General features: G+C 36.8%; 21 protein-coding genes and 1 pseudogene across 62 annotated transcripts in view; 9 read left to right on the top strand and 13 right to left on the bottom strand.

Annotated features, from left to right (window-relative positions):
* Positions 1–723, bottom strand: part of KIAA0825 (KIAA0825 ortholog) — a 160,424-nt gene extending 159,701 nt beyond the window's left edge. For all 3 annotated transcript variants that reach the window (XM_026672456.2, XM_087958170.1, XM_087958171.1), the window contains exon 1: positions 637–723. The gene's annotated coding sequence lies outside the window, so the exon portion shown is untranslated. The remainder of the gene's footprint in view (positions 1–636) is intronic.
* Positions 191–35,655, top strand: SLF1 (SMC5/6 complex localization factor 1). 4 transcript variants are annotated; one of them, XR_015748125.1, is made up of 19 exons: positions 453–816; positions 2,818–2,922; positions 3,514–3,589; positions 8,034–8,277; positions 9,813–9,975; positions 10,804–10,938; positions 11,995–12,048; positions 13,133–13,285; positions 14,348–14,514; positions 21,493–21,630; positions 22,847–23,009; positions 24,580–24,727; positions 25,346–25,491; positions 28,160–28,326; positions 28,699–28,832; positions 30,685–30,777; positions 31,362–31,544; positions 32,388–32,708; positions 34,822–34,903. XR_015748125.1 is itself a non-coding variant. In XM_026672502.2 (18 exons), the coding sequence occupies exons 1-18, from the start codon at positions 616–618 to the stop codon at positions 35,328–35,330; spliced, it is 2,802 nt and encodes a 933-aa protein (XP_026528287.1). In that variant the 5' UTR covers positions 191–615; the 3' UTR covers positions 35,331–35,655. The 4 variants fall into 4 exon arrangements, 3 of the variants coding, with proteins under 3 accessions (XP_026528287.1, XP_087814299.1, XP_087814298.1); XM_026672502.2 differs by lacking the exon at positions 32,388–32,708 and having other exon boundaries at positions 191–639; positions 34,822–35,655; XM_087958173.1 differs by lacking the exon at positions 32,388–32,708 and having other exon boundaries at positions 457–816; positions 3,517–3,589; positions 34,822–35,655.
* A 6,491-nt stretch (positions 35,656–42,146) lies between these two features.
* On the bottom strand, positions 42,147–190,781 carry MCTP1 (multiple C2 and transmembrane domain containing 1). Its single transcript, XM_026672656.2, has 21 exons — positions 189,766–190,781; positions 165,318–165,432; positions 160,509–160,651; positions 160,047–160,126; positions 158,981–159,089; positions 152,195–152,233; positions 147,775–147,939; positions 144,516–144,646; positions 142,777–142,963; positions 137,875–137,968; positions 119,143–119,245; positions 114,447–114,549; positions 113,998–114,099; positions 113,603–113,677; positions 112,060–112,179; positions 88,426–88,545; positions 75,299–75,352; positions 47,486–47,595; positions 46,957–47,066; positions 46,296–46,393; positions 42,147–45,523 (listed from the first exon to the last, which is right to left on the bottom strand). The coding sequence occupies exons 1-21, from the start codon at positions 190,483–190,485 to the stop codon at positions 45,452–45,454; spliced, it is 2,850 nt and encodes a 949-aa protein (XP_026528441.2). The 5' UTR covers positions 190,486–190,781; the 3' UTR covers positions 42,147–45,451.
* A 10,606-nt stretch (positions 190,782–201,387) lies between these two features.
* Positions 201,388–246,550, top strand: FAM81B (family with sequence similarity 81 member B). Of its 4 annotated transcripts, none has more exons than XM_087958169.1 (9): positions 201,388–201,525; positions 205,803–205,864; positions 229,418–229,676; positions 233,055–233,173; positions 236,250–236,379; positions 240,610–240,716; positions 242,114–242,249; positions 245,073–245,174; positions 246,179–246,550. In XM_087958169.1, exons 2-9 carry the CDS (start codon positions 205,821–205,823, stop codon positions 246,236–246,238), a joined length of 957 nt encoding a protein of 318 aa, XP_087814295.1. In that variant the 5' UTR covers positions 201,388–201,525; positions 205,803–205,820; the 3' UTR covers positions 246,239–246,550. The 4 variants fall into 4 exon arrangements, with proteins under 4 accessions (XP_087814295.1, XP_087814292.1, XP_087814294.1 ...); XM_087958166.1 differs by having other exon boundaries at positions 245,073–245,271; XM_087958167.1 differs by lacking the exon at positions 205,803–205,864 and adding an exon at positions 213,582–213,643 and having other exon boundaries at positions 201,457–201,525; positions 245,073–245,271.
* A 2,157-nt stretch (positions 246,551–248,707) lies between these two features.
* On the bottom strand, positions 248,708–296,160 carry SKIC3 (SKI3 subunit of superkiller complex). The gene is made up of 41 exons (XM_026672445.2): positions 296,070–296,160; positions 294,371–294,462; positions 293,540–293,683; positions 292,080–292,171; positions 290,746–290,821; positions 289,034–289,174; positions 287,601–287,699; positions 287,109–287,217; positions 286,532–286,672; positions 285,793–285,894; positions 284,392–284,531; positions 281,471–281,557; positions 281,272–281,375; positions 281,073–281,199; positions 280,383–280,562; positions 278,787–278,911; positions 276,985–277,238; positions 276,377–276,479; positions 275,091–275,267; positions 274,117–274,261; positions 273,877–273,955; positions 273,726–273,787; positions 273,582–273,638; positions 272,114–272,182; positions 271,466–271,540; positions 271,139–271,280; positions 269,817–269,910; positions 267,780–267,857; positions 266,588–266,712; positions 265,946–266,069; positions 264,002–264,223; positions 262,434–262,506; positions 260,439–260,492; positions 260,247–260,343; positions 259,589–259,717; positions 258,193–258,314; positions 257,179–257,337; positions 252,965–253,117; positions 252,057–252,187; positions 250,814–250,937; positions 248,708–249,246 (listed from the first exon to the last, which is right to left on the bottom strand). The coding sequence occupies exons 2-41, from the start codon at positions 294,458–294,460 to the stop codon at positions 249,166–249,168; spliced, it is 4,686 nt and encodes a 1,561-aa protein (XP_026528230.2). The 5' UTR covers positions 294,461–294,462; positions 296,070–296,160; the 3' UTR covers positions 248,708–249,165.
* Positions 296,146–321,018, top strand: ARSK (arylsulfatase family member K). Of its 2 annotated transcripts, XM_026672610.2 has the most exons (8): positions 296,146–297,259; positions 298,945–299,074; positions 299,677–299,836; positions 303,085–303,367; positions 308,729–308,900; positions 311,267–311,488; positions 315,576–315,797; positions 320,442–321,018. In XM_026672610.2, exons 1-8 carry the CDS (start codon positions 297,080–297,082, stop codon positions 320,708–320,710), a joined length of 1,638 nt encoding a protein of 545 aa, XP_026528395.2. In that variant the 5' UTR covers positions 296,146–297,079; the 3' UTR covers positions 320,711–321,018. The 2 variants fall into 2 exon arrangements, with proteins under 2 accessions (XP_026528395.2, XP_087814291.1); XM_087958165.1 differs by lacking the exon at positions 298,945–299,074 and having other exon boundaries at positions 297,124–297,259.
* A 4,231-nt stretch (positions 321,019–325,249) lies between these two features.
* On the bottom strand, positions 325,250–329,962 carry GPR150 (G protein-coupled receptor 150). The gene has a single exon (XM_087958164.1). The coding sequence runs from the start codon at positions 327,829–327,831 to the stop codon at positions 326,491–326,493; it is 1,341 nt and encodes a 446-aa protein (XP_087814290.1). The 5' UTR covers positions 327,832–329,962; the 3' UTR covers positions 325,250–326,490.
* Positions 329,963–332,167: 2,205 nt separating this feature from the next.
* RFESD (Rieske Fe-S domain containing) lies at positions 332,168–347,854 on the top strand. Of its 2 annotated transcripts, none has more exons than XM_026672631.2 (4): positions 332,168–332,315; positions 341,534–341,711; positions 342,009–342,043; positions 342,241–347,854. In XM_026672631.2, exons 1-4 carry the CDS (start codon positions 332,283–332,285, stop codon positions 342,502–342,504), a joined length of 510 nt encoding a protein of 169 aa, XP_026528416.2. In that variant the 5' UTR covers positions 332,168–332,282; the 3' UTR covers positions 342,505–347,854. The 2 variants fall into 2 exon arrangements, with proteins under 2 accessions (XP_026528416.2, XP_087814289.1); XM_087958163.1 differs by lacking the exon at positions 332,168–332,315 and adding an exon at positions 339,094–339,395 and having other exon boundaries at positions 342,241–342,795.
* SPATA9 (spermatogenesis associated 9) lies at positions 343,089–355,447 on the bottom strand. Of its 3 annotated transcripts, XM_026672621.2 has the most exons (5): positions 355,379–355,447; positions 354,380–354,468; positions 348,607–348,834; positions 346,588–346,683; positions 343,089–344,690 (listed from the first exon to the last, which is right to left on the bottom strand). In XM_026672621.2, exons 1-5 carry the CDS (start codon positions 355,437–355,439, stop codon positions 344,463–344,465), a joined length of 702 nt encoding a protein of 233 aa, XP_026528406.2. In that variant the 5' UTR covers positions 355,440–355,447; the 3' UTR covers positions 343,089–344,462. The 3 variants fall into 3 exon arrangements, 2 of the variants coding, with proteins under 2 accessions (XP_026528406.2, XP_087814288.1); XM_087958162.1 differs by lacking the exons at positions 354,380–354,468; positions 355,379–355,447 and adding an exon at positions 349,640–349,736 and having other exon boundaries at positions 348,607–348,827; XR_015748124.1 differs by lacking the exons at positions 343,089–344,690; positions 346,588–346,683; positions 354,380–354,468; positions 355,379–355,447 and adding an exon at positions 350,453–350,658 and having other exon boundaries at positions 348,697–348,834.
* A 1,298-nt stretch (positions 355,448–356,745) lies between these two features.
* On the bottom strand, positions 356,746–379,398 carry LOC113415267 (carnitine O-palmitoyltransferase 2, mitochondrial-like). Its single transcript, XM_026672598.2, has 5 exons — positions 379,109–379,398; positions 371,187–371,267; positions 367,542–367,648; positions 364,277–365,575; positions 356,746–357,172 (listed from the first exon to the last, which is right to left on the bottom strand). Exons 1-5 carry the CDS (start codon positions 379,282–379,284, stop codon positions 356,844–356,846), a joined length of 1,992 nt encoding a protein of 663 aa, XP_026528383.1. The 5' UTR covers positions 379,285–379,398; the 3' UTR covers positions 356,746–356,843.
* A 5,312-nt stretch (positions 379,399–384,710) lies between these two features.
* On the top strand, positions 384,711–412,827 carry RHOBTB3 (Rho related BTB domain containing 3; the record flags this gene model as incomplete). Its single annotated transcript, XM_087954231.1, has 12 exons — positions 384,711–384,825; positions 385,054–385,262; positions 388,516–388,708; positions 394,968–395,119; positions 396,921–397,032; positions 398,566–398,931; positions 401,495–401,607; positions 403,859–403,979; positions 406,597–406,770; positions 407,464–407,630; positions 410,132–410,228; positions 412,261–412,827. Coding segments are annotated over 12 exons (1,935 nt in total), but the record flags the coding sequence as incomplete, so codon positions are not given.
* Positions 412,828–424,826: 11,999 nt separating this feature from the next.
* GLRX (glutaredoxin) lies at positions 424,827–438,573 on the bottom strand. The gene is made up of 3 exons (XM_026672644.2): positions 438,173–438,573; positions 426,829–426,941; positions 424,827–425,043 (listed from the first exon to the last, which is right to left on the bottom strand). Exons 1-2 carry the CDS (start codon positions 438,377–438,379, stop codon positions 426,831–426,833), a joined length of 318 nt encoding a protein of 105 aa, XP_026528429.1. The 5' UTR covers positions 438,380–438,573; the 3' UTR covers positions 424,827–425,043; positions 426,829–426,830.
* Positions 438,574–479,187: 40,614 nt separating this feature from the next.
* ELL2 (elongation factor for RNA polymerase II 2) lies at positions 479,188–522,489 on the bottom strand. Its single transcript, XM_026672586.2, has 12 exons — positions 522,252–522,489; positions 513,439–513,486; positions 503,765–503,886; positions 499,667–499,830; positions 497,492–497,751; positions 494,432–494,556; positions 494,214–494,307; positions 489,076–489,649; positions 485,644–485,710; positions 484,003–484,174; positions 482,819–482,863; positions 479,188–480,610 (listed from the first exon to the last, which is right to left on the bottom strand). The coding sequence occupies exons 1-12, from the start codon at positions 522,381–522,383 to the stop codon at positions 480,494–480,496; spliced, it is 1,920 nt and encodes a 639-aa protein (XP_026528371.1). The 5' UTR covers positions 522,384–522,489; the 3' UTR covers positions 479,188–480,493.
* A 136-nt stretch (positions 522,490–522,625) lies between these two features.
* CAST (calpastatin) lies at positions 522,626–804,658 on the top strand. Of its 24 annotated transcripts, XM_087958155.1 has the most exons (34): positions 522,638–522,722; positions 707,703–707,838; positions 741,156–741,215; positions 748,845–748,916; positions 762,829–762,882; positions 771,195–771,260; positions 772,323–772,373; positions 772,830–772,886; positions 772,976–773,092; positions 774,575–774,667; positions 774,744–774,806; positions 776,403–776,501; positions 777,896–777,976; positions 778,064–778,117; positions 780,478–780,576; positions 780,808–780,900; positions 783,102–783,203; positions 783,814–783,897; positions 785,375–785,422; positions 786,198–786,302; positions 787,007–787,105; positions 787,464–787,565; positions 788,477–788,578; positions 789,197–789,280; positions 793,096–793,143; positions 793,366–793,449; positions 794,901–795,005; positions 795,489–795,590; positions 797,031–797,123; positions 797,847–797,900; positions 798,633–798,722; positions 801,134–801,205; positions 802,233–802,290; positions 803,325–804,658. In XM_087958155.1, the coding sequence occupies exons 5-33, from the start codon at positions 762,862–762,864 to the stop codon at positions 802,278–802,280; spliced, it is 2,316 nt and encodes a 771-aa protein (XP_087814281.1). In that variant the 5' UTR covers positions 522,638–522,722; positions 707,703–707,838; positions 741,156–741,215; positions 748,845–748,916; positions 762,829–762,861; the 3' UTR covers positions 802,281–802,290; positions 803,325–804,658. The 24 variants fall into 24 exon arrangements, with proteins under 24 accessions (XP_087814282.1, XP_087814281.1, XP_026528296.2 ...); XM_087958156.1 differs by lacking the exon at positions 774,744–774,806 and having other exon boundaries at positions 522,626–522,722; XM_026672511.2 differs by lacking the exons at positions 522,638–522,722; positions 707,703–707,838 and adding an exon at positions 729,296–729,524.
* PCSK1 (proprotein convertase subtilisin/kexin type 1) lies at positions 621,288–663,749 on the bottom strand. Its single transcript, XM_026672575.2, has 14 exons — positions 663,312–663,749; positions 655,635–655,739; positions 650,525–650,635; positions 649,243–649,389; positions 648,693–648,769; positions 646,614–646,702; positions 644,629–644,801; positions 635,896–636,108; positions 633,977–634,077; positions 632,820–633,053; positions 631,962–632,119; positions 628,466–628,599; positions 625,786–625,947; positions 621,288–625,097 (listed from the first exon to the last, which is right to left on the bottom strand). Exons 1-14 carry the CDS (start codon positions 663,489–663,491, stop codon positions 624,747–624,749), a joined length of 2,235 nt encoding a protein of 744 aa, XP_026528360.2. The 5' UTR covers positions 663,492–663,749; the 3' UTR covers positions 621,288–624,746.
* On the bottom strand, positions 734,428–734,550 carry LOC113417720 (U2 spliceosomal RNA; annotated as a pseudogene).
* ERAP1 (endoplasmic reticulum aminopeptidase 1) lies at positions 799,275–833,608 on the bottom strand. 6 transcript variants are annotated; one of them, XM_087958139.1, is made up of 19 exons: positions 833,173–833,608; positions 831,102–831,642; positions 827,174–827,312; positions 826,513–826,647; positions 825,864–825,984; positions 824,885–825,039; positions 821,818–821,931; positions 820,857–820,988; positions 820,185–820,316; positions 820,002–820,076; positions 818,367–818,524; positions 817,380–817,459; positions 816,747–816,930; positions 815,459–815,615; positions 813,373–813,557; positions 813,028–813,189; positions 809,797–809,937; positions 809,621–809,702; positions 799,275–807,484 (listed from the first exon to the last, which is right to left on the bottom strand). In XM_087958139.1, exons 2-19 carry the CDS (start codon positions 831,602–831,604, stop codon positions 807,335–807,337), a joined length of 2,805 nt encoding a protein of 934 aa, XP_087814265.1. In that variant the 5' UTR covers positions 831,605–831,642; positions 833,173–833,608; the 3' UTR covers positions 799,275–807,334. The 6 variants fall into 6 exon arrangements, with proteins under 6 accessions (XP_087814265.1, XP_087814266.1, XP_087814268.1 ...); XM_087958140.1 differs by having other exon boundaries at positions 833,179–833,608; XM_087958142.1 differs by having other exon boundaries at positions 833,286–833,608.
* A 22,422-nt stretch (positions 833,609–856,030) lies between these two features.
* On the top strand, positions 856,031–912,524 carry LNPEP (leucyl and cystinyl aminopeptidase). 2 transcript variants are annotated; one of them, XM_026672466.2, is made up of 18 exons: positions 856,031–856,553; positions 875,619–876,459; positions 878,748–878,886; positions 882,531–882,662; positions 883,435–883,555; positions 886,140–886,294; positions 887,524–887,637; positions 891,086–891,217; positions 894,441–894,572; positions 896,518–896,678; positions 898,568–898,656; positions 899,467–899,650; positions 901,622–901,778; positions 903,165–903,349; positions 906,055–906,216; positions 907,943–908,083; positions 909,163–909,244; positions 910,287–912,524. In XM_026672466.2, exons 1-18 carry the CDS (start codon positions 856,532–856,534, stop codon positions 910,416–910,418), a joined length of 3,081 nt encoding a protein of 1,026 aa, XP_026528251.2. In that variant the 5' UTR covers positions 856,031–856,531; the 3' UTR covers positions 910,419–912,524. The 2 variants fall into 2 exon arrangements, with proteins under 2 accessions (XP_026528251.2, XP_087814262.1); XM_087958136.1 differs by having other exon boundaries at positions 856,508–856,827.
* Positions 912,525–926,270: 13,746 nt separating this feature from the next.
* LOC113414189 (2'-5'-oligoadenylate synthase 1A-like) lies at positions 926,271–933,969 on the top strand. The gene is made up of 9 exons (XM_026670946.2): positions 926,271–926,386; positions 926,594–926,759; positions 927,887–928,073; positions 928,741–928,931; positions 931,333–931,493; positions 931,631–931,755; positions 931,962–932,151; positions 932,505–932,714; positions 933,148–933,969. Exons 2-9 carry the CDS (start codon positions 926,595–926,597, stop codon positions 933,302–933,304), a joined length of 1,386 nt encoding a protein of 461 aa, XP_026526731.2. The 5' UTR covers positions 926,271–926,386; position 926,594; the 3' UTR covers positions 933,305–933,969.
* Positions 933,970–933,983: 14 nt separating this feature from the next.
* Positions 933,984–967,701, bottom strand: LIX1 (limb and CNS expressed 1). The gene is made up of 6 exons (XM_026671353.2): positions 967,448–967,701; positions 956,250–956,413; positions 943,331–943,471; positions 938,449–938,544; positions 937,508–937,585; positions 933,984–936,031 (listed from the first exon to the last, which is right to left on the bottom strand). Exons 1-6 carry the CDS (start codon positions 967,527–967,529, stop codon positions 935,747–935,749), a joined length of 846 nt encoding a protein of 281 aa, XP_026527138.1. The 5' UTR covers positions 967,530–967,701; the 3' UTR covers positions 933,984–935,746.
* A 3,507-nt stretch (positions 967,702–971,208) lies between these two features.
* On the bottom strand, positions 971,209–983,571 carry RIOK2 (RIO kinase 2). Its single transcript, XM_026672685.2, has 10 exons — positions 983,392–983,571; positions 981,388–981,526; positions 980,330–980,446; positions 979,996–980,171; positions 978,995–979,083; positions 978,178–978,369; positions 977,602–977,694; positions 976,219–976,731; positions 975,415–975,511; positions 971,209–973,448 (listed from the first exon to the last, which is right to left on the bottom strand). The coding sequence occupies exons 1-10, from the start codon at positions 983,455–983,457 to the stop codon at positions 973,287–973,289; spliced, it is 1,644 nt and encodes a 547-aa protein (XP_026528470.2). The 5' UTR covers positions 983,458–983,571; the 3' UTR covers positions 971,209–973,286.
* Positions 983,572–983,824: 253 nt separating this feature from the next.
* On the top strand, positions 983,825–1,038,007 carry LOC113414196 (uncharacterized). The gene is made up of 12 exons (XM_087958134.1): positions 983,825–983,956; positions 994,698–994,835; positions 996,441–996,490; positions 998,599–998,698; positions 1,000,164–1,000,252; positions 1,002,962–1,003,076; positions 1,004,509–1,004,628; positions 1,010,458–1,010,688; positions 1,030,185–1,030,343; positions 1,034,766–1,034,913; positions 1,035,098–1,035,241; positions 1,036,933–1,038,007. The coding sequence occupies exons 1-12, from the start codon at positions 983,906–983,908 to the stop codon at positions 1,037,382–1,037,384; spliced, it is 1,797 nt and encodes a 598-aa protein (XP_087814260.1). The 5' UTR covers positions 983,825–983,905; the 3' UTR covers positions 1,037,385–1,038,007.
* Positions 1,038,008–1,153,433: the final 115,426 nt, after the last annotated feature.

Below are 1,153,433 nucleotides of genomic sequence, written 5' to 3'. Positions count from 1 at the left end.
TAGAGTGCATAAAATGAACCAATACTAACTACACAACTTTATTTTTTATTAATTGCACACATCCACTGGTTTTATTTATTTAAAATGTTTATATAGCTGCCCCTCTTATATTGAACGGGCGGCTCCGATCCTATTTTTATCTAAAGAGTTAAAATATAGACTTATTCAAAGGAGTGAGTTTGTACACTCCTGAAAAATAAATCCTGTTGCGTTCAGTGCATTGACTCTCAAGACAAGCCCGAAGAAGGAAGACAATTAATGGGAAACAGCGAATCCATGGCCTGAGCTACAATGTACCTACGCCCTCACGAGGAATATCTCTTACTCCGGATGCAACGATAATCTTCGAGACGTCTTTAAACATATCATGGATTAGGATCTACATTGTCAGCTGCAGGAAAGAAAGAGGAACTCCTACGCATGGATCAATGCGTGGGACAGTTTTCAAAATGCCGCCACACTTTTTTTTTTTTACGGCAGATCAAGAACCTGAACCTAAGGAAGGGGCGCGGAGCACTAAACCCAGGGGAGACCAGGGGAGGGAGGCAAACGGCCCATAGATTCCGACATATCACCTAAGCCTCTCCCCCCCCACCCCGCTTCACTGCGAGGGAGATGCATCCCGACGTCACTTACCAGGTAGGCCAGCCGCCTCTACTTTCCGAGCCTGGTAACCCCGGAGACCAACCAAGCGTTAGTAGCGACGGCCCGGAACGGTTCAAACATCCGGGGGAGGAGCCAGTGAAGCCTGAACCGCGCGCGGGAACGAGGGTGGAGACTGAAGGAGCTCGCGAGGCCCGGAAAGAACCTTTCGCGGTAAATGGCTCCGTTTGGGTAGCGGAGGGCTCAGTATAACCGGATTGGGATGGGGGGGGGGGGAGGCAGGCGGGCGGCGGCTTTTACTCAGAGGCTTTTTGGACAGAATGTTTCCCACTTTTGAAGCTTTGGTGGGAGGCCGAGCGACACCCGCGGGTGGGAAATCGCCGCTTTAAAGAAGCGCGGCATTCTTGAGCAGATGCGGCTCACTTCGGGGGCTTGTGATACCCGTTATCTTTCCCACCGTCCCAAAATGGTTTTTGTTTTTAACCTTACGCTTCTGGCGTAGCAGGTTACGTAGCGGCTAAGAAGGGAAGAAGTTTGCGGCACTGCCATCTCCAGGAAGAAATTGTTATGAAGTCTGTCCCAAAGGTGCTTTTTTTTTTTTCAAGAGGCGTTGGACTTTCTGGGTTTTTTTTTCTTTGAAGACGTTTCGCTTCTCGTCCAAGAAGCTTTTTCAGCTCTGACTGGATAGTGGGGAATGGAAAGCGCCACTCAAAGCTGAAGAAGCTGCTTGGATGAGAAGCAAAACGTCTCCAAAGTAAAACCAAAAAGTCCAGTTGCCTCTTGAAAGAAAGCATCTTTGGGACAACCATGACCTGGATGACTGAGAATCTCCATAGACATGTTGTGAAGTCTGTTCTTCGTTCTTTCTATAGTTATTGCTGTTGGACTTGAAATGTCTTGAGGAGAGTGAGATCTTGAACCAATTGGCTAATCGCTTCCCTGATCACTGGCTTTGGAATCTAGTTGGATGCATGCTTAGGTTGAGTTTGTTGTTTAGTATTTTTTACATAGGATTAAATATTTGTTCTGTTGGTCGCAACAGTTGAGGTCCTGCTTTAGTTTTATTCAGGGGTGAGATTCAACCGGTGTTACTACAGGTTCAGTGATTACGTTTTGCTGCGCGTGCGTGTAGAATAACCTTAGGCTGTGCTTCCCCCGGACAGCTGAAAAGCGCTGTGCAGGTGCGCAACATTCGAAAAGCCTCTTGTTTCCCTGCTTTTTCAACCTCAGCTGTGCCACGCAAAGCAGCTGAGGTTGAAAAAGCAGGAAATAAAGGACAGGTAAGAGCCCAGGTGGGCGGGTGGGCCAAACAGCAGCAAACACAGAACTGGTTCTGTATCTGCTGCTCTTCAGAGCTACTGGCTCTATAGAACCGGGCAGAACCGGTAGCATCCCACCTCTAGTTTTATTTCAGATACTCACACCAAAATTATTGCAAAAGCAATTACCTGTGAAAGCAACCACATTCACCAGAACTGGAGGGATTTGTCAAAGAATGGTTGCTTGACTGTCTACCATAAGAAAACATTCAGAATCATTGTGGGTATCTTTTCATCTGGATGAAGTGTTGGGGGGAAATTAAGGTAGCTGCCATGTCATTTTCACATCCTCCAGTCACTATTTGCTCCCAATCAGATGTCTGCTTTCCCCCAAGTTTCTGCTATTGGGGATCTGACTAGGAACAATGTCACTCTGCAGGCACTGAACTCCTTGATTGTTGCTTATCAGGAGCCTTCAGCTAGCAAGAGCAAAATTGCCAGACCTCAAAAGATGTGCTACTTAGCAGAACTGCCCTGGGCAGTTCTCTACACACACACACACACACACACACACACACAGTGGTGGGTATGTATGAAACACACACACACACACAGTGGTGGGTATGTATGAAAATAAGTGGGTAAGCAATTTTCCCCCTGCTCCCTTATAACTAATTGCAAATATGATTATATCCAATGGGAACATCTTTTGTTGGCTTTCTTGAGAAGTATTTGATGGCCATTAATCTTCTGGCCACTCATTGGATGAAAATGTGCTGCACTTCCATACCTGCAGTCTCAGGGCAGCTATTAGTCAAAGCTGACCATATGTTGTCTGGTTAGAAGAAATGTGCTGACCTTTTTATCTATAATGTTACTAAAATTTGAACAGAAACTCGTTGATTTCAATATAATTGAAGTTTCAGTCATACTTTTTTGTTTCTGTTTTAAACAGATGGAAGGGAAACCAAAGATTCAGTTAACTGGATTTAAGAATGAAGAAAAGAAGATTCTAATCCAGTTGATTCTGAAATTAGACTGTGTTTTCTTTAACAGTGAGGTAAGGGTACTTGATAAATATGCTATGGTAATTATGGGCTTGCAGCAGTTTTATTGGAAAGAGTTTCTGATTGGAAACTGAATTCAGTTTCTTGTCTTGGTATAAACGGATACATACACACATGTGTATGTGTGTGTGTGTGTTCTTTCAGGATAAAGAAAAAATAAGAAATTAAGCCATGAAATAAGAAAAGGAAACACAGTACCAAATGGACTCATAGATACTAACCTATAACTCTTATCGTGGCTTTGGTTATTATAAGTTTTAACATTGTTTTTCAGTAAGATAAGGTTGAAACTATATTACCAGTTTTAGTCATGCCTGTAGCTCTGGCAGTATTCCTTATTAACAGTAAGGGGACAGTAGTCACTTTGGCACATTTTGATCATGTTGCCGCAAGTACAACCAAAGCTCAGTTTTACTCCAAACATGCCCATACTATTTTATGCAAGCTTGAATATTCTGTGCAGCCAACATACTACTGTGTGCATCCCACTAAGAGTTACTTGTAAATGCAAAGTGCTGATCCACAGTAAAGATGCCTATTAATCCTTAACACACATTTTAATAACAATTCTATCTTTTTTTTAGCAGTATAAAAATTGTACTCATCTTATAGCAAAAAAGCCTTGCAAGAGTGAAAAGTTTCTAGCAGCATGTGCAGCAGGTAAATAATATATACTGTAGTTATTTCAGATGATACAGTGACCAGTTGCATATAACGATTCTTTGGGGGGGAAATGGCACTTGAAAATATAGCAGAGACCTTGACATTGTCTCTATGTCTCCTGACTAAACAATTTCTTATCGTTTTTGTTCAGTTTCCATATCCTTATTTTCTGGTTCTTTCTTTTATTACCTCTTTTTCCCCTCATTTTTTCCTTCCTTTTCTTATTCCAATTTTTATCCCCCTCCCTCTTTAAAATTTTCTTCTATAATTCCCTTTTCTGCTGTTTCCTTTTTCTTTATTTGGCTTTCAAGACATTTCCCTTTTTAATTGCCTCCTCAAACTTCCAAGTTTTAATTCTCATTTTTTCCCCTTTGTTTTAATGTTCGTTGCTCTATTTGTTTGTTGAAGCTGGCTTCTTCTTTAATCCGCTCCTCCCCTTCTGGCACTCTTTGTTCTCCAGAATCACCATTTCTATTGTAAGGCAAAACAGCATGATTCATTTCTTTCATGTAACATTTCCTTTATGTTTCTTAATTCCATTTTTAATTCCAAGAAAAGTTCTGCCATTTTTATAACTTCCTTTATATTTTCTTTATCCTTTTATTATTTAAGTCCAAACCAATTGTCCAGTAGTTTAATTCAATGAGCGTATTTGATGTTTATTTCCAACTATCAACGTCTATTAATTCCGCTTTAAGTTTTTTCCAAAATCATCAAATAATCCAATATCCATAAGTTTAAATTTGCGCCAAAATCACCAAACAGTCCCAAGATAATTTCTTCACGCTTCTTTCTTTTATCTCAATATTCTGTATTTTCACTTTTCAGGGTTTCTGTTGTAACAAAGTTCTTGTTATATATCAAGTTTCAATTTTGAAAGAACCAGGCACTTTTTTTAAAAGTCACTATAATTATTCTTTTACCATTAGGTGGTGCTCTCTGTCACATCCAAATTCCACCCTTTCTTCCCACTTCTTTTTCCCCCTCTTTATTTGAGGCTTTTAAGTTTCAAAAATTCAATAAATCCACAATATTAATCATTTCCTATTGGCACATTCAAGTTCAGCATTTAATTATGCCTATTTAGTGCCAGAATCATATTTGTCCAAATTTTCTTCCAACTTCCTCCTTCAATTTAGCTCCTGTCAAAATTCAAAAATTCAAATCCTCTTTCATTTATTTCACCTTTCTTTTCTCTCTCTCTGGTCACCGCTTTGTGATCCTTTTAGAAAAATTCTTTATACCTTAATTGTGGGGTATCTTTATGTCCATAAATTATGCCTGGTCTCCATGCTGCCCACTTCTTCACCACTCCAGCACAAACTTAATTCCCGGATAGCTTCCTGTCTTCAGGGCAGCCATTAAAGACTGCCGCTTACTCCTGTCTTCAAGGGGAGTATATGTAGCCAGGGAGGGGAGATATGGCTCCCCTTGACCCAGCTGGCGATCTTCCCCTCTTTCCCCATCCCTCCAAGGTGGATCCGGTTCCTCCAACAGGGTAAACACAGATTGAAGCAACGCACAATCGCGGTCTCCAGTCCGTCACTGATGGAAGCGCCACCAGAACTCCTAAACATGGATTGTTGATGGCAGTATTATGTAGGTGCCCTGTATAGTAATGTACAGTAAGGTCCTCCTGGACCTAAAATCAGCTGTTAGGTTTGGAGTGGCTTTTGCTCCAAATGATTTAATACTACAGAAATTGAAATATATCCAAAGCTTAATTTTTGCATCACCCCAAACATAACATTACCTTGTAATTTTATACAATGCGCTATCTATCTATAACTTGACTTACAAAAGGGAGTTTGGTGTAAGTGAATCACTGCAGTTGTTAAGATACTAACATGGTGTTAAGTGGATCTGGCTTTCCCATTGATTTTGCTTGTCAGAAGATCTCAAAAAGTGATCACATGATTCCATGGCACTGCAACTGTCATAAATACATGCCAGTTGCCATGTGGCCAAATTTTGATCACATGACCATAGAGATGCGGCAAAAGTCATGTGAAAAATGGTAACGTCACTTTTTTCAGTGCTGTTGTAACTTCAAATAATCACTAAACAAATGGTTGTAAGTCAAGGGCTGCTTGTATTCGGCTCAATGATATTCTTTATATCTGGAAACACAACATTTTTGTTGAATTTATTTTCTTTTTATATTCTATTACTTTTTTATTTTCTATGACCTTTAAAGCTGTTTATTTTTTTCTACAAATGTATCTTCTAATAATATTACTTCTAATAATCTTCATTAAAATAAGTACATAAGGACTTGCTTTCAATTCAGTTTATCCTAGTAAGAAGAATGTATCCCTCCAAACTGATAGGGGTATTTGGGTAGCTCTCCAGAAAAGATTGGCTATGTCAGAGGCATTGGACTAAAAAAAAAAAAAGGTGTTCAGGTCTGGTAAATTCAGTATTTCCAGATATCGAGGAAGTCCCTTAATTATCACTCTGAGGCCTTCAGTCATGATTGAAATGACAATGGATTTCTTTTTCATTGTGTTCAATTTTGATGTCATATTTAAGTCCCTGTAGTTCATAATTTTTTCCACTAGTTTTTTTCTTAATAAAAGTATAACCTGGTGTCTGACATCAATATGATTAAATACAACAACAATGAACCAAATTTTCTTCTTTTCAATAACTGTTAGGCATGTTATGAATAAGTTGATTGTTTGAATCTTAAAATCTTGTAAGATGTTATCTAGTCATTTTCAAAACTCAACTTGATGGTCCCAATAGTTTTTACACTTACATTTATTGCTATAATTTAATGTTATTTTGCTCAGCTTCCCTAAATTTGGAGTCTTCAGCCTTTTTCATTTTGTTTGAGGAATAAGAAGTACAGTATAAACATCCATAAGTATTCAGTTTGGAACAATTTAAAAACTATTCAGAAAATTCTTCATTTTCATGATGAAAGGAATCTATGGAACAATTGACTATTTAAATACCAATGCAATCTTATTGGGTAGAAGCCAGATAAGTCTTTCCAACTCTGAATGGAAATTGGGTAGTATCTATAAGTCATAAATTACTTTTTTCAGTGCCATTGTAATTTTGATTGGACACTAAATGAACTGTTATAAGTCGACAACTACCTGTACTCTAAAAAGTACTAATTATGTAAGAAGTTTTGTAAATCAGTAATCTTTTGAAATCTGCTAGCCATTTATGTTCTTCTCTATTGTGACTCAGCTAAGATAAGGATCCTTGCTATTACTGTTAATATTTACATTATTTTATGTTTCTCATATTTCTTCTAGCAATCCAATACATTGTCTTTGGCTATCCATATGTGAACAGAGTATCTTACACATTAGTGTTGTTTATGCTTAAAAGGACTTTGTCTACTTGTTTCCCATCATGGTTGTGCAAAAATAACTTGAACACGTTCCATTTCTCATCTCTATTATTAATAATTATCAACTGCTCAAATATTAAAATTATAGTCTCTTAGTGAGAAAACTGTCTAATCAGAGTTTAGACAGGAAGCAGAATGTACTTTGGCAGTAATTTTTTATATTAGAAATGAGCTGAAGAAGATTCTTGGATGATAAGTGAAACATCTTCAAGGAAAAAACAATCCAGTTGCCTTTTGAAAAAGCACTTTTGGGAAATACCATGATAAGTAACAAATTCAAGATCTAAAATTTTCCCGTAAAGATGACCATATATATTTATTCCACAATATCCTTGTCTAGATTGAACAAATGTCTCTCATTTGTTCTGAATTTTTCATAACATATATAACCAATGAAATCTGTATTACTATTATGTGTGCACAATGTAGTTATAGCATTTAAGAATCTGATAATTATGATTTCATTCATCCAAGCCACAACAATTATTTTTATCAATTTTATTCCATTAAAATATGCTATCATATATATTTCAACCAGAGAATTCTATATTATAGCATAATGTAATTGCTTGTCCCAAAGAGGCTGAGAGTACCTTTCCATCCGATGATTGCTGGCATCCAAAGCTAGCACCTATAGAAATACCATCTGGTAAAATAGTAATATGCGGTGGCACAATCTGCTTTGCTCTACAATGAAATGATTGGCATCAAACTGTGAAACAAGCTAAAGTTTGTTTTTATGTAAAAGACATGCTATTGCTACCACTGATATGAATAACTAATGAAAAATTAGGCAATGTGTTACCTCTGAGTATATTTCCATAGGATTACAACATTATAATATGATAATATGCTATTAAATAGGTAGATGTATAGGTCTTAAGCTAAGATAAGAATTTAATGATGCCCAGAAAAAAATATACATTAAAAATGGTTAGATATAGTAATGTAAAATGTCATTTAATCTCTAATTGTTTTGCTTTAATTTTTTTTGCTTATTTTTATATTTGACCTTTGACAGCAGTTTGTTTACACAAAAATTTGGTGGTTGACACTTCGTTTGTTTTTCAGGAAAATGGGTACTAACTAAGGACTACGTAATTAATAGTGCTGAAAGTGGCAGATGGCTTGATGAAACAACTTATGAATGGGGTTATAAAATTAAAAACGATTCTCTTTATTCACCTCAAATGCAATCTGCACCTAAAAGATGGCGCGAAAAGCTCAGTCATTCTGGTGCTACAGGAGCCTTCCACAGATGGAATGTTGTTCTGTTTATTATGAGTGGTAATAAACGAAAGGATTCTTTGATAAGGTAAGGAAAAGAGCTGAAGTTTTATCTTATGAATGATAAAGTCATTAGAAAATAATTGTATTTTTTAGTTACTAAGCTGGATATCAGGTCTTTTGTAGTAGTATTTTTTATCTGATATGTTCTTAATATGAGTTTATCTCTGCAATTAAACATCTCTTTAAGATACCCACGTTGTTAATTGAGGGTATATTGTAAGTGCACAAAGCAGTGGAACAAAATTCTGTTTCTGTACAGATAGCCCTTGATTTAGGTGGCAATTGGGAATGGCATCTCAATTTCTAACCAATGTTAGAATAAAGCAGGACAGCATTGTTTAGCAATGGCAATCCCTATAGTCCCAGTTGCTATTGTTAAGTGAATCCTACAGTTGCCAGCTGAAGCAACTTCTTGCCAGTTTGCCAACCAAAGTCAGTAGGGGAGCCAGCAAGAAATTGCAAGCCCTAGGCAATTGTAAGTGGCTCCAGCCTTGGTTGGGGAGTGTTACCTTCTCAAGTGGATCAGATTGGACACATAACCAGATAAGCCAATTCTACCTTATTTATTATAAGGCTACATTGCAAGTTTGATGGTACAAAACTCCCACCCACTCTTTTACATTCTGAGAAATTAGTTCTTTTCTAGTGTCTTCCTCTGCCCCTTATGCATCTGGTGGTATGCCTTCTCTTATCTGACCATATTTTCCAACCACCTGTCCTATGCTATCCCCACATGCCATTACAGGGAGGAAATGCACAAAGGTGTACGGGAGAGTCAGGAAGTGTGAGCAAAAGGTAGGGTGCAGGCAAGGTGTGTGAGGCAATGCATGAGAGATATGCAGGTCAGGGACAGGGTGCAAGATAAGTACTGTAGAATGTAAATATAATTTTAGGTGAGATGGTATACAAATGTATATAGACACACATGCATGTATACCAATGTTTTATTTTAAGGATCTTTCCCCATTTATATCAAACTATGGCACAAATTTACCATGGCAACATTTTTCTGTCATGTTCCATTTGTCTCATTGCCATTCATGAGACAGAAATAAGTTATCTTTAGATGTACTTACATTGAAGTAGTATTTTCCCATTTATTTTGATACTATTCCAAGTGCAACAACAACAATAAAATCTGATTGATTTTGTCACTCATTACTGATGTGATTCCAAACAGACAAGAAAGGATATAAATTGGTTATGGGAGAGCAAATTTCAAGCCAAAATAGTTTTCTGTCGACTTGGGAATAGGTAGATAGCACTTAAATTTAACATTAGAAAATGTCTGAGTGTTATTGTTGTTTTAATTATTTAGTTTTCGGTGTTTTATTCTTTAGTGTTATTTCTTCCCTTAGCATCATTTCTTCCTGGAACAGTTAATAGAGCTTGACCAATGAGAAATTATGATGTTCACTTATAGTAATAAGAATAGATAGAATGTTTTATAGGTAATGAAGAGTCTGGGAAAGACTGGGGAATAATATTATTTTTATAAACTTAGCTTTTGAAATAGAATCATTTTTAAATTTGGAATATTTATCTTTCCATTTTTTTCAGAGTTCTACAAGCTGGGAAGGCCAATATTTATACAGCACTAAGTACACCAAAGGATATTACCCATGTTTTAACTAATAATACAATATTAAATCAAGAAAAACTGAAACATCTCTTTGGGTCTCCATGCTACCCAATTCGTTATTTAGGAACTTATCTTTTAGAGGCAAGTATATAAACAAAATTCATGCCTTAATCGTGGCTGATGAGTTATGATCAATTAGTTCTAAGTTAAATTATCATTGTGAAACAATTCCCACTGTATCATATTAGTTTCTGAACTTTACATTAAAAAATAGTGAGAATCATTAGATATCATTATTCTTTTTTTATGTTAAATCAGATATGGCACTATTCAGGGCATGCCTGTGATTTTGTATGTTTGAGATTAATCAGTCCTGACTCAAGAATTGCTTAACCAAGGGGAAGAGTTATTACAGCCTCAGCTCAATTAAACTGTAACTTGTTAAATGTGAATACAGTTGGCACACACATAGACATATAGACTTTACATTTCCCTTCATGTTAGCAGCACATAAATTCAAAAGATACACTTAATTACAGTTGCCTGTTGCAAACAAATTAGGGACTATGACTTTTTATTGTTGTTATTTGCTTTGCTTTACAGAAGAATGAAAGAAAAGGGATATAAACACGCCAGAATACACAGAGAAAGTGATTCAATATTTGAACAAAGCATTAAACTTTAATCATATGAAATAATGCACGATATTTTGCACAATATTCTAATTTTTTGAGTTTCACCTGTATATAGATATTTGAAGCTTACTGTATATGTTGACTGTTTAAGCAGGTTCTTTTCAAACTTATTCCCTCTGATTTATTGAATTGCTTCAATATAAACAGCGCTATTTTATATTAAGCTGTATATTTCTGCTCTAATTATATTTTAACTATAATTTTTTGAGTTCATACTATTCTTTGGCTAACACCTTGCTTATACAAAAAGTAATGTATTATATGTAATGCTTAGAATGAAATTAAAAGCAACATTGAAGAATACCAGAAGAAAAATGTTAAATATGAGCAAGAATCAAGAGAAGCATTGGTTGATATGCAATTTGATGAAATGAAAAACGCACTTATCAAACATATATATTATCAACAGGTAAGTACTAATCTTTATAAACCTTTTGCATTCATGGTATGAAAGAAGAGGGATAAAAGCAACTGCAAATAGAAAAATGCAACTTATATAAACAGTTGAGCCAAAATTATTCTAATTAACCTAGTTTGGCTGTCATTGTTAATTTCAATTTAGTGAGGGTTTCCAACTCTGATATAAAAATAGAGCAAAGGCATCCAGTGATCCATCCTTGGGTGAAGAGTTAAACGTAGGAAGCTTTGAGATATTAAATTTAGAGTTTACTAAACCTCAAATGTGAAATCCCAAAAATGGATTGCGTGGGGTGAAAACTTCCTATATTTAAAGAAGAGATGCATGACTTAGTTACTCGCATTTTTTAAAGTAAAACCTATTCAGTAAATGTGAATACTATTCAAGAACAACTCAGGTATTTTTCAGACAACTGAATATAGTGAAAGTTGTTTCAATCTTGCACTTGTTATTTCAGGTAATTTGATAGCTACTTTAAACAATGGAAACCTAATGGGCATTATCTCCTCTAAACCCTCCAATGTCTTTTCAGGTTGTTGGGAGCCTTTTTGAACAATTTGAACTATTTTGGAGGGTAAAATTGCTAAAAATTGCACAAAAGTATTTTTATAGAAATTAATCTAAAAAAGCATTAATCTAAAACGAATGTAACACTATACTTTATCTGACATTCTACATATCAGAGGCTACACATTTAGAGGGCAAAGTAGCAGAAAAATATATAAATCTGTTTTTATCTATTTTAGCAATTCACTTAAAAATAGGTCTGCCTAGTGGAAACTTTGTTAAGTAAGAAAATTGTAATAAGATAATACAGATGCACGTAATACGTATTTTAGAAGAAATGGAATATAAAGTATTATCAGAAAAAATAGACAGGAGGAATCAACTGTAAAGTCCTTTAAAATGTATTTGACTATAATTATCAGTATTCTTATTAGAAATTAGCAGGACTGATAACCATATGCCTATTTAGTCATGTAATATTTCTATGCATTACATTTAACCAATTGAATATAACAAGAACAACTTGTTTTTAACTGACAGGCAATGCTAAGCAAGTACACTCAAATGGGCCAGAAGATGGAATTCAACAAAGAGGTAAGATTCTGAAGTTAGAAGGATGCTTAGAAGTAACACGCAAAGTGTATCCATTCACATATTTTTCTTTTCCTCTTGTCTCACTATAAATGCTATTCTGGAAGGATTGAATTTCAGCAGGTTCTTTTTTACCCAGAGGTACTAAGCATGTAAGATTGTATAGTGACAGCCATAGGTTTTTGCTTAAGTGAGTATGAAACTGCAACTGCTTGTTCCTAACTTTAAGAAGAAATCTAGTTTAATGTACCCATATTATTTTTAAAAACAAATTCTTGAATAATAAACATTGTTACTATAAAAATGAACTAATTCATTGGTTATAACTGGTTATGCTCAGCAACAGTAATTACAGTCCCAAGTACTAAAAAGCTTACATGTACAAAAAGTGTGCACAAAATTCTGTATTTTAATTCTCTGGATCATTTCAAAATCCCTACTAAGGACGCTTTGTAAATCTATCTTTTATGTCTATTGAAATATTGACAGGAATATCTCAATACAAATGCATATTTCATAGTAATTGAACATTTGTTTAGAGTGTGAATCCTGCAATTAATGATAACATTAGATAATGCAGTGAAATAATATTGACAACACATGTAAATCCCTGGTTAAAACATAATGATAACAAACAACAATGTCTTTGTTGTCTCAGATGTTTTGTAGTTTCAGTACTAGCAGTCTTGTGGGAATATTTTTTGGGAAACTTATGTACACAGTTTCAATTTTTTAATCTAAATGCAGTATATCTGTAACACTTTTTTTGAAAGTGAAGTCTTAAAAACAGTTTAGGTCTGGAAATTTAGATTTGTTTGTTTATAATCAAGTATAAGATAAAAACAAATGTTAATGAAGATTCTTGTAAAATTGTGGATATCAGTTATCAACCAGTCATAATAGAATTTCTGTTTTATCAATAACCCAAATTTCAAGTTATTATTTATGCTGTTAAGTTATGTTCATACGGAATTATAACTGATTAGTCAACAAATTCATATTATGAATCCAGAAAGATTTTTTTAATTTTTGTTAGTACCTAATAAAAAGTATGTTAATAATAATTCTTAAAAGTTTTACTTCTTAGCTTGCAAATGCTCCCTGTTCCAGGGGAAACAAGATATTGGAAGAACTAGTGGATGATCATTTTTTACCAATTGCAATCACAGAATTTTTCTCTGGAAAAGATTCTATTCCTCCAGCTAAACTAATTCATTCTCTTTTACAGCATATTCTCCAGGTGAGAACAATATTGTTACTGTAAAAAAAATTACATCTTGAAAGTATTAGTATTAACCACAGTGAAACTCAGCTATTAATGTTGAGATTGTGAAAATTAAGATTGGATGGTAATTTTGTACCTTTGTACATTGGGATATAATTTTTGAGGTGTACATTTAAGTCAAAGACACATTAAGCAAAAATTGATTTATTGACAGAGGAAGACCCAAAGAGAGGCCTAAAGAAAGCTGGGGTTGCACATCCTCTTTGTAGACTTAAACTATACATATGATTGACTATATTAGCCAGACATTTCACTGGATATAAAATCTCATGTGCTTAGTGAGATCAGTGAGACTGTTAGGATGTAACTGTGAGATAATGGGGGCAGGACTACAAAGACAGTGGTGTTTTGAAAGAACAAAGAGGCAGTATGTAATGAACATCGTCTAGTACAAGGTTGTCAAACTCGTGGCCCGTGGACTGGATGTGTCATGTGCTGGTCATGCCCACTCCTGGTTTAATGAAGGGTGGGAAAGTCTCAATACATCATGTGATGATACTGTGACGATGCGAGTTTGACACCCCTGGTCTAAGCGAGTTAGTTTCCTTTACTTTCCCAAAGTTCTGCTCATCTTCCAGTTAACTTTTCACAGCTTACCAGCATTCCTTCACCTTCTAAATGTTAGACGGCTTAGCTGACAGTATATAGTTTTCTTGAGAAAGTTTTTGTAATGGGATAGTTGGCCAATTTAATACCATTTAGTTTAGTCAGTGCTTCATTTTTTTGGAGAAGATGGTATTTGAGTTAGGGGTAAGAGTTTTTAACTTTGTCAAAATCATCTGTAATACTACCTTCAACTTTGTTATGAAGAAAGTGGGTTGCAGTGAAGTAGAGATTCTGCTTAAATGATAGATCCCCAAAAGTAAGAATATGATTTGATAAAATATAGAAATTGTGTGTGGGTGTGAAATAAATCACTCTTAAATTCTTCAAGACATTCAGTTTTAAACTAAAATAATAATCCGATTAAGTTTGGAGCAGAACATGAAACTGATAAACATTCATGCTTGCTTACAGGGAAATTCAGACCCTACCCTTTCTGTCCATTTTTTTCATATAATGTATACTCTCCTCGAACATAATCCTCCTTGGAAATCACCTTCTATGCTAAGGTATTACCTTGAAATTCTTCAGTGTCCTGTTTGTAAGAATGGAACATGGTCTCTGATGGAAACACTTGTCAGGTAAAACCTTAATGAAATTATTACATCATTGCTGAAGCAACAAATAAAGTTTTGGTTTTTGATTTTCATATGAAGTGAATGTTTGTTAAGAATTTTTTTTCTGTTGAATAGCTACTATTTGATAGGAATTTTTTTTTGAAAAGCTTTGGAATCAAAGCTAGCAAAAAGGTTAATTGCTTTTATATCAGATCCACATTTTCTAAAATGAAGAGGTTCATGAGCAAAACCATTGTAAGTAATTTAAAACTGTCAAAATGATAGTTCAATTGCATACAAAGATACAAGGATTATTTTTTTAAAAAAAACCCTATATTGCTGTGCTTATCTGTGTTGTCAGACAAATATTGGATTTTTAACAACCTCACAATAAGTGGAACCAGTAATTGTAGAGCAATAGATCATCAAAAACGTATGATCTCTGAAGCACCTTGTACTTTCCTGATTTATGACACTTTGTTGTAGATATTATTTTATATATTTTTCTGTACATACCGAACAGCAGTGCAATAAAAAAACTATATATAGTTCCTTATTTTGAAAGTGTCCATTTGAAATTTCCTTTCTATACCTATCAGCAACCCTTTCTCCTTAGAGCTGTTCGGATCATCCAGATAGTGGGTGGAGCTTCAGTCTCTGCTGTTGTAGGCTGAGCTTAATTTCTGAGGAACTTCCATCACGTGGCTTGTCCTTGCGTTCCCCAGTTTATGCTCAGCCCTCGTGCAGAGTAGGCAGTTTTGATCGTGCTCTTGGCCGTTCTCAGCAAGCCCTATTTGATTCGTGTTCTCTCTCTTATCAGGTTGTATTGCTTCATTTCATTTTATTTCCCCTTTTAGCCCTGCGCAGTTGTCTTATTTCGTTTTTCTCCGTTTCCCTGGGAGGCCCTTCAGGCCCCAGGGGGAGCCAGGGGGAGGGCTAGCAATATTTATAGGCTGCCCCCCCCCACCCTTTCAATTGCCTTGCTGCCGTTTTTTTGTTGTCCGTTTGGTTTAAAATGCTACGTTTTCGCTCCGTTTCCCCCCCCCCGATCTTCTGCTTCGTTTATTGTTTAAACGTCGTTCCGTTTACTTAATTTCCCCCTGGGGACTCTGGATTGCCCCTGGGGAGGCCTCCAGTTGCCGCTGCCAGGCCCGGTAGGCCCACGAAGTTGCGGCCGCCATTTTGGATCCGCCTCGTGGCCGGGCGCCATTTTGAGTCAGCCTTATCTCTCCGATCGATACAGCGGCCCGTTTTAAGACAAAGCAGGCCCGGTAGGCCTGCTTAACAGTAGCTGGTGTTGGACATTGGTGATCCACCTTCTGATTGGAGGCTCGTTAGCTTTTCTACGCTGTTGGATTCCCCGCAGCCAGCCGTAGCGGCCGCGGTAACGCTAACCTCCACTCCCACCCAGTTTTTTTATTTGTCTAGGAGGGCAGTCTGGTGCAGGCCTGCTTCTTGCCCTTCAAGGCTCCTGCCGTGATTTCAGCAGCCTAACCATATAAAAAAAAAAGAGAGAAAGAGAAGAGGCAACAAGCCCTTTTCTGCTATTACAAGATTTGCTCCAAATTACAAAAGAAAAAGGGCGGCCTAATTATATCATCTACAAAATAAATAAATAAATAAATAAATAAAGGCATTGAAACAAGACCAACAAATTGATCATAACTAATTGATTAAAGGCGGGGGGGCACAAAAGAATCTCCCAGGGCTCCCGGCCTTAATTGCAGGTCGACCCCTAGGGCTCCAACCACCTTATACTTGATCTGTTATCTTCATCAATTATCTAAAATGGCAGAAGGCAATACCTCAAGCGGCCCTTCTTTAAAGGCCAAACAAAAAACCCGACACCTGCGCAGCCAGGCTAAAGAGCCCACCAAAGCCTCCCAAAAGGAGGCCCTAAGGCGACACAGGGCGCTTGAAAAAGAGATAAATAAACGCGCCAAATAAACTCTGGTTTAGTGCCCCCAGCACCAGCCACTCCTTCTATCTCTACTCTCCCTCCCCCTCCTGCAGTCTTTCCCTCCCTCTCCAGGCACAGCCCGCCCTCTCAGGGACCCGGAACACCAGCCAGGCAAACTCCAGAGGCTACCTCCACGCCCACGGCCACCGGCCTGCGACAGGAGGAACCTCTCATTCAGGCGGTCCCGGAGCAGCTCAGAACCTGGATGGAGATGGCCATCCGCCAGGGAATTGCGGAAGGGATGCAGATGATGGCTAGACCGGGGTTGCCTCCACAGACCACCGAATCCGTAAGACCATTCCCTCTCATTCTGCAGCCCTCCCACGAGCAGATATCTCTTCAGGGGGGAGTCTCCCCATCAGTTAGGGACGACCAGGAGGAGGTGGAGGGGGATCTAGACTTGTGCAGGGAAGAGGAGGACGAGGAACAATTTGACTTGGGATCGCTTCCTTACAACGAACCCCTTCCGGACTCTGAGCCATCAGAGCCTGAAATGTCCGAGGATGAGGGGCTCACCCCCAACATTCCCGCCTTTGTAGGGCTCTTTAAGCCCCAACTATTTAAATCCCTCCTCTACAAAGCCAAAAACATCTCCGGTCTAACTACCCAAAGCCCCTCTGATCCCTCTCCCTCAGTCCCAGAAGGACTAGAGGACTCCATGTTCAAACAGCCGGTGATAGAGGCTGAAGTCATCCCAGCCCCCCATCTTCTTGGACCTGATCTCCAAACAACTGGCCTCTTCTACCGCCCCCCCGGCCCCTTCGGTCCATGATAAAAGGTTCTTCAACCTTGACCCAGAGCTCTCCAACCTGCTAAGCACACCGGATGTTGATGAGCCTGTCGCGGGTCTAGCCTCTTCCGCCCTCAGTGACCCGCTGGAGGCCCTGAGGCCGGAGGAGAAGAGGTCGGAGCTGGCCCTGCGGCGTGCTCACCAATCGGACGCATGGGCAATCAGGGCGGCCACGGCCGCTTCATTTTTCATTAGATCATCCATTCGCTGGCTTCGCCAGCTTAAACAACATGTCCCGAATTCTAATATTCGCACCCATCAAGACATAGCTAAGATCACAGCCGCGGCAGAGTTCTCAGCAGACGCCACATTTCATTCAGTAAAATTCTCCTCCTGCGCCATTTCTTCCCACGTCTCGGCCCGCCGCCTGCTCTGGCTCAGACACTGGCAGGCGGACCTCAAAAATAAGATGAAACTAGCCTCCGCTCCCCTCACGGGAAATAAACTATTCGGACCTTCCCTAGACCCTCTCCTAGTTGAAGGAAGGAATAAAAAGAAATACCTCCCATCCCTCGTCCATAAGTCAGATCCCAGACCGCTACAGCCCTTTCGGAGGACTTCCTTTCGTCCCTATCCCCAACCCCCCTTCCCTCCCAGATACCAGAGGCCTCCCCACTTTGGCTCGGGACAGCCCCAGGGTTGGCCCGACTCCTTCGATAGGCACAGAAGAGGCGGAAACTTTAAGAGGCCCTTTCGCGGCTCCGGCACCAGGCCCTTCCGCCGCTCCAGATAGGCCCCCTGATTCAATTCCCATCGGCGGGCGACTCAAATCCTTCGCCAACCAGTGGGACTCATCCACTTCAGATGTCTGGGTCAGGGATACCGTCAGGTTTGGCCTTGCCCTCGAATTCCTTTCTATTCCCCCCGATTTCTACATGGCATGTCCCCTCTCTAAAAACTACACCAAACGCAACCTTATGGACTCAGCAATTCGACATCTACTGGAGATACAGGCCATCCAGCCCGTTCCTCCATCCCAAAGGGGACAGGGATTTTATTCACACTTATTCGTGATGCCTAAACACACAGGGGGATGGAGGGCCATTTTGGATCTAAAGCGGCTAAACCGCTACCTTGTATATCGCAGATTCAAAATGAACACGCTGCAATCCATCCTCCTGGGTGTTAGACAAGGGGACTGGTTGTCCTCCATTGATCTATCTGAGGCATATCTACACATCCCAATCCGACCCTCCAAATTCCTGCGCTTCAGTTATAATAATCTCCACTTCCAGTACACGGCCCTCCCGTTTGGGTTGGCCTCTGCCCCCAGGACCTTCACCAAGGTTCTGGCTGCTCTAGCTGCCCACCTCAGATCCATCCTGGTACGGCTCCACTGCTATCTGGATGATATCCTCATCCTATCCTCCACCAGGGAACAGGCTATCAGGGACACCCAAGTCACCTTTTCCGCCCTCCAGGAACACGGCTTCCTAATAAACTGGAAGAAAAGCCAACTGGTTCCTTCCACCAGGTTACCCCACCTAGGGACCATCATAGACACAGTTAAGGCAAGAGTGTTCATCTCTCCGGAGAGAATACTCAGCATCCAACAATCAGTCAAACTTATCAGACGGCTCAAGAGGGTCTCTCTCCTTGAGCTAACCAAGTTACTAGGTAAAATGATATCTTGTATTTCCGTTATTCCCTGGGCCCGATTCCACTCTAGATCCCTCCAGTGGTTCCTGCTTCCGTATCAAAGAGCCGGCTCCAGCAACTCCAGGCGCAAGGTCAAGGTCTCGCCAAGGGTTCTCACCTCCCTCCTTTGGTGGAGCAAGGCGTCGATTAACAAGGGCTGCCTCCTCAAGGAGCCCCCAAGAATCACCGTCACCACAGACGCCAGTCTGTCCGGATGGGGCGCCCACCTACTGTCCCTTACAGCCCAGGGCAGATGGTCAGCAGCAGAGAGCAGGTGCAATATAAATTGGTTAGAGCTTCGAGCCATCCACTTGGCCCTCCGCAGCTTCCTCCCTCAACTTCAGGGTTGCCACGTTCTCATTCTCACAGACAACATAACAGCAAAGGCTCATCTCAACAGGCAGGGGGGCACTCAATCCGCAAGTCTAATGAGGGAGACCGAGCGACTCTGCCGGTAGGCAGAGTCACACCTTCTTTCACTCAGAGCAGACCACATTTCGGGCATCGACAACACCCGAGCAGATTGGTTGAGCAGGGCTACCTTAGACCAAGCAGAGTGGCGCCTCCACCCGGACCTGTTCAGGGAGGCGGCAGAAATTTTCGGTCAGCCAGTAGTAGACCTGTTTGCCTCTCCCACCAACACCCAACTGCCTCGGTTCGTCTCAAGATTCCCTTCCCCAGGGGCAGAGAACTACAACGCCCTGAGATGCCACTGGCCCTCGGGCCTCCTTTATGCCTTTCCCCCTCTGGCCCTGGTGCCCAGAGTCCTCCAGAAGGTACTCCACGAGAGGGCAGAACTGATCTTGGTAGCTCCCTATTGGCCACGTCGCTCCTGGTTCGCGGATCTCTGCAGCCTATCCGTAGCCCCTCCCTGGAGGATCCCAGCAGACAGGATCTCCCTGTCTCAAGGCCCCCTTCTCCACCCGGACCCCCAATGGCTCCAACTAGCCATTTGGAGGTTGAGCGGGAACGTCTGAGGAGGGAGAAATTTTCCACTGAGGTTATCAATACCATCTTAGCAGCCAGGCATCCCTCTACCAGAAGGATCTATGACACCACTTGGGCCACTTTCCGCAAATGGTGCATTAATCTCCACATTGACCCAACGGTACCATCTGTTGCCCAAATTCTCGAATTTCTTCAGGAGGGCCTCAGTAAGGGACTGTCCCCCAACACCCTAAGGCGCCAGGTGGCAGCCCTATCCACCGTCATTTCCTGCGAGGGGGTTACCTCCCTCTCTCATCACCCATGCATCCGAGCCTTTCTGAGGGGGGCCACAAACTTACGCCCGCCGTCCCTTCACCGATACCCGACCTGGGATCTCAACAAGGTCTTGATGTCCCTCACTAAACCACCTTTTGAACCCCTAAGAGTGGTTCCTCTCCAGTTCCTATCTTATAAAGTAGTATTCCTGGTGGCGATCACATCAGCCCGTAGGATTTCAGAGATCGCTGCTCTGTCTGTTAGGAAAGACCTGTGCGTCTTCCATCCCGACCAGGTGGTCCTCCGACTTGACCCTTCCTTTCTACCGAAGATTAACTCGGTTTTCCACAGGGCCCAAGAACTTATCCTCCCCAATTTTTGCCCCAAGCCAACTCATGACAGGAGATACTATGGCACACTTTAGACGTCAGACGTGCCTTGCGGATTTATATTAAGCGTACTCAGACCTTCCGCAAATCCGAGGCCCTCTTTATATCTTTTCAACCAAGGTCACAGGGGTTCAAGGTACCTTCAACCACCATAGGCCGTTGGATCAGGGCGGCCATCTCCAGGGCATACCAGGCCCAGGCCCTCCATGTGCCCAGGGGTATTACAGCTCACTCAACCAGGAGTGCGGCTACTTCAGCCGCCTGGGCTACCCAGGCCCCAATACTTGACATTTGTCGGGCAGCGACGTAGGCCTCCCCGTCACCCTTCATCAGGCACTATAAAATTGACAGGTACGCGGCGGCGGAAGCCTCGTTCGGTAGAAGGGTCCTAGAGAGGGTGCTCAGGGATTCTGATGAGTTAACAGACCAGACGGTGTCCCTCCCGTAGGACAGGCCCCAGCTTTGGTATGTCCCACTATCTGGACGATCCGAACAGCTCTAAGGAGAATGGGCGTTGGTTCTTACCTGACACGCCATTTCACTTCGAGCTGTGAGGATCGTTCAGCCCCTCCCTTTTTCTTTCACCGTCTGGTGGGGTCTTGTTTTCAGCCAATGCACTTTAAGTCTAGTAAGAGGAGGGCACGATTGCCTGGTTTCCTCTCGTCTTCGCATAAACTGGGGAACGCAAGGACAAGCCACCTGATGGAAGAAGGAGGCGTTCCTCAGAAATTAAGCTCAGCCTACAACAGCAGAGACTGAAGCTCCACCCACTATCTGGACGATCCTCACAGCTCGAAGAGAAATGGCGTGTCAGGTAAGAACCAACGCCCATTTTCATGCTCAGCACAGTGTTTTGGAAAATTAGACCTCTGTTCTAGTAAGTTGTAACCCCAAAGAGAACGCTCTCAGAACATAAAGAATTGGACTTAAATGTAAAAGTCTGGATGGTGAATAGAAAAGGCACATGAAAATATGTAAAATTGATAGTATCTTAATTATTGTGGGGTTTTTTTCCTCTATAGGTCTTGTCTTTATCACAATGATATTTGTCATTCAGTCATGGACTCAGAAACTACAGATGTGGACAGAACCTTTCACAAAAAATTGCTGACATTTGTTATGAATTTGTTTGAGGCTGAAGTGTTGGCATTAACAAGAAGGTATTTTATTTTCCTTTTAGACTTTATATTTTTAAGGTGGATCTTATTTTATAGTAAATGTGTTCTCTGTTTCAGAGATAGGCTATGTTACTTAGAAATGTATACATTAAATATTAGGGCTGTGCATCACTTAGGTTTCAGCTGTGCCTTTTCCTGGGATTGTGTAGCTTCCTAGGACACTATCATTTAACCCAGGAAAGACATGTTTGATTTCAGGAGTTTCAGGCAAGGGATTACAATTTGTGTCTATGTGTGCTGCAAAGCACCTTTTTGCTTTCAAATCCCATGAGATGTACAGCCCTATTACAATAATTAATTATTTTGTGACATGTATTTAAATTGTTTTTTTTTTTTTTTAAGTATTGAAGGTGTTTTGTTTTATTTGAAATTTTGGGTATTTAACTGCAGCAAATTTTACACAACCTGCAAATAAAGATCACAATTTGCTGTAATACATGGTAAAGTGCATTGGAGAACTAAGAGACAGATATTACATATTACAGTTTAGCAGTTCTAAATTTCCAGAATGCAGTTGCTTCCTCTGAAATGTATAATCTTTATCTTAGTTATTATCAAAATCATAATGTTTCTTACAGCTTTTAAGGACATATTTGTGGGATGAGAGTCCACTCTAGCTCAGGTATGGAAAATCTGGTATCCTCCAGAAATTATGAACTGTATCATTTTCTTCATTGCTTGAGAATTACAGGTCTTGTATCCAAGGGCACCCGGTTATTTAGCCCTGATTTGCTAGACATAAAGAGTTATTTAATGTTGATTTCACTTTTCTGCCTTGCTTTCCATAATATTTTCTGTATCTTTCTTAGTTTTGAATTTCTTACATACATACAAAAATTTTCTCGTAAGTTAAGATAACAGTATTACAGCTTTGCTAATAGGCAATCTTGATACTCATATTTATTGTGTGCTGTGGTTGAGCTATTGAACTTCAGCTATTCCTTTGTCCTTTGTTTGAAATAACAGATGGGGTAAAATATTTTGTTCTTCAAGAAGCTGCCTCTAAATGACAAGACAGTAAGCTTCTACATTTTATATGATTTAAATGAGACCTAAAACATCCCTTCATTGTTTATCACACATTCTATAGATTCTTTGTTATACTGTTAAATTCTGCAGGTTTTGACAGAAAATATGCAGCATACTGAAGTCTAACAAATTAAGTAGTTAAATCCAGAAATGAAATTTTCTTTTACAGGCTTTATGAAGGAAGTGACTCACATAATCCTCCAGTGATGCCACAGACTGTTGTTTTGAACACCTTTTGGTTAGGAAATGATTCAGTGCTTTTCAACAAACAAATAAATATTCTAATAGACTGGGTCATATATTCATACAGAGAAAAGTACAGGACAATTGATGTAAGTGATTTACCTAATATAAATATAAAGAAGGAGAAATAATATTTGTAGATGTTCTACTTTCTCTCAGAAAGGCTCTGTTAATAAATATTTGTTGTTGCATACCTTCAATGTAATACAGACTTGATATTTTAATATATAAATACTTGTATATGAAGTATACATCTAGCGACTGTTTCTTGGCAACAGAGCAGACACACAGCTTTTTTTCTCAAGTCAATGAGATAGCCAGCAGGAAAGGCCACAAGTTGATCTGACAAGTCTTTCCTGCCTTTCTATGCTCCATGCCCTGCCCTCCTTCCCTCAGTCTTGAATTCACACACATGCACCCAGTCCTTCCCTTGACCTCTCTCACTTAACACCCAAGCCCTCCTTCCCCCAGTCTCCCTCCACTCACTTAACTCACTCCCTCCCTCACTTAACACCCAAGCCCTCCTTCCCCCAGTCTCCCTCCACTTGTATACATGCACTTATCCTGTCATATTCCTGTGTTTTTTACTTAGGACTCCCACCACTTCCCATTTAACAACCTGTGCATCTTAGGGTTACAGCAAGGATTGCTTGGATTCCTATATAAATCATGCTTTATGACTGCATCACTTAGTGATGGCTGCCCCAGTCTCAACTCTCGTAACTCAAAAGGTTATCTGGAGTGCTGTTAACCAAGTCTAATTCTAATGCAAGCTAGGTGAAATGGGTGAAATTTATTCAGAATTATAAAAATAGAGGCTTCAGATTATTGATTGATTCTAATATATTCAAAATTATTCGTACAAAACAGTGCGTTTGAGGGATAGATATATAGAGATTATGGTAGCACCTTGTGACCAGCCATCTTTTGACGGCATGTGGAAAGATAAAAAGATATTTAAAAGCTGAGAGACATTCTACTTTTATGTATATGTTACTTCATTGTTACCAGAATCTAATCCTAGAGATATTTTTTTTCTTAACTGTATTAGTTAGCTTTTATGGAAAAGAACACCAAAACAATCCCTTATGTTCCACCTGAAAACCTGACAATTACCTGCATTACATGAGGAAGAAGAATTGTCATTCCTAATGAATATCTCTTTCTTTTGCACGAAAGACCCAGAGTGCCTCAATTTTGTCATACATATTTTTCACAAAAATGATAATTTTGTTCTGTGTCATCCCACAGCCTGCTAAAACAACCAACCTGATTTGAAAGATGTTCAAAACCCTCCACTAATTTCTATGAATTTCAGCATGCGTCACCCACTCATTAATTCCAACTTCCCTTTAAAAAGTCCTATTCTGCTGCAAAATAAGTTAATAAGTATTTGTATCTTTTACCCATGCTAGATTATAGATAGATAAGAGCTGTTTTTGTGGCCTTTTTTTTTTTTTTTTTTTGTATTATATTGAACTACCCTTGAAATTATTTGGACTACATCAGACAGTTTATGTAGCTTCAGATTGGGCCCATTATCTTGAATCAGTAATTTCTTTATTCCTAGCAATTTATTTATTAAAGTGAATAATATAGAGATTAATATGAGTGTATATTAGTAAATAATAACAATATAGAACTTGTACTCTTTTTCAGGTCTTCAAACATAAAACAAGTGAGCTATTAAATGCAGTTTTGGGAGCTGTTGTGGAATACTGGATTATTTCAGGCTTCATAATGGACAGAAATACGTTGCCGTCTGTAGCTGATGACCTTGCTTCTTATATTGCCATTTCGTGTGATGGTAATGTTAATAATTAGTAATTAAGAATTAAGCATTATAGCCCTTATTTATAGCCTTTATTATATATAAATGAAAAACTTGTTTAATATTTTCAATATGTGCAGTAGAGCCTTCATCTACTATTAATTCTCTGCAACTTTTCTCCTTGACACTCCTTCTCAAGGTGTTTTTTTAATCTCAGAATCTAGTGATTGACATCGTTAAGCTACCCATATTAAGTCCCTTGATTTTGTGGAATATTACACTAATTCTTTATCATTATACTGTAACTTAAGATATTCATTACAGGTAGTTCTCATTTAATGACCTCAATTGAGCCCAGCAACTCTGTCTGTCAGCCTTCCCAAAGTAGATCAGACAGGAAACGTGACCAAATGAGTTAATTCTAGTTTATTGTAAGGCATTTAACACAATGTTTCAAGTCTGAAAGTACAAACCTTCCTCTATTTCCTGATAGGATAGAGAGAATCAGTTTTTACTTCAGATAATTAAATTAATGATAATTAAAATATTTATTATTTATTCATTAATGCTAAAAATGTGATGTTTAGCAAATGTTACAAGGGATTTTTTCCAAATTACTGGGCTAAGGTTTAATGTTTCTCACCTTATTTTTAGATTTTTCATATGAGGAATTAAAAGTATTCATTTCTTCTATCCCATCTCTGTGGCTTGAAATGTTTGTTGCAGAAGCTGTGTTTAAAAATCTGTATTTCCAAAACAGCACTCTTCTTTCTAATGAACTGCTTTCACTTCAAAAAATGGTAAGTCCCATTTGCTCATTTAATGTTATCCTGACCTGTTCTTTACTGTTGGCTTCATCTCTCTCTTGTTGTGAATCTGCCTGATTTTCAGAAGTCCTAATGTGTGGATTGTAGAAGTCCCCAGTCCCCATCTTCTCAAGGAAAATATGCTCTCTGTCATATGCAGCACATAAAAAAATTATTGAAGTATGGAGAGCCATAAACATGATCTTGGAGAAACAGTATGATAGCAATTAACTATTAGCATGATTTAAGCCCATAATTAAAGATATGATTTGAGACAGGAGTCTCAAACTTGGCAACTCTAACAACTCCTATGCTGGTTGGAGAATTCTGGGAGTTGAAGTACACAATTCATAAAATTGCCAAGTTTGGAGATTCCTGGTTTAAAAGAATACTAGAAAGAAACTCAAAACTTGCTTTTCCTTAATTCCCGAGTATACGAGGGAAGGAGGGAAAAATGCTGTCAAGCTTTCAAAATCCTGTTCCTATACTCTACATATCAAGAAAACAAGAATTCCATTATTACTTGTGCAGTCTGTATCTTGATTGGGCTGCATTGAAAGGCTGATAACCAACTGAACATGAAAATATTATTTGCATTTTGCATACCTTTGTATTTTGCATATCTTCACATGCTTATGATTTGTAATACATTGAAATCCCTGCAGCATTTTTTAAAATTCCACCCAAAAACCTTGTATCTGTATCAGATCATTCCCATCTTGTGATCTACCTAGGGTAGAACATTACATTTTCTTTTGGAATTTTCCTTTTGAGAGGACAGGTATTCTGATATGAATACCTCTATCATTTATCTGTACTGTTCCAACACTATTTGTACATGAAATTAAAAAGGAAATTATGCTTTCTCTTTAAATAAAAATTGATTTTGTTTGTTGATGGGAAGGAAGACCAAGTCATCTGCTTCTATAGTAACTGCTCAGCCATGAGTTTACACAATAGAAATTACTATAATTTTTATATATTTTTAACCATGAAAAGGCAGCACAATGGATGAGAGTGAGGTGATGCGTGGAAGGAGATGATGGCCGACCCCCCTTCTTTATGAAACAGGAAGCAGGGCTGGGGTAAAAATTCAAAAGACTTTCGAGAGGAAATTTAAGATCTCTAACTTTCCATGTTAGCAACTTAGCTGTTCTGTTGCACCTTCAGATTTCTTGATCAGAGACTTTGTGTTTCATATTCATCTTTTCTTATCTAAGCCATTTTATTTGCTCATACTCTTATCTGTTGTGGCCTTCATTTAACATTAAAGTAGGACCCTGAAAAGAGGATAAATAATTATAGTTCCATTTAGAAGTTTAGGTACTTCAAGTCAAACTGTGTGTTTCCTGAGGGACTATAAGCTAATACAACCTCAGCACACATGGTACAAAGTAAACACAACAGCTTTCTCCAAATATGAGGACATATTTTCTATTTATGTGCAGTTGTTATATGCTACATATGTATAAGAAAGTAAAGTATATACTGCAGGTCATGAGACCTGTGTTGTTATTGCCTGACACCTTTCCTGTAAGTGCCCATACTTCTGACATATATTTCACATTTTACTCTGAACTTTGGAACTATAGTTCACAATTTTTAATGTGACAAAAGATAGTGACCTTCCTTACTATTGTTCTCAAAACTAGAATATATGAGACAGAGTTTCCAACAGATATTATTGACGTAGTGATGTTTAGCTCACCTGGGCTGCTAATAATCTTGGACTTTTGGCAGGCAGAGAAAAGTAACATTGCATTTCCCTGCTCCAGCTGAGCAAATAATCACTCTCTATATTTGAGTGAAAGGATTTTTTCCCCTAGTTTAGGCATCTTTCAGTAAGATAAAGATCATGGTAGAAATGCCAGCAGAGAAGATATCAGTCGATGAGCGCATTCCTTCTTTTCTTCAGCTTATACATATCAGTTGCATCTACAGTATCCTTCCTGTCAATAAAGGCTTAGAGGGTCTTTGGTTCAATTGAGGCCTACAGTAGGCAACATTTTCAATTACTTCTTTTCTGCCATTTCCCCACCATGTCATGTGCATTGTGGGGCAAATTGCAGGGAGGGAAGCATTACAGAGTAGTAGAAGGAAAGATGGAAATAAAAATAATCCTTTTTCTTAATTCTGATCAGATCAATCTCCACTGAATCAAAAAACCTATGAACAGAACGTGGTGAAGGTATCAAAAAAAAGGTTAAATATTAACTTCAAAAACTAGGTGTTGCTAAATCACGTTTTCTCCTCCTTGAAAGTGTGTGTGGGGGATCAGTAAAAAGCCTAGATTCAGCCCTTTTTGAAGAACAATGCAATAGACCGAAGGCTACATTACAGTATATAGATATAGTACAATGTTGTCACAGGTCATTGAAGGACAGGACTGTAAATTTCTCGTGGTATACTTTTTCCCTTGTATTTTTCTTCTATAGCAAGTTGAGCTGTTTTGAATTCCCGATAATAGGTATAAAGGCGTAAGAAATGAGTTTCATGGAAGTTACTTTAGCATTAAGAATGATTTAAAAACTTGTGTAAACTCAGAGCATGTTTATCTGAAAGGTATTATTTAAAGATGTTAGCTTTAGATGTAAAAAGAAGAGACCGATAATGCTATTACAATCTTTCAAATTTCTCAGACTAAGTGTCACTCTTGCAACAGGTTTCTTGCTATCTGCCTACTTTACAAGCTGGAATGTGTGAGAAAGGGAAGATGCAGAAAGAAAAGAAAAAGAAAATAGGGCAATGGCCATGTTCTGAGTCTCAGAGGGCATTACTAATGCTAAGTGGCGATAAGCAGAACCAAACCAAAGTCCTGCCTGATGTACCGTAAGTAACATCTACACCACCACTAGGATTCTGTTTTGAAGGACAGCTTCTGACCTGACCCATTTCTTGAACTCTAAGTGACCTGTGATGTCTGTAAATTATTGTGCCTTACTGTTTCAGTGATGAGCACATTTGTTTGTGTGTATACAAGGGTGTACGTATCTTTCTGTCTACACATATATTCCACATACTGGTTATTCTTATTTTATTGAATTTTGGGGATAGTTATTTGCTTCTCTGTTAAATTTGCTGTTTCTGTTTTAATTGTCAGCTGTCAGAATTGTGAATACTTTGTTATTATAATACACATTAGTTGTGTTTAATGTAACTGTATCATGTAATGCCCTCTTTTCAATGTTTGCTTATTTGCAGTGTACAAACCAAGGATAACTCTGCTCATCTACCAAAAAATATCAAAAGGAAAACCAAGCCTACCGTATTGCATGGCAAAGAAAATTGCCATTCTTCAGCTAACCAGATAAATGTTCATAAGATTAATCTTAAAGGTATTGTGTATGTCTAATGCTAAAAATAATAAAAGGATTTGCAGTAAAGCAGTATCACACAATTACATAAGCTAGGCATTGCTTCCCTGCTTTGCATGTTGCATACGGTCAGATGTTTAAATATGGGAAATCATATATATGAATGAATGGCCCTTTTTTCAGGATTTCCCCCTCTTTTACCTGGGTCTGCTGAGCACACCAAGTTTTAAATTGAGAGTATACCTTAAATAAATCCACTTGGGTCCTGACTGTCTTATTTCTTTAATCCACCCCAACCTGTGCTTGGAAAGGATCAGCATTATCTTCTGATTTGAAAGTCTAATTCTCTTGCTCCCCTCGACTCCCAGACATTTTGTGAACAAAGACTGAAGTGCATGCTGTATTATATATCTTTATTAAGCATGTGGAGTATTTTCTTCTTCTCGGCATTCAGCCCCAGGCTTTACTGTTCATTATATTGGAAGACAAATATTGAAGGTTTAAATTATCAGTTTAGTAATTTACCCAAGTTCTAATTAAAGCACAAATTAAGTGAAATGCAGTACAGTACGATTGTGATATGGTTTCTGTGATAAAATTGTGATGAATTTAAGCTTGACATTTGTTAGGAAAGGTAAGAGCAATCCAATTAAAATGGTCTTCCTCCTATACTATATGCCGAAAATAATTTTCTTTTTTTAAAAAAATTAATCCGCGTGGATTTTTATATTTTATTCTCAGTCTGTGCCAATTTCTCAAGAATTGTATCAGAAACAATTACTTAGAGATATCTTTTTCTTTGATTAATGAGAATGTACAATAGTATAAATTGGCACATAATTATCATTTAATGTAGAAATATTGGGAAGTAGGATATTGGATTTTCTTATAACAACCAATCAAATATTCTTTGCATAAATACAATGTTCTGAATACAAAGCAAGGCCTGGTAAAGTGGCTTATGATGGATACAGTGAAGTGCTTGACTTTATCTTTCCTACATGTAGGTAAATACTGACCCAATCCAATGGTGCAAACGGTTTAAAAACAAGTTTTCATTGTTTTTTTTTTCATATGCTCTTGTTCTGATATAATCAGTTCACCAAAATATTGTAGATTAATAGTTTTTATTAGCTGTCCTGCTGCAATTACACCTAGAATTGCACCTACGCTACCTAGAAGTTTGCAATTCATATTTCAGGGTGGCAGATTTTGTTGTTTAATATTTTTCTAGTTCTAAATGAGGTTGCACGGGTGTGTGTGTGTTTTTTAAAGAAGAAGAAAATGTTTCATTCATTTTAATCTCTTCCATTTCCCCCATCCCCCTCTTTTCACTCTGGTACTGTACATGAGCCAGACAGCCTATTGAGAAACAGTAAACCATCTGTTACCAGATTTGAAGTTTTGTATTATACTTGAGTGTGTAGAGGCACTCGTGCTTGGACAGAAACATTCATTTGAATTAAGCTACAAACGCTCTATCAAAAAAAGCCATGCACTTAATGTGGGTTCATGAATATAATTGAGGGAGGGCAACTGCATTCTAAACTTTTACAGCTTCAAATCCAAGTATTTTTGTGCGTATATTCTGTGATCACTTGGTGCTTTTAGGATGTGACTGAAGCATTTTACAACTAAAAGGAGGGGGGAGATAATTCCTAGGTTAACCCTTTAGTAGTGCAATCCTTGCTGGATCTGTGACTGAAGAGAAGCTTGGTGGTTTTCTAAAATGTTCTTTACAGATATTTGCGCTGGGAAGAGGAGATATTTCTTATGAATAAATGTTCTGACAAATAGCACTCCTAATTCCTTTCACTTTGCTTATTGCCTTGATTTTCTATTTTGCTTACACTGTATGAATTTTGCATTCTAGGGGAAACAGCTCTGCATATTGCTTGCAAAAGCAACAATGTGAAGAAATTGATTCATCTTCTGACCGTACCAGGAATAGATATTAATGTTAAAGGTAAGTGGTTGATTTTTTTTTGTATTGAATAGATACCATAAGCCATCCAAATGACTATGAAAAGTATGTTTTTGTAACGTTCCTCACAGTTATTTTCTTCACCATAAAAATACATTAAAAACAAGACTTGAGTGATAGCTTGGAATGAAAGCTTGTTGGACCACTCATTTATCCCATATAATTCATGGGGTTTTCAGTTAAGCACAGTAATTATTTAAAAATTACTCCTACCTAGCCACTTTATAATTATGAATTCAAAGTGGTAACCTTATCCCCGGATAAGAATTTTGTTTAAATTCTAGTATAACAGCCTCATTTTCACTTCTAAAAAAATCTTAATTTTAATATTATTATTAATCTGCTTTGTAGAAAACTTTTTTAGATTATTGCAAAATTGCAGTGAAATACATCTTTCTTTTCAAGTCATGTTTCCTCTTTTAAAATAAAGAACTAAATTATATGTGATTTTTGCTGAAGTTTATTTGTGTAGGAATGTGATTTTTTAGAAATTTGAATTTCATTTTTAAGAACACCCCAATATGGATTTTGCTATTTCCTCTAACTCCTCATAATTTATAATTCAGACTATGCTGGTTGGACACCCTTGCATGAAGCCTGTAACCATGGTAGCACAGTGTGCGTCCGTGAAATTTTGCAGCATTGTCCAGAGGTAAACCTATTCAGTCAAGTGGATGGGGTGACTCCCTTGCATGATGCACTGTCAAACGGATATGTAGAGATTGCTGAGCTTCTACTTCAGCATGGCGGTGAGTGCATTTATGCTAAATAAGTTTAGAGAAATTTGAATCTCTAAAAATTGCAGAGTATTAAAATTGGAGGCTGTTTAGAATGTCATTTTGAAAGCTGGAGATTTTCATAAATATTGATGTGTATCTTGCCATATTTATACTCATTCATCTTGTCAGTTAAATTATTTGTGGCTGTTTTTTCATATTTGCTGAATTGCAGATTTGCTTTAAAGATTATCTTAACAAATAGTATAGATTGCATTTCATACTATCCCAAAACTTGATTTTACATTATATTACAATGAACTGCAGCATGCTTAAGCTGATTGCTTTGTGCCACTTAATAACAAAGTACTTTTATTTGGGCTGAACAAATATCTGTTGTTTCTTCGGAAAAAGATGCCTTATTGTAATAGCGAAACACTAAAAAAGTATTACACTTATACAATGTAAGTTAAGAACCAAAAGGTCATATAACAGTTTACATTTACATGAGCATTTTATATCTGCAGACGCATAGCATAGTTTGTAATATTCTTTATTATACTTAAGTGTCATTCTGAGTTCATGTTTTATCTTGTTTCCAGATTTATATAACTTGGTTGCGCAGAGTAAAAAAACATGCTGTACTTGGTTTTTAAGCTAAACTTACCCCAAATTACAAATTAATGCTGTTTTTTGTTTTCTCTGGAAGGCTCCTTTGTATTTGCAGTTATCTCCTGCCCCCTAAAGGCTATTTGCCTGATCTCTGTCTGACATTCTTTCCCAATCAATATATCCCTGTTCTTCCCTCTCAGTGTATATTTTCCAGAACAGTAACATGATCTCCCAGGTGTTTTATTTATCTCCTGCACCATGCAGATGACAGGCCCAGCCAATACCTGGCTTCCCTTCAATTGGTCTAAGTGATGCAAGACCCAATATTACAGCAAGTCCAAGTCCTCAATTGAATGTGGCATTCCACTGACAGATGTGCATTTTTCCTGTGTGTCAATGAAGAATGACCACTGGATGATCCCTTTGTCCTAAGGGAGAAGATCTACTTGCTCTTTCATTCATCAAGGTCGTCTGACAACTTTACAGGCTGTATACTCAGACTTATCTTTGCTGTCAGTTGCCAGGCTTTGGCCTGTCAGAGGTTTTGACAAGATCTTGACAAGAACTCTGTGTTGCATATTCAGGGTAGAATTACATTTCTTATTCTTCAGAACCGTTCAAAACTTTCACTCTCTTCATCCATGTGCCTTTTATTTTTTAGGTAACTAACTACAATGCAGTATCTATCTTTTAGAGTTATGACATTTCTCTTTACTACTCCAGCTAATTTCATCTCTATAAACTTTCACCAGTTACACTAATATTAATCTGCTTGTTAGTGCCCCATATTCTGCATGTTTTAATTCTCACAACAACCCTATGAAACAGGTTACTTTGAAAGATAGTAATTTGGCCAGGATTATCCAACATTTTTCTTACCTAATGGATTGCATTAGTTTTAGTATAACAATTTTTAGGCAGAAAAGGGCATTCCATTTAAATGTAAATAAGATTCTTTATTACCCATGTTATTTGCCAATTCAAAAAAAAAAATATCCTGTGGTTTGCAATCCTATAAAATCTAAATTGATGGGATGTTTTCCCTAACCAGAATAATGTTTATATGGCAGTGAGTTACATAGTAATTTTTTCCTAGTCTAACAAAATAAAATGAACAGTGATCACTGTTAAAAAAAAAAAGATCCCTACTTCAGTCACTCCCTTTTATTTTCTGGTAAGTCCTGGATTCACACTTTTAATCATTGATTAATATGGACTTTTACATCTACAAATTCTACAAACTTGCTAAATTAGGGTAAATGGATTCTAGGTAAGCTACTCAGTGTAGACATGTAGAACCAAAAAAATCATATGTTCCTTGACTGTAGAGATTTTATCATATCAAAAGCTTTTATATTAGCGTAATTTGCATGACTTTCTACAAAGTAAGTACACAGTGGAAAGCTATTGCAGGTGTTTACATCATTGTCCATATTTCAGGCCTATACAAACATGAATTGCCATGATGCATAGAGAATCCCAGATGAAAAAGAAGTGCAGAAACTCATCCCTTTCACAACATAGTTAGGCTGCAGCACGAACCAGATTGTTTTCCAGAATAAAAGGACACAAAATGTCTAAATATTTAAGCAACTAGTTGAAACAATGAAAATAAAAATCTGGAAAGCACACTCTTCCTGCCCAACTCTGAATTATTTTGTCTTGGAGATTGTTATTATCTGATGTGACAACTGAAATTATGAGTTGTCTACAAAAATCTGATTAATAAAATGTTATTATCTGTTGTGTTGCAAAAGATGTTGCAGAAGTATATTTTCATAGATCATAACTACACACTAAAAGTTCAATGAAAAATAGACTAAAAGAATACTTAAAAACTAGAAAACTAGAATGATCTAGTTTTATAATCAGATCTGCTATCATAGATATGCTGGATTATATTGTAACATACTATACTTACGTGTCAGAAGCACCAAAGTGCTTTGTGGTGATGTCAGCCAGTGACATCATCATTGCCCACAGGGCACCCTGTTGTAATATAATGTAAGCTGATGAAAACCAAATAACAATAAGTTTGGATGAGTATGCTCTATTGCATCCTTTTTGCATTCCAAATATCTATCTAAAACATTTAATTGAACTAATATGAGTTGCTTGGTTAAAGGGTACATGGAAGTACAAATTAACAGAACACTTGACAGCAGAAATGTTCTTAGGTCTCCTTACATATTTGAGATTACTTTCAATAATGGTGAACTCTTAGGACTGTGAAACCCATTCCAAAACTATTATTTTTCTTTCTTGTAATTATTACATGAATTGGAGGCATGTTTATTTTAGTTCATTGACTACAATTCTATCAGGATGCTTACATTTTTGCAAACAACTGAAAATATGCTTAGAATTGTGGCCTGTTTTTATACATACAACTATGTACAACAAATAAGTACAGGTATGCAGGTCTTGGCGTGTTCGGGTCTTTTCCCATGTAAGATTGAGAGTATCTTGGCGATACATATATACATTTATATATATATATAAATCATGCAGTAACATACTTTTTAATAGCCATGGTATAGTGTCCTAACAGGATAAAAATCACATTATAAAACATCTAATATTTAAATTATACTATTTATCTAGTTTTATAAAAAATTCATGGAGAGTGCAGACTTCTTAAACGCTTTCTGTCTACATGTGTGTGTATAATTTCTGACTGATGTTTTGTCTCCTACAGGATCAATATTGCTACAACAAAAAGATTCTAAAGGAAAGTTGCCACTTGATTACATAAAATGTCCAGCAACTAAGCAACGTCTTTTGAATATTGTGAAGCCAGAACAGACAGTTGAGGAATTTCATGCTCAAGTACAAAATAATTTCTATAATCAACGCAAAGAATTATGGATAAGCTTATTTTGCAAGATGTTGTTAAATCTTTGTTCTGTATATGACTTATTTAGACCTTTTCCTATTACCTTTAAAAATCTTGATTGCTCAGATCCATTCCTGGTGACAGATGACTGTTATACGCTTAATATGAACTCTTCTAATCATTGGTTAATAGATATTTATTTTAGAGAGCTTGAAACTTTTCAGAAACTCCCAGGATATCTTCAGAAAACTATTGAGGATCTGAAAAATGACCCAGAAGAACAAAAACAACCTTTTTTCACAATGTTACAGCAAATTATAATTACAATTCAGGTGTCTGGTTCATGTTTAACTGACAAACTTCAAAGTTAATGTGACTGGCCTAAAATATATCAACTGTAATATTCCGTGGCATTTTTTGCTTGGATAAATGAAACACATGAAAAGTTGTGCTTTTGTAAACCATATTAGAGAACCCTAATATGCGAACTATTATAATTATCCACTTTAATGTCCACTTTCTTTTGTGGAGTAGTTAAAGAGATTTCTAGTTTTACCCTCACTATCTTGTTCTCAAGGATTCCTCAGTTCAGGAACTGCAGTTTACACTAACTTTAGAACATGCCAGGATTAGGCAACTCAGTGTGATTATTGCTTTTTGATAAGCACAGCTATGAATAAACCAATTTCCTACTAATTTTTAATTCTTTGAATGGATTGATACTGTAAATGTTAGCCTGAGGCCCAACATGGTTCATTCACGTAACAAACAAATGGCATTCTGTTACATTTGTGTGAATGTTGTTACAATGCACAAGTGGGTTCAAACAATTGTCCTGCATTAATTCAGTTAATCTTCAAGTTACTGTTATACAATAATGATTTGATTGGTACACAGATACGTTTTCAGAATGGTCTGCAAGTTTGAACATTTTTTGGTGATGATGATTATATTGTTGTCTATACTGAAATATACAAAGTCACTTTTATATAACAATTTGCATATACTTTTTTAGAAAAATAAATGTCCCAAACTCTCTTAAACATTTGTACTCCGTTTTTAAATATATTGCCTTGAATACCTGCATTTCGCAACTGTAATTGCTGCCAAGAGGTACCAAGCAATAATTATTTTGTGTTCAAATGAGCCAAGTATATTGAATGAAGTGTCCTTCATTTGAAAAAGGGTGAAACCAAAGTAAAATCACATTTCTGCTGCTAAGCAATACCAAAGAACATAAGTATTTTTTCCAATAAGTCTATCTCTCTTTCCTCTGAAAGGGACAAAGAACTTTCAAAGTTTTGAGTCCCACAGAAAGACTGTTCTCACATACTTTTTTCTAATAACTAAAAACCCATCCTGCTTCACACTTAAATGAAAACAGAGTCTTGATGGGCCTTAACACATATCGATGAAAACCTTCCTCAAAACTTACTGAGATTCAGATTTGGCAATGAAGTTTATCTGTACTCTTTTATTTTTTCTTTTAAGCCATCTCCAGTTTTTATGCATGAATTTATCAAATTTTTTTTAGTTTTAAAGTGGGCATAAAGCTGAGATGGAATTATTTATGTTGATTGATAATGCTGGTATTGGGTAGTTCACTTTGCTCTCTCAGGGACCTTCTATATCATTGATGTTATATTTTTCTGTACCAATTGTGGGGACTAAGACTGGAAGAGGGAGCACATCAGATGTCAAGGAAAACCCTCAGAAGTCTTAACCCCATCTTAATCTACATGGAAGCAGCAGTGTGAGTTGTCATGGCCAAGTTTTGTTAATGCTCGTGTAATGCCTCTTCTCTGATAATTTCACTGATGATCAGTAGGTTTCTAAGTGCAATTCAAGGTGCTGGTTTGTTACCTATAAAGTTCTATGTGGCATAGGGCCCGATTATCTGAAGAATGACTTGTCTCCTTTGGTTTTTATCCGCCCTGTATGGTCACATCTGGCATGCTCCAAGTCCAATGAAACAATGTCATCTACTGGAAATCAGAAGGATGCTTTCTCTGATGGAGCCCCTGCTGTCTAGAATAGTTTCCCCCCGTAATTTTGAAATGCCCCCTATCCTCCCTGCCTTTCAGTAAGCCTTAACTTGGCTCTTCTCTAACCTTTGGAGGTTGTCAGGCCCTTTTAGATTAGATATATTATTGGACAGAGGGTTTTTATTGTTACCTCTTAGCAACTCATTATTTTCTGATATTGGTCTTTTTGGATTTCCAAGCCATGGTGTCATTTTGGAGTCATGGGCCTCAACATTTGTGTTATTGTTAGAGCCCTGATGATCCGTAAGTTTTGTTTCCATTGCACCTGCACAGAAATGGGGCAGTGATACTTTTCTGTATTAGGCAGAATTCCATTGTGATGTGGGGCAAGGGAAGCCAGAAAAACGAGCTGTTTCATTGCTATATACAAAGTCTATCATTCCCTTCAATTTGGATTCCAGTATTAGGATAGGTCATAGAAAAGTAACCTTGGCAGGTTCATATGAATATTCTTCAACTTGCAGCTCAGAAAGATGAAGACAGAAGACAGATACAAGGACTTTGCTTGATCTTGCCCTTTCTGGCTGATTAAATCAGTCAGGTGAGGTTGGGTGATGATCAATATCTTCCTGTGCAGAGTGTTATGTCCTACAGAAGACCTTTACTGAAAAAGCTTTTCCTTCATCCAGGACATTATTCCAATTATAGGTCAGTTAAATATTCTGTTCTTGGATAAGGTGATTTTTAAAATTGAGTTTTTCAGCTGCAGTTGCATCTGGATGAAACATTTTCTGCAATCATATTAATTAGGTTTTGTCTGAGACCTATTTGGTCATGCTGGGAGATTATACTTGGAAGCTTTTAGTAATATCAGCCACTTTATCTGGGCTCTCTGACAGAGTTACGCATTGGAGGAATGGTTTTGTTTTACTTTTGCTCTTTCCTGTTGGGATGATGCTGGGCATAATGGAGTCGTGTTGCTACAATCTTATCTGTCAGCTCTCTAACAATTATTTTTCATTCATTCATCTATCCATCCATTATTTCTAAAGCAACCCAAATCTCAATGTCTTGAATGCCATTAATCTCAATAATGCCAGATGATGGAGAACAAGTTAAAATTAAAGGTGAAAATGCTGTTGGTAAAGAATGGGATTGGATTGAGATGAAACTGCATTTGGATGTGGTTAATTCCTGCAGAAAGAGCAGGGTTACCCTTTGGAAATAATCTTGAACCTTAAGTTGTCACAGGATTCATAGATGGCAGCAGGAAGACCGAAGCCTATTTTCGTAATTACAGAATTATGCTAATGTACCAACTTCCTGAGTTGGTCATACTTAGAAACAATTATTTCATTGCTTTTTCTAGCTCCCACTGTCCCAGTATTCAGGAAGAAGGGGAAGAGACACAAACTCTTTGCCAAGCTTTTAATGGATTTTAATTGTTTCATTTTATATATTTTATGGTAGAAAAATGTAAGCCTCTTGAGTGTAGGAATAAACAGAAAGGTGGGATATAGATTCATTAATTACATAAAAATGAAGTATAGTTATTCAGCTAATTGTATGCTTACTCTACATTAGCTAGAGCTTCTCCCACAATAAGAAATTAACAGTCTACAAGTCAAATTAAAAACAGTACAAAAATAGTGGGTTTTTTAATGGGAGAGATGAGTACCTTTGAGCGAGTGTTGATACTTGGTGCCTGCCTGCCAAGTCCATGCACTATTTTTCAGGAGTAGTTTGCCACTGCTTTCTTCCTAGGACTGAGAAAGGGACTGGTCCAAGATCACCCAGTTGACTTCATACCTAAGGCAGGACCAGAACTCAGTGTCTCCTGGTTTATAGTCTGGAGCCTTAAACACTACTACAAAGTGGCCTTCACAGACTAGTTGCTAAAATATAAATGTACATTATGTATTAATATTGTAATTAGGAATATTACAGAAGGATCATAGATAGTATAATTTACAATCGCATACTGGTAGAATTTAAATACATAGCAAATAAATAGTAGAAAGTGAATTATCACAGTTCAAAAAAGGCTTATGAAGATTTATTAATACTGCTCAACTGAACTTCCCATTAGAGTTACAAACATGCTAGTTTCTCAATAGTTAAGAGTAATCATATTTTAAACTGAGTTTGGTTGAAAGTAGGATTCCTTTTTCCACCACCCCCAGCCCAACTTTAATGGCTTTTCAATATTCTACCCATTTACATTAGCATTTCTCCCTTAATAGCAATTTACATGCTCTACTTACTATAAAATTAACTTTGATACTTACAAACTCTTTTATATATTTTAGTTTAAAAATACAAAGAAAATAAAAGCTAAGAAAAAATATAACATGTAAAAAAGAAAAAGTGCATAGAAAAATAAAATATATATAAAGAAATGACACTCCCTTTCATCAAGATAAATACAAATATTAGTAACTTGTCACTTCTAACATCTCAATAAGGCTCTCTTACCATATCTCATCTCTTACCTATAAACAAATTATAAAACCCTGTTGTTCAATCTTAATCATTAAGGTTTATTGAAATAAAATATGAATTTTAACCTTTTACAAATAAATCAGTTTCACATTCCTTTACTTTTCACATAGTACATTTCATTTTCTCTAAAAAATACAATTAAAAATCCCTTTTTCCCATATTTTACCTATACAATAAATATTTAAAACTCTGTCATTCAGTTCACACTGAGAAAAACTATTAAGAGCTACTAGAAAATCATCATATATGTATTTAACCTTAATCACATAGGCCAATTTATTTATTCCTTTTTGCTTTTAAATTTTTTGATGTTTATCCCCTTTAAACTGTCTCGAAAATTTATTTTTCAATTTGCCTTTTGTCAAAACTGATATATGCATATAACATTTCACTTTTATAAGTTCAAGAGAAGAAAGTTGTCCGTAATTCTTATTATTTGTGTCTTATTAGTTATTAGTAAATCCAGTGTGAAATCTTTTTCCTCTTGTAATTTGTCAATTTTAAATTCAAATCCAAAAGTTTGATTCTCAGTTGCATCTTCTTCTATCTCCTCTTTTAAACCCATTTAGCAGACAATCTTTTTTTGAAATATCAAAAAAGAAAAAGAAACCAAACCAAACCAGATCATGGTAATGTGACTGTAAGAACTTTAAAAAATGTTCTGAAATAAACAACAAAAGGAAGATACACAAGTTCTTAAAAATAAATAAAAATGCAATAGAAAAAATAAGATTGCTTTTTATTTAATACAATGGTAGCAGACTATAGAAATTTGTTCCCAAATATTCTTAAGTTTTGCCAAAATAAAAATACTTTATTCTACATTAGTGGGCCTTTTTAAATTGTAATTAATTTCTGGTTGCTTCTAGTGCCAAGCCTTCAAGATGTTCTCATGTTTTTTTCTTATTCCCAATATTTTTAAACAAAATAATTTCTAATACTTAAAGAGAAAACTTCATACATTTTAAAAGGATTTTAAACAATCCATTAGGAATGATTTTTATAATTTCAAATCTTATTTCCAATCCATCTGGCCCCTTAGTCCATGTATAACTTTTCAAAATCAACATTATATCTTTCCTTTTGCTTTTTATTTCAGAATATTTTTTAAAGTTCTTAAACTTACATGAAACTTTTCACTGAATATTGAAGGAGAATGCCCAGTACAGTGAAACTTGTTATTCTGAAGGTTTTTGATATTCAAAAAGCAGTTAACAAGCAAGTTCCTGAAGTAATAAAGAAGTGGAGGAATCCAATACCGTTTGAAGACGGTATTTTGCTTGGGCAAAACAGCTTCCAGAGCTCTAAATCCTGTTGCAGACCACTGTTTGTCTTCCCACTGGGAGCCTTTGTATGGAGTGTTTATTGGCAATCCCAGCTCCTCCCCTTTATACAGAGAAGAAAATTGACATTTTAATCTGCTTGCTGAGTTGTCATTTCACCACAGTTGTAAGCTCTGCTGAAAGCAGAGACACACATTTCACAATTACTTTCCAAGAAGTCCAATCCTTATTAATTTTTTATAAAGGTATACTTTTGAATTATCTGAAATGTCCTCAAATTTCTATGTTATATATTAAATGAACATTAAAAATATGATGTATCAATTTGATGTAAATTTTTGAAAGGAGACCTTTTCTTTGTATGGGATGATGGCTCTTAAATTGTTATTTTTTTAATATAAATGCCATGTAGACAATGCAATATATCTTCTCTATCAATCTATTATTTTTGGAGTGTTCATAGAACCTGAAGAATTACTTGTTCTTTTGTCTGTTTTTGATCAGCACAAAAAAAACCAATGACCACCCGTTCAGCAATAATTTGGAGTTATGACAGCGCTGAATGAAGACACCTGTGACTGGTCCTCGAAGTTATGCCCTTCATGGCACCCTAGCATTCACTGTCATGGTCCCCTCAGAGCCCGAGTCCGCAGAGATGAGCCAGTGCTGGAGATGATGGGAGGTTGAGGGGGCGGTCTCATTGGCTTTGGAGGAACACAAGGAATAAGATGAGGCAGCCCCGGGCCCCTTGGGCTTAGAACGGCTTGCCAGCAGGGAAGAACATGGATAGGATGACCGAGAGAGGGGGGAAGATAGAGCAGGCAGTGGAGATGAGGAGCGATGGAACTCAGGCAATGAGCAAGGACCGCCCCCTCCTGATCCACAAGCACAGAGAGTGGAGAGATGGGAACAGTGCAGGCTGACCCGACTTGGGAAAATGCCCTGCCCCTCTTCACAAGGTAGACATGGGGACTAAGACTGAAGGAGAGGCAGTGGAGAGGGGCACTTGATGGGAACAAGCGCTGAATTCATGGAGTTTTGTGTGCTGTTGCCAACACCTGGAGTTTGCTGGACTTCTTGCCTTATAATTGCCTTGTTCCTCTGCTTTGTGGACTCATTGCATTGTTAGTTTGCTTCATTGGACTAATTGCCTTATTTCCTTGCCCCACTGGACTTTTTGCCTCAAAGCCGTTGTACTAACAGCGTTTTGCTAGACTACTCGCAGCCAGAGGCTGCTGGAGGTGTGTGTGCGAGCACTTTGTTCTGGGACTTGCCATAAACGTGGGAGCATTTGGGGGAAAGTTGGAGCAATAAAGGGGAGTTTGCACTATCAGCTGACTGTTGCCTCCGTTCCTTGCCCTTGGTCATCACAGTCACATCACCATGATTTGGCCACTTGGTAACCAGAATGCAATTATGATGGTCATATCATCTCATAGTCACTTGATCACCATTTGTGACCTTAATTCCAGGCTTTCAACAAGCAAAGTCAATGGGGAACCTGGCAAGAAGTTGTAACATGGTCACATGACATCACACAGAAAGGCTACATAGGATTTGCTTAACAACTACGATCAGGCCTGCCATCATAAGTCGGCATGGTCATGTGATTATTATTTTTTTGCTTTATGACACATCACTTAGTAATAGAGTTCTAGTTCCAGTCATTAATCAAGTATTACAAGTCCTAAGTCCACTAATGAAAGTTTTGTGATGGACATATTTAAAGAGAATTCAGGCTATCATTACATTAAGCTGAGTAGGGTTTTCTGCCTTGATAAATTTGTAAAAATTTGATAGCATGGGTCCCAATCTAAAACAAAAGTAAATCTAGAAAATAAGTATTTTAAAATCTTCTAGCCAATTTTCTGTGAACAAGTTCCCGTCACTAACAAAGTTCTTACTCTTTCTAGAACAGGCTATGCCATTCTTTCTAAAATTATACTGAATAGATATAAATGATAACCACGAGAACCGTCTCACCTAATGTTATTAATTTTTAATTGCGTGCAAACATTTTGCACCCTCTGCAAAATGTGAATCATCCCCTGCTGTTATGTGAAAAACTTGATGTGTTACATCTCTCAAAATCAAGTTAAACTTTCAGGGCTGAAAGATTATAATTTTTCTACTTTTTCACTTGCTCAAAGTATTCTAAAATATAGGCTAAAACTTTCTTAATAGATAGAAGTGAAAATTAGGACTTTCTTTAGGTTGGTTATCTCTGTTCACACATTTCTTCATATATATAAAAAGGAGTTTGAGATTTAAAATGCAGTATGGAAGATTGTTAAGCTGACTGCTTTATTCTTCCTTAACCAAGAGGAAAGATTTAGGAGGCAGCCCAATATCACTTGTCATTTTTTCAGGCTAAAATTATCTAAGATCAGAATCCCCAAACCCTGGCCGCAGCCCATAATTGGGCTGCGGCTTATTTGCAACTGGGTCGCATGAGTGATGGGCTGGCGCACATGTATGTGTCAGCTTTGGAAGCCGTATTGAGATCAGATGCTCCCACACTGCCACATCTGAGCCTGGGACAGTGGAAGGGGGAAAATTACTGGAGTATATCTAGTTAGACATAATAACATTCTTTTTCTGATTCAAGATCAGGTTTTGTTGCATATAAATGAGAGGAAGTCTTAACTTGGGATGGATGATGATTGGGCCGTGTGATGTGATGATGGGTGCAGGGGATGGATTTTGTTTTTACTTATTGTAAGGAAGCCCGGAACTTTCAGATTCGGGATCCCAGAATTGTGCCAGTTACACAAATAAAAAGGAACTTTTGAGAAGATGCCTGTTTCAGAGTTATTGGGCAGAATGGAGGGTTGCTGGAACGCTGACAGCATGTGTGCACAGCTCAACTCTAGTGAGTGGTGGGCCTGCACGCACATGTAACCCAACTTACACAAATCAAGCCACGTATGCGTGCACACCAGCCCACTGCTTACACGGCCCAGTTACACCCCCCCCCCCAGCCGAGACATCAAGCTGCAAAGGTTGGGGATTGCTGATCTAAGGTTAAGCTGTTGCTAAACAGCCAAGAATTGAAAATAACACTCATATCACTAATCCTTGGCATTCTTGTGCAGAAAATGGATGGACGCAGAGAGAGAGAGAGAGAGATACGCACACTTATTCTAATGTAATTCACATGAAACAGCCAAATTTAATCACATAAATAAGTATTTTGTGCAGGAAATGTATCCCCACAAGATAATAGATAATAATAAATGATGACATCACAGGGAAAAACCTTTCACATACTTTGCAACAAGTTTTTAAATTAGCATAATGTTCTAGAGTTATTTTCTATTCCTCAAAATTCATATCAATAAAACTTTTTATTTCCATTAAGTATTGCCCATCAGTAATAAGCAACCAGAAAATTTCTTTGTACATATGCATATCAAAACTACCTGGCTACTCAAGAAACATGTTCAGGGTTAGCGCCCCTTGTAGTTTGGTATTCTATCAAGCGGACTGTATATTTAGGCAAGATCCATTTACAGATCTCTTAACCAACAAATACACAATCCAAAATCAGTTTTCATGAGACATGCTCAAGAATAGATAAAAAGGAATATATCTTCGCCACATTTTAATGCAAATATACTGGTTAATATCTTTTCATTGGAGTAGTGAAATAAAATCTGAGCAGTAATCCCAACTCAAGAGAAATATTCTAAATGAAAAGTATAGAAACTTTTTTTCCCTGAGGTCACAATTAATCTTCTTTATACCCCCTTGAAAGTTTTCTATAAAAAATATGTGGTAAGCTTTTTTTGGTGTGCATATAATAGGCCATTTAACCTTCTGGAGAAAAGACTAATTTAAAGAAAAAATAAAATCTGCCTGCAATGTGTTTCCATTGACTCCTATAAAAATTTAGGATAATGAAACCTAAAGTATTACTTAGGTGCACAGAAGATGTTCATAACCTGTCATCTGAGGCAATGTGTTTAAAACTGATTTTGCTTACAAAATATATGCAAGTTGTTCATGAGGCTAACAACTACAAATCAAGATTAAAGTATTTATAAAAATTAGATATGGAATCAGTTATAAATCTGGCAGTAATTTTAGAGATAGGAATTTTTTTTTTTCGAAACCTGGCGGTGGAATGATAAAAGTATCAAGAAATTCTTTAAATCTTTGGGAATCCATTAAGACATTTATGTGTTGCATGTAACTCATTTACTTCCAGCAAGCTCTGGTTAACTTATAATATCTGGTTATTTGCAGCAGTGATTGATAAAATAAATGAATTTGCTTTACTCTGCATGTCTAGTAAGATGTATAAAATGGAACTTTAAAGTGAACATCCTTTTTGGGGGAAAAGATCAGTTATTTGGTTTCTTAATATTAATTAGCATGAATTAATTACATTTAATACATTTTTATCCCTTTGTATGTGTCTGTCACGTACCATTCCACATTCATGCTATTGATGGCTATTCTCATCTACAAAGCTCGAGCATAAGCTAAATTTCAAACTTTCATTGTAGTTCTGTACAACGGAAATAATATTTTCCCGGCTTAATCTCTCTGTACAGTATTTACACATTTCTCATTAAGATTACCATTTTTTTAAAAAAAATCACTACCCAAAAGAAAATAAACAAAAAATTAGGAAGAGAAGAAATCCTCCTCAAATGTTGATCTGTTCAGTTGCTGACGCCTTCTTCAGATGCTGATCTGTTCAGCACATGGAACTGACTAGCTAAGGTTGTTTTTCTTCCTCTTACTTGGGCTGTGAGAAAGGTCTGGTTTCAGTTCTTGATAATGCACCTGTTTAAACACAGAATTCAGACATCCATTTCAACTCAGCAAACCAAAGATTTTTTTTTTAATACAACTACACCATGGGGCTAGAAATATTTAGGGAAGGAAGCAATATTGTCCAGACAAACTTTTAACACTGTTCCTAAAACACAAACCATGGAAATTAGCAGGTCAAGGGGAAGGAAGAAAACAAAAATAACAAATAACACAGTGAGTATGTTGGAAAGGAGACCATGGCAGTAAACATTTCAGTAAAGCTTTCTCCTAGTTTCCATAAGGAAAACTTTTTAAAAGCCAAATGACATTTTTTTTAAAAGACAGACATTTTTTAAATGACATTTTTAAAGTTAGGACAATGTACAGCTCTATTACAAAGATAGCTACAATTATAACTGTACAATCAAGGAACAAATAGGCACTTGTCAGTAGAAATATTTTAGCATAGTTTTCTTTGAGGAATATGCTGCAGTTTTCTGCAAACGTAAATGCCTCCATCAAATGAAGACCTTTCAAAGTGCAAAGGATTGCCATCACAGCATCCTTGCCTGACTTGCTTCATATTTCAGTGGACTGAGTGAAATGATTTGCTCTTTTACAGTGGCGTTTTCTGCTTTCAACAACTTATATCCCTGAAGCTGTTGCTTCAAACCACGCAAGCATTGATGTAATATAACTTACACTGTTTGTCTATTAACTCACAATTTAACTAGAAAATTAACCTTCAAAAATAATATATCTTCAACTTTAACATCATATATATATATATATATATACAGACCAGTTGCACATCTGAAGGTACTCTGGAAAGAAAATCAAGTAGTTCGTTGTTATCAATCGCATATGGACTTCGGAGTTTCTTTGTAAATTTGTTGATGCCTGAACAAAGCAACAGTTCACATAGATCAGTATTGATGTTTTGATGTCATTGTAAAAGTAATTGCATAGGCATGCTGGATTAGCTATACAGCCATTCTTGATTAGTGCTTCATACCTTTTGCCTTAGAAACAGGAACTCCTGATTTTAACGTAATTTCTATCAGTAAGAAAATAATTTTACATGGCAGAAAGCCATAGATGAGTAGTGCCAAATTGGGGTTTTGAATGCCAAAATGATAACCGCTAATGCAGACTCAATATATTTAAAAGCATGAATGCCAATGTATCAGTATACCCTTTAATTTTTTTAATACTGGCTCAACATTTGTATTAAATGCATGTTAAGACAATGTGTATGAGGAAGAAGAGGAGTGCAATTTTATTTGATTTTATTGGTATAAACTTCCATCTGACACATTCAAAGCATTACTGTGAATTTAGAAAAACAGAACATTCTCCATCCACTATCACTAAATATTCACTAAAGATAATATATTTCACAAATTTAAAGCAATTTGTACTAGGTTCTACAGAGAGTTCTGGAGGGGAAAGTCTCTACTTACCCCAGACAAGGACAATGTATCTCAGTGGAATGAAATACAGGATGACTGTGAACACACAGAGAGCAACAATGGCCAGCCAGCTTATGAATGGAATAGTCCAGTTGAATGTACTGAATGAAAAATTAATAGGTCAGAAATACAAGAAAAAAACCAAAAGCAACAGCAGGTAGAATATAGATCTTTAAGTGGAACAAGATTAATTTCAGTGAAAGAATCAACATGTTTATGAATACACATGAGTGTAGAATATGGCATGTGTTGATGCTTTGGACCCAATCCCTAAAAAGCAATTTTGGAGCTAAAATTTGCTCTAAACTCCATGAAAGCACATATTTACACTTTGTTGAAAGAAATTTATGCAGTTTTTTCTAAATTTTTCTTCAAATTTCTTCCCCAATATTGTGTCTCTTGGCTTGGCTTGACAAGGAAGTACACAAATAGTTCCCATAGTATTGCTGGTTGATTAATCTGGCAGTGTTGGTGTGAACATAATTTGAGAACAGCTAAGCAACCATTTGTCGATACTTACTTCTTAATCCTTTCTCCAAGAGAAGCCACCTCATCGAGGATGTTCTGAACACTGATGCACACTTCCTGAATGGCATAGAGTTTATTCATAAAGCCTTTCTTTTCACTGTCCTAAGGATTATAAGAAAGAGGATCAATCAACAATTCTTGGTAAATTGATTATAGTTTTCCCCAGTAAAACATTAAAACAGCATATTTTAAAAATGCACACATTAAGAAATCTTTTATTTTTCTCTGCTTTGAACTACAGTACTTTCCAAGTACAAATGAATACATAAGCCTGGAAAACAGGTGATGCTTTTTCTATCAAATCTAATAATTATAATAGCAAGTCTTTAATATGACTATTAAAGTAGTGGCATCATTTTTCACGCTTGCATACTTGAACAAGTAATAGAAATGAGCTAAGGCTGTCCTTAAATCAGGTCTTAGATACTTCCAAATAATTTTCAAAGTGTTTGCAGCCGTACAAAATATATTACTGGTAATAGTAAGTATATTTCAAATAAAATATCAAGGAGTACGAGAAATTATGTTCTATACCAATGTCTTTATAATCCCTACTACTACTTAATATCTCATTAAAAATAGTCTTGCTTGCTTGTTTTAAGTAAAATAGTTAATGATGGTAGTTAAGGTGTTAACAATATTGGTTGAGAAACAAGCTGTTATAAATGCCTTAAGGACAAAGTCACAAAAAAGGACTAGTTATATTCATTACAATTGTTTTTATATGGATTATATAGCCAATTTGGCATAGTGGTTAAGGTTACAGGGTAGATATTAGTAGACTGTGACTTTTAGTCCCACCTCAGACGTGACAAATCAGCTGGGGTGACTTTGGGCCAGTCAGTCTCTCTCAGCCCAACTCATCTCACAGGCTCATTGTTGTGGGGAAAATAGGAGGAAGAAGGAGTATCAGAAACTGTATGTTGGCTGCCTTGAATTATAAATAAAAATAATAAAGGGGGGATAAAAAAAATCTTTAAAAAAAGTACAGCCATGCTTTTTGTCAATTATGATAAAATTCCAGCTTACAGCAGTTTTAAATGCTGTCAAACTCCCGGCCCATGGGTCGGATACATTGTGCACTGGCCACACCCACACCCGGTTTAGCGAAGGGCAAAAAAGCTTCGATACGTCACATGATGCCACCATGACAACATGAGTTTGACATTCCTGCTTTAAGACATGCTGCCTTCCTATATAAAGTATAGTTGGTCCTCGACTTACAATGGAAATTAGGACCGGAATAGTCCCAAGCAAGCTATCAAGTGGATTAGTAGCTACTGTCAGATGAAGGAGAGCACAAGAGGGTTGTGAGAATGCAAGGGAGGCATGGGGAGGCTTGGGGAACGTCTCTGAGGGTTCCCAAGGGAGGTCAGCTTATATCAGGAAGGGTGCATGAGGGTGCACAGCAAGATTTGTGGAGGGTGAGAGAAAATGCAAGAGAGGCAGAGAATGGGGATGATGCACAAGTGACCAGTGTAGGTGACATGCAGAGGGGCTTTCTCTGACAGCTTCCCCATTACCTTTTTGGGGAAGCCAGCAGGGGAGGATAGCAAACAGCAATCCTATGATCACAGAGTGCTGCAACGAGTCATAAGTGCATACTAGTGGGACAGGTTGTAAGTTGTAACCATTTGTTCAGGACCATTGTAACTTTGAATGGTCGATGAATAAATGGTTGTAAGTTGAGGATTATCTGTATTGTTCTTTTAAAAAGTAACAGTTTAACAAAAGTATCCTTAATAAATCCTAAAACATGGCTAACATACATATGACAATATTTAAATAACTGCTAAGATTTTATCGATGTTTACTTCAGAGGGAAGAAATATCATAGATGCTACCTATGATTTTATCAAAGTCAGGATTGTTCAAGCTGCAAACATCTGCACAACTCTAAATTGTCTGTATTTTTCACAACCTAGATGCACAGTTGTAGTCCTAGGTAGATAGGTAGGTAGGTAGGTAGATAATTTTACTTGAACTAGCTGTGTTTCTCCAACAGTATTCTTTTCAGTAAATAAGGATGGCCATGAAACTATAATTCTGCTTAAGAATTATTAAAAAAAACAATAATCCAGCCTCAAGTCATAACTGCTTTCTGTTCTTACTTATAATTCTTCAATTTAGATTCCTAGATTGAAGCATATCTTGATTCATCATCAGTTCTTGTACGGAAAGAATGCTATCAGAATAACAAAATACATTTCCCTTTCTTCTATCTCTAGAGCTCAAGAGATTTTCTTTGGAAGATCCTGAAGCTATTTTTCTTTACAAATATTTTAACAAGATCAACTTGTACCTTCTTGAATACACATCTGTTCTACATTTTCTGTCTAAATGGAAAGGACCACTATTCTCCTCAGACCTATTCCTTTCTCCACTTCGGAGCGTAAAGAAAATTTGTTGACATATTCGAAAGCAGGCATAGACAAAACAGCACTGGAAAAAGGAGGCAGACAGAAGGATAAGGGTTCAGCTTTTCCTAAACTAATTCCACATGCCCCATGAAACATTAGCTGTTTTTTATTTCCTGTTCTAAAGATTCACATAGAAAATATTCCAGTCTAGTGAAAAGCTACACTTTTTTCCATCAAGATGCTGTGTTAGCACAGAACATATGAGTCAGTTTCATCAAACTGAAAGTCCCTAATATTCCATTGTCAAATATTTTTGGCATTTTCTCTCAAAACAAAGATGAACTGTTACAGGAATCAATTTTGTCATCTGAATGGCTACAAGGGCAGAGATGGGGGAGATAGGCAATGGGGTAAGATGAAGCACATCCTATGATTATAAATGAGGTGGGCTGCCAAGCAACCGAATTTGGATCATGTGACTGTGGAGTGCTGCTACTAAGGACGGCCAGTTGTAATTATTATTCAGTATCATTGGAACTTCTCACAAATGTTTGTTAAGTGAGAACATCCTCTACTAAAAAAGTTTTGTGTTTAATGTGTTGTAAAGACTTTAAAAAGCATTTCACATTTTTCTTTCAACAACCTGGAAAATAGTCAGGTCTGAGTTGAAACTAGTAGGTTATGTTGACCCTGTCAAATTCAGATTTAAATTACATGTTAAACAAATAAAAGTGTAATTAAAGAGGGTTTTTCTTTGTAAAAGTATCACAATTAATAACAATGTTATATTCCTAATAAACCCAAATTATTTTTAGCCATATGTGATCTTTGAGGCAAAAAATAGAGGAACAATTTTAACATTTTCAATTGCCACAAAAATCTATTTACAAGGTATAAAAGTGCATTCTAATAATAAATAACCTAATAGAGTGCCTATAACTCTCTTTCTCTTGTATTTTATCAGAATAGGATAATCCTTGCTGGCAACTTAGATCATTAAGAGAAAATAAAATTCCAAATTTCATGGAAATACTTCAGAATCTTTTGAATTTACACCTTAATAATCTCAGTTATTGCTGTATGCTTTTCACCTGAACTGTATGAAACATAACAAAAAAACTTAATCCATTATGAAGAAATAAAACATGCCAAATTTCATAGAAATCAGTGAAGAATTTTCAAGTTAAGTAATCAAGGTAATAGCTCTTTTAAAAGAAATCACTCAAGAAATTAATCTATAATTGGCAGTTTTTTGTGGACATTTTGCAAGAGACGGAGAAAAGTCAAATTTTGACATATGAATTTGACGATTGTTAAAATTTAAAAAGAAAAAAATATTTCCCCTTTCTTTCGGGGGTGGGAATGAACATTATATTATAGTCTTAAAGTAAGAGTTGAATGTAAGTTGGATGTAAGTGTACTTTATATCCTTTAAAGAAGCAGTCACAGGTTATTCACACCACAAGCCAGGCAAACACCTGGACACAAACAGATCCCCCCTGATACCTCCAGCTCAAACACATCCCAACCAGGCACCCAGATGAAACCTAGTTTCCTAACAAATGATAGCCGTCCATTTACTCGGAGCCAAGCTACACTAAAAGCCTCCAATACAGGAACACAATGTTGCCAGCCAACCAAGACAAAAAAAGCCACAAAACAGACAGAAGATATCAGAAACACCAATCAAGCAGAACACAGCAAACTCCAAGACCAATAAACACAGACCAAGACTCCCAACCAATCAGGATGAAGAAAAAACCATTCTGGCACAGCAGTAGGCTAGCCCCAAATTTAAAACTGAAACAACTGTAAAAAGTCTGACTCACAGACGAACACAATACAGAAGACTGATGATGGCAGATGAGATTCTGCCAAAATGTTGCTACAACTTTAAAAGCACAACTATAATGACGTGGGAAAATGCCTGAACAAAGCCGAATAACATACATACATACATATTCCTTTCTTTTTTTAATACTAATTCTATCCTTATTCTCTTTTCACTCTTTATGTTTTCTCTTGATCGTTAGTTTATGTTCTTTTTTAATTTGTTCAAGTGATAAAATTTTGAAGACAACAGGAAGCTTTTTTAGAAAAGAAATGATGACTGGTAAGCTTATAGTGAAATAATATATACAAATCAAAGCGAGCATAACCTCAAATCAAAAGCAGAATTGCAATCAAAAGGGCATACCTGTCACTGGCTAAAAGACATACAACTGAAAGCAAGCTTTAATTTAGACAAGAAATATTATGGATTTGAATCTGTAAAAAATGAATTTGAAATTTATTGTGTGCTAATGATGAACATGTTGTTGCAAAATGTTTTTTAAATTAAACTGGAAAATGAGTTTGTGAAATACTGTACGATTCAATAGGCAAATAATTTATTTTGTATATAATGCTCGAGCAATGGACAAATGGTTTGACACTGAACTATAATCTGAAAGGAAACTTTTACAAAATGATGCAGCATTGGTACGAAATGCCTGACAAATTGTTAAAGATGTATAAAGGTGTCTCAAATGTACATATGTTGGAAATGTAATTGTAAAGAAGAAACTTTTTATCCTCTTTGATAGACTCATAATAAAGCAAAGAAATATTGGGGCAGATTATGTTTTAATCCAAAATATTCTTACAATGAATATAAAATTGAAACCAGATGCTTTGCTTTTAACATTACTGGATAAGGAGCTTGAAAAAAATGATTTTTAATTGTATACAGCAAAAGTTCTTTATGAGCAAAATGGTATATTAATCACCACTATGAAACAATGGATAGATGGAGTTAGCAAAGATGGCAAAATTAACTGTTTTACTCAGAAAAAAAGGAATGTATTTAGTTGTGTTTCTACTAGAAACTGCTTCTTCTGTTTCCGGGAGAAAAAAAATGAAATTTTGACTTTGGGTTTTGCTGATCAGAGTAATGATAAAAATGGCTAGTATTTAGTATATAAAAGGAAAAAGTTGAGGCTGTAATTCTATTTTGTATCTCGCTGCACTGAAGAATGTTGGAAGTCAATGCTTTTTCCCCCCTCTTTCCCTTTGTCCCACGCTTCTTTTTCTCCTTTTCCCTTCCTCCACTTCTCTATTATCTTTATTTTTATTTGTACTCTACATTATAATAATCTCAATAAAATTTACATTAAAAAATAAAAACGATAAACAGTTTGAATAGTCTTTCACAACTTGTTGCCTTCCAGATGAATTAAGATTACAGCTGTCCGCATTGTCAGCATTTAGTAATTTGCTAAGGATTTTGTAAATTACAGTCCCAATATATCCGGGAGGGTACCAGTCTGGGAAAACAAAAATTGCTTCAGACACAAGTGGGCAGCAAATAACTTATAGCAAAAGTAGACTCTGAAACCACCAAATAGGCCACATAATTTGCTTGTATTTGTTTACCTCCCTGATTGCTGCATAGTAAATATGACATCAGTTTAATTTGATATTATGGATTAGCAGAAACAAGTAATTTATTGCATATTTTAGAGTAAGGTCATCTTCAATCTAGAGCAAGAAACAATTTCTTGTTTCAAATATCAAGGGGAAAAACCAGTGACTCTGATATTTACTTTAGGATATTTTCTTAAATAATAAAAGAGAAGTTAACATTTTAATGAATGAAAAGTAAATATAGAGTGGAACTCATTTTCTAAAAGAGTTATTAGCACAATTTGTACAAACTGAATGCGACATAAAATGAGGTTACCGTGCAACTCAAAAGAGATACCATAGCAATAAGGGCTATAACAATAACTGGAATACATTATTTCTTTGCTAGCAGGATTAGAGAAGATGAGTTTGACTGATTATGCATTTTGTCTACAATAAATGAATGCCAATGAGAACGAAGCACGCCAAGATTCACAGAATGATGATACATTTTTCACTGATACATTGTGTACAAACCTGAACAGAAGAACATATGTGTTATCTACAGGGCCTGAATAAGGCAAACATAATATTTATATGGTAATATGTTAAAGAACATGAATGGGCACTTTCAGCTTATATATCCCAAGAAGTTCAGCTTTCATTTTCTTCTTGGATTGCATATTTCATATGAAATCCATTTTACCTACCAGTATAAAGCTTCCATAACAAAATATATATGTTAAGAATTAGTTATCTTAACTTTTACATAGGTTTGTCCATGCTATCTATGAAATTTCTTTAGTTGAATTCTCATATTCAGAACACAACCCAAATTGCCTTGGACAGCTTGCCATGACTAACTCCCATTTCTGGAGTACAAATATGTAATTTTGATATTCTACTCATTCTTTAACATATTGTTCATGTATAAAAAAATATTCAAAACGGACCTCTATAAAAAGGAATACTTGTAGCAAAACAGTGTAAGATAAGTTTTAAGATTATTGTGCAAACTAAAAGGGTGGTGATGAGAAATACTACCACGTCTTTACAAACAGTTTGGATTTCTACATCTGATGGAGAGGGTCACAAGAAGAGTTAACTCACTGATCTGTTCCATAAAAAATAGGTTTTATTTTTCCTGATAAAATAAATAAAACACAAACACACAGTCTTTCTTACCTCCCTCTGACCCCTACACCCAATTGGTTGGTAGCAAGGCCCAATGGGCAAGCAGCCATTGGAAGCATCGAAACCAAGGTCAAAATCTGAAATCTTTTAACAGTGGTAACAGGTGAGGCAAGGACAAGGGAGCAACTCAGATGCCTACTGGTAAACCAAGGCTGGCTGGGGGCATCAGCAGTCGATGGATGAGCCCCTCTTCCTTCCTGAAGGGAAAGGGTCTTTGGGTGCATGCTGGAATGGGGAGTAGGGATGCAGTTTATATCATGCTCCACAGCTATTCTCCTCTTCCTAGCAAAGTGGCAGGTAATCTGTAGGTTAGACGAGGTGGCAGTGGCCGAGATGGAAGCAGAGGCGGTGGTGGAGGCTTCACTGTAGTTCTGCTGAAGCTTGGGGGTGGGGGAAAATGGAGCAAGCCTATATTACAAGCCATTGATAGCAAGATAAGTGACATATAAATTTAATATAAAAATAGAAAATATGTGGGAAGAGAAAAGACAAGGGAATGACTGGGATGCCTGCTAGCAAGGAAGTCTGGAGTTCCACAAAGGGTGTCTCCTCTTCCTTCCTGGAGGGAGGGGGCACATAGGGACATGCTGGAATGGGGATGTAGAGTACAGTTTTTCTCATGGTTTGCCACTCCTTTTTCTACCTTCCTCTGCAAAACAGCAGGCAGTTCTACAAGTTAGCACAGGGGTGGAGAAGAAGGCTTCACCATGGCTCTCCTGAAGGTCATGGGGGAGGAGAGGAAATAATGCAAGCCTATATTACATGTGGAAGGAAGAATGACCCAATGGGTCACGGATTGTCTAGTATCTCACAAAAACCAGTGATTCCTAGAAGGCCTATGTATTTTCATAGAAGGCCAGAAGAAGGTCTTTTACCTGTTGTTAAAAGGGCAATACAGTTCCAGGCAAACCTACTGGACGGAATTCTTCCTCATTTCTTCAGCTGCTTTTTGGGCAAGGAAATCTAGAGACAGATCTCTGATGGGGGTATTTGTGCCTAGGTAAGAAATATGGGAGGAGTTTTTTCATCCAGTAAAATGGTCCTAAGGTGTTCTAGGCTTTATAGGTTAATGCTTACAGATTCTAATGTAAAGTTCTAAGGCAGCAGCATTTGAAAGAAGTATCAGGCTAAACACAATATAAAGACTCACAAATATTATTTCAGGGAGATTTTTGGATTTCAGTGTCTTTTTAAAACTCAGCAATTAATCTATAATAAATATGAGAAAATGTAGTATTTTTCAAGGGGTGTAGTGACTGGGACTCTTAATATGTTTCTCATCTTCTAGCTTATTCTAGTGAATCTAACAAAGGAAATATTGGCAGTTACAATAGAAGAATTCAATGACGGCATTTATCTCCAATGTTTGTCAGGTAGGTTTTGTATTATTTATTGTCTTGTAAATAACTTTAAATGCTTTTTTAGCCTTGGTTGCAAACTATCTATTTTCAGTTCAACAGTGAAGAATAAAAGCTGCCATTCTTTGATGTCTTTCCCTCCTCTATTCTTTGTTCCTACTTTCCATGGATTTCATTATGTTACTGGAGGTATACATTGTCAGATCTAGGACAGACAACACTAAGTAAACAGGGAAGGGAATTGTAAAATTTTTATGATCTTGGGAACAGGAAAATAGAACACATTCGTCCTCCTGCATGCTTCTTATTCTATTCCATTACTTTTTAAAACAAATTTATGTTTTTTTTCTAATCAACTTTCATTTGCTTAATTCGCACTTGAACTGGTTGCAGTTTTTTTAATGAGTAATTACAAAGTTTCCTTCAGATTCTAGACATTTAGAGCTAAGCAAATATTCATAGTATGATTAATCTATGCTGAATAGATGGCAGTCAAAATAACAGCTCTCAAAAAAGACATAACTGGTAATTTTTATCAAGATCTATGGGGGTTCAGAGTCATTCAAATTATTGTTGCACACACCAAAAAATTAACATGAATATATAGGTCAGGCCAGAGAAAACAAGGTTTGTAATCATATGAAATTAGTCTAATAAGATTATAACTCAGAGTCTATTTTATCAGCCCTACCAGTGAGATTTTACTGAAAATATTATTTTTATATTTAGAAAGACCTAACATAGCACACACACACTCTTCTATTTCTGAAATTTCATAGGACAGCTCCACAAAGAAGTTCTCTGCAGAGGCATTAAATATTCCTAACAAATGTATTTTCTGAATGATCAAGTCCTCTAGCAAAACACAACTGAAGATATTAATCTATTTTTTTACAGGTGGAAAGCTGACAGTGATCATCCACATCAACCACAGTAATTTGGACCTGGAGAAAACAAAATCTAAATCTAGTACTATTACAAACCAATACTGGATCAAATAACTACTTACTGACAGATAAGTTCCAGACAAGAAACACAAATTACTAAAAGTTAAGTTTATAGTTCAGATAATCATTTTTGAGCTGTACCAGGAGATTCAGAAAAAGGCCCTAGATAAATTTAAATAATTTATTCAGTCAGTCAGTCAGTCAAGTCATAAATTTGATTGGCCGCCCATCTTACCACAAGGTAACATAACACTGTTTATTGTTCAGAGCACTTTTGATTCCAGAATGTTATACTGATAATCAATCTTACACGTTCGGTTTTTCTAACTAAACAAAAGGGAGTTTTAAGAATAGTTTCATTTCTACTTGAAAATGATTCAGGGTGAAGTAAGATTTATCAATCCCAATCCATCCTCATATATGTCAAAGTAATACTGGATCCCAGGGTATATTCTAAAGAGTGGATATTCATTCCTCTTCAAGTTTCAGCTATATAAATATTTTACCCTAGCTCCATGAATTGGTAAATTTACTTTATTGGAAAATTAATAGATCACTGCCAAGACTTAACCAAAACACAAACAAACAAATGTTAAAGTTGTAAATAAAATCATTCTGAAATGCAATTCTACCAAATTGCTGCAAAAAACATAAAATGCCTTTATTGTTTCATGTTAAAATGATGGGAATATAAAGAAGTTCCCTTGGTAACAAGAGATAGCTAATCCTGATTGGACATAGTTTCTCTTTTGTCTGAAATCTCTTCACTCTACAGAGAAAAAGAATAGCATTCCTTATTAGAAGATTTTTCAGAGAAGAAAGGAAAAAGACAACAAGAAACTCCTCTTTTTTCTCAATAAAAGGGGTTTCAATAGACCAGAAAATGCACGGATCACACTATCTAGAATAAAGATGCAGTTTACAAATATAAAAGGAAAAAGACATCCCCACACAAAAGAAATTAGCAATTATGCTTTTTGAAAACTTAACCACAGATTATTTTTATTCAGTATGGAAGAGGTTGATGAAAGCCTTTAGTTCCTATTCTATCATTCTACTAAGGGAACTACCGTTCCTAATATATTACCAAATATCACTTTAGATCTGCACAGGAAGTGAATTGATCCCCTTTATTTTATTTTTTATTTATTTTATTTTGTCAAGCGATTATAAGATAACAGGTATAAGTATGAACATAGTTATGAATACATGAAATGGATACATACAACCAAAGTTCAGAGAGATACCCTCCCAAAGGTACTGACAACCTAATTCTGAAGATCAGACCCTCCCAGATCACATGATCGCATTTCAGATATTTGACAACTAGCCCACATTTTCAACCATTTGCAGCACACCTCATGGTCACATGACTGTAGTTAATGACGTTTTTGCTGGAAATTGACACTTATTTTCAGTTTTTGGCAAAAACACCCCCTAGCAAACAACGGGTTCACTTAACAAATGCCACAAAGAAAGGTATAAAATCGGGTCAGTCATGTAGGTGACCTGTTCTATAACAGTCACAGCTTATGAACATAGTGAGCAGGATCCATTATTTATTTTTATTTTACTTATTTTATTTTATCAAATGATTATTAGATAACAAGCATAAGTATAAACATGGTTATGAATACATGAAATGGATACGAATAAGAAAAAAGAAACAAACAATAGGACAGGGACGGTAGGCACGTTGGTGCGCTTATGCACGCCCCCTACAGACGTCTTAGGAAAGGGGTGAGGTCAATAGTAGACAGTCTAAAGTTAAACTTTTTGGGGTCTGGGGAAGAAACCACAAAGTCAGGTAGAGTATTCCAGACATTGACCACTCTGTTGCTGAAGTCGTATTTCCTGCAATCAAGTTTGGTGCGGTTAACCTTGAGTTTGTATCTATTGTGTGCTCTTGTATTGTTGTGGTTGAAGCTGAAGTATTCACTGACAGGTAGGACATTGCAATATATAATTTTATGTACTATACTTAGATCGAACCGAAGGCGGTGTAGTTCTAGTTTGTCTAGGTCTAAAATTTCAAGTCTGGTGGCATAAGGCATTCTGCTATGAGTAGAAGAGCAGAGAACTTTCTTCTTGTGAAATATTTCTGGACTTTTTCAATTGTGTTAATATCAAATACATGATATGGGTTCCAGACTGATGAGCTGTATTCAAGTATAGGTCTAGCAAATGTTTTGTATGCTCTAGTTCAGGGGTGGTCAAACTATGGCCCGCGGGCCACATCCGGCCCGTTGGTCTGTCCAATGCGGCCCGCCCCTGAAAAAAAATCGCTGCCATTGGTCTGTCCAATCCGGCCCGCCCCTGAAAAAAAATCGCTGCCATTGGTCTGTCCAATCCGGCCCGCCCCTGAAAAAAAATCGCTGGGCGTGGCGTATTGCCCTGTGCCGCGTGGCCCCCAAAGCTGCAAAACAGTGCGGAGCGATCTAGGGGTAGGAAAGAAAAGAAATTTGCAAAGGCCTCGGCTGGGAGTTCGAAATCACCTTCGAGTGCGACCTCTCCGAAGGTGAGTCGCCACCGCTCCCCCTTTTTTTTTCTGGGGCTTCCAGGCTTAAACTTTGCAAAGGCAAAGCTTCAAGGCTGGAGCGTCTTCCCGCCGAGGAGCGGGAAGGGTTCCACCCGGTGGGCGGGGCGGGCTGCTTGGAGCCACCTAAAGCTAGGCCGCTGCTGGTAGAGCCTTGCCCTGCCTTGGTGCCCCGTTTCCCGGCTCAGCAGTCCTGCTCGGGCGGCACTTTAAAAGCCTGCTCCCAGCACCCGAGCAACTTCCCAGCTTTTAACAGAGGGGAAGCCCGGTGGGCGGGCGGGCGGGTAGGCGGGCTGCTTGGAGGAGGCGACCCGGCGGCGCTCCAGGCGTCCCCTCCGCCGTGCGGCTCGGGGCGAGCGCCGGTGAGTTAAAACGAAGCGGAAAGTTGCTGGGAAGTTGCTCGGTTTTCCGGGGCTTCCAGGGCTTTGCAAAGGCAAAGTTTGCAGGTGGGAGCGTCTTCCTGCCGAGGAGCGGGAAGGGTTCCGCCCAGCGGGCGGGGCGGGCTGGTTGGAGCGGGCTGCTGTGCGGCTTAGGGCGAGGCGCGAGCACCCGCGAGTTAAAACGAAGCCGAAAGTTGCTGGGAAGTTGCTCGGATTTCCGGGGCTTCCAGGCTTAAACTTTTCAAAGGCAAAGTTTTCAGGCTGGAGCGTCTTCCCGCTGAGGAGCGGGAAGGGTTCCGCCCAGAAGGCGGGGCGGGCTGCTTGGAGCGGGCTGCCGTGTGGCTCGGGGCGAGGCGCGAGCGCCCGCGAGTTAAAACGAAGCCGAAAGATGCTGGGAAGTTGCTCGGATTTCCAGGGCTTCCAGGCTTAAACTTTGCTCGGGCGGCACTTTAAAAGCCTGCTCCCAGCACCCGAGCAACTTCCCAGCAACTTTCGGCTTCCTTTTAACTCGCGGGCGCTCGCGCCTGGCCCCGAGCCACGTGGCAGAAGGTAAGCCCGGCAGGCTGCTTGGAGGAGGCTCCGGGCTTCCCCTCCGCCAGGCGCGAGCGCCCACGAGTTAAAACGAAGCCGAAAGTTGCTGGGAAGTTGCTCGGGTTTCCGGGGCTTCCAGGGCTTTGCAAAGGCAAAGTTTGCAGGCTGGAGCATCTTCCCGCCAAGGAGCGGGAAGGGTTCCGCCCGGTGGGCGGGTGGGCTGCTTAAACTTTGCTTGGGCGGCACTTTAAAAGCCTGCTCCCAGCACCCGAGCAACTTCCCAGCAACTTTTAACTCGCAGGCGCTCGCGCCTTGCCCCGAGCCGCACGGCAGCCCGCTCCAAGCAGCCTGCCCGCCCGCTGGGCGGAACCCTTCCCGCTCCTCGGCAGGAAGACGCTCCCGCCTGCAAACTTTGCCTTTGCAAAGCCCTGGAAGCCCGGAAACCCGAGCAACTTCCCAGCAACTTTCGGCTTCCTTTTAACTCGCGGGCACTTGCGCCTGGCCCCGAGCCGCGTGGCAGAGGGGAAGCCCGGCGGGCGGGCGGGCTGCTTGGAGGAGGCTCCGGGCTTCCCCTCCGCCAGGCACGAGTGCCTGCGAGTTAAAAGGAAGCCGAAAGTTGCTGGGAAGTTGCTTGGGTTTCCCGGGCTTCCAGGCTTAAACTTTGCAAAGGCAAAGTTTGCAGGTTGGAGCGTCTTCCCGCCGAGGAGCAGGAAGGATTCCGCCCGGCGGGTGGGCGGGCTGCTTAAACTTTGCTCGGGCGGCAGTTTAAAAGCCTGCTCCCAGCACCCGAGCAACTTCCCAGCAACTTTCGGCTTCCTTTTAACTTGCGGGCCCTCGCGCAGCAGAGGGGAAGCCCAGTGGGCGGGCAGGCTGCTTGGAGGAGGCGACCTGGCGGTGCTCCGGCAGCAGCAACAGGCAGTTTCGCCCAGGCTCTGCTCAGGTGTCCGGCTGGGGCTGTCAGGAGTTGCTACCGCCGGCGCAGCTCCGTGCGGCTCCAGTCCCGCGTTGCCTTAGGAAGGAAAAGGCAAAACCAGGAGCCGCTGAGCCTGAGCCTCCGGAGCCGCTGCTCCCGTTGCAAAGCACTGCTGTGGCTCTTCCTTTTTGCCTTTCCCTTCCCGAGGCAACTCGAGACTGGAGCCGCGTGGAGCCACGCCAGCGGTAGCAACTCCTGACTCAGGGGGCCTCCGAGGGGAGGGGAAGGAGGAGAAGAGGGGGGGAAGGGGGGCGATTCCCAAAAAATCTTGTGCTGATCCGGCCCGTCTGTCAAATTTTAAAAGTCAATGTGGCCCCCGAGCCAAAAAGTTTGCCCACCCCTGCTCTAGTTAGTAGTGTGATATTACCAGAGAAGAAGCTACGTAGGATTAGATTAACAACTCTTAATGCCTTTTTGGCTATGTAGTTACAGTGGGCTCTAGCACTTAGATCATTTGAGATGAGTACTCCAAAGTCCTTGACAAAGTTTGGGTCATCAACAAGGTCTTGACTATTCAGCTTGTATTTTATTTTCTAGTTGTTGTTTTTTTTTAAACAAATTTTATTTTCAAGACAGACAATACATAAATACACATAAACACAAAACATAAAAACATAAATAATCTATTTTCTGAAAGTTGCTTAGTCCCGGGTTATAACTCTTGGTACAGACACAAATTCAAATTCATATTCCTTTTAAATACCATTTCATATCTTATTAACATTTTCTATTTTCTATATGACTTCTCCTCTCCTTTAAATTTTCTCAATTTTATTTTATTTAATTTATCTCCTCTCAATTCGTATCATAATATTTATTATTCTTTGTCTGTTCTATTCCAGCCAACCATTTATTTTTCTTCTTTAAAAAAAGAAGAAAGACTTCTCCTGTACACTATATGGAGTATGATGCCTTTATCTCTTTCCCCTATATTTATAATACTTAATATAAAACACATGACGTACATTGGGATTCTGTCTGGTACATTCTAAAATTATACTATATCATCAAAAGTAATACAAATCTATTCATTAATATTGATATTTATTCATATCTTAAACGTTTAACTCATTGCTTTTCAATTAAATCACATACTTTTATGGGAGCCCTATTTTCCATAATTATTCCCCCCCCACACATCACATATTATAGCTCAATATTTCATTAAAATGTTCCTCCTTCTTCTACTTCAAATCTCTCATTTCACAAAAAATTTCGCTAATATACCATATTCTAATCATTAATATTAACAATCATTTATATCTTAAACATTTTATCCATTTCAATTAAATATCATGCCTTTGTGGGAACACTTATGCTTTCCAAAAATTATTAAACCCCCCCACACACACACATCACAATCTTGAATCATATTTCATTACAGTACTCCCTTTTTCTTAACAAAAATTTCACTAGTTTATGTTAAATATTTTATCACATTTTAAGTTACATATTATTTCTAATTTTCTATGATTACTTCTAAATACAGGTATAAAAATGCAGTCTTATGTACCTTTCTAGAATCCCTTTAACAATAAGATTTATCAATTATCTCTGAAAAACTTTTGCTTCTTAACATCTTGCTCCCCACCATTAGGGCTTCTCATCCCTTCCTTTCTCCCTTGCTTCTTCTTCTCCTTGTCCTCTTTAACCCCTTGTCTCTCCACCTCCCTTTTATTTTGCTTTCCCCCTTTCTGTTGTTTCTTAACATAATGTCCCCTTTTCACCTTATTCTTCTCTTTTTGGGCTGCTTTTCCAGATCTTAAAGACCTCTTTTCCTTTTTCTCTTGCTTTTTCCCTTCTCCAATCAAAGTCATTTGTTCATCAAAGATGGCTTCTTCTTCTTCTTTGTCCCCATCATCCTGTTGTTCATTCTGCTTCACATAAGTATAAACCGCCATTTCTAAGTATTGAAAAATAGTGCCAAGACCATCTTTCCCTCCTTGTTTTTCTCTTTCATATTTTTGATATATAAGTTTCAATCCATCCACAGATGATGCCATTGTGTAGAGAAAAAGTTTTTCCAAACAACCACCCAGATGTTTTAATCAGAAGTAATTCTCAAAGGTTCCAAAATCACCAAACAATCCAAACAGACTATTTCTTTTAGATACCTTCTTCTTCTTCACTTTCTCTTTCTGAGGTTAAAGTAATCACAAAGTTCCTTTTCAAATATATATTTTGGAAGTTTTTTAATGTTTAACAACTCTTTGCAATTCTAGGCAATCTTCTCCTTATTTTCAAATTTTGCTCCAATTTTTTCCCCTCTCCCTTCCCACTCACAGCCAAAAAGATTTTTTTTGCTCCGCTGTCACTTTAGGAAGGAGAGTAGAAAAAAAAACAAACGTTCCCCTTTAGAGTATTCGCAGCTTGTAACTCTCACAAGGAACAATGTATACTTAGCAGCCTTCAAGGTTCCAGGTCACTTTCTCCCGTCTTTTCCCGGTTAGAAGCAACTTTCACTGTTCTTCCAGCTTTCTCCCTCCTGCACCTGCTTGTCCGGCTGCAGCTTTCTTCGTGGCGGCCATTACTGACCGCCGTTCCTCCGCCTCGGGAAAAGGGGGTTTAGCCAGCTGGGGAGGGGGTTTGCGACACCCCCAGACCCCTTGCCGGATCCCCCCTGTCTTCAGCTGCCTCTACGGGGCAGCTATATTCCCCCAGATCCAAATGGATCGGGGGAACTTTGGCGGCGAACGCAGCAGGGATCGCGCGGTTGCGAATCCCTGCCGCCGCCGAGAGCTTGCAAACCGAAGTCCATTTTCTAGAGTTTTTTTTTTTTTTTTTTTTTGCCAATCTGTAAGACAGAGCATTCATTTGTTGAAATTTGAAGTTGCCATTTGTTTGACCATTCTGATACATAGTCAAAGTCTTTTTGAAGGGTAGCAGTATTGTCTGTAGTGTTGAATAGCTTTACATCATCAGCAAAGAGAACACAGTTGCTCTTAATATGATCACAGAGGTCATTTATGTAGAGTATGAAGAGAGTTGGTCCTAGAACGATGCCTTGGGGACACCACTGTTGACATGTACAGTATTTGATAGGATGCTCCCAATTTTGACCATTTGTTGCCTGTTTGACAGAAATGCTTCTATCCAGTTATGCAGGTGTCCAGAGATACCATAAGATTTTAATTTTAGGAGTAGTTTGTCGTGTACCACTGAATCAAAGGCTTTACAGAAGTCTATGTAAATTGCGTCTATTGCTTTGCCCTGATCGAGTTGTGTAGTCCATATGTTTTTGCAGTGTAAAAGTTGCAGACTACAGGGTAGTTTTTTTCTGAAACCAAATTGTTTGTTAGAGAGTAGGTTGTTTGTCTCTAAGTGGAGGATAATGGATTGGTTAATAATTGATTCCATGACTTTACAGGTGACGCAGCATAAGGAGATTGGTCTGTAATTTTCAACTAGGCTAGGGTCTCTCTTTTTGAAGATGGGGATGACCGTGGCTTGTGACCATAGTTTTGGCAAGGAGCTGGTCCTGAAAGATTTTTCAAAGATTATGCTTAGAGGTTCTGCTATGGCAGTGGATAGCCTTTTTTAAGAAGTAGGCACATATTCCGTCCGGTCCAATAGACAGACATGGTTTTAGATTGTGTAGTGCTTTTTCAACATTGTCTTCTGTAAAATCGATATGTATTAGATGATTGTAGTTGTCTGTGGTTCGACTAGGAAATATTGGGCATGATCCATTGCTGTTTACAAATACTGAGCCAAAGAATATGTTAAAGAGGTTGGTTTTTCATTGTGCTGGGTAATTTCACTGCATTTTCAATTAGCTCCATGTTGCATTCCTATTGTGACTCCTGTTGTTTGTCCAAAACTATAGGCCTTTTTCTTTGTTCGACTGTTCATTGTGTTTGATTCAGGCTGATTTGCTCTAAACTGTCAATTCTGTTGGAAATGGATTCATTTTGTTGTTGTGTTGTTGTTGTTGTTGTTATTTTATCTTCAGTGAGATTCAGAACCTTTGGGGCTGGTTGGTAGCTCAACAGCTCAAGTCCTAACCCCAGGATCTAGGAACTGTTAAGGTAACGTCGGAGGATATAAGCTGTTCCAAGTAGGGTAGTTTTTTTGTAGAATCAGGGTATTCAAATCTGAAAAATTCAGAATTTCCAAATAGCTAGGTAGCCCTTTAGGTATTACTCCAAAGGCTCCAATTACAATTGGGATAACACACGATTTCTTTTTCCAAAGTCACTCCACTTCAATTTGTAAGTCCTGGGTACTGTGTGATTTTTTTCGTGCTGCTTGTCTTCAATTTGTGCATCACCAGGGTTGTTGTTGTTGTTGTTGTTGTTGTTGTTGTTGTTATCTCTTTTATTCATTAAACATGAAACTCGGTCAACTGAACATTTAAAAATGTATCACAAACAGGGATGATATTCAGCCGGTTCTGACAAATCCTTACAGACCGGTAGGGAAAAATTTGACTGGTTCGGATAACTGGTAGGGAAAATTTTGACTGGCCACGCCCACCCGCCGGCCTCCAGCCTTTGGCCTTTGCCTCCCAGCAATTTGCCCTCCTGGCAGTAAACAGCCTGTTTCAGTTTCAGCACAGTCTGATTAGCACAAGCAGCTGATTGTCGGTTGGATTGGCTTCTGAACATCAGCTGTTTTGCCATAGCCTATTGCTGCCTCTGCATGCCCCATTGCATCCCATTTTTGGCCTCCATGCGCCCCGTTTTTGCCTGTTACGATCCCAGCTGCCTGAAAATGGGGCGCGAGGAGGCCAAAAACAGGGCATGCAGAGGCTGAAAACGGGATTCAGAGACTGAAAACGGGGTGCACGGAGGCAGCAATAGGCTATGGCAATCTCTGCAGCCTGAAACACCTGATGGTTGGAGGCCGAACCGACAATCTGCTGCTTGTGCTAATCAGGCTGTGCTGAAACTGAAACAGGTTGTTTGCTGCAAGGAGGGAAATTGCTGGGAGGCAAAGGCAGTGTTGTTTTTTTTGTTTTATCGCTGTGCATGCGCCCTCAAAGTGTGTGCACACAAGCAAAGCAAGCTCTGAAGCAAGATCCGAACCAGCAGGAAAAATTTTTGAAACACACCACTGATTACAAATATAATTGACTGATGCTAATGGTTGATACTGGTTGCTGCCAGCATCCTAGATATCAACCAAGTATCTTCTTAAGATGTACGATGTTCTGAGTAGCAGTTTTTTGCAGTTCCACTGGTGTTATTGCAGGAAGCTGTAATTTCTTGATGTATTTTGTAAAATTCTTGGACATGGTACCAAGTGCTCTAATGACAATAGTATCACTGTTACATGTTTCATCCATAATCGTGTAGTTTTGATGGCCAGGTTGCAATATTTTGTGATTTTTTTCCAGTGCTTTTTCTTTGACTCTGGTGTCTCCTGGTACAGCAAATCAATAAATTGTATGCTATTATTATTATCATCATTATCATTATCATTATTATTTTCATTACACCTGAAACTTAGTCAACAGAACATTTAGAAATGTATCACAAATATTATTGACTGGCACTGATGATTGACATCCTAGCATCCTAGGTATTGATCAAGTATCTTCTTAAAATGTACGGTGGTCTGAGTAACGCAGTTTTTGCAGTTTCACTGGTGTTATTACAGGAAGTTGTAATTTCTTGTTGTATTTTGTAAAATTCTTGGACATGATGCCAAGTGCCTTGATGACAATGGGTATCACTGTCACATGTTTCATCCATAATCGCGTAGTTTCGATGGTCAGGTCTTGATATTTCATGATTTTTTTTTCTAGTTCTTTTTCTTCAACTCTGGCATCTCCTGTGCATCGATATCAATAAATTGTACACATCCATTATTATTGTTGTTGGTTGTCGTCATCATCATCATTATCATTTTTTAAAATAAAAAATGATAGAGTAGTAACTCAAGATGAGTCAATAGGGTTCATTAGCTTCTTTTTCTTCTTCTTCCATTATTAATTTCTTTTCCTCCCTTCCAAATACAACAAAATATAGGAAAATCGGTTTGCAGAATTTTAAGAATTCAAATCCAGAGCCCTGGCAAATACCACCCACAAACCCAAACTATGGTTAAGATACATCGATGACACATTTGTTATTTGGCCCCATGGAAAAGAAAACCTAAACAATTTCCTAACACACTTAAATAGCACACACCTCAAAATCAAATTCACCATGGAAAGGAAACAAACAATTACCATTCCTAGATGCACTAATCTACAAAAAAACAGATGGCACATTAGGACACACTATATACCAGAAGAAAACGCACACTAACCGCTACCTCAACACCCAATCCCACCACCACCCAGCACAGATAAACTCTGTGGCCAAAACACTAATTGCCAGAACCAAACACCTGGCAGACAAGACACACATAAAGACTGAACTATGCACCCTGACCAAAATACTGACAGCCAATGGCTTCCACAAAAGCAAAATCACAGGCCTGATCCACAAAAACACACTGAGACATAATGGAGACCTAGAAGATGAACAGACCTATGGAACAGCTGTCCTGCCCTACATAAGAGGTACTACAGACAAAATTAGTAAGATACTACACAGACATCACATCAAGACTGCCTTCAAAACAGACAGAAAAATAGCAGCTATCCTAAGAAACCCCAAAGATAAAATTGACCTGGAAAACCAAGGCATATATGAAGTCCCCTGCGCATTATGCCCTGCCACATACATCGGACAGACCAATAGAAGAATAAGTACCCGCCTTGACGAACACAAAGATGCAGTAAAAAAACTGGAACACACTTCCTCACTAGTCCAACACATGAAAGCCACAGGTTATAGCATCGATTTCAATGGCACCAAAACCCTAGCCACTACAGAAAACCCCAGTTACAGATTATCAGAGAAGCCATAGAGATTGAAAAAAGACCTGAAAGCATGAATAGAAGAGATGACTCCACCGGACTGTCAATTATCTGGAAGCCTGCACTCACAAAAAAATCTCCACACCACAAGCCAAGCAAACACCTGGGCACAAACAGACCCCGCCGATACCTCCAGCCCAAACACACCCCAGCCAGCCACCCAGATAAAACCTAGCTTCCTAATAAATAATAGCCGGCCATTCAACTGAAGCCAAGCCGTGCTGAAAGCCCCCAATACACAAAACACAATGTTGTCAGGTAATCAAGACAAAAAAACGCTGCAATACAGAAGATATTAGAAACACCAATCAAGCAGAACACAGCAAACTCCAAGAACAAAAAACACAGACCGAGACTCCCAACCAATCAGGATGAAGAAAAAACCATTCTAACAAAGCACGAGACTAGCACCAAATTTAAAACAGAAACATCTGTGAAAGCCTGACACACATGATGAAGACGAACCCAATACATGAGCCTGATGATGACAGATGAGATTCTGCCGAAATGTCACTACAACTTTAAAAGCACAACTATAAAGACGTGGGAAAATACCCGAACAAAGCTGAATACCATACATACACACACACATTGTCTTGAAACAAAATATATTGAAATTTGCTATTAAAATGGTTTCAAAAATAAGAAATATCAATGCCACATTTCTGGCAGATTAAAGAAAAATGTTTTGTGCAAAAGACAAGAGTAAGAACAGACTAAATGACATCCTTCTTGAACGCAATATAGCTGCCTCTACAGATATGGGGAAATAAAAGGAAATAAAATATTAACTCACCTTTCTTAGTCTTAATAGAACTTATCTCAAGTTGGCGAGTTTTGCAGTTATAGGATGGGCAAATTAATAATGAACAATTCTCTCTCAAAAATTTGGAGATTATCCAGTCCAGTTCCCAGCTAAGTGCAGGAAACTCACTACTACAGTATTCCTGAAAAACAGCCCTCCAGCTTTTTTTAAAATACTCCTAATGACAGGGAGTCTATCACCTCCCTAAAACAGTCCACTCCATTGTTAAACAGCTCCTGCCACTAAGAATTTTTTTCCTGATCTACAAACAGAATCTCCTTCCTTGTAATTACAAACTATTGTTTCCTATCCTCTTTTCTGGAACAGTATGAACAATTCTTTCCTATCTTCTACATGAAACAACCACATTGTTTCATTCGTTTTCTCTTCACCAGACTAAACCTATTAGTGCCACCCACATTGTTTTTATGTTTTTTTTTCTTCCAGGTCCTTTACCATATTGATTGTTGATCTCTTTTTTTTTGTTTTTTTCTATAATGTAACACCCATAATTGGCTGTTATGTTATAGGACACAAAATAGAAAATAATGATTTGCCTTGATCTTGATGGTATTCTTCTACTGATGCAACCAAAGATTACACTTTCTTTTTTTTCAGAGGGATCATACTTTTGGCTCAAATTCAACTTGTGATTCTACCAAGACACCCAGGTCCTTTTTATGTGTACTGCTGCCCAGAATAGACCCGCCTCACATCTCTGATTTATCCTATCCAATTGCATTTGTCCCTGTTGAAATATATACTATTGGTTTTTGCCTAATATTCCAGTTTGGTAAAATTATCTTAAAACTTGGAACTGTTCTTTAAGTATTTGCTTTCTCTACCCCTCTTCCACAAATTATTAAATGTGGTGGCACTGGTAGGGTTTGTCTGTTGAAAAAAAGACTGTAATGAAATAATGATACTTGATACACCCAGGCATAGAATACTGAAAAACAAATCTTCAGGTTGGTATGTTACATTCTTTACTTGGAAAAATGAAGGACTCATTTGTCTGGCAGTGAATCTGTCAATTAAGCAGAGAGGATAGTTTAAGTAACAAAAATTAAGGCAAAGAATCAAATTTACATTTTCTGAATCATTTCCTTTTTCAGTTCAATAGTGACTAAGTTATTTTTGTTGCAGCAAATATAACTCATTTTTAAGGGAACTATGTTAACAAATGATTTATGTGCTGCCTTTAGATCAAATGAAATAATTGCAACAGTTAGTAAGATAGGCTGAGCTCTATAGATTGAGAACACATTTTACAATAGAAAGAAAGGCTGACTATTTCCTCCCAATCAAAACTTTTATAGTGTTACTGAATGACAGGCTTTATAAATCCTATTTCTTGTTTGGGAGAAATTACCTCAGCAGTTTAACTTAAAGTAGGAATGCCTTGTTTTTCATGTAAAAATGCCTGTAGTTACAATTGGACGTATGAAAAGACTAAATAATTTACTGCAACAGTACAAAAATGTAGTAACTATCCAGATTTAATCCTAGTGCCTGCCACAATGCATTGTTACTAAAAACAGGCTACAATGGGGGGAAAATCTATTGGGCAGAGGGAATAAATGGCAAGCCTAAACTCAACAGAAATTACCAATAATGATTCAGATTTGATTACTTTCTTTTGTTAAAAAAAACATATGCCATAAAAGCCCAAATGTTTCACCATCAATACTTACTGATTTAAGAATGTATTGTTGATTTTATAACACCGGTTCCTTGGCCTACTTGGTAATATACAGGGCCAATATACAAGGAAACAGGCGCAGAGTATAAAAGAGTGCCAGCACAGAGAATGAAGAAACAATTTCTATTATAACAATAATTTAGAAACACTAAAAGGTTTCTAAAACCAAGGAGCAGATCCTCACAATCTAGGCAGCAAATGAGCCCGTGACATTGTGAATCTAAATTAGCAATGGTTTTCTTTAGATAAAAGTTTGTCTACAGTTTAAACAAATTTACTCTTGATCTTACACATATGTACAAAGAAGCCTTTACAGTTACCATTAACATTCATGTAAATAAAGTTGCTATATTAGATGATACATTTACTTTGGTGCATGCCAGTTTCCTGGTTAGTTTTAATTAAAGGAATATTTAAAAAAATAAAGTCAGATGGAGTAGGGAACTAGGTAGTTAAAAAGAGAAATGTCCTAATGACATATCATCTTTGCTACAGCAGGTGCTCACCCCCCTTGATTGTAAGAGTCCAACATCAGAACAGGATGCAATCCCACATCTGACTTTAATTTCAAACTAATTGACAACATCTGCTTAGGTAGCCTGTCTAGCCTTTTGCTAGAACTAAAAAGAATTGTCTTCAATTGCTTGTTCTCTCAAAAAACTTCACAAACTAAACTATTTCATAAGTTAATTGTGAAATTACAATGAAAGGCAAGATCAAAATGCGGTGTGTCATAAGCTCACTGAAGGAAATCTGGTATATAAATATATATTTATATATTATATAAATGTAATAAAGAAAGTACACAACTTACTACAATAAAATAAAGACTGGGTATTGCTATGATAAACAAGTTCCAAGAATGGAAAATCAATAACAGAATTAGAAGAAGGTCTTCTAATCCAACCTCCTGCTCAAGCATGAGACTCTATACCATTTCAGACAAATAGTTGTCCAATCTCTTCTTCAGAACCTCCAGTAATGGAGCACCCACAACTTCTGAAGGCAAGCTGTCCCACTGATTAATTTTTCTAATTGTCAGGAAATTCCTCCTTAATTCTAGGATCTCTTCTTGATTGGTTTCCATTAATTGTTTCTTGTTCTGCCTTCAGGTGTGCTGGAGAACAGATTGACATCCTCTCTGTGGCAGACTCTTAGATATTGAAAGCCTGCTATCGTGTCACCCCAGGCTTCTCTTCATTAAACTAGATATACCAGGGGTCATTCAGTCACCTAATAATCTTTGTTGGTCTTCTCTGCACTCTTTCTAGAATCTCAACATCTTTTTTACATGTGGTGATCAAAACCGGAAGCGATATTCCAAGTATCATCTTGCCAAGGCCCTTATAAAGTGATACTAACACTATGACACAATAATGATTAGGCAGTGCTCAAGAATTATCAATTATCAATAAACATCCAAAATAATATGCCTGGGATCTAAAAGCTGTACTATTTTAGTCAGTGAAGTCAATGAAGTAGTTAGCGTTGGTTTAAACTTCCTGAGGGAATATCCAGATCTTTGATGCCCTATGAAATGCCAACAAGGTTGGGTCATCCAAATCATCAGGGAACACTTCAATACAGCAGACACTGCGACAGAGAAGGCAGTTTTGTTTAATAGAGAAGTGCTATATATTTACATTGTACCCATGAAAGGAATATGGTATATTTGGGTGAGAAATATATTTTATAGCCTCCTAAATGTTCAGTTGAAGGAAGCTTCTTAGAGAATGGCTTAATTTCATGTAATTGCCAGTGTTATAACATTTAAGCAGCTATTTGAAGATGCATTCATCTACTAAATAACTCATTTTAATTTTAATAAGAGAAGGTAGATAGAGATTATCATCATCTTTTTTCTGTAATTAAATTGTGCACTCTTGCAAGCAATGGTGAATTTTGCATGTTGTTCTGAACTGAACCAACAATCTATTTTTCCCCATAATGCAATATATGCTTTCATTACTATGTGTCGGCAATAGGTTCTGTATAAAAACATAACTATTATCTTATTTGAAAATGAACATTTCTTATATACAGAAATAATACATAAAATATGACTTTATATAAATTGAACAGTGTCTGAATAATATACTATATCTATTACTGAAATTATATCTGAATAAGAAAGATTTTTAATCAGAACCACTCTGCATAAATTCCGCGAAACTTCTTATGCAAGACAAGACTTGTAACAGACATTGGGATTGATTATGGTTATCATCCTGCAACTTAGTCAGAACTATCAAAACCCACAATTCTATTCCAGCTTAAAAAAAAAATGCTTCTCTGGATGCCCACATAGACTTGGTTGAGTAGCAAATAAGTTACCCACTCATTTTGCTTAAGTGTCTAATCTCTACACCAGTTCTGAGGAAAGAGCCTTATCATAATCACCTAACAATATGCTAAGCAAAAACACATGAAGCAGCTAAGGGAAGTGTGCAGAGGTCTTTATTAAATAGAAAACAGGTGCTGTAGTTCTCAGCGTTATAATGCCCCATTTACCCCCAAGTCAAAAGGTTACTGAACTAATAGTTGCCTTGTGGTAATCGGGGAAAACTAGGTTACTTTGTGTGGCTAGACATCTGGGACATATTTTATATCCTTGCAATATATGCTTCAATTTCAATTAAAGTGAGGCTTTGGCAGGTTTATTAATTTTTTTTATGTTTATTCTATAAGAGGACCCACTGACCTCACTTTACTATTTTACCAAATGAGAAAACAGAACAATACCGAGAGCTAGAGGTCACTACAGCAGAATTTACATTTGTTTTCTCTCAAAACTCAAATTATATATTCATTTAAAATGGAAGTAGTTAAATTACTTATGATTTAATCTAATTTACACTATGCAGAAAACACTCAACTGAGAAAAATATTGTTAAGTTTGCTTTGAAAAACAACCCATTGCCAAATCATTCTTTATAAATATTTCCACTAGATATTGTGCATTAGATATGGACATATAATCATTTTACTTAGAAATTATTCATAAACATTTAGTTTCTATGTTAAAAATATACCATTTCATGTAGCTACAAAGTCACTCCTATTTATTTGGCATTGATAGTTCAATTTAAAAGTGTTTGGAATTTTACAAAGTGATTCAGATGGCCAATATAGTTGATATAGTTCCAGACATTAGTTTTTATTTAAATTATTATTGTTCTCATTTTTTTATAGACAGTGAAAGATGTTGATTTATTGTTTAATTACTGAATAAGGTAAGTCCTTTAAATACTAACATCATAAGCAAAAGTAAATTAATACACACATGCACACATATAAATACTAATCAGAGAAAAGAGTAGGTAGGTTATCTAGTTTAAAGAGATTTTAGTTATAAACTTCTAAAAGTACAAAAAAATTGATAATGAAATATGCTCAAGTGCTAAAAAAAAACCTCCCAAATTGATAGCAGACCCACATTTATCAGAGGGAAGATGTCTTTGTGTTAAAGCTCACTATGCTATAGGGTTGACCTTCATGATAAATCATGTATTGTACTGCTAAGCATTTTGTAATGAAAACAGCACATATGGCTTTGCATGGAAGAAATTTAGGTGTGACATTATTTCATGATTGCAGCTGTTATCAAAATCATTAAAATACATAGATAAAAAACTATCACCATGTATTTACTAAATGTGGACTAATAAAGATATTCAGAGGTTCGTCTTTCAAAACACGTACCTTAATTGTTCAGAGTAAACTAATCACAGTAAATTTTCCTACATGTCAAATGTTTTCTGGCTGCCAGCCTAAAATTCCTGTAGTGATATAGAACTGTATGTCTCTACTAGCAACAAAGGTCAAAGGCATATATTAAGATAGGTTTTTTTCCACTGTTATTCAAAAAACCGTTGATGGTTTATTAAAACAGTACGTGAAGGTCAGCATTTTCTGCATTTAAATGGAACACATTAGAATAATCTGAATTCACTCCATCAGTATCTTCATTTTAAAAGTTCTTAAAAGACATTTATCTTGCTGCACTTTTCTTTCCCATAAGTCAGCCCTGCCAACTAACATCACGGTCTCTTTCGTACAAGGTCATTCTAATTTCCTCTCTATGCCTCTTCCTTCTTCTCCAGGGACAGCCTTGCAGTCCTATTGCTTGCTTCAATAACCAGTATTAACTAGCTGTTATTTACTCTGGTGGAAATTCTCAGCCCAAATAGCAGCCTAGGAACTGAGCAACTTTCTCAATAGTTGAAAGAGCAACCAATCTCTTAGACTGATGCTGGGCCACACAATGCCAATCCTGAATCCATCGATACGAGGCAGATGAGAATTGTGATTATTTAAATATCTTACAGAGTGAAACACACATCAAACACTCTTCTACCAAGTAATTCTCAGAAAATTACAGATGGCAATAGACCACCTTCAAACAGTATGGTGTTTCTATTTTTACAATACTCCTCCCACCTGGAAGTACAGCCCTATTTGAAGTACTCCAGAAAGGACAAATTTTAGTCCTTCAAAAACAATTGTCACTGCACTTTTCTTCACAACAGCTATCAAGTTCCAGACAAGCTGAAATATATTTATTCTTGAAAGAAGAGGGGGGGGAGAGAAATGGCCCAGTTCTGGACAAAAATATATAGTGGGGGAGGAGGGGAGGGAAAGGGAATTGTTAAGATGATAAACCGCTCTGCACTACAAAACACTCCCGTTCCTTTTTAACTGCCTGTAAGAGCAGTTTGTGTGTACTCCCATCCCTAGGTACCAGGTGCCAGGAAAGATAATTACCTTGTCATCTCTGTCATCCTCTTCTTCCTCGTCCTCTAGCATGTCCTCCACTAGCTGCAGACATAAAGAGTAGCAATTATCAAGAGCTTAAAAAGGAAAATATTTGTTTCTTTAACCTTTTTGTAGTTTAAATTTTTGTCAACGTGCACATTTTCTTACAACATTTGGTTGATCTAGAAACAAATATACTTTAATATACTATGTAACATTACCAAGCATATCCAAAAGTAGATAGCTCCATTTAACCCTCCTATGTCCATTTAACCCTCCTATGCTGCTACCAACTGGTTAGGTCAAAGAATGTCAAATTTTAACTGTAATTACTCAAAATAATTTAATCTTTGTTCAAATTAAACACAATTCCTACTAGGTACCATACAATCTATGATTAATCCAAAGCAGAGAAGAATATGAGAGCGTCTAAACTCCTCAGTCTGGCTGTACAAAAAGAGGTAAGCAGGATGAGAAATTTAGAAGTTCACTTCTTAATTCTTCTTTCTTCTTAATTTTGCAGGAATTAAAATTAATGTTGCAAAAAATGGTGAAACAATTTGTGATCTCATGTTTCAAAACCTCAGCATTTTGTATTTGCATCAATGCAGGATACAAATATATGAATCATAGGATTGTGTCATGATGTTTTGTTGTTGGCTGCTGCTTTTCCTCCCTATAAACACCTATGCATATTTTATCAGTTTATATTTAGAGCAAACCAGAACATTTGTTACTGGATTTATTTCAACCAGATGCAATTTCAACTTTTGAAGTTCTACAGTCCTTAAAAGCCAATAAACCTTTAGAGCAGTGGTTCTCAACCTTCCTAATGCCGCAACCCTTTAATACAGTTCCTCATGTTGTGGTGACCCCCACCATAAAATTATGGCTCGGTTCCTAAGACCACCGAAAATATGTATTTTCCGATGGTCTTAGGTGACCCCTGTGAAAGGGTCATTCGACCCCCAAAGGGGTTGCGACCCACAGGTTGAGAACCACTGCTTTCGAGGAAGCTGATGGAAATTGATATAAAAAAGTTAACTTTATCTTCAGAATAAATGAAATTAATTTCATATTTTTTCTGGAAATGAGACTAATTGAATACATTTACTTTAGGTACATAGACCATCTAGAGTATTTGCAGTAAGGGTTAGTTAAAATCACCCTGATGACAGAGACATAACTGAGAGAATTCGAGAGTATTCACCAATATAATTTTATCTCGCCCTATTGAAGTCTTGAGCTGACTTCAGCCAAGTTATGCATACAACTCTGAAACCCATTATCCCATTTATGTTAAGGAGATATATACATGCTCAAAAAAAATAAAGGGAACACTTAAACAACACAATGTAACTCCAAGTCAATCACACTTCTGTGAAATCAAACTGTCCACTTAGATAGCAACACTGATTGACAATCAATTTCACATGCTGTTGTGCAAATGGAATAGACAACAGGTGGAAGCATAGGCAGTTAGCAAGACATCCCCAATAAAGGAGTGGTTCTGCAGGTGGTGACCACAGACCACTTCTCAGTTCCTATGCTTTCTGGCTGATGGTTTGGTCACTTTTGAATGCTGGTGGTGCTTTCACTCTAGTGGTAGCATGAGACAGAGTCTACAACCTACATAAGTGGCTCAGGTAGTGCAGCTCATCCAGGATGGCACATCAATGCGAGCTGTGGCAAGAAGGTTTGCTGTGTCTGTCAGCGTAGTGTCCAGAGCATGGAGGCGCTACCAGGAGACAGGCCAGTACATCAGGAGACGTGGAGGAGGCTGTAGGAGGGCAACAACCCAGCCTCAGGACCGCTATCTCCGCCTTTGTGCAAGGAGGGACAGGAGGAGCACTGCCAGAGCTCTGCAAAATGACCTCCAGCGAGCCACAAATGTGCATGTGGCTGCTCAAACGGTCAGAAACAGACTCCATGAGGGTGGTATGAAGGTGGGGGTTGTGCTTACAACACCGTGCATTTGCCAGAGAACACCAAGATTGGCAAATTCACCACTGGTGCCCTGTGCTCTTCACAGATGAAAGCAGGTTCACACTGAGCACATGTGACAGACATGACAGGGTCTGGAGATGCCGTGGAGAACGTTCTGCTGCCTGCAACATCCTCCAGCATGACTGGTTTGGCAGTGGGTCAGTAATGGTATAGGGTGGCATTTCTTTAGGGGGCCGCACAGCCCTCCATGTGCTCGCCAGAGGTAGTCTGACTGCCATTAGATACCGAGATGAGATCCTCAGACCCCTTGTGAGACCATATGCTGATGCGGTTGGCCCTGGGTTCCTCCTAATGCAAGACAATGCTAGACCTCATGTGGCTGGAGTGTGTCAGCAGTTCCTGCAAGATAAAGGCATTGATGCTATGGACTGGCCTGCCCGTTCCCCAGACCTGAATCCAATTGAGCACATCTGGGACATCATGTCTTGCTCCATCCACCAATGCCACATTGCACCACAGACTGTCCAGGAGTTGGGGGATGCTTTAGTTCAGGTGTGGGAGATCCCTCAGGAGACCATCCGCCACCTCATCAGGAGCATGCCCAGGTGTTGTAGGGAGGTCATACAGGCACGTGGAGGCCACACTCACTACTGAGCCTCATTTTGACTTCTTTTAAGGACATTACATCAAAGTTGGATTAGCCTGTAGTGTTTTTTTCCACTTAAATTTTGACCATAACTCCAAATCCAGACCTCCATGTGTTGCTAAATTTTATTTCCATTGATAATTTTTGTGTGATTTTGTTGTCAGCACATTCAACTATGTAATGAACAAAGTATTTAATAAGAATATTTCATTCATTCAGATCTAGGATGTCTTATTTTTGTGTTCTTTATTTTTTTTGAGCAGTGTATTTTCTTTGCTATATCGTATTATTAAAATATCTTTTCTTTTATGTATACTGAGAGCATTTGCACCAAGACAAATTCCTTGTGTGTTCAATCACACTTGGCCAATAAAAGAATTCTAATTCTAATCAGGAACTGTGGATTTGTGGACCATGAAGATTGGACAAAAAAGATTGCTGTACAACACTGGAAGGAAAAATCTACTACAATATTTTATTTGCAGCAATAGAATCCTGATATTTGTGTGTTAATATTTGAATATATTTTTCCAACAACACAAGTAAAAGGGAACTTAAGAAATATTATTGAAATGCTTGCAGTTGTTATTTTTATTTCCAGCCTTCCTGCTTTTACACTTTTTCAAAGTTATGCCGAATAATTTTGATGTTTATGGATCCTTAAATGTTGTTGCATGCTTTCTTCTATTATGTATTTTAGGATTTTAAATGCCATCTGTTTGTGTCTGTGCATGTGTGTGTGTGTCTAAAATGGCAAGATTGCAATTTTCAATGTGCGTGCAACAAATACAGGTCCATCTTGCACTTGTAGATATTGCCTTTTCATTGGGGACAGCCTACCTTGCTTGCATCTCCCAGTTTCCCTTTTCAAATGGCTCAGTTAAAGCAATGGGATGCAGCTGATGATATGAAGCCACACTGCTTAATGGGTTGATATTTACACCCAGCTATGGAAAACAATTAGTTAGTCCTCATTTAACAACCACAGGGGCTGGCAACCTGGTCATTAAGTGAAGCAGTCACTAACTGAAACCACACTGCATTTACTTACTTCAGCTTTCCTTTGCAGAACCGCACGCAAGTATTGGGTGTAAAGTTATTTTTATCACCATCGTAATTGTGATTGTTCACTGCATGAGGCAGTGAAGAACTACCTCCACGGAGTGTATTTTGGTTACAGATGGCAAGGAGAAAAAGGGGGGAAATGTAGGTTGATTTTAAGCTACACTGAGAATGCATGAGCTACTCACATGATTATACTCCCAAAACAAGTGGATACAAAAGAAATCCTGGTATATTAACTTTTCATGTCCATTTTTCAGTCTAATACATTCTGGTAAAAACATGATGATATATTAATTAAAAATTACATTTTCATTCTAACAATGATTTTTCCAATATTCCACCATACTTCCCTTGGAAATTCAAAAGGTTCCATAGGTTTACTATAGGTATGGGTTTTAATGTAGCTCCTAGCAGTGGTGATGTTGGAGCAGGAATGAAATATTTGTATTTTACTATATTTTACTAAAGCAGAATCTGGAAATGCTTCATGAATCCCAGAGCTCAAGTTAGGAAGCAGTCTATTACACACAGTAACTTAAAACCTATGCTATTATGTGAGAAACCAATAGCTCCTTCTGTTATCCTGTTCAAATAATGTGTGTGCTATAGAATACAATCATGTGGAAGTTTTAGATCAACGTATTTGCATGTTAAATGTCTTTTTATTCCATAGTTACTTGGTCTATTTAGATTTGTTTTCCAATTTTTGTTGGCCATTCTTAGTCTTTTGGATCTATCATGTAACATAACATTTGAATAATTCATATAAATATATAACAGGATAAACTTTCATAAAATGGCTAGATTTCTTCCATTAAAAAATTGCTGTCACAATTGCATTTCACAACCTAATAGTATTAATCAAACAAAGGAAAGCACCAGGGAAATCAGAAAGCTCTAATGCAAGCAGTTAAAAGTGACATGACCTTCTGTAATGTCACTTGTCACCACTGTATATGCCACATAAGAGGGGAAGCTACTTAACGACCTGATTTCAGGAGTAGATCCATGTTTAATATATGAATACAGATGACAATTAGGTGTCTGTGAAGGTTGACTCCATATAGTATATACAATATATACTGTATATATGAGTTCTTTATTATGATTTCTATGTAGTCGCACATTACACAGTGTAGTTCATGAATTGCATTGTATTTACAAAACTATTTGTTTTATAGTGTTCGGATTGTATACTACTATCCTCCCCCAAAACTTCCAATCAAGCTATTTTCATGTAACAAAAATACAGATTAGGCATCTGGTAACATAACTTATAAGCAGAGTTGATGCCTCCTTCCCTTTCTTTCCTTCTTTCTCTTATCCTTTGAATCAACAATAAGGACAGAACTGCATCCCAAATCAACATCTATACTCTAAACCAGGGGTGTCCAACCTTGGCAACTTTAAGACTTGTGGACTTCAACTCCCAGAATTCCTCAGCCAGCTTTGCTGAGGAATTCTGGGAGTTGAAGTCCACAAGTCTTAAAGTTGCCAAGGTTGGACACCCCTGCTCTAAACTATTAAAAGCATTTGGATAGAAGCTGGAGTTCATTTACATTCTTCCCGTTTGTCTATGTACAATCAAAGCACAATATGTGTGTGCCATATCAGTTGATTTACAGTGCTTGTATGTAATTATAAAATAAAATGATTAAATGTGCAGTTTAAACAGACTATATAAAACTTCTCAGATGATTTTAGGTCATGAGAAAGTAATTTAGGCCAAACTGAATATTCCCACATTTCGTATGCCCATTGACAATACATTAATTATATGGTCATTTTCACAACAGAGTCATTAGATGGATCCAAAATATTTAATTTTCTGAAAACTGATCCAGCTGTATATTATTCAAAAGTTATGGTACTTGATAATTTACAAAACTAAGAATGGTCAGTAATAATTTGAAAACAATTCTTAATAGTTCAAGTAACTACAGAATAAAATGGGCCTTTAAAATGCAAACACCGTGATGTAAAGTTTCTCCCAGAATATAACTGTATTACCTGAACAGCACACATTTGAATAGAAAGACATAACCAAAAAAGAAAGGGAGATTGGCTCCTTACTTCTTAGAGATTTCAATTGGTTATATGAACAGACTTCTTCCTAAATTAGATCATGTAATTCATGAAACACTAATTCTTCAATTTTAAGCAAATACCTAAAAGAAAATGGTTCTTTCATGGGCCTAATAATGCATTTCACTCATTACAAATCATGTACAGATAACCCTTGCTTAATTATCCTAAATGAGTGTGGGAACTCTGCCTTAAGCCAAGCGGTCCGCTAAGTGGGAAATAAAGGGATTGTGACTATGCACTCCTGCTGAAAAAAGATAAGACTTCACACCTTCAGCTTTTGTTTGCCTTTTAACTGCTCCAAACTTTGGAATTTTCAAGCCCATGCTTACTGACCTATCCACATTGAAAGCAATCGCACCACCATCCAGTGACTGGAAGCTGTAGGTGCACTACCCAAACAGCTACCCCTCCACAATTTCTCTACTGGGCAGAAGGGGGAGGAGAGAGAGGGAAAACAAGTGAATTCTGTAGGCAGTCTCTCCTTTGCCAGATTCCTTCCCCCTCCATGCACAAAGCTGAGGTATTGGAGGGAGATTGCAAAAGAGTAAGCTTTTGCTCTTGTGCACATCAAAAGCAATATGATTGCACTGATGGGATCTGTAGGTGTGCTACACAAACAGCTTACAGCAGGGGTCTCCAACCTTGGCAACTTTAAGCCTGGAGGACTTCAACTCCCAGAATGCCCCAGCCAGCAAAGCTGGCTGGGGCATTCTGGGAGTTGAAGTCCTCCAGGCTTAAAGTTGCCAAGGTTGGAGACCCCTGGCTTACAGCACTTTCTTGAAATATCTTCCTCTCCAATCTCTCTGTTCTGGGAGGATAGGAAAGGTGGGGGGAAGCAAGCAATTTCTGTAAGCAATCTCTCCTTTGCCAGGCCCTTTCCCTGCTGCCAGTGTGTTGCATTGCTTCTAAGTCAGGAAGAGCAAACTGTTTGCTCTCTTGAAATCCCTTTCCAATCTACATGCTCTGGGAAGGGGGGGGAGGCAAGTTTTTTTTTGGGGGGAGTATAAAAACACACACATCAGGCATAAGTTAATGCATATTGATTATAATGCAATCACATGACTGAGGGAAGTCATCTTGGATATGGTCAGAAATTGGCCATAAAGTAATTTTTCAGCATCATTGTAACTTGAATGGTCACTGAATGAGTAGCTGGTAAGCAAGAACATAAACACACATATTATTACATTTAATAAAAAAAATTACTATCTGTCATCTATCTATCTGCTCTTTTTAATCAGCCTAGATTCTGTTGCAATTAAGTGAAGCCTTATATAGATCATTAAATACTTAAACTTTGGTCTATCTAAAAGTTCTAAAATCTTTGCAGAAATAACCGTCAAGTTTCAGATTTATTTAATCTTTAGATTAAAAATAAATGCTAAAATAAGCATATTTTAGATGACATGCAGTTTGCTAAGTAAAATCCTAAACTGATATTTAAATACTCTGGTAGAAACTTTGATTTAATCAGTTGAATATATTTCTCATACAAAGCTTTGAAAAAATGTTATTTATTTTGTTACCACTATAAATTTAACATAACAATATCTGATACCTTGGTATTTGATTTCATAATGACAGAAAGAGGTTGTCTGGTTGTCATAAAGGCTAGTGAATAAAACTTTATGATTAGCCCAAATGTTTTGCAACTGTACAGCTACGTGGGGCATCTTGTGTTTTTCCAGTAACATGATGTGAAGGTCATATTTGATCTCTCAATCATGAACAAAACACCAGGAATCAGATAAGCTCTTGCTCTATGGCTAGAAGTAGAATCTATGACATTTCTTTAACTATCAATCCTACTACCATCCCTAAAACATCCTGGGTGGGGATGATATGATTTGCAGTCTGACTTCTGGAGAAACAGAGAGTTTTTTCCACTGTTCTAAGGGAACATTTCTGGTGTGTGTACTAATGTGTGTAAATCAAGCAATCTACTTGGCATGAATAGGGACTTCAAAATATGCTATATTATTGCACAATGTATGCGTAAAGAGTGAATGTGTGTAAAATCTACTTGACATGAATAGGGACTTCAAAATATGATATATTATTGCACAATGTATGTGTAAAGAGTGAATGAAATAAAACTGGGTGTATCTGTCATAATCAAATATTTTATTTATTTATTTATTTTATTTTGATTTGTCAATCACTTACAAGATAATAGGGATAAGTATATACATAATTATGAATACATGAAATGGGTACATATAAGAAAAATAAAAGAAACAATAGGACAGGGACGGTAGGCACGTTGGTGCGCTTATGCATGCCCCCTAGAGACCTCTTAGGAAAGGTGTGAGGTCAATAGTAGACAGTCTAAGGTTAAAGTTTTTGGGGTCTGGGGAAGAAACCACAGAGTCAGGTAGAGTATTCCAAACATTGACCACTCTGTTGCTGAAGTCGTATTTCCTGCAATCAAGTTTGGTGCGGTTAACCTTGAGTTTGTATCTATTGTGTGCTCTTATGTTATGGTTGAAGCTGAAGTATTCATTGACAGGTAGGACACTGCAATGTATGATTTTATATACCATACTTAGATCAGACCGAAGACGGCCTAATTCAAGGTTTTCTAGGTCTAGAATTTCAAGTCTGGTGGCATAAGGTATTCTACAACGAGTAGAGGAATGGAGAACTCTTCCTGTGAAATATTTCTGGACGTTCTCAACTGTGCTAATATCAGATACGTAATGTGGGTTCCAGACTGATGAGCTGTATTCGAGTATAACAAATGTTTTGTATGTTCTAGTTAGTAGTGTGATATTACTAGAGAAAAAGCTACGTAGGATTAGGTTAATGCCTTTTTGGCTATGTAGTTACAATGGGCTCTAGCACTTAGATCATTAGAGATGAGTATTCCAAGGTCCTTGACAGAGCTTGGATCATCAACAAGGTCTTGACTATTCAGCTTGTATTTTATTTTCTGATTTTTTTTGTCAATATGTAAGACAGAGCATTTATTTGTTGAGATTTGAAATTGCCATTTGTTTGACCATTCTGATACATACTCAATATCTTTTTGAAGGGTAGCAGTATTGTCTGTGGTATTGAACAGCTTTACATCATCAGCGAAGAGAATGAAGTTGCTCTTAATATGATCACAGAGGTCATTTATGTAGAGTATGAAGAGAGTTGGTCCTAGAACGCTGCCTTGGGGGACACCACTATTGACAGGTACAGAATTTGGATAGGAACTTAACTAGGAAGGCCACCGATTATACAGAATCACAAATGTGGAGGTTAACTAGTCCTTACTTAGTGCAAGCTCTCCTAAATGTTCTTTTACTTTCCCCTTATGTATCCTGGGTTGTACCGCCTAATGGCTGTTTCCTAGAGCTTAGCTTCTTTTCTGACAGAAGACAAATGTAAAACACTGGTTAAAATATTTTGCTTTCTTGATATCCTCAATTTCCTCCTTCCTCTCTGTAAAAGATTTACAAACTCCTTTCCTCTTCTTCTGTTTCTGCTGTATACCCAAAAAAGCCCCTTTTATTATTTAGGATATTTCTCCAAGCCTGTGCATATTCTAGCTTTTACATTTTAGTGACACAGACTCTATAGTTTCTGATAACTGCTTTATATTCTTATTTGGTTATGTTCTCCTACTACCATTTCCCCCTCAGCATTTTAGCAAACTGTGGGATTCCATACTGCTTTCTTCATACGTCCATCATTTTTATTTGATATTGTTTGTTCAGGCACCTTCAGAATCTTCTTTCAAATAATTTTATATCTTCATCTTACCCTGTTGCTTTAGTATTTCACATCATTAGCTCTGGATTCATTACAATCTGCTGTTTTGAAATCCAATTCAGTCTGACTCTTCTCTATTTCTTGTCCCCTTAATATCATGAATTCAAGGATAATGTAGTCACCTCCTCCCAACATTTCAGTTACCTTATCAAACATTCTTAACAAGATTTCCAGGTTCTAACTTATTAATTCTGTGCAAGCATGTGCTTTTTTATCTAACCACGATACCTCTTCCCTTTCTGCTGAATCTGTTCTTTTTGAATAAATGTCATTTGTGTCATTTCACCAAGTTTCTGTGATGCTTATCACATTATATATATCTTCCTTTGTTAGCGTTCCAAACTTTCTATATTTGCCATACATTGTGTTCATTGCTGTAGAAACATCTGAAATATTGGTGGTACCCCTGCTGGCTTTATTGCTATAGTTTCCTGCCAATGATCCCTCTCTGCCTATCTGCTTCTCCTTTTATTTCTTGCATTGTTGACCCCGGTCCTTGGAAGTGTATTCAGTTCTTGACTTTTATAAAAGTTCTTTCATTCTGGGTTTAATGTGCCCCTGATGAAAATAGTGAGGTGCCAAAAATATCCATCACAGTCTTTGTAGCTTGCCTCTTGCCAGAATGTCTTTGTGTGGCCGCATAGCCTATGATCACAAAATATAAACCTTTCTCAGGAGTGCCACCTTGACAGACCATCCTATTCACTTCCAGGATTCTGAAGCCTTAGTTCCTTTCAGCAGGGGATTATCCATCATCAGGTAAATTACCAACCATCATGAAATGTCTGCTCTTCCACCAATTAGTTCTTGTGTCTCTTTGAATCATGGAGATCTGTGAGTCTTTCACTGTCTTCTGTGAAATTATGGTTGGCAAAGGTTGCCCAGATAGCTGTGGGCTATCTACTAGAGGGAGAGAGTACAATAGCAATTATTGAGCTCCATCAACACTGTGTGTCTCACAATCCTCTTTCTTTTCCAGATCACATGCTTTCAATTCTCTTCTGCTTTGCAGTCTCTGGGATTCACTTCCCTTTTATGTCTCTGAAGAATTTTGCCTGTTCTGTCCAGGACTTCTCACTTTCTCTGGTGGGCTGTAGTGTAGAAACTCTGCCCTAAAACCTTGCACTTCTAGCAGCTTTAGTTTATGTTCTTTCAGGCAGAAAGATAAGTATTGTGCATATCTTATAAGATCATCACAGCACTTTCTCTGCTATTAAGTTGTTTGGAATCTTTCATTCACAATCCTCCTGCTAAAACTCTCCACAAAACCTCTTACTGTATTTGCTTGTCTTAATCACAAGGTTCCCAGAAGCTACCATACTTCTCTGGAAATATATCATACTACAAGTGATCAGGAAACTGAGATTATTAAGTAATAGAGATATTCTATTGGCATCATCTTTCTGAAATGTTACATTCAATTGTCCTTAATATTTATTAGTTTGTTAACGGAAATTAAAACTATGACAGTCTTGGAAAAACAACATATTCCTTAGCCTTGCTTCTTCCCTCCCATATTCTCACAATAATTAAAGTCTTTATTGAAAGATAATATTTTGTGCTAATTCTCATGGTATTCTATAGCACATTATCTCTAAACATGGAGGTATTATGTAACAACCATTGCTAAACAGTAATTCCATCAACTCTGAACAGATTAAACAGAGTTAAATTTTGCACATTCTCATGATTTAGTAAGAAACTATCAGATGAAGATAATAAAAAATGAAAGTTTCTTTAGCCATGCTTGTTTTTTTGCTGCCACTAGGCTGATTGTAGAAACAAAAATTGGTAACCTGGGAGAACAAAAGCAGAAAGTGTTTTGTTTGTTTGTTTTGTGGAGTCTAGCAGATTAGTACTTGTGCTGAAAATCTGATGATAAATATGTGTTTGGAACTAAACTTCTTCTGTTCTAAGTTTGTGAAAAAACAAGTCCTTCTCTACAATACACCAGAGAAAATTATATGTGAAAAAAATGACTTTTTCTGGATTGCTTTTTGAAGAAAAATAAGAAGGGAAAATGAGGAAAAGAATGTTGCAGTCTTTTCTCTAGTTGCTCAAAGAAAGGGTAGTAGTCATCTATAGTGAAAACAGGGCCAAAACTCTAAACTCTGTGGCATTTAGTTGAAGGCAATGAGAATACATTGTGTACATTCAAGATCTATTTTTGGCTATCTTAAGAACTTTTTACTGTAAATTCACTGTATATTCCTCCTCGGTGAGAATTAAAATGTTGGAGTATCAGAAAAAAGACTCAGGTTACAGTCTTCCTTATGCATGAAAGACAGCTTGGTAACCTTGGGCTAGTCATTCCCTCTCAACCCTAATCAACGTCATTGCCTGTGACAAGCAAGCTAATAACAAAATCTTTTGTTGCATCATATATTCATAGTTTTTGTATATGGACCAAGCGACTATACTGCAAAAACAAGGAGACAATAATGTGGGATAAGCACTAAGAAAAACACTGTTCCTCCTTCAGAAAATAGTAAAATGAAATATAACTGACAAATTATGATTTCATAATGTGAAGCCATCATCTTTAGTTCCTTCTTTGTTTGTAAGAAAGAAGAAATGCCATCTAATTTCTATTCTTAATGTCATTCATAGAGTGAAGTTGCATCTTCCTCAAGTACAGTACTACTTTTGTTTTTTTCTAAGTAGCGTTAAGGGTATATTTCTGTAACACATCTTGTTCATCACATCAGTATAAAATATTTTGGGAGTTTCTTGAGGATCTTAAAAAATCTTTCTGGTTATTTCTGAATGTTATTTCCACATTCAAATTCTTAGGCTCTCCCTGTTGGACATCTTCTGCCATAATGTTTACATTAAACAGAGAATTGCATGAGCCCCCAAAGTCTTCTCCTAAAATATATCTGAAAAGGCATCCTCCAAATGTTAATTTATATTATAAATCATGTATCTAAATATTCTACTTCTTGATGACATACTAAATGCAAACCAAAGAAAAAGAACAATGCTAAGCAACGAAAAAGAAAGATGGTTTTCCAGACAAAACTCCTCACAAAAGGTGCTCATAACTCAAAAGGAAAGCAGAACAGCAGTAATACTCCAAAGGGATACTGCTCCAGAGGGTAGACACACAATGGAGAAGGCATGTTGCTTGCATCCCATCAGATGACATTGTTTAATGGATGAAACCCAGAACAGCTGACTCTGTCAAAGGTACAGGAGAGCTAGAAACAATGGGAAGACTTCTTCAAATATCTAAGCATTACAACATATAGAGCTTTTTGGCTAATAGCATTTCTATAACTGAACATACTACCACATTCTGCATAGTGAAACTTCCAATGGTATTCAAGACCAGTGCCTTATAGGGTAATGCTTTGCAGTCATTCACAGATGAGATAACCAAGGCATGAATAATCATAAGAAGGGTTCTCCTGGTCCAGCAACATTCATAATTGATGCACCAGATGAATTTGTGCAAAAGCCCTTCTGACTGCTACTTGATCTTTAAGCCACAAGTCTTGCTAGTGTTAAGCTTATGCCTGCCCATCTAAACCTTTTTCCCTTCAGACACTGAAATAAGACCTTGAAAAAAAGTTCCACTCCCAAGATTTTTTTGTTAACAAATACATATATGCATAAAAAGACTTACAGTATCATGTGGCCGATTATCCTTTCCTGATATGACCAAGAGGTAATTCCACACCAACAGCATCAACAAGACTAGTGGAATCATGTACAGCTCAAAATTCCATGTTACAATCAGGAAAAGCTGGAACCAAGAAAAAGGTTATTTATCTTCAATTATCATGCAATAAAAGAATGGAATACATGTGAGGGAAGCTTCCTTTGCTATTCAAATTGTACGTTTTCCTGTTTCAGCAGATTGGGAAATTTTGAGTCTATGGGGAAAGTAAAGGCATGGAAGAAGGATTATATATCCATTTACAATGGTGTTAACAATCAGTTTTGTTCACAGAAATAAACTACTTTAATGTACAAAACATGGGGCAAAAGGTATTTCAAATCTCAGATCACACTTATTCTTAACCACTCAGCTAAATACGGCACAGTAAAATTTCAATTTAATAGAATATTGAGGGGAAGAGGTGTCTCTTAAATCTGAACATCTATTAAAATTTATGTCATTTGTGTCAAAGTTCTTATTTTTTATTAATATGTAATTGACTTAAATAGCATCATTTGCAGAGAAATCACAATTTAGAGAGCAGATATAGGGAAGAAGGCCACATAAAACATTTGTCCATTGTATCTGAAGTTTGCTAGATCAAGATCCATTAAATCAAGGCTTAAGTGTCATGTGATATGAGCAGTTATACAAATATGATAAATAAAATAAAAGTAATTATAATTCTGTTTCCCACAGAATGCCAAGCAATTAATTCAAGGCAAAGAAACTAATACTATTTCGCATTTTTGTTTCTTACACAAAAAGTGAAATAATAGCTAGTCTACTACTACAAACAATATAACTATTTTCATCTCTTTACATTAAATTCAGAAGGTTGTTTTATTTTGAAGAAATAAAAATTCAGGTGTCCCTTCTTTATAGCTGTGTAGACTCCTTGGGGGGGAAAGTTTCAAAGTTTGACCATCCATATAAGAAAGTGTTTTAGTACTGTCAATATGAATGCTCTTAATCTGTCAATACTTTTTCTAAGAAGTCCCAAAAAATATTCCAAATGCAGAGTCTTATTCAGAAATACACTTTGGCAGTATATTTTTACGATACTATCAACAAAAGGAACTTGGGTCAACTGCTGAGACTGGAAGTGAATTTTAAGAATTGAACTGCACTTTCAAATTCCAGTTTTGATATATTATAAATGTGTTCATTTTACATTATTGTAGATGAAAGAACAATTACAATATGGATTTATTTTGATAACTCCCAATTAAGATAATTATTTTTGAACACTTCTTCAAACACTCCTTCAAAACAACAGGCAAGAATTCTTCCTCCTCTCTCAATAGGGAAGGACAGCTCTTAAGATGATGTTTGCCAATGAATGGCTTTGTTGTGACACATGCACCGTTCCTGGAAATCTACTTTTATTCATCGTCTGATTTCTGGAGATTTGATCAATCTTTAAAAACTCACAGTGTAATCAGTTATTGATATTGTTCAAATATTATTTTGCTAGATCAGCAACACAAAGAGATAAAACAATACTGTGATCAGTAAAAGGTTAGGCATTTTGATGAAAGCGCCTTTTAAACTTTACATTTAATGTTTGAACATTTTAACCATTACACAAGCAGAAATCCAATATAACATATTCACCTTACATTTAAGTTTCTGAGAAATTACCACTAAGTATATGTGATATCTGTTTTCTAAAAAAAACAATAGATATATGGAAGGCAAAATGTAGAAATCTAGGGTATATCACACACTATTTAAATTCTTAAAAGTGAGAAATATATTATCTAGCTATTTTAAGCGTACTTGTGCAAACAAAAAGCCAGTATGATTGTAATGGAGATAGATTCAATTTAAAGTGATCAATAGGACTGAGTTTTTGAAGGACAGCTTAAGCTTTCAATCTGAAATGAAGGATCTTCACCAATGGAAATAAAGCTTTCTTGTTTCTTATATATACTAACTCATTCCTAATCCACCTTATGTAATAATTACAAGATGCATCATGCATAAGCCAAGTATTATGTGAATCTACGGTTAATTCAGAATTCATTCCAGACTGCATAAATATGTTTGCATCAATGAATAATAAATAAATTTTGTCTGATCACATAAAGTTTGGAAGCAACACAACAGCTTTAAGGTAATGTAATAGTTGTATATTCCAACTCTTTCATTGACTATCTTTCCAATTCTTTGGAAAGTACAGTATTTAATGAAAAAAAGGGAAAAAAAGAACCTATAATGAATCAATAATTGCGTTAAACTTAACTGAAATTTCACATTAGAACTTACATTAGAGAACAAAGCTAAAAATTAAGGTAACAATAGACAAGAAGGAGGAAAAAACCAAAAGTTTTTGGAAATATAAAAGCTTGCATTATAAAATATACTGCATTAATGTTAATTTTTAGTATTTTTTTTTCTTGGCAAGGTTTTTCAAAAGTGGCTTGCCACTGCCTCCTTCCTGAGAGAGATTTATTGGCCCAAGATCACCCAGATTCTAGCCTGATGTCTTAACCACTACACTAAACTGGCTCTCATTCCTTTATTATTTGGTAGGCAATCATATAGATTTCATAGGACTTGCAATCTCTGAAATTAACCCCTCTATCTGTGTTTAAGAGCCAGGTCTTTATGGGCATATTGTTCTCCTTTTGTTGCTGATTTAGCACACCTAATAAACTTAACTATGACATGACAGTCAATCAGATCTGGCAAAATACTGATATTGCCGAGGGCAAGGAAAGTCACATTGATCTCATTCTTAATGTGTTACAGGAGAGGGAATACATGCCACTTGTCAGGGAAGCTGGACTACTGTTCCCTTTTGCTATAATTCCGTGGCAGGTTTATTGCTTGTTTTTGCTGTTACAAAACACTGCAGTGTGATAAAACAAGAAAATATGGATTGATTCCAGTAATATGGACATCTTGGATCAAGACAAAAAGTCAAACACTTTTGGTTTTAAAAAGTCAAATGATTGTGCATTTTTATGTTGAATATATTGTTTCTCAAGCACCATTCAGGGCGGAGCTGGCATCGCGACGATACGGCATGCAATCTTGGAGGTCTGAGATCGCTGCTGATATCTCTGCTCCTGGATGGTCCAATTGGATCTAAACCATCCCAAAGAGACGGTGAATGTAAAGAGCACATCCTGTCGATCCCAGGGATACCGCAAAGTCCCTGGTAGAGCCAGGAGAAGCTCTTTTTGCCAGCGGCAAAGAGGCAGCCATTAAAGCTGCTGAAGTTGGGACAGCTCCGAAACGAAAGAGAATGGAAAGAGAGAGTGTGCCGGTTTGGTGAGAACTTTTTTTTTTATTCTAAGATTTGAAAGGACACCCTAAGGAAAAGAATGAATCTGTAAAAGTTTTGACAGAAGTGACTAAGCGGCGATTTTAAACAGGAATGTCAAAGTAATATATATATATATATTTTCTCATTGCTGGATTTTCTACACACGATCTTATATTTTGAAACTGGACTGGTTTTTTCTCCTTTTTTCTCTTCTTTTTCTCCTTTTTGATTTTATAATACCCTAGGCTAGAGACTCCCTTTTAGTTATTTTTTTAAAAAATATCTTTTTCTTTTTTTTAATTAATTCTTATTATATTTTGCTTGGAAAAGGAGGGGGAAAGTGAAAGCAAAAGAAACTTTGTAACACTGCCAACTACAGGCTTGGAAATATTCTATTTCTCTTTTGACCAGACAAAGCTGAGAAAGAACTGAAACTTCTTTTCAAGGACATTGCCTGTTTGATAAGATAGAGGGAAGAGCATGGGAGAGTATTATTACAGGTGCTCTTCTGGGTTTCTATCAACAGCTGGAGTCTGGTGTTGAAGCTTATAGGAAAAGAAAAGGTGATAAGTCTCTGGAGAAGAGAGTTATAACAAGAGCCTTGGATAATTAACCAAAGTGCAGTGTGCTCTTTTTATTTTTTCTAAGCTGCTCTACCCCTCCTCATCAATTTACTTTTTGTAATAGCTATTTGGATTTTTGGCCCTTTGGAACTTGTCTTTGTTTTTTGTTTTGTTTTTGTTTTTCTTGTCTTTGGAAGTTAAATTTCTACGCTTGCTCTTTATTTTAAAGGAAAAGCTTTAGTATTAATGATTTTCTTCCTTTTCTTTTTAAGGGAGTAGTCTTTTTCTTTTTTGCCCTCCCCCTCCCTGGTATTTTTGTCTTTCCATCTATCTTCCATATTGGCTTTTTTTCTTTTTTCTTTTGTTTATTTTTCTAGCTTTCTTTTTTCTTATGCATCCTTTTATATTTGAGACCTGTTAATTGGATTAAGGTGTTGAAGAACCTGAAGAATTTTCCCTTTCTCTTTTTTAGCTTTTTATTTTTCACGTTTCTGCCTTTTTTAGGATTTTACAACTTTTTCTATCTAACCAATCGATTGGATTAAGGTATACAAGAACCTGAAGAAATTTTTATTATTATTATTATTATTACTATTTGGCTTCTTTTTTCCTACTATTTTTATTTGGAATTGCAATTGGTTATTTCGCAATTGGATTAAGGTCTAGAAGAACCTGAAGATTTTGAATTGCTCGAAATGAGTAGGAAATTAACAGCCCCTGGTTCCTCAACTTCTACTTCTTCCTCTCCACCATCTGGAGGACAATGTTCAATACAGACAATGTTACGGCAAGAAAAAGAACAAGAAAAAGTGACCCTGCAGATGATTATGCAAGGAATTCAAAATATTCAAACAAGAACAGAGAATATTGAAAAGAGAACAGAGAACATTGAACAAAGAACAGGGAAAACCGATGAAAAGGTGGAGAACATCCAACAAATGATGATGAAGTACGATGAGAGACTCCAAAAAATTGAAGAAGAAGATAAACATAGAGACAAGAAGATTGGAAATATTGATAAGATTAATTGTGGTTGAACAAGATAAAAGTGGTATGCTGAGATGGGAGATGGATAGATCAGAATTTTATCTTAGATTCCAAAACATAGAGGAAGAAAAGGGACAAAACCTAGCTGAGATAATGATAGAAATATTGGCTGAAGCTTTAGAAATAACTGAAGAGAAGATGATGGATGGAATAGATGAGGTCTATCGAGTCTTCACAAGATATGCAATGAGAAATAGCTTACCAAGAGAAGTTCACATCAGATTTACAAAGAAAGCCATTAAAACGCAAATATTGCAAGTGGCAAGAGAGAAAACATTGAAATACAAAGACAAGGAGATTGTGGTCTTGAAACAAGTACCCAGAAGAGTGAGAGAGATGAAAAGATAATACCGATTCCTGACCAAAATGCTACTTAAAAAAGAGGTGAATTATAGATGGCTGATTCCAGAAGGTTTAATGTTCACTTGGCAAGAACAGAGATATAGAATTGACTCAATTGAGAAAGCTGAATCATTTTACACAGAATTTTTTAGAGGGAAAGAGGAAGAGGCAGAAAAAGAAATTTCACTAATTGAATTCCAAGAGGACTGCCAAATGACAACTGAAAAAGAAGAAGGTGCAGTAGGTGGAAAGGAGGAAGCCAAAGAACGTGAACCAAGATCTATGAGAGCTGTTAAACCTAACTACAAAACATAACCGTGGTTGAACTCTTAAATAGTGTGTTGTTCCCTTTATTATAAAATATGTGTACTCACATTTTCATAATGGTTGCTCTCAGAAAGGATAGTTCTGAAAACATAAAAGTTTTTTTTTCCTGGTATATTGTAATAGACTACTGTAATTCCAGAAACACTGAGCACCTTTAAAAACATCCAACCCTAATGAAAATGCCCTTTATAAATTTTAGCAAGCAAAATGCTCAGTTGTCATAGTTTGTTTAGAACTATATATTTTACACACACCACACCCTCTGTGAATTTATTCTATCTAAAATATCAAGATTGAACACTGAAATATCAGAATATGAAATTTCAGCTTTATGCTACGAGAGGCAAGATGGTAAATATGATTCTATATGACCTACTATAATTGATTGTTGGAAAATTGAATCTCAAGATAAATGTGAAAAAGTTATAGCATTTTAATAACATGATGCATTTTTCTTTTTTAATCTATGTAGTTTAGTTTTTGTTTGTTTTCAGTTTTAGTTACTTTTTTTTCCTTTTCCCCTTCTTTTTGTTTCTAAATATATTTTTTTCTGTTTTTCCCTTCATAGGCAATTAAGTGTAGGGTTTTTATCTTTATCTTTATCTTTTTATCTTTTTCTTTTATCTTTTTATTTTTACCACGTAGTTTTATCTATAATATATATTTCTTTTAAAGTTCACAGTCCTTTATTGAATAGTAATATAGATAAACCAGAAATCTAACATACATACATACATACATACATACATACATACATACACACACACACACACACAAACACACACAGAGTACTTATAACAGGTTTTAAAAATTGTTAACTGTAAACTTTGAAAATAAAATAATTAACAATGTTTTTTATAAAAGTGCAGTTGCTGTTTTCTCCTGTATTATCATCAATCCTTTGCTGCTTATTAATTAGATCTACATTTCTTATTACCCCATTGAGCAGTGTCACTTCCAATTGGTGCTGAGAGCTGCCATCTTTATTTCCTAATGCAGCTGCTCATTACCAAAAGGAAATGACAATGGTATTGCTGTGTCAATGGTAGCAGGGACCCAAATGGAGTTTCCATTTTCACCAATTACCAAGGGGTGGGATGAGAAATGAAGCTCATAAATTGTAATATTATAACAGGTGATATATCAAATTCCAATCACTATGGTAGGCCCTGGTGGGTAATATAATTTTCAAATACTCTCAAGATATAAAGAGCATTGACACAAATTTAAATCTTGAGTAAATACAAGTAAAAAAAGTTTGTTATTTTGCAACATGTAAAAAAAACCTAGAATAACATCTATGAACAGCATATATTTGCCTCAACTGGTTCAGTGATAAGCAATGTTTGTGGGGTCAGGATTGTAACTCAAGATCCTCAAAGCTCTAGACTGCTGTAGGAAGGGGCATTACAAAGTTACTAAAAGAAGCAGGGGCAATTTTTTTTTTGCAGGTTTATTGTGTTGGAGTAAGAGTAGGAACAGGAAACCACTAGGAGGCACATAGTTCCCATTTCCATTTTACCCAGGACATCATTTTTTTCTGAAAAAAGAATTCCCAAGCTAGTTAATTGCATGAAATACCAATGTAGACCAAATAGCTCTGCAATCTTTAACAATACTCAAATACCATGATCTGCTCATAATCATGTCCTGTTCATATCTGGAAACAAAGCTATGGCCAAGATTATAGTATGTTTCTTGCTTGTTTTGTACCGGCATAGCCTAGTTGTTAGCAGCAAGGTCATTCTACATTCTTCCAAGGTGAGGAACTACAAAGAAACTCTCAAACAGGAAATAGTTCTTCTGCTTTCAAGCATTCAGCAACACGTTACTCTATTTACATTTAGGATGACGTACTGTATGTATCAAATTTCTTTGAAAATACAGAGGCAGTATAAACATGTACACCACTATTTCTTTATGCTATTTATAATGAAAATTAATTTCACAAACTTTTAGTTTCTGGTGAAAAGTCTGACCTATATTTAAAAGGTTGCTTCCAAATTCAGCTACATTATTTGCACTCACGGTGCTCATTTTGAAAAAGCAAAAACTCATTTCTTATGTTGTAGCTTTTGTTTTGCTAAGGGCAGAAACTCAAATATTAGAAATTATTTTCCAATATATATTATTAATTTCATTTTAGCTTACCACATCTATTTTTCTAGTAATGATTAGTCTCTCTAGGACAGAGAGACATATGCTGGTACATGCATTTAATCTATGCATGTCATAAATTTCCTATATTTTTCTATATATATAATATGGAAAAACACAAGCAAAACCAGAAATGTATGTATGTTCTTATATATAAGGAAATCCTATGAAAATCCCTATAGGGAATGTGTTGGTTATTGTTACAATGTCTGTCATCCATGTAAGAGAAACAAAAATGAGATGGGCATTAAATTTGCATACAGCCTGAAGCACAGAAGTGCTTTATGTGAAGAATTGATGGGCATATCTTGCAGGAAAATTCTGTCATATTATCTCAGGAAAAAAACACCCCCAAGGAGATAATTTAAAGGTATCATGAGAATTTGCTTCGAAACATGAAAATACACTCAAACTCTACAGCAAGGGGAAATGTTAACCAAAACCTTGCAGATGCCGCAACACAATCAATATTTTAATTAATTAACTTTGAGTTTAACATTGTTAAACACTTCCACTAAGATTTCAGAGTATTTTTAAAAATGTGGAAAACAAGTGTGTATGCGTGTATGCACAGAGTATATACACATACATACTAGATGAGCAGCTCATGAGATATGATAAAATGCTCCCAGATTAGTGATGCCTGCATAAAAAAATAAACTTAAGTTCCTCCTATAAGTACAATCTACCTAATCCAGCTGTCTTTAGAAGCTTGATGAGCATTTTTTTGACATTTACTATGGTACACATATAACTCAGTCATGGAGTTAGAAGCACAAAAATTGCCTTCACATTATCTGAACATAACTTTCTCATTAGAGCCTTCCACGGTATTACAGGTAGAACCTAACAATATCTTCTAGAAAAAAATATGTTACTATCAATATTTGTGAAGCTGTTTTAGACCAGTAATCTAGTTATTCTTAGTTCATTGCTGCCATTTTTTAGTTTTTCCTCTGCCTTGTGAGTTGAATACATTAGAAACTTTAAGCTTATGGCCCTGTCAGAAATCAGTATGACATTAATTTCTTTCATGTTATCCTTCATGTTATGGTATCCAAATTCTCAAAGTGTGCATATTCCTAATAAGACACCCACAGTCTTTAATCTACAATCTTTAAACATCCAATGATGTTAGTTTCTATCTCTGCAGATGAAATCCTTTGCATGTACAGGTGACTGCACGGTGGCTTTCATATGAGACAGGACCCTGCATTAGTATTAGCATATGGATAATGTTTTAATGTCTATATGAATTTGAACAGATATTTCAGGCTAATGGAATATCTGTAAATTTCAATAGTTTGGGAAATTAAAGATGGGGGAGTATTTTTTACACTACAAGAATATAACAAGAATCATAAAAATTTTGAATGGACAGATATCATTCCACTGTGCTTTAACAATCCTTTTCTGTTGCTGTTGACTAAAGTGCTCAGAGGTGACCCATATTACATTCATTATTCAGGAAATGGGAGCATACATAACACTTTATAATTGATTCAATGGGGCATGCCTATTTTAGAGAACTAACTTTGCGTATAAGTTCTTGGTAAAAGTGATCGGAAAAAGAGCAGCCATTACTGACATTCTGAATCTCCAGTATCAAAACGTTTGATTTTTGTGTTTATTGTGATGTTCAAGTAAATTATATGCTTGACATCTACACTGTATTGTAAATATAGGAAATGAAAAGCTTTCTAATGGTTCCAGTTTGACCACTGATTTCCCCAAAGGTAGGTAGGTAGATAGGTAGGTAAATGTGTATGTGTCTGTGTCTGTGTAAAACTCAGCAGCGAACATACCTTAATACTCCTTTCCTCCTTGTCCTATATTTCACACAACCACCACCTTGTGAAGATGGGTTGAGCTGAGAGTGAGTGACTGATTCAAGGTCAGCCAGCTGGCTTTCATGTCTAAGGCAGAACTAAAATTCATAGTCTTTTGGTTTCTAGCCTAGTATCTTACCCATTAGACCAAACTATTTTATATTTTATGAAACACAAATCACAGGGAAAGTATAATCAGTTCTATTTAATTTGACTGTCATGTAATCACACTGATTACCATTTTCCTTTATATATAAAAAAGAATGTACAAAATTTCAGAGTACCAACCAAATCATCCCTTTGAACTGAATCATCATATTGAATAGATGCATTCAAATCAAATTAAGATATTTGATGGATTTTGTACATGTTCACACACTTGGATTGAGCCAAGTCTTGGAACTGATTCCAACCAGTTTTCATACTGAATTAAGCTGACTTACTAAATCAGAGTTTTGAATTGAATCTCCAAATCAAATCATGGCTGATTTGCATATTGCACACAAATACACACACTTTTCAACTGAGGATAATACTTCAATGCATTATGAAGAAGTTCTGATTACAAAGATTAGGCCGTTGTACTCAATTTTGGGAATCTAAAAGCATATGCAGATTTTTTTAAGTACCAAAGCTCAGATATTGCAGAAACAAAATAGTAAGCCTGGTATTTACAATCACATTACTTTCTCTCACACAGAGGGGAGAAAAACAGTTCACACTTGGTAACTGACTCAGATTTATGACTGTTGCAGGGTCCTGGGGTCATATGATCAGCTTCTGCAACCTTCTGAGAAGCAAAATCAATGAGGGAACCTGATTCGTAACTTAACATGTTATTAACTTAAAAACTGCAGTGATTCACTAAACAACTGTGGCAAGAAAGGTTGTAAAATAGGGCAAAATTCAATTAACAAATGTCTTGCTTAGCAACAGACATTTTGGGCTCAACTGTAGTCATAAGTCAAGGACTACCTTTATTGGCAAAAGTGCTTATGAATTCTAGATCCAAACAATATTTCTGACTATGAGCAGATTGTTCCCATTTTCCCAAAATTTCTTTTAGTCATGGTTCTAAATATACTTTCAAATGATTATTTATCATAATTAAAATACAATGACTTGGTAGCTAAACTGTGCAAACTGTTACATCAGCCACTGTAAAAAGATTTTCTTATCCCCAGACAGAAGATTCCTTTACATCAGTATGAATTTGTGTTCAACAGTGTTCATGCATTCAACAAGCTCTCTTTTGGGGTATACCATGGAAATAGCTTCTCCTCTTTGACAAATCAAACTACGAACTGTTTTGTAAGCACCATTTGTTCTAACCTGGCTATTGACCTCAGAAACTTAGGGTGGAGAAAAAGAGAGCTATCATTATAGAAGCTCCCATTTTTTAACTTTATTGAATTCACTCCAAATAGATTTCATCATAATACTTTTCAGTTTCTTTTGTATTAGAATTCCCTCACTACTTTATTTTTAATTGCAATATTTTTTTTAAAGAATTCATGCAAACACACTGGGGATCTATTTGTGTTCTTTGCCTTCAGGATAAAGATACCCCTTTTTATTGAGACAATGAAAAGCTGAAAACTCTCATGCTGATAGCCTGAAATATTTTTGCTACTACAGTGAGTCAAAGGGTGGCTCCCTTCCACCTGCATTTGACTTTGCATGTTCTAGTATACGCACGAATGCGCAGATAATATGATTAGAAAACAGCTTGTTCATAGAAAGCTGTAGTGTTCCCTTTTCAAGTCTCCCATGGTGCAGCACGCTGACAAAGGAATAATAAAGATGCACATTAATAGGCCTTTGTAGGTTTTTTTTAATCCCACTTAGTGAATCTCAATGAATTTTGCACTCACAGCTGTCTTATGTTAACCAAAGGTTGGAGGGGTAGACAAATGAATAAAAGGAAACTATTGTAATCATTGAAGTCCATATTTCTTAGAGCAAGGAATAACTTCAAAATATTATTTTTATGTGCTTTGTAATCAATAAAATAGAATGAATTCCAAATTTTGATTCAAGCAGGCCATGATTGAAGATCAGAATAATAACTCAAGTCTCCTTCCATAATATATACTTATTATCAGAATTATACAGCTAAGAAGTTGCATTAAGGGGGAGAAAAATCTATATGGTAAAAAAAAACATTATTGCTAGGATGACTCGAAGTACCAAGTCATGTAAACCAGAGAAAGGTCTATTTTAGTAGCTTATATGCAGTTCACTAACCATTAAAGCAAGAAATTCTTTTCTCGGACAATGAAAAAAAATCCCTCTTTAATATTTTGTTCTACACTATTTGTTAACTGCATTTTCCAAGGAACCCTGAAACAGAAACAGCTATTCATACATGTTCCTCATCTTTAGAGTACTACTTAATAAATGGCGTAAAAGCAGTATACAAGTGTTGCTTACTACTGCTCCATGCCAACCTCATAAGAACCACTGCATTTCTCTCACATAGCTAAATGGAAATCATGTAGGTGGGCCTGTTTAAAGATGAAAAGAAAAGCAAGATTAAGAGATTGAGACTTCATTTACCTCATTAGTGACTTGAAAATAAAGCAAGTGCTGAATAGTGTTTTGTGTAAACGAAATAGAATATAGTCGGTCAGAACTTCACAGATGTATTGATAGCTGAAAAGCAATACATTAAAAGAATGTTTTTTTGCACATCACACCAAAATTTTTGGATTTGAACTAATAATTTAAATTTTGTCACTGTGTTTTCCCCCTCAGATCATCCAGGAAAAGAGAGAGAATCTCAAAGCATGATATTTAAGTCACTTGCCACAAAATCATCATTAAAGTTTGAAAATTATACAAACGTAGTCTAGTTAGAGTTGGTTCATAAGTCTTGAAAAATAAATAAATAAACAAACAAACAAACAAATAAATAAATAGATAAATAGCTAAAGGCTTGTCTTGAAATGTCACTGATTTTGTGAGACAATAGTGCTACCTAGGGGTTCAAAAGCAGAACAACATTCATTTATCATTAATTTGCTGAATTATAAATTTTATAAATTAGCAAAAACATAAAAATACTGTGATATCAGATATATGAAGAATGTCTTCTGCTTTTATCTAAAATTTAAAATTGTCCATCCTTGTCTCTGCTTGGCTATGTTTCTGCTAGTGCAATGCTAGTGAAATTCATTTTAAAGAATGACATTTATTGAACTTTTTTAGAACTGAGCTAAAACTAAAAAAATGAAGAAATGTGAAATAATAAGTTCAACAATGAGGGGAAATGCGGAGACTTTACAAATATTGCTCACTGCAAATGACTGAATGTTCTAATCAGTAGGTTTCTGTAAATTCCTTTTCTAGATAACTTTACCATTGAAGCACATCATATGATAAAGAGCTGTTTCTAATATTACACTGAAAAGACTAACACTGATACAGGAGGAATTCCTTGTGCTTCTGCTTTCAGAGAAAGCATCTCTAAATCACGCTAGCTTACTTTTAAATGTTATTTTCTAGAGTGGTTGAAATACTTCTACAGTAGCAGCTTTGCATACTTCACACTGACTGTTCAATAATACACTTTAAATAATTATGTTTTTCTGCATGATAAAATAAATATTTGATATTTCAATAATAAAATGATTAATATGTATGCTAGTTAATATATGCATTCATTATAATTATTAAAATACTTTTACTGAGCAGAAGACTAATATGTAGTTGTAAATCAAGCATGGTATTTGATTCTATACTTTTTATTATAATACAAGCATGCAGATTAATACATGTATCTTTGCATATGTCAATAAATATTATCCACCTGTTTGGAAATTGTTCAAAAGCAATAGCATAACTTGGTATACTGTATACACAATATTCCAGTCTATATATTTCATATTTAATAGGTCAATTCAATTCATTAACTTTCATAATCTAAAAAAAACCAATCTAAGCATTTTGCAAGCCTATATTTTATTAAATTACAGGTAAGTAAGAATAACCCTCAGGCAAACAAATTTAAACTGAAACTAATTGCATCAAATTAGAATAATGAAATTTAAAAAGTATTTTTTAATATTAACTACACTTTATTTTTAAACTGCTTTATATTTTCTATGCAGAAAATTACTTTAAAAAGCTGACATTAAAATAATTCAGTGTACTTTAAAAATTATTAAAATTTTGGTATATGTTCAAAGTATATGCTTTTAAAACAAATAGTAAATTTAGGAAAAAGACTTATATTGTTAAAAACTATGATAATAGTTTCATTTGAAAAAAAGTACAAAATAGTCCTGTTTTAGAATTGAAATTATTAAACTTGGCTCCAATACAAAATGTCATATTTAATCATGACCATAAAATTAAATTATAGGAATAAAATTTATGTTTATATATTAAAATTGCATTTCACAAATAAATACATATTCTTGTTCAAATTTTATATAATTCTTTAGTATTATATAATCTGCTGTTACCAGTGTTATATTTCTACACTTCAAACAGGTATATTTTTATTGAACAAGTAATAAGAGAAAACTGTTCTTATTTGCCTTCCCTTTACCATTTTTTAAACAATAAGCATAATTATATCAAACAAACAAAAAATAAAACTCATAATATATTTCCTGGAAGAAAAGGAGAAATGTACATCAAGAAAAATATTTTAGGGCAGGACTTTTCTGAAATGTTTCTGATTTTTTTTGTATTATATGGTACTTAAAATCTATAAAAGAATATACAACTGTCAATTATAAAACATAAGAAGGTGCATTAAACTCTAAGATTTGTGACTTGTCATTAATTTATAAAGCTTTGTAGACTTGATATTTCATTTCTATCATTTGTGTGGCAGTCAAGGTTATTGTTAGAAAGAAGTTTAAAAAGGATATACCAAAGACAAGCATTAAATAAAAGAAAAATCTTGATATAATAAATCATTTTAATCAAATTCTTGGCTGTGGCTATAGTGCTTTAAACTTTAGACAGTACTAAAATTTTATCTTAATCCACAGAATGATTACAAGGATCAGCCATACATCAGTGAAATCAAACTTTTTAACTTCTACAGCACACGTTATATGTATTAAAGTAGATTATAAATCTCATGTAAAAATTGATCTGTTCTGTCATCCAGGAACAGAGTTTGCATTTTGCCATTGATAAAACAGGAACGGAAGATATGAGGAACACACATGATTCTTTCAAGACCACAAAGATTTTTATTGTCTCTCATTCTACTGAAATCTAACTTATATTGACTCTGGTTTGTATTTTAACAATCAGCTCTATGTTTATTCAGAAATCATACTTGCAATAGATGTCCAGTTTATGTCCATTAATTTGTGTATTACACAATTTGTGTATTACACAAAGGATTACAGCTTTATAATATGGTTTGAAACTTATTATACAAAAGCAATTATTTAGTGAGATTTATGTCAGTGTAAAACTGCATAGGATCAGCTTCATTATTCTAGTTAAATGTATGTATAATACCAGTTTTAGATTAAAAAAAAAACAAGACAAGAAATAGAAGACATGTAGGTTGTTTTTTGAAATGTATATATCTCTAGCATCTCTATATCAGTTACATCAAATTTATTGAAATATTTAATTCAAACAATTTATTACCAGAATGTATGAATTAGAAAACCCGCAAATACTCAGGTCAGTTATTTCACCCTTGATGGACATATCACATATAATTTCACTGCTTCAATCTCTCTATGATGTGTGTAATTTGTAATCTTGATGGGCCACAACATGGGAAGATTAATGCTGCTTTCATGATTTGGAAATATTTTTTTTCAGCATGTACATTACTATTAGTAAATTTTGTTTCATACAGAATTCATTAAAATATTTAAAAAAAAAACAGATAGCCAATTCATTTCCTTTCATTTTTTGCTGCCAAAGTTATTCATACATTAAAAGGTGGGATATAATTTATATAAATAATCTTTTATTCCATAAGATCTCACTGTTATGGTGAATTTAAACAAAAGTAAAAATGCATAAAAATCAGTAAACTTTAAAATGAAATGAATAAGTGAAACAATCTAGTGAAAAATTATCTAAATGAAACCATCTATATCACAAAATCCTTTATGAGGATGCAACAGTTTGGCAATTAAATTGACAATTATGCATCTTATATGCAGGCCATATAAACTGGCACTTTTGAAATACAACAGTAAGACAGGAATCCTATACAAATTTCTATGGAACAATGCTTACCAAATTTAAATGGAGTTGTATAGTATTAAAAGGAGCTGTATAGTATACCAGCTTAATACATTTATTTATTTCAATTTAAAACCTAATTCAACTGCATATTTTTGTTAGTATAACTTAAAGTTCATTTTACAATTAGATAAATTTTAATAATGTAACACATTCATTTTTCCTATAATGTATTTCAAATTTCTGGTCAAAACCTCAAATTCCTAATAAAAATGGCAAATTATCAATAATGAAGGAAAATGAAGAAGAAACATGTACTTATATACTTAGCTATATTTGAAATAAAAGATAAAATAATAAAATTAGCAAATGAATGTATAAGTCATTATCACAATGAAAATTCACGCAGTTTGGCAGTTACCTCTTTGCTTTAGACTTACTATAATAATACTAACTAAACCTCCAACAAAGACGATCAATTATTTAATTTCAGGAAATGTGTAAGTTCATTGTGAGTTTAGAATAAAACATCCTATATTGATGATATTTTTGGGTAAATTACTGTGCAGGTATTTAATGTTCATGCTGTAACTAAGACATTTCCCCTTCTAACCTTTGATTCTGATATGGTATCCCTTAGAATATAAGGGTTACAAATCCCTTTCATTGCTTTAACAAACTCTTATTTTTCTTGCTCTGCTATACATGCTATCGGGTCTATTTGCACTCATTCAATACTACATGACAGATAAAGTTACAGCAAATTTGTTTTTCTCAAAAATGCAGTGAAGCCTAATATCCCTTAAGTAACAACAGACTTGTCTTTCATTTAAGAGAGAACTGGCATAATTTTCTCCCAGAAACAAACCACCCCCTTACAATGGCTCTGTTCTTAAAATTCTGAATGCGATACAGCTCAATTTGCAGGTGTTCAGGTAGAAAGGTGAAAGGGTATTTGACCCTAATAGAGTAATTGTTTCTTGGGTAGGTAACTCCAGACAGTTCAGTGATACGGTTCTACAGTAGTACGAGATGGGCTGCCCGAGTTATCAGCTGTGACTTGCAATGGTGCACTCAAATGCTCAATCACTGAAATAGATACATATTACATCTGCTGAAAGAAAGAAGATACACAAATCCACCCTCAACACAGAAGTAGAGAAACAAATACCATTTCACTGAAAATGTGTCCTGTAAGAATATTCTGATAGTTACTAATTTTAGCTGCAAAAGTTTACAAAAGTAATAATTCCTGAAATATTACTATCTTCACAGACTGCTTTCCAGCTTTAAAAAATACTAAGTTTGGGATATTGTGAATTGCACTCAAAATAATTAACCAATAAAAGCTCAAACAGAGTTATTTATAGAGCCTAAGCAATTTTAACATGTAAACTAGATCTATTAGTATGTAAATTCCTGACTAGAAACAAGACAATTAAATCTGCTTAAGAGTGTTAAAAATATGGATAATATGGCCTTATATAATATGGCTTCTAATTTTGTTTTCATGCATCAATTCTACAGTACTTGTATTTATCCCTGCTCCTTTTGCTAATAGTATAGCATAAAGGCTGCAACTACGGACTGCTCAAATCTTGTGTTATTAGACATACACAGAGTTTCTTCCAATAGAACACTTGTTCATGAAGGATTGAAGCATTCATTCGTTACAACTTCAATTTAATTTAGAATTAGTTGCAGCGTAATTCCTGTTTAGCTTTTATTTCAAACTGAAGCCATGTGCATTTGCCTTTTAGAGGTAAGATAAGTAGGTATGCACGCCTCCCATCAACTGGTTCTTGCTATCTCATCTCAGCCCAGCCCAGAAAACACTCTAGTCTGCTTGTTCTGCCTTGATCTGCACAGCAAGTAGAACAGCGTAGCAAAGGAAAGTGCTGTAAACAAAGAGCTTAGGAATGAAGGATGGGAGTTGCAAAGCTTTATGGCTGCAAAGACAGGAGGGGGGAGGCAAATGAAATGCTGCTAGCTAAACCACCCTGGTAGGGATGATATGGAGAGAATCACTAGGATTAAACACTACATGAAATGAAAGAGAGGAGTCTTTCTCCCCATCTCACACATTATAAACAGGAAGGAAAGAAAGAGAGAGACGCTGCCCACACACACTGATTTCATTACAGGGCAAAACACTCACTAGGTGACAATCTTACAGAAAAGTAAGAGGAGGAATACTGTTTATTGCTGCATGCAAAGTATTCTAAAACAAAAAATGATAAGGATCAAGGGTGACCTAAAGGATATGCAGTTTTCAGAGGGATATATTTTTTAAAATGTTTATTTAGTGTGTTTATGCAGACAGACGTAAGATGATCGTAAGAGATTCATCAAATATTATAGTTTTATTTTGAAATTAAAGCACATGTAATAGCACATTGCATGTATTACTTCCACATGAGAGATTATTTATACTATAACATCAACAGTAAGTAGTAAGTATGCATGACCATGAAGTCACCAGGAGTCAAGTTTCACTTGCAGCAGATTTTTAGTTTTTAAGACAGTGATCAACTAATGTTAGATTAGCCTTTTTTTTCTTCTTTTTGGCTTTATCATTTTAATGAGATAGAAAAGAACCTGAATTGGCCCATTAATGAGTCATTTCTAGTTAAGGAAGGTGACCATTATAATTTGAATGGAGACATGGTATATTCTTGTTGCCTATATAGTTCTGAGAGTAATGAAGGCTACTATGTGGTTGACATTAATTGCATTTTCAATATATTCTAATTCCGTGTTGGGCTTTAAAAGCAGGTTCCTTTTTTTCAGAACAAATTATTGTTAGTACTTTTTTAAATGTATTTTTAACTTACTTTTTATTTTGATGAGCTAGGAATTATAATTGTCAGTTTTTAAACAGAACATTCCTAAGATTGTTTAAAAAACTAAGAATAATAGGACTGTTGTGAACTGTCCTGAATGCTATTACAGAATGGCTTTTTTCTCTCTCTCTTTCTTATGAAGTTTTAAATAGCTTTTTCCTTAATTTCATGTGTAAGAAAAGTATTTCTCAAACACAATTTTGTATTTCAAATAAAATACGTTAGAATATCCTATTTCTTTCACATAAATGAAGAGGTCCATTATTTTCTGAAAAGTGATTTCAATCGGATTCCTCTTCCAGAATATTTCTGCTCAGATGGATAAAATACACTAAAATGTTATTTAAGTATAAATTGGAATCCAGATTTCTAATTTTGCTCATGTTGAATTTCTATAATAATAAAAAAACACTGTTACCCTAAGAGGTTTTTTCCTTACAAGATTGCTAAATTTCTTTTCAAATAAGGGACTTAAGTTGTTAATGAAGGCTCGCTCTTACTTGAAATTTCACCTTATAACTAGAAATTCAAAAACAGCCTCAGACCAAAAATTAGATAACTATGAACATTTGAGATGTACATAAAAAGAAGCCAAAAAAAGCTAAGCATCATTTCAACAAATGGAACTGAATATGAATAATAATAGGAATAAAGAAAAAGAACAGAAATAAAGCCATAACCTGGGGGGGAGAGGATATCAAGATATTTATTTATGAATTAGATAGCCTGAGATTTTCCCATCATCAGATTAACTATTTTCCTTACTGTATGAGAACTGATCTAATGCACTTAATGAATCAAGAAGAAAGGAACATTTTCAAAAATACAAGCATAAACACATCAACAGCTTATTTCTTCACAGGTATGTGTATTCAATCTCCAACACATTCCCCTATCCCATTAAAAGAGAACGGCAATTTGTGGTAATACAAAAGATTTAGATCATGAAAATATACTATTTTCTGCAATAACAAGTTTTCAAATTCAATTCTTATTGTATACATGAAACAGATCCCTCTCCCTAATTTATTAGAAGCAGTTTCTCAATTGAATATTTAAATATTGATATAAATCAGTATGTTATTTCCTTTAAAGAAATAATTTAAATCCTAATACTCAGTATGGATATGGAATGTAATTCCATGTGATTTTTTGTGTTTCACTACCTCCTTTAATTCTAAACTATCTCCCCTATGTGGAATTAATGCAGCCCTGCCAAACCTCAGGTCCAGAGGAACAGCTGTTTTGATGGGTTCTGCACCAAAGGCTCTGAAGAGAGCACATGGGAATCAAAAGACTATGGTTAAATACTACATACAGGCTTCTGAACTTAACAATAAATGTTATTCTCTCAGAGTACACAGACTGAAATGGTCACAGCCATTCAATGTGAATATGTTCTGTAACTGTGGAAAATCTCAGCACACTTTTATGGTAATAACAGATGTATGCCATCTGCCCAGGTTTATGGTCCAGAAGATGTTCAATTGCTACTGTCTTATTTCAAGGAAAGTTCCTCTTACAAATCTCTATGAGAAAACTATATTATATAATAATATACATATAGTAAAATAAGCCATTTTATGTAATGGTTGCTACTAGACTCTAACTATGGAGGCCCAGGATCAAATACAAACTCATCCAATGAATTAATTGGATGACTTTAGGTGAGTCACTCTCTACCCTCCAACAGAAGAGTTATTGCAAAAAAATAGGGGAGGGAATTCAATGTCTAGCATCCTAAGCTCCTAGAGAAACGTTTCAATGTATAATAATACAACTAAATAAAAATGACAATACCTCTTTATACACTGGAATATACTACCTGAATTATTTCTATTTTCTTTTTTGGTCTTTTTTTGGCACATTTACCAAAAATGAGTCTATTAAATAATGTTCATGTTTCTCCATTATATTGTTATTCTATGAATCCCCTATTAATCATAAACTTGTAATGACAATTTAAGACCTTAATCATTTCAAGATGGACCTCTAGCTTTTCATGTGTGATGGCTAAACACAGAAATGGTTTACATAAATATGTACAAACCTAAGCTAAATAAATCTGAACATTAAAACAGGAAAAATAGTACTGGAACTGCTTTAGATTTACTTTAAAAATCTAAAACAGGTTGCAGATGAATGTTAGTTAAAATCAAAAGACGACAACTACATAATCTTCCAAGCTCTTGCAAAAATGTAGTATATTTGTATCTCCTTATATGAAAGGATTGTTATTTAGAACAAGATTTGACTATTTATACCAAATTAAATAATTTGAGAATATCATTTACTTTTTATAAATTAAGACTTAATTTTCCTTAAACTAACGTAGCAATTATTGTATTATGACTTCTATACTGTAAGCTAAAAGGACATATTGTAACATAAATCTTAAACTTTTCATTTAACTGCCCAAATTCAAATCCTACCTTTTTGTGCACTCTGACATTTTTGCCTGGCATTTTCATTAATTTTGCAACATACATAAGTGTAACTGAAATGTTACCTGATCAATATTATGTCTCTTTCATGTAACACTAGGGAGCACATTTCCCCAAAGACCACACAGCAATGCAGGAAATAAATGTGTAAAATATCAAATGTTAATGTTAACATAGCAACACTTAATGTATAACAACTGAAAAGGCTAAAACAATTCAAAATAGTCCACAGTACCACAAATTATCCACAAACCTATTTACAGAATAAAATTTGTCTGCCAAAGTAATTCACTAATTCATTTTGAAGTACCTCTTTTTACTTAAATCTTAGCTATCCAATTATTTTTCAGCCCATTATAGTAATATGACAGTGGAGGAAAAAGGTTGCATACATCCTCATCTGCCATAAATCCAACTTCTACAAGTACAGGAATGAGTGGCAAAGCGCTGAATAATTGCATGTTAAACTTACATAGAAGTAATCCAAATTTTTAATTTAAACTTAAACAAAAAGCTAATATTTTAAAAACTCTATTAGTTTTGTAAACTGAATGTTCAATTATGATCAATATAGAAATTGGAAGAACAATACCTATTGGAGGAAAAACTGTATCATTTGTTTCTATACTATTTAAATCCTAAACTTTGGAACATGTTATCTGAACCGAACACTTCACAGTCGTTGGAACAAACCAAAACCCAGCAGAAAATTAGAGGAAGTTAAGTAATAAAATCTCCTTTAAGTGAACATTGACTAAATGAATATATCCATGTTGTGTTTCAGAAAACTGTTTGGAAGTGATTTATTATTTCCTTTGTTCAGGACATTTGACTTTTCAGTCTAGACTGTAATCCAGTAATTTTTTGTTGTTTCCCTTTCTAAGTTTTAATCAGGTCTGATATTTAGTTTTTTGAGAATGGCTAGGTGCTGGCACTTGCTGTGATTTGAGAAATATGTTATTTGTTAATTCTCTCTTCTCAAGCAGCTGCAAGAATAAAAAAAATGGGATTCCACTTTGCACAACTTTGCTTTTATCTGTGTTGCTCATTTACTTTCCAATGTGTTAAAACCGTTAAAATCTTATTATTTCAAAAGTATTTTAAACAGTTTATATTTTGCAGAACGGTGGATATAGGTTGCAATTCTATAATCAGTAACTGTGAGAAGACTCAGAGACATAACTGTTACTGAATATGAGTCTTAATAAAAAGCTATCTATTACTGTGGCTCTTTGACAGTAGAATAGGTTATTGAAATCTACCTTATGACAAGTCAATCATTAAAATCTTGACTATAAGCACACACATATTAGCTGCCTTTTATCAAAAGACCTTGAAAACATTCAGATGCTACCTATCAACATAAAGATAATGTTATATGAAGATCATGCCATATTATTTAAAATGTTAAGGTTCTTATTTTGATTCTTTCTTAAAATCTGTTACTCCTTTGCACTACCTTGACCAATGTAGAATTCCCAGGTGAGACACCAGAACCAATGAAAACCAAATGGCTTAAGGTAAATATAAAAATATATATTTATATGTGTGTGTGTATTAGTTACATTCCACAACAATAACAGTTTATTTAGAACATAGATGATGGCAATAGCCTGGTCACATTGTCATTTATCCACAACTTGTACTGAGAAGAATGCAACCTCTAACTGTGATAATATAAATTTATCACAAATAGTGTTCTCTATAAAATCTCTATAAAATTCTTTATATTACAGGGTTTTTACTTCAATCTACAGGAACAGGTAAGTTGCTACATCTATATAATCTCTTATATCACCCTAAAAGCTTCAAGTTGAGAAATCACATGAGTAAGTCCCATAGCAATATTTCGGCTCTTCCAAATAGGAAGAATACCTCTCCTGTATGATTCCTTGAATTAAACAGTTGTCTGACACTAATTTCAGTTTCTTGTACTTATTAGTATAGTAGTGCTTTATAAGAAATCTAGAAAACAACCTCTATGTACAGCACCTCCAATATTAGTATCATTCTATAAACAGTTGTAGACATCTACCTGCACAGCAAAAAACTATTTTACCAGAAAAATGATGCAGATTAGACATTAAAATTATGAAGCAAGAAAACCCTATCTTTGATGACCAGGAATCTAATTTATCAGGAATGACATAATAAAGATTACAGTGACTGCATTAATCTTCCTAATCCTGGTGATAAGTAAATCATTTTTAAGAGATCAGTAATTCAAGGTGCACATCAATTCTAAAACTACTGACTTGTCCATTATTATTGCTTACTTACTGAATAGTTGATAACAATGTGTTCCAAGTGTGAGACTATTAAGTATTATCTGTGTCTGCATATTCAATGTTGGCTTATTGTGAACAAGTAACCTGCTGATGCATCCTACTTGACTGCTCCTGGTTTGCTTCTCCTGCCAGCAGAAGTGCTTAAGTAAACCTCAGAAAATTCTTCTATGGTTTGTTTAGCCATTCCCACTGACCTTAGGGACAAATGGGAATTGTTAAGCTTGTGTGCAAAATTAATAATTGTTTTCCATTAAACATGCCATAAATGATGAATAATATATTGAATAAATTAAAAATATCGTACCACAAAAGCAGCTAGACTTCTTGGTGGTGACTCCCATTCAAAACAACCATTTATAAAATAGGCAGCATTTATAATCACCATGACACAATGTTTCACACGCATAAAGTTCCTTAGAAGAAGCTAGAGGTGAGAAACAGAGCATGTGTTAGCTTCTTTTGTGCTGCTGAATATATTCTGATTGTGTTCACATTTTATCCCAGAAGGATACACTATATAAAGTAAAAGTGCTATTACTGAAGAATAAAAAAGTGCCATTACTGAAGAATAAAAAAGGAACTGTCAATAGGTATCCACAGGTTTATCAGTAATTGCAAAATATAAAAGGCTGTACCTTAGAAGAAATTACAATGCTGCTGTACTTACTAAGCTTTAATTCTGAATATGTAACCGTGCTCTAGGCACTGAAAATCAAAGATTTACTATATTAATCCAGATTTTTGAAACAAATTTTATACTAGCTATAAAAAATGACATATGCAGTAATTCTCAGGCAATTTTACTTATTTTTCCATTTAAGATATGACAAAACATTACAAGAATAAGAAGAACCATGCATTTCTTTTTAAAAACTATGAAGATCTCTTCACTAGCATTTGGAAAGATATTACCTTGAATTTGTTCATAAAATTCACTAAGAACTTACTAACTTGTTGCATAATACTGTAGCTGTTTTTATTTAAAACAAGAATTCTCTAAGGAGATATTTTAAGTTCAAACTATGTGATAAAGACCATTGTCTGCAAATGTGGCCACTAATATCTAAAAATCTGGGAGGACTGTACTGAAAGTATTTTGTTTTGTACTTGCTTGTTTTATGATTATGTAAATATTATCTGACTGCTTATAAAAAGTCCTTATTAAAAGTAATTCTATATTTTAAGTAAGAAGTATACAAACACTATTCAGTATGAATCAGTTCTGGAAAACCAGATTGATTTAGACGCTATCTAGGTACCAAAATTGTAATCATAAAAAAAATAGAATAAATTTGGTTTTAATATTATTTTATCCAATTCTTCAACAAAATGAGCATTTTAAAACAGTTACTATTTGTAAGTAAATATTTTAACTAGTAAAAGTGAACACATATCCAGAAAAAAAATTGTCTTTGAAGTGTCAAATAAAAGTTTGTTGCTTTAATTAAGATTCTAATAAGCACCACAGCATTAGAACTAAAAGAACAAAAGACTGATAGATTCTCTAATCCACAATAATATGAGAGTTCCTGTAGGTCAAATTAGTCACAAAATGTATGGTAGACTAAGTTTACAGCCACCTGTGCCATAACCCGATACACAGGGGAAAACTGATGACTTTATTGTGGTTCTCATGACACTTTTCTAAAGCTCAGTTTTTGCTGGGAGTGGGGCGTAAGTCTCTGGGTGTGTGTGTGTGTGTGTGTGTGTGTGTGTGTGTGTGTACATGCTCACGTATCCAATAAACTTTTATTACAAATCACAATGTGTTTTAAATGCTTATTCCCTCCCCCAAAAAAAAAACCATCACAAAACTGCAAAATAACGTTGCAATTCTAAATTTTTACCTGTTTAGATAGTCTGTTTTCTTCTTCAATATATTTCTGTTCTTTGGGCATTAATGTTTGGATGCTGGCTTTCACCTAAACATCAGAATGTCACGATATTTAGGCACTGAAACATGTATCATTTAGAACCATTATCACAGCATTTCAAAATCGCAAGGCCAAGATTATAAGCTAGAACTATGAAGCGCAGAAGCTCATGCTTGTGTATATATTACAGCAGTAGCAGTGAAGTGATAAAGTGTGACTGTCTCAGGCAGTGACAGAAGAGTATTCTGCAGCATATATCAAAGTTTAGAGAAAATGAGGAATGACAGAAATTCTCTACAAATCAGGAACAAAAGCTTTCATGAAACCGAACTCTTTAGCAGTACAAAAAAGCCAAAGTTAAGACTTACAGCATTAAAAATCACATCCATTTCAAGATAGATGACCCCCTTTGTTGGCCCTGTCAGCTGCTTGTTTTTCAAAACGTAGGCTTTCTGTTCACCATTTTGAATCTGCAGGAAAAGGACATGACAGCCGTCTGTCTCACAGTCTCTACTGAATACACTCCCTCCATGACCTTTGACCCCCAGCTGCTGAAACTGACAGAGAACCCAAAACAACTGTGGCAATTCTGACAAGTACCTGTTCATTACCAGGACCAAGTCTGTCAGGAAAAATTAACTATCATGGGATTCAACATGGCCGTGAATTGAGTATGTTAAATTTTTTTCAGTATTCCTATTACAGACCTGGGTTGAGAAATGACAGCCTGTACTGATTGTTTCCATGAGCATAAAGAAATTCAGAGCAGATGACGACGGCAATGATTATAATAACAACAATAATAATATCAACTTACATACAATAATGGAATGACCACTTTGCCTAGGAAGTCCGCACTCCTATCACGATCTTCATCATAAACTGTCACTTCAAGAACTGAGTGGATATCTTTAATATTGCTATAAAGGGTGAGGCAGAAAGAGGTGCAAAGTCACTGAACTGGCTGCCAACAAAAATGCATCACTAAGTCCCAGGAAAATAGTACATGTATTTTTGAAAGTAAAGTATAAACCTGAAAAAGAGGGCTAAAAGAAGACCAATTTAAATAGGAATACAACTCAGGCATAATACTGAACATTTGGCAATTACATACTTCCCTGCTCTTATTGTGTCTACGGAATGTCTGGCAGCTGCACTATTTAGAGTGTCTCAGACCCTATTAGGCAAAGATGGGCCGGAAGAACCAATTAGTGTAAGTTGTGATCGTCTGGCTAAGCATTTCATGGATAAAATCACTTGCATTTGCTCTGAGTTAGAAGCCAGATGGATGGGATCTTTTGAAGTGATAGAGGTATCAACTTGTGGTGTTACCTAGTACGTTCCTGAGCTGCGTAAACTCAAGTTAATAGGGAAAGTTCTCTACAATATTAGTATATCTACTTGACACATCTGGCTAACCAAAACATCTAGAAAGGAACTGGGAGTTGGACTCTGGCGGTCATCAATTCTTCTTTGGGGGAAGGGACTATTGAGCAGCTTGAAAGAAGTCCTAGCCTGCCCACACCTTGAACAATGGCTGAGAAACCACCAATAGGGAACAGCTTTTCTTCTAACTCCAACCTCTCCTTTTTGGAAAAAATGTTAATAATGGAATTAAAATTTCAGAGAGCACTGAAGGACCATGGAATGAAAACCAGACTGGTGGTTGTGGATCACCTTTGGCAGGACTTCCTGCAAGAATTGACAGTTGGAGGCACTTAAATAACCACTCTTTTAAGACTATTGTGGACTCATGGTTACTGGAAGTTAACTTGTTTTAAATTAGACACCATTTATGCAGCATGAATCTTAATGTCAAAGCTGGGGCTTTGGGAAAAGAACATTCTGCAAAGCCTCCATATATATATGGCAAATCCCTAATCCTCTGCTAGTCCTTTCTCGTCCTCTATTTCTTTTCTCTTGGATAGGAAAAAAAGTCTTTCATCTTACAAAGGAAAATTGGAAACATATATTTTCTGAGTTTTGAGGCTCTTGAAAATAAAGGCTTGCAACATAGCGCATAAGAAGAAAAAGAATCATATTGGGGGAATCACTTATAAAAACAAATGCTAGGAGTAATAAAAATAAAACTTATGGAAATATTTATGAGTATTTGTGAAGTAAAACAGAGCCAATTTACCACTGAGAAACAGAATGAAATTATCCAACTTTTAGATTCAATTAAAGTTTTTTAATGAAAACTTTATTCCCTCTGTTCTGAACAGGATTATAAGAGCAGGGAATCATTTTTAGTTGTTTTAGGTCTAGAGAATTGGGAGGGGGGAGAAAACTTCTATCAATCTCTGTTTATGGTGAGATATCTGGATTCAATATATTGAGAAAATTAGAAATATATACCATTTCCCTGAAAATAAGACATATTCAAAAAATAAGCCCTAGCACATTTTCCATGTAATAATATAAGCCCCACCCCTAAAATAAGTCCTACTTAAGAACCTGCTCTACTGGCCACCCACTCATTCCATCTAGTTGCTTGCAGGGGGGTGGATCTGCCCCAAACGTCCTGCACCAGCTTACCTTAGGGCACCCACAACCAGGTCATCAACACCCCAACACCTGCCTTGCAGTCATGTGCAGCCCACCTGATTGCCGGCCCACTTTTGTTTGCTCACAGCCGCAACAGAGCAGGAGGCTGAATTGTGTGCTGGTGCCATGGCTGTGAGGCAGGTGTCGGGGCATGGACGGCCTGGCTTCAGGTGCCCTGAGGTAGACCAGTGCGGGACATGTGGGGCAGCTCCAACCCCACCTCATGGTGGTGGCATTGCCTCACTACACGGCCTTCTGCCCCACCGTGAATCAGAAGAAGTGGGCCTCCCGTACATGGGGAAAAAATAAGACACCCCCCCAAAATAAGCCTTAGTGCTTATTTTGGGGCCCAAAAGAAACACACGTGTGTATACATGCATCTGTGTGTGTGTGTGTGTGTGTACACAAATAATTGTTAAACTATATATTGAGGACATAATCATTTTAATATATTTTAATATATCATTTCAATATATTACTGTGTTTATATAATATATTGTATATGTTACATAATACACATGCATTAATAAATATATTTATCTGTCCATAACTAATATTTTATTTAAAATCTCAAGGTGGATTATAATATGATTAAAATTTAAAATATGTTAGAGTAGTACTAAAATAATGCTGAATCAAAAACTGGGGAAAAGGAGAACAAACCACAAATTAGAGGTGAAGGCTTGCATGAAAAGGAAATAGAAGATGTAATGGCAGACACTTCACAAATGTTAAGGTAGAACATTTCAGAGTGCAGGAATATTACAGAAAACATGTAAAATGTCACTCCTGCTTCCCATATAATGATCTATCTTAACAATCTTAAGTTTGAACTGGTTCCACATTCTACATGAGCAGAATCTGAATTTGGTTTATTAGCTAATAGCTGATTCAATTGCTTTAACAACATATAATATGAACATGGCCAGGTGTCTTGCTTAGCAACTTGTTCCCAGCAATTTTCACCAAATGAGATATTTTCTATAAATGCAAGGGTAGCCCCACACTGACTGCATCATGTAATCCAAATGTAAGGGTTACCATACTGTATGTGAACAATTGTAGCTAGGTTGCCATTGGCTAAGCCTTGTGAGACAGAGCATAACCAACTAAACCTATTTTACTTTACTGAAAAGTTACATGAACAGAATTTTGCAAATCTAAGAGTACATGTCTGATCATGAGCAGATATTCACTGTAACACTATAGCACTTCTAATCATGTTCAGACTATCTCTCAACCTGACTGATTAAAGGTATGGTTGATGGTACCCATCCATTAAGATTGAAATAAAGCTATGACTGTTACAGAGGCCCTGAAGTTGCCCCCATTCTCCCAAAAAAGCTTGGTATGAATGTTGGACTTGTACGACTAGAAACTAGATCATATAATGTTCTTATGCTAGCCCTTTGGGGTTTTTGGTTTCAACAAGAACAACAGAAAATAAAGCTTCTAACCAGAAATGTTCAGTGGATTATTAAACTGTAAAGAACATGAAACGGACCTGTCTTTTTTGTAATATAATTAGGAGAAATTACAATAAGATGATTCTTCAAATTCAAAAAAAATAATAATCAAATATTTCCATTGGTAAACTTGCAAGATATGCTCCAATTCTCTATAACCTAAAAGAAGGTGTGCCAAACAGAACTTTTTATCTACCAAATTATTTCCAATACATCAGATTTCTTATATTAAAATATTACAAAGCTTTTTTACGTTCCTTCTTATAGCTAACTGACTTTTATTAAATGAAGAATCACAATAACTGGTTAGAAAGTACTGTGCCACGAATGTCCAATTCAGCCTAGTATTTTGACCTCTCTGATTTATCTCTAAGCTTTGGCTGTCCTTTAAAACAGGAATGGGCATGTCTTAGGTGTTAAACTTTCTTAGCCTCCTGATCTTTAAAGGGATTGAAGAAGAGTGTTTGGTGGTATCACTTGAAAAGTATTTTGGGGGAGATGGTTTAGAATTGGATTAGGAAAAGCTTTGGTTTCCTAAGTTGCTTAGGAAAGTTTAGCGAAGCAACTTCTGATATTTCTCTAAGCCATGCACTGAATTTTAGAGGGTATTGGGGATTAGGGGTGCACAAATTGTTAGTCTAAAGTGCTGAACAAGATCAATCCATGTGCTGTACTAATCCCAAGTCAATTCCTAACAAAAAAGCAATACAAAGAAACATAGTGCCTCTTTTGTTTATTTATTATAGCTTGTTTGCTGCTCAATTCCAAATAGCTCTGAGCTACTTACATCAAGTAACAAAAACACTAAAACAGAATAACCATAATCAAAGCAACACTATTTCCTAATAGTACTACCCAGTGAGTGCATGTCAAACCTCACTATTCCCAAAGGCTTTCTGCGACAGCCATGCCTTTTGAAGCTCTCTGGAAGCCCCCAAAACAGTGGTTGGTTTGGATATCCAGGGGCAAGCTCCTATGATTTTTAGATTCTAGATTTTAAAATCCTAAATAAGTAAACATAAGTATATCACACTTACTGAATAGAATTCAATTCAATTCAATTCCCAGATTCAATTTTTGATACCACCAAGAATTATGGTAATTTTGAACAGTCACTAAATGAACTGTTATAAGACTACCTATATGATGTAAGGTATGATGTAAGGTTTTTTTAAACTTTTTTTTTAAATTTCCAATGTACACGATCTCTATTCCAGGATCTTAGCAGCAACACATTTGATTACATTTGCCACTTTAAGTTTTAAAATGTTTTGGAACTATCATATGAAGTCCACAGTCATACTGAAGATCACCAAAAGATGAAAATAGATTACCAAAAGACAAAAAAACCATTTGCTTATAGATATTTCACTATCTTATCTGTCTTTCCAAAGATGTTTATTTGCTGTACTTATGAAATTAGAGCAATTTAGTTCTGAGAATTTTGAAAACCACAATCAAACTTTGAAATGAAATTTTAAGAAGTATGGTGAGACTTACAAAGTGAAGATTTTGTTCCACTCAGGATTTAGGTTCTTATATATTGTGTGGGTCAACAATCTATCATTGTTCAATTCAATTACACAAAATGGATCACTTTTACCTGCAAAAAAGATAATTTCAGAGACAATCATGAATTTGCAACTTAAAATTATCTTGGCATTTTTTACAATTAACAATTCATACTCTAAAAACAAAATAATCATAGTAATGTTGTGTGATAAACTATAAAAGTATTGCAGTGCAATTCTCTGGATTAAAGGCAAAAATGGTGGGGTATGAATATTAGTTTATGATTAAACATGCCTTTGCACAGAACTACATGAGAGATAGTTAGGTGATACTGCAAAAAGTGTTGCAGACAACAATTTTCATGCCTTAGCACTATTTTGCCTTCCAATTTTAAAGACCACACAGCCCTAATATGTAGCACATTTTATTATATGAACATGTTAAATATATTCTTATGTGTAAAACTTAGAAGGCTACAAACTAATAGATTTACAAGCAAGATTTAACATAATGGCACTTCCACATATTACATAGTTCAGATTTAAACATTTAGGTTTAATTTTAATTTAAGGATGATATACTAAGAAAAAGATCTACGGTATCATTTAATTTTTAAAATTTCTTGAAGATTATTCTATGTCATAAACGTTATCTAATGTTTGCCTACATTTGTAGCACTATTTAGATTAAAAAATATTGCCAAGTCTAATATTTCAGAGAGAATCTTACTGAACTTTTCAGGACATTTATTTTATTTTATTTATATATTTTGTAAAGCATGTATTAGATAACAAATATAATTAGAATATTATTATGATTACATGAAATAGGTAGAAGTAAAAGGGAGACATTAGGACAGGGACGGCAGGCACATTGGTGTGCTTATGCACACCCCTTATTATTATTATATTGCAACTAATGTGTGATAGCAAAATTTCACCACTTTGATACACTACATTTATATGATAAGACAATGAATTTGACTCAGGACTATTTACAATAATCAGTATAATCTTTCAAATAATCTATGTCCTGATAAGGCTATTTTATTAAATGAAAATTAACTGCAACAAAAGCAGAAGAGAAATGGAGTAGCAAATGTTTCCCACTAATTAGACTGATATTGCCCAAGATAGTTCCTAGGGCAAAGTATAGTACACTGGGCAACTATTTTTCTTAAAAATATTCTGTAATGAAACATCACAAATTTAGGGCATCAAAGAAACCACATTCAATAGTAATTTGTAATTTGTTTCATACTTTATACAATCATTATGTAGATAAAACTATTAATAAATTAATGATTTTCCATATTACAGCACTGATTTAGATTCACCACAGGTTAATGTACATATTAACTTTAATGGCATGGTATAATTCAGAGGTGGTATTCAGCAGATTCTGACCAGTTCTGGAGAACCGGTAGCGGAAATTTTGAATAGTTCGGAGAACCGGCAAATACCACCTCTGACTTGCCCCGCCCCATCTATTCTCTGCCTCCCAAGTCCCAGCTGATTGGCTGGGTGTTCTTTGGTTGCTCTGCACAGGAGAACGGAGCTGGAAAGCAGTGGGGTAGGGAGGGAATGGGATTTTGCAGTATCTTTCCCCTGCCACACCCACCAAGCCACACCCACAGAACTGGTAGTAAAAAAAATTGAATTCCATCACTGGTATAATTGCTATAAGTATGTTGAATTAATGCATATTTTTTTCAGGGGTGTGTGTGTTCCTTCTGGAAAGGTGTCTGAAGTTTTCTTGGCAAGATTTCATAAGTGATTTGCCATTGCATGTTTCCTAGGGCTAAAAGGCAGTGACTGGTCCAAAGTCACTCAGTGACTGACCTTGGCTTAATGCAGGATTAGAACCTATAGTCTCCTGGCTTCTAGCTTGTCACCTAGCATTTACACCAAACTGATTCTCAAAACATAATTTCTTTATATAATTTTGTATTAAGCATAAATCAATCATCTTTCCCCATTTACACTTGTGAGATAAATCTGTGTGTTGGTTTAAACATACAAGGCATAGTTTTCTTCTTGCCTTTATCATAGATTTCCATTTTTAGTATTATTTTTAACTGTACCCTGTACTTTGAATTAATTCAGATATAAATAATTCTCCAGAATTTATCTTTCAAAACACCCTGGATCTTGACTTGTATTGAGAATTCACCTCTAGTACCAACACCTTTTGAATAAAAATTACTTTCTTTTTTAAAAAGCAAGAATGTTTCAAACAAATGTTCAATACAACACAAACATATATTTCCAAACAAGTATTAATATACAGTTAAAACAAAATCAATACAGTTTGCTTCATTACTTCATTTTTAAAAGAAAATAACATTAAATTTTTGAAGTAGCATTGGATTTGCACGTTTAATAATATTACATTTAATTTGTCCTGAAAACTTTTTGGACTATCTATGAATAGAAAAGCAAAGTATAAACTTAAATAAATGCAAAGGCCACATTCTGCCACTGAACTATCTTAAAGTTTCTGTTTTGCAAGGTATTCCCATATAGTTACAATATATGGTTCCTTTTCCCATCATCCTATTGCAAAATTGGTTATTAAATATCCAGACCTGGATTCTTTTTAAGCAACAAGATACAATTCGGCCAATTTGCTCCTTTTTCAAAGTCTACACACCAGATAATATCAACTAGAATTACTGCAAGTGCTGTTATTTCCAGAGGTAATAGTCAGCTACCATCGTTTTCCATATCATTTAAAGAAAAACCATCTAGATATTTCACTAATAAATTTCAATTGGATATTCCTTAGTCTGATACCCATAGTTTTAGTTTCTTAATCTAAACTGTTTTGCATAAGCAACTAAATACTGTATGATCAGATCTTAAAATAGCAAGCAAATGCATATAATTTAAATAGATGAATAAATTCAGTAGTTTTTTTCATTTTTAAATATCACTTGACTGTAGGTGTGCTGAAGGGAAAACACCAGTTTCCTTGCCAGTGCTGTCACAGTGGGCTTACATTAGCAACCCTCAAAATCCAAAATATTTATTTATTTTATTCATTTATTTATTTTTATTTGTCAATTGCTTACAAGATAATAAATATAAGTAAAAACATAGTTATGAATATATGGATACATATAAGAAAAATAAAAATAAAACAAACAATAGGACAGGGACGGTAGGCACGTTGGTGCACTTATGCACGCCCCCTGCAGACCTCTTAGGAAAGGGGTGAAGTCAATAGTAGACAGTCTGAGGTTAAAGTTTTTGGGGTTTGGGGAAGAAACTACAGTCAGGTAGAATATTCCAGACACTGACCACTCTGTTGCTGAAGTCGTATTTCCTGCAATCAAGTTTGGTGTGATTAACCTTGAGTTTGTAACCTTGAGTTTGAATCTATTGTTTGCTCTTGTGTTGTTATGGTTGAAGCTGAAGTATTCACTGACAGGTACGACATTGCAATGTATGATTTTATATACCATACTTAGATCGGTCCGAAGGCAGAGTAGTTGTAAGTTTTCTAGTCTGGTGGCATAAGGTATTCTACAACGAGTAGAGGAGTGGAGAACTCTTCTTGTGAAATATTTCTGGACTTTCTCAACTGTGTTAATATCAGATACGTAATGTGGGTTCCAGACTGATGAGCTGTATTCGAGTATTGGTCTAGCAAATGTTTTGTATGCTCTAGTTAGTAGTGTGATATTACCAGAGAAAAAGCTACGTAAGATTAGGTTAACAACTCTTAATGCCTTTTTGGCTATGTAGTTACAGTGGGCTCTAGCACTTAGATCATTTGAGATGAGTACTCCAAGATCCTTGACAAAGTTTGGATCATCAACAAGGTCTTGACTATTCAGCCTGTATTTTATTTTCTGATTTTTTTTTTGCCAATATGTAGGAGAGAGCATTTATTTGTTGAGATTTGAAGTTGCCATTTGTATGACCATTCTGATATAAGCAAATCAATTCAGCTTCCAAATATTACTAATACTACAGTATAATTGAGAGATACATGACAGATGTTTCAATAAAAAGGCACAAGTACAACACAAAGAATACCTGTTTTCCTAGCCGTTTTCATGAGAATAATTTCACACCTCATCTATGCTTTGGAAACAAGAGGGAAAGTCATAATTCCAACAAACCTATCCAAACAACATGATTATTAGGGTGAAATTAAATTGTTTCAGACAAACCTGGGTTAGTTTAGCAGCTTATTTGATTAGGCTATAGTTTGAAACAACACCCTCCCTACTCCCTCTCTGATTAAGCATGCTGTACAAATAGGGTTTTCATCAATGATAAGATCTGGCCCACCGTTCACATTCCTTTCATAGGGATCTCAGCCAAATCCTTTCCCTTCCTATATTTGAACAGATTTTGAAATTGTATTTAATTGGTAGGAATTTTTATGAATGGTTTCCTGGCAAATGTATCTGTTATTTCTCCAGCTTGGTGTGTCCAAACATTAGCTAATAAACATTGTTTTTACTGGATATTTTACCTTTCTGGAAATTGCCTTGAACAATGTAGGCAAAACACTTCTCTACAATCCTGTAATCCCTTAATTTGGGATAAAGTCAGGGTGGCTGGATAGGGCTGAGTGTTTACTGGCTGGATCTCCTTGAAAAAGGAAGAGTGCATGACAGAACTCAGAATGATCAAGCAGAATTGTTTGATCTGATAATCAGCCTGGTTGATCAAAGGAATGGAACTGCGCTGGAAAGGATTGACCACAAACAACTGCATGGAGAAGCCTGATCAACACCCTAGCTTCCTAAGAGGCTCAGGAAAGAAATATTTTCCTCTTTCTCTCCTCTTCTCAAAGCTAAGGGTAAGAGGAAAAGAACTGCCCAGCTACCTAAAGGAGTTAACATAACAAAGCAGTGACAATTGGAACTACTGCAGAATTGCAAGAAGCCCTCTATATACATCATATTATTTTATGCATAACACTGTATTTTAGAAATATAAGCAGAAATTAGTCAGTTTATTTGTACCATAAGAATAAAAGTCACTCTGATTGAGAGAAGTACAGTGGCTCTTTCTGCATGTGGTAATTCCTCTTTTTCACCTTCTGACAGAGCTGGAAGCCAAGGACACAATATAGAAAGTATCTGTGAGGTCCTAGTAAGATCAGCAGCAGAAATACTGGTTGAATGTGCTATGCTTGAAGACAAGAACATGGGGGATAGATATACAACTGACCCACCCTAATTTCCCATCTCTTCTTTCCTTACCTCCCTTTAGTGTCAGCATTGATGGCCTTAGCTCGATTCTATTTTCCCCCTCCTCAAAACATTTTTGCCCATAACACAAGTATTTTCAATACCACACAGATGATTGGAAGCTAGCTGATCAAGAGATATAATTCATACATAGACATTCCTATTCTAAACATCTAGGAAGTATCAGACTATATAAATATTCCCAGATTTCACTGTCACTTTAGTTATGTTAAAAAATGAAAATAATAAGCTTGGGTTAGAGGCTTTAAAACTATAGTTTGATATTTTATTTTATGTTATTTATTTATTTATTTATTTTATTTGTCAATTGCTTACAAGATAATAGGTATAAGTATATACATAGTTATGAATACATGAAATGGGTACATATAAGAAAAATAAAAGAAACAATAGGACAGGGACCGTAGGCACATTGGTGCGCTTATGCAAGCCCTCTACAGACCTCTTAGGAAAGGGGTGAGGTCAATAGTAGACAGTCTAAGGTTAAAGTTTTTGGGGTTTGGGGAAGAAACTACAGAGTCAGGTAGAGTACTCCAGACATTGACCACTCTGTTGCTGAAGTCATATTTCCTGCAATCAAGTTTGGTGCAGTTAACCTTGAGTTTGTATCTATTGTGTGCTCTTGTGTTGTTATGGTTGAAGCTGAAGTATTCATTGACAGATAAGTTGTTGCAATGTATGATTTTATATACCATACTTAGATCAGACCGAAAACGGCATAATTCAAGGTTTTCTAGATCTAGAATTTCAAGTCTGGTGGCATAAGATATTCTACAATGAGTAGAGGAGTGGAGAACCCTTCTTGTGAAATATTTCTGGACTTTCTCAACTGTGCTAATATCAGATACGTAATGCGGGTTCCAGACCAATGAGCTGTATTCGAGTATTGGTCTAGCAAATGTTTTGTATGCTCTAGTTAGTAGTGTGATATTACCATAGGATTAGGTTAACAACTCTTAATGCCTTTTTGGCTATGTAGTTACAGTGGGCTCTAGCACTTAGATCATTAGAGATGAGTATTCCAAGGTCCTTTACAGAGCTTGGATCATCAACAAGATCTTGACTATTCAGCTTGTATTTTATTTTCTGACTTTTTTTTTGCCAATATGTAAGACAGAGCATTTATTCGTTGAGATTTGAAGTTGCCATTTGTTTGACCATTCTGATACATAGTCAAGATTTTTTGAAGGGTAGCAGTATTGTCTGTGGTATTGAACAGCTTTACATCATCAGCGAAAACAACGCAGTTGCTCTTAATATGATCACAGAGGTCATTTATGTAGAGTATGAAGAGAGTTGGTCCTAGAACACTGCCTTGGGGGACACCACTATTGACAGGTACAGAATTTGATAGGACACTCCCAATTTTGACCATTTGTTGTCTGTTTGACAGGAATGCTTCTATCCAGTTATGTAGTTGTCCAGAGATACCATAAGATTTTAGTTTTAGGAGTAGTTTGTCGTGTACCACTGAATCAAAGGCTTTACAGAAGTCTATGTAGATTGCATCTATTGCTTTGCCCTGATCGAGTTGTGTAGTCCATATGTTTTTGCAGTGTAAGAGTTGCAGATTGCAGGATAGTTTTTTCCTGAAACCAAATTGTTTATTGGAGAGTAGGTTGTTTGTCTCTAAGTGGAGGATAATGGATTGGTTAATAATTGATTCCATGACTTTACAGGTGACGCAGCATAAGGAGATTGGTTTGTAATTTTTAAATAGGCTGGGGTCTCCCTTTTGGAAGATGGGGATGACCGTGGCTTGTGACCATAGGTTAGGCAAGGAGCTGGTTCTGAAAGATTTTTCAAAGATTATGCTTAGAGGTTCGGCTATGGCAGTGGATAGCTTTTTTAAGAAGTAGGCACATATTCCATCCGGTCCAATAGATAAGAGATGGTTTTAGATTGCGTAGTACTTTTTCAACATTGTCTTCTGTAAAATCAATATGTATTAGATCATTGTAGTTGTCTGTGGTTCGGCTAGGAAATACTGGGCATGATCCATTGCTGTTTACAAATACTGAGCCGAAGAATGTGTTAAAGATGTTGGCTTTAATGGTGTCGTCGTTGCAGTCTTTACCACTAGGTCCTATCAGGGGTGGGATGGACCTTGAGTCTTTTAGTTTGTTGTTTACAAAATTGTAAAAAGCGCGGGTGGAATTGGTGCATAGAAGGTTTTCCTCTTGTTTAATGTGATAATTGGTGCATTCAGTCTTTATCTGGTGGCATAAATTTTTGTATCGGCTTTTGAAATTGGCAACGTGACCAGATTTGTTTTTCCGCCAGAGCGATCTCTTTTTGGATTGAAGTTTCCTTATTGTTATGGGTAATCTGTTTTTTGTTTTGTTTTGGGAGTTGTTGTTGGTACATATAGTTTGATGACTCTTTTGACTTCAAGTAAAAATATGTTGTAATGGTCTTCAACAGCATTGCATCCAGTGAATAGAGATTGACAATCAAGGGATGAGAGATCATTGTCTGTAAGATCATAGTTGCCTTTTTTGAAGTTATAATTGGGGATTACATCATTGTGATGATTTTTGTGTGGGCGTATGTTGAGACAAAAGTCAATCATATTGTGGTCACTGCTGGAAAAGGGTTCGTTTGTATTCCATAAATTGAATTCAAACTATTGCAGAAGATGAGATCGAGGCAGTTGTTTAGTCTAGTGTTGGTGGTTACTAGTTGTTCCAGTCCCAGATTTGGAGCAGCATTGTAGAAGGTTGCGTGCATGGGTTCAGTTGTACATTCATTTAGGGTCCAGTCAATATGAGGTAGATTGAAGTCACCAAGAAAGATAAAAGCGTGTGGGCAGGATGCTGGCCATGTTAGGAGTGTATTTAGCTTGTTTACACGTTCGATGTCATAATCAGGTGCTCTGTAACATAGTAAGAATCGAAATGTGATATTTAAGGATAGTTCACAGATGATGGTCTCAGGAAGAGCAAGCTCCTGGGTAACTTGGATGTTTTTTAGATGTAAGGACTTTTTATAGAAGATAGCAACACCACCTCCTCTACGAATTTCACGATCTGATTGGTAAACATGATAGTCTCTTACTGTGGTAATGGAGTCAGGGAGAGATGCGTTGAGCCATGTTTCACAGACAAATATGATGTCGAATTTAGCCATATTTAGTAAGAGGAGAAATTCAGGTATTTTATTCGCAAGGCTTCTTGCATTGAGTAGCTTGCATTTAAGGCCAGCAGTAGTTGGAATTGAGGTAGTTAGGGGCGTGCGTGCCTAGTCTTGGGTGATGGGAGAGAATTCATATGTAGAACCATTTCTGTGGAAATATTTCACAAGGATAAAAAAATGTATCGATGTAAGTCAGGGGTGTCAAACTTGATTTTATTGATGGCTGCATCAGGATTGTTTGACCTCAGGTGGCCAGGTTGGGCATGGCCAGGTCGGACGTGGCCTGTTTGACATCACTCGTGTCGGAGGCGCCTGTGATGGCCAAGTGCTCAGGCAGGACCTCCCTCAGACCCTCTCTCACTCTCATTATAATTTCCTTCTTTCCTTCCTTCCCTGCCTTCCCTTATTTTACTTTCAATGCTCTTTTCCCATCTTTACTTCTTTTTCTTTGTCTTTCCTCTTTCCTTTTCTCTTTTCCTGTCCCTTCTTGCCTGCTCAAATGCAAAAGGGGAAACATTTCTCCTTTTGTTTTGTTTTAGTTTTGCTTGCCCACTGCCATCAAAAACAGAGCTTAGAAGGGCCTCATGTGGTCTTCCTAAGCTCCATTTTTGCTGGCAGAGGCATCGCGGGTTAGGGTCAGGGTTAGGGCAGATTTAAGCACCATATAGGGCACATCCGACCCGTGGGTCTTGAGTTTGACACCCCTGGTGTAAGTGGTTATAGAAAGAATGCATAAAATCAAGGAAGCTCAAAGAGGAAAAACTGATTAAGCTGATTTACCCACACATTCCCAGGAATGCCTCCTGTCCTTTTATCCTTCTAAAGAATTTTTTTATCTAATGAAAAATAATGGCCTAAGCTCTAAATTAAAGAATGATATATGAAATAGATTCAGATGAAAACATTATGTGGAGATCCACATGTGGATGCAGACAATGCTTCTAACAAATCATGAAAAGGTATATAAACAGTATAATTTTAAACTGAGAATACTTAATGAGCGCAGCAGCTGGAAAAGCATTATTTTAATACAATCATACGATTTGGTCCCTAACAGCAATAACTTTTTTTTCCAAAAGTTTCATGTCAATATGAGGCAGCACCATACACAACATTTTGCAGAATCTACAGAATGGACAGAAAAATAATTTAAAAAAGCATTTAATGATATTTGAAGAGAGTAGATCAAGATCAGGAATCATTGCAATATTAAAGCAAAGAGATAAGCGGATAATGCTCTTAAAAACTTTGGTAGTGAAGATAAACATCTCATGTTACTGGATAATTTTGGAATTTATTGAGGAATTTGAATTTATTGAGTTTACATTGCCAGAGTAATAAAAGATTTTCCCCACTACAAGTTAGTTGCGGATAGGGATAAAGTGAAAAATGACCAAGCTTAAACAATAAAGCAAGAGAAGAGATGGTATGAGATCATCAAGAATCAGTGAGTTTTCACCTGAAGGATTCATTTTTTTCAATATTAAAATGAAAGGAGCAACAGAGTATTTACATGTTGAATATAAAAAGCAAAGAAGAAAGCTCTGTACTTGCTATATAAAACAGATGGGAAGTGCACAAGAGAAAAAGCCTTTAAAGAAAAAGCAGTTGGTTTTGAACATGTTGAGCTTCAAAAGAAAAAAAAGTCCACATGAGAATATTCTGTAAGCTGTTTTGAAGCAGAGAGGTAGAATCAAATGTCATCAGAAGAGATGATTAAATCAGTCGAGTTTTGCATGTGTTCATAATTCCATGTGCTCATGCCCATGTGCCTGTGCTCATAATTCTTTCCAGTTTCCAGTCACATATATAGGTGTGTGTGTGTGTGTGTGTGTGCGTGTGCGTGTCTATGTACTCATAATTGCACATATTTTCTAAAAATGCATGTTTGCTTTCAATTACTTTGTTTATTCATGTGTCATGCACATTTTTGAGTAAAGAATTGCATTAAAAATTGTCAGATTTCAAATTGTCAATGTTTATTCCTTTGTACACATTTGTATGCTGCTTACTCATACAAATATAGGAGCTGCTGCTGCTTTCGTGTCAGAAATACCAAGGTGCTTCCAGATGAAAAGAATTAGCCGATGACATCACTGTTGCCGAGATGAAGCCTGATTGGGGGCTCCTTTCATGTCCCCATTAATGTGCCCATCGAAGTAGTACCTATTTATCTACTTGCGTTGGCATGTTTTTGAGCTGCTAAGTGAAAAAAAGCTGAAGCAAATAACAGGAATTTGCCCTGCCACACAGCAGCACTTAGGTCTCGATTGTGGGCTTGCTAATCGTCAACTCAGCATTCTACTCAAGTGAGCTACCACACTCCCAAATATTGAAGCTTAGAATATATAAAACTAAGAACATAGATAAAACATCTATAGAAGTAACTTGCAATAAAAAAGATCATCCCCATCAATCATTCCAAAGTGATCCTTAAGGCCATTCTATCAATCATATCTTATTATATTAATATTGGATAGATGGTGACCTTTTGGGCTTTGACTGGATGCCAGAGGAAGTGAGAAGATGTAAAGCTGTTCTCATTCCAATTGATTATTAGAAGTTTGGGAATGCTGCAGAAGTGACCTAAGAAGGCAGGTGAGATGATCTGGAGAAAAAAACCCAACCAGCCATTACAAACCTCTGAAGAATCTTCCCAGATTCAATGAGTTGTAATAAATCCGTGAGATACAGGGTGTATACTACAACAGACTGAGCAATTTGCTAGAAGAAAATGGGAGGGAGGAGACTATACCATTCCTCCTTCACTCCCAATGCTCATGACTATAATATTCTCATTCCCCATGGAGTTATGGCAACAGGACTTGCATGATGTTGAACATTCATATAATTTTGCTCTAAGATTACCCAGAATGTTTTATTTGGATCAATACTGAAAATTCCTGGAGGTAGCGATTAAGAAAATAAAAGGGGGGTGTAGGGGCTGGTAGCATCACAGCAACAAAACTCTTTTTAAAAATATATATACCTAAAGGAGCTTTTTAAACAATGTGATAAAAATGTTTTCCTATCAGATTCAGTTTGATTTTTTTCAAATCATGCTCTAGAACCACAAGAAGATGAAATGGATCGCTTCTGGATAGGTCCAGCACAGGATAAACCATTTCATGGTTACAGAAGCTGTTGTTAAAAGTAGAGTGTATTGTCTCTACACAGAATACCCCAAAGATCTCTCTAAGATGGGAGTATAGCCAAGTTTCAAAAAAGAATTCACAATTATGTTATTTCACTGAAGATTCAGAATTGTCTAGAAGACCAAGAGTAGGTCTCTCTTAAAAACTTGACAGAAGAGGCAGTTGAAATCAGTTACTTAGTTATGACTTATTTTTAATTACCTTCATTCCAAATTCCAGACAGCTGGATTACAACAATAATCAGATCTGCACTGGATTCAAATAAAGGTTTTGAATTTTGTTGCAGTAATAGGTGTATTTTCCAAGGAGCTATTTGAATGTCTTCAAGGCCATCAAGCTGACTCACTTACTTTGCTGACAACCTGCCTACAAGCTTTTATGGGCTTCCTCCAGCACTTTATATGAAACCTTCTGCTCCTCTAACTCGGCTAGACTTGATACTATCTATTAACTAAAGTTGGGACATGAATGGAGATTGCCTGAGATACATTATACAGTCGCAAACTTCGGGAGTATAGCATGATGAATAAGACTATTATTGCTAAACATTAGCAAAAGAACACTATTTTCTGGACATTTTGCTTGAATTGAGAATGGATATATCTTTCAAGCTGTATTTCTTTTTCCCTAATACCAATAACAGTTTTATGTTTTAAAAAATCATACACAATTAAGATCTTTGGGGGGGGGGGGAATAAATACATGATTTAATGCAAACTAAAACTCCCAAAGCAATCAGTGTTAAAATTCATTCTGGGCATATCTCATCTGCATCTTTCTGTGAGAAATCAGACACCTAAGATGGTTTAGATAAATGGCTCAATTAATTGTACAGAAGTAACCCTCTTTGAGCTGAACCAGAGCTGTGAGCTCTTTATTAAAAGCACTATTCTGTAGTCCATAACCTCGTTCCTTGACTCCTCTCTAGTTTCCAATTTAAACAAGTCCCTGTGCGGCATGTTCTAAAGGGCTTTGTCTCTCTGTCATTGTTAAGAGAGCTGAGGCATCCTGGAAGTGTGAAATCAGACCTCATGAGCTGAACGGTTCCCCAGGGAACACTGGACTGTGCAGAAGGTCAAAGTCATGGGCTGGACCATCTGAAAGCACCCTGATCACCCGTCTGTGACATAGCAAGCAGGGGAAGTGTGTGTGTGAGGAGACTATAATTGAACACATCTTAATTAAAACCCAGAGATAGCAAAAATAAACTGTTTCCTAGGCAGCCTGTCAAATGCAGGTTTCACTAATGAGTTCCAGTGTTTTAATTTCTTAACAAAAGTAAGACTCAGTTAGCAGTAGTAAAAACAAGGATTCGACATCATATTCCTGTTGTTTTGCAATAATCTTTCATCAACAATATTAATTAAAACATATGAACACTGCATGAAAACACTAAATCATCAACACACTATTATTAAGCATACAAAAGAACAGGCAGCTGAAGAATTATTGCACATGATAATCAGCCATTATTAAAATGTTTTATAAAAACATTTTTGTTGTATTTTATATTTAATAATCTATTTTTAAAACAATTTAAAATGCTACTTCTTAAACATCGTAAGCTGTGGATTTGTCTGGATCAAATTTGTAAATATGAATTCAATTACTCCTTACTGGTAGCCTTCATTTAAAAGTTATAGAATATCAATTGCGCGAAGAGGGGAAAAAAGAGGAGAAAAAGATTAGTTCTTTTTTGATAGCTCTATGGCAAGTTGGATCCCATAATTTTCTAATGTTTCTCAGGACAGTATCCATTTTAATTGACTGAAAATGCAGTTTTAGTAAATAGAAAACAAACTTTCTCTCCCATTCATTTAATGAATGATATTCATCAATTTTAAATCTTGTTGGTTACCAAAATTATTTCTTTCACTAGGAAGAGAATAAACATTATTATTAATAAAATCAAAGACAAGGATCCTATAGAATTGCTTTTACTGAAAGATTCCATAGCTTTTATTACATGATGGTGCCATGTCTAAAAAATATTTAAGGGCTAGAACTTTATTTTGGGCATGTCAGTCATATAAGCTGTGCTATATTATTAGAGTAAAGGGAATGAGAAGGTTTTCATAATAGTCACTACTATTATGTCACTATTGGAATGGGATTTGGAAAGTCATGAATAACTTCCTTTGAAATGTTAATAATAGCTATCAATTAATAGCATATAATAAGAGTAACAAAAATCATATATAAGTATGTCATAATAAGTGTATTGCTATATAAGTATAGCAATACCAAACATGGTTAATTCAGAATAATATTTATTGATTATCAGTAGGTCTTAGTGTAATATCACTGTGGTCATATAACTATAGGCACACACACACACACACACACACAAATCTTCTTACTACAGCACAGTATTCGTGCATTCATGTCTACAAATTATATTTATACCAGTCTCTTTCATTGATAGTATAAATAGGACTAAAAAAGTAAACTCTCCTTTGAGTCAGGATTGATTCTTGGTGATTTCAGGAACAATTGGCAACAGTCAAGGCATACACACATACACATATCCAAAAGAATTGTGAATATAGTTTACAGGTAGTCCTTGTTTAACAAACATTTGTTCAGCAACTGCTTAACTTCTGACAGTGCTAAATGAGTAGTAGTTACAACCAGCCCTCATACTTACAGCTAGCATGGTGTTGTCAAGCAGAAATCAGGTGTGGCTTGGTGCAACCAAAGAGACAGAAACTAGGTTCTCTCTCTTTAAAAATAAATATTTATTCAGCTGAGCCAGGATTGATTCTTGGTGTCCCATAAGATTGGAAGAACCCTGAATGCAGTTTGAAGCAAGTATATACAGATTTCTTGTTTCTTGATGGCTTCCTAGTAGGAAGCAGGGGTATAGTAGATGAGGTATAGCAGTTACAAAAATACCTGTGCATGCCTCTTGTGGTTTTATCACAGGCTTAGCTCACCAGCTTTTGGTTTCTTATAGAACTTTCCACAAAGGGCCAGCTAAAGTTTAAACTTTATTTCTGCCATTTCAACATAAGAACCTTTTAACCAGCCATCAGAGTTATCAGAATTATGATCAACATAAAAACCCCTTTCATATTTTGACAAGTGCACACAAGTATGATCTGCAAAGACAGGGTAGGCAGAGACAGCATACGAGCTACATTTCTGATGTCTCATGGGGCTGGTGTTAGGGCAGGCAGACATGATAAGAGGAAGACAATGTATGCAACAGAAGAAGAAGAAGAATATAAGGAAGATGACAAAAACGATAACCCGAAAAATCTCCCGGAGCCAACCCACCCAGGTAGCCAACTAGTAAGCCAAGAAGACAGTCCAGAGAAGAAGCCAGTATTAACATCTTTGGGGCTGTTCTCTACTACATATGGGTTGTACAGGACCAATAAATTGTGATCCTCACTGATCGTAATGTGAAAAGCCTGATTGCACTTATCCATCACCTTCCGTAAGGTACAGTTGACTTTCCAGGTGATGGCGCACCATAAATATATACCAAGTTTATATTTATATTTAATTTGAAGAATTAAAAGATTGGAGGCAAGCCACTGCTCTGTGTTGGATACAAGACCCTAACTTTGCAATGATTTGTTTTTTTTTTATTATGGAGAATGGGCATCTTCCAACTATGAGTAACCTCTGTGATTTGGTACACCTCGGCTTCCAATGGGGCTGTTTCAATTACCTGCCTGAGTGCAAGTCGGGTGTATGTGTGCACAATTGGTAATGTTTAACATTTTTGCTCAGATCTGGATATTCTGAATATGTGTTGGTACACCAAACCCCAAAGATGGCCACTGAAGCTGTTTGTTGTTCTTCCATTTGTTTTGGGGTGGGGTGGTGCCACCATGTTCTAAAGCTTTCACATGGCCCGGTTGTACTGGGTGGCGTTCTGATGGAAGGTCTTCATGATAGACCAGTGGTGGCTAACCTTTTTGGGCTCCTGTGCCGAAAATTGCACTTGTGTGCCAGCACCCAGAAGGCAATGTGCGCAGGGCCCCCCACCCCGTGCATGCGTGCACAATCCTCCCCCTGCCCCCTTACCTGCACTGCGCATGCACATGCCACCCAGTTTATTTTGGGGCCTTTTTCGGTCTACCAGAAGCTGGAGGGAAGCCTCTGCAGCCTGAAATATGGGCCTGTTTTGTCACTTCCGGTATTTCCAGAAATACAGGAAGTGATGAAACAGGCCTGTTTTTCAGCCTACAATGACTGCAGAGGCTTCCCTCCAGCCTCTGGGAGGCCGAAAAAGCCCCCCAAATCAGCTGGGAGGCACGTGCATGTGTAGTGAGGTAAGTTTGCCTGGGGCCCAAGTGCCTGCACAAATGGCTCTGCGTGCCACTTGTGGCACACATGCTATAGGTTTGTCATCACGGCTATAGACCAACTCTCTATAAGCCTCAACGTTTGTTTCCCTCACTATACCCTCCTGCCCCCCTCCCTTTGTAACTGAGTCACATGGTGAAAAAAGATAGAGTGCCTATGGCAAATTGCTGAGTGCCCGTAGGAAACCAGTGACTCCTTTGGTATTTTGACATGCGACTAAAGGGTGATGTTGTTTAAACAAAAGCTTCAGCCGAAGATCATCCTCAGCACGAGGGCTACAGTCCAATGATAACTGGAGTGCTCAGGAGGATCAGAGGTCTTCAAATGGGAATGGTGAATCAAGGTGCAAATGCCAGCAACTTTGATAGCCGTATAGGTCATGAGAAGGACAAGGAAGGGTCCTTTCCACTGTTCAGCTAGGGGACTGGAGTCAGTCAAGGATTTCACGAGCAATGAGTCACCAGGAAGGAAGGAATGCAGTGGATGATCCAATCCCGGGTAATGGAGGGCCTGGAGAGCTTGAGAAATGGAGGAGACATTTTGAGAAAGAGAGTGGATATAGTTCTGGACAGCTTGGTCCCCAAAGGCAAGAAGGGACGTGGAGGTGGAGGCTTGATAAAGATTTAACTCTTATAATGTAATTATGTTGTACATACAATAATTCATTGAAGGCTCTCAGAACAAAATACTTTGGCAGCCATGTGATTGCTTTGTTTCACCTTTTCTCTCAAGAATTTGGGTTCTCAAACGCCCAGATACAAATTTATTTATAAACATATATGTGTATGTGTGTATGTGTATGTTTATATATATATATATATATATATATATATGTGTATAGTGTTCGCTTGGTTGGAGTATTTTCCACGTCATTGTAGTTGTTCTTTTAAAGTTGTAGCAACGTTTCAGCAGAATCTCATCTGCCATCATGCAAATGAGATTCAGCAGAATCTCATCTGCCATCATGCAGAATCTCATCTGCCATCATGCAGATTCTGCCTTCAGCAGAATCTCATCTGCCATCATTTCTGCTGAAACGTTGCTACAACTTTAAAAGAACAACTACAATGACGTGGGAACAACAGCCGAACACCATACATGTAAGTACCAGCGAAACTTAAGAAAACAAATATATATATATATATATATATATATATATATATATATATATATATATATATATATATATATATATATATATATGTGTGTGTATGGTGTTCGGCTTGGTTGGGTATTTTCCCACGTCATTGTAGTTGTTCTTTTAGTTGTAACGTTTCAGCAGAATCTCATCTGCCATCATCAGGCTTCTGTATTGTGTCCGTCTGTGAGTCAGACTTTACAGTGGTTTCAGATTTGAATTTGGGGCAGCCTATTGCTGTGCCAGAATGGTTTTTCTTCATCCGATTGGTTGGAGTCTTGGTCTGTGTTTATTGGTCTCGGGTTTGCTGTGTTCTGCTGATTGTGCTCTAATATCTCTGTCTGTTTTGGCTCTTTTGTATCTTGATTGGCTGGCAGCATTGTGTTGCTTTATGGAGGCCTTATGCGGCTCGGGTATGGAGCATCATTAGTTAGGAGCTGTTTCATCTGTGCCTGGTTGGGATGTGTTTGAGCTGGAGGTATCAGGATCTGTGTGCCCAGGTGTTTGTGGCTTGTGTGTGGAGATTTTTGTTTGTGAGTGCAGGTTCAAATGATTGACAGCCTGGTGGAATCATCTCTTCTATTCAGCTTCTGTCTTTCATCTCATGGCTTTCTGATGATTCTGTGATTAGGTTTTCTATAGTGGCCAGGTTTGGTGCCTTGGTTGATGCTATGACCTGTGCTTCCATGTTGGACTAGTGAGTGTGTTCCAGCTTTTGACTGCATTTTGGTCATCCAGGCGGGTGCTTATTCTTATGTATGCCTTGGTTTTCCAGGTCAATTTTATCTTTGGGGTTGCTAAGGTAAAATTGACCTGGAAACAAGGCATTAAGTCCCTGGCATCATGCCCGCCTCTTGGACAGACAATAGAAGTAAGCACCCCCTGGATGAACACAAAAATGCATCAAAACTGGAACACTCCTAGTCCAACATGGAAGCCACAGGTCATAGCATCACTTCAATGGCCAAACCTGGCCACTATAGAAACCCTAATCAGAATCATCGAGAAGCCATAGAGATTGAAAGACCGAAGCATGAATAGAGAGATGATTCACCAGGCTGTCAATCATTGAAGCCTGCACTCACAACAAAAATCTCCACCCACAACCAGGCACACCTGGGCACGACCTGATACTCAGCTCAAACACATCCCAACCAGGCACCCAGATGGCTCCTAATAATGATGCCGTCATTACCCGGCACTGCCTAAGGCCTCCTAGCAACACAATGCTGCCAGCAATCAGATACAAAGAGCAAAGACAGACAGAAGTAGAGACCAATCAAGCAGCACAGCAACTCCGAGATAAACACAGACCAAGACTCCACCAATCAGGATGAAGAAAACCATTCTGGACAGCAAAGCCCAATCAAATCTGAACCACTGTAAGTCTGACTCCGACGACACTCGAAGCCTGATGATGGCAGATGATTCTGCTCTTGCTAACTTTAAAGACAACAATGCGTGGAAATACCCAACAAGCACCATACATGTAAGTACCCGAAAACTTAAGAAAATATATATATATATATATATATATATATATATATATATATATATATATATATATATATATATATATATATATATATATATATATATAAAATCAGAATTCATCACTAAGCAAGAATAGAATCCCAGCAAACTTCAGTTTTTTATTTGCTAGACTGTTGTTTTTGTAATGTATGTTATAAAATTAGTCAGTGGTTACTGATTAGCATAAAAGTGGAAATAGTTCTTGCCTGTAACATCAGCTGCCATCAAACCTTCTGCTCTGATGACCTTTACCTGGAGAAATCCCACATCCTTTATGTTTTGAAACATCTGCATTAGGTTCTAGAAACATACACAAAATGTAGGAAATTACACTGAAGTCATAAAAAAAGCAAAATATGAGGAGACCATTCCCTCTTAAAGGTTCCAAGTTGCCCTGATGGCTTACATCACATGTTTCTAATATATCCTAACTGTGAAGCTCCACTTAGGTCTGACTCAACGTTTTATTCTGGAACTGTCTTGCTTGGCAAAAAGGCTCATTGGTCACAGCTTGGCAGGATTAGTCTTAGCTGTAGACAAAAAGAATCCAAAAAGAAATATGTAGATGTTTCCACTGCAATACACAGATGTCAAAGCTTTTATATATGTATGGATCCTGGATTTAATTTCTAGGGTTCTTTTTCTTGGGTCAACTTTTCTGAGTCAGCAGGTATTTGACTGATGTCTTGACTGCCTTGGAACTGCAGCTCATCTAGTTCCATTGGCATGGAACCCACTGTTTCCTGCTATACCACTTTTATTCCTTAACATTAGTTAACATTCAGTAGAGAAAATATTCAGTTCTAAACCAAATACATAAATTAACAAGTCTAATTTTAAAATATATTTAATATTTATTGTTTATTTTAAATCATTATTTAATTGCAATAGTGTCCCATAATTTTATTAAATGACATCTTGGTCCTAAGGTATTTCTATTCTACAAAGCAGAGATTTCACAGGTTTTTGAGAAATAATTTAGAAAGTGGAATGTTTCTATGAGTTATCTGTAACAAAACTAAAATTATGCGCACACAAACATATTTCTGTATTACTTAGCTTTATTCCCTACAGCTTCCTCATAGTCTTCACAAAATAGTAATTATTTTAATTTGTTTATAAGTTTGTTAATAAGTTTTAATTGCATAAACACAGCATGTGTTCAAATTTTGTATATTATTATGGTGTAAAACTATAGTTTTATAATTATTCTATGTAACCATTAGTTTATACAGTATAATTAAAATATTTTAAAAAAGTGTGTTTAAAAATAGTATTTATTTTAAAAAAATCAGGAAACAGGAGGTAAAGAATGAATTTCTAAACATTTTCACAGGTTAAATCCCATTAAAGTAGCAAACCTAGATTTTAACAAATGTCTGAATTAATGCTCTTTTCCATTATGATGCAAATTTTAAATTCTTAATCATATTCTGTTTAACAAAAATGTTTTCTGCTTGAAAAAGTTGAAATCTTAACCATGTATTAGACAGGCCTATTTATAAATAAGAATGAGACTCAAAGCCCATAATATACATCTCAGAGATTAGAAACAATGTTCAGCTGAGACAATGTAGTTTATATAGCGCATCTTCATATATCTCTAGCATTCTATAAGATCACTAATACTATATCTATTAACTTTTAATTTCATAATATTTGCCTATTAGAAATTTTCTTAATCAGAGAGACAACCTCACCTTCTATCTCCCTTTTTTTTTCTTGATGTGGTTTAAAATTGGCTCTTAAAGAAAGCAACAGAAAAATGCTGTTTGTCATTACTTATCATTTATTATAGTTCTCAAAAAGGTATTTTTTGTCAATCCTAGCATTTAGCACAGATATTTTCCATGCTACGTTGAACAAGGGAGGCATGGTGAAATTAAAAGTCTTTTTTGTGGTTTTGAAATTACATTTGTTTTGCATTTCCTGTTAATGCAGAAGAAAAGCAAAAATCGACCTTTTCACCTATATGCGCATTCCGTTCATTTAAAAAGACCTGGCAATATTTCGTCCACTATTATTTGCCAGTGGGATAATTATAGTTTGAACTTTTAGATTTTGCTAGTCAGCTGATTTAGTGCAATTTACTGCGTTTCTGACAAACTCAGCCAATGACATACTGCAGATTATTGTAGGATTTTGTGAAAAGCAAATGACTTTAATACATTACTTTAAACATGCAACTTAAAGTAATGATTTATGAGATGATTATCAATCATCTTATTTATGAAGACTGTTGGAGGCCTCAAAACCCAGATGGTATTGGAGGCTTCAAATTTCCATAGAACAGAAATCTATGATTTGCTGTGAATCCTTTCAGCCCTCAATAGATGGGAAAAAATTGAAATGCTCTGGAGATGAGTCCTCTTTATTTTTTTAATGAAAGGCTGTATAATATATTTTCTGTATAGCTGCAGCAGCTGTCAGCAAGAGCATTTCAGTTCAGCTCTATTATGGGAGAACCAATACCCTATCCTATGGCATCAAGATACACTGAGGGGCCAGCACTGATTGACAGCTTGTCACCATGACGTCTTATTCCATCTCTGTTATGGAGAAAATTAATGTCACACCACCAGCCTTATGACTCGCTGTCATCTTATAACTGCTCACCTTTTATCAATGCTCTAAATAACATTTCAAGCCCCATCGTCTCACGGTGGACAATCCGGTCAAGGGACATTAAATCGGATGACTGTGAAATGTCATAATAAAAATGGAATGCTAACAACTTCTTCACTAAACTAGCTTCTCTGGTTTTTAAACTGTGACAAGGGGGAGCAGGGGTTCAGGATACCCGTTCTGAAAAGGTCACAGAATCTCTCTTTTGGTCTGCTACCCATTACGGCCCTCCTCCCATCCCAAAAGGAATTAATCTTTTCATACAATTGTGATAAAATGGTTCAAACGGTAATGCCTCTTTAATTTGTAGGGCTCTGATGTTCTGCTACAAATGGTTAAATGACAGTAATAGAGTCATTTTCCAAGACTATTTGATCTGATGGCAGGGTCAGTGCATTTACTCTTTTCAGTCTCAAAAATAGGGCAAAACACATTTTTAAATAGAAAGATCTCCTTCTCAATACTTTAAAAATAAAACTTTATAAATAATAATTTTAGAGTAAAAAAAAAGGTTATTAATTTGTCAGTTACCCAGTAATATTTACTACAGATTTAGTGAAGGATAACAACACTAATATTGAAGATTTCCTGTAAAATATATAGGGTTAAAGATTTGCTACAAAAATATTTAGCTATTTCCATATACAGTATACTACGATGCTGTTATTTATCCAGGATTATTGCAGCTATGTATGGCTCATGTTGATGAACCAAGTTATTCAGCCTATAAGTAACAATCTAATGTCTGAAATAAACATTGAAAATCAGTTTTTCAATGTCATACTTTTTTTAAAAAATGCTGTTGCTATTCTCTATTAAAATTTGCTTAAACTAAAAAAAATTGAGAAAAAAGAGATGGAGGTTCAAAAGTTGTGGTTTACTGGTTATTTGTTTATTATTAAAAGATAATCAGAACAATGAACATCCTTTGCTTCATGTTTTTCTGGTATACTGGAGACCAAAATGCATATTTCATTAAAATTAATATCTGAGAAATGCATTTATCTCCCAAGATATAGTCTGACAGATTAGCTTGCCTTAGTTGACACAAAAATCTGAAATAATATTGGTAATCATTAGTTTTCAGATGATTTAGTACATTTCTTAGTTCTTACTTGATTTTAAATACATAATGGTTAGCCTTGCTCTAAGTTTTACCTCTATTAAATTGTGTTTATGATAATACTATTGGTGTATGATGTGTACAAGTATTTGCAGGCAGCTGATTTAGTGGAGATAGGTAGAATAAATTTGCTGCAGCACAAATCCTGCTAATCTGTTTGAAGAATATTGTACAGCAATGGTACTAGCACTTCATATTATCTGCACAGCCTGATAAGGTACATCTTTATTAAATTCGCTTATTGAGAGGATGTCAACCATAGAATAGGAATATTTTAAAACAAAAAAATTAAACAGACCTCTGTTAGTCAGAGTTTAGCTTAAATGCAGTGTCTAGAGATAACTTCTAAACACCTGGCAGACCTATACAATAAAAGCTTTGTAATTTTAGGGGAGATAGCTTTTCTTCTTTCTTCTTTGTGTTTGGTAAGTCAGTTTTAGTGAATTCAATATTAATAAAAGCTGGAGTAAGAGCTCCCCTTGCTGTTCCTTTACTAAAACTACACAATTGCTTTTATGATACAAGGACTGGTTATTCTTCAAAACATTCAATTCAGATTTTAAACATTTGTATCCTTATTACTTCTTTATGTTAGATTTCTAAGCTACTCAAAACATCTGATTCTAATAGAACAAATCCCTGAAAGAAGGGCTTTGTTTTAAACAATACCAAGTTGATCCATATATAAAGTTCAATTCTTCAGCTACTTAAGGACATTACTTGTTGGCAAAGTCAGTAAGGAAATGTCTTCATTACAACAAGAAGTTAACATTTCAGTGAAAATCAAGTAAAACTACATTTGTACACACATATATGTATATTAAAAATAAACAGAATAATCTTTATTACCATAAACTAGCTACCTACAAGAGTTAGTACAGATGAGACACTGTATATATAATCCTAATAGAGTGAGCAACAGGCAGATGAAAGAAGAGACAACTATAGCGGCCATACTAAACTGATTTTCAAAGGAAAGTGACTTCAACAATTTTTAGTACTTTATAGGTTAGTTTCTTATCCATACTGTTTCCTTTGGGGTGGGGGGGGTTTATCTAGAAGGAATAGATCTCTGATTTGTGGGCTCTTCTGGACGCCGGACTACTATAAGTGGCAGAAGTTGTGACCAGGAGGATCTCATCCAGGATTTGATCCCTTATTTTTATCATTTGGTAAAACTGTATTGTATAGTTTTATAGCTACTGGGAGAAGGACTATTATGGCAGCATATAAACCAAGTAAGTAAGTAAGCAAGTAAGCAAGCAACTAAGTAAGTTTTCCTTTTACATTTTCTTTTACATTTCACTGTTTATCATTATAATGTGTATGCAAAAAAGAGTAAAAAAAAGATGCTGCATACATATCTTTTTAGGATTTCTTTCCGTTCCTTTAGATCTTCCAAGGCATTCATTGAGAAGTCAGAGATGCTGACCGCAGCTGAAGCAGTCAATGTAACCAGCAGTATCAGATGGCCTTCGCCTTCTTCCAGAGGCAGCTCTAGCTTATGAGTATGCTCTTTGCTTAGAATTGACAAGTCAACCTGGCACCTAGAAACAAACATTTTCTTTAACATGTTGTTAAGTTTACAACAATGCTGTGAAATACTGTGAACGCAGTTACCCAAAATGAACTATATTATATTTACTTCATGTTTTCAGGACAAAGTCTTCAAATTCATCTATTTTATCATTCAGCAAAACAGATATTTTATAGAATCATATTCCTGCCTATGAAGTTGAAATGCTAGAAAACAGAGTACTAGAAATGAAATGTTCCTTTAACTTCCTTGTATAACTTTCAAAAATTCATAGCAAGAGATCCAATGCTAATATTGACCAAACTCCTTTTGTTGACTGACCAGCAAAGAGATGGAAGTTCCCCTCTTTCACTACAGGCCTATGATCTCTAAAGACTACTCTAGAGTTAGTGTGGAGGAGGGCAATCCTGATTTGGGATGGATTTGGGATGGAAACAGGGACATCTAAAGTCTTATTGATCAGATTTCAATGTATATAACGTTTCAATATATATAACCAGAGATGTAACTGAAATCTATCTGAACTTGGTTCAGAGTGCAACACATGTTTGGCTACACATTCATTTTTTTCTACAATCACAATTTATCATTATATCCCTCTACCTATGGGGATCGATCATTCCAGCCATAAAAGGAGGTGGGGAAAGAGACAGAGTTTTAGAAGTATTTCCCAACCAGCACCTAGTAAGTCAAAAAGAAAAAGTAGATTTTGTGCTCCAAAAAATCAGTATCATATGAGCAACATAACCTGGATATGGAGCTGGGTATAGAAGCAGATCTATCTTTGCACATTATTTACAATTCCGGTGGCTGATAGCAAACTGTTAATAGGCAAAGTACTTCAAAAAAGCAGGACTTAACTACTCAATTCAAGAAGAAGAACTACCTCCAATTTAATTTTAAAAGTTATTTGGAATCAAAACAAAAAAACATATAGACTCCCTTCAAGAACTACATCTACCTGAGGAGCACTGGTGCACAATGATTAGAATGCAGTATTGTAGGCAAACTGCCCACAGTCTGGAGTTTGATCCTGATGGGCTCAGCCTTCCAAAGTCAGTAAAATGAGGACTCACGTTGTTGGGAGAAACATGCTGACATTGTAAACTGCCCAGAGTGCTGTAAAGCTCTATGGGGTGATATGCAAGTCTAAGTTATGCTACCTTGTTATTGCTATTTATTTAAAACCTGTAGCTGCCCATATTATATCAAAGATCATGTTCCAGCTTCTGATGCTGACATTCTGCCTTACATATGTAATATATACGATGCTAGATAGATATAAAGTATTGTATAGCCAATAACTGAGTTAATTATCAAATACTACCAATAGAACCCTAATCTTGTACCATAAATCTTTTAAAATATAATATTGAAAAGGGATAGATTTTAGCTGATATGATCTGCCATCAATACATTAAAAAACCATTTCCCTACAAAATTAGGCTATTTCTAAATGTTATTTCTTCTTTTAAATTCAAAAATTTACTTCAAGCAATTCAAAATTATATGTTCTCTTCTTCAAAGCTCATCCTCATACTATAAGTTATTTGTAGACAAACCTGCCAATAAAATCATCCTTTTTGCCAGCATCTCTGTCCCATACTGTAATATCAATAATTCCACCTCGTTCCTCATAAAGATGTAAGTCAAATTGTTCCCTCCACTTGGGATTCAAAGTTTTTGACATTATCTAGAGAGAGAGAAAAAAACTTGAGTCTTGATGCCTTTTATCTCCAAGAATAACAAAATAGAATTTTGATTATTTTAATAGTTATACATTTACCTACTTAGTTTTGGATTTAAATTATTATTTGTCTTCTGGATAGCAGGAAATATAATATTTGTCCACATTTATTGAAATGTTCACTGAGAACATATTAAAATTTTCTCAAAACACACAAAAAGTATGACAATTATAACAAGACATTATTTATTGCACATTTGCTTTTTATATCACAAAAGAACTGATATAATGAGTTTCTAGTAGTTTCTCCTTCAAACTCTTAAAATAGATTTAACTTTTTTCTTGCTTGGAGACACAGAATGAAACAGATGTTACACCTTTTTCAATCTGAAATTCATAAAAAATTTTCCTCAGTACTTTTCTTTTTAAAAAAAACCTATAAAAAGATCTGAATTATTAAAAACAAACATTATGTAAAAATAAAATAGGACATCCCTCATTCAATTCTTAAAACTACATAAAATGTATTATTTAATTTATTACATAAGAGTTTTTACTCCTGACCAAAACAGTATCTCCGACAGGAGCACAGTTCACCTACCTTCACATGACATTTTGAAACATTGGCAACCGTTTGTATTTATGACAAGTTGCCAAGTGCTCTGTAATCATGTGATCACAATTGGCAATTTTCTCTGCTGCCTTCCCCAGAAAGTTAATGGGGAAAACAGCAGAGGATGTTGAAAGTAGACAAGGATGTTGGATTTGAGGTCCATTACCCTAAATGCGAAAGAATTTCCCCTCCTGTCTATGCAGGCAAGTGAAATCCTGCTGAATGCTGGAGGAACAGACCTCAAATCTTGGGGAAATGCTAGTGAAGGCCAGCATTCAGAGTCTTCCAGAACACTGACATCTGATAGTGTTTTCACCAGATTTGAGGTCTGCTTCTGCAGAGCACTAAGGGATTTCCAAATCTAGCAAAAAAAAAGCTTACAAATATCATCATTCCCACAATTGTTCTCCCTGGTGGGTGGAGAGAGGGCCCTGGTCTTCCCAGTAGAGTGGGAAGGCTGGGTCCTTTCTGTCCCTCACCATGCCTGGGAGGTCCAGACCCTCTTGCTGTCAGGATTCCGGCAGTTACCCCAATGAACTCTGCTTAATAACTGCAAGATATAGGATTGCTATTGTTGAGTGAAGCAGTCACATGGGTGTCTCCCTTAATTATCACTTTGCTCAAGACTGAGATTCTGTATCCCACTGCAGTTGTAAATAGAGGACTATCTGTATTCTTCTTCAAATTAAAAGCCAGTAAGAATGTGGACTCATACAAATCATGGGATTAATCTTTGGGGTCTTCTAGACCACTGGTTGCCAACCAGTAGGCCGGGGACCACTGGTGGTCCAAGAGAAAATTTTGGTAGTCCACAGAGAAATGTCACCCCGAAAGCATCCCCCAAAGCAATTAATCCAGGCTGCATGGGAACACTACGGCTGTGTCGCCCACATGGCCCGCATGGGAACACAAGGCTTGTGTTGCTTGCATTGCGAAAAACACAAGGTAGTGAGGGGAGGGGAATGGGCAGAGGGGGAACTTGCCTCACATGCCCCATGTGCCTCACCTAGCCACTGGCTGCTTCTTTCCACTTCTTTCTTCTGCTTTTGGCTGCACGCAAGGAAAGCAGCAAAAGTATTTCTTTCTCTCCCCCAACCTCCGCCAGAAATGAGTCTTTGGGACCCTGCAATGCATCCTGCTCCAAGAGGCTGCACCGGTGTGACAAGTCTCAAAAAGACTCATTTCTGGTAAAGTTTGGGGCAGAGAAAGAAAGACTTCTGCTGCTTCTGCTGGTTTCCTTGCATGAAGCCAAAAGTCTCTCTCTCTCTCCCCCCTCCACCCACCTGAGAACAGAGCTGGAGACAGCATTCTGCGATCCCAAATAAAGAATGATCGATTGGTAGGAAAACGGGGTGGGGAATTTTCCTGCAGACTTTTTTGGGGATTTTCCCAGGGTCTCTGCTGCTTTCTGCAGAGACCTTGGGAAAACGTCAGCAAGCCACCGCAGTCAAAATTCATATTAGTGGTCCGTGGGATTTAAAATTATGAGTTTGATGGTTCCTGAGGTCGAAAAGGTTGGCAACCCCTGTTCTGGACCCATCCTTTACTCAAAGCAGAAATCTTAAGGCCATTCCAACAGTTATCAAATGTTCGTTTGAAGATATCTAATGACAAGAGCACACATGATTCTAAAAGGCAAGATGTTTCACTGCTTAATAACTGTCAGGAAATTCTTCTTTATTTTGAGTTTGGATTTCTCTCTGTAAACCTTCCACTATTTGATTTTTATCCTACCTTCAGGCATATAGAGAGTAAATCCACATGCTCTTCTCTGTGATGGCCTTTCAAATATTAGAAGACTATTGTTATGTTTTTCTTTTAGTTTTATGTTCTAAACAAATCAAGTTCTTTTAATCATTCTTCACAAGGTTTATTTTCCAAACTTTACATTACTTTTGTTGTTATCCTCTGCACTTTTCTTCACCATCCTTCTTCTACTTCTTGTTACAGAACCCAACATTTATCTATATTTTGTGGAATATAGCTCAATGCTCAAGTATCTGATTAAGCCCAGGTCTAAAATCATATAATTGTATTTGGAGGTTTGATTTACTAAGTCACTAGCTTTAAATGTAGAGTTCTAACACTGCATAGTATTAAGGCTAATCAAAATTTCATTATTGCAGTAGTATACAAATAGAAATAGAACAACTGTGGCAAAAAAAAAGCAAAGGTAGTACCAATAGCAATAGTTGCCTTGGGTGCAATTCCAAAACAACTGGACAAGATCGATATTGCCAAAATCACCACCAGTCAATTGCAAAAGGTGGCTTTACTTAGAACAGCTTACATCTTATAACAATATCTGTAACACCATCAAACATCCATATCTGCCTATCCCAAGCCCTTAGGAAGGACACGATAGTTGGATAAAAATGCCAAATCCAGTCTGAACATCTGGCTGACCATGCAACAAACCATAATAGAAAAATAGTGATTTCAGCAAAAATAGTGCTGAAGTTACATTTTAAAAAACCCGACTAAAGTCTCTAAAAAATAGTTTAAGAAAATCAAAAGTTACCTTACTCTTGTACTTCTGATGTCCCAGCCGAAATTTCACATAGGGATCACTCAGCCCATTTGGGTCCATGGCTTTGAGTCCACAACCTTCAATTAAAGTGATACTGACTATTCCTCTCCATAGCTGAGCTTTTTTGTGCAGGTCTGACAGACGTACACTCTGGGTCTGAAAATTCAGGTGCAAAGAGAACTGTCATATACTAAATCAGAAGCAAACAATAACTTGGTAATTTGTTTTCAGAACAGAATGATTATTTTAAGAAAATGTATAGGAAAGGTACAAAAATGTCTAAATGTTTAGGAAACTTCTTTGATGAAAACAAGATTTTAGATTAGCAAGAAACAATTGCTTCTTAGTCTTTAGTATTACTCTACTTTTGGAAACAATAATATCTGTCAGAAAACTATGCCTTAAATCCTGATTGTGTGAATAGAACATATCTGATATTCATGAATAAGGATTACCCAAATCCTCACTGTCTCTACTGGCTCTTGAACATTTATTCCTATGCAAGATTATATAAGTAAAAGTAAAAAGCTCCATTTTCGCTGGCAGAGGCACCACGGGCCGATCCTTTGCTATTTCAGGGCGGCTCCGCAGGCCAGATCTAAGCACCCTGCAGGCCTTGAATTTGACACCCCTGATGTAGATGGTATAAAAATGTCACAGATTTCTTGTTAAACTGGAGTCTAGTCAGTAATCCTGGGATTTTGAGGTAATTTCTTCATTTAAATATTAACAAAGCCAACAAAATTTCATATCAGCTAAGATCATGGTGAAGCTGGAGTGAGCGCATCCATCCTGGTCCTCCTTGATCTCTCAAACAGTTTTTGATACTATAAGCCCCTGGCTATTGGAGGTTAGGAGTCACTATGTGGCAGTGATTAACCTCCTTCCTAAAAGTCAGTTTTAGTCAGTGTTAATGTGTGAAGAGATCATGTCTGCACCTCCTCACTTGTGGGGTTTGTGGGTTTGATGCTCTCCCCTCTCCTATTTAACATCTACATGAAACTGCTGGGTAAAATCATTCATTGGTTAATGCTTAGCTATCATCAGTATACTGGTGAAACCCAGCTTTATATCTCAAACCCAAACTGCACAGGTGAAGTTGTTGATGAGGAGTCCTTGGTGTCCTCTGAGCTTGGTTGTTTTCTTGTACACTATCCAAAGTTTTTTGGAGTAGGCAGCCATAAACAATTTAAATAAATAAAAATAATCAGGCAGATGCTAAAATTCTAATCTAACACTGATCACTGAATTAAATATTGGAAAAAAGAGTAGTTTTGACAGTAATTCCAGTACATAAAAAAATGGCATCTACACAGACCTGAAACAAAAGAAAACAAATTGTGAAAAGACACACTTTTGTGAAAAGGTGTTTTTTCAGCAAAACAAAACGCAGTTCAAAATAAATCCTCTGAGATGTTAGAGCTGATATTTGTGAAGTTCAAATGCATAAATATTTAGCTGCCATAAATTATTTTTGCAGGTTATCTCCAGATTGTAACCACAACTAATCTACCAAGTCTTATTACTTGCTCAAAAAATACAAGTACATAATGATATCCTGATAATGCTGCATAATTGTCAAGAAAATATTTTATACTTTTTGTATGGAAGTATAACTTTAGTAACATTATAACGAGTTCAGGGGTGGGATTCTACCAGTTCTGTCCAGTTCTATAGAACCCCTTGTTAACTTTCTAAGCAGTTCGGAGAACCGGTAGTTAGAAGCAATCTCCTTTTGTTTTTTTTCCACCCTTATTACATTCCTGGCAGAAAGCCTAGACTTCCTGTCTCCGGAGCTTCTGAGGCTTGGCTTTCTTAAAGGGGAAGGGTTGTTTTAAGATTTTTACACTGCTGTTGGGAGGAAATACTTTCCCGGACAATCAGCACTTTGAAGAAATAATCGAATAATGAAGCAAACCTTTTAGTGGCAGGGAACCAAGATGAGTGACATTCAGCAAGGCTTCTTGGCTAGCTAGAAAGATTGACATTCAAACGTGAGTTTACATACTTTTTCTGAGTTTTGGTCTAAAACTGGTTTTTGGTGAAGGTTAATTCTGTGCTTGGCGACATTTAATCCTGTGTTTATTGATGGGATAATTTTCCCTATTCAGCTTCAACAAGCAACAGCTACTTTGTGATTTAATTATTTGTATTGTGTTTGAATTTTTTCCTGCCTCATGGTTTCTTTTTCTATCTGGGGAAGGGGTCTTCCTTCACTGCTTTAGTACTATCTGGCACTGTCCTTTTGAGGTATACTTCCAAGAGGCAGGATGCAAGCTTGGCACTGATTTTTTTTATTGCCTTTCTGGGGGGCATGTGACCTTTCCTTAAATCTGGATGATTTCCTTAGGATATCTTATGAGGTGAGTGAGTGAGACCAGCTGGTATCTTTAAGTAATGCAAATGGATCTAAGGATTGCTTTTCCTGGGTGTGCTTTTTCTGGAGAGCTTAAATGACCTCTGCTAAACTCTGAGCAAGAGTTGGCTACTTGATAGTTATCACTGAATTTTAACTATTTTCATTCCTCAAGGTGCTCTGGCACCCTGCCTGATTTGTAACTCTGGCTTGCAGGTATTTTTAATCTAATAATTGGTATTTAGGGCAATTTTTGCAAGCAAAGAAGCTTTTTGTATGTTTGTACAGGTAATCCTTGGCTTACAACAGTTCATTTAGCAACCATTCAAAGTTACAATGGCACTGACAAAAGTGACTTATGACCATTTTTCACACTTATGACCGTTGCAGCATCCCCACTGTCATGAGAGACCAGGCGAGGAGAAGCACCCCTTGACATGAGTGATGTCAAGTTGGCCACGCCCATCCAGTCACATGACCATCAAGCCACACCCACCAACTAAGCCATGCCCACAGAACAGGTTGTTAAAAAAACTGAATCCCGCCCCTGAACGAGTCCATACTATTCACAAGTCAATGCAAAAGCAGAAAAAGCTGTTCAAACTGCAAACTGAATTTGAGAACAGAAAAATTCCTTCTTAGGTATATTAAATCACATAATAACTCCCATTCATGTCCCAAGAATAACCCACCACAATTATTCATGGATAATTTCTGGTAACTATGAATCTTTTTTCTAATACTGAAAACAAACATGTATTTTTATTGGTCTTATTTCAAGAAAGGCACTGCATCAGCTGCAAAAGCAAAAAAAACATCAACCCACCCTCTATAAATTCAGTAATGTCAACAATTACTGGGTGGTCATTTTGCCAGAATTGGATCCCAAATAAAAATTAAATAATCAGAAGGAATGGTAAGAAACAGCAAATATCTAGGAACAATTGTCAGATACCTCATCCTACCTTCTAACACTATTAAGAGAACAACACAGCTGTATCTAGAAAGGCAAAAGCTATTTTATTCATAGGAATGTACACAAACAGAATCAACTGACGTAAGATTGCTAACAGACAAGAACAACAAAAACTTGTACCAAATGACAACAACAACCACCAGTATTAGATTCTTGTTCCTTATTTTTAGCATGGAATTTATGATTTCTAGAAGCAAAATGTTCTAGAACGTAACCTTATGTATCTATACAGGTTGAAAATAGCAATTATTTCTAAAGGCAAAACAATGGATGGTGCTGTCAGAAGTGATTAACCGTTTATCATATTAGTGTCAGAATGATAAAAAATTAGGGGATTTTGTTGTGTGTTTATTTCAGTTTATGATTTAAAAGAGGGAAAATATAGTGAAGCACTATAATAATGAGGAGGCAACAATATCTTACGAGGCATAGTGAACTTAAAAAGACGCTACAGTAGTACTGAGGGAGGCAGTTTACTATAAAAAACGTTAGTGTAAATATTTTATATGTTTTAAAAATAAACTATTGAAGTATGAGGTAAATTATACAGTGACAAATGGATATAAAACTTCTTGGAGCATATAACAAGCAGTGAAAACAAAGCTCCATTCTATACTTTTGTCTACTTTTAAAATATATATATCAAGTTGCATGCATATCTGCATTTCAAAAAAGAATAGAAATATTATATTTCTCAAAATAGAGAAATACCTAACATACCTATACTCCTTCCTCCTGTTACTTTCTTCACAACAGCAACCCTGTGAGGTGAGTTGGGCCAAGAAAGAGTGACTGGCCCAAAGTCATTGATCTGGCTTTCAAGCTTACAGCAGGACTAAAATTCATAGTCATCTGGTTTCTAGCCTTAATTACTGAACCAACTTAGTTCTATATGTCAGCTATTACCAAAGTATATATAAAGGATTTTTAGTAATTAAAGGACCATTCCATTGTCATAATTATATAGCATAGAATAAAATAATAAAATTTACAGAGAATAAGCTACATATCACAGCCTGAAGTTCAACGTGATAAATTATAAAATATCAGTTATTTCAAGGCTATATGCCAAGAATTACCTTACTTGTTCTTTTCCAACTCTTCCTCATTAGTATTGTCTGCAAATAAAATAGAGCATTTTAATCACCTTTTACTTCTTCATACAGAGGCTAACTGCCTTCTAAATCAGTAATGCATATGACAAAACATCAGACAAATTTTAAATAATTAAAGACAGAAATCAAACAGCCACAAACATTCACATTAAAACACAATTACGATTTAAACTCCTATTATTTAATGAAGAAAAGAAATTTTATATGGTAACCTGAAGATGTACTGAAAATCTCAAAAAGAAGAAGAAATGAAAATTATCTGGAAATAGGAGCATCCTACTTCATGCTACTCTTCTGCAGAGCACAAGATATATAGCAATTCAAGACCGCATTCAGCAATATGAGAGAGGAATCTCCAATATAACAAGTACTTCTGATAGGCATCCACATACAAGGAAAGATCAGTTTTGAACAGGTGTGAGCTGCGGTAGCGCAGTGGTATGTAGTATTACAGGCTAATTCTGCTCACATTGCCAGGAGTTCAATTCCTCTCGATCCTGACCTCGATCCTCTCGATCCTGACCTCGATCCTGACCAGACAAGGTTGACTCAGCCTTCCAACCTTCTGAGGTCAGTAAAATGAGGACTCAAAGTGATGGGGGCAATATGCTGACTCTGTAAACCACTTAAAGTGTGTGGTAAAGCACTTTGAAGCGGTATATAAGACTAAGTGCTATTGCTATTTGTTTATTAAATAATCAGTGTGTTTATTTGAATTAGATTATTTTAAAAACAGTTTTTAAAAATTCAGGCTCTATTGTCTTATGCTTAATTTTTTTAAAGTATTTTTTTAAAGAAAATGCCTTAGCACTATTTAATAGTCAAGCCTGAAAGGCTTCATAAATACAGCTGTCTTTTGGCATGCATGTTACAATAAAAAAATTTCAGTGGAGGCGTAAAAGCCGGAGAGTCTTGGTATCATATTTTTTGTGAATATAACAAACTACCTGGCATTGCTTTTCAAAGGCACAAACTATTAAGAGTTCCACTTTGATGAATAGCTGCTATGCACCTAACATCAACTAGGGTCCCAGAGTAGCATCCCAAAACTTAAAGCAGTTGGAAGATTGCTGAAGAGCATCTGAAGATAGAAGACTGATTCCCTGATAGTGGAGAATGATCTTAGCCAAAGCTATGCACGCAGTGGAACTCAGGTGTGAAAACTGCACTGAAAAACATCCCAAGATCAAAGAGATCTATAAAAGTGATACTACAGCAGTCTCTTGACTTAAGGAGTTTTTCTTAGACTGTCTACTATTGACCTCACCCCCTTCCTAAGAGGTCTCTCTAGGGGGCATGCATAAGCGCACCAATGTGCCTACCGTCCCTGTCCTATTGTTTCTTTTATTTTTCTTTTATTTTTCTTATATGTACCCATTTCATGTATTCATAACTATGTATACACTTATACTTATTATCTTGTAAACAATTGACAAATTAAATAAAATAAATAAATAAATAAATAACTGTAGTTAAGATTATAATCATGAAGCCTAGATAAAGAACAAGTATAAATCACAGCTGATATCTGAACCTGTATTTTTTTAGTATTATAGTATAAAGGGCTACTCCAGTGAACCAGTATGCATTAATCAAGATCAATAAAGGCTTGACGTGTAGGACAATGTTCAGTCCCGGAAGAAAGCATCAGTTAACAAGAGGTCATGGAACCAAGAGAAACTAGGGACTGTCATTTCCTAAAATCAGGATCAACATAATGGGATTTCCTTTTATCACTAAAATCCTGAGATGGAGGAACAGAAGAGCTCTGTTTCTGGTATAGAGAACAAGATCTTGGGCACTTCAATTACAGGTTTCTTCCTTTAAAATTGAGGCCTAACTCTGAATGGACAATAGAATTGTAGGCAGGATTGAAGATGGAGGAAAGGATGGCAGGGTAAAAGGATGGAGGATGGCAGGGTAAAAGATCCACAAATACAGGGCTCAGTATTTGGAGTAGAGGTCTTTTCGTTTTCTTATTTAATCATGGTCACAGATTTTGGAGGGATGTGTGTTTTAGCAAATTTAGCAAACGTTGATGATATACAACTTTTTTTTCCTTGTGCCAACAACAAAATTGCAGAATCCAGAGAATTCCCAAAGGAATAGGGATGTACCAGAAGTCCCCAGCCACTTTTCAAGCATTGTAGAAAGATGAAGAAAGGGAGTGGATGAAGAAAAGGAGTGTCCTGATCTTGCAACAAGTATTTGTATATGTGAGCAATTAGAACAATAAACTTTTCTTCAAAATCATAAATCTAGCCCAAACTTGTAACATTTTGATAAAACAGATTTATAGTGTATAAGAACAAGCAACAAAAGAATTTTACCCAAACACAAAGTCATCAGAATTTAAGGCAGCAATAAAAAGGAAATCTTCACAAAAGAACCGACAAAAGATTATCACAACCTCATTGTTCTAGCTACACTAAATGAACCAAATTTATGTTTGACCTTGATAATCCTTGTCTGATCTAGTTTTCTCACATATTAATCTTGCTAGCATATCTCAGAATTCCTCTGCAATTATGTCTTCAGTGTTACCATGTCTGTTATCTAGATGTTTGAGGGCTGAGTGAAGGAGACACTAAGTCAAAGTCATGGAACAGGGTACAGTTGGTTGCTCTCTGTATTTCTTTGTTAGGCCTTTACAACACCAGATCTACTTCTGGCAAAGCTTCTTCCTGATCTTAGGAGGGTTGGTGAAACACTTCATGACAAGACACTATTATACCCTAGCATCTCCCACCACTGTTCACCTCCAAGGAGAAACTCATAGGCAAAAAGAGGAATTATATTATTTACAAAAGTTTGTTTTAAGTCCTCTCTCAGCCTAAGAAAAGCAATAGCTGTGTCCATCCAAGAATGCAAAAATTAGTATAGCCACAATGGAGCCTTCAGAGCCATAGAAACAAAGTTTTAAAAAAAGCATATACAGGTAGTCCTTGCTCACGGATGGTAGTTGGGATTAGGAACTTTACTGTGAAGCAATGTGATCATAAGGTATCATGTGACTGTACTGACTTATGATAGCACTTCCAGCAGTTGCAGTCATTTGGCAAATCTCACATGATAACCCAGTATCTCAGGATCACGTAATCATCATTTGCAACCTTCTGCCAGTTTCCCTTTGACTTTGCTTATTGGCGGCTGTGGTTAAGGTTGCAAATGCAATTATGTGCTGCAAGATATTGCAAAGTCATAATTATGAGCCGGTTGCCAGGCTCCTGAATCATGAACATGTGACCACAGGGACACTACCTGTGGTGGCCTATCAGCTGCCAGCAAAACTAGCAGCAGAGTCAGACGAGGAGGAGGGGGAGCCTAGGCCAGGTTCGGAGCCTTTGGAAGGCTCTGATGAGGAAACAGAATCAGAGGCAGATGCATAAGCCTTCTGTCCACCCCCAGGGAGGCAGCTGTCTTTGGGGCCTGAGCTGAGTGAGGAGGAGGAGGAACAGATGGGTGCATATCAGATACGTGTATGCATGGAGAGGAGAGCAATGGAAGGCAATAAGCCAGCTCTCAGGAAACAGAAGTCGTAGACGCTAGCCAGCTCCTCTCTGGCTGGGAAATAAGTAGGGGTTTGGGAATGGCCTGTAGTTGCAGAAAACAATTCATTTTCCAGTGTACATCAATCCAGTTGGAGTCCTTTGCCAGAACCAGGTTTGTCTGAATTTGAGGTGCCAATTGAATCTGCCTGCTGGGAAATAACAGGGAGTGAATTTGTCTCAGCCTGTGTGAACAGGGACTCTTTCTGCTTGGCTTAATCATTGAAAGGAGTTTCTATCTTGAGTTCTCATGTGTACAGAGACTGTTCTTGCCCTGTTTCAGAAGGGGGAAAGACTTTCATTTGTGACTAATTACTTTTGGGGTTATTTATCCGAAGTGATAAGACTGTTCCTTCCCCATTTGAATAAAGGGGTTTGTTTTATTCATGAGTAACTGGTTTCTCATTGCTTGCAAAGGCTGGGTCAGAACAATACCATGGTCTATGCTGCAACTACAAGTAGTAGTTGTAAGAACCCTTTGTTCAGAATGGTCATAATTTTGAATAGATGAGCAAGAACTACCTGTACAAGGACTTGTAGCCTTTGACCAAAAGTTGCTCATGCATGAAAAATGCCAATAAAACCTTGTTTTAACAAATTGGGAGAAATTTTGGAAATAAGTTGAATAAATTGAAAACCTACATTATCACAGTAATGCAAATCATATCACTTAATTTACATAAGGACATTACACAAATGAAACGGATTACATCTGTTGCTGATATCATGAGGAAAATAATAGCAGGCAGCATGATACTGGTATTACACTAAAACATCATTTGATTAATGCTACTATGCAAATTATGTAAGATGCAAATCATATAATTTGTATAATTGTGATATCATTATACAAATAGTGTAAATTACAAAGGACACGAAGAGGTATATGAAGCTGCTTGTGTTAAAGTCTGGAAGATTAATTTAATTTAAACATTAAATTAAAATTAAAGTAGAACAAGGTAAAAAGAAGTGAGAAGTGAAAATTCTAGAAGCATTGAGAGAATGAATGAATCAACTGTGAGAATGACTATATTCACTGCAGAAACTGAAAACAAACCGAAGAGATTCAACAAAAGTTGCATATCCATGCTATGAAGAAGTGTTCCCACCAATAAATTATGTAATTCTAGAAGACTGCATGTTGTCATGATATGTCTGAATCATGGAGACCACATGAAGAATCTAAGCATCTACTCCCAAATATAGAAAAGTTTTTAATTATATTTTAATTGTTAAAATAAATTAAAAACATTTTGAAAGCATGTCATCTCTTAAACTATGAGAAGTTTTAACTGGTGTAGAACAAACCAAAAATAGTTTTTTATTCAGCTACCAGTACTCCATTAGCCAAACAGAATGTTTCTGCTGTCCTTTTTAGCACCATTAAAACTCCATCATTAATTCCTAATCTAACACTTCAATGATTCAATTCTTTTCCCTTCAATTGAAAATATGTTATTCTTTTGCTTCTATGACCAGAAACATATTCATAAAAAACATGATCTATAACATGTACTTGATATTTCAATTTTCCAAAACACTTTAACATGTATTTGTTAAGATGGATTTGAATTTAATCTATTTGAACGTTCATTAATTCATGAATACTTACACTTACATCTATTTTAATCAATGTGTCTCTGTGAACATGTACAGAGCATAATATTAATTTTAATCAATCCTTTTACAATGAAATCTACTTTCAACCTAATAATAAATTAGCATATAACCATTCTATCATATTATGCAACATAATATGGCCTACATCAAGATTCTTTATGTCTCAGGCAACCATGCATTGGCTTTTTGGCATTTTACATTCATTATGAGATATATGTTATTAAAATCATACACTATACATGGCAAAAACTTGTAATGAAATGCTCTTCCATTCCACATGTTTTGAAGTACTACAAACTCAAATTTTAATTCAATATTTTTATCCTATTTCTGATACTTTTCAAGTCACCATTACAGTATGACTGGATTGTTGATATCAGGTAATTAAAATTTAATTTGTTTTGACAACATATAGGATAAATATCTGATGAAAATTCTTCCATACTATAAATTTTTAATTCCAAATTACTGTAACACAAAAGCTGACTAATTTGAAAAGTATACAATGGCAGATATCTACTAATTTTTCACAGATAACAAAGAATGACATTCCATAACCATTTTTCTCTTCTAAAATTTTGCACAATTGTGAGAGTGATAAAATGGTACAGAAGTTAAGATATTGAATTATGATTAGGAAGACCCAGAATCACATTCAAGTACATAGCCTCAGTAGGTGGCTTTGAGTAGGTCACTATCTCTCAGCCTAATTGATCCTGTATCTTGATGGTTGTAGGAGTGAAACAGAATAGGCAGAATTGCCTTAAATCTTGCTGAAAGGCTGTGCTTGGCATTTGCATGGCTCATTAAAAAAAAGCTGTAAGTGAGGCAGAGTAAAAATCTGATTCCATTTAAATGTAACGCAGTTACATATAGCATTTAATAACTTCACTTCATTCTGTCATATTACAGATTTTAATCTGGTAACAACTTTGGGACATTTTTCAGGGCTGTGCTGGTTCTCCCTTCTAAAGGCGAAGTAATAAAAATATTGAATAATATTACCTAGGAAGAGATAGTTGGACTCATATTTCCAAATAATGTTTTTTCTGACATATCAGTTTAAAGATATTTACTTATGAATATTTGAACAAGATGACTTTTTTATTCCAAGCATCAGATTAGTTTGTTACCAATTCTTAATAAAGCAATTCTTGCTTCTGGCCTCTTTTTTTGGCCTGTGCATGTTACAGTACTTTCAAACAAATGGTGAGGCATTTCATTTTTTTTCTGAAATTGTTCACTATTTGTTTCTTGAATGGTGAGTTTCACGGTAAATTGACCTTGAAAACAAAATCCTAGATTTGACTTTCTTTGCATGAAATATATTCTATACTAACTATATGTTCTGTTCTATTAGCATCTCATTATAATTATATTATAGTCCAATCCATCACAAAAGTTCATCCCTAGCTGCAAATGTTTAGAACGTGGTATTCAATTGCATACATTCATTTAAATACAGACTCAGAAAAAAAATTACTCTTTTAATTAGCTTCTTGACAGATACAAGTTCAGACATTTATAGGCCTATTAGAAACTTAGAAGTTTTGCTTATATGACTTATTTAGCATACCCTTACCCCTTCCCTCTGCTGCTCTTTTGGGATCAGCAACATGGTTAACAGTATAGTCCCAAGATCTTGGTCAGGATAATGTGGGTCCTTCAGACTCAAGGTAACATCAACAGGCCTAGAAAAATAGGTCAATAGAAAAATGAAAACACTAAAATTGATGCTTTTACAGACTGCCTACCTCAGGATAAAGAGTTTAAGAAGTCATGAGTTATGTTTTGCTTTCTGTCTACTTCACTAAATAAACAATGAGGAATGTAAAGCAAGAACAAGGATTTTTGTTATGGATAAAGCTCTCGATGTATACCAAGGACTGTCCGACATCTTAAAATGACAGGAACACAATGTTCACATTATCCTAGACAAGAAACTTTGCTCTGTACAAACTTTTATAAAATACTTGAAAGTTTGGATATTTTTCCATTCCCAAACTTTCAATATTTAGTAAAATCAATGTAAATAGGTAGTTGAGTTACAATGGCAATCGAGAACAGAATTTCTGTCACTAAGTGACAGAATACAAAATACGACACCATGTGACTGCGCTGCTTAACAATACAATCCCAGCAATCCCTTTAGCTGTCATTAATTCAATTCTACTGGTCATTAGCCAAGCAACCACCATGGTCCAAGCCATTCCCAGCTTGGTCCTTTCCAACTCCAAGACTTGTTTATTCCAAGGTAAGGGACTACCTCCACTTCAACTCCCCATTATTGCCTGTTGCTTTTATCTCTGCAAGTGTTCAGACCTATGTAGAAAATATCTGGGGCCATTTGGATAAGAATATGATGGACACATACCACCACAAATATGGAGACTCTACTATAGCTGATCATCTAAGTTCAAACATTGTACTCTTCCAGTTTGAAATGCTCCCAAAGTAAGTTTAAAAGATTTAAAACCGAAGTAAGGCAAGTTCTCTTTTCATAAATTTGTGATAAGTACTGTAGTACTTTTAATTTAACTAGTATTGGTAGTATAGCATTCAGCTTATTCTTTTTCATTCTATGTATCCCTAGTCACATTGAAATAGAAAGAAATACATCATGAAATTCAATGAGTTTCATAAAATACCTATTTTGTTCTAGGGAATTCAGGTCCAAAAAAGCTGACCCCATGAAATCATCTTGAAGTCCAAAATCATAATCAAAAACCTAAGATGAACAAACAGCACTTTAATTAATAAAAGCAGATTTCATAAACTTAACAAGCCAACGTTTACACCAATAGATACATGAGGCATGCTATTATTAGACGATAATGCAAACTAACTGGTCTCAAAGTTCATGTACTCGTTTTTATAAAATACACCTTTAAAGTTCTATTTTACTATTTCTTTTTCTGGCTGGCATAATTTACCAAACATTAATCAAAGTTATAAAGACTTTATTTTATTGTATATTTTGATGACTATTACAATTTTAATAAGGATGTTGTATTGTGTCTTTTAACAATATTTTTGTAATAAGATTAAGCTATGAGATCAGTATGATATACCATTATTGATATTTTTAAGGAGAACTGGATGCAGCTTACCTTTATATATAATTGCTCTCTTAAGTGTTCAATAAGAATGGAAGTTCCTTCCTCCCAAACAGGATTAAGATTCTTACTGATTGTTTTACTTCTAAAGATTTCTTTTCCACCAAGTTTAAATTTGACATATGGATCACTTGTTCCTGAAACAAAAGTGAAGGTTATATATAAAAACTAGATGTTATTGGGAGCTCATAAAAACAATAAGCAGCTAGTTTTCTCTTTTTAGATGACTTGAGTAACAAATATTTTTCAAAGATTAAAATAAGAGATTGAATCAATTCTATACATTGATTTTCTTTGAAACTCAAGACTTGGTAATTATATGACAGGAAGGCTGTGTATTATGTATTGGTTGTTACCATATGTTTATTATTTATTTTCCTTACTTTATTATACATATAGGTTTTACCGTATACGGTGGATATCATGAAACTGCATAAGTGATTTTATACAGTTTCCTTAAAATTAGCACTTAAAAATATTCCTGAAAAAGAGAATAAACTAAGACCTCATACATTAATTCATAAAGCAAAATATGCAATTCCTAAAATAAAATATCTGCTGTTTTATATTTTAAAAAATTTAATGGTTGCAAAGAGTCTTAATTTCTACTTTAAAGTAAGCACTGCATACATATTGCACATTACTGTGAATAAGAGCAACTTGGAATGCATTTTCACTTAGTAAAAATCATTGCATAAATACAATTTATATTTTTGTAATGTTTCATCAGGCAATGACAAGGCAAAATTATCTTCCAGTGTATAATCAGGTTAAGTAAAAACAAAGTGAAATTAAGATTCTCCGTTTTGCCAAACACTGGAAATATCTTTTATTAGCCTCTTTCTCAATAACTAAAAGATTCTAAACATTATGCAACAGAAACAAACAAAATATTTGAGGTAAATCAAGCAATATGAAAAACACGGAAGCAGTAGTTTAATATCTATATTTGTTTTACACTGAATTTAAACACCTGTGTTTATACGCTATCTATCAAATTATCGCCTGATCTCTGAATAACTTTACATGAAAATAGAATATTTAGAATATTCACTGGATTCAGAATGTATCACAGAATTTAAATAGCCAATTACAACATTTAATCCTGCAATAAAATATGCACATGAGCAAAAGTGTATAGACATATATTTGCATGTATTATTTAGAAGGTAAACGAAATTTAGAAATTACACTGATGTGATTTAATCAATATTTACCATTAAAAGTATCATGCCATGTAAATATAAATCTGAGTAAGTTGTCCATAATAAATATAGCCTGTGTTTAACATATTTCATTCATTTCCATTTTAATTCAAAATGCAAATATGCGAAGTAAGTTGTTTGAGTAAACAATGTTTCAAGCAGACTTCTAATATTAATCGAAATATTTAATGGTTTTTTATTCTGTATTCTAATATGGCAATTGTTACTTTATTTAAAAATATATTTTTAAAGTATTTTTCGTCTCACTATTAAAAAAGAACCTGAAAGCAACTATAACAGCAACAGTCTTTCCTGAGCGCATGGTGGCAGTATGACAGCAAAATTCTTTCTTTTGACACTCAGTTACAAACCTGCACAAATCATCGGCTCATAAAACACAATCCTGTAGTCAATATTAGACCCAATCCTATTAACAGATGTCCATAAATCATAGATTAAACACATTAGTAAAAATTATTCAGGATAAGTTGAAATATACCATGTTTGATATATTTACAAATTGCTGGAAGAATAAAATTTGATTTTAAGAATGAAATAAGAATGTTAATAAGAGGCCTTATGCAAATCCAGGAGAATTGGTTAGGTTGCATACAGGTAATCCTTGACTTACCACCGCAGTATTATTTACGGCATTATTATTTATTGTATATGTCATGTGTCAAATCATATAATACATACAATGAATAAATAATGGGAATAATTCTTGTTCTATATAAGAACCTTAAAGCATTATAAGCAGCACCAGATTTTTTCCAGATTTTCCTATACCTTTCTTATACTTCTTCTGATGGCATACAGTTACTGAACCTTTTCTTCAATTCATAGGAATCAAATGAACTGCCACCTTACGTATCAATTACCATGAAACAGAAAAGAAATAAACAAATAACAGGTCCGTTATTTTGAGAAACTATTTAGACTACATCAATTTCATCCAATATACAATTATGTGACCACTATCTTGCTGAATTCTGTTGAAATAAATTTTATATAAAGTTAAGTTTGTGCAACAACAAAACTACTGTTTTACGGAGTTGAAATATTCACTAGTTTGTAACCTTACTTTCTGGTCTGTTTTAAAATGGTCCTTATAGCATTTTGTTATAGAGTTCATTTTTCAAGAGAAATCATGCTATTGATTATTAACCTTACTTAATGAATAACATATTGCCATAATTTTCTCAATTTCTTCTATTAGTAATTCTAAGCTTTTATATACAGTACTCAATGTATACATGGAATCATTTATGATTCTCAGAACTATCATTCTGACAATATTACTGGCAAAATTTTAGATTCTTCATAATTACATGATCTGATCCTCTCTGACAAACAATTCACCAGACTACATATTAAAACAGCAAATGTTATTCGCTAGAAATGGGTGAATTAGAGTGCTGATTCATAATTTTATCACATAATTTGCAGAATAATTTTGCTGGGATCTTATTTATCATTATATAATATGACTTTTCATTTGTATCAACTCTCATCCAATGACACCCAAAAACTTCAAAAGAACAGAAGAATGCTAATTATGAGTCTTGACAAATTTTACTCTTCATCTTCCAGTTTTTCCCCATGTAGTGAATTTTAGATTGTACCTTTATGAAGTCATAAATATCCCTCTTTTTCATCAATTTTATTAAATATACTATGTAAGTAAAATGAACACATCTACACAATTAAAACAACACTTTTATAAAAAAGAAAAATAGAAAAAGAAACTTTCCTCTTCATCTGCACATCTCTTTTGTGTTCTATAAAACGTTGCACACAAAGTGATCACTCATTAACTAAAATGAATTAAATACAATTTTCAGTCAATAAACAGAACACATGAATAGTCAATCTTATAATTCAGCTGAAAGAACTCAAGAATTAAAACAGTCATGCAAAAGTAATTACCTAATAAAGCAGCAAGTTATTTGCATTTCACATAATTTATATATTTCATTTAAACTCACATATTTCTGGTCAGACAATCAATCAATGTGGCAAGCAAAATTAAACATCATTCCAAAGATTAATGATAAATACAGTTAACATTAATATTATAGATGTGACATTAGAGATTTCCTAACTATTAAGTAGGGACCAAATATAACCTGCAAGCTGGCAAACAGTATCTGGGGAAGTCATGTCTCTGCTAGCAGACCTATCTTTGTAAATACCTCTTCTGCAGTGTTCAGAAATGGTGAATCAACTTTTTTTAACAAGGATCTTAGAACAGCAGCCTATAGGTTAATGAAAACACATATTTTCCATGACCTGATCTTCATTTTTAACCAAATCTAAAAGATTTATCCAAGAGGCTCCACATAAACACAAACCAAAAGGAATAGAAAACTAACCTTAGCAAACACTTACTATATTACAATACTGTCATATTCATAGTTAGTTTTAAACAGTTTGAAAGCCCTATCCTTTTAGAATTCACAAAGCAAAGCTTTTCAAATTTCATTTAGTCTAAGTCAGCTGTGAAACTATCTGAGATAGTTATCTATTGCAAAGTAAATAAGGTGATTTAAAATGTGTTAAACTTGTTAGTGAGCAGACTACTGTATCTCATTGAATTGCTTATTATTATATATTCCCAAAGCATAAAGCAAAAGGCTGTGAAATGGGATTAAAATTACCAAAGAGAGATGTCTGCTTTTGTCAAAATATCAGTTAACATAAAAACTAGCATATTAACAGCTAATGTTGGTATATGCCTATGGTATCTATGAAATCAAACTACAATCTCATTAAAGGATTTTCCATTTTATCAGAGCAGCTTTAAGAGTTAAGAATAAAAAAGCCAAATGCAATCTTTTTTTAAAAAAAACTTGATTTCCAATTGTAACAACCAACCAATTGCAATAGAATTCTCGTCATGTTTTGCCTCTTTGATTCTGCTCTTCCTATATCTATTTGAAGACTCACAGAATTGCCAATATTAGTTGGTATTAAACTGACAAAGCAGAACACACAGTGATCTAAAAAGAAATGATTGCTTCAGTGGTAAACGATCCCATTTCTAATCTCCATTTATCACAAATCTGACCTACATTCAACTATAGAAATATAACATATTCCAACACAATAGATACCAACACAACGTCATCAAAAGTGTGTATGCATCTAGTCACAAAACAATTAATTGAACATACTCAACAGCTAACTGACAGCCAATACTGGTTCTTCTGCCCTTTAGCCACTTCATTTTCCACTATTTATAAATTCTGGGATTAAAGTCTTGAATTACCAATGCATGGTTCCCAATCCAGGACCAAGTCAGAGAGTGAATATGTATAATTTTGCTCATGTTTTAAAAAAACATGTCTTTACATTCTGGGGCCAGAATGTCTTATAAAATTTGGAAAACACAGATATAAGGGAAATATGTTTGATAGAAATTTACTGTCCACTGTAGCTATCTGTTTTATAAGTTGCTAAACATATTTATGTTAAGGGGAAAGTTATCATTAACAAATATATGAAGTGATGTAATAGCAGTATTACTATTTATCAGATACATCTCAGTCTTTAGGAAACTAGATATTTTAGAACATTTTTGTTAGCATATTCTTACCTCTTCGATCACGAACTGCTAAATTAGTACCTCGTCTTAATGTAATATCCAACTGGTACATTCCTGGTTCAGCAGGTGGTAATTCTACATTACTTGTCCCAGCAAGACCAAATCTCTAAAAAGCATAAAGAAAATATTAAAATATCTTGACAACAGTTTTAGTATCTTCTCAATTACCTTGTTTGGAAACTAGAATTCCTTATTCTCATAACTAGGACATCAGGATAATAATATCATTGACTGACAGTAACAGATTTTAACAATTCTTTTCCTATTTATAAATATTAAGAATTTTCAGTAGGTACATAAAAATAAGATAAAAATAAAAATGATGGAAGCAAATTATTACCTTCCCACAAAGATCAATTGCATTCTATAGGTAACAGCTTATTCTACAATTTACTTTTCCTGTTTTGACAATTAGAACAATGACAAAATAGAAATAAAAAACTTAAACAAGTAAAACAAAATGTTTAGGAACCACACATTTATATTTTTAATAAGCAGTATTGACATAAGTTTGTCATTAATACATTTTTTGCTTCCAAGATCTCTGGAAAGATCTCAATAATTTTGCAAAATGCAGTTGGCTAAATAAAGGTACTGCCTATTTGGATTTGGATTTTTCTTCATGGCTACACAACTACCATTGGCGTTAGGGTTGTTTTTGGTTTTTTGGGGGTACTATTGTGAATATCAGCATTCTATTATGTTAAGATTTTTATTCTGAACATTTTCAATAATTATAGTAATGTTATCATTAGTAGTGAGCAGCTTAAATAATTGTGTTAAATTAATATATAGGCAAAAAAAAGAAGACACACTCGATTTTATATTAGAGAAAAACCTAAACCTTCATTCCATTAACTGAGAAACAAAATCTTTAAAGTTTTCAATAAGAAATTCAACAGCTGTCTTACAAAGCATGATATATTTTCTTTCAGGATCCTAATAATAGGTTTAACATGATAGACTTGCAGGGCAGCACCAAGGAAGCTCATTTCAATTTCATTGTATACATGTTGTGCATTGACAATAAACATTTGATTGATTGATAAGGTATGTATTCCTTTCCCATCACATTACAGATAAATATCAACTTGTGAGCACAATTTAACAGAATAACAGAGTTGGAAGGAGCCTTGGAGGTCTATAGTCCAACCCCTGCTCTAGCAAGAAATCCTATACCATTTCAGATAAATGGTTGCCCAATATCTTCTTAAACACCTTCAGTCTTGGAGCACCCACAACTTCTGGGGGGAAGTCATTCCACCGATCAATCGTTCTAAGTGTCAAGAAATTTCTCCTTAGTACTAGGTTAGTTTTCTCCTTGATTAGTTTCCATCTATTGCTTCTTGCCTTGCCTTCAGGTGCTTCATCTGCATCAAAGGGTTGTTTTATTCAAGACAATTTTATTTTTATAATAAAAAACAGACCATCAATAATATATTTCTGAACAGTTCAGAGTTGGACTTTATTTTGTATAGTATTAATTTGATATCAATAAAATTTAAGTAACAATTAGATTTTAAATTAATTTCTGATATTTTAAATTTTTTTAATTATTTCAGTTCAGAAGTACAGCATTTGTTCTTACCATATTTGAAAATCTATTAACAAATTACCTGTATACCGCTATAAATCAGTAACTTGCTAGAGTCAGCAATATATGCCTTATTACTATAAACAAAGTATAGATACTTCTTCTATTAAAGAGACATATACTAAATCTGAGAATTCATTTGTGAAATGTCATCTTTAGCACTAGTATCCACACGGTAGCGCTCAAATAATGCAGTACTCTGAAGTCATTAAAAAGTTAAGCAAGTAAAATATAACACTATAGCTTAAAGAGAGATACAGACAATCCAAGGAATTTTAGAAAGTTTTAAAAACCCAGAAGATTAAAAACATCTTCACTAATTTCAAAATGTTACACAGTGATGTAGGCAAGATTACTTATAATATAGATTATATTGTACCAAAGCAAGAAGCCTTTGCATTAAAATGTGTCATAAATATTACCTTATTTATGTAGTGATATTGAATCACTAATCATAAGCACTAATTTGAAAACTAGTTGAATTTTTTATTCAAACTCAAGCTATGATGAATCATGAGCTCAACAATTAATTTGTTTTCCTAAATGATGAGAAACAAATGAGCTCAGAAGAGTCTTAAAGATCAAAAGGCTTACACTTTTCCCACAAAAGAGCCAGGAAGCATCAGGATCACATCTATTTATTTATTTATTTATTTATTTGATTTGCCAATTGTTTACAAGATAATAAGTATAAGTGTATACATAGTTGTGAATACATGAAATGGGTACATATAAGAAAAATAAAAGAGGAATAAGAGAAACAATAGGACAGGGATGGTAGGCACGTTGGTGCGCTTATGCACGCCCCCTACAGACCTCTTAGGAACGGGTGAGGTCAATAGTAGACAGTCTAAGGTTAAAGTTTTTGGGGTTTGGGGAAGAAACTACAGAGTCGGGTAAAGTATTCCAGACATTGACCACTCTATTGCTGAAGTCGTATTTCCTGCAATCAAGTTTGGTGCAGTTAACTTTGAGTTTGTATCTATTGTGTGCTCTTGTGTTGTTATGGTTGAAGCTGAAGTATTCATTGACAGGTAAGACATTGCAAAGTATGATTTTATATACCATGCTTAAATCAGACCGAAGACGGCGTAATTCAAGGTTTTCTAGTTCTAGAATTTCAAGTCTGGTGGCATAAGGTATTCTACAACGAGTAGAGGAGTGGAGAACTCTTCTTGTGAAATATTTCTGGACTTTCTCAATTGTGCTAATATCAGATACGTAATGTGGGTTCCAGACTGATGAACTGTATTCGAGGATTGGTCTAGCAAATGTTTTGTATGCTCTAGTTAGTAGTGTGATATTACCAGAGAAAAAGCTACGTAGGATTAGGTTAACAACTCTTAATGCCTTTTTGGCTATGTAGTTGCAGTGGGCTCTAGCACTTAGATCATTAGAGGTGAGTATTCCAAGGTCCTTTACAGAGCTTGGGTCATCAACAAGATCTTGACTATTCAGCTTGTATTTTATTTTCTGATTTTTTTGCCAATATGTAAGACAGAGCATTTATTTGTTGAGATTTGAAGTTGCCATTTGTTTGACCATTCTGATACATAGTCAAGATCTTTTTGTAGGGTAGCAGTATTGTCTGTGGTATTGAACAGCTTTACATCATCAGCGAAAAGAACGCAATTGCTCTTAATATGATCACAGAGGTCATTTATGTAGAGTATGAAGAGAGTTGGTCCTAGAAGACTGCCTTGGGGGACACCACTATTGACAGGTACAGAATTTGATAGGACGCTCCTATCTAGTACAACTGTCACATTAATTTTAATTTCTCTAAATTATAAATGGTAAAAATTTTAAAGATAAGGGAAATAATACTTGATACACACAGAATATAAGAAATTGTTGGTTATTGGAGGATCACGGCAAACTTTCTAGTGGGTGAAACTAGGAAACTTCAACTGACAGAAGATGCATTAGTGGAAGTACTGATACTAGATTTGCAACCATTCCATCATTATTGTGCAATCAATGACTCCTGGATTCTTTCCAGACTAAGACTAACTTTTACTTTTAACCTATGAAGTTCTTCATGAATTAAAGCGACAAAATTTGAAGGCTACGGTTTTCTATACAAGTAGACCTCGACTTACAACAGTTCATTTAGTGACCGTTCAAAGTTACAATGGTGTTGAGAAATGTGACTTAGAACCGTTTTTCATAGTTACGACCTTTGCAACATTCCCATGATCATGTGATCAGAATTAAGACGCTTAGCAACTGACTCATTTTTATGATGGTTGCAATGTGCCGGAGTCATGTGATACCTCTTTTGGGATCTTCTCACAAGCAAAGTCAATGGGGAAACCAGATTCACTTGTTACTAATTGATCAACTGTACTTTCACTTAGCAAAGGTGGTAAGAAAAATTGTAAAATGGGATAAAACTCAACAAATTTCTCACTTAACAACAGAAATTTTGGGCTCAATTGTGATGGTAAGTTGAGGACTTCCTCTAGTTTCCTACTCATGCTTCACAAACAGAAGACCTGCCAAAACAGTCTTCATATTCAGTAGAGACATATAACTAACCTGTGAGCAGGGTTTTTATTGATTACTTAACAATTCTGGAATGCCTTTTCTGTGAGTTTTTCAGGTATCTATGTTATTGATTTTTCAGGCCCAATGGATTTTTAAAATCTCAGTCTATTCAACTTTCCATAGCTCTTATTGATCATCTTTATTTTAAAATTGCATCTTGGATATAAGTTCAACTTAGTAGCCATTATAAATTCTTTTTATAATTTGTTACTATTTTAAGCTATTTAGTAAACACTTTTCTATTACATTTAAATTATAGATTTAATTCTGTGGTTTCCATGGGAGCCTTTATTAGATGAATAAATGAATGAATGAAAGGGACCTACAAGCTATTATACTACACCAAGCTCATATTATAATATATACATACGCCTCAGGAATGTTTTTTTAGAACAGAATATATCTTTAATAAATACAACAAATGTATGAGCATTTGCATACATCATACGTGAGATTTTTTAAAAAATATGAACCCAAATTAATAAGGATTTCTCAACTGAAATTAAATTAAGTACAGTATACTGGACTATACTGTCAGACCTTAATGATTGCCTCAGAAATAATAAATAGTCCACAGGAAAACTGATTCATTGATTCACTGATTCAAGCTATGTATGTATGTTAATGCCTTTTCTTTATTATTTGTTAGCATTATGGTATATCATTATTGCAAAGGTATAAGCACAATAGACAATATAACAGAACTAGAGAATAATGCATATAAAGCCACAATAGTAATTTTTCTCTATGCCAAGATGTTGCAATATTTCTAGCCCTAAAATTATATTTTAGGGCTCCATAAACCCAAACAATCATGTCCTACATTTTAGAATTTAGAAGTATATTGTTCATCTAGACAGTTGTCAGTATTTAAGAGATGACAAGTCCTCCAACTCATCTCAACTAGTAATTGGTATGCTATATAACATCTCTTCTACGAGAGTGTCATTGGTTACTACTAGATTACTGCCACATGTAAAACCCTTCATGGTCCAGAGCCTGAACACAGTAATAACACCTCCCTGTGTGTTCTACCTGCCTGACAAGATCCAATAACATGAGTAGATACCTGTACCCTCATTTAGAGATTGTGATCCAAAGATGCCAAAGAACACCTTTTCAATTGCTGCCTCCCTCCTTGAAATAGTATCCTTCCAGATATTTGAATGGGCCCGTTCCTTCCTCACTTTTAGAAATCCAGAAAAAGTTAGTTGCTTTATCAGGTCTGGAAAGCAGAGTTTTTATTTATTTATTTGATTTGTCAATTGTTTACAAGATAATAAGTATAAGTGTATACATAGTTATGAATAGATGAAATGGGTACATATAAGAAAAATAAAATAAAAATAAAAGAAGCAATAGGACAGGGACGGTAGGCACGTTGGTGCGCTTATGCACGCCCCCTAGAGACCTCTTAGGAAAGGGGTGAGGTCAATAGTAGACAGTCTTAAGGTTAAAGTTTTTGGGGTTTGGGGAAGAAACTACAGAGTAGGGTAGAGTATTCCAGACATTGACCACTCTGTTGCTGAAGTCGTATTTCCTGCAATCAAGTTTGGTGCGGTTAACCTTGAGTTTGTATCTATTGTGTGCTCTTGTGTTGTTATGGTTGAAGCTGAAGTATTCATTGACAGGTAGGACATTGCAATGTATGATTTTATATACCATGCTTAAATCAGACCGAAGACGGCGTAATTCAAGGTTTTCTAGGTATAGAATTTCACGTCTGGTGGCATAAAGTATTCTACAACGAGTAGAGGAGTGGAGAACTCTTCTTGTGAAATATTTTTGGACTTTCTCAATTGTGCTAATATCGGATACGTAATGTGGGTTCCAGATTGATGAGCTGTATTCGAGTATTGGTCTAGCAAATGTTTTGTATGCTCTAGTTAGTAGTGTGATATTACCAGAGAAAAAGCTACGTAGGATTAGGTTAACAACTCTTAATGCCTTTTTGGCTATGTAGTTGCAGTGGGCTCTAGCACTTAGATCATTAGAAGTGAGTATTCCAAGGTCCTTTACAGAGCTTGGATCATCAACAAGATCTTGACTATTCAGCTTGTATTTTATTTTCTGATTTTTTTTGCCAATATGTAAGACAGCATTTATTTGTTGAGATTTGAAGCTGCCATTTGTTTGACCATTCTGATACATAGTCAAGATCTTTTTGTAGGGTAGCAGTATTGTCTGTGGTGTTGAATAGCTTTAGTTGAGTTTAGAGTTTAGTTTAGAGTTGCTGAGACTATTGCTCTACTTACTTATTAGTTAATTTTAGTTTAGTAGTCAAGGTAAAATAATGTATGTTTTTTAGGTTTATTTGATTATGCATTGACAGTCTGTTATTATTATTTTTATATTTTTCTAATCTTAACCAGACAAATGGATTTGGGATAGTTTACTCAAAGTAATTTATGCCATAGAATTGGCCTTTGAACTATGGTGCTGAAGAAGACGCCTGTGAGGCCCTTGGACTGTGATCAAACCAGTCAGTCCTAGAGGAGATCAACCTTGACTGCTCTTTAGAAGGCCAGATCCTGAAGATGAAACCAAATACTTTGACCATCTAATGACCATCTTCTCCAGTGAGAAGGACTCACTGGAGAAGAGCCTAATGCTGGAAACAGTTGAGGGCAAAAAAAGAAGGGGATGGCAGAGAATGAGGTGGTTGGATGGAGTCGGTGTGAGCTTAAATGGACTCTGGAGGATGGTAGAGGACAGGAACGTTGTCCATGGGGTCACGATGGGTCGGACACAACTTCGTGAATAACAACAACAACTCAAAGTTGACTGAATGGGGTCAGGTTTTTTTTTATGGCACCATCAAGTCAATGTTGATTCTTAGTGACTGAATGAATAGCTGCACTTTTCTCGGCAAGATTTTTTGAAGTGATTTGCCATTGCCTGCTTCTCAGGGTTGAGTATGTGGCCCAAGGTAACCTTGCTGGTTTTGTGTAAAGGTGGGACTAGAACTTCCAGTCTCCCAGTTTCTAGCCAGATGCCTTAGCCACTATACAAAACTGGCTCATTAAGTTTTTCAAATAAATAAATATTTTTCTACCTATGCTGCAATACTACAAAAAACTCAAATCACAATCAAGTCTCAGAGCAATGCAAGAAAACTTTAAAGCAAAGCCATTTGCATTAAGAAGATTTTAAAGTACAGATTTTACACCAAAAACAGAACACGTAGTAATCATCATAAACACTTAGATCAGTTTGCCCAAAACAGTCAGCAATACAGCTGGAGATAAATGTAATTATCACAAGATAAATGAAACTAATTGGAATCTTGGAACACTATGAAACATTAGCACAAACTCATTACAGAATTTTCAATTATCCAAATATCTAGAGTAACATTTATTTTCCTTCTCCTAAACAAAGTAAGATTTTACTCATGTATTTCACTCTGTGTTTTTTACATTTTCAATGTAAGAGTTAATATACATGACCTGAGAAAACCTAAGAAAAAATATTGCCGCTACAATTCCATAAAATACAGTAATATCCCTTTTTATCATCCCTCACATTTACCTTCCCAACCACTTTAACATTACAACTGGTACTTTTTAAGAATCCACTTACTGTCATCAGAGGAAGGAATGCCATCAAACCGTGTAAATAATTGAACATTACAATTAATACAGATTACCAGTAGTTGTAATATTGAACATTATTACAACTAATATAGACCACTTAGCAAACTTTACACTTTAGCAGCAGCAACAAAATGAGATTAGCAAAAGCTAAGAGTAAAGGGCAAAATTCTAGCCTCAGTGTTGGGAACAACTAGTACTGATAACACTTCACAGTTTTTCCTATACATATATATTTTCCTATTCTGAGTTACAATTTCACTTGTTTCCTTTCCTGCCATGATAATCCATTTTGTATCTAAATCATTTTTAAATAAATGTATTTCTCCATGAGAGGACAACAAAAGGTTTGACTGAAGGCCAAAGTACTGCCACGGCAATTCCTATTACAGCAGCTTCACTTTTCAGCACAAGCAATCATTTCTTCTATGATGACCATTTATTCAGAACGTTCTTCTTTATGTAAACTATCATTACCACTGAAAGAAGACTTTATCTGAGAATCATAAGGAATCAATAGAGAATTTTCAATATGGTTGACATTCTTTCAAGACTTCAGTAATTCAATTACCTCCTGGTGCTACTTGATCTCTCAGCTATCTTCAATGCCATAGATCAATGGTCTCCAAACTTGGTAACTTTAAGGCTTGTGGACTTAAAAGAATTCATTCCCTAGCCAGCATAACTATCTAGGAAATTCTGGGAGTTGAAGTCCACAAGTCTTAAAGTTGTGAAGTTTGGAGCTCCTGCCATACATCACATAATCCCTCTGCATTCCTTCTGAGGATGGAAATCAAGGCTATGATGTTGCAATCATTCTTCTTCTACTGGGGACAGTTCCACTATGGTGGAAGAAAGGGGTTTTACAGAAATCACATACATTCAAAAGATTTCAGGCTATTTCAGAAGGTCTTAAAGAATGCAATGAGTTTTAACCCATTACAAATGTTAATTGATGAGTCACTTGCACTCTATCTCACATGTAACCTGTATCTGCATAATGACTCTTTCTTTCAACACCAGGATCTCAATGATATGATCTGTAATTCATGAAAGCTGATACAATATAATAAATTTTGTACTGTGAAAATATGCCACACAAGTCTTACTGATTTTGGGGTCTCAAAGATTAACAGGACTCTCCTCTTAAAATGTCTACATACAAGTTTAGTAAAGGGTGCTTGACAGCATCAATATTAAATCAAGAAGTCAATTAAGTGGCACCTTAGAATTGGCAATGTTGTTTAAGTACAATTGGAGAGGGGAGGGAGGGAGAAAAAGATGCACAAGCACCAAATATAATTATGCAACTATTTTTTTCCCTTTCACTAATATACACTGCTCAAAAAAATAAAGGGAACACTTAAACAACCCAATGTAACTCCAAGTCAATCACACTTCTGTGAAATCAAACTGTCCACTTAGGTAGCAACACTGATTGACAATCAATTTCACATGCTGTTGTGCAAATGGAATAGACAACAGGCAGAAAGCATAGGCAGTTAGCAAGACATCCCCAATAAAGGAGTGGTTCTGCAGGTGGTGACCATAGACCACTTCTCAGTTCTTATGCTTTCTGGCTGATGGTTTGGTCACGTTTGAATGCTGGTGGTGCTTTCACTCTAGTGGTAGCATGAGACGGAGTCTACAACCCACACAAGTGGGTCAGGTAGTGCAGCTCATCCAGGATGGCACATCAATGCGAGCTGTGGCAAGAAGGTTTGCTGTGTCTGTCAGAGTAGTGTCCAGAGCATGGAGGCGCTACCAGGAGATAGGCCAGTACATCAGGAAACATGGAGGAGGCCATAGGAGGGCAACAACCCAGCATCAGGACTGCTACCTCCGCCTTTGTGCAAGGAGGGACAGGAGGAGCACTGCCAGAGACCTGCAAAATGACCTCCAGTGGGCCACAAATGTGCATGTGGCTGCTCAAATGGTCAGAAACAGATTCCATGAGGGCGGTATGAGGGCCCGACGTCCACAGGTGGGGGTTGTGCTTACAGCCCAACACCATGCAGGACGTTTGGCATTTGCCAGAGAACACCAAGATTGGCAAATTCACCACTGGCGCCCTGTGCTCTTCACAGATGAAAGCAGGTTCACACTGAGCATATGTGACAGACGTGACAGGGTCTAGAGACGCCGTGGGAAATGTTCTGCTGCCTGCAACATCCTCCCGCATGACCAGTTTGGCAGTGGGTCAGTAATGGTGTGGGGTGGCATTTCTTTAGGGAGCCGCACAGCCTTCCATGTGCTCGCCAGAGGTAGCCTGACTGCCATTAGGTACCGAGATGAGATCCTCAGACCCCTTGTGAGACCATATGCTGGTGCGGTTGGCCCTGGGTTCCTCCTAATGCAAGACAATGCTAGACCTCATGTGGCTGGAGTGTGTCAGCAGTTCCTGCAAGACAAAGGCATTGATGCTATGGACTGGCCCTCCTGTTCCCCAGACCTGAATCCAATTGAGCACATCTGGGACATCATGTCTCGCTCCATCCACTAACACCATGTTGCACCATAGACTGTCCAGGAGTTGGGGGATGCTTTAGTCCAGGTATGGGAGGAGATCCCTCAGGAGACCATCTGCCACCTCATCAGGAGCATGCCCAGGCATTGTCGGGAGGTCATACCGGCACGTGGAGGCCACACACACTATTGAGCCTCATTTTGACTTCTTTTAAGGACATTACATCAAAGTTGGATCAGCCTGTAGTGTTTTTTTCCACTTTAGTTTGGAGTGTAACTCCAAATCCAGACCTCCATGGGTTGCTAAATTTGATATCCATTGATAATTTTTGTGTGATTTTGTTGTCAGCACATTCAACTATGTAATGAACAAAGTATTTAATAAGAATATTTCATTCATTCAGATCTAGGATGTCTTATTTTTGTGTTCCCTTTATTTTTTTGAGCAGTGTACAATTCTGCACTGAGCAAAGCAATTATTTTCTCCATAGCATTTTATTCAGCTGTGAAAACAAAAAGTAAAGAAGCCCCAAGATTTATTGCATATAAATCCATTATTTAAACTGAATTATCTTGTACAATTTTCCCCTGCAAAACTGTTTAACTATGCAAACCTATATTAATCATGGAAGAGGATAATGCTGAATCAACCTATTGTTAACAAAGTTTCTGAAATTTCATGTGATTGCCAGATTATTTGTTGCTTTAATTTAAATTTAATTTAATTTAATTTCATATAAATTAGCAACATTTATATATAAAAAACGAGCTGAAGACTTTATGATGAAAACCAAATGTATAATTTTCAGAACATACTAGAATCCATCAATTACAAAAGAACACTTTCTCCACATTAAGAACCTGAGCAGTGACCTGCTGCATTAGACTCTTGGCCCTACTAGTTCAGCAGTATGTTTTCACAATGGTCAGCCAACTGCACAAGGATGTCTACTAGTCCATTCTCAACAGATGGCCTTCACATTGCTATCAGTCACATTGCTATCAGAGCTAATAGCCATTATTCTCCATGATTTTCTAGAATTGTGCAATGCTTTTCTGAAGCCAGGCAAACTATCTTGTGGTAGTAAATTCCAAAGTTGAATTATGTGTACTGTAAAATAGTCTTATCCACTGCCACTACTGTTCACCTAAAAAGTTCATTAAACATTATACAAATATTTTAAAGTTTCCTTCCTTTTCTTTTTTCTTTTCTTTTCTTCTTTTCATTTCGTTTTGTGACTCTGAGTCAGTACCTGCTCCTGGAAAGTACCTGGTGATGTCTCTGAACTTTCCTTGGAAAGATTTTGGAGGTGGTTTGCCATTGCCTTCTTCTGAAAACTGAGTGTGGGTGACTGGCCCATCTGGCTTACCCACCTAAAAGAGACACAGAATTTACAGTCTGCTGGTTTCTAGACCAGCACTTTAGCCAGGAGCAGGATTCAAAATTTTTAACAACTGGTTCTGTGGGCATGGCTTAGGTGGTGGGCGTGGCTTGGTGGTCATGTTATTGGCTGGGTTTGGCCAACTCAATATCACTCACATCAAGGCACGCATCTCCTTGCCTGGCCTCTCGTGACTGTGGCGATGCTGCAACAGTCGTAAGTGTGAAAAATGGTCATAAGTCACTTTTTTCAGTGCCATTGTAACTTTAAATGGTCACTCCACACAAGCAAAGTACCAGTAAAGGAGGGGAAAATAACTCCAGAGAAGTTCTTGAGATAGGAAGTCTAGTCCTGCCAAGAATGTAATAAGGGTTAACGGAGAGGCAGTTTCTGTAAGCAACACCAGAATGTTTCCTTCCTGCCTTCCTTACAGGATTAGGCCAGTAATTTCTTCTAACAACTGGTTCTCTGAACTGCTTAGAATGTTAACAACTGGTTCTAGCGAATAGGTGCGAACTGGTAGAATCCCACCAGTGGCTGACTTTAGCCAAACTGGCTTTTTGTACCCAGCCACCGGTTTCTGTATTTTATCTTTTTGTGTAATTAGCATTCTCTATCTGCAGTGACAGTCATGTTTTATCTTATTTCAGATTTAAAAAAAACTCTTTGCAATGTTCTCAGACTTTTCTTTGTGGGAACTAAATGTACAAACTTTTTGTACAAAAATTTCCCCTTATTTCTCATAATAAAATAAAGATGTTTCCATGCCCAAAGATATGAATGCTATTCTGTTTCTGGGCATCTGAACATCTATAAAGCATATGACTAATTATCTTAATGGAATGTGTTTCTTACATTCAGCAACTTCCAAATACTTCTGAAATGAATCAAATCCAACACCAGGCTCCTTAATGCACTTAATATTTAATGCAAAGGAAAATTATCTTTTATCATCACTTTTTTAAAAAATAGTATGTATTTTTAATTTTTGACTTAATAGGCATTTAATTTACTTAACAAATTTACAATAATTTAATATTTTGACTGAAATGAATTCCATATCAATCTTAACTTGCATTTGGTTGTGAAGACAAGCATGCTTTTGCCTGCTTTTTTATAAGGATTTGGCTATGTCAGAAAAAGCATTATTAACTGAATACAGAGGAAATGAGTTATCTAAAAAATGGGGATGAGATAATTAGAAATTGTGTGTGATAAAACAATACATAATAGGTAATGAATGGTACATGAATGAATGTGAACTAAATGAACAAAAGTGAAAGGACCAATATGAAAGTAGTACATCAAGGTTTGGTCATATAGAGTGCATGAATGAAAATCTCATACATCATTGTATGTATTAATGTATATATGTAGAAGGAGATTAAAAGAAAGATCAATACTAATTTAGTTGGTTAGTTAGTAAGCTACCCACCTTTTTACTTTTACAAATAACTCAAGGTACTGGAAGATATCCAACATACCTTCCTCTTCCTATTTTCCCCACAACAGCATCTTTGTGAGGAGTTGGGCTGAGAGAGAATAACTGGCCCAAAGTCTCCCAACTAGCTTTCATGGCTAAGGCCATAACCACTAGACCAAACTGACTCTCCAGTTTGTGGCTGAAGTTGACGATGATGTATATAACAAACGAGAAGTAATTTAAGTAACAAAGGTACTATATTGTACATAAATGAAAACGAAAACCGCAATAAAAGATTTCTGTTGCTTCTTTCAATTGTTGTAGTCCTAACATGGGAATCATTCCATTAGGCTTCATTTAATACTATTTGCTCATCTATAGTAAAATTGAAACTCTTGTGCTCGCTTCGGCAGCGCATATACTAAAATTGGAACGATATAGAGTAAAATTGAAACTCTTCTTATTTTTCACTCTGAGCATTAATGAATATACAATAAAAGCTATGAATTTTATGAGTAACTATGCTGTGATCTTTTAGTTCCTTGACTGATTCAACTGCAAAAATATATCTATACCTAAAAGATCGGAATCCTGCAAGCCATGGTATTCTCTGTGACACTCTATGGAAGCAAAAGTTGGACTTGGAAGACTCAATAGGAAACCTATAGACATTTTTGAACTTTGGTGTTGGAGAAGACTCCTGAGAATGCAATGAACAGTCAAGAAAACAAGCATTGAATAAATCAATCCAGAGTTCTCACTTGGAGCACAAATGAACAGGTTCCAATTATCCTACTGGAATACACGATGTAAAGACTTAGATGGGAAAGGTGGAAGGAAAGAAAAGAAACACCAGCAACAAGGTGATAAACTCAGTTATAACAGCAATGAGGGCAGCTTTGGAAAAGTTTATTGTTCCAGATCAGCAATAGTCATGGAAAAAATCTGTGTGGCTGCAAAAGTTGACAATGACTTGATGGCTCATAATCAATCATCTATCAATGCCTTGATTTTTTCCCCATGACTAAAAGGCTTCACTAAGTAATACTTCCATCTCCATTCACACTCTGCAGATCTTTATTTATTGTCCTTTTTAAAGGCTTTTCATTTCCACCCCACACACCCCATCATCAGTTCATAATTTAGCACAGCTTGCTATCCTTAGTAGCCAAAATATAGATAACTGGCTATGCCTGATCACCTTTGAGATGCATATCATCGTAAATCCAACATCAGCAAATATAATATTTTAATTAAAAATCATACCAGATGCTTTTTCTACTGAACTGAGTAAGTTCAAGAGGGTGTTTTAGTGCAAATTGCTAGATGTGAGCCAAGAACTTAAGCTTTAAATTGCAGCCTGCCAGACATAAGATGAAAAAAAAAATTGAAAAATCTGCTCAACAGCATCTGGCTAGACTGTTATCCTAATTACACTGCTGTTAGAAGTCAGCATGATATTATTAAAGACATCAGGATTCAAATATATTTACAATGGGAAGCTCCTTAGACTAAGACGTACATGAAAAATAAACAACTAGGACTTTCTAACCAAATAACCAGAAAACATGTGCACATTTTTACATACAATTCTGGACTGCTTGACCTTGATGACCATTAAAGATTGTCATCTACACAGATGATGCAGCCTAAATGTCACCAAGAAATCTCTTTCAGGTAAACCTAACCTCCCACTCCTGATTTTTATCAGCAACCGATCACTGATCCACTCAGCCATTCAAACGAAACGTATGCCCAGATGAACACTTCAGTAACAGTTGTACAACTGTATTTATAACATACTTGTTCTTATATTAAGAGTAGACTTCAAATATTTTTAGTAATGTTATGACACATCATTCCCATATGAGCCACTGTTCTCTCTGCAAATATCTGACATGTAATAATATTTCTATTACTTGTCATTCTGATCTTATATAATCACAATTATTCTGAATTTAGGCATCTGTCCTTGATCTTACATGCTTTTTTTAGAAAAAAATATGTGTAAAATTAATTAGGGAACAAATCTTGTTTCTTAAAATCCAGTTTTTTGACAAGTACTCTGAACAAATATATGCTTTCTATTCACTTCACATGTTAGCACATTTTACTTTATTTTATTTCATTTTATTTTAAATTTATTTAGCTATTTTAGCTTTGTATCTGGACTGATTCAACAGCTATAACTTTATTATATAATCTTTGATTCAAAAATTCAGAATAGTCTTTTAAAAAGCATGAAGGGGAAGCTGCAAAATCTATATGCATTTTTATCTGAACCGTTACATGCATGGAATAATTACTCTGTCAGTGCTATGTTGAAATCTATCTTAATTAAGTTGTCCTGCTGTCTTAGTGATATCTTACATATTTTTATGGACAACTGTTGAACTGTGAATTACATCACAAAATTCAATTAACTGGACATACTTCTTAAAATAGGAAAACTATTATGCATTTCTAGGAGCGTCTATACAAAAACTTTCATTTTTTCTTTTCCCAAAAATATTTTTTAAAGATTGCTAAACATTGCAGCTCAGCTCTGTCAATGGAATTTATGTTAAACAAATTCCATTCAACTCCATTAGAAATTAATGTGATTTTTTTTTTAAAACAAGTTTTATTAATTTCAAAAACAAACAAATCATCATCAACCATTACATATTTGAACCTTTTTCCATTATAAATTTTACAAGTCAGATAAGACCTTATCTTATACAATACAATTCTATTTTAAACCATTTCTAAATGAACATAAAAACATCTCTTGTCCTCTATTTCTTTCTGACTTGATTATCGTCATTTTCTTTCTATGCTTCTAAAAGGTTTCACCAATACTTCTCAAAAACATAAACAGACACAAACAAACATATAAAAAATCTTTTAGTAAAGTAACTTGGCCCCCGGTACCTCTCTTTATATGGGCTTTAATTATATTCATGCTCATCTTACAGATCATTACCTATTTTATTTACCATTCTGTATCTTCTATATATACTTCTCCACACATTTCACTCTTCATAATTCTATCTTATTCAATCCATCTTAATTTAAATCATTATATTTGTATCTTTTGCCCATCCTTTATTATCACTCTATCTCATTCCTTATACTGAAAAAAAAAAAAAAGAATTTCTCCTGAAATCTCTAATCAGAGTATGATGCCTTTCTATCCTCTCCCTAAATATTAGATTAACATTTAAAATGACACCTAATATCCAATCTGATTCTGCTTGGTACATTCTATCAATTAATTTTTACTTTTAATAACAATAAAAACAGAGTAATAAATCAGAAATGTTTAAATACATAGTATCCTCCTAAATACGTAGTTAAATAATAAATCTAAATAATAAATCTTATAACATTCTAATTGCCTTTCCCTTCAATATTTTATTACATTTTAAAAATCAATCATTATTAAACATTTCAACATTTTAACTTCTTATTAACTCTTAAACCATTCTAATTTTCTATTTCTAATACAAATATTACAATACCGTCTTATGTACCTTGCAAAATCTTTTTTAAGAAAATTTATACTTTACCCTTTATCCCTGAAAAAGATTCCTCTTTTCCCATCCAATTTTAAAACTTTGTGGCTTTTCTCCGCCTTTCCCCTTTCTTTCTTCCCCCACCCGATCTTCCTACCCCCCCTTCTTCTAACCTCTGTCTTGCTGGCATCCCTTCTCTGTTGTATTCCCTTTTTCTCTTGTTTGCTATCATTATATTTATTTTGCATCATATTTTTCTCTTTCTTAAATGTTTTTTTAGATCTTAAGTCCTTCATTTTCCTCGCTTTCTTCCTTCCTTCTTCCTTAGGTAAATTTTGGGATTCATTAAAGATGGTGTCTTCGTCTTCTTCTTGTTGTAATTCCATCTGTCGCATTGTCTGTTCATAGTTAACCAGCGCCATTTCTAAAAATAGAAAAGCTTTTTCCATACCATCTTTACAGGCTGCTTTTGTTTGCTCATATTCATCCCTCAGTTCCTCAAGGGAGAAAGCCATTATAAATCTTTTCTTTTCCTTTTTCCCTCTTTCTTCTTACTCCAACCAAAATATTCCAAAAGAAAAGTAAGACAATCCCAAAGTCCACAATCCTCAATCAATCCAAGCCAAGCCAAAATTCCCACTTTCTCTTCCAGGGGTAGTATCAGACAAAGGAAAAAAGAAAATCCAAATCTGTGTTTTGAAGCCTTATTAAAAAAAATTTTCTGTCTCCAAATCCTTAAGGCATCTCCTCCAACAAAATCCAGCCAGATAAATATATTTTTTGTCCTCTCCCTTCCGACTTATCCCATAAAGCTAGTTTTACCTGAAAAAAAACAGGTTTCTCAATATCCGTTTGTTAATTCCGTCGGGAGGGAGAGTAAACTTTCCTTTCAGCACCTCAGAATTGCCGCTTACTTTCTCTTATGGAAAGAATCATCCAAAAAGCCATCACTTCCAGGAATTAAATTAAATATATCTCAGAGTCCTGGATCGACCAAGAAGACTTTCACTTTTAAAAACTTTCTCCTCTTCCTCCTGCGCATACTTGCCCAGCTGCTGGCTTCTTTGTGGCGGCCATTACAGACCGCCGCTACGCCGTCTTGGTAAAAGGAGGTTCTGCCGGCCAGGGAGGGGGTCTGCAATACCCCCAAACCCTTTTCCGGATCCCCCTACCTTCAGCTGCCCCTGCAGGCAGCCTTGCTCCGCACCCTTTCGGATCGGAGCCCCAAAAACGGCTAGCGCGGCAGGGATCGCGCAGCTTCGCGAATCCCTACCGCTCGCAAAGCCGACAAACCGGAAACTCCAGAAATTAATGTGATTTTTAAAAGCCAAGAATTCTTAACCAAAAAAACAACTTACCGTAACTCATTTAAGTTTTGAGAAATTGCCTCCCATCACCACCAGTCTGTTTGCAATGTTAGCACATATATTACAGATTATACCATGTAAAAATACATCACCATATTGTCTTTTATGAGAAATTTGGTTCAAAGCTTCACCCTTCGCAGAAAGCTATTTTTACATCTATCCAACTAATAACTCTGCTGTCTATACTCCCCAAGTCCTTGGATTTAATAATCCTATCCTGCTTATTATAAAGTCTCACTAGTATTAATGGATCTTACTTCCAAGTAACTTTTAATACATATGTTTATACACTTTCAACACCTAAGATTGAATCTATATCTTGTTATTGCTATCTTGGTATTCTGATTTTGTGTTTGTATAAGTGTTGAAATTTTTCACAATTTTATTGCTTTTACAGGATTTTGTTTCCCACCTCAAGATCATAATCATAATGAAAACCAAATTTACAACAACAAATAGACAAACCCACTCTGTGTCAAAATGTTTTTGTATAGACACTGGGTACATAATTCTAGTATAGTGCTCTATCACTGTTTCATTTCTCAAAAATATGTCCTTTCTATTAATTGCTGATCGACCTACAGTATCTAACATGAATATATTCCAGAAAGAAAATAAGTACTTTTTTGTATATTGATTATGTGCAGAATATGAAGTGGCAGTATTCAGTTTCAAGTCTATCTGCTTATATGAAATGAATGGCACATCTGCACTGTAGTGTTTGTGAGTAAGTCTATTTATAACTGTAACATTTTGCATGCAACAGTTTAGCAAACTGAAAAGGAACCCTGAAAATAGAGGTAAAAATTGTTATGTTAAAGTTGTTTCATAGATTTGTCTTGTTCGTGCTGATTAAAATTGATACAGAAAAAGAAAGCCAATCATAAAGTCAAGGTTTTATCTGGAAAAAAATATTTATTAAATTTATATAGCTGCCTATCTCCCTGGGCAGCTTACAAAGTTAAAAATTCAAAAAGTAATACAAAATTAACCAAACATAACCACAAAAATGATTAAAAATAAAACTACTAAAATCATAAAAACATAATCAGCAGGACAGTACCATTCTTTTTCCTAAAAATACAACCACTTAGCAGGCTCTCTACCAACTTCACCGGATCTGAACGCCAGATGACAAAACCATGTCTTCTGGCTCTTCCATCAGTCTTTGCATGCAAGCTCTACTGTAAATTTAGCTTTTTATTCCAAGATTGCATTATTTTCTTGAGATCTTCACTTAACTCTTTTGAATTCGTAATTCCCATATTCCTTATATTTTAGCTTCTAATTATATTTATACATGCGACAAAATGAGAAAGCCAAATACAAATGAGCACTAATGCTTCTATAAGCATCTGCATGGGGGGGGGGGAAATCCCTCTAAGAGTAAATCAATGTAATAAAGGAACCTAGAACAACTTCCTTGCAATGTTCATTTTCTATGTGCAATGCAATTTTAGAATAGCACTTTTAGTATAGAATAGCATACCAAAAATAGATGTTTTATCTAGAATATAGTACCACAGAGTAATATTATCCATAATAGAACATTGGGACTTTACAACATTTTTTCATGCTATTTTCACCTTATCTTTCAGGGTTTTTTTATAAAAAAATTCAAGTTCAAATATGAGGGGTTTTTGTATTGTTGTTCCAATTACCAACTGAATGATAAAAACCAAAAATACTAAACAAAGATATGAGGAAAGGGCTGTCCCATCTTCCAAATTTAATTTAATTTTATTGAAGTTAAGAAAGTTACTAGTCTCTAAATATGTGGAGGACAGCGATGTTGTCTTGTGGGTAGAGTATACTTATATAAGTTATATCATTTAATTATTTAAACCTTAAATAGCTAAAGGTCCCACTGTACAGCCAACCAATCCATTGCAAGCACATTTGAATGCTAAAATTTTCAGAATGGGTCATTTTGAAAATGCCTCTCCCAATTAGAGGGTTCTTTATCTGCTGCTTAGAAGAATACTTAGGCTATAAATTGTTGAAGAAAAGAATGAATTTCAATTATGAGTCTTGAGCAAAGATTTCATTGCCAATTTCAGGATGACCAGAGCTTGCTGCTTTTGATAACTTTTTCTTATTTCTTTCTCAGCTTGACCATAGACCTCTTCTTGGACGCTCTACTTCTCTTCTGGGTCTGGAACTACATTATCATGTGCTGCTCTATGGAAAACTGAGATTAAAGCTAAGAAACCAAATCTTGTCAGCAATAAGTATACTGCCAAAAACATTTCATTTTACAGGCTTAAAGCAAAATCCTGCAATAAATATTATCTTTCCATGAAGCATGTTAACTTAACTAGATTTACGGAATATCATTCTGAATAATTTATGCTTCCAGTTTCACTCAGAGAACTTGCTTGTACCCATAGAACTAGATTGTAACTATCCCCCAGTTAACGATTGTTAGATTATATTTATTTGAGTGGCAAATTAACAGATTTGGAGATTACTCTATATCAGCTATAATATCAGCTAAAGTTCTTAATTATATTTTCACTTAAACTAAATATTTCTAAAGCAAAAAGTAGAGAAACAAGTTCCAGGAAATTTCATTTCAAGAGAGACTAAGAAGTAACAACAAAGATAAATTCAACAGGGTATAATAGATATAATTTCTGTTCAAACTTCATTTTCACTCAAAAATTCAAATTATGTAATTTGTGTCCATTTTTATTTGACCTTTTATTTAATTTGTGTCATTTTTATAGAAGTTGTATAGAAGATGTACTTTCACAAATGGTAAAAGTAATTATTTTACTCTATAAATTCAATTTTTATTCTTGATGCATGTTATTTCATGTATGTTGCTCCCACATTCCGTGCCTAGATATATTATTGGGTTTTATCCCATGTTATGTATTGTACCTAGTCAGTTCTATTACTATGTATTACCAAAAACAGAACAATTTAAGAGTTCCTTTATAAGAGTTCCCCTTATAATTAGCATTCAGAGTCAATTCATTTATAAAGCCATGTCATTAATATTATCTTTGTACACCTACTAAAACTGAGTAAATTACATGGATATATATGTACCAACTTGCAATTCTCTCAACCTTTCTTTTACTTTAGAGAACTAATACTTGAAATACAACTCCCATTGTTTTGACAATGCATACAAAGCTTCCAACAAAGAGTTGCAAGGTGTTTATTCATTCCGCTATCAAGTTATCTCCACAAAAATAAAGAGCACAAATGCAGTTGCTATTATTGATTTTTGTAACCACACAGGCATTAGGAATGAACAAAAGGGGGAATAAATTATGTTTGCAAGAACAGGGAATTCCAAAAAACAGACAATGCAACTACTATCATTTATTTAAAAAAGAATATCTTTATCATACAATAACATCAAGGCTCTGTCTTACGGCATTGTTTCATTTGACTCTTCTATGCTGTCCATCTCATACCGGTAGGCCCAGCTTTTTTAAAATATTAAAATATTTGATATTTGCTTTCTTTTTAATTATAGCAATTAGGCTCAATCAAGTAACACAGAGAAACATGGTTATAATGTGACAGAAGGAAAACTCAGCCATAAAATATACATGGCTAGATCCACAAATTAAATTTAATTCTCAATGGGTAACATCATTAACAAAACAATGCCACAAACTATAACCTTATTTATATCTACAAGCAGGTGTTCCTGCAATCAACTGGGCTTAGTTCCAAGTCAATGTGCTAAGAATTAGGGCATGACTAATAATGTTGTCAGAAAGCAACCTTTCAGCTGCCATCCGAAGTCTTCTAGCAATCCTGGGCACTGCTACGTTATCAGCAACAAATACGTGGATTTAAGGTTGTAAGGATGAACTATATTTAAAAGAGAAAAGATTTCATCTTAAATACAGAGTATCCAAGGACATCTACTGATTTAAATTTTACTTGGGCAATTTGTTAGCACTTACATAAAAATACTTTGCAGCACTGAACAATACTGAGGCTATGTCTGCACATTTCACGGAGGTATGAATTTGATTTGGCTCAGGTATTACATAAACTTATTTTCTTTATTCAGAGCTTGTTTTTATGAATATAGCCATAATCATAGTTTAGGAATTCTGAGTTAGACTGGTGCAGGTTGCCCAATCATTTCCAGCTGGGCCCTTTCACCACCAAGGGCAGCAAACACACCTTGCAAGGTCCTTCAATGGCGTCTCATGACCTGCAACATAGATTTCCATCTTGTTGCTTTTAAATCAGTTAAAAATCAGTATCCAATCAAGAAACCTAAATGTTCAGCTGTAGTTCGATTGCAAAGGACAAGACAAAATGTCTATACAGATAATCCACAACCTATGGCCACAATTGAGCCCAAAATTTATGTTGCTAAGCGAGAAATGTGTTAAGTTTGCCACATTTTATGACCTTTCTTGCCATAGTTGTTAAGTGAATCATTGCAACTATTAAATTAGTAACATGGTTAAGTGAATCTCATTTCCCCACTGACTTTGCTTATCAGAAGTTGGCAAAAGATAATCACATGTCCCCAGGACACTGCAACTGCCATATAAGATGAATTAGTTACCAAGCATCTAAATGTAAATCACAATGGGGATACTGCAACAGTCATACGTGTGGAAAATGGTCATAAGTCACTTTTTTCAGTGCTCTGGTAACTTTGAATGGTCACTAAGCAAACTGTTGTAAATTGAGGACTCCCTGTACCTAGATTACAAAGCAACAGAAAATTATGCTTTCCAATGGCAGCCTTAGACACTATGCTGCTAGGGGGAAAGAAATCAATTGAAGAGTGTGTTCATTCACAGCTAGCCAAGAATTCCAGGTGTGCAATGTTTCATCTCACTCACAGGAAAGATTAGCAAGCTAAGTCACCTGATTAAACTACCACTGGTTCTTTGGATGGATCATATATACTACTTTGGATATACTACCACATACTCTAACTAAATAAGGGACCTTTTACAAATACTTCACAAATTTTAAAAATGTATTTATCTAATCCCTTCCCTTAAATGTTACATACACAGCTGAATTACATACTGTTAGGCACTCAAATTATATCTTTGTCAAGGTTGAATTTTTGAACCTTTTTAAAGGCTCCTCCCGTGCTTCGGCTCTGAGGGCTCCATCCCCGCCTACTACCTGGTCCTTTTCTCTATATCCAGTAGAAAACCTAGATTTGTGTGGGATACCCAGGAGTGAAAATAAGCAGGTGTGAAACAAACAAGTCCTTTCTTTTGCACTAGAACAGGGGTGTCAAACTCAAGGCCAGTGGACCGGATCTGGTCTGCAGGATGCTTACATCTTGCCCGCGGAACCAGCCTGGAAACAGCAAATGGAGCTCAGGAGGACCGTGTGTAGCCCCCGGGGCCCCATTTTCAGCTGCAACGGCCTCCTGCAGCATTCTGCCAGCGAAAACAGGGCCCGGGGCAGCTAAGAATAAAACAAAAGAAGACATGTTTCCCTTTTTGCATTTGAGCATGCAAGAAGGGACAGAAAAGGAAAAAGGGAAAGAGGAAATACAAAGAAAAAGAATGAAAGATTGGAAAAGAGCAAGGGAGGAAAAGGGAAGGAAAGAGAAAGGAGAATGAAGAGGGAAGGAAAAAGAAGAAAAGAAAGGAAGGAGATAATGAAAGTGGGGGAGGGTTTCAGGCAAGTCCTGCCTTAGCAGTTGGCCACCACAGGTGCCCCCCAACATGAGTGATGTCAAGCTGGCCACGCCCCCTCACCCCCCCCCCAGGTCAAACATAACCCTGATGCAGCCCTTAATGAAATCCAGTTTGACACTCCTGCACTATAAAAATTAAATGACTGCTGCTTCATACATTCTCTTAAAGTACATAATTCAGAGGAGGACAGAAAGAGAAGGAAAGCTAACAAGACAGACTAGCAACTTATTTGGAAACAGTCCTATGGTATAGTTCAGCTTAATCACAACATCTTTGATGGACAGTCAACAAGCTGTATTTTCCATTAGGAACTCTTGTTTTCTCAGTACAGGTAATCCTAGACTTGCAACATTCAAAGTTACAACGGCACTGAAAATATTGACTTATGACAATTTTCACACTTATAACCGCTGCAGCATCCCCATGGTCACATGATCAAAACTTGGATGCATGGCAACTGACTCATATTTGTGACATTTGCAATGTCCTGCAGTCACGGGATCACCTTTTGTAAGCTTCTGACAAGCAAAGTCAGTGGAGAAGCCAGATTCAAGTAACCACCACATCACTAACTTAAGAACTGCAATGTTTCACTTAACAACCGTGGCAAGAAAAGTTGTAAAATGGGGCAAAATTCACTTACCAAGTGTTTCACTTAAAAACAGAAACGTGGAGCTCAATAGTAAGTCGAGGACCAGCTGTACTACTTCTATCTTTTTTCTTAGCATCCCATTCCCCTTCTCCCCACCCAAAACAAACAAACTACTGGGAAAACAACTATTATTTAAGTCTGCAACTTTAATAAGATGTGGGCATTTTCACTCCCAGAATTCCCCAGCCAGCCTGGTCCACACAAAACTAAACATCTCCTTCATCCCCCGCTGCAAAGATACTACTGTAAAGCACCTGCCTGTAATAGCTTCGAAGAACGAGGGCTCCCCGCCGGGCTGCCGCTGCCCTCCGGCCCTTTGGTTTTGCCCTTGGCGGGAGAGTCTTGAAGCAACTGCTCCAGGCAGGCGGTGTTGCCGGGCAGAGAAGAGCTCTTCTGATGGGACAGGTGAGCCCCGAGTCGAGGCTGCTGCGGAGGCTCCTCCCGCGCTTCGGCTCTGAGGGCTCCATCCCCGCCTACTGCCCGGTCCTTTTCGGGGGCAGCCGCCGAGGAAGGAGAAGCGGGCGGGTCGTCGGGCCCCCGGCCGTGCTGCTGCTGCTGCCCCGCTTTGCCCTGAGGATGGTGAAGGAGATGCTCGCGGAGGCGGCGCAGAGCAGAGCCGGCCTCGGCGCTCACGGCCTCCAGGGGCTCTGCGGAGGAGCAGCACAAGTTGGGCTGAGAGGACGAGAAGACGCGGTCCAGCACGTGTTTGCGACGCCTCAAGCCGCCCCATCTGGCGCCGCCGCCGCCCCCAGCTAACAAGTCCGCCTTGGCCGGCTGCTCCATGGCGCGACTCCGAGGAAGCGACGGCGAAGTGTCCGCACTGCGGCGTTCGCCTCCCGCTTTGCCGCTGCCCTTGCCCTTGCCCCCCAGCTGCAGGCTCCTCCACAGGCGGCTCTGGAAAGACGCCGCCGGCTCCCCTTCACCGGCCTTGCTGCTCCCTGTTGCTGGTGCCACTCCGGGTTCCTCGGCTGCTGCCATTCTCTTCTCCCCGCCTCCCTCCCTTCTCCTCCTCCGCCTCCGCCTTTTCCACCAACCCCGTTGCCGCTGCAAGCAAGGAGGCTGGAAGAGCAGCAGCGCACGGCGGCTTCAACCCAGTCCCGCCCGAAGGAGGAGGTTGCACTTGTTCGCTATCGCAGCTGGCGACCGCTTTAGGGGCTGGGCGGCTGGAGGGCTCCCGCTCTCGGTGCGTCTGCAATCACGAAGAGAGGAACCGCGGCTCGGAGCATGGCAGGCAGGGAGAAGAGCTACCGAAGTTTCGGTCTGACGCGCCTGACTGTTCCTCCTCCAGGCTGTCCCCACCGGCCGCGCAGACTCGCTTTGCAGGGGAGGGGTGGGGCAGATTATCGGGTGGCGTTGTTAAAATCTCCCCCACCCCAGCAAAAGCAACAGGAGCGGAGAAAGTAATATACCGTATAAGACAATTGTCAGAATTAAACTTCATCGGCGTGGAAGAACAATGCTTTACGATATAACTTCGGAGTTGTATGAATTTACAAAAGTTCCTCTGGAGTTGTTTGCCCGCTTCAGAAGGCTAGCAGGTAGAAAATTAAAAGTAAATGCAGCGTGTCTCAAAACATCACTGTGAAACCTTATCTTTAGGTGTTGGTTTAGGTCACCCTGGCAGCATTTACACAACGTTGTCCTGACCAATTTGTCCGAGCAATTACCTGAGTTCGGAGAACACATGAACCCGTTACCTAATCATACAGGGTTGTGTCCCAACACTACTAAATATTAAATAGTTGTCTTGTTTGTGGTCATTTAATATCCTACAAGCCCAGCCTTTCCAAGAAGGCCAATTAGGGATGGATGCTACCTTATACTACCAACATATATAGATATAAAAAAATTTATCGTAGGCCTTATCCTGATAAGGCTAGAACTGAGTAGGAGATCAAATCCTGCCCCTCTAGCATCAAAACATGCCAAGCACTCTGGAAAGTATATTGAGACAGACAAGTTCTGTTTGCAGGATGGGTTTATGTTTTATGGTTCAGTCTGTTGTGAAAACCCAGCAAATAGAATTAATTAAATCCCAAGGGCTAATGTATAGATCCAGTATAGGTCTTGGCTGGTTTAATTGTGATTGCTGAGCATGTGTAGATCCAAGGAATTGATTGACTGAACCAGTTAATCAGTTAAGTATAGATGAACATAATTGTGTGATATACTACCAGTATTTTTGAATCTGAGGACTCTAGCTGACTATATGAAATTGGCTGCAGTTGAAAAGAGCAAGCTCATTTGCTGGTTCATCAGTTACAAATCCTTCCATCTGGCAGTACAGTGTTTGAGAACAGGAAGGGAGAGGCCTAGGGCTTAGTGAAAGAGAGTTTTTTTTTTTTTTTAGGCCACCCTCATTCCATTCCAACCACCCTTTCTTTTTCCTGTAGGTGCAAGGCTGCTACACAATTCCCAAAAAGCACTTAATGTTGCATTATGTTGTTGCTCTTGCAGCCAACTGCTGTCACATTTCTGAGTAATGAGTCATTATACAAAAAATGAGACATCATTATCTTAGAGATGTCAGCTTCTGTATTTTTGGGAAGTTGGGGAAGAGAAGAAAATTCAGAATTTTTATTTAAACTAAAATTATACTCCCTATTCATAGATAGACCAGAGTCTTTTATTTTTAACTTATGATATTCCTGATGATTAACTTGCAAATATCGGGGAGCAAAGTTCCAGGCAAACTATCTCTGTAAATCTCAAGTGATAAGAAGCCCTACCATAGCTGACTTTTCAGTCACATGTGCTGCTTGTCCAAGAGCTTTTGAATCATAGTCTGCCCTCAGCATTGAGGTTATACGATATACTCTTCCTACAGAAATAAAAACTGCAAGTCCTTTAATGCAACCTTATTAATAGGACATAGGAAGATGGCTAACTGCATTTTAAAGAGACCATGTTCTGTCAAACTGAAACATGACCTCAAGTGATGTACAAGGATATGTCTTATTATCTTAAAATAAAATTAATTAATAAAAATACTTTTTTTACCAGTCTCATTAGTGGAATTTAAGAAAGGTTGGTTATTGACTTTATAGTGAAGATGCAATAAATTAGAATCAGTGAATGAGTGTGGATCTTCCCATTTGCCCAATATACCCTTAGTACTGGAAAAATGCATGCCAACATTGAAACTATCAAACATACCTTCCCTTCTATTACAACTATTGAGAGGAAAATTAGAAGTTTGAAATAAAAGTAGGAAGAGAAAAATAGTTTTTGCTTTTTCCACACCCTTGTAAGGCATGGTAAGAGTCTGAATAAAGCAACTCATGTGCAGTCAGATTTCAGCATTATCATAGTCTGGGAAGGCTAAACAATTACTAACAATTACTAAGTTTACATTTGGAATAAACATTTATTGCAGGATGCAGAATTTGATGGAGGCCAAATTCAAAACTCCATTATGCTCATTTGAATCTTACATTAGTTGCCAAAAGTTGCCACTGTAATGTGAAAATAAATGAATTATAATAATTTTTAAGCACTAAGACAGGAAATATATAGCAACAATTATTCTTGTCTATGAACCAAGTCAATAAAATCCCATCTGTTTCTTCAACTCCTACAAAAGAAAAATTGAGAACAATTATGTTAATTTGCATGGCCTTAAGTTCTGGGAAACAATGGATAATAAATAGTCTGGTTTGTTTCATGCTATTTTTTCACAATTTCTTTTTCCAGTTTTTCTTTCCTTCTCCCCATTAGCACAGATAAACTTCGTCTTTGCATTCAAGACTCATCAGATTCCTACATGCCTATTATACATATTCTTATTTTCCACCCCCATTCATCTGGAACAGTCACCTTCTTTTCTCTGAATTTCTTACATTTGCTTGTATCTAAGATCTAAGATCCTTACTCCTCCTCAAATAAGTTCTCCATAATTACTCCTCCTGCTTGACTGTTTACACATGGTTTATTTTTCTAAAAAGTGGTATTCTTGATTTTTCTAGTCTTTGATCTATAATTCTGGTTTATTGTGTTTCTTCCCTTGATTGTCTGAATTCTGCAGCTATTCATTTCATGACTCTAGGCTGTGGTGTTCAGTTTTTATCTTTGAATGTTGTAAAAGGGGACAAGATTGCTCAATAATTTGGAAGCCTGCAGATAATAGCATATAGCCATTTAAGATGTTTCCTGACTTCTACTGATTAAACATGCTCTCTTGCACATGTTCTAGTGGTGATAATGGATTAGACTTGTTTTAGCAAGAAAAAATGTTGAAGATGAAGAAACAAAAATCTCAATTTAATTGTATCTTCAGATATCCATTGCCTTTTCAGTATGGATTCCTAGGGAAAAGTAACTTTTAGGTTACAATTTAATAAATAATTCCATTTGTGGTACTTTTTGATGGTTGTGTGTTAATAGAATTTTAATAATTCCAGTAAAAGAACCATTGAAATCTTCCAGGAATTGGGTTGTCCACAAATGTGCAATCATAGAAAAGGGTTTACTTCAGTAATCAAGTTAAACATGCTGCGTAAGACTAGCCGTTTTGAATTCATGCAGTGCAAAGTACTAAATAAATGCATTTATTTATTTTGAAATTTTGGTCACTGCTTGTTATATATATGAGCTTAATTTTTAAAATACTTTTTAAGATTAATATTTTGGAGCCCTGCAGCAGCCTTCTCCAACCAGACATCTTCAAGTGTTTGGAGTGCTGGCTCAGAAGGATAGTAAATTATAGGGAAGAATGATTAAAAAAAAGTTATGGTAACCAACTCATATTGATCAGAATGTTTTGAATGTAATGTAATTTGTCCCTCATACAAAACAGGCCAAATTTACTTTCCAGTAAGACCTTAGTATGACCAAGACTACAAACCCATGGCTACATCCCAACTTTTTTTGCCTATATCTATACAAAAATCTAAAAGTTGCACAGAGTTGTTTTGGATGGTGAGATGGATAACAGATAAATTAAACAAATAAATGCAAACTAAAACAAAAACCCCATCTGGTTTACTTCTTCATTTTATCATGATGTGATTCAGACCCAAATTAAATGAATAGAAACCTTTGGGAGTTTCCTACATTTTATGACCCATATGTGGGCCACCATGGTATTGAGACATTTCTAATTTCTGTAACTTCTTTAAGGATCTTGCAGATAATGAAAATCTTTCCAGAAATAACAGATTTGGAGAACATGATACAAACATGTATTCCTAGACTGTAGGCATCTCTTTGACCCTCTATCCAATTAGAAAAAGAATCAAACTACTTTGACAGATGGTAAGATGAAATCTTTTTTATTTTTCAACATGTTTAAGCAAAAAGAAAAAAAAGCAGTCCACGTTAACTTTCAACATTAACATAGAACTGCTGCCAACAAACATTCAATCATTATCATTCTTCATATTGCTGTGAATATTGAGATATATAACTATGGTATCAGGCTATTAACTGTCATGCTATTTATCTGATCAACAGTTTTTTTTACTTTGACCAAAGGAGGACTGGATGTAGCAGAACTTTTTTGTCAGAGTTTAACTTCTGCCAAAACTTAAAATTACACACACACACACTTTATTAACACATAGTTGCAGGTTATTTTGATGATACAAGTTCAACTTTATTCTGATTGACCTACACGTAGCTGAGCAATACATTTTTAAGATTAGCTATTCACAGCTTTCCCCAGCCTCCTCTCTCAATGTGCTGCATTCCAGCTTCAAAAATTGCTGGTTAGCACAGTTAAAGGCCTTTCTGCGAAACTGTGGAAGTGGATCCAGCATATCTGCAAAGCAACAGATTGGGGAATTCTGGTTAAAATAAGAAAGAAAAATATTTGGAATAAATAAAATGCATATCTTGATACTGGAGGCTTGAAGACATTTCTTTACTCACTATGGATCAACACTCTTTGAAATAACATTTCTTCTCCTCCATCAATATTACTGCTCTGGTTGCCAATCTATCCTAGTTTAAAGTGCTGGTTTCAAATTATAAAGCTCTACATGTTCCTTCAGGACCAAATTTCCTTATTAGATGGAGTTGTTCTGTGCATTATTCACAAGGGGGAACACTGAAGGTCCCTATTCTAATATCTGTGGGTCCCTATTCTGTATTGTTCACATTAGCTTTTGTTTCGTTATATTGGGCTTTCAGGAGAGGTGGTATTCAGCAGGTTCTGACCAGTTCTGTAGAACCAGTAGCGGAAATTTTAAGTAGTTTGGAGAACCGGTGAATACCACCTCTGACTGGAGATTTTACAGTATCCTTCCCCTGCCACCCCCACCAAGCCACGCCCACAGAACCGGTAGTAAAAAAAATTAAATATCACTGGCTTTCAGTGATATTTATGATTATGGACTGCTTAGTTGAACTGATCTGTGGTTGCTGTTTTTTAAAGGTTGGTTGGTTGGGCCGTCTTACTAAGATTGACTTTTGGGTCTATTGATTTAAGTTGCCTTTCCAACCAAGCCAATATTAGCCTGATGCTACCACCCGCTGAAGTGAAGACTACAGTGAGGAGATATCCCGTGTATGTTTATCTTTTTGAAATTCAAGTGAACTAAAATTTTATTTGCTGTAATTGAATCCTATTTTTCCCTAAAGAGAATGAATAAGTGCCAGTCTGTCTCTGCTCTGTTGCCCCATTTTATCCTCACAAAAACTGTGCCAATGATGACCAACCTAATATAACCTAGTGAACTTAGCATAAACGGAATTTTAACTTGAGTTTTTCCATTCCTTATTCAATATTATTGCCATTATTATATATTGACTTAATTCATAATTGAATTATGATTTAATGTACCGGATTGATTTTAGCTTGATTTCTATATAACCTTTCCTCCACAGATATAGAAATTGTATATCTAGTACACTCTTGTACAATTTTATTCTGACAAAGGAAATTGGGCTGCAAAACAATGACAGTCACCAATTGAATTCTTATGGGTGAGTGTGGATCTCTGGCTTTCATCAAATGTGTGGTCCAGGTCACTGTAGTCCAAGTCAATATATCTTGCCCAACAGACCATGTTTAAAACATGCTGGCTAGTATCATGTGTGAACGTACCCACCCCAAATCCTCTTTTGTTCTCAAGTATTTTCTAGTCTCTGGAAAAGTCAGGATCCAAAAATATATACTTAAATTGAATCTATGGGGTAAAAATATTCTAAGAAACAATATTGTCTTAATATGCTTATAAAAATTATTTATGGATGCTTGAAAAATGGCTGTGGAAAGATGTCTTAGGAATCACAACGAAAGGACTTGGCTAGAAGACCAATTGTGCCCCTTTCAATTCTCTTTTTCATGATAGAATATCGAAAACGTAATGCATATCTATTTATCTTTTTCTGCTTACCAACATGGCAAATATACCAGCAGAAGAAATAATATGGAGACAAAAGAAGCTGGTCATAGTTGGAGGAATTTCAAAAGAATTGTACTTAGAAAAGCCCTAGCTAGACTGTATATTCTGTCTCAGAACAGTTGATACTTGAAACTTATAATTGGTTAATCGGTCTGTGCTTGATATTCTAAGCTAATGTCTGAAATTTTCTGCTCTCACATTAATGAAGCTAATTGTGTAGAGAAAAAGTGACCATACATGAAATCTGAAGATAAATTATATGGGCCTAGAACAGAGTGTTAGGAATAGAAATGGAATTTAGAAAAGGGAACGTTAAAAAAGAAGATGAGCAAAATGCCAAATTTGTAAGAACAAAGGGGAAAGGATGTGGTAACTGTCAGGGCCCAAGAACCAAGAAAGACCAGTAGAGAGTTACTTCTGAACAGTGTCTTTTATTGTTCTCCACCTGTAGACAAAAATCTTGCCAAGCTAAAGCAGGTATTTTCATCACTATTGATATACTTTGAAAAATGCTAGGGAGCAACTTTCTTAATTTTCTTGTCTCAAATATACTCTCTGAGCTTTGCTTTTCTCTTTGCTCTTTGGAATGCAACTCTAAAACCAGTAAGCTTACCGTGGCATTTATAAAAACATAGTGTTCCATACCGGAAACTTCATTTAAATCACATTTTTGTTATTTTCTTTGTTCTAAAATTCTTAACAGGGAAAAGTAGCAAGAGAGAGAATAGAAGAAGGTACATAAAGACTGCTGGTGCTACTACAGATTGCTGTTGTAATAATAATAATAAAAAGGCAAACATTGGCTATAGCTACCCAAACACAGGAAAATAAATAACGAAGCCAATTCAATACATTACCTCCTTGTTTACAGAAAAATGAAAAGCGTAATAAAATTATCTCTATTTTGAACATTTTATGAACAGATGCTAAGCTAAGCTAGTTCATTTTTTATTGTTTTCAAAAAAGCTTGGAAAATACCAGAATTTGATTTTGCTATGTATAAAAGACAGTGAACAAATGTAATACTTATTTGATTTTCTTTTTCATTGTTGCAAAATAGGTTCTAGCTGGAAAGTGAAGGGGGAAATATATGAACACTTTTATAAATAAGTTGGACACAGAAAGAATCCAAAAAGCATATTTGATTGAAAAAGATGAAAAAGATAGTCTAAAATGGAAGCAAATAACTCACCCCAGAAAAAAAATTATTATACAATCATAAAAACACCATTTATAGTTTCATTAGCATTCATTCATTCATTCAAATGAGGAAGGGGAAAAAAACCCAATAATTTTAATCTTGTGGGAATTCAAAATACCAAAATCCAATCTGAACAGCCCATCTGTCTGCTTCAGAACTTAAATATATCACATTCAATTTGAAAGCATTAGATTCAAGAAGAATATATGGCACTCTTAAGCCCAAACCAAGGCTCTGGTGATTTTAATTAAGTACATGGTGCACAGAGTTCATCTGTCCAAAACACTCCTCTTCTAAGTGCAAGGGTATATATTTCATTTTGCTAACTTAAGATCTAAAAAATATGAACAATGGTTTCTGGTATATTGATAGATTTATGCCTCTCTAAAAACAGAAAACAGCACCTTTCCAGATTTTGCAGTTAGCAAGAAAGAATGGAATTCAGATAAAGTGTGACTAACCTTGATCAAATCAGGTAACTTTATTGCAGTCATTAAACAGGAGAAGACCAACCTTGATTATCTAATTAGATGCACAGAATGACCAAGCTACAATTTGCCTTGGATACCATAGCTCAAGACTGAACTCTGTAATCATGTGGATTATATATATGTAGACATGCAGTTAGGTGAACAGCAGGTTCCATCTCAAGAATCATCCAGCTTAGCATACCATAAAAGTAAATGAAATTTCCCTCAAGCTGAGTTTCTGATTACATAAAATAGAATAGAATACTTTCTTGTCCAACTGGGATTTGACACACAAGGAATTTGCAAAAGCTCTCAGTATATATACAAAGCAACAGAATAATGATAATCATAATAACAATATCAATAAGATGGGATAGTAAAGAAGATGGGAAGCATAATAATAATACTCCACCCATACAACATGGGTAAATATACATAAGACAGTACTATGAGAATTAGGTGTTCAACAGACTGGTGGGGGATGGCGGGTGGGGGAGACTCTGTGTCTATTTGTTTCTGCTTATGCTTTTATTCCCTTATAGAGGTACCCAAAGCAGGAGTTGAAACTAGAATTTAAACCCAGCTTGTAAACAAGTGGAAGTCAAATATAATAAAATAAAATTATACTCAGGTCCTACATAGACCTATATGCGTTCAACAGACATGGATCGGGGAGCCTCTTTTTGTCCATTTGCATGCACCTTAGGATCAAAAGAGTAAGCCGGTTGTGTGTGGAATGACCCCCCCCCCCCCAAAAAAAAAGATAACAGGCTGGTTGCAATTGTTTTTTTCTGCAGTTCTAACTATCCATTGGAGTCTGCATTTGTCTTGTTTGGCTGCTGTGCCAAACAGACAGTTATAGAAGTACAAGTGACAGGGTCAATAATTCCTCTGTAGTGTGGTACGGCCATGAATTTTTCTTGGCAGCAAGACATGATCATTTTTTTTCTTCCAGCATCTTTTTTTCTTCCTTTGGTCTCCCATCTACAGTAAATGTGAATCATGTTGGATCCTTTTGGGGATCAGCCAAGGGCAGCTAATGCTGCCAGACATTGGAACTAACATTTGGAGCTGTCCCAACTCTCTTGTCAGAGCTTCACCAAGGTCACTGTAATAAATCTCTCTTTAAAAACACAACCAGCATTCAGGAACAAATAGAAGACTCAAAGTAAGGTTTAGCTACAAAAGAAGATTAGCTACTGGAAAATCAGTTAGGTCCTTTATTATTAATACTTCTACAGTTAAATCTTCTCATTTTCAAGTGGTGATGGGGTCCTTGGACTTGTTTCTGAACTTTGGATGTGAGCACAACAACACAGTTCCTGGTCTCATACTTTTTGCTTTTGGTCTTATCAACAAGTCTCATCTCTTCATGTCAATTCCTCAAGACAGGCAAGGTTAAGAAAAAGAACCAGCAAGATTCCAGGAATATTTTTTATTATTATAAGATAGACTTATTGTGAGTTTGTTTCTCGTGCTTTCAATTTTTTAAAGACTGTGTTGTCCTTTCTCCTTCTTTAACATTTCATTACTATCATCCTTGCCCAAAGATATACATTCTTTCATACTGTGCTAAGTGCATTAGGACCTATTCAGAATTACCAAACTTCTATTTTTCAATGCCTTTTTGCCTATTGGCTTATTTTGTTTTTATTCCTCTGGTCCAGTAAGAACTGAACATCCCCAATAATTTTAACAGTTAGATGTGCTGATATATTCCATCCCTTTAAAAGGGATGAGACCCAGCCTTCAAAATGCAAAGTTGTTTTTAACCAGTCCTATCATCGTTACTCTCCTATTTTACAGTCTTTGTGATGTCATGCTGCATTTTTATTGCATCTTGCTCTTGGCAGTGTATATTCTACTCTGAACCACTGCCACATTCTTTTTCCCCCCTCCCTCCATGCCATTTTAATCAGTGAGAGTAACTAGCACAGCAATTTTTACAGTATTAGCCCAGCAGCAGTTGTTGTTGTTTCAAATTTCTTCTGCACTAAGCAAAGAATAGCACTTGGATGGACATTTGCATTCTAATTGCATCGACAACTGTATTTCATGCTTCTCTTAAGAAATGTATTAATGGTGAGAAGTCTGATAATGAATAAAGATAGTGCTAAAATTTGGTTGCTGCTACAAATCAAAGCATTCAACTGAAAAAGAGACAAGTAATGAGAATTTGATGAACTTCCTTTTTTTCCCTTCCCATTTTATAATCTACCCCTGGCTGTTGTACTGTTTCCAATTATTATTTCTATTGGTGCTAGATTTCTGCATATCAGAAATCTTGTTTTTATTGTATCTAAACCTGTTGCAATAGCAGGAGCTGTATTATCCTTAGTATACTGAATAATCAGCTACCCTAGTCACTAGAACTTCATAAGTGGGCTAGTAGGAACAGTGGCAAACCTTCTTTTCCAGCCTGCCCAGATAAACGTGTAATTTCAGCTGTAATCTACAGGAGATAAATGCACAAAAATACACACACTCCACTCTATTATAATATGTATATGTATAATATAATATAACTTGTGTAGGTTTCTATTATTAAAAGAGAGAGAGAGAAGGTGTTTCTAGCAGTATGGCTTAGTAGGATGCCATAGAAATTTCCTTCCTAGAATACCGAATCATTTCTCTATTATTTAGAGTGATATAATGATGGTGGATCTATCTAGCCTTAGGGATGAAAGCAACTGTGTGGCAGAAGAGTGTGCCAGCTCCAGAGGAGCAAAATTCAGAACACAGAATTAAAAGCAAATATACAGTCACTCATACTTGGGAGGAGCTCTTAGCTTTCCTTCCTACTTCCTGGACTGAAAGTAGGCATTTTGGTTGCCTAGAGACATAAAATAAACAAAAGGAGTTTAGTAACAGTGCTAGGTGCTGTGGAATCTATCTGCGGCCTTTCATGATAAATGGGGGGAAAAACAAATCACACAGTTTTTCTTTCCTGAATTTCACCCAGAATGATGTATGATAGGTCCTCTATCAAGTGTTCCAGCAGGTATTGCTCATTTTTTAATAACATTTTAACAGCTTCCTGGCAATTGAGAATACTAGAGTGGACATTCATCTTAGATTCAGTTGAAATATAAAGGGCTTTTTTTTTCCCCGGCTTTGATTTAGGCTTTTCGGAAAGTATTATTGTGCCTGATTTATAGCTTTCTACAAAACTAAATATTAAAATCAAAATACAATCTCATTTCCCTTTTCTAATAGAATTGCTGATATGGGATGCTTTCAGAGGCCTTGAAATACCACAGTAATCTATAGAAGAGATTATAATTGAATTAGGCTACTGAATGCCAAATATATTCTAATGTTTGATGAAAAGGTATTAGAAAATAATGATATAAAATTCTATTCATTTGATTGTGTTTGAATTGCTTTTCCATTTGGTTTCGTTGTGCTAGATTACATTAATCATATTTCACAAAATTGTCTATGTAACTGAACAAGGCAATTTATTTTATTTTATGCTAAGAAACTAGAATTTTGAGTTGCCTTTTAGTTGTTTTGAGCATTTTCCTCCCAGAGAACTGTTGATGAAATATTGAATGAAGACTTGACTGTATGTATACTTGGCTAACTTGTTGAAAATATATTTTTTAATTTTTTTTGTAATTGTTTGCATCAATGGTATTAGAAATATAATTAATAAATTAGTATTATTATCTTAATCAATGCATTGCAGAATTAAGGCCTCATTACTAAATATTATGGTCCATAATCTAACCTGGTGCTCCAGTGCATGTTGGCAAATAGATATTTTTCAATTTTCCAATCTAGGACTAAGAGAAAATGTCTGTACCAATGGTAATCTATAATGCTGGTTAACCACTAATTTGAAAGAGTTTGTCTCTACAATAATATTTTAAGAATATAAATTCCATGGAAACAAGCAAACATCTAAAGCTTAATTTCTCCTCTTTCAACATAAACAAATAATTTCCAATATTGAAATGCAAATACTAAAAGAAGTCCCATTAAGGGCTAACCATCAGTAAGAGGTGTAAGAGAACCAGTTTTGCATGAGGGTGTTGGCCTAGAAAGCAGGAGTTCATTGTCTCAACTCATCTCACCTCACAAGGTTGTTGTTGTAGAAATAGGAGACATAAATATTAGGTATATTCATCCCCATGAATTGCACAAAATATACATTAAAAAGGCCAGATAAAAATATAATAATAAGACCCACATTGGTATAATGGTTAAGGTGGTGGTCAGGATGCTGAGAGTTCTAGACCAGAGGCATCAAACTTGCAACCCACGGGCCAGATGCATCACGCACTGGCCATGGCCACCCCCATTTTAGCAAAGGGGGAAAAGTTGCAATACATCATGTGACGACATTAGTTTGACACCCCTGTTCTAGACCATCCTTAGGTAATTGAGTGATCTTGGGCCAGTCATTCTGATTAAAGCCCCACCACTTCTGAAAATCTTGTCAGGAAAACTTCAGAGATAGTCCAGGAAATTGCCAGGAATCAACTGGCATAAGAACCAAAAAATGAATGAATGAATGAACAAATGAATTAAAAATTATCTTTGGATCATGCTGTGCTTAAATTCCTTGCATTCTGTATCACCAGATAAGCAAGTTATATCTTCTGGGAGTTACAATATGGTATCATCTGGAGGATCACAATTAAATACCACTATAATAGTATGTTTTACTAGACAGGTTCCCAAATTTCATCACAAATCATAAAAATGCAATGTTGACTTCATGACATCACCAAGGAAACAACGATGTCAGTTTTAAGCATCTTTCAGAACTGGATAACAGTCACATTCGCAAGAGTTGTTAGACTAATAGACATAGCTCTCTTTAGTCTGAGGTAAGATAGTTAAGTTACCTCATATTGTTCATGGAATTTTAAATTTCTGCTACTTATGATTGTCAGGTTTTCCAATGAGATTAATTAATTTGATATTTCTCTTATTAATGTTTCTGTAGAAGACAACCAATAGGTAGTCACTAGTCATAATCCTGTATATGGTTTTTGTTATTTTTAATATTGTTAGCCATTCAGAGTTATGTATTTGATATGGGTGGTCATATAATCTAATAAATAAAAATAAATAATGTGATATGAAAGGCAACAGTTCTAAGAAAAATGCTAGTTATATGTAAAGTTTCTGGTACATTGATCATTCAATCATTAGCAATAATGTTATTGCTAGTTATATAATTTATTTTATAATAAATGGTACAAACAATTACATTAATGATGAAAAATTGGAGCAGGTAGGTAAGTGTCACTAATATGCCAGAAAGTTGATTAAATATGGGAAAATAATAGAACAATTTCTAAGATACAAAAATGTTGCTAAAAGTGGGTAGTATTATATCTGAAGGGATAAATTAATATTTGCTGGGGGGAAAGGAAAATATGAGTTGGCTTCATGAAGGGATGCATAAAAGTTGAATGTAGTGTGACTAGGGCACCTGTGAGGGGTGTGTGTGTTCCTGTGTGTCTGTCTGTATGTGTGGAGTATTATAAGACAAGAAGAGATAAGGTCAAATGTCTCCTGAGTGAATATGGATTGAAAATAATATAAGTGATTGACCAATATAAAAGAAGTAGAGGTGATTCGTCATAAAGGGAGAATCACTAACATATATGAATGAAGAGTGAATGAGTAGAAAATAAGGGAAAGACTGAGGAAGTTGTGTGTCAATGGAACTGAAAGAGTTCAGTTGAAAGATATAAAACAATGTACAGTATACAGATGGTTAAAGCAACCATGGTTAACCGGGATAGAAAGTTTGGAGAAATATAATGAACGATGTTGGTTTAAATCAGTTTTAGCTATATTTTTTTCCTTTTCCTTATCTTGTGCCTCCAATTTCTTTAGCTTACTATTACTGTTGTTCACAGATGTCATATAGCTGTGAGCAATAGCAGTAAGCCAACTCTGTAGGCCAATTCTGAGAACAGAATATTTAGAAGATGCCTTACAGCAATAAATCAAAACAAAAAATAACAAACATTTCTAAACCTCTGCTCAGTAATCTGGCTGACTGAAGAGTCTCAGGTAGAAGTTTGGCTTGTCACATTCTACCTCTTTCTGCAGTGGTAGATCAAATTAGTAACTTCAAACTTTTGCCTACAAGAGTACAACCAATATCAATGAACAGCTATCAGGGCTATCTCTATCATTAGACAGTACCTCAAGCCATAGATGCTAAGAAGTGATAGAAGCAATTACCTATCACAAAAATTTCACGTAAGCTCGCTGGTCATTCTCTTATCTTAGAAGAGAGAAATGTGTATACTGGATAGGGTTCTTGTATCTTGATGAATGGTGCTACCCACTACTAATTTCACTCATTTAAATGTTCTCCCACTTGGATTAGACACCCCCAAAAAAAGTTCCTAAAGATATTTATGAAATGTTTTCAACCAAGTTATTCAATAGCTAAAGAAGACATAGATCAAGATTTTTGTCAGTGTTGAAGTTCCATAACATAGAAATTTTATTTTATCAGATATTCTTTCTCTCATGTTGTCTAAGATGTCTAAACTAAATCAAAAGAAGTTATTTGGTTATCCTAGAAGTTCAGTTTCATCAATCGTGTTGGGTGGAATAAATACATATCCTTTACACTTTGCCAATTAAAAACAAACTGCTCTGACTGAAAACAAAAAAACTCAGGTGGCTGGTCTAGGAATCATGTTTCAGTTTGTTAACTTATTATCAAATTGATAATTTTCTGTGCTCAGATCAGGTTTCTTTTTCATTGCTTGAAGCAAATTCACAATTAAGAACATAGTTAGGAAGAATTAAAGTTCCACATGAAAGATCTTCACATATCGTCTTGTACCAGTAGTACTATGTTTTCCTAGTCTATACTCTGCATTGTAATGTCATCATGCTATACTATATAAAAAGATTTTAAAAGATTTCTTTTAAGCAGTGTTAAGAAGTTGTGCTGCTGGGTGAAAAGATCAAATTTTCATTTCCTTTTTTTTTGAAATTAGTTGAATTTTAACATGAGTATGAGCAAAATAATTATACTATGTATAATTATTACTGTATGTTAACATTAATAGTCTGTATTTGTAGGCTCACACCTGATTAGATGAATTCCAGTTATTGCCTTACTTGCTAACATTGACTGTGTTCTACATAAATAGAACTAAAAAAGATTAATGTTCTTTATCTGACTTATTTTAAAATTTTTGCAAGCCATTTAATAATGTGATGTTTACTACCTTAATAGGTTACAATGATTAATTTAATGAATGTGAAAAAATGTTTCTTTTATAACAGATAATACTTCAAATAAAAATGTCAACAGAGAACACTGCAGAGTTGGTTAAATACCCTGAGAAGTAAGTGAATCATATTCTAGCCTTTCAGTGATCACAAGTTATAAGTATACTAAAACAAAAGCAAAGGAGAAGAAAATTGGAAATATTCATGTTTTGTTAACTGTGAATTATGATTAGCTAAACTATAATAATTTAAAAGTAGCATTTCTGACTTGCATTAATAAATCTTTATTTAAACTAATCATAGTTGTGCTTCGCAAGTTGATTCGTTACAACTAGAAAACAAGTTTCCTATTTTCTCACAGCTGTGACCTGTGAGAAGGGTTATATTTGGTCCAAGCCTCAGGAAGCTTCTTTGTAAAGCATTAAATTATGTCCTATGAGTAACCAGATTCCAGAATCACATACAACCCTGTAACCTTCTTGTTTGTTTGTATCTCTGAGGAGCTAGTTTGGGCCACCAAACATTGGGAGCATAATTTCTGTCATTTTGAGGCAAGAAACATGTAAAAACATAGTTTTGACATTAAAAAGCTTATAAAACAAAAATTATTTAAGACTTATGTTTGAACTACATTAATTCCTTTACCATATGGCTTTCTTATGATGGCAGTTAAGAGCTTCATATTTTTTCTTGAGAACGCTGTCCAAAGGTATAGGCTATTTAAGTAACTGCTCAAAGATAATATTTCCTCTTTTTTTTTTTTTTTTTTTGGCGTCTACTCCAAGTATTGGTAACCAAGGAAATTCCTTTACCCACAACAAAGTGTTTCTGGGGATGTGGTGAAAAAAATAAAATGGCAACTTCCAGTTTTTTATCTGTGTTCCACTATTATGGCTGCCCTTTTGACCAAATTGCATACATCTCGTTAGCAGAATCAGCTTCTTAGATTTTATCCAGACCATTTGCCCATTATTTATTTTCCCAAACTATATTATACTATTTATACTGCAATAAATGAACTTGCTCCAATATTAAATAATATATGAAAACTTCTCTTCAATTTTATTTTAATTCTTTTTGGGACAAAGGTCTTTATTTATCCTAGCAGAAATAATTAGTTTACATCTTGAACACATGTAATTAAAGTATGAATTTGGGAACACTAAGAAACACTTTCCACAAAATTGAGTGTTGAAAATGTCTGGTACAGAAAGGATTAATCGCATCTGTTCAAAGATACATGGTAGTAAATGCATGGGGGGTGGAATGAGCTGAGCTAAGTAAAGTACAAACTGCAAATGAATGAATAAGCAAATGGGTGCAAGATTGTTGTAATCATTATGAACATATTGGTATTGATTTGAGAAGGTCAGAAAGCCTAAAATATTTATCCTTGACTGCAAAGACTCATGCAGCTTTTCGCAGAATGGAAATTCTCAAGCATCCAGGTCATGATTGTCCCAAAAGTGCTTTTTCCAAAAGGCAACTGGACTTTCTGGGGTCTTTTTTTTTGAACTGAAGAAACTTCTTGGGTGAGAAGTGAAACATTTTCAAAGTTAAAAAGCAAGAAAGTCCAGTTGCCTTTTGGAAAAAGCACCTTTGAGTTAAAATATATACTTACAAATGGACAGCCCATTACTAAAACTGGTGGACAGCGTTGTCTTTCCTCAAGCTAACAAATGTTGAAGCTGTGCAATCCTTTTAGGAACCACTGAAAATAGGTTGTATATTAAACACATGCAGCCTCAGCAGTTCTTCTGCTTGAGGAAGAAAATGCTGTCCACAATTGTTACTGAAAGGCAGCCCATTTGTATCTAGTGGTTGTCTTTAAGTCAGATGTACTTAATCCATGGATTACTTTTACTGAATTTCCATATGCATCTTGTAGACTTCAACTCCCAGAATTCCTCAGCCAGCCAACCTTAAGACTTGTGGACTTCAACTGTCAGAATTGTGGACTTCAACTCTCAGAATTCTTCAGCCAGCCAATGTTAAACCATAGCTGAGGAAATCTAGGAGTTAAAGCCCACAACTCTAAAGTTGCCAAGTGTGGAGACCCCTGCAGTAGACAATTCTTTTTTGCAGATGGTGAAGTAGAACCAGTGTTCATTTTCTTCAATCTTGCTGTGGCCGGAAAGTAACTCTGGGAAACCAGAGGGGCATCTGTTGGGCAGGATTTCATTGCTACTGAGCCATGTTATTTGGCCTTCCTACATCTGCTTAGAATGAAATATGAGCATTTTTAATTAAGTCTCCTGGTATATATTTCTAAATGTAGTGAATTTTCATTACTGTGTTAAATCACCCAAACGGCATAAATAATGTGGAGCCATGGTGATGCAGTAGTTAGAATGCAGTATTCATACTAATTCTGCCCACAGTCAGGAGTTCACAACTGACCAGCTCAAGGTTGACTGAGCCTTCCATCCTTCCAAGGTTGCTAAAATGAGGATCCAGATTATTGGGGGAAATATGCTGCCATTTATAAATTGCTGTAAAGCACTATGGGGGCAGTATATAAGTCTAAGTGCTATTACTATTATCTGATTTAGAACCTGAGTAGAGTAAACCTGAGCTAGGATTTTATGGGGAAAACACTGAAAATTCCACAGATGTTTGCTAGAATGGTTAATTTTTAAAAATCACAAAGAAGATTGTAACATGCTACTACTATGCTGACATTTGTAAATTGCTCAGAAAGTGCTATAAAGCACTATGGGGGCGGTATATAAGTCGAAGCGCTATTATTATTATCTGATTTAGAATCTGAGTAGAGCAGTGATGGCTAACCTTTCTGTCCTCGCGTGCCAAAAGTGTGCACGCGCACATGCGCATGCACACATGTTTGCCAGAACCCATAAGGCAATGCACGCAGGGGCAGCCCTGCACATGCCCGCACAACCCCCACACCGCACACATCTCTGCGCATGCACATGTGATCCCCCATGCGTGATACGCATTTCTGCGCATGTGCGTGCATCTCCTGTATGCCCCCGCACATGTGTGGCAGCTATCCAACGATCAGGTGGGCGGCACACGCCTGCGCAGTGGACCTGCTCTGGGACGACAGCTTGCGTGCTGGTGGAGATGGCTCTGCGTGCCACTTCTGGCATGTGTGCCATAGGCTTGCCATCACAGGAGTAGAGTAAACCTGACTTAGGATTTTATGGGGAAAACACTGAAAATTCCACAAATGTTTGCTAGAATGGGAAATTTTAAAAAATCACAAAGAAGATTGTAACAAGCTATTTTTCTAAATGCTGCCAAAACAAGCCATCAAGAATTGAATACAACTTGAGTGCATCTTTTATCTTTTTATTGCAAAGCAATATTTACCTTTTTACCATTAGATACAGGGCACCGGGGCCATGCTGCAATTACATCATTTAGTTTCTAGCTTCTAAGATCTTGGAACTGTGGATTCATGTATAATTAATTCCACAATTGAGTTAGGATCAAGCTGTTTGAAAAATGAATATAATTTAGCATCGTTCCTGTCAGTTTACAGTCAGACAGATTATGACTTATTTACAGAAGTCTATGTCGTTTGAGAGCTACCGCTAACCTTAATGACTGCTGTTTTTTTTTTTTTAAACAAGTTTTATTAATTTTTAAAACACACAAATTGTCATTATTCATTACATGTTTAAACCTTTTTTCATTGTCAATTTAACAAGTCAGATAAATTATAATTCTGTTTTAAACCATTTCCATACAACATACCAAAACCTCTTATTCAATTTCTCTTTACTTCTCTTTACTCTTATTCAATATCATTATTATTATTTCATCTGTTTCTTTCTGACTTAATTACCATTATTCTCAATCTATATTTCTACAATTTTTAACTAATTCTCCCCCCAAAAAGACATATACACACAACACACAAAACATAAAAAAAAATCTTTTTGGAAAGTAACTTGGACCCAGGTGTCTCTCTCTTCATGGACTTCAATTATATTCATGCTCATCTTACATATCATTACTTATTTTATTTACCATTCTAAGCCTTCTATATTAACTTCCCCACATGTTTCACACTTCTTACTTCTATCTTAATTAATCATCTTAATTTGAATCATTATATTTATATCTTTTGTCCATTTTTATCATCCCTTTGTCTCATTCCTTATAAAAAAAAAAAAGAAAATAAGTTTCTCCTGAAATCATTAATCAGAGTATGATGCCTTTCTATCTCCCCCCTAAGTTAATCAAATTAATCTTTAAAATAATATCTAATACCCAATCCGATTTTGCTTGGTACATTCTATCTAACTAATACATCCAACATAATTAAGTACATAATTAGACAATAAATCCAAATATTAAAAAAAAGATACTATAATAAAAATTTTATAATAACATCAATACCATAGTCTTATTAAACTCTTTAATTAAAACAATATTCTAAACCTCCCCTATTATTAAGTTTTAAAGCCAATCATTTTTAAACATTTTAACATTTTAATCTCTTATCAACTCTTAAATCATTACAATACTACCATCTCATCTTATGTACCTTGCAAAATCTTTTTTTTTTTTTTAAATTATACTTTATCCATTATCCAAAAAAAGTTTCTTTTTTTCATTTAATTTCAAGACATTGTAGCTTTTCTCCACCTTTTCCCTTTCTTTCTTCTCCCAACAAACCTTTCTACCCCCCCCTTCTTCTAGCCTCTGCCTTGCCAGCTTCCCTTCTCTGTCGTATTCCTTTTCCCTTTTGTTTACTATCATCATATTGGTTTTGCACCTTATTTTCCCTTTCTTAAATGTTTTTAGATCTTAAGTCCTTAAGTCCTTTAATTTTCTTCTTTTCTCTTCTTTTCTTTTCTTTCTCTCTTCCTTCTTTCTGGATCAAGTTCTGAGATTCATTAAAGATGGCTCCTTTCTTTCTTTCTTGTTCCTCTGCTGTCTTCATCTGTTGTAATGTTTGTTGATAATTAATAAGCGCCATTTCTAAGAAAAGGAAAGCTTCTTCCACACCATCTTTACCATTTTTTTTTGCTTGTTCATATTCTTTTCTTAGTTCCTCAACAGAAAGAGCCATTATAAATCTTTTCTTTTCTTTTCCCCTTCTTTCTTCTTACAACAACCAGAATATTCAAAGAAAATAAAATAAAAAAAAACAGTCCCAAAGTTATCAGTCAGTCCAAACCAAGGCAGAATTCTCACTTTCTCCTTCTGGGGCAATATCAATCCAAGAGAAAGAAAGTCCAAATCTGTTTAAAATCTTATTGCAATATATTCTAGTCTTCAAATCCTTAAGGCATCTGCTCCAACAAATCTTAGCATACAAATGTTTTCTTTTTAATCCTCTCTCTTCCCACTCATCGCTTAAAACCAATTTTCACCTAAAAGAAATAGGTTTCTTAATATCCAGTTATTTATTCCGTAGGAAAAGAGGGAAAGCTATCCTTTCAGCACCTTCACAGCCGCTTTTTTCCTCTTCTGGCAGGTATTATTCAGAAAGTCATACTTTTCAGGAATTTTATTAGATATGTCTTAGAGTCCTAGGAGCCAAGAAAAACTTTCTCCTCTCAATCACTTTCTCCACTTCCTCCTGCGCATTCTTACCCGGCTGCCAGCTTCTTTGTGGCGGCCATTACAGACCGCCGCTGCACCGTCCTGGGAAAAGGGAGTTCTGCCGGCCAGGGAGGGAGTCTGCAGCACCCCCAAACCCTTCTCCGGATCCCCCTACCTTCAGCTGCCCCTGCAGGGCAGCCTTGCTCCGTACCCGGCTGGGTCGGAGCCCCAAAAACGGCTAGAGCGGCAGGGATCGCGCAGCTTCGCAAATCCCTGCCGCTCGCGAAGCCGACAAACCGGAAAATAATAGAACAATATGGGAAAAATATGGGAAAATAATAGAACAATTTCTAAGATACAAAAATGTTGCTAAAAGTGGGTAGTATTATATCTGAAGGGATAAATTAATATTTGCTGGGGGGAAAGGAAAATATGAGTTGGCTTCATGAAGGGATGCATAAAAGTTGAATGTAGTGTGACTAGGGCACCTGTGAGGGGTGTGTGTGTTCCTGTGTGTCTGTCTGTATGTGTGGAGTATTATAAGACAAGAAGAGATAAGGTCAAATGTCTCCTGAGTGAATATGGATTGAAAATAATATAAGTGATTGACCAATATAAAAGAAGTAGAGGTGATTCGTCATAAAGGGAGAATCACTAACATATATGAATGAAGAGTGAATGAGTAGAAAATAAGGGAAAGACTGAGGAAGTTGTGTGTCAATGGAACTGAAAGAGTTCAGTTGAAAGATATAAAACAATGTACAGTATACAGATGGTTAAAGCAACCATGGTTAACCAGGATAGAAAGTTTGGAGAAATATAATGAACGATGTTGGTTTAAATCAGTTTTAGCTATATTTTTTTCCTTTTCCTTATCTTGTGCCTCCAATTTCTTTAGCTTACTATTACTGTTGTTCACAGATGTCATATAGCTGTGAGCAATAGCAGTAAGCCAACTCTGTAGGCCAATTCTGAGAACAGAATATTTAGAAGATGCCTTACAGCAATAAATCAAAACAAAAATAACAAACATTTCTAAACCTCTGCTCAGTAATCTGGCTGACTGAAGAGTCTCAGGTAGAAGTTTGGCTTGTCACATTCTACCTCTTTCTGCAGTGGTAGATCAAATTAGTAACTTCAAACTTTTGCCTACAAGAGTACAACCAATATCAATGAACAGCTATCAGGGCTATCTCTATCATTAGACAGTACCTCAAGCCATAGATGCTAAGAAGTGATAGAAGCAATTACCTATCACAAAAATTTCACGTAAGCTCGCTGGTCATTCTCTTATCTTAGAAGAGAGAAATGTGTATACTGGATAGGGTTCTTGTATCTTGATGAATGGTGCTACCCACTACTAATTTCACTCATTTAAATGTTCTCCCACTTGGATTAGACACCCCCCAAAAAAAGTTCCTAAAGATATTTATGAAATGTTTTCAACCAAGTTATTCAATAGCTAAAGAAGACATAGATCAAGATTTTTGTCAGTGTTGAAGTTCCATAACATAGAAATTTTATTTTATCAGATATTCTTTCTCTCATGTTGTCTAAGATGTCTAAACTAAATCAAAAGAAGTTATTTGGTTATCCTAGAAGTTCAGTTTCATCAATCGGGTGGAATAAATACATTCCTTTACACTTTGCCAATTAAAAACAAACTGCTCTGACTGAAAACAAAAAAACTCAGGTGGCTGGTCTAGGAATCATGTTTCAGTTTGTTAACTTATTATCAAATTGATAATTTTCTGTGCTCAGATCAGGTTTCTTTTTCATTGCTTGAAGCAAATTCACAATTAAGAACATAGTTAGGAAGAATTAAAGTTCCACATGAAAGATCTTCACATATCGTCTTGTACCAGTAGTACTATGTTTTCCTAGTCTATACTCTGCATTGTAATGTCATCATGCTATACTATATAAAAAGATTTTAAAAGATTTCTTTTAAGCAGTGTTAAGAAGTTGTGCTGCTGGGTGAAAAGATCAAATTTTCATTTCCTTTTTTTTTGAAATTAGTTGAATTTTAACATGAGTATGAGCAAAATAATTATACTATGTATAATTATTACTGTATGTTAACATTAATAGTCTGTATTTGTAGGCTCACACCTGATTAGATGAATTCCAGTTATTGCCTTACTTGCTAACATTGACTGTGTTCTACATAAATAGAACTAAAAAGATTAATGTTCTTTATCTGACTTATTTTAAAATTTTTGCAAGCCATTTAATAATGTGATGTTTACTACCTTAATAGGTTACAATGATTAATTTAATGAATGTGAAAAAATGTTTCTTTTATAACAGATAATACTTCAAATAAAAATGTCAACAGAGAACACTGCAGAGTTGGTTAAATACCCTGAGAAGTAAGTGAATCATATTCTAGCCTTTCAGTGATCACAAGTTATAAGTATACTAAAACAAAAGCAAAGGAGAAGAAAATTGGAAATATTCATGTTTTGTTAACTGTGAATTATGATTAGCTAAACTATAATAATTTAAAAGTAGCATTTCTGACTTGCATTAATAAATCTTTATTTAAACTAATCATAGTTGTGCTTCGCAAGTTGATTCGTTACAACTAGAAAACAAGTTTCCTATTTTCTCACAGCTGTGACCTGTGAGAAGGGTTATATTTGGTCCAAGCCTCAGGGAAGCTTCTTTGTAAAGCATTAAATTATGTCCTATGAGTAACCAGATTCCAGAATCACATACAACCCTGTAACCTTCTTGTTTGTTTGTATCTGAGGAGCTAGTTTGGGCCACCAAACATTGGGAGCATAATTTCTGTCATTTTGAGGCAAGAAACATGTAAAAACATAGTTTTGACATTAAAAAGCTTATAAAACAAAAATTATTTAAGACTTATGTTTGAACTACATTAATTCCTTTACCATATGGCTTTCTTATGATGGCAGTTAAGAGCTTCATATTTTTTCTTGAGAACGCTGTCCAAAGGTATAGGCTATTTAAGTAACTGCTCAAAGATAATATTTCCTCTTTTTTTTTTTTTTTTGGCGTCTACTCCAAGTATTGGTAACCAAGGAAATTCCTTTACCCACAACAAAGTGTTTCTGGGGATGTGGTGAAAAAAATAAAATGGCAACTTCCAGTTTTTTATCTGTGTTCCACTATTATGGCTGCCCTTTTGACCAAATTGCATACATCTCGTTAGCAGAATCAGCTTCTTAGATTTTATCCAGACCATTTGCCCATTATTTATTTTCCCAAACTATATTATACTATTTATACTGCAATAAATGAACTTGCTCCAATATTAAATAATATATGAAAACTTCTCTTCAATTTTATTTTAATTCTTTTTTGGACAAAGGTCTTTCAGAGCTACTCAAATTTGTAACAACAATCACATTCCTTGTGATCTTTATTTATCCTAGCAGAAATAATTAGTTTACATCTTGAACACATGTAATTAAAGTATGAATTTGGGAACACTAAGAAACACTTTCCACAAAATTGAGTGTTGAAAATGTCTGGTACAGAAAGGATTAATCGCATCTGTTCAAAGATACATGGTAGTAAATGCATGGGGGCGGGAATGAGCTGAGCTAAGTAAAGTACAAACTGCAAATGAATGAATAAGCAAATGGGTGCAAGATTGTTGTAATCATTATGAACATATTGGTATTGATTTGAGAAGGTCAGAAAGCCTAAAATATTTATCCTTGACTGCAAAGACTCATGCAGCTTTTCGCAGAATGGAAATTCTCAAGCATCCAGGTCATGATTGTCCCAAAAGTGCTTTTTCCAAAAGGCAACTGGACTTTCTGGGGTCTTTTTTTTTGAACTGAAGAAACTTCTTGGGTGAGAAGTGAAACATTTTCAAAGTTAAAAGCAAGAAAGTCCAGTTGCCTTTGGAAAAAGCACCTTTGAGTTAAAATATATACTTACAAATGGACAGCCTATTACTAAAACTGGTGGACAGCGTTGTCTTTCCTCAAGCTAACAAATGTTGAAGCTGTGCAATCCTTTTAGGAACCACTGAAAATAGGTTGTATATTAAACACATGCAGCCTCAGCAGTTCTTCTGCTTGAGGAAGAAAATGCTGTCCACAATTGTTACTGAAAGGCAGCCCATTTGTATCTAGTGGTTGTCTTTAAGTCAGATGTACTTAATCCATGGATTGCTTTTACTGAATTTCCATATGCATCTTGTAGACTTCAACTCCTAGAATTCCTCAGCCAGCCAACCTTAAGACTTGTGGACTTCAACTGTCAGAATTGTGGACTTCAACTCTCAGAATTCTTCAGCCAGCCAACGTTAAACCATAGCTGAGGAAATCTAGGAGTTAAAGCCCACAACTCTTAAAGTTGCCAAGTGTGGAGACCCCTGCAGTAGACAGTTCTTTTTTGCAGATGGTGAAGTAGAACCAGTGTTCATTTTCTTCAATCTTGCAGTGGCAGGAAAGTAACTCTGGGAAACCAGAGGGGCACCTGTTGGGCAGGATTTCATTGCTACTGAGCCATGTTATTTGGCCTTCCTACATCTGCTTAGAATGAAGTATGAGCATTTTTAATTAAGTCTCCTGGTATATATTTCTAAATGTAGTGAATTTTCATTACTGTGTTAAATCACCCAAACGGCATAAATAATGTGGAGCCATGGTGATGCAGTAGTTAGAATGCAGTATTCATACTAATTCTGCCCACAGTCAGGAGTTCACAACTGACCAGCTCAAGGTTGACTGAGCCTTCCATCCTTCCAAGGTTGCTAAAATGAGGATCCAGATTATTGGGGAAATATGCTGCCATTTGTAAATTGCTGTAAAGCACTATGGGGGCAGTATATAAGTCTAAGTGGTATTACTATTATCTGATTTAGAACCTGAGTAGAGTAAACCTGAGCTAGGATTTTATGGGGAAAACACTGAAAATTCCACAGATGTTTGCTAGAATGGTTAATTTTTAAAAATCACAAAGAAGATTGTAACATGCTACTACTATGCTGACATTTGTAAATTGCTCAGAAAGTGCTATAAAGCACTATGGGGGCGGTATATAAGTCGAAGCGCTATTATTATTATCTGATTTAGAATCTGAGTAGAGCAGTGATGGCTAACCTTTCCGTCCTCGCGTGCCAAAAGTGTGCACGCGCACATGCGCATGCACACATGTTTGCCAGAACCCATAAGGCAATGCACGCAGGGGCAGCCCTGCACATGCCCGCACAACCCCCACACCGCACACATCTCTGCGCATGCACATGTGATCCCCCCATGCGTGATACGCATTTCTGCGCATGTGCGTGCATCTCCTGTATGCCCCCCGCACATGTGTGGCAGCTATCCAACGATCAGGTGGGCGGCACACGCCTGCGCAGTGGACCTGCTCTGGGACGACAGCTTGCGTGCTGGTGGAGATGGCTCTGCGTGCCACTTCTGGCATGTGTGCCATAGGCTTGCCATCACAGGAGTAGAGTAAACCTGACTTAGGATTTTATGGGGAAAACACTGAAAATTCCACAAATGTTTGCTAGAATGGGAAATTTTAAAAAAATCACAAAGAAGATTGTAACAAGCTATTTTTCTAAATGCTGCCAAAACAAGCCATCAAGAATTGAATACAACTTGAGTGCATCTTTTATCTTTTTATTGCAAAGCAATATTTACCTTTTTACCATTAGATACAGGGCACCGGGGCCATGCTGCAATTACATCATTTAGTTTCTAGCTTCTAAGATCTTGGAACTGTGGATTCATGTATAATTAATTCCACAATTGAGTTAGGATCAAGCTGTTTGAAAAATGAATATAATTTAGCATCGTTCCTGTCAGTTTACAGTCAGACAGATTATGACTTATTTACAGAAGTCTATGTCGTTTGAGAGCTACCGCTAACCTTAATGACTGCTGTTAAAGACACAAGTCCCCAACACTATGGGCGTTTCTATAACATTTGTCACTCCTATGATTTATTTTCCTTTGTGGATTTAAAAAGCACATGCTGTTGCTGAGTTGTTTTTTTAAATGCTTTGATTACTAAAAACATTTGCAGAAGCAATTTCTCTTCCAATTTTCAAGTGATTTCTTTAAGAGATCTCTTATATAATTATGAAGAGTGTAATATTTTGTAGCTCTCATTCTTATTCTAGTGTTTACCTAGCTAATTTGATATTTTCACCATCAGGATACAGCAGGTGTGTCAAACTGGATTTCTTCGAGGGCTGGATCAGCATTGTAGTTCTCCTTCACGGGCCAACACCTTTTCCAGCCAAAATGAGGCATGGTGGGTGTACTTGCCTGTTTTGGCTGGGAAAGTGGCCATCCAGGTCAAAATCCAGGAGGCCATTCAGGCCAAAAATGGGCCCCGGAAGGCTATGCATGGGCCCCTGCACCCCGTTTTGGCCGATAAAGTGCTGTAGGAGGCTGTCCAGGCTGAAAACGGGCCACACCCCATTTTGGCTGCCAGAGGCACCGGAGGCCGGTCCTTTGCTATTTACAGGCTGGCCCCGCGGGTCCTATTTAAGCATCCTTCTATTTTTCAATGGTATATTAGACAGTGTTACAGATGTATCTATATTTAATTCCAAAGATAAACACCATTTTGTGAGCAGATAGCTAGGCCTTGGGTCCTGATGCCCAAATTCCAAATGTGTTTTCCAGGACAAACTTTCCCTATATAGTACCCACAATGTGTGCTGTTTTTTAAATGCTATGAATTTGTTCAATCTGAATTGGAATGTTGGTTGAACACAACTGGAGGTTCTGTTTGGAAAGATTCTTCTCAAGCCCTAAACATGTTTCATCAACATTTTTTCCTTCTAAGATATATTGTTATATTATAGAAGTTCTGTGGCTTTTATTGCTGCCAACTGATTTTAATCAGTTTAATTCCCACACTGGTGTAATTTTTAGGGGAAATATGTGCTTGTGAAGCAAATGATTAATTTTCACCTCAGCGTACTACTAAAATCTCTCTCCTAGCTTGGAAGTTAAGGAAAAAATGCCTTCCATTGGTGTCAATAGTTGGAGAAAAATATTTCTCCCATTACAGACAGAGACAACATCTTTCAGTTCAGACATGGAAGGCTTTATTGACAAGTGTGCTGTGGGAGAAAGAAATGCCGAATCCATTTATCTTAGCATGGTAATATGGCTCCTATGTAAATGAGCTAGAACAATACATCATAGAACAAGGCAATTGAATAAGGAGCTGTGAATTTCTGTTACCTTGATGTCTCTCCTCTTCCTTTCCTTTTCCTGCATCTTAATTTTTTCCTATTGAGTATGAAGACTAATAAAAAAACAAAGCTAGTGTTTTCTGGGCAGTCCTGAGTTTTCTTCTAATACGAGTCTCACAGCAATTTTAAAAATCAGGAAAAGATTAGCTTAATGAAAATGAAGAATGCATTTTTACTACCTTCCTAGAAGATAATGTACCGTAATTTTAACATGATACCATTTTTGGATCAGAGTTTTGTATGGGTTTTGGAATGCTCCTTTTGCCATTTTTAGACTGCAAAAATGGCTGGAGTGTTGGAGGATATATTTTTTTTACCATGGAAGGTTCCTGATGATGCCAGAGCTTGATTTAGATGATCCATTTTGATGGAGATGGTTAATGTCAACCAAAATCGGCAGAAAAGCAATACTTGCTTTACTTTTGCTTTACTTTGGAACCTAATACATGTATTTTAGGATATTGGGGAACAGAAGCCTATTAAGTAACATCTTAATAAAATGCTGAACACATACATAAGAAAATAAAGGCAGAATTCGCTGTACATATTCAGTATTTATTCAACTGGAAGAGGAAATGCATCTATGAGCTATGAATTTTTAAAAAAATACTGGATAAGTTTTAATCACAAAAAATGTCCTAACTTATTAGCATTTGATTTAATTCTGACATGGTGGTTGTCTTCAAGTATTTGAAGGACTTGCCATGTGGAAGTCAGAGCTGGCAGTTATTCAAAATTGTTCCAGAAGCCAGAATAAGAAGCAATGGTTCATAATACAAAGCAATAGATTTTAGTTGGCCATTGTTATACAAGAAACAGTCCCAGAGGTGGCAATGTCTCTTTCACTATAGGTTTCTAAACTGAAATTTGATGGACATATGTCAGGATTATTGTAATAACTGATTCCTGAACTGTGCAAGGGATTGGTCCCAAAGATCTCTTAGTGTTCTTCCAACTTTCCATTCTCGGATTAAGACTTTAGTGGATAAATCCATACTATCTGGTCTTCATGTTTGAACAATTAATTTTGTTCACATTCAATCTGAATTTTATAAGCCTAATATGATCCCTCCCATTTTCATGTAGATTTCTCCAAAAGGAGAAATGAGATGGACCAGTGTGATTTATATCTGCAAACTGGACATGCTTTTATTGTGGATCAGTTGACTCTTACTTTTGGCTGCATCCCATAGTTTTCTCTTGCAGCGGGAAAAAGAATATTCACCCCTTATGTTAGGTAAATGCTAGGAATGTAGTTTTGATTACCCTTTGATTTTCCCTAAATTGTTCCTGAAAACAGTTTATCCAAACTCAGCTTTGTAAAAAAACAAAAACAAAACAAATTTTCATTGTATGGATGTTTTAATTCATTTTCTTGATGTCAAGTATTCAATGACATCCAGGGTTATTAGAGGGCAATGTTTATGAAGAATCTCCTTTCTTTCTTCCCCTTGCCATTTGTGAATGTGACCTTTCAGGTTGAGTTTAATGACTGCCTAAAGGGACAGCACTTTAATCGCGGGGAGATGGAACTAGTGTACAGACATTTTGGTGAAAGGTTCATTGCATTATAGATCTCATTAGTGCTGATCATTCTGAAAACAAAAAGAACAAAATAATTCTAAGACAATTAATTTTTAAGACAGTCAAAACTATGAAACTTTTTTCAACCTTCTCTTTGATTGAGATTACAATTTAGGTACCCCTGAATAATTTGCATTCACCAGGCACAGTATAAAACCCCTGCCCTTTTCTAGCCAGAAAGAGAAGAAAAAACTCATTTTGAGCTCTTATTTTCATCAACAGCTGGAGCCACTTAAGGGAAGCTATGTAATTAAGAGTCCAGATCTATGTTATCTCACTTTCCAACACTTTGCAAGCTTTTCCTTTTTACAGAAAGAAACCTCTTTGCACCAAAGGTGCTTAGCATATTGGACATGCTATTGAGACTATGAAATGTGCAAAATGCCTGTTAGAGTTCTTCATTAAGTTGAACTTGTACTTACACCCAAAGAGACTGTACTTTCAAATAACTTTTCCCTTCCGGTCCATTTCCTCCTATTATCTTACACAAAGTTCCTTGTCATCTGAGACTAGATCAGAGAAAGGAACTGAATAACAATGTCCATCCTTGGAATTAATCTGAATCCCAGCTCCAGGTGAACCATAAATTTAGGATGCCAATAGTCACGTTGAAATGACACAGCCAAGAAGAATTGATGCCTTCCGTTATGCCCTTTCATGAGCATCTAGAGCAGGGGTGGGCAAACTTTTTGGCTCGGGGGGCCGCATTCACTTTTAAAATTTGACAGAGGGGCCGGGTCAGCACAAGATTTTTGGGAATCGCCCCCCTTCCCCCCTTCTTCTCCTCCTTCCCCCCCTCGGAGGCCCCTGAGTCAGGAGTTGCTACTGCCGGCACGGCTCCACGCGGCTCCAGTCCCACGTTGCCTCGGGAAGGGAAAGGCAAAAAGGAAGAGCCGCGGCGGTGCTTTGCAACGGCAGCAGCGGCACCGGAGGTTCAGGCTCAGCGGCTCCTGGTTTTGCCTTTCCCTTCCCAAGGCAACGCGGGACTGGAGCCGCATGGAGCTGCGCCGGCGGTAGCAACTCCTGACAGCCCCAGCCGGACACCTGAGCAGAGCCCGGGCAGAACTGCCTGTTGCTGCTGCGGGCGCTGCTGCGGGCGTCTGGCTGCCCAAGTAAAGAACCGCACCAGCTCAGGGCAACTGTGAGGAGCAAGAGGGGGAGGCAGAGAAGGAGGCAGAGAAGGAGGAGAGCACCTGGCCAGTTGGGGAGGCTTCTTGTGCTGCGAAAGAGGCGGCTATGATCTCCGGCTCCACTCTGCTTCTCCAACATCCGGCGCTGCCCTGTTCTGTGCGCCGGCTGCTTGGACTTGCTGGGCCTGACACAGAGCAGGGTGGCGCCGGATGTTGGAGAAGCAGAGCGGAGCCGGAGATCATTAGCCGCCTCTTTCGCAGCACAGAAGAACAGGGTGGTGCCGGACCATTGAGAAGCGGAGCAAAGCCGGAGATTAGTAGCTGCCTCTTTCGGCTCAGAAAGCTTCCCCAACCAGCCGGCTGGTCTCTTCCTCCTCAGCCATACAGAACAAACAGACAGAGAAGGAGGAGAGCAGCTGGTCAGTTGGGGAGGCTTCTGTGCTGCCAAAGAGGCAGCTAATGATCTCCGGCTCCGCTCTGCTTCTCCAACATCCGGCACCGCCCTTCTTCTGTGCGCTGGCTGCTCGGACTTGCTGGGCCTGACACAGAACAGGGTGGCGCCGGATGTTGGAGAAGCAGAGCGGAGCCGGAGATCATTAGCCGCCTCTTTCGCAGCACAAGAAGAACAGGGTGGTGCCAGACCATTGGAGAAGCGGAGCAAAGCCGGAGATTAGTAGCTGCCTCTTTCGGCGCAGAAAGCTTCCCCCAACCAGCCGGCTGGTCTCCTCCTTCTCTGCCTGTTTGTTCTGTATGGCCGAGGAAGAGGAGACCAGCTGAGAAGCACGCTGCCAGGCGGGGGCCACGCGGCGCAGGGCAACACGCCACCCCCAGCCCTGGCAAGGGAAAGCAGTGGGCGTTCCCGGGCAGTGGCCTTGGCCCCGCTACCAGGGAAGCGGCTGCCCAGCTCCGTGTTGTGTGTGCAATTTTTGGCGGCGCGGGTCTCTTTTGGCCGGCCCCAATTTTTTTTTCAGAGGGGATTTTTTTTTCCAGAGGCGGGCCGTATTAAAATGACCAACGGGCCGGATGTGTCCGCGGGCCGTAGTTTGCCCACCCCTAGAGGCTCTGTCTATTACCAGTTCTTGAGAAATAGGAAAGTGTGACATCCTTATCAAAAAAATTTACTACCGGTTATGTGGGCATGACTTGGTGGGCGTGGCAGGGGAAGGATACTGTAAAAACTCCAGTCAGAGGTGGTATTTGCCGGTTCTACGAACTACTCACAATTTCTACTACTGGTTCTCCAGAACTGGTCAGAACCTGCTGAATACCACCTCTGATCCTTATCCTTTCTGTTCTCCTCTCACTCCTAATCTATATGTATGTTACAATATAATATGAGTCTCTCTGTGTATTTTTCCACTGTCTCCTGCTGAACTCCTGACTTAAATGCTTTCACCAATCTTTTTCCTCCTTGCCACTGTTTATCCAGATCACTCAGAGAAAAGATTATATAGTGACCCTCTTTTCCTAAAAAACTGTAGTGTATATGTTGTTCCATTTCACCCAGGGATTATTTACTGCTATTGCCTTAGTAATGTTTTAAGTGCTATTCCCCACTGATTATTACTTTTTCCTCATTACTGTTTTCTACCAACTGTTACTTCCTCCACTGAGTGCTTTGTGGTTTTTTTGTGCTTTCATTGCTATTCTCCTAAGCTATTAGGGGAATATGTTTTAAGGGCTATTTTTTAAATTGGTTTGCAAAATAATATTTAATTATAAATCTTAGCTTTTGTAAAATAATGTGAGTATGCTTGGGATAAAAGTAAGTTTTCATTGTACTGGTGGCATGCTGACCAAATTGTGCCATAACAGCTCAGTATTTTCTTTACTATGAGCAGGGAATATTATACATGGCATGAGTACACTAAAGCTGCTAATATGATCTCTAATTCTCTCATTTCCGAAAAAGCATGTTGTGAAAGTTTTGATTGAACGAAGTGAACATTTAAAGGCCCATTTGATAACAACTGAAAGAACAACCACATTGTAACTTGGAATGTAAGATGAGTACATGGGGTAAAGAACATGAAATAATTAATGACTTCATAAAGAAAAATATTTCTGTTGTGGGTGTCTGAAATCAAGAGAAAGGGGAAGGATGCAATGGAGTTGAACAAAAGTGGTATGATCTAGTGGAGTGGAACTGATTAATATATGAAAGACATGAAGTTATAGATTTAATTATGTATGAAAGAGCTAAAACATTAGTACTTGCATAAATAACTACCGTGTTTCTCCAACAATACGGCCTCCACCAATAGGAAGACCCAGCATGTTTTCTAGGCATAAAATCAAATTAAGCCCCTCCCCCCAAATTTAGGCTTAAAACATTTAGGCTTAAAACAGTTTAAAACATGCAAAATGGGGGGAAGGGTGGGGGGACTTGCCGTTAGGAGTGCCCCGCGGGCAGTAATTCCTCGCCACCAGCCGCTCCTAACGGGTGATCATGGTGAAGCGCAGAGAGCTCCCTACTCCCACCAAACACCTTTGCTGCACACCCAAGACCTTTGGCACCTGCCGCTGTTGCTTTCCCTTCTGCCCATTCTACCGCCACGTTTGGAGCTGCCACTTCCGTGTTTGGAGCTGCCGCCGTGTTTGGAGTGCCGCCGCCATTTGGAGCACCGCCCCCACGTTTGGAGCTGCCACTTCCGTGTTTGGAGCTGCCGCCGTGTTTGAGTGCTGCCGCTGACACGCCCCGTTTGGAACTGCTTCCGTGCGGAGCTGCCGCCGTGTTTGGAGTGCCGCCGCCATTTGGAGCACCGCCCCACGCTTGGAGCTGCCACTTCCGTGTTTGGAGCTGCCGCCGTGTTTGGAGCTGCCGCCGTTTTGGAGTGGCGGTGGCGCCCCAAATGGTGGTGGTGCTCCAAACAGCGGCAGTGATCCAAACACGGAAGCGGCAGCTCCAAACGTGGGGGCGGTGCTCCAAATGGCGGCGGCACTCCAAACACGGCGGCAGCTCCAAACACGGAAGTGGCAGCTCCAAACGTGGCAGCGGTGCTCCAAATGGCTCCAAACACGGAAGTGGCAGCTCCAAACGTGGGGGCAGCTCCAAATGGCGGCAGCACTCCAAACAAGGCGGCAGCTCCAAACACGGAAGTGGCAGCTCCAAACGTGGGGGCGGTGCTCCAAATGGCGGTGGCACTCCAAACACGGCGGCATCTCCAAACACGGAAGCGGCAGCTCCAAACGTGGCGGTGGAATGGGCAGAAGGGAAAGCAACAGCGGCAGGTGCCAAAGGTGTTGGGTCTGCAGCAAAGGTGTTTGGTGGGAGTAGGGAGCTCTCTGCGCTTCGCCATGATCATCCGTTAGGAGCGGCTGGTGGCGAGGCTGCCCGCGGGCGCCTAGATGAGGATGAAAGGGGGAATTAAGTCACCCCCAAAAAAGACGGCCTAGCCATTTTTTCAGGGCTCAAAAAAAAATAAGGCCCGGCCTTATTTTATGAGAAACACGGTATATATAGCACATACATATAAAAGGAAGAAACCCTAACAATTAACATTTCATTAAATGTTACAAAATAATTTCGAATAAACTAAGTATATAAATTAAAAATTTTGCTATTGCCTTTGAAACACTTGGGTGTTGGTCATTTAACAAGAATACTTCAATCTCTCCATCATGAGTGTTTATCAGACTCGAGATTGGGTGTATTTGCTGTGATCAAGAGGGATTTTAAAAAGGATGTGTGAAGCAGATTCAAACTCAGTATTCAAGCAAATACCTATAGGTAGTCCTCAGCTTACAACCACAGCTGACCCCGAGATTTCAGTTGCTAAGCAAAACAGTTAAGTAAAGGTTGCCCCATTTTACGATCTTTCTTGCCACAATTGTTAGGAAATCACTGCAGTTGTTAAGTTAATAAAATGGTTGTTAAGTGAATCTGGCTTCCCCAATGACTTTGTTTGTTTATTCATGTCAGAAGCATCACAATTAAAATAAAACATACTATATGACATAAAATTTAAAACATAAAATACAAAATTAACTATAAGATTACAAGATTAAATATATACGAGTTAAACAGCAACTAAGAACATTAATTGTGTTCCGTTGCATGGTCATAAGGTCTTCAGGTGAGCAGGATACAAAGGACGGGTATACACATGTGTTATTGTCTTCATGTCACCACAATCGCAAAGGGGGCAGAAGCCACCAGATAGCCCCATTTGTTCTGAGTATCTTTGGATATTGTGGTACCCATGCACAGTCTATTCAATGATTTCTATACTTCCCAGCTTTTACCAGACCCAGGTGCCAGCTCCTTCATTGGATCTGTCCAATGTTGGTTCTTGTACCTTCCCATAGGTCCACTCTCTGCTTTTAAATTCTTTGAAGTCTTCTGTCAACCTAAGGAAACTGTAAGGAGCCTCTCTGATGAAAGTGTGTTGTTAACACATTTGGGCATCCCCTGGGCAACAGCTTATAGCTGGCTAATCCTTTCAATCCAGAAGCATCCGAAGTGTAGTGAGGTCCCACCTGTGACCTTGTTTGTCAGAAAGTTGCAAAAGGTGATCAAATGACCCCTGGACACTGCAACCATTATAAATAGTTGCAGCGTTTCCAAGCATTGGGATTTTGATCACATGACCACAGGAATACTGCAATGGTTGCGACTGTAAAAGTGGTCATAAATCACTTTTTCAGTGTGTTATAACTTTGAATGCTCACTAAGCAAATGGTTGTATAAATAATATAAAAGATCAGATATAGGTATCTATATGCTACCAAAACTCTCAAGTCTGTAACCTTTAACTAGGCAAAACAGAGCATCTGAGTTGCCTTGAACTGCAAGACGGGCTGTAACACGATTGGACATCCATATCTGACTACCCGTATTCAGTCTTCATAGGATTGTTGCTATTTTTATTTTAATGATGAAAAATACATTTAAAAAAATTAAAGAATTTTGGTTCAAATGCCCAAAAACAATTAAAAAACAATTAAAAATGTCTTCTATTCTTTGCCAACAAAATAAGTATATAGCAGTTATTGAGCAATTTAAGTGTGAAGGGATTATAGAACAATTGCCTTGATCAATAGGAATCTAGGAGGCCTAAGCTGAAAGTTATAAATTAATTGACCATTTGTGATCTCACCATTTTATACGAGAACTTACTAACCTCATAAAGTTGCTATAAAATAAAGATAAAAGCTCATGAACCAGAACATGCATATTAAAGAGCTACATCAATTATTAAAAAGAATATAGTAAATCCTAATGGATTGCACTAAGAATCAGGCTGCCTTAAACTAATCTAAAGAAATCTTGGGATGATTTAAAAACATTTCCAGAGCTTCCCAAAGAAACACATTTTGTGTGCAGTTGCATAAACATAATTGCTGAGTAGGCAACTGCAAATACACTTCCCAAATGTGAACCTACTTTATGAAGAAAAGGTTTAATACAGAGAGTGAAGAATTAAGTTTTCAATGTCACAGCGAAACAAAGATAGATATGTATTCTGCCAGAGGCAAAATGGAAGATTCTTTGTGGTGAATATATTGCCAGCTATTATGGCTCAAGAAGACATTTTGCTAACTATTTAATCATAGCGTAATAATTTGCCATTTCTTTTCTTTTTTTTTAATAAAGTTTTATTTGGGTTTTCACACACACAAAATACAAGTAAAACATCTTTTTTGAAAATAGCATGGTCCCGGGTTACACTTCTTTATACAGACATAAACTCAATTTTATGCTCATTTTTGTGTTCTATTCCATATCTTATTACTATTCTGCATTTTCTTTTTAGTTTTTTGCCTCTTTTAATTTTCTAAATTTTATTTTGATTATCTCATCTCAATTCAAATCATTATATTTGTACTTTTGTCTGTTCTGTTTCAATTTCATATTCTTTTCTCATTAGACAAATTTTCTCCTGTAGTTACTAATTGGAGTATGACACCTTTATATCTTTTAATTTTATCCATTCAACTCTTATTTAAACTTCGATATATACCTTAAGGTTATGACATTCAATATAATACATAATACATAACTTCCAATCAAATTCTGCTTGTTACATTCTTATAATACACACTATATTCTTTTAAAAAAGGATTGTAAATATATGTAATTAAAACCATTCCAATTCAGTTCTATAATTAATATTCATTAAAGTCTTAACATCTTTAACATTTCTTTTCAATTAAATATCATACTTCCTTAAAGACACGTATAATCTCCATACTTAATTTTTCCCTTATTTCTCTTCACATATGTTTTATATTCATTTTGTTACATTTATTTATTGACAAGCATTCCACTAAGTTACAATAACTATTTTATCAAACATTTTAATCATACATTGTTTCATATTTTCTGAAATTATTTCTATTTCTAATATAACAATACTGTCTTATGTACCTTTGCAGAATTCCTTTTTCAATTTGATTTTCATCCATTATCTCTAAATTGGCCCTGTTTCTCTATATTTTGTTTCTGTCCTTTATAGCTTCTTTTCCTTTCTTTCTTCCCTCTCTTCTTCTCCCTCCCCTTCTCCCTCCCTTGTCTCTCTACTTCTAATTCTCTCTTCTGCATTTCCCTCTTCTGTTGCTTTCTGATTTTATACTTATTTTTCACTCTATTCTTTTTTTGGGTTGTTTTTCCCAATCTTAAACTTTCCATTCTCTTTCCCCCCTTTCCTTTTTTTCCCCACCTGAGACTACTTGTTCATTAAAGATGGCTTCTTCTTTGTCGCAATCTTCTTGTTCTGCGGGCATTTCTTGTTGTTTCTCACAGTTCCAAATCTCCATTTCCAAGAACTGAAATACGAAGCCAAAAGAACCTCTCCCTTCTTTTGCATCTTCTTTGTACTTTTTAAGTTCCATTTTCAATTCTTCTAAAAGTGGAGCCATTTTAAACACTTTTAAACAACCACCTGATTGATTTTAGTCATTCAAATGCAGTAACCAAGAATCCAGAGATCACCAAATAATCCAAATAGTCCCAAGCTGTTTCTTCTTATTTCTTTTTTCACTTTCTCTTCCTGGGGTTTTACTATTTTGTTGCGATGTTTCAGTTAAGATTTATCTTTTGAAAGTCTTGTTGAGATTTTACTGTAAGTTCTTTTTAATTCCAGGCAGTCTTCTCCCTTCCAGATCCTGCCCTTTTATTCTTTTTCTCTCCTTTCCTGTTTTCAAAAGCTTTTAATTATCCACAAATCTTTATTATCCCTTTGACTTTTTATTTTCAGCATTAAATGCCTATTAATGTCAAAGTGGATTTTTTTTCCAATTCCTTGCTTAAGTTGCTTAGCTGTCAGTATAGGAAGAGGAGAAAAAAAAACAAATCCTTTCCCTTTTCTTTCTCCTTCGCTGCTTAAAAATCTTCATTGGGAACAATGTTATTATTATTTTTTAATAGTTTAAAATAATTTGCCATTTCTTTGTTGAATTTTTAGGCCCAATTCTAAAAGACAAGGCAAATAATAATACAGACATTATTGTATAAATTAAAATTTTTGTATGAGATGTACATGGAAGAATTCAGATGATAGAAAATCGCATTGCACTCATGTCAGAGGCATCGCTTCCAGATTGAAAGGATTAGCCAGTGACATCACTGTTGCTTGGGGGGTGCCCATTTGGGGGTTCCTTTCATGTCCCCAGCAGAAGCTGGAGTTGATGTGAAGAATGGAAGCTCACCCCACCCCACGGCAGCACTTGGGTCTCAAACATGAGCTTGCAGTTTATCAAGCCAGTGTCCTAACCACACAAGCCATTGTGCTCCTATGGTTGGAAATATATTTGTCCCTTAATCTTGGAACCAGTAGAATCAGAATTCTACTGAAGCTGAATAGAAAATTATTTCCACATTTTTAATTATTACTACTAAAATATGTTTTTATAATTTTATGATATATTTTTAAATTCTATGCTTTGGTCTTGGACTATAAATAAATAAATAGGAAAAACAACTCTTGTGTTTACTTTTTAACAACACATCTGTCCTTCTTCCAAAGTTGAATTCTCCTCCTCCTCCTCCTCCTCCTCCTCCTCCTCCTCCTCCTCCTCCTCCTCCTCCTCCTCCTCCTCCTCCTCCTCCATCATTCTAATCTAAAAGCTTTTCAGATATTGAGTCATTCATTACCCATATGCCACATGAGTTATAGGCAGAAATTGTCACCTACAGGTACTTCATTATTTTATCTTGTTGCTGTAGCTGGATGCAGTAATAAAGGATTTACCTTTAATTTTCTACTTCTCTCGTGTGATTCCAGAACTCCAAGCCAGCCATTTCTACCAGCAATTCCTAATGTGTCTGGAAGCAGAGTGAATTCCCTGGAAGACCGACTATCTAATCAGGAGCGTACCACTGCTGTGCTTCTGGATCAGGCATTTCGGATCAAAGATGGCATTGTTTCATACCTTCAGGGAAATAAGAACTTTCAGCAAGGGGAGGCAGCAGCTCACCAGCTATTGGAAAATCACATCCAGACAATCACAAGTGTTGTTAAAAAGCTGAGCCACGACATAGAGGTATCAGCTGTTGCTAGCAATTTATTAAATATTCAGAAGTTATGCAATGTTCAGCTTCAAAGAGGTCAGATTCATATTACATTTTCTTAGAAGCTTTTTTTCTTCCTAGGAAGAGAGAACCTTTTGCCTATTTTCTATCAGCAAGGTATTTAAGGATCACACCATTTAAATGGAGGAAATCTTCAAATGATGGAGGCATTTGGTACAGACGAATCTCTTTCCACTTTCCTAAAATTAATAACCACTTTGAAAATCTGGATTAAAACAGATTAACTATTTGTATAGCTTGTTCCTAAACTTTTCTATACATACATATCCTATACATTTGGAAAAGTTTTGTGTTTGTCAATTTAGCTTAAAGGTGGTTTGTTTTTTTTCCAGATAACATTTGATTCAATTTTGCTTGCGCTTTCATTCATTGGAATGCAGAGATAGTTTGCAGTTGTAAACTCTTTCAAGTCTTCCTTAGATGATTAAACCTCCCCCACATTTTTACTATAGCCTTCTAGCAATCTTTAAGGATCCTAACTGCATGTCAAGAATCCTGGTACAGCTGAAACATAGTAATAAATAGCAATAGCACTTAGACTTATATGCTTTACAGCCCTCTCTAAGCGGTTTACAGAGTCAGCATATTTCTCCCAAAAATCTGGGTCCTCATTTTATCCACCTCAAAAGGATGGAAGGCTGAGTCAACCTTGAGCTGGTGAGAATTGAACTGCCAAATCGCAGCCAGCAGTCAGCAGAAGTAGCTTGCAGTACTGTATTCTAACCACTTTGCCACCATGGCTCATGTCCTTCAACTCACAGGCTACGAGAATTCAGAATCCCCACAGCCATGTAGATACATATAAATACTGACGCATCCACTACAAGTTCAAAATTTAAAAGTCCAGAATTCTCTTATCTCATAATGTAGGATAAAATAGTTTCTAGATTACATTTTCATTGTACTGCCTAACATGTTCACTGAATATTATACTGCCTCATATGCTGCCTAACATGCCTAATATAATGCTTAATATACTGTGTAACATGTTTACTGGATATTTTAAGTGCTTTCCCATTTCTACTCCCACATTCCCCCTCCCCCAAATGCATCAAGATAGGACAGATGAAATGAAACTGGAGTTGCTTTTGATGGATAGCTCTAGAAGGACTTAAAGTGCCATGCTTGTTCTTCTCTACCATCCTCCACGACTGGAATTCTACAGACAGAGTTGCCCTAAGATCCTGGTTTGCTATCCTGTCCCACTTTTTCATCTTGGGGCATGGAACTAGATGAAGGGATGCCCTTCTGAAATTATTGTGTTGGCATAAATGGCTTGGTTAATGTCCATAGATGAAGAGATCCCCAGACAAAACATACATGCCAAGGCTTTTGGGGAAAAAATATAATGAAATATTTTCAGACAGTAAAATAATTTTAATTGGCTTCCCTTACATATGAGCCTGCCATAATAACCATGAATAATTTGGATCCTTATATAGAAGAGGCCATCAGGAAAAAGGACAAATTAACAACATTAACAGTTTTTCTAACGGTTCCATTAATACTACACAGCATGTTTGAAAATGCCTTAAAAGTCATCATGAATTTATCCACTGTGAAAACAGCAAGGCAAATCAATCAAAATTTCACATACCGTATATAAATAAAAATACCATTAATAGGACAGGCATATTTTTGTATTAGAATGTTTGAGATTATGGGAGAAAATTAAAAACTTTTAACAACAATACCTAATGCTAGTAAGCTCAATGATAGTCATAAAATAATAAAGTACTTAAAATACATTAGAGAAAACATGGCAATGATGTTTTCTTTCTTTGTACACTTATATTGTGAGTAGTTTGTAGCCACTGATGTAGGCCAAGAATGATAATGTCAGTAACAGAATATTGTGCTTGGACAAAATCAGATGTTTTCCAAAACCTGGCCATAGGCAATGACTTTTATTGAGGTCTTGATTCCTGCATACGTTCACTCTATTAAATAATGGTCATTTGTGGTACTATAGTTTTAAAACTAAATCTCCAGGCGAGACTAGAATAATTATATTGTCTGGATCCAAATCGTGCAATAAAATGTGTTTTATTAACACAAGCTCATTATACTGTACTAAAACCATACAATCCAAACAACACAATATATGAACTTATCCTTAGTGGGTCATTGCATGTATATTGAATTCATTTTATTTGCATAAGCTATGACCAGCCTAGGACCACTTTGCTCAACCTTTTTTCCATTTTTTCCTGGCAACAGAGGCCAGACACCTCTCTTTACTTTGAAACAAATCACAGTTCCTGACACTGGTTTTTTTTTTCAAATTAAAGTTTTTAAGGTAGAACTTGAACCATGATTTGAATTTTTTAGTTGTTTGTTACTTAAAATACCTACGTTTATTTCAGTTTAAATACTAATGTATAGTAGTTCATTTAATATGAGAAGTAGATGGGTTTTTTCCTCATGGATACAAAAAAGGAGCCATTATATGTGGCACACTGCTTTCAGCATTCATGTTTTGCTTATTTTAATATAGCATAACTCTCCAGCCTGCTTGCTTAGTAATTAAGGCACAGGATAAAAACCTTCATTCTAATTCCATTATGTGGCTTACTAGCCTGTCTCTCATTTTAAAATGTTTCTGAATGATCTTTAGATATTTCCTCCTTTTTAATATTCTTAACATTTTTATATTGAAAATGACTATCGAAAGCAATATATGTGCTCTGTTCATTTGATCTTAGTTTAATAATTTCCATATGCAGTGAAAAATACCCATTTGCCATTTTATGGATATATAATATCTTGAGAACCAGTTTAGTGTAGTGGTTAGGGTTAGACAAGAAACCAGGCAATTGTGAGTTCTAGTCCCACCAGCAATGGCAAACCACTTGAGGGGGGGGGAACCTTGCCAAGAAAACTGAAGGGACTTGTTCAGGCAATCTCTGAACATTGGATATAATTAAATGGAGACAGGAAGAAAATCATGTTATATAAGTATAAAATATATGTATAAAAGAGTTGCACAGTTTAGAATATTTAGTCCTAAAGGATAATCCTTTCTTCCTTATTCATCTGTAAAATTGAGGTTTTACTATCTATGTTTGTGTGATATATGCATATAAATACTACTTTTGCATATTTTAAGAAGTTCCAAAGGTACTACCAACTTTATTGTTGTAAGGCAACAGAACAAATACCAGCAAAGGCAATCTATTTTGTAATGTAATTCTAAATTGTTACCAGATCAAATTCTAACAGTGCCTTTTGGGTTCCAAAATTAAGTGACCCAGCTGTTTTAGTATAAGTTATTTCCCTTCCCAACTGATGTAATATAACTGCCCTTTACAATGATTATAAAATTCCAGGAGTTGGAGAGACAAATAAAAGCCAGAGATGAAGTAACATCAGGAACTAATTTTGCTGTGCAAAGTCTGGATCATAAACAGATGCAGGGAGTTGGGGACCTACGTGGAAGAGTGGCCAGGTATGTTGGTGGGAGCTACCTTCACTCACCTTGATAAACCATGTTTTAATTTTAGTGAGCACAGGCCCATATGCTTTTCTTTCCTGCACATTACAGTTTTGAGGAGAAAATAATGTTTTCTTTAGGATTTGCTTAAATATAATATTGCACCTAAAATTGAGACAGAGAATTCAAACAAGAATTTTGTCCTTGTCTCTGAAGAATGTTTTTCTCTTACCTCTGAAAGAAATTAGAAGTATTCTATGGCTGTCTCTGCAGCCACTAATGTACCGGCAGTCTTTGTTTACCAACTGCCTTGTGCAGCAACCATTTGAAGTTGCAGAGGTGCTTAAAAAGTAACTTTGCAACTAATTCTAACATTTACGACTATTGCAGTGACCTATATTTATGTGATCACCATTAAAGTGCTTTGCAACTGGCTTGCAACAAGCAGAGTTAATACAGAAAGTGGAAGTAAAATTGTAACAGAATAACAGAGTTGGAATGGACCTTGGATGTCTTTTAGTCCAACCCCCCCTCAAAAAGGAAAACCTATACCATTTTAGACAAATCTCTTCTTAAAAACTTCCAGTGTTGGAGCATTTGCAACTTCTGGAGCTACATTGTTCCACTGATTAATTGTTCTAACCGTCAAGAAAATTTTCTTTAGTTCTAGGTTGCTTCTCTCCTTGACTAGTTTCCGTCATTGCTTCTTGTCCTGCCTTCAGGTACTTTGGAAATAGGTTGGCCCCTTCTTGATTTTTCGCATAGCAATTGCATCACTTCACTTAATGATTGAAGGGGAAGTTTGGAGGTTGTAAGGCCATCATGGTCATGTGATTGTTTATCACCAAGTTGCTAATGCCAATTGTGATCATTAAGCAAGGTCTACCTGTAAGTAAAATTACTATAGAAGCTGGCATATAAATCATATTAGTGGACTTAGAAGCACACTGTCAGAATTAAATATACTTAACACAGTCAGTTGTGTTTGCAAGCTATGGCTGCATAAAAAACAGGCAGAAGTTTGATTGTACTGAAATGACCCTCATCTTGAGTTTTTTTTTTAACTATTTCTATGGACAGTCTTGAATGAAGTAGTTTGACAATGAAAATAATAGAATTTTTCTGTATGATTGTTAAAATATACAGTAATTAATGTTTATGTATAATTTAATGATTTGAAGTTAAGCCAGGGACAACTTCTGATATTTATTAGTTTGCTTGTTTGTTTTAGAGGAACCAAGAGCTGGAACACAAATCTCTAAGATCAGCACCAACTCCTGTCATAGCACCAGTACTTGTATTTATACAAGATATATTTTAATGAAACCGAGTATGAATAATTACTCTTGGGCTAAGACAAAGAACATTGAAATGATTCATACAACCATGTAAGCACTTTTTGCATATCACCTGCTTACAGTGTTCACCTAAAGAAAGACTGAGTTGGCCTAGTTGCCAAGAATAAAAAAAATCACCAGTAAAAGAGAATTTTTTTCTTTTATTTTTTTCTATCCGTATAAAGTGAAAGGTGTCCAGAGTCGCTCTGGTGTTGGATGGTTTACAGATGAAATAAAATGAAATGAATGTCGCTATTAATACTTTCATATGTATTTGAAATTGTCTTCTCCTTAAGCAGCAAATAAACTATTTCAGAATATGGACCCTTTGTGGTACACAGGTATATAATCTCTCTTGTGCTGATATAGATATATGCATGCATACACATGCATACAAATGCACATACAAACACATAATGTGCAGCAAGGCTATTCTTGAAGAAAGAATGCCATGTTGCAAGGCACTCAGAAAAGAAGAAAATTAAAATTCTTCTATGAAATAGTTTATTCAGAAACTATTCTGGGGATTTCACATAGTTTATGTCACATCAGTAAAAATGTCAGACAAATCTGAAAGAATGTTTTTGGTGTCATAAGCTTTTGCGAACCAAAATCTACTTGATGTGTGGAATGATATGTCATCTTAAATTGGCAGAATAGCTGTTCCAACTTCTTTTAAAAAATCTGGTATGTGGGGTGTTTGTGGGGGATGAAGAGCAGGCATGAAGATATTTAAGCACTATGATGCGTCTAATACCTACAAAGATCAGACTTGTACAAACCATGATATTCTCTGTGACACACTATGGAAGTTGGATTCTATAGGATAAGAAGAGTATTGATGTTTTGGAACATTGGTATTGGAGAAGATAGAATATAGTGGTCAGCCAAGACACCAAATCTATGGATCTTTGAACAAATCAACCCAGACTTCTCACTCACGGGACAAATGACCAGGCTCAAATTATCCTACTTTGGATACCTGATGCAAAGACCAGGCTTTCTAGAAAAAGGTTTAATGACGAAAAAGATAGATAAAACAGAAGAAGAGTAATGGACTCAGGTGAATGGACTCAGTTATAGAGGCAATGAGTACACTACTGGGAGACATGAAAGAATAGGACAGGGATAGATTGATATGGAAAAGAAAGATCTGTGTGGTTGCTAGGAATTGAAAACAACTTAATGTTACATAATCAATCCACCTACATATATTTAAATTTAATGAGCCACTGTTCATATATCTGATAAAATGAACTCTGATTCATAAAGTTTCTGCTGATAATTCTCATCATGCTACAAGGGTTTGTTGGTTTTGCCTCAGAAATATAAAAGAATATAGAAGAGGAATGAAAAGTGTAAGGACTATGAACCATAGGAGATTTTTTGGAAAAGTCCATAGAAGTGGAATAAGAAAGGGGAAAGAGTTACACCTTTATTTATCATGTCTCCAAATATCCTGGAAAATGAGGAGCACATGTACTTAGCATTAGGGTAAATTAAAAAGGGAAATAAATACTGTAGTGCAGCTAAGTTAAATTTTATAGCTTAGGAGCCAGCAGAAGTGAGTAGTCACACATCTGAAACTAAGGATTTCAAGAATCAGAAATGAGTAAAGGTATAAAATACACAATCCTTTCTTAGGGAAGAAAATTGCTTGTTGGAGATATACTTCTGAATGATTAATAGAAGAGAGAATTTATGGTATGGAGGAAATACAGAAACTACCCTCTTCTTTGTTATCAACTTTCTAGATGCGATGCTAGCATTGCCAAACTCTCTGGAGATATCAATATCAGCAGGCATGAGATTTCAAAACTAGAGAAAGAATTTCAAGCTGTTCAGTCTTCCTTGGACAATTATATGAATAATATTGAGATGAAGGTGAGTGGCTCTGAAGTGAATTTATTTATCTGTACTGTATGTTAGAAATCATTCAACTTTTCCATTTGGTTTAAAATTGCTGACTCATGTTAATAGAAGAAAAAAACAGATGGGTTTTTTTATAGAGGTGGTGAAGGAGATTTAGCAGCATTATGATGGAATTAAGACCCAGAATGATTGCAATAGCCAATTGTACAATTAATATTGTACAGCGCTGAAATATGGAGATTGAGAAATGATGCTGTGTGATCACAATACTTATCATGTCTAACATCATTTTTGACTAATTACAGTTTATTAAACAATTGTAAAACACAGAAAGATATACAGTAACGCAGAAAAGGTCCTGATATTTTTTGTAATGCAGAAAAGGTCCTGAGATTCCCAAGCATTATTGCTCTAAATGTTTGTTAAAAAAAACAGGTCATACCAAACAAACTTGATTACCTTCTTTGGTAGAGTGGCTATATTAGTGGATTAAGGAAATGCTATGAATATAGTATACTTAGATGTCAGCAAGATAAAGTAGACTACAGCCTACTTCTTGGTAAGACAGAAGAAGGTGGGATAGAGAGTGCTACCACGAGGTGGATTTCAGTTGGCTGGCCAACTGCACTCAACATGTGTTTCTTAATGGAACTACATCTACATAGAAGGAAGTATGCAGTGGGATACTTCAAGATTCTCTTTTATGTCCACTGCTCTTCAATATCTTCCATAAATGAACTAGATGAGGGGTTTGAAGTGGTGCTCATTAAATTTGTGGATGACACTAAGCTGGGGGGAAATGCTAATATTTTGTAGTATAGAGTCAAGGATTTTATCAGAAGGATCTTAACAGACTTAAGCATTGGGCCGTATCCAGCAAGATGCAGTTCAATGGTGAGAACAGTAAGGGCCTGCATTTACGCTACAGGTAAAGGATAGGCAGAGTACCTGTCTCAAATATAGTGCCTGTGAGAGGGATCTAGATGTTCAGATGAATCACCACTTAAGTTTGAGTTAGCAGCCTGCTGCAGCTGCCCAAAAGAGCCATCACAATCCTAGATTGGATCAACAGAGATATAAAAGAATATAGAAGAGGGATGACACAGGATGTGATAGTACTGCTCTCTACTGCACTAGTGAGGTCGTATTTGGAATTGAGTTCTGGTCAAAATATAAAAAAGATGGTGAAGTCCTAAAAGTGTGCAGAGAAGTGTAACACAGATGATAAGAGATTTGGAGGCTAAATCAATGATTAAGGGAACTAGGCATTTTTAGACTAATGAAGAGAAGGCTTAGGGAGACATGATATCAGTCTTCCAATACTTGAACAGTGGTCACAGAGAAGGTCAATGTATTCTCCATAGAACCTGAGGGCAGGACAAGAAGCAATGAGTGGAAGCTCATCAGGGGGAGATCCAACCTGGAGTTAAGGGTGAATTTCCTGACAGTGAGAATCAATGTAACAGCTTGGGTTATGGGTGCTCCATTGCTAGATGTTTTCAAGAAAAGATTAGGTAACCATTTGTCCAGAATTGTATAAGGACTTTTGCCTTGGGCAGGGAATTGGACGAGAAGACCGCCAAGATACTTTCCAGCCTATGGTTCTATGAAATGGATAAAAACTACGTTCTAATTTTAACCTCTCTATACTTGAGCTTTATTATTGAGAGTATTTTTAATGTAATTCATTACATTAAAGATTTTGAGCAAAATTGCTTGTGGGTGGTTGTTTTTCTTTTTTGTTTCTTTGTTTTTGCTCTCTGGTACCTTCAACTAGACCCCACACATTAGACATTCAAAGTTAAGATTCCAAGAAAGATTTTTATTTTTATTTTTAAATTAAAGTTAAATGCTGGATAGAGTTATGTTCTTAGATCCGTTCTTGCTGAAGAAGATTTATTGAAGTAAAAAGGTATTTGGATTATTATTATTTTCACTTTGAACACTTTGAAAAAATATATAAAGATGAATTTTAAATTGTCATATACTTTTCTAAAATATAATTAGATTTGAGTAATCACATTAATGGACTAAGAATCACTACTGAATTTAAGCTAAAAGCTAAAAATGAGTAACAAAGACTATGGTCAATCCAGTATGAATTTTCACATTAAACAGCACATTTCTACGTTCAGTTCATATTACAAAATAGCTATTTTGAATTCTGTATCTGATAAAATAAAAATATAATTTCTATGCATAGATAAATCCACATTTTTTTGTATGTGGTACAAATCCATGTTTTAGATTATAATATAAAAATAGCAATAGCACTTAGACTTATATACCACTTTACAATGCTCTACAGCCCTCTCTAAGCAGTTTTACAGTCTCCGCATATTGCCCCCAACAATTTGGGTCCTCATTTTACCCACCTTGGAAGGATGGAATGCTGAGTCAACCTTGAGCCTAGTGAGATTTGAACTGCCATATTGCAGACAGCAGAAGTAGCCTGCAGTACTGCACTCCAACCACTGCGCCATCATGACTCATTGTTCCCAGTTTGCTTTAAAGATAGGAAATTATTCTAGACATTGAGACATGCTTGGTTAGCTATTCTTCCATTAATGGGATTTGACAACCTTTTCAGTAAGAAGCAGATATCAGAAGCAGATAATTGCCTTTAGCAGTTATTGCTTATAGGCCAGTTCTATATACTCTGAGGAGATATGTGATTTAATGAAGTATAATAACAGCATTGTAGGTTGAAATAGGAATTTGTTTCATACTGGTTTATCTCATACTGGTGTGAATCATTTTTCAGAATTGTTCAAGTTAGCCTGTATTGCTGCTGAATATAAAAAAATAATCTGACCTTCTCATTATATTTCCAGAAATTTTTTGAAAGTGAATAATATATTTTAAAGATCAAAACTGGGTAATATACCAACTTTCTGCACCATAATGTTCAGGGTAAATTAATATTATTCTTCCATTAAAATTCCCAGGTTATTAATACACTTAAAATTTTTACGTGGTTATACTCTCAGACTAATCGATCGTACCTAGTAGCTTGCTGTTAAAAATCTTGTGAAGTTTATCTGGCTCACATACTAAAAATTGTTCTTTTAAGTACATTTTTCACACCGTTATTTTTCTGTATTTTAATTAAGGAGAAAATTTTGTTAATTTGATTCCTGGACAGCTGTCAATGTCTATCACTGTTCTTGAGCTGAATGGTCAACCTAGGTAGGCCATCTATAAGCTTCGAAATTATCTGACTTTATATGTGCATTGAACTCTTCTTGATAAGGAACATGAAGGCTTTGAGGAAGGGGCAAAATCTTAGGTGGGACTTTTGCAGAAGCTTTCATAACTATCCCACAGACAAAAGTTTATCCAGCTCTCTATTAGAATATGGGCTTTGTTCCCCTTGTAAAGAAATGTTTATCTGATGTCCTTATTACTATTAACGCCATATGAATTTCCCAAATCTTGTATTTTTCCTGTACCAAAGGATCATACTTGTTGACATACTTGTTGTGTTCTGTGTAGAAAATGTAAAATGAAGTTCTTTCAAACTTGCCCATAATTCTTGAAAGCTTCTTCTGCAACCAATGAAAAAACTGAACAAATGCTTGCATAACCATATAACATGAGTTACTGGTACAAGTAGTACTCATTTAGCAACTACAAGTGGAACTGGAACCTTGGTTGTTAAGTGAAGCAGTCATCAAGAGAAACCAAGACTGTGTTTACAATCATACTTTAGCTTTGCTTTGCTTTAGAGACCCTCTAAGGATTGGTTGCCAAATTACTTTTTCATCACTGTCATAACTGCAAATGATTGTTATCCAAAGCAGTCATTATGTAAAAACAAAGGTAAGTCTTTCATGCAGAAATATGACAGAAGTAGGACAATTAAAACCTTCGCAGGAAAAAGATTCTTACTTGCTGACTATTCCAAATGGATTAGCACATAGTATAGCTCTTCCTGAAAATGTAGAATATTAGAGAAAAGGGTCTCATCTTCACTTTCTCTCTAGCAGCCTATGTATAATCTGATCATTTCTGTAAAAAGACTATAAAAAATCAAACAAACACTGGACATTAATAATTATTTTGGAATAGTTGATGAGAATCTTTTACTATGCAGCAAAATTAATTCTGAGAAAAGGTTATAAAAATGAGTCTATCTGAAATTCGGACTTTTCCCTTAGTCACGGCAATCATAATAAGTATTTAATGTAAATGCTGGGATTTCAGTTCATAATGTTTTATTGTTGTTGTTGTTCCTATTAGGTAATGCATCTTTTAGGCAAAATAGAGACTTCAAACTCAGAGCAGACTTCAAATTTAAAGACAATACAGGGTGATCAACACCATGAATTGCAGCTCTTGGACTTCAAGTAAGGGAACAAAGCTTTTCAATTATGTTAATGTGCTTGGTGAGAAGTTATGGTGCAATGGTATTGGCATGACAGAACACCACCAAATTAATTTACTTGCCTTTAAAAATCCTGACAGGCCAACAAAGATAAATGTTTACAAAATCACATAAATCTTTTTTTGCAAAGCTGATGCAATGCTTTAACTGAAACTGCACAGTGCTTTTATTTGCTTTCACTGATAGCTGTAAGAACAAAACTTGTCTTATGTAATACAAAAGAATAAGTAGAAAGACAGAAAATCATAAGAACCAATGCAAATTGGTTTTTATAGACAGTCATTCTGTGAGTGAATTAGGCACTTTCTAAATTTGCTTTATAAATGCATAAAATATTAAATAAAACTTTAAGGATTTAGAGAAGGAAAAAGACTATAAAAATGGGTTGGGAGAGCATCCATGCTATACATAACTCTATCAGATCTTTATTTTCCTAACATATAAAAAAGTGTAAAATATAGCTGTACTATACTTGTTTTCTTTTTGAAGAATTGCTTTTGAACACAAGTGCTTAAAGGCAGCACCTATCTACGCTCATTGAAGTAACTGTGTGTTTCTAAGATTGATATTATTTCAGTGAAAGCCCTACTGAAAGGGCTGCTTAAACTTGAAAAGATGCAGCTGCTTTAATAAGTCGCATACTGTTGCTTTCTGAATGTTTTTTTAAAGTCAGGTGTGAAATACTAATTCAGATGCTAGATGAAGAACTATTTATATTTAATTGTAAAATCAGTATGTTTTTAAAAAACAGGATAAGAAGACAACTCAGAAGTGTTTGGAGAAATGTTGTTTCTTCACTTCATTCTTGCCTTACATATATATGTTCATCGGTTGTGGACACATGCATGCACACACACAGATACATTGATGCTCATGTTCAACTTATTTCCTATTCTTGCAAAAGATCTAGTTTTGCTAATGTAAAAGCTGTGATCAGAAATTGACTTACAATGCTTCAAAATGCATAAGCTTTGATCACTTTCAAAATACATTGTAAAGATCTCTCTTGTTGGGTGAATACATATCATCAAATATCATATAAGTATTTATAGCCTTGAAACTAAAACCATACCACCATTGTTGGTATTTAACTACCAAAATTGGCAAAAATGAAGAGTATATGGAATAAATCTGATTCATGACTTGAAATCTGAATAGGTTTATGTTTGAGTGAAGCTTTTACCCACATGAATGAAAATTAAGAAAATTTTAGAAAGTTTTAGAAAATTAAGAAAAAATTAACATAAAAACCCACTTGTTATTCAAATTGCTTTTGTAGTGAGATCATGATATAGAAGAACTGCATGTTTTATGCTTTATTTTCATGAAAATTAAAAAGAATTTCTCTTTAAATACTAGGATAAATGGCATTTTAAATGATTTTAAAGATCAAATTCAAAACCAACGAAAGTGGATGGAAAGTGAGTTACGGAGATCTGAACAAGAGCAAGTCCATTTCACAAACCAGCTCTCTGCTACAATCAAGGACAGATTGGCAAGTACTTTTGTAATTCATGCAAAGAATACAAGCATAATATGCTGTGTCAAAAAGCTTCTTTTATAAAAGAAGAGCAGAAAGATTTTAAACAGATAAGTAAAGTGTTTAGATCTGGTTAACATTCTCAGGGATTTCACATGGCTGAGTAAGGAAAATGAGCCAGCAGAGAATCCTGGGAAAGAGGATGGTGAGAAGATTATCTCACAAAGAATCTACAACAGAAGTACAGAAATCAGGAACACCTGAAGGAAGCATAGGAGCCAATCAGATTTTATTACTAGACATTGAAAGCCCATTCATCTTTGCTTTTTGTGTTCAATATATTGCTAGAGAAAGGTAATAAACTAAGGTTACTTTGGGGACTTGGGACAGTCAGAGATGTATGGATTTTAAGCTGCTACATTATGGATGTTGTTCTTTCAGTCACAGGCAATAAAATATGCCATCTTAAATAAGTTTCTTAACAGATGGCAGAGTGCTCCTTTTTCAAACTGTAATCTGAATTACAGCTTGAGTTTTTGGCAAGAGGAAGGATGTTGGCTTCATGCAAGCACTTAGGCAGAGTGTTTAGCTTCAGAAAGTAGCTGATCCAGGACCAGGACTCTCTATCTGCATATAACTTTCTTCAAATTTGTCCTTTGTGAGAGAAGAGCCCTTGGTGTGATAAACTGGAACAGTTCACTTTAGTTTCAAAAGGAGCCAATTTAGTTGTTTTATAAAATAATTTAAAAGACATACTGTATGATTGCTAATTCTAAATTATTGCACCATGCAGCAAGTTTTAAATGTTGTATTTTATAGATTAAAATTATTGAAGCTTTAAGTCGATGTTTGCTAAGTGCTTTGATTTTTGGAATCAAAATCACTGTGGGCTGCTCATCAGTTAGAAATGGCTCTGCCTTCCAGTTTTAAATCTTCAGTTCTATCTTGAGATCTTTCTTTTAATTAACCTTTATTGTGCTTGTATCTGCTTAGTAACTTAATCACTTAATGAAAAACCTAATAGAAAATGAATAAAATATTTGATAAGATGTACATTTATATATAATTATATACATTTATATACATTTATACATACATATATATATATATATGTTTTCTGAGGTTCTCAGTGGTATTTGTATGTGGATCTTTGGTTATTGGGTTTTCTCCCGCGTAAGATTGGAAGTATCTGAGCAACGTTTGATGAAGTCTCATTCATCATCTTCAGGCTTCTGTCTTCAGCTCTGTGCTTCTCAGAGAAGCACAGAGCTGAAGACAGAAGCCTGAAGATGATGAATGAGACTTCATCGAAACGTTGCCTAGATACTTCCAATCTTACGCGGGAGAAAACCCGAATAACCAAAGATCCATATATATATATATATATATATATATATATATATATATATATATATATATGTGTTGGCTTGGTTGGGTATTTTCCCGTCATTGTAGTTGTTCTTTTAAAGTTGTAGCACGCCAGCAGAATCTCATCTGCCATCATCAGGCTTCTGTATTGATGATGGCAGATGAGATTCTGCTGAAACGTTGCTACAACTTTAAAAGAACAACTACAATGACGTGGGAAAATACCCAACCAAGCCGAACACCATACATGTAAGTACCGCAAAACTTAAGAAAACATATATATATATATATATATATATATATATATATATATATATATATATATATACATATACATATACATATACATATACATATACATATACATATACATACATACATACATACATACATACATACATATATATATATATATATATATATATATATATATATATAAAATTGTTTTTTTAAGTATTAAAAACTATTTCTTTATATTTTGTATTTAACTGCCCATTTTCCTCAGAGGGGTTTATTCCCCACTGTTCACAAAACAAGGTTTCCAAAGCAAATTATAAATATTGGAATTACTTGAAAACATATCATTTGAAATAAAAAGATGACAAGAAAAGAAGTTGGAGAAACAGAAAAGAAATATCATAGTCAAATTAAGCACTATCTTAAAAATAGTGTTTTTGTTCAAAATTTACCATAGGGAGAATTGCTGGAGAGTAGATAGGGAAAACTGGTGTTGAGCCAGATAGAGCCACAAATTAGATTGCCAAAAACAGACCCACAATTTTGAACAATATAAATTGCAGAAACCAACCTATCTGAATTTAAGCCATGATTGACTAGGGTTTTTGTAACTCAAAAAATTAGGAAATCATTGATGTAATTGCTATCCACAGCTTTAATTAGTAGCTTGGATCTTAGTTACAATGTTCAACATTTTACGATGTTGGATCTAAACATGATGAAAGAGTTGCTGCTTCATGGCCAGTTGTTCATTTAATCTTCTTTCCAGACTTCTACGTGAGCCAGAAAATAAGAAGCAGCAGCATTTTTTTCCAAGCTCAACTGACGAGACCTGCACTTCATGCAAAGAATTTTGATATCCAACATTTATTTGGACACTCCTGCCTTTCACTGTGCCAAACAATTTTTATAAGCTGAAGCATCTTCAGAGTTTCATAGAAAAAAATATATCAAAAAGTTTGGAAGCCTCTTATACCAGATTAGCTTTAAATCCATCCCAACTTATTGGCTGTTCCTTAAAAAGTCAGTTACTTATTTAACTGAGAAATGAGATTTATCATTTTTGTAAATGTAAATTTACAAATAAAGATAATTATACAAATGATAGTACATCTACAGAAAAAATATATAACAGATAAGCAGAGTTAATTTCATCCCTTTATATTGAATGAATAAATATAACATTATTAACAGAGTAATTCTATTCATTTTTCACAATAACTCTTTCAAAAGGAAATACTGGAAAAGAAATTGGAAGATGGGTTATACTATGTCTCCAAAAGAATAGAAAAAAACACAGAAAAAACATTGCAATTTGATGTGGAACTCAGCCAGGTGAAAAATGATCAAAATAAACTACATGCAAAGATTGCCAGGTTTGAAAAGCTGATGTGTAATGAACTAGAAGGAATGCAAAATGAATACAGATCAGGTGAGGTTATTTTTCAAACTTACATGCATTTGTGTGTTTGCATGTGTGTTATTTGGCCACACAACTTCATCATTCTCCATCATACCATAAGCACAGGGATGGCCTTCAAAAATTTAACAAGTTTTCTGCCCAGTTGCTGGGTGGCCATGGCCATGGTGGGTGTGACCTAGTTCACCTCCTGCCTTCCTTGGGCTCCAGAGGCTTTCCTCAAGCCTCCAGGATGAAAACCACCTCCCTGGGCCCCGGAGGCTCTCTGAAAGCTGGAAATGGACCCATTTCCGGCCTTCCGCATACTCTGCACTTATCTGCATCCAAAACGGGCTTTGTGGGGACTCCTGGGAGGGGCAGGGAGGGGGGACGGGGCCAGCCACGAGTGGGATTTGCGGGTTCTCCAAACTGCACAGAATCTTAGCTAGGGGCTCTCCTGAACCCCTGCAAACCCCCAGTAGCCTACCCCTGCATAAGCAGGAAAACTGACAATCTCTTTTCTGTGGTTCAATTTATAAACCTTTCTCTTCACAAAGGACAAAAAACAACTTTCAGCAGAAATAACTGATTCCTCTGATATTTAGATAGAGAAATTGTGAGTTCAGATCTATTGCTATTTCTAGTCTTCCTTTTTCATGTCAGAAAACATGTATATACTTTTACTCTGATTTTAGGCATGAAATTATTTATGAACCAAAGGAGAACTAAACTAGCTCATCTTAAAGCTGGTCCATTCATTTACTTAATTGGAAAAAAGTGTTATAAAATATTTCAATGACACATTAAAATGATAGATCAAATGATGACCTTAAGCTAAGAAGCAATAGTCAAAAAATATTTTGGAATGCTGTATAAACACAAAATGTGATATTAATGATCATTTTGCCAACTTTACTAAAAGATGCCTGTTATTTATCAGGATTTCAATCTATCCGTGACTCTCTTGATGCGCTCAAACATATACAGACAACAAAGCTAAAACTTGAAGAAGAGAAATTCAAGCAAGATATGAAAAAGCTACAACGAAAACTCAGTGAACTGAAAGACTTGAAAACTCAGTGAAAGACTTGAAAACTCAGTGAACTCAAAGACATTTCGTTTACTATTTACATTTGTTCCATCAAGGGAAAATACTAAAAAGGTTGAAAAAGTTAACTTCCTTATTTGTACAATATTAGACTTGTTTTCCTGTAACTCTTTAACAAAAGCACTGTCATAATTCTGAACAGTGAAAATAGAATAATATTAACATGTCATTTTATGTTTGAAAAAAATAAAATGCAAGGGCTTAGCAATGTGTAAGTCATTGCATGATTTAGACAAACCATTACATCAAATATCCTCAGTTATATCCTGAAGTTTTGAAATTATGTCCTTAAACAGAGAAACTTATACAACCTTATCAGCTCATCTATGTAATTTTATCATCAGTTATGAAAAAGAATTTCCCCCCTAAAACATTTGTCTTTTTGTGAAGAAATAATGTTTACAATTTCAATTGTTCCGCAAATTCAAATTACTCATCACTTTTCCATGCAGTATTCTAGCTACCAATTTGTTTTTCACTTTGTTTTTAATTGTTATTTATTTGTAAGAAAGAAAAAGCTAAGTTTGCAAAAATGTAGCCATATGCCCAGAAATATTCTGAGGAATGCAAGCCTCTTAGCCACTTAATGCCAAAATATTTTTTGTCAAAGTAGCTAACTAGAAAAAAATAGCTAATTAGAAAAAAGATGCAAACAACATGCCCCTCCTTGACCAACTCTCATGTACAAATTTTCTAACAATGAGATTCCAGATAAAATTTAGCACCAGTTTTTGAGGAGAAAATGTTCTTAAAAATTCAAATGGAACTTGTTTTGGTCTTCTATAAGATTGAAATCAAATGATTGAATAATGCAAAGGTTGCATAACATTTTTTGCTTCCTGAAAGAAACTTCATTTGCAACACTTCAAATTCTCTGAAGAAAAAATATCAGAGCATCAATTATGAGGTTCCATCAGTTTTGAAAAACAGATTGAGTGAATAGGAAGAATTGGGGCCAATAACCTGGGAGGGAGGCATTCTTTTAGTAGTAATTCCAGTACTAATGTCCTCAAATTGTAAAGCACTGGGGAAATTAATTACATTTTTCTTCTTCAATCCCATCTTTTGGGATTATATTTGCTTCTATGTAGCACTGAAACTTGAGTCTTATAGGTGAAATAATAGTAAATTTATACTCTTTTCTAATGTAGGGAAGAAAAAATGACTTTAAAACAATGTATATAGAATTATTCTGATACAATGGCAGATGGTGTCTTTTAATTGGTTTTTACCTTCTCAAACTTGACAGCCCCCCCAAAAAGGGCAAGGGAACATAGTTCAAAAGAAGCAGGGACCAACTTGGCAGCAAAACCAAGTAGGGAAAGTGGTTTTAAAAGCAGTAAAAATTCTTGTTTTCATAAAATGCAGACTGAATCCTTCTGTCAACCTTTATGTCAAAAGTGGGTTCCACAACTGATGTTTGTAAGGGCAGTTCTGAATATGAATATCTAAACTTAAGAACTATTTCTTCAAAGGAACTGTGTCCATTCTATCTAAATATAATTACTGTAATTATCAATGGTTAGCAGAACAAATATAATTTCACTTTAATGACAAGCAAACTGATAGTCATTATCAAACCACGCTACAAAGGAAAAAAGAAGAGCTTAATGCATTTGTGTGAAGAATTCTTTAAAGTTAAATATGAGAGCAATCCAGTCAGCATACTAGGTCTCATAGTTTTCATACTGTCCCTCCCAGAGTAGTTGGGAGTCTAGACAGGATGTAAATATAATAAATCTAATTAATTAAAAATGGAATTTAATGTGGAAGGAATATTACTAAATCCCTATTTCTGGTATGTTTTATTGTGGAGGTAGTAGGTTGGGTGGCGGTGGAAAACAAGAGAATTTTAAATCATAGAAATGGCTTGAAATTGAAGTAAAAATACACCTCTCTACCCTTTGGCTCCAAATTATAGCTCAGCATTTGTGTATGAAAAACAATTTAAGAACAATTAAGTAACATTTGTCGTTACAAGCATGTCCTACTTCATACTTACCATCTATTTTATGCTATGTTTGAAACTATTTGATTCTGAAACATCGTGAACTTGATGAACAAGGAGCATCAAATACTATGGCCTCATGTCATCTTTGAATCTAATTTAAACTAAAAATATTTATTTCCAAAATGGACTCTAGTGAAGGTAATGAATAAGACCAGAGAGCTGAAAATCTACTTTTCTCAGGCTCTGGCCATCATCTCTCTGAAATCAAAGGTTTGCTGCAGCTGAACCATCAAAGACAGCCATGACACATAACATTAAATATAGCCAGAAAAAAAAAAAATTTGGATGAAAGCATAAAGTTCCGAATTAAAAGGTTCTGCACGCAGAGTAAGATGTAAACAAGCTGTAAACAATGTTTCAACAGATTTTATTGTTTCATCACCCACCAAGTTAAAGGTTGCGAAGCTGTAGAAAGATATATTGCTAAATAGTAAAAAAAAAAACGACATGGACAGAAACAGCAAGGTCTTAGCAGACTATGAAGATAAACATAGTCCAAAGTTTATTTAACACATGGATGTATTAAGGTTCCATTTTGAAGACAGAAATCCCTCATATTTAATTCTAGAGCAGAGGTCAAAATCTTTGTGCTTTCCAAGGTCACTAGCATAACACTGTAATTTCTCAGTAGAAGCACAGATTAAGTACTGTATACTTCAATAAAAGTTCAACAGGATAGTTTAATAACTGATTCCTTTTCATATAAATTGGACTGTTAGCACTTGTAATTTAAAGTCAAGGTATTTGTCATGAAGATGTTATTTCCAAAAGCCTCCAAAGTTATTCTGATTCCTCACTAATGTTAGTGCTAGGAGGCTGCTGCTGAGAGTTTCTTGTCCAATTCCAAAACTCGAATATCTCCGTTAGCTTTGGCATTTGCTGTAAGAGCCTGCAGAATTTGGAAAACAGAGAGAGAAAAAAGAATTATGCATTAATGTGAGTATCTCAGAGTGTAAGAGTTTAAGGATGTTTTCTTATTTGCTAATCAATCACAAGCTATTTAAATAGGCCACTTGGTTGTACATACCCCCTGCACTCCCCTGCATGCGTCTCCCGCATGCATCTGCCCCCCCATACATGCACAGCAGAGACCCGAAAATCAGCTGGCCGGGGGGGAAGGCACACATGCATGCACGGTGGAGCTGAGCTGGGATGACAGCTCACATGCCCGCAGAGAGGGCTCTGTGTGTCACCTGTGACACGTATGCCATAGGTTCACCATCACGCTAAAATCCAGAAACACCAAAACATTTTGGGTTTCGTTATGCAGCTAACTCAAAAGTGTAACTTCCAGAACAAGATGGTTTTGGGTTCGAAAGAAAACATAACCTGTGCACACCTCTAGTTTTGCAACTTATAGTTTGATGTATGGATAGTGGGGTAAGTTAATTAAGTAATGCACTATCCTCCGTGCTATTTTTTATTTTTATTTTATTTTTGTTTTTCCTAGTTTATTCCTCCAAAGATTGTGGCAAGATAGCCAAAGTCCCCATCCCACCTTTATTCTGTTCAATACTTAAAACTGAAGCAGGTTATATGTTCAGGTCTGAACATATAAGTGGTGAAGGGGGGAAATCTGATGGCTCCTTGCACTTAGCAGTAGTAACTGTCCTTTTTATTGTAAGCAGATAAAGCACTTCCCCCACTGCTACTTCAGATTACATTCATTATATGAAGAAACAAAAAGGAACTAGAGGATAGCTGTATTTCTTGGAAAATAGAAGAACAAAAGGGCAATCCAACTAATTTTTTTGTCACAAATAGCACTACCCCTGAAGAGAAGATTGGCCCCAAACCTGCTCACCTCCAGTGAATTGGAGTTATTGGTTTTTTAAGAATCGTTTTAATGTGTGGTCAACTCCTCAGAGTTGTATTTGCAAAATGAGTAGCCATATAAATAAACTTAATAAGCAATCCAATGTTAAGGAAAACTCTTTAATTGCTGAAATCATGGACTACCGTAATCAATGTTCTCTGTTTTTTTAAATAACTTGATGTTAGTTCATCAACTATATGATTAATGAGCACTTTTGATTCATGAATGCATTATGGTATGAAAAAGAAATTATTTTCAATGATCCAAGTAATATTTTTATCTAACACACTTTAACTGTATATTTAAAGTTCCCTAACTATCTTTCTAGTTAAAGGTTAAAATGAATGGTACAACTTATAAATGCAACAATTTGAACTGAAAAAAGATACAACAAAATCAAATGCAGCAGCTTACTACAAATATAAAATTGTAATCCTTCCTTAAAGCTATTAAAAGACAAATTCTAATGGTGCTTCCTCAAAAGAACATTCCATAAGTGCAATATTACAGATTTTTTTTGTAAATGAAATCTAGTGTACTTGATATATCCACCTAAATAAATAACTGTGGAATATATTAAACTCCCAAATAAAGCACAGAGAAACCTATTTAGCATATATAACATGAAATTGTTTCTCACATCGATTAATTCATAATCATCTTTGGCATATAAATGTCTTAAGAGATACCATCGGGCAACTGATACTACAGTTTCTGGAAATCCAGATTGATATACCACTCTCTCTAACATACGACGTGTTTCTCTACAAAGAAAACAGAAAAAGTAAAATACTGATTAGATGTTATAAAAAATAGTGAGAAAATGGCAAAATAAGTACAAACCTACAGCATTTTAGACATTCAAATATATACTTATATTTACATTAATTCATGTTTACAAGTAAGGATGATTTTCTCTCACTACAAATGAGCAGAAAATAGTTATATTCTGAAAAATAAAAATAAATCTAACACATCATTAAAAGTGAGTGAAATTCTGAACTGCCCCCATCAAGAGGACAAACAGTCTGTTAGATCAGGCCCCACCTTTTTGTCCAGGGCCGTCGCGAACACTTTTCGGCCGGGGGAGTGTATTTCCATTCCCAACTTTATGTTTCCCTACAACTAGCAAGACCCTGACTGCGCTCTAGTTCTAGGTCTTCCCAGCTGTGGCCAAATTTCAGCAGTTTCTCTTACTCTGTTTGGTGACAGGATGAGGAGCATTGCAGTGTCCTAGAGCCCTGAGTCCTTGTTTAGGACACGGCACGATGGCTCAACTCAGCCGGAGAACGCCAGAAGCGGGGGGTGGCTCCGCCGCCCTCCCCGGCCACCCCCCCGCCTGGCGCCCGCCTGCCTGCCTGCCTGCCCGTTTCTGGTGTTTGGGAGCGCCGCTGATAAAGAGGCGAAGTTATTACTCAGCGTCCCAACACCAGAACAAGGGCGGCGGCTGTTAGATAGATATTGACTGTTTACAGGTGAGAAAATGTTTTCATTATTACTCAATCAGATTCTTGGCGCCAGTTCAAAGAATATTTCCATGCAAGCAAAGCTGCTGTATAACAGCCAGAAATACTGTTTGAGTTTCCTATAAAGCTTCCAAACGGGCAATTTATTCTGCAGTTTTAAAAGGCCTCTATGACAAAAAAACTTCCATAACAATTTGCAACAACTATGTCCTTACTCACAAGGGAAAAACAAGTTTATGGATTTTGCCTCTATCAAACAAGACTCTCTACTGCATTTTATAATAATTTTATACTTTATGACAGCAACCCTCAACTGTCTTTTAATTTGATGCCATCTATATATTTTTGAATTAGGGTAAAAAAAAAAGTAGCAACATTCATGAATGAATGCCATGTAATATACAAACCCATACCCACCGTGAACCCATTTTGCGATTATACTGCATAAGTGCTTGAAATAGAATACCCAGCGGACAGAAGGAAATTTTCATAGCTTCTGTTGTGGCTTCTTGAACTAGAGATGGCCAGTGATCATTTGAAACATTAGCCTTTAAACAAAGAAAGAAAAAAAAATCCTAAATACCCAGTTACTTATATCTAACACCATTATGTTACAGCTAAAAATAGTTTCAAAGTGATATATCATTTTTCCCATTCATCACTTAATTAGTATGAAAAGTACCATAGAATTTTAACATAAGGAACTAACTTTCTAGCTCTTTTGGTAAAATGGATTAGCCAAAGCTACTAATTTTACCAAATATTTATTTAAATCTATTTTTTATGCAACTCGTCTCTCCATATCATAGACAAAAAGGTCTTAATTTACGAATATTATTTTGAAACTCTAATCAGTATCCCCTTTCATAAGTCACCCAGCATGTAAAACTATACTCCCCACTATCAATTATATTAAGAAAACATTTTAACAAATTATTCTTGACTCCACTAACAGAACAATGAACTGACTTCCATTATGATATATTAAAGCAAATCACTATTTTAGCTACATGTATATATGCTGTTAACAACTGCATTTCTAAAATTGTAAAATTTAAATATTCACAATCATGACAGTGCGGAGTATCTTTTTTTTTAATGCAAATCTCTAAGAACTATTTGTAGCTGACAAATACTATTATTTCATTTTACATTTGTGATGAAACCTGATTAGCACAATTTAATTTATCATACAATTTGCAAAGGCAAAATATTTTTCCTGAACATTTTCTGATTCCTCCCATAATGGTTAATTGAGAAGAACAATTTTAGTATCAGATTACTGCAATTTCTTCATTTTATCATTTAAGAATTTAAACCCTTACCATACAGATTTCCAAGGCAAGTTTAGCAAGTCTTAGAAGACTAGAGAGTTTCCCACTCAAGTTGCCTTGCTGAGATGCCAATTTTAGACTTTTTCGGTAACACATTTCTGCACCAACCATCATTCCTTGTGACTGATAGACTTGTGCCAACCACTGAGGAGAAAAAAAAGAAACCAAATCCAATATTAAAAAGTATGCTTTATATTTAATTTCTAGTTTTTAAACATTACTGTAAGCATTGTGTTAAAAGTGAAATTTCAAAAAGCCAAGCTTATTTTTTTAAAAAAAGAAATATCTGAAACTCAAAATAAAAGAACCTCAAAAAATCTTTAACTCAATAACCTGGAATTTCACATAGAGATCTCCTCTAAGGAAACACACCTCAATAAAATTCTTAAGTTGTATATGCAATGAAGCCTGAGACAAAAAACAAAGAAAGAAATTAAAGATCATGAATATAGCTTTCCCTCTCTAAGGGAAAGTGCTGTAACTGATAGGCAAGTTATGCAAATGTATAATAATCACCCTCTCTGGAGAGTTTCCATATCAATTTTCCTGACAAGAGTCTGAATAACATTGGCAAGCTATATGAAGATAGTGCTGGTTCTTTCCAAAAGGGACAAATAAATTCAGGTACATATTCCCAGGAAGCAAACATCACTCATAAACAACACAATATTGGCTTTTGTTACCATCAACTGTAAGCGTTCAAACGTTATCATTGTTGCATTGCATTCCAAATGAATCTCAAATACGATGGTTAAATGGGATAGCTGGAACCTGCTCAAATTAAGACTTAAAAGTAGCTGACCATGGTGCTGAATAGCTCTATTTTTATTCATGCATTTCTATGTGTCTGTTAGGCAAAACCAAATTCCTTAATATTTTCATAATTTAAACTATTCAAAAATAAACCCAGCTATATGTTTATCTATTTATACCAGCTATATGTTTATCTTACATCAATTTGCTACAGACCTCTATTTTAAAACATGATTCCCTTCTTGTTTCTCCTTAGGTCATATAGTGCCACAACTAATTATTTTACAAAAGATGTTCATCCATTTCTCTGTCTGCTTTGTTTCCTGAGGCAGGAGGAGGATTACATTGGATTTAGTTTTGATCTTGGAGTACTGAAAATATGATCTAGAGTTGGAAGATAATATTCTTTGTTCCTTGTAATAAACAGATAACTTTTTGAATACTCTGCGTTCTGTTCCCAGTACCATAACAGGGAATCAGAATTCTCTTGATTGGTCAACTTCTGGGACCTGAGGGAGTTACAGAATTTCAAAGAATATTTGGGAAAGCTTTTGTGCTTTATGCACACCAAGACACAGCTATTTTTCTTCTTTTCTGAAATCTGCATCCAATAGTTTTAAATTGTTTCAATTCCTTTTAGGGAGGGGTAGGTCAGATAACCAGTTGTTTAGCTGGTGTTGGCTTCATATTCATCAACTTGTCCAAAGAATCTAGGATGTCATAATGTAACAGCATACTATCTTTCTGTCTGTCTGTCTGTCTGTCTGTCTGTCTATCTATCTATCTATCTATCTATCTATCTATCTATCTATCTATCTATCTATCTATCTATCTATCTATCTATCTATCTATCTATCTATCTATCTATCTATCCATCCATCCATCCATCCATCCATCCATCCAGATCCAAACATTGTGGCCTTTCTAGTTGGCAAATGGATTTCCTAAGTGCCATCCAATAACCACTGGGAGGACCACAGCTAACTTATGCTTTAGATTTCACTTTTACTTTGTCATCTTGAATTCTTTGTCTTCTATTCTACTGTCTACAAGTATTGGCAACTCAATTATCCACACCATCTTCTTTCAAACCATTGTTAAATCTGTTGTTGTTATGAGCCAGGACTTTATCAGTCTGCAATCGGAAATCCTACAATATTTTAACCTGCTTATTTTCAACTACTTTTTCTACTTTATGTTCCCACCAATTGTTCATTACTGGCACATATTAATTTTTACAGATGTTCCAGTGAATCATTTTGGTGACTGTGTTACATCATTGTTCACAATCAGTTTGTGTAACTTTCTCACATAAGCTGAATATATGATCTCTTTTTTTTTTTACTTCTTTGTGCACTTTGAATCATTTGCAATTCAGGCCTTGATTGGATTTGTTTGATTATCTTGCTCTTGAGCAGCCAAATCAAGCCTTCAGTTTCTTTCTTTAATGTTCCAGTTCCACTTTCTCCTAAGTTTTTTCTTGGCTGCCTTTTACGTTATCAGCCAATGCACCCTTCAATCGTTTGATCTCCATTTCTGCCAAATAGATTAAAAGCAAAAGGTAAATGTTTCCCCTGTTCAGTTGTGTCCGACTCTGGGGGGTAGTGCTCATCTCCATTTCCTAGCCAAAGGAGCCAGTGTTGTCCAAAGACACTTCCATGGTGAGAATGTAATGCATAGTGAACAGCCAATGCTTTCTTGTTTTTTGGTCCAAACTGTTCAGTTCCACTTGTATCCAGTTAATAATTCAAGCAATGTGTTGTACATATATGGTCAAGTATTGATGGCTTTGATAGTGTTATTACAATGTATTTGAGTCTGGATAAATACTTTTCCAATGTTCAAACATTCATTTTAAGTATTCCCACTTAGCTGGTTCTGATTTATAATTAGCAGGCCACAATGATGCAATTTTTGAACAGAGTTTGCTTTTATCCTCTCTTTGGTTGTTGTTCTTCCAGTAACCCTACAGGGCTAGGCCATGGTTCCCCAGCCACAGCTCCAGGGTCCTATTGTTCACTTGTCAACAGGTACCCTGGAACTCTAGTATCTAATGCAGTCCTTATTGACCTGAGAAATAATTGATCTGGTATAGGATTATTTTTCCGTTTTCTTACCATATTAAATGGGTTGATGGATGCACTTAGTCTGGCTCTTCCTCAAAGACAGGTTTGGCATGGGTAACCCTTCTGGTAGAATATACTAGTACAGGCACATCTCTCCACCTCATCAGAGCATCACAAGTTCCTCCCCTACAACTAGGGAGTGTTGTCATTATTTTGAAATGTTTAATTGTTAAAGAGAGGTACAAAGAGGATTTAGACTAAATGGAAAGAGGGATTGTACACTTATGTCATTGGATATTTTTGTTAATTTTACTGAACCTTTGTTGATCAATAAGGGAATTCAAAATTTAGAGATGTGTTTCTAGAAAATAGACTGAGGTATGGAATGAAGTTGTGTATTGTAATTTAAGAGATAAGAGATATGTTTGCTGGGGATGAAGGATGAACTTTCTTTTTCCTACTTCTTTTGGGGAATTTTTTTTCCACTTCCTTTTTCATATACATACACACACACACACACACACACACGAATAATACACACACACATAGTATGTATGTATATGTGTGTATGTATTTATTCTTACATTACATTTCTGTAGCTTTTATCTGCTTAATATAATTCTTAAAAATTATTTTTAGATAATAAACACTAATTTATTTTCCAAAATTTGTATCATCCAGACATACTGAGACAAAAATTCATTACCGAGCTTATTCTTTGTTCTTTTGTTTCTTGGACATGATGTCAAAACTTTTTTTTTGCTTCCAGTAATGAAAGAGCCCGGTTTTCTGGGCAAAACATCAAGTACATTTAAGTGCAGAAGTACGGCATTAAAGACAATTATGCAAAGACTACTTGGATTCTAAAAATCACCTGGAGAAGCCACCAACTACCATTGTGTTGATGCAAGATTAAGAATTATTGACAGTATTTATGTCAACCTCTATTGACTCTAGTGTCCTGATGGTAAAAACAACAGGGCAACTGAGCAGTCCAATTTTAAAATTTGCTGCAGTTGCAAAATGCACAGACCAGCAGTTTTTGATTACAATACTTGTCTGCAATGATCAGAGAAATACATTCCCAATGTATGGGTAGAGACATGCCTGCTGAAAAGATCCATCTTGAAAACCATGCTTGTCTATGAGCTTCCAATTCCTAATTTGGCCACACTGAGTTGGATTCAAATGTAAGGATGTTCAACCAAATTCACATGGTGTATGCTAAAGTTTGAGGTGGGACCTCTAAAGTCCACTTTACTCTAATTTTCAGCAGGCTTTCGGAAGAAGGCAGACTACTTATTCACAGTACTAGGATGAAGCGGTCCCCATGTTGTGAAATATAATACAGAGAACCCAATCATGGATAAATGTAGGCAAACTTACATGCCAGGCTGTAATCAATGTGGAGTTGGAGAGAACTGCCTTTCGGAGCTCTTCCAAAATGGCATCAGGAAGCTCTTTGTGAGACTGCAAAAGTGGTTTGCATTGAACTTGTCTTAAGAGCAGGTACCACATTGGCTGTTCAGGAAATTCTTTTAATCCCTAGAGGCAAAAAACGCTTTTAGTTCCAAAAAAAAATAATTAAAAACACTTCACAAAAAAGCGGAGCTGTTATTCTAGCATCACAATTTCAATAAGTCAAAAAATCCAGTTATTTCAATTATCAGTGAGAAAAAAGAGGAAAGATAAGAAACCACTGATTCTATACTCTGATTTGGTGGAAATCAAAATACTTTCATGATGCTTAAGATAAGATTCCCAGCACATTTTAATCAAGCAGCTATGTTGGTTCCATGTTTCATGTAGCGAAGCTATAACTTCAAGCAAGTTTACTGGCAATTGATGCATGAATAATTGCAATTCAATTAATTTCTAACTTTTACAAAATCGTACTTTTTTATTTTTTCGCGCTATTTATTTATGCTGTTGGTTTTGTTTGGGTATTTTTAAAACTGTGTTCATGCTTTGAATGACTTGTAATCCACCCCCAAAAAATGAATAGCATATTGGACATATTATAAATATCATAAAATATATTAGAAGCACCTGCACCTTACTAAATTTGTCAGCTGCTTCTTTTTGATTTACAGTAATCCCAAAAGGAACCCAATGAGCTAGTTAGAAGAGGAAAGAATGCAGAAGACTAGTAAACTAAAGGCAAAATATTTTCAATATTTACAATCAAACAAATTTAAAGTGAATCTCAGCCTTTCCACTGTAAGCAAAACCAGTACTGTAACTGCTGCATATTCACCATCATTTTTCATATGGTTTCACTGAGATATTCTGATATGGACAATATATGAAGTAATTTTTAACCCTCTGGATCAGGCTTTCTGAGTAACTTTACCTATATTTGAAGAATTGTAGCACAAGTCATCTTAACATTAATCATACCTTTTCACAGAGAGCCTCAGCTTCTGAAGTTCTACCTGTCTCATTTAAACCAGTAATAGCTTGGAAAAGAGACCATTCTTCGATTTCTTGAGCTCTGGAAGCTGGAAGTTCTTTGTCTTTAGCTACAAAACATATAAAGTGCATTATTTCATGTATTAATCCCAACTCTTTATAACAAAAAGTATGCTATTCTGATATCAGTATGAATAATTGTTTTTACATTAAAGCAATCCACATTTCAAAAATATATAACCATGTTTCAAATTGTAAAACATTTAGCATGGTGAGAAATTTTGGCTTTGGAAAGTTCATAGTTAAGATCTCCTATTTTACATTATCTTCTACTCCTTAGATTTCAACTCTCTAGGAACTTTTTTATTTTTGGATTAAAGCATTTTGCTGCTACAATCAACAGTTGGAAGAAATTAAACAATGTCTGTTTTTATGATAGTTGTACGAGGGAGTAAATTTTCTAATTTGTATGAGTAAATGTACTAATTCCCAAAATAATTGATAGGATATAGGCATGTAATATGTTACATGAGCCACTGACATAATTGATCATCAGGAAAGACGAATCACCATTGGATGAATTAAGCGCTTACATTTTCACTATGTAACTAAGTTTTTCTTTAACTGTAAGATAAATGTTTTTGTGATCTATGGAAAGGGTCTGGTTAGAATGCCATTTGTTATAGGAGTTTTGTATTTGCAAGAAGACTTTGGAATAAAGGAAAGTGCAGGTTTTGTTAGCAATGGTATTTGGAAGTAGAATTTCTGTTGCTAAGCAATGCAGTCATAAAATGTGACCACACCACTTAATGATGCAAAGTCCAGCACTTCTGGTTGCTGTCATAAAGTGAATCCCATGCCATCGTTAGGTACAATATCATGTAATTGCTATTTACAAATTTCTGCCAGCTTCCCCATTTACTTTGCTTGTAGGAAGCTGGGACAAAAGGTTACAAACGGCAATTAGGGGATTGTGAGATGCTGCAGCATTGTAATTGTGACCTGGCATCCACCTTATGTAAGAGCTAGAAGGCCCTAAGTCATAGTCTTTCTTTCTAGTCAAAAAAACCTGAGAATAGATAGGACTTTTACTGTACAATGTACAGATGTCAACCTTCTGACACTCTACTGTTAGACCTTCTCTAGCATGCCAACCAAATTATACAGCTTCTTTCCGCACAGTGTTTGCAATGATTGTTTAAAGAGACTTACACATCTCTAGGTTTTACACACTTTCTATAATCATCCTTAAATGAACATGTTTTTCTATCTATACTGCATAGACTTTGCTGCAGCCCAGTATACCAATATTTTCATTAATGATCATTTCAGTTAAAAACAGCAGTAAGAACAGTTGTTTTTTTAAGAACTAAAGCAGCCTTACTCTTAGCTGAAATTGCACTGACAATCATTTTTTCCAGATGTGTCTGCTTGGGTTGCTTATTATGCAGATGAACAATTGTGTTTTCTGCATGGCAGGCAGCCAAGAGTACAGCCCAAGCTGTAGGATCATCTGAAAAGATACAAATGCAAAGAAGATGTCATTTTCAAATTAGACCATCAAACTGTTAAATAATTAAACAACTGGATGTACACAAAACATAAATCCTAAAGTAAAAAATGAACAAATCACTACAGCCTGAAGGCCTAAGTCATATAAAAAAAACTTGGTTCTTAGATGCTTATTATTGTTTAGGTCCTTAGTGCTTAGAGTGATGAACTAGGACTAGAGAAATCCAGCCAAATGATCCCATTCAGTCCCAAAGTGCACTAGGTGACTTCTGGCAGTCGTTATCTCATAATACAACATGCTGCACAGGATTATTGAGACAATAAAACTGGAAAACATATACCACATCTGCTGTCATGAGCTGCTAGAGAAAATATACATATAATCAATAAAGAAATAAATTAGTGTGTAATTTGTCCTTTTTGTCTTGAATCTATCAATCATTTGTTAAAATATATTCTGAAAAAGACCTGGGTCAGGGTCAAATTTAAGAGTAAGAATTAGTAGCTCTAGATTCAAATATAAGTGTCACCTGGGGAAAGATGAACTGCTTTTAGAATATTCTTTTTGTTTTCAGCTTTGTGGCATCCTGTGGCCAGTTGATTAACTGCGGTATTCAGCAAGGCTTTCTGAGCAAAAGAATATAGAGCAAATGCATATTTTGACTTTCTAAAATAGAAAGTATTGTTCAAAGGTAATATTTTCCAATATCAAAAACACTAACCTTCCCATGATTTAGATCAAGAATACAAGCAATACTTCCTGCCACAGCTCCACCCTGCGAGAGCAAACATTAAGAATGACATTCCAGAATATTACATAACTGACTAACAGTACATCAGAATAACTCTGCTGCATTTGGCAAAAATGGTCAAGTGTACAGATTTAAGTATTCTAACAAAATGAAACCATTTTTTATCTTTTCCTTTGTATATGTTTGTTAACATGAGATAAACCTGAAATGAAAGCAGTGGAACTGAGGAGAACTAAGGACTTTTAAGTGGAAAAACTGCATCTCACCCACCGATCCCCATGACTCCATGGAAGTGCTGGTGGATTTTGTATCCTCATACATTATCTATAGTTTTGCAGCAGGTGATTTACAACTGGTTGAATTTTTCCCCATTGGTAGAATCACCCATTTTCCTCTCCTAAATGGCTTTATGCAGTAGTTCATGGGAGGAGGTAGTTTACATTTTTCTTCACCACAAAAAGCAAAACAAGTAATGAAAAACACGATCGCTGCCATTTTTGGTGCTTGCCCATTAGCCATTTGTGATGGTGTGGAGAGGAGGGTGAACTGGTCGGTGTTTGAAAGGGGCCTAAGTATTGGTGCCGAAAGTACGTTAGAAAAAAGTTTTCGGCTTCCACGTGCCCCATTTTCAGCCTCTGTGCATCCCATTTTCGGGATGCACAGAGGCCAAAAATGGGATGCACGGAGGCCGGCAATAGGTGGCAGCGGTGATGGGCAGCGACGGTGCTGATGGGTGGAGGCAATCCCCTCAGCCTGGAACAGCTGATCAGTAGTATTCCGGGAGTCCAATCCAACCGTCAATCAGCCGCTCGTGTTAAATCAGGCTGGGCTGAAGCTGACCGGGCTGTTTGCTGTTTGCTGCAAGGAGGCAAATTGCTGGGAGGCAGAGGCCGAAGGGTGGGGACCAGTGGGTGGGTGGAGCTTCGGCAACATTCGCTCTATAAGACGCACAGACATTTCCACCCACTTTGGGGGGGGGGGGATGTGCGTCTTATAATCTGAAAAATACGGTAATAGCTGAATTAACATCTATTTATCTAGTGAGAACAACTCATTATTTAACCTTAGCCCTTAAGAAAATGATGAAGATAAAATAATTTTGCAGGAACTACAAAATAGACATACTGTAGAACAAGAGACTCTTGCAGAGGATTGTAACTGCCATCAGAAATAGAAGAGAACGTGCTTTTCAAAATAACAATTATCGCCTATTATAGCCCTACTATAAATTACCTTTTCCACCAGCACATCTGCTATTTACTAAAGAGTTCCATGAATCAGCATACATGTATTTCAGTTAAGGAGAACTTTTGAGAGTGTAAAAGCAGTGCCATTTTCAGCAGATCTCAATCTTTTCTCATTAACATTTCTCACATAATTGTGGAAGGATCCACTGTCACAATTAGTTTAGCTCATGATATTTACTTATTATATCTGATTTTACCCAACTTTCAGGATATCTGTCCCCCAAAAGCAGCTTAGAAGCAATATAAAACATTATAGATAAAAATGCAATAAATATTACTGCAAAAGAAAAAAATCCTGCAGGAATCCTGGCAGGATTCTTCGCACTGGGCAGCTGATGAATAATGAATCTATGGATCTATGGAAAGCTAAGAACAGGTTTCACAGTGCAATCTTCTGAGATGGTTGTCAACCTATCTTCCTCCATTTCTTTTCAAGGAACATTTCAACTTAGCAGGTAATAATAATGACTTGGGTCTGTGTGTTTATGATAACAAAATGGTACAACTAAGCAAGCTGCTATGTTGGTAGTTATCTTTTATATTTTTAAAAAAACAATATGACAATTCAAAGTAGAACATATTGAAGATATTTGCTTGTCAAAACGTTAGAACCATAATGTTGATGCAAACTTTGAAAACTCCTTTCAGTACCATATGCTCATTTAATAAATCTGTAATTCAGCATGTATGTACTGCACTCTCATCTGTGCATATTTACCTTGGCATTTTGTGGCACGTACCGTGGGACCAGTCTTGATAACAGGGACCAGAGGGCAGGATTATCTGGGTTGCTTAGGTAAGAGATCATGGCAGAGTTAAAATCACAATTTTCTATATAGTAGAATCTATCAACATAGACTGAAATTATAAAACATACTTTATGTTTAACTGTTTTTAATATAGAAGCTTCTAACTTATGTTTATAATCCTTTGTGAAAATATATATTGGAACCAACTGAAAAAACAATAAACGGGTTAAATAGAATTAAATTTCAAAACAATATTGCTAGATGAAGTGCATTTTTAAAAACACTCCATGGTTCAATTCGATTCTAGATTTTGTTAAAATAATGTGGAGCAAGTAACCTTTGCTAATCTGAAAACCGATAGTCATTCATATCTGATACCATCAATGAAGCACAACGGGGCCATACAGGTGGGTATTTAGTTTGGCTATAAAAATATGTTTAATACATGTGAATCTCCCAAATTTGAACTTTGCACATATATTATCAGTAATTTAATTCAATGTAATAATTGATATGACAAATCAATTGCTTCTAAATTCATTTACATGCAGTTCTCAGGTTATACCCACTTATTCAGCAACCATGTAAAGTTATGATGGCACTAGATGAAAGGACTCACAAAAGTTGCAGCCACTGAAGCATTGTCACTATTACATGTTCATGATTCAGGTGATGGGAAACTGACTTGCAATTATGACAGTTGAAGCATCCCATGGTCACTATTTGCTGCAACCTTCCCTACCAGCTTTCCACAAAGTCAATGGGAAAGCTGGCAAGAGGTCACAATCACTGCCACATCCACCCACTCACATTCTGTAGTGCCCACCTGCAGCATCCTCACCTCCTCACAATACCTGTTTGCTTATCCATACTTTGTAGTACTCACCCACAATATATAGTGCCTGCTTGCTATACCTGCCTTTGGCTCTCACCCACCAACCTGCTTGCCTGATACTTTCACCTCTTCCTGCTTTGCTGTCACATGAATTCCTTACTTAGTGGAGTTATGATAGCAACCAGGACTGCCATTACTAAGTGATGCAATTACATGACCTCATGCTTTACAACCATATTGCTTAGTGATGGAAATTCCAGTCCCAGTTGCCATCATAGCCTAAGGAATACCTGCAAATCTTACTATATTTAACATTTAAATGTAGACTTAACAGAGAAGTATCAGCAGGTAATGTTTTGTTCAAACATCCTGACTTCTATTTTTAGTCAATAGAGCTGTCTTATGTTACCTAAATTGAGAACGCTCATAGTTTCCCCTAAATAATAGAATAAATGTGAAAAATACTTCATATTAGCTGGATAAAAAACCTATTTATCTCCAGAGGGGGAGAGTAGTCGTCTAATTACTTCTACTTTTATTCTGAAGATATCTCAAACTGCAAGCCTCTACATTACCACAGTTCAAATGTAAAACCCACAGGACAGCTTTTGCAAGTAAACTCAGAGGATTTCAACATTGCATCTTTCTTTGGGGAATGGGTGTTAAGCAAAAGTAACATTGCTTGCTTTATATTTTACATACCTGTGGACATCTTTAGAAACTTGTCTTTGAACAGCCAGGTGTCTGCCTTGTAATGCATAGACAGCAGATGCAAGAAGGCACCTCTTATAAACATTGTCTTTTTTCCCTGTGTGCTTTAACAGTTCTTTAAGTGCTGCGGTTGCAAGTGTAGCATCCTGCTTGATCAGCCCTAAACTGCACAAGGCTTGCAGGCTTTCCATATTAGGCTCCTGTAATATAGAACTGCAAATGCAACACAGAGAATTTATTACTCCAAGGAGCATAGCCTTAAAGTATAATATGAAGAGTCTGTTGCTTACTCGGCACAATGTTTACAATTCGAAATGCTATCTTATACCTGAAAACTTTTATGCTTAGGAAGCATTGCCAAATGCTTGGGGTGGGGTGGGGTTGGGGAGCTTGTTCTGCATTTAGAAGATCCTACATTTGGGCTTAATATCCCTAGTTGAAAGAAATCAGTCCCATCTCCACACTCAGAGGCTCTAGAGCAGGGGTGTCCAACCTTGGCAACTTTAAGACTTGTGGACTTCAACTGGCTGAGGAATTCTGGGAGTTCAAGTCCACAAGTCTTAAAGTTGCCCAGGTTGGACACCCCTGCTCTAGAGATTTGCTGCCCGGTGGCGAAGATCCTTCTAAAGTTCTCTGGCCAAGGGTCTGACTCAGTAAGAACAGGTTTTCCTTTTTAGATGAATTTTTAGTCCTACGGAACAATGCAGAGTACAGATTTATTTTGCTGAGTATGGCAATTACTAGTCTATGAATCTGTTTACACCAGTGACATTTATGATCCAGGACTAACAATAGTAACATTCAAATTTAGGTTTTGCTTATATGTCAAATAACTAGTCAAATGATTTCCCCTGGGAACTCTCTCCCACGGAACAGTTTCTTTCAGAAACCACTATTTGACATGCCTATAAAATCTATAAAACATCCCAAGGGGGGGAAAAGTTTAATAAATGGCTAGCTAATAAAAATTGGAGGCAGTAAAGTCAGATTAACAGGTAGCTGGGTAATTTGGCAGTAGCTGAGAAATGCCTTTGCAATCTACTGTTGTAATAAGGAATATCACACCGTTCATTGGAAAGTGGGATAATGAATTAATTGTTCTCATGATTTACAAATGTAACTACATGCTAGGTTGTTTTTCTTTTTCTTTTTAAGGCAATCGTATCATATATGCAAATTAACCTCATGAAAAAGAGGGGAATAGGGAACAAATTGGTGCAATAGGTCTCAGTCCAAAGCTTGATTTTATTCATGCTTCCATCAGCCTTGAAAAGAAATCCAATAGTGCCTGATGCGTCACTGGAGTTGTGGAAGAAAAGGCAGGTGCTATAACCATCTCATGCATATTTCATCCTCAGCTATACTCAACTATGAACTAAACCCTAAAGGATCAAAAGTCAGACAGATAGTATTTTGACTCTATTCTTTTTTTCCCCTTTCTGTGAATGGGAAAGCTAAAATATCCCATGTCAAGCCAATTTGGGATTTCCTTTCCATCTAAACTCACGTACTTCTGTATGACTGAGGACTATTTTCCAACTCTGCACCTTATTCTGAGTGTTCTCACGTTTTTAGGTACTCATCACCAGTGAGTCTGTTATTAAATAGAAGTCATGAAATGGGAATATAACTGCAACCCTTGTAAAAGAAGTTTTCTTCTTCAAAGCTTGTCAAACTTCCCTCTCCCCCTTCCCTCCCCCAGCTGCATTCAATCTTGCCAAGCTATAAATTTACATTTTGTGACTGCATTGTGCAGTTCCTGAGGGGAATTGTTTTATCTTTCATTTTTTTGAAAGTTGCTTCTGCAGACCTGGAATTTCTTCAAGTCAGCAAGGATCTCATTTTGCGTAGTTCTCTAAGCTTGTTAAAAGGGATTAGGATGATTCTAAAGTACTTTAATAGGTTTAGGGAAATACAGCTGCACTTACTCCTTACCATTTAAATAAGAGGGTCTTTGCAGCATCCACTTGATTTTGTTTGTATTCTATTATTGCAAGGGCTGTTAATATATATGCTTTATCTTGTTCAGATTCTGCAATTGCAAGTGCTTTTTCATAAGCTAGGAATAAAAATGAGAAATTAAAACAATGGCAAGGAGCAACCGTAATCAAATACCTGCCCAGGAGGAGGGGGATGAACACACACGTGATCGTGGCCCCCCCACACAGACAGAGCATTCCTGTGCTTGCAGGTGTAATTATTGCTTATATCTGATTTTGAAACAGGTAGGTTAAGAATTGCCACTGACAGAAATCAAGGCCTATTAGAGTTGATAGACCCCAGTTCAACAATCTATGTCAGCACAATAAACAAGCATGGAAACAAACTGCAGCTCAGGCCTAGGAAACAAAGCTAATTTGGGCAAAGTTTCAGAGATAATTCACATTGTTAATATGGTGGTTAGTGGTTAGAACTAAGCTGCACTTTGGAGGAAGTTTTGATGAAATCAATTTATGACTGTTCTTTCTGGGGATTAAATGCTTGTGATCTTAATACTTTACCAAGTCATCACAAAATCTAAATATTGATTTTCACACAGATTCTTCAGAGAAGATATAATACAATGGAAACACTTACCTTTCTGACTTTCTTGGAAATGTCCTTTCTTGAAGTAAGACAGAGCAATTCCTACAATATCATCAAATTCTATCAGATGAGTTGCCAAATAAGCCTTGATGGCATCATCACACTGGCCAAGAGCACTTAAAAAAAAAACAGGACTAAGTCCAATTAGAAAAAAAATAAATTACACATATAAATTCAACTAAAAATCAAAATTTGGGGATGAAATTTTTCCCTTATGAATAGTGCTTGATAATTGAACAATTTTGCAATGGTATTACTTTAGATGTGATGATCCACCAAAATAAGACCATGTCTTATTAATTTTTGCTCCAAAAGACACATCAGGGCTTATTTTCTGGTTAGGTCTTATTTTCAGGGAAATCTCGTACTAAAATGCATCCGTTTGGCTGACAATTTTAACGGACTTATTTTTGTGGTAGTCTTATTTTCGGGGAAATAGTATAAATGTCAAGCATGAATGGTGAACATTCATGTGATAGTGTGGTGAATGGTATAAAACTTAAGTTCAGAAGTGGACTGTTTGGCTATAAAGATATCCGAAGATAAAATTTAACAAACTGAGTTTAACCTTACATCTCAATGTGTTTGAATGTTAACTGTTTCTCCATTGCATACCATAGGAACTGATTACCTAAGAGCTAACAGTAATCAATTTGTGCTTTGCGCAATCAACATTTACAAGGGACATAGAATAAGGGCTATTATCATTAGCCAGTGAGTGGGTGTAAAGTTAAATATGTCTTTTATAATTAATCTTTTTCTTTCAGTTTTAATAAAATGAAGAGTTCCTATTTTACACCAAAAAAATAAAATAAAATTATTTGCTATCAAATTTTTGTGAAATGATTTCAGGAGGCTCTGGGTTTGCAAAAGTATGACTGGAAGCCCCTAAGTTAATTTCCACAATATAGTGGCCCTCAATCTTTTGGGCACTAGGTTCCATGGAGAGAGGTTTTTCCACGGACTGGAGATGACATGGTTTTATATGCTGCCTGCATCCTGCGGGTGGGGCTTCGCTTGTTTGTGCGGCCCTGTTTCTGGCATGGTGTGGACCGGTGTCAATCCACTAACCAGGAGTTGGGGACCCCTGATTTAAGAGACATGGTTTTCATTTACTACTTACTTTCTAGAACTGAAAATCTTAATTTGATAAGAATAATAATATACTTAGTTTGCAACTTACCAGAGCGCTCTTCCATAATTTCTCATCACTATATTATATCTTTCTCTGTCATCAAAATTTGTCAGCAATAGAACTGCCCTGAAAAAAAAAATCATAAATAAGACTTCCAAATATTTCAGTGTCAATAACTTTTGTATGAAATGCTTGAGAAATTAAAATTTCTATATTTTGATGACAGAAAGACACTATTCTGATTTTGTATCTAGAGTTTTATCTTTATCATTGTATTTGTTAAATTTTAGGTATATAAGTCTCACCAAAAGGATTAACAAAGAGGAGAAATAAAATTTTAAAACTGGAAAAGTATGACCTAATGTTTGAATGGCATGACTTTCTATTATACAATAAAGTTTAAAGCTAATGTAGCTTTTAAAAATTATTATATTAGAAGTGCCATATTAAGAATATGAAATAAATGTAATTCCAGATTTTGCTCCAAAATGCCTTTATTTGTCTTGGTACAAGATATATTTTATTGAAAAGAAATAGCAGCCAAAGAGGTGGTGTCCAATCTCTTCTTAAAAACTTCCAGTGTTGGAGAATTCACAACTTTTGGAGGCAAGTTGTTCCACTGGTTAATTGTTCTAACTGGCAGTAAATTTCTAGGTTGCTTCTCTCCTTGATTTAGCTAACAACTGTAATTATTTTAATCTTTTTCTACTTTTATTGCTTTCTTAATTTTCAAGATAGAATTTAATATAACAAGAAAAAACATTTAATTTTAACTATATTATTTTTGCCAAACAGAAGCCACTGAACATGATCTGCATTGCCTTTCAACTCTTTAATTAAATTTTCTCACATCTAAACATCTTTCACTGATATATAAATAAGCATGGAAACTTGCAGTACATGGAATTCTGCAATTGGGATGTCTTAACATTGCTATTAGGTCAAACTAATGAAAATTATTTTAATTTTAATATACCGTGTTTCTCCAACAATACGCCCCCCCCCATAGGAAGACCCAGCATGTTTTCTAGGCATAAAATGAAATTAAGCCCCTCCCCCCAAATTTAGGCCTAGTTTAAAACATGTGAAATTGGGGGGGGGGAAGGCGGGGGAGAACTTGCCATTAGGAGTGCCCCGTGGGCAGCTACGCCTCACCATCAACCGCTCCTAACAGCCAATCATGGTGGAGCATGGAGGGCTCCCTTACCTGGGTCAGCAGGTGGGCGCCGCCAGCATAGATGTCCGGCAGCATTTCAGCCGCTTCTCAGGCCTCCATAGCTTCCACGGTTCCCACTGGTGCTGGCGCCTCTCTTGCTAGCATCATCTCCAACAACAGCGTCTGAGTCGCTCCCGCTTTCCCCCCATCCCCGTAACAACAGGAAAAAAAAAAGATTTTGCGGTACCTGGGAGCACTTTTGGTTTAATCCCAGCAGCTGGGTGGGGGAGACCCGGCGGCGTCTCTGCTGCTGCTACCACTTGGTGTTCCAGCCTCGGGCTCTGTTTGCCGCTCGCAGCCTGAGACAGCATTCAAGCGCCCAGAGAGGCAACTGTCCCTCTCGCCAGCTCCAACAGCCAGCAGGCGCTTGGAACCGTGCAGGAAGCGTTCAGCCGCGGACTCGGGTGGGGACCGCCTGCAAACTTGCACGGTTCCCAGCTGCCCGAGGTTGGACAGCACTGGCGAAGGAGCTAGCAGCAGCAGAGACGAAGCGCTGCAGCTCTTCTCATGCCCACCCAGCTGGCAACCAGGATACAGCAACAGGCGGCTCGCCTCTTCTCATTAAACCAAAATGCAGCGTGCGGCGCTCCCAGGTACCTCAAAATCTTTTTTTCCTGTTGCTACGGGACGGGGGAAAAGTGGGAGCGACTCAGATGCTGTTGTTGGAGACGGCGCTGGTGCGCGGGTGGGGGGAAGAAATTAATTCACCCCCCGAAAAGATGTCCTAGCCGTTTTTTCGGGGCTCAACAAAAAATAAGGGCCGGCCTTATTTTGTGAGAAACACGGTACTTCTGGCATGTATCATGTATTTACTGGAGAAAACATCGAAGTTGCCATTGATATTTTGCATGTGTATTTAAGAAGGTTACCTTTGATATGTATCTGCTGCCTGTTTCTTCAGCTGAAGATATTCATTCAAATAACCAAGCATTGTGAAAGCACATGCATCATTTTGGATTCTTTCTGGGGGGGCGGGATTCAAAATGAAAAAAGAAAATGGGAGAGTGTACAAAAATAATCTGAAATTTAGATTCCAAAACATGCTACCAGAACCATTTACAGAACTGAAAAGAAAAACTTTAAAATAAATACACTGCATCATCTGTGGATTAATGTAGAAACGATAGGTGATCATCTTAGATAGAACTTCAAGAATGCACATTTAAATCTTATTTTACACATTATCCTTTACCATAGAACAGTTACTATCCCAGCATATTTGGAGATTACAGCTTTTAAAATAGCCAGTACAATAGCTCTGGAGGGTACCAGACTGGGGAAGATTGTGTTATATCTCCAAGTCTGGGTTTTACTTTTAGAAAAGGTATATCACTATTCTAGATTTCAGTTATACAATATAGGAGCATCTCTGCTGGCTCATTGCCTTGTTCCTAATGGTGGCCAGCCTCAGCCTCTGGGATATTTAAAGACAAACCAAAACAATGTAACAGCCCTTCCCTGCTTCTCCAATCTCTGGAACATAAATGTATACTGGAGAGGTTCAGTGAGGTTCTACTAAACAGTCATGGCTAAGGATAAATTATCAATTGATTCTACATGAAGCAGCAATGAATTTGAAAATCATTGGAAGTTGCCATGGTGGCAGTGGTTAGAATGTAGTACTGCAGGCTACTTCTGCTGACTGCCGGCTGCGAGCAGTTTGGCAGTTTGAGTCTCACTGGCTCAAGGTTGACTCAGCCTTCCAATCCTTCTGAGGTCGGTAAAATAAGGACCCAGATTGTTGGGGGCAATATGCTGAGACTGTAAACCGTTTAGAGGGCTATAGAGTACTGTGAAATGGTATATAAGTCTAAGCCCTATTGCTATTGCCACAAACATGCTTCCTTTTTTCTGTTCCAAACCTCACAACAATCACGAGATTCCACTTTGACCAATCTAATTGAAATCATCTAATATTTTAAATGTAGGATGGAGAGAGCCAATTTGGTGTAACAGCTAAAGGGCTGGCCAAGAAGCCAGGAAATTGTGAGTTCTAATCTTTCTTTAGGCATGAAAGCCACCTGGTTGACTTTGGGCCCATGTCTCTTTCTCTCAGCCCAACTCATCTCACAGGGTTGTGGTTGTGAAAAAAATAGAAGGAAGGAAGGAATACTATATATGTTTGCCATCCACCTTGAGTTGTTTATAGAATACAGGAGGGATTAAAATAAATCTTTTTTTAAAAAGTTACCTGTATATTTAGTTAAAGCAACTTGTGCTGTTGGAATAGCATTCATCTGAAGGATGTTGTACTTATATAGTTCAGTATTTCTGTTGGTTTTATCTTGCAAAGTTGAGCACACCCAGTAGGCATAGCCTTTTGCACCTTCCGTCTGTTGGAGAAAAACTGGAATTGCTTAATTAGGAAATCATTTTATTGTTACTTAAGTATATGCCCAGGAGTTAGGTATCTAGTTGATTTAGCTAATACCACAAATATATTGAGGGGAGAAAATGAATCGAAATTACAGCTCTGCTTCAGAAGTGCCATATAATGCGTCTGATTAAAACAGCTTACATGCATGCTGAGTTCAGTGGTGTGTCTGAAGAGATCCATTGTTTCATAGCTGCCAACAGTTTCTGCAACAAAGGCCTACCAAGAGAAAACGATAAAATTGAAAACTCCAATCTATCTGCTTTGACAATATATTGCCTCAAGCATAGCCAGCTTGTTCCTCACCACAAACTGATTAACAAGAAGTTAAAAATGAAATATAGCAAAATGTTATTTGAATCTAGCTAGTTTCATTTACATCTGCGGAATAACAACTCCAGTAAATGCTTCCACGGTGTCTGAAAAAAAAAATAACCACAGGCATTAAATGCCTTATCATAAACTGAAAATCCCACTAAATATAGTCATTGCTGAAGGCGCAGCATGTAAAAATCAACTACTTCTAGAAAAGAAACTATCTTGAATTTGAATGAAAAATGTTCTATCTATATTAAATTTAAAGATACACCAGTGTTTCTCTCCATCTCTTTTCCTAACTACCACCCACCAAGGTCAAGTGTAGGAATAAACTAAGGCTTATATTACTTGAAGTAACTTGCTATACTGGCAATTTGATTCTTAATAGGAGCTGTATTAAACATGTGCTGTTTAAATCCTAATAATGTTGCTACATAAATATGCATTCAAAAAAGGTTAGAGATTAGACTCTACCTGCCCAATCCAACAGGTTAGATGGGAGGGTTCCAGAGACTGGGCTACTTTGAAAGCTTCATGTGCTTGCTGGAAGAGTTACATAAAATCAACACAGAATTATTAAATGGGGCGAAAAGGATTAAATATGTATTAAATGACTACAGAAAGTATTGTACATTTATTGGTTTTTTTAATTATTTTGTACTCCCTTTTCTTATTTTTTACAATAAGGTGGTGAACATAGCCCACACACCTTCCTTCTCCAATTTTTCCCTACAATAACAACCCTATGAGATGGGTTGGGCTAAGAGAGAATGTCTGGCCCAAGATCATCCAGCTGGTTTTCATGGCTAAGACAGGACTTCAATTCATGGTTTCTCACTTTGTAGCCTGTTGCCTTAACCACTAAACCAAAACGTATATGCTCTTTTTTCTACTCATAGGCTTCATCCAAACTTCCATGGCTGTCATACCTGGACTGCAAAGTTTCAGATCAGCACTAGTTAGCAATAACTAACAGATGCCAAAAGCTGCCATCTTCACTGGGGCAGTTGCTGCCTGCACCACCCCACTACTTCTCCGCTGGCTTTGTCCCATTGCCTTCTCCTCCTTGGCCAGGCTTTTGGCAGATAAAACTACACCACCCTGCAATTGCACATCCTGAGGCCATGTTCTTGCCCAAAGCCTGGCTCCCAGGTAAGCAGCAAAAGAAAGAGGACAGCAAATATCAGCTGGGGGCAGCAGGCTAGGTAGTGGCAGTATGAAAGGTAGTCCAAAAATGCAGAGACGGGGAGAAACAGGTGGGTGGGAGGTGTTGAAGTAGAGGCAAATGAGGCAGCCAAGATTACCAGAGCTGTCATCACTAAGCAATGCAGTTCCACTAACAACCACTTTGCTTAGTGATAGAAATTCCAGTTAAGAGAGATGTTAAGAAAGAACTACCTGCATGTTCTTCTATTCTATACTGATAAGTGTAATGTTACATACATTTCTTTTGTTTTTTGATGCTGAAGCTTCTCAGCAATTCCTAAGGCATCTCTGGGAAAAATTAGATCATGCAAGAGATCTAATTGTAGAAAGATATGCTCAATGATTCTGTTTGTCACCAACAATTTATATATAAATTATATAGTGCTGGCATTGTACACCAGGAAGATCCAGTTTCAAGTCTATCCTTATTCTCATGGGTCAGCATTCTCTTATGGGCAGCCATTCTCCCTCACCCTAACCTACCTCACAAAATTATTTTGATACAATAATTCTCCAGGTAAGCTGCCTTGAGATCTTACAGGAAAGATAGATTAAAAATGTAAATAAATATTGGTCAGCACCCAAATTGTATACATTAATATTTAAGTGCTCCAATAAGTTATTGGGAGTGCAACATTTTGCATTGTTTCATTATTAGTTACATGTCACATGCTTCCTTGTACTTAAATCATTTTCATGAATGTTCAGAAGCATCTATATAAACACATGCACTTACCTCTATTTTTCCACTTATTAAATACAAAACTCCCAGATTGGTCCAGGCAACAACGTTCTAAGCAAAAGAAAAGTGTTTTCAAAAGATGAATTTACGATGCTTGTAGTCTCCTTTAAAGTACATGCAACTATCAAGGGTACTTACAATTTGATCTGCTTGAATAGATTTAATGAATGCATGTTGTGCAAGAGCATAGTTTCCAACACCTAAAAAACACAGATTTTTCTATAACATCCTCTGTAATGGGTAAAACTTTAAATTGTGAAGAAGAAAAAAGGTTTACATATAGACGTACCTTTGCAACAGGCTACCACACCAAGGGCATTCCAGTAGAGATGGTTTTTACTGTCTAATCGCACTGCTTTTTTCAGGCACTGGAAGAGACTGAGACCTCAGTATTGTAATTCAACACTGTGTTAATTCAACACTGTATTAAATGTTATATGTTATGCTAAGGAACATGGTACTTTATCTATAGCTTGGAGATGCTACAAAACAGTAGGCTTAATATTGTATAATGTATTTGAGAAATTACCTGTATGGATTTCTCTAAAAGTTCATTGATTTCATTTTGGTTACTATCTATGGCTGTAAGATGCTGCACTTGGTTATAATAATTTATTCCAAGATCACACCATGTATTTGGTGAAGACATCAGTTTCAGCCCTCGGCCATAACACCTGCAGAAACATGGACCATCCAATGAGCAGAATTACTTGTATTAGCAAAACTGATGGAAGTAGAATTATATACTTAACGGTGCTTTTAAGGGTTGTCAAAAGTCTTTCCCATCCGATAGCAACACTGCTCAATGCAAACAAGAGACACTGAGAAATCTGAATAGATCTTAGTCACGTGGCAATACTGGTGCAATGAAATAGGGGCCATTTTGTTTCTAAAGAATATCAAATCATACATTCATTTTTAATAAAATCAAAGCTGTAACCAAGTCAGTTCAAACATGTATTTCTTTTTCCAACTAGATGTGTACCACTTTACATTCTCGTATTCCATGATTATTATATTTTTCTCCAATGTCCCTGATTACAGCTATACTGGTTATTGGCCACATTCATTCTTAACCCTTAAGATTTTTAACAATCTAGCATTACAATTTTTTCTCCATTCTTCAGTGTAAACAAATTTATTTATTAAATTTATAATCCACCATTCTGCTTACTTACATAAGCATTCCAGGAGCTTACAACAATTAAAAGAAATACAAAAAACATAATAAAATCAATGAAGTTACAACGAACAATTCATGGTTAATTAATCTCTTAATAAATAAGATGCACTTTTGCCATTTCCTAAATATTAAGAGACAGGAAAGCAAAAGCAAGTCCCAAGGGAAAGCATTCCATAATCTGGAAAGTCCTTTCCTATATGGCAGATGACCAGACTTCTGGAAATCTTCACTGGGCCTCCCCTGTTGACTGAAATGCCTGGACAGGTTCAGAGGAGAATAAGCCATCCCTCACACCTGTAGGTTTGTATAAGGTCCATTACCTTCCACCAAGACTGAGCAGATCACTTTTTTGGAGCACACATTTTTCCATGTTCTGGCCAAAAAGGAAACCTGAAACTTTCACATTCACTTTGGATGGTGAAATAACACATACACAATTACAGGCATCTCCAAGCAACTTCCAAAGGCAGGATACTTCTGGACGATATTTTGCTGCCCTGAAAGAAAGAAAGAAATGCAAACAAAGTCATAAAGCTATAACCTATTGATCAACATGTGGTCATCTTGAGACGAAGTATATATTGTCTCATAAGGAGAGGCCAAAGTCAAGAGAACCATGGCCATGTTCATTAATATCACAATGCAATAAAGTATTGATTAGTCAAATGAATATTAAGAATATTCATCAGAAAGTGGATCATGATTCAGAATGGCCATGAGTTTCTAATAGTTAATTTGATTAAAAATCAACAGTTTGAATCCAGATTTTTTATTCTGTTAGAGCAGGGGTGTCAAACTCGTGTTGTCACGGTGTCATGTGATGTATTGGGACTCCCCCCCTTCGCTAAACCGGCCGTGGGCATGGTCAAAAAATGATGCATTTGGGCCGTGAGTTTGACAGCCCTGCATTAGAGGGAACATCTAAGCAAGTAACAAGGCTCTATTTACAATGCCTCTAATCAAGTAAAGTAGCAGCAACACCTGTTTGGTCCCTTCTACATTGTAGTCTTCTGATCCTCTGACTGAGGAAAAACTAAGTTGTAATTTATATTTGTGGGATAGGCTGTGTGCCATTTACTGAAAAAGAGAGTACCATATTTTTCGGAGTATAAGATGCTTCGAAGTATAAGACGCACCTAGCTTTTGGGGAGGAAAGCAACAAATACAGAGGCTTCTACCTCTGCCTCCCAGCAATTTGCTTCCTTGCAGCAAACAGCCTGGTCAGCTTCAGCATAGCCTGATTAGCACAAACAGCTGATTGTTGGTTGGATCAGCCTCCCGATGATCAACTGTTTCAGGCTGCAGGGATTGCCATCACCTATTGCCGCCTCCGCACGCCCTTGCAGCCTGAAACAGATGATCATCAGGAGGCCGATCCAACCAACAATCAGCTGCTTGTGCTAATCAGGCTGTGCTGAAGCTGACCAAGCTGTTTGCTGCAAGGAGCAAATTGCTGGGAGGCAGAGGCCGAAGGGTGGGGGCTGGGTGGGTGTATTCACTGTATAAGACGCACAGACATTTCAACCCACTTTTTTGCAGGGGAAAAATGTGTCTTATACACCCCCAAAATACGGTATCTTTCAAGTCAACAATGAAGAATACTAACCGTGCCAAAAAATCAAGTGATTGTTCTATATAGTCCAAAGCTTTCCCATCCAGATAGTTAGCAAGAGCAGACTTTGCCATCATGAGATAACACTCTCCCAAACCTGTTTTAAAAAAAGATTGTTAAGGTGTAATAATATTACAAGCAAACATACAATAAGCACAAGGTATCAAATGCTGGAAAATATTTGATATGTTTGTTAATTAAAATCAAATTTTGGGGTGCATAGTAACAGAAATGTGGCAATCAACAATTAAATGCACAAAATAAATTGAGGGGAAAATATCTTCAATTTTTTAAAATTTTACATTTGAAGTACAGTACGAGAAAAAGAGAATTATTATTTTAGAGTTAAATGAAACATTTAGGAAGTGTCTTTACCAGCAATTTACTCATTTCCCATGTTTAGGCAACTCAACAGAAACTAAGGCAATCATGTTTCAAGAACTAAACAGCTATTCCTGCAATTTTTGAAAAGTCACATATTTTATTAACTTTAGAAATGGCTAGAGAAAAGGAACGGAGGCTGTGAAATATGTTGACAGGGAAATTATACTGAAATAACATCTTAGAAATAAATATATTGCACATAAATATATATAAATTACCTTTCAGTGCAGGGACATAATCTTTTGATTTCTCCAAAATATGTTGATATTCTGCAATAGCATCTTTATATTTTCCAAGAATTTGCTCAATTGCAGCAGCCTTATAAATACTATATATAGACTTGGGGTTGAGTTCTCTTGCCTTTCGGAATGACTTCAGGGCTGTTGTGTAGCCTCCTCGACTCAGATAGGCCTCTCCTAGAGCTTCCCAACAATTGGGGTCCTTTGGATCTGCTCGCAGAGCTGCCTGCAAACTAGATACATTAAAAACCCAGTAATGAGTTCATAAACAATCTTCTATTCAAGTATTTTTAAAAAATGTTTCATTTACAATATTCCATACTTGAGACTCTGTTAAAGGCAAATGGGAGCACCAAATAAAATTTCTCACATTTGTAATGCAACATGATATTTAAAAACTATTTATCGACCATTTTTTTGAGGCAACACCAAAACTTATTATGTATTTCTGCAAAAACTAACCAAACATACTGATTGTTTTGGCTAACCAGTTAATTTTTGCAATGAAAAAACAACATCATGGTGATGTCATTTGGTCAGTATAAACATCTTTATAACAAACAGACAATACTGAACTGTAAACACTTACATCTAATAATAATTAAAAGAATATATAAACTATATTAAAAATAATAAAGTAAAAAGAATATATTTCCAATATTCTTTTTTTAAAAAAACTTCAAGGTACCACATTTTTACCTTAACAAACAATGTGGGATTTAGATTATGCAATTACCTAAAGAGGTAGCAATGCCATGCCAAATTTTAACACAGCAACTGCAAATATTTAGAAGTACTCTCTGGGAGAGGGTCAGCATTTTCTCAATGCCTAGACCAGGGCTGTCAAATTCGCAGCCTATGGGACGGATGCGTCACGTGCTGGCCACGCCCACACCCAGTTTAGTGAAGGGGAAAAAAATTGGGATACGTCATGTGATGATGCGAGTTTGACATCCTTGGCTTAGATCGGAAGCGTCAAACTCAAGGCCCGCAAGTCAGATTCGGCCCACAGGCTGCTTAAATCTGGCCTGCAGGGCAGGCTTGGAAATATCAAAGGACCATCCCAAGGTGCCTCTGCCGGCCAAAATGGGCTGTGCAGAGACCCTGCGAGGCCCGTTATCAGCCTTCTGGCCTCTAGTAGCACTCCATGGACAAAAAAGGGTCATGCAGAGATCTCGCGGGGCCTGTTTTTAGCTGGCAGAGTTCTGCTAGAAGCTGGGGAGGCCAAAAATGGGCCTCATGGGGCCTCTGTGTGGCCCATTTTCGGCCAGGAGAGTGCTGCAGAAAGCCATGGAGGCCGAAAATGAGGCATGAGGGGGCACACTTGCACCCCCCTGCCCTATTTTGGCTGACGAAGTGTTGTAGGAAGCCCTACAGGCCAAAAATGGCACAGGAGGCCACATGCGGCTTCTCGCCCCATTTTGGCCTGCAGGGTGGTGCAGGAGGCATCCATCCCATCTCCTCTCCCATTCCCTATCCCCCTGCCAGCCCGCAGATAACTACAATGCTGATCTGGCTCTCAAAGAAATCCAGTTTGACACCCCTTGCCTAGATGAACTGTTCCCTAATATTCCATTGGTATAAGACAAAGGAGCCGTAATGTTTCATGTAAAATGAAAGACTTCTAACGATTACATTCCAGCACCAAATAAAAACATTCACAGAGAAAAAAGAGTTTGCTTTAAAAGAAAGAAAAGAAATGTGTACAGACATCATCAGGCTAACAGTTAAGCTTGCCTTCTGCATAAAAAAAATGTAATGCTATTTGTAGGATTTCTTACTCTGCCACAGCTTGTGAATGTTGTCCCACTTTTAGATAATAAAGTCCTCGGCGAAGCCAGGCCCATTTTGCTCTCCCAGCACTTGCTTGTTCTGTTACCTCAGTCAAGATGGCAAGGGCAGTTTTCTAACACAGATACAAAATATTATGAAAGATTTGTTATAGGGCAAATTATTGAGAAAAATAGAACAAAGAATATTTCTTACATCTCCTACTATAGAATTAAAAGCAAACCCTAAAAAATTTCATTTGTGTGAACCACACATAGCTTCAGCCTATCTAGAAGCTACACTGAACTCCTCTGAACAGAAAAAACGGCTGACTTTAATTTCAAACTAATGCTAAAAATATTGCTAAATTCAAAAGTGCTAGCATTTCCCAACAATGGCCCATAGTAATTCCTTGTTACATTCATTCCTATTGTGTATCCATAATTACAAACCCATATGCCACGTTGCAGAGAATATGCCAACAGCAACTACAATTTGACTAAGGAAATAAAGTTGGCTTTCCCAGTTTTTGTCAAATTGTTATAATATCTATGTGGATTTGCTATCAAAATTAGGTGTAAAAACATTCATTTAAACAGCTCCCACTATTGGTTGAAAAATAACAAAATGCCAGGTTAAAAAAACAAAACCTAAATCTTATTATTTGTCTATTTCAGGTTTGCTTGTAAGAGCAACAACATAATGAAAAGGTCAGATTTCACACAAAGAATCTCTTCCAATAACAGTCAGATTTTCTATAAATTGTTCACATAGTTACTAACTAAATTATATTAATATATATTAAACAATACTTAAATTCCCAGCAGGAGCAAATTTAGAGAAAACGAGTAAAGGGAGCAAAAGGGATAGCAAAATCAGTCTGAGTGAGTGAAAGTGTGATACAGCCTACTCAGGGCCTTATTGTTGCATCTGAAAGACAGAGGAACAAACACAGCAGAAGTGTAGGAAGTGCCTGCTATATTCATTTGTGTCATAGATATTTCGATTATTGTGCCCAATGTCTCTATACAAGGTAGTCCCCGACTTATGACCATAATTGAGCCTAAAATTCCCGTTGTTAAGTGAAACATTTGTTAAGTGAGTTTTGCCCCATTTCATGACTTTTCTTGTCTCAGTTTTAAGTGAATTACTGTAGTTAATAACTTGGTTGTTAAGTGAATGTAGCTTCCTCATTGACTTTGCTTGTTAGTTCACAAAAAGTGATCACATGACCTTGGGACATAGCAAAGGTCATAAATATGAACCAATTACTAAGCATCTGAATGATTATGGGAATGCTGCAAAGGTTGTAACTGAAAAATGGCCCTAGGTTACTTTTTCAGTGCCCTTGTAACGGTCACTAAATGAACTGTTGTAAGTTGAGGACTATATTCTTGAGGACTGTATTCTGAAATCACCTAAATTTGTGGAAAACATTTAGGGAGGAGAAGTAACCTGGAAGCTCTAAAATAAATTTATTTATTTATAAATTTTGTAATTCTCCACCATAAGACACTTAAATATTTTTGAAACCTTGCTTTTTATACAGACTATATACAGCTCTTTTGATTATTGATTAAAAAGTACAAATGAGATATACGCCCTACCAAGTCTCCAAGCTCAGTGCTCAAGTCCACTACTGCTGCTCCAGTAACACCATCCGTTTTATCTCTTTCAAAAGCCTTTTTATAGCAGCCAAGAGCTCTGTTTTTATCTCCAGCTACATCTCTGTAATATTGACCTAAATAATGGAAAGCATCTCCCAGAAAATTGTCCAGTTTTGCTGCCTATTAAACAAATATCAGAATATTAGTATTCATTATTTGCATTTACAATAAAGCAATTTTTATGTATAAAATAGAAATAAAAAATATGTCAAGCGGTTGCTTCCTAAAACATCCATTTTATTGTAGGCATTATGACACCTTTTTAAAAACTCTACATCTGTAGACCAAGGGTTTTACTCCAAAGCCAAATCTGTTTACAATACACAATTCACAACTAGTTTATCTCTACCAGGTTCAAATCTGGATGAGATACACTAACAAAAAAAATTCCCAGTTGTATCACTCCTGGGATTCTTCAATGTACTGTCCTTCCAGCGATGCCCTTATCTCAAATTCCCAACCTCATTTGCTGTTGAAACCAACAAGAGAAACGAAATGGCCCCTTGCTTCTTTTCCAATGTTCTGAGTCTTCTGTTGACTAATCTAAGTAACTTACTCTTGCAGACAATATTCACAGATTTGAAGAAAGGGAAACTATTGTGTGAAGTAGTAAGTGATCTCATATTTTACCTTCAGAAACTGAGTGAGGGCTTTTGATTTATCTTTTCTTGTCTCCTCATTCATAAACCAGTAAGTGAGGCCCAGCCAAAAATGGAATTCAGCTATTTCAGCTTCTTTTGCTATAGCCCTCTGAAAGCTAAGAAAAATAATTACTTAAATATCTAGATTGTGCCTTTTCTCTAGGCCCCAAGAATGAATATGAATGTACCTCATTTCTGCCTGATGATACTCCTTCTGCCTATAACATATCAATCCTTCAAGGAAGTGGGCTTCTGCCAGATCTGGATGTGCCAACTGAAGCTCTTGTGCAATCTGTATGTAGTACAATGTAAAATTCTCAGTGTTGTACACATCAATGTCATATTTAAAATAAAAAGTGGATTTACTAATAAGAAGAGCATACTAACCTTTGAAGCTTCATCAGTAAGGTCTTTCTTTAGATAGGCCTGTCCTCTAAGAGCTATAAGCTTTGGATCATTATTTCTATCCAAGATCTAAAAACCAGAAATACATACTCAAAGTTCAGAAAACTAAAGCCATATCACAGGTTGATATATATTGACTGATTATGTACTACGGAGTCATTTTTGAATCCTTATGATCACATAACATGACAATCCAGCCCTAATCTGTTCTTTTATGTCTTCCAACGGTACATTAATCACAAGCATAACCGAGTCCATAACAAATCTCTTACATAACAACATTGGCCCTTCCAAAATACCACGCTGTTTTTCGCTATGAATAAATTATACACTTTGAGAATATTATTTTCAGCAGAGTTTAAATAACTTCTCAGCAAACTGCAAAAAGGTTTTATCATTTAATTTACTGGATGCATAGAAAAAAAATAATCACTTCCTAGCACCGGGATGGGCAGTAAGGTAGGATAAACCAAATCCTAACATATAGTCACATCCGAAGAAAATTATCCACAAGCAAGTATGGAAAGATTTCTTCCCTTTTCAATAGTAGGTTTGAGGTCTGGAAACCATATCAATGGATAATTACGATCGTTAAAATCTCCTAACTTCTACAACATGGTGTCAGTTTTGATCAAATGCTGCATCCCTGCCATTTATTTAAAAAAAACAAAACTATTCATATATCCATTAATCATGTGGATACCATTTGTGGGACCTGCCATCTCCAATTGTCCTTGCTCAGCCCGCTGTGTCAGTGCTTATCATGGGGGACAATGGCATTCCCCCCCAGAGATCCAGCTGAGTCAGGCTCTCATCTAATTAGGTTTTCTCAAGATGCGGAAGACCTACCTATTTGTCTGGGTATAGACAAATATAGAGGTTAGGCAACCTCTACTATTGTTGATCTGTTTTTGTTGTGATTGGGTTTATTGTTTTAGCTGTGGATGCTATGAGTTTTATGTTACAGTTTATATTTTTATCCTTGTATACTATCCAGATAAGTAAACAATATGTCAAAGGTATCTAATCTCATTGCCCTTCAGCATTCTGCTAGTGTCATTCTGGCTGTCTTCCAGAGATTCTGTTCAGGAGCCTATTTTAGGACTTGTACATATTCATTTCTCTTAAGATACCTTTGATAGAAAGACTTGATAATAATATTAGCTTTAAAATGGCTTAACAAACAAATAGCAGTTTAAGAAAGATGCTTGAGCATTAAGGAAAAGTTTTACAGCTCCTTAAAATCTGACCATCAATTAATAATCAAGTAATCCTAGCAATCTATGGTAGATGACTTTTATGAAAAGGAATATAAAGTGTACCTTATAAATCATTGCAATTTGCTAAGGTTCAGAGGCTGAATCATTAGCTAGAGACTGGCTGGCTGTTCTAAGAACTCAGCAATTACTTTGGGGGAATAAAAGAGTTATATTGTGGATAATATACATCAAATTCTTTTGAAGGTAAAATTCCCTTGTATTTCCTAAAGGCTCCATGGAAAATTATATTCACTATATTTATGGAATCTAACCAATAAATTCTGATTGCAACCGCAGCCGGCATGAATTTTCTAACATTTTAAATACCATGCCAGAAGGAAGCATGTAATCATAATTTTAAAAACAGTTCATGTGAATTGACGGTTTTTAATTTACAAACATATAATTCAGTTTGCTTAACATGTCCAGTCCTATGCTGACAAACTGTAAGATTACAATTAAAAGAGTTACAAATTTTATTGTGCTTTCTTCTAAAGTGAAATAAAGGGACAGAACACTAACCAGAAAACTGTCAGTTTAGTTTAGTTTATTGTCAATGCACCTCGTACAACAAAATTAAATATCACCTTCAGTGTACATTATGACTATGAAAATAAACACAAACACACATCCTTCACATTCTATGGATTGGATTGAAAACCCCTGACATTGCATTAATATTACACTATACTGTAGAATTAGAGTTACTGCCCTGGGATAGCTGTTTTTCAGCCTATTTGTCCTTGTTTTTATTATCCTGTACCGTTTGCCAGATGGTAATAGTTCAAAAAAAGGGTGCCTAGGATGAGATGGATCTTTGAGAATGTTTTGAACTTTCTTAAGGCAGTGGAAGCTATAAAGCTCTTCCAAAGAGGGGAGAGGGCACTGTGCAATTGGCAAATCATACACAGGTACAATAAGTTAAGATACTCTCTACGGTGCAGCCGTAGAAGGTCACCAGCAGTTTTTCATTCAGTTGTTGTTTTCTGAGAAGCCTCAGGTAGTATAATCTCTGCTGGGCCCCCCTTTTTTTTTTGGCCCTTTTGACCAATGCTGCAATGTGAGTACACCAGGTCAGGTACTCTTTTATGGTAATACCCAGAAACTTAAAACTGGTCACTTGCTCCAATTGGTCTCCATTGATAGGCAAGGGCTGATGTCTGATCTGTTCTTTCTATAGTCCACTATAAGCTCCTTGGTCTTATTGGTATTGAGGACCAGGTTATTTTCTCCACACCACGAAAGCAACCAGTCCATCTCATCTCAGTAGACAGACTCATCCCCCTCGGAAATGAGTCCCACCATTGTTGTCTCATCTGCAAATTTAGTCACAGTATTACTAGCGTGAGTGGGAATGCAGTCATGCATATAAAGAGTACAGAGTAAGGGACTCAACATGCAGAGTAAGGGACTCAACTCCGGGCTACATCTCCCAGATAAGGAATAATATAAAATTGGAATGATTTTCTTCCTTGCTTTGTGCTTCTATTCTCCCAAAAAAATTAAGACCAAAGAGCAATCCAGATCTAGTCATTGATTAACAAGCTAATATAGTTCCATAAACTGGGAGAATACAATTGAGGCCTCTAATATTTTTTAAAGGTGATTTCATCAATAAAAGCCTTTTTTAAGCTGTTCACATACCTGATTGAGGGAAGATATGGCTTCATCAGCATAGTTAGCACCTGGAATTTTAATGAAGGCTCTTGCTCTGAAATGTTGGGCAATATTTTTTTGTTGCTGAATGAAACTTGGGTCACTAAGTTGTCCCAGACTCTTTAAAGCTGTAAACAGGCAAACAATTCAGTTCCTATATCACTGTGATGACCCAGGGCACGGCACAAAGGCAACATAGTCAAATAAGCAAGAAGAGTCTCTTTATTATCTCCAACTTTGCCCCCAATGTCCAAATTACCTTAAGCTGAAGAAAAACTTTCCCAGGAACAGTCTTTAAGTGGAGGAAATTCAGTCCGAAAACAAAGTACATACAAACTGTAACTAAGAATCCAAACAAACTATGCTGCAGTAATTAACTTGACAGGGCAGAAGAAGGAATTGCAGACTTGAAAGCACAGCAAAACACGCAGTTGGGAAGATGTCAGGAACACAGATAAGCCTCGAGGATACCCGATAATTCACGATTTGCTCCCAACAACTTGCTGTGCGCAGCTTCCCTTTTTAAACACTGTGTTCCTAGCTGCAGCTAATGAAGGGAATAAGGGCCCTTTCCTCCTTGTAAGCCACGCAACTCACATTGCTCCTTTCTCCGTTCTTCCCTGTGTGCCCTAGGATGAAGAGGGGGTGGGCCTGGATCTTCCTCCGAATTCCCTCTCCCTTGCTCTATCTCTCCCCTGCTCCGCCCAGCCAGACTTTGCCTTTCCCCAGTTTCTTCCACAGCCAACGCAGCCACACTCCCACTCCCTGTCAGCTGCTCAGCCTCCCCCTCTGAATCAGATTCCAATAGGGCCATGACAATCATGACCATGTATAGGCTTAAAGGTTAAATAATCTCATATTTCTAATTGGAAAGGTGTCAGTGATAAGGCTCCATAATTTTGTGACTTCAAAATAATTTGTGTAAAATATTTACCATATTTTTAAAAAATCAAGAAAAATACTCATATATCTCAAATCCTTAATATAATACAATCCAATAAACCAATTCTTTTTAAAATGAAGGAAATCTGAAGCAATATTCAAACATGTAAATAAATATAATACCATAAAAATGTTATGTCTCCAGTGCTATAAGAACAATTACAGCTGATGAGACTTTTTATGTTATAAATATTGACATTGTGAAATTATTTTTCAGACAAATCCCAGTTTTTCTCAATACTGACTTGAAAACCTCTTTATTAGAATTGCTCCTGACTGCTAAAGATTAGGGTAAAATTTGAAATTCATGTTTCGACTGGGTTTTGAAAGTATCATTTTATTACTTTCAATGTTTTTCACTACTTTATTATAATCACATTATGAAGTGTTTTGTGACAAAGCAGTCTATATTTTTATAAATAATATTTTATATTGGCTCACAATTACCTTGATTACAGGAATGAACAGCTTCTTGGTATTTATGCATTTTCATTTGCACCTTCCCTAAGTTACACCATCCTACTGGACACTGGTTGAACTGCTGCAAACCTGGCAAGAAAGTCTGATTTAAAATATCATAAATAAATAACAGATGGTCCTTGCCATACTCAATTCATACTCGAGAATTTGGGGGGGGCTCACGTGGTAAGACGCTGGACTTGCACACCACTGAGGTCAGAAGCTCGATGGTTCAATTCCCGTGAGGAATAAACTGCGCAGGGACAAGAAAGGAGCCTCCCCCAAATGCCTACAGGCATTAAGGCATCCCACGGGTAAAGATAACACCGCCCCCCAAAAAATTCCTTTCACAGAGGTAGCCAGCCGCCTCAGTGATCGCTGGCTAAAACATGCCATATGCTAAATAAAATAAACTTGAGAATTACTGTACCCCAAATAATCTTGCATTTGTTGTTAAATATCAAAAAAGTCAATACCATACTGTTGGTCAAATTGGCAACTAAATAATTTTATGGTGATCAGGCTGTTATTTTAGCAGCAATTTCAATGGACTATAAAGAGGAAAAGAAGAAAAACATGGCAACCATAGGTGCAGTTCAGAAAGATTAGGCCAAATTCAACTATGTCTGCCTAAGAGACATGGGATATTTATAAAAAGGATGAGACCCCACTTCAGTTCAATCAGTGGACTAGATTACTGACCCACTTTCCTTCTTTTATCACTTACCTTCTATAAGCTTTTTTTCAGCATCATTGTAATTTCTTTCTTGGACAGACTGAATCCCTAAAATGATCAGAGCTGGGCCACTTCTTGAATCAATATCCAAAAGTTTCTGACAACAACCAAGGGCCTCCTCGGTCAAGTTACCTAATACACACAAAAGAATTTTCATTTCACTTTTTAAAATCTGGCCACACTAAAATATGCCATATAATTTTCCATTTACCTTTTCCTGGGCTTCTTCCTTCAAAAATATTCTAGTTTCTAAGGCATAGATACAAAACTACTTTCAGGGCCTTTCTCGGTCTCTTTAATATACATGTAGATTAAGATTACGATGTCTTAGTCCAGATCAATCTCTGTAATTAAATTCAACCTTTCAAATCTTCAAAGGAAGTTATGTAGGATTTTTTTTTTACTCAATTCCATCTTGCAATCTCTTGATCAGCATAATGTAGCAGAGCTGAAGATTTTCAAGATATGTATGTGATACCAGAACATCAACCACAATGACTGGCACAAGAGTAGGAAAATGAACAAACTCATAAAAATTAAAATAGAATTAAGAAGCTAGTCAAATTACCTGACTGAATGAAGTGTAAGCAAAGAACTTCCAGGGGATAACTCATGTTAGGATAGACAACCATCATTTCTTTACAGGCCTTCTTCATTCTAGAAGACTCATGAGGAAACTTTTAATAGAAATAGAAAAACAATTAGCAAAATAGATAAGGGGTCAAGGCAGTGATCCCCAACCTTTTTACGCCTGCCGGACGGCATCAGCTGGGCGCCGCGGCCCGGACCGGCATCAGCTGGGCGCCGCCATCTTTTTTGATGAAAACATGCTTCCGGTGAGCTTTCTACCGGAAAAGCTCACGAGCGCTGGCATCGCCATCTTTTTGATGAAAACGTGCTTCCGGTGAGCTTTCTACCCGGAAAAGCTCACCGGAAGCACTTTTTCATCAAAAAGATGGCGGCGCCAGCAAGCCAGCGGCCCGGTAGGACTTGTTCCGCGGACCGGTGGTTGGGGACCCCTGGGTCAAGGTACACTTTTAGATTTCAGTAGTATTCTTACTTTTGATAAAGCCTGAAGGAATTCTCTGTAAAGCTTTTTGTGCTCTTCACCTGGAACTGCTTCTGAAGAATTGATTGCCTCTTCAAACGCATTAAGGAACTGAAAAAACAATGTAAGCATTGTAAGATGAACTAACAAAGCCAAAAACTAGCAAGCCTTTAACTAATGGTGGCATATTGAAATTCATATTCAGCCCTAATGAGGTTTACTTGGGCTTAACGTATCATGCAAGTCCACCCATTATTATTTTTCATTATGTTCCACTATGGCATATTCAAAATTCCAACAGTGTTATGCATGTCTATGATCTGAAAATCATTAAACTCTATTCCAGCAATAGTTAGGAAATAAAAATGAAAGTGAAATAATTATCTGTAGTGGGATTATTATTTCTGATCTGTTTTTAAAGCATACAGATACCAACGGGTGGTTAGATCTTAAAGGAGAAAGAAATGAAAAAGTTGGCAGTTATTTCCTTGCCAACCATTCCTTTTCTCAAAATAATCCACTCCCACCTCCAATATCCAGAGGGAAAAGCTTGAAGAAACAAAGTTTTTTTTTAAAAAAAGCAAGTAGGGAAATAAAATTTCAAGCCAGCCAGTCAGCTTTTCTTGAGGAATTTCTTTAGGCAAACAGTACTTTTCTCTGTTCTTCCTTAACCAGGTTTAGCCAGCATTGCCAATGACAAATAGGAGCTGCAATGCAACAACATTTTGAGGCCCACATATTGCTACTGCTGCTTTTATTTATCTATCAGATTTAGAGACCATCCATCTCACTCAAAGAGAAATTCTTTAATAAAGCTTTAAAAAAACTATCAGGAATTAGAAGTGTGTTTTACTTTATTGATAATTTTTTTATCTTCATCATTAAGAATAATTACAAAGTGGGGTACAACCATTAATTATTAAATTGATTATTAATACATTAATGATTAACAGCATGTCAAAATGTTAAAAATAGCTCTGTTTAGATAATCTGATAGTGGGCGAAGGAAGCTAACACACCAGCAAGTTCCACATCTACAGATTGGAGGTTTTACTTCCTATTAGCCGAGATATGTGTCAATCAGCTTTACACAATCATCAGAATTCACCTCTTTCAAGTAGGCCTACTGCTAACATTTGGGAAAACAGGGACATGTACATATTTGTATGTATACATTCATGTATCATTAGACCCTGGTTCAAGCAAGAAAACTAATGGATCTCAAACAGATTTCTCTGGTTTGTTTGCAGCAGTCTCTTGTCAAAGGATTTACTAGTAAGTTAGAATTCAGAATTGTACTTATTTACAGTATTACTCAAACTGTCAATTTCCTACTACCATAGTAAAACAAAAATTTTGAATTATACTTCCAAGCTAGAGCTGCATTTTTATAAAAGATTCAAAAACAGTAAGTGTTATATCTAAGCGACAGCCCAATTGCTTACCAACTGCTCTATTTCATTATCTTTAAGTTGTATGCCCTCTTCTAGCAACTGGACCAATTTCTTCCAAAGCTGATGAAGTTCAACATTGTCTGCACCTCCTTCTCTTCTTATTTTTATTAGTTTGTGCCAGCTTCGCGCCACCTATCAAGAAAATGTCAACATCTCAATTCAGGTCAGCTGTAATCAAAGCAAGTGATTTGAAGTTAAGCAGTATTAGCCTAGTTGGTACTTGAATTAGGGACCATCTGGGAATTCCAGCTGTTGACTAAAACTGAAAACTGAAGAAAAAAACCTGGAAAAAGGCATTGATAAATAACATATGTAAAACTACCAAGAAAATTCCATAGATGTAATCACCTGGAGTTTAGCACAAGATTAAAGAGAAATACTCTACAAAATACCTCCTGAATAAATTTTAATATCAGAATTTATTGGGTTCTTCTCATTATTTCTTTTTTTAATAAAAAAACTATGCTTTTTTGTTTCTAAAATGAAAATGAAAAGTTAATGCCTTTCCTCCTTGTATGGAAACAGAAGTGATGTTTTGAGCAACTGAGATATTAACTGGGATAATGAGTTAGTTACGTGAACTCATCAGGAAGCATCAAAAGAGGCTAGCTGAAACTACAAAAGTGAATATTTAACGTTGGTAGGAATTATAGCTGAAAATGGATTACCTTTGATTAAACAAATAGAAAAAGATGTTAGCAATGGTGAAGCATTACAAGGTAAAATATTAACAATGAGTACTTGAGAAAAACTTTTAAAAATCCACTTCAATTAATACTTGAAAAGCAATACCTCAAACAGCACAGAAGCATTCTAGAAGAAACCACCAGCATATTTCAAGGCAATGGAATTATACAAAATTGACATTAATGGAAGCAATCAAAAGCAAATATAGTGCGGGTTATTCACAAGCTGGCATACTAATACACCAAGTACTAAAGAAAGATTTATCACAGGCGTCCTTGAAATATTTATTTCTAAAAATTCCGATTTACCTAATGGCTTCTTCAATGATATATGAGGACGACTGACCTATAAATCACAATAGTAAAATTGAGAACAAATCCTGCACTAATGACAAAAAATGTTTGACTCAAAATTTCTGAAATGTTTTTAATGCTAATGATACTGTGAAAAAATTCCATGACAGACCCACAAGGTCAAAAATCAAATTACAGTTAAGAGGGAAATTAATAAAACCAAGGGAAACCTAAAATCTGGGGGATCAGATAAACAGCCTGTCAGAAAGCAAAGCTCTGCAATTATGAAAAGGGAATATAATATAATTTAGAACACAAACAATTTGCCCAGGCTAAGCCAAACTACCAGTATATTGGGTCTAATATCTAATCAAGTTAAACAAACACATGTAGAGTTATAGCTAGACTTGATCACACTAGGAGCCACAGAAGGACATAGTACATGAGCAAAACATTTACTGTCACAAATAATGCTTCAGCATCCAAGAGTAAGCTTAGTTCTCATACGACTTCAAAGTAAATTTTAAGAGTATTACTCACTCGAACATTGTCCCCCCATGAATACTTTAAAATACCTCATAATTTTGAGGAAACACAAGGGATACAAGCAAATATTTACTAATATAAAATCATCTGGCTTTTCCTATATCTGCCCAAAAGCATTTTTTGTAAAAAGGACCATTTACAATGACCAAAATAAACATTAGCAAAATAGTAACTAACCTGAAGATATTGTTTATCTTTATGATACAGCTCCACAAGCTTTTTACATACTTCACACCATTTCTGTTGATCAGTGCTTAAAAAAAAAAGATGTATTTATTAATTACTTAACTAACTTAAGGAAAATGCTTAAAAATAACAATTTTAAGGTAACTACACTTCTGCATTTTTCGGTCCTATCCTGCTTCCTATCCTTGATTTATATTTATGTAGGCGCAGGGGTCTTCAAACTTGACAGCTTTAAGACTTGTGGACTTCAACTCCCAGAATTCTTCCTCCAGTCATGTTAGCTCAGGAATTCTGGGAGTTGAAGTCCACAAGTCTTAAACTTGCCAAGTTTGAAGACCCTTGATGTAGGGTATATTTAGCTTTCTGTCTTACTTTTTCCATCTTCCTTTGGGTGGTGTGGTGGCTCAGTGGTTAAGATGCTGGGCTTTTCGGATGGAAAGCCAGCAGCCCAGGTTTGAGACCCAAGAACTATGTGATGGGGTGAGCTCCCGTCCTCACCCCAGCTCCTGCTAACCTAGCAGTTCGAATGCATGCTAATGGAAGTAGATAAATAGGTACCAGTTTGGTGGGAATATAACAGTGCTGTGTGAGAACATGCTGGCCACATGACCATGGAAATGTCTTCAGACAATACTGGCTCAATAGCCTTGAAACGGAGATGAGCACCTCTCCCCATAGTTGACAATGACTAGTGGAATAAAATCTGCAGGGACTCCTTTAACTTTTTCTTTTACATCTACCTTTCTGTCATCCATCTTCCTTTGGGCTTCTGCTATTTTTTTTAACCAGTATTATCCACATCATCCTTTTTAATCTTTGTCTTTCTCAAGCTAGTAGACATGGCTTCCCTTCACTGCTATTTGGTCACCTTTAAGTTTACAAGAACCTGCTCCCTTTATCTTTTAGCACTGTTTTCTTTCTTTCTTCTCCTCACTCATTCTGAATGAGAATTTAGTGTCTATTTGGAGTAGATGATCTACTTGGAGTAGATGAAATCTTATTACATTGAGGGCTGTTTGCTGCCTCTTTCCAAGGCAATTCTCAAGAAAAAAAAGAATGGGAAGAGGACGGTGTTTCCTAAGTGAAGGAACACACAACTTACTAACAACCCATCACCACAGTTTTGCTGCTGAAACCATCTGTGTTCTTAAAACAAGAGGGAGAGAGAGAGAGGGAAGAAGAGAGAGAGAGGGAGGGAGAGAAAGAGAGAGATGCATACAGACTAACTAAAGAATGTGCGAGTGAAATCTCATTTTTAAAAATATTTTAAATAAATATGACAGAAGATCAAAAGCTGACAAAAAAAATGTTCAGCTATTTCTTACTTTTCATAGAGTTCTAGTAGCTTCTCGTAAACCTTAATCCAGTCTTCTTTGACATCTGTATGATTTCTTTTTTCATACAAATTTGCTAAGCCCTGGGTGAAATTGAAGAATGTCACTTTGATGTGTGATATATAGCTTCAACTTCAATGATCAACTTTAATGGACTATACCTTCCAACATAACATTTTTAATAACAGAAAATGAATTAAAACAATTCATGATGAGAATATATAAATTCTTCACAAACAAGAGATGATTATAGGTAGTCCTTTGGTTCACAATGGTACTTGGGACTAGGACTGCTGTTGCTAAGTGACTGCAGTCATAATTGATGATATCACATAATTGCATCATTTAGCAACAGCAATCCTAGGCATTTCTGGTTGCCATCGTAAACCAACAACACAGAGCATTAAATAGAAAGAGGAGGATTTCCATGGAAGGAATGCAGGGGTGCAATAGACTGTGGGGGAAACCAAGGGAGAGCTGGCAGAGGCCACAAAAAATGCATGAAGTTCGGGGGAGGGTCTGGATGGCTGGTGCAGGCCATACACAGGGATGCTGCAGGTCAGAGGGAAAGCAGGAATGACTTACCGGAGCAACTTGTGATGCCTCTGATAACTTCCCCATTGATTTTGCTTATGGGAAACCAGCAAAGTCACAAATGGCAATCAGGTGACCCTGACTCCTTATGACATTATAATTAGGAGGCAGACACCCAAGTGCCCCAATCATGATTGTGACCATGTGAGTCATTCCAAAGTGGAAACTTTGATGACTGGTTGTACATCCATTTTTTTCAATGCCATAACTATGAACAATCACTGAATGAATGGATATAAACTGAGGATCACCTCTATAATCATTTAAGATATCGACAACTGTTTCTCATGTAACAGAAATAATCTGATTTGCAATAGGAATAAAAAATTGTCATTGACCCAAAACCCATAGTGTTCCACTGGACAAAGCCTTGTGTTTTGAGGCTCTGATATTCATTCTGGGGACTGAAAATGAAGAATTTATAGTGCCAAGACATACAAAGCATCTTAAGTAATATATATTACACATCTGCAAATGAGCTATTAGCCAAGGTTAAAAAAGGAAAGGGGATTCTATTTTGTGACACTCAGTCAGGAAGAGTCCAGCATAAGGCTTCTTACCTTTGAGTCCAACATGCTATTCAATGGTGGGATTCAATTTTTTTTACTACTGGTTCTGTGGATGTGGCTTGGTGGGTGTGGCAGGGGAAGGATACGGTAAAATCTCCAGTCAGAGATGGTATTTGCCGGTCCTCCGAACTACTCAAAATTTCCACTACCGGTTCTCCAGAATTGGTCAGGACCTGCTAAATACTACCTATGATGCTATTGTATTTTCTGAAGATCTACAACTTATTCATATAAACAAATATGTTTACATTCACATACACATGTACGTATGGAAAATGTCATATATACCTGCCATGCTAGCAACTGCCCAGGATCAAGTTCAGCAGCCTTCTTGTATGCCCCTTGAGCTTGTTCAGGTTGTTCCAATTCAGCTGCCGCCAAGCCAATGAATACCCAAGCATTGTAATTATTTTTTTCTTGTTTCAATACTGCCTATTAAACAGAAATTCAAATGAAAATATCAAACTACTTTTTTTGCAATTCAGATAAACATTTATTAAATGATTTAACAGCTTAAAAACTCTTATCCCAGATTTATTGTCTTTGACTGTGTATTGCTCAAAAATTCAGATTAATTTATATGACATCTAAAATTGTGGAAGAGTCTTGATAGCAAGAAATATGTTCTGGATGGCACAATTTCCAGCATTTTCATTATATATAAAAGTGCTTGTGGAAAACAGCCTGCCAATGCCACTCTCTGAAGACAACAAACTAACCAACTAAACAAACTAACAACCTGGCTCAGTGGTTGGATTCAAAAATGATGCTAAACAATACTATAATGCCGTATGCTTCCTTGTGGCTTAATATGTTGTATGAACCCAACCACAGCTATTTGTAAAGTGATTGTGCATAATTCAACAAAGTAGGTTAAATAAAACCCTGGCTTAATAGGATAAATCAGGAAGTTTTATATAATTATAAAAGGAAAACAAATCCCAAAGGATATAAGAAAGGTACTGCTGCAGAAAATAGTATAAAAGAATGCACAGCAAAGAGAAGGAGGAACAACCATGCAAGTGACACCCCTTAAATTACATCAGAGATGGTTATAGTACTATGAACATCTTGTAACATTTTAATGCAAACAATTTATGACTTTTGACTATTGATTACCTTGCAATGTTTCAGTGCTTCTTTATACTCCTTATTTCTTATTGCATCTCTGGCACTTTTCAATGCTGCTTTCACTTCCTTGTTTGACATGGCTACAGGTAATATTTCTGTAAGAAAGTTACTGATACATATGAAGACAGTTGATGTATATTTGTAAAATAATATAGTACTTTACTCAGCAGTATAGCTAGGTTAAAAAAACATGTTTGACAAAGACATACCGTTGTATATATAAGAGAATACAACTAGTCTCTAGAAAGTATATACAGGCTCCACAATCCAAAATAATTGTGGTGTTAAAAAATGAAACTTTTGTTGCAATAACACATCCCAAGCCCTGGCCTTTTGTATTTGCATCCTAATGTCAGGTGTGAGTACAATTAGGTAAACCCCACAGTTTACATTGTGACATACATACTTCTGTCATATGCCTCCCCACTTTGGATGCTTTTCCATACATCCCTCATTTTGCAAAATTTGTGGAATTCTGCAGAACTTGTGGAAACTCTGGAATCCTGCACTAATATAATTTTCTTTTCATGGCAATTAAAGAAATTTTAAGTGTTTTAGTTCAATGAAAGAAAAGGCAAAATAAACAAAAACATTATTTCATCCTGCTTATATTTCCCCACAATTATGTTGCTTCTCAGTTCAACCCAGCCAAATATTTGGAATAAAGTATGTCTTTCACTTTCAGAGCTCTCTCAAGTAGACCTTCTCTATAATATTATTTTAATGGTCTGCAGAGGGAACCCTCCAGCCAGAGTATTCAAAATATTTAACTGTTTGTAAAAAGTAACCTACAATGTAAAGCAGCATAATTACAAGTATGTTGCAGATATGAAGGGAATTAGAAATTTATTTGAATCTTGTGTGGGCAAACATTTAAACTGCTATTGTCTGAATTTATAATTGCTTCACAACACTTGTAAACACAGCTATAATCACATATAGTAAGGTCATCAGTCATCGATAGCTATACTTAAAAAATGCCCATAACATCCTTCACAATTACATATAAAATAAAATAAATGTCTCTGTCTGCAGTGAGTCTAAAATAATTATCAGAAAACAAGTACGGAAGGAAAATATATAAGGCACGGGTTGAAAAGTACACGGTAAATATGACGACATGTATCCTACATGTAAAGTTTATAACCAAGAATGAGGATTCAGCATGCTTCTTTGGGGATCTTCCAGACGAAGTTTTTATTGCAGGAATGTCCTGCTTTGCTTGCAATAAGCAATAGGTAGGGCAGCTGCACAATAAATGTCTTTTTATCAGTTAAATATTTTATGAAGATCTTTCTCAATAGACTTTTGGGGAAAGAAAAATGACGGGGAAAGACAGGAGAATTATAAACGGGAAGCGCCGTTACACTAAACGTTGGGCGAATGCGACATGGCACCGGTGCAAAAGAAGCCTTGCCTGGAACCACCCTAAGACGACCAGGCCAAAGGCCACGTAGCAAAAGGGAGCCGCGGACACATGGAAGAGCGGGTGGGAAGGGGCGTTCAGAACCGCGGCGCGCGCCCGATCGTTTCGCTTTCCCCCAACGAAATCGCAAATCGGTGTCAAGCGCGAGATTCATCGCGTTTCCTTTTGCAAAGAAGCCGAAGCCTGGCACAAGGGCAGAAGAAGCGCGCTCGAGGACTCAAGAAACAGCCACGCCCGGGGCCGCACAACGGGCACACTCACCGGCTGCCGCAGCGCCCAGACACAACTACCAGGACCAGCAGCTACCGAGAACGGTTTCCTGAAATTCGCCCCCCCAAAAAAAATTAAAAAATGCGCAGGCGCGCCGAGTTTTTATTTTTTTATTTTTTAGAACCTCCTCTCCCTTTCCCTCTGACGTCAGAGGGCAAACCACGCGAGGTTGTCCGGTTCAGCATTCGCGGTGGTGATGGGAGTTGTGGTTCACCGTTCGATTCCACGCAGTTAGTCTCATTGTACGCAGCTTCGAAGTTTTCACTTGTTTGGGGAGAATACGTTCCCTTTTACTACTGGATGTAATGCACTTTTCCTTTTACTGATTTTCTTCACTCTGTTGCTGAAACACACATCTACTGGATTGCATTGCGAGAAATGCACGCAATCGTTTGTGGGGTGGGGAATTATGCTGCAAAATTTCACCTTGAGGATTGATTTTATTTTATTTTCTACACGAAGCATATATTCTTGCACATTGGATCCTATAATTAGGTGGCGAGGACAGAACTACATTACTGCACAAGTATTCTGATTTCCTAATTTTATTATAACCTATGGCTAGTTCCTCTCTTCACAAACAGTGGTCCCTGGTCCAATATTTACACCGTGTCTTCCTGGTTCGCTCCTCATTTTTGATTTATTTAATTTCCCGTTTCCCCCGCCTTTCGCATAGTAAAAAAGGACGAGCTTTTTGCAAATTCATAACGTTGGACGGGAAGACCGCTTAAGCGCATTCAGTTACCAATGCATTCAGCATTGGCTTTAATAACTAATTTTCCCCAAAATTTATCACGGGAGTGGTAGTTTTCCCTAGTGCAAATGTCCCCCCCCCCCGGCATAATGGTGTTATTTGTCGATCACGAGCTTCCCAGCTGTGGAATGAATCATCTGGCAGGCTCAGTCAAGTGAAGATCTGCCTGTGTGCGAAATGAAAATGGCTCCGAGAAGGAATTCTGAAAGGAAGGGGCTGGAGCCTTTGCTCTGAACGTAAAGAAGAAATGGGGAAACGGGGGAGAAACTCCGCTTGCTTTACAAACTATATAATAGTTAGCTTGTGCCTTCTGCTGGTCGGATTTGTTTCTTGGGGACCTGTAAAGGCGAGGCCTTTGCTCCATCCTAAAGAGAGCTGTGGTACTTGTGGAAAGCCTAATGTTGTGCTGGTGATGTGCGATTCTTTTGTAAGTAATTTGTTTTATTTTAACAGGCCATTTAGACAATTTTGTTTTTCTACTGACTTTGATTGAAGGAAAAGATGACACAAGACTCATTTTCAGCTACTGACCTCTTCCCCAGTGTGATGCCCTCCAGATATTTTGGGAGAGTAATTCCTGTGGCCATAGTAGGAGAAGATTAGTGGAAGATGTAATTTCATATCAGGGAGTCCCATGTTCTGGAGAGTTGGCCTACTGTGTGTCTCTTTTGGCTGCTTCACCTTTCTGTCTCTTCCCATTTGAAGCAGAAACCTAATGCATCATTAGCACTGAATGTGAACTCAGTAGCTAAATTTTATCCAAATAATTTGAGTATATTCACTATGTAAACTGCAATCCTACTGAACATTTTCCCATTGAACCAGTGGAATGCACTTCCAAGTAAAGTTGCATAAAGCTACCATGCCTTTCCAAGATAGGAACAGTGAAAATGAGGAAACAAGTGGTGCAAACATTTCAGACAGTTATTTGTGTACACTAGGGGGGCTACCAACACAATTAATAAAATAATAGGTTGAGAGATTTTGCAAGTTTTTCTGTGTTTTTAAATAATGGTGAGAAGATGATTAGGGTTAGAAAAAAAATAGACATGTCTATTAGACTTTTAGCCATGAAGTTGCTACCAAAAATGACAGTTGCGTACGCACATGTCAGATTGCTCTCATGGAATCCTACAGAAAGACAAAAGCTTTTAAACACACAATATTTAACCCAAAGGTGCTTTTTCCAAAATCCAATAGAACATCAGCCAATAGAAGGTCCCCGAAGGCAGAGTCCCCAGCCGCTTCAGGGCGTGGCATGGCTGCCCATGTCCCCTCGCCATTAGGCAGTGTCTTTCAGGTGATGAAAGCTCCCCAAGTGCAGTCACTAGCCACTTCGATCGGCCGGTAGAAGCGGCCTCAGAGCGAGCGCACACACACACACACACACACACACACACACACTCCCCTTGCCGTGAGGCCGCGCTTCTATCGGCTGACGAAAGCTCCCGAAGGCAGAGTCCCCAGCCGCTTCAGGGCGTGGCGTGGCTGCCCATGTCCCCTCACCTTTAGGCAGTGTCTTTCAGGCGATGGAAGCTCCCCAAGTGCAGTCACCAGCCACTTCGATCGGCAGATAGAAACAGCCTCGCGGCGAGGGGAGTGTGTGCGCGCTCGCCCCGAGGCCACTTCTATCGGCCGATTGAAGTGGCTGGTGACCGCACTTGGGGAGCTTCCATCACCCAAAAGACACTGCCTAATGGCGAGGGGACATGGGCAGCCACGCCACGCCCTGAAGTGGCTGGGGACTCTGCCTTCGGGGAGCTTTTGTTGGCCGATAGAAGCGGCCTTGCGGCGAGGTACGTGCATATGGGCTGCTCTAGGTGGGGGAGGAAATTAAGTCACCCCCAAAAAGACGGCCTAGCCATTTTTTCAGGGGTCAAAAAAAAATAAGGCCCGGCCTTATTTTGTGAGAAACACGGTAGAACTCACCTAGTTTCTACCCTGGTGCCCTAACCCCTACATAAAACTGGCTCTCTTCTCTCCCTAAAAACGTACCTAAAATATTTAATTTTAAAAATAAATACAATACATAAATTACACATTTTCACCACTGATTTGTAATACTCCTTAATCTCCAAATGCATTCTCATAAGTCATTTTTTTCCCTTGCAGGATGGAAGGCTAACATTTTCCCCAGAAAATGAAACAGTAGTTTTGCCTTTTATAGAACTCATGAGGAGGCAAGGCAGTCTCTTTCTTAATGCCTACACCAATTCTCCCATTTGCTGTCCATCCCGTGCAGGTAAAGTTATACAAAAAAAGGAAATATTTGGATAAATGGCAGAACAAGAATAAAGGACCTACAGAGAAAATATATTCCTTCCTTGAGAAAGGAGAGAAAATATTTTGATGGATTTTCATGCTATAGGACAGTGATGGCTAACCTTTTCATCCTTGCATGCCGAAAGTGTGTGCGTGCACCCACATGTGCACACACATGTCCCTGCACCCATAATGCAATGCGCACATGACCCCCCTGCGATATGCATGCAACCCCCGTGTGCCCCGCGCCTCTGCGCACATTTCCCAGTGCATCCACCCCCTGCACATGAGCGGCAGATACCCGACAATCAGCTGGCTGGCGGGAGATGCACACTCATGCGCAGTGGAGCTGATGGCTCATGTACCAGCAGAAATGGCTCTGCGTGCCACTTCTGGCACACGTCCCATAGGTTCGCTATCACTATAGGAGTTCACAGGGAGCTTGCACAGTATTGTTCCACAGAAGTGGCAAAAAAATTATCTTCAAAGTCACAAGTCACTTGACTTATGGTCTGCCTTCCAAATTGTATCAAGTGAAGAAAACAGTTGTATAAACAAATTGTTTTACTAATATTTTTTCAGCTATGTGGAGTGGCCTTTTCCCTCACTTAACTGGGTCTTGGAATAACTTCAAGGGCTTAGATCCAAATTATACTACATGGATGGACCTTATGGAAAAGAAAGGTTACTATACTAAAAAATATGGAAAACTAGATTATACTTCTGGACATCATTCATTAAGGTGAGTAAAGAATGAAATATATATCCAGGGTTTATTGATGAAATCTCAATAATTTCATTGTTGTTCTTTTTATTGATTAAATGCTTTTCAGTGCTCCTATCTTTCAACATGAAAACAGTGTCTCATAGTCAAGGGCTCACTGTAAAAATTGTTTCAGATATAATTCTTAAAATGAATAACTCCTGTGACGAACTGTTCCTCTCTACTCCAGTCTCATGAAATGATTTCTATTTTATGGTTAAACAAAACTTTGAATTAGAGGTTTGCTTCTGTTAGTGCTGTGGCATTACCAGTAAACATTCTACCTTTTAAAAATGTGCCTTATATGAAACATGAAGTATGAAGTGAATGAAGGAGGTATGTATGAAAATGCTTCTCATATATTTTTTACTAATTTGGCATTTCACACTCCTCAAAGTTGCAATTGGTGTCCAGCTTCATTCTTTATGTATTATTTATGTCAAATCTTGTCTAGATATTAGGTTAGTCCTAATAATACAAAAAATAACAAAGAGGGATTTTATTGCCTGATAGAATCCAGTCTGTTATATCTATTTGCTCAGTGGTAGTAGGAATAGTGGTATAAATAATGAAAGCATAACATCAACAAACTTTTTGGAGCCATATGCAGTTCTTGAGAATTTCAGGGAAGTAAAAATCAGTGTTTAAGTGTGACTTCTGGTGAGCCCCATGACTGTTTTGATGATATCGCTCAACTCTCAGCTGCTCATAACGCAACCCTTTGAAAAAAGCTTGACCAGGACTCATTTCTTAATTATCTTTGGATCTATTTTTTATTGCTTTGAAAATATTAAGACCCTTCAGAACTACAAGTTTTTATTGCATTCACTAGGGAAAACTCTTCCTTAGCTTTAGAGAAAGGAGTTTAAATACAGTTTTAAGAACTTGAAAAAAACATTAGCATTTGGAATAAACAGCAAAATGGTATACAGAGTTAAAAATGGGCTTACATTGACTTGGAATAAAAATTTGAAATTAAAGTTAAGAATTGTTCCCCATAATTTTTTGGATGAGGGAGTTCTTTGGAAAAAAATCAATATAGAAAGGGAGTTTGAAGGTTGGACACTAGAGGGAACTAGAAGAACATAAATATTAAAGATGAAGAATACTTAAGTTTTACTTGTTATCAAAGAATGCAGCAAAATACCTTCACAGTGGATATTTTTAAGGATATCTTTGAACATCGGCATCAGAAATTGATTTTAATAATATCTGATACCATATAAGTGTGTTAGTGATGTCACAGACAAAGAACAAGCTATATTGGATAAGACTGAAATTGATTTGAATATGTATTTAAATATGACAAGTTACAACAATGATATGGAAAAAGATGATATACTAGATATACATATGAAACTGGCTGATGTCTTAATATTTAAAAGGAACATAAAGTAACAGACAAAAGAGTGATTTAGATGACCTTTTCTTACTGAATGTACAAAAGAGCTATTAAGTTCTTGAAGGATTATTTGACAAGGGACACAAATAATGAAATGAAATCAAGTTCTGAAATTATTTCAAGTGATTAAAAATTGTTAAAAGTACAGGGAAGGAGTATAGAGTTGGCTTATTTGAACAAGGTTAGAATTGATATTTCATTATTTCTGGTAACTTAATGGACTTTTGCTGATAAGAAATGAAAAACAAGGCAATTTGAGCAATGAGATAGGCAAAGTAGAGAGGTTTTGTTGAATTTTGAGAAATGGTGACAACTTACTAAAATTGTACTTGTAATAAAGGGGGAAATTATTTTTATATACTTTTTAATTATTATTTTATTTTCTATACTTTTTATTCTTTGTATTTTTTATTTTTTGGTAGTTTGTAATACATGTTTAAAAGGTATATTGGACAAAGCCTATAAAAATGCTTGATATTGTTCATTAAAAAAACAATGATTATGTGGATATTAATTTCAAAATGGATTTAGAATTAATTAATAAAGCTGCTATTCAAATCATCTGTCTACACTCACTTAGCCCTGCCCCAACACAAGTTAAGGATGTTAGGGAGACTGACTAATGGTTGTTTTCTTTATAGGTAGATGCTATCAGACTGAAGGGAAACAAAACCAGGGGAATCCACTAATCCTTTCCCTTAACTTGTCCTACTGTAAAGCCGTAGGGCCTTGGATGGTGTGTATCCCTTGAGTATCCTGCCCTATTGTTTTGATTGCTTTGTAAGCAACCCTTTCATTCTGAAATCAAGCAGAATACAAATAAATATAGGAAAATGTCTTTCTATTCCAGAAAGGATAACTCCAAAAAATTTTTTTAAAATAGAATAACAACCAATCATGCAAATCCCTATATTTAGGAATTCTGTGGGAAGCTGCCACTAACAAAGCTGGCAGAAATCTTTCTAAGGGTTTTGGTTTGAATGATGTGATGAAATACAGTAGATCACTTTTTAGCAGAGATGTAGGTCACGTGACTGTTGTGGTAACTAGAAAACCCTCATTGGAGTAGAGATTGTTCAATTTTTGATAAAAAACAACAACAACAGAATAGGGATAACAGGGAAGTTGAATACTTTGCCTAGCACTTTTGGTGGGGGTGAGGGGGGATGGAAAATGTATAGATGGATGCAGGATGAAACAAAGTTTGAGACAGAAATCTTCAGAAATTGCTTTGTTTTACAGTCACTTTTCAGTTTATGTTGTTTCCATGGAAACTAATAATTGCTTAAGTCTCTACTGGCCGTTAGTCAGGTTTGGATGATATTTGACTAAGGTCAGTAATGAAACAAAGCCATAGATAATTCTAGCTGTAGCCATAGATAGATTAAATATTTCTCTAAAATCACAGCCTGTCCCATGATTTCAATGCACACCATCTACTTTGGCATGTTGCATGAACTGAATAATCATATATTGGCCTACATTTGCTGTTACAAGGAAGAACCTTGCTATAATTGGTTTTACTGAATGTTGCAGAAAGCCTAACTTGATCATTCTTGTGGTCCCTTCTAGTTTTATAGTTCTGTGATTCTGTGGAGCACAACTGGCTTCAGGTTCATACATTCTTACCTTTACTTTCTGCTTCTATAGCTGCTGTGAGAGACATAGGAATAGCGTGTAATTTGGTGATATATACATGTACTGTGCAGCCTAACCTTTTAAACTGCAGCAATAGTTAATAAAAACAAGACAGCATCATAATCTTGGGTAATTTGCATGCAATTACAATTCAAAAGCATACCTTGAAAGCTCTTCTTATTTTCAGTAACCGTGTGGAGGCTTGGACCAGAAATGTTGATTTTTTGCTTCAGCAAGAAGGCAGGCCTGTGGCTAAACTCATAGGCAACAAGACATATATAAGAGTTATGCAAAAAGATTGGAAGGTTACTGAAGAAGCAGCAAATTGGATAAAAAATAAGGCAACTAAACTATCACAGCCCTTTGCTCTGTACCTCGGACTAAATTTGCCTCACCCATATCCTTCACCATCCTCAGGAGAAAATTATGGGGCATCCACATTTCTCACATCTCCATATTGGCTACAAAAGGTATGTATATACATAACATATGAAAAAGATTTAATAATTCTTTGTCATCTTACTCTTTATTGGTACATAAGTCAACCTCAGTCTAATATTTATTATTCATTTGTTTGACTAATTGATTTATGGCACTCCTTTTCTTAAGGAGCTCAAGATAGTGTATTAAACCTTCTCTCCTCTGAAGTTTTCCCCACGACATCCTGTGAAGTAGTTTGGACTGAGAAATAATAACTAGCCAAAAGTTATCCAGTGAGCTTCTCTGGCTGAGGGACTTTGACCATGCTACTAGATCAGTCTTCCATAATCTGATATTTTCCAAAAGTGTTGGATTCAATGACTCAATGAATCCCTTAGTTAGCCAAGTCCCTTAGCTAGCCTAGATGAAGATCTGAGGTGATTGTAAGCCAGCATTTCTAAAATGACCTGGGATAAATTATTGGAAGCCAAGTAGGTATTCTGACTTAGGCTTTCCCAACAGCACGAAGCCAAGTTTTTTTATTTAATTTACAATGAATTTCCTCTCCAACAAAGACCTGGCCAACAGTCTTTCAAGATAGTTCCCAATTCCAGACCTTTATCAGGCTTGGAGAATGGCCAGGTCAATATCTTTCAGATGCCGCAATACTTAATTATCTCCTGCAAAGCTCCACTCCCCTTTCACTCCCTTTTATTCTCTAGGAGAGGGACCATTCACCATCCACCTGTGGCTTTACTCCCAAGTCAGCTCTTGTTCCTTAGCTGTTCCCTTCTTCTGGCAACTCTGTGCATGCGTACACTGGGAACAGGCTCTAGCTGTTCTTCTGCCTCACTGATGTCTGACTCCGAAGGCAGCTGATAACTGTCAGATGACCCTGGCCCCATCTCTGCCTCTGATGCAGAGCACTCCTCAGAGCCTTCCCCAGACTCCAAGACTGGCCCATGTTCCTCCCCAAACTCCTCACTGTCTGAATCTGCTACCAGCTCTGTTGGTCATTGTTGGGCCACAATAGTAGGGCTCCTTGCTCTAGCAATGTCTTTTAGCATAATTGCTTCACCAGTGATTCTGAAACACCTACTGTATACTGACAGGATAGTTTGCTGTGAGTGCTACTTGCTGAATAATACAACAGCATCAGGAGACTGAAGGAAGTATTGCAAAAAAACTGGTAACAATCTTATAAGCATCTAAATCTGGATCCAACCACCATCATATACTATGTACAACAGGGGTGTAAACTTGCAGCGTCTCAGCGGCGTCACATGACGTATCAGGATTTTTTCCCCTTCACTAAACTGGGCGGGTCTAGCACATGATGCATCCGGTCCACAGGCCACGAGTTTGACACCCCTGGTGTATAACAAGTTAAAGAGCTGTATAGGAAGATTGCTTAATGTAAGTCACTAATGGAAAACAGGAGGAGGATAGGGAGTGAGTATGGCCAATGCATTTTGCTTCACCAGAAAACATGGTGGTTCACCAGAAAACATGGTTGTTCCACATTTGATGGATTATGAATGGTTAGACATCATGTAAGCATAGTAGTAACAGCATTTTCTTTGAAAAGTGGTGTGAGTGTGTGTGTGCTTGAATCTTATAGGATTTAAATTGGCAATGGATACATTGTATTGACTAGTGATTGATGCCCATATAATCTTTGAGATGAAAAACTTTGCTGATCTTGTAGTCCCTTAGGCTATGTTCCCACAATAAAAAAATGGAACCAGCTGCCACAGTTAGGATGAGCTGCATGTGATAATGTCATTTTATAAACTGAGCAATTATGGTGTTTACTATTATAGACTTTGCATTGCCAATCTGTTTCTTGTTATGTATAATAAGCTACAATTAGATTGATCTTACTTAGAGACACTACAAGGCCTTCTCTTTTTATGGAAATTGCTGTCTGCTAGGGCAGGAAAATATAATTTTACATTTACATTTGACATTTTCTATTTTAATGCTGGAAAAATCCAGCTGTTTTCTTGAATAAAAACCAGGTAGTGCTATTATTTTCATGAAGAGGAGTCAAAAGCTCCTGTTTATTTGTATTCCAAGTGAACTATTCCCAGATGTTTTACAATGGCTACCACACTCTCTAGCCCTGTTGCCATGGCTCCTGCTGTCGAAAGGCACTGCGGCTGTGTAATGAAACGATTTCTCCACAGAAGCATCCTCACTTAACATATTTATTTTTTTTATGGTTAGGACAGGAATTTTAGTTTGCTGTCAGCCATTAAATAATCGTTACTACGTATTTTTTTCTTACAGCATTTTCATAACTGTAGTATTTTTTTATGTTTAACCCAGACATTGTAAACTTACAATGTAAATTTAGCTCTATTTTTGCTAGTGTTTCTCAGTTCTGAACATTCTTAAATTGAGAAGAACCAACCATAACAACACAAGAGCACACAATAGATACAAACTCAAAGTTAACCGCACCAAACTTGATTGCAGGAAATACGACTTCAGCAATAGAGTGGTCAATGTCTGGAATACTCTACCCGACTCTGTAGTTTCTTCCCTAAACCCCAAAAACTTTAACCTTAGACTGTCTACTATTGACCTCACCCCTTTCCTAAGAGGTCTGTAAGCGTGCATAAGCGCACCAACGTGCCTACCGTCCCTGTCCTATTGTTTCTCTTATTCTTCTTTTATTTTTCTTATATGTACCCATTTCATGTATTCACAACTATGTATACACTTATACTTATTATCTTGTAAACAATTGGCAAATCAAATAAATAAATAAATAAAAATAAAATAAATAAGTATGTTAGGTCCCTACAAGGTTCGAAAATGGTTTGGAGAAATGCTTTGGACTTTGCATGAGTTCTCTATTATTCATTCAAGTAGCCTAGCTTTTCCAGATTTCTGCATGAGTATAAGAAAAATGCCACTACTTTGAGTCAACTCTATGACTGTTAAAGCAGTGACAACTATTTTTCAAGGTCCTTTGGAAGACTATAAAAACCCAGACTGCTTTAATGATAGCTCAGTGATGCCTTCTCATGCAGTGTTCAGAAGGATTTTTAAAATCATTTTGGAAGGGTACATACCCATAATGGACTTCAATCAGTTACTTCAATCTGGATTACTTCAGAAAGTCGCAAAAAGCCTATTTAAGTTTTTCTCTGTCCCTTTTTATTCTAAACAAATCAAGACATGGTTGCTTTGAGTGTCTTTGTCTCAGGGCTAAGTAATCTTTCCTCCAAGTCCCCATGACTTGCTTATTCCTCCAGGTTATTGCTGTTTTTTCTTAGCTGCTATAGTGATTCATCTAAGTATATTGGAGCCGTACTGAACAAATCAGTACCGCATCATGTTTTCTGTCTATGAGGTTGCCTAGTGACAAACACAGTACTTTTATATATTTGTGGTGCCACCTCCAGTGTAAATGATTGATCCAAGTTTTGACTGTCTAATTGGAGCAACTTGAGCAGAGTTAGAACTGTAGGACTGCCATCATGACAGTACAATGCAACCCATATAAATGTAAACAGTGTCTTTGTATTTTTTTTTTCCATATCATAATTTGCTATTGGTACATACGGCTACATGCTGCTAACTGTTCTGCTGACATGTGGAATAACAGTACAGAACAACAGAATTATAAAGTTGGAAGGGACATTGGAAGCCTTCTAGTCCAACCTCTTGCCCAAGCAGGAAACCCTATACCATTCCAGACAAGTGGCTGTCCAGACTCCCTGGTGATGGAGCACCCACAATGTCTGAAGGCAAGCCCACTGCTTGGAATGGGAAAAGTATGGAATTCCATCTCGACTGGAATAGAGCTTAACCTGAATTCATTTTTTGCTGTTCCTTTGGTGATTCGGCTTAGAGCAGTGCATCAACACGAGGCTCTCTTAGTACACTGTGTTGCTAAGCAGATGGTCTTTAAGGCAATATATTAGCTGGCTTCAGCTCGGAAGCATGTGGTTTGTTTTCAGATACATGAGATGCAATAAGCAAGGAAGATTTTGCAGACAGAGAATGCATTGTAGAGGCACTTACATGATATGAGAATAAGTTTCAAACGGCCCATCTCAAAACTTCTTTTAAACCAGCAATACCGTGTGAAAATAAATTGTAATATTCAGTTTACAATCTCTGAAAGTTTGACACTGGCATAAAAAAAAAGAGACAGAATCTCTCAAAGAACATGCAAATCGAGAGAGACACAGCAGTGATTGTAGGATTTCTTTGCACTGAGTACAGGTAGTCCTCAACTTACAACAGTTCATTTTGTGACTGTTCAATATTACAATGGTGCTGAAAAAAAGTGACTTATGACCATTTTTCACACTTAGGACCGTTGCAGCATCCCTGTGGTCATGTGATTTACATGACTATCATGTGATAGTCATGTGATTTATGGACATGTGATTTACATGACTATTACATGACTATTTACATCCCTATGGTCATGTGATGGTTGCAGTGTCCCTGGGTCACATGATCCCCTTTTGCAACCTTCTGACAAGCAAGAAAAGATCAATGGGGAGAGCAGATTCACTTACAACTGTGTAACTAACTTAAGAACTGCAGTGATTCACTTAACAAATATGATGAGAATAGTCATAAAATGGAGCAAACTCACTTAACAAATTTATCACTTAACAATATAAATGGTGGGCTCAATTGTGGTCGTAAATTGAGGACCACTGTATCAGACTAGACACCTTCCTCAAAACCCTCCTTTTGGCCAATTCTTTGAGCTCTTATTCCTCATGCTATTCTTCAGTTAGGTTTCAGTAGGCGTCATTTAGCAGAATGCATATGATTCCTCTTTTGCCCCTACTTTTGTTTTCCTTTCCTTGTCGTCCCCCCCCCTTGTCAAAATAGATAGTAAGCCTCAGAGGAAAGGACAACTGTCCTTAGTAACATTTTTGAGTAACAAGAATCTGTAACTGGGTAACATTGCAAAAAGAGTATTTTTGAACGGTTAGTTTTAAGAATACAGATTAAAAATCAAACTGTGTAGTTGACACTCCCATCATGTCTAGGTTTGTAACTAAATTAAAGTTTGCAGGAGCAGTTTTAAACAAAGTTTTTTTTGCTGTTATCCTACTCATTCACATATTTCAAAAGAAAGTCCAGACAACTGTTTTCTCTTTGTAACTGTCCATCACTTTTTCATCTCTTCTACTAAAAATGTTACATATAAAAGGATGATTTAGCTCTGCAGGGTCCTAGTAGTGCCAGCAGCTGACCTCCCAGAAAAAGTTCAGTTTTTCATTTCTGTGCACTAGGAGAGAAATCTTCTTTGTAGTCTCATTTTCAATCAGCATGCTTGCTTTTGGCACCTACTTGAAAATTGTCAGAAAATTACAAATGCACAATAGAGCTATTTTATAAAATGCAGCACATTTCTGTTTTGTTATTAGGTGAATTATGATGCCATAAAGATTCCAAAATGGCCTCCATTTTCAGAGATGCACCCAGTTGATTATTATTCTACTTACACCAAGAACTGCAGTGGGCAATTTACACAGGAAGAAATCAGAAATATTCGAGCACATTATTATGCCATGTGTGCAGAAACGGATGCCATGCTTGGTAGGTGATACTAAGTTATTACTTTCATAATATATACATTCATGGATACGGTTATTATCCTGATCTTAGTGATGCAATTTTTGTACGTTGTCAGAAATTTTAGAACTGTTACTCGTGGAAAGCTTTTCCCTCCCAAAAAGGTACTTGAAAGTATTTTATATTGCATTTTCCTTTATTCTTTATTTATTTAGGTATCTGCCTATATAGATTCATGAAGAATACAATACATCCATGTTAAAATACTCAGCATTATAACAAGTCCTTTACGTGATGATATCAAAGCTATTATCTGGGAATGTCCATACATAGACCTACCAATTTCAGATCTGCAATTTATTTGGTTATATTAGAGCAGGGGTGTCAAACTCAAGGCCCACAAGATGGATCAGGCCCATGGAGTGCTTAAATCTGGCCCGTGGGTTCGGCCTAGAAATAGCAAAGGACCGGCCTGCTGTGCCTCTGGCAGCCAAAACAGGGCATGTGGGGGGGGGCACAGAGTGCTGCAGGAGACCATCCAGGCCAAAAATGGGGCACGGAGGGTCCTCCTGCAGCAAAGTGCTGCAGGAGGCGTCCATCCAATGTCTCCCCCGCGGCCGGCCCACAAAGAACTATTTATTTATTTATTTATTTGATTTGCCAATTGTTTACAAGATAATAAGTATAAGTGTATACATGGTTGTGAATACATGAAATGGGTACATATAAGAAAAAATAAAAGAATAAGAGAAACAATAGGACAGGGACGGTAGGCACGTTGGTGCGCTTATGCACGCCCCCTACAACTACAATGCTGATCCAGCCCTACAAGAAATCCTGTTTGACACCCATGTTTTAGAGCAAAGGAAATTCTTAATATTTTGGAGTGCTTTCAGATGCATCCTCTATAAGGATATTTCTTTGGGTCAAGAAAAACATCTCTGCCATCAGGGCTGGTTCTTGGTATCTACATTAGGCTCATACTATTTGCTAAGGACAGTTGGTGATGATTCCCTATCGCTTGTAATGGTGCCCGTTGGCTGCATGAAAGGAATTTGATAAAAGGAGAAACTTCAGGGGAAGATCTTTGTTTGGAGTCCTGTATTTTTATTTCCTTTGTGGCTTCAACTACTTCTAGGATTATGACTTCTTATGTTTAGTATATGGCTTCACTGACTAGGTGAGAGGAAAAATCTCTTCAGATGTTTGAAATTATATAATGGCATAGAGTCTGCCTTAAAATGGTTGCTTGCTAAGTTGGAATGTTAATTCATTCAGAAAATATCAGCCTCGTTTTATAAAAAAAATGTGAAAATTAGGCAGGAAAACAAACAAACGTGTGAAATCTAATAAACCAAAAAGAATTTGATCAAGTTTTCAGTAACTTGAGTGACACACAATATCCTGCTTTGGCTATAATCTCCTTGACTGAAACTGCTTATATATTATCAACATTTGCTTTTCCTGTACTATAGATTTTCAATTACTATAGATTCATGGGCCTCCAATTATTCTAACTTGCTTTAAAATCAGCATGGCATTCAGAAACTCAAGGAAAATGTCAGTTTTTGTGCTTGTCATAAATTGTGCATTTGAAATAAATTAGATGTGAATTAAACAGTTATTCAGAAGTTAACCTATATTTATATAGTTTTTAATTAGGACTGTTCTTAGCTTTAGGAATTGATCATATTAAAGTAAGGTTCAGTAATATGGAATATTTAATTGATGTGTTTCATTATGAGCTGCATCTTAAGAACTTCTGTACACTGAAAAACACATTTATTAATAGGATGCAAAGCATAACCCTATGAAGTGTTAGATAGAAAATATAATAATCTGCTCTTACAACTTTGAAACAATCTTATCATTAGAATATATGCTTTTAAGTTTGTGTGATGATGTTCATTTTTACTAATTTTCTACTCGTAACATAATAATTATGGGTCAAGACTTTAGAATGATTCTGAAACATCGATCCTTTTGTTTTAATTGTCAGCTCGGATATAAAGCTATGTTTAAAAGAAGCTGAATTTTCTGATGCAGTTTGTAAAGTTTGAGGGGGGTTGAAATATAACCTGGCCCTAAGAGTTAATCTCCCAGGAGTTAAATTTTGAGCAGGCCTTTAATTTCATTATTAGGATTTTGGATTGCCGTAGATATTAAATCTTAAGTTTTACAAAATAGTATTTCAAGTATGGAGTTTTGGAAATCAGTTACATTTGATATTGTTAAGCTTTGAAAAAAACTTAGAGCTTTCAGGGAGAAACTTTGTTGATCACTTAACACTAAATGTTCTTGTTAGCAAGGAAGTATTTCTCAGAATGTTTGCAAATATCAGTGCTATTTAATTAACATCTTAACATGTTTTTCCTTGTCTTGTTTTACAGGTGAGGTACTTTCTGCTCTAAATGAAACAGGACTGCTTGGAAGAACTCATGTAATATTTACTGCGGATCATGGAGAACTTGCGATGGAACACAGACAGTTTTATAAAATGAGCATGTATGAAGCAAGTTCCCATATTCCCCTCCTTATAATGGGTCCAAATATTAAGTTGCAGTCCATATCAAATATGGTGTCCCTTGTGGATATCTATCCTACCATGCTTGGTAAGCAACATTTATCCTATAGCAATAAAATTAGTATTTATGGGATTGTTTGCCTTTTTTTTTTTTTTTGCTATTATTGTTGCCATTGTTTCATCTGCCTGTCTTTTCTGGGTTAATTTTGTGAGACAATCCTAGTTGATAGGAATTACAAAGCTTTCAGGATACTGCCAAGACCTTAAACAATTAAAGTTGACTACGTAATGACAGTGAAGGGAAAGGAAGGTAATTGAGAATGAGGCTGAACCAAGAGTCTGAATAACAAATCTATACTTTTCTACATCTTTTGGATTTTAGGGAAAATGATCCTTAATCTACACTCTAGCAACTAATTCCCTTTCAGTGGTTGGTGCTTACATGATATAAACTGGCAAAAACAGTGCACCAGAAAATGCCTTTCTCTATATCCACTTGTACTTTTTAATTTTCAGTCCAATTGCTTTTATTGACACCATTGTTTTAGGATTAATCTATTATTTCCAAATTTCAAAGCATTTCATACCTTTTCATTTGACACAGTGCCCCTCGTTACTACAGATATGCCACTTGGTTGGTCTTACTACAGACATGGCACTAACTGGTCTTTCTGGTTGCAACCTCCTCAAGAGAGGCTTCCCCTCTTTGGCAGGTAGTAGACCTCTTCCTAGTTATAGAGTAACTAGAACACCTAAGAATACATCCACATCTCACTTGTTTTTATGTTGGCTAGCAGCATTTAGTAACATTAAATGATGGAATTTATTAAAGTGCTATGGACGATGTGATTCCTCTGATTCTAAGGGTGAAGAGGAAAACATAGTAGATTCTCAACCTGAGGTTGATAAGCTGTCAACTACCCTGTTTCTCCAAAAATACGGCCTTCTCCAATAGGAAGTCCCAGCATAGGCATGAAATGAAATTAAGCCCCTCACCCCAAATTAAGACCTATATTAAAACATGTGAAATGGGGGAGAATGGTGGGGGGGTCTTGCCGTTAGGAAGTACTTTTGTTGCACACCTGGATATGGTGCTGCCTGCGTTAACCCCGATACAAAGTGCCCCACCAACGCCAAGGTCAACATCCAAGCCGTCGCCGCCCGCCCACCCAAAGATGCAAGAGGGAGGAATTAAGTCACCCCCAAAAAGACGCCCTAGCCATTTTTTCAGGGCTCAAAAAAAATAAATAAGACCCGGCCTTATTATATGAGAAACACGGTACTTGGGAGAGATCAGTCTCAGTGAGCGTAAATGGCCACTGATAGCTTTAGTAAAAGGTCAGACCTTATCCATAGAAAAAATGCCAAGCCCTAAATAGGTTAAAGTTAAAAAAGAAAGTCTTAAGAAAGAAAATTAAGAAAGCCTGGCTCTTTAATTAAGCAACTACATTGACTCCCGCTACATAAGACTGAGCTCTAGGTCCCCTCCCCAATTAGAAAAAAATACCGTTTCCTGACCTGTGTTCCTGTAATACCTTTCTTCACATTCTTCCTTCCTCCTAGTGAGGTACATTCTCAGTTGCCACAACAATTGTGCTATTAGTTGTCTCAGAAACTGAAATACCATGGAGATGGAGATTTTTCAGGCTCTTCGAAGCTGCTGTAAAGTGATGTTCAGGCACAGCTCCAGAAATCCAGAATGCAGCTAGTTTTGTCCTACACACAGTGGACCTGAGGCGGGGGGGGAAATAGAATTTATGCTACCAGACTAACAACCAGAATCATCATTTTACATTCTTACTGTTCTGCTAAGGAGGAAGTTTTGCAGCTTGCCACAATGCCCTTCGCAGGACACTTTGATTTATCCAGGCCCACTATCTAGTCTTAAGAAACTTTTAGTGGTCACCCGTCAGACCTGGTGTTTGAAGATTTCTGTTTCTGGTTGGAAACAACTCTCCTCTTTCTTGACCTGTTTTCCTGTGATATCTCTTATTTCCTCCTTTTTCCTCCTTGCACTGTGATTAGACATTCATTTTGATTTTCAACTGGGAACTGAATGTGGAGTTCTTTGGATTTCAGCCTATAAACTGCTTTACACTTGGGGAGGGGAGTGGGGGGGGCATTCCTGCCTCTAAATTCTTCAAGTTAGCAGTCTGTGACGCTGGTATATTATACAAGGAAGCAATCTCTTTTTGAAATCTTTAAGTTGTTACATACTGTCTAAATGATGAGCCCTTAGCTCTGCCTCACTATGGTATTAATAGAAGATACAAAACATCTAATAAAGCCTTTCAGACTTGTAATTGCCTTCTTTTTCTGTTTCTATCATCCAAGCCTCGGATATGATTTAGTGTTCTTTTTAAAGTAGAGTTTAATACCATTTCCTTAAGTATCAAGGATGCAAGACAATAAAAGCGTGAATAATGCTTCCTGAATGGTTATTCGGATTGTTCTCAACCAGGGCCAGATTCACTTTACAATCAAGTTACTAACTTAAACAACTGCAATGATACACTTAACAACTATAGCAAGAAAGGTCATAAAATGGGGCAAAATTCACTTAACAACCATCTTGCTAGCAATGGAAATTTTGAGCTCAGTTGTGGTCGTAAGCCAAGGTTTACCTGTAATTTGGAATAAGAGCTAGGTCTTCTCAACAGGTTGACACTTTTGAAGTAATGATTTAAGAATTGTTCAAAAATTGAGAATGCTTTCTCCTGCTGCAAAATAGTCCTTTCAAGACTACATTCTGACAGGAGCTTTACTAATCAGGCGAACCATAACTTTCAAATCTTCAGCCCTCCAATTTAGTTAGCAATTTTTGATTCCAACTGTATCACCACCCCGCCCCAATCTTCCTGAAGTTTGTATTTTTAAATTGCTGTCTTTCCTGTTCTGTTCATCCCCATATGTTCTCCTGATTGCTCTATCCTATAATCAAAAAGATAAAAATAAAAACACAAATCAACAGGATTTAATTTATTTAGATGAGTAATAAAACAAATGATTAATGTTACTTTCTCAGCCATCCTGGTTGTTAAAAACATGCATATTTTCCCTAATATATAGTACATTTTATCTATCCATACTGTTTTGTTTTATAAGATATTCTTTCACTCTATTTCATGCCTTAAACATGTAATGATGCTCATGCATTTAGTGCCAGCGCCCTAAAAGAGCTTCTGATGTAGCTTCAGTTCTGAGTAATTTTATGGCAAGTATGTTCCTTGAACTGAACTTTTCAAAATTGCAAATGGATATTAAAATGAGTACAATGGCTGTTGAGTCAAACTATTTTTTGTATGAGGGACAGAGGCAAAAAAGTACCATATGTGTGTTGTAAATCAACTCTCCAAACAGCAGAATGTATTCATTGATTCATACATACGTATATTTATTTGTTTTACCCTGCTTTTATTACTTTTATAAATAACTCAAATTGGCGAACATGCCTAATGCTCCTTTCTCCTTCTATTTTCCCTTCAACAATGTTAGAAATTCTGTTTTCTTACTCAGTTGTCCAGATGATGGTAAAAATAGTGATTACTGCAGACTTCTATGTAGACTAATGAATAAGGAATATAAAAGGTTGTGTGTGCCAATTTCTAAACTTGAATAATGATAATTACTCAGAAACTTTAACATATTGAACCATGGGTACATTTAATTAATTAAATTTAACACCAGTGAGTAGAACCAATGTTGGCAACCATCTTCTGAAAATATGTTAACTTCTAATGGTAGAAATTGAATATTATGCCTTTTTTGAATAAGTGTTAAGATCATATTAATATGAACTCAGCAGACAATTGTGTGCATATCAATAAATACATTTGGGGTGCATTTCATTAACTCAGTGGAACTGAGATCTTTATAGACTTTAATTTTTTCTGACAACCAAATGTAACAACATTTAAACATCAGTCCTATGCTCAGAATAGCTCTATTCAATATAATGGATCGTCACTCTGAGTATAGAACTGTGCCACTAACTTCCATTTGGAACATAAAATAGACATAAAGAAAAGAGGCACAGTAATATTACCAGAATAGCAAAAAGTTGAAGTGGTTGAAATGGTATAATTTCTGTTCTCTTCTCCTCATACATTTTGCTTCTTATTTCAGCTTATTTCAGGTTTCTAATTGTTTTCTATCAAATTTACACTTGTTTTCAGACATTGCAAGTTTCCCCATTCCAAAAACCATCAGTGGATATTCACTGATGCCTTTGATATTAGAAAATATTACAAAAGCCCTATCTAAAAGACGCCGTCCTCCTTGGATTCTGAGTGAGTTTCATGGCTGCAATGTGAATTCTTCAACCTACATGCTGCGAATTGACAAGTGGAAATACATTGCTTATTCAGACAGCCACTCTGTATCTCCTCAGTTGTTTGGTAGGTTTACCATTTGATGAAAATATCATTCTTATTCTCAGATGCGATCTGAACGATCAAAATAAGCTGATTCACTTCCACGTTATGCAGGCTCAGCTACACAGTCCTTGCCCTGTACTAGCACAAGATCTAAAACTGTGAAATAATGCATCTGTGTTATGCCTTGTTCCGTTCAGCAAAAGAACAGAGGAGTGATGCACATCTAGGGTGAAGAATATTGATTAAAATTTAAGGTCCTGTAAAAGAAAGCCTGAAAAAATCTGTATCAATGAAAGTCAACATGCAGTTTTAATTCAGCATACAGTACAATAGAGAACATAGGTCAAAGAATGCAAGAAACACTGCCCACAGTAGGAGACAGAGAAGATAGCTGTGCTTTTTAAGTATCCAATACCCATTGTGGTCTCCTGGAATCTATAAATGTGGGTTTCAATCTCATATTGAACAATCTAAGAATTATTATGGTTCGTTGCACAGCTCAGACTAGATTTGGCGTTTTTGTCTATCTGTCAAGTCCTTTCCAAGAACTTGGGATAGGCAGATGTGGATGTTTAATGGTGTTACAGATATTGTTGCAGGATGTAAGCTGTTCCAAGCAAAGCTGCCTTTTGCAATTGATTAATGGTGATATTTTCAATTCTGATGTTGTTCAAGTGGTACTCCAGACAGTTTGGAATTGCACCCAAGGCACCTATTACTATTGGTACTATCTCTGTTTTCTTTTGCCGTAGTCATTCTAGTTCTGTTTGCAGGTGTTTATGTTTTGTGAATTTCTCCCAATCTTTTTCTGCTGTCCCAAGACATTGCAATGTTCATTGTGCAAATTTTTTTGTCCTTCTTATCAACATTTGGGATATTGTATATCAGGTGCTGATCTGTTTGAATTCTAAAGTCCCATAGCACTTTAGCTTCTTCATTTTCTATTACTTTGTGTATAAAACAAGGTAACTTTATTGTCACATTTTTACTGCAAGCACAGAGGCCCACATTGAAAATGAAATTCTGTTGCCTGCTCTCAAAAAGCAGTGTATATCTACCCAAACACATACATAGCACACATATACACACGCTATATACATACATAAATACAGTATATACTTGCACCATACATAAATATAGTATATACTTGCACCATACATATATATATTAATCAATGTCCATTTTGAATGCGTAGCAGAAAGAGTAAACTTGAGAATTCACAAGCTGGATGCTAAATGGAACAAAACTGCGACTGAATCTAAATGTTCTGCTTTGGATACAATGAAGCAGGGGTGGGATTCAGGTTTTTTAACAACCGGTTCTGTGAGTATGGCTTAGTTGGTAGGTGTGGCTTGGTAGTTATGTGACTGGGTAGGCATGGCCAACTCGACATCACTCATGTCAAGGGCTGCTTCTCCTCGCCTGGCCTCTCATGACAGTGGGGAATGCTGCAACAGTCATAGTGTGAAAAAGTGGTCATAAGTGTAAAAAATGGTCATAAGTCACTTTTTTCAGTACCATTGTAACTTTGATTGGTCGCTAAATGAACTGTTGTAAGTCAACTGTTGTAAGTTACCTGTACAAAAATACAAAAAGCTTCTTCGCTTGCAAAAAGCTGCCCTAAATACCAATCATTAGATTAAAAATATCTGCAAGCCAGAGTTACAAATCAGGCAGGGTGCCAGAGCACCTTGAGGAATGAAAATAGTTAAAATTCAGTGATAACTATCAAGTAGCCAACTCTTGCTCATAAAGTGAAACCCTTTAGCAGAGAGGTCATTTAAGCTCTCCAGAAGAAGCACACCCAGGAAAAGCAATCCTTAGATCCATTTGTACCACTTAAAGCTGGTCTCACTCACCTCACAAGATATCCTAAGGAAATCATCCAGATTTAAGGAAAGGTCACATGCCCCCCAGAAAGGCAATAAAAAAAATCAGTGCCAAGCTTGCATCCTGCCTCTTAGAAGTATACCCCAAAAGGACAGTGCCAGATAGTACTAAAGCAGTGAGGAAGACCCCCTCCCAGATAGAAAAAGAAACCATGAGGCAGGAAAAAATTCAAACAAAATACAAATAATGAAATCACAACGGTAGCTGTTGCTTGTTGAAGCTGAATAGGGAAAATTATCCCATCAATAAACGCAGGATTAAACTTCACCAAGCACAGAATTAACCTTCACCAAAAATCAGTTTTAGACCAAAACTCAGAAAGAGTATGTAAACTCACGTTTGAATGTCAATTTTTCTAGCAAGCCAAGAAGCCTTGCTGAATGTCACTCATCTTGGTTCCCTGTCACTAAAAGCTTTGCTTCATTATTCAATTATTTCTTCAAAGTGCTGATTGTCCAGGGAAGTATTTCCTCCCAACAGCAGTGTAAAATCCTCCCAACAGCAGTGTAAAAATCTTAAAACAACCCTTCCCATTTAATAAAGCCAACCCCCAAAAGCTCCGGAGACAGTAAGTCTAGGCTGTCTGCCAAGAATGTAATAAGGGTGGAAAAAAACAAAAGGAGATTGCTTCTAACTACCAGTTCTCCGAACTGCTTAGAAAGTTAACAAGGGGTTCTATAGAACCGGATAGAACTGGTAGAATCCCATCCCTGCAGTGAAGCCTCCTCCATGAAGGTAACAAGGAAAGCAGGTTGTGAAGAGGATGTGTAGTGTCCCAGACAATCCTGTGGATCCTACTCAAGCATCGTTTACATCAAGGGTGTCAAACACAAGACCAGTGGGCTGCATCCAGCCCATGAGATGGTTAGATTGGGCCCATGGGGCCGTCCTGGAAAATGTAAGGGGCTGGCCTGTGTCGCTTCAGCCTGGTCTACCCAATGTGAAGAGGAAATTAGGCCACCATGGCTTCGGCCTGGTCTACCCAATGCAAAGAGGAAACTGAGGTCAACCACAGCCCTGATGCGGCCCTCAGTGAAATTGAGTTTTGATACCCCTGGCTTGTGTACTATGTCCCGGATAGAAGGAAGTTAACTACCAATGATCTTTTCTGCTATCCTCACTACTCTCTGCACCGCCTTCCTGTCCAAAGCAGTATTTTTGGTCCTACAAATTCTTGCTTGCAGGCAATTATTTCATTAATTATTTCATGTTACTTCATTATTTCATATTAATTCATGTGCAGCGGGCTCTGGTGTCCAGAGCAGGTCAGCTCCCCTCAAGGTTGAGAAAGGTCTCATGACAGATGTCCTGGGTAAAAGACACAAAGCCACTGCCCCCTCCCCAAAGAATCACTTGGTGTTGCTGTAGGTTGAGAAGGAAGCCCTGTCCTATGCTGCTTCCACTCAGTTCTAGCTATGGAGGTGCCAAATAAACCTTTTTGCTATAATTACACAGGTCACAAAACTGGACCTTTTTGTGGCTATATTGATGGTTATTTAAATTATAATAATAATTATAGCCACGTAAAGCCCTAGGCTTGTGACGTGTACAAGCTTGCTGCCTTAGCTTAACTGTAGTAACAAGGGTTGGCAAAATAACTTAATAGTGTGTGCATTCTTTTTACAGTGTGTGCTAATAAGATGTAATAATAATAATAATGTACATGCAGATATGTGCCCCTTCAAGGGAACATAGGGCGCAGCCCCTAAGCCTTAAGTAACTTGTGATTCCTTAATAAAAAAAAATATTGAACCAGTGTGATGGCCTAGAGGTGGACCTCTCGCCTCACAATTGGGAGGCTGTGAGTTTGATCCTAGGTAGAGGTTAATATTTGGAATAGATTCTCCTACTCAAACAGGGGGTTGGACTAGTTGACACTGAAGGTCCCTTCTGTTATTCTATGTCTATTCATTAATGGGAATGGTTCAAAGGTCTTTATATCCCCAACAATTTCCCTTTCTTGGGAGGCAACCCTTCTGCGAAGGGAGGACCAGTTCAATCATTAAAAAAACACCTTCAGTTTTTTTCCACAGCTTTGCAAGTCCTCAGCTTCATTGCCTCCCTTTACAGAATTAATTCACCCTGCTGAGAGAGGATCAAAGTGTTCTTCCTCTTTAATCTTATTTGCCCACCCCATCTTTACTTTCAAAGGGAGGCTGTAAAATGCCAGTGAAGTTTTAATGAGAACTTTCCTTCCTTCCCTCCCACCCTCCACTCTCCTTTCCACTCCCACTCAGAAAACTGTTATGATTATAAAGGCTTACATTTACTGCAGACTGAGTGTAAAGTGGAAGAGGATAGCTTCCCCTCCCCCCCTGCAAATATAACATACCTGTGCAGCAGATACATACAATTTAAAATCCTTTTCAAGTGACTTCTCTCAAACTGATGATAGCGTCAGCATATACCTCATCTCTGTTCAGATAGGAGATGGAGCAACCTATTATTCGATGTCACCAACAAATAAGCATCCTGTTGAATTCCAGAGGCATACTTTTCTTCTGTAGTTGCTGCAGAGTGTGTGCAAGATTCTGATATTCTAATATGATAACATAACTGGTGGAGGAATTGCAAATATGAAGTGTTTATTGCAAGAGTACGGTAATTTCTTGATTTAATTAACATTTAATTTAATTTCATGGTTTAATTAACATTGTTATTGGAGTGATTCAATTTCTTAACTGAATTGGAAGCAGACTACACAATTCCAGTTTTCTAAACTTAAGCTTATGTTTATTGTAATTTCTCTTAACCTATTGTTTTTCTTTGTTGTAGATCTTTCAAATGATCCAGATGAACTAACAGATGTAGCCACAAAGTTTCCAGCAATCACACAATCTTTGAACAAGAAGCTATATCATGTAATTAACTATCCGAAAGTCTCTACTGCTGTTGAACAATATAATAAACAGCAATTTATTAGCTGGAAGCAAAGTTTAGGGCAGAACTATTCAGATACAATAGCTAACCTTAGATGGCATTGGAGCTGGAAAAAGAACCCAAAGAAATATCAACACGCCATTGACACATGGATTAATGAATGAATTAGTAAGGTTTCAGATAACATACAAACATTGTATTGAATAATTTATATCTTGCTGCTGTAAAAGAGAACATAAAATCAAAATTGTCCACTGTTCCCAGCTTCCCCATCTCCCTATAAATTCACCCTATCAACCAATTCCTTAACCAGGGTGCATTAGTCAGATTCAAAACTAGTTAAGAAGACAAATTCCTTGTGTGTCCAATCATACTTGGCCAATAAAGAATTCTATTCTGTTCTCTTCTAAAACCTGATAATGGATAACATGATGCTGCTATCGGTTGTGTTGTAATAAAGATAATGACACCACATATGTAGTGTAATTGGGCAAATGGTGATGCCATTATATCAGTGTGTCCCAACATCTAACAACGTATTTAAGTTGTTGCATTTATACAATCACATGGTCATGCATGTTGTAACATTTGCTCTGCTTACTTTCCCAATGATTTGATTGTCCTCAGGGCTTTTTACGTAAAAAAAAAAAAATCAAACTTATCAGCTCTTGCCTCTCTACTCCTACAATATGGCACTTGGATGATAAGAAACATTCCATGTCCTTTTGACTGAGGTTCTTCATCTGGTGGCCTGTAACTAAGCCATACAATGTGAGTCCTTGGTGGTGTCTGAGCTTGGTTGTTTGCTTGCAGATAGTTCATTACATATGCATATGGATATGGATACAGGCAAACAAAACGATGTTTGGTTTGGGTGTTATATAAATCCAGTCTGATGTTTTAGTGTGAATCTATAACATAAAGTATGGTTAGTCTAAGTAGTGATTTAAGAGGATAGCTTAATGTTGGCTCCCCAGGGCATTATTTGCTATAATTGCTGAGACTTGGTAATTTTCAGTCCAATAACATTGATCCAAAGGCTGGTTTAGATAAATAAGCCAACTTCATAGTGCACTTACGAAGTTAAGTATAGTTGAACAAAGCTAATAGGATTCATAGTTTTGATTATGAGACATAATTATAAAAAGTGCCTCTGGGAATGCCAAAGGTAAATAAAGTATGTGTGTAGCACCATCGTTTAATCTGATATATTATTTTTAATTTTAAAAAATTAGCATTGCTCACAAGTAATATGACAAGCTCATTAAAAGGAAAGTCATGGGGTAAGAGGGTAATACAATTGACCTTGTGAACCAATCCTTATACTTTTACTGACCTGCTGAGATGAAAATATGACCGCTTGCTAAGGATAGGGGAAATCCCATAGCAGCTCTGCAGCCTATTGCAGTAGAACAGTTGAGAAAGGCCAAATTAAGTGGATATCAGGACTTATAAGGTCAAATTCTGCAAACAGCAAACATGAGGGCATCATTCTGCAAAGCATATTGTGCCAAAACTAGACTTTTAGACTAAATCACACGCTAAGAACAGCCTTTCAATCATAAATGATTTGGAACAGTTGAAAAGGCCAATTTCTTGTCCTTTGTCCCTTTTTTTCCCTAAGCATTTATCTCTACTTGAGAACAAATGCTCTAAGTGACTCATAAGTAAGTCTTCCAAGATAAAGTACTTTACACTGTGGCAGGTTGCATGAAAACATTTGGCCACCCATTGAGCAATGATAGCTTGTGAAAAACTGCTTCCCAGACATGTTTAGAACAATCAAAATGTTGGCTGAAATTATTAAAGAGCAATTCCTTATATGATTTTTGTCATTTTCAAGAATATATTAATTCCATTATGAACAACCATGCAGGGCCAGAAGCCATTTTAGTGCAGCAGCACTACCCTCATACTAATCAGATGTTCAACAGGATCTCAAAATGGGTCGTGAGAACAAAATATTCTCCAGCAGCATTTTATTCTGAGCTACATTGGAGCTTAGTATGAGGCGTGACCAGAAGCCAGATAGTATTATTGTCCACAACAACTGTTATATTATCAGTACTCAGTTAACTTTGCTTATATATAAAAGGACATTGATTTAGTAATGATCAACTTGTCTCATTGATTTCACTTAGTCCACAATCCAAATATTATGCTGGATCTAAACTAGTATTGTATATTTAACATTTTGGGCATATGGGACATATGAACAAGGTGTACATCAGTCATTACAGTAGGAACACTCAGAAAATAGAAAAGTAAGATTTCACTCATCCAACATATGTACATATTTGGATGTGAACAAAGCTTTCTACTTTCTAGGTAACAAAAGTCTTTCCATAAGGTCTCAGAAGAAAGCATTCTCTGGCTGGATCTTGTTTGTGGTCAAAGGTTAAACAAGGTAGGCCCTGATTAACACTTTGATGGGAGGCCATCAAGAAATCATAAGGCTAGCTTCAGAGTAAAAAAAACTAGAAGAATTGCTATTATCAAGAAAAATACATGGATATATCGATATAGTCAGTATGAATTCTGGGCATTGAAATCTATGCATCTTAAGAGTTTCCAAGGTTGAGAAACACTGTTAGAGTAATGAAGAGATGGACATCTTTCAAAATGAAAAAAAAAAATCCCCTTCCCTTTCTTTTCTCTACTGAATTTGCCTGTCCCACTCTGTCATAATAAACTGCTTGTATTCAGAACTTTTTGTCTCCTTTTAAGCTATAGCCAATGAGAGGTTTCAGTGGCTTTCAATGCTTGTTGCTTTGTTTTTTCTCATCTTGATATTTTGTTTCTGAAAATTTTAGTATTCACACAAATTTTAGTATTTGATTTTTGGGTGGGCTGAACAACAGTATTTCTCCTTTAGACCACAAATTTCATTGGGGTTTTCTTTTTCTCTCTGTAAGATAAATTGTCGACCTTTTGAGACAGTGGTGGACACTTTTGAAATTTGCACTGCATTTTATGCACATTTCACATAACAACTGTTGTACAGGAAATAGCCAACCAAGAAGTATTCATTTATAGCATGCAAATGGTTGGGAATGCTTCCAGCCCTTCTTTCCTTTCTGAATGGTATCTACCCACTCCACAGCTTATTTTTATTCCATTTAATGAGTGGAAGGAAAATGCTTCCAAGCCACACAGAACTGCTGTTGGGTGCAGTGTTTATATTCTGGAAATATTTATGAGCTCCATGTAGCACCCAATGGGATTCTTCGAAAGAAAATAATGGAAAACAGCACTTTGATTTATAGCAAAATAAAGCTAATTTTCTTTTAAAAATTAATTATTTTAACATTAATGAGGAATTGGGAACATGGTAAACCTCAAAGGAGATATCTACAAGTCCACAGATATGTACGATGCCATCTTAGGGATTCCAAGGCTAGTTGGCTGAAGAAATTTGAATTCACATTCTAGCTTACACAGCCATGATATTGGGTTTAATAATTATTTGAACATGAGGAATAAAATCATTGGTCAGTGAGTCCTTTTTCAAAAAGAAAGGAAAGCAAGTAGGAAAGGAAAGCCACTCCCAAAAATTTCATTGTTATGAGAAAAATAATTCCTGATCTTTCTGGCATTCTCTATTTCCCAAAATCTTAGATGTAATAAAATGTGTAATTTTGCCTCTAAATTGAATAAGTTGACATTGATTTCAACATTAAGCTGGATTTTGCCCTGATCAGTACTTGTTATCAATGATTCATTTTAATGTCTGTGGATATTCTCAATAATTCAAGTCATGGTTGTCCCAAAGGTGCTTTCCAAAAGGCAACTGGACTTTTATAATTTTCCCCCCCTTAAAAACGTTCTGCTTCTCATCCAAGGAGCTTCTTCAGTTCTCTGAAAAAGAAGAATTGAAGAAGCTTCTTGGATGAGAAGTGAAACATTTTCAAGGAAAAAAAACACAAGAATGTCCAGTAGCCTTTTGAAAAGCACCTTTGGGATTGATTTCAATCAACCTTAATAACCCTTCTGGGGTACATTTCCAGTACAAACATGTTTCCATATTTTGGATTTCATTTTATCCATTTTACATATACTGTTTTTCCCCCCCTGTTTTTAAAGTACCATTGCAGCCATTCTAATACCATTTGATATAGAGTGGTTAAAACGGAAAAAATAGAGAAGACTGGTTAAGAGCACTGCACAAAAGTTTGTTGTACTGTACCTCTTATGGAAAACTTTGGGGTAGTGGGGTTATAAGTGCAATATTAACTTGCCATATTATAGTCAGAAGCAAATTATTAAAAAAATAACTAGGATGAACTCCTTTTGATACTGCTTTATAGACATGTAGAGGACTGTAAGTCTAAGCTAAAGAAAAGACAATTCCAAGAAAGTTTGCTTAAATCTTATAGCCTTCCTTCAACCTTTGCTTTCAGAAGTAAAAATACTCTGTTACACTATCTGCAATTGCCAATGTCGGTTGCTTATATACAAGACGTACGTTAATATGGTAGCTAAACTACTAATATTTAATTGCAAGGGAGATGAATTTCTATAAACATTGAAAGCCTTCAGTTTCTGCAGTTTATATCTGTTGATTTTTGTCATTGTTTACATCTGCACACATACCAATAATGCAACCTTTACTGGGACTCATAATATATACTAGATAATTAGATCAATATCTAAGTAAAGCCCCTTACAATGAACAGAAAGGATTCTTATTATAATAAACTATGTCTCATTTTATATTGGATATTTATTTGCAATTAATATGTACAATATGACAAAATAATGGAAGGCATTAACAATACAATCTGTTTGCACAGCAACAAAAGTAACCCTCTTGTTTCTTTAGCTCTGTTTGGAAATATGAAAAATAAAACTAGGTATATGCTGTATTCATGGTCTATGCCTAGATTGGCATACATTTGCTTAGTCTGAGCATGGACTGGATTTCCACACAAACCCAGAATACTCTTGGGGGCAGAAACATTCTGGGCTGGGAGATAGCAAGAAAAATGCCAGGCAATTGGAAATAGCTTAAAGAGAGAATGAAATGATGAGGAGAGGGCCAGGGGACTGGCTGACAGAAGTACAGCAGCATAGTGGTAAAGGCTTCAGGGAGATTGGTGGATGGGCTGAGCCACAAATTGTGTAGAGAAAGGGAGACAAGGCCAAGATGCAGCAACATTTCCTCCTTGCCAATAAGATGCTTCCATACCTTTGGACAAAGTCAGATAATCACAAGTCCTACAGTGTTCTGTCTGGCTGCTCTATGACCTACCTAGAATTGTCTGACTAACCTTACAAGTATTTGTTATGCGCATAAAACAAGCAAACAGAGTTTCTGGTATGTGTACATCCATAAATATTACAAAGTACAAGGAAAAATATCTGAATTTAGTGAAAACCACAAATTAAACAGCTCCCTTATGTATAGAGAGAAACTTTCGTTGTATCCAACAAATTTTGGATACAAATTACTGAAAGAGCGAACAGTCCCCTTTGGTTTGAACATTGACAATATAGTAACCAACGGTGAACAAAACCTCAGACAGGCTGAAGACACCCAGTTGAGATATTCTGATATTCCACATCAGCGCTTATGATAAGAGCCGGAGCAGTAAACATAGAATTCATTTACAATGGTAATGTGATTTTTATTTGGACTTAAAATCCTACAACTGGATAGGCAATTGGAAAGAACTACAGAGCTCAAAGTGGGCTCTTGAGCAAGTGCAGAGTGTCTTTTCCTTTGTTTTTTCCAGGGTAAAGCCTTTGAACACATGGCTTGCAGGCAAACAAGCACCCTGGAATCTTTTATTTGACTCTTAAGTGAGTAGAACACATGGTGTCAAAAGCCCAAACAAACTTAAAGCCATCCTAATTGTCCAAAAGGTCCCTTCTCCTTTCTTTAACCTGCTTTCTGTGGACTCTTAAGGGCAAATGCAGCCTTCTTCAAAGTTGGCCCTCGGTCTTAGAATCTGCTCTCGCCAACAGCCCGGCTTTCCTCCTTCTCTAGCTGGACGGCTGTTGCAATGGCAGGCGTCTTAGTTTGGCATGGGCAGAGCCAAAGTTCAGCGCGATCTGCGGCCGCCCGTGGCGACAGTCGCTGCCGGTGGCGAGCTTGCCGTCTGGGTTGTCCATCGGGGCAACGGCAGAGGCTGCGCTGGAGCCGCCGCGCCCAGGGCCGGTAGCTGTGGAACAAGAGGCACACGTAGGGGTTGACGGCGCTGTTGGTGGCTGCCATCATGTTGCTCAGGGTCGTCCGGGCTTCGTAGGTGGCGGCCTCGGGAGAGGCAAAAGCAAAGCCCAACTCCAGAATAAAGCGCGGGAAACCGCAGAGCGCAAAGAGCACGGCGAGCGCCAAAGTCAGCTGCAGCGCCCTGACTCGGGCGCGGGGCAGGCTTCGGGGCGCCGACGGCGAGCGGGAAGCGCACTTGGAGATCGGCAGTAGCCGCAGAAGAAGCGGCGGGCTGGGGCCGGCGAGGCCAGGCAGCTCAAGCCGAGAGGGTCCGGCGCTGCCGCCGAGGCCCTCCTGCGACGGTTCCTCCTCCTCGGCGCCAGAAGCGTCGAGGGTGGCGACGATGCGGCTGCACGTCCTGCCCAAGAGGCAGGCGGGAGCTACGAAGCCCGTGATGGCTTCGTACACGGCGTAAACCTGTCCGTGCCATCGGGGCAGCTGAGGGAAGATGCTGAGGCAGCGGCCTCCGGCTTGCGAAGGCACCAGTCTGTAAACGAAGAGTTGAGGCAGGGCGAGTAACAAGGCCAAGAGCCAGCCCAGCGCGGCCAGGGCGCTCCGGGAGAGCACGAAAGGCGGCAGCGATTCCTGCGGAGGCAGAGGGCCCTTGGCTAAGCGCTGTCGTTCCAACGCGATAAGAACCAGCATGTGCGACGGCGCCAGCAGCCCCGAGCCTTGCAGGAAGCGGAGCAAGCGGCAGGTGGCGTCTCCGGCCGGCCACCCCGCGTCTCCCGGCTCTGCAACGCGCCCGTCCTCTGCTGGAGGCAGCTGGGAGAGCAACGTTAGCCCGCAGCCGTAGAGATCGGCGATGGCCAAGTGCGCCAGGAGGAAATCCATCTTCCGCCGCCTCCTGAACCGACCTCCGCAGCAGCACCCTCCGCAGCGGAGTCGGTACAGCAACAAGCAGTTGCCCACCAACGCCAGCAGCATGATCGCACCCGCCCCGATGGTCTGCGCAGGCTGTCCGGGCAAAGGCCAACGAGACGGCAAAGAAAGATTCAAGTTCCCGGCGGGATGCTGAAGGCTGGACAAGTTGGCTCCCGGAGCTTGGCCGTTTGGCTCGAGCGCATCAGCCATGGCTCCCTCTGGCCGCCAAAACTGGGAACAAACTTTACTCTTAGAAAGCAGCCGCGCGGATTGTATGTGGATGGACGTGCCTCGGCAGTATATATAGGGGCTCTGCCTGTCACCTGGCACTCACCGTGGGTGGGCACTCCACAAGAGATAGAGCCGTCGCGCCTGTGCTCTGCCCACCTCTCAGCCTCCCCCTACAGCCTCTCCCCCCACCTCCAGTTGAACGACAACCGCAGTCTTTCACACCCACCTGAACCAGGTTTCTCCGCACACTTTGTGAAGCTGTCTTTCACATCTGAATGAAATCATCCCCTTAACCCTCCCTCCCCCTTTCCTCCACAGACTCCACGATGCTTGTTTGCTTGCTTGGTGGTGTATCTGCCAAAATATGGCCGTGCATCGGAAACCTGTTGAAGATTGCCTTCACTAGAAACATAATCACATATGTTTTCATGAGCTTATCAGAGGGGGTAAAGTACCAACTGGTTTTTTTTTTAAAAAAACATAACTGTCTGGGATACAATTTGCTTTTAAAAATTAGCAAGTTAAGTTTTTTTTTTCAATAGCACACACACATTGACAAGGTGCTAAGCATTTGGATGAAAACTGAAATCCTATTCTGTTAAAATAAGCCCAGTTGAACTGAATGGAATTTACTTCTAAACAGCCATATATAAAAGTAAGCTGCTAATGTAACTTGAGCTTTGTAAAAGTAAATTTTATTGACACATTTCAAGATGTTGGCTAAATTAGCATAAATCCTTGCTCACTGTTGGTTTTAACCTATATGCCCTGGTCTGGCTTGAATGCGGGATGTCTGTCAAGCTCCTTTTAAACTGGCTAAGCAAGAAATTAGTACAAAAAGTTCCAAGGCTGTGAAAGCTTTAATAATGAAGCTGTTGCAAAAGTGTTCAAATGATTGCTATGTATCAAATGCAAATCCAATTTATGGTAAAGTCAAGGTTGAAATTCTTGAATTTATTCTGTTTATATTGCAAGAAGCTTGAAGCTATTCTTCGGTAGGTAGGACAGTTTCTAACTATCTTACCTTGATAACAAGACTGGCCTGCTTCAGGTTGTGTTTGGAGTGGGCTATCACTATTTCTGGTGATAGTTGAACATGGCAATTTTTATGTATAACGTTAATCAAGTTTACTAGCAATATTGATTCCCAGTTTTGTAAGTCTACCACATCACTATTATCTCCATTGACCATTCGCATATCTGGAAATAGTCCTCACCAGCAATTGCCAGAAAAAGGAAATAAAAAAATGGTTGCTGCTACTTCTTTCCCTTGTTAAAATTTTAGAGGCGGTTGAAAAAGAGCATTAGTAAGGGTGACCGATCTATTGGCCTTTAATTGGGTTACATAGTGGTGCATGATTGTTATGCCAGTCTGGAATCAATAGAACAAAAGCACACAAAGGTAATTTGGTTGTCCTAGTATTCCATTTAATAAAAATAATAAGATTAAAGAATTGTATGGCCCTTTTATGTCAGTCAAAGCCATCTATCCATAATTGATAAAGAACCTGTTTCCAAGTTTCATTCAACTCATAATGGCCCTATTGTCTTTGTAGTTTGAAATAAAATTTGTATCCCACTGAGAAGTATGTATCATGCTCTAAGTATGTATTTTAATGGCAAAGAACTGGCAACAGTTTTCTCTAGGCAAACACTATTCAAATCTACCTGAAAAGCTGGAATAAAACCAGAGTATTGTTTTCTAGCTATTCAGAATATGACTGTGATCTGCTAGTCCACATTCTCCAGTGGAATTAGCCTAGATGGTTCCATGTAACCAGAAATCTAATAGAAGGATACTACTTTAGAATGTTGGGAGAGGTTTGCTAGTACTGCTTTTCAGTAACTGTCCAATCCTTGCAAAAGCTGCTCAAAAATTGATGGGAAGCGATTTGGGCCATGATTCTGCCTTCGCTTGGTTATTCTTTATTCTTTAGTTAATTTAATCATAGGCTTTCATTAGTCTCTGCACCTCTCACTTTTCTTCTTGGTTTATTATGTATTATTATGTATTATTTCTTATGTCTCTTTTCTGTAAAGCACCAAAAGTTTTTGGGATAAATAAACAAATAATGACACAGAGAGAAAGAAGGTATGCAATAAAATACTGCAATATTAATTCACTTATATTTTCATCTCAAATCAAAGATTTCCTATACTTTTAACTTTCATATAAGTATGCCCTCGTTAAATGAAAGACAAAATAAGCAGAAAAACATTTCAAAATCGACCTCAGGTTTTATTATATTAAGGAACATAACACAATTAAAAAACAGTTTAGAAATTTTACGAAGTTTTGTTTAAATGAAATATTCCTTGGATTTAGAGCAATTTAGCTAATCTGTTATATGTCTTAGGATGGGGTTAGAGCAAAATAAATATTAATATAGGACAAAACACTGATTAAGCATTCAATTCTTAAAGCACTGGGTTAGATTCAAACTTAAAAATGAAATCAAATAGGACTTGCTACATAATGTAACAAATTAAATAACATATTTAGTAACTATATATTGAATCAATGTATATTTTTTTATTTAGAGGGAGTATAAAATAAAGTGAATAGGCTTGAATGTTTTTTAAAATATAGGGTGAAAGATTGGCTGCTGAATATGGTAAGAACAACATATGATGGAAGAAAAGCATGTTTGAAGATTGGCGTGGGGAAAATAGAAGGTGCATTGGCTATGTTTGCTGCCTTGAGTTATTTGTAAAAATAAAAGGCAAAATACAAATAAAAATTATGAAAATTATGATGACTTTAGAAGACAGTTTGTGGGAGCATGAATATGATTATGATTGGCTAAGAATCCAAATGATTTATTAAATGTATGATGCAAAAACAATGAAGAGGAAAACAAACATTAAAGATCAAAGTAGCTGTGTTTGACAGGATATAAGGGAAACATTGCAAGAAATTTAAAGATGTGCAAATGCTGATTGGTGTTATATATTTGTTGCAAAAAATGAAGAAAATTTTTCTGTTAAATCATTTGTTGACTTTGCTATATAGTGTGACAATTAAGTATGTCAACAAAAACAAAATAAATGGAATGGGAATACAGTACTTAAATATGTGTGGTAAAACCAGAAGAAATGGGCCAAGAACAGATGGGTGATTAATGAACGTGACTGAGCGCAATAGTGATTCAGAAGAAGTGGTTAGAGGTGGTTTGACAATACAGAAAGAATTATTGAAGAACAAATTGCAAAACTAGTAGTATACAAAGTGGTTAGGTTGAAAAAAAGAAGGAAAACCAGAAGTTGTAATAAGTTGGAATTGATAAGATCATCAATAAGTGATAAGTTTAAAGAACCAAAACAATTCATGAAGTGAATTTTAAGGACATAAATCTATGGAGGGAAACAATATGCTAAATATGTAGATATAAATTAGCTTGCGCTGCATTTGTTTTTCATTTTTAACCCTTAATTTTGGGGGCTTTACATTTTGCATTGTAACTACATATCCAAAACAGAATAAAGTGATGGGTATGTTGATGAGTAAATCTGACATATTGCTATACTACATTATAAATCTGATATATTGATATACTACAAGCTCTACATGCATTGCTTAACTTGGCTTACTGACAAGAATGCTGAGCTGAAAATGAACCTTCTCTGCATTTTCCATTGGTTTGGAAAGGAAAGCTGTATTTGTATAATCAGCTTTTACTGCTCCCTAAAGAAACATACATTTTTTTATATATTTTTAATATATACCTTATCACATAGAACCAGGTCTGCTGCATTATGCTGTTTCTACTTTAATTAAATAACATAATTATAGTATTAAAAATGTGACAAGTTTATATACTAGTCTCAGCCATGACAGAATACATGGTCCAATGTATGCCAACTTTATATATACATAAGATTCAGAATAGGAGGTGAAAGCCAAATGCTGCAATAAACTGCTTCAAAAACGCTAGAAGTTCAAAGACACGACAAACTTTGGCCAAAAAAAGGTCGCAGTATTTTTCCGCGTTTTACAAAACCTGCGTATCCTTCAACCTTTTCGGGATTTGATGAGGCGCCCCCAAATTTTTCTTGTTCTAACTTTTACAAATGGGTGACGCTGCAGCTTCAGGGACTCTTCTTCGTGCCAGGCTTTTCCTAACCATTTATTCCTCTCGATCTGGCCAACCCCAGACCTCTGTGGCATCTTCCAAAAATCCACCATTTTGCTTCTGTCATAAACCAGGCTAGGCAGAAAAAAAGTATTAGGGGATTTGCAAAGAAAGACCCGTGTAAATCTCCTCCAAAGCAACACAAGGCATACAGAAACACTAATCAGCAGGCCAGGTTTTGTCACGTGACGCTTATAGCGCCAGTAACATTCAAGATGTGACGCACCAGCGGGGGGGGAGGGAAAACAACAACTCGGGGACATCGCCTTGTAGGGCAGGACTCGCAGCCAGATTTGAATGGCATTCCTTTCGACGGGCGAAATGGAGCAGGTTGGTCTTCCTTTAAGTAAAAGTCTTTCTTTCTCTCTCTTTCTCTCCCCCACACTCCCGTTAAGAAGAACACGTGAAAGAGAAGAATGAATGGGAGAAAGAGCTGAACGCAGCGCCTGCAGGGAGTTGTGGTCTTCTGCAAGCGCGAAGGCTGCTGGGCGTTGTGGTTTTGCAACTGCGGATAAGCTCAGGCTGGGTGCGGCAAGAACGTCTGATGGGAGTAAGCAGGATGTGGCGAGGCAGACCGTAATAGGGGGATTTAAAACAAACAAACAAACATCCTGCTATGTTTGGCCCCATCACAGGAGTCTATGTGATATCTCACTGTCGGCCTTCCTTAGAGTGCTATTCTCCAAATCTTGAGATACTTCTGTATTTTGAGTTGAAATCCAACTATACATCTAAGCTCCCCGGGCTGCAAAAATCCTTCCGACCATTAGCTGATGCCAAACTTACCCCGAATAGAAAGCCTTGGTTCCTCTTCGTTTGAATTATCCAGATATTTGCAGCCCGGATTTAATACTCCAGTGCTTGATAGAATCATAATTTCACAGCCTGAAATAAATAACTGTATGTATGTGCTACACAACTGTTATATTTAGAGAATAGAATAGAGGAACTGAAGATTAACATATTAACAGAGTTGGAAGGGACCTTGTAGGTCATCTAGTCCAACCCCCCTGCTGCCGCCCAAGCAGGAGACCCTACACCATTTCAAATGGCAAATGACAGTCCAATCTCATCTTGAAAGTCAAGTGATGAAGCTCCCACAACCTGCAAAGGCAAGCTGTTTCATTGATTGATTGTTCTCACGGTCAAAAAATTTCTCCTTATTTCCAGATTAAATCTCTCCTTGTTCAGTTTTCATCCATTATTTCTTGTCTGGCCTGCAGGTGCTTTAGAAAATAGCTTGACCCCTTCCTCTCTGTGGCAGCCCCTCAAATATTGGAAGACTGCTATCATGTCTCCCCTGGTCCTTCTCTTCACTAGACTAGCCAGGCCCAGTTCCTGTAACCATTCTTCATATGCCTTAGTCTACAGTCCCCTAATCATCCTGGTTTGCTCTTCTCTGCACTTTTTCTAGAGTTTCAATATCTTTTTTATAGTGTGGTGACCAAAACTGGATGTAGTACTCTAGGTGTGGTCTTACTAAGGCTTTATAGAGTTGTATTAATACCTCATTTGATCTTGATTGTATCCCTCTGTTAATGCAATTTAGGATTGCATTGGCTTTTTTGGCTGCCGCTGCACACTGCTGGCTGGTTGTCCACTAAGACTCCAAGATCCCTCTCAGTTACTGTTATTGAGCCTGGTTTCACCCAATCCATATGTGTGCTTTTGGTTTTTCTTGCCTGAGTGTAGGACTTTACTTTTCTCTACCAAATAAATGTTTCTTCTCGCTCCACTTTTAGCTACTGTACATCTGCAATTTAACCCAGTTATAATTTAAACCTAAAATAATGAGCCTTGACAGCCAGTTTGGTATAGAGGTTAGGCATCAGGCTAGAAACTAGGAGATCATGAGTTCTTGTCCTGCCTTAGGCACAAAGGAAGCTGGATAACCTAGCCCTACAGAGCAGGCAATGGCAAATCACTTATTATTATTATTATTATTATTATTATTATTATTATTATTATTATTATTATTATTATTATTATTATTACTACTATTACTACTATTACTACTATTACTATTACTATTACTATACACAAAAATGACAGTATACACAGCAAACGAGATAACCATGCTGGGTTTCGTATCACAAATCACTAGTTGAACACTTCCCAAGTGTTTAGGACTGCGTGATGTATCGGCGGATTATGTGAGCAGATCCCAGTAAGGTGGCCTTCTGCATCTGACCAATGGTGATCTTGTCAGCACCAATTGTTTTTAAGTGCTTGCCTAGGTCTTTAGGCACAGCACCCAGTGGGCCAATTACCACTGGAACCACCTGCATTGTTGTTGTTGTTGTGTGATCAGCAGAAATAAAGGATATTTAATATAGATGGGATTCCTGTAAAGAATTACAGATTGGGAAGTTGAAAACAATCCCAAAGAAGGGAATAGTGAGCCATTTCAGAACTGCCGCCAAGAAAGCTGCACAGATACATTAACTAGGTGACTAGGAGTCAAATTTGAAGGAGAGTTTATTTTGAATAAATACACTGCTCAAAAAAATAAAGGGAACACTTAAACAACACAATGTAACTCCAAGTCAATCACACTTCTGTGAAATCAAACTGTCCACTTAGGTAGCAACACTGATTGACAATCAATTTCACATGCTGTTGTGCAAATGGAATAGACAAGAGGTGGAAAGCATAGGCAGTTAGCAAGACATCCCCAATAAAGGAGTGGTTCTGCAGGTGGTGACCACAGACCACTTCTCAGTTCCTATGCTTTCTGGGTGATGGTTTGGTCACTTTTGAATGCTGGTGGTGCTGTCACTCTAGTGGTAGCATGAGACGGAGTCTACAACCCACACAAGTGGCTCAGGTAGTGCAGCTCATCCAGGATGGCACATCAATGCGAGCTGTGGCAAGAAGGTTTGCTGTGTCTGTCAGCGTAGTGTCCAGAGCATGGAGGCGCTACCAGGAGACAGGCCAGTATATCAGGAGATGTGGAGGAGGCCGTAGCAGGGCAACAACCCAGCATCAGGACTGCTACCTCCGCCTTTGTGCAAGGAGGGACAGGAGGAGCACTGCCAGAGCTCTGCAAAATGACCTCCAGTGGGCCACAAATGTGCATGTGGCTGCTCAAACGGTCAGAAACAGACTCCATGAGGGTGGTATGAGGGCCCGAGGTCCACAGGTGGGGGTTGTGCTTACAGCCCAACACCGTGCAGGGCGTTTGGCATTTGCCAGAGAACACCAAGATTGGCAAATTTGCCACTGGCGTCCTGTGCTCTTCACAGATGAAAGCAGGTTCACACTGAGCACATGTGACAGACGTGACAGGGTCTGGAGACGCCGTGGAGAACGTTTTGCTGCCTGCAACATCCTCCAGCATGACCGGTTTGGCAGTGGGCCAGTAATGGTGTGGGGTGGCATTTCTTTAGGGGTCCGCACAGCCCTCCATGTGCTTGCCAGAGGTAGCCTGACTGCCATTAAGTACCGAGATGAGATCCTCAGACCCCTTGTGAGACCATATGCTGGTGCGGTTGGCCCTGGGTTCCTCCTAATGCAAGACAATGGTAGACCTCATGTGGCTGGAGTGTGTCAGCAGTTCCTGCAAGACGAAGGCATTGATGCTATGGACTGGCCCGCCCGTTCCCCAGACCTGAATCCAATTGAGCACATCTGGGACATCATGTCTTGCTCCACCCACTAACGCCACATTGCACCACAGACTGTCCAGGAGTTGGGGGATGCTTTAGTCCAGGTGTGGGAGGAGATCCCTCAGGAGACCATCTGCCACCTCATCAGGAGCATGCCCAGGTGTTGTAGGGAGGTCATACAGGCACGTGGAGGCCACACTCACTACTGAGCCTCATTTTGACTTGTTTTAAGGACATTACATCAAAGTTGGATCAGCCTGTGGTGTTTTTTTCCACTTAAATTTTGACTGTAACTCCAAATCCAGACCTCAATGGGTTGCTAAATTTGATTTCCATTGATAATTTTTGTGTGATTTTGTTGTCAGCACATTCAACTATGTAATGAACAAAGTATTTAATAAGAATATTTCATTCATTCAGATCTAGGGTGTCTTATTTTTGTGTTCCCTTTATTTTTTTGAGCAGTGTAGTAGCACATAAACGCTCACGTTGCTGTTTTATTTTGAATATGGCATATTTATAAAGTGCCTTTTTAGACAGTGTGCCAGGAAGCATAAGTAAATAAAAAGTAATGATAAATTTAAAAAGTAACACTTAGCCCTATGTAACAAGGGAATTATAATTCACTTATAAGTCAAGATGAATATTTAGATTCAGGTTTGAGAGAGATCAACTGCAGTAATAAATTAGTTTCTACAGTTTCGGTACAGGCTAGGCCTCACATAGGTTGAAAGCGCGTACCAGGAACAGAGAACATCAATCAACAAACACGTCATCATGGGCAAATAACTGGAATGTTAGCGCTGATTTGCTACTTAGTACCTTTTAAACTGACCATGTAACTGTGATTGGATGTTACTATGTGTGCACTAATATTCCTACTCATGTAACTTAATGATTGGATAGACTTCACTGCTTGTGACGTATCACTGTGTGTTTTTAATAAAAGAGCTTCCCCGAGCTTATGATAGGGGCAGCTCACCCAAGATAGAACCTGCGTTGGTGTCTTTCTTGATGCATTCGACCACCCAGTGAGAAGCCTTCCTAATGCGGAGCAAAGCCGCAATCAACTGAACCAGTTTCACTAGGAGAGAATCAATGCTGAAAAGTATTTTGCCAATCTATCACTTTTACTGGCAGGCATATGAGTAACAGAGAGCCTGTTTGATGTAGTAAAGGTGCTGGATTAGAAGCTGAGAGACTGAGGTCTGCTTTAAGCACTAAAGCCACCTGGGTTGGGTGACCTTAGGCCAGTCACTCAGTCTCAGCTCTAAGAAGAAGGCAATGGCAAACCATTTCAAAGATATTGCTAAGAAAGTTGCATGGATTAGACCAGGCAAAGCCAGGAGTTAAGAGTGGGTGAAAGATGTGCGCGCTCTCTCTCCCCCTCCCTCCCTCCCTCTCCCTCCCTCCCCACCCCTCCCCCACTCCCTCTGACACTGATACAAGAATGAAAGCTAGAGTGCCAAATGAGCATTTTCCTACCTATCTTTTACTGTAACTCATCTAACATGGAAACTAAGGCTATTTCAGTCTAAAATGAGGTCAAACACTGAATAATTAAAAAAAAATAAAAAGACACAGAATAATGCTTAGAACTGATAAACTACTACACTCTCCAATACTTCCCCCAAATATAAAAAGGTAACTGGAGGGTAATTATGCCAATCTCTATACTTTGGAAAAGACTCCTGATGCTAACATCCATAATGCAGACTTTAATAAGAAACTACATCAGAAATTTGCCTTATTGTGAATTTTGATCACATGACCACGAGGATGCTGCAATAGTCGTAAGTGTGAAAAATGGTCATAACTCACTTTTTAAAGTGCTGTTCTAACTTCGAACAGTCATTAAATGAACTGTTGTAAGTACTGTACTTCCATTATCTAAAGCAAGGAATATTATCAGAATAGATGTACAGGTAGTCCTGAACATAATTTTGGTCATAAGTCGTGTTCATAAATTGCTGCGGTCATAAGTCAAAACCATACCTGGTTTTTCAAGCATTTTTATGGCAGTCATTAAGCAAATTATGAGGTGATTAAGTAATCTATTTTCCTAAATGGAAAGAAACCTAAATATCAGTAAAAAAAATATTGCAAATCATAATCACATAACTCTGAGGTGCTGCAACTGGTTGTAAATGTGAGCCAGTTGCCAAGTGCCCAAAATTCAGTCATGTGACCACAGTGGGGGGCGGTGCAAGGTTTTACAATAGCCAGACATGGTTTATGAACCCTAAAATACCTTTTCGGAGGCATCATAATTTAAACAGTCATTAAATGGCCAGTCATAAGTCAAGGACTACTTGTCTATCAAGAGGATATGTATAAAATTTATTTATTTACTGTTTTAAAGCAGGATAGATATTTTTAAAGTGTTAAGTAGCAGATTAATTAAAAATGCAGATATAAACATACGTATATATTATAAGTGAGCAATGTGTCAAGGTTCCAAGTAATGAATCCAAACCATTCAAGCACTCCGAGTCCTTCACCTTTCTCAGAGAGCTGTTTTATTGAGAACATCATTTCAGCACGAATGAAAATAAAACCGGCTCTAAATATTTCCCATGGTTTCAGTCTAATTAAAGAAAAGATAATTCCCTCCCTCATGGTCACAGGTCACATTGTCCAATTAGGTGTTCTGGCATTTCCTTGGCAACTCCCCTCAGTTTTTGGCTAGCACCTGTTGAGATGACCTTGGTTCCCACAAGATGGTCTGTTGTCATCTGGGCTGACATTCCAGACGCCTCCCTCTCCCACACTATGTGGCAATCTGAGAAACGGAAAGATGGCTGCATCAGGCCTGAACCGTTTCGAAGGTGACACAATGCCCATTGCCTGTTTGATGGAGAGAGTTAATAACACTCCCTAACTACAACCATAATCATAACTCTCCATAACCAGAGCCGCACGGTGAAAGCTAGTTTGGATCATAAACAGTGGATCATAAAAGAGCCTGAAGGCCCTACCAGAGAAGCAGCCAGCCATTAAAGATTCCTTTTTTCTCCCCCACTTTCTCCCCTTAGATTTCACATCTTTGTATTATGAGCCTGCTGCAGCTATTAATGCTGTGCCAGTAGCTTTGCTTTCAGCCAGTTCCTTCATAGTACATCACATACTATTTTGCTTGTTTCACTTTTTAAGAGGCTGTTTGGCAGTAGGAAGGCTGACTCACAGGAAGATTGAGGATTGGTAAATGCAAGCTAAATATCAAGTAGGATTTTCTGTAGACATTGGCAAGAGCTGATTGCGGCTCCCTGTAGCTGAAATCCTCTCAGTTATCTATAATGTGATTTATTGGTCTCTTTACCAACTAATATGGATAATAAGGTTCCAGTCCACTGTGTGTGACTGATTGGTGTGTGGCATTGTATTTTATTTGCTGAAGCTTGCATTAAGAAAATGCTATTTCAATTGTTCTCTTAGTGTGTAAAAGCCTGTTCACGTCACTTGGATTAAGACTTAGAAATATTGCTTTATTGAATAATGTTCATTCTTTATAAAATGCCATTTTTAAAATAAAACATCAATAGTGCAGACAGTCCTTGACTTACAACAGTTCATTTAGTGACCGTTCAAAGTTTCAATGGCACTGAAAGAAGTGATTTATGACCATTTTTCATAGTTGATGCTTCACCTTTGAAGCATCCCCATGATTGTGTGATCCAAAGTCAGATGCTTGGCAACTAGTTCATACCTATGACCATTGCTGTGTCCCAAGGTCAAGTGATCCCCTTTTGCAACCTTTTGACAATCAAAGTTAATGGGAAAGCCAGATTCACTTAACAACCAGGTAAGTAACTTATCAACTGCAGTGATTCCATTAAGAACTATGGCAAGAAAGATCATAAAATGGTGGCAAAACTCACTTAGCAAAAGAAATTTTGGGCTCCATTGTGCTTGTAAGTCGAAGACTACGTATATTGTTTATATGGTATAACAAAATATGTAAACTGCTTACAGTTCTTAGTCTGTTCTTTCTAATATAAATCTTCACTTTCCCACCTAACCCCAGCTTCTTTTCAGTTTTTTCTTTGCTGGATAAGGCACCGCTTCTCCCTTCTTCTGTTTGCTAATAAAATGTAAACCTTTCATGTGTTTCTCCATAAGAAAAAAAAATAGCAGTCCTTTTCAACTTTGAAGTTCTTTTCCTATAGGAGGTATTTTCTGAAGAACAGAGTTTACACACATGTATAAAGCCATAATACAGTTTGGCTTTGTTAAATCTACTCAGATAACATCATTTGCAAGCCATGTCTTACCCAATCCTATTAGTAACTATTTAACATAGATTGACTGAAATAGAGGAGTATTTAAGAGGGCTATCAGCCACCTACAAATTAATCTTTTTCAGTTTGGAATACAGCTTTTAGGATTATCTGCAGGAAAGCAGGATAAGTTATGGCAAACTCCACTCCATAGTAACGTTGTACAGGCCCCTTCCTTTAAGTTCACACGCTTGGATTTGACACTATTATACAATGGAGCTTGAGTAGAGATGTCGCTACACATGTTCAGATGCCACAAAAGCACATCTTTGCTTGCTGGTAAAAAAAACCCAGCTCAGATAGTCCAGGAGGTTTGTTTTTGTTTTTGCTGGTAACTGTCAAATTATCTTCTATATTAACTTGATCTGGCTAATTGAGTTTCTGTACTAAAAGACAAAAAGAACTATGCATCCACTATGTCTATTTCCCTGTCATGAATGTGTAATTTAGATAAGTGAGGCTTTTATCTTGATATATTTCTTAATAAACCTATTTTTGCTTCAAATGCCACAAATGTTGATTAGCATTTATTGATGGCTGGGCTAAGCCCATTCCTGAAGTCCACAAAACAGTGTTTTCAACAATTTATTTTTAATGGGGCCTTTTGTAATTCCTTCAGTATCCTCTCAACACTGCTTGTGAAATAATACATTGTTAGGGCCTTGAATTACTCTCAGGTGGAGAACTTTATGCAGGAGGCTATCAATACCCTGTTGTTTCTGAGTTGATGCCCATTATATCTGGTCTGGTTCCACAGTTATCTGGCTACATTAAGCCTGTCTTTCTCCAGCATTCTTCCTTGCAGTTGATCACTTTGGTTTCTCTCTGCCTATTGAGGTGCACCCTAGCAACACTGTTTCATAGAAACTGGGTTATATGTGCTGGTGAGCGTTGAAGTTTCTGGCAGAAGATCTTTGGTTAGTGGGGACTGATTCTGGGTGGATTTTATGCTAACTTTGCTCATTTGGTGCAAAGGGACATTCAATATATTTTCCTCCTTTGAGAATTCTTTAGATGACTACATGTTGGCACTGAACTGGTTCAATACGTTAATTACATTCAGGGACTCACCATATGGATCAGAGTGAGATACCTTAAAACAATTTTATTTCATTAACCACCATCACTCTTGGATGAATAATGCTTGTTTTATTTTCTTTCAGTTCTGTTTCACGATAGATTTATGGACACATAAATCTTATCTGCAGAATTTGGATCACCTCTGCTTTTTAGCTAAAGATAGCTGACCACTGTGACTGACTGCCAAAGACTTGATTCCTTTGGGTTTGTTTGTTTTGCAGATTTCACATGGGAAGGAAACTTGGGTCACCCTTCTGATTCCATCTAAAAGGACTGGTGGATCACATGTTTACAAATCTGCTTTAAAGTAAATTCAGTGATGATGGCTTACAATCCCATTTATTTTGCAAGGGAACATCTTAATAGATAGGAAAGTCCTCCCCTGCTTCCCTGTAGCCCAAAAAGCTTTCTCAAAACCTGCTACAATATGTTGGGAGACCCTCCAAAATGATTTTCAGCAAGAACTGGAAGACCTTATGAGGAAGAAGAGAGCAGATTTCTTATAGTGCACTGTTGGACTTTTCCCTTAGGCCAATTGTTTTTATGTTCGTGTTAATTTTTAATGTAATTCTTTTTCTTGCAGGATATTAATGAAAGCAGTATAGTCAAACCATCTAAAAGGAAAGTGTCTAATCCAGTTTATGTTGGTAGAGAAGATGATATTAAAAGGCTTCAGAGAACAACAGCCACTGTCCACGAGAGACAAGTTGTTATTTTCTACCATGGTGGACACTTTTATGCTCTGGATTGCCGCTGTTACCGTAAGAACTTAAAAATGATATGCATTGAGACTTATAGAACTATTAAAGTAGCTACACTTAGGAAGAACAAAACAAATCCCTTGCTGGGTTAATGCACATATTATTTAGTCCTGTATACTTCTTGGACAGTGAGGGGCAGTTGGGAAGCTTGTAAGCAGGGAATGCATGCTATATCCCACACCTATCTATGTTCCCCAGCCATTTGTGCTCAGAGCTGTAATATTTCTGAAACTAGAAGTAAGGTACAACCACCATAACTAATAGCTCTGGTTTAATATATTTTTTATCTTTTAATAGATTCAGGCGGTCCCTTACATCTTGGTGAAATAGAGGTAGGTAAACACAATACCACTTAACACGATAGCTAATGCGGTAACAAATAATTTCATATAAATGAAAGCATCAAAGGGTGGGAACATTGCAAATACAATTAACTAAAAATGATCAGAGAATATTTGTAGGTAGACAATATATGTGTCTATTTCTAATGTTTATGAAAAACATTTTTCTTCTTCCCTTGTGTCTGTAGGACATCAATGGACAACCATGCATTATTTGTCCTTGGCATAAATATAAAATAACTCTGAATACAGGTGAAGGATTGTATCAAGCAATAAATCCCAAAGAACCATCTGCAGTACCCAAGTGGAAATCAAAAGGAGCAAAACAAAGAACTCACAGAGTCACTGTGGACAACGGAAATGTTTATGTGACTCTTTCAGATTTAATGGAGTACAAAGAGTCTGACTACTATGCTGAAAAATACAAAACAGAAAAAATGGCAGAAAAATAAGATTTTTGAATAACATTTTGCTTCCTAGGAACTTGAGTGAAAAAACTGTTGAATATAGGTACAACTCTTACAGCTACAGTTGAGCTCAACATTTCTGTTGCTAAGTGAGATATTTTTTAAGTGAGTTTTGCCCCATTTTACAAGCTTTTTGTCACAGTTGTTAAATGAATCACTGCACTTGTGAGGTTAGTAACACAGTTGTTAAGTGAATCTGGCTTCCCCAATGATTTTGCTTGTTAGAAGGTCGCAAAAAATGACCTTATGACCCCGGGACTCTGCAACCGTCAAAAACATCTGAATTACTATAAATCATGCGACCATAGGGATGTTGCAATGGTCATTAGTGTCAAAAATGGTCATAAATCACTTTTTTCAGTGCCGTTGTAACTTTGCACAGTCACTAAATGAACTGTGGCAAGTCGAGAACTACCTGTATAAATTCTGGTCTTGTTATCTAAAAGTCATTCTGTGACTTTTACATACATTCGCTTAGTAAAACTCCCTCAGTGAAAAAGGTTTTTGTCCACCATCTGCAGCATTTTGTGATGGGTTGGACACGACTTTGCAACTAACAACAAGAATCCATTGTAATTTTTAAGCTTCAGGTGAGGTATTATTGTCACCCTGATGCCCTCTTAAATGTGTTATGTACACCAAAGTAAACAGATGCTTTACTTTGAGCTTAAGTGCTAGATCTGTATACACTATTAAGATGAAACAAACTATTTACAGTACAAACTTTCCACTAAACCGTTCACTGGGAGCATATTGGAGCCTTTTTGTAAGGATTTCTGGTTGATGTATGTACTATGCCCTATTTTCTTTCTAACCAACTACTTGTTTACATGTGTTAAAATCCAGGCCAGGCTGGGTAGAGGAGTTGACTGTGGCACCAGCACTGTAAACATCTGGTGGATTTGGGAACAGACCCTGTAGGAAATGGAGCTCATGGGCCTGGTTAAAGGTGCTTGTCACATGGTATCTGTAACGCTTAATCAGGACTGGGATTTTTGCAAACAAGACTTCTCTTTCTCCTCTTGCTGCAAACAGAGCCCTTTTCTTCTAATGGTCGGAATTTGTCCATTAAAAAGGTTGTGAGTAACAAAGAACTCTTTACACAGCTTTGGAACAACTTGGCACACACGGTTGTGTAGGAGGGGCTTTTTCAGAGCAACATGCCTTCCACACAGTATGTTGTTAGTTGTCTGGCAAAAAAGGTTTCTAAAGGGGGAGAATCCAAACCGAACCAAATGCCTTCTCTTTGGAATTGTAAGTTATGGAATTCTTTTTTTTAAAGTATAGTTTTCAAAAAACGAGTGTGAGAAAAATGTATATGTGTAGTAATAGAGTTGAGAGACAAAGAAAGCTATGAAATTACGAGCTTTCTGGACAAGGGTCAACTAAAAGAAACATCAGCATTTCCCAAATGGTTTTCTAATGATCCGCTTGTTATAATTATTCCTTCTTCATTTTTTAACTTTAATTGGGTTTTTGTTTTCTGACCAATCCATGGATGTTCTAAAAATATTTTAAAATCAATTTTCCTTGCCCAAGTAATGTGATTACTTTTTTCAATTTTTAACGTACCTTTTTATTTAATAATAACACTTTTCTCTGTTTGAAATGAAAGCTTCCTGAAACTTTTACGGGACACCTGACAGGTCCTTTATTCATAAATCAGTTTTTTTCCTCCATTGGGCAGCTTCTTAAGCAGTCATGCCAGGGCTTACAGAAGTTACATTGGCTTTATTATCAGCCTGGAAAAAGGTGCTTCGTTTGGATTTCTGCCTTTGCAAAATGTATCTTCCATATACTTTGCACAGCCTCAAAGCATATAAAAACTTGGCATTTCTTGAATGGAAAATGAGAACCATGTTCATATATTTGTGTATTTAATAAAGCAGTGTGGATATAGGGTGAAAAGTCAAGGCTGGGTCTATTCTACGTAAAAAGAATAATTATTGTTCGCTTTCTTGATCCATTGCTGCAAGTAGAGTATGGATGCTTCCACTATTTTGTGATGCTTTAATAGGAAACATTGAAGAGTCTTGTTGAAGGGGGGAAGTTGCTTCGGGGATTTTGGGAAATCCATTTTCATCCACATCTTCACTGCTGCTTTCCCTAGAAGTGTCTTCTGTTTGAACGATGCCTTTTATTTTTGCCAGCAATTTGTTAATGGAGACTGCCTGTTCACATAGAAAGAGATACTTTTGTTTAGTTAACTTTAGAGAATCTGACATAGTACATTTTTCCTAATTTAAGGAGAGTGTGTTTCCCTGTAGCTTTGGTATTGGTTGGACTGTATTAATTTCATTTATTAAATTTGTATGCTGCTCATCTCCCCCATAAGGTGAATCTGGGCATTAATTACAGCAAAATAATAAATCACTGGAAAGGTAAAGCTATGACAGAAATAAGCAGGGGAGGTTGACATCTGTATCTAGTCTGGTGATCGGGTACCATAGAACTGAACTGAAACTCTTCCCCCTGAACAACCAGGAATGCAGACACAAAGCATCAAAATGGGTGATGCACATCTTGAAAAAGGCTAGCCTTTAATTATGTGATTGTGGCTGCCACCTTGACTTTTTTTGACCTATATCAAATTACCATCATCTGTGGTGACTGTTTGGCTGTCACTTCCTTTTTTTTCCCATTCACAACTCAAAAATGCATTTGAAAAATGCAGTGGCCTGATCAAGTTTGGAGGCATTATTGATGGGGATAATGGTGGCTTCACCTCCCCCATCTTCTTTTTTCCTTCTTTAAACCTGCAAGGTGGAGGAGGAATGAAAAATTGAATAGATGGAACCATTCTTATTTTTGTTGGTTGTTACAGCCTCTCACTTCTTTGTAGAACCAACAAGTAAATTTATATACTGTACTAGGGGAACAGTCAAATGCAGAACTAGCTGAGATTCTAGATCAGATGAGACAACTTAGTTTAGGCTGTAGTGCTGTCATTTGTTTTATTCTAATGTTAGCTACCTTCAGCGTAATTGTTGATAGAAAGTTGATCTATTATACAACTCAAATTAATGTTCGTGGTTTCGTGTGGTTTTCATGACTGTAAAATAAGTTAGTAATAATAATCTGCAAACAGTTCTATACTCGGTCGGTTCCAGTGTTAAATCAATGAAATTTTTTTCACCCAAGTTTTAACTGTTGATTTTAATTGATTTAATTTTAATTAAAAATTTGCTGCCACATTTTATATTTTATAAGTTGCCTTTATAACCCACATGGAGCAGAGTATAAATGTAATAATATAATATGAAAAATTAAAATGAAATTAAAATTTATGACTTCAATCAGAACATTGAAAGAAGTTTGGGCTGTATCTTAACATTTCTTAAGACATACTGCTCTAACTTTTATTCATATATTAGGGTAAAACATAAAAGCTACAAGTATATTGGCTTGGTTCTTGTAGAAGACAAGATAGAGCTGGGGACAGTGTTAAGCAAGTTTTTTGAATGGAAATGAGAACCATGTTCATGTATTTCTGTATTTAATAAAACATTGTGGAGATAGGCTGAAAAGTCAAAGCTGGTCCTATTATATGTAAAAGGAATCGTAAAAAGAATGTAAATTTTTTAAAGTTGTTATATTCCCACAAAGGTCTAAATCCAATCCCTCTTGAATCTGTTAACGCTTATCTGGTACCAATTTAGTGTTGAACTCTAGTTGACTAGATTCTCATTTATAGGTTTGAGAAATAAATCTTCTGAACTTCAAATTAATGTATGGCCCTGATACTTTGTTCCTGACATTTCCTTCATCAAGCCAAGTCATTTGTAATCATGGTTTGTAGCATAATCATGGCATGTGGGATAGTTATAGTTGGTTGTATTTGCCAAATACATTAAGTCATACTATTCACAGCTCACTAAACAGATCTAAGTTATAACCAAACCATTTTGTGGCTTAATGTGATGTTTGAATTCATTTTTTTCTCATAGGTAAATGAGATATGAGATCTATTGGTAAGATTCTATGATGATTGATTATGAGTTTACTTGCTGAGAATAAGATGGTATTTTGTATGAGAAAAGCTGGAGTAACAGTTGTTTATTAACCCACCAGAAAAATTAATGCTGCATAAGAAGCACACATTAAGCTGGTAAGGGCAGCTTTGGCCGGGTAGGAAATGATATCATAAAAGAAGACTTTCTTGTCCTGAAGAGAGAAAACAGACAGAAAAAAAAATCATTCATTCACTTTATAATATAGTGGGTGTGATCACTTCAATTTAAAATCCCACAGTTTTCAGTAGAAGAATTAAGCTATTGTTCCTTAATAGTGTAACAAACTGTTAGACAACATATGAAGCTGTCTTTTATAGCAAAGGAGCTTCCATATTGAATTCCTGCTATTACTAATTAAAGGACAAGGGGCAGCTCTTTCATCTGTTTTTTTTTTCTTCCTGGTAGAGAAAAAAGGATGGATGGAGCTAGGAGAAAATAGACTTCGAGTTTTATCTGACTAAGACAATGCAGTTTACTGATTCTCTGGGAATCACTTTCAAGTGATTTAGCAAGTTGTTCAGCTTGTTAGCAAGTGAATTCAACCATTCAGTAAGCCATTAATTAGCAATCGGGTTTAGCATGCCGTAGTCCTTGCTTAACAACTGTTCTGTTCAGTGACTCTTCTACATTACGACAGCACTGAAAAATAAATTTGCAACTGGTCCTTGCAGTTAGGATTACCCTAGTCACATGGTTATCATTTCTGCACTTCACAGCTGGTTTCTGAGAAACAGAGTTAATGGAGAAGCTAGCGATAAAATCACAAGTCACAGTTATAGGATGTCTTCCCTTATGACCATAGATTACATTATTTGCTTAATGATCAGAGCCAGAGCAATGTTAATTGCAGCTTAGTCACATGATGCTTCACTTAACAAATCTGTCACTTAAGAATGGGGGTTGTTAGGAATATAAGTCACCTAACAGGTATTTGGGTTAGAAATATATAAACCAGGATAAACATTTTAGTACTACGTCTTTAAGAGATTGCAAAAACTGCAATTGGGTGTGGTTTTTCAAACAGCCATGAGATGGAGCCAGAAACCTGGATTGTCTTAGTCTGAGTCTCAGAAGAGAGTGTGAGTGTATCTCTGTTTCCTTCTGTTGGAAAGTATTGCCGTTGCTCCATTTTTCCTAATTGACTGATATTCCTGGATTTGATGTAAGTTTGTTACTGAACTGTTTTTTGACACTGGACTTTGTTATTGAATTATCCCTGGATTGAAAACTGACTGATTTAACTTGTGAATGACTTTGGATTGCTTATTTTGGACTTTGCTTAAACCTTTCTGGAAGTAAAAACCTACATTTACTGTACAGTGTATCTGTGTGCTCTGTGTGTATTATTCCAACACTACTCTCTATACGTCTCCCTGTATGCGCTCATTCTCCTAACGGGGAATTACCTCAACAGGGGTTGCTGGTCCCAATTGTCATTAAGCAAGGATTACCTGCATTGTGTGAATGTAGTGATCAAGTAACTAAGTTGGGCCAAGATATCTGTCCCCCATATAATTTTGAGATGAAAACTCTTTTTAAAAATATAGGTCTACTTCTAGGTCATATCTAGGTCATAAAATGTGATTTATAAATTATAAATTTATACCAGAGGTGGTATTCAGCAGGTTCTGACCAGTTCTGACCAGTTCTGGGCAACCAGTAGCAGAAATTTTGAATAGTTCGGAAAACTGGCAAATACCACCTCTGATTGGCTCCATCCCCATCTATTCTCTGCTTCCTGAGTCCCAGCTTCTTTTGTTGCCCTGCACAGGAGAACGGAGCTGGAAAGCAGGTTAGTGGGGTGGGGAGGGAATGGGATTTTGCAGTAATCTTCCCCCAGAAGTGGGGTTGGAATGGAGAGTTTGCAGTATCCTTCCCCTGCCATGCCCACCCTGTCACCTCCACCAAGCCACACCCACAGAACCAGTAGTAAAAAGTTTTTGAATCCCACCACTGGTTGACACATGCTACGTTAATATAGGGGCTAAACTGTTGTTTAGTGATATGTTTAACCTTAGCACTTTCAGAACAGAACTTATTTAAGAAGTTGTGAGGGATAGCTGAATTTACCTACTTTTATCCTATACAAAGGTTGTTTGGGAGTATTTGATGTTATCAAAAGGCGTCGTGATAAGATATTTAGCTCTGTTAATTTTCTAGCAAGCTGTGGCTGTAAGACTTTTGCAATGGAGTTTGAAGACTGTGATAGTGTAGTTAGTCCATTCACAATGATCGCTCCATGAGCTGAATAGAATGCCCTGGTGATAACAGACTCAGATTTCTGCACCCTGTGATCTGTTTCCTGAAATAGAAATAAAAAAGTTTTTAGATTTAGAATGAAAATAGTCAATTTGTTGGATGATACTTACATGCAGTTACATGCCTATGTGTTGACTATATTTACACACACACACACACACACACACACACCCTAATGGGAAGGATAAAAATATAATAATTCCATTCCATTCAAAACAGTAAAATTTTATACTAAAATAGTCTGCTTATAAATAAGTACTTTATATTTCTATTATTAGATTTTAATTATTACATTCTAATATTACAGCTTCAAAAAGCTTTACTCTATTTATAAAGTCAGTTATTCTTTCAATTGAATATGATCACTATTTCTAGTAATCTTGTTAGCCTTTTTGCATAGGATTACCACTGTAAAGCAGAATAAACTATATTAAATAAGAGGTTACAGATTAAGCATGAATTTATTTATTGTTCATCCATTAAATGCTGTTAAGATTATTAGTACAATTCAGAAGGGTATATCCCATGTTCATCCACTGATAACCAGGAGGGAAATGTCAGCACATTTTAAAAAAACAGATACACCAAATCTTGTTGTTTGGGAGGGAGTGGCCAATGCTAAAAAAATTAAAAAACAAACAGAAACCATCCATCCATAGTTGACAATAGAGAGGGGAAACTTGAACTGGAAATGGGGGAATAGAAAAGGGTCGTATTTATTTGGAGCGCACAGTGGCTTAAATTTTAACCAAGGAGTGCCTGTTAACATTTTATTTCCCATCTGTACATAAATAATACACAGTTGGAAGCCTGGAGACACTTCCTGTTGTACTAGTGCAAACACAAACCACTTATCTTTCTAGACGGGACTGTAATATACAACCTCTTCCTCAATTCACCCCTAGCCTGCATTGTCTCAAAAGGTATCTTTTCCATTTCCTGACAGAAGAAAGGCTAACAATCAGTGTATCCCTTGCATTTGGCAGCATAGCAAGCAGAAGTCTCTACTCTGATTGGGTAATATTTGTCATGATAGGAATACCCCCCCTTCCTATTGGTCTTTGTCTTTCCTCTTGGGCTGCTGAACCCTGCTCAGAAAGAACCTTCTTAGGGTTTATTACATTGAACTGCTGAACCATTGACTTATCTAAAGGGGCCAAGTTCACATAACCTGGTTCCATGTGTCACGTCAGATCTGAACACAAATACAGCCTCTCACTTATGCTGTAAGTTTATACATTGTCAGAGAGAAAAAAAAACCCTTTGCCTTGGTTTATTATTTATACTTCATTTTTAGAAACAAATAAGGGTCATATGCACTCAAGACAACCTGCTTTAAAGTGAAATTTATTTTCTTGCACTTTTCCAGGAGAGTGTCTTGACTCTGCTGCCTATATTGCTATCCTTCTGCTTCAACAGCATAGTGGTTAACATGCCTTATCCTACTTGTGGGACTGATATAGCTAGTTTTAGCCAGAGAAACTCCATTTTGTTAAAAAAAACAAAACAAAACAAAAGCCTTCATTTTGCTCACCTCTGCCCTTAGATAGCAATAGCAATAGCACTTAGATTTATATACAGCTTTACAGTGTTTTACAGCCCTCTCTGTTTTACAGAGTCAGTATATTGCCCCCAACAATTTGGGTCCTCATTTTACCCACCTCGGAAGGGTCAACCTTGAGCCTGGTGAGATTCGATCTGCCAAATTGCAAGCAGCTGGCTGCAGAAGTAGCCTGCAGTACTGCACTCTAACCACTGCACCACCAAGGCACTGTTTTCTCTTTGGGACTCTTATTCTTGGAACTCAGAGCCTTGACTTAAAATTCCAGGAAGACTATGTGATACCCTTATCATGGTATTTGTACGAAGCCAGCAATTGAGCCAGAGTTAACTTCCCCTATCCTATCACATATAAATTAGTTTGCATACTTAATTACTAGCCTTATCAGTTAGGGACAGAAGGAAGGCTATAATATTTTAGTAATGAATCCACTTCTGGGAGGGACATTCTCTAGCAGAGCTGTGAACACTTTGTCCCTCATTGCCTATTGCTTGCTAACTATCACATGCCTGTTTTCCAAAGATGCATAAAAGCTATGCTAATTTGTGATTTAGTCCCAAGAGCACAACTCTTTGTGCTATACAGAATAAAAGGTTGCAATTTACCACCTTGTTTTATAAATTGGTTATTTCCAGGGGTGGGATTCAAATTTTTTAACAGCCGGTTCTGTAGGCGTGGCTTAGTTGGTGAGCATGGCTTGGTGGTCATGTGACTGGGTGGACGTGGCTTGGTGGTCATGTCATTGGCTGGGAATGGCCAACTCAATATCACTCACATCAAGGCACACATCTCCTTGCCTGGCCTCTCATGACTGTGGGGATGCTGCAACAGTCGTAAGTGTGAAAAATGGTCATAAGTCACTTTTTTCAGTGCCATTGTAACTTTGAATGGTCACTCTACACAAGCAAAGTTACCAGCAAAGGAAGGGGGAAAAACTCCAGAGACGTTCCTGAGACAGGAAGTCTAGTCCTGCCAAGAATGTAAAGGGTTAATGGAGAGGCAGTTCCTGTAAGCAATACCAGAATGTTTCCTTCCTGCCTTCCTTGCAGGATTAGGCCAGTAATTTCTTCTAACAACCGGTTATCCGAACTGCTTAGAATGTTAACAACCAGTTCTAGCGAATAGGTGTGAACTGGTAGAATCCCACCACTGGTTATTTCCCACCAGGGAAAAACCAATTCAGCATTTTTTGGGGGTGTTTATGGGGGGAGGGCAGTTCATAGTTTGGCCAACAGAGTTGTGCAAGTATCAGGGTTGAAACTTGCCACCTCAACTTCATTTATATTTTTGACCCCAAACTACCCACTTTTCACAGTACCTTCTTTGTTGAAGGTTAGATTGCTGGTGGAATGTTGAAACCCTTATTTATTTAGTAATATGATTTAGTTGATTTATTGTTTAAACTCAGGCATCAGTGCTGTGCTTATCCATTTGGGCTACTTGGAAGTTGAGGTGAATCCCTAATGCCTCTGGTGGCAACAAGTATGATGAAACTGGTCACTGAACTAATTAAAAAGTAAAACAGAAGATGGATAGAGATAGTAGCTCAGGGGAAGAAAAATAATAATTAAGAAAAAATGTTCTGGCCTACTGTGAAATTCAGGATCTATTTGAGTACACCAAGTTGTATGTCCAGTCCTCCAGAAAGATGAGTATTACTAGATTCACAATCCATGAGAGTTACTAGATTCACAATCCTCAGATTGTGAATCTAGTAACACTCATGAAACTGTTAAAAACGATGTAAAAGCACAGATACAAATCAAACATTCATAAAAATATAAATTGTTTTGTTTTGTCTCTAAATAAAAATATAATATAAACCACTAAAAAATTAAAGCAGTGAATGCAAGCCAAGCACATATCTACTGAAATCATATTAATAATTCATGTTCCAGTGATTCATAAATCAGTTCCACCTTTCAATAAATTTGATGAGTGCACCCACTGGAAGGTTTTCTTCTTTAAAAATATGAATATGATCTGCCTTTAATATATATAAATGGTGAAATCCAGGCTATGTCAGGCCCCCCAAAATAAAGACAAGTAGAGATACTTTTAAGCAGTTTTCTCTATTGGGGAAAGATTCTTCCTTACCTATAGTCAGACATCTTTCCAAACTAAAGCAATGGCTTGAATCATAAAAGGTATACTCTGAGAAGTTCTAGGGAGGAGCTGTCTTGACTCTCATTCTCCCAAGCAGACTATCTAAATTTTGCTATCTCTTGGTTTTCTGGAATGCAGCTCCCCCTCGTGAGAATCCAGACTACACTCCATCATAGGCTGGCTGTTCTGTGGCCAGAAGGGCTTGCTCAGTGAAAGGAGGAGGAGCAGGAGGAAGAGGAGGAGGAGATTATTTTTGTACAATGCTCCTTGCAGCCCACTGCTCCTAAGGGCTCACCCCAGTTTTGCAGACAAATGTCTGAGGAATCAAAGGAGTCTGTAAGATGAAGTTTTTGCAAAAGTCATAGCTGAAGCCCTCGCTTCAGTGTCAGCACAACATCACTAAATGCTTTAAAACAAAAACATCCTGATATATCAAAAACAAAAGATCTGTAATCTTCAGATCATTCTCCTATTTTCAGTAAAGCTAACACAATCTTTCTTCAAATGTTGACATGTCTATCTGATTGCATTACTTCAATTTTATTTTAGAAATCATTGGGTAGATATACCAGACTGGAGGTGCAAAAGGCTAGATGGCAGCAAAGGGTTAGGGTGGTTTGTGCAGTTCCTGGTACTTTCTAAGCTTGGTTGTTTGCTTGCAGATATTTCATTACCCAACTAAGCAACACCTTCAATTAAGAGTTTTTTTATTTTTACTGACATTTAGTAATCCTGTGGGTCTTTGCGGCCCAGGTCTGGTAGCTCCAACTTTACAAGCTCTCCTGCACTTGGGTGTTGGCAATGCTTTTATGATATTCTTTATAAAGGGATAAACAGATCCATGTCCTTCTATTGTATGACTAACATCAACATTAGTTAAACTTTACAAGGTAAAGCAGATATTTTGACTAAAATGTATCTACTTGCAACAACAGTTTTCAACCTTTCAATTGAGCAACTCCATTCATGTTACCTGCCTAACTACAGCTAACTGTGGGTTGTCCGAGCCAGTTACTTTGTTTGGAAAACATACTGAACCATAAATTGATAATAGAGTTTGAAGAACTTTAAGCCTAAAGTCTGGTTGGCTACCTGGTGGCTCAATGTTAGTGGATCAATGTGCCTGTTATATTCAGCATTGTATGCTATTACATTTATCATATTGTTTTATGAAAATGAAAGCAATTTCACAACTGTATTACACACTAATAATAAATACTGTCATTTGCTAAAACATCATTCTTCAACTTGATTCCCTGCTGCATACTTTTGCATAGATCTTCTCATCTTGAGCCAGTATGATAATTGCTAAGTGAAAATTGGTCACCAATTGTCAAGTGTTTTATTTCACAGGAAATTCATAATAAAAAACCCCATCCATTCTGTTCTGTTAAAACATAGTTGCAGCAACCATCCAAACCAACATGACTGATAAAAAATGTTGCAAGGAGATAGGGGAGAGTAAGGAGACAATTACCTACTTCCCTCATTTCTATCTCTTTGCAAGCTATTTTACAAGTTGGCCACTGTGACAGAGATAAATTCAAGATCACCTTTATTCTAGTATAAATTATATGTGTACATTTTTAGTATGATATAAAGGTACAACATGGATACCTGCATCATGAATAATTAAAATATAATTTTTGCTGCTTTTAATCATACTTATTTCTTATATGGCACTGTAACTTATGGTGACTCATACTAAAGAAAGTTAAACTAAATATGACATACACAGTATTGTAACAGCTTTTAAAATGTATTTAGTGAACTGAATATCTTTACTTTCATATGGTAAATTTTTCACTGTAATGTAAGCTGAGACTTTGCAAAATGGAAAGAAAATACAATGTAACAAAGCACCTTCTGAAAATGTTTAACATTCAGATAGTGAGGAAATGCAGTAATTAAGAAATATTACCTGGTTTGAGCGTGTCAGCCTCAATAGATTTGGAAATTCGTCCCTAATCTCATCTACAATTTCCAAGATGGCTCTCTGTATAACCCCAGCTGAATTGAAATACAATAATTAAAATAATAAAATCCTGATCTTCAAAATTAGATTTCAAATATGAAGTGTTGTATATTTGTAAAAAAAAATGGGTTAAATGAGATATAAAGTAGGGCTAAGGACTGAGTTGGTATCAATATTTGATTACTGTAGTGGGAAACCCATGTTATTTTGCTAAACTAGCATTGGAAACCAAAATGCCCTTCAGATTTTGTTAGGCCACATTCATGAACACAAGATCCTTCCCAATCTGAACCATATTCTGAAGACTATATGGTGACTGCCCAGTACCAATATTCCTTCCTTTTCTTCTTCATTGTACAGTGACCCAGTCCCAGGAAAGTCTATTCCCATTTTGAGGGCCCTAGAAGGACCCCTCCAACCTTATGATTCTATGATTCTCCCTCTTAAAGAGATTCTCTTTTAAGAATCTTGATTAGCAGTAATTTGGAGAAATAAAAAACCTGTTGCCATCAAGAGTTGGTTAAATGGTGGTATGGCTTAAGGACAACTTCTTATATGTATAAATTTTATTTATAGTCAATTTTTAGTCAGGTTGACCAGGTATGCCTCCTAACTGTTTTCAAGAGGTTAATACTTTGGCAGGACCACGGAACTTCATTACTAACTTCCTTTACTGTTGACTAAAATTGCAAGGGCAACTGGAGGGAATTAGATTTCAGAAATTTCTGTAAGGAAAAATATTGTGGGAATTTAGCTCATATCTCACATATTTCTAAACGTAGAGGCAGTTTACTGAAATTTCTCGCTCAATGACATTTCTCTTCGAGTTTGGTTACCTTAGCCAAATTCAACAATTATGTATTTGTGAATGTGTGTATTTGGTAGAAGCTGGATTTCTTTTAAAAATTTGAAAATTTAAGATGAAAATATTCTTAGATGTCATACCTTGTCCAGCAAATTTCCTGACAATCTCCCCACATATCCAGCCAATTGGCCTAAGAGCCATTTTTTTGATGCTTGCTACTACTACTTAAGTTAGAGGATGGTGTCTTCCAATCAAGTGGATGGTTCAAGCTACAAATGACAGCATCCCATACATATGCATATCTCTACGTTCAAGGCAGGAGACCTTTATGAGAACATAATGTACCTCTCAAACACAGTGCAACCTGGGGCAATCAGTGTGTCTCATGTATACCAAATTAGCCTCATTTTAACAGACAGGACTTTCAAATAGTTCCAATATACTGGAATGAAGGAATGTATGAGATAACCTGAAAACTGGGACAACCTCAGCAGATTTATAATCATTAGCAGAGTCAAACCTAAAATTCAAACCAATGGGGATTGGGGTGCAAGATTTCTGGGTTATACAAAATTCAGGACAAATAAATGCTCCAAATTTCATACTCTTGAATTTTAAAATGCAAGCTTCTATTTCTCAAGATTTCTCAAGATTTCTCAAGATCAGACTGAAGATTTCCTGATTTCCATCCCATTTTGTATAAAAATATTTTGATTTTAGAATCACCCAAAATATATTTTCATAATTAATTCTCTTTCCTACATTTCTTCGTTGTATCCTCTATTTGTGATTGTCTTCACATGAGATTACAGTCTCTCAAGCATTACATTATGTGCAGATTAGTTATTGTAATAACTAATAATATTGTAATAAAAGTTTGAAATACATGTTATTTTCAGAGAAATATATAGTTGAAAAGCTCATATAATTCTGAGCTATACATTAAATATCTTAGATCTGAAGGGCAAATAGAAAAAGTATCTATGGAGATTTTCAATGTTACAAAAATAATAACAATCATTAATGACTGGTATAGCACACTGCATTATATAATACACCAATACTATATCTGATTATTCTCATTTAGATGAAGTAATTTCAGCAAGCAAATATAAAAGGAAAAAATCACTTTATTTTAATATCTTCTTTTCACATGAGAAAACATATTTGTACAGCTTTCCATGTCACCTCAACATTTTATTTTTTAAAATCATTGTGCATTGGCTTTTTCAAATAAAAATACATCTAATAAATAATTTACATAGCAGTTTACTTTTGCTGGTTTTTGGAATTTCAACTTTTTATACTCTTTAGCAAATGTTGATTTATTAGGCATGTAGAGCTCTAGAAAATCAATAAAATTAATTGAAAATATTGGTATATTTTTAATTTTTGTTAAAAAAGAGAAGTTACAGAATATAATGAACAAAGATTTAAGTATTATGTCATTAAAACTGCTTTAAGATTTAAAGTGTTCATTTTGAACAATTTTGAACAGCTTTGTTGTGCAACTTAATCTACTATTACTCTTCATAGTAATATATGCATTATTTAAATATCAGCTGTTTTTGAATCGTTATATAGTCAGTTCAAAATATGTTAATGCTATTTAAGTTGTCTTTCTTCTAAGACTTCAAATATATCATCTAGTGTGCTCTGAAGACATGTCAGATGTTCATCTAACTCCTGTTCCAAATAGCTAGTAATGAGGCATCCTATCCAGGTATCAAACATATTATATCCAATCCCAAAACCATTTGGCACTACTGGTCCAAATCCACCATGATTAATTGCTGGAGTGCTTAGTGTACTGGTTGAAATGTTAATGTGGTTTATGTTTTTATAGGCTGGATCTGTATAAATATCAGGAATAGTTCCACCTCTGCGCTGAACAAGGTACTTCAAAGCAAATAAGTGGCGATCAAATCCTTGACCTGGATAAAAAAGAGGCAGATTCATTGAATATAAAGAGTAGGATATTTATACTATGAACACATTATAGGTATGTGCAGAACATGATGAAATCAAGCACCATCTAACCATATACATATTTACTCTGAAGACCCATCAATACCAATAAACTCTGAACACAATTAACATTTCTTGCATTGAAGTCATGGAATTCAGAGTGCTTCATGTTTGGTCGACTGTGGAATCTGACTAAGTTTGTTCCTTTATATTGTTTCTTATTTCCAATAGCTATGCAAGAAAACAACTTCTCCTACTTTATCATGTTAAAATATAAATATTATAACTCTCCAAAAAGAGAATGAATAGTTTTACAGTGCACTTGAATTAATTTGTATGCTTTTGCTTAAGTTGTTGCATGAATCTAGCCATTGGCTTTCTATAATTTGGGGTATGATTTAATGTGTGATATATAAATCCAAATATCTGTGACTTATACAATAAATTGAAGTTAAGCATTGTATTATCAGTACAGTGACTCTGCTTTCTGCTTTTAGTATTTTATGTTATTAATTTACCTAAATTTTTCTCCCAAACCTTTTCCTCATTCTGGTCTCTATTTACTTTTTCATCTTCCCTGTTATACATTATTTCCATATTATTTAAAATATAAAATAGCTATTTTATAAATGACAATAAAATTTATCTGAAAACTTCAGAATTTTTCATGGGATCCTAATTGGCAATGACATACACAGAGACACACACACACAAACACTAGTGTAAATTTTGTCAGAAGGAATACAGGATGCTTATGAAAATATCTTTTTGTCCATTTTTCACCAAACATTCAAAAACCAACTATAAAAATGAATGGCGACATGAATTTTAGCTGCTTACCTGTAACTATGGTTGTTTGAGTGACCATCTGTCCAACAAATACATGGGTTCTGTGCCTGCATCAAGCTCAACCAGAAATCTTCTGTAGGTGGGATTTCTGGCAGAAAGTGTATCCCTACTGTGCATGCTCCTAGAAGAAACTCCTGCATTTCCCTCAGTTCTCAAGAGATTGTCATTTCAGTTCAGAAATCAGGAATACCTACCAAGGCAGGCACCTGTAGCAAGGAAAATGGTGGCTCAGTAAATTGTGGCATGGATGACAAGACAAAGAACTATAGTTACAGTTAAGCAATCTATTCTTCATCATAGTCTCTGGGCACCCCATATATGGATAATAAGTAAGAGAATCTTGAAGGCTGTGGGTCAAGTGCTACAGTTTAGAGAGTAGAGGATAATTCTGCTTTGCCACAACTGGCATTTACTCTTGCCAAAGGTCTACTTGGTAGCGTCTTACAAATGTCAACTGTTCGGACCAAATAGTTTCTTTATAGAGGTCCAACCAAATCCCACAAAAAGAACTCTATAAATTGATGTTGGCATTTCTCACATCATAGAGAAGCAGCAGATGGTATGAGATAAACCAACCAATATAAAGCAATGAGGGGTTTATACCAGATTGCATAATATCATAAAGAAAAAATTAAAGGCAGAGAAGAATGGAACTCCTTGATGTTGTCTAAACAAAATGTCATAGATTACTGCATATCTAGTGAAAGAAGAATGCTCTTGGGATGGAGAGAAGATTGCAATAAGAGTGCATTAATAGCTTATTTAAAAGGTAACTCCAACTCACCTTTGGAAAAGAAAATCCAGTCCATTTGTAGTATCATCTGATCAAGATGTAATTACAGAAATGAAGGGGATCTGCTTTAAGAACATACAACTCATGACTAAGCTAACATAATCATTACAAAGAAACCTAATTTAAGGAGATATTGATGTATAGTGGCCAATGGCTGAATGGCTTCCTTGTGAATTAGAAATGTATGATGGAAAAATTCCATCGTGACACTGACTCTCTGGGAGACATAAGATGAAGCATTAGGCCATTTCTGACATGTAAGAAGTGTTTAAAAAGTCATAATATGTTTACAAGAAATTCCATCACATCCTTTTAATGTCTTGTTCATAGAACTCCCAAATGAAGATAACAAACACAAGGATCATGCATCTTCCCATATTCAAAATCAAGAGAATATGTAATTGTAAGAGTTGAAGATAGAGACCCTGAAATAAATTTAATAGAGTAAGAAACAAAAGCCAGAGGATCTTTTTGTTGCTAGAATCTGAAAACATTTTAGTGAAGTACATCAAAAGATAACTGTGATGATCTTTAGAATTCAATAAAGGTAGGATTTCATCCCATCTCTAAAAAAAGACATTTTCCCTTGACTACAATGGCAATCACAGTAAACATTCAGAACTATTGTAAATAATTTTATTCTAGGTGTTTCCCTATCAACTGAACTTTGTTCACTGGAGTAGGATGGAGGCAGTTGGCTGAAAACTAATGATATTTGGGAGAGAGCTTTCATCATCATAGAACAGATACTTTGCTTTAAAAAACAATGTACAAACCTACTCAGTATTTGCTTCCAAAGTCTAGTATGATATACAACCAATATGGTTGATACCATGAATCTGAGTAAGCACTGAATAGCAGAAGCCAAATCTGAGAATGTTGACCTATGCTATGAATAAAAGATAAAAGAAAATGGTGACTCTAGAAAGTGCATACTACCTGATAATCCAACTGGATGCCAATATATACTGTCAAATTAAAGAAGGGATCAGAAAGGCTTTGCTGTATAAACTGTATAAACCAGTCTATTTTCACTGAGTACATTGGACCTATTTGTTTGTTTAATAATAGATGAGATAATGAAGCCATAAGCCAGTGATCAATGTAAATTTGAGTGCCCAAGAAGTGGAGATGTGCCACCACTTTGCATTTGCTGGAGAGCATCTGAAACTGGAGAGACGTGCTCCGCAGTGTAAGGCAAATACTTCTAGCGATATGAGTGAAAGACTAGATGGAAGCAAACATCTTTATTATATCTATGATCTACAATGCAAATAAATCCCTTAGATAGGAAAGGAGAAAATTGTTTTACAAACTCATTTGCCTAAATTTTAAAGCTTGAATTTATCTGGAGACCATAAAGATGTAGTATTGTTTCTCTCTTTTTTGCTTTGCTACCAAGTAATAAAAATTAGTCTTGATGGGATGGTAGAAGGCTTGATTAGAACTGGAGTTTTTTCCTACAAAATAACAATCAGCATTGTTTGACTGGCAGGAGAGTGTGACACATCTTTGCATGGTCCCTGCTGTTGGATAATTACAGTCACTCTAGTCAATACTGAAACATCCAATGTAATAGTCTGTAAGGCTTTAGAAAATGAGGCAGCCTGAAATGAGAGCGTCATCTGATATAATCATTATGTTAAAATATATGTTAAAAATATGTTTTTAAATCCTTTGTAATATGCTGTGTGTCCTGGCACACTAGGCCTTCTAGTCAGTTTTGACCCTCCTGTGAAAACTCTGTGATAGCCAAGTACAGATTCAAAGTTGAATAATCTCTATCAAGAATGTAGAGACACAGTCAAGACGTGCAGTACTTATCAATACTTATTTGTTGCTTGGAAAGCTGCAGTCTCTGAGAGTAAAATGATACCTAGCTCCTTTTTGTGGTATGCTAAATAAGAGAGAAAAGAAACTATTTTCTCTGAGAGAAAACTTAGCATGCTTGATCACTTGGAATCCAACTTTATTTCTTTGGAAGCTGGATTTGTTGCAAATCCTTAGCTCAATGGAAAAAGTCTGATAGGACTGATGTTGTCCTATGTATATAAGCTTCAGATGAACAAACATTTCAGAGTGTCAGCCTGAAAAGCTGGCTGTGAAACCAAGGGCTTTGTGCATAGGAAACATACAAAGAATCAGTGGAGATTCTATGAAATAAATCTAATTCAGTTGGTACCACAAAATAAGACAGATGGCGTTCTGGGGATTAGGCTTTCTGAATGCAGCTACTAGTTATCTTGAATAGATGGCTGTGTTAGGGCAAAGATTGTCAGGTTTATAATGGGTGATTTGTTCAGATGACCACCTCAGTTTATCCAAAAGGACTACTTCAAGCCTAGCGAGGTTCTGTACCCTTGAAATGATCTACAGTGGCAAATGGAACTGGTAAAAAGGATCAGCCAATACTGTATTACTTGGGCCTATTTTATCCCTTAGCAAAGGTAGTTTTTGTCAGCTTAGACACTAGCAGTTGGCTCGACTTACTGATGTCAAGATAGAAAGGAAAAAGCACAGTAACAATAACAGTAATAGTAACATTTGATTTGCTTTTCTCTGAAAAGAAATAGCTTGTATCAGTGAAGCTTATTACTCCATTTAAATAATGATGTTCTTTCCATTTGCTCCTTGTTTCCCTTAAATTCCAAAAGGGAAGGGGAGGAAGCAAAATTTCTTAGTTCTGGCAATGTTTACCCAATTAGGAGTGCTTTGGGCCCCCTGAGAGGGATTGGTGGACAAATTTTTGTTACCTTTGGCCTAGGAGCATGAACTGTATGGATTCACTTCTTGCTAAAATCTCAGTTAAAGAAGGTTCCAGATAGAGTTTCAGTGCAAATGCAGAACACCTATGCCTTTTGCACAGAGACCACAATAATGAAGAACTAGTATTATTGTGACATGATATACACAGTATAGAAAAGAAAAAGGAATATTGAATTAGGTTTTCAATTAATTTTTAATTAATTAGTCAGCGATTAATATATTGTTTAAGAATTAGAGGTAATTCTTGCTCAACAATGGTAATTGGAACTGGAATTTCTGTCGCTAAATAACTGTAAAGTGTTATGTTACAATTTTAGGGCGTGTCAGATTTGTCAACTTTCAAATTCCAAATATTAGGGGAGTTCAAAAGTTGTGACGTGCCTTGGGATTGTAAAGATATTTTGGTTACTTTAATATAATTTAGAGGTGCTTGGTAAGTACATAAATATCATAACTTTTTAACATTTTGTTTCATTTGTTACATGACTATGCTGCTTAGTTATGGTAGTTCCACCAGTCCCTAGTTGCCCTTATTAAGTGAATCACTGTGGGTCATTTAAGTGAGGACCTCATGTGATTGCAACTTCAACTTCCTGTCCACTTACCCATTAACTTTGTCGCAAATTGCAATTGTATGATTCTGGGAAACTACAATGGTCAAAAATGTAGACCAGTTACCAAGTCTGAATTGTGATCATGTGACATTGTGTGTCATCATTGTGCAGGGTGAGACAATGGCTGGAACTGTGAGGACCTTGTAAGTACCACTTTTTTCAGCACTGTCATAAGTTTGAATGATCACTAAATGAGTGGTTGTTAAGCAAAGTCTCTTTAAAAGTGAATTACTATCATGTATGTCAGATGCAATGTATAAAATGGCCACAAATTTTTTCCAAACTAAAATACCAATGGATCTTATAGATTTAGCATTGGATGTTATAGCAGAATGACCTCATTTACACTATTAGTAACATGCAGACTGGCTTTTACAATGGTGAGAATGCATTATGTCTGGATACTGCTATTGCACGATAGAAAATAAAAGGAAAAATTACCGTAAATATAATAAATGCCAAGGCAAGGTTTTTTTATCACAAATTATTTAGTTTTGTTAAATTTAAAATCCTACTACAATACAGTTTGTGAAAATGGACTTCATTAAGTAATGGCTTATAATTACTCCCCAAAGTGAAGACATTTCATTCACCTTGTTTAGAAGCTTGAATTTTGTGGTATATTTATTGAATTATATATATTTGTCCTCAACAGTATTTAGTAAATATTGAACTTGCATGGCTAGTCCTAATAACTAAGCTGAACCCATATCAAGAAAAAAATAATTGCTACACGGTTGATTAAAACCGCTTCTCAAATTCTTCTTCTTCAGTCTAAAGAAATACATTTTAAAAATCTAAGTCTGTATTTCTAGGATAATGCTACTTAGAAATATCTACTTGTAAAACAAATATACCAAGATTTAAATTACTTTAAATATATATATGGCCACCTATCTCATAAAACAGAATTTGGGATCATCCAGATATTACTGAGCTTATATGGTGCTTATGAGTGATTTCCTTCCTTCTATTATAGAATTCCCAAGTAGAACTGTAATCCAATGTTGGCTTATTGCTGTCTCCCCCCCTCCCCCGCAAGTCCTTCTCTAATACAAACAACTTTATTTAATAAAAAATAATAATCACACATCCCCTTTCAAAATATTTTGTGCCCTAACTATCCTCCATTTGGACAGATGATACTTTCTCATTTAAATAGATGCTATTGGTAGTCCCAGTTTAACAACCACTCGGTTGTTAAATGAAACAGTTGCTATTGTTAAGTAATACCATAACTCTACTTATTATTTATTTTGGCTTTTACTTTACAAACCTTTGAAGGTTGTAAATGCAAGAACTGGTCGTAAACTTATTTCTTTATCATTGTTGTAGCTGCGAAGAGTTGTTAAAGACGAACTACTTTTAGTAAATATTGGTTAATATAATTAAAAAGCAAAATAGCCCTCAAGTCAAGCTCAATTCTTGATGACATTATGGCAGTTTCTTGACGGATATGGAAAAAATCTTGAAAGTCCTATTTAATTAGTGCTTGGATTAGGATCACCAGGAAATCTCAGCATCGTAGAAGTTGAAAAAAATGAATAAGGCAATATCTAGCAATCCATTTTATAGTGCCCAGAAGGAAACAAAAAAATGTATCCTTTAGCAGCTTGCAAAAATAGCATTTTTCTTCCAATAATTAAAAAAGCCTATATAGTGTAGCAGTGGTATTAAATTAGAGATGGGGAGAGTAGGATTAAAATCCTCATTCAACTAGAAAGCATAATGACTTGAGTTACTTGGAAGACAGACAGATATAAATGAAAGAATTAAAGTTTAAAAAATGTTGCTAAATTCTACATTTCTCTATAACTTCATACCAAAGCTATAACTATCACAAAGTTGGAACTAAGAACTAGTTAAACTATGTGAAAATTTCTAACTATTCTTTCCATAAAGTACATCCCACAACAGAAACCCCGTTCTTTTCCTATTCCATTAAGTAAAATGACACAAGTTATTTGACAGTCTACGTAAATATTATTCCTAGACTTTATCACAAGACTTAGCTAAAATAAAATAACAAAATATTGAAAAGACCTAACCTAGTGTAGCTTCCAACTGCAAGCGTCTATGGTGCTTTGAACATTCTTCGATCATATTTCTCATATCTTGAATGCTATGCTTTCCTCGTTCAGCAATAAATGCATCTGTACACTTTTTAGTGTACACAGATGTTGGTCGAATTGTTTCAGTGCGACCATGTTTAAAAGCTGCAGTACTACATGCTTCATAAGAAGGAAGAAACTTTCCATACTGATGATAGACAGCCATTTGACAAGCAAGTTGAAACACAGCATCCGGACTCAAGTTTTTATTCGTTATATACGCTTTCCCATATTTTTCATATCTAAATGATTTTACTCTAAACCTTTTCAATGTTTCATCAAATTTCGTACGTGCAGCATTTATTGCAGATGTTATTGAATCATTCAGATCAAATTCAAGCTTGTCAGAAGCTGTAACAAACAAAGCTGGACTGGATTCTGGCACAAGAGCTGGATGCTCTGTACTGTCTCTATAGACTTCATTAATGAAACGCAGAACTGCAACACCATCTCCCCAGGAGTGTTCAAAATTTATTCCCGCATTTCCATCACTAGTGACAATCAGACTAAAGGATTTGTCAAACCAGCGATTAAAACCATATCCATGAAGAAAACAATGAGTGAGTTCAATTTCATCTTGTGGGGAAGCATTATCTAAACAAAGGCAGAAGACCGAACTGTCAATTTTCTTCAAGTTTTCTTCATTACCATTTTGGACAAGTTGCTGCCTTACATTTGCCCAAGTATTTCTTTCTTCAGTTGTGAGACATGAAAGTTCAAATCTAGGCAAGCGATCAGCATCAAATATTATTTGTGCTAAATGAGCTTGAATTTCAGATGGATGTAGAATGTTACCAAAAGGATCCAATACTTCAAAAACGTAAAGATGACCATTTCTCATCACCAACAAATGTCTTGCAAATTCACTTGTAAATAATGTATCCTTACTTAAATTAGGTATCCTGGTACTATTGAAGAGAGATTTATACTGTGACATGTCTAAAGGATAAGCATTCACTAAATATGCTCCGTACCAGGATAGAGTAGATGGAAGAGCGCGGATGAAAAGTTTGAACATTTTGCTTTGACCCCATTTGCGGTTTACATAATATATATCTGGCCGTAAATAGTCATTCTTCAAGGTGTTAAGAAACTTTAATGCTGAAACAACAAGATTGGTTGCTCTAACTACTTGATTATTGTATCCAGGTTTGGGATCAGGATTTAAAGAAATGAAAGGGTTGTAGTTGAAAACAACTGACTCTCTCGAAGAAAGATACATGTCATACCAGGGTCCTACAAAAATAAAAATAATTCAGTTAACAAAATACATTTAAATATTTAATATATAAATTGAAAGACTGCAGTTTCTACAGATGTATTATGGAAAATCAAACAGGTCCCTTCAAATCTGCTTCGTTCTACATTTTCTTTAAACATCAGAAAAGCTGCATTTATTTTTGTAACTTTCTGTAAAACATACATTCTTTCTTAATATACAAATTTAAAAAACAAACATCTCCAATATATGTGTCTGAATATGCTCTTAGTTATGATCTGTGAAGTCAGAAATAAAGAAGCTAGGGAATCTAGTGAATACGTAATGTTTAGTTTTTTTTGCTGAGACCTTCAGTTTGGCTTTTTGTACCATGTACTTGATGTATGGCATATGACCCTTCAGCATCTCCTGAATATAAATAACATAGATTGTTAATCATAGTGCCAATACAGCACTTCATTTCCATTACTTTCACTGGATTAAACCAGTTCATTTATTTCTTATAAACAATTCAGATTCTATCATGACCTCGATTTCTGTGACATAATTGTATAAGAACTCTCCATACTGGAAACACCTTTAATTAAATTAATACATTATTTTTATTTAATTATATTTAAACCTTGTAAAAAATGGATTAATCTCAAACTAATGCTATGTAATATTGTCACTTTTAATCAATTAAATAAAAATGGCACACCCTCAGATTTGTACAAATTTCTTTAATCTGGCATTAACATAATTTGTTACTCTAGTTAGTTCTATCCAAACATCTGTCTGTACCACAATCTTCCAGGAATGATTTTGAGTTCAGATCAAAAGATGTTCAAATTGATAACAAATGCAAAGCTATTCTTAAGTTTTGTATTATTACTGGATTGCATTATTGCTATTGGTATATCAGTATGAGTAATGGGAAGCAACTTTTCCACTTTACTCATCAGATGGCATTAATAAAATATAGTTAATCTGGATATAGTTGAAAGGCAATTGATTTGACTGGAATATAAGTATTACTGTATCTTTAAGAAGCTGCCCAGCGGTGCCCAGCAGTGCTTATAAGACTGTAACTCCTTCCATCCACCTCTCTGCCCCAATCTATGCCCTTTTGGCTGTCCTGCATAGTCCACTTGGCAATGTCAGTATCAGGACTGAAGTAGAGGCCCATAACCTCCAGCGGGCTCATCCTGCTGTTACCGCCCCCAAGCCTCTATATCAGCTCCAGCACTGCCCTGCCCCTGAGAAATACGGTGGCCAGCCATCCCAGCACCATTGTGCAAAGCTATCATAGGCTTTGCTGCGTCCAGTTGACCTTTGCCAATTTACTCCTGCCGCTAACCACGGTATGCTTGGCCTGACTATATTGTTTGCAAGCAGCTGCTGGCCATGCCAGGCTTCTTCCCAAGGCTGTGTGCACCATTCCTTCTCCAAACTGCATGCCCCATTTTCACAATTTTTCAGAAACCTTCTGCTCTTTCCCAGGTCTCACAAAATCAAGTGCACTATTTGCAGAAGAAATGACACCCATGATTTGGAGAATTAAGTCTTCCAAAGCCCTGTGAGAACGGGGTTTATGCCAGTCTCCAAATAGGGTGCCTGTTCTTGAAAGTCCTGGGGAAGGTTTCCAAAAGATATTAAGCATGGAGGTTAATTAAATCATTAAGAGCCTAGTCAAGGTCCAAATTACTTGCTTGCAGATGACCTTTAAATTACTCTAGGAAACAATCAAATTCATGTGGGCCATGGAACTCCAATGAAACAGTTTACCATCCTGTTTCCTTCATCATCAGTGAAGATGCTATTACATAACCTACTTTTTAAGCTTTGGATAAAAAAACTACAGTTTCAAAACAGATACTATACTTATAAAGCCAGATCATCAAAAACAAAATATATTTGCTCAATAAAAATAATTAGCAAATAAAACAAACTTAAATAATGTTAAGTCTGACTCAAAAATAATCAAGAATATTAAAAACAAACCTGATATATAACTTGTATGATTATTAATCCGATCATGTTCAAGAAGATCACGATGTATGATCTTCCCCTCTCCTTTTCCAAACTCTGTAGCAATTTTTACAGTATGTCTAGAAATTACAAATGGATTAATAATGATATTGCACTTGAATCATCATTTATATTGTAACTGATATAATTATAACTACATTTATAATTTATTATTTAATTACAATAAAATATTCTTGTTCCATATATATAAGTGGTCAGAAACTTTTCCAGATGCTGTGTACAATCAAATGGGAACAAACATATATCATGAAATTGCCCAGTTTTGTGAGATTTCAGTGTTTCTAACTAACCTCAGATTTTGGAAAAATTGTCTTCCACAAAACCAGTCCCTGGTGCTAAAAAAGATTGGGGGTCCCTGTTAAAAGGCATCAGACTAGAAACTGGGAGACTTTGAGCTGTAGTCCTGCCTTAGACATAAAGCCAACTTGGCCCTGTCACTCTCTCTCAGACCTAAGAAAGAGACAATGGCAAACCACTGCTGAAAAACACCTTGCTAACAAAACTGCATGAATTTGTCCAGGCAGTTTCCAGGAAGTAGACACAAATAAAGGAAAAAAACACATGTACACACTTTAGGCTATATGGTACTGCTGTGGATTAATATACATACGCTAATGCCAAAGATTTCACTGAAAGGACAGCTTATAAAAATAAAAAAGTGGCACAATGGACAAATTTACCAATACTGCCTGCATTTTATGTGTAACAATGTAACAATAGTTCAAAGGATCTTGGCTTATGTTCATGTGCAGAGTGTTACCTGATCATTTTGTTTGCCCCCCCATTAGTCAAAGAAGCTAAAATAAACAGAACTAAAAAGAAAGAAAAGCTGTAAACTGGAATTTCTGGTCTTCCACTCTCTTTAGAAACCAGAATATAGAAACAATATCTATAGTTTCTAAGATTGTTGTGGAAACCAGTTAGTTTATAATTATATTGTCTCTCCTGCTAGTGAAACAAACCAAGTTGGAGCAATTGAGAAAGATGCAACAATACATTCTTTTTTTTTTTGAAAATTTTATTGATTTTTAAAAACAAACATAAACAAACAAAACATAAAACATAAAAACATAAAACATCTTTTTTGAAAGCAGCTTGATCCCGGGTTACATCTCTTCGTACAGACACAAATTCAAGTTCATGCTCATTTTTATATACCATTCCATATCTTATTACCATTCTACATTTTCTATATAGCTTCTCCCCTCTTTTAACTTTCTTAATTTTATTTTCTTTATTTCATCTCAATTCAGATCATTATCCTTATATTCTTTGTCTGTCCTGTTTCAGCTATCTATTATCTTTTCTCATTAAACAAAATTTCTCCTGTAATCACTGATTGGAGTATGACGCCTTTATATCTTTCCCCTAAAATTATAACACTTAATATAATACATAACTTCCGTTCGGACTCTGCTTGGTACATTCTAAAACTACACACTGTATTTTTTAAAAAAGAAAAAATTATGAATATATAATATAATTAAAACAACAATCCATACCAATTCAATTCTATCATTAATATTAATATTCATTTAAATCTTAAACATTTTACACATTACTTTTCAAATAGGTGTCATACTTCTATGGGAACACTTATAAACTTTCCATAGTTAGTTCCCCCCCACTTCACTTATATTTTATAAAACATTGAGTCATTAAAATGTTCCCATTCCTTCCTAATTCAATTCTCTCATTATTTCATTTCATTTATTTTGTTCACAAAAGTTTCACTGAATTACACTGACTATTTTATCCCACTTTTTAATCATATGTTATTTCCAATTTTCTAACATTATTTCTAATACAAATATAACAATACAATTTTATGTACCTTTGCAGAATCACTTTTTCAGTTAAATTTTCACCCATTATCTCTGAATAAATCATGTTTCTTTACATCTTGCTCCAAACCTTTGTAACTTCTCTTCCCTTCCTTCCTCCCTTGCTTCTCTCTCCCTTTTTTACCCCCTTGTCTCTCCACCTCCATTTCCCTCTTCTGTATTCCCCTTTTCTGTTGCTTTCTAACATTATATCCACTTTTCACATTATTTTTCCCCTTTTTGGCTGTTTTTTTAGGTCTTAAATTCTCCATTCTCTTTCCCCCCTTTCTTCCCCAGATAAAGTTACTTGTTCATTAAAGATGGCTTCTTCTTTGTCCCAATCTTCTTGTTGCGCAGTCTTTTCTTGTAGTTTCTCATAGGTACAGATCGCCATTTCTAAGAATTGAAAAACGGAGCCAAAAGAGCCCTTTCCTTCTTGTTCCTCTTCTTTATATTTTTTAAATTCCATTTTCAGTTCATCCACAAGTGATGCCATTGTAGAATTTTTTTTAAACAACCACCCAATTGTTTTTAGTCATTCAAATATAATTTCCAAAAATCACAAAGTCACCAAGCAATCCAAATACACACAAGCTGTTTCTTTTAACACTTTCTTCTTTTTTCACTTTCTCTTCCAGGGGTTACTATTTAGTTGCAAAGTTCCAGTTAAAATGTATCTTTTAAAAGTCTTATTAAGATTTAACTTTAGATTCTTTTGAATTCCAGGCAGACTCCTCCTTCCAAATCCTGCCCTTATTATTTTCTTCTCCCTTCCCACTTATAGCAAAGAAATTTTTTTTTTTAGTGTTCAGAAATCTTTGTTGTCCCCTTGGCATTTAATTATATTTCCAGTTTAATTACCTATTGGTGCCAAAGCGGATTTTTCCAATTTCTCATTCATCTCTCTTCGCTGTCAACGTGAGGAAGGAGAGTGAAAAAAAAAACTTTCCCTTTTCACTTTCATTCGCTGCTTCCGAGTCTTCTTTGGGAGCGATGTATCTTTTATAAAATTTAAATTCCAGGATACATTAGTTGTTGTTTCTTATCCCGGTCAGCCAAAACTTTCACTTCTTAACTTCCTCCTGCACTTTCTTTTCCAGATGAGTGCTTCTTTGAGGCGGCCATTTCTGACCGCTGCTCTTACCGCCTTCGGGAAAGGGAGTTTAGCCAGCCGAGGAGGAAAGATGTGGCTTTCCTCAACCCTGCTGGGATCTCCCCCTCTTCACCACCTCTACGGGGTGGCTTAGCCCCGAAGCCAGCTGGCTTGGGGCGCTCCAGCGGCGAGCCCAGGCAGAAACCGAGCACAATCGCGGATTCCTGCCTGCCGCCAAAGCCCTGCAAACCGGAAGTTTTTCGCAACAATACATTCTTATTGATCATAAATGATAAGCCAGAGTTCTACAGAATTTTCAGCTAGTGCTACAGTATGTATAAATATGGCTATTTAGTCCATTGATCTAATAAACAACTGTCTAGAATTCCAGACAATAACTTTGCTCAGTAAATCAGGAGATACTGAAGGCTGAATCTGGGATTTGGCAGGGAAATTGTGTGGTGTGCACAAATCAATAATTCATCATTGCTCTATAATTCCTCCTCTAGGCAGAGCCAGCAAGACAAAATCCACTAACAAAGAGTTGACAATTTAGAATACCAAATACAATTATTTACAGAGAAACAAGTATTTTGTATATTTTTATCTATTTGTATTTTTAAAATATAACTGCTGTATCTGTTCTTTTATTATATAATTATATAATGTCTTTTCTTATACCTGTATTGTCCATCATTCAATAGCGGTTTCTGAGCAGCTAAGTATCTATTGATAGTGTCTTCCAGTTTAGGAATAGGCAACCTGAAAATGGAATCATTAAATTATAAATTGGCATTTCATATCAGTTCTGTCATCCCATATATGAACTTAGCTGTTATTTATTTACAGGTTTTTTTGAAGAGCATAATATTATTTCCATCAAGGAGAATGGCAGCAATCCCTCACTCACAGATGATTACCTTAACCCAGCTTCCTGTCACCTCCCTAGATGTTTTCACCAACTAGGATAGACAGATAGACTAGATATAGCAGAGTATATATAACCATATGAATAAGTACCTGTTTTTTTCTACTGATTCCAAAACAAAAGCAGTATTTGATAAAATGAGTCTTACAATTGTTAGATATATTTGTAATATTTGTATTGTAATAGATCTTTGTAAAGAATTATTATTTCATAAAATCTAACTTAATAAATCTTAAGTATAAAATAAATATCCAGGTTTATATGTAAACAGATCTTAGATGAAATTACAGATAATTATGAAATCCTTACTGCACTCTGAGCTTAGTTGTTTGTTGGCAAATATTTTATTACCTAACTAGGTAACATAATCGGTGAAAATAAGCAGGAGGTTTACTCCCTGTTTATACACAGTTTATATATAGAACTGTCCTGCCAGTTTTGATGGAGGTGTGGGGTTTTTTTTCCCCTTTTGATAGTTCCTTGACTAGGATATTTTTTCTACTTGATGTTTTGTCTGGTGTTAATCCCTGCTTATCTGAATCTGGACTGCTGTAGACTTGTGTTCTGAGCTTTTTGTTTCCTTCTTAACTTTAATTATCTTTTTTGAATATTGTGTAAATATGGTTTGCGTCCATGTGTCTACTGACAACTGATTTGTCAGAATGCCAAGCTTCTAGGAATTTACTAGCATTTTTGAATTTGGCTTGATCTAAGATGCTAACAGTTTTTCAGTTGAAACTGTGGTTGAGTGTGTCCATGTGTTGTGAGACTGAAGTGTTTCATTGTGTCTTGCCATTCATAAATGCACTCTGCTAGTCTGCCCATTCATCTTACACATTGCTGTACCAAAGGTGCTTTTTTTTAAAGAGAAACTGGACTTTCTGGTTCTTTTTTAAAGATATTTCCCTTCTTATCCAAGAAGCTTTTTCAGCTCTGATTGGATGATGGGAAATGGAGTCCTCCAGTTGCTTCTTCAAAAAAAAAAGCACCTTTGGGACAACCATGACCTGGATGACTGGGAATCTCCATAGACATTACACAGTGGCTGTTCTTACATTGTATAATGTAGACGACTCCTGTTTTTTTTTCTTGGGCAACTGGGTATTTTGGTTTACTTAAGATATTTTGGAGGACTTTAGTTGGTTTGTGTGCTGTGGTTATACCGTGTAATTATAATAGTCTGTTGGCTGTTTTCGAGATCTTTTTGATGTGTGATAGTATTGTCCTTTTCATGGCTTGTGCTAGTTGTGCTGTAGTGGGTTAAGTGGTCAGGCACTTTTTGATAAAAGTTCCATAGGTATACATTTTGTTGATAGATGTAGCCTGTTTCTTTTTTTCTGGTATTCATAAAATGGATGATCAGATCAAGAGAACCTTCAATGACCTAAGCAAGAAGGGTCAAATCACAAAAGAACAGTGGTGGATAAAAAACAGAAAACAATACCCTAATCAAGAAACTACTAAGGAGAAAAGCCTACCCCAACAAAACTAGCAAGGCAAATTACTCTGTAACAGCAAACAAATTCTATACTTAATCACACTGAGGATATTGCCTATTTGGGTAATGAAGTGCTTGCAAGCAAACAGCCAGGCATAGAGAGCATAAGAACCCTGAGCTACATATTTTCTTTTCTATTAAATGACTGTCTTCCAAACATTTCAATCTTTGTTTCAAACATTTATAAAAATGATTTCAGAAGTAACTTTTAATGATTTGAAGAATTTTCTATATAAATTCAACTTTTTATAATTAAACACTCAAGCAGAAAGATCAAGCTTTCCTAATATTTGTTATTTTGATTCCTTTCAGATAATTAATTTTTTTTATTAAAGACAAATTTTATTAGTTTTACAAAACAATACACAAACAATCAAGGCATAATAACATAAAAGATCTTTTCTAAGAAAACCAATAGAACATACAAAATAGTTCCAAATTGTAATATATATATTTACGTTATCTGTTCAACTTCGTATCTTATCCCAACTTCTCCTTTTCATTCTATTATCCAAATTATATTTCTTGCTAATTAAAATTTTATTGCCTTTCAAAAATAATACACAAACAAACAAAACATAAAACATAAAAAACATAAGACACCTTTTCTGAAAGCTGCTTGATCCCGGGTTAAAACTCTTCGCAGACACAAATTCAAAAATCATATTCACTTTATATATCATTCCATATCTTATTACCATTTTCAATTTTCTATATAGCTTCTTCCCTCTTTTATCTTTCTTAGTTTTATTTTATTTATCTCATCTCAATTCAATTCATAATACTTATTATTCTTTGTCTGTTCTATTTCCAGCTATCCATTCATCTTTTCTCTTTAAATATATTTCTCCTGTACACTGATTGGAGTGACGCCTTTGACTCTTTCCTCTAGCTTAATAATACTTAATATAACACTTAATTTATATTGGGATTCTGTTTAGTACATTCTAAAATTACAGAATAAATTTTATGAGAAAGACAAAAACACAATAACAAAATAAAAGCATATAAGACCACTATCAATACCATTAAAAAGCTAATCATATATATTAATACTCATTTATATCTTAAACATTTTATTCTAAATACACATATAAAAACACAATCTTATGTACCTTCCAGAATCCCTTTTTCAATTAAATTTACCCACTGTCTCTAAATAAGTTTTGTTTCTTTAAATCTTGCTTCCCACCATTAAGGCTTCTCATCCCCTCCTTTCTTTCTTTCTTATTCTTCTCCTTGCCCTTTTTACCCCTTTGTCTCTCCTCCTCCCTTTTCTTCTTCTGCTTTCCCCCTTTCTGTTGTTTTCTAACCTTGTATCCACCTTTCATCTCATTTTTCTCTTTTTTGGTTGTTTTTTCAAGCCTTAAAATCCCCTTTTTCTTTTCCTCTTTCTCCTCCTCCCCAAAAAGAACCAATTGTTCATCAAAGATGGCTTCTTCTTCTTCTTTGTCCCAGTCGTCCTGCTGCGTAGTCAATTTTTCATAAGTGCATACCGCCATTTCTAGAAATTGAAAAAGAGTGCCCAAAGTATCTTTTCCATCTTTTTCTTCTTTTTTATATTTTTGATATTCAATTTTTAGTTCATCCACAAGCAATGCCATCGTGAAGAGAAATTTTTTTTCCAAAACAACCACCCAAGTATTTTTAATCAAGAATAATTCCAAAAAGCTCCAGTCACCAAAAAATCCAAATAAACTATTTCTTTTAATACTTTTTTTCTTTCTTCTCTTTCTCTTTCTGGGGTTACTGTTTAATCAAAGAGTTCCAATTAAGATATGTCTTTCTTTAAAGTTCTAGGCAATCTCCTCCTTTTTCAAATTCTGCTCCAATTTTTTCCCCCTCTCCCTTCCCACTTACAACAATTTTCCTTTAAATGTTCAGAAATCCATACCTCCAATGCGGGTTTTCCGATTTCTTAAGTTGTTAAATCCAATGTCCAGGAATCCTTTATCCCTTGGCTTTAACTTTCAAATTGAGTTACTTTCGGTGCCCAAATAGATTTTCCAGATCTCCGCCTGCTATTTCTATGGGGTGGGAGAGTGAAGAAAAAAAACCTTTCCCTTGACAGCTTTCTCCGCCGCTTTCCAATCTTCTTAGGGATACAATGTATCTTTCAGGCAATTCAAGCAATTCAGTTTCCAGGATGTTTAAGAGTTGTTATTGTCCCGGCTCAGCCAGCACTTTCACTTCTCCTGCTTCCTCCAGCACAAATCTTACCCGGCTGCAGGCTTCTTTGTGGCGGCCATTACTGACCGCCGCTCCACCACCTTGGGAAAAAGGGGTTTTTCCGGCTGAGGAGGGGGTCTGCGACACCCCCAAACCCCTGTCCGGATCCCCTCTCTCTTCGGCTGCCTCTACATGGCAGCCATATCCCCCTGACCCATTTGGATCGGGGGCACCTTGGCGGCAAGCGCAGCAGGAATCTCGGACAGTCGCGAATTCCTGCTGCCGCCGAAGCCACGCAAAACCGGAACGCTCAGATAATTAATTTTTGAACCCATTCAGACTATTTTACTTTTATAGGGTGGAATTTGACTATTCTATTTTTAGGGGAAAATACAGGTGAAACTCGAAAAATTAGAATATCGTGCAAAAGTTCATTTATTTCAGTAATGCAACTTAAAAGGTAATATATGAGATAGACTCATTACACGCAAAGCAAGATAGTTCAAGTCGTGATGTGTCATAATTGAGATGATTATGGTGTACAGCTCATGAAAACCCCAAATCCACAATCTCAGAAAATTAGAATATTGTGAAAAGGTTCAATATTCTAGGCTCAAAGTGTCCCACTCTAATCAGCTAATTAAGCCATAACGCCTGCAAAGGGTTCTTGAGCCTTTAAATGATCTCTTTTAAGGAATCACAATCATGGGAAGGACTGCTGACCTGACAGCTGTGCAGAAAACCATCACTGACACCCTCCATAAAAGGTAATTGCACAAGAAGTTGGATGTTCCCAAAGTGCTGTATCAAAGCACATTAATAGAAAGTTATGTGGAAGGGAACAGTGTGGAAGAAAAAGGTGCACAAGCAGCAGGAATGACCGCAGCCTGGAGAGGATTGTCAGGAAAAGGCCATTCAAAAGTGTTGGGGACTTTCACAAGGAGTGGACTGTGGCTGGAGTCAGTGCATCAAGCGCCACCACACAGAGACGGATCCTGGACATGGGCTTCAAATGTCGTATTCCTCTTGTCAAGCCGCTCCTGAACAACAAACATCAGAAGTGTCTTACCTGGGCTAAAGAAAATCAGAACTGGTCTATTGCTCAGTGGTCCAAAGTCCTCTTTTCTGATGAGAGCAACTTTTGCATCTCATTTGGAAACCAAGGACCCAGAGTCTGGAGGGAGAATGGTGAGGCACACACTGCAAGGTGCTTGAAGTCCAGTGTGAAGTTTCCACAGTCTGTGTTGATTTGGGGAGCCATGTCATCTGCTGGTGTTGGTCCACTGTGCTTCATTAAGTCCAGGGTCAATGCAGCCATCTACCAGGAGATTTTGGAGCACTTCATGCTTCCTTCCACAGACAAGCTTTATGGGGATGCTGACTTCATTTTCCAGCAGGACTTGGCACCTGCCCACACTGCCAAAAGCACCAAAACCTGGTTCAATGACTGTGGGGTTACTGTGTTTGATTGGCCAGCAAACTCGCCTGACCTGAACCCCATAGAGAATCTATGGGGCATTGCCAAGAGAAAGATGAGAGACATGAGACCGAACAATGCAGAAGAGCTGAAGCATCCTGGTCTTCCATAATACCTCAGCAGTGCCACAGGCTGATAACTTCTATGCCAGGCCGCATTGAGGCAGTAATTGCTGCAAAAGGGGCCCAAACCAAGTACTGAATACATATGCACGCTTATACTTTTCAGAGGTCCGATATTGTTCTATGTACAATCCTTGTTTTATTGATTGCATGTAATATTCTAATTTTCTGAGATTGTGGATTTGGGGTTTTCACGAGCTGTAAGCCATAATCATCACAATTATGACAAATCACAGCTTGAACTATCTTGCTTTGCATGTAATGAGTCTATCTCATATATTAGTTTCACCTTTTAAGTTGCATTACTGAAATAAATGAACTTTTGCACGATTTTCTAATTTTTCGAGTTTCACCTGTAGGAAGTTCTTCATAGAAAATATGGGAAATATGAAATATTTCAAATGTTTAAAATATTTAATTCCATAAAGTACAAAATAGCAGATTAAATATTTTACTAAAGTATTCTGGATTTTTAATGTGTTTTGCTTGATATTATTAGGTTAATCAGGTATTAACTTTTTTATTACTAATTTTTAACTTGCTTTTGCATTTTATTATTAATTTATTATAGAGTCACTTTATAAAAACAAAACTTATTTTAAATGTAAATAGTAAATAAAATCTACTGTCACCCCACACTTTCCCAGTGTCTGTGCTCAGTAATTTCTTGTTTAGAACAAAAGAAATTCTGCCCATTTAATCATATAATGGCTGTTTTCTTCTGAGATAACAGATAATCAGTTGGAAGGGACCTTGTAGGTCATCTAGTCCACCCCCCTGCCCAAGCAGGAGACCCTACACCATTTTTGATAGATGGCAGTCCAATCTCTTCTTGAAAGTCTCAAGTGATGGTGCTCCCACAACTTCCGAGGGCAAGCTGTTCCATTGGTTGATTGTTCTCGCTGTCAGAAAGTTTCTCCTTATTTCCAGGTGAAATCTCTCCTTGTTCAGTTTCCATCCATTATTCCTTGTCTGGCCTACAGGCGCTTTAGAAAATAGCTTGACTCCTTCCTCCCTGTGGCAGCCCCTCAAATATTGGAATACAGCCATCATGTCTTCCCTGGTCCTTCTCTTTTATTAGATTAGCCAAGCCCAGTTCCTGTAACCGTTCTTCATATGTTTTAGTCTCCAGTCCCCTAATCATCCTGGTTGCTCTTCTCTGTACTTTTTCTAGAGTCTCAACATCTTTTTATAGTGTGGTGTCCAAAACTGGATGCAGTACTCTAGGTGTGGTCTTACTAAGGCTTTATAGAGTGGTATTAGTACCTCACTTGATCTTGATTGTATCACTCTATTAATACAATTTAGGATTGCATTAGCTTTTTTGGCTGCTGCTGCACACTGCTGGCTCATATTTAGCTGGTTGTCCACTAAGACTCCAAGATCCCTCTCACAGTTACTGCTATTAAGCCTGGTTTCAACCAGTCTATGTGTATTTTTGGTTTTTCTTGCCTAAGTGTAGGACTTTACTTTTGTCTACATTGAATTTCATTTTGTTAAATATGTTTATGGACAATGCTTTTGGGCTAAATCTGAGCCTCCTTTTCCTGTGCTTGAAATTTTTCCAATTCAGCAGACAGTCATGGATTGCATGTGCACAGTGTCAAACCTAAAACCATTTTCAGCAGCTTTTTCCTAGATCCTATACTTTTTGTGGGTAAATACATATTCATTGCCACTTCCATCCCTATCAGTGAAATGGTGACAAGCAAATCAAACCACGGCATTTTCCAGCAGCCTATATTTCAGTAACAGGCTGCATTGAAATGGACTGTTGAAATAGGGCTTTCTTGCTTGGTCACTATGCCTACTAGCTCAGATAACCTGCTTGCAAAAGTAGGTACACACACACCTCAGGCAACATATCAGCACCTGTCATTCTCTGATAATTTTTCTCATCCCATTTCTCCTAAAAAAAACAGCAGGCCAAGTAGTACTGAGTAATTCCTCTTCCCAACAAATGCTTGCCTCATTGGATTCTCGGGGAGAACTTCCTTGAAGAATATTTTTGTCTGGACCTGAACTTGAATATTTTTGCTTCATTGACAATATGATGGGGCAGAAAGAGGCTATGGGCTTTGTATGGGGATCTTCATAGGAGATATTAGAAAAAGTAGAAGCTATCCCAGGTCTCTGTCTAATCCCGAACTCAGAGGCTCTACTCCCACGGCAACGGGCATGCTGTTTTTCAAACAGGCCCAACGGCTTAAATAGTACTGTTTGGGTTACACTCACAGAATGTGTGCGAAATGCGGCATCCAAGTGCCTTCCCCTACAATCGAGTGGTCCAGCTACATTGCAAGAATGGCTGGAAAAGGAGAAGGATGTTTTCGATGTATTCGGAGTCCACTTACTCCCCTCGCCCCCCCCACCCCAATTTCCATGAAACATAGTGAACGGCAGAGGAACCTGGGCAAGCTGGGCTGGAAATGCATGGTAGGAATGGTGCTTCGATGCACGAAATGATGATCCGTGTCCTGCTCTGACACGATCCCCTCCGGCTGTCCCACGGTCCTCCAGTACTGGCGGCAGCTAACCGCGCACCGCAGCATCGAGGCCCCCCACGGGGGCTTCGCTCGGCGCATGTCAGGCTGCTCGGCCCGGAGAGGGAAGAGAAAAGGCGAAATGCCACCCCACCGCAACCGGCCTTCGGCGGCACGCGCTCCTCCAAATGGCGGCAAACGGCCGAAGGCGGCAGGAAAGAAGGCCTCCGCCTGGTATCCATGGCAACCGGAGAACGCCAGGAGCCGTTTTCGCGTCTGAGGGGGCAGCGCGGGCGGCGAGCGAGGCCGTGGTGGCTGCCGATCTGGCTGACCGCTGCGTTTCACCCCTGCGGGCCATGGCGGACGCGGCCTATGAGGAAGCTCAGGCTGACCGAGCTTTATTGCTCAATTATTTATAGGATACCTAACTGACTTGGAAAGCATTTTCCCCTCCCTACCGTGTCGTAGGAATAGCTGAGAATCCACATTGTCGCCGGTCCCATTTACCGAGGCAGCCACCATCTTCTATTCCCATCTCTCCCCTAAAGGGCGACATGTATGGGATGGAATTTACATATATTAAAACACGAGCTGTAAATTAAAACACGAGCTGTAAATTAAAAAATAACAAGGAAATAAAGCTTTGCATATATATTCGTTTTTTAAAAAATCCCGATAGAATTTCCTAAGGCTGTTTTTTCGGTAGATTTATCAATTGCTTTGAGACATCTTAAGTACACGTGAATCTAAACACTACAGAAATATGTTGTATCTGGAAAAAGAATAAACATTCCAATTCAACTTTTCTTCCTTTTTAAACAAAGGAAGTGGGGCAGTGACTCCTTTCTGTCTAAAGTATTTCACCTGCCATGAAGAAAAATGTTGCCGGAAGTCAGGCAACATAAATTATTACTATTAATAATAATCAGGCAGATTTTTTTAATGCTTCATCTTCCTAAGAAGTCACAGGAAAAAAATCGTTTTTATGATTCTAATTTATCTGATAGGATTACCTTGTAGTCAATGTTAAAAGCCACTGACACTGTCATTACTTTCTGGCTGGAGGGATGGATGGATAGAGCCTAGCAATCGCTTTCCCATTAAAATCTAATTAATGAAAAAGCATGTTGCCCAATAAAACTTCCCTAGCTTTATATCAGTAATATTCATTGTATGCAAGTCATTCTTCAGGTCATCTGCAACAAATTATGGACACAACTCTACAATAGCCAGATATTATGTTTAACATAAATAATTGCAATGTCAGAGGTTTAAAATGAAACGAAGCATCATTGCTTATGATTCAGACATTGATATTTTGTGCCTTTCCACTTTTGGGGTTTCAAAATGACTTCTTTATTTCAAAGCATCCTCTTTAAATGCAAAAAGTAGTTAATAAAGATGCTGTTAGTAGATTTGTTTTAGAATTATGTACAACTCCTTTATAAGTGCTCTCAAGTTAGTTTAGTTTAGTTTACTTTATTGTCATTGCATCTTGTACAATGAAATTAAACACCATATATTCAAACAAAGAAAATAGAAGATTGCTATTTTTTTTCCATGAGTTTGATTTTATTATATAAATCTGAAATAAATTTCTTTTAAAAATGTTTTGTGGTCCTGAAAGTTCTGTCTTAACATCTTATTTTATCACTATAATATAGTCCCTGAAAGAGATCACAATGATGTTTGTTTAGGTTATAAATCTATGCAGTGTGTGTTTTTTAGTGCTAAGTTCTAACTGCATATGTTTGTTGGTTCTGTCTGTACGAACATGAAGCTTGAGGCTGTGATTTTTTAAAAAAACTTTTCAGAGTATTTTCTTGTCTCTAGGAAATTACAGATCCCATTATGGCAGGGGTCCCCAACCACCGGGCCGCGGACCGGTACCGGGCCGTGGAGCACTCTCTACCGGGCCGCAAAGAATTTTTTTAAAAAAAATGGCGGCTTTCTTCACCTTCGGTGAATGCTGCTGGGATCAGGGATCAAGGACACAAATGAAAGAAGGGGAGGGAGGAAGCAACCGAAGCCTGTCCTTCTCTCTGGGTCAGCTCTCTCAGTCTCTCTCTCGCTCCTCCACCAGCACAGGAAGAAACTGCTTCAAAGAAGCAGGGGAGCTTTTCCTGTCGCCGAAGCGCCCGTTTCTCCCCCCCCCACCCCGTGCGCCCGCCCGTGCGCCCGCCAGCGCCCGCCCGCGCGCCCGCCCGCGCGCCCGCCCGCGCGCCCGCCAGCAGCAGCGCTGGGATTCAACCCAGTGCTCCGTTCTGCCTGCCTGCCTGCCTTCGTTAATGGTTGAATCGGAACAGCTTCGGCTGAGTAAAAGAGCGAATAGTTATTATTCTCAGCGAAGCTGCTCCCAAACAACCAGAAACTAAGGCAGGCAGGCAGGCAGGCAGAAACGGGACACTGTGGATTGAAGCGGGCGGGCGGGGTGGGGGTGGGGTGAAAACGGACGTTTCGGAATAGCTGCGGCGACAGGAAAAGCCCCCTTCTCTCTCCCCCCTTCTCTCTCCCCCGGTCCTTGCAAAATTTTCTGCTTGAAACCGGTCCCTGGTACAAAAAAGGTTGGGGACCACTGCATTATGGTGAACAAAGTTCACTAGACTTACTTAAATAACATTCCCTGCCTGCAATATCAACTAAAACGGGCATGTCTTATCCTTAGCCAAAGAGCCATAGGGGAACCTAAGCCTCCTTAGAGCTTTGACAGTTGCCCAATAGCAGCTGACAAAGTTTATTGGCCTGGAATTGGCACCGTTAACTCCCAACTCAACTCCCAATTGGGTTAAATGGAAAAATAAAATAAAATAAAAGAGGACCTAAGTACTGAAATAGCAAATAAATATATATTTCTTTGGCTTCCTTTATTCAGAGAGGATATAAAGTATACCGTATTTGCCGGCGTATAAGATGACTTTTTGCCCTGAAAAACATGCCTCCAAGTGGGGGGTCGTCTTATACGCCGGTAAATACGTTGTCACTCGGTGCAAGAGCGACGGGGCGGGCTCCGCAACTTGCGAAGCCCCTTCAAGCCCAGCCGGAGTCTCTCTTCCTCCTCCTCCCCCCACCCCCCACCCTCCGCCCGGCTCGGGCGCTTGCGGAGGCCAATCTGGAAGTGGGGTGGGGGTGGAGCGGGAGGGTCTCTGGCGGGGCCGCCGCCCAGCCAGCCCCGAGCGCGTAATGGCCCGGGAGTGGGAGGGAGAAGGTGGTGGGGGTGGACTGTGGCGCCCCTCCTTCTGGGCAGCGGGGCGGGGGGCGGCAATTTGCTCCTCCCGCTTCTCCCTCCCTCTTTGAAAGACCGGGAGGGCTGTGCTTGGGGGGGGTGTCTCGGGAAGTTCCTGATGGGACCCCGCTGGGCAGGGCCACCCGGCTCCCGAGCTGCTTTCCAGGGTCCCCTTGGGAAGAAAAGGGTCCGGTGGGTGGTGGAAGAAGGCGAGGGACCTCCTCCCACCCCCTGTCCCGTCCCATCCCTCCTCTTGTCCCCTCCTCACTTAAGAGAGAAAGATCCGCCTCCCCTGCACCGAGCTGCCACCCGGCGCCGCGTCTCCCGGCCAGCGCGCGCTTGCGACTTGGGAACCGGCCAAGCGACTTTAAAACCGAGCGGAGGCCAGAGATAGCCGGAATTACCCTCCACACCACACACACACACACACACACACACACACACACACACAGAGAGAGAGAGAGAGAGAGAGAGTTGGCAGCTGTCTATCCCCCACCCTTGGAGTCCCGATGGCACGCACGCGGGGGCTGCCACAAAGAAAGGGAGAGGAATTGAGTGCCAGCCTGAGAAAGGCGAAGCTGCCTCTCTAAAGCATTTTGGTGGCTTTGTAAGTTTGGGGGAAAGGGGCGGGGGTGTCAATCAAGAATTATATCCAGAATACCCCAAGTGTTACAACTTACCGTATTTGCCGGCGTATGAGATGACTTTTTTGCCCTGAAAAACATGCCTCCAAGTGGGGGGTCGTCTTATACGGCGAGTATATAACAAACTCTATATTTTGAGTGGAAATGTTGGGGCTCGTCTTATACGCCCAGTCGTCTTATACGCCGGCAAATACGGTAATAATGATAACTCACCTGCAGGGTTGTTGTTTTTTTTGCTCTATTTGAGGATAATTGTATGTGTGCCCAAACTTTCCAGAAACCTTTGAGAATGTTTAGTGTGTAAAACAGTGGTTTTCCAGAATTTGTTTTTACAAAAGTGGGACAAAAAAACCCTACTGTGGATCATCTTTAATTGGAGTTATTTTATTAATAATATTTATTTTATTAGAATTCCAGGTTCTTTCATCAAAAATACAATTCCTCCCTTAACTCCTCATGTTACATTTCTGCCCTGCAACAGTCAGTATACATTGCATATTCTTAATACTTATTGGGCTTTTTTGAGTTAACCAGATTTTCTCCTCTACATTTGTTTTTGTTATTTGCAATCCCAAATTTGCCAGTATTTATTTACCTCTTGGGCTAGAGAATGCTGCTTTGGTTGCACGATGACAGTAGGTTAAATAATATAGTTAGGTTAGGTTAGACAGTAGGTTAAATATATACTATGCTAAATTCATTAAATTAAGTTTTCCGAATAACATATTTGAAATTTTGAAAAATCAATTGAAAAATATGTTTTATTGTCTGTTAAAGTTACTGTAAACCTAACTTGTTTTACATTTCAAGGGTGAATAACTGTACTTTAGCAATTTGGGAGAAAATGAAGTAATGTTGCATAGTTTCCCCCCATTTTTAGCAATACAGATTTAACTATTATGTTCAGAAGGTCTTTTCCTTGGTATTTCATGTAAACACCAGAGTTTGTAATTGAAATATTCCCTCAAGAGTTTTATTGACAATGATATTTCTATAATATTATTAATTTATAGAAGTGCCCAGGGCAGGGCAAATGCTGAAATTAAAATGCTCATTTTTTTTCTTTTTCAAAATGACATTTGTTTGACATCCAACAGATTATTTTAAGATTAAATAAAAATTAATGTTAGCCTGCTGTTTTAAAAACTGCTACTGTCTTGTGCAAGTGGAAGGGATTTTAAATTGGAGACATTTCTTTTCTAGAATGTTGACATGTCTCTTAACTTGATCTGCCTGACTTCTTGCATAAGGCAACTCTGAAGTCGATTGGCTGCCAGTGAGCTCATGGATTTATTATGCATCTCTTTTCAGCAGCAGCAATATATCATATAGTCTCCTTCTCTTCAGTGAGATGCTACCATTCCCAAAGCTGTAGTTTTATGTGTGTGGGTTTCACCTGATTGTATCAGGCTATGCAGAAATGCAGAGCGCTCTTTTGCGGATGTTAATAGTCTTTGTTGGTATCGTATACTGACGTCACGAGGCAATGGCTGAGCTTGAGGCTGCTGGTTGCTGAGTTTATGTGCTAATTTCATCTTCAGCACAGCAAGCAAGCTATTGTCACGGAGCTAACCCTCTTTCTGGTTTACAGAGACAAGATTTCCCAACAAGACATGAACGAAAACTCCCCAGAGCTACAGCGATTGCGACTAGGTGAATGAAACAGCCTCAGGAAATGGAGGAAGAATAAATTCAAACGGCTTTGGATTTATAATGCAAGCAGCTTTTGTGGAGTTCCAAGGAAATTTGCTTTCGTGCTTCTGGATTTAAAATCATGTATGTGGATTATTGTTTGTTCCTTTAGCATTAGGAATCCTATAAAATCAAATATATCTGTGCGTCTGTGTTTATATCTGTACATCGGTCTGTATGTCTATTTTTTAAAAATGTATATAATTTGGTTTTCCTCTTTTTCCCGTCCTATATTTTCTTAATTTTGTCTTAGTAAATGTTTAATGCAACACATTGAAATGTTATTTATTTGTAGGTCTGTTCACATTGTAGCCTTTGGGAATGAAAGAGATGGATTTTCCGAGGATGATCAGCAGAAGAGTTTGATCTGGACCTATCTCGGGAGAAGTGCTTTAGTTTCAGAGACTGACAGTAATTTGTTATTAAACTCTGCCAGTTACCTTAGAAATCCTGCATTCACCGAGTATCAAGCTTGTGTGTTTGGAAATGTCAGATTGGTGATACATGACTGTCCTCTCTGGGTAAGAGAATGTAGTAAAAAAAAAAAGTTATAGAGCAGTTTTAAACATGTCTATTCTGAAGTACCTAGGTCTCAAAGTATTCTATTAGGCTTATTTCACTGCAATCATGTAGAATTGTAGTTTTATTACAATCTGGGCCAAGTGCTAAAATAGTACTCAGCCCTTAATATGTTAAATTGGATAAAAAAGAGTTAATCTTTTACAAATTGCTCCCAGTTGAATACATTTTGGGGGTATTTGACAAGCTTAAAATATAAAAAGCATTTTTATTCCTATATTGAAACAGTTTTTGTCATAGAATAAAACTCTTTTTACTGAAACCAATAGAATATAATATGGTTTTTTAAGGTTAAATTTTAATTTGGATCTTTTTCTAAAAGCAAATTGTTTAACTTTCAGCTTAGAATATTATTTATACTGCATGAATGTAAACTTGTAAAAATTGACACTGTTATTTTTCTTAATCATGCAAAAAATAGCTTTTAATTATGTATGATGTTAGTATTATAACTTATAAGCAACTAGATTCATATCTTTATGTGAAATTTTGAGTGATTTATATGGATGTGAATAAATAACCTTTAGTTTAAATTTTAAATACAAGAAATAAATCCTGTATCTGAAATAGCAGAGAGCTACATTTCTATGAAAGTTTATCAATATTGTCAGATAATGTTGGTAATATAATCCTTACAAGTGAAATGCTGCTTATCTTAGTCATTGTTGATAGATAACATGTTTTTAATAGGATCCATCCCCTGAAACTATCTAATAGTTGTTGATGATATTCATAGAGTTTTAATTTTAAATGATAAAATAATCCTTTATAATATAAATGATATGCTTCCAATCTGACATAAAGAGGTTAAGAGGAATATTAGGGTGAATGTATTTTTAGAATACCAGGACAGGACAGCACAGCAGAAGTAATCACTGCCTGCAGGGTGGTCAGGAAAACTAAGAAAGTAAGCTAAACAAGAGGGATAGGTAATGAGACAGTTCTTATCATTCTCACCACAGTGTTGTTTTTCACACTGTTACCACAGGCATTATTGAATAGTAGAATTAGATAACACTACAGTATTATAACCACTGCAGTTGTCTGAGCCAAAAGGATTTCTTTTATAGAAGTTTCACTTAGGCTTAAGGCTTCCTATCTAGAAATGGGACAGGTTTAATACCTAATTAATACAAAGAATTAGTTAAAATACTTTTGCTTGAAGAGACATGCTCATTTTTTTCTAATTTATTCTGATGATGACATCTAGGATCTATATTTACTGGATCGATATTCAGCTTCAGTTCAACTTTTCCCTACTCCATCCATGAAATATGTTGTAAGTGAAATGTGCATAGATAACTTTGGGGAAAAATCTATTTAGTACGCAAGACTTCTAATGGGACAGAAGAGTAATTGGGGCACATTTGAAGGAGATCTGTAATTACTGCCAAGTAATTATGAAAACATGCCCTAAGTTTACATACTAACTTTAAATTCATACATTTACATGCAAACATAGATAATTGAAGATTATTGGTCCTGGTGATCCTGTATTTTCGTCTCAAATGTTCATTTCAACCATTACTTACATATGTCTTATATAAGACTTCAGGAATAAACTGCACCTGGGATTAACTTTTTATGGAGGTCATTATTTTGCAGCAGTTTGTAAAGTGTTCTACATACACATAAATCAGACATTGCTTGTGGTATTTACCATGTTAATTTGTACTCAGATGGAATGTTTACTATTTTCTAATGATTCTAGTCCCACTCTGCGATTTTTGCATGTAAGTGAATAAGGATCTCTGAATCTTTGAAATAGAGAAACAATATCTAGGAATATCTGTCATTGGTTGAACAATATCTTGCATGTGTAAAAATCTAGTATTCAATACTAATATTTCCTAATGAGTAATTTGTTAGGTTCAGAATGTGGATTGAGAAGCGTATACATGGTATTCATGGTGTAAAACTTCTAAATATTTATTATGTCAAACTATATTATGTCATTTCAATTTTATTATTCCTGCTGTCTTTTTGGTGTCTTCTCTTAATATTGTTCCTGCATACCTTTTGCCTTTTCCATTCCATCCCCACTCGCAGGAACTTCTCATACCTCTGAGCATTTGAACTTAGCCTATGTTCCCTTTTTTCTCAGTTACTTAAAATATTGGGTAATCTGAGTTTTCAAATTGTGTGATTTCTGAAGTCCTTCGACTTGTGATACTACAACCTAAAAAAGGAGAAAATTCACTAATAATAGGTCTAAAGTTTTCATCAGCTGACAATAAGAACATTGGATTGACCTTTCATTTCTAAAATAGTGAACTTCCCAGAATGTCACTGGAAAAACAGTTGAACTTCAAATTCTTTTAAGAATAAATGTGTCGTGATTCTAACCTGAACTTTGAAAGCATTATAAAGATTGTAATAAAAGGTGGAATATAATGAAGTGGTCAAAGGGTATAATGCTGGAAAAATGTAGAAAAACTTAAGTTGGCAGATTCAATATCTCAGAAAAAGTATTTCTAATTGCTCTTGTAAAATGTTTAGTTAGCTATTTGTTCTTCAATCATTAAAGGAGGTTGGAACAGCCTTTTAAAAAAAGAACACTGTATTTATTAGGAATTTTAGTAATTGATTTCTAATAGCTTTTTTTTACTGATATTCAGAAATGAAGAACTAATGGCAGTTATTTATCCGGTAAATCCAGGTCAGGAACAAACTGCCAGTGAAGCAGTTTATTCAGTTTTCAATTATACTTTTCCTTAATTTCCGGGAAGGATAACGTTTTAAAAGTCAAATGCTTCTGCTTTCAAAATGTATTAGTACTGCACCAATGAACTGATATTGCTATAGTTAACTAAAATGAGTGGTAGTTTTGATGCATGTATTTTATATATAAATTATATCAATAATTGAATAGAAAATTTATCTTAAAATTTAGACAGTTGGATTGGAAATCCTTTACAGCCATTAACTCTGTTAATTTCATCTAGTAATCTATGTATACAAACTCATAATTAAAAAGGACATACTAACATAAAGTTTGCTACAAGCAAGACATAGAAAGCAAGATGAAGTTTGAACAAATTGATTTATTGCAGACAGCTTTACATATTTTTAATATCCCCAAAACAAATGTTGTATCCTAAGTTTTAGTAAACTTTCGGTTATTATACAGTTGTGTGCTCTGATCTCTTGATCAATAAAAAAGGGAATTTAGCTCCATCTTTTTGTTTTATATAGGATATTTTTGAGAGTGACTGGTACACATCTCGGAACCTCATTGGAGAAGCAGATATCATTGTGATTAAATATTCTGTAAATGACAAGTCTTCATTTCAAGAAGTAAAAGATATTTATGCACCACTGATAAAGAAAACACTTAGTCACTGTTCAGTTCCAGTTATAATTTCTGCTGTTGGTGCAAGACAAAACGGTATGTGCTAGAAGTCATGTTATAAACAGCTGAGATATCAGTATTATGCTAAGTGTTGGATGGATCATGATCAGACAGCTTTGTTATTCGACCACTCATGGTATAGTTAGTACTTCTTAGAATTGAATTTAATATTCAGAAAACATTTTACCTGGTTTGATGGGTTCCAGTTGAAAGAGAAAAAAAAATGAGAATAACTCGAAACAGTATCATGTTATATAGGTAGTCCTTGACTTACAACTGTTCACTTAGTTAACATTCAAAGTTACAATGGCATTGACTTATGACCATTTTTCACACTTATAACGTGCACCCAGTGGTCACATGATCAAAATTCAGGTGCTTGGCAATTGGTCCATATTTATGATGGTTGCAGTGTCCTGAGGTTATGTGAGCCCCTTTTGCAACAAGCAAAGTCAATGGGGAAGCCAGATTCACTTAACAACCATGTTACTAACAACTGCAGTGATTCACTTAACAATGGTGGCAAGAAATGCCGTAAAATGGGGCAAAGCTCACTTAACAAATTTTTCACTTAGCAACATAAATTTTGAGCTCAATTGTGGTCGTAATTCGAGGACTACCATATGCTCATTTTAAAAGCAACCTAAAAGCATTAGCAGTATTCTGAGTTAGAAGCTGAAGAATGTGGTTCTTTGAAAATTTGGTTGGTACAATTATGAAGAGCAAATTTTCCCAGGAAAGTATCACTTTTCTGTAGAAGACTACAATTAATGATGGAAAAATGACAAAATATCATGATGCAAAGTCTACTGTATCATACTTGAACATTTTCATTATATTTAAGTCATAGCATTTGTGGCATGATGTTTTGGCATTTCATATTTTCACTTGCCTCCTTGTGAGCTCCTGCGTGCCTTTCTGAACTTCTATAGGAACAAAACTAGTATAACTTTAGTGATTCATGAACTCAGAGTAAAGAAACACATAATTTGTAATTGTGAGAAAAGGTTTTCTAAATAATGTGTGTATAAGTTGTACTTTACACACTTGCAATAAGTCATCCACTATATTACTGTATATCCATAACAAAGCTTTTTCTTAGGGTAGATATTATTTTTGTATTAACCACAGCTGAGATTTAAGAATTCTGCAGCAGAAATTCTCAATCTAAATTCTTAATACCAAAAGACCACATTAGAATTAATACTGATTAATCTAGTCTTTGGTAAGAAAATTAATTTTAATAATTTCCATGATATAGTAACAGTTTGTGTGGTGCATTGATCATAAAACATTTGGCACTTAAGCTTCTTTATAATATTATTTAATGATTTTAGAAAATTTTTATATTAAGTGATACAAATTGTCCTTGATTTACAATTGCAATTGGGATCTGAATTTTGGTCTCTAAGCAATGTGCTTGTAAAGCATGACTGTATCACTTAGAGATGGCAATTCCTGCAGTCTGAGTTGCTTTTGTTAATCAAATTTCATAACCATTAAGCAAGGCAACGTCCTTGGCTTAAGTCAATGGGGAAACTGACAGGAAGTTGCAAGTCCCAGGCCAACAGGCAGATAAGTGGCTACTGCTGCTGGGTTTGGGAGGAAGCAAGATGACTTATGGAGGTGCGAGGGAGAAATTGTGAGGGTTGGGGAGACTTTGCAAGAGGTCATGTGAGAGGTATGAGAGTTGGAGAGTGAAGGCATGGATTGGGGAAGGTGGGTGAGGGTGTAGCATGGGTGTGGGGAGGATGTGAGGGAATTCTTGAGAGGTGCAGGATGGGTTGGAAGAATGCACAAGAGTGTGGTGAGGGCCCAGGTTAGGGAGGGTGTCAAGGAATGTGCAAGAGGTGAGGCGTGAATTGGGATGCAAGAGACTACATGAGATGTTTGGTTTGGGCTGGGGGGTGCACAACACTGTAAGGGGTGCACAAGAGGTGTGAGTTGGGAAGGTTGAAGGGTATGTGTCAGAAGCATGAGTAAGAGATTGGGGTATGGGTTGGAGAGGATGCACAAGGTATGTGAGTGCCAGTACGGCATGAGCACAGAGAGCCTGGGGGAGAGTATCGTGTAGGTGGGGAAGATTTACCCCAGCAACTTGCGGCCTTTCCTGCTGTTTTCATTCCATTATCTTTCTGGGGAAGCTGGGAAAGAAGGTTGCAAATGATAATCATGTGATTTCATGTGCTACAACTGGACATATCAACTGGTTGCCAAGCACCCAGATTGTGATCATACGACCATGGGGTGTGCTGGGATGTCAGACTTAATCTTACCTCATTTTTGATCAGGTAATTTTCTTAATAGATTATGGAAATGCTGTAGTTATTATATATCTTGACTTCAACAGAGCATTTCAAAACAAGCTGTTTAACAATGTAGTTACATATGGTTATACATTTGGTTCAAAATTGTACTCAGAGAATGCTCATCGGTGCTACATCATACTGAAATCAGATATTGAGCAGGTGCTATACAGATCAACCCTAGGTCTGGTATCTTCAATGTTTTTCTAAGCAATTTAGTTTAAGAGATGGAAGGAATCCCTATCAGATTTATAAATGCTACAAAATTAGCTGGGATAGCTAAACATTAGCAGCAACATTGAAAGTGATCAAAATAGGTTAGAAAACTGGGCTGGAAGTAACAAAATAAACTTTAACAGAGACAAGTACAAAGTTCTTAGGAAGGAAATGTCAAATGTGCAGTAGAGCATGAGGCATGTTCATACTGTATTTATGAGAAAGTAGTGTAATGTGGATGCAAAGAAAATAAATGCAATTTTAGACTGCATCAGCAGAAGTATAATGTCCGAATAATGCAATGTTTCCATTTTATTTTTGCTTTAGTCAGACCCACCTCATGTTGCTCTCAGTTCTGAACACTGCACTTAGAAGAAAAATTCAGAGAAATTGTGACAAGTTAATAGAATGATATTGAGGATGATCAGGGGACTATGAAGTACTATGAAGATAGTTCTACGTAGCTGGGTATGCTTAGTCTTAAAAAAGATGATAAGGAGGATATAATCTCCAAATATATGAAATGGTGTCAAAGAAAAATTCAGGGCAGAAAGATACATTCTGACTGAATTAGAAAAAGTTTTCTAACAGTGAGAGCAGTTTAACAGTAAAACTAATTATACAGATAGGTGGTAGTCTCCACTTTATTGAGTGTTTTAGGTGGCAGCTAGTGCTTGTGCTAATTGCTTGTGTGTTTTCATCTGGATTACAGGACTAAATTTGACTGCTTAAATAATACCCTCCAATTTTGTAATTTGGGATTTCTAATTTCAAATGGAAATATTTCTCTAAAAGTTCTTTTGTTTCATAATCACTATGCAGGGACATGCTTTTTTATTATATTGTTGTATATTGTAGCTAAAGCTGTTTAACCTTACAATGCATGAATTCTTAAATTTGATAGGCTTTTATGTTTTGCAGAGCATTTTTAAGTGAAGAAAAAAAAAATAAAGCGCTTTCAGATTTGGAAGAAAACAGCTTTGCACTGTGATGAAGTTCTTTGACAGTGCAAAGAAAAATAGCAAACAGTACCAGAGTCTCATTAAAATTAAAAAGATTTCACTTATTTAATATTTGATTTAGAATGAAAATTTACTATGAAATAAATCTTAATCATTATTCATGGTATCACTAGTACTTCTGAAGAATAACGATGTGGATGTGCTAATAGGTGTATTTATAGAGATAACTATAAATATTGTTTATATTATGTTGCTGTTGTCCTACATGGACACAATTTATTTAGAAAGGTTGATAAACTAACTGAAATAATTAGTTATTTATAATGTGATTTACCACTGTTAATAGATGAGAATTTTTTCCTTTTGTTTGAAGGATTATCAAATGGAATTCATTTGCAGTTTATTAAAATCAGTGGATACAGAGCTAATTTTGAGTATACTGTGAAGAGGTGTGTACAATTATACATTTTAAAAAGCATTTAAGTTAATCTTAAGTCTTAGTAATTTTATCGATACACACACACACAAAGACACATATAAATAATTGCTTGTTTACCTGTAAGAATATTTTTTTTTCTAGAGGTTATTTATTCAATCTGCAAGCCTTATTGACTGGCTAGCAATAAATATTAAATACTCTTGTAATATTATATTAACCACAATACCTTTGCTGAGTGATAGCTTTCAGCTCAGAATTCACCTTATTGTGTTCGATAGCCTATTCTTAGGACTATAATTCATATTTGAAAGTTTTCATTAGCTAAAAATTTAAATGAAAAAGGATGCTTATTTCTGTGTGACACAGATAATCTTTCAGTAAAATGAATTGTGTATTTTTTTAAAGGAGCAAGAACTGTCAATATTAATAATAAATCAGTGGGATATCTGCTGCATGTATTGATACATAGGCATTATTTGTTATTCTTTAGATTATAATCCTGTCAGAGTGAATTTAATTGAAAAGAAGGGTTTATTTCTGAAGAGACATTCTATCTGTCTGTCTGTCTATCTCATTTATATGGCTGCCCATCCCACAAGAAATCTTTTTAACTAATTTTAACAATTCGTTAAAACAAATACATAAAGCCAATCATTATTAAAAGTATAAAATAATCATCATTAAAAAAAACACTGCACAGGGGAAAGTGAATCAGCCACAGTGACGGAGCTATAATAAGATTTTACTCGTTTCCTGAGATCCCAGTCCTATTGACAAAGGTGCCATGCTCACCAAGCATAAGCCCTGTGGGTGGAACCTGCAGTATGTCTTCTATCAGACCTGATGGGTTGGGCAGATATAAATTTGAAGAGGCAGCCCCTCAGATGACCCAAGCCCTGCCATGAAGGGCTTTAAAGGTTAAAACAAACATTGTGAATTGGACTGGAAGCAAACTGACAACCAATGTAGCTCACAGAGCATAAAATGTACTTTTCTAATAAGATATACAACTGTGTGCACCACTGCATTTTACATTAGTTGAAGTCTAAATATTCTTTCTTTATTTTTAATCCTGCCACTTGTCCATATTCTTCAATCTTTTCTATCAATTTGGACTCTGTTTCCAGTGGTTCTTCCAATATAAAGACCAGATCATCTACAAATGCTTGTAGTTTGTATTCCTCCTTTTTTATTTTCTTTCCCTTTACTTCTTTGTTTTGTCTGATGTTTCTGTTTAGTACAAACAACAGTGGCGACAGAGGGCATCCTTGTCTAGTTCCTTTTTTAATCTTAATATTATCGTCAAATCTCTATTTATCATTACTTTTGCGGATTGCTTATGATATATTGCCTCGATTGCCTTGATAAATCTTTCTCCAAAACCCATCTCTTCCATTTGCAATAACATAAATTGCCAATTTACATTATCGAAGGCTTTTTGTGCATCTAAAAACACTAAGGCCATTTGTTTCTCTGGGTGTGCTTCATAATATTCCAATGTATTCAAGATATTCTCATGTTATCTTTTATTTGCCTCTTACGCAGAAATCCATTTTGATCAGTATGTATAAAGTGATTCTGGTATCTTTTAAGTCTTTCTGCCATAATAGAGGATTTTAGCCCTACTTTGATTAATGAAACATCTGCAAGAAAACAACCAAAATCAGAGAACATTGAAGACCCCTCATTTCAGCCTTGAGCTACAGATACTCTCTGTGTCATCAATACAACTCTCTCTGAACCTCTGAGAAGCTTGAGTGTTCCATAATATTCAAAAAAATCCATATTTTTTTCAGTCCCAGTTTGGGGAATTACAGAAGGCTCTGGGAAAGAAAACAAAAACTGTTATAGAAGTGAAATTTTATTTAGCATATTCGAAATATATCTCTTAATTTGTTATAATAATATACAGTTAAATAATAGCCATGATAGTTTCTTATTAATTGTTTATTTTTTAAATTGTTGCCAAATACAAGTGACAATTATATTCAGCTTCAAGTAATCCAAAAAGGAGACCAAGGAATGAGGTTTCAATCTCTTACCAAAAAAAACTTTTTTCCTGCAGTTCAAGAGCAGTAATTTTGGTATAGTGAATCATATTTGTTTTTAGGTGGGAAGGAATTCAGCATCATAGAAAACTTTGATGCAATTGTTATTCAGATAAATCTAAGTAGCATGAAGAATTTTAAAGATATATAGAGGAAAAATATCTAATAATAAAACTTCAAGTTAAAATAATTGTATAATTCTTGCCTGGTCCTTAGGAATAAATACTCCATGGTTTAATGCATAACTAACATGATAGAGTTTAGAATCATTGAATAAGAACCAATGTAATTAAACTATTTTTCATGAATTGTTTGTTTTCACAGAAGTCCCCTGCACTTGTCCTTTGTGTATCTCAGATAGAGGTAGCTGTGTTACAGCTTCTGAAGGAATTCAACTTGCTAAAGAACTAGGAGCCACTTACTTGGAACTGCATAGCCTCAATGATTTTTACATAGGAAAATATTTTGGTGGGGTGGTAAGTATGTTAAGATGCAAAGTATTTGACTTTTTTTCTTTTGAGTTTCCAAAATTCAGATCAGATGTTAGTGAGAACAATTGTGAAACTGTGACACACAATCAAGGCCCATACTTTGATAAGTCAGTCTTCCGCAAATTGGCATTCTCCAGATACATATGGATTCAAACTTTCAATTATCAGCCAGCATTTTTGCTGAAAAGTGCAATCCTACTACCTCAGAAGGTTGATTATTATTGTTGAATCACCTGCTTTAAAAAGGGGCTTCAATGGGTATGAAGTTTTTCACATCAAAAACAGGATAATCAATAAGCTAAAATAATAAAGAAAGTTATTCTACATATATTCCTCAAACTATTTTTTTAAAAAGTGTGAGGGATCATCCCTTGTAAAGTGTGCCAATTATATTTTTCTGTAATCACATGGTATCTCATTTATAAAAAAAGTAATTGCCACATTTCTAAGTGCTGGTAAAATAAAAATGAAATGGTTTTTATTGCCACTTTTTAAACACATATAACAATTATTACAGTTATACCTCACACAAAAAAATCTGTAGTAATAAATATTATTTGTGAAAACTTGTACTCTGAGAATAAGCATATTAATACCTCACTTGCACTAATTTTGGTATTATCTTTCCTTATAAATCACAATGGTTCATTATTCCTAGTTCTGCCACAAGGCTAAATCAATAATAAATATGGCTTTCATGACACATGTGACTTAACTTGTACAAAATTTTTATATATCATTTATAAAATTGTAATTATAATTTTATAAATTATATAAATTTCTTATTTTGTTTTGATAAGCTTTTACTATTTTATTATGGTAGTCGTGTTATTAAATCTGGAAGGAAAATGTAGACCTTATACCATACAGTACGTCATTCTGCCTACCTGTTACAGTGAAAAGTGAGGGCAGCACGCACTGTCATCTCAGGTTAACTGTGATCATTTGCTGTTTGTCTGTTGCTCTCTCAGTGGCAATTCTAGCTGGGCATTTATGTGATTTCACAGAAAATAAAATTACATGATTTGGTCCAGGAAGCAGGATTTTCAGGGGTGGGCTGCTGGGGGTTCACAGGGGTTCGGGAGTGCCCTTAGCTAAGATTCTGTGCAGTTCGGATAACCCCCAAATCCTACTCCTGGATGGCCCCACCCCACCCACCCCGCCCCTCACAGGAGCCCCCATGCGATTAATTTTGGATGCAGGTAAGTGCAGGGCACGCACGGAGGCTTGGGGAGGGTGAAAAACAGGTCTCCTGGAAGTTCGGGAAGGCTGGGGATGCCAGAGAGCCTCTGGAGCCTGAGGATGCCATTTTCGTCCTCCCGGAGGCTCGAGGAAATCCTCCATAGCCCGGGGAGGGGAAAAACACCCCCCCACCACCATGGTGCAGAAGGCTAACTAGGCTACGCCCACCATGGCCACACCCACCCAGCAACCGGGCAGAAAAGCCTTTGCTAAAAATTTTGAAGCCCACCCCTGAGGATTTTCCCTATAATTTTGCTCAAACATACTTGACACCATAAAAAGTACTTTCTAACACTTTTAGTACTCTACAGTCAGTTGCATTTTTGTTTCAAATATATAATCTTGTTAGATTACTTTCTGCTGGTTTTAGTGAGAATTAAACAGTTTTAAGCAGGATTGCAAACTATTTATATCCAGAGTATTTAGGAAAGCTTAGATGCACAACAATAGTAGTAATTAGAAATATGGGTGACACTGATCAATTGCATCTTCTTAAATGAGTTTGATTACAAAATTTAGTGATACATGTTTTGTTTGATTTTAGCTGGAATATTTTATGATACAAAGCTTGAATCAGAAATCATCTGAAAAAATGAAGAAAAGGAAGAAAAGCCATAAATGTCATGGAGTTAAGCCACCTCAGCTTGATCAGCCAGGTGCTTTCCAATATCTGTTGCAGTGGATTGTATAATGTTGCAGAGCTTATGAAATTAGAATGTAAAATTGTATTTCCTAATGGAATCTCCAACCTTTCTGGGCCAGAGAGAATATTTGGAAATTTGATAGGGTGTCATGGACAATGCAGCATTACCAAACAACTTTCATGACAGGAGCTTATTCTTAGAATAAGTTGAGGACTACCTGTAGGGTTTGTCTTTTCTTTCTTTTGTCCTTGAAGATGGGTTTTAAAATAAAATGCTTGTCTCTACTCATATACCATCCTTATTCTGTGGTTTATAATTCCAGAAGCATTCAAAAGAATAAAATGGTAACAGGATGGAAACTAGAATATCTGTTTGAATGTCCTTTCCCTTTAAAATAATAGTATTGTCCAGAGTCTTTATTAGTATTGTGTCTGGATATGGGCATGTTTCCCATCAATTACATAGGGCATAATGTTATTTGATTATATAAAATATAGGAAGAAGTTGATGTAAATTTTTAATGCTCACATAAATTTAGTATGAAGTAAAGTATTGGTGAATTATGAGCAGATAATTATTATTTTATGTTTTATTTCCCAATATAAATTGGACGTCTCAAAATGCTCTTTATTTTTTTAGGATAAGCATAGAGTATCTGATTACAAAATTGCAAAACAATAAGTTGGTATCATAAAATATATGCCATTTTCTGTCCACTCATCTCACTTTTAAAGACTCTAGTATAGGCAGTTGCCAGGACTGGCTTGAAGGTTTTTGGAGATTCTCAGTCACCCAGGTCATGGTTGTCCCAAAAAACAACTGGACTTTGTTTTTTCTTGAAGATGTTTGGCTTCTCATCCAGAAAGAAGTTTCCTTCTTGGATGAGAAGCAAAATGTCTTCAAGGAAAAACAAAGTCCAGTTGCCTTTTGAAAAAGCACCTATGGGACGATTGACTTGAAGGCACAAAGACTGACTTGAAGGCCACAAAGAAAGAGGAGATACCTGATTTTTATGTCCAAAGTCTTATCTAGAATGGAATTGGTACAATTAATTCAAATATTATGAAATAATGCATAATTCTTCCATGTTTGAAATTATGAAATTTGTTGAAACAACATTTCATATTATAAAATACGATTTCAATAAATCATGTACTTCTATATATTTTTGTAGCCTGGATATTCCAAGCCTACTATCTAAGAGCAGAATTGTCTTACTAAAAAAATCCTGATAAAGTTCTTTTTTAATGAGACAAACTAAGTTGTGAAACAGACAGCCACATTTTAACTTCGTGTTTATACTATATGAAAGCAGCCAGTCTGGTGAACTTTAATATATCCTGCAGATATGTAAAATGGGGAGGTAGACAAATGATAAAAGCATGATAAAAGCAGTCACCAAAACAATCCAATCCATGTAGCTTATCATATTTTATGTAGGAAAGGGCAGAGTTTCAGCTGTAATAATTTTATGAACAATGATTTTATGAACAGTTTTTTCATGAATTCTTTTCTAATATATGCTCTTTCTTCTTTCTTTTTTAGAAAAAATGCCTATCTTAAAAGGCGAAGCCTCACATTATGACTCTGATTTACATAACTTGTTGTTCTGCTGCCAGTGTGTTGATGTGATATTTTACTCTGAAGACTTGAAGGAGGTAGCAAAAGCACACAGGATTGTTTTATGCTCTATTAGCCATGTCTTCATGTTGCTTTTTAATGTGAAGAGCCCAACTGACATTCAGGATTCTTCTATCATTAGAACTGCTCAATCTCTCTTTGCAGCCACTCAGGAAACTCTGTTTCCCATATTAAAACATGGCACATCATGTGGTTCACCAGTAAGAGTCATTGTTAAAGACTCATTCTTCTGCTCTTGTTTGACAGATATTCTGCACTTCATTTATTCAGGTATCCTCTCATAATAGTTCCAGCTGTTTATTGTCTGTTAACAAAGAAGAGGTTACTTACTGCGAGGGGAGTACATATTATTTTATTAATATGGAAGCCTATGCATTTTGAGTTAGCGTTTACTTTGGCAGTATCACTTCAGGGTACAGGTGGAGACGTGCATCTAGTCCACCAAACTATTCCAGAAAAGTCCATTTAAAAAAGGAAATAGTAGATATACTGTGCCCTAATATTCTTATAAAAAGCTTCTTTACGTAGGGTTGTTTCTGTAAGCACAAAGATCTCCCACCAACTTCCACTTACATGCATATTAGATTTATTCCCTAAGTTGGGAGTCCATGTTTTCCAAGAGGTCTGAGTATGCATCAGAAGAAGAGTATGGAAATACAAAAGAATTTGATATTGAAGACATCTGGATGCACATGTGAGGATAGTTTTTTTCCCCAATGTAAGCTGCTAAAGAACAAAAATGTGCCAAATCCAGAAAGGAGATTTATAACCATGTGGGACCATAGACATCTGAATGTCGATCATATTATAGAGGACTTTCAGCAGACTTTGAAGAATATCACATAATATTTTATATTTTCTTTGATCATTTAAGTCAGTAGGCAACTCATAACCTGTTGGGCCATCATAGAGATATTTCCTTACCTGATTCCTTAATGCCTTCAACAATGGCAGATGTTCTAATGTACTGAAAAGTTCTTAAAAATTCAGGGAGCTATTCAGAGATGTATCTGCCTTGAAAGTACCTCATGTTGAACTGTATAGCACAATGAAACACAAGGAGTTGACCACAGGAAATATTTTATGACATTTTGTATTATGTCATAAAATGTTTTATGATCATTTTATGTCATAAAGTGGTTTATAAAATTTGTTGTGGGTGAGTCAAGGATTCTAGAAGTTATTTGTAGTACTTTGGTTAAAAGAATGTTGCTCATTGGGTCATTGTTTCAGAGACATTTCTTTACCTAAACAGAGAAGCAGAATGATGAAGGACAAAATCCTAGTACAGCCAAAGTAGTCAGCTGAAGGAACTTCTATGGCAGGATTCTGGATGGCTGGAAAACAAGTTTTGACTTATTTCTGGCTTAGCTACAATATAAGTGAAAGTGATAGGAAACTCATTTGGGGCTGGGGCTTACAAAAATTGTACTTCTGTGTTCCAATTGGAAACAACCTGTGTCACCCCTTTTCCTGGACCCTGAGCTATTTTTTCAGTTATTTAATGTACAATTCTGGTACAAACAATTAAAATACAAAACATTGAGCACAGAAGTCCTATTCACAGCAGAAACTAAGTATAACTAGATTATATTTAGTTCTTTCAGTTCAAAAATGTTTTTACTCCAGTACAGAATTTTCTAAAAACATAGTCCTTGCCGAGTTTTCTACTTCTCTGAGGCTTAGGAAGATTCTGTGGCATCTGGAAAAGTTCCTATAAAGAGATAAACTACATTTATACACCATTCAAAAGAAACAACAAAAAAGAGAAGAAGCAAACAAAAGGATCAGCACACATCTTCTCCAGCAACCACCATCCAGATAACCCAAGATTAACCCCAAGCAGAAAACAATCAATGAACTATTAACGAAAATACAGGTAGTTCATTTAGTGACCTTTTGAAGTTACAACGGCACTGAAAAAGCGACTTATGATCGATTTTCACACAACTGTTGCAGCATTCTCATGGTCATGTGATCAACATTCAGAGGCTTGGCAACTGACTCATATTTGTGACAATTGCAATATTCTGGGATCATGTGATTAACTTCTGTGATCTTCTGACAAGCAAAGTCAATAGGAAAGCCAGATTCACTTAGCAACCATGTTAGTAAGCAGTTGCTGTGAGTCATTTAACAATTAAGGCAAGAACAGTCATAAAATTCACTTAACAATTGTCTCACTTAGCAAAAAAAAATTTTTGTCTCAATTGTGATCATAAGTTGAAGACTACTTGCATCCCATCCCCACAAATACTGGCAAGGTCACTTAGTGTATATAAACAGGCAGCAAACCTCACATTCATAACACTGATGTTACCTAGTTGGATAATGAAACTTAGAGGTTAGAGAAGCTTAGAGAGCACCAAGGACTCCATAGATCTTATGCAGTATGTACACTATTGGTCTGTTGGTTTGTTTCTCTTTTCTCCTTTTTGTGTAGAGTAGAAGTGAAAGCTTTTGTTTTCCTGATTTTTTTTTTCCTGGTAAAAGATTTGCAAACAGCCAAGGGAAAGAAATGATGTTTTCCTCTTATTTTGAGTATCTGAGTTGGTGGAAAAGAAGATAATTGCTGCTTTTGAATAAAATGATGGCAGGGTGACAGTGCCCTCAGTCACAATATCAGTGAAACGTCCATGGGTGAATGGCTAACATTTGCCTTTTATTATATTCAGTGAAAGACAATGCAGTGGAATCTATAAAAATTAAATACTGTTTGCAACAGAGCTCCAATGTTTAAAGATCATGTACATATCAGATTGTTAATAAAGATACCTTGTGCTAAAATGATGTCTTGTATCCCATTTTAAAAGTACTTGTTTCATATCTTTAGGTGCTTTTCAATGGGACCTATTGGAAGAGCACATTAAAAAGAAACTGAAAAATCCTGGGAATGTTGAACTTGTTCTTGAGAGAGTAAAATGTATCTTGAAAATTCCAGGAAAGGCAAGTTGAACTCTTATTTTTATTATAAGAAAAGATATAAAGAGATTTTTATCCTTCAAACATGAGGCTTATACTTATTTAGAAAAAGTATTAATATTTTTAATAAGAAAGCACGTTAAGATTCTTAAAAGCAAATTAAAAGTTTGAGATTTGCATAGATAATGGTAAACAGGTAGTTTTTTAATGGGGAGAAGTATTTGCTTGATAAGGAAGGATCGTTCATTCTATTTACTGAATACTGGAAATAGAAGTATAATCCATTGAGTTTTTGCAACTTCATTCATGTTAGCTTAATGTGAAAAGGAAATAATATGAATTTTTGAAATAAACATCAGTATAGATGTGGTTGAAAGTATTGGTATCACTCCACTTTTTCTCAAATTTGCTGTGAAGTAAGTTGAGACTAATACAAATGGCATCCTCTTTTCTTTATCCCATAGTCAGTAGAACAGACACTTGATGTATAAGTTAACATATTCTTGTAAATAATAAAACCAATTAAAATAATTTGGACAGAACTATTGATACATTTAACCTAATATTTTGTGGCATACTCTTTTGAGGAAATCTGATGTTGTTAATATTATATATTATATTAGAAAAAATATGTTAAGTCATACATCAAAACTGTTCTATGGACTATAGAATACAGCATAATGAAAGAAAAAATCTGAAAAATGAAATATAAATTTGGTAGGATAAAATACTGAAGAAAGTAAGGTGGGATGAGATTGTACACACGTTTAGTCATAATTACCAAAAAATTGTAATTTGGTTTGAGAGAAAGAGAATTGTGTTAATTGAAGGAGTGGAAAACTCCAATTAAAGCATGGGTATTATAACATTATTAACTAATTTCTTCCCTATAAGCCAAATTCTTCTGTTTTTCATTTTCCAAGGAAGATAGGTTTTTGGAAGAATAACTACACTTTACAGAAATACTACTACTATAGTAAAGAGTTTTCTCACAACTGCCTTCCTACAAGTTCCCTTGTGCTATCTTTTTAGAACTTGGGCTCTGCTTGTTTTGGTGTACTAAAGCTTCCTACTGTTCATAATGATTTACCCTTTTTTCTTCTCTTGCCTTTGTATTTCTCAACATTAACTATACCCTTCACCAATTGGTCTCAAGCCTGCTTGTAAATTCCGTCACTTCAGTTCATGCCTTTTCCTGTTACATTTCTCCCATCCCCCAGCTCTGTGCTCAGTTTGTTGGCAGCGTTCCTTTGAATTTGTAGAATAGAATAGAATTCTTTATTGGCCAGGTGTATTGGACACACAAGGAATTTGTCTTGATGCATGTGCTCTCAATGTACATAAAAGAAAAGATACATTCGTCAAGAATCATAAGGTACAACACTTAATAATAGTCATAGGGTACAATAAGCAATCAAATCATACTAGGAAACAGTCAATATAAATCATAAGGATACAAGCGACAAAGTTTCATACAGTCACAAGTGGGAGGGGATGGGTGATAAGAAATGATGAGAAGATTAATAGTAATAGTAGTGCAGACTTTGTAAATAGTTGGACAGTGTTAAGGGAATTATTTGTTTAGCAGAGTGATGGTGTTCGGGGAAAAAACTGTCCTTGTGTAGTTTTTTGGGTGTGCAGTGCTCTATAGCGTTGTTTTGAGGGTAGGAGTTGAAACAGTTTATGTCCAGGATGTGAGGGGTCTGTAAATATTTTCACAGCCCTCTTTTTGGCTCATGCATTATACAGGTCCTCAATGGAAGGCAGGTTGGTAGCAATTGTTTTTTTCTGAAGACCTAATTACTCTCTGAAGTCTGTGTCTGTCACGTAGGGTTCATTGAGTCTGTTTCATTAGCCTCTATGTGTGCTAAGAGTCCAGCATTCAATCATTGTTTTCAGGGACACCTTTTTATGAAGTTAGATTTCCAATTCCCTGGATTTTTATTTAAGAATATGTTCAAGCACCTTGCCTGGTAAGATTCTGCCTACAGCACTCTTTCTCTCTTGGCAGGTTGATTCTTGCAATAGATATTGTATCATAACTGTCCGCTGAGGTTGTGCCTCCCATGGTTTACAGACAAAATATGATAGTAGAAAAGTTATTAAAGAAGTTATAGAGATCAGGTGTTATAGAGCTGAGATTTATAAAACAATGAAATGGAAGGACCAAAGATAAATTTGATTTCATTTGGCATAATAGCAGTAGCATTAGTAGATTTTTTTTTAAAAGCTTCAGTTAAAAAAAAATGTATTTAACCATCTTCTCATTCTGCAGGTTAATGGTTCACAAAATTATAGAACTTATTTGTCAAAAAGACCGCTACATTTATGTAACAGCTCTCTCAGACTTTTCTTTAACACCACGGTATTAGCTGATGTCATGTTCAAAATACAAGGTATGATATAAAGTATCACTGTTTTTTCATATTTTCCTTAAATAATACAAAATAATGTTAATGTATCTCCTGAACCTTTAAGGAAACATTTTCTTGGCTTAATTGGGAAACAATGTTAACATAAAAATGAGAAATTAATTTTTTCCTTTCACTAGAGGACCAGCTAGCTGATTTTGAGCAAGTCAGGCTCTTTGAGTCCTGGGAAGGAAGCAATTGCCCAGAAAAAAATTTTTTGCCAAGAAAACTGAATATGTGTCCAAAGGAATTATTTTCTAGTTATCCCTTTATATAAAAAGAATCCATAACCTAAATTGAAAACAAACAAGTCTTTGAAATGCAGCGACATAACTTGGCAATAGAGACAGCTTGCTTTTAAATTTTAATCTTTGGACATTTTGTGTAGGAAGTGGAGGAACAATGGGTGTCATTGCTTGTTTCAAAATTCCAAAGAGAAATAAAGTGTTATGAACCAGAGTGCCATGGTTCACAAAAATAATGAAAACAATTATTCATTTGTATGTTAAAGCAATTCCTCTTTAAAGAAATTAAAAAGGGAGTCTCTCTTTTAATATATCTTAAGAATATGTAGACAGTAAAGAAGATGCTCGTGACAGAAATAGGCAAGAACTGCTATCTAGGCAAATGGGCATGAAACATTTTTAAGCCTTGAGAAACATGATAAAAAGTGATTCAAGCAGACACCTCCCTGATTCACTGGAGTATAAGAAGTAAGGAGGGGCAATGTGGGGAGGGTCAACACAATCAGACTTAAAATATTCTTTTATCTCAATAAAGGTAATTTAGTATTTCTATTCAGTTGGTTTCCTGGTTTGTTCTACCTTGTGGGGCTGGTAGAATATAGTGCACAAATGAATAAAAACTGCATATTATTTATGATGATTGAATTGTTGGGAAGAAATATATGTGCTGCTCCCCTCCCCTCCATGTATGGCAAAAGTTCTACAGGTGTTTACTCAGCCCCCTCCCCCAAACAGGTCCTCAGAAAGCATCCCCATTGCGCACGTCCAAATTCCAAGCTCAATACAGCAAAAGTCACTGGTCAACCAAATCCAATGGCCGCACACAAAGTCCAGGAAAGTCCATGAGTCACACAGGTCAAGATACACAGCACGAGCACACAAGGCACAGAACTGGGCACATTGCTGCAGCAACAACACTCAAGTCCTCAAGGCAGGATTAAGTAGGCAATGCCATTGCAGCCCTTCATGAGAGGCAAGGTTGCCTCCTCATGAGTAGTCTAGCTGACTGGCATTGTACCTGCCTCCTCCCTGTTCTACGTGTCCTTGGATCAGGAGGAGATGTGGACTCCACCTTCTTCTCATTGCTAATGGGCAGTAACTGCTCCCACTCCTGCCTGGAGCCTCCTGGCCAACTGGGCTGCAGCTATGGCTCACCTTCCTCAGCCTTAGACTTTTGCTGGTCTAATCAACCCAGCTGAAGCTGCTCCATCAGGCTAGAATTTTCTGAGCTCCAATCCTGTCCAATACTTGGTTCCACACCTTTCGCTACAGACTCAAACTCACCCTCCTCCTCCGAAATGGCATCTGGAGAAGGACGGAGGGGGTGGCAATCCATGACAATATATTAGTTCCAGAACCATTATAATGAAAGGTTCAGCTAAATATATGAGGTGATAATTGGGAGTACTTTTATGTGATATGCAAAATATTGTTCTGTCCTTGATGAATAAATGATGATGGCACTTAAGTAGTCATTAGTGAGGACCATACAAGAATGTGCTTGCCAGAATATATTGCTGCAGAATAATGCATTAAAAATTAGGAAATGTTGAAAGGTTTTTTCTTGCTTAACAATAGATCAAATGTCAAAATGCTTTTTGGCCACTTCATTTTCAAAGAAATAATCTGCTTAATTGGAGCTTTCCATTGCACCTGCAAAATAAATGTCTTTCAGTTTATTCTTCATGTCCTTTTAAAGAAAGAGGTAGAATTTGTGTTGGGCACTGTTGCTGTGTTCATTAATGGGAATAGACATTTCCACAGCCAATTTGTTTTTGTACAAATTTTGGATCGAAGACACTTGAACAGGAGCTGTATTATTTAGGAATGAATTTTGAACTATAGTATGACTTATTTTTAAATATATTTTAAGTATATTTACTAAAACAAAATGAATTAAATAAGAATCACTCAATTAACATGTAGAAGATATTAATTTCATATATATTAAAGGCAGTTGGAATAGATTCACAAATCAGAATATCTTATGCTAAACAGATTGTGGATACAGATTCCATTAAATCTGAATTCCTAACTAGGATTTATCTAGGATAAATTTACATTGAAACTTACAGTATATGATTGCAGTGTTAATAAAACAATCCAAAATATCCCCTCAGATTTCCCAGTCAGCGTTGCATGGGATCTGCTGGTTGGAAATTTGCAGTCCCAAAAATAGCTGGAGTCTGTTATTTGGGAAGGCAATTATATACTATCATGAATCAAGTTTAACTACGTTTATTCTCATTCTGAGTTGAAATATTTTGCAGCAGATACATTAATAATTATAAATAATTATTACTATTTCTTATGCGTGACTCCCATAGTATTGTTTTCATCAACCTCTTTCCTTGCAGGTGCTACAGTACCAGCTCACAAAGCAGTCCTGGTGGCTCGCTGTGAAGTAATGGCTGCTATGTTTAATGGCAACTATATTGAATCAAATAGTTTTTTGGTTCCAGTTTATGGAATTTCTAAAGATACATTTCTATCTTTTTTAGAGTATCTATATACAGATTCCTGTTGTCCAGGTATGCAAATATTAAATTGTAGTGGGTTTAGCTTTGAATAACATTAAATACTATGATAGCTGAAAAAGGAATTATTGGACTGAAAGTCTTGGATTTTCAGAGAGTTATGAATATATTGATTTTTGCATTTGGAGAAAAATAAATTTGAACATGTTACTTATTATTAAATGATGGTAAAATATCTCAGCAACATATTAACAACAGTAGTCCAAAAAAGAGGTACTTCTTAAACCTTAATACTGTTTATTCTAAAATGAGATCCCTAAACATTTGAAATATTATTGATTTAAATAAAATGGGTTTAAATTTGGTTCATTTACACATTCCAGTAGGCATGTATGTTGAATAAAATAGTTTTTATACAACCTGTTTTTACATCAAGAATGATACTTTGTGTTTCTTAATTGGCAAGTGACGTTGATGTATGTTTTTGGGTATGAACAAGCGAAAGCAACATATTTAAACATGTATTGCATTCATCCCTGGCGTAGCCACTTTGAAGAGATGGGATGAAGGTCCATTTCACAGATATCAAATCTCAAGTGTTCCTACAATAGATTATATTTAGTGTCAGAGTGTTTTAAAAAACTAATTCTGAATCTGTAGTATAGGAATTACAAACTAATACGATGTTTATATAATGTGTATATAATTATTACATCAGTTTTAATCTGGGTTTGATATTTTAATCAGCCAGCATTCTGCAAGCCATGTCACTTTTAATATGTGCTGAGATGTACCAGGTTTCAAGGCTCCAGCACATCTGTGAGCTTTATATAATAACACAACTCCAGAGCATGCCTAGTAGAGAATTAACATCTACGAGCCTGAGTGTGGTCACCTTGCTTCAGAAAGCAAAGGTAAGTACTCCCTGTTGATATGAATATATTTATATTTTTTATCTATATTTTTTCTGTAGTTAACAAAGGCTGACTCATTTTGAAAGTAAAGATTTTTATATAATGGAATACATACCACTTATGGATTGCTCAATATTAAACTGCAGTTAATGGACCAACTGTAAACTTGATTCTGAGGGGAGAGAATAGCTGAAAACCATTTCCTTTTTCATTATTAAAAAACTGATCTGTGGAAAGACATTAATACTAAAATTAATTTGAAATTCTTTTCATAATGCTACATTATTTCCCATGCAAATTACTGTCTTGTATGGTTTCTTCTGTCACACTTACTGTGTAAACTGCTAATGCCAGCAGTTAATGATATAAAATTCTCAATATTTTCAAGCAACAGAAAACACATTTTCTGGCTAATGTGAAAAAATTTAAATGTATAAAACATTTATTTTTAAATCATATATAAGCAGATACAGTGTTATCTTGTAACTTTACAGAATGCATTATGCATATAGTGGTTTGGTCATAAAAGCATGTTTGGCATACTGTATAAAATTGAAAAGCATAAATATTTAAATATAATTAAATGTCTTAATTGAGTTTAATTGAAATGTTTTTAATTTCTAGTACAATGGAGTTACATGCTACTGAATTCTAAGACATATGGCATGCCTTCATTTCTGTCTGTTTAGGAGTAGCAGACAGAGAAAACACCAAAAATGGAAGAAACCAAAAAATTGTAATAAAGTTATGTATTCTGTATTTTATCCCAACTGTAGGAAATATAGAAAGCTTTAATTTTAAAAAGTTGATGAAACATAGAAACAAAAGCTTAAAATGCAGATGTGGCTATATGAGACACTGCCTAAATAGTCCCATTTTTAAAAAAACAGAATTATCCCAATTAGATATTAACAATTTCTACTTCTTTCAATCCCTTATCATTATCAATTTTATAAACATCTAAAAACTTTACTATTCTGACACCATTTTTTCTACTATTTGGTGGGTATTTCCAAATATATATGGCTTTACATCAAATATTTTTATATCGTGTACAATATATATATATATATATATATATATATATATATATATATATATATATATATATATATATATATATATATATATATATATATATATATATATATATTTTATGGGTTTGGTTTTATTCTAAAAACCCAGAATTTTCCATTTTCCTTTCTTTCTCCTTGAACAAAAAATTAAAATGTCCTGTTTTAAAAGGAAAACTAAAAAACAAGATTTGGAGGCCCAGCCCAATATTTTCCCCACTTACTTGTATTAGATTTGTAAGGTTTCATCTTACCATGGCTGTTATATCAACAAATTATATCCACTTTTATAAAACATGAAAAATTATAGCCATTGATTGATTTCTAAAGAATCAGCTTTAGTTTTCAAAATCAAAATTTATATTTGGCCAGAAGTTAAATCAGGGAGCTTCTTAATTAGTTCAGGTAAATCAATTTACTTTTCAAATTTGGATCTGAACTAAACAGTACTTTGCCAGGTGCAATTTTCATTGGGGTTGAAGATATGGGAAGATTAATACCCTCACTATGTTCTAAGTCATGATAATATTCCCTAGAAGTTTCCACTTACAATTTTAAGAAGATTCATGCAACAGGTATATTTAATACAACACAAAATTTGGTCCTCAAATACATCTATTTCTCATTTAACTATCTTGTTTAGTGGTGATGTGATGGTGATAAATTATAATAAAAAATCATTTCCCGATCAAATTTCATGCATTTGACAATGTGTGCTGAAGTGAAAGTGATGCTGGTATAACTGTATGAGAGAATTTTATCTGAATTAGCAACATGATCTGCACAGTGTCTTTCTCTGTGTCATGTATTCACTTAGCAACCATTTTGCTTGACAATCTTGTCATTGGACTTGATTGGCCAGTCACTAAATGAGGAGTGGGTGTAGACTTTTCACCAATTTCAGGCAACTTTAAAAATATGAACTTGCTTCTCTAGATACTTATTGTAGTCACAAAATGCGGCACACAAAGAGACATAGATAAATATTAGAAATATATATGGACAATAAAAAATAAGGTAAAGGTTTCTCCTGTCCAGTTGTGTCTGACTTTAGGGGGCAGTGCTTATCTCCCTTTCTTAGCCGAAGGAACCAGCATTGTCCAAAGATATGGTCACGTGGCTGGCATGACTGTAGGTCAAGATGCATGAAAAGCTGTTACCTTCTTATTGAAATGGTACTTATTTATTTACTCACATATGCATGCTTTCAAACTGCTAGGTGGGCAGGAGCAGGGGCAAGAATTGGGATATCATCCCGTCAGCGTAACATGGTTCTTGGATCTCAAACTGCCTATATTCCAGTCGACAGCCCAGTATCTTAACTGTTACACCACCACTATCTTTCTACAAATTAAAGATTTATTCTAGTTACTGTATTTGACCCAAACTCCTTGCCAATACTATTTTATTTTTTAATCTTTTTTCCAGTTTCATAACTCGGATTGTCTTTCAAATTGGCTGCTTCATTTTATTGCTTCTAATTACTTAATCTTCAGTCAGAAACCTGAGTTTGAAGATCTTTCAGGTAACTGATAACTTGTTTCTTAAATAACTTGATTATTATTTAAAGAGACAAATTATGTTGTTTTTCATATCAAATGGATGTATAAATTGATATTCTTTAGGAAGAGAGTAGGGTTCTGTCTTGTCACCAAGTAGAATCTGTCTTTCTACATTTAGTTAAATGTAGAAAGGAGGCTTGCACTGCAAATACTGCATGAAACAATTTCTTGGATACTTAAGATTTACAGATCTTTCCAAAACTGTCAAAGGTTGCAGGGGAGATGCCAAAAAGCTTATGAATGGGGAGAATGACTTTGAGGGATTAAAGAAACCCATGCCTAATACTATGGTCACTCATGCCCTAGTCATCTCATGATTGGACTATTGCAATACATTCTTCATGGAGCTTCCCTTGGTGATCTTCTGGGAGCTACAGCTGGTTCAAAAGGCAGCAGCACAAGCAATATTGGACACTAATAGAAATAATTTATTAAATATGTATGCTGCCTGCCTCTCATGTCCATGAGTCATAGCTGGTACATGAGCTGCATTGGTTACTAGTCAGCTTCTGGATGCAGTTCAAGATGGGATTCAAAAAATGTTACTACTGGGCATGGCTTGGTGGGCATGGCTATGTGGTCATGTGACTGGGTGGGTCAAAAGAGAGAAACTCACTTTAACAATGCTCTTGGAGCAAAGGGTTGTACTAGATGACCTCCAAGGTCCCTTCCAGCCTTGGATTGCTGTGCTCTTTCAAAGCTTCCTCTGAAGCTGTGTCTAGTGCCAGGGTTTGTGATCTGTCCTCTCCTTTTTCTCTCCCTCCCTCCCTCCCTCCCTCTTCCATCCATCCATTCATCCATACATACATACATACATACATACATACATACATATCTCATTCCCTTTCCCTTCCCTTCCCTGTTTCTTCTTTCCCTCCTTTTCCCTTCTTTCTTTTCTTTCTTTCTTTCTTTCTTTCTTTCTTTCTTTCTTTCTTTCTTTCTTTCTTTCTTTCTTTCTTTCTTTCTTTCCTTTCTTTCTTTCTTTCTTTCTTTCTCCCTTCATTCCCTTTCTTTCTTTCTTTGTCCCCTCCCCTCTCTTTTTCTCCCTGCCCTCTTTCTTTCTTCCTTTCTTCCCTTCCTTCCTTCCTTCCTTCCCTCCCTCCCTCCCTCCCTCCCTCCCTCCCTCCCTCCCTCTTTCTTTCTTTTCTTTCTTTCTTTCTTTCTTTCTTTCTTTCTTTCTTTCTTTCTTTCTTTCTTTCTTTCTTTCTTTCTTTCTTTCTTTCTTTCTTCCTCGCTCTCTTTTCTTTCTCCCCTCCCTCTTTCTTTCTCCCTTTCTTTCTTTCTCCCCTTCCTCTGTCTTTATTTCTTTCTCCCCTCCCTTTTTCTTTTGCTTTCTTTCTCTCTTCCTTCCTTCCCTTTCTTTCTTTATCTGTTCCCTCCCTCCCTCTTTCTTTCTTTCTTTCTTTCTTTCTTTCTTTCTTTCTTTCTTTCTTTCTTTCTTTCTTTCTTTCTTTCTTTCTTTCTTTCTTTCTTTCTTTCTTTCTTTCTTTCTCTTTCTCCCATCCCTCCCTCTTTCTCTTTCTTTCTTTGCACCCCCCTTATGCCCCCTTTTGGGCCTAACAAGACTCCCTGCACTTACCTGGGAGCCAGAACCAGACGCGTGGGGAGTCCAGGGAGGGGAGGGGCAGAGTGGGGTGGGGCCAGCTGGTCTTCAGAACTACCGGTTTGCCAAACTGGATGTAAAATTAACATTCAGTTCGCCCAAACCGGCTGAATCCCACCCCTGGTTAATCATTACCTGTAAAATCCTTCATGGTACAGGGCCTTGATTATTTGCAGAATCATCTGTCTCAATTGCTTTTATCCATCCCAATACAGTCAGGCTGAGTGGGTGCACTCCAGATCACTTCAATTAAATGTTGTTGTTTTGTCAGGCTGAGGAAGTACCAGTCATACTTTGATAAGGTAAACCACACAGATTTCTGGCTTACAAAGAAAAATGTCTTAGATTTTTGGTACTAAAAAGATATACGATATTTTGTCATTTTTCTTCAGTGGAAGAACGCAATTTCATAGAGATGCACAGATGGCCTTCTAGTATGTACCTGAGACAGCTTACGGAGTACAGGAACTACATTCATTCTCGGAAATGTCATTGTCTAATAATGTAAAATAAAAAATGATCTTTATTTATGAATGATTGAAAGCTGTGCTTCAGAAATCTTACAATTGAAATTTGATATTTAGCTTAAATGTTGCACTTGCTAATGAATAACTACAGTACTGTTTAAAAGCATGTGAAACATATTGTAATATATGCATTTACTAAGATGAATTTCAGTTGTATTGTTAGGTTTGATTCTATACTATTTTAAGGTTTTTAGAGGAATATGTACTAATTTGAAATATTTGTTAGCCTATTATGTATCTAGCATTCCAGGAGCTTGAAGGAGAGATTCTGCATTCATTAATCACTTTTTAAGCTATTTTTTTTGAAGATTTTAGTAAGTTATTTATGACCTTTTAGAAATTTTATATTTTGTAAAAATACAGAGCTTGTAAAAAGAACATTCTATTTTGCAACTAAAAATGTACCTCTTCCCAATCTGCATCAAATTTCTGGGGAAAAAAATCTCAGAAAATTATTTAAACTTTTCCCTCACTGAGGAATCTTGTATAGTAAAAGAGTCCCAGTATGGTTTTTCTAGGTATTATAAAACAAAATTAGGTTTGCAAAATATTTTGGTGTTGTTTCCTGTATAATTGCATATATAGAAGTCTTTTCTTAAGTTTCTTTTTTGTGCAAAAATAACCCATTTATAGTATTCTGACAATAACAATTCTAAATTCTTCCCCCAGGTAGATAATTTCACAATTTTGAAAAGAACATTATTCCTAAAAAGGTGTGTGTAAATTCAAGCAGTGGCCTGTGTGTGTTTGTATATATTCAATTCATCCCTGAAAGCTGTGTTATAGTTTGTTTCCTATATTTAGTATGTGAGAGGCCAAGGGAAAAAGAATGAAATACTAAATTTACATATTCTGATCATATGGATCCAGACCTTTTATGCTCTTGGGGCATAAGCACACTAATTCACTGAGTCCTTTCTATAATTCCCCTCTCATTTATCTGACCACACACTTTCAGAGGCAATGCACTGCTTCGTATATTATATTATACAATATATTATAATACTCGTATAAATAATGTTTTATATAATGTTTTGTATTGTTTCTAAAATGCCAAGTAGGATGCTACAATTAATTTATTTCTAGTAGTGGATTTTTTATTAAGGAAACTTAAAAACATTTTCAGCATTTTTGTATGACTATAAGTTCCATGGAAATAGATACATTAAAATCAATTTATAATATGTTCCTTTGCTTTAATTTAAAAATGGTAATATATTTTTTATAAATCAGTACAATAACAATGAAAATTCCCATATAACAATGCCTATTTGTTAAGTAAGGAGGCACAAAGATTCTGTGTACTAAAACAACAATAAATCACAAACTGATTTGGTATTTAGTGATTTTATTTGTAAATCTAAGCATAATTTTTCAAATGATTCAAATGTTTTAAGATTATGATTTAGTATAAATGTTCCTTTTATCTGAAAGTTGAAAAGTGTATACTTACGACACACTTCATCCTCAAAATATTAACATTCCAATGCAGCTGTAGTAGACAAAGGTAAGATGACAGTATGAAGCAGAAATATTAATTTTTCTGCAACTTAGGAAAAAAATGAGAGTTAAAGAATGCTGTTCCAAGCCTCTATAGGGGTAGAATGGGGAGCTACATACTGTATGGAATACTTTATGTTAATGAATTCTTACATAGATAGGAATACTGTATTGTTGAACATCTTTGAATTCACCTGCAGATATGCATAACTAGTAACCTGCAAATTCTTGGGTAGCAATGGCATGTTTTGCAAAATAGCTCATAAAATGACTTTATTTATTGTATTTATAGTTTCTTTGGGATGCACATGCACTGCACTATAATCTCTTCTCAGATTATGACAGCTATCCATAGTCCTTCAGATTCATAGGATTAAGTTGTAATTTATTATATTTCTTAAACTTTTTAATGGACAATTATGTCTACTGTGAAATATAATCTGCAGCAGCTTCTACATTTCTGATAGCATTATATTTATTAATACCAAAGAATTAATAAGTGGTAATCTATAGACATCACATATTGAATGCATTCCTTTAAAATCTATTTTTATAAAAAAAGCATTTCTATTTGCACACTGTTACTGATTTTTTGATGAATAAATGTCGATATCAAGCCAGCATGGAAGTTTACAGAGATGCAACCTTAAAATTGCAGTTAAAATGTTGGTTGAAAATTATCACATGAATGATTGTGGCTTCACTGCAAAAAAAAGCCCCTTTATTTTGGCATGTGTTGGGTATGTAATAACTTTACAGGTTAACAGGTTCTTAAATTCACTATATTTAATCATGCTATTTAATTCCTTGTAATATGACATTTTTAGTAAGTGCTTATTTCATGTGACTATCCATTAAATAGCTGCAGTCCAAACACTTTTTAAGCTGTCTGTATTTGATTTGATCTTAGCATTTAAAGTAGAAAAATTATCACACATTGTATATGCTTAATTGTAATATTTGATTGGTAATAGAAAGCTGCAGATTCTGACTAAGAAGATGCATGTGGTAATGTGCAGAAAAGTGAATGCAGCAGCTGGCTGGAAACAGACACAGCAATCTTTCTGAGTTGGAGACACAGGGCTTCATTTGTGCTCCCACATAATCCATAGCAGTTGTTCATAGCCACAAATGAAGCACTGTGCAGCGTTATATTTCCTTTTTTTAATGCCTTGAAGCCTGTGTTGATTCCTGATCATTGCCTGGGCAAGTCCCTGCAGTATTCTTCAATAAGAGTTCAGAAGCAGCTTGCCATTACCTTGGCCTAAGAGAGAGTGAGAGCTGTGTTTTTCTAAAAAATAAAATTCTTTTCAGCCAATCCTGACATTGCTCTCAGTTAAAATGATTTTAGGGATGTCTTTAAAGGAAGATGACAGGTTCCCTATTGCATACATTTGAATGGTAGCCTATAAAATTGCATATTTTGTGAACTGTTCTGTCCAGTTATATTAAAAGACCTCAAAACTTAATCATGACAAAGTTTCATTCAATCAAACAAATATGTGGTGAAAAGGCTAACTAACCCATAAGGTGTAGAGGTAATTCTTGACTTGTGACTGGTTTAATGGCAACCGTTCAAAGTTCTGAAGAACAGCCCTGGGGCTATATATGACCTGGATTCAAAGTTCTGATCTCCACGTCTCTCAAGGATCATATAACTACACTTCAGCTTGCATTTATTGCATGTCCTGTAATCATGTAATGGTTTTTCCCAAAACCAGCATTTACTTGCAATTTTCTGCAAAACCATCCCATAGAAAATCTTGGCAGGTTTCATTACAATTGTAACTGAATGAGTACACCTGTACAGGAAAGGTAAATAGACCCTTTGTCACAATGTGTGTGTGTCTCTCTCTCATCCCTCCCTCTCATATCAGGGATGAAAAAGTCCAGGATTTTGTTTCACATGATGGCCTACTAGGTTCCTCTGTTGTGCTTGTAAACAGGAGATGGTGAAATTCTCCTCTCTTATTTTTACTTCTCCAACCACGGGTATTTGAAATTATCCTGTCTCCAATCCAGAATAGTTAATGAATTGACCCAGGTAAATTTATCTTAGCCCCTTTGAAAGCAATACAAGTGCGGGGCCATCATCCTTGCAATAATAAATGCATAGGTTTATTACATGTTGATTGAAGAAATACTTTCTTTTGTTTATTCTCAGTCTCTTTCCAGTCAAGATCAGAAGATCCTTGGTTGGTCTTAGCATCTTGCAAGAGAAAGAAAATGTCCATGTCACTGTACCATACAATATTTTATGTACCTCAGTCATATCCTTACCCCAAGTTCTGTGCCTTTTATCCAAAGTAAAAATGCTCAGACATTCTAAACTTTTATCATAGGGAAAGTATTCAGTTCTCCTGATCATTTTGTTCCTCTTTTCTAGCACTTGTATCCTTTTTCAAATGGTGTTTGAAAATCTATGTTGTTTGTTGACTGTAACAATAAGGTAACAATGGTAACTTTTTAAGATTATAACTTGGTATATTCCCATGAGCAGTAAATAAATATGATATATTGGTTTATGTTTAAATCATGCATTTACTTGTAAGGAAAGAACATAGCTGAGAAGAAGCTAAAAAGCATGCATAGGTTTATGTTGTTTAAAAATCCATTATTTTCTACATCAATTACATGTATCTAAAGACAACAGCTTCAAAAACGAACCTGCTATTATACTACTTAGCAACACTTAAAATAATGGCCTCTTCCTTTCAAAATAATGTTTTTTTTTTAAATTAAGCTTCATAAATGCCTGAACTGTGACAAGAAAATATGCTTAATCAAGTAATAAAAAAAACCTTTCAACAGACTCATTTGATATTAATGCTTATTTTTTCAATAGCACGTATCTCAGTAAATTGGAAACCCTACACAATTGTATGCAAAAGCAGGATCAGATTGTGTGTTTGATGAACCCCTAGGAGATCAGAAACTCACATCATCTCTATATGCACAATCATGTTGTAAATTTGAGTATATACTTCACTGTAGTTATTGAATTTGACTTCTAAATATGTAAGGACTTGAGAATTTGTTACATAAGTAACAAATGAACTGAAGTTTGAGAAGGACTGTTTGTCTTCTTTTCAACTTGGTTTATATAATTTTACATTTTCTGTAACACAGAAATGTAATGCCTTTTAAAAAGCAACCTTTTAAACAAATGCATTGTGTGTACATATTTGAACATACTTTATTTTTTTTTAAAAAAAAAGCACTAAATGGTTATTTTGCTACAGAAAATCACTTTAAATCTTCAATGCTAAAATTATTTAATTCTTTAAATTATGCTTAGTCTCCACAACAGGAGGCAGCACTGGTTTCAGATTCTTCCATCATTCAAGGTGGTTGCTTTCCTAATAAACTTTTTATGGTTAACAAAAGTACAAAATTCTATTAAAAATAAGATTTCTTAGATATATGGATGGAAAAAAAAGACAGCCAGGATATTAAAGAATTGTGAGAACTTAAATCCAATCTCTCTGCAGTGCACTCAACTGGAGAAGCTGTAAATTCATTTACACTATAAATTCACTCGCCAAAACCAACACCAACCATAAGAACCTCCGTTGTTGCCCTGACCTAACCATACAGCAACCTGCCCGCTCCCGTGTACTCCGCACTGAACTCAAAAATCATCTAGACAATGGAGAGAAGGACCTGTACATTGACTACCATGCTGACTGTATCAAAAGTAAGTCACACAATCCGCAACTCAGCTTTAACCCTCAACCACAACCCTACCTCAACCGATCCACCATCACCCAAGACTAGGCACGCACGCCCCTAACTACCTCAATTCCAACTACTGCTGGCCTTAAATGCAAACTACTCAATGCAAGAAACCTCGCGAATAAAATACCTGAATTTTTCCTCCTACTAAATATGGCTAAATTCGACATTATATTTGTCTGTGAAACATGGCTCAATACATCTCTTCCTGACTCCATTACCACAGTAAGAGACTATCATGTTTACTGATCAGATTGTGAAATTCGTAGAGGAGGTGGTGTTGCTATCTTCTATAAAAAGTCCTTACATCTAAAAAATATCCAAGTTACCCAGGAGCTTGCTCTTCCTGAGACCATCATCTGTGAACTATCCTTAAATATCACAATTCGATTCTTACTATGTTACAGAGCACCTGATTATGACATCGAACATGTAAACAAGTTAAATACATTACTAACATGGGCAGCATCCTGCCCATACCCTTTTATCTTTCTTGGTGATTTCAATCTACCTCATATTGACTGGACCCTAAATGAATGTACAACTGAAACCATACACGCAACCTTCTACAATGCTATGACAAATCTGGGACTGGAACAACTAGTAACCAACAACACTAGACTAAACAACTGCCTCGATCTCATCTTCTGCAATAGTTTGAATTTAATTTACGGAATACAAACTAAAGAACCCTTTTCCAGCAGTGACCACAATATGATTGACTTTTGTCCCAACATACGCCCACACAAAAATCACCACAATGATGTAATCCCCAATTATAACTTCAAAAAAGGCAACTATGATCTTATAGACAACGATCTCTCATCCCTTGATTGGCAATCTCTTTTCATTGGATGCAATACTGTTGAAGACCATTACAACATATTTTTACTTGAAGTCAAAAAAGTCATCAAACTATATGTACCAACAACAACTCCCAAAACAAAACAAAAAAGCAGATTACCCATAACAATAAGGAAACTTCAATCCAAAAAGAGATCACTCTGGCGGAAAAACAAATCTGGTCACGTTGCCAATTTCAAAAGCCGATACAAAAATTTATGCCACCAGATAAAGACCGAATGCACCAATTATCACATTAAACAAGAGGAAAACCTTCTAAGCACCAATTCCACCCGCGCTTTTTACAATTTTGTAAACAACAAACTAAAAGACTCAAGGTCCATCCCACCCCTGATAGGACCTGATGGTAAAGACTGCAACACGACGACACCATTAAAGCCAACATCTTTAACACATTCTTCGGCTCAGTATTTGTAAACAGCAATGGATCATGCCCAGTATTTCCTAGCTGTACCACAGATAACCACAATGATCTAATACATATCGATTTTACAGAAGACAATGTTGAAAAAGCACTACGCAATCTAAAACCATCTCTATCTATTGGACCGGATGGAATATGTGCCTACTTCTTAAAAAAGCTATCCACTGCCATAGCCAAACCTCTAAGCATAATCTTTGAAAAATCTTTCAGGACCAGCTCCTTGCCTAACCTATGGTCACAAGCCACAGTCATCCCCATCTTCAAAAAGGGAGACCCCAGCCTAGTTGAAAATTACAGACCAATCTCCTTATACTGCGTCACCTGTAAAGTCATGGAATCAATTATTAACCAATCCATCATCCTCCACTTAGAGACAAATAACCTACTCTCCAATAAACAATTTGGTTTCAGAAAAAAACTATCCTGTAATCTGCAACTCTTACACTGCAAAAACATATGGACAACACAACTCGATCAGGGCAAAGCAATAGACGCAATCTACATAGACTTCTGTAAAGCCTTTGATTCAGTGGTACACGACAAACTACTCCTAAAAATAAAATCCTATGGTATCTTTGGACAACTGCATAACTGGATAGAAGTATTCCTGGCAAACAGACAACAAATGGTCAAAATTGGGAGCGTCCTATCAAATTCTGGACCTGTCAATAGTGGTGTCCCCCAAGGCAGTGTTCTAGGACCAACTCTCTTCATACTCTACATAAATGACCTCTGTGATCATATTAAGAGCAACTGCGTTCTTTTCGCTGATGATGTAAAGCTGTTCAATACCACAGACAATACTGCTACCCTACAAAAAGATCTTGACTATGTATCAGAATGGTCAAACAAATGGCAACTTCAAATCTCAACAAATAAATGCTCTGTCTTACATATTGGCAAAAAAAAAAAATCAGAAAATAAAATACAAGCTGAATAGTCAAGATCTTGTTGATGATCCAAGCTCTGTAAAGCAGGGGTCCCCAACCGCCGGTCCGTGGACCGGTACCGGGCCGCAGAACAAGACTTACCGGGCCGCTGGTTGCTGGGCGCCGCCATCTTTTTTCGTAAAAGTGCTTCGGTGAGCTTTTCCGGGTAGAAAGCCATTTCTACCGAAAAAGCTCACGAAGCATGCTGGCCGCCATCTTTTGACGAAAAAGTGCTTCGGTGAGGTCACCGGAAGCACTTTTCGTCAAAAAGATGGCGGCCAGTTGATGCTGCACTGGTCGCGGCGCCCAGCTGATGCCGGTACCGGGCAGCGGCGTCAAAAGATTGGGGATCACTGCTGTAAAGGACCTTGGAATACTCACCTCTAATGATCTAAGTGCTAGAGCCCACTGCAACTACATAGCCAAAAAGGCATTAAGAGTTGTTAACCTAATCCTACGTAGCTTTTTCTCTGGTAATATCACACTACTAACTAGAGCATACAAAACATTTGCTAGACCAATACTCGAATACAGCTCATCAGTCTGGAACCCACATTACGTATCTGATATTAGCACAATTGAGAAAGTCCAGAAATATTTCACAAGAAGAGTTCTCCACTCCTCTACTCGTTGTAGAATACCTTATGCCACCAGACTTGAAATTCTAGAACTAGAAAACCTTGAATTACGCTGTCTTCGGTCTGATTTAAGCATGGTATATAAAATCATACATTGCAATGTCCTACCTGTCAATGAATACTTCAGCTTCAACCATAACAACACAAGAACACACAATAGATACAAACTCAAGGTTAACCGCACCAAACTTGATTGCAGGAAATACGACTTCAGCAATAGAGTGGTCAATGTCTGGAATACTCTACCTGACTCTGTGGTTTCTTCCCCAAACCCCAAAAACTTTAACCTTAGACTGTCTACTATTGACCTCACCCCTTTCCTAAGAGGTCTGTAGGGGGCGTGCATAAGCGCACCAAAGTGCCTACCGTCCCTGTCCTATTGTTTCTCTTATTCTTCTTTTATTTTTCTTATATGTACCCATTTCATGTATTCACAACTATGTATACACTTATACTTATTATCTTGTAAACAATTGGCAAATCAAATAAATAAATAAATAAATAAATAAAATAATAAGATGCCTACCTATTTTTAAATGAATGCAGACTCATCAATTCTACTGCTAAACACACATGGAGAACTATTTCTACCACAACAGAGACTAATGTCTAATATTGACATCTTGCAGCTAAACCTGAATTTTTTTTTTAAAAAGCAGAAGCTAATACTGAAGCTTAGCTCTGTTTCTTTATATTGTAAATATAAGAAAGCAGGGTGTGTGTATTTGGGGACAGGGGAAGCAGAGTAATTCTTGTGCAAAAATGATTTTAAAGGTTTTCATTGTCAGTTTAAGTTGTTGTTTTTAACCATTTAGTTATATCTGACTCTTGGTGATTTTATAGGCAAGTGGCCCCTAGGCTACCCTATCAAGCACAGCTTCTTTTAATTGTTGAATGTTCAACTTTGCATCAAATTTGATGTTATCAAGCCAGTGTGCTTGCTTGCTTCTTCTTTGTCCACTAACCATTCTTAGCATCACTGCGTTATCCAGTGCATGCACAACATGGCCAAAGTAAATTAGATATAGTTTTATGATTATAGCTTCCAGTGATGTGTTTGGTTTTATACAATTTAACACTTCTGTTAGTTACTCTGGCTGTCCATAATATACACAGTAATTTATGCCAGCACTGCAGTTCAAAGGTCAGTTTAAGTAGTAACGGGCTTATCATTGCATTTAATGGTTCTTGGATTATACAGGTGAAACTCAAAAAATTAGAATATCGTGCAAAAGTTCATTCATTTCAGTAATGCAACTTAAAAGGTGAAACTAATATATGAGATAGACTCATTACATGCAAAACAAGATAGTTCAAGCCGTGATTTGTCATAATTGTGATGATTAGGGCTTACAGCTCATGAAAACCCCAAATCCACAATCTCAGAAAATTAGAATATTACATGCAATCAATAAAACAAGGATTGTACATAGAACAATATCAGACCTCTGAAAAGTATAAGCATGCATATGTACTCAGTACTTGGTTTGGGGCCCTTTTGCAGCAATTACTGTCTCAATGCGGCATGGCATGGAAGCTTGTGCACCTTTTTCTTCCACACTTTTCCATTCCACATAACTTTCTATTAATGTGCTTTGATACAGCACTTTGGGAACATCCAACTTCGTTTGCAATTACCTTTTGAGGCTTTCCCTCCTTATGGAGGGTGTCAATGATGATTTTCTGCACAACTGTCAAGTCAGCAGTCTTTTCCATGATTATGAATCCTACTGAACCAGACTGAGAGACCATTTAAAGGCTCAGGAACCCTTTGCAGGTGTTATGGCTTAATTAGCTGATTAGAGTGGGACACTTTGAGCCTAGAATATTGAACCTTTTCACAATATTCTAATTTTCTGAGATTGTGGATTTGAGGTTTTATGAGCTGTAAGCCATAATCATCTCAATTATGACACATCACAGCTTGAACTATCTTGCTTTGCATGTAATGAGTCTATCTCATATATTAGTTTCATCTTTTAAGTTGCATTACTGGAATAAATGAACTTTTGCACGATATTCTAATTTTTTGAGTTTCACCTGTAATTTTATAACCCTTGACCTACTTAGACTCTCAGGATGGGTGCAAGATATTAATCTGGTAATAAATTTGAATTTACCTTTTTTTTTTTTTTTCAAAATTAAATTTTCAGAATTGAAGTCACCACTATTGAGATGTATACTTCTTGATATACCACAGCCTTAGTAAACAATGTCAATAGGATTTATTTGTCATTTACTAGGGCTGGACAAATTTTATATATGTGTGTGTGTGTGTGTCTGTCTGTCTGTCTGTCTGTCTGTCTGTCTATCTGTCTATCTATCTATCTATCTATCTATCTATCTATCTATCTATCTATCTATCTATATTCTTAAGTTTTCGCAGGTACTTACATGTATGGCATTCAGCTTTGTTCGGGTATTTTCCCACGTCATAGTAGTTGTGCTTTTAAAGTTGTAGCGACGTTTCGGCAGAATCTCATCTGCCATCATCAAGCTTCTGTATAGTGTTCATCTGTGAGTCAGGCTTTTACAGTGGTTTCAGATTTGAATTTGGGGCAGCCTATTGCTGTTCCAGAATGGTTTTTTCTTCATCCTGATTGGTTGAGAGTCTTGATCTGTGTTTATTGGTCTTGGAGTTTGCTGTGTTCTGCTTGATTGGTGTTTCTAATATCTTCTGTCTGTTTTTTTGGCTCTTTTTGTATCTTGATTGGTTGGCAACATTGTGTTTCTTTATTGGAGGCCTTTAGTGCAGCTTGGCTCTGGGTAAATGGACGGCTATCATTAGTTAGGAAGCTAGGTTTCATCTGGGTGCCTGGTTGGGGTGTGTTTGAGCTGGAGGTATCAGGGGGGATCTGTTTGTGCCCAGGTGTTTGCCTGGCTTGTGGTGTGGAGATTTTTTTGTTTGTGAGTTCAGGCTTCCAAATGATTGACAGTCTGGTGGAATCATCTCTTCTGTTCATGCTTTCTGGTCTTTTTTCAATCTCTATGGCTTCTCTGATGATTCTGTGGCTGGGGTTTTCTATAGTGGCTAGGGTTTTGGTGCCATTGAAGTTGATGCTATGACCTGTGGCTTCCATGTGTTGGACTAGTGAGGAAGTGTGTTCCAGCTTTTTGATTGCATTTTTGTGTTCATCCAGGCGGGTACTTATTCTTCTATTGGTCTGTCCAATATCCAGAAGATATTAGAAACACCAATCAAGCAGAACACAGCAAACTCCAAGACCAATAAACACAGACCAAGACTCTCAACCAATCAGGATGAAGAAAAAACCATTCTGGCACAGCAATAGGCTGCCCCAAATTCAAATCTGAAACCACTGTAAAAGCCTGACTCACAGATGAACACTATACAGAAGCCTGATGATGGCAGATGAGATTCTGCCGAAATGTCGCTATAACTTTAAAAGCACAACTACTATGACGTGGGAAAATACCCGAACAAAGCTGAATGCCATACATGTAAGTACCCGCGATGGTTTGTTTTCACACTTATTTAAGCAAGATCTGCATGCTAGTCAATGTGCAATAATTGTTCCAGGATCTGCCCTTTTTCTGGCTTCCTGGACTTTATTAAATCCTACAGGATGCAATCATAAGGGAATCGCCTTTCCATTGTATTTTTCCTGTAATTGTGCTGCTGTCATTTTTCTGCCCTTGGAAAATGGCTGGAGAATTTCTTAATTACTTAAGCATTTCTTAATTACTTCTTTCTCAGTAATGACCCCAAATTTTCTCAAAGAATGTCAAAAAGGCACTTTTGTCTTAATTTTTATTGCTGTATCATCTCAGGTGTCCCTCGGCATTATAAGAAGGAACAGCTACCAGATGTTCAACCTTCATTAGCTTTTATTACTGAGTCTGCAAACATTTTACCAGAGGTCCATCAATCTAGGACACTTATTTCTATGCTCATTGTGTGTTTTTGTTCATTTTTGATTCCTGAGAATGTGTCCAATTATCATAAGTGGTCATAAAATAGTTCTAGGGATCAAAAAACGAAATCATTATCCCTTATGTGCCGTGCACATTGGCTGAATCAGAGAGAGATAGTCTGGACCGTAACTCTGAAGAATCATATGGGACCTGATTTACAAGAGGAGCTCCCAAACCTTGGAATAAGGTCATGAAGCCTTTGAAATAAGGGATAAAAGGGGGAGAGGGAAAAAATTGCAGGGATTCAAAGAAAGCTGTAAATGATAGAAAAGAAAATACAAAAAAAGAGAAAGCACCAAAAGTCACATGTGTGGACAGCTACATAAATTGAAATGATGAACAGAAAAATGAACTCTCCCAGAGAGAGGAGAGATAAACCAATTGCTCAAATGACAATAAAAACAGTTTTTAATTCGTTCTGGTCATGTGTATTTTATTAGCAGAGAAATAGACATACTAGGGATATCAAGGGAGGGTAAAGATGTGTCTTAGAAGCTAGAAAGTAAGCAAAACATTTTTTATTGCCTCCTTTCAGAAATAAATGGGTGAAGATGAGGGACAGGCAATTAATCTAATCTCAAATCCTGTAGGTGCAAGGTAACTCCATCCTGTAGTTATTGTTCTGAAAGTTAAAAAAAAAAAGTTAGAGTTTCCACACAAAGGAAAATGAGCAAGTTAAAAATATGAGCTGAATGTTAAAAGATAGCTTTGTTTTAAGAAACACTGATATTAAAGTATTTTTTAGTCTAATCTTGAGTTAAAGATTGCCAAAGCAGTTTATAGGTTAATGAAGACAAGTTAATAATTGCTTTCTAGTTTGCAAAATTACAATATAAAAAGGAAAAAGAATGGAGAGGGAGAAGGAGAAAAGGCAAGTGTTTAATATTTCAATATACTTATGTTAAACTGCTGAGATATAATGGGCGACTCAGATAATTTTTTTCTTAATTTCTAACATAACATCTGTTATGTTTGTGAACTGAACTTGATAATTTTGTATGCAAATGATATATATGTGTATGTGTGTGTGTGTGTGTATTAATGTCCTTACTTTGCCAGCAAGTTTTCTTTATATTACAGATTTTTAACCAAATAATATGAGAAGAGTATCAACAAATATATTTAGTTGACAAAGTACTTGGGAAATGTGAAAAATTGAGATTACCAAATTTAATATTTATTAGAAAATGCAAAATTAGGCACCTCATATTCTGCACTGAAATGTAAACAATATCTTAATCCTAATTCAGAAGTTCTTGTTTGGTTTCAAGTCTGATTGTTCTTCCTGCTTTAAACTCTCCTTCAGGATGTACTTGATTTTTGTCTGCTTCTTGTAACTCTCAGTAGAAGTTATTAATTTTGGGAGAGTGAATAACTCAATGCTGGAGTAAAGGCCCACCATTGTTCATCTCAGGGGAGCATCTTCTCATTGCTAATGCTATAAGTTCAAGTAATTTAAGCATATTTAATATTTTAATAGCTTAGGACGTTCACTGCATACTTAAAATAGTGAACCTCATTATGAATGAGGCAAATGCTTCTAACTGCTGTAGTGATTTAGGAGACAAAATAGATGCCTCAATTTCTGCAAGACTTAGAGCTTCCATGTTGCCACCTTAACATCCAAATCTTTCCCAAATGAAGAGGGAGAATGAGAGACAGAAGAAACGGAAAAAGTCAACCTTTGCCAGTTCAGTGATGTCATGACATCGAACATGGCTTCTACAAAGGGGCTTTTTCAAGAGGCACCTGGACTTTCTGGTTTTTCTTTGAAGATGTTTTGCTTCTTGGATGAGATGCAAAACATATTAAAAGAAAAACCAGAAAGTCCAGTTGCCTCTAACAAACATGACCTGGATGACTGAGAATCTCCATAGATATATGGCTTTTACAAGAGGTAAGAAGGACATTGGGCTCTTTATTGAAAAAGTACCATAGCCCTGCTCTACAGGATGCGAGGAACTACATACTTCTGTAGAATACTGTCTGTTAGTACACTTAGCCTACTGCCATCTTAATGTCCCCATAAATCTGATTGGCTGAGAGTAATGGAATGATCAGGCTAACATCTGGAGGGGGTTGCATTGAAGCCAATTGAAGAATTCCAAGAAAAGGCAAAAGCAGGGTAGTAAAAAAAAAGTACCTATGCTAGTCATGGACCAGTCATGTTTTATAATAAGGTATATGCTAATCAAAGCAACTCTGCCTTCATGCAACTGATTGGGTGTAGTTATGTGCACTAACTAAGCTATCTGCAAAAGCAGCCACTAACATGCTGCTTATTTGTATATGGGGATTTTGCAAGTTCTTATAGGTAAAAACCCTCTCTCTGATGATAATTTTCTTAAAGGGAATCTTGATTTCCTCTATCCCATTATATTAATTGGAACCACACTTAGATACTTACCTTCACAGGGCCCCAAGCTTTTTTAGCATGACAGAAAGTTCTCCACTATCGTTTAGAGCATCGAGATCTGTAAAACCACCAATACATGTTTCCCCAATAAAAATTCGGGGAACCTAGAAGGCAAACAAAATGTATTACTCAGCAGACAAAATCTCTTTAGACTTCTGTCTTGTCATAAAACAAACTTTGAATATTGCTGTTAGAGTAACAAATGACAAGGTAAGGAAAAGGAACAGGCTAGAAGCTACATCATTAGCTATTAGTAAATGTCATGCCAATAAGACAAATCCTGGAGATTTCATTGTTATTTAAATATGTTAGGGCTGTCCACTGCAAGGACACTCCATGCTTTTGGTAGGCATTGATTTTGGGACTCTGCTCTAGTTAACTGGTGTCAGTACTTTTTTTACTTTTATGGCATTCTATTTTGTAACATAAATTGTTGATTTTAAATTAACTTGTGTTCCTATAAATATATGGGTTCCCCACAATAAATGCAAAACAGAATAAAGTTCAGAATTACCATAATTTGCCAAAGATGCTTCCATTGTGCAAGGCTTGCACAGAAGGATGGTGGATCCATTTTCATTCACACTGCTTCTATGCCTTTTAGATGCAGTAATTTATTAAGTGAAACTAGCTTCTTTCACTCTACAGTGCCTCCTTCTTGGGACAAGCAAAGGGAAGAGATACTTCAACCATTAAGTGAGAGAGTAAAAAAGTAAAAAACTACATTTATGGAATGTAGTTCAAGATCCACCGGATGTAAATGCTTGGGATCCAGAAAATGAGGATGATGCCAAGAAGCTTGCTGACTTTAAACAGAACAACAAACGAGCTCTTTGTATAATTGGACTAACACTGAGTGACCAGCAGCTAGTCCATATTCATGGAGAAGAGTCTGCTGCTAGATGTTGGGAGAATTTGAAGAGGATTTATGTTCATGACAGTGTAGATGCACACATACATCTTACACGTAAACTGTTTAGAGCACGTCTTCTGAAAGGTGGAGATGTGTTAGCTCATTTGAACTTCATGAAAAGAACTTTTCAAGAGCTACATGAAAAGGAACTGATATTTTCAGAGCTGCATCAAGTTTACATCATTCTTTCCTCATTGGATGAAACTTATGATGATTATGTATCTTCACTGGAAGTACTGCCCAGAGATAAACTGACATTGACTGACATAACTGCAAGATTGCTAGAAGAAGCAAGAAGACGGCTGGATAGGGACCAAATGAGGAAGGAACAACCACAAGAAGAGAATTTATCTTCAACTGCCTATACTGTTAGGAAATGTTTTTCTTGTGGGGCTAGGGGACATATAGCTAAATTCTGTAAGAAGGGAAAACAACAGAATACTGGTAATAACCAGAAGGCCAAGAAGAATGTTAGTTTAGCTATGTCTAGCAATTCAACTGTAAACTATGATTTGTGGGTTGTTGATAGTGGAGCATCACAATGCATTACTAAAGATAGAAAAAGGTTTGTAAAGATGTCCATGAGTAAGCAACATGTATCATTGGCAAATGGATGGAAGATTAAAGCATCTGGTCAAGGTACTGCATATTGTTCTTGTATAAACGAACATTTAACTATGTTATATGTACCTAAACTGAAATTTAATTTATTATCAGTAAGGGCTTTAGTTAATCTTGGTTATGTAGTAACCTTTAGGGGAGATAACTGTATAATAGAGAAAGAGGATAAAAGTGTTACTGCTACATTAAAGAATGATTTATATGTGATACATGATGACCAGTTGAAGATGGCTAACTCAGTTTATAACAATGTTAAGTCACATGATGAATGTATACATTTACTGCATAGACGTCTGGAGCACATTAATTTCAAAATGCTCAAACAAACTGTTGAATTGTCAGAGGGAGTAAAATTGAAACCCTGCAGCAAGTATTTAAACTGTAATGCTTGTAGCCAAGATAAAAGTAAGGTTACTCCTGCAAACAGACTTAATGGGTTTAAGACCAAAGAACCTTTAGAAGTTTTTTTTACTGACATAATTGTTTATTTATTTTATTTTATTTATTTATTTGATTTGCCAATTGTTTACAAGATAATAAGTATAAATGTATACATAGTTGTGAATACTTGAAATGGGTACATATAAGAAAAATAAAAGAATAAGAGAAACAATAGGACAGGGACGGTAGGCACGTTGGTGCGCTTTATGCACGCCCCTACAGACCTCTTAGGAAAGGGGTGAGGTCAATAGTAGACAGTCTAAGGTTAAAGTTTTTGGGGTTTGGGGAAGAAACTACAGAGTCGGGTAGAGTATTCCAGACATTGACCACTCTATTGCTGAAGTCGTATTTCCTGCAATCAAGTTTGGTGCGGTTTACTTTGAGTTTGTATCTATTGTGTGCTCTTGTGTTGTTATGGTTGAAGCTGAAGTATTCATTGACAGGTAGGACATTGCAATGTATGATTTTATATACCATGCTTAAGTCAGACCGAAGACGGCGTAATTCAAGGTTTTCAAGTTCTAGAATTTCAAGTCTGGTGGCATAAGGTATTCTACAACGAGTAGAGGAGTGGAGAACTCTTCTTGTGAAATATTTCTGGACTTTCTCAATTGTGCTAATATCAGATACGTAGTGTGGGTTCCAGACTGATGAACTGTATTCGAGTATTGGTCTAGCAAATGTTTTGTATGCTCTGGTTAGTAGTGTGATATTACCAGAGAAAAAGCTACGTAGGATTAGGTTAACAACTCTTAATGCCTTTTGGCTATGTAGTTGCAGTGGGCTCTAGCACTTAGATCATTAGAGGTGAGTATTCCAAGGTCCTTTACAGAGCTTGAGTCATCAACAAGATCTTGACTATTCAGCTTGTATTTTATTTTCTGATTTTTTTTGCCAATATGTAAGACAGAGCATTTATTTGTTGAGATTTGAAGTTGCCATTTGTTTGACCACTCTGATACATAGTCAAGATCTTTTTGTAGGGTAGCAGTATTGTCTGTGGTATTGAACAGCTTTACATCATCAGCGAAGAGAACGCAATTGCTCTTAATATGATCACAGAGGTCGTTTATGTAGAGTATGAAGAGAGTTGGTCCTAGAACACTGCCTTGGGGAACACCACTATTGACAGGTACTGGATTTGATAGTACGCTCCCGATTTTGACCATTTGTTGTCTGTTTGACAGGAATGCTTCTATCCAGTTATTCAGTTGTCCAGAGATACCATAGGATTTTATTTTTAGGAGTAGTTTGTCGTGTACCACTGAATCAAAGGCTTTACAGAAGTCTATGTAGATTGCGTCTATTGCTTTGCCCTGGTTGAGTTGTGTCGTCCATATGTTTTTGCAGTGTAAGAGTTGCAGATTACAGGATAGTTTTTTTCTGAAACCAAATTGTTTATTGGAGAGTAGGTTATTTGTCTCTAAGTGAAGGATGATGGATTGGTTAATAATTGATTCCATGACTTTACAGGTGACGCAGCATAAGGAGATTGGCCTGTAATTTTCAACTAGGCTTGGGTCTCCCTTTTGAAGATGGGGATGACTGTGGCTTGTGACCATAGGTTAGGCAAGGAGCTGGTTCTGAAAGATTTTTCAAAGATTATGCTTAGAGGTTTGGCTATGGCAGTGGATAGCTTTCTTAAGAAGTAGGCACATATTCCATCCGGTCCAATAGATAGAGATGGTTTTAGGTTGCGTAGTGCTTTTTCAACATTGTCTTCTGTGAAATCGATATGTATTAGATCATTGTTGTTATCTGTGGTACGGCTAGGAAATACTGGGCATGATCCATTGCTGTTTACAAATACTGAGCCGAAGAATGTGTTAAAGATGTTGGCTTTAATGGTGTCGTCGTTGCAGTCTTTACCATCAGGTCCTATCAAGGGAGGGATGGACCTTGAGTCTTTTAGTTTGTTGTTTACAAAATTGTAAAAAGCACGGGTGGAATTGGTGCTTAGAAGGTTTTCCTCTTGTTTAATGTGATAATTGGTGCATTCGGTCTTTATCTGGTGGCATAAATTTTTGTATCGGTTTTTGAAATTGGCAACGTGACCAGATTTGTTTTTCCGCCAGAGTGATCTCTTTTGGATTGAAGTTTCCTTATTGATATGGGTAATCTGCTTTTTTGTTTTGTTTTGGGAGTTGTTGTTGGTACATATAGTTTGATGACTCTTTGACTTCAAGTAAAAATATGTTGTAATGGTCTTCAACAGTATTGCATCCAGTGAATAGAGATTGCCAATCAAGGGATGAGAGATCGTTGTGTATAAGATCATAGTTGCCTTTTTGAAGTTACAATTGGGAATTACATCATTGTGGTGGTTTTTGTGTGGACGCATGTTGAGACAAAAGTCAATCATATTGTGGTCGCTACTGAAAAGGGTTCTTTAGTTTGTATTCCGTAAATTAAATTCAAACTATTGCAGAAGATGAGATCGAGGCAGTTGTTTAGTCTAGTGTTGTTGGTTACTAGTTGTTCCAGTCCCAGATTTGTAATAGCCTTGTAGAAGGTTGTGTGTATGATTTCAGTTTTACAATCATTTAGGGTCCAGTCAATATGAGGTAGATTGAAATCACCAAGAAAGATAAAAGGGTATGGGCAGGATGCAGCCCATGTTAGTAATGTATTTAGCTTGTTTACATGTTCGATGTCATAATCAGGTGCTCTGTAACATAGTAAGAATCGAATTGTGATATTTAAGGATAGTTCACAGATGATGGTCTCAGGAAGAGCAAGCTCCTGGGTAACTTGGATATTTTTTAGATGTAAGGATTTTTTATAGAAGATAGCAACACCACCTCCTCGACGATTTTCTTGGTCCTAAATTGGTCCTAAAAAACCAAGTTTAGGAGGTGTCTGCTATATTTTGAGTATTATGGATCATTACTCACGATACGGTTTCTGCTATCTTATGAAAAACAAAACAGAAACATTTCAACATTTCTTTAACTGGCTAAGGTTTGCTGAGAGAAAAATGAAAAGTAAAGTAATTACTTTAGTTACTGATAATGGGACTGAGTTTGTTAACAAAAGATTCCAAACTATGTTGAAATTGGCTGGTGTTGAGCATAAACGTTCTGCACCTTACAGGCCACAACATAACTCATTTTTAGAACGAAGAGGGCAAACATTACAAGCCATGGCTCGCACTATATTATCTGATTCAGGTTTACCTGAAACACTCTGGGGTGAAGCCATAATGTGTAGTAATCATGTTTTAAACAATGTAGTTAACACAACAACTGGAGAATTGCCATTCATTCATTGGCATGACAGAAAGCCAAATTTAAGTTACCTACACACATTTGGAGCTCCAGCATGGGTGCATATTCCCTCACAAGTAAGACTGAAAGGGCAACATAGAGCTAAGAAGTTATTTGTTGTGGGTTATGAGGCCAACCATAGATCATTTAGATTTTGGGATCAAGGCACAGCTCATGTTTATTGTAGTGCTAGTGCAAAATTTCTTGAGCACGTTGGGTGGGATAAACTGGAACAGGAATCCAGCAATGATATTATTATTGACACCCAAATAGTCCCTAAAGATAAAATCAGTAAACCCCAAATAGCCATTAAAGAGGAAGAACAGGAGGAAGTAGTAGAACAGGCACAGGAGGAGGTAGAAGAACAGGAGGAGGTGGCACAGGAAAGTCCACCAGTAAGCCCTGTATTACCAAGACGTTCAACCCGAGTAACACGACCACCTGATAGATATCAGGCTAGTGTTGTATGCCAAGTGAATACAGTTCCAAGTAATTATAATGAACTGAAACTGTATCCTGGTAAGGATCAGGCTGCTTGGCAGGAAGCAATGGATAAGGAACTGAAATCATTAAAAAAATTGGAGGTATATGAAAATGTTAGGTTACCATCAGGTAAACATGCCGTAGGATGTAAATGGATTTATAAACTGAAGACAGGTGTGGATGGGACTGTTACCCATAAAGCCAGGTTAGTAGCACAAGGGTTCAATCAGACAGCAAATGACTATGATGAGATGTTTGCATCTAGTCTGAAGGCTACTACATTAAGGGCAGCATTAGTGTGGGCAGCTAAAGAGAAATACATTATTAATCATTTGGATGTAGAGACAGCATATCTGCATGCACTGTTGCAACACAGTATATATTTAAAGAAACCTTTAGGTATCAAAAATGATAATACTGATAATAATGATTGCTGGAGATTGAAAAAGAGTCTTTATGGTTTAAAGCAATCAGGATATGAGTGGAACCAATGTATAGTTAAAGAATGAACTAAAATAGGTTTTGTAGCTGGCATGGCTGATCCATGTTTGTTTAAAAGAGAAAGTAATGGTGTAATTTCATTGTTGCTATTTTTTACTGATGACATAGCATTAATCACCAAAACTGAACAAGAAGCTACTAAAATAATCTCACTGTTAGAACAAAAATTTAAGATAAATCCGTTAGGAGAAATCAAACAATATCTTGGTTTAAAGATAGATAAAACTAGGGAAGGATATACAATCTCACAGGCAGATAAAATTAACCAATTACTACAGAATTTTAAAATGGAACTTTGTAAACTGGCTAAAACACCAATGAGCCAGGAGTTTAACCATAGTGATGTTCAAAGTCCTATTTTTGATAAGAACATTGAACAGTCCTTGATTGGTGCCGTGTTTCTCCAACAATACGGCCTCCACCAATAGGAAGGCCCAGCATGATTTCTAGGCATGAGGTGAAATTAAGCCCCGCCCCAAAATTTAGGCCTATTTAAACCATGCTTTTCCCCACCATTTCTCACATCATTCGTTAGAACTACATGAGGTGAAGAGAAATGGGCGGGGGAAGGGCGGGGGGATGGGGAGAAAACTTGCCTTTAGGAGTGCCCTGCAGGTAGCCTAGGCTAGAATACCCCGATAGTCGATAGAAGCTCCCTGAAGGCAGAGTCCCCAGCCTCTTCAGGGTGTGGCGTGGCTACCTGTGTCCCCTCGCCTTTAGGGCAGTCTCTTTCGGGTGATGGCAGCTCCCCAAATGCAGTCACCAGCCACTTCAATCAGCTGGTAGAAGCGGCCTCGGGGCGAGCGCACACACACACACTCCACTCGCCGCGAGGCTGCTTCTTTCGGCAGACGAAAGCTCCCTTGAAGGCAGAGTCCCCAGCCACTTCGGGGTGAGGTGGGGCTGCCCGTGTCCCCTTGTCTTTAGGCAGTCTCTTTCAGGTGATGGAAGCTCCCCAAATGCAGTCACCAGCCACTTCGGTCGGCTGGTAGAAGCGGCCTCGGGGCGAGCGCACACACACACACACACTCCCCTCGCCGCGAGGCTGCTTCTTTCGGCAGACAAAAGCTCCCTTGAACGCAGAGTCCCCAGCCACTTCGGGGTGAGGTGGGGCTGCCCGTGTCCCCCTTGTCTTTAGGCAGTCTCTTTCGGGTGATGGAAGCTCCCCAAATGCAGTCACCAGCCACTTCGATCGGCTGGTAGAAGCGGCCTCGGGGCGAGCGCACACACACACACACACTCCCCTCGCCGCGAGGCTGCTTCTTTCGGCAGACAAAAGCTCCCTTGAAGGCAGAGTCCCCAGCCACTTCAGGGCAAGGTGGGGCTGTCCGTGTCCCCTCGTCTTTAGGCAGTCTCTTTCGGGCGATGGAAGCTCCCCAAATGCAGTCACCAGCCACTTCAATCGGCTGGTAGAAGCGGCCTCGGGGCAAACGCACACACACACACTCCCCTTGCCACGTGGCTGCTTCTTTCGGCAGACGAAAGCTCCCTTGAAGGCAGAGTCCCCAGCCGCTTCGGGGAGGCGGGGCTGTCCATGTCCCCTCATCTTTAGGCAGTCTCTTTCAGGCGATGGAAGCTCCCCAAATGCAGTCACCAGCCACTTTGATCGGCCAGTAGAAGTGGCCTCAGGGCGAGCGCACACACACACTCCCCTCGCCGCGAGGCTGCTTTTACCGGCCGATTGAAGTGGCTGGTGACTGCATTTGGGAAGCTTCCATTGCCCGAAAGAGACTGCCTAAAGGCGAGGGGACATGGGCAGCCACGCCTTGCCCTGAAGCAGCTGGGGATTCTGCCTTCAAGGGAGCTTTTGTCTGCCGATAGAAGCAGCCTCATGGCTAGGGGAGTGTGTATATGTGTGTGTGTGTGTGTGTGCGCTCGCCCCGAGGCTGCTTCTACCGGCTGATCGAAGTGGCTGGTGACTGCATTTGGGGAGCTTCCATCGCCCGAAAGAGACTGCCTAAAGGTGAGGGGATATGGGCAGCCATACCATGCCCTGAAGCAGCTGGGGACTCTGCCTTCGGGAAGCTTTCGTCAGCCGATAGAAGTGGCCTCATGGCAAGGTATGTGCGTATGGGCCGCCCTAGGTGGTTTAACACGGTAGTTTATCCTATCTCAGTAATTGGTCAAGGCCAGATATTGCATACAATGTTAATCAATTCACGAGATTTAATGCTGAGCCAACTGAAAGGCACTGCTAAACGTGTGTTAAGATGTCTGAAACAAACAATGCATTATGCATTGTATTTGGAGTCTAAATATGAACTGAGTTTAACTGCATATGCTGATGCAAGTTTTGCTACAGACATAAATACATGAAAATCTACATCGGGTACTGTAGTATTATTTGGAAAAGCATTGATTGGATGTAGGTCTATTAGAAACATCTAAGTTTGTCAACAATGGAGGCTGAATTCTCATGCTTATCTTTATTATGTACAGATTTAGTTTTGTATCAGCAATTATTAATTGATATGGGAATTGATGTAAAAGATTCTATTGTTGTTTACGAAGATAACCAATCAGCAATACAGATGGCTTCAAATATTGCTGTTAAAACAAGAACGAAACACACAGATTTAAGATACTTAAATGTGAGACAATGTGTGCAAAGTAAGATGATTAAGCTAGAATACTGTATGTCAGAAAACAATATAGCAAATCATTTTCCAAAGGCCCAAGGCTCTATAAAGCATAAGGCTTGCTGTGAGGATTATGGACTTAGAATGTAAGGTTGTATGTCTTATCCAAAAGGGGAGAATGTTAGGAATATAAGTCACCTAACAGCTATTTGGGTTAGACAATATATAAACCAGGATAGACATTTTAATACTGTATCTTTAAGAAAATGCAAAACTGTAATTAGGTGTGGTTTCTCAAACGGCCATAAGATGGAGCCAGAAACCTGGATTGTTTAGTGTTAGTCTTAGTCTCAGAAGAGAGTGTGTCTGATTGAGTCTGTTTCCTTCTGTAAGTCTGATACTGAACTGTTTTTGATACTGGACTTTGTTATTGGATTATCCCTGGACTGAAAACTGACTGATTTAACCTGTGAATAACTTTGGACTGCTTATTTGAACTTTGCTTAAACATTTAGGGAAGTAAAAACCTACATTTACTGTACAGTGTATCTGTGTTCTGTGTGTGTATTATTCAAACACTTCTCTCAGATACGTCTCCCTGTATGCACTCATTCTCCTAACAGGGAATTACCTGAACAGTTGTCCAATAGGACTCTGAGATCCCTCTCACAGTTACTACTATTGAGCTATTTGGCCCTTGTTTTGCATATAAAGAAACATTTTAGTTACATAGCTGTAAACAAGAAGTAGGAATCCAGCTTTCTGTTTTCTCTGCTGCAATATGAAATAAATTTATATGGAACCTCATCCTTATAATACATTATTTATATGCAATGCAGGTGGTTCAGAATACAGATGTGATATTTTCCTATTAAGTATGTCTGCTGTGTGGGAATATTTCAAATTCTCCATTTTACTGCATGCTAGTCATGGATAAGTTGTAGAACTTCCAAGATTATGGAATGAATACACTATATTTTCCACAAAAAACCAAAACCCTATTTGGTAGAAGATTTCTCAACCGTTCTAAATAATGTGCACTATGACTAGGAAAAAGCAACACAATTTTCCCTTACCAAATGATACTTGCACTTACTCAGTGATATGCAAATGTACCTCAGCCTTCATCAGTGTAGCATCCACTAGAGAACTCTCAGAATAACCACTGAGAAAGTGGGTATGTATGTCTTGCAAAAGTTAAAAGCAATATATTGGTTTATATACTACTAAAACTTTGTGTTTATAACCTTCAATTAGACAAATAGGTGCATCACAGTGCAACAATTTTTGAACCAACACACCAGAAATGGGCTGGCTTAAAGAATGCATCCAAAACCCAGGACCCACTACTATCATGGGATTGAAATTTGGCAAAATTGTTGCTGCTTCATCACAGCTGCTTCTTCCAGCTACATTTCCCCCAAACCCATAGATACACAGTGTAAAGGAAGATGGGAGAGGTATATTCCTGCCCTCTTTTCTGACCCCATCTGGTTGCTGTGGAATTGGTTGGTGGTAAGGCCCAACAGGCAAGAGTGATTGACTGCTTTGGAATTGAGACCTAAATATGAAATAGCTTAACAGTGGTGGGCAATGAGGGAAAGACAAGGCAATGACTTGGATGCCTGCTGGCAAGTTAGGGCTGACTGGGGATGCTATCAGTCAATAGGTGAGCCCTCTTTTTCCCTGGAGAGATTGGGAATGCAGTTATCCTCATAGTCCTCAGTCCTTTTGTTCTTCACCCCTCTCAGGAAAGGGGCAGGAAATTCCATAGGTTAACTAAGGAGGAAGAGGAATGATTTCTGAAATTCTCTGCCAACTTCCCATAAACAACCTTAACCAGGAAGCCAGCAGGACGTCAGAAGTTACTGCCTTTCCCATTGCTCCCCCCCCCCCACCCGTGGTCATTCAATTGATCTCTGAAAGAATGACCAATGGATCACGGTTTGTCTATTCATTTATATTCCCATGACTTCAAAAAGACATTGCACTCTTGTCCCTAAATAGTGTTGTTTCCAAAGATAGATCCAGGATTCAAATTTGATCCCTCGCAGTCTAAGATGCCGGGTAAGGATTTAGCAAAAACAGAAGGGAGCACTGTTCTGAGCACTTTACATTCTGAGGACCCAGATGAAGAAACAAGCTATATTTACACACAAAGAGCACATGACTCATTTTATCCGTTTTTCTGAGCTTTGTTAGGTTAAAGATTATGAACAACCCATATTACTGTTTAACAGCTGTGAGAGCTCAGTATTCCTTGCCTTTGCAATTTCAACTTTTATTGAGATTTATCACATTTCACTGTTGACTTCGTTGCAGATTACTCAGCTATTGCCTCACCCACATTTCAGCATGTTGGAAAAGCAATATTGTACCAACAGTTCAACTGTTAAAAGAGCATATTATGTGGGTTATATTATTGAAAAACAGACAAATGAAAACACAGATCTTTTCCTTACATACCAAGAAGGCAAAACACATGATCTCACTCAGATATAACTTTTACTCTGTTTTTAAAGGAAACTCACCGTTCGGGCACCCGTTAACTGCATAAGATAGTCTTGAATGTCATCCATATTCTTTTGACTTGTGAGATCAATAAATGCCAAGTGCCCAGGCTTGATATTAAGTTCTTTCAGAAGATCTAGCGCACTGTGACAGTAAGGGCAGCTCTTCTTTCCAAATACAACCACTTTATCAGATGCAATATGACTAGCTACAAATTGCTGGGCCATCCTAAAATTCTTAGTAATTCCCAGCTACAAGAGCCCAATTCTGAGGTTGAGAGGAATAAAAACAGAAAGCAAAAACTCAGCTGCACTACAGAAGTCAGGTTATATGAGTTTCAAGCCTCTTTCTTCCTTTTGGAGCCAACATCCTATAGGAGGAGTTACTTCTCTGTTTCTTATTGTTAAAGAGCTATGCACAATGATTGCTTAGTCTTTCAACTATTGCTTAGTAGAAATATGTAGGCACTTCCCACTCAGGATGTGAAATGATTCTGTCATTGAGTGTTAACAAATTGCACAACTAAGTATTGCTGGCTGTGTTTTGTTTGGATTTGCCTGCTTTACTGTTGTTAAGAGAGACTTATAGCAACCAAAAGTTGCTCATCAGGATGAAAGTTTGAAAGGGTGATGTAATTGCAGAAAACATGCATAGATGCATAGGGAATTTATTGGAAGGGTGGAATATCAGTTTGCCCAATAAATACAGTCAAATATATACCATGAAACCAGTAATCTCTGCCCCTTTACCTTAATGCATTTACATGTTTATTTTATCAACTGCAATATTTCTGGACATGTCAATAGAATTAAGAGCCACTTGATTGGAACCAACAACTGTCTTTCTAGAATGCCCACTTTTCTGAAGAGGTCTGGTACCATCTTTCCTAAGGATTTTTTTTTTTTTTTGGAAAGGCATAAACTTTCACGAGTTGCATGTCTTTGAATAAAATCCATTGGCTGAGAAAAGAGCCACCAGTCTTTTTCTCATATATTTTTTTTTTGCTATTACAAACTAATACAGCTCTCCTACAACACACATTTTAATACTCAATGGAGCACATTGTAAAGTATGGCTGAGAAATTATGATGACCTGAGTCTACCTTAATATTTGAGGAAGGGAGTGGTGATTACAGTGGGCAGGGCACTAATGATAAAAGAACAGGGCTAACCAGGGTGATGTACTTTGAGGATAGAATTTTTGTTTTAATCTATGTGAAGGTTTACAGTGTACCAAGTCTAGGTCACGGGTGCATCACATAAGGTATCATGATGATTTTTTGTCTTTGCAGAGCTGGGGTGTGCGTGGCCTGCACATAACGCATCCGGTCCGCAGGTCGCCAGTTTGACACCACTAGTCTAGGTGAAGTTGCAGGTTTCACAATGGGAAGTTTTACCTATTACACCTGAGAAGTGCAGTCAGAGGAGTTGCAGAGGTATGAGGGGGAAAGTCCTTAAGGCTTTTACCAATCTCTATTTAAAACACATGCTCTGAGCAATCAATCACATACAGGGATGGGATTCTACCAGTTCGCACCTATTCGCTAGAACCGGTTGTTAACATTCTAAGCAGTTCAGAGAACCAGTTGTTAGAAGATATTACTGGCCTAATCCTGTAAGGAAGGCAGGAAGGAAACATTCTGGTGTTGCTTACAGAAACTGCCTCTCCGTTAACCCTTATTACATTCTTGGCAGGTCTAGACTTCCTGTCTCAGGAACAGGAGTTTTTCCCCCCTCCTTTGCTGGTACTTTGCTTGTGTAAAGTGACCATTCAAAGTTACAATGGCACTGAAAAAAGTGACTTATGACTGTTTTTCACACTTACGACTGTTGCAGCATCCCCACAGTCATGAGAGGCCAGGGGAGGAGATGCGTGCCTTGATGTGAGTGATATTGAGTTGGCCACACCCAGCCAATAACATGACCACCAAGCCACGTCCACCCAGTCACATGACCACCAAGCCATGCCTACCAACTAAGCCACGACCACAGGACCGGTTGTTAAGAAATTTGAATCACATTGACTATACTGTAGTTCATCTGTTGAGTAAACATGATCTAGATTGCTAGATTATTTAAAGAACTCATCTTGTGAGATGTTGCTGTTTGATTCCTGGAAAGAAATATAGCCTATCTACCCATATGGATACAGATTTATGATATTTGTGTCATACAGTGGATTGTTTGACTACAGTTCCACAGTAACTGCTTTATTGGCACAAAATGCTGAACCATAAGCAATCAGTTACATTTAGCCTAGAATGTTGTGTATAGTTATGAATTGTGAAATTGTGCTTAGTTATGACTAAATATATTGTCTGACCTGGGGTACCATTTGGGGTAATGGAGGAAAAACACAATCAATTTAAAGTTATGCAAACACAATTGCACAAACATACATCGGCATTGAGTCTCTTCTACCGATCAAACAAATTACAACAGGTAACCCAAGTTAATTCAGGAGCAATACATGATCACAGGATTACTTCTAACACAAAAAACCAATAGGAAGAACATTATAATCTTAATTTTAAACAGGGGACTTATTATTTTTATTCCAGTCTTTGTATATTGCAAAATTCTAGAAATACTTGGCAATTCACAGCTAAAGAAACATGACAATAACAATTTCATAACCATAATAAAAATAAGAAAAAGGGCAAGTTAAAAGGCAATACCCCACAATATTGAAGTGAAATTGGAAATATTAGAGTAGTTTGAGAATAGTGACAGATCAAGATGTATGGTGTAATATCACCCATAAAACACATACCCCATCAATAAGCAATTTGGTAGCAGAGATAAAAATAGAGCTTAATAAATGAAATGCTATTTCATCATATCAGAATTGGTAGTAGAATCAACCTGCAATACATTTGTTTTTAAATTGAATATAGCTGATGTGAAACTTTTTGTGAGCAAAACTAGTAGCCTGATTTAGAAAATATATGCATCTATGACTATGACTAATTAGATTATAAATTAAAGAGGTTCTAATTTATTGCTCATCCACCCAAATGTACAATTGCAATTTACTACATTTGTAGGTGGCTACCTGTTTACCTGCTCCCTTTTGGGAAAATCCTGATTAGAAGAGAAACTATTGGGCTGTTACAATGAATTTGCTTCACATCTGGAAAATCAAATCTTTTGCATTCATTCAGAAGAAAATGCTAGCTAAATAATCAGCTAACTGCTACTGGAAATTTCTTTCCAGGATGATTTAAGTGTGAGAGGAAAAGGGATACTGTCCCTTGGTAGGCTAAGCTTATTTTGCATATTTGGCTGCTGGTCAGAAATTATTTAAGGCAAATGTCACGGTTTCAGTTTTCAGCGCTGGACATCCCCATTTTCCTTTTTGAGACTTTAGTTGTTCCTCTATCTCAAAATCAGAATCAAATGAGGCTGAGAACAATAGAAAATCTCTTGCTCCAACCTCCTGTTGGCAGCTGCAGAACTTGGCTTGTGGTAGACAGATATTTTCTGCAGTGGAAATGATTTAGTATAGAATAGAATAACAGAGTTGGAAGGGACCTTGGAGGTCTTCTAGTCCAACCCCCTGCCTAGGCAGGAAACCCTACACCACTTCAGACAAATGGTTATCCAACATCTTTTTAAAAACTTCCAGTGTTGGAGGATTCACAACTTCTGGAGGCAAGTTGCTCCACTGATTAATTGTTCTAACTATCAGGATATTTCTCCTTAGTTCTAAGTTACTTCTCTCCTTGATTAGTTTCCACCCATTGGTTCTTGTCCTGCCCTCAGGCGATTTGGAGCTTGACTCCAGTGGTGGGATTCAATTTTTTTTTACTACCGGTTCTGTGGGTGTGGCTTGGTGGGCATGGCAGGGGAAGGATACGGTAAAATCTCCAGTCAGAGGTGGTATTTCCTGGTTCTCTGAACTACTCAAAATTTCCGCTACTGGTTCTCCAGAACTGGTCAGAACCTGCTGAATACCACCTCTGCTTTAGTCCCTCTTCTTTGTGGCAGCCCCTGAGATATTGGAACACTGCTACCATACCTCCCCTAGTCCTTCATTTCATTAGACTAGACATACCAAGTTCGTGCAAGTGTTCTTTGTATGTTTTAGCCTCCAGTCCCCTAATCATCTTTGTTGCTCTTCTCTGCACTCTTTCTAGAGTCTCAACATCTTTTTTACATTGTGGCGACCAAAATTGAATGAAGTATTTCAAGTGTGGCCTTACCAAGGCATTATAAAGTGGTATTAACACTTCATATGTTCTTGTTTCTATCCCTCTGTTTATGCAGCCTAGAACTGTGTTGGCTTTTTTGGCAGCTGCTGCACACTGCTGGCTCATATTTAAATGGTTGTCCATTAGGACTCTGAGATCCCTCTCACAGTTTCTACTATTGAGCAAGATACCACATGTACTGTACCTGTGCATTTGATTTTTCTTGCCTAAATGTAGAATCTTACTTTTTTCACCATTGAATTTCATTTTGTTAGATAGCGCCCAATGTTCAAGTCTGTCAAGATCCTTCTGTATCTTAAGCCTATCTTCTGGAGTGTTGGCTATTCCTGCCAGTTTAGTATCATCTGCAAATTTGATGAGTTTCCCATCTATCTCCTTGTCCAAGTCATTGATGAAGATGTTAAACAGCACTGGGCCTAAAAACAGAGCCTTGGAATACTCCACTGCATACTTTCCTCCATGTAGATGCAGTTCCATTGAGGACTACATGTTGAGTGTGGTTGGTCAGCCAGTTACAAATCCATCTGGTAGTGATGCTCTCGAACCCACATTTTTCTACTTTATCTAGTAGTAGGTTATAGTCTACTTTATCAAATGCCTTACTGAAGTCCAAGTAAATTATATTGACAGCATTCCTCTGGTCCACTAATTTTGTCACTTTGTCAAAGAATGCATTAAGATTAGTCTGGCATGATCTATTTTTAACAAACCCATGTTGGCTTTTGGTTATTACTTTGTTTGCTTCTAAGTGTTCCCTGATTCATTGCTTGATTATCTTTTCCAGAATCTTCCCTGGTATTGAGGTCAGGCTGAAAGGTCTGTAGTTTCCTGGATCTATTTTTTTCCATTTTTGAAGATGGGAACTATATCAGCTTTTTTCCAATCCTCTGGCAGTTCCCCAGTGCTCCAAGATTTTTGAAAGATATACCGTGTTTACCGCCCCCCCCCCCCCCCCCCCCCCCCCCCCCCCCCCCCCCCCCCCCCCCCCCCCCCCCCCCCCCCCCCCCCCCCCCCCCCCCCCCACACCCCCCCCACCCCCCCCCCCCCCAAAAACCCCCCCCCCCCCCCAACCCCCCCCCCCCCCCCCCCCCCCCCCCCCAAACCCAACTAGTTCAGTGATTCTGAGATCTTGTCTGCCAGTTCCTTCAGAATCTTGGGGTGTATTTATTCATGGAGTTTCTCCACTTAATTTAGATCTGAAAAATCATGCTTCATCTGCAACTGAAATGGGAATTGGGAATTTTTTTTGGAAATTTGAAGTTATATATGTTGACGGCAGCAGGACTACTTTATGCCCAGAACTTTATGCACCATAATCCCCACAATGGACGAATGGTTGCAAAAACTGATGGAGTTAGCAGAAATGGCTAAATTGAGTGTTTTTATCAAAGAAAAACAATGTAAATACTTTTATTTCTACTTGGAAACTGCTTCTAGATTTTGTGCTTGAGGTAGAAAAAAATGAAGCATCAACTTTAGGTTTTACTGATTAGACAGATTTATTGTTATAAAAATGGCTAGTGTCATGCCCCTGGTGGAGTCTGACTCTGAGGAAGAGGAGGAACAGCCAACAGGGAGTGGGAGTGTGGCTCCAGAGGTGGTGGAGGAGGATGGGGAAGGGCAGAGTCTGGCTGAGCAGTCAGAGGAGGATCCAGGCCCATCCCCTATCCATCCTAGGTCACACAGGGAGGAGAGGATCAGGGTAAAGTGAGGTCTACTCAAGAGGAGATTACCATGATCCTCCTTGTGGCTTGCAGGTGGGAGCTATGTATATAAGTTTGCAACTGCGCAGTTAGAATTGCTGAAGTCAATTAGTGTTCCCCTTGAAAGAGGCTTATCTTTGCTGGCGTTCTTCCTATGGACTTTTCTCAGTTATTTTCCTGGAGTTTATAATTAGTTATCTTGGCTTGCTTTGGAACTCTCATCAATGCGGTTTGTTTTGGTTTTCTGTTTGCCTCACTTTTGTGACTTTAAACTGTGCCTAATAAAACAGTGAAGGCTTTATCGGACTTTAATATATGTTTTGGGTTTGGGGTTATTTTGAGAGACTACGGGTCATCACAGCTAGTTTAAACTATTAGGTAAAAGTAAAAAGTTGAGGTTTGATGTTATTGCCTTATTTTACTGCCCCGAAGGCAGCCGAAAGTCAATACCTTTTCTTTCTTTTCCATTCTCTCTTTCATATATTTTTGTCCTCCCTTTTTCCCTCTGCATTTTTCCTCTATTTATGTTTATATTTTCTTCATATGCTATTATAAACTAATAAAAATTGATAATATAAAAAGAGAAAGAAGCATACAAAGTTAAAACAATAAGTTTATTATGTTTCAGTCTGCATCACAGTTTTCTAAAATTTTAATAATTGATAGACGAGTAAGTCTCTTAGGTAATACAGTATAATATAAATAAAAGAAGGTTGTGTTGTGCAAGCATACACAAATATTTATTCTGCAACTGAAAGTTTGTCATCCCACAAATGAAAGTTTAAAAAGGTAACAAAATGCCCCATCAAAATATAGGATCTTGTTCCTTTTAGAAGCTCACTCCTATAAAATAAGGCAGTACCAATCAGTACAAAGAAGCATCTCATATAAAATATATTCATCTCCACCCTAGTTTACCAGTGCCAAAATGGACACTTACAATACAACATAAACAAAAGTGAAACACCACAGAAATAAGATGCCTGAGAAAAGCTGCTGGAGTGACCAGAAGAGATAAAATCAGAAATGAGATAATGGAAACAATTTTGAACCACATACAATACCAGCAAATAAAGTGGTTTGCTCACCTCGAGAGAATGCCATGGCTTTCCATACCATACAACGCATATACAAAAAGAGAAGGTCAAAGAACACAAGGCAGACCCAGAAGAAGATGGAGATACAAAGGTTGTCCGCACTACCATATAATAAGGTTGAGGCTACCAGAAGAGCAAGAGCAGAACTTGGTGTCTCCCTCAACACCTGAAATGGTAAAAGAGGAAGGAAAGAAGAAGTTCCTTACAGGAATTATAGCCTGTATCAGAAAGTTATAATATTGTGGTTCAGTATTATTTTTATGGGTAAAAACAATTAATTTTCAGACTTTATTAATTACTGGTCGGTTGGATACCCGTGCTTTGCTATGGAACTATGTGATCGGGCTTGATAAATTGACAGTTAAACCTTGAACATTAATGAGTAGTTGCGATTGGCCTCTCCTCTCCCCTTCTCTCCCTCAGGCTTACCCCACAGAAGCCTCTCCTATATTATCTATCCCCTTCTCTCCCTTTCAAGTGGGAAGGGGGAGTAGAATGTCTAACTTCTTAGCATCGGAGTGTTTCTCAGGTGGGGAGGGGGAGTAGAATGTCTAAACTCCCAGCCTGAAGGCCAGATGAGTCACGTGCTGGCCAAGCCTATGCCCAAGTGGCAGTTGGACAGAATTCTTTTCAGATGGGGAGGGGGCGTAGAACATTCTAACCCCTTAGCATCAGAGCATGTTAATAATAATATAAGAAATACTAATTATCTGATGGTCATTTCGAAAAACCCTTTCTTAGCAAGCACCTAGAAGTCAAGAAGAACATATATGCCAAATTTCAAGTTTATAGGCTTTATGGTTCTGGAGATTTCATGATAATGCGTGAGTGGTATTTTGCTTTTATACATATACATATACATATACATATACATATACATATACATATACATATACATATACATATACATATACATATACATATACATATATTTTCTGAGGTTTTCGCGGGTATTTGGATGTGGATCTTTGGTTATTCGGGTTTTCTCCCGCGTAAAATTGGAAGTTTCTTGGCAATTTCGTCAAAACGTTGCCAAGATACTTCCAATTTTACGTGGGAGAAAACCTGAATAACCAAAGACACACACACACACACACACACAAATACATACATACATACATATATATATATATATATATATATATATATATATATATATATATATTTTCTGAGGTTCTCGCGGGTATTTGTATGTGAATACCCGCGAGAACCTCAGAAAACAAATATTGCACCTCTACGGGGAGGAAACCCACCATCTGACCAGGACTTATGAAAAACGTGAAGTCCAAAGAGCTTCCATTTTATGTGACCTCGCATTCCTATGCAACTGCCGAGATCAAAATTTAATTCCCACAAGCTTCCAATTGAAATTCCACACCAACACAGCAGCCACCAAACGCATCCTAAAAAGAACAGAATTGGCCCTAATTAGAAATGAACTTCACACAAAAAGATTTCTCCTAGACCAAATCAACAAAGATCTCCTCACACTTCACCTCAGACTCAGCAACAAGATTCACCCCTTACTTTGGGACAAATCCAAACAACTCGCTGTCTGGAGAGCCGAAACACAGACCACCCTCAAGACAGACACACACACCAACAAACTCAGAAAACTACAACAACACCAGAAACCAACTCCTCCCCCGTCACAGCCACACATGAAACAAACAGTGCACAACATCTCAGACAAGATCCTCACCGAAGCCGAAACCAAGGTCCTTTCAAAAGGATTCAACTTTGCTGTCGCTCCCAAACACATCCCCACAGAAACCATCATATGCGGAGTTGAAACCAGCCTGACCAAAACCAACCCTGAGGATGCTAATAGAATCAGACTCGAAATCACCAACATCCTCTGCACTAGCAAACCACCCAAAAGCAACTTATCCAAAGAAGAACAAACTGCACTACGTAACCTGAAAAGAAGACACCAGCATAATAATCCTACCAGCAGACAAGGGCAATGCGACAGTGGTTATGAACACATCTGACTACCAAACCAAGTTAACCAACCTACTCCTAGACCCCACATACAAACCCCTAAAGACAGACCCCACCACCTACCTAGAAAAAACCACCAGATCCAAAATAAAAGCCTCCCCCATCAGTGAAGAAATCCAGCAAAGAATCATACCCAGAGAGAAATCATCCAGATGCCCTAAGCTTTATGGTCTCCCCAAGATACACAAAGAAGGAACTCCACTTAGACCAATAGTCAGCTCCATAGGCTCACCTCTACAAAACCTAGCCAAATTTCTCGCCAAACAACTACATCCCTATGCAGAATCCATCAACTCACATGTAAGAAACTCATTCCAGTTCATCGATATCATAAAGAAACAAAACTTACAACCCAGCGACCTACTAGTGAGCTTTGATGTCATATCCCTCTTCACCCAAGTGCCAATAAAAGAAGCCTTGACAGCCATCCAAAACAAATACACGCCCCCCCCAGCACATCCTAGATCTGACCAACCACTGTCTATCCAATACATACTTCACCTACAACGGACAAAAATACAAACAAATAGAAGGAGCACCCATGGGATCACCCCTCTCACCTGTCATCGCAAACCTCTACATGGAACACTTTGAAACACAAGCTCTAGAAAAATATGATCACAAACCCAAACTCTGGCTCAGATACGTAGATGACACCCTCATAATCTGGCCACACGGGAAAGAAAAACTGAACAACTTCCTCACACACCTCAATAGCCTACACCCCAAAATACAATTCACCATGGAAACAGAAGCTAACAATCAACTTCCCTTCCTAGATGTCTTGGTATACAAAAAACCCAATGGCTCCCTAGGACACACCATCTACCAGAAGAAAACACATACAAACCGCTATCTACATGCACTCTCACACCACCACCCAGCACAGATCAATTCCGTAGCTGAGACACTCATCTCCAGAACAAAATGCTTAGCTGATGAACAACACCTAAAAACCGAACTAAACACTCTCACCAATGTACTAAACAGCCAATGGATTCCAAAGAAAGAAGATTACCCACCTAATCCAAAAAGAAACCCCAACCAAAATCCAAGACAGAGAAAAAGAGAACGGCAAAGCCCTCCTCCCATATATAAAAGGCACTACAGACAAAATCAGCAAGATCCTCCAAAAACACAACATTAAAACAGCATTCTGCACAAACAGAAAAATATCCACCATCCTAAGAAACCCTAAAGACAAAATTGAGTTAGAAAACCAAGGAGTATACGAAATCCCTTGCACCACCTGCCCCACCACATACATTGGACAAACTAACAGAAGAATAAGTGCACGCGTTGAAGAACATAAGAACTCAATCAAAAAAGAAGAACCGACCTCTTCCCTGGTCCAACACCTCAAAGACACAGGACATGAAATTGACTTTAAAAATACCAGAACTATCGCCAAAACCGAACACTTCAACAACAGAATAATCAGAGAAGCCATAGAGATAGAAAAACGCCCACACAGCATGAATAAAAGAGATGACACCTCCCGCTTACCAGCCATTTGGAAACCCGCCCTCATGAACAGACGAGTGCCTAACATGATGAATGACACCAGACCCACACCCACGAGGGCCACACAAGATGCCACCACCACACTTCCACGTAAAAAGCACACTCACACCCACACAGAAGATGAGACACGACCACAGACCAGAAGCCGCACTGCAGCTGCATCACTACCCACTTCAAACCCCTCTGAGCCATACAATAAGCGAACTGACCCCCACCATGAAGATGCAGCACGACCACGAACTCGAAGCCAAACAGCAAGATCACAGCTCACCAGCTCAAATCCCTTAGTAACTAAGACCAACCTGAGCACAACCAAGCCCCCACCTGAACAGAACACACCTCCAGCCAATCAGAACATGGCCAACCCCCAACCAATCAGAACACAGCCAAACCCCCAACCAATGAGAACACACCCCACCCAATCAGAACACAGCCAAGCCCCCACCCAATCAAGTCACACCCCACTAGCAGTTAAAAGGAAGAAGCAGTTGCAAGCTCACATCACTCTGAGAAGCACAGAGCTGAAGACAGAAGCCTGAAGATGATGAATGAGACTTCATCGAAACATTGCGTAGATACTTCCAATCTTACGCGGGAGAAAACCCGAATAACCAAAGATCTATCTATCTATCTATCTATCTATCTATAATATATATATATATTTCTTAAGTTTTCGCGGGTACTTGCATGTATGGTATTCAGCTTTGTTCGGGTATTTTCCTACGTCATTATAGTTGTGCTTTTAAAGTTGTAGCAACGTTTCGGTTAGAATCTCATCTGCCATCCTCAGGCTTCTGTATTGTGTTCATCTGTGAGTCAGACTTTTACAGTTGTTTCAGTTTTAAATTTGGGGCTAGCCTACTGCTGTGCCAGAATGGTTTTTTCTTTATCCTGACTGGTTGGGAGTCTTGGTCTGTGTTTATTGGTCTTGGAGTTTGCTGTGTTCTGCTTGATTGGTGTTTCTAATATCTTCTGTCTGTTTTGTGGCTTTTTTTGTCTTGATTGGCTGGCAACATTGTGTTCCTGTATTGGAGGCTTTTAGTGTAGCTTAGCTCCGAGTAAATGGATGGCTATCATTTGTTAGGAAGCTAGGTTTCATCTGGGTGCCTGGTTGGGGTGCTGGAGGTATCAGGGGGATCTGTTTGTGCCCAGGTGTTTGCCTGGCTTGTGGTGTGGAGATTTTTTTGTTTGTGAGTGCAGGCTTCCAAATAATTGACAGTCTGGTGGAATCAACTCTTCTATTCATGCTTTCTGGTCTTTTTTCAATCTCTATGGCTTCTCTGATAATTCTGAATTATCAGAGAAGAATTATCAGAGAAGCCATAGAGATTGAAAAAAGATACCAATCCTGGGGTACACAGGTGTTAATATATTGACCCAGTGTCCGGAGACTAGGACTGGGTGGGGAGGAATGGGCTTTGACTCAACCCTGCCACTGGTTGTATATATTATAATTACTGATCTTGGATGTGGTTGAACTTTCCCACTTGGGATTGTGGAAAAATTTAATGCATTCTACTTTAAAGGATTTTTTTATCACGTCAGAATTAATCTACTAATTCTGATTTCAAAATAACTATGTGAAATATTAATGAACTTGGTGTCTTTATTTAAATTGAGATAATTATACTTGAGATTAATTTATTACATGATCATGACAAAAATATTACCTTAGATAAATATGAATGCCTGTTAATTTCCTTTGTTTACAACAAGTATATCTGAAGGATTGCTTACATCCATGTTTACTTTCTTTAACCTAGAGCTGTCCTCAGGAGGATTTAAAACATTCAAGATGGTAGCTTTTTTCTCCTTTCTTTAGTTTTCATTTACAAAGGGTCATTTCAATTTGTTTATTCATTTTCAGTACAATATTATAAATTACAATGTAATACAAAATTATTGATTGATAATGCTTATAATTTATTTGAGTACCATCAATAAACCACCCTATTCTTGTTATATATTTTAAAAACACTGTAAAATATTTTTCATTTATTTTTACAAGTCTTTTTGGCATTATGTAACATTGTATATACAGTATTTTTAGTATACAAGCTAAAAGGCTTTTGGAGAATGCTTAGCTATCTTTTCCAAGTATGTTTCTAAAACTGGGTTATTCTTTATATATCATCAAGGTGTAATACATAAGTGACAACCATTCTTTAGTCTACTCACTACCGTGTTTCTCCAACAATACGGCCTCCCCCAATAGGAAGTCCCAGCATGCTTTATAGGCATAAAATCAAATTAAGCCCCTCCCCCCAAATTAAGCCCCATATTAAAAAATGCAAAATGGGGGGGGGAATGGCGGGGGGCTGGCCGTTAGGAAGTACTTTTGTTGCATACCCACATATGGTGCTGCCTGCGTTGACCTCGGCGTTGGTGGGGCACTTCGTATCGGGAGACCTTCCGCACTGTTGCTTTCCCTTCTTCCCATGCTGCCGCGGTGTTTAAAGCAACGCCATGGCATTTGGCACAGCCATGCGCGGCCAGCTAGGGCTCCTCCCTGCAACCGGAACCTGGCATAGACACTCAGCTTCAGGCGCTCCTGTCACCGCCTTCCCTTCGCCTTCGAAGGAAAAGCCAATTCTTTTAAAAACAACACCCTACTACCGGTACGACAAAGACTCCCCTGTCTGAGAGGGTAGCCCAACCCCATGTGGGGAGGCAAATCTCTTGGGGCCGCAGTGCAGGATCGGCCCACCCCAGGAGAAGCGCCCAGCCGCCATCCCTGCCTGGCACCGGGCAGAGTGTGAAGAGCTTCACCTGGGGCGCCCAGTGCAGCTGACAGGCGGGCCCTCCTGCCTGGAGGCAGAGCTCTCGCCAAGGCAGTGAGTGCCTCCCTGCTGGACCCTCTGCTCATCCCGCCAGGGCCACACCAGAGCCATGCGGGTGGGCAGAGCCAGGAAAGCGAACTGCGGGTGCATGCCTGCCTGTCAACCGAAAGAGCCGGGCCGACCTGAGCTTGACTTCCTTCCCAAGTCCCTCCAGCTTGAACCCAAAGGGGCCACCGGGAGAGGCTGCCCGAGGTAATGATAGCGCCCACCCATCCACGGACAGGGAGGTGAGGTGACGGCAGCGCTGCTTCCCTGGCCGGCTGGTCCGGCAGAGAGAGCCAGAAGCTGCCCATCCTTTCCACCCCTCGCCTAGCCGTCCCTGTCCCCACGCATCTCCAAACGCGCCGGCAGCTCCAAACGCTGCAGTGGCACGGGCATCGGGCAGAGGCGCTCACTCGTCGGGGCTCTTGGGGACAGGGCTCATCTCTGTTTCATGTGGCTGGCATGACTAAACATCAAAAGCACACGGAGCGCTGTTACCTTGCAACCAAAGAGGTCCCTATTTTGTACTTGCATTTTTTATGTGCTTTTGAACTGCTAGGTTGGCAGAAGCTGGGACAAGTAATGGGAGCTCACTCCGTTACAGGGTGCTAGGGATTCGAATTGCTGAATTGCCAACCTTCTGATCAAAAAGCTCAGTGTCTTAGCCACTGAGCCACGTCCCTCTAAAAAAGTATAATATGCATCAACTGTTATTAACAATTAGTTAGACCACAGCTGATAGAAAAACAATTCTTTTCCCCAACACGACTGGCCTGTTGTTGAGCTTTATTCTGGAGGAATGAATATTCTGTAGGCCGAATGGGAAAGGTGGAGCCTCTCAGAGAATGTGGACAATGGATTAAGATGCCAATCTATCACTGGAGCAATTTTAGTTCTCATAATTCTCACGATTAAAATGCTGCAAGGACTTGTCACAGCTATAAATAACCTACTGTTGAATGTCAGTGTAGCTATTGCAACTACTTATTGTTGAAACCAAAATGCCTAATAAGTACATTCAGTTCTCACTCTAGTTCTTTCGATGTGTAACTTTCCATTTAGCTTTCTGTGGATTTGGTTCCCTAAATGTGTTCTGTGGTTTTGCAATCCTCAAGGGATCCATGCTGACACCTCCCTCTGGTTTCTCAGTTGCCTTGTTGCCTTGCTGCGGTTTGAGTCCTGCTTACATTTATCAAGTTAGTCTGGTACTACAGTGAGTGATAATGGATAGAACAAAAAAAAAAATTGATATGTAACATAACATTTATTTTACATATTTTTGATGGAACTAGAAAATAGGTAGAAGAAGCAGAACCCAAAACCAGAATGCATGTTTCACATTAATAATCTTTTTCTAAATATATTTTTCTTCCTATAGCCTTTGATAAAATTAATCAGATGGCATGCAGTAATTTCTCTTTGCCTTATATAGATGAGCAATTATAGCAAGGAATAAAAAAGAGGAAAGGGTTTTAGACAAGTTGGGTTTCCTCTACAAAATAATCCCCCCTTTTTAAATTTATATTTTTATTAGTGCCCTAGAAGATTCCTTTATACCTGAAATTCAAAGCCTACCAAATAGTCATCAGACCAATATCAATATATGGAATGGAAAGCCAGCAATGGAGAAACATGAACAGGCTCTTCAAACTTTGTAGCAGGTTGTAGTAGTTACTTGGCACAAGACTATCTAGACAAATGAAAACAAGAGAAATATCTTGGACATTATCCCCAGGCCCAATTACTGAGAAAAAAATGATAATTGCCCTGCAATTTTCTGCTACATAGCAAACAACAACAACCCACCAAAAAACAACAACAAAGAACAGCTCTAGAGTTAAAGCTGGAAGGTTGCTAGAAGGATGGTTGAAAATATACTGACTGAAACATGGCATGCATCTTGCAAAGCTGAGCTAGAGACCTTCTGCAGCCTATACAGAATGGAGAGCTCAGTGCACACAGGCAGACTGTGAAACCAAAGGGGACAAATGTTAGAATGAATGTGAATGATCGCTTGAAAAATTGGGAATGCACAGGTATGTTTAAGAATACTATACAAATATAAAGCTATACACAATCCTGTTGTGTTATTTAGAAAGCACAAGTAAGTCTGGATGAATGCTGGCTGTCAGCAAGGGCAGGATAAGAGAAAATGGCCCTGTGCATGAGAAAATGGCCACATGACTTGTCCTTGCCTATTCAGTTAGGAAGTCCATGAAACAGTAAAGAGGAAAACAAACGGAGGCAAACCATCTAAGCAGAGGACCTGCAGAAGAGCGACCCACAGTTTTTTATGCAAGCCCATAAAATGGTTAATCACAACTTCAAGATTTTAAAACAGATCTTTAATGCTGCTAGGATGTGCAATACATTTTATCAAACTTAATGGGGTTTATTTACCAGTAAACATTCACTGGCTTACAATATAAGCAATTGACAGAATAATGCTATATGAATGGGGTGCATACTGTGTAAAATGTATAATGGAATCATTTTTTGTATTGTATTAAAGTAATTATCCATGTTGCCTCTGTGACATTATCTAGCTTTTTTCTGAGCACTTCTAGAATAATTTTCCTGCATAACTTTGAACTACTCTTTAAATTTGGGCTTTGATTCACAAAATAATCATAACCATTTGATAGTGTCTCTACATATTTCTTCCATGCATGCAGTGGCCCAGATCTCATAGTAATGGATTATGAGTGATTAGGATGTTGTATGCTCAGAAAAACAAGAAAGATGACTATCTAATATTTGTAAAGGGATACATTTAACTCCAAACAGTCCTGGATCTATTCAGAGTTAAATTGATTCTCTCCAGCCAATTTTGCCATCTGAACAGTTGACTGGGAATTATAGCTATTTCGCTCTCTCTCACACACATCCATTGGAAAATAACACACACAAGAAGCTTGTGAACCCAAGATCTCTCAAAGTTCTGTTTCAGAGGCTACTTAGATTTACATTCTTCCACCTGGTGATCAGAGGGCATGTCAAGTGGAAAGAAGCAGATAGTGGTGGTGGTAGTGGAGAGAAAGAGGACATCTGATTCTTCTAGTGGAATCTTCTTGAGGAACAATCTACCTTGTAATGAATCAGTTAATCAGTAGCAAAAATATCTTTCTTAGGCACATACAGCCTCCTTCTACAGTGGGGACCTCCAAACTTGGCAAGTTTAAGACTTGTAGATTCCAACTCAAGCTGCTGGCTGAGAAATTCTGGCAGTTGAAGTCCACAAGTCTTAAACTTGACAAGTTTGGAGACCTTGTTCTATAGGATGTATTGACACTCCTGGCTTAGAGGAATGTTGGTGCATTCCAAATGATCAACAAAGTCATATGCTTATAACTCAAGTTGAGTGCATGTATAGACCAGGAAATTTGAAGAATTTCCTCTCTATGCATGGTCTGCATGAGGCAGGATGAATATACCTAATAGATTATTCTTATGCGTTTAAGAGTCGTTAATGAAATTTTATCAGGATTTAGTCCATTTATGTTATGTAATGCCATCTTGCCCTGTAGATGGCAGCATTGTTCTATTGTGTTACATTTTCTAATTTTATCAACACAGAAAACACTGCAATTGATCAAAAGTCTAATGCTGACCTATTACAAAGTTTAATGAAGAGCTTTACACATGAAGAACTTTAGTTTGACCAATTTCCACCCAGTTTTACCCAGCAGAATATTCAGATAGAAATAAAATAGAAATAAAATAAATAAAATGAATGTTGCAATCATGTTTCGTGTAATCTAATGTTTTGGGCTCCTGATCTAACACTAGTAATGTTTGGTATGTTCCAGAGGTGGTATTCAGCAGATTCTGACCAGTTCTGGAGAACCGGTAGTGGAAATTTTGAGTAGTTCAAAGAACTGGCAAATACCACCTCTGACTGGAGATTTTATAGTATCCTTCCCCTGCCACGCCCACCAAGCCATGCCCACAGAACCGGTAGTAAAAATTTTTGAATCCCATTACTTGTATGTTCCATTAAGGGCCCTAGACAGACATTCACATCTATTAGTAGCTAATGATCTCAGGGAAACCTATGAGTATTGTAAGCATTTGCAAGCATATCCACTTGAAATGTTGGCATAATTTTCCACTACCGTATATATTATAGACACAGACTGATAGATTGTTTTTTTTGGGGGAAATAATAGAAGAAAAAGTATCCAATAGATTCAAGTCAAATTAAACAGGGATTAAGAGCTTAGGTGTATAAGCCATGGGAACTATTTAAATTGAGGGGTGAGCAATTGGTAGCCTTTGAGTTGTAATTAGCCACTGACACCTGGGAGCTAAAGCCAGTTTGGACACTGATCAAAGAAAAGATGGATGGTGCTGAATCATAGCTGAACAGTCATAAGGCTTCTACTCTTCATTTAATTGGTAGTTACACAGCTATTTTCTGTATAATGTCTGAACATTTCCTAAAAGCACTGCAATGATTATATTTATTTAAAGGATGTATATCCCAAATTAGGAACATAGAGCTGATAGGCCCTGGAGCTTTTGTTATCCTTCCAAAAAGAATGTGACTTCCCCAAAGTTAATTGTTTTATTTTTAAGAACAAACTGCAGAATCCGTGAGTGATGTGCCAAGGCTGGATTTTCTACACCCAGGGTAGGATTATTTGTCTGCTCCTGGCAGGAGAAAACAAAACGTCGTCACTTTTCTGGGAAGACTGTCATCTAGCACTTCAGCCTGTTCAGTCAGTTAACCTTTTGCAATAGCAATAGTACTTGGACTTATATGCCGCTTTACAGTGCTTTACAGCTTTCTCTAAATGGTTTACTGAGTCAGCATATTGCTCCCAACACTTTGAGTCCTCAGTTTACCCACCTCAGAGGGATGGAAGGCTGAGTCAACCTTGAGTCTGGTGAGATTTGAACTGCCAAATTGCAAGTTGCCAGCAGTCAACAGAAGTTGCCTGCAGTACTGCATTAACCACTGCGCCACCATGGCTCATGCTCATGCTTGCAATGTTAGTTAAATTTAACTGGTTTTTCTTATTCTTTTCGACCCAACAAAGGAGGAGGAGATGTCAGTTCATCAAGCAGAAGAAAACTGAATAGAATATGATTATATTTGATGGTTGTATCTTGGCTGGGGGGAACAGTAAAAGAAAGGTCAAGTTTTTCAGAATGGGCTGAGTCAGATGGGGCCATGAGGAAAATTTCCCTTCAAATTCCTTCAATGTTTATCTATGGGAAAGGCAGTTGGCAAGAAACTTAAAATATTGTTGCCTCCTCCAGTCTAAGCCTCTTCCACCTGGTCAAATGATCCAGGCAGGAGAATGTGCAGCCTCCCCTCAGCTTCGCAGTGCACCCATGTATACAAATGTCTAGTCAATGCTGATAAAGGACTTGGGGGAAATGTTAGCAGCCATGCTTTAAGTGCTTTCCCTGCCTTATTTGTGTCCTTTCTGTTTTATCCAAAAGTGCTTTTTCTAGAGGCTGGACTCTCTGTTTTTTCTTTGAAGACATTTCACTTCTCATCCAAGAAGCTTCTTTAGAGCTGAAGAAACTTCTTGGATGAGAAGCGAAACGTCTTCAAAGAAAATCCAGAAAATCCAGTTGCCTCTTGAACAACCTTTGGGACAACCATGGCCTGGATGACTGAGAAGTCAATAGACATCTCCCTGTTTTACTTTTTACAACAGTTCTGTCAGGTTAAGTACAGTATGTTGAGAGAGTTTGGCTCCAGGCAAATTTTCATGGTTGAATTACTCAGGTACTTAAATAACATTTGGTGCATAGTTTTCATTGCCTTTCTCCTTACACACACACCCTTCTATTTCCTGAGATTTCAGTTTCCGTATGTCCTAGAAAACATCAAGTTATCTCACTATGTGAGATAGCTTTATCCTGAAGATTTTAATTAAAATAATTTGATACATTCTCTTTAAACACTTATATACTGAAGCTGAAATGATCACGTACTTCAAAATGTCTTTGCAGAACTCTGATTCATACACATGTGAGTCTGTTGCCAGTCCATCAACAGCCTGGAGACAGGTCTGTGCATCAATAGAACAATCAATATACAGTGATGTATACCAGTGTTAATGAACAATGAAGTTACCATCAATGTAGGAAAGAAAAATCCTGCCATTTTCTTCTGTTTATGTGCAATATATTGCATGGTATAAGTTAATGGAATCAGAATGCAGAGAAAAACATTGGGAAAAAGCCACATATCATTGAACATTAGAGTAACAATCAGTAAGTTATAAACAAATAATGTTTATTTTTGAGTTATACCAAGGTCAAACATTTTAGAGGTCTTCTGCAGTGGTGGGATTCAAATTTTTTTACTACCGGTTCTGGCTTGGTGGGAAGGATACTGTAAAATCTCCAGTCAGAGGTGGTATTTGCTGGTTCTCCGAACTACTCAAAATTTCCGCTACTGGTTCTGCAGAACTGGTCAGAACCTGCTGAATACCACCTCTGGTCTTCTGACATCTTAGTATTCCATCACTCAAAAATGAACCTTCAAACAGTCATCAACTAAGCTTGCTTTCGTAATTGATTCCTGAAGTATTGTACCTTGACTGGGCCCAATCTTTCTCATGTATGTATCTGTCGTCTGTCTGTCTGTCAGTCTACCTGCCTGTCTGCCTGTCTGTATCTCCCACATGGATATGAAGTGCTACATTAACGAAGTGTCATCTGGTCTAAGGAAAAAAAAATAGTAGAAAAAAATAAAATAAAACACAAAATTCTAATATTCATATGGCAAACCGATAGTAGACAAAATGTTTTTATACAACGTTTTGTCTGTTTGATAGCTTCTATCCTACTATCATAATTACTTTCTATGGATTTTTGTTTTAAAAGAACCCTAAAATGTATCCTAATTAGCCAAGTTATTCAATGTATATTTAAATAAAGGAAACGGAGTGTGGAACAAGGTTGTTTCATCTTCGGGGCCACTTGGTGACAATAAATGACACATTATACCTAAGAATAGTTTACTCAGAATAGTTGGGAGAAAAAACAAATGATAGAAGATTACTAGATATGCCTTTTGAATTTGTTTAATGAAGAATAGAATGAAAAATAAAACCAAATTAAAAGGTATATGAGTTTTTGTTTATATGCACACATACAAACAAGCACAAACTTATACACTAGATGTTATCTAATTCCTTCTCTATAGTTGTTAAGTATTATCATTGTATAGGAATTTGGGTTTCTTTGGCATAAAAAAAATGCTAGCTGATAATAAATAAGATGCAATTCAAATTAATTTAGCACATTCTTGAAGAGTTCACACTTCCTGAATGACAGGAAGGCATTATTTTTCTCCACAACAGCATATTGTGGACTCACACTCTTATATGGCTTTGGAGTTTAAGAAGCCCCATCACAAACCCTGATCCTGCTGTAGAAACAAATTCTACTGCTGTTCTTTCAGATCATGACCAGAATGACCCTCTGGGCCTCACAGCCCTCAAAATTCTAGTTTTGCGGTGTGTGTGGGATACAGAGAGGGAGGAAAAAACCACCAAGTTTCTAAAACACTTCAGTGCTAACCTCTGTTTCAGTCTTAAACAACAATTGCAAAATCTCTTTATGTTTAATTGCATCCACTGAACTTTTGCTTTTCATGATGTGTGCAATATTTGCTTTTGAAAGATAGCATTTTCCCCCCTGACGTTTTATTCATGATGGTGCAATAGGATCCCTTTAAGGAACCAGCCAAATAGGGCAACGCAGTTTGGAAAGGATTGGGGGTATGCATGGGATGTGTCGATAGAGTAATTGTGACTCAAAAGTATTTTTTTGTGGTAGTGGGGATAGGTTTTTTTAATTAACTCTTTTAGAAACAATGAGTTCAATGCTAGTGAGAAACAGAAGACAGTTATAATGTAGTTAATAGTTTCATTTTCATTTAATTGTAGCTGTCTGAGAAACCTTGCTAATATTACCATTAATTTATTTGCATTGTAAGTCTGTGGATTCAGCTATTGCAGTCAGCTGTGATCATTGATATTACTGTAACATCATGGTGGGTTTACTTTTCTCAAGCTTGGCAACTTTAAGAGTGTGGATCAGTGGTGGGATTCAAAAACTTTTATTACTGGTTCTGTGGCTTGGTGGGCATGGCAGGGGAAGGATACTGCAAAATCTTCATTCCCTTCCCCCCCCACTAACCTGCTTTCCAGCTCTGTTCTCTTGTGCAGGGCCGCAAAGGAAGACCCAGCCAATCATCTGGGACTTGGGAGACAGAGAATGGATGGGGGCAGGGCCAGTCAGAGGTGGTATTTCCAGTTCTCTGAACTATTCAAAATTTCTGCTACTGGTTCTCCAGAACTGGTCAGAACCTGTTGAATACCATCTCTGGTATGGATCCTCAAGTCCCAAAATTTCCCAGAAAGCACAAGGAATTGTGATGAGTGTTTTTTAAAATTAAATATTATTCTATTTAAAAGATCTTCTTTCTTCTCAGACATTGGTTCCTGATTTCATCTACCATTGCCTCATGCTTCACTTGAAAAGTTATCTCCTCCTACTCCATGGGATGGAGTGAGCAAGGTGAACTAAAGATTTGTCAAACCTGGAAACTTCCGGTTTGCAGGCTTCGGCGGCGGCAGGAATCCGCGATCGTGCGCGGTTCCTGCTGCGCTCGCCGCCGAAGTGCCTCCGATCCAGCTGGATCTGGAGGTTATGGTTGCCCTGTAGAGGCAACCGAAGACAGAGGAGATCCGGGTAGGGGCTTGAGGGTATCACAAACCCCCTCCTCAGCCAGCTAAACTCCTTTTTCCCAAGGCGGTGGAGCGGCGGTCAGCAATGGCCGCCACAAAGAAGCCTGCAGCCGGGTAAGACTGTACAGGAGGAAGTCGGAGAAAGTGAAAGTTTTTGGCTGAACCGGGACAACAAGGAACTTTTAAACACCCTGGAAAGTTAATCGTTTGAATGATACATTGTTTCCCAAGAAGACTGTAAAAGCGGCAGAAGAAAATTAAAGGGAAAGTTATTTTTTCTCACTCTCCCTCCCCATGGAAATAGCAGATGGAAATCTGAAAAACCTGCTTGGGCATAGAAGATAATTAAACTTGAAATTTAAAGCCAAAGGGATAAAAGATTTCTGAACATTGGAATTAAAAACTAAATTTTTTTTTGCTATAAGTGGGAGGGAAGAGGTAAAGAACTTATTTTAAGATTGTACTGAAGGAGACTGCTTGGAGTTTATAAGACCAGAAATAAATGGCAATAAGACTTCTAAAAAATTACTTTGGAACTGTGTAATTGAATTCTACCCCAGGAAGAGAAAATATAAAAAGAAGAAGGTGCTAAATGAAACAGTTTGTTCTGATTTGGATTGCTTTGTGACTTTGTGACTTTTGGGAACTACTTCTTGAAAGATTAAAAACATTTGGGTTGTTCTTAAAAAATAAATAAAAAATGGCATTATCTGTTGAAGAATTGCAAATGGAATTTCAGAAGCTAAGAGAAGAGGAACAAGAAGGCAAGGGCTCTTCTGGATCTATTTTTCACTTTTTAGAAATGGCGATTTCTACCTACCAAGAAATACAACAACAAGAGGGCTGGGATGAAGAAGAAGAAGCCATCTTTAATGGACAGATGATCTTAGTTGAGGAAGAAAAGAGAAAGGGGGGAAAGAAAATGGAGAACTCAGAACTTAAAAAAACAACCAAGAAAGGGAAAAATAAGATGAAAAATTGATACAATGTCAGAAAGCAACAGAAAAGAGAAATACAACAGAGAGGGAAGATTAAGAGAGTGGAGTTTGAGAGATGGTGGGGGCAAAAAGGCTAGAATTGATAAGAAAGGAAGGGAAAAAGGAAAGAGAAGTCATACAGGTTTAAAACAAGATGTTAAAAAACAGGGTTTTTTTAGAGACAAAGGGTAAAATATAATTTTAAAAAATGATTCTGCAAAAGTACATAAGACTGTATTGTAGATATTAGTATTGGAAATCGAGTTAGAAAACTGAAATATTATATGAGTTAATAATGCATTAAAGGGAATGTATAAAAATGTTTAAGATTTAACAATAGAGTTTAACTTCCTATGGAATATTGTTTTTACTATATTATAAACTTAATTCTCTTTTTTTTTGTTTTATTATTCTAAAATGTAGTACTTAGAATGTACTAAGCAGAATCAGTATGGAAAGTATGTATTATTTTAAGTGTTAAATTTAGGGGAAAGATAAAAAGTTGTCATACTTCAACCAGTGATTACAGGAGAAATATTGTATTAGAAAGAAAAGATAAATAGATAATTGAAAGAGAACGGACAAAAGATGCAAGTATAATTATCTAAACTGAGATGAAATAGATAAAATGGAATTAAGAGAGAGAATAGAAGAGAGAAAATATATAGAAAATATAGAATGTTAAATAAGATATGAAATAGTATATTAAGTGAGCATGAATCTGATTTATGTCTGTATAAAAAGATGTAACCCGGGGTAAGCCGCTTTCCAAAAAGAAGTTTTATGTATTTATGTTTTGTGTTTTGTTTGTCTATGTCTGAATTAATAAAATGCTAGAAGAATGTTGGAAGAGAATAACGAAATTGTAAATAAGACAGATAGATACAATGAATACATACAATCCAAGGCAAAAGAAATATAATTGAATAGAAGGAAAGGGAGAAATAAAGAGAAGTTGGGAAAAGATATGAAGTTGAACAGATAAGATAAATATACATATTAAATTGTGCTTGTATGGAAATGTGATAATTTGGAACTATCCTGTCTTTAAATAAGATGTTTTATTTGTTTTTCAGAAAAAATGTCTTATGTTATTATATTCTACGTTTTGTTTGTTTGTGTATTGTTTTTAAAAATTAATAAAATTTGTTTTTAATAAAAAAAAGATTTGTCAAACCTTACAAAGGTTACAATCCATAGGACTGCAAGCAACAACAAAAGATGCAATATCACAATATTTGAGATCAAGCATCATCTACAATGATAACATCATTAAAAAGGAATCATAACTGTGGCAACCCTGAGCATATCCCAGGATGATGTAGGCTATATTCAAGCCAGTAGCTAATTACAAACAGGCTTTGCAATCCTCTGTCCTACTCATTCACTGAAATTTCCTGATTTACCAAGTTTGAATACCAAGCTGAGGTTGGGCTTTCATAAATGATGTGCTCAACTGTTTGTCATCAGTTTCCTTGCTTTTATAGCAAAGCCCTGTTTTTAATGAGCTGATGCTTACTTCTAATAACTAGTCTCCTCCCTGGGAAGTGAGCAGCAGCACAAGAAAATGCGATATGATGTTGAGTTTGCTGAGGAAGGAAATTTACTCATCTGAACTAGGAATGATGCTCTTCTGGATTTGAAAGACATATTTGAACCTTTGGAAATGGCTAAGATAGTAAATTGGACTGGCAATAATGAGGAATGGTGGGAATTGTAGTACAGCCACACAATTACCACATTACCATTACCACAGTAAGAGACTATCATGTTTACCGATCAGATCGTGAAAATCGTCGAGGAGGTGGTGTTGCTATATTCTATAAAAAATCCTTACATCTAAAAAATATCCAAGTTACCCAGGAGCTTGCTCTTCCTGAGACCATCATCTGTGAACTATCCTTAAATATCACAATTCGATTCTTACTATGTTACAGAGCACCTGATTATGACATCGAACATGTAAACAAGCTAAATACATTACTAACATGGGCTGCATCCTGCCCATACCCTTTTATCTTTCTTGGTGATTTCAATCTACCTCATATTGACTGGACCCTAAATGATTGTACAACTGAAATCATACACACAACCTTCTACAATACTATTACAAATCTGGGACTGGAACAACTAGTAACCAACAACACTAGACTAAACAACTGCCTCGATCTCATCTTCTGCAATAGTTTGAATTTAATTTACGGAATACAAACTAAAGAACCCTTTTCCAGTAGTGATCACAATATGATTGACTTTTGTCTCAACATACAAAAATCACCACAATGATGTAATCCCCAATTGTAACTTCAAAAAAGGCAACTATGATCTTATAGACAACGATCTCTCATCCCTGGATTGGCAATCTCTATTCACTGGATGCAATACTGTTGAAGACCATTACAACATATTTTTACTTGAAGTCAAAAGAGTCATCAAACTATATGTACCAACAACAACTCCCAAAACAAAACAAAAAAGCAGATTACCCATATCAATAAGGAAACTTCAATCCAAAAAGAGATCACTCTGGAGGAAAAACAAATCTGGTCACGTTGCCAATTTCAAAAACCGATACAAAAATTTATGCCACCAGATAAAGACCGAATGCACCAATTATCACATTAAACAAGAGGAAAACCTTCTAAGCACCAATTCCACCCGTGCTTTTTACAATTTTGTAAACAACAAACTAAAAGACTCAAGGTCCATCCCTCCCTTGATAGGACCTGATGGTAAAGACTGCAACGACGACACCATTAAAGCCAACATCTTTAACACATTCTTCGGCTCAGTATTTGTAAACAGCAATGGATCATGCCCAGTATTTCCTAGCCGTACCACAGATAACAATAATGATCTAATACATATCGATTTCACAGAAGACAATGTTGAAAAAGCACTACGCAATCTAAAACCATCTCTATCTATTGGACCGGATGGAATATGTGCCTACTTCTTAAGAAAGCTATCCACTGCCATAGCCAAACCTCTAAGCATAATCTTTGAAAAATCTTTCAGGACCAGCTCCTTGCCTAACCTATGGTCACAAGCCACAGTCATCCCCATCTTCAAAAAGGGAGACCCAAGCCTAGTTGAAAATTACAGGCCAATCTCCTTATGCTGCGTCACCTGTAAAGTCATGGAATCAATTATTAACCAATCCATCATCCTCCACTTAGAGACAAATAACCTACTCTCCAATAAACAATTTGGTTTCAGAAAAAAAACTATCCTGTAATCTACAACTCTTACACTGCAAAAACATATGGACGACACAACTCGACCAGGGCAAAGCAATAGACGCAATCTACATAGACTTCTGTAAAGCCTTTGATTCAGTGGTACACGACAAACTACTCCTAAAAATAAAATCCTATGGTATCTCTGGACAACTGAATAACTGGATAGAAGCATTCCTGTCAAACAGACAACAAATGGTCAAAATCGGGAGCGTCCTATCAAATCCAGTACCTGTCAATAGTGGTGTCCCCCAAGGCAGTGTTCTAGGACCAACTCTCTTCATACTCTACATAAACGACCTCTGTGATCATATTAAGAGCAATTGCATTCTCTTCGCTGATGATGTAAAGCTGTTCAATACCACAGACAATACTGCTACCCTACAAAAAAGATCTTGACTATGTATCAGAATGGTCAAACAAATGGCAACTTCAAATCTCAACAAATAAATGCTCTGTCTTACATATTGGCAAAAAAAAATCAGAAAATAAAATACAAGCTGAATAGTCAAGAACTTGTTGATGACCCAAGCTCTGTAAAGGACCTTGGAATACTCACCTCTAATGATCTAAGTGCTAGAGCCCACTGCAACTACATAGCCAAAAAGGCATTAAGAGTTGTTAACCTAATCCTACGTAGCTTTTTCTCTGGTAATATCACACTACTAACCAGAGCATACAAAACATTTGCTAGACCAATACTCGAATACAGTTCATCAGTCTGGAACCCACATTACGTATCTGATATTAGCACAATTGAGAAAGTCCAGAAATATTTCACAAGAAGAGTTCTCCACTCCTCTACTCGTTGTAGAATACCTTATGCCACCAGACTTGAAATTCTAGAACTAGAAAACCTTGAATTACGCCGTCTTCAGTCTGACTTAAGCATGATATATAAAATCATACATTGCAATGTCCTACCTGTCAATGAATACTTCAGCTTCAACCATAACAACACAAGAGCACACAATAGATACAAACTCAAAGTAAACCGCACCAAACTTGATTGCAGGAAATACGACTTCAGCAATAGAGTGGTCAATGTCTGGAATACTCTACCCGACTCTGTAGTTTCTTCCCCAAACCCCAAAAACTTTAACCTTAGACTGTCTACTATTGACCTCACCCCTTTCCTAAGAGGTCTGTAGGGGGCGTGCATAAGCGCACCAACGTGCCTACCGTCCCTGTCCTATTGTTTCTCTTATTCTTTTATTTTTCTTATATGTACCTATTTCATGTATTCACAACTATGTATACACTTATACTTATTATCTTGTAAACAATTGGCAAATCAAATAAATAAAATAAATAAATAAATAAATTTCTACATCTCCAGTCTGTATGTACAATTCATCGCAATCACAATCCACACAGGACATTCAACTTAAAAACACATATACAAACATTTATTTTATAGACAACTATTTATGTTTAAAGAGTCAGTTTGGCATAGTGGTTAAGGCACCAGGCTAGAAACTGGGAGACTATGAGAACTAGTCCCACCTTAGGCACAAAGTCAGCTGTGCAAGTCATTCTAGCCCAGCCTTAGGAAGAAGGTAGGCAAAACTACTTCCCAAAATGTCTATGGAGATTCTCAGTCATCCAGTTCATGGTTGTCCCAGAGGTACTTTTTCAAGAGGCAACTGGACTTTCTGGTTTTTCTTTGAAGACGTTTCGCTTCTCATCGAAGAAGCTTCTTCAGCTCAGAGAAAAACCAGAAAGTCCAGTTGCCTCTTGAAAAAGCACCTTTGGGGCACTTCCAAAAATACTGCCAAAACAACAACAGCAGCCAGTCAGCAGGACTTAACAGTGACTAGATATAGCTAGATTAGGTAGATAGACAGACAGAGAGACATAGATAGACAGATATTCCTTAATTAAGAACTAAGTGTGATGACTGCATGGTTGCCAACAGGTAATATCCAATGTCTAGTGTAGGTTTCTTTAAACTGATCCTCTTCAGTTGTGTGGTGCTACAAGTCTAATTTTACCCAATAGGATGGTCAATGCTGATTGAGAGAATAATGAGAATTTTAATCTAACTATTTAAGAGGATGCCAGACTAGGAAGACCAGCTTAATGGAACAAAATGTATGTGACCTGAACTCACTGCATTCCACAGGGGTCCTTGGGGGATGGGAGGAGGAGGGAACCAGTAAAGCAAGTGATATCAAATGAATCATGCTACAAATTATGCTGTTTGCATGTTGCATCTGCCCGTGACATCATTGCAGTTTATACTTATTATTTTCATGGCATTTAGAATTCCTGTGTCCACCACAAGCATCAGTCAATGGTTTACTGAATAGGTCACTGTGGGCTAACTTCCCACATGTTGTACTCGCCTATAAATCATGGCTGGCACGATTTGCAAACTCAGCTGTGGTGTACACATCACTTTTATACTTTTAAAAAAGAAAATTAACATGGGAAAGTTAAAGACCTGCTTTTTTGTAGGTCTTGGCCAATAAACAAAACAGCACAAGTACAGTACATCCCAATTCTCTACCACATTTTCTCTGTCCTAATGCTTGTTTTAGCTTTTTGGGGGGACAGCTATGTCAGCTATGGGGAAACAGATTCCATATGGTAATAGAATGCAGTATCAAGAGTTGCTACAAAAAAAACTGTCTTCCTGTAAGGACCTCAAGTCAGTGTATCTTCCTTTCCACCCATACCAAAGCTTGATAAAAGCCAGACTAGCCCCTTAGTCATGAACTGGACTTCTGTTGTATTCAGGTTACCTTCTAGTAAAATGGGTTCTATAACAGCAGTAAATACAAGCAGGTTGTAAGGTTATTGGGACCCTATTTTTAAATTCCTTGTATTAGTCTGTGGAGTGTGGTGTAACATAATGATCAGTGAAAACAGTGTATATATCATAGTAGACAATCCATGTGTGTGATAAATAAGAGGTGCCCTGAAGTTATGCTGATCCCATTCAGTAAGGAGAGAAGCTTCTTATACTGTCTGTAATTCTCCAATTACTATGTTTAAATGGTCCTAAAATGTACAGCTGAATCTTCTAACACTTCTAATCTTCTAACACTAAGGCTGTTGATAAAACACTTCCTATTAACGACATCATGATCAGACTTGCTTGGCACCAGGGTTTTCAGACTACTGGAACAGTTCATGAGTCAGCAGGATTTTCCCTCCCACTTAAGCAGCTGAACCAAAAAAAAAAAAAGGCTGGCTTATGTGACCAGGATTTAGAACGACCTAATTAAAAGAGCTTATGATACTGCTGCCTTGATTAATATCTTATGTGTAGAAACATTCTGTCAACCTGATTTTCACCTTTATATAGGTGACCCAGGAACACAGGAAAGCAGTAAAAGAATCAGTGAAACATATGGCTCTTGCCACAACTTGTTGCAGTGCAGGATATGTACCATCTGCTTAATCAGTCCTCTTATTTCTGGAGATGACTCTCAATTTTGACCCACTCAGTTTTAATTCCTTTTCAACCAGCATTGCTTATCTACTAACCATGGGGTCTTGCTTTAAACAGATGGAATTCCTTAAGGAATTTCTCCCCCCCCTTTTTTTTACAAAAGGGTGAACAGTCCAGCTGCATATAGCTGTCAACCTCCCATCAGTTGCCCTATAAAGGCCACCTTCCTTTAAAGGTCCTGTCAATTACAGGATATCAAACTATAAACACATATTTTTATTTGTGATTTTTAAAATTCTTGTTCTTTGTAGGATTATTTTGCTATTTTGAGAGGTTCCCAGCTCCTTGCACTTATTTGGACCCCCACATTCTTCCAAACCTGCCAATAATTTCCTTTTTGTATGGAAGGGACAGTTTCAAGTGCATAAGAATGCACAGTGAAAAACGAACTTGATTTTATTCGTAACAGGTTTAAACCCAATCATGTAACTTTGAGCCAATCTCCAGTTAGGGTTTATTATGAAGGTAGGAGAAGAAGTGGAGAACCAAGAAAGAGGATTTTTCCTTCTGGAAGATGCAAATCTGATACAAAAATGCAAATTCGTGTTGATAAGAAGCCAATGGGAGCGGGTGCCCTCATAATCCTGGCCAGCAAATCAATTTACAGTTCTACCACACCGGTAAGAATTATTTTAGGATTGAAGTCATCTTGTGCGGTTGTGTCCAGTCCTTTAGGGAAAGGGGAAAGGCGAGCATGTTTGAAAGGAGGGAGCATTTGGGGAAGAATTGCCATTACAGCCAACAGAGCACAAGATCCACAGCAGTGTAGTGATACAAATACCTACACAAGCAGGGATATATCTCACAAAATACCAGCATTTTTATTCTCCTGGGGCTTCAGAGAGGATCCAGGAAATAGTAGATGCCAATGACACTGTCGTAGATCTAAGCACATCCAACAGAACTGACAGCACAATTAGATGTGAATGCAAAAGCGCTGCATTTTATCCAATAAACATGGTGGTGGTAATACCAGCTAAATGCCTTTACCAGCTTCAGTTATTAATTCAACCACAATACTGGGTGGACTTGGAGTCTTTAATTATGTAATGAGATTATTATAATTTATTGTAGGACAGGGTTTATGCTTTGAACTAAACCATAAAGCAGTCTCTGTGGCTTTGGTTTAGTATCGAGCCATTCTGATTTTAAAATGTTTTTTAGAGCTGGGATAATCAGGCTGCTTCTCTTGGGCAAGGGCTGCAAAATTAATTTTCTTCCTATCTCTTCATCTGATTAGACATATCTGACTTTCGCAAACATTATAGTTAAATTCTATCCATTCTTTCCAACGTTTCAGAATTTTATTTTCAATTTTCTAGCATCTCCAATCATTTCTACAACATCCATCTAGATATGGTTCATGCTTTGCACATTTCATGTGCCGATCTTTTTGTTTTCTTCTAGTGCCAACAGTTTCTTTTTTCCTAGGCTTCATCAGCATCGCAGCATTTCAAGCAGTGGTGGTATTCAAATTTTTTAAGTACCATTTTTGTAGGCATGGCTTGGTGGGAGTGGCTTGGTGGGCATGGCAGGGGAAGGATACTGCAAAATCTCCATTTCCACCCCACTCCAGGGGAAGGATACTGTAAAATCCCCATTTCCTCCCCACCTCATTAACCTGCTTTCCAGTTCCGTTCTCCTGTGCAGGGCAACAAAAGAAGACCCAACCGATCAGCTGGGACTCTGATCAGCTGGGACTCGGGAGGCAGCAAACAGATGGGGGTGGGGCCAACCAGAGGTGGTATTTACCGGTTCTCTGAACTACTCAAAATTTCCGCTACCGGTTCTCCAGAACCTGTCAGAACTGGCTGAATACCATCTCTGATTTCAAGGCTGTTTCCCCTTCTGTATTGTTTTTTTCTTAGACTATTAGTAGCATGTAATTTAACTGGCTAAATGCATTCTGTCACATAAAAAATAATAATGATTTCCCTACATTGTTGTCAGTTACATTTAATAGGGTAATACAAGGGTTTCCGATTTCTTGAGCCTAGACTGTAGTTTGGGGCTCTAAATTGGTCTCCCCTGAATCTTACCAGGATTTGAAAGTGTATTTCATAAAATAATATACATTGGATTTGAAGTTTTTTATTATTTACCTGTAAGTCATTTGGATAGGATGAATGAGCTATTGGCCTGAAATCCAATTAAATTTACGGCCCCATGTTTACCATGTAAATATATATTGTATGAGCCTACCCACACCCTACTAATGACTAACTTCATATTTATATTATAAAAAAAGATTTGTTTGCAATGAGTTTGAAATGAAAGCCTGCATTATTTACTAATGAAAAATAATGGAGCCAAAACGCCCTTAGTTCATCAAATATATCACAGTGGAGATATGTTGAGTAAATTCCCTGAGGGCTTAAGATACTTTTTTTTTTTTAAAAAAAAAGAAAGCCACATAAAAGAAATTGAAAAGTTAAACGTTGCTTTTTTTTTTAAAAAAAAATTGCCAGCTTTTCCCCTGGCAGACCCAGAGGAAACAGAAGTGCAGACGTGCATCTTTAAATTAAACTCTGGAAAACTTGGTAACCATATGCCTCTCTCTCATAGTAATGACTTCTTTCCACCTTCCCCCAATGGAGCACTGCTTCTTACCCGTTTTAGAAGGTGTAAGAAATGAGGCTAAGTAGAACGAAAGAGAGAAGGAGAGAGGGAAAAAAGAGCACTGCTGCCTCACTTGGTGCTCAGAGCAATTGAAAATATTTTACTTCCATACACAGCAGCAGGAAAGTAGGGCAGCAGCTTGTTGATCTAGCCGGGCCCTTCATTTCCTCCCTTAAGCTGAGAAGAAACAGCTCTATGCTCACAAATTGATCACCACAGTGTGGGCCGATGGACACACCTGCCCTTCAGCTGCCCAACATGGAGCTGTTTCTTCTTTGCCTGAGGGCTGCTTGCCTGACAAGACTGGCAAGTTGCTGTCCTACTTCGGGCAGTTGGTCCTAAATGAAGAAACCAGACTAATGTTCATTCATTACGTTTTCAGTTATTAGCTACATGGGGCTGTTATTAGGAAGCATTACGACAGCAGAATTAAGCCTGATTTGGACTATGGCACTTTTGATTATTAGTGGTTATTTATATAACTGAATGCATTTCCTGCATTCCTAATTACATGGATTACAATTATTTTCAGCTAAATGTACATAGAGTCTTTCTCTTCAGCTACTCAGTGTTGAAAACCAGAAGGAAGTTAGGAGAATGGAGGGAGGGAAGGTGACGGTAAGGTTTTGACACAGTATCTCAATTGCTTCCCCATAGTTAGAACATAGAACATAGAATAATAGAGTTGGACTAGTCCAAAGGTCTCCAACCTTGGCAACTTTAAGGCTGGAGGACTTCAACTCCCTGAATTCTGGGAGTTGAAGTCCTCCAGGCTTAAAGTTGCTAAAGTTGGAGATCCCTGTCCTAGTCCCCCCTCCAGTGATGGATCACTCACAACTCTGAACGCAAGCCGTTCCATTGGTTGATTGCTCTCACCATTAGGAAATTTCTCCTTAGTTACAGGTTATTTCCCTCTTTGATTAGTTTCTAACCATTTTTTCTTGTCTTGCCTTTTGATGCTTTATAAAATAATTTGCCCCCTTGTCTTTGTAAGAGCCCCTCAAACATTGGACCAGTGCTATTATGTCACCCTTAGTCCTTGTTTTCATTAGACTAGACATACCAGTTATAACAGTTCTTTGCATGTTTTAGCCTCCAGTTGCCTAATCATTTTTGTTGCTCTTCTCTGCACTCTTTCCAGAGTCTCAACATTTTTTTTATATTGTGGTGACCAGAACTGGATGCAGTATTCCAAGTGTGGTCTTACAAACGCTTTGTAAAGGGGTACTACAATGTCACATGATTGTGGTTCTATCCCTCTATTAATGCAGCCTAGGATTGCACTGGCTTTTTTGGCTGCTGCCACTGCACACTGTTGACTCATGTCTAAAGAATTGTCCACTAGGACTCTAAAATCCCTCTCACAGTTAGTGGCATTAACTGTCAAGTTTCACCTAAGCCAAGTTAGAATTAAAATCTTGTGTCCCTGTTAATTTCTTTTCTTCTTTCTCCATCAATTTGTGTATATGTATGCATGGGCCCTTGAACCACAATTCTGCAGGTGGACAGTATTTTGATTTTAATGTGTGTATAGGACTTAGTACAAGATTAGTATTTTGCTATAGAGACTGCTATTATTAGAGACATTGAAATTATTTACATCATGAAGGTAAAGGGAACATATATAAAACTGTAATTTTCCTTCCTTTGCTTTATTTCTATCAACACATCAATCTCTGATGCTCATTTTGAAAGACAGAAAACATCAATGTAATTAAGCAATTGCACAGTGCAATTAGTGTGACTGTGAAATGCAACTAGGGAAGTTCAGGAAGATGTCTGAACTTGTGCTTGATCTCTAGTCAAGCCAGCCACACTGTCTGACTCCAAGAGCTTCTGCCCTATTTCATACACTGTTGTAGCTTACACGGGGGAAATGGCATATATTGCAAGAAAGTACTGAGTAATAGAAGAAACAAATCTGTTTTTGGAAAAGACTTTCCAAGAATACAATTTCTTGTGCTAAAGTTCTTCTGTTCTAAAGATGAACAAACCTGTTTTTCAGGTGAAAAAAGAGATTATATATAACCAGTGGACTTGTCTGCATGAGGCCAGTTCTTCATTAATCTGTAAGCGGTACTGTATGCACCAAGTTCTTTGCTGTTCAGAGTCCTGATTGTTAGGCTTTATGAAAAGACAATTAAGTCCTCTACACTTTTTTCTATGGCAGTGCTAGAGGTAAACAGGCACCTGTAAGAAATCTTTGATTTGTATAGCCTAAAGCAGACTAGACACAAACATATATGCATTTTAAAAAGTTCTGGAAAACTTCACTGAACAAAGAGCAGATTGTGAAACAGCACTGTTGCTACAGTGGGTAAAATGTCTCTGAAATTTATGCTCCACAAATACTGTTATATGGAATCTTGTATGATTCCACTTTACTGTACAAAACACTAATATTGTGGATGGACACAATCAATGCAAAATTTACTGTGAATAAGATCGAATTGGAAGCAGGCAATATACAAATCCAGTTATGGGACAGCAATTACATGAGAAAAAATTTGCATACTTTTATACAGAAGCAAGCTTTATATACTGTACCATTCTGGTTTTATATTGAAGAAGTGTGCCATTTTTTAAAATGGTATTTATTAGCATGTTATTTGTACCATGAAAATGTTATTCCTAAAAAACTGATGAGTGTAACATTCTAAAAATCATATTAGACAATCAGTCAATGCTACAAACAACATAAAATGCATCTAGAGTTTCAAATATGTTTCCAATTTTTTTTGAAGTGAAGTATCTTCCAGCTTGGACTGGAATTCTTTGTAGTAAAATTCTACCAGTGCCTTTTTAATCAGAGAATTCTGCAAGTGTATCTGCGTGTTTGTGTGTGCATGTTCTCTGCAGAGAGATTATTGGACCAGCAATCTGAACACACAGTTTAAATTGATTGATTGGACTTTTTTTAATCCACTGAAGAATCCACGGTGCTTTTCCAAATACTGTAATTTGGCCCGATCTCTTTATTTGACTTTTGCTCTGAACAAGGCGTTGCTTCCTTCCTTCCATGAAATATAGGAACATGTTCTAATGTTCACTTTCCACATTGTGCTGTGACTATTCAAAATGCTAAGACTAAAAATTTGTGCAATTCATTACAGGCAGCATCCCTGCTGAAACATTTTAGTATCACCTTGCAATAGATAACTTTTAGAGTCACAATATTTCACCATTGCCTAAGTAGCAATCTATGACTCCTGGCATAATATCCTTGAATATGTAAGATTCCTTGTGTTCCTTTCTCTGATTTTGTTGTAAAAACCTATGTTTGAGAAGGTTTATTAAGGGAAACAGGGCTACCACACCTCAGAATATAGGCCAGGTCTAGTGTTGATTTAATTTCATTTGCAGAAATTGTTCAGGAAAAAAAATCACCTGTAAAAGTAGGAAAAATGACACTATTTTCTTATTTCTCTCTTGGCGATGCTGGATTTGGAAAGGGCTGAATAGGGAGAAAATATTTAAACTTACTTACTGTACATCACCAAAAAAGAACTAAATCCAGCCTAAAAAAATGCATGGTCATGATGTATCCCAATTATTGTTGGTATTACAGGTAGTCCTAACAATTCACTTAGTGACCGTTTGAAATTACAATGGCACTGAAAATGACTTACAAGTGACTTATGACTACTTTTCACACCTATGACCACTGCAACATCCCCATGGTCAGATGCTTGGCAATTGACTCATATTTATTATGGTTACAGTATTCCAGAGTCATGTGTGGCAAGAAAAGTCATAAAATGGTGCAAAACTCACTAAACAAATTTCTCGCTTAGCAACATAAATGTTGGGCTCAACTGTGGTCATAAGTTGAGGATTACCCGCATTAACAAAATAGTCCGAGGTAGGTCCAGTTAAGACCTTTACTTGGCAATTGACTTCACCATTCTCCTGGGCCCAGATTTATCCTTTCTGAGTGGGAACAAGGCTGGAGAAAAGGCTGGCACAAAAATCTTAATAGGTCCCTCAGTCAAGCGGCAAAGACCCTCACATAATACTGTTGCCTCCACAATTGAGCAAGCAAATGATTCTGCTGAATTCAGAGCAAAGGGCAGGTAGTAAAGAAGTGTCAAGTCACATTGCTTGGAAAAGCACATTGGGAATAGTCTTCTGCTCGGATAAAATAGTCTCCTCAAGAGAAGACGAACATTCCTGAATAGCCCTTTTTGTCTGCAGTCAGTTCTGATCATCATCAGCTGTATGTGGGAAACAGGCATTCAAACACTGGTGCAATTTCTATGGTACTTTTACCTTAAGCTTTTTTGTTTGTTCCTACAGCCAAATCAACCTTGCTTTAAATTGCAAAGTTCATTGAACTTTGATAAAGCTTTGTAATAATATAGCATTTTAGAATTTGTTTCTAAAATATTTTGGATATTTTGTGTGGGGATATAAATATAGCTCTTGATTGCAATTCTCTAAAGGAACTATATCTTACCTTGTGCTTGGAGAATTCTAGAATGTAAGGCTGGGAAAGCATCTTAGGAGATCATGAAAGTTCAATCTCCTGCCCAGGGCAAGAATGCAACACTACAGCTTCTCTGTCATTGGCCATCCAGTCTTAGTTTAAGTATTTTCAGTCCAAGACAGTCAACCACTTCGTGAGACAGTCTGCTCCACTGTTAAATAGCTGTTATGGTTGGAAACTCTTCCTGATGTCCCTCAAAATCTCCTGCCTTATAATTTAAAACCATCTTTTCTCGTCTAAATTCCTAGAACAATGCAGAGCAAGTCTGTCCTGCCTATAACTCAAAAATCCTTTGGATTTATGGAGACAGATTATCATGTCTCCCTGTGGTCTTCTCTTCTTCAAGCTAAACTCATACTTTTCTTCTAAACCTCTGATTATCTTGGTTCTTTCCTCTGGAGATGCTCCAATTTGTCAATATCCTTTCTAAAATACAGTGCTTAGATGTGGATGTAATATTCTAGTTGTGATCTGACCAAGGCAGGAAAGGAAAAAAAAAATCTCTGTAGAACAAAGCTTTGCTTTTGAATAAAATGAGTTAAACAATGTGAACAAATGTGATGTACTTCTTCACCGATTTCATAATCTGGTTTTCTGTTGTGCTGAGTTGTCCTGAAGGGAAATCTAGCTGACAGGGTCAGCACAGGAAAGTTACCTTATTATGATTTTTTTTTTTTTGGCTTTCTTTTGTAATAAGATGTATCATTTCCACAATACATCAAAGCTGATTGTATAAATTAGAAGTGCCAATTCAACTGGAGTTTTAAAATTCTTTCTTCTAAACCACTAAAATAAATAATTAAATTATTTATCTTTCCCATATGGTAAGTACCCAGTATGGTATTTTCATTATGAAGCAGACAGATAGAATTTCATAGGATTAACCTAACAGTATACATGAAACATCACAATTTGTTTGTGCAACGTTCAGGATTTGGGGACCTGAGATGGAAATAGCAAGAGACAAAGGTAACATTATCTGATGAGTAAGAGCAAGTGATCAATCACATTCTCCTTCCTGTATAAATACTAGGACTGTGTAATGCTTTAGATTTAATTTGGATGATGTATTTTGAAAGTGCAGGTGAACAAACATGGCTTGTGTCAGCAAGTCATGAAAGCGCTGTGCTTTTTTTCTCAACAATGCAGCTGTGGTAGGGGAGGTTTCAATAGCAAGCATGCAGCCTCAATGACTGCCTATACATTATGTTCTTGTTGTACTTTCATGTCTTTCAAAATACCTCAGCTAAATTAAATCAAAACACAGTGCAACCTTATTTTATATATATCACTGTTTAAAAAAAAACTGAAATCTGGTCATTTATGCAAATGAAAGCATAAATGAAATAAAATAGCACATTCCAAGCAAATGTATAATGAATTGCTGCATGATTGCCATTTTCAATTCTGGCTCCATTGGCTCAAGGTGTTTTGACTACTGCTCTAGAAGTGTCTAGAGTGGCATTTTAGGACACTAGGTATAAAGTGCTGTTCCAGTGGGTTTTATGGCCCCATCAGAGCCCGGTTCTGAGGAGGAGGAGATGGAGCTGGGGTCAACAGAGGAAGAGAGTGCAGCTTCTACAGCCTAGGAGGAACAACCAGAGGAGCAGGCCAAGGCAAGCCTGGGTCCCTCGGGCCTCAAAAGGATTGCCAGAGAGGAAGAGAGGGTGCAGAATTCCAGAGAGGAGCAACTCCTCCTCCGCCCGATCCTTGAGTACGAATGGAAAGGAAGCAGTTAGCGTAGGATGACCCAACTATTTGGGAGGAGAGTGCCCCAACCCTCTTCACAGCTCACCTGGAGAATGGGGTTAAAGGAGATGCCGGGGGAGGGGCTTAAGAGTGGTACTTGCCAGCAACACACGCCACGATTCAAGAAGCCTGTTACTGGTGACTCACTGCCCTGTTTGCCTTGCCCCATCTAGCCTTGCTGTGTGGGGGTTGCAGAGACGCAGCTTGGCTCCAGTTTGGGCCACAGTCTCGTGAACTCTCTGTGCAAGGAAGATATATGTGACCAAGTGTCCTGAAGAGTTTTTGTTCTCAGAACTGTGCTGGTCTCTTTCTCTCCCTTCTCACTTCAAGGAACTGCTTTGAGGTGTGTGTACATGTTAAAGCCTTGCTCTTGGGCTTACGGTGGGGAGTTTGGGGAAGGTTGGTTCAATAAAAGGGGATTCCACCCTTCATATCACTGGTGTTGCTTATGTGCCCCTTCCCAGGTCATAACACTGGGGGGGAGTCCTTTTGCTGTAGCTTTCTGAGTTCGTATTATTTTCCAAGTTTTTTTTTTTTAATATATATTGTGTAGCAATGCCTGTGCGTTCACTCAGTGCTGAACTAATAGATTCATGGCAAATATGGCCATATATTCATCGTAAAAAAAACCTGAAAAAATAATAACCAATAAATTATAAAAACTAGATTCATAACAAATTAATTAAAAATGTGATAAGATGGTGACACTGCAAGCATTCTAAGGGAAAGTTAAGCCGTTTGTGAATGTTACCTGTTTCCATCACCTGGGCTATAGGGCTCAATAAGCAGAATAAAAATGCCAAATCCAGTATAAATATCTGGAAGGGTGACCGATCATAAGAGTTGCTATGATTTTGAAAATGTTAAACTATGTTTTCCTTTTAATGGGATCAGAATGCTACAAGTGAAGTCAGCAGTTGGGATGAGAAAAATATTTCCACCAATGAGAAAACAGATTATCCATAAATTTTAAGGGCAAAACAGATTATCCATAAATATAAACATATTTGCAAAAGGAATTACAATTTTTTTCAATACTGTGAAGCTGAGCTAGTAGTAAATCTGCTATCATCAAAATGTAATGGTATAAGAATATAAGCCAGAACTAATTTTAAAGGTATGCAAAGAACCCATATGGACTTGCCAAAATTCCAGTCAACTGTTACAAATCTAGGTTTTTAGTAGTCAGTATGATGACTACTAACTTAAAAGCAATAATTGCAGCAAGACTCAAATGATGCTAGAAAAAAAATAACCGATTACGAAGAAAATGTAACCTAAATAAAAATTAATTTGGAGGTTCTTACATGGACTGAGTTCAACAAGAAATTCAGTCAAATGTCAATATAGTTTTATCTCTACAATGATACAGTGCACTGATACCGATGCAGCAATACTGCCAATCTGATAATCAGAAAGTGCTATTATCCTACTTATTTAGGTATCCTGTACTTTCATAATCCTATAGACACATGCATTTATCAATTGTATCAATTTGTAGGGCATTTCAATCACCCAGGTTATTCTAGGCAGTTTACATATCAAAGCTTTTCTAAACAAAATAAGGTATAAAAACAGGCATATTGTAGATCAGGGAAGGATACCTACATCAAACATATTCCCAAATCAAACTGTCTGGCCACTGGTACTGACAGAAGAAGAGAAAATATTTTGTATTTTCTATTGTGAATAAGTGATGTGAAAATTGCAATTTCTTAACAAGGTGTTCACTGGAGAAAAATACAATTCTTGTTTGTAACAATGGGCTACAAGTTTTCTCTCGTGTTACTTTCTTGCCAGTGAAACATACTAGAGAAGTACTTTGAATCCTCATCTTACCCCGAAAGGAGGCCTCAAGAAATAGCACAAGTTTGCACTGTTTGATGATCACAGTACTTTGTAGTTAAATACATCTTTGTTATATTCCTGATCCTCAGGAAAAAATCTTTAAATATACATTTCATGTAGGCAATAGTTTCATTGCATATTTCTCTTCAAAAAATACTTTTATAGCAGTATATAAATAGGCCACCCACATGTTTAATTTTATAATTTTGCTCCAAACTATAGAATTATTTTTAGAATAACAATTCATCTTCGATTCTGTGCTGAAAGTGTCCTGACATACCTGTCTAAATCTCCACTGGCACTGGTGTTCCCTAGGCAGAGCCAGGTGCTTGGATGGCTGTGTGGGGTGTGCAACTTCCTGAGTTCGTCTGCGTACCCAACACACTGCAGGATATGGTACAAACTCAGAGCTGGCATATTATGAAGTCTGCTATCTTCTTCTCAAACATGAGCGACTATAATGGCTACAATTGTGTTACCTCACTATTATCTAATTTTTTTTTAAAGATTCAAATACACTAAGTCAAATTCTATTGTTACTTATATTCTAGTAAGCAATACATGACAACAGAGTTGATGCAGAAGACAAGTTTATTAAAGATACTACCAAAATTTTTGGCAAACATTAAAAAAATTAGATTTGTAAACATAATGCTTCCCTTTTCAATTGGCAGCACTTTGAAAGAAATATATTAAGACAAAAAGAAAGGACAAATATAAGTCTAAGTTTTGACCAAATAACTTATGTTCCCACATGATAAAATGATGGTTTAATTAAATTAAACCAATTAACACCATGAAATGAAAGTTTGTGCTGTTTGATGATCACAGTATTTTGTAGTTAAATACATCTTTGTTATATTCCTGATCCTCAGGAAAAAATCTTTAAATGTACATTTCATATAGGCAATAGTTTCATTGCATATTTCTCTTCAAAAAATACTTTTATAGCAGTATATAAATAGGCTACCTACATGTTTAATTTTATAATTTTGCTCCAAACTATAGAATTATTTTTAGAATATCAATTCATCTCTGGTAAGAAAACTGATACATTTGTCTTGTACTAACGCATGTTAGTTACATCAACCTGAACATTTGGCCTATGTCCATTCCTGCCCTCATATTGTGTATGCATGCAACTCTCTCTCTCTCTCTCTCTCTCACACACACACACACACATTAGGCCACAGAACACTCCCCATTTTTACACAGAGGGAAGCAGTGTACTTATGGTAAAATTAATTAAGTATATTTCAGGTACATAAGAAAACACCATAAGGCAACCACTGTAGTGGGGGTTGAAATCACAGGAATAAGTGTTTCTTGTTTATATATATATATATACACACACACACACACACACACATATGTGTGTGTGTGTGTATATATATATATATATATATATATGTTATATACCACCTTTGAACCCTCCCCAAACAATGTATCATTTTTGTTTTATTTTGTGCAAATTTTAAAACTCTGTACCACTTAAGGCAAATAGTTTTGCATTCAGAAGAAAACAATTCAGAAAATAGACCTGTAGTTATTGAAAAGCTTTTTTTTTTAACTACAATTTTTCATTTGAAAAATGTACAATCTCAGAACTATAGAGTTTGGATCCCCATTACCCAATGGTAAAATGATTTCCATGGATAAACAAGTAAGAATTAAGGAAAAGGGGACCAGAAAAAAGCTTCAACTATGCAGAGAAGCAACATCCTCACCATCAACAAAACAGCAAAGTCAGACTGCCTTAGAAAATGTTCAGACTGCTCCTGCCTTAGAAAATGTTCACTTATTTTAAAATCTTAGAATAAGCTGTATGGAATTTTAAATAAATAATCTGTAGTTTATTCACATCTTCTGCTCCAGAGCCTTAGTGCCATGAGCCTGCTTGTTGTTGGTCAAATTCACCTATAAGTCTTTTGATATGAGCCAACTTGTTATGAAGATATTCGCATCTGTACTTTTCTTCATGGTAGTTGGGACTAGACTGTAACAGCAAATAAAAATAAAATAAGCTTTTGAAAGAACATCATTCTTTTAAACAAATTACATAGCTTTTATTTTTAATAAACACTCCCAAAGCAGCTAAAATATCTATATTTCACACATCAAACAAGTAATACAGAAATAAGATAAATTCATTAATTTCAAAATAGTAAAAAATAGCATTTTCTGAAATTTACTTTAAAGAAAGGGATAAACAGTGTATATTTAGTCAAATTTCATCCAGGAAAGTTTTAATGGTTTCATACGATTTATCTGATTTAATGGATCTATAGATGGAATTGCATCTTTCCATAAATATTTTTGTCTTGGATTTCTGAAAAATGATTCACTTTGTTAATGCTAACTGGGACAGAAGTAATGGTTAATGTATGAGTGAAGACAGTCATACATTACTATTTCCATATTGCTATGTGCATTGATTTATTCAAAATATGATATATGTTATGTAAAATTTGAAAAACATTAAAACATTAAGCATGATACAAAAATGTTGAGTGCTTTCACTCAATGTTGAGTGGCATTTGCCAGGGTTCTGGATGCCACCCACAAACCCAAACTATGGTTAAGATACATCAATAACACATTTGTTATTTGACCCCATGGAAAAGAAAACCTAAACAATTTCCTAACACACCTAAACAGCACACACCCCTAAATCAAATTCACCATTGAAACGGAGACAAACAAACAACTACATTCCTAGATGTACTAATCTACAAAAAAACAGATGGCACACTAGGAAACACCATATACCAGAAGAAAACACACACCAACCGCTACCTCAACACCCAATCCCACCATCACCCAGTACAGATAAACTCCGTGGCCAAAACACTAATTGCCAGAACCAAACGCCTGGCAGACAAGACACACATAAAGACTGAACTATGCACCCTGACTTAAGTACTGACAGCCAATGGCTTCCACAAAAGCAAAATCACAAGCCTGATCCACAAAAACACACTGAGACATAATAGAGACCTAGAAGATGAACAGACCTATGGAACAGCTGTCCTGCCCCACATAAGAGGTACTACAGACAAAATCAGTAAGATACTACACAGGCATCACATCAAGACTGCCTTCAAAACAGACAGAAAAATAGCAGCCATCCTAAGAAACCCCAAGATAAAATTGACCTGGAAAACCAAGGCATATATGAAGTCCCCTGAGCATCATGCCCTGCCACATACATCGGACAGACCAATAGAAGAATAAGTACCCGCCTGGATGAACACAAAAATGCAGTCAAAAAGCTGGAACACACTTCCTCACTAGTCCAACACATGAAAGCCACAGGTCATAGTATCGACTTCAATGGCACCAAAATCCTAGCCACTATAAAAAAACCCAGCTACAGAATTATCAGAGAAGCCATGGAGATTGAAAAAAGACCTGAAAGCATGAATTGAAGAGATGACTCCATCAGACTCCATCAGTCAATTATCTGGAAGCCTGCACTCAAACAAACAAACAAACAAATCTCCACACCACAAGCCAAGCAAACACCTGGTCACAAACAGCCCCCCCCATACCTCCAGCTCAAACACACCCCAACCAGCCACCCAGATGAAACCTAGCTTCCTAATAAACAATAGCCGGCCGTTCACCCGAAGCCAAGCCGTACTAAAAGCCTCCAATACAGGAAACACTATGTTGCCAGCCAATCAAGACAAAAAAATGCTACAAAACAGACAGAAGGTATTAGAAACACCAATCAAGCAGAACACGGCAAACTCCAAGACCAATAAACACAGACCAAGACTCCCAACCAATCAAGTTGAAGAAAAAACCATTCTAACACAGCAGGAGGCTAGCATCAAATTTAAAATAGAAACGGCTGTGAAAGCCTGACACACAGACGAACCCATAAAGACTGAACTATGCACCCTGACTAAAGTACTGACAAGCCTGATGATGACAGATGAGATTCTGCCGAAACGTCACTACAACTTTAAAAGCACAACTATAATGACGTGGGAAAATACCTGAACAAAACTGAATACCATACATATAAATACCTGCGAAAACTTAAGAAAACATATATATATGTGTATGTGTGTGTGTGTGTGTGTGTGTATATCAGATCAAACAAAATTAAACTTATACAGGTATACAAATTAGACTATAACAATGCTAAGTTAAAAGAATATGATATATCATTTTTAATAGTAGCAATTGCACCAACCTGTTTAATCTTCTGATATTCTTGTAGGACTTCCTCATGAAGGATCTAGAAGCAAAAATGAATGGCTATAAAGTTCAGCTAAATCTGTAGCACTTTGAATTTGATTCCATAAAGGTGTACACAGGGGCATAAAAATCCAAATTTTTTCCTTGGATTTTACAGCTATATCCTGGGGAAGGATGCAGTATATGGTATGTAGACAGATGTTATATTCACACCCCTTTGTGCAGCAAATCATTTTTTGGAATTGAATCAATAAAATTACATAACTTTTAATTATTAACAGCTTCTTTGAACCAAGCAAGCAGGCAGTATATAAAACATGTGCAGTATGAAGACCTAAGATGATGTATGCAAAACATTTCCCTTCTTTCTACCAAAAATTGTCACTTCTTTCCTTAAAGTTAGAGTGTTTTCCATCTAAAGTCTAAAAATCCAAATGAGAGATCTCTCATTCGTTCCTTTTTCTATCATGATGTAACAGCAAGGAAAAATCTTACTAACAATGAGAAATGTGTTACTGATACTGCCTCTGTAACAAAGTGGTTTTTTTTTATATCAGAAAATTTGATAATGCAAGTATCTTTCTGCCCATCATGCTAAGCACACCTAAATAGAGTAGTTTCCTCTTAATTGTATTTCTCTGCTACCCCGTTCTTTTTTTGTTCATAATTAAATTAAACCATAATAACTGTTCCAGTTTATAAAGAGAATGGAAATAAAAACCAATTTGCACTTATTCCTAAGCACTAAATGACTTCTGTTCTCTGTTTCATCATCTGCACTCATCACTGTAATACAGTGTTTTGACTACTAAAACTATTGTCAGAGATATAATAAATAAACAATCCAATCTAATTATACCACTTTTGCAGCAACCTTAACGGAAAAAAGCAAGATTATAACATCACAATAAATAAATGAATCAACAAATAATAAATAAATAAAATCTACTGTAGTAGGAATCACTAATAATAGAACATTCTTCAATAAATATTTTTTATAAAGGTTTCATTTTAGGAATCATTCATTCTTTTGTTCATTCATCCACTCTATGGATTCTTTTGAAAGAAGCAAAAATAACCTGACTACTTGCACATTTGCATAACCCAATATTACTGTCTTAGCCACAATGTAGACTTTCATGAAGAGAGTTTTTTAACAGTTGAAAAAGCAACCCTTACCTGATATTCCTTAGTTCCTGGAGAGAGTAGTTTACGCTGTGCATCTAGTTTCATAAATCTCCTAGTTACACTCTCGATCCTTGCATGCAAAGTTCTGTACTCGTCATATTCTGCATTAAAATCATCCTTGTAACTTTGACGTTGCTCATATGAGACAATTGCTATGTATTTGCTGTTGCAAATAAAAAAACAATGTTTTTATAATATTGCCTGGTCCTAAATATTGCAGTAATTCTTCAAAACTTATCAAATACACTTATATTCCTTAATCCATAGCACTTATTGCATGATCATTATTAACTAAATTTTATTTTCTACACTAGATATATCTCATTCTTTCCATGGCTTCATACAAAGCCATTTAATGAAGCTAACAGTTGAGATGATTCAAATAAGGTTCCAAGAATAAGAGAATTAACTGTTTAATCCCTCTGTGAATATATGCTCAAATTTTATACTTTCTAGACTTAATATAACTGAATATGACTTAACTTCTGAAAAATATTTCTCATAAATACACTAGGTCAACAAAGTTAATAAAAAGCCCAACTTATTTAAAGCAAAGGAAATAATTATCCAACTATATCAGAACACTCAGGACTTTATTTATCTGCAGCTCTCATTATGACAAGCACTTTGCTGCCAATTCAGTTCTTGCTGCTCTACTGTCTTTAAGTGCCTGCAGGTTTTTTTTTTTATTGGGCCAGTCTCTCTCCCACACACACACACACACACACACACACACACACCAAATTAGTACACCCCATTTAGAAATGCCAATAAACAAAAACAAAAGTATATTTCAGAAAATATACTTCCCTTGCATAATGTTGCAAGGGTGAAAAACTAGATAGTAAGAAATAAAAAGCAATATGCAACAGTCTGTCAGTATTGGATAAAGCAAAGTTCCAGGGACTTTTAGCTCTTTATCTATCTCTTCCATCGCTGCCATTAATGTTACCTTTATTAGAATTACACAAGCTTTAAAATGTTATTTAAATGCAAGATAAATGTTTCCAAATGGGAGCGGAAAAAAAAAAAGAGCTCAGGATTCAGTGCCAACTGTAGCTGATATGCTAGACATATACAAGCACCGTCATTCTAGGGATAAAGGTCCTTAGAGTAGCATTACCATTGCTAAGCCGGAGAGCACTTTAAAATTACTAGCAAAATTATGCCGGCTTGCCAACTCAAGCTATTTAAAAACACAAATCACTGGGGAAGAGCAGAAAATTTATTTGCGAAAGTTTTATTAGACTTTCTTTTTTGAAAGCCCCTTCTGTATAAGAAAAAAACAATTTTCTACAAATGTGGTAGTATAAAAAGGTGGTAGTATAAGAAGCCAACTTTATTTGCTTGGCAAGCTGTCCAAATGCCTTAGTGAATAGCTATTTTGTAAAGGCCAGTGGTAACAAAAGCAGGCACTTCAATTTGGTATAGTATTTGAGATAGATGGCATGTATATTAAGAAGTTTTTCTATATAACAAAAATTGCATAATTGTGCAACATTTTTATGCAGCTCTGAAATAAAAACCCTGGTAACTCTTATATTTTAAATGTTCATCACTCTAGGTAATGCTGCATAAACATTTTTATTTTTTTTTACTATCCCATCCCTTTCTCCAAGATTAGTCACTTACACAAAGTAGTCTGGTAGTTCACTTGTTGACAAAGGATCTGTAGTGGCAGTGCATGTCTTTTTAACACCTATAAAAATAGAAGTTTTAGAATTTGATAATGTTCCAAGTCAAACTTGATTACTACGCTACTCCTTTTTATGGATTAGCTTTAAGCGAGAATGAAGAGCACCTTTCTTTGGTAAACTATTTATACTGCAAGTTACCTGGCAAAATAGCCATGGGCAAAAATACAAATGGAGAAGTAATGTCAGCCTTCATATAATATCCTAATCTATTAGACAAGCCTCTCATAAATTACAGCATCTTCCCAGCTATTCAAAAATTGGACATACGTTGAAATTTTACACAAACATCCAGCAGAACTGCAATAAAGAGTGGAATGCTTAGTGTTTTGCTTTTCATGAATTCTTCTCCCTCATCCAGTATAACATAAAATTATGATCATGTTAGATTGTCATGCAATTTACCACAGAATAAGTAATAAAGAGAATTGAGAATGCATAATATAAGATAGATCCATTACAGTAATCTTTAAAGTGGCAGGGTTAAAATAATGGTTTGGATTCTAAATAATCTGTTGTATGAATGAGATGTGTAACACTTTCAATTTTGTTGCAATATCATGAAATGTTAAATACTGGAAGAAGAAAACACCAATTACATTGTTAAGTTATATAAAGCAAATCTGTTGTTTTCTTTAAAAGTGTATGTTTGTAGTTATCTTTGATAGCTTGGAGTATTATTTTGTATTATTAAACAACAGACTATCAACATATTTGTAACCCATCTAAGACAATCATATTGGGAGCTCCAGTTAATAAAAGACCTATTATATCCATTCAGTGATAAATTCGTATAAATAATTTGTTATAATTTTTCACTTGATGCCAGGGTTTTCTTTTTAAAAGGCTCATAATTCAGGATTTTTAGTCACTAAAAGTTGTTCGTGTTCAATAACTTTTAGTAAGCAACTACTACCCCTGTTCTGTTTTTTTCTAGTCATTGAATCTTTCTGAAAAAGCAGAAGATAATCTTTAGCAAAACACGACAATGCAAAGCTAATGTTACAATTATCAGTAGAATGCTGTATTTAAGTTCTATCTTGAGATCAATTTTATCTGCTAAGACAAAGTTCCCAATCTTTCCAGCTTTGGGGGTGGTGGTGGAGAGGGGATGGTTCTGTGCAAATGGCAGGCAAGCACACACTCAGTTTCATTTGCGTCCACTGCTTGCACAAGTGGGGAGGTGTGTGCGTACACTCGCCTGTCACCTCCTTGGCGCGGTTCTGAACAGCTCCAGGCCTGTAAGGGGCCACAGCCCAGGGATTAGGGATCCCTGTAGTAAGAAATCAACCAAATGGAATGCAGGACGGGTTCCATCTATCAATTTATCACATGGAAATTAATTTTATTGACTAACTTTATATCCCACTTTTCCTTTATGAAGTCAGAAGGGCATATATAGTATTCCACCCCCCAATTTCACCCCACAACAACAATCCTGTGAAGTAAATCAGGCTAGAAGGGAATGACTGACCGAAGTCACCACATAATGAACCTTACACTTGGATTTCTCCAGACTGATTTTCTTCCACCATAAAATGCATGCATGTGCATTTCTAAAATATGACCCATAGTCACCCTTATTATCATCATGTGTATCACTACATATTTATCTGATTAAAGGCTTGTTAGAAATTATTAGAAGCAATTTTAAACTATGTTTTAAATGTGGTCATAGCTGTACAAATTAGTGAGGACAAACTTTTGCCTTTAAGATGCATTTGGTTTCCAGTTTTCATCAGAGAAATTAATTTACAATTTGGATTTTGCCAAGTTACACAGAAATATCTCAAAAACCCAAACAGAGTCTGTCTCAAGGCCTCTCCACTGATTAGGAGCTGTAATAGATAAGAAGCTTATTTTGTGTTCTGATTCCAAACCCCCTCACTTTCTCTTGGGAAGAAACATGGTTCTGGGTGAATGTTTATTTTTAGATAAGCACCAAAACTAAACAAAACTTGTAAACTAGTGCATAGGGGATGTTTTTACTGGTTAATATTGCTCTCTCTTTGCCGAGAAATAAAAGGAAATACATGGACTTAGTATATTATTTGGTGATGGAAAAGTGGAAAAATATTGTATGTAGTTAAATGCACTGAAATTTACATTATGTTATAACATAAAAGACAATTTTTATAAAATGACGTATTATAGGCCATTTATAAAATTATCTATCATTCAGAAAAATGTCTAGAATGCATAAAGGTACTTCAAATTTATGTTGAAACTGTAGACAACATGAGGGGTCATTTTATGATGTTTGGTGGACTCAGAAAAAACCCAGAATTTTCTGAATTTAAATACATATATTGTTCCAAAGTTAATATTCAACTTAAACCAGAAATTTTCTTGCAGGAATTAATGGATGGTCAATTAGGAAAGGAGCCATGGAAAATTACTTTTATGTATGATTGCTGCTTAATTAGTATTGGGAGTGGAGGTGGATTTTCGACTGGATGTTGACTATTATATGAGCAAACAAAACACTGAAATAGTCTGAAATATCCACAGTGGAAGAATAGTTGGTGAAGATGATAGAGCTAGCATAGATGGCAAAATTAACTTGTTTTATTAGAGAAGATCAACTACATTTATCTGTGACTAGAAACCCTTATGGATCTTTTGCTGATTTTTAAAAAATCTTGTTAAAAATTTCTTCAGTAAAAATTATATTAAAATTATTCCTATTCTTTCCCTTATATAGCAAATGAACATGATTTGTTTATGGGATTAAAAGTTTAAATTCAAAAGATGGCTGCAAATCATTCCCACCATTATTTAGAATGGTTACTTCACTAGTTAAATAATCTAGTGCAACCATTTAAAATAATTAAGATTAAATTATTTTAAACTGCATTTTATAAGATACAATTAACTGACAAAAAAAGATAACCTTTGCTCAAATATGACATTTCCATTCCTACAGATTTGCACAGGAATTTGTTCTGATTAGCCTCTCAAATTCAGGAATCAGTAAGTACATAGATTCCTATGAATTAGATTCCTATGAATTATTGCAACAACATGAGTGATACTCCAACAATAGAAATGGTTGCATACTGGAACCAAGTGGGATCAGAGATATCAATAACCTATCCCTAATCTTTCCTGAATACAGTTATTTGCAAAGAGCTCTCACATAGCAATAGCATTAGACTTATATACCGCTTTATAGTGCTTTACAGCCCTCTAAGCGGTTTACAGAGTCCGCATATTGCCCCCAACAATTTGGGTCCTCATTTTACCCACCTCAGAAGGAAGGAAGGCTGAGTCAACCTCGAGCCTGATGAGATCTGAACTGCATAGCAATGCTAATGTAATAATGTTGCCTAGCTCCCTTGCAGTTCACAGTGAAATGCAAAAAAAATACCTTCACTCATTTTCTGACTGGAATTCTTCAATTTGGTTATTTCTTGGCTTTCACAGTCTCTCATTTTCTTGTCTTCATTCCCAGTATTACGGTCTTTTATTTGGTCCTTTTCCTTATGCTTCTTTGATTTCTTTTTGGACTTTTTGTATAGCAATGAATGTTTTTCATTGGTAGACTTTGGGCACACTGACAGACTTTCAGAAGGTGCTGGGATTTCCAGTGGAGTCCTGGAAGTGTATTTTTGATGCTGGTCCTCATAAATATTGCCATTCTGGCTTAAGGTGTCAACTGGCAGGTCTTGGGTACCCCGACCTTCGGGAGTGCTTGGGGAATTGGAGTTAGAACTTGCAGTCTGGGGGGGATTTGAAACAGGGAGACAAGTTGAAACAAATGGTGGAGCAGTTGGTGCTGCAGCAACTGCGGGAGGTGGTGGTGGTTGAGAAGTTTCAGCACTTTTTTCACCAGAAGTAGGCAGATGGCTACTTAATGTTGGTTGAACTCTATTGGTAAGATGAGATATCCTTGGTTTTTTATTCATTAACGGATCAATAAAGTCAGAATCCAAAAGACGTTTCTGCAATAAAATGATAAGTTAGTTTTCATTGTATTAAAATTTCAATTTAAATTGTAGAGACTGCAATTACGAGTCATTTTACCCTGATGAGGAATAAAAAGAATGATAAAAATCAAGCATAAGTAGAAATGATATTAGTTAAAGAATAGTCATTTACAGCAGATTGCTAGAGTGGGATATAGTTGATTATATTTAATGGACAGTGAGGGTCCTCAGTAGGTACAAGTACTCAGTTTGGTTATTCCATTATTACACACAGTGCCTGGCAGGTCAGCAATAAACATTAGAAATATGTTTTCTGCACTAAAATGTGGCCACTATTTCAGGCTTAAGAGGGACAAAAGTTTTACATTTATAATGCCATGGTAATTTTCCAATTGATAAAAAAACCAGAATAATTAATAGTCCATGTAATACGGAGTTAGGGACCAGGCTTGACTATCAAATTTCTGAGGTAAAATACTATATATAAAATCTTCTATCACTTTTAATACTAATGAGTTCAGCTCACAAAACTTAAAACACATAGTTTTTACTTAATCTCATCTCTTTAAAAACATTTTTAAGAGTCAAAGAACTGATTTTCCAGCCTCTGATTAGGCTCAGTCCTTCTTCAAGCCATGAATAAAATCATCACACTTGACTGTGGAGATAATCTTATTTTAAAAACAAAGATTGACTCTGTGCTGAAGAAGATAAGGATACAAACTCAGGCTGTGTGTTATTTATTAATTCAGAAGCTACTTGATGCTTCTTCAAGATACTTTGGTGTGGAATTGCTAAAACAACTAATGGCAAGCACATGGCAATTTAAGCAAACTGGTTGGCCTCAGATTAGTAGGTACAGGATTATTTCAGAATAATGCAGAAGCTTCTACCAGCTTTATACACTGCACAAAAAAATAAAGGGAACACTTAAACAACACAATGTAACTCCAAGTCAATCACACTTCTGTGAAATCAAACTGTCCACTTAGGTAGCAACACTGATTGACAATCAATTTCACATGCTGTTGTGCAAATGGAATAGACAACAGGTGGAAAGCATAGGCAGTTAGCAAGACATCCCCAATAAAGGAGTGGTTCTGCAGGTGGTGACCATAGACCACTTCTCAGTTCCTATGCTTTCTGGCTGATGGTTTGGTCACTTTTGAATGGTGGCGGTGCTTTCACTCTAGTGGTAGCATGAGATGGAGTCTACAACCCACACAAATGGCTCAGGTAGTGCAGCTCATCTAGGATGGCACATCAATGCGAGCTGTGGCAAGGTTTGCTGTGCCTGTCAGCGTAGTGTCCAGAGCATGGAGGCGCTACCAGAAGAGAGGCCAGTACATCAGAAGACGTGGAGGAGGCCGTAGGAGGGCAACAACCCAGCATCAGGACCGCTACCTCTGCCTTTGTGCAAGGAAGGACAGGAGGAGCACTGCCAGAGCCCTGCAAAATGACCTCCAGTGGGCCACAAATGTGCATGTGGCTGCTCAAATGGTCAGAAACAGACTCCATGAGGGTGGTATGAGGGCCCGACGTCCACAGGTGGGGGTTATGCTTACAGCCCAACACCGTGCAGGACGTTTGGCATTTGCCAGAGAACACCAAGATTGGCAAATTCACCACTGGCGCCCTGTGCTCTTCACAGATGAAAGCAGGTTCACACTGAGCACATGTGACAGACGTGACAGGGTCTGGAGATGCCGTGGAGAACGTTCTGCTGCCTGCAACATCCTCCAGCATGACCAGTTTGGCAGTGGGTCAGTAATGGTGTGGGGTGGCATTTCTTTAGGGGCCCGCACAGCCCTCCATGTGGAGGTAGCCTGCCATTAGGTACCGAAATGAGATCCTCAGACCCCTTGTGAGACCATCTGCTGGTGTGGTTGGCCCTGGGTTCCTCCTAATGCAAGACAATGCTAGACCTCATGTGGCTGGAGTGTGTCAGCAGTTCCTGCAAGACGAAGGCATTGATGCTATGGACTGGCCCGCCCGTTCCCCAGACCTGAATCCAATTGAGCACACCTGGGACATCATGTCTTGCTCCACCCACCAACACCATGTTGCACCACAGACTGTCCAGGAGTTAGGGGATGCTTTAGTCCAGGTGTGGGAGGAGATCCCTCAGGAGACCATCTGCCACATCAGGACCATGCCCAGGCATTGTCGGGAGGTCATACAGGCACATGGAGGCCACACACACTATTGAGCCTCATTTTGACTTGTTTTAAGGACATTACATCAAAGTTGGATCAGCCTGGTGTTTTTTTCCACTTAAATTTTGACTGTAACTCCAAATCCAGACCTCCATGGGTTGCTAAATTTGATTTCCATTGATAATTTTTGTGTGATTTTGTTGTCAGCACATTCAACTATGTAATGAACAAAGTATTTAATAAGAATATTTCATTCATTCAGATCTAGGATGTCTTATTTTTGTGTTCCCTTTATTTTTTTGAGAAGTGTACTTCAGAATTCAATCCTATTTTTCAAGGGAGGCACAAAAGGCAGTGAAACCAGCAGACCAAAGAGACAAATCCCTCCATTCTTATGTGCCTTTCTGATTTATGCCAGTATACTCCTTCATAAACAGCTGATATAGAAACTTCCTGAAGTTTTAGGAACATTATATTTAAATTTTCAGCATACTTACATATGCTCTCATAAACTCATGTGAAGTATTGAGTATACCTTGTTCTTTGTAAGAAAGGTTTCAAATAAAAAGCAAAGTAATACTATGCTTTTCAAATTAAAATTATTTTTGTACAAAGAGTTCATTATAGTATAATATAACTAAGGAAATAAGAATTTTAATATTTGAGGACAAATCAGATGCATACATGCACACACACTTGACGCAATCATTAGACGCAACACTGATGTGGCAATACCTAAGTTGCAAAACATGTTCCTGACACTGAAGGAAATAGGATATATTTCCTATATAAGATATAGCTTTGGATTACGTATCTAAATAAATCAGTTTTAAATAATACTCTCCCTCTCCCTCTGTGTGTGTGTGTGCGTGTGTAGAGTTGCCTTTGGTGAGATAGGCAATGTAGAAATTTAGTAAATAAATACTGTATCAAATAAAATATTCCAAAAGTCAAACAAAAATCTATTTGGAAAGTAATGGAAATTGGGGACTTTGCTACTTTAATTAATCTTATTTGTAATTATACAATTTCTATTCAAATTGAAACAGTATTGTCATTAAAACTGCTTTTATCACATATACAGTATGTAGTGGTGAGCATGACATTTAGCCAAATTATATATTAACTGGACTTAAAGATTGACAGGTAGTTTTTTCAAAACAGAGTCTGGAGCCTTCCTGGGTTTCATTAGTGATCTGAAGACACACTCAGACTGCAGAAATTCCTCTCCAGATTCCTCATATAGAAAATATATCAAGTATAATTTGTGATTGATATCTCTAGTTCCTAATTGGTAGGGTTCTTTTGTTTTATGAAAGGAACTATAATTATAGTGTTTTGGGAAAGTAAACTGAAATAACATGTAGCACAACTGTTCCTGTGATTTTTTCCCCCCGTTTTCTCTTTCTAAGGGTAAGAATTATAGGACAGATTTGATGGAACCTACAGGACTTCAGGAGTGAGTTCTTGTTTGGAAATAAATGAATGTTTAAGTCCCTTTTTCTTTCAATTGCTGGCTTCATATCCATCACCAAAGCTGTTTTAAAATTATTCTGTGGCTTTGTGGTCACAGCATAAAAGCAGCATAAAAAGTTTTATTATCTAAATTCCCAAGTCTCTGAATCTATCCTTCAGAAATTTTCCATGTGTCTAGCTTAGAGATACTTTTATGAGGCACTTCATTTTCATAGAAATAGTCAAAAACAAAAGTATACACCATAGAGAAGGAACAAGGAATAAATTACCGAAATCCTTCTGAAATATTGTATATTTCTTAAGTAGGCTCATTTTTCCCTATTCATCATAATGATCAGCCTCTGGAAAGGACCTCAACTACTTTTCTTTTTTAAAAAAATGTATTATATTAATGACACTTTGGAAGGATTTATATCCTCAAGGTCAGGATATAAACTGATAGCCCAAACTCATCTGCAAGAATACTTCAGAGACATTGTGGTGAGGATGCTTATCTATGTGTTTAAATTCTTGTGGGATTACCAAATCTTGCAAATATTTCTGTTGTGCTGATTTGGATGAGCTTTGGTAGGTGTGCTTCATCCTAAATTGCTCTAAAACCAACATTTTTCATCAGTATATCAAAAAGAGAAATGCTATTGTTATCTGTCGATATTCAGTGAAACTGATTTACAGATGTAATAGTTAATACTTTGAAAACGTAACATATCCTTCTGTGAAGTCAAAATACTTGTGCTTCTTCTGCAGTGTTGCCTATGTTAGCCAGCAGCAAGTCTTTCAATCCAACCTTTGTATGCAACAGGACTGTACACAAAAGACCCAAAGTTCAGAGCAAGCCTCCATCAGTCATACATTGATCTTCTCCAATGGATGTTTCCTCCACCCCTCAACATTTGTTACATATTATCTTATTACAAGATATAGAATTAAAGTGACAAGGAAAATACCTGAGAAGGGGAAGAAGATGCAGCCTCTTTGACAGTCCTCAAAGGAGACCCCAGGTTACTGGTGCTGGTGGCATTCTGAGATGAATGTAGTTTTCTGTAAAGATTATCCATGTTCAGTATCACAAAGAAAATCAAAATGTCCTAAACTAAATCAAGGTTGTAAAGTTATTTAATTTTTCTAGATATTTACAGATGATGTGAAGAGGATTTCAACCTACCGAGAAAGTATTAATTCCAGTGACTGTCTATCTATTTCATTATATCCAGGCCAATCTTTTTGAACTTCCTTATAAATATATTCTTTCAAAGTGTAAGAGTTGTCTTTTGGATTCAGATTGGCTACCTACAGATTAGAGATAAAAACACAAACACTTAAAATTAACTGAAAGATAAAGTATCTGAAAAAAATCACACTTAATATCTTGAAGTTTAATAAAAAAATTATGGTTATTATGGTCCATAATTAAATATTTAATTGGTAAATTATTAAAACTGTATTATCAGAAACAGATTTCTAAAAAAGAAGGAACATAAAATCCACCACTATAGTTTAAGTATGTTTTTCAATAGAAAACCAGAACTAATAGGATAATAGAAAGAAGCCATTCTATTAATTGTGGATCTATTGCAGGGTCACAGTTTTGGAAGACTACCTAACCTGGGAGAATTACTAAAATCTTTCTCAAGAATGTTGGGTTTAGATTTTAAACAAGAGGGCAACTCAATGTTGACTCTGCATTATGAATTAAGTGAGCCTGGACTTGGTGGACATAGCGGCTTAAACAGCTTCAGCTTGTCTCAGCGTGGAGTCAGTCCTTCAGTTTTCAGTGCTTCCTACAAACTGTCATTGGGTTCTTTACACTCTGGACCAAGCAGGGAGCTGGAACCTAATCTACTTGATCACTGGACAGCTGCTCCTTGAGAATGAATTGCAAAAACAGAGGTCCTAGTAAACAGTTCATGAGTGGAATAGTTGGGGGATAAGGAATACCATGTTGTTCAATGTTGAGGTGCAACTTGTTTGAGTCCACTGACACACATTTCTAGATCATTTTTGGACTTGTAATCTTTGGAAGTTGATAATACTTATTCGGCAGCTAAGTATTTCTTTGTGTGTTTTTTCCCTTTTTTGGACTATTACATCTTAGAGATATATTAAATTAACCTTTGTTAAAGTTTTTCAAAAAGCCGGGCAACCAAAACGATATCAGAAAATTAATGAGAAAAAAGTCAGGCTTCCCTTTAATTATAAAAATAAAAGTTTATTTTGTTGGTGAATCTCTAGTTTTAAACTACTAATTCATAATTTGAGGGAGATGGATGGTTTAGAAATATGGAATATAAATATTTTTACGTGGACTCTGTCTTCCCATAGTACCTCTTGTCCTACTTTACCTGACTGGATTGGCCTTGATTAGGAATATTGTAATTAGCTCAGTCTGTGCATTGTTGACTGATTTAGTTTTAGACACTTTGGCTGACATCTACTGGCAACTGTTGATAATTATAACATTAAAATTGCAATTCACTTTTCCCCTCACTTTATTTTATTTTTATTTTATTTTGTTTTCTTGATCCCTTTAGAATTGCAGCATGCAAAGTTTGAGGAGATATCAGAAAACCATTCACTGAGTAGCTGCTGAAGGAGAAAGAGAAATGCCAGTTACATCTATCTTAGTTAAATGTTTGAGGAACTAGGAGCTAAGTTGTCTCATTCACACGACTTTAAACAGGATACTAAGTTTTCATCATTTGAAAGAAAGTTTGAAAAAATGGACAAGATGGATAATTTTGTAAGGTGCCAAGGATGTTTTAGTACACTTTATAAAGAAAGGATAAGAGACGTTTTCAACAGCATTCCATCTCAAAACTGAAAATTGTCAATGAAGAGATAATCATCTTAAATTAAATTCCGATCCAAATTTTTCATAAAAGAAGAGTATTCTTTTTTTAACTGAAACACTGAAGTTGAAAACTATTCCACTTCATTGGGAAAAAATAGAAGGGATAACTTTTATTTTTCAACATGAAAGATTTTGATTAATATTGTTCAAAGTACCAGATAATTTTTTCAGAAATTTAAAGTAGAGTTGCAAGAGACTCAAAGAGAAAGTCCAGAGAATATTGATAAGCAATTGACTAAAAACAAAAAAACCCCAGGATGCTTAAGACAATGAAAAAGACAATTTGGAACCTGGTGTACAAGACCAGATTTATCTAACCATGGAATATAGATGCCTTTTTTTCCTTTCTTTCTTTTGAACTTGAATTTAACTTGGAATATAAATGAGGCAAATTCCATTCACAAAAGGAAAGAATGTATTTCACTACATGAAGAAATTAAAATAAGATATAATTTGCTTACAAGAAACACATATTGGAAATAAAGATGTGAAATACTTGATTTATAAAAACTTGGCAGATGACTTAGTTTTGGCAACACCAAAAAATCCCAACGGAGTAGTTCTACATGTTAAACCCCAATTAAAATCACAATTAATAATAAGTAACAAGATAGTATATTTGTAAGGGTGAAAATTCAATTACAAGAATGTTAAACTTTTGTTTTGGGATTTTATAAACAATTTATGGAACAACTGATAAACCTTGCTGTTTTTTCACAATTAGGAAGGGTTTTGTTCCCACAAAGTTAAAAATTAAAAACACCCCAGAAAAATTACTACTTTTTTGATTTGATGGACATTTTAATATTAATACATATATGGAGACATAAAAAGGATAATTCTAGAGATTATTTTCATAATGACACCAATCATTCTTAAGAATAGATATGATAATGGATTTCCAAAAACCTGTTACTCAGGTCTCTAAAGTGAGGATTGTAGAAAAAAAAATTCTAATCATAATCTGGTGATTTTGGTTTTTAAAAAGAAACCCACATCTTTTACATGGAGATTAAATGCATTACAGTGCATTAACAATTGAAACATCATTACTGAAAGTCTAAACAGTTAAAGATTGGAAAAAGTTAAGTTTGCGTATTCGATTTATCTTATTATAATGCATTCACTATCCTTAATTTTTGGATGTACAAATAATATCAGAGTAAAAAAGGAAGAATAGGGGATGAATAGCAAAAAAGGATCAATATATTTCAAGTTATAGCCATAATATGCAATGTCAAATCTTAATTCAGTGCTATATGAATTTCAATATGCCCAAATTAAAAAGCTGCATGTGTGACCACAAGCTCATTTTGATCTCAGCAAATACAATTTTCGAACTAGGAGAAAGCAGAAGTGTAAATAAAATTTCACCTGCTGAAGAATAGCAGCAAGGGAATTCCTATCTTTTTGACTAACACCATCTTTTAATAAGCGGGCAAGAAGTTCTGGTTTCTTGTAGGTCTTTAGTGCCAATAAATGAATTATTCTATCTTTATAAGGCCGCTGTGAAATACTGTTGTTTGTATGGGTCTTCCGTATTGTATTTGCAGGGTTGATGGGGGTAGACCTTTTCCTTTCAGGAACTGCATCTGGAATACTTTGTGGTGCTTTTCGAATTTGTACTCTTTTACCTACAAGCAATAAAACAATGTTTTTTATCTGTACACTTCCAACAAACCTGAAATTTATTTCCCAACAAAAACTGAAAAAGAAATCCAAGTCAAATGCAGGAACATACAGTTTTAACTATGTTTAGAATGTCACATGTTTAATTTATGTAAATCATAAATTCACTTCATGACTCTCATTGTTCAAGACACAAGTAATCATGTCTGATAATTTCGAGCACTGTATAATCAGTGATGAAACAGAATTATGAAATTATATTCTTCAGTGACAGCAACATGTAATTGAGTGGAACAATCAAAAGCTATTTTTATTAGCCAAAAGTTATGGTCTCCTAATAGTTCAATAGTGCTTCAAAAGTGGTAATTTAAGAATGCATGAGCTAATAGATGGCTAGCTGAAGAACAATGGGACACAAATTTCTGCTCCCTAATCTCTCAAAAGTTCTTTAAGACAATCCACAATTGTCTTCCACTTCTATTCTCAAAACACTTGAGAATCAGAACAAAGAATGCCATTTAGTCACTATCCTACCCTGAAATTGTTATTGCAAGTCTTGAAATAATAAGTTTTAATTCCCATTCCACCAGGGAATTTACCATTACCAGTGAGACAGGAAAAAAAGTGTGTCCCCTTCCCTAATCCATGTTCTCACTTTCTATTTGGTGAGTTTTTCTGCTTATATGTCAAAAGAGAAGGAAGAGAGTAAGAGCAATAGAATGTGTGCATAGTTCATAGTGTGAGAGTTGGAAACTTGTCACCTCATTTTTATCCTATTACAGAAGAACAGTTAGACAAAATTATGTGACAGGAGAGGTGAACCACCACAAGAAAATACCAGATGACTGTGGCTTCAAACATTGATTTGAAAGTGGCTTTGAATTGGCAGAATCTTTGTTGGAATTTCAAATCAAGTAATACCATTTGACTATAGAAGAAATTAAAAGACTGCTTATGAACAGTACACTTAGAAATTATTTACAAACTGATACTATAATGCAGAACAATAGATTGGATAAAAGAGAGATTAAGGCTGATCTGAATTGGGGATTTGGATTTCAAACAAATGCCAGATTACAAAAGTGACTTTGAAAAAAATGTTATGGATCTGAAAATGGATTTTAAAATGTCAGAATTTAAAAGCTACATGAAAAAAGATGGCACAATGGATTTAAAAATGAAGCCTGGATAATTAAATATTAATAATTGTAGGAAGTCCCCCTTCTTAGAACAATGAAATACTTTGGTAAATATTAAAAAGGCAGGATAAAATGTGTCCCCTAAAGGAGAAATAAAAAAATCTTACAGGAGGCAGAAACCAGCCCCAGTTTCCCTGTCCCATGCAGAAACTGAGGAGGCCAGTTTTGAGAAATGTAGTTTTGGTAATCCATTTAGGATTTGCATTTCCTCTTTTGCCTATAGAGCCAGCTATGACCTCTACATAACCACTACATGACCCTCATAGGAATCCAGAAGCTATAAAAATCCACCCATTCTAAACTCCATTTTGTCAGCTGCCCAGAATCACAAACCCTGGTTGTTCTGTTCACCAATAAATGGACCTTCTTTCCAATCAGCCTCCATTTTGTTTCCAGCATCTTTCTTGCAGCTTGGAACTGAACCAGTGGATTTTCCTTCCAACATAATTATTACTCATTCAATATTAAATATTAATAACTATTAAAATAATCATTATTTTAATAAATAATTAGAGACATATACATAGTAAATTAGAAGAATGATTTGGAAAGCTTTATCTTGGATTTACAAAAGGAACATGTTAAAGTACTGAAACTGTAACTGAAAAGAGAGAATAAGAGAAAATAACAAAAAAATCAACTTTATACAATATTTTGGGTATTAAATGATGCAATAATTAGAATTTAAGCAATAACAGAAAAGAAAAAAAAGCAATCATACCTACATATGGTCCACCCGGTTTTATGACTTTTGTACTTCGATTACGAGACTCTTCTTCTGCCTGGGTCATACGTACTCTGGTCATTTGGTAAGAATCATTTGTTGCACATACAGTAATTTTATCCTGTATAAATCCCAGGCAATTGAGCTGTGATGATCCAGTACTAAGCAATACAGGAAGAAAACAAATTTATTTGCAACAAATATGCAAAATGAATTGTCCCAATAATATTCAACATCTTTCTATACATTTAATGATAGCTATCAACTGTGAGACACTATTCTGCTTTTTGCCAATAATATAGGAAAATCTGTAAAATTCAGCAATCTTTAAAAATATCTATATAGGTTAAACTAGAACATTAAACCAAATGAAGTAATTTTCTATTAAATCAAATGAAATATAAAATGATTTGTGAAAGCTTAGCCATATTAATGAAATCAATTTCACTTCTAAGGCTTTCAAAAAAGTTATTCCAGTTGTTGATTCTCAAGTAATTAGTATTCCTTTCTGAATCTGGAGGAACCATAGATTGATTATGAATAACTGCCATGTTATTCAGTGACATAATACTAAGTAATTATCACAATATTTTATGAGAAAAAATCAAGATTTTGCTCTGGAAAGTATTTTATTTTGTTTGTCCTTAAAAATAAACTAGATTGAACTGAACTCAACTACATTGTTGCTATTTTCTTCTCACTGTTACTTTCTGGGATCATTTTTTAATTTCTTAATCTACTTGCAACTCTATGTCATCTCAACCATTTGGAAAGGAGATGTACATTAATAATTAAATAAATAAATAAGCCTTTTTCACAAATACGGGCCACAGATATTTATTTTGACTGATCTTTACCAGAAAGCTGGTAAAATTTCAGGATTTTTTGGTTTTGGGTTAAAGAACAGATTTCATATTTTTAATTCTACATTTAAATTTTAAAAAATATTCATTTCCCTAAAGGATGCTTATGACTTATATCCTCTATACTCTATTATACAATAGTAATATTTATATTGCTTCAAGGTCAAGTAATTTTCTGTACAAAATAACTTGAAAGATGCCTATGTGAAGCTTAAAGAGTGATTTATTTCAAAGGAGATTAAGTCAATTACATTATAATAAATTCTTCATATTATAGTGAGGCAGTAAAGCAAATCAAAAGCCTAGGAATTTACTTTGGAAAGACTGGGAAGTGATTTGACAGATTTTCTTATGCCTACTACTTTTGCAGCCTCAAATACTAATGCAGAAGGGGAGGCTTCAGTGATATAAGAGGCTGTCTTGTGGATTGTTTTATTTTTTCCAAAACCTCTATCAATGAACTTAGACGAGAGGTATTCTGCTGTTTGTGCCTCAAATTCTGCTAGAGTTCTATAAAAATGATAGCAACTTGCTGATCACATAAAAATTAAGGAAAACTTGTTTGGACCTCGGATGCAAGATCACCAAGAAATACCAGAGTAGATAAAACAAAACACCTTATAATGGTAACAAAAAAACTACATGGGTGTGTGCATGGGATCACCCAGAGTTGAATTTGATTCAGAGTAGGCCATCAAGAGTCGTGGTGACGCAATGGTTAGAATGCAATAATGTAAGCTAATTCACTGCTCAATCCAGGAGTTCGATTCTGACCTGCTCAGGGTTGACTCAGCCTTCCATCCTTATGAGGTCGGTAAAATGAAGACCCAGATTGTTGGGGGCAATATGCTAACTCTGTAAACAGCTTAGAGAGGGCTGTAAAGCACTATGAAGTGGTATATAATTCTACATGCTGTTGCTATCTTATCTTCTGCTAGAATCCATTTAGGCAGATGGGGGAGAGAGGAAAAAAACTGACTCAACTGGATTCTTCTGCTCTTTTCTGGATTGGATTTGTCCTTTCCTGTGCAATTCCCTATCTTGTTCGAATCTATTTAAATCTTTCCTCCATCAACTTTCAAATCTTTTTATTTGACATTAGGGCTTGTGACTATTTTGGAGTTCTTTGGCTCTTTCATTTTCAACTGTCATTCTTTCATAGACTATTTCTTCATACACATGCTGAATTATATCTACTAGTACCATAGTTCCTGACTTACTACCAGTTTGATAACTGTTCAGAGTTACAACAGTCTCAGAAATGGTACTTTATGGCCCTTAAAACACTTCTGGCTGTTATCAAATGTCAGCCCTCCCTCAATCACATGATTCAGGCACTTGTTAATAGGCTCACATTTATGATCAGTTGCAGTAATTCATGGGGAAAAAAGTCCATTTGGGGAAATGTATTTGCACTACTAAGATTGTGTGATTCACTTAATGACCGTGGTTCAAAAGGCGTGACAGTGATTCTCTTAATGACTACTGTAAAAACGGTTGTAAAGTTGGGTCTGGTCACATAGGTGCTTCAGTTTATGGCTGTCATGACTTACAACTGAAATTATGACCCCAATTGTGATTGTAAGTCAAGGACTACCTGTTCAATAGTGGTAACACATGTCATTTTTCCAGAATTAATTTCATAATTAGCTCATAATATATTACTTCTACTGACAAGCTCTGGCCAGAAAGTACCAACTTAGAATAGTAGAGTCAGTCAGAAGATGCCAGACACTTTAACCTTAGTAAGACTTTATTTTTAAACAGTATTTGGAGAAAAAAGAATCGATCATCTTCTGATTTATTTCAATATATCTCTGTTTCGTTGAACTATTTGGAAGTTATTAGGACATACTTTCCTCAACCTGTTATTTTTCAGTTAAAAGAGCTTCAAAAGAAATATTTGAAGAATTTATTACTGTGAAATCCCTGAAGTGATCTGGCAGGGTATACCAATCTACCATTCTCTATTTTCATCCCAATCTTCCCTTATATACCAATCTTTCTGATTCCGGTCTCAAACTGGTTTAGATTTAATCATGTTGCCTTTAAATCTCCTATTCAAATTAAATCTCTCAGTTTTGAATTTTAGGTCTCTAGTGTGCCTGTAATAACTGTACTTTTACATTCCTTCCTGCATCAAGTTAAGTAGTCTAATATATTTTTCTTTTAATTAAAGGTATTGAAAGATATAAGAATAGTATTAGATGAGCAAAATGCACTGAATCTTCATTTTAAAATACATTTTAGGTGCCTAACAAAGGATTTCATCTAACAGAAATAATGCCTTTATCTATACAAGAATCTTTCAGAAACAAATACTAAATATGGATTTTACAATTTTTACATTTTTCCTGAAGTTATGTAAACAACCGATTTTGAATTAAAGGTATTGAAAGATATAGGAACAGTATTAGATGAGCAAAATGCAATGAATCTTCATTTTAAAATACATTTTAGGTGCCTAAAAAGGGGTTTCATCTAACAGAAATAATAATCTATACAAGTATCTTTCAGAAATAATACTGAATATGGATTTTATGTTTACATTTTTCCTGAAGTTATGTAAACAACCAACTTACTGTGTTAGCTTTTGATCTTGTTATATTTGCTTTTATATTTGTTCCTTCCTTTCTATCTCTTTTTTATTATCAATGTTCTGATTCTGTTCATCTTAGTAAAAATTCTTAGATTCCAAAAAAGGTAATCTGATAACCTCAACATTTAAAACTACAGCATTTTCTCTTAATTTTCAGATGTTTTTAAGTCTACATTTAATATATGAAACACACATGCGCGCGCGCGCACACACACACACACACACGTTTGATCATATAATTATTTCATCCTGGATTTGTTCTCCATTTCTAGAAGGCTGAGAAATAAAATAGTTCTTTCTCACTGTGAATTTAGTGGAGTATCTCTCAGCCATGTGTGTACTGTTACAAATGAATAGAATTCCAAAGTAGACAACATAATTTGATATATGTACAAAACAAAGGAGGACCGGAGGTAGAACTGGCATTTTCCACTGACAACATAATGAGTTCTAAACAAGACAATTTCTCAAACTGTATTTTTCAAAAGACCACAACAATTTTAGAATTAGAGTTTATACTTAGTATTTGCTGAGTTGAATTCTTTTTCCATTCTTCATAGCAACAAGGCTACAGACACCAGCAACAATTAAAAAAACCAATTTCACTTTTATTACCATTAGTAAATCTTTTACCTTGAAACAGTTTGCTGGACACAATCAAAGCTTCCCTGAGGATTATCTTTGCCAACATTTGACAGGTAGAAATCAAAGGTATGGACTTCATTTGGGACATCGGTTTTGGGAATCTTTACAAGCTGAAACACAAACAAACACAAATATTTATCTATAATGTTATAATTATGAAACTAAGCAGATACTTTTTCATATTTACAACTAATTTACAATATAGGATTCTGATATAACAAATGAAATTTTAGTCTGTCATTGACATATCCATTGAGTCCAAGAAAGACATGGAATTTAATTCAAACATTTAATATTTAAATTCAATAAATTGTCTTTCGGGCATAAAACTTCTAACAATATTATTTTTACATTTAGAAATATTGCAAGTAAGCTGCATCTTTCACTGGGAAGACTTAAAACAAACAGAAAATAATTCAAGTAATTTTGTTGACTCTTATCCCTGGTTCTGAAGATACTAAACATTACAGTAGCCCTATATCTTGCTTTTCATAAGGATGTGTTTGCAATCTATTTCCTTCTCTTCTTTTGATGGACTAAAAAAAGATACAATTCCAAGATTATTGGCTATGAAGCATAGCAGTAGTATCCCACAAATGCCATTTGCAACCTGCACATTAGATTTCCAATAAGCACAGTCAATGAGAAGCTGTTAGGAAGTTGCAAGTCACAATCACATGATATTGTGGTTCACAATATGTGGTGATTCACTTAATGACAACAGCTGGAACTGTTTGAGTTGGTGAGGTCATGTAACATTTTATTTAACAACTGCACCACTTAACAACAGAGAAGTCAGTCCCAATTGTGGTTGATAAGAAAGTATTACCTCTATATACAGGTGTTTAGGGTAAGAATATTTTTAAAAATGGGTAAAAAAACACTGAAAATGTCTTCCATTAGTGTTATACATGAGTAACATCTCTCACCTGCCAAAAAGAGGAGTTCTACATTTTGTATCAACTGCGACTTCTACGTAGTCTAGTTATGACCCAGGTGGTCAAGGCAAGGCAGACCTTTAGAGAGTCCTTTATTGTCCTCAAGAAGTGGTTCAACAAATGGCCCTCCAATAATCAGTAAGGGTCCACTCCATGCTATTCTGAAGGCAGTCACCCTCAGTGTCCCCCAAAACAGCCCATATATTACCAGGAAAGTCCACAAGGCAAAATCCAGACATAAGACAAAGACACACTACATGGCAAAGCCAATTCTGAAGGTAAAGTACAGGAAAGGGCAAAAGCAGTCCACAAGGCTAGTGCAAGACAAACAGCAGTCCTCAAAACAAAGGCAAAAAGGCACGAATCAAAGCCAGGGGGGTGTAATCCAAAACAAACAATTGTTCCTGGCAAAGACTAGCACAGCTTCTCCTTAAGTCACTCCACTTCAAGCATGAGGTGGAATAGGGCTTCTCCCAAGTAGCCTGCAGACCTTCTATGAGCTTGCCTATGCTCCGATCTCCGTGCCCTTGGATCAAGTGGAGGAAACAGATGTTCCTCATCAGAGGAGATCTGCTGCCTATCAGTACCATTGCCTGTCAGCAGGTGATCCTCCCCTGTGTCTGTGAAGGCAGGGAGCTCTCTGTCTTATCGACCACTTCCCCCAATACCGGAGGGGCCTAGGAAAGCAATGTCCTCAGCCCCTGGCCTCTCCAAACATGCCTGTTGACAGTCCCGGTTCAAACTCCTTCTCCTCCTTCGAATTGGGCTCCGATGGGGCCATGAGAAGTCAGTCCTATTTGTAATGTATTGCAAAAATTTGAGAGATGATGAGAATAAAAGGCACTGTTGCCAGAACCTCTTATTACTTCTCATCCAGACATTATTATGCCCAAGTATAGACACCCAAACCCATAGAAGAAATTAAATTGGCTGATAGCATATAATATGTCAGATCTCTGGATTAGTTCTTCCATTTGATTCGTGGAGATATCAAGCAATACAGGGAATCCAAGCCAAAGCTGCTACTCCTGCATCACCCTCCATAACCCATCCTTTTAAATATGTGCATATGTATCATTAAGCAATGCCCCCCCACAAAAATCTTAAAAATATATATTCAGAAGAATATCATGCTGAATTTTTTAAAAATGCCAAATGTATTGCTCTTCCTTTCAGCAGAGAGCCTAACAAACTTTTCTAATCTAAAACCACTCCCATAGTGAAAGTAAGAGTCAACCAAGAATAAGTTGGCAGCCATCAGTCAAGCAAATTGCTGAGACAGAAGAACATGCTTGTATGTTACTTCATGGTTTACTTGACATGAATGGGTGTAACATTCCATTGTTTATGAGACCTATGTGAAATAGTTGCCTCAAAGAAGGCAAATGATAAGGAGTAGACTGAGGTAAGCAATACCTATGTGTTTCACAAGCTTGATCTGCATGCAAAGCTAGCCTCCTGCATTTTGTTGAACTATCAGCTTTCAAATAAGAAATGACTGACAGTCTATGGAGCTCACTTGTATACATAATTATATAGGGAGGGGCTTTTCCTCAATAACATAGAACATGCTTTATGTACCTAAAAGCAAAATTCCTATCTTTACAAAATTCAGGCAATATTGAGAAAAGCCTGCCTGAGAAACTACTGCTACTGATCCTAAGATAAGTAGCTATCATGAGTAATCTATGTGAGGAGTAGGAGCATTGCATACACAATGAAAGAAATGGTATCCTGTAAATATGTTTTCCAAAGGTTTCCATAAAGAAATGTTCTCAGAAGAGCATCATTTGCAAGTATAGATAAGTATAGGGTGGGATGCAAATATTTTTACTACTGGTTCTGTGGGCGTAGTTAGGTGGGTGTGGCCATATGACTGGGTGGGCATGGCTTCTTTTTTGCAGCCCCCTCGCATTCCATTTTTTTGGCCTCCTGGGAGGCCGTTTTTGCTTCCAGGAGGCTTCCCTGAAGCCCAGGAGGCAAAAAACGCAGCGCAGGTGGGCTGCACAGTACCCGCCCCACGCTCCATTTTTTTTTGCCTCCTGGGCCTCTGGAAAGCCTCCTGGGTGAAGCAATAAAACAGTGAGGGGGATCTTGGCACAGGTGTTCGTCTGAACAGCTGATCGTTTGGAGGGGAAAAAAATACCGGTTCAGCCAAACTGGTAGCTGATTTTTTACTACTGGTTCGGTCGAACGGTAGCATTTTTTACTACTGGTTCGCCCAAACCGGGCCGAACTAGTAGAATACCACCACTGGTTCTATTAGACACAAAAAAGAATAGCTGCAGTTGAAGTGGCAATAAAAACTAAACATATTCACCTATGATTGTGAGTGACAGCACAATGTGATTCCAGATTTGATACGGAATATCAATAAAGCAACCAAGCACCAACAATCCATTTAGCAAGAGAGCAGAGAAATTGCAATGTGAACTTATTTATAAAAATAAAGCACTGAATTCTAGCATGTTGAATAGGTAACATTCTAAAAGTCTTTAGATTAATAAGATGCTATAAATTACAAGTACTATTTTTAGCCTAACTTTTGCAAACAAATTATCTCTGAATCTACTGGTTATAAAAAAGACAAGAGTAATATGATCTGCTCAATTGATGGCTGATCAATGTGCAACTCTGGTTAAACAATAACTTGAATTCACAAATAGGGATAGAAGTTACAGTGCTTCTATCTTTAAGCTGAATAAATAGGAGCAAAGAAAGATTTCCTCCCAAAATGCTTTAACAAGTGGCTAACCAAAAGTCATGTTTTAATAAATTATCAATATGGATTGCAATTCTATATTGCCTTCTCAGTATTCTTATATAACAAACATCTGAACATGTTAATACATTATCAACCAAATTATTCCTACTATAGTAGCAACTTTGGAAACTAGAGAAAACTACTTGTTACTGAAAAATCAAAGATACAGTACTTTGCAGTCTAGAACTTACATTATGTTAGAATATCTTTAATTTTAATAAGCATGCCTATTAAATATTTCTCACCCTTATCCTGATATTTGATTTCACTTTGCTCTTTGCCATGACTTAACAGTTATATTGGTTCAGAATAAGAATTATGGTCATGTTCTGTTTTGGGTGAATTCCAAACTTTTGGCAATTTATGAAAAATTTGGGGCAGAAAGATCCAGAAACACACTTTGTTCTACTTGAAAGGATTTTTCCAGAACTCTGCCCCCAATATGTTGATTTGGGTAGAACTAAAAAGGTTTTTTTTTAAAAAACCCTTTTGAAGGTTGATTGTGAAAGGACTTGATGGGAAGGGGAAAAGGGGAAATAATGTATTTAGCTTATATGAATATTGCGATTAATCCACCATTGATTACATCTATTGCAGCCTTTTGGACAAATGATGATATAAGGAGTGGGAAAATTCTCCACCTTATTTTAAACAATATATTTTAAACAATATATCTCATTGAAATAATAAATTATTTTGATTAGTTTTTCTTTTTGAAAGACATCTTTCTATATGCCTGTTTTCTTAAAATCATTTCTCTCCATAAGGGGTAGCAGCCCCATTCGGTTTTGATCCTACAGTATTTAAGGTATACAGTTTAGTATACCAGTGTGGGGTGACCACTTTCCCTTTTGGCTTATTTATATTCTGCTTGTCATGCTGCATATTTAACTCTTGTCATGCACAATCTATTCTGCTATAAAATTAAACAGCCAATATTTGGCCCTGCTAAGGGTCACCTTGACTGAAATCTTCTGGGTACGCAGATCAAGAATGGCATATAAATACTGAGGAAACAGTTTGAGTGAGCAGTTTCAATAATCAAAAGGGTATGTAACTCAACTCTTCCTCATGCTTATTTCTATGAAACATGACAAATTCCATCTCCTGATAACTAGTTATCATAAGAATTTCATCATGTGCAAAGTACTTAACAATTTAACAAGCTATATTTTAAATAAGTGGATCAAATACAATCGAACTGCCTATACTGATTACCATGAAATTTGGTATAGTTCATCACCCCATAATAATCTATGTTTTTTTTTTCTAGTTCAAGCCAAAAAAAGATAGGCACTTTACCTCTTTCCCATGTTACATAATGAGAAAATTTACTAAAATCATACTCTGGAACCAGGAACTATTAGAATGGGCTACCATCAGACCAATCTGGGGCATGAAAGACTATTTCTGTAATACTAAACACAATCCTTGAAACAAATTAATCACTCTAACAGATCCAATAAGAATACGAACTGTGAGGCTTATTCATAATAATAATAAGTATAACTATTACCGTGTTTCTCACATAATAAGGCCGGGCCTTATTTTTTTTTGACCCCCGAAAAAACGGCTAGGACGTCTTTTCGGGTGACTAATCCCCCTTGCATCCTCGGGTGGATGGGCGGGCGGCGACAGCTTGGATATTCGGAGACCTTCGGGTTCGGGCCACCGTTGCTTTCCCTTCTCCCTTGCTGCCGCGGCATTAGACAACGCCGTGGTGTTGGCGCAGCCATGTGCGGCCAGTCAGGGCTCCTCCTGCAACCGGAGCCCTGAGGAGACACTTTGCCAGGCGCTCCCATCTTCCCTTTGCTTTAAGGTAAAGCGAATTATTTTACAAAGCTCCCCTGCCCGAGAGGCAGCCCAACCCACGTGGGAGGCTAATTTCGGGCCTCTTCCGTTCCTCCCGACCTCCTACACTGCGCGCTGACACGCCGGTCCTTCAGCCCAGCGAGCTCTTCCACCTCAAAGAAAGGCCAGGCGGGCTGCTGCGGAGCAGCAGCAGCGGGCTGAGCCGCCGCAGCGAGCCACCACCCTTAGCCTGAGCGGGAGAACGAGCGAGGTTAGCGCCCGCCAGCCCATCCTTCCTGCCTTTGAGGCACCTGCACCGAGCGCCTTCGCGGCTCAGTTTCCCACCGGCGGGTCCTCCTTTCATGGAGGGCTGTGGGGAATGCACTCGCCCGAGAGAATCTCTCCTCTCTCTCCGCAAGGTCAACGTCTGCTGCGGAGGAGAGGGCTGCAGCGTTCCTCCTGCTTGCTGAGAGGTGAGGAAGCCACGGCTCGCCCGGTGAGATTTGAGAACGAGGGGCAGGAAGAGGCACACACACACCGCGCTCGCTTCCCAGCTCTGCCCAGCATTTATGGCTCTGGCGCGGCCCTGGCGGGCAGCGAGCGCTCCCGCCGGACCCTCCGCTCATCCTGCCAGGGCTGCGCCAGAGCCGTAAATGCTGGGCAGAGCTGGGAAAGCGAGCCGCGGGTGTGTGCGTGCCTCGTCCTGCCCCTCGTTCCCAAATCTCACCCGGGCGAGCCGTGGCTTCCTCACCACTCAGCAAGCAGGAGGAACCGGCTGCAGCCCTCTCCTCCGCAGCGCAGACGTTGACCTTGCGGGAGAGAGAGGGAGAGATCCTCTCGGGTGAGCGCCTTCCCCCACAGCCCTCCGCACGAAAGGAGGACCCGCCTGTAGGGGAAACCGAGCCGCGGAGGCGCCGGTGCAGGTGCCTCCAAAGGCAGGAAGGACAGGCTGGCGGGCGCTAACCTCGCTCGTTCTCCCCGCGTCGGGCTAAGGGTGGTGGCTGTTTCCACTGCGAGCGGCTCAGACCCGCTGCTGCTGCTCCGCAGCAGCCCGCCTGGCCTTTCTTTGAGGTGGAAGAGCTCGCTGGGCTGAAGGGACCGGCGCGTCAGAGGCGCGCAGTGTAGGGAGGTCGGGGAGGAACAGAAGAGGCCCCGGGAAATTAGCCTCCCCACGTGGGGTTGGGCTGCCCTCTCGGGCAGGGGAGGCTTTGTAAAATAATTCGCTTTACCTTCGAAAGCAAAGGGAAGACGGGAGCGCCTGAAGCCAAGTGTCTCCTCAGGGCTCCGGTTGCAGGGAGGAGCCCTGACTGGCCGCACATGGCTGCGCCAAACACCACGGCGTTGCTCTAATGCAGCGGCAGCAAGGGAGAAGGGAAAGCAAGGGAGAAGGGAAAGCAACAGTGGAAGGTCTCCCGATATGAAGTGCCCCACCAACGCAGGTAGCACCATATCCGGGCATGCAACAAAAGTACTTCCTAACGGCAAGCCCCCCCCGCTTCCCCCCCATTTCGCAAGTATGGGGCTTAATTTGGGGGGAGGGGCTTAATTTGATTTTATGCCAATAAAACATGGTGGGGCTTCCTATTGGTGGAGGCCATATTGTTGGAGAAACACGGTACTATGAGCCTTACTAATTATAGAGTCCAAGCCAACAGGGCTATGCAACTCTTTGAAAATAATTAGATGTTTCAAAATTAATAGAAGAAAAAGTCTTCAACTTTTTAAAACAGCTACACCTTTCCCCAAATCATGAAGCTGTCCTCTTTAATTGCCACATGATATTGAGAAACAACACAGCTGTTTTAAAGAGCTGCAGACAAGTGTTACATTCACACCCTTCTGCCTTCAAAATCAATTATGAAACTTAATATAAAGCACTGTACAGCTATAAAAGCCAGTACAAATTCCCAAAATGATTTGAATGTTTTCCAGGCAAGCAATAACTAACTCAGACCAGTTTTGAGAATAAAATAAATGTGAAATTTAGTTACTGATATCATTAAAAGCAAATTCATGAATACAGGATTTTTTGTGTATGTGTGTACTTTTTATTTTGCTTTTTATTTTTCTTCTAGTAGTCATAGCCATAACATTCAAAGCATCTCATCCTTATAGAAAAAAACTATTCATCTTCTATTCCATATTTCGAAAAAGAATTAAGAAAATTCAGGTAGCTAAGAGACAGTTAGAAAAGAAATGAATAACCAGGTATCCATCATATGCATACACCTGATATTTATAGACCCCCATAAACATGAATATGCCACATTTTACTGTATTTTTACCCATGGGTAATACTTTTTATTACTTTATAACATTTTATAACATGAAAGTACAACTATGCTCACGTAATTCTGATCAGTCTATGTTCTATTGAAAGTATTACTTCAGTTCATATTAGCCAATGAGGGAGAAGTGTAGAGAAATAAAACTGCCAATATTATATTAAAAATAAATACAAGAAGAATTTGGTCACATACATAACTAGAGTCCGTATTGCCTTTAATTTTTAATGCCTAACTTCTTTCTCCTATATATTTAAACATTTGTCAAAAAATAAGTAATATGGCTGATAACATTTCCATATGGATAATATAAACATGACATGCAGTTTTTTTCACAGTCCAACTGGATCAATATTTCAGCTGATAATCTTATTGTAAACAAAATATTTAAAAGAAGTAGTATAAGCTTATATAAATAGTAAATATTAGAAAGCCAGTATTAAATGATATATCCAGCAATTATCAAAAATAATTACATAGCAAAACTTCCCCCCAAAATTGACTAACTTTAAATTTTTCAATGCCATTCTGCCTCCCGATTTTCAAACTTACACACTATTTTCATTCCAAATCAATTAAAAATTGTCAAAATAACAGGAATAAGAAATTGCCAAGATAAGATAATGTTCATGAACCAGTTGAATAAATAAAGTCAGCCAGGTGTCTCTGAGTTTTAGGTGAACTTTGGGCCAGTCACACACTCTTAACCGAACACATCTTAGAGCAGGGGTCACTAATATGAATTTTGACTGACGGTGGCTTGCTGAAGTTGGTGGGTGGGGAGGAGAGAGAGAGATCTGATCTAACCCCACCCCCCCTCTCTCTGTCACACACACACACACACACACAGGCAGGGGTGGGATTCAAATTTCTTAACAACTGATTCTTGGGCGGGGCCTAATTTGTGGGTGTGGCTTGGTGGTCATGTGACTGCCTGGGCATGGCTTATATGTAAATATTATAAATATTTATGTAAATACTGATTTTTTTTTAATAAAAAAGAGCAACCCAAAATCAGGCAAAGCAGGCAGGCAGATTGAGTTGCTTACAGAATCACAGATTCAGAGATCTATCTTTCTGCCATTGGCTACCTGAGCCTATCACATAAAATTTGCTTGCAAGCAAACTTATATGCTAGCAAGCAAACTCACAAAATTAACTCACAACAAACCATGTATGTAAATATTGAATTTTTTACAAAAAAAAGAGCAACTTTTACCCAAAATCAGGCAAGGCAGGCAAGCAGATTGAGTTGCCCACAGAATCACAGATTCATTCAGAGATCTATCTTTCTGCCATCGGTTACCTGCTTAAGCAGAGCCGAAGATCTAAAGATTAGCTAGAAAGCAAGAAATGCAACAGTTGCCTGCTTTCTAGCTAATCTAAATCTCCCAGCACAACAGAACAGCTGATGGTCAGGGGGGAAATAATAAAAGGAAAAATAGCAACTTAGCAGGCAAGTTTGCCAGGTAAGGAGTGAGTGGGCGGGGAGTGTTTCGGCGGGCCATGTGGGCAGCGCAGCCTTGTGTTCCAGAGCAGCCTGGATTAATTGCTTTGGGGGTGCTCTGGGGGTAACATTTCTCTGTGGACCACCAAAATTTTCTTGCAGCCCACCGGTTGGTGACCACTGCCTTAGAGGGTTCTTGGAAGTAAATGAGAAGCATTATGTTTAGTGTCTGACAAAATTCAGACATAAATCTAATAAATGAATAAATCAAATGTTGTACTTATCATTTATCACAATAAGATTATAAATTAGGAAATATTTTCAAATATACAATACATGGCTTATTCAATACATTAAATAATTTAAAACAGATGTAGCTCATTATTTAATATAAACTGCTTGTACGTAGATAAGTTTTTCTTAATAAATATACATACCCCTTGAAGCCCTTGAAATTGTATTGAAGGTCGAGAAGGAATTAAATTCTAAAGGAAAAAAAGCAAAATAATTACAAACTTAAAAAGTAAAAAGTATTTTAGCAAAACATTATAAAGGATTATGTAAATAATGCATATTTAACAGAAGTATGTTAAGAGATACCATAAGAAATTATATACTAAAATAATTTCTAATATTATAGACTTTAGATATGGAATCTCTGAAATAACATTATTTGTATTTCTAATTAAAATAGAATTACTGTACCAGTGCAAAACAAATAAAATTTAATTCATTTAGTTTGAATGTAAAAGACAAGCAGAACATTACATGATTTGCTATTAATATTAACTAATTCAGGATCTATTTGAATAGTTGCTAGACATATAATATATTATTAGTTTTAGAATGCTCACACAATGAATAGCCTTTAAAATATTAAATAGTAAATGGCTTGTTAAACTGAAATAGAGTGTTCTCTCTCTCTCTCTCCCTCCCTCCCTCTCTCTCTGTCTCTCTCTCTCATTACCTAACTGCATATACAGTATCTATTGTGGTAAAAGGAAACCAGTAACTGTGAATCAAACCACTGGAAATTATATGTATATAATAAAATAGAGAGAATGGCTTTATTATGAAAATAGTAAAAGTCATGCTCTTCATTCAATGCAAAAAACGATAAAACAACAATATTTAATTGTTAAAGAATCAATTTGTCCCTGAACCATAATTTTTGTTAACACAAAGCTCAGGCTATGAAATAGCAAATGATTTCTATATACCAAATTTTGATTTCCATAACCACCCTCTAGGATGCACTTTGGGTGGCATACATAATTTTTCTGTTGCCTTTCATATTAATGCAATATATTGAAGAAAAAAATAAATTTCTCAAAATGTTAACACAGCTACATCTTTTTCCTGACTCCTACAGCAGTTTTAGAAGCTATTCCTGTCTGTCTCCCCATCATTAATTCCTTTGCTAGGCAAAATGTTAGCTGTATGAGCTTGAAAAAAAACAGCTTCCTTAACAATTAAAACAGTTAAAACAACTGTGTATTCTGAAAACCTATTTCGAAGAATTTAAATAGCCCTAATAAGAATAACAAAAACTATTAACCAATTTAGTTATTTCTTTTAAAAAAGTAGTCCACAGTAGTCCTCAATTAATTCATTTCATAAAAATAATCAATCAATCAATAACTCAGTAGCTGTAAAATGATTTTTAAAATATATTTTGGTATTGTTAAAATTAATTTATAGTATTAGGAAACATCAATTATAAGAAGTTTACTTTAAAAAGTAAGCTCTCCTCTCTTTAGCTTTAAACCTATGCAGTGATGGCGAACCTTTTCAGCACTGAGTATCCAAACTGGAATGCGTGTGCATGCGTGTATGCCAGAGCACCAGAAACCCAAAAACCAGCTGGCTGGCATGCGCATGCCTGGTTTTTTGGACATGTTTTGGGGCTGTTTTCAGGCCATTTTGGGGCTTTTGGCCAGAAAATGGCCCAAAAGTGGCCTAGAAAATGGCCCAGAAAACAGCCGGAAAACGGTCTGAAAAACCCTGGAAAGTAACCTGAAAAATGGCCTGAAAATGCTCCAAAAAAAGTCTGAAAAATGGCCTGTTTTTTGGCTGTTTTTCTTACTGCACTCCAGTGCCCACAAAGGCTAGCTGGCTGGCTAACCCTAAATCTAACTAAAAGAGCATCTGGTGATGGTGCGCGTGCCCACAGAGAGGGCTTTGTGTGCCACTTCTGGCACACGTGCCATAAGTTCGCCATCACGGCTATAGTATAAGCTATCTTAGAAAAAGGCAAATTTATAGAATTTAATCCAAGCAACTTTATTTAACTACTGACAGAGATAAGAAAATGGATAGTAGAGACTTCATTACTTAAAGGTTGGCTTTATATATATAAAACGCTAAATCATAGTTCAGTGCTGAGTATATGAGCCAAAATGTGTTCTCATCTGGCTCGGCTTCAAGAGCAACACTAGAAAATGTAGATATGGTTTTCAATTACAGCAAACTAGTAAAACTCTTTAACTAGTTTTTATAGAAAAAAAACCTTCATAAAATATATTTGTATCCTTCCAACTTCTTCCTGCAGCTCTGTTAGTGGAGAGTGTTGAATTGGGATACCAAAACAAAAGTGATTATGACTGTACACAGCCTCCACGCAGCGCCCAGCCTCACATTTCTGAGGCCCCAAAACATCTCATTCTACTCAACTTTAATTTGAATGTAAAGAAGAAATGCTGTTTATATGACAAATTTTAATAAATTAACACTTTAGTCCTATGCATATTTAAGAAAATAACTGGCCTGCTAGATCAGGCAAAAGCCCATAAAAATGTAGCTTTTTAAAAACTGAAAGAAGCCAACCAGATAAGAAACCGTCTAGCTCCTGTTATTATTCCCCTTCAGCTGGTATTTAGAGCATACTGCCCCCAATCTCAAGACAAATGGCCTTTTTACAGTTAGCACTAGATTTGTACAGTGCATCAACAAAAGTGTTGTCTGTGCATGGACACCCATGTTCAGACAATCAGAGTCAGTTTTTGAAATAACAATTTCAAAGCAGTTTCTTTAATCCTTTAAGAAGGAATATTTCAATTAGACGAATACAATACATTTTGCAAAGCAGAGCTTTCAAACACACTTTTGGTCAGCTCTATTTAATATTACATTTTAAAGTGATTGTGCTATTTTAAACCACTCTAAAAATGTTGCAAAATAAAAGAAATCTAGGCTGATGGGCGCAAGTAGCTGACCTTGGCTACTCTTGACAAATAAATTCTATTCAGTCAGGCAGCCTGACTCATATTTGGACAGGAGACTATCAGGAAATACTCAGGATGCAGGTTAGATTGGGAAGTAGAAAAAAACCCTTGGCAAGAAAGCATCGGCAAACGAATTCTGTATTTTTGCCAACCAAGCTACATGGACATTTCCACAAAACTCAAGAACTGAAAAATTGCATTGTTCCTTCAATTAATTCTGATTCTGTTTGCTCAACTACATGCTTAATTAAAATGAAAACTATCAGGCCCAAAGAACCAAGAATGACATGTAGAGTTACTTCTGAGTAGTTCTTTAGTGTTGTTCAGCTATTAACAGAATCTTGTCAGACTATAGTAACTATCTGCAATAACAATTAGATACATTCTGTGAACTCCTGGGGGAGGGGTTGCCATCTTTGCCCTCTTCCTGCTTTCCAGACATTCCAAACTGGGAAAAAGCCCCTCCCTCCTGCAAGTCTGGATTACATTCCATCACATAAACACTAGGAAACTGGACAACAGCACTGCAGTAGATTGCAATAGATTATGTGCATAACTGCCATAACTATGTTTCTCAAGCATCATCCAGCTTTTGGCAATGTATGTAAAAAATGCTAACCCTATTTGCATCTATTTGTAGGATACTTTTATAAAAATCCGTAGAAACTCAGAAAATAATATTTTTAAATAATGTACAAATAATACAGATTCTTGCCTTTATTCCATAGATTTTGTTGTTAGAAAATCTAATGCTCAATCACAAGTCTATATAAATCTATTTAATGAATAAAACAAAAATCCAGATTTCTGAATTACAGGCAGCCAACCCTTCCCACAAGGCAAGTTTTTTTTAAAAAAAGTTAACTATGAACTTCTTCTCCTGACTGCATATGTCAATCATTAATAGAGCAGGCTTGATTGAATAGTGATTACACATTTTGCCTGCTAAAATGGCTTCCAGAAGAACTTGAGATTAATAAGAATAAAAAACTGGAAATACAGGTATTGCAACTTGGGGGGGGGGGGAATAATTCCTTCTCCCCCCTTTGTGCGCATTTATATTTCCCTTCAATCTCCCTTAATTTCTAGGGTATCAGCCAGATTGACTAGGGGCAATTGAACACCTGCCCTGTTCCTTGGAAGCTTCTCTGTTCTGACTACCCTGTTTCTCCAACAATATGGCCTCCCCCAATAGGAAGTCCCAGCATGTTTTATAGGCATGAAATGAAATTAAGCCCCTCCCCCCAAATTAAGACCTATATTAAAACATGCGAAATGGGGGGAATGGTGGGGGGGCTTGCCATTAGGAAGTTCTTTTGTTGCACACCCGGATATGGTGCTGCCTTCGTTGACCCCAATACGAAGTGCCCCACCAACGCCAAGGTCAACATCCAAGCCATCGCCGCCCACCCGCCCGAAGATGCAAGTGGGGGGGAAATTAAGTCACCCCCGAAAAGAGGGCCTAGCCATTTTTTCAGGGCTCAAAAAAAAAAAAAAAAAAAAAGACCCGGCCTTATTATATGAGAAACACGGTAGCTCTGGAATAATGATCATGGCCATATGTGGAAATTGAGCAGAGTGACTGAAGTTACCTTAGCTAGTGATAAGAGAAGCCACCTGCATACAAACTTGAAATCAAAAGTAAATACGGATTTGTCCCTGCCATAGCTAGCAACATTAATGGAGGGCTGCAGAAAGAATAATGGATGCACAGTGAGTTAATAGCTAATCCTACACTAGAAAATCAGAAATGCTGCAAGACATGCCCATTGCCTTTAATGACAATTTCACCATTTATTTTAAAATGCAGGATATTCATCTCATGTATACTCAGTGGGAGGGAGTAACTCCTTTCCTCGAATAAGCATATCCCATTTACACTTATGACATTTAAAACAGTTTTGAATACCAGAGTACAGAGATCTACATGTTTAAGTGATTCTTCAGATAGCTTGGTCTGTAACTACTTAGGGATCATAGCTCAAAAACAGAATTCTGAATTTGGTCCCAGAAATCCACATAGAAACTTAATCAGTGCCAGGATAAAAGGTAGAAAATCAGATGTACATGTATTTTTTGTATTGACCATAACTACCAGATAGTTATAAGATGATAAAAAGCCCTGATATTCATCAAATTCTGACAGCATTTATTTTGAGGCTTATCTTCCAGAGAATGATTACACTATTTAGAATAGTGTTAATTAGAATAGTGCTAATGTATGCTTAGATACTAATATAGCAAGACTGATCACAGATTAGCAACATAAAATGAGTTGATCACAGAGGTACTTTCATCATTATATTTAAATGAAATTAAAATTTTATTTGAGGAGAGACAGTCAAATATAAGACAAACTATCATGGATTAATATTAGTATTAGTTTACTTTATTAATCATTACACAGATGACATTTCAACATAGCTTAAAAATTTGAGTGTCTATAAATGATATATGCACTTCATAGCTAATACTGCCCATTTGTAAGACAATAATGTGAAAGTTTCAATTTCTATGTTATTTATGCTATATTATAGTATTATAAAGCATATTAAAAGTGGTTGCATTTATTTTGAACGTAACCCTTTCAGTTAACATCTCTTTAAAGTACAATGTACCATATTAATAAGAGGCACGAGTGCTTATTAAATTAAGGAATTTATATTAAGCTTTTATATTGTTTTAAATAATTTATTTATTGGGATCTGGCTATACATATGTCTGGTTACAATAGTGTTAAATTAAGACTTTTATGACTCTTGGATGACCATAATAAATGCAATACAACAAATAAATAAAATTAGTTCACATATATTCCTACTATATATAGCATTTAATTATAGGAATTATTTCTTCCTATTCTATTATATGTTTAAGAATATTCTGCCGCTGAATTAGTTCAGTCAATGGAAAAGTCAATCTACTAATGTAAATTATCTTTTCAAATATAAGCAGGGCTAAATCTGACTATTACTTAGAAATTGGTCATTTTTAAGCTATCAAGAACTAGTTGATAGCTCTATAGATAACTGTTTAAATAATGTGTGTTCATTTATATCACAAGTTCTTTAAAAGTTACACCTTGAAAAATTCAGTTTTTAATACAATTTTATAAGACAAATTAGATGGTCATCCTATGTTTTTCAACTAGTTAAGGAACCTATTTATAATATTTGGAAATAAACATTGTATTTACAGTATAGATTTATATATGCATTCTCTGAAATATGTTCTAGAGTGAAATATCATTAAAGTTTTTCCCCAATGTAGAAAAGATTGTACACTTAGTATAATTTCTAATACTTCAGATTCCCTATCATCCTTACAGTTTTTAAATTAATCATTTAAATTTTACAAGGCAAATGTAATTATTTTTCCATACAAGAAAACTGAGATTAGCATTTTATGTAGTCATAAATGTGGAACCCATGCCACTGCTTCAGATAAAATAAATTATTTTCCTGCTTTAGGATATATTCTTAACACTTAAAACTGAATTGTTTAACAAACCGTATATTTCAGAACAAAGTTGTATAGGATACTAAAAATATTGTTTAAATTTTTTACCTTCATGTAGATTAGTTATTTCATATATATGAAGAGTTCTCAGTATTTTATTTTCTATAAAATAAACTACTTCAAAAAAATAACTCCAAGTGTATGACAATGCAGAATACCTTTGATTATAGAAATGTTAAAGGAATTTGAAGACAATCATTTTCAATCTGAAATGAAGTGATAGTAATTTTAAAGCTAACCAAATACGCAGTACAATAAGATTAGATTTTCCTGAAACAAGTATTAACTGTTTTTTTAAGACAGAGGGAAAAAACTTTTTTATGTTACATTTCATTTAGCTGAAATAGAAGAAACTAAAAATATCGGTAATGGTGTAAATTTTAAGAATTGATTTTCTTCTTAAATGTTTGATTTAGAAATCTACCTAAACTGCTCTAGTTTCAAAAAATAAAGGGAAGAAAATGTGGTAGCAATATGAACAACATACAGCATTTTCTGAAACTGCCTTGTTCTTGAATATAAGTTTCATGGTAAAATAAGAATAACTACAGTTTCAATTCTTCAATATCATATGCTAAAGCTCCAATCTGAAGTTGATTTGTAAGGATTATTTGGCATAAGTAATAATTTCCACTCATGCTTAACAAGGGAAAGAGCTTGATGTACTCAGTAATTATTCCATATATACCCCAGAGTGGCTATAGATTGCTGAATGGGGAAAGAAAGCTGACCCAGTCACACAACTACAGAAGAGCCATCACTGAAGGAGGTTTATTTTGTTCACTATTTTAGATTGCTTATTATGAAAAACAACTATTAGTCACACAAAAAGGCACAACTTAGAGGTCAATTCTCAGAAAACCATGTCTGACTCATCTTTCTGCAAGAAGAACAGCTAGGAGAAAAGAGGGTGGAGAATGGGGGAATAGTCTGCCATCTGTCAAGAACCTGTTATTTAAATTCTGTCTGGTTTAGTTATGTTCTCAGCTTATCTATTGCTCTTAGAAGGTTTAAAGGGGAAGCCCTTTTGGGGAAAGCCTGCTGGTAAATGACTGGAGTATTTAAAAAATAAAAGAAGAAAGTTTGATCAGTACCTTCCCTTCTTCCTAGACCTAGAATCTCTGCAATTCAACAATCCCCCAAGATTTCTCTGAACACTCAGAGAAAGCCAGTAACAAAAGGAACTTAGGCAAAAAGAAAGGGAAGCAAATTTAATTTGAAATTCCATGTTAAAATACCAGTTAATTAGAGCTTAATCCTTCTTGCTGGGCACAGAGTAGCACACAGGAACTCTTAATGTGCTTTGAACAAACACAAATGAGGGTTCAACTTTCCACTGGAAAGCTGCAGTAAGATAATAAAAGAGATCAGCAACTCTCCTGCCTCCTATTTCTACAAAAGAAGATTAACACAGATCCTACAGGTCACTTTTTGTTGATCTGATCGATCTCCAATTTTTTTAAAGTGTCCCCAGACACTCATATATGAAGCTAATCTATCTTATGTAATCTTTTTTTTTTTTCAAATTAAATATATTGCACTGAAAACTTGAATAGCTGTTAATGCCACTTCAAAAAAGTGACACAATTTGGCCCCATTTCGATTACTCACAGATTTCTCATGGGGATGGGGGAGAGAGCAAGAAAAAACCCTATGGGGAAAGGGAGTCCGGATGGCAGGAAGATTTAATATTTCTGAAATCATTATAATGACGTGCAATAAATCTGTCAGTGTTAGAATTGTCACTTAAAAATTCAGCCATCATAAAAACAAAAAGAAAACAAGAGTCCCTGAATGTCCCCACAACCTATTTTATCCCACAGACATTTAATGGCAGCGACAGGCCAGAGGCAGAAGAGCAAAGCCCATAAATAAATGACAACTCAGCAGAATCGGTTTCATCTGGGAACGGCCGGCACTGGTCACGGCTAGCTCCGGAGGTACAAGCTGGCACCGACACCCAGAAAGGCGACTTTCTTGGGTAAATGCCATTTTTATAAGATGGCATCAACCCCAGGCAGCGTCACCCTTCATATCTTCCTGCCTGAAAGCAGCTGCGGCTCGGGAAACTTTGTATCCCGCAAAAGGTTTCTTTAAAAAAAAATTAAAATAAAAAGAGATCGTAAGGAAAAATCGAAGAACAGAGAAACAGACTTTAGGAAAAGTTAAGGCTGTGGACTTATCGGGCAGCCATAGAAGGAAACCGAAGGAGATCCTTCTCTTCAAGAGAATCGAAAAGTGTCTCCCGCAGTTGCTTCCCCTCAACCTTTTCTCTTCCCTCCAAGCTTCATCCGATGAGGCAAGTCACTCACTCAGCCTTTGCCTCTGGAGAAAGGTTGTTGCCTCTTTCCATTAGTTAGTTTTCTTTTTCTTTTTAAAGAAAGGTCCTCACTCTCCGCGCTTCTCTAGAACTCCAGGGGAATCCCAGAGGGTCACCGACCCCATTATCCAGGCGAAGCGTCGCCTACTTCGGCGGCTAAGACCAGGTTACCCGGGGCTCTCCTCACCTTGCTCCCCTGGTAGTTCTCCAGTGCTCGAAAGGCGGTCTCGGTCAGCTTGACATGCAGCACCGTGATATTGTCCTGCGTGACTCTACCGCAGGACACGCCATACCTGCCCCCTTCCCGCAGCGACGCCATTTTACGCCACCTCCCGCCCCACAGTCACCGCCGGGGCCGCGAAGCCGCCAACGGAGGCTGCTGCTGCTGCCAGTGTAGCCACTTCGGCAGCAACAGCCATCCTGCCGCTGACGTACCAGGCAACGCGCAGCCGCTGCCGCCGCCGCCACCACCACCGCGGCACCCCGCCCACTCAGCTCAGCAGCAGCCTCGCCGCCCCTACCCCGACACCCCAGGAGCACCGCCCCTTTTTCCCCACGCGCCCGGCCCGTAGCCTGGTCGTGGCACACAAGGCCCGCCCCACGCGCAGGCACCAGGCCCACCGCTCTTTCAGACTCCGCGCTGAGGAGCTTACCCGAGGTCAGCGGGGGGCTGCCTGGTGACGTCGGTTCATACAGTATTTGATCACGTTTAAATCATTATTGACGCTTGGGATTGAGTCACTTGTAGACTCATTATGTACGTTTGGTCTGAGTTGCCCTGCGTTATGTGGGCTCCCTTTTCTATCACGACTCCGATGTCGGGATCAATTGTAAAACCTTTGCAGCCTAGCTTCCTTCTAGAGCAGATCTCTAAAATTTTAAATAAAATAAATGGGTCAACTTGTCTGAAATGGTATAGGGTCTCCTGCTTGAGCAGGGAGGGGGGTTGGACTAGAAGACCTCCAAGGTCCCTTTACAGCTCTTTTCTGATTGAACTTCAGAGCAGCATTCCCCTTTATTACAGCACCACCGCACCTTACGTGATTAGGACTACTATATATAAAGTTGAATGCCTAAAGAGTGCCTTCTGCGTGGTGTGTTTTTCTTTCTGGAATTCAGGTGCCATTATTCCCTGATATAAATGTGTAGTGTAGAACTCCATGTGGATTGATTTACTGACTAGACAAAGGTTGCAAACCATTCTTAATGAAAAAAACGTTGTGATTCCTTGAAAAGTAACAATAGTATCATTGTGCATACTTTTGTGAATTGATAATGTGTACTTAAAGTGTCATAAAACCATTTTTTGCTGCAAAAAGTAAGAGTTTCCTCATGTACATGGTTCACGGGTGAAAATAGGCAAGGCAGCCTAAACTAGGAGTGCACTCTCATGGTTCATTTTTTCAGTAGTACATACAAATGCATACCTGTATCTTTTCTTAAAGTGTGTATTTTGGGAAGGGGGGGTTATAGCAAGTATTAAGACACCACAGAGGAATCTCCCCTCTGCTTTGGATTACTGGATTACTTTCATACTACTAAACATGTTTATTGTAAAGTAACCTCATTCTTGGGAAAATTTCTCTGATATGACAGACTCAGCTATTTCTGTCTTTGTATCTGATGAAAATAAGAATAAGAATAGAATAGAACTCAAGCAGGAAACTCTAGTCTACACCATTTCAGATAAGTTTATTCCAGGTTGCTTGTCTCCTTGATTAGTTTCCAACCATTGTTTCTTGTCCTGCCCTCTGGTGCTTTGGAGAATAATTTGACGCCCTCTTCTTTGTGACAGCTGCTGAAATATTGGGATATTGCTATCATGTCCTAGTTCTTCTTTTCTCTAGACTAGCCAAACACAAATCCTGCAACCATTCTTTTTTTATTATAAAAGTTTTTTATTTCTTTTTAATTTTACACATCTCTTCCCGTGAGCAACATGATTTCGGATTATAACACTTGTACATAGTCATACTTTAATTTCCATTAATCTTATATAATATCGTCTCATATCATTATCCATTTCACTCATCTTTTAATAAATTTGCATTTCATATTTTAATTCATTAATTCAGTATCAATATCATTTCATCCACACATAGGTTTTCAATTCTTTATCCCCGATTATTTCCATTTTATTTTATTTTACATTACAAATCAATATTATCCTTCATTTTCTCTAAGCCGATATATAATAAACAATCTAAAAAGAGTAAAAGTAAAATAAAGTCAATATATTTAGGATCCACATGGTATTTTTCATTCCCCTACTTTAATCATAATAAAATACTCTCATTGTACACTTCTAAAATCCATTAAATAATCAACTGTATATTTTAAAATGTATATATATTTAAAGTATCTCCTCCAGTAAATTGCTAAAATAACTTCTTAATATGTCTTATTTTATCTTCACTTTACTTATAATCATTAATAATCATATTTTTTCTTCCTTTCCACTTTGCCAAAGTTTATATATTTTAATTCATTTCCATTCCCCTGTTTTTAATCCTCCAAAGAAAGAGCTTATAACAGCATAATTCATATACAATTCGTACACACACACACACACACACATATTTATATATATATAAATATATAACAAATGATAACCATCCATGTACTCGGAGCCAAGCTGCACTAAAAGCCTCCAATACAGGAACACAATGTTGCCAGTCAACCAAGACAAAAAAAGCCACAAAACAGACAGAAGATATTAGAAACACCAATCAAGCAGAACACAGCAAACTCCAAGACCAATAAACACAGACCAAGACTCCCAACCAATCAGGATGAAGAAAAAACCATTCTGGCACAGCAGTAGGCTAGCCCCAAATTTAAAACTGAAACAACTGTAAAAGTCTGACTCACAGACAAACACAATACAGAAGCTTGATGATGGCAGATGAGATTCTGCCGAAACGTTGCTACAATTTTAAAAGCACAACTATAATGACGTGGGAAAATACCCGAACAAAGCTGAATACCATATATATAGTTATAGTTATAGTTATAGTTATAGTTATAGTTATACAATCCTAAAATATTTCCCAGCAAGTTTTAGACTAAATACCAATATACATTTCCATGTGGTATCCCCCTTATAGAATCCCTAACCCTTATCTCTAAATTTTTCGGCTTTATTATTTCTTTTAATTTTAGCCAGCTTTCCCTTTTCTAAGTTTCCCCAGTCTTTCTTCTTTTTTCCTTCTCGTATTATTTTTATTCCCCTCTTCCTGTCAGCCATGTTTTCCCCCACCCTTTCCAGTTCTCTTTTTTGGAGTTTCTTATATAATTCCTTCTTCTTCTTAGTCTTGGGAACCTTATCTCTTTTATTTGTTGTCTCTGTTGTCAATGTTTCTATTTTAAATCCTTTTATATCCTTGGCAATGATCCTTGTTCTCCATATTTATCTGGGCTGTTGTTTCCCTCTTCCGACTCATCATCTTTGAACTTTCTTTGTTCTTCTACAAGCTGCAATGCCATTACTTTACTAGTCATTGTTTTCAGCAATTTCATTCTTTCTTTTAACATACCTCTCACAGTTTGCAGCTCCAACTTAAATTCTTTGCTTATTTCTTCCATTTCTTTATTAATGATCAAATTTTTCTATTATAGTCCTTGCCAAAAGTTTCCGTTTCTCTCACTTTCTCTTTTTTCTATTTTCTTGTCACAGTCAACCTCCAGCAGTCCCAAAATATTGTATTCCTTTATATTTTACTATAGCCCTCTTTTAAAAAAAACTTCTGGGGTTTTTGTTGTATTAATAATCTTTTATTCCATTTCTTCTCTCTTTCAAATATTTATGTGACCAGTAATTCTCCATAAAAACATAAAAGAGGAAAATCTTTAACCATTAGGTGATGCTCTATATCACTTTCTTTCCAATTTTTTTTTAAATTCTCTTTTCCGTAGTATTAATGTTAATTTTTATCCATTCCAAATAAGTCCAGCATTTTATCCAATGCCTAATTAATGTCCAGTTCTGTATATTAGTTCAAATTTAATCTCTGATTTCATATAATGCTTTTATTTCTGGTTTTTCCTTTACCTTGTATTTTCCTCTTATTCTCCGTTCACCGCTAACCATTCTTCCAATTGGTTGCAATGTTCCAAGTGTAGTCTTACTAAGGTTTTATAAAGTGGTACTAATATTACATGTGATTTTGATTCTATGCTTCTGTTTATACAATCCAGGATTGTATTAGCTTTGTTGGCTGTTGCTGCACACTGCTGGTTCATATTCAAGTGATTATTCTCTAGGTCTAGGACTTCAAGGTCCCTCTCACAGTTACTATTTTTGAGCAAGGTCTCGCCAAATCTGTACTTACGCCTTTGGTTTTTCTTGCCTAAATGTAAAACTTTGCTTTTCTCCACATTAAAATTCATTTTGTCGGGTAGGGCCCGTTGTTCAAGTCTGTCAAATCTTTTTGGAACTGAGCTTGTCTTCTGGGGTGTTGGCTATTCCTGACAGCTTAGTGTCATCTACAAATTTGGTGAGTTCCCCTTCTATTGCCTTATCTAAGTAATTTATGAGGATATTGAAGAGTACTGGGCCTAAGACATAACCTTGTGGAACCCCCCCTGCTTCCTTCCCTATGTAGATGTAGTACCATTAAGAACTACTCATTGAGTACAGTTTGTCAGCCACCTACAAATCCATCTGGTGGGTAAATAGGCTGTACATATATACTTACTGTTTATTCCTTTTTGTCGTTTCTGTTCTATTTGTTGTTTTATTATAATGGTCAATTTCCTGGAGATTACCTATTTTGGATAAAAAGTACAGAAGCAAATGTTTAATAAATAATAGATCTGAGTTCTGTGGTATTGTGCAAATAGTATAAATAGTTTAAATGATCACCAATAATTAATTCTTTCCAGCCTCTATTGCTAAAGTCCCTAAATCACAATTCAGTGTCATTTTTTAAAATGCTCATCCATTCTAACTTCTGCCTTAATATCATGTGTCTTGCTAAGTCATATAGAAGCCCTTATTTAACTTACCAATGATAAGATTTCTTGGTATCTTCAACAAACCGAAAGCAAAAAATGTGCCTTCCTCTGCTTAGTTTAAAGCCAGAATGGATTATGGTTCTAATTCCTGTATATTGCACAATTTTCTTCCAATTGGCTCACTCTGCAATACCATATTCAATAACTCTGTGCTTTTGTGGCAATGATTGAGTATGGCCAATGAATTAAAATAACACCACCATTTAAAGACCTTTAACAGTTGCATGTTGACAGAGATGTATTTATTCTGTCTTAAAAACTTTTATTTGGAATAAGTGGTATTAAAAAGTTATTGGTATGCTTTTAAAGGTATTTTTAGAAGCTTAGTTTCCAATTTTTGTAATATTTATACCTATTAAATGGGACATATTTCTACACAATGTGTAGTTTCAAGACTGAAACTCTATTAGAGTGTAATCTGATACAAAAATAATTGTACTGCTGCTGTGAGATTGGCTACTATATTGGGTACAAATTTAGAACATCATAGATTTTGATATTTATACTGAGAAAGGGAGGTGGTGGTTATCTGCTTGGTGGCTGATTACAACAGATTGGTTGCATAATCATGTTTTTCCAGGATTAAGTACTGCTTCTCTGTGCATTAGGATTTAAAACTGGGTAAATTGTTTTCTAGAAGTTTGATAAGAGATATATTATGATTTCACTCCATCAGATTCCCAGGTAGGTTGGCTATTGAAGTTAAAAAATATATGGATGACTTAGGTTTTGGAAAGAGTAATGTAAGGATAATTAAAAATAAACACATTTGCATGTAACTATTCTTTGCATAATATTATTGTGCATCCAACAATTTTGGGAAGGGTCAAGAAATTATTGCAGAACATTCAATGCTAGCTTTCTAGCTTCAAAGAGGAAAATTTATCAAGACAAAAAAGCTGCTTGGGTACCCAATCAGGATCAAAAGCATGAGTGAGATTTTAAATTTGCTTATTTCCACCTAAGGTTTTCCACAAGCTTTTACTCAATAGTAATTCCTCTCCCATTGAAAGTACATAATAAGAGAAGAAACATTTTCACTTACACCATGAAAACATAATGATAAGCAGCATGAATGCAGTATTTCTATATGCCATAGTTTAGACTATGATCAAGTCCATTAAATGTACAGTTTTAAAAATATTTTAAGCATATTTCAATGTCACGACATTGGTCCTCTGATTTTTAGCCCCCCTTCCGTGCCTCCACATTTTTGAACCATTTTTCCAAGTAAAAGTACTAGAAAATTACTACTAGAAAACCATTATTTAATGAACACAAGGAGAAAGATACATTCTGATTGCATCAAGAACTATGCATCCAGTTCACCGTAGTTGTTATCTGTTGCCATTTGTGAAGCACCCTGTGTGGTACTGAGCCAATCACTCTCAAAATGCCTGAGATGATGGTTGCAGAGATAAAACCTGAGGAAATCTTCCTACCATGTGCTCCTTGTAGGAAGGGTCATGGGAAGTAGAGATAGTAAGTAATGGCTTTAGTAAACAATATCTCTGAGCTTTTTAGTATTTTCTTTATCCTGATGGAATAACAGCGGAAGTATCTTCCTAGTGCCGTGATGGCAAACCTTTTCCATGTTGCATGCTAAAAGTGTGCGTACATGCGCTTGCTTGCGTGCCTGTACCCATGATGCAATGCGCGTGTGACTCCCCCAGCCCCTGCGCATGTGTGCGTGATTTCCTGTGTGCGCACTGCATGCCTTTGTGCATGCGTGTGACCCCCGCAATGCACGCCTCTGTGCACACACACGCAACCCCCCTCACGCTGCATGCCTCTGTGCATGCACACGTGTCTGCCCCCGTGCATGCATGGCAGATACCCGACAATCGGCTGGCGGGGGGCACACGCACATGTGCAGTGGGGTTCTTCTGGGAGACTTCTTGCGTGCCAGGAGAAGTGGTTCTGCATGCCATTTCTGGCACACATGCCATAGGTTCGCCATCATGGCTCTAGTGGCCTGATAAAAGCTTGAAGGAGAACTGTTGGAAAATATTTGTATATAATAAAGTTGGAAGGGCCCTGTGCTGTGTGTCAGTGACACACCCCAAGCTTCTTGAGGAGGTTTAAGTAGCTTTACTGCAGTTACAGTATATGTAACCATTTTGAATAATAATTACCTGGTCATTATTCATTTCCTTCATTTTTTTCTAGTATGTGTTCAGGAATGCAGCTTGGGAAAAAACAACCTCTAATTCAATTTACAAGCCATGGTAGTGCAGTGGTTAGAATGCAGTATTGCAGGCTAATTCTACTGACTGCTGACTGTCAGCAGTTGGGAGTTCGAGTCTCACTGGCTCAGCTTTTGATCCTTCCAAGGTCGGTAAAATGAGGACCGAGGTTGTTGGGAGCAATATGCTGACTCAGTAAACTGTTTAGAGAGGGTTGGAAAGCACAGTGAATATATATATATAAGTCTAAGTACTAGTGCTAGTGCTGTTACAACAAACATGATTTGAACAGGAAGTGAACTGAAAATGAGAAGGAAAAGAAAGAGTGAAATTGCTGCCAATTTTGCCATTTTTAAAATACATAAGTGATGAATACTCAGTGGAGCAGTTACACAGAATTGTCAGACATAAAAGAGAATTAAAAATAAATCTTTTTTTGAATGGCATGGTGACAGAAGGATTGTTATGTAGTAGTATACTTGGTTGACCATAAATATTTAACTGATATTTATCTGTATGGATATTTTTCAGCTTTCAATAGAGGTCAAGATATTTGTGTCATATTTCTATAAAAACCTGACTCTATTTAAGGCCACTCACCTCACAAAAGAAGAAGGAGGCAGAATGAATTAATGAACCAATAGACAAAAATCTTGTGAAATAACCTAGAGCAGGGGTGTCCAACCTTGGCAACTTTAAGACTTGTAGACTTCAACTCCCAGAATTCCTCAGCCAGCTTTGCTGGAATTCTGGGAGTTGAAGTCCACAAGTCTTAAAGTTGCCAAGGTTGGACACCCCTGACCTAGAGTTTCCAATTCATCTGAATGAATTCTGTAGGACCAGGACAAAAATAGTAATTAAATTAATAAATACTGATTAAAATTAATTGCCTCTTAAATAAGGTCATTTATTTATAACATTCTTATGCATATACAAAACATTTTCTTTTGCACATATAACCTCAAAAGTGTATGTGTTTATATGGATGCACATGTGTTCCTGTGTGCATAATATACAAATAACCTGCTTAAATTTACACACATATGCATGCATGCATTTTTTTCTTAACTCTGAGAGAAAAGAATCTGAATGGAAATGTGCTAAGAGGTAACTGTTGAAACGAAGGGAAGAAAACAGAAAGGGTAACAAAACAGGGTGGTACAGTAATAGCATGTATGGAAGAAGTATCTGCCAGAGAGAAAGAGAGAAATCCTGTGTACAAAAGGGTTAAAATGCAGTAGGAAAGCAGCTCCACCCAAGAATTGGTAATCTTCTGGCTCATCTGTAAAGGCACCCAGACTTCAGGAACTGCAGTCATTTGCACCTCTGCCCATTGTTTTTCAGAGCTTCTGTTCTAATCAGGAAATGCAAGGTGAATGTAGATCCCTTCACTTGATAGGGATTGTTTTAAGGAAAAAAAACTTCCTAGGGTAAATCCTATACTTTCAGGTTAGACATCGCTCAATGCAGCTAGCCTTCCTTCTCCTGCTCTTCAGGATATTTTTGCTTCCTCTCTTAGTTTTGTACATGATTATGGAAAATGGGTAACGGCTAAAAAGGGGTAATCATGATCAGTATGGGTCTGAAGATGTTGACAGTTTCTGCCCCCACCCGCTTAGCCTGGAGAACTGATCTGTTACCTTACACATCCTTTGTTGATCTTTTTTTTTCTTTTGGTATGGTGAAGGAGATTTCTGTTTAAGGCAGAGATGCACAAGGGACACCGGAGCTGCATGTGTCCCTCAAAACTTTGCAAACATATATATAACCACCCAACTGCAAGGTTTAGTGAATGTTGGGAGTGCAATCATAATAACTGCAGGTAATCAAATAAATACGTTTTTACCTTAAATGAAATAAAAATGTTTTTATATAGTGCCTTCTGTTTGGATTACAGTGCCCCACATACCAGTCCAAGGCAATTTGATTGAATAATTTTCCATATTTATGTTCTATGGAGCATTTTTAGCATTTCAGATTTAGAGTTGAGGTTACCGTAAGACTTCATTACCCTGTGGTCTATGAGGATATGAGATTTTTTGACAACAAGCCAGTGTGAAACAGGCTCCATAAAGATGTGTTCTATGGAATATGCACTTTATTTAAATAAAATTATCTTAACAGTTGAACTTAACCACACCAAGAATTATGAGTACTTCGAAAATAAATCTAGCGGAATTTTTTCCAAGTGAGTTCCAGAGATAAATTATAGTGTAGAGCAGATCAATGCTTCTCGGTGTTGGCAACTTTAAGAGTGGTGGACTTGAACTCCACATTTAAATTTGCTAAGGTTGGGAAATTTGTTGTAGATGAACAAATATTGTCAAAATAAAATAATAATTAAATTGATTAATAAAATTAAAACTGAAATATGATTATAATATATAGAAATACAATTTAACATTGTACAATAGCTAGCATTGGTTTGGAGCTATCTCTGCTATGAAGCCCAATAAATGATTTTTTAAATTTTATTTATTTTATTTGTCTATCGCTTACAAGATAATAGGTATAAGAATAAACATGAGTATGAATATAGAAAATAGGTACGAATAAATGGGGACAATAGGACAGGGACGGTAGGTATGATTGTGCACTTATGCATGCCCCTTATAGACCACTTAGAAATTGGGTGAGGTCAATAGTAGATAGTTTAAGGTTGTCTCTTACAGTTTTTTTTTAGCCTATTCTATTTGCTACAATTATTACTAAAATCCAGAAATAAGACTTCAAATCCTTTCTCTGGATTTTTCCACTAAGATCTAACTAGAAGCTATTAGGGAAATAATATTTCTTTTCTGTACAACTCCAAGCATCAAGTGAACATATTTTTTAAAAAGTTTGATATATTACATCAATAGTGCTGCTTGAAAGTTTGAGGTGATTGTTGTTATTTTTTCCTACTGATGTTTTTAAATGCTGCAATGTATTCTTATAATTTTATTGTATTGTAAGCTGCCCCGAAAACATATCTATTGACCAGTATAATTAATTAATAATAAAGGAATATAGATAGATAGCTTACTTCATAGTATTTTCATGAATAGAAAATGAAGATAATTTTGTGGGGGAATCTTTGGAGAAAAGATGGAGTAACAATTAAACAAAGACAAGGATTAAACTTTACTGATTGTGGCCATTTACATACTTTATTAGACTCTATGGAATAGGTAATTAATTATTGGATACAGTATTAAGCAATCATGGTATACATGGGTTTAAGTGAAATGAGTGATAAGGGTTTATTTTTTCTGACAAAAAGATGAATACATTTAAAAAAGATGAACACAGTGATGTCTGCAGAGTTATGGAAAAAAAAAATCGCACATTAAAAAACAGGCAAAACCACCATTTTGACTTATTTTACCATACCTTTGGACATTCTTATATATACTCAGTCCTATATAAACTACATGCATATTTCTATTTTTTCCTCTTGATTAAAATCATTTGTGTTGTGCAAACAATAGTGGGTTAGGTGACTGAAAGCTGCAAATAGTATACTCAAAATGTTTGAATTCTGACAGTAATGCATAATTGTTTCTTTCCGTATAATTAATGCTTTAAAACTAAAGTATATATATTTTAACCCCTCTTCAGTATTCCTTTAAGTTTAACCTTTCAAATGAAAATAAAATGTTTTCATTGTGTAATGCTGCATGACTAAAATCTCTCCTGTATAGCATTTATACTATCTTCTCTTCTTTGAAGAGTCTCTATTTTAAATATTTATCCCAAATCCAAATAATGATCAGTAGTGAATTTGTAAGGTTGAAGGCAAGAACCATTTAAAAGACATGACAAAAAGGGAAAAGAGAGAAGGAGAGAGAAGGAAAAACATGTTTAAGCACCGAAGTTGCATTTTTAAAAACAATATTTCTGATTCTGTGATAAATGTTAAAAAGTGGTGGAAGAATATCATATTTATAAAGGCACCAATGATAGTAATCTCAAGCTTGATGTAGGTCAGCAAGAAAGCCCTTACTGTCTATCAAAAATAACAGATACCTAGTTTTCCCCTTCCAGTACATGTTTGAGTAAACTGAAGCCTATTGATTTTTGAGGAGCTTAGAGGTAATTTGCTGTTGTGCTGAAGTTATAGAATCCTGGTGGCTATAGTTTAGTTTAGTTTACTTTATTGTCATTGCACCTCATACAACGAAATTAAATACCATCTTCAGTGTACATTATGACACATCCTTCACATTTTATACATTGACTTGAAAAACCCCTGATATTGCATTAATATTGCACTATACAGTAGAATAAAGTAATTGATATATCTTAGAGAATTAAATGAATTGTACTGAAATAAATTTCTTGACCCCATTTGGCCTAGCATTGCATCTTTTTGGAAGAGTGCATACTGACCTGATTATTTCTTCTACTTTCAGGGGAGCGCTTTGACTTCTTGGTAATCAGTACTTTTCTCTTTGGAGGAATTATTTTCTTGAACTCTCAGAAGCCAAAAGAAAAATGTTTGCAGCACATTCATGTTCTTATTCTTTCAAAAGAAAAAAGTTCTTCATTCAAAAGAAAATTCTAAGGCTTAGTCCAAAGCAAATATACCTAAGATTACAGACATAGATATATAGACATAGAAAATTCAAAAAAGTCTTTGTAAAACTAAAGGATGAAAGCAGTCTTCTGCTCAATAACACATGGTTAAAATCTATTGAAATCAATAGAATAAATTAAATCTTTGAGGCAGAGCGTGCAAAGTTGCATGCTGGATTACTTTATGATTTATGTCTCTTGCTGTTATCTTCTTAATTCCTATCAATACTGTATGGCGTTGAGTCTAGTTTTTGAAATTTGAACTCCCTGTGAGTTTGAGAGAATAAAAGTTTAGTGAACAAGCAGTAATGGCTGGTTGTGCAACTTTTATTTATTTGTTGATTTGGGATGTGGCTGAACTGCTAGCTTTAGTGGACTAAAACAGGCTACATTTGCCTCAACACAACACTCCCGCCCTTCCATTACAAATCAGAAATACTTTGTTCAGGACAAAAGGCTTAGAATCCTGCTTTGGAAAGTGTTTTGTCTATGGAAAGGGATTTCCTAAAGTACTTTAGCTTCTGATTTAGAGAAATCCCATCTGGAGGGGAGTATTGTTAAAGTCATTTTGGTGCCTGGAGAGAACAGTGATAAGAACTACAAAAAGAGATCAGCGAAAACCTTCAAAAAGTCAGACAAAGAAAACAAAGAACTTCTACAGTGGAAACCAATTGGATGGGAGTGGTCTCTCCCAAGGTCAGTGACACAGGGTGTGCATACATCACTGGCAGCAGACAATTCTAAAGCTTAGATTTGCTAGATTAAATATGTTTTATGTCAGCTTTTCACCTGCTAAGCAAAGTGGTTCAGTGATTTTTTGTTTTGTTTATGTTGAATCTTTGGGTGACAGATATACACAAAGTAGGCTTAAAGCTGGCTGGTAAAGAAGCTTTCCATGAAGTAACATCCACATGATGACAATAAGATATTAAACTGCTGCTGGATCATATCCAGCAACTAATTCTTATGATAAAGTAAGCTGCCACAGTCTTGCTTGCTGTTAAAGGTAGGAGAAATATCCAGGTTGAACAGGCGTGTTAAAACACTCTGTCAGTCTTGGATTTGATTCCAAATTAAAGTCAGTTTAATTAGTGAACTAGATTGAGAATACAAAGAAAATGAGATGAAATTGGCAGACGGTATGAGAACAGTTTATGTCTATAGTTTATTTGTTGTACAATTATCTTTGTTATATTGAATTTTATCTTGCTGTGTGGAATTTGTTCTTAGGTTATAAAAGCACAATTGTACACAGCTTGGTTAAGCTGAAACAGCGAAATCTTATACGTCTGCTCAGAAATTGGCCACACTATATTCAACAAGCCTTTCTCCCAGATAAGTATGCAAAGGAATGCAGTCTTACACAAATGTGTATTCTTCTACATCGTAAATGCGTATTTCCCTTTTTTAGTACAAAATGTGCCTTATAACCCTGCATTTCAACAGAAAATCATTGACCCAGTATAGGGAAAGTAATTAAAAAGTCCACGTCTATAATTGCTTTTATATATATATATATATATATATATATATATATATATATATATATATATATATACATACATACACACACACACACATACATACATACATACATACATACATACATACACCCACGTCATTGTAGTTGTGCTTTTAAAGTTGTAGCAATGTTTTTTAAAGTTGTAGCAATGTTTCGGCAGAATCTCATCTGCCATCATCAGGCTTCTGTATTGTGTTCGTCTCACATACACACACACACACACACATACACACACACCAAATGTTGAGATATAGTTCCTTAAATGAGACCTGCTCTTCCGTTTTTGTATTTAAAAGTCTCTGTGGGCCTTGAAGCAACAACATTTATTTTGTTTCTTCTCCTAGAAAAAAAAATCAGTCACCACTTATATCTACATTAGTTCTGTTAAAACAATCTAACTGCTGTCATATTTTCTAAGATGTCTAAACTTCAGCTATGCCGGTATTCATGCAACTGAAGCTTGTAACGTGGTCCTTGTGTGGCTTTCATAAATACTGTATTAAGGAACCAACAAAATGGAGTTGTTGAAAATAAAGTGTAGACCTTCTTTTGTGTGGATTTTTTATTATAGTTACCTAATAGGAAGTTGAAATTAAAGTCTTGGGTAGCCTAATTAGGGAATAAGCCCATCTCAGTGAGCACAAGCTCACTCGTTCTTGATCTATTTTTCTTTGTTTTGTAGCAGCACATTTTTATAACTCTTGAGCTTGGGACAGTATATGTATTTAATCATTCCTCTCCATTTTTTTATTCCTATAGGTACTCTTCCACTTATGACCATAATGGAGCCTGAAATTTCCATCATAAGTCATGACAGTCCTAAATTGTGGCATCCACATGATCAGACCCAGTTTTATTACTTCTTTTGCAGTGGTCATTCAGCCAGTGCCACAGTCATTAATTGACTGCAGTAATCATTAAATGCTGTGGTCATTAAGTAAATCTATGTATTCCTATAGGAGCAGTGAGTCAGTTGCCAAGTGCCCTAAATGAGTCATATGACCATGGGGTGTCTGTGTACAGCAATTGGAACTCAGAAACTGACTCATAAATAGCTTTTTGGGCGGGTCTGATAATTTTAAACGATCATTAAATGACCAATTGTTAAATGAGGACTACCTGTATACAATTCATTATATTGGGGCTTGGAAGCTATTGAAGTCAGTAGCCTAGTAATCAAGAAATGGTGAAATAATTCTTTTTTTCCCAATGCAAAAAAACAAAAAACAAAACAAAACCAACAACTAACCACTACCAAAACAAAAACAACTGGAAAATAAAACAAAATATGTTAAATTTCCAAAAATTGAATTATACTTTAGTTGAGGCCCCCTTCATGCATGAAAGAGATGCTTTTGTTATTCCTCCCTTTTGAAAAGGCCCTGCCTGCTTCATAGAACCAAGCATGCCAGAAATTAGTTTCTGTATGTCACATCTTGTATACTGCAAAACCTGCTTCACTTTTATGGAATCCCATTTTTGAAGTTGCCAAATATGTCAAATTGAGTCTTAAATACTGATAAATATTATTTCATTCTGATTAAGGTTTCTAACATTTTCGGCCACTGGAAATCTTAAGAGTGACTAAACACATTTACTTATTGCATTGCAGGTAGGTAATAGCAGACAAATAAACAACTAGCAGAATTGTGAGGATGTTTAGAATGGTGTCTTGGAAGATAGCCTTAAGCCAAGATTATGTAACACAATGTACTTACACATTGCACTAAATTATAAAAAAGGAAACCTTATTATTCCTTAGCATAATGTCTGAACCTGGGTTCAGACTTTCAATGCTAATACTGAATAATTATAAGGAAAATAGATGTGTGTGTATGTATATGTGTGTGTGTGTGTACATGCGGATTTTGCACACACATCTACCTGCAGTCTTTCATGTACACTAGAATGGAATATTTTTGTATTGGATATTTCTGTAGTGAACTATGGAGATTCCTTTTGAAAATCAAAGCAGAAATATGGTTTATGAGGTTCTTTCTAAGTTTGTAAGCAGATCCTAAAGCAATTTTATACAGGCTTTTAGTAGCCCAGAGATATCGTTAATTAATGTTAATTAGGAGGGACTGGCATACCTGTTTCAACCAGAAAGTTTACTAAATTACTTTGTTTATTCAAATACAGCTGATATTCCAATAACTCATCAAGCTGAGTATGTATATTTCCATTTTCTTCATTTTGCCTAGTGTTTTAGCATTCTTTATAGTATACGCTATTGTGGCTTTAAGATGCAGCTACTGGTTTGGGGATCAAATATTTTCCTGGCTGAATTTCTTAGCTCTTAAGATTTTGGGGTAACTAGATATTAATATAAAATCTGTAAAGTTTTCAATATCTTTCCTGGTTTGCTGACCTATTTTAGTTAAAAGCTCAAATATACTCTATTGTTGCAGTTTTTGCTTTGTATTTCTAAACCTTTTGAGACAAAACTGACTCTTGATGTTACTCAGGAGAGAAGTCTCAATGTTTTATGTTCATGGCATTTCTGAAATATGACTTTTTAAATGCCACTTTTATTCTAATTTTTAATTTTTCTGCTTTAAAAAGAAAAATAAGAGATTTGGGATTAGCAATTTTTTAACTAAGGGGGGAGATGCTAATCAGAAAAAGCTTGCATATAAGGAATGATTTAAATATATTTATCTTAATCTTGTTCATGTACTAGTTTAAAGCATTGGTCTGGGGAAAAAAAAGATAAAGCAAAATAGGACTTATTCCTAGGAAAGTGACATAGAGTTGATGTGTACATGTAGATGTCTCTTTAAATAAAGATAAAAAGTGAATTTTTACAAAAAACATGTGCATCTTGCCCGTTTTTTAAAAAAATGTAAATATAGTCTATGACATACTTAAAAGTATTATCATATAAACTACCATTACAAGGATTCAAAATTAATTCTAGTGAATGGGAAAAAATACACACATTCTACTCTCTTGTTTTTATTTGAAGAACTAGATCAAAATGACAGCATTAAGTCACTCCACATTATGTAGCAAGGGTCATAATGAAGTTAATAGAATGCCCCAGTGCTGTACAATTCTGGGAGTTTTTTTAAAAATACATTTTATTGTTTTAGAATGAGAAATAATTATAGTTTTATTTGTACAACATACTAATCCAAAGCCAAATGAATAATGTTTACTGAATTAAACCAACTGCTAGTCTTTACACAATCCACTGAGATACAAAATAAATATACTTGCTAAATTCACACAACAGGTTAAACAGCAAGTTTAATTTTAACCTAGAGCAATTCATTTTAACCTAGAGCAAGGCATCAGGATACTGTTTACAATATATACACGTGAATAGTTATAGAGTAGAAATTCTGATTTTTGGTGGCTTGATTAGACAGTTCATTATTTTTGTCACAAATACCTTGCTGTTTCCTCAGAACCACAGTCTATGGAATTATATGGAATATATACTACAGAAAGATGTACTGAAGGAAATTCCACTGTGCTAAAGCTTATAGTGAATTGCATGTCACATGGAATTCCAAAGAAATGGATCTCCTCTCTTTGTAAGAAAGCTGCACAAATATGGGTTAAATGAAGCAGTATAATGTTGAGTGGCAACATTATATTCATATTTTTAATATTGAGAAGAAAATACACCAAAGACTACTATCTCCAGTTGCATTTCATCATTTGCCTGTCCAAATAGGACGCTCTGTTAAACAAAGATTTACCATAGGAATCGGGAGAGTTATTTAAAATTTTGCTCTTTCCCCCTTACTAGATGGATGTCCAAAGTATCATTACTCTTTGTATCCTAGATTCATGTGCTTGAAGTGCACAAACATCCAATATGTTTTTATTGGTAGCAAACCTGGAAATGAATAATAGTATTAATGCTGGACAGGAATTGAAGTTTCATTTGAGTAATTGATAAGTTGTGGAACTGAGGTCCTTCATGTCTAAGCTAATGTGAATTCTCCTGGAGGTGCACTTTGGGTTCTCTTTGTATGTGGTGTACCTGTAGCAAGTTCCAACGTATCTCCAGTCTCTAATATTGGCTTATATGAAAAGAAACAGAAAAGTTGGCAGCGCTACTGTATGCTGGGACATGTGTGTGTTAAAGGACAAACCTTATAACAAATCTATATTGAGCGGTTGTTGCAATGTCTAACTCCTTAGGCGGGTGAGTCCCCATATTTCTTCCTAGTTTTCAAGCTCCTGTTTTTTCCTGGCTTAAAAGAAATGTGACTTTTGTGATTTTACTCAAGGGAATGTTGCTAAAGTTGTTTCTTATAGTCCATATATTCTAAAACCTTTGTATTCCAGCATTTCAATCTAGTAAGCACAATAATTGGCAATGCTGCCTAGTTGGAGATATAGTCCAACACACCTAGTATCTTTAATGCTGGATAAGGCTGGAGCCACAGGCAGTAGTTTTTTCATGGCTTATGGCATTACATTTTCAAAAGTCCAGATATTATTTTTCTTTTTGCATGTCAAGGATGACATATCCCATCCAGAACAAAACAGCTTTAGCATCTTGGCTACATTCTCCAAGTCACTGCTTGTTACATTGCTGCATTAACATCTTAGTCATCACCTTTGAAGTCTTGTTGTTCCCAGGCAGGTTTGTGGGGAAAGTTTATTTACACATTTATAAGCCAGTAAGACAGATTGAATATATATATATATATATATCACACACACACACACACACACAGAGAGAGAGAGAGAGAGAGAGAGAGAGAGAGAGAGAGAGAGAGAGTATAAGGAGACTGCAGCTTTTGATAGTGGAGACAGGTCCATTCTTGTTCAGTATTGTTTCAGGTTGGCTTTGGGTCAATCCCTCTGAGGTGACTGTATGCTTGTGGTTCGCTTTTGCTCATCAACATGATTCAGCATGGTTTTATACTGATGCATTTTTCGAAGGAATTCAGTGCCTGTAGGGAAAAAATGTTATACAATTTCTACAGATAGCATTTCACATACAGATGCACCATGCACCCACATTATTCTACTCTTTACAAGTTGCCACAAACGCTTCACCTGAGAAAAATTGGTCATCTCCTCTTATATCATGCGTTTTGATAGCTGATTAAATTACTACTGTACTAAGAGTTGTGATTCAGACCAAATTTGCTCCCGTGAGCTCTTTCCCTTCTTCAACACTATTTTGGAGAAAGCAGTCTTTTTTGATCACAATGCTATCTCCTCTCTATGAGGAAGCACACTGTGAAGTTTTGCTGACTTGCAATTGAATAAAACAGTCATAAAGAACAAGTAGCAAGGTGGAGAGGCTCAGCTACAGGAGCAATAGGTGCTCCATTGGGTGACCTGAAAGACCAGGTTAGATACAGCTTATCATGAAAAAAAAAGTGCTATATCTGTGTAGTTGCTAAGACAACCATTTGACGGCACATAATCATTTAAAAAGAAAGAGCAATTAAGTAGTTAGAATAAAAGTATTTCCTTCTGAAATATAGGTACTAAACAAGCATTTAAAAAAACCAAAGTGAAATAATGGACAAACCATCTTGGTTAAGTTTGATGCTTTAATTGGGTGCTGATAACATTTTGGCTATGTTTCAATGATTTGCCTTTATCCTATATCTAATGCATGAGTGTGATAGACTTAAGTCAATCCTATTAATATCTCTATCCCCCCCCGCTCCCAACAGCTATAATGTGTGTAAAATCTGTTATATTTTGCCAACTATTGTGTCTTTAACATATTGCACATGCATAATCAGCACAGCAGCATTTGACATTGATTCAGTATTATAAAGGCAGGAAAATGGGGAACAGCCAAATTCATGTCAGTATATTTTTCTATCACCCAAGATAAGAACAGGTGAATAGCGGAGATTGATAATCAATTAATCAATGCCAAACCATGGCAATTTATTACTAGCCCATGAACAATTAGTACATCTGATGAACTGAGCAATAATTAATGAAAGCGTCTGCATTTTAATAAAATTTATTAATTGGAAAAAGAGCTAGCAGACTTCTGTTGGCTACAGTAACATAACTCTCTTCCTATAGTAAAATAGGCTAGGTAATTGCTGAAGATTTATGAGAACAAGAACAGATACAAGTACTATAAATATAAAGCCACTGATCTTTGTTAATAGTTAACTTTGTTAACAGTTTTCAGGATCTGGGAATCAAATTTATAAATTAGAGAGAAGACATTTCCCCCCCAGATAGATTGGACCTTAATTCTTATCATTTGCCATGTTAATGACTGGCCAGGATGATAGGAATTGTAATTCAGACATATTTTATTTATTTATTTATTTTATTTTGTCAAGCGATTATAAGATAACAGGTATAAGTATAAACATAGTTATGAATACATGAAATGGATACATATAAGAAAAATAAAAAGAAACAATAGGACAGGGATGGTAGGCATGTTGGTGCGCTTATGCACACTCCCTACAGACCTCGAAGGACATATCAGAAGGGCAGCAATTTGGAAGAAGGCTGCTGGAAGGAATGTGAAAGAGAATCCTGAGACATTGCACTGTTAATATAACTATCATTAGAAACTGCAAAAAAATAGATGGCAAGTTGCTTGTCACAAAAATGTCACATTTTATAAATAAGAAGAAAGGTAAATTAGGACCTCTTTCAAATATCTTTCCAAATGATAGCATGCCATTCATTGCACTATGTTCTTTTCATGGTATGCACATTGGTTATCATTTAATGGATGTTCCCGTTTTTTCCATGAAGCTTCACTGAATCACTTATTTACCCCTTGATGACTAACTCTGCTACAGTTTGGTCCGTGGACTTTGTAGATCCTCTTGCCTCTGGCAGGGAAGTGACCTGAACATTCCCAGCTCAGTGCCGATTGCCTGCTGTGGGCTTTGTATCATTTCCCCTGTGGGATTAACAGATCTAGATGAACAGAGGTTAAATTGTTTTAGTCTGAAATAGGTTAAAAGGAAGACGTGCTTGCCTGACACTCTGACAAGTCAAATGAAATTACAGCTCTGAGCATTGGGAAAGAATGAAAGAGCAATCTTGATTTTCCTGTTTAATCATCCCTATGTACAAACATTGTTATCAGGATTTTGCCTCTGTTAAATGTCAGCAGCAGCACATTCATTTTTCTATACACTGCTCTGCTCCATCTGCTAAGTAAGAATAGGTGAATTAGGGCAGTCCTGAATGTAATACCCCAGAGAAAATACATCCATATTCCTTTTTAAAAAAACAGTTAGGCTGTCAGGAAATAAGCTGGAAAGTTTTCACTTCTCCTTTCTTTCAGAAAACATGATGTAAGACCCAGTAGTCAATGGCAAGTCATCTTCCTGTACATGCTGGCATATATGTGGGAAAAAGAACTAGTGGATGAGAGAGGCTGATGTCTAAGTCTCATACATACACTTGTTAAGCATCACTGGTGGGAGATACAGAATCCTGCTTTAAATTCTTCAGTTTCTATAGCTAAAACCTGTCCATCAGTTTGGTTTGCCTTGTTGGTATCACTGGAAAAACATCATGGGAAGTGATAGTAAATGTTGACCTTCACTTTATATTGTGAAAGCTAAATGGGGAACAGTGCAATCTTAGGAGAGATATTTTTGAAGGAACATTATGTTACTATTATTTTTGCTACACAAATGAGTTCCCTTGATTGTCTTGCCTTCTAAGGTAACTTAAGGTCTGTATTCAGGAGAAACAAATAGCACATCAGTGATGCTTCTAGAATTAATTTAAACAGAAACAAAAAGAATTCATAGTTACATGATGGTTCCTCCTCTTTCCCCATGTCATATAATACATTTTTAAATACCTACCTTTTGCTCTATCTGTGCATATTGTGACTTTCAGAGACTTACTTACATGAAAGGTTTCTGGAAACCAATCCCTCGTATCTTTTAGAAATACTTGTAAGGTAGAGTCTTCATTTAATTTACATTTTTGTCATGTGCCTGCAACTCTTAAACTCTAGACCAGTGGTCGCCAACCAGTGGGCTGGGGACTACTGGTAGTCCACGAGAAAGTTTTGGTGGTCCACAGAGAAATGGTGGTCCACCCCCAAAGCACCCCCCAAAGCAATTAATCCAGGCTGCGCGGGAACACAAGGCTGCACCACCCACATGGCCCCTGGGAACACAAGGCTTGCATCGCTTGCATTGCAAATATGAGGTAGTGAGTGGAGGGGGGAAAGGGGGGAAGGGGGGGAACTTGCCCCACTCACTCCATGCGCCTGGCCTGCCCACCCAGCTGCTTTTTTCCACTTCTTTCTTCTTCTGCTTTTGGCTGCACGCAAGGAAAACAGCAAAAGTCTTTCTTTCTCTCCCTCAAACTCCACCAGAAATGAGAACCCTGCAAGGCTTTCTGCTCCAAGAGGCATGACAAATCTCACAAAGACTCATTTCTGGTGGAGCTTGGGGGAGAGAAAGAAAGATTTCTGCTGTTTCTGCTGCTTTCCTTGCATGAAACCAAAAGTCTCTTTCTGTCACCGCCCCCCTCCCCCCGAGAATGGAACTGGAGACAGTATCCTGTGATCCCAAATAAAGAATGATCGATCAGTAGGAAAACGCGGTGGGGAATTTTCCTGCAGACTTTTTTTGGGATTTTCCCAGGGTTTCTGGTCCGCGGGATTTAAAATTATGAATTTGGTGGTCCCTGAGGTCCAAAAGCTTGGTGACCCCTGCTGTAGACAACCTAGAACGCAGTAAAAATATAAATTAAAATGAAAAGGAAAGTATACAGAGAAATGCATCTGATGTTGTTACCTAGTCGGGTAATAAAACGTCTGCCAGCAAACCACCAAGTTCAGGGAGCGCCTCGGCCCTGCCTCCCTCAGCCCCATCCCTCAGGTGTCTCCCTCCCTCCCTCAGGTGTCTGCCTCGTTCCTCTCTCAGTCGCTCTCTCGCTGCTCCACCAGCCCAGGAAGAAACTGCTTCAAAGAAGCCGGGGATGGCTTTCCTGTCGCCGCAGCTCCTCCGAGCGCCTGTTTACCCCCACCCCGCCCGCCGCAGCAGTTCAATCCACAGTGCTCCGTTCTGCCTGCCTGCCTGCCTTCTTCATTTCAGAGCAGGTTCGGCTGATAAAAAGAGGCGAATAGTTATTATTCTCACCAGAAACGAAGAAGGCAGGCAGGCAGGCAGAACGGAGCACTGTGGATTGAACCGCGCGCGGGCGGGCGGGGTGGGGGTGAACGGGCGCTTTGGAGGTGCTGCGGCGACAGGAAAAGCCACCACCCCCCCGGCTTCTTTGAAGCAGTTTCTTCCTGGGCTGGTGGAGCAGTGAGAGAGCTACTGAGAGAGGAATGAGGCGGGAGGAAACCGAAGTCGCTGAGCCAGAGAGCAGGACAGGCTTTGGTTGCTTCCTCCCTCCCCTTCTCTCATTTGTGTCCTTGATCCCCGATCCCAGCAGCATTCACCGAAGGCGAAGAAAGCCGCCATTTTTTAAATTTTTTTTTCTTTGCGGCCCGGTACAGAGTGCTCCACGGCCCGGTACCGGTCCGCGGCCCGGTGGTTGAGGACCCCTGCCCTAAACAGTGATCAGAACTTTTTAATACAGTTAGTAGTTTTTTAATGAAATGTTTCAATATTTCTAGACTTCCTTTCTTTTTAAATAATTATTGCCAAATTGTTAAAATGGTTTTATTTTACTGTGTTTGTTAAAAACACACCTGGAGTGCCATCTGGCAGGAAAAGTTTTATTATTCTATTATATCATTATAATATTATCAGTCATGCAAGCATCAGCTTGTCTGAGGAGCTGAATTCTATCTGGCTCATAGCATCAATTTGCTTAGCTCATTTAAACTGATTGCTGTTTGTTAAAGTTTATTTCTAAAGTTTCTATCCTACAATTAATTTCTCCAGGCGTTCCAGAGTTCAGACACAGTACTCCTTCTTTCATTTCCCCCCGATAAGAATGACTGGACAATGTAGAGTTGATGGAGTTATAGTGTTTGCCCAAAGTCAGTCAATGAACATCCATAGCTATGTTATTAATGCCAGCAATTATATTTACATTTAATTGTTGGATTGTCAGAAATTCTGACAAATCAAACTGAAATTTATTATTTTCTTTGTTACATTTGTGTTCTGCCTTTTGTAGCTACAAACAATACACATAATTTTTGTTCTCTCTCTCTACCATATTTTTCTCCAGCAATAATTCTTGATTGAACTCATGTCTCCCAATGTCTGTCGAATACCATAATCACAGTATAGCATACTAGCTATTCAAAATAGCTGGAAAGACTGAGAGAGCACTCGTGATTTTCCTATTTAGTCATCTTTGTACCCAGGTACATTTATCTGGACATTATCTGGCTTTTGTCTTTCTTCAATGGTCACTATAACATTGAATCAATTAAACCTTTAGTTAATTAATCTTTGATGATTAATTTTAATCATTATGGTATAATTAGGTTAAAAGGGTTGACTTCTGGGAAAGCTGTTTTGGTTCTTTGACTTTAATTATAAAGAGGAACGGAAAAAAGACCGCTAAATATTGCCTTTGTGACAAAACACCTCTATTTAGTCCCACTGATTTCATTGGATATATTAAATGTCTGTTTAATTTTTACTGAAAATCAGTGAACTCTCAAAATATTAACCTTGGCTAGACTGAGCCTGACTAGGCATAACTTTTATTAACTGATAATTTATTTGGCATTTTCTTGTGAAGAAGTAAGTAAATAAATAAATAAATAAATAATCCAAATGCATTAAAATGTAGGAGAGCTGTGTTAAATTATGGTGATACATCATCAGGAGGAATCTGATTAAAAGGCATAAGCTTCCATGGGCTGTAGCTGATTTCACAAGATGTAGAGAATGGCTTCACTGATATAGCATCTAAATTGCGGGTGGGTGGGAGGGAGGGAGGAGGCAGGTTGGTTATGCAAATACAGGTTCCATATGGTGCAGATTAGAAGTACCTTATCAATTAACAATTGTAATGTGTTAAAAACTCATTGTGTTTGTTGAGACATTTTGAGATAAAGTTCAGCAGTCTCTTGCTCAATGGTTTTCAAATCTCCTTTCCCCCTAAACTGGTTATTTTGAAATCTGCAAAACAGTGGCCTGGGAGGTTGAAATGTTTTGGCATTACTTTGACCTTGTTTTGAATCCCGATGTCAAACTTGTATCCGTTATTTTTTGTACAAAGTTTGTGTTGTCTCTGAATCCAGAGGGGCGTTTTTAGTAGACTTCTTTAAATTTACTTAAATGTAACATTTGTTTACATTTACTTTTTTTGTCTTCCAACAATTTAAAGGAGTATTCATTATTCTTCCCTTTCTCCTATATGTTGCAAACAGCTTATGAATCAGTTAGGTAAGAGTGGTCCTGCCCAAAATGAAGCTATGTATTTCATAGCTGAGTTTGGATTGAACCTTATTCTTCTTAGTCCTGCTTCAAAACTCTAAATGAATGTGGATTAGAGCAGGGGTCTTCAAACTTGGCCACTTTAAGACTTGTGGACTTCAACTCCCAGAATTTCCCAGCCAGCCATGCTAGCTGGAGAATTCTGGGAGTTGAAGTCCACAAGTCTTAAAATGGCCAAGTTTGGAGATCCCTGGATTAGAGTAATCAGATAACTTCATTTAAAAATTCTTAAGTAGCTAACAGTCCTAAAATACCTTGTTATATAACCAAATCACAATCTCTTATTAAATCCTCTAATTTAACCCAGTGGGTTAAACTTTCACAAGCCCTAGACAGCTGACCATGATATGAAGTTATAGGAATAGTAATTCTTATGATTATGTTCATAAATATGGATGTACTTCACAGAATGAAAGAATTGGAACCTGCAGTTCAGGTATCAAAGCTCATTTAAGGTCTCATGAATAAGCCTAGGTGAGGGAGAATAATAATGAGTAGGAAAGCACTTCTAATTCTTGGGGCCTATCTTCTATATGTTCTACTTAAAACAAATGGTGTCCTTTACTAACCTAATAATCCACATTTACATGGAGGGAAGCATGTAGTGGGGTTTTGTCTTAGGCTCATACTCTTCAACATCTTCATAAATTACCTAGAACTAGATGAGGGGATAAAAGGGGAACTCGTCAGATTAGTAGATGACACCAAGCTGGGGGAATAACCAACATTTTAGATGATAAACTCAAAATTCAGAAGGATCTTGAGTGAGCATACTCATGTGCATTTATATTCCAACAAAATGCAATTCAGTGATGAGAAAAGTAAGGTCCTATATCTATAGAAAAATCAAATGCACAGATACAGAATAGGTGGTATCCTATTGGTGCAGAGAAGAGTGCAGACAAGAGCATCAAAGATGTTTAGGGTTCTGGAGGCTAAACCATAGGATGAACAATTCAGGGAATTAGGTATGTCTCGTCTAACAAATAGAAGGACTAGCGGGTGATATGATAACTGTCTTCCAGTATTTGAGGGCCTGTCATAGAGAAGAAGAGGTCAACGTACTCGCAAATACCTGAGGTCAGGACGAGAAGTAAGGGGTAGAAGATCATTAAGAGAGATCCAACCTTTTTCAGGCCACTTTTATAATAAAAATATAAATGTAATGAGTATTATGAGTATTACAGTAGGTTTGTTTTAACTATACCCTGTTGAATTGCCTGAACTTTTAAAGCTGCTGCCTGCACCAGTAACCGTGAGTAAACCAGAGCCCAAAAAACAAGCCCAAAAATGCTAGATTCTGAAGCCGTGGAGCCCTAATAATGCTGGCGGAGCTCCTGCTAACTGATCCGGAGCCCTCTTCTCCTTCCCCAGAGAAGTGAAGCTCTTTCCATCGAGCCCTATTAACCACACTGGTGGAGCTCTTGAACTGGATCACTTGGAGCCAGCGGAGTGCAAACAACGTACCTTCATTTAAATCCCTCACACAGCTAATAGAAGTATCTTCCACGCCAGACAACGTGTTTCCATTAATATCCCCCACACAGTTTCCCCGGAGCCACATCGGACAGCTGACAGGGAGGAGAAAGCCCTGAGGCTCTTAGGAGCCGAAAGTCACCCTGGACGGGTGGTAAAGGCAGAGGAATGCTTCGGTGGTCGCGAGGAGAGGAGAGTCTCCTCGACTGACCCGAAGAAAACCCCTCCATCTGAACTAAAAAGAGAACTGCCAGCATGGCTAAATCAAAGCCAGGAAGGCAGCTGAGACAGAAGTGAAAAAGAAAGGAAAGATCTTGTAACAGCGTGCTTAGTCTTGGTAAGAATCATTCCAATTTCTGCAGTGGAATTTTCCTTGGAAAGTGGGACTCAAAGGAGGAAAATAGCTGCGATTAACGATCTGGAGTGACTGTCAGATTTAGTTAAAAAAAAAAGATATTGCAAGTAGAAGTAACTTTAAAAGTAAAGGACAGATTGGATTGGTTAACCCAAATTTCTGGACTGTATTTTTACTACTACTCAACTTGAAGAACTTTAGGAAACTATTGGAAAACAATCTTATTCAGAGACATATTGATTGTAGTTAAAGTGTTTTAATTCAGCGAGTTTTGCTCTCTTTCAAAAATCCAGCGTGCTTTGAACATCTTGTTACAGCCTATTGTTTACAGAGTAATAGCAGCAGCAATCAGAGCAATAAATTCCTCCCACCCAGTAAATCACAGCTGTTAGTAAAACAATTAACCTTTTCCTTGCAGACTCTCAATACTACCTCATTACTTTAATCAAACACTGATTAATTAATTACCTCAAAACTTACAACTTTTTAACCTCATCACCTATATCAATGATTAGATAATCAATTTCTATAAAATATTTCATTAATGGTTTAATTGATTTATTGTTTTAATTGATTAGTGTGATTAGAGTGTTTAGTGCAAATAGGGTGATTACTGATTAAAAGATCAAGATTCATGTAATTTGATTAGTAAAATCAGTGATTTAGTGAATTTAATTGAACGGTGTGATTAATGTTTAGTGTAATTAATTGATTAGCAATTAGTCTAATTAATTGATTAGGCTGATTGTTGCTTAGGAAAATTATTTTAGAGAGATTACTGCAATTGATTGATTGGTGTGATATTGGCTATATTGATTTCCCAAAATTGTTCCATTAATTAATTTAATCAACGTACCATCTTAACAAACCTACCATGACAAGAAAAAAATCCAATGCCAAACCACAACCTAAAGAGAAAGTAATCCCCACCAATGAACCACAAGACTCCTGCACATGCCTTAAATGCTACAAAACTCTAAAGGACAATGAAAACTCCATCAAATGTTCTCTATGTAACAAATATGCTCATCATGACTGCTTGGGATTACCCGAGTAAATGATTCAATACCTAGAATCATCCAATGAGTTTCCATATCTCTGCAAATCATGCAGACCCAAACTGGATCTGTTGGAAAGAGTTGATACCATTGAAACACAAATAACATCCCTTGACACCATAGTAGCATCCCTGGACGCCTTAAAAGAAAGATGATCCAACCTTGAAAAAAAAGACACAACGCAAAAACCTGAAAATCCAATAGCTACAAACCACATCTCTACCCAACAACCACAACCCAATCCACAACCCAATCCACAAAAAAACATAAGCCAGACAAATAATGATATCCCAATCCTCATCAGAGAAGCTGTTGAGCGTGAACGGACACGTCCAAATGCCATCTTATTTGGTCTAGAGGACATCAATGATAATGATGACATCACAACTGTCCAAAACATCGTCAGTGGTTATCAAGCATCAACCATCTCCCCTGATGAAATACTTGACATTTCCCGCATTGGCCGAGAGCTCAAATACAGAGACGGCTCTGTGGCCCCACGTTTCTGCAGGGTCATTTGCAAAAATGAATCAAGCAAACGTAAATTCATTTACACTATAAATTCACTCGCCAAAACCAACACCAACCATAAGAACCTCTGTTGTCGTCCTGACCTAACCATACAGCAACGTGCTCGCTCCCGTGTACTCCGCACTGAACTCAAAAAATGTCTAGACAATGAAGGACCTATACATTGACTACCATGCTGACTGTATCAAAAGTAAGTCACAGAACCCGCAACTCAGCTTTAACCTTCAACCACAACCCTACCTCAACCAATCCACCATCACTCAAGACTAGGCACGCACGCCCCTAACTACCTCAATTCCAACTACTGCTGGCCTTAAATGCAAGCTACTCAATGCAAGAAGCCTTGCGAATAAAATACCTGAATTTCTCCTCTTACTAAATATGGCTAAATTCGACATCATATTTGTCTGTGAAACATGGCTCAACGCATCTCTCCCTGACTCCATTACCACAGTAAGAGACTATCATGTTTACCGATCAGATTGTGAAATTCGTAGAGGAGGTGGTGTTGCTATCTTCTATAAAAAGTCCTTACATCTAAAAAACATCCAAGTTACCTAGGAGCTTGCTCTTCCTGAGACCATCATCTGTGAACTATCCTTAAATATCACATTTCGATTCTTACTATGTTACAGAGCACCTGATTATGACATTGAACATGTAAACAAGCTAAATACACTACTAACATGGGCAGCATCCTGTCCACATGCTTTTATCTTTCTTGGTAACTTCAATCTACCTCATATTGACTGAACCCTAAATGAATGTACAACTGAACCCATACACACAACCTTCTACAATGCTGTTACAAATCTGGGACTGGAACAACTAGTAACCAACAACGCTAGACTAAACAACTGCCTCGATCTCATCTTCTGCAATAGTTTGAATTTAATTCACGGAATACAAACTAAAGAACCCTTTTACAGCAGTGACCACAATATGATTGACTTTTGTCTCAACATACACCCACACAAAAATCATCACAATGATGTAATCCCCAATTATAACTTCAAAAAAGGCAACTATGATCTTATCCCTTGATTGGCAATCTCTATTCACTGGATGCAATACTGTTGAAGACCATAACAACGTATTTTTACTTGAAGTCAAAAGAGTCATCAAACTATATGTACCAACAACAACTCCCCCCAAAAAAACAGATTACCCATAACAATAAGGAAACTTCAAAAAGAGATCACTCTGGCGGAAAAACAAATCTGGTCACGTTGCCAATTTCAAAAGCCGATACAAAAATGTATGCAACCAGATAAAGACTGAATGCACCAATTATCACATTAAACAAGAGGAAAACCTTCTATGCACCAATTCCACCCGCGCTTTTTACAATTTTGTAAACAACAAACTAAAAGACTCAAGGTCCATCCCACCCCTGATAGGACCTAATGGTAAAGACTGCAACGACAACACCTTAAAGCCAATATCTTTAACACATTCTTCGGCTCAGTATTTGTAAACAGCAATGGATCATGCCCAGTATTTCCTAGCCGAACCACAGACAACTACAATGATCTAATGCATATTAATTTTACAGAAGACAATGTTGAAAAAGCACTATGCAATCTAAAACCATCTCTATCTATTGGACTGGATGGAATATGTGCCTACTTCTTAAAAAAGCTATCCACTGCCATAGCCGAATCTCTAAGCATAATCTTTGAAAAATCTTTCAGGACTAGCTCCTTACCTAACCTATGGTCACAAGCCACGATCATCCCCATCTTCAAAAAGAAAGACCCCAGCCTAGTGGAAAATTACAGACCAATCTCCTTATGCTGCGTCACCTGTAAAGTCATGGAATCAATTATTAATCAATCCATTATCCTCCACTTAGAGACAAACAACCTACTCTCCAATAAACAATTTGGTTTCAGGAAAAAACTATCCTGTAATCTACAACTCTTACACTGCAAAAATATATGGACTACACAACTCGATCAGGGCAAAGCAATAGACACAATCTACATAGACTTCTGTAAAGACTTTGATTCAGTGGTACATGACAAACTACTCCTAAAACTAAAATCTTATGGTATCTCTGGACAACTGCATAACTGGATAGAAGCATTCCTGTCAAACAGACAACAAATGGTCAAAATTGGGAGTGTCCTATCAAATTCTGTACCTGTCAATAGTGGTGTCCCCCAAAGCAGTGTTCTAGGACCAAATCTCTTCATACTCTACATAAATGACCTCTGTGATCATATTAAGAGCAACTGCGTTCTTTTCGCTGATGATGTAAAGCTGTTCAATACCACAGACAATACTGCTACCCTTCAAAATGGTCAAACAAATGGCAACTTCAAATCTCAACAAATAAATGCTCTGTCTTACATATTGGCAAAAAAAAATCAGAAAATAAAATACAAGCTGAATAGTCAAGATCTTGTTGATGATCCAAGCTCTGTAAAGCAGTGATCCCCAACCTTTTTTACGCCGCGGCCCGATATCCCCAACCTTTTTTATGGCGCGGCCCGGTACCGGCATTAGCTGGACGCCGCCATATTTTTTTGATGAAAAAGTGCTTCCGGTGACTCACCGGAAGCACGTTTCATCAAAAGATGGCGGCGCAGCGTTCTGTGAGCTTTTCCGGGTAGAAATGGGTTTCTACCAGGAAAAGCTCATCGGGTGCTGGCGGCGCCATCTTTTTGATGAAAAGCGTGCTTCCGTGAGCTTTCTACCCGGAAAAGCTCACCAGAAGTGTTGCGCCGCTATCTTTTTTGATGAAAACGTGCTTCCAGTGAGCTTTCTACCTGGAAAAGCTCACCGGAAGCACTTTTTCATCAAAAAAAGATGGCGGCGCCCAGCAAGCCAGCAGCCCGGTAGGACTTGTTCCAAGGACCGGGACCGGTCCGCAGACCGGTGGTTGGGGACCCCTGCTGTAAAGGACCTTGGAATACTCACCTCTAATGATCTAAGTGCTAGAGCCCACTGTAACTACATAGCCAAAAAGGTATTAAGAGTTGTTAACCTAATCCTACGTAGCTTTTTCTCTGGTAATATCACACTACTAACTAGAGCATACAAAACATTTGCTAGACCAATACTTGAATACAGCTCATCAGTCTGGAACCCACATTACGTATCTGATATTAACACAGTTGAGAAAGTCCAGAAATATTTCACAAGAAGAGTTCTCCACTCCTCTACTCATTGTAGAATACCTTATGCCACCAGACTTGAAATTCTAGACCTAGAAAACCTTGAATTACGCCGTGTTCGGTCTGATCTAAGTATGGTATATAAAATCATACATTGCAATGTCCTACCTGTCAATGAATACTTCAGCTTCAGCCATAACAACACAAGAGCACACAATAGATATAAACTCAAGGTTAACTACACCAAACTTGATTGCAGGAAATACGACTTCAGCAACAGAGTGGTCAATGTCTGGAATACTCTACCTGACTCTGTAGTTTCTTCCCTAAACCCCAAAAACTTTAACCTTAGACTGTCTACTATTGACCTCACCCCTTTCCTAAGAGGTCTGTAGGGGGCGTGCATAAGCGCAGCATCGTGCCTACCGTCCCTGTCCTATTGTTTCTTTTATTTTTCTTATATGTACCCATTTCATGTATTCATAACTATGTATATACTTATACCTATTATCTTGTAAGCAATTGACAAATCAAATAAATAAAATAAATAAACTTGCTTTCGGTTTTGCAATTTTCTGGGTGCTTACCACACTTTCTTGTAAATAATTCGAAGGCAGGAAAAATCCTGTCCCCCCCCCTTATTTTCTGACTATGATAATGGGGGTGAGTAGTCAATTCCTCCCCCTTCCCACACCGATTAAAATGATGAAAGTAACACTGCATCTCTGTGCTGCAAGCTCTGTCCCTTTTGGATATGCATGTGGCATAACGATGCATATACACAAATACTTGGGCTTGTGTTGCATTGGTTCAATGTTGTTTTCATCAGGCTGGCCTATTTGATTTCTGGAGATGTCATTGCCCAAGAAAATAAAGTTTAATGACGATTGTGATCTTCCAGAGTTAGTCATTGGCCAGCCTTTTAGTATAGTTCTTTCTTTTACAGGTCATACAGTATGCAAATACCCAGCCAGATTGTAAAAAACAACAACCCAAAACTTCGTTGAAAATGCCCTTGTGTCACTGATTCTGTATATGAACCTTTTTAGCTGACTGCGCTTGTATTATTTCTGTGAACAGTCCATGTAACTGAGAAGTTTCAAGCTCTCTTTTTGGCAAAGATACTGGTCAGCTAAACTGAAAGCTGACTTCATACAAGAGTTATTTAAATTATCTTGTCAATTCAGAAATGGCTTCTTCTGTTGCTTCTCACTTGTACAGCACTTTAAGAATCATGAAAGGCTGAGAAAGGCTGTGGGCTGTCATAGTTGCTATCTTTAGCTACTGGAAATTTCTACTGCTACTCACCTTTGGGGCTTTGGATTTGAGCCATATTAGAGCAGTTGCCAAGCTTTTTCTATGGCTATCTTTGGATGAGCACATCAGCTTCCCATCAGACAGAGGAATGCCATTGAAATACAGTAATATGGTTGTGAAATGTCCAACATGTACTATATATTCCTTACCAATAGTGATGCCATATCCTCTCACCATGGTGACGTTGTCTTTTAAAATGCTGTGCATTTCCTGGATTAGCCATAGGAGAACAAAAACACATTCGTCACTATGTTTTTTCAGTAAGTGTATGCAGTGGTTTCTGCAGGGAAATACAAGGAAAAAGTTGCGTAATAGAAAGAAAATAATGATGTTACATTTCTGTGCGCTTATTTTCTGCCTGGTAAGAGAAGAAGGAATTTCCAAACAACTTTGTTGATTCTGGTATAATGATATTGCATATATTTATCCATATGTCTTTGTCTATATGTCTATGAATGTAATGTTTGGGTAACAATGGTAACATTTTATTCACATAGTAAATGCCAGCTATAAATCTATGGATGAGAGGGAAGGGCTTTTTTTTTGAAAAGGAGGCTTTCTTTGCAATCTAAATATATTTCAAAGCTATTTTGGTCAAATGAAGGGTAGGGAGGGAGAAATAAACTTCCTCTTTATAATTGTCCCTAGCTCAGGCTACCTCATCATATGCCAGTTTCATTTGTCCCTGAGAGTTTGGCATGACCTCCTATACCCAGGAAGGCATGTGAACCATCTTCCTTCCCCTTGGTATCTGTGGTCAGATGGAGGAGCACTCTGTGATCTACCTGCCATTAATCCTGAAATATAGGCTTCCTATGAAAACATATTTAGAACAACAAAAATTAAGAGTAGGGAGTTTGCATTTGGGTTTTTTAAAAAAAACCAAAAACACTTGGATTCAACTTGTACAATCACAGAGTAATGGCTGGTTTTAAATTGTATCCAAATAAGTTTCCCCATGACAAAATTACTTTAAGAAAATGAAATTTTGCAGTTGGGATTAAATACCACGAAGTGCCTCCTTCTCTCATCTTCACTTGTCTATTTACAGTATTTATGTTCTAGTTATTCATCAAGGAAGTGAGATTTACATTCAATTACTTTACAAATATTTTGAGAAGTGGTAGCTTAAGAGATAGTGACTTGAACAATGGCTTTCATTGTGTGCTTTGGAATATTTCGACCCCAATGTTCCACTGTTGAAGGATATGTGTTGGGTGCCAATATTCATATAGTATTTGCAGCTTCCCATTTTTATTTATAATTGGTTTGTTCCCTGCAGTCCTGCAAACATTCTGTAGACTTCTCTTAAAGGGTTACTATGTGATCCACACTAGTAGACTTATTTATCAGAAAATGCTTAATAATTAATTCAAGCATCCCCTAGCTCAAGCAGCTAAAGAAGCTTTTACAGACAGATATTTGTGAAAGTATTCTGTATGGCTGGTTCTAGCCACAACTAAAATGGAATCTTAGTGAACAAAATGTTTGAAGTGTCCTGTAAGAAGCTAGTTTTCCAGTGGTGGATAAAGAAAAAGTGCCAAATGTCAGAAAAGCAATTGCAGAAAAATTAATCTGGAAACCTAGAAGTATATTATCTCAGAATCATATGTAAGCCAGAACTGCTTTTTTTATTTTGAAAGCTGATATGATCTTCTGACATTTTGAGATGGAAACCCACAAAAACTCTAGTATAAACTCTAAAATTTGATTTACTCTAACAATCTATTTTTTTAAAAAAAAATTCTGATAAAAGATGGATTTAGTTCCATTGATATATTATCAAGCTATCCACTCATTACCTCCAAATTATTAAGAGCAGTGCCTCCCCATCAAATGATTGTTCACTCCTGCTTTTTAAATGTACTCTAATCTGGCAATCTCCTGCTGGAATTTTAATCTAGATTCAAATGCATTTTCTTACTTGCCATGATTTCACCATTCAGTATTTTTGGTGATGCAACTGTTATGCAAACTATTTCCCCCATGGAAGTGAAGATTAAACCTTCAAACTATTCTTTTTCCCTATTAGGCTTCTGTTCAACATAACATCTCTGCTCCAATGCACTACCCGTACAGTGACAATTCTGTAAGCATTAAAACAGATTTCTGTGGCCTGTTACTCCTTGCTGAAAATGGGAAACCACAATTCTTGTAGTTTATTCTCAATACAACTAAATGATGGCAAACTCAAGAAGGGTGGATTAAAATAAATACAGTGGGGAAAGTGAGAACAACAGTGCTATTCTGGAACCTTATTGTACATATTCCATTATTGTGGATGTTTTTTCTGACATGTAAGATATTGCTTCTTTCAGAGTTATAAGGTCATTGAAGGTTATGGGAATATAATATTAGATGAATAATTCTTGTGTTTCAGCAGCATAACCAGAGGAACATTTATCAGTTCAGCACTTCAAAATGAAGCCTAGGTGGATCTGCAGAATGGATCCGCCCAAATGTGTTCATTCTCAGGAACTAGAGGAGTTTTTCTGGTATAACATGCATCCAAAGCATAAAAAGGGTTTAACCATTACTATTAGCACGGCTTCTGCTGATCTGTCAGACTATAAACGCCTAGCAATTTCATTTGATGACTATGCCTCATCTTCAAAAGTTTGTTTTCAAGGCATGTAAACTTCTATGGATTCACAGTAGCGTTTGCCAGTTGTTTTCCCTCCCCCCAGTTTCCTTGACTAGGGCTTCTATTGTGTGCTTGTTTGTTAATGACTAAGAAATTCCCTGTAATTAGCCTACGCTGACCAAGATTCACAGGAGAGTATTCTTCAAATATTTGAAGAGCAATCACAGAGCAGAAGACAAAGATTTGTTATCTGGAAGGCAGGGCTAGGTGTAAGATTTAAGATACAAGTTGATAGATTTCCACTGAACTTTAGAAGAAACAGGTAAATAGTAAGAATACTATTTGGCAGCGGAACCAATAGTGAAATATTGTGGCAAACTCTCCCTCACTGGAGATGGCTGGCTGGACAGCCATGGGCAGCCTTGCTGGAATGCTGTAAATCTGATTTTCTGCATCAAACTATGGATTAGATTAGGTTGTGTAAAAAATTATTCCAGTGACAGGATTCTAATAATTAAAGATTAAGTCATGCTAAAGGAAATTATTATTTTTTAAATATCTGCTTTCATTTACATTGTCAACTAAAATATTTTACAACTGAACCTGTGAACAAGCAGAAGTTATTCACAGCTAATAAAATTAGCCCATGTATAAGGCAATGATAATATAGTGGAGTCCTGTTTTGCAGTTCCTACCATTACTGAAATCTAAATTAAAATCTAATACTTATAGAGCTGTGTGAAGGAATATTTTGCTTTGATGAGCCTTTGAAAAAAAAAGTACCCTGCTCTTAAAACTGTAGCAATAACCAAACAAGGCATGGTGACCCACCTCAGTCATTAAGCTGAAGCTAGTGAAGTAAAGTTCCTCACTTTTCCATACTATGGTGTTTGTTTATTCCAGGAAGTAGATAATTGGAATTCGGGTGACATTTCTCCATACTTACTTATTCATTTGTACATCATTCAATGAAAGTCTTTGAGGGCAGATGAATGTCCATATTCTTCTGTTGGGTTTTTGTGAATTGCCAAGTGCCTTCATTTTAATTTGGTAGAATCTTTCCAGTTTACTGGCAGTTTTTTTCAATTTATTGAGTTTCTGTTAGACATTCTCTGAATTAACTTTTCTATATGATGAAGTGAAATCTTCCAACTAACCCAAAAAATTTAGGGAGCTGGGTAATTGATATTTGCCTTCAAATCCAGGATGAACCATTCCTAATCTGGTCCTTCAGATTTCCTACAGTATATCTGAAGGACCAGGTTGGGGACAGATTCTCTTGGAGAAGAGAATATCTGTATGATCACTAAAAACCTACAATGTCTTGATGGCACATATCAAATCAATAATTTTTACTATGAGATTTGTATTGACATTTTTATTTCAAATGTTTTCAAACTATAGTTATTTCCTAGAGTGGTGTACTTTTAAAAAAACCAGACAGCTTTACTATAGCTTGTTTAAGGATATTAACATGTCTGAGAAGAGATTGTTAAATGAGAGAGAAATTCTATCCAGGCTTCATATGACATGGCAAGAAAATAGACTGAATTTGCAGCAAATTCTATGCTAAACAAGACCTGAAATTCTCAATAGATTGGAATATTTGTTTGACATGAAACAGGATGATATTTTTAAACAAAAACATTTTCTGTAGAAATTTATAAGAAACATTATATGATTCTTAACTTGGCAGTCTTGTATGTTTTGTTCTTCAGTCATTTTTGAAAGTAATGCTGAGAAATAAAGGCAACACAGAGGAGGATTATCAGGTCACTCAGTGAACAAAATATACTGTGCAAAATTTTGATAACCTGCTCCTTCCTTCCTCTCTGCCTCCCTCTCTCCTTTATATATATTTATAGGAGTAGACAAACTTCTATGGTCAAAGGCCAATTTAACATTTTATTGGTATGGTATGGTCACTGATGCACGGTGGACAGAACCAGCTTTATTTTCTTGAGAAGAGAATAGTTTTTGTTTTCAAATATTTTTTAACTGGATTTGAGGGTTCAGATTTAGTTTTCATATATTTCCCACCTTACAATGATTGGAAAACATGCCACATTTATGGCAATTGTTACAGCCAATTGAGGCCATGTGAATTTCTGGTTCCCCAAGTGGCCTCACCCCAAGCAGTGTGTGACTGTAGACTGATTTGTAAGGTGTTTGTGGCGGGTGCATAATTTTTCCTGGCCAGAATCTTCCTTACCATTTGTATATAGTCTTGGGGATGGTCCCCAAAATATTGGGGGCAGAGCCAGGACAAAATATTGTTTGATGTCATTTTAATCAAACTTCTGTGTCTACTAAATGGTTTCTTGTGACTGCAACTGCCAGAATTCCAATCTGGTGTGCTGACCATTCTGGGAGGGCAGTCTCATCATTTGTGCAGGGTACCAGGCTGTTCTTCTCATGGATCTGGGCTTTTTTTCAGGGTCAGTTTCCCAAATACTAAAATAGATATACTGTAGGTACAAATGATTGACCATGACCCTAATTTTAGTCTTTGTTAATAGATGGATGGATGGATTTGGGGGAAATATGCGTTCTGCATTATTGTTATGACCGTGATCAAATATTTTAAATTAGCAAAGATAAAAATATGGTAAACTTTTTTTGCACCTGTATGTTGTGCTTTTAAAGGGCATGAATTTGAATTTCTACTTTTGTGAAGAGCCATATACATTGCTTTTATTGAGGGGACAAATATTTTTATCCATAATTATTGATTTGCTGGAAAACGTTTCCCAATTTTTAAAACAGATTAGTGTAGGTTTGGTATCTTTTTCTCTCTGTCTCTGCTATGTTATTTCTTGTACAGGTAGCCCTTGACTTACAACTATTTGTTTAGTGACTGAAGTTAGAATAGCACTAAAAAAAATGATTTGTGACCAGGTTTTTCACATTGCAGCATCCCTCTGTTCATGTGACCAAAATTTGGGCACTTGACAATTGACATGTATTTGTGACAATTGCAATGCCCCGGGGTCATGTGATCACTATTTGTGATCTTCCCAACCAGCTTCTGACAAAAAAGTCAATGGGGGAAGCTATATTAATGATTGCATGATTTACTTAACAATTGCAACGATTCACTTTAACAACTTGACAAAACAGGCCCTAAAATGAGGTGCCGTGCTTTGCAATGGAAATTTTGAGTTCAATTGTGATTGTAAGTCTTGGACTACATACTGAATCAGCATATGACTTTTTATAGCTTCATAGAAATAATTTTTAACATTAATATATTTAATTAATATTATTTTACCAATGTAATGTTTTCTATTCAGAGAATTATACTATCCTGCGCTATAGTTGCATGTTTTAGAAGGTGTATTAATATTTAGATATAGTCTGTTATTTCCCCTATGCTGAAAGACAACAAACCTGCAGATATTGCTGTAATAAACTCCCAGAAACCCCAGGTGGTATAACTAATAAAGGCCATGGATATGGCAGTTCAAGAAGCATTTTGAAGGGTCCCAAGTTCCCTGTCTCTAGTTTAAATGCAGGAACTATTGATTTTATTTCTTATGAAACCTATCTACCATCTCAATCCTCATTAACTCTTTGCAGTTTACAGATATTAAAATAGCAGCAATTGTAAAGTGCATTACTTTATTAAAACTTCAGTGATAAGAGTCTGACTTAATATAACAAATCATTCTATCTGTGTTTCTCCCCCTTTGAAATAGACACTGGTGGCTCTTCTGACAGTCCTGAAAGGCGTTCCAGAAAAGCCAGGTTTTTGCTAGCCTTTGAAAGACTATGAAGATAGGGACCATTCTTCCCTTGTGGGGGGGACAGGCTCTTCCACAGGAGGGGAGCTGCAACTAAGAATGCCTGCAAAGGACCCACTTCTGCTGAATCTCCTGGCGGAAGGGAACCTCTCTGGTTATCTGGGTAAGATGGGAGAATCAATATCAAGAAGGTAGATGCCCAGGTCCTGAGGTGCATGGGACTTTAAAGGTGGTGACCAGGCCTTAAATTGCCTCAGAAATAACCTGGCAGCTGGTGCAGATCTGCATGAGCAGTAGATCATAGCAGTACTGCGAATAGGAAGGAAGTGGCCTGCTGCTTCTGGACCAGTAGAAGTTTCTGATGGGTCTTCATAGAGTGAAATTCAGTAACTTAATTGGGGAAACGTAAGAGCATGATCAACAGTCCTCAAAGCATGGGAATAGGTGGAAAAAGCATCTTTGCAAGATACATTGAAAGGAAAAAAAGGACTTGTTTGGAATAGGAAAAAAAAAAGAATTCGTTTGCACTATCCACTTCTTTTTTTTCTTTTTATTTCCTATTTCTTATTTTTTTATATTTTATATTTATTTTTTATTTATGTTATGTGACTGAATATTCTCACATCTCTAGGAAACACGGTGAAATTCTGAACCATATTTGTTCCTAACCATTAGAACATGAGATGATGAGTAATCTTTATTTTTCTTTGAATATGTTGCTATATTTGAAGCCGTTGGGTTTAGAAGACTTCAAGAAGACTCCTTAAATAATATAGACTAATGGCATTTTTGAAGAAGAAAAGGTGAAGTATCCAAAGATGGATTAAACCACATTGTCTGAAAGTAGAAAGCAAAGACTGAAAGCAGTTTTAGATCTGTGCTTCCTTCAAATTTTACTATGAACTCAGTTGAAAATCAGGGGCATTTTGTTAAAGTATTTCAGTATCAGTCACCTATTTCATCTTTCGTTTTTGGCACCAGAGATCTCAGACTTAAATAAAGAAAACAATAACAAAATCTTTAACTGCTGTGCTGCTTTGTACAATGTCTTACCTGATTTGTCTGAAGCATTATCTCAGGAAATAATATTTGAAACATCCACACCCAGAATTTTAAATCCCCAGTACAAATACCACCCACAAGTTCTCATTAAATTGTCACAAAATACCTTTTACCCAGGGACCAAACTGTGACACAGCTAACAAGTCATTTTCTCTATCACACATTACCCTTCTTCAACCTGGCATGTCTAAGATATGTTGACCTTCAGTTCTTATCATTGCTAGCCACCATTACCACTATCCCTTGAGAAGGATAGAAGGTGCAGTCGTCGAAGAAGCAAATTTGAGCAGGCTGCTAGTTAAGGAAAAGTAGTCCTCATAATTAAAATTGGGAATAGAATAGAATAGAATAGAATAGAATAGAATAGAACAGAATTCTTTATTGGCCAAGTGTGATTGGACACACAAGGAATTTGTCTTAGTGCATATGTTCTCAGTGTACATAAAAGAAAAGAGACATTCATCAAGAGTCAAGAATCATAAGGTACAACACTTAATAATAGTCTTAGGGTACATTAAGCAATCAAATCATACTAGGAAACAGTCAATACAGATTGTAAGGATACAAACAACAAGGTTACAGTCTTACAGTCATAAGTGGGAGGAGATGGGTGAAAGGAAGGATGGGAGGATTAGTAGTAATACTAGTGCAGACTTAGTAAATAGTTTGACACTGTTGAGGGAATAATTTGTTTAGCAGAGTGATGGCATTCAGGAAAAAACTGTTTTTGTGTCTACTTGTTCTGATGTGCAGTTCTCTATAGCGTCGTTTTGAGGGTAGGAGTTGAAACAGTTTATGTCCGGGATGTGAGGGGTCTGTAAATACTTTCACAGCCCTCTTTTTGATTTGTGTGCTATACAGGTCCTCAATGGACGGCAGGTTGGTAGTATTTTTTTTTCCTGCAGTCCTAATTACTCTCTGAAGTCTGTGTCGGTCCTGTTGGGTTGCAGAACCAAACCAGACAGTTATAGAGGTGCAGATGACAGACTCAATATTTCCTCTGTAGAACTGTATCAGCAGCTTCTTGGGCAGTTTGAGCTTTCTGAGTTGGCACGGAAAGAACATCCTTTGTTGTGCTTTTTTGATGATGTTTTTGTTGTTAGGTGTCCATTTTAGGTCTTGAGATATGATAGAACCTAGAAATTTAAAGGTCTCTACTGTTGATACTATCTTGTCTAGTATTGTAAGAGGTGGTAATATGAGAGGGTTTCTCCTAAAGTTTGCCACCATTTCTATGGTTTGAGTGTGTTCAGTTCCAGATTGTTCTGGTCACACCACGAGGCAAGTTGTACAACCTCCCATCTGTATGCAGATTTGTTGTTGTCTCAAATGAGACCAATCACTGTTATATTATCTGAAAATTTTGGTATTTTAACAGATGGATTGAGATGCAGTTGAGATGCAGTCATTGGTATATAGGGAGAAGAGAAGTGGAGAAATTACACAGCCTTGGGGGAGGCCTGTGCTAATTGTACATGTATCAGATGTGATTCTGCCTAGCTTCACCTGCTGCTTCCTGTCTGTTAGGAAGCTTGTGATCCATTTACAAGTGTGTTCAGGTACCGCTAGCTGGTTTAGTTTAGTTAGAAGAATGTCTAGAATGATGGTATTGAATGCTGAACTAAAGTCTACAAAGAGGACCCTTGCATAGGTATTTGGAGATTCAAGGTGTTGTAGGATGACCATATTAACAGCATCATCTGTCGTTCTATTTGTTCAGTATGCAAATTGCATGGGATCTAACAGTGGATCCATAATAGTTTTCAGATGGGACAGCACTAGCCTTTCAAAGGTTTTCATAACTACAGATGTTAGAGCAACTGGTCTGTGGTCATTCAGTTCCCTGATGGAGGGCTTCTTTGGCACTGGGATGATAGCTGAGCATTTGAAGCAGGAAGGAACATAGCACATCTCTAGTGATTTATTGAAGATTCGGGTGAAGATGGGGGCAAATTGATTAGCACAGACTTTTAAGCAAGAAGGAGTTAACTTGTCTGGGCCTGCTACTTTTCCTGGCTTTTGTCTGTGAAATAGATCTTGCCCTTCTTTTTCTGTGGTCACCGGAGGTTGTGAATCCAATGGGTTGGGATCAGTTGTGGGAACTTTGGCTGTTGTTGGTGTGTTTGAGATGTGGTCAGTTGTAGGAGGCTTGGTTGTTGTTGGTGTGTTTGAGATGGGGGTTGTGGAGATAAGTGGCTGTAGTTTCCTTTCAAACCTGCAGTAAAACACATTTTGGTTGTTAAGTTGGTGTGGTCATAAGTTGAATCCCATGTGACCAGACACAAATTCATTATCATTTTTATGGTAGTTATTAAACGAATCTCCACAATTGTAAAAAAAACCATGAAGTGAATCCGACTTCCCCATTGTGTCAACCATCCCACTCAGTCATCTAGAACAGCAGTCACCAACCGGCGGACTGCGGCCCACTGGTGGGCCGTGAGAAAATTTTGGTGGGCTGCAGAGAAATCTCTCCCCCAGAGCAACCCCCCAAAGCAATTAATCCAGGCTGCGCAGAAACACAAGACTGTGCAGCCCACATGGCCCACGGGAACCCTCCCCGCCCACTCACTCCTTACCCAACAAACTTGCCTGCTAAATTGCTATTTTTCCTTTTTCCGACCATCATCCGTTCTGCTGTGCTGGGAGATTTAGATTAGCTAGGAAGCAGGAAATGGTTGGATTTCTTGCTTTCTAGCTTTAGATCTTCGGCTCTGCTTTTAAGCACAGCCGAACTTCCCTTAGGACTGAAGGTTCTATTATTCAGTGCAGACTCACAGCAAGCAAATTTGAGAGACTGAGCTAGCTGATGGCAGATAGATAGATCACTGAATGATTCTGTGAGTAACTCAATCTGCCTGCCCACTTTGCCGGATTTTGGGTAAAAGTTGTTCTTTTTTTTATAAAAAAAATCAATATTTACATACATGGTGTTGTGAGTTAATTTTGTGAGTTTGCTTGCTAGCAAATTTTATGAGTTTGCTTGCAAGCAAATTTTATGTGACAGACTGAGCTAGCCAATGGCAGATAGATAGATTTCTGAATGAATCTGATTCTGTGAACAACTCAATCTGCCTGCCTGCTTTGCCTGATTTTGGGTAAAAGTTGCTCTTTTTTAATAAAAAATCAATATTTATATAAATGTTTATAATATTTACATACAAGCCATGCCCAGCCAGTCACATGACCACCAAGCCACACCCACAAATTAGGCCACACCCACAGAACCAGTTAGTGGTCCCTGGGATTTAAAATTATGAGTTTGGTGGTCCCTGAGGTCCAAAAGGTTGGCGACCCCTGATCTAGCACTCTTGATCATTTGTTTTGCCATGGGTATACTTTACTTTTGCAGAAGTAGCGTAAGCTGAATCTGAGGTTTTACCGTGCAAACAATGCAAAGGAAAGTTCCTTCTTTTCCCCAGACATCCCCTGGTTGGCAAATGTCCACTCAGGTACTTGTGTATTGTTCAGGATACAGGTGACCTTGACTGATGGAGCTTGCCACATAGCTGGGCTTCCATCCCTTTACTTATATTCCAATCTCCCCTCCCACCCCCATGCTAATGTCAGGTTGTCAGCTCATGAAGCTTGGATAGGTGAGATGTAGCCATGAACATTGGATGCTTTTTGCCAGAAACCAGAACAAAATGTGATCACATAACTGCACAATCCTGCAAGTGCCTGGATTGTGATCACATGTAGGGATGGTATGACAATCATAGTAAGTGCCAATACAGGTTGTAAAGCTGTATTTCTTGGTCCATTGTAACTTCAAACTATTATCAAATTGTAAGTCGAGGACTTTGTAAATCGAGGACTATTCTGTACTTACAGAACTAGTATTCCTATCTGTCATTTTCATTATTTTCCCTCCTCTCAGAAAGAAAGAAAAGTCCATTGTCAACTCATAAAACATTTTGTATACACATTTTATAGTTGACAACAGAAAGAAGGGGGGCATAGAATGTTAACTTCAAATAAATCTTTTTTAGTTTTGGGAGTGTGGCTCGAGGCTTAAGATTTAATTGGAGTAACTGCCGGAATCCTGACATCCATTAGATAACTAAAGACAGAGCTCTTCTTTTTCACTATGATTAGAAGGATAACTTGGGACCCCCTCCCAGGGATTTGAACTACGGTTCCTATCATCCCTCAATGCTAACTATTTTGACTGCATCTATTTGTAGCTCTAGTCTAACAGTAATTGCAGAACAACATGTTTGTCATTGGAGATTCAATCCAGGGTGCCAGATATAATCACCCTTTTGAGTGTAAAGCATGACTTTGGTCATTGAGCAGCACACCAAGGGCAACTCTAAGATGTAGCAGGTTGGGTTGGATAAAAAGTTAGGTTTGATTCCATTTTCCCCCCCTAAGGTTTGTTAAAAAGCTGGATTTGATTCCATTTCTTTTTCTAAATGGACCTGATTTGGATTGGACTTTTCATTTTTGTTTCTTTCGAATGATGTCATGCCTGTTTTAAAACTTACAATGCATTTTCCATATCCACAAATTAGTATGAAACCAGGTTAATTTGGGATAAGACTATTATTGTGAAAAGAGGACTTTTAGTCATGGCTTGTCCATTCCTGGGTACATAGTCACCATTAATCTGATGTTAAGATTGTCACTGAGTTTTAATTAATAATACTATACCATATTGTTTATGTACCTATAGTCAACAAATGGCATTTGTTATTATCTATTATAAGGAGGTAAATTAAGATTCCTGAAGGCAGGATACAGTATAACAACTGAAAAGCACTTGCTTTTCTGACAATATTTTCCTCTCTTTTTCAAAGAAGAAGTGCCCCCTCTCCCCAACAAGAAAAAGCAGGAAAAGACCACTCATTGTAACAGATAATGGAAACCATTTATTTATAATCTAATTATAATCTAATTGTCCTACCTCAGGGAAACTCATGAGCCAAAGCCAAACAGAGAAAATAATAAATGATTATGTCATTGGATTCAACTGATTTGTAACAAAAGAATCCCAGAGCAAGTTATTCTCCACTGCTTTTTTCCTCTCACATGATGTACAGTTTGTATCTGTCAGCAGAAAAGCATGTATAGCTTCAACGATGCTCAGGGAAGGAAGAAGCTTGTTTAACCTGCTTTAAATATTGTCCTTGTGTAAGTCAGAATCGTGGTCAATAAGCACATTTTATGTTAAGCTTGTGGGGTGTAATTTTACCTAGTAAGTTTTAAAACACTGCCTAGGCGGTAACCTAGTGACAGTTTTTGCTCCAACTTTGTCACTAATTTAGTTTTGTATGTTAGGTGCTGCAGGAAATAAGGGCTACAGATTTATAGAGATAAAATACACAATTCTTAAGAACAGAGCAAAGAAGTGTGAGTCAGGTGAAATATGATCAACAGTAGGAGGGAAGCAGGGAAGTCAGGAGAAGCAGAAAAGTTCAAAAAGAGGACAGAAGTCCATATGGCTGAATTTTTCTTACTTTGAAAATGGTTCAGTTATGCAAACAGAATCCATAAGTGGTTACGGAATGTGTACAGGGGAAAAAGTTGTTCTCCTATACACATCCCATAACCACTTATGGATTCTGTGATGCTTTTCTGTATGCTGATATGTTCCCAATGATACTCAGCTCTGGTATTTGACATTATATACAAATTAATTTAAAGAAAATGAAGATAATTACTATATTTTTTTGCTTCCTATAGGTTTACTTACTTCATGCTCTTGTTAGTTTACCTGCTCACATCTGGAATTGGAATTGGACCTTATAAAGCACACATAAAACAGAGTCTGCTTGACTTCTGATGGGACTGATTTACATAGCTATTGATCACTGTATAATGAAAAATTGATGTGAGAGGGGTTTTGAAATTGGAAAGTTGGAGCAATTCCATTGTAGATCCTTTACAGAGTAGGCTCTGGGATGACTTTTTCTTTTTTCTTTAGAAGAACATTAATTCACTTTGAAAAGTACTAAAAGTTATTACTATTCCTACGTAGCTACCGTTTCTTCTTACAAGAGAAGGGAATTTACTTCAAGGAAATGCAAATAACAACTTCAGTACTTTAAATATTGAACTATGCAATGTGGTTGTTTAATCTGAAAGGCACGCCTTCTGTGAACACTTTTGACACAAATGGGCAAATCTGTTTATTCTGGATTGCGTATTAGGCGGACACAAAAAAGGCAACCTTCACTGGGAATGTGTAGCACAAAACTATATTGGTATTTTGGAACAATAATAAAATGTGATAATTGTTACATTGCTTCCCATTGTTCTCTTCCAGGATGCATTTCTTCTCCAGTATATGTATTTTCCCCAGTTGAGTTTTGTAATTTATATTTAATCATCTTTGCATACTGTCCAGTAATTCTGAATATAAATAATCATACCTGTAGTGGTTCTTTTGGTTAAAAAAAGGCCAACATTTCCCAAGTTACAATAAATATTTGGGTTTCTCAAATTCTCAATTAATTCTCAAGTGAGAACTTGCTAAAAATGCAATGGTAGAACCTCTGTAAAACAGATATGCTTTTACTGTTAGAGAAAATAACAGTAAATGCCAGCTGGCTGACAAATTCTAAGAGTTGAAGTCCACAAGCCTTAAAGTTGCCAAGTTTAGACACCCTTGATCAAAAGTGAAATGTATTTGAATACTGAAAATCGTTTGATATTACATTTAAAGAAAGCATAACATAAAAGGATGAGTTTTCCAAATTCAGAGAAGGCAGGTAACTGCTGTTACGACTTTTTCTATTAAATATTTTTTACCACATAACTAATTAGGAAGAACAGTGTTACAGAAATCTGACAGTAAATATCAGTAGATAGCTGAAGAAGGCAGATAATATGCACATGAACAGCATTTTCCTCTTTGTATTGTACTTCATTTGTTACAACTCTGTAATCTGCATGATAACACTATCAGTCTTGGCCAGTATATTTAACCACACATTATGCATCAAGGCTGGATCTGAGAGAAAAACTTGGCTTAATAATCTACTTCCAAATTTATAGATGAGCTGAAATTTAATCCAGGTTTTTCCAGATCTGCTAAACATTATTTATTTTGACTAATAACCTCTATTGACTGATGAGATTTGGAAGATTTGGAAAAGGAGAGTGACTCAGAACTAAAAAAAACAAACAAAAAGAATTTGGAACCATCTACATTTTAAAGATGTATGCCTTCTGCCTTTAAGATATTTTCAAGTTTATTGATAGTTTGTAATTTACTACAAGTGCTCATTGAAACACAACCCAGTTTAATTCAATTCTGAGTAGATATCAGCATTTCTATGAAACATTTAAGAAGATGCTCACTTTACTAACTTAGGTGTTATCACACATTACTGTGGAAATAAATTCTTACTATGCATAAGTTATATATCGCTGCACTGCAGAGTGGTATTCAACAGGTTCTGACCAGTTCTGGAGAACCGGTAGTGGAAATTTTGAGTAGTTCGGAGAACCGGCAGATACCACTTTGACTGACCCCACCCCATCTATTTTCTGCCTCCCGAGTCCCAGCTGATCAGCTGGGTCTTCTTTTGTTGCCCTGCACAGGAGAACGGAGCTGGAAAGCAGGTTAGTGGGGTGGGGAGGGAATGGGATTTTGCAGTAACCTTCCCCCTGGAGTAGGGTGGGAATGGAGATTTTACAGTATCCTTCCCCTGTCATGCCTACCAAGCCACTCCCACCAAGCCACATCACGCCCATCAAACCAAGCCCACAGAACCAGTAATAATTTTTTTTGAATCCCACTACTGCTGCACTGATGGCGAAGTGATACCATAAATAGTTGTTGCTGATAACAGGTATATTTGAGATTCTGAATACAATGGCACTTTTAAGGAGTTTCATTATTCAACCTGGAAAAAAATATGTTTCTGACGAATAGGCTTTGGTTGAAGAACAAAGGATTGGAATAATGTATGAAATTCATTGTAGTTTGATGTTCTTACCTCACCCTAACTCTGGCAGATATAAGCAACATTCAGCTGCAGAATTTTTAAGGTTTATTGTGATGTCAATTGAGTTGATTTGGATTACACTCTGTTTAGAAATATCCAGATTTCTGAAATGCTTTTTGATTAAAACTATTTTTAAATTTCTCCTTGCTATACAAATTTAGATATGTCTTTCATTGTTTAAATGGTACACTAGTTTCAGATATTGTCTGAAACAATAATAACATTCTAAGTAATAATAAGACTGACAATAATAGTTTATCCCATCTTGACATATTTTTAAACTTCATTTTCCAGATTAACAATATTATTTTGAAATAACATGCAATTTATATTTGTCATAATTATATCCATATATTTTCCTTTTTGTCAGCCTTCAAGATTTTTCTCCCTTTGCTTTGCATCTTTCGGCTGTCATAAGTAACGGGGGGCGGGGGGGGAATGGTTATGGGAAGTGAGCTGGAGGTGTTACAAACCAGAACTGTATAAGCTGGGGAGGGGTACATTCTTGCTTAGGTTTCTATCCTATGCTATGCACAACTGCAAACCTTTATCAAACTATGTCAAGGTCAACAGACAGAAGCCTCATCACCACCTGGAGATGCCCACATGATGATATACACAACTTTTAATTGGATGAGCCAATTGAACTATTGGGGGTGGGAACGTTGCCATTACTTTGTATATGTGATTTACGCGCCCATTTTCTCAGATTCAGAATTCTTTTGTTGCTACCACTTGATTTACAGTAAAAGATATCTTTTCTCTGATTAAAGGAGTCTAAGTATTTCTTTCTTGGATTTTGAATGGTGCACCAGCTGACATTATTCTGAATCTCCACATTACCAGCCCACCCGGAGAATTAATAAATTTTCTTCCGAGGGGATCTGAACACAATGTCAAATCCAGCCAGCGACCAAGAAGACCTGGGAGCAACTGGAGGACAAGATTCTCTGCTGCTAAAGGAAGCAGGGGAAGCCAACTTGTTAGCAGAACTAAATCTTGGGGAAAAACCAGCTGTAAAACCCAAATGGTCCCTGGGAGTCAGTTGGAATGATCCTGAGGAAAAGCCTCCTCCAGGAGTGACCACTACCCGTCGGCGTGGAAGAGAGGAGCCATGGCAGGAGAAGGAAAGAAAGAATTTTTTATTAACTCAAGCCATGCATCTTCTAAATGAAGCTATCGGAGAACCTCAAACTGATCAAAGGTATGAGGGAGAGGAGGGGGAGGCAGCCCCAGCCAGAAGAATCAGAGCAGCCACCCCCATAAATCAACCTGGGCTAGTGCAACAGGCAGCAGCAGCCCAGGGGCCCCCAGCGGGAGGAGTAATTGCCAGAAGATGTAGAACTCCAAAGGTGCCTCCATTGGAAGTAAAATATGGGGGGGATCCCAAGGAGTTTGGATTCTTCCTGGCACAAGTCTGGAGCCATATGGAGGAATATGGAGGGGATTTTTCCTCAGAAGCAGCCAAAGTTAGATGTGTTACCAGGGCTTTGGAGGGAACAGCTGCAAAGTGGATGGTGACTTTGCATAATGATAATGCCCCTCAGCTGTTTAATTATGACCTGTTCATGACTGCGCTGCGGGCCAGGTTTGAAGACCCACTTGCTGAACGTAAGGCCAGAAATAGGATGAAGACCATAAATCAGGGGCGGAGATCAGTGGCTGACTATACCCAGGAATTTAGAGAGTTGGCGTGTCATATTCAAGGCTGGTCTCAGGGAGCCCTGATAGAAGGTTTTAAAGATGGGTTGAAAAGATGTATATCAAAGCTGTATTGCCAGAAGAGACCCCAGTGAGCTGCAGCTGTGGTATGTGCTGGCAGCAGAGGTGGAAATTGATCTGACCCGAAACAGATGCCGGGGGGTGGGTGGGTTTGGTTGGAGCAAGTCCTCCCCCACCAGCCCTCGAGAAGCCTTAAAACCTCAAAAGGGAGGAATGGCGGCAAAGCCCAAGACCACTGCTTGCTTCCGATGTGGGAAGGAAGGTCACCAGGCTGCAGATTGCCATGCCAAGCTAGAACCAAAGGGAGCGCAAGGAGGAGGAAGAAAACCTGAAAAAAACCCAGCAAAGCCTCGCGAAATGGTGCTTAAAGCAGAGGAGGTTGTAGAGATCGCCCCTCCGAAAGGAGAGGAGCTGGGAACTCCAACCTCTTCTGAAGAGAGTGAATCCGAATCGGAAGATGACTCACTGGTAAGTCCAAACAAGGGCCCTATGACCATTCCAGTGAGATTAAGGGTACCCACATCGGGAGCCAAAGGGGAAATGCTGGTCTTGCTAGACTCTGGGTGCACAAGGTGCGTAATCAGCTTGGAGGTAGTGGAGAAAATGGGCTTAAGGCTAAAGACTTTAAAAATGCCCATAGCCTTTTGCCAATTGGATGGATCGGTAGCTGGGGGCGGCCCTGCACATTTCATAATGGAACCAATAGAAATGATGATGGGGAAGCATAGAGAGACTTTGTGTTTTATTGTGGCTCCTGGGATGGAGCGGCCCCTAATACTGGGGTTGCCCTGGCTCCGGAAATGGAACCCCCACGTTGATTGGAGGAGAGGGTCATTGCGCATATGTACTGACCAGCACCCAGAAGGGGAGGGGCAATCTCAACCAAAACTCAAGAATCCCACTGAACTGGCCTCCACTGGCACTGAGAACCTGAAGGGGGAGGAGGAAATTCCGGAGGAATATTGGGACTTAAAGGAGGTATTCAGTGAAAAGGCCTCGGATGAGCTTCCCCCCCATCGTTGAACAGATTGCAGTATTGAAATTTTACCCGGGCTGAAACTCCCAAAACCGAAACTGTACTCGATAACACCGCGGGAGCTAGAAGAGCTGCGGTCATTTATCGATAAGAATTTGGAACGTGGTTTCATCCAACCCGCTAGACCCCGGGTAGCAGCCCCAGTATTGTTCCGTGAAAAGAAAGATGGCTCCCTTCGTTTATGTGTTGACTACAGAAACCTGAACGCTATTTCAGTGAAGAATGTGTACCCCCTCCCCTTGATGAAGGATATGTTGGCCCACTTGGCCAAAGGGAAAACTTTTACAAAACTCGACTTGAGAGAAGCATACTACCGGGTTCGAATTAAGGAAGGGGATGAATGGAAAACTGCTTTTAACTGCCCAATGGGTTGTTTCCAATTCAATGTTCTTCCATTTGGCCTACAGGGGCCCCCCTGCAGTATTCATGCAAATGATCAATCAGGTGTTACATGAACAAAGACTTCTTAGATTATGCTGCTACAGTGCAGTGCTAGCAAAGTTACATAGAGTAATATCCCTTTGTATATTTTTTTCTAAGAAGTTAAAGTAGTTTTACATATGGAATCATTGTGGCAAAAATAGCTCCTGCTTTTTTTACTGGGCATATATCAACCTTTTCTAGCCTAGTTCTCTCTGGTATGTTGGACTTCACCTCCCAAATCACTAATCAAAACAGCCAAGCTATTCATTAATATATTTACTAAAGTTTTTCGTGAATCATTTTAATAGGACACAAGCCTATTTCCTTATTATTTAATTTAGTTCATATTTAATCAGAAGATTAAGGAGAAATTTAAGATGGCAAATTAATAGATAACATTCGGTTAGAATAGAACTTAGAGGAACAAAGACATAAATCTTTTAAAGTACATTCATCTCTATCCCAGGCATAAACTCTCATCTATCTATGAAAAACTGGAATGGGAGGCAGACTGGGACTGAGTCAGAAGAATACACTGAAACTGGAAACTAAGAAGGAAAAAAGACCTATACTTCCCATCTATACTGAATGGGACTAGAATGGGACTAGAATAATAGAAACTTGATTGATTGATCGATTGATAATTGATTTTTCACATTAGGTTGGTGTCTACTCTTAGCAACCACATAAACAGGTTTTCTCCATGACAATCTGTCCCTTGGCCCTGACAATCTTTCAGATCTTCCAACAGTGAATTCATCACAAGTGAACTGAGCTTATCCACTTTGGTGCTGGTTGTCTTCTTTCTTTCTACCTTTTCAGCTCAGAGCCTTCTCCATATAATTTCTTCCAAGTAGAATAATTTGATCCTGGTCTTTGTGCCTTGAGTGAGAAGTCTAAATTGGGTTGCTTGATAATACTTTTGTTTGAATTCTTGGCTATCCATAATGGTCTCAGCACCAAATTTCAAAAGCATCAACTCTTTCTATCTTGCTTCTTCAAACAGATAGGAACTGATTAAGCGGCATGGTAATACCCAGGCAGCAGAAACCCTGGCTACCAATACTGGAGAATTTGATCCACATAGGAGAGGAGGAAATTTATAGTCCTGCATTTAAACCCTAGTCAATGTGAAATTTATTACTTAGACCAGAATACTTCATCCTAAACTATGGGCTACAAGTAGTCTATTAGTCAAGGGATTTCCCATCCCAGAACTTTAAAATTAGTTTTTCCTTTAATACATAAAAGCCGCACAATAATTTGGGCACATATCTTTAAGAAAAAGATATATGTTTTTTACAAACAGATCTTACTCAATTTCATGAAAGAGAATTTGTTTTTCTCAAAGAAGCAGCAAGTTTTGGAGAAATGCTTATGGGTGCAGATCAGAGGTGGTATTCAACAGGTTCTGACCAGTTCTGGAGATCCGGTAGCAGAAATTTTGAGTAATTCGGAGAACCAGCGAATGCCACCTCTGACTGGCCCTGCCCCCATCTATTCTCTGCCTCCCGAGCCCCAGCTGATCGGCTGGGTCTTTTGTTGAACAGGAGAACGGAGCTGGAAAACACGTTAGTGGGATGGGGAGGGCATGGGATTTTTCAGTAACCTTCCTGTCTCATACCCACCAAGCCAAGCCCACCAAGCCATGCCATGCCCCCAAGCCACACCCACAGAACCAGTAGTAAAAAAATTTGAATCTCACTGCCGGTGCAGATATTGTAGCTGATCTACTGGTTAGGTGGCCAAGAATCTTTCATTTTAGACACATCTCAGGAGAGCTTGCTGGGAAGGACAGGGATCAAGACAAATGACCAAACAAACATTATGATGCAAAGTCCTCCCTTTTTGTATATGCATTGTGATGGGTAAGCAGGTATGCAAAAGGGAGACTTGCATACCACGTTGTAATACATATTTTTCCATTTTGGCAGAACCTTCAGATTCAGCAAATGCCTGTGCAGTATCTTTCCAGATTCTTCAGCTTCTCTTTTAACTTCTGGCATTTCAATTAAATCCTAAGGGAAGTACTGTAAATAAGAGCAAATCCTTTCCTTGTTTTTTTTATTCAGTAGCTGTGCTGCTATCATCATCCTGGGGTGGAGAATTTCTCCTTCCGTGAAGAAATTTGGAGAAACCATCTATTATTTATTTTGAGAGAATGTTGAATGACTATTTTTGTTCAACTCTTAATACAGATATTTATATTTATTTATTTATTTTAAATATATCCTCTCTAGCTATACCTATAATAATCAGCATTTCAGTGTTGGTAAAGTTAAGGAACAGGCATGGCAGAGATTCCAGAATGCTCTTTATTATTGAATTATAAAATATTGTCAGTCTGTCAGTTTTTAACTGCTCCATGTAATTCCATACAAAATCTCTTTGTGTTTCTTTTTCAGGACTAAATAATCTTTTCTGAAATCCCCCCCTTAACAGTTTACTGTTTCCTTCCCCCATAAATTTCCCATTTCAAAGGCTAGATCTACATTCTTTCACAAAATATATAAGATTATATAAGTGAAAGAGGGGACATGATTATTTTCTTGCAAAGTGTTCATCAACATGAAATAGTTTTCTATTTAACAACATGATTTAATGAATCACTATTAAATTATTTCATGCAATCATTGCAGAGAGCTTGAACTCAGCAGTAAATATATCCCAGTAAAGGGGTTAGGTGTCCACAATTGCTTTACTTCTTGGCTCTTCCAGTAGGAAGACTGAGCATGGGAAGTATTCATCTCAGCAATAAGACATTTTGCACTTATTTGCAATACTGGTCTGAAACTGAGCATATCCAGATGTTTGAATCCTGGGACTGATGTAAATACATGTTAATTTCTGGCTGCTGAATTCTTTGGTATTGGACATGGAAAAAATGCTCAGGAGTCTGTGGTTTTAAGTGGCAGATGTTGTAGATATAGTTGATCTTAAGCTTTTAAAAGCAGAAACGCGGGAAAATGTGATTGAAGTGACATTTATGTTGGTGTTCTATTAGTTAAAAAGCACATTTTTACTTGACAGCTGTAATTGGCAAACATTTTAGTTCTTATCGGGCTAGACACTGGATCACTCCTTTTCAATTAAGTATATGAAATGCTTTGAAGATTAAAAGCACTGTGTAAGTATTAATGTAATTATATGAAGAAATGAAGCCATTATATCAGTCATTACTGTCTGCAAAGCATCCAAACTTCAGAGGCATCCGAGAGGAAGTATAATTCTAATATATGGCTATATGAATTTACCACTTTCCATATTAATTATGTGACTTGCTATGCCGTTCAACTTAATCAAACAGGACTCTTTAAAAAAGAAAGAAAACTCTTATTTTTATGCACCTTTGGAATTCTACTGTATCTGGCTTAGTTATTTGACTTAGGTATGTTTCACATAAAGTTTTTTTTCCATTTTCTCATCTCAATATTTTGGTCAACTAAAGCTGTTATACAAGATGATTATACACCCTGGTTGTATTTTCAATGATTTATTAAATAAGGCTGATATTTCATTTTAAACTGATAAGTGATTTTGCATTTAGTATTTTTGAGTATTCTTTTATAGTATAAAATCAGGACTGTAAAAAAGGGGGGTGTTTGAGAAAAGAAGAAGGCTGAATGCTGTTACATTTTTAGATAGTGATAATATTTAGCTCTGTGATTTTCTACTGCTGGTTAATCAGCATAGCGTGGCAGTTAAATAAACGTTTGCAAGCCACTATTTTTGACTCACTCCTAAGAACTTGTATAGTTTATTGCATGGTTCTTTAAACCAAGGAATAAAAATAAACTGTAAAAATAATGTTAAAAAGCAACAGTGGAATTTGAGTAAAATTAAAACAACAAAACTATTCTTTATCACTCTTTGAGCCAGAATAACTACAGCCATCTAAAACAAACTGTTGGTGTACTTCCAAATAACAATCAGTTCCTGAATTGAAAAGTCTCCTTAAAGTTTGAATTGTACAGTTCTGGGATTCAATTTCTATACTCAATTTTCTTGCAAAATATTAAGGGAGAAAAAAGTCCAGTGTATCTTTTTTCATGTATTTTTATATGGTGTTCCTTGTTGAAGTTCACTTAGAACCATACTCCTCTTTCTTTAATAAGATGCCTCAAAATTGACATCCAATCACATAACATTCTTAGTGAATGCAAATGAAATACACTGCCTTCAGTGACACAATGATTGAAGCAACTGGGTTGTGCTCTCTGATTTCCCACTTCACACTGTATTGGTGTTATTGTCAGTACATAAACATGGTATGACTCAATATAGTGATTGGTAGTAGCCTCAACAGTGCAGGACACATTTTCTGCCTCAGTTTTGCTGTAGATGGGTAATTAAGCCAAAGAACACAGATTGGGAGATCTGTTTGCCTTGGCAATATGGAGTGGGCATACGACATGGTGTGGCACACACAGAAAGGGGCAGGGTCTGCACTGTGATGTTGCAATGCTGCTTTTATCCATTGGTCCCTCCTTGTCATCTTTATGGATTTGCTGGAATTTTGGCTCATCTTTAGGAACCAACCCAAGAATAATATTCTATGGACCTATTCATTTCATCTTGTAGCTTTTGCTTTCCTGGGGCTTTATTGATATAATCATTGCTACAATCAGACTTTGTGTTCTTGGAAATTGAGTCCAAATTCTCTGATTCTTAAGTTCAATTCTTTAAAAAGTTATTGTTACCATTCAGAAAATTTATTCCTCTTTTCCTCTATCTATTCATGTGAATGAATATCATTTGTTGATTGTCTGGGCCAACTCAGTCTGACTACATGAGCCAATGTTCATATGAAGAAAGTCAGATAGGAAAACTATTGATTCTTATAGGATGGCCTTAGCTAATGGACGTGCAGCCACTGTCATGGAAATACATTCACTGACTTATTTGATACACCCTACCAATTCCTTATGCCTAGTCTGTAAACAGAAATAACAGTTGCATATGGGCATATATACTGTATTTTTGTGTTATATATGGAATGAATGGCAAGATGAACATGGGTGATGGGTCAAAGGGAATTTAAAATATCTTAGCTATATAGCTATGCAATTGTGTTTTTATCAGTAAGCTTTTCATTCCGTAAGTTCAAACTTATTGAAACAGTACTTTTTCTAGTAAAGTTCATGTTCTATCAGATGAGTGTCCACTTTGGATGAAGCAGAAATAAACAGTGGGTGGAGGCCTGAGTTCAAATAGGATGGAAATAGTGTGTGTGTGTGTGTGTGTGTGTGTGTGAGAGAGAGAGAGAGAGAGAGATCAAACATAGTGGTGATATTTGTGTCCATGCAATCAAAGTTCCATCCCCTTTTTTTACACGGACTCCACATGTAATAGGTGTAAATAAAGATGTAAAAAACACTGTGGTGATGGCTACCATCTTGACCTTTAGCACCCTTTTCGTCTTTTAAATGCACCTGGATGGAGATAAATCCTTCCTTTTACCTTTGGGTGGACAACCTTGTTCTCTCAACAAAGGGTAGGGCTGCAGGGAAAGAAGAGGTAAATGTCAATAAAATTTTAAACTTCAGGACACTTTTAAAATTAAGCTGGGGAATTGTGAGCCATAGATTGTCCGTCTGTGTTAGAGCTATTGAAAATTGGGCAGCATAGACATTTTATAAATAAATTCATTCTCTCATTCTGGAAACGTTTTGGAAATCTGGATATTGAAACTTCACCTTGGCAATGGAACAGTTTTATTTTGCCTTTGGTTATCTATCAAGAATTACAACTAGGAATCTTCAAGCCTGTCATGAAAGTGACGTAGAAACAAAGGATGAGCTGGAGTAGTTTTTTTGTGGTCCTATTTCTCTTTCTTTTCATACCTGATTTTGCATTTGCAGCCCCTTTCTTACTTTCTTTTCTTACTCAGACCATTAGACCATCAAAAAAGAGAGAAATAGCTTTTTCCCCCCAGAACTTTAAATTGACCACATAATGGCTTTCTGAAATTAGGCTGAGAGCTACATATGGCTTGAGGGTGTAGGTTGCCCAGATTTGAGTGACACTTTATTGCAAACATTGCAGGCATGAAAAATAGTAGCTAGAAGCAACCACTTATTACTGCCTGGAATACCAGGCCCCAAAAGGGAGGCCCAAATATTGTGAGTGCTGCAATAGCATTGACACTGCCTGTAGCATATTGGGTGTGTCATTTGAAAAGATACAACTATGGCAATAGCTTAAATATAGGGCCAGATATAATTTGGCTGAGGCCAGATATAATTTGGCTAGACTCAACCTCTATTAAATTTAGAGTTTGCAAATCTAAGACTTTTTGTATGTATAATTATGCATAGCCTACTGTGTATTCATTCTGTCACTACTTCCCTTAATATTCCCCATTTGTGTCAGAAATAGCAACAGTTGTCCACACAATGTTTATTCATGATAACTCAGAAATTAGTTTAGTGCTGTTTTAAAAGATATGGAAAGGTCACTTTCCTATTTGCCATTGTAATCATATCTAAAGAGGACAAGCTTTAAAAGGCAAACAAACAAACTCTGAACAATATGATAAAAGAAAGTTTTTAGAAAATATATGCTCTTCTTTGGTATGTGAACTTGGCGTTTACCTAGATTGCTATTCAAAGACAGTTCCATTTCTACAGAAGATACGGCAAATGCATCCACAATTCTGTTAGAGGTATTGTTGGCCCATAAAAAAAATAAACAATGTCCATCAGCTGCAAAATGAGAAATTATTTTTCAATTATTCAGCTGCTGCTTGATTACGAAAAAAGGGTTTGCCAGATTATAAGAACAGTTTTAGTAAGACATAAGTTTATTTAGATGAAGTAACACTTAACAATTGCTTTCTCATCTTTATTGGACTAGAGATGATGGGGATACAGTCACAGAGAGAATGAATGAATTTAAGAATAAAAGAAGTCTCTTGCTGGACCAGGGATGACTGTTTTCATCTTTCATTTCATCCTAATAATTTTGCCCTAGCAATTTTGGTGTCTATTTTATAATAAAGCAATGCTCTCTTTCAGACTAAAATTTCACATTCATTTTTCAGATTAAAAAGGATCCAGATATTTGAAAGGATGGAGAGAAGTAATAGTGAAGAAGGACATTGATGCTCAGTATAGATACAGAATAAAGAAAGTACATTCATTTCTGTTCTAAGTATGGGGCTGAGGTTGTACAATGTTGTTTAAATTTAAAATATAACCAATAAACTCCTGGATGAAAAAGAATTGAAGCTGATTATTATTGTGGTTCACAGTTTGTGCAGTCTTGCTTTCAGCTTGGTAGGTGGGTAAGTTAACCATAATATTCCTCTGCTAAGCCAGACCATCCATCTTGAAAGCAACAGTCCTGCTGTCAAGTAGTAGCTTCTCTTTACCAAGAGGTGACTTTGGGGGTCAGAACACAGAATAGACCCAAAGATCCCATAAGTGTATGGAGGGAGAATATTTTGAATAGGCAAGATTCAAAACAAGAACAGACCCTTCATATCAATCTCACTATCAAAGTGCATTATGAGACTTCTGAATTAGGACAAAAGTGATATTAATAATATATTTCTGGCCTTTGGGATTGAAACCCAAAGGTCAAGTCTCGCCCTAACCATGAAAGCCAGCTGGGTGATTTTGAGCCAGTCACTCACTCTCAGCTCATTCCACCTCAGAGGATTTTGTTGTGGGGGAAAAAGGAGGAGGAAGGTATATGGAGTATATTCACTACGTTGAGATGTTTGTAAAAATAATAAAGGTGGGTTACAAATCAAATCAATCAGCTGCCGAGAACATTCACAACTCATAGTAACATCAAGCATGAAATGAGTTCACATTGAGTTCACAGGCATGAAATGAGTACTACTACAGGTTTTTAGTGCCTTGCAAAAGGACAGCAAGATTGGAGCAAGTCTAATTTCAGGAGGGATGATATTCTTGAGGGCAAGAAAAGACTTTCTGAGTCCTGACAGATGCCAGATGAAACTCTCTAATGGACAGGATCTGGAACACGCCTCTCCTGGATCTAACAGAATGGCTAGGTACTACTGGGAAGAGATAGTCCTGTAGTCATTTGGTATGAGCCATAAAGGGCTCTAAAGTAACCACCAGCACCTTGAGTTATACCTGAAAGGTTGTTGGTAGATAATGTAGCTTGCTGAGCAAAGGTGTCACATGTATTGAAAGACTGGCACCCGTAACTACCTGGCTACTGCATTTTGCTCCAGTGATATCATGCATTGGTAGCTCCCTGCCTCATCCTCCAATACACTATTAAGCTTTTTTGTTAAAGCAATTTCAGTGGCCACAATTGATTACATTATTTTGACATCTATGACAGAGGTTAAACTAGGAAGGGTCAAGAAACATACAGCGTGTTAAATTAAAGGATAAATCCTGGAAAGGCATCTTTTGGAATATGCCATTCAGTTGCGATTATCACATTTTAAAAAATGATAAAAATAAAGAGGGATTATAGAATATGAGAGCAGTTTTTATTTATTTTAAAATGTATGTAGTCACCCCTCTTATAATGAAATCTGGATAGCTGCCAACCAATAATTAAGGTAAGATCAATCATAAAACAATATAATACATATATTTATTTAAAGCCACAAACATTAAAAACCTGGCACCAATGCAAAGTTTTCACATGAAGTTAAGCCCTGACAAATTCATTCATCATCCCTCTCAAAGCAAAATGAACATCCCCCCCCATTAATCTACAATTTTTTGCTTACAACTTAGCTTCTATGATCCCACACATTTTTTCTATTTGGAATGTAATAACTTTTAAGCATATAAAATACACCCAAACAAATGTGGTAGCATAGTCTGAAAGATTGAAGATAATACTTGAAAAGGTATAATAAAATAAAACCATCTAGTATTGGGAGTGCCTACTGTGCGTGGCCTATTGTGTATCCTGAAAAATGGAATGCAGCTGCCAGAAAAATACCTTGTTATTACACTCTCCTAACTCTTGAATACAGAGATATTTGAAAATGAATCTTGGGTGTAATCTTAATGAAAAGTATCAAAGTCATTGCGATGCTCAAGGGAATTATCTGGGTTGCACCTCTCTTGGTATAGAAATCCAAGATAGTTTCAATGCCCCAATAAATCTTCACAGTAGATTGAAATAAATTTGGAAGTGATCAAAACAATAAAGACAGGCTGGAAAGCTCAATTCACTCAGCTAGAATTGTCAGGAAAGCCTCTCACCTTTTTCTACCCTCAGAACTTTTCTTTAATTCTAATTCAATAAATACTAGATTGGAAAGTGATGAATTCGTATTCCAAGCATTTTTCTGTGTAAATTTATGGGTTATCAATATCCTGTTGGGTAGCTTAATCCAGAGTGGGAACCCAGAATGTGATGGAACTCATCAAAGGCTTGTGTGTGTGTGTGTGTGTGTATTTTTCTATACTGTGTTTTATTGCTTGTAAGCCACCTTGAATTACTGTGACTGAGTAGGCGGCTATATAAATTTCATCTTGAAATTTCATTTTGATGTCATCTTGATCACCTAAAATAAATGGACGATTTTTAAAAATCACTTTATTTATTACCTTTTCCTAATGTGCAAGCAAAAGCAAGTATATTTAATCATGTGATTGGGTATCAGAAAATTAATTCAAAGTAATCTTAAACTTACTTAAAAACAGAGTCAATATTGTTTTGAATATTTAACCATTACTCTCACCTTTCCTGCTGTAATTATCAAAACATAAAGTCACAGGGCTATATGTTCTTATTATTCCACTGTTTATAATCTTTCAGCCACCAAGTTGACTGACCATATCTGTCATGGCAGGCAAATGCCTGGGCTTCACTAAATACAAAACACAAAGAGGAAAATTATAAGGGTTAGGGAACAATACATCTCAATCCATTTCTTTCTTAAAACTAGCTCTAACCAACTGAATGAAATACCTAAAACAGAACAGACTTTTCTGACAATAATGCAGTTCAAGCCCTAATTGAAAGTTTTTAAGTTAAAGTATCTTATATTCTGACACATTGTCCATGAAGCAAGTATTTGAGAGTACCCAGTAATTACAACTATAGAATGTGGAGAATGTCAAGTTGGGGAAAGTCCTTTTGCCATGAAATTCTCTGGTTCTGGAGCAGGGGTCTTCAAACTTAACAGCTTTAAGACTTGTGGACTTCAACTCCCAAAATTCCTCATCAAGTCATGTTAGCTCAGGAATTCTGGGAGTTGAAGTCCACAAGTCTTAAACTTGCCAAGTTTGAAGACCCTTGCTCTGGAGATAAGAATTTCCAAAACACTGCAAAATAAGAAGTGGTGGACATTTCTGTGGTGTCAAGTGATTACCATGTTCCTCATGAAGCCAAGACTTCTCCAAATATTCATATATTCACAGTTAAATGAGAACCAAGTAACTCATAGCCTATTTCTAAGTTTCTGTAACCCATCTTCTTGCTCAGTACAATAAATCTGCTTATAGAGCTTTCTTTCTGGATTGTAAGCTGCTGCAAGAAGAAAAGAACAAGTAATCTTAACAATATTTCTGAAGCACTTTCTAATGTTTCAGGCTGAGCTGGAATAAGATTTGATTATTTTGATTTTAGCTGACTACATGGATTTTTGTGACACTTGAATTAATAATCTGCACTGTGGTTTGGTTTCACTTTTTGAATGTTCTGTTCCTAGCTTCAGTCTTTGGACAGAAGGTAAGGAATCAGAGGAATATGGAACTAAAAACATATTTGGAAGTAAGGTTTAGTGAAAATAAAATGAATATGGATTATGACTGAAGTATATATCTATATATCAGGGGTCCCCCAAACCCCAGTCTGTGGATTGCCACTAGTCCCTAGCATGCCAACAACCAGGTTGCGCAAACAAGCGAAGCCCCATCCACGGTATGCAGGCAGCATGCAAAACCATGCCTCCTCTGGTCCACGGCAAAACTTTCTCCATAGAACCAGTCCCTGGTGCGCAAAAGATTGGGGGCTGCTGTTCTATATGATTCAGTGCACCTTTTTCTTCCTTGTGTCTTCAGTCTGCAGTTTTCAGGAAGGAATTGGGCATTGTAGCTGACATTTGTGGGCTGGCAAGGGAACTACATTTGTAATCTAGCTGTATTAATTTGTGGTTGAATTCTTAATTCTCTAGCCAGATTACTGATGCTATGAAATGGTTGGTTACATGAAATTTAGTGAGTGTGCTTGCAACCCATTCACTAAATTGTACATGTGCATGACTAAGCTCAGCTTTTCTGCTCAGAAAGAAGTCTCTTAAGTAACCATTCTTGCATTTGAAACAAGACAAAATTAATTTTACCTTATATTTTCTGGACAGACTTCAAATTTGAAAAATATCCATGATATAAAGCTTACATTATCAGAAGAAGTAATTAGAGTTATATAACATTCCCAATTAAGTGATGTTTAGAGGATGATATTAACTATTAATATTCCAAATACTTATTCCTATCTGAAAGTTGGAAGGTAATTTTTGTTAACGTGTAATTCAACTGCTGAAATTGCAGTATCCATATGTATGATCTATATTACAGTTTTGTAAACCTAAATAACACAGTTACCAAAATTGTTTAAAAATTCCCAGATGGCATCTATTCATAGTTTTATTTGAAGCATTGTGGGCAACTTTCCAAGTGAGCCACAGTTTGACTGTAAAACTTTGGCTGGCCAGAGATTGATTATATCATTGCTAACGTTTACTCTATAATTACTGTGTGCCTTGTAGAAGGCAAAGTTTCTGACTTAGAGGTATCTGTGGTATGGCATTCTGATTACATTTAGCCTTTCCTCTAGTGGGTCTATTTTTCTGGTGCCACATATAAGTCAAACTCTGGGTCTGAAAGACTGATTTGCCCATATTCAACCACATGCTGATGTTAGTCTTCAAGGTAATTGATCACATATCAAATAGAAACCGTAAACAATAGAAACTGTAAGGTAGTAACTGTAAAAAAGAATTGGCTAGGTGTGACAAATTTAATTGGTACAATTCCTTTGGTCCCTCTAAGGCTATTTAATTAAGATAGGAATGAGAAGTTTGGAATTGCCAAAATATTCAGATTAATCACCTATTTAATTCAATTGTAGCTACTCCAGCAGTAGAACTCCTTAAAGTCTCAAGCCAATTTTTCCCCCAACTCTGGTAACCAAAGTGTCAGAAGGGGAAAATTGATAGAATAGAAACCACTTGAATTATGATAATTTCCCTTGATAAAGCACAAAATTAAAGCATTAAAAAGAGCTACCTCTTTTTTGCTTGTAAAAATGAATCAGATGTAACCACACATTAAGTTGTGATCAGTGTGCTGGAATTGCTGCAGGTGTCTGCTACATCAGAGAACACTGATGATAATTAAGGGATAAAAACATGAGACTTATTTTAAAAAATTAGTTGCACATAACTAAATATTTTGGTTATACATTATAGTGGCATCACAAAAACAATCTTTTATTTTTTTAATCTGGGATTGGTCTGGCTACCAAACTGGGATTAGTGGTTAGGCTACCAGGCTAGAAACTGAGTAGATGTGAGTTCTAGTCCCACTTTAGCATGAAAACTAGCTGGGTCACTTTGGGCTAGTCACTCTCTCTCAACCCAGACTCCTCTCACAGGGTTGTTGTTGTGGAGAAAATAGGAGGAAAGGGCCTTGGGTTGTTTATAAAAATAATAAAATGATACAAACAAAGTAAATAAGTATCATTGAATTATCATTTCTGCTGTGAAAAACATTTTTAGCCATTTGGCATACTGTATACTTGCAAGGGATCATGCTGGATAAAATGCCATTTGGACAACCTGAGACTGCCTAGGTAGGATTCCAGACCATTTAGATGTTTACAACGGAAGTGGGAAACCTGTTGCTCTCCGTAATACTTATACTTGCACAATAAACATGGTGATAGGGCTAATAGGAATGTAGTCTAACAATACCTGAGCAGGTATTCAGAATTATATATGTAAATATGCACATCATAAGGCTCCCCCCCCCAAAAAAATGTTATGTGTGCACCCAGGCCTCACAGAATGATGTTACTATACAATTAAATAGTATAGTAATAATTTAATTTATGCCCTTATTGTATGTTGAGGTTGCTGACTTTTGAAAATGGAGGGATTGGAGAAGAATGAATAAAAAAATGTGAGCTTAAATAACTGTTTCCAAGTTCTGTGTGCAAAAAGAAGTCTGTGAGTCATTCATTCCTTGCCTTTCCAATAAATTTGCCTTCCAATAATCAAGAACATATTTGAGAAGGAGCAGGGTACTTCTCTTGAGCTTACGTTTAGCCTGAAAATATTACCAACAGAATGTATCACTGTAAAGATTTCTTAGAATGTCTGGGCTTTTAGTAACAAAGATTATGTGAAGTTCTTTTGATATAAAATAAAAGCATAAATGCAGCAAAGAGCCATCATGCTTTGGAAGCCAACTTTTTGTCCTCTTTAAAATGTGCCTTGAATTCCTTCCAGAATACAAAAACTTCTTCACTTTGAGCCTTTGGAAGAAATCATTGCAGAAATGCTGAATGGTAAATTATAGAAGGCTTGCTTCTAATTTATGACATCTTTGCTTTCCAAGATAACTTTCATTTGTTGAAATTTAGTACAGGGAGATAAAAATGGCTAAATATATAGGATGAGCTTCAAAGCACTACTTAAAATACTGTACTCTGAATCCACCCCAACCCTTCATCATATGAAATGGAGATACATGCCCCCAAATAGGCTGCATGGATCAAATTCACATTGCTCAAGAAACCAGATTTTGGCAGCATTATCTAAAGAGGAAATGCAAACCATGTTTGCATCCTGGCTTTGAATGCTTCCAGTTTTTCTAATGTTTGTATTGGCTCTTAATTATGTTAAGCCATGTCACTTTATTACAGTTCTAAAAGTGACAATAACCTTGCATGAACTCTGGGAGAATCAATGCATTATTTGTAATGGAAGTTTGTTTATTTATTTATGTCAATTGCTTACAAAATAATAGGTATAAGTAAAAACATAGTTATGAATGCATGGATACATATAAGAAAAATAAAAATATAAAAGAAACAATAGGACAGGGACGGTAGGTGCGCTTATGCACGCCCCCTACAGACCTCTTAGGAAAGCGGTGAGGTCAATAGTAGACAGTCTAAGGTTAAAGCTTTGGGGGTTTGGGGAGGAAAGTTAGGGTTTCAAAGGGACCAAGTTAGTTCCATTTCATTAGATGGACTGCACTAGGGAGCAAGTCAGAACCAAATAGAAAAGACTCAGTCTGCAATATCTTAAAATACAAGAACTTGCTCTTGCTAGTAATCCAGTAGAATTCTAGAGTTTTTGCTTGGAAGTATGACTACTTGCCTTGTGAAATGGGAAAATAAGCTGTGTGGTGATCCTGTGGGTTAGGAAAGTGACCCGGTATCTTTATATTTTCCTTTTTATTAACTAAGTATATCATGGCTAGCTGTGCTCATTTTTGCACCCATGTTGTAAATAAGTAGTCCCTTCTCTATGGCAGCCATCCTACATGCGTGCAGGCTCTCAGAAATTAAAATATGCTTGTTGGACCCAAAGTTTGCAGATTCCTGTATTTGATTTAGATTTGACCTAGATATGTCAGCTTGCACTGAAAAACAGCTGAAAACCATGTGCAAAACTAGTAACAATTGAACAGCTTTGAGGACCAATCACACCAAGATAGATGAAAGAATTATGACTTAATCCAGAGTAAACAATAGCTAGTTTGGTATCAATGTCACAAAAAAATGTTGCAAACCAACCAACCACTTAAACTATAAATTTTCCAAAAAACAGATTACTTCCACTTAACCTGAAGGTAGGCAAGAATTACAAAATTAAAAGTGCAGAGGAGGTACACACATTGACCCTAAGCTACAACTTCATTGTGATTGTTATTTATCACATTCATTTTTATACTGTCCCGTTGCACTACTTGAAATTATTCATAGTTAATACTTTATAGAAACACTCATCAAATCTTTGAGTCACAAATAATCCCAAATGGACTTCAACTTCTCACACCCACAGGATTGAGATTATTAAATCAGACAAAAACCATATCCCAAAGTCTGACAAATAAAAATCCTTTCTACACCTTTCCAGAGCTCAACAGTGGGCAGGCATTCCATACCTGAAGGAGCCACTGTTTCCCAATGATGGAGCAGGTACCAAGGTTTAACTCCAGGTTGCCAACCCCTTCGCTTCATGAATAGAACTAGCTGAAGCATTCCTTTCTGGGATGACAAAGAGCACATATTCTGTTTAAAGACAGTCTCAAAAGCCATATATGACTTTAGGTTGGCCTTTGTTTAAAGAAGAGCCATAATGAGAACCAGCACAGGCATCTCCGAAGAGGTGTTGTGCTGCAGTAGATCTTCTCGATGAACAGAAATTCACCGTGAAGAAGTCCTGATCTTGTGAATCTTGTGAAGTATAACTTCATTTAGCAGAATAGGATTTCTATTCAGAATATGCATACTAGGAAATGATGGATGGGTCTGATGGGAGCATATCCAGGTCCTCTTTTACTTCTGATGTCTGTATAATTTATACTTGATAATGTCTATATAAGACAAAGAAGACCGTTAATCCTCAAGGAACAGTTGTTGAATGAAGTATAATTATAACTTTTTTCCGATTGAAACGGAGCCTGAATTTGAGACTTAGAAAGAATTTTGTGACTGGAAGGAAAGAAAGCTTGCCTTGGCAATGACACATGATTTATAGGAAAAATATCTTTTGGGGGATTGGCACTGAATGGTCTGGAAAAAACTGTAGGTTTGAAGGAGGAGTAGATAATGATTTACATGACTCCATAAAAAGTGATTTACCTTATTACAGGAACTGAACTATATACTGTATTTTTATTATTGTTTTTTTGTTCTTTTTAGCTTCCCTCAGTGGACTTCAGTTTAGAGGGTTGAGAGGTATTTGAAATGTCTAAGACAGTGGTCCTCAATCTTTCTGGCTTTGCAGACTGGTGGGAAGAGGGGGGAGAAGAGGTAATGGTTCTGTGTGAGTGGCAGGCACACACACTTGTGCTCATAGCTCCATTTGTGCAATGGTAGGCACTCATGTGTTTGAAGCTCCATTTGTGCAAGCAGCAGGCCCACCACTTGTACAAATGAAGCTGTATGCACAAGTCCGCGGGCCTGCCGTTTTCACGGCTCGGTTCCAAATGGGCCATGACTCAGTACTGGGCTGTGGCCTGAGGGTTGGGGACCACCCAACCCTCCTATGTTTTAGCTACAGGACAGACTTCTCCAGTTGGAAGTAATGCAGGAAAATCTCATGGTGATCTCCCCATTTCCATGAGATACTTAGCATGAAGGCTATAGGCTTTGCTTTTCTACAGCAGCACCTATACTCTGGAAGAGAGTCCTATTAAAACCTAGCTAGGTTATCCTTACAGGTCTACTCTTCTGATATAGTAAAATGGAACTCTTCTGGAGGGCATGTCACAATGCACCTAGTTTGAGTGATTGGTAAGTTTTGTTCTAGGATTTACCTGATTTGTTTTTTAACCTTACTGTGCATATTTTATATTTATATGTTTGTATCCTTGTCAATTGCTCTGATGATTTGCCTCAAATAAATATATAGATCTAAATACTATGAACAAATAAATAAATATGCCAGTTTTAGTTGCACAAGAGTTTATATGCATCTTTTTGGAGTAGTATTAAATAAATTTGTTTATGAATATACAAACAACTCTGAAGACTTTAATGATATAAAAGAAAAAACAAACAAACTTGTTTTATATGGGGCAAAACTGATATGTAGGTGCCAATTAATTTGGAGATGTCCTTTTTGCAATGCATTTCTGCCGGTTTAGATTAAAAGTATTTTTATCCTTGCCTTAATTCTCTAGCACTGAAATTAACTCAAGCTAAGAAACTGTCCATGCGTGAGGTCAAGGTAGGACTAGTAAGACAAAAAATTCTTGAATTGTTTGTGAGCATCTAGAAAGTACACTGTGAAACTAAATAGATACTTATCTTTATGAATATAGTGACATGCATAAGATTGGGACAATGGCACGTACCTAAGATTGGGACATTGTGTAAAGGGCGAAGGGTTTGTCTTTTGTTAATGGTGTTGATGAGAATGGGGACAATTTTATCTGAAGAGAGGGAGGGGAGAAGCCATTTTCAGAGTCAGAAGAAGATGTGTTCCTGGCTGAAGCAAAATCTCTCTACCACCACCTTGTGTCACAAAAGCCAGTTTAACTGAAAAGCCCTGGCCATAAGACATTGTCCTCCAGTGTCCTGAAAATAGCAGATCAGACAATACGAAGCCCAGAGCTATTCCCTTGAATCTTAGTTGCTTCTAAAGGTCTGTAGGGGGCGTGCATAAGCGCACCAATGTGCCTACCGTCCCTGTCCTATTGTTTCTCTTATTCTTCTTTTATTTTTCTTATATGTACCCATTTTATGTATTCACAACTATGTATACACTTATACTTATTATCTTGTAAACAATTGGCAAATCAAATAAATAAATAAATAAATAAATAAAGCTGAAAAAGTAATGCCCTAACCTTGTCGTGTGGCCAGGGCACCTCTGGGTCATAGAAATATTTGTTCTAAAAAAGGAAATACTGAAACACCCAAAGACACGCTTGTACTAAACCGTCAAGCATGCTTGGTTAATACATTGTGTGCATTAAACCTCTGTGATTCTAAGAACTGACTTATAGCTTGGAGATACTGTGACTCAAACAAGCCATCATTAAAACAAAGTGCAGTCCATTGTAGTAGTCATCCCAGAATGTATTGCTTCTTCATTAATTTTGTACTAAATATGTTTATCTCCTTGATTTAGGAGAAATGATGGTCTATCTAGAAGGCAAGACAATGATCCCAAACATACAAGCAAATCTACAGAGAATGGATGAAAAAGAACGAATTGCATGTTTTGGAATGGCCAAGTCGAATTCCAGAGCTAAATCCCATTTAGCTACCTCTAAAGTGTTTTGGAAGGACTTGAAAGAGTAGCTCATGCTAGAAACTCCTCAAATATTACTGTAGTCAAGCAGCTTGTTGTGGAAAAATGGACTGAAATTCCTGCAAAGTGTTGTGTACTGATCACCAATTACAGGAAGTCACAGACAGTCTTGGAATGTGATATGGGCACTTGGTGTCTGGCTCGCAGTTACAACTTCAAAGTGAGCTGTGGTCATGTGATTGTGATTTCACAATGTTGCCTGCCAGCTTCCCATAAGCAAAGTCAATGGGGAAACCTGCAGGAAGATGGAAATTGCAATCATAGAAGATCCTATCTTAACAACTGTACCGTTCTTGTTTAACAATGACAACTGGGACTGCTGGGATGGCTGTCAATCAGCAATGTGCTTACAGGATATTGTGCTTTACAACCACATTGCTTAGCAAAGGAAATTCCAGTTCCAAATACTATTGTGGCTCAAAGTCTACCCGTATGGAACAGAAAGTGAACGTTGTTTTTTTGGAAGGAATAAGCAGGTATTTCTGTTTTTCAAATGTGTTAAATCTAATTTATGGCTAACAATGCTGATCTTGTGTTCCTTTTCGCCACATTTTGAGAATCAATACCATTGTCTTTGAGCAATTGCAGCCAGTTATTACTCTCTTGCAGTTAGGGATGTAAGAGAGGGCACCAAAGCTACATGGTCTGAGGCCTGACATTGCCTGTTGCCAATTGAAGCCATAATGTGATTTAAGACATTGTGGGAACTCAGCCATTGTGACTTATTCAATAAACTACAGTTAAGCAAACCACAAGTTAGCATGGATTGTAAATCCAGATTGCCTCTGCTGTGCTTGCCATTTCACTTGAGATAGACTCAAATGGCAGACCAAGAGAGATTGAATAGAACGATATTATATGTTCTGTTCCAAACATTTAAATGTAATTAACTAAATCCAGTTTTAGTTAAATGTAATTAACTAAACCCTGGAAACCCAATGCCTCATATTGCTTAACACCTTTGTTTATTAGGCAGTTATTTGATGCCGAAGCCAAATATTTTGGGCCAGCAGAATTGCACAGCTTTCTGCAAGGAATATCATGCAGAAATGTTTATTTCCTATTTTATTTGGTCAATAATGTATCATGGAAGATCTATTTAAATGTGAAATACTACGTGAAGATGAGCCATAACAATAAAGCAGACATAGTTCCTAATAGTCTCTCTATAAAGCAAGATATTCTAACTGCTATTGATTTTTTTCTATCCAACAAACTGCAGGTATTTATGACTGAAGTATTGATTTTCAAGATTTAACTACAAATGATCAAATCAAGAGCACTGCCCTTGTATTTTAAAATTTTTTAGGACACTTTGAGATCCAAGCTTCCAGCAGAGACAAATGTGAAATTAGATAGTAGGGAAAACAAATGTTGCTACTAAACTTCAGCCTAAAACCTGCACATTAAATTTAACATACAGGAATGGTGCTTCCTTGTCAAAGAACAACCCTATATTTTGGATGGCTTTATATTTTTCCCCACTTCAAACAAAAGTTTAGTATATTCTATAGTTGATGGTACTAAAGATCTTTTGGGCATAGCTTAAATCACCCTTCCTGTTGTTCAGTGGATCACAAGCTTAATAATTCCTGGCAAGCAATAAGAGGAGAGAACAACATCTTGGAAGACTAGTTAAGAGGCATTTTAAAATTGCAGTTATATGTAGTGGTACATTATAGTAGCAGAGCCATGTACTTTAGCTTTTTGCATGTTTCTAACACTTCATCTTTTTTTTCTTTCGATATACTGTTAGAATAGTCTGGATCAATCCACATATCATGATTAATTGTGATTTGTTTTCTTAAATAAGCTATAATTTTGCATCATCATGGTAAGTATAATCATGGTAAGTATAATTTAGAGTGATAATTAAACCTATCCATAGTATTAATGTTTAGATTATGTTTTAACAAGATCAGAATGTGCAATGTTTCTTGCTTACTCCATATTCTTATTTCATTTTAGCAATTACCTCTGCCCATTGGATCATCATTTCAGAAAATGCCCTTACCTAAGCAAAGAAACAGAAGGAACATCGGCTGGAAGAAATCATTGGGAGTGGGAGCAACTTCCTGTTGGTTTCCCCATTACATTTCTGTGTGGGAAGCCGGAAGTGAGCATTGGAAACCTTGCTCTCAGGGGTTGTGTCTCTGTGTGTGTGTGCGCGTGTGTGTGTATGTGTGTGGTTCTGGATGAGTATGCAGGGGTGAACAAGAGGTGTTGTGCATTTGGGATCAATGCGTGGGTCTGATCAAAAGATGTCACACGTGTTGGGAAGGGAGCACAGGTTGGTGGCATGGATTAACAAATGAGCATGGGGTCATGGGGATATGTACGAGTTGTGTGAGTTGGGGAGATTGTGTGCAGATTAGGGAAGTGCTTTGGGTGAAGTTGGAGAAGATGGGAGTGCAAGTTGGGATGGGTATGTGTGGGTCCTCAAGGGATGCCCCATGGGCCAAGGAAGGCATGCAGGAAGATAGCACAAGTTGGAGAGAGTGAGCAGCATTGACTGGGAAATGCACAGGGCTCCCTCCCTCCCTCCCTCCCACCTTCCTTCCTCCCTTCCACTCCCTTCCCTTCCTCTCTCAGATCTGCTAAGAGTACATTCACATGAAGTTTGGGTGGCTTACTTCTGAAATGTCTGTTTTCTTTCTTTCTAAAGTGGCAAGATTAGGGATATTATTGGGAATGACCTTCACTTAACATTATAATTCTTAATGCAAAAGCATAGAAGCATAATATATTTTGGCATTTAGCCTTGTAATTACAAGGTTCTGTGCTGGTTATGAAACAAATCCAAATAGGGTGAGAACCGGTTTGTGGATGGGAAGCTACCAAGAAATCACAGAACTGTAAATGAGTCCAGGAAGTTAAAACAACATGCTGGAAAAAAGGCACTGACAAACTGTTCCTATGTTGTTGTCAAAAAAGCCTGAGAGCTTGATTCAGGGGATTTTTACTTGTTTCTATATCTATCAATAAACTGTTTTTGAGATTAGAATAAGAACTGAAAAGCTGTTTTTAGAAAAGATTTTTTTATAAATAATATTTTCATAATCAAAACCATATTGCAATTTTTAGGCATTTGGTTCCAATATGGAGATTGTGGAAATGCTTTTTTTTTTATGAAAAGGAACAATTATTGCCGAGTGTGTGTGTGTGTGTGTGTGTCTGTATATACCCTCCCTCTTGCCGATGCTTTATTTAAACTACATTTGTATATCAGAGATTGCATGACCTCTATAGATGACATACGCTAAACAAATAATTATCCTTGGGTCTCCCTTCCCCCATTCCCTTTTTCTCAAATGCCCTATAGATAGAGTAGTTCTCTCCAAAACCATTAAGAGGGGCTTAGGTATAAATGCAAATAATTTTAAATGGTAATATTTAGAAAAGCAATTGTAAATCCACTTTGCCAGGATCAGTTTGACAAATATAGAAAACAAGAAAACAAAGATTTGATCTGTGTATTATTTGTACTTTTTGAAGACCATCCAAGAAATGATATTCAAAAAATGCCACTATAATGAACAGCTTGCCTTGCAAATTGATTTTTCCATAATTCATACAAATTATTTTTGCCCAGTTATAGAGCAGGCTGACTTGTTTTATTACCATACATGTGACATGTATTACAAACACTTGAATATTAATTCTAATGCATGTATCACATTCATAATATTTCATGCCTTTTTAAATATTTATTTGGTAGAACAAATCAAAGGAAAATACCCGAAATATTGGAAGGGAGAAGCACTGATACACATTTACATATATCTAGCTTGATTTTGTAAGCTGTTGACATTGATATTATCAAACCCATATCTGTCACTTATTAGCTGTCACATGTTTTAGATAGAGGTAGGGGCATTAGAAGACTTAAGTTTTAGCTTTTCTCAAGTTTAGGATTCTTCAGGTCATGCTAAATCTGAATTATTATTATTATTATTATTATTATTATTATTATTATTATTATTATTATTATTATTATTATTATTATTATTATTATTTCTGACCTTCCTCCCACGAGCTTGGATTGCTGTATATAGTTACTCAGCCCTACTAGTACTACAGCACATGCTCAAAAACATATTAGTTTGAGAAGAATTGGGCAAGTGTCAACCAGTGAATTTAATGACTGAATGGCAACTAAAGTACAGTGTTACACACCCAGACTTTTCTACCTTGGGTTTTCCAAATGTGAGAATCATAATTCCCACCCTCCCAACCAGCAGAATCCAATGTGGGGAGGGGATGATACTCAAGCAAATCCTGATGGTTCTGAGCTGCTTCCCCTAATTATATCAAATCCCTGCTAATCTCAACAAGGAGTAAACGTGTGTGCAAGCTGATATCTGGAAAACCAGTAGTTTTCTCTGCCAGCCATTTGTAAACATCTGTGAATAATTTTTTATGAAAAGGGTATTATGAGTTGAGCTAATAAAATGGTATATAATGACTGGAAATTCTTCAGCCATGGTTTATAGCATATCTCCAACTAGCATCGAAGAACAGTTTCTGCTTCAAAGCCTGGAATGTAGTGGGAACTGATGGTAAAGCAAAAGAATGTTATGGCTGGAACAGCTGGGCAAACATCTTTTCCAAGCCTGTCACTTGCATTTATATGAACTGTAAAATAAAAACAGAAGAGGGAATTTATTAACTACAGTTCTTCTAATAACCAAGTAGATCAGCTATTGCAACTACAGTTAGTTATGCTTTCTTAAATCCCTGTGTACTCATAGTTGGGAGATAAAACTTTTTAAAAATTCTCAACCTTCACTAAAGGGCTAGTGTTTTTATCAGATTTATATAAAATATTTTCAACCTGCACATGCCATATAAAATCAAAGAGGTGGCCATATAATAGTGCATGCTGTCCTCACCCTGCCTCTTGTTACAACTCTTTGTAAATAAACATTGTGCAGTTTAGGCTTTCAGCTTATGATTAGGGACACACTTTTCTAGAAATGTTTGTTTATTAATTTCTTACAGGTTTGCTTATGGATATAAATCCATTCAGTGCATGCCGTTGAATTATGCATTGCATTGTTCGTGTATTTGAATATCTTGCAACAATTCAAAAGTTTAACAATATCAAAATGAATTATGTAATAATTAATGACAATAAATAATACAATATAAATTACAAATTATAAGCCAATATAAAAGGTTGCAACATAAAATTATATGCCATTTGTATCTCAACTGCTCACTCAGACAGTGCATGACATTTTACCTTTTCCTCCTGATATTATTTTTCCCTTTAAAAACGTTTTCCCCATTCCAGTGGTGGGATTCAAATTTTTTTACTACCGGTTCTGTGGGCATGGTGTGGCTTGGTGGTTGTGGCTTAGTGGTGTGGCAGGGGAAGGATACTGCAAAATCTCCATTCACTCCCCACTCCTGGAGGAAGGTTACCGTCAGTTCTCAGAATTACTCAAAATTTCCGTTACCGGCTCAGAACCTGCTGAATACCACCTCTGCCCCATTCCCCATTGTCTATTTTTATGACAATTCTTTTGGACAGGTTTAGCTTTTGTTCATCAGTTTTTCTGTGCTCCAAGTAGAATGTGATTCAGAACAGTGGTCCTCTGAGCTTCAGCAGGGTACTAGGAGAAAATGCACACAATTTACATGAGCAGTGAAAATCAAGCCAACCAGGATTAGGATTGGATTTACTGGGAAACTAGGATTGTGAAATTGAGTTGGCATCTTATAAGGGCATGGATGGAGAAAACATCTGCTATTTCAAAGTGCCTATGATCAGGAATAGATAAGATACACGCAAATAACAATGGAAGGCAGCAAATGCATATCAATGGAGGATGAATGGACACATTTGCATGTTTAGAGAGAGAAAAAATGGACTGAAAATATGAATGTACATATGAGGATCCAGAACTCAGAAATGATCTTTCAATGCCACCAAAAAAGCATGTGGTTTTTCTAGCACTTCCTGCTTCTTCCACAATTACTGCATGCAATCTTCATGCTTATATACTAAACACAGAGTATATTATACTGCCCTCTTAGGCATATTCATATTGAGCAGCAATTTTGTTCTGCCAAAGTATGAGCCTCAAGATGCCACATGCATGATGCCACACAACAGACACCAGTATGCTTACATATCACCTGGCCAATGAAGAGACCAGAAATCTGCAATTTTGGAGGATTTTGTTGAGTTTGGTACTGAACCTCCTCTGAGAAGGTTTTCCATTTGGAGGCTATGATCAATGGAAGAAGACTGTCTTGGCCCCACTGATTAGGTACAATATGATATCGTGGCTCTTTACCTGGCTCTCTAACATTCCCATTTCTGTACTCAAAATTCTGTCTCACCCAGAATGGATTTGCATACCACATATTGTCTAACCGTTTTTATTTTTACACATTAAGTGATGCCTGAACCTGCATTCCTGGGAACAATACCTGCTGCTGTAAAACTGACTCTTTTTAAAAGTATTTACATATTCTCTAATGCCACAGATGACAAGAATAATTCCATTTCTTTTTCAGGTGCTATTTCTAGATAGAATATAAAGATCAGCAAAGGAATTTTCTGTGGTTCTTTTGTCTTGCACAAGGTAAATTCTATGATTGTGCAAGGATGTTGGCAACGTTAAGTCTTGTGAAATTCAACTCCCACAATTCCCCAACCAGCCTGATCGGATGTGAGCAATCAATTGCCAACCAGATTGTTTGGCTGAGAAAGTAAAAAAGTGAGAATGCTGGTAAAGAAGTTAAACAACCAGTAGGATTTCCTTGGGCAAGGAAATGGTGGCATCCAGGGGAAAGACTGTCAAAAACATCAAGATGGCAATCTCAATAGGACAGTCAAAGCCCTACAGCTTTGTTTATGCATGCACATAAAAGGGAGCTGAGACAAACTATCATTTCAGTGTTTTTATTCCCTCCCTCCACTGTGGATGCTGTCATAGAAGAACATATGCTGGGCCTTCCTCATCATCACTTTGACTACGGCTCCAGCAAATAATGAGCTACATCCAGATCTGGGATGAAGTTAGAAATTATATTGGCTCCCTCCAGTCTTATCATACAATGCTTCATATGTTGTTAGCCACAAGAGAGATTAAAGGCTTCTCCAGTTATCTGGGTGGCATTATCTATAACCTGACTTCAGGGATGGAACCTGCAGCCCTTTAGATATTACTGAAGTAGAACTCCCAGCAGACCCAGCCAGGATGGGCCCTTGTTGTAAAATGCTGTGAGTTTCAATTCAGCAACATCTAAAAAGTCATGATTCCCTACTTTAATTTTCAGACTTCATCCTGAGAGACCAGTAAGATAAACCATCACTCTTCTCTGAATATTGGATCCTCCATGTCGTTTGGATGTAAGATTCTTGCTACATTTGAAGCACCTATTATGCTGACAACCATTATACTCTCAGGAGCAGTTGTGTTAATTTGTCAAGAATTTCTTTTTATACTGCTCTTTTCTAAGCCAGAAGAATTCCCTAAAATATTGTCCGTCCGTTCCCCGAAAAATGTTATCTTCAGTTCTTCCCCTCTCTCCAACTTCCTCCTTTAGAATCTGAAAGACCTCAGTCTAGTTCATTAATTTGGTTATTTCCATCTGTTCAAGAAAGGTAATTGTGCAGGCTTGCTAAATTATCGTATAACTAATGTTCAGCTCCAGCTCAAGACATTTAGCTTCCTTAGAAAGAGGACAAAATAGCATACTTCATCATTCTGCTTATAGGACCTTCATTTGTCTTTAACACTGGGCTGCTGAACTTCCTGAACATTTTACTTAAACAGCAGGATGTGTTTTTGTGAATTCTACTGGTTTACATTTGTGGTGACATTACTCCATAATACAGATGCAAAAAGGTTTCCAAAGGCAGTCTACTCTCCCATGTTAATGTAAGCATAAACCAATCCTATTATTTTTTAAAACAAATATTTTCAAGTTGTAGTATTAGAAGAACAGAGAAAGACAAGGACGGTCATGTTTCAGTCTTGAGGAATGTACTAATTTTTCCAAACTAAACTGGGGAGTTTTGCTCTGGTGGGGAGGTGGGTGAGTGGGGGCAATGAATCAAAATGGTAGTCAAAATCATTTAATCTTAAGATCCTTCCTTTTTTAGATATGCCCTGTCTGCATGCAGGATGGGGTGAGGTTTCCATTACATAGTCATAGCTACCCTTTTGGCTATTTTATTTCACTCCTGCCACCCAGGACATGCTTGTCCACTGATCTGATCAGTTACTCAAGTGGCTAAGTAGCAGACCTTAATATAAAACAGTAGTTTATTCCATACTGCATTTGCAGCTCCAACCAAATTAAACTTCCTCTGTGTGTGTTTGTGTGTTTTGCATGGCAAACTAATCTGCAAACCACAAACATCGTGAAGATGGCCACTTTACTCTTGCCCTTTTACTCCTGGTGATACGAGGTCCTGTAACCACATTGCTTAAGATCCCATTTTCGATCTACAGGGATGTGAAACCAAGATTAATCACTGAACTTGTAGGAATCATGTCGAACACTAAAGTTTCTCATGCTGATTTTATTGACAAGCAGTTAATATTTGGCTGAAAAGCATAAAGGAAAATGTCCATCAAACTTGGGAAAAAGAACTGTAATTAACCTGATGCATTTGATTGATAACAATCTAATGCAGTTGATTGATACAATGAATGAAAAAGAAATCCTACAACGTTAGACTGTTTTAGTCATTCTTGTCTTCTAAATAGAAGAAACATTTGAGCAAGAATTAAGAAATCTTGCAATATAAGACAAATGTAGAACTATTTCATTACCAAATGTACTCTAATTTAAGAATCTACGATTAGTATTGGGAACAGAAACTACCATGAAGTTTTAACGGACTTCTCAGTTAAAAAATAAATAAAAAGCAGCAATCCAGAGTATCTGAAATGAAGTAGTGCACATGTCATGACTCAGCATACTGGAAACAGTGACTCAGCACTCCACATCACTCTGCAATGCAAAGACACCGTCAGCTTGGTGCATAGATAATCACCACCTCACTCCCAAAAATACATTACTAAAAATGCTATCAGGGCCATAAACTTTTTTAGGGGGAGGGGGAAGGCTAGCAAAACAGAAGGCCTGCATTATTTCAGTTAAATAAAGAAAGGAAATGGCAAAAGATGGAGACTAATCCTTGGTATAAAAAAGAAATATTGAGTTTTAAAAGCCACACATCAAACTGCTCCTGTTATAGAACAGGATTTCTATAGATTTTAGATTTTGAATTCCTTTTTAAAGGTGATTTGTTTTACGTTTAAGCAGACCATAAGAAGAGAGTAAATGCCAAAGCAGGGTGACTGAAATTGTGTGAGGATTACCACAGTCTAAAATTTATATCACTTGAAGCTTTATGTATACAAACTTGTGTTTTTCGTGTAAAAGAGAAGATAAAGATTAGGCATTTATAATACAAATGAAATTCTGGCCAAGATTTATGTTTGTTTTATCAAGCCATATTTACAGAAGTGTTTAGTGTGTGTTTGTGTTATTGTGCATGTGCATATGTGTTGTGCGTATGTGTATATGTGTTTGTATCTATATCTTCCTCTTCTGGTTAAATAACTTACTTGTATTACCAGTTCAATTGGGGAAAAAAATCCAACCAATCTCATTTCAGACCTTCTATGTACATGTGTGTATGTGTCTTCACATCACACCCTTGCATATTGTGCAAACCAGGCCTATAGATTGATTCTTTGCCTGCATCCCTTCTGAATCTGATTTTGTTGAGTTAGAAACATCAATAAACACTTGCCTGGTCACATCTAGGCTGGTCTTTTTGCAGAAAAGGAACCACTGCTGTTCCATTAAAAGGCAAGATAGAAGCTTTCTTCTCAGCATCATGAGGTAAAGTTTATTTTCTCTTAGGCTGATGTCCTTTATACAGTGATCTAACTCTTCGGAATAGAGCAGGACTTGTTCCTAGAATCTAGATCAGGGGTGTCCAACCTTGACAACTTTAAGACTTGTGGACTTCAACTCCCAGAATTCCTCAGCCAGCTTTGCTGGCTGAGGAATTCTGGGAGTTGAAGTCCACAAGTCTTAAAGTTGTCAAGGTTGGACACCCCTGATCTAGATGAACTGGCCTTGGAATGAATGACAATACAAAAGCTTTGTCTCTTTAATAGGTTTCTGACAACATTATGAAGTGGCAATAGGCAATCAGGTTTCCAAATGTCTTTCTTGCCCTCTTGCTCCTGACTCCCCTCCTGCCTCCATCCTCAGTTTGATTGCAACACTGTGTGGGTCTATGGGTCAATGTCCTTGCATATGTTTCCATATCTCAGTGGTTGTTCTCAGACAAGTGGTCGAGTCACTTACTCCTTACCCAGCTGTAAGGATCTGATAGGCACTCCCCACGAAGTCAAAGTTGGAGAAAGGCAAAAATATATTTTGCTTTGCTCCAACTTTGCACAATATCACAAGATGTATGGAAATATTGTAGCACTGACCAGTCCTCAGCTATTAAAGCATTTGAACTAAGCTAACAAAATCCAGAAGGTCGCTGTTGATTGGTGTCATTACAATGTCAACTTGTCTGAGTGTGCAAGTGCTGTTTTGCATGGTTGAACTTAAAGGGAGAAAGAAATACCCTATAGCACTTTTAATGGGAAAGTAAATAGAATGGGTGTGAGGTAAGGAATGGAGACCTCCTGGCAGCTTTGGGGTCTTGCTAATTCAGATACACAAGTGTTTTTATTATGGGGGGAATTTGTCTCCTGACTGCGATTTCATTTATTTGAAAGTAAATATAAAAGAACTGTTGAAATATAATCACTGCATGGGGTTATTTCAGAATGAGGTAAGAGGGAGCATTATTCCACAAGGGGATAGTTTCCTCAGGGAAAAGTAATTTGGGGGGTTAGGGCTGGAAGCACATTTATTAAAATTTTAATTTTAATTTAATTTTAATTTTTATTAAAATTTTCTACCAAGGCGCTTGTTATGAATTCTCAGCAGTGCAAACAGTCGCTAATTACAAAAATAAAAACAATGATAATATCAACAATAATTAAATTTCTCTCTCATATATGTGTATGTAGTGTGAGGGTGTGTATGTGTGTGTATGCATGAAAATGATGCATCATAAGCCAAAATATTTTCAACCAATGTATCTCAAATGGACTAACTTTTATTCTCATGATTTTTGTGCACAGTATTAATTTAAGCAAGTGTAGACTTCCCCTCCTTTAAAAATGCATGAAAAGAGAGGAGAGGTTTCTAGGAAAAGGATCATTCTTCCTAGCTTCTCTTTAACTGGGAAGATGGCGTTTCTTGGGCACACTGAGTGGTATCCTTTTCCTGTTGGGAAGTTCGTAGAAAACTGAGGTCTATGGTTTCCTCTGAAATTAGCAGACAAAATAAGTGAACAAACAAAACAGCAAAGGTCAAATCCCTTTTCCCCGACATTTGTCCAGAGCCTTGGGAAACTGACTGATTGGATAGGTTTTTCCTGGACTAGCAGCCGTGAAATGTGAGCGGTTTCTATGCAAAGGATTTTATTTTATTTTTAATTTATTTTATTTGTTTGTCAAGCATGTATGAGAAAACAAGTGTAAATATGAACATAACATACAGACATATAAGTGTAAAATATATATATATATATATATATATATATATATATATATATATATATATATATATATATATATTCTTAAGTTTTGGGTACTTACATGTATGGTATTCAGCTTTGTTCGGTATTTTCCACATCATTATAGTTGTGCTTTTAAAGTTGTAGCACGTTTCAGCAGAATCTCATCTGCCATCATCAGGCTTCTGGAAGCCTGATGATGACAGAAGCCTGATGATGGCAGATGAGATTCTGCTGAAACGTTGCTACAACTTTAAAAGCACAACTATAATGACGATGGAAAATACTCAAAAAAGCTGATATATATATATATATATATATATATATATATATATATATATATATATATATATATATATATATATATATATATATATATATATATATATATATATATATATATATATATATATATATATATATATATATATATATATATATATATATATATATATATTACAAATAAATGGAATAATGGGAACAGTAGGACAGGGACGGTAGGCACTCTGGTCCACTTATGCACACCCCCTTATAGACCTCTTAGGAATGGAGTGAGGTCCATGGTAGACAGTTTAAGGTTAAAGTTTTGGGGGCTTGAGGATGTAACAAAAGAGTCAGGTAGTGAGTTCTAGGCATTGACCACTCTGTTGCTGAAGGTGGATGTTCTGCCATGCTTTTTCCTGGTTCTGAGGAAGATCTCTACCTTTTTGTACTATTGAAGTAGTGTGCTCCTATTCTTTCCTGAACTAATATTTCTATTTGTGACAAGCCCAGCTAAACTCTGCTTCTATTTGTTGAGTTTTTCCTGTCTTCTGTCCATTCAAGTGGCTTTTTTATTAGCTTACGAATAACATCAGGAAATGGCAGGAAGAACTGGCTGCTAATGAGATCCAGGGCATTTGCAGGCCATCACCATTTCTATTCTTCAGTCATCAGTATGAAGTCAACATGCAATCATCCTCATGACCATGGTGAATGAAACTCTGAGGTTAAAAGGTAACTGAAAAAGAAAGGAAAGTTCCTGTAAAACAGAAATCAGAGCCAAGTTGAAGTAAAACATCCTGTGAAGGAAGAAATTAATTCCTGCAAAGCTCTTCAAAGTTGCAGCATTTCAAGAAAAATATCAATTTAAAGCTGCAGTGAGATTATTATATGCACAAAGGGTGGAAAGATCTGACATTACTCACAGTGGAGGAATGGATGGTGAAGATGATGAAACTTCAAAGGTGGTCAAATTTACATCTTTGATTAGAGAAAAAATATTAAGTAAGTTTGTGGTTGACTGGAAGCTCTTCATAGACTTTGCATAAAACAGAAAAATATGAATTTATGACTTATGATTGTCATAATTTAAAAAATATAGACAAAATGGAAATCATGATGTAATCATAGAATAAGAGGTAAATTTATATTTGTAATTGCTGTAAAGAACATTGCAAACTACTTCTTTATATTGTTTTTATGTACTTTTGGCTTTATTCCCCCTTTTTTCCCTTTAGTTTCTTTTCTTCTTTGTTTGTTCTATATAGTAGTTGCTATTAGTTTTTCTTTCTTTAGAAACATTAATAAAGATATATGTTATATACATAAAAGAAAAACACCAGCTTGGCTGTGGTTTCATCAAGACAACAGTGGAGCTAGCAATAAATCAGCTTTTGAATTGTGCTGGCGTCATGAGAATGGGCAGATCTGGAACAGATTCCAAGCTTCCACCAAAATTGGCCGACTTGGAAATTCAGATGTAGAATCACAGGGGTTTTGTTTTGACCACTTCCTCAGCTGAGGTTTGATTCTTGTTGGTAATTTCAATGTCCATTTGTTATTTTGGGAGGAAATTATTTCTAGGATACAGAATGTATATTCTGGCTAACATTGCTCGCTGCAGAAATCTGAATGACCAGTAGATGTCAGCCAAGAGATTTTAAAAAAATATTCTACAGTTTGTAGAAAACTATAGGTAGCCCTACAAAAAATGCAGATTATCTCAATAATTCATGTTAAATGAAATGGAGCTTAAAAAAATGGCAAGCCTTTCATGTCAGAAAGACCAAATTTCTGTTTGAATAGTGTGGTATGGCCTTCTCATAATGAGAAAAAAAACGTTGAAGAAAAATTTGATTTCAGTGAGTACATTTTTTATGATGTGTATTTTGTAGAGAATTTTAAAAAGTAAAATATTCAATCGGATGAGCCTACTTACAAAATATGAAGGGCTGTAGTCCAAACTCCAGTTTGCCAGCTCATCATAGTGAGAAATAGTCCAAGCCTTTTCTTTAATTTTATCCTTAAAGTACCCATGACTCAGCAATAGTTTGGTTGTCTTCAAAGTACAGCATAAAAATTTAAAAGGTATATTTAGATACCAGTTCTACTGCCCTGTTTTAACCCAATGTGCCATTTAATCTAATCTTAAATGCCAAGCTTGATGCATTGAAGACGGGGAGTATTTTGGAGCATAAAAGTTTGTGGTTGGTGCTAGACTTTAGTTTACCATGCAATCTTTCTTTTATGACTGTTGTCTGAAATCCCAGGCTCTTTAATTATAGAACTTGGAGGGTGGGAATAGGCAAAGACATCCAGCCCAAAATCTGATAGCAAAAACTTCTTGTTGCTTCTTGTTGCCCAGAAGCAACGGTGACATTCTGTCTGGAAAAAATGAGAAAGAAAAGCCTTTTTTTTATTGTTTAAGCAAAATCTATGCTGCTCTCCTGCAGCGCCATTTTGGCTCTTGAAATGGCAGCTAAAAAGTTTTATTTAACAAATACTGTCTGCATTTGGACTAAAGCAAGGGTCTCTAAACTTGGCAACTTTAAAACTTGCTGGCTGAGGAATTCTGGGAGTTGAAGTTCACAAGTCTTAAGGTTGCCAAATTTGGAGAACCCTGGATTATAGGATTAATAAGGAAACAAAGTTCCTTATTATTAACCCTTTTCCTGCTTGTCTCCAGGAGTCCATTTACCTTCCTCCTCCTCAGTTGCATTCTTCTTCCTGGCTCCTGCTGAATTTTAGACACTCTTTAACCCTGGTAAATTATTACAAAATCCAAATTTAGGCTATCCTGGATTACTTTAAACATGTTTTTTTTTATTAATTGACATGCAATGTCATACAGAGACATAAAGCAACCACAGTTGTTGCAGAACATATTAGAAAAATAATGGGTAGTTTATGATTCAGTGTGTCACATAAATTCATATACAGTCAATATTTTGAGGATTATTTAGTACAGAGTTGTGACAGAGGTCTTAGATATTTTGTAGAAGCCATGACAATAACATCTATACCATGACATCATGCAAATGATGAAATGCAAATTACCTAATATGCATCATTGCATGGTGATATCATCTCATGTATAGCATTTCTTACCCCTGCCTCTCCCATAGATGCTCATGATATGAACCATCTCTTATGCCACAGTGTCATGCTATGGATACAATTGAGTATTGCTATTTTGATATTGAAAAAGCATTTTCAATATGTCTGAAAGGATACCATAGTGTATATAAGACATTTTAAAACATTTCTTCACCTTTCCCCTATGTTTATTATTTTTGTTAAAGAATAAACAAGTTAGTCCTAGCTCACAGTAATGAAGTATTATCCAAGTAGAATATTCAATCGGATGAGCCTACTGAAGGGCTGTAGCCCAAACTCCAGTTTGCCAGCTCATCATAGTGAGAAATAGTCCAAGCCTTTTCTTTAATTTTATCCTTAAAGTACCCATGACTCAGCAATAGTTTGGTTGTCTTCAAAGTACTATTGAATAAAATCAATATTTTATTTGTTTATGCATCTAGATCAGTGAAACTCCTTACAAAAAAGTGTATTTTTTTTTTTTTTGAAAAAGCAAAAGATACCTGTAATTTGAAGAGAAACTAGTGTTTGGACCTTTGATTTTAAAAGTATGAATTTTAGCATTGAATAAAATAGTTGCACAATGGTGACCTGGGATAGTTTTTATTCAAGATTGATAAACACTTCTTACTTATATTTATTTTATTTCCTAAAGAATATTTTTATAAATTTGTTCAGTGTTGAAATATTAAGCATCATTAACATTTGCATAATGGAAAATGGTTAAAAATGCCTATTTTTTCCTTTACTGATTATACAAAGGCTTTTGATTGCAGAATACAACTAATTGTGGAGAACACTTCACTTCAGCTACATATAGAAGAATTTATATGATGATCAGGAAGTAACAGTTCAAGCAGAATATGGAACAAGTAAAATTGGGGAAAGCCTGTGCCACGTTGTATACTGTCACCTTATTTATTTAACTTCTAGGCAGAATGTGTCACCAGAGATACTGACTAAAAGAGGTATAAATTATAATTAAACTGATAGGAGAAATATCAATAGCTTCAGATATTTTTCTTAATCTCTGACTTTCTTGTTCTGCACTATTCCTGAATATCCTGGTTCAGTTGTTTTGGAAAGGATTATTTTTGTCGTTAGGCTCAATTACTTTCAGAAGAATGTCTCAATGTTGCCGTATTTCTCTTCAAATCATGATCCTTGTCAACATGTTCTTGCTAGAGTAATTAAATGGAAAAATAAAGCAGGAGGTGATCTTCTTCCCCTTAGCTTTAGAGATAGGATCCTCTAAAATATCGGAACTTCGGATTACTGGATTCTGCTTTATGATTGACTAGAACAGTAAGATCTACTGACGAGATCCAGGTTCAAAATAATGATTCAATCCCTCCAGGATTGTAATCCCTCTGGATGTGTGGACTTCAACACCAGACCTCTTCAGCCAGTTATTTTACCATTGTTTTCAGAGATGCCATCCCACAAATGGAGGTTGGGAAAAGTTATGCTCACTATTAATGCTTCTGAAACAATATTTAGCCCGCAAAATTGCAATCAGTAAAAGGGCCAATTTCACGGACAAAATACTACACCCATTCCTGTATAGTTTTCAGTGATATGAATGGGGAATTTCTAAATGATATTATTATTAGGCAATTAGGAATTAAACATCCTTAGTGTTTGACATTTTCTACAATATATAATGTAGCTGAGATGTGTGCATTATTATGAGAATTATTCTTCTCTCATTTGTTTGTTACTTTGCACATTTTAACATGTTCGGTTTGCTTGTTCTGCATGATTGCTCCTCTTTCATTTTATGCCATGTCTTTTGAATTGGGAAATTTTGGGGGAGGATAAAAGCAAGTAGTAACATTAAAAAAAGCCATCTTGATGATGGTATGCTAAATTCTGGCTGGATTGGTAATACAAATCTTTAGCAAGAACATAATGTTGCATTGTGTGCTACGAGGACGAGATGACGACAAGCTACTCAAATCTGTCAACAAACAACTGATTGCTGGAACAGATGTTGTTGCTGTTCTCCAAATGTCCTGCACTTCCATTTTTACTGAAACTGAGTAATTCAGCATGCAGAAAATTTGGCAGGAGATAATTCACAGGATAATGGAAGTAACCGATGACAGTGCTGAGATAATTAAGCCCCTTTCATTTACAGCACTATAGGCAAAGGTTTAGTCCTTTTCAGATGTGTAAAGCCGGTTTCTTGACACATGGAGTCATTAAGAGTTTCTGAAGTTTCATTAAGAGAAGATGTATTGCTAAAGATCAAATATTAGTCACACTTGGATTAAGGTACAACTAGCTATGTTGACTATGAATAGAACATCTGTACAACAATTAAGAAAATTATTACTAATGGAGTGACTGCATTCTTCTAGCATCTAATTATTATTTTATTTTGTGTGTGTGTGTACCTTTAAGATAGTGTAACTCCTGGTGATTTCCTGGACAAATACTTCAGAAGGGGTTTGCCATTGCCTCTTTCCTAGGGCTGAGAAAGTGACTGGCCAAAGTCACCCAGTTGGCTTCATGCATAAGGCAGGACTAGGATTCACAATCTCCCAGTTTCTAACCTGATGCCCTAACCACCACAAACAATTAGAAAACTGGTTTTCTAATTAATAGTAGCAAACTTTAAAAGCCTGCTGGAAATGAGTCCTGAGCACAGAAAATTACAAGAGCCGTGCAATTATACACAGAAAATGCTGTATTTGAGTGTAAATTCTATACTGGTTTCTTTCCACTTTTCATTTATTTAATCAATTTGTATAGTTATCCATCTCAGCAAGTAACTCTTGGTGGTGAACAACAGCAAAACAAAAACAAAAACAAGTTTATCAAGTACAAAAATTAAAATGTATGGCAGCTGAGAGAGCATCACAGTCCACGCTGCTAACACAATCAAGGGATGGATCTATTGAAGAAAATAAAATGACCAGTTTCTTTTTAAGGGAACTATACCCATTTTCCAAGGGCAAAGGCCAGGGGTGGGATTCTACCAGTTCGCACCTATTCGGCAGAACTGGTTGTTAACATTCTAAGCAGTTCAGAGAACCAGTTGTTAGAAGAAATTACTGGCCTAATCCTGTAAGGAAGGCAGGAAGGAAACATTCTGGTGTTGCTTACAGAAACCCTTATTACATTCTTGGCAGGACTAGACTTCCTGTCTCAGGACGTCTCTGGAGTTTTTTCCCCCTCCTTTACTGGTACTTTGCTTGTGTGGAGTGACCATTCAAAGTTACAATGGCACTGAAAAAAGTGACTTATGACCATTTTTCACACTTACAACTGTTGAAGCATCCCCACAGTCATGAGAGGCCAGGCAAGGAGATGCGTGCCTCGATGTGAGTGAAATTGAGTTGGCCCCACCCAGCCAATAACATGACCATCAAGACACGCCCACCAACTTAGCCATGCCCACAGAACCGGTTGTTAAAAAATTTGAATCCCATCCCTGGCAAAGGCTGTAAATGATGTCTTGCAGGACAATCTAGTATAGATGGCAAATACATTGTAAAAGAATGTGTTATAAGTAGTTATGTTTCCTTGGAGGACATTTTGTGAGAATGTCCGACAACGTTCTCAAAAGGTTAAGAAATCCCTGATAGTTACAAAAAATTCTAGACTTTTGTAATATTATCTACTGTTTGCTGTTGTTTTTGCAGCTGAGTTGGCTCCATTTCTTGGCTTTAGAAATGATTGATTTTGGCCACTTGTCACTTCATACCACAGTAGCGTTATTAGTTACCGCAGTACACTATATACTATGCTTTATATATATTGTAGCTTGAAGTATTCCATCCATGTTTGGTGCAGACATAATCTGTTCTATTTGTCAACCATGATCCAAATCGTGCTATTTACACTTGAGATCATCTGGGGATAGTTGTTCATTAGCATGAATGAGATGGCTCCTTTAACGTGCTTATATGCACTATAAAGCATATCTTTCAAAAGTTTTGCACAGTATATCTCTAGAATGTGTGGCGTAACTATTACTATCTATGATTTGGAAGCTATAGTTTTCTTGATGCAATCTTCAACAATATTGGTCTATTAGCAGCATCATACTGCTGACTTGCATTAAGCTTGTGAGCAATTGCAATGTCATTTCTTTTTCATGCTTAGTGTTTCCAAGTTAGATATCCCTCCATTCTAGAACTGATGATTAGGGGACTGGAGGCTAAAACATGCAACGAACGGTTGCAGGAACTGGGCTTGGCTAGTCTAGTAAAGAGAAGGACCAGGGGAGACATGATAGCTGTCTTCCAATATTTGAGGGGCTGCCACAGGAAGGAAGGGGTCAGGCTATTTTCTAAAGCTCCTGTAGGCCAGACAAGGAATAATGGATGGAAACTGAACAAGGAGAGATTTAATCTGGAAATAAGGAGAAACTTTCTGACAGTGAGAACAATCAACCAATGGAACACCTTGCCTTCGGAAGTTGTGGGAGCGCCCATCACTTGAGATTTTCAAGAAGAGATTGGACTGCCATTTGTCAGAAATAGTGTAGGGTCTCCTGCTTGGGTGGGTGGGGGGTTGGACTAGATGATTTACAAGGTCCCTTCCAACTCTGATTATCTGTTACATCTGTTAAATAACTGTCTATTTGATTTAATGTTCAGGAATACAGCATTCATTTCTCTAAGATTTCATTCTGTTATTTCAGACCATGTTTTCAGCTTATCCATTTACAAGTAGTCCTCACCGTACGACCACAATTGAGACCAAAAGTTATGTTGCTAAGTGAGTACTTTCTTAAGTGAATTTTGCCCCATTTTATGACTTTTGTTGCTACAGTTGTTAAGTAACACAGTTGTTAAGTGACTCTGGCTTTCCCATTGACTTTGCTTGTCAGAAGATTGCAAAAGGGAATCGAATGACTCCAGGACATGGCAACGATCATAAGTCTGATCCAGTTGCCAAGCATCTGAATTTTGATCACATGGTCATGGGGATGCTGCAAAGGTTGTAACTGTCACTTTTTTCAGTGCTGCCAATGTATTGTTAACACAAAGTCTGCAATTCTTGAAGAAGGCTGCATCAGTGCAATTTGTCACCTATGTGAGTTCTGTTAAAGAAGCTAGTTCACTATTGGGCAAGTAATAAAATTTTCAAATGCTATAAAACATAATGCCACAAAAATTTAAAGTTCAATTGCTTTATGAAGTGCTTTAGAATCTTCTCATTGTCTCTTTTGTTTGTTTAAAAAGTGGAGCCAGCATTTGGTCTCCTCCAATCATCGAGTACTTCATTTTTTCTGGATCTCTCAGAGATAATGGATTATGTCAGGATTCTGGCAGTTACTCTAATTAAATCATGAGCCTTGAGCCACACTCCCAAAACTAAAGAGGATTTATTTGAAGTTAACATTCTATGTCAGGCACTAAGCTGGGCATAGCCAACTCTGAGATACGTAATTCACTGTCACCCTTGATCCTGCTTCCTCCCCACCGCTCTGGGTGTATCATCCAATGAAAAACGTCCATAGCCAAGTGTCACCAATTATGCTCTCCAATTAGATTTTTTTCGTGGCAGAAGCTTCAGCCATCTAACCAGTCTTTGAAGAAAATATGAATGGAATGTACTTTCAATTCCATACTGTTGCCTGCTCTTTGAAACTCCCCCTTTTCTTTCTGTTGTCAACTATAAAACAGGTATACAAAATGTTTTATGAGTTGACAGGTAGTATTCATGTATACTTCTGAGATGAACATGGGGAATGCTTTTTTTGATACTATGCTTTTTTCAAACATACAATATAAGTTGAATATCTATGTTAACAAATTACTAGTGTACAAAAATCTTAAATTATATGAAGGACTATGTTGGATAATAAATTGCTGGCAAACTACATACTGAATTTATACTGAACCAAAGATAGTTATAAAATTTCCACCATTCCTTTGGGAATCACACTGACTCCTTCCATTACTTCCTTCAGTGAAAGTAAATTAATTAGAATGCTTCTATAGTATTGTTGGACGTGTTTTGCTATATGAATCTGGGTAAGGAAACAACACAGAAAGTGAAATGTAGCTGCTGCTATCTTGTGTGTGAAAACAAAAACCACAATTTCTAAGAGATTTTTTTTAAAAAGTCTTTCTCTCACTATAGATGGTCTTCACTTAATGATCAGTTGTTTAATGACCATTCAAACTTTTGACAGAACCCTAAAAAGTTAGTTATACCAGTGGTGGGATTCAATTTTTTTTACTACCGGTTCTGTGGGTGTGGTTTGGTGGGCGTGGCAGGGGAAGGATACTGTAAAATCTCCAGTCAGAGGTGGTATTTGCCAGTTCTCTGAACTACTCAAAATTTCCTCTACTGGTTCCCCAGAGCTGGTCAGAACCTGCTGAATACCACCCCTGCTTATACCCATAGTTGAAGTTATGATAGTTGTACTCTGATCTGTGATTATGCAATCATATTTTGGATCCTGGCAATTGACTTATATTTACAACTGATTGCAGTGTTCTGTAGTCACATGATTGTGATTTATATAGCAAAACATGTTCAGCAATACTGTAGAAGCATTGTAATTAATTTACTCTCATTGAGGGAAGTAATGGAGGGTTATTATATTACATCTTGTTAGTTATCATCATAGGATAGTAACAAGAATATATTAACAATAGTTAGGGAAATTGAATAAAATCAGATGATGTAATGCACAGTTAATTTTTCATTTCTCATGTATCCAAACCCAACTAAATAGAAAAAGTTTACATTTTGACTTTCCTTTTGGGTTTCAAAAGGAAAGCAATATACTATAACTACTTAGAAGTTTCTCACTATAACTTTGCAATATATAAAAAAATCATGAAAAACTTTTTCATGGGGCACAAGTACTTTCACATTTTTTCTTGGAATTTCTGAGTAACATCTGCAGACCCTTTAATACTCATTAGCAAGGAGCATGATAATCTCCTTCGAAAGTGGTCTATGAAAGCATATTCAAAAGAACACAGCAGTAAGTATTGAGATGATAATACTGAGAGTTTGACACTGAAACATTAATTTGGCATATAATCCACAACAACCTCTTCCGAGAATGGATTTGTGTGTGGAATTTGCTTCTGTAATTGTCATCCTATGCTCTCCCCTTTTTCTCTTTTGAGGAAAGAGAGAACAAGAGAAATATTCAGATGATCATATATTATTATTTTTTCAATGTATGCTTTTTGAGCACAGCAGGCTTTACCATGGCTCAGATCATTTATCTATTGGTTTACTGCTTGTTCTTGGTGCCTGATGTTGACTAATGACCTACAAGGAACAACAATTTGGGTTAATTATAGTAGTGTGTTTGCTTAACCAAAGAGCAACAGTAGGATTTGTGGAAAGAAAAGGAAATTACAACATATTATGAGTGCACTTTCTTCATCAGTTGGAAAACCAGTTTGGTGTAGTGGTTAAGGCACCAGTCTAGAAACTGAATGATTATGAGTTCTAGTCCCCCCCTTAGGCAGAAAGCCAACTAGATGACCTTGGGCCAACCATTCTCTCTCAGCCCGGGAAAGAAGGCAATGGCAAACCACTTCTGAAATCTTGCTAAAAGAACTGTGGGGATCTATCTAGGCAGTTGCCAGAATTAAGGCTGACTTTAAGCCCCTCTCCCTGGAAAATTGTCAGTTAGAATTACTCATCACTATACAGTTTGTGAGGGGATGCAGTGGCTAAGATGCTGAGCTTGTCGATCAGAAAAGCCGGCAGTTCAGCGGTTCGAATCCCTAGCACCGCATAACAGAGTGAGCTCCCATTATTTGTCCCAGCTTCTGCCAACCTAGCATGTAAAAATGCAAGTAGAAAAATAAGGACTACTTTGGTGGGAAGGTAACAGTGCTGCCTGCACCATTGGTGTTTAATCATGCCGGCCACGTGGCCACGGAGACATCTTCGGACAGCGCTGGCTCTTCAGTTTTGTAATGGAGATGAGCACCGCCCCCTAGAGCTGGAAATGACTAGGGAACCTTTACCTTTACCTTATACAGTTTGTATCTAGTTTGGCTATTAGTGTAATATAAAATGGCAATTACAAAGAAAAATAAAATATAAAATAACTATTGGGAGCTGGGACAATCAAAACCAAGATGATAGCTGAGACTATGTGATTGAAATACTATCCCTTTTTATGGGTGTCATAGTGGAGGTGCTTCAATTGCACAATCTCAGTGGCTAAACAATAAGCAAATATTCCTGTATTTGAAGGAACATCTGTCTATTTAGAAAGAAACTTATGTTTGACATTCATAGTAAGTTTTAAATAGATGATGCAAAAATTTTAAAAAAGGTTGCTTCCACACACATAGATGAAGTTAAGTTTCATTTTTGTTTTATTTTCAAAAAATAAGCTTGCACCTAGATTCTATAGTTTGAGGCTTATAACAAATAATTATAAATTACATTATAGAATAGAATATCAAAAATAAACAAAATGTAACCAAGTAAATTACCACCAGGGCATTTCATATTAATAGCACTTTGGGCACACTGAATCAATTTTTAACATTTCCAGAGTTGAGTCAGATCACAGACTGAACGATCATTATGTTTACATAATCATCCAATATACAAAGAATATGACGTTACCTGCTGAGAATTAACAGCACTCACAGTGGCGAATGAGATGAAACTTCTGGAGCAACATAGCATTTGGGAAAATGTTCCACTTTTATTGGTCATGATTCTGTAATTAAAGACAGTATTATTTTAACTAAATATATGTCTTTCAGACGATTCTCTAGAACTCAAGGGCAGAGTTTGATATTTTCTTCACACGAATTATGTTTCCAACTTCAATATTTGCTGTTACAGCCACATTACGCAGGGTTTCTGCTGTATTTGTCCTATGCCAAACGTTCGTAATGTTGGATTAATATGTGTCAAACTCACACTAGGTGTCAAACTCAGACTGCCAGATAGGTAGAACTTCTATCCCCAGCCAGCATGTAATGGGAGGGCACAATATCTATGAAGGTTGTCTATTAATTTCTCAGTGATTTCCTCAAGCCCATAAAGAAGTTAAAACAGCCTCCAAGTCAGGGATGGGATTCAACATTTTTAACAACTGGTTCTGTGGGCATGGCTTAGGTGGTGAGCATGGCTTGGTGGTCATGTTATTGGCTGGGTGTGGCCAACTCAATATCACTCACATTGAGGCACATATCTCCTCGCCTGGCCTCTCATGACTGTGGGGATGCTGTAACAGTCGTGAGTGTGTCATAAGTCACTTTTTTCAGTGCCATTGTAACTTTAAATGGTCACTCTACACAAGTAAAGTACCAGCAAAGGAGGTGAAAAAAAACTCCAGAGAAGTTCCTGAGACAGGAAGTCTAGTCCTGCCAAGAATGTAATAAGGGTTAATGGAGAGGCAGTTTCTGTAAGCAACATCAGAATGTTTCCTTCCTGCCTTCCTTATAGGATTAGGCCAGTAATTGCTTCTAACAACCGGTTCTCCAAACTGCTTATAATGTTAACAATCCGTTCTAGCGAATAGGTGTGAACTGGTAGAATCCCACCCCTGGGTATAGAACAGATTTATGTTTATTTCCTTCCCTTTCCTTATCTTATCTCTTCAAGTACTTTGGCTTGCAATTTCTTACTAATTTTCTACACTTTGCAAATTTTGCTTTTCCTGAAAGGCATTGCTTGATGAGTACGCATGTAGGACCATGTTGTAATCCACACAATTACAGCTAGTATATCTGGACTGGAAAAATCCAGATAAATACTAGATAGAAGCAAAGAGACATGGAAAATTATCTTTCTTATTGTCTGGTCATTCAGATTTTGTAGGTCTTTAAGAGAAGTCCTATATACCATGAAAGCATTTATAGCTTGTTGGCTTTATGAAGCCAAGCCAGAATTAATATTTTTCATAAATATCCTATTTGCTCCCCAACTCACATAATCTCTCTTTTGTTATACAGTACTTGTAATAGTATTCCCTGAACCTGCATAGAGGTGGTGTAATAGCTCCTTCTACTGGTTAACTACTTATACTGTAACATGAGAATACAAACTGCAAGTTCTCCACAAGTAAAATAGTGATTTAAGGGATCCCAGTTAATGTAGACGGCAGCCTCAGTTTGTTTCCCTAGATTTTAGGAAAGAGAAGCCTAATAAGATTGGCACTATGGCTGGACACAAATATGTATGAGTTAGAAACCAGAATGGTCAATTCCTTTATTTCAAAGCAGTATAAAAATAGGAGATCCTTCAATGTTAGACTTTTGAACAGGAAACCCCTTTTAATAGGTAGTTTTTAATCTGGTTTTCAGAGGTAGAAATATTCTTGTTGGAATAGACTTCTAATTTTAGTAGCTAAAAATGCTGGTAACCTTTTGCCACAATTCATTTCTTTCCATATTTTCACTGACAAAGCACTGGCAATGGGAAAGCAATTGTGAATACTGGACCAACTCCTTTAGTGAACTAGAAACTAGTAAGCAACAAAGGGCAATGGAACTGACATAAGATCCTCCATTGTGTTCAAATTGCAATGCAGTAATTAAATATATTTTTCTGGGCCTGAACCTCACACCCTTCTACACATTACAGAAGTAGGTAGATTTGCTCCTGGACTGGAAGATTTTCAGTACTGCTGTGGACAAAATTGTTAATTTATTCTGGCTATATTATGCCCAATATTTTGAGCATGAATTTCTGGGGTGACTCCATGGACCTGAAATGACGCTCAGATTGGTTACATGGGCATGATTTTTCTATCTGAACTTTTCAACCATGAAGAATTTGACTGAGGCGGTAAGGAAGGAGAATATTAAAAATCCTGTCTCCAACTTGTAATGCATTTTGGCTGTAATAACACACAAAGCCCTGATTTATTTAACACAGTTTACTGGACAAACTATAATTATCTGGTTTGACACAGTTCAATAACTTATAGATCAGCCACATTAGGCTTAAATATTGTGGTGAACCCAGCACTTATGTGAAAATGTCCATTGGAACCCATGGTTTTGATCTTTGTTTCTTTTTTCCAGAATTTCTTTCTTTTTTCTCTGTAGCATTTCTTACTTTAAGAAGTTACACCACAATTAAAGGACATGTATGTAGAGAACTTAATTCTGGACTAGGCTTTCTCATAGGGAATTATGAATTCTACTGGCAAAGGGACCCTGGTTAGTGTGAAACATGGGTGCAGATAATGGTGAGAAAATAGCTATGGAGAAAATTACTGGGAAGATTCATTCTTGGAAGGCTGGGCTGTAGGATACTCAGTCTAAACCAGGAGTACAAAATGGAAATAGTGTTTGTCCTGAGATGAAGAACCAGTTCAAAGGTGTTGCAAGATAGGGATAGGTTCAGTATCCCTAACATTTCCAGCTATTACCTAACATCTTTTTTTTTATCCTTGTCACTGAGCCACTTGCTATTTGTTTTGCCATTTGAATTATAGATTATGGAACATTCCTTCCTTATCAACAAGAACATTTGCTAGGTCATATCTTGGTCTCCAAATAAAAGGATGTTACACTGGCTCACCACTTTTAATGGGACTGGCATATGGCATAGACTTTATTAGAGTTGACTTTTTATTGCTTTATTCCATGAAGAAACACAGAGCTCATTAATAAACTTGCAGCTATTTTGTTTTAAGTGCATTTTCTTATCAGGCTGCAGGAGCCTGCATTACTGCTTATTCAGCATTCAAAGCATTTTATTGAAAGAAAGCATTATTAAAGAAAAGCATTAAAAGATAATGTAAAAGCAAATCCATTTATACCTGACTACCAATATTAATCAGACTGGACTGGAATTGTGGAGGGTGGGGGGAGACAGCACACTTCTTTACCAGCTGTATATTCCAAGTTACTGAAATAGTTAAATAACATCAGTATTAAAACAATTTCCACATAATCTGCTCTTTCTGGTATCTTAAATAAAAATAAGTTCTGTTTTCTGTGCTTGACTTTCTCCAAATGACCAAGGGAGGAGACAGGCCCAACTGCAAATAACTACTGTTTCAGAATAACTTGTCTTTACTTCTTAATTCCCCCTCTTCCCACATCTTCCCCCCTTTTTCTCTTCCCCTATCCTTGAATCTCTAGATCTGTTGAACTTGGCACCTCTCATAATTCTTCAATACATGATAAAGGTCATGCTGGCTGGGAATTATTGGAGTTGCAGTCCTATAGTATTTGGGAGGCTCAGGATTGGAGACATTGTAGGTAGAGGCATCTGCACAGGGAATAAAAAAAAATCAAACTAGTGACCATGATCACATGATCACAGATTTTAAAAAGGGGTTAAGACTTTGATCTCACAGTCGTGACAACTGTCTTGAGTTTTTGAACCTCTTTGTGGACATCCCTACGTGCTATTTTTTTTTATGACTTGGATTCTTTGGCAGAATGACAATATAGAAACTTAGCTGATTCAGTACAAACTTTTACAATGATTATATGTTCAAAAATATTATTTTGAAATACAAGAAAATGTCTATGATGAAGGATTTGTGTTATTTGTACTGATAGTTTTAACTAGGTGTGGGCTAAATTCAATCTTTCTATGATGTGCCCAATGAAATATGTGATTCTATGTCTCCATTTTTAATATGATTGTAGTCTTTTGATTGATATACATTTCTTTAACAGCATCAGTTTTTCAGGGTTAATTATTTTTAACATGCCCAATACAGCTATTTCAGACACTGATAGGGACAACTCAAAAGCTAGCAAATGTATTCTCCAAAATTCCCCTTATTCCTCCTTTTTCTCTCTCATCCATCTGATTGGAATGTCACATCAAAATCAAGACATCAAGACTTTTGTATATTGAGGTTGTTAGATGGGATCAGTTCTCACATCCTCCATCAATCTGGGGTGTATGTATCCTTGTTTGAAATGTCAGAAAAAGATGCCTAGAATCCAGTTGGAGAGCACATGTAATACCTGACACTAGGGATTACATCATGGTGATAAGGTGATAAAACATGATTTCTCCAGTTTTATGACAACCACTAATCAAACATGGCCTTTTTTGGGTGACCACTCTCTATTAGACAGGTATGAGTCTTAGGACCATCTATTGGGCAGCTGTGTGAGGTGCCTCAGGACTTGATGCAGTCACCTTTCCTGTTTAATATGTGCATGAGATTTTTTGGGGAGGTCATACTGTTGATATGCTGACATTACTTGGTTGTACATCTTGACACCTCACTGATCAAACAAAGGGTTGGGATCTTATCCTAGTGCCCTGGAGGCTGATGAGGTCTGGATGAGAACAAATAAGGTCAGGCTTAGTGCAACAAGATCAGGTGGCTATGGGTATTTGGAAATTCCAGTATTGGAGATATTACATGTTTGCCCTATGGTTGCATATGTTCATTTCGGGCAGGTACATAATCTGGAGAAATTGGTACTGGAAACTAAAACATATAAAAACAGTTGCAGGAATTGGGTATTAGTTTAATGAAAAGAAGGACTAGGGGTGACATGATAGCAGTGTTCCAATATCGAAGGGGCTGCCACAAAGAAGATGGGGTTAACCTATTCTCCAAAGCACCTGAAGGCAGGACAAGAAGCAATGGATGGAAACTAATCAAGGTGAGAAACAACCTAGAACTAAGGAGAAATTTCCTGACAATGAGAACAATTAATCAATAGAGCAAGTTGCCTCCAGAAGTTGTGGGTGCTCCAACACTGGAGGTTTCTAAGAAGAGATTGGACAACCAGTTGTCTGAAATGGTATAGGGTTTACTGCTTGAGGAAAGTTTTGGATTAGAAAACTTCTAAAATGCCTTCCAACTTTGTTATTTTATTATTCTGCTGTTTGAGTAGTAGATGGCAGCTATGGCTAGGAAGGTGTTTGCAAAGGTTCAACTGGTGTGCCATTCATGCTTGTTCCTGACTCAAGAGGCCATCCATACCATAACTCATCTTCTGATCACTTCACAGTTGCTCTAGATACTTTACTTAGGCTCTTCTTGTAGACCACTCAGATATCACAGCTAGTCTAGAATGCAGCAGCACGAGCAGCAAAAGATAAGCTGCATGATGTAACACTCTTGCTACATGAACTTACTAATTGGCATCTGGGTACAATTCAAGGTGATGGTTTTTAAGTATACATAGCTTTGGGCGTGGCTAATTAAAGGACTATCTGTTTCATAGTTTCACATTCTGCTGACCTGCTTCTCATCCTGTCAATAGCTTTTAGTATGACTGAAGAAGTTGGCCTTTTCTGTAACAGCATTGCAATATGGTCCTCACCTCATTTGCCTTTAGGTGACCTTTATTAATCTTCCTCAGTACCCAGATCTGTTGGCCTGTTCCCCTTTGAGATTATCTTGTCCTTTGGACATAGGTTTTTTTTTAAAAAATATAATGTTATTTCTTTTAATTTGTGAAGCCATTCAGAGTCACTCTGGAGCTGGGTGGCCTAGAAATTCAACAGATAGATATATCACAAAATTTGGGAACTGATTCTTATAACTATACCTTGTATAGTCTTTTTTATTGATAATTAATAATTAATTAATTGATATTAATTAATGATCATCAATTAATTCTTATAACAATACCTGGGAATATTCTTTTTATTGATAATTAATAATCAAGTAATTGTTATTAATTAATAAACATTAATTAATAAACATTAATGATCTAACCTAAGTATTGTAATACCAACCAAATTTTTCACTCTCCTGATTCTGTTCATTAACACAGTTTGCTCACCTGAAAACAATTGTACTAAATATGCCTCTGATGCTGAAGGAAATAAGGTTGTCATATTTTCATAGGTCTTCTTTAGTTGTAAGTATTGATGCCTGCATATGGATAGCCTGATTTCTTCACTATGATGAAGGTGGATTAATCAATATATGTAGCAGGAAGAAGCAACCATTCATGTTTCCTAAGGAATTCTGGACATTTATAATGAACACCTGTGAAGAGAGTCTAGTTGGGAAAGGTTGACTCCAAGCACTGGATTAACAAATCTCACACCCACATATAAATGTACCAACTGTTGACTTTTTGCATTATAGTATACAGCAAGATGACTTACCTTATTAGCAGCAAATTCATGTACTGAAAATAGCCAACAAAGTTGCTAAAAATGCTGTCTCTAATATAATAGTTTCTCCATTCTATTTAGCTCTCCATGTCTGTTCAGCAATTAGACTAATGCACCTAATATCTCTCATCTAATTCATTTTGGGAGTTGCTTGGTGTTGTGTTGCTTTACAAATGGTAAGACCACACAGTCTGGGCTCTGCTAACATATTATGTTGTATTATGTATAATGTACGATTAGACAAATGTAAATTTTAACATTACATCACATACATGTGGCAGTTGTAATTACAACATGCCATCCAAAAATCTTTATTGGACAAAACTGTTTTGCTCAAATAAAAAATTGTTTGTTATTTATTTTTAAAGTTTCTCATAATTTATTCTTCTTAAATTATATCTGATAAAAGCTTTAATACTTTATAAATACCTGTAAAGAAAATATAATGTTCATTTTCTTTGACATAGAATATTTTTGTCTTTCATTTTACATTTTACATTTTCACAAACACATACTGGCACCAAGAAAAGACTTAACCAAAATAGCTTAGCATTCTTAGGATTCAGTCTAGGTTGGAAACATTCACAATATTAGAATTTGCACAAAAATAATGTAGATTTCATTTAATTTTGGCTACAATATGGATACTGACCCTAAAAAAAGAATCAAGTATAATTCATGTTTGTAAAGGAACATGACAATCTTATATTATATCAACAACTGCTGTTATTGAATGGCAAGTTACATTATAATAATGCTACTGCTATTCCCTCTGGACAGAAATTTGTAAACTTCCCAGGTTAAGTTAGAAGTGAGAATTCAAATCCTGACTGGGTCCACACATTGCATTAAGCTATGAAGTATTTTAACAGTGTTTGGAACCACATAGCATAAAACCAAACAAAAGACATATTAAAGTGATGAACCCAGCCAAAGTGATATGTGCATATGTGATATTGATTATTTAATAAAGGAAATGCACTATAATGTGTTGTGTGTTTCTTATATAATCATAGGCTGGAAGGTACCTTGCAAGTCTTCTAGTCAAAACCTCTGGTTATGGGAGGAAATCTTAGGTTATACCAGCAAATGATTGTTTGACCTTGTTTGAAGACTTCCAGGATCAGAGGCAAGTTAACCATTCTCACAATCAGGACATTTCTCCTAATTTTAAGTTTAAATATCTTTCTCTATAAAACTCCCATCCATCGTTTCTTGTCCTACCCTTTGTCATTGTGGAGAATAAAGCCATATCCTCTTCCTTGTGATAGCCTTGTAGTAATGAGCAAATCTTGTATTCTAGTCAGGCTTTCTATTTAGGTGATTCTTTGTCTGAACTTTCTGCTGCTCTTATTGTAAATACAGAACACTGGTAAGAAATACTAATGGAATTTATTCTGTGAAAAAAATAATACCATGTTTAAATTAAGTGGAAAATGGATAATTATAATTCTTATTATAATTCTGTTCCTTTAATAGAATTTATAAAATTCATAGAAACCTCTTCCCAAAATATCAAAATGTTTTTAAAAAACACAAGATTTTTGCCTTCCCTGCAAGGAACCACTAGCAGCAGGTAAGAAGTGTGTCTGATTTTATGCTGCTCGTGGCTGCTGCCTTTCCATGCTGATCTTGCCAGACCACATGATCAGAATGACAAATTGTGTCTTCCCATGCAATTGATGGACAGACGATGTCCCTGTTGCTCCATTTTTGTAGTTGGAAGCACATGGCTAGTAAAATAAATGGAGAATAAGCTTTTCCCAAATAAGATAATTGTTTGCTCTGAGATTTTAAGCCATGTGTTGGTAAAATGTGGACAGCATGATTCCTCCAGCCCATTTTTGCAGCATCTAGAGCCAGTAAGACCAACTTGCTAACATTCAAGACTTGATTAATCTAAGGCATGGTGGCAACCTGTGTGCCTAGTCTAATGTTTGTGGTTCCAAATGTAACTCTGAGGCAAAAATAGAGTGTTTTGGTAACATGATTGTTTTTATTTTAATAACTGACTGACTACATGTACTTTCCCCCTTGGGAAAAGGTAAAACCCTGTATGATTTATATGTTATTTTGTATCTTATTGATGATTTTTCTTATACCTATAGTTCAATGAGAAAGTAATTTTTCAGGCATAGCTTTCAGCCTGTAATCTGCTTTCCATCCCTTCTTTTTTCTTCTTCTGATCTTGCAGTCTTTTTATGCCTATTTTTTCTTCATTTCCTTCATGATTTCTTTTCCATATTTTTATCTATTCCAGTCTCTGACAGGCTTCACCCTAATCCTTACTCTCCATAAATGCTGCCATGTCTAATGTAACAGCCAAACCATTTTTAAAAAAGGAATATTTTATTACTTTAAAAAGCTGCTCTGGTCTTTGACTCTGGCTTCTGGTCATATCAGTTTTGAAGGGAAAAGTGTCATCAATGGGTGAAAAAAATAAAATACCAATTATAATGCTATTCAGTGTTTTGATATTTAAATTCAGAATTTCTTTTTTAATCTCTCTCTCTTCTGAGAATTCTATCTCTTGAACTGTATGAACCTGAGACCCTAACAAAGGCTGATATTCATACAAGTGAAGGAGAAAATCTAATACTTTTCCATTTGGACTTAACTCCAATTGCCACAGATTGTTTTTGCTAGCAAACTCTTTTTGTCTTGTCCTCTGAAATAAACAGGGCAGACATTTTGATTTTTCCAAAATCTGTGCCTGGCTTGGCTAATGTAATAAATTCTCCTGATGAAAAGAACAGAGTGAAGAAGTGCCACATTTGTTGAGATTTACCCAAATAAAGGGGAAAGGTGTTTTTAAAAAGGAAGCTGTGAGGGAAAAGGAACTAAAAACTGGGTCTAAGATAAATACATTTCAATATTTGGGCTGAAAGAAATTGGCAGGATATTATGAGGACACTGCCTTGTTTCTTCTACAAGTCTTCCCCATGAGTTCAATAGAGTTATAATCCTATGCATATTTATCTCAGAGTGAGACCCACCGAAATCAATGGGATTTATTTAGTAGAAAGCATGTACAGGATAGTGCTCACTAAATCAGTGGGAAGACATCTTTTCCAAGTTTCCTTTTGTCTGAAATACTATTGGTTGCACATTTAGCTTGGGCCCCTTTCAATCTCATTTGAGCTACCTTTAAATGTATTATATACCTAAAACATGGATGTGGCTTTCTAGTTTCAAAAATTGGGATGAGAGCTACCAAGAAGAAGGACAACACACTATGCTTTTTTGTGCTCAGGGACCATAATAGAAATACAGACAAGTCTCCTAGTATCTCCAAACAACGTTACATTTTGAGATAGGCCAATAGAAATAAAATCTAAAATATTTGTGTTTGAACAGAAGGGATAATAAACACAACTGTTGCAGTGAATTTATGCTATTTCCTAGAGATATTGGTTTTACTTGTTCCTGAAGGAGGCTGCCTATCTGAAAGGATTATTGATTGCTTTGAATTAATAGGTTGTCATTTCATATCTAACAAACTTTTTGTTTTCCTTATTCTTTAGGCAATTGTTAAATATAGAATAATGCCAATTGTATTCATGGAAAGATGATAATTAGTCTGAAATTAGGAGTGCAATGGAGATGTGAATATTTCCAACCTAGTGTTTCTGCCAAGGACTTTTTCTTAATTTTCCTCATTTAGAATATCAACCAAAGCTTGTAGTAGTCTGTCATCCCTGTGTTTATATGATTTTGAATTGTAAAAAAGGTCAACATAGTCACTATATAGAGACTCCTCTGAGTCTCTCAGCTGGGGGCCTTGGTTTAGTTTCTCGAGAGCTTGATAGAAATGTTCATATGGAATATCTGTGTTTTCATTTAGCATCTTCTTTGGTAAATGATTCCCAACCAGCTGACTATGGAATGCATTTTGCAGTAGACGGAGCATTGCATCAGAAGGAACCACATCTTGGTTTTGCTGTTTGCTTCCTCTCACTTTGTGTTTGTCACTCAGGTTTTCTTGAGTGGTGTGGTCCTGAAAGATAGATATGAGGGTACCAAAGATCAGGAGCTATTGATTATTATCAAAAGTAGATCATACGTTTTCTGCAAATGCTGTTTGAGCTGGATGTCCTGAGAGCAAAATTACAGAATTCTGTTTCTGTGATACTAGACATGTATAGCTAGTGATTCATGTTTGAGACTCAGCCCACTAAGATGCTCTAAAGAACTGTGGAGAAATTTTGCAATGGCTTGGGGAATCAGCATACTTAGGAAGTTTATGTATTAATTCTACAAGGATTAGAACATAAGGAGTTATTTTGAATGATATGCATTACTAACTAGTGACCAGACAAACAGCTAATAGGCAGAGGACTAAGGTAATAACAATATTTCCAGTATTCTCCATTTTTTTTCCAACTAGTGTTTATGCACAGCATATTGGCACCATATGAAGAATTTCTTGAACTACAACATCTAGCTATTGTTTTTATGCTAGTCTTTCATGAATTTGTCTTTAAAATCTATCTAATCAAGTAGTCATGATCACATCTAATGTTGGGAAATACCAAACTCTCAGGAGAGAAAAGCAATGTTGATTTAGATGGATTTTAAAGACACTTTCATGAAAGACTAGTATATATTAATTTAGAAGAAAAACCATTCTCACTTATTTCACATCTTATAAATAAATTATAGCTGGAAAAAGGCTAGATGGGTACCTCCATAGAGTCTATCATCTTTTCCACCCCTCTCCTGTCATTTTGGACAGTGTTGTATGATGTATAGATGCGAGGTTGCTTCATATGTTCAGGTCGGGTAGAAGTGCCATGCAGAATCAATTTCCAGTTCACAATTCTGCCTTCATTTTGTATTCTTTGAGACTGAGGAAAAGTGTAATTGTCAATCTTTTTGTAGTCCATAAGTTTAGGAGGTAAAAATACAAGAATATTACAAATGTTTACTTAATTTTAAACTATTTAAATTGGATGCTGTCTATATACTCATATTGACTACTTCTTTACATTCATTTCTCCAAAATTAATAAAATATGTAAACATTTTTTAAAATAGCTACATATATAATTACTTCTATTCAATATATAGAGATCAAGCATAAATACTTTATTTAAAAGAGTAACAACCATTTGTAATAAAGGTTGAATGGGAAACTTATTCATGTTGTACTATCCCAAATCAGAACACATTAATGTCTCCAAATATACTATATTACCAAACGTACAATATAGCTTACAGCTAAAAAATGCACATATTAAAAAAAAACACCTACTATATATTCTAGGGTAAAATATTAGAAAATGGATTATTTTCAGATAACATATTAAAAATTGGATAAAATGTACATTTTGAGAACCATATGAATATTTATGCACAAATGAGCTAATCATAGGTTAGGTTTTTTAAAAATATTGAGCAAAATGAAATGAATAAATCATCTCATTCCTATCTTGGAAGCATCTGTATTCATTTCTATCTAAATTGAGTTATAGGTGATGAGCCATTGAGTAACATTCCTAAAATATTTTAATTTTTATGCAACTCTCTATCTGAAGTTCACAATTTGTCCACTTGGCAATAAAGAGACAAATGTGATTAAAATAAAAATAAAAATCATAGTCATTATGTTTCTTAAATGGGCCCCAGAAGTACCAGTTCATCTAAAAACTGTTCTAAAAATTTAAAGATAAATTCTATGCATTATAAGCAGTCTTCATAAAAATCCCATTGGTAGCAGTGATTAAAGTTAAGGCTCATTGAAGCAGGAATTGCTTTCTAGAACAGCAAGATACCATGCATTCAGAAATGTTGCTTTCTCTATTTGCCAGTTTGCACTGAAATGTTACCCCTTTTTGCCCTTTAAGTCATCAGGTATTCTGTTTTTAAATAAGTGAATAAATATTTTTCCGTAATGATAATTTATTTATTCAATTATTCTATATACTCACTAATACAAATACTCCCACCCACAGTAATAAACTAATTAGATATTTTTCATTGCTGAGTTTTTGTTATCAATACATTCATGGGACTCTTTTAAAATAATTAGTTCTAACACTTTAAATCAAATTAGAGTTAAACACATGTTCAATAAAAGAACAAAGCTAGCATCATGAGGAAAACATTTTGACTCTGTGTTTAATTTCTCAACAAAATATTTAAACTTACCTAAAAACATTAGCCACAAGAAATGTATTTGCTAGTTGACAAAAAGTGACAACTAGATCTATCCAGTGTAAATTACCATTCAAAAAAACTCACTTTTTCCCCAATATAAATAATTGCTGCAAAACAGAGTTTGCCTTAATCTAACTAATAGAATTCTAATCCACAACTGCAGTTCTGTCCTCTTGAAGATCTCAGACAGTATTAAAATATTTAATAGGGTTTTTTCAAAGCTTCTACTCCCTTCTGAGATAGCAAGTAAAAGGTAAAAAAAGAATTCTGTTTAATCAGAAGAGGGAGCTGTCACATAATTTTGGTGTCTAGCTTTAGTTTGATCATTCATTGTTAATCTTATTTTATGCCTATTTCATCCACAGCTCTATATGTTGTTTTTGTGGGAAACTAGTCTTCTAAGTTAGTGCCCAGGGAGTGAAATAGTTCCATTCTGAAGTCAGTAGAAACTTTTTGCCTTGAAATTAAAGGCCATGTTTTAGAATAAAATGAAGAAAGGAACAGATTTTAACAGATAATCAGAGTTGGAAGGGATCTTGTGGGTCATCTGGTCCAACACCCTGCGCAAGCAGGAGACCCTACACCATTTCTGACAGATGGGCAGTCCAGTCTCTTCTTGAAAGTCTCAAGTGATGGCGCTCCCACAACTTCCTAGGCCTAGAGCAAGCTGTTCCACTGGTTGACTGTTCTCACTGTCAGAAAGTTTCTCCTTATTTCCAGGTTAAATCTCTCCTTGTTCAGTTTTCATCCATTATTCCTTGTCTGGCCTTTGGGTGCTTTAGAAAATAGCTTGACCCCTTCCTCTCTGTGGCAGCCCCTCAAATATTGGAAGACCGCTATCATGTCTCCCCTGGTCCTTCTCTTCACTAGACTAGCCATGCCCAGTTCCTGTAACCGTTCTTCATATGTTTTAGTCTCCAGTCCCCTAATCATCCTGGTTGCTCTTCTCTGCACTTTTTCTAGAGTCTCAACAAAGGTTTTCCAACAGATGCATCAATTTTATTTGAGAAGAAAATACAAAAGTGAGAACATGATACATTTAATATTCAGTAGTTGGACACAGATGCACCTATCCACTAAAGCTGCAGAAAGAATAGTTTTCATTAACCTATTTCCTAACTATGTTTGGTTGAACTGATCATGATTGTATTGTTTTGCTATATCTTACTTTAAGTTTGTATACATATATACAATTTTTCCTACTCACCATATCAATTATTTTTAAAATCCATGTTCCTGTTGGATCTTCACCCCAGGTGTGAACTGACATAAAATCCCAGTCCTTAAAACCATAAGGTGATTTATCTCTTTGCCGTTCAGCCAGTAAGACTGTTTTGGTCCCTGTATCAGAGAAAAAAGTGACATTCCAGTATGGGATAATATAAAATTCAACCTCAGGCAAAGACACACAACCACAGTTTCATCCTCTGTAACCTCAGAATCATCTTTGTGTCCTCGCTGCTGCCATCTTCACAATGCTGAGCACTCACCATGAACCAGACAGGTATCTCTCCAGCTGACCAATAACACAATGCTGTCCAACAACAGCCACCTTTCTGTTCAATTTAGGAAGCCTGAGAAAAAGCTGACAAGGTATTGATTCTTGAGGTTGAGGTGAGCCAATCAGCTCAGCTGCAGAAAAAGAACTAAAAACATAGGCACACAGCAGCATGGGGTTGAATCCAGATCAATGTGAAACAGGGGCTGAAAGGGACCATAGATAAATCCCAGATAGATAATCCTGTGTGCTTAGCAATAGGGAAATTTATATCCTTTTATATTAAAGAAATTATAGGATCAGTTTTACATTAATAGTATCAAATTTGAGTAGTGAGCCTATGTGTTATATTCAAAGGGTTGGGCTCATAAAGACGAGAGACTCCGGTTCAGTAACAAGAGCTCTTTATTTATCGGCTAAAATCAGCTCTAAAGAATAGCAGCCGCGGCGGCTCTTTTATAGAGCTTGCCGGGGCTTTAGCGGCCAATGACATCGCTTTGAGTCTCCCGTGCTTGGTTTCGACCAATCGTGGCAGACTCTTAGCAAGCCAATCACAGCCGCCCTGATTTTCCAATCAGGTAGCGGTTAAAACGGACCAATGGGAACGTTGGGTTTCAAGTCTGTCAGTATGGAACACTATGTGTATAGGATTTTATGCATGTAGGCTTCCATGGAAGTTGTATTATAAAAATATATCTTTGGAAGTCTATGAACATAGAGGATTAAGACAATGCTTCTTCTTCAGATATCTAGGCTTAATACATAGATTTTGAAAGGGCAAAGAAGCTGGCTTGATACCATAACTTCTTTCAACACATAGATTGAAGTTCATAAAACATATAAAATGAGCTAGTATTTGTAGGTGTGGGATGTGCCTTATCAAGCTGCCAAGATGTTCATTGTATGCCCAGACAGAGGGGAAAAAGAAGAGATTGCTACGAGCACAATATATATGAATGTTGGATCTTAACATTTGAACATCACTTTTAAGAAGTTATTTAGAATATATTTCTGGGAAATAGGTAGTGCCATAGGGTAAAATACTAGTTTCATATTTAGAAAATATGAATGTCAGGCAACATACTAAACTGCCAAAATTTTCAGGCAGGAACTGTTGCCACCTTTCTCCTACTTGGAGACACCACTAACAGAAACTTCTTTCTGCATGCAAAATATTCATTCCTCTCTAATCATCAGTTTTCCTAATTTTGTTTCCTCAACTTATCTGCAATTAACAACCTATTTTCTTCAAAGCACTTCCGTTCAGAATTATAAAAACAGGTGTCAACCTGAATGAATACAGAAGGAAGATGGCATCACCAAAAATTAATCTTCTTTTTCTTCCGACACAAATCAAATTGAAACCCAAATAGAATTTCAGAAAGCTGTGAAATTTGAGCAGAGAAACAAAATTGTTCTGTTGACCATGTGTCATTCTAGCTTTAACAGAGAACAAAGCAAAAATGCCATAATATATGGCTTGCAAAGTATGAAATTAAGAATACTGTCTTATTCTAATAAGTTAAACAACAATGGCTGGATATGTAAGTCTGCGTTCGGTGTGCCTTCCATAAGAGAAATGCACAGTTTTGTTAGAACTACTTTACACTAACAGTATTGGCATTGGTATTTTAGGAGTGTACTGAATCAAACTGCATGGAGACCAATTTAATGAGATCAATAAAAATAAATCAAATTATGGAATTTGCTGTCACCCAATAAAATAAGACCACCTGATTAGGCTTATAAAAAGATGAAACAAATCCCAGGAAAGAAGGATATCAATAATCTTCACTGTAGTACATTACCTCCAGAATAAAAAAAAAGTCAGCTCTAATGAACTACAGCATATGTGAGAACTATCAGCCTCCTGTCTGATTTATGAAGTGCATTGGGTTCAGGTGAATTAGATTCATTAATGCTGAATGGGAAATGGGAAACTTTAGAGAACCTGTAGAAATAGCTGAAGCCCTCTTCTGCTTTCACTTTAATACAGGGGTTGCTTTCACTTTAATACAGCAAAGACGCATGATTTGGCTAGATAATGCAAATGAAGTGCATGTTTTAGATAGAATCAGTTGCTATTTGACTGACTCGTGCTATCCAAAATGTTCTCATGAATATATATTTTTTATTTGAAATGTCAGGATTTTTTTTTCTTTATTTCCATTCTAATTTATTGGCAAGTATTCTATTGCTCAATGTATTCTTTATTTTTGTATCTATTTTATTTATTTATTTATTTGTCAAAAGCTTAAAATGCAACAGAAACAAGAATAAACATAAGTTTAAATACAAGAAATAGGAACTAATAATTGGGGACAATAGGATAGGAATGGTAGGCACAATTGTGTGCTTATGCACGCCCCTTACAGACCTCTTAGGAATGGGGTGAGATCAATAGAGGTTAGTTTGAGGGTAAAGGAGTGGGGGTTTGAGCAGGTGACAACAGAATCAGGTATGAGTTCCAGACATTGACCACTCTGTTGCTGAAATCGTACTTCCTGCAATTAAGCTTGGAGTGGTTTATATATAGTTTATATCTGTTGTGTGCTCTTGTGTTGTTGTGGTTGAAGCTGAAATATTCATTAACTGGTAAGATGTTGTAACATATGATTTTATGTACTATGCTTAATTCCAATCTTAGTCGCCATAGTTCAAGGTTGTCTAAGCCTAGAATCTCAAGTCTGGTGGTGGAGGGTATTCTGTTGCGAACAGAGGAATGTAGTACTCTTCTAGTAAAATACTTCTGGACTCGCTCGGTTGTATTTATGTCTGATATACAGTGCGGATTCCAGACAGCAGAGCTGAATTCAAGCATTGGTTTAGCAAAGGTTTTGAATGCCCTAGTTTGTAAATCAGTATTACCAGAGGAGAAGCTTCGTAAAATTAAATTTAAAACTCTTAAAGGCTTTTTGGCAATACTGTTGCAGTGAGCTTTGGCACTTAGGTCATTCAATATGAGAACTCCAAGGTCCTTGACACAGTGTGGGTCATCTACAAGGTCATATCCACCTAGCTTGCATTTGGTATATAGATTTTTTTTACAGATGTGAAGGACAGAGCATTTGTTGGTAGAGTTTTGGAGTTGCCAACTGTTAGACCATTCAGACACATAATCAAGGTCTTTTTGAAGGACAGTAGCATTGATAGTGGTGTTGAAGCGTTAAAAAATGTGCCACAATAGACAATGTTATGATCTTACCTGATGGGGAAGTCAGGGTCACATGAAGGTCACCCCTGCGGGAATATTCAATTGTTGCTTCAAACTGTACATGTTCCAAGGATTTAATGGCATTTTCTTGGCCTTCACAAGCTGTGGTAGGAATTTCAATTGTAACTTCACCACTAGATTTTAATAACCTGGCAACATGATTAGAAAATTTACTTCATGAAGTTCTGATGCAGTTTTAAAAATCTGCAAAGTTTATTTATTTATTTCTCATATATAAGAACTGTCCATCTTCCTCACAGAGGGACTATGGGCAGTGTACAATGACACATTAAAAGCATAAAAAGACAGTAGAGTTCTGGTTTTGTACAAAGTTTTGCTTACAATTTTTTTTACGAAGTTGCTTTTTACTAAGACAGAAGTCCTTCAAAGCAATTTCAAATTCCCATAAAGCTCTGGAGTGCTATTCAGATTTATTGAGGAAAATTACCAAGAAAATTTACTGTTGTAGTGAAACACTGTTCAAAACAAATATAGATGGTAGTGGGCCCCAATTGAAGGCTAATTAGGTTTTCAGATTTTACATGTTACCTGTTTGGCTAAATTGAATCTGGTTCCTTCTTGTATGCAAAATGTATGCCATAGTACCCATTCATTTTCTCCCTTACTCTTCTTGCTTTTTCCATGCAATTGTTGCTGTTTCAGGATGGTTTAATAAAGGTCTATAAGATTTGTTACTACACAACTAAATAGTAGAAGCACTGCCAGATGGAAGCAGTTGACTGGGGACAGTTGAAAAAATGTTATATGGGAAGGCTGGAGATTTCCATATGTTTCTGGATCAGAGTTCAGCTAAAAACTAAGCCAAAACACCAAAGGGTCAGCTCTTACCTCGGCTGAAAGTCACTGTCCTTAACTATGCATTCTTTCTTCTCTGGTACTCCTTTCCAGCTTTTGGGATCAGCCAAATCCACCAGTGCTTTAGCATTGAGTAATCCAAATCCAAATCGGCTGTTCACCATCAGACCAGCTCCATTTTTCTTCCATCCTGGATTGTTGGCCAGTGGATCGAATTCAGATGTCCAGACTACCAAATGTTGCATATCCCTCCAGGTTAGATTAGGACTGTTACACACAAAATTCGAGTCAATTTTGATCTTAAGGGATTGGAATCTTTGCCCATAATCCAGCATTTTAATAGGCACAGAATACTTTTCACATACACCAGTAAGTCAGTTAGAGCATAAGTGCTCAGTTAAGAAGCCCCAGTAATCAACATCTCTCCTCTGAATTTCCACCAGTATTTTGTTTTTAACATCATGAAAGATTCATACTAAAATGCAGAAAACTACTTAGAGTTAAAGGAACTCTGTTCATTGCTGGGAAAATAGATCAGCTAATCGAGTTACCTTATTATACAATATTTATTATTCTATTCTAGTTGAGTGGACCTTAGTGGTCTCTGAACTTGGTTTTTTTCTTGCAGACATTTCATTACCCAAAGTAGGTAACATTATCAGTGCTAGTCACATCATCACTAGCACTGATGATGTTATCAATTTGGGTAACGAAACATCTGCAAGAAAAGAAACAAGCTCAGAGAATAGTAAGGATGCCTCATTTCAACCCTGAGTTACAAATATTCTCATTTATTGATACTATTCTATTTATCATTGTGTTATATTTGTTCCCTACTGTCTGCTTTTTACTGGTTGTTCTGATTCTTGACTTCAAGCCCTCCTTTGAAGGGAATTTTTGAAAAGTTTCAAAGAATGGAATTATAACAATTCCATAAGGACATTAAGAAAAGGCACAATAATCGCAATATAGGATTAGATTGGTCATTCTCTTTATAATCCATATCAACTTCATCTGTGGTCCTTCTGGTCTACATATCCAAGAAGAAAAGTTTACTTTAGATTTCAGTGTCTGTTTGAATATATTTTGTTATTCTGATGCAGATGTTTATGGAACAGGTCAGTTGCTTGAAATGTGAATTAAATCCGTTTCAAGCATTCCTAATTAGGGAGAAGTTTAAGAAGACTTACTTGGCTTCTAGGGCTAGAGCAAAAATCCCTGCAGCTAAAGGAGCAGATGCAGAGGTCCCCGTGTGAGTGGCTGTGCATTCATTGTGTAGATCCGCACTTATCTGAAGGAAATAAACATCATATAAAGGTTAACTGTGGCCATGCACAAAAACATATTTTTCCATGATTACCTTGGAATATCTTGTTCTCTTCCAGATAAAATAAGAATCGAAAACCCTCCCCTTCTATTTTGCTTACAATTTTTTAATTGAAATGGCTCATTTTGAGTGAACATAATACTGTGTCAAAGGCACTCATCTTATTATGAAATCCTAGTAAGATAAAAATAAGTGTTTCACAATTACAGTTGAATCATAACATGGATCGCTGTAAAATGATTGCCAGATTAAAAATCACATAGGAGTTGATAGCAGATACTTGTCTTTCCCTTCTTCTCAATCTAACAATGCACAGCATTGTAATTTGGAAAATGAAACAGATGGTTTATTAGAAAATGAAGGGCTCTGCTTGGAAAAACTGTGTCACGTTACTGCCTGCAAAATTCCAATGTGTGGAAGTACAGTACTGAAATGTGTACATGTATGCAGGGGTGGGATTCAAAAATTTTAATAATCAGTTCTGTGGGCGTGGCTTAGGTGGTTGGCATGGCTTGGTGGTCATGTGACTGGGTGGACATGGCTTGGTGGTCATGTTATTGGCTGGACGTGGCCAACTCAATATAACTCACATCGAGGCATGCATCTTCTCATCTGGCCTTTCATGACTGTGGGGATGCTGTAACAGTTGTGTGAAAAATGGCCCTAAGTCACTTTTTTCAGTACCATTGTAACTTTGAATGGTCACTCCACATAAGCAAAGTACCAGCAAGGGAGGGGAAAAAAACTCCAGAGAAGTTCCTGAGACAGGAAGTCTAGTCCTGCCAAGAATGTAATAAGGGTTAACAGAGAGGCAGTTTCTGTAAGCAACACCAGAATGTTTCCTTCCTGCCTTCCTTACAGGATTAGGCCAGTAATTTCTTCCACCAACCGGTTCTCCGAACTGCTTAGAATGTTAACAACCGGTTCTAGCGAATAGGTGAAAACTGGTAGAATCCCACCCCTGCATGTATGTATGTGAATGTACAGTAGTAGAATCTGTAGACCTTAGATGAAACATTTTTGAGTTTTTGATCAGTCATACTGGTTATTTTTATCCTTTCTTCTTTCTCAATAAAACACTAGTATTTATTGGAAAGAGGTTATATCCACTTTCATTTTTTACATATCTTGATTCAGTGATAACCCAGTGATAACCCAGATCAGATGGAAGGGAGACAGAAATATGGTTACTTCCCATATCATTATCTACCCTGCCCTTTCATGAATCCAGGCAATTGTTTTGCATTATCCAAAGGTACCTGGCCCTCTCAAACTTCCAAATTTTCATTCTTGGCACTGAAAGCAAATTCAACCCAAGTTTTGTTTTTTTCCACAGAGAGAGACAGTCTTTTGCATATAAAAGCTTTGAGTGTTTCCTTTATATAGAAGCGGCATTATTTTTGCAGGCAAGAAATATGGAGTCCCATTTGAACAAAAGGTGATTACATGTTATTTTAGCAAGATGTTAATGGTGTGCTTTTGATGTCTTTTTCTTGCAAATCTTTACAAACTGAATTTATCTTTTAAAATTTCTGCAGCTCTCCTCCCAAAATGCCTCCCAATGTCACCAATCACCAGCCACTTTTTTCCAGGAGCTTACCTGAAGTTTAAATGAAGTTTAAATGAAGTTTAATCCTGAATAAAGGTGCCACTATATCTGAATTATGATTGCTAGAGCATTAAGACTGATTTCCATGATTTTCCTATCCCTGCTCGACAAATTGTTTTGTGGCTGCTTCCCCCCTCCCTCAATGTTGGTTAAATCTGGTAAAAACAACCTACAATTTTCTGGTCAGAATAGTCCCCACTGCTGTATGCTGTGGCCAGTGTTGACGAACACTTCTCTGCATACCAAGGAGAATGGCCTTGCTGTGAAGCACTGCTGATGGAGATTGTGTAGATGCTGTCTGTGTAACCATCACAGTCACAGTTATCTCCTTGGCGGCCACCGTTCCCAGAAGCCCAGACAAAAAGGGAACCTTTCCCTTTTCTTCCCTAAAGGAAAGGAAAGAAAAGAGGTGATTGTTAAGCCTGGATTCCCCAACGGGTGTTAAGGAAAACAAACTAAACAGAACATGCAGCGAAGTCAGATAGGAAGACAGGTAAATGTGTGAGATAAGTTTTCTAGTTAACACGTAGTAAAAATACAGATACGCTTGTGCTATCAAAAATATAGTTTATTCCATTTAAGAATTATAGCATAGTCAAAATAAACGGTCCATTAGTCATATATCATTTCAGTCAAGTCTTGTCAGGGATACTCTATTTGCAAAGTCCGTGTTGAATAGCCAATGTCAGTACACTTACAATATATCAGTCCAATCTTTATCTTCTCTCCGTTGAGAAAAATCAACACTCCTTTTTCTCTCCCCGTTCCAGCAAGAACGCAGTCATCAATCCATCCAGTAATTAGGGATCAGTAAGCCAGAGAGAGCGAGCTGCAATTGCCTCGCTTCTTATATAGTGCTTTTACAACCACACCCTTAATTACATTCTTGCAGTTAAAGTTACACACACTTTAACTAACAAACCATGATACCTTATTTATTATTTTTACCCAAACCAGTTAGGGTAAACAATGTTATCCCTAACAGTGATTATTGTGAGTAAAGATATGTCCACTTTCCTCCAGGTGTAATTTTCATGCTCAATATGTCAGTAATCCTTAACATGAAAATCAGAGTAAGGATGCTCTCTTATTTTGTTGGAACAAAAATGCAGTTAACATGTTATTTTGACAGATCCATATCTTTAATTGGTTTAAAGGTAAGCAGTAAATCTACACATCATAGAATGTCTTTGAATGATTTGAAGGGAATGGTCAGCCAAAGAAGAACGTAAGCAATGACATTTTCCCTGCATGAATAAAAGCATAATTTATGCAACAAGATCCTAAGATAAGATCTAATGATAAAAATAAGATAATGGACTGGAATGTTTGAAGGGTAACGTCTCAGTCAGAAAGCTGAGGATACAAAGGGAATAAGAACACAATAAGGAGCTCACACAGAATATGGCATGAAAACTATCATCAGTGGACAGAAAACAACAAAATGAGCCTTTCTCAGGTCTTTGGCTGTTCTCATGGTTCAGTCTGAGAGAGTTGTTGCTGGATAGACAATACATTTTAATAGGGAAAGCAGGAGCATTACATACAATCTAATGGTGCAAACGTTGACCACAGCTGGACAGAATTTCTCGCTTCAATGAAATTAAATGTTGGCCAGTCTCTAAGCTGGTACAGATAAAAATAGACATTGCACACTCTAAAATGCAGAAGGCCTATTTTCAGGAACTTGTTGAGGGGTTCAGGCTAATTCATACCCAACAAAAAATTAAGGATGGTCTATTCAGATGTCCAAATATTTTTTTCTAAGTGAAGATTCAGGGTTCACTCCTTGGGATAAAACTCACTGACTAATAAAAGTTTGTTTTTGTTTGGGATTTCCCCTTTCTAATACTTGGCATGCAAATATTATTATGGGGAAAACAATTCATGATCCATGAAGTCATACTTTTGTTTGCAATCAGCCAATCCTTTTTCACTTTTTAAAATACAATACTTGAGAAATTAAAGTGCTGTTATTTTCCTAGCAACGATATGCTGATATCTAGACAATCTTTGAAACATAACTATATTCTCTAAGGAATCATGGAACTAATAAACAATAGCTGCACATTTGCTGCATTACAAATTAATATTCTGGGAAATACTAATATATATTTCATACAGTGCATCTATTCCATCACAATACAATCATTTAATAAAGCACTGAATAATTAAATGGAGTGTTCACTATTTGTTGATAATTTATTTTAAAAGGATTATTCCTAGTCTTAATGTATAGACCTCAGATATTCAAAACTCTGCCCAAATCCAGCTCAAGTTTTGACTACAAATATGATCCAGAAGTGTGCAACAGTTGCCATTCATGGCCATTAGTTAATATATTAACTAATGATCTGCCAAAAATGAAAGAAAAAGTAAGCAATATTGCTCAGAGAGAAGACAAATGATTCTAGCGCATCTTTGTATTGCAACAGAAATGGTGATAATGCATTATCTATGTCAGGGTCCTCAATTCCACAGGCTGCAGCCCATTACCAGGCTGTGGCCAATTCACAACTGGGCCACATAAACTGCAGGCCAGCACACAAATGCACATGTGCAGCTTTACTTGTGAGAACAGGCCAACAGGCATGCATATGCATGCACAATTCAATTTATAAAAGTTCTCCTTCCACCACCACCACTTCCTGGGCTGCCAAGCTGCAAAGGTTGGGACTGATGATCTATGTGACTAGCAAGAATCAATATATGTGCACTAGCATTGTAAAGTTTCAGTGCATGTCCATTTCACAGAATGAAGTAGTAAAGCCTTTAACTCTTTATTTTCCTGTTGTTTCATAATTCTTGGTTCTCCAGTAATTAACATGTAATCCTTAATGGATCTGCATCTACATGGAGGGAAGAACACAGGGGGATATCCCAAAGCTCTGTCTTAGGCCCAGTACTCTTCAATATCTTCATCAATGATTTAAATGAGAGGATAGAAGGAGAACTCATCAAATTTGCAGATGACACCAAGCTGGCAGGAATAGCCAATACTCCAAATGATAGGTTGAAGATACAGAAGGATCTTGACAGACTTGAACACTGGGCCCTATCTAAAAAAATGAAATTCAGTGGTGAAAAAAGTAAGGTTTTAGAGTTAGGCGAGAAAAACCAAATGCAAAGGTATAGTATAGGTGGTACCTGGCTCAATAGTATTAACTGTGAGTGGGATCTTGGAGTCCTAGTGGACAGTCACTTAAATATGATCCAGAAGTGTGCAACAGTTGCCAAAAAAGCCAATGCAGTCCTAAGCTGAATTAACAGAGGGATAGAATTAAGACCATGTAAAGTGTCAGTACCACTTTATAGTGCCTTGGTAAGACCACACTTGGAATATTGCATCCAGGTTTTGGTCACCACAATGTAAAAGAGAGGCTGACACTAGAAAAATGATTAGGGGACTGAAGGCTAAAACATGAAGAATGGTTGCAGGAATTGGATATGTCTAGTCTAGTGAAAAGAAGGACTAAAGGTGACATGATAGTAATGTTCCAAGATCTAAAGTCCTGCCTCAAAGAAGAGGAAGTCAACGTATTCTCCAAAGCACCTGAAGGCATGACAAGAAGCAATAAATGGAAACTAATGAAGGGGAATAAGGCGGAGCCTCCTCGCTGACAGACCATAGATCGCGACTCTCTGTGGCTATGGTCCGTGCTCTTTTATTGGAGAGCCCCGATCATTACGATTAGGGGCTGAAGCTGCCTTGGAGGGGTGGTGGAGTAAGGGGAAGCCGCAAGCCAGGTTGAGGGGAGCCACATCTCCCCCCGGGCTTGGTCTTTCCCCCCCCCCCCGAAGAGAACTGCAGCGGTGGTTTAAAATGGCCTCCCCGAAGAGGAGGACTCAGCTGGATTAAGATTTGTACAGGAGGGAAGAAAGAGGTGGATAACATCTGAACTGGGACAACTGGGCAATACAACTAAACAAAAGTACCCCAGGATTAAGGTAACATGGAATTTTTAAGAAAAGAAAAGTGAGCAGCGAAATTACAAAGGGACAGGAAAAAAGAAAAGAAAATATTTTTGACAGCTAAGCGGGGCTTTGAACCGGGAAAGGAAGAAGCTGGAACTAAAGATTTAACTAAATTGGACTAAAATATTTTGGGAATAAACAGGCATAAAATAAAGCTGGACTTAAGATTGTCAAAAAATAATAATAATAAAGTTTATAAATTGGAGACTGGACTGTGCTGGAATATTGAGGTTCAAAAAACCCTAAATAAAAAAATAGGAGGGAAAGGTGAAGACTTTGTATAATGGAGAGTGCCACCTTTTGACAAAAACTCGAGCTCAAACAAAAGGGAAAGCATCCTGTTTCTGAATGAACTTGTGTGGATATGACATTAAAGAAATATTGAAACAAAGTAAGAATCTTAGAAAGTGAAAGCAGAACCAGAATAAAGAAAAAGGCAAGGAAAGACTATGGGATTGATTGATGTTTTTGATATAAACCCTGGGCTGGAATAACTGAGAACTTTAGAAAATTGAAAGAAGAAACAAGGAAAGTAAAAGTGTTTTTTTGTGGACTTTAACGATCATAAAATATAAGAGTGTGTAATGATGATATCTCTTCAGGAATTAAAAATGGAACTTAAAAATATGAGAGAATTACTACAGGAAAGAGGCGAATCACTTTGCTCTGTGTTAGAAAAAATGGAAATGGCGATTGAAGAACAAGAAAAAGCTTCAGAGGATGAGGAGTCGACTCAAGGAGAAGACATTTTAAATAGACAATTAACACAAAGAACACTACAAAGAAGTGGGGAAAGAAGGAAGGTTAAAAAGTTGAGATTTAAGAAGGCAATCAAAAGGGGGAATACCTGTGAAGTCGGGAAAGGCAGAAAGACCCAGCAGAAAAGGGGAAATGAAGATACTAAGAAAGAGAGGGATATAAACTGGAATGAGAAAAGATATGGGGAAAAGAGGGGGAGGAGAAGCAGTAAGAAACAGGTGCATGAAATAAAGAAATAGGGAAATAGTAAAATGTTGAAAAGAAATTGTTTTTTTAGAGATTATGGTTGATGAATTAAAAAGGGGATTCTGCAGGGTGACAAGCGGTAATAAGAATATTTCTGCAATTAAAAATATTTAGAAAATAGGGTAATATAGATACTGATAACTCTTATTAAAAATCAAGGGGGGGAAATATACTGTGGAATCCAAGTGAAAGGATGTAATGATTGTTATTGTAACTTCTTAAAAATAATGGTTTATTGGGAATTAAGATGAGGGAATAAAGGTATATTTTAATCATTGAGGTGTCACACTCAAAACAGTAAAAGGGGGGAAACCTATACTTGTTTTTTTTTTTAGTGTTAAAATTTGTATTAATCTAGAATTTATAAAAAGAATGTGTAATGGAAAGGGAATATGACAGACTAAAGAACCAACTAAATTAATAAGTTAATATAGACTATTAAAAGCAAGGAGAGACATTGGTAACTTTTTATTATTGTTATTGTTACTGTTATTGTTACTGTTATTATTATTATTATTAGGCAAACACATATTGTTTATCTTTAATTTTAAAATAAATATTAAAGGATTATATTTGAAATAATTGAAATGAAACAAAGAGATGTTTCGATTGAGATTAATGAAAGAGGCTAGAATTAATGTGTTTGTTTCTCTCCTTATTGAAAATTTGGAATGGAAAAGGTAATAGTAGAATTAAGTATGCATATATGAATGTATAATTGCTGTCATATTTGTATGTAAAGGTGATGACCCGGAAACATGTTGTCCACTAAAAAGAGATTTTTGTTTTTAATGTGAAAAACTGAATAAAGTTTGTTAAAAAAAAAAAAAGAAACTAATGAAGAGAACCAACCTAGAGCTAAGGAGAAATTTCCTGACGTTTAGAACAATTAATCAGTAGAATAACTACCCTTAAGAAGTTGTGGGTGCTCCAATACTGAAGGTTTTTAAGTAGAGATTGTATAATCATTTGTCTAAAACAATATAAGGTTTCCTGCATGAGCAGAGGATTGGACTAGAACAGGGTCGCCAACCTTTTGGACCTCAGGGACCACCAAACTCATAATTTTAAATCCCATGGACCACTAATAGGAATTTTGGCTGATGGTGGCTTGCTGACGTTGGTGGGAAAGTTGGTCCCATATTCCAGAGCTGCAGTAGTCACAGGACTGGTCCTTTGGTCATCCCGGAGCAGCTGCTCCTCTACCTGGGTATACCGGCCTGCCATGGACTGGAGGAGCTGCTCTGGGGTGACCAAAGGGTCAGTCCTGTTACTACTGCAGCTCTGGAATATGGGACCGACTTTCCCACCAACATCAGCAAGCCACCAGGTAATGTTTGTGCTCAGCTGAAGGGTGGGGGCCAGAGGGCTGGCGGGCCTTGTGGGTGGCACAGCCTTGTGTTCCTGCGCAGCCTGGATTAATTGTTTTGGGGGGAGTGCTTTGGGGGGACATTTCTCTGTGGACCACCCAATTTTTCTTGCAGACCACCAGTGGTCCTTGGCCCACTGGTTGGTGACCACTGGACTAGAAAACCTCCAAGGTCCCTTCCAATTCTGCTATTCTGTTAACATCAGAAATTAATTGTTCCTTCTCATCACTAACTGTCTTTCTGAATGATGAGTTATAAACAAAATCACACACACACACACACACACACCATGCAAGAATATGCAAAAAAGGCCATCTAAAAATAAAAAATACTGTGAAGCTGGAGCTAGGAGACTATTAACCTTTTAGTAAGAAATTTCTATTTAACAAAAAAGAGTAATGAAAGTATATTCAATAAAAGTATATTCACTATAAAAGTGTCTTATTTATTAAAATGCTTGGGTGAATTTTTAAAGAGATACTTCAGAGACTATAACAAGTATAGCAGTGGTAATAAAAGAACCCTTTTCTTGAATTGTTCATATAGAAAATTTAATAACTTAATAGGAAAATATGACTCCTTATTTGCCTTACTTTGGACAATGTATAATCTCTGTCAAACTTAGCTATTCTGGGAAGAAAGCAAGGATGAAGAATTGTGCTCTGTATAGTCTGTGTATAGTCTACATTGACCTTCAGACTTTCTCTCAAACCCCTCTCTTGACTTCATAGGGAAAAGTCAAAATCCAGAAATGAATCAGGACAGCTGTGTTTGCAGTGATGGAGCAAGAGGCTCAAAATGATGAAGAACCCATTGTGTTGTCACAGTGCAGGACCTTCCATTTCATATGCATGTCATGTTACCACAACCACACCACACCAAATTATAATAGCCCAGGAAAGCAGATTGTCTGAACCCACATGGTCTTTTCCAGTAATTCTGTGTTACAAAAATGCACAATTAGATGATCCTCAGTTTGGACTGGGTACGTCCCCTCTTGAAAAGCATTAATTTTAAAGTAAACTCCACAATCTACTTCAAATGATTCTATATCTTGCTTGTCTCGTTTCTCAAGTCAAAAAACCAAATAAATAAAATACTATTTTGAAGAAGCAGCAAATGCCCAGTGATTTCTTCATGGAAGCATTATTATGGCAGCAGCTGGCAAGTGCTATTTGTTCTTTGCACTAAAAGTATTTTTTGAATCTTAATTTTTTTTTTTAAGTGGGATTGTGTTGCAGGGGATTGACAAAAGCAAAAAAACTGGTGCATTTCCCAGTATTGACCTTAAAGTTGATAAACTCATTTTATTTCCAGGTAGATTATCTCTTGATTTCATTCTTAGTGGAAAAAAACTCTTTTCTCCTTCCAAAATAAAATTCCAAGCTAGTGATTAGTGATGCGATTGTTAGAATTCAGTTTTCCCCAGTTTAGTTTTCTTCCATGATGTTGTACCAACAACTCTCAAGGATGATAAGGTTAGAAATAATATTTCCTAAAGTTACCAAGTTGTGTAAATTGTTTTAATAATTACAGTAGATAACTATTAAAACAATTAATTGTTGATTGTTGTATACCTTCACTCTCAGAGAAATTGTGAAACTTGAGCTGAGTCAAGTATTGGCTGCATCTGTCAGCAAGTCCACTTCCTATCAGATTATCAGCCCCAAACATTGGTCTGAATAAAATGGTAAAAGGACAGTTAATGAAAGAATATCTTGAAAAAATTGCAGAAAAAAACCCAAGACAGATCTCTCTATTGATACCAGAGGTTTAGTAAGTGAGTTTAAATGTTATATTAGTTTTTAGAATTAAAAAGCATAAAAATTGCTCATGAACTTTACCAGAGGTGGTATTCAGCATGTTCTGACCAGTACTGGAGAACCGGTAGCGGAAATTTTGAGTAGTTCGGAGAACCGGCAAATACCACTTTGACTGTCCCCGCCCCCATCTCTTCTCTGCCTCCCGAGTCTCAGCTTATTGGCTGGGTCTTCTTTTGTTGCCCTGCATAGGACAACAGAGCTGGAAAGCAGGTTAGTGGGGTGGGGAGGGAATAGGATTTTGCAGTAAACTTCTCCCAAGAGTGGGGTTGGAATGGAGATTTTGCAAAATATCCTTCCCCTGCCACGCCCACCAAGCCATGCCCACCAAGCCACGCCCACAGAACCGGTAGTAAAAATTTTTGAATCCCACCACTGAACTTCACCTACATCCTTAATCTTCAGAACTAAACGACCAACAAGAAGGATATTTTTCTCAAGTATTCACATCATCTTAATTATAACTAATTGAGCTACTCATTCTGATATAAAATAATGTATCAAATTTTGATGCTATACTAGATAATAATACAATATTCAGGAAGTAGGCCATTTCTATTAATATTTTATAGGAGCTCTTTGTATAAAATCTCATTAATATTCAAAGGAAAACAAGTAGAAAAAAGCCAGCAAAGAAAAAAGAAAAACAAGAAGGTGTGAGAGAGTGATGATAGAAAACAACTCATTTTCTGGCACGTACTAAACTGCTTTTTTGTTCTGTGTTAAGAAGTCTTACCTTTTTAATTCCATATTCAAAAGCCTTCTGAGCTAGTCTGCCAGGTCCCTCAACAGTTTTCCCATCATCATTTGGACCCCAACTGGCACTGTAAATATCCACGTGATCAGGATTGAACCCAATTGAACTAGCTTCAATGGCATCTGTGACTATGCCATCTAGCATTCTGATCCCTTTTATGAGAGAGAGAGAAAGAGATAATCTGGTTGTGTACTACATGTGACAATAATTTCCTATATTCTTCAAATGTCTGGGTTGTGGGATAGGGTGGCAAGGTGAAAGCTTTCTCTTACAAAGAAAAACATCCAAGCCCAGCTACATTTGCAAAAACCTACATGAAATCTGACAAAAACATGTGGGAAAAATGTGTTACAGTTTAATGAGACCAAAGTTGAACATTTTGGCCATAATCCCAAAAAATGTTTGGGGAAAAAAAATACTGTGTATCACCAAAAGTACACCAAAGCCACAGTGAAGCACAATGGTTGCAGCATTATGCTTTGTGGTGCTTTTCTTCAGCTGGAACAGAGACTTTAGTGAAGGTGAAGAGAATTATGAACAGTTCAAATATCAGTCAATTTTGGCACAAAACCTTCAGACCTCTGCTAAAATGCTGAAGGTGAAGAGAAATCTCATCCTTTCAATGCAACAACAACTCAAACCACCTCCAAATCAAAAGAATGGCTTCACCAGAAGATCAAAGTTTTGGGAAGGCTCAGCTAGAGCCTGAACCTGAATCCAATTGAGAATCTGTAGGGGTGACCTGAAGAGGGCTATGCGCAGGAGATGCCCTCTCAATCGGACAGATTTGGAGCGCTTTTGGAAGGAAGAATGGGCAGAGTTTTCCAAAGCAAGATATGCCATGCTGATAGGCTCCTACTCTAAATGACTGAATGCTGTCATAAAATCAAAAGGTGCTTCAACAAAGTATTAGTTGAGGAATATGCATCTTCAATCACATCATTGTAAGTTTTTTATTTTTATTTTTCTCCTTAAAAAATTCAGATTGTTCTTCAATTAAATTGTAAAGTTTATGTTATACTAAACATTGGGGTGGGGGGAGAATCTGAAGTGATTTATCTTGGTCTGATTTTTTTACATCTCAAAAAACTGGCATTTTAAAAGAGATGGATAGACTTTTTACATCCATTGTAGCAGATTCCTTTTGATTCTGGTTTGAGATCCATTTTTTTAAGGTGAATTAGGAAAGCAAAATCAGATTTGAAAATAAACTATTTGATCACTTGTATACCAGCAAAGAGACAGGAAGGATGGTAGCAGATAACAGAGGAAAATTCAGTGGCACCCAGTATATTTTTTTACAGTATCCTATGGTTGGTTTCCATTTTCTGGTCATTCTTACAAAGAGATCAGGTGCCTCCCTACATCTCAACTCTTGTTGAGTTGGTTATTTTATTGACTTTCCTCTAATTTCTTAAGAAATGTCTTCCTCTCCAAACTAATAGTATATTAGTAACTCACATTTAGAATTTAGAAACTAAAAGCTTGGGTTTTTTTTTATCGGAGTTAAAGGAAACTAAATCTATGTGTTGAAAGTTTCTAGACTTGAATGTGACAGTAGCAGTTTGAATGCATAGTTGAGGCCATGATATGCTTGTGTCGACACGCATTGATAAAAATAATAAATAACTGAATTTCAGCCCACATTTGTAGGCCACGTGAATAAGTATATAGTAACAATCTAATCAGCCATGGATGCTCAGGGATTATGGTACTTAATGAAAGTATTATTTTCAGTGTTCTGTTGAAATTCATTAGACTGCAGCAATGAATAACCCTTTCAGTCTTTTATATGATCAGAATGCATAACAGAAACAGAATGCATACCATCATCTCTTCTATTCCTGCAATTCAATTTAATATTGCTTTGTTCAGTGTCTCTCCACTAGCATTTCAAACAGATCTCTGGGTACTCCAGCAAAGAAACAGACTGCTAAAATAGAATTACTATTAATATTTCTTACCTCCAACTTTAGAATTGTATGCCACTCCAACTCCACATTTTAGATTGTTTGCTTGCATGGCAATCTCTCCCGCACATCGTGTTCCATGTCTGCAACAAAATCAGCTTTAGATGGGTTATCTTCAAATGTTATTATGTAATTATTAATTTGAGTATATGAAATTCAGATGGAGCCAAAAGGAACTAGATTACATAGCCCTGTTTGCACAACATGATTAACAAAGTCACAGGAGAAGATTAGGGAGTTACGTAAATACCACAATGGAGTTTATTAAATTAATATGCCCATCTCTACTTAATTAACCTTTTCAAGAAATATGTATCCTTATGTGTGGGAGGGAATAATTTTATCACAAAGTAGATCTGAGTTTGTTTGAGGCTAAACTAGGCACCTATCCCCAATCAACCTTGTAATTCTTATTAAAGAATTAACCAGTTTTGAAAGACAACGATACCCTTCTGGTCTCTGACTGAGAGGTTGCACTGACTGAAAAATCAGCATTTGTCAGAGTTCAGTTTGTTGCATTGACTGAAAAAATAGTCAATGTACAACCAGCCCAATCATCTTGGATCTACTGTCTAATGTTCTACTGTCACACAAGTTGGGGATAAGCAAGTAAGCTACCCTAATTATGAAATAATCATGAGTGATTGTAGAACACAGAACAACTTTAGTCAGGCTGATGTCATTCTAATGTGTTGCATCTATCAGAATTCTTCAGTGAGCATGCCTATTGTTTTCCCAACACATTTTAATGATTTCATGGATTAATTCCAAGAATAAATGCAATGTTCAAGAGACCAAGGAAAATTTAAAGCTTTAATGAATATCAGATGTCAACTTATCTATTAAGAAAATGATTAGATTTAAGTTTGTCCTTTTTATTTCCAAATAGTAAACAGTACAATATTTTCTTATTCCAACACCCAGAAACTCTTAACCTTCATTGCAACAAATGATAGTCCGCTTGTGAAAAGCTGCCTTATTTAATAGCACAGCTTGGTATGCACTAAAGTTGTTGAATGCTGCCAGTTTGAATTCCATTTACATATATCAGAATAAGTAGTTGTTATGCAGAGATGGCAGATTTGAGATAATTTAAATCAGTAGATAACGGTCAATTTATGTCAATAACTGTTCTAGCTAAACAGAGTAATACATTTTACCAAACCTGGAAACATTCATCTCTGAAAGCCTTTCACTGTCACAATACATACATACATACATACATACATACATACATACATACATACATTGCTTACTCCCAGCTAAATGTACATTTGTCTCACAAATTTTATTTCAGGAGTTCTTGAAGACAGCCTGATCACACAATTGAAGCCCATCCATTTTTAACATATGCAATTAACTTAGGGAGTTGTTGGGATTGTGTCATCAGTTGGAAATAGGAATGTGTGTGTGTGTGCGTGCGTGCGTGTGTGTATGTGTGTGTGTGTGTACAATTGGTTTATCCTTTTGTTTCATCTAAATCATAACCAATCCAACATTGAAAAAACCTGACTGGTTCAAATTAGTCATCTGTATAATGAAGTGCCATACACTTTAATAATAGAATCTCAAAATTTAGGCTCGTGTGTTGACTGCATAAATGACATTTGAAAATTAATTTGGCATTCACTGAAACTACCTTTCAATGCTGGGACTACTAGGCAACACTAGTAGTAATGGATATTTTCATAAATCACATCTATATCAATACTACACTAAATAAACAAGAGATCTTGTCCCACCTTAGTGAGAGTATAGAAAATCAATATGCATACCTACCTCCCTTCATCTAGCAAATAGAAATATATTAGAGTGCAATCCTGAGCAAGGGTAAATCATAAAAGGAAAGAAAGAATTCCTGTCCCATCAGTATATAAATACGATGTTGTCCAGGCTTTGTGGCAAAAGACAATAGCAATTTTATGGTTTAGAATTAATTTTGTCTGCTACTGTTCTTAAAGTTTAGTCCAGGTAGATAATATAAAGTTATAGTGAATATCATTGAAAACCATCCAGTAATTCCAAAAACAACTAGCAATATATAAGAGCATATTAAAGTAGGCAGTTACTCACTTATTTTCATTTGTAGGATCATATCTGGGAAATGGATCATGATCATTGTCATTGAAATCATAACTTGCATCAGGATCCTAAATGTTAATCAAGAAAATAACTGTAACAACCATAAACCAATAAGTGAAGCAACAGTGATAGGAATATAAGAAGATTCATAGCAATCCAAAATGGAAACTTACTTAGTCCCTCTTTTTGTTTCTTCAATGGTCAAAACAATGTCTGTCTGGGATGCCAACAATTGCACATAGCAGCTTTGTTTCCCCATTAACTGATATTAGTAGCAGCATTCTCTCTTTTTTTAAAATCAGTAATAGCTCATGTTTTATTGAGTTGTCATATTTGAATTTCTCTACCCAATCATCATGCAGCATGTGATTTTTAACTCTTCTGAATTCTCCCCAGAATCTACAGATTAAGCTGACAAAGAATTCACTTGAAGGCACCCAATCATGTTTATCATTAAAAAAGAATATTTTTAAATTCCAAGAATCTAATCATGAAATTGGAAATGAAAAAATAATGATTGCTACTGAAATATTAAACTCACGTAGTTAAAGTAAATGTCTGTGTGATTCCACTCCAAGCCATCATCAAGCACTGTTATGACAACTCCTTTGCCTGTGATGCCCTTTTGCCACACTGGAAGGACATGGAGATCCAATTTACGCAAAGATCGGTTGATTCTTGTATCTTGCTAGGAGAAATGACAGACAATTTATTTATGTATTGTGCAAATGTTATTAACTTGTTTGGCCTATAACACACTGTAAAAATTAATTCCTTACATATGCTGCAATCAAGTCTCTTTGTATGAATGAATGAATGAATAGCACACTTGCTCCTCATAGTTTGTGTTTATTTAATATCACATAAAGAAAAGCTATTTTTAAATATTGCTTGCAGAGATATGCTATTTTATTTTATTTATTAAATTTGTTTGCCACTGCTTATTTAGTTAGTATTGCTGAAAAAACAACCTCTCCTTTACTGAAATTTTGTGTCAGTTCACAGGAATTCCATGGCACATTGAAGAAAACATGGTTTATAAAATGTATTATATTATATTTGATTTGGCTTTGATTTGAATTCAGTGTAAACATTTATACAATTGCTTCACTATGCATATACTAGTAGTGCTATACATACTAGCTTTACCCAACTTCTTTTGTCTAATATGGAAGATTCTAAGAAATGAAATTTAAATCAAGAGAGCACATGATGGAAAAGAGTGGCTATATTTTATTCTCAATTTCAATCTCTTAAAATCATCTTCTCTTAAAATTATTACTTGTTAGTAAAAAGGGGCTGAGTCACATTGTGGCTGACTGATTAAAAAAATGACATCATTTCATCATGTCCTTCCTTTCTTTTCATTTGAGATACTTATCTTCCCTACTGAATTTTATGAAGCTTGTGCTCTTTTTCACAAGTACTACTTATCTCAAATTTTAATATATTATATTTGGGCAAATTCAGTAAGATAATTTTTCCACTAGAGAATAGTTTTGTGACTATACAGTTTTCATTTCAAAATCATAAAACATGCTGCAAATGATTGTGTATGTCATAGTTTATAACCTAAAAGCCAACTTCTATTATCATACTCTCCCTTGATGAAGCAATACTAAAATTTTATTTATATTTATATTTATATTTATATTTATATTTATATTTATATTTATATTTATATGTATGTATGTATGTATGTATGTATGTATGTATGTATCTATCTATCTATCTATCTATCTATCTATCTATCTATCTATCTATCTATCTATCTATCTATCTATCTATCTATCTGCAGGGTAGGTGTAGATTCAAATTCTTACCAGGTACCATTGTTGGCTCCACATTGGGTCATTGAATAAATTTTCTGCTGAGTCTCCTAATTCAAAACGTTTAGTTCGCTTTTTTTCATACTGTTGTTCTGCCCAAGTCACCTAAAATAGCATCAGATAATAAAGAAATAGCTAGATAAGAAAATATTGGAGGTTCTTGTGTTTATAAATGCACACTGAAGTCTTGTTTATTCCATGTATAACCGACAGGTTTTCTAATGTACTCAAAGCACTATTTCTTAGAATTACAGTCTTTCTGTAAAACAGCATATGCTAATTTTATCATTGTTACAGCTAAGAACAGCTTAAGACTGCCTCCTGTCTTGACTATAGATGAGATGAAGATAGTATCATGGAAGAATGGCCGAATAAAGATGTAGATAGATGCTCTATCTAATCATCATATGGAGCAAGGTCATTAATATTACTAAATGGGTGAGTTTAAATTTTAAGACCCTTTTGAAGAGTCTTAAAATTTGCGGAGTTTAAGGGACAAAATAGCCACTTTCTAGAATCCTTACCTCCCTCTGTGGAAAAATGTGACTCAAACTGTTATGCCCATTCATGTAATGCTGGAAGGATGTAGCCCATGAGCCATAGGTTGCATACCCCAATGCTATGGGATAGGTATACAAGCCTTTGTTCTAATTTTTGTCTTCATGTGAATGCACCTGCATATTCATATATTGATGTGAATGATAGCTGAACATCTCGTAGAGTTCTGCTGGCCATACTTCTGTGTCAGAGTATGACACTAGTATCATTCCATGGGTCATCTTTCATCTTTACCCAAAAGTGGAATATTGGCCTATATTTGCTGTACCGTAAGTATTTATTGTGACCAAAAATATAAATCATTACAATACCCATGTATGTCAAAAAGGGAAAATTGGAAGTAACAAAAGATGCAATGTCACCTCTGTGAGAGTTTTCTATTGAGCCTTTCTCAAAAGTACTTCTTTAAGTTCATGTACAGAGATACGAAATCAAGTCTATGAACCTCTGGTCCATAGCAAATGAGTTCAAATGCTACAGAATGTCAAAACTGTTCTGGAAATCTTCTAGAAACTCAGCTCAAATGAAACATGTTTCATATACTGTAGGTGTCCACTACTAGTTTCACTGATAAGAAAAATCACAACATGCATACAGTCACATCACAACAAAAACACGAGCCTTTTTACTTACATCCCAGCATCATATGCAAATACATAAGTCACAGGATTTGTAACTATTTGCACTTTCCTTCTCCCCTCCCCACCATAGATGCTGTAATGTTTTCTTGACTATATCAATGGCTTATTATGGCTTTCTTAAGCTAATGTATGCAATCAAAACATATATCTGAACCAGGGGTGGGATGCAAATATTATTACTACTGGTTCTGTGGGCGTGGCTACATGGGAATGGCTAGGTGGATGCGGCCATGTGACTGGGTGAGCGTGGTTTCTTCTTTTTTTTGCAGCACCGCCCTGCACTCTGGTTTTTTTGCCTCCTGGGCCTCAGGGAAGCCTCCTGGATGAAGTAGTAAGACAGCGAGGGGGATCCCGGTACAGCTGATCGTTGGAACAGCTGATCATTAAGAGGAGAAAAAAAAGAAATACCAATTCAGCCGAACCGGTAGCATTTTTTTACTACTAGTTCTCCCGAACTAGGCCAAACCAGTAGAATAGCACCACTGATCTGAACTAGACTGTGTTGTTTCTCTGTGTCATATAATATATGTGGGTACATGCATTTTTATTTATTTGTTTGTTTATATTTATTTATTTGTCATGTTTATTTAGTGTATATTGGCGGTGGTGACTCTTTGAGAGCTGTATGCAACAAAATTTCATTTTAATGTATGCCAATTAGTGAACATTTAAAGTGACAATGAAGTTGTTCTAAATCTAAATCTTCAAAGCTTAAATCAGTCTTGCGCAAGTGTCTGTTAAAAATAGTTAAGACATTTCCCCCTTTGTAGTAGTTTGTACTTGTTAGTAGTCCAAAATCACAACATTAGGGAGAGAAGCTGTCTAGATAGCAGATTTTTGATACAATGAAAAAGTAAAGTTAATGATTATTGCATTTATTAAATATTATTGCATGCGCTTTGCCAGGGACGGAAGTATTGGTTGAGGGAATGTATTTTTCAAGTTTTTGTTTTTTAAATTGATTACCCTCCTGAACCATAGATATTCTGTGTTCCATTATTTTGAGGAATCAATCTCCTTCATGTTCCTTCAATCTGGGGGCAACAAAAATGTCTTATCCCTGAGTATCTAACCAATTGCTGGGGTTTGCAGAACATATCTTACTTATATTTAGGAGCGTGTCATGAAATTTACGTAGGCAGTTGAACATTGGTTGGTTTTTCTCACTGTGAGCACCTGTTTGGCTTCTGCCCTATGAGTGAGGAAACAACTACAGTTGGAAGACATATATTAGAAGCAGAGTTGTTCTTTGCAGTTGATATGTTATCAGCATGACACTGTGACTGAATGTGATTGCAAAGAAATCACATTTATTAAATTCTTACTATGAGGTCATAACAAAGAATAAGTACATAAATGAAAAAGATACTACAGTCCTAAAGTGGAGCATATATTCTATTTACTGACAGATTTTTAAAATTATACTGCTAATTTATTATAGGTCTTACTTTATTATTTTGGGAAACCAAATTTCATTTTGATAATACAGCCCTTGGTCTTTAATTTTAAAAGGATAACAAAAAGCACTGAAGCCTGACATGAAGGCAGTATCTTTGATCCAAAAGTCATGATCCATAATCCAAGAATCAAAATGAATGATACTGCCTTATTTTTAATTTGCCTTGTTTTTATTATAAAATGTATGTATTATGTATATACAATCCATGGGATTCCTCATTGTCAAGAATTTTGCCATGGGAAGTCAAGACCCCGCTGATTTTTGCAATAACATCGTTTGGAATACAAATTTGGTATGCTTACAACATGGACCAGAAATCTAATCTGGACTCTCTGCCTCTTTCCCATGGCTTCTGCTACTCAAGGTAAAGGATAAGATAGTAGTTCTTCAATCCATGTGCAGAAAATGTCATATTGTTCATCTGATCATATTTCCTAAAGGCAGCAAGCTGGCTTAAGGATACAGTGTAGTTTTGACTATCCAGCAATAGCCTCTAATCCTAGCAATTACTTTTTCCTCACCTATCCTGCAGCTACTGACATGCAAAGCAACTGCTACCTCACTCTGCCTCTTTCTAGGATCAGTCTTAACACTTCTACCTAGGAAAGATCTTCTCATTCAGGCCTTTGGTTGTTGCTGCTGTGATGGTAGGAATCAAAACCCACTCACTGTTGTGCTTGAAATGTTGCTAAAGCAGCATTTCAAGTTCTAACAAGGCCAAATATGATATCTTCCCCAGCACAACTGTTGCCTGAAATTTGAAGCCCTAGTTTTAAATCCCAGAGCAGGATAAATAAAGACGAAGATGAAAGATAAAATATTTTTGTTAAAAAGAACAAGATGAAGTAGAAAGGCGCAGAGCCATATCTCTAATTGTGTTTAAAAAGGAGAATTGTTGTATTAGCGAAGCTATTTTCATGAGGATATAATATGGCTTCAAATGGGCTTGGCTTGGGCACATGATTATTTTTCTAGAGTAGGAATACCATTCATGTGATGTTTCCAGTTATGAATTAAATGCCACAGAATCATCAAAAAATCTCAAAGACAGTGAGGAATTTAAATGCCAATGATGATCCAAGACGTCTTGTGCAGTACAAAATTACTTCACATGATTGAAAATATGTTTTCTACAAAATAAATGATACAACTCATTTATTAGGAACCCGGTGATCAGAGAAACAGCAAAGAAAAATTAGAGGCAAGAATAAGACATAATGCATCTTAATGATTTCACAGGCACACCTACAGTACATATCAACAGTGGCTTGACATTTTTGATTTACACCCATTTTGCATTGTTTTTCAGCCCAGTCAAAGCAGAAATTACTGTGACAAATTTTCAAATTCTGAAGCAATTATTTCCGCAAGAGTGCACCACTTAGGAGTCAAGAGTCAAGCTTGACTTAAAGGAGACTTTACACTTAGAAAAAAATGGTCCTTGTTTGGTAACTCTTTGCTTTTGAATTTAGCACTGTGAAACTAATTTTCTCGATTTTGGAGACCTTTTGAATGAATAAAGGTGGCAAATAGAGCAAGAAACCACAGTGGCCATTCAATAACATTGCCTTCTGACCCACTGTAATGCAAATATCCCCCTACTCCAGATATGAGAAAAACCTGTAAACCAGGTTTTATGGCTTCTTTTTTGAAGTTATTCATTCTGAAACATGTATTTTCAATTGATGTTTTTCCAGTTAATTACTGCATATCGTGTTATTGCATGTACTGTTAGAAACAAATTGATTGTTAGGTGAACAGGGATGCAGCAATTAGGGTGTGTCAAATTCTTCAACTTTCGATTTCCAAGCATTAGGGGTGCTCAAAAATTGTGACATGCCTTGGGGTTGTAAAGGTTTTTTTTTGTTACTGTAATATAATTTAGATGTGCTTGGTAAGTAACTACGTAAGAATCATAACTTTAAGGGGATACGCATTTGATGTCAGTTTCTAGAGATATTCATGTAAAAGAAGAGATCCAGAGATAAATACGAGCAAATTCATAAATGAAGAAATGCCGTCTTTCTACTTGATTGTGCTTTCTGGAATTTCATGTGCTTGCACAGTTTTAAAAACCAACAGCTACAATTTCTTCATTTTAAGATGTCACTTTTCAAATATAATGTCCCAATGTGGTCTAGATTAAGATTTGATCAGTCTCAGGGTCAAAACAGGAAACAATATACACATATTTTTTAGATCTTTGGATAAAAAGTATGAAATATAAATATGATAATTATCAGAAATCTTTCAATTATTGAAGGATTATATCACATAATTTCCTAGTGCACAGAATTGATGACTTAATAGCAAACTGGCAGGCAATCACACATGTAATTATTTGGAGGCAACAGTTTCTACAGTATATTGAGAACAGTTTACTCACTTAGAATTGGGTTTAGAATTGCTGGTCTAGGAGAAACTAAAGCATACATGCACTACTTACACGATCATCATCTGTGAGTTGTCTAGTGATATGAGAAGCACTTCGTCGAGATCTTCTAGGGTGGTCCTTATGTCTAAATAGATAATGATTTTCCAGGAGTCCAATCTGCAAAGTACAAAACACTTTTGAGATATTTTTCCCATGATGCACAACATCAAGAAACAATCAAAACTGCACAGAAATCCTTTTACTTTAAGAGCTGAAACCATGCAGCAATACATAATTGCCTAATAAAATGTCTTTTAAAAACAAAGGGTCAGGAAGCAGAATTATAGAATAGAGCTGGAAGGGACCTTGAAGATCCCCTAGTCCAGTCCCCTTCTCAAGCAGGAGAACCTATGCTATTTCAGATAAGGGGCTGACTAGTTTCTTCTTCAAAACCTCTAGTGACGGACCACCCACGATTTTGAAGGCAAGCTATTCAACTGGTTAAATCTCCTCACTGTTAGGAACTTTCTCCTTAATTCCAGGTTGTTTCTCTCTCTGGTTAGTTTCCAACCATTTTTTTCTTGTCCTGCCCTTTGGTGCTTTGTAGAATAATTTAACACCCTCTTTTTTGTGGCAGCACCTCAAATACTGGAATACTGCTACCATATTGCCCTAATTCTTCTTTTCTTTAGACTAGCCAAACCCAGATCCTGCAGCTGTTCTTCATATGTTTTAGTCTTAATTGCTCTTCTCTGAACTTTTTCCAATGTCTCAACATCTTTTTCGTAGTATGGTGACCAAAATTGGTTGCAGTATTCCAGATCTGGTTTTACTAGAGTTTTTATAAAGTGGTACTAGTACTTCACGTGATCTTGATTCTATGCCACTGTTTATAGAACCCAAGATTGTATTAGCTTTTTTGGCGGCAGCTGCACACTGCTGGCTCATATTATGTTCTACTAGTACTTTTAAATCTTGCATATATTTGCATAAAAATGAAAATGAATTGTTTTTATTTAATGGTAACATGGACCAAATAGGAACATGTGATTAAATTTATTTTAAGAATAAATAGAAACAAATAGGACATGGTCATCTACAGGAGATTGTTGCTGTTCTCAGAATGATAAAAAGTAGCACCAGGGTGTTTATTGTAAGCTCTTTCCCGTTCATTAATTGTGCAATGTCAGAATGCATGCACAAAAGAAGTGGGGCTTGCTTTTGTCCTTTTGTTCCCTCCTCTTTTCCCCCGCTTCTCCATTGCCACCGAAATAGTTTCTAGCTACATTATGTATTGGAAGCTCTATGGTTTATAGCACAGCGTTTCTCTGACTTTCTCTTCTTCCTGAAAAAGTTTGAGTATATGTTACTAGGTACATTTTCTCACTCCAAATTTCACAGAACTCTTAATTATGTTCACTCAAGAATAAATCCCACTGGTTTCAATAGCTCCATTTCCCTCATGATATGTCTATGTACACACATTGAAAAGTGTGTGTACAAGTCTATGTACACACATTAGTGAAATTGTCCCTAATGTTAGTACTTTCTTAAAATTTCAATTATTACTATTTGTAGACTTCTATCTGAAAATTTTGTTTAATTTTTTTTGTTCTCACTATCATAAATTCTTTCCGCTAGTGAAAGTATTTTATTCTTAGTTCTTTTTATTGTTGTCAACTATATAATACAGAATTACAAAGTCAAAGAATTCATACATGCTCTTAATTTCAATTTGCTGATAAGAACAGGAAATCAAATTATAACAATATCAATAGATGGATTTCTGGTCTCTGCCTGAACATGTCCAATGAAGAAGATGGTTTATTAACCATCTCTTAGTAGGATTTGGAATGGGCTTGTACATGTAATATGCTTTCTGGAAATTTAGGTCCATTATTCTGGATCTTGTATCCAGGGACAATAGAAAACAAGTCTTAACCCTCTTCCGTGTGATATTTGTTCAGATATTTTAGAATACAATCATATCCCACCCTCTTAGCCTATTCTTATGATTAAACACATTCACTTCTCCCAGTTTAACTTCATAGGACTTATTTTCTTGTTCCATTATTATTCTCACTACTCTGAACTGGCTCCAGTTTCATTAAATCTTTTTTAAAGATCTGACTAAAGATGACAAAATTATTTCCCATGAGTTGGAAACCATGTTTTATTAACGCAGTCTAAAACTATACACCCCCTTCTTTTTTTCTTTTGCAGCCATATCATACTGTCAATTTGAATAAAGTATTCATTTTTAAATTTACTGTAGAACATAGTGGAAATTCAGAGTTGATATTTAGAATCTGGTAGTGTCTGAATGGCATGAAACTGCTCAGTCCAAGCAAGTCAGAATGATTTTAGAAGTCTGGTAATTCAGAGACAGTATCAAATTTAGCTGTGAAAGGCACCATGTAGATTCTTGGTCATGGCCAGGAAGGCCTTTGCCCAACCAAATACAGTAGAAGGTCCTGAAGAGGGTTATTCATGTGCTTGTCAGGTCATTTGGGTCATGGTAGAGGACAGTAAGGCCTGGAGAAATGTTGCTTATGGGGTCGCAATGGGTCAGACATGACTTTGCGACAAACAACAATATACTTCACTTGGAACTACCTGTGAAAAGAACACATAAACTTCAACTAGATCAACAAGCTGGTCTACTTATGGGACAGCTTCCTTACTGCATTTTCTACTGTTGTAATTCAAATTATGAGTATCACCTAGGCAGCTAAGTACCTTGGTATCCATGAAATTGAGATACTGTAAATTCCATATGACTGGTCTCCATCAACCAGAGGTGAAAAAGCATTCTCTGGGTGGATTCTGTTCTTCTGAAAAGTTCTCCTTTTCCCACTCCTTGCCCTAAGTGAGGATTCACTTCCATTATTATGGCTTTCCCAAAGCCTGTCAAAACATGCTTGTTTTAAAGACTGATCAACTATGGCTCTTTGTGAAAGATGAATGATATAGTGTTTTAGAATGATGGGGTTTTGTACTGTAATTGAAAGTATTCTTGCATTGGTATCATATTATTGTTCCTGTTTATGTTCTATCATCTATCTTTGTCTATGTCTATTTATGTATGTGCTATCATTTATCTCTATTATCTTTCTCTCTGTCCCCTATATCTATCATCTCTATCTATCATCTCTATCTATCTATCTATCTATCTATCTATCTATCTATCTATCTATCTATCTATCCATCCATCCATCCATCCACCCATCTATCTTCTTCTGTATCTATCGAAACTTTGAGTCAGCCTTAATGGCTGGTACCCACATGGGTAAGTTCATAATGTTTTCTGGACATTTTCAAGAAGTGCTTTGCCATTGTTGCCGTTTCCTTAGGTTGAGACAGTAACTGCCAAAAGTCAACATATCACATTTATAGCAGGACTAGAACTCACAGTCTCCCGGCTTTTAGCTCAGTACCTTTAATCTCTGCATCAAACTCGATATCAAAGTAATATTGAATAACAGAGAGTTGGGGGAAACCTTGGAGGTCTTCTAGTCCTATCCCCTGCTCAAGCAGAAAACCCTATACCATTTCAAATAAATGATTGTCCAATCTCTAATACTGAAATATATAAATATAAAAAAATATTCTATTCAAACTTTTCTTCACATCTCCTATTACCAAGCTACAGTCTATCTCTGTGCATTTGATTGTGTTTCCTAAATTGCTAATTTTGCACTAAATTATGTTAAGGTTCATTGTGCCATTTTCAATCAATTTCGCCAAGTCTCCATTTCCCAACGTGTTAAGAGAGGGTCCTTCCACTTCATCTTCTACTTCTCCTCTGCACCTAAGACTTATTAACCAATCTACCTTGGAGCACAGGTTTAGTGCTGCTTCAAAAGAGTGCTAGACTCATATTTAGAAATTTCCTGACTGGCAGAGTATAAAGGTTCTGAGCAGTTCTGCACCCCATCCCATCAGACTTTAAGGAGAGCAATTGGTAGCTGTTTTTCCTACCAGAGGGTAATGCTCAGTGGGATGGGAAACAAAACCAGGGAAATCTATCAATCTTACCCGTCTTCACTTTACCCATCAAAATTGCTAGAACCATAGGACTAACTACTCTAATTTATGGGAGAATGCAATTTATATTGGCATATTTTTCCACCATCTCTAGGACTTGAGGAGAGCACATTACAGTAATCTGTGCCCTTAGTTCTTGGTTGTGTATTTCTTGTATCCTGTAATAATCTCTCCTCCTCCTCCAGAATTAGTGATTTTAGGAAGTTTTATTCTTTGTGATATTAATAGAATTAATATATGAAACCTGAATACAATGTGTTTAGTTCCTATCATTCTCATCATCAGTTCACAATAACTAAATCTAAGATTAGCTAAAATGTATGGTAGAATTGTTTTAACTATTAACTTTTGCTATAATTAAATGGTCAGGTACTGATATTTCTCCCTATATGTTTTTCCATGAAATGTCTTTGTGTTAACTCTTCAAGCCTTAAATAAATAGAATGGCAAAAATGGCTGCTTGTTCTGAAATGTTATTTTTACTATACAGTGATCAAGTCCTTAACGTTTCCACAAGAAATTTATTTGTGGAATGTTGATCTAAATCTTGCTATTACTTAAAAACATTTCAATAAATGAGTATGTCTTCTTTCTTTTCTTCTGTGTAAAAATCTATACACTGATAATGTTATCTTGTTTGGTAATGAAATGTCTGTAAGAAAACAACCAAGCTCAGAGAGCACTGAAGACCTCACAGGTCAACTGTGAGCTATAAATATTCTATCAGTTGTTTCTTTATTCAGTGCTTTCATACAGGAAATTTTTAAATGCATATTAGTGATTGAATGATTTTACTTTCAGTTAAATAGCAATCTAGTTAATCTACATTCTGTTCAATATGAATTGTTTTACTGGAATTTTAATTGGGATAGAAAATGTGAGCTTCTAGAAATACAGAAGTTGGTTTATTCAGATATCATGAAAGTAGAATGGCTGCTACTAAGAACGAAATGCTTCTGATTTAGTGGTGTATATATATCTATGTATGTGCTCCATGCTATAGCTATAAGTAATTCATCAACTCCATAAAACTCATGTTATGTATCTCATGCTTTAGCACTGGCCCTGATAGCTCAGAGAAAGTATTCATCATTATTTGTTTTATTTCCCAATTAGCTTCTTCTCAGTTAAGTGTTGTATTTAGATATGATTTAGCTTCATAATGATGTATATCCTTCCTCTTCAAGTTCCATATTCCATTTTATTTAAAATCAAACAAAAATATTGAACAAATCATAAAAAGACTATTAAAGAAATAAACACATTGGTTATGTTCATAATGGAATCATGGATATACATGCAGGACTACAAAGGTAGTTTGACATAAGCTCAGTGATAAATTAGATTTATGTTATATAGCATATAAGATATTTGCATGGGAGAGGAATTAGATAATTGGTGACTTGATATTACTACAACTGTATCAGACATTTTCTCAAAAGAAAATAAGTGGATTTCATAGACTATGTTTTATTTTTTAAAATCATATTCTCTTCCAATTTTTCCTAATTTGTTTGTGCTGGAATAAATGTACTAGTACTTGCAGAATAGTGGCATTACATAAATTAAAATGCACATTTAGAGAAAAGTGTACAAAATGAGCAATGCATACGTTATCCTCCTGTTTCAAGAGAGGAAGGGAGAGAGGGAGAGAGAGAGAGGGAGAGAATGTGTGTTTGACTGCATAACATGTATTATAATGTATACAATGAACCAAGTTTGAGAGGTAAGGTCAGAATTCTAAATTTTAATGAAATTTATTGTGACAAGTGCTGATCACAGTTTCAAATTCAGTATTCGCTGTTAAATAGGAGTATTGTCTGAATTAATTTGCTAAAGAAGTAAAACGGATGATGGGAGTATGCATAGCTACAATGATTTACCAATAAATAGATTTTTATTGAAGATTGCATATTGTAATTAATTGCAATTGACCAATTGCAATCCTTTTGTAGCAATTTATTATGCTGCATTATTTGAAAGATTAGCTTTAATATGAGTGATTCCTTAATGGTATAGACTGATGGGCTGACATATACTGGGGTTGGAATATTCATGGTCTAAATTACAGTTTCCAGCACTGGGCATATCCCCAGCAGCTGTAGAAACTAAGGTTCTCCATCTCTGGTATATAGATGAATATAGCCAGTAAATCTGTAACATCTTTGAATTTTTTGTCTTTGTTTTTTCTTCTGTTTGTCTGACTTGTTGCCAATACAATTTTGACAGTGTGCTGTAATGTATAACGCAGTGAGCTGCTTCATCTCAGGCAGCAGTGAATCAGACCTTGCATACTTTTATTTGCCAAATAGACATTTATAAACTGGTGAGGAGTCATTCACCATATACTTAACTCTTTCTCTCTCACACACATCATCACATGTTATGCATGTTATGTACCCACGCCATAAAGCTTGGCTAAACAAACAAATCAAGATGATAGAAGAGGAAACAGATGTTAGAGAGAGCTTACTGAGGGAAAAAAAAGTGGAGTATAGAGACTAGGGGTTACTAAATGTAGCTGTGCCTTTAGCCTCCTACATCTTGATCACTGTGCTTTTTTCAAGTAAAGGGAGAAAATATTGAAACTTATTTTTGCCCAGAACTTCTGACTGGTGATTCCTTTTTACGCAATTTCAAATGTCTGTTGTTTGGGATCTATAGGGGAGATCCCAAACCTAGAAATAGTCTTGTCTTTTGCTGCTAAAGCTAAAGCCACCCCATTTATTTATTTTTATTTATTTATTTTATTTTGTCAAGCAATTATTAGATAACAGGTATAAGTATATAAACATGGCTATGAATACATGAAATGTATACAAATAAGAAAAATAAAAGAAACAATAGGACAGGGATGGTGCGCTTACGTTGGTGCGCTTATGCATGCCCCCTACAGACCTCATCTGCGGGAGCTCAGGAACCTCAGCATTCAGAAATTCAGCGGTGGTGGCATTTGAGCAGCAGAAAGGGTTAAGGCCAAGCCAAGTGGAGTTCCCAGGGGGCTATCACCTAATTCCCTGCTTTGCCATTTCTAGCAACTGCTGCTGATTTTGCTCCATTCAGCACCTGGGCTTCTTCGGCAGAGAACAGATCATACGCAACCCTGCTCAGCCTTGGACCCCAAATCATCCTTAGCCTCCACTGTCATGATTGGGGTGGGCTATTTTACCTTAGGGGTTACTCCGTGGGTTATTATTGGTCATAGCTGTTGTTTTAATCCTTGTAGGTCGCTTGGCGTGGACAGTTCCAGTGGTAGCTGGCTAAATAACGAAATGCCCGTTCAAGGGGAAAATGGAGCAGGGGCAAGGTGACAAGACAGCCAGGGGTGACAATTCCAAAGGAGGAAGATGGGGCAGGCGAGAAGTGGGAAAGAACTCAAAAGTTTCTCATCTTCTCACCCGCTTGCTTCTTGTTCGTTTCAACAACAACAACGGCATCAAATACCAACGAGGGAGCAGGCACCTTTAAAGGCAGAGTAGCTCGGGGAAAGATTGCTGGGAAAGGTGTGGAGCGCTCTTCCCAAACCAAAAGAGGCAACAGTTCCTTACCAATTGCACCTCCTGCCAATCGCAGGATCCCTTATCCGCCGTTTCTCATTCTCTTTGCTTCGGGAAAAAGGAAAGTCGCCCGACTTAAAAGAAAAAAAAAAAGAGGAAAAAGAAGGGAGCGCGGGAGGGAGAAAGGAGAGAGGTGGCGTCTTACCTGTCCCAGAAGTTCGTAGTCCAGTTCGTCTGCTATGAGCCGCGCCGCTTCTAGACCTCCGGGGATCTCGGCTGCCCATTCATTGACAAACTGCCGCTCTGCCTTGGCCAGCAGGACCACCGTCCAAGCGCAGAGGAGAGCCCCGATCACGCCCTGCCCTGCCCGGCACCTCTTTTCCATGGCCCCGGCAGAGCGAAAGGGAGGGATACTTTCCGTGGCGGGGTTGGTGGGGGAGAGGAGATGAATTCTAGCGTGTTACGAGGCAGGCGGAAGAAGTCGGGAATGGTTGGGCTGGAGAAGGCGAGGAAAGTCCCCTTGGGCTCCGGTTGCTACGGGAGAGGAAGGAGCGGGCAGTTGCTAAGAAAGTGCCTCGCCGCCGTCTCCTCCTTCGCTCTCCGCTCGTCTCATGCTGGAGCCGGGCTCGGAGCCGCCACGGCCAGAATGGGAATGAGTGGCTTCCACGTCAAAAGGACGAAAGCGCTCCCTGACGTCAAATCTCCCGGCCTGGATTCTTGCTGGATGTTCCCGGGGGAAGAGGAGGAGCCGCTCGGAGCGGTCGCCAACGCAGGCAGGGGGCTCCGGGGCTGCGATCAAAATAATCCAGAGAATACGTACGGCGCAGCCGAAGGAGGATGGGATGGGGTGGGGGGGGGGCGCGGAGGAAGGGCGAGGAGCTGTCCGAGGTCCCGGCGCCTCCCCCCTCCACTCATGCCCTTCGCCTTTCTCCCCACTTCCAAGCCCGGTTCCCAAACCGCTCGCCCCCGCCGGGAAAGGGACTCGGAGAGGGACTCCGTGCTAGCCCTGGCTTCCCCAACCGGTGCCATTCTCAGTGCAAAGCCTGCCTTAAAGATCTGACGAGTTGGACATAGCTGTGGTTTGGGGGAAGGAGGAGAGGGGAAATGGTCCCCAGGTGTTGGAATCAACCGGGTGGGCGGCAGTTGGGAGCGGAGTAAATTTCCAAAAAGGGGTGGGTGCTTGTGAGTAACACCTCTTCTTTAATTAAGAGTGCAGGTGGACTACCCAAGAGGATTCTTTATTCTCTCTCTCTCTCCCTCTCCCTCTCCCTCTTCCCCGCTCTCCGTGTGTGTGTGTGTACAAGAACTATACCCATAGGTGTAGCTTCCCCCCCACCCCAGCTAGTTTTAAAAAGATGCAGGCATCGATCAATAAAGGTTGCTCCCTCTCCTACTGCTTAGGTAGAGAGCCCTATTCTGCGCAGGGGCAAAAGCATGGAAATGTAGCCAAGCAGACTATATGGCTGCTATCATTCCTTTTTATGGGATGAAATGGTGGGAAGGTGAAGAACCAGAGGTAAAACCTTTGCACCTTGCAGCATATTAGTTGGTCGGTCGTACAAGATTCCTTACCTTGTTATTGTTTCAGTTTAGTTTCTTGGTTTGCAAACATCTTGAATATAATTTATCTGAAAAGGCTGGCTTTGCACAGTGAAGTTAAATGTTTTCAAGTGGATTTTACTCCGAATTAGTGGTATCTGTGGGGAGGGGTAAGGAGGGGACACAGAATGATGAATCAGTGATTGTATGGATAAATGCTCGCCCTTTTGACTTTTATTTAGTAATTACTGTTATATCTTCCAAGGAAATTCTAATAAAGTTTTGTTTTTGCATATTTGCATATATATAACTCGATGGCATTTTCTTTTTCTCATTCGTTCTCAGGATCCAGTTTTATAGAGTATATTAGCATTGATAACCCTTAAAGATAAACATTATGCTACTCTTCGTTGCTGTTGAAATGACTTGTGCTGGTTGGCATAAACTTTGCCTTTTAGTATTGAACTTCAGTTTGGATTTTTCACTTCCAGTTTCAGTTTCACAACGAAGGTGTCTAAGATTTTTCAAAGAAATATGTTGAGCTGAGTGTATTATCTGCATATCATAAATTGTTGATGTTTCAGTCTTCAGGTTTTTCAAGCTGTCATATTTTCCATTCCTACCAAAATATATTTGTTGTGTATGTTAAATGGATAGGAGGACAATATATATTCTTAGCCCTTTTCTAGTCTGAATCACTGTGTCTCCAGATTCAGTTCTTCCTGAATCTACTTGTTCACTGCTCCTCAGAAGAATCAAGTGTTCTGTATTAATATTTCCCACACTCAAGCAGTAACTGTGAGAGGGATCTTGGAGTCTTAGTGGACAACCAGCTAAACATGAGCCAGCAGTCTGCAGCAGCAGCCAACAAAGCTAATGCAATCCTAAATTGCATTAACAGAGGGATACAATCAAGATCAAGGGAGATACTAATACCACTCTATAAAGCCTTAGTAAGACCACACTTAGAGTACTGCATCAAGTTTTGTTCACCACATTATAAAAAAGATGTTGAGACTCTAGAAAAAGTGCAGAGAAGAGCAACCAGGATGATTGGGGACTGGAGACTAAAACATACTTACAGGAACTGGGCTTGGCTAGTCTAGTAAAGAGAAGGACCAGGGGAGAAATGATAGCAGTGTTCCAATATTTGAGGGGCTGCCACAGAGAGGAAGGGGTCAAGCTATTTTCTAAAGCGCCTGTAGGACAGACAGGGAATAATGGATGGAAACTGAACAAGGAGAGATTTAACCTGGAAATAAGGAGAAACTTTCTGACAGTGAGAACAATCAACCAATGGAGCACCTTGCCCTTGGACGTTGTGGGAGTGCCATCACTTGAGGCTTTCAAGAAGAGATTGGACTGCCATTTGTCAGAAATGGTGTAGGTTCTCCTGCTTGGGTGGGGGTTGGACTAGATGACCTACAAGGTTCCTTCCAATTCTGATTATCTGTTAAATTTACAATTCAAAGGCATCAATCATCATATTAAGTTAAAACACAGAATCAAGACTAGCTAGATTAGATGCGCAAATGAATCTGTCTTGTTTGTTGTATGAACACAGGATTTAAACTGGGATAAAAAGCAATCCTACTTTGATTGGTGAGGGATACAGTTGGGTTTACATTTATGACTATTTCAGTGTTATCATCATTCCACTTTTTGTATCCAACTCATCAGCTAAATTCATCATTTTAGCCAAATGCATTCATGTATGGGTACTATTAGGCATGCAAACTTTATTTGTGTGCTGTATGGGTCATACATATCTTTTATCATTCTATTTTTGACATTTTAGACATTTTTACATTTTAGATATGTCCTAAATATCCCAAAAGTTAAAAATGTTTTTAAAAAAAAACCTTTAGGAAAAGAATCAGGCCAGACTATTACCTTTCAATGCAATCTGGCACTTGACTCTTCAAGGGATAGATCCCACTAGACTGATATGTAAAAAATTGCCTTTGTTTGCTTAAAGCAGATCTCTGCAATTTTCTTTGGGTTTTGAGTTGCTCCAGGTCCATATCGTAATTTTAAAAGGGATTGTGGTGGAGGAAAATTAAATCAAATTGAATATTATATTTTTCCCTGATGCTAATTGTTCAATAGTCACACTGAATCATTAATAGTAATTCTCCATTTCCTTACATTTCTGGTGGATTTTAAAATTGAATATAAATTAAGGATCTTGGGGAAAAAATAACTCTCATACATATGCAGACAATTGCATCTGACTCATGCACATCTCATATGCAGAAGTAGCTTGAAGAAGATGGCATTGGATGTGTGCGATGGTGGGCATGTGGGCATGAACAAGTACTTCTTGACAGGTAACATATTTCCAGGCCACCAGCTGGATAACTACAATTTAATGAGTAGTCATATTTTCCACCATTCCCTTCTTCCCCACAACTGCTATCCCTGTGGGGTTTTGCTTATATATCTTCCCTTGTAAGAGCTCTCAAATTGTTCTCAGCTTCAGGACTTTTTTTTTTAAATAAAGTTTTATTTGGGTTTTCACACATACAAAATACAAGTAAAACATCTTTTTTGAAAATAGCATGGTCCTGGGTTGAATTTCTTTATACAGACACAAAACTCAATTTCATGCTCCTTTTTGTATTCTATTCCTTATCTATTTAACATTTTCTATATAGTTTTTCCCCTCTTTTGATTTTCTCGATTTTAATTTGATTATCTCATCTCAGTTCAAATCATTATATTTATACTTTTGTCTGTTCTGTTTCAATTTCATATTATCTTTTCTCATTAAACAAATTTTCTCCTGTAGTTACTAATTGGAGTATGACACCTTTATATCTTTTAATTACATCCATTCAACTCTTATTTAAACTTCAATATATACCTTAAGGTTATGACCTTCAATATAATACATAATACATAACTTCCAATCGAATTCTGCTTGGTACATTCTTATAATACACACTATATTCTTTTAAAAAAAAGATTGTAAATATATGTAATTATAAACCCTCATTCTGTTCCAGTTCAGTTCTATCATTAATAATCATTAAAATCTTAACACCTTTGACACTTCTTTTCAATTAAATATCATACTTCCTTAAAAACACATATAATCTCCATAATTAATTTTTCCCTTATTTCTCTTCACGTATGTTTTATAAATCATTAAATACACCTTTTATTACATTTATTTATTGACAAGCATTCCACTGAATTACAATAGCTATTTTATCAGACATTTTAATCATACATTGTTTCATATTTTCTAAAATTATTTCTGTTTCTAATATAACCATACTATCTTATGAACCTTTGCAGAATCCCCTTTTCCATTAAATTTTCACCCATTATCTCTAAATTGGCCCTGTTTCTCTGTATTTTTTTTCTGTCCTTTATGACTTCTTTTCCTTTCTTTCTTCCCTCTCATCTTCTCCCTCCCCTTTTTACCCCCTTGTCTCTCTATTTCCAATTCTTTCTTCTGCATTTTCCACTTCTGTTGCTTTCTGATTTTATACTTATTTTTCACTCTTTTTTTTGGAGTTGTTTTTCCCAATCTTAAACTTTCCATTCTCTTTCCCCCCTTTCCTTTTTTCCCCCCATCTAAGATTACTTGTTCATTAAAGATGGCTTCTTCTTTGTCGCAATCTTCTTGTTCTGCAGGCATTTCTTGTTGTTTCTCATAATTCCAAATCTCCATTTCTAAGAACTGAAATACGAAGCCAAAAGAACCTCTCCCTTCTTGTGCATCTTCTTTGTACTTTTTAAGTTCCATTTTCAGTTCTTCTAAAAGTGGAGCCATTTTAAACACTTTTAAACAACCACCCGATTGATTTTAGTCATTCAAAACAATAACCAAGAATTCAGAAATCATCAAGTAATCCAGATAGTCCCGAGTTATATCTTCTTATTTCTTTTTCGACTTTCTCTTTCTGGGGTTTTTGTTGCGATATTTCAGTTAGAATGTATTTTTTGGAAGTCTTGTTGAGATTTTGCTATAAGTTCTTTTTTAATTCCAGGCAGTCTCCTCCCTTCCAGATCTTGCCCTTTTATTCTTCCTCTCTCCTTTCCTGTTTTCTGTTTTCAAAAGCTTTTAATTATCCAGAAATCTTTATTATCCCTTTGACTTTTTATTTCCAGCATTAAATGTCTGTTGATGTCAAAGTGGTTTTTTTTTTCTTCCCAATTTCTTACTTAAGTCTCTTAGCTGTCAGTATAGGAAAAGGAGAAAAAAAAACACCAAATCTTTTCCCTTTTCTCTCTCCTTTGCAGCTTAAAAATCTTCTTAGGGAACAATGTTATTGTTTTTTAATAGTTTCAATTCCAGGGTACCTTATTTGTTGCTTTTGCTGTTTGACCCGGTCATCCAAAACTTTCTCCTCTTATCTTCCTCCTGCACATTCTTTTCCGGTCAAGTTCTTTTTTGTGGTGGCCATTTCTGACCACTGCTGCAACCGCCTTCGGGAAAGGGAGTAATGGCCAGCTGGGGAGGAGAGATGCGGCTCTCCTCAAGCCCGCAGGTAGCCTCCCCCCCTCTTCACCACCTCTACAGGGTGGCTTAGCCCCGAAGCCAGCCAGCTCGGGGCGCTCCAGAGGCGAGCATGGATAGAAGCCTCACAGAGACGAGGTTTCGGTCTGTCGCTGAAGAAGCTCCAGCTTCAGGACTTTTAATGCTGGTTAAATGCTGGTTGTCTCTCCCAATAACCATATTTATTTCAGTTCATACAGGTCCTATTTTTTCTTTTGCTCCGATCAGTGTTCAGATGAAAAGCATACAATATATTCCTTAAGCTCTGTTATAGCAAACTTCTGTTGCATTTTTATACTGTAATGTATTTTATCATATTAACTATTTTAAGTTGTCATTCTAAAATTGAATCAGGAAAAGTTATTTTTCAACACACTCAGGCACATTAAATTCATTTGTAGTGCTAATGGGGAATTTTCAATCCTCAGTCTTCATTCTGATCTTGAAGGCAGATACTATCATTCTCACCATTTGTCCATTGTTTGCATTGTTGGTTAACAAGCGTTCAAGTGTGAGAATCTCCATAAACATATTTCAAGCTTCTTTGTGAAATTGTGGTACTTAAATAGTTAACCGAAGATCTATTATTAACAGAGGTAAAAAGAAGAGATGCTGACACTATTGTTAGCACATAATAGGAATTGTGATCATTTGTGTCACAAGTTGTTGCTTTCTTATTGGATGAAGAATTTACAGCTTGTCATAGATATCATTTAATATATGCAGATAACAACTCCTTTCCTTTTTAAATTACTTCCTGCTAAATTGAGATGTGTTGGAGGTTGTCTGGTGACACCTTTTCAAGAGAAACATATGGCTGCTGCTATTTTTATGCATAGTTTCATCTCAACTTCATACTCAGAGTAACATGGAAAAGGGATTTTTGTCACTCTAGGGTAGTGTTTATTTGTTGTTTTTATTTGTCAAATTTAAAGAAGGTTATTGAGAAGGCAGTCAACTTGCAATTTTGAAGATGCATGGAAGGTAAATAGCCTTAATTCCTTGCTACTGGGTTTCAGGCTGGAACATTTTTTAATTTATTTATTTATTTTATTTTGTCAAGCGATTATTAGATAACAGGTATAAGTATAAACATGGTTATGAATACATGAAATGGATACGAATAAGAAAAATATGCTGAGACTGCACTGATTGTGTTTTTCAATAATCCTGCAATGGGTTTAGGATGGAGAAGTGCATCACTTCTAGTCCTCTTTGAGCTCTCAGCCACCTTAAATGCCATTAAACATACTATCCTTGGCTAAGAGGACTGGGGCTAGGAGACATGATGTTGCCTCCTTTCTCTATTGTTTCTTCCAGTTGATATTGGCATCTCTGTATGTGTAGGAGATCTGGTTTGTAATTTGCTGATCCTCTAGACTCCTGGTTCTTACTTAAAGATCAGTGAGGCCTTTCTGCAAATTTATATTGTGCACCCATTGCATCTTCTTCTAGAGCAAGACATTCTGTTTACTGATTACTCATACCTTAGTCACTAACCTGTTGGATTTCTATAATGTACTCTACATAGGACTACCTTTTAAGACCAATTGAAAACTTCAGTTGGTCCAAAATATAGCAGGAAAGATAACAATGGGTATGCCTCACCATGTCCATGTAATATCACTATTTTGTGAGCTGCACTGACTTCCAGTATGTTTCCATGTATAATTCAGCACGCTGATCATTACGGATGAGGTCCAATATAACATTGGGTTACTTGGGAGATTGTCTATCCCTGGAATCTTTGTCTGTGTCATAAGGTAAACATGCTCCAGGTTCCCTCTCTGAAACAATGTTCAATGGAATTTATAGGCCTTCTCTGCCCTTTGGAATGAGCTCTAGCCCCCTATGTTTGAATTGTTCCAACCTTATTGCATTTTTCGTACAAAGACTTGGCTTTTAGATGAACCAATTCTGTGATATGCATGCTTTTATTGCCAGTCTTAATTATGTATTGACTCTATTTTATTTTATTGAGAATATTGAGTAGGAAAAAAGATAATAATAGATATGGATTTAATACACAGATTTTATTTCTGCTTGTTCTTTTAAAAAATCTCCATATGTTCCTGGTTAATTTTTTTTGTAGGTTCAAGCCAATATTTATGTCCATTCCTATTTATTTAATAATGTGGAGATCTACAAGGAGAAAAATATTGGTCTTTAAAAAAATAAAAGATATGAAAGAATTTATCAAATAAATTTTTTAAGGTACTCAGTTTAAATATACTCAACTGATATCAGCCATTGTCTAATTATTTTTATGACAATATTAGTTTGGTAACTAATAATTATAATTCTATAACTAATTATATAATATTGGCAGTGAACTCTGAGAGTTGCTATGCCAACACATCAGCAACCGGCCCAGGTACTGCTTAAGATTTTGCTTTTGTCTGCTTGATTGATCAAGTTAGAGACATTGTAGGTTTTTGTTTGTAAAATAACCTTGTTCTATTCTTGTTAAAATCTAACTTTGATCTTCTATAAGCAGTGAAAAATCACACTGTTGTTAATATAAAAAGAAACCTTTCATCATACTAGTTCTGGGTATCTAATGAAGAGATTGGCAGTATTTTATCCCACAAACAATATTTTCTACTTTCTTTCTTTGTGGTTGTTTTTGTAGCTGGATATAGAAACCATAATCCACATAGCAACAATGGCTAAAAGCAAGCAAGATGATTTTTTAAAATCTCATAAATGGTATCCTCATGCTTTTGGATCTTAAACGACAGATCAACTTATGCTGTGCCAAGTCCTGAGATAGTGTTACGTAGTAGAACATATCTGATTGCAGCATAACTCAGGCTGAGTATTAAATGTCCATTAAAGCCATGAAAATTCTGGAAGGTTACTTGTTCTCTATCAATTATACAATGGTATAAATTGCTCAGCTCTCAATTTATATTTGAAGAAACATTTTATAGTCTGGGGTACATTTGAAAATGTACTTGGAAATATGGATGGTATACATTTTTGTGTGTAATTGTTCCTTTTTTCTCTATCCTTAAGTGAAATGGCTAGTTGTAATGTTTTAATTTACATTAAATACTGTATGGAAGCCTAATTTTTGTATAGCACAAATTTTTTATAGCACAGGTTCAGTCAGCTTCAGATAGGATGCCATATGTAAGAGCTACATTTAAAAAGCAGACAGGTTAGAGACAGCTTTAGGAGCTAGTTTTGAGAGTTTTTAAAGAGCCTTCAGCGCATTGTCTTTCTTAGCAACCCACCCACCCCCCTCTTAATTCTGCTGGATGGTTTTATAAACATGATCTCTTTAGCCAGCTTTCTAGCTTGATTTCACCACCACCCAGTGCTTATATAAAAAGCAGCATGTGCCAAGCTTTTAAATTGCCTTGCTTCTCATCCTCTGGATTAAAAACAGTCCTTACTCTCCTCCCCTCCACTCATGCCTACCCATAACACAGCCTCCCCTCAGAGGCTGTAACAGACATCTAGCTGTCCCAGAAAATGACACGGTTGTGCCAACATTATTATTTTGGGTGGGAATTTATGTGCGCCCTGGTAGCTTTCCTCTCATACTAACCATTCATATTCTTGACTTTTTTTGTGTGTGCAGATCAACAGACATGTATTGCATGTATTCAGTACATGCATGTATTCAGTACATGCAGAAAGCAGGAAAGTGGGGGACAACATTTCCCTTTTCTTTTGCATGCAGTGGGGTGTCTGTGTGAAGGAATTTCTCCAAGAGCTGTCACCACCACCAGAGCTCTCCTATTGGTCAGCTGAAGGGAGCCTTGATGGCTCCTACCAGTAGTATCCCAGCTTGTCTCAAATGCTGTATTGAGCAAGAGTGAGATGATACACAAGCCTAACTTCAGACAGCAATCAGCCAAATAGTTGCATTTCAAGAGCATTCTGTAAAACCTGTGATTTCTGCTACATTGCTTCTTACTCCCTGAACTGTTTTGTTTTTGGAATGGTGCTACATCTTTTTCAATTTGGCCAGATTTGGCCTTGACCCTCATCTGCTACCTACACACTTCCACTTTTTTTAAGAAAAAATTGTTCAAGGGAACTTACAGAACTTTTATTATGTGTAAATATTGATAAGCTGACAAATGGTCAATTATTCCAATTACTTATATTTATGATTTTTTATTTATTTATTTATTTATTTGATTTGTCAATCGCTTACAAGATAATAGGTATAAGTATATACATAGTTATGAATACATGAAATGGGTACATATAAGAAAATAAAAGAAACAATAGGACAGGGACGGTAGGCACGTTGGTGCACTTATGCACGCCCCCTACAGACCTCTTAGGAAAGGGGTGAGGTCAATAGTAGACAGTCTAAGGTTACAGTTTTTGTGGTTTGGGGAAGAAACCACAAAGTCAGGTAGAGTATTCCAGACATTGACCACTCTGTTGCTGAAGTCGTATTTCCTGCAATCAAGTTTGGTGCGGTTAACCTTGAGTTTGTATCTATTGTGTGCTCTTGTGTTGTTATGGTTGAAGCTGAAGTATTCATTGACAGGTATGTCATTGCAATGTATGATTTTATATACCATACTTAGATCAGACTGAAGATGGCATAATTCAAGGTTTTCTAGGTCTAGAATTTCAAGTCTGGTGGCATAAGGTATTCTGCAACGAGTAGAGGAGTGGAGAATTCTTCCTGTGAAATATTTCTGGACTTTCTCAACTGTGCTAATATCAGATACGTAATGTGGGTTCCAGACTGATGAGCTGTATTCAAGTATTGGTCTAGCAAATGTTTTGTATGCTCTAATTAGTAGTGTGATATTACCAGAGAAGAAACTACGTAAGATGAGGTTAACAACTCTTAACCCCTTTGTGGCTATGTAGTGGGCTCTAGCACTTAGATCATTAGAGATGAGTATTCCAAGGTCCTTTACAGAGCTTGGATCATCAACAAGGTCTTGACTATTCAGCTTGTATTTATTTTCTGATTTTTTTTTGCCAATATGTAAGACAGAGCATTTGTTTTTTGAGATTTGAAGTTGCCATTTGTTTGACCATTCTGATACATAGTCAAGATCTTTTTGAAGGGTAGCAGTATTGTCTGTGGTATTGAACAGCTTTACATCATCAGCTAAGAGAACACAGTTGCTCTTAATATGATCACAGAGGTCATTTATGTAGAGTATGAAGAGAATTGGTCCGAGAACACTGCCTTGGGGGACACCACCATTGACAGGTACAGAATTTGATAGGACGCTCCCAATTTTGACCATTTGTTGTCTGTTTGACAGGAATGCTTCTATCCAGTTATGCAGTTGTCCAGAGATACCGTAAGATTTTAGTTTTAGGAGTAGTTTGTCGTGTACCATGAATCAAAGGCTTTACAGAAGTCTACGTAGATTGCGTCTATTGCTTTGCCCTGATCGAGTTGTGTAGTCCATATGTTTTTGCAGTGTAAGAGTTGCAGATTACAGGATAGTTTTTTTCTGAAACCAAATTGTTTATTGGAGAATAGGTTGTTTGTCTCTAAGTGGAGGATAATGGATTAGTTAATAATTGATTCCATAACTTTACAGGTGACGCAGCATAAGGAGATTGGTCTGTAATTTTCAACTAGGCTGGGGTCTCCCTTTTTGAAGATGGGGATGACCGTGGCTTGTGACCATAGGTTAGGCAAGGAGCTGATCCTGAAAGATTTTTCAAAGATTATGCTTAGAGGTTCTGCTGTGGCAGTGGGTAGCTTTTTTAAGAAGTAGGCACATATTCTGTCCAGTCTAATAGATAGAGATGGTTTTAGATTTCATAGTGCTTTTTCAACATTGTCTTCTATAAAATCGATATGTATTAGATCATTGTAGTTTTCTGTGGTTCGGCTAGGAAATACTGGGCATGATGTGTTAACTTTCATGATCCACAATAAGGCAATCAACTGTCCTTCAGAAGTCTTAGGCATATTGACCCTTTGACCAAGACTGAAGGAAGCTGACATGCAGCTTCTCTGTAGCAATACCAATTTTCTTCTTCTTAGTCTTTGTTTGTAGACTTACCAATGCTATATCTACACAGTAAACAGAAAAGTACTCCATCTTTCAATGGAGATCAGGTTAGCCTTCTCTCTGATGGCATTCAGGAAGATGTTACAAGTTTCACAGCTATTTTGGAGAGCCTTCAATTAAGTTTGAAATATCATTTATTCTTTTAAGTCTCTTTTTTTCTTTCATTATTATTTTGTGCACTGGTTTTGTGATTTTATGATCTGATTATTAAATGCTATTTTAAATATGCCATGGATATTTTAATAATTTTTCTATATTATTGAATAGCATTCTAGCCATAATGGTTTCAGAATTATAATGGTAGAGTCACTTTTCCAAGCTAAGAGCCAATTATTATCTGAGATTTTTTAAAATAAAAATGTTGGTTTGATATTTTAGTTTTAATGAAAAAATACAACAGATTTTTTTTAAAAAAAGCTTTCTGATGACTAAACAGTTGACTGAAGTAGTAATATATGTAAATTATTTCACTGTCTATAGAACTACCCTGCCTATATTTAGTTTGACCGGATCCCTGAATATCTCTAAAGCTGGGTGCCTTTGATCAGGGGCTTCTCCTAAGCCCTCACATGCTGTAGTAATTGGAGGCTAAGATAAGAAATTGAGATGTGTAAGCAATCACAAAGATTATAGGAAACACCTGTTTTTACTCCAATGACTACCTGCAAACTAATTGCATGTGTTTATTTGGGAAGATTATAATTGCTCAGATAATAGCGCATAACACATTTACTCTCTTACTGCAGACAAACATTAAGAATGGCTAAGCGCACCTAAATTGATGAAACGCAAACATCTCTTCCCATCTGTCCAGGCAATTGAGTAGTGATCTAATGACACCATACATTACTGCCTTTGTGCGTTGTGAGCTGACAGGAAGCCGCTGGAGAGTCACCTCAAATTTTCCATTTTTAGCAATCTACAGTTGTTTACTTTACCTCCCAGATTAATTCAACTACAGGTCAGAGAGGGAAGCTGATATGAACAACAGAGGAAATATGTATTCCTCCGGGAAAGGACAATGTCCATTCAAGGATATTGGTTGTGCAATGTGTTAATTATATTTCTGTCTTTCTGACTTTAAATGCTGTCCAGGTATTGACTAAAAACACTGTCTTAAAATAGCAAGATTGCAAGCATCTTTTTAGAGCTCAGGCATCCTGGATGCTCTCTGTATTTAGTTAGCAGTATAGTGAACATAACTTTTTCTACTTCTGTATTGGCTGACTGATGGGCATAGGCCTCAGAATTACAAAAGATTGGCTTAATTAATTTTGAATAAGGGAGGCTATTCGTATTACAGTAAACATGGTTCTGTTTGACTATGATTGTTTTGGCAGGAGATTTGAGATCAGAGCAGTGAATGGAAAGGCATATTTCATGAATATTTCTGAGTATGGTGGAAGACACATGCTTCCTCTTAATAAATCTCTCTGTGGCTTCTTAGTTTGGGATGTCATTTCTCCTCACCCCCATCTCTCCTAAGGGATTTGAAAATGTAAGTTCTTTCATAACATTTTAAGCAAACACAATTAAATCTTTAATATATCTTGGGGGGGGTGACATTTGTGACATTTGTGACATTACATTTAGTCAGTTCTCATTTTTATTATAAAACAAATGCCACCAAGTATTGAATGAGCAAGAAAGAAACTATTTTATTAGATTCCTTTGTAACTCATTTTTATTTATTCAGAATGAAAGGAAGAAATTCCACAAGTAGCAAATTACATTCTATGATTGGCATTTTAAGTTTTCCAGAATGGTGATCCTTGTACTGGGAAATTTAAGGTTTCTGTTCTAAAGAAAATATTGTTCCACTATATGGAGCAATGTACATATTTTTAACTTTGATTTTTACTATTAATTTGTAACTTTTATCTTGTTCTTAATCTGTGTTTTTATTCAGATGTTTATATTGTATTATTACTATGCTGTAAACCATCCAGAATCACTTAGGTAAGATGGGCAGAAAGAAAATAAATAAATAAATAAATAAATAAATAAATAAATAAATAAATAAATAAATATAGAATATTGGGGTGTTACATATTTAGGAGAAATTTCACTGGTTTCTCTTCAATTAACAATTTTCATAATTGGTAGATATATTCCACATTAAAATTATTGACTATTCTTTTATTCTACTTCTATTTCATTCATATCCAAACATAGATATTACCAGGGGAAATAAAGATTCATATCGTGGTGTGTCCATAGAGTGGGCTCAACATTGCAAAAAATTGCAAAAACATATTTTTCTCAATAGCTGTACCTACATCTTTTCCCCCCTCATAGCTTTGGGGAGGCAGCACTTCAATCCAAGCCCTGTCCTTTAGATGGGTGTGAGCCACTGAGGCTCATAGAAAATGGGCGGGGTTTGAATAGCAATGCTGTTCCCCATCTCATCAATTTAAGCCCCTTGGAGATGCCACTGAATTCCTTTTCCTTATTTTACATTTCTTTGTTGTTTTGTGTCCTAATTGAAGGTCACAAAGAATATGGCCAATTGTATTATGAAATCAGTGTGGAAGGAGCTGAACTTTAAAAAAAAATGGAAGGGGGGAGCCTCACAAATGATTTTGTCCCTTAACCAGAGGTGGTATTCAGCAGGTTCTGAGCAGTTCCGGTAGCGGAGATTTTGAGAACCGGTAGCGGAGATTTTGAGTAGTTCACAGAACTGGCAAATACCACCTCTGACTGGAGATTTTACAGTAACCTTCCCTGCCACGCCCACCAAGCTACGCCCACAGAACCGGTAGTAAAAAAATTTGAATCCCACCACTGCCCTTAACCCATCAAATTTGAAAAGTTCACCTGATGTAGGGAAGCATAGGTCTGAGTGCCTTAAGCCTTTGTAAAGTTTTATTTTATCTTTAAACCTCTTCTCAAAATACCAGCAGTATTAATATAATATAATATGTGTGTGTAATATAAATTATAATATATATAATCCCTGATGCACAAAGTTCCATTCTCATATACAAAGCTACGATGAGAAAAAGATGAAGATACAGCTATTGAGAAAGATCTTCACACGTTTGGTGTTACTTCTGATTTAAATTAGAAAGTTTAGCATATACGGAATTCAGTAGGATTCACTTCAGTCAAGAGTCATAGGATTATGATCATTAGGTCATATAATTCCTATATATTATAAATGTAAAATATATATTATACACTTATTTGTTTATAAAATAAATTTATATAAATTTATAACATAAATGCACAAAATTTATAACATAAATGCACAACATATATAACATAAATGCACAAACCTCTTGAACTGGTGGTTCTCCAAAACCACAAGAAAACAGCTGTCCTTTAAAATTGACAATCTACACTTCTAACCAACAGTAGGAATCACCTAATATAAAACAAATTAGTATAAAATAAACATATGGGAGTTCTTTATAATTGGTAGTCTAGGGTCATAATCCTTTTATTTAATTTGCCTTCAGTCTTTTAATTGCTCCTTTCTTCTTTGAAAATAACTTTGTTAGCCAATGAGGTTTCTTTAGGCTGGTTGCCACCAATTAATTATTTAGTCTTTTGTTCAGAATGTTTGCTACCTGGCTTTTTGCAAAGAACTCTATTTAATGTACTCTTCTGTTTAGTTCCGTTACAGATGAGCCTTGATTCGTGCTCTAGGAAACAATCCTATTCTAATGTTTACTGTTCAAATAGCCTGATTATACACCTTGAAGATGACTCAAATTATGACATTCATTTAACTTTATTGGGGGTACGGACAGTCTACTGTAATTTTAGAAAGCCAACGTGAAAGCCTTTAGAAAGTCAATGTTAGATATTATTTTATCTTCTTAAATAGAAAAAGAACCATAAATGCATATTTAAATTCAAGATATCTTGAATTGCATCACATATGGTTTCTAAAGTTTTCTTGTTTCTACCTTTGGTTTCAGAAGTAAACATGGCCATCTTTTTAATATGAACACAAAATTAGCCTGTCATAATTATGTATCATCAAGTTGTTGCCAATTCTTAGTGACTTAGTAGGCAATAGATAGATTTTCTATATGAAGATCTGTCCGTAACTTGATCTATTGAGTCTTCCAATGATGCACTCATTGCTGCTATAATTGAGTCTATCCATCTTGCTGTTGGTTGTCCGCTTCTTCTCTTTCCTTTTACTTTTCACAGCCTCAGAGGCTTCTTTAATGAGCTATAATCTTTGTATAAAATTGGATAATTTGAGTCCAGTCATTTGTGCCTTGCATGGGTTGATTTGTTTGATAATCCATTTGTGTGCTTTTTTGGCTATCCATGGTATTCCCAGGAGTTTCAGAAGCAGAAATACTATTTCTGTTGAGCTTCTTCAAAATCCTTGCAGACAGTGGTGTACCAAGTACATTTTACATCTGGAACAGAGACTTTTTTTAAACATCCTCCTCCTCTGTCCTTGCTGCACCACATTGTTGACTGCCAATTGATTGGCATGCGGACAGCAGAAACCCAATTTCACTGATCTTCAATGATCCTCTAGATGGCTTCCCATCATTCCCAAGACAATGCACTCTTTTATTGCCTGCTCCTGAGGTGGAGTACCATTACCATCCCTCCCTTGGTACACAACTGTTCACACAGGAACAATCTGAGAGCAATTCAAGAACAATTGTTTAAACAATCCCAACTTTTTTCATATATGAAAAATATATTACTTAGGAGCTGGTTTTACTGGATTAACTACTAGGACTGGACAATGCTTTGGATTTAATTCTAAAAAAGTGCTTTGAGCACATGGGGTGTGGCCATCATATTTTATGTAAACTCTTTAAAATAACTATGTCTTCTCCTAGACGTAGGAGGGTAGTGCTGCCCTCTGCAGCTGGCCTGTAATTCTGGGGAAATAGTTATTTTAAAGGATTACAGACCTGTTCCACATTTTTAGTATTGAAAATTAGAAAACAAAGCTTTATTCCAATTTTTTGGAACTGAATAAAGCTGCCTAGCCCTACTGGCTACTATTTTCCTACTTCATAAAGAAAGGCATTATTTACAGGAAAAATGGCACGTTCTTCAAAGCAAGTATTATTGCACAGCAAATCAAGCCAGCAACCACTCACAACTTGCTAGAGCCCCACTCTCTTATTTGGAATTCTGTAGAGATTTTCAGTCATCCAGGTAATGGTGTCCAAAAGGTGCTTTTTCAGAAAAACAAGAAAGTCCAGTTGCCTCCTGAAAAAGTATATTTGGGGCAACCGTTACCTGGATGACTAGAATCTCTACAGACTTTTAGCTATACAATTTGGGATGAATACCCATTGAATGATATGGGAGTAGGAATGGATTTCCAGAGAAAAACTGCAGACTACAGGAACCAGGAACACTACTCAAGTGACCCTGCGGGCACAGATAAACCTCCAAGTGCTTCAATGACCCTCTGAAAGGGTGCAATTATCCAGCTGTCTGCAAGGAATATAAATCCTTCCATTCCCCACTATCCTGTCAGAGCTGAAAAAACTTCTTGGATGAGAAGTGAAACATCTGCAAAAGAAAAACAAGTAAGTCCAGTTGCCTTCTGAAAAAGCACCTTTGGGTCTTACTTGGAATGTTTCAAACAAACTCACTTTAAAGAAACAAAAATGTTGCATTTGGTAAGCATCTTGAGTCATTTATTTCTGAATTCTTGAAAGTGTATTTGAAAAGGAGAAAATCAATTTGCTACTTCGTAATGGTTAATTTCTACAGTACATTTCAGCACTCAAACACTTTCACAGTTCTCATCCTATTAGTCTTCACAGCAACATGAGATACAAGAAAAATAAAAGGACATTGCCAAGGTTGTTGCCTTAGCTTCATCACTTTTCTTTAGCTTTTCACTATAAGCTTAATAAACAAAATAACTAATTTTGACCCTAAGGCCAGATGACTCCCTGTAGTTTTCAGAAGTGGTTTGCCACTGCCTCCTTCCTAGGATTGAGAGAAAGTGACAGGTCCAAGGTCACCCAGCTGGCTTTGTGTCTAAGGCAGGATTAGAACTCATGTCTCCCAGTTTCTAGCCTGATGCCTTAATCACTAGACCAAACTGGCTCTCATACACATACATAGGCATAGGCATACACTTCACTTGATCAATTGCATAATAATAATAACAATACTAAACTTAATACCTGAAATATGGCATTATAAATGTGTCTTCCGATGTACACCCTCCAGATTTCTCTCATATCTCTAGCAAATGAAAATCTAAGAATGGTTTGGTTCTACTTCAGCATAACCAGGCCTATTGTTTTATTTCAGACTCTAAAGGGTAAGAGTTTTCTTTAAATTCTAAAGTCAGAACAATTTACGTGATACATATATAGTATAACATGTACCTCAAAATTATAAGTAATTATGTTTAAAAACAATTGCCTATTGCTTATAACATGCAGAAGGTGTTGTCCTTGGATAGGTAATTTCATTGTATTTATCAATATATTCGCACTTGTCTGATTTGAAGAGCTGTTTGTGAACAATCTTTAGAATATTTCTGGAATATAAATGTAGTTTTACTGCCAAGTACTGTATATTTTGAATGGAAACTGAACAACTAAGTTCTGATGTCCCTGACCTTTTCTAATGCAAGTTGCATCAAGGTTTGTCTTTTATATTGTGTGGGTGGAATTTCCCAGAAAACTTGAATAGGGTTGTCAGTAGGATAGATGTTCCAACTGCAGTCTTGTATAACTGGTATAAATCCAAATGTTGATTAGTTTTATAAGAAGTATCATTATGAATTAGTCTAAAAACCCATCTAATCTAGCATTCTGTTGTCTCATGTCTAGACAGATTCTTATGGAAATTTCACTGACAGATTATGACTGTTGGAGCTGAGACATATCCAAGGGCAAGTATGTTATGTGTAGTCCTCAACTTATGACTGTAATTGAGCCCGGAATTATGATTGTAAGTCATGATAGTTGTTCATCCAGTCATTATGCGACCACATCTGATTTTACAACCTTTTTGGTGGTCATTAAGTAAAAGCAGTGGACATAAAACAAATGCCATGTCATTAAGTAAACATTGTGGTCATTAAGCAAACCCATCATTCACTATGTCTCCTTTTTTTTGCCAGAAACCAGAAGTAAATGCCACTTTCTGGCAAAAAATATTGTAAATGACAGTCGTGATCACAGGAAGCTGCAAATGTCTGTAAACGTGGCCAGTTGCTGAACACACAAAATGCAGTCATTTGACCACAAATAGTAGGCGGAGACTGTCAGATTTTGAATCTGGATTATAAATTGGAGTTTCGTGGTCCATCATAATTTGGAATAGTTGCTAAGCAATAGGTCCAGAGGTGGTATTCAGCAGGTTCTGATCAGTTCTGGAGAACTGGTAGTGGAAATTTTGAGTAGGGAAGAGGAGAACCGGCAAATACCGCCTCTGACTGGAGATTTTACATTTATCCTTCCCCTGCCACGCCCACCAAGCCACGCCCACAGAACCTGTAGTAAAAATATTTGAATCCCACCACTGAATAGGTCATTAGTAAATGTCAACAGCCAACAGATGCTCAGCTTCATGACTTGAAGTGAAAACCACAACAATAGGAAAGAGTGGGAGAAAATAAGTTGGAATTAAATTATAGTGGGTATAAAAAAATTGTGCTTTCATGTTCAACTGTTTCATGGTTTTACTAGTGGGCATAAATATTCTAACTTTGTTTGGCCATATTATGCATTAGAGAGCCTAAAACCCAATACAGACAGTCCTTGACTTATGACCATAGAGAAATCTGGCCAGTTGAAAAACAGAATGGTCATTAAGCAATATAATGACATGATTGCCTCGCTTAGTGACCTGTACCCCTGCTCTTCCTGATGTGGTCATTAAGCAAGCACACAGGATGTTAAATGAATCACAGGATGCCTCATGGGTAAGGGAGGCCCTGGGAGGCCTCGTGCAGACCTAGGCCCACCTCTTTCAGACCTCCCAAATTCTCCCCCACCCCTCAGGCATACCATACTGTATTTTCTGCCTCTCAGAGTCCCCACAAGCCTTGGGCCTATTTTCCCAACCCAACAGCTCCCAGTCTAGCATGTCCTGTTTATTCTGTGGCTCAGTGGTGGGATTCAAAAAATGTTTACTACCCATTCTGTGGGCGTGGCTTGGTGGGCATGGCAGGGGAAGGATACTGTAAAATCTCCATTCCCTCCCCACTCCTGGGGGAAGGTTACTGCAAAATCCCATTCCCTCCCCACCCCACTAACCTGCTTTCCAGCTCTGTTCTCCTGTGCAGGGCAACAAAAGAAGACCCAGCCAATCAGCTGGGACTCGGGAGGCAGAGAATAGATGGACGTGGGGCAAGTCAGACGTGGAATTTGCCATTTCTCCGAACTACTCAAAATTTCCACTACCGGTTCTCCAGAAGTGGTCAGAACCTGCTGGATATCACTTCTGCCATGATTATGAAATGCATTGTTGGTACAGCTGATACTATGTGAAAGTTATTGCATACCTTGCTGGTATTTTGGAAAATTACCACTGTTACGGTGTTGCTTCATGCATGAAAAATATTCCATGTAATTCTTGAGAATGGGAAACCCCAAAGAAGCAAAAGAAAGCCAGAAAAAAAACCATGAAGATATTCTTTAGCTGAAATACCATATGGCCTAATGTGGTAATAATGACCATCATGATAAATTTAACATAATTCTTCCTGAAGTCTGATTTTGGTTTCACCAGAAACAAATTCTAAAGTTTTAAGCAAATAACACTTCATAAAAATTAATTATTTTTGGAAGAGATTTAGTGAACAATGTTGTGCAAATTAATGAACTGAATTCCAGTCTGTTGAATGACTCAGCGAGGGAAAAAGTATGCTTTAATGTTTGCTACTTATTGAAGCTTTATATAAAAGCTATTCTTCCTGGTTGCTACCATGGTCTAATCTCTTTCTGAAGCAATATAATTAGCACTGTAGAAGGACTGACCTTTCTCAAAATCTTTTTTTTTAATATTCATGCAAACTTTGATACCCAAAGCACAATGGAGCACTGCAAAAAAATAAAATAAAAAATAGAGCACTGCTGTTAACAAAGAAATCTAGGATAGATGTATTGATTGTTGTTACATAGAAAACAAGGTAGCACTTCTGTCATCATCTAATAGAGAATGCTATAGAAACTATGTATTAATCTCTTATGTTTTTATTAAGTTTGCTGAGCCTTTTGGAAGCTTATTGACTTTCTTCTTACATTGGGTAACATAGACAGGATAGGAATAAATCAAAGTCTGTGTGATTTATCACTCACACTCAAAGCATCTCACCGAAAGTCTGTCTAAGATGTATTTTTATACAGTTTCATGCACTTTCCTTCTATAGTGGTAAACTGGGTTTCTCCAGGATAGAAATGGAAAGATCCAGAAACCTGACAGCTCTACTCTGGACTTTTATTAGAATCACACACAAACTCTGGTATAAAGAACTATCTATCTATCTATCTATCTATCTATCTATCTATCTATCTATCTATCTATCTATCTATCTATCTAATCAATCTATCTATCTATTCATCTATCTATCTATCTATCTATCTATCTATCTATCTATCTATCTATCTATCTATCATCTATCTGTCTATCTATCTATCTATCTATCTATCTATCTATCTATCTATCTATCTATCTATCATATCTATCTATCATATCTATCTATCTATCTATCTATCTATCTATCTATCTATCTGTCTGTCTATCTATCTATCTATCTATCTATCTATCTATCTATCTATGGAGAGAGACATATAACAAATATATTCGGCACATTCTACTTTCATTGTCCTGTACCAATATTTATTTTATTATTATTATTTATTAAGAAAATGTATACTGCTGCCGAACAGATTCACAGTGACTCCAGGGGGCTTACAAAAATAATCACAATATAAAACCCAATAAATCTTCAGTCCTTTGGTGATAGCAATCAGACCAATCACTTGATAGGCTCCATATCACCTTGGTTTCTCCAAGCCCATTAGAAAAACCCTGTCTTCAGGGCTTTTTAAAAGAATGTCAAATCCTATTTCTGTAGGATAATGTTCCATAGGAAGGAAGCTATCACAAAGAAGGCCCTTCTTCTTGATCCCACTAGATGGACCACCTTAAGAGAGGGAGGTCTTCTATTCATTTGCAGAAATGGGGTGAGGGTGGGGAAACCCTATACTACAATTGCCTACCAAGTGGAACTGGAAAAAGATGCTCAGCTCCCATTGTCTCAGTCATATTTGTAAGTCTTCCTCCCTATAATAATGAATGTAATATTTTACACATTTTGGACAGAGGGGGAAATGATACAGTGTAACATGACTGGAAGGAGGAAGACCATTTCACACCAAGGCTCATACTACAAATATTAATATCTTCTATAATTCAATAACCTTAAAATATTTTTGTTAGTTAAAACACAGATAAAACATTTTTTAAACCCCAACATTGGTGGTTGGGAAACCATGTCAAATAATCTGATGTATTTCTACCTCACTGAACCTCAGGTATGTTATCGTGGTGCCATCATAAAAGCTGAAATTGTACTTATGGCAGATCCACACAACTACATGAAAATGGGCAATAGAGTCAGAGCAACAAGCAGTTTCTTAATGTGCATCTGCTTTCAAACTTATTCAGTCTCCAGAATTATTCCAACTCTATTCCTAAATCCATATACATCAATACATAGACTTACCAGAGGAAAATATTGAAAAGACTTGTTAATCATAGATAAGGCTTTGTACAACTGCAGTTGATAACTGAGATTCATGAAAATATTTATGTAAAAATCAGTGACCTTGAACACTGGTAATATTAATATTTTCCAATGCATGAACACTCATAGAATAGTTGAATATAATCTGTTATTATCTTAGCAGACAATGTGAGCTGGATACGTGAATAATAAAGCATAATTCAATGATGGTAAGTACAGCCTGCACAGTATAATACATTTTTATTTTTAGGAAAGCATTGAACAATGGCAATATAGAGTTGGGAATTATGACCAGTGACCTTGGACAAGAGAAGATACTTGTGTCTTGCCCTGAGCAGCAAGAGCTTCAAAACAAGAATTATGAGAATATAGTTGTGTCTATTGATTTTAAACATTGATGAAAATCCATATTTTTGACAGAGGCAACATGGTCAGTTCTATATTGCAGCATCTTCCTTGTGTATAAATTCCCTAAACTGGAGAGGGATCTCTCATAGCTTCCCAATGCTTCCGCCAAGCATCATCTGTAGGTTCAATTTATGTCTCATGTATACCCAGATATGAACAATACAAAATTCAAAAGCAGATATAAATATGGAGCACTTCACCCTAACCATCCCCAACATTCTGCATAGACAGATTAAGATACAAATGTATATGTTTCAGCTTGATAGAAAACTTCAAAGCAATAGATTTAATAGTAAAATTATAAGTGTACAAATATATATGCATATGTATAAGCATATGCATATGTACATGTATAAATTATCTTTGCAGTTATTAAAGACTCTAATGAAAACACAAGGCTGCTATTATTCTCAGAGTGCATGGAGAACGTTTGCAATAAAACACTGCTTCCTTCTTATCTAGTATTGCCAAAATGATTGAAGCAGGGCAGAGATAGCAGTTTGCCTCAAAGACACAGAAGCTCTGCATCAAATTAGAGAAATCTGATTTCCTTTCATTTAAGTGAAAGTTTCACGTAGAGTCTTTTTTAAGTGAAAGGATGGGCACCAATTGTCATAATAGATATTGGCAAAGATGACCAATCTTAATGATTAAACTTTGATCCCTGAGGCACAGCAGTGGGATCCTACCTGTTCCACTAGCGGTTTGGTGATCGTGTGCCTGCACGCACACCTAATGCACACGCACCTAACATGCGCACACCTAATGCACGCACGCAGCTTTCTCCACACCAGCTGAGGCCTACAGCGCCAAGCAGCTGAGCGGGTAAAAAAGAGAAAAGCACAGGGGTGGGTGTGAGGGCCGATCCTGAGCTTTTCTCTTCTTTATCCTCTCAGCAGATTAGGAGGCTTTTTTTAAACTCCTCTCAGCTGATTGTTGGAGGCTTTTTTTACTACCGGCTCGGCCAAACCTGTCTGAACCAGTAGCATACCACCACTGGTGTGGCTTCTCTATAGTAATGATTTACAGGGACTTGCATAAACACTTTCCCTTTGTAAAAATATGAAAGTAACTTTATGTTCTCCTCAACAGTATTCCTGAGACTGATTAGGATGTACTTTCATGGATCTTTTTTTCTGATGACAGAAATACCAATCATCTGGCCATTCTCCAGAATTTCAGATAATGCCAGTATAAACAAGCCATTAGCTAGTTCCTTAAGTATGATAGGGTACAGTTCATCCAGTATTATGTGTGTTATTTTTGTTTTCAGATCTTCACAAAACTTGTTTTGTTAACCCTAACCCATTCATAAATATTCATGTCCAGTTGTTTTCATACATAAGGATTTACATAATATTGATTCTGAACAAAAAACATCATTCAGAAAACATGTAACTCCAAAGTAGGGTTGTTAAAAGTAAATATATTGTACTTACTAAAGTGATAGTACTATGTAGGTGTAGCAAATGTGCAACCTGTTTAATTATGATTAACCACAGAGACAAGGTTTATTGTGAACAACACAGCACCAATTCACAAAAGACTGCAATCTGGAATGAATTATGTAGCCATGTAAATTGCAAAAAGCCATTTAACCTCTTCTCTTTCTTCCAATTCCCAACACCCTTCCAGCTATCATTTCCCTTCTATTTCCTCTACCAATTTAAAATTCTGCTATTCAAAAATCTCCTTTCCTTTTCACATTCTCCTCAAATAAGGTTCATTATACAGGTGAAACTCAAAAAATTAGAATATCGTGCAAAAGTTCATTTATTTCAGTAATGCAGCTTAAAAGGTGAAACTAATATATGAGATAGACTCATTACATGCAAAGCAAGATAGTTCAAGCCGTGATTTGTCATAATTGTGATGATTATGGATTACAGCTCATGAAAACCCCAAATCCACAATCTCAGAAAATTAGAATATTGTGAAAAGGTTCAATATTCTAGGCTCAAAGTGTCCCACTCTAATCAGCTAATTAAGCCATAACACCTGCAAAGGGTTCCTGAGCCTTTAAATGGTCTCACAGTCTTGTTCAGTAGGAATCATAATCATGGGAAAGACTGCTGACCTGACAGTTGTGCAGAAAACCATCATTGACATCCTCCATAAGAAGGGAAAGCCTCAAAAGGTAATTGCAAAAGAAGTTGGATGTTCCCAAAGTGCTGTATCAAAGCACATTAATAGAAAGTTATGTGGAAGGGAAAAGTGTGGAAGAAAAAGGTGCACAAGCAGCAGGGATGACCGTAGCCTGGAGAGGATTGTCAGGAAAAGGCCATTCAAAAGTGTTGGGGACTTTCACAAGGAGTGGACTGAGGCTGGAGTCAGTGCATCAAGAGCCACCACACACAGACAGATCCTGGACATGGGCTTCAAATGTCGTATTCCTCTTGTCAAGCTGCTCCTGAACAACAAACAACATCAGAAGCATCTTACCTGGGCTAAAGAAAAACAGAACTGGTCTGTTGCTCAGTGGTCCAAAGTCCTCTTTTCTGATGAGAGCAACTTTTGCATCTCATTTGAAAACCAAGGACCCAGAGTCTGGAGGAAGAATGGAGAGGCACACACTGCAAGGTGCTTGAAGCCCAGTATAAAGTTTCCAGTCTGTGTTGATTTGGAGAGCCATGTCATCTGCTGGTGTTGGTCCACTCTGCTTCATTAAGTCCAGGGTCAGTGCAACTGTCTACCAGGAGATTTTGGAGCACTTCATGCTTCCTTCCGCAGATGAGCTTTATGGGGATGCTGACTTCATTTTCCAGCAGGACTTGGCACCTGTCCACACTGCCAAAAGCACCAAAACCTGGTTCAATGACCATGGGATTACTGTGCTTGATTGGCCAGCAAACTCGCCTGACCTGAACCCCATGGAGAATCTATAGGGCATTGCCAAGAGAAAGATGAGAGACATGAGACCGAACAATGCAGAAGAGCTGAAGGCCACTATTGAAGCATCCTGGTCTTCCATAACACCTCAGCAGTGCCACAGGCTGATAGCTTCCATGCCACGCCGCATTGAGACAGTAATTGCTGCAAAAGGGGCCCAAACCAAGTACTGAGTACATATGCATGCTTATACTTTTCAGAGGTCCGATATTGTTCTATGTACAATCCTTGTTTTATAGATTGCATGTAATATTCTAATTTTCTGAGATTGTGGATTTGGGGTTTTCATGAACTGTAAGCCATCATCATCACAATTATGACAAATCACGGCTTGAACTATCTTGCTTTGCGTGTAATGAGTCTATCTCATATATATTAGTTTCACCTTTTAAGTTGCATTATTGAAATAAATGAACTTTTGCATAATATTCTAATTTTATGAGTTTCACCTGTATATACAGTAATTACATAAAAACAATCAACACCTTTTGTTTGAATTGGAAAATATGTTCCCATCATTGATAAACTGGGTTAAAGAAAAGCTAGAACTTACACATTAGCTAAATTTCAGTGCCTTGCAAAAAATGTTTTTTTAAAAAAATGCCCTAATGTATCCAAAGATTTTGATCCCATTTTAAAATAATCCTCTTACCTTTTACTGACACTCTAGTTTAATTAAAAGTAACACAAAGCTGATGCCATTTGTTGCAAAGAGGCACTTCTGCTCATGACTTTATTTGCAATACAAAGAAATCACCTATCTCTCTACACTTATTATTGTATTATAACTACTAATGCACTTTATAGTCTAATTGACTGCAACTATCTTGGCACATACTGGTTTCTCTCACATTGTGCAATGTTATAAAAGTGTTCTGCACAATTTATCAGAATATAGTTATGAACTCATTTATACTTCTATGACATCCAATGAGATTGCAAAATATTTCTGTTTTCCAGGTGGCTATAGGAAGAAGTATTCATGCTTATGTAACTGTGTAGCATTAATTCTCTGCTAATTTGTGTCCCCAATGTATGATGTGCTGTTTAAATGTGTTCCAGTAGATATGTTGGTTGGTAAGAGTAAGAAGCAGTACTTAGAATGTGAATCAGAGCTATGCTGTACTCTCTGATACTCCTCTTTATATGGAAGTAGAGAGGAATTAAAGCCAGAAAAGCTAAAAACTTTATTGATACTAGAAAAGTGGTTTGGTTTGTTTTTTTCAAATTGAGCTTGAGTGCTAATGATATCTTCTAATGGATATCTTCATGTGCTTATTTCTTGGCCCCACTACAAAACTGGTTTATGATTGCTTTCTCCTAGGATACTTTTCCAAACTTCCAGTCCAGCTTCTGCCTTGAGATTTCCTAATGATTTTATTCTGATGTTAACCAAATCAATCAAAACAAAATTATCGCTGTCATCTTCTTCTTCATAATCATAATCATGGATAGCACTCTGCACTAAAATGATAATTAATTATGCCAATTTAAATTTTGTAGTTTGAAGAAGCACAATAGAAAGAATATTATCCCTTTAGTAATTGGATGTGGGAGAAAATGCCTGAATATACCATGGACGGCCATGAAAACAAACAAATGGATCATCAAACAAAATCAAAGCAGAATTCTCATTCAGGAAAATCATTATCAAGCCTAAATGATCCTACTCTGGATACATGAAGCAAAAACCCGGCTCTCTAGAGAAATGCTGGGAAAAGTGGAAGGAAAGAGGAAAAGAGGATGAAGAACAGCCAAGGTGGATGGAGTCAATTGCAGTGCTGATGAGTGCATTGTTGGAAAACATTAAAGACCAGGTTAGGGACAGACATAATAGAGAAAATTTGCCTGTGTGGTCACTAAGAATCGACAAGAACTTGATGGGACATAATTTAAATTGAAATATTATATTAAATGTACAAAAGTAAGTCAGTATTTAAATAGAAATACAGTTACATTCAACGTCTTTGACATTGATTTTTTGAGATCCAATACAAACTAATGGCTTATATAATATAAATCTGTTTTTCAAACATTTTTGATTTTGTATAAGATTGGTACACAGTTTTGTAAGAGCATCCTGATAAGTCTAAGATATTGAGTGTTACCAAAATTCTGCCCATTTAAAAATGTACACAGTGTACTTTAAAAGGGGCAGGGCTGATATCTTGACTGTCAGGATCACCCTAGATTTATTTATTTATATAAATTAATTGGCTATCTAATTCTGTCTATTTCTTGGATTCCCTTTTATTTATAGCCTTTAAAGTCAGTGCACGCACCAAATTCTCATTTCCCATTGAAAGAATAGCCAGTGAGACTAAGGTTCAGAAGTTACTATTTAGATATCCCCAATCTTGAGTGCTACCAATAGCACTTATAAGTCATAGTTCGTTGAATTATAGTTGATTTATGAGAATCAAAATAGTTCTTGGATCAGCATATAATTAAGTAGTTGGGTAGTTAAGTATAGTTATTTGTAATCTGCCTAGAGTCACTCAGATAGTAAAGTTGGAAATTTATAAATTTTATTTCTAAATAAAAATAAAATAAAATAGTATTTGTCTAAAATCATGACTGTCGTTATTTCTGCTCCTAGTAGCTGTGAAATTATTCTGTAATTTTAGAATTAAAAGTGCAATGAAGCAACCATCACTCCGAAAGGATAACATAGATTTGAAAATACATGTTGACATCCTTAAAGTAAACTTTCTATCACGCTGATGCTCCATTTCTCTGTTGACTGCCTGGCAATCCTGCATAGAACTTCTTTACCTTATGTTTTCCCTCCATAATTTCTAGTATAGTGATACTAACATGCTTTGAGCTTTTGAAGTCAAGCACTATATTTGGCACTAAATATTATAGGAAACTATTCCATTAGGGTCAATATCAGAGGTGGTATTCAGTACCAGTTCTGGAGAACCGGTAGCGGAAATCTCTGACTAGAGATTTTACAGTATCCTTCCCCTGCCACGCCCACCAAGCCACGCCCACAGAACCAGTAATAAAAAAATTGTTGAATCCCACCACTGGTCAATATGCACCAAATTATATTCTGTGGATTCTTCACTCACAAAGTATTTGTAGGCCTGGTAATATTGGAACAGTGTAACCCTGATGTGGCATCTGAGATCCTGCTGTTATTATTAACACTACAAAGCTAAATATGATGGTCTAGCTATCTCGGTAATGGGAAAGAGCTGAGTAATTGAATTAAATTACGTAAAAAGATTGACACATGGAGTACACATGGAGTGTCACAATGGTCTCTGCCTTTGCTGATGATTAGTGCATTGATGTGAGCTGAAATCGGACATCATGAACCAAGGAAGAAGCCAGTAAGACAAATGGTACACATGATTTATTTGTAACGGAGGATAAGTATAAAGTTTAAACAATGTTGGTAGAAGTTTTAACCAATGCTGATAAAAGATATATGCTTTTTATACACTCATACAAACACAGACATCTGATTGTATATTTAGGCATTTATATCTAAGTTTTGATGGACTCCAAAGCTAGAGTTTGCTGTTTATTTTTGAATGAATAAAGTTGAGTTAAAAATTATAAAAATTTGCATGGTGGTTGATCTTTATCCAGCTTTTGGTTTATAATATCATTGAAATTGATTTTTTCAATTAAGGTCAGATTATTATCTAGCATTGGATTGCTTTGGATTACTTTCCCTTGGGGTTGTTGTTGTTGTTGTTGTTGTTGTTTTGCCTCATAAATTAATATTGGAGTCTTTTCAACCTTTTTCTAAAGTTAATCTCTATAATGCTATTGGCTAATATGGATTCTAATTACAATGATATCTCAATAATACATTTGTAATGCTTCCCTTTGAATATCATAGTGATCAGTGGTGGGATTCAAATTTTTTTTGCTACTGGTTCTGTGGCCGTGGCTTGGTGGGCGTGGCAGGGAAAGGATACTATAAAATCTCCAGTCAGAGGTGGTATTTGCCGGTTCTCCAAACTACCCAAAACTTCTGCTACCGCTTCTCCAGAACTGGTCAGAACTTGCTGAATACCACCTCTGATAGTGATACTATATTAGCTACAAAAACCCCATTCCCTATTAATACAAAGTAATGCAGTTTCAAGGTTGAAATTAGAGTATTTATTCAAATATTTTAAAATAAAGCCAGAGGAAAAGGTAAATATATCTTACTAAGTCTACCACGACAGAATGCTCCTTGAGAATATTATTACAGTACATCAAGTTATATATAATATAACTCCTAAGGGCAAAAATAATGACTATTCTTCTTGGCACTGGAAAACATTTTTTTGAATAATCACCTCCCAATTTTATTGCTTGCTATTGAAGATGAACTCCCCTGCAAAGCAAACAAACAAACAAACCCAAGCCATTTTGTACTTACCCCTAATCACCTCTAGATGATTTCCAGTTTTGTTTACATAATATGGTTTTCCTGCTTCTGTTGCCTCAAGCACTTGGTTGATTTTGTTTCCAGAAGGTTACCTTCTCCTAGGCCAACTCCTGCATTTTGACTATTTCACAGAAGCATAAATACTCCCTCATCTGAATCAGGCATAGCCATTATCCCTAACATTTTCTAGAACTTCTTTTTACTGTTGTTCTGCTCATCAAAATTGTTTGCCTGCCTAGGTTATAAAATAATACAAGTAGTCTTTGACTTATAACTACAATTGGGATCATAATTTCCATCATTAAGTTGATATTGTTGTAAAGTGAGTAATCTTTATCATGGACATTAAGTGAACCATGTGGACATTAAGCAAATCTGGCTTTTCAAATGACTTTCTTTGTCAAAAGCCAGTGGGAAGGTCAGAAAATGTGATCATGTGACCAGCAAGACCTGAAACAGTTGTAAAGGGGAGCCAACTCCAAGCATCTGAATTGCAATCCTGTGATTGTGGGGGTGTTGTGAGATCATAACTTTGAGGACAGGTTTTAAGTCATTTTTTTTCTACAGCTGCCATAATTTCAAAGTGTCATTAAATAAATGGTCACAAGCTGAGAACTACTTGTATTAAAATTTCATCAAACCCTCACGAGAAGAGTAGAGGCATAAAATATATCAATTTTAACTTTTAATTAGGTAAATATAGAAGAATATAATCCATACAAATAAAAGCAATTGAGGAATTGCCCATAATTCTTTGTCTTAGGACCCCTTTCCACTTAAAAAAATTAAAGAAACAATATCTAGCATATAGAATTTCCTGATGCGAAACATGATTAAACTCCTCCTTCTCCTCCTCTCACTAAAAATAAAAGGATTTCACCCCAACTACCTTGAGAGGCCAGGGAAACAATGAAACAGTATGGTTGAACTTATTATTAAATGCATTTTTTTTAACTTTTCTGAACTTTCTGAAATAAAGGGCATACACGTTGGATAAATAAATATTCCCCGGGTTTGTTTTAAGAAACCTAAGAAACCTATATATCTTTATTTGCTCATATTGCCTTAACAGACAATTATGGAGAATTATAATAATGAAACTTTGGTGTATTCTGTATGAGGACTTCAATCTGAACCCTGGGAAGGAACCATGAGACTGGGATTATGAATAACTTGCAGTTGCCCAACCTTATCAGACTATCATTCTCAGCCATACCGCTATAATTAGGATGCTTGGGAAAAATGGGCTTTTTAAATCTAGACATTTACACACCACTAGGCAGAGAAGGCTGGTTTAGGTGTAAAATATTGCTTTCACAGTCAGCAGTTGGGGACGTGATCCAAGATTTATGACAGCGATTATCTTCTTTCTTGCTGACGTAAATTTGCCTTCTGGCAAATTCAAGTTGTATCTCAACATGCTCTTAATGAGGCATGAGTCAGAGTAACTGATGATCTCTCTCTTTCCATAAGGGTTCACAGTAATAGGAGTGGGAAAATATGGACGCTTCTGTTCCAAGAATTTGTGAAAATAGGAACAAAGAACATTTCATCATTCTTTCTCTGGGAGCATTTAATGCTCAAAGCATTTAACATCAAATGTTTTTCTATAAATATAGCTCCTCTTAGAGACAAGTGATTGTCTCCATCTGATGAGCTAATGCAGGATGGGCATTCCAGTTCTTTTAAATAATTATCTAATAATCAGGGTGTCTGAAGAGAAAGCAAAAAAGTCAAGATGGCAACCCTGTCTGGTCAAAGCTCTATCCTTTTTTTTGTGGTGTTTATTAGGTCTATTACATGCAGTAGTGCCTTGATATCATCTTAGTATCAAGAGTCTTCCAATCCTTTTCAGTAAATTTTATTCTTTTAATGCAAAATGTACTTTCACCAGCAAAATGATGCATGTACTTATAATGTAGCTTTTAATTATTCCAAATGTATTAGAAAGCAATCTACAACTTCTACTAAAGAGTTACAATGAAGTAATTATTGTCCAAATCTTTGGAGTGCATCAAGGTTTTTGTAATGTTTTTATAACACGGTGTAAAACCTATACAAATATTAAAATTATTTTTTATTTATTTATTAGATTTGTATCCTACCTTCATTACTTTATAAGTAACTCAAGGCAGCAAACATACCTAATAGTCTTACCTCCTCCTATTTTCCCCTCAATAACCCTATGAGGTGATTGGGTTGTGAAAGAGTGATTGGCTCAAAGTCACTCAGCTGGCTTTCATGCCTAAAATGGGACTAGAACTCCTTGTTTCTGGGCCAGCACTTTTCATCACTGCACCACTGCATGGTTGTTACAATTTTTAATTAACTGTACTAAGCATTTTAATAAAATTCAGCTTACACAAGAAGGGTGAGTCCTCTCTTCCCCATATTTTCATTTGTTCATTCTTGTACGTCAGCAAAATGCTATATTTTAATCTTTGAAAATCATAGTTTTAATATATTTCTAATCAGTGTAGCAAGAGCCTTGTAATATGGTAGACAATGGCGCCACCCAATGGTCACTATACTGATAATAGTCACTTCCTACATGATTTTATATTTACAAGAATGCTCCAGAGTTCAAACGTGGAATCACAGCCAATAGCTAAACAACTGTAGACAACATGTGGCCCTTAATGGGTCCATGTCTACATGAAAAGAGACAGTGAAGTATTGTGCTGGGCTCAGTGCTCCTCAACATCTTCCTACATATTTTAGTGAGGGAACAGAAAGGATGCTCAGACAATTTGTAGATGATATAAACCTGGCATATTGCTAGACAGGATCAAAATTCCAAAGGATCTTGAGAGAGTTTAACAGTGAGCCTGATGCATCAAAATGCTGTTCAGTCATGAGAAATGTAAAACCCTGTACTTTGGTAGAGAAAAAGTCAAATGCCCAGGTACAAGTAAGCTGGTAACTGGTTTGCCAGGGGTAATTGCCAAAGGATCTGGGTATCTTGGTAGACCATAGATTAAACCAATGTTCCAAAATAGCCAACTTAGCTTGTGGCAACATCAACAAAGGTATGTTGTCAGGATCATAGGAAGTTATTGCATCTTGCTATGATGCACTAGTCAGACCATAACTGGAATACCTGGAATAAATAATCCTAATTGTATTTATATGTGTTGCAGTTTGTTGCTTTTTTAAAATGCTGTTTTCAACCATTGTTAACCACCCAGAATTCTGAAGCTGAGATGGGAGGTCATATAAACTAAAATAATAAATACAATTCAGTCCTGGTCACCACAGTATAAAAAAGAAAAGATACAAAAGAGTGCAGAGAAAAACAACAAGGAGGGTAAAAGGGTTTGGAGGTGAAATCTTTGAAAGCATGGTTAAAGAAACTTGGTATGTTTAGTTTCATAGAATCGTAGAGTCATAGGCAGGGGTGGGCTGCTACCAGTTCATCCCGGTTTGGGCAAACCCATAGCTAGTTTTATGGCCGGTTCAGCGAACTGGCAAATCCCACCCCTGGATGGTCCCGCCCACCCTCCCCTCCCAGAAGTCCCCAAGTGGCCCATTTGGATGCCAGGTAAGTGCAGGGCCCACACAGAGGCTCAGGAAGGGCAAAAAATGGGTCTCCCAGAGACTCCGGAAGGCCGGAAACGGGCCCAGGGGAGGCCTCTTTCACCCTCCCTGAGGCCTGAGGAAAACCTCCAGAGCCTGGGGAGGGCAAAAAATGGGCCTCCTAGAAGTTCCAGAAGTTTGTTTCCGGCCTCCAGGGGGCCTCTGGAAGCCGGGGAGGCTGTTTTGCCCTCCCAGAGGCTCGAGGAAGCCTCTGGAAAAACGCCTCCCTGCCATGGTGCAGGAGGCGATTAAGCCATGCCCACCATGGCCACGCCCACCCAGCAACCGGGCAGAGAACTGGTTGCTGATATTTTTGAAGGCCACCCCTGGTCATAGGGCTGGAAGAGACTTTGGAGTCCTTATGCTTTTATCCTAGTTAAAGAAGAGACAGCTAAGGGTAGACATGACAGAAGTCTTCCAATACATGTAGGGAAGTCACAGGGAAGAGAATATGGATGCATTGTCAATAGTACTTGATGGTAACACAAAAACCAATAAATAAGAGAGACAGATCCAAACTTAAAATAAAGAGGCATTTCCAGACTTTGGTATAGCTATTTGTTTAGAATGATATGAAGATTACTGCACAGGGCAGAGGCTTAGAGTAGACTAATGTCCTCCAAGATCAGTTCCAACACTATGATTGTATATATTTTTTCCAAATAGATTTTGGAATATTCACTTGAAAAAAGTATATATGCCAAACTATATACAGTCTTATGCCCGCAATAAAATCTTTCTATTTGCGTTGGCAGTAAGATATGCTAATTTGCAATTGGTTAAATCGTATTATTTGATTAAATCAGTAATATTTGATTTTTTTAGGGATATTACTTTGCCCCTGGGATGAATTTTTAAAGGTGTACTATCAGAGATCCATTTCTGGATTTAATATTTTTTAATAGGAATTCTTTTTCCCTTTCCCTTCTGCTATGCTGGAATAAAACTATCCATACTTTTCAACTGCATGGCATTTAAACAATAACATTTTGCACTTTAAATATATGTTTATATTCATCCTCTTCCTCCTTCACCCTCATTGGCATTTCAGAATTGTACATGTTCCCATCCCCTTGTACAAGTAGTTCAAACTAGTTAAGAGACACCAGATAAACACTTGCCCCATAAATAAGAGGCACCAGCTGCACATTTAGATGTGATGCAGAGGGTTAAGTTCCACTCTAGAAAGGGAGGGAGGGAAGACCAAAAGATTAAAAAGAAAAATGGAATTTGAAAATAAAGGAGGACTTCTCATCTTATTTTGTAGCGGAGGAATGCAGTGCCACAGGAGGAAAACCATTTCTGTTTCCAGGCTTGTTGGAGGAACACGGGGAAGAAAAACATCAAGAAAAACACAGGAAATGTAAAAAAAATAAAAATAAATGCCATGATGTCAGCAAACCAAAATGAAAATTTTTATTATATTTGGAAGATGTTTACATGTGGGAAGGAATCTAACACAATTTTGCACAAAGCTTATTTCACCAAATGAAAAACGAGTAAACATGAAAAATAGGAGCAGTGACCCAGATAGTAAGCGCTGAAAGACAGAATAGGTGATTGTAAAAGTCTCCCTCCTGCAGGGAGAATCTTTTCTTCCCTGGAGAGGCAGTAACAATGAGGAGAAAACTATTATCTGCTACACATTCTCTGAGGATAATACTGGGAGGGAGGGTATTTTTTCCAGCATTGCATCTTCCCTTAATTGGGTCCTTATATTTCCGATAAATAAGACAAGGAATGTATTAATATATTACAAATGGTTGCTCCCTAGTCTGTTGCCTTTAGGGTCTGATCGGTTTTCAGACAGTTGACAAGGCACATAATGAAGCAGAGACAAACACAGCTGCCTCACAAGCCACTTTCTCATCAACAGACTCAGATGATGAGCTACTTTAATAATATTTTTTTTAATGATTTAGGTAAAGGTTTTCCTGTCCAGCTGTATCTGATTCTAGGGAGCAGAACTTATCTCAGTTTCTTGGTCGAGGGAGCTAGCATTGTCCAAAGAAACCTTCCGTGGTCTTGTAGGCATATAATATTAATTATATTATTTCTGGACCAGAACGTCAACAAAACTAACTTTATTGGATATCCTGAACAGTAAAGCTTTCAACTGACAGCTCAAAAAAATCCTATATGCAAGTCTTAGGGCAGCTCACTTCAATAAATGGAACAGAAAGGCAAATCAATGAATGGAATAGAGCAGTTCCAAACTCAAGGGCACCACCACCTACAATATTAGCTATAAAAGTGGCGAAAATGAAGTAACATAATGCAATATAGCACTGTGTCAAAAATAAAGCCTGTATAAATGCATCCCATTCCATTTTCATTGGATGGCAACCTCACTCTTTGATTTGGCAGCTCTTGAAAGATGTCACACTGTGAAGTTTATCAATGCATATGGGGCTACTGTGAATCACAAATTGTGTATTCTCAGCATTTTTAAACAATCCAGAAGAGAATATTACATATGAATACCATAGTTAGCAACCTCTATATCTTAATGGCAAACCATGCGAATTGTGGAGAGATATTTTAGGGCTGTGAAAAGACAAGCTCAGGTGCATCCCACCCACATGGGTAACCACTGCTGCTTAAAGTTACACAAATATTCACCCCATTGCCCCTTTGTTTGTGTGATTGTTGGTTGACATGTTATTATAATCACTTTTGTATGGATTGATGCAGTTAACCATCAGCAATAACTGGGTTTTTCCCCAACTCAACACTGCAACAGAATGAAGTAATTATATGAAGAGATCCTGAGAATATAAAGGATATTCAATGGCAAAGCATGCAAAGAGGTCCCAGATATAACATGATTCCTCTAGATAAAAATGATGAAGGTTCTTTTATGTTACTTTAGAGATCCATCCAGACACCAAGAAGTTCACAATCATACTGTATTGTCTTGCTGTACCTTCTAAGTTAAATTGCCTCCAGAAGTTATGAATGCTCCAATATGGAAGTTTTTAAGAAGAGATTGGACAACCATTTGTCTGAAATGGTATAGGGTTTCCTGCCTGAACAGGGCATTGGACTAGAAGACCTCCAAAGTCCCTTCCAAGTCTGTTATTCTGTTTCGTTATGTGGGGACTTTATTAGTCAACTGTTCTGTGACTTGTCCTCCGCTAATAGATATCATTGTAGCAGAAGGAATAGCAGAACCTGGATGAAGTGAAAAGGGGAATCAACCTAGAATCCCTATGTAGCCACAAGAGAACTAAGTCTAACCCCCCTTGAATGCCATTGACCCTTATGCTGAGTTAGTTGAGAAGATTCTTACACGTGGGCTTTTAGTAATAAATTAATTTAATTGCACCTCTACAAATGTACCTGGTCTTTTATGCCTAACAATCACTCTCCTTATGTGTGCATAGTGAGATCTCTAAAACCTAAAGATGCTCAACTTTCTGTAAGTTCCTAATGAAATGAATTTATCCATAATTATCTATTAATGAATTTATTTAGAGAATAGCTTCATGTGAAAGCACTGAAAGCTATAAACATATCATAACTACTTCTACAATGTGTACTTTTATATTCAGCAGCTGTGAGGGAAACTTATACAATCAAGGTCATCTATTCTTCCCTCTTGTTATTAATTAGACTACCTCTCCCCCTCAGACAGATACTTTGATGAGAAAAACTTTAAATAGTAATGAAATTTATCATAAAATATCTTATTTCCTTTTTGCCCCTCCAATCTTTGAAGTTTTTTTTTAATGAGAATTACCCATTGCTTATCAAAAAGGCCTTATTGTTTTGCATTTAACATTGTTTGAATACCATTTTGAAAGATCAAAGTGCTTTCCCACCTCTACTTTTTTTAACTCAGAACTCAACAAAATTTACAAGCTGTAGCTTAATTTCTTCATAGACACTTTCCTATCCATTTCTTAACAGCAAGCTATGCCTTCTGATTGACAGGCACATTATTACAGCCAGCCATAATTTGCAAATAATGCCTGATGATTCTTTTCCTCTGATCACAGGACAAATCCTTGGATCACAGTAGACCTACTTGCTTTATTTTGGAATAAACAGTCATGCAATCATCTCCATAGCCTGCAACTTACTCCCATATTCTGTGACTATATATGGAGCTGTCTAATTATCTTACTATGATTGTGTGCAATTTTGGCATAATGTTATGAGCTTCTAGCTATGTTATCTCAGAAACAATAGATCTGAGGAAGTGAAAAAAAAGATGAATCACAGGAAGTTTGTACCCAAATGCACTTTTGCTTCTTAAACACCCAGGATATTTCCAATGAAACTTCCAAAAATAATTTTTAAAAGTTCTTGTCACAAAGTTTATAGGAAGAAGGATATGATGTGGGATTGAGGATAAAAATAGATACTTTTAATTTTTGGTGTCCCGTGTAGTTTTCTTGGCAACAACAGAATAATACAAGCAAATGCTTTTTTGGTCACTATTGTATTGACATTACTAGTCCTAAAATCATGCCAAGAAATTAAACCTACTTTTTTCAACTCTGTAAGGAATTAAATTTTTTTAATCTACTCATAAATACTGCTGAATAATGGGAAAACTCCATGGCATGTGTAATTTTTAATGGCAAGTTTTTACTTAAAAAGGGAATGGCATCTTTTTTTCCTCTCCCTGGAATGATTGTCTTCTTCAATTCAAATCTAAAAATAAGCTAAATTTAGTTTGTAAGCTATAATTCCAATTATTATTGATCAAGTTGGCTAAGGTTGGTGAGAATTGCAGCTTAAGCCATATGGAAGGCCGCAGAAGAAATAACTGTAATTAGTGCAAATTATTTGGCCAGTTTGAGTTTGATCATTGATACCAAGTAAGGAAATGGTGGAAAGTCTTTTCTTCTTATAAGTTCTTATCCATGGAAGTCAATCAAGGACTTCAATTAATGATATGGAGAACCAGAATAAAGAGTAGACAGAACACAGTGGAAGTAGGTGGAATTTGTACCACTGAAAATGTGTAGTTTTTTCTTTCATCCTTTTGAAAATCCTCTACTTCACTGCATTTTAAAGGCAAATAGACATGGTGAGTGCAACAACAACAATAACAAGATTTCCAAAGGATAATCAGGTAGCAGAAGTGGAGGTGAAGCCTTGGGAATATTAATATAATTAATTTACGACCTCATTTAAACTACATAAAGGTCCCTTCTCTTGCTTCTCTTCTCATTGCACAAACTTCCATCATTTACCTTGTAATTCTACATTAGAAACCTAAAGATTTCTAGGAATATGGGATAAAAACATGATAGAACTATTGTTCTTATTGTCCTTTTTCATTTCTCTTACATTTCTTGGTTGGGCCATTTGTTGAATCTTTGGTTTGCAGGTATTGATACTTGATACAGAGCAAGCTAATATTCAAGATGTCTTTGAATTAAGCATTGAGTGAAAATTCAAAGTAGATGGCATCTAGGCTGCAGATCCCAAAACTTTGCAAACCTTTACTTTAAAGCATTGTTCCACTGCTTCTTTTGCTAACTTTCAATATTTGGGATGAATCTGACAACAAAACAGGTATAAAGAGCAAAATCCCTCATTTAAGACTAATTTTCCTGTCATAATTCAGAACTGGAAGACATAGAATCTGACAAATGTGTAGCATGATTGAATAACTAACCACTCTACTCTTTTTCAGCAAAAGCCACAAAAGTCTACCATTATGAATTAAAACATTAAGGATGTCACAGAAGGTTAGTCCAGCTATAGATCACCTTTTCACTTTTCAGAAGTGACTCAGCTAGTAACTATGACAACAGCCCACTGACATCATCATGTTCGTTGCTGCCTAGTTCTGCTGGGAAAATAAACCTGTGTTTGAGCTATACTATTTCACACTGTGGACTCACATTCTGAGTTATGCCTTTACATAAAAAAAAAAATCCGGAATACATTTTTATTTAATTATTGCTGGGGAAAATTAAACTGTAAATTCCCAAGGCACTTAAAATATTTAAGTTGTAAATAGTATTTTGTTACAAAAGTCTCAAAGGTGGATGTATTTAAAAAAAAGGCAGGAGAACATTCAGCCAAATACTGTATCTCCTTGAACTGTCATTCAAGCCTAGTGCCTAAAACTTATGCTAGTTTAATGGATCTCTGGTGGAACAACAGGAGAAATAAATGAACATTCTTTTGTAAGAGTAGCTTACAAAAGAATGTTCATTAGAAGCTGCCAGTTGTACTTACAAAACCAACAAATATGGACTAAGATCTCAGCTTTTGAGCATGGCAGTTAGGGAGGACTACATGGAATCAAGATAGACATGGGCAGCTATCATTAAAAGCTATGTATAGGGGCATGATATAACATCTTTATCTCTCTGTTTTGAGAGGTTAAGGGAAAGAAAATTATATATTTGCTGTTGTTGTTCAGTCACTAAGTTATGTCCGACTCTTCATGACTTCATGGACCACAGCATGCCAGCCCCCCGTGTCCTCCACTGTCTCCCAGAGTCCACCCAAACCCATGTCTATTGTGTCAATGCTATTGTCTAGCTAGCTCATCCTCTGCTGTCTCCTTTTCCTGTTGCCTTCAATCTTTCCCAACATCAGGGTCTTTTCCAACAAGTCCTCTCTTCTTATTTGGTGGTCAAAGTATTTTGACTTTCAGATTATATATACCACTATGATATCTAGAGATCTAGATAGCCCTTCCCGACTTGGATAAACATTAAAGCTCTCATTCTGTATTTGGTCATCTAAGGTACAAAGTTCAGTTTTCAGTAGAGGGTTTGAACTCCATCAAATACACATCTGAGGAGCCCCCAAAAGAATGAAACTGATCACATTGTGGCTCATAGTATTTAATATAACCTTAAGGTATTTAGTTTCTGATATTTTTGAGCAGGAACATACAACTGAATGCCTTCAAAATGTTTTCTAATTTGGTTCTCACAGACTTTTGCCATTGGGCATTTTGGATAGAAATAGTAGAAATTATATATTTATCTATTTCTTTAGATTTTAAATGCTAAAACAACATCTTGAATTAGATTTGGAAACAAAACAACAAATTAAATAAAATAGGTGGAATATTTTCTAGCAAATAGGGTTTTTGAATTGCGGCTACCAGATCTGGGCTTCATCATTCAAATGGCCACTAGAAGATGACACAAAGAGTAAGAATTAGTTTTTAATGGTCATCTGGAGTTTTGTATCTCCAATAGAGTAGCTCTAGAAATTTTTCACGAGTTCATTTCCAGTTGCTTTTCAACACATGCTGTGTGAAGATAAACCAATAATAAAGTGTATGCAACACTGTTCGAAAATTAAAGGAACTATCACTATAATTCAAGATGGATGGGTGATTTATCTTTTAATTAGTCATTTAGTTACAGCAACATTATGTTTTTAGCTCAGTGACAACTTCCTTAGAAAAGAGGAATGAAGATTTCCTGTGTTACTACTGTAAATGTCTATGTCAGTGTAACCTGTCTGACTTGTATGTGGAAACCACAATTATTTTGGATTGGGTCATAAAAGTCACCACTCTAGCAGACATTCTGGATCTAATATATTGGACTCAATCATTTTTTTTAGAAACAAGAATTCTGCAAGTTAATAAAAATAAATGAACAGTTTGTGTTTGAAGTAAAATGTAATACAACCATAAAATTGCAACGAGATCATTGAAGTGATGGAGGCATGTTGAGTTTTTTTTAAAACAACAACAACAGTGCAATAAAATGTTGCCGTATTCAAAGAAACTGATTCATACTGGTCTGACTGGATTAGCTGTAATAAAATATGTATAAACTGCCCAGATACTTAACCAAATAAGGAATTACACAATATCAGCTCTTTGATATTCCTATTTCTGGAAATAAATATTTTACTCTTAAAAAAAACTATACAGGGAGAACAAAAGCACACAAAAATATCCCCGACTTAACTTTACAGGATTGCCTTACTGGCTTGGAATTAATGGGAGGTAGACTAGATGACAAGTTGGGGGAGCCTTATATTAAAGTAATGCCAGTTCTAATATTAGAACCAGTCCTGAGTTCAAATGTGATTCCCTAGTGATTTTCCAAACGGAATCTCTTCCAGCTCCTACAGAACTGATTTTCATCTAGCCAGTTGCCAAATATTCCACCAACATCAGGAACACTAAGGGATGGTATGTGTCCCTCTTGGGGACAGTGAGTAAGAAGAAGAACTGCCACCTTAAACTTTGGATTCTCATGTTGCATTTATTTATGCTGTTAGATACCATGGATACTGTAGATCCAGTACAGTTTAAAATACTAAACTACTAAATGAAGCAAACAACTGCCCTGAAACTACTTGCTTGCTGTTGTCTGCAGGGATCTGATCTTCATTCTGCTTTTCTCCTCTCCAACTCCTCTAGCATTATTGTCTTCTTGAGTTAGATTTCTAAACTGTGTCTCATCTTCTTCTCACAGATAGGATATCCTTCTGTTCTGTTCTTTTCTGTTCTGTTCTGTTCTGCTCTGCTCTGCTCTGCTCTGCTCTGCTCTACTCTTCCTGCTTCCATCCTCTGTATCTTAAAGGCTAGGGATGGTTATGCAATACTCTGGAATCAGTAGGTTTGGGATGAGTTTGTTGGTGTGGCCTAATATCCATTTTCCAATTGAAGAGATACACTATGAGAGCTACCTATTTAGAAATTCCACAAAATTCATCAGGATTGCACCCCTCACCTTTGAATTGTTGAAGAGTGATTTAAACTATTTAAATAACAAAAAAGGAACCACCAGAGGGCATCAGAAACTATCATTTCACTTTTATTTAACAAGTTCTGGGTTATTTCTTTTCCGATGATCTTTCTTTTATTCTTCTTGATCCATTCAACTCTCATCAAATTCCGGAAGGAATATGTTTCTGTTATTTCTGCTTATTTTTCTTTGTTATACAGTGCCGAATTGTTTATTAATTATTTACTAGAATTGCTAAAGAAGATAGGCTTTATGAAAAGGTGTTCACAGAGAAGACAAGGAAGACAAATGGCTAGTGGAATATGTAACAGCAAGAAAATGACATCAGGGACAGAAAGAATTATATATTTATATATATTAAAAAATGTTAGAAATGAGGAAGGAGCAGCAGTTCCCATTCTAAATATTTCTGCTAGCACACCAGCTTAGAATATTCTCCAATAATTTCACAATAATGTTTGTACCAAAGTATTTACTTTTGGGAACAAAAAAGGGAAAAGATTTTGGATATAATTTTCTAATGAAATGTAAATTAATACAGAGGACAATAAAATATACAGTGGAAGGAGGGTTGTGACTGAATTAGGATATTCTCTAAAACTCCATAGCTTCAAATATGCAGATGAGAGTAGATGAAAAGGAATAGTAGAATTCACAGGCAAAAGGAATCAAACTTTTATCTGATTAACAAAACTAGTACTTCTGTGCTGCTGATCTCCAAAAGACCACTATAGGGTAGCAAACCATACTGGAAACATATCAGTAAATAGGCAAAGATACCGGAGTTTCTGATATCTGATATATTATTTAAAATAATGTAACTGTCAAAGTTATTATGAAAGTATTATAAGGACTACTGTGTGATAAATGCAAGCTCTGTTTAAAATGAAATCAGTGTTCAAATTCTTGCACCTTTTTCTGCCACCCACACTGCTGCTCTCCACATTTTTTGCACAGAAGTGTTTTCATCTTTTTTTGTTTAGATAGTAGCCCGATCTAGATTAGGTATTGAGTCTTAGAAATATGCAACTGGCTAAAGATATGTGAAAGTGAATAAGCAAGGCGGGTTATCCGCCACCCCCGACCCTAAGACCCCCCACCACCACCGACGCCCAGAAACCCGGGCGCGCGCGGGCAGGCCAGGGACCGGGAAGAAGGCGCAGCCCGGGCGAGGCAAGGGAGAGCGAAAAGCCCGGGACCAGGAAGCCGACCCCGCGCCCCACAAGCATCCGCAAGCCGGTGGGCGTATAAGCGACCCACTTGGAGGCATGGTCGGGCAGTTATACCGCAATTAATATTGGGTGGCAGACCACCAAGGAATGCCAGATTGTTGGTTAGACTTGTAATTTGTGTTGGAAGAAATATCCTTCTGGGTTCAGTTCCAAGTGGGAAAAAGACACTGGAAACATGGTGACTGTTTGGAAAAAATGGTTTAATGGTGGACAAGATCACAAGACTTGGCGTTCTTGGACAAAGAAAAGGGAAGAAATGCTGAGAGTCATTGGGTTTTATGCCCTCTATTGGGAGTTGAATTTGAGCCTGTACTCTGATTGGTTGTCAGACTCCCATGGGGCCAGGCAGGGGCAACTCTGTAGGCTGTCCTGAGTCCCAGGCTTGGTTGAGCCTTGCTGGATGATGATATAATGAAAGGATTTTGGGATTCCTATTATGGGTCTGCCTGAAGGAAGTAGATCTTTGTTATGTAGAATAGGCTGGCCCAGGCCTTAATAGCCCATTAGCAATGGTAGCAGGGCTGAGTTTCTACCTTTCTGAGTTTCTACTTCTCTTTTAGGGAAAATATTCTGCCTTTTTAATATATCCTAAAATATTTCATTTCTGTAGGAGAGTGATGGGTTTTAACTTCCAACATATGTAAAGAGCAGGCCAGATAGATGCAATGATGAACCACTTATGCAACATTGTTGAAAAAATTGCATGGATGTGCCACATTTTCTAGGTGACTGGCGGCACTGGGGAGGTAAGTGGAAACATATATGCTGTGATATCATAACATGCATGTTGGATACCTTCTCCTCATTTACCAATTATATTTTTGTTGCACAGAATAAAGGAGGGTTCATGCAGGCTACATTTTCCAGCTCTATTCTTAAAAGGGCTGAGACTAGAATAACCACATTAATTAAACACCACATTGTTTCAGGTAGAAAGTTTCTGCCTTTTGAAAGTTATTTAGAAGCATAGATAAATGATTATTAAGTTCTCTTCTCTTTTTAATTCTGATGTTTATGTTCTTCCCTGTTTTTGCCTGCCTTTTATCCTGTTTTTACCAGTTAGCTGTGTTTGATCTTTGATGATTTTTAATGAATACACCTCAAGCTATATATCATTTTGCTAGAGTAAGTGCATACTCTGATCCAGCTGAGTGGGAGTGTCCTTGGGGCAAAATAAATAGGAAATTATCCACAGTAATTTTCCAACAAAGTTCTTGCATGCAACATTGTGATGAAAGCATGAAAGGATGGATGCTACATCATAATATTATGTTTCATCATTTTGGCTAGCTGCAGATGCTTATGGACGCATTCATCAGGAGTGATGAATGGATGCATTCCCTGAAAAATCAGTTATCTACTAGTTTCATTGTTTCTCTGTAATGCTATGCTGGGGGAATTGTGGTAGGAATCTGTTTAAAGTCCACACTTCTTAGGTGAGGGGCAATGCAGATTCCATAACCTTGCTTCAGGCAATGTAAACAGAAAGTTTGCCATATACTCCAAATATTTTATAGCATTTGTGGATTTTATGGTAGATCCTGAGATGGTCCTCAGGAAATTACTGTGGATGCATTCTCTAAAGAAAGAAACTAAAGAACTAAGCAGACAACCAATCCTATGACATTCTATTTCACAGACAGAAGTTCATCCATTTTCAGTTTATGAATTGTCAGCTATGGAGACAGCAAGATTTAGGGTAGTTTGATTTCTTGCCAGTTCTATGATGGGAAGGAAGCAGGGCAAAGAGCTGCCTGAGTGTGGTTTAAATGTATAGTGGGCTATCTTGGATTAGAATAATGCATACACTCATTTCCACAGACCTTTGATGTTGCACTAGCATTGTGTGTAAACCTAAGGGAAGGAAATGATGGGGTGGGTGGGAAAGAGCACAGAGTGGATGGTAGAAAGGAAAAGAGAAAAGTGGTCTAACAAATACTGATTGAAGACGGCGCTTTTTAAGCAGCTAATAAATACAGTATAAGGGAATAGATATGGTAAAATAGCAGAACACATAACTTTTTCATCTCAACTGCAGCAAAATGTTCTTCTAATGGACGTAAAAGCAGTTCACCTCTTCAGAGAAATAATAGCTTTGAAAAATGGCAAATGGCAATACGCATTGCTTTCTCCCTTTACAAAAAATAAATGTCAACATTAGACTTTTAAAAAATGAATGTTTACATCTCATCTGGGAAAATAGTTCCTTCTCTTTTTTTACTTAACTAGAGGCTAGAGAAAATTCTAACAGCTAGATACCCATCATATGACTTCTTCATCCAAACCCCAAATTGTTCAGATTCTGAATGAAATGCAAGTAAATAATAAAACTGTACCCTACTCTAAAGATGTAGTATTATTTCACCTCTGGAAAACCTCCTGTTACCTTCCTGTGAAACTGAGAGATGATCCCCACAACAAACAACCCTACCCCAAACATTGTCTTCCCTTTCTGGAATTGGATGAGCAAAGAAGAACACAATTTTGTGAGCTCCAAGCTACAACTAACAAGACAAGGAGATTGAAGTATGTCCATTAGTCTTCTCATAAGGGTGAAGCTGATTTATTTACTTGTTTGTTTGTCATGTTGCCTCATTTCCCATGTGAGATCATTTTAAGGTAGTATACTTTAATAAATAATCAAACAAAACTGACTCAATCACAACAATAACACTTCAACAAATTTAAAACCTAATGTAAAATTTATATTGCAAGAAGAAATGGAAAGGAGGCAGGAATAACTTCAAGCATTCCCATAGTATGAAAAATCATACTAAAAAAATTCTGCAGTGGGCCAATCTGATTCAGAAGTGCTGCATATCAGATTGGAGTAGATCACTTACCTACCTTTTTTATGTCCTCTGTTACCACCATCTCCTCCCCAATCCTTTGACCACTGGTAAGAAAGGCAAATTAACACCAAAGACAAGAGTTCTTTTTAAAAGTCACATTTTCAGTGAGCCTCTAGGCCAGGGCTATCAAACTCCCACCCACACCCAGTTTAGAGAAGGGGGAAAAAGTCCTGATACATCACATGATGCCACCATGATGATGTGAGGGAGGCAAAGAGTTCTCACTACTAAACTATAATGGATTAGCTGCTAATTGACTAGAGTTGTTTTGTTTTCTTTAAACCTGGGCTAAAAGAATCCTCTTTAGATTAGTTGTTGCCTCATTTGTCTGGATAAAACTGTTCATACAACTCCCGAAATTATTATTTAGGCATATCATACAAACAAGCCAGTGTGTAGGGGAAGAAGGCTTGGTCTTGCCAATGTCCTCATCAATCACTTGTCTCAAGATGACAGTAATCCAACACGAGTGTTTCTTTGGCTCTTCGAAGTGAAAGGGAAGGCTCGTATCTGTTACTAACTACATGCCTATAGAGGCTACTAAAAAGCATATATTTCTTACATTGAATAGTAATCTGAAATTGTGATTTTTTTAAAAAAAAACCAAAATCATGGTCAAAATCATGGTCATGCCAATGTAATATTAGAATGTAAGAGGATTAGAGGGCTCAGGAGGTTATATCAGTGTGTTTGTGCTTCAGCTGAGATGGAAAGGAAAAGCACTCATGTTACACTAAAGTGGCAACATTCCCAGGAACTTTACACTCCGAAAAAGACCCAAGCATGCAAACAATTTCCTTCCCTATTTTCTCCTATGGAATTTTAACTAGTGTAACTTGGCAGTTGTTCCAAGGTTAGTATGACACTCAAACTGGATCAACGCAAGCAAGTGTCACTTGACTGGCCAGACCTCTCACAATTTCTGTTGTTCTGTTCTGTGGAGACATTGGTTATCTGGGTTTCCTCACGTTTTATGACATTTCTTGCCACAACTGTTAAGTGAATCATTGAAGTTGTTAAGTTAGCAAGCTGGTTGCTAAGCGGATCTGGCTTCCCCATTGACTTTGCTCATCAGAAGAGCACAAAAAGTGATCCCATGACCACAGGTCAGGGCAACCATCCTAAATATGAACCAGCTGACAAGCATCTGAATTTTGATCACATGACTATGGAGGGGGAGTGCTGCAAAGGTTGTAACGGTGAAAAATGGTCACTTTATTCAGTGCCATTGTAACTTTGAATGGTCACTAAACAAACTGTTGTAGGTCAAGGACTACCTATACATACTCTGGACACAGAAGACCCCAATGTCAACTTAAAAGATACTCCTTTGGTCTTTTTAGCTGCCAGAAAAAGGGAGTGGGGGGAAACAAGGCATTCCTTAAATGCCTAGATAATCACCCCAGTAGCCCAAAGTTGTCGAAGCTTAAGAAGGTTATTGGAGAGCATGATGGATGACTCTTAGAGATGGATGTGTCCCATTGGAGAAGTCACATCCAGGGGGTGGGGGGAAGAACAGGGTCAAGGGGAAAATGTATGATGTAATTTAGTATTGGCTGCAGCCAGCTAATGCCAGCATGGCCACTTCTAATAAATCAATTTTCTTTTCTTTGAAATGCGGTTAGAGACTTTTGATTTGAATGGCGGTGGATTTGTTGGAGCCCTGACACCCAGGTTTAAACCTAACTCTCAAACAGTTCACCTCTCTATCTGCTTTTTCACAAGTTTAAAAAAATACAATGAATACTTCAGCTTCAACCATAACAACACAAGAGCACACAATAGATACAAACTCAAGGTTAATCGCACCAAACTTGATTGCAGGAAATACGACTTCAGCAACAGAGTGGTCAATGTCTGGAATACTCTACCTGACTCTGTGGTTTTTCCCCCAAACCCCAAAAACTTTAACTTTAGACTGTCTACTATTGACCTCACCCCTTTCCTAAGAGGTCTGTAGGGGGCGTGCATGAGCGCACCAACGTGCCTACTGTCCCTGTCCTATTGTTTCTTTTATATATATGTATATATTTATTTTTCTTATATGTATCCATGTATTCATAACTATGTTTTTACTTATACCTATTATCTTGTAAGCAATTGACAAATAAAAATAAAATAATAAAAAATAAAATAAATAAATCACAGAAACTGGTCAAGATTCCTTTTAACCTTGTTAGAATCATACAAATAGAAGGAAACATTTAGATCACTGAATCTAACCCTTTGTTCAGTGCAGGAATCTGTCTAATCTCTAGCCAAGTACATGCAGTGAGGGGGAGCTCTCCAGGAGTGGGATTCAGAATTTTTAACAACTGGTTCTGTGGGTGTGGCTTAGGTGGTGGGCATGGCTTGGTGGTCATGTGATGGGTGGACACGGCTTGGTGGTCATGTTACTGGCTGGGCGTGGCCAACTCAACATCACTCACATTGAGGCATGCATCTCCTCGCCTGGCCTCTCGTGACTGTGGGGATGCTGCAACAGTCATAAGTGTGAAAAACTGTCATAAGTCACTTTTCTCAGTGCCATTGTAACTTTGAATGGTCACTCCACACAAGCAAAGTACCAGCAAAGGAGGGGGAAAAATTCCAGAGAAGTTCCTGAGACAGGAAGTCCAGTCCTGCCAAGAATGTAATAAAGGTTAACAGAGAGGCAGTTTCTGTAAGCAATACCAGAATATTTCCTTTCTGCCTTCCTTACAGGATTAGGCCAGTAATTCTTCTAATAACCAGTTCTTTGAACTGTGTAGAATGTTAACAACTGTTCTAGAGAATAGGTGTGAACTGATAGAATCCCACCCCTGGAGCCCTCCATTCCCAGGTAAATGATTCCACAACAAACTTTTCTGGAAGTTTTTCTTAACATTCATAACTGAGTCTGCCTTTCCGTAATTCATTAAGTTCATTATTCCATGTCTTGAATTTTAGAATGATGTGGCCTTATTTTCTATAATATCCACTCAGTTATTTAGAGTGCTAGTGTATTCCTCCAAACTCTTCCCATCTCAGAATTAAACATGCCTGGCTTCTTCAGTCTTCCTTCAGAGTTGTTATGTTGCCCTTCTTCTGACTCTCCATTTTTCTCCAGACCCTTTTATCCTATTAGGTCAGGGATGTCAAACTCAAGGCCCGGGGGCCAGATCCGGCCTGCAGGGCCATCCTGGAAATAGCAAAGGGCTGGCCCATGGTGCCTCTGGGCAGCCAAAATGGGGCGCGGAGGGGCTACACGCCCATGTCCCATTTTCAGCCTGGATGGCCTCCTGCAACACTCTGCAAAGTGCTGCAGGAGGCATCCATCCCGTCTCCCCTCCCTGCCAGCTGGCCCACAGAGAACTATAGTGCTGATCCAGCCCTTGAAGAAATCCAATTTGACACCCCTGTATTACAATGACTGGATTCTGCTGTGAACATTTATGAATGTCAAGATGGCCTGGCTTTCCAAGACAAGAAGATTTCAATGTTGCATCTACTATACTAAGACAAAGAAGATGACCAGAAAAAATATGATTTCTTCCATCACTGATTTTCCTGTTTGGCAGCAGAACAATATGGAAAAAAGTAACAGCAGCAACAACAAATTAAAAGAGGATATTTCATTTCATCTGACAGATAATAAAATGGTACCGAGGTGGGAAAGAGAAACATCTGCACATTTGAACTGTCAAGGCCATGTTATCAACCCAAAGATACCCACTTTAGATTTGTTCTCTTATCCTGCTTCCCAGCTGGGTCAGGTTCTGGCAGGCAGGAAATGTCAAGCAATCTGTTGGTTGGTGGGACATGACTCATTCTCTCATAAGTGTGTATCAAAGAGATCATAACAAAATATAAAAGCATGAGAAAATTACATCATTGTTATAATTAATACATAATTATTTGCTTACCCTGACCTAGTATCCTAAATTAAATGAAAGCCTTCTATGCCTTATTTCTTTAGGAAAGAAGAATAAATAGCTGAAACCCTATCCCCAAAATATCAAAACCTGTAGCAGAGCTGTATTTTTCCATCTCTCATAATGATCATGTATTTTCAATGTATTCTTTCTCTTCTGATCACTTACATTTATTTTTCTCACTTGAGGTGGTAAAACATACCAGGCGCTATATGAAACTATAATTTTAATTTCTGGTTCTTTTTGTTTTTCTTTATTTAACCTGCCCACCCACTCCCAATCAGCCTATGGCCCCTTCTAGAGGCAAGCCAAACACATTTAACTAGGCTGTTTATGGAGGATGATTCAGAGCAGAGCTATGGGTGACTCATTAGTTTTGGACTCACAGCCTGCTGAATGTCTCAGGGAGGGGGAGCAGTCAGTATTTAAACCTGAACTAAAGTCAGTTGCAGCTAAAAGTCTAAATTATACTGGTTGACCAATTTTGCCAGGCACATTCCTGGATTAAAAAACTGACCCAAGAAAGGGCAGACTTCAGAACTGATGATTTGCCCCATTACAGATCCACTGCCCCCCGCTCATGATGTTTATCTTTTAGAAACAATAATAAGACCCAATGTTGTTTGTGGCTGATGTTGCCAATAAAGTTAAAAGATAAGGAAAGCCATGAGCTTTCAGGTGGGTTGCAAAATGCTACAAAAGCTAAGTATTCTAAATGCTTTATTGCATTAAGCTTGAAGTAAAAAAAGAGACAACACACATTCCTTTCACTGAATTGCAAAACAAATGCTAAACAAAAGGCTGTCAAAAGCCCTGCCTGTTTGCATAATGCTTGCTGATTCAACATTTGCGGTAGATTGCAAGATCAAATGGCCTATAGGAAATAGAGATTGCAATGCCCCTTGTAAATGGCTAATGAATTATATTGATACCAAAAGTATACTGTATTGTAATTTAGACTTTTGCTGGTATATTAACATAGTGTGATTACATAAACAAAATATATGGTGGCGGGGGGGCATAGCCTGCCTCAAACATTTAAATTTATCAGAAGTCATGCTAATCATTTGGTACAAAGTCCACATATTATGATTGTAGCATTATTAGCTACACAGAAATGGGTTTAACATTAATTTCACGTGCTTTAATCATTTATGTTTATTTTAAATGTTTAACAACATAAGATGTACTGGTTTCATTTTAAGTAAACCTACATAGCAGGGATAATACATATATGTTAAGTTTTACTTGAGTGGAATTGTGGAAGCTCTACTCCAGAAAAGAGACGGTGAGATGAAACAAACATTGGATTTAACTTAATCTAATTTATATTTAATTAAGAGGATATAAAAGAGCCAGTTTTAGAGTGGTTAAAGTACCAGGATAGAAAGCAGGAGACTGAGTTCTAGTCCTATCTTAGGCATGAAGCCAGCAGGTGACTTTAGGTCAGTCACTCTCTTTCAGCTGTAAGAAGGAGGAAGGGCAAACCACTGCTAACATTTTGCCAAGAAAACTGCAGGGAATTGTTCAGGCAATCACCAGGAGTCAAGACTGACCCAAAGGTGTGCACACATGCATGCACATAAACACACACATGTAAATAAAATTAATATGACCATTCCCCTAATCATGCATATTTTTACATTGAAAATTATACTAAATAACTTTCTGAGGTCATTGAGTTAATTCAGGAACTGTGTGTGGACTCCTGACTCAGTTTTAAATCAACCACAAAACTTTGTGAGAATCAGATTTTTTTTCCTGCTTTCAAAGAGTTCCATTGAAATCCATGGACTTTCTTCTCATCCAAATTTAACCCAGATCACTGAAACCTTGTTTATTTAAACAGAGTGTTGAAAATGTCCAAAGTGGTAAGGATAACTTCAAGCTGAACTTAACTCTTGGTGATCACACCGACGCATTCGTGCAGTTTTCTTGGCAACAGGACCAAAGTGGCTGCCACTGCAGCTTTTTGGGGATCCCCCCCCAACTCATCCAAGTACTAACAAAATCCAACCACTTAGCTTTTTGAATTTAGCCAAGGATAGCTGTGAAATTGCAAAACCATACACCTATTTACTGAATATATAAATAGAGCTTTTCTTCCCCTACAAAAATGCAGGCTCACATATTTCTCACAATTTGAAAAGCAGCGCCTTCATTAATGTTTTCTATTTATTGTCCCTTTCTGATGGATATGCACAAAGAGCCTGCAGTTGATCAGTTATACCAGGGCTGTTAAACTCCCAGCCTGCAGGCCAGATGCATCATGCACTGGCCACGCCCATGCCCGGTTTAGCAAAGGGGGGGGGAAAAAATCCTGATATGTCATGTGACGATGCCATGAGTTCGACACTCCTGAGTTATACTATTTGCTGTGTTTATTTTTATTCCAAATGAAAATGTTCATTGCTCTTTATGTTAACTAAGAAGCCAATAAAATGGTAGAATAAATAGTTCAGACAGAGCAGGGATTTTGAATATTGCTTTTGTGAAAGTCTCTTGAGTCCCGTTCATATAGGTGAGTAATTGGAACATATTGAATGGCCTCAGTAAATACTCCAAATTGGAGGTTACAATGCATGGCCAACTGTTCCAGCGTAACTGCTCATTAGGCCAAATGGTTAAGATCTCACAGAGGCTTTGAGGCAATGTGTCTTTTGGGAAATACTCTACTATGATAACTTGATCCAGCCTGAAACAAAGCTCAGTTACCCCTGGTCATTCTACACACTTCCAGGTCATTGTCCAGTCAGCCCAGAAAAAGAAAATGGTGACAGAAATGGGATTTGTAAAATTCTACAACATGCGGAAAAAGGGATCATCATCAGACACAAACCTGGATCCCCAATTATGCTGAAGGCCAGGAAGTTCAGATCAAATAAAAGAATTGGAGTCAATCCTGATTCACTGACATTTAATTGACCAACTTCACCGAGTGAAAATATGTTTAATGTATTTATTCATTCCATTTATATGCAGCCCCATTTTTAGAAACAATGATGTTCAGAACTCTTTTTATATTAGAAAGTATTCTAATATAGATTTTCTTAGGACAAGATATAACAGTGAGAACACACAACTGAATGCCTTTCAAAGGGGATTAGACACATTTAGAAAGATTAACGTTATCACTGTTATTGTTTGTGATGAATATAGAATGGCTGAGCTCTTTTATTGCATTAACTCATAAATTATGATTTACAGATTAAAGTGCCTGCAGCCACACATTTTGCTGAGCCAAAATAAAGCAAACTGCATCATGGTTTAACAGTGTGTGGAATCACAATCTGAGAGGCTAAGCAGGAGGGAATTATTCTTCTTGCTTAATTGTTAACTTCCCATAGGAATCTGACTGATAGCATGAAAATAGAAAGCTGCACATTGGTCTTTGTCTGATTCAGAGTATGTAAAGCCCATGATTTTCTATAAATGAACATTCTTCACAGTTTCATGTTTGTCTCTTTCAAGTCACAAAGATATGGGTGTGGCATGAGAACTAAGGAAGCTGACAATTGTTTTAGGTGTACATGTTAGGGTTTATTGCCTTAACCTTGTGTGATTTAGTTGGTGAAGCCAGTAGCTGATTATGTTGTTTTTACCTAGCTTATACAATAAAAGATACTATTGGGAATATTATCATTTTTTCTGTTTTCATTAGTGGCTCTGAATCTGAATTCCTGAGAATAATATATCTATCTAAATTCTGGGTATCACCTTGAATATCAGTAATGCGAGATGCAATTTAGAAATACGTCAGAATAGTGGAGTGATTAATTATGACTACTGTTGATTGATAATTGATAACAACATTAGTTGTTTAATTATTTATCATTTATTCCTGTTCATAGAAATTACACATCTTTGTACAATTTTTAGCATTTATCTTTCTATTTATTTCTCTGTTAAAACATGATTTAGATAGGAGATAACTATTCTGCTTTATGATGGCTCCAAATCCATCTGGACATGCACCTACAATTTCTACAGAGAGTGGCTGGGTTCATGTATCACACTAAGCCATCATTTTCTTTAACCACAATTTATAAACTACGTCATAATGATTTTCATTATAACAGTAAACTATCAGTCACATTCACTCACTGTATTAACACCAAACCCCAAATACCATATTAAATCCAGGCAGGTAGTTTTAGCATATGGCATTAAACTGATTAAATGTATTATGTTTGCTGTAGTCTGATTCTGCCATAGGCTTAAATATATTTGCAATGATATCGTATATAGCCCAAAAACAAACAAACAAACAAACAATGCCATAATAAATTCATTATCAGAAGACTACTCAAACTATTCCTAGCTGCTAGAATTATTTTTGAAGCCAAATGTTTGTGGAATTCTGAGAGATGACCTAAAGTATGCAATACTTTACAAGTATGTCTTACTAAGAATGTAAACTAATTACAATAAGATAAACATAATACTTGCTATATAATATTTGTACCGGAATTTTTTTTTTTGCAGGGCCAGCAGGCAAACAGTTATTTCGTCCTGTAGTTGTAATCTCTCTGTATCAAAATATAGGGTATTATTAGATCTGAGCAAATCTTCATAGTTTGCTTCCAATGAGACATGCAGATAAGAACCAAATTCCAACTCTACGTTGTGCATTTTCTGCTAATAACGGTTAATGGTTATCCAAGAAATCACCTGAAATTGCTAAGTCTAGGATATGGAGGTTATCTCTGAATCTATGTAGTTCATAAACCCTTATATAGACTGTAACATCCCTGGCCCAGCACATAATATTCATTGAAGTCCATAAATTCAAAAAGCAGTAAGTTCTCTTCACTGTAAGTAGTTTGGTGCAGTTTTAGACAGCAAGACAAAATGAATGAATGAATGGATGGATGGATGGATGGATGAATGGATGGATGAATGAATAGAAGCAAAGCAACATGCAGATTCATGTCAGTCTACCAAATCTGCTCTCTTTCCCTGGCTGGGAAAGAAAATTGAAGCAGCAGTGGATGAAGAAACAAGGAACTACTGAATGTCTATTTGAAAGGACAAGGTGCATGTCACGCGGTAGCTGGTAGACTAATGATAAAACAGCACTTTTTCATCCTCAAAATTCCTTATTGACCTCAAAGCCTCTTGGCTGATGATCAGTTCCTTTCTCGACTTGTCTGTTCAGCTACTTCAGATTCAACTTCCATCACTTAATGCAGCTTGAAATTGGTTCTGTCAGATAATGTTCAAACTCTGAAGTCTATGATTGGCAAAAAGGATGCCCACATTCCAAGTATCCATACTGTATTCATTTCAATTCACTAGCCCTTTATTGACATACAGTTTTGACGTAAGTCCTTATATCATTCCTTACTTCCAGGATATTATTTCATCCCCATGTTTCATCCCCAGGACACATAAACAGAACATATTAACCTTATAGTTTGTTTCTACTTCAAGGAAGCCACTATAACAATAATACCTATCAATCAATATTGCATATCACAGTCATCAGAGATTATACAAATCTAATCAGTCTAAGTATTCTTCTATTGCCAAATGAGAATCAGAAAACAAGAGAGAGAGAGAGAGAGAGAGAGAGAGACAATACAACACTATCAAACAAGGAAAATCAAGTAGAAACAAACCTAACCATATGGTTTCCTTTATAATCAAACCCTAAATGTTTTTTATTATATTTTCATTTCAGTATCCTACTGAGGCCACACTTTTTTAAACTAAAGGTGTTTGTTTCTAACTAAAGCAAATGCAATTTATCTCAAGGCAATTAATTTTTAGTAAATTAAAAAAAATGTTTCCTTTCATCGTGGTGAAGATACTCCCTTCTTATGCAATCCTTAGAATTCAGACGGGCAACACCCATCTAACTTGTCAAGTACAGTATAACTCCCTTCTGAATTTCAAAGTGAAGTCTTCCTGTTGATTATAATTTTTTTTACCTGTCTCACATATTACTCAGTGCTTTTTCTCATTATGTCTGTTTGTGTATAGACTGCAGAATATTTTGATAAAAGGAATAACATCAGTGGAAAACGTGATCAAACAGGTATTTAAAAAATCCCATTGCTATGATTGCGAACAATATTGCATCAAGCAAATAGGAATGAATATGGAAAGGAATGAAAAACAATAGCATAGAAAATAAACAGGACTTAATTCATTCAAATGTAATCATTCAAGTACTATAATGGTTATTGAAGAGGTTTTTCAACAGAATTAAAAAGCAGCACAAATTTTGAATTAAATAATAAAGAAAAGTAGTAAGAAAGTGAAAAAGAAATTGAAAAGAAAAATAAAAAGAAAGTGACGCATAGAAAAATAATAAAGTGAAAAAGACATATAAGAAACAGAAAAGAAAAAAGGAAAGGAAAATAGAATCAATATAAAGAAGCAGCTTCCAATCTCCTTGACAGCAATTATGGATACATTTATATTTTAATCACATTCTCTGTTACATCATCATTTCTTTCTTTCCTCAAGCTACCCTTTCTAACCTTCAAACCCATAAATCATGTCCATTTTTTCTCTTTTTTTTTCCAGTAAAAGATTTCTTCTCTCTTCCAGTCCATGCACCAAATGACAATGCAGAACTATGGTTACTACTATTAGGAATAATTTTGTGCATACAGTGCATACACTATACTTTACAGAATGGATCACATCCTTGTGGAAGAACTGAAGATGAACTGAAATTTAAGATATGTAGAAATTTTCTGGTGTTTTTTTGCAAATGGTTGCAGAAACTTTTTCATCACACTGCATTGTGATAGATATTTATTAGAAGTAACAATGAAATCACCTACATTATGGCAACATCATGTGACGTTAATGGCATGACATGATCAGGGGTGGGATTCAAATTTTTTAACAACCGGCTCTGTGGGCATGGCTTAGTTGGTGGGCATGGCTTGGTGGACATGTGACTGGGTGGACATGGCTTGGTGGTCATGTTATTGGCTGGACGTGGCCAACTCAATATCACTCACATTGAGGCATGCATCTCCTCGCCTGGCCTCTCGTGACTGTGGGGATGCTGCAACAGTCATAAGTGTGAAAAACAGTCATAAGTCACTTTTTTCAGTGCCATTGTAACTTTGAAAGGTCACTCCACACAAGCAAAGTACCAGCAAAGGAGGGGAAAGAAACTCCAGAGAAGTTCCTGAGACAGGAAATCTAGTCCTGCCAAGAATGTAATAAGGGTTAACAGAGAGGCAGTTTCTGTCAGGAACACCAGAATGCCTTGCTTGCAGGATAAGGCCAGTAATTTCTTCTAACAACCGGTTCTCCGAACTGCTTAGAATGTTAACAACCGGTTCTAGCGAATAGGTAGAATCCCACCCCTGGGCACGACTAATGTAAAGTATACAATTCATATCAATTGCACAATAATGTAATGATATACATGACATCACTTTCCCTCCTGCTTCCTCTCTTGATGGTTATTGTGTGCTTTCCTGGTTGTTTCTGGAATAGAGCAGACCAAGGCAATTATTCAATATATTTGATTTGAATATATGCTAAATTGAGGCCTTTTGCTCTCAAATTTGCATCTGATTAATATAATGTGATTGATTCAGTTTTAGCTTATTTTATTGTGTGAAGTTAGTCATTGTTTTTTTTTAACCCATGCTTTATTTTGTGATTTATTTTGTTTCAGTTTGTGGCTTAGACAGTTGTAATTGATTTTAGAAAATCACAGTCAAGAAAACCCAAAATACACTGTATACATGATATGCAAATCTGATATGTTCTTTTTTATTCTTTTGCACTATGTTTTATTTTTCAGCAAATATTTCTTTCAAATGTCATACTATTGTAGTACCAGCTCAGATTTACTTCCAGGCTTGTGCAGTGTTGTACAGTGTTAAATGGTGTTCAGATCTGAGCTGATTTATTTTTGTTTTCTTAAAAAATGAGCAGAGCTTACAGGCAGACTTTTATTAACATGAAGACATTGTTCCAATGGCACATTATCCCACAGAGCTTCAGCACCTTGATTCTGATGGCTGTCTGTAGACATTTTCAGAATACAGCTTTCTCACAGTCCATCCACCAATAACAATATGGAACTATAGTTACAGCCTTTGGGGAAATTAGCTGTTTACAGAATTGTTGACATGCTTATTACCATCAGCCTCCAGTAGGATTTTAGTGCAGAAGGAGAGATGACTTTGTGTCCAAGCAGCTCCCTTTATAGTCCCTGCGACTGTTATGTTCTTTTATTTACACTCAGATACATGCACGCACATGTGGGGAAATGGTGGGGGACCTGCTAGCAATTCATGCTATTTTCTTTTTGCGTGGAGTCAGTGAAATAATGTTTATTGCTTCAAGACCAGTGATGGCTTAGGGCAAGGCACTAGGTTGAATTGGTCTTTTAATTAGCTGGAGAGCACAGTGATTGGCCCAGGATGTCTCATCATTTTTAAAAATAGTTGAAATTATGAGTGGTAATTCCAATACATCTGGATAAACTTGCTTAGAGAAGGCTGATCTAACATACACTATTTGGAAATAGCTGATACCAGCAAATGAGCGTTCATATACTATAGCAAGGCCTGGTCTATGTGGCTGATTGCTTTCATCTTGTTCTCTTCCAACCTCACCTATTTTTATGTCAGTGGCCTAATTGATTCATATTTAATGCAAGCCCTGCCATGAGAAAAATAATTGGAAATCCTATTCACCCTGTACAGAGAAGTTAAGATATTCTAAGGTCCCAAAGTGATTGCCAGAGGCAAGACTAAAAAGGAAATTGTATACCCATTCATATGAATGAATGTGATTTTTAAAATCTATGTATAATGTATAAAATCTATGTATAATGTAAAATCTATGCATTTATGTATGTTTATGCTTGTCTGGTTTATGATGTCATCTAAAATCAAGTGAAATATTTATTGCTATTATTCACCCATTATTGAAAATCAAGAAATGTCCACTAGTCCTCAAGGCTCACAATGGTGATCACCAACTCCATTTCAACTTATCTGCGTTCTTATCAGATATCTTGTGGATTATATCCACCAATATACCAATACACCAATATACACCAAAATAGTTTTCGCACTATAAGATGCATTCCTCCCCCCAAAAAAGTGGTTGGAAATGTCTGTGTGTCTTATAGAGCGAATGTTGCCAAAGCCCCACCCCCCACCCCCCACCCCCCACCCCCACCTTTCGACCATTTTTGGCATCCGTGTGCCCCATTTTTGGTCTCTGCATGTCCCATTTTTGGCCTCCGTGTGTCCTGTTTTCGGCCTCCATGTGCCCCATTTTTCGGCCTCCGTGTGTCCCATTTTCAGCCCATTCCAGGAGGCAGGGATCACTGCTGCCTATTGCCACCTATTGCTGCCGCCACCACCACCAATCGCTGAATGGACGGCGGCGGGATCCTTTCTGCCTGGCATGCGCTGAAAACAGGATGTGTGGAGGCCAAAAATGGGGTGCAAGGAGGCAGTGGCGATCCTCACAGCCAGGAACAGCTGATCAATGGTATTCTGGACGCTGATCCAACTGCCAATCATCTGCTCATGTTAAATCAGGCTGTGCTGAAGCTGACCAGGCTGTTTGTTGTTTGCTGCAAGGAGGCAAATTGCTGGGAGGCAGAGGCAGATTTTTTTTCTTCTTATTTTTCTCCCCAAAAGCTAGGTGCGTCTTATGGTCTGGAACGTCTTGTAACACAAAAAATAAAGGTACTTACAATTTGTGCAACTCATTTTGGCAATGTCATTAGACAACAAGGTTTCATTTTTTCCTTGGCTACTACTGGATAATTGAATGTTTGTATTTCTAAGCAACAAGATACAAAGCACTAGAACAATCCATAAAAATCATTAGTATAAGTATACCCTATGAAAGAGTATCTTATAGCACCATGATGAGCAACTGTACCCCGGAGTTAGTGGGGAACTTAAACCCCTCTTTTTTATATAACTGTTGGAGCCCTTTCAATGGTGCCACTAAATTTCTGCAGTGAAATTGCTGAAAACTGGCAGTGTAATTACCACCCTTGAGGCAGGAAGTACATGAACATTGATCCTAAAATAAACCTGAAACAGAAAATAAACACCGTTACTCTCCCTACAAAGAAAGCTTGGGGGGGAAAAACCACAACCTACTTTGCCCAGCTATAGGAGATGCTTCTAGTATTCAGGCTTGCAAATAAACATTAATATGTGACTTCCAGCTACTAGAGCTTGCCCAGTTCTGCTGTAGTCTGCAAAAGTGTCTAGGGTTGGTGTAGCATGCCATAAAAGTTTTCAGAAACCACAGCCCAGAAAATGGCTATTTAGAAAATATTTTCGGGCTGGTGGTGGTGTGGCGTGGCAAGAGCGTAAATTAGTCTGAGTCATGAGAAGTTAGTTAATATGAAAGCATTGTAATTAACAATTTTATTAATTCAACAATAACATAGGAACACTTAATTGTTTCCTTGGAATGGAACTGCAAGTCTGCTTACTGTCAGCCTTCAAAAATTTTCCTTCAAGATTTTTCTCCCTTTGCTTTGTATCTTTCGGCTGTCATAAGTAACTAGGGGAGGAGGGGGGAATGGTTATGGGAAGTGAGCTGGAGGTGTTACAAACCAGAACTATATAAGCTGGGGGCGGGGTACATTCTTGCTTAGGTTTCTATCCTATGCTATGCGCAGCTGCAACCCTTTATCAAACTATGTCAAGGTCAACGGACAGAAGCCTCATCACCACCTGGAGATGCCCACATGATGATATACACAACTTTTAATTAGATGAGCCAATTGAACTATTGGGGATGGGAACGTTGCCATTACTTTGTATATGTGATTTACGCACCCATTTTCTCAGATTCAGAATTCTTTTGTTGCTACCACTTGATTTCCAGTAAAATATATCTTTTCTCTGATTAAAAGAGTCTAAGTATTTCTTTCTTGGATTTTGAATGGAGCACCAGCTGACACTTAAAATGTTTCAGGCTGTCCCCAGGTTAAAAATGAGTTCTGTTCCAAAACCTGCCTTTAACTCAAATATGTATGTAAAGTGGAACTTGTACTTATTGCTAAAAAATGGCAGACAGCATTCTCCTTTGGCAGTTTGATGAACCACTGAAACTGTATAATGTTGTCATGAACTGCTGAAAACAGGCTGCATATTAAAAATGTGCAGCTTTAGCAATTCCTTAAAACATTGTGCAGCTTCAGCAGTGTATTGGCCTGAGGTAAAACATTGTCCATCATTTGTAGTAATAGACAGCCCATTAATAAGTAGAAGTTGTTTGTAAGGTGGGTGTTCTTAACCTAGGGACTGCCTATATACCTGGTATACTGCTAATTGTCCACGAAGTAGGGATCTCCTATGAAGGGATGGCAATTTCTCCTGTACTGACACTATAAGACAGTGATGGTTAACCTTTTTGTTTTCATGTGCCAAAAGTGCAATGCACCCGTGACCCCCTGCCCATGCGTGCATTACCCTTATGCTCCACGCACCTCTGTGCATGCGCATTTCCCACGCACCCCCATGCATGCGCAGCAGATACCTGACAATCAGCTGGCTGGCTGGAGGCATGCATGCATGCGCAGTGGATCTGTTCCAGGCGACAGCTTGCATGCCGGCAGAAATGGCTCTGCATGCCACTTCCGGCACACGTGCTATAGGTTCACCATCACGGATATAGGGCTTCCCAGTCACACTCTGTACTTGCTTTTCTTCATGCCAGTAATTTTATTCCAGCACATAGGGCAGTAATCTAAACCTTCAAATGTGCTTTATTCTGGAACCATTTAAGAATTCTATTTTTGTCCCATAAAACAGAAAAAGGAACATCAATAGGCAGGGGCAGTTTAAAAAGATAAAACAATAGGAAGATACATCTAACTTTGTAATTAGTTCTCCATTGATAGCTATCTGAGTAAGGTTTTCAGAGTTTCAGCTCCTCTGTTTCTAAATGTTATGAAATGTGGCTCTTGAGTTAAAGCTGCACCCAAGAAAAATATAGGCCATAGTAATTATATAACGATATATGTAAAATATTGGTATTATACAATTGCATCTTTGCTTTAGTCATGAAAATTTTTGGATAGATAGCAATGTTTTCTAAGTGCTTTACATTTACCTGAATCAGAAACTGGAACCATGCATAGGCCTTAAACAAAGAACGGCAAAACATACACTGCAAAAACACAATGGATGTTCACTGCTTACAATACAAACTTGCAGAAAATGTAATGGTGCAAATACCAAGGGTCAGGGCTTGTATCATGATGTCGTGACATATGTGTTCCTATGGTTAGATAAAGGCACATAAAGAACCATGTTATGGGCTGTGTAGCTCTATTTCCCCTACCCATCATAGCCTTCTTCTACAGGAGAAGTTGTAAAAGATGATATCTGTATAGCTGATAGTCTTTATAATTGTGGCCTATTTCTGTCTTCTCAACTTTTTCTCTTATTTTGGTCTCTTGGTTCTGCCCTCCCACAAAGACCTGTTCCAATTTCCCTCTCACACAACTGCCTTTCCCTGAAAGTTTCGAAGAATATACTTGTCATGGCCTAATCCAGCAAAATTGCCATCTCCCTTTTCTTCTGCTGCAATAGTTTAACATGTCACCTTCTTCAAAATGTTCAAAATCAAGAATACTACAAGGCACCCGACTGAGAAGATGAATTGTGGGAACATTTCTGGGCAGAGTTGTTATCTTGCACCGAATAAAGAAATGGATATGTTCTAATATCTTGATCCTTCTAGGATTCCATTCTGTTTTGCTTATCAACCTTGTAGCAGAAAGCAGTGTTCGGTGTGATGAACCCTCAGGAATGCAGCAGAGTCTGTCAAACCTGTTATGTGATGAGGTTCAAGTATTCTTTAAAATTAAATGTCACAAATAAAGAAAATCTCATGAAAAATAATTTGTTTCAAGAATAATCCTCTTTCATTTACATGGTTCCTCTGTATTCTAAACATATAATAGGTTAGTAGGTAAGAATATGAACTAGGAGCTGAAAATCTCATTCTCAAATCTTAAGATTTTAAAAATCACATTCATTCATATGAATGGGTATACAAGTTCAACAATCATATGGGGTATGTTACAAAGTAATGTTATTTTTTACTTTTCTCCAGCCTGCAAATCTTTGTATCCTGCAGATGGATATGGGAACTACATGGGATTAGTGTGTTTAAGATCTTATATAAACATGTGGCATATTTGATGAAAAGCTTAACATTGCATCCAACCAAAGTGAAGCAGGAATTGTTTGGGTTTAATATTTCTTTTATATTAATCATGGAAATATGTCCACAGGTCAGGCACAAGCTTATATCAATTATGATGGTCAAAAGCAAGGAAGTGCGGTATGCAGCAAGGAAGAAACATTATAATTTTTCACTATGAGAGGAAGCTGCCAAAAATGTAATCTTCTTTTGAAGATAGAAACTTATTTCAAGATAATTGCTTTATTAATTTCCTTAATTTATTTACTATTTTCACCCATACTGGAAAGCAAGAGACAAAGTTTAGGTTTTATGTGGACACATTCCTCTCTTAGCACAGATACTCTAAAATGACAATGGAGGGCACAACCAGTAACCACGGGGGAATGTGCTCTGTTGTGGCAACTCTTAACAGCAAGCAATAGGAGGATAGACATTGTTAGACTGAAGAGAGAAACCATCCAGTCTTGTGCTAAAATCTAAAAGCATCATTTTTATAACAGAACTGGAAAACAGGATTGCAGGTTGCCTTGCTGAGGAAGGTGAACTAAGACTGATGTCATTCATACAAGTCGTTTCAATGTGATCATGGAAACAATGCCTGTGCTCAGTTAGCAGGTCATGTAGAAAACTCATAATTGTGAGTGACAGTTTACAGGAGGGTTGGAAACTTATCTATGTAAACCAGTGTTTCTCAATCTTGGCAACTTTACGATGTCGAACTTCAACTCCCAGAATTTCCCAGCCAGCGATGCTAGCTGGAAAATTCTGGGAGTTGAAATCCATATGTCTTAAAGCTGCTTATGGTTGAGAAACACTGCTACAGATGTTTTGTATGGATAATGGTGAGGCAGAACATTGGGGGCTTATTTCAGAAAAGTCCAAGAGCCAATGTGTACGTGCCTAGGACTGAGTCCTAATTCTCAAGGGTCTATTAAAATATAAGTTCTCATAATAATTTTCTGCTTTTGTCATCCAAGCCCTTCTTTAGGAGCTACTCTTTAAAAAATTGAGGTGAAGTAAAGGCTACTTTTTACACCAATATTGTGATTTACAGACCCCTCACATTCCAGACATAAACTGTTTCAAGTCCCACCCTCAAAATGGCACTATAGAGCACTGCACACTGAACAAATAGATACAAGTTTTTTCCCTGAACGCCATCATTCTGCTCAACAAATAATTCCCTCAACACTGTCCAACTATTTACAAAGTCTGCACTACTGTTAATCTTCTCATCACTCCTTATCACCCATCCCCTCCCACTTGTGACTGTATGACTGTAACTTTGTCACTTGTATCCTTACTATTTATACGGACTGTTTCCTAGTATGATTTAAATGGCTTTTTGTACCCTATGACTATTATTAAGTGTTGTGCCTTATGATTCTTGACTCTTGACAAATGTATCCTTTCTTTTATGTATACTAAGAGCATTTGCACCAAGATAAATTCCTTGTGTCCAATCACACTTGGCCAATAAAGAATTCTATTCTATTAGACAATAATTCCTAAGGAAACTTGTTTGGCATCAACATTATTTTCATTTTTATGCCAGATAACTTTTTTAAATAACTCTTTTGACTTGAAATGTTCTTTTTAACTTGCATTTACCTAGTGTAATTATAGCATGCCTGTTTCTAATTGCCCTGGTATTTTTTTTGAGTGAGATCAATTAAGTTTTAAGCAACTTTTTTTTTTTTTGGCTTTTGTTGTTCCTGACATTAATTGAACTCAAAAATGTCTATATAAGCTTTCAAATAAATTACACCAAGTTCAGTGGGAGAGGCTTCCAGATGTTTATCTAAAGGCCTGTCTGGATTTTCTTTCTTTCATCTAGATGGTTTATCTGGAATTGTCAAATAATTGTTTATCTCATGTAAACACTAACCAGAGTCAAACCTGGACCTCGTGGCTTCACATCTGGTTTTTAAGAGGAGAGGAAAGTAATATTGGCCTGTGTAGATTATGTAGTATGATGCTTAATTTTTTTAGAAATTAAGGGGAGGCCTCTCACACACCAGGGCAAACCAGTAAGAAACTGGATCAATATATGGTGTGTGTGTGTGTTCCTGAGTGCGTTGTAACCTCTGCAAGGTTTTAAAAGGAGGCTCCTTTGAAACAAGCTAGAATGAAACGGCGCTCAGAAGCCGTATAAATCTACAAGGCACAGCCGACTCGGGGAATACAACAACGTGCCACCCAGCCCTTTCACAGTGAACCTCCTCCCGAAGAAATTCTCCGAGACTGAAGCGGCGGCCGCAGGAAGAGGAGGCGCCACAGCCGCCTGATTTTGGCACGGGGTCTGTTGGAAAAGTTGTTTCGTAGCTCCCCGCCGGATCCTCCTCTGCTGCTCGCCTCTCTTCCTTGTTCTTCGGGGTTACCGCAGAGTCCCGTCAACACGCCTCAAAGGGAAAACGGCCTGCGAGGAGCCAACGCGCCTCCTCAGCCGTCATGTCGCAGCCAGCGAAAGGCAAGAAACAACCCGCCGCGGGCTCCAAAGACGTAAGTCGAAGGCGGCGGGCGGGCGCTCAGCTAAACTCAACGGTTGCCCCTTTAAGAGGGCTCGTTCTTATTTCCTCTGTCGAATAAGAGGGGCGAGAAACGTCGCCCTGCGGCGGTCGGTCGGGGCCGAGGCTTATGTGGCGAAGCGCAGCAGAAATTCGCCAGCGCCCAGAACGGCGAGGAGCCAAGATTGGCAGCGGTCAGAGGCGCGCCAGAGAACCGAAGAGCAGAGCCAGGAGCGGCGGGGGAAGCGCTGGGTGGGGCGGAGCAGCTGCTCGAACGAGGAAATTTAGGGTGCGCGCGCGCCCTTTTTTTTGCGTACTCGCAGGCCGCCTCACTTCGTGACGCCGCCTTTTTTTTTAGCCTCTCGCTCTCTCCAGATGTGCCGGACTACCCTATAATTTCCCTTATCAACTGATAGGCGATAAGCGCCGTAGGCTGTCATTTCCAGGGCGCCCACTGGAGGAAGGTTGGCGAGGGGACTTCAAAGACCAGAGCCCCTCCCTGCGGCCATGTGAAAAATGGTGACTATTATTTTAAATAGTCGAGCAGGCATATTTGGGCTACTTTAAACCCGCAGATGGAATCTTTGAAAGCTGCTGGGAAAGGGAAAGGGACTTCTCTGCGCGTCCCGAACTTTGTCTCGGGGCGGTTTCTAAAGTGTGACGATTCAAAGCTATCTTCGACTTGCAAACTTTATCGTCCCAGGTTGTGTTTGCACAAGGTGGCAAATTTTAAAACCGCGATTTATAAAGTGCAACACCAAGTCACATTTGACACAGTAGAGGGACGATTTACCGAGTAACAAATTAGCACGCACATTTAACGTTCTCTGAAAACAGAGCTTATGGTTATGAAACAGCGTATCTGTGTAAACTCGGGTGTGGATTAACCATCGTGTAGGTTGGTATACTGTGCACAGTCCCTTATATCATGGCCTGTTGTATGTAGCCTGCCATTTAAAACAATGAGCTTTCTAAACACGGTCGTGGCTTGTTTACAACTTGGTCTGTGTGAACCCAAGCTCTGAGCCTCTGTATGTTCAATGACATTAAACTGACATCAAGTTTCGTGCCATTCTCTGGTTTAAATGAAATCTAGTTGATATCCTATAGTGGTTCCAATAGAAATCAGGGGATTTAGGTAGATTGCCTTCAGTATTTTGGGTACGCTCCTTCCTCTTTAATGGAAAGAGGTTTAGGGTCCTCACCTTCGAGAAGAGACTAAAGGTGGATGTGTCGTCATTTATCAAGACCTGTACCTTATTTCTAGTACAGGTTCAGCTTGCAGATATTCTTGCTATGAAATGATAGATACTACAGTGGAATTTCACGGTTTGATTTCTACCATCAAGTTATTTCATAGTGCCTAGAAAAGTTAGCTGTCCTGTTTGTGGGATAGCAGAATGAATGGCAGGTGGAGATTCCTTTTAACACATTCACAAAATTGTGGAGAAAATCATTCATAGTCGCACCTTTCTCTCACTGCTGCTCCTTTTTCAATGTTGTTTGCAAACTGTGGGGAAGTCAAGATACTGGGGAAAGGTCTTGCACTGAAGATAAAACTTTCTCTTTCCTTGACAGTTACTGATCTATTAGGTACCCTAAGAAGAAGGAGTGTTTGAAATACCCTTCTCAGAATTTATAGTAGCCGACTTGATATATTCTTTTAGGCTTTCAAGGCATTGGAAACAAAAGTGTTTCAGTATTTTGTGAAACTCAAACTAGCGTGGTTAGTTTATGGTCCATTGTCCTGATAATTAGTGTCATAATTCATCCAGCTCCAAGTTAGCACCTGTGGGAACTTAGTTTATGGGCACTTCATTTTTTGTCTGGAGCAAAGTGCATTTCTTTATCTATGAATGCAGGCCTGGGGGTTAAATATGACTTCTTGGCCACCGTTTATATATATATATATATATATAAAGATATTCTGACAAAGCAGAAGGAATTTTATCCAGAAAATGCTAGGAGTTTAGAAAGAAAAACAATGAGTGGAGACAAGCCTTCCCTTCTTCCAGGAACTGGGTCAAAACAATGAAATCATACTTAGGTGGTTTTTGGGCGGTGCAGTTGGCACCAAGGGAAGTTGGATCGAGACTTCATTCTCCTCCTTACCCCTCCGTCTATCCCGGAGAGGAAGAGGGGGAACCGTCTTAGCTGATTGGATTCGCGCGTCCGTTTGTTCAAAGAGCCGATTCCTTCTCGGCAAAGCCCCCCGTTGCATTAACTTCAAAGCAGAAAGGCGGGGCTCCAAGCGAGCAGACAACCACATAGACCCGGACCGTCCTCTTCAAACTTTCTTACTCTGCTGTCTGTTTGGGGGCGGGCCGACTGAAGGACGCAGCAGCTTCTCCACGCCCCGCTCTTTGCCCGCACATATTCCCAAGCCCTCAGGTCAGCCAGCCGCGCATAGCTGGGAGTTTCGTGCGCTCTCTCTCTTGGGGAAGCGAGAAGGCGAACTTGGAAGGAGAACTGGGAACGGTCCCCGCGATGGCGTTCGCGAGTTGGTGGTATGCAACGGTAAATACACGCGGGGTTATGATTGCTGCGGGTTTTGGAGATCCGGTATTTGATGTAGTTCTAAGGGAGTGTCGGTCGTTAATCCTCTCGGATGGAACTCCTTCCTTGTCTTGCTGAGGGCGTACCTGTGGGCTTTTACACCAGGGATGAATTGGCCGAGGAGAAACCAGAAAGTTTACGCCCTTCTTGTATGCACGGACTATTCTTGTGATCTTTCTTTCTTTTTCTTTTTTGGCTGCCTTTAACTTTCTGACCTGAAAGCTTGATTGATTAGAAAAGGAAAGTGGAGACGGTTCTGAAGGGTAGGATTTATACTCTTCATTCGTTGAGTAAATCGGGTTGAAAGAGACCTTTTAAACCACGCATTCATCTTGGAATGTAGGCAGTAAGGCAGATTTGGAAATAATAAAAGTAGTTATTCTGATTAAAGTTTTTAAAACATTTTGGGCAATTTAATTGTTGATTTAAGAAAATGGCATGCAAAGCTTTTCCATTAAAAAAAGGCAATAATTTTCAATGCAGATTGGGTGGCTTCCATATTCATGATGGGTGGAGCTGCAGGTATTAAAGTTAATATTAACTCTCCTGTTGACATTTATGGTTATCCTATTGAATATGATTATCAAATGGCTTTTCAAAAAGAATTATATGTTTTCCTCCTCTCCAATTTGTCATTGGGAAGGAAGAGAACGATCAAGGGTTCTGAGATAAAGTAGAAACCATACAATCCTCCCCCCCAACACCTCTAAACTATATTTTTGCTTTAGGACAGGGCATTTTTGGCTTATGAAAGGCTTTCTAAAATAAATTATAATGCACACCTTTTGAAGTTTTGTAGTTATCATTGCAGAAGAACTTCCTGAATGAACTTGCAATCATGTCACAAGAAGATCATTCATTCTATTTGCTAACTTTGCTAACTTTAGGAAGTGATTTTAAATTTGCAAAAGAGATGGGTCATGTAACCATATATTTTACTACATAATGTAGTGGGAAGATTGCTGAAAGAAATACTGACAACATACTGAGTATACCACTATTAAAACAATTAATGATTCCTAATTATTAGTTATCCAGCCATGTCACTAGTTTATGTTTAGCATATAAGCCCCTAAAAAGTGTGAGACCAAGATACAGGTCATTTTCCCTTTTTGCAGACTTGCTTGATCACTAACACTGGAATAGTTCTGGAGGGGCTTGTGCTGTGATTCAGTGACTGCTAGATTATGGTTAGTGTGCTGAAAACTAGGCCTTGTCTACGCACACACAGCCTATCCCCTGGAACACTTTCCCCCTGATACTTGGAAGGTACCTGTACTGGTATCCTTTTACTGCAGGTTTGCAAAAGGCACCTCTGTGGATGTCAGGTGTGTTTCCCCTCTTTTTGGGGGATATACTGTGATTTATTGTATTTTAACATTTTTTTCTTCTGTGATACCTTTAAACATTTTTTTTAATCATAAGGTGGTATTAAATGTGTTCATGCAGATTTGTGTTGTTTCCTGTAGTCACATGTGGCTAGTAAATGTGGTGTAGATCATATAGATTGTAATTGGATTGGGTACATAGATAAAACCCTTCTTTAAAAAATATTGCTTTTAAAATAATAGCAGAAAAAAAGAAGAAAAAAATAATAAACCAATATCAAAAAGGAATACCAAACACAAAAACCCATATATAATGAAAATACGCAACAAGTGCTTACAAAAAATAAAAGTACAACAGAAAAAAACAACACAAAATATAAAGTATAATATGTCATTAGAATGGTGAAGAATTACAATTCTCTATTAAATATATTAATTTATTATAGTACGTATAATATAAACATGCAAGTGTGTGTATTATACATGGATGTATACATACATATACTTTTAATACTATTTATTTATTTACTAAATTTATATTCCACCCTCCTCATTGTAAAGCGACTCTTGGCAGCTACTCTTATGTAACTATAATGCTTTTTTTACCTACTGTATTTTTTTTACACACACATGCATATATCAGTATCAGTCTTCAGCTATAGTAAGGCCATGGAGAATCTATTTGTATTGTCCAGTTGCCAAGTTCTGTGTATTAGGTATATAATTCAAGAGAATATTATCTGAAAATTTTGATGTTGTTTAATAACACTTATATACTACATTTCTTTCTCCCGAAGCTTAACTGTAAAAACCTATGCTTTAAAGAAGCATTGTCCTTGCATCTCCAACAAAAATCTGTCATGGGCTGACTATCTATCTATCTATCTATCTATCTATCTATCTATCTATCTATCTATCTATCTATCTATCTATCTATCCATCTATCCATCTATCCATCCATCCATCCATCTATCTATCCATCTATCCATCTATCCATCTTCTATTTATTTATTAATAAGATTTATACAACTGCCCATCTTATAACAAACTCTGGTGGTGCCCAATCAAAACATATCAGATATTAAACTTATAAGAACAGATACTATACTTGATTTTAGCCAATAGGCTGAGAAGGATCCTTTTGTATAAAGACATAATGGAGTCCAATAAATTCTGCATTATTTTTTTTTGCTGTATATGTCGTAGTTTAAGGTCCATTGACATCCATGCTATAAAAGTTAAGGCACTCTCTCATTGCCTAGGCAAGATAGGAACCTCTAATTTTTATTCCACTTGTCTCTTTTTGCATATCAAATTAATTTATTGATAACAAATATCTATAAAAACCGATAGTAGGTTTTTAGTTTTAAAAGCCGTAACCAGATGTCCCAGTATCATGGGTGTCTCTGAACCTGAAAATGCTTTTGATCCAAAAGAATGTTGTTAACAAACATTGTAGCTGTAAATATTGCTACTAACTTACATTTGATAGATACTTCTCTCTAAGCAGAGCGTATGTTAAAGATTCATTTACATCATCTATCATTTTCTGCTACTTTCCCATTGTTTAGAGGAACTAGACAAGAATGTCCACTTTCACTCTTGCTTTTTGGTATTGCTTGGAACCTTTGGCTTGTGCTTATTAGTCCACATAAGGGGATTTATGAAATAGGACATAATTTAGATTAGACTAATAATTTAATTTAGACCAATAATTTAGACCAATATAAAATGGTCCTATTTGGAGATGACATTTTTCTGTTTATTTCTAAATTTCACACTATAATTTCTATGTTGATGTAGATGATTGATTTCTTTAATCAAATAGGACATTCTATCAACTTGTCCAAATCAGAATTGATTTCAATACATAAAAAATCTGGTCACTGATCCATTTAAGGAATATCAATTCCTTATTGGTGCCAAATCCATTAAATATTTGGGTATGTGTATACCAAAAAGATTTAACCCATCAACATGTAATATACATAAAATATATAAAGATGTTTCTTCAGATATGGATAGATGGGAGTCACTATGCCTCATCCCTTAGGGAAAGGTTGATATTATTTCCAGACCAATTTATATTCTGAGATGAATTCTTGTTCAAATATCCAGAAAATATTTTCAGAAAATAAACTTTTTGCTTAGAAATTTTCAGTGGGATTCTTTGATTCCAAAAAATATATTTACAGCAGATGCCATTAACAATTAATAAGGGAGGATTTAGTTTTTTGATTCCTAGCCACCTGAAATATAAAGTTTGAAATTTAAGATATTATAAAACACATGGGAAGTTAACATGTGGGTTTTAATTAAATATTATACCATATTTAGTTTCTATCTTGTCTCCACTTATTGGAGTCTGCACCAGAATACTTAATGGTATTATTAGACCATGGACACCAAACTATACTATATCAAAAATTGCATGAATCAGATTCCACATTTTTTCAGTTAACTTCAGTGTAGCTCATGCAATCTGTTTTTGTTACTGATAATGATTATTTACAACATAATCCCTTTTGTTTTGTGTGATTGTCTCAAAGAGCAAAATTTCAAAATTGAAGCATGTGGCTCCTAATCATGCTTTTATGGCACTTTACTGAATTTTATTAAAGTGAATAATCTGTTCTATTTCACATTGAATAGATAATTTTGATATGTGTAGGTTAAAATTTATGTGGTTTTTACAGAATAACAAATTACAATTCCTGTCCTCATACTGCTATTTATAGTTGTCTGTTTATAGGCCTGTTTACTTTGATACCTTCACAGAAATGACTCTGGTACAACATTGCATAAAATCTTATTCCAGACAGAAATAATAATAACAAGAATTGGATAAATGCTGAACTTGGATTTCTGTTATTATTCTAAATTTTTTCCTACCCAAGGAAAACTTAATGTAGATTTTATGTATGCATACTTCTACTCCCCTTCCACATTTACATATAAATATTTATGTATATTTATAACATATTTTTATATTTATAAAATATATTTATAGAAATATAAAATATTTATAAATGTATATTTATAATATACATACATAAATATATGCTTTATATTTCATAGGCCAACCATCTTACCTCAAGGTAATTTACATCCTGCCAGAACCCCTATGTTACTAATTGGAAGGGAGCATTAATTATTGTTGGATTCTGGAATCCAATTTAAAACTTCTACAATGTTTTCTAGCTTCCTGTGCTTGGACATGTCTAGTGGAATGTGGAAAGGGAATGTGTATGTGGAAATGACTTTGGGAGACAGTAAGAAGAGGCACAGCCTACACAATGAAATTTGAATCGGGAACAGTGGCAAAAATGTCTCGGAAGGGATCCTCTCTGGTTTTTGGGAGAATAAAAGTGAGTTATGGGAGGGATCCTTTCAGACTTGCAAGATTAATATAACCTTACAATAGAGTTAATACTCCTGGCTTTATTTCTGGTAAGAACTACCTTGAAAGACTGACAGGGACCTTCTATTTCTCTGGGTAACTGTTTCCCCTATTGAACCAGTTTTTTGTTTGTGAAAGGTTTTTTTTAAAAGCTGAAAACTGCTTTCATGTAATTTAAATCTTGTATTCTGGAACAATGAAGGATAAGTTCTTGATTTTGTTCTGTGTGACATCCTTTTGGATGTTTTAACCGTGAGGGTGGATATACTTGATCACAGTGGTAATGAATACACTGTTGCAAGATCTGGTAACAGAACATCCTGGAGATCTATTTACATGGTTGCTAAGAATCAATGCTGATGAAGGCAATAATCAATTGATCCCTCAATATCAAATAACTAGCAGCAATTAAGAATCACAGCCATAAATACTCAGGTAGCTTTCAATGAAGTTTATTTAATTTATAATGAATAAATTAACTGGAGATAAATAGTTTCTCAGCTAGGCCTTTCTAAACAAATTAGAAATTAATAAATCATTTTACGAGAAAAGTCCTTTCTAAAGAAAAAAAAAGTTTTCTCATTGCTATGAAATTACATCTTGAATATGTCAAGTTCCTCTACAAAATAACTTGATGGGTTCATACTGAAGATAATGTTTCAAAAGTCCTGGTATGATTTATCACCAATTGTTTCAGTTATTTCAGAAGTTAATGTATTACCCAGTTTATGTTTTGCTACCCTATTAAGACATTTTGTTCTGGAAGGCATCTTCCTGTTTTGGGCGGTAAAGGTGCTAGCCTAGAAACTAGGTAACTGTGAGTTTTAGTCTTCTCTTAGGCATGCCTTAGTCCTGCCTTAGATATGAAAGCCGACTGGATGTCTATGGGCAGTCACTCTTTCTCTGCTCAATCTACCTCACACAGTTGTCGTAGGTAAAATAGGGGAAGAAAAAGCCTTCAATTACTTATGAAGTTGCTGCTGCTGCTTTCGTGTCAGAAGTGCTAAGGCGCTTCTGGGTTGAAAGGATTAACTGGTGACATCATCGTTGCCCAGGGGATGCCAGGTTGGAGACTCCTTTCATGCCCCCCTTAATGTACCCATTGAAGTGGTATCTATTTATCTACTTGCATTAACACACTTTCAAATTGCTAGGTGAGCAGGAGTTGAAGTGAATAACGGGAGCTCGCCCCATTGCATAGCAGTACTTGGCTTTCAAATGTGGGCTTGCAGATTGTCAACCCAGCATTCTAACCACGAGTCACTGCACTCCTACTTATGAATAATAAAAGCAGAATAAAAGAATCCAAATTAATGCACTGATATAAAATCATTGTTACACACCAAATATTTACTTTTTTTTTAACATATTGGAGTTTTAAATACATATTTTAATTTTTTGTTTATCCGTCTTAGTAAAAATTCTAGTAGTTATGAAAGAAAAACAACACTTTTTAGTTCTTGTGAAGATACAGTATTGAAATAAAATATCAAAAAGATAATATTGTAATTTTTTCCTTCAGTATCATAACTTCACATAGGAAAAAATAGTCTCCTTTTATTTGTGCAAAAATGATTAAGTCAAGCAAATAATCAGATAAAGCAATCAAACAATGCCTGTTGGTTTCTTCCCCTTTCTCCTACCTTATTACAGCTTTTTTGATAAGCAGGTAATTTATATGTGCCTGTTTAACATTTTAAAATTAATTTCTTTATAGGCAGTATAAAACTTACCCTGGCACAGTTAAATCTGTCCTCTATACAGTTAAATCTGTTCTCTATACAGTGCTACTTCTACATCCCATCTCTTTCTAGGAGCAAAATAAGTACACAAATCAAACCTGGCTGGAGATTTATCAGGCTGGTAGGATATTGTTTTCATTTATCTTCCTCTAGAACAGGGGTCTCAAACTCAATTTACCTGGGGGCCGCTGGAGGCAGAGGCTGGGTGAGGCTGGGCCGCATCTCGACGCGTGACATCATTTCCGCTTCTACTTGTCACAACAGCGCGGCGGATGACGAACAGCCCGGTAGCAGTCGCCTTTCTCTGCGTTTGATCATGGCATTTGTTGATGGTAGAAAGTACCGGAATGGCGACCATAAAAAAAGGCGACTGCTACCGGACTTTTCGTCATCCGCCACACTGTTGTTACAAGCGTAGTGTGCATGAAGTTGGTGTAGCTTAGCCTAGCACCGAATGTCAGCCACGACGAGGAAAGGCGGGCGGGACTTTCTTCAGAGGTCCATTCCCCCTGTGGGCCGCACTAATATTATACTTTCATATCACGGTGGGGGCCACAGGATATCGTCCTGCGGGCCGCAATTGGCCCGCGGGCCGCGAGAATGAGACCTCTGCTCTAGAACAAGATTCCTTGATGTTGATGATCTTTCTTCTGTCTCACTCTGGTCTTTGGGACACTGGAATCTTCTTCCAGATCATCCTGGGACAAAATACCTTTCAGCCATTCCAAAGCTGCCTATTCATTCTGATTCATCAGCTATTTGCCTCTTTCCCAACTGATTCGTCACAGTGCTAGAAATATGTCTAGGTGATCATATGATAGTATGGAGACAGCATTGTACTCAGTTGCTGCATTCTGTCACACAATCAGTTGGGGAAGAGAGATTCACTATCATAGTACAAAAACAACTCTAGCTGTTCTCATAAGGGCTTCTTGAAGATTTTATCATAATAATGAATCATACATTTTTGGAAATACAGGCAATCATCGACTTTCAACTATAGTTGGGGCCAGAATATCTGTTATTGAGTGAATCTTGATTTTGTAACTTTTTTTGCCAAACCATTTAAGCAAATCACTGGAATTGTGAAGTGAATCATGCGGTTGTTAATGAATCCAGTATCTCCCATTGACTTTTCTGTCCGAAGCTGGCTGGGAAGGTTTCAAATGATGATCACATGGCTTTGGGTTACTGCAACTATTGTAAATACATGCCAGTTGCCAAGCGCCTAAATTTTGATCATGTGACTGTGGGGATGACGTGACGGTTGTAAGTATGAGGCAGATATAAGTCACTTTTTAGTGCTGTTGTAACTTTGGTTGCAACATAAATGGATATAAGTCAAGGATTTCCTGTAAGCTATGTAGTTATTTATTTAGCATATGGCAAAAATGTTAAAAAGCACATCACTAGTGAATATACAGCAGAGCAACTTATCCTGAGTTCCCAGACCATATGTGGCTTCTCTTTTCTATGGATTACAGTATGTTAAAGCCAGAAATGTAGTCCTGTAGAGGATGAAGAATATGGAGTATCATTTGGTGATTAGTAAGATCCTATACCATAGTAGAATCTTGATTCCAAGGTTCTAAGAACTCATTTCTTTTATCTGTCTTAACCAACATCCCAGCCTACCTGAGATGAATATACAGAAATTATTATTGTGATCAAATTTTCCATGACAGCAATCAAAATATGTAATCAAATAATGCATCCTTAATGAACATGTATTTGTTTTTATAGTTATATGTTGATGTATGTAGATCATTTATCATAATAAGAAATGCAAGTATATGTGGCCACTTAAATTGTATAGGCCTCTAAAATTGTGTGTAGGATATTGCAAAATTTAATGTGACAAAAGGGGAAAATGATTCAGTATGACAGAAGTAATTGTATTTGTTATATTTTGGTTTAATTATATTTAAATTTAAATGAGAAAAAATACAGTTTGGGTTTTGTTTCAAACACACCTCCTACATTGGGAACAAAACCCCTGGTACAGCAAGAGATGACCCAATATGACCTATTGTATTCCAGAAAAAAGTTCGATACCTGTGAGGGATTATACTCCAGAAATTATAAATATAGAAAATAAAAATCTATATTATATTTAATTTCATTTAAATTTAAAGTATAAGTAATGTTTTGAAGCCAATAAGAACAATTGGGATTTTTGCAATTAAATCATGTAAGGTCTTAATAGGGGGAAGAAGGGGTGGGCTTTTCACTCCACGAAAGATTGCTTGGGTATAAAATCCCAGTTGATGAAAGAAGGTAGATTGGACATGAAGGTATTTTCCTTAGTCCTAGTACCTTCATTGTGACCCCTCCATCATTTTTATTTTCTAAATAGATCTGTGCAATCTATTGTGGGAGCTGGTGGAATTTTTGTAAAGACAGCACCAGAAGCCATTGATGTGCTTTGCAGCATACCAACTTCTTGTTTTTCTTTTTAGAATGGGGGAAAATGTCTTGTGGGTGCAAAGGGAGTGATCTGTGGGCATGTTGCTTTTGAAAACCGTGTTGTCTATTCCTTGTGTAGAAAATATTTTATGTTGTTTTCAAATGCTAGTTTGACATTTTAAATTTTTTTATAGCATGGAGATAAAAATGCAAGTGGAGCATCAAAAGAGAAGAAAGGAGCAGAAGCAACTGAGGTAAACTATGGCTATAAATTACTGTATAATAAGATAACAAAATGACTCATTATTTAACTTTTACACACCTGTAATCATTCGTAGCTTGTATAAAGAAATTCTAGAATGGTTAACAAATTTCATTAATTGTTGCGATTTGGTTATCATTATTAGCCATGAGCCATAAACTGGGCTGCTTTAATGAATACAAAGAAGTGTTGTGTGCATATAAGCTCTGAAAGACTTATTCTGAATTATTTTCAAATTGCATGAATTCAATTCAAGCAGTATTGGGTAGGAGTGCTTAAGCCATAGTACACGAATGTCATTATTATCATTTCTGAATTTAACTGAATTTAGAGTCCTCTCTAAGCTTTTTATCAGGAGTCTACAGGCTGCAGGCTACATGTCGTTTCCTATAATTCAGAATCTCTAAACTTTCTGTTTTTAACAAGACAGATGTACAGGTGAAACTCAAAAAATTAGAATATGGTGCAAAAGTTCATTTATTTTAGTAATGCAACTTAAAAGGTGAAACTAATGTATGAGATAGACTCATTACATGCAAAGCAAAGATAGTTCAAGCCGTGATTTGTTATAATTATGATGATTATGGCTTACAGCTAATGAAAACCCCAAATCCACAATCTCAGAAAATTAGAATATTGTGAAAAGGTTCAATATTCTAGGCTCAAAGTGTCCCACTCTAATCAGCTAATTAAGCCAAAACACCTGCAAAGGGTTCCTGAGCCTTTAAATGGTCTCTCAGTCTGGTTCAGTAGGAATCACAATCATGGGAAAGACTGCTGACCTGACAGTTGTGTAGAAAACCATCATTGACACCCTCCATAAGGAGGGAAAGCCTCAAAAGGTAATTGCAAAAGAAGTTGGATGTTCCCAAAGTGCTGTATCAAAGCACATTAATAGAAAGTTATGTGGAAGGGAAAAGTGCAGAAGAAAAAGGTTCATAAGCAGCAGGGATGACCACAGCCTGGAGAGGATTGTCAGGAAAAGGCCATTCAAAAGTGTTGGGGACTTTCACAAGGAGTGGACTGAGGCTGGAATCAGTGCATCAAGAGCCACCACACACAGATGGATCCTGGACATGGGCTTCAAATGTCGTATTCCTCTTGTCAAGCTGCTCCTGAACAACAAACAATGTCAGAAGCATCTTACCTGGGCTAAAGAAAAACAGAACTGGTCTGTTGCTCAGTGGTCCAAAGTCCTCTTTTCTGATGAGAACAACTTTTGCATCTCATTTGGAAACCAAGGACCCAGAGTCTGGAGGAAGAATGGAGAGGCACACACTGCAAGATGCTTGAAGCCCAGTGTGAAGTTTCCACAGTCTGTGTTGATTTGGGGAGCCATGTCATCTGCTGGTGTTGGTCCACTGTGCTTCATTAAGTCCAGGGTCAACACAGCCATCTACCAGGAGATTTTGGAGCACTTCATGCTTCCTTCCACAGATGAGCTTTATGGGGATGCTGACTTCATTTTCCAGCAGGACTTGGCACCTGCCCACACTGCCAAAAGCACCAAAACCTGGTTCAATGACCATGGGATTACTCTGCTTGATTAGCCAGCAAACTTGCCTGACCTGAACCCCATAGAGAAACTATGGGACATTGCCAAAAGAAAGATAAGAGACATGAGACCAAACAATGCAGAAGAGCTGAATGCTGCTGTTGAAGCATCCTGGTCTTCCATAACACCTCAGCAGTGCCACAGGCTGATAGCTTCCATGCCACGCCACATTGAGGCAGTAATTGCTGCAAAAGGGGCCCAAACCAAGTACTGAGTACATATGCATGCTTATACTTTTCAGAGGTCCGATATTGTTCTATGCACAATCCTTGTTTTATTGATTGCATGTAATATTCTAATTTTCTGAGATTGTGGATTTGGGGTTTTCATGAGATGTAAGCCATAATCATCACAATTATGACAAATCACGGCTTGAACTATCTTGCTTTGCATGTAATGAGTCTCTCATATATTAGTTTCACCTTTTAAGTTGCATTACTGAAATAAATGAACTTTTGCACAATATTCTAATTTTTCAAGTTTCACCTGTAAGTTATTAAACACATGGGCAATGAATTGCATAGTGTTAACTACATGTTAATTCAATTAAATCAAATATAATTTTTGCCTATTTTAGGAGATTTAGGAAATTGCACTTTTCTGTGTTATACAGAATGCCTCAACTTTTAAGGTATGGAAGCTGGCTTTGCTGGATGTCCATGCAAGCAGATATGAGAGGTGAATTCATGAATACAGCTGTAAATGCAGAGGCTTCTGCATTCATAGGAACTCTCACATGGAAAGTTAATAGGGTTCTAATAAGGCCTCATATTTGCCCTTGATTTTTCTGGAGACATTCTTTCTTTGTGTTTGTTAAGTTGACACCAAGTGGATAGCATACAATTGGTCTATTCTTCAATATAATTGAGAAAGCTGGATTTCATTTGAACTCTAATGTTGAACTTTGTGTGTCAGATGTGAGGAATTTGGCTAAAGATCAAGTGTTGAGAGTTGGTCTTAACACTTTTGAGAAATACAGGTTGCTGTACTCACTTGAGGTTACAGGAATAAGCTAAGCACGTTTTTTTTTAAAAGTGATATCTTGATCACCTTGGTTCTTGAGGTATGTCATTTAATTGTTTCTTTATTTGTCAAATATTTATGGCTACCTGCGGCACAAACAAGTGACTCTGGGTGGCATAAAACAAGACTTAAAAATCATTGTTATTCAGAACAATAGCTGTTATGACTGGTCACACAGTCAGCCAGATGTTTAGAATAGATTTTGCATTTTTATTTAAATCAGTAAACATGGTCCTTGATCCTTCAGTCCTTCTATTGATTTAATATTGGCAGATGTTGTTGTTTCATAATTTTTTTCTCAAGTTCTTTCTCTTTTCTTCTGCTGGCTTTAGATACTGCAACATCCACTATTCATATGTTTTTGTCTTTCCTATCAACAGTTATTAAATCTGGAGTTTCAGGTGTCAGGTGCTCGACTGTTTGAATTCTAAAGTCACAGAGGCTTTAGCTTCTTCACTGTCTGTTAGTTTGTATATTTTGTGATCCCTCCGATTCTTTCTTGTAGCCAAATTGTATTTCTTGCAGATACTCCAGTGCAACATTTTTGCTATTTTGTCATGCTACTATTTATTAGATGGTCCACTGTTTCTTTTGTTTCTTTGCAGAGGGGCATTTGCTGTGTTCTACATTCTGGTTTTATATACTTTTGTTCTTAAGGCTTGGTCTTGTGTAGCCAGAATTAGTCCCTCTGTCTCTTTCTTCAACTTTCCTGTTCTTAGTCATTGCCAGGTCTTATTGTTTATCTGCTTTGCCTGTTAGGGGTGTGTGTGTGTGTATACTGACCATGAAATACTTTTCTATTTTTCTTTTAGACTTTCTTGTAGGCCAATTTGATCTCTTTAGTATCCAGTAAGCCTTCGTGGTGTACTGGCTTAAAGTGCATCTTCTTCACGGTTCTTCAGATATTCTTCCAGTGCCTGTTTCTCTTCTTCAGCTATCTGGTATATTTGCATCATTCCACATGTAATGGGATGGCAAGTCATTAAGAAATCTTCGTCTTCTATTCTGCTATCTTCAAGTACTACAGTGTCTTTCTTATTGACAATTATTGAGCCTGGAATCGTATTTCCTAATTTTAAACACTTTAAAAACTACAAAACCCAAGGCTAAAATAAAACAAATATTAGGTGAAGAGTAGATATTAATAATCAGTATTTCACCTGATAGCACAACCAAGTTTTGAGGGACTTCTGGAAACTCAATAGGGATGTAGCCTCACTACAGTGGGAAAGATGCTCCATAAAGTGACACCTTTGCAAAAAAAAATCTGCTGCTTTGGACCTGCCAGATATAGTTCCATAGTTAACAGGACCCATAATATGCTTTTCCTGTTGGTTCTGATAAGATAGGCAGATGCAATTGGAGAGCATCAGTCCCTCGGATAATCAAATCCCATGCTATGTGGGGTTTCAAAAGTCAAAGCCAGCAACTTGAACTGGGTAAATGCAGATTGTGGAGCAGAGGTGTAATGTGTTGTTCTGGAAACATACATTAATTCTTACATTATTGCAGTTTGCAACAGCTGAAGCCTTCAGATGTACTTCAAAGGCAGTTCCATGTGGAGCACATTACAATGGTCCAACTGGAAGGTTACTAGGGTTTGAGTGGCCATGAGTACAGCTCTTCAATATAAGAATGGGTGCAACTAGCACATAACACAAAGTTGTGCAAAGGCCCTCTATCCATGATTGTCCCTCTTCTTCAAGCAGGAGTAGTGAGTTTAAGAGACCCCCCAGTTTTAGTGCATGGAGCACTACAATCTCATCCAGCACCAAGGATGGCATAGTCCTAGAACCAGCCACTTCCAATACCCAAAGCCACTCAGTATTGTCAGAGTTAATTCATATTGCAGGTTAGGTAATAAAGCTCCGATCCTATTTATATTAATTTATCAAAACAAGGCTTCCTTATTGAGTCAGCATTTATAAGGTTATGCATTTAAAGTAGTATTCCTAAGCTATCTATCTGAACAGTTTGGATATACTGTACAGACAGTCCTTGCTTAGCTATTATCTTATTTAGCAACCATTCACAATTATAATAGTGATGAAAAAGTAACTTTGTTATCAATCCTCACATTTTCAACCTTCACAGATTTGTAAAGCAAAGCAAAGCTGAAGTAAGATCATAACTATAGTTGCAGGGCTTAGGGTTACTTAGCAACTGTTTCGCTTAACAACTGAGATGTAATTGCTCAGCAAGAACCGCCTGTAATCACTGTCTGACTAATCCTTGTAATACAATGAACAATGACAGGTGTTGTTCAAAATGGGTAGTCACCAATTTATTATGCCACCCAGCCGTATTCCAAGAGATGGGTTTTATGTAACCCCCTTAGCCTTAGTAGTGAGTCAATTGGTGGTATTCAAAGTGTTATGTTCTTGCCTCAGTGTAACAAGACATACTGATGTTTTATTGATATTGTCATCAGAATGGGAAATCATTACTAGGCAGCAACTTTGGACTAAAATCAATTAATTTGCTATCTCTGGACCTAGCTGGATTTGCAAGATGAAGATCTTGGCCAGAAAGCACTCTTGGTATAGCAACTTTCTTTTGTCCTGTTTTCTGATCTAGACCTTCATATAGAAGAGAAAGAAGCAGATTGTCATTATCCCAAACTGAACAAGTCAGAATCAATTTGGGCTGTTTCTGGCTAGAAGGACATTTTGGTTTGCTGAGCTATGCTTGACATTTATGGCTCATTTATGACCTTTGCTGTGTCCCAAGGTCATGTGGTCACCTTTTGTGACCTTCTCACAAGCAAAGGGGAAGGCAGATTCACTTAGCAACCGGGTTACTGATTTATCAACTGCAATGACTCACTTAACTATGGCAAGAACGGTCATAAAATGGGGCAAAACTCACTTAACAACAGAAATTTTGGGCTCAGCACTTTAATAATTTTATTCCACATACTGCTCAGGTTACCTTTGATTAAGATTGGCGAAGTGTGGTCGCTTCCAGATTTTCATCATCATTCTTTTATAAATGTTAGTATGATTATGTGCCTTTTACTAAGTGGAGTCTCACACCAAACCAGTTCAGGGATTTCAAATTTAAGGCTCGTGGGTGGGATCTGGCCTGCAAGCTGCTTAGATCTAGCCCTCAGGGCTGCCATGAAACAGTGAAGGGTTGGCCCGTGGTGCCTCTGCCAGCTCGATGTCACTTGTGTCGGGGGTGCCTGTGGTGGGCTGAGGGCTCTGCCAGTGAAAACGGAGCTCAGGAGGACTGCTATCTTCACTGGCAGAGCACTCCGGCCTCCACAGGTGCCCCCAATATAAGTGATGTCTGGCTGGCCATGCCCATCCGGGCCATGCTCACCTGCCCCCTCCCTGAGGTATTTTTTTTAAAAAAAATATGGTTTACATTCTCAAGTTGCCGTGGGCGAATAGGCATCAATATAAATTTAATAAATAAATAAATAGACACAACTCTGATGTGGCCCTCATTAAAATCGAGTTTGACACTCCTGCTGTAGTTGAACAAATCACAATGGTTGTCTTTACACAAGGCGAAATCCAAACCAAGTTATAGTAGGAATGATGTGTGGATCCAACCATCTTTGTAGCAGAATAAGGGTATCAGAATATGTCTATGTCTATCCCAAGAAACATAATCTAAATGTCTGTCTTGTTGGAAGGCAGCAAAAAGTGGGAAAGAAATACAAAGACAGGAATGCTGAATGAGGCAGTGAAACTCAGCTCCGTTTCATGATAACAGAGAATTGTATTCTGAGTTCAAAAGAACAGGAATCTGACCTTTCAGTCAAACTAGCTGACATTTGTTCTAAAACTTGGTTGACTTTTGAATTGTCCTGGATGATGGCAATTTGCTTGCAACATTATCTGTTCTGCTTTTTGTATTAGATAAATAAGAATGTATCACATTTACTGAAGAATAAGTGCTACTGTAATTCATCCTTTCTGACTTTGTCAGCTCATTGCCTTCCTAGCCTACTGGTATAATGGAAGGTATTGTGTTCACCTGCAGGTCCTTAAACATGCAGAGAACAGAATGCACAAATCAGTGTCAATTTACAGTGCTAGTTATCAGCAAAATTGAATAGAATGATATATTTACAATAAAAGTAAATACTACTCTCTTTCCTGTTCCACTTTCAAACAATTTTCACAACTTTCATTTTACATTCTTTGTTACATTTTAGTATCAGTTGTACAATGACCAAAATATATACACATAGCTTTAAAATAAAGTTTGAATATTTTGGACATTTTTTAACTTTTCAACTTGTTTTTCCTATTTTGTGCCAACTGTCGTTCCTTGATTTAGAAATTAAACACTTTGTGGTATGAGCAAAGGCATTAACTTAAGTTAGGTCATTTGGGGGGAGGGTTCTAAAAATAAAAATGGTTATCATTAGCATTATTCTTTTTAAAGAAGTTGGGTCTTTTAAAAAAAGAAAAGAAAATGTATAATTTTATAATGCAGTTTAATCTTCTTTCCTTTTTTCAATAAAAAACCTGCATCTTTTATTTTGGTATGGTATTTCTAAAACACCGGTTACCAAGTTTTAGTAAATATATTAATATCCTTGGCCTTGGTGTGGCAGGTTTTAGAATTAAGCTATGTGAAGTTAAAATAACTATATAATATAATATACACACACACATAATATTATAACAATTTAAAGATGTACATTAGAAAAATGTTTAACTTTGTCTTCACTACATTGTGTTCTGATGAGATAATGGAAGACAAATACCTACAGTTAATTCATAATTTCAAAATCTGTGATTCGTCTATGACAGGAATTTGATAAAATATCATAATATGTTAATACATTTTTGCATCCCCAAAGTAGTTTTGCCTGAGAAATTAATATTCATAATTCCAAATGGTGCTTCAAGAATTTGTTGGAACACTATTTAATTTAATTTCATGAATATATTGCTTATAGAAGGGCATTTTTATAATATACCAGGGAAATAAAGTTTGGAAATAGAATTTAATGTCTCTATTGAAGCATTTCTCCCAGGATGTAAAATCCTAATATTTAATATTTTATTTTTTTCTTTACAGAAGAGAACTGTAAATACTAGCAATACTGAATTACCCAAAAGCCAGACCAGTGCAGTTTCTTCCGTCAATAAGGTAATTTACCTGTTTGTAGACCTATTAACCTTCCCAAAAGCAAAATATTTCCCTATTGTTTTAAATGTTTATGATGCTGCTACTGGAACAGATCATTGCTTTTCCAAAGAGGTAGAGAGTTTCTGAGCTCATGAAAAATTAAGAAAAGTGCAAAATTGAAATATCTAAATTAAACTAGTTAGTAGGATTAATATTCACAGATTTTAAATGCAAGGCTTTAATATTTATAATTTATTATCGGTGATAATTTATGATTTGTAAATGAGGCTTTGTGCTGGTCATATTTTCTGTCAGCATTTTGCCTTATCTCAAATATATCTCCAAATATTTTAATGTTATAATCCTCCTGTCTTTTTTCACAAGTTATTTTGGAGTACTTCTTAAAATTTAAATGATTTTGGTCTAATTTCAGCCTGTAAATATTCTAAGGTTTAATGTTCTGCTTTTAAAATCAATGTATAGAATATTAAGAACTGTACCTAAGTAGATGTAACTCAGATAGTGTAATATAATAATTTATGTTTACCTATTTTATATCAATTGCGTTATAGAAAGCAAGAAAGATGGGTGCTTGAATATAAATCATATTTGACCTTTTCTGTCTGTACAGTTACAAAAAGCAGAACTTGGCTTTTGTGTGACATGCTTTTATTTTTAATAGAAAGGCAGGAAATACTGTAAATTCAATGAATACATAATACTTATATTTATTTAACCAGAGATGCTTGGGAACTTTCGTGTTGCGAGTCTTAGATATAATCAGTTCCAAAATTGCACGTTACAAAACCATGATTTCTCATCGTGAATATGAACCAATTTTGAGCTCTGTGTTTGCTCTTGTATTACAGAGATCTTATGCTTTCAATTGCCGCTATTCACAATTTAATATGCTATTGAAGTCCTAAATATTGATTAATACTAGTTATATTTAAACAAAGGTTCGACATTCAGGTTTTGAAGCTGGTTCAGTTTTGTAGAGAAATGGTAACAGGCTATTGTTCGTTATTATACTTTACTGTTAGGAAGGTAAAAAGTTGCTTGTAGAAGTTCTGGCTCAGATGCCAAAATAATTTGGCTGGTTCTGATAGTGCCGTGAAGCTTAAATGTCTGCAGAGAGAAGATTAACATTTGCTGCTTGGCCTTAGTATTCTGAGACAGTCTACAAACAAATCATAATTCATATTGACCGTAGATTCTGCATTGATGGTATGTCAAGCTGTTGTAAAGAAAGAAAAAATTATAATTTCTTCTTGCACCACATCTAAATTAAATTCAACTGCCAATTGAATTTATACATTTAATCCTTCTTGCTGAATAGCTATATAGTAGCTAGACTCATGTGGCATACCAAACCAAAATAACAATCAAAAAGGTCACGTTATTTATTTATTTATTATAAAATTTATAGAGTTCCCCATTTCACAGAACATGATTCTTTGTGTTTTGGCTTAATGCAATCTGTGTAGGTAACTTAGAGTTATTTTTATAATCTGAACAATAATTTAGTTTTATGTCCAAAAATCATCAGTGGTTGAAGTTAGCATTGTCCAAGCCTAAGAATTTGTTGGGTCGGAAAGAGTGCTACAAAAAACATGTTATACAGTACTTACTGCTTAACAGGCATTTAGTTTTATTGTGTTTCTAAAATGAAATGATCTTATGTGCTCTAGATTAGCATAAATGTCTGATCAAATTCAAAATACCCAGATGTTTTTGTTTAAATATTTATAATATTTATTTTAAAAGGCATTTAATAATGGTGTATTCTATCTACACTATTAAGAAAATCATATTTTAAATATGAAGCAAGGAAGAATCATAGTGGAAAAAACTGCAAGATTTTTGAGTTTATTGCTTCTTCTGATGAATAAAAATTGCTGAGTATTTTGTGCATTTGCTGTAGGGGGCATAATTGAGGTGTGTATAGACAGTGCTTCTCTTGCTGTTAGAAAAACAAACAAGTTGGAAATAATTTATTAATGCTCACACTTCTACAACTCCTGGTACATTTGGTAATTATGCTATGTCTACAAATTACAATGGCTTCTATGAATCCTACAAGCTAAGCAATACTAATATCTAGGGATAACTGCAGTCTTTTTGCACTAAAATTAGTGATGTGGAGTAAGCATATTTGGCTTAGGAAATATTTTCTATTTGACTGCATTAATTGTTGAGTTTATTTTTGTCCTGACTCAGTGGCTGCTGTCAGCTACGCAGCTTTTTAGCATATTCATAAGGGGGTGGAGCAGAAAGGCTGTAGGCAGAGGGAGTTTGGAAACTCTTCATTTGGCTTCGCTGTCCTATTCTGAAATGCCACAGACTATGTTAAAACTGTAGTCATAGGCAGACGTGATAAGCACTGTAAGAAAAACAAAATTGCGCTAAGGATCTGAGCAGGCTACATCAAAAACTCGGAGCAGAATTGATGAGCTGTATAGTGTGAGTACTCATTTCCTGGAATGTCTGTGCGATTGTCAATGTTGTGGGCTAGTTCTATCATACTTCCTCCTTTCTTCTCTGAGATTGCACTTTTTTATATTATAGAAACAAGACCCTTCAGTTTGTAGGTTTTGAGACTCATGTAGTTAAATGAGTGCTTTCCCAGGATTTGTAACAGATTGTTAAACTGTTGGCTGGGTCTCTTGTTTTATTCACAGAGTAAAACCTTTTCAAGAGTTGCTTGACAGTTTTTTTTCCTGAGCCTACCCAGGAAGGTTATTATGAAAATAGTGGCTGGAAAGTTCTTTAAAGCAGAACAAGAGCTCTACAGATCTAAATATTATTACTAATAAATTTATAAGACTTCCACATAATTGACTTAAAAAATCATTTCTGGTTCTCAATATTTAGACTGCATTTTTTAGGGTGTGGTCATCTGAGTGGCAGGATATGTTTGTTGAGACATGCCTAAGTAGCTATTGCCCTTATAACCCATAGGTAGCATTTATTGTAATGCTATTTGCTGTTGTTGCTTTACAAAACAAGTCATTGCTAAGCTACCTATAGTATATTCTCTGCCCTCTTTAATAAATATGTGTCATTTCATATTTTAGGAAATGATTTTGTTTGATTATGAGGTTTGGAGTTAGTTGACCTGAATTGGAATTTAGTCCTGAGAATACTTATGAGGAAGTCAATGTATTAAATACAGTGGCATATAGTACTACTTACATACACATTAAACTGTGACAAGGGTTTTATGACTATAATTTTCTCAGTTAATTGAATTGAAAATTGTAACTTCAGAAATTTGAGCCCAGGGTGGCCAAGTGAATGGTCTTTATTGAAATAAGATCTTTTAAAGTTTTTGTTCTCACAACATACATTTATGCTAAACAAGAAAATGCTTTAAAAATACTTTTTAAGGAGGAGTTGTTTTGTTTATGAATTGCAGACAATTTTATAGAATTATTCCAATGAACATTCTATAGTAATGAACGTGAATGAAGTTGAAAGCAAAATTTCATCAGAGGCAGATTAAAAATTAAAATTATTTTATTCTAAAATGTTATATTTAACCATGGGGAACCTATAGCCCTTGAGTTGTTCTCGAACCACAGTTCTGTACAACTTTAGGTAGGTCCCATGGCCAATGGTGAGATCTTGCTCCATCAAGAGAATATTAACTTTAATAAAGGCCCAATTTGAATGCCAGAATAATGTCCTGAACAACTCAATGATACACAACTTGGTTTTCAGTGGCCCCTCACTTTAGAAAGCATCATTTGACTCTGGAGCTCAGGGTTTTGTATTCTTTACTCATTGAGGTTTTTTTTCTTTTAGTTTCATTGGGTGCAATTTAGGAATATTTTTAGGATTGTGCAAAATTCTTTTCCTGACTCTATGTGTCAGTGATAATTTGAGTTGTGCAGTTTTGTTCTACGTTAGTTTAAACCAAAGGCTTATTTAATTAGCATTATTTTTCCAGATCCTACAGGAATTGATAGTTCAATAATATTGCTTCTCTAATTATTTTAATCATAATTGGGTCCAGTTACATTGAAGTTGTAATTCTATGTAAATGCAACAATGAAACCTGTTTGAACGCAACACGGTTATGTTGCAAGATTGAGGCACCATTAAATTGATTCACTGATTCATTGGAATCAGACTATCACTCTCTCTCTACAGTAGTTGGACTAGGTCTCTTAATTATTTTGAAATTGTAGCTCTGATCTGAATTTTTACTATAGGTCAACCTTTTGGGCACCAGGGCCCCGTTTCATGGAGAGAGGTTTTTCTGTGGACCAGAGGGGGGTCTTGTTTCACGTGATGCCTGCATCCCTCAGATGGGGCTTCACTTGGTTTGTGCAGCCTGGTTTCTGGCATGCCAGAGACCAGTATCAGTCCATGGACTGGGGGTTTGGAACTTCTGCTATAGGTGACAATTTTACTGCTCTGCTTTTTTCTTTGCAGACTTTCTATTGAGGGTTATGGAACTATAGTATGATATGGAAAAAGGTGCTGTATATTCTATTTTTTTATTAGGGTTTTTTTTTTGAAACTCATATTTTCCAGATTTTTTGAGACCACAAGTTTCAGAATTCCCAGCAAGGTTGGATTATAATCCCAGCATGTCTGGATACATATGTAGGATACTGTATATTCTTAAAATATGCAATAAGACATCAGTAACAGATCTTACGTTTTAAATAAGTCATCTGTGTGTAAAAGTAGAAAAATAAATGGGATATTTAGTTGATATGTAGGACATGAGCTGGAGAAAGCTAGGAAATTGATTCCTGTAATTTCAAATTTCCTTGCACTGAACATATTCTATGCAAGGAGGATTCATTGATAAAATTTAAAAATGCAGAATATTAAATTTCTCTTTCTCTTGGCACTGCTGGTTTGATGTGGCATAGTGAATACAGCTTGCAACTCTATGACACTGCAGGAAAGAGCAACTTTAAAAAAAACATAGAAGTTTACCTGCTTATGACAAAATGAGTAATAGAATTGAAAATGAGACTTTGTAAACAATGGAAACATTTTCTTAAGGGGAGGGGAGAGTAATTTATATAATTTATATTTACTTCTCACCATAAATAACAGTGACTATATCGTACAAGGAATAGCCAAATCTCATCTGGTAGTAATTTTAATACTTGCCCGCTCTACTTTCCTCAGAAATAATTGAAAAACTTCCAGTATTCTGGCTGCTCTCAGTGTAGGAAAGATAGTTCAAAGGTATTCCTGTAATTTTCTTTATGAAAACTGCAAACTCTTTGCTTTCCCCAGGTTCCACCCTTAAGATATCTTTTGCATGTGATAGTAGGTCACAAATTCTATTTCCATGCTAAGATTTAAAAATGCCGAAGGAATTTTTTTCCTATTTTATTAGCTTGAATCAAAGAAACAGTATATTTCTCAAGTTAATTGTTTGGGTTGACATTTCTCAAAGCAAAGAAAGGATGTTTCACTTTGAGCAAAATTGGAAAAGTGAAATTTCAATCCAGAATTCTCAGCCGACTTTAGGAGGGGCAATTTTAGAAGTGGTTCCAGTTCATGAGGAAAGGATTGGTTTGGATTGTGTTGTCTTACATGCAGGAGGGTGCATTCTTCTGAGCACAGTTACAGCCATGTCCTTTGTCATTAAGGTTTCTTTGAGGCAGATCTTTAAAAGGCCTAGCCAACCACTTTGGAAGCTCAGTTTCCTTAAGTATCTCAGAAGGGATACAGAGCTTTGTAAAATGTTCCAAAGTTACAACTTTTGTATCTTAGGACACCTATTCAAATATTTTAATTTCAAGGCAAAACACATTTTAAAAATTTTGTTCTATACGTAGAATACTTGTTATAATTTTAATAACAACAACAACAACAATAATAATAATAACAACAACAATAATAATACTTTATTGTCATTGTATGAATATACACAGTATACACACACAACGAAATTCACATAACACCACCCAAAGACCAGACCCAACACACACACACAACACATACACACACACACACGACAATCCCCAAACACACCCCAACCATCAAGGTTCCCCACCCCCTAAAAACACATAAGCATCCGCACAACAGATAAAAGTAATACTGTTCAACAGCTCACTGGTGGTGGTCCTTATGTTCATTGTTAAGTGCAATTATAGCTCTGGGATAAAAACTGTTCAGAAAATGTGTTGTCTGAGTTTTAATTGTTCTATGTCTTCTGCCAGAAGGCAACAGTTCACAAAAATTGTGAGCAGGATGGGAAGAGTCTCTGAGAATGTTGTGCGACTTCCTCAAACAGCGAGATGCAAAGATGTCATCCAGGGCTGGTAGTTGGAGTCTGATGATATTCTGGGCAGTTTTAATTATTCTCTGTAGAGCGTTTTTGTCTGCTACAGAGCTGCTCCCATACCATGCAAGAATGCCATATGTCAGGACATTCTCAATGGTGCTGCGGTAATAGGACAGAAGTAGATGCTGAGATAGATTTATCTTCCTGAGCATTCTCAGGAAGTACAGCCTCTTCTGTGCCTTCTTCACAAGCATGTTAGCATTCATAGTCCTCGAGAGGTCCCTGAGATATAAGTGCCCAGAAATTTAAAATTTAAAATTTAAAAAATTTAAAATTTTAGCCAGTTGGAACATAACTTACTTGATGTGTTTGATGAACAATCCAAGGAAGGCTGTTGGACTCGGCTCAATGTAAAACTTTTTTTCTTTCACACATCCTGATAGTGATAGACGCAGAAGCCTATGAGGTTTGGGGAGAGACATTTTTATTTGTCTATTTTGAGGCTTTTTTTTTTTAACAATGCAGGGAGTGTACCTAATGCTCCTGCCTCCTATTTTTTCCACAACAAAAATCCTATGTTATGGGTTGAACTGTCATGCAGTTGGCTCTTTCATTGCTGCAGGGAGAACTAGAACTCTCATAGCCTCCTGATTTCTAGTGAATCCAGCAGCTTGCCTATGAGTTAATGCAAACATGGGTAGATCTGCAGATAGATAGTATGAAGTTTTTAACCACTGGGCACTCCTGCTTTTTCATAAAGTGCTGGTTCCTACAGTATACATGAAATCCCTCTCTCTTTTCAGTGCAGTCAGGAAGGTTTTTTTCCCTGTTATATCTGGGTGTGCCTTCCTCAAAACATGCCAGAGACACTCCAAATTCTATTTAGCTATGAATCATTCAGCTATTGTTGGTTACCAGGCAATACTTTCATATTTGCCTTTTAGTTTTAGTATGTGATCCTTGAGGGTCAGAGCTGTGCTTTCTTCGGCTTGTGAAATGTATGGCCAACCGCCAATAATTAAAAAAAAAAAAAGAGTATAGTTAAAGTGGACAACTTTAAGTTTGCTGCAAGATTATCTGTTTCACTTTGAAATTTAATGCAGCCGGACTTCAGTCACATTACTTTTTCATTGTTTTGGTATTCTATAAAGCTGGAATATCAAGATCTGCTAACTTGCATAGTGAGATTCCCATGCCCATCACCTCAGAAACGGTGATTTACAGAACATGCAGAATCCGCAAGTATTAACACTGTAAAATATTTTGGTAATCCTTTTTGCAATCGTGTAAAAAATAAAGTTAATGTTTTAATAGATTTATTTTTGAATTATATTTTAAAAACTTGGATCTTATATGAAGAATTGTACATTTGGTAGGAGATAAGAAGACAGTTCTTCTAGATTGGAAAAACAGTTTGATAGCAATAGCACTCAGACTTATATACCATTTCATAGTGCTTTACAGCCCAATCTAAGTGGTTTACAGGGTCAGCATATTGCCTCCAACAATCTGGGTCCTCATTTTACTGACCTCAGAAGGATGGAAAGCTAAGTCAACCTTGACCCCAGATTTACAGTCTTGAAATGTTTTTGTGAATGGGCTCTCCATCGATGTAGTGAAAAGATGCTACAGTCAATATCATTTTATGTGACTGGTGTCTAATAATATGTTCAAAAATTAGGCTAGATGATTTCCTGTACATAATGTTTGTAATGCCATCTTGAACTCATAAAAATGATAGCCAGCTTTTTAGACTACTCATTCATACTCATTTCTTCATCTCAAGGAGAGTAAACATTGAGAGAAGCATAATATCTGCTATGAAAAGCCCTCCAACTCTCAGATAGAAAAAAATGTTCTTTTAAAATCAGTGTTTAAATTTGTAGTTTTTATTTTATAAAAATATCTCTTCAATAAAAATTATTTAGAAATAAAATCAGAGGCAGAACAGTGGCGACAAGAAAAAGAGGATGTTTTCCTAAATTGCCTTGATAAATAACTGGAAATATCAGAAACCAGGACAAGTCCAGGAAAAAGAAGTAGATGTCTTTATATCAGAATTCAGAAATAGAGGACATTCTGCTCCATATCCTTATTTCTATGATGTAGATAAGTATTTTAGGGAGAAACTACGTTACATTTTAATTTCTTTGGTTTGTATGTGCTTAAGTCCAATATTCTTTATATTTGTGTACAAACTCAATGACTGTATATACTTTAATCTTTGTTAGGAATGTAAGTCACCTAACAGTTATTTGGGTTGGAAATATATAAACTAGGATAGACATTTTAACACTATATCTTTAAGAGAATGCTAAAACTGTAATTGGGTGTGGTTCCGCAAATGGCCATAAGATGGAACCAGAAACCTGGGTTGTTTAGTCTCAGTGTGAGTGAGTCTCTCTGTTCCTTCTGTTGGAGAGTGTTGCCGTTCCTCCTAATGACTGTTACTGATCGTTGATGTAAGTCTGTTACTGAACTGTTTTTGATACTGGACTTTGATATTTGGATTATCCCTGAACTGAAAACTGACTGCTTTACCTGTGAATGATTTGGACTGCTTATCTTGGACTTTGCTTAAACGTTTATGGGAAGTAAAAACCTACATTTACTGTACAGTGTATCTGTGTGCTCTGTGTGTGTATCTGTGTGCTCTGTGTGTGTTATTCTTCACTACTCTCACTATGTCTCCCTGTATGCGCTTATTCTCCTAATGGGGAATTACCTCAACACTCTTTATGTATTTATCAGGTTGTTCAAGATGATGTTTCCTTTCTTCTAAATGTCTTGAGATTACATCTTTTTCCTAATAAATCCTTTGAGATCTGTAAAACTTTGAGTTTAGGGGATTTGTGACAATGTATGTTTTTGTTTCAATGCACCCAGCTGCTCTGATTTCAATGCACCCTGTATTGCAGCTTTGGAAGCTGTAGTGATTCATGCAGGATTGCATGATTACAATTTTAAAATTACAAAGTAATTTCTTCTGAAATTCTCTCTTAAAATTTGATCATGTGATTGGCAGGGGAAGAAGAGTTGATACATCTAGTCACATAGCTCCATGCAATGCAGCTTGCAGTTATTTCATTTTGACCTTTCTATTTGCTGGAATCATAGCCTGGAATTGATTGGGAGGGTGACAGAAGCTTCATGAGTTCATAGGAACTGATTCAACAAACCTTCCTGTCCTTTCTTTTCCTCTCTGTATTAACAAAATAAAACAAGTGGCTAGTTTCTTTTTCAGACATATAAAGCAATTCATATTACTAAACCCTAAATAAACAGCTAAAGAACAGCAATAGTTAAGCAAGCCTTCCACTCCCATCTCCTCCCCACCTATCTTTGTGGTGAGTGTAGTGAAGAAACATTTTAAAAGTTAACTCTTCCACTCAATAAAGCTTACAATGTTATTATTGCTGATTTTAGATTTCTTTCCTACTTAAAGTTAATTATTATATAGCTGGGTGTCTCCCTTGTGCTGACATAATACGGTCTTCTTCTCTTCAACCTCTCTTGTAATGTTATTTATTTATTTTTGGAGTCTGCTCAACTCCAAAAATGACTCTGGGCAGTTTCAGAAAATTAAAAACAGAGGAAACATATATATAAAAAACACCAAAAGTATCCTGAAGGAACAATTAAACAAAATCTTCACATTACCACAGAGGATCCCAAGAAGAGCCCACCACATGAGGCCAAAGCCATGTTTTGAGGAGTTCTGTTGAAGGTGGATAAGGTGGGAGTCAAGTCAATCTCAAGGGAGGATGCTATTATAGAGGGCGGGCATAGCAATAGGGAAAGACTATTTTCTGGGTCCTGCTAGATTATATTTCTTAATCAACAGGACCCGAAGCATGCCACTATGTCATATTGTACAACACAGGTAAAAACCATGGAAGATAGCTTGTCATATGACATGCGGGGCTTTATAGGAATAAAATCACCATGAACTATACCGAGAAGTTTCCTGGTAACCATGGAAGCTGATGAAGCAGATAATACAGGGGACTAGGGAGCACTGGCCATCAGTGCTTATGTTATTGCATTCTGGACCAGTTATAGTTTCTGATTGATTTTTAATCATTGTAATAGTCCAGTTGCAAAGTGATCAAATCATGAATGACCACAGCTGCCATCTTCTGCTCAAGTAGGAGCGGGGGGTTCCAGGAAGACTCCCCCATTATGCACTAGTCCAGAATGGGAGAATGCTACTGCATTTAGAGCCAAGGATGGAAAGTTCCCAGAACTAGAAGATCCAAAAATCCACAGCCCCTCAATATTATTATGATTGATGTGCATCTGTTCCTCCCCATGCACACCCTGACTTGCTTAGCCGGGTGTCGAGATTTATTTATATAATTTGTATGGCTTTGCTCTCAACAATAGACTTTGGGTGATGAACAATATTAAAGTTAAAAACAATTGCAGTAGTGCAAAAATTTAAATAAACAGCAGCTGAGAAAATAAATCCATAATCACTCATACAAACAAACAAATGAGTCCTTGCATACATTTGTAGCAACTGGCCCAGAGACAGAGCGGGGCTTTTAGGGGCTTATAAAAGATCAGCAGAATATTGAAGATCATTCATGCACTAAGGATACTTGGTTTTAAACTGATGAGGATCTGTCCCAATAGCCAAATGTAGGTATTAGCAGTGGGTAAAAGTATTGGGTCCTCTGACACAGCCCTCCCCAAAGCAGGGGTTTCAGACTCAACCTCTCCCCCTCACCGTTCTGATTTGAATTGGCCAGAAAGGAGACCATTGTTACTCCATTCAACCAGTCCAGAAGAATCCATGGCTGATGGTTTCAGAGAGATCAGTGATAGTCAGGATGTCTGCACTACCCAGAGGTGGTATTCAGTAGGTTCTGACCAGTTCTGGAGAACTGGTAGGGGAAATTTTGAGTAGTTCAGAGAACTGGCAAATACTACCTGTGACTGGAGATTTTACAGTATCCTTCTCCTGCCATGCCTACCAAGCCATGCCCACAGAACTGGTAGTAAAAAAATTTGAATCTCACCACTGGCACCACTCATTTCCTACTTTTGCCACAGGTCACCAATAAGCACCACTACAGGTCCAATCATGATACAGAAAAGATATGAAAGATCAGGGAATTAGTAGACAAAAAATGAAATTAGATGAAATACTACTGGGAACAGATGATAAATTGATAAGGAAAATTTATAGAGTCCTACTGGAATATAAATTAGAGGAGGAACAAGTAAAAGAAATGATGTTGGCATGGGTGAAAGATATTGGACATGGTATTAATTTGGATAAATCGCAAATTCTATCAAAAAGAAATAAAAAATAACATTGGCCACATCGTACAAAGAAAATCTATACAAAATGTTTTATAGGTGGCACATCCCTCCAACAAAATTAGCAATAATGTATCCCATATGATGGAAATGTTCCCAAGAAAATGGATTGTACTACCATATATGGTGGACCTGTAGGAAAGCCTAAGATTTTTGGCATAAAATACAGAGTTGGTTAGAAGAAAAGGGTAGAATCAAACGTGAATATAAACCACAACTCTTTCTATTGGGAATTAACATAGAAAGGTACAATAAAGAAATGACATATCTAACAATACACGTGATTATAGCTGTGAGACTAGTCTATGCTCAAAAATGGAAACTTAAGGAAATTCCAGATGAAGTGGAGATAATTAAAAAAATATGGACATGTGCAGAAATGGATAAACTAACATTGGAATTAAATAAAGATGAATCTGAATATTATAAAGTATGGGGAAAGTGTTACTACTGGATGGGAAAAAGGAAGGACTTAAAATTTAAACTAAAATGAGATAAGGATATTAAAATAACAGACTAGGAGTATAAAGAACTGTTGATATAGATGTATATACTATGTAAATATGTATTATTTGCCATCTGAAATAGCTATGTATGACAGGTGTGTCAGGATGATTATACCACGTTCACTGTTTTTAAATGTTTCCAGATAATCCATTTCCTCTAGAGCAGGGGTCCGCAACCTGTGGGCTGTGGCCCACAATCAGGGTGTGGTCTATTGGCAACTGGTCTGCATGAGTGGTGGGCCGGCATGCGTGCATAGCCCAACTCATGCAAGCAGCAGGCACATGGAGCCTTACTTGCACAAGTGGCAGGCATTGGTGCATGCAGGTCCACTCATGAAACTATGCCCGCAGCACCTGCCCTTCGCACAAAACCATCCCCACTTTCCCCCATGTCAGGCCCCAGCCTGGAAGAGTTGGAGAACACTGCTCTAGAGTCATATTTAATATTTAGCATGGCTTGCTTTAAATGTTTTTAGGTGTTCAGTGTTTACCTTGTCCTTCCAAATAATGATTAGGTTTAAACATAACATTAAGTGGTTAAGTAAGTGGTTTGGTGCAGTGCATGAATTCAGCTGCCATTTGGTAAAGACTTCACAAGTACAATCCCAGATAACAGAATAATAGAATAATAATTAAATCTATCTGGGATTGTACTAGGGATGTACAGAATTTCCCAAATCTAGTTTGCTTTCAATTTGTCATATATTCAAATGACAACCTGTTATCCAAATTTTATGGAAGTATTTAAATTGCTTATTAAAACAATAAGTGCCATATGTGTTATTCTGTTTTGCATGCTTCAACTTTCTTTTAGAAATGGGTAGTGAAATAAACATTAGCAAAGTTGAATTGCACATGTATTGCATGGTGATCTTTTTGGGCAGATCATGCTATTTTGTTTTGCAAAGTAATCTGGTGGATTTTACAATCTAGCAAGAATTTCTAATCTTCTTCTTAGAAATACAATATTTTGAGTTTTACTGTTTTGGAATCCAGCCAATTGGAAATATTCTGATGGAATTTTTCAAGTTAGGTTGGTTTTTTTTCCTGAGCTGAGCACAAAAATATGGTTTCTGTTTCATTCATACCTCAATAGATCAATGTTTGTTGCACAGGAGTAATAAATGTGACTGCTTTAAGATAGGCATGGTGCAGGATGCTTGGGATCCTTGGTATTGTCTGAGCTTGATTGATTGTTTTCTTGCAGACATTTCATTATCAAACCAGATAACATCATCAGTGCTAGAATAGAATGAGGTTTGTGATGCATCCCTTCTAAAAAGGGGACGATGATCAGCTAGTCTCTAACTTTTCCTTTTGGACTGTTATTGAGACAGTCATTGGTGAACAACTATAGAGCATTCTAGGGGAAATAATTTATCTGGACTCTTTTCAAGCAGGATTCAGGTCTGGGCACCCAATGAAGAGGGCACTGTTTTCTTTTCTTGATTAACTTGTCAGACTGTAGGGTGGAGGGCAACCCTTCTGGTCCTTATGGAACTCTCAGGGGCCTCCCATATAATAATACTGTTCTGGACTACTTGTGAGAGTTGAGGATTAGAGGCAATATGTTGCAATGATTCCATTCCTGTCTGAGTATTGTTGATATAACATTTGTCTAGGATTTTAAGCTATGCAATTTGTTGGAACTAACTGAACTTTGTATTACTATCTGTCATTGCATAAATTTATCATTGCATTCCTATCTGTCATGGGGCCCAGTATAGTTTGACATATAATGTGCTATATTAGGGTAGAATGTTCATAATTTTAGTTTTTTAAAAAGGTGTACAAAAGATAATTACCATAATTCACACTTTTTTGTACCTTAATGCAGGCCCAGACTTCTGTTGCATCAAAGGCATCAACTATGAAACCTGCTGAAACAAAGGTATGTATTCTAAAAAAAGATGAACAACTCATTCTTGCAGTGTCCGTATCCAAGTGTGATTTTTTTTTTTAAACAACTCTTATCGTGATGGTTGCAGCTCTTGATAATTTTTCCTAGTTTTTAATAAAGAAAGAAGTTGCTGACTGGTGTTGGGAATAGATAGGAAACTAGTCTATTGCTATTATATTTTGCACAGATTAAAGTAAACTGTTCTTTTGATTTGAGTTCTGCATACCATGTTTTCCCCCAAATAAGACCCTGTCTTATTTTTTTTTGCCACCAAAAAAGGCACCAGGTCTTATTTTCAGGGGATGTCATCCATGATGAACCTCACTTGTGTGCATTGCCCCCCCCCCCCCGGCCTCCTTTTTGCTGTCAGAGGCCTTCAGGAATTTCTTCTTCTGCAGTCGGCGAGGCTTTCCTGAAGGCCTCTGCAGCCGATAACAGCTCTTCAGATGTATCTGCAGCTTTGCTATCAGCAATAGAGGCCTTCATGAAAACTTTGCCAGCCTTGCCGGCTGCAGAAGAAATGGACCGGCAAGGCAGGTGTCGGGGTGTGCAAGGACTGGTTACAACTGTCTAAAGGTAAATAGTAGGGCAGTTCCCTCCCTCCATCCCCACACTAGCTCAATTTTTACCAGTGCACTCTGGAGCGGGTGGGATCTTAATTAGGCCTTATTTTTTTGGGGGGGGGGGGTAGGGCTTATATTGGGCACACATGTAAACAATCAAGCTAGGTCTTACTTTCAGGGCAGGTCGTATTTTCGGGGAAACATGGTGTTATTGGTATGATCTTTGTCTTGATTTACTGTGAAAAATTTGTGCGTTTAACTCATGAATTTGTTTAGTGTACGTTTTTTCATGCTCTATCACATTAATTCCTTTTAGGAAGGTTTATATGAGAAGATACTGCTATTAGCAATTTATCAGAGCCTTTGTTACTATTTGGGAGTTTATCTGGAGAAAAATGCTTATTTTAATTTTTTTTAAATAGCAGTTTTTGAAGCCTTCAATTACTTCATTTTAACTGATTTTGAAAATAGTGTGACCAAAGAAATAAATGATATTACAGCAAGACAGGATGATCAAGGCTTATATGTTATAAGCCTTGCACTTGTCACTTGGTGGTTCCTCAGTTTAATTGTGAGCCAGAATCCAAGATTACTATTTGTCTGCCTTTAACATTTGTTGATCCTTGAGATTGGTGCTCATATAAATAGACCAAGTGATTGCTCTATTTATAGCATAATGTGATAACCACGTAGGTTTAAAATGATTGGCAAAGCCATCTAAATTGTAGGATTCCTAAATGGTTAAAACTTGGATCTGCACATACATTCTTTCATTCACAGGAATAGATTTAGTGTTTTAATTGGCTCTTTGTGAAAAGCTTTCAACATAGAAGCAAAAGGAGCCACTGAGAAATACAAGTGATTGTCAAGCTGCTCAAGCCAACTTTCAGAAGCCCTAGTGATCATTCTTCATATAACTTGTAGTTGAATCTGTTGTAATAGAGTTGGGTATCTTAATTTATGAAGGAATTTTTGCTTTCTTCTACAGGAGTTCTGTTTTGTGTTCTTCTAATGCTTAGAAAAAATGAGGGGAAACTGTATGTGACTCTTAGGCTTCCTAATGCTTGGTTAGGGTTAGGGTCAGGGTCAGGAGCTTTCTTATAAAAGGGCAGCATTTTGGACTATCCTTTTCCTACATTACTGTAATTACTGCAGCTATCCTATTTTCAGGAAACAAAAGTTAATATATGTCTATAGAGATTTTCAGTCCTCCAGGTCATGGTTGTCCCAAAGGTGCTTTTTTTTTTTTTCCAAGAGGCAACTGGACTTTCTGGTTTTTTCTTTGCTTCTCATCCAATAAGCTTTTTCAGCTATGGTGGGGAATGGAAGGATTTATACTCCATGCAGGCAGCTGGTCATTTGCATTCTTTTAGCAGGTCGTTAAGGTCACCCGGAGGTTTATCTGTGTCATCAGGATCACCTGAGTGGTACAAATTGGTATGGAGCCTTCTTGGAACTGTTGAACTGTTGAAAGAACAGAGTCTGCAAGGAGTATAAATCCTTCCATTCAGTCAGAACTGAAGAAGCTTATTGGATAAGAAGCAAAATGTCTTCAACAAAAAAACAAAAAGTCCAGTTGCTTCTCAGAAAAAAAAGCACCTTTGGGAGAAAAAATTAATATAATTTCCCCAATGATATCTTTTCCTATACTTTATTCTTGTTTAATTAGAAAACGGTCACATTTTTATACAGTAGGCACTGATATTGCAAGTTCCTTAATTAGCATGAAGAAATTTTACAGATGTTATTACTGTTTCTCTAAAACACAATCAATAAGGTTAATCTTCTAGATACTTATATCATTAATTCTAATCCGTGTATATTGAATGCAAATTATTCAAACAAAAATATAATTATTGTGCAGATAGGTCCAAACTTATGGCCGCAATCAGGATTGGAACTTTCATGCTAAGTGATGCAGTCATTAAATGAATGGCATCCAATTTTACTACCTCGTTTGCTTAATTTTTATTATGCTTTTTTCATATTTTAAGAAAATATGAATTCTCCCATTGTCTTTGCTTGTTGGGGGCCCCATGGGAAGGTTGCAGATGGAGATCAGGTGATCCAGTGGTGGTATTCAAATTTTTAAATTACCGGTGCTGTGGGTGTGGCTTGGTGGATGTGGCAGGGGAAGGATACTGCAAAATCCCATTCCCCCCTCCCACTAACCTGCTTCCCAGCTCCGTTCTCCTGTGCAGGGCAACAAAAGGAGACCCAGCCAATCAGCTGGGACTCAAGGGGAGGCAGAGAAGAGATGGGGGCGGGGCCAGTCAGAGGTGGGATTTGCCGGTTCTCCGGACTACTCAAAATTTCCGCTACCAGTTCTACTGAACTGGTCTGAACCTGCTGAATACCATCTCTGAGGTGATCCCAGGTTGCTACAACTGTTGCCAAGCATCTGAATATTGATCACATGGCTGTGAGGACACTGACAGTTGCAAGTGTGAGGAAAAGTCATAAGTCACTTTTTTGACAATGTCATAACTTTAAATTGTCATTAAATGAATGGTTGTAAATTAAAGTCTATCTGTATATGTTTGTCAAGTTTAGAGTTTTATGTACTAATGTACACTCCAAAATTCAAAATTCCAAAATGGCATGTACAATTATGGGGATGAAATACATTTGTGTAGCAATATAGGAGCCTGGAAAATGACTGTACTATATTATTTCCCCCAAAAATAATCAGGACTAAAATAGCATATTGGCTGTAAAATTCCAGAAAGAGGTTACACCAACAAAAAGAAAATACCTCTGTAATACAGCATGTCTCAAAGAATAATCCTTCATGCTGTTAGATCTATTTAGCAATCTTGTTCCTAGGGTTATTGTGGAACTTAGCTTCCATCAGCCTCAAATAGCATTGTAAATAATTGTTTTATGACTGACCATTTTCAAACAGTAACTCCCATCCAAATTAACCTAAATTATTCCTTGTCACCCAGCCTGCTAGAATGAACTTTGCTTTGTTCTGCATACTCCTAAATTTTAAGATTGTTTGAATCTAGAACAGTATTGAGACTATGGCATTACTTGTGTTAAGGGCACATAGTTACATAGATTTGGTATTAAGCTGCGAGGGAACCTTCAGGTGTTCCTGAACTACTATTTCTATCATCCATCCCTATTGTCATTGTTGCTGGGGTTGCTGGGAAATCAGCCAGATCTAGGATAAGATAGCTTTCATGTCTGCATGATAAAAGTAGAGTTTTGTTAAAAAGTAAAATAATAGTTCCAGCTGAGCTCAGAAATGGCCAAATAAATCCTACTAGTTGAAGAACAATCTATCAACTAGTTTTCCACAGCTCAAATTATACAATGCTAAACATTACATAAAGCAAGCACATTGAATGTGACCTGTTAATGCAGTTCTCTGCACAGTAATTTATAAGTAAGTTCAACTGAGTTGACTGCATTTTCTCTAGTAAATGTTCATTGAACCACAGTCTAAATTCAAGAGAAATAATCAAGATATAAACCAAAGAAAATAAAACATCTCCCAGAATTGAACCAACAGAATCACGAGGAAATTGAACTATTCAATAAACCTCAGTATCTTGGTAACAAGTTCTTTTGGCTTTTTGGGGAAACTAGCAACATTTATAATCCAAAGCTATGCAGCCAGAAGTAGTATTCAGCCGGTTTGCAACATTTCTGGCGACCCAGTAGAAAGAATTTGGCGTGGGTCACGGAACTGGTAATGACTTCTGGCTGGCCACACCCCCGAACTGTTTCCCTGGTCCTCAGTCGCTTAGTTGCCCCTCCCACCTGATGCTTGCTTGCTCGCACAGCTCACCCACCCGCTGCTTGCCCCACCCAGTCACTCCTCCTTTCCTATGTGGCATGCTGGGCCCTTCGTGGCTTGCCTAACCTGATTTCCCCACGTGGTGCCTGCACCACAACTGAGCAGCCCTGATCTGCCTGCCCTGCTCACAGGTAAGCCTGCATCACACTAGGCCCTTGCCCACCCCTGGGGTCTTTCCGGGCCTGCCCCCCACCGCCCAGGACTTTCTGTGTGGGAGGAGACCAAGGTGGGGCATCTTTTTGGGACTAGTCCAGAGGTTGGGGGACAGCGGCAGCCACAGCGCAGCTATGGGAAGCAGCCCCAGGATTCCCAGCCTCCCTTTCGGGGCACCTCCGTCCGCCCCCGTCACCCCTCTCAGCCCCAGCCTTTCCGTTTGCTTTCTCCCTGCCTTTTGGGGTGCCCCCGCCCACCGCCGCCCGCTCAGCCCCATCCCCAGCACAGTAGAGAATGCAAATGGAAAGGCTTTCCGTTTGCTTTCTCCCTGCCTTTCGGAGTGCCAGCTCCTGCTGCCCCTGTGCTTCGAAAGGGAGGCCAGATGGATGTTCCGGGGCTGCTGCTTTCTTCTTTGTCCCGCCGCTCGCTGCTCTCGAGTTTGCCCAATAAGTTCTTCCCAGAAAAGGTGTGTGTGTGTGTGTGTGTGTGAGTCAAGGAAGGAAAGGAAGGGAGAGAAAGAAATAGAGGACAACAGGAAGAGTAAGAAAGAAAAATAGGAAGAAAGAAAGAAAGAGGGAGAGAGAAGGAAAGGAAGGGGGAGAAAGAGAGAGAGAAAGAAAAAAGAAGAAGGAAGAGGGAGAGAGAGAAAACTTAGTGCTATTATATTTTAATTGTTCCATTATTTATCATATATTAATATTTTATACTGTCCCTACACCTAGAGTGATTTTATTGCCTTTCTTTTGCCTAGGTATTTTTCAGGGTTTACATATCTATAGTGTGTGTTTAATAGAGTTGAAAGGGGCCTTGGAGGTATTCTAGTCCAACCCCCTGTCAGGTAGGAAAACTGAGGGTGTCAAATTCTGAGTAGAGGTCCTGGGAAAGGTGTCAGAATAACAGAATAACACTTAGAAGGGACCTTGGGATGAACCCTATACCGTTTCAGAGAAATGGCTGTTCAGTCTTTACTTAAAAACTTCCAGTGATTGAGCACCCAGAACTTCTGGAGACAGGCAGTTCCACTGGTTAATTGTTCTCACTGTCAGGAAGTTTCTCCTTACTTTTAGGTTGCTTCTCTCTGTGTTCAGTTTCCATCCTGCTTTGGAAAATACATTGTTTGCCTTCTGGTGCTTTGGAAAATACATTGCCCCCCACTCTTTCTGGCAGCTCCCTAAAAGCCTGTTGCCTATCACCCTCTTGGGCAAAGCATGTGAGCCATTTCCTCCTTTCAGTGCTCCATGAAAGTACATCTATAGTACGTAAATAATAAAATCAACAAAAGGTGAACAACTTTTTACAGAACTATAGATATGTTGAGGCTAGATGTGACAAGGAATGGCTGGGAGGGGAGGGGAGGGGCCAGGCGAGGCACCCGTTGATGTGAATGACATTGAGTTGGCCACACCCATCCAGTCACATGACCACCAAGCCACGCCCACACAGTCATATGACCACCCCAGTCACATGGCCACCAAGCCACGCCCACCCAGTCATGTGACCCTAAGCCACATCCACCAAATAAGCCACGCCCACAGAACCGGTAGTAAAAAAATTTGAGTCCCACCACTGTATGCAGCGTTTGGGATATGATTCAGCAGTTTATTTCATCCTTTGTTTTGAATGGTGAGGACACAATGAGATCATATAAAAGTCATACAGCTGTAGTTTAATTCAGTTAGAAGGCTAAGATTCTGGTTTTATTTGAGGATGGAAATAAAATGACATGTATCCAAATAATGTTCCATTTTAAAAAAAACTTTTAGCCTTTAATTTTTTAAAATCAAGATGTTACTACCTCTATTTCCACTCTCTTATACCTTGGTACATTTATTATCAATCTGCTGTGCTGAATGTTGAACTTTCTTACATTTTTCTATTATCATAGACACATGTGGTAAAAAAGTAAAAAAACAAACAAACTCCCTTTTCTCATATTGTCGATTCAATATTTTATTATGGCCACAGAATAAAAATTAAAACATTAAAACAAAACAAAACAGAGCAAGAGTGTATTACAATTAATGATTGACCATGATTGAGTCACCAGAATTTACCCAATTTTATGACAGTATAGCAGAACGTAGTGATAAAGAAACTGTATCCTATTGATTTGATAGTAAAAGCTGTACATAAAAGAGGTACTTTGTCAGATAAGGAGTTATAGAATGAGTTGGTGAGACCTTATATAGGGTGTAATATAGCAGGACATGAGCTGTGGTCTCAATGGCCCCTTGTCCACAGGGCGCAATCTCAGTTCACATGGGACTTTTTAAAAATCAGCTCATCAGAACTGCTATGGGGAAGAGTGTTACAACAGGTTAGAGTTAGCGCCTTCTGAATTTAGATACAGTTATATGATATAACTATCTCACTGGTTAGTGAAGGGAGATCTGATTGTTCAAGAAAATGTTCCTGGGTAGAGAAAGACAGGTGCTGTTGGATTTCCTGACGTTTAAGGGAGCTGCTCCTTGGAAAGGCAAACATGTTGGATTTTTTATGAAATAGTTCTAACCCGTGTTGATTTATAATTTATCCTCCATAAGGGAATCCTCAAACATGTGGAAAAGAACCTTAATTTCAGCCAGTGTGCTATAATGTAAGCTCATGCACCTGTTTCGACCTTGGACATACTGTGTGTGCACATGCATAATCAGTGATGTTGTGCAAACTCAGTTATTTCACTGACAATCCCTGTGCCATTGTCATCCTTCATTTTCGGCAATGCCCCCATATTCTTTTATGTCAGGGTTGGCAAATATCTATTTCCAAGATGGGCCAAGATGTCAAGTGGCAAGTTGGCAAAACTTTACATTCATTAACTCAGGGAAGATGTTACATCTCATAGAATAAAATGATTTGAATGTATTAATTATATTTACTTTATACTCATGAACTCAGCAGAATACTACATTATCTAGATTTTTGTATATCAATCTAGGGAATAAATACATTTTTTTCGGTTGAAAGGACTTTCTTAGGAATCTTTGTACTCAGAAAACAGAAAAATCACCTCATCTACTTATTGTGTAGTATACATTGTTTCCAAAACTCTGATTTATTCCAAGTTATATAGTGAGCAGATATGACACAGAGTTATATATTTCTGGAATTAATTATCCAGAAAAGAGAACCTAATTTTTTAAAAAAGGACGAACTTGACATTTACACACACACACACACACACACACACAGAAAGGGACAGGTTGTACCATTAGAAATAATACATAATAAAGTTTAACTTGGAGTACAGAAATTGAGAAAACTCAGTTCTTGGAACAAGTTAATAAATCAAAATACCGGTAGTTATCTTAGCATCCACATTTGTCAAGGCAACAAGTCTATAGATTGGAAGTGCAGTGCTGTGGATTTGAAGGGGAAAACATGCTTCACAGTATCAGTAGCCCTCATATAGCATTGGGTCAAATTCCTTAAAGCAATTAATTTTTTATTAGAAACAATATTTTTAGATTAAGGAGTTGCAACAAATGGTACAATTGCCACCACATCTGTTTTAAAATATCTTTATTCTTTCAGTTTCAAAGTGCTTCATGGCCCTAGTCAATACACACACACACACACACACACACACACACACACACACTTCACTACATAATTCAATAAAATAAGAAATAAGAATCCTAGTTATTTTTGTATCAATCAACAGAGACATTTTTGTTCACCATTTCTTGAGGATAGAAAGATGAGATTAGTAAGAAGTTTCCTTGTTATATCTTGAGCAATTTCTTTCCAAGATCCTGAGTTTGTACTCCCAATACTAGGCTTCCTCAAGCCAACAGCAGACACGTGGAGTGGATTCCCAGAAAAGAAAAAGAAACAGGAAGAAGGTGATACAGACTCTGGGCTGTGTGTGTTTATGCTTGATAATAACAGCAGCCACATTGCAAGCATGTGCTCATTCATTAGTTCTAAACTAATACATTCTAGCTTACTTCTGCCTTCCTTTTGTATGATCACATTGCAATCTCTTCTCATGGCACAGCACACTTTGAAAATGTATCTTATAAAAGCAGTCTAATATTATTTCTTACCATTTAGTCTACAGTGGTTTAATACTGTACTTATGTCCTAGAGAATGATATAGATTTGCTTTTGGCGAATTTCTTCTTGTTTAAAAGACAAGAAAGCTAGAGGTTTCTGCTTTTCTGCTTGTGTTTGATAACAGTTGTACGGTATTAAAATGTGTGGATGCATTGGAGAAAAGCTTTTATTTCAATTATAAAGAGATTAGTTAATTGAAAGTATAGTATTATGTAGAGTTTGAAGTGGGCAATTCATATGTTGCTAATATAGATGCTTATTATATGTGCTTAATATTTAAGATGATGTAAAAGTAATCCTAAATTCCAATTTGCTCTCAATCCCACTTTCTGATTTGAATTTTGTATTTTTTCCTCTAATTCATGATTTAAATTGTTCTCATAAATACCACCCTAACATTTCATCGTTTGTTAACTAATACATTTAGATTTAATTTTCTTCATTCTGCTCTTGTCACAGATGGTAAACTATTTTGTCTATGCACTATGGAAAGTTAAGTTGTTTTTATACCATGCAGAGTTTTATTGTATTTGGCTTTTATTATGTGTATGTTATGTATATTTATGATGTATATGTACATATTATTATATGTATATTGTTTTACTCTTGGTTGTTAGTCACCCAGAATTTGGTTAATGTTTTAAATAAATAAATTGTATAAGTTTGTGTCATTTTAAATAGTGCCCAAAGCCATAGAAATACTTTTGGGGTATCTTAGTTATAACCTTCTCACAAAAGCTCCAGAGACTTTAAGTTATACAAAGCTTGCAGAAAATCTTCCTGCAGTAGCCATTGAAAAGTGTAAATTAAGTTATTATTTTTTTATTCTTTTACTTATCATATTGCAGGCAACTCAAAAACCAAAGACAGAACCTGAAAAAGCACTACAAGACAAAAAGGTAGGATGAAAAGCCTTTATTTTGAGTGTGCATTAAATACGTATTGCAGCTAGTATGAACATTATTTTAAACTATATAGAAATGAATGGGCTTATATTCATTTAACGCATTTGATGGCTCAACTTTTAAGTATTTGTTATCTTTAGAGAAATCTGATACTAGTGGAAAGTTAGAATGTAAACGTTTACCCTCCCCTTGAAGGACTGTGTCCATCTTATTGGTGGGATTTATATTTTAATAATCAGGCAGGGGTACATGACTAATTTGAATATATATCAATTACAATGTAATTATATTAGAAGATATATGTCTGCACAGTGTTGAAATTTGTACTGTGTAGGGAAAGTAATAATATTACTTGATTATTTTGTTCATAATGCAGAGCATTCTGTTATAGAATAAAAATCAGTATAAAAGAGGTTTCATTCAGTTTTCATATTACTGTGTGTGTTTCAGGCAGATGAACCTCAACCTGTCTGTCCAGTTGAAGGGAAGCAGAGAGATCCTGGAGGGGTAATTGGTTTACATATTATGATAAAAATTACTTTAAATGCAAATTAGTGTAAACACATACTTAAAGATTTTAAAATATATTTGTGCAGGCAAAAAGTTCGAGCAAAGATTCTTTAGGGAAGGAGGCTAAGCAACCAAGTTTGGGAAAAGAAACCTCTGGTCAAAATGCCAAGTCAACACAGTTGGCAACAGCTAAAGAAGCAAAGGTAAGGTGATTTTTCTAATGAAAATATTCAAGTAGCATTTCTTATATTAATTTTATGATAGCTTTCCCCGAAATGGTACACTCCAGAAATTACTGGGATTCCTAACCATAGGCCATGCTAGGTTAGAATTGTGGGAACTGAATTTGTTAATCTGGAGAGCAACAAAATGAGAAAAACTGGTAGAGAAGGAATCCCAAAGACTAAGAGGGACAAGTGAGGAGAGATGTATTTCTACATAAACCACTTTGGTAAATAACTTTCGCTTTTTCTGTATTCTTAAAACAGATTAGAATATATTCCAGATGTGTAATTACGACCTGTTATATATAAACAAGAAGTTATGGTTGTGGGATTTCTTTTTGTTCTTGTTGTACTTGTTCTTGTTCTCTTGTTCTCTTTATTCTTCTTGTCTGCAGAGCAATAAGGCAATTTCGAGTACTTGGATAATTTAGACTTATTTAGGTGAAACCTTAGTTGGTTGCTTTTTTATATTACAAAATTGACCACTAGCAGGATATACAAGCCACTCTTTGATCCTCCATAATAGTTAAGTGCATGCATTTTGCAGTAACTTAGTCTGATTGTTTAAAAATGTACTTTAAAATGTTACTATAGATTCAGAACAGAGTTTCCATTTAGTAAGCATTGGTTAACATATAAGCATTTTGTAAGGTAGTAGTTAGTGTCTTAAACTGGGTTGCATCATATACATCATATACTACTATAAGCTTATTGAATTATTTAGAAAATGTTATTTTCCTAAATATCTCAGGTTTAATGTACCACTATATAGAATATCATTGTGCATGGCCAATAAAATATTTTTTCCTCTCATATTATTATTTGCATGGCTAGAATTGCACTGTTGATCCTTTTGTTAGGCAATGTTCTAGGATTACTGTATCTCATAAAGAATAAAGTATTAATTAGAAATGAAAATATAACCACAACTGACCCCAAAGTTTATGTTGTTAAGTGAAACATTCGTTAAGTGCATTTTCCCCCATTTCATGATCTTTCTTGTCCCAATTGTTAATTGTTAAGTGAATCATTCCAGTTAAGTTAGTCACGCAGCTGTTAAGTGAATCTGGTTTCCCCACTGACTTTATTTGTCACAAGGCTGCAAAAGGTGATCACATGACCTCAGGACACTGCAACCGTCATAGTATGCCAAGTGTCCGAATTTGGATCACGTGATCTCAGGGACAATCATAAGTATGAAAAACTGTCTTACATCTCTTTTTTCAATGCCATTGTAACTTTGAACAGTCACTAAATGGACTGTTGTAAGTCGAGGACTACCTGTCTATGCAAGATTTGCAGTAATTCTGAATTATGCTTGTGGTAAATGATTTCATGTTATGCTTTTTATTTATGACCAACGTAAAATCATGCTTGAATGACATTTTCTGCTTAGAATTTGGGCTGCTCTAAATATTAGTGGTACTTTGTCTTAGCTGATCTTACCCTTTTCCACCTTAGGCTGGCACTGACAAGAAACCATTGGCTTCCAAAGCAGCTGTTGGCACAGCTGGAACAATTGCAGCTGCTGGTTTGACTGCTGCAACTGCAGAGGTGAGTTTAGTGGTGGTTATTAGTATGTGCATGTGAAATTATGTACTAGCTCTCAGAAATACATTCTTATTTTCAGACTAAAGAACATAAACAGGCATCTCCTACCCCTGTTACTGCAGACAGTAAACCAGCAGAAAAGGTAAACAAGGGTTTACTTACCGTGTATTCTACTGCTGCATTATTCTTTTTTTCAAGCACCATTTTAAAAGTAGCTGGCCAGCATGGATAATCTTGATTTTCTTTTTTTTAAATACGCACGATCAGCTATATTTCAAATTGTAATTTTCCCATCATTACTATGCTGACTCCTGATAAAATAAAACATGTATATTGTACTACATATACAAATGTATATGCACACTAGAATAATCAAATGTGTATGTGGCACATATAATCTTTCTCTTACTGCTCTGACTGGAAAGCTTTGTTCCTCCTTTTGTCTTTTTAAGCTGCCTGACTCATGAATAACTTTTTCCTCCCTTTAAATCTCTGCCTTTTTGCTTGCTTGCATTTGAGTAATTTTTCTGTTTGTCTGTAAATCTCTCCTCAAGTCCTTTTTACTCCTCAGGTGTTTTACTAAATTATCCACTTCCTCCTCCCCCCCTCCCCCCAGTCATTTCTTCTAGGTGTGGTCTCTCTGAGTCAAGCTTACTGATGTCAAGCAGAATCCCTAAGCCTGTATTATCTTTCTCTCTAGACATTTGTCTTGTACTCATAGCACCACACCTTTTATATCTTTTTAAATTCAACATTTGTTTCTTCCTCTTACTTCTTCTGGGTAATCTTGCCCCCTCCTTTCATTCCAATTTTCTTAAAAGTTTACCTTTTATGTATACTAAAAACTCCTTATCTGCATTTTCAAGTCCTATTTCCTACATTCTGCTAATTACAAAAACTAGATATCTGGATTTCTAACAGCCAAGTTATTTCTTTCTTCTATTAGCAAGTCTCTACCATATAGTACTGACCAAGTTTGTTTGTCCAATGGTAAAATATTTCCAGGTTAGATAAACTATAACTTTGGGTACTACTATTGATACAATATACAATAGTATATAATACAATAGTAACAGTACAATATTGTCTACTATTGACCTGACCCCTTTCCTAAGAGGTGCCTACCGTCCCTGTCCTATTGTTTCTTTCTTTTTTCTTATTTGTATCCATTTCATATATTTATAACCATGTTTATACTTATACTTGTTATCTAATAATTGTTTGACAAAATAAATAAATAAACAAATAACATAAATAAATAAATATTTTACTGAAACATTTTACAATTTAAATGACTTGTTATAGTGGTGGTATTCAATTTTTTTTACTTCCGGTTCTATGGGCGTGGCTTGGTAGGCGTGGCAGAGGAAGGGTACTGCAAAATCCCCATTCCCTTCCCACCCCACTAACTTGCTTTCCAGCTCCATTCTGCTGTGCAGGGCAACAAAAGAAGATCCAGCTGATTAACTGGGACTCGGGAGGCAGAGAATAGATGGGGGCAGGGCCAGTCAGAGGTGGTATTTGCCAGTTCTCCTAACTATTCAAAACTGGTCAGAACCTGCTGAATACCATCTCTGATTTGTTAGATTTTACTGTATTGGTTTTTAAACATTTGATTATAATAATTTTAAGCTGTATATATATTTACTAAAGAAATAATAAATGTATTGCTATAGAACACTCTAGTAATCAACTACTCCATGCCAGTGTTATATATTATTAAAAAATGTTTTCCTAGTCTGATTTAGATACTGCCTTAGATGATTTAATAGATACACTTGGAAGTCCTGAAGAAAATGAACCACCTGCTCCTACATATACTGGACCGGAAGTTTCGGTATGGAATTTTTTCTATAAGAACCTTATGCATGAAATCTGCATTTTTATAATTACATTTTGTAAATGTGGATGCAAGTAAAATAATGTTTTTCCAAATTTTGTTTCCTCGTGTGACATCCTTGAACTATTATGCATTTTTCAAATTTTTTATTTTGTATTGCTTACCAGCATATTGTGATTATTTAGTTTCAATTCAGATGTTAAGTCCAAATGAATTTAGGAGAGCTTGCTTCCATAGGAATAGGTCTAGGTGAAGTGACTGACCTAAATTTTCAGAATGTAGAATTGTTCCCCATAAACACATTTACTTAACATGGTAGGCGTATATATATAGCACAATGATGAAGCTATGCACAGATTTTCAAAAGGCAGCCCATTGCATTTTGAGAATCTCTGTATATTCCTGACTCATTTGCAACATCTTCTGAAACTTTAGAAACAGCTTCAATCCAGTCTTTTTCCTTTCTTAAATATTCCCATATTTTCATTCTATATCTATCGTAGAATGGTAATCTGGTCTAGGAACCATTAGAGATAGCATTGCACTGTTGTGAAAAAATTATATGCTCTTTATAATTTACATATTAGAAAACAGGGAAATTGAATGGCTTCTTGCTCAGTTTCTGGGAGGAATAAAAGTTATAGAACAGCAAAAAGAGAGAACTATTTCAAACTATAATGTTTGGAAATATGTCTATGCCTATGGACTTTCCTCCCTCTCTTTGTAATAAAAATGTAGGAGAAAGAAGGTTTGGGTATTTACAAACACTGTATTAAGAATTAATCTAACCATCATTAATGTATAACTTGGTAGGTTAATATTTTTTTTAATTATTCACATAGTCAGATAAGAAGAAGCTAATAGTTGGATCTCAAAATATAGAGGAAGAATAATCATTTTCTGTACTCTAAGCAAGGGCTTTTTTCTTCTTCAAAAGTGTAGTAAGTTTATTTCCATTTCCAATAATTACTCTTAATAATTCAATTATCCTGATAATTATCACCTCCTGCCAGATGGTATGTTATTTTAAAACCCAGCATGTTTTAAGTATTAGGTATTATAATTTGTCTTATTAACGTGAACTGCAGTTCTCAATTGTTAGGTAATTGAGGTAAAATGCAATTTGTTCTGTACAATAGTGATAGAATAAGAAAACAGAACAGACATTTACAGATGTAGACATCAGCTTGTATTGATTTTTCCTACCATAAGCACAGTCATTTTTACCAAATATTATGGATTACTGTTTTGAATGGATAACTAACTAGTATTAAAATGAACTTAAAATTATATATTTTTTAATAAATTGGAATCTTATGGAAATATCTTTCATGTAACTGTGAATTAATTGTTGAGCTCAAGAATAAAATGTAACTTTTCTTTTGATGTAGGATCCAATGTTTTCCTTAAATATAGAAGAGTTGGGCAAACGGGAGAGCACAATTCCTCCAGAATACAGGAAATTATTGGAGGTATAAACTACCCTGAATTATGTTTCAGCCGTTTCCTATGCGGCAAATTGCCTAAAATATCATCACAAACATACTTTTCTTTTTCAGAGTAAAAGTGATGATAAAATAGCTTCTCCATCAGTTGCAGTGGAAGAATCACAGGTATGGTTAATTGGTTCATTACAAAATGCGAACAGAGAAAATTATTATTGTTCTTTGCATATACAGTTATCTATGCTTGTTTCAAACACAAATCAAACAATAGGTTTAGGTACATATAATAGGATCATGCAGTGTTTTGAGTTTAATCTCTAATTCAGGGGTGTCAAACTCAAGGCCTATGGGCTGGATCAGCCTGCAGAGTGCTTAGATCTGGCCCGCAGGGCCACCTTGGAAACAGCAAAGGACTGGCCTGCAATGCCTCTGCCAGCAAAAACATGCTGCGATGGTCTCCTGCAGCCCTCTGCCAGCGAAAAAGAGTTTGGGGGTAGGGGGCACATGCCCCTTGAGCTCCATTTTCACTAGCAGAGGGCTTGAAGAGGCTGTTGAAAACAGGCTCTGGAAGGGCTGCATGCAGCCCCCACCATCCCCGGCTCTGTTTTCACTGGTAGAACAAACTAAAAACCAAACAAAAGGACAAATGTTTCCCCTTTTGCATTTGAACATGCAAGAAGGGACAGGAAAGGAGAAAGGGAAAGAGGAAGGACAAAGAAAAAGAAGGAAAGATGCCAAGAGAGCAAGGAAGGAAAAATAAGGAAAGAGAGGAAGGAAGAAGAAAGGAGAATGAAGAGGAAAGGAAAAAGAAGAATAGGAAGGAAGGAAGGAAGGAAGGAAGGAAGGAAGGAAGGAAGGAAGGAAGGAAGGAAGGAAGGAAGGAAGGAAGGAAGGAAGGAAGGAAGGAAGGAAGGAAGGAAGGAAGGAAGGAAGGAAGGAAGATGATAATGAGAGTGAGGAAAGGTCTGAGGGAAGTCCTACCTTAGCATTTGGCCACCACAGGTGCCCCCAACACGAGGGACATTGAACTGGCCATGCCTACCCCAGCCACGTCCACCCAGCCCCCGAGGTCAAACACAGTCCTGATGCAGCCCTAAGTGAAATTGAGTTTGACACAATTGGTGATCTGGAGTGCAACATCTTAAACATTTTGGATGATCCTGAGAAAAAACGCTTCTGTTTTAGGATTTGCAGTCAGGTACTATGCTTATGTTCCCACCTGCTCCAAAACATTTGAAAATTGAATCTAATATTTAATCTAATATTACAGAGAAAACTGATTTGTTGGGATGCAACCAATTTCCTATATATAAATAGTCATGGTGTTATACAAGTGACTAACTCAAACCACTAGAAATGTGCAGTTTTAAACAATTTGTTTGGCACATAAAACTGAATAGATAGTATCATTTTTGTTGAATTCAATAAGTAATCTCTAGGATTCGATACAGAATGTTATGTAGAAAAGTTTTTGTACTTTATGTGGTATAAATACAATAATTTTTTTGTTATGAACAAGAATTGTGGATTCAGACTATAAGGTGTGGCTTTTCATTTCTAATATAAAATAAATGGGGCACAGTCATTGAATAAAATTCAGAATCCCTTTTAATTCTGTAATTATTTCAAAATATTTTGCTAAGTTAAGACATGTATAGTTTCATGTTGGAGACTAATCCCAGAAAAAAAATCAATCAAGGCAATATTTTCTAATAGAATGTAAGGGGAAACAATAATATTTTCTCTGTTAAAATTCTGTTGGAAAGGATTTTTTAAACAAATAAATAGTAATTCGGAAAACGGTAGATTCCCAGCTTATGTTCAAATAGCTATCTTTTCAGAATAATTTTGGAAGAATCGGGTATCTATACAGGAAAAAAACCCTCACTCTGGTGTTTTAATGATCAATTTTCTCTTCAACTCTATAATCACACTTGCTGTATTCACTTATTGTGCTAAATTATAATGTTGGTTTGTTTTTGCCATTGTATGACCTCCATTTTGGATTAATATAGGTAGTCCTGGACTTACAATCACAATTGAGACCAGAATTTCCATCATAAATCATAAGTCAAATTGGACCAAATGTTATGACAATTTTATTTTAAGCAAATAACCATGCATTGGTCATATGTGTGAATGCAGGTCATAAATCACTTTTTCCAAGGCCATCATAACTTTGAATTGTTGTTAAACAAATGGTCTTAATACGAGGACTAGCTGCATTTTATTTGAATCACACCATTAAAAAAACACTCTTGATATTATGTGTGAATGCAACAACTGAATAGCAAAGAACTGCTAGTAGAAAAGCAAGTCATTGCAAAACTAGATTGCAAATCATCTCTTTTTGTCATCCTTGTCTTCAATTTTGATGTTACTGCTTCTATTAGTAGAGAATGATGGGTGTTTCCAGATTAGAAATTGGCTAATTTGGCTATGAAGTATTTGCCTATAAGGGGCCCATAACCTGTAAAGAGCTATTGGGCAACTAGTATAAGTCTAACCAAGTTTATGTTTTCATTTAGCCAACAATGACAGACGATGACCTTGCAGATGCGCTGTCATCTGATTTCACTTGCACTACTGTACCATCTGCTGGAGAAAAGGAAGTCAGGCCAAAAGAGGTACTGGTTTTACTGTCTTAAAGGAATATTGCCAAGCTTGAAATATCCATTTAAAAAGAAAGTTTTAATACATTGCTTTAACAATAGCAGTATATTTAATACATTGCTTTTAATACATTAATACACTCATTAATACATTAATGTTGATTTAATGCGTTGCTTTTAAAATTTATGCCAATAAATTTTGTGTTTATATTTATTTCTTATATATTTATATTTTTATGCTATAAGCCTGCAGCCAAAGATGAGCTTTTACAAGCCCATTCTGCAACATCAGTCAGCAGTTCGGCTCCTCCCAAAGAGAAGAAACCAAAATTGGAAGAGGTAGATATATTACTGTTCTATACTAAATGTTCCGATACTCAAAAATTATTAGACACACAAAATTATTATGATCCATGATTTTGGAAGGCTACTACAAAAGTTAGGTAACAAACTTTCTGAGCTCTTTTTCAGTCCTTATTATACATATACTGTTCAAACTGTATTGTGAGAATTTGTATCGAATCATATTAATTGGATTTAAACTTCATTCATTGGATGAGTCTTTGCAACTGAAGAAAATATTTTTATCTTTGCCACTTTTCTCACTCAGCATTTTCCAATATGCTTTTAAAATGAGGATCTTACTGTGTTTCATCTTAATGCGGCCTATCTACCAGAAGGCTTTAGATGAGAAAATGTCAGTAATCTATAGCATATTATGAACCTCTGAACAATTTAAGGTACAGCTGATATCTAAAGGCGGTTGAGTTCTTATTTAAAAATACAGATAATGCACACATAAAGTATATATCCTTTAGTTTCTGCAAGATTTCAAACACATCTATGTTTGAATTTCAGATGTTAAATCAGGATGTGATTTCATTGTCTGCCAAAGTGATCAGTTCTTTTCACTGTGGCTATTATGTTTTATTGGGCATGACTTCTTTATTTCCTTCCTACCTGTGTTACATGTTGTGTTATAATCATTCCAAATGTTTATTGATGCACAGGATCACAAACAAATTATAAAAGCATATTAGGATGACATTAATCTACTATCTAATATTGAATAATAATAAGTATAGCACTGATGCTGGAGAGAACACATTTGGCACTTTGTCTAGAAAATTATTCAATTTATGGATTTTCTCCTTTTTTATTGAACTAAACTGGAATTAATTTTCCTGAGTCTTCTCATAATTGTTTCATATATAGATCACTCTACTTTCCTGAGCTCACAATTGTTATACTGCAACTAAGTTCTTAACCAAGTTTCAAGGTTGGTTGTGGATTTATGGTTGATGAACCTGCATTATTATCGATTACTTGAAATTCAGTATTAAATATAAAAAGACAGATTATTGCCCTATAATGGAAAAGTGAATAATTTACTGTTGTGGCTCCGGGTTTGGATTCTGCTCCTGTGGCAGATATGAGTTCAAGTGATGAGGACATGGCAGCAAAATATGAGCCGGCATTGCTTAGTGATTGGGATAGTAACCAGGATGAGGAGATGGATGTAACAAGGAAGATAGACCTGAATTAATAGAGTTGTCAGGACCTTCGACCTCCTCTGGTTCTTTATCTGATCAGCAGCCGGGAATGGCTGACAGAGAAGGCATGAGAGAGTTTTCCAGTGGAGATGAAAATTTGGAGAACTTATGGTTAGACGTCAGAAACAGAAGGAGGCTGAGAAGACAAACTCAGTTAGAAAGGAAGCGTCGAGCTAGTCATTAATTAGGAAATTAGCACGCTTCATAAGTGAATAAAAGGACACGGCTGGGCTGGTGGAATTCGCCAGAAGCAAAGTGACTAATTGGGAGTGAAGACATGCAGCAAACTCTCTGAGGCTTGTGATTTACTGCCACGCCAGGATTGCCGGACAGAGTGTGGATTTATTGCTGTGTATTGGAATTTACTCCAGCCGTTCTCTTGTGGGGGTTTGTTTTTGATTTGAATTAATTCGAAATGGCTGCTTTTTGTTTTGCTCGCCTGCAATTAAAGGGGAGATATAACAATTTACCATCCTGCATTCAAATGTTTTAACTACCAGGTGTAGATTATACTATGAAACAATTGCTAAAAAATCTGAATGGTCAATACAGCATTATGTCCAATAATTCTAGCACATGTACATGACAAACTACTCCTAAAAATAAAATCCTATGGTATATCTGGACAACTGAATAACTGGATAGAAGCATTCCTATCAAACAGACAACAAATGGTCAAAATCGGAGAGTCCTATCAAATCCAGTACCTGTCAATAGTGGTGTCCCTCAGGGCAGTGTTCTAGGACCAACTCTCTTCATACTCTACATAAGCGACCTCTGTGATCATATTAAGAGCAATTGCGTTCTCTTCGCTGATGATGTAAAGCTGTTCAATACTACAGACAATACTGCTACCCTACAAAAGATCTTGACTATGTATCCGAATGGTCAAACAAATGGCAACTTCAAATCTCAACAAATGTGCAGATATAAGGAATCCCCTGTATTATTTTTTAAAAATAATTGCACTTTGCTTTTACATTTTAGGTGACAATTAGTGATAGTGCCCTGGATGCTCTTGTGGACACACTTGGTATGCCAGAACCTGAACCTGAAGAAGATACCAGTTCCATTGTTGAAATTGAAGAGGTATATCTGTGCTACGCGCCCAAAATAGAGTCACTTTGGTCTAGTGATTAAGACACCCAGGTAGAAACCAGAAGATTGAGAGTTCTGGTCCTACCCTAGTCATGAAAAACAGCTAGGTGATATTGGGTCAGACACTCACTCTTAATATAACTCACCTCACAGGTTTGTTGGTGTGGAAAAAATGGGAGGAAGAAGAAATATTAGGTATCACTGCCTTGAGTTATTTTTAAAGTAATAAAAGCAAGATTTTTTTAAAAAAAAAATCTAATCAACAAATATACAAATAACCAACCAGAACAATTTTTGCTTGTTGGTAAAAGAGTTGTACTTCTAATACATTAAGTTGTACTTCTTAATACATTAAGAGGTATTTGTAAATAAATAAATAATAAGATTAGGTTGCAACTATGGGGGAATAAAGTGTTTTTTTAAATTAAATACTACATGTTTAGTAGTCATAAAATACTTAGATATATATGATATATCATCCATTGATATGATTGATTTAAATTTAGGCTACTTTTAAATCCCACTGATTTGATAGAGTATGTATTTAGATTTCTAAAGAATCATCTTTTATATTGATAAATTGTTTTTCCCCCTCCTTTAGCCAAAGGCCATAGAAAGGAAAGAAAAGAAACCTGGTGAACGTGATGATACAATTCCTCCTGAATACAGATTAAAACCAACCTTGGTAACTAATAATTTCTACTTTTTAGTGACATGCAATATATATTATTTTTGTTGTTTAGCAATTGCAATGGAATATCAAATTATTCAGTTATTTAGTTGATGCCTTACTAATTTTACTTTAGGGCCACTTGTTTCTAAATTTTGCCATATTGTGTCCAGGTTAAGAGGGATAATTGCACTTTGAGCACTAGGATTCTTGACCAGGTTGCTTTTTCATATTTCACTGATTTTGTGTGCCATGAAAGGCAAGAATATGGAAATGCTTGTTTGATCCCTTTGCAACCAACTGATGAAAAGGGCACACTATAACTATTCCACCCAGTATCTGGATAGTGATTGCTGGCAAGGGAGTGATGAGGTCTTTTAGCTTTTTGATTGTTTCTTTTGAATAGCATGTAGAAATTGTTTGTCTCTATGTGCCTGTTGATGGCTGGTTTTGGAATCTGGAGCTATATCATCAAGTTTACCAATTGTCAAATATTAAATACTGGAAGCCAACAATTGGTGTTAATTTTCTCAGGGATGAACAAATACAGCACCTTTGGCTGAATGGATAGTATTAACATCTAAATATAATAGAACTAGTATATCTAGAAACAATTATACTAGTTAGAAAGCAATGGTATATATAATATCTGAAAATTCCAATGGTTTTTTCCCTTCTAAGTTGTCTTTATGGGAAAAACTAACAGTAATTGGAAAAATGGTGCTGATATGAAAAAATTGGATGAAAGTTGTGATACTGATTTCACTGAAGATGAATTTTTAACAAATACTTTGCTAAGGACAAATGTCATCTATCAGATATGATTCAGTGGCAATATTTACTGGTACAACATTTGTTAATAACATTGTTTGTACCAGTGGTATATTCAGCATCTGAGAAACCAGAGAAATTAGATCAACTAGTTTAATCTTTTATACAATAAAAAAATAACATTTAGAATTTTATGAACTGTGTAAAAAAGGATTGTCTATGACAGAATTTACAGGTTGTCCTTGACTTTTGACCATTCATTTAATGAACTATATAAATTGGACACCAACAAAACCTAAAATTTCAGAGTATAATATTTTCTTTAATTACATACCTAGTATATAGAATTTGACAACTGGACAGCATGGCCAAAGCCTAGTGATGACACTAGGCCAGGGATATAAAACTCATGGCCCGTGGACCAGATGCGTCATGTACTGGCCACCCCCACCCCTGGTTTAGCAAAGGGGAAATAAGTTGCGATATGTCATGTGATGACAACATGTCATCGAAAGGCTTACTATATCAGTCATAGCTTGATCCGCTTCTTCTCAATAATCAACTGTGCACTTTAATTATTGTTAGGATATAGAACTATTAAAGTTCTGGGAAATTGGAAAAAAAAATCTGTTAGAGTCTGGATTTCTTTTGTATCATCACTATTTTTATTTTGATTGAATACAAATTGCATTCTTAACAATCATTCTTTTTTTAATACTAGGACAAAGATGGGAAGCCACTGTTACCAATAGCCGAAGAGAAACCAAAGGTTATTTGACAATTTTTAAAATATTTATTTTCTATTACTTCTGTTGAAAAAGAACAAGTTGAATGAAAATTTTATCAGTTCTTTTTTCAAAATATATTGAGAATACATTCAATGTTCTCTTTGGAGGAAGTCTAGTATATTACAAAGAGAGAAGTTCTTAATAAAGATTTTTCTTTTCCTTTCTATTTTTGCAATAGCAAATACAATACCATGTTAGATCAAAACAAAGGATTGTTTGGTCCAGAGCTATAAGTTACAATTCCAATTCTGTACATGCAGGAAATTCAGAAAGAAGACAGGAAATCAAAAGTGTTCTTTCATTGTTGATTCCCAGCAACGGACACTTTAGGAGTGAACTTTTTTTCTGATAGTAAGAAATATTTTGAACAGAAATGCATATATATTTCCAACCAAATATCCACCCTATAGTAATCATGTTCTTACCACTGCTGAAGAATACCATTGATAAATGGTAACTTGTTAAGTGTAAGAGCCAAGGTAACGCAGTGGTTAGAAAGCAGTATTGCAGGCTAATTCTGCCCACTGCCAGGAGTTTGATCCTGATCTACTCAAGGTTGACTCCACCTTCCATCCTTCTGAAGTTGAGGACCCAGATTGTTTGAGGGCTATATGCTGACTCTGCAAACTGCTTAGGGAGTGCTGTAAAGCATTATGAAGTGGTATATAAGTCTAAGTGCTATTGCTATTGTCTCTGTTATTTTTGTCTGTTTTTAAATTGATTACTCTGCATCTATTTCCTCTTTTTGTTTTACAGCCAATTAGTGAGACTGAACTCATTGATGAATTTTCAAAAGATTTTGTCTGTCCTGCTTCCTCCATAGAAAAATCAAAACCAACTGAACTTGCTGATACAGCTAAGGTATGTTTCTTTTGCCCAAAATGCTACAGTTAAATCCAAAAATATGTATTGAATTAGATTACTTTTTCTACTGATTCTATCCCAATATGGTGAGAAGGCATGTTCCAGGACTACCAGCTAAGAAGTGTTGACTGGTAGAGTCCAGAAGGAGAGATTTTTGGAACATTATCCTTTGGAACATCATCCCCGCTTTGTTTGGCCTGTCCCTGCTGCCTTTTGTAAACTTGATTATGTGCCTATTTATGGATTAGACACTGTCTCTTGGTGATGTGGATGATTGGTTAGATTAAGCCTGGATTCCGTTTTATTATTTTTATTTATTTTTAAAAATATTGTCTCTGTTATGTATTTTATTTGTTTGTTGTAAGCCGCTTAGTGTCATGTAAAAGTAAGATGAGCAATGATATAAATCAAACAAAGTCTTCAGCTAGGAAGCTCTTTTGAGAAATCTGAGAGTACTATTTCTCAACGCATCAGTAGAATTTCAGATTGAGAAAGACTGCATTGGATAGAAGCAGATGAAAAATTGTGTAAATTCATCTATAGTATAACCTCACTTTATATTCTGCTTTTATATAACTCATCATTTATTAAGGTTTAGGTAGCATGCTGAGAAATAGACATTTAGGCACAACTCCTTTTAATGGTGCTCAAACAGTCATGCCTTTTAATGATTAAAATTCATTCATAATTTCCCCCCCAAGAAACCTGTGGTAGATGAGCCCCCGAAAGCTCCCAAAGAAAAAGTAGCTGCATCTGTAGCTCTTCCTGTGCAACCTCTGGCTTCATCAGAAGTTTCACCAGTGAGTATCTTCTTAGAGACCATAAAAATGAAGTCACATTTGAGAGGGCAAATAGCTGCTTGTGTGTGTGTGTGTGTGTATGCGTGTGTGCGAGAGGGAGGGAGAGAGTGTTTGTATGTGTGGGTATGTATAATCTAAAAACTGAACAAAAAGTTTTATTTGCTTCTAATATCATGTGACAGAAGAGGATTTATTCCTTGAATATAATATAAAGATGCTTTCTAAATCAAATATTTTAATTGTGCTAAGATTGACCTGAATCTCATTATATCTGTCTGTTAAACACATAAAGCCTCCTGATCTACGTATGCAAAGGTAAATCCTGTAATCAGTATCTGTTTGTGTCATTTTGCTTTAGAAGCCCAAGTCAACTAAGCCCCAGAACACATCCGCAGAAGAAGCTGTCTCAGCTTCAACTGTGCCTTCTGTGAAATCTTCAGCTCCTACAGTCACTTCTCCAGTGAGTAACCAGTTATAGAAATTAATATAAAATGAATACAATAAATCCCTAGATGAACTTGATCAAGTCCAATAATTGACCAAGCCATGGTGGCCCAGTAGTTAGACTCTGCTCACTGCCAGGAATTCAACCGTGACCAACTTGAGGGTGACTCAGCCTTCCATCTTTCCTAAGTCGGTAAAATGAGAATCCAGATTGTTGGGGGCAATATGCTGACATTGTAAAATGCTCAGAGAGTGCTGTAAAGCAGGGGTTCACAACCCCGAGTCCATGGCCCGGTACCAAGAAGAGTGCAAGCATGCAAAGCTGCATTTGTACAAGTGGCACACATATGCAATACTATTCCCTCTCCCCTCCCTGTCACACTACCAGCACCGGAAAGGTTGGGGACCGTTGCTGTAAAGCAGTATGGAGTGGTAAATAAGTTTAAGTGCTATTGTTATTGCTATTGCTATCCATAGCATCCTTAAACATCCTTTATAGCAATATAGACCACCCAGAAGTAGCAATTCACAGATCTTCTAGATATGAAAGTTGAGAAATGCTGATATAAATAATTTGGGATCTGAGATAATCTGGATTTTTTTTCTCTTTTTTAAATATTTGGGGTTGTTAGATTGAAGCTTTTTCCCTGATTCAGGAGGGGTTAAGTCCAATTTAATAAGCTTTGGCAAACTAGTATTTAAATATAATTAATCTAGGAGAAAATTCCATATAAATTTTGTCTAAAAAAGTTCTACTAACTTTTTTTTACTTAGTCTAACCAGTTCTACATTACTGTATTATAATAATAATAATAAGTTTTTTGACTGTTATTTCATGTTAAATTTGAGATCAATAATATTATATTTCTCATTTTGCAATCAGTTTTAAAAATACCTCTTCATTGATTTTGCTTATGTTATTTATAGAGCACACAAGCAACTAATGAAGCACTAGAAGCCTTGTCTGGAAGCCTAGGAAAAAGTGAGCCTGCTCCAGAAGAAAAAAAACCTGCTGTGGATAAAGTGAAAGTAATAAAATATCTAATTTGCTGATTATAATGGAGGGGGCCTTTTTATTTTTTGAAAGTATCAAAATAGTTTGCTATGAAGTGTAGTTTTTCTATAATTGCCAGCATTTAATTCTCAATTCTTTGAAAGTATTTCTCCAACAATGGAATAGTGCCATGACAGTGCGTGGATTTCAATACTGAACATTATATATTCATAATTATATATATTTGTGGCTTCATGCACTGTGTGAAGCCAAACATATTTGTTTGTGGCTGAGCCTGATGTATGAACTCAATCAGTTATGGCTTGTTCCACAAACTATGCTTAAGTAATTCAAAGCTTACCAGACATCATTGCAGTCACAACCAAGATATTCTATAATTGGATTTTGAAAGCTGCATGAAAGAAGAGGAGCATGGGTGTTGCTATGGAATATATCTCAAAATGGCTACTCATTGAATTCTTCTTCTCATGCTCTTCATGTGGTAGGGAATTGGCTGAAAGAATTTCTGTGATAGTCAACAATAGATTTAGTTATTATTTTATAAGTATAATACAAATCAATGGGACAATCCTAATGAATTACAGTGAAAATGTACAGAGAAAGTTTCCATTTCTTGTATTCTTGTTTTTCAGGAAAAATCAAAGAAAAAGAAACATGAGAAACTTGGGGAAAAAGAAGAAACCATCCCTCCTGATTACCGATTAACTGAAGTAAAGGTAATAGAGCTTATTTTTCTTTTTTCCTTCACTTTTTTGTTAAAAATGTAATTTTTGTGTTTCAATAAACTTTCTGCAGAAGTTTGGCATAAAGTTCAGTATAGCAAAACATGAATTTTGGATTTATGTATTTGCCTACTGTAGATACAACATATAGATTGATGGTTTTGATTGATGGTTGTATAAGGAGTCCAGTTAAATATACAAATTAATCTGAACCATTTTCTTCATGTTTTTCTTCTCATATGGCAATATATTTGCTAGGTCTGTGATAGCAAGGTCCCAATCTATTTTGGTTAATTTGTTAATTCTGTTCATTAATAACCAGACCAAATATGTGTCTTGAAATTGGGGAAGACTGGGGAAGAAGGCGGAGCCTCCTCGCTGACGGACCATAGATCGCGACTCTCTGCGGCTATGGTCCGTGCTCTTTCGTTGGAGAGCCCCGATCATTACGATTAGGGGCTGAAGCTGCCTTGGAGGAGCGGTGGAGTAAGGGGAAGCTGCAAGCCAGGTTGAGGGGAGCTGCATCTCCCTCCCCTGGGCTTGGTCTTTTCCCCCCTGAAGATGACTGCAGTGGTGGTTTAAAATGGCCACCCCGAAGAGGAGGACTCAGCTGGATTAAGATTTGTACAGGAGGGAAGAAAGAGGTGGATAATATCTGAACTGGGACAACTGGGCAATACAACTAAACAAAAGTACCCCAGGATTAAGGTAACATGGAATTTTTAAGAAAAGAAAAGTGAGTGGCGAAATTACGAAGGGACGGGAAAAAAAATAAGAAAATATTTTTGACAGCTAAGTGGGGCTTCAAACCAGGAAAGGAAGAAGCCAGAACTAAAGATTTAACTAAATTGGACTAAAATATTTTGGCAATAAACAGGCATAAAATAAAGCTGGACTTAAGATTGTCAAAAAAATAATAATAATAAAGTTTACAAATTAGAGACTGGACAGTGCTGGAACATTGAGGTTCGAAAAACCCTAAATAAAAAAATAGGGGAAAAAGGTGAAGACTTTGTATAATGGAGAATGTCACCTTTTGACAAAAACTTGAGCTCAAACAAAAGGGAAAGCATCCTGTTTCTGAATGAACTTGTGTGGATATAATATTAAAGAAATATTGAAACAAAGTAAGAATCTTAGAAAGTGAAAGCAGAACCAGAATAAAGAAAAAAGCAAGGAAAGACTGTGGGATTGATTGATGTTTTTGGTATAGACTTTGGGCTGGAATAATTGAGAACTTTAAAAAATTGAAAGAAGAAAGACGGAAAGTAAAAGTGTTTTTTTTGTGGACTTTAACGATTATAAAATATAAGAGTGTGTAATGATATCTCTTCAGGAATTGAAAATGGAACTTAAAAATATGAGATAATTACTATAGGAAAGAGGCGAATCACTTTGCTCTGTGTTAGAAAAAATGGAAATGGCGATTGAAGAACAAGAAGAAAGAGCTTCAGAGGATGAGGAGTCAATTCAAGGGGAAGACATTTTAAATAGACAATTAACACAAAGAACACTACAAAGAAGTGGGGAAAGAAGGAAGGTTAAAAAGTTGAGATTTAAGAAGGCAATCAAAAGAGGGAATACCTGTGAAGTCAGGAAAGGCAGAAAGACCCAGCAGAAAAGGGGAAAGGAAGATATTAAGAAAGAGAGGAATATAAACTGGAATGAGAAAAGATATGGGGAAAAGAGGGGGAGGAGGAGAAGTAAGAAACAGGTACATGAAATAAAGAAATACGGAAATAGTAAAATGTTGAAAAGAAATTGTTTTTTTAGAGATTATGGTTGATGAATTAAAAAGGGGATTCTGCAGGGTGACAAGGGGTAATAAGAATATTTCTGCAATTAAAAATATTTAGAAAATAGGATAATATAGATACTGATAACTCTTATTAAAAATTAAGGGGGGAAAATATGCTGCGGAATCCAAATGAAAAGATGTTATGATTATTATTGTAACTTCTTAAAAATAGTGGTTTATTGGGAATCAAGATGAGGGTATAAAGGTATATTTTAATCATTGAGGTGTTACACTCAAAGCAGTAAAAGGAGGGAAACCTATACTTGTTTTTTTTTTCTTTAGTGTTAAAATTTGTATTAATCTAGAATTTATAAAAAGAATGTGTAATGGAAAGGGAATATGACAGACTAAAGAACCAACTAAATAAGTTAATATAGACTATTAAAAGCAAGGAGAGACATTGGTAACCTTTTTTATTATTATCACTATTATTATTATTAGGCAAACATATTGTTTATCTTTATTTTTAAAATAAATATTAAAGGATTATATTTGAAATAATTGAAATGAAACAAAAAAATGTTTTGACTGAGATTAATGAAAGAGGCTAGAATTAATGTGTTTGTTTCTCTCCTTATTAAAAATTTGGAATGGAAAAGGTAATAATAGAATTAAATATGCATATATGAATGTATAATTGCTGTCATATTTGTATGTAAAGGTGATGACCCGGAAATATGTTGTCTACTAAAAAGAGATTTTTGTTTTTAATGTGAAAAACTGAATAAATTTTGTTAAAAAAAGAAAGAAATTGGGGAAGACTGCAAGAGTGGGACTCAAAAAAAGAGATTAAATAGTAGCCATGAAAATATGAGGCTAGCGTTATCATTTTAAAAAATATTATGAGGCTTCAATTTAGTGGTTGTGGTTGGTCTCTTTTTTGAGAGTTTTTTGAGCACCCCAATAACCCTGCCTGTGCCTTTTCAGGATCTTATTTGCGATATTTCTGTACTACACACTTCATATTGTAAATATGACAACTCTGAGATATTACTATACCCGTTGTATTACAAAAATCACATATTAAATTCCTAAAAGCTTCCTGTTTTATCTTGCAAGTGATGTGGCTTCAGAAATTGGCTTGCCAATGTAATGTAGGAATGCAGAAATGTAGGAATGCATCAACTTGAGACTTATCCCAGAAGTGGGTAGGACCAGTGTTTGTTTAATGGCCCTTCAACTTCTCTCTTCCCCTGGAGTGGCTAAATTAGGCATCAGCAAGGGGAGGTTACATATTAATAAACATTATGGATCTAGATTATGGATCTGGAAGGTTTTGGGTGCCTACTATGACAAAAGAGGAAAATAATTAACTAATTTGGGCTAGAGCAGGAAAGTTGTTACCTTGCAAGAAAAAATAGAAAGAGCTAGCTTGTCTTGTTTTTTTAATTAAAAAAAATCATGTCACAGGAGCCTTTTTATATCATCATCATAAATAAACATTAAAACTGAACGAAGTATTTCTAAAGTTCCAAAAGCAAAATTCATTGACGTAACAGCAAAATGCAGTTAAGAATGTTCGTTCTGCAATTATTCCTGCTTTTTATGTTGAATTTTGGTGGTACGGTTTGGGGACTGCTGGAAGCTATATTGTTCACTTTAATCTAGACAGTAGCATTTTAAATTGATCCTTGACAATGAATGCCTTTGTACAGTATATCAACATCCTGAATTAGCATTAATGATGTAACTTGATTGCTTGTTGACTGTTCTCAAAATTTCTAAGTTGGTAGAGAGATTCATCCTGCAGTAGCTAAGTCTTCCAGCTCATCTTTCAGCAAGGGCAACACCATCTTTTACACAAAGATATTTGAGGAAGGAGCAAAAGCTAATTAAAAGATGCAGTTAATAAAAGCAGCTGCAGGCATTTATTATCGTGGTCACTCTGGAAACTTATCTGTTTGATTCTATGGGATAGTTGATGTCCTAAATTTGGGATAGAATTATGTGTAATATTTGAGTAATTGCCACAGTGCAGTAATTGCTAGACTCCTTTTTTTCCCCTCCACAGGATAAAGATGGGAAGCCACTTTTGCCAAAACCTGAAGAAAAGCCTCAGGTAGGTAGGTAGGGGTGTGTGTGTGTGTGTGTGTGTGTTTCTGGTTGAGAAATAAATAAATTGAAAGCTTTTGTTATGACTTAATGTGTTCAAATTAGATACTTAGCTGACTATTAATTCTTTCTTAATTAAGAGTTCTAAACTGAGAGTTCTGTATTCAGTCACTTCAGGGATATTTAGACACGTATTAAAACATTTTAAATAATTTCTTCTGATTTATAGCCCCTGAGTGAAAGTGAACTTCTTGATGCTTTGTCTGAAGGCTTTTCTTGTTCTACACCAGCATCAACAACAGAAACACCTGCGGTAAGGATTGGTTGAGTCTTGAGAGAGAGAAGCTTTTGACATTCAGATGGAATTATGTGCATACTCTAGATATATATAAAAATTCTATTAACTGTAGTAGAACTGTATACTTTACTATTGAATTGCATTCAGTATTATTTCAACTATAGAAGCACCTAGATCTGTACAATAATGTATTTATAGGGTCAGTTTTACATCCCTTCTAATAACTTTGGACTACACATTTTGCATTTTTTTTCATAATTGTTACATCCCAAGTTCATTTTTTAACTGACATTTTCAGAACATTTCTGGATAAGCCAGAAATTTTTAACACAAGGGACTTTTATAAAAGGCAGTCAACATCGGGAGTTTTCTTTTTATTAGCAGACTAGGAAAATTTGAATTTCAGCTGATGGCAGGTTTCCCTTCCAAAATCTGATGTGAAAGAAAAAGGCACACGTATGATTTTCAGGGGTCAGTTTAAAAATGCTATTTATTTAACTGAAAATTATTTGAGACCTTAAAATGAGGATTCTAGAAAAGAAAGAGAAGATGAAAAAATTATAGACTCTATGTAAATGCTGTGTAAATGCTAGTTTCCTTGCCTTTCAACCTAGGATTAGCAACTGCAGCTGAATCTAGATGTGAAGAATTCATATCCATTAATGTGTTCATGTGACACTTTTATAGATAATTTGCATTTATGAATATATACACTGCCCAGAAATCTTGCTCAGAAAAGGGCAAAAATATATCAATGAATGTTACAGTAATTTCTAATTGAAATTTCTTGCCTTTGTAAGATGAATGAACTACCTATTATATAGACACACAAAACTGAGTCACTTGTCCCTCTATCTCTTCCAACTTAAAGCAGCAGTAGAAGAAAAAGGAGATGAGATGAAAAACAAGAGCAGCTGTACTGGGAAGAGAAAACAAGAGAGGAACAATATGAGTGGAGAGGAGGAAGCAAAGTAAATGAGAGAATCCCTATTGAAGCTTTATAAAGAAAGGGTTTAAAAATCACCACTGAGCAGCAAGCAGGGGCTTAGGCAATCCCAAATACTTTAGGTGATCTAATTTTCAAAGGTATTTGTGTTTCAGTCATTACTGCCATTTGAGAAGTGTAGAGCAAATTATCTATTGCTTCCCTCATAAATTTTAGCTTTTTGCATTATAGAAGTGGGGAGATGCCCTTTGCTTCTTCCTCTTTATGCATATACTGTAGAGTTCTTGATTAGATGAAGCTAAGAGTGTGGCACTCCCTTTGAATAGTAGGTGCTCTCTCCCTCCCCTTTCAGCAGTAATTACTGGAGGAAAGACTTGTTGTATTTTCTGTAAATTCTTTAGTTTTAGTTTTAGAAAAGCATTTAGGGGGCATTAAGGGACAGATCAGAAACAATTTTCTGCATTAACTTCTTTTTGTCTCACTTCTACATGTATTGATGAATCCTTTCCTTTCCTTGTAGAAATCTACAGCTCCTAGCAAGCCTGCTGTCCCTACGGAAGAGGTGATTTCTTCTGCTGCTGCTTCTGCTGTACATTCATCTGTTCCAAAAGAAGCAGTCATCCCAGTAAGCAGAGCAATACTTCCTGATAACTGTACTTATGGACATTAGCAACTTTCAGCAACCTATCAATATTTATTGACATGGCAACTCAGTATTATGAGCCCATTTGATGTTTTAGGAATGTTGATTATTCAACTTCAAATCCAGGATGTTGAAGTTTGGAAGAAACTGTGCATGATTTAAAGATATATGTACATAGTCATTTGCTTTTTTATACAGATTGTTGGAGCAATCTAGTAGTGTTCTTGAGTTCCGTAGGGAGCATTGTTTGAGTTAAATTTGATTTACAACTATTTTTAAAAAAGTTTTAGAAATATTGAAAGCTGAATTCTCTTGCTTGTAGTCAGAGGTACAGAAATAAAATGACTGTAATCTTCCTGCAGCCTTTCAAAGCTCTTTGACTGGGCTCTACATAATCTCTCTACCATTCCGGAAGTTTGTGATTGTGCACATATATGTGTTTTTTGTTTTTCTTAAATCTGTCAGGGTAGGAAAGAACTTGATGACGCTGCAGACCTTCTTGCTGACTCACTGGGACAAAGAGAGCCTGACCCAGATGAAAACAAACCAGTTTTGGATAAAGTAAAGGTGAGAAAAGAACAGACCCGTCTCCCCAAACTGTGAATTGGTACTGTACTTGTTTTCCAGAGTTGCAAAGAAAACTAACTGTCCTGAGCTAAGTAGTTGGCAGAAGTACAGATGGACTGAGCCAGGGAAGTTTGCTGAAGTAGAGTTGTTTTCTGTGTCAGCTCTCTAAAGTCACTGCTTGTTTCACTGCCCATTTTATTATGTATTCCTGCTAGGGAACTCTTTTGATCCCTTTGTTTGCCTCTTTAAATACTGAAAATCAAAATATTTTTTTTTATTTCTCTCTGTAGTCTTTGTTTATATGAAATATGTTTGGATTGCAAAATTATACCTGTGCAAGAAAAATGTTATTTAAAAACTACATATTTGTTTATATATAATCTGTGTTAATTTAATTTTTACAAAATATTTTGCACCAAAGAATTGAAAATTCAGAGGCTTGACTTAAAAATGTTTTTAAATGTTGTAGTATTTCTTGAACTACCATATTTTTCAGAGTATGACACACACTTTTTCCACCCCCCAAAATGGGTGAAAAATGTCTATCAATCTTATATACCAAATGTTGCCATAGTCCCGCCCACCTGCCAGCCCCCACCCTTTGGCCTCTGCCTCCCAACAGTTTTCCTCCTTGCAACAAACAGCCTGTTTCAGCTTCAGCATAGCCCAGTTAGCACAAGCAGCTGATTGTCAATTGGATCGGCCTCTGACGATCAGCTGTTTCAGGCTGCAGGTGCCATTGCCTATTGCCACCTTCGCATGCCCCTTTTTCGGCCTACACATCCCATTTTTTTGTCTCTGCACTCCCCGTTTTCAGCCTCCATGTGCCCCATTTTCTGCCCATTCTGATTCCCACTGCCCAGAACAGGCTGAAAATGGGGCACACGGAGGCCGAGAACGGGGCATGCAGAGGCTGAAAATAGGATGTGGATGCCAAAAATGGGGCGTGCGGAGGTGGCAATATGTGATGGCAATCCTTGCAGCCTGAAACAGCTGATTGTCGGGAGGCTGACCCAACGAACAATCAGCTGCTAGTGCTAATCAGGCTGTGCTGAAACTGAAACTGGCTGTTTGCCATTTGCTGGAAGGAGGAAAATTGCTGGGAGGCAGAGGCAGATTCCCCCCCCCCCTTGTTTTCCTCCCCAAAAGCTAGGTGAATCTTATAATTCAGAGTAAAAAATACTGTAATTTACAAAGCATATATGTTGCTTTGCATTTAGATGGCATTGTAAAACCTGTCATATATTTGAACATGCAATGTTTTGTGGCATTTTTTGTAATGTTTATGTGATATCAGTTTTTAAATATTTTAATTCTTCTGAAAAGATTACCAAGAGTGCCGCTGAGATATAGATGAGACTGTCATCTATAAATCATGGTTGGGATTCATTAGACTCTAAAAGAAATGCCATTTAAAAAAAACAACACTACTTTTTACAGGAAAAAGCCAAAGCTGAATATAGAGAAAAACTGGGAGAAAGAGATGATACAATCCCTCCTGAATATAGACATCTTTTGGACTCGGATGAAAAGGTAAATACCATCAATACTTTTAAAGTGAAGTTTACATTAGTTTTCTTTAAAGAAATAAATGTACTGAAGCAGGACTAGATTGTCAAATGACATTGATGAACAAATAGAAGATGCCTCCAGTGTTTAAATGTACATTACTCATAAATAACAGTATTGCCCAACCTAGAGTCTTCTTAATGTGTTGAAGTTGAATATCCTTTAGCATTAGTCAAGATGGGTTCTGTTAATCAAGAATCATGGGAGTTGTTGTCTAAGAGTCAGTTAGATAAGGATGCTTTAGACTCAGAGCAACTATGGCAGATTGCTTGACATTGAAAATGAAAACCTCATGCTCCATATCTTTTGAAACTGTGTTTTACATACATGCAAATAATAAGACTAGAAAAGACCTTGGGGGTCTTCTAGTCCAGCCCTCTGCCCAAGGCAGGAATCCTTATACCATTCCAGACAAATGATTGTCTAATCTTTGCTTGAAAACCTCCAGTGATGGATCACCAATCACTCCATTTTGTAATGGAGCTACAGTTTTCCACAAATACAATGAAACATTTAAAGTTTCTGCATGCAGAGTGCTACTTTTGAAGAACATGAAGGTAGTCTGGAACCAACCGAATTAGGAAAAGTTGAACAATCTAAGCATTCTAGATTATTTAAAATAGATGACTAGATTTGAATACGTTGATGAATGAAACTGATATTTAATTATGTTTATCTTTGTCAAAGGGTAAGCCTATAAAGCCAAAAGATAAAGATGGTGAGAAACCCAAAGAACAAACAGTAAGGAAGTATTACTTTCAATTCTATGTTATGCTTGCTGGTCAGTAGATTGGCTTAGTTTATTGAGATATGAATCTACGTCCAGGACCAAAATGATGGATATGAATCCCTTAATGTTGCATGAATTTTAATATTGTTCAGAGGAAAAGGTGTCTTGACTAGTTAAGACCAATGAAAAATAAGATAGCTTCTATCTGTAATAATATTGGAAAGAACAATTCTTATTTTATTTAAATTTCTACACAATCCATCTGGCCCAGGGTGGTTTAGCTCAAGAAACTTTAGGTCAAGAAACTGATCTAATTCTTTAGAAATGCAGGATTCTGATGACAAACATGAATTAGAAACCAAATAGAACTGAGCTCTGGTAGTGATAATGGAGTATTTTTATTACTTCTGCTGCTGCAGCTTGGTGGGCTTTTGTTCCCAGTAGTTTGTCTACCGCTTCATATCAATTAACCCAGTAAAGAACCTCAGGGAGTAGGATCCAGTGGTTAGCATTAAAAATAAGGATGTTTTAATTTTAATAACAAAGGCCTGTGGCACTTGGAAATATTGCTGCATTTTGAAAGTTCTTGTTTCATTTGCTCTATATCTTTTGTACCAAATATGCTTTGAAACTCTTGAATGGATATTTGATAATTAAATTTCTGATTTTGGTTTAGAGCTTAGAGATGGCCTTGGAAAAGTACTTAATTTTGCAGTTCTTTAAAATGGTAATTATTATTTCAGAAACCAGATAGTGACTCAGCAGCCATTGATGCTCTCTCTGGGGATTTTGACCATTGTGGTAAATCTGTTTCACAGCCACCTTCAACAAAGGTAGGCCTCTTTTTTGGCAAGGAGATCAGGTGTCCTTTAACTCAGTCACATCCTGCTACATTAAAGGAGCAAAAGTAGTAAAACGTACAATTTGCAAAATGCCCTTTTCTGTTTAATAAAACAGCAAGTAAAACATTTGATTTGTTATGTGGTTCTGAATTAATATACTTTTTAAAAAGTATATTATACAATATTTGCATTCTACTTGTTGAATATAAGCCATATTTAAGAATCTCATTCGAAGAGTGTAAAACGACCCAAATCAGAGTTGTACTACTATTTTTACTTTGCCCTTAAGGCGGCAAGCAAACATAGTACTTCTGCCTCTTATTTTTTTTCCAATACCTCCTTGAGTTTGGTTGGGCTGAAACACAGGGACTGGCTCAAAGTTAACCACCCAGCTTTCATGTCTAAGGAAGACCTAGAATTTTGTCTCCTGGTTTCTAGGCCTGCACCTTCACCACTATACCATATTACATAAATGTGTATAATGAATCTTTTTTTTATTGTGCATGAAAATCCATATTGATGTGTCAGAAGAAATCCAACAACTTCTGTTCAATAATCTTTATTAGACCTTAATTATGTCCAAGTGTGAGTTTCAAGAATTCTTCAATAAGGAAATAGACCAGGAAAAAGGAGAAAAATACACTGGCTAATTTTAAAACTTATCTGTGTTCTTAATCATAAAGCAAAACACACTGCCAGAGATTTTGAAACTTGAAAACTTATTCTCCTCTGTGTCATTTGGTTGATTGTAATAAACAAGGTTAGCTCTGCTTTTTTAATTTTATGGATACTGTGTGAAATGAATTTAAAAAAACAATAATATTTTCTGTCTCTCTTGCAGTTATCCAGTGAATGTCTAATAGAAAAATAGTTTATAAATGTTTTCTCAGTTTATTGCCACTCCTCTAAATAAGTAAAACATCCCCATTTATACTATGCTTTGTACTAGAGCGCCATCTGCCTGTTTTTAGAATATGTATTTTTCATGTTTTTAATTTTGCTTGCATAATTTTATTTCCTCTCCTGGTTTCCATGAGAATTTGAGGACTGGATTCATTTAAATATTCTTTAAAAACACAAACTTCATGGTTTACCTACTCACAATTATTTGCATATAGCTTTACCAAAACTCCTTACTTTGGTAGGTTTGGTTTAATTTTTAGGTAACCTGATTTTAGGTAATTAAAAATTCTACCAAATATAAGAATATAGCTGAGGTTAATCCCACATTGGCTTCTAAAGCTAAGAACAGACCTGTTAAACAAATGCTGTTTAAGAGTGGCATTTTATTTCTAGTCTTTGCAGGAACATGCATCAATTAACTCAAATAATGGAGTAAAGAGTTGGTTGTTTTAAATGCTAATTCAGGTTTCTTAAGAGTCAAATGGAATGAGGGAACAAGTATTGCCTGTTCTTGCTTTCATTTCTTAGTTGTAAATCTTGAGTTTTATTCATACTCAACAATGTCTCCAGTGCAAATGCTGCCTAAATTATCCAAAGAAAGTCTTCACTCCTCAAAAATAAGTTGTTTTGAATGTCTCCAATAAATAAAAGCTAATAAAGCTTTTCGCACAATAAAGTTGTGCTGAGTTGTGCTTCTTTTTGTTTGTTTGCCTCTCCTGGACAATACAAACAGGGCTGTTTTTCCATGTGCATGTTTACATATCCTCAATAAAACGCAAGAATTTATTCTTACACAATAGAAAAATATATGCAGGAACCTGCATATTTAAACATTAAGCTTTAGAAAACATGTATCTTCCACAGGAGAGATAAAGCAGAAGCAGAAAAGGGGATGCTTGGCAGGAGACATAAGGAGCTTCTTATTCTCCACAGTCCAATGTTCCCTTAACGAAAGTTTCAGCAATTGCATTATATAAAACATAATGCCTCTTAAACTTATATTATGGAACTATATGGTGTTCTACCTTTAAACAACTAGCTTTAGCTTCTCCTTTCAGTTATTCTGATCTCTTGGGTCAGATCTCCCATCATATGAATTTCAGTTTTTTCTGTATAGGTAATGCTTGACTGAACGATCATCCATTCAATGATGGTTGAAATAGGGAAACGTGATTGTTGACCTGTCTTCAGTTAGGACACCGCACTACCACCATATAATTAAAATTCAGGCACTTGCAAAACCAGATTACATTTACTACCGATAGCAACATCCTGTGGTTACCTAATCATGGTTAATGACCTTCCTAACTGGCTTATAACAAGAAATGTTAATTGGGGGAAGCTGGATTGACATAACAAATGTGATTTGCTTCAGGACCATTTTTGGTCCCAATTGTGATCATAAGTCAAGGACCACCTGTATGTATCTCATGCAAATGCATTTTGAAAAGATGTTATTTCTTGAAAAATGAACAAGCATTTTTCTCTATTGGGCATAGGAGGAGAAATCAAAAGGTGCTGCCTCATCTAAACCTAGGAAGGAGGAAAAGAAATCCAAAACGCCCAAGAAGGTAAGAGATTGTTTAGCATAACGATTTTACCTAGTGTAATTTTTTCCACTTTCGTCTCTTGTATGAGCTGGAGAATTTCTGAAGCATCTTACATGCAGTTTTTAAGTAATTCCCTTACCTCTATTGTTAGTCAGGAAGCCTGATATTTTAAAAACTTGTTTCATTACTATCACCTATTAGAATAGAAACTATGAACCTGTTGTTGTACTCCGTTTGAGCAATATGAAACAGTAGGGGATAAAAAGAATGATTATAATCAATTGAAACTATACCTTAGCCTGAAAAATACTTATGGGAACATTATTCCAAAATTTCATGCAGAAGCTAATGATCCTTTGGAGATTTTATGGGATCTTTGTACATTATTTGCCTAGATTCATAGGCATATTTAATACTAACTTCTACCTTCGTTTTTTAAACATGTAAATGATAAACCTTTTTTCTGTTTGTGACGTTTATATTGGGGCTGGGAGGGATCAAGTCTGGAGTGACTTAGATTGGGGTGTCGCCTTAGCTAACAGCCATTGGAATTGCTAGTTGCTAAGTGATATGGTCATGTGTCATGCTTTATGACCATATCACTTAGCAACAGAAATTTCATCCCAATGGTGGTCAGGTCAAAGATAACCTGTGTAATAAAGAAATAAATACACTTGCTATTGGGTGCCACTGCTCTGAACAAATGTTGGATCTCTAAGACACATGAAAGTACCAATTAACTTAAAGAGAGACTGTTTTATTTTGTGTACTTTTAACCCAGGCCCTGGTTTTTGATAATTTTGTCTATTTCAAATCTCTCCACCCCCCACCCCAAGTCTTTATTTTCCTTTTTTTAAAATGGCCTGGCTAACACATCACTTTACTATAGTTTGATTAATCATGTCTTATAGACCTACTTCACAGAATATGCTAAGCCAAAACCAGTCCCCCCAAGACATAATTCATAATACAGTATGTAAACTCAGTGTTTACTACATGGATGCAGTAACTAATGTCACGATTCTTTTTCTTCTTCTTCTCTTTTAAGGCAAAGGAGCAATCTTCTGCAAAATCTGAAAAACAAACAAAAAGTTAAACGTCATCAGGTAAGGCAGTCCTAAGTTATCTATCATGCATATATAATATGCATGCGATTCAGAATGAATTAACATTTAGAAAATATGTCGTTATAAACCCTGACGTCAGGATAGGTTTTTCACTATTTCAGAGATTAGTTTGACTCATAGCACATAATTCTGACGTCCTAAAGTCTTTCCCAACATGGAGCCTTCTTTGTAAGATGTCCTCTTACATCTTTCCCATTAGGGAACCATTGCTGTACACTTGAAGCAACAGATGGATAACCTACATGATGTATCAGCCCCTTTTTGCAGTCCCTGGAGGCCTCTCCTGAAAATATCAGCACAAAAATACAGAGGCACACTTTCTCCTTGTTTCTTACAAATAAGAAGTAAAATTGGATCGTTGACAAAAGAAATAAGCTTGCTCTCTCTCTGGTGATAATAGATCACTGCCATAATCCTTGAAGTTGGAATAAATCATTTTAAAAAACATATTCTCCCTGTGACTGTTGTTGGTTGACCCTGAGCTAATTTTTTCTACAGACCTCTAGTTAATTTTGAAGCATACTGCGAAAGATAAGTTCAGAATTACAGTAAGACCTCTTTCCCAGCCATTTGGGAAGAATAAGAAAATGAGTATGCCTATTGTCACCATCCAGCCTTTGCTTATACCCCATCTGATTAAAAAAAATAACCTTCAATTTCCAAAAAAAAAAAAAGTCTGCTAGCCTTTTTTTTTTAACGAAACACTAGTTTTTACTCTTCGGAGTAAAAGTAAATTTGATTTAACAAAGAAATTAGGTTCAGTAAGAGGATTCTATTTATATGAAACATCATAGATGCAATGTTATATTCTTATATCCTGTTTTTTTGTATTGAGTCACAAAATTGAGATGAAGAGCTCTATACATTCTATAAATAACATTATTGGTCAGTTTAAGTCAACCCTGTCTATCCTGCTAATCTGGATATTTTAGTTTTCTATTTTAAAATTCCTGCCTCAGCTGTTGAATGTTATGACATACTTTTAAGAATAGAATATATTTTTATCTTTTCAGAATGTTTATCACCAGTGTGAAAATTCTTTATTTTGATGGACAGCTGCATTTGAACAAAAGCAATTTTGCAAAAAGATAGCATCTTGGACATTTTATGGTATTGGGCTATTTTGGCATGCAAAGCATTTATTTTGCTATTTTCAAGGATGAACTCATATTTTCTAGACACTCACTTTATTGTCTGTATTACTGTCATTTTCTTAAGTTTTGAGAAGAAAAGAATGCTTTATATTTGTAAGAAAGATATTTCTTATGGATTTAATAGGAGTGAAATATGCAAAATTTTGCACATAATCTACCCACAGTGCCTGTAAATCTCAGTGAATCTAGGCTAGCTATAAAAAGGAATGCTTTAAACATGAATTTGGTTGCCTTCTTATTTAGGCCAATTGCCTATGAGTACTTTTGCTGGAAAACACTTAGGGGAAAATGAGTAAATAGTTGCAAAGTTTTCAAAATTGAAGCAGAGTAGAAACTTCTATGTTGCAGCCTTGGCTTCTTATCACATAATGAACAGTGCCATCCTCTAAAACCTGCATCATATGCAAAGCATTTGTGCTACATCTTGTCACTGGCTTCCTAGAAGGATATCTACATCCAAACTTATAGAGAAAGGTAACTGGTACTTTTCCCACCAATCCCCTCCCCCAAAACTGTTCTATACTATCTGCTTTAATCTGAGCAATATGTAACACAAGAGCTGAATGCATAGGATGGCATAGTACCCATCCTAGGAATTGAAAACCTGCAAAGAATCCTTATCCTAGTGCAGTGTTTTTCAAACGTAGCAACATTTGAGATGTGTGCCTTTCAATTCCTTTAGTTCCCCAGCCAGCTATTCTAAGATTTGAAGTCCACACATCTTAAACTTGTCAAGTTCAAGAAACACTGTCCTAGTGCATAGATATACGGCACAGCTGATTTCAGAATAATTCTTAATCAGATTTCAGTGCTTTCCTTTCTTTAAGTATTCCATGCAGGGTATGTGAGAGATGGATATAGTTCCAGATTCAGATGTGCTTTGAAATCTCTCTCTCTCCACTTGCATGTTAAAATGATCACACATGTTCTTAGGCAGCTATAAACTAAACCAACATTAGTTGCTCTAGGAATCTTAGCTGTGTGATTCCTTTTCACCTGCATGGGGATTAAAAGAAAGAGCATGGTGTTTTCTATCACAATGTTTACTTTTTTCAAATGGATTCAATAAAAGATTTCCTTGTGGATTGCATCTTTCATACTGAAGACTGTCCTTAATTACATGTAATGTCAATACTGAACTGTATTTGACATTTTACTGTGGCACACTAATAAACATTTTATGTATTACTTTATATTTGTTATTTTGTATTCTGTTGCAACTTGAATTCTATTGAAAAAAATTTAAATGTGCTTTGTTATATCTTATCAATTTCTATTACCTAATCCATAGGCATACACATTTTACAGACCAGTCTAACCTTGCTTTTATGTACTGCTGTGGATTATGGACTTTTCACATATTTTGCCACTAGGAATTGTGTCTTAATTATTGAAATTCAATGCTGTTCAACTATAAATGATCACATTTGAAATAGTGCAATACTCTGCCATTTAGTTACACCAAGAATACTAATATTTCAGCATATGTTAACGCAAAGAGGTCTTTGGAAATGATATATTCCAAGGCAAAGATACACCTCTCGATACTCCCAGAAATTGGGAATACTGTAGTTTTTGCAACAGGGTTGTTGTGAAATCCATCAAAATGTTTAATAAAAGCCTTTCACCACAACACAAATGTATGACTTGTGGATAAGTAGACAAATTAATGAGGGTGAAACAAGAACATTAATGAAGGAATGACATTCTTGAAATACAGATACCTCCTTCTATATTAGTTTTATACTATTATTCCAAAAATAAAGTATAACAGTTTGCACCAATATATCTAATTAAAATGTCCTCAGTGAGTAATTAAGCTTGTTGAAAGTGATCATTTTTGCCAGGTGCAATCAAAGAATTACACAAGCATCTTCATGCAGATAATTCTCACTTAACAACAGTAACTGTGGCCAGAATTTCCATCACTGTGCAATATGGTTGCAAAGGATGTCGTCTCATGACCCCATTGCTTAGTGATGACGGTATCATGGTAGTTCCACTGGTATCATTGAGGACTATCTCACAATGTCCTATTGACTTCCAATGAGCAAAGTCAGTGGAGAACCTGGCAGGAAGTTACAAGTCCTAGGCATCTCTCAAGCAGGCTGGCAAGTGGGTAAGTGGCTGGCTTAGTGTGGTTTAAGTATGGTGGGACCAGCTATTGCTGTGTGGGGGAACAGGGTCTATGACAACTCGTCATGGCCAACTCACTGCAGGACAACTCACCGCGGGACAAGAATTACACTAATATCTAAGTAATAGTGGACTAGAATAATGAAAGGATACCAAAGAAGGGACAAAATGAAATGTGAATGACAAAAATTAAAAATATTTTAAAAATTACTTTAAATAATTACATTGAGTTGTTGAATTGTCTTGCAGTGAATTGTCCAATGGCAACTTGTTCCACAGTGAGTTGGCCGCAGCAAATTGTCCCATTCTGAGAGAAAGATGTGTAGGCAGCCGCATTGGCATAGCGTGGCTGCTACTAGGTGAGCGAAGGTGCACAAAGGGCAGCTGTGGGTGGTGGGGTGTTATAGGCATGGGCAAGGAAATACAAGATCGCCAGGATCCATCCCCAGGATCTTGTACTCCATATAGCCAGGCTATTCAGGAGAAAAAGCTGTGGTAATGAGAATAATTTACACTGGTCTCTTGTAACATTTCCTGCCAGCTTTCCCACTGACTTTGCTTGCAGGCAGCTGGCAGAGAAGATCACAAGTGGTAGTTGTGCAACCGCAGAATGATGCAACCATCATAAGCTGGTTGCCAAGCACCCAGATCATAATCGTGTGTCCATGAGAGTGCTAAGAAAGGTGAAGCTTCAAGGATTGATTGCCAATACCACTTATATTCAATGCTGTTGTAACTTTCAACAATTGATGAATGAGTGGTCACTGAGAACTACAATGGAATGGCCACAATTATGTACAGTTTTGAGATGATACAAAATGAATTCCCCCCCTTAAAATTGTGCTATAACAGACAAGAGAAAAACAGTTACCCTTCACTTATACACTGTCTTAATTTTATGGTTTATAGTTGCCCTGAGTAGCAAGCCCTTAAGCATTCTCTTAAGCTCATTTTAATATTCAGTTACTGATAAATACTATTTAATTCTAGCCTCTGGAGTCTGTATTGTTATTTTAAAGTAATGATTACTTTAAAATAATGGCCATTACAAGTAGTCCTCAACTTACAACCATTCATTTAGTGATTGAAGTTACAATGGAACTGAAAAATTGATTTAGGACTATTTTTTACACTTATGACCATTGCAGCATCCCCATGGTCACATGATTAAAATATAGATGCTTGGCAACTGATTCATATTTATGACAGTTTCAGTACCCCAGGGTTATGTAATCACTTTTTGTGACCTGCTGACAAGCAGTCAATGGGAAAGCCAGATTAACTTAACAATCATGTTAATAAACTGCAATGATTCACTGTGGCAAGAAAGGTCATAAAATGGGGCAATATTCACTTAACAACTGTCTCACTTAGCAACAGAAATTTTGGGCTGAACTGTCATAAGTAAAGGACTACCTGTACACACTTGTTTGAAACTGTCTATTGTATCCAATAACACTTGGCTAATAAAGAATTCCTATTCCATTCCATTCCATTCTATTCTAAAAACAATTGCATTAAAAATACTTGTGTAGAATATTGAATTATAGTGGTAAAAACCGTAGTGTTTTCTTGCCTTTGTTTTCCACAAGCCCCAACTTAATCTAAATGGAATAATTTTAAATATATTAAGGAACAATCCTGTTGCAGAGATTTCTATCCATTTACAGACAATACGTATAGTTTTGAAAACTTACTTCTGTCAATTCCGAATCAATAGTTCACATACAATTTCATACTTCGCTATTAATCTGTAACCATGTCTTGATTTTTTCAAGGTTCTTATCCATCCACTGGATATTTTCCTCAATTGTTTCTATTGCTTGGTGAACAGCACGGAGTTCTAACGTTTTTTTATCCATTGAGCTGAAATAGTTTTTTACCTATTGAGGAAATACACAGAGAAACACAACTGATTTTGTAGGATTCCTACCAAAGTAGAACAGAAAAGTCTATTTCTCAAAATAGACTTATTACTGAATACAGTATGCTAAGGAATGGCATTCAAACGATTTGGTCATGCTTATCTCTCTATGCCTTCAACCAAAAAGGAGTTGCAAATAAAAAATATATATTCCAGTAGAGAAGAGGAGGAGCCTGATTAGTAATGAGACGTTTTCTTAAGTGATATGGATCGTCCTCATATGCTTCCATTCTTTGGATGGACATGAATAGTTGCAATTTTTTTCCTACTTTCTGACAGAGGCTGCAGCTATCTCAGAAGTACTCATTCTCAAGTCCCACTCATTTCCAAATGAAAAATATAGAAACGAAATGTAATAAATTTGGTGTATTACCATAGGTTTTGACAATATACGATTTCAAAACTAGACTTGTATACCTAATGCAGACTGTCAAATTATAAACTATTTGTGCAAAAACTAAGCATAACACAGATTAAAAGAAAGTCAGTGAGGGGAGGGAACATGAGCTGAACACAGACCTCCTCCATCTGCATTCAAGCAATATCTCTCAAAATGGAAGTAGAATGCTCACAATGAGAATGTGTTTGTGTGCTCATTTCAATGATGATTCTTTTCTTATTCAAATCAACAGTCATTTGGAAAACAAGCAGGATATTTTTATAGCATAGAGAAATAAAGACTAGTGTTTTAAAAATTTTTTTTGTAGTGACAGATGCTTTGGTCATGTCAGACAAATTTTGCAAAAACAGGTCTACAAGGGAGGGGACTTGGGAAACTAGAAAATGCTGTTTTTCCATCAACCCCCATATGCATAGTTATGAACTCCTAGAAACTATACTGCTCAAAAAAATAAAGGGAACACTTAAACAACACAATGTAACTCCAAGTCAATCACGCCTCTGTGAAATCAAACTGTCCACTTAGGTAGCAACACTGATTGATGGTGCGGTTGGCCCTGGGTTCCTCTTAATGCAAGACAATGCTAGACCTCATGTGGCTGAAGTGTGTCAGCAGTTCCTGCAAGACGAAAGCATTGATGCTATGGACTGGCCCGCCCGTTCTCCAGACCTGAATCCAATTGAGCACATCTGGGACATCATGTCTCGCTCCATCCACCAACGCCACGTTGCACCACAGACTGTCCAGGAGTTAGGGGATGCTTTAGTCCAGGTGTGGGAGGAGATCCCTCAGGAGACCATCCGCCACCTCATCAGGAGCATACCCAGGCATTGTAGGAAGGTCATAAAGATACATGGAGGCCACACACACTACTGAGCCTCATTTTGACTTGTTTTAAGGACCTTACTTCAAAGTTGCATCAGCCTGTAGTGTTTTGTTCCACTTTAATTTTGAGTGTAACTCCAAATCCAGACCTCCATGGGTTGCTAAATTTGATTTCCATTGATAATTTTTGTGTGATTTTGTTGTCAGCACATTCAACTATGTAACGAACAAAGTATTTAATAAGAATATTTCATTCATTCAGATCTAGGATGTCTTATTTTTGTGTTCCCTTTATTTTTTTGAGCAGTGTATATTCTTCCAGAGAGCCTTTGGAGTCTGAAACTGGATTTTGTTACTGGATTGATTAATTGAATAGTACCATGCTTTATTTCTTGAAGTAATTTTAATCTGCTGATGTTATAATGTTGTGTTTTGTTGTAAACTGGCTTGAGTCAATTATTTGGAAATCTCAGATAAGTATATATGTATGGGTATTTATTAGAACCAGTTTCTAATAAGTAGTGATTAAAAGCAATGTAGTGATTAAAAGCAGTGAAGCAGAAATTAAAAGTTCTTAAATATGGCAGCCAGCTGGGTGACCTTGAGCCAGTTAATCTTTTAGCCCTAGAGAAGACAATGGCAAATCACTTCAAAAATGTTGCAAAAAAATGCATGAACTTGTCTATATAGTTGCCATGTCAAAACTAGTTTGAAAACACAAACATATGTATCTTTATATAAACAAACATAAAACTAAACATTATATATTCTTACCAATTTGAGTCTCTTTCTATAAAAATGGTTTGCACTGATTTAAGATAAAAATATTGTGTCACAATTATTTATATAGATTGTCAAAGATATATTTACCTCAGCAAGCTGCTCCTTTGTGGAATACTGACTTGTTAAACCAGTAATCATGTGTGCAAGTGAGTTTGAGCCAAGGTCAAATCTACAAAAAACAAACAAACAGCAAACATCAACAAACAGTTTTGTAGGCTTCCTCAAAACAAAATAAAGTGCAAGAACATGAAGGTCATACATACTTTTTTACAAGTTTCTGCCAGTTTTCTTTTAAAAACTTCCAAGCTAATTGATATCCATAAGGATTTCTTCCAACACTGATAACTATAGAAGGAAGTTCCTGAGTCTTTATTATGTCACCTTGCAATGCTTGATCCATTAGCCTGAAAAGAACACGATCAAACAAGTTTTTCAATTAAGCATGGATACATGGATACAAGAAATTCATTAAGAAAATTATATCCCTTATTAGCGAGCAACGAGTACAACAAATAATGCAGCTTCTTAATTTGTTCTCATTGATTCACTCAATAGCTAGTACTTCCCCAAAGTAATGTACTAATTTTCTTGTCTAGTCCCATCTTGACAATATTGTTTCACAAAACAGTATTTTATTTATCCTATGTTTCCAAGTGGCCTACGTGCAAATGTATCAATTAAAAAACAGTCTTTGGAAGTTTCTTTTTGTCTTTTAATATATGTAAAGTAGAATATATGCCCAACATAAAGGAAGTTGATATTTTGGAAAAGTTAATTGTGAATGTGGGTTAACATATAAAGACTTTCTAGTACAGAAAAACAGAGAAAATAACTGACTGCAGAGGGATTTAGTTTTCAATAGTTTTAATATGCACAATTAAAACATTTAGTATAAATTTTTAAAGGACCAGGAATAGGAGATAAAATATACACTGCTCAAAAAAATAAAGGGAACACTTAAACAACACAATATAACTTCAAGTCAATCACACTTCTGTGAAATCAAACTGTCCACTTAGGTAGCAACACTGATATACAATCAATTTCACATGCTGTTGTACAAATGGAATAGACAACAGGTGGAAAGCATAGGCAGTTAGCAAGACATCCCCCATAAAGGAGTGGTTCTGCAGGTGGTGACCACAGACCACTTCTCAGGCCTATGCTTTCTGGCTGATGGTTTGGTCACTTTTGAATGCTGGTGGTGCTTTCACTCTAGTGGTAGCATGAGACAGAGTCTACAACCCACACAAGTGGCTCAGGTAGTGCAGTTCATCCAGGATGGAACATCAATGCAAGCTGTGGCAAGGTTTGCTGTGTCTGTCAGCGTAGTGTCCAGAGCATGGAAGCACTACCAGGAGACAGGCCAGTACATCAGGAGACATGGAGGAGGCTGTAGGAGGGCAACAACCCAGCATCAGGACCGCTACCTCTGCCTTTGTGCAGAGCCCTGCAAAATGACCTCCAGCAGGCCACAAATGTGCATGTGGCTGCTCAAACAGTCAGAAACAGACTCCATGAGGGTGCTATGAGGGCCTGACGTCCACAGGTGGGGGTTGTGCTTACAGCCCAACACCGTGCAGGACGTTTGGCATTTGTCAGAGAACACCAAGATTGGCAAATTCGCCACTGGTGCCCTGTGCTCTTCACAGATGAAAGCAGGTTCACACTGAGCATGTGACAGACGTGACAGGGTCTGGAGATGCCGTGGAGAACGTTCTGCTGCCTGCAACATCCTCCAGCATGACCGGTTTGGCAGTGGGTCAGTAATGGTATGGGGTGGCATTTCTTTAGTAATGGTGTGGAGTGGCATTTCCAAATTTGATTTCCATTGATAATTTTTGTGTGATTTTGTTGTCAGCACATTCAACTATGTAACGAACAAAGTATTTAATAAGAATATTTCATTCATTCAGATCTAGGATGTCTTATTTTTGTATTCCCTTTATTTTTTTGAGCAGTGTATAATTTTCTTGTAGAAATTCAAAATGGAGGAAAAGTAAGTTAAAGGGTCTGAATGTCCCTGAAAGTTCAACACAAACTTTTTAAAAATGATGTACCATTGTTGCATGACTCTAGATAATGTGCCTTAATATGTATAAAGATACTTCTAATCACTGTGAAAAACATGAAAAGATATTTTCTCATGTATGATGTCAAACAGCAAAAATATACTGGACACAAATACTTAAATAATACATGTGGTGATGCAGAGAGTTTTAAAAATTAATATTCAGATAAAACTGGAACTTTCTTATTAGGTTTTATGAACTCTCAATTAGAAAAGGCCTGTGGACGATTGGTCTTATATAGAGTAACTTTGAGGCTATTATTCCACAAGACTACAGGAAGTCCTCGATTTACAAGCATTTGCTTAATGACCGTTTGAAGTTAAAATACTGAACAAAGTGACATGACCATTTTTCACACTTTTACGACTGTTGCCCCATCCCCATGTTCAAAATTCAGATGTTTGGCAACTAGTTCGTATTTATGATGGTTGCAATGTCCTGAAGTGATGTGATCACCTTTTGCGACCTTCTGACAAGCAAAGTCAATGGGGAAGCCAGATTCACTTAACAATCATGTTACTAGCTTAACAATTGCAGCGATTAACAACTGTGACAAGAAAGTTGCAAGATGGGGCAAAACTCAACAACTGACTTGCTTAGCAACAGAAATTTTGCACTCAATTGTCATAAGTCAATGACTACCTGTTCAGAAACATCAGTAATGGATGAGTGGATTATAAAGATGGCTGAGTTTACAGAAATGGCTAAAATGGCTTGTTTGGTTAAAGAGGGAACTACAAGTACTTTCTTAAAAGACTGGAAACCCTGTATAGACTTTTTGCTGAAAATGAATAAAAATGCTTGATATTTGTTTGCAGGAAGAAAAGAAGTATGATATACAACATGGGAGGATAAAGATGGTAATTGCTATGTTTATAACTTCCGCAAAGAAGATTTTAGTCATTTTAGACATCTTTTTCTTGCTTTTTATTTATTCATTTTTTACCCTTTTATAATATTTTTGTTCTATGTTTCTGTAGTTTTTAAAATCTTTGTAAAGCCTTTTAATAAAAATTATTTATAAAAAAGCTAACTGTAACTGTGGAATGGCTTTTTTAATGAAGTAAAATTCTACTGACAAAATATAAATAAATATTAAACATGCAAAAGATAAAGATGAGGAAAATATAGTCTGGAAAAGAAGATTAAAAGCTTGTGTTCAGCTGTTTCCTACTTGGTATTTTAAAAGTTGTCAATTCTTCCTTGTTCCATCCAAGCTTGAGCTGCCCACTGACCCCAAAGGAATAGCAATGTAAAAACGCATTTCTAATTTGATTATAATTGTCCCCCAAAAACAGTTACTGCATAACTATTAAGTGATCATGAAAATGTAAGAAATTGGCATTGAGAGAGCTATAATGTTAATATATGAACTCGTTCCTTTGAATTTAAAATCACTCATGTTATTTGAAGAATGCTTACCATTGAAGTTTTTCTTTGTTTTGGCTCAGACACAGAACAACTTCAATCTGATTCTTTTCAGTATCGAATTCAGGTAACTGATACTTGCTGAAAAGGAAATCCCAATTTTCATCTGTTTGTATTCCAACAGCATATACTGCCATCTTAATGTTTTTTGGCAATCTGTAACAAATTGTGCTCATATTACTCTCTGAGAAAAATATATATTAAATTACTGCTATTTATTTGATTCAGTTTGCAAAGTATATCTCCCACCAAGCAGGATTACAAGATCCCAGAATGGATGTCTTCTTCCTGAAGACAGAAGGATATTGTTTAAGCACCCTTAAAAAGTAAAATACATACTTCAGAGTTCCATCTGAGTCCTTCCATTTCATGAAGTACTCTTGTGCCTTGTCCACACATGGTTTGTATTTGCGTACACATGCAAACGTAAGTAGGGAGCTTCGAAGCATTTGTTCAGACACAGTACCTTCATCATCCCAAGACTGTTTGTCAATCATATTTTTAAATACATTTACTATGTGAGCCTAGAGTGATTTGTGAAATAATAAAATGAGGTTGTAATAAGTGGAAATTAATTATTTAAAACAATCTTTGTTATTTAATCAAAAGTCGTATTGCTTGTATCTTTCATAAATCACAAACAGAAAAATGGATAGGATGTACACTCCCAATGGTTTAAGGATCAATTTTCTTTAATAATAAAAATACAGAAATTATTTCATATATGTGAGCTTGTTTATAAAACTGTAATCATATAGTGCATATATGCATGCCTATACGTTGTTGTTAGAGTAGTCATAACATCACTGTAGTCTGTATAAAGATAAGTGATTCCAACAAGAGAACATTTGTAGCTCAGGGTTGAACTGTGGAGTCCTTGGCACCATCTGAGCTTGTTGTTTGCTTGGAGACATTTCATTACCCAACTAGGTAACTTCATCAATGTTTTGGGGATTATTAAAAGACATTAAAAGGAAGGGATTAAGGGAAGGAATTGGTAACACCAGTGTTTTAGGGATCATTAAAAACATTCAGGGGATTATTTAAATAATAATTATATTATTGTATTGCAATTGTACTAAATACAGCTTTAGCTTATATTTACTACTCTTATTTTCCAAACTATAAAGGAATGGAAGATACTCCAATGACTCTATCTAGGGAATAGGAAACTGTTCAAAAATGGATACATAGGTGTGCATTTTTTTTAACTCACAAGTAATTTGATTTCTTGAAACTGAGAAGCAGACGATCCTTCAGAACAACGTTTCTCAACCTTTCCAGGTTGGCCAGTAGGAGGGAGGGGAAGAGGGGATGGTTTATGCAAGGCCAGTTGCATACGCACACAACTTCACTTGTGTGAGCAGTGGGCATGCACATCTGCCACTTGCATTAGTGGGCTGCAAGCCCTGGTGCCTACCACTCACACAAGTGGGCTCGCATGAGTTGGTTGTGCTCATGCATCCTGGTTGAGAATAGGCCACAATCGTAGCCCACAGGTTGGGGACTCCTGATTTAGAGACACAGAATTATAGGATAGAAAAGATCATTCAGGTCTTCTACCCCAGCTATCTGCCCAGTGCCTCATTCAGATATTCTATTCCAGCCATCTGCCCATTGTTATGCCACACCAATAATTGTCCAAGCTTGACTTGAAAACCTTGAGTGTTGGAGGTCTCATGACTTCAAGAAGCAGGCTGCTCCACTGCTTAACAGCTCACAATTCTTATCAATAATATGTCATTAATTTAGTGCCTTACATATTAACTGACTGTAACTTTATTTTCAAGAGCATTCTTAACCAATGCATATTAATTTCCTATTCCCATACATCTTCTAAAGAGAAAAAATAGCTGGAGGTTTATCAGCTGATTTTGTATCTAGGAGGAGCTCTAGTTAAAGTAATTTAACTAAGAATATATTCCAATAAAGAGCTCGTCTAGTAATACTGCTAGTAATACTGAAATGTGTTTATACTGCTGTTAAGAGTGATTACAGTGCTGATGACAACTGGAAAGATCTAAATCCATCATGTGACTTGAAACCTCATTGGATAGCATTAGCCAAGCTTATGTCACATTGCTATTATTGTACAAATAAAATGGAATTTCTTAGGTAATCAGTTTTGAAATTTAGACATCTGTCCAATCAATCAATTCTGATGAAGGATGCTGGTTATCAATCCTGATTTTAGACTATTTTGCCAACATATTAGTTTGCGTGTATGTATTTATGACTTACTACCATGATGGGCAAGCTCCATTATTGTCGTAGTAGAGAACTACCAGCATTCTATAAAGAATTTATTTTGAATACTTCATCTTGGAATGTTTAAGTTTTAAAAAGAAACAAAACAAATTTATTTCATTTAGCATAGAACATATCCATTTAAAAAGCTAAGTAAGTTTTCTCTTTCTTATTTTACCTTTAATTGTTGTTCTGTGTCACTTATATTTGTCTTCTCCAGCAGTTTATACAAAGGGATTAGCTCATTCAGTCCTTGATATACAGGAGTAATTTCAGTTTCATGTTTTAAGTATAATGTTAAATCTAGAGCTTTTTCAATTGACAGTTTTCCAGCACTGAGGAAATAGAAAATGTGTTTTAACAAATATCTTTGAAGGGTCTGAATCATCTTCCCTATGAATTTTCTAATAATGTATATTAACCAAATATATTTTTAATTTTTTTCTTTTTACTATGGTCGAAAATAAATTTGTAACCAGGTAAAAAAAATAGGTATCTTTTTGTAATGATGTATTTGTCTAAAAAACAAACTAATGTGTTCTAGATAGTAAATGCACTGAAATGTACTGTAGCATTATGCTAGTGATGGCAGCTGATACATTGCAGTTTCTCTCATGAAAGAGCTCTAAATTCTTGAACAATAGTTTCACTGGCACAGGTAGTCCTTAATTCACAACAGTTCATTTAGTGACTGTTCAAAGCCTCAATAGCGCTGAACAAAGTAACTGATGACTGTTTTCTACACTTACAACCTTTGTAACATCCCCTTGGGCACATGATGAAAATTTGGATGTTTGGCAACTGGTTCATATTTATGACAGTTGCAGTGTCCTGGGATCAAGTGATCTGCTTTTATGACATTCTGACAAGCAAAGTCAATGAGGAAACCAGACTCCATTAACAACCAGGTTACTAACTCATCAACTGCAGTGATTCACTTAGCAACTGAAGCAAGAAAGATCATAAAAGGGGTTAAAACTCACAAATGTCTCACTTTACAACAGAAATTTTGGGTTCAATTGTGGTCGTAGGTCAAGGACTACCTGTATAGCTCTGTGGCCTTCAATACACTTTCAGCTCAGTTTTCATCTATAGTCGCAGGCTTTTTATACAGTTTTATATGGCCTTGGATTATCTTTAAATCCCTTGGCAAAGGGAAATCAGAACAATACAAGGATGCATAATGTCTGACATTTTAATTGTATTTCTCAATATACAACCGTTATTTCCTTTCTTAGCTCATGATGTGCCTACCTTTGGATACATTCAGATATTCTGTATATTTCAACCAATGCCTCCTGCACAAATGTGGAATATGCTTTTTCTCAGGAAAAGGCCCACCTTTCTTTTAAAGAAGTTAAATGAGGTGTTTCTTACAGCAGGTATCCATGCTTGCTTGCTAATTTAATTCCTTCCTTGCTCCAGTCCTCAAATATTAGGCATATGCAAATCTTTTTAACTCTTACCTCACCAGCTGGAATGCATTGTTAATAAGGCTTGCTCGATCATTGCTGCTTATTGTTTCATGATTGTCTTTTAATAGGCGAATTAGAGAATCCCAGCCATGATCTCCATAATGCACAATATAATAACCATTCATTCCTACATTAAATTTTATCCACTCCACTTCTTCTGGGAGGACTATGTCATCTAAAATCAAAATATATCACAATTCACAGTAACACCTGATTTATTTACATTCATATCATTAAAAATAAGGCATGATTTTGAAAGCATACCTTCAATATGTACCACACAATTGCTTGGTGCACCTGATTTTTAATTACTGAAAAGATATCAAAATCCTAACATTCAATATTCCCTAAGTTTTGAACTCTTCCAAAATGTATTAATGCATCAATAACTGATTGAAATATATATTTAATATATATATTTAATTATGCAAAATGCTTTGTGAACAACAACAAAAAGCAACCTCACTTGCCATTCAAGTCTCTGTTCCAAGTCATAATGGTACATTTCAGGGTTGGGTCAACTTAAACATTTGTGCTATATTTTGATTATAAAATATTTTGCACACCTCTGTTGTTTAATGTTTGAAATCTTATGTAGGTCGCCACAATTTGAATTAAACTTACTTGTTTTGCTTGTCAGCAAGAACCTCTGAATGTCATTACATTTATTGGTAATATATGTCAATGGAATGTGCCACAGATTCCTACAAACAAAATCAACACTATGATTTTTGAAACAGATTGAATTATTTTTAAACAGATGAAATGAATGCATTTTTTTAAAAAAAACTGAGATATCACTTTGCAAGATAGAGATTGTAAGCACATTTAGGAAGTTGAAAATAAGGTTATGTTTCTAAAAAGTATTTAAATGCTTGATTCAACCTTCCTCTCATATAAATGGCAATTATTAATGCTTTAACAACTATCTAATGTTTACTCTGGAATAAACTGAATGAGTAATTTTCTGTAAAAAAGAGATATATATGCATGAATTTGTCTACTTAGCTTCCTAAGAGCTAAAAACATCAGATGGATTCCTAGAGAGGAAGCAAATAGATCAAGTAGATTCCTAGAGAGGAAGCAGCGAGAATTTGACACTTCACAGCAGCCACCAGACTTTTGCAAAAAGAAACCACTCCAATTTTTTATTTTTTTTTATTTTTTGCTGAGAGACAAGGCTCTTTTGCAAAATTGTTTCATCAATTCCTGTCATTCCTAAGCAATTGCAGGCTTGGATTTCAGGAGGGGCCAGATCAGAGGCAGAATTATGTAAGCAGAATAGGCTGCCTCTGGCAAGTATTTCTCCACACTGAGACTGAAAATCCTGCTTGCAGGGAAGGTTTTCAGTGTCAGTGATGCTTTACAGGGCCTGCCTCACCTTGCTGAAGCACTCAACATGCCTTACCCTCAAATCCATCTACTTAACGACACATGAGATTGCTTAACAACTGCAAGTGGGAGGGTCAGAATTGTCTTGCTTAATGATTACTTCGCTCAACAACCCAGATTCCAGTACTAACTGTGGCCCTAAGTCAAGAAGTATCTGTATCATGAAGTAGAATCGGTACAAAATATAATCAGAAACAAGTGTCATTCATTCATCATTACCCAGATGATGAGGAAAAAGTAGCTTTTTTTGAATAATGTTCTTGTTGTAGATGTACATTTTTCCCTTTAATAGTAACTGTCACTAGAGGAAATCCTTTTTGGAGTGTCCAAGTATTCATCACTGCCTGTACATCATGGAGCACAGTTTTGGTCCAGTGCTACATATAAGTTACAAAAATATGAACAAAAACATAGGTATGTACATTAATAAAAAGTAGTAGTCACAGAAATTTAAAAATACAAGTATGCCATATTTTAATCATTTGCAAAGTCAACAATGTAATGTCCTCAACTGTGATATTCTTTTCAGCATAAGGAAGCAATGTTTTAATGATAATTCCTTAAGGTTTCTTGTAACAATCAAGTAATATCCCTAATAAGTCCCTAATAAGTTTGAGTCTTTATTTTTATTTCCAATTATCAATGTATCAGACAAACAAGACTTCTTTTTGAATTATTTTCTGTAGGTACACAATTCTAAAAAATGGCCCAACTCAGTTCATGTAAATTATTTGCTACATGGAGAATATTAAACTTATGTACTTGCCTTTTCTTCCCCTTCCACATCAGCAAAGTAATGAAGCACAGTAATTTATTATATTTTAATCAACTGTAATTTTCCAAATAAGTTGCGAACTTTTGAAAATTCAATTTAAAAAAAGTTTTATTTAAATTATGTTTTAGGAACAAAACCAGTACATTCTTTTTAAAAACAGAACAAAACAAAACAAAACACATGTGGCCATGAAAGAAATCTCAAGGTTCACCATATTTCTTTCACTGGAATTTTTTTTTATTTATATTAGAAAAGAACTAGAACAATATGTAACTGCAAAAAAACCATAACTGTCAGGGGATCCTTAGCACTTATTATGTTTTGCCTACAAGCTAAAAAAATTATTTGTAAAAACAACCTGATAAAACTACAAGCTTTTTGAGAGAAAAGCTTGCCATGAATACAATCCAAAACAAGTATCTATGATTCTTTTAAATATTTCAGAACATTCCATTTAGAATATCTTAATTCATAGATCGGTGGTGCTTCACTTAGGCATTAGCTTTTGACAAAATGACTGCATAGTAGCAATCGGTTTTACAGATTTAACACTTCGGTCTCAAAATATCAAGTTATTGTACAATGAACCTTTAGTGTTATGCAAAACAATTCAAATCCATGAATCCAAGTTTGAACTTGAAAGATTCTGTTTTGAGTTGGAAAGTGACCTCAAATCAGAGTCACTTTAAGTTCAGACTTTTTCAGAATAGTTTCAACAGTACTCAAAAGGTCCAGTAGTTAAGACTTAAATAATCTATTTCAACTGCATACCTTACAAATGAAAATAATGTATCACACCTTCAGTGACATAATATGGATAGGTGCCCAGAGTTGCTGCACAATGAGATAGGCAGCACATACATTAAATAGAAACAGAGGAGGAGGAGGGAGGGGGAGGGGGGGGGAGGGAGGGAGAGAGAGAGAGAGAGAGAGAGAGAGAGATGGGGCAGAGGGAGGCAAGAGGAGAGAGAGAAAGAAAGAAAGAAAGAAAGAAAGAAAGAAAGAAAGAAAGAAAGAAAGAAAGAAAGAAAGAAAGAAAGAAAGAAAGAAAGAAAGAAAGAAAAGAAAAAAAATCTTACTGAGGTTAAGACTCTGTCCTTGTTTCTGATACAAACTCCATTTTCTCCGTGACTTCCATCAGCATCTGGACAAACCTAACCAATAAATAATTATTAAAGATATCACAAGATGAGTATAACTGATGCTCAAGAACATTTTAAAATTAGATATTTTGGGAGAAGAAATACTTCTCAAATACTTGCATCTGATAAGCTGTCCCACAGATCTTTGTTTTTTGTGTTCTGATAACTGAATCGCAACAAATATTTCACAAGACCAGCTTGAAAAATTTCTGGGCTGAGATAATCCTGTAGCATATTGAGAATACAAGCTCCCTGTAAATAGAATGAAATAATACCGAATTAATCAAGTTTTTTTTTTCATGTTTAGGGATTTGGACTAATATCATGTCCATATAGTCACTGATCATGGTACTAAATCCTACTTTTTGTCTCTGCAGTTTGAAATTAATGACCCTAAAATATTTCTGATAAACATTATGATTTGTGGTTTTGATAATTAGAAAAAAATGGATAATGGATAATAAAAACTAGGGAGGATGAGGTTTTTTTGTAATCACAAAGTAACAGAGAATTTTGTAAATGTATTTATATTTGCTGCAAGGAAATCTGAACTTTCTTTTTTCTCTGTTTTCCTTTCAATTCTTTCAGCACTTTTGCTTTTCTTCTTTCTCCTTTCCTGTTTCTGCACTTTATTAGTTTGTATTAGTTTTTGTGTTTTTATAACTTTAATAAAAAATCATTAAAAATAGAGATCATATAGTCTGACCATCTTAACAATGAAAATGAAAATCACTTTCGGACATAAACATCGTACCCAGAATTATTAAACTTGGCCAAAATTTCTTATTTTACCTTATCGTAGGAAACATCATCAAACATTTCTAGAATCTGAGCTGGATTTTCAACAGGAGTCGATATAGGATGTGAAGAATTTAAAGCATCTACTTCCATGGCATTAAAATACTTGTTTAAAAAATGATCTTCCTAAACAAAAGAAAAAGAAGCCCAGAGTAGTCTTCTGAAATTTTGAGCTCATTTTAAAATGAGACATTTAATTACTTATACAAAATTACATTCGATCCTAGGTAGAGGCTAATATTTGGAATAGACTCTCCTGCTTGAGCAGGGGGTTGGACTAGATGACCTCCTGTAATCCTTTCATCGGGGTGGAATCAGGGTGACAGATCGGAGCATTTACTGGCTGCCGTTCCTGATGCCTATGCAGTGTTCACAGCAGATTATTATTCATTATGGCCAGAGAGAGAAGTATTTTCTGCTACCTAGGTTCAAACTCACAGCCTCCAAATTGTGAAGCAAGAGCTCTACCTCTAGGCCACCATCCCTCTCATACAATTAACTGTACAGTCCAACCTCAGGTTGCGAACGCAACTGTTCGTAACCAAATCAGGTGTCGAACAAAAAATCCACCCGATTTTTGAATCGAGTTATGATTCAAAAATCGGGTGTGAACAAAATGGGCACTGAAGGATTCCCTTTCCGTGCCAATTTCTGCTTCAGCACCATTTTTTTGTACTATGCACATGCGCAGTTGGTCGTGCTTCCGGACACGACCAAATTGCGTCCAGAATCCGGGAATGGATTACGGTTATAATTATATAATTATAACCGTAATTATATTATAATTAATTTTCATTAATTATAAAGTTTCGTGCAGTGCTGCGCAATCATGCCTAGTCTAAAAACTCTGCCTGCTTAATGCAAATCTACAAGGAGAGGAAGGTGTCTATTTTCAGTAGTCCTGGGATTTTCTTGACTTACCATTAAAATGGGAGGAAAAAAACCCAATACTTACAACTTTCAGTTCTGGATGGGTCTTTCTTACTGACACAAATTCCATAAACTTTGCAAAACCTTCATTAAGCCAAAGATCATTCCACCATTCCATGGTAACCAAATTTCCAAACCACTATAAAAAAAGAACACATAGCAAAATTGACACAATTCATAAGACGCTAATCAAACTGAAAGTATCCATTTCACTGTTCTGTACCTACTCAAATGTCCCTTGTTTATGAACAGAAAAAAACTTTTGTGTGACAACAGCTAGTGCCTTTCATGAGAAGACAATGTAACATTTGTTGTTTATGAAAACTGGGCATGCACAACAACTCCAATATAAACATCAGCAGCTAATCTAGCACTATGCGCCTTTAGAACAGTGGTTCCCAAAGTGGGCAGTACCGCCCCCTGCCTTGGGGGTGCTAAGAGGCAGGGGGTCTGGCAGGGGGCGCAAAGAGGTTGCAGGGGGGCGTTCGAGGCGCCGGCCCTGCAGGTTCACTGTAGCACCGCTCCAGAGCCGGCACCTCCAATGCGGAAGTGGTGGCACGTTACGTGCTGCCACGGCCACGTTTGATGCGACGCCCCCTGCCGCCTCTTAGCACCCTTCTGCTGGCCCCCTTGGGGATGCTAAGAGGCGGCAGGGGGGCATTCGAGGTGCTGGCCCTGCAGGTTCACTCATTGACTGTAGCACCACTCCGGAGCCGGCGCCTCCAACGCGGAAGCAGTGGCACGTTATGTGACGCCTCGGCAGCGTTCAATGCACTGTCCCCCTGCCACCTATTAGTGTCCCCAAGGGGTCCAGCAAAGGGGCGCTAAGAGGCGGCAGGGGAGCGTTCGAGGTGCCAGCTGGCCCTGCAGGTTCACCCATTGAGGCGCCGGCTCCGGAGCGGTGCTACAGTCAATGGGTGAACCTGCAGGGCTGGCGCCTTGAACGCCCCCCTGCCACCTCTTAGCATCCCCAAGGGGGCGAGCAGAAGGGAGCTAAGAGGCGGCAGGGGGGCGGCGCGTCGAACGCAGCTGTGGCGGCATGTAACGTGCCACTGCTTCCACATTGGAGGTGCTGGCTCCGGAGTGGTGCTAGTCAATGGGTGAAACTGCAGGGCCGGCCGGCACCTCGAACGCCTCCCTGCTGCCTCTTAGCCCCCCTCTGCTGGCCCTCTTGGGGACGCTAAGAGGCAGCTGGGGAGCGTTCGAGGTGCCGGCCCTGCAGGTTCACCCATTGAATGTAGTAATGCTCCAGAACCGGTGCTTCGAATGTGGCAGCACGTTGGGAAAAGCCGCTGCCACCGCTTTCCCGAAGTGCCGCCGCTGTCGCATTGTCTGTCTGTCGGTTCGTCTGTCCATCCATCCATCCAAAAGGTCTGTCTCTTTGCCTGCCTGCCTTCCTGCCTGCCTACCTACCTGCCTGCCTGCCTGTTTGTCTCTCTCTCTCTATCCATCCATCCATGTTCAAAATGCCGGCCCCGCAGGCACATCGGGAAAGTAGAGCAAAGCCAGTTTGAGAGAGAGGGAGGGAGAGAGAGAGAGAGAGAGAGAAAGAGAGAGACCTGATGCATCAGATTGAATGAGGCCTAGTGTAGACTGAGGCCTTTTTCCACATTGAAACATCTTTGCCAGAACATGGAAACCTCTTTGGCTTCTATTAAAGTTTTGTGGATGAAACATGGTCAAGACGATCAGGAAACTCTCACATTTTGTTGAGGCTTTAAACAGGATCCATTGGACCAGATCTCCACCCTAAAAATTACTTTTCCCCAATGTATTACAGTGCCAATTCTGAAGAAGGCAAAACCAAAACGTACTGGTAAATTACAAGGAGAACACACACACACACACTCCCTTCTAACCCTGCTGGAGCAGGTGATGGGACTAGAATAGATATCTCATTATCTTTTTCCTCCCACCCTCCCTCCTTCTTTATTTTTTTTTCTTTCTGTCCCTTCCTTCCATCCCCCCCTCTTTCTTTGTCCCTTTTTCTTTCTTTCCCTTTTCTCTTTATTTTCTTTCTCTCTTTCTTCTCTCTCTCTCTCTTTCTTTCTCACTCTCTCAGGCTCATCCCTTTGGATCAGGGGTCACCAAACGTTTGGACCACAGGGACCACCAAACTCATAATTTTAAATGCCGGAGACCACTAATATGAATTTTGACTGACAGTGGCTTTCTGGCATTGTTGGGAGAGAGAGAGAGAGAGATCTGATCCAACCTCTCTCTCTCTCCCTCTCTCTCACACACACAGGCAGGGGTGGGATTTAGACCCCTGATCTAAAGCTGTCAAAACTCCAAAAACTGGTCAAGTAGCTCTGGGGAGGCCAGTCATAAATTAGAACACTTGCTAAACAACCGATCATTAAGTGAGGACCACTTGTATTTGGTTTGCCAGCCACCTGGCTACGCCCACCCAGTCACATGACCAGCAAGTCACACCCACCCAGTCATGTGACCAGCAAACCACACCCTCAAATTAGGCAACACCCGCACCGAGGATGAGTTTGTAGCACCAAGGGGGCAGTGGACCGAAAAAGTTTGGGACCCACTGCTTTAGAATGATTATTTGGCATTGACTGGGTAGTAGTTTTAAAGACAAATGGAATTTCCGCAGGAATGTACTTAGAGGAACCAACACTCTTACTGAATTTCTATAGGATGGAATAATTGGAATATAAGCAGGTGCTTATTCTTCCTTCTGTTGAAATCCCTAAAAAATTATTTGTCAAATTTATAACAACATTTGTGCCACAAAACAAGTGACTTTGGGTAGCGTACCACAAAGCTTATGTGGTATCGCTAAAACTATATGCAGTACATTCACTGGTGACTGCAAAGTGCCCACACTCTCTGTAAAGCTTCAGTGAAGAAACTACAAACAAGATGTCTTTTCTAAACTATATACAGAAAACATACTGTAGATTCTGCTAGCTTTACAAGAGAAAAAAATCATATATGCTGGCTTGAGTCATTTGTATAAATCTTACAATGTAACAGTCAACTGATGTTACTTCTCTGATTTCAGAAGTTGCTGTTTTCCAGATAATTAAAATATAATCTTCAATTTCATATCTGAAAAGCAAACTACAATTTACCTGATGCGCAAGTTCATGGGCTACTGACATAGTAATTCCAAGTTTGCGTGATACTGAAGATTTTTCAGAATCATATAACAAAGCAGATTCCCTGTATGTGGTCAATCCCCAATTCTCCATTGCACCAGACTGAAAATCCGGAATAGCTGCTAGATCTGTAATGAAATGTTATTTTCTTAAAATCTGTTTATACCATATAGTACACTTGGAAAAAAATTACATGCATGTGCACATCTAATATAAGTTCAAATATTTAGCAATATGGACATTTTTCAAAAGTAATCATAAATCTTTTTGGCTTTTTAAAAAACAATCTTCAGGATACTTTAAAAAAAAACAGTAATAATTTCATTACTCTATGCTGGGGTGTCAAACTGATGTCCTGTGGGCCAGATGCGTTACACACAGGCCACGCCCACCCCAGCTCCACAAATGGGAAAAACATCACAAAACGTCACGTGATGGCAACGTGACCCTGCAAGGTTGACACCCATGCTCTATCCAAGGGAGACTGAAAAAGAACATGCAATTAAAAATAGCAGTGAAAAAAGATGATAGGAACATCTAGATAAAAGTAGTCTTTGCATATGAAATGTTCCCACAAAAGACTGTCCACGCATAAGAAAAAATCAAGAACTCTTTATGTGGGTGATTTTTCTGATGGAACTTCATCATATTAAACTTAATAACACTTCAAATGTATAGGACTACAGTCTGAACTTCCATTTTGCAATGAGTTGGTTCATATCTTAGTAACATTATCGGCATTAAAAAGTCTAACTTCCTAGTAGGAAACTTAACACAAATTGGAAGGAATTTTGAATTGAATAAGAATTTATTTTGTATATATATATAAAACACATTTAAAAAAAACTCTAAAGAATTTTTTTAATATTAAAAAATGACTTTAAATTAGACAAGTAATCTGGCTGGTTAACATACTTTTCAGCTGTTAACAGTATCTCACAATAATATATACCTTGTTTTGGCAAAGGATATGCAATGCCAAAATATTCCTCAAAGAAGTCTAAAAGTTTCACTGCTGCATCCAAAGCATACTCTGCGTGTTTGATTTTGTGTGGCACAGCATATACTGAAACCTAAAAGACAATCAGAAATGAATCTTGAACATACTGTTAAGATGCATCAAGATAGGTTCCTCAAAACATAGTCTCAAGTTACTAAAATCAGCACCCAGAATTGCACTCGGCATATCAAAGCAGATCATTTTGTTGTATTTGCTTCCAATTCTATCTTGTTTAGGATGGGAACAAGCCAAAGCTTATAGGTTTCATGTCATGCTAAAAGCTTTGTTCAGTTACTCCTGTTACCATAAGCCTGGTGTAAACAACTGAGAACAGTTCTGAATATGGAGTATTACTGTACTACTTATAAATATCATCATTTTTTAAAAAAATCTGTGTAACCCCTTGCTGAACAGCTTGCAAGCAATAGTGCAGGTCTAAGCATTTGATTATTATATTTCATCAATAGACTTTGGAATTTCTGAAAAATTAGTTAAAATCAGACTCCACTCATTTTCAGAAATCATTTTATAATTGCTAGCATGTATTTGAATCTGTATAAATGTTTATCCAGATAAAAATCAGCTGATGCTAAATGATTACCTTAATTCCACGTAATGTCTTCTTGGTAACTGATTCAAAGTCTGAAATAATGAAGGCTACTAAGTAAGTGCTCATCTTTACACTGATGTCAAACTGGTCCTCAATAAGCCATTCATTAATGTTTACTGATTTCACCTAAAATTTTAAAAACACAATTAGTTTTTGCTTCTAGTTGAAAACTCCCAACATTGTTTGGAATTAAGTCTTTCATAATTCTGTTCAAACTCTCTCACTGCAAAAAAATTACAAAAACATTATGCTAATGTTACAAAAACAGTCTTTTGCAGCAAAGACTATACTTGCCCTTTTGAAGAGCCACTAAAACGTAGGTATGTCTATGTAACTCATTAATAGTTATTATGCATTAGTGTGTTCTACAGAACAGTTTAATACAAATCTATCCAGAAGAAAACCTCATTAAGTTTAACTGGCCATCTTTCAAGAAAAAAATTAAAGCGTTACAGCTCAAAATAAGAAAGGATGCCACTTTTGAAGATATAAGTAGTTTTGATTTCAAGTTTCAGTATATTAACAATGAATTTTCTATTTTGATTTGATGTGAACATTCTGTGCATGAAATATATGCAAAAAGTTTAGTCTTCTCTTAATAAATATTTTTCTTTTATCTGCCTTCTATAAAATATTCGAAGTATGCATATACCAAAGGCATATTAGATAGTGCTAGGTGCTTTGGGCTTCGTCTGATCTTAATAGAAAATGTTGCTTTTAGTGCAGGTTCATCAAAGCACGGAAAGGCCATACGTGCAGCTGTTGGCTCAAACTGGGTTGAGGCAAGCACCCTGGAATTAAGACAAAAACAAGTACATTTAAAACTGATCATGCAGACAGAATACATGGTAAAATGTTTACTAGTCCACAAAATTTATGTAGTTAAGTAAGACATTTTAAAGTGAGTTTTGCCCCATTTTATGACCTTTCTTGTTCCAGTTGTTAAGTGAATGACTGCAGTTGTTAAGTTAGTGACACAATTGTTAAGTGAACCTGCCTTCCCCACTGACTTTGCTTGTCAGAAGGTTACAAAATGATCGCATGACCTTGAGACACAGCAATGGTCGGTCGTAAGTATGAACCAGTTGCCAAGCAGCTGAATTTTGATCACATGACCATGGGGATGCTTCAACAGTCATAAGTATGAAAAATGTTCATAAGTCACTTTTTTCAGTGTGATTGTAACTTTGAACTGTCACTGAATGAACTGTTGTAAGTCAAGGACTACCGTACAGAAGATTAATCTGTATCACAACTGCTTTTCTAGAATTTACAACTTGAAAGGTTCTCTCAGATTGCCTGTTTAATAATGGATTTGGTTTTTTTAATGGATTCCATCGTGAAAGATATCCCAAAGATTCATTTTGAGAGGGAAAAGAAATGCATGAAAATAAATAACCAATTCTAGAATATGGCATATACCCCTTCTTTATGAACTAGCATTAAGATGAAGGATGAAGAATGAACTCTCTACCAGAATAAGTTTACCACCAGTTACCACTGTTATAATTGAAACATTAAGCTAAATATATTGTATTGCCTTATTATAATATAGGAAGTATTATATTTAGACCTTGGAAAATATTTATTAGAACCTTCTGAAGCATGTGTACTAGACAGGAAAATTCCCTAGGAGTTTTCAAAAGTTATCTAAAACATCATCTATTTGGGGAATTAGTTTACAGTTGTTTTAACTTAAGGATAATGAAAATGATTGAGATATTACACAGCCATCATTACCCTTAGCCTCTGACCATCTGGGTTTCATATTAAGTTAGATTAGATGGATTCAGGAAGTTACACAGGCTTTGTTTAAAGCATTAAAAGAAGTACTGTGAGATCTCTTCTTTAAAAATCCTAATTGAAACTGGCAAATTGTAACAACCCACCTACAAATATTTTCCTCTGGAGCAAAAAATTTAAGAATATATGTTGACTGAATTTTAGGCTGGTTGGATTAAATCAACAAGATCAGTTTCAATCCAGATTCAGGTCAGAGTCTGACACTATTATTTTGATGACCCTATTAATTTTTCTTGATTTCAAGAAAATATATATACCCATCCATTTCACTCATGGAGAGGCCCTTGGTGGCGTACAATGAAAACATAAAAACTGTATAAATATTATATTTTACTAGGAGGCAATTAAAACAAAGATAAAATTAATAATGTTAAAAAGGTGGTGGGAAGGCCTTTAAAGTGCTAACTAATTCCAAGGTTTAGTGATTCTTCATGAGCCCCATGCAAATTAGCATATTTTTTCCTCTCCATTTTTCCATAATTAAAAAAAAACATTTTTGCTGCTTTTTAATGAATTAATACTTTTCTAACTGCATGTAATATATTAAACACATTTTACCAATGATAGCATTGTAAGAATTCCTAAAAGATACAAAACCTGGATTTTACAAATCACCACTCAGTTGACTTTAAATGCAAAAGATGAAATCTGAGTTTATGCAATTTACATATATCACATAAAGTCTACATATTTAGGCACATTTTATATACACTACATAAAATACATTAATTTAAATGATGTATGTAAAATTACTAAAATGCACAATATTTACATACTGTACGTTATCTAATTTCAGTTACCTTTGACATTTATAAATACTGCTTTCCTCGCAAGTAAAATAAAACTTTTAGTATAAAAGCCAAATAAATGAGAGCAAAAATTATACATGTTCAAATAGAATGTTCTTTTTCGTAGAAAACCTATCCCCATATTGTCCACCAAACTTTCAAACAGAACAAATACATTTCTAAGGATGTTGTTTTTATTAAAAGTGCTAAACTAACTGATTCAACCAGATTTATACCATAATGTGTGATATTTTCTGTAGTCAGAAAAGTGAAAGAGTTCTCTCGGTCATTCACTATGAAAAATAAATACAGTCAGAAAAACATATAGCAGTTGACTTACAACATTTGAGACCAGAAGTTCTGTCACAAAGCAATACGATTGTAAAGTTCATCTGCATTGTTTAGTATTAGCAATCCCTGCAGCCCCAGTTGTCTTAATTAACCAAATTCTATGGACACTAGATGAGGCAATTTTCTGCCAGTTTCACACAATCAAAGCCAATGAAGAAGGTAGTAGCAAATGGTAGGTCCCAGACCAGAAGGTATATCGCGGCGGGGGGGGGGGCTGCTGGGGGCTCTCAGGGGCTCGGGTAATCCCCTAGCTAAGACTCTGCGGGGCTCAGCAAGCCCCCAATAACCTCAGAAAGACAAGCAGCTACACTAGAATAACAAATGGACACCTTTTCGGCTTTTTTCCTTTCTGGGTGTTCAGCCAAGAGCATTTCACACCTCATAAAAGTGTTGCAAGCTAGATAAAGCACTTGCCAAGGGAGAGACATTGAGAAAATCAGATAACTTAGCCACTAGAAAGTCCCTGCCCTGCCTCTGAGGGGATTAATTCCCAAATAATAAGAATTAATTCCCAAATAATAAGAATAACTCATCAGAAACTCCACTAAGACTCCAAGATCCCTCTCACAGTCACTTCTCTTAAGCCTGATTTCACCCAGTCTTTTATTTAAGTATTAAATGCACAAAATAATAAACAATTTTTGGTATATTATCTTTTTTTGAGTAATTAGGGTAAAGAAGAGACGTTGAGTTGGCCACATCCACCCAGTCACATGACCACCCACCCACGCCAACCCACCAAGTCATTAGGGCAGAGAGCCCTTTGCTAAAAAATTTGAAGCCCACCCCTGCATATGTGGCTGCTACCAAATGTGGGAGGGATCAAGAGTGGCAGGACTGCAGGGGAGGGTCAGGGAGGTTGTGTGAGGTATGCAAAAGTAACAGCGTATGTTGAGGAGGAGGTATGAGGGTGCAAGGAAGTTCAGAAAGATTTGTGAAGGTGCAAATGGGTGAATGGAGGTGCATAAGGTAGGGAGAAGATCAGGTGTATGAAGCAGCAAGAGATTGTGTCAGAGGTACATTGTGGATTTCAGTATGCGAGATGTATGATATAGGCTGAGCACACAGGATTTGAGTTAGGTGAGGGTGGATTGGGAAGGATGCACAAAAGTGTGAGGCATAGTGTGGGTTAGGGAGGGTGAGCAAGGGCTGGGAGATTAAAGTGCAAGTTGGTACAGGAGAGGTACAGGAAAGGTCAGGGAAGGTGCGCAAGAGTGTGCAAGTAGCCAGTGCAAAATGAGTGCAGAAGGGGAGTTCACAGGTGGGAAAGACTTACCCCAGTGATTTGTGACCTTCTCTGCTGGCTTCTCCACTGACTTTCTAGAGAAACCAGCAGTGAAGGTTGTAAATAGTGATTGCATGACTGTGGGATGCTATAAGAAGCCATAAATGTGAACTGATTGCCAAGTACCCAGATCACAATCACATGATCACAGGAGTGCTGGGACAGGTAAAACTTCAAGGACTTGCAACCACCATCATAACTTCAAATGATTGCTGAAAAAATTATCGTAGTCAAGGACTACTTGTAAATATAAAATAAGAAAAAACTTCATATGATTCTAAATAAATATAAAATAAGAAAAAACTCTATATGATTCTAAATAAAAGTTATATGTTCAAATAATAGAGGCTTACCTTATTTCCCCTGCAAGAGTTCTATATGTGCTTTTATAGAAACCATGAAAACTATCAGATAAATTGGCAGAGTACTCAATGCTAATAATGTAACTCTGCCCAACTTGTAGAGGTTCAGTAGAAATAAGTGCTATCTGCTCAAATGGTGGATGTTCTAAAACCATCATTCCTTTAGCTGTATTAGCACTGTCCTTGGTGTTGTGGATAGTAGTCTTGGTTATCTGAATATATTTGCTGTGAAGGATGATTGAACTAGTTTGATTGGTTATTAAAATCTCTATTTTGGACAATCCAGTAAAAGATAGAGTTGTGAGATTTGGATGAATAAGAAGATCATAATGAATTGGAACCACATCTTTGGGAAGTCTAATATTATCCCAAGGAAAAGGATTGCTTTCATCTCTAGCAAATGAATATGATGTCTCACATAGAAAACTTAAGATGCTTAGCAATAAGAGCATTTTACTCTTCTTCAACATAAAAATTTGATCAGGAAGCAGCATTGCGATCTCAGGTTACTATGGGATCCAGAATTAGAAATCTAATAAAGAAAAATAAATTGAGACAATATAAACATTAATAAATTGAGACATATTTTAATGAAATGTTGACTATCATTTATATGGAATAATTTCAAAGGCGTTATTTTATATATTCTTTTCTATCAAGCAGGCTATCTTAAAGAGTATATAATTTGGTGAACTATAGATTGCCAGAATGACACCTTAATATTAAAATAAGGATAATTAAGGCAAACTATACTTATTCACTTTTGTTAACGTGTAAATGACAAGTCATTTATTTATCAAAGTTATGTGGCAACTGAACTTACACAAGGCTATTCTGGTTGGCATATGATGAAACCAACAATTATAAAAACAATTTAAAACAATAATTAAACATACATAAAAACTGGAGGGTGAGTGGATTAAAATTAGAACGTTGTGCAGCCAATGCATGGCCTCCCTGCTGCCAGGATGATCCCCAAGTTTAATAAAAAAAGCCACCATTTAAGGGCTCTTTGGAAGACTAAAATGGCTGATGGGAAGGCTATACCGGTTATAGAGAAAGTGTCATCTTCTAGCTCCTGTCAAATGGAATTCCTCACCAGAAGGGACCCAAAACATCCTGCTACAGAGGCAAGATTTTACAGATTTATACAGATGTTTATACAGATTCTGAAGAGTACAGAGCCCACTGATATCCCACTGTATGCCTCTCCATTTGGATATAAAGCCACAATGATCAGATGGTGGCTACAGTTTAACCAAATCCATCTGGCAGTTGGGACCATCCATCTCCCATTGTTTCAATTTATTTTATTTTATTTTTTATTTGATTTATTTGATTTGTCAATCGCTTACAAGATAATAGATATAAGTATAAACATGAGTAAGAATACAGGAAATAGGTATGAATAAATGGGGACAATATTATGGACTGTAGGCACGATAGTGCACTTATGCATGCCCCTTACAGACCTCTTAGGAATGGGGTGAGGTCGATATAATATAATGAAGAAAGAGGCTATACTCTGCTTAGAAACAGCAGATAGAACTAAAAAGGATCCAAAACATCCTGACTCAAGATATCCTGTACCTTCTCAGTGCAAAAAGTATCAATCTCTTTTTAATCTGTTTAATCGTCTTTCCTTCAAAATAACATTAGCACTGGTGTGAAGTATTCTCGTGCCAGCGAATCAGTGAATTCCCTAAACTTACCTGTTGCTATTTTTAAGTCAATAATCTGATTTCATCTTCCTGATTTCTAACTGAACTTTAAACATGAAGGCTTCTTTCATATCGCCTTGCAAGTTTATCTGTAAGCCAAAGGAGATCTTCGGTAGAGACTCCCCAGACGCAAATGGATTGCGTTTGCACGATATATGTATGCACAGATCCAATTTTCTAGCTTCTCGCGAAGAAGAATGAATTATGCCGCTCGGATTCACACCATATGATACTTGTAAGCTAAAAACTGCGGTTAGCTACTCGGTAGTAGTTCGGTTTGCTGCGGAAACACAATCGCGGGGGCGGGGGGGGGGGAAGCGCCATAGCAAAAGTCTACGTACACTAACCAGAAGCCACTGCCCGTTTTTCGTCGGTTCCTGTATTGTACCGGAATCGTATCGAGTAAAGAGGACCGCATGGCGGCCGGGCCAAGCCTCACAATTTGGGGAACTACCTGCTTTAAATGCCTCAGACTCCGGGGTCGGCTCAGCAGAGCGAAAGGGCGCTGAAAGACTCGAGAGCAAGTTTGGAGAGCTTGAAAGGCTCCAAAAGTGAACATGCGTAATGGAGTCGTCACTTTCAATATTGAAACGTGATAGTTCAAGGAGGGAGGGAAATTAGGCCTCGGCTTCACAGCGGACGTCCTTTCTCCTTTCCCTTCCGCGAATGTTATTTCCCTCTCCTGCCTACATACAACAAACCTTTTAATAGGAACTCCCCATTTTACCTGCTCGAACCAAGACAGCAGTCGCCACCGCTCCTTTGCACCCTGCGCTTGGCTTGGCAAGGAAAAGTGAAAGCGAAACTTGGCGCGGAAGGTGCTTGCCCCTCTCAGCCTCTTGAGGCGACCTACTCGGCTGGATTTCAAAGCAGGGGTCTGAAGAAGCTTCTTGAATGAGAAGTGAAACGTCTTAGTCCTCTTGAAAAAGCACCTTTGGGACAACCATGACCTGGGTGGCTGAGAATCTCTTATAGACTTTTACCAGACCCTTTGATTGGTGTGAGAGTAGGAATGGATTTCCGGAGAGAAAAAAATTGCAGACTGCAGGAACCAGGAGCACTACTCAGGCGACCCTGAGGACACACATAAACAGATAACAGATAATCAGAGTTGGAAGGGACCTTGTAGGTCTTCTGGTCCAACCCCCTGCCCAAGCAGGAGATCCTACACCATTTCTGACAGATGGGAGTCCAATCAAGTGCTTCAAGGATGCAAATGATCAGCTGTCTATCCCCACTATCCTGTCAGAGCTGAAGACGCTTCTTGGATGAGAAGCAAAACATCTTCAAAGAAAAAGCAAGAAAGTCCAGCCGCCTCTTGAAAAAGCATATTTGGGACTTAACTTTAAGACTGGTGGACTTCAACTCCAAGAATTTCTGGCTGGGGAATTCTAGGAGTTGAAGTCTGCCAGTCTTAAAGTTGCCAAGGTTGGCAAGTGAAACATTGCCGTTGAATCTTCTTACTCCTTAGTACTGCCAAGGGACTCCTAGGAGCACCTTGTTTTCATTTATTACACTAATGTTTCTCTACCTTGGCCACTTGAAGATACGGGGATTTCAATTCTCAGAAGTCCTCAACCAGCATCTCCTCACATTTTCAAAGTTGAGAAACACTGCCTTAAACAGGGCCTGCTTTTCAGACACCTTAATCAGCTTTTCAGCATCATCTGCACGACGGTCATTGGATTAAACACTTTTTATTTGTCCACTCCACCGGAATGTTGGAAAAAAAAATTGTGTAAAGTGGCACAGAATTCTATCCCATCTCTCTCTGGGCAGGAAAACTAGCAGAAAATAGAACTGGATGTGTTTGAACTTGGTATAGAGAAAAAACCAGCAAAAAAATGATCGACTTATAAAATGGGCTGGATATGCAACCGAACCAGACCAAGGCTAAGAGGAAAATTAATAAAGATATTTAAAAAAAATATGGTGTAATTTCCACATTTGGGAAAAGCAGTAGGGTGGCATCTTGAAGTGTTGCTTACAGCCTAAGTCTCTTTCCTTCCACTCACAAAACAAAGATAGGATTAAGTGGTGGTGGTGGTAAATCAAAAGTTGTGGTGGGCATACATGTTCTCCTTTATTTATTTATTTATTTGTTTATTTTTAAACTGTCTGGTGGGGCATTTCAGAAGATCACTAAATATCAGAAAAGAATTATAGGAGCTTTAATCAATAGTTGGATTTTGAACTCATTGTTAGAAACTCATATATGTACAACCCCCACATGTTTATTTTTGCAGATATTAAAATACCTAAATAGTGTATTTTTTGTGTTTATTTGCAATGTTTTCTTTATAAAAAAGTATTAAAAAAAACAAGTGCCCAGTAACTTCATGGTTACTGTCACAAGGGGTAGCTGTTTTGTTACTTTGGTTTAGTCAAGCACTGAAGTTAAAAAGAAAATATTTCGGTAAAATAAAATAAAAGTAGAAAACTTTTTATATTCAATGTTTAATTTGATTTGGAAGAGTGTATTTCACAAGTTAATCATTTGGTGTTATTGCTTTTCAAAAGTTAAACAATAGCATCAATTGAAAAATACTTACAGGTACCCATAACTACACTGCTACTCATGGCTACATGTAATTCAAATTATATATTTCACAAAAAAATCTAATTGCTACCAAAAATTAATATTTACTATTAGTCTGGGAAACACTAGTATGTTCTCTTTACAGACCCATAATGAAAGAGCTGCTTTGTGCAAATAAAATTATGCCACATGTTAATCTGAACACCACCACCCCCTCCACACACACACACACAATTTATGTTCATCCTGTGGCTACTCTTCCAGGAATATCTTTTACTCTGGTAATACCGTGTTTCTCCAACAATACGGCCTCCACCAATAGGAAGGCCCAGCATGTTTTTTGGGCATAAAATCAAATTAAGCCCCTCCCCCCAAATTTAGGCCTATTTTAAAATATGCAAAATAAGGGGAAGGGCGGGAGACTTGCTGTTAGGAGCGCCCGGCGGGCCGAATTCCTCGCCACCAGCCGCTCCTAACGCAGGCGATCATGGCCAAGCACAGAGAGCTCCCTACTCCCACCTTTGCTGCAGACACCTTTGGCACCCGCCGCTGTTGCTTTCCCTTCTGCCCATTCCGCTGCCACGTTTGGAGCTGCCGCTTCCGTGTTTGGAGTGCCGCCGCCATTTGGAGCTCCAAGCGCGGAAGTGGCAGCTCAAACATGACGGCGGGCGATCTTTATTTTGGTCACGCGAAGTTCAAAGCGAGCAAGAGAGGGAGACTGCGATGCCTCCATCCGAGATGGCAACCTCACTAGTGGATCACAGCGTGGCTGGAAGCCCGAATCGGCGGGATACGATGGCGATCTTTTTGGAGCGAGAGGAAAGGGAGAGAAGAGTTGCAGGCGTAATTTGCAGAAGGAAGTGGGTGTACCCCACGGCAGGGAGCCCAAGGAAGAAGGGCTGGTAGGCAACGGAGAGCGTCCCGTAGCTCTGGAAGCAGCCTAGAGATGCGCCGGGAAGAGGCGCAGATGCTGCCTTGTAGTCCCCAAGCCAACTGCGTGCGCCGCCTTTAGTTATGTGCGCTCCGCGCTTTGGGCATCTCCATGTGATCGCGACCCTGTCCTTTCCACCTGGCGCCCTTGCTGCTTTCTGGCTCTTTAGCAAGGCATCGCGGTCTCCCTCTCATGCTCGCTCTGAACTTCGCGCGGACCAAAATAAAAAGATCGCCCACCATCATGTTTGGAGCTTCCGCATTTGGAAGCTTCTGCCACCATTGGAGCTCCAAACAGCGGCAGTGCTCCAAACACGAAGCCGGTTGCTAAAGAGCCAGAAAGCAGCAAGGGCGCCAGGTGGAAAGGACAGGGTCGCGATCACACGGAGATGCCCAAAGCGCGGAGCGCACATAACTAAAGGCGGCGCACGCAGTTGGCTTGGGGACTACAAGGCAGCATCTGCGCCTCTTCCCGGCGTGTCTCTAGGCTGCTTCCGGAGCTACGGGACGCTCTCCGTTGCCTACCAGCCCTTCTTCCTTGGGCTCCCTGCCGTGGGGTACACCCACTTCCTCCTGCAAATTACGCCTCGCAACTCTTCTCTCCCTTTCCTCTCGCTCCAAAAAGATCGCCATCATATCCCGCCGATTCGGGCTTCCAGCCACGTTGTGATCCACTAGTGAAGTTGCCATCTCGGATGGAGGCATCGCAGTCTCCCTCTCTTGCTTGCTTTGAACTTCGCGCGGACCAAAATAAAAAGATCGCCCGCCGTCATGTTTGGAGCTGCCACTTCCGCATTTGGAGCTCCAAATGGCGGCGGCACTCCAAACACGGAAGCGGCAGCTCCAAACGTGGCAGCGGAATGGGCAGAAGGGAAAGCAACAGCGGCGGGTGCCAAAGGTGTCTGCAGCAAAGGTGGGAGTAGGGAGCTCTCTGTGCTTGGCCATGATCGCCCGTTAGGAGCGGCTGGTGGCGAGGATGCAAGGGGGGGAATTAAGTCACCCCCCGAAAAGACGGCCTAGCCGTTTTTTCGGGGCTCAAAAAAAAATAAGGCCCGGCCTTATTATGTGAGAAACACGGTAGATTTCAATAGGTTTGATTATAAGGAATGTGCTGTAAAAGTTTTTAAACCCCATTTATTTCAGAAGCAGTTTTAATTCAACTTAATCGTAAAATGTGCATTATAAAAGATTGCCAATAGTCTTCATCAAGAATAGCACATTTAAAAGGAAGAATAGGATGATGAAATTGCATCTACAACTAAGTCATGTGTGGTGGCTTGGCATTACTGTCATGAATAAAATACAATTTGCATGTAAATGTATTAACGCTCCATATTTTCACAGGACAAATTGTCACATAAAAATTAGAGGGGGATAAAAAACATTTCCTGGCATTTCAAGAAAATCTTTATTTTCTTCACTTATACAGAGTATATATCTCTGAGATGCCAAGATGAGAGTTCAACAGAAAGTTTATGAATATTGTCATGTTCTCTGTATGGCTGGTTTTCATTTAGGATATGTACAGTGAAGTACAGAGATGAAAGTTTATTTTCCACAGAACTATTTCCTGAAGTGAGAAGGTCACAACATTCATGAATTTCAAAAGGGATCATTCAAACACTAGGGCATCATTAAACATTATTATTCTGAAATGGTTTTATGCTGTGGTCTTGTCAATTACCTGAAATTAATCTTTTCCAGAGAAGAATGCAAAGTCAGTTCAGAGTTCATAAAAACTGTTCATCTGGGAGTTGTCTGTGACTACTTGAAAGTAATTGTGATTTTTCCGAAGGAATGAAGAGATTCAGTACACTCTGAACTTAAAAAGAATAGAACCATTTGGACTTTAGTAATGATATAAATACTTTCACCTCTTGCTAGAGCATATTTGGAAGGTTCAATAATGCCTTTGTGGGAGTTAAATGTGATTAACTTATGGAACTAATAAAAATGTATGATTTTACACTTGTCTGCATGAATAAATATACTGTTCCTGTGTCAATGATTCATCTGTGGTTTTGATTCAAATAGACAATCTTTTTAATGGACTATTATTGAAAGGAATGACATTTTCTATATTCCTAAGTAATTCTCCATTTTGGTAATATACTCTGAGGCATCACCATCCATCTCTTGAATATATCACTGAAGAAATACTGTTAGTTGAATTCTGAAGGTTTAGATTGGAGTAGGTCTATGAACCAGATATTCCCCCATTTCTCCATCCCTAGGCTTATTTTGGGAATTTGCAACATAACAACTGCATGTACCACCCTGTTTATTCTAACGAAGTTATATAACCATATATATATATAAAACTATATATATATAAAACTATATATATATAAAAAACTATATATATACGTATGTATGTATGTATGTATGTATGTATGTATGTATTAGAGAGCTTCGGTTTGTTCGGTATTTTCCACGTCATTGTAGTTGTTCTTTTAAAGTTGTAGCACGTTTCAGCAGAATCTCATCTGCCATCATCAGGCTTCTGTATTGTGTCCGTCTGTGAGTCAAAGTCTGACTCACAGACGGACACAATACAGAAGCCTGATGATGGCAGATGAGATTCTGCTGAAACGTTGCTAACTTTAAAAAGAACAACTACAATGACGTGGGAAAATACTCCAACAAAGCCAAGGCCATACATGTAAGTACCGCGAAAACTTAAGAAACAAAATATATATATATATATATATATATATATATATATATATATATATATATATATATATATATATATATATATATATGTGTGTGTGGATCTTTGGTTATTCGGGTTTTCTCCCGCGTAAGATTGGAAGTATCTAGGCAACGTTTCGATGAAGTCTCATTCATCATCTTCAGGCTTCTGTCTTCAGCTCTGTGCTTCTCAGAGTGATGTGAGCTTGCAGCTGCTTCTTCCTTTTAACTGCTAGTGGGGGTGTGACTTGATTGGGTGGGGGCTTGGCTGTGTTCTGATTGGGTGGGGGTGTGTTCTCATTGGTTGGGGTTTGGCTGTGTTCTGATTGGTTGGGGGTTGGCCATGTTCTGATTGGCTGGAGGTGTGTTCTGTTCAGGTGGGGGCTTGGTTGTGCTCAGGTTGGTCTTAGTTACTGGGGGATTTGAGCTGGTGAGCTGTGATCTTGCTGTTTGGCTTCGAGTTCGTGGTCGTGCTGCATCTTCATGGTGGGGGTCAGTTCGCTTCATGTATGGCTCAGAGGGGTTTGAAGTGGGTAGTGATGCAGCTGCAGTGCGGCTTCTGGTCTGTGGTCGTGTCTCATCTTCTGTGTGGGTGTGAGTCTGCTTTTTACGTGGAAGTGTGGTGGTGGCATCTTGTGTGGCCCTCGTGGGTGTGGGTCTGGTGTCATTCATCATGTTAGGTACTCGTCTGTTCATGAGGGCGGGTTTCTAAATGGCTGGTAAGCGGGAGGTGTCATCTCTTTTATTCATGCTGTGTGGGCATTTTTCTATCTCTATGGCTTCTCTGATTATTCTGTTGTTGAAGTACCCACCTAATCCAAAAAGAAACCCCAACCAAAATCCAAGACAGAGAACAAGAGAACGGCAAAGCCCTCCTCCCATATATATAAGGCACTACAGACAAAATCAGCAAGATCCTCCAAAAACACAACATTAAAACAGCATTCTGCACAAACAGAAAAATATCCACCATCCTAAGAAACCCTAAAGACAAAATCGAGTTAGAAAACCAAGGAGTATACGAAATCTCTTGCACCGCCTGTCCCACCACATACATTGGACAAACTAACAGAAGAATAAGTGCACACGTTGAAGAACATAAGAACTCAATCAAAAAAGAAGAACCGACCTCTTCCCTGGTCCAACAGCTCAAAGCCACAGGACATGAGATTGACTTTAAAAATACCAGAACTATCACCAAAACTGAACACTTCAACAACAGAATAATCAGAGAAGCCATAGAGATAGAAAAACACCCACCCAGCGGAGATACTCGGCTTCAGGCACTCCTGTCGCCGCCTTCCTGGGCATTGTTCGAAGGCAAAGCATATTCTTTTAAAAATGACGCCCTACTACCGGTACAACAAGAGGGCAGCCCAACCCCACATGGGGAGGCGAATGTCCCGTGGCCGCAGTGCAGGATCGGCCCACCCCGGGAGAAGCGCCCAGCTGCCATTCCTGCCTGGCGCCGGGCAAAGCGTGAAGAGCTTCGCCTGGGGCGCCCAGCACAGCTGACAGGCAGGCCCTCCTGCCTGGTGGCGGAGCTCTCGCCAAGGCAGCGAGCGCCTCCCCGCCAGGCCCTCCGCTCATCCCACCAGGGCTGCACCGGAGCCGGGCAGGCTGGGCAGAGCTGGGAAAGCGAGCTGTGGGTGCGTGCCTGCCTGCCAAGCAAAAGAGCCGGGCCGACCCGAGCTTGGCTTCCTTCCCAAGTCCCTCCAGTCCGAACCCGAAGGGGCCACCGAGAAAGGCCACCCGAGACAGTGATAGTGCCCACACATCCGTGGACAGGGAGGCCAGGTGACAGCCTGTGCCGCGTCCTCATCCGAGCTGAGCCCCCCGAGTGAGCACCTCTGCCCGATGCCCATGCTGCTGCAGCATTTGGAGATGCCGGTGCGTTTGGAGATACACGGGAATGGGGACGGGCTGGGCAAGGGGTGGAAAGGACGGGTGGCTTCGGGCTCTTTCCGCCGGACCCGCCAGCCAGCAAAGCAGTACTGCCGTCACCTCACCTCCCTGTCTGCGGATGGGTGGGCGCTATCACTGCTTCGAATGGCCTCTTCCGGTGGTCCCTTCCGGTTCAGGCTGGAGGGACTTGGGAAGCCAAGCTTGGGTCAGCCCAGCTCTTTCGCTTGGTAGTTGGGCGCGCTCCCGCAGCTTGCTTTCCCAGCTCTGCCCAGCCCGCCCGGCTCCGGCGCAACCGTTGCGGGATGAGCGGAGGGCCCAGGGGGGAGGTGCTCGCTGCCTTGGTGAGAGCTCCGCCACTGGGCAGGAGGGTCCGCCTGTCAGCTGCGCTGGGCGCCCCAGGCGAAGCTTTTCGTGCTCTGCCTGGCACCAGGCAGGGATGGTGGCTGGGTGCTTCTCCCAGGGTGGGCCGATCCTGCGCTGCGGCCCCGGGAGATTCGCCTCCCCACGTGGGATTGGACTGCCCTCTCGGGCAGAGGAGGCTTTGTTGTACCGGTAGTAGGATGTTGTTTTTAAAAGAATAGGCTTTGCCTTCGAACGATGCCCAGGAAGGCGGCGACAGGAGCGCCTGAAGCCGAGTGTATCTGCCAGGCTCCGGTTGCAGGGAGGAGCCCTGGCTGGCCGCGCGTGGCTGCGCCAAATGCTGTGGCACTTATACCTGTTATCTTATAATCTCTTGACAAAATAAAATAAAACTAATAATAATAATAATAATAATAATAATAATAATAATAATAATAATAATAATAATAATAAAGTTAGTGTTTTGTGACTTAACATTGTATACCACAAAGAAGCTCTCTGTGATGACCTGGAGTGTAACACAAATGTAACAAAATCCAAAACGTAAATGTCCTTTAATGCCTCCAACTTGGCCCCACTGTTCAATAATTCTCAGTTGGAGATAAAACTTACTCAAAAAAAGTCTTCAAAAGAAAGCAATACAGTCCGAACTTAATGAGCTGATGTGCGGAAATAAAAAACCAAACAAACTACAATGAAGAAATTTCCACAACAGACCAGGATAAGTAATTACCAAATTAAAGGAGATAACAAGGCACAGTCTGTTGGAAAGATGCCAACCAAGATAACTTCAGCCCAAAATAAAACATGCTTTGCTTCTGGCAGCACTGTGTTTTAACCATCTCTCTTATATATTATTCTCCCCAGCTGCCACCAATGAGGGGGATCATGGCCGCTTCCTCTCTTATAAGCCAAGTTGTTTCCTTCTCCGTTCCTCCATGCGTGTCCAAGGATGAAATGGGGATGGGCCTGGTTCTTCCTCTGACTGCCCAGCCGGCCTCTGCCTCTGCCCTCCTCCACAACCTCCGGAGCCACACCTCCACTCCCTGTCGGCTGTTCCATTTAACATTTATGTTCATTTTATGACTAATTTTAAAGACAGTTTTTCTATAGTAATCTTAATCTACAATTACTCCTATGAACATTGAGAATTTTATAATATTTACAAGGTTACTGATTTAAAAAAAGTTTAAAAACAATCAAAATCTAATAGATCTAATAGCAATAGCACTTACTTATATACCACTTTATAGTGCTTTAGAGCCCTCTCTAAGTGGTTTACAGTCAGCATATTGCCCCCAACAATTTGGGTCCTCATTTTACCCAACTCGGAAGGATGGAAGGCTGAGTCAACCTTGAGCCTGGTGGGATTTAAACTGCCAAATTGTAGGCAGCTGGGCTGCAGAAGTAGCTTGCAGTACTGCATTCTAACCACAAAATTGCACAGAGCTTACCATCTGAAAAGGTGACTGATATCTAGTATATTTACATGGTGAAATGATGCATGAAAACTAACTAAAGAAAGAAAAGTCTGAAAAGTTACAGGTTTGTCAATATTTTTATGTGGTTTAAGATATAAGCAGATCCTATTTTTTTTTAAACATCTGCAATCAACAGTGAGTTAAATAACACGAGGAAAGAAATTATTGTCTAATAGCTTTTATTTTGGCTGCTCATGTCAGTATCTTATTAATATCATATAATTTTCAACATTCATGGGAGTAATGGTAGACCAAGATTATGTCAGAAAAATTAATGTTTTAAGAAATTAGTTATAAAATGAACATAAATGTTAAATGCAAAATAACAGTCTACACTAGGACCGCTTCTTTGTGATATACAATATTAAGTGCCAATTTTACTTCTATATATTATGTCCATGTCAATTATTCTGAATGGAATACTATCTCTCAGATGTTCCTATCATGACTATATTGAAAATATCTTACAAAGCTTAATGCCTATTTAAATCAGAAAAAAAAAAAACTACCTCCAATATTTTCTTTTCAGGAAAATTGTCTAATAAGTACTGAAACCTGGAAACTTCCAGAAAAATGCAATGGTAGCTGATTTGGTTCTTAGATTTCCAAAGATTCTCTTTCATGCAGAGAGCTGATTGGTTTAACCAGTGGTGGGATTCAAATTTTTTTACTACCGGTTCTGTGGCTTGGTGGGTGTGGCAGGGGAAAGATACTGTAAAATCTCCAGTCAGAGGTGGTATTTGCCAGTTCTCTGAACTACTCAAAATTTCTGCTACTGGTTCTCTAGAACTGGTCAGAACCTGCTGAATATCACCTCTGGGTTCAACACAATGCATTAAATATCTTTTTCCCCAGCAAAAATAGTGGGATTTGGAGCTGCCTCTGAAGTAAAATTTTCTGGCTGTACCTACAAGTTACCACTGACTTGACCCCAACCTTAATAAAAACATATTTGAGCAGCTTTAAGGAAAAGAAGGAAATGATAAAATCTATATTTAGATGCTTATAATATTTGCTGACCAAAGTGCAACTTTGATGTTTGTGGTGAAACAGTACCATTCCTATAAATGTTATTGTAATTCCTGTCATAGGGATGTACCAACTCTTTTTACTTTTTCTTATTGTTATTTTCATTAAACATTTAAAAAATATAAATAAAATTTCTGATGTATTTCTACAGATTTGTTTTAGCTTCAATAAAACAAGTCTGTGTCTTTAGGAAAATAGAATTACCACTGAGATAATTATATTATAGAAAACTCAGATGTTTTTATTTTGAAATTTTAAACTGCTTTCAGTGTGCTGATGGCTTATTTCAAGTAACTAATACAGTGTTACATGTGGTACTTTATACATGGGAATAGGTTCTACTGTACTGTAAACAATGAGACTAACTTCTGAGTCAGAATGGATAAGATTTCATTGGAAGGCTGCTTTCTGAAATATCCTTTCCCTTATTTGGTAACCTAAAGATATATTCAAATAATCATTCCCATATTTTCCTTCATAAACCATCTTTTAGACTACAATCCCAATCCTTCTAGAGGACACCAGATTAGAAAAGGTGGCTATACAAATCAGAAAATAAATTATATTGCATTTAATGGGACTTGATTATACATCCATATATCCATTCATACAAATACATATCTGAATATATTTGAATCCTGGAATTGGGATTCCTATGTGCAACAGCATGTTGAACATAAGAAACAGCATGTGCACAGATGCCTGACAGATGGTTTGTGCTGTCATATCCGATAGTGCCACTTAGCTATTAGGAAAGTGGAGGGAAGCATGGGTTCTGCATTTACTCTGTGTAACACTTCTGAACAGATGGTCAAAGCTGCCAGCAAAAAGACTGCCCTTTCAATACTGCAGATATGATCCCATTCCAAAATCTAATATTTATCAAACACATAAATCAAGGCATTTTAACCATGACTGAGGCAACAAAGAGATAAGAGAACTTTAAAAATAATACCACATAAACCTCTTAAAAAGCATTTTAACAGCAACAAACAGACCAAAGAGACCCAGTAAGTTAACTAGGTCCAGGTGCACACATGTAAGTGGGGATGTGAGTTTCACATTTCATACGAACATTTAAAAATAAACTCCTGTGCATGTTGCACATTTAGAACATAATGGAGAAGTAGAAGTAAGAGTACTATGAAGGACATCAGCATGCTCTTTTTATGCTCATGGTTGCTATGCAATATTTCCTCTCACAGATAAAATAGTTTTCCTTTTAAGTATAGGGGCTTAGATCCCCTTCAAAAAGATTTATTCATACTATGGGGTTCCTTGTTCATTTTCTCCTAGCATTTTTCTGTAAAGATAATCTCTGCTGTTTTGTTTGTTATCCTAGAAAAAGGGTGGACAACTGACATCCCACTGACTGCATCCCACCAACTTCTCTGTATTGTGGAACATCCCCAGATTGCATTTATGAAATTACAAGAGAGAGCATGTTTACTTGACAGATCTTTTACTCATAATAGAGTTTACTTACAATTATGTTAATGCTTTTAACTCAGTCATCATCCTTTGAAGCAACCTAGACTTCCATTCATGGACAATTTATGTGGTTGCTAAGATTTGACACTGACTTGATGACACACAATCAATCAATCAAATAACTACCATCCTCACTTTGTCCACTGAACTTTATTTGTCTCAGAAATCTTTTGTTTCATTCCAGAGATTCAGAAAGCTCAACCTTCAAGACCAACTAGACCAGTGTGGTGAACCTTTTCGGCACCGAGTGTGGTATGCGTGCCGGGGAGCTACTCTTCTGGTTTCCAGCATTCCCATGTGTGCAAACACCAGCTGGCCGGCTGAATGCATGCAAAGTTGAAGTTTGCTGATGACACAACATTGATTGGTCTCATTCAAGACAATGACGAATCTGCGTACAGACAGGAGGTTACACAACTTGCCTCATGGTGTAACCGGAACAATCTGGAACCGAACACATCCAAACCCATAGAAATAGTGGTAGACTTTAGAAAAAACCCTCCCATACTATCACCTCTTACAATACTAGATAACACAGTATCAACAGTAGAGACCTTCAAATTTCTAGGTTCTACTATATCACATGATCTAAAATGGACACCTAACATCAAAAACATAATCAAAAAAGCACAACAAAGAATGTTCTTTCTGTGCCAACTCAGAAAGCTCAAACTGCCTAAGGAGCTGCTGATATAGTTCTACAGAGGAATTATTGAATCTATCATCTGCACCTCTATAAGTGTCTGGTTTGGTTCTGCAACCCATAGGACAGACACAGACTTCAGAGGATATTTAGGGCTGCAGAAAAAAACAATTGCTACCAACCTGCCTTCAATCGAGGACCCGTATACTACACGGGTCAAAAAGAGGGCTGTGAAAATATTTACAGACCCCTCACATTCTGGACATAAAGTGTTTCAACTCCTTCCTTCAAAATGACGCTGTAGAACACTGCACACCAGAACAACTACACACAAGAACAGTTTTTTCCTGAAAGCCATCACTCTGCTAAACAAATAATTCCCTCAACACTGTTCAGCTATTACAAAGTCTGCACTACTATTACTGTTAATCTTCTCATCACTCCTTATCACCTTTCCCCTCCCACTTGTGACTGTATGACTGTAACTTTGTTGCTTGTATCCTTATGATTTATATTGACTGTTTTCTAGTATGATTTGATTGCTTATTGTACCCTATGACTACCATTAAGTGTTGTACCTTATGATTCTTGACTCTTGATAAATGTATCTTTTCTTTTTTGTATATTGAGAGTATTTGCAACAAGACAAATTCCATGTGTGTCCAATCACATTTGGCCAATAAAGAATTCTATTCTATTCTATTCTATTCTGGAACCTGGAAGAGCAACAGGCGATGGCTGGTATGCCCAGAGAGATGGCTCTGCAGGCAACTTCTGGCATGCATGCCATAGGTTTGCCATTACGGAACTAGATTATACAAAGGCAGCCTGAAGAGGGAGGCTGGGAAGGGAGTAACTGATGAGGGGAGATACAAGAATAGGCTATCCCATTGCCCCTAACATTTCTGCACTGAAAGACACTTCATTGCTGGAAGAAGAGAGGGAGAGTTTTGCAATCCTAAGGGTCGTGTTGGCTTTGGACAAAGAGGAGAGGGCTTTTGGAGACTGACCGACAATAGAGAGAACCTTCACCTATCCCCACCACTTTAAATCTGGAAGAAGTGGTTAGCTACCATGATAGAGGGATGGAACTTATCCCTTTCCTGTTGATCTGAATGAGAAGGAAAGAGGACTGATTCTTGGTCCTTCGAGTCCACAGGTGTCAAACTCACCATGTCATGTTGCTGTCACATATCATTGTGATGTTTTTCCCCTTCGCGGAGCTGGGGTGGAGCAGGCGCACATGACAAATCGAGTTTGCAGGCTGCCAGTTTGACACCCCAGATTGAAAATGATGGTAGGACAATAAAGCAGGATTTTATAAGGAGGAATACTAATTATCTAAATAACCAATTGCGATTGATAGGAGAATTGTGGAAAAAGTGGACTGTGGAAAAGGCAGGTTTAAGTTGCAATGTCTATAAAGAGGAATATCTTAATGTTTACAAAGGACAATCAACTGAGTTAAATGCTTTCATGTTTATATGCAGTCAACGTACTGCATTTATCTAGCAAGATCCAGTTTGATGCAGTGGTTAAGGCATCCAGTTGGAAACCAGGAGACCATGAATTCTAATTCTGCCTTAGGACCAAAGCCAGCTGGATCAGTCATTTTCTTTCAGTCTTAGGAAGGAGGCAATGACAAGCCAGTTCTCAAATTTTGCCAGGAAAGCTGCAGAAACTTATCTAGGCAGTTCCAGGATTCAGGATTGACTAGAACAGTGGTCACCAACCGGTGGCTGCGACCCACTGGTGGTCCGCGAGAAAATTTTGGTGGTCTGCAGAGAAATGTCACCCCCCAGAGCACCCCCCCAAAGCAATTAATCCAGGCTGCATGGGAACACAAGGCTGTGACGCCCACATGGCCCATGGGAACCCTCCCTGCCCACTCACTCCTTACCTGGCAAATTTGCCTGCTAAATTGCTATTTTTCTTTCCCTCCCCCCTGACCATCAGCTGTTCTGCTGTGCCAGGAGATTTAGATTATCTAGAAAGCAGGAAATCATTGGATTTCTTGCTTTCTAGCTAACCTTTCTTAGGACTGAAGCTTCTGTTATTCAGTGCAGGTAGTCAATAGCAGAATCATAGATCCCTAAGTGAATCTGTGATTCTGTGAGCAACTCAATCTGCCTGCCTGCTTTGCCTGATTTTAGGTAAAAGTTGCTCTTTTTTATATACAAAAATCAATATTTACATACATGGTGTGTTGTGAGTTAATTTTGTGAGTTTGCTTGCTAGCAAATTTTATGTGACAGACTCAACTAGCCAATGGCAGAAACACAGATCTCTGAATGAATCTGATATTCTGTGAGCAACTCAATCTGCCTGCCTGCTTTGCCTGATTTTGGGTAAAAGTTGCTCTTTTTTATAAAAAAATAATCAATATTTACACAAATATTTATAATATTTGCATGCAAGCCATGCCCAGCCAGTCACATGACCACCAAGCCACAAACACAAATTAGGCCACGTCTACAGAACCGGTTGTTAAGAAATTTGAATCCCACCCCTGCCTCTATATGTGTGTGTGTGAGAGAGAGAGCGGGGTGGGCGGGGAGAGGAAGAGAGAGAGGTTAGATCAGATTTCTCTCTCTCTCTATCCCACCAACATCAGCAAGCCACCATCAGTCAAAATTCATATTAGTGGTCCCCGGGATTTAAAATGGTGAGTTTGGTGGTCCCTGAGGTCCAAAAGGTTGGCGACCCCTGAACTAGAAGACACAATGCATCAAATGTCTGGTAGTTTCTGCTTCATTTAAGCCATAAAAGGATACATAAAATGATACAAGAATTCCTATATCTGGAAATTTAACTATCTTTGCTTAATTAGATTACAGAGAATTACGTTGTCATGGAAGCAACTAAACCTATCTTACGGCTTAATTGAGGGCTAAATTTATTTTCCCTGACCAATCCTGTCATGCAAATGGGCATAACAGGGTTCACAAAGATAAGAGATAAGATAAGAATACAAAGATTACAAAGAGATAAGATAAGAATACAAAGTCCTTTGCAAAAATAGGACACCATTAGACACTCAATGTCTATTTTATTGTTCTGTGCACTTCTGTGCACTGATTTCACATAGAAGGGAAACAATGATAGAAAGAATGAGCAAGCTTCCCTTAATGTGGCAGTGCAGACATATTATTATTATTATAGTTGGTCATAGTCAGCCAGATGTTTAGATTGGATTTGGCATTTTTGTTCATTTTGTTCAAGTATTTCTCAAGAATCTGGGGTAGGCAACTATTATTGCTTATTAATTAATATTAAAGGTATTATCACAGGATGCTTGCTATTCCATGTAAAATTGCCTTTTGCTATTTTGGCTAATAGTGATTTTGTCAATGCTGGTGGTGTTCAAATGGTGCTTCAGGTGTTTTGGGATTGCACCCAAAGTGCCTATTGCTATTGATACTATCTTTACTTTCTTTTTCCACAGTTCCACTTCTAGTTGCAGATCTTTATATTTTGTTATTTTTCTCAGGTTCTTTTTTCCCCCTATTCTACTGCCTCCAGATACTGTAAAATGCCCATTTTACAATTTTTTTTTTGTCTTTCTTATCAACAGCCGTTAGTCTGTTGGTGTGGCAGATGCTTGTCAGATAATTATTCAACATGGGATAATTTTTTTAAAAAAAGAGGAGAATGACAGCTTTGGGGCAGGGGAAAGCAACTTTATTTGGCCTAGGCTGCATTTTATTTTTAACCTTTGAGTAAATGAGTGGACACAATTGATAGACAAATCCCATTACTTTTATTATGATTATTTTGAAAACTGGGGCTTGTGTTAAATGTAGGCATAAATCAGAGGTGGTATTCAGCAGGTTCTGACCAGTTCTGGAGAACCGGTAGCAGAAATTTTGAGTAGTTCGGAGAACCAATAGCAGAAATTTTGAGTAGTTTGGAATACCACCTCTGCCTGGCCCCGCCTCCGTCTATTCTCTGCCTCCCGAGTCCCAGCTAATTGGCTGGGTCTTCTTTTGTTGCCCTGCACAGGAGAACGGACCTGGAAAGCAGGTTAGTGGGGTGTGGAAGGAATGGGATTTTTCAGTAACCTTTCCCCAGAAGTGGGGAGGGAATGGTGATTTTGCAGTATTCTTCCCCTGCCACGCCCACCAAGCCATGCCCACAGAACCGGTAGTAAAAATTTTTGAATCCCACCACTGGCATAGATACATCTAGATCCAAATAGGCTAAGCGAAACAGTTCTGAACTTGATTTCTATGACAAACAAGATGACAAAACTTGCTACTTCTTTCATGTTTTAAGATTGAGCAGATTTATCCAACATTACACATCAGGGAATGTATGCATCTGTTGTGCAGGGACAGTTGCATAGGTGTTTCATGTATATTTCTGCATATAGTTCTAGCTAGGGGGCACTCAAACAGCATAGCACAAAACAGGAAATTGAACCAACCAATCAGCATGCAGGATGTGCACTTCCACACAGCGCACAGTTGGGATTTGAAAGCTGTTTGCATCGGCCTGTCTGCAGCCATCCACAACCTATCAGCCCCATGAATAGGTACTGTATGCAGCAATGGCTACAGGCTGTTGCAGGCAACTTTAAATCAGCCTGTCTTAATCTGTAATATAGTAAATTAAATATTCTGATTTCAGTAGCTTTACTGGTAAGAGCACACAGAGTCAGGATTCTAGCCTCAGAGTAATAACACTGGTATCTTTTACCATTAAATACAGTTTATTGCCTTTTGGTAACAGCTGATTTTTAAAGTATGATTTATACTCAGTAAGAGGTAAGCTTTATATACTCTTATTTCACTACGTTATACATTTCTAAAATATTTGATGTCAAACATTTCTCTGTTCTTCCACCATTTTAAAATCCCTCTTGACCTTTATGTAATCCATTTGCTACTTCTTAATGGAGGTACTATTACATTGAGTGTTATTAGATGAAATATGATGACAGAAATGATGTGACTGTACATATAACGCAGCTTAGGCATAAAGTAGTGCTTCCTGCAAGTCAAAGATGGGGCATATGGTTGCAGTATACTTAATTTTCACTTAATCAGGAATGGTATTGTCTGAGATGAGCCTGCCGTATTATTCTAAACATTGTACTACATACTGTAATATTGCAGAATCATAGCAGCCTTTTTGTGGGCAGTGTAAATTGTTCTTTAGCCACAAACTAGTGCAACTTTTTTCAAGCTAGGGGCTGTAAATGTATTAAACTTCAATTTCCATGATTCTTCCAGTGCTGGAGAATCTCCATAATTAATTCTGAATGGGGTGGCAATACATATTTTGTGCACAATCTGAGATTCTCATTTCTGAAGAGCAGATTGCAGCTAGCCAGAAAGGCCTTTTCACAGATTAATGTGTGTGTTCTTTCATGAATTGGGAATCCCTTTTTAACATATGAATTTTTAACGTAACTCATAATGATGTAACACTGCAACATGCACTATACATGGCTGTCCTTGAAGACCACATGGAAGCTACAGCTAATCTAAAATACAATGGCATAAACACTTATGAGCACAACTTAGTACGTCCACATAATACTTCTGCTTATATGAGTTGCATTGGTTGAAACAAGCTTTTTAGTGCAATTCTTGGTGTCAGGAATAATCTATAAATCCTCATGGTATATAGAGGCTGGCTATATGAGGGATGATCTTTCTCTGATTTCTGCCCAACTCTTTTAAGATTTAACAATGTGAGTATGGTTCAATAAGGAATGCATAAATTAAGCAGTCTGACAGGACCCAGGAAACATGCCTCTTCCTTGGAGTGCCTGTCATTTGGAATGATATTTCCTCAGATGTTCAAACTGACCCAACTCATAATAGTTTTAAATGATCTTTGAGGACCTGGTTTATTCCTGAATTTCTAGGATAGGTCACACGGGTTCATCTTGCATGAAATATCTCCTTTTGTTAGGTATGTATGTTTTCCTCTGTTATGTTTGCTATTGTCTAGTTTTAAGTATTGTCTCTGTTTTGAATCTATATGCTTCCCAAAGTTAATTTGAGCGGCCTTATATTTAATAAAATAAATGTATATTTTATAAATACATTTGTCTATGTGTGTGTGGGGGTTAATCATGGTGCATGTGCTGTGTGTGAGAAGCAGAGATGTACAGTATAGATAAAGAAGATCTAATCAGAGTGAGTGCTTGCATACTGCATCTGCTAGTATGTATAGCATATGGTCACTCAGAAGGCTGCATACTGGTTGCTTTTGGTCAAATGACTAAAGAAAGAGGATTTAGAATGTTTAGAAATGTCAGTTGAAAATCTAATTGCCTCTCCTATTGGGAAGCCTAGGGGAAACTTTTTCTAGATATTTTTTCTCCACAGGACAGGCCCTGGCCAGGTATGACACATTTTTTAACTAAATTTCTGTTTTGCCAGTTTCTCCCCCAACACCAAATTTCGTTATATTATGCTTTTTGAAATATTCCTACTGATAGTGTCCATCCCCACATTGCATAATTTCTTTTGAATATTTTGTTGGTTTAGGAAAAAAAATGAGAATTGGTGGCTGCAGCTCCATGTCCATCTAGACAAGAAGGAAGAATGGAAAAAGGAGCAGTATCAGTGTCAGCAAGAGCAACAAACCGAAATAGCAAAGAACATCTTGTGGTGCCAGAGAATGATAACTTCATTAGTCTGCTTTTTGGTAATTAGGCATTTTGTGATTTTCCACACCCATTATGACAGCCACTTCATTAGAATGAATTTCAATTTGCTCATAAAATGCAAAGCAGAAAGATCTAGAGAAAAAAGTATAACAAGGAAGCATCATTTAGTACTTTGAATTTTTCATTGCCAGTAATAAATATAGCTAGTCAAAAGAAAAGAAATTACATATTGTAGCCAAATAACTAGACCACTGGAGTTCTCATTATCTCTTCCAAAAACATATACATGAGTAGAAAAGAGTCAGATTGATACTATATTGTGGCCCACCGGGCGGCTGGCAGAGCTGGCAGCAAAGTCAGACAGTAGTGAGGAGGTTGGGAAGGAACCTGGGCCATTCCTGGAGGCTGAGGAAGGCTTGGATGAGGGCTCTGCATCAGAGGCAAAGATGGGGCTAGGGCAGGCTGGCAGTTATCAGCTGCCTTTCAGATTGGACAATAGTGAGGCGGGGGAGCTTCTGGAACTGGTTCCCAGCCAGCACATGCGCAGAGCTGCCAAAAGGAAGGCACAATTAAGAACTCAGGGTCGATGTGGAAGTAAGGCCACAAGTGGACGATGAATGGCCCCTCCCATCAGGATTAAAAGAAAAGCAAAAGGGAAGGGCGCTTTTGCAGGAAACAACTCACTTGTTCAGTCATTTGTTCGGTTCAGCGTCGTGGAGATTTGTCTGTACAACCCAGCCCTTCCCTGCCAGCAGTGAATGTGGAACTATTTACTGGGCAGCGTTCCAGGATTGATAAAGGTCTGAGCTCATTTTGCAAGACTGTTTGCCAAGCTGTTGGCTAACTGTGAATGAAATAAATTCACATTAATACATTTTTGCTGGGACTCAGAATTAAAATAAAAGACGTTTTTGCTGGGACTCAGAATTGACTTAGTGCTTGTTCTGACCAAAACATCCTGGGACCATAATTAAGCACACACTTAGTTCAAACAACTCTTGTTTTATTTTAACACTGGGAATTATGTCCATTCCCAGCTCGCAATGAGTCCCAAACAGTCCCTCAAGATAAGCATCCACCTTTATCTCCTTTGAATTGCTGCCAAAAACTAAAGTGCCAAATTAACTATAAAAAACCAACCGAAGTACGAAGTCCACAGAGACTTTAATGTTTAATCTGAACAGAACAAACGACTTTGCTTCCTGCAAAGGTTTCTCTACCTTTGCACTTCCTTTATACCTTAGGGGAGGGGCAATCACCTCCAAACCTTACTCCCGAGTCACCCCTTTTGTCTTAGCTGCTCTTGCTTTCTAGCAGCTCTGCGCACACGCACACTGGGAACAGGCTTCCCTTGTTCCTCTGCCTCACTGCTGCCCGACTCTGGAGGCTCCGGAGTCAGCACAAAACTCCCAGATGATCCTGGCCCCAACTCTGCATCGGACGCAGGACCCTCGTCTGAGTCCTCCCCAGACTCCCGGACTGGTCCCCATTCTTCCCCACTGTCCAATTCCGCTGCTGTCTGCATAGGCTGCTGGCGAACCACAACAGTGATTTTTGGGGAGGCCTAGGACAGAACATAGTGGACCTATTCTGGCAACATCAATGGAACTTAGATGTAGTCATCAAAATTCATCTGGTAGGATTCATATAGAGGCTATTTGGTAGTTAAGACTTTATTCTGGAATTTGCTTCAGGGAATCTTGTGACATTGTTGCATTGGTAAAGACCTTCCTTTTGGGAGGAAGCATCCAGAGGTTGACTGTTGGAAGAAATATCCATCTGGGTTCAGTTCCAGGTGGAAAGAAAGACATTGGAAACATGAAGGCTGATTGGAAATATGGTTTATTGATGAACCACATGGGTTTGAAGTCCCGGTGCAGCTGAACACATGGAGTGGAGAGTAATTTTATTTATACCCTCTCCTGGGCTTTGAACTTGAACTTCCTCTTCCTGTGGCAAGGGTATTTATTCTATTGGCTGTCAGACTCCCAGGGGACTATGCAGGGGTCACAGCTGAGGTTGTCTGATTAAGGCAGGGGTGGATTCCGACAGGGTTAACTACCAGTTCGGTCATTTATGAGGTTCGGTGATTTACGATGTGATTCCCTGCACACTGCCGGTGCACTAAATCGTCATCAGCATGCTGCGTGCAGAGAAGCAGCCTTTCAAAAAGCCCTTTTTTCCTGCTTTTTTAACTGCAGCTGTGCCTCACACGGCAGCTGAAGTTGAAAAAATCAGGAAATAAAGGTCAGGTAAGAGCCCAGGTGGGCAGGTGGGCAAAAACATCAGCAGACATAGAACCTGTTCCATGTCTGCTGCTCTTTAGAGCTACCGGTTCTACAGAGGTGGACAGAACCAGTAGAAACCCATCCCTAGATTAAGGCTGGTTGAACCTTGGGCTGATGTAATGAAGGGGCTTGGTTGTGCCATGTGGTGAGCTCTGCTGATAATGTTATTATGTCCTGGAGGGTCATGTCTTAATCCATCACCCTGGAGCTGAGGTCTTTTGTAGATAGGCTGGCCCAGTCCTCAATGGGCACCAAATATCTGCTGGAGGCAGGAAGATGCAGGGAGCTGAGTTTCTGTCTCCCTTAAGATTTCTATTTCTCTTTTAGGGGAAATACTCTGCCTTTTTAATGTTTCCTAAAATTTTTCATTCTTCTAAGAAGGGTGGGTGCTAACTTTCTTCAGGCAGTTACTTTTTGCTGCAATAATGGTTGGATTGTATTTCCTCATTTTGACTGGTGTTGAGCTTCCTAGAACTCCAAGAGGATAGTAAAATGTTTTAAATTACAAGAAGAGATGAAGGTGAACGTCTACAAATCCTTTATATCCAAGGATATAAGAACTATAATTGAGAATTTAGACAGCTAGTTTAAACAAGTTCACATTACTATTTCTGAAGCATTTTGGGTGCCATGAGTTTAGAATTTAATAACAAATTACAACTGCAAAAAGAATAATGTCAGGAAAAGATTTATCTGTAAACAAAGAGCAAGCCTGGACATTATTTTTAAAAAAAAGATTTCTTCTCCTGGCAGATTTCCTTGTGTCTCAGCAACTATGAAAAAAGCAGGATGACAGTTTATTTATGCACATTTCGGGGGTGGGAACTTTGCTTGGTGTATGTTACTCCCTAAACAGCTTTGAGACACCACAGCACTGCCAAAACCCAAGGAGCAGCAATCCTTTTACTGTCTGTCTATATATGATTTACAGTCATCTCTTGTTTGGTCTGAGATGTTTCAACTTGATGAGAATTTTACTGGCTTTAAATTCAAGGGATAAAAAGAAGGGATAGGCAGCAAACATCGTAAAACACGGAAGAGAAAAAGAATCTGGGAAAACACGTTTATGTTAAACTTTTCGGGCCTGAGCCCGAAATTAAAGTAAACGTTTCTAAGTAAAACTTAAGATCTGAGTTGGACTTGATTCCAATCGTGTTATTAGACAGCGGGGGCTCCAAACGGTGGAATGGGGGGTCCGTGGTTCATCCGTCTCTGGATAAGGCGCAGCCGCTCCTGGATTCAGCCACTTGCGTAGGCCTCCTCAAGCGAGACCCGAAGCGTTGAGAGGAGGTGGCCTCGGCGGCCGCTAAACAGCCCATCCCTAAGCAGGGGAGGGGTTGGAGAAGCTGAGAAACAGAAAATGGTTGAGGGCTGTCTCTGCCCTCGACATCGAGCCGCCAGAGCCGTTCAGCTGGGAGGGGAAGCGAGCCGAGTGAGCAGCGGACCAGTGCTCCCTCCCGAGACTGTCCTGCTCCCGTCATAGGGCTTGTTATTCTGTAGGCAGGGGCGACGGAGGCTGCACGAAGTCTCCCTAGGACCGCAAAGGGCCGACAGCCGCGTCCGCCTCGGTAACATGCAGCTGCGGGAGGAGGAGCAGAAGCAGGCCAGGGTGTGAGGAGGAGCTGCGGCGGCTTCTGCTTTTTGTTTGTTTTGGTTTCGGACGTGTGTCTTTTCCGCCGTTTCCGTGTTTTGGCTCGCCTCGCAGGAGGAGGAAAATGGAGTCCTTCCCCAGTAGCGGTGAGTAAAAGCAGCCCCTTTTCTGGCCTTCCCGCGCGCCAGCGGTAACCCGACTCCTCCGGGCTGCTGCTGGAGGACCTCTAGTTACAGCAGAACGACCCGGCCCTTAGGCGGTCGTTCAAGAGGGGCCACGGCCCGGCTCGGCTCTAAACTTCCTGAAATCCCAAGGCCCCTTTAAGCAGCCGGCTCCGAGGAGTCGTCCTACACCACTCCGCTCCTCCAGGTGTGTTGGGGCGAAGGTGGCCGCCACCCATCCCCATAGAAAGTCGTGAAGGTAAGGTTGCTATATGGTGACAGCCTCGACCTGTGGTGACAGCCTCGACCTGTGGAAAGTTTGGGGGAAGGACGTCTCCCCCTTTGCCTACCGAAAAGGTCTCGCAGGTCTCGCAATAAGTTTTCACGGGTCTCGTTTGGCTTCCTGAGATGCGGGAAGAATAAACCCGACCGGTAAAGTGTTTGGGGCTGTGGGGTACAGCCAAGAATTTCTGAGAAGGAACTACCGTGTAAAAAGAACACATGCTGATAATTGTATCCAGGTATTAGCCTTTCACAGGCGCTCTAGAATTGGAGAGACTTGAAAGGCAGGGAAATCCTCCTCTGGAGGGGAGGAGGGAATCTCTGTCAACACCTGTCTTTGGCTGGGAGCCAACTGCATCTAAAGTGATGTAAATTCTTTCTGACTTACTGGGTTTTTTTTCTTAAATATTTTCTTCTTATTTATTGGGTTCTACAGCTCAGCTTTTCTAGAGTCTGACTGGAGATGTCCAGAAGCTGATTGGAAAATGAATTGCCTCTTGAAACTGGGTCAAGAGAAAGTTCTCCATTCCCAAGCAGGAGTTTCAATTCAAAGATGATGGCTACTGCTGTTTAGGCAATATCAACAGAGCAATTCTCATTTGGCTTATCATGACGATAGAAATAGCAAGAACAGCTTGAATTCTTTGTGCAAGGGTTTGAATTTTATTTTATGATTAGTGAAGATTGCATGGGGATTCAGTTCATAAATTTTTATAATGATTAGGAATGATGATGGAATTACAATCCATGTTATTTCATTTAGAATTTAGTTACCAGATATAATTCAATTATAGAATGCAACTGATATTTCAAAATGCAGCAGTTTAGAGTGAAAAAAAACCCAGTAATCTTGAAATCAATGTTACAAGGAAATATCTTTTAATGCTAATCAATGAACCAAAATTTTTGTTCATAAAGGAGATATCTTGGTAAACATATAGAAATATAATTCTAGAAGAGGTATTCTAGTAAAAAACAATCAAGCTCAGCATCAAGAACCCCACATTTCAACAAACATTCTCCTTTATCAATAATTTACTAAGACATTTTTCAGAAATTTCAGTTTTGACTAATCACAGAAGATTGTAGAAAGTAGGAAAAATACTACTGTTGCCCTATTTAGAATTTATTTGTGAAATAATTTGTTTAAAATATGTGTATTCTCTATTTGTTCCTTAAAATGAGCAGTGAATATTGGTTGGGTTATTAATGTTTGTTGCATATTTTTCTCTTTTTTGTGGCAAGGTGCATCCTTAAATACATTTTTGTTTGTTTACTCGTTTCTAGATTTTAAGCTTCAATTGGTGTCAGCATCTGGCTAATCACTTGGATTAGAAACTAAGCAGGGTTGGTTGGCTAAACACCTGGATTAGAAACTAAGTAGGCTTGAGTGAAGTATCTATTACAGGACTATAAAACTCCCGGCCCGCGGGTCAGATGCATCATGTGCTGGCCATGCCCATGGCTGGTTTAGCGAAGGGGAAAAAAGTCCCTATACATCATGTGATGCTGCCATGACAACATGAGTTTGACACCTCTGATTTCTTAGAATGGTAATCTTCATGAGAATCCCGAGTCTATATACTAGATTGAGAAGTCTGGAAAAAAAATGCCAGGAAAAGAAAAAAGGCAGACCAAGAAAACCACATGGACATACTGATGAACTCACCTCAAGGAAGGTGCAATGATCTTTAATATGAAGCATTAAGATTAGATTAATTAAATCCAGATTTTCAGTGGTGCTTGAATTAGAAAAGGAGACATAGAAGACAGCCTATTCTTCTTTGGATAAAATTGTAATCCATAAATATATTTTTATTTGTTGACTGTAAAGGATGTCTAGCTCTTAAAATTCTTTATCTTTGAGATACAAGTAAGTTCTGATTTCCAGCCAGGACAGTGTTACTTCCTTTTCACTACTGCTTGGTGAATATATTCGGTGAACCCATTGGGCCTGAGGAAAAACATTGCAATAATTTTTAATGAGTCATATAACTTGAAATCATTTATTGTAATTGTTGCAAAAATTGTGTGTGTGTTAATTCAAGAACAATGAAATTATCTGGGATTAAGGGGTTTAGCATACATTGAGGTAAGAATCAGAATTTGCATGAAATAAAATTGCAGGGATTACATAAGCACATTTATATAGATAACATTCTTGCAACATATACATTGATCTACTTAGATCAGAGTAGCAATCCTTTCTTTTGTCTAGAATTATAATAGCAATAGCACTTAGACTTAGACTTATATACTGCTTTATAGCCCTCTCTAAGCGGTTTACAGATTGGAAGTAATTTTATAGACCATTTTATCCAATCATTTGCCCCAGATTCCTGAGAGGTAGCCATATAACTCCTATCTGAAATTTCCTGGGTGGGAAAGATTGTAATGTTCCTGCAGATTCATCTGTGTTATTATCAAGAAATTCTTCCTAATATTCAGTATGAGCCTCACTTTTAATTTCACCCTGTTATCTTTTTGTCCTTATTTTCAACTGAGAATAGCCTTTGAATGTCTTTTAGGTATTATATTCACTATGATATGTTCCCAGTTGTTTAATGGTTTCTTGTTAGCCTTTCAGAGCTCTTAAAATTTTGGTAGCTTTACACTGAATCTGTTTCAGCTTTTCCTTAGTCCTTTTAAAGAGTGATGTCCTGAACTAACTACATAATACAGTATTCCAAGTATACTTGAGATTCAAAAGATCAAAGATATATGATCAAAGTGATAAAGAATATCAAATGGTCTTTGTTTTTCCATTTTCCTTATTTACACTTCTGAAGAAGCCATGAAAACTATATTAAAAATATCCCAAAGATTTGAATAAATTGCTCTAAACTAGTTTCCAAGCATCCAAATTTTGATCACGTGACCATGGGGATGCTGCAACAGTAATAAATGTGAAAAATGGTCATAAGTCACTTTTTTCAGTGCTGCAGTAACTTTGAATGGTCACTAAATGAACTGCTGTAAGTTGAGGACTACCTGAATTTTATATTGTATAGTAAGTATTTTGGCTATTATTTTGTGAAAAGTTTACAATTCTTGATAATTTGAGAGATCCCAAATATTGAGGTATAGCTAAGCAGAACATGTGTCTTTCATAAGTCACTCAGTATAAAATAGTGGTACTCAACCTTTGTAAATTCAAGATGTGTGGAGTTCAACCACTAAAATTCCCGAGGCAGCCTGCATTCCCTGGCTGGGGAATTCAGGAAGTTGAAGTCCACACATGATAAATTTGCCAAGGTAGAGTCTAAAATATGGGTAGTAGCTAAAGAGCTAGACTAAGATTGGTGAGATCCAGGTTCAAGTCTACTTTAGCACTGGAAACTTACTGGGTAACTTGGTCAATTACTCTTAGCCCAGTCTACCTCAGTGCAAAGAAATATTGGAAAGAGTGTATATGTCCCTGAGTTCCTGGAAGAAAACTGAAATACAAATCAGCAGTTAAACCTCCTTTTGCATTTGAACCCCCCAAAAAGTTAACAAGTGGGCAGATTTTAAGAATAGGTAGCATACAAATGTTAGTAAATAAAGTTTCTACCATATCTATTAACATTCTGCAAGTAATATTTTCTAGCATTTCAAAAATATTGGAGCTGCCCAATATATATTAAATATGTCTTTTATTTCATAAAACTCATTTTAAGATACAGAAAAAAGAAGCTCATATTGTATCCTATGACTATTATTAAGTATTGTACCTTATGATTCTTGACTCTTGACGAATGTATCTTTTCTTTTATGTACACTGAGAGCATTTGTACCAAAGACAAATTCCTTGTGTGTCTTGGCCAATAAAGAATTCTATTCTATTCACAGTCTTAAATGACCTTGCACGGATTTATCAAAACAGAGCATTCAAACTCTTCATTCGAAAGATTGTGTAAATAATTGTTATGCCAAATTGCTATTCTGATTTGATGGTTTCAAATTTTGTGGTACTTAGAGAAGACCCTTTTGTTCTTATGGAATACTATTTTTTTCTGTTCCTGGTATTTTTTTGTCTTTTGTCCCCCTATGGCAAAAATGTGGATCAAAACACTTCACAAACATGGTAATTAAACTCATGAAAAAACCGATTAGCGTGAATATATATTTGTGTTGAGCTCTTGGAAATAGATTTATAATTTGGCAAATGCCTGTTTTCAGAGCTCTTCTGGGAATTCATAATCCTACTTAAATTTTCAAATCTTGTTTGTAAAATGTATGTAAAAGCTGAACTCTTAGACTGCATCTAGACAAACACTTTAACTTATAAGCTCCACTTACCATGAAGCTTGTAGTAAAAATAAAACCAGTGCTTTATTTATAAATTGGCTTTTTCCCTCTATGTAAATATGTGTTGGCTTAGGGACCCACAGAGCTATATTTAAAGATCCACAGAAAGAACAGTTGGTGAAGAAAAAATTGTTTTATCTTTTAGCATCAGGGTTTTTTTTGGGGTGGGGGGGAGGAATATTTTCTAAAAATCATGCTAGATTTCTTTTTAGGCTTTTTTAAAAGATCCCTTTGGCATTTTCTGAAAGTTAGTCTTGAAGAAGCTTTTATCCATAATTGATTTTTTAATGCTATGTTTCAAGAGGCTGATGATTGGATCTTCTGCCTTCTGCTTACTCAGGATATGATTGCTACTTTTGAGTGCAATATTATTAATGGGTTTCAAAAATGAACTCCCAGGACTGCCTTGCTCACTATATGTTCACATAATTTCAGAGAATAAATATAGGATATAGAAAATATTTCTGAATGTTTATTAATACAGGTGAAACTCAAAAAATTAGAATATCATGCAAATGTTCATTTATTTCAGTAATGCAACTTAAAAGGTGAACCTAATATATGAGATAGACTCATTACATGCAAAACAAGATAGTTCAAGGTGTGATTTGTCATAATTGAGATGATTATGGCTTACAGCTCATGAAAACCCTAAATCCACAATCTCAGAAAATTAGAATATTGTGGAAAGGTTCAATATTCTAGGCTCAAAGTGTCCTACTCTAATCAGCTAATTAAGCCATAACACCTGCAAAGGGTTCCTGAGCCTTTAAATGGTCTCTCAGTCTGGTTTAGTAGGAATCACAATAATGGGAAAGACCACTGATCTGAAAGTTGTGCAGAAAATCATCATTGACACCTCCATAAGGAAGTAAAGCCTCAAAAGGTAATTGCAAAAGAAGTTGGATGTTCCCAAAGTGCTGTATCAAAGCACATTAATAGAAAGTTATGTGGAAGGGAAGAGTGTGGAAGGAAAAGATGCACAAGCAGCAAGGATGACCGCAGCCTGGAGAGGATTGTCAGGAAAAGGCCATTCAAAAGTGTTGGGGACTTTCACAAGGAGTGGACTGAGGTGGAGTCAGTGCATCAAGAGCCATCACACACAGATGGATCCTGGACATGGGCTTCAAATGTCGTATTCCTCTTGTCAAGCCGCTCCTGAACAATAAACAACATCAGAAGTGTCTTACCTGGGCTAAAGAAAATCAGAACTGGTCTGTTGCTCAGTGGTCGAAAGTCCTCTTTTCTGATGAGAGCAACTTTTACATCTCTTTTGGAAACCAAGGTCTCAGAGTCTGGCGGAAGAATGGAGAGGCACAAACTGCAAGATGCTTGAAGCCCAGTATGAAGTTTCCAGTCTGTGTTGATTTGGGGAGCCATGTCATCTGCTGGTGTTGGTCCACTGTGCTTTTTTAAGTCCAGAGTCAACACAGCCATCTACCAGGAGATGTTGGAGCACTTCATACTTCCTTCCGCAGACGAGCTTTATGGGGATGCTGACTTCATTTTCCAGCAGGACTTGGCACCTGCCCACACTGCCAAAAGCACCAAAACCTGGTTCAATGGCCGTGGGATTACTGTGCTTGATTGGCCAGCAAAGTTCAAAGGGATGAACCGTATTATGTGTTGAAAAAATGGTGTAACAACTGATTTATTTGTTAGATTTCTATCCAAACTTGTGAGTGAAAGGAAACCAAAATATGAGTTGTTCGTTAAGTTTGCAGTTAATTAAATATGCGAACTTACTTTCATTTACCTCAGGGCTGTGCTTGTTGAATCTCATTTCCTTCCTGTTATCTTTAAGAGTTAGAATGGTGGGCATTTGCTATCTCAGCTGTTCATTACATCTGTCTGTGCATGGATCTTGTGTTGGAACTTTTGTTGGAATATGAATTGTATAGATGATGCCAGTCTTTTATTGGTTATAGAAAGTATTTTTCGGGTAAAATATTAGGCTCAAAGTATTTGGAAAATAAGTATCTGAGTAACAAAAATGCTGGTATACTGAAAAGATTGCAAGTTGTCTGTGACACAGAATGAATTTATTTTGGAACAATTACTGTAATATATAGCTTCTGTACTTTTGTTGAAATTTCTGAAGTTCGATAACAAAGTAGATCTTTTTGTGAACAATCTTAAATTGTACTGATGAGGAAAGATTCAGAATAGACAAAATACTAGGCACCTTAACCTGCGGATCTTTCTATTTTATACTTTAACAAAGATGCAATGTGAACAACTGCTTGACGGTTAGCATTTGAAATAAAGACTGTTCAAGTGCAGGAAGGCAACTTGCCTTTTCCCTCTTTCTCGCAAGAAAGTAGGATAGTTCAGTGTGTTTATCCAGTGTGTTGCCAAATTAAAAGAGAGATTATATTTGAAACACATTTAATTCTGACTTAGGATATAATTTTGCCAAAATAATTCTGCTGATCATTTATTTCACCTGTGCAACATTTTCCCACTTATTTAACTTGTCAATTAAGACTGAAAGAGATCATTACTTGGGGTGGGATTGTTCTTCGTTGTTGTCCATTGGAATTCGCTAAACTACAGCAACATTTTCTGGATAATGTTATCTGAACATATTGCTATACCATTAACTATTTCCTCTATCAATTGTAATTACATAAATGATGGGCTAGTACATAATTTTCTAATTGGATTTAGATGGTATCTAGTGACTGAGAAAGTCTGAGACTTTATTTGTCACCATAGTAGCTGCCCTATCACTGTATCCTTTTTCAAGTGCCTTTAGGTAGAATGTGGATTGACTAAGTAGCAGTGACATTAGGAAGATGACCAAGACTGAAACCACATTTTCATAAGAGGGCATTTATTACCAAGTGAACATTTATTACCAAATACAAATGGCTGTGCAGTCTATCATTATTCCCTAATATACATCTGTGTATATAATATGCTTCTGTGTATAGCAGAACAGAATTATATCAGACATCTTTGTAGTGAGAAATATGCGTAACTGGATCTTGAAAATTAGTTGCACAAATCTGAGCTTAATGGCAAAATCTCAATTTCCTTGCTATTTAATCCTTCTGACTACACCACTCTTCCAGTTGATAACCACAGTGAATTTCCTATTAGTCCCAAAGGTGCTATACTAGTTGGAGGGTATGAGACCAGCTTCTTAGATATGTATAAAAATACTATAATGGAAAATTACTGCACTCTCCCCTTAGTATTTTTAAAATGAGCTGATTTGCCAAAATCCTGTTGAGATACTTTAGTATGCCACTAAAGCTGGTGACATGGCCATGCATATCCCCCATATATTTGTATATATTACTTCTTAAATCCTGATTTCGCTGTATTGAATAGCATGGAATGCAATATGATTGTGTATTTATTTCCTCAAATGTGAGTTGAACTCTTACAATTACAACCTCTGACTTGAGCTGTCATAGGTAGGTGCTCTGATGATGTTGTGATGTACACGTGCATTTGTATCCCACCAAAATTAAATATTTCTCCTCCGTGCTGCATCGAGAGCCCAGGATGGGTTGACTTCTTCCTATGACGTCATTTAGCCGAGTCTGTACTAAGATATAAAAGCCAGCCCCCGGGAGAGACCCTAGCTTTTGACTCAGTTCCTTTCAGTCAGTAGCTGTGTCTCCGAAAGCATTCTGTTAGATAGCAATCACCAGCGATCTTCAGTACTTTTTTCCTCGTTTCAAGCAGCTCCCAGGGATCTGGGAAGCTGCTCTTCCAGGAGAGCAGGGCTCTCTCTGCTGCAACGTTGGGAGCAGCGTTGCCAGAGTGCTGTGCAGGCAAGTTGGGCAGCGTCTGCAAACCTCCCCCACGCCTGTGGTTTGAGCGATTGTAAAAAACGATCGGCAAACCAATAACAGTGTCAGCCAGCTGATCGTGTGGCCGGCGGCTGCCTTTTCCTTTGCTGACTTTACTCGGGGCTCTTTATAGCCTAAGGAGCGATTCTTCGATCTTGGAGCCTGTTTCCCCTAGTCAGCGGCCATCTTGGATTGAAGCCTTCCACCACAAGGTGAGAGGCCATTTTGTAAGCCCGGGGGCCATTTTATATCCTAAAGGACTTAATAAAAAAATTCTAAACAATTTCTTTCTAACACAAGAGCCTTTATTCTACAAATGGAGCAAGATAAGGCTCAGGCAGAGCTCCCCACCCCCCAGTGGAACACTCTCTTAAGCCCAATAAGAGAAAAAGACGTAGGCAACACACCCAATCAGTCCAGAGGGAGGTGGCTGCAAAAATCAGAACTAAGGCTCTAGCCCCTCAGAAGGCAACTCAGGCTGAGTTGAGGGCAGAGAAGCGCAGACATGCGGCCCTGGAGAGGCAGTTCAACAGAACTATTCAACAGAAGGGAGTGTAACTACAGCATGTTTCAGGTGATACCCGTGGGCCCCAGCCAAGCCCTCCCAGGGGAGGAGAAGTTATCTATGAGCATTTCCATCCTCCATTCTGGTCGTCTGAGGCTTTTGCAGAACAATCAGATCCTCAGGATCTCAGCAGATCTGGGCCCTATTTCCAACAGGCTTCTGGGGCCTATCCTCCTCCCCCTCCCTCCAGGCCTCGAACCTCTTCTCAATCTAGGCCTGAAGCCACCTTCACTCCCACAGCAGCGGGCCTTCTGCCTTCTGCCTCTACCTTTGGGCATAGACCAGGGGATATCCAAGATGTTGTCTCATTGGCCTTTAGGCAGGGATTGACTGAAGGCTTCAAGCAAATTCTTCGACCTTTGGAAAGGGTTCAGGCCCTTCTCCCTTCTCAATCTATAAGTTCCTTGCCTCATCACACTGATTTACACAGACCCCAGGACCTCAGGGTCCATTCTTCTCTACCAGAATGGGAGGAGGTTGATGAGGAAGGAAGGGCTGCACCATCTGAACACAATTACTCCTCTCATTCAGAGTGTGAAGAGGGCGAGATTTTTGACCAAAATCTTTCAGAGGAGGAGGATTCTGGCCCAGAGCAGACATCCTCTGCATTGATCTTAAAACCTACTCTCTTCAGGCCATTACTCAGCAAGGCCTTGGTCACTGCCAAGCTGTCACCGGAGGAAGTGGCTCCTGAGCCACAAGGAAATCCCTCTAACCAGTGAGACTCGCTCTTCTCCAAGCCTGTAGTGCATGCAGAGGTTTTGCCTTCTCCCACTTTGTTCCTGGACATGGTCAAGGAACAGTGCGCTTCCCCTTCAGCAGGTCCTCGCCCATCTTCTCTGGATAACCGTTTCTACAATGTCAGCGCAGCCCTGGACAATGCCCTGGCAGTGCCTTCTGTTGACATTCCGGTTCTGGCCTCGTTATCATCTTCTGGCACTCCCACGGAGTCAGAAGATATTCTGAAACCAGATGATAAACGTTTCGAACAGACCCTCAAGCGCAATCACCAGGCCGCTGCATGGGCTGTTTGGGCTTCAACAGCAGCATCCTTTTTCACGAGGGCATCCATACGGGGGTTGCTCCAACTCCAGAATAGATGGCCTGCTTCTGACCTTCGGTCTCACCAAGACCTTAATAAGATTATTGCAGTGGTGGAATTCACTGCAGATGCCACTCTCAATTCCACCAAATTTGCATCTAGGGCCATGGCATCTTCAGTAGCAGCAAGAAAACTGTTATGGCTCCAAAATTGGCAGGCAGAGTCACGCTGAAAATGGAAGCTGGCTTCAGTTCCATTCGCAGGCGATAAGCTTTTTGGCGATGCTCTGGAACCTTATCTCATCGAAACCAGAGATAAACGTAAAATTCTCTCTTCCTCTGGGAAGAAAGCCAACTATCGCCCAGCTCCTTATTGCCCTCCTGCCTTTTGAGCGGAGACCTCATCCCGCTTCCCCTGCTCTCAGAGGCTGTACTCCCAACGCCAAGACCAACGTGCGGAAGCATCTGGCAGGCAACAACCTTCTGCTGGTAAATGGCCCTTTCGGGGGGGAGGGGGTCGTTCCTTCCATCGCTCTAAGTAATCCCTCATTCTCCCCACCCATCGGAGGTCGCCTAGCCTTCTTTGCCTCCAAATGGGAGGAGTCAACGACAGACACCTGGATGCTCAGCACTATTAGGTCAGGGTTACAAGTGGACTTCTTAACGTCATCCCCGGAAAATTTTTTGATCTGTCCTGTTGGGACATTTCAAGGCAAGCCCTCATGAATCAGGCCATTCAGCATCTTCTTGAAATCAGAGCTATTCAACCTGTTCCCCTCTCTCAACGGGGACGTGGGCTTTACTCTCGCCTTTTCATTGTTCCCAAAGCCTCGGGGGAGTGGCGAGCCATCCTTGATCTAAAATTTCTCAACCAATTTGTAAAATACAGGCAATTTAAAATGCAGACTCTGCATTCTATTTTAGAGACGTTCGGGAGGGTGATCTCTCTTCCATTGATCTCACGGAGGCTTAGCTCCACATCCCCATTTGGCCTCATCATCGCCAGTTTCTCCGTTTCTGTTATCAGAATACCCATTACCGGTATCGAGCACTTCCCTTCGGCCTGTCATTGGCTCCAAGGCTCTTCACGAAGGTTCTGGCAGCATTGATGGCATCTCTGCGTTCTGTTCCAGTGAGGATCCAATGCTACTTGGATGACATTTTGATTCTGTCCTCCTCCATCCATGTGGCCCATTGGGATCTGAAAATTACCCTGTCATATCTCCAGAGCCACGGTTTTCCTGTCCCCAGCTCGTGGAAAGAGCCTTGCAGAGATCATCAGCCAGATCCAACAACATCAAGCTGTCCCCCTGTTGCTGCTGTCCATACTTCTGGGGAAGATGGTCTCCTGTATTGGCATTGTCCTGTGGGCTAGGCTCCACTCCCGACCGCTCCAATGGCTCCTGCTTCCCTACCAACGAGCAGGAACCAGCCACTCATCCATCAAGGTCCCGCTCCTGCCACAAATCCGGAGATCTCTCAATTGGTGGTGTTCCCCGTCAATCTGGAAGGGACTCCTGTTCAGGGTCCCAGACAGGCTAGTGATAACCACCGATGCCAGCCTCCTGGGTTGGGGTTCCCATATGCAGGGCCAGATAGCTCAGGGCATTTGGTCCAGGTCAGAGCAGACCCTTCCCATAAATTGGCTAGAGCTCAGAGCCATTTTTTGGGCTCTCAAGCATTTCAGGCAATCAGTGACCAGCTCTCATGTTCTAGTCCTTACGGACAACATGGCCGCAAAGGTTCATGTCAACCTGCAAAGGGAGACGAGGTCCAAAGCCCTCATGAGAGAGGTTCTACGGTTGGGGTTATGGGCAGAGAAACACCTGTTGTCGATCTCGGTGGACCACATCTCCGGGGTCGACAACTCCCAGGCCAACTGGCTCAGCAGGAGCCTAGTCGACCAGGCAGAATGGTCCATTCCTCCGTCTCTATTCAGGGACCTTTCCCTCAGATTCGGAACACCGGAGGTGGATCTCTTCTCCACTCCTCAAAACGCCCAAGTCACCAGATTCTTCACCAGGTTTCCTTGCCAGGGAGCGGAGGGGACCAATGCTCTTCGGTGCAGATGGCCCAAAGGTCTCCTCTATGCCTTTCCCCTGCTTCCCATCATTCCGGAAGTAATTCGGAAGATGTTGGAGGAACGAGCGGAGCTCCTCCTCCTGGCACCCTATTGGCCAAGGAGGCCCTGGTTTGCAGACCTGGTCAGCCTATCTGTGGCTTCTCCTTGGAGGATCCCAGCCCATCTAATCTCCCTTCATCAGGGGGCTCTGCTCCACCCAGAGCCCCAGTGGCTCAAGCTGACTGTGTGGCACTTGAGCGGCAGCGGCTAGAGGAGGCTGATCTTCCAGAAAGGGTCATCCTCACTATCCTGGCATCTCGCAAACCTTCTACAAGGTGCATCTATGATGCCACCTGGAAGGCCTTTTCCCGATGGTGCCTTAGGGAGGGTCTCTCTCCTGCTTCAGCCCAGTTGGCAGAAGTTCTTAGATTCCTTCAGCATGGTCTGGAGAAAGGTTTGGCCCACAACACCTTACGCAGGCAGGTTGCGGCCCTCTCCTCGGTTCTTTCATGGGGTTTTTCCTTATCCTATCACCCTTCAGTCAGGAGGTTTTTGAAAGGGGCTTCCAACCTGCACCCACCGGTGGTTCACAGGTATCCTTCCTGAGACCTTCATGTGGTCCTTAATGCCCTTACGAAGCCCCCCTTTGAACCCCTTAGAACAGTGTCTCTCTGTTTCCTGACTCTGAAGGGTAATGTTCCTCGTTTCCATCACTTCAGCCAGGTGAGATTCCGAGCTCGCTGCTCTTTCCATCAGACAGGACCTTTGTACCTTTCACGATGATAGGGTTGTTCTCCGTCTGGACCCCTCATTTATTCCGAAGGTTAACACCTGGTTTCACAGGTCCCAGGATATTGTGTTGCCTGACTTCTGCCCCCCCCCTGCACTATGACTTAGAGCGGCAGTGGCACACGCTAGACGTAAGAAGGGCTCTTAGAATATACATTAAGCGCACTTCCTCCTTCAGGAAGTCAGAAGCCATGTTTGTATCCTTTTTCCCTTCTCACTTGGGGCACAAGGCCTCTTCTCCTACTATTAGCAGGTGGGTCAGGTCTTGCATTGAGCAGGCCTACAAAGCTGCGGCCCTTCCAGTTCCCCAAGGTCTAACGGCGCACTCTACCAGAAGCGTGGCCACTTCTGCTGCCTGGTTGACCCAAGCATCCTTGGAGGAGATCTGTTGTGCGGCCACGTGGACATCCCCGTCTCCTTTCATCAGACACTACCATCTGGATGCCTTTGCCTCGGTGACTGCAGCCTTCAGCAGACGGGTGCTTCAACAAGTGGTTCAACAGTTGGTGTGATGAGCCGGATGAGGACCCGCCCGTGGACATGCAAGCTTTGGTATGTCCCATCCTGGGCTCTCGATGCAGCATGGAGGAGAATGGGCGTTGGTAAAAGTTACCGTGAAAGCCCTTTCTATCTATGCTGCGAGAGAGCCCAGCCCCTCCCTTGATTCGTCCGGAGTGGGTAAGACATATTTCTTCATTCATTTTGTGCTTCATTCATTTTGTGCTTTCAGAGACACCTTTCAGTCTGTCAAGTATCTTTGCCAAAGCTGGGGTCTCTCCCAGCCCAACCGGAAGGGGCTGGCTTTTATATCTTAGTACAGACTCAGCTAAATGACGTCATAGGAAGGAGTCAACCCATCCTGGGCTCTCTTGCAACATAGATAGAAAGGGCGTTCACGGTAACTTTTACCAACGCCCATTTTCAGTAATGAGATAATGTTTTTATATTAGAATCAAAACTCTAGAATGCCATATTTTTTTGACTACGTTGACTAAAATTATGAATGATTTTATATGTGCAATTACTAGGAGAAGAGAAGGCAAAGCCAGGGAATGGAGTTCAGAGAATAATTCTGGAGTTGTCACATTGCCACAAGCAATCTAAATCCAGCCTCTTAAATTTCATTAACTCTTACGTAGTGCCAATTTTTTGACCATATTGATTCTTGTATACACTGTAGGCTTGAACAATAAATCTTCTGAACTGCTTCTGAACTTAATGTATGGTCCTGATCTGTATCGTTATCTAGAGAAGGATTAGCAAAAAAATTTTTTAAAAGGCTACATTTTTGGGAAAGACATAATTGGTAAGATTGAAATGAATAAGTTCAGAGTATTTATGAGTGAGGATGCTTTTTATTTGACAATCTTTTCTACTTTTTCTATCAACCAGCCTTTTCTTTGCTATTCTGTTTCTGATAGTCTTCTTTCAATCCAGTATAAGATGTAGAGGTGGATAGATATCATTTACCAAAGATTAGAAATTATGTTCTGCAAAGAATTTATGAGATTAGACCATGGCCTTAGGGAACAGACTGTATGCCTCTGATCTACAGTTTCAAAATACATTTTAACTGTAAGTAGAATTTCTTAAAAGTCTGAATATAAATTATAAAGGTGTGCATTGTTTATATATTAACAAGAACATTCCTATTCATCTTCAGAACATATGAACTAAACTGTTAAATTAATACCATGTATGTTGAAGTTCTACAGTTTGACAGCTATAGGCAAAACAAAGAATGTTATACATTTGAAGTGAAAATATGAGGAGTCTGGCATGAAGAAAAGTATTGGAATACAATCTACAAGTTCTTATATTTTCATCTATTATAATTTTGTTCTTTGGTCTATAGTAATCTTGTCTCTCAAAAATGTAAACATTTAAGTTTGTAGTGCATATGTCCAATTTTATTAATTTTCTTGAATCATTCCTTTAACATGTTCGATGTCAGGTATGAAAGACCAGTTCCACCTGTGAAAATCCAATTAAACTGATTTATTGTTAAACAATGTATGCACATGAGTCTTCCCAGTTAATGATTAGCACCTGCTTGGAGTTAGATAAAGATCCACAGAATTCAAGGCAGGGGGCAGGTTGTACTTAATCCACTTGTGGTTATATAAAAATTCTTCTTCTTTTAACTCTACCCCCTAGGTTCTGTCACACCTCTTACATTTGGCTTCAAATCAAAAAGATAAATTTTAGGCAATATAAATGAAAACCTTGCATTTAAATAAGAAAAATAGGTGACTTTGTAATACTGTGTCCAGTTCTAAAAATAAATTAAGCATTCACAGATTTGAGCACACTTGGAGAAGGTATTTGTACGGGGAACAACTGAAAGATTGAAGATTGTTCAGCCTTAAAAAGAGAAGCTGAAAGGGAGATATGTTAGGGTCTTCTAAATATTTAAAACACTATCATGTAGATAGTGCAAAATCATTTTCTATTATTTCAAGGCAGGATTAGAATCCAGGAGGGGAAACTGCGAAAGAAACAGATTTTGGTGAAACATTAAGGGTCTTAAAGGTCAGAACAAGTGTCAGTGAAACAGACTATTATTCTGGATGATGGGTTTTTGCTGTCTAGCAGTCTTAACCAGATGTTGAGCAGGAAACAGGACCGAGTAAAAAATATTTCTTTTTTCTATTTGTTATTTTATAAAGTTATAATGTGTGCTGATATTTCTGATAAGAAGCGAGAAATACTTCTCTGACTAAAGGAAAGCAAATTGTGACTGATACATTGCTATGGGCTTTCACAGCCAACATTTGTCGGGCTTCAGGGTTTAGTGAACGTGGTGGTCTAGACAACAGGTTTGCTGATATTTTGTTGACAGCTGCGGCTGGCATCTTCAAAGACAAAGTAAGACCATCTCTGCTCAGTAGCCATGGTCTGCGTAACAGATAACCTTGCCTCTGAAGATCCTCAACCATAGTTGCCAATAAAATGTCAGGAAATCTGTTTTTCAGACCACACTCACTTAATCCGCAGTATATATCGGACATTAATACAATTGAGCGAGTCCAGAAGTATTTCATGAAAAGAGTGCTACACTCCTCTGCTCTCAACAGAATACCCTATACCACCAGGCTTGAAATTTTGGGCTTGGACAATCTTGAACTACGCTACCTATGGTTGGACTTAAATGTAGTACACAAAATTATCTGCTACAATGTCCTACCAGTCAATGACTACTTCAGCTTCAACTGCAACAATACAAGTGCACACAACAGATACAAACTCGAATGTTAATTGCTCCAAACGTGATTGCAGATAGTACGACTTCAGCAACAGAGTGGTCAATTCCTGGAACACACTACCTGACTCTGTTGTTACATCCTCAAACCCCCACTCCTTTAACCTCAAATATCCACTATTGACCTCACCCCATTCCTAAGAGGAGTGTGCATAAGTGCATCAGCGTGCCTACCATCCCTGTCCTATGGTCCACATTTATTTGTAGCTATTTCCTGTATTCTTATTAATGTTTATACTTATACCTATTATCTTGTAAGCGATTTACAAATCAAATCAAATAAATAATAAAATAAAATCCTGAAGGCTGACACTGCACAAAAAATGGTGACTGTTTCTTTCAATTTCGGGTGTTCACATTAAATTTCCAATGCTTAACCAATTGGTAATCTATATTTTGTCCTTCCTTTCTCAGAATAAAATTAGTCCATCAATAACTGAAAGGACTTTTGTTTTATGCTTGTATTTCTTAATATTTTTCTTTGTGCTGCCTTGACAGAACAGAGATTAAACCTCTATGGAAATACCATCCCAAACCTTCCTGATAGTCAGATTTCTTGAAGAATTTTTTGTTCTCTTAAAATAAAGCTTTGAAAAGTGATTTAAAGCATTTTCAGCTTTAATGTGACTGCAAATCAGGCAATAACCACATCAAGCAATGCATGGAAAGGTTAGAGGTGAGAGTAGAATGTGTGCCCGTTTCCCTTGTTTCAGTTTCACTCATATGCAGTGATCTACTTGTACAAGGCCTATGTTTCCTGTTCTGTGCTAAATTGTTTTTTATTTATTTGAAAAAAGCATTATTTACACTCCTGCACAAAGAATTGTTAGAATAAATATTATACTTAATTTTATATGTACTGTATTAAAATGTTAATTTTAATTTTATTATTTTAATTTAATTATTATTTAAGTTAATTATTTAATTTAATTATTATTTAATTTTTAATTTAATTATTATTTAATTTAATTATTATTTAATTATTAATTTAATTTATTAATTTAATTATTAATTTAATTAATTTAAAATGTTAATTAAAATGCTGTAATACATACCATGGAGGGATACGTATGCTACTCAAAGACTGTCATTATTGTAGAAGTCTGTGAGCCTAGTTAGTGGAGGGGAGGGGAGGGAAGAGGGAAAGTAAGAAATTAAGCAATTTGCTCACAGTCCCCTAATCATGAACCTATAGTAGGTGAACCATATCTCTGTCCAGAAAATTTTAAGCAAATTTAATCCAGTTTCAGTGACTTCGATGAATTCTTGACATGTATACAAAATTTGTTTTAGTTCTGATGGACTTTTCATCATTGTATACTTTCATCTACATAGTATAGCATAGCAGTACTACACAATATTAAGTAGTACTTACTATACTAATTTTCATCTGATTGTCAGAGGCTCTCTGAGAACTCCGACTGAAGCACTTTCTATCATCCTTTGAATTAGCAATATTACAAGGTGCATATGGAACATTCTGCCAGGCATGAGCCTAGGAGCTGCTAGATCCCAAGTCTCCCAAATGTTTCTTGATGTTGAAAATTAAGAAGCATAAACACATTAATTGTTAGTTGAATTGGTCATTATACAAATATACTTTTGAATTGGGAAAAAAAGGTTTTGGTAGAGTTTCCAATAGCAGGATTATGCAGATTTCACCATTAGTGTTTCTGTCATGCTTGTGTTTCTGCCATGCTTGTGAAGAATGTTGTAACTTGTTATCTCAAAACATTTGCAAAGTGCTACGTTTAGAAAAATTGTTCTAATCTGCTACTGTAAGTATTGCATTCTAACACACTTTGATTTTTTAAATAATTCATACTTATAAATATGACAGACTGCTTAATGCATAATTGAAGCAGATATCTTAGTAGGTTGCATGCAGTGAACTTGTCTGCTGATATTAATGCTATGGAGGAAAATTCATATGTCACTCTTAATAATAATAAAAGAGTTCAGATGTATAAATGCTTAAGAGTAATGTTAGAAGTTAAATGTGTCAACCTAAACGTAATGTTAGAATAATGTTAATCTGGTTACTCTAGGTGAGGGTAAACTAAGTCTATTTTAGTGCAAATGATTTGAGGGCTATATAATAAATATATTGCTGCACGTTTTGCTATAGAACTGTGTCAGTGAAATCACCTTACAACACAAACTTTTATTTTTGAATATGAATTATACTCCCTTGTAACTGAGCAGAGTTGCATGCATATAAAGTTAGTTTGTTTTATTTTATAAAATATAATGCAGATGTAATCCAGTACAGTATTTGATGAATGTTTGCTGTTTGTTACTCTTTATTTTTAAATTTTGCATTAAAGCACTATGCTTGTTAAAGACAGAAAACTCCAATAATATGTGGAAGGTATTTATATTTAAGAGGGGAACAGAAAATAGTTTTTTGTCAACTTGATAAGGCCAGCTTGATGTCACTCATGTTGGAAGTGCCTGTGGTGGCCTGAGTACTCTGCCAGTGAAAACAGCCTTTTGCGACCCTCCCGAGCTCCATTTTTGCTGGCAAAGGCACCGCAGGCCAGTCCTTTGCTGTTTCCAGGGCAGCCCTCTGCGCCAGATCTAAGTACCCCATGGGCTGGATCCGGCCCCCAGGCCTTGAGTTTGACACCCCTGCTCTAGACTATAGAACTCCCACTTTGCAAGTAGCTTTCTATTGATGTAATGTTAGATCCAGTCTGAATTGTATACTCTATCTCTGAACATTCATTTTTATTATGAAGAAATCACCAAAGCATTTTGATTCATTTATTTCTTCATCAGCTATTACAGCAGTTATTTGAGTTGTTACTTTATAGATACATTGCAAATAGTTTCTTATATGAGAACTATAATATATTCCCCAATTTTATCAGCTATATGTAAAATAATCAAAAACCCAACCATAGCTATTTCAGTTACTTTTTGTGTAACATGTTGTTTTTGTGTTTCTTAGATCGAGTTCAGTTACCTAGAAATATGATTGAAAACAGCATGTTTGAGGAAGAGCCTGATGTGGTTGACTTGGCTAAAGAGCCTAGCTTGCATCCTTTGGAGCCCGATGAGGTAGAATATGAACCAAAAAGTTCTCGTCTTCTTGTACGTGGTCTTGGAGATCATGAAATGGATGAGGATGAAGAGGATTATGAATCGTCATCAGCCAAACTTCTGGGAATGTCTTTCATGAATAGAAGTACTGGTCTGCGAAGTAATATGGCTGGTTATAGGCAACGTTCAGATGGATCGTGTTCTGCTCCATCTGTAAGGACCACAATAATCTGTGCAGTTGTTCTTGTGATTGCTGTCTCCGTAATCATGGCGATCTATCTTCTCCCCAAGTGCACTTTTACTAAAGAAGGTTGTCACAACAAAAACCACACAATGGAAGATATATATCCTTTGGCAACTAATGGAAAACTGTTTCCATGGGCTCATTTTAGGCTTCCGGAATTTGTTGTTCCAAGCCATTATGACATTGTTCTGCAGCCAAATCTAACCACAATGAGATTTACAGGTTCTGTTCAAATAACTGTGGAGGTCCTCCAGGTTACTATGCATGTTATACTTCATAGTTCAAAGCTTAATATTACCAAGGTAACACTTGCTTCACTGAGTTCAAGCCAGTCAAAACCAGTCGATTTCCTGGAATACCCAATGAATGACCAGATTGCAATTATAGCTCCAGAAGCTCTTCTTGTAGGAGATAAATATAATATCAGCATAGAGTATTCCTCTAATTTATCAGACACTTATTCTGGCTTTTACAAAATTGCCTTTAAGAATAACAACTCAGCAAGGTAAGGTTAAAACTAATTTATTTTTATCTTAACTGGAAAAAAAATTATGTGCATGTATTGAGGGGTACACAACCTGAGGCCTTGGGGTTACATGCAACTTTTGAAAGCCTTATACCTAAATAATGGAGACATTTGCTGCCAAATTTTAAATTTCTGGTTTGGAATTTATTAAAAGAAAGAGAATAAGCAAATTCAGAAGCAATTTTTGTAAATGCTTCTGCTTTTTGTCTTGGAATTACTATTTTTTTTAATTTCCATCCTTGGCATATTGCTTAACAACCAACAGAAGAACACAGCTGGAAAAAGGTTGCACATCTCTGATGTACTGTAGCTCTGTTTTCTTCCTGTTGATTTGTTTTCAAATTTCTCTTCATACTAAAATATCTGGCTTCCTGATTAGCACATAAAATAGCTAAAATAATTATATTCATCTTTATAGATTAGTTTTAATATTATCTATATTGCGGAATCTTATTGTAGAAATAAACATTATTGCTTATCTAGAACTAGAACATCTTGGCATGCAAAAATAAATAAATCTCTGATTTAAATCTGGATATTTTCATGGAAGCATCTTGCTTTAAATCCAGAAAGACTGTTGCCAATCACTACTAATAGTATTGTACTAAATTGGACCAAGCAGAGCATGTTTTTGGCTGGACCTTATGGCCAAGTGATATTAGGCCATTGAGTTGGATGATATTGGCAAAGTGTGACAGTCTGATGAATAATAAAGAGTGAAGCGCAGATAAAATGTAATTTACTGAAAGGAGTGGTTCAATGTTTCATTTTTCCTTCATCAACCTATTTGGCATTCCATCTGACTGAGAGAAAGTTACTCCTTGGCTAGTATTGGCATATAGCAGTTTGACAAATGGAGAAATGGCTCCCATCTAGCTTGTGCTTTACTTTGGTAGGAATTCTGTAGATTTGTCTGCATTATTTATTAACACCAGCAACAACTGAACAATAGGCAGACTGAAAATGGGTGCATATGTACATAGTAACGTGTAATGGTAAAATTTGAACACAATAGATTTAATAATGTTAGTAGTAATGTACCTGGCCTAGTTTTCAGATAATTATATACAAAAATACCTGAGTAATAATAATGAAGGATTGTGGTTGTTGTTAATATAAAAGTTATTTTGTTGAACACATGTATTGCCTTGTAAAATTTCAGGAAATATGGATAAATATTTTTCTCCATTGTGGTGGAGATAGCATTCAGGATTGGGTGATCAGTCTCTGCCTGTGATTGGATTGAGTCTGTCAAAACTTTGATGACACTCCCTCTGCTGCTAGGGACCTCCCCAGAAATTGACTCAGTCAGCTTGTTGGATGACGTGTTAATTTCTTCTCCTAGCAAATTTAAACAAACCCTTTCAAATTGATTGGAAAAATAGGAATAAAAACACCAATCCTGAATTCTGTTGCAAGCCAGAACCGGTCTACCACTTTGACAGCTGTCAAACTGCAGCGTTGGACTTCAGATCGGCTGAGGGCTGATCTACAAGGTACTAAGGTTCTGGTTGCGGAAGGAGTTTGAATACCATCCTCATCTCCTTCCCGCACTTTGGCTTGGGAGGCTCCCAGCGGTTTCAGCCATTGGAGGAGCTGAGATTAACTGCGGTAGCCTTTAAAGGGGCAGAAGACCTGCAGTGAAGAGTACAGGTAGTGAGAGTAGGTTTAGGAAAGTGAAAGGCTGCAGCGTGCTCGGGGTGACTCCAGAGTAAGATCGTCATCAGAGATGGCAGAATCACAAAGGGCTAGCCGCAATGTCAGGAGAGGGGAGGGGGTGGTTCGACAGCTGTCACGCTCTCTAAGCCCAGCAGCCCCAGAACAGATGGCTTCATTTTACAGCCCCAAGCCAAAGGACAAGGCTGCAGAAACCCGAAAGGGCTCCAAGGCAGCAGAGAGGGACGAATGCCGCAGGAACAAGGTGCTGGATAAAGTGTGGGCTCGAGGGAAAGAGCAAAATGATAAAGAAATGGCGTCCTACATAATTTCCTGCCCAAATGAGGAACGGCTGTTATCGAGAGGAGAGAGGCAACTGCAAACTGACAGGGCTGCAGTAGCAGAAGCGGCCATAGGGGGAGCTGAAGAGCAGGAATCTATTGAGGCTTCTGAGATCCTTTCACGATTCTAGGTGGGGTAGCATTTTACTTTTTTGAAACAGTAACATGGTTAGAATTATATTTTTTTCTCCAAATTTTATTTCTAAATTATGTAACATATCTTGTAGAAATTAAAAAGAAATCAGATTTGAATGTGTTTCTTTTTATCAGTTGGCTTGCAGCAACTCAGTTTGAACCCTTGTCAGCAAGAGCAGCATTCCCTTGTTTTGATGAACCAGCATTCAAAGCCAATTTTCAACTCAAAATCAACAGAGAAGATCAACACATTGCTCTGTCAAATATGCCAAAGGTATATAGCTATATAACTTTTTTATAGTTTGATATTTATACAGTTACATGTTCATGACGTGTACCACAGAACAGGAAAATTGTATTACTTGGAAAGGAACTTTATTTTATGAATTTATGTGTCTATTAGTTGCATTTTTGTATTTCCACAATAAAAAAGGTAAATGTAGCTTTAGAAGATAAGAAAAACTAAAAGATTGATTTAGTCTACTTTCCACTTTCCCTTGGAAGCTTGCTAGATTGTACTAGGAATCCCACACATAGGATGTGAACAGGCAGTATGTTTCTCCTTTTCGTCAATAGAATTAGAAATTGCATTTTGTAACTGATTATGCATTTCAGTGGACTGATTTTTAATTACTGTAAGGCCTAGAAAAAAAGAAAAAGTGATGCAGAGATATTCTGTTAAATGGAAGGACATGGTAACATTTCCCCCCCAAAATTGTGGCTGACAGATCTGCAAAATTAGATTTCAGGATTAGAAGGAAGAAGGGTGATCAATAAAAGGGTGAGTTTTGAACAGTGTGACCATTTTTCCAAACCTGACATCTGTGTGTGTTAGTTCAGCTATATAGGGTCCCACTAAACTAAAAGAACAAAGAAGTAGGTTGGATGCTGGTGGTTGGCTATGAAGGGTGAAAATGTGAGAGCAAACAGAAGAAAGAGAAAATGATTCAAGTGTTGCTTTTATTAGAGTTTTAATGTTACTGAATAAGACTCAGTTGAATAGGTAGGACAAGATTTTAGAAAAAATTAAGGCATGATGAAATTGGTTGAAATAGGATTGGGATTAGACATAAGATTGAGAGCACTGTAATGGTGGCAGTTGATTATAAAATGAAAGAAAAAGCGAGAAAATGGGAAAGGAGATAAGAACAGGATTCATTAAAGTCCATGCCAGTGTGGTTCAGAAGTAGCTGTTCAGTCTGGGTGGAGAAAAAGTAGCTGGGGAAAGAATAGCTGAGGAATCTTTTCATTAACATTTGGCCTAGGCGACTGAGAAGGCTGCAGGAAGAATGAGTGTTTAGCTGGTTGAAAGGCCAGACTACTGATTGCCTGTAATAAGTGAGATCAGTTGGTGGTGCCAAGAGATGTAGACCATAGCCCTGGGTCCTGCCTTGAGTAGCTTAGACACCAGTAACTTAAAACAGATTGTCATTGGGGGCATAGTCACTAAGGAAGTGCCACAAATGATTGGGCGGTTTAATTTTATGTCTTATTTTTAAAATGAAGCCCCTCTGGGGGGAGAAGGCGAGATTCCTACTTTCATCAGTTTAGTAAGCGTGGTGGGGTGAGAAGGAATCAACAGGAAAGTTTGAGGATAGAAGAGGTTGATAGGAACGTGGGGAAAAAATGTAATGTGAATTTGTTCAGGTACAGATTAGGTGAAATCTGACTCAATAGCAGTAACTGAGAGGGATCTTTGCGTTCTAGTGGACAATCACTTAAATATGAGCCAGCAGTGTGCTGCAGCTTCCAAAAAAGCCAATGAAATCCTAGGCTGCGTTAAAACAGAGGGATAGAATCAAGATCATGTGAAGTGTTAGTATCACTTTATAAGGCCTTAATAAGACCGCACTTGGAATACTGCATCCAGTTTTGGTCACCACAAAGTAAAAAAAAAAGATGTTGAGACTCTGGAAAGCATGCAGAGAAGAGCAACAAGATGGAGATGGAGGCTAAAACATAGGAAAATGGTTGCGGGAATTGAGTATGTCTAATCTAGTGAAAAGAAGGATTAGGAGTGACATGATAACAGTGTTCCAGTATTTGAGGAGCTGACACAAAGAAGAGGGGTCAGCCTATTTTCTGAAACACCAGAAGGAAGACAAGAAGGAATGGATGAAACCTCTGGGTGCTTCATCATGGAAGCTTTTAAAAAGAGATTGGACAGCCATTTGTCTGAAATGGTATAGGGTCTGCTGCTTGAGCAGGGTTTGGACAAGAAGATCTCCAAGGTCCCTTCCAACTCTGTTATTCATTTGCTGGTTGAGGCCACTGTATCATCACTATATATTAAATATCTCCACCCTGAGCCAAGCAGTAATGCAGTGGGAATCAACCTAGTGCTTGGAAGACTATAGTGATTTGTTTAATGTGTATGTGTGTGTTTGGGGGGTGGGGGGTGGATTTTGAACTAAGCTGAATCCCATCATGGTTTGACTAATGTGGTCCAGACTTAAAGCCTTACATGGCTTGGAACCAGGCCTCTTAAAGGAGCAGTTTCTTTAAGTGGATCTTATGCATGCAGTACACATGTCGCAATTTGAGATGGAGAGTTCTTCCTCCCCCTTATGGGATCAAAGTGGAAACTAGGACATTTTGTTTCTCAGTTTTGGCACATATATAGTAGCCTTTCATTAGAAATCTGGGTGACTCCACCACTTCTGACATCTAGGAAATGTTAGAAACCAATATGTTCAGAAGAACATTTAATTAGGATATATCTCTGTGATGATATTATTAATTTTATTTCAGTAATTTATAAAATACTTCGATAATTGTAGATTCTTAGTGTTTGCATTACATAAATTTGATTTTTATTATACATCAACATGAATAATTGTAGAGTGTACCACTATAGAAATCTAGTTGATTATATATGATTATCGAATTTATGGTATTTCTGATAATAGCCTGAAATATGAAAAAATAAAGCAAAAGAGTTAAATGTTTAAATTGTTTTCTTTTGCTAATTAGTATACATTTATTTGAATTTAGAAATAATTACTGTACTATAAAATAGAAATACAATGTATCCTAAGGCTTTTTTTTTTTTGCTTTGTTTATTTAATTAAATGACTTGCTTGGGTATCAAAGTTTAATTATTGTGAGAATGCAGTGCTAGCTGATTAGTAGCTGATTAGTAGTGGAATTAGACTGTTCCCCTTGGAAATTTTACAGTGCAATTATTTGGCACCCTAACGAATGTTCTCTAGAATGTCTTTTTAACTTTGCTATCATGTAGCATCATTTTGTGCATAATATGCCCTACCTGTGGGTTATCCTGATCTTTTCAAGTGAAATTGAAATAAAAGCAAAAATGGGGAGACTGATAATTAATTCTTCATTAAATTGCTTGCACAATTTGCTTTCATGCTACAAGTTCCTGTTTTCATGATGGTTTGCAAATTTGCCGGCCTTGTTACTCTTAATAAACTGTATATTAAGTTAATGTAATGTACTGTAAGAGCAATCTTGAAAGAACCCTAGACAGGCTGAGATCATATCATGAAGTAAATTGTGTTTGTGTGAAAGCATCATGCAACCAAAAGATAAGTTGAGTATTAGCAGTGGTTCCTGCTAATACTCTGGATGAATATTTCTTTCTTAGTTAACACATTCATGATACCGAACAAATACCTTTATAAAATCAGTGCTTATTATTTTTGGTTCAACTCTGGCAGATGAACTTGCTCTATACTGAACTGATTTTTACTTCTTAGATTTATTGGTATAATCTAAATTTGCTAACTGTTGGGTAGTGCAGTCATAGGAAATAACAACGTTCTGTATATTATGTTTTGGGTATTAGTCATTTTTCAAGTATCTCAGCAGAGAACAGATGGCTTCTATGATTTATGTTCCAGGACCAGCAGCTTCTGTTTACATAATTGAATTCTGATCTCCAGTTTGTATTTCCAGAAATCAACCAATCTCTTGGCAAATGGATTATTTCAAGATGAATTCTTTGTGAGCTTGAAAATGAGCACTTACCTAGTAGCTGTCATTGTTGGAAACTTCAAATGTATCAATAAGAAAACTAATGGGATTCTGGTAGGTGGGCTTTTTTGCTCCTGTAACCCTTCCAAAAACACCTACTCATTTCCCCGTGTAGTATGTTACACTTCTTAGATTTGAATTAGTCTTGTTCACTAGCTTGTGTCATTACACTACTGAAAGTAGATTATAGGTGTTTTTTTTTTTACCTTAGTTGCTTTGTTTTTGATCATATCAAATTATTACAACATTCAGTAGGGTATGTTAATTTCTTTGCTTATTTTTGTCAGGGCTAGAGGTGAAATGTTAGGAATCATCTTGATGAAAGATCCATTTGCTGGCCTAAATCTGAAGAGACTGAGTAGTGTAAAGCTTTTCTTTAGTTCTTATTTTACCCACTACTTCCTTTTATTTCCACCTGATGAGATTTATTTTTATCTGGGGGAAATCTCAGTCACTCCTGTTAATGCTGATTGAAGGAAGGGGAGAAATACCCAACTTGTGGTCCAGACCTGATCTGTGAACATGTATATATTAACATCATAGAAATGACTCCTCTGCTATCAGGATATGAGTCTTTAGAAATGAAAAAACAAGGAAAACATCTTACATTTTGCTTTATAATATGCTATACAAATGAATCTAAGATAATGTTAATCTTTTTTATCATAAATAATGAAACTTGGTTATCCATGTACCCTCTTATTAATGTTGCTTATCAACTATTATAGAAAATCTTTAGGTTTTTTCACTAAGTAATGTAGACAGTGAAAAACTGAATTCCATTGAAACTGTCCTCTGATTTATTCTCTCTTTCCCATTGTGCCAGGTATCTGTTTATGCTGTACCACAAAAGCTTGGGCAGACTGAATATGCCTTAAACACAGCAGTGAAGCTTCTTGAATTTTACCAGAATTATTTTAACATAACATACCCATTTAACAAAATAGGTGAGCGATTGTTCTTATCAGATTCAACATTGTATGCTTCCCTTATAAAAATATTTTTAAAGGCAAGGGCAAGTTTGAACATAACTGTGGAATTTTTAGACACGTTTAGTAATCCAGGGAAAAATAAATTAAAACATTTATTTCAATTGGGAGGTAAAACTCTGATTCATTTTGTAAAAAGATTTAAAAGGTTTGTATGCAAAGACTCCAAATGATGTCAGACTTCTATTAGTTCATAAGCTATGATTGCTCTCCTATTGCCCCCTTTGTTTTAAAAAAAGCAAAGATGTTTGGAAATAATAATCAAGACAAATCAGTTAAACTAATTCATAAGCTGAAGAAGTAGTTGTACCCAGTTGAAAATTATGAGGGAAACAATTTTATCTTTCTGCATAAAGAAATAAAGGTTAATTCTTCCTGCTGTGCTTTGACCTATGTGAATCTTCTAAATAATTTCAAATGTCAATCCCATACATTACAGATTTATTGATGTATTGATTTAATGTACTTATAAATAATTTCAAATGCCAAAGCATCTAAAGGCAATTTATAATAAACAAACGATAAAACAATATAAAACAATAATATAAAAAAACAGCATTCCATAAAATATCTTCATTAAAGGGATGGAAGAGAGGATAAAAAAATAAAAAATAGTATTCCAACATTCATATCAGGAAGTCCTGGATGAAGAGTAAGTTTTTATCAGGTGGCTAAAGATTTTATAGCATTTTTTTCCTTTTGCCCCTTTGAGTTAGTGCTGATTTCTGGTAACTGACTGGATTGATCCCTACAGTTTTCTTGGCAATGTTTTTCATCAATAGTTTGTTATTGCTTTCTTCCTAGGTCTGTGAGTGACTGGTCTAAAATTACCAGTTGGCTTTGTGCCCAAGACAGGAATAGCATTTCACAGTCTCCCAGTTTCTAGCCTGGTGCCTTAACCCTGTCATCAAACTGACTGTTACAGTAATTGCCTCCTAAATTTCAAAGGGAGAAAACATTCCAAAATATGGGTACCAACACAAAGCCACATATGAGCACCTGCCAAATGACACTTAGCAGCTCTTGGTACATGTAGTTGTATCTCCTAGTGAATTCAATGACCGTACAGTTCAATAACACAATGAGGTGATTGTTTATCTAAAAGTTACAATAGCATTGATTGGGGCAGACATCAGTAGTATAACTTGCACAACACTTTTTGGGGGGTGATGAGGAGCAGCTTGTGTCTAATGCCAAGTATGACCATAATTAAAGAGAATGCCTAAAGAGCACAGGTGATTTCTATCTAATCTCAATAAAACTGACCAGAATTAATGGCAATAAATAGAAGTGTAGATATAACAAGAGTAATTGAGAAGGGAACAGGTCCAGCAGAAAAACAAGTGATGCCTTGGTTTTTATCTTCCTTTTGCTAACTGCATCATTACTGATATTACTGTTAACAAGTCTTAGTTTAACCCGGAGGTAAAGTTAAGGCTGCCAATAAATTTTTATTTGCTAGGAAACAAACGAGGAGATTGCTGTTGCTTTCATTTCACCTGGCTGTAGGCATGGTGGGTCATAGGTTGGCCATTTGGGGAATTGAATGCTTAGAGTAAATAAAACTTCAGTTTGACCTCATTTTAATGAATTTTCTTTATCATACACTCTTAAGAGGGCACATTCATGGGAAACAAAAATGCCTTTTAGAAATCATAGCTAATATTAGGGTGGGAAATATAGTGGTGAGATATGATAACAGTCAGCAAAAGTAGTAAATAGGCAAAATAAATTAGTACATAAAATTGCATGGGGTTGCGATGGGTCAGACACGACTTCACGACTAACAACAACAAAACATATGATAGAAAGATACATCCATTTATAAAATTAAATACAATTAAGTTATTACATTTTAGTTTCTGCTATGTGTATACACACTAGGTGAATGTACATAATAATGTAATACTGCAACAGAGCTTTTAATGAAGAGGCAAAATGTAATATTTACTTATTTTATTTGTGTGCTGCCCATCTGTCAAGTCAGTCTGAGTGTCTTATTAGTTTACAGTAATGACAAATGTGTAGCCTAATTCTTAGCAATAAGGTATTTTGGTACGTTGTAAGCAAGAGAGACTGCTTCATTGCATTATTATATGATTAAAAATGGTGAATGCTCAAAATTAAGCATTTTGAGAAGACATATTTATATATGTGCCTGTTTAAGAATTTAAAAGAAATAATTTATAAAAGATATACGATAGATTAAATATTTAGACATATTGATCATATGTTGTTTAAAAATGACAAGAAGTTCAGGAGGGACAGTAGATATGTTCATGAAATTAAATATTTTATTTATTTATATCCCATCTCAAAATGGGGAATACACATAATCTCCTTCCTCCTATTTTCCCCATAACAACAACACTGTGGTGGATTGTGCTAAAAGAGATTGACTGGCTCAAAGTCATCCAGCTGGCTGATTTACTCTATATGTTGATATCATATATATCAGTATATTTGATTGCAAGATTCAATAGGCTTAGTAAATAGTGAATGCTGCCAGTGTATCTAAAATAACTATTCCTTCTTTCTCCAGATCTAGTAGCTCTTCCAGATTTTCAGGCTGCAGGTATGGAAAACTGGGGTTTGATCACTTTCCGTGAGACAGCACTCCTTTATGATAATAATACTTCTTCAGCAATTGATAAAAAGAGAGTGACAACAGTAATTGCTCATGAGCTAGCCCATCAGGTATGAAATATACTTCTTTGTACGATAGATGTTTTTCTTTAAAAATAATTGAAATTCTAAAACTGGTAGTCTACAAGAAAGCTTATCTTTTGCAATTTTTATTCCATTGTTCTAATAAGCTAATTCTGCCACTGACACATTTAAATGGGAAGTGGTTTCTTTATTTTTTCCATGTGATACTATTACTAGCAAGAGTGTATGGCATGCAATATGGGAGCAGTAGAATTGAGAATCCTGAAATTACCTTATTTTAGTCTTCCTCCTTTCTTGTTATATAGTCAAAATATATGAAAGTCTTAAGGAAAGGGAGGATGTTTAAAAATTGCATACCCTGTTTCTCCAACAATATGGCCTCCCCCAATAGGAAGTCCTAGCATGTTTTATAGGCATGAAATGAAATTAAGCCCCTCCCCCAAATTAAGGCCTATATTAAAACATGCGAAATGGGGGAATGGTGGGGGCTTGCCGTTAGGAAGTACTTTTGTTGTACACCCGGATATGCTGCTGCCTGCGCGTTGACCCGATACTAAGTGCCTCACCAACGCCGAGGTCAACATCCAAGCTGTCGCTGCCCGCCCGCCCAAAGATGCAAGGGGGAATTAAGTCACCCCGAAAAGACAGCCTAGCCATTTTTCGGGCTCAAAAAAATAAGACCCGGCCTTATTATATGAGAAACACGGTACTAATTTGTGCACGAAAAAACACAAGAAGGACTCGCAGACAATAACAAATTGGAAATACATGTCAGCTACCGGTATGTACAGGCTGTGGCTCTCAAGTTAGGTGGTTAACGTGGCTTTTCCTGTATATATTGCTACTGTGTCCTGCAAGTAAGATGTTTCTGAATATTTTGCTTAATTGAACATTAACATACCATAAGCTATCAGCACAGGCACTTATTAAAAATCATATAGTGAATTATGTGGCTTTTTGTTTAGCTAAAGAAATCTATATAGCCACAGTACAAGCTTTCTGTTCTATTTCCTGTTGTAATGATTAATGTTATTTTGCGAAGCGGACACACTGGTTTTTTAGAATGTTTCATTTTTCATTTTTAAGATAACGATATGGTAGCCCCCAAGATGTCTTGAGCTGAATTCTTGCTATCTCTGACTAGAACCAATAGACTGGAATAGATCTGGAAGTCCTTGTATATAGCTCAGCCTAATGGTCCTTCTTTTGACACAAAAAGTAACAATAGAGTTAAAATATGTGCTTTATGTTTGCAGTGGTTTGGTAATCTGGTAACAATGGAGTGGTGGAATGACCTGTGGCTGAATGAAGGATTTGCTACTTTTATGGAAAATCTTGCCATGAAGATGATCTTTCCAGATTTGTATACTGTAAGTGCTTGGAGAATCGGTGGGTTTGCATATTTCTCATGTGTTATTGTGTGGGTCTAGAATCTTTTGACTTGATTTGTCTTCCTATTTAGTCTCAGAAGCTAGAACTGATTATATTATTTAGAAATGTATTTGTACAATTGAAGGTGTATATGACCTTGAGAGAGCAAAGGAAAGAGATTAGGAAACAATCAGATGAGAGGGAGGAGCCCCCAAAGACTTAACAGTCAGAGGAGGAAACTTAGAAAGACCCACCCTAATTGACCAGAGGCCTGAAAGTGGCACTGGAAAGCTTATACCTTCAGACTTGCAAAAATGATATTAATTCTCTCAGGTAAACATGAAACAAGTAGATGAGCTAAATGTAGTTTATTGTAAGGTTTCAGCAACAAAATCTTGCAAGTCTGAACATACAAAATTCCCGCCTCAGCAGGCTAGGCCCAGCGATGCACGGGCCTTCTGTTTTCCCACCACTCCCAAGTACCCTGGCCTCTTCCTCCCCCACATAAGGCTAGAGAGGAATCCCTCTAAAGCAGAGGTGTCAAACTTATGCCCTGTGGGCCGAATGTGTCATATGCTGGCCCTTCCCCTGCCCCTGCCCCTGCCCCTGCCCGGTTTAGTGAGGGAGAAAAAAGTCCCAATATGTCCAGTGGTGGTATTCAGCCGGTTCGCACCGATTCAGGAGAACCAGTGGCAACAATTTGGCCTGGGTCTCCGAACCAGTAGCAACTTCTGGCTGGCCATTCCCCCGACTTGGTCTCCCGGTTGCCACTCACTCACCCCTTCCGGCTGCTTGATGCTCGCCCCGCCCACCCCTGCCCTATATATGTTGCCTTCGCCACATGGCCAGGCTAATCTCCTCGCCAGTTGCCTTGTTGATGCCTGGTCAGCTCAGCTCACCAAAGGTAGGCAATGCATGCTGCCCGCTGACCCTTCGCTGTGGGTCGGGCCCGGGGACATGCTATTCCCCAAGGCCCTGGAGCCGCTGGGTCAGGGAACACGTGATTCCCCAGCTCCAGCCTTGCTCCAGAGCCACCGCCCGCTTGACACGTGCTCTCCCTTAAGCATGATGCGTCGCCCATTTTCCCTCCTTCAGAGGCCCTGGCCCTTAATTTCCTCACTTCCTCTCCTACGACTGCCACTTTTGTTGTCCATGGCCATGACCTTACTTTCCTCCCGTGGCTGGCTGCCAGGGAAGGCAAGCTAGAGCTGAGAGCCGCTGGGCTCCCCGCCAGCCCGCATCTCGCCTCCCCCCTGTTGCGAGATGCCTATGGCCACTGCCTCTTTTTTTCAATGCAAGAAGCCTCCCAGCCTCTTTGCCAGCCAGAACCAAGTTGGCTGGCTGGAGCTTCTTGCACCGAAAACTACAAGCCTCCGCTTTTTGAATGCGCCAAAAAAGAGCTTCAGTCCCACCGCCATGGTGGGGGTCATGTGAGTGAGTGGGTGTGGGCGTGAGTGATATCAAGTTGGACATGCCCACTCAGTCACATGACCCTCCCCCACCAAGCCATGCCCACAGAACCAGTAGGGAAAAAAACTGAATACCACCACTGAATATGTCATGCCACCATGATGCCGTGAGTTTGATACCCCTGTTCTAAAGGCTGGCCAGGAGCAGGAACTTCCTGTTGCTGGTCAGCCCTTAAAGAAGATTGCCTTCATAATAGCTTTTTAGCTGAGCTTTGCATCAACTAGATATGCCTATCAACAGCTGCAAGGAAAGGGAAAGGTAAGTGGTTCTGGGCATGGTAGAACAGAGAGGCCAGGCTTCTTGGAAGTGTTAGCTGGTTGAGGCCTTCCAGCTCATGGCAAGTTTCTGCACATCAATGGGCCTAGCCATCTGAGGCCTTCTGGGAGTGGTGCAAGAGAGATAGAAAGCCAGGCCTCTTGGAGTGATGGAGGGGAGGCAGGAGGCCTGTGTGCTGCTGAGCCTAGCTGCCTGAGGACTTTCACCCTGGAGCAGATTGCCTTAGATGTGGAGAATGTGGGACAGTGCCAGGATTTTTGGGCATGGTGGTGGGAGGATTAAGGATGCCTGTGTGCCGCTAGACCTAACCAGCTGAGTCATTCTGAATGTGATGGGGCAAGAAAATGGCTTTGGGAGTGGAGCGATGAGGAAGGAATCCTGCACACACCTGGGCCTAGCTTTTCAGCCCATAGCAGGTTTCATGTGACAGTGAGTGCCCCTCAAGGAATGGGAGGCTTAAAGCCCCTGAAGCACTCCTACACATTTACTTAACTACCACAGTAGGAAGAGTTGGGTCATTGAGTAGCCACATGGGTAACCACAATAACCTATGACCAAAATTTCAAGTTAAATAGTGGTTGTGGGTTGAGGACTACCTGTACTCTCTTGTTTTGCCTCTTCCCAGACTCATTTTTTTCAGGAATACATGATCATTCACATGTACTTTTTATCAAATGATTGGGCCTCTGTGTTATTTGCCTAGTATAACTTAAAGAAGCAGATCTATTAGTGCAGTGGTCGCCAACCAGTGGGCCGGGGACCACTGGTGGTCCACGAGAAAATTTTGGTGGTCCGCAGAGAAATGTCACCCCCAAAGCACCCTCTAAAGCAATTAATCCAGGCTGCATGGGAACACAAGGCTTGCGTCGCTTGCATTGTGAACAACACAAGGTAGTGAGGGGAAGGGGGGAAGGGGGGAAAATTTGCCCCACGTGCCCCACATGCCTGGCCTGGCCACCGGGCTTCTTCTTTCTGCTTCTTCTGCTTTTGACTGCACGCAAGGAAAATAACAAAACTTTTCCTTTCTCTCCCCAAACTCCACCAGGAATGAGTCTTTGGGACCCTGCAATCCTGTTCCAAGAGGCTGCGCCGCCAAAGACTCATTTCTGGCAGAGTTTGAGGGAGAGAGAGAAAGACTTCAGCTGCTTCTGCTGCTTTCCTTGCATGAAGCCAAAAGTCTCTCTCTCCCTCTGAGAATGGAGCTGGAGACAGTATCCTGAGATTCAAAATAAAGAATGATCGGTTGGTAGGAAAACGGGGTGGGGAATTTTACTGCAGACTTTTTTTGGGATTTTCCCAGGGTCTCTGGTCCGCAGGATTTAAAATTATGAGTTTGGTGGTCCCTGAGTTTTAAAAGGTTGGCGACCCCTGTAATAGTGCAATTGTTTATCCCTTTTCAAATATAAAACTGGCCAAGTGACTTTGAGCCAGATGATATTTTTCATGCTGACATATTCCACAACATTGATGGAAAATGTAATGAAAAATATGCATGTTTTGACCTGAACTCCAAGAGAAAAGGCAAGTTATAAATGTAATAATAAAGTAAGAACAAGGAACTAAATACAATAATTTGAAAAAGAAAATCTCACAGGACCTACCAGATAATTAGAAAAAAAATCTTACAATCTTTATTCACTAGTGAAATTTATGATGTTTAGTTAATGTTCATTTTAACTTAAATGCCTTTCAATTCCTTAGGATGACATTTTTTTAAATCTGCAATTTAAGACCATGGAGAAAGATTCCATGAATTCATCTCACCCGGTTACCCTTCCTGTCAACTCATCAGCAGAGATTGAACAAATGTTTGATATAGTCTCCTACATCAAGGTAACTTCAAATATCCTGTAAATGTGGTTTTAATAAAACTAAATGCATTTGCAAAGTTGACACCGATCTATTTCAAATCACATTCTTAGTATGTGATTTCAAAATGTCAGTAGCCAAAGGGAAAAAAAATTTCAGAAGTGAATTAGGAGGGAGGCGTTGACAGGAGAATCAAATGGAAAATATATGTCCTATTGGGAACTATTTTTAATCTGATTTGCTTTAGCAGACAAATGCTTGGTTTTAGAAATATCTCTTTAAAAATGAAGAGTAAGAAAGAATAATTTCATTCTCTCTTTACTGATGGCATCCTAAATAATTCTTGATTCCAGCGCTTTTTGAATGCTTTTGGATATAACATTAAATCAGGGATGGGAAATCTGTAGAATTCAAATCATTCCTGTGAACTCATTTTGCAAAATAATTTTGGTGTTTGCCCATCTCTGCCCCCCCCCCCCCTCAATTAAATTCCAAAATAAGGGCCAAGCCTCAGGGAGTAATATTAATTTGTATAATTCCCATTCTTCTCATTGTAGTAAACCTGCCATGATCAGTGGGCTTTTGAAGATCAGAAAACATTATAAAATGTGTTTCTTTTTTTTTATATATAAATTTTTTATTTGGGTTTTCACAAAACATAATACAAGTAAAGTTTCTTTTTTTGAGAATAGCATGGTCCCGGGTTATCACTTCTCCATACAGACACAAATTCAATTTCATATTCATCTTTGTGTTCTATTCCATATCTTATTACTATTTTAACATTTTCTCAATAATTTTTCCCTTCCCTTAGTTTTCTCAATCTTACTTTTAATTATCTCATTCCTTCCTAACTTCAATTATATATATCTTTTTCTAAGTTTCAATATCTTTCTAGTCATTATATTTATACTTTTGTCTGTCCTGTTTCAATTTCATATTTTCTTTTCTCATTAAACACAATTTTTCCCTGTAGTTACTAATTGGAGTATGACACCTTTGTATCTTTTAATTTTTATCCATTCAACTCTTATTTAAACTTCAATTTATGCCTTTACAATTATAACATTCAATATAGCACATAACTTTCAGTCGAATTCTGCTTGGTACATTCTTAAAATACGCACTAAGTTCTTAAAGAGAAAATATATATATTTATATAACAATAATAAATAAAATAGTTATTCTATTCCAATTTAGCTCTATCATTAATGTTAGTTATAATCTTTAACATCTTTAACATTTCTTTTCATTTCTTTTCATACTTCTAGGAATACTTATAATATTTCCATAATTTTTTCATGTTTCTTTCATATTCCTCTTCACTTAAATTTTTATAACACATTTGTAATAATTAAAGTGTTCCCTTCCTTTCCTAATTTCATTCTCTCATTCTCTTTATTTCATTTATTTATTAAACATTCCATTCCATTACAGTGAGTATTTTAGCTATCATTTTAATCACACTTGTTTCATATTTTCAAAGTTCATTTCTATTTCTAATATAACAATACTATCTTATGTATCCTTGCAGAATCCCCTTTCAATTAAATTTTCACCCATTATCTCTGTGTCTTCTAAATAGGCTTATACCCTGAATCATTGTTCGTTTTCCCTGTTTCTCTATATCCTGTTTCTGTCATTTATAATTTCTTTTCCTTTCCCTCTTCCCCCTCTTCTTCTCCCTTCCCTTTTTGACCCCTTCTCTATCTAATTCTGATTCTCTCTTCTGTAATCCTCTCTTCTGTTTCTTCCTAATGTTGTAATTACTTTTCAAACTATTCTTTTTGGGGTTGTTTTTTCAAATCTTAAATTTTTCACTCTCTTTCCCCCCTTTCCTTTCTTTTCCCCACATAGAAATACTTGGTCATTGAAGATGGCTTCTTCTTTGTCCCACCCTTCTTGTTCTACAAGCATTTCTTGTTGTTTCTCATAGTTCAGGATCTCCATTTCTAAAAATTGAAATACGAAGCCAAAAGAACCTCTTCCTTCTTGTGCTTCTTCTTTCTGTCTTTTAAGTTCCATTCTCAATTCTTCTAAGAGTGATACCATTTTAAAAACTTTTAAACAACCACCCGATTAATTTTAGTCCTTTAGATCCAATAGTCAAAAATCCAAAAATCACCAAGTAATCCAAATAATCCAAAGCTGTTTCTTCTTGCTTCTTTTTCTACTTTCTCTTCCTGGAGTTCTCTTATCTTGTTACAAAGTTTCAGTTAAAATGTAACTTTTAGGAATCTTGTTAAAGTTTCACTGTTAATTCCTTTCACTTCCAGGGTGGTCTCCTCCATTTTTCCAGATCTCACCCTTTTGTTTTTTTCCTTTTTAAAAAAGTTTTTTGAGAATCCAGAAATCTTTATTATCCCTTTGACATTTTATTTTCAGCTTAAATAACTGTTAATGTCAAAGTGGATTTTTGCCGGTTTCTTGCTTAAGTCTCTTAGTTGTCAATATAGGGAAGAAAAGAAAAAAAACCAAATCCTTTCCCTTCCCTCTCTCATTCACCACTTCAAAGTCTTCTTTGGGAACAATGTTGTTCTTTATAATTCAAATTCCAGGGTACCTTATATTGTTGCTTTTCAGTTTGACCCAGTCAGCCAAAACGTTCTCTTCTTATCTTCCTCCTGCACATTCTTTTCTGGTCGAGTTCTTCTTTGTGGTGGCCATTTCTGACCACCTTTGTAACCGCCTTCGGGAAAGGGAGTAATGGCCAGCTGGGGAATAGAGATGTGACTCTCCTCGACCCTGCTGGCAATCTCCCCACTCTTCACCACCTCTACAGGGTGGCTTAGCCCCGAAACCAGACGGCTCAGGGCGCTCCAGCGGCGAGCACAGATCAAAACTGCGCACAATCGCAGATTTTGGTCTGTCACTGAAGAAGCTCAAACCAGAAGGATAAAATGTGTTTCTAAACTATAGCCTTTCTTTAAAAAAGCTTCCTGCTCTAAACCATGTTTAGCATCATAAGAAGAAATCCAGCTTCATTCCATCCTTAAATTTTTCTAGTTCACTCTTGTTTTCAGTAATAGGTGTCATTAAATTCAAAACAGCTCAAATTTGTTTCCCTCTTTTCTCCACTTTTCAAATCAACTCTTTCACATTCAAGTATAACCATTTCTGCTGGGTTAGGTTTTGTTTTAAGTTAATCATCATGTTTTTGTGTAAGTTAATTTAATCATCATGTTTTTGTGTAAAATTAGAACTGTAGTTTTGCATTTAACTTTATAATATGTTTTTCTTCTGACAGGGATCTTCTCTCTTGTTTATGTTAAAAAACTATCTTCATAAAGATGTTTTCCAAACTGGCATTCAGATCTATTTGCATGACTACAGCTATAATTCCACGTACAGCGATAACTTATGGGACAGTATGAATAAGGTAAATCTCTATGGATGCCTTCTAAAGAAGAGGATATAATAATCAACTAATATCAGCAATCAATTAACCATATGTTTTAAGTCTGCTTTTTAGGATAACCTAATTACTATTTCCTTTAAAAGGTCTATTATTGGTCCCTCCATTAAGGAGAAATGTATAGCCTCCTTGTTATAAACGGAGATAGTCTCATTCTTGACTATAATAAGCTAAGCAAAGGTAAAGCAGACTGGTGTCAAACACACTTGACTATTATCTTATCACTATTCTCAAATTAGTGTAAACATTCAGTTCCACAGGACCAGTTGGCTAATTGATCCATATTAATGAATGAGCTGTGGAATGAATCTGTTTATATCATTTAATTTCACACACATTCACTTGTATTCTAGTCATCTCCATTATTATTGCCTTCAGTTTAGATATGTACAGTGGAGCTGCCTCTCTTGTCTTTAGAGGGAAAAGACATTTTGTTTAATCATATTGCTGTGTTAATTTCTTTATCCTATAAAGTAATCAGAACTGTGGCAGAAATACTTACCAGACAGTCACCCATAAGTAAGAATAGATTAGATTTTTCTAGACCATTTTCTTAGATTCTGGATCTCCTGAAAGGGGAGAAAGGTCACTTAGGTTTCAACTTTAGCGGGAGAAATTGAATGGGAGAAGACATGCTGTAGATGCTACATTTCTCAACATTTTTTTAACCATCTTTCTCCTGTGTGGATGTTCTTATATTCAAACATTACAGAGCCAGTGTCCATCAGTCTTTTGTAAAAAGAAAATTCCATCTCAACTTTCTTGCCTTGATTGTTTTCCCTCTGCAGGAGATTTGCCCAGCTTCTGCTTCTAGCTTTTGAGAAATCATTTGCCATCTGGTTAATTTGCTTTGTGGATTAGAAGATTCTTCTTTAAGCAGTGCTCTAATTCTAGCCACTAATCAGGAAGAAATCGGCCTCCGAGAGTTTTGTCTTTGTTCCTGAGTGGTGGTTTAATTATGACTAGTAATTTGAAACAGCCTCCTTCAACTGAACTATTCTGGACTTTCAGACCTCAGAATTATCAGTCAATATGGCAATTGGCGTATTGCAAATAATTTGTAGAGTTGTCAGGTTGGAGAAGGCTGGTTGACATTATTCAGGCAGATCCCATTTCAGAAAACTAAACTATATCTCTTTCCAAACAGAAATTATAAAAGCTCCTTAAAAGTCTTAAAATTTTATGATCCTGTGTCTATACTTCTTATGTATTCTCTGTTGTTATGACAATGGAGAGTATTGGGGGTATTTTGCTATTGAGAGCTATATTGCTTCTATTCTACCAATCTTTTTGGAGACATGATAGTTGAAAGAATGCTTAAAGTAGCATTTATTGTATGCTGGGTAGGATTTGAGCTTTGACTTCTAAAAATTTGTGATCTTGGGCCAGCTATGCTCTCTCAGCCCAATCCACCTCACAGGGTTGTTCTAGGGAAAATAGGAGGAGAAAGTATTGTATGTTTGTTGCTTTGAGTTCCTAAGAAGTAATAAAGACAGGATAAAAATCTAATAAATAAAAACTGTTAGAAATATGAGTAAAATAATTATGTTAAACCAGCCATGATCTTTTCAAGGATTGTATGACCACTGAAATGGTAGCAGCAATATACTGCAAATAGATGAAGCTGCATTAAGGTGTTGGAAACAGGTGTTGCTGTTTGTTTGCACTTCGGCATAATGTGAAGTATCTTTTAGAGATTAAACCAGAAATGCTGCACAACTTTTATTTATTGTGTTTCTAAAGCAGTATAGAAATAACAAAGTCTTACAAAGTAGAACTTATAGTATTAAACTATGATTAGCAAGCTTTTATTGAGAATTATATTTCAACTTTAGTTATGTATTTAATTACATGAAGCTATTGATTATGTTGACACCACCATTTTTTGCATGTGTATCTGTTTCCTAAGGTGACACGTGGAACCCCTGATGTAAAAAAAATTATGAACACTTGGACAATTCAGAAAGGATTTCCATTGGTGACTGTCAAAAGGGAGGGGAAAAAAATCCTTTTAAAGCAGGAAAGATTTGTGCATAACACAGAACTGGGAGATCAAATCTTATCTTCAAGGTTTTTTTCCTTTTTAATTTGCATAGTTTGATTTCTCAGCCCATGTTTTAGATTTTAAAAGGGTAAAGGACTGATACATAGGATAAATACTAAATTATGTATATATGAGGAAATAATAGTTAGATGGAAATCTAATGAAAACTTTGTTATCTTTCTTAAATGTAGTTATATGTAAACTGAGCTGAGCTCCTGGTGATTCCATGGACACAGCTATATAGATTTCTTAGTAATTTATCAAAGTAGTTAATTGCTTTCTGCATTTTTTAAAAAAATATCAGTTTGGCATACAATCCTGAGATTTCCTGGTAGCATCCCACCCAAATGCTAGTATAATTCTGTTTAGCTGCTTAAGATTGGTGAAGGTCAGGTTAGGTAAGTGCCATTACCTAGCTAGGCCTCACCTTTGCACTACTTTCAAAACTAATCAAGCATATGGATCAGACAGGCAACAGCTATACTTGTAATGTATAATGTCACATTAAATTGATAAGGCAGAAATATTGCAAACACAGGATTTCATTCTTTACATTGTATGACAGAAATCATTTTTGGGGGGTAAATTGCATTTTTAAAAATATCTGCCCATAAGTCTCTGTCAATTTAGATTTTTTTCATATTGAGGAAATACTTTAACTTGAAAAAGAATAAATTCCCTCTAGGAAATGCCTATAGCCTTGACACTGTTAAAAACAAATATAATGTACAGATATTAGATAAGGGAATTTGATTTTTTTAAAATAAAAAATAAAATAGAAATGTTTTGTAAGTGTCAAAAACACAATTGTGATTTTGAATGTAACCTGAGATTGAATTATTTGATTCTTTCTATATCAAACTCTGAATTCCGCCAATCACCAATTAACAGAATATCAGGAGCTAGACAAGAATCTACCTGTGACTGTACTGCCATTAATACCCAGCCTCATTCTCAAAAGTGCAATTAACCACAGTAAGGATGGATAACTTCCCACCCTTAGTTTTCTCCACGGTGTTCTGCTTGGGACACCAAAAAGTCTTCACTAAGCTTTGCATACTTATTTTGTTTAAAAAGAGGCAAGGCAAAAAACAAACAAACCCTGAACTCACACTTTCTGATAATGTCAATAGATCATTATCACATAGCTTTTGCCTGGAAGCCATTTTCTTTAAAGGACAATCTCTGACAGAAAAACAAAATTGCTCTGGATTGGTATGACCAGATTTAAATTAGAGAGGATAATAGTTTTACAGAAAGTACAGGAGTACAGGTAGTCCTCTACTTACAATTGCCATTAAGCCAAAAATTTCCATTGCTAATTGAGATAAATTAAGCCAAAAATTTCCATTGCTAATTGAGATAAGTGTTAAGTGAGTTTTGTCACATTCTACAACTTTTCTCGTCGCAGTTATTAAGTGAATCTAGCTTCCTCTTTGATTTTGGTTCAGGTGACTCCAGGACACTGCAACTGTCATAAATATGATTTAATTGTCAACCCTCCAAATTTTGATCACATGACCAAGCGGATGCTGCAATGGTTGTAAGTCTGAAAAATGGTCATAAGTCACTAAATTTCAATGCCATTGTAATGTTGAACAAACACTAAATGAACTGTTGGAAGTCGAGGACTACCTGTAATAGAAAAGAGAAATTAGTTTGTACTCCTGAAATCACCTTCTTGCCTAAATAGTTAAGCTCTGAATAGGCAAGCTCAACTACTGGGACTGAGAGAGGAACTCTAGATACATTAACAATTTGCAGTTTGATTTCTATCATTGCACAATTGTTTAATGAATGTGTATTACTTTATGAGTAATCTCACAGAAGTTTAGGAAGTTACTTCTCTATTATAGTTTTATTAGCCTTATAGAACTTTGGGATTTAAGAATGTGTACCTTTTTGTTTTTTCCAGTTATCTGTGGCAGATCCCTCTTTCTTATATCACAAACAATGACAACTCATCCCTCCCTTTGCAGACATACTTACTGGATAAAAAGACAGGTATGCCATTTGTCTTTTGAAAATTAGAAAATGCTGTACTAAGAGCAAATTTCAGTGGTTCTAACATGGTCCAGTCATAATAAAGCCACATTCCAGTCATCATAACACTTCTGAAGATTCCTAGCAACTTTGCCCAATAACATTTTGTCTCCTCTTGGGGTTAGCTTTAAGTATCTAGATTAATAATATAGAACAAGGAAACTGGAACAAATGAATAAACCATACCTCACAAACTGTGATATAGAAGGTAGCATGTGAACAAATTTTATGTTGCTGAAGTATGCTTACCATGTTTCCGAAAAATAAGACCCAACCTGAAAACAAGCCCTATCATGATTTTTCAGGATGCTCGTAATATAAACCCTACCCCAAAAATAAACCTCAGGTAAGATTGTCATCCATGCATTTAGTACCATATTTTCCCCAAAATAGGACCTAATCAGAAAATATGCCCTAATGCATCTTTTGGAGCAAAAATTAATGTAAGACCTGGTCTTATTTTCGGGGAAACATGTACATGTTATCAATTTGACTTTTTATAGCTTTTGGAGGAAAGTATCTGTATTGGGGCCAGATCTGTGAAAATTCAGTTTATGCAATTTTACTACTCTACAAGATGTCCTTTATAGTACTGAGCAGGAGCTACTTGTCCCTGCAAGTACCCCGATCGTATGTAAAAAATACAAAGACAAATGGCTGCCCGAGTATTGTCAGTCAATAATGTTTATCCTTGTGAATGCTTAGCAATTAGCATTAATTTAAACTGATGCTTTTTTTTCCTTTTTGTCTCTCCTTTTCTTTTTTATGTAGGTGTAATTGAGTATCCTCATGAAATAGAGTGGGTGAAGTTCAATGTGAACGGAAATGGTTACTATATTGTGCATTATGATGATAATAACTGGAGTGCTCTAATTCAACTACTGAAGACAAATCCCAGTATTTTTGATCCCAAAGACAGAGCCAATTTGATTCATAATACATTTATTCTGGCTGGGTAATGATCCAAAATGAAAATTTCTTTTTGTCAAATAAAAATTTAAATATAAAATATTCAGCTATCACAGAGAATGGAATATACACGATATTACAATGTTTTAGAAATTCAGGAACATGGTGAAGCAGAAAAATACCAGTTCCAGTTTAGAATTGCTTTTTGGGGGAGTTAAATGAATCTGGAAATTAATACAAAATAGTTCAGCAGATGTCAATAGCAGTATAGTTATGCCACTATGGATGTTCTTCCTCCAAATAGCAATTCCAATAATATGAATTCATAAAAACCACAAAAAGATTAGAAGCAGCATTATTATTTAAAGAGCTAAGTGCTAGGAGATTTCAATTTTAAATAGATACAGAAATGTAAAAAAAGAGGTGGCTACTTGATCATACAATTGTGCAGCCATTTGATTTTTTTTTATGACCCTGGTGCAGATGCCTCTACAGTGGAACCTTGGGTCGCAAACGCTTTTTGTTCACAACCAAATCGGGTAATGACTGAAAATTCCACCCAATTTTTGAATCAGGTCACAATTGAAAAATCGGGTGGCAAACAAAATCAGCGCGGAAAGATTCCCTTTCCACACCGATTTCCCCTTCAGCGCCAATGTTTTTGTCCACGCACATGCAGACGGTGGTGCTTCCAGTTACAATCAAATTGGGTTGCGACCGTAGTCCTGGAACGGATTACGGTCATGACTCGAGGTTCCACTGTATCTGATTTGTTTCCAGACTGAAGTGCATAGCTTTTGATTTGGTCTAAATTGAAGAAAACCAGGGATCTGCCTCCATATTTTTTGAATGGTGTGCATCTAAGCTAAATGTAGCTTGTGAATGAAAACACATATGTGTCCCAGGTTAATGTTGCAATATCCAATTTGGGTTGATCACTGGGACCAGAGATTATAGTCTTCTGAGATTTTGGGCTTGTGCTGGAACCCATTCTCAGGGAACTTACCTCTCTCCTGTAAATAATAAATACATAAATAACTCCTATAAATTGTTTGCAAGATGCTTGCACAACATGCAGGGGAGAGAAAGGAAGAGAGAAAGTACAAGACTAATTATATGGCACATCCTGTCATAGATAAAAAACATTTAAGAAGTAATAGAACACAGCTTCTGAGATCTGCAAGTGGGCTTACCCAGAGGCTACCATATGAGGATAAACCATGCATTGCAAAGGTCGCTTGGAGGTGGGAGATACTTCTAATGTAATTTACTGGATCCCCTGCATGGATTGCTTGTGTGACAATGTAGGACAGATGGGGAAAACCTAACCAGATTTCAAGAACACACGAGTGGTCGGACGAGGAGATCTGAACCCACTGATAGCCTCACATTGCAACTAACAACATACATTTAATTTCACACAACTAAAATTGTTGGCCAAGCAGGTACAAAAATAGCCAGGGAAATTATTGAAGCCTGGGAAAGTGCCCCTTGTCAGTCAACAGGAGTGCTGATTTCACATAATCAGGCACCACATAAATACTATGCATAGAATACCCCCAAAAAACCACACATTCTGATGAGAGGGAAATTCCCTTAGGATGGGCTCTAGCACAAGTCTGAAAGCTTGGAAGACTTAACCTCTGGTCCCAGTGACCGACCCAGATTGGATCCTGCTAAATGTATCTTAGAATGTTTAACAGTATAAAAAAGTTCATAATGTTAAACTTCAGTATGGCAAAATTCTATTGTTTCTTTATAGTTTCATTTTAAAAAGAAAAACCTTAAATCGATTGTTTCTCAAAGATTATCATATAGAGAAGCTTTATCCATAATTTCTTTCCACCTCCCCAATCAATGATACTAGATTGTGTCTGCAATGAAACTAGCTCAGAATTTATTTGGAACAATATATTTCAGTTTTAAAAATACATATTTCCATAAGTTTTCACAGTATAATCCTTTATAATATTAGAATTAGAATACTGCTCTAAAACTTTTTTTCTGATCTCTTTAGGGTAGGAAAAGTCTCTTTGACCCTGGCTTTCAATCTAATAGACTATATAGTGAAAGAAAACAGCACGGCTCCAATTATACAAGCTTTATACCAAATGAGTCGTATCTTCAATTTAGTTGAGAAACGAGGAATGCTGGATCTCTCAGCCAGAGTGTTGGTAAGTTCTTGAAAATAGGGAAGCAGCAATTGTGTGATAACTAGAAAGTTGTAGAGGTAGTCCTCCACTTACAACCATTTGTTTAGTGAGTGTTCAAAGTTACAACAGCACTGAAAAAAGTGACTTAAGACTAGCTTTCACACTTACTACTGTTACAGCATCCTCGTGGTGATATGATCAGAATTTAGGTGCTTCAAGCAGCATGTGTTTATGACAGTTGTGGTGTCCCAGGGTGGTGGGATTGCCATTTGTAACCTTCCCAGATGGCTTCCAACAAGCAAAGTCAGTAGGAGAAGCCAGATTCACTTAACAATCACATGATTCTCATAACAACTGCAGTGATTCACTTAACAACTGTGGCAAAAAAGATTGTAAAATGGGGTGCAACTCACTTAATCTTGCTTAGGAACATAAATTTTGGACTTAATTGTGGTAAGTTGAGGACTTCCTGTATTACATCGTAGCATAATGTTTGAAAGGATGTGTAGCATTCATTTTATTTTTCCTTAAAAATGCTATGCTTTTAATAGTTTATAATTTAATCTACAGGCGTTATTTAGAAATGCATTGTAATGGCAAAGATCATCTGCTCGTAACTGCATCCTTTCCTATCTTGCGTAAATGCAGCTACTTAGAAGAAACAGCTTATGGTTTCTTTAATTTCTTCATGATCTCAACATTTTTAACTGCTGTCTCTTCTAGTACTAAGTTCGTGAGGAAATACTATAAATCATATGTCCCATAAATAAATAGGGGTCTGTGATGTCATATTTTTTTCTACTTACATCATTCTGGATTTCTAGTACAAATTCATTTGCCCTCACATCATATCATCAAATTAATGTTGCACAAAAAAATTCTAGCACAGGGATGTCACTTGATTTCATTGAGGGCCGCATCAGGGTTGTGTTTGATATTGGAGGCCAGGGTGAACGTGGCCATGGTGGGCATGGTCAGCTTGACGTCACTCATGTCAGGGGTGTTTGTGCTCTTCCAGCGAAAACGGGCTCCCAAGCTCCATTTTCAACTGTGACGGCCTCCTGCCACCTTCTGCCAGTGAAAATGGAGCGCGGGAGGGGGGCACACGCGGGCCAGATCTAAGCACCCTGTGGGCCGGATCCAGCCCCCAGGCCTTGAGTTTTACACCCCTGGTCTAGCAGATCTCTCTCACACATGGGATCTTTGATGCTCACTTTGGAATTGGTATAGTTCTGAATAGATCAGGCTGTGATAATAGTTGACAGAAGGAAAGGAGAATTAGTCAGGTTTTGCTCAGATCTGTGTTCTACATCATTTTTTGTAGATTTTGAAGTTAGCCATAGCGCAATTGTAACAAAGTTTTTTTCTACTGACCAGTGGTAATCTTTTTCCTTTGCTATTTTCTAGTATAGGATTGAAAAATTGTTTGGAGAGAAGATTGATCAAATAACATGGAACAATAATAAGACCCTCTCAGAATTAGAACTACAGTCAAATTTACTAAATTTTGCCTGTTCCTATGATTTAAGAAAGTGTAGTTCCACTGCTTCTGATCTATTTAAGACATGGAAGGACTCCAATGGGACAGCAAGGTAAATAATAATTTTAAAAAAACTTACTTAAATTATTTTTCTCCTTAGGCACTAAGACATTACTTCACCATCACTAAAAATATTTTTTTTAAAATCAGTATATATATATATGTGTGTGTGTGTGTGTAAATGTTTATCTTTTTCATTGGGGAAGAAATTTTACTATGGGTACAGAGTGAAAACATGGGCACTTCATATGACCAGAAACCCAAAAATGCTAATTACAGGGAGTCCTCAACTTACAACCAGAATTGAGCCCAAAATTTCTGTTGTGAGTTTTGCCCCATTTTACAACTTTTCTTGATATAGTTGTTTAGTAAATCACTGCAGTTTATAAGTTAGTATGACTGTTAAATGAATCTGGCTTCCCCACTGACTTTGCTTATGAGTAGGTTGCAAAAGGTGATCGTGTGACCTTGGGACACAGCAAATATGAACCAGTTGTCAATTCACAAATCATGTGAATTTTAATCACATGATCATGGGGATTGTGGCAGAGCTCATAACTGAAAAATGGTCATAAGTCACAGTTTTCAGTGCCACTGTAACTTTGAATGGTCACTAAAGGAACTGTTGTAAGTCGAGGACTATCTGTATTTGAATCAGTCACAGACCTAGCTTACCTCTTTATACAGTGCCATATTGTCTGACTGACTTTGTGCTACCATGTACTTTGTACTATAAACTACAATAGATGTCATAAAGCTATCTACTGCAGCATATAAACCTTGCTTTGTGGTCCAGTGTATTTTATGAGCACAACCAATTTTTGAAATTTCAGTTAGCCAGGCTTAAGCAAACCTTGAATTAATTAATTAATTAACTAATTAAGCAAATCTTAAAATGTCTCAACATAGTTCACTGAAAGTTGTTCTCCCTGCACTGCTTGTGGGTAGCATTTTGGCATGCTACAAAACATGAAGAACAAGTTATGCGCTCATTTACTAATATATAAAATTAGAACATTTTCTTGAACTTGTAGTGATGGGTAAGACTCTTCACATTTTAAAGCCTTCCTTTTCATCCTGAAGAACATTTCTTTCCAGTTCCATCAAAGTTTATAAATTTTATGAGTACTTTCTTTACTAGGAATCTTTTCCTGATATCAGTTTAATGCATGTATTCCACTGTCTTTCAGAACGGTTTCTATCCTCATTACTGCTATATTAATACAATGCTGATTGGATAATTATAGAAGACAATACAGAGCACTAACAGGGACTAAACCAGGATTGAGCAATGGGCAGCCTTTATGGTTTCAGATGCAAAATTAAGTCTGCTTATTTTCTAGCAGGCTACAGGAAGCCTAGTAATATGGTGACCAGTGAGGGGCAAGGATATTTTTCTGCCTTTCTTTTTTATTGGTAGTTTGGATTTTAAAGGGTAAGAATGGGACGAGCTTTTTATTGGCTAATTTGGCACTGATTTTAAGAACCAGTGGCTGGTCATGTATGAGGGAGAGCTGAGGACTTCATGTGGCCAACAAGCTACCCATCCCTGGTCTAAGAATTTAATTTAATTTTTGTTTTGAACACCATTCGAGGATCATAGATGCTAGTGGCCATATTAAGACATTTTTTTGGATATTTCAGAACACAACATGAAATGATAAGCCTTTGGTGTAAGAATACACCCCCCCCCCCCAATTCTTCACACTGAAGAAGGGAAAAGCCAGTGAAGTTTACTGCTGGTGAGGAAACATAAGAAAGCAGGTGTAGTGATTAAGATACCAGAAGACTGTGATTTGTAGTCTCACCTTAGGCCAAAACTAGCTGGGCTAGTCACTCTCAGCTCTAGGAAGAAGTCTGTGGCAAATCATTTCTTTAAAAATTGCCAAAAACTGCAAGGGCTAATCCAAGCAGTTGCCAGGAATCAACATTGACTCAAAGGCATGCACACATATGAAAGGACATGTAAGAAGAATATGTTGCCCTTCTTCTGAAAACAGGTTCTGTAGAAGTTCTCAGTTGTACTTGCATTTCAGTAGCATAGCAAAGAATGGGAGCAGGCTGCTATCCACCTAATATTAATTTATTTGATTACTGTTATAATCATTTTAGTATCACACTATTATTTTTTAACCCTTTGCACTCTTCTCTGTCAGACTTGTCACAGCACTTGGAAGAACACAAAAACAGGGTGTCCAGCTCAATGTCTGTCAGAAATGACTTGCTCAAAGAAAGACATTTATGGTGCCAAATAGAAGGCTTAAAGCTGAGAGACAGCAATCATCTATTCCCAGGCCTATTAGACCTTTTATGGCATCTCAGGCTCAAGACAGTTAAGAAAAATGTCTAGTTGCAGTTGTTCTTGCTTGGTTCTATCTAGGCTTGAAACCAATACTTGAAGACTTTGTGAGAACAAGTGTGTACCATTAGATAAATGTGACTTAGCCCAGGATTGGTTTAGTGTCTTTGCCTTTTTTCCCATTTTTCATAACAAAAGGTAATGCTGAATATTAATTAACTTTAATTCTTCATTCCTAAATGTGTGAGAACAAGAACAAATGGCAAAGAAGAAATGACTGAGAACATGAAAAAGATTAACTTACAAGGGGAATATTTGTGTTCTACTACAAATTGCTGTATCATGTCCAAGAGCTTAACTGAGCAGTTAACATTTATACTGTTTTTATGTTTAATATGGATGTTTGTATGAGAGTCTAAGAATACATATATACTTATTCTTTTTGTATGTCTCTGCAGCCTGCCGACAAATGTTATGAAGATCATATTCACAGCTGGAGCAAAAACTGAAGCTGGCTGGCAATTTCTTTTACAAATGTATTCTTTTGTGGATTCTGAACCAGAAAAACTCAAAATTCTTGAATCACTGGCCAGCACAAGTGATGTTAAAAAACTCATCTGGTACAGTTTCTCCTCCTATTCCCATATTCCCATTTTTAAACTTGAAGATTTTAAATCTTAAATAAAAGTTAGTTTTCTAGTTATGGTCAGTAATTTATTTAAATTTGATTACTATAGATTTCTCTGTGTCATTGCACAAAGAAGTTAAGCAAGTACATGAACATTTAGCATGCTTTCTGTAATCTTTCAAATCTTTTACATTTAATGAGAGAAGTGCACTAACATCTGGGTTAATGAACATGTTTTGGTGTATGAACACCTGGATCTGGGGGACATTGTTTTTTTCCCTTAATTATATAACTCAACTGCTTTAAAGTTGATAAACCAGATATTCAGAGGTGTGCAATTGCAAAGTTTTAGATAATTAGCATCATAAGAGTGGCTCTGAGAAAGATGGGTGGTCTCTAAATTTAATAAAGTCATAATGAAGTTTCTAATCTTCAACTGAAACTAAATAATAAGTGTAAAAAACAATGTTCCCCAGATACAGATGTTCATAAACCAAAACATGTTCATTAATGCAGATATCAGTGCACTTCTCTCATTAAATGTAAAAGATTTGAATAAACAAACATAAGAGGTTGTCAACCATACAATGGGATTTGAGCTATTTCCTAGATTCAGGTTCTTGCTTACACTTGACTTGATCACTGATGATCCCTCTCAGACTAACCTATTTCAAATAGCTTCCTTCTTCTCTAGGAGCTCAAGAATATTTTATGTTACTGTGGTCTGTGCAATAAATATTATACTGCGGTAAATTGCATGAATGGGAGATATGTTTGATATTCTGCATTTTCTGGAATTGTGAAAAATATTGAGCTTGATGATTTTAGAAAAGTTTGTCCTGTATGGCTGATGACAAATGTAAGCTAACTGATTTTGGAATTTCCCTGAGCCTCAAGATTGGTTAGGTGTCATACGAAATGCTTTAGATTCTCTCTATACTGAGAACTTTGTCTACTATGAGCATGCTCATTATATGCTCATTATATAAGATACGTATGCTTTACCTTGATTTTATTAATACAAAGTATTGTGCATTCATTCATTTTTGAAGCCCATAACTCCAAAATGAGCATTTCTTTTGTAATTGTTGAAGCAGCAGTAGTTTCTTTAGAAGCTGCTCTGGCTTTTTCTGATTTGCAGAAAGGCTAGGCCTATGCTTGTACAGTATGTGCATGCATTTCCATTCATCTATATTTTACTATACATTAGGCTGCTAGGAGATTTTTGATCTGAAATGTTTTGTTTTGGATGTCCATGAGATATCTTTTATTTAATCATTTAAATGGTGGCCTGTGAAGTGGAATCCATGTATGTATCCTATACATACATATATAAATACATATATATGGGATATATATTTGCATGCGCCAAAAGAGCCCTTTTTCAAGTTGTGATCTGAAGTACTACAGCTGATATTTGTCATAATAGTTTATTAAACTTGTATATCACTTGACTTTCAACAACTCAAGGCAGTTAACAATAATAATAAAATACAATAAATAAAATAAATAAAATACAATCAATAAAACAATAAAAGTAAAAGATGGCATGATAATATATAGTCATATAGTGTGTGTGTGTTTATATGTATACAAATAATCTTTCTTTCAGCAACTATCCAAAGCTATGGCAGTGCTGAAATTATAGATGATATAGTTCTCTGGAAAAAGAGAAGATACATGCCTAAAATGCTATTTTCTTGTTGTTTATTTCATAGGTTAATGGAAACAAGCCTGCAAGGAGTTGTAATCAGATCACAGGATCTTCCAACTGTCATTAAAAGTATCAGTCAGAATTTGCCTGGACATTTATTGGCATGGGATTTTGTTAAAGAAAATTGGAATCAGCTTATCAAAAAGTAATGTTTTGCTTAATGATGTTGTTGATGATGATAACAATAACAATAACAATAATCTGTCTCCCTGCATGAGTCAACTATGAAACAGGTAGTTGGTAACCTATGACATGAGTAAACATTCTCTTGGGACTCACCTTGGTTTTTTACATCACCCACTGTGCCCTTATCTCTGTCTCAAATTAACACTAGTCAGTGAGGGAGATACTTTAGCACTGAGTTGTAAAAAGACACTTTGTTTTAGTTTAAATTGTATGGTAACTTGTGACAAACATGACAGTTAAGAGCCTTTATTGTAGTCATCTCAATTTGGTACCTTTCCAGATGAATAAAACTACCCAGCATCCTTACTTTAATTTAATAATAAGTTGAATGAGATTGATTTAAATTCTTCTGTACTCTAGATACAGTATAATTCAGCTGCTGCTATTGGTAAATTGCATGAATGGGAGATATGTTTGATATTCTGCATTTTCTGGAATTGTGAAAAATATTGAGCTTGATGATTTTAGAAAAGTTTGTCCTGTATGGCTGATGACAAATGTAAGCTAACTGTTTCTGGAATTTCCCTGAGCCTCAAGATTGGTTAGGTGTCATACGAAATGCTTTAGATTAATATTGGTAGCCCTTGATTTACAACCATTCATTTAGCAACCTTTCAAAGGTGCAACAACACTGAAAAATCGACTTATGACTGGTCAGCACTTACAACTGTCGCAGCATTCTCTCCCCCCCCCCCCCATTTGTGATCAAACTTTGGACGTTTGGCACTCAGCATTTATGATGGCATCCCAGGTTATGTGGCTACCATTTGTTACCTTCCCAGCTGTCCTCCGACAAGCAAAGTCAACGGAGAAACTTAACCACTGCATGATCCACTTTAGAACAGCAGTGATTTGTTTAGCAACTGTGGCAAAAAAAGTGATAAAATTGGACGTGACTCATTGGGTGTGACTCGCTTTGTTTAGCAATGGAAACTCTAGCCCCTGTATAGGACTATCTGTATAGGCGAGTGAAATATATATCAATTAACATAGATTAATGACATGTATTGCTCTTGATCCATTGTTTCTAAATTTCAGGTTTCACAGCGGATCATACACTATTCAAAGCATTGTAACATCAACAACGTATCAGTTCTCCACACTAGAACATCTGCTAGAGGTTAGTTGGATAAATTGTTCTGAAAGAATTGTGGAATAATACTGTCACTGATGTAGAAAGAAGGCAATGTGTGATGCAGATTAAGATTCTAAATTATAACATTGCTTCACAATACAAATAGTTGTGTCAGGCACAAAAGACCAGGTCCACACATAAAGGCTTAATTTAATCAATTTATTGTTAAAAGCCTACACAGAAGAATCAACTAATGGTCAGCACTGGTTAGAGTTAGATAAGGGTCAACAACAGTGAAGGGAAGGTTGGCCTTAGTTCCTTTGTAGCCTTGCAGTCATTTTAGGGTGATCCCTCTTTTCCCTCCTTCTCTTGGCTGTGCTAGTCCTTTTCCTACAAGGTCGGTAAGTCAGTCAGTGATTCAGTCTATGTCTGTCTGTCTGTCTGTCTCTCTTTCTCCCATCCATCCATCCATCTATCATCTGTACTTCCCATCTTGCCAAGGTGATTGATTAGAGGTGGCTTACAGTCATATAATTAAAATACATTATAAAACCTTAAAAACACTAAATAGCAACCATATATTTTAAGTTAAAATTCAATAAACCAAAATGGGAAGAAGGAAACAAAGTGTGCATGGGGAGGAGATGAAATCTGTCTAATCCATTAACCACCTCCAAGATGCTACTTCCCCATTAGAATTCCAGGCCAGCTGACAGAACCAGGCTTTCAAGCTCTTATGGAAGGCGAGAAATTTTCATAGAAATTTGGGGAACATGATAACATGAAAGATCTTTTCTCAAATTAGAGAAATTGTTTCTAATAGGGAGTCATTGTGTTGTTCATTTAAGATAATTATTTAATGTCCTGCATTGTATGAAATAGTCTGGATTTCAAAATTTACCATTTCTGTAATGTAATTAGGACTGAACTATAAAGCACCAATAGTAAATATGTAATGAAATTTTCATTTCTTATCAATTTCCTCAACATTTAGATAATAGCTGGTTGGGCTGTTTAAAATGTTTAAGGGATTATTTGTTTTTATTGCCCTGAGATCTTATTTTTTTCATGTGTTACTTTTCTTTAGGTTAAGTCATTCTTTGAGTCAAAGTCAGAGGAAACTGCTCAGTTGCGGTATGTCCGAGAAGCTATTGAGACAATTCAACTGAATATTCAGTGGATGGAAAAAAACTTGGCACTCCTCGAAAAACTGCTATAGTAGTCACAATTCTCTTACAGCTTGTATTAATCACTAGAAATGCTGGTCTTTTGCTTTTGCAAAAAAAAAAAAGTTAAACATGAGCAATGCAATTTTTGTTTTTTGCACTCAGAGGGTTGTAGTTAGCTCAGGGTTAATCTTTTCTGAATTGGCTCTCTGGAGTATTTGTGGACTGGATATAATTGCTAATAAGGGAAAAGCTCATTTTGACCACATATTCACATAAACAAGGATACTATAATAACTTTTAAAATTTAAGTACAGTTCCCTTTCATTGTAGGAACATGGAATTCCATTTCTACATATAGAGTACATTTTTACTTAATGAAAAAACAGGAGAGCAAGACAAACACTCCAGAGACCTGCTTTTTCTTTGCAAAATTCAGTTTGGTCTTTCTCATTGTGCATAGTTTGCTGAATTGTAAATAATGTCTCTGTTGTAAAGCATTTTTATCACCATTATAAGCAGTGGCTAAAACACAGTAAGATAAATAGGTGAAGTAACAAGTAAGATTTGGGGAGTTCTGGGTGTTGATTTATCTAGGCATTTTCTAGAAATTATGCAAATATCAGAATTTTTTAATTACAACATGGCTAGATGTTAACTAGTACTGTGTACTGAATTAAGTTAAATGACCTTTTGTAAACATAAGTAAAATGTTAAGAGAGCTATGCTGAACCTGACCATAGAGGTTTTCAAAAAGGTTATAAATTATAGGTTGGAGAATGTTTTATACAGTTTTCAGAGTCCAGTTTTGTTTTTCCATTTCATATAGCTTCCTAAAAGTATGTAGTACACTGATTCAGCAATTGTAGAATTATTGGTTTAGGAATTGCCTGGTTTCAATTCCTTTCAATATTGCCCTGATGTTTCACATTTTTCTGTAAATAGATATTTCTGAAACTAGATCATGCCTGTACTTTGACCAAAGTAACTATTTGTTAAATCATGACACATGCTGTTTTTGTCACTCATCCTTGTTCTAAAATCTTTCACCGAAAATAAAGCATGCCATATTATTATAAGAAATTATCCCTACATTTGTGAAACTCTTCTACCCTGTATTGACTTTATAGTAAAGTAAGAAATCGGCATTTGAGACATCAACAATTTTATATGTTATCCAATATAATTCTAAAGTTTCCCAATAAAATATTATACTATAAGAAAAATTGACAGAAATAAAAACAGATGGAAAAAAAATGAAATGTGTTGATTAGGCCAGCTTCCCCAACTTAAAGTTTTTAAAAAGTTTTAGAACTATAAATTCCAAAATACTTAGTTATCATGTTGAGATTTTCAGTTCTGGGATTTGTAGTTCCAACATATTTTAAAGAGTGCCAGATGGGTAGTGCCTTCAATCATTTGAACAGCTATACAGTACTCTTAGTTTCTAAGTTTGTTCCTAGCAAAGAGGATAATCTAAGAAGCTCTTTCTTCAAGCAAATATAAACTTGGAAAGGTATGGATCCAATCTGACATAGCTTTTGAGACATACCTTTTTCTCAGAATTGGGGGGGGGGGATCCCACTTTTCCCTGAAATGTATATAGATTTTAAAGACAATCAGAAGACGGTTCTTTGGTTCAACATTTTACTACTGATTTTACTTCATTTTTCATGGAGGATTACATACACTGGAACATTTTAGATCTCATTATTTCTGTGCTATAAAATCCAGTGTTTCATAGATCATAAATATAAGGTAGTGTGTTTTCTTTCTTCATAAGTACTCCAGAAATTGAATATAAGTGTGGTAAAGCTGATATGATGTCTGTGTTACAAATAATTCAAAGTGAAGAACATTGCTGAAGAATAGACCAAATTCAGTGTTTGAAGCACTTTGGGATCAATAAGAAAACAATATGTATTCTAGATTAAGAGAATAATTTGAATCCCATTTTGCTTAGTTATGAATTTAATGTAAAAACATAAACTAGGTAAGTTCTTTGCAATTATATTTCAACTCTATTAAAACAGGGAAAGGAAAAAATATATCTAATTTTAGTACTTCTGACTCTCTAATATACTGTTTTCATTGCAAGAATTGAATAGCTCAATTCTTAATTTTGGTTGAAAATAACTCATCTTGATACCCCCCAAAAATGAAAATTGTCTGACTTCACAATGTGAAGAACATCTAACCTGGTTGTTAGGGAATGTGAGATTTGCTCTATTCCTCTCATGCTTAGTTTGCCATTCTTAACATTTTTTATTTTTCCTCCCTCCCTCCCTCTGCTTTTTTATTACATCATCTGACCCTTCAAGTCTTATGTAGCTGTATTTGCTACTGGAAATGTGAACTGGACTTGAAAATGTAGTACACATATGTTCTAAATTAGAATATTTTATTTTAAATGAAAGAACTGATATTTTAAAAAATACTTTCAATTATTTATCTTTTTTAAAATAACTGGCTTGATTTTGATTTACATTTGATTAATTATTTTAAAATAATAATGTATAGATTTGATTTGAGATTTAGTCCTTATCAAAGCAGTTAGTACATTTATTTGCTTCCAACTAAGTTTGATTTCCAACAATGAATAATCTGGAAGAGTTGGGCTTTCTATACAAATGCATTTGTATGTATCTTGAAACCATAAATGATAGGTATTATACTTTAAATATAATTGTCTTGAGTCCATTCAGAAGAATAATTTTATATAATAGAATGAAAGGCTTTTATCCAGTTCAAAAATTAGGGGGGACTTTAATGGAATAGAGAATTTTCTATTACATCAATAACTAAAGTAATTTGAATGTCATCAATTTTCTGTATGGCTTCTTAGCTTAGAAATGCCTGATTCTAATATCTTGATCAAAGCTTTTGTGCTGTTTTTAAATCTTAACATCTTCTACATGCATCCTGTTGGAAGTGGTAGTGTATTTGGTTTTAATTTTTTTCTCTCCTAAAATCACTTTAATATAGAAATACAGTGTAGAGTGATACAAACTATATACTGTATGTCCAATCCCCCAATTAGGTTCAAAGCTTTCTGTAATAGGTGAACTTGGTATTGGGGGGAAACGAATGACATCAATTAGTTGTGTTTTCAGTCTGTTTGAAAACATAGTTCATGTGCCTTAAAGTATTATTATAAAATATATATAATGGAAGTCTATTTTTCTTAAAAGCCCTTCATAGTTACAAATCTTCATAACTTTGAAGATTATTAGAGCTATAATGTTAGCTCTTAATCAGTGAAGGAAAACCTTTTTGTTCAACTTAACAACATGTCAGTTTGAATGTCTAAAAAACAAAACAAAAAATTATTTTGGTCTTTATAGCCATGACTCCCAAAGAACGTTAAATAGCCAAGGGCATTGTATATGAATAGTTTGTTCTCTTTAGTGTTAAGAAGTGTGTGTACTTAAAATGCACATGGAGCATTGTGTGTTTCTCTATATGTTTGCATTGAAGCATTTTATTAAAGAGATAATTAAATAAGGCTTATCCCAATAATCTGGCTTTGTGGATAAAATGTACAGTTCTATATATTTGAAGCACATCTTTTAAGTCTACAAACTTTGGAGATTATTTGCATCTTAAATTATTTGCATCTTAAATATGTTTAGATATACATGCATACCAATATATTTGTGTATCACAGATAACTTTTCTGCCTATTTTATTTCACATTGAAAAATTGGGCCTGTCTAGTATATTATTACCCCAAAGGTTTTAGTTGTGGTTCTGAAAAACCAATTCTTTTTCAACATGTTTGAGGAGAAAATTACTAGATACATATAACTGGAGAGTCACTGTTGTAGCTATATTTATTTTTTTTAAATGTAAAGGAAAATATAGTTTTATCCTGTCTCCACATATTAGATTTTGGAGGCCCAAGGTGTGCTACCAAAAGCCTAACTATAACTCTTGGTCCAAAAAATAGCCCAGATCTACTGCTTTACATATGTATGTAACTCTTTCTCTCTACATATTTGGCTGAATGTATAGAGTTCAGCATAAAGTATGCCGACTACAATATTTAGAATCAGTTTTTGTTCTCTTTGAAATAGGTGTCAGACATAAAACCCAAATTTGTACCCATCCTAGAATTCAAAATTATCAAGTTTGAGCATTACAGTTTATTTTCTTCTGACATTGGGAGACAAATTTCTCCTGTGCCGTTTTGTGATCTCTATGGAATTTTTTTTTTTTTTTTTTGGGGGGGGAAGCTATGCATAGTAATCTATCATTTGACTTGTGGTTTTGGAATTGGTGAGAGTGTTCCAAATACTATTTTTGAAAAGATACTGCATGATGGTTGTTGTATGGGTATATGTAAAAGAGCCTTAAAAATGCAGGTTTCAGTTATAAATTTGTACATCTGTAGCCATATTGTGACTTTAATTCTGTCAAAATGTACACAAAGCAATCCAGCCATTTAAAATTGCCCATCCCCAAAGTAATTATTTTTTACTTCAAACAATGAAATTGCTTTATTTTTGAATGCTGTCAAAGCTACTACATTTTAACTGTAATTTAACTGTAAATGTAATGTTAGTATCTTTATACAGCTGTGGGAAATGGAATTCATGTAATAGATCTTGCTGCTTTTAAAAACAGCCTGCTACATTACAGGTGAAATTGGACATGCACTGTGAGGCTAATACTTGAAAGAATGTGGCCTTATTTTATTTTAATAACATCATGTTATATAGAATGCTGACCCTTATATATTTATATGACTGTCTTCCACCTGTTCTGTGTTAGAACAATCCTCCCTCTAATGATAGGCTGGCTTTTAAAAATCCTTCTGGAAGATGTTATCTTTCACTGCACTCTGAACTTTTAAAGATTGCTTCATTTAAGAATACATTTTTGTACATATTTCACAAATGGTTGCTCCCATACCATATATGTTTAGATATACGCTACTTAATTTCCACAATATGCTACTTCAAATGCTAATTGATAGTCCTCCAAACATGCATAATTTTTTTAAATGTTTGCTGATGTTTTATAATATTTTATCCCACAGTAAGATATTTAGCCAATTAAAATGTTGTTTTGCCATACTCTCAGGTCTTGATATTTAAGAAATTAAGCCTTCTAGAATGTTACAATTTGCAGCAGAAATGCAGATCTTTACCCATGACATCGCTGCTTTGATCAAAGCAATGGTTGAGCATCTTTTTTAGATTAGTCATGGCACATGTAGCAAATTACTGTTGAAATCTAAGAGTTACCTTGATAAAATGTGCAAGAGTATGAGGAAGTTAGAATGAATGACTGAAAGCCACTGAACACTTTTAATTTACAGGGTCTTAGAAAGGATGGATTTAAGAGTAAATTTGCACCAGATCTGTGGAGAGGTTGTAGTTCTATTGATAACAGGAAGCTGGCTTAAATAATAGTAACATCAAAGCAATTCTGGAATATCAAATATTATTGAACACTGAATGGGATTAGACTTCTCTGTTGATATCTTTATAGAAAGTATACATTTTTCATCAAAAGAGTAACTCCAAGTTGTAGAATATTTGCTTTGAGGAAGAGTATTTTAGAAAACAAGATGTGTTTTTGTGTGTGTATATAGATGTACACATTATATGCAAATCTGTGGATTTCCTTAATATGTAAAGGACAAATGAAAGCCTATTTTCTTATACTTTGAATAATATGGTGTGTGTATAACCAGCACTGACTGAATGGCATATATATTGCGAACACAATTGCATTTTTTGTGAAATAAAAATAACTCTTTAAATATTATGACACTCTTGTATTTTTGTGACTATCCTGTGTTTTTACATAAGTAGAGGTAGTTCAAACCCATTATTGAGCCTTCATTTTTATTTTATTTTTAATCAGGTCTCTCTTTAGAAAAAGAGACTTTCTAAGTCACAGATGTAATGCATTCATTTTATGTTTATGGGGCAATTATCTTTCACTATTGTCTTTTGTAGAGGCATTTCTTTCTATTCTATTTGGTAGTTCTTCCAAGTGTTAATATGAGACCCACAAAGCATTTTCCCCCTTTAAGTTCTTCAAATACTGCTTCACTTTTGGATTGAAAACGCATATCACTGCTTTCCCGTGCTTGGGACTTTGGATGAGCAGGAATTGCAGAATTTCACGCAGCATGGCCAAATGTGGGAGGTTTGAAAGTTCTTACACATAACAGCATAAGGAAAGATGCTAAAATTGAAATGTTTGGTGTAGTTTCATTCTAGAATTAGCATTGAGCTGCTACAGTGGTGTACAATTTTTCTCTGTCCACATAAATTCCCTACACCCACGTTTATCTAAAAATTCACAGCTTGTACTCCCATCACTTTTGAGAAGGAAGTATAAGTAACAATATCTTAAAATATTAGTGAACTGAGTTATAAGAAAGTCACTGATATGTGCTATCACTCCGGGTGTTATACTATTCACATTCTCTATACTCTGAACTATTCACATTCTGTATATTCTGAATATTTATTATAAACCCCCAGTCACCATGAATCTAGGGATAAATTTGAAGACCCGGGTTAGGTGTTATGCAGCAGATGAGATGTGATCTCACAAGGGATGTGACCTGGTATAATTTCCTTTTTCTTCAATAATTCCATGAATCTAAATGCAACATTGCATCAAGATCTCTTGACATTCAGTCTGGTGTGAGCTTATTGCCTTCAAATCCGACAACTTATTGACTAAGGACTGCCTAACAAGTATCCATTTTCCAAATGGCTTGGAAAACAAAGCTGAAACAGCAAAGCATGTTCACTCCCACTGAAGTTTTCTTGTGTAAAGTGAGGCCGACATAATTATTGCTGCTTTGAGATATATAGTATATAAATTTATTAATAAATTTGAGGTCAAAAGCAGTGGTCAAAAGCAGGGATTCAAAAATTTTTACTACCGGATCTGTGGGTGTGGCTTGGAGGGGCAAGGCATTGTTTGGTGGGTGTGGCTTGGGAAGAATACTGCAAAATCCCCATTCCCTCCCCACCCCACTAACCTGTTTTCTAGCTCCATTCTCCTATGCAGGGCAACAAGAGACGACCCAGCCAATCAGCTGGAACTCAGGAGGCAGAGTAATAGATGGGGGCTGGGCAAGTCAGAGGTGGTATTCCAAACTACTCAAAATTTCCGCTACCAGTTCTCCAGAACTGGTCAGAACCTGCTGAATACCACCTCTGGTTAAAAGGCAGAAAAAAACTCACCAGCCTCTTATCCTGGAAGTAAGCCTTGTAATAAGTAACTACCAATTTGCTATCTTTTCAGGTCATCCAAAATAACTGTTCTCATTCTACCTAAGGAGAGATGATTTCATCTAGGAAAATTGTATGACTACAGTTTCCAGATCCAGAAATGGTGACAAGAAAAATAATATTTGTGAGGAGGATGGGACACATAGTTCCTAAATTCTTTTTTCCCAGTTCCAGAAATCCTCCCTGCATTAGCAAATACAGGTTGAGTGTTTCTCAACATAATTTAACAGCTTTTAAAAATGACTCCATGCAATAAATCTGAAAAAAGAAAACCCTAGCTTTCCCTCTTAGCATCCCCTTCTATCTCCAGCAAACTTTTGCACTCCCAAAAAGTTGACCCTCTGACCTATATTTTTAGTAGATTAAAGTTCATGATCTTTGAAATCAAAACACAAAAGCTGTGTTTATACATGACATACTTTTCCAACAGTCAACTGAATTATAGTATGTTAGATTTTGGGGGGTTACTATCAACTATTTTCACAGTGTCAGTATGCACATTACAGTCTAAAAAGTGATTGCCAGGATCATATTTAATATGTTCAATAAACCCCGTTGCAGCTTTGCAAAGGTAAATGAAAAGATTTATTCCTGTTTTATATATTCTGTCACTTTGGAGACGTGGGTGGTAGATTTGTTTTCTCTACACTTTTCTTACTGTTTTGTAATCATGACAAAATAAGGACAGAAAGAATTTGACATCCTGTGTGGCCTTCATGTGAACCACACAGGAAGAAAAACCACATTTTATAGCCTTGTTCTACCAAGATCTGATAACTGTGTTTAATTATCGTTATAACATTCAAACCAGCATCACTGAACCTAAATGTAAAAATAAATAAAAGTTCTCTTTTTTTCCTTTCAAGTGCTCCCACCTGGAAATGATAGTGAGCCAACCTAACTTCTATTTCTTACATTACTCTCCTCAAAGCGAGTCATTTTCTGCACCTGGAAGAGATGATGTAGTGACTGGATGACTGATGGGAAAACTTTAAACATGAAATGCTTGCACTGCAGTTATGCTAGTCAATCAGAAATAAACAGATCTGCTTTCCACAGGGAGAGTCCCTTCAACTATCTGAAATCTCTTACCTCAATATTCTTTTTCCTGAGTGTGTGTGGTTTTCAAATGTGACTCAAATAACAGATCATTGTATACTACAGTTAAGCTACTTGGCTTTTTAAACTTGCACTGTGAGTTTTCAAAAGTTATTCAGATTTGCACAAGGATATACATTCCTTAATAAACTTAAAGCAAAAGAAACTCTGCTAAGGATGTGTGGGGGAAACCATCCCTTCAGTGTTATTGAATGGGATCAGGACCTCAGTTACAAATTGTTAACATCTGCCTTTCAGCACTCTTAAACTTAAAAACAAGATTATTCAGTAGCAGCATACAAGTTTAGCATTTTTCATCTCCCAAAACTCTCTGTGCATTCTCCTAGCATTAATTCTGTAAGCAAGGTATGTTTGGCAAGTTTGAAGGCAATGTTTTGTTCTGAATCTGAAGTTTTCTCCTTTCACTCAAGAGGTAAGCATTGGTCAGCTAAGGTAGCCTTTCATTTAATACCCTGTTTCTCCAACAATACGGCCTCCCCCAATAGGAAGTCCCAGCATGTTTTATAGGCATGAAATGAAATTAAGCCCTCCCCTCAAATTAAGGCCTATATTAAAACATGCAAAATGGGGCGGAAATGGCAGGGGGCTTGCCGTTAGGAAGTACTTTTGTTGAACACCCGGATATGGTGCTGCCTGCGTTGACCCTGATACAAACTGCCCCACCAATGCCGAGGTCAACATCCAAGCCATCACTGCCCGCCCTAAGATGCAAGGGGGGAATTAAGTCACCCCCAAAAGACGGCCTGGCCGTTTTTTCGGGCTCAAAAAAAATAAGACCCGGCCTTATTATATGAGAAACACGGTAGTTCCAAGAGAAACTCTTAAGTCTGTAGCTACCTTTTGTAGCCTTCATACATTTCTTGACAGGGCAGTAACTGTGACCATCTGGTGAGATCTAGTGACTCAGAAGAAACAAAAAAATCACTTTGAGTCTTGCTTCTGAAATTTATAACAAGTTCCCACTTGATAACTTATATTAGTACCTTGTTTTTCTTACATTTCTTTCATTTTTACATGCACAAACAGCATATATTTCATATACCGTGTGATCTTACTATTTTTTATTCTTCCAGCATCTCTTGATCTTAGAGATCTGGTTTAGCTCCATTATCTGATTTACAGGAAAACACTAGTAAAACAGAAAATGGCTTGAACATAAGTTCTCAGACCAGTTCCTTGATCAGTCAGCAGTAAGGCCACATGTAAACCTGTCTTTTACAATGTTTCTTTTCAGTCACCTGCATGTTCTTCCACACTACATACATTTATTATATGAAGATATGCATGGAGATATAAAATATAAGCTTATACAAAATATAATGTGCAGTCAGTTTTGATTAGTACATAGTGTGACCCCAAGCATTGTAATTGTGGTTTATAATGCATTAGTGTGGGATGATAATCCAGGCATTTTGATTTATAAACTATATATTTTTTGTCTTAGCATATTAAGTGAATTCCATGAAATGGCTTAGAACATTGTGTGAACAGACTTATGCTTGTTTCTAAAGCCTTCAAACTGATGCTATAGATCAAGTTGGTTTAAACTAGGCCTGAGGAATTTGAACCTTCCCCAATATTGCTGAGTATCCACTGCTTGACAGCATAGTACAAGATGGTAGGAGCTGTTACTCACTAACTTCTGAAAGAACACCTATACTTTTTTGAAAGAGTGAGGGTCTGATAGTTAAAAGATATAGGATGCAAAATAACTATCCCATATTTAAATTATTAAATTAATTCCCCCATTTCTTCTAAAGACATTAATATAAAGCAGGTAGACTTTCCCCTCTATTTAATCTCTATCGACACTCTGGTTGGTAAATACTACATAGTTTAATTAGTTTATGGCCTAATACATATTTGAGCTCAGATCCCATTCCAGTACTAACTCCTGCCAGGCTGTTCTTCATTGTCTTATGCAACTAATTTTGCATATAGCTAGAACAAATATAACCTCTCATTAAAACCAAATGTTCCCGCATTCTGATCAATTGTTTTTGTAGACAAATCCAGCAATGTTGCATTAATGTGCCTTTCAAATGAAACAAAAAATACGGTATAATAATAACCTAAATAATTGGGTTCACTTTCATTTGGGTTTCAAGAAGCGAAGTTTGAGGTATGGTTACATGATTATACGTATATCTTTTGCATGATCCCTATTAAAAAGGGAACAGGCTTTTTTCACTGTTTCTTTCTTTCCTGATGCTATCATTCATGCCCTTCTGAAACATAAAACCACAATGCCTCATCTAGCCATACACGTTTGTATGCATTTATATATCCGGATGTATATGTTAACTCCTGGACCTTCAATATCACATTTCATGGAGCTGTTTTACTCCTCCACATGGTACATATTTCTATTTCAACATTTGACTATATTGTGTATGTTTCACATAACAAACCATGGGGCATTTTAAAAAAGCAGGTTTTTTAAAAATTACATTTAAATGCTGGCAGATTTGGAGGAGATTGTTTTGTGTTTTGGGGTAACAGTAAAATGGTTGCTATCCAGGTATGGAACTGTATGTGACGAGTTGCTGAAATGCATAGCTAGTTAGCTACATATGTAGATACTGTACATATATCTAGCTATCTTATATTAGTTTAAATGCTTCTATGTCATCACAAATGCTTATGTTCTAGATAGATAGATATGGATATTAGTATTATTAGATTTTTATCCTGTCTTTTTATGTATATTTTGTTCAATTTAAGGCAGCAAGCATACCTAACACTTCTGCCTCCTATTTTCCCAACAACAACTCTGTTTAGTGTATTGGTCTGGGACAGAGTGACTGGCCTAAAGTCACCCAGCTACTTTTTCATGCCCAAGATAAAGCTAGAACTCATAGTTTTGTGGTTTCTTTAATAGATATACTAAACTCTTTTCTCCTTCTACTCCTCCTCCTTCCCTTCTCACTCCCTCCTCCTCCTTCTCAGTATTCTGAGGCATAATTACCCATTCACTTCAGCAAAGTTTCAAATATTAAAAACAGCAACAAAGTGGAGCTCTGTGACCTGATGTCCAGTACCCTCAGGTGAAGCTAAAGGATTAGTAATGAATAAAAGTGTTTGCATTGTTTTTGCTTTGCTGTAATAATACTGTGTTTTACCTTACAAATCTTCTCTATTTTTTTTCTTTTCCTATAGAAAAATACAGCTATTTCGCTCTTCATTTAAAAAAATCAAAAAGCCAAATAAATCACAGGAAGAGAAACATGTTCCAGGGAAAGGAAAAGAATCTCTGCAAAGACCTAAAAACTGTCTATGATGGATAAATCTATAATTATGATTTTTAGTCTCTTCATATAATTAAGAAATAGAGTTCATGCCATTATTAAATATGCAAAATATAAGAGGCAAAGATGGAAGATATTGATAGTAAAAATCTTTTGATGACTTACATTCTTGATTAAGAATGAATGAACAAAGAATATTTGTTTCAATAACAAGTACTGTTGTTTTAAGTACATTTTTAAAAACATTATTTATTAGGTTTATATCTCGGGATATTTGAGGAGCCATCTTACTCCAATGAGACTGGTCTGTAACACTTGCTCCAGCAGAAGGGTGATGCTGTGGACCCCATCAGCCAAGGAATTCCGACTAGTGAGATCAAGTAGGAAAGCTTTTTCTGCTGTGAGCCTGACATTGTGGAACATTCTACCACTGGAAGGGAGAACTGTTCCCACCTTTCTGCAATGGTATCAAAACCTAATTTTGTCAGTTGGCTTGGGGCCCTAAAGGGGTGGTGGTTATCACTGGAAATGGTTGATGGAGTAAGAAGATGTCATCCCCTTGTCCATCTCTTTGATTCTAATATTTCTATAGAGTTTAAAATTTTAATTGTTTCTATATTTATTTAATTTTTTTTGCTGTCTGTAAGAGGCCCAGAGTTGCCTTAGCTATGAGAGGGGTGGCATATAAATTGACTAATAAATAATAAATTTATTTATTTATTTAGATAATTTATATAGCCCCCTACTCACTCACAGCGACTCTAGGTGACCTACAAACAATAAAAACACAGTAGAGAAAATAATAAAATAATAATAATTAATAATAATAATAATAATAATAATAATAATAATAATAATAATAATAATAATAATAATAATAATAATAATAATAATGTGTTCGACTAGTGATTTGTGATATAAAACCCAGCACAGTTATTTCATTTGCTGTGTACACTGTCATTTTTTGTGTAAATACTACTACTAATAATTTATTTATTTATTTATTTTATTTATTTATACCCATCCATCCTGTGCCAACACACAGTCAAATAAACCATTTGATGGGCTCCCATCCCACTCTGAGTTACCCAGGCCTGCTGGCAATACTAAATAAATAAATATCCCACCTTTCATTCAGGAACTCAAACCAGTATAGCAGTATTCCTTTCTTTTACTTTTTTCTTCAATCACAACAGCACAACATAGGTTGGCCCCAAATCACCTATTAAGCTTTCAAAATTGATAATGCCTTTGAAGCTGGGCCTTTCTGTATCTAATCCAAAGGCTTAACATCACAGGATAATTAATCTTCACTCTAAGTGAGTGCAGAAGACAAAAGATGGAGCATTGATCACATGATTGTGACTACTACTTTAATATTTCACACCCTTCCTAATGTTAGTATCAAGTTATGTTCTCTTTCTAATGCAGGACTATCTATCTGCCCATACATGTTTCAAAAGAAGTCTCTTTTTCCTTGTTATGTTTCAGGAATCTTGATTTGAATAGCAGGTCATCTGTTGAAGCTGAATAACATAATATTAATGTTTATTATATATATAATAAGTTACATATATATAAATATACATATGACTTCCTTTAGAATACAGTATATATATATTCTCTCTCTCTCTCTCTCTCTCTTTCTCTCTCTCTCTCTCTCTCTCTCTCTCACACACACACACACACACACACTTACTTTAGAAAGCATGAAACACAAAGCTGTAGCAGAGTTATTCTGTTATTATCTCATGAGTGCCCTGCGCCTAATGCAAATAGAATAAATCTGGTGTGTGGGGGTCTTTTACTTTGTAGAAGAGATCACTTTCTAACTGTATACAATCACGCTCTTTCCTGGCCCTCCAGCTTTTAACCTCTACCAATTTCCTTTCATATCTTTACAGATTTTTCCCCCAATAGCCATTAGTTGATATAAATAATTTATCATCAAGGATATATACTTTTTGTGGGGAGCTCTTACCATAAGCTAGGATTTTTTTTTTTATTGTTTTGCATTTCTATATGATTTTTACTTACAGCTTTGTAAACTCTATATGTTTTAGGCTAAGTCACTACGCATGTGGCAAAATGAACATTTTTGAAAAATATTCTTTAGAAACTTTGCTGGAATGTGTGTCTATTCAGTGCTTCTTTCTCAAATCCATTCCAGGAAAACTGGTCTTGATTATCAGTGCTTCATCTTGTTTCATTAATTACAAATCATTGCCCCTTGTGATATCAGTCTCTAATATTCCTCTTTCACACTCTTTGTGCGTGTGCCACAAAATTTTCTCTTCAGATGTAGCAAACATTGACTTCTCAGGAGCGTGCTAAATTAGCTAGAAGAATTTAGGAATGGAAAATGAAGACAGAGACAAAAAGTAAATTGACAAGGCAGTTGTAATGGGTCTGTATAGATAAATATGATTGTTCATTATTGGCAGGGTGGTGGGTCAGGCCTCCATTTCACATCATAATTGACATATTATGAGACTGGCAGAGATGGCAAGCAGCCAACCTTGAGACTGTTGGAAAACGGAGACCGGAGGGAATACTTGAAGAGAGCTTAAATGGACTAGGTAAAAGGATTTTTTTTAACCGTAACTAAATCACCCGCACTAAAGGAGTGGATGCATAAAGACATACTGAAAGAAGCTCTTCCCAAAAGGCCTTAAAAGTAGTATAGTTCTCTTTTCTTTGATGTAATTATCAAATTATATTACATTGTGATATACTTGCATATAATTGAAAAATCCAAGAAATCAAATTAAAAATACTTTTATGTATTATGTATTTTTTGACATGTGTATAAAATATTTTATATACATATGTCAAAAAAAATATAAACTCTTCCTATTCTGGGAAATACTGACTAGAATTCCTCCTTTTGATATTTTCTTACAATGAATCACATCAGTATTCACATTAGTCTGAGCAATATAAAAATACTAAGTTTACTTGCTATCTCAAGCAGCTGAATTCAAGACTCAGATGTGACTTCCACGCTCCCTTGTTGTTATGCTTCTGGTTCTATCACCTGCCTTTATCCAGCCCAACATTCCAGGGTCTGAGAATTCTCAGATGATCAGGGTTCTGTACTCAATAACAACTTAAAATCAGAAGGTTCAGCCTATTTTCCTGACTTAAAAGAAAGCAGGATATATAAGCCTGAGGTTTTCTGAATACTGAATTTTTAACAAAATCCTCTCAGAGTAATGCTTAGTATACTCATTCAAAGTACTTGAAGTCCTGGGCGGCATGAAATAGCCCTGAAATTATACAGGCCATGATGTGGGAGGTGATGATCTGATCCGGCAATAAGGCAGTGACTATGTTTGTGTATCAGACTTAAGGTATATAATATGGCTTGATTTATTTGGACATGGCATGTTGTGCAAACTTGGCCATATTGAACACTGCAAATTATGCTTCATTATTTATTCATATTTGCTGAAAATATTAATATCTTCTACATAATTTTAGGTAATTTTATAGCATCAATAAAGCTCTTGAAATAACAGCAAAAAGAATCCCAACAGTAGCAAGCAAGATAAATATTTAAGATAACAAAATCGTAATTTAAAGCAAAAAAACGTGTATGTCCACCAAGTGATTTGTTCATCAGACCATAAACTAACTAAACTATGATTTAATTAGCATGCATTCTTTAACCATGCAGAAGTAGACTAACAGAAAGAGATCATATTCCTGCTTTCTTATCTTAATTTACATAATCATTTCTTTACTTGTAACTTGCCTAATACATGACTTTAAAATTCTATCATTCAATAAATCCCCACCAGGAAATGTTGCAGATTTCAGGCTTTTAGTCCTGCCAGTTGTTTCTCTGCTAACAAAGCAAAAGGAGCTGCTAGCTTTTTCACCGTAATCAAACAGTATAGGTGGTAGGAATATGGGAGAAAAACACATCCAATAATTGGTGATAAAGCATTGTCCACATGTCCACAACTTCCAGTTATATATTATTCAAAATATCAAGAATTTGATAATAAATAATATGGATTAGGGTCTCCTATCAAACTCTTCTTCCAGGCACTGCAAAATGTTCAAGAGCCCTAAAGGAGCCGCAATGCACACTGCATGTTTATAGCTATTATTGCAATGCTATTAGAGCCAACTTTGTTATGAAGTCAAATTCCCAAATTTCCTAGTAAGGTAGCATAAACTATAACACCCACAATTCCAAGCCAGTGGGAGTGGTACAGAAATTATTTGGCCAGCTGGCAGTGTAACTGGGCAATAATGAAACAAACACACTATGAAATAAGGACACAATGGCTTTGGCAAGCAAGATTTCTTCTTGGCAGAAAATGTCAGGGACACAAAAAGGAATCTAGAAAAGAAATCAGCACTCTTAAAATAAATTAGGTAATTTAGGATCTAGACCTCTATTTCCAATCTGATCAGAACTGAATCAGTTTGATTCTAAATATGGACACTATCTGACATCTTGGCAATTTGTTCAGATTTTTTTGTACAGATTTTGCTCTTGTGTACATGGCATATTATTGTACTGTATTATGATCAAAAGTGTTTGGAAGGTTCTCTTAAAAGTATGGTTCTGTGTTTTTACAGGATGTGGGGTGTAAAAAAGAAGTCATATAACTGTGAGAGATGTGGGAATGACTTTGTTAGCCGTGCGGCTCTGAGGTATCATTTTCATGCTAAACATCTTGGGAAGATTCATTGTGAAACATGCAGTGCAGAGATGTTATGGGAGGCTCCTTCACGTGACTCAAAGGTAAGCTGGAAGATGTCACTGTATTCATTTTTAAGTTCTGTTGTCACTGAATGACTTTATTAAGTACTGTATTTGGAAGTGGTTTTTTTGGGGGGGGGGAGCGGGAGGGAGGCAGAATCAGAATACTCAAATGTTGAAGAAAGGAACTTTGAGAGATCTCCAAGCTCCTTAGCAATCTCTTTGTTTACCTTGAGTATCATTCTTTCCCTAATGTTGTGGGTCCCATCCCCTAGGGAGATACTGTACATCTGGCGGGCGGGACCCAGAAGAAGGGCCTTCTCTTGGTGGCTCCCTCTTTCTGGAACACTGTTTCCTCAGAGATTAGACTGGCCCCCACTCTAACACTCTGTCAGAAGGTACTGAAGATGTGCTTCTGCCAGCTGGCCTGGAGAATCCAGAGTGGGACGGAGCCCATTAAACGGCTTGTATGAATGTGTGTTGTCGCTGGGGTGAGGGTGTGTGGGATTATTATTTTATTATTTTTCTTTTTATTATTTATATGTTGTTTTTATATCTGTGTAAGCTGCCGTGAGTAGGCAGCAATATAATTTGTTTAAAATAAACAAACAAATAAATAAACAAATAAATAAATAAAATTGTCCTACTAGGATCTGTTTGAATAGAGATTCCCATACAACATAGCAGTAAGCTGGGTGGGCTGCTACGGGTTCGCCCGGGTTCAGGTGGACCTGTTGCTAATGTTATGGCTGGTTTGCCGAACCGCCTTGGGGGAGGATGTGTTAACAGTATGACAGTGAGGAAATTATAACTTTGCAACCAATTCTTTATTTATAATGTTCATGGGTCTGCAAAGCAAAGGAAAGCTGCAGTTTCATTTATTACTTGATGACTGAGCAAGTGGTCCAAATTATGGTCACTAAATGAGGACTAGCTGTAATTCCAATTGATACCTGCTGCCTAGGAGAAGATAATGCCTCTGTTTAAAATTTATAAGCTTCCCACAAGTGTCTGGCTGGTTATTATAGAAATAGGATATTACCTTGCCATGGCTTTTAATCTACCTCAATAAAATTTGTAATTTTGTTATGTTTTCTGTTCTTCAAGTTGTTAATTTCTTTGAATCCTGATCAGTATTAATTCATTCATATCGTGAATTTGTTTAACAGGCGGAGCATGAAGTGGTGCTGGTGAACAATCAAAGGAGTTGCTGGAATATAACACTGAGAAGGGAAACAAAATTTGTGGCCATGGGAACAGCCACCTCTTGCAGAATGTGCTGCAAGCAGTTTGGATCAGTCCATGCCAGGGAACACCACGAGAAACAGAAGCACCACTTTACAGCCAATAAAAGAGGTGATATTTTTATTTTGAATTTTAGCTCTGAGATCTTTCATTGCTGAAGGTCTCTGTGATTTCAGTTCTAGTTTTTAAAGTTGCTCCATACATTACATTTTTCCTACAACAATGTATGCAAATTATGACCTTTCAAAACCACTATAAATGTTACCATGAAATTATAATATTTAGTACAACAGCAGGGCAAACTATTAAACATATGTTTGCCATATTCTCTAGAACACACAGAGTCTTCTAAGCAGTTTCCTTTATTGTTCCTCACCTACAGACAGAATCTTGCCAAACTAAAGCAAACTACTTGCACCATACTCTGAGAACTTCTAGGATGGAGCTATTTTGATTCTGTTCCTCCCCACCAAACTATCTAAACTTTGCTGTCTTTTGATCCTCTGGAATGCAGTCCCTTCCTCCTGGAACCCAGACTACATTCCCCTACATGTTTGGCTGTGTAACAATTTCCAATGGCCATCAATTGAAGAGTGACCATTTTCTCACATGAGCTCTGACATGTCTCCATTTCCCCCCCCCTTAAAATCTATGTTAGGGTACTGATGATAGCAGTAGGCATCAAAGGTGTTACTAATTCAATGCAGAATAGCCATGAATAATAAATTAAGAAAATCTGTAATTTGTCTTGATTTTTATATTTATATTTTTGGTACAGCTCAAATGGCCACTAACTTTAAGCCTCAAAGCTTCTTGGAGTATACAACACCAATGGAGATAAATACATTTGTGAAAGAAAAACTCAGAGCCAGTTTGGGTCCTGTAAGGCAAGCCTGTACATCAGAAGTTGAAGGCATTATTACATTTATCAAAGAAAATTTTCCATTGCCAATAACTTCCACTATCAAGGTATTTATATTCGCTATGCATTTGCCTTGAGACTGATCACAAAAGTACATTCTTATTTCCTATGAAAAAGTTACTCTTTTTATACCTGGCATTCCATATTTTACTAATTGTCCACATAATTGGATTAGTAGGTTTGTGTGCAAAATATATACATTAGTTTCTCATTAGTATCATCCATTTCATATTTTTTCTTAAGAGTAATGCTTTGCAGTGAGAGTGATCTGTTATAGGAACACTCCATTTACTTAGAGAAATGTATGCATTTTCCCCTTGGATAGAGATTTTGCCCAGGATATTTTAGTATGATATTATTACCACCTGATGGAATATTTGGATATTCTGTAAATTACCAATCTGTGGCCCTCTCATCAAATTCTATTGCCTAATAGCCTGGCTCTTTCAATCTCATGAGATTTGAAGCAAGGACAGGCTTGCATGTGTCAATGTGGCTATGACTGAAGTGAATATGGCACCTGAATAATTCCTTCTTTAACATTCAGATATGACCCAACCCTGGATATGATTTATTATGACAAAAGTTAAGAATTAGGTAATATTTATTTGGAAGCAGTGTATACTTGTTTGAATAAAATGCAGCTTCTGCATCCTTTGAATCACTATTGCTTTGTGAACTTTTGAGGTCTGTGGTGTCTAATTCAATCAAATGTTTTAAGGTTTCTTCATACATTATATTCTTCATCTTAATCTCTGTTTAAGGAAAAGTGCATGTGGAATTGATTTGAGCAAATGTGTTCCATTCACATGTATGCCAGTGATCTATTATGCATATGGAAGCAAAATGAATACATACATGGGCATTATGCAAGACAGCTATATTGTATGTATTATCTGTAAGAAGCAATCCAACTGATAAAGCAGATGATAGTCTTGCATCCCCAGGCAATTAATTTTATAGATCAATGATACATGAGATATGTCCTGGGAATATGCCACATTTCATTCAGTAAAGCTTCATAGTTAATATCCTGTTTGGGATAAAAGGTGGTAAAGCCTATGCATAACTAGTGCATTTAGCTAACACTCAGTGGTAAAATCAAGATTCAGAAGATTGCAAAAGGCTAGACTGATAGGGAGACCTAGTCATCCACTATAGATCCAGAATTCAGGAGAATAGAGCTAACAGAATCATGGCCAGATCATTGGATTCAAGAAACTTTCTTTAAGTCATACAAGAAAGTCCCACAAATCCATACCAAAGTAACACGTTGATTAGATTAGACCTACTAGCAAGGTTCCACATTTCAAAGAATTCTTCACCAAGGAAAATTGTTAGAAATGCACAAAAATAGGGGAGGGCTAAAGAAAAAATGTGTGGCAATATATCATATTGCGCTGAAGTTTAATGTTAGACTAAACTACTGAAGTACCTCCAGACATATAAATTGAGATTGTTAAGTACATGAGTGGTGCTGGATTACACAAAGAAAAGCAAATAATAACTGCTCCCTTTCAAAAACCAAAATAAGAAAAATTGCCGGTTCAAACCAAAATTGTTTTCTAAACTTCATGTGATACTCAGATGCTTTGATAGTTGAATCAACAAAGAAATTTACATAAACAAGTTTTATATAATTCAAGATGTTGCTCTAAATTTAAAATTAATCAAGTGTATTCTGAGAGAATATGCCTTCTTAATGACAAGAAGGCATATTCCCTCAGAATACAAATCTAGCATAAGGGATAGAAAACGGTCCATTTCTATAGTATCTTGTTGAATAGGTTAAATTCATCTTTTTCCAAATTATGTAAATAGCAGAAGTAACTGTATACTACTCAACAGGAACAAAAGTCCATATTGACACGGCACTGTTAATTGAAGAAGTATAAATAATTGTAAACAAAACTTGATAATCTTTGGATATGCTGGGCTATGACTAAGACAATTGTCAAAAAGCTAGACAATAAGCCTTTATATGGCTTATTCAGTTATAGTCATTCACATGACTTACAGCAATTATCTGTAATGCTAGTGAGTATATCTTTGGCATTACAAGATAGCCTGCATGATGCACCATAGTGCTTTGCAATGGTTGAATTTGGATATCTCCAGTTCTAAGTTGTCTCTTTTGGAGTTGAGGTGAGATAAAGTTCCTTTGTTGGGGATGATAGTAAAGAAAAACAATCCCCTTCATATTTGATCTCTGTTCTTAGAGTAATCATATTATTAAAGGAATTTAGACATATGGCACTAACTACTCTTGGGAAGGTGCAGTAATCCTTTCCATAAGCAGCTTATTGTGATGCACCTGTTTTCTGCTAATAGCCTAAAATACTGCAAGTGTGCTGCTGGAATTTATGTTTTGTTGTTAAAATATTCAAGAGTATGTGGATTAAAATAAAGTATTAACCATCTTTTTTGGGGTAATATTCCATGCAACAGGGTGGTTCATATGTGAAAGGAACAGACACCCAAGACTTTTCTGATGTGGACATAGTTCTTTTTAGCAAAACTTTTTCCAGTTTAGAAGACTGCCAAAGGACAACTCCAGAGGTCCTAGAAGAGTTAGGAAATTCCCTGATAAAATCCTCATGGACAAGCAGGTTTGAACTTACGCTGTACTTGTTTCATGTTCTTTTGTCTTCTACTTTGATTCTCCCTGCCCTCCCCTAATTACTGTACAGTAAAGCTGTTACATTAAAGCCTCATTATATATCTTTTACTTTCTTCCTCTTTTAAGGTTAGTCATGCAGAAAAGGACAAAGTTTTCCTTGAGGTTCTATTTTAAGTGTTATAAAAATCATCATGGTCACTCATTTGACATCATGCCTTGCTATGACATGTTTGCATCTGTGTTATCAACAGGTAAGATGTGGCTATTATTTGGGAAAGTGATTCTCCTTCCTCTCACCAAAAGATCACTACTGGGAGCTCTACATTAGTGTTTAGATCTAAATTAATGCATTATTTCCAGGTGCTCACAATTTGTAAGGTTTGGTTTTGGTTAAGATCTAAAAGTAAAGTAGGTCAAAGCAGCATCATTAGTCTTATAGATTGCTTGGTGTTAACAGGTCCAAAAGAGAGCTTTTATTACAAGCTATACCTTTGCAGTGATGATGATAAGATCCAGCTGTATACCATGGCTTTATTGAAATACCAAGTTGAATTTGTCAAAGCATCAACAGAAATGGTGAAGGATTTCATACGTTTAATGAAGCACTGGTTCAAAACTTCATTTGCTGAACCAACCGAAGAAAATAAGTAAGTTGCTTAGCATCTAAAGTTCATATTTTTTAGATCTTCATATTTTCATGTTTTCCAGCTTTATAATAGGAAACACCTCTAACACAGTTGAAGTGTGATTTACAGATTTTTATATATTTTTTCCATATCCAGCCCCAAACGATGGCTAATTTGTAAATTAGAAAACATAAGTCAAAATCTTGGTGGCAACAGGAGAAATATGAAAATGGAAGGAACAGTTAACAAATTGAAAATTAAAAACAAAATGACATTTTGTTGTTGGTTTTTAGCATTTTGGGGTTTTGACTTTTGCTATTAACCATTCCTTGCGATTGAAACTTCTCTATCTGAATCTCTTTCTGTGCATTTAGGTTTCGCAGGCTTCCTTCCTCCTATACAATTGAGCTGATCACCATTTATGTCTGGGAACTGGCTGGAAAGCCCACCTTTTTCAGCTTTGTACAGGGGATGAGAGCTGTCCTGAAGCTTTTGACTCAGTATCAAGAGATATGTATCACATGGCACAGACACTACAGACCAAATTTTTCAATTTTCCAGAAAATGTTTTTGAAGCAAAGCAGGTAAACAAGGTTTCTATATATTTGACTGTTCTTCATTTATAGATCCACTCTAACAAACAGGAGGAAGGACTGGGCTTCTGATATTTTATCAACTATGGTCTCATTAGTGTATGGCTTCTGTTTCATTTACGGAGCACAATCTGCTTGCTCTATATTTCTGGGTTTTGTTCCAGACACATTTTTAATAGCCATCTGAAGGATTAAGCTATTGCTGCAGAAGGCAATACTGTACCAATGGCACTTGAGAATGAACAAGATTCAGGAAAGGGATGAGCAGGGAGAATTGGAATTCTAGACTGGATGAGAGGGGATGTATGCAAGTGTGAACATTAGCAGTAGATGGACTCAACCAAGTGCCTTGTCGCATGTCATATTTGAATGGCCAATAAATAAATATCACCTGCCCATATAGGATATTTTCTTTCTCTCTTAGGCCATTTGTGCTGGATCCTGTTAACCCAACCTTCAATGTGTGTGAAAATAGCAATGCTTGGGATGAAGTAGCCCACGTGGCTAGACAGAGTCTCCTTAAGCCCCTCTTCAATGGCATAGCAGCAAAGAAGCCTTGGCTTTTTACAAACAACTGGTGAATTCAAGTAGGCCTTTATTACAATCAGCAAGGTCTCCTACTGCTAGCAGAAAGCCACCATATGAAAATGAAATTTACAGACAAAGAGCCAGGGCACATATGTATTTTACTTGCAATTTCCTCCCCTTTTCAAAAGTACAATAGGAGGGCAGCTGGTGAATCAGAGGAGGAGCTGCCATAAATTATGACCTTTTCTTCTACTCCACATGTCCACAGATAGATGCATACAGTTTTTGTTTCTGTGACATTCCACCCCATGTTTCCAAGGTAAACATCGGTTTAGATTTGGTAAGATAAGAAATGGCAAGAGAGGAAAATTTAGGTTGAAAGCAACTGGCAACATTGAATGCAAATTAATGGGCTTGGACTGACTGCTTAGAGATTTCAGAAAACTCATATTTAAACATATGTCTAAAATAAAATCAGATAAACTTCTGTCCTCCTCTGAACCCTTCTATTTTATTTTCTGCCTTGCAGGAGGCAGATTAGTTTTCTCCCTGGGCAGACTTGCTTCTCTTCTGACATCTTTGACATCTCATTACAAATTTAGCCTCAAGAACACTTGTCCTAAAACAAATCACAGAATGAAAGAAGTCTTACAATAAGTTTTTATGCCCCAGAGAAATAAGCAATCACAATAAGTCTCTTTTTTCTGTGTTTTACATGTATGCAAAACATTCATTTGCTTTATTTTTGGAGAAAGTTTCAGAACACTTTTACAGAATTACCATCCAAATTTTACATATGAGGATGATCAAACAGAATACATTAAGGAAATACCCAATAGCCATTTTTAATGATTATTCCTTCATTTGCCCATTCTTCTAATTCTGTATAGACAATGGATCTTATTTTAATACTAAAATAATTTGCTGTAGCAAGCACAAGGATGACAACTGTAGATGAACACTTAAAAAATTCACCCAATTTACTTGGTATGCTACTATATAGCATTTTGTGTGAATATAAGGTTGTTCACAATGTTGTGAATATAAGGTTATTCACAATAATACAGTAATATACATAACTCTGCATCTGACAATTAGAGTAGATTGTCTGGACTGTGCTTGATGAACAATATATTGTGATACAGAAACAGTGAAGAGCTAATCAGCCATGCTTACTGCTAAACCAGAAATCCATGATAAATGAAATGCTAGTAGCACTGAATAGTTTTACTTGAAGGTCTTAAATTAAGCAATCATAAAAGCAGGTTGAAATTCAGTTGTTAAAGTATCATTGTTTCATGGGAAGATAGATGGAAAATCCTGTTGCAGGAAATATGCTGAATAATTCTAAATTACTGTTTTCAATACATGCGATTTTGTTGTGGTGGTGGTGACAGTCAGTTAAGCTGAAAACACCTGAGAAGTGACTCCAAAATGTTTTGGACTTAGCATGAAAACAGCACCTCTTTGCTATTCTTGCAGAGCTATCAGTCTTTTTTGAGGCTTCTGTGCAATCCTGAAAAAGGATGCATCTGCTTTAAGGAATCTGAATTTGAATTTCTGCAGTCCAGACCTGGTAGCTATACATTTCAGTATTATCCTGACTCTTCCAGCATTGATTTGACATTGTGTTGATATAGCAGCCAGTATTACCCTGCTAAGTTTTTGCAGAACCTGTTTCTGTATGGGAACTTTGAATAAGATGTATAGTTATTTCAACTGCGGTTCAAAGATATTGCCTTCTTTTTCTGATTTGCAGAGGAAAATAACATAGTTAGCAAACAGTGCAGTCATTTGCAGTCCTTATTCAGAGGCAACAAGCTTGACATGTTATTTCCCTAATTTGTTTAGCAAATTAGACCAAAGTTGGCTTCTTTCAACTACCTGAGATATTTTTTCCCCTTTCTTAGGTCAAAATAAATTGATATAGATTTGCTACAACTAAGTATATTTTAAAATTATCTCATTGGTTTTTTGAGAACATGTCACTATTTTTAATATGAAAACTTTATTGTTCTCCATTAAAAAAGACTAATAAACTTACACATTTTTGTTTTTTGCATATTGCAAGGATACTACTTTTCCCCCAAATGTCTACCCAATGAATAATTATTACACTGAAAGCTCTGATCAACAATACTTAACTAACTGTGCTTCTTCTCAAAGAATTTAGAAGCCTAAATGCTATTACTACTTAAACAGCTACTATAAAAGTCCCTCTGTCCATTCTCAAATTGTATTATGTCCGTTTTAAGCATTGCCCATATGATGAAAGAAGGATAAACTGAAGTCTACGTCTTTTCCTTACTTTCTGGGAACGTTAGTTTGATATACAAGGACTCCTTTTTTTTTTTAACTTGGGATACTTTCTTCTCATCAAGGAGGCTTTCAGCTTAGTACATTACACGGTACACTAAGTAAGGTAAACAGTTACTTCTTATTGATCTGAATAATTAAGATGCAGACACACAATAATCCCATCTCTCAAATGTAGGCTAACGATACCCACTGAGGGCTAGGCTCATGCGATCATCATTTGAAGAGGTAGTTGCAGAATCGCTGTACAGCTGACTCAGTGCCAAGCCAAGGATTTCTTTTTTTTCTTTGTAAAACCTCAACTCTTGCCCGGCTTTCCTTGCTTCTTCGAGCTCTCTAAGTGCCACTTGTAGCTCTTGTGATATAATGCCCGGAATTCCTTGCTCTTTCATGAGCCAGTCCAGTGCCATATGACTTCTCATTCGTTCATCTAAATTGTATTGGGAATAATAGGAAATCACTTCCTATGACCCACCCACCCCAAAAAGAAGAGTTAGCAACCAATATAGCAAATTAAACACATCCTAAAATATAGATGTTGGAGAACCAGTCAACACATCCCACCAAAGAAACATGCCATGAACTGCAGGCCTAGTTGTGTAGGAGCTTTAATGTGAGCAATTACGAGGGCTGTGAGCCAGTCTAGTGTAGTGATTAAAGGTACTAGGCTAGAAATTAGAAGACTCTAAGTTCTAGTCCTGTCTTAGGCATGAAGCTAGCTGGAAGATTTTGGCCCAGTCACTCTCTCTCAGCCCTAGGATGAAGGCAATAGCAAACCATTTCTGAAAATATTGCCAAGAATACTGCAATGTCAGCCATATGACATGGACCAGACCAAAAAAGAAGATCCACATAAGGCTAAAAATACTTTATTAAGGTTGGCTATAATACCAGAAACCTGCAGGTCTGCACTTCCTTCACCTGTCAAGGTCACCTTTTTTTTTTTTACTGCATAGATCATCACTAACTTGAAGACACACCCAAAAGCCTTAGGTTAATGTACAGTAAGGACTGAATTATTTTCTAATGTCATAAAATTAGACATTGTACTTAAAAGATCTTAAAGCCCTTTTAATTATTGCTCTCGTATTTCCATACCCATTTGTTCATGATCTGCCATTTTGCATGCTTTTTGTCTATGTATAAAATGCATCACCAAATGGTGTTCAGGCTTGTGTTGAGAAGGGCTGCCATGGTTCTTTAAAAATGGGATATTTTATGCTACAGAATTTACATTTCAGTTTTTCATGTAGATACAGTATTAATCGAATCCAAGCTCTCTCCGAGTGAGTTCCTCCTTACCACTTGACCATCAGCAAAAACTGAAGTTAGTTATGATTGTTAATTAACATAGTAATTACTTAGAGTAATAAAAATAAAACATATTTATTGGATTGTATGAGATATTTCTCAGCATATGTTTAATATGAAATGATTTTGCCTACTGAATTCTGTTTACTACCAACATAAGCCAGAACAATCTATTATTGAATCAGAGATTTCTTGTGTTTATTTAATTGTTTAAATGTTTGGTGTTATTTGTGTATGTTTTACATTGTTTCTATGTGTAGATCTTATTCATCCCATCCCAACACTTGCCCACAATTTCTGATTATACATTTTTACAACATTTTTCTTGGAAGTTTCTGTCTCCATATTGTATTTTCAATGATTGGTCTCCTGAGCTCTGATGCCCAGTTCATGCTCCAATGTCTTAGATGCAACACTGATTACAAACAATGGCAGTAGAAAAGCGGTAAATTTAAATATTTTCTAGCGATGGGACTTGAAAATTGACAGTTGGTTGAACCAGACCAACCACAATAAATGACTTATAGAAAAGAGGAAGTGCATTAAACAGCAGAACTTCAAGTAGACTTTTCTAAAACAAATGTTGGGAATAACTGACAATTAGTGTTGCATTTTAGAAGGCTACTTACTTGCCGAGAACACTTAGTTTCACGCAGGGCTTTAAGGCTTCCATTCCAGTGCAGAAGCTGAAACACGATCATAAGCTCCTAGGGGGAAATGGGGTGTGGAGGGGAGATAACAAGGAGGATGCATTCAGAAGCCTAGGACTAGAATCTGATTTCAAGCCAAGTTTAAAAAAATGTATAGAGTTTTATTAACAACTAGTTACTGGACAGCATTTTTAAAGTGAAAATATTGCAGGATTTGGCATGCATGCAATGGATTAGATTCAAAATTACACTTCTGCAATTCCATAGAAATACCTTTTGGTCTAGAGCAGTAGAATTAAGTGCAAGTCTGTTTTTATAATAGGTGGTTTAACTCTATAGACCTCTCCTTTTAAAAGTGGCTTTAGTTCACTGCAAACATAAAATCCTTTTTCTGTTAATGTTGTACTATCATACACATTTATTGGAAGTGCATCCATAGAAATAAATCACTTTTGAGATGCTACACTATTATATTGCCTTTTACTATAATAAATTAAGTAAATATTACATAAATAAATATGTTTTCCCTCTTACTTCAATGTAATGGTTGTTGAAAAAATAAGAGTCATGAAGCTATTGTGATAGAACCATGAGTGTTGTAGTTGGATTGCCACAGGCCTTACACAAAAAGAAATATTTTCAATGGTTCACTCTGCAAAAGTTTTGTCATTTATTCCAGTAAAACACAGTCTTCCCTCGGTTTGGATATTTTACTCTTAGCAACAGGAACCCAAGAAAATAGAAACCAAGAGCAAAGCTGTAAGAGCTAAACTTTTAAAGGAAGTTTGTTCATTGGACAGACATGGTTAGAGAGATGGAGCATCAAAAAGAACAACAAAACAAAATACTACATATAAAAATCATCCTGTATATCTTGAAAATTCTGGACAAATGAATCACATAAAGGCCACCACAAATACCTGGAATTCTAGCATTGTTTTCCCCATGTTTGATTCTAGCATATAGTGATATGCTCCAATACTTGTGCTTGGATCATCTGCATCATTTAAAGTACCCTTGAAAGGAAAAAGAGATAAATTAAAACTGAATTATGAAAGCTCATTTTAAGCAGAGAAAAAATGTATTCAGTATTTACACCTCATGTAAGCATGAATCTTTTCCAACAAAAGCAATGTGATACTTTTTATGTAAAGTATACACATTATATAAAAACTAGTTTAAGCCTTAATTAAGTGTACAGGTAGTCCTTGACTTACAAATATTCATTTAGCAACTGATCAAAGTTACAATGGCACTGAAAAAAGTGACAAGACTGATTTTCACTCCTCTGACCGTAGCAGCATCCCCATGGTCACGTGATCAAAATTCAAGCACTTGGTAACTGGCATGTACTTATGCACTGTTCCAGAGTCATGTGATCACCATTTATAACCTTCCCAGATAGCTTCCGACAAGCCAGATTTGCTTAACAACTGAAGTAATTTTGTTAACCACGGTGGAAAAAAAGGTGATAAAATGGGGCACAATTCATCTAATAATTGTCTTACAACAGAAATTTTAGACTTAATTGTGGTTGTAAATCAAAGCCTACTTTACTTTCTTAACATTTATCCACATCTTCCTTTTGTATTTTAAAAAAGAGAAATTACAAGAATTGTGCTGTTAGAAGTTGTGGTCTGATATAAGGTAGTTGTGGTAGATCTGATTTTCAATTTCTCCTGGACAGCAGCAGATTTTTAAGCAAATATTTTCCATAAATGAGAGAATCTACCCAGCCTCTTCAAGGCCAACAAACCTAGCTAACATATTGCTTACTTATTTAGTACATGCAACTTTCTGACTGGAATTGTTATAGTAACTTAGAGAATAATAATGAAACAGATCAGAGGTGTTTGCAGGAGGAGTCAAAAAAGTCAAGATGGAGGCTGGGACCAGACATTGAAAGCACAGCCCTTTTCATGTGTAAAAAATGGGGTGTGTGAATGTGTGTTCACAACCACTATCTTGACCTTTGCCCTGGAAGAGGGGCTAGATGAGAAATGGAATTGCATTTATATGTATTTATCTCTTCCCTAATATGTATACAAAAACCTGGTGTGAGAAAGCCGCATGTTTGTGGAAGGGATAATACTTGCTGGAACCTTCCTTTGCTCTCTCTCTGCCTTTGTTCTCTTTCTTCCCTTTTTATGAGGGCTTTAAAGTTCCATTCAAACTATTGTTGTACGTGGACTTGTGGCATTTGTCAAATTCAACATGAAAAGAGTGAAGATTCAAATTAAATTATGAGGGAACTGTTATTTCATGGCTTCTTTCATCCAATAGCACATCTTAGCATCATAGAGCCACATCTGGGGGAGTTGCTTGAATCAAAGCTTTATACCCAGTGCTATTGTTTTCCATTCTGTGGGAACCATATGAAGATGAAAATACTTGCTGATTTTATTTTCCTTTTCTTTTTTTAACAATCTTTCTGGAGAAGCTGTGCAAAGCTGAACAGAGCATTGTCCACAAAATGGTTTCTGCACTGGAACTGTTAGCAGATTTATAGCTTTGGAAATGCAAGAACGTGAGCATGCTGTTGCTACAATATTTATGCTGGCTTTTAAATATCCCTGAGGACAACGGCTTAGAACTCTGGGGTTTTAAGCTTTTACCTTAGAAAATTTCAATTGAAAAAAGTACATATTGCATGAAATGAATTCTCTTTTAAAAAGTCACATATAAATTAATAATGGCTTAGTTTCCCCAAATGTGTAGCATTGTTCTCAAAAATGGAACGAGATGCTTAAAAGCCTTTTTCAGGATTTGTAAAGAGGTTTAAAAAGAGGGTGTACTTTCACTTGCAGACCTCCTCTATAAATTCACCATGATGTTAAACAACTTTCTCCATCTACCTAGAGTCATACAAGCAAAATGTTTAGTAGAGAAGGAAGAGTGTTATCTATTTTACCAGGGGGCCACCCCTTTCCAAGTAATTCCAGTCCACCTGTTCCTTTCCTATCAAGAGTTTCTTCCATACAGAGGGAAAGATTTCATGAGGTTTGTTGGAGACTAAAGTAATTTATTCAGCAGAGGTCAGCATATTTATTTTCTTCCTATAATTTTTGTTGCATTATTGATTAGATTATCCACATGCTTTTACTGAAATAGATTTCTGCCCCTACTACTAATAACCATAAGATATAATATGGCTCCAGCAACATTATCTTTTCCCATCAATCACAAATTCATTAGATATACTTCCATCATGATGATGGGTATGGAGAGAAGATGAATTCATTGTCTTTCCTTCTGGTTATTTTGTCTCTCCTTCTGGTTATCACAGAGATTGGCAGGAATAAAGTCTGCCTATTGACTCCATAATTAAAATGAGCAACTTTTTCTTATGTTGTGTTTGAATTGCACTAAATTCAAATGGTTGGGGTGAGGACTATAGTGGTTGGAAAAGTAATGTAAAAGGGGTGAGATTTTCTGTTTTATGTGATCTTTCTTTTTTCTTTTTTTAAGGGGGAGATTGATCCTTCCTTTCTTCCTTTTCTTCCTTCCTTTTCTTCCTTCCTTCCTTCCTTCCTTCCTTCCTTCCTTCCTTCCTTCCTTCCTTCCTTCCTTCCTTCCTTCCTTCCTTCCTTCCTTCCTTCCTTCCCCCCTCCCTCTTTCCCTCCTCTACATGAGTCTCTGGAGTTATGACAAGGCATTATAAAGCTTCAATTCACTTACTCTTATATGTATAGGGCTTCTATATATACAGAGTTAATTGTCCTTTAGAAATATTTGTAACACCAAAACCAATATTATATATTTCTCTTCTAATGTTTACTTATGCAGCATTAAAAAACTGGAATCTTTGGCTGGCATATAGAAAATTTATAGGGATGTCTAACTGAGGTTTAGAACTGTTCGTAGTCTTATTTCAAGGAAAGGAATGGATTTAGTGTTTAATAAATCCATAATACAAATAGAATATTTTTTAAAATCTCTATATTATATATTATAACCTGCATTTACTTGGTGTTTTTATATCTTTATAACTAAGAAATATATATAATGCCTGTTCAAGAAGAGCATTATAATTATTTTAAAAATTATCTATTAATAAATGCAGAAACTTCCATGATGTGACACAGTAGCTGATGACAACATACAGTAACTGTAAACCAACACATGAAAAATATGGAGGTAACCCCAAATGCAGATGTTAACATCTGATTCTGTTTTCTGTTTCACAAAAGCTCCTGCCAGCTTATTTCCTTGCCAGAGGCACTTAAATAATAAAGAAGAAAGGACAGAAATAAAGGAAAACAAATAAAAGGGCTCAGCTAATTCATACTTCTGTTTGAGCCTGACTGACTTTCCTTATATTTTATAACTCATTTCAAGAAAGTATATATTCTCTGAGGGAATGGCAGGATATAACTAGACATTTTAAAGCATTTGTCTTAATAACATTAAAATTAATTGATACATTAAGTACGCATGAGTGACTATTGAGTATACATTTTTTCTTTCTTTCATTGGTTCAATGACCTAGTGATCGGTAAAACAATATTTCTAGTTTATGCTTGGATTATATACAATGTTCTACTTTTTATTGAAAAGAAAATACATATTGAAATTAGATAATCAAGGCACTGATGTGACTCAGATCAGAACTGGTCAATTTCCTGAGTCCTATTTTTGTTGAGTGCTCTACACCAGGGGTCTCCAACCTTGGCAACTTTAAGCCTGGAGGACTTCAACTCCCAGAATTCCCCAGCCAGCAAAGCTGGGAGTTGAAGTCCTCCAGGCTTAAAGTTGCCAAGGTTGGAGACCCCTGCTCTACACAGCCTAAGTGAATGGCTGTTAGCTCCAGTAAAATGTGAAAATTGTGTCCAACATGTCTCACAATCTAAGTCTTTTTAGAGTTCTGCTTTTCAGAGTCAAATCAAATAAAACCAATTCTTCTCTTTAGGATTTGGTGCCTATTTTGCTTTTTATCTTTACAACTTTATTTCAAAATGGGTAAGGGTGGTAGGAGCCTTAGTAGCACAGAGGTTAGAATGCAGTGTAACAGGCTACCTCTACCCACAGCCTGGAGTTTGATCCTGATGGGTTCAAAGTTGACTCAGCCTTCCATTCTTCTGAGAATCTGTAAAACGAGGACCAAGATTGTTGGGGGAATATGTTGACATTGTAAAATGCCCATGGGGTGGTATATGAGTCTAAGTGCTATTGTATTGTTGCTGGGATGTGTCAGAAGGCTAAATCAGAGCTCCCACACAGTTTTTGTCTCTTTTTATCACTTCCAGAGCACCAGACCCCATACAATTTCCTTTGAGTTTGTCATTCTATATCTCATCACAAGCAAAATGTAATTGATGGTGTAACATTGTTGAAAATAAGAGTATGAGTGCCTTAAATCTTGAACACCTACTTTCCTACTTGCAGTCAAACAAAAATGTTCAACTCTACATCCCATTGACATCACCATACCATCACCATCTTCCCATCTCTATTGGAGATGGTACAGTTTTAAAGCCTAAACTGCAGCTCTAATTTTTTTTTAAAAAAAAATCCCTATTTCTGGCATATGTAACATCAGTGCTTGCAATTTCTACTTCTCAACAATATGCTGGAAAAACTGGATATGTTCATCTTTAGAAACAAAACAGATTATGAATTTTTAAAATGTAGTCTTGACTTGTATGTAGTGAGGGAAAAGATGTTTGGGTCAAAAGGGAGACATACATCATAATGGCAAAAAATTATCAACCAACTGCCCTTACATGAATAATTTTCTTCCCATTTGTAATTATATCAGAAATGCATAAAAATACAGCACACAAAATGATGGCTAATACTTACACTGGTGGAAGACACAGCTTCCTGGACACTCTCCATAATGAATTCCTTTGTGATCCTGCGACAAGGCAATTCATTGAACAGAGAATTGATAAGAGCCACTTTTGCAGCATCTCGTCGAGCTTCTGCCCTACTCGGGGAACACTAAAATACAAATAAATGTAAGAAGTGGGACAACATATTTCCCATCTTTATAAGATGAAGTTGTCCTTATTGTACTTAACACCAAAGAGAAGAATACTTGATGACCTGAAATCTTAAAAAGAAAATCATTCTTCTGAGATGAGTCATCATCAGCTGAATGTTTCCACATAGTTGCCAGTTTTCACTTCTTCTGGGGTTAGAAGAACCATTTTGTTTCTTTGCAATTCATGTGGAACTGCTTTTTTTGTACAGACTCCAATAATACTTTGAAGCTTTGGTCACTCACCCATCTCATAAGAATAACTTAAGACAGCTGCAAAGGGTATTGAAGAGGGCAGCCAAAATAATCAAGGAGCAGGAGTACCTTTCTTCTGTGGAAGGACTAAAATATTTGGAGATTTAAAGTTTAGAGAAAAAGAAGTAATGGTGGGGACATGAGATTTATAAAACAGTGCATAATTATAATAAAAGACAGTCTTCCACTCAGGTGGAATATTTAAACTCAAGGCAAATGCAATGAAGTTTATGGGCCATATATTGAGACAGGCAAATAGTGTCAACACCACCCTACATATTTGTATGCCATGCCAAATCACAATTATCAGGATTCTGGCTTAGTAGAAACCAAAATACAGGATATTTATTTCTACCATGTCTTCAAATTGACAACTTAGGAAGCAAACTATAGACAGCTTGGAGGCTTGTTTACAACTACAGAAGTCATAGTGATGTCATATGCACCACAATTCTTGTGCAAATGAAATTTCAATTCCTCACTGATGTTTCTTGCTTGTCGTTACAAACTTGTTCACTCTGTCAAGCGTATCCAGCACTTGTTCCACTTGAACCAAGTCAGTGAAAGCATCTATACCAGGGTGTCAAACTGGTGGCCTGTGGGCTGAATGCGTCACATACAAACCAGGCCCACCCCAGCTCTGTGATGGGAAAAATGTCACAAAACATCATGTGATGTCAACTGTGGTAATATAACCTATGATCTATACGAAGTTTATTTCTTTGGATAACTAAAAAAAGCTATTTAAGTATTCAATATGAATTTTGCATTTTTAATTTTACATTGTCCAAAGAGAGTGAGATGTGAGGTCTGAACATTTGATAAATAAAGTTTTTTTTTTAAAAAAAACTCTAGCTTGGAGAGCCCAGTAGAGTATGAATAATACACGTGGGCTATTTACTGATGTCCATTGGCAAAGAAACTAATGGACACAATCCAAGCAACATCTGCCAGTACACTGCTGATTTCCTGCTAAGCTAGCATTCAGGAGATTCATGTTGAATGCTGGCTCACTGCCTTAGTTATGGGAAAGACTAGCAAGAACAGCTAACAAACTACAGATAGGCTGTAGCTGTACATAGTTTGTTAGTCCTACCTACTAATATTTTCCAGAATTTACATAGTGAGTCTATGGGTAATTGGATAGTTCAAGAGAATGACTAGTATTTGTTTTTTGTTCCATTTCTTAAACTTGTCCAATCTTTTTTTGAATACCATCTAAGCTCATCGCCACCGTCAAATTTTTGCAATGCTGAATTTTGCATAAGTCTACTTTAGTAGAGATGCTTCAACACTGCCTGATGCAGTGAAGACTGTTCATTCTTCAGTGTGATTAAATATTGGTAGCATTGGGCTTTACTTGTTATAATTGCTAGCATTTTCCCTTAAACAAAATCCTTACAAGAAAGATAAAATTCATTTTCCTTTCTACTTGCTATTTCAAATGTACTTTTGAAAGATCTACTAAGAAGTACTGTAGAAAGACTCCTGAACAACCTGTGAACTTTTTCTTGCACATCTTTTACAATTTTTTTTGAATTGCCTAAGTCACCAGTTTTCTTCTATTAGTTTTAACCTCCTCTTGTGGGTTATATGAATATTTACTTTTTCAAATTCCTAGACAAAATTCAGAACTGCATGCTTTTAATAATAAACCTTATAATAGAAACCAATCCAAACAATTTAGATTTAAACCATCTTTGCAAAGGCAAAACCCAGTAAAAAGGCAAGATAAAAGAAACTATTTATTTTAAGTTTGACCAGCAAAGTAACAGATCAAGGAGACTGCATAGATTTAAAAACAACTAGAAAATCTTTGCAGGCTGAGAGGTTTACACATCAGGAATAATGCTTACCTCTTTTTTTGAAAATCATTGGTGATACAAAAGCTTAAGTAGTTTTGAACATTATATTTTAGTTCCTCTGCCTATGTTTTCTCCTGTGACCTTTTAATGCCCATCCTCATATAAGCAGTATTAATCATTCTGGGAATTCATGAGAACTGTGGAAACCTTAGTCATTTTTTTTCCCTGAGGGCAAAGGTATTTCCACAGATTGTTCTACAGAAGTGTTTAAAAAGTGTGGCAATATTCTTGGGTGAAAAGAATGAGGTAGTTAGTGTGAACATGAGAGGGATCTACTCCTTTTAATTAATGGAGGCAAAGCAATACAAGGTGAGGCAAGGCAAGACTGCCAGAAGAGCCTGCAAGATACAGTAGGTGGAGCTCCACTAGTCAGTTGGTGTAAGATAATTTGTCCCCTGCAGGGCACCAAAGATAGGCATGCAAGCACCAAATGGACTAGCAATTTAGGCTGTCAAGACTGCATTGTGTCTAGCATGAGTTCCCCTGACATTGTATGCCCTATGCTAAATAAATAAATAAATTAGTAGACATGTTGTATGCTGTGTTCTAGACTCCCTAGCAATAATGTATTGATCTAAAAGAATGAAACAATTGTAGATTTTAGATGCAGTCAAGCAATGTGATAGTACATCCAACTGTTTACAGCTGATACTCTACAACTATGAAAGAAATTTCAATATTCAACATTAGGTAGAAAGTCAGGATAATGGATTGGCAGTATAAATGAAGGCAAAGGTGAAAATTTCGAGGCAGCTGAGGGCTGGCTGGGCAAAGTGGACTTTACAGAAAGTTGGGAAATTATACAATGTGGTATGTGGGTGTTTTCAGCCTAAAAGAAGACCAATACAGTATAATTTTTAAATGGTTCTCACCGCCAGCCTCACTGACAAACTGCATTAGTAATCGTTCTAGAAGTTAATCCTGAAAGAAATCTACTGTTAGGAATATAAGTCACCTAACAGTTGGGTTGGAAATATATAAACCAGGATAGACATTTTAATACTGTCTCTTTAAGGGAATGCTAAAATTGTAATTGGGTGTGGTTCCTCAAACGGCCATAAGATGGAGCCAGAAACCTGGGTTGTTTAGTCCTATTGTTGCTAGTTGCTAGTTGGTCGATGTTCTGATGTTAGCTGTTTTTTGGTTCCTGAATTTTTCCCTATTTACTGTTGCTAATCGTTGTTCTTCTTGGATTGCTGTAAGTCTGTTACTGAACTGTTTATGATACTGGACTTTGATATTTGGATTATCCCTGGACTGAAAACTGACTGCTTTAACTGTGTATGACTTGGACTGTTTGTTGGACTTTGCTTAACCGTTTACTGGAAGTAAAAACCTACTCTTTACTATACAGTGTATCTGTGTGTTGGTTGTGTGTTATTCTTCACCACTCTCACTACGTCTCCCTGTGTGCACTCATTCTCCTAATGGGGAATTACCTCAACATCTACCTTGACTGTTGTTTGGAAAGATGAAGATGAAGCTCAAATACTTTGGCTGCTTACTAAGAAGACATGAGTCACAGGGGAAAACATACCTGATGTTGGGAAAGATTGAAAGAAGAAGGAAGGGATAGCAGAGGATGTGATGGATAGATAGTGTCATTGGTGCAATGAACATGAATTTGGGCAAACTCCAGGAGACAGTGGTGGACAGAAGGCATGATCTATGGTCATGAAGAGTTGGACATGACTTAACGACTGAACAACAACAATAGAAGTTCCTGCAAGAGTAAACACATTTTCTTGTGATTCCCTTTTAAATCCAAAACAATTTGAGTGCCTTTTTTATGGATTCTGAAGAGTTTTAGAAGGTTTCTATTTTTCTGTGGGCAATCTGTTGCATGTGTCCAGCCTTAGTCTATAATGTCTTGTATAATGAGTAATACAGATACATTGAAATCAATAGGGTTTAAGGTAGTCCCTATGAATTTAAGCTCTAGTTTTTATAGAATGATTTCCGGTGGGACTTCAGCCTAGAGCCTGTTAAATCCCTACATTGTTATTAAATCCTCATTCTGTGAAACCTCATTTTCAAGGGTGCATAGTATGGATGAGATTAATCAATGGAAAGCTGAACCTTTTGTTTCTTGTTTTACAGCTTTTCACTTTCTAAACCGATATTCCCAACTCTCCCTATTTCAGTCTTTGCTTCCAGATTCCTTTTAAGATACCAACACTCTTAGATAAAGGAGAGATGGAACCACAGGGATCTAAAATATCTTTAATGGCAATTCACTACTTATAATTTTGAAAGCAGAATGGTTAGAAACTGATCTGGGCTAACAAGAAATTTAAAAAGTGATCTCAGAAGTAAGTTATTATATTCTCTTGTCATTTATTTCAGGCTCTTCTCATTGTAAAGTATCTTCTGATAAATACTGCTTTTCACATTGACTTTGGGAGTAATGAAATCATGTGTCCATGTACTGCTTCCCTGATGCAACTGATTAATTCTAAATTGCAGAGGCATTTCTACTGTACTTTCTGGCTCTCTGCTTATTCCATGGATATGCTATTTATTGGTTGTATTGGTCTTCTTTGTAAGCTTGTGCTATCCTTATGGCTACTGCCACTTAATAATATTAGGTCTAGATCCATTTCTTAACCAAAGGGAATATAGGGAAGTTGATCTTGCTTTCTTTCCTGTGCTTGTCTATGGACTAGTATCCCCACCACTACATGTATTCTATTAGGGAATATGTTAACCATTGTGTGTAGAAATGAGGACATCTCAGAAAAGTGTTGCATAATTAAGGAAGCATGGAAGAGATGGTAATTAGAACAGAAAGCAAAAATGTCAGCATGTTTACATTTCCATGGGAAGGAAAATTGGATCCAACCCATTACACTTGCATTGTCCAAGGAACATAGAAAGTGATCTCGTAAGAAATAATTTGTCTATCACAGGAATTTTGTATGTAAACATTATGCTTTCCCACTTTCCCAATATCCTTCTTTGAGCTGTGCTTCTTCAATAAAATCAAAATAAGCTATGACTTGTGTTTGTCCAGAGTTACTTTCAAAAGACAGCAGAAATGAGATTGCAGTACCATGGAAACGTAATGAGGTCTCCTTTGTTTTCCACCTCCACACATAGCGGAGCTTCCTGGTGGCTATTTGATTCACTGACCCTGAATACTGGAAAATTTGGCTGTATCTATTAAAACATTTCACAGGTATAGGAATATATTTTGATTACCTAAAAGGAGGCATAAACCCAAGAAGTTATCACTTGGGAATACGATACAGCTACTCAGTTGCCCAAATCCTTTTATTTAAATGAAACTGAAGAAAATGTGGTTTGGGGACTATAATTGAAAGATCTTATTTGTCACAATTCTTACAGCAGCTTATATGTAGCTTGGAGATTAAAGGAGGGGTATACAAAATACCACTAGATAGAAACAGAAGGTAGAGATTGGGGCCCAATTGCATGCCTTCTAAGAGTCAAGGATGTGGTTTCAGGAAGTTACCTAAGGCTACAATGAAGGAGATGAAAACCATATGTTCATGTATGATTGTCCATGGCCAGTGAATTAAAGATTTCTGTAAATCACAATAAACTGGGGATAATAAAACCAAGCTCTTCCTAGTGTAGAAATAAATAATGCCTATTTGTATAAGAAGATACGTTATATATCTTAGAGCTTTGTAGAAATATATTTTGAGTTAAAAGTACTTAATTTAAACACTCTTCAGCGCTGTTTTGTTTTCTAATTATGAATTAATCTTCAGGGGGTGAAAAGGGTTAAGCTATCAGTGCTAAATAGGTGGATATTTAAATGAATGGAGTGGAGTGAGAAGAAGGGAGACAATTACTTTATGTGTGGATATATATAAAATAAACTATTGTGCTATATAACAATTCAGGCACATCTTGAAAAGAGTAGGCTTAAAAAAATATGAAGAAACTAAAATAAAGGGGGCAGAAAATTATCCTGTGATCTATCACACAGAAGTAGCCTTAAGGTTGTTCATATAGAATATTTGCATTTGGTTCCTTAATATATTCATTATGTTACCCTCCATCAAATTTTGTTTTATACATTTGTATTTTGTTCCCAGAAACTAAAGTATTACATTCTATTCTTTTCTTGAGAAGAATTTTGTTTTTTAAATCAGGTATTACTATATATGAGCTTCTATATATTGTTAGGTCTTACAGTGATCTAAGGATCTTTACCTGCAAAGTTTGAGTGAATAGGTATGTTTAATTCTCTTTTTAATAGAAAGAAATCTGATCAAAGAGAAGGTTGAGAAGGCAGGTGAGTTGCCATTATGAAAGGAGTTATCAAGTCCAAATGATGGCAGGAAACACTAACGCACATGCCAGCAAAGATATTATTTTGTGATGTCACTTTATCTCTTCCTTACAATAGCTATAATTAGAATTATTTGGTTGTTACCAGTTTAAATATGTAAATTATATTGTTTGTTTTTATATTTGTCATTATTTGATTGTTGTATGTCTCCCAGAGTCACATTTTGTGAGGTGGACAGCTACATACATTTAATTAAATAAACAAATGCAAACTTTAAGATGTCATATGAATCAATCGTCAGCACTGATACTGATGAAATCTTGTAGTCTGTACAACTTTTGCTATCTGCTAAACAAATATTCATACTATTTATTCTTTACAAGGTCTTTTGAAGTTATGCCTAGCAGTTGCAATCAACTTTAGATATCATTGCAGATGCTTCCCATGTTTTGAGACAGTGAAATTTAAATATGCCAGATGCTGGTAAATTCTGGCTGGGATCTAAAAGACCACATGAAACAATCTGTGAACACTGAGGCAATTGTACCCCACTTCCTCTCTCCCCCTTTGCAATGCTTGAAATGCCTGAATGCATTTTCTACCTATCTGTGAAAAATATGGACCACAAGATTTGTCTCTCAGAAATCAATGTTTTACAAAGCATTCCTCATCAAATAGTTAGACTAGATAACCAAAAACCTCCTATATGTTGGGAGATCAAGCCTTATGATTAGAAGTAAAATAGATCACAGGTAAAAGTCACTATTACATTTTTTTCATAATTCCAAGATTGGAAATACCAGTTTTTGTTGAAGGGTTATTTTTTGCTCTAGTGGCATAGCTGAAATGCTTTTGCTCCTTAGAAAGAATAGTCTTCCTGAAATTATAATTCTTTGCCTAATCCCAAGATAGTTTTAAAAAAGTTTAAGGCATTACACACAAAACCTAAACATATAGTGCTAAATATAAAACAATGCTTCCCACCATGATGTTGTTAGGTCAATGTATTAAAACATGTGGTCTTTTCTTTGTAAATATTACTTTCACTTCTCCCTAGCAATTTTCGACTGCAAGCATGCAAAGGTTTAACAAATTCTAGAAACATTTCTTTTTTTGCTGCATTAACTTTAACATGCGTCTTAAGATTTAAATTGACCTAATTATTGGCTACTTTTCATTTTCTTAGCTGTAATACAAACTCTGAATCCTATATTCAGGTTTCCTTTAATTCATCTAAATAAAGAGCTGAACTTTCTCTTAGAACATTATTTATCATGATCATATTTCAGCTAAAATGTGAAACAGATTGCATTAAAGTCAGTGGCACCTCAATTATACCATATGCTCTGAATCAACTTTCCCCATCAATACATTATATTATTGTAAATCATGTCAGATTGATTTTGGAATAAGATGTTTGATTTTTTTGAAGTAAGATCATATTTACTATTTAATTGTTCATTCATGAGATTATTCTGCACTGACTTACTTATATCTAAGTTTCCCTTTTTAATTTATAGTTCAGTGTACTGCTCATATAGAAGATAAATGCATGCATGATGATAGTTATCAGCTGTTGTTGTGAGTTTGGATCCAGTTAAAATAAATTTAGGTCCCTAGCCGAGGATCTCTGAAGTAGAGCTCTTGATCAACTTTCTAGGAACTTCTTCCTGCAGTGTTTTGTTGGTTTTCTGCAGCTGTGTCACATTCATGGGTATGCATAAAACAGTGAGATACACATGTAGGTTTTCCATATAGTATGGATGGAAAATTACTCATCACAGTTCCACTTATAGCTAAAGCCTTAAAACAAAACATTACTGATTAGCTACCCATAGCACTATTGCTATCTGTCTGAAAGTGACTAAATAAGTAAAAACAGAATATGAAAGGAGGGAGAATTGTTGGATTAAAAATAGAATATGAAAGATGAACTTTTAATAACGTGAAAAATAGGTGAAAGAAATCCCATTAGTCAGAGTAGACCACCAAGATGGTTCTGACCATACTTGTGGATGACCTCCGATGGGATAAGAGTGGCATTCTGGTTACAATACAATTTGAAGTGTTGGCTCACCTATAAAGCTCTACATGGTTTAGCAATGGTAACCTTTTGGATCTGCCTGATCAGTAAAATCTGGACCAGTTGGCATGCTCCAAGTTCCAGCTGTAAAACATTGTCATCCCGTGGACTGTAGAAGGTGTGTCTTCTTTGAAGCTTCACGTTCATAGTCTTGGCCCAATTGAATTAGTTCTTTCAGCAGGATAGGGTCAGTATAATGATTTACTCCTTCGTAATTTATTCCCAATTATTATAATTATATTGAATTGGTTATTCTCCCTGATAAATGGCTATTTACTATTTTGTATTTTATTAGTTTCAAAGTTGTTTTAATCTAAAGCAGAAATTGCTTTCCGCTTTAGTTACTCCTGTATTTGAAGCAACACAGAGATTGATAAAGAAGTAATTCTTGGGTTGATTGATAAAACAATAAAATCACCCACAAATCATGGGAATCCCTGATTCCATTAGTTGATTACAGCTAGATACAACATGTAGAAACTTTTTGTATATAACCTCACATATATATAAACATATAGAATGAATTTAAAGCAGATACAGTACATGTTTAATACCTAGTAAATATATCTACAAATGATATAGTGTAGGAACTTTTAGGTCAATTGTCAATACTAGTTGAATTTTGATTAGAGCTTTTACAAGAATTCTTTATTTCTTAAATGTTAAAAGAAAATTTAAACCCTATTTAAAAATAAAGATTAATTAAATTTCTTCATTTTGCAGAAGTAAATATTTTTGTGAGTGACATTCTTATTGGTAAAAAAGCAAAACCATCTGCTAGAGTAATGAGTGGGTTGACATCAGAGTTCAGTGAAAGGGGAGCCAAAAGCTTATCAGATAGGCCTCTGGTTGCCCTCCTGTCTAGTAAGTGGAAAATGAAGTACCATTTTCATGGGTAGCTTTTTCTGCTAATGCCTGGTATAAAAGGCATCAAGAAAATAAGAATTATATGGAGCCATGAAACTTCTTGGATTTTACATAGTTGTGGAGGGCAGGTAATTTCATTACCCCCATACCCTTCAGAGCTACTGTTAAAGTATGCATGAGAGATATTTTAATTGATCCCATTTGTAAAAAAAGCATAATATTGATATTTAATTAGAAAAACACCTTAGCTGATATATGAACTAATTTAACTATGATTATGAAGAAAAAAATGATGTCATTCTTCCCAATCTCAGTGTGAAGCCACTGCAATGCTATGGTGAGGTTTTTTTTCTTTTATCCAAATATTTTTTTAAAAATATGATAAATTTAATGCTTAAATCCCATATTCTATTAGCTAACACCAATGGACTAGAGGTTTTTGCAAAAGCCTTGGCAAAAGTAGTTCACATGCACTCAAAAGAAATACCCGCTAGCTCTTACTCTGATTCCTAGTCAGCGGAATGTTCTACCTGTACAATATTATTGTTGAGAGTGTTTCAAAGGTAGAAAGGAGAAAGGTGGCTTGTGCATTGGGTTGCATTAAAAGCCAACCCATTAATCGGTGCTATTACTTCCATCTTTTGGAAATTGGTCTTTCAGTTAGGATATTTTTTTCCCTTTACTTTGTTCCTGAAACAATCTATAAAAAAAGTAGAGGTGCCCATCTAAAGAGTACATTAGGCTTATCCTGTCTAATCAGTCTAATGACCCTTTCAAGCCTTCCACTGATAGACTCAGTAATGAATCATATCTATCAATAAAGAAGGCTAAACAGAATGGATGTTCCATGTCAACTAACAGCATCCAAAGTGTATCATCAGCTTCTTTGTAATGCATTTAGGAAACATTAGTTTAGGTCAGGGGTGGGCAAACTTTTTGGCTCGGGGGGCCGCATTGACTTTTAAAATTTGACAGACGGGCCGGGTCAGCACAAGATACGATACAAGCAGCCCGCCCCACCCGCCGGCAGAACCCTTCGCCCTCCTTGGCAGCCTGCAAGCTTTGCCTTTGCAAAGCCCTCGGGAAACCTGAGCAATTCCCAGCAACTTTCGGCTTCGTTTCATTCACGAGCGCTCGCGCTCCCCCGAGCCGCACGGCAGCCTGCTCCAAGCAGCCCGCCCCACCCGCCGGGCAGAACCCTTCGCCCTCCTTGGCAGCCTGCAAGCTTTGCCTTTGCAAAGCCCTCGGGAAACTTGAGCAATTCCCAGCAACTTTCGGCTTCGCTTTCATTCACGAGCGCTCGCCTCCCCCGAGCCGCACGGCAGCCTGCTCCAAGCAGCCCGCCCCACCCGCCGGGCAGAACCCTTCGCCCTCCTTGGCAGCCTGCAAGCTTTGCCTTTGCAAAGCCCTCGGGGAAACCTGAGCAATTCCCAGCAACTTTCGGCTTCGTTTTCATTCACGAGAGCTTGCGCCTCCCCCAGCCGCACGGCAGCCTCCTCCAAGCAGCCCGCCCGTCGGGCTTCCCTCCGCCCGCGCTTGGGGCGAGGCGCGAGCGCTCTTGAGTTAAAACGAAGCCGAAAGTTGTTGGGAATTGCTCAGGTTTCCCGAGGGCTTTGCAAAGGCAAAGCTTGCAGGCTGCCAAGGAGGGCGAAGGTCTGCCCGGCGGGTGGCGGGCTGCAGCGCTCGCGCCTCCCCGAGCCGCACAGCAGCCTGCTCCAAGCATCCCGCCCCACCCGCCGGGCAGAACCCTTCGCCCTCCTTGGCAGCCTGCAAGCTTTGCCTTTGCAAAGCCCTCGGGAAACTTGAGCAATTCCCAGCAACTTTCGGCTTCGTTTTCATTCACGAGCGCTCGCGCCTCCCCCGAGCCGCACGGCAGCCTGCTCCAAGCAGCCCGCCCCACCCGCCGGGCAGAACCCTTCGCCCTCCTTGGCAGCCTGCAAGCTTTGCCTTTGCAAAGCCCTCGGGGAAACCTGAGCAATTCCCAGCAACTTTCGGCTTGTTTTCATTCACGAGCGCTCGCGCCTCCACCCCCGAGCCGCACGGCAGCCTGCTCCAAGCAGCCCGCCCCGCCCGCCGGGCAGAACCCCTCCCGCTCCTCCGCGGGAAGAAACTCCAGCCTGCAAGCTTTGCCTTTGCAAAGCCCTGGAAGGGGGATCGGCGGGGACTCACCTTTGGACAGGTCACACTCAAAGGTGATTTTGAACTCCCAGCCGATGCCTTTGCAAATTTCTTTTCTTTCCTACTCCTATCGCTCCACACTGTTTTCCAGCTTTGGGGGCCACGCGGCACAGGGCAATACACCACGCCCAGCAATTTTTTTTCAGGGGCGGGCGGTTTGGACAGACCAATGGCAGCGATTTTTTTTAAAGGGAAGGGCCGGATTGGACAGACCAACGGGCCGGATGTGTCCCGCGGGCCGTAGTTTGCCCACCCCTGGTTTAGGTAATGAGACTAATAGGAGTACTGACACAGATGCAAATGTTAGCAAAGCAGAGTGAAATATTATACAGTGATGATGGCATAACAGGTAGTAATACATAGTTTTTATGAAAAAACTTTAAAGGCAAACTAGTGACAATCTTCCCATTATTTTTCTCTCCTTAGATGCAAACCCCTGGTAGCTACAATTGTTCCAAATTTAGAGAAATAATTCAATCCTGTTTACTTCAAGGTAGAAGGATTGTTAATACAATGCTCTTTACAATGAAGAGTAACTTTTGTTTGTTATTATAATGTGTGCTAGACATTTCATGACTCATTGGGTCATCCTTTCAGAGATGTTTCCTTAGCAGATTCCTCAATACCTTCAAGAATGACAGAACTTCTAATGTACAGGAGTGCCTTCACGGAGAAAATTGGGATACATTCAGAGTTGTGCATGTTTTGAAAACAGCCCATATTGAATTGTATAGCAGTCAAATATCAGGGCAGGAAACCTTTTATGATATTTTGTATTATATCATAAACTGTTTTATGATAATTTCAATGTCATAATGTACATAATTTTATGTATAAAATGTTTTATAAAATTTGCCAAATTTCAATTCCATAGGAGACATGGGATCCAGATTTTGAATACATTCTGCAAGTTAGCAAGCCAGTTGAGGAATGCCACAGACCAAAATGAGCAAGGAAAGCAGTGATATGGAAATCTCCGGGGCATTTCCAGAAGATAGGGAGATCTTGAGGAATAGATGGAGAAAAGGTCTGGGCTTCCAATGGGAGGGAAATTCCATATAAGTTTCACTAGGTCATTTGATCTTTTTCCCACATTGCATTACAAATGTATTGGCCTTTGGCTCTCATGATATTGACACAATTCTGATGAGCTCAGTATATGATAAACCAGATTTCTTCCATATTTTATACCTTGTCATTAAATACACTATCTTATACATTCTTACCTGAAAGTTACCAAAACAACTTCCTCCAGGCAGGGTGACATAACTCACAAACGGAGGCCCAGGCAAGTTTAGTGACTCATATACCACAGTGCCTTCACTTGAAAATACACCTTTCAGTTTCTGCTTGTTCTCCCAGAATTCCTGAAGCATTGCCACAACGTTCACTATCAAAATATAGGAGTGAATGTTTTAGTCATGATTCATTGCCTAAAAATTGTCTTTTCATTAAACTAAAAGCAAAATATTTAGAAAGAGTTATGCTGCTGTTGAACTGATCAACTTGTAACTAAAAAGCAGTTTTCTAGTCAGGGTTCCAAATCTTGACAACTTGAACATATACGGACTCCCTGAATTTCTGAGCCAGAAGGAATTCTGGTAGTTGAAGTCCACACATCTTAAAGTTCTTAAGGATTGGGAACCCTGCTTTAGTTCTTACAAGTGGTAATATCCCAAATTTTGATTCAGTTTTTAAAGTATTCACATAGACTGGTATTTTTCATTCAAAGTAGGAAAGCTGATTAATTAAATAGAACTTCAGTAATTATTTCAATGTTTCTGATTTCATAAGAACAGAGTTGGAAGAAGCATAGTATTATTGAGTCCAACCTACTGTTCAGTGCATGGATCCAGATCAAAACAAAGTTAATGGCTGTCTAGCCTGTATTTGAACATCTTCAGGGAAAGGCAGGCTACCATCTTTCTGGAAAATTGGTTTCACTGATGAACTATTCTTGCTTTTGGAGAAAAAAAAATCCTAATACTCAGTTGGAATCTGTCTTCACTTCCTATCACTTAAATCCATTTCTCATGGTAGCATGACAGAACACAATTAATGCTGCTAGTTTTGGGGCAAGATCTGTTTAATTTGTACATATTTTAATCTTGTACAGTATTTTATGTTTTAAATTTTGTCATATTGTTTGCCTTATTTTAATAGTGATGCTTCTGTCATGAATAAATTAACGAACTTAAATCCATTGCAGAATTTCATGTCTTGTACTCTGGATTTAGAGAGAACAAGTCTTCATCATTTCCTGTGAGATTATTACATTTCTTGACAAGATGAACTGGAAATAAGATGTACAGAATACAAGAACTTCTGATTAGATTTATTATAAAACAGCTAATGGAGCTATTATGAAATAATCCCAGCAACTGCTGTGTATTAAATAAAAAATCTGTTCATCAGGATTCAGATTCCTATATCTCTTTCTACTGTCCATGGAATGTAACATTTGTACTAACAATCAGCCTGAAAAAAACACAAGTCATTGGTCAGGACGTGGGTTCACCTCCCTGTATCTCCGCACAAGAACTGGAGGTTGTCCATGACTTTGTGTACCTTGGCTCAACAATCTCCGACACTCTCTTTAGACACTGTGAGCTGAACAAATTTATTGATAAAGCAGCCACCACATTTTCCAGACTTACAAAGAGAGTATGGCTTAATAAGAAGCTGATGGAACATACAAAGATTCAGGTCTATAGAGCCTGTGTCTTGAGCATACTCTTGTACTTCAGTGAGTCTTGGACCCTTTATGCACGGCAGGAGAGAAAGTTGAAAACCTTTCATATACGCTGTCTCCGATGTATTCTTGGCATCACCTGGCATGACAAAGTTCCAAATAACGCAGTCTTGGAAGGTGCTAGAATTTCTAGCATGTATACTATTGAAACAATGACGTCTATGCTGGCTTGGGCATGTCGTGAGGATGGCTGATGGTCGGATTCTGAGAGATCCCCTGTATGGAGAATTAGTGCAGAGAAAGCGCCCTAGAGGGAGACCACAGCTGTGATATAAGACATCTGCAAGAGGGATCTAAAGGCCTTGGGAATGGACATCAACAGCTGGGAAACCTGATCGTTCAGTTTGGAGGCTAAAGATGCAGCATGGCCTTCTTCAATTCAAAGAAACACTCGTTCAACTGTATCTGTCCTCAGTCTGGAAGGGATTGCCAGTCTCGAATTGGCCTTTTTAGCCCTAGATGCTGTTTTAGGACCTCTTTTCAGAGCATGATACCATAGTCTCTTGAGACTGAAGGATGCCAATGAATGAATGGAATGTAAGAGAAGGCAGTATATTCTGGGTTGAAAGGATGGTTTTCACCTGCTTCTTGTTTGGGTAATAGACTGATGTAGTAAAAGCTTGTTTCAATTGTAACGTGATACAAAAATAATAATAATTAAATGATATCCTTCTTAATATTTCTATTGTCAAGTGACTCACACTGTCAGGAAATTTGGTTTGAAGATAAAAAAGTAAATTAAATTGAAATGGTAAAGTGCATAGAAAAATAGCACAAAAGATCTATAGCATATTGTGGCCAGCCAATGCACATCAAAGCAAAGCTCAAGTATGAATTCAAAGTTTCAGCCCCGTACATGTCTCCTTTTAGCTTATTGATCTCCCTGTTACAACAAAGTAATGTGTTTTCAAGCTAGCTTTGAGCTGATCTCACTTGTTTCAGATCCATTTAAAATTTAATGGAAGCAAGGGTAAGAGTGTGCTATAGCTGTCTTTAGTACATAGTTGAATGGCAATAGAATGCAATTTCTGATGAAGAATACCATATGAAACTATTGCTATAGAATAGGTTCTCAATTGTTATTGAAACTCCATGCATTTTATATCATTCTTATTCTCTTTTTGTCTCATGTCATCCATCAAAATACTGATAGCTACTTCAAAAATGTGTATAGTCTGGCTGTATTGAAAAGCTTTATATATGAATACCATAATGCTAATCCTGAAGTAGTTTTGTTTTGCAATCCTGTTACAGATAATCTAATGGAAAACCTTCAACTCTATCAAAAAGCCTTCTCCAACATGGAGCAATCCAAACTTCCAGAACTTCCCAACAAATTAGAAAGATACTTGATTAGGGAAAGGCTGTTGCAAAATATGAATAAAAAAGAAGTTGATCTACCTTTCAGAAGAATAAGGAGATCCAAGTAAACAAAAACTAAAATAGAAAACAGGTGATTGCATAGTAGTAGATGTAGAATTAAGATTTGACACAGAAAATTAGCAAAATTGAATTCTGATCACCATTAAGGGATACTACTTAATCTATTTGTCCTTAAAGCCTAGCATTGTCTAGTCTGACTATTCTTAAACGTTTTGGGCTGGTATTTTTTAATAGCACTTCTTTTTCTTTTAAAAGATGAAAGAAATGGAATTAAAAGACATTCATACTCAACCCATTCCGATGCACAAGCTGTAATCAGATGAATTGGCCCAAAATTGCCAAACAATCAAGTAGATTTTCAACAGTTTGTTTTGTGACTGTTCCAAATTACAACGGCACTGACAAATATGACTTATAACAAAAGGTGCTTTTTCAAGAGGCAACTGGACTTTCTTGTTTTTCTTTGAAGATGTTTCACTTCTCATCTTAAATGAGGAGAGAAACATCTTCAAAGAAAAACAAGAAAGTCCAGTTGCTTCTTGAAAAAGCACCTTTGTGACAACCATGACTTGGATGACTGAGAACCCCCATGACTTATGACCATTTTTCACAGTTATGATCTTTGCAGCATCCCCATGATCATCCCAATTATCAAAATTCAGGTGCTTGGCAACTGGTTCATATTTATGAATGCTATGTCTGAAGGCCATGAGATCATCTTTTGTGAGCTTCTCAGAAGCAAAGTCAATGGGAAACCAGATTCACTTAACAACCAGGTAACTAACTTACCAACTGCAGTGATTCAATTAACAATGGTGTCAAGAAAGGTCATGAAATGGGATAAAACTCACTTAACAAGCTTCACTTAACAACAGAAATTTTGAACTCAGTTGTGGTCATAAATTGAGCACTACATGCATATCTCAAATTGTACTGTATTCATTTTGACTGCATTCACAAAGCTAGGACATGAATAACACATACACACACACATACACACATGATAGTGCCCTTAGTTTACCCATTAGCACGAAGCCATAATGGGTGCATCACTTATTTTAGAAAGCAAAAGACATACAGACTTAATTATGGTTTTGTACTATTTGTTTATGGCTACTTACACATGAGTGACGAACTTGCTTCAATTTATAGAACAACAAATGATCAACTGGTCAATATTAAAGCTGAAGAACCATTACAGAATGTCTGCTTTTCCAGTAGAGAAACCACTGCAGTAGTCACGGATGCTTTGTTTCTGTGGGCCCTCCACCAGCAGTCATGACATTTATTTATTTCTGTGACATTCTTTCTGTGCACAATTCTACCATATACAAATTAGGCTTGAGGTTGCAATATGGAACAGGAACAAGATGTGTGAATTAGGAAAACAACATTATTCTGCAGACCAAGAATAGAAAATGAGTTCTTTTCTCTTTTCTTTTCACTTTTTCCTTCCTTCCTTCCTTCCTTCCTTCCTTCCTTCCTTCCTTCCTTCCTTCCTTCCTTCCTTCCTTCCTTTCTTCCTTTCTTTCTTTCTTTCTTTCTTTCTTTCTTTCTTTCTTTCTTTCTTTCTTTCTTTCTTTCTCTCTCTTATCTACCTATCTACTTATCTACCTACCTATCTGTTTTCAAGCAGTGTCATTACAAGGCTTTGATATTCTGAAGGACAAGCATGTTTATTCTTGACCATTTTTCACAAGTCATTACAAAGCAGAGGACAGCTAATTAAATGATTGATTTTTTCCCCACTACATTTTGGGAAAGATTTATTTTTTAATGAAAGTATTTCTTTTATCAAGCATGTAACCTGGAACCTATCCCTTCCTTTCCTTTATGTTCTGGTTATAAAATAATACAACCCCAAGAACATTTTCCTTTGTCAAAGAGTTGCTTTGGAATAGTTCTGTTTAGGATTGCTTGCAAAAAAAAATGTTTTCAGTGGAGGTTTATTCCTAGGTCAGTGCCCTTACCAATCAAGTGGAAATGGGCCCCTTGGAAATCAGTAAAAATAATGGAGACTTGCACTGGATACATAAAGCATCAAAGGGGTGAAGAAGACAATAGTCTCAGGTTTAAATTGCAATAAAGAGACCACACAGAAGTGAAGGAAACCACCCAAAGCTGAGGAATAATTTTTTAGAACTGATGGAGGAATGTTAGAGCAGAAGAAGCCTGTTGCAACTTTCCTAGCTGTGTTGGTACTGAGACAGAATCCTAAGACTCTTTCATGGTTACAAGTAAACCATTTATGAAGAAGACAAGCAGTATATATTTCATGCTAAGTCAATTGTAAAAAGACTTTTCAAGAGAAAGGTTGTTTTATTTAACTTGTCAGATTAATATTAAATAACTGTTTGACAATTGAGTAGGAAAAATAACAGTGCTTTGGAGTTTAGTATATATTCAAGGTCCCCTCACCCTCTTTTTTTTTTTTTTGAACAAAATTCTTTAATGCCAGGCTACTAAAATTACCTCCCATTTCCTCAATCAATCTGCAGCATGTAATCAGTAAAATTAGGTAATTTAAACATACATAACTTTAATGTTCACCTTCTGTCAGCTGCCTCCCATTAGGGGCTATAATTTAACAGATACCTTACACTGAAGCTGTAAAAGGTGTTTTCAGTTCTGCACATGCATATTAAATGTATATGAAGAGAAAAATGCATGCTGCAATAGCTTTATAGATACAGGAGTAATAACAAAAGCAAAACAATTTATTTACTTTGATGCATAGGCCAATCATCACCAAAAGGTTTTCATTGGTTTATAGCAAACTGAAATTAATGGGATTAAAATAATAATTTTTCTTTCGTGTCCTGTGCTACAGGCATATTCTAAAAGTTTCAATCCATAGTTTACTCTATACCTATATATCATAGTCTCCATATCCTTCCATTTAAGATTGATGTTTTTCAAATCTTCCTGAAATGTTTGGCATCAGGTTTTGTTTGGCCTTTCTCTTTTACTTTGACCACCTGGTAGCATCCAATGGAATGTCTTCTTTTCTAGATGTCGCTCATTCATGCTAAGCACATGTCTAGTAAAGTACATTCTTCATAATAATAAGAGCCAATTAAATAGTATCAATGACAAAAGGAAACAACAATACTCTTAGGGTCTTCATTTATTCCAAAATGTCTACCTGGAGTATATGATTTACAACTCTTTGAAAGCTTGATAAAGATGAGATGATTTGAAGTGGTAGGGTGCCTCAAAGGTGGGGGCAGTATCATCAAGAAAGCTTGAGTCCTAAGTAGTAGTGTGATTCTTTCAGTGGTGATACCCTCAAGAAAACCCTCTCTCTGATTTCTAGACGTGAGCAGACTGAACCTAGAGAAGCGAAAAATATGGACAGAGAGGACTGCTAGTTTGAAAGAGGGTTCAAAGATGCTATCTACATTAAGATTAAACAGGCCTCTTTCAATAGAGGGGGAGGGATACAACACTACCTATTTCCCTTTTATAATCCTTTACAGTCTTTTCAGCAGTTCCAAGAAGGTTCCACACCTATTTGCACTATTGAGGTGATACTGAGAGCATAGATAAACCCCCAAGTGGCCTCAATGACTCTCAGAAAGAGTGCTAACAACCAGATGACTGCAAGGAATACAAATCCTTCCATCCTCCACCATTCAGTCAGAAGTGAATGAAAAAAATGAAACATCTTCAAGAAAAAACAAAAAGAAGTCCAGTTGCCTTTGAAAAAGCACCTTTGTGACAACCAGGACCTAGATGACTGAGATTCTCCATAGACATTTCCCTGATGGGTTGAATTCTCTCTAGACTCCTCTCTAGAGCACTAAAAATCTCCACAGACCGTTCTCATCCTGGTGATTCATATTTTGAACTGTTACCATCAGGGAGACATTATAGGTGTTTAAAAATGAGGACTAATAGACTGAGAAACAGTTTCTTTTCCAAGGCAATAATTGTCTTCAATCAAACAGTGCATTTGTGATTTAGTCCTATGTATATAGTGGCATTTTTAAACTATTTAACTTACTAAATGTTTCAGATAGGTTTTAGACTAGATTTATTATTATTTTTATTATTATTTTTATATTATTATTATTATTATTATTATTATTATTATTATTATTATTATTATTATTATTGTTGTTGTTGTTGTTGTTGTTAAATACACTGTGGTGTGATTGTGATGTGGTGTTTGGGGCACTGTGCTGGAGTAGCTTTCAAATTTCATTGTATTCGTGGAATGCAATGACAATAAAGGTATTCTCTAAAGCAGGGGTTGCCAACCTTTTGGACCTCAGGGACCACCAAACTCATAATTTTAGATCCCAGGGACCATTGACTGGTTCTGTGGGTGTGGCTTGGTGGTCATGTGACTGGCTGGGCATGGCTTGTATGTAAATATTATAAATATTTATATAAATATTGATTTTTTTATAAAAAAAGAGCAACTTTTACCCAAAATCAGGCAAAGCAGACAGACGGATTGAGTTGTTCACAGAATCACAGATTCATTCAGAAATCTATCTATCTGCCGTTGGCTAGTTCAGTCTGTCACATAAAATTTGCTTGCAAGCAAACTCATAAAATTTGCTAGCAAGCAAATTCACAAAATTAACTCACAACACACCATGCATGTAAATATTGAATTTTTTATTTTAAAAAAGAGCAACTTTTACCCAAAATCAGGCAAAGCAGGCAGATTGAGTTGCTCACAGAATCATTCAGTGATCTATCTATCTGCCATCGGCTAGCTCAGTCTCTCAAATTTGCTTGTTGTGAGTCTGCACTGAATTTGCTTGCAAGCAAACCTTCAGTCCTAAGGGAGGTTCGGCTGTGCTGAACCGAAGATCTAAAGACTAGCTAGAAAGCAACTATTTCCTAAATCTCTACTAAATCTCCCTGCAGAGCAGAACAGATGATGGTCGGAAAAAGGAAAAATAGAAGTTTAGCAGGCAAGTTTACCGGGTAAGGAGTGAGTGGGCGGGGAGGGTTTCCGCAGGCCATGTGGGCGGCGCAGCCTTGTGTTTCTGCACAGCCTGGATTAATTGCTTTGAGGGGGTACTCTGGGTGTGAGATTTCTCTGTGGCCCACCAAAATTTTCTCATGGCCCACCAGTGGGCTGCGGCCCACTTGTTGGCGACTGCTGCTCTAAAGAATTCAAAATTGTTCTGGTATGAGAAACAAAAAGAGACAATGTTTTTCCTCTACCATATAGATGAGCAACATTTAGGACCCTGACAACCATATACATGTTTTTGCCTGCCTACATATATCTCTTCGATCAACCCAACCATCCACAGATTCTTGAAAGGTCACTGTAAAGAAAATAAGAGAAAAAGCACATGGTTTCCCATTTATTTTCAATTTGAAACAGATGTTGATTGATTGCAGATGGTCCTTAACTTACGATCATAATGGAACCTGCCCATTATAAATAGTGATGGTCATGAAGTGGATCATCACAGGACCAACCTGAATTTACTACATTTTTGCAGTGGTCATTAAGTGAATCATCATGATTGTTAAATGAATCCACTGTCATAAAACAAAGTGATTGTTCACTATGGGGCATTTTTGTGGAAAACTGTAAGTGAATGTCAGTTTTCATAAAAAAAATGTTGCAAATCGTGGTCATTTGTCCAAAGGATGCTATAAACAGCTGTTTTGCTGAACACCTGCAATGCAGTCATATGCCCATCGGGGGCAGCCATTGAATCTTCAGAACCAAGTTGTAAATACATTTTAGAGGAATCTGTCTGAACAGTTGCTAAGTGACAGATAAGTTGAGGATTCCCAGTAATTGATCAATCTATTCCAGGGCCATATTAGAATATGAATGGCGGTCTACTGACTGGTAACTTGGCTCTGGTATTTTTAGACAAATTAACAACACTCCCTTAAAACGTAGGCTCAGGGGTGGGATGCTACCGGTTCCGCTCGGCTCTATTGAACTGGTAGCTCTGAAGAGCAGCAGCCACAGAACCGGTTCTGTGTCTGCTGCTGTTTGGCCCATCTGCCCGCCTGGGCTGTTAACTGACCTTTAGTTCCTGCTTTTTCAACCTTAGCTCAGGGGTGGATTCTACAGGTTCGCACCTATTCGCTAGAACCGGTTGTTAACATTCTAAGCAGTTCAGAGAACCGGTTGTTAGAAGAAATTACTGGCCTAATTCTGTAAGGAAAGCAGGAAGGAAACATTCTGGTGTTGCTTACAGAAACTGCCTCTCTGTTAACCCTTATTACATTCTTGGCAGGACTAGACTTCCTGTCTCAGGAACATCTCTGGAGTTTTTTCCCCCTCTTTTGCTGATACTTTGCTTGTGTGGAGTGACCATTCGAAGTTACAGTGGCACTGAAAAAAGTGACTTAGGACCATTTTCACATTTACTATTGTTGCAGCATCCCCACAGTCATGAGAGGCCAGGCGAGGAGATGCGTGCCTCGATGTGAGTGATATTGAGTTGGCCACTTCCACCCAGTCACATGACCACCAAGCCATGTCCAACCAGTCACATGACCAAGCCATGCTTTAATTCATAACATAACATGACTGAAAATTGGAGGGACTAAGGGAGAACTAAGGAATAGCTTGACGAAGACCCATTACTTCTCAATACCCTATAGAGTGCTCTGATTACTTCTAAAGTACTCTGTAGAACTTATAACTGGATTCCACATTTTCAATATTAGGAAATTTACCACCTATATTGAAATATGATTACCAGATTTCTCAAACTCTCTACTTTACTAAAGGATAATTTCTACTTTAGAAGTAAGCAGTCAGTTATAACCCAGCAAATAGGAAGCAGTGAAATAATTAAAGAGTGCGAAGATTACTAAAGAACTCTTTTTGATGGTTGGCTCCACTTTTGTGGTAAGATTCCATTAAAATTATATTTTAAACCAATCTTGTATTACACGTGCTTTTTCTGCTTTATTATAGCCATTTTCTCACCCTATAATCTATGGGTGGTCACAGTAACCATCTGAGAGGCCAGTAAATATACTTTCAATCAAAACCTTGCCTATGTCACCACAAAGAAGGGGAAAGAAAACTTCCCATCTTTTCTACACCAAATGCTTCTTGCTTATAAGATGCATCTGTTCCTACAAGGTTTCAGAGTAAAAAACTCATTTGGACATAGGATGGTTGCAACAGGAGGGAGTTTTAATTCTGGGTGGGCTAAAGGAAGTTCTGTTCATGTTTGTTTATATAAGTGTTGATTTCTGACAAACTATGTATGCAGTAACAAATACATAACTGTTCTTTGCCAGCTGCATATTTCAAGCATTAATCCCATTCAATTTAGAAAGAATCATTCTGTGCAATGTCACTTAACATAAGAATTAAGCATATTCTTAATGTTTTGTAACATACCTCATGATGAGCTACTTTTAAAAATGTTATTCTGAAAAAATACATATGAAACTTCGGATAAAACTAACTGACTGCTCCTCTGTTTCTTTCTCTCTCATTGTCTTTCCACCTCACACTCACAGTAAACAAAAAGTGATATCAAAGAAGGTGAGCAAACATTCTTAAATAAATCTAAGAAATTTTGCAAACTGCTCAAAATTGATTTTCTGTAGCATTCAAGAATTTTACTTTTCTGAAGTTAGGATTCCAGGTTTCCGATCCTCTTTCGGAATGTAAAATACTTAGTCTTTAAAAAAAAGTGAGTTCATCTTTGAATATTGAGAAGCATGATTCAAAACTAGCAAACTCAGAAAGAAAGCTATTATATATTGATATCTAGCATTTTTAAAGCTAAATTTATTACAGTACAAATGTTAATGGGAAAAATAAACACAGCACAAATCGTAACACCCAATTCAGAATTTCCTACAGTGAAGCTAAATGCTCTACGCAGTACTTGTGTGTCTGCATGAGTACACACATTAAAATAATACTTTACTGAGATTCTGTATTGTATTAAATGTATTAAAATAACACATATGCAGAAAACTATATATGATCTCATATAAATATCACAATGTAAATTGAAGTCTTAATATTTGGCAATAAGCCTTTTATAAGACACATTCAAACTACCTAGAGACAAAGATAACTCCTAATATAATAAACCATACATTTGTTGATTTTTTTTTGCTGAATTCTAAGACAGTAAAAACAGTTAATTAATGTTAAGTCAAATATGCTATCGATAGAAAGCAAAATACCATACACAAACTCTTAATCTTTCTCAATATTGAATCTGTACATAAAATATTACGGGCAATGTCTTTGCAATGTCTCTGTCCTACAGATTTCAGCAAGTATCCTCCCGATAGTGCAGAAACTTTGGTACTTACAGTCTTTAAATGCTAGTGTAGGATCTCTGTGAGGCAAGACTTGAGAAATGATGTGCTGTAGTGATTCCAAAGTTCTGTCCATCTTGAGCTGCCTTTTACCAGACTGCCCCCGCCAAGTGTCCACATGCCGGAATTCTTCCAGTCCTGTCTTGAATTTATGCAGCTCATTGATGAACTGGATTACCAACGAATCCCTTTCAACATCTGCCAATCAGACATTGGCCAGATTTGAAAGACTCTTCAGGGGGTCTCCCTCCCTGGCTGACTTATCTTTGTTGTTGGCTGAGCTAATTAAGGAGAGTAGGAGATTGACTACTGCTTTCTTCTGTGAAACACACCCACCTACTGGCTGGCTGGAGAAGCTAATCATGAGAAAGGCATTCCTCTTCTCATCCTGACATCGACAGAGCCAGAGCTTGGATTTCTGTTCACTTAACTCATAATGTTAATCACAAAGGGGAAAAATTAAAGACGTTGGCAAGGTTTATAGAATTTCACATATTCAACCAGTGGTAAAATGCAAACAGATTTGCTTAGGTTATTGGTAATACTGTCGTTTTAAATGAAAACATGCTCTGCTCTGATTTAAATACCTTCCTTTATTTCCTGTCACCCCACTCCAAAGTTTTCTTCATGATTGGGTTTGCCTCCGAATTTCATCATGAAATCACTTTAGTATCATGAAGAATGTGAAAAGTGTAGCTGTTGGTAGAGCAACATTTTCTTTCAGTTACATTTCACTGTTTTTACAGAGAATAGCACTAGAGCGGGGTGTCAAGCTCAAAGTCCGCAGGCTGGATCCAGCCTGCAGGGTGCTTAAACCTGACTCATGGGGCTGGCCTTGAAATAGCAAATGACAGTCGCACCGTGCCTCTGGCAGCCAAAATGTGGTATGGAGGGGCCATGTGCTGCCCATGTCCCATTTTTGGCCTAGATAGCCTCTTGCAGCACTCTGTCGGCTAAAATGGGTGTGGGGGGGGGCACATGTGACCTCTCCACATCCAATTTTGGCTGGCAAGATGCTGCAGGAGGCATCTGTCCCATCTCCCGGCCCTGGCCGACCCACGGAGAACTACAATGCTGATCCGGCACTCGAAGAAATCCAGTTTGACACCCCTGCACTAGAGGCAGCCAGAAGAGTAATAAACAAATAAAAGTAGACTTATAAAATGCAAAAAGGGCCACACTCACAAATTACAGGTAGTCCTTAACTTACTACAATTGAGCCCAACATTTCTGTTGAGACATTTGCTAGGTGAGTTTTGCCCCATTTTACAACCTTTCTGGCACAATTGGTTAAGTGAATCACTGAAGTTCTTAAATTTGTAACCCGATTGTTAAGTGAATCTGGTTTCCCCATTGACTTTGCTTGTCAGAAGATCACAAACTGTGATCACATGATTCCGGGGCACAGCAACCATTATAAATATGAACCAGGTGCCAAGGATCTAAATTTTGATCACATGGCTATGGGGATTCTTGCAAAGGTTGTAACTGTGAAAAACTGTGAAACTGAAAAACTGGAAAGAAAAACTGGTAAGTCACTTTATTCAGTGCCATTGTAATTTTGAACAGTCACTAAATTGTTGTAAATTGTTGTAAATTGATGACTGCCTGAAATTAAAAGCAAAATTAAAAATACAAATTGATTGAAAGTAAAATTTAACATACTTAAATAAGAATAAATGGCACTTTCACACTGCAGATTCCTTTGGCAACAAGTTGGCTTATAAGCAGTGGTGGGATTCAAATTTTTTTACTACCGGTTCTATGGGCATGACTTGGTGGGCCTGGCAGGGGAAGGATACTGTAAAATCTCCAGTCAGAGGTGGTATTTGCAGGTTCTCGGAACTACTCAACATTTCCGCTACTGGTTCTCAAGAACTGCTCAGAACTTGCTGAATATCACCTCTGCTTATAGGCCAAAGTTGTCTGGATAGAAATATTCTTGTCTCTGACCAAAGAATATCTGAGAGAAAGGAACTCAATAGTTCCAGAGGCTCCAAGCTATTCAATTCCCCAGAAATTTGCTTCTGATGGTTGTGACTTTCAAAGGAGTACTTTCCCCAAGGATATTAAAATTGGGCAGGCTCCTATGGAATAATTTTTCAGGAAATCATCCCTAAACATATCTGTATAATGCAAGTCATAAACAGCAGAATTTAGCTGGAAATAATACTATTGCCAGGGAAGTTATTTTATTAACGCAGGCTGGAAGAGAAATAATTTCCAAGATAACCATATAATCTGATTTTCCCAACTTCTATTGTTTTTATCAAATGTTATTTAATTCCTTAATTTCTGAGTATTTCATACCGTGTTTCTCATATAATAAGGCAGGGTCTTATTTTTTTTTTGAGCCCCCCAAAAATGGCTAGGCCGTCTTTTCGGGGTGACTTAATTCCCCCCTTGCATCTTCAGGCAGGCGGCAACGGCTTGGATGTTGACCTCGGCGTTGGTGGGGCACTTCGTATTGGGGCCAAGGCAGGCAGCACCATATCTGAGTGTGCAACAAAAGTACTTCCTAATGGCAAGCCCCCCCACCATTCCCCCATTTCGCATGTTTTAATATAGGCCTTAATTTGGGGGAGGGGCTTAATTTCATTTCATGCCTATAAAACATGCTGGGACTTCCTATTGGGGGAGGCCGTATTGTTGGAGAAACAGGGTAGTACAAATCTCAAAAGGTAAAAGTTCCCCTCACGCATACGTGCTAGTCATTTCCAGCTCTAGGGGGCGGTGCTCATCTCCGTTACAAAGCCAAAGAGCTAGTGCTATCTGAAGACATCTTTGTGGTCATGTGGCCAGCATGACTAAATGCTGAAGGCGCATGGAACACACTTACCTTCCCACCAAAGTGGTTCCTATATTTATACTTTCATTTTTACATGCTTTCGAACTGCTAGGTTGGCAGAAGCTGGGACAAGTAACGGGAGCTCACTCCGTTAGGCAGCACTAGGGATTCGAACCGCTGAACTGCCTACTGAATCACCATGTCCCTTATCTCTACTAGCCTGATAAAATCTAAACCACATTTAACATTAAGCAGTTTGGGAAACAATTGCAACTTTTGAAACTGCAATGATTAGTTGGATAAGCATCCTGAATACAGCAAGAAAAATACTGAAGAATTTCATGTTTTGCACCTATGGCGTACAGCTGTGTTCAGATTGTTAGGAACATTATTCATCTAGCCTACGTTAGCTGAAGTTCCTGGTAAATAAATTTGATTGAATGTATGTATATGAAACAGGAACGATGCATGGTTGAGTTCATGCTTTGTATAAATGACATGTTGACCTTTTAAAGATTTTAGATATTTCAAAAATCTTCTTAAAGAAAAAGCTGAGGCTGAACTCTTGTCTCTATCTATAAAGAGACAGGTTTTAATCTAAATAAAAGTGGAGTTAGGGAACATTGGTTATTTTTGGCCATACCTTTCTCCTAAGTAGTGTTTCTTTTTCTCAGAAGTAAATTTATTTGTTTAATGGTGCATAACCTTGAAGTACGTGCATGGGATTAGAGCCAAATTCTTGTATTTATATTTAATTTTTAATGTACCGCTTTGTTCTTTCAATGACTTTCTGCACTGTATGAAAAAGTTTAGGAACAAGCCATAATCTGAGAGCCTAGAAAAAAAGATATTGCAGTTTATCAAATCAAATAACTGAATGGAATCAATTTACCAAATTGGATTAATAGCAACATGTATGAATTGAATTTGATGCTTGATTTTTTTAAAAAAATTGAGTTGGAAAATTGAACAATTCAAAGTTTATTTTGTAAGGAAGGAAAAAATTCTATTGATTTACCACATTTTGCATTCTATCAATTATTTAGATTAGATTTATGCATAATACCAAGATTTAATGATATGGATTCGATTTTTGCTTCATATAATACTGCTCTAGGCAAGCCAAATCATAATGGCCTGTTTACCAAACTATGGTTAAACCTGGTTTACTAGTTTGTGTGAATACAAAAATTGTATTGAACAGCAAAATCTTTCACTTGAACTTTTGGGATGAAGAAAGAAAAAAATGCTTCGGTAAATTATATTCCAACAGGATGATTCACTATAACTCAAACATTACATAGTGGCACTTCTATATATAGGGTCTTGGTCACTGTAAAAACTGTACTGTGTCAGCTAAAATTAGGCATAATTTTGAAGTCTCAAATTCAGTTGTTTTGACATACTTCCTTTGGAATGCTCTGAGCTCAGGAAAACCTGCACAGAAGTGTGTACCACAAGTGTTGCAGATGTTTTGCTATGTGTTTCAGAGTGCAGTGATCCATAAGTGAGTTCTTGCCATATTTATAATTTGCGGGGATCTAAATTTTGGGGGGGTTGGTGAGCGATTGAGTACTTCTTGGGAAGTATCCATTGATCAGTGATTGAATTTGGTGCCATTCCCTTTTGATTGGCCCACTTTCTGATTTTGTTGTGAATATTTAGAATAGAATACTTTATTGGCCAAGTGGGATTGGACACACAAGGAATTTGTCTTGGTATAAATTCTCTCAGTATACATAAAAGAAAAAATACATTCATTAAGAATCAAGAATCATAATGTACAACACTTAATGATAGTCATAGGGTACAATAAGCAATCAAATCATAATTTATATTTTATATTTTAAATTTCTATTTTGTTCTTGGTGATAAATCATGTCTGGTCTCATTGTTCTCTTGATGGCACCTTCTCTGGCCGTTCTGCCATTTACTTGATCGGTTGTTGTTGCATATTGCCAGTTTAAAAAATAGCAAAACAGCCAAATGATCTATGCTTTAGTGCAAATCTTCCAGAATCTGATAAAACACCCCCACCCCCAGAATACAGAGAGAATACAGAGAGCCTGAACTACTACTAATTTAAGAGTGGGTTTTTTTCTTATTAAATACTCACCAGCATGGACCCGAAGATGGAAAGTGAAGGGGCAGTATTAAATAAGAATAACAGAAAGGAACAGAGAACATGCAAGTGCCTAAAAATGGTATTGGAAAATAGGTTTTACACACACACTACCGTTGGTGAAGTTAATCATGGTTTGATTTACTTCCTGGGATCTCACTAAACTACAATCTAGCAGACTGTCTGGTTTCAAATTAGAAATTGTTGAGTCACATAATAAAACTATGCTAGGCTTCTGGTTAAGCGTAGGAAGTAATACCACTTAAAAGCTGATTATTTTTCAAAATATCAGATAATTTTAATGCATTTTTTAAAATAACAGAAATATTCTTAGTATAAGGGTCTAGGCAAGAAATGTTCATAACACAAAAATAACAATTACTGTTAAATGAATGACCAAAATTCTTATTCCACTGAGCTTTTTATCTCTTAAGTCAAATTTTTTATTTTTTTATTACTCTTGTTCTCTTGTAGTTTTTTTCCAAACAGATTTAAAAAAAAAAAAAATCAAAGTCTTTGGGATGCACCCAAACTTCTATGATGTTTTTCTTAAATAATGGTAGATCAGATCAAGCATGCCAACTGATTTTTTATATTCTAAACATACAACATTTTGGCTAAATAAGCCTATTTGTCAGCCTCAGGACCTTTGGCAATAGGCCATTTAGTAAAATGTTGAATAAATATATGAAAAAAAAAATCAGCTGTACACCTCATTATTTTTTTTGAAATGTTCTTGCAAGATCTTTGCAGTATCATTTTCATTACCTGACAGTTTGGATGGGGTTTATAGCGGTAACCTTTGGGATTTGGAAAAAAGAACTTTAGATTTACATTCCTCTCTGTAAGTAGTTATTCAAAATAAAAGATTTGTTTGATTTGTAAGATGGGAGAAAAAAAAAGATAAATGTCTTCATAGGATGTCATTCCCAGAAGCTGGTTGAATCCAAACTTGATTTGATATTGTACATGTTTTCCCGCCGTTGTTTGGTGTAAATGTTAGCTTCTCCTTTCTGCAGTCGTCGTCTGAAAGCAGCTTTTTGTTGTTTATTTAGCTGGCGTTTTACCTTCTGTTTTACCAGTTCCTGAAATAATAGTTTCATCAAAACATTAGTCTTGTTTGCAATAAAATAATATCAAAATATTACAATTCAACTTACACATTATGCCATTCAATCAAATTAAAATTTCTGGGGAACGCTCAAGATTAATTTCTTTTGATGTCTACAAAAACCTGTAATAAGTTAAAAAATATCAATGTACTTAAGAATAAGCAAGTCATGCAAAGAAGCAAGATGTTGCAGATGTGTTTTGAGATTGTTTAGAAGAATACTAGTCCCTCTTGTGGCTAGGCCCAGAAATAAATGCCCAGGAAGTACACAAATAGATTAGAAACTATTTTCTGAGACCCAATTTACTAAATAGGATGGTAATTTCTCCTTCATTCAACATTGCAAAAATAATTTAATGAGCTACAATACATAAATTTTAGTTTGAAAATATGAAAAAGGAGAGCCTGGCATTAGCAACTAAGCGGTAAAGTTTTAAGAATGCTGAGTACTGCATCCAGTTTGTTCACCACATTATAAAAAAGATGTTGAGACTCTAGAAAAAGTACAGAGAAGAGCAACCAGGATGATTAGAGGACTGGAGACTAAAACATATGAAGAACGGTTACAGGAACTGGGCTTGGCTAATCTAATAAAAGAGAAGGGCCAGGGAAGACATGATACCTGTATTCCAATATTTGAGGGGCTGCCACAGGGAGGAAGGGGTCAAGCTATTTTCTAAAGCACCTGTAGGCCAGACAAGGAACAATGGATGGAAACTGAACAAGGAGAGATTTAACTTGGAAATAAGGAGAAACTTTCTGACAGTGAGAACAATCAACCAATGGAACAGCTTGCCCTTGGAAATTGTGGGAGTGCCATCACTTGAGACTTTCAAGAAGAGATTGGACTGCCATTTGTCAGAAATGGTGTAGGGTCTCCTGCTTGGGCAGGGGGTTGGACTAGATGACCTACAAGGTCCCTTCCAACTCTGATTATCTGTTATCTGGGGTATACAACAATAATTTGGTTACCCACCAAAACAAAGGAGGAATTCATACTTCCCCATCTGTGCTAGTTTGGAAAGCTGTGCTGGGAAATTTGTTTAGGCATGGAAGGGAGCTAGTAGTGGTCTTTTCCTATTTCTAAGCACTACCCAAACCTCAAAACAGTGAAGATGCATGGAATTAACAAGGATGCTGTATAATGTTGTTTAAAAATTAAATAAAGCATTAATCCTCAAAATCCATGCAGGCTTTTGCTTTTTTTGTATTCTCCATCTCAAGTTACTCCATATAATATGTAGCCACTTGAAGGCACTATCGCACAAGCAAAGTATAAATTAATGAAGCTACACAGAAAGCTGAAACAAATATTTATAAAAATAGTTTTCAGATTTGTGGAAATATATTTAATTTTGTTGTGTGCAGTTAGTAGATCACTGTATTTACAAAATTGTACTAGAGTAACAGAAAATATATATTTTAAATAAATTCATCTTAATTCTAACTTGAGGGTAAAAATAACTAGAAAACCTCAATAATCCCATCAACACTTTAAAATTCAAAAGAGGTATCTGTGTTAGGATTTAATTAGAAGTCATTTCTATTCCATTCAAAACAAGCACCTTTAAGACATTTTTTTTTACAATTTAAAATGAAACGTAACTGTTTAGATCTTAATTGTCCTTCGATAAAAATCATTTTAAAACAATGTGTTTAAAAGATCGAGACTTAAGAATAAAGAAACTGAATATTCTGGATCCCCTTAAATTGATTTTATCCATTACCTGAAGTTTAAAACCAATATATATATATTTCCGATAATTGAAAAAAATATTTACCAATATAATATTACATTTCTATTCCCTAGTAAAGATCTAATGCATGTGAAATTATACCAAACAAGTGTTAATGAACCTGCGGTCAGGCTTGGCAGTAGATGATTTTTGGGGGGGGGGGGGGGGGAGGAGGGTCCTGAGACCCATTATGTAAAAACTTACAGGAGGAATTGTTGACTGGCTTGTAGTACTCTGTATTGAAGTCATACTAGTGGTTCTTGTCCTGTGCTGATTGACATGAAATAGGCTCTCTTCATCCCTAAAATAAGAAAATATTTTTTAAATCACTCACTTTTAATCCACATTTTGCTACGCAGCTTTTCCAATGCAAACAAATTGGAACAACGCCATTCACAAAGGCTGTTTCCACAATCCCAATTTCGTTAATGGCCATAATGCCCTAAGGAATTCACTCACAAAACTTGCTGAAGGGGTGGAGGTTATTCTTGGGGTTCCTTAAAGTAATCTGGTTTATTGAATACAGGCAGTCCTCAACTTACAACCACAATTGAGCCCCAAATTTATGTTGTTAAGTGAGACATTTATTAAGTGAGTTTTGTCCCATTTTACGACATTTCTTGCCTCAGTTAAGTGAATTACTGCAGTTGATACAGTTAGTAACGTTAAAAGTTGGTTAAGCGAATCTGGCTTCCCCATTGATTTTGCTTGACGGAAGGTCACAAAAGGTGATCGAGTGACATTGGGACACAGGCAACGGTCGTAAATATAAACCAGTTGCCAAGCACCTGGATTTGGATCACACGATCATGGGGATATTAAATGTAAAGAAGTTCAAATGAAGCTCATAGTATGTACCAACGTTTGAAACAAACTCACCATTAAAAAACACTACCTGCAAAGATTACACTGTGTGCTTAATACTTGAGAGAGAAGCTCACCTTCTGGAAAGGCAAAACCAAGAAACCACACATAGAAAGCTTCTAAATGATTAGTGTAGCTCTCTACCTGAAAGGTCTAAATTCCCTGTTTAATGTAGACAAATCAACCAGACTGGAGCATTCATCTTCATATTCTTTGTCAGCGGTATCTTCTCCATGAGCCACTTCATCTTCCAACTGGGTGGATTTTTCAATGTTGTTCTTATCACCACGAAAATCAATGACTGAGCTTTCAGGGTCAGACTTCTCTTCAGTCATCACCTGCCCTTCCATCTCTTGTAAGGCACAGCTGAATTCCTGCAAATCTAAACTGTCTTCATCTTCATCTGCACTATCTTCCTCAGGGGTCTGCAACAAACCTCCTGAAGCTTTTTTAACCTCATGTATGAAATTCCCATCAGTCGTTTGATCTACGCTGTTAAATGAAGCAACCTCTCCTTCTGGATCTTGCACATCAGAAAAAGTCTCTGTTTTAAGATTCTCAGATTCAGGGCAATCCATATAAAGTAATTCATCATCTTCCTGCATTTCTTTGGTGTAGCCACTGGCTGAGATTTCAACATCAAGAGAACACTCTTTCCTGGTAATGTTGAAATAAAGTGAAACAAAAATCATTTTTCAAGTAACACTCAAATCATAATATCCCCCCTCCCAATAAAAAAAACTCTGCTTATTTATAATGCGCTAATACTTCCAAAAGGAGAGCAGGAAAAAATAATTGTGATCTTGAGATGGAATTCCAAAAATTACTAAAATGATTAGTTATTTATTGTAAATTGACTCAAATCTTTTTTTTTAAAAAAATGGGGATGGAGGAAGGGAAGATGAATCTTTGTTAGATAGTGATTATAAAGAAAAACAGAGGGAGATTTCCATTTAGATCAACAAAATGTCTGAATATCAGTAAAAATGATAGTAGGAACTGGAAGTAAATGGGAACAAGGGGTTCCCGTCATAATACAGTAAGAAAAAAGTTATTGAGGTCTATTTATACAAAAGAGAATGCTTGTTTGGATACATTGCTTTCTAAGAATAATTTGATCCATAATTATTGATTTTAATAACACGCCCAAAATGTTTAAAAATAAACATCTTGAAACCTCAGAACATACTGTAGATAAATGAAAGGAATAGATTAACAACATAGCTACTTTGAATCTTGTGTTTTCATGTTTAATAAAAAATTACATTTGCATATGAAGTACAATACATGATTTGGGTCCTTAGCAGATACAATTTAATGTAATGGTTAAAGGAAAATACAAGGGTAATAAAAAAGCTAAGAAGTTATATTACTTCTCTTGGAAGGCATGGTTCATACCGGTAGTTAAATTTTAATATACCAAATATATCTACAGGTGAAATCTCAATGTATATTGTATACCCAGTACTATGGAAGACAAATAAGAATGAAATAAATATTCATGTGCTAATATACCAGATAGCTTACCTAACATCCTTAAAAGTTGGATACAGTTCACTTTCATAGCTGAAGCGCTTCATGAAGAAATCACGGATACATTTCACATCTCTATCAAAATACCTGAATTAAAATATTATTAGAAGATTTTTATTTATATCTGGTCATAATTATAAGACTCTTCATGGCTTAATTAGAATAAAAGAATTAAAATATTCATGGTACAAACTTTACAATAAGAACAATTAAAAACCACTAATCAAGCTCAAGAATGAAAACAGAAATTCAAGATTAAATTAGGAAAAAGTTCCTAGAAACTATTCCAGCACAAATTCACATTAATCTTTAAATGTCAAATTACAAAAATAATTATTCAAACTTCCCTAAAATAAATTATTTTACATAGCGATTGATACAAAAAACACTTTGGTTTTAGTTTACCATGATTCTGATTTACTGGCTTGCAAGCTATAGGTTAGAATTCAGTGTTATGTGAACAAGCCATTATTGTTCAGCAAAACTTAGTTGCAATAATGCAAAATTTTGTTGAAATTTAAATCAAGGCAACTTTCTTGAGTTGACTATTTACATGAAGAAGTTACTCACCATTCAGCATTTGGGTGAGAGGTTGATACCATCTGTGGGAAATCAATCATTGTAACCTGGTCTTTATTATCTATCATGAGATTGAATTCATTAAAATCACCATGGATCAAGCCATGGTTGGCAAGTTTTACAATTAATTCCATCAACTCATTATATAGAGATGCAGGGTCTTCAAGATGACGCACTTGACACCTACATAAAAAATTAAAAAGATAAAAGCTCCATTTAGCTATAGAGAAAAACAATATCAGACTAGAATACAATTGGCTGAAGAGAAAAAAAATCTCACTAGAACAAAGGAAAACAGAAAAATTTATAAGACAAAATAATATGCACAGTTCAGTTTCCCTGACATGTCAACTCAAGGCGGTTTACTCAGTTGCAATAAACCCTACAGATTATACCAGTCACCCAGCAATATATGAGTGTAAATGTGCAATTTTGTATGTGTGTGTGTGTATATACGTACATTATTATATATAAAACATTAAAAACAACATATCAGAAAAAATACAATGTTTCTCAAACTTACCCATCTCTACTTGTAAGCCAACTATGTGGAGAAAAGAGCCATTTATGCCAATACTATCTAGTTGGGAGACCTAGTAGTATAATTGTTTACATTAAATGAGGACAGTTCACATGCAATTGAAGTGACGTATTGTGGCTTATTCCTTTTGAAATGTGTCTTGAAGAGAAGAACTATTTCTGTGGTGATTTTTTTTCCAAAAAAGCAGTGACTGGCAGCTTATCAATTCACCACATTGGAAGTGAAGGAGCCTTAATAGATCTGTACCAGGCAAGCACTGATACTTACAGTGGGTAGCCATTGACAAGTTCCATTACTACTGCATGTCTATTGTAGTCATAAGGTTTTGGAACAGGAAACTGTCTGTCATACAAAGCCTGGTCAAGGAGGAAAAAACAACCAAAGACATACAAACAGGCAACATGAGTAAATACATTTCCTTTGGAAGGGCAAATAATTGTTCTAATCTATTAACATTAACTTTGGTGAATAGCCCAAACACATTTGTACAAATTATGCACAAATATAGGAGTGGCAGTGTTACATCAGGACAAAGATCCCTCTCATTTCTTAAAGTGGCCACTCAATTGACTGGAAGAAATGTCTGGACTTGTCCTTCACAAGTGACACTAAAATAAACTATCATACTGGTGGATAAGCTAATAATTTTAGATGACAAAATACACCCCTGAAATTGAGTTTGGCTCATCTGTGAATGAGCTTATAAAACAATATATTTGGCAATATAGTCATGTATCCTGTATACAGCCGGAGAGAAGCCTATCTACAATTTTTTAAACCAACATGCCATGAAAAAATGCAGGTTGGCTTATGTGTGGGAAGGACATTTTTCATGGTATCAAGGATCAACTTAGGCATGGATGGGGTTATATACACAGTATTTTTAAATGTGGTATATCCATTTAAACATAGTAATTAGCAGCCATTACTGGTCACAACATCCATACAATAGTTTGTCTGATCCCTTTTAAAAGATGTCCATCACAATTCTGTGACAACAAAAATAAAAACAATACAACTTATTGGTAAACCTAGTTGTGAATCGCAATCATGGATGAGCTAAATGAACTCAAAACAATAAGCTTATGATGATTCTTACAAGACTTATCAAGAGCATATTAGCAAAATATAAAAAAACCTTGGGCATTCTAAATCAAACCATTTTAATGAGTGAAAAGAAAATTACAGGAAGGCAACAGAGTCCTTGATGTATCTTATTCTCAGTTACAACTATCCTGGGTCATCAATCAGGGATATATAAGTAGTACCTTCATATAGGCAAATTCTTTCATTGCAGCAAGACGTGAGAGGTAGAGCCATGACATCTTGTGTCTGTGTTTGTGGTAATCACGCTTGTTTTTCAAGTTCCGAAAGGACGTTCTCCCAAGCCTATGCAGTTTTAATGCAAGTTGCTCTTCTTTTTCATTTGCAACAATGTAAATATCTTTAAAACAAAATTTCATTCATGCATATGCACAGTATCACTAAGCAGTTTCAACAGTCAGCATTTTTGGGTGGGGGTGGGGGGGAAAGAATTTACAAACAAAGGTTATGATAACTTTCCCAACTTCTCCTTGCCAATTAAACTAGTGCTTAAAATACCTGATTCTTTTCCAACACCCATTTGGTTCCCAACAGAACAGATCACGTCTCGGGAAGTCAGTGTTTTCAAGGCAAGGTAATCATACCCTCCATTAGTTAATCGATAACCTTGGACAGCTGAAAAATTAAAATATGACAACAGTATGCGTATGTTAATAACTTAATATGATTATCCTTCTGATGATATAATCCTGCAATTATATTGAACTATAATTCCTAACATTGCTGATCATCCCATTCTTTCTGCTGGATGAACACAAGCTGGAAGAAATGGCATGTTCCAGGTCTCAGCTATAAGACACTGTCAACCTGTGGACACTCCAAGGCATATATTCTCTGTGAATGGGCTTATCCTCTGAACAGGATCCACCCAGAGTTTGATGTGACTCCTTTTGTACAGCTGTGAAAAGTTGGCTTTCCAGGAGACCTACTGATTTGCTCCCTGGTAGTTATTGTAATGAGTTGGTCATCTTTCCAGACATGTAGTATATATTATGTCAGTTTCTTTTTATTTTTATTAGTTGTAGGGTAATATCTATTATTTCTAATTGGAATTTGTAAACTGCTTAGACTTATCCTAGCCAATGAGCTGGCATTCAAAGAAATAAACATATCATCTGTAATGTTGACTATGGAGGCCTTGATATTTTCTGAGCTTGGTTGCACCAACCCCAAGCTGATTACAATAACAGATTTCAGACAGAAGAAACTTCATAGTTCAATCCCGAGCTACATATATTCTCTTCTATTGAACGGCTACAGTGGGCTAAAAAGTTGTGGAAAAAACATTTTCAATTATTGAAAGGACTCAAAATAGTTAATTTCAGAATCATCTCATAATTGTGTATTCAATTTGAAAGAAACCTTACATATACTAAGGTACATCACATGCTATGTACTTAAGTGTAAAGGGGACTGAATGTATCTAAAATGATGAAAAGTTCTGTGTTTTCTATTATTTATATAATTTGAAACATGATAGTAAAAGTGCATTAATACAAAATTAACCTTTGCTGGTAGATAAACATGCACAGAAGAATAAAAACATTTGTACTTACTTTTAGTTCGTTCATAAGCTGTAAGTCTGTGTTTTGTTAATTCTTTCAGAATTTTATTACAACCCCCGTGTTTAAGACTGGCAATGGAGGCAATCAAACTAGGAGGGACTATTTCATGATTCTTCATGCCCATTTCTACCTGTAATAACAAAAAGAAAGAATAATAAATATAATGTATTATGATAAGCCTAACTTGTTATCTTTCCTATTCTTTTAAATGTATTTTATATGTACGAATGTATATTTTGAATGCATGTATCAATTAACTTTGATAATCTGATAAAATATAGATGGCTTAGTCTTGAAATGGTAACTTATCAGACTTACCTTGAAATGGCATTCTCTTTTTTTGTAATAAACTTGATTAGTCTTTTATATTTTTAAAAACCAAACCAAAAACATACATATTATGACATTAACAGTATGTGACACCTATATCATAAACTTTTATTTTGTGCTTATTTACATATACATTTTTTGCAAATGAAAACATTTAATCTATAGGTTGCTTATCATTAATTCTTTCATCATGCATTTGTCTTAATTCAATCCAATCATACCATTTCCCCCAAATTCTATAATATTCAGTCGCCTTTCTTTCATAACATCAGGGTTAATTTATCCATCTCAGCACACACATTATTTTTTGAATGATTAATTCGTCTGATGGTATATAATTGTGCTTCCAACATTGAGCATAGGCAATTCTAGCAGCCGTTAAAATGTGTAATATTATATATTTTATATTTTTCCCACATTTCTTTTTAAATATCCCTAACAAGAATAATTCTGGTTCCAATTCTATTTGTTCCTTAAGGTGAAATGGCATTCTCAAGGCAAATGAATGACAGAACAAATTATTGGCAGGCCTTAATTCGAGTCCAGATTAATCTCAACTCTGTATCTTCCAAAAGCACCTAATTCACACCAAGCATTTAGTATAATCGGAAAAAATGAGACTGCATGAACCTCAGGAAGACTGGGTTAAAGTTTAATAGAATGGGCAAAGAATTTATCTCTGATGCATAAACTCTTAATGTACATACAAACACAACAACCAAGTGATAATCATAGATACCAATAGAAAGTAATAGGATAGAAGGATAATAGTACAGCCCTACTACATACATACATCTTTATATACAAGGGATCTATCCTTTGTTTAGTTTAGTTTAATAGTATGCATACTATCTCTCTGTTAATGTCCAATCCACCCAGCCATTCAAGCATAGGGTGGTCTATGTTGAAAAAAATCAAACATTGAGCAGGTGTAAGCTCTTGATGGACATTTGGACACAATGTGATGGATATTTTGTCCAGGAGCAGTCACACTGACAAGACCCCTCTAAACAATGAGTCCTGGCAGACACCATGTTGGCTACGGATCCTGTTCAGAGTTGGCCAATGCTGGCGAGGAAGGTCAAAATTTCTCTCTCAAGATAATCAATATAACTTGGTAAACTCGCAAGATACGGTTTTCTCGCCGTGTACACGTATACATCTGAAACTAGACTGCATTGTTTCTCTGTGTCATATATGTGGGTATATGCATAATTCTATATTTATTTCTTTATCGTCATGGTAATGTAGTGTATATTGGAGATGGTGATCCTTTTGAGAGCTTGTATGCAACGAAATTTCATTTTAATGTATGCCGATTAGTGTACATTCAAAGTGACAATAAAGTTATTCTATTCGAAATTCTATTTTATTCTAACTTTATTTACTTTTTTAAAAAACAAACAAACGGCAGCTCATCCGTAGAGATGTGGAAGCCCCAGATGTTCCTGAACCCTCAACAATTCCAGTCATCATGCCTAAAAGCGAAGGGTTCTGGAAGTGTCAGAACATCTGGAGGGTCGCACAACCCCACTCGGGTCTCAGCACTTTTACCCGGAGCCATCCTAAATCTCTTGCAGCAGGAGAACACGTGGCCGTCCCGACCAATTCAGATCTCAAACCTCCTCTGGATTATATAAATCGAATCCGCCAACCCAGGCTTACCGCAGTGAGGACCCTAAAGTGATCCCGGGAAAGGTATCGGAGTAAAATAACGTTCAATTTCCCCATAGCGTCGTCCGGATACTCGCCGGCAGGCCAAAGAAAACCGACGACTCAATCTCGCCCAAGACGCCAATCTCGTTTCACTTATTTGGGATACGCATGCGCGCCCTTCTTCCTGTCCGTCTAATGCGCACGCGCCAAAGTGCACGTGCCTCCTCTCCGCGTTGGGGGCCATTTCGAGGCCGTTCTTCCTTCCGGATCCTGGCAGCTGCGTAAAACACTCCAGTAAAGCGTTCCACGGCGTTTGTAGTAAACCAATATAATATTTGGGTCACAATGCGAAGAATTAGAATATCGATAGGGAAATATTATCACCTCCCTAGGAAACCTTGGGTTTCTTCAGATTTGAGGGTTCTTGTCGTAACCATCTGACAGGGTCCGTTGCCGGGGAAACGCGTCGCGCGAGAGGAAGCGCTGGAAAGTAGGGTCGCCCCCTGCGGCTCCCCTAAGCATCATGAACAGCCGAAATGAGCGTCCGGTTCCTTTGCCTCGGACAGTAACCAAGGTAACGACTGCAGGAAAAGAGTGGCTCCCCACCCCACCCCGTTGGCTCCCCACGCTGGGGCAGCAGATGATGGAGTAGATTCCGTCGGAGCCTTGCTTCAGTCGCTCCCTCTTCTACCCCGTGTAATCAGCACGTGTGAACCGTACTCGAAGACGGGAGACGTTTAAGTTTAGGGAAAAGTTGAAGCCGTGGGGTGTTTTTCAGGACTTAAAAAAACATTGACATCTGGAAAGACGCATTTGGGCAAAGGCATAGAGGCTGGTCCTGTTGGAGCCTTTCTTGCAAATGGCCGGAAAAGTCGAAATAAGAATATAAGAGGGAAAAAAAAGTTTTGGCCGGGTGCAGAGATTTTTTTTTTTACTACTTCTTAGCCGTCTATGGATCCTTTTTTCCTGCCACCGCAAATGAGAAAATGCCCCCCCCCCCCAACCACTATTTGCTTCCGTTCAGATACTGGATGATGCTTCAATTCCTATGATTTCCACCTGCAGTTTTCAGCTATGCTTTTGGGGGATTTATGGCAGTTCTTGGGGCATCTAAAGCCCATCAGGTTAAGCAACGCATATTAAGATGAAAAGATGTTCTGGATCAATTAAAGTGCCTATCAGGAATGGGTTTTCTCTATAGGGGTGTGGGAGAAGCAAATGTCATAGACATGCATATAGCTCTTTACATTGGTACCCAAGGACATCGGAATGGTTCTGACATCGGAATGACTCCAAGCAAGTTATCCTTTTTACAACCTTGTGGTTTGATGCAGTTACTGGTATTGTTTAGTAGGAATATACAATAGTGCCAAGGTATCTTCAAAGACAGGCTTAGAGTCCACCTTTCTTGTACTCCACCAGCGTTTTTTTGAATGGCGTGGGTTACAGATGTTGTAAAATGAACATTCTATGTGGTACAAGGGATTCACATCAGTGCTGGGATTCAAATATTTTTACCACCGGTTCAGTGGGTGCGGCTTGGTGGGTGCGCTTTGCATGCGTGCACACACTTTGCATGTGTGCACGCGGCAAACATGCACTTTGCTCAAGCGCAGAGGCATTCTAATTCACCTCCAGCAAGCCTGCACTCTCCCGGTCCCTTCAGCAGGTGCCCCGCAGCACTCTTGTGCTGCGCAAAGCAGCTGCGCTTCAAATTCAGAGGATAAAGGTGAGTATGGGAGCCCGGGCCAGCGGGTGGGTGTTAGTGTTTGGGGATTAACCCCTAGCAGAGTATTGCAGCAGTAGTCAAGCCAGGCAGCCAAACGAGAGAGGAAGGGCCCCAGAGTATACACACACTGAACACAAACACTGTTTGTAGTTTAAATAGTTTTTAATCCATTTAGAGTTTAAAGCATTGTCATTCAGTCCATTAAGTCATTCACAGTATTTCCATCCAGTAAGACTCACTATTATAGTCCAAGTTAAGAGTCCTTGCAATATCTTTATCAGCAGATAAAGATATCTTCTCCTCCTCCGGTGCCTCTCTCCAGAGGAACAAACGCTGGATATTCAGCAAGAAGTTCAAACAGTAGAACAGTAGAATTACGCAGTAAATCAGCAAAACAGTAGCAAACAAGAACAGTTCAGTCACAGGCACTCACAGTCAGTAATCACAGTTAGTCGCAGTAAGACACAGTTAGTCGCAGTTAGCTTTCCAGCTTCTAATGCTTCCTTATATTGTAACTTCTAACCGCACCCTTAATCGGCTAATTGCCTGCAGCATTGTGCTTAAAGTGATAAGCACTTAAACCATGATATCTAAGTTTTATATATTTATTCACCCAAACCATATTTGGTATCAATGTTATACCTAACATACTCCCCTTTTGGGTGAAATAAATATATAATACCTTACAATCTAATCCCATATTTTTCACAACTCTCCTGGTGCTTACTGGCACCTTGGGCTTTAGTAAAATTATCGGCTAAATTGTCCTCCGACATACAGTACTCTAGCTGAATCATCTTACTTCTTACAGATTGTCTCACGTTTAGGTATCTTAGATCTGTATGCTTGCTCCTTGTTTTTACTCCAATATTTGTGGCCATTTGAATTGCTGCCTGATTATCTTCATGTATAATTATAGGATAATCTACAGTTATACCTATATCAATTAACATTTGTTTATACATTATTAATTCTGTACATAACAGTGATAAACAGGAGAATTCTGCCTCCATAGTAGACAAACTTATATGCTGTTGTCTTATTGACTTCCAGCCTATTAACGTCTTACCCAGCATTATGGCTGTTCCTGAAGTCGACTTTCTAGTGTCTCTTTCTGATGCAAAGCTAGCATCTGCATAAGCACTCAGGATTAAATCACCCTTTGGTTCTAAATACAATGAATAATTCATTGTCTTTTTAAGATATCTTAATATCCTCTTAGCTGCAATCCAGTGTCTTTCACATGGTGCAGAATTGAATCTAGCCAACTGATTCACGCAGTACGATATATCTGGTCTAGACCAATTACTAATATAACTCAAACTACCAATTAAAGATTGATAAATCACCTTATCAAACTCCGGGCTTTGTTCATCAGTGTTGCTAAACTCCTGACTCATTGGAGTCTTAGCTGGCTTACAAAGCTCCATTTTGTAATCTTTTAGCAATTTGCTTATCTTATCTTCCTGAGATATCTTAAAACCTTTCCGTGTTTTCTTTATATTCAAACCGAGATACTTCTTTATCTCCCCTAATTGCTTGATCTTTATTCTCTTTCCTAATGATGCTATTATTTTATTTGCTTCATCATTAGTTTCAGTTATCAATGCAATGTCATCTGTGAATAGTAATAATAATGATACTTTCCCATTTGTCTCTCTCTTAAACAGACATGGATCGGCTAAACCAGCTTTAAATCCTATATTGTCTAGTTCCTTTACAATATACTGGTTCCATTCATAGCCTGATTGTTTAAGACCATAGAGGCTTTTCTTTAACAACCAACAATCATTATTATCCTTATTTTCACTTTTAATACCAACAGGTTTTTTCATATAAATAGTATGTTTTAATGGGCGTGCAAGTAAGCAGTTTCCACATCTAGATGGTTAACTATATAGTTTTTACTAGCTGCCCACACTAAAGCTGCCCTCAAGGTTGCTGCCTTAAGACTAGGTGCAAACACCTCATCGTAGTCATTGGCATTCTGCCTAAAACCTTGGGCTACTAACCTTGCCTTATGGATTAAATTACCATTTTTATCTGTTTTTACCTTAAAAATCCATTTGCAGCCAATGGATTTCTTACCTACAGGTAATTTGGCATTTTCATACACCTTCATATCACTTAATGAATTCAGTTCCTTATTCATTGCTGCATACCAACTTTCTTTTTCCTTAGTAGGATACTTTTTATTTCTTCTACAGAATTAGGAACTTGATTAATCTGGCACACTGTGTTAGCCTGGTACCTATCAGGCGGTCTAGATACACGTGTAGTTCTTCTGGGAATTACAGGGCTTACAGGAGGACTTTCTTGAACTACTACCTGTTCATCTTTCTCATCCTGTTCAGCTATTGAATCTGTTTCTTCCTTTATGGGCACTATTTCATCCTGTATTTGTCTCTTTACTTTATTTTTAAAGTTACAGGGATAACTAATGGGATTTCTATAGGATTCAATAATTACATCTTTATTGGTATCCTGTTCTAATTTCTCCCATCCTTCATGTTCTAGAAATTGGGCACTAGCACTACATAACACTTTAGATGTGCCTTTCTCCCAAAATCTATATGCCCTATGGTTTGCTTGATAACCAACGAAGAAAAATCTTTTAGCTCTATGTTGCCCTTTTTTCTGAGTTGTGCAGGAATATGCACCCATGCTGGTGCACCAAATGTGTGCAGGTAACTTAGGTCAGGTTTCCTGCCATGCCACCTGGTGAATGGTATTTCACCTGTTGTTGTATTAACAACGTTGTTCAATATGTTATTAGCACACATTGTAGCCTCCCCCACAAAGAATCAGGTAACCCAGAATCATTTAACATTGTTCTAACCATTGCCTGTAGTGTTTGGCCTCTTCTTTCAATAAAAGCGTTATGTTCTGGCCTGTATGGAGCAGACTTCTTATGCTCTATTCCAGCTACCTTAAGTCTGTTCTGGAATTTGTTATTAATAAATTCCGTACCATTATCTGTCACCAGGGTTATCAGTTGCCTTTTAGACTTTCTTTCAGCAAACTTAAGCCAATTGAAAAATCTTGATATGTTTCAGTTTTGCTTTTCATTAAATAGCAAAACCCATATCTAGAATAATGGTCCATAATGCTCAGTATATATCTAGCACCCCCATACTGGGTTTCTTTGGACCTATGATGTCTGCAAATACCACTTCTAAAGGTTCTTTTGTTTTGAAACCATTTAGCCTATTTGCAGGCAATACTTTGCTCTTATCTTCACAGCAAACATTACAACGCAAATATTTATCACAAGGTTTTAACCTTATTCCTTCAGATAACTCAACTGTACGTTTTAGCATTTTAAAATTTACATGCCCCAAACGCCTATGCAATAAATGGATACATTCATTATGAGGCTTTAAATTATTAAATACAGTCTGAGCCTCCCAATTCTTACTATTATCTAAGACATATAATGTTCCATTTAAAGCTGCAGTTACCCTTTTGTTATCTTTTTCAATTATGCAATTATTATCCTTAAAAGTAATTACATAACCTAATTTATCTAATACCCTTACTGAAAGCAAATTAAACTTTAGTTGCGGTACATACAACATTTTTATATCCTGGTTTATGCACGGACAATGTGCAAGACCTTCACCTTTCGCTTTAAGATTCCAGCCGTTTGCAAGAGATATATGTTGAGAGCTTTTAGACATTTTTATAAATTTTGTCTTATCTCTTGTGATGCAGTGGGATGCGCCACTGTCAACCACCCATATATCATTCTTCACATCAGAGTTGCTAAACGTGGCTAGTTCAAATGCTTTCTTTGGCTTTTTTATATTTTGGCTTTTCTCTTTTGCAGAATCTTGCCAAATGTCCTCTGCCTCCACACCAAACCAACCCACACCCAACACCCCCCCCCCCCCCCACCCCCCCCCCCCCCCCCCCCCCCCCCCCCCCCACACCCCCCCCCCACCCCCCCCCAAACCCCCCCCCCCCCCCCCCCCCCCCCCCCCCCCCCCCCCCCCCCCCCCCCCCCCCCCCCCCCCCCCCCCCCCCCCCCCCCCCCCCCCCCCCCCCCCACCACCCCCCACCCCCCCACCCCCCCCCACCCCCCCCCCCCCCCCCCCCCCCCCCACCCCCCCCCCCCCCCCCCCCCCCCCCCCCCCCCCCCCCACCCCCCCCCCACCCCCCCCCCCCCCCCCCCCCCCCCCCCCCCCCCCCCCCCCCCCCCCCCCCCCCCCCCCCCCCCCCCCCCCCCCCCCCCCCCCCCCCCCCCCCCCCCCCCCCCCCCCCCCCCCCCCCCCCCCCCCCCCCACTTGTTCTAACGGTTCAGAGTGATGGAGAGAACAGGTTCGATTTCCACTACTCATCGCCGCTACCAGCTCGTCCGAACCAGTGGAATACCACCACTGATTCACATATTAAAATATCAACTGTCTGGCCTGTGCTTCAAATTTGTTATATTTGTGTGTGTGTATGTGTGTATGCACTTGAGAATGATTGGCTCAAAGTCACCTAGCTGGTTTTCATGCTTAGGAGAGGTCCAGAACATAAGTCTCCTAGTTTCTAAACCAGCATCTTAACTAATGTTCAAATGAAATGCCTAAATCTTAGGTCCATTAGATCTGTATCTAAATTTACAATAGAAAAAATAGCCTTGTCTGGTACTAGTTGTAATCAATCTATTATGTAAAATTCTGATAAATTAAACCAAATCCTTTGTGTATGTATGTATGTATGTATGTATGTATGTATGTATGTATGTATGTATGTATGTATGTGTATATATATATATAAAATATTCTGAATGTATGCTCCCCAGGTGCTATCTTGCTGGTATTTATTTATTTATTTATTTATTTATTTATCTATCCATCTTCCTAATAAAGCGACTTTGGGAGGCTTATGATTGTAACCTTAACTAGGGTATTTAACATGAATAATTCATAGATCTCCAAAATTTGTACTTTACAATGTCCTGACTGCACTTTTCTACATTAGATTAGACAATCTGTTTCATTCCAATATTATGCATTCAGTGATGCCCATGTGTAGAGATTACATTTATATTGCTTTAAATATGTTGGCACTTAAAAAAAAACATAGGAACTTTATCAAACAATGTTATTCCTTTCTGAAAACAATCTCTGCCCTTATATGAGTAAGCAAGGTTTGTGGCATTTATTATACTGATGGATCTTTGATGTTTTACCAGCTTTCTAAATCTGTTTCCCAAAGTCAGAATTCCATATAAATGCAAAACGTTCTCTTAAAATAATTACTTTGTCATATGTTTGCTTTTCTTATATTTTGTAAAAGAAAACTAATACAGTGCGCTTATAATTATATTTAAAAAATAATTTTAATTCAGTTGATCTCTTTCCTATTGAAGGAGATTGGTGTTTGGAAAAAATAACACACTTAAGTACTTGGTGTTACTTTATTTTTTAGGAAAGAACAATTGGTCATTTTACAATCTTCTCAGCATCAATAAAAAATTTATGCCTCTAGAGGGCAGCACATTACTTTTCTATAAAACAGGATAATATAACAGACAACATTGATCTGGGATTTTGTTAGAAGAAATAATTTTAAAAATACTGCAGGTTCAAATACTGTAGTATGCTTTTAAAAAAATATGAAATGAAGTTACTACTGGGAAAAATGCTTTAAATTGACTAAATTTACACTAAAATGTATTTTGCTTTTTAAAACTCACTTTGTGACTCACATAAAATCATTGTTCTGAGTTTCATATGATTATTGGAGCACTCCTTCCTTTGTCTTTGATGGGCATTGGATAGTGGATTTGAAGCTTGGGCATTTACAACCTGGTGTAAGGTACAGAAGGAAATCCTATCCACTCCTGATGAAACCTTTCAGGCTTAATATATCTATTTTTACAGGTTCTCCTTACTATTGGAACTGTAAAAGATGAAAGATTTACACAATCTGAAGAGACACCAGAATAAAAAATAATCCTTGCAGTATCAGAAGAAAAAGCAAAGATTAGAATATTCTTCCATTTAACACTTTTTTTCCTTGCTCTTTATCAAGTTATATATAGGTTACTCTTTGAGCCCTTGTTTTGGTTATTTCAGCATGTGTTAAAGCAGTGCATTTTTGTTTTCAGATTACATGGATGCTTTGGATATTGCTTGATCTATTCTGTGCAGAAAGCGAAGGCCTTGTTATTATTATTATTTTTTGCAATGAATGTGACATATCTGTGAGACTTTTTGCTAAAATCAGTGGCATTTGTGCTCACTTTTATAAATGTTCAGCAAATAAAAAAATTTCAGCACAAAACCATTTATGTTTTGTAAATTATACTAATAGAGATCCTTATAACTTTGAAAGTAGTTTCAAAGAAAAATGAAATTGTAGACTTGATACTTGCCATATCAAAGAAAATTCATTTCCTGCTAAAATTTATTGCTTAAACCAAGGGTCTTCAAATTTGGCAAGTTTAAGACTTGTGGACTTCAACTCCCAGCATTCCTGAGCTAACATGACTGGAGGAAGCATTCTGGGAGTTGAAGTCTACAAGTCTTAAAGCTGTCAAGTTTTGCAGACCTCTGGCTTAAACCCTTAAAATCCCAATAGCTTTTGGACATTGGACAAGCTAGTTTGACTTGCTATGTTTCTGAAAATGTGCATTAGAATAATATTACATACATCTTTATTTGCTTACTAAGAATTATTGCAACTGTTCCCATGCCACAGTTTTTAAAATTAGAATTGAGTCATATAAAACAATTTCAAATTGATAGTGAAAATGTGAAATGTTTTAGGGTTTGGGGGTGTATTTTAAGCAAACAATGGCTATTACATGCATTCAGTATAATGGACATACATACAGTACCTTAATGAGCTGTGGTGGCACAGTGGTTAATATGCAGTATCACAGGCTAATTCTGCCCACAACTGGGAGATTGATGCTGACCAGTTCAAAGTTGATTCAGCCTTCCATCCTTCCAAGGTCAGAGGACCCAGATTGTCAGGGGCAATATGCTGACATTTGTAAACTGCTCAGAAAATGCTGTAAACCACTATATGGAAAGGTATATAAGTCTAACTGCTATTGCTATTACTAAATGCTTAATTGATGCAGTGTGGTAACAAACAATCTTTGCATATTTCTTTTTTTTTTTAAAACAAGTTTTATTAATTTTTAAAACACACAAATTATCATTATTCATTACATGTTTAAACCTTTTTCCATTGTAAATTTAACAAGTCAGATAAATTATGATTCTGTTTTAAACCATTTCCATATAATATACCAAAACCTCTTATTCAATTTTCTTTACTTCTCTTTACTCTTATTCAATATCATTATTATTATTTCATCTGATTCTTTCTGACTTAGTTACCATTATTCTCATTCTATATTTCTACAAGTTTTTACCAATTCTCCTCCCAAAAAAGACATATACACACAACACACAAAACATAAAAAAATCTTTTGGAAAGTAACTTGGACCCAGGTGTCTCTCTCTTCATGGACTTCAATTATATTCATGCTCATCTTACATATCATTACTTATTTTATTTACCATTCTAAGCCTTCTATATTAACTTCTCCACATATTTCACACTTCTTAATTCTAACCTTAATTAATCATCTTAGTTTAAATCATTATATTTGTATCTTTTGTCCATTTTTATCATCCCTTTGTCTCATCCCTTATGAAAAAAAGAAAATCAGTTTCTCCTGAAATCATTAATCAGAGTATGATGCCTTTCTATCTCCCCCCTAAGTTAATCAAATTAATCTTTAAAATAATATCTAATACCCAATCAGATTTTGCTTGGTACATTCTATCTAACTAATACATCCAACACAATTGTGCATAATTAGACAATAAATCCAAATATTAAAAAGAAATACTATAATAAAAATTTTATAATAACATCAATACCATAATTTTATTAAACTCTTTAATTAAAACAATATTCTAAACCTCTCCTATTATTAAGTTTTAAAGCCAATCATTTTTAAACATTTTAACATTTTAATCTCTTATCAACTCTTAAACCATTGCAATACTACCATCTCATCTTATGTACCTTGCAAAATCTTTTTTTTTTTTTTAAAAATTATACTTTATCCATTATCCATAAAAATTCCTTTTTTCCATTTAATTTCAAAACATTGTAGCTTTTCTCCACCTTTTCCCTTTCTTTCTTCTCCCAACAAACCTTTCTACCCCACCTTCTTCTAGCCTCTGCCTTACCGGCTTCCCTTCTCTGTCGTATTTCTTTTCCCCTTTGTTTACAATCATCATATTGGTTTTGCACTTTATTTTTCCCTTTCTTAAATGTTTTTAGATCTTAAGTCCTTAAGTCCTTTAGTTTTCTTCTTTTCTTTTCTCTTCTTTTCTTTTCTTTCTCTCTTCCTTTTTTCTGGATCAAATTCTGAGATTCATTAAAGATGGCTCCTTCCTTTCTTTCTTGTTCCTCTGCTGTCTTCATCTGTTGTAATTTTTGTTGATAATTAGTAAGCGCCATTTCTAAGAAAAGGAAAGCTTCTTCCACACCATCTTTACCATTTTTTTTTGCTTGTTCATATTCTTTTCTTAGTTCCTCAACAGAAAGAGCCATTATAAATCTTTTCTTTTCTTTTCTTTTCTCCTTCTTTTCTTCTTACAACAACCAGAATATTCAAAAGAAAATAAAAAAAGATAAAACAGTCCCAAAGTTATCAATCAGTCCAAACCAAGGCAGAGTTCTCACTTTCTCCTTCTGGGGTAATATCAATCAAAGAGAAAGAAAGTCCAAATCTGTTTAAAATCTTATTACAATATATTCTAGTCTTCAAATCCTTAAGGCATCTGCTCCAACAAAATCTTAGCATACAAATATTTTCTTTTTAATCCTCTCTCTCCCACTCATCGCTTAAAACCAATTTCCACCTAAAAAATAGGTTTCTTAATATCCAGTTATTTATTCGTAGGAAAAGAGGGAAAGCTATCCTTTCAGCACCTTCAAGCAGCCGCTTTTTTCCTCTTCTGGCAGGTATTATTCAGAAAGTCATACTTTTCAGGAATTTTATTAAATATGTCTTAGAGTCCTAGGAGCCAAGAAAAACTTTCTCCTCTCAATCACTTTCTCCACTTCCTCCTGCGCATTCTTACCCGGCTGCCAGCTTCTTTGTGGCGGCCATTACAGACTGCCGCGCTGCGTCTTGGGAAAAGGGGTTCTGCCGGCCAGGAGGGGGTCTGCAACACCCCAGTCCCTTCTCCGGATCCCCCACCTTCAGCTGCCCCTGCAGGTGCAGCCTAGCTCCACCCGTGGGTCGGAGCCCCAACGACTAGCGCGGCAGGGATCGCGCAGCTTCGCAAATCCCTGCCGCTCGCCCGGCCGACAAACCGGAAGTCCCAATCTTTGCATATTTCTTAAAGGTCTTAAAGATCTTATAAGGAGAAATAAGAAACTACTTAGTTATAAGTGGTTCCTTTTAATTTGAGGCATGAGATTAATTTGAAGTCTGGAGAATTAAAAAATTATAAAAAGCATTCATGGTTGTATTATTCCATCTTGCCTATTTTTTAAATTGCCTTTCTTTTCTTAATGTCTGTTTGTATAAATTCATCTTTTTCTTGTGCTATAGGTTGGAAAGCCCAAACCGAAGGACTCTGCTTGCAATCATCTGCCTCAGTGTTCGGTATATCATGATAATTGGCTGCTTAGAGAAGATGAGCACAACAATGAACATTACATCCTCCATAAGAATTTGAATGACTACAAGGTTAAAAAAAGTTGTGTTTAATTGTGTACAGAGTTTAAAAGGGATTACAATAAGACTTGCTATTCAAGCAAGTTACTGTGCTGTTTTTATATTGAACATAGGAACTGACATCTTCATTGTTCATGCTTGGAACTTTCTACTTCTGAATACATTATCTTAGCACTCAGAATTTGAGATAAGCGTAAAATAATCAGACCATTGCAATTATTCAGAAATCCACCTAAGTACACAAGTAATAGAGTTGTTTTGTAAAACAAGAAAATATATGTGCTCTCTGAAGAATCTGAATTTATAAAACTTTCTTTAACATTAAAAAGCAGCTATTTCCTTATTTCTTTTTATCTTTTTAATAGTTTGAACTATCGGTTGATGGGTTACAGTACAAATATAAAATTGCAATAAATTAATTATAAATTTTAAAAATGAGAGAGCCAGTTTGGCATAGTGATTAAGACATCAGGCTAGCAACCTGGATACTGTGAGTTCCACTCAAGCACAAAGCCAGCTGAATTCCTTATGCCAGTTACTTTCTCACAACCCTATAAAGGAGGCAATGGCAAACAATTTCTGAAAAACTTTGCCAAGCAATCTCTGAGAAATGGATACAATTAAACAAAAGGATACCAGGAGAAAAAAAGTAGAAATTATAGCTAAACATTCTTATAAACATGTATTTAAGGCTTTTTCAAAAGCAAAAGAATAAGCAGATTTGACAGAGTTTTGGATTCAAAAACACCCAAACAGCATACTTGTTCCTGTCATGTGTAACTCTGCAAAGAATGATAGATGATCTGCTTCTTCTACTTGTGATCTCCTAAATAAATTTGTGTGTCTTATCTTTAGTTTAAATTTATATCAGTCCATTATCAAATGAGCATTGGAGTAGCTGTGGCTTAATGATTTTACAGAGTAATAGATGTGCATGTCATCAGTATAGTCTGATGATATCCCTCTGATTTTCTGTAAATATTAAAAAGTACTGAATACAGAATTGGAGACCATGGAATAGCTGCTCTTTCATGCAGTTTGTATTTAAGCAAACAATTTCAAAAGCTGAAATTGAATACAGCACAAAAAGTCTAGAAATTGTGTTAGCAAAAGATGCTGAAAGGTCAAGAAAAAACAGATTGTTTATAACTAACCAGTCTAACTCATGTTGAATTTAATTTTAAATTGGTCATGATAATCTATGTCATTTGAGATAGTGAGCACTTTTCAATTATTTTATCCAGCTATGGGAAGTTAGACATTTGTCTACTTGCCTGAGGTCCAAGAATTGCCTCTGTCAAATGAGGCATCCTATAATTTCTGAAGGAATAATTTATGATATTAACTAAGGTTTCCCTAATAAGCATCTTGCTAAGAATTAAAATTATGTTAAACAAGTATCAAAAAGACAAATGACTTCCAATAGCGTATTCCTATTTATAAGTATTTCTTTTTGATGAAATATGTTTGCTTATGATGGTACTTCAAGATGATGTTAATTCAGCATGCCTAGATTTGTGAAACATTAGAGTATGAGTAGAAAAATTAAAATTTTTATAAATAGAATTCTGTTTTCATCAGTTTTAATTTATATTTCTTTGGGGTCTGTTTTTTTAGAAACTGCAAGAAGAAAATATAAAAATAAAGAATGAATTGGAAGACTTAAGGTATATATTGGCTATATATAAATCAAAACTGATTTGGTATATTGAAAGCTATAGAGGTAGAAGATTCTGAGAGATCAACAGACTGAAATCCTCAGGTTGCCTAGTTTGAACTAGGCATTGTTTACACAAGATACTTAAAAACACTCTGATAAGAATCTTTATTACACATTAGAATGAAACTGTTTAAAGAATATGGGAATGTTCTCTATCAACATGGGGATGCAGTTCATTCTTAACAATCATTGCAATTCACTCTGGTGCAGTTTTTTTCTCTTTCCCTTAGCTAAACAAATGTATAGCAAATCTCAAAACTGATAATTAAATAGCAAATGATTGTTGATGTGATTGGCAATTCTGCTTGGAGAATGTCTAACATTCAGTATATATCAGCGGTGGGATTCAATTTTTTTAACAACCGGTTCTGCGGGCATGGCTTAGTTGGTGGGTGTGGCTTTGTGGTCATGTGACTGGGTGGACATGGCCAACTCGACATCACTCATATCAAGGGGCTTCCTCACCTGGCCTCTCATGACAGCCTCTCATGACAGTGGGGAATGCTGCAACAGTCATAAGTGTGAAAAATGGTCATAAGTCACTTTTTTCAGTGCCATTGTAACTTTGAATGGTCACTAAATGATCTGTTGTAAATCAAGGATTACCTGTACAAAAATACAAAAAGCTTCTTTGCTTGCAAAAAGCTGCTCTAAATACCAATTATTAGATTAAAAATACCTGCAAGCAGAAGTTACAAATCAGGCAGGGTGCCAGAGCACTTTGAGGAATGAAAATAGTTAAAATGCAGTGATAACTACCAAGCAGCCAACTCTTGCTCACAAAGTGAAACCCTTTAGCAGAGAGGTCATTTAAGCTCTCCAGAAAAAGCACACCCAGCAAAAGCAATCCTTAAATCCATTTGCACCATCTAAAGCTGGTCTCACCTCACAAGATATCCTAAGGAAATCATCCAGATTTAAGGAACGGTCACATGACAGAAAGACAATAAAAAAAATCAGTGCCAAGCTTGCATTCTGCCTCTTGGAAGTATACCCCAAAAGGACAGTGCCAGATAGTACTAAAGCAGTGAGGAAGACCCCTTCCCAGATAGAAAAAGAAACCATGAGGCAGGAAAAAATTCAAACACAATACAAATCATTAAATCACAACAGTAGCTGTTGTTTGTTGAAGCTGAATAGGAAAAATTATCCCATCAATAAACACAGGATTAAACTTCACCAAGCACAGAATTATCCTTCACCAAAAACCAGTTTTAGACCAAAACTCAGAACGGGTATGTAAACTCACGTTTGAATGTCAATCTTTCTAGCTAGCCAAGAAGCCTTGCTGAATGTCACTCATCTTGGTTCCCTGTCACTAAAAGCTTTGCTTCATTATTCAATTATTTCTTCGAAGTGCTGATTGTCCAGGGAAGTATTTCTTCCCAATAGCAGTGTAAAAATCTTAAAACAACCCTTCCCTTTTAAGAAAGCCAAGCCCCAAAAGCTCAGGAGACAGTAAGTCTAGGCTGTCTGCCAAGAATGTAATAAGGGTGGAAAAAAACAAAAGGAGATTGCTTCTAATTACCGGTTCTCCAAACTGCTTAGAAAGTTAACAAGGGGTTCTATAGAATTGGATAGAACTGGTAGAATCTCACTCCTGGTGTATATCCTACAGCACTTCAGTTCTCCAGTTCTAAGACAAAGCTGATAAAATCTCCTTGAACCTTCAAACTTATCTTCCGTATAATAGCTCATATCTTCCCTAGAAAGACAGGAAGTTTACTAGGAAACAATAAGATATTAGCAATTTTTTTTAAAAAAAGTCTAGGTTCCACAAGACAATTTATTTTTAGTACAATAAAATGTAGACAATTTTAAGAAAAAAAGTAGTAGGAGTTTTGAATGATCAGCTCAAAAGAGACCCAATAATAAACATGTACTATAACTACAATTTTTGAATCAATTTTAATGAATGTGTTAAAAGTGATGCTTTTTACATTACTTTTAACACATCCATTAAAATTGATCCAAAAATGTAATTGTAGTACTAAATGTCAGCACAGCCTTATGTGAGCTTTGAAATTATTTTAAGAAAGATATTTTATATTTTAGAAGCCAATATGAACAGCTTATAGAAGAAGGAAAGAACAAATGTTTGGATGAAAGACGGGTCAGTTTTTTAAAGGCTCAAGTACTACAGCTGGAAAGGCAGGTAATACTATATATACCTTTGTGAAACACCTGCATTTAATTTTAGATAAAAGATTTGAAAGCTGCCAATGTTTAGGAATCTAAAAAGCACTTTTCTGAAATTGTGTTTTGAATGATCTAAATAGAGGTAGATAAAAATATTATAATCTCAATGTATTGTAATCATGGAATGAGTATTTAGAGAATTTTAAACTTGGAACAAAGGGCACATTTTAAGAGTATTCTGATCTTGAGAGCAAAACTTAATTTTATATTCCACATCTTGTAAGTGCTGCTGCTGAGCTTTTTAATACCTCATCCTCAGCATTTCTTCCACCTAACCAGTACAACAGCAGAGCTGTGTTGGATCATTGCTACTATAAGTTTACATTGAATGGAGTGAGGTTCTGGAGTGAGGGGAGCAAAACAATTAAACACATGATAAAGCAGAAGACTGTATGGAAATCTGTAAACAAGCTGCTATTTTTAAAAAACAGCTCTTATGGGAAAATTAGCATTCATATGGATCTATGAATGGATAGTATGGACAGTTTAGAAGTAGGAAATATAAATAAGTAAATAAACGTGTTAAGTTGGGCTTTATGCAGAGGGATGTTTATGTACTACAGGTGCCAATGGTGCCAGGCCCTCCCACTCTTGAGGTACCTCTGCATAGACATTAAACGACTTACATGGTTGCTTAACTATTGTGATGGGGACAGCTAGAATTGCAGTCATTGAGAAAAGCAGTCGTGGGCACCTCGCTTAATGACTTCAATGATTTACAGCCAAAATTCCCAGCTCAATTATGATAAGAAGTCAAGGATTATCTGTAATATATGAAGCATACAAATGCCTTGTTAAACTATTGAGATTGTATAAATGCAAAAACTATTACAGTAGCTCAGGGTTGATCTTTGGTGTATGTGTGCTCTGTATGCATCAGTGACCTGTGACAGTGCCAAGTTTCAGCATGTATTTAAAAATAACCACAGTGCCAGCAAAAGCCACCCTAGTGGGGAATTGGTGGAATTAAAGTCTGGACATGTGGAAGAATCTAGGCTGAAAATAGCAATAGCACTTAGACTATTATACCGCTTCACAGTGCTTTTACAGCCATCTCAAAGCAGTTTACACAGTTAGCATATTGCCCCCAACAATCTGGGTCCTCAATTTACCCATCTTGGAAGGATGGAAGGCTGAGTCAACCTTGAGCCATTCAGAATTGAACTCCTGGAATGAGCAGTGAGTTAGCCTGCAGCACTTCATTCTTGCCACTGCACCACCACAGATAGTTTATATTTTTGAGATTGTATGACGGATGCAGTACTGTGCCCATTTAAACCTCATGTTTTTCTTCTATTCACAGATATCATGAGGAAATGTTCTTTTCAATTTCTTAAAGGAAAAAAAAAGTTTGCTTAGAGACAAGAAAGCAGAAATGCTTTTAGGGATGATTCTCTGTATGTTTTTTATTTCCCTTTCAGGTGGTGCTGCTTACAGAAGGATTAAATTCCCGAGCTGTTCTTATGTTGGAGTTAAACACATCTTTAGAAGCTCTTATTGACAAGGTTAGGTAAGCAGTGGAAAGATACTATATATCACCACTATTTGAAATGAAGTAGATATGGAAATGCTTGTTACAGGTTTATGTATATTGAACATTAAAAGAAGGGGACAGGCCTCTTAAAGAAGTAGACATGCATGTTTATCTTAGTAGGTAGAAAACAAACACAGTACGTATTATTATAGAGGTTCATACATTTGATGTTGTGTCCTAAAACAGAAAGGACTAATGGAATCCATTCATCATTTATTTAGTATTTTGCTGATATGAGATCTCCCTTCTCATAGGTGTCAAGTTACCAGATCAGGGCCTAGCAATAAATCATAGATTCACTAACATTACACAACTAAGCTTGACCCTACTTCACTTGGCTAAACACTTTCAGACATGGTTTAGCTAGATTGGAATTTTTAGTGCAAACAAGAATGAAGCCACGCACAAGAATTGATTATCCACTGCTAATGTAAAGTTGTATAGAAACCTTCCTAAATAATTTTCCAGCTATTAGTAGTTATTAAATTAAGTATAGATTTGCAAGAAACAAAATAGGATGATAATGATCATGCAATTAGTTCCATGCAGGCTGGTTTTAGACACTGGTTCCACGTGTAAGATTTGTGTTTTGTGTGGGGAACAAGAACTTAACTATGTTTTTCTTCTAATGCTCTCCTCATCTTGGTTGCTCTCCTAACCAGCTATATGTCCTTCCTAAAATAAAATGCTCAGAAATGGATACAAAGTGTGATTTGATGAATACAGGGTAAAGGAAGTATTTTTCTTGACCTTGACACTGTGTTGCTGCTGCTGAAGCCTGAGATTGTACTTGCTTTTTTTGCAGTTTGTGATTCCTGATCATCTGTTTAACCCTTTGTTCATTATAATCCTTTTAGTAGGTTATTATATTTATCCCTTTATCTATGAAGAAATGGAATCCAGCCCTTAGAATGTTCCCACCAAAGGTGTTTATCTGCCATTTACCTTATTGTGATTTTTTTTTAAAATTCAGTGGTTGGATTAATAAGGTATTAGTTAATTTTGGTCATAATATACAATAGCTATGGCCCAGGCAATGCATGAACCATTAATTAAGACTCAAGAAATATTCGTGGAGCTTTACATATTTGGTTTGTAGAAGTATAAGGTAGAGTTAGAAAAAAACCATTTTTGTCTCTGTTCCTTTTTGAATATGTGTGTGTGTGTGTGTGTGTGTGTGTGTGTGTATGTATGTATGTATGTATGTATGTATGTATGGTATTCAGCTTTGTTCGGGTATTTTCCCACGTCATCATAGTTGTGCTTTTAAAGCTGTAGCAACGTTTCGGCAGAATCTCATCTGCCATCATCAGGCTTCTGTATTGTGTTCGTCTGTGTCTATATATATATGCACACACACACACACACACACACACACACATATACATATACACACATATGCATACACACACACACACACTCAACTATTAGATGAAATGCATAAAATGTTTATTATTAATAAGAATAAATAATAATATGTAACAGTTTATCTTATTGACTCTGGGTGCAGAACATATACTAACACTTCAGAAGGGAATGGGGATGTTGAAAAGGGCAATACCTGGTAATCAAAAGAAATGAGCAAGTTTATGTGATAAGATATTCATAAGATAAGTGCCAACATTGCCCTGGCTACATCAGAAACTCTTTCAAGAAAATAAATGGAAAAGAGAAAGGTAAAGAGAAAGAAGAATTCAGTTTTAGGCTGTGATATGATACAGTGAATTGCTTTATAAAATAAAAAATATCTACAGCCCTGCTTGCTGTTTAGTAAATTTCATTTACTTTCAAGCTATTTTCGGTTTGATATGAGTTTTGAGAAAAATAGTGATCTTTCTGGGATGTAGTGATTTATTTCTGGGTTGACAGATATAGATCACTGTTTATGGAAATGTGTTTGTGGACTGAAATTTGATAAGTTCTTGTTTTCTGAAATGCCTTTACCATTAGACTAGGATAATTTGCATTGAGCTGTAGAATGAAAATTAGTAACCCCAATATATTGTGTAGACTGTCCCCAGAGCTCTTGGGTTCCATGGTTAAACTCTTCAGACACTGAAGTCTATTGTTGCTGTTTTAGGCTCTGTCAGGATCACCAGGTCAAGAAGCAGACATTGCAGAATTCCAAGAATGCTACTTTATTGTTACAGGATATAGTAACAGAAATGAAAGCTTGTTCAAATTTCTCTCTGTTTCATCTCAGTGTAAAACAAAATCAAGTTGGGGTTGTTTTGAGTTCCCTTCTAACACTTCCTTCAATTAATGTGTAATCTCTTGTCCAAGTCCCAAAGTCACTTCTAAACTTCTTTATAGCTAGTTAATATATTTTGCACTATATGGTTGGAAAACATGCCTATTGTATAAAAGGAACATGTTGATTCCTAATTATTACAGTGAATCAAAGAGAAGTTTAAATTGTGTTTCCAAAGAGAAGTTTTCAAATATGTTTCCATAATCTGTATTTGTGTTGGTTTTACTCTGGCAACATTTACCTGGAACTTTAAACTGTTTTTAATGAATAACTTCATTATTGCAAAATCAGCTTTATAATTAAACATTATGGTATTCAATCTCTGAAATTTTAGAAGGGAAGTACAGATTTATGCTGTCTAACTATGAAAAATATGACATGAAAATAAATTAAAGCTGTCATTAACAGTTCTAATGCAATACAAATATTTATAGGTCTTTCCTTAGCACAGAAGGAACTGCATCGAAAGTAATCATTCCACATCCAGAACTTCTTCAAATTATTGAGATGTGCCAGGCAATGAGATACAAACTGCAGAGAAATCAGCAGGTGAGTTTTGATAGCATGAGGGATCTATTTATATGAAGAATTTGTTTCAGTTAATGGACATGGGGCATCTGTTAGGTTTGTCAAAAAAGTCAAGATGGTGGTTGAGGTTGTGTGATCAAAGTTCTAAACTTTTTTAATATATGTGTAATGCATTGCACTGATGTAAAAAGAAGCCAGGTCTTCACCCATGAGGTCAAGGCTGCCATTTGACTTTACTCCACTGATTAAAGGGTTATGAATAAGACAACTAAAAGAATACACTGAAAAGTTGTATATTTTAACTGCAAGTAAGTATGTTGCTTTTTCAGAAGTTTAAAAATGTTCATACGGTGTAAGAATGTGGATTTTATTCACGCTGGGAGAAATTTCCTATTACTGTATTGTATAACTTGATCAGTTCATAAACTTTTGCAAAGCTGTGGTATCAAGATGTCATAGTAATGGTTTGTCTATGATTCATTTATCATATCTCTTCAGGGATATTCACAAAGCTTGATCCCTGCATTTGGAAGGGAGACTTAATTTTGCAAAGTGTAAAATAAAATAATAGATAGTAAAACTTAATAGTTTAGGCTGGATACAAATAAATAAAGAAGAATAAATAAAGTGACTTTTTGCCCCTCCCAACAGCACAAATCATGACTATTTCAGGCAAATTGAAAAACATTTATTAAGATGATGTGTATTTGTGTGTGTGTGTGTGTGTGTATTAAGTCTATATAAGATTTAAAAAGTATTAAATTCAGGATATGTGATCCATCAGAAAGCAGTCAATCAAACAAATAAAGTCATTAATTAGACATGAGAATTAAACAATAGAAAGCAGTGGTCCTAGATAACATTCCATAAAGGGCAAAGGTATTACGTCACCTTTTCCAGTTGAGTTTCTTAATATTTGCAAGTGTATCCAAGAACTTCCAGAATATGCTCCCCTATTATTTAGTTTCTGAGAAAGCTAGTTCTTGCAAATAAAAGGGGGAAAAACAGTTTGGGGTAAAAAGAAAGCATGATTTCCTGAACTAGTGCTGATATTCTCTTTATTAAAAAGCTAATAATGAAGCCGAAAATTCTAAGGAACAATTTGGGTCTGCTTCAGATTGATTACTTTGAAATGGGCATAATTAGAAGTTAATAAGAAATTAGATAAGTGGAAGTGGTTAATTGGTAACCTTCTGTTAGAATAATTGCTTTTAGTGTTTTGATTTAAAAAGCTACATGCAAATTTAACTTTAATTTTTTTACATTAATGAAATAAAGCATTTTGATAATTAAAAGAAGGAAATGTTTTTAGAGCCTGTACATATTTATAAACGTAAAATTTAACTCTTTAATTTAATTTAATTTAATTCAGCCAGTCTAAATCATCATAGTTTATGTATTTAATTCAGTGTACATACTTGTTTTAAAATATCCTACTATGTGTTTCTTTCAGGTTTCTGATCTGTCAAAACTTGCATTGCCTTGGACACCTGGAGGGAATCTTGTTGTCCAGCCGATAACCCTTTTGGATGTTTGTTATGGCAAAATAGAAAATTTAAATCTTAGATACGTGGTAAGCTTTAATAATATGAAAGTCATTATTTTAATTGCTTCCTAGTTTTTGCATTGTGTAAATGTCATTTTACTCTTTTCAGCCCAATAAAATGTTGGAAAGAAACAGTGTGAAGGGGCTCAGGACTCTATCCATCTGTCTGTCTATCAGAAGAATAACTTAGGAAATAGCACAAATTTGGCAAAGCAGAAGTTGACAAGAAGGATCAGTGTTAAAATAAGCTGGAATTTCAAGGAAGCTGTGGAGAAAAACATTGTAGTCTTTATTATTTAACCAGTGCCACATAACAAAGAAAAAGTTGAGTGAGTGAATGAGTTAATGAGTCAGTCAGTCAGTCAATCAGTCAGTGTCTGTCTATCTATCTATCTATCTATCTATCTATCTATCTATCTATCTATCTATCTATCTATCTATCTATATCTATCTCTATTTTATATAGTTGCCCTTCTCCCAAACATATCATTCTGGGCAGCCTAAAACAAATCTAAACAATATCAGTGGAATGCTGCTAACTAATTCATTCATCTTCCCTCCTGGTCACTTGACCTCAAGTGGAGCATATGTAGTTAACTGCACCAATACACACAAATGCAACATGACGATAGAGAAGCACCCACAAACACACAGATACAATGTATATGCAGCAATCTCATTAGATTTACTCACACATAAACCAAGGGAACCTGTTTGTATTTTTCCACATAAGAACGTCATGCATGTATACACACAATGCACACACACACAGAGATATACACATATGTTTAGCCTTATTAGAACTTACAGTCCTACAGAGACAACAACATATACATATACTCTAAGGAGAGTGAATACAGCAGACAATTTTGTGTTACATTTTAAAGAAATACAGTACATACAAATGGCCACCAATAAAGATCCTGGAATGAAGTCCAGAAGCCATGCTTGTATATTTCCTTACCCATTTATTATTTATTGTATATTCAAATATTTATGCCAATTAGTATTAATAACAAACATTTTTTCTTTTTTCGTTTGAGTTGTAGATGCCCAGATCCTTGATTCATTAAAATTGAATCAAAAGGGTTTTTTAAACATGAAAGCATTATAATATAATGGCAAAATTATGTACCTGATAGAATTATTTTGATTAGATCTCCCAAGAAATGACTTATGCAAGCATTTTTTTCATAAACAGTCATATAAACCGTATGTAATTAAAACAAAATGAAAGAACACTTTCTTTAAATTAGTCTGGATTATGCATTGATGCCAACACATTTGTTCTGCATGTGGTGCCTGAATATTCTAGCATATGCATTTGGAGGGTAGGTATTTTGTTCATAACTGTTTCTTTCATTTAGCTCAAGAGTCCACAAGTATCATGAAGAATTAATTTGTGCTCTGGCTTATTGTAGAGAAAATGCTAATGCAGCTGGAGGTTTGATCTGAATTACAATTCTGTAGCAGTAGTTTAGGGATCAAATTTAAATATCCCGGTGCCAGGGACAGTCATTTGTGACTAAGACAAGTAATGATGCATTGCTTTCCAAACTCTCAGTTTTTGTTAATTATCCACAAAATGCCAGTTCTTGATTTTGGAGTGGTAAGTGTGGAAAACAAAGCAGTCCTTGATAGCTGACATGTAAAAAGAAGAAAAATGCATTTCAACCTCAGTAACGTATTGAAGGTGTCACTTTAAAAACCTGGACTGAAGCAAATTGGCAATGACAGCTCCTGATTTCTACTGATCTCACTTGAAAAACATTGAGAAAGGTGTCTCTGCAAAGAAGCTTCCTTGTTGAATTATTCATGAAACAAACTTCATATGGAGCACCTGCTGAGAAGAGCTTGCATTGCATATTAACATAGGTGCATCAAGCTTTCTTGTTAAGCCCTACTTCCACAGTGCCATTTGCTGTGACAGTCATAATACTCCATGTTGGAGGCAATGACAAATAGAAGGCTTACATTGGCGAACATTTCACATTTTTAATTAGCTTTGGGATAAGGTCACCTTGTAGAAATATGAACAGGGTGACATTCATTCTTTTAGTACAGGTTTGTAATTCTAACATTTTTTTTCATCTTGTAGTCTACTCTTAAAGTTTATGGAGCTTTCATACTAACTAAAGCAACTTATATAATAACACATTTATTTAGCATTACAATCAATTAATTTAAATGAGATATTATATTAAAACGTATCCAAAATGAGCGGATTATTACTTTGTCTCCCAGTTTTTAATTTTTTTATTAGGATATATAGCTATATATCTTTGCTTTTGTTATTAACAAGTAATTCAGCCTGCCTTCCAATATATGGGGAATCATATGTGTTTTTAAACATTCTGTGTAATTAGGTAGTGTGGGCTGTGTGTCTGAAGTCTATTGTTCTTTTTCTTTACAAAGCAAAATCATTAACTGTTTAAAAAGTAGAATTAAATACACCATATTTATATTTATACATAAATTTGATATATGTAATTCTACTTTTAAACAGTGAATGATTTTGCTTTGTAAAGAAAAGGAACAATGGATAAATATACCATACTATAGAATTAAATATACCATATGGTATATGGTAAAAATGGTATATTTAATCCTCTGTCTTACTTCTTTCAAACAAACTCATTGATCAGCAAAGGACTGTCGTTGATTATACCAGATGATACTGATTGAACCGAATTGTACAGAATTAATAATATTTTTACTTTCTCAAATACCTATTCTGTAAGTCCTTAATTATGGCATTCTTTGTTAAAATTGAGGGCTATGAGAAAAAAGTGAACTGAAGGAATTAAATGAACATATGCATGCAAAGACTGTCCATGGACCTAATCCAGCCCACGGATGTTTAGATCTGGCCCACGGGGCCACTCTGGAAATAGCGAAGGAGTGGCCTGTGGTGCCTCTGCCAGTGAAAATGGAGTTTTGGAGGGCCATGTTTGGTGCTCCTAGGCTCCATTTTCGGCCATGACAGCCTCCTGCAGCCCTTTGCCAGCAAAAACAGGTCCTGGAGGGGCAGGCGGCCGGGGTCCATTTTTGCTGGCAATGGGCTAGCAAAATAAACTAACAGCAAAACAAAAGGAGAAATGTTTCCCCTTTTGCATTTGAGCATTCAAGAAGGGACAGGAAAGGAGAAAGGGAAAGAGGAAAGACAAAGAAAAAGAACAAAAGATGGGAAGAGAGCAAGGAAGGAAAAAGAAGGAAAGAGGGGAAGGAAGAAGAAAGGAGAAGGAAGAGGGAAGGAAGAAGAAGAAAAGGAACGAAGGAAAGAGATTATAATGAGAGGGAAGGAGGGCCTGAGGGAAGTACTGTCTTAGCACTTGATCACCACAGGTGCCCCCGACACAAGTGATATAGAGCTGGCCATGTCTACCCTAATCATGCCCCTCTGCCTCCCCAAGGCCAAACACAACCCTGATGTGGCTTTCAAGGAAATCAAGTTTGACACCCCTGATCTAAGCAGTTGTTTGAGCCTTGTAAAAATATGGCTGCTTTAATAATTTGGAAAGAGGTGTTGTGTATACGTACTCCTGCATGTTGTGCTGTAGTGTTTTGAAAGCATGATGGCAGTTATTTTGGCTGAGTTGCTGTTTTGCTGATTACTAATAAAAGTGCTTCCATTGATCACTAGAGAAATGGGTGAATTTTCTTTTTCAAAATATCTGTATATCATTTTTATGCATGTTCAGAAAGCATACAGGTGTTTTAGGAAAGGGAACTTGTTTTCAAGCTCAACTATTATACTGCCTAATTATTGAATATATTTAAGGCAAATATTATTTATTTTATGTTAGCATACAGTTCCCTGGCTTGGTGTAACATATTAGCAAATTTATGTTATCACCTTTCTGAGTGCGAGTATAAAAACCTGTCTAACTTCTATAATGAAGGCCATAGAGAAAATTAGTTGGATAATGTGAAATATGTTAGATCTTTCTTTTGAACTTAAATAGTGACAGCAACAAGGATTGACCAAATTGGATGGACTCTTGATTGGGCGATCTCCTTCTTGTGCTATAAAATGAAGTGATCCTGTTTGTTGTCCATTGTTCTTCATCTGTTGTTTGCTCACACCAACAACTCCAATAATAAAATGAACTATTTTGAAATTATTTGAAAACATTCTCTTAAGAATCAGGCAAAGTTAATAATTTAAAATGTAATGCAAAAAAGGAGTCTTTCTGTAATTAAAGAAATACATTTCAGAAAGCATTTTAATATTTATCCAATATTTATCCAATATTTATATACTATCTATCCAATATCTACAAAATATCAACATTTCAAACCTGATAAAGAATTTCCATTAGAAGAGGAAGTTACATTTCCTTATTTCCCATTGCCTTGCTGTTCATTGTATTTTTTTTATTTGTCAATTGCTTACAAGATAATAGGTGTAAGTAAAAACATAGTTATGAATACATGGATACATATAAGAAAAATAAAAAAATATATAAAAGAAACAATAGGACAGGGGCAGTAGGCACGTTGGCGCTCTTATGCAAGCCCCCTACAGACTGGGGAACCATTTAGAATTAAATGAAAATACCTTTTGGATTAGAGGACAACAAGAAGAAATAGACAAAAATAGCCTTCTCTCCATTTGTGCCAGTGGGAATAGCCTTTCTCCAGACCTAGTCTCAATTGCTATTTCCTGTCTTCTGCACAAATGAATGACTTAGATATCTTTCACTAAAGATCCAGAATAACATTGTCTGGATCAAATCTGAATTCAGTTTGCCTTCCCTATTATATATAGTTTAATTATTTTATGTTTTGAATATTAGAATTGATCAATTGTCTCATTTTTAAATGTGCATGGACTGAGGTATGTGTTTGGGTTTGTGATTTAGTTTCCTTTTGGTAGCATGTATCTTCTACTGTCCTTTCTGTATACGTCTATATACAATATGTACATGTATTTTGTATTTTTCGCTATATTGAAATACACGTTTTCCATTGGCAGTTTTCTATATACAATGGACAATATCAATTGTAGGCAGCATAATTATGATTAATAGAGGGGAACATCAGTGATTAAAATGAAATTTTTCAAAACTCTGCATTAAAATCAGAAACCTTATTCACATTGTGGTTGAGGTGTCACATTTTTTTTCCATGGTTTGTTATTTTAAATCGATACTTGCCTATATCTTCAGAATGGATGATAGTCAATTTTTTTGTTTTTTGTTTAGCAGCACTTTCCTTACACTTATGTGCTTTTGTCTCTAACTTCGGTAAAATTATAATCTCTTTATGTTGATTACTTCAAATGAGCTCTTACAGTGTCTTTTTCATTTTCACTTGATGAAAACATGCTGTTCAGTGCATTGCAAGTAACAGCTGGCTAAAAGTTTAAACAGAAAAAGAACATAAGATTCTGTGGTAGGTAAAAGATAAACATTCTCATGTTTATACTTTTCTAATACTCTGTTTAGAAGTTTGCAATTTTTAATCTCTCCCTCCCTTTTACTACCCTTGCTTTAAGCCGTTCTTTTGGAAAAACAATCAACCCTGTTTGGAGGGTCGCTTTGATCTCTGTTTTTTTATTTATTTTAAGAAGCTAGAAGTCTGGCAATTTGTTGTGTTTTTGACTTTGTCAGATCATGCCCTCTCAACACATGTTCTCCACAGATGGCTTAGAAAGGGGGAGGGGGGAAAGCACAAGCAAAATGCCTGAAGTGTGTGTGTGTGTGTGTGTGTGTGTGTATCTATATATCAGTGTGTTTGCTGTTGTGCTTGCAGGTGCTCAGTGAGGCAAGTGGCCTTTCACCCCCCATAATTAACTTGTTTTTATTTCCTCAGTTGTTTATCATATTTGTCTTTTTTGTTTTGTTTTTGTAGAGTGCTCTTGAAGGAAAACTGAGCAAGTTGTGGAGACACCTGCTTGCCATGAGGCAAAATCTGAGTTTCTTGCTTGCCCCAGGACAAGTGTCTTCTGAAACAGCTCATCGGATTCTACCAACAGTTGTTTATGCTCGGCTGATAAATCAAGTAGTTAAGTGTCATCAGGCTGTGGAGGAATGTTGCAGTGATTTGCTCACTTTGACACTTCTGGTACCTTCAGCTCCTTGGGTGAGTGTAAGATGTGGTACATTGAAAAGTGGCACTACTACTCCAAATACTACTGAAATACTTAAAAATCTTTTGGAATCAGGCTTTAGACTTATTATAATCTCCAATGTTATTTGACCTGAGACAAAAGATGCCATTTTCTCAGAGACAGAGAGAAAATGTGACAAATTACTTACTCGTATTGTCATTAGCTAAAATGCTATGCGTCATAGGTACTTAGCATGATTTAGTAATCATGATTTAGTAATGTTTGTGTAACATGACATCATTGCAAATTATGATACATGCAATGTCATTTGCCGCTCTTGGGCTCCCTTGCCCCCCTTCATAGTTTTTTTTTGTCTTCCTTTCCTTCTCTCAAATGTAACGTTCCATACCAAACTTCTTTTTAAGCATGAAATAGAATTTCAGAGTTTGCTACTCAGGCTCTTTCTTATGTTTTATGAGCAAGCTAGAAGTAATGGCACACTATTTTCTTTCTGTATTAGAGGTGAAAGATTGGATAACACTGGAGCATAGAAGACCTCTGGTGTAACTTTTCCGGTTTCTCCATTTTGCAGGGAGGAAATGGGTTAGATACTGACTCCATAAAATGGAGTGATTTGATATCAAGGACAAAAGTGGACTTTAAAAGAACTTTAAAAATAGGCTCACCTTTTAGAGATGTAGTCCTTTGTAAGGACTTTGAAAGTGGAAAGATAATTAGATCATATTTTGATAATATTACACCTGAAATGCTTTGGACTATAGGTAATATGCCGATAAAGCACTTTGAAAATGATTTATTTCCTTTTTTCATTTGAGAACAATGTGCCTCCTCTCTTCTTTTCATATCAAAACACATATGGGTATTCATTTATTTCACTTTGTGCCATTGAAGTATCATCCACCTCAATAATTTCTTCTAGATCTTGTTCTTTGGTCTTTGTTTTGAAATCTGAGGACATACTGGTTTTATGACCCCAATAAATACTTTTTAACTGAACATGTATCAATATCTTCAGATTTTTTAGCACACTGGAAGCTTGATGGAATAGAAATAAGCGTTGTTTTCTGAGGAGTGGCATGCTATAAAACATCTTTTCTAATGTTATTTAACAGCATTTTAAAGAAAATGAATTAATTTGAATAAATAAAACCCCACTGTTAGGCAACATTTTTAGAAACAGATTTTCTAACATCGTGCAAGTTTTGCAATTTTCAGACACAAGTACACTTTTAAACTGTTAAAGCATGTTCAACATCTGCTTCTCTAAAAAAAGGACTATTGGTAAAAGGAGTAAGTTGAGTCTTTCTGCAAGATGTAATTTTAGTGTTTTATCTTAACGTACAAACAATATAAATAAATATCTTGGTGTAGAAAGTAGTTTCCCCCCCCAAATTAGAAAATTTTCAAAATGTTGTGGCAAGGTTCCCTTAGATTCTTATTGAGATAAATTAGTGTGTTGTGAAATAAATTGCTTTTATTTCAAGACAGTAGAATTTAACTCTTTATGCAGATTAAAATCTTCAATTAATCATAGGAAATGTAGATGTCTCTCAAATGAATAGCGTTCATGAAAACTATGGTAACCTACTTTGAAACATTCTTAATTATTTTCATTGATCCTTTGTTTTTTTAGTAGATTCATGAAAATTTTATAGCTAAACTTTAATTGAAAAATGCTGTTAAAGTAGAATTAAAATGGCTCACTTTCTTATTCTATCTGTTTTTATTAGATAATTAGGAATGCAAGCTAACTGTTGTTAATTTTGGGATTCAGCTCTATTGAATATAAAGAGGTTTAATTCTCAAATAATATTAGTTAAGATTGTACTGCACTATTTTCTTTAAGAAAATTGTATTTAAGAAAATATATTTTGTAATTAAAAATAATTACAGGTGTAAACAGACAATTGTAATATTGAAAAGATTATTATATTTCAGAAATGATACTAAATTAACTTTTTCAAGACTGATTCTACATATTTCTTTCATTTATTACTAACTCACTTATGTTACTGGTTTTTCTGTTTCACAAGTTCAAGAATGACCACCAATATGTATAGCTAAAATAAATTATCTGCAAAACAAGAATGTCAATAAGCTTAGTAAAATTTCAGGATTTTCAGAAACATAGCACAATAAAAATTAATTTTCTTCCATTTTAGGAAAACAACTATGATTATGCTTCTTCTAGTCTGAAACAGTTTCAATATATGTTCATTGAACATCTTATTTCTTTTCTATTTCTGTGAGGAAAAACTTAAATTGTACCAATTTTAGGATGAATTTTTAATGCCAGACTTGAAAATGATCTTTGCTTTTTTTCTTACACAAAAAAATTAAACACAAATTCATATGATTAAATGAGTTTGCAAAGAAGTACAAATAAACATATTGGTTCCATCCCTCTTCTTTGTAATAAAAGTTACAAGGTACATTATTCCCCCTATTTATTCCTATGATGAGATCAGTTTTCAATACCATGTCTTTATTTGGATTCTAAAATGCTATTTTTCTGGAAGAAACATTGAATATCTTTTCTGTTTTAAATCACAATCCATGTTAAATATTTTCCCCAAGCTGAATACCAAACAGACAATAACATGCATTTAGAATTCTTTAGAAAAGTAGCTGTAAGGAGAGAAGGAAGTATTTGAAATATGTCATAGCTCTTTGGAAAAGATGCAAATCCCTTCAGACAGAAATGCCCTTTAGACATGAATGAGTAAGAACTTGTTTATCCTGAGGCTCAGGCTAGTAGATGCTGAAAAGACCATCTCAATGTTCAGAAATTTAAAAAAAATCAATAATAGTATCGGTTCTGGGAATACTATGGTGAAGGTGTGAGCTGAGAACTAATGAGATGAATTCACAAATGAAGATATGAATATACAGTTTGGTGTTTCGTGACATTTCATTATCTATATGTATGAAAAAGAAGAACAGATTCAGACTGCATTTAGTTATCTGTTTTTATAAATTAATGTCTTGGAAGATATTGGGACCTGTTACTTCAAAATATTGCTGTAAATTCCAGAAATTAATACGTTTCATGTTAAAATTCTAAATATTAGAATCAGGTTTTTGGGAATAATGCCAAAGTTGAGATAAAGGGATCATTTATTGATTACTTTTCAGTCCTGAATTCCACCAATCAAATTTGTAAGCAATGTACTGTTTCATTGCTAAAGAGCCATAGTAATAGCACTTATATACCACTTTATAGCACTTTACAGCACTCTCTGAGCATTTTACAATATCAGCATTTTGCCTCCAACAGTCCTCATTTTACTGACCTTGGAAGGTTGGAAGGCTGAGTCAATCTTTTTTTTTTTTTTAAAAACAAGTTTTATTAATTTTTAAAAACAAACAAATCATCATTAACCATTACATACTTAAACCCTTTTCCATTATAAATTTAACAAGTCAAATAAAACCTTATTTTATACAATATAATTCTTTTAAACCATTTCCATATGAGCATACAAATACCTCTTATCCAGTTTCTCTTTACTTCTCTTTACTCTTATTCAATTTCATTATTATTATTTCATCTATTTTTTCTGACTTGGTTACCATTATTCTCATTCTATATTTCTGCAAGGTTTTATTAATTCTCCCAGAAACATAAACACACAACACACAAAACATAAAAAAAAAATCTTTTAGGAAAGTAACTTGGCCCCAGGTATCTCTCTCTTCATGGACTTCAATTATATTCATGCTCATCTTACATGTCATTACTTATTTTATTTACCATTCTAAGTCTTCTATATTAGCTTCTCCACACATTTCACTCTTCTTAATTCTATCTTAATTAATCCATCTTAATTTGAGTCATTATATTTGTATCTTTTGTCCATTCTTTATTGTCCCTTTGTCTCATTCCTTATAATAATAATAAAAAAAAATTCTCCTGAAATCACTAATCAGAGTATGATGCCTTTCTATCTCCCCTAAATTAATCAAATTAACATTTAAAATAACACCCAATACCCAATCCGATTCTGCTTGGTACATTCTATCTACTAATTTTTTTTTTCCAAAATAAACAAAAATAATAAATCCAAAATGATTAAATACATAGTTAAGCAGTAGATCTAAATATTGAATCTTATAACATTCCCATTGCCTTTTCCAAAAACAAATGCTACAATAAAATTTTATAATAACATCAATACCATAATCTTATTAAACTCTTTAATTAAAACTCAATATTCTAAACCTTCCCTTTAATATTATTAAATTTTAAAATCAATCATTACTAAACATTTCAGCATTTTAATCTCTTATTAACTCTTAAACCATTTTAGTTTTCTATTTCTAATACAATGCTACAATATCATCTTATGTACCTTGCAAAATCTTTTTTAAAGAAATTATACTTTACCCTTTGTCCCTAAAAAGATTCCTTTTTTCCCATCTAGTTTCAAAACTTTGTGGCTTTTCTCCACCTTTTTCCTTCCTTTCTTCCCCCACCAGACCTTTCTACCCCCCCTTCTTCTAGCCTCTGCCTTACTGACTTCCCTTCTCTGTTGTATTCCTTTTTCCTTTTGTTTATTATCATTATATTGATTTTGCACCTTATTTTCCCTTTCTTAAGTGTTTTTTTAAATCTTAAGTCCTTCATTTTCCTTCCTTTCCCTCTTCCTTCTTTCTTAGTTAAATTCTGAAATTCATTAAAGATGGCTTCTTCCTCTCCTTCTTCTTCTTCTGCTGTCTCCATCTGTTGTAATGTTTGTTGATAGTTAGCAAGCCATTTCTAAAAAAAAGGAAGGCTTCTTTCACACTATCTTTGCCATTTTTCTTTGTTTGCTCATATTCTTTTCTCAGTTCCTCAACAGAAAAAGCCATTATAAATCTTTTCTTTTCTTTTTTTTCCCCCTTCTTTCTTCTTGCAACAACCAAGATATTTCAAAAAAAAAAAAAAAAAAAAATAGAACAGTCCCAAAGTCATCTATCAATCCAAGCCAAGGCAAAGGTCTCACTTTCTCTTCCTGGGGTAGTATCAATCAACAAAAAGAAAGTCCAAATCTGTATCTTAAAGCCTTATTGCAATATATTTCAATCTTCAAATCCTTAAGGCATCTCCTCCAACAAAATCTTAGCATATAATTATTTTTTTTAATCCTCTCCCTTCCCACTTATCACTTAAAGCCAGTTTTTACCTGAAAAGATAGGTTTCTTAATATCCACTTGTTAATTCCGTAGAGAAGGAGAGTAAACTTTCCTTTCAGCACCTCCAAATTGCCGCTTATTTTCTCTTCTGGAAGGTATCATTCAAAAAGCCATAATTTCCAGGAATTTTGTTAAATATGTCTTAGAGTCCTGGGAACCAAGAAAAACTTTTCTTTTCAAAGGCTTTCTCCTCTTCCTCCTGTGCATTCTTACCCGGCTGCCAGCTTCTTTGTGGCGGCCATTGCAGATCGCCGCTGCACCGTCTTGGGAAAAGGGGTTCTGCCGGCCGGGAAGGGGGGTCTGCAACACCCCCAAACCCCTCTCCGGATCCCCCTGTCTTCAGCCACCCCTGCAGGGCAGCCTTAGCTCCGAACCCGTCCGGATCAGAGCACCAAAATGGCTAGCGCAGCAGGGATCGCGCAGTATCGCGAATCCCTGCCGCTGCGAAGCCGACTAAACCGGAAGTCGGAAGGCTGAGTCAATCTTGAGCCAGTAAGAATCGAATTCCCGGCTATGGGCAGCATGAATACTGCATTTTAACCATTGCATCACCTCGGCTCCTAATTCTTTTTCTGTTCTGAAAAGTTACTGCTGCCCATGATTTACACCTCCTATACAGACAGATGAGAAGGGAGGAACGCAATGCTTAGAATGAAAAAAAACCTGTTCATATATTTTATAAGATAATATCATGCAAGTCCTTCCCCAAAATTGTCTGGGAAATCACCAAATGGATACAATATATTTGTATTAATGGGAAAGGTTGGTTCTTTTCATTCTCTTCTCTTAAGGCAAACTTACCATATATGGACTAACACCCATTATTCTCCAAGTTATTGTAGAAGGTGCTCAGGTTGAGGAATACTGCTTGTTGGTGTTTAGTGTTCTCAAATATCCCTCCTGCCTTTTGGAGCATCTTGCTCCCCCAATCCCCAGAGTGAGGTCGAGTCCAACCTCCTGCCTTCCACAAGAGCTTAAAGACCTGTTTCTGCCAGTTGGCTTGGGGCTCCAAGGGAGGTGCTTCACATTGGGGGTGGTTGATATATTAATAACAGATCCCAACTCTCTTTCTCTATACTCATCCTACTCTCTCCCTCTCCCTCTTTTAGTTAGGTTGAGTATTTGTATTTTGTTTTTTTATAATATTTTATTTGTATTGTGAATGGGTTTTGTATAGTTTTATCTTTTAACATTCTAAGCCACCCAGATGTAATCTGCATGTAAGGAGCAGTTACTCTGTGGTGAGATGGGCAGCCAATAAATTTAATTAATAAAAATAGTAATAGTAATAGTAGTAATAGTAATAATAGTAGTAATAATAATAATAATAATAATAATAATAATAATAATAATAATAATAATAATAATAATAATAAATATAAATATAAATATAATAAATGTAATTTTTTCTTCAGATGCTATTTCTGGAGGTGCCTGGATTGCTATAATAAATATAAGCTGCCTGAAAAGCACTTGCCTGCACAGAATTTCTCTATAAATATGAGTTAAGAGTACAATCAAGGAACTCCTTTTCATCATGAGTTCTAAATAGCTAATGGGCTAGTCACATGCAAAGAGTATCCACCAAACCTCCTTCCCATCATTTTGTCACAATATAGTTAGATGTACCTATTACTATGGTTAAATTTTCTCTTATCCTTAATGATATAATTCATTTAAAGGCTTCTTATGATTAGAAAGAGGCATGCATATGTTTACAGTTATTTGTAAAACTGCTTTTTGTATACTGTAATGATTTTGCAGTAATAAAATTTCTAACATATACAGAAAATTATAAATGAAGAAAAAGGATACATCCTTGTCATTAGTTTTTCAGGAATGAACATTTGTTGTAGTAGAATTTGTATAGACATTGTTATGCTACAATATATTATAATCTTACATTTTTAGTATTTTTATCAGTACTAAATATACTAATTTATTTTAACAAACTCTTTGTTGAGCCAGCATTTTGAAAACAGTGTTGCTTGAATTTAGCTGATTGGCAAAAATGTATTAATTAATAATTAAAATAGATGTGGACCTAATTATCTCTAATTTGACTTTTGAATATAACAACAACTCTATATGAGCACACAAGCACCTAAATTCTTTAGAGGGTTGTGGACAGTTATTTATGGTGTTAGTAAGCAAGGACATTTAGTGCCTCAGGTTAGCGAGAGATTGGTAAGTGGGTGACTGTGATGAATTATTTAAGAGTCTTTTATGTTTTCTTCCCATGGAGATGGAAAGAAAAAAGCCTTGATGAAGTCTCATGAATAAACCCACATTCTCTAGAGTATCAGAATCAAAGGCAAAGGAATTGACATTTGATGCTTTCTGGTCCTGAGTTGATATAGCAATATAACAAGATTCATTGGATTCTCCATTAAAAGTACCATTTTAGCTAAATTATATCATAAAATGACTTGATTTGCATCTACTCAGATACACAATCAAGCATGTATTTATAAAACAATTTGTTACATTGCTGCGGTAGTAGAATGTACCAGATGTTAAGTTTTGTTTCTTTCATACAAATTTCTTAATGCAAATCAAAGAACAGTCAGAAATATGGAAATAGGAAATATAATCTGCATGTAAGGAGAAGTTTTCAATACTGTCAATTCTTTTGGAACAGAAAAATAGAACCCCAAATTTTTTCACCTTGTGTTGTACAGACCGAACCATTTCTCTTGTGTTCTTTCTGGTATGTTTTGGATGCTTTAATCTTTTCTTTATTACTCGTAGGGTTAATTATAAGTTTGGTTGGAAATTCTTCTGTAGCTGGGAATTAGATCATTAAATCTGTGATAGGAATATAGTGTCTAGCCAAAACCACAGGAGTATTTGTAATACAATCTCAGCAGAGCCACTAGACCTGCCATTTAGAAATGCTAGAATTTCATAAATATTTAGAAAGGGTGCATAAATGTCACCATCCTCTTTATGTATCTCTGAAACATAAATATAGTTATGAAGACTTAGCTTAAGGTTCAGGAACTCTGGCTATTCTAGATTTTAATTTAATTCATTTTGGTTTCTAAAAGGATTTTGAAAATAATTGATATAGAGAAGGGTTTTCAAGGATATTTGAAACTTAAAAGAGTAAGAGTTATTTTGGGATTCCATTCAGGAAAGACTATATGTAATATAAACATTGATGTGGAAAGAAAACAGCTGTGTTCAGTGGGCATTTTGCATTAGCAGAAAATATTTTTATTCACTGAGTTTTGCAGTCATCTATATTCACATATGTATTCATACCTATTCATACCAGTCACCTATTTCATTATTTTCCTTTGTCCACCAAAAAGGATGGTGATTTCCTGGAATCAGACACAGTGTAGAGGACTACTATAGATGAAATAAAAACTTTCAACAATGGCAAATCCATGCTTGTTGGTAAGACATGGATTTCTAACATGTTGTCAGTGGATGCTCTTAAGAATTGCATCCTCAGAACAGCTAATGGAAATTGAGTATGGCAGTAAATATCAGTAGATCCCTCCAGCTGCAATTTTGCTTTCTATAATAGCATTGTTTTTTTAAGAGCCAGAAAGTGATATATTAAATGAAATCTTTAAAACTTTAAAAATTTCAAGAGTATTATATAAATGTTGTATAAAATATTTTTATTAATAACCCTACACTTTGGAAGTAATTGGTCATTATGTAGATACGTTGTAAGCCGTCCAGCATTACTGTGTGGTTAGATGCGGCTAATAAATTTTACAAATAATAATGACTATAATAATGTTCTTTTGTTACTAATAGCTTCATATTTATATTCATAAATAGTGTCTATTTTATCCAAATATACCAAAATATATGGCAATTGTCAAAAGTCATGTTGAAACTTTTAAACAGGATAGATATAATATAATATAATCAACTATTACAGGGAATAAGAACCAACATCAGAAGGAATCCAATATAAACAAGATTGAAATTAAGGTTTTTCTTAATACATGAATATTAATCTGGCCAATTCCTGAAAGTAATTACTTCATTTAAAAATGGATGAATCTTAAATTTATATAAGTCTAAGTGAAGGTTGTGCATTTATTTTATTTTTTTAATTTATTTATTTTGATTTGTCAATCGCTTACAAGATAATAGGTATAAGTATACACATAGTTATGAATACATGAAATGGGTACATATAAGAAAAATAAAAGAAACAATAGGACAGGGATGGTAGGCACATTGGTGCGCTTATGCACGCCCCCTACAGACCTCTTAGGAAAGTGGTGAGGTCAATAGTAGACAGTCTAAGGTTAAAGTTTTTGGGGTTTGGGGAAGAAACCACAGAGTCAGGTAGAGTATTCCAGACATTGACCACTCTGTTGCTGAAGTTGTATTTCCTGCAATCAAGTTTGGTGCGGTTAACCTTGAGTTTGTATCTATTGTGTGCTCTTGTGTTGTTATGGTTGAAGCTTAAGTATTCATTGACAGGTAAGTCATTGCAATGTATGATTTTATATACCATACTTAGATCAGACCGAAGATGGCGTAAGTCAAGGTTTTCTAGGTCTAGAATTTTAAGTCTGGTGGCATAAGGTATTCTACAATGAGTAGAGGAGTGGAGAACTCTTCTTGTGAAATATTTCTGGACTTTCTCAACTGTGCTAATATCAGATACGTAATGTGGGTTCCAGACTGATGAGCTGTATTCAAGTATTGGTCTAGCAAATGTTTTGTATGCTCTAGTTAGTAGTGTGATATTACCAGAGAAAAAGCTATGTAGGATTAGGTTAACAACTCTTAATACCTTTTTGGCTATGTAGTTACAGTGGGCTCTAGTACTTAGATCATTAGAGATGAGTATTCCAAGGTCCTTTACAGAGCTTGGATCATCAACAAGGTCTTGACTATTCAGCTTGTATTTTATTTTCTGATTTTTTTTGCCAATATGTAAGACAGAGCATTTATTTGTTGAGATTTGAAGTTGCCATTTGTTTGACCATTCTGATACATAGTCAAGATCTTTTTGAAGGGTAGCAGTATTGTCTGTGGTATTGAACAGCATTACATCATCAGCGAAAAGAACGCAGTTGCTCTTAATATGATCACAGAGGTCATTTATGTAGAGTATGAAGAGAGTTGGTCCTAGAACACTGCCTTGGGGGACACCACTATTGACAGATACAGAATTTGATAGGACACTCCCAATTTTGACCATTTGTTGTCTGTTTGACAGGAATGAAGTAGGCACATATTCCATCCGGTCTAATAGATAGAGATGGTTTTAGATTGGTTAGTGCTTTTTCAACATTGTCTTCTGTAAAATCGATATGTATTAGATCATTGTAGTTATCTGTGGTCCGGCTAGGAAATACTGGGCATGATCCATTGCTGTTTACAAATACTGAGCCGAAGAATGTGTTAAAGATGTTGGCTTTAATGGTGCCGTTGTTGCAGTCTTTACCATTAGGTCCTTTCACGGGTGGGATGGACCTTGAGTCTTTTAGTTTGTTGTTTACAAAATTGTAAAAAGCGTGGGTGGAATTGGTGCATAGAAGGTTTTCCTCTTGTTTAATGTGATAATTGGTGCATTCAGTCTTTATCTGGTGGCATAAATTTTTGTATCGGCAAAATTTATTATATTTTTTATATTTATATAAATATATTTATATTATATTATATTTATTATATTTATTCATTAATTAGGCATGTTCACCAAAACCAGGACTCACGACTCTGGTAGAATTGAAATTTGACTAATTGCATGGAACATTTTATGACATAAAAATTGTCATAAAGCATTTTATGACATAATACAAAGCATCATAAAAAATCTAACATCATAATTTTTTTTAAAAAAATCATAAAATATTTCCAGTGGTCAACTCCTGATAATTTCCGAATACTTCCCTGATTTTTAAGAACATTTATTTATTTGTTTGGTTGTTTTTTTGTGTCCTGCCTTTATTAAACAAATCCAATACACCTTCCGTCTCCAATTTTCCTTGTTGTTCAACAACAACCCTATAAGATAGGTTGAGTGAGAGATTGACTGGTCCAAAGTCACCCTGCTGGTTTTCACAGGTAAGGTAGGATTTGGACTCATGGTCCCCTGCATTCTAGCCTGGTGCCTTAACCACTAGACCATGCTGACTTTTTTCAAATACATTGGAAGTTCTGCCATTGTTGAAACCATTGAAGAATCTGGTGAGGGACTACAGGTAGCCCTCGACTTACAACAGTTCTCTTAATGATCATTCGAAGTTACACCGGCACTGAAAAAAGTGACTTATGACCATTTTTCACACTTATGACCATTGCAGTGTCTCATGGTCACACAATTTACATTCAGATTCTTGACAACTAGTTCATATTTATGACACATGCAGTGTTCTGGGTCACATGTAATCATATTTTGAGACCCTCTGACAACCAAATCAGTGTCAAGGTTCCAACTGATGAACCCAATTGAGCCAGCATTCTGGGACGATCAGATTTCTCAAAGGACTGTTTTATTGAGTGCAATATTTCGGCACGCATGAACGCCAAACCAGCTCTAATTACTTCCCATGCCAGAACAACTAATTGGAATTCTGGCAATTCCTTCCAGTTTCTGGCCAGCACCTGTTGAGATGACCTTGGTTCCCCCAGGACGATCTGTTGTTATTGCCTGGTCTGACATTCCAAGCCTCTTCCCCACTTCCCCATACTGTGTGGCAAGCTAAGAAATGAAAAGATGACTGTGGCAGCCTAGATCCATTTTTGTTGTGGTTTGCTGGCAGCCGGTGCAGATGGCAGCGGAGTCGGACAGTGAGAAAGAAAGGGGACCAGTCAGGGAGTCTGGAGAGGACTTCGATGAGGGTCCTGCGTCCGATGCAGGGATGGGGCCAGAACCATCTGGGAATGGGGTTCTGCCTTCGGAGTCTGGCAGCAGCGAAGCAGAGGACCCAGGGGAACCTGTTCCCAGTGCGTGTGTGTGCAGAGCTGCTAGAAGGTGAGAGCAGCTGAAGCAGAAGGGCGACTCGGGAATAAGGCTGGGAGATGATTGCCCCTCCAATAAGTGATAAAAGTCAGACCTTAATGATGAACACTTTGCAGGAAGCAAAGTAGTTCAATAGTGTCTGAGTCCTTCTGGAAGCTCCGTGATTGGTTTTTTTCTGGGACTTTGTTTGGTTTATGTTATAATTAATTGGACTTCTGTTTTTTGGCAGCATTCTACAGCACTGAAAGGCGTGCTCTTATCTGGGGGAACTGTTTATAAATAGTTCTGGCTGAGAATGAAAGTAATTCCCAGCATTGCATTAAAATAGGTTTTGCTTTTACAATAAGTTTGTGTTTCATTAAGTTTGACGAAACCTGGGTCAGAACAGTTTTGAAGTTAACAGTCAATGGAGAAGCCAGATTCACTTAACAACTGTGTTACTAATTTAACAACTGCAGTGATTCATTTTATAAATGTGGTGAGAAAAGTAATAAAATGGGGCAAAACTCACTTAACAAATTTCTCATTGAACAACATAAATTTTGAGCTCAATTGTGGTAGTAAGTTGAGGACTACCTATATCTCTGCAATGATGACCCAACAATCATGTCTATATACATTCAGTAATTGCTACAAAATATAGATGAGTGCTTTAGTTAATTAGTGAATTTTATTTCCTTTATTTCCTTATTTATTTCCTTTATTTCCTTTTTTTTTTCCTTTGAAAGCCAAGCTGAATAAAATTGCCTAGATAAGTAAAATTAAAAGAACAAAAGAAAGGTCATTTCATCTGTTTTTGCTGTATATTATTAGACATCATCAATGATATTGTTTATTTTTTCTTTTGATCTGCTTATTTACATCTTATTTTCACTGAAGGATAAGTGTAAAAGAAGGAAATATGGAAAAGCTGTTACAATATAAGAAATAATATCAAAACATTAACTCTGGGGAAACAACTCTTGCTGCAAATGTTAAATTTAAAAGAAACAAAAATAAATTAAACAGTAAAACATTATAGAAAGTAGGAATATTAGTTATAATTGGAAAGGGTAATTAGGCTATTGAATGAAATCCTCTGCTCAGTACTCTTTTAGGCTGGATTTAATTGAAGTTCCTTCCCACTGGTGACTTACATGAAGCTGGGATCTACTACAGTTCAAAGATCCTTTTCACAATCTTCCATCCTATTTTATCAGTTGTTTTGTTTTTACAAAAAAAAGGAGTTTGTCTCTCAAATTTCACATCTCTCACATGATAAGTATTTAGGTCATTGATAAAAATATAGAAAACTACCAGGACCAAAACCTGTGACATTCATTTTCAGTAATCCAGTCCACTTTAGTGAGAAACTATTAATCAACATTCTTTAAATACTTTTTAAACTACTATGGACCCATCTAATAACATGGTTACCCAGTCCATATTTAACTGATCTACTACTCAGAATAATAAGGGGCTTTGTCAAAACAAAATATATTATATGCACCGCATTTCTATGATATACTGAGGAAGTTATTCTAACAAAACTGAAATTAGATTTAGTGTGACATTGTACAAATCCTTTTAAATTTCTAGCAAATATTGCATTTTTTAAGGGTTTGGGGTTTTTTAATTAGTTTTTTGTTGTTTCTGAATTGTTCTTTTCTCCTTTTCGAAAATGGGTATTTGCCCTCCTCTAGACATCTGGTACTAAATCAATTTCCAAGAATATTCAAAAATAATGAAGAGAGGGGATTTCCGGTTTGTCGGCTTTGCGGCGGTAGGGATTCGCGAAGCTGCGCGATCCCTGCCGCTAGCCGCTTTGGGGCTCCGATCTGAAAGGCTGCAGAGCAAGGCTGCCCTGCAGGGGCAGCTGAAGGTAGGGGATCCGGAAAGGGTTTGGGGTGTTGCAGACCCCTCCCTGGCCGGCAGAACCTCCTTTTACCAAGATGGCGTAGCGGTGGTCCGTAATGGCCGCCACAAAGAAGCCGGCAGCTGGGCAAGTATGCGCAGGAGGAAGAGGAGAAAGTTTTTAAAAGTGAAACTCTTCTTGGTCGATCCAGGACTCTGAGATATATTTAATTTAATTCCTGGAAGTGATGTTTTTGGATGATTCTTTCCCACAAGAGAAAGTAAGCGGCAATTCTGAGGTGCTGAAAGGAAAGTTTACTCTCCCTCGACGGAATTAACAAACGGATATTGAGAAACCTGTTTTTTTTTCAGGTAAAACTAGCTTTATGGGATAAGTCGGAAGGGAGAGGACAAAAAATATATTTATCTGGTTGGATTTTGTTGGAGGAGATGCCTTAAGGATTTGGAGATAGAAATAAAATTTTAATAAGGCTTCAAAACACAGATTTGGATTTTCTTTTTTCCTTTGTCTGATACTACCCCTGGAAGAGAAAGTGGAAATTTTGGCTTGGCTTGGATTGATTGAGGATTGTGGACTTTGGGATTGTCTTACTTTTCTTTTGGAATATTTTGGTTGGAGTAAGAAGAAAGAGGAAAAAAAGAAAGAAAAGATTTATAATGGCTTTCTCCTTGAGGAACTGAGGGATGAATATGAGCAAACAAAAGCAGCCTGTAAAGATGGTATGGAAAAAGCTTTTCTATTTTTTAGAAATGGCGCTGGTTAACTATGAACAGACAATGCGACAGATGGAACAACAACAACAAGAAGATGAAGACACCATCTTTAATGAATCCCAAAATTTATCTAAGGAAGAAGGAAGGAAGAAAGCGAGGAAAATGAAGGACTTAAGATCTAAAAAACATTTAAGAAAGAGAAAAATATGATGCAAAATAAACACAATGATAGCAAACAAGAGAAAAAGGGAATACAACAGAGAAGGGATGCCAGCAAGACAGAGGTTAGAAGAAGGGGGTAGGAAGATCTGGTGGGGGAAGAAAGAAAGGGAAAGGCGGAGAAAAGCCACAAAGTTTTAAAATTGGATGGGAAAAGAGGAATCTTTTTCAGGGATAAAGGGTAAAGTATAAATTTTCTTAAAAAGATTTTGCAAGGTACATAAGACGGTATTGTAATATTTGTATTAGAAATAGAAAATTAGAATGGCTTAAGAGTTAATAAGAAATTAAAATGTTGAAATGTTTAATAATGATTGATTTTTAAAATGTAATAAAATATTGAAGGAAAGGCAATGAGAATGCTATAAGATTTATTATTTAGATTTATTATTTAACTACGTATTTAGGAGGATACTATGTATTTAAACATTTCCGATTTATTACTCTGTTTTTATTGTTATTAAAAGTAAAAATTAATAGATAGAATGTACCAAGCAGAATCAGATTGGATATTAGGTGTCATTTTAAATGTTAATCTAATATTTAGGGAGAGGATAGAAAGGCATCATACTCTGATTAGAGATTTCAGGAGAAATTTTTTTTTTTTTTCATTATAAGGAATGAGATAGAGGGATAATAAAGGATGGGCAAAAGATACAAATATAATGATTTAAATTAAGATGGATTGAATAAGATAGAATTATGAAGAGTGAAATGTGTGGAGAAATATATATAGAAGATACAGAATGGTAAACAAAATAGGTAATGATCTCTAAGATGAGCATGAATATAATTAAAGCCCATATAAAGAGAGGTACCGGGGGCCAAGTTACTTTACTAAAAGATTTTTTTATATGTTTGTTTTGTGTCTGTTTATGTTTTTGAGAAGTATTGGTGAAACCTTTTAGAAACACAGAAAGAGAATGACGATAATCAAGTCAGAAAGAAATAGAGGACAAGAGATGTTTTTATGCTCATTTAGAAATGGTTTAAAATAGAATTGTATTGTATAAGATAAGGTTTTATCTGACTTGTAAAATTTATAATGGAAAAAGGTTCAAATATGTAATGGTTGATGATGATTTGTTTGTTTTTGAAATTAATAAAACTTGTTTAAAAATAATAATAATAATGAAGAGAGGTTCAGCCATGCTATCAAGGAAGTTCCTTCAGTACCCTAGGTTATAATTCATCTGATTCTGAAATTGTAGTTACTGAAAGTCAGTAGGTGTTTTCCAACCGTATCTCTTTCAAATTCAAGCTGTCAACCTTTTTCAGTCAGTAGCATCTGTAGGAACTTGCCAGTTTCATCAGAATGATGAAAGCAAAGTCACACTGCAAGGTCAGCCCCTTTTGGGTCAGCATGCAAGGTCACAACACATATAGAGAGGGAATGGAACTTGCATGGTGATGCTGTGCTATCATCCTGATTCTTCCCCCCTTCCCATCTTACCCAGATACTGCTGTGTGCAGTTTACTTCTCACAATTGCCCAGTTTAATGCATTCACGCTTGCTAAGAGAATTGCTCTGCCTTTGCTTTGCCTTTGGGTAATAAGGAGAAAAAAGGAACTGTAGCTACTGAATATTTTTATTCAGTAGCTAAAGTACCTTTCTTCTCCTTACTATGAATGTAGATGTAATATTTTTTTTGTTACTCTTTATTAACTTTAGCTTGTTTTGATCTACAAATGTGTGTTACAATATTTACAAATGTGTGTTACTTGCCTGTGTGATATCTTGTTAACCTCTACTCTTTTGTTGTGTGTGTGTGTGTGTGTGTGTGTTTATGCGTGCGTGTGTGTGTGTGTGTGTGTGTGTATCCATATTGATTTATAGATCCTTACAAAGGTCTTTGTGCAGATATATTGGCTTTTGCATTTCTTTCATCTCAGGAATTATTTTATACTGTGCTTTTAATTCCCCCTTTATTAGGACATTTCACCCTTTTGAGCTTTTCCTATCTGAGCTTCTACCACGAAGTACTAAATGCATTAAAATTTGTTTCTTGAAATTATTTACGTTTCAAACTTTATCCTTTTAAACCTAATTTACATAAATTGGGAATGTAAGTCAGTTAAAGTTGGTTTCAGTTGGACCTGCATATAACTGCTGTAATTAAATCAGTATGTATTTTATATTTGTTTTAATTTTTTAAAAATCAATCATTATTACAGTAACATTTTTCCTATTTGTTAGGATTTGTTCAGGAGTAGTTGATTCCCTATTGTATTCTTTATGGCATAAAGTTGTCCTTTCCAGTTAAAAATGCCAAAGAAAATAATAATGGAAGACCACTTTGAGTAAGAAAAAAATTCTATGGTTTCTGCTTTATTAATTTAAATTAGAATCCTCATTGGAAAGATGCACATGATTAGATTGTGTAATAATAGAGAATTGGAAATAAAGATAAATAATCAAACTAGAATAACTATGAACATAAAATCCAGAGTTGCTAGAAGAAGCAACTACCTAAGGATTAAAATATGGAAATAAAACAGTTGCTGAATTTACAGATCAGAATACAGGATATTACATGGCTTCTTTTTCTAATGTGAATGCTGTTTTTTTAGTCTGTAGATGGCAGTAATTTGCTACAATAATGGTACACTAAGGCTTTCAGATTTAACCAGAGATTTTAATGCCTTAATAAAACATATACATTAAAATATGTTCATAGGAACCATTGTAATTAGAGTCCAATATAATTCAGTAGGTTGACTTGAATATAGGAACCCTAGGTTTTTGTTCATATATTGTATTTGTGGCAGCAGGTAGCAGGCTGTTATTTATCAAGCCCCCAAGTGTTAACTTTTAAAAATAATGCTATTGCTGACTTTTGTAAAGCAAAATATTTCAGTGGGCTCTGAATGTTAAAGCTTGGTTTATGGGAGAACTGAGCCTCCTAACTCCTTAAACGCTGTTGTAGTATGGTGAGTTCTTGTTATTAATTCACCAAAACCTTTTCTCATGTTTTATTTATTGTGTTGAAGCGAAATGTTTATATTTATATTGATTTACAAAATTATATAATATTTATATATATATATATATTATTTTAAATTATATTGCCAAACTGTAGCTATTGGTACTATATATACTCGCTGATAAACCCAACTATGTATAAGCTGACTCTCAAGTTTTTAACCAAAATATCATGAAAAATACCACTCCTTATATAGTAGAATATTATTGTATCGTGCAAAAGCTGAATTTAATTCTCGACGTGTCCATGAGTGTTTATAGTATTGCTTGAGGTTAGTAGTAGCATCCCTGCAATCCCATGTTCAGAATCTGGCCACCTGGCCACCTGCTTCCTATTACAGCATCCATTTCTTGAGGTTAGCAACATTCCAGAAATGGCCTGGCAAAGTACTTAGTGTTGCTATGAGGAGCTAGGGTAACTATATTGTGTGAATGTGTGGTGTGGTGTGGTGTGAGAGGGAGGTGAGTAAGTGAGGAGTAGAGTGTGTCAACTTGAGAGGGAAGTAAAGGAGGAGAAAGAAAAGGCATAAACACCGATATTGAGTCAGGTACAGGTAAGTATCATAGGGATCTGATGGTGGGCTGTACTTGAGTTCTCACTATTTGAGAATGCTCATGACAGCCAACCTTCATGACATTCACTTTGTTTACTAGGTTGCCAAATCCTCAACATCAGTCCTGGCATTAAAACTAAAACCTAGATAGGTCCAGAATGAGGAGTTCCCCTCTCACAAATGTGCCTACCCAGATTTCAGGGTTGACATTAGCCTAAGCCCAGAGGGAGTTGGGTGATTATTGTCATTTACGTGGCTTTAAGAAATGTTAAAGTTCTGTGTTACATAACTGAATGTAATAAATTTTGGTTGAAGTTGGGCTCTAGGAAACAGCTGGGACTTGTATTGTCCTCCTTGCTGCCCAGTATCATTTCTGCCCTTTCTCCTGGATTCTATTGCCTGCCTGATTCTGGTGACCCCAAAGTTGTTAGGCTTCAGGAATTTAAACTTGCTGCCACACAGAGTTGAGTCCTGGGGCAGTCAGGACTTCACAGACACCATGGAGTTGAAACACTGATTGTACTAGTGGTTGGGTTTAGGTATGGGTTTTTTTCCTCTCAGAACAGTTGAAGTGTGATCTGGTAGCAGAGGATTTTACCATACATTGATTGCCATAGTCTGATAACTTTTTGATTGTCTTTTGCTTTCTGTTATGCAGAGAGATAGGGCCTATTAGATTGACCACCCCATGCGACTGATGTACCCTGCTAGGTTACAGAAGGATCTTAAGGTTATCTTTGAGAATCTTTATCATAACCTGGAATGAGTAGATGATAAAACCCTCAGACTTCATGGCTACTATTGGATCTTTTCCTGCATGCTCATTGTGATCTAGGGGAACACCTTGGTTTTCCAAGGAGCTCCAGGTGATGAAGCAATTGAAGAAATACCTGGAGTACTCTTGGAGGAAGTTGAAGAGCAAAACTAGAGTAATTAAACTATTCAACATTGTATTGTGGTGATAAGGGCAGTGAAACATTATTTCTCCATCCTCGTTAAAATATAAATATATGTACTGGGTAAAGCACTCCTTTTAGTAGTTTCCCAAATGTTTTTCAGGATGTTTTAGAAAATTCTTTGAGCCAGGAGTTCACTGTGGAGAATGTGCTTGCAATACTTCCAGCATTTCCCAAGGGTGCCCCTCAGCAGCGGGCTAAGAGAGCAGTAGACGCCTTTGTAAAAGCTCAGAATTATTCCAGGCAAATGTCAATGCAGCAGGTGAGTGGGTGTGAATTTAATGCAACCCAGCTTTTTATATTGAGAAGAAAAATTGAAATTTTGTTGTACTTTGCAATCACTGGGCATATTTTTCTTACTGCAGGTAGTCCTCAACTTAAGACCAGTCATTTAGTAATCATTTACATTTAAGATGAAGCTTCCCAGGCCTACAAATTTGAAATTCCAGTGGCTTCCTGCTCCCTGTGGTCTTGTGATTGCATTTGGTCACTTGACAACTGGCCCCGCATTTATTGCCATTTGCAGCATTCTACAGACACATCACTGCAAATTATTTTTATTTTTTTGCCCAAAACTGGCATTTTCTTTTGATTTCCAACAAAAAGCAGCAATTGATTCACTTAATGGTTGCTGCAAAAAGTTGTAAAATTTGGTGTAAAAATGGTGACCACTTAAATGGCATGATGTGATGACCCAGGGTGAGATACAAAACAAACACAGTCACAGAAAACAGGTGATGCTCCTTTTATTCCTTCACTTTGCTTCTAAGCTCTGAATATTCTTGAGGAAAGCCAAAAAACTCCCACACAAACAGTTACAAGGAAAAAGCAACACAAACCAGTCAAGATAAGGACTGGAGGACGTCCACAGATAACAAACACTGGGAAAAAACAACATGCAATAAATGTATAATAATTCACACATTAAAACAACAGTGACCATAACACAAGGATGGACAATCACCAAATGTTATGATGAGGTTCTGATTGTTAATATCCAATCATGCATGAGTAAGAAGTTAGGACGTCCTCAATACCAAAAAGACAGTAGTATTCAAAAGATATTGTGCATTGTGGTCTCCCATAATGCACATTTCTTAATTCTAGGGGTGCTACAGAGGGTCCATCCCCCACAGAATTTCATATATCAGCAATTGCATATTGGGAGAGATGCTTCTTCAGTGATCAAGAAACAATTTGAACGGAGCCTGGATATTGTGTGCAAAAGACAGTAACAATTTAACAACACTCAGTAAATTAAATCTTCAACTTTGGCACAACAGTTAGGTCATGGACTTTCAAATCAGTTATAGTTGTAGTGTCCTTTTTTTCTTTTAGAAGGAGAACTATAATCCATTGCTGCAGCTCACGCTCTGAATAACAGAAAGTCATTTTCTTGATATCCTTAATGGAAGGAATCTCTGGGAGGACTGAGAAGAAATGTTAGAAAAAGCCTGAAATGTGCCAGTAATGTTAGAAAAGCCAATGCCTGTTTTGTAATAACATAGATAAAATAAAGTAGGTTTTGTCTCCTAATTCAGCAGCTCTTTGTATCCTTAAAAGGTAACTTTGGAATAACAGAAATCCGATGCTACTGCTTTGAATATACACAGTTGGATATGTTTACATGAAATCATGCTATAATTTTAGCTACACAAATGCCTATCTATCTAGGCACTTCTAGTTGTTCGTTATTACCTATTGCTGTAACTTAAATAATTTATAATATTAAATTGTTTATTTTGAAGTTGAGACAAAAAAAATAAAGTTTGGACTTATATATTAAAATACCACTATCTAGCCCCTGGAGTACCTTAGAATTAAAAAAAACATTATAACAATGTTATTGTTAATTATCCATTAGTTGATAAAAATTGAGACTTAATCCAGTTAATTTATTAGATCTAACTGGACATTGTTCTAAATCTATGTATGTGAGAAGTTAAAAATTATTAATGTTAGGGAAAGCATTGCAGAGCAGGACTTCTTAAGTTTTTTACAGTGCTTTTACCTTCAATTGTTATAGATGTCCTTTCTGTCTGTGTAACCGGGTACTGGTTGTCTTCAACTTACAGTTTGTTTAGTGACTGTTTAAAGTTACAATGGTACTGAAAAAAGTAACCTGTGACTATTTTTTACACTGTTGCAGCATCCCCATGGTTGCGTGATTTACATTCAGATTCTTGACAATTGGTTCATATTTATGACAGTTGCAGTGTTCCGGAGATCATGTGATAATATTTTGCAACCTTCTGACAAGCAAAGTCAACCGAGGAGCCAGATTCACTTAACAAATGTGTTACTAATTTAACAACTGCAGCAATTCACTTAACAACTGTGGCAAGAAAAGTAAAATGGGGCAAAACTCACTTAACAAATTTCTCACTTAGCAACATACATTCTGGGCTCACTTGTGGTCGTAAGTCAAGGACTACCTGTATCTTGTGTGGATGTTGTATGTGTGGATGTTTCTACATATATAATTTGGAGGATAACTTTACATAATTTCTCTCTAACATTCTCTTAGGTTATATTATAAACAGTTTAAACATTAAAATACTGCAGAATTCTCATCATACTTTATTTGTTTATTTATTTTTGATATGAAACTAGCATGCAAGGTGCAGACTACTTCTAGCAAGAAAGACACTGTCAGGATGGTATCTTTGGGATCTAGTTCACTGGAGTTTTCTAATAGAAAAACCAATCTGCGCTTCATTTTCAATTGTTTTGTCCTGGAACCATTTTATCTTTTGTCTGGGAAAGTACATTAGATCACTGAAGTAATCTAACTGCTAGCTCAATAAGATGGCCAATAACCCTGAAGACAAAATTGTCTCAGACCCATTTCATAATATTTATTTTTCCATAGACTATTGGATACTCCCTGCAGGCAAGGAAGAGAATATTTAATGACTTTCTGCAAAGAACGTGTCTTCATTTTTCTCGTTACCTTGATGTTAGTATAGTATGTTAGTAGCAAGTTATATTCAAATTTAAACCTAAATTCCCAGTGTGTTTATATTATTCCGCTGCCTGCATTTAATTCCATCTCAAGGATTTCATTAATCTTGTGTAGTGAAAAATATTTTCAACACAAATGGAATAAAGATCAGATCACCCAATAAATTGTACTTTAGAAAGTATAATTTATTTTGTTCTAACATTCAACTCTCTCTTCAGTTACACAAACTGAAGTAGGAAAGGGAAAGATTGCTCCTTAGAATATAAATGAATCTTATTATATAAGTCTTTTCTTTTGACCTTGTAAAGCAATCTATTAAAAAGTCTAATTTAAAATGTTTTAGGGAAACATTGCATTTAATGCTTTTTAAAGCAACTTGACAAATATTCAAACTTCCTTCTAGATTATTTTTTGTATATTGTTTGGGCAGTATTATCATGTTTATGGATTAGAGGTATTGGGTAAAGGCAAACTTTTCCAGCTAGCACTTCAGAAGTTTGGTTAGTACCTCTTAATTGCTAATTCATATAGTAAACGTGAAGGTTCATTCTTTGAGCTTGTGAGTTGGTTCCTGAACATTTCATTACCAGGTTAGGCAACATCTTCAGCAAAATTTAGGGAATGGTCAGTATTGGTGTTCTTCTGTTTATAAGGGCTTCAGGTGTGTGTCAAGTGAGGGTCTTTTGATGGGTCAGCTGTGAGTCATCAATGGGTCTTGTGATAAGGAGATTTGCTTGCCAATGACCCTGCTCTGATGTAATCTCCTTATCACAAGACCCCATTGATGACTCACAGCTGACCCATCACAAGACCCTCACTTGACATACCCACACCTGAAGCCCTTATAAGTAAGAACACTGACATCCTCTAAACTCTGCTGAAGATGTTACCTAGCCTGGTAACAAAATATTCGGAAATCAACCCACAAGTTTGGAGAATAAACGTTCAACCTCATCCTACACCTGAGCTACAACTATTTGCCACTATTGCAAATTCATACAGTAGTCACCTATACCACTACTTCAACAACATTAATAGGGTTGCTCTGTCTACTTTCCTGAGTTGATTTTCCTGGTTTTTAGAAAGAAATTTAAAATGACATGCTTATATCTTCACTTTCTCAAGCATGGTATTTTTAGGATTTATTTCTTCAATTGACAGAGCACAAACAATTGACCCCTGCATAATCTACAATGTAGCTTTCTTCATATGTAGATACACAATTCTAAAAAGAAGCAATTCCAGCAACATTTTAATCAGTTAAGTTAAGGAATATAACAATAAACAACTGAGCTTAGAAAGGGATTTTTTTTGAGTGTATATGTTTTAAGTTCATCTTATTTTGAAGTATCCCAAATCTGGATATGGGAAAGTTGATACATTTAACATTTAAAATGGTGATTTGGTTATATTTAGGATGCTAGTAATATGTTTGGATGAGGTCTTTGGTTACAATTATAAAAGTGTTCCATAATGTCATAACAATTACAAAAATATGATCTACAAAGGAAAAGGTAGCAGTTTATCCTCTTATTCATCTGCTGCATAACCATACATTTACTCTACGCTGGAATGGATTTTATAGAAAGAAATTGCACATTTTATAGAATTAATGGTTGTTACATATAGCTGTTAGTTTATGCAATTATATAGATTCTTTTTGCCCTTTTTGTGAGTTTTCTAATTCCAATCATTTGTTCCTCTTTTTTTCTCATTTAGATACTTGCTTTGCAAGCTGAACTAAATTTCCACAGAAATTTATATAATCTTCAGGTTAAATATATTGAAGCTGTATTTGATGGGATAAAGCAAGCATACCACACATTTCAAGATAATGTTGCTATGGTTCTTTGTTCCCCACTGCAAGGTAAATGGATATAGGTCTTTGAATAACAGTATCAATCACATCAGTTTTAAGTACTAATGTATACTAAGGATGCATTTAAACATCAATCACCTGAGAACAATTAAAATTTAATAACATATCCATTCTATATGATATTTTTGAGAAAAATCTCTAGGAAATTATCACTTTCCATCTCTTCATGCAGATGTTTTTTCTTCTTATACAAAACTTAAAACTGGAGCCTCAGAGGATGCTTTGAGGGACTTTCTCACTGCTTTTAAAAACAATGCTGAACAAATCCAATATGCTATTGAAACTTTGACTCCATCAGCAAGCCAGCAGCGGGAAGGTGAGAACTTGTAAATGTGTGATGGCATTTTGTCTTGGTTTCTAGTACTGAAAAAGGAGACTATAAACATCCTACATCACTGTTCTTGATCAAATATCAAACTTTTACACTGATTTACACTTATGTCCACAGCAGGATTTTCCACATGGGGAAATGGGTTTCACAAAACTAAAGGGGTGGGGGGAATCCCATCCCTTCATAATGGAATAAAGGGGAAAAAGCCACCCCTCCACAATGGACTAGGAAATATCCATCTTCTCAAGCTCTCAATACTTTATTAATGGGGGAAAATACCATGAAGGAAACAAAATTCACCCAAGATCCTTGCATCAGACTTAGTGTCACAATTAAATGCAAGGATAGTCAAGAAATGCAATGTAACATTTAACATTAGTATATGTTTAGTAAGGTTGACTATATAAGGTATGCCTTATGTAAATTTGACCCCAACCTAATAGTTATTTGATACATGGAAACATGGCCAATGTTTTCTAATATGTGGTTCATAAGCATGCTTTCATTTTGGAGAATAAATCATATGCATGTGTTAAATGGAATTTATTTCTTCATATAAATAGTATAATGGAAATAGTAAGCATGTCTATGATTAAAGATTAAGTCTATAATATCAGCAAGATAAGCTGTCTCTGAACAAATAACATTCGACCATATCCTCTTGTTTAGAAAAGGAATTAGTCACAACTGCCAAAGTGAAAGAGTGGTTCAGTTTGAGACTTAGACACATGTAACGCTAAGCATTGTCTGACTCTAAACCATATTTTGTTGAATCATGATGATACCACCTGCTTGACATGATATAATCAAGATAATGCAGCAGAGAAGTTGAAACCAAGAACTAACATAGTTAACTCTTTCATATAAAAGTCCTTTAAGTTTAGGATTTTTAACTTTTGCAGGTAAAATATTTTTTTAAAGGCATAAACCTAATAACCATGCAGGAATTGAGCCAAGAAATTGGGCCTATGGTAAGCTCCCAAATATTGTATGTAAAATCGGTTACAAATTGTCCTCAACTTACAACCATTTGTTTGAAGTTACAGTGGCAGTGGAAAAAGTGACTCATGACCGTTTTTCACACTTACACCCATTGCAGCATTCCCACGATCATGTGATCAGAATTCAGATGCTTGACAAATCGTGTATTCATGACGGTTGCAGTGTCCTGAGGTCATGTGATTAACTTTTGTGACCATCTGACAGGCTAAGTCATTAACATTACAACCCTGTTACTAATTTACAACTGCAGTGATTCACTTAAACAATGGCAGCAAGAAAATTTGTAAAATGGGGCAAAACTCACTTAACTGTCTTGGTTAGCAACAGAAATTTCAGGCTCAATTGTGATCATAAGTCAAGGACTATCTGTATAAGGCATCTTCAGTATACTAACCCATTGATTGCTCTAATAACATCTGTAAGCAATTGCAGAATATGTTTCTGGTTTTATTTGATAATGAATGATAACGATGATACATTTATTTGCTTTAACAATATAAGAGAATTACATGGCATTGTAGTATCTGGTTTTTCTACACTGAGTGTAAACCAATAAACTGGAAAAATTAGTTATTACTAAAGCTGTTTAAAACTATGTATGTATTCAAGCAGCTTGAGAGCAATTGCTGATTTAAACCAGGATGCTAAAATGTAACCCTCTGCCTTTTTTAAAGGTGATGAAGCCCTGTCAAAATTTGGAAAAGAGTTCTTTCTATCTCTAGAACAGTCACTCAAAGCCTGTGGAGAACAACGGGATAAAGCAGCCAATGAAATGGGAATCTTACAGATGGAACTGGATCAGGCTTTAGAAAAACTTCAGAATTTAAGGGAACAAAAGATGAAAAAATCAGGGACCATTCAGCATTTCCCTAATTATGAAGAAATTTCAACAAGTTGCTTGAATGTAGTTTCCCAAAAGTCTGAACCTCATTTCCCATCTAATTTTCCTCCAACCAGACTTAACCCTTTGTTAAAACAAGCTTCTGTTGCAGAGAAACAATCTACCAATTTGCTCCCCAAGCAAAGACTGGGAAATTGTGATGATACAGTTATCCAACAGAAGGGAAAGACCCTTCATAGGAGCAGGAGTATGAAGGCTACTGAAAAGGCAGCATGGCAAGATTAGTCCATTTTGCGTTTGTTACAGTTTGTATAGGGAAACCCTGTGGTACAAAAGTGATTGAATGGGAGTCAATGTTGCCTTTCCAGCATCTTCTCAGTGCCACTTCAATGGTTCTGTAAAACTGTTTGGGAAATGGGAAACATTTGATATGTTAAAGCAATTCTCACAATAACGTCAAAAGACGTAGCAGTGTGCTCAAACATCACATATCTCTGGAGATACATAAAAGCATTGTTAAATCTGTGAAATGTGATTGACCCAGACAGCTTCTTTGAAACTTGCCAGAGCCAAGGTTGCTTTCCATTCGTATTTATGGAATGTAATGATACTGTATATAATGTATGTGTGTGTATGAATATGAGAGAGATAAACACATAGACATAAACATACTTGCATACTTCCACTCACGCATATACACACACATACACACACTTTTCATATATAATTCCATTTCTCAATTTTTAAAGAACTTTCAGAAGTGTATTTTATGTACCAAACAGCCACTGAATTACTGTATTAATATTTGTTAGATATAATATATGTATATGTAGGAAGATACAAACCACGTAGTAACTTAGAAGGGAAATGAATACCCACAATAAAAGGCTTTTTGCTGTTTAGTCTAAGAGTCCTGTCCCACACTTCATTCTTTTACTCACGTTCTTATTAAATAAAGTAAATGGAAGATTTTGTTAAGTGACATTCAGAAACTGAGTAGTCTGGCCATTTTGTTTTTTGGTGTCAGTAGAAGAGCTGCTTTACAGAAAGATGAACTTTACTGCTTTTTTGAATGCTGAGCTAAGATCATAGGAGATAACTATGTACATGGATAAAAAGTGGTATAGCTAATAATATTTTCAATGAGATCCATTGCTGTTCTGTGGAAGGTATGTTCCTTTACTATTGTCTTTTTATGAAATTAAAGTTTTGCAGTGTAATATTAATACAGCCAAATACATTTCTTCATATGGTTCTCGTGTCAGAGGAATATAGTCGCTCTCTTTGGCATATTCTCTCTGAAATCATGCTTGAAAGCAAGATTAATCAAGTTGCTTAAAGTAAGATCCAAGTAAAATCTTCAAAATATTTTATCAATTTTAACTAATATGTGGAGAATTTCTTTGAAAAAATAATCAAAATGTTATAACTTTGAAAAATTAGGGATAACTATCAGATATTTATTTTGTGATTTTATTTTGGTAGTGATAAATGAATAGTAGTGATTTTATAGTAGTTTTGTAATGATTAATAGATGAAGATATTTCTTCATTTATTGAACACCACCCTGAGCTAATATGATTGGAGATGTGCACATAGCTTGCATATAAATAAAATTATTAAATGGATTATTTTTTTATTGAATTAACTGAAATGTTAAAAACATTTATTTGCTCAAACTAAACATTGACCTAGAGGACAATATTTCTTATAGATTTACTTTATTTTTCACCAAATTCTATACAGTTATAGAAGATACTAAGATAGGTATAGTATATATATATTTGTGTCAATCTGCTTGTTTTTCTTTTATTGTTTATTTTGTAGTTCTTCTGAGGTAAATGCAGTATACAAATAATTTCAAAACTGTGAATTTATTTTTGAAATCATAATTTGTTCTAATATTTCTTTAAAACTTGTTTAAAGAATAGCTTACAATTTATACAATAGCAAAAATCCAATGAACTTGGCTGGTCTAAAAATTAACCTCAACTTGTAAAAACAAGCTCAGTGTAAAACATAAAACTGCTTTATAAAAGCAGCAATAAACATCGTTGTCAAGATAAATGGGAGGGTTGGACTTTTGTGCAGGATAATAGGCATACAAAATGTAAGTAATTGATAAAAATGACTTACAACCATTTGTTTAATGACCATTCGAAGTTGGTGTAAAAAATGTGACTTGTCCCCCCACTTATAACTGCCCACCATCCCATGCTCATGTGATCTTATGACAATTAGTCATTCTGCAATTACATGATTGCTATTTGCAACCTTCCCAGCCAGGTTTTAACAAGATAAGTTAATGCAGAAGCTGCCAAGAATGTTGCAAGTAGCAGTCATGTGATACCTTGCTTAACACTGCAGTGATTCCCTTAACAATTACTATGAAAAATGTCATAAAATGAGATCTGTCATGTGGTGTCTCGTTTAATGAACACACTACTTAATGATGGTCCCAATTGTGGTCAAAAGTCAAGGACTATCTATACTATATTTCATATGATACAGAATTTCATTATATTGATAATGGAAATGTAGCCAAGTACCCTCTTCTAATCTATAGGGCTGAATTGAAATTCTCAGTAGTATTTTTGGATTGAAAATGTGTATTTAAATTTAAAATTTCCATAATACAGGTGGATAAATTAAAATGGCTTGGCAACAGAGTTATCTTTAACAGAACCTAGAATCATAGAGTTAAATGGGACTTTAGTGATTACATTGTCTAACTTCCTGCTCAGTTCAGAACCAATGATAGTATTTTTGACAATAACAATCCAGACTGTTTGAAGACCTCCAAGCAGACCTTAACACTTCATGAGATAGCCTGTTTTATTAACTATCAGTTCATAGACTCAGGAAGTTCCACATGATGTGTAGCCTGGGTCATCTTCCTTGTAATTTTATTCCAATGTGTCTGCTCCTACACTGTGGAGCACACAAGAAACAAAAGTTTATGGGCTCTTCTATAACAGCCCTTCAGATTGTTGAATCATGCATTTGAATATCTTCCTTCAACTGTCTCTTTTTTACCCCAAACATACTCAGATCTTTTGCTATTCCTCACATGGTTTGGTTTCTGTGCCCTTTGAATAATAATTTGGACAGCCAATCACATTAAGGATACAATTAATAAAACAAGTAGAAAGTGTAGATTCATTTATTGGTTTTGAGCCTTTTGATGGGTTGCTGCAATATAGGTTGCATTCTAATTTGCAAACTACATCTGGACATTCAAGAGTCCAGGCTTTTAGGTTCCACTTCTAGAAGGATCTCTATTTAGAGCTTTCATCTAATTTCCAGGTAATCATATACATCCAGCAGTCCAGCATGTGGCTAAGACCATTCTCCAGGCTTATGTACAAGACTAAATCCGGCCTCCAGTTACCTACATTTATTAAATAATTAAAAGGATAAAATGAAACAGATGTAATTGATAAGTATGTCTGAAGACACTTATACACCATCCCAGGATATCATAGAATGATCAGGCTTTCGTTTTTGACCTGATGCTTGAGGGCAAAATTACATTTCATTAACTGGTGGACTTTCAGGAAAGTGAACGGATTCCAGAAAGAACATTATTTGTTCTGAATTTATTCAGTACTGACTGTTCAAAGTTGAGCCAAAGATAGAATATATTTCTAATAGTTTGTATGTTTGGGAAAATCCTTCATGGGAGAAATAGTCTGACAAGAAGGAGGGAGAAAACAGACAGATTTGGTCACGGCTCCCATGTTCAATATTATCAAAACCATTGAATAATCTCTGACCATTGTACTGTCCACCTGTGTAGATTTCATTCTGAGCACACAGTTATTCTACAAGACTACTTGGAGCTGGCAAGAGTTTATGTAAAACTGAGAGGAGAATAATTCTTTCTAGGGATAAACTAAGAAAATCCCTAGCTACCCATGGATAGAAAACGAGTAATTTGGTTTCTCAAAACAGCAATATTATAAATGAAATTCCGATCAGAATATGGCTAGTATATATAATCTAGATACTTTAGCTAGAAAATGCAAAATGTTCTATTTCCCATTTTGGGGAACCTTGATCTTCCAAAAGGCTTTGCTTGAAAACTACCAGTTGAACAGATTGCCTGTTCCTTTTTAATATAATTCTTGGCCTTAGTACTATACAGAGCTGCAATTGGAATTCATTTTGTTTTTATATTACTATTACAAAGATTGGTTTTTTCTTCTTGGCTTACTAAGAGGAGAACTGAGACCTACTGCCAGCAGTCCTTACTTCATGCTTTAAAAGTCTTTATAATCCTGCTGGCTTTTTGTGAATAATATATAAGCCTCATCTATTCTGAGTTTTCAGGACCTCAGCCACCTACCATTTTCTCTGTTCTGCATTTTTATTGGATTGTACTTGTGTTCCCCCTGCTCCAATCTTTAGGTTACCATATGATAGATATTTATTTGGAAATTATTGACTTTAACTAGTACAAATTAAAACCACAGCTTCTATAATTTTATTAGATATTTTAATCAGTTAACTCTAAAAAAAAAAGAAAAGGGTTGATGCTACTTCCTCTGTCGTCACAGTCATTTTAATAAAAGATTACAAATAATTAGGATGTAATTTATTTGTATATTGGAAACATGTGTCTGGATGCCAGCATAATGTATAGCAATGTTGACATAATTAATTTTCAAAGGACTCAAACTGTTTTCTTTGAAAATCATCCACAGCATCCATTTTTAATAATAAAAACTGCTTTGCTTTTGAATTTGTTTCCTTTGAACTTTCTCCAGAAAAATGATATTCAGTCCCAGTCATTCTAATTGCATGATACAGGTTTATGGAAATTTAGTACAATTAATTACATGTTAATGCCACATTATGATAATAGTAAAAATCTGTTTAGTGAAAGAACACTGTATTTGTTACACAGATTGCATTTTTTTCATGGACAGACATGATTTTGCAAATCAGGTAGTTGAAATGCAGCTTTTATAAGCTATCTATTTTTTTCCAAATTCTTCTAAATTTATTTATTGGCCTTTGTAGCAGACCTCTCTCTCTGTGTGTGTGTAAGTATTTCCACTTTTGCAAAACATAATATAGCTGTAGTTTCAACATACTTTATTATACTTATGTGTTAGCAGTTGTACTGTGTCTGTATTTTCAATTAGCACCCAAAGACTTGCCTGGATAAGCTAGTCTCTTCCAACTTGCTTATCTCAATTAGTTAATTATTTTCCCTTTTTTTTGCTTTAAATTAATACCAACTGGATAATGCAATTGATTCTCAGTAATATGTAACCTTTCCTGTGTCAAACTGGCAACTGCCTGGACAAAGTCCCTGTGTCAGATGGTGCTCCATTCAAAATCCAAGAAAGAAATACTTAGACTCCATTAAATAGAGAAAAGATATCTTTTACTGGAAGTCAAATGGTAGCAACAAAAAAATTCTGAATATGAGAAAATGAGCGCATAAATCACATATACAAAGTGATGGCAACGTTCCCATCCCCAATAGTTCAATTGGCTCATCCAATTAAAAGTTGTGTATAGCATCATGTGGACATCTCCAGGTGGTGATGAGGCCTCTGTCTGTTGACCTTGACATATTTTGATAAAGAGTTGCGGCTGTGCATAGCATAGGATAGAAGCCTAACAAGAACCTTCCCCCAACTTATACAGTTCTCTTTTGTAACACCTCCAGCTCGCTTCCCATAACCATGTCCCCCCCTCATCCCCCCATTACTTATGACAGCCGAAAGATGCAAAGCAAAGGAAGAAAATCTTGAAGGCTGACATTCGGCCCTCCAGCAAAAGAGGCGTTAGTCCTATAAAAGATAAAAATAGAAGATAACAGAAAATATACATGTAACACCATAATACTATATTTTAGGGTTTATCAGGATATTTAGTATGAAATGCCTTGACAAGCTTAGGAGCTCTACCATCCTTCTCATTCACCCATTCGGACTGGGAAGAAGGAAAATGTTTCCAAACAACCAAATATTGGAGTCGACCCCTTTGTTTTCGAGAATCCAAAATTTCTTTAACTTCAAAATGTTGTTCACCTTCAATTAGCAATGGCTCGGGGGGATCGACCTGAGTCGGTCTCAAGTCAGAGGTATATTTAGGTTTTAATAAACTAACATGGAAGACAGGGTGGATCCGTTGGAGGGTTTTAGGTAATTTCAGTTGGACTGCCACAGGGTTCACAATTTGTTCAATTGGGAAAGGTCCACCATACTTAGGTCCAAGCTTTTTTGACTTTTGTGTGGTCTGCAAATATCTGGTGGATAAAAAGACCTTGTCACCAACTTGATACGGTTTTTGTGGAGTTCTCTTTTTATCTGCAAATTTTTTATGGGCTTGATGAGCATTATCTAATGCTTTACGGGTAACCGGCCAGGTAAGCTGGAGTTGTGTTATCCATTCATCTAATGACTGAATGTTAGGTTTCTCCTGTGGAAGCTCGGGTATGGGTACAAAGTCTTGTCCCAAAGCCACTTTAAATGGAGTAAACTCAGTACTACTATGTACTGAATTGTTATATGCCACCTCAGTGAATGGCACTAGGTCAGCCCAATCATTTTGCTGATAATTTATATAAGATACTGTTCCAATACCGAGTTACTCCACTCACAAGCCCCATTGGTTTGTGGGTGGTGGGCAGAGCTTAAGCCCTGGGTGGAGCCCAATAACTTCAGGAACTTCTTCCAAAGGTTTGAGGTAAACTGGACACCCCTGTCTGAGATTATGCATTTAAGAACCCCATGTAACCTGTAGATATGTAAAATAAACAGTTTAGCCAACGTTTTCACAGATGGGATTTTTGCACAAGGTATGAAATGTACCTGTTTGGAAAACAAATCTGTTACTACCCAAATAACTGTACTTCCCCCACTTTCAGGTAATTCCACTATAAAATCCATAGAGATTTCCTTCCATAGAGCAGTTGGTCTAGCCACATTTTGTAGTAAGCCTGCTGGTTTGGAGGCCATTTGGCTGATGCACAGATAGGACAGCTAGCCACATAAGTCTCAATGTCCTTTTTCAAGGTAGGCCACCAAAATTGCCTTTTAACCAAGTGTAAGGTCTTCACGAATCCAAAATGTCCAGCAGCTTTAGAGTCATGAGCTTGCTGTAATATTTGGTTTCTCAGCTTTGCTGGCACATATAATTTGGCCCCCACCCATGCCAAACCATCTCTAACCATACAGTTATTTGAGTGAGCAAGGAACCAATCATCAAGTTTTAAAGCCTCTTTTAATTGTGCAGTTAAATCATTTGATAAATCAACTTCCTTCTTTTTCTGGGCTCTGGTAACCACTGGAGCCGCCAACTGTTTGGTTGGGACAATAGGCTGTACCACTTCTTGACGAGCACTACTATATTGAGGTAATCTAGATAAAGCGTCCGCCATGAAGTTCTTCCCCGCTGGAATGTACTTCAATGAAAAATTAAAGCGTTTAAAGTACTGTGCCCAGAGAACTTGCTTGGGAGACAGCTTACGAGGCATTTTCAAAGCCTCCAAATTTTTATGATCCGTCCACACCTCAAATGGGTATTTTGCCTCTTCTAGGAAATGCCTCCAGGATAACAGAGCCTAGTGAACTGCAAAATCTTATTCTTCCCAGATGGCCTATCTTCTTTTGGTTTCAGTTAGCTTACGGGAAGTATATGCACACGGTTGCAGAATCCCCATCTCATTTGCTTGTAGTAACACCGCCCTGACTGCTACGTCACTCGCATCAGCTTGGTTTACAAAAGGAGCATCCATGTCCGGATGCTTGAGTACTGGTTCAGCAGCAAACAGTCCTTTCAGCTTCTCAAAAGCAGCTTGGCACTCCATGGACTACTCCAGTGGTTTACTAGGCTTCAGTTTCACTTCCCCTTTGGTTTTTAGGAGATTTGTGATAGACATTGCAATCTTCACAAAAGCAGGGATAAACTGACGGTAAAAATTAGCAAATCCCAAGGAAATTTGAAGTTGTTTCCTGGTGCAGGGAGGGGCCCATTCCAAAACGGCATGAACTTTTCCTGCATCCATTTCTATGATGTCATGTAATATGCGATAGCCTAAATAGTCAATTTTTTCCTGGTGGAATTCACACTTGGACAACTTTGCATACCCTTCAGCAGCTCGAAGTTTTTCCAGAACTGACCATACTAGTTTCACATGTTCATCACGAGTCTTCGTGTAGATAAGAATATCATTAAGATAAACCAACAACCCTTTGTATAAATGTTCATGCAACACCTGATTTATCATTTGCATGAATACTGCAGGGCCCCCCTGTAGGCCAAACGGAAGAACGTTGAATTGGAAACAGCCCATTGGGCAGGTAAAAGCAGTTTTCCATTCAGCCCCTTCCTTAATTCGAACTCGGTAGTATGCTTCTCTCAGGTCAAGTTTCGTAAAAGTTTTCCCTTTGGCCAAATGGGCCAACACATCCTTCATCAAGGGGAGGGGGTACACATTCTCCACCAAAATGGCGTTGAGGTTTCTATAGTCAACACATAAATGCAGAGAGCCATCTTCTCACGAAACAATACTGGGGCTGCTACTCGGGCCTAGCAGGTTGGATGAAACCACGTTCCAAATTTTTATCAATAAATGACCATGGCTCTTCTAGCTCCTGCAGTGTCAACGAGTACAGTTTTGGTTTTGGGACTCCTGGCAAAATTTCAATACTGCAATCTGTTGAGAAATGGGGGGGAGCTTGTCCGAGGGCTTCTCACTGAATACCTCCTTTAAGTCCCAATATTCCTCTGGAATTTTCTCCTCCCCCCTCAGATTCTCGGTGCCAGTGGAGGCCAGCTCTGTGGGATTCTTGGGTTTCGATTGAGATTGCCCCTCCCCTTCTGGGGGTTGGTCAGTACATATGTGCAATGATCCCCTCCTCCAGTCGACATGGGGTTCCATTTCCGGAGCCAGGGCAAACCCAGTATTAGGGGTGCTCCATCGCAGGAGCCACAATAAAACACAAAGTCTCTCTATGCTTCCCCATCGTCATTTCTACTGGTTCCATTACGAAATGTGTGGGGCCGCCCCAACTACCGATCCATCCAGTTGGCAAAAGGCTTTGGGCATTTTTAAAGTCTTTAGCCTTAAGCCCATTTCTCTACTACCTCCAAGCTGATTACGCACCTTGTGCACACAGCGTCTAACAAGGCCAACATTTGGCTCCGGATGTGGGTACCCTTAATCTCACTGGAATGGTCATAGGGCCCTTGTTTGGACTTACCAGTGAGTCATCTTCCGATTTGGATTCACTCTCTTCAGAAGAGGTTGGAGTTCCCAGCTCCTCTCCTTTTGGAGGGGCAATCTCTACAACCTCCTCCACTTTAAGTGCCGCTTTGCTGGGTTTTTTTCAGGTTTTCTTCCTCCTCCTGGCGCCCCCTCTGGCTCTAGCTTGGCACGGCAGTCTGCAGCCTGGTGACCTTCCTTCCCATATTGGAAGCATGCAGTGGTCTTGGATTTTGCCGCCATCCCTCCCTTTTGAGGTTTTAAGGTTTCTGAAGGGCTGGTGGAGGAGGACTTACTCCAACCAAGGCCCCCCTGGCATCTGTTTCAGGTCAGATCAATTTCCACCTCTGCTGCCAGCACGTACCACAGCTGCAGCTCACTGGGGTCTCTTCTGGCAATAGAGCTTTGATAAACATCTTCATTCAACCCATCTTTAAAAGCTTCTATCAGGGCTCCTGGGACCAGCCTCGAATATGACATGCCAGCTCTCTAAATTCCTGGGTGTAATCGGCCACTGTTTTCCGCCCCGATTTATGGTCTTCATCCTAATTCTGGCCTTATGTTCAGCAAGTGGGTCTTCAAACCTAGCCCGCAGTGCAGTCATGAACAGGTCATAATTCATCAGCTGGGGGCATTATCATTATGCAAAGTCACCATCCACTTTGCATCTGTTCCTTCAAGAGCCCTGGTAATACATCTAACTTTGGCTGCTTCCGAGGAAAAATCCTCTCCATATTCCTCCATATGGCTCCAGACTTGTGTCACGAAGAATCCTAACTCCTTGGGATCCACCCTATATTTTACTTCCAACAGAGGCACCTTTCTGGCAATTACTCCCCTCACCAGGGCCCCCTGGGCTGCTGCTGCCTGTTGCACTGGCCCAGGTTGATTTATGAGGGTGGCTGCTCTGATTCTTATGGCTGGGGCTGCCCCCCGTCTTCCCCCTCATACCTTTGATCAGTCTGAGTTTCTCTGACAGCTTCATTTGGAAGATGCAGGGCTTGAGTTAGTAAAAAAAATAATTCCTTCTCTTGCCATGGCTCTTCTCTTCCATATTGACGGGTAGTGGTCACTCCTGGAGGAGGCTTTTCCTCAGGATCCTTCCAGTCGACTCCCAGGGACCATTTGGGTTTTACAGCTGGTTTTTCACTGAGACTTAATTCTGCTAACAAGTCGGTTTTCCCTGCCACCTCTAACAGCAGGGAATATGGTCTTCCAGTCGCTCCCAGGTCTTCTTGGTCACTGGCTGGATTAGACATTGTGTTCAGACCCCCCTCGGAAGAAAAATTATTAATTCTCCGGGTGGGCTGGTAAAGTCAGATTCAGAATAATGTCAGATGGTGCTGCATTCAAAATCCAAGAAAGAAATACTTAGACTCCATTAAATAGAGAAAAGATATCTTTTACTGGAAGTCAAGTGGTAACAACAAAAGAATTCTGAATCTGAGAAAATGAGCGCATAAATCACATATACAAAGTGATGGCAATGTTCCCACCCCCAATAGTTCAATTGGCTCATCCAATTAAAAGTTGTGTATAGCATTATGTGGACATCTCCAGGTGGTGATGAGGCCTCTGTCCGTTGACCTTGACATATTTTAATAGTGAGCCTATCCTGCTGGTCTCCACATCCACTTCAAAGGGGAGTCTCTTTTGAAGAATCTAGAACAATTTTAATAAAGCTATGTTGGTTGCTTTTATTCTGGTGTCTCTTGTCCATTCTCCTTTTGGTATCTGAACTTGCAGCTGCTATAGGTAGCTACAGCACTTATCTGTGAAGAACTATATTTCCTGGTCAAGCAGTGAGACCTTAGTCTACTGAAGTGCTGCTGAGTCTATTTTTCTGATTTCCAGCAAATCCTTGAACATAAAGCTATTTTCTGACTTCTAGCAGTAAGAACACAAAATGATGTTGCCGCATATATTACAACTTTCTCCTCTCTTTGGGAAAATATAAAAACGTTGCAGTGCTTCAACTTGATTGAAACAGTAAAATATTAATTAATTGGTTAGAAGGCAGACAGAGCCAAAAGGGCCTAATTCTTTCACCTCTTGTGAGAGTTTCCTTAGCTCTGGGGTCACATTTAGAATTTTGGGAATATGTTCTGGTCATTTCTGTAAAATGGGTAGCAGTGAGTTATTTGCTCATTTATAAAACAGATATGAAAGAGGCTGACACAAATAATGAAACAATATTGATTTACCAACATTCAACCTGTTGACCCGAATTCTTGATTTTAGAAATTATTAGAAAGTACAATTTTGTTAAAATTTGAAAATGAGTATTGAGGATCATTTGATGACATTGCAACCTTCAACATGATACCTTCCAAACATTTTCAACTACAATGTCTATTATTCCCAGGCACAGTGACTATTGACTGTGGTAGTTGGGAAGGTGGAACTGAAGAATATTATCTTGGGAAAGGTGAATTCTGAATATTAAGCAGTATTTTTCCTTTCCAATTCTGTGCCTGTTTTTTGTTGCTATCGAGGGAAGTTAACTCCATTCACAGAGTTTATGATAATGGAGCATTTCATGAGCATTTGTGACCTCATTTAAAGTCCGCTCTGAGCTGAACTCAACTTCTGATGACTTTGGGGCCACATTAAATTATTATTATTTAGATGGGGTTGTGGTTTGCTATTTCTTTCAGATATGTGCCGATACAGAAAAACCATAAGAATGTGAGTGGGAAGCAAATCAGGAAAGGCATCCTATTTTGGGGAAGGTTCTTTTGCTGATAATCTTATTCTGAAAAATCAGACTGTGCTGACCAATAGGCAGGATACAGTGTGATGCTGTTTCCTGCTCATTGCATCATCAGTCAATAGTTCTCTTATTGGATGGATACCTGCATTACAGGTAGTCCTCTACTTATGATCACCATTGAGTCCAAAATTTATGTTGCTGAGTGAGAAATTTGTTGAGTGAGTTTCGCCCCATTTTACGACTTTTCTTGCCACATTTGTTAAGGGAATCACTGCAGTTGTTAAATTAGTAACACAGTTGTTAAGTGAATCTGGTTTCCCCATTGACTTTGCTTGTCAGAAGATTGCAAAAGGGACACGGCAACCATCATAAATATGAGACAGTTGTCAGGCATCCCCATAAATCATGTGACCATGGGGATGCTGCAAAGGTCATATGTGTAAAAAATGGTCATAAGTCACTTTTTTCAGTGAGGTTGTAACTTTGAACGGTCACTAAGCAAACTGTTGTAAGTCAAGGACTACCTGTATTTCATGCATTGTTCCAGTAAAAAAATATATATCTCTGTGTTGATTTAAAGGAGAGAAGCAGCCAAGAAACCAATTACCCCAGAGACTTGTCCTTATTGCTTCCAAAGATTTTTCTTTTTTACAATTCCCCATATTTTCCCCATTGGATGGTTAGTTGCTTGAAATATTAAGTTTTGCATGGTGCAACATCTTAACTTTCGGAAGATTTCATTATCTTTAAATAATTATCAACTGCACTAGAAGCAGATGATACTGGACTTTTTGTTATGTCTGAATTTTATCATCATCTGTATGGGCAGAGTTAAAGGAAGCTTATAGAACAAAATTATGAATAGGATTATATAGAGCCAAACTTTAGTCACAAATTAAAATTTCATTCCTGTAGTTATTCTTGTTTTGCCGTTAACTTCTCTGAGGTTAGATCAATTACAATTGCAAAATATAAATTGGGTGCAAATATGCAGGTACTTGATTTCATGCTGATGAAATTAAGCAACGCTTTTAACACAGCCTCAAATTATTTGCTAATGCTAGCAATATGTTTGACTATTTGATCTATTACTGAAATGATTTAAAATGATTCTTCCCAATATACTTTCATTTTTGACAGAACCATTCTCTTGGTTCTACACATTGTAAATTATTTGTTTATTGCCAAATAATGCCAGTATGCTATTATTGTATCCATTCCACATTTATCTAGAACTATCTCAATAATGCTTAAAATACTGGTCTTATACAACATCAAGTTGAAGCAACCTTATTGCAATTTCTAGATTTTCATCTGATATTCCCCTCTCTTTGTTAAAGAAACAAGTTTGCTTTAAATATTTCTGTTGGTATTTCTTACCTTGCTTTTTAGGATCTACATTATATCAGTTTTTGGGTCAATATCTTGCCCTTTTCATTTATTGTTCCACATACTCATCCTGAAGTGATTCTACTAATGCTTATGAATGTTTTGAACCATCATATTGACATTACCAGAAACATTGTTTTAACAACGGCATGACATGCTAATGAAGACACATAGCATGAAATCATTTGTGCATGAACTTAATTGGGAACATGCATCATATGGAAATAACACAAGCAATTATCATAGTATTGTAATATTATTATATCATCTATCAATTGAGTTGAGTTTATATTCTCTATGCACCTAGTTTAGATTATTCTTTTTCCAATAATTTTTCAAGACTCACTTCTATCAACATCCCCAAATATTAAAGTTGACCTTGAACTTTTGCAGGAGCTGATTCAATAATTTATGTTAGAATTTATAGAATTCTAGAATCTATCTATCTATCTATCTATCTATCTATCTATCTATCTATCTATCTATCTATCTATCTATCTATCTATCTGTGTTCAGGTCTTTTCCCATGTAAGATTAAGAGTATCTTGGTGACGTTTCGGCGAGGTCCCATTCGCCATCCTCAGGCTGATGCTTTCGGCTTCGTGCCAGTGCAAGCAGTGTGTGATCGGAGCTGCTGTCTCTCTATAAATACTGGTGGTGGGGGCTGGTGTGCTGGGCTGATTGGCTGCACCTTTCTTGATTGGTTGATGGAGTTGATGTTGGTATAATGGGCTGTGTGATGGTCTTGTGAGTTTTGTTGTGGAGATATCCTGGATCTTGTGCTATAATCTCCTGGTTCGTTTGTTTTGTAGTGATCTTTTTTCTATTAGCCTCTCATGTTTTAACGGCTTGGGTAATGGGTTGTGTGATGGGCTTCCGAGTTCTTTTGTTGTGGTATTGAGTGGGACCTTGCTGAAATGTCGCCAAGATACTCTTAATTTTACATGGGAAAAGACCCAAACACACCTAGACCTACATACCTGTACCTGTGAAAATCTACAAAAACAAATATCTATCTATCTATCATCTATCTATCTATCTATCTATCTATCTATCTATCTATCTATCTATCTATCTATCTTTGGTTATTCGGGTTTTCTCCCACGTAAAATTGGAAGTATCTCGGCGACATTTCGACGAAATCTCCTTTGTCATCTTCAGGCTTGTGTCTTCGGCTTTGTACTTCTCGGAGTAATGTGAGCTTGCAGCTGCTTCTTCCTTTTAACTGCTAGTGGGGTGTGACTTGATTGGGTGGGGGCTTGGCTGGGTTCTGATTGGGTGGGGGTGTGTTCTCATTGGTTGGGGGTTTGGCTGTGTTCTGATTGGTTGGGGGGTTGGCTGTGTTCTGATTGGCTGGGGGTGTGTTCTGTTCAGGTGGGGGCTTGGTTGTGCTCAGGTTAATCTTAGTTGCTGGGGGATTTGAGCTGGTGAGCTGTGATCCTGTTGTTTGGCTTCGCGTTTGTGGTCGTGCCACAGCCAAACCCCCAACCAATGAGAATACACCCCCACCCAATCAGAACACAGCCAAGCCCCACCCAATCAAGTCACACCGCCACTAGCAGTTAAAAGGAAGAAGCAGCTGCAAGCTCACATTACTCTGAGAAGCACAAAGCTGAAGACACAAGCCTGAAGATGATGAATGCCAGATTTCCATTTCGAGAAAAAAGTTCACATCAAATACCGAAAACCTCAGAAAACAACACACACACACACGCACACACGCATTATATATATATATATATATATATATATATATATATATATATATATATATATATATATGGAAGTTTTCCACATACAAATATCTGGCAGCGTTTGATGAAATCATCTTCAACCTCAGATTGCAGCGCTTCTCCTTAAAGTGGGTGTGATTGGTTGGCTGCTGCTGATTTGCTCATGTTGGGGGCGTGTTCTGTTGTTGGGTTGCCATGCTGATTGGCTGGTGTTTCTGGTAGGTGGGGTTTGCTCAGTTGTTCTGTTACTGGGATTTGATGGGCTGTGATCTGCTGCTGCCACCACACACACACACAGCTCACGCTCACACACCAACACACAAGCCCACCTGAACAGAACACACCTCCATCAATCAGAACATGCAACCCCACCAATAGCCAACCCCAACCAATGAGACACCCACCAATCAGAAACAGCCCCCAACCAATCATCACCCCACTAGCAGTTAAAGGAAGAAGCAGCTGCAAGCTCACTCACTCTGAGAAGCACAGGCCGAGACGAAGCCTGAAGATGATGAATGAGAGTTCACACGTTGCCTAGATACTTCCAATCTCGCGGGAAAACAATAACCAAGATCACTACATACCGAACCTCAGAAAAATATATATATATATATATATATATATATATATATATATATATATATATATATATATATATATATATATATATATATATATATATATTTCTAGAGTATATGTAGAATATATATTAGAATTCAGTGACCCGGATAAAATTCCCAATTACTTATTATTATTATTTTATTTCTTTAGCTACTTTTTGAAAAAAAATGGTGCCATGACGGGTTAAAACTTGGAAGAAGAATAGAATGAAATAAATTCTGAATGCCTTTGATTTGGGTCCCATGATAGGTATTGAATTCAAAATCTCTTGAATGAAATCCTCAGACTGAATCTTCAAACTGATGTGTAACATCCAGTTGAATCAGGTCTCTTGGAATCCCTTCAGAAAAGTCCAAAGATGATTTTGATGGATTTTTTTTTTAGTTTTCTCATTTTTCAAATATTTCTTCACCCCCCCCCCCCCCCACAGGGTTGGGAGATGAGCTGAACTTCCAGTGTTGGAGCATCCACAACTTCTGAAGGCAAGTCGTTCCACTGATTTTCTGTCAGAAAATTTCTCCTTAGATCAAGATTGGTTCTTTTCTTGATTAGCTTCCATCAGTGGTGGGATTCCAAACTTTTTCCCACTAGTTATATGAGATCGTGTGCGCACAGCAATAAAAAACTGCCCTCTGTCAGCACTAGTGAGGTGAGCTGTTTTTTTAGCTTAGCTGAGGCGTGGCTATCCGCTCTGCTGCGCGAATCAGCTGAGCTAAAAAACAAGAGAATATAGGACAGGATAGGGTGGACGTGAGTGGGCGGGGCCAGTCAGAGGTGGTATTTGCCGGTTCTCCGAACTATTCAAAATTTCCGCTATTGGTACGCTAAAACCAGTCCAAAACGGCTGAATACCACCTCTGGCTTCCATCCATTGCTTCATGCCTTCTGGGGCTTTTGAAAACAGATTGACCTATTTGTGCAGTTTCACTTAGAAAGGGAGAGAGGGAAGAGATTCATGCTCATCTGCTTTTTTTAAAAAAAGGATTATATTCTTCTTTGATGTAATCCAACTTTCCACAAATCTTATTTGTATTGTCCTTTATCTCACAGTTTAATTATCTGACCTCTATTAGGTATTCTCTCTTTTTCTGTGCAGTTTTTTAGTTATTTTAGGCTATTCTCTTCTCATTTCATTTCTCTCATTCCCCCTGCCCATCTAAAATGTAAAAATCCTCCATATTCTTTCTGCTACTTTTCCCCAATGTCTAGTCTTATAGTGAATATGCTTTACTTTACTTACTGCTTTACTTCAAATATGCTTCTACTCTTTGAAGAAAAGCATGAAATATTGCAGTAATAAAAGCCTTATTCTAGGCACATATACAAAATAGACAATAGAAAGACAATTGAAGATTCTGCTATAAGAAATAATTGGTATCATTTCCTTTATTACCTGAACTCTGTGTAATTGTAAGTTTTAATTTTATGAGTTCTCTGGCCTATTTGTTCTGAGTTTATTTATCCAAATGAGGACATTTTTCTATCAGTGGAATACAATTGTTTTCTATCTGCTTTATGTTACTTTAAAGAGAAGCAAACACAATATAAAAATAAGTATTCAAGAAGAATTCAGCATTAGAAGAAATCATAATAAATAAAGCATGCACCATTCGGGATTGCCATATGAATAGCAATTATTTCTTGTACAAGAAAATAATTGCTATTTATCTGTTTGCTAGTTTTTAACTTAATTCAAACTACATAATACCCAGATGTACATGAAAACCATGATCTCCAACATGATATCTCCATCACTATCCTTTACTAAGTGAGGAGTTTTAAATAATATTTTAACTTTAATTAAAGTTAAAGGAGAAGCTGGCAGGTTACCAAGCAAACTCTGTCCTGTGACATAGTTTTCTTCCATTTCTTCATTTGCTGTACAGTATTTAAGGAATGGACTTTCCATTTGGCTGAATGATGCATGTATTTTAGGGTGCAGAGAGTAAGTAAGATAATAATGGAAATATGCAACAGTGTGTGTGTGTGTGTGAGAGAGAGAGAGAGAGAGAGAGAAACAGAGACAGACAGACAGATTTTCAAGGAAATCAGCAGCATAACATCACTAGAAGGAAGCAATCCACCTTTTGTCAATGTTTCCCTCCTATTCATATTTTGGAGCCTAAGTGTGTGTGTGGGTGTGTGTGTGTGTGTGCATGTAAGAGGCCTAATTGTGTGTGTTTGTAAGGGGAAGTGGATAGAAGCATTTCCAAAACTCCAAAACAGCAAGATAACATTTGGAAGTACTCAGGCAAATAGTTCCCCGATTCACTGGAATATTAAAGGAAGAGAAGGTACAGAATAACCAGATTTGGAAGATTCTGTTACACAGTAGAGTGTAGAATATTTTTTATTGGCCAAGTGTGCTTGGACACACAAGAATTACTATAGCCAATCTCAATAAAACAGTATTTATTGAGTTTATATAGTTTGCTATGCAGTCAATTCCCCAGTCTGGTTTACAGTACCCAGTGGGCTGGTGTCTTAAAGAGCAAATTGTTAAGTTATTTTAACAAGAGGGTGGTCATTCAGGCCAATCTCTTCCCCACTGCAGGAATGAGTTTTGATATCAGTTAATTGCAGAACGCAGCATGCACAGAGGAAAGCAAAAACGTCTAAATGAGCTCTAGTAATTAGAATACAAGCTTTATTTTTTTGTAAGGATGGATATTTTCTATTCAGAGACTGATGTTTGCAGATCATTTAGAATCTGAACTGCTTCAGTCATTTTGGAAACACTTTGAGTTTGAAACTGCCCTCTTTTGAGTTCAAAGCACTTAGTGAGATTGAAATAATTCCACAGTAGCCCAAATAGCCATTTTTTTTTGTTTTTTTTCAAACTTGAACTTTGGAATTTCAAATACAGACTGTTTAATTCTTCATTTTGCACACTTATTTTCAAGGAAATCAGCAGCAAAACATCACTAGAGGGAAGCAATCCACCTTTTCCCTACTATTCATATCTTGGAGCCTAATTCTAGGAGAGAATTAATTTAGTTGACAGTCAATGCCTAATTTGAGAATAGTGTAGAATTTTGTAATTCTACTTGTACCCAGAAGAGATCATTCAGAAAATAACTAGTTCTTTTTCTTTTTGGCTTTTTGTACTAATGTTGGAAAGGCAGACTGTACTTGCTATGTATTCTAAAATACATAGAAGAATACATACAAGGAAAAAAGTATGTGGCTGTCCGTTTTATTACTGAAAATCCTTGAATCTTGTGGTTTAGAGTGAATCTTACTGAAAGAGAGATCCGAGTTCACTGCCCTAACAAAATACTATTTCAAGTTAAGCTATATTGGGCTAGGTTGTCCTCAAGACATCAGCTCCAATTAACATCAGTTCCATTTGGTATGGCCAATATTCAGAGAGGCTGGTTCCTTTCATCAAACACCTGGAGAGCCATAAATTTTTCAACTATAGTTTAAACACCATTTACTTTAACCACAAGATCATACCAAGCATATACATATTAGCTTGGAATAAGAAACATTCACTTGGATGCTTTTTTCCTCTGGTATCTTAAAAACAATAGGGTGGAAAATGACCTTGCTTTCAGCAATTAATTGCTGTGTTCCTTATTGAGAAAGCGATGTTTTCCATTTTATGAGTCAATGTCCTGCACTTCCTCAAAAGAACAGATGTTGGGAAGTAGCATATGTCTGGCTAAAGTCTCCATCGTCAGCTGTTTCATTGCCTATAATTACAGCATTAATAAATGAATCATTTCCTTTGGAAGACAACTGCTGGGGGCTGATCACACCATTATGAGTACTAGAAGTTCTGGAAACATTCCAACAGTGTCTGCTTTTGGAAATGAGAGCATTTTGGAAAGCAATAGCCAGGAGTGTGGCTTTATAAATAAACAAACAGAGAAATAATAATTAGAAGAAAATAAATGATTGCATGCTGCCTAAATTAGATGCGTTAATCAATTAAGTCAAAGTTCCTAGTATGTGAGCTCATGTATAAAAAGGAATCTCTTGAACCAAAGTGGAAGATATCCTAAAAACCATAGCTATAAGAACAGGAATTAACCATTAGTTGTAAACTGATATGCAGAAATATAGTACTTATACAAATTGTATCATACACTCAATTTTATATAACTCAATAATAGAATATGAACAAACTTTTAGTGCCATTTAGGGCACTGAAAGACTGTTGTGGATGCTTTCACAAAATGGTGACATAGATATAGAGGTCACCCATTAAATATCCATTTAACAAAAAACAAAATGCAAAATCACTTCTTGGTAAGGTGTGGTAAGACTGGACAGACTGACAAATTTCAGTAGAAAATACTGGAAGGAAAGCTATTCACCATTTTAATTTTCATAAAATAACCATCTCTCTTATAAAGACCCAATCAATTTGTAAATACAGGTAATCCTCAACTTATGACCACAATTGAGCCCCAAATTTATATTGCTAAATGAGACAATTGTTCAGTGAATTTTGCCTAATTTTTTGACTTTTCTTAATCTTAATCACAGATATTAAGTGAATCACTGCAGTTGTTAGTAACATGGCTGTTAAGTGAATCTAGCTTCCCCATTGACTTTGGTTATCAGAAGGACGCCAAAGCTGATCACATGATCCCAAGATTCTGCAACTATCATAAATATGAACCAGTTGCCAAGCATCCAAATTGTGATCATGTGACCATAGGAATACTGCAATGGTCGTAAGTATGAAAAATGGCCATAAGTCACTTTTTCACTGCTATTGTAACTTCAAATGATTGTAAGTCTGGGATTATCTATAAAGACAATCTTAGTGCTTTGCCCTGTAACATGCCTCTTTCCTTCAAAAGAAATGCTGCATTTTTAAAATTATGTTTGATAAGGATCCTAGCAGGTACCTATAGTCTTTCTCTTTTAGTTGGCTTCGACTCAGCAGAAACTACTGAGACATCAATTCATTGAGCAAGGCACAGGATAAGCATCTTTTTTGCGTGCTGGAATGAAAATGCTGAAATGAAGATGAATTTCTTGCATTCACATTCAGCCAAAAACCTGGCAAACAGCCTTTCAAGGGTCTAATTAGGAGCACAGACTTATCTAGCTTGGAGACCTGTCAAGTAAATATTTTCAAACGCAGTGCTGACCAGGAAGGGCTTGGCACAGAGTCTTTGAGATACACAGACAGATCTTCACACTGCTGCAAGAAATGAACGAATGAATTGTTTCCTGCAAAAGCCTCCTCCCGTTTTGCTCTCTTTTAATCCCTGTGGGAGGGGTCGTTCACCATTCACCTGTGGCCTTACACCCCACATCAACCCTTAGTTCATAATTGTTCTTTTCTTTTGGCAGGACTGCATATGCACAGGCTGGGAACCAGCTCCAGCTACTCCCCCGCCTCACTGCTGTCTGACTCCAAAGGTAGGTGATAACTACCAGCCTGCCCTGGCCCCATCTCTGCCTCTGATGCAGAGCCCTCGTCTGATCCTTCCTTAACCTCCAGGACTGGCCCATGTTCCTCCCCAACCTCCTCACTGTCCAACTCTGCTGCCAGCTCTACTAGCCACCGGCGGGACACAACACCTACCCCCAAAATTTGCCCCTATTTAAGCACATGTGCAGCTGGTCCTTGCTGGGGTGATGGCTGGGATTTGGCATGCAGTTAAGTTACAAAAGGTTTTTTTTAAATCATTAAAATCTTAAGACTTAAGATCATTAAGTCCATTAATCTATTAACCCAATCCATTATGCCACCTGGGGTCGTGGCTGGGATTAAATAATTTATATATATATATATATATATATATATATATATATATATATATATATATATATATATATATATATATATATATATATATATATATATATGTTTTCTTAAGTTTTCAGGGTACTTACATGTATGGTGTTCGGCTTGGTTCGGGTATTTTCCCACGTCATTGTAGTTCTTTTAAAGTTGTAACAACGTTTCAGCAGAATCTCATCTGCCATCATCAGGCTTCTGTATTGTGTCCGTCTGTGAGTCAGACTTTTACAGTGGTTTCAGATTTGAATTTGGGGCAGCCTATTGCTGTGCCAGAATGGTTTTTTCTTCATCCTGATTGGTTGGGAGTCTTGGTCTGTGTTTATTGGTCTCGGAGTTTGCTGTGTTCTGCTTGATTGGTGTCTCTAATATCTTCTGTCTGTTTTTGGCTCTTTTTGTATCTTGATTGGCTGGCAGCATTGTGTTGCTTTAATGGAGGTCTTTAGTGCAGCTTGGCTTCGGGTAAATGGACGGCTATCATTAGTTAGGAAGCTGGGTTTCATCTGGGTGCCTGGTTGGGATGTGTTTGAGCTGGAGGTATCAGGGGGATCTGTTTGTGCCCAGGTGTTTGCCTGGCTTGTGGTGTGGAGATTTTTTGTTTGTGAGTGCAGGCTTCCAAATGATTGACAGCCTGGTGGAATCATCTCTTCTATTCATGCTTTCTGGTCTTTTTTCAATCTCTATGGCTTCTCTGATGATTCTGTGATTAGGGTTTTCTATAGTGGCCAGGGTTTTGGTGCCATTGAAGTTGATGCTATGACCTGTGGCTTCCATGTGTTGGACTAGTGAGGAAGTGTGTTCCAGCTTTTTGACTGCATTTTTGTGTTCATCCAGGCGGGTGCTTATTCTTCTATTGGTCTGTCCAATGTATGTGGCCGGGCATGATGCACAGGGGACTTCGTATATGCCTTGGTTTTCCAGGTCAATTTTATCTTTGGGGTTGCTAAGGATGGCTGCTATTTTTCTGTCTGTTTTGAAGGCAGTCCTGATGTGATGTCTGTGTAGTACCTTACTAATTTTGTCTGTAGTACCTCTTATGTAGGGCAGGACAGCTGTTCCATAGGTCTGTTCATCTTCTGGGTCTCTATTATGTTTCAGTGTGTTTTTGTGGATCAAGCTGGTGATTTTGCTTTTGTGGAAGCCGTTGGCTGTCAGTACTTTAGTCAGGGTGCATAGTTCAGTCTTAATGTGTCTCTTGTCTGCCAGGCGTTTGGTTCTGGTAATTAGTGTTTTAGCCACGGAGTTTATCTGTGCTGGGTGGTGGTGGGATTGGGCGTTGAGGTAGCGGTTGGTGTGGGTTTTCTTCTGGTATATGGTGTGTCCTAGTGTGCCATCTGTTTTTTTGTAGATTAGTACATCTAGGAATGGTAGTTGTTTGTTTGTTTCTGTTTCCATGGTGAACTTGATTTTGGGGTGTGCGCTGTTTAGGTGTGTTAGGAAATTGTTTAGGTTTTCTTGTCCATGGGGCCAAATCACGAATGTGTCATCGATGTATCTTAACCATAGTTTGGGTTTGAGGATGGCATTGGCCAGGGCTCTGGATTCGAATTCTTCCATGAACAGGTTTGCAATGACAGGTGACAGTGGTGATCCCATGGGAGCTCCTTCTATTTGTTTGTATCTTTGTCCTTTGTATATGAAATATGTGTTGGTTATATATATATTTGTTTTCTGAGGTTCTCGCGGGTATTTGTATGTGGATCTTTGGTTATTCGGGTTTTCTCCCGCATAAGATTGGAAGTATCTAGGCAACGTTTCGATGAAGTCTCATTCATCATCTTCAGGCTTCTGTCTTCAACTCTGTGCTTCTCAGAGTGATGTGAGCTTGCAGCTGCTTCTTCCTTTTAACTGCTAGTGGGGGTGTGACTTGATTGGGTGGGGGCTTGGCTGTGTTCTGATTGGGTGGGGGTGTGTTCTCATTGGTTGGGGTTTTGGCTGTGTTCTGATTGGTTGGGGGTTGGCCATGTTCTGATTGGCTGGAGGTGTGTTCTGTTCAGGTGGGGGCTTGGTTGTGCTCAGGTTGGTCTTAGTTACTGGGGATTTGAATTGGTGAGCTGTGATCTTGCTGTTTGGCTTCGAGTTCGTGGTCGTGCTGCATCTTCATGGTGGGGGTCAGTTCGCTTCATGTATGGCTCAGAGGGGTTTGAAGTGGGTAGTGATGCAGCTGCAGTGCGCTTCTGGTCTGTGGTCGTGTCTCATCTTCTGTGTGGGTGTGAGTCTGCTTTTTACGTGGAAATGTGGTGGTGGCATCTCGTGTGGCCCTCGTGGGTGTGGGTCTGGTGTCATTCATCATGTTAGGTACTCGTCTGTTCATGAGGGCGGGTTTCCAAATGGCTGGTAAGCGGGAGGTGTCATCTCTTTTATTCATGCTGTGTGGGCGTTTTTCTATCTCTATGGCTTCTCTGATTATTCTGTTGTTGAAGTGTTCGGTTTTGGCGATAGTTCTGGTATTTTTAAAGTCAATCTCGTGTCCTGTGGCTTTGAGGTGTTGGACCAGGGAAGAGGTTGGTTCTTCTTTTTTGTTTGAGTTCTTATGTTCTTCAACGCGTGCACTTATTCTTCTGTTAGTTTGTCTGATGTATGTGGTGGGGCAGGCGGTGCAAGGGATTTCATATACTCCTTGGTTTTCTAACTCGATTTTGTCTTTAGGGTTTCTTAGGATGGTGGATATTTTTCTGTTTGTGCAGAATGCTGTTTTAATGTTGTGTTTTTGGAGGATCTTGCTGATTTTGTCTGTAGTGCCTTTTATATATGGGAGGAGGGCTTTGCCATTCTCTTGTTCTCTGTCTTGGATTTTGGTTGGGGTTTCTTTTTGGATTAGGTGGGTAATCTTCTTTCTTTGGAATCCATTGGCTGTTAGTACGTTGGTGAGAGTGTTTAGTTCGGTTTTTAGGTGTTGTTCATCAGCTAAGCATTTTGTTCTGGAGATGAGTGTCCCAGCTACGGAATTGATCTGTGCTGGGTGGTGGTGTGAGAGTGCATGTAGATAGCGGTTTGTATGTGTTTTCTTCTGGTAGATGGTGTGTCCTAGGGAGCCATTGGGTTTTTTGTATACCAAGACATCTAGGAAGGGAAATTGATTGTTAGCTTCTGTTTCCATGGTGAATTGTATTTTGGGGTGTAGGCTGTTGAGGTGTGTGAGGAAGTTGTTCAGTTTTTCTTTCCCGTGTGGCCAGATTATGAAGGTGTCATCTACGTATCTGAGCCAGAGTTTGGGTTTGTGATCATATTTTTCTAGAGCTTGTGTTTCAAAGTGTTCCATGTAGAGGTTTGCGATGACAGGTGAGAGGGGTGATCCCATGGGTGCTCCTTCTATTTGTTTGTATTTTTGTCCATTGTAGGTGAAGTATGTATTGGATAGACAGTGGTTGGTCAGATCTAGGATGTGCTGGGCGGGGTTGTATTTGTTTTGGATGGCTGTCAAGGCTTCTTTTATTGGCACTTGGGTGAAGAGGGATATGACATCGAAGCTCACTAGTAGGTCTCTGGGTTTTAAGTTTTGTTTCTTTATGATCTCGATGAACTGGAATGAGTTTCTTACATGTGAGTTGATGGATTCTGCATAGGGCTGTAGTTGTTTGGCGAGAAATTTGGCTAGGTTTTGTAGAGGTGAGCCTATGGAGCTGACTATTGGTCTAAGTGGAGTTCCTTCTTTGTGTATCTTGGGGAGACCATAAAGCTTGGGGCATCTGGATGATTTCTCTCTGGGTATGATTTTTTGCTGGATTTCTTCACTGATGGGGGAGGCTTTTATTTTGGATCTGGTGGTTTTTTCTAGGTAGGTGGTGGGATCTGTCTTTAGGGGTTTGTATGTGGGGTCTAGGAGTAGGTTGGTTAACTTGGTTTGGTAGTCAGATGTGTTCATAACCACTGTCGCGTTGCCCTTGTCTGCTGGTAGGATTATTATGCTGGTGTCTTCTTTCAGGTTATGTAGTGCAGTTTGTTCTTCTTTGGATAAGTTGCTTTTGGGTGGTTTGCTAGTGCAGAGGATGTTGGTGATTTTGAGTCTGATTCTATTAGCATCATCAGGGTTGGTTTTGGTCAGGCTGGTTTCAACTCCGCATATGATGGTTTCTGTGGGGATGTGTTTGGGAGCGACAGCAAAGTTGAATCCTTTTGAAAGGACCTTGGTTTCGGCTTCGGTGAGGATCTTGTCTGAGATGTTGTGCACTGTTTGTTTCATGTGTGGCTGTGAGGGGGGAGGAGTTGGTTTCTGGCGTTGTTGTAGTTTTCTGAGTTTGTTGGTGTGTGTGTCTGTCTTGAGGGTGGTCTGTGTTTCGGCTCTCCAGACAGCGAGTTGTTTGGATTTGTCCCAAAGTAAGGGGTGAATCTTGTTGCTGAGTCTGAGGTGAAGTGTGAGGAGATCTTTATTGATTTGGTCTAGGAGAAATCTTTTTGTGTGAAGTTCATTTCTAATTAGGGCCAATTCTGTTCTTTTTAGGATGCGTTTGGTGGCTGCTGTGTTGGTGTGGAATTTCAATTCCACACCAATCAGAACACAGCCAAATCAGAACACAGAATCAGAACACAGCCAATCACAACCAATCAGAACACAGCCAAAACCCCAACCAATGAGAACACACCCCCACCCAATCAGAACACAGCCAAGCCCCCACCCAATCAAGTCACACCCCCACTAGCAGTTAAAAGGAAGAAGCAGCTGCAAGCTCACATCACTCTGAGAAGCACAGAGTTGAAGACAGAAGCCTGAAGATGATGAATGAGACTTCATCGAAACGTTGCCTAGATACTTCCAATCTTACGCGGGAGAAAACCCGAATAACCAAAGATCCACATACAAATACCCGCGAGAACCTCAGAAAACAAATATATATATATATATATATATATATATATATATATATATATATATATATATATATATATATATATATATATATATATATATATATATATATATATATATATATATATATATATATAAAACATGACCCTGGCCAACATACAATAAATGCATTGCTTTAAGGCTATCCATTTGAGATGAAATAGAATTATGTTCTATTTGTTCCCTGTTGGGTTTCTTTGGAAAGTTTTACTCCAATTGCTCTATGACTAAACCAATTAGCAATTAGCAAAGCACCTGATACTTGTTCTGTAGTAATGGGAATGCACACTTGATGCAGCCACATCATTTTTTAATGCATCTCTTTGTTGCCGTCTGTTGCCTTTTGCATCCCAGATAAGTATGCCTAGCTAATTGGGATACAGGTAGTCCTTGGCTTATAGCCATCATTTGGTGACGGTTTGAAGTTACAATGGCACTGAAAAAGTGACAGTTGCATCATCTCATGGTCACATGACCAAAATTTGGACCCTGTGCAACTGGCATGTACAATATTCATGAATGTTGCAGCGTCCTGGGGTTATGTGATCATTTTTTGTGACTTTCTGACAACCAAAGACAATGGAGAAGCTAGATTCACTCAACAACTATGTTATTTACTTGACAGCTGCAGTGATTCACTTAACTGTGGCAAGAAAGGTCATAAAATGGGGTAAAACTCATATAACAACTGTCTTGCTTACTTTATAGAATATAGAATACTTTATTAGCCAACTGTGATTGGACACACAAGGAATTTGTCTTGGTGTAAATACTCTCAGTATACATAAAAGAAAAGATACATTAATTAAGAATCAAGAATCATAACGTACAACACTTAATGATAGTCATAGGGTACAATCAGCAATCAAATCATACTAGGAAACAGGCAATATAAATCGTAAGGATACAAACTACAGTTACAGTCTTACAATCACAAGTGGGAGGGGAAGGGTGATAAGGAGTAATGAGAAGGTTAACAGTAATAGTAGTGCAGACTTTGTAATAGTTGAACAGTGTTGAGGGAATTATTTCTTTAGCAGAGGGATGGCTTTTTGGAAAAAACTGTTCTTGCGTCTAGTTGTTCTGGTGTGCAGTGCTCTATAGTGTCGTTTTGAGGGAAGGAGTTGAAACAGTTTATGTCCGGGATGTGAGGGGTCTGTAAATATTTTCACAGCTCTCTTTTTGACTCATGCAGTATACAGGTCCTCGATTGAAGGCAGGTGGGTAGTAATTTTTTTTTCTGCAGTCCTAATTATCCTCTGAAGTCTGTGTCTGTCCTGTTGGGTTGAAGAACCAAACCAGACAGTTATAGAGGTGCAGATGATAGACTCAATAATTCATCAGCAGCTCCTTGGGCAGTTTGAGTTTTCTGAGTTGGCACAGAAAGAGCATTCTTTGTTGTGCTTTTTTGATTATGTTTTTGATGTTAGGAGTCTATTTTAGGTCATGTGAACCTAGAACCTAGAAATTTGGAGGTCTCTACTGTTGACACTGTGTTGTCTAGTATTGTAAGAGGTGGTAGTATGGGAGGGTTTCTTCTAAAGTCTACCACCATTTCTATGGTTTTGAGTGTGTTCAGTTCCAGATTGTTCCAGTTACACCATGAGGCAAGTTGTATAACCTCCTGTCTGTATGCAGATTCGTCATTGTCTTGAATGAGACCAATCACTGTTGTGTCATTAGCAAACTTCAGTATTTTAACTGATGGATCGTTTGAGATGCAGTCATTGGTATAGGGAGAAGAGTCAAGGGAGAAGAGAAGTGGAGAAAGCACACAGCCTTCAATTTTTTTTACAATTGGTTCTGTGGGACTGGCTTGGTGGGCATCGCAGGGGAAGGATACTGTAAAATCTTCAGTCAGAGATGGTATTTGCTGGGTCTCCAAACTACTCAAAATTTCCGTTACCGGTTCTTCAGAACTGGTCAGAACCTGCTGAATGCCACCTCTGCTTGCTTAGCAACAGAAATTTTGGGCTTAATAGTGGACATAAATTGAGAACTGCCTATAGTTGTAGACTGGATATTCTTTGAAAAGATCTGTGACAATTCTTAAATAAAGAAAACCTCTTTTCTTATATTTAAATTAAATTTGTTTTATAGATAACATAATTTACTTTACTAAAGATGTGAAACAATGGTTCACTTCAAATTTGAATCACTTCTAAGTTCCCAAGACAGAGAAGAAGATTAAAAACAAGTATTTGTGTGTATGCACGTGAGGGGTACCTGGGGTTAAAAATGTCTTTTAAAAAGAAGAGTGAAAGGTCCTTGTTAAGTCTGGAAGGATGGGTCCAAGAACGGAGACGAGACTCAGATAGCAACAACAGCTCTTTATTAGTGACTTCAGATCTGAGCGAAATATCCTAGCCGCAGTGGCCCCTTTTATAGAGCTGGCTGCGGCTAAGCGGCCAATGACATCGATTTGAGCTTGCCGCGCTTGGTTTGCCCAATCGCGGCAGCACGTTAACTAGCCAATCGGATCAGTCTGGAGCGACCAATCACGACCCGCTGTTAGCGGACCAATCCGAATGCAGGCTTTCAAGCCTGCTAGTCTGGAACACCCCTCCCCTCTAGGTTTCGTCTAAGGGGTGGGGTTATGTAGTCTCGCAGGTAGGCGGGTCTTCACACCTGTCTACCTGATTTGCGCGGTTCAAAATGTCTGTGTCCGGTCTCAGGTTCCGATGGGCTGCTTGCTGGAATTGCCTGGAACGGTGAGCCAGTTCCATAGTTGTGACTCCCTTCTGGTGACCTCGGGATGATTGAGTCACCTCCTTCGTCGCTACCGCTTGGGCTCCCAGGGCTCGCTGAACCTGCTCGGCTGCTGCTTCTAGGTGAAACGCCCGATTGCCAAGGCTCTACTTCAGCTGGTGAGTATTGTAGGCTTTGATGTGGTGATCGTGGGGTTTGTTCTTCTAGGCCAGATGTTGGTTCTATTCCAGAACCCGCGGTTTCCCCTCCCCCTCTGGTTTTGTGGTAGGGGTCACTGATGGGAGATGTGGTCAGCCTGGACCGTAGCTGGTCGATGTGGCGTTTCCACACTCTCCCATCTGTGGTTTCTAGGCGGTAGGAGTGGGGCCCTGTAATCTGAGTTATTTTGGCAGGGATCCACAATGGGTCTCCTGAAAAGTTTTTTGCAAGTACAGGGTCTCCTACCTTAAAGGCGCGGTGTTTACTGCTGGAACTCAGGGGCTTTTCCGGGGTGTACGCAGGGTGTAGGCAGTCTAGGGGCGATCTGAGTTTTCTGGCCATAAGAAGTTCAGCTGGGCTTTTGTTGGTCATACTGTTTGGTGTGATGTGCTGGAGACGGAGCATCCTGGTGACTTTATCGTGGATGTTGCCTTGTTCCATTTTTTGTAGAGTTCTTTTTGTGAACTGAACCATTAGTTCAGCTCTACCATTCGCCACCGGGTGAGCCGGTGATGTCAATGCGTGTCGTATGCCATGGTCTGCTAAGTATTGTTCGAAGGCTAAAGCGGTAAATTGAGGGCCATTGTCGGATACCAGGACATCTGGTAGGCCGTGCGTTGCAAAAAGTCTGTTCAATTTCTTGACGACTGCATCTGTGGTGGTAGTCTTCATTTTGTTAACCTCGAGCCAGTTAGAGTATGCGTCTACTGTTATTAGGAAGGTATGCCCTTTTGTAGGTCTCGCGAAATCGATATGGATGCGCGACCAGGGGCCTCTGGGCGTTTCCCATTCGGCTGGTGGAGCTTTTGGTGGGGCCGAGCGTGTCTCTTGGCATCTGCTACAGGTGGCGACCCAGGTTTCAATTTGTTTGTCCATACCTGGCCACCAGGCGTAGCTCCTTGCCAGCGCTTTCATACGTACGATGCCCGAGTACCTGTCGTGCAGTAATTGTAGAACTTTTTTTTGTAGTTTTGCTGGTATGACCACTCGGTCTCCCCACAAAACGCACCCTCTTTGTGAGAAGAGTTCTGTTTGTCTGTTCTTGAAGGGTTTAAAGGTTTCGTTGGGTTCGATTTCTGGCCATCCCCTCTCCACCCAGCCAAGAACTCGTGCCAAGCATAAGTCTTTTTTGGTTTCTAATGCGATGTCTTGTGCTGTTAGTGGAGGTGAGGGAATTGTCTCAATTTGTAGTATTGGTAGTGTGGGAGCCGGGTCATCTTGCAGTTCCAGTAGTGGAGAGCGGCTCAAAGCGTCTGCGTGGGGGATGGTTTTCCCCGGGCGATGTCTCAATTGATAGTCGTAGGCGGCTAGGAACTCCGACCATCATGTCATTCTAGGGGATAGAATATGTGGAGTAGGTTTGTCGCCCGCCAGGATGCCCAGTAATGGTTTATGATCTGTGATGATGGAAAATAATCTCCCATACACATACTCGTGGAACCTTTTGATTGCAGATACAATGGCGAGGGCTTCCTTGTCTAGGGGACTATAGTTCCTTTCTGTTTTTGACAAAGTTCTTGAAAAAAATGCAATAGGCGCCTCTGTACCATTTGGTAGGACATGGCTCAGGATGGCTCCTACCCCAAAAGGTGAGGCGTCACAAGTCACAGTTAATGGAAGTGTTTCATTATAATGGATGAGCACTGCATCCGAAGTTAAAAGGTCCTTTACTTGTTGAAAGGCATGTTCCTCCCATCGTCCCCAAATCCAGGAAGCCTTTTTACCGAGGAGTCTATGAAGGGGTTCAGCGACGGTCGCCTTCTGGGGTAGGAAAATGTTATAAAAGTTAATGAGTCCCAGGAAGGCTTGAAGGTCTGTTTTGTTTTTTGGTCTCGGGGCATTTTTGATGGCTGCCAATTTCTTTTCTGTAGGGTGAATTCCTTGTTTGTCAAGGAGGTAACCAAGAAATTCAACCCTTTCAGTGCATAACTGGCACTTTTCCCTTTTTACCTTGAGGCCAGCGTCTTGGAACTTTTGTAGGACTGTTCTTAGCCGTTTCTCTAACTGACTCCTTGTTGGGGCAGCTATTAACACGTCGTCGAAGTAGGGCACGACCCCTTTAATGCCCTGCAACAACCTCTCCATCAGACTTTGGAAGATGCCTGGTGCTACGCTTACTCCAAACTGGAGCCTGTTACATTTGAACACGCCTCTGTGTGTAACTATGGTTTGGGCTTCGGCGGTTTCAGCATCTACTGGCAACTGTTGATAAGCTTGGGCCAGGTCAAGCTTTGCAAATATTCTGCCACCCCCAAGTGAGTGTAGGAGATGCTGGACCACTGGTACCGGATAGGCACTCTGCTGTAACGCGTGGTTGAGGGTGGCCTTGTAATCCCCACAGATTCTCAAAGACCCGTCAGGTTTTATGGGAGTTACAATTGGGGTCTCCCATCGGGCGTGATCAATGGGTTCTAACACGTCTTGTGCAATTAGTTTGTCCAGTTGCTCGTCAATTTTGGGTTTGAGAGCAAAAGGGACTCGGCGTGGTTTTAGGCGAATGGGCGCGATGTCAGGGCGGAGGTTAAAGGAGATAGGGGACCCCTTGTACTTGCCTAGATTTTCACTGAAGACTTCTTGGAAGTCCTGGACGAGGGTCGCTTCCCAGTCTTCGTCTTCAGTATGGTTGATGCCTGCCATTCCGATTCCTAATGGCGCAAACCACTGTAGACCCAGTAGGCTGGGTCGGTCTCTATCAACGATGGTGAGTGGTAGTATTGCAGTGTGGTCCTTGAAGGAGACCTGGAAATGACTGGTGCCAGCGACCGGAATCCAGTTGCCCTGGTAGTCCTTTAATATGAGTCTCTGGTTGCTGAGGTCTCGGCGGCGGATGTTGGGAATCAGCTGCTTTAGGGTTTTCCAGGAGACCATGGATAGGGAAGACCCGGAGTCCACTTCCATGATACACGGTTGATTTTCGATGGTGACCTCTACACGGATTTTTTTGGTGTCCAAGGATGAAGCGTGGCCGATGGTGATAGTCTGATGTGCTTCTTCCCGTCTGGGTGCGCCAGTAAACTTCCGGGGTCTGTTGTACTGGTTCCACTGGTTGTTTGGGCGGTCCCGATTTGTGGTGGGGGTGACATTGGTTTTTCTGGGACTGTTTTCTCTCTGTCTGGGGCTGGAACCTCTTTTGTTCTGGCATACTTTAGCAATATGCCCTCGTTTTTTACAAAAATGACAGATGGCGTCTAGGAATCTGCATTCGGATCGTGGGTGGTTCCCACCACACCCGGCGCATTGGAAGTTCAATTTACGACCCCGCCGGTCTCGTTGCTCGTGTTCTGACCGGAGTCTGTGGACTTCTTCCTCTTCACTATCTGATGAGGATTCAATGTCTTCATGATGGGTGGCTGACGTGTATTTCTCTGATGGCGTCGCCATATCGTTGGTGGGTTGGTGGCTGGCCCCATTTGCCTGGCACATTCGTGCTGCTGATTTACGGGTGGCTTCAGCTGCAGTGGCGTCGGCTATGGAATCCGCGAGGGAGATGTCTCCCTTGGCCATGATCTTGCTTTGGACCGTTGGATCTCTTAGGCCAAGGACGACTTGATCCCACATGGCTTCTTCTAGATTAGCGAAGCCACACAATCCACCTAAATTCCTTAGGTCAGCCACAAAATCCCCGATGCTCTCACCTTCTCGTTGATCCCTTTGGTAAAATTCGTGTCTGCGGATGAGAGTCGGTACTGCTGGGGCGTAATGGTTGCGAAGGATGGGAGCAAGGGTATCCCAGTCCATTGATTTGACTTCAGCTGGTTTTGCAAGTGCTTTGGCCATCTTAAAGATGGCGGGTCCGCAATGCGTCAGGAAAACTGCTCGTTTTTTGCTGGGAGTGGCATCCTTCAGATTGTTGGACTCTAGGAACATTTGAAACCTGTCCATATATGAGTCCCAGTCCTCTCTGGCTGGATCGAACGGGGCGGGTGGTATAGCGCTGCTGGCCATTCTGCCGACGTCTGCGCGCTGTCAGCCACGTGCTCTGTCAATCTTCTGTGAGTGCTCAGTCAGCTCTGCTGTCTCCGCATCCCATCCTCGTTGCCAGTGTTAAGTCTGGAAGGATGGGTCCAAGAACGGAGACGAGACTCAGATAGCAACAACAGCTCTTTATTAGTGACTTCAGATCTGAGCGAAATATCCTAGCCGCAGCGGCCCCTTTTATAGAGCTGGCTGCGGCTAAGCGGCCAATGACATCGATTTGAGCTTGCCACGCTTGGTTTGCCCAATCGCAGCAGCCCGTTAACTAGCCAATCGGATCAGTCTGGAGCGACCAATCACAACCCGCTGTTAGCGGACCAATCCGAATGCAGGCTTTCAAGCCTGCTAGTCCGCAACAGTTCTCTTACCAAGCTCCAAAATCTTGAATTGTAATGAATGTCATAAAGTTATGACAGCAGCAGAGAACATGCAATTTAATTGTTGAGGACATGCAATTTAATTGTTGAGCTTCCAGAGCCTTTCCTTCCAGTGGTATGAAACCTTATTTGAAGAAATGATCTTGTAAGGAGGTTGATAGCCAGCAGAGATGGTTCTTATTATTGGTATTACAGATTCTTATTGGTTAATAGACATTGCCAGCTCAACAATTTCTGAAGCAAGCAGTAATCACGGGTTACAGCATTACAACAGGCAGAGAGGATATTGGGAACTGAACTGTTCTGACAGTTCGGTAATCTCAAAATTTATTTTTCATGATTGAAAAATCACAGCCTCTTGATTATTCCTGGACTCAGAATTTTGAACAGCAAGGGAAGAACATTGCTCACCGACATTGCGCACTTGGTTGAGGTTACAGAGATGTTGCTTGAGCAGTGTTCTATCATCAGAAACAAAACAGGGCAGAGATTTGCCAGCTCCATCTAAAAGCATCGAGGGGATGGTGTTTTTTTTGGAGGGGGGGCGGGGGGGAAGACTTTTACCTTCCATCCAGACAATTTTTTTCTTCTTCTCCTGGAAGTGCATCAGAGAGGCTGCATGGGAAACACTTATGAGGGAAAATATGAGAGAGAAACTTAATTATGAGAGGAAATGATTTTCTGGGCATCCACTTTGCCTCTGCAGCCCCAATTTGAATTAAAATTTAGGGCATTGATACAATTCTTGGTACATGCTTCTGCCCTCTGGGAACAGGCCCTTCTGGCCTTTCATCTAGTTGCAGTGCTAAGGACAATGCCCACCTGTGGGTATATCACAAGTGGAAATTTTCTTTGGAGTCCAACGGAGAAATTTTAGAGGGTTTGCAATTTATTTCATAAAGGGGCTCTCAGAATTCTGTGTATGAAAGTACTTCAGGCAAATTCTTACCTGTGATGTCGTGACCTTACAATTTTATCTTTGTGAGGAAGATGTGTTTTTTTTAAGAGCTGAAAGCACTTAGCACTTCTTCTTTCCATTTTCCCCAGAAAAATAGATGTTAAACCTGTTGGTAAGTTAAACTGACAGAGAGAGGCTGGCCCCAAATCATTCACCGAGCTTCTGTGACCGAGGTTGGATTTGAACCTGAGTCTCTCTGCCAACAATTTCTGCAGATGGGATGTAAAAAAAAAAAGTCAAGATGATGGCCTTATCCCTTTGTACACGTGAATGCATTGCAACTCCATGGCTACTATTTTGCTTTGTTTTATTTCTCTGTGTGCATGTTGTTGCTTTCGGCTGCCAGTCCCAAAACATAATCAGTACAATCATAAGGATGTTGTTGGAGACTTCAGGCGATTGGACATATATAAACCACAAAAATGGAAATATAGAGTGGCTCCTTTTCACAAGATAATAGCTAAAGCTCACTACTGTGTTCATCTTTACTGCTGTGATCTGGGCTTACCTAAGCTGTCACTCATGCAGCCTAAAGGAGCATTTCTAAATTGCACTCGGTTAGTGAAAGGTTTCAATGAGAACTGAAGAATGAAAAAGTTGGTGAAGAGAACAAAGGAAACCTGAAGGTGGATGAAAAAAGAAGAAGAAAATAAACCTGGCAGGATATGGTTTATTTCAAAATGAAAAATGCTGCAGTAGCAATTAATTCCTGTAATTTCTTGTAAGGAATCAGGAATTTCAGTTCTCTGTGAAGACCTAGGGGAGCTTAGATAAAAAAATAAATGATGTAGAAGACAAGATAGCTTGGATGCACCTTGCAGGTAGCCCAAATTAATTGTGTCCTTTGTGATCATTTGAGTATACAATAGTGATAAATTTGTCAGTTTCCCTCACATTCAGCACTGATGGACTGAGATCCCTGTAGTCCCATCTGGTTAGGTTGTCTTTGAGAGATTAGGGTTTGATTTCCCTTTCAAAGTTTTTAAAATATTGTAAAGTTCAATGGGACGAGGAAGAGGAAGGGAAAATAAGTTTTTGATCTTTCATTTTTTTCTTTCTTGTTTTATATATAATTTTAAAGAAATGCCTAAAGTCTTCAAGTATCAGACCATCTTATTTGTCTCTTGAGAAATCTATATGCGGGTCAAGAAGCAACAGTGAGAAATGGACACGGAATCACTGATCGGTTCAAACTTGAGAAAGGAGTTCGGCAAGGCTGTATACCATCGCCCTGCCTATTTATATGCAGAGCACATCATGAGAAAGGGAGGGCTAGATGAATCACAAGTTGGAAATAAGATTTCAGGGAGAAATATCAATAACCTCAGATGTGCAGATGATATCACTCTAATTGCAGAAAATGAAGAGGAAGTAAAGAGCTTCTTGATGCAAGTGAAGGAGGAGAGTGCAAAAATTGGTTTGAAACTCAACATTAAGAAAACTAAGATCATGACATCTGGCCCTCTCAATTCCTGGCAAAATAGATGGGGAAGAAATGGATGTAGTGACAGATTTTATTTTCCTGAGCTCCAAGATCACCGCAGATGGGGATTACAGCCAAGAAATTAAAAGACACTTGCTCCTAGGGAAATTTCCTAGGGAAATTAAAAGACATTTGCACCCTACCAACAAAAGTCCACATAGTCAAGGCTATGGTTTTTCCAGTTGCAATGTATAGCTGTGAAAGTTGGACCATAAGAAAGGCTGAGTGTCAAAGAATTGAAGCCTTTGAACTATGGTGCTGGAGAAGACTCCTGCAAATGCAAGGAGATCAAACTGGTCAGTCCTAGAGGAGATCAACCCTGACTGGTCTTTAGAAGTCCAGATCCTGAAGATGAAACTCAAATACTTTGGCCAACTAATGAGAACTCACTGGAGAAGACCCCAAGGCTGAGAACAATTGAGGGCAAAAGAAATAGTGGATGACAGAGAATGAGGTGGCTGGATGGAGTCACTGAAGCAGTTGGTGTGAGCTTAAATGGACTCCGGGGGATGGTAGAAGACAGGAAGGCCTGGAGGAACATTGTCCATGAAGTTGCGATGGGTCAGATATGACTTTGCAACTCACAACAACAAAGTCTTCAAAATAATATTGAAAGTGATTTGAACATATTATGTAAAAAGGAAGTAAAAAAGATGCATTAGAATTAATTGATTTTAGTTATAAAGTGGAATTTTTTAAAAATAAATGTTTAGAACAGGGATATCAGACTCCCAGCCCATGGGCTGGATACATCATGCACTGGCCACAGACACACCTGGTTTAGCAAAGGGGAAAAAAGTCCTGATACATCATATGAAGCCACCGTAATGATGTGAGTTTGACATCCCTGGTTTAGAGTCTTAAAATGAATGTAAAAGAGTTTTCTTTTTAAGGTTAAAGAATTTGTAAGAGTATAGTGATTTAGAAAGTTTCATAATTGTAAATAGAAATATATATCATTTCCCACCACAGGGGAAAAATACCTGGTTAAGTAGGCAATGTAAACTGTTTTAAACAGATATTTTATTGGTCTTGTTTCTATTGGAACATTGCTTCGGCTTTTTATGCTTGATATAGAAAAAAATGAAATTTAGAATTTAGTTTGAAAATTTTAATAATTGTGTATAGAATTTTCTTTTAATAATTATAAGAAGGTAAAGTTTTCCCCTGTCCAGTCATGTCAGATTGTAGAGGGCAGTGCTCATTTCTGTTTCATACCTGAGAGAGTCTGAAGACATTTCTGTGGTCATGTGGCCAGCATGATTATACACTGAGGTTGCATGGAATCCTGTCCCATTCTCACCAAAGGGTACATATTTATCTATTTGCATTTGCATACTTTCAACTGCTAGGTTGGTAGCAGCTGAGGCAACTAGCAGGAGCTCATCCCATCACACAGCAATTGGGTTTTGAACCTCAGCTATCAGCCTTCCAGTGACAAAGCTCAGCATCTTTAACTGCTGAGCCATTGCACCCCTTAATAAGTATAGGTAATATGAAAAGTTGAAGTCATAATTGTATTTGTAGTTTACTCTGTTGGAAAGAGTCAGGTTTTTTTTCTTCTTTATCTTGCACTTCCCTTCGTCTTTTTTAAATCTTTATTTTATACTAGAATGAGCCTTAAAAAACTTTTTTTAAAGGGAAATATGTAAAATTTGGTTCATTAGGGAACACATTTCTGAGAAGGGGTACATAAAGGTTTGTAATAAAATTTATGACTCCAGTTTCAGTCTCAAAAATCCATCTCTAGAGATCTGACTTTGGATTTTTCTTTTTAAAGGTCCCATATTATTATTTCTTTATACTACCGCTGTATATTTGTTGGGAAACAGATTATGCTCATCTCATTTATTTATAATTCTAAAGTTGGCTTTAAAAAAAAAATCCCACAGTCACAATCTCCTAAGAAATCTCCTGTATTAACACTCCAGTATAAATCACCTTCACTATGTTTTAAATTTATTGTAGCTTTTAAAAATTCTGACAGAGGATTTTTTTTTCGCTTTAATGATTTTGTAGCTGACATTAGTAACCCAAATATTCAGAACAATTTGATTCACATCTATGATCTGGGATCACAATTCATTATACAGATGCTATAAAAGCCAGTATACCATTTGTTTACATTTGAATTACTATATTTAAATTAATTTGGTAAACATGAAGATTTCTTAATCAAATGTCTCCAAATATAAGTAACTACTAGATGGTAGTGAAATTATTTACATCTCTATGCTGCAATCTCTATAGGTTGTCTGCATTTTTAGTCTAGCTATGAAAGTCCTCATATATAAGCAGTCCATTTTGTGCTTTGACTGTGCCTACATTCATCTCCATGCTGTCCACATGTGGTTCTCCTTGCTTTACCCTTGGTATGTTCCATAACTCATACAAGAATGCTGTGTAGAATTGCATCCAATCTATGTGTAGCTATGGGAATAGAGTACAGTTATTTATGTTGGCAATCCTTGCTAATCTAGTAATGAAAAAATGTCAGCAGAAGGAGACATTTGAATAGGAAAAAGTTATATCATTAGTTTTACCCAGATGGATTGTCAAGAAGGATAGACTGCCTGAGCAGATTATAACAGATGGATGATACACCACAGTTGACAAGATGATATCTAATATTGCAATTAAATCAATTCAATATCATTTATGAAACAGGACAATTGCTCAATCAACTACTACTTGAGATGTTAGTAGTACAACTAGCATTACCTGTTGCCAGCACTGCTACTCATGGAGGAGCAGCAATCTTCAAAATAACCTTTAAAGTGTGATATATTAGTTTATTCTTCCTCCTTTCATTTAAGCAAGTATTGTTTTCACTAAGCTACCGGCATAATGAATTGTTGGTCTTATTATGTGGTTTTTGAATAATTGGGCTTTGGAATAGAATATTGCAATGTTCCCAATATCAGCTGTTCGGTTTTTATGAGTTGCAAATTAGAAACACAAATGCCATTGTTCATCCATTTCACAGCCATAATATTGTTTCCATTGTATTTGAAAACGTAACACCTTACACACTGATTTTGTGCAGTAGCTTGCACTTCACAGATTATGTCTGCTTCACAAGATTTAGTTTGGAAAACAATTTAACTGAAGATCCACTTTTCAGCCCATTCAACTTGGAGGCTGAATCTGAAATGAGATTCAGAAATGTGAAATTTAATGCTGTTCAAGAAACACAGAAATTACTGTATCCTTTTCCAATTTAAATGAAGTTGGGCATGATTTCCAAGCATGGTAATCCTTTCTGAGGGTGAAAAATCTGTCCAATTGAAGAGAATATTTGTAAATTGGGGTTGAAATGAGAGTTTCTTGATGTTCTCTGAGCTTGGTTGTTTTCTTGCAGACATTTCATTACCCAAACTAGGTAACAGAAGTTGGTCCAGTTTCACAAAGGCAACCCTTTTGTGGTTTCCAAAGTTCCCCAGAATAGATGGCATCAACATTTTCATCTTGTTATTCATTTGTCATTCAGGCACCACTCCATCCCACTGTCCCCCCAGTAGGTGCCCCTGTATCTTGATTTCCATGTAGCTGGAATTATTTTCCATCTCCTCACATTTGGAAAAGAGTTGTGAAATAATTCTTGATGCCTATTTAATAAGGGAATGTTTTTGACATCTCTGATACTGTTACCAGCACATAGAAGACACAGAAGTAGTTTCATGGTTTAAACAAGGATATAGTTATGGATGAATTTTGAATCTTAATCTTAATTTCTTAAAAACATTTCCATGTATTTTCAAACATATGAAATTAAATAATACAAAATATTGAAATATATGTTTAGCAAGATATAGTATAGACCTATAAAAATGAACCCAACTTCAAGGCATCTTAAAGACCAAACTAGACAAGATGATAAAGATATTATCACAAACATAGTTGTTTCTTTTAAAAATATAATAGTTGTCACACTAGTGTTCTTTTTAATTGGCCTTGTGCATGTAAGGTGAAATTACTTCTTCCCTCAAACGATATAGCTGTTTGAACCAGTCATGAAGGTCGGGGCACTGTATCTCAGTTTTACTTCTACTTACAGTTCCATGTTCAGAGTGTGGGATGGATAACCACACCTCAGCTCTGTATCTTTTATGCTGTATGGTTCTCTGTCTCTCTTGTGTCCCAAATTCTACTTAACTGTTGTATGATGTAATTTGGAAAAGGGATGTCTTTTGGTGATTTGTAAGGAATTGTCACTAGCATGCTGATTCTATCCAAAAGAATCATTCTAACAGAATAAATAAATGGTTTCTATCCAGTTTAACTAAGATTTTATTATTCCCAGGTAAGTTATTTTATAGTAGCAAATATGAAAAACTATATCAAATTGTCTAATAAGGCTTAAATTAATGTGTTGGGATAGCTATGTTGATTCTGAATTCACAAAGTATAGGTAGTCCTCAACCTACAGCCATTTGTTTAGCAACCTCTGAAGTTATAATGGTGCTGAAAAAAGTGATTTAAGACTGGTCTTCACACTTATGATTGTTGAAATGTGCCCCATAGTCACATGATCGAAATTCGGGTGCTTCATAACTGATAGTATATCCAACAGTTGTAGGGTTTTGGGGTCACATGATCATCATTTGTGACCTCCCCAGTCAGCTTTTGACAAGCAATGTCATTGGGGGAAACCAGATTTGATTAACAACCATGATGATTTGTTTAATGACTGCAGCAAAAATGATCATAAAATTTGACACCTCACTTAATGACCACTTTGCTTAGCAATAGAAGTTTCAGTTCCACTTGTGTTCATAAGTTAAGAACTACCTGTATGATGTAAAACAACCTAAACCAAATTTAGGAGTTACCCAAATCCATTTACCCCTCTGCTAGTATACTATATATGTTCCATTCCTGACAATATTTCTCCAATAGCGCCTTTTCAGCAGGTATTCATCTATTTGGCTTGTCTACTTAGCTTCATGTGATCCTAGTATTTAACACACATTTTTCTTCTGCAGATAGATGCACTGAATCCACATCTGCTTACAGGAAACTGGCATTATCTGAGTAATATTGATATGGGCACTTTATGAGAATCCCAAATTTATATTGCTTGAATAATGCACTCTACAAGGTGAAGGTGATATCATGTAGTTTCTGGGTCTATAGATGACTGGTTCCCTGTACTGAAGAGAAAAATCAGCCCAAAAGCTAGTGACAATTTGTAAATTTCAAACTCACAAATTGGTGTTTAAACAATAGTTGAAAAAGCTGACATCTGTTTGTGCTTACGCTGGAATCAGTTCCTGCATATGATTTTCTTGCAGATGGTTAGGCATGTAAACACCATTTGAAATGGTACATTATGCAATAGTTTGCATTTTAATTTTTATGATAGCTTGACAAAGAACTCACATGTCTCTATGCATGATATGAAATTAAGTTTTAATTATCTGTGAATAATTTACCATTTTCTAAAAAAAAAATCACAAGAAATTCTAATTAGCATTTACCAGATTTTTTTCTTTCATTTCATATAAGCAAATCATCAGTGCAAAATTTGAGTGAAATTAGAATTAGTCCTTGAGTAGCTCATTTGTTTTATGTGCTATTCTTGGGAAGAAGGTAGATTTAAATTGAGAAGCAAAAGAACATCAAGACTTCAGTCTGATAATTGAGAATTTAGCAAGGGTATAATAAAAGAACATCTTCAATTACAGATACTGATTTGGAGATGGTGCTATCTTAGATAATGAGACAATGTGAACTCTGGAGCTACATGAGTTTTATATCTAGATTGCTAATAAGTAATTTGGCCGATCACTTCCTGCTGTAGTGTCTTCTCCAATGTCTTCACATTCCTGTAGTTTCTACACAAAACTGAACTTTGGAGGGCATTTGAAAGAAATACCAGAAATATGTGTCCTGCTACCACAAACTACTTTGAAAAGTAGTTTCGTAACTACTTCTGAGGCCTTCCAAAGTATTGCAGCAATGGGAAGAAGATGATGGTGAAGGTCTACTAGAACAATAGGGCTGGCAGAGTACAGAGCACTGGTGGAGTGCAGGTTGACAGGGTAGCTACAGCTATGGCTAGGACATAGCACTGGGGTGCCTTAGGAATGGGTTAGCTGAGGTTTTGCATTGGAATTGCTGGCTACAGCATTGGACTTGAAACTGCTCCTTGGTGGAGTTGGCAATGATGAGGATAAAGTAGAGGCCTGGGGGAGTGTGGCATCCTCACTTTGCAGTTATCTTACACATTACTAGTTGCAGTAACTATGTTGGGTATGTATTCTGGTTGACCAAGAACTGATTCCAGCCACATCTACTAAGGAGTAATATAACTGGAGAACTATAGATGAAGAACTCACTTAAACAGAGCACTATTGAGCTACAATTTAGCTGTACTCAAATTATCTATCTTTTCTCAAGAAGATGTAGAGAATGGGATATGGATTGTCTAGTTTTTTTATAAAAGCATAACCCAACCCTTTGTAACTGGAGTGTGATATAAAGGTTCTAGGCTTCCCAGAATCATCAGTTAGAAGTATCAAAATAATAGCACTACTTTCCTGACTGAAAATATCTGATTTTGCTACAGTTATCTCAAATGTCATTAAATGTGAGGAAGCTTTTGAATTCTCTAGAGCCTTCATCTAGCAAAGGTGATTGAAAAAAAAGGCTTCAAATTTTTCTTAGTTTCTTCAGTTCAAAAGTCCAGTGCAGGTGGAACAACTGTTCTATCATGTAGCAGAGCCCAACGTAATGTACACTTTCCTTCCACATTACATTGTTACATTCCCACAAATGATCCAAGTCCACCTCCCTTGAATTCCATTAAGTCTTATCTAGTTCCAATTTAGTGTTGACCATTAGTTGACTAGATTCTTGTTTATAGGCTTGAGTAATAAATCAACCTAAGTGAAACTTAACACATAGGCCTGATTCTGTAGATTGTCCATGATTCCAGCCATGTGTTTCCAGTGCACATCAACACTTATTTTTTTTCTTGATGGCCAATATAGCTACTTATGCTTTTTAATATAATTCATTATTTCTTCAGGAATAGAGCAGAAGAGCTGTGAGTATACTGCTAGTTCAAGAATGGATTAAGAGAGATTAAGAAATCTTATTTTAAATTATCTACCAATTTGTAGCATTCAGTGACTTTTTAAAATCATAGATCCTGTTTCTCAAGAGCAGTTTGTACTTTCATTGTTAATGCACAAACAACATTTGTGTGCATGTGTTCATTCAAGGTTATTAGAACTGCTTTCATGTAGTGACTCTAATAACTCTGAATGTTCAAATTACTATCTGCATTCAATCGAATTACAGCTAAGGGATAAATGGAATGATATTCTTAATTTGGGCAGAAAGACACCCCCCCCCAAAAAAACCCTATATCATTTCTGAACATCTTTTGAATTTTGTTCATTGTTTATTTAACCTTAATATCCAAATCTGGATTTTGAATTTCAGTTGGAATTCACTTCAGTTGGAATTGTAAGTTCAAACACTGGATAAATAAACCAAACTTTCTTACTATATTTGCTTTGATTCTTTTAGTGGAGCTTTGCAATATTTTGACCTTACTAAAACCCACTTATCTCAAATAGGCTATGAAAATAGATGATTTCAATCAATGGATCTTTCATTTCAGAATGTGTTTCTCAAACACTCCAGATCTTAAGTTGGAAAGTTCAAAGTCTGTAAGAATAGTATAATTAGATTGACCCAAAGAGCTTTGTAGCTTTCTGGAAGATTAGTACGAAAGAAGTTCTATTCAGCTTAATTAGATCTTAATTCATCTCAACCGATATCTTGGTGCAGAAGAAAGGAGTCAGCAAGGAGAAATGCTCCTTTCAACAAATGAACAATAAATGGTTTCCTATACAATTATCAATGTACTGTTGGAAAAAACAACCTCAACAACCTGCCACCCCTCTATCCACCATGATGCTTGAACTTCTCAATTTTTTCAGTCTCTCGATTTGTCTGTTGATTTGTACTATTTCATTCAGAATTTCCAGGCATGCTCAACAGTCTTCCATGTATTGGCTTGCAACTAGCTTAAAGATCTTTGCAAAAGTTTAGAGACCCTTGCTTTCATAGAATAAATAAAAAAAAATAGACAGAGGTAGTATTCAGCAGGTTCTGACCAGTTCTGGAGAACCGGTAGCGGAAATTTTGACTAGTTTGGAGGGGTTGCAAATACCACCTCTGACTGGAGATTTTACAGTATCCTTCCCCTGCTATACCCACCAAGCTATGCCCACAAAACTGGTAGTAAAAAAATTGAATCCCACCATTGAAAATAGATTATGTATACTCAAAACTAAAAGAAAAAGAAGATAAGTAATCTATCTCCATTATACTAGATCTGAATGAATGTAGTCTAATAAGTGAAAGGAATATGATCTATATCAGAAAGTATGAATGAATAAAAATAAAAGCTCACCAATTGTTGATATATGCATGCTTTGTTCCAATGAACAATTAGAAGAGAGCTTTTAAATAAATGCAATCCAGGGGAACACAATTTTTTAAATTCAAGTGACATTCATGGATGGATAGGATTGTGACAAGAGAACCTAAAAAAGTGACTGAGTCTCTTAGAGAGAATGGTGACTTTTGAGCATGAGAATACTGAAAAACGTTGATTTATTTTAAATATATGATTTAAGCATGTATATGCTTAGATTAGATTAGATTAGATTAGATTCAACTTTGTTGTCATTGCCATGGATACAGGCAACGAAATGCAGTTAGCATCCAACCAGAAGTGCAAAACAACAGTAAAATATAAATATATGTATGCAAATATGCAAGGCATCTATGAATATGTCAATGGAAAACACAACAAAATGTATGTACACGAGCACACAAAGAGGAGTGTGACTGCACATATATGAACATATACTACTGTACAAAATGTTTATGGACACAGTGAATCTAAGTACAAATGCACAGAGAATACATCATATATTATCAAGGGAAGCATCAGCATATGTGTGGGGACAAACGAACTGAGTTCAGCAAGGAAACCTCTATGTGGTAAAAGCTGTTCCCTAGCCTGCTGGTCTTAGACTGCAGGCACCTGAACCTCCTCCCAGATGGAAGAAGAGTAAACAGTTTGTGGGCTGGATGGAAGGGGTCCTTATTGATGCTGTGGGCTTTACGCAGACATCATTTCCTCTGAATGTCCACAATGGCAGGAAATGGAATCCTTATAATGCGTTGGGTGGTTTTCACCACCTTCTGTAATGCCTTTTTTTCTTTTATAGTGCAATTTCCATACCAAACTGAGATACAGCTAGTTAAGATGCTCTCGACTGTGCAGCGGTAGAAATTAGTCAGAATAGCTGAGGAGAGGTGATTCTTTCTCAGTAATCTCAGGAAGAAGAGGCACTGGTGAGCTTTCTTAATCAGACTAGTGGTGTTAATCTGCCAGGACAAGTCCTCAGAGAGGTGGATCCCCAGGAACTTGAAGCTGGTAACACGTTCTCCCATTCTCCCATTGATGTATATAGGAGAGTGTGTGTGAACATTCTTTTTCCTGAAGTTCACAATGAGCTCTTTGGTCTTGTTAGTATTAAGTAATAAGTTATTGTCAGCACACCACATAGCTAGGCACTGCACCTCCTTCCTATACTCTGAATCGTCGTCATCGTTCATGAGTCCAATTACCATAGTATCATCTGTGAACTTGATAATGGTGTTAGAGCTATACACAGGCCTGCAGTCATAGGTGAAGAGAGAGAACAGGAAGGGGCTCAGCACACAGCCTTGGGGTACTCCAATACTCAGTGTGATAGTAGATGAAGTGGAGTTATTCAACTTGACATGTTGTGGTCTATTTGTCAAAAAGTCCAGTATCCAATTACAAAGAGTAGTGTTAATACCAAGGTCACCAAGTTTAGAGATCAACCTGGAGGGAATGAGGTTCACATGTAAAATAAATTAATATAAATTTCAATGCATAATCTGTTTGATTGTTTATGATGAAACTTGGAGATAATCACATTGAACAGGGGGTTGGACAAGAAGACCTCCAAGGTCTCTTCCAATTCTGTTATTCTGAAATGAGATATTCTAAATGAGAAAATGCCATTTTCTATAATGCCAATCGAATTTTGAGGAAAAATGGGCATGAAAGAAGAAGAAACAAGTGAGAGAAACGAGACTGAAAGCAAAATAGCCACAAGAGGAGAATGTGCAACTTCAGAATAAAAAAGCCTTAGAAGATAATTTCTGAAAAGAATAACAATAAAGATAAAATAAAAAGTTTGTGAAAGCTGTTTGGAACAGAATGAAAGGAATTATGTTGCAGATTGCTGTGGAAGTGTGGAATTTCATTAAAGGAAGAAATGGAAAAAAGATTCTTGGTGGAATCATTTTTCATTGTGGATGAGAAAAAGAATAAGCAAATTATTGCTGCAACAAACACCAATCATATAAAGAAATTATAAAATGTGAATATATAGAAAAAGATTTTCAAAGAATGTAATAAAAAAGAACAATAAACTGTTAAGATTAACAGAGGAACATCTAGAATTGGGTGCAAATTTAAAAAATTGGGAAGTAAAGAAATGGGTAAACAAAGTGCCTACAGGAGAGTGACTGGAATTTGTTTTTAAAAAGGAATGAAATAATTTCAGATGAAACTGAACTGAGGGACTGCTGGAGGGAGTATTTTTTGAGATTTCAAGGAACGACAGTGATTTAAATTGAAATAAATGCTGTAAATGTTGAAGTCCAATTAAAATATTGATGAAAAGGAAATTATAAATGCTGTGAGAATGTAGAAAGATTGTAATATAGAAGGAATAACTAGAGAAATATTCACCTTTGATTGTGAGTTGCTTACAGAGTTGGTTGTTGAATGTTTATATGAACATTGCCTCTATGTCTGATCATTAAAGGGAAGCTACTAATGTTTGTTCATTTATGTAACTTTTCCTATCTAAATCTTGTGGGAAGGAAGTTGTCCTCTTGTACAAAAAGAAAGGTAGCAAAAAAGGAATATAAAATTATAAGGAGAGGTATCTGAGGGTGGGAAGAGGTGAATTGGAGTCAAGAGGATAAATGATGGCAAATGGCAAAGTTGCAGCAATGTGAAGCCCACACAATGGAAGCAGAGCTTGCATTGTATTCCATCAAGTTGACTAAACTGCTGGTTTATGTAGATGCTTCTTCTGTTGCCTGCATTTCACCAACTAGAGGTAGGTGCATTGTAATACAGACAGACACTTGAAAAGAAAATTGGAGCATTCAGCTTTTGTTATATTTCCTTACTCCTTCCTTATCCCCTTCTTTCTTTCTTCAATATAAACTGCTGCCTGTTGTGTAATCTTTATATCTTATTTTCCTTTAACCCCCCCCCCCCAACATCTAAACCCATAAAATAATTTTAAAAACTCACCCTGTTTAGCAATGTAATCATAACTAATCCTGGAGACCTCAAAGTCAATAGTAATTGCATGATCCATCCTCTTGTTCTAGGAAAACTGCTGTTTCAGAGAAAGTATATATACAAAAAATGTTGGAACCAATCATTCTTAGTTTCCTTGACATCCATGATCTGGGTATAGAATTTTTTCCCCTCCCAAACAAATTAGGACATGAGCTGTGGAACTTTTTGGCAATGGCCTGGATATTTTGAACAGGTGTATCTTGTCTATTCCTGCAGTTCTGAGGGTAAGGAGATGGTAAATCTATGAAATCCAAGTGATTTGTACACAGGATCCCAACTCTTGCATATTTTGGGGTTCCCTAAACCATTAAGAAAGTTTGGGTTTGTGGAGGAGATCTGTTCATTCTCTGAGGAGGCCTTTAATTCTCAATGGTTTATTTTACTTTCTTGATTTGATTTAAGAGTCCCCTTGCCATGAGCTTTAAGATTCTTTATTACAAAGCAAAAGTGTACTCATGAGGAAGAAAACATAATCCATTTGGCCAAGTGTTTAGAGATAGTTTTATAAATATGATATTCGGTTTGCCAGAAACTGGCACTGATCTGTCAACTTCTGAGCCATGTAAATACCCACAGCGTTAAGCCCAAAAGATTTGACTTAACATATATTGGCCAAGGAGGAGTTACTTAATTGCAGAACTGCTTGATGCCCTTGACTATTATAGGCCTTGAAATCTCTAATCGGTTATCATATTATGAGCTTAACATGTTATTTTTAATATACATTCAAAGCATCTGTTATAATGGTTCCCTTGGAACTGTTTGGATGCGCATAGTAAAAATGTTTATTGCACACAATGTTTTTTTGCTCATTCTCTGTGGGGGAGTTTTATGATAGAGGTGGCTGCTGGTTTGATGGCAGACTCTCCCTCCCTCCCTATTTTGTTCTCTGCTTTCTACCTGATCTTGTTTCTTTTTTGGTAGCCATATAAGTTGTATTTCTCATTGAGTTTTTTCATTGTTTATTTTATTGCTCAATTAATGGTTTATATAAATGTTGAACAGAATTATAAAGATAGTGGTAAATATCCAATGGCTTGGGTATTCCTGCCTAGAGTGTATGTGTCTGTCTGTCTGTCTGTCTGTCTGTCTGTCTGTCTGTCTGTCTATCTATCTATCTATCTATCTATCTATCTATCTATCTATCTATCTATCTATCTATCTATCTATCTACCTACCTACCTACCTACCTACCTACCTACCTATATATTTCTTTTTTTTATTTTTTTAAAAACAAATTTTATTAGTTTTTAAAGACAAACAAAATATAAACCTTGTACACATTAAACCTCTTTCCCTTGTAAATTTTTACAAGGCAGATAATACAATATTTTATACAGTATAATTTTAATATATCCCATTTCTACTTAAATATCTTTTAACACTCTCATTTCTTCTCTTTAAATTTAATCATCATATTCATATTTCCCTCTGTCTTGTTTGCAATTATTCTCCTCCCACTTTCCTCCAAGGTTTTATTGAATCTCACATAGACATAGACACACAAAACACATAAAGTAAAACTTCTTTTTCAAAAAAGTAGCTTGGCCCCGGATTACCACTCTTTGTATGGACTTCGATTAAATTCATATTCATCTTATATGCCATTACCTATCTTAATTACCATTCTGTAACTTCTTTATAACTTCTCCCCGCTTTCCACTCTTCTTAATTCTATTTTGTTTATTAACTTAATTTAAATCATTATAATTCTATCCTTTGTCCCTTGTTTTCCAATTGTCTATTTATTTTATTCCCCATAATAAAATAAAAGAATTTCTCCTGAAATCACAAATCAAAGTATGATGCCTTTCCATCGCACCTCTAAATTAACATTTAAGGTAACTCCAAATTCCCTATCTGATTCTGCTTAGTACATACTACTTACAAAAAGAAAATAGTGAATCCATAACATAATTAAATATATCATTAAATATTAAATCTCATAACATTCCACTTATCTATTTCAAAGACAAGTATTACAATAATATATTCATACTAACATCCACACAATAGTCAATTAAAATCTATATTTAAACTAAGTATTTTAAACCTTCCTTTTAATATTTTATTAAATCTTAAATTCTACCATTATTAAACCTTTAATATTTTAGTCTTTACTCAAATCTTATAAAATTATAATTTTCTATTTCTAATACAAATACTACAATACTATCATATGTACCTTGCAGAATCCTTTTAGAACAAAATTATATTACCCTTTATCCCTAAAAAACCATTTCTTTTTCACATCTTGTTTGATACCCTCGTGGCCTTTTCCCCCCTTCTTCCTCCCTGTCTTATCCCATCTGGTCTTTTTACCCCCCTTAACTTCCCCTCTCTGTTGTATTTCTCTTTCCTTTTGCTTTCTAGCCTTATATTGATTTTGCATCTTATTTTTCTCTTTCTTAGATATTTTTTTAAGTCTTATATCCCTTTTTTCCCCTTTCTTTCTCCTTCCTTTCTTAAGCACCTCTATGGGTTCATTAAAGATGGCTTCTTCTTCTTCTTCTTCCGTCAATTGTTGTATTTGCTGATAAGTAGCAAGCGCCATTTCTAAAAAGCAAAAAATTTCTCCCACATCGTCTTTCTTTATTTTGCCATATTCCTCTCTCAGTTCATCAGCAGATAAAGTCATTGTAAATCCTCTTCTTCTTCTTCTTAAAACAGCCAAAGATATTTCCAAGCTTAAAGCAAATCCCAAAGTCCCAAAGTCACCAAACAATCCAAACAAAGCACAAAGTTCTTCCCTTCTTCCTGGGTTAAAATCAGTTGTAAAGGGAGAAAAAAAACACCAGTCTGTATTTTAAATTCTTATTACAGTAACTTCCAATCTCTAAACTCTTCCAGGCATCTCCTTCAACAAAATCTTAGTATAAATTTTCCTTTTGTCCTCTCCCTTCCCATTTATAACAAGAAGCTTTAGATTTTTACCTTTTATAGAATAGTAGTATTTTCAGCATTCATTTGTTAATTCCATGTGGAAGGAGAGTAAACTTTCACTTGAAACACTTTCACTCGCCGCTTGCAAATCTCTTCTGGAAACAAAGTATCTTTCAAACAAAAAACCAAACCTTAGATTTCAGGATATTAAATGTATCTTCTAGTCCCAGTTCAGCCAAAAAAAACCTTTTGCTTCAAAAATTTCTCCTTCTTCCTCCAGCACGATCTTGTCCGGTTGCTGGCTTCTTTGTGGCGGCCATTACTGACCGCCGCTGGACCGACTTGAGAAAAGGAGGTTATGCCGGGTGGGGAAGGGGTCTGTGAACACCCCAACCCCTTGTCCGGATCCTCCCTGTCTTCGGTTGCCTCTACGGGGCAACCTTATCCTCCAGACCCGTCTGGGTCGGAGGAACCAAGAGCGGCTAGCGCGGTGGGGATCGCAGAGATCGCGAAACCCCGCTGCCTCTGAAGCCTGGCGAAACCGGAAGCCTCCCTACCTATATATTTCTGAAGATGACAGGGGATAGGGAATCTCAAATTCAAATTTAAACATTCAAATTCAAATTAGATTTGAAGGGTTTATGTTTGTCCTATATATTATTTCAAGTATAGATAAATTTCTACTTGTTCAGCTTTACTATTTAATCTCTTTTCACATTGAAGGCTGCCTAACAGTACTGGAGACTGAACATGGTTTGGTAGACAATTTTGACTGTCATGCATTAAGGTTGTGTGAAACAGGTGCAACCCAGTTTCCTGCTTTCTTTAGTGGGAGTGACATAACCTGGCTTGTGAAGGACTGGGATTGGGCTGATGTTTGCTGCCCTTACAAACAGTGGCTTCTCTGCATGTGCAGATATTGTGCGTTTCTTGAGCAAACCACAGAGCATTTCACTGTCTGAAAAACGATGTGTTTTTTTTTCACTCAACGCTTCATCAAAGTGGAACATTCTTCAAAATTCTGCACACACTTAATTCACAGTTTTAAGTGGAATTACTAATGCACACTTCTCAGAGTAAGATGCAGATTGTGACGGCCAGATCAATTTATAGTCACCTTGTGGCTGGTTGGCACACTTAACCTCTGCAGGAAGAAGGACTAATTAAGATGTTTTCCCCTTCCCCAGAGTTCCCTTGTGAAACTTGTTGGCTTTAAGCAGGTACTGAAAGACTTTCTTGATGGCTTGGTAGGCAGGTCCAACTTGTGCCTTGTAGTTCTCTGTAGCTCTTCTGTTGTTCAGAAGCAACAAGGGCATTGACTGATTGATGTCAGCCCTTTGAGGTAGTCCAGGAAAGAAAACAAAACCAAGAGTGCTTATGCTATCTTTATTGTAACAAAATTTTTCAAGCTGGAAGGCACATCTTTCCCACTCCTCCACCCTTTACTTTCCAAATAACTAGGGAGGGTCCCTTTTGAAATGCTTTCCATACCCCTATTATTTCTGTGGGTTGAGATTTCTCTTACCCGATCATTGCCCTAACTGCAGCTCTTCTTCCTCCTTTCTTTCAAGGATATTCCTCTGGATCATTTCATGTTTTCATTGTTATCCTCTTAACAATGTTTTTGTTTTGAAGGCTATCTTCCAATAATTGCTACCTTCTCCTTCATTGCCATTTCCCATTGCCATTTCTTTAATATAAACTTTTTTTGAGGCATGTGGGATCACCATGCTTGAGGTCCACATTAGCTATAGAATGCATAGTTTTAGCTACTCTTTAATTAAATGATCTCACATATGGTGGCTAAAGTAGTTTGATTTTCAATCAAATAGTATACAAATGGAATGTATCTTATATATGCAAAGGGAATTTTGGTTGAAGGACAGCTTCTACTGGAAGAGAAGTAATACAAACTGCCTATAGAAACCAATGACTCTATTTTGAGTATATTCAGGGGTAGGAAGAGGAAGCAGTGCATTGTATGAGTGCAGTCCACTCGGTCTTTTTTTTTTTTTTTTTACCAAGGATGTGAAGCCATGTATGGAAAACCATTCGCAGAAACTTTGAATCTGAATTGGTATTAATAAAAAGGATCTATATTTCATAGGAAGCATGATGAACAAGTGGTATACATACCCACACTAAAACACACACCATCATTTTTATGACTCTGATCAGCTATTGGTTTCTCATAGACAAAATCATCTATATCACCATGGCACCAAATAACGTGCTGCTCATTTACAGATTTTTAATTTAAGCATTTATTTGGACACAGATATAAAGAAACATTCATAAATCCTAAGCCACTAGCCTGGATTTAGAACATCTTGAACTTAGTTGCAACATAGACTATTGATGGATTTCTAGTATATTACGTAGTGTTTAAATAGACATAATAGGAATTATATTACCCCATTAATTTTCCTTGTCCATGTATTTTTTAAAAGAAGATATCCAGAGAAATTTTACAGCTTTATTGCCAAATTGTTTTTGTTTTGGTTCTATGATGTTTATAATTGAGCATTTGTTTTTATGGCAAAAAAACAATGAATAGAAAGTGAGAATATATTTGATTTGCAGAAGGTGCATTTCATATCATTACTGATGCCTTGTTGTAAAGATCCATGATTATTTAAGGATGGGAAAAATTATATCCTGCCACTAACTAAGTGACTGGCTTTCAGAGAAAATGAAGTGGAGGAAATGGAGCTGAGACATAAAAATCAAAATATGCAAAAAGAGAAATAATGCAGGCCAGCATTATTAGTGACAGGCCAGCTGTGATCATTTTTTTTTAAATCAGAGACGCTTGTAGAAGAATAGAGGCAGATACCTGTTTATTTACCATGTATAGAGAATTGTATGTCAATCAATTGTAATGATGAAAGGCAGGGGACAGGGTGAAATCTGCATATACCCTCAATCAATTGGAATAGAGGAAGAAATGCAGAAAATGACAGCTGTTTGGGGATGTTCAGAAACAGTAGCAATTGATTGGGTTGAATTGTCACAATCTTCTTTGTACCAGCAGCAGGGGAAGGGGGCATTAACGTTCCCCCCATCTTATGCAAAACCTGGCTTGAAGCAAATACTCCCTTCCCCCTTCTACATTCTGCAAACATGGGAGGTGACTTGGTGGAATTTTATTGGGCAGCTTTCTATGGTGGCCACATAGTGGTTGGTGAATGATTGCTCAGCAGGCTACTATTGCATTACCTACATCCCAGCTGTATGCTGTTCCAAATGCATCATTTTACTCCTTGTTAAAATGCACACACCCTCCACAAAAGCAAGTAAAAAAAAAGGAAATAACCCAGTAGGAAGCCCTGATAACAATCATTCTCTTTCATCTGTTTTTTCCTCCCTTCTACTTCAATTTTCTTGTAGATTCACGGATCTCAAATACTTTAAGTTCTTATTATTTATTCCCTCTCCACTCTCTCCTCCATTACATAGGTTGTTCTTTTTGCTATTCTGTTGGATGTGGGAGATGATAAGGATGGCAAAACAACACCTGTGTACAAATGAGAATAAGCATGCCTGCCTTGCTTCATCAAAATGATGAACTGTAAGGATGAAGGGGGTGGTGGTGAGATCCTTTATAGAGACAGAATAAAAAGAATTAATGAATCTTGAAAAGCACACAGAGAAACCACATGGAGCTTTTTATTGAGGAGGCAAAGCCAAGATTCTTATGTTAGTGGGGTGTATAATGATAGGCTATTATGTCTCCATGGTAGCACAGCCTCTCTTGGGGCCAAGGCTGACAATTACAGTATAATAAATGTGATTCTTTTGTGATTCTGAAAGGTTCAATGTACGAAGAGTTCCTGACATCCAAAACGGTTGCCTTGAACTTGAACTGAACTAATAGGAGAGCAGGGCAGGGTGGATGCTTGATATATTCTACAGTGTATAAACTTATGTGAGAATCTTAGGATGGATCCTCTTTAAAAAGAAAAAAAAAAGCTAAGTCTTTGTCCCCAGTGATAAAAAAGAGTATACAGAGGTTGGTTGGGAAATGGTAAAAATGCTAGTAAAACTATTAGACCGTAATCTTCTCCCATGTTGGAAGTTGAACACTCATCCTTTGACCAAGTTTATGGGGAATTCTGGGCATGGTAGTCTCAACACATGGGGGATGACAGCTTAAAAAGCATCATGCCATCCCAGATTGCAGGTTGAGCTCAAAGACTTCAAGGTCAGTAGATCTACCATATAAAAAGAAACATGTCTTGCAACAGCCAATGGCAGGATGGTTGCAGGAGGGAGGTTTTAGAAACCAGAAAGGTGTCTCTGCTTTGCTTTATTTGCCTATATTGTATACAGTGGTTCTTGGCTGTTTGTCAGGAGTATTTTCCCTCCACAGCTGGAAGGGAAAGAATTGCAACTGGGAATGTCAGGACTGAAGTACAGTTTTTCTCCAGAAAATATAACACAGATTAGGCTGACTAGATTTTCTACTGTCAATAGAACTACCTTATGAAAAGCTTTTCAGAAGATCAGTCTTAGTACAATTGACTTAACTATTCAATCCTAGAAGAGATTCAACAACATCTACATAAAGAGAAAATTCTTACTTTGATATGACACATATTATGTGCTCACCAAAGTCACCTCTGTTTAGTTTCTACTGACTATATCCATCACTGTCAGATTTTAGGCTTGATCCCTTTGCTTATTTTAAAGTATAAAATTCTGCAACTTGCTTTTCTCTCAGTGGGCTACAGTAGAACGAAATAATGAAATTACAGGATTCTTCTTGCTAATTAACTATTCTGAAATGCATTATTCATGTTACATAAATTGCTTGAATGCCATAATGTGCTTAACTTAAAAAAATATGAACGCATAATGCAGGGTGTATTTCCCCGCTAATTATACAAGGCTTAAAACCATCTGTATATAAATATGTTCGTGATTTAAAATTTGGGGCAGAGGCTGCAGGGAACAGATGAGGGACTTAGATTTTTCCATATTCTCTGTTTTGGGCATCTCATCACTGCTAGATGTACCTGGGAGAATTAACCAACATTGTTACATTCATAGATGCTGAACTCAAAAAATGAACCCAGGAGGAGTAGAACTCTGATCTTTTTGACTTGCATATAGAGTGTGGGTTGGCCTACTTTTTGTAGCAATTGTATTAGTACATAGAACATAGAATAAAAGACCTTGAAGGTCATCTAGTCCAACTCTGCAATTGCTCTGCAATTTTCATCCTAAAACACAAAATGTATGCTAGAATTTATTTATTTTTTACAAATAATCCAACTGCAATGTGTTTTAAGACCCAATAGTGGTAAATAGAATTATGTTTGGCAAACTCTGCATGTAGAAATAGTCTCAGTTCAGTGTCCAGTGTGGGAACTGTCCATATTCATGCTTAGCCAGAAGAAAACTTGAGAAGTTGAAAAGCTACCTTCTGATAAGCAGGAATAATAGTCTTCTACAAAGGCAGGCAACACTTTCAGGTTGGGAAGCTCTTCCTGTTGTCCACTAAACACCTAAATACCTGTTGAGAAAGTCATTTGTATGGTCCTAGGGTTTAGATAATGCAGTCAATGAATTGGAAGGGATCTCAAAATGCACATATACCAAGCCTCTGCACACGGCAAGATCCCTTACAGCACCTCGGTCAGAGGCTTTTTTTTTTCTTTCAGACTCTTTTTGGAGACATTCAGTGAAGGAAAACTTATTTTCATATGGAAGTTCTCTTGATACTAGCCTGAACCTCTTGTAATTTTAAACCATTGGTTCTGGTCTAGTGCTTGGGTACAACAGAGAGTAATTCCACAGTTGTTTTTTTTTGAATATTTGAAGGTTGATATCATATCTCTCCTCAGTTGTCAGTTTTGTAGGCCAAATACACTCATTCTTTCAGTTTCTTTTGACCTAGGCTTCCCCAAAAAGCACTAAACAGACTCTTTGTCACGGCAAAACCCCTTTTATTAAATGAAGGTGAATTTCTTGCATTCACATTCAGCCAAAGGCCTGGAAAACAGACTTTCAAGGGTGTAATTAGGAGCACGGACCTCATCTAGCTTGGAGAGCTGCCAAGTCAATATTTTCAAATGCAGTGCTGACAAGGAAGAACTTGGCACAGAGTTTCTAAGATGCACAGATGGATCTTCACACTGCTGCAATTAATGAATTGTTTTCTGCACATTGTTTCCTCCCCTTTTGCTCCTCTTTTAATCCCTATGGGAGGGGACATTCACCATCCACCTGTGGCTTTACTCCCACGTGGACCCTTAGTTCATAATTGTTCTTTTCTTTTGGCAGCTCTGTGCATGTGCAGGCTGGGAACAGGCTCCAGCTGCTCCCCTGCCTCACTGCTGTCCGCCTCCGAAGGCAGCTGACAACTGCCAGACTGCCCTGGCCCCATCACTGCCTCTGACGCAGAACCCTCATCTGATCCTTCCTCAGCCTTCAGGACTGGCTGATGTTCCTCCCCAACCTCCTCACTGTCCAACTCTGCTGCCAGCTCTGTTAGCTGCCAGTGGACCACAACACAGTTATCCTTTTCAAGGTTTGTTTTAGATAACTTTCTTCTAAATTTGCTTTGCTTGGTAAATGTCCTTTTTATTGCATATGTTTTTGAAAAACTGAAAGCACTATTTTGAGCATAAACCATCAGTATGCATAAAGTCTGCCACGATGTGCAAAAACAATATTAAAATACATGTGCACATCTTTCTCTGACTTATTCCTAAACTGCTTGATTTGGGTTCTGTCTTACTGAACTTCACAAAAGCACACCCTTGATGTAGTAAATATTCTAACACTTTCTCAGGAATGGTTACCTTGATGAGGAATTAAACAAACTGTGAAAACGTGGTTCAGTTGTGGAGTTCTCATGTGCTCTGAAAGAAAAGAATCCTACAGCATTCCATTGCAAATGCAAGTATCAACTGAAGTTGCAAAGCAAATTTATCTGAATCTTCCACAGCAGAGGGTACTTTATATTATTCCATTGTTTCTATTTTTTTTTTATTTATATTGTGGCAAAGCTTATGCTACAGAGGTGATATTCAGCCGGTTCGCACCTACTTGGGCGAACCGGTAGCAAGAATTTGACATGGGTCGCCGAACCGGTAGCAGCATCTAGCTGGCCACACCACCAACCTGGTCGCCTGGTTTCCACTCACTCGCTTGCCCCACCCGCCCGATGCTCACTCACCCCAGTTTAAAGGAGGACTGCTCCCATGCCCTAGCCATGCATTTTCAAGCAGCCACTTGAAAACACATGATTTTGGGCAGAGTAGTGGTCCGTTAACCTGCAAAACTGTTCCAAGGCTGGATTCTTCATGGACACTAGAAGTATTGCTTTCCCTTGCGAGTAAAGTACCTGGAGTGAGAGGGAAAGAACGCTGGGGGAGGGGGGGGGAAATCCAGCCATGGGGAAGTTTGCAGGAGCTGGAGTGAGAGGGAATGAAGGCTGATGGGTATGTGTGTGTGTGTGTGTGTGTGAATGAGTGAGTGAGAGAGAGAGAGAGACAGAGACAGAGACAGAGATAGAGACAGAGAGAAGAAAGAAAACAAGAAAGAAAGAGGAAGGGAGAGAAAGAAAGAGGAAGAAAGAGAAAGAAAGAAAGAAAAAGAAATAGGGAGAGAGAGAGAGAGAGGTGCGTGTGTGTGTGTGTGTGAGAGAGAGAGAGAGAGAAAGAAAGGAAGGGAGAGAAAGACAAAAAGAGACAAAGAGAAAGAAAGAAAAAGAAATAGGAAGGAGGAGAGAGAGAGAGAGAGAGAGAGAAAACTCTGTGCTATTATTTTTAATTGTTCCATTATTTATCATGTGTTAATATTTCACACTGTCCCTACCCCTGTGATTCTACTGCCTTTCTTTTACCCAGGGCTACCACATATTTTTCAGGGTTTACATGCATTCAATGTCTATTATCCAGAGCATAAATACATGAGTGTTTAACAGAGTTGAAAGGGAGTTTGGAGGTCTTTTAGTCCAAGCCCCTGCTCAGGCAGGAAAACTGAGGATGCCAAACTCTGAGTAGAGGCCCTGGGAAAGGTGTCAGAATAACACTTAGAAGGGACTTTGGAGGGAACCCTATACCATTTCAGAGAAATGGCTGTCCAGTCTTTTAAAAATTTCCAGTGATTGATCACCCAGAACTTCTGAGGACAAGCAGGTCCACTGGTTAATTGTTCTCACTGTCAGAAAGTTTCTCCTTAGTTTTAGGTTGCTTCTCCCTTTGTTCAGTTTCCATCCATTTCTTCTTGTTTGCCTTCTGGTGCTTTGGAAAATATATTGCCCCCCACTTTCTTTGTGGCAGCCTCTTAAAAGCCTGTTGCCTATCACACTCTTGGGCAAAGCATGTGAGCCATTTTCTCCTGTCAGTGGTCCATGAAAGTACACCTACAGTATGTAGATAATAAAGTAAAAAAAAGGTGAATAACATTTTTACAGAACTATAGATAAGTTGAGGCTGGGTGTGACAAGCAATGGCTGGGAAGGGAGAGGCCAGGTGAGGCAGCACTCGACGTGAGTGACATTAAGTTGGCCACACCCACTCAGTCACATGACCTCCAAGCCATACCCACAGTCACATGACCCACCAAGCCATGCACACCAAATAAGCCACACCCACCAAATAAGCCACACCCACAGAACTGGTAGTAAAAAAATTTGAATCCCACCACTGTTATGCTACCACCCTTAATAGTTCACAGTAGACCACATCCACAGCTATGGTCTTAGTGTTTAACTTACCTTTCCTTATCAACATATTGTTTCATCTTCTCTTAGCGCTGCTGGTAGCTATCTCTTACCAAATGCTCATCTGTCTCAGCTTGATCTCTGAACTTTGTGCAAACATCATGCTGAAAAAGGCATCCAGCAGGTGTTTCTTTTGATGTCCTTGGATTGAAGTATATAATATATCATTTAATTGTTTGGTAATTTCCCCTTTTCTTCCTGTACAGCAAGCTCCTTTTAAGGCTTCTCCCCCCAACCCTTCAATTACCCACAGCATTTTTGGAGTATTTAAATAACGTGGGGAAGAATGGATGTGTTTAATTTCATTTCAAGGCCTGGAAAAATTATCTAGTGAGTCAACTTAAAGGTGTTAACAACATTTTAAGTGGTTGCACTGCTTATATGACAAACAAGCAACAGATTCTTGTAGAGCAGGGGTGTCAAACCTGCGATGACACATCATCACGTGATGTATCGCAACTTTTTTCCCCTTCACTAAAGCAGGGGTGGGCATGGCCAGCACGTGACGCATCCAGCCCACAGCCTACAATCCCTGTTGTAGAGGATTACTGATGGCATTGGAAGACGTATTTGCCAACACAGTTCTTTCTGCCTGTTTAGAAGAAGGTAAGTCTATTCATTTTTGGTTGGCTGCAAACTGTATGCTTTGAAATATAACCCAAAAGAACCAAGGAAGAAAAAAATAAGTAGTTCCAGAAACATTTTGGAAGAATAACTTCATTCAAAGTTTTACACAATCCTGATTGAACTGTATGTTTCTATAACTCCCAAAATGAATAAAACACTCACACGACCTCTATGTAGTACAAATGCAAACATACATTTTTGAAAAAAACTAAATATATACTACTATATACTCAAAGGGAAAAAAGGGGAAAAAAAGGAAAAAGAAAAAGAAAGGAAAAAGACCCAGGTGCAGGTGTTTAGAATAATTCCATTTGACTGATATTTTTACACTCAACATTTAATAAGGCCCCCAGAATAACACATCAAAATGCAGTGATAATTAATTGTGAAAGCAGATTGAGTCAATTTCTATAGGATAAATCTATGCATAATTTTTATTTACAATGGCTATATATTTTACACCCATCATTAAAAATAACATGCTTCTTTATATCTATTGCTTAGGTACAGGAATAGGTCTGTGGAATAATTACACTTATGTTGTTCTTATACAATTCTTCCACCATCTTATTGGCCAGTAAATGCTTGGCTATACAGGCTTTTGAGATCTGCATGGTTTTTATGTTCAAGTAGATATGATATGTCTACTTTTTTGCTGATACATCCATGTGAAGCTTGCTTTGAATTATCATATTACATTATAAACAAGACCACATTATCTATAGAGATATTTTTTAATTTCCAAAAAGCTTGTTCCTTTATGTTGAACATATGTGCACCTTTTTCTTCTAGTCAGCATTTTCATGCAACTCTTATTACTAGGAGGAAATTCTCCCTCTCCAAACCTTTTTCCCCATCCTCACAAATTTCCACATGAGACAGGCATTGAACAACATGCAGTTTTATAGCTCCTGTGGGAAAGATTCCAACAATTTTACTTGTACAATATATGTAGTCTGGTAATTCCTTTAAGTTCCCTGAGAATAAGAGTTGGTGTCAGAGATAATGTTATTGGAAGACGTGCAGATGTGATGCATAAGGGTCTAAATGACAGAAAAATGAATGTTCAGGCCAAGCAAAATGAAGACACCTGTTTGTTTTAATTTATGAGCAAATGGCTCAGGAAAATGTGAACAATTCTTTCATTTAGCAGACACAATGGTGAAATGTGCGTCAAGTGACTGTTCTCTTTTTATTTTATGGAAAAAAGCTACAATGTATTTCTGTGCCATATTAATAAATATTACTAAAATTTGCTTAAAATTATAAACCATTTTTCTTGTCAAGGGACACATTAATTAAGAACAAGATACAATGTCTAAGATGTATAATTTTAAAAGTATCAGTTGTATACTAAGAATATTTAAAACCAGCAATCAATTAAAATGTAATCATCCACACATCAGCTGGCAGATAACTTAAAAGTCATTAATTCCCTCTGATCGGGAGATGGGAAATTTATGATAAATAAATATTAATTTCAAGAAGAGTTCAGACAGTAAAGTTTTATGTATCAGTTCGGGCCTTTCTGAGTGAAAATATCCAGTGAAGCTGGAATGCCTATTGTGATGAACAGATTTTGGTCTCCCTTTTAAACAAATACCTGGAGAAACAAATATAAATATCACACCACTGTTTTCAGTTTGGACTTACTCGTGGTCAATTGGAATATTGGGGATTATGATTAATGAAATATAGTGCAAAGATTCCATCCAACATTTATGATTCCCTGATTACCAAATTCTAAAATAATAGATTAAATACAATGAGTAAGTTCCATAGAGTCTCGGTTTTCACATTTGTTTTCCATATCAAAAAATTGCAGTTTTTCTTTAAATAGTGTACCAAAAAGCTTTGTTTATTTTGTGTTGAAGCCTGTTCAGAATTAATCATTTTTGCATGTTTATTTCTGAAAGTAGGTTTAATATATTAAACATTATGGGTTAATTATATTTCTAATTTGCAATTTTGCACTGAATTCATTTTCACTGTTTTTCATCTAAGATGTTGCAAATAAATAAGAGGTACAATACAAGGTTTAAAAATATCACAGTATATGTAGTTTAATCTTTTTATTGCAACCTAGTCTCTCATATCTGTTAAGGAACTTTGATCGATGTAACCATCTATTGTTATCTTACCTTATTTTATTCATACAACTAGGGCTGGTTTAAATTATGCTAGATTTGGAACATTTCTAAATTAACATTGAAGATTAATTTCTGCAAAATGAGTTGTATTTAAATGGAGAATCTACATTAAAAGTAAAGGTGCATCTAGAAGATATAATGTGAATAAAAAAATTAAATAAAAAACTAAATGTGCAGTGCTTTTCAAAAATGCAAATTCTTCTTTAGAGATGCATACACTTTCTTGGCAAAGACAGATAAACAGTTTTTGTTTTCTATTTTAATTCAAAAAGATTTTAACAACATGTACAAAAGTAGAGATATCTATTCATTTTCCTCATTTAGGAAATATATCAGCAGTACTATGTGCCTGTTTTATTTTAGTCTCATTATAATCCTTTCATTTTATTTAAAACAAAGATATATTTTCAAAAATGTTTTGTTAAGAAAAATAAATTAAAATATAATATAAGTAAAGATATAATTTCTGACTTCCCCCTTCTTTGTACTCAAACTGATTTGCCTTGCCTGTTGGCATAAACTTTAAAAAACATACTCTAAATATTTACCTTACTGCATACATATATATGGAAGTTATTCTTGCTTAATGTATTATATAGGTGTATGCTGTTAGTTTTGCCATTGCTGTGTATTCTGCAAATTCTTCCATTTAAACAAAAGCAGTTTAAGTTCTAAGTCTGATATTGTCAGTACTTTCCTTTATCCAGTATTCTACAAAGTTTATTTTCACAGCCATAAGTATGTATCTTAATAAATTACAGTATTTCTACGTATTCTGGAATTATGCCTAATTAAAAGTGGTTTCGTTTCAAATCTGATTCCCAGTCTCTTAAATAATACTATGTATAATTTTTTTAATATTTCAGGTTTTCTAAATGTTTATTACAAACTGCTTTCATTTTTGAAGTGCTATTTTCCTTGCTTTCTATGCTCTATATTTTTAGGATCACAGAGTATAAATCACCTATTTCAATTACACAAAGCAAAAACACATTCATTTTTAAAATCTCTACAATTTGTATTCCAAGGAAAGCTTGAATAATGCCTCTGCCTCAAACCTAAGGATTAATCGCCCCATGAATTCCTTGCTTCGGGTCCTCCAAGACCAATAAATGAATAGTCCCTTTCCACATCATATAGGAGTTTCTGAGAAGCCTGATGGATGCACTATCTTGGTTAGAAAAAGAACAAGTTAATGAGCCTGTTACATAGAGTTGACCTACATACCACACTTACCCATGAAAACAGTACAGATCTAGACTATACTCTGTCCTGCTATAGAGGATTTAGAACTTGTACTCAAAAACCCTAATTCCAAGGAATGCCATCAGTGACTTTTACAAAATTAGAAGATTGGAAGTGGGAGGTAGCCATTTAGAAGACAAGGCACCTAACTGGAATCTTATTCCAATAAATCAGGTTTGTTCAGTTTCAGCTACACCTGAATGGGATATGAAGGAGCTTTGGGAATTCAAATTCCAAGTGGAATAAATTTGATATTAGCCCATCTCTGTTAGCTCTTATTACATGCTGTGTATTATACTGTTTTCCTGTAACCCCTAGTTTTACCCTTAGAAGATGACTACCTTGATTAGACTGTATATTATAATGTGGGTTTTTGGTCTGAATTGGTGTGTTGTACTATCTGCCTGGCTCCTTGCAGTTTAGGTAGAAGATTGGTTTTTAATTTATGGATTGATGAGCAGTAATAACTATGAATGAGTGACAGACTATTTTCATTTTGATAGAACTATGTTAGGCTGTGGAAAGAAGTCTGGCCAACTGGCTCCATTAAAGATTTGATGCCTGTACCCCATATGCTAAGCATGGTTAGTGTTTATCTTTAGTTTTGTATGTGTGTATGTCTGTGTACCATGCAGTTTCAGTCTGATTTATGGTTTTATTTATTGTATGAACAAAAGAAAAAAGGTTAATTTAGCAACTAGGCTAAGTATCTTGGGGGAATGCAGCCAATGTTCAGAGGTATTCAAGTGTAACTTGTGTTTACCTGCTCCCATCTGCAGTGATCCTGCCAGCTGTGATTCTTAATTACTTTGACCAGGTTAGATTAGCATTATTCCCAGACTCTAGAAATGAAGTGTTGGCAAAAAGAGAAAATAGAAATCCGGCACACTAATTAAGAAATGAAGGTTTCCAGATCTTTTTTTTTGTCCCAGTTGTGACAAGTTAAACATGTACAATTGGAATCAAGTAAGCCTGAGGTTGCCTTGCAATTACACAAGAGAAAGATTGAGCTAACTATTGACACTTCTCCAGTTGGCCCTGGGAAAAATTGGACATGCTTAACCATCCTAAATGCCTTTCTTCAGGCCTTTTTAAAATATTCCTATTCTAGTCTTAGTTGAATTAAAGACAAAGCTATAAATCTAGAAGATATTTTTTCTCTTACTTTGCTGTTGCTATCCTATTCAGACAGCTTAGCTAATGGTTCTTCAACTGGATGTAATTTGGGCCTATCCTGGGGACAATTTGTAACTGCTTATTCAGGAGTCAAGGATCCAGTTTGTGTCAACCAGTTTAAGAACCAATGCTTTATGAATTATGGCAAATATATGTGTCCCAGGATAATGTTGCAGGATCCAATCAGGGTTGGTCGCTCGGGTTTAGCCCTGACATTCCAGTGAGAGAAAAGTTCACCGTGGATGGGTTCTAGCATGACTTGAAAGCTTAGAAGACTAAACCTCTGGTCCCAGTAACTGACCCAGACTGGATCCTGCACCATTGCCTTAGCCTTTTCTGCATTTCTTAATAATTTGAAAACCCAAGTCTTCCCTTCCAATATCTGTCCCCTGTGATTATTCCAAAACCACCAAAATAAATATATAGAAATATAACTCCACAAAGCTCACACTCTCTGTTGAGAGGGTATGGACTTTGTGCATGCAATACATAGACTCCTTACAGGTGGAAGAAACATTTTTACTAATGGAAGGCAAACAGGCTATTTGGTGCATTACAGAGCCCTGAAAGCTCCTAGCTTAGGGGAAATCAGCGTCTGGTAATTCAAATCTAATGCTTGCTACAATAGCTGCCCGCTTCTCTTTTTTGGAATCTCACTGTAACACCGAGTCACAATGCAAACCACCAGACATAACTTGGCAGATGCCTAAAAGAGAAATTACTGTGAACTTAAAGGACAGATATGCAAATCATCTTGAAGAAGACTCAAAATTTGCTCTGTGTGTGTGTGTGTGTGTGTGTGAGAGAGAGAGAGAGAGAGAGATATTTGGGAATTCCTGAATGGGAATGGAAATTAGGCCAAGCAATGCACATGATTTGTCTGTAGCTAACCCTATAATAAGACTTAATTTCTTCAGGAAGAGTCATTTCATCATAGTTATATTGTGCCATGCATTTGGCATTTTGCAAAATGCCACACACACCATTTATATAAACAAGCAGATTTTGTTAAATCCATTTGATATGTTGGGATATGATCTTGTGTCTTCCAGGCCTTGTATGTTCTAGGTCATGTCTAAGGATGACATATATCACATTAGAAGAAGAACACGTAAAGGACCCTCCAGCTTTGTGTGTGAAATTATTGAGGCCCATCAAGATGCTGTTGGCATAAATATAGAAGCAAAGTGACTGAAATAACTTTTGATTATTACTATGTCTTGTGTTCTCAGCACAAGTAGCATTTTTATAAATGAGAAATAATAGGCAAACACAAATGGCTAACTTACTGGAAAGTACAGAATTTTGTCAAAGGGAATAGAAAATAAAATCAAAAGAACAACTGATGGCAGTGGGATATAGTTGCCAATGGTTTTCTTATTTATAGTTATTAGAAAAAAATTAAATTAATCAAAACAATTATGGTATTGAATATTGTAAGATTGATTTGAAAGTAGATTAGTGTAAAAATGATGAACATATAATGGCTAAAATGTATAGATGTGTACTGAAATTTGAAAAAGAACATCTGTACTTGTTGAAAGAGAACATGTGTTGGTTGTTACATTCATCTTTGACAAAATATGAATGTCATGTGAATATGTGTCAGGCGCAATAATGTCTATGAAACCTAGTTAAAGCAGGATTTCTGAACATGTATCCACAATAAATTTGCATCTGCACCCATTTTATTCCTGATTATAGAAACTATCAAATAACATTTCTGAGTATTGTATCATTAACATAGCAAACTATTCCACATCTGTGTTTTGAAATCTTATGTACTATGTTTATTTGTTTTAATGAATGTGAAAATATGATCAGTAATTATCTGACACAGAATAGTCAGTGTGGATATTTTCTCTCAGGAGACCTTAGAGCAGATTTGTGCTGTCCCAGCCAGTCTTATGGGAATTGGATAGTTACTTAGGAATTATGAGCTGTCCCCTTAAGGGAATGCATCATGGTAAATATAGTTAAAGGTATCCTGGGAAATGTAGTTCATGTCACGTGGCCACAACTGTAATCCTGATTGGTCACTGAATTGACCCTTGGTGGGTTGGGGGAGGTTTTCCTCACTCTTTGGCCTGAACCTTCTAACTCATGGCAGCTTCTTTCTATTGCTACAAGATGGGTTAGGAGATAACCATCTTTTACTACAAGGCAGATATACAAAGGATTAGTCATTAAAGAAGAACTTAATCACAAACATGAGTTATGAGGATACCTGATGAACCAATAAATGTAATTTGTTATGGACATCTTGTTGAGTTATCTATTTGCATCTGTACAGCTTCAAATCCACCTCTGTGCAGAAGGAAGAAAAAGATTTGCAAATAGATTTTTGTTATAACTGGAAATTGAAGAGTTATATGTAGTTTAGGAAACATGAAAAGTAGATTAAAGAAATGAAAACAACTTTATAATGTCTGTATGATGATGTCTCTCAGAATGCCTAAAACATAATCTTATCTTATTGGAAGCCAAGATTCATAAATGGATTCTTTTTCCTGAGCCAGATTTGGCAAATAATTTTTAGACTTGTAAACATCAAAGATAGAGGTGAGTTTAATAAATTACAGCACTTTGCAATTTAAAGCCAAATCCAAACTAAAAAAGAATTCAGCACTTTTCTGCTTCTTATTACAGTTACCTGAATGTATTTTTTATTTCCATCAGGCCAGCTGCAGATACAACAACAGATGTATTGAAACTGGAGATTTTTTAACATTTAGGTTTTTTTTATCCTGTATCTCCTTCTCTTCAATTTTATACCAATATACCAAGACACAATCCTTCAAAAATTGTAATGTGCTCAAAATCTACCACAGGTGAGACAAAGGAGACAAAGGTTGAAACATAATTCTTTTTCCTTTATACAGAGAACTTATAGTCTCCTATTGGAACTAGACTGATGGATAAATGGTCAGAAATTTGTTACAATCCTCAGACATCACTTTTATTCCATCATCTTTCTGTACATAAAGGGGTTTTGAATATGGAAAAAAGAGCTGTAAGAATGTGTTTGGGGAATAAGGAGGCTGGCAAGAAATCAAATTTGGCTGGATTAGCACAATTTGTAGAAGTGCGTCTATAATAAAGTAGCAATGTGAATAGCATTGTCTTTTAAGGTGTGGTATGTATCCAGGGGTGGGATTCTACCAGTTTGCACCTATTCACTAGAACCGGTTGTTAACATTCTAAGCAGTTCGGAGAACCGGTTGTTAGAATAAATTACTGGCCTAATCCTGTAAGGAAGGCAGGAAGGAAACATTCTGCTGTTGCTTACAGAAACTGCCTCTCCGTTAACCCTTATTACATTCTTGGCAGGACTAGACTTCCTGTCTCTGGAACTTCTCTGGAGTCCCCCCCCCCTTTGCTGGTACTTTGCTTGTGTGGAGTGACCATTCAAAGTTACAATGGCACTGAAAAAAGTGACTTATGACTGTTTTTCACACTTATGACAGTTGCAGCATCCCCACAGTCTTGAGAGGCCAGGCAAGGAGATGTGTGCCTTGATGCGAGTGATATTGAGTTGGCCATGCCCAGCCAATAACATGACCACCAAGCCACGCCCACCAACTAAGCTATGCCCACAGAACTGGTTGTTAAAACATTTGAAGCTCACCCCTGTATGCAACTCTTTAAATGCTTGCACTGATTGGCTACTCATTATCCCTGACTTTAGGATTTGAAAAGACCAAGATCATTGAACACAGGAGACAAAGATGACTTTCTTCTATAGCTTTCCTGTGATAGTCTGTTAACTATGGAATTCCCTTTCTTCATATGCCACCACTGGTAGTACTGTTTAGATATCTCTGTTGGAAACCCCACAGCTAGTTTCTTTTAACTCCAGTTTTATCTGATCAGATATGCATTTTTATTCAATGAATTATTAATTCCTTGTCTTTCATGCTACAGTAATTGGATGAAAGCACAGGCAGGCCTTGGTAGTTTTCTTTGCAGACTGCTTTTGCTGCTGCTCATTCTCTGGTTCTTCCAGTCAGTAGAATAACAGTCAAATAAACTCTAAACTCAAATCTACCACAAAACAACAATTTGCTGATCAATGAGTCACTAGGAGACAGACAATCCAGGCTAGGCCAGTCCCTTCTCCATGTCTAAGAGCAACAGAGCAACAGAGATCTATAGAATAGTGAATGAAACATCCAGGTTGTTAAGAGAGCTGAAAGGGTTTTAAATGAATAGAAATTGGATCCTCCCTGCGTTAACATCACTAGGTCTCCAGGTTTCTATTATTGTATAATTATTAATCATTGCCAAAGTAAGGAAATTGTACTCAGAAAAACGCTGCACAGTCCTTGGAAGGAAACATAAGCTGGGTCTGGTATGCCTGCTAACAAAATCTGCATGTGAATTTATATATACGTGCAGGAACAGGCTTTCTGTGCCGATAAAAAAGAACATTTGTAGTTTAGGACTGAAAACCTTGGCACTATCTGAGTTTGGTTGTTTAATGATGTTACCTAGTTTGGGTAATGAAATGTCTGCAAGAAAACAACTAATCTCAGAGAGCATCCAGGATCCCTCAGTCTTTTTGTGGTTAATTTTAACTTAGATCTTTTGTACTTGCATCCCAACACCCCAAACAAATATCTAAGGGACAGAGTTTGTATCGCATTGTCATGATGCATGAATTGTCACTTTCCTTCTTGCCACAAAGGTGCTTTTTCAAGAGGCAACTGGACTTGCCTGGTTTTTCTTTGAAGATGTCCCGCTTCTCATCCAAGAAGCTTGTTCAGCTCTTGAAAAAGCACCTTTGGGACAACCATGACCTGGATGACTGAGACTCTCCATAGACATTTTCCTTCTTGCTTTTCATCTAAGGATGTCTAAGCATATAGCTGCTAGTAAAACTTTTAACGCCAAAAAATAAATGATGCTTTTATTTGATTATTATATTTTATATGGTGCCTTTTCATTGATGGCTCATGACTATATACATAGTCTTCATTTTACTCCACAGCAACAGCCTTGTGATGTAGGTCTGACATGAGAGAAGATGATTGGCTAAAAGCCTTTGTGTTTTTCATGGCAGAAGGAGAATATTTGGCTTTCCCGGGTCATTGTCCATCATCTTAACTACCATACCACAGTGGCTCTCTGGTTGCTAACACTGCACTGAGGTTGTTATAATAAGTAGATAACATATCTAATTGTAATTTGGGTGTAGTAATGCACAAAGGCTTTATTTCAAAGACTTTATTTTGGTAGACCTCAGAATGGAATGATGGAAGGCACGAGTCAAAAAGAGGGTTGTGAAAATATTTACAGATCCCTCACATCCTGGACATAAACTGTTTCAACTCCTTCTCTCAAAATGACACTATAGAGCACTGCATACCAAAACAACTAGACACAAGAACAGTTTTTCCCCAAAAGCCATCACTCTGCTAAACAAATAATTCCCTCAATACTGTTCAACTATTACAAAGTCGGCACTACTATTACTGTTAAACTTCTCATCACTCCTTATCACCCATCGCCTCCCACTTGTGACTGTATGACTGTAACTTTGTCGCTTGTATCCTTACGATTTATATTGACTGTTTCCTAGTTTGATTGCTTATTGTACCTTATGACTATCATTAAGTGCTGTACCTTATGATTCTTGATGAATTTATCTTTTCTTTTATGTATACTGAGAGTATTTGCACCAAGACAAATTCCTTGTGTGTCCAACCACACTTGGCCAATAAAGAATTCTATTCTATTCTATTCTATTCTATTCTATTCTATTCTATTCTATTCTATTCTATTCTATTCTATTCTATTCTATTCTATTCTATTCTGTCTGAAAAATGGTCTTGGAGACCATCTATTGTAATTCATTTTTTTTGTTCAGCGCAAGAAAGAGGATTGTTGCTTGAAGATCTCCAAGGAGAGAGAGCCAGCTATTTCTCAGATTGATTGGTTCCATTGACAAAATATGCTTACCATCAAGAGATTCCTTCATGAAATTATTTCAGCTCATGGAATCTCAAATTTTTATTTTTACCCCTACCCCTTCAATATTTGAAGAGTGCTTTCACAACTATCACCTCCTCAATTCTCTCTTCCCCAACTGAACAAATCATTTCCCCCCCAGTTCTTTCTCATAGGAAGCCAATATAGTCAAGTGATTATTGGATTTGTACCAGGGAGACTAAGCTTAAGTCCCTACCTGATTCAGTGGTTGACTTTGGGCTATTGCAACTCCAATCAGCTTACCTCCCAGGATAGCTGTTGTAGAGACAAAATCAGGAGATTCCAGACAAACTAGAGTACTTTTGAGTGTTCAGAGAATGCAAAGATATAAATGCAGTGAAGTAAGTAAATAAACACTTGGTGATACGTTTTCCATTTCATCTTGTCTTCAGTTTCCTTCCCCACCAGTAACCATGATTCTATTAACTGCACTGGAACTTAATCAGAGGTCTTTGCTGCCTTTAAATTAAATACATAGGAGACAATGGAGAAATAATTATAGAGGTTTAGGAAAACCACACATCTATTCAGATTTAGTAGATTACATACCCTGGTGGAATGCCTGTTGGCCTATCAGGATAAAATTGCTTGATTAATCAGCTGATCTCTTGTCTCTTCTTAGCATTACCAAATCAAAAGATTTATAGCACTTACTCTAAGGCAATCTGGAATTTAATTATATAAAGAAAGGAAATACTATATGATGGTTGCTACTGTAAAAGATTTCTGAAAAATAGCACATCATTGCAAAAGAGAGGTTATTATTTAAATACTTTTTACTACAGTTTATGTCATTATCACCATAATTGGATTTCTTGCATAAGTTATGTGGAATTTAGTGAGATTTACAGTAAAACCTATAGTGTAAAATAAAGTTACATTACTAGAAATTAAAATCTTCTCCACTTTTGACAAAATGAAAATGACCTTTCCCTAGAACAGGTCTGTCAAACTCCCAGCCTGTCACGTGCTGGCCATGCCCATGCCTGGTTTAACGAAGGGGAAAAAAAGTCCCATTATGTCACCTGATGCTGCCATGATGACGTGAGTTTGACACCCCTGCCCTAGAGGTACTCCCCACATGGCTATTGCTCATCCAAAATGCTTGAATTGTCTCTACTCAGTATGAAATATTTTCCATACTGGATCAGTTGTATCTCAGAACAGACACTATAGGTCTAAAAAGAAGTTGGTGTCTTTCATCATTAAAGTGAAAACAGAAATCTATAAAGAAAGATGGATGGTATAAAAGCAGAACGAACCAAGAAAGGATGAAAGTAAATTGAAGAAAATGTAAAGGAAATGTGTAGTGAAGAATTATTCCAGACAAGCGGTGCAATGATTTTTGTGGTACTGTATGTGACAAACTGTCAGACAGAAGACAATCTCATTTGGAAACCATGCCCCCTCTAAAATTGCTGCCAGTGTAAATAATGTGAGGACCATGATGTTTTAGCTCAAAGAACCCGTCTATCTCAATCAATCTGGAAGTGGTCAGGGATGGCATCTTTGGATGGACCAGGCTGCAAAAAACTGCCATAAAACCAATATATGTTGCATAATATCCTATGTCATATCTTCTGTTTAGCTATGTGGGACTAACAATGATTGGTTGATTTTGTTTAAAGTTTACAAAGCTGACAACAATGTTGCCCAAGATAAATTATCAGTGTTTACGTCTAGTCTACTTTAGTCTAGTCTGGTGTTTATCTCTGAACTACTGAAGAAGTCCAGTCTTAAATCTTCAGTCATTATTCTTGCAATATTCGGACTTCAGTGAAGTTGGTGGAATTACTTTGCTTCTCCTCTTCCTTCTTTACTGCTATATTTTCTTAGCACTGTGTCATAGCTTATACTTTAAGGGGATGTGCAGCCCAAGTAATAGGTTCTATCTATATTTTATCACAAACTTCATACTAGCTGAAATTGTCACCCATAGTGCTTGTCATCAATAGTTTTGTCTTGTCTGAAAAAGAGATGTGTGCCCAGCAATTATTTATTTATTTATTTATTTATTTAATTAATTTATTTTATTTGTCAATTGCTGACAAGATAATAGGTATAAGTAAAAACATAGTTATGAATACATGGATACATATAAGAAAAATAAAATATATATAAAAGAAACAACAGGACAGGGACGGTAGGCACGTTGGTGCGCTTATGCACGCCCCCTATTTTTTCACAGATTTAGCCAAGACTATCTCATTCTATCTCTTTCTATAAAGTTTTATAAAGTTCTATAAAGTTTCAGACTCTAATGTGCATTTTGTGTAAATATATAGCTACATTTGTCAATTCATCACACTTTGTAGAAATGTCATTGTACCCCTTTTCTTTTCTCTACAGTCACTTTTTTTGTACAGTCCTTATCAGAAATATACTTAGCAATAATTATAACGTAACATTTGAAACATCCTTGCAAAGGTTTATTTCTGAAATACCTTTGATTGGCAAATATTTAGGAATCAGCCACCTTAAATATGGGGCTTCAAAGAACATCCTGAATAGGATGAGTATGTTGGAGATTTGGCTGTTAGTTAAGTTAAACTCTTTGAAAACCAGAGTACTTAGATTATGCAAAATGAAAGAAGAAATTTATTTCAACCAAGATTCAGCATAGAATATATGATTTACCCCTGAAGTCAATTTAATTGTCAGGTATTTGCATGTACAATTATCAGGGTTTTTGTAATACAAACTGTATATTCTGGAACTAAATAGATCTCTTTATGTAGTAGATATAACATAAAGCAGGGGTCTCCAACCTTGGCAACTTTAAGCCTGGAGGAGCTTTGCTGGCTGGGAATTCTGGGAGTTGAAGTCCTCCAGGCTTAAAGTTGCCAAGGTATATTCTTGTCAGATGCTCTTGCAAATATGCAAAATTTTGCCAACATCTCAGAAACAACTCATCTCTGTCTAAAACATTTCAGGAGAATATATAGCTATACAAAATATCAGATTATGTTAGATCAGGGCAGAAGCCGCAGAACTTTCTGTCCCTAAAAGTATGGACTTCATGAGTAGCATATGAAAGCAATGTTATTTTCTTACATATATTTCCTAGAACTGGATATTCATGGGCATATTAGCAGTCAAGAAGATATCTGCAATTAGGAGTGCTAGCCAATGATAGCTTGATCCTCTACAAATGTGTACCCTTTTGAAGCAAAGTTGTGGTCATTAATATATTTAGTATAATTTCTCATATGTAAAAATATTATAATTTTATCAGTTGTTCTTTCTATCTTTCTGAATCCCAAATTCTGCTGTTATGAGAAAGGGAGAATACTTTCAGACTTTCAAGCTTCCAGTTAAAATTAAAAATGAAATATCTTTTAGCAAATGGCATGAAAATTGGAGGAAAGAATGAAGATTTTTTTTCCACGTGGCACAAGTTTGGATTCCTTGAAGGAATCTGTTTTTATTTTGAATAAATAGAGGTACTAAAATACATTTTAATTTCATTGCAGCAAAATGGTACACATGTGACCACTGCTTAATGCAAATTCACTCATACAACTGAAATGCAATATAAAAATGTGCGTTAAACGTTATATACTATATATCAAAATCTTTCAACGTGTTTTGGTGGTTAATTCTCAATGAAGATATTCATATAGTCAGTTATATAACAGTGAGTGGTAAATTGTTACACAGTAAATTGTCAAGGGAAATAATTTTTTGTGGCTTCATCAATTTGGACTTTCTTATTTCAGTAAATAAACCTATGCAAACATTGTAGTACTTGATTGTAATAGTACTTACAATTGGAGCACAAGTAATTCATAGTAGATTGCAGGATATGTCAGGTAATGATAATGTCCCAGCATTTTCCCAATAATACTTGATTAAAATTGCTTAATGTTTTCCAGAGTATCTAAATTATCATAAGCTAGAAGATCTCTTGTCACCAATTTTGTAAAAATGGATGTGACTGGGTTGGAATTCAGGTGCCATAAACATAGATTCATTATCTGAGATATTTGTTTATTTCCATGATGAGATTTTTTTTCCTTGCCAAATTTTAAGGTTTAAATGCATGAATAGAAATGACTTGATCAAAAATTCTACTGTGAATCAAAAAGAAATAAACAGCAACCTCTTGCCAATTAACTTGGATTGGACTTCTTGGATTCTTATCAAATTGCCTCATTTGGCTTAAAGGCAAGAAGACAGACACCATCACTGCATTTGGAGGGCAGGATACGTTCTGCGGTACAGCAGACAAGTCACACTGGGACCCAGCATTTGTGTTTTTAATATAATCCTAGCAAATGCAGGCCTGTACATAATTTTTGAGGCATGTAAGGTTTTGGTGTTAAGCCATTACTTCAGCATTTTTTTTGGTAAAAAAAGTCACCTCTGCCCCAGATATATCCTACCATATGTTTTCAGATGGCTGAATGTTTTTGTCAAACTCCTTCAATTCCAAATCATATCTTAAAAGATCTGTTGTACTCAATTCTTTCTGTTTCTTCTTTTACTTTTACATAAAATGGGCATTTGGCTGCTATTCTAATGCTCTCAGGCCATCTGGGTTGAAAATTTGATTCCAGGATTGAGGCATACCTCATGGTCATGAGGGAAAAGAAAATCAATTTAGGAAATGTCTAGTTTTCACCTCTGATGGTTTTGTCAGATTGGATAATGATGTACAGCTGCTCTTGCCTTTGCTAAAGCCAAATTTTCCCAAGCTTTATAAAAGTTTGATTGTAAAATCCATAATACCTATCAGAGCCTGTGTGCAATGGAAATAATAGTATAACCTATTTAAGTAGAGAATACATAATTTGTCAGTCCTGCCTTACGGAAATTCTTCTTCTTCCTCTTCTTTTTCCTCTTCCTCTTCTAAACCTCTGGCCGCAGATTGGATCCTACAACTTTATCCTGGGATAGGTATATTTGCCTTCATTTGTGAGATGTATAGCACTTGTAGTTTGAAAGTCATTTTTACTTTTGAAACCAAGGTACATTTCAGAAATGCGGGTAATAAGATCTTCCTTTCCTTCCAGTGAATCATGATTATGATACACCCTTCTCTCTGATTGGCTGGTCAAAACTAACTTTCTTTTCATCTCCATCTTTCATGGGATTAATTATCACCTCAAAAACACATAGGGACATTCTTAGAAATGCAACTTCTGTATTACGTGAACAATAGCTGTTGTTTTATAAAAATGGTTTCTGGGCCATAATATTAGCTAAATCAGGGATTATGACTTAAACCCCTCAGTAGTCAAAATTAGAAGAGATAGCAAAAGCAAAATATATTTTTAATTTACTTCAAAATTAAAAAAAACATAGGAATGATAATTGCCAAAAAAGCAAAAAAAAGTTTTTTTTTTTTAAAATGTGATGCCGAAAGGAGTTTCACTAATTACTTTAACAAAAATGAGAAATGAATAGAAACCATTTCTGTGCTAACTCTTGGAACAAAAATCAGGTATAGAAGTGATTTTGGCTCACTGAATAGCATAAATGGGAGAAATTCAGGCTTCTCCATTAAAACAAGTGCTGGAATAAGTTTGACTCTTATCATATGCAATGAATTATGTTGAATATTGGCAAAATGTCATCTTCCTTTTTCTTTAATTATCTCTTCTTCAGAGTGTTAATCACATAAATATAAGTAAGCATTTTTACAGCATCATAGTACCTGGCATGATGGATGAAAAGAAGGCAGTAAGTTAGTTGCATGGCACATTCAGATAACAGATAATCAGAGTTGGAAGGGACCTTATGGGTAATCTAATCCACGCCCCCCTCCGCCCAAGCAGGAGACCCTACACCATTTCTGGCAAATGGCAGTCCAATCTCTTCTTGAAAGTCTCAACTGATGGCGCTCCCACAACTTTCGAGGGCAAGCTGTTCCATTGGTTGATTGTTCTCACTGTCAGAAAGTTTCTCCTTATTTCCAGGTTAAATCTCTCCTTGTTCAGTTTCCATCCATTATTCCTTGTCTGGCCTACAGGCGCTTTAGAAAATAGCTTGGCACATATTAAGCATAAGGAAAGTTCCAGTGCCAATATCTTTGTATTTCAGAGTTAAAAATTGTTCAAGTTATAAACTGGGAAACACTGTTTGAGTTTTTGCAGAGCTGTTGCTGTTCAGTATAGACAATATAGGCTAAAATCACCAATGAGGTAAACCAGCATTTAATAAGTTTTGCACACCTTACTTTCCCATCAGTCTAGCTATAATATCCCTCTTATTGCTTTTCTTCCATTCTGTTCCTTTTATTTATAGAGTAATAAGAATAACAATTTGGTTATTCTTTTTTTAAAGGCATGGTTTTAGTATGCTGTCTAATGTGCCTTTGATAAAGATTTCCCTGACCTCTAAGCACTCAGCCCAAAAGTCTGAAGTTGAATGAATGTACATTCATCTTCATTTGAAAGACAGGCATTTAGGGGCTGCTTTATCCTGAATTCTGAATGTTCAGTCAACGAAGAACTTGGGAAGACCAAGGAACAGGGCAGAAAGAACATATGTATGTTGTGTGGCAACAGCAGCTGAATCCTAGAGATGCCAGGTTTTAAAGCACTCCTGTGAACAGGACCGCTTTCTTCATGCTGAATTCAGAACTATAGAGGGGAAAAGCTCATCTCTTATGTAGATGAATTTCTTCAGAATAAAAAGAAAAGTTTACTGACAAAAAACCCCCACCACAATTAAACTGAGCTTCAGATTAATTTGTCTTTTATAAAAAATAAAGAGGGATTTCAAGTGAGACTATCCTAAGTTTGATGGATGGATAATGATTGAAATAAGACAGGATTACTGCATTGTTACTGTATTACTATGCATCTATCATCTGTCTGTCTGTCTATCCATCCCTCCCTCCCTCCAATTAATTTATTTGCATACTATTTTAATATAGAAAGATTTTTAATTCTTTATTCAGTTTATGACATAGTGTAAGGAAATGATAGATACAGTATATTATTGTGGAAATTTAAAAACAACAGCAACAACATGAAATTGCATCAAGCAAGTATTTGGTTTGGAAAATCATAGGTGAGCTCTGAGATGCTATTCAGTCCCTTATTGGATTTATTAAAAATGTCATTCTAAATTTGCTTTGCAAACTAAAGTATATGGGACCAATAAAATAGTTCTGGAACTCTTATTATATATCAAGATATAATCTTTATATTTTATTCATGTTTCAGACAGAATAAATCATTATCTTCAGCCCAAGAGAGTGTATATTTTAGAGAACTGCATTTTGAGTTTGAACAGGTTATTTAATTACAAACTAATTCTTTTTCAATAGCCTGATGTTTTGTAAATCAGTTCCTCTCCAAACTGCAGGTTAGATAATCAGACAAAATGTTGCAGTGAAATATTGACATAATCTGTAATTGTAGAGATAGAGGTGAACTAAATTAACACTGGAAAATATATTCTTGAAGTGTAAACCAACATTATTACAAACCAGATACTATTTTGCCCTGGTATTTGCATAATCTACATGAAATTTGCATAATCATCATGAAATGTAAAGTGTATATTTTCAATAACTTATGTTTATTAGCATTTATCCTGGCTTAGTGTCAGTACATTTAATGTCCCCTTACCACCATTTGTTTAGCAATTGTTTGAAGTTATAAAAGTGCTGAAAAATGAGTCTTATTTTTAAACCTGGAGCTGTCACAACCTCCCTACAGTCATGTGATCATGATTTGGGCTCTTGGCAATTGGCTTGCATTTATGATCATTGCAGTGTCTCACAATCATGTGATCACCGTTTGCAACTTTCACACCCAGCTTCCGGGAAGCAAAGTCAACAGGTAAATCACCCGGAAGTGGCAAATTGAAACCATGTAACATTATTTTTAAGAATCAAGGATGATTCATTTACTAAACTCAGATGGAACTGATGTAAATTGGCACGGTCGCGTGATGTGCTTAGTGACAGCATAATTTAGCATCAGTTGTCAATCCCTGCAGGTAGTTCTTGAATTACAACCATATTTGATCTTAGAATTGTGGTTTTAACTAATTGCATTATTAAGAGAGACATCCACGTGATTGCCCTGCTTAATGACCATAATACTGGCTCTCCCTTTTGTGGCCTTTAAGCAACTGCATAGATCATTAACTGGAGCGTGGGATACTTCAAGAATTTGGGGAGGCCTTGGAGGCCAGACATAAGTCTAGGCCCACACTGCAGCATCTCCCCATTTCATAGATGTCCTGCACTGGGCTTCCCCCAACTTGAGTCATCCCTTACCCAGCTTCCCATGCCACTGATTCCCACACTTGGGCTTTCCTCCTTTCTTCCTGTATGGACCTCCTGTATGGAGAATTAGTGCAGGGAAAGCGCCCTAGAGGGAGACCACAGCTGTGATATAAGGATATCTGCAAGAGGGATCTAAAGGCCACGGGAATGGACATTAACAGCTGGGAAAACTTGATTTCTGGTCGTTCAGCTTGGAGGCTAAAGATGCAGCATGGCCTTCTTCAATTTGAAGAGACACTCATTCGACAGGCTGAGGGAAAGAAGCAGTCCCGGAACCAATGAAATCTGGGGGCTGGACAGGGGACAGACTGTCCTCAATGTGGAAGGGCTTGCCACTCTCGAATTGGTATTTTTAGCCACACTAGATCCTGTTTTAGGACCTGTTTTCAGAGCATGATACCATAGTTTTTTGACGCTGAAGGTTGCCAATGGGGCTTTCTCCTTCATACCTTGCCATGCCTTGCTCCACTTATATCTTCAGAAGATCACCTTTCCAAAAGAGTTCCCAGCTGATATGACACATGGCTTTCCTGTAGTATTTGCCTCATGCAAATATACATGAGGGTGTTCTTTGTGCAATCTCTCAGAAGGACATAAATCTGTGGAGAGTCTCAGTCATCCAGGTCATGGTTGCCGTGAAGGTGTTTTTTCAGGAGGCAACTGACGTTCTTGGTTGTTTTTTTTCCTTTGAAGACATTTTACTTTTTAACCAAGAAGCTTCTTCAGCTCTGACTGGTTGGTGGGGAGTGGATGGTGGGGAACGCAGAGAACACAGACATCCTCAACAGCCTGTGCCTGTCTTCAAGGGACACACGGCAGAAAATGTCCTGCAGCCAAAAAGGCTCCACACCCAGTTTCATTACTCAGGTGATCCTGAGTACACAGAAAAACCTCCAAATGGCCTTAATGATTCTCTAAAAGAATGCAAATGACTAGCTGTCTGCAAGGAATATAAATCCTTCCATTCCCCACCATCCATAAAGTCAAAATGGCAGCCACAACTGTGTGAATAAAGAACCAAGCAATTTTGACCATGGATGCCCCTTCTCATGATTTTGCCAAATGCAAAAGAAAAGCAGACTTATGGACCATACATTCCTTATATAGTATCTTTGCTGTACCAAGTGATTTTTGGGCCAGTGATTCATGCCCTTAATAATTTCTTATTTAGATTACTATGAGCTGTTCAAATAGAGCTGTAGTTGTGTAACTGCAGTTTGGTTTGCCTGAATAACAGTGGCCTCCAGGTTTTTTCCAGGTACAGTTTATTTACTTAAACCTACATTTTAATTTATTTTAAAATTTATTTTTCAACATTTATATATTATTTGTTCTTCTAAATTGGTGAGGTTTTCCAATAATGTCCTAAATAGTTTGGGCCAGGTTGGTTTCTCATTTGGAAAGTTAAGTTTTATTTAAAAAGAGCAGATTTCTCTGCACTTGGAGTCATATTTATGATAAAACCAATCACTATGATAAAGCTTCTTTAGCTGAATTTTTACCTGTCAGAACACTTTCAAAGACATAGTAGGCCAGGGAACAGGATGAGGAAGGGGGTTATATTAAGTACTGTAGCATCATAGGAGACAAATTATGTAAGGACAGGGTGAATGTTATTTAGTGATGGAAAAGTGCATCTGGTTGCAATAATTCACAAAAGTGACCTTGATGGCGAATAAAGAATTCTTATGAACACCGATAAAGCCAAGTGATGTAACAAAAGATATCCTTTAAAGAATGCAATGCGTTATAGACAGGGATTTGATATACAACTAGGCAAATGTAGGATCTACCCAAATCCTGTCAATAAGAACTGGTGACCTTGAAAAGGAACAACAGACATAAAAACAATAGATCTTTGTCTGAAGGTGAGATGTGTGGTGCTAAATGAATGGCATCCAATTATTATTATTATAATAATTATAATAATTATTATTGTAATTATATAATAATTATAATTATTATAATTATGGTGCCATTCACACCTGCCTCCACTCATGACTGCTGTTAAGATGGATACTGAGAGATGTTGTGTGGACACCAAACCAGTGAGTTTTTTTTTATTAAAAAGAATAAGCTCACAATAATTGGCAGATACAATAGCAGAATGGGAAGATGATGCCGATGGTACATTTTATAGCTGTTCTCCCTACTGTGCTTTCTGATGCTGGTTCATTACTCTTGTATGAGTATTCAGTAAAAACTGAAACAAAGCAATACATACAAAAAAAAAAATAAGTGAGCAGAAAGCTGAGTTGATACTTCACCCTTTACACCAGGGATGTCAAACTTGTGTTGTCACATTGGCATCATATGATGTATCATGACTCTCCCCCTTCACTAAACTGGGCATTGGCGTGGTTAGCACATGACGCATCTGGCCCGCAGACTGTGAGTTTGACAGCCCTTCTTTACACAATTATAATTTATTCCTCATCATGGGTTTAATTATTTTCTATTTCTGTGAATAATTATAATAGTGTGAAGATGAGGTGTGGGCAATTTCAGTATGCTATAGGCTTAATTGGAAATACTATAATTAAAAAATAGATACTCTACAATGCCCAGGATCTGGAATGAAATGTATGTTGAAAAAAAGCTTATTTTATCTTTTTTTTTAAAAGAAATAGGGTGGCCTGAAACATTTCTTTTTAAGCACCTTGTTTGTGATTTAAACCAGAATTGGATTAATCTATTTCGATCTATTACAAAAACATTATTTCCTATTTTTAAGGAATTTCATTGAGGGTCCTAACTTTTATTATGTAGTCAGAGTGTATGGATTTTCATTTTCTTCAAGGCTGAAGGATACTTTGGCATCTAAGGCATTCCTATATTTTAACACAATCATCTCCTGTGATTATGATTAATTCTTGGTTCCTTTTAAGTACTCTTTTCATTCTTAAAGGTGGGTTTTTGCCTCTTGAAGAATAAAGTCATCAGCATTCACAGGTTTTCTTGCAAGATCTAAGGCAAGTAAAGCTGAGCATTTCTTTGTCTCCAATAGAAGAAAATATGTGCTATTTTCTTGCACACTCTTGGGAGTCTTGAAATTAGGTATAGTTGTTTCCAAGATTGGGGTACATGTATCAGATGAGATGCATCTCTCTATGGAGATCAATATAAATAATTGTGTTGAAATTTCAAATTTATAGGTATACCCAAACAATATTTTGAGATGATGAGAGTACTCAGATTAAGCCACACTAAGGTTTGAATTCAAAATCACACGAAAAAGTATGAATTCTCTATTGGTATCTATCTCTGTGCCTCTAGTACTTTAGAAATACATTATTCTATATTGTATTAGTTATCAGGTTATAAGTAATGTATATATAGATCCATCATTTTTGAGGTTCCCAGGTAGAATTGAATTATTTTATGCAACTTATTGTCTTGGATATGTGAACTTTGATACAACCAAAGGTTGCAAAACTTTTAATTTTGCTCTTGAGAGGAGACCCCAGTTATTTTTGATATAACTAATTATAATTTAATTTATTTTAAAAATTATTCTCCAGTTGAGAGATTTATTGTATTTTGTTAATTGGCCAAAGTTCATTAGAAGAATTCAATGATCACACAACTTAAAAAACATATTTAATAGCATCCACTGTGGCTTCAAATGGTATGCTGAGAGGAGAATTAACTTGAGGTTTATCTGTGTAGCAATCGTGTAGCTTCCATCCTGGGTGCCACACAAGGAAATAATGGCATAAATTGCACTGCTCTTATGTAGTGTCCCTAATGTAGATTTCTGGAGCAGAACCATACAGCTCCTGCACACAACAATGTAAGAGAATGATTGGCTGTTGTCCCTGGCTGCAATTAAAATGTTACCAACTGTGGAAAAAGCTGCTATTCAGAATAAGTGCCAAGATAGTGCGTGTATCCAAAATTGGATGCTCCATTCAATTTTGGGAGAGGAGAGGGGATGACACAAAACTTTAACCTTAGAATGTTATTATTGACCCTACCCCTTCCCAAAAAAGTAAAGAAGGGAAAAAAAAAAAAAACCCCCCCCCCCCCCCCCCCCCCCCCCCTTTTTTTTCTTTTTTTTTTTTTTTTTTTTTTTTATTTTCTCTTCCCTTCAAATTCCCCCTAAAAAAAAAAAAATTTAAAAAAACAAAAAAAAAACAAAAAAAAAAAAAAAAATAATAAAAGACTTTTGACCTAACAACCACTAGATGGAGTCAAAGAATCCATCTCTCTTAACTGCAATGCTTAAGTAATTTTGGAGAAGGAGTTCAAGAATAGAGGGGAGAATTGATACACATCTGAGATGTGTTCATCTGTAATTTGCTCTTGGATACTTCCATATAATTTTCCAAGAAAAAGTATTGATCTGTCAATCAACTAACTGCTAGGTAACAGCAGATGTGTCAGTATTTGTTGTTTCTTTTAGTTGCTATCTAGTGTTTGTCCATAATTGTGTAATTAAGATGCAATCATTGGATTAGTGTTGTTCAACAGCTGAGGTGTAAAAATCACTATATTGATTATTGTGTCATAATAGCATGCATGCAGATCATAATTTTCAAAAGTTAGGAGAGAGAAAAAAATAAAACTATGCTTAAACCATACCTCTACTAGATTATATGTTCTAGGAAAGTAAAATTTTAAAAGATTGCTGCACGAGAATCCAGGGGCTTCCCTGAGAACAGTTATCCCTGGGAGAGAAATTCTCTGACAAGAAAGGCAATAAAAAAAATCAAGTCATTTCGACAGTAACTTTATTCAACTACAATTACATCTTTTCAACTGAAAACAGGCTAGACTCAGGAAACTGAGTTTTCTAGGCTGAATAGCTGATCAAGATTTTTTAAAGAAAGACAGAAGACACAGACATAAAAAGGAAGCTTTCTTGTCTTCCTTTCACCAAAAACATGAATGCAGAACAGGTATTAGCCTTCCCAGGTAGACCAAACAATAAACATAGCTGCTTTATTTATTTTATTTTATTTTGTCAAGAGATTATAAGATAACAGGTATAAGTAAAAACATAGTTATGAATATATGAAATGGATACATATAAGAAAAAAAAAACAGTAGGACAAGGATGGTAGGCACGTTGGTGCGCTTATGCATGCCCCCTATAGACCTCTTAGGAAAAGGGTGAGGTCAATAGTAGACAGTCTAAGGCTAAAGTTTTTGGGGTTTGGGGAAGAAACCACAGAGTCAGGTAGAGTATTCCAGACATTGACCACTCTGTTGCTGAAGTCATATTTCCTGTAATCAAGTTTGGTGCAGTTTACCTTGAGTTTGTATCTATTTTGTATGCTCTTGTATTTTTATGGTTGAAGCTGAAGTATTCATTGACAGGTAGGACATTGCAATATATAATTTTATGTACTATTATTGTAAGGCTACATTAACAGAATCTTGTAAATCTAAAAATACGATTCTTACACTATCACATTTACATTCTGACGTCCTGTGTGTGTATACCCTTCTGAATCTTAATCTGCCTATAATGAAGCTATAGACTATGCCTTTCCTCCCAATGTCATTCCCACATACCACTACAGATGAATTGAAATGTTGAGGAGTCACTGTCCCTATCCATGTCATCTCAGGCTTCATCCTCTCTCTACCATGGATTGTCTGGGTGGGACCTATTTTATTTTTGCAGAGTAAGCACTAGTTTCACACCAGAACATCTTGGATTGGCTTCAGCCTGTTGAAGCTCTGTGTTGAAGATATGTTTACAACAAGCCATAAGGGGCATGCTGTGATAAAAAGCATGTAGGGAGGAGCTCTAAATGTGGTTAAGACTGTAGCTCCAATGGGGGAGTCATCTTCAGTACTAAAGAAATTACTTCTTCAACTAATTACAATTATTTGAGATGCACAAGGGAACAATTAGGCTGGGGGAGCAGGCAAACTGGAAATGTATTCAGTTGACCTGCATATGAGTAGTGGATGGTCCTGAACATTCTGTATGTTATGAGATGCCAAACTTGACTGAACTAATTTACAGTTACTTATTATAAACTCTATCTATAATAATGCATATTTTCCCTAATATATGTCATTAGATCATCCCCTTCTTCTTTTAGCTGTTGTCAGTTCAACACAGGCTAAAAAAACCTATTTAAGGATTAATCCCAGCCAAACGTCATCTTTTGCAAAGAAAAAAGAACATAATTCTTTGATAACGAAATATAGATTTCATGTGTTGTCAGCAGAAGGCTACCTCTTGAAGAGAGCAAGACTAAACATTTTTCCACTTACCATTATATTTACTAAAGTCAGAGTACTACTATTATTTTATAGTTATTAATTTTATGACAAAAAGCTAAGTTCTTACAGAATTGGTTCAGGAAGATTGAAATTCCCTAATGATTTCCACTTGTTCCTTGTTTGCAGATGTTTTCATATATTTTCAGTTAAAGTCTCATGAAAAAGAAATAGTTTTACACCTTATGCCTATCTTTACTAATAGTTAAGAAATCTAGAAACATTTTAAATGGAAGCAATCATTTCAATGGTTTGGGGCTTTTTTTGGAGATGCAAACTTGTATATGATGTTTTGCTGGATACTTAATACATGGTGAGAAAATAGCCAAAATATCAGATGACAGTGACATAACTATCAAGTTATTTTTTGTTTCCAGTTACAGCTCAACCCCTCTAGTGAATTCAATTGAACTATTCACATGCAACTAAGGATACAATTTGGCCACACTGCATATAATCTGAGAAGTTACTGCAAAGTTTGGTCTCCCCATTGACTCTGATCTTGTTGTATTGAGTCATTATATTAATTTGTTAATCATGTTGTGTGCTCTGATAACAATTTCCCTTCATCCTGAGCAGCTGTCCAAATGGACAACAGATGCCAAGTTTGGGAACTAGCTGCTATCTGCAGATGGCTAGTTTGAAAAGCAGCTTCCTCTCTAGGTATTTTTATTTTAGCACAAAACTTTATTACAGGAAATGATTTGGAACAAAATTCACAGTTTGTCCATAAGATCCTTGAGGATAATAATTAGTTACTAATTCAATGCTAATCACATAACAGTTCTTTTACAAAGTCGGAGAAAACATAAAAATATCCATAATTAATGTTGGAAAAGTTAAAATTTTGTCCATTTTTCCATAGACTCATACCTAGTCATAGGAATGCTATCATAGAATTGCCAATGTTCATGTAATCTTTGATGTATCTGAGAATGGGTAGCAAAATGATTGACAACAAATATAAAATCAATGGGTGGGATATCTTTTGATTTCTCAATAATAAATAAAACAATTAGTAAAATTAGCTAAAATTTTAGCCATGAAAGCCAGCTGGGTGACCTTGGGCCAGTCATTTTCTCACAGCCCAACCTCCCTCACAAAGATGTTGTGGGGAAAATAGGAGGAGGAAGGATTATTTAGGTATGTTTGCCACCTTGATTTATTTATAAAAATAACTAAAGACAGGATACAGATAAATAATTTTTGTATAATTAAATGCTCCTCAAATAGGGCTCTTTAGCTAATGTTACCCTAGACTGTGTACATTGGAAGATGAGCATATTTTATTCCATGTGCTACAGTATTTGGAAATGTACAGTGTACAACTCAATAGATAGCAACAGCTGTTATTTTAGGAGTAGGGTTAGAATTGGATTGTTATTGTTAGAACCCATAAATATACAATGGTTCAAAATCTGCTGCCTACCAATGTTCAGTTTCTAGAATGTCAAAAATTTACATTTGTATTTGCTCTTTTTAGAGACACACAAGCGAAATATGGTTGTTGATCATCTCTACAAAGCTACTGTGATGTAAAAACACTTTGTAGTAGATTTAAAAGGACTTGATACCTAGGTAGCTGTGGTCAGTGGTATTTTTACACTAAAAATACCTAGGGTAAGTACAATATTAGCAATAACTGATGATAATACAGTCAGATCCATAGGTCCATACTTTATTGAAGTAAACTGTCTGTAACAATGACAATGACAAATCCAGTGATTGTCTATGTTTCAAATTGTTTGTAGTACATGAAACAAAGATTCAGAGGCTGCAAATGGGTTTTGTATCATGATTGTTATATACTGTTGAATGACTTCCTCAAACATATGGAGAAAAATAATATACCATGGATTCTATACGTATTCCATATCATTTCTCTTGTGGTTGTGTTCCTGATTCTTATTTCCCTGTAATGATAAATTGCCAGATATCTCTCATTGGTTATCATCTAAGAAGATGAGAAGAGATGGTCTGCTTGAGCTAACCCAGGAACGTGTGTCGTGCTGCTTGTACTCCCTTCCTGCAACAATAAAGAAGACCTTGCTTTCAGCAGCTGTTCTGTTTAAATTCTTGCGCCACGCCGGCAATGCTTCTCAGTGGGAAATTTGAACCCAGTGGAGGAAGTTTCATTTAAAATTCAACAATTGAGTTGGACTAGAAAACTTCCAAGGTCCCCTCCAGCTGTATTCTGATCAAATAGCTTGTCTTCAGAAGTTGTGTGTGCTCCATCACTGGAGGCTTTCAAAAAGAGATTGGACAACCATTTGTCTGAAATGGTATAAGGCCTCCCACTTGACTAAGCTGTTGGACTAGTCAAAGACTTCTAAGATCCCTTCCAACTCTATTATTCCAGGTTACTTATATTTTGGAGTATTTGCATCTTCCTAACATTTTTTGTCTTTAACAAAGAATCTGCATAATTGAGCTAAAAAGAAAAAAGTTTTCATTATTCATTTAATAATATCAATAGTAGGATTTGTATAAGATCACAAAGAAAAAACAAAATTGGTCACAAATATAAATCATAAGGATTATGAATCACAAGGACTGTTCTAACTTTAGAATTTTAAGTGAATTTAAAAATGATATATTTTTCATTCTGAACACTTTGATATGTACTATTCAACTAACCATTCATATCATCATCTCGGAAATCTTGTAAATTGACAGAAATTATTATAAAGTCTTCAACTCTGAAAGTTAGTGATGGCTCTGATTGTATCCTTTAGTACTAGAATAAACAGTTCTTTGGAAACATCTGTGATGTGTTCATCTAGTAACATAGTTAAATCAGCCAATTTTGAATACCACAGGAAAATTACACATACACGTACTAAGTAAATCTATTTTCATTTATACTATTGAATCCTTTGTTTAAATAGAAATAATTTATTTTCTGGTTTTAGAGCTCTTCGGAAGAGTGGCTAAAATTCAAATGTAAGTCAGCTGAGTTACTGTTCCTGTAGTTTATTTATATCAAGTGTTATACAAATGTTTCTGTCTTAAATACTTTTCATTTTAATCAACTAAGTTTGCTATAGCATCTCTGACAGATTTATAATGCCAGGAGAGATCTAACATCTCTCTCTCTTCCTCCCTCTATCCATCCATCTCCCATAAACAAAAGGGGAAAAGATAACATTTTCATACCTACAGCTACATTCATTTATTGCAACAGAAATGAAAATACTTTAATGCAGGTATTTTATGGCATCAATTGTTTTCTGGATTTATGGGCACTAAAATTCCTCGAGCTATTTCTGTCTGTGTGTTTTTTAACCAGTAATGGGTTATTTCACATATAAAATTACACTGACCTCTTTTGATGGCAGTAGCTTTGCAAATTACCCAGGATTTCTGTGCTTTTTTTTTTTTCTCTCTCTCCATAACATCAATTTCTGCTACTCTTTGCTGCAATTTGATATTTATTCTACTTTTGTGCTTGCCTCACCCATCTTTCAGAACCTGAGGTGATATTTTACCCTATGTCCTTGTCACATACGTCCTCTGACACCTTGTTGCATTATCATGCGTCCTCTGACACCTTGTTGCATTTATGTAACTGACTTTCACATTGCACATTTATTTTACAATTTTTGCAAATTTGCAGCACTCTAAATATGTACAATCAGAAAACTCCAAAAGAAGACTGGCACTTTGGAGTCCTAATGTACAATCACTTAGACATGAGTTAGGGTGTGCGGTAGCAGCCAAAAAGCTAATACAATTCTTGGTTGTATAAACAGAGGCATACAATCAAAATCATGTGAAATATTAGTACCACTTTTTAAAGCCTTAGTAAGACCACACCTGGAATACTGCATCCAGTTTTGGTCACCACATTACAAAAAAGATGTTGAGACTTTGGAAAAAGTGCAAAGAAGAGCAACTAAGATGATTAAAGGCCTGGAGACAAAAACATATGAAGAACAGTTGCAGGATTTGGGTTTGGCTAGTCTAGAGAAGAGAAGGACTGGGGGGGGGGGAGCATGATAGCAGTATTCCAATATTTAAAGCACTACACAAAGAAGGGGATCAACTTATTTTCCAAAGACCAGAGGGCAGGACAAGAAACAATGGGTGGAAACTAGTTAAGGAGAGAAGCAATCTGGAATTAAGGAGAAACTGCCTGACAGTGAGAACAATGAACTAATGAAATGACTTGCCTTCAGAAGTTATGGGTGCTCCATCACTGGAGGCTTTTAAGAAGAGACTGGACAGCCACTTATCTGAAATAGTACAGGGTCTCCTGCTTGAGCAGTGACTGGACTAGAAGACCTTGAAGGTTCCTTCTAGCCCTATTCTGATTGAGGTTAAGAATAGTAACCTTTAGTTCTAAGATCTTAGCATTGGAAATTATTGTGTGTCATCTTTAGATTTTGTGTGTGTGTCAAAACTGATTGAGACAACTTTTGTTACTGGGTGCTAAAGTATAATAAAATATAAACAAATTAACGAATAGCTCTTGATTAAGGAGAAAGTGGAAATTTTAATGTGGGAAGCATATCCAGAAACTAGCTAAGTGGACCTCCTGAGAATGTTTCCCATCCAACCAATGTCTGGATTCTGTGACCTCCCTCCCTCCCTCCCCCCCCTCTCTTATACTAATAAAGATGAATTAGTTAATTTTCTTCTGGCTGAGAATTCTGGGAGTTGAAGTCCACAAGTGTGAAAGTTGCCAAGTTTGGGGACCCCTGTTTTAGAGTGATAGCTTTCATTAACCTGCAAGGCAAGTGAATTGAGTGCACATGTGGTTATTAAGAAAAAAAATCAATATTTAAAATATACTTTAAAGCCTTATTGTCATTCATTATCACTCAGTGCTTGTTGGAATATCTATCACTTTATTCCTTTGCAGTACCTGAAAGGCATATCAATATCACGAATGAGTATAACAGAAAAAGTCAATGTGCCTACAGTATACTGTACATGTACCATACATTGAAAACATTCACATCTTAGCATTTCTCTGCATAAAAGCTATTTGATTAGATAGATGGAAAATGGAATGTCAGAGCCTGGGATAGAAAAATGTATGCAAACAACCTTTGTTCCAAATAAAAAGATATACTCTTCCTAAATTTATTTAAAATATTGGATGTGGAAGACGGATGATAAAAGTAGTAATAGTCAAATCTAAATGTAAGGATGATATACCTTTGTCTATGTACTAATATAAAGCAAGGCTACTTGATAATATTGTTCTAAACAAACATTTAAGTAGGGTACAATGATTTGACTTTTGGTTGTTGTAATGCATTACATGATAAGCCTACATCTATATATCAATACATAAAAATGCTATATACAACATACACAGTCTCAGCTCTAGGGCATATGATATACACGATTGCAATTGCATATGATTGTTTCTTGCCTTTTGCAATATTATTATAATGTTATATTTATGTTATCTTTATTTTTTAAACTTCATTACTCTTCTGGAGACCATAAGCCAAATTCAGACATGATTAGAACTGCATAGAAACCTACTCAAATCTATTCATAAACAAACAAAACATCTTGTCTGGCTCTCTTTCATATTGATTGAGAAAACATGAACAATGTCTGTTGATGGTTTGGATCAGGTACCTGCTGTTGATCCTGGGAGCAGATGCCACACGGTATTTGAACTGAAATAGTAAACAGAAACTAAACAGGCAATGTCCTGTTGCTGCATCTGCCTATTTGTTCAGTAACCAAATTAAATTTGTCCAGTTTTGCTCATGTCTGAATCAAATTGCATTTGTAATTCCTCTGAAAGATAATGACCATTTGAACTTGCATCCCATAGAAATAACAATAATTCTCCACACTGGCTTTCTCTTAAAGGAACAAAAGCCACCAGGCTTTTGCACACTTTTACACAACCCCAGTTGTCTATGTTTATTCCTGGATTTGACTCTCTTGCCTTCTGCAGCATTTACATAAAGATATACCAAAATACAAGCTCTCAGTAGATTTTTTATTCCTTACAACACAGTTTTTTCTCTTTTAATGAAAATGAAGCTAATTGCCCCAAATCAGCTTATGAAAATATTGAAGAAGAGCTTCAGATTTATGCAATCAACTTTGTTTCCAGTCAGTTCCTGTTTAATTACTTAGTAAGAGGCAACTTTTGAAAAAGAGGAAAACTGGAAATAAATGTTCCTATTTTAACCTTATCAGTATGAATATAATTACGAGGTTTAATGAGACTGACTGTTGCATGGGATGGTAGCTTAGTGACCTTGTTTGTAGTAAGACATGGCCATAAATAACTTTTCACATTTCCCAGCCAAATTGCAGCAGAGAAATTTGATATATAATTTTCAGGGAAAAGGAAAAAAAATCTCAAGGCAGGATAGTCCTTTAATTTTGGCACTGCTGTAAGAGGCCAATGGGAGGAATGACCCCATGATGATTGCTGGGATTTAATTGAAATATAGGAAATGGAGGAGGTTAACAGATAATCAGAGTTGGAAGGGACCTTGTAGGTTATCTAGTCCAACCCACCGCCCAAGTGGGAGACCCTACATCATTTCTGACAAATGGCAGTCCAATCTCTTCTTGAAAGTCTCAAGTGATGGTGCTCCCACAACTTCCGAGAGCAAGCTGTTCCATTGGTTGATTGTTCTCACTGTCAGAAAGTTTCTCCTTATTTTCAGGTTAAATCTCTCCTTGTTCAGTTTCCATCCATTATTCCTTGTCTGGCCTACAGGCACTTTAGAAAATAACTTGACCCCTTCCTCCCTGTGGCAGCCCCTCAAATATTGGAAGACTGCTATCATGGTCCTTCTCTTTACTAGACTAGCCAAGCCCAGTTCCTGTAACCGTTCGTTGTATGTTTTAGCCTCCAGTCCCCTAATCATCCTGGTTGCTCTTCTCTGTACTTTTTCTAGAGTCTCAACATCTTTTTTATAATGTGGTGAACAAAACTGGATGCAGTACTCTAGGTGTGATCTTAGTAAGGCTTTATAGAGTGGTATTAGTACTTCCCTTGATCTTGATTGCATCCCTCTGTTAATACAACTTAGGATTGCATTCGCTTTTTTGGCTGATGCTGCACACTGCTGGCTCATATTTAGCTGGTTGTTCACTAGGACTCCAAGATCCCTCTCACAGTTACTGCTATTGAGCCTGATTTCACCCAGTCTATATGTGTACTTTTGGTTTGTCTTGCCTAAGTGTAGGACTTTACTTTTCTCTACATTGAATTTCATTTTGTTAGATATGGCCCAGTGTTCTAGTCTGTCAAGATCCATGTGGATCTTGAGCCTATCTTCTTGGGTGTTAGCTCTTCCTGCCAGCTTAGTATCATCTGCAAATTTGGTAAGTTTCCCTTCTATTCCCTCATCTAAGTCGTTAATGAAGATATTGAAGAGTACTGGGCCTAAGACGGAACCTTGTGGCACCCCACTGCTTACTTCCCTCCATGTAGACTTAGACCCATTAAGGACTACTCATTGAGTATGGTTTGTCAGCCAGTTGCGAGTCCATCTAGTGGTGGTGCTATCTATTCCACTTTTTTCTAGCTTACTAAGAAGTAGGTTGTGGTCTACTTTGTCGAATGCTTTGCTGAAATCTGAATATATTATGTCCATAGTATTTTGCTGGTCTACTAATTTAGTCACTGTGTTGAAGAATGAAATAAGATTGGTTTGGCTTGATCTGTTTCTAGATATTGGCAGATCTGTTTTTTATTATCTTTTCCAGTATCTTCCCGGTTATTGATGTTAGGCTGATTGGTCTATAGCTTCCTGGGTCTGTTTTTTCCCCCTTTTTTGAAGATGGAAACCACATCAGCTCTTTTCCAGTCCTCTGGTAGTTCCCTGGTGCTCCAGGATTTTTGAAAGATATGGTGCAGTGGTTCTGAGATGACCTCTGCCAGCTCCTTTAAAACTCTGGGATGTAATCCATCAGGCCCCGGTGATTTGTTTTCATCAAGAACAGACAGGTGTTCTCTTACTATTTTTTGCTTATTTTAACTTTTATTTCTGGTCTGTCTTTTACAGTTATGTTTTTGGTGGGTTGAGCTATAGTTTCTTCATATATCTTGCATCACATATCTTGGCGACTACTATACCAGGGGTGTCAAACTCACATCATTACAGCGGCATCATGTGACGTTTGAGAACTTTTTTCCCTTTTGCTAAACCAGGCATGGGCGTGGGTTGCGAGTTTGACAGCTCTGTACTATACTGTATATAATTAAAGGAGTGGAAAAGCAATATACTTCACGCATTACAGCAGTGTTTCTCAACTTTGGCAACTTTTTAAGGGTATTACCTGCTTCTCCCAGCCCTGTGTAATCTCCAAATATTGTGTGTCCCTCAAAAAAAACAGCACAGGACCCAAAACAGAACCTAGTGGCACTAAATCAAGATTTCCCTACAAGTTAAAGTAGAGCCATTATTGAGCATTCTTCAGGTGTAGTTGTCTAGCCAGCTGTAAGCTGATCTGATAATAACATCTAGTCCAAATTTTATCAATCCCAAAACAATTGGAGCACCACTGTAACATCATCAGCATTGACAAATTCACCATCAGTCTATTGCAAAAGACAGCTTTACTTGGAACAACACATCTGTGACAATATCTGTAACACCATCAAACATCCACACCTGTCTATCCCAGGTCCTTGGGAAAGATCCAATAGGCAGACAAAAATGCCAAATCCAGTATGAACATCTGGCTGACTAGGCAATGAACCATAATAATAATTCTATCAAAGAAGGAAATAAACTTAGATGTTTGGCAGGAAATGTCATGGTTACAATTTTTGGGATATAAAAAATATTATTCGCAGGAATTTCCTTAAAGTTGGGATTGCAACACTCGGAATGCTGAAACAACCCTCCTTCAGCAGCATTATACACTATTGCACATGACTTAAATGAACACTTGATAGAATCAGCGACAAAGCAATTTCTGTATTGGCTCACACTGATACCTCTTTCTAAGCCTAGCTGAGAAAACAGCTGAGCCAATGCCAGACAAAGTTTCATATTCCAAGAGATCAATTATATTTTTTAGCAGCTGAGTCATGGGGTGTATGGAAATATGAGAACCAAATGTAAAACCAAAACTAAACTGGGGGGAGTGGGTGCATCTGGATAAAGGAAGCTATTTCAGTACAATGCCAATGCCAAGCTGTAATTGAAATTTAGAAAACACAGGAAAATACAGCTAATCTTGTGGTACTTGCATGCCTGTCAAGCTCTTTTAGTCAATGAATCATTACCTTGTGCTCTGTTAAGGGTATACTGCTTTAATTATGATTTCAGTGATTAAAGCTTTTGATGGCAAAGTTTAGTTTAGAAAGCATATGTGTTTATTTTTGCTCCACATTGTTTAGATAACTTTGATAATTATGCTATCCTTTGGGCACATAGCAAACAAAACTTGAAAGGATTTGTAGTCTAGAAAAGCCCATAACATAGTCAATGTGCAGATCCAGCACTTATGTAGTTTTTCTGGAATGAAACAATTATGTGCAAAAAGGAGATGCTTCCCACTCAGTCTTATTGTTCCATCTTCATTTAATGATCCAAGGATAATGTACAAGGAGTGACAATTATTTTCCAGATAAACAATCCAGCTTTATGTGTCATTAATGAACATTGTATAATAGGCACATGTTCTTGTTTTTAATCTGTTACTCTTTTGATTTTTTTTAGGTAATTTATGTTTCAGTGTTTTTAAGAAGTGATTAAACAGATCAAGAACAAAGTTTTATGCATTGTGAAAAAAAGTCATTTAACCTTCCGTATTATTCATTTCAGTGGGAATACAGTGCAAACAATTTGTGTGATCATCAGAGATCAGCAAAGGTATTTATAATATACATGCCATGCTAATGAGAAAGGTAGAAAACTGCTCCCATGCAGAGCAAAATACATAGATCAATGTATTTAAATGCCTATATCAGAAGATACTTTATTTCTTATGAACTTTTGTTTTTAATCGTGTTCTGTCATCAAGAGTATTGGATCAGGAAGTATTGGATCTGAATCGTTCCAAGATTTAAGAAAATATTTTTCCAATAAATTTGATGGCAGTGCAGAAGAATACAACAGAGCCAGAATAATTTTGTTTAGGCGAGAATTAAGGAGAAATATGAGTGCCTAGAGACTTGGCTTGAGAAGTAAAGATTTTATTATAAAAGCCACAAGGTCTATCACATGTGGATTGCAGAATTCCAGACAACCACTTAGTCAACGCACCTGAGTCTCTCTAATCTTCTAGATCAGGGTGTCAAACTGGTGGCTCCCAGGCCAAATGCATCATGTGCAGGCCTCGCCCACCCTAGCTCTGTGTACAGAGAAATCATCACAAAACATCACATGACAGCAACATGACACTGCGAGATTGACATCCGTGATCTAGATGTTCACATCCTAGATGTGGTGGCCCTACCATACTAAAACTTCCTTCAAAGGATGGGACCAAGAAATCTATTCAGCCTGGCTTAGTTTTTGAATCAATTAATGAGGAGAAGGTTAAGCTGTACCTGTTGAAAAAAATTGAGCCAAATCTAATATTACTTTGGTATCTAATTCATTCTTTGTTGAGATAATTAAATGTGCATTTAAAATCATGTAGAAATTGATCCAAGGTTTGATTCAAAGTTGCTCTGGATCCATTTGCAAGGTGAGCTAAATTCTCAGTTAAAACAACATAATGTTCTAAGAGCAGAAGAGAAGGTAGAATGAAGACTTTGTCTAGCCACAACAATGAGGATGAGAACTGAGAAAGTAAATGAAGCCTTGTCATCCCAAAAGAGCTCTGATAAACATAGCGTTTAAGTTGAGAAATTTCATCTGATTAAAATTCTGTCATTGTTAGAGAGTTCACCGCCTCTTTCAACCCACCCAACATTCTCCAGATATCAAGTACTGATATCAACTATTGAACTCATCCTCCAGAAATAATAACAAAGTTTCCAAAAGCTGCAAAGTGCTGCAGAAGTCCCCACGCTCTCATTCAATACATGGTTGTGAAGCATCTCACTCACTCATTGCTGCTTCATTTCCTGAATTTATATTGGTGAACTTTATCAGGCTAAAATACCCAGATCCTATCACTTAGTTCTTCAACAGAACTATCCACATCAAATTTAGGAATGAGAGGAATTTTACTAACTGTAGCTTTTGCAATCACAGATGTAAATTAATTCACTCACTAGCCAGCTCCTATAGCCATGATGGCGAACCTATGGCACACATGCCAGAAGTGGTATGCACAGCCATTTCTGCCAGCACGCGAGCTGTCACCTGGAACTAATCCACTGTGCATGCACGTGTGCCCCCCGCCAGTCAGCTGATTGTCGGGTATCTGCCACGCATGCGGGGAGATGCGCATACACGTGCAGGAGGTGGGGTGCAGTGGGGGGTCACATGTGCATGCACAGAGGTGCATGGTGGGGGGATCGCGCATGCATGTGTGGGGTGTTGGTGGTCATGTGCGCATTGCATTATGAGTAATAATTTTTCTTTAATAACTTAATAACTTTTGGCATGAGACGACAAAAAGGTTAGCCATCACTGTCCTATAGCATATACTTGCATTTAAATTTGGGCCTTAATACTTGGGCATATTGTCTATTCCATATCTCCATGCCAGAGTTAAGGTGGCAAAGAAAATGCAACATGAACATTCTGAAGCAGGATTAACTGATCATCAGTAATATATTTGAGCGCTTTTCGTTTGTTAACCATGCTAATTCTAAACCCTTTAAATTTTATAACAAGCAACAAATTTTGACAGTCCAAAAAATATCATTAGCTTGGATAGGTAGGCATTAAACTATAAATCATAATGCCAGATTTGCTTATAATGATATTAATTTTCCTCATTGATAATAAAGGTGCACGAGGCCTGTATCACCAAAGTGATTTTCTTCAGAATGAAATATGGATTGATATTGCCCTTTATGATGAACATTGCTCCAATAAAGATTTAGGGATGTTCTAATTCTTTTTATGGCCACCATGCAATATGTTTTTGCTAGGGATGTGCAGCATTTTGGGTCTGTCTGAAGTTCTTTCAAAAAAACACAACTTTTCCCAAAATCATGCAGCTGTCTTTTTTAGCTGTCATGTACGTAGAGGAAAAAACACACCTGCTACATTACAGAAGAGCACTATTTTTATATTCCTGTCCAAGGCACTGCTCATTCCTAATATTCACTTTTGTTATCAGTTCAGGTAGAGCTGAAGATGTGGTAGTAGTTGGCAGAAGTTTTGGAAGAGTTAATTAGTATTGATTTAAGTATCCAGTATTTATCACTTCCCATTTAAATTAAATATGTAATATGGTGTGCTTAACAATTTTATTGCAACTGCTACACTGTTAATTAGCACTGTAAGCCCTTTTTATTATAAAATAGCATTATTCTTTCCAGACTGAGCTGAAACAGACCATGCTAATATTCTATGTAGTAACATCTTTTTTATAAAAAAAAAAATTAGACAAATTAGCATATCAATTTTCTTTCTGTATATTTATTTTGGGAACATGAAATAAGGCAGCTGAATCTTTCCACAACATGGAATAGAGAACATAATTGGTAATTGAAAGAGGTCTCATTTACATTTCCAATCCTAAATCATGCAGAACAGCATGCTGCTTTTAACTATTGTAATAAAAAGAAAATTACCATGTTTCTATAGAATTCTTTAGAAATAGTATCTATTTCAGTGTAGTTCCACCCCCACTCCTGCTTCTCTGCAATAAAAATCTGGGTTACTGAAAACAATATTAATCCAGCCTCCTTGTTAAAGATTCTATCAACATAGCTGTCATGATTTTATTTGTTTGTTTGTCAAATGTAGGCACCACCCATCTCACTCTCAGAGTGACGTAATTGCTTCTGGCATCTAAAATTTGCAGCATGACTGAATCTTTCAAATATTATCTGGGAAATACAAGAATGTTATGGTTTAAAACCACAAACTGATTGGGGTATGATATACACATCTTATAGAGCTCATATACCACATAGCAGCAGATAGAAGTCTGTCCCCACTGAAGTTCATCAGAATGATGAGTTTGCCACTGGCAGGGCAAATAATCTGATCCAGTCCTTATTGAAACTTCCTTGTCCTCTTCTCATGAGACCTGGTTATAGATGCTATGACAATGGTAATATACCAGGACTTCCTGAGAGGAAAGAGGAACTTTATAATGCATTCTTTTATTCCAGTCAATAAAGGCAGAATTGTTCTTCAGCAGAGCAGATTTGACTGCATAAACATATTCATAGATTCTTATTGTCAGTCTGTGGTTTCTCTTTCCAAAAAGATGTATATCCACTCACTGCTTTCTGTAATGAACTCTCTGGTTTCACTCAGTGCAGCAGTGTCAATGCTGTAACAACAAAAATTGGTTGCTAGGAAAGCTCTTTGTCTTTCATGTGACATGTTGGTTCCAGGATCCAAAAATGAGTTTTCTTTGATTTTTTTTGATGATCAACTGCTAATAAAGTAATCTGTCAACTGCAGTTAGCTAGCCAGATGTGGGGCAGGAGGTTTAGGGTAGTTTTTCTAAAGTCCTTCCTCCTATGGGCAATGTTATCCTACAAATATTGCACAAGCATTCCTGTCCTGGGTACTGACACAAATAACCACAATAACCACAAATAACTACAGGGTCACCTGTGCAGGTTGTGATTGCAACTTCTAGTAGTTATCTCCAACTGTTGCTTCACTATTCCACCAACATCCATTTACTGTGGATCCGAGTCAGAAACAACTTAAAAAGCAAAGACTTCAGAGCGGAAGGGGTGAGTGTGGAGATTAAGCAGCAGCAGCTTAATTTATGTTTTTACCCTCTAACTCTCGAAGTTAAATGGCAGCTTGAGAAAAGAGTGATTAAAGGAGGGGAAAAAAGAGAAAAAAGGGGGACTAGATGAGAAGAAGAGGTGTGAAGAAGGTTTTTATTCAGGAAAACTGCATTCTAAATGGCCACCAATTGGGGAGAACAAAGGAGACTCACGGAGAATTGATAGTGTCCATATAAATCACCCAGCTCCATTTAAACAACCCAGCTGATTAGTCAGCCTGAATTTAAATTCCCACTCAGCTGATTGGACAACCTCCACTAAACCCCCACCCAAATCTCATCCTTTCCAAACTCCAAAGTAGATGATTGGTGAGCTCATTCAAATCTTCTCCATTCAAATCTATCAAACAGCAATGCTTCCTCTTTAAAACAAAAACAAAACAAAACAAAAAACAAAAATCATGGCTTTAAGGAAAAACAAAGGAACTTTATACCACAAACCTCCAATACTATACTACCTCCACTATTTCAGTACCTCAAGACCAAATATTTATAGATAATGCTTTCTCTATAATAATTGATTTATCAAATAATAGTATAATAATTAATTGTTTAATGACCACTAATTTACTGATTAATTGAACTGATAGAGATTTAGTACTGTATCATTGATTATCTAGTCTATTGATTGATTGATTCTTAGTAATAAGCTGATTGATTTATTTTTAGTAATAAGTAAACTTACTTTTAATTTGTTCTTTAACTTATCAATTAACATTTATTAATTACCAACATTCACTAAGTAACTGTCTACCTATCACATTAATTAGCTACTGTAATTGTTTAGTGTACTATTGTCATTGACCATGCCAGCCAGAAACTCCAGAAACTCCAAATCCTCCACTACCAAACAACAACAACAAAAATATCTCTACTAATGACCTCCCAGACTCCTGTACATGCTTCAGATGTGTTAAAACCATCAACGAAAGCAAAAATAACATCCGATGTTGCTTATGTGACAATCAAGCCCACCTTGCCTGCTTAAACTTAAACAAAGACCTAGCTGATCTCCTAAAAGCATCAGATACTTTCCCTTTTCTATGTCGATCATGTTTTCCTAAGCTAAACAAACCAAGTATCCTGCCTGACAGAGTTGATAGCATAGAATCACTAATGCACTCAATAGAAAAATGCTTAGCAATACATTTTGAAACAATTATACAAGAAAGCCTAATTTCTCTTGAAAAAAAAAATACAGCACTCATAAGCAACTACCTATCAGCTCAAAATCAAATCCCAACACAACAACTACTACCACAATTACTACCTCAACTACAATCACAACTACAACCAAAAATAACCACCAAACCATAACCAAAATTATTACTATCCCATCAAATAATTCCACAAATGATATATCTCATCAGAGACACCATTGAACGTGATCAGAAACATCCAAATGCCATCTTATTTGGTCTTGAAGACACCAACGAATCAGATGACATTACTAAAGTTCGTAATATCACAAGCAACTCAAATACAACAAACATCTCTCCTGAAGATATCATTGGAGTAACCAGAGATGGCCCTGGGTCCAAATACAGTGATGGCTCGGTGGCCCCAAAATTTTGTAGAGTTGTTTGCAAAAATGAGTCCAGCAAATGCATATTCATTCATACAATAAACGCCATTGCAAAAACCAATCCCAACTACAAAAACTTTGCTCAAGACTAGACTTATCCATACTGCAAAGAATCCACTCCCGTGAACTCTGCAAGGAACTCAAAAGATGTCTAGACAATGAAGAGAAGGATCTCTACATTGACTACCACTCTGATTGTATCAAAAGTAAGTCACACAACCCACAACTCCACATCCAACCCTACCTCATCCAACCCACCATCACTCAAAACTACGCACGCATGCCCCTAACTACCTCAATTCCAATTACAACTGGCCTTAAATGCAAGCTACTCAATGTAAGAAGCCTTGTAATTAAAATACCTGAATTTCTCCTCTTACTAAATACGGCTAAATTACACATCTTATTTCTCTGTGAAACATGGCTCAATGCATCTGTCCCTGATTCCATTACCACAGTAAGAAACTATCATGTTTACCGATGAGATCATGAAATCCGTAGAGGAGGTGGTGTTGCTATCTTCTATAAAAAGTCCTTACATCTAAAAAACATCCAAGTTACCCAAGAGTTTGCTCTTCCTGAGACCATCGTCTGTGAACTGTCCTTAAATATCACATTTTGATTCTTACTATGTTACAGAGCCCCTGATTATGACATCGAACATGTAAATAAGCTAAATTCACTACTAACATTGGCAACATACTGCCTACACACTTTTATCTTTCTTGGTGACTTCAATCTACCTGACATTAACTGGACCCTAAATGAATGTAAAACTGAACCCATACATGCAACTTTCTACAATGCTGTAACAAACCTAGGACTGGGACAACTAGTAACCAACAATACTAGACTGAACAACTGCCTTGATGTCATCTTCTGCAATAGTTTCAATTCAATTTACGGAATACAAATTAAAGAACCTTTTTCCAATTGTGAACACAGCTTGATTGACTTTTGTCTCAACATACGTCCACACAAAAATCAACACAACAATGTGATCCCCAATTATAACTTCAAAAAAGGCAACTATGATCTTATAGACAATGATCTCTCATCCCTTGATTGGCAATTTCTATTCACTGGATGCAATATTGTTGAAGACCATTACAACGTATTTTTACTTGAAGTCAAAAGAGTCATCAAACTATATATACCAATAACAACTCCAAAAACCAGAAAAAACAGATTACCCATAACAATAAGGAAGCTTCAATCCAAAAAGAGATCACTTTGGCGGAAAAACAAATCTGGTCACGTTGACAACTTCAAAAGCCAATACAAAAATTTATGCCACCAGATAAAGATAGAATGCACCAATTATCACATTAAACAAGAGGAAAACCTTCTATGCACCAATTCCACCCGCACTTTCTAGAATTTTGTAAACAACAAACTAAAAGACTCAAGGTCCATCCCACCCGTGAAAGGACCTAATGGTAAAGACTGCAACGATGACACTATTAAAGCCAACCTCTTTAACACATTCTTTGGCTCAGTATTTGTAAACAGCAATGGATCATGCCCAGTATTTCCTAGTCGAACCACAGAAAACTACAATGATCTAATACATATTGATTTTACAGAAGACATTGTTGAAAAAGCACTGCACAATCTAAAATAATCTCTATCTATTGGACCGGACGGAATATGTGCCTGCTTCTTAAAAAAGCTATCCATTGCCATAGCCGAACCTCCAAGCATAATCTTTGAAAAATCTTTCAGGACCAGCTCCTTGCCAAAACTATGGTCACAAGCCAAAGTCATCCCCATCTTCAAAAAAGGAGACCATAGCCTAGTTGAAAATTACAGACCAATCTCTTTATGCTGCGTCACCTGTAAAGTCATGGAATCAATTATTAACCAATCCATTATCCTCCACTTAAGGACAAACAACCTACTCTCTAATAAACAATTTGGTTTCAGAAAAAAACTATCCTGCAATCTGCAACTCTGCAAAAACATATGGACTACACAACTCGATCAGGGCAAAGCAATAGCTGCAATTTACATAGACTTCTGTAAAGCCTTTGATTCAGTGGTACATGACAAACTACTCCTAAAACTAAAATCTTACGGTATCTCTGGACACCTGCATAACTGGATAGAAGCATTCCTCTCAAACAGATGACAAATGGTCAAAATTGAGAGGGTCCTATCACATTCTGTACCTGTCAACAGTGATGTCCCCCAAGGCAGTGTTCTAGGACCAACTCTCTTCATACTCTACATAAATGACCTCTGTGATCATATTAAGAGCAACTGCGTTCTCTTCACTGACAATGTAAAGCTATTCAACACCATAGACAATACTGCTACCCTTCAAAAAGACCGCGACTATGTATCAGAATGGTCAAACAAATGGCAACTCCAAATCTCAACAAATAAATGCTCTGTCCTACATATTGGCAAAAATAAAATCAGAAAATGAAATAGAGGCTGAATAGTCAAGACCTTGTTGATGATCCAAACTCTGTCAAGGATCTTGGAGTACTCACCTCTAATGATCTAAGTGCTAGAGCCCACTGTAACTACATAGCCAAAAAGGCATTAAGAGTTGTTAACCTAATCCTACGTAGCTTTTTCTCTGGTAATATCACACTACTAATTAGAGCATACAAAACATTTGCTAGAACAATACTTGAATACAGCTCATCAGTCTGGAACCCACATTACGTATCTGATATTAACACGGTTGAGAAAGTCCAGAAATATTTCACAAGAAGAGTTCTCCATTCCTATACTCGTTGTAGAATACCTTATGCCACCAGATTTGAAATTCTAGACCTAGAAAACTTTGAATTACGCCATCTTTGGTCTGATCTAAGTATGGTATATAAAATCATACATTGCAATGACTTACCTGTCAATGTATACTTCAGCTTCAACCATAACAACACAAGAGCAAACAATAGATACAAACTCAAGGTTAATCACACCAAACTTGATTGCAGGAAATACGACTTCAGCAACAGAGTGGTCAATATCTGGAATACTCTACCTGACTCTGTGGTTTCTTCCCCAAACCCCAAAAACTTTAATCTTAGACTTTCTACTATTGACCTCACCCCTTTCCTAAGAGGTCTGTAGGGGGCGTGCATAAGCGCACCAATGAGCCTACCGTCCCTGTCCTATTGTTTCTTTTATTTTTCTTATATGTATCCATGTATTCATAACTATGTTTTTACTTATACCTATTATCTTGTAAACAATTGAAAAACCAAATAAAATAAAATAAATAAATAAAGCACCACAAGGCTCAGTGAATTTGGTTTGGACTGATATGAATTGCAGATGAATTGTGAGTGTAGATGAAGATGAATTGCATGACAGAAGCCCTGTGCATGATGAAGTCTTAAGTGGAATAGCTACTGTACAATGGCAATCCCAGTCTCTTGACAGACGAGATCTTAATCTAGTGGCACAAAGAACTGTTATGGTTGGAGACCTTTCTTGCTGCAGTGGATGACCATAATGTCTAAGTGTCTTGTCATGCTCTTAACACTTCACAATACCTGTTAGTCCTTCCTCCTTGACCATTTATCACTTTCCTCCACTCAGTCTCTCAGGGCCAGGTTTCATATGTTGGGATAGACAAATTCCCTACCTCAGTGAGGATCAAAGACTAGACAGCCTTGTTTGGCCCATCTGCCAAGATGGTTTATTGGCATGTAGCTGCTAGTAGAGCCACGGGTGAGGTCACCACAATACTAAAAAGATATTGAGATTCTGGAAAAAGTGCAGAGGAGCAACAAAAATGATTAAGGGACTGAAGGCTAAAACATATGAAGTAGGAATTGGGTATGTCTATGTCTAGTGAAAAATAAAGGACTGGGATGATATAACAGCAGTGTTTCAATATAAGAGGGGCTGCTACAAAGAAGAGGGGTCAACTTATTTTCCAAAGCACTAGAAGACAAGACAAAAAGCAATGGGTGAAAACTACTCAATGAGAGAAGCAACCTAAAACTAAGGAGAAATTTTCTGACAGTGAGAACAATTAACTAGTGGAACAGTTTATTGTCAGAAGTTGCTGGTCCATTACTGGAGGCTTTTAAGAAGATACTGGACAGCCACTTTTCTGAAATGGTATAGGGTCTCCTGCTTGAGCAAGGGGTTGGATTAGAAGATTTCCAAGGACTTCCACCTCCAATGTTCTGTTTTCTTCAACTTTTATATTACTCCAAAATAGTTCTCTAAATTGGGACTTATAGAGATGTATATGGTTGATGTCTTCTGTGAGAAAACTCCAGACAAAACAGAGGAATGCTAATATTTTCCTTTTCAGTAATGGATAACAATACTGTACAAAGATTTGACATCAAATATCAATAATAATTATCCATTTTGGTTAAATTACAAATATCTGCTTTGTGTCAGTGCAATAGTGTTAGAGAAAAACCATGTAAAAATAAGCAAAATCCAGTCTATACCTCTTAATTAAAAGAGATATACAGACTTTTTATCATTAAATTAGATTCAGATCTTAATTTGACAAAAAGGAAAATAGATAGATGTTGCATTTAGGGCTACAGCAAATTGAACTTTTCTTATTCCTCCACTGGCTTTGTTCTGTATACATACAGACTTGCCAATAAAATGAAGTTGATATTAAGGAATCATTAAATCTAGGAATGAAAGTATTTCAAGAAAGCATTCTTGTTTGAATCAGGAGACTAAAGAACAATATATTTATTTAAACTGACAGATGTCCAACAAAATATTTTTATTACAAAGTATATCTACGTAAGTATATCTGTATTTGCAAACAAGGTTTTTCCCCCCCTCTGAGTCAATTTTTGACTCTTGTGACTGGATTAGTCCTCACAATTTCTTTGGCAATGTTTCTTCATAGTGGCAATGCCTCCTTCTCAGGGCTAACAGAGAATGATTGGCTGGTTTTGTGCCTAAGAGGGGGGATGATAATGATGCTTTAACTCAGGGGTGACAACCTTGATTGCATAGCATCAGCATTGTGGTTGTCCTTGGGGCCATGGTGGGATATGTCTGGCCTAGGTAGTCATGGCCATCTGGGCGTGGCCAGCTTAATGTCACTCGTGCAGGCCGGGCTGTGTTAGGGAGGAAATCCAGGGGTCTCTAGAGGGTGGGGCTGTGGGCAAGTGGCCTATCCCACAGAAGGTGAGGTGATGCAGGGGGTGGGGTGAGGGTGCTGCTGCTGCAAGGGGTGGAACGGCTGGTGCCAGAAACCATCAGCCATCACTTGCTTGTTGCCCTTTGTATGGAAGCAGAGGTGCAGGGGAGAGGCACATGATCCAGCCTGCTGGATGCACTGGGCAGCCACCTGCCCTGTTGCAGCCACATGGGATGGAACAGGCACCACCGGTGGTCTTCATCACAAGCCTCACCCCACACTCTGCCTGCTGCTGCCGCTACTACCATGCCTGATTCTTGGAGGGCCAGCTGCAGACCCCCTGCTGCCACACACTTCCCTCCTGTGCACACACAGTGGGCACACACATGCACAGGACTGCTCCTGGTCATCCTGGCAAGTACATGTTGGCCTGCCTCTTGTGCACACACGTTCCTGCTGGGATGGTGTGGGCTGGGCCTGTGCACACATGTGCCTGCTGCCTCCTGTGTGCATGCGTGCTCACTGGGATGGGGTGGCATGGGCCAAAGGGATGTGGGCTGGCCCCTTACTGTTTCCAGGATGGCTGCATGGGCTGATCCAACCATATTGCTGGCAAGATCTGACCCGTGGGCCTTGAGTTTGACACCCCTGCTTTAACTACTACAGCAAACTGGCTCTCATAAACAAATTGCTGAATGTGAAAAGTTAGTAATTCCTAAATTTTCTCTATCCAACCAGCAGGAAACAACATTTTCCATACATAGTCTTATTTTTCTTTTCTCGGGATATGGTCAAATGCTTGGAACTCAAGACTCCAATTAAGGAAATGTAAAAGATTCCCTATAAGATGCTATCTGTTCTTGATGTTTTGTAAGACAATGTTAAGTATATTTCATGGGAACATAAAATTTGTATGCAAGTTCTGAGCAGAGAACTGTATGAAAAAAAATCAGGGTAACCTTTCTGAAAACTAATGGTTTGTATCTATTGTAAGTATATATTAAGCCTTTGATTAAAAAAAATCAGCTAAAGTTCATTAGCAGGTCTAGGTGGAAGGAAGGAAGGAAGGAAGGAAGGAAGGAAGGAAGGAAGGAAGGAAGGAAGGAAGGAAGAATGGATTACTAAGGCTTCTCAAATTCAAGAAAAGGACATGTATTGGGATAGGAAAGAATGATAGGGAAATAAAGAAAATCCATATCAAGAAAGCAATTAAGGACAATTCTGGTTTTTGCTTAGATTTTAAATGGTATAACTAAAGAATTTCAGGTGTTGGAAAGAGTTAATCTCCCAATAACTTGCTGCATTTATAGTGGAAAGCAAGGGCATCAATGCTGAGGAGAGAAGAGAGGTTCAAAAAAGTCAAGATAACACAGTAAGACTGTGTTTAGCATCATCTCCCTTTGTTGTGTGCTTCTAACACACATTCAGAAGCAACGGAGCTTTGATCATGCAGCACAGATGCCACCTTGACATTTTGACCCCTATGGATGTCCCTGCTGGAAAGGAATAAGAAAACAAAAAGAGAAGTCAAAATTCGAAAGACTGTGACAATTCGTAGAATGAAGGAAATATAGGAAGAAAAGAAAAAACAGATAAATTGTTAGGAGAAAGAAACCTGATTGATCAAAAACCATATTAAAAGTAATCATAGAATCATAGGGATGGAAGAGACCTTGGGGTTTTTTCTAGTCCAACCCTCTGCCCAAGATAGAGTCCTTGTCAAATTGTTGTCCAATCTTTCCTGAAAAGCTCCAGGGATGGAACATTCACAACTCTGGGAAACTATGGATAGATAATACTTAACAATATTAACTTGGATCATCAAGTCTTCAACCAGCATGCTATTTTTCTTTTTCTTTTTTAAGTAAAGGAAGAATGAAGAGTGAATGAGACGTAATGTTGCTGGAGCAAAGAAAGGAAAAATAATAGTACAAGGAAGAGTTGAATTGAATGTGTACACGTGAAACAGAAACATATATATACCTGCCCCTATTTTTATGTGTTTTGAAAGCATGATACATGTAGAAATCTTTTAGAAATGTTTTGTGTTATATTCATATTGCATTTTAGAATGTATATTCTAGAATATTTTATTGTGCTGATTAATTTCAGTCAAATGGATCTGAGAGGATGACAATGCAGTACATAAAGTTTAAAAATAAATGTGTAATGCTTAAATATTCATGAGGAATAGGGTTGTTGTCATTAAGCGTCATCTTGCAGTGAACTGTAAACCTTCCAATGTTCGCTTCTGAAATCTACTCTGGAAGGTTCAAGGTGTTTTCTGGAGCAGATCTGAGGACAGGGTGACAGATAACAGAAAGCCCCACTATTTGAGCAGAAGCCTATTGCTATACTATTGGGTATGAGATACAATTAGCCATTTTTTCACAGTAAGTAATAACAATTGCTCAGATAAAAGTAACAATAACACCTTTAAGAATACACAGTAGACTAAGGAGAAGAATATAATATAGAGAAAAGAAACCAATAGGGAAAAATCCTCATACTGTAGAAGCTTTGACCTTAGAAACATTAAACTAAACAGTGTTGGTGGGGGGGAAAATCAATCATATAAAATTTAATAATTTGGAAGAAAAAATGTTATTTTCCTGCGATGGTCAAGTTATTGGTTTTGGCCTGTATCTAATATAGCATTTAATCTTTTTTCTGTTTCACTCACTCTCACACATATAACATTTGGTATGATTAGGCAGAACTGCCTGAGTGTAAAAATGTGAGAAAATGCATCAGGAAAATCTTTTCCTATTCAACTGTGAATCATTAGTGAGCTTTTTAACAAGATACAACATTTTTTGATAGACAACTCCTTACTTAGGATCTTTTAAGGCAGGTGATTGTTTAAAACATCTTTAGAAGTTAAAGGGGTTATAGACTTGGATAATGATACCCTAGGGATATATATTTTTGATGTGTGAACAGATGAGCAATATGCTTTTACCAAGAAAGAAGCTATCATTTACAAAAACAAAAGAGGTTGGGATGGTTCTGGACAATAGAGATGGGTTTTAACAAAATGTTTCCTTAGATAGGTACAGCTGGTAGAAAAACATAGTCTCTTCCCCAAACCCCAAAAACTTTAACCTTAGACTGTCTACTATTGACCTCACCCCTTTCCTAAGAGGTCTGTAGGGGGCGTGCATAAGCGCACCATCGTGCCTACCGTCCCTGTCCTATTGTTTCTCTTATTCTTTTATTTTTCTTATATGTACCCATTTCATGTATTCACAACTATGTATACACTTATACTTATTATCTTGTAAACAATTGGCAAATCAAATAAATAAATAAATAAAATAAATAAATATTTTTTGCAGAAAGGAAAATAGGGAGGAGTTAAAAGACAAGTTATTTGCTTCAAATAATTGACTAGAAAGTGGATGTGGGCCCAATGGCAAGACACAAATCATTCTTTAAACTTACTCTCATTCAGGATCACTTTCTCTGTTGATTTGTCCTCCAAGATGTATCTTCTTTGGTTATAAATGCTCATCAACTTTCAATAGTCAGATTCACACATTGCCTTAAAATGTGGGTTGTTTATTGATTAGTCAGCTACTGACAGTTTCATATAACTTGTGGAGTCAAAACCAAACAAGCCTACTTTATTTATTGTCAGAATCTTTGAGTCTTAAAGAGGAATTCTATCATATTTTATTATGTCCTAAAGAGCAAGGCTCTTAACTAGAAATGCCCAACCTGAGAAATGAACATCCACCATTGGAAGTTGAGATCCATGTCATATTGTAATCTAATTTTTCCCAGTGTGATAGTCAAAAAACATTAAAGAGAAGCTATCTAGCTATCTAGAATATATACTGTACTTAGTGGGAACTGCAATTTTAACATGTCTTCAGGGTATCTGTCTGGAAAAGGCTGCTACATTGCAAAATATACTATAATGAAATTGTAGGCAAAAAAATTGGGGTAATGGTGACATCAGGTCATATACTTGGAATTAGAAGACTTTTTTAAGTACAGGAAAAGATAGGAATGTCTTAAGTGGCAGAGGTTTAATTTCAGTTTTAAGAATCTCTAAATAGGTTTGTAAAATGTTATTTCCAACTAAAGATGGATAAAAATTGCACAATTTCATACAGCACAGCTTTCAAAGAAAATTCTAATCCTCAAGAGAATTGAATGATTGTTGTGCCTAATTTTCACTTTTGCATAGTCTAATAACATGTACAAATGAGGCTTGATTTACAGTAGGGTCCCCCCCTCAATATGAGTTACTTTAGATCAAGGATGGACACCGTCCTGGGACAAATATATATTGGGTAAACTCTGCTTTTTATTGGAATAATGGTGATGGAGTCTTAGTAAAACTTATATTTAATGTAATTGTTCTACCCCTTCAAATACAATTTGAAATTGCTTGAGGGATGCATACAGTTGGATGTGTCAGTTACTTGTGAATCTGGAGCCATAGATTATACACCTTTGCTTTACATAGTCATATTTTGTTGGCTAAAACAAATTAAGTTAGTAGGTTATGAAAAGTCTTCTCCTGGAGCTTGTCCAAATGTTTCACAGATGCTTTTGCCATCTGCTCATTGGACCTCTGGCCTTCATGACTTCTAAGGATTTGCTAACTTTATTAGTTTGTTCATTTTGCAATCATTACATCAGTTTGTTCTGGTGTTGTCCCAACATCTATTAAAGAATTATAACAAGTCAATTTCCTTCTAGCTACCATTTAGATTTTGTTTACTATTATAGAAAAATATATTTTGATGAAACAATGCTAAATTTTTTTTGCTGTTGCTAAAAAATATTTACTTTTCTTTGTCTGACACTGAAAACTTGTTTAAAAATTTTAAGAATCTTTTTTATGAATCAACATGGTTGAATCAAGACTTTTAAGACCTGATTCAACCATCTCACATAATATCATGTTACATTATGACTTTTGCATGTTATGTTCATCATGTTAAGAGGTCCCTCAGGGCTCCATACTATGCTTTCTCAGTTTACGTGCTGACTTTCTCTTTAATTTTTCATCACTGGGTACCATAATGACGACTTTCATTTTCCCATGAGTTGATCTTTGTGTATCATTTTAAATTGCCTGTTAGATTTTGAGAACTTGATGACTCATAATTTTTAATCTGTTTGAAATAACTCTATAAAGTCTATAAAGTCTGATAATGTTTATCATAAAAAACTACTTCCTTTACTTTTTGACATTCTTTCTATTCAGAATAATTAAAATCAGAGATTCCGATAATGTAAATTACAAGGGGATGAATGAAAAGCACTGCCCCCACCTCCATAGCTGTACTTTAAAGAAAAATATTTTAAAAATGAATAAAAAAAATGATCCTTGAAATAACACTTTTGTTATCTATATTTACTTTTCCACATAATCACCACTATGAATTACTGTATATACTTTTGCCAGTGATAAACAAGTTTTTTAAAATCATCAAGAAAGAATACCACACTTTGTTTTTTCAACCAGGTCCTGATAGTTCTTGTCAACTCTTTAGTTACGCAGATACCTGTTAAGATATTCCTTCAGTTTGAGCAATAGGTCTCATGGCACCAATTCTGAATGGTACAGCAAATGGGATAGGACATTAAGATCCAATTTCACAATCTTGACTGGCCTATGAGATGTAAGATCTGACACTGACAGGTTACAAATTTACTTCTTTTGCTTTCAAATTCATTTAATTGTTCCTTAAAAGTTTACAAAGCTGACTTCCGGTTTGCAAGGCTTCGGCAGCGGCAGGGATTTGCGATCCAGCGCGATCCCTGCCGAGCTCACTGCCAAGGTTCCCCTGATCCGTTTGGATCTGGGGGATATAGCTGCCCTGCAGGGGCAGCTGAAGACAGGGGGGATCTGGAAAGGGGGTAGGGGGTGTCACAGACCCCCTCCCCAGCCAGCTAAACCCCCTTTTCCTGAGGTGGAGGAGCGGCGGTCAGCAATGGCCGCCATGAAGAAACCTGCAAACGGATAAGATTGTGCAGGAGGAAGAAAATCGGGGAAATCGTTAGAGTTGTTTCTGGACCGGGATAAAGTTGCCAAGGGATAAGAAAGTTTCCTGGGGCTTGAAAATTGCTATGGAGAAGTTGCTACATTGTTTCCAGAGAGAGTTATAAGCGGCGCACAGAATTCTAAAAGGGAAAGTTTTTTTTTTTTCTTCACTCTCCTTCCTAACGTGACAGCGGATGGAACAACAAGAGAAATCTGAAAATCTAGGTAATTAAATACTGAAGAGATAAGGATTTTTTTTAAAAAAGGACTTAAAAATTTTTTTTTTTTTTGCTGTGAGTGGGAAGGGAGAGGGAAAAATTGGATTAGAATATGAAAATAAGGAGAAGAATGCCTGGATTTTTAAAGACCTATAAATACTAACAAGGCTTCTGAAAGATATATATTAAATGGAACTTTGTGATCAAACTCCAATCCCAGAAAGAGAAAGTGAAGGAGAAAGTGCTTAAAAGAATTAACCTACTTGGATTGCTTGGTGATTTTACCACTATTGAGAATTATCTCTGATTAAAAGCACTTGGGTGGTTGCTTGGGAAAACTTTTTCTCTTTATAATGGCATTACTTGTGGACAGATTGAAACTTTTATATCAAAAATATGAAAAAGAAAAGCAAGAAGGGAATGATGTTTTTGATACTCTTTTTCAGTATTTAGAAATGGCGGCCTATACTTATGTAAAATTGAATGGACAACAGGACGACTGGGACAAAGAAGAAGCCATTTTTGATGAACAAGTGACTTTGGCTGGGGAAGGAAAGGAGAAAGAGAAAGAGGAAAAAGAGACTTTAAGACCTATAAAAGCAATCAAAAAAGAGAAAAACAAGATGAAAAAGAGGTATTATGTTAGAAGACAACAGAAAGGAGGAAAGCAGAGAAAAAGGGAGGTGGAGAGGCAAAGGGGTAAAGAGGACAGAGAGAAGAATAAGCAAGGGAGAAAGGGGACGAGAAGCCTCAATAGTAGAGAGCAAGATGTAAAGAAACAAAAGTTTTTTTAGAGATAATGGGTAAACTTTATTGATAAAGGGATTCTAAAGGTACATAAGATTGTTTTTTATATTTGTATTTAGAAATAATTTTAGAAAGTTGGAAATAATGTGTAATTTAAAGTGTGATAAAATGTTTAATATAACTTAGTGAAACTTGTCTTAGGAAAAGGGGAACATTTTATGAAATAAGGATTTGAGATATGATTGGGGGGGGGGGAATAATTGTGGAAAATATAAGTATTCCTAAAAGGCATGTTATTTAATTGAAATGGATAAAATGGTTAAGATATAAAGGAGTTGGAGAGAAAGATACAAATGAATGTCAATATTAATTAGATTGTGTTATTTCAGTGGGAATTTTTTTTTTTGAAAGGAGAGATTTGAAGTAGGAGAAGCAGAAATACCTTAATGAAATAATGATTTAAAATATGTGATGTGGGGGGGGGGAATAATTATGGAAAGTAGGTGCTCCCACAAAAGTATGTTAATTAATTGAAAAGTAATGTGCTAAGTGTTTATGATATAAAAGAATATGAATATTAATGAATAGATTAGTATTGGTATTAATAATATTGTATAATTTTAGAATGTACCAAATAGAATCCCAATGTAAGTTAGGTATTTTATATTAAGTATTATAAATGTAGGGGAAAGAGGTAAAGGCATCATACTCCAATTAGTGTACAGGAGAAGCTTTTTTTTTTAAAGAAGAAAGATAAATCGATAGCTGGAAATAAACAGACAAAGAATAATATGATTTGAATTGAGATGAGATAAATAAAACAAAATTAAGAGAATCTAAGAGAGAGAAGAAGCTATATAAAAAATTGAAAATGGTAATAAGATATGGAATGGCATATAAAATGAATATGAATTTGAGTTGGTGTCTGTACAAAGAGTTTTGACCCGGGATTAAGCAACTTTCAGAAAAGATGTTTTTTTTATGTTTATATGTTTTGTGTTCTTATGTGTTTATGTTTGAATGAGCTAATAAAACCTTGGAGAAAGGTTAGAAAAGGACAATGGAGAGAAAGATAGAAGAAAATAAAGCAAGTTAGAAAGGGAAAATATGTGATTGTAAGGAAATGTGTTAATGTTGTAAAACTTTCAAATAATTTTTAGAAATTTTTAGAAAAAAGGTTTTATGTTTATCCTGTATGTTTTGTATGCTTTAAAAAATTAATAAAATTTGTTTAAAAAAAAAAGTTTACAAAGCTGTAATGTGGCTCTCTGAAATTATAGTGGCATTTGGTTCAAGGAAATCCATGTGAATAATACTATCTATATCCCAAATAACTGTAACAAAGAGATTCCTATCAACGCCTATCAATTTTTCAATAGAAAAATTCAGCATGCAAGGAACCCATCCTGCACAAACTTTCCAGTTTTGAATAATATCAATAATGTGTCTCATACCTTTTAGTGAAATGTCAAGATTGACTGCAATTTCCCTTTGACTGATCTGCTGATTATTTTTAATCAGTTCATCAAGCTTTTTCATGTGAAACTTGACAGTTGCTGTCATAGTTTGTCCACTTTGTTCTTTATCACACAAATTAGCTCTTCCCAGTTCATTATCTTACATTTTTTTGGCCCAGCCACAGAGAATGTTTATGTCAACCCAGTTATAACCAAAAACAACCTGCATTCGCTAGTGAGTTTCAATTTGAAACTTATAATGTGGGCACACATTGACAAGTACCCACTGCAGGCTTTCATTTCAAAAACAACAAACAAGGAGTATATTTATAGTTGAAATGGTTGAGATGTAGGGTCCTTGATACTCTCTGAGCTTGCTTGTCCTTAATAAGGACTCCTTACTAGCACTGATAATATTAAGTAGCTTGAGTAATGAAACATCTGCAAGAAAACAACCAAGCTGAGTCCTCCCCAAGGACCCCTCATTTCACAAACAAGATCAACAAAAGCTTTTCTTGCAGCAACTTCCTAATTTCCTGAAGAGAAAGAACAAATATTAAAGAACACATCAGAGCTTCTATCATGCCAGTATACTGCCATTATTGGAAACTTATAACACTGGATAAATTTCTTTTTATTCAACCTTCATATTTTGGCACCACCAAAGTTACATGCATGATGTCAGATGAAAGTAGGATTTTTTCTTTAACAACAAATTGCACATAATATATAAGAAAAAAAAGATTTCTGATTGTTACTTGTTAATTAAGAGATTGCTGTGACACGTCATTAGAATGATAACCCCATATGCCTCACTACTTGCTCTGTGATATACTGGAGACTGGGAAGAACTTCAAGATCATTCATAGAAGTGTTAGAAAGCATTGTGAAGGCAACCTTACACAAAACTGACATCCAGCCAAGGGAACTAGATGAGCCCTGTACTATGAATCTTCCAAAAACTGATAGAATACCATTCACAGATTAACAATTACACAACAATTGACTTCCAGTATCCCTCTTGCACTAGACTCTATGCTCTATTGCAGAGCCACTTCCATATTCACAGATGAACTGCAAAACAAAGTGTCTTCTTCAAACTCAAAGGCCTACATATATGTGTATGATTACGGAGAGGAAGGAAGTATGACTTGAGAGTAAAGTATTGTAAAAGTGCCTCTCTACAGAACCTATGGATGAGTTGGGTTAGCTAAATGGTCCAGAGACTTCCACCATCATAGAAAATAGAAGGTGACACCTGGTATTAAATAGTCATATTTCTATTTCACCCTCTATTTGTAAATACAACCACTTGTTTCAATTTTTATTATTTTGATTTTATTTACTTTCCATTGCTTCATCACTATTCCTCATTATTCTGTGCTGTTGGAATATTAAATATGGTACCTCATTCTCTGACAGTACAAATAAATGTGCAAAAATTATGCCAGAGATAAAAGAAGCAATAGATGGTGACAATGTGTATCCATCAAATGTGTATCATCATGATAGCTCAAGGGTTGTATTTTTTTTTACTCCATGAAGCAAAGGTATAAAAAGTAGAGGTGGCACAAAAGAATATATCTCTCAGATTAGGTTAATAGAAATTGATATTTTTTTGAATGCATGGAAATTGCAGCTGAAATTTAACATGCTAACAATTTAAATTTTGATTAAATTGAATTTTAAAAAATTACAAATACAGGTAATATCTTTGTTTTTTGCTTTCGTTTGTTTTCTGTAAATATTTGTTATGCATTATTAATTTGTGGTGCTCATCATTGGATATCATGGTCCTGATTTTTATTAAGCTAGAAAACAAAAGAATGTAAAAATTGCCTTGATAAGACTCTTAAAGATCACTCTAGTCCATGGTTTTGTTAATGTAAATGTAGTCAGATGGATAGTATTAGAAATTAATAGGAAGAACATTGTACATAAAAAGTTGCTAGTCCATATGACTTCTGGGTATATCTCAGAACAGGGAGATTCTATTTTAGAAAATACAACTAATACCCACAATTACAGCCCTGTTATTCATGAATTCACTAACCACTAAGTGAAATTTGTTTCAACATTTTGTAGCAATGGAGTCCATAGTTAAATATTCACTATGTAAAGACATTCTTCTTTTGTTTATCAAGAAATTATTGCAATAAATAATGTTGGCAGTCCTACTGTTTTTCTTTCATCTACTCTCCACATGCATTTGCTCTTTATCTTATTTAATTTGTAATTCTTTCTTGATTGTTTACAATTCTTCAGAACTCATTAAGAAGGTTGAATAATAGTTAACTTTATGAATCAAGTATCCTACTTCAGCAAACCAGTAAACAACTTTGACTAAAATGAAATTAGGTTCATGACACTATTCCTACATATTTAATAAGCATTGCAGGGCATCCCGTTTGTAAATATTTTCATTATTCACTAGCTAGTGAACTTTCAAAGACCTTTTACTCTTTCATGTTAGACTATGTGAGGAAATACAGTAGATGAATTATTCACTGATTACAGCTGAGGAAGCATTTAGTATATCCCAAGAGTAGTGTTGAACAGAGGGCAAGTTGAGGTAGACTGGTTTTGGATGATTGTCTTTACATCAGATGACAGTGTCCTATCTTGTTCAAGCATTTATCATTATAATCCCCATTGACTAC

Source organism: Notechis scutatus, chromosome 2 (assembly GCF_049901735.1).
Source record: "Notechis scutatus isolate UNSWTSFEM ecotype Mainland chromosome 2, rNotScu1.2, whole genome shotgun sequence".
Lineage (NCBI taxonomy): Eukaryota > Metazoa > Chordata > Lepidosauria > Squamata > Elapidae > Notechis > Notechis scutatus.
The sequence above is the reverse complement of the archived record's forward strand: the minus strand, read 5'-3'. Positions and strand labels throughout refer to the sequence as shown.

Bases quoted from the DNA above. Each gene is read 5' to 3' on its own strand.
- SLF1 (XM_087958172.1), top strand. From the start codon at position 616: ATGCATCCCGACGTCACTTACCAGGTAGGCCAGCCGCCTCTACTTTCC. The intron at 23,010-24,579 runs GTAAGTGATTTA...ACTCTTTTTCAG, and splicing joins AAAAGTACAGGACAATTGAT to GTCTTCAAACATAAAACAAG. The intron at 25,492-28,159 runs GTAAGTCCCATT...CTCTTGCAACAG, and splicing joins TGCTTTCACTTCAAAAAATG to GTTTCTTGCTATCTGCCTAC.
- MCTP1 (XM_026672656.2), bottom strand. From the start codon at position 190,485: ATGGCAGCAGCCGAGGAACCCGGAGTGGCACCAGCAACAGGGAGCAGC. The intron at 75,353-88,425 runs GTAAGTCTTTTT...TTATGTCTGCAG, and splicing joins ATAATCGGCCACATGATACT to CTAGTGGAGGACATGCTAGA. The intron at 47,596-75,298 runs GTAATTATCTTT...TATAATCCTTAG, and splicing joins AGGATGACAGAGATGACAAG to GACAGTGAAAAGAAAGGCTT.
- FAM81B (XM_087958166.1), top strand. From the start codon at position 205,821: ATGTCAACAGAGAACACTGCAGAGTTGGTTAAATACCCTGAGAA. The intron at 242,250-245,072 runs GCAAGTACTTTT...CTCTTTCAAAAG, and splicing joins CTACAATCAAGGACAGATTG to GAAATACTGGAAAAGAAATT. The intron at 245,272-246,178 runs GTGAGGTTATTT...GTTATTTATCAG, and splicing joins GCAAAATGAATACAGATCAG to GATTTCAATCTATCCGTGAC.
- SKIC3 (XM_026672445.2), bottom strand. From the start codon at position 294,460: ATGTCAAACAAGGAAGTGAAAGCAGCATTGAAAAGTGCCAGAGATGCA. The intron at 273,639-273,725 runs GTAAGTACCCTT...TCTTTTGCTTAG, and splicing joins CTATTCAAGCAGATCAAATT to AACGTTGTTGCCTGGACCAA. The intron at 262,507-264,001 runs GTATGTAAAATA...CTCTTACCTAAG, and splicing joins GTTTCTAAAGATGTCCACAG to CAACCCAGATAATCCTGCCC.
- ARSK (XM_026672610.2), top strand. From the start codon at position 297,080: ATGGGGAAACGGGGGAGAAACTCCGCTTGCTTTACAAACTATATAATA. The intron at 311,489-315,575 runs GTAAGCAACATT...ACTTGTTTTCAG, and splicing joins TATCTATCCTACCATGCTTG to ACATTGCAAGTTTCCCCATT. The intron at 315,798-320,441 runs GTAGGTTTACCA...TCTTTGTTGTAG, and splicing joins TGTATCTCCTCAGTTGTTTG to ATCTTTCAAATGATCCAGAT.
- GPR150 (XM_087958164.1), bottom strand. From the start codon at position 327,831: ATGGCTGATGCGCTCGAGCCAAACGGCCAAGCTCCGGGAGCCAACTTG.
- RFESD (XM_026672631.2), top strand. From the start codon at position 332,283: ATGGCATTCCTTTCGACGGGCGAAATGGAGCAG. The intron at 332,316-341,533 runs GTTGGTCTTCCT...TTTTTCTTGCAG, and splicing joins CGACGGGCGAAATGGAGCAG to GATATTAATGAAAGCAGTAT. The intron at 342,044-342,240 runs GTAGGTAAACAC...TTGTGTCTGTAG, and splicing joins TACATCTTGGTGAAATAGAG to GACATCAATGGACAACCATG.
- SPATA9 (XM_026672621.2), bottom strand. From the start codon at position 355,439: ATGGCTCTTAGGCCAATTGGCTGGATATGTGGGGAGATTGTCAGGAAA. The intron at 348,835-354,379 runs GTAATATTTCTT...TTTCTATTTCAG, and splicing joins GGCTGACACGCTCAAACCAG to GAAACAGATCACAGGGTGCA. The intron at 344,691-346,587 runs GTGGGTTAATAA...CTATGTGAACAG, and splicing joins ATGCAGCATTAATTTTTCTG to GCAGTCTCCATTAACAAATT.
- LOC113415267 (XM_026672598.2), bottom strand. From the start codon at position 379,284: ATGCGCCGAGCGAAGCCCCCGTGGGGGGCCTCGATGCTGCGGTGCGCG. The intron at 365,576-367,541 runs GTTTGTTTTTAA...TTATTTTTGTAG, and splicing joins TCATACAAGTTATATATCAG to GACCCTGGTATGACATGTAT. The intron at 357,173-364,276 runs GTTAGGTCTTTT...TTTTTTATCCAG, and splicing joins GCAGTTGGAAGCTACACTAG to GTCAAGGATTTGATCGCCAC.
- GLRX (XM_026672644.2), bottom strand. From the start codon at position 438,379: ATGGCCCAGCAATTTGTAGCTAGTCATATTGCATCTGATAAAGTGGTT. The intron at 426,942-438,172 runs GTGAGTTTCCTT...TTTGCCTTCTAG, and splicing joins AGTTAACGGGTGCCCGAACG to GTTCCCCGAATTTTTATTGG.
- ELL2 (XM_026672586.2), bottom strand. From the start codon at position 522,383: ATGGCGTCGCTGCGGGAAGGGGGCAGGTATGGCGTGTCCTGCGGTAGA. The intron at 497,752-499,666 runs GTATGATTGCTT...TATTGCTTGTAG, and splicing joins ACCGGGTGGACCATATGTAG to GTAAAAGAGTACAAATTCGA. The intron at 485,711-489,075 runs GTATTTTTTTTG...CTATTTTTATAG, and splicing joins CAGTCAGAAAATGAGTGAAG to GTGTTAAAAAGACATGCACT.
- PCSK1 (XM_026672575.2), bottom strand. From the start codon at position 663,491: ATGGAAAAGAGGTGCCGGGCAGGGCAGGGCGTGATCGGGGCTCTCCTC. The intron at 633,054-633,976 runs GTAAGTCTTCTT...TGTGTGTAACAG, and splicing joins GCTCTAGCCCTAGAAGCCAA to TCCTAATCTAACCTGGAGGG. The intron at 625,098-625,785 runs GTACCCATCTAG...TCTATCTTTCAG, and splicing joins AGATGATAGACTCTATGGAG to GACCACACCACTCAAGAAAA.
- CAST (XM_026672511.2), top strand. From the start codon at position 729,474: ATGTCGCAGCCAGCGAAAGGCAAGAAACAACCCGCCGCGGGCTCCAAA. The intron at 762,883-771,194 runs GTATGTATTCTA...TCCCAATACTAG, and splicing joins TGAAACCTGCTGAAACAAAG to GCTTCCTCAAGCCAACAGCA. The intron at 793,144-793,365 runs GTAGGTAGGTAG...TCTGATTTATAG, and splicing joins AACCTGAAGAAAAGCCTCAG to CCCCTGAGTGAAAGTGAACT.
- ERAP1 (XM_087958139.1), bottom strand. From the start codon at position 831,604: ATGCTGCTTCCTGATCAAATTTTTATGTTGAAGAAGAGTAAAATGCTC. The intron at 809,938-813,027 runs GTAAGCATTCTT...TGTTCTTTTCAG, and splicing joins AACAAAGAAAAACTTCAATG to GCTAATGGATCAAGCATTGC. The intron at 807,485-809,620 runs GTAAATATATCT...TTTCCTCAATAG, and splicing joins CAAAGGAGCAGCTTGCTGAG to GTAAAAAACTATTTCAGCTC.
- LNPEP (XM_026672466.2), top strand. From the start codon at position 856,532: ATGGAGTCCTTCCCCAGTAGCG. The intron at 903,350-906,054 runs GTAAATAATAAT...ATGTCTCTGCAG, and splicing joins GACTCCAATGGGACAGCAAG to CCTGCCGACAAATGTTATGA. The intron at 908,084-909,162 runs GTAATGTTTTGC...TCTAAATTTCAG, and splicing joins TGGAATCAGCTTATCAAAAA to GTTTCACAGCGGATCATACA.
- LOC113414189 (XM_026670946.2), top strand. From the start codon at position 926,595: ATGTGGGGTGTAAAAAAGAAGTCATATAACTGTGAGAGATGTGGGAAT. The intron at 928,932-931,332 runs GTATTTATATTC...TCCATGCAACAG, and splicing joins CAATAACTTCCACTATCAAG to GGTGGTTCATATGTGAAAGG. The intron at 931,494-931,630 runs GTTTGAACTTAC...TCCTCTTTTAAG, and splicing joins AAATCCTCATGGACAAGCAG to GTTAGTCATGCAGAAAAGGA.
- LIX1 (XM_026671353.2), bottom strand. From the start codon at position 967,529: ATGGACAGAACTTTGGAATCACTACAGCACATCATTTCTCAAGTCTTG. The intron at 938,545-943,330 runs GTAAGTATTAGC...TTTCCTTTCAAG, and splicing joins AAGCTGTGTCTTCCACCAGT to GGTACTTTAAATGATGCAGA. The intron at 937,586-938,448 runs GTATTTGTGGTG...ATTTCCCCCTAG, and splicing joins AAACAATGCTAGAATTCCAG to GAGCTTATGATCGTGTTTCA.
- RIOK2 (XM_026672685.2), bottom strand. From the start codon at position 983,457: ATGGGGAAATTGAACGTTATTTTACTCCGATACCTTTCCCGGGATCAC. The intron at 981,527-983,391 runs GTAAGCCTGGGT...TTGTTATTACAG, and splicing joins ACTTTAGGGTCCTCACTGCG to GTAGAAATGGGCATGAAGAA. The intron at 977,695-978,177 runs GTGAGTAACTTC...ATTTTAATTCAG, and splicing joins TCTCACCCAAATGCTGAATG to GTATTTTGATAGAGATGTGA.
- LOC113414196 (XM_087958134.1), top strand. From the start codon at position 983,906: ATGAACAGCCGAAATGAGCGTCCGGTTCCTTTGCCTCGGACAGTAACC. The intron at 1,010,689-1,030,184 runs GTGAGTGTAAGA...AATGTTTTTCAG, and splicing joins TGGTACCTTCAGCTCCTTGG to GATGTTTTAGAAAATTCTTT. The intron at 1,034,914-1,035,097 runs GTAAATGGATAT...CTCTTCATGCAG, and splicing joins TCTTTGTTCCCCACTGCAAG to ATGTTTTTTCTTCTTATACA.